Raw genomic sequence first — 1,153,433 nt, 5'->3', positions numbered from 1 at the left:
TTGGCGAAATAGCAAATAGACTACTATTGAACGGGATATATTGACCTATCTCATGTGGTCTACTACGATATTAGTATTGCTTGATTTGCGGACCGTCGACTTGGAAAGTTATGCAACTCACTAAACAAACTACTAAAAAGGTTCGCCTAGGACTGGAAGGCAGCAGTCCGCAGCACGCAAAGTGACAGACAAACTCCATCGTGATTGCAGATCAGCGACAACACTAAAAAGTTTCCTACTATATTAACCAGTCATTAAAATACTCAAACTATCAATCCACCACCACTATTTCTTCTTATTGCCAGGTGTACAAAGGAAGGACTGGGCTGGAGTCTGTAGGGGCAGATTTACAAGCCCCTTGCGGCTCTTTTGCTCCATTGTTGCGTGACTTTTGTGACGCAGAGGCATAACAAAAGAGGCGCCATGGTGCGGTGTATATTAACAACGTGACGCATACGGGAGATGCATCACGTTGTAAAGCCCTGCGTCATCAGGGGGCGTTCTGGCGCAAGGGAGGGCGTTCCTGCGCAGGAACGCATCCTAAAAGTGGCTGAGGGAAATCTACAGGATGTCAATCAGTCACTTTTAGGACAATGATGCGTGACTCAAACCCGGTGCCTGCTTGAAGCAGACGTATAGCTTGACACAGCATTGGGGAGATAGGGCACCGCAGAGCATTGCTGGAGCTGTGCCATCGTTGTCACGCAACCCCAGCAATGCGCCGCCTTTACGGCATAGATGCGTAAGGCTTCTGTGACGTTTTGGGCCCATGGTGCGCCGCATTGTAAATACGGCGCACCATGGGTGGTGGTGGCGTGGCGCACAATTACTGGCGCATCCCTGCTACTTGCAGGGATGCGCCGGTAATTGAAAATCTGACCCTTAGTGTCTAGCATTACGCAGTTCTTTACACTACACTCATACATAATTTCTCAGGCCAATGAAATGAACACAAAATAGAAAACAAATAAGCATAGTAGCAAGGCTACTGAGAAGGAGAGCAGTGCACCTGAAATGCACAGAAGATTTTGAAATATAATTACCTACAATGTAATCGGCAGCATTATTGCTCTTGGTAAAAAACAAAAATTTGCAATATAACAACACACAGAGCGGGAGAAAACAGAGTAGTGATGAAATAGCTAGAAATAGCTACTACTACTCACCAAGCCCGGGGATCTCGACGCCGAGCACGTCCAGCAAGTCGCGTTCCCGGTCCATGAGATCCGTCCAGCGGTGGGTGGCCTGGTTGTAGGTGCGCCGAACCCCAGAGTGTTCAAACATGGCCCGGCACACCTTCTCCCACCGCTTCCGGCGCTCCCGGATCCCGTAGCCGGTAGCGATCTTGCCGCCTCCCATGATGGTCTTGGGGAGGCGGCGCTGGACATGAAAGACTAGTGCGGAACTCCTCCGCACTAAAAATCTCCCGAGCTATAACTTGCTCCCCCCTCAAACGCCCGCACGGGAGCCGGGCACGGGGTGCGGGACCCTTCCCCTTCGCGGGCTGCTTCCCGGCTCCCTTTACCATGGTCTGGGCAGAAAGGAAGGTAAATAATAAAGAAGAAATAGAATAGGGAAGAAGAAAAGTAAAGAGTCAAAAAAAGTAGTTTAAAATCAACCCAAAGTAGCAGAAAACACAAAAATATAGAGCTAGAAAAATAGTGGGATAGATATTAAGTAAAATAGAACAAAAAAAACTTCAAACAAGCAAAGGATGGCAGAGATTGACAGAGGATACAGAAAGCATGCCCAGAACCATAGCAATGAATGAAAAACAAGATGGCCGCGCCCATTGACGACCGCGTGGGTAAGTTCGCGCGAGATTTTCCCCGCGATCACACGCGAACATGTACTAGCGAGCCGCACACTTTGCGAGATTACACATAGCGCCCAGAAACGGAATTACGTCACGCAAACAAGATGGCCGCGCCCATGTACGACCACTAGGGTAACTTCGCAAACGTTGAGCTACAAGCTGCTTGCGAACACGCAAAAAATCACGCGTAGAAACACGCCGCAAAAAAAACTAATCGTGTATTCGCGGCTTCCGAAAATCGATCCCGCACGAATTCACGCCCCGCGAATCGCGCAAAATAGCAGAAAAACGATTTTTGCAAAACTGAAAGCACTCAGCAGGTGCAAAAGTTCAATCTTAACATTAGTAACCATTCCCTCTAGTGCTTCCTGAGGGGCCCCTCCAGAGTTCAGTTGCCTACTTGCAACTATTCTATGACCCTGCTCTAACCCTCACAGCAGGCTCAGAGAATAGCTACAAGTATGCCAAAAGTCCATGCTTAAAAAAATTAGACTGCAACAGAAAGCAATTACAGATAAGGAAGCAGGTGCCAGACTGGAAGTTCAAATTCAGTGACACATTAATCAATCAGCCCCTAATTGATTCATGTCAGTTGAGGCAGGGCAGGTGTGCTTTTCCCCCCATAATCTACAGTGATGAAACATAGGGTGGCATGGGTGAGCCAGAGGGTGGCAGTGGTGAAACAGAGGGTGGCAGTGGTGAAAAAGAGGGTGCTGTGATAAACCAGACGTAGAAACAACATGGTCGCGACCGTTGCTACCCGACAAGTAAGTTTGCGTTTGCGAACTGGTAAAAAACCCTCGCGAAATGGCTGAAACACTTGCGAAACCAAGAGTTCGCGGATTTTGCGGATTGCGAATCCGTAAATACGTAAGTTCGCAAATTGCCAATTCGCAAAATCCGCCCATGCTTAAAGGCCAGTCCTTTGTTTCTTGAGCTCTCCTTGTTGCTCCAAATGTGCTCTCACTCCTCTCCAAAGGAGGAGTCCCCCAGACTTTGCTTGTCTGCACCAAAGCCAATCTCGACATCTTGCGTGGGTTGCTGTTGCCAAGGCTTGTTGGATCCAATCCTGATTCTGCTGCTGCAGCACTCGACATCCTTTGTGGGACAGCTCGAATCCGGCTCCTGGTCATCGTCAACGCCTTCTGGTCCTCGTGGCTGAGTCAAGCTTCACTTCTTTCACCTGAAAACATCTGAAAACACATGAAGGGCACTTCAGGATGGATGGAGTGGCCCTTACCCTATCCCAGAGAAAAAGAGTGAGGCCACCTACTTAGTTGACGTGGGCACAAGCAGGATACCCAAAAGGGTTATCCATGTGAAATGCCTCAAGCTCTACAATGACACTGCTGACATCACCATGCTGATGGTGACTGATGAGGAACAGAAAGCAGAGAAGGAACTTCTCCCTGACCTCTCCTACAGCCCAAAAAGATGGGTCAGTGAATAGAGTTGTCTTTTCAGACACCCTCTCTGCCCAACAGCAGACTGACTGCAAGCAAGTCTTGCAACAGTATGCTAAGCTCTTTTCACTGACCCCTGGTCTGACAAACTGGTATACCCATGATGTGAACATTGGTGACAGTGCATCTGTCAAAAACAAGATCTAGCGACAGTCAGACCAAGTCAAGGAAAGCATCCAAGCTGAAATCAGCAAGATGCTGGAGTTAGGGGTTATTGAACCCTCTCAGAGCCCCTGGGCCGGTGCACAGACATAATATCGACTCCAAAATATCGTTTGGACAGAATATCGAGTTTTAAATATCGTTTGGACAAAATATCGACAGGACAGAATATCGACAGCCAAAATATTGTTTTTAAGGTAAGTGAAGTAATATCGACTGTAAATAATATAGAAAGTGAAAATATCCAAGTATATAATCTAGATAGTAAAAAATATCGTTTTTTAAATAATATTTAAATATTTATAGTGTTTTTATGTTATAATATGTGTGAAAAGTGTCATTTTATGTTATAATTATTTTTAATTAATGATTTTTTTTAAATTATTGTGTAATTTTATTCTGTAGCGGGTTGTGGGTTTATAGGGGAATAGGGTGGGAAGTAATTTAATTATAATTAATTAAATATGTAAATGTATTAATTGGTAGTAATAATTAATTAATTGGTAATTAAATAATATTTGTTAATTATTTAAAATGTAATTGGTAATTAATTTAATTTAATTGATTAATTGCTAATTATGTAAATTAAAATAATTTATTTCCTGTAGCGGGTTGTGGGTTTATAGGGGAATAGGGTGGGAAGTAATTTAATTATAATTAATTAAATATGTAAATGTATTAATTGGTAGTAATATTTAATTAATTGGTAATTAAATAATATTTGTTAATTATTTAAAATTTAATTGGGAATTAATTTAATTTAATTGATCAATTGCTAATTGTGTAAATTTAAATAATGTATTTCCTGTAGCGGGTTGTGGGTTTATAGGGGAATAGGGTGGGAAGTAATTTAATTATAATTAATTAAATATGTAAATTTAATAATTGGTAGTAATATTTAATTAATTGTTAATTAAAAAATATTTGTTAATTAATTAAAATGTAATTGGTAATTAATTTAATTTAATTGATTAATTGCTAATTATGTTAAATTAAAGGGGTATTTTTAGGGTTCAGGGTCAGTTTTTGGTTTTTGGGTAAAGGGGTATTTTTAGCGTTCAGGGTCAGTTTTTAGTTTTTGGGTAAAGGGGTATTTTTTGGGTTCAGGGTCAGTTTTTAGTTTTTGGGTAAAGGGGTATTTTTAGGGTTCAGGGTCAGTTTTTAGTTTTTGGGTAAAGGGGTATTTTTAGGGTTCAGGGTCAGTTTTTAGTTTTTGGGTAAAGGGGTATTTTTAGGGTTCAGGGTCAGTTTTTAGTTTTTGGGTAAAGGGGTATTTTTAGGGTTCAGGGTCAGATTTGGGTTTTTGGGTAAAGGGGTATTTTTAGGGTTCAGGGTCAGTTTTTAGTTTTTGGGTAAAGGGGTATTTTTAGGGTTCAGGGTCAGTTTTGGGTTTTTGGGTAAAGGGTTTTTTTTAGGGTTCAGGGTCAGTTTTGGGTTTTTGGGGTACAGGGGTACAGTGTAAAAATAAAGTAAAATTAAATTTACATTAATTTAATTTAATGAAATTAAATTAAATTAAATTATATTAAATTAATTTTAAATAATTTAAATTATAAAAATTATTACATACTTACCAATACTTACGTTGTAATGGTAGTGCGTTGTAAAAGTTGCGTTGTAACGTCATATATCCACTGTTGCACTCTTTGGAGTGGGAATAGTAATTTTAACCCCTACGCTATCCAACGCTTTCCCTACTGTTGCACCCACTGGAGTGGGAATAGTAATTTTTACTGTTTTGTATTTGTACGTTAATAATATTGGCTATTATTTAATTAAATTTTGTTACTATATATATATATGTTTTAAGAAATATGATTAAAAAAAGATTATTTTTTTACTTTCATTAATTATTTAATTATTAAAAGTTATTTTAAGTATTGTTAAGTATATTTTAGTAATTAATTTTTTATATTAATGTAATTAAACATTGTTTTTATTGAAGTCGATATTTTTTACAACTATATTTTTGTAAACAATATTTTTTACTCAATATTTTTGTACTTACCTGTTTGTAGATAGAAACTCGATATTTTGTCTCTCGATATTTTGTCAACGATATTTTTGTTGGTCGATATTCTGTCCCTCGATATTATTTCAGTGATCCCCCTGGGCCAGCCCAGTGGTTCTGGTCCCCAAACACCATCCACAGGGTGGAAAGAGAGAAATAAGGTTTTGTGTGGACTACAGAAGGCTCATCTCTGTCACCAAGACAGATGCTCACCAAATACCAAGAGTAGATGAGTTGATAGACAAATTGGGAGCAGCCAAATTTCTAAGTACCTTTGACTTAACTGCAGGGTACTGGCAGATTGGCATGGCCCCAGGAGCAAAAGAGACAACAACATTCTCCACACCTGATGGGAACTATCAGTTAACTGTGATGCTCTTTGGTTTAAAGATTGCCCCTGCCACTTTTCAGAGGTTGGTGAATCAAATCATTGCCGGGTTGCAGTCCTTTAGTAAAGCTTATCTTGATAATATTGCTGTCTTTAGTTCCTCCTGGCAGGATCATCTAATCCAACTTGGGAAGGTTTTAAAAGCCCTGTAAACTGCAGGCCTAACTATCAAGGCATCCAAATGCCAGATAGGGTAGGGCACTGTGGTGTACTTGGGCCACCTTATTGGTGGAGACCGGGTACAGCCCTTACAGGCCAAGATCCAGGCCACACTGGACTGGGCAGCTCCAACAACCCAGACCCAAGTCAGGGCATTCATTGGCTTGACTGGGGACTACAGGAGGTTTGTGAAGGGATATGAGTCCCTTATTACTCCCCTCATAGAACTCACCTCAAAGAAAATGCCCAAAAAGGTTAACTGGACAATTAGTTGGTAAAAGGGTTTAGACACCCTGAAAGAAGCAATGTGCTCAGCACCAATTCTGAAGGCTCCATCTTATACCAAGCAGTTCATAGTGCAGACTGATGCCTCTGAGCTAGGGATAGGAGTAGTCCTATCCCAGAACAATGATGAAGGCCAAGACCAACCTGTTGATTTTATAAGCAGAAGGCTTCTCTCCAAGGAACAGTGTTGGACTGCTATTGAGAGGGAGGCCTTTGCTGTGATTGGTCCCTGAATAACCTGAGACCATACTTGTTTGGTACTCACTTCCTAGTACAAACTGATCAAAGTCCTCTCAGATGGCTAATGCAAATGAAAGGAGAAAATCCTAAACTGTTGAGGTGGTCCAACTCCCTACAGCGAATGGACTTTGAAGTGGAACACAGACCCGGGACTGCCCATGCCAATGCAGATGGACTTTCCACTTAGACAATGAAGACTCTCCAGGGCAAGGTTAGTCTTATTATCTTTTATTTGGGGGGGTTGTGTGAGAAAGTGCCCTCCTTCTTGTATGGTATGCCCCCACTTTTTGCTGAATTGCTGATGTTCTTTGACTGAGGGTGCCCTGGGCTCCTGCTAATATGGTACCCAGGGCCTATGTTCCACCCCTTAAATTGCAGTAAAGCCTAAATCCAATTGGCATCTCTGGCCACATGCCAGCCCCTGGTAAATGGTACCATAGGTTCCCAGGGCACAGTGACCAGAGAAGACCTCTAAGGGCTGCAGCACTTATTGTGCCTCCCTTAGAGGCCCTGTACCCTGACACTCACCCACTGCCTTTGCAGGCTGTGTGTCTTGGTGCAGAACCAAGTGAAGAGTCGTCATGGCACACATTCCTGTGAGCCATACCCACCAACCACTGCCCTGGCATACATCAGTCACCCCTCTAGCTGGGTGCCCTATAGAAGTGGTGAAGGTACAGGTACATGAGCCCTGTACCCCTACAGTACCCAGGTCCATTCCTGGGCACTGTATGTGCAGTGCTGCCATTAAGAGTATATGGTGCTGGGAGTTTGTCATTACAAACTCCACAGCACCATAATGGCTACACTAAAGTCTGGTAAGTTTGGTATCAAACTGCTCAGCACATTAAACCCACACCGATGCCTGTGTGGGATTTAATGTAAAATGCACCACAGAGGGCATCATCCTAGAGATGCCCCCTGAAACTCGACCACCCTCCAGTGACCTGACTGAATGGCTGCCTAGGACGAGGGCTTGATGCTCTCAGGGGCCTGAAACAATGCATACCCTGGGACGAGGTGCCAAGCCTTCTCCCTAGGATGTGCACGGTTCACAAAGGAGAAGCTTCAGAGGCATGCTGCCTTTGGGAGCCTTTCCCACCATTTGCTGCTTTCAGCAACTGGTCCCCACTGGTTCTACCCACCATTTTGGGCGGGAGACCCAGCGGGAAAAACTAGTAAGGACGAGAGGTGTGCCCACCTCTGCCAACTCCACCCCTAAGGTGGGGGAGGCGAGGTAAAGCACAACCTTGAGTCCCCGCCATCTTGAGGATGGGGGGACCCAGCCAACCAGGGACAGGCTTGTACCCCCCCTCCCACTGGAAAGTGTCAGAATAGGGGGTGTACCCACCCAAGGGAAGGGACCCATTGGTCCCTGCCCATTACCTACCTTTAACACCCCCAAATTGAGTATTGATGGGGCCCCTGAACCTTCCTTCCTCAGATCCAGCAACCACAAGAGAAGAAGAAGGACAAGAAGCCATGCAGAGCTCACAAGAGGACGATGCCCACTGACTTGGCCCCAGCCCTACAGGCCTGTCTCTCCTCGAACCTACTGCTGCAAAACCACAGCGTGTCCAGCGGCCAGTAGCCTCAAAAACCTTGTTGGACATGCCTGCCTTCTCTTTACGGACTGTTTCTCCCATGAACACTGGACGAGTTTAAACTGCGGCTTCTGGTGCCAGTCAGAAACTACGAATCCAGCCCACTCTGCACCCTCCAAACCCGGCCCGTGCTTGAGTGTTAAAATACCTCGAGGACATTCCCCCGGCAATCCTGACCAGATATCCGGCGATCCCTGACCTGCCTCAAGCCTCCTGACGACGCCTGCAGCATCAATTAAGAGGACCCCCGCCCGCGACCAGAGCGGGTAAGAAACTCCAACATCCAAAGGCACCATGCACACGACGCCCCATGGCCCTGTGTGCCCAAACTAGCAGTGCCTAACCATCCCTCAACATCCCAGCTTACCCCTCAAAGTGGTGGTTGCTCCCGGAAGATCCTCGTCCCTGAGCCTGTAGGGTTTCCTAGTCATGTATAATCTCCTTTGAAATCTGTGGAAAAGTAAATTTTGCCATGTTCTGTGTCCCTACGTGTTCCCCATCTTATGTTGTATGTGCATGATTAATATGCATATGTATTCCCCATGATCGATTAAAGACGCAATTACAGTTGTGTCCATCACTAGTATGCCAGTTTCCAGTTCTCGTGAAAGCTACGAGTATTAGGCCTATGTAAAGCTACGTTGCCACCTTTCTCAGTATGCACGTTATTTCATTTTAAAGTCCCCGTTTCTAGGCCTCAAAAGGGCCCGGACTCAGATTCAGCTCCTGTCTCCTGAACCCTCGCTGAGGAGCGATACAGCCCCCACCTGTATCCCTGACCCTTCACTTACTTCCTGCCTCACAGTGCCCGGCTCGGCCTGGCTCTGCCTCCAGTCTGCCAAGAGTATGTTATGATTCTAGTTATCAGTCCAGCTCTCCTTCTCTGCATTCCTAAGCTACTGAATCGCATCAATAGTTTCAGTCATTGTCTAGCCTTTACGTCTCCATGTAAGAGAAATACTGTATTTATGGTCATTTAATATTCCTCAACACACACTACATGTAGAATAATGCATGCACCAGTCTTAGTGTCTGTTAGCCTTTACCCTGATAACTTTTGGATTCTATCAACATGTTCTCTAAACATCAGATACTAGATAGTGTTTAGGTACATGTCGCTCTGACTCTCCAGACTTCAGTCTCTCCTTCTAGCTCAGAAGTCATAGCCCCCAGCTTCTCCCTGGTAACACGTCATTGCCAGTTTGCGCGCACCACTAGGTTAGAGGTCCCGGCTCCTTAGGTAGCCCCCTCCATGTTTCCGCCCCATTTATGACATATTCCGTTACGTTTACATCACATGTCTATGTATACGCCCTGTTCACGCCTCTTGTTACACCTCCTTTCTGCCTTATCTTTCGCGACTGTTACAGGCCCCACCCACTGTCACACCTACTGTATGTACTGTAATGCAATTGTTTTAGTATATATACTTGTGTATTGTTATTAAAAGCCAGCGCGCTCATTCCAGCTCCTGCCCGACAGCTGTCGGGGCCCCCCTGCTAGCTAGCTGCCATCCTATTCCTGTGCAGGTTGTCCTGTTCCTGTCCTTTATGCTGTATTAAACCTGCAAAACTCCTACTACCTCGAATCTTGACTCTTATTTTATTGAGCTATCTGTTATTGTTATCAAAAATAGAGGTATTATTTATTTATTTACCACATAATGGCGCCCGAATAGGGACTTGCCCTTTCCCCACGCGCCGGTGAAGCCACGCAAGCCCCCTGATCCTCGGCAGCCGTGACGGAACCATACCGTGCACGTGCAGATATTTCTGCTTCAAGTATCCCTCAGGCCCACGGAGGAGACGGAGGTTGCGGTCCAGCATCCAGACGAGGCGGTGGAGGAACGCGGCGAGTCCCGACCAGAGCCCAAGCCGAGAGTCCAAGGTCCGAGGTATCCGGAGGCCCACCCGTAACAGAAGTCCGAAGTTCGTCCGTCCGGCGTCGTAGCAGTCCAGTCCAGTCCGAGGCCTTCCGTTCTTGCTGCCCGGTGAGTACCGTTGCTGGGGTAGTATCTAGACAGGGTCAATTGTATTGTCTCTGGTCCGTGGGTTTGGGTACGCAGATCCAACACGAAGTGTCCACTTAGGTGGATGCGGGTCCTGACGTGTCTCTTTATGAGACCGGTAAGTTTCGTACTGTTTTAGCAGTGCATCTAGTTTCTGTTCTAGTCCGTTCTGTTCTCGAGAAATTCATGTATTCTGTTTTCAGTATTCCAGGTAGTATTCTGTCCGAACTGTTATTTTAAATGTCATTCATGTATTTCAATGTCGTGGTATGAAAGTGGTGTAATTATCGTGTTCATTGTGTATTGTATTGTGTCTAGACTACAGTTCAGTCATGCCGCTGCTCTCAAAGTTACGTCAGTTAAAAACTAGAAAAGGTCTGTTAGAAGAAGCAGTTCCTGTCCCGCCTAGGGACAGTCCAGGTCATTTTATGTATCAAAAGCATGGCATAAGTGCCATATTGTATCTAGATTTGTGGGTGGAGTACACCAAACAGTTAGAAGAAAAGTATAGATGGCCCGTATCGGGTACATGGGATGCCGAGTGCATCATGCGAGTAGAAGAAGTATTATGGAAAAAAAAAGCCAGACAGTCACAGAAAGATGCCATCGAGTTATGGCGCAAAGAATCTCATAAAAGAACCGAAAAAGAAATCAGAAAGTCAGAATTAAGTAGAGAATCCTTAGAAAGAGCCCAAGAAAGGGAACTAATCGAAATTAGTGAACGAGTTAAAACCGAACAGTCAGACAGACAGAGGAATGCCCTCATTAAGGGTATGTATCCTCTTCTTGCCGAGGGCTTGCCAAAAGCAACCCCGGAGGCATCCAGTAATTTTCCGCCACCCTTAGTTCCGACCAAGCTACGTCACAAACCGACCGCAGCTGATATTTTTCTCTCGTCCTATTTGGACGACACAGTCCCAGAATATGCAAATCCTGTTCTGCCAGCTCCTGTAAATAATGTAATTCATGATCCTCCAGCCACCGGGGCACCTGTTGCAGTACCTGTTACGGTACCCCCGGTCCAGCCCGTAGTACAAATTCCCGCTACTTCAGTCACTCTGCCAGCTCGAAGAGTATCAGTCGACGATTCCAGTATAGGGGCCGCGGGAGGAGGTCCTCCTGGTACCCCGCCGCCAAGTAGACGTTTAGGAGCAGTCGAGTTACATGAACGTGCGTTACAGCGTACGCCTAAATATAAGTCCATTGCAGAAATCAGGCGACTTCTTACTGAATGCTGTTATGATCCAGTCCCAGGCGAGGATAGTATGGTTATATATTCCGTACGTATAAGACAGGTGTCTGAGTATTTGGTCACCCTACCGAATATGAAAGAAGATCTAGACAGAATGTATCGTTTCATTCGTACAGGACAAGATCCAGAAAGTATTGCTGAAGTCATGTCTCTCAGAAAATCTGAGATCCAGTTCATGCTGTTAAAGTTTCTGATCAATTGTTTAATACGGGAACAAGATTCCCCGACTAAAGATCCGACCGAAATGAAAATTCTGACAAAGTGGAGTGATAATATAGCCGAGGGTAAGCACAAGACACTCAATAGTATAGAGAGTATGTACAAGAAAATACGTAAAGAAATAATAAGGTTACACGAACAACGCAAAGAAGCACAAGTAAGCGAGAAAGAAAATGACTCTTCTACTGAAGAGGTAGACGACGAGAATCCCGCCAGAATAGCGTATGTGGGTAATTCTAGAATTCCAGACCGACATTTACGCCTAGAACACAAGAAAGTCTTTCATCTTCCAGCACCGGAACAAGGTTCTCTAGAACAAGTATTTCAAGCTACCGATCAAATTCTGAAATCACGAATCGGTTATAGTGAATTAAGTACTATGCATGAACAAGAACTAGCCCGATCAGCAGTCCGATGGATTACTGATTCTACCACTTTTCCAGACGAAATAGTGGCACAAATGTTTCTGAAACTGCCCCCAGCCGAGCAGCGACTGGTGGGTATGTATATGATCCAACACCTCATTACACTGTATGAGGGTCAACATTCTGATCCAGGTCCGTTACATGATGTCCTGAACGAGTTACTCCAGTATAGATGGAAAGGTTTAGGTACCGATTTAATTAGTGTCATTCTAGAACAGCGCCACAAATATAGTATGTTTTTGAACCCGCATTTTGTTCATGTCTCACCTCCAGAAAGTAAACCGTTTTACATAGACAGACAGCATCCGCTACGAGAAGTACACCCAGTTAGGACAGCAGATGGTGAAATGCAACGAGTATTTGTTTACACCCCAGTTACCAAGATGGAACTCTTAGAGATGAAGAAATTAATTCCCTGTCACGACAAAGATCCAGCAGGGTTCCACCGAGAATTAAAAGACATGCTCCGTATGGGAGAATACACGTATCCAGATATTATTAAAATGCTAAAAGTCCTGTTGCCCGCAGGGATATACGAAAAACTCAAGGAAAAGGATTGGGAGAGAAAAAGATCGATTGGACAGCTCTAGAAGCTGAAGATAAGATACGAGTACCAGGTACCGGTCTTGGAGATAAATGTAAAGAATTACCAGAATTATTAATACAAGTTTTGCCTAGATTATTAGCCACTAGAAAGGAAGACTGGGATGCAATCTCAGCCTGTAAACAGAAACAAGACGAAGACACTAGTGATTTTTATTCTAGATTTGAGAAATGTTTCATAATAAACAGTGGTTTGAAGACGAGTAGTGAGTCATACCCTCATCTTTTTGTTACTAAATTAGTCGAGAATTCAAGTCCACAAGTTAAGAATCGAGTTTTGAAAGTCGAAAGTACATGGCAAGCTAGTACCCCGTCCCAAATGCTCCAGATGCTCCAGTACCACCAGAATAGAATCAGAGAAGAGCAAGAACACGAGAGAAGACGTATGAAAGACACGAAAATGAAAGTACTAGTTGCACAATCTGTTCCACAGGACAGTCAGAAGAGGGGTCCGAATCAAGCCAGACATCCTGCAGCTCCCGTTAAAGGGACATGCAATTATTGTAAACAGCCAGGTCATTTTATAAACGAGTGTGCAGTTCTGAAACACAACATAGCCACTGGTAAAACTAAAGAAAGACCCCGTCCGCCTAGACAAGAACAAGTTTCACAGACTTCTCAGCCACAGAATGCACAACAGACAGTTCCAGCACCGCAGCCTATAGCTGCAGCACAGCATGTTACACAGCAGATGTACCAGTATGCACAGACAGAGTATCCAGAGTATCAAGCGTATTCATGAAACAGCCTATAGAGGGAGGTAGGTTTGCCTCTCATCGAGATTCCTGTAGATCAAGAAGGTCCCTATGTACATAGTCAAGTATTGGGGAAAGACAGAAAGTTTTTGATTGATACAGGGGCAAGTAGGACTACCATTAGTCACGACGAGGTTCCAGGGGCTCCGCTCTCAGGCTCTAGAAATGTTTCCCTTGGATTTTCAGGAAAGCCTATTGTAAACGAGATATCAAAGCCAGTTACTCTGGAAGTAGGTCCATTGTCCCGAACTACTGATCTATTGCTTACGAAGTCATGTCCAGAAAATTTGTTAGGCATTAAGACACTGAAAGAATTAGGTGCAGTTATTTGCTGTTCCCCAGAGGGGATACGTTTGTTTTTACGTGACTTCAAGGGTCACTATGTATTACGAGATTTTGATCCGAGATTGTCTAATGTTCCGCAGCATCTATGGGCACAAGGTCCAACTGATGTTGGCTTCATGCAAATCACACCCCATCGTGTGACTCTCAAGCAAGGTATAGTCTTGCCACGAATCAGACAGTACAGATTGCCACCTGAGGCTGTAGCAGCCTTATCCAAAATTATTGACGAGCTCATTGCTCAAGGAGTAGTTGTAGAAACTGACTCCAATGTATGTAATTCTCCTATCATTCCAGTCATGAAACGTACTGATCCAAATGCACCCCCAGTATATCGATTAGTGATCGATCTTCGAGAACTCAATAAATGTATCATTCCCCAGTACCCAGTTGTTCCAGATATCTCATCTCTATTGACAGCCATTGATTCTGAGGCTACATTTTTCACAGTCATAGACCTCAAAAACGCATTTTTCAGTGTCCCCATTCATCCAGACAGCCAGTACCTTTTCGGTTTTTGTTTAAATGGAAGGAGCTATAAATTCACACGAGCTCCTCAAGGTTTCACAGAAAGTCCTAGTATCTACAGTCAAGCACTTAAGAGACAACTAGACAACATTCACATGCCAACTGACACTGCCCTGCTCCAGTATGTCGATGATCTACTGATCACAGCCCGTTCTGAACGTGCTTGCGAGCGAGCATCACTTACAGTTTTGTACTTCCTAGCCGAGATGGGGCACAAGGTGTCCCCTTCGAAGCTTCAATTCTGTGTCCAGCAAGTGATCTACTTAGGCCACTTGCTGTCCAAGTGGGGTAGGCAGTTGACACCCGATCGCATCCAGTTAATAGCGAGTCTTCCTCAGCCCAAGACACAGAAGGAGGTACGTGCTTTTATCGGCCTTACTTCCTATTGCAGACAATGGATCCCTCAGTATGCCTTTCTAGCTAAACCACTGATACAGTTAACGACACAGGAGGCAGCCGTATCGACTGTCCTCCCTTGGACATCTGAACATACACTTAGTTTCAATGAGTTAAAGAAAGCTTTATGCCAAGCTCCCGTTCTAGCTACACCGAACTACAGTAAGCCTTTCACACTTTTTGTCACAGAACGTGATAGTACTGCATTATCTGTTCTCACACAAGATCAAGCAGGACAATACAAGCCCTGTGCTTATTTTTCGAGCACACTAGATCCAGTAGCCCAGGCTCTGCCTGCGTGCCTCAAGTCAGTTGCAGCCACAGCACTAGCTATCAGACAAAGTGATTCCATAGTATTAGGACATTCCCTGACAGTACAAGTTCCACACTCCGTGGAAGTTCTTTTAAACCGAACACAGACTCAGCACTTGACAATTGCACGTTTGACAGGTTATGAATTGACACTGTTCCAGCCACACATAGAAATCAGACGCTGCAACGTTCTAAATCCTGCTACACTGTTACCGTCAGTTACTTCAAATCCTGCCACACATGACTGTGTGGAAGTAGTTAACACTATGACTAAGCCAAGACAAGATCTGACAGATATTCCATTACCAGATCCTGACCTGACACTTTATGTGGATGGTTCATGTATGAGAACGAGTACAGGAGAACTAGTAGCCGCGTATGCAGTGACTACTGACACTGAAGTTATTGAAACACACCGTATTGACACCCTGTCTGCTCAAGCAGCAGAGCTAGTTGCTCTGACACAAGCCTGCATACGTGCCAAGAACCTGAAAGTTAATATTTACACAGATTCACGCTACGCATTCGGAGTTGTACACGACTTCGGAGTGCTCTGGCAGGAGAGAGGTTTCATGACTTCTCATGGAACCAAGATTCAGCATGGTCTCCTTATTCAAGCTCTGTTAGATGCAATACATTTACCAACAGCTATCGCTATCATAAAATGCAAAGCACATACGAAAGTTACTGACATTATTTCCCAAGGTAATGATCTAGCAGATCGAACAGCCAAGCTTACAGCACAGACACCAGACATACCAGTTAACAAGACACCGACATCCACTCTAGAACAGACTACTTGTATGACAGTTAAGGACCCTACTCAAGATGTCATAGATATCCAGTTACATGCTACTCCCGAAGAAATCAAGAAATGGTCCGAACAAGGAGGGGTCCAGACAGATCAGGGATGGGTGACGAAGGGAAAAGCCACTTGGTTTCTCCCCGACTCTATGGTTCAAGTCATTATTAATACCACACATAGTCCTGCACATTTAGGAGAAAAAGCCATGTTAGACAGTATCCAGAACATTTGGTTTAACAAGCATTTACGAGCTGCAGCCAAGCAGAAAGTCCGTACTTGTATGATATGTTGTCAATTCAATCCAGGTAAAAGTGTCCCGGTGGAACAAGGTGGGTTCCAACCCCCTGACCACCCTTTTGAAGTCCTCCAGATGGATTATATTCAGATGGAGCGATGTCGAGGTTTCAAGTATGTCCTTGTAGTTGTATGCGCTTTGTCCAGGTGGACAGAAGCATATCCAGTCCCAGATTACACAGCCGCGACCACTGCCAAGCAGTTGGTTCGTGAATATTTCCCCCGCTATGGACTCCCTAGGGTCGTGTATTCTGATAACGGCCAGCCATTCTCATCTGAATTAATGAAGCACGTTTCCCTTTTACTAGGGTACCAGTGGAAGTTCCATTGTGTACGCCATCCAGAAGCAGCCGGTCTCGTAGAGAGACATAATCAAACCTTGAAAATTCGTATTGCCAAAGTCTGTAAAGAGAAAGGTGTAGACTGGTTAGTTGCTCTGCCAGTTGCCCTGTTCTATATGCGCATGGTCGCACATTCCAGATCAGGTCTGTCCCCTTATGAGGTCGTATTCGGCCGCCCCCGAATGTGTGGGGTACACCCAGACCCCGAAGTATTACAGATGTTTCCAGTAATATGCTGACAGATTACCTAGCTTCCTTGATGTCTGCCCTACACTCTTGTCGTTCACAGGTTGCCGCCGCATTTCCAGACAATACCGAGGTGAAACCGCATGAAATTGTTCCAGGAAGCTTGGTTCTCGTCCGGAATTTTGATCGTTCAAGTCCGCTGGAGCCTCGCTGGAAGGAGCCGAAGTTGGTCCTTTTGACCACCCGTACTGCCGTCAAGTTGGAAGGCAGGATGGGGTGGGTCCATCTGTCTCACGTCAAGAAATTTCACGGACTAAAAACTGTTTCCAAGAACTTTTCCAAGGATTGTCAAGATTTTAAAGACTGCCAAGATACTATTCTTAAGGACTGTCCCGCAAATGACATTGATACCAAACCTCCCCTGTTAGAGAAAACTCCACAGCAGGAGTATAAAAGTAAGCTCCGGTCTAGTAAAATAAGTCAGCCAGTTTAATTGTCTAAGTCCTCCCCTAGGTGAAACGGTTAGACGGGTATCTGACATGTATGAAATAGACCCCCATAGTGAGAGAGTTAGTCAAAACTCAATCCGATGTATCGTTTTTCTAAGTTTTATATTGTTTCTCAGCCTGATGGTTACCTGCACGAGTTATGCATTTCATTTATGTTTTCCAATTTCTCATGTAAATAAGTCTTCTAATGCTACAGTAGAGCACACGTTTAGTGATCTACCTCCTCACGAACTATCCTATCGTCTTGCTATGCGCAACAATTCATTCATCCGTATGTTACATTATTCACACCAGACCAGCAATGCCACTAATTGTTGGGTGTGTGGTCGACTCCCCCCTTTCCAGACACCGAAGGGAGTTCTGCCACTGTTTCCTTATCCGTTTTCACATAATGGTTCATGTGGAGCCTGGTCCATGTTAACGTCATCTTCAAATGATATGTCCCTTCTGAACAGTACATGTTTTCCAGAGAAGCAAGGTCTTCCCCACAGAACAGGGTTAGATCTAGAAAATGAAGTTTATAATTTAGGTAATTATTCTTCGAAATTCATGGTCCTGAATGTTCAGTCTGATCCTACTCCAGACTTACCTGCTATTTCAGTATTACCAGTCAAAGGCGAATTATGTGTCAGAAATAATGGTTCCGTACATGTAGGACATAGTGATTGTACTACTATTGTCAAGTATAGTGACAGTGGGAAATCTATTTTTAAAGCTTCACGTCATTCTTATTTTGTTTGTGGTCAGACCGCATATGTTCGTCTGCCCCTCAATTGGGAGGGAACCTGTTACATTGCCTTCCTACTGCCACCAGTTTTCCTAGCCCCGTCTGATTATCATAGAAACACACATCTAGTACACCTTAGACATAGAAGGGAGATTGAGTCCCCGATTGTCGATCAAACTGAAACTGCTCTAGAACAGTATACAGATTTCAATAAAGGATTCTTTTTTTTTATAGGACCTATCCAGAATAGTAAGTTAATACGTAGATTGACCAGAACCCTTGAAGCAGTAGTGAATGAGACTGCCTCTGCTCTAGGTAACTTACCCGAAGAGCAATCTGCTATGAGATTTGTCGTGCTCCAAAATCGTCTCGTTCTTGACGTCATACTGGCCGATAGAGGAGGAGCATGTAGAGTCATCGGATCTAGTTGCTGCATTTTCATTCCTAATAACGCGCCGTCTGTTTATTCAGCTATAACCAGACTTCATAAAATTGCCCATCAGTTACACCAGAATCCAGGCACCTGGACATGGTCCGGTTGGTTTTGGAGTATAATTTCTGCCTGGGGATGGAAAGTATTGTCATTTCTAGGTATTGCAGTAGCGATCATATTCAGTTGCTGCCTCTGTATACAATGTGGCCCTGCGATTTGCGGCATTTGTGCTACCTCTTGTATTCCTAGTCCCAAGTCCCGTCCTAGATCCCGTTCCAAGAAAATTCGAGACGAGCAAATGATACTGTATGAAATGATAGATGGTATCATGAATATTGATGTTTCCTGATGGAAACGTAGTGACAAGGAGGGAATGTGGAAAAGTAAATTTTGCCATGTTCTGTGTCCCTACGTGTTCCCCATCTTATGTTGTATGTGCATGATTAATATGCATATGTATTCCCCATGATCGATTAAAGACGCAATTACAGTTGTGTCCATCACTAGTATGCCAGTTTCCAGTTCTCGTGAAAGCTACGAGTATTAGGCCTATGTAAAGCTACGTTGCCACGTTTCTCAGTATGCACGTTATTTCATTTTAAAGTCCCCGTTTCTAGGCCTCAAAAGGGCCCGGACTCAGATTCAGCTCCTGTCTCCTGAACCCTCGCTGAGGAGCGATACAGCCCCCACCTGTATCCCTGACCCTTCACTTACTTCCTGCCTCACAGTGCCCGGCTCGGCCTGGCTCTGCCTCCAGTCTGCCAAGAGTATGTTATGATTCTAGTTATCAGTCCAGCTCTCCTTCTCTGCATTCCTAAGCTACTGAATCGCATCAATAGTTTCAGTCATTGTCTAGCCTTTACGTCTCCATGTAAGAGAAATACTGTATTTATGGTCATTTAATATTCCTCAACACACACTACATGTAGAATAATGCATGCACCAGTCTTAGTGTCTGTTAGCCTTTACCCTGATAACTTTTGGATTCTATCAACATGTTCTCTAAACATCAGATACTAGATAGTGTTTAGGTACATGTCGCTCTGACTCTCCAGACTTCAGTCTCTCCTTCTAGCTCAGAAGTCATAGCCCCCAGCTTCTCCCTGGTAACACGTCATTGCCAGTTTGCGCGCACCACTAGGTTAGAGGTCCCGGCTCCTTAGGTAGCCCCCTCCATGTTTCCGCCCCATTTATGACATATTCCGTTACGTTTACATCACATGTCTATGTATACGCCCTGTTCACGCCTCTTGTTACACCTCCTTTCTGCCTTATCTTTCGCGACTGTTACAGGCCCCACCCACTGTCACACCTACTGTATGTACTGTAATGCAATTGTTTTAGTATATATACTTGTGTATTGTTATTAAAAGCCAGCGCGCTCATTCCAGCTCCTGCCCGACAGCTGTCGGGGCCCCCCTGCTAGCTAGCTGCCATCCTATTCCTGTGCAGGTTGTCCTGTTCCTGTCCTTTATGCTGTATTAAACCTGCAAAACTCCTACTACCTCGAATCTTGACTCTTATTTTATTGAGCTATCTGTTATTGTTATCAAAAATAGAGGTATTATTTATTTATTTACCACAAATCGACAGGGCACCCGACCTCAAAACAGCACCCTGCACCCGGCCGCATTAGTGTCGCGGAGGTTGTCCCTTTTGTGCTAACTTGGTCCCCAACTTGCCCTGAGCTAAACCCTAGGAGCTTTGCTCCCACAACCCTGTGGCCTGCTTGCCAGCAGCCACCAACCGGAGCACCCCTATCCTCCTTACGATAACATTGGGCCTCAACACTCTGTACCCAGCCGCCCCAGTGCCACTAAGGGTGCAACAACAGTGACCCTGGGAGACCCCAGAGTCTAACCCCAGAACCCCACCTCCAAAGACAGAGTACTTACCTCGAAACAGATAACCTTTTTTTCCTCATAGGATAACTTTGACACTTTTTCTCCCAAAAAGTGTCTGTGTCGACTTTTGAAAACTAAGAATATTCCTTAAAAATCGCACAAATAACCTAAACAAATGTTCTCATCTGTTTGCAGGAAAGGTCCCAGTGCTGAATCTAGGTGTTCGTTTATGAAATAGAAAGTACCTAGTTTATATATTTAACCGCTTTTTTTATTTTATGCGGAAATCGAAACAATGACCGAAAGGTTCATATGTTCAATGTCAACCATTTAAATTTTTTTGAAAACATATAAAGAATACATTTGCCCTTTTTATCTGAGAATCAATACTTCTTGCATTCACCAAAAACAATTTTTGTAAAACATACATAAATGAAGCAATGTGTCATTAATTATACAGTGGAAGAAATGATAATGATACAAAAACAACAATAACATGCAGAATTCATCCAATTAATTCTGAAGGAATACACCATCCAATAATTTCAAAAACACAAGTACTCCATTCGCCCAACAATAGGTGATTGTCACGGAGTAACTTAAAGCTACATGGGCAATTCTGTTTAACCCCTAACGGGTGCTTGAATCATTATACACCCTAATTTTGGAGCATAGAGTTAATTACACGCCCTACGTAGCAAATATATTGGAAAGGCCGACGCGTTTCTAATCCCAGCAGTTTCTTGCGGGATTATCATCAGGGCACTGGGACACGGTGTAACCTGAAACATGAAATTAAGAGGACTAATTAAAATCTTGTCCCTACTCCTCTTCTTCTTTTCTGTTACTTTTATAACCAAATACTAAGTTACCTGAAGTTCATGAGATCGCCTCACATTGGTGAATAAGGGGAAGACTACTACTCTCAAGTAGAGGCATGAAGGGCGTTAAACCAATACCAAGGTCGCTCACGAAACAAGTTTTTGACCTTTTCTGAAACATCATCCTCTGATTCATCAGGGGAATTGGACCCACGAGAGGGACCGTCCAAAAGACAATGTCCTTTTTAGAGAAGGACGTGCCCAGAAATCGAGTGAGATTCAAGCCCACACAACCATTGGAGATGAGAACGAGGAAGAACTTCTACAAAACTTAAAGAATTCTTCAATGGTAAATTTATCCTCATAGCAGTTGACTAAATATGAACAATCTGCTTTAAATATGGGTGTTAAATTTGTGTATAGTGCCAAAACGGATTTTATCAACTTAAAGATTGAAGTGTCGTGTATTTCTATAGGTTCTGATTCGATCCCCCTATTCCTGACCCTATTCTGGTTAAACTTACTAGCTAGTTAACTAACAGTCAGCCCATGAGGCAAGAAATCCCCCATGATGCAGATACCGTTATCTGACGCAGTCACACTACGGCACAGGAACGTGTTATCTGATTAGGTCATAACGCTTGAGATCTAATTAGACAAGCAATATTCCTCCAGCCCCTGATAAGGCATATGACGTTCTCATAACAAATCAAACCTATGACAACCTGGATAATCCGTGCGGCCATTGTTTTGATTTCACAGAGAACTTTAGTAAAGAATGTGCTAACGAGCAAGTCGTATGACATCTTTATTGACGTACCTATGTCCATCCTTACGTCAATCTCGGCACCTTTAAGGTATAAATATTGCCGACCTTGCCCTATGCAAACACACGCGTGGTGACAAGACGGAGCAGCCATACTTGCCGAAGCCGAGAGCAGAAGCAGACCCCGCAGGCAGCAGCCCCGCCTTCCTGACGCGCTGAGAGACGCGCTGCTATCTCAAGCCGAGAGACCCAGCACCGGCGCTTCTGGGCAGCCCTCGCAGGCAGCCTGGAATATCGAGAGCAGAGAAAGAGATACCATTCCTCATTCATCCTAAATTCCAGGTACAGAACTGAATAACCCCTCCTAGAGAATTCTTTAGTTATTCACTTGGCAAAAACAAACTTAAACTAAACTGTAACTTTCTATTCCCGCCCACGCATTAGACTTAGGTCAGGTACACGGGGTAGGCGTATTTAGAAACACCAGTTGAGTACGTTTAGTCAAATGTATATGTGTATGTAAATATATTTTAATCATTTTAAACATCATATGGCTCAGAAACCATATCAATGTTTTTACAGTATTATTTTATACTATTGCTTCTAATGTATGCACTTTACTTAACTATAAGTATTGCAATAATATCGATCCATTTCTCTTGTACGAGAAAAGAGACTGATCAATAAATAACATCTTTTATTGAACACGCCCGTCTCTTCCTTTTCTCTACATTCTGATGAGACTAAGAATGCACGTACTGACTGAGTAAAATAATTGCCTTGTGCTCACACGACTCTTGAGATTGACTCTTGATTAGGGGAGAGCAAAGTTGTCATGTTCTATGGTTGTCAGAAACTAAATCCCTTCTTGTCTAATCAGGGGAGTTCATCCTTCCTTGAACATTCGAGAAAGTTTCTAGCGAACTCTGAGCTTAGCTGGCAAACCCAAAAATTAAGTCTAGTTTCGACAGTAGTAGACCTAGTTAACGTCTGGCCTAGGTCTTTACTGCTGTAGGTACTATTCCAATGCGCAGAGCCTATTGGGAAAATAGGAGCTACACTACATGGCGCCCAACGCGTTTGGAAAGGGCGATAAAACTAACGTAAGACATTTAGAGTAACTCAGTCGTGCTTTCTCACTCAGACCCCTTTTCCCAAATACTCCAAAGACGACTGGAGTGGGTGAAAGGTTATTATATCCTCCAAAACCTCGCAGGAGGGAACTCCTATGTACGGTTCTTGGTCTAGTCAACGTTGAAGGATAAAACAGTTCCAAAATATTGTGCACCTAATCTCTGTTTCCATAAAGAAACCTGATCTGCAAATAAAAATAATACCATCCTGTCAGTAAAATGGGAGACAGTGATGGAGAAAGAGAGGCAATTAGATTAGCTACTGAAATAGCAGATGCTGATGCTACCATGCAAACAGCAGACCCGGATATAATACTCATCCAGGTCACCAAAAGGAGATCTATAACCTTAAAACTTATAGAAAATGGACTGACACCTAGAGGTGGCACAGTCATATTCGTAATTGAGGCACACGAATATCGGCAGACAGAGGTATACTATACATGGATACATTTTCCAGCAGCAAATGCTGTAACAAAGTACTTCCACTATTACAAAGTAGAGGAACCTCCTGAAACGTACACTCCTTTCGAGGAGGTGGAAGTACCACTCAAATTCCAAGAGCATTTGCTCTTATTTGATGGCGCCCTAAAACATAATAATCACATTACAAGGCTCGGTCCTTTAGGAAGACCAGGAGCAACGTGGCCGGTCTTAGCCGGATACACACCACATCCAGACATCGACGAGATGACTGCACCAGAGCTATTAATACAGCTAAAACAACTACTAAAAATTCACAGACAATTAGTTCAGTATGTAATGCGGACTTCAACAATTCAGCCAGCGATTAAAATTCCACAGCTGACCCCTCACCAGGGGAACACAAATAAAATCACACCACAGAACATCCAATCCTGCCTAGGTAAAGTTCCAGCTAAACGGGAACAGATACCATTCTGGTTGGCACAGAAAATCACCCAAATAGAGGCGGTGTTTCCTGACACCACCCCATTAGAAAAGCACAGGATTCTGACTATATGTCTCCCAATGGGAATCGCACCACACATTGAGGACTGTGACACTTGGGGTACGGTCTTTGCTTCAATCTACACAAAAACGCACGGTGTTCCATCCATTTCGGTAATACCAGATGTGCTAAAACAAATTCAAGATGAATACGGTCCAGAACCTGCTTTAACTCTTGGTATGAAATTACTGAAAGACTTCAAGCAGGTCTCGGCTATATTACTAGCCAACATAAAGGGTGAAGCAGCAAACGTGGCGATCCGCCAGAGGTTAAAAGAGACAGATATAGCAGACCAACCAGCTGAAATTGCCAGAATCATAGAAAAATCCTATGAAGAACTAGGCAGAGATAGTCTAGGTGGAATACCAGTAAAACCGCAACTGACTACAAGTCCAGAAAAAATATTTTTTAATAATAATTCACCAAAAAAGAACTGGGATGGAAATAAACAATCCAATCCTAAAGAAAAGAAATTCCAGTCCAGAGGAAGGTCTCCTAGGCGAAGAGAGAAATCTCCAAACCCGAGACAAAGGTCACCTCAGAGTGAACCCTCTGGGAATAGATATAACCTTAGAAATAGGGATAATATTAAAAAACCTGATAGATATCAAGACATTGATACACGTCCGTCTCAATCTTTTCAGAATTCCTCGCAGAAATCGGAAAGAAGAGGACGATCAGAAGAGCACGCCAAGTCCAAAGACAAGGAACCTGCTCAACTGAAAAAGAAATCACAATTTCCAAAAAAGAAGGTAGCCAGTATCAAGGTAGTTAACAATGCCGAGAATACTGAGGACACAACTGAAAAACGGAGAATGGGCTCAGACAATGCTAGACAGCGCAGCAGAGGTGAGCATAGCTCGCAAAGTCCTTATGAATCATCTGGAGACAGTGGACACGAATGAATACCTTCAAGTGGAAACTGCAGATACCAGAGTTAGCAAGCCCCACAAAATATACGAGATAACATTACGTATAGAGGGAGATAAGACTAGGAAAATAAGGGGACTATTTTGGGATAACCTATCCAAGGGCTATGACATCCTTCTAGCTGAAAAAGACTGGCCACCGGAGTTTGTCAGGGAGTGCCCTCATGGCGAAGAAGTAATTATGCCTGCCTTCTCGAATCAAATACCGATTCATAAAAAATATACACTTGCTAGAAAGTGGGCAGTGGCCTTAGCACCTGCTTTATATAAAAATCACGTAGGATGGGATGAGGATTCTCCTCCTCACAAAGTCCAGTTAAAATCACAACCAACTGCACAAAGGCAGTACCCAATTAAGCAAGAAGCTAAAAAACAAGTAAATGAAATACTAGATCAGCTAGAATACCAAGGGGTGATTGAAACTTGCACCTCACAAATGAACAATCCTTTGTTTCCGGTCTCCAAACCAGACAATTCATATCGTCTAGTTTTGGATTACCGACACCTTAACACATGTTGCAAAACTTTTGCAGTGCAAAACTCACACAGTGCTGCACTAATGAATAACATAGTGCGCAAAAAATACAAAACAACCTTGGACATCTCCAATGGATTCTTTTGTCAAAACATAGCACCAGAGAGCAGATATTTAACTGCATTTTCAGTAAATGGCACTCAAAAACAATTCTGTCGGTTAGCCCAGGGGTACAAGAACAGCCCGGGGGTATTCTCAGCGAGAGTAACAGAATTACTACAACTATATGATGATGAAGCATTATCTTATGTCGATGACATTTACTTAACAGATGATGACTTGGAGACTCACTTGAAAAGAGTGAACACCATAATACTTGGTTTCGCTGCAGAGGGTTACAAATTCAACTTCAAAAAGTCCAGAATTGCCCATCTGACGGTCCTATTCTTAGGATATGAGTTATCAAGTGAAGGCAAAAGCCTGGCAGACAATTTCCTAGAGAAATGTGCCGTAATCCAAGCTCCTAAAACACTAAAAAACCTACAGTCAATTCTAGGCTTCCTAAATTTCGGAAGAACATATATTGCAAATTACGCAGAAAGGGTCAAACCCCTTTACGATCTAATTAAACCAGACTTTAAAAGATCCAGTTGGACTCAAGCACACACAGAAATTTTGAGATCCTTACAAACAGACATGCTAATTAAAACAAAATTAGAAACCCGTGATAATACACGCAACCTTGTGATCCGAGTCATCCCAGGGAGATGCGGATTCACATACCTAACCTCTAATGAGGGAGATAAGGTACCAATTGCATTTAAATCGCACTTGTACACTAAGGCTGAAATGAAATTTAGCCCAACGGAAAAAATTCTTACAGCAACACAGACAGCTATAGCAAAAGAACGAGCCCTGGCACAAGGTAAACGAATAATAATCGTGACACCAATACCAGCCTTAGAGGCGGTAACAAAGGCAAGCATTCCTAATGCGAAAGCACTCCATCCGAGATGGATACAATGGGCTAACTCTCTTGCTGCAACAGACGTGGTGTACGAATTTGATCCTTACTTAAAAACACAAGAATTTCTACAATATTAATTTGAATGTCCTCTGCCAACCGAAATTCTGCCTCTAGACCAATACGGCTGTATAATATATACAGACGGATCAGCACAACCCGCAGTAGGGGGTAAACAAGCTTACAGTGCTGCGTGCGCGATTGTTAAAGGTCGTTGGCACGAAGGGAAATTTAAACCAACCCTAACTAAGACCCAATCTCTAGGAGATTGCACAGCTCAGCGAGCTGAATTACTAGCATTCAAGATGGCGCTTGAAAATACCGATCGAGAATTCCCCACACTCATAGTGTGCGATTCGTATTATTGCGTTCAATCTTATAATGAATACTTGCAGATCTGGCTTCAAAATGGTTTCAAGGATGCGAAAGGAGGCACAATCAAGCATAAAATGCTATGGGAACAAGTAGCTCTTTTACAAAAAGAACTACCAAAGACTCACGTGATACATACACTGAGTCATCAACGTGATGGCGTTCACGTTGCAGGGAATTCATTGGCTGATGAGGCCGCGAAGGCAGCTGTGCAAACGGCTTCCGTAGCTGCCATCACCCGGTCAAAAACGAAAATAGACAGCGAAATATTACAAGCTGTCAGCGCTTCTGAAAAGGATTCGATAGAACCACTCCCTAAAGGCTTTCCATTAAAGTACTCATACATAACAGATGAAAACAATGTTCCTTTTGCTCAAATCCCTGGAGTGGGGGATAGGGCAATTCCAAACATGGAACACAGATTAGGACTAATAATAGCGGCACACGAAGGGCTTGCTTCTACCCATGCTGGCGTCTCAGCCACAGTATCATTATTAAAACAGAGATACTGGTGGCCGCAAATGAGAAGACAAACAAGGAACTATGTTCTAGCATGTGAAATATGTCAAAAAATGAAAGTATCAACTGTGAGACGTCCAGCGCAGACGCCCCTTCTAATCTCGGATAAACCATTAGCCTGTGTTTATCTAGACCACTGTGGTCCCTTACAAAGGGACGGTAACTATAAATATATCTTGGTCGCAGTGGACTCATGCACGAGATTCATATGGATGTGGCCCCAGCGAACGGCTGACGCCAGAACTGTTATAAAAGATTTGCGGGTCTTTATCGGCACATACGCAATTGGCATTCTGCATTCGGACAATGGTCCTGCTTTTAGCTCTCGGGCTTATAAGGAGGCCATGGTCAGCATGGGCGTGCAATTGCGGTACTCTTGTCCATTTCACCCTGAGGGGAACGGAATTGTTGAAAGAAAAAACCGTGACATAAAGCAATCTATAACGGCAAAGGTATTAGGTTCGGGAGCTGGGTGGGTCAAACATCTAATAAGTGTCCAACGTAGTCTAAATAACTTGCCAAGAAATTCTCTGAAGGGATTCAGTCCGTACGAATTATTATTCGGAACTAGGATGTTGATCTCTGACCTTGATAGTCAGACTTCAGTGGTAACAGAAAAAAGCTTTGATGTCAAAGACCGTTTGGCTATTTTGCAGGACTTAAACAAAACAAGAAAAGACCTGAGCAACATACAGTTGAAAGAACAGCCAACGACCACTGAAGAATCACCACCTGTCCCAGCAAGACCTGTCTGGATTCCAAAAGTCGGGGATCTAGTCAGGGAGAAGATCGCGGTAAAGAAGGAATTTGGGCCTTCTTACAGAAAAGCAGTTCCTGTATTGTCTGTCAACGGGACAAGATCAGTTGTACTACCGCCACTTGCTGGAAAAAAGGAGAACCGAGTTGTATCCATCGACCTGGTAAAACCACAACATGTGGCCGATAACCAACAGTAGGCCAAGTGGACTCCCAATAAGTAGCAGAACACCAAGGTTTGCTACCAGTACAGAGGTCCTATCAAAGAGGCTCATCACATTCGAAACGCCTACAGAAGAACAACAAGGACTATGCAACAATGCAATAGAACTTAGACCTCTGAAAACCCAAATAAAGACATTTAGCAGAGACACACCAATCTATACAGAAGTACCAAGTGAAAATGCAAGAAACAAAAATCCTGAACCAATTGGAACAATTGACAGAACTGCATCCGGTTACTTCATCAACTTCGATGATTCGTCTGAAGGCTTCAGCGAACAAAAGACACAGCCATCATCAAAATCCTTTAAAGACAAAGCGAAGGAACTTTTGAAACAACTGAAAGAAACATATCTAGTTTCTCCATGGATTGAATTTTGGGTGGGTTTTGGTGCATTTATCCTCATACTTTGGCTCATCATGGTATTTACCTTGGGACGCTTCATTGAGGGAAAATATGCTAAAATGGACACAGCAAGTCAGAACATCAACTTGGTCCTCAAACCACACACATCTTCACACGTCGAGAAAAGAGAACTTTCTTCAGAACTTTCTTCAGCCAACTTCACAGCAATTCCAATATCTGGTGGGGTAGCCTGGGACAACACTGACTATGAAATTTATGGTCCGGTCGAGATCCTGAAATATCCACACCAAATCAAGATCTCCTTGAGTGACTTTGCAAAACCAAACTCATTTGCTGATGATTGGGACTTTGAAAGTATAAACAATATGATGTCTGACTTAGTAATGTCTGCTAAATTTACAAAACATGATTATTTGCAGGGTTCTACAAATTATGACAGCATGTACTGCTATAACCATTATGGTAACCATTTCTTGCATAAATCTGCACAACCTAGAAATGTTTTAAATTTTAATCAATGGGAACATTGTGCTACACCTCCAAAAGGGAGCTCTAGAACCGTGTATGGCAAATATTCATATTTTTCAGGTTTTAACATAACTAATGCTGAAACATTTTATTACAAATTGTCAAACAAGACAGGGATGAAAACCATGATAACCAACACAAAATTGATATATTCAGATTCTTTCTTTGAAAAAATGAATACTTTTGGATTTGATTATTGGGACAAACATGTTGATTTGAAAAGTGTTTGGGGTACAAAAGAATGGCAAGTACAGGGTATAGAAGCTTTGTTTAGAGCCTGCATGATCCCAGAACAAATGATATTTTTAAATGACACCGTTCAACAAACCACCTGTCTTGGCTTAGCCAAAATCAAAGATTTAAATAACCTGTCTATTCCAAAGCCAACAATGTTTAGCAATAACTCTGAAACAGATGAAGAAATAGACATAAACCATATACTTAACCAAAACAGAACACATCCTGATTGGAAACAATGGTTGATCTGGCCCACAGATACAAATAACTGTCAAGATAGATTCCTGAATAAAACACAGGGTTTCAAAATGAACAGGCCAGACCCTAGATATCCCCAAAGACATCACCCAGGGATAATAACAACCTACAGTGTGGGCAAATTATGCCTTCAATGGCTACAAACTTCCACACTGCCTGAAATTAAGCAACACCTAACTTTACTTACTGATGGTGCTGACTTGCGTGATTTCATAATGGGACCACGCAAACAGCGTCAAAAGCGTTTCATAGCAGCCTCTGTATATGCAGCATACAATGAGGCCTGGAAGGTTACTCAAATTGAGACAGCAGAAAGAATACGGGAAATTGACCGTATTAATTTGGAAAAATCACTTTCTGTAGTGGACAATGGGTTAATGACTCTGTCCTCCAGAATTTTTTCATTGGACAGCATTGTGTCTTCAGCAATCGATATATTATCGCAAGACTTACTGTTATTACAACATGGTCAGTCACAATTGCGTTCTATTGTACAGCTTGGCTGGGCGTTACAAAATCTGCGTTCAGGCTATGTGCCTTGGCGTTTAATCAACACAACGTCACTATTTCAAATCTTTAACCTTACTGATAGACAAATCGGTATGGCGCAGAAGGGTGCTGATTATACAATCTTGAGCATTGAAAAACTAGAAAGATTACCGTTGACAATGTCAGAACGACCTGTCAGTGAATGGATAATCCACGGAATCATAAATATTCCAATCTCAACCTTCAGGTTTCAATACTGCCAAAAATATATACAGGCTGGCATGTACGAGAAATTGGGAAAGGGGTACCTTAAAACAACATGGAACCTGCCCTATTCACATGCATGTGTCAGTAACAAAGGACAGAAAGTGTTTCTTAGTGGCATCAATTGTGCTATGTCACTAAGCGGCACGCTTCTGTGTAACGGTATTAGTTTGCACGGAGCCTGTGAAGGGAATTCATACAACCTTTCATGTCACCAGCAAGGCGCACCTGCAACTGAAATAGAACCATTCTTTCAAAGACTCTATAATGGGAGTTACATTCTTATTGTAGACCGCAGATGCTGTAGTCTTATGCCCGGGACTCCTTATCTCGTCACTACGACGGCGAAGGTCAAGTGCTGTGGACGTTCTTTGTTCCCCAGCTCCTTTCCAGACAGGGAGGCGAGGGCATGGCCCAGTTTGAAAATTACTTCTATTCGAATAGACACTTTAAGCAGAATGAAAACAGTGCTTCTTCAGACGCCTACAAGGCTCACGTCATCTAAAGAAACGTATGATCTACAAGTCGCAAGGACGACTGCAGAGATACATACATTATTATCAACTAATTCCCCCGTACATTTCGCGGAAATGCTGAGCGAAATCTTAAATATTTCTGATACCACAGGGGTCTCAAAGGTATTTAAGACAGTATTTTCGATGGCATTAACACCATTCAAAGCCATACTGGGTATTTTTCCAGACTTCGTCCATTCGATTTTTGGCGGACTTCCCCTGATCCTAGGACTAATTGCAGGAATCCTATTCCTAGTCCTTATTTTTCGTTATGGCAACCCATGTCACAGATCAAACTCTCGCGACAATGGAAGATACGATCCTAGCCATTGGATACCGGGACCGGATATCAAAAATCCTGGGACTATCCCGGCTTAGAGACCTAAACATGACTTGGTTTCTATCATTTCGACCAATGTGGCAAAGGTGTGTTTTACCTGTACTAAGGTGTCTGCTATGCGGAGAAGAATGCGTGTTAGACACCTGTCTGACGCTACAATCGGATGCGCCGGTGGATGCAGATACACTGTTGGTTCCTACCAAGGTTCACGCACTGTGCTGCCCTCAAAGGCTGCCAATTCTGATGACGGCATTCCTGGAATCTTCACCACTGCGATTGAAGAGTAGTGAAGTTCAAGATGAAAGCAGCATCGAACAGGTACGACCTTCTGTCAGCAATGCAAATCAGAATGTCAATGGAGACAATCATGCGCATGAATGCATGGTTACCCCTATTTCCGACTTAGAGGAACTTTCCCATGAAGCTGTTGACAGTTTTTTCGAAAGCCTGAATGATATGATGTTCTCTCCGGAACAGAAATAGAGACTTTTGAGTAAACTCGCACACGGCGTTCCCTGAATTCGGCCTTCAACTTTAAAAATAAAGTCACATGAACAATTACAATCCAGTTCACGGACAGCAACTTTTTTCAGCAAGCCCCTAAAATATTTTTCTATATATTTTTTCCCGGGACACTGATTTTCTGCTTAAAGTAAGAGACTATTCCTAGAGAACTAAGATTTCTATTTTAGATACTTTATAGACTTTATAGACTTTAGCTGCCCGCTGGTATGTTCGCAATAGATTTTATGTGATGAAATGGTTTCGACTTTTTTTCTGTATAGCCATATTAAGAGCCATTTCATGTGTATTTCTCATATACCAACAATCAATAATGCATAACAATGCGTGTTCACTTTTGCATCTAATTCATAGCTTAAGTGCATACAATATATATGACTGCAATTTTTCAGTATATTTGAAAATTTCGAAATGCATTTATGTATTTTGGGGTGGTAAGGTATACACTATACTCTATAGTATGTTGTACTATGTTATACTATGCATAGATTAGTAGATATGACCATAGTTAGCGTGGAGTGGGTGTCGTGTATTTCTATAGGTTCTGATTCGATCCCCCTATTCCTGACCCTATTCTGGTTAAACTTACTAGCTAGTTAACTAACAGTCAGCCCATGAGGCAAGAAATCCCCCATGATGCAGATACCGTTATCTGACGCAGTCACACTACGGCACAGGAACGTGTTATCTGATTAGGTCATAACGCTTGAGATCTAATTAGACAAGCAATATTCCTCCAGCCCCTGATAAGGCATACGACGTTCTCATAACAAATCAAACCTATGACAACCTGGATAATCCGTGCGGCCATTGTTTTGATTTCACAGAGAACTTTAGTAAAGAATGTGCTAACGAGCAAGTCGTATGACATCTTTATTGACGTACCTATGTCCATCCTTACGTCAATCTCGGCACCTTTAAGGTATAAATATTGCCGACCTTGCCCTATGCAAACACACGCGTGGTGACAAGACGGAGCAGCCATACTTGCCGAAGCCGAGAGCAGAAGCAGACCCCGCAGGCAGCAGCCCCGCCTTCCTGACGCGCTGAGAGACGCGCTGCTATCTCAAGCCGAGAGACCCAGCACCGGCGCTTCTGGGCAGCCCTCGCAGGCAGCCTGGAATATCGAGAGCAGAGAAAGAGATACTATTCCTCATTCATCCTAAATTCCAGGTACAGAACTGAATAACCCCTCCTAGAGAATTCTTTAGTTATTCACTTGGCAAAAACAAACTTAAACTAAACTGTAACTTTCTATTCCCGCCCACGCATTAGACTTAGGTCAGGTACACGGGGTAGGCGTATTTAGAAACACCAGTTGAGTACGTTTAGTCAAATGTATATGTGTATGTAAATATATTTTAATCATTTTAAACATCATATGGCTCAGAAACCATATCAATGTTTTTACAGTATTATTTTATACTATTGCTTCTAATGTATGCACTTTACTTAACTATAAGTATTGCAATAATATCGATCCATTTCTCTTGTACGAGAAAAGAGACTGATCAATAAATAACATCTTTTATTGAACACGCCCGTCTCTTCCTTTTCTCTACATTCTGATGAGACTAAGAATGCACGTACTGACTGAGTAAAATAATTGCCTTGTGCTCACACGACTCTTGAGATTGACTCTTGATTAGGGGAGAGCAAAGTTGTCATGTTCTATGGTTGTCAGAAACTAAATCCCTTCTTGTCTAATCAGGGGAGTTCATCCTTCCTTGAACATTCGAGAAAGTTTCTAGCGAACTCTGAGCTTAGCTGGCAAACCCAAAAATTAAGTCTAGTTTCGACAGTAGTAGACCTAGTTAACGTCTGGCCTAGGTCTTTACTGCTGTAGGTACTATTCCAATGCGCAGAGCCTATTGGGAAAATAGGAGCTACACTACAGAAGCTCTCGAATTCTGTCGCAAGATTAAAATCAATGCGTTTTTTCATGACAAAGAAGACAACTCTAATGTCGAACCATCTGGATTGAGGAACAAGTCGACCTTTATTCCACAAGCACATAGTGTACCTAAAGAGATAATGACATTTGAGCAGACAGTCTTATCTTCCATCACCCAATTGTCCAAACACACGACGTTCCTAAAAAAGAACATCACCACCAGCAAAAGTTGGCTTTAAAGAATCTACAGAATAACGACTCAGTGATAGTCAAACCCGCTGATAAAGGGGGAGCCTTAGTCTTATGGGCTAAAGACAAATATAAAGAAGAAGCTCATAACCACATATTCAATCAAGCATGGTATAGACAACTTAAAGGTTTTCCCACTAAAGAAATGAACATGAGACCGAGGATTCCGGTGATATATTTTCTCCTGAAGCTCCACAAAGATCCACTCGAACCACCAGGGAGACCGATCGTATCGGGTGTGATTCGATACTTGAATCGTTGGCCAAATATGTTGACATATTCCTCAAACCATTCCTTGGCAATGTCACCTCATACCTAAGAGACACCACTGAATTTATCAACAAAATTGAGGGTCAGCCATTCTGCCATCAACAACAATGGATGGTATTCTTTGATATGAACTCCCTTTATACTCAGATCCCCCAGGATGAAGGCCTGAAATCAATGGAATATTTCCTGGAGACAAGACCTAGAACACAAAGAGTCCTGACTGATTTCATTCTTGATCTGGCAAAGATTGCCCTCAAACTTTTTATGGCACTGTTGGAGGAACGATTTATTTACAGAAATAATCCATATAGCGGTTACCTTGTTTCATGGTACCGCTATATTGATGATGTGTGGTGCCAATGGGAAGGCACTGAAGAACAACTGGAAGCATTTCATGAATGGTTAAACAACCAACATGCTGATATAACATTCAGCATGACTAAAGACAGTATGCGGTTGACCTTCTTGGAAGTAGAAATGCTGTTACAAGACAACAAATTAATTACTACCTTACTTCGTAAGGCAACAGACAAAAATTCCATCTTACACTATACAAGCTACCACCCTCAGAGTCTAAAAGACAACTTACCATACAGTCAATTGCTGAGAGTCCGACGCAATTGTGCACGGAAAGAAGACTTTGTTATTCAAGCCGATATACTGTGTGAACAACTCCAGAAGAGAGGTTATCCAAAGAAGATGCTGAAACACTCCACAAAGAGATCCTGGTATACACCTAGAGAAGAATTGTTGACCAAAAAGATCAAGACGACCTCTGAACAACTGGTGTGTGTGTCAACGTTTGGTCCACACACCAACAAATTCAAAAAGATTATTTTGCTCAACGGGCACCTATTATCAAATCTATCTTCCCCTTTTGAAAAACCTCTTTTCGCATTAAAACAGAATAAGAGCCAAAAAATCATAAGTGCCGACTTGCGGAAAACGAGGGTCCAGCCAGATCTACGAGTCCTGTGGAATTTAACACCTGTAGTGGGCCACCATAAGTGTGGCTCTTGTTCCTCTTGCAGTAACACCAGGGAGGGTGCATTGTTTGTGTTCAACAATGAAAAATGGAAACATACAGAGTTCACAAACTGCAAAACCCGCAACGTGGTGTATGCAATCACATGCCCGTGCCCGAAAGTATATATTGGCAAAACCACACAGGAAGTCCACCTGAGAATGACACAGCCCAACTCACGAATAAAACAAAGAATTCTGACAGCACCGATGGTTCCTCACTTATTTGAAAATGGTCATTCTGAAAAAGACTTTGTATGGACAGTGTTATCCGTCAAAAAACCACCAGCGAGGGGTGGAGACATCGAGGCTTTGCTGAATAATAAAGAAGCATATCTGATTATGAAATTCAACTGCGTATCAGATGGTCTGAATGAGTTGCCATAGGCCCTTTAATTGGAAGCTCTGGGTCCCCTGTTTAAAAATCACAGAAGTCATAAATTATTCAGACTAAAGACAATTATAGAGTATCTTATGGTATCCAAGAGACCACACGAAGGAGCAACGAGAAGGGGGAGACGGCCTTACTTAGGACGTATTAGAAATCTTCGGGGTCCAGTCTGAGGGTAATGCAGGTATACTGAGGGTGCCGAGCGTCGAGGGCGGTGTGCCAAATACGCTACCACCTCTCTCCTGTGACCCATGGTGTACCCCTGTTACACCACAAAAGTGCAGAAACCCTAATGCAGGAAGGAAGCCTCCTAAACCAGGAGTTATTAGGAAGACAGTTTTCCTTCCTAATTCTTTTGCACTTTTTTTCACCTCTCCCTTTTCACTTTCACGTCCCTAGGTAAGGGTGGGCCTTAGTGTGCCCATACCGCCAGGGTTTAGTACACTTATAGAGTCCTGATGAATGCCTGGTAACTTTACACCTTTTCAGAGGCAGAAACATGTTGACTGACAATTAAGGAAATAACCACACAATTAACTGTGGACTGCTTTCCTACACACTATTTTAATAATATGTCCTAAGTGATCACATAATAAATCATTTTTTGATACACTAGACATTTTTAATCCCTTAGAGAAAATTATATTCATTGCATTGTGAAACTTCATATTACAGGAGGTCGTCACTAGCATCATCACTACAATGGATGCTCACTTTATTTTCATGCAAATTTCCGCAATTATAATATAGCCGTTTTTCAAACAATGGGTACTGCCAAAATAAAACGCGGCCCATAGTCTCACTAAGGAAAGTGAGCATTATAAGTGGGAAATTTGCCTCCTTCTGCCGGTAACAGAGACTGCACCTGACCTGTGGCCAGGCGCGCAACACCCATTGGGCTCACCGGGCTTCAGCCCCCCCCCGTCGCCTCCTCTGCCCGGGCTAAGATGACACGCACTGAAATCATTAACTAACGCTGCGCATTGGAGCCGAGAATTTGATTTTTATTATGCATTCTGAGAGGCCCAGCAGCCTGAGCAGACAGCCAACCTCTGAACAGTTTCCTAGAGGGAACCCCCCTGCCCTGACCTCTTGTTTTCCTTTAGAGTGGCGCAGAGGTGAAATCCTTGCCTGAAGGCAGGGATTCACCTAAGCACTTGATGGGTTATAAGCATGGGGTGTGAAGTGCACAGCAGGGAGGAAGGCATGGCCAGTGAGGGTGACGCTTTTCTTTTGTATGGGAATTTCTGCTGGCGTCATAGCCCAGGGTGTGCTGTCTGTGCACTTGTAAGGATGTGTATTCCATACAAGTGCGTGCACAGACAGCAAACCCTGGGCTAAGACACCAGCAGAAATTAATTTTCAAAGGAAAAGCATCACCTGCACTGCCATCCCTTTCACCCTGCTGTCTGTGCACTTGGATGGAATTCACATCCACCGCACTGCTCACCAGATAAATGGTGAACAGGGCCATGGATCTTTCTATTTTCGCATCCAAGGGCAGCAGCGAAGAAGCAGAGGGGACCCAGGCAAGGAGAATCCAGGAGACCTATCTACTCTGAGACCTTCGAGGGGCTGGATGCCAGGACACAGTGCTGCTGATCAGCCCGACTCCACAGTATAGTATAAGAGGAGCAGTCAGAAGTTTTTTATGTAAGTTCCAGTAACTTTAATGCATTTTTCAGCACATCATTACCTTTTGGGGGTGCTAGTGGGTAACTTTAGAGTTCAGAGTGGGTGTGGGTTTTAGGGAGCCAGTGAGTAATTTTATGGTTCATGGTGGGTTACAAATTGGGGTGCCAGGGTTTAATTTTAGGGTTCTGAGCGGGTATGGGTTTTGGGGTTCCAGGGGGCAATTTTAGGGTTTAGGGTGGGTATGGGTTTTGGGGTGCCAGGGGTCATTTTAGGGTTCAGCGTGGGTATGTGTTTTGGTGTGCCAGGGGTAATTTTAGGGTTTAGGGAAGGTGTGGGTTTTGGGGTGTCAGCGGGCAATTTTAGGGTTCAGGGTGGGTATGGGTTATGGGGTGCCGGGGGAATTTATGGTTCAGCATGGGTATGAGTTTTTGGGTGCCAGAGGGTAATTTTAGGGTGTGGGGTGGGTATGGGTTTTGGGGTGCCAGGGGTGGGGGGGATACTTTTAGGGTTCAGGGTGGGTGTGGGTTTTGGGGTGCCATGGGATTAATTTTAGGGTTCAGCGTGGGTATGTGTTTTATAGTGCCAGGGGTAATTTTAGGGTTTAGGGCAGGTGTGGGTTTTGGGATGTTAGGGGGCTATTTTAGGGTTCAGGGTGGTTATGGGGTGCCAGAGGGGAATTTATGGTTCTGCATGGGTATGGGTTTTGGGGTGCCTGGGGTAATTTTAAGGTTCAGGGAGGGTATGGGTTTTGGAGGGCAATGAGGGAATTTATGGTTCAGCATGGGTATGGTTTCTGGGGTGCCAGGGGTAATTTAAGGTTCAGGGTGGTAATGGGTTTTGGGGTGACAGGGGGTAATTTTAGGGTGTAGGGTGGGTATGGGTTTTGGGGTGCCGGATAATTTTAGGGATCAGGATGGGTATGGGTTTTGGGGTGCCAGGGGGGTGATTTTAGGGTTCAGGATGGTAATGGGTTTTGGGGTGCCAGGGGGTAATTTTAGGGTGTGGGGTGGGTATGGGTCTTGGGGTGCCGGGTGGATAATTTTAGGGATCGGTATGGGTTTTGGGGTGCCAGGGGTAATTTTAGGGTTCAGGGCGGGTATGGGTTTTAGGGTGTGAGGGGGTTAATGTTAGGGTTCAGCGTGGGTATGTGTTTTGGTGTGTCAGGGGTAATTTTAAGATTCAGGGTGAGTATGGGTTTTGGGGGGCAAGGGTGTAATTTTAGGGATCACTGCGGGTATGGGTTTTGGGGTGCCAGGGGTCATTTTAGGGTTCAGGGTGGGTATGGGTTTTGGGGTGCCAGGGGTAATTTAAGGGTTCAGGGCGGGTATGGGCTTTGGGGCTCCAGGGGGGTTATTTTAGGGTTCAGGGTGGTAATGGGTTTTGGAGTGCCAGGGGGTAATTTTAGGGTGTGGGGTGAGTATGGGTTTTGGGGTGCCAGGGGGGGATAATTTTAGGGATCGGTATGGGTTTTGGGGTGCCGGGGGTAATTTTAGAGTTCAGGGCGGGTATGGGTTTTAAGGTGTGAGGGGGCATTAACCGATCCTGATTATCTGCCATTTTAGCTCCGCCCCATTGATTAACATTAGCCACGCCCCTTCTTTTGCCATGTTACCCCCCCCCCCCCGAAATGAAGACCTAGTTGCGCCCCTGCCTGTGGCTAACTAGTACCATATGTCACACTGGTGCACTTTAATAAATATATGCCTTACGATATAACTTACACACAAAATAAACTCTATATCTTCATTTCCAACTCGTCCTCACATTCAGCAGGTTTGAGGATAATGAATCATGGCCCGGTATCATTACCTTTAGAAACGGCAGCGTTTGGAGAACTCCGGTCAGAATTACGAACAAGACTACAAGCCCCTCAATTTATCAGTTTAGAAGATTAAGGTGGATTTCCGGCCGTAGCTTGCACATTAGTAGCCCACAGTGCGACGGCTGACTGCTATGCAGTGATGATGGATTGCTCATGAAAGCCGATACCGTATGAACGAAGTAAGTCTGCTTTTGCTAATTAAGGCACAACATTAGCGAGCATAAGCGCGGTACGCGGCAAGCATCGGAGTATATACGAGGACTTTGTTTTCCCTTCTTTCCTGGTCCTTCTCCCTCTGCCCAGCAAAATTCTAGATGAACGCATAAATTGAGCACTTGAATCTGCGTGCCTTCGCACACGAGTAAGTTTTATTCCGAACTGTGTGAAACCTTGGGGTAATTTAAACCGTAAAACATTAAAAACAGTTGTTATTAGGGGTGCATTGTTTGTTATTGGCAGATTGGAATATAAGTGAATGAAGCAGCTAAATGCCACGCTGGCGATATAAGTGAAAGTGAGCCCCAGGCGACCTCCAAACCATCAATCACAAAGTAAGTGCTTCATATTAAAACCCAAAGCAGCTTACATGAAATTTCATTAGAAATAGTGTCCTGTAAACTAACAGGAGTTGTCCTTGACAGTTTTTAGATCCTACTTGGAAGAGGGACCCCCATATTCACCAATGTGAGGCGATTTCATGAACTTCAGATAACTTAATATTTGGTTATAAAAGTAACAGAAAAGAAAAAGAGGAGTAGAGTCAAGATTTTAATTAGTCCGCTTAATTTCATGTTTCAGGTTACACCGTGTCCCAGTGCCCTGATGATAATCCCGCAAGAAACTGCTGGGATTAGAAATGCGTCGGCCTTTCCAATATATTTGCTAAATAGGGCGTGTAATTAACTCTATGCTTCAAAATTATGCACCCGTAAGTTACTCCGTGACAATTACCTATTGTTCGGCGAATGGAGTTCTTGTGTTTTTGAAATTATTGGCTGGTGTATTCCTTCAGAATTAATTGGATGAATTCTGCATGTTATTGTTGTTTTTGTATCATTATCATTTCTTCCACTGTATAATTAATGACACATTGCCTCATTTATGTATGTTTTACAAAAATTGTTTTTGGTGAATGCAAGAAGTATTGATTCTCAGATAAAAAGTGCAAATGCATTCTGTATATGTTTTCAAAAACATTTAAATGGTTGACATTGAACATATGAACCTTTCGGTCATTGTTTCGATTTCCGCATAAAATAAAAAAAGCGGTAAATATATAAACCAGGTACTTTCTATTTCATAAACTATTATTGTTGTCGTCCATACCTTCTTTGTTAAGGACAACCCCCCCCCCAGTGTGATGACTCTAGGTATCCAGGACTGAGAAGGAAAAGTAACTTAAAAATAACTTACCTGGGAATTGAATTTCCTTCCATAGTATGACATTGGTGGTCTATGTGAAAAAGTTTCTAAGTGTCAACTTTTGAAATACAGAATATTCTATAAAAATCGTACAACTAACTAAATCACATTTTACCCAACTGTTTTCAGGGAATGTCCCAGTGCTGAAACCAGGATCCAGCATTGTGTTAGAAAAAGTAATCTGAAAAGTAACTTCTATGCTTACCTGTTACAGGCTTGCTTGGTTCCAGAAATAAAACATCAGTATATTTTCATACAACAACAATTGGCCTAGAGTTCAGTTCTTGAGGGTGTGAATTAATTTGCTGACTGAGTGTGTACATCAAATGCTTAACACGGTCCCCTGATACTGCCTTACTGCTCGACCAAGCTACCACTTTAGAGAGTAAGGTTCTATCTAACTTTAACCTCTGCCAAACTTCAGGAGACCCTTGGACTCTAGACACACTGTACCTCACTTTGTTGCAGTATATATAGAGCCAGTTTCTTACCCTCCTCACATGGAGAGATGGCAATTCCATGGAGGCTTGAATCAAATGGGTTCTGTGGTCTATTTTTTTTTTTTTTCAGTTTGAAAGCTTTATTAGAATAAAATCAGATATTACAGTAAGGTGATATCAGCAAAATATAAGAGAAAGGCTAAAGGTTGGGATAAACTAAGCATAAGTAGCTAATATCACATTGAAAAGCTAAGCATTTTGAATTATTTTACGGGGAGGAGGGGGGGGAGGGGAAGGAGGGAAATAAAAGCATGTTAATATCATAAAGAATGAGTAACAATAGAAAAACACAATGAATGTCAGTCAGAAAGTACAGTAAAAATACACAATGTTTCAGCAATTACTTGAAATAAGAACTTTTAGCAAAAAGGAAACATGAATAAAGCTAAAAAATCACATTAGTGAAATAGAAAACTATCATAAACTACAGGCAAGAGTACATGTGTTCAAGGGGGTTTGAAATTATCCGAGGAGAATGGAGAGTATGTCCTTTTGGCTGATTGATCTAAATATAAAGTGAGAGGTAACCAGTAGAGTTCAACATTTCGGGAGGGTTTGCAGGAGGAGGCAAAAGCAACATCCAGTCTATGTGAGTGACATACTAGATTCCACCAACAATTGAGAGACAAAGTGTTCAAGGATTTCCAGTTAGAAACAATGTGCTGCAGTGCAAGGGCCAGCATAAGATCAAAGAGACCGTGAGAATGTGGAGGGAGTGCCAGATTGTCTGAAAGGCTACCTAGAAAAACCAAAGAGGTGGAAAAATGAATAGAAAGGTTGAAAATACGGGAGAGACGAGAGCATATCTGAGTCCAAAAAATGCGAACTGAGGGACAGAGGAAGAAAAGGTGTAGGAGATCTGCATTAGGAGCATTACAGGTCCAACAATTAGGTACAGAATTGGATTGAAAGCGAGAAATAGAAAGGGGAGAAAGGTAGAGTCTGTGATAAAAGAAAAATAGGGACTGAGTAAGAGAGGCAGTGCGGGAAATCTTCAAAGATCTGGCCCATATTTTGTTCCAAAGAGAAGTTGACCATGAGGAACCTAAGTCCTTCTCCCAAGATAATTCCAATTTCGATTTGAGACGATCCGGATCGGGGGCTGAGAAATATCGATAAATAAGGGAAGCCTTAGGAACAGTAGAGAGGACGGTAAGTAGAGAGGGAGACGAGGCTGGTAAACCTTCAGAAGGAAGAGAATAATAACAATCTAGAATGGTTTCCATAAGAATAAAGAATTTCTTTGCAAAAGATGGAGGACAATGGAATAGAGATTGGAATTTAGGAAACGAGCAGGGGGATGAACCATCAAAAAGATGACGTACCCAGATGATACCTTTCGCTCTCCATGAGGGCCATGCAATAGGTCTGTTATGTATTAATATAAGTGAATTGTACCAGATAGGTAATAATAAGAAGGATTCCTGAGAAACCGAGGTGGAGGAAACTAAAGGCCGCAAAAGAGAAGAAGTATGTTTGAATAAAAGAGGGTTAAGACACGAGGCTTTAGAAGTGAAACGGATTACCTCTTGTAAAGAGTAAGGAAGCAATAATTGCTGTTCAACAGAAAGCCAGAGGGGAGAGAAAGGGGAGATTTCCTGTGATAACCAGCGGGAAGCCTGTCGGAGGGAGAAGGACTTGTGGTAGAGGCGAAAGTCTGGAAAGTTGGTTCCACCATTAAGTTTAGATTTACGAAGGTGTGAGAGAGATATACGAGCCTTTTTCTGTTTCCAAAGAAATTTGGACAAAACAGAGTCAATGCGGCGGAAATAGAAAGTTGGGATACGGAGGGGAATCATGGATAATAAGTAGATCAAAATCGGGGCAATCATCATCCTGATGGAATCAAGACGACCCCACCAAGAAAGAAATAGAGGGTTCCAAGAAGAGAGTAGTGAGTCTATTCTAGAGATGACCGAGTTCATGTTAAGTTGAATAGAAGAGGAAATAGAATTAGAGAAAAGAACACCAAGATATTTAATTTTCTTAGAGTTCCAAGCAAAGCCGGTGGATGTGAAGAAATGGGGAATGCAAAATTTGGTTAAAGGAAGAATTTCTGTTTTATCAGAATTTATTTTATAGCCCGAAACCAAAGAGAATTTTTCAAATTCACTTAATAAAGAGGGAACGGAGGTGACCGGGTCTGAAATAAATAAAAGGATATCGTCAGCATATGCAGATAACTTAAGATGTTGGTCACCATATGGGAATCCAGAAATGGAGGGATTGTTACGTATGGAGGTGAGGAAGGGCTCAAGCGCCAAAATAAATAAAAGAGGTGACAAAGGACAGCCCTGACGAACTCCACGTTGAAGCGTGAATGGGGAAGTGAGGTGACCATTGACGAGAACGGAGGCCTTGGGCATAGAATATATCAAAGAAATATAAGAGATAAATTTAGGACTGAAGCCATGCCATTTTAAGGAAGCTATGAGAAAGGACCAGTCAACCCGATCAGAGGCTTTCTCAGCGTCGACTGAAATGGCTGCAAGGGGAATTGATAGTGAGGGGGCTTTACTTAAAACATTAAGGAAGAGTCTGGAGTTATCCGAAGTAAGGCGGCCTTTAACAAAACCACATTGCTCTTTCCCGATGAGATGTGGTAGGAGCGGGTCGAGGCGAAGAGCTAATAATTTTGCAAAAATCTTATAGTCCACATTAACTAAAGATATAGGTCGATAATTTTTACAAAACTTAGGGTCTCTACCTTCTTTAGGGATAAGGCATATGGTAGCGTCCTGAAATGAGCCTTGGGCCAGTCCAGTAGAACAAAAAGACTGAAAAAGATATAGAAGTTTAGGTAAGAGGAGATCTGAAAAATGTAAGTAAAATTCAACTGGAAAGCCGTCAGGTCCTGGAGTCTTGCCTTTAGTGAGGGAGGATAAAGCAGTGGACAACTCAGAAATAGTAAGATCAGTATCAACGGCTGAAAAATTAAGGTGGGAGGTATCTGGTTTAGGTAGGTTATCAAAATAAGATTGAATAAGCTCTGGGGTGGGGGGGTTCTCAGGAGTATATAAAGATTCATAAAAAGAGTGAAATTGTTCTAAAATGTCTGCATCTGTATGAAGAAGAGTATTAGAGGGGGAATAAATAGAGTCAATATTAGTTCGTTCTTTACGCGATTTTAGATAGTTAGCCAATAATTTACCTGACTTATTGCGACCTCCATAGTATCGTGCACTGCTCCGGAGGAGAAAAGAGGAGGCTGAGTCCGTAGTAAGTTTGTTAAAAGCAATCTTAGCCTTAAGAAGTTCAGGAGACATATGCTTAGGAGAGGAAGTATAGAATTGATGCTCCAGCGATTTAATGTGTGCAAGGGTAAGTTTACGCTTTTGAAGGAACTTTTTCTTCTTTTTAGAGACAAAATCAATAATAAAACCCCGGGCCGTGGCTTTGAAGGAATCCCAAAGAATATGAGGAGGGGTATCAGGTGTAGAGTTAAGTTGGAAAAATTCAGAAGCGAAAGAGCGAAAAGAGGAGGAAAAAAGAGGATCAGTAAGAAGAGAAGGGTTAAAGCGCCAACGAGAAGATTTAGGAGTAGGAGGAAGAAGGTCAAATACAGTAATAATAGGAGCATGGTCAGAGATAACAATAGGCTCAATAGAAGAGGATAGAAGGTGTTGAGATAGAGATGAAGATAGAAAAATGTAGTCCAAACGAGAGAAAGAAGCATGAGGAGGAGAGAAGAAGGAAAAGTCCAAAACATCCGGATGAGTGAGTCTCCATGAGTCCACAAGATGCATCTGAGTGATGGTGTCAAGGAATTGCTTATGTGGTTTGTGAGGAGAAAAACAAACAGAAGATCTACGATCTAAAAAGGGGTCAATGATCTGATTGCAGTCTCCACCTAACAGGAAAGAGTCATCCTTATATTGAATACATTTTGCTGTAATGGAGGGCCAGAAAGAGGAGTCAAAGCATGTAGGACCATAAACATTGAACACAGTAATTGGGATAGCATTAATGAGTAGTTTAGCCAAAATCCAACATCCCTCCTCATCTTTTTCTTCTAGTAATACTTTACACTGAAGGCGTTTATGAATCAAAATAGCAACCCCGTTCTTTTTTTGAGAAGCAGGAGAGAATAAAACAGTTCCAACCCACAATCGCTTTAGTTTTAAGGATTCAATATCTGAGAGGTGAGTTTCTTGAATAAAAACAATATCTGGATTGTAAGAGAATAGGTGTGAGAGTACTCTTTGCCGTTTGATAGGGTGATTAAATCCTTTCACATTCCATGAAACAACTTTGAAGGTGAAAGAGTAGTAAACTGATCAAAATTGAAAAATATAAAAACATACTGTACATTTAATAATTCAAAGCTCAAAAAGGTAATAACCATAAAGATCATCCAAGAGATAGAAGGAAGGATAGGTAAAGGATGAAAAAGAAAAGGGGAAAAAGGAGAGGGGTAGGGAAAGGGAAAGAAGATCAGCAAAAGAAGGAGAAGGAAGAAAAGAGAAGAGGCATAGGAGACAGTACAAATCCAAAGGGATGACTGTAATGAACATACCTGGAAGGGGAAGTACACACAGGGGGGAGGTGGGGAAATGGTGATGCGTAACAAGACGGACGCAGCAGGAGCAGGAGCAGAACCACATCGAGACCCCACAAAAGGAAACAAAGGATGAAACAAGATGGTGAAGGGAACGTCCGATACACATATCCGTCTGGGGAAAAGAAAAGGAGAAATTGTTAACACATGGAACATGCTACATAAAATATAGATCCAGAGATTTAGAAAGAGAAAGTAAGTATATATAAGATACGCAAAAAAGAAGGGATATGAAAAAAGAAGACAAGCAAGATGAGAAAATTAAGATGAAGATAAAGAGTATAAAGAAGTACATGAAATTAGAGAGACGCTACTAGAAATAACAGGACATGGAGACAACAAAAGCCAGATTTCAGCCACTGTTCGGAGTAGAAGAGGATGCGGTGTCCATCCCCTCTTCATTCTGCAGTAAAAGAAAGTTTCGTAGTTCACCAGGATCTTGAAATGACCAAGTCTTGTTCCGGTAAGTGACTCTGAGAGTACAAGGGTGAAACAGGCCATATCTTGCTCCTAGAGATCGTAGAGAGGGACGCAGAGCTAGAAATTCTTTACGTCTGGAGGCAGTAACATTAGAGACATCTTGAGATAAATAAACTCGTTGACCTTGCCAAGTCACTTGTTTTTTGTTCCTCGCTGCTGAAAGAATCAAAAGGAGGTCTGTGTACTTCAAAAATAGGATGATGACTCCACGAGGCTTAGAAGAAGAATCCGTTCTTGCGCCTAATCTATGAGCCCTCTGTATACTAATGGATGTAGAGGGGGGCAAGTCCAAAAGTTTCGGCAGAAAAGTGGTAAAGAAAGACACTGGATTGTCACCCTCAAGATTTTCCGGCAAATTGTAAATACGGAGGTTGTTTCTCCTATTGCGATTTTCCAAATCTTCTGTATGCTTTTGTAGAGAGAGGACAGTCTTTTCTAATGCAAGGCGTGTTGGATTGAAACTCAGGGATGTGTTGTTCAACAGTAGAAAGCCGGGCATCCATGGTCTCCCACTTGTCCTTCAAAAGCTGCATATCCGTACTTGTTTTTTCAATAAAGGGACGCAGTGATCGCAGTTCCTCCAAAATTAGATCAGTAGGAGAAGTTGAAGGGTTATCTTCTGGTGTAGGAGAGTTTTGTTTAACGCGTTTGCCCGGTGTAGCAGGTGAAGAGGGCTTATTAGCAGATGTATGAACCAAAGATGTTTTTTGAGAAGACATTTTTGTAGAGCAATTCGATTTATGTGTACCAGATGAAGAGCCCACCGGAGTATTCACCGAGGGTGTAAAGAGAAATTGAGGCTTACGCAGTCTCAGCATAGAAATGTCTTCTTGTGCTAATAATTAACCACAATTCCCTGAGAGGTATATAAAGGTGCGTTTAAAATGTTCAGAAAGTCATTGGAATGTAAGGTAAGTGAAGCACCATAAAGTACAAGACGTTCAGAAGCAGAAGAAAAAATGAAGCTAGCTCCTGAAGAAACGCTTGTAATTTGTAGAAGAGAGCGTCAGGAAATTAGAGTAAGAATATACTGGCGACTGAAAAAGAGAGGGTGGCTAAAATGGGAGCAAATAGAAGTGCGTCATGAAGTAGCTGAGGCGTAGGGGAGATGTCCTGAAAAGTCCCAAAAAATTAGCAAAACGCCATGAGGAGGAGCGTTAGGAGAGGCGCAGAGACTTAGAGCTGTTCAGAAATAAAAAGCAGGTCTCAGAGGTGAAGCGCTATGTAAATGCATTTGCGCAATTCCTCCTCAATGCAGAAAAAAGAAGAGAAACGTGGCAGGGAATCTCCACATAATAAATTTGCTCACCACCAAAGTCAGTGCTGCCAGGGTCGTTGGTGTCCAGTGACACGGTGTGTGGTGGCGAAGTGCGACGGTAGAAGGTCCGGGAGTTGAAGGAGCCTCAAAATGGCGGGTCCGTGAGGGGCTGTAGAAGCATCGCGGAGACGGGCGAGAAACGGCGCTCCAAGAGCCGCAAAGCCGCTCCGCTCACTCCACTGAAGTTCCGCCAGCCAAATTCAGCAGCGGGGCTTAAGGACGGTCCCGTTCACATCGGGAGATACGCTGCAAGGTCTGTCGATGCGGCGGAGCTCCGTACCTAGCCGGCCATCTTGCGCGGCACCGAAGCCACGCCCCCTCTGTGGTCTATTTTTAACCACTGTGATGCATGTGGTCTTACAGCGAGAAGTGCGTCACACAGAGAAAGCCACCCACCCACCTTTGGCGCATGCTTGAAAGTGGCACCTAATCTTCGAAGAATAAAGCACAAATGAATCTGTTAACTCCAGGAGTGCTGGGCATGTACACCATGCAACTGGTTTCTAAAGTGCCCGATACTGTCGCATAACCTGTTTGTGAGCATATATATTAATAGATAGGCTGCTAAACACAGAAATATCCCTTGGGTCACACAATTTGTGTACGTGTTGAACTCATATTTAGCCTCCAGGTCTTCTGTAAAAACACCTTTTTTTACTCTGCTCCACATTTACTCAATTCACAAAAATGTGTGGTACTGGAGAGATCTCTACATTTCCTTGAGCCTTGTGTCCACTACCTGTGAAAAATAGATGGGGTTGGAAGCACTCTTACGCCACTGTTAAGCACCATATAAATAGACTGTTGGAAAGGACTTGTTTATTTGTTTCTTTTTATAGTTTAAAAGTTACATGGGAAATACTTTACCTAATAAGCGCTCCATGTTTAAAAAGTACTCACCAAAGATTGAAGTATGGGTAGAGGGTATTTATTTGGCACATGGGTTTGTTTTTTCTGCTCTGGTTTGTGTCTTTGTTTAGCAGAGTTGTGTGTACAGCGTTGCCAAGCTCAGTGGTAGGTTACATGAAAAGCGCATTATTCTGCAGAGCAGCCAGTGTTTTGGCCCAGGTGTTCATTCCAGTGGTGGTCTCAACTTGGAAACTGTGACCAGTTAATAATATATGACAGGGTGGCTTAAATAACATAGTGTTTCATCACCTAACCGAACGTGAGTCTATAGCATGAAATAAATAACCAACATCATACCACTACACGTAAGATCATTCAACTGCACATAATTGCACTCTACTCAATACCAAATAAATACACCCCACATAAAACCACTGTCACATAGCGACAATCTACATAGATACTCCAGACCAGATAATTCCAATCAGCATAATTCCACTCAACGCCACACAGTTTCACGCCACATAATCCAACTCAACACATTTACATTTCTTACCACATAACTGGACTCCAAACCAAATCATTCAACTCAACACAGTTACACACCACACCACATATATCCAAACCATACCACAGAATTCCACATCATGCCACAAAATTCAACACACCACGTAATCAAACTCCACTACATACCTCTCCACAATGCAAAGTACCATTCCACATAATTCCACTTCATGACGCACAATCCCACTCCATATAATTCCAGTACGCTCAATGCCACATAATTACTATCCACATAATTCCACTGCACACCATGCCACATAATTCCAATATTCAAATCCCCACCACACCATTCCACAACTAGCAATACCAATTCAACCCACATAATGCCACTCCACACCGCATGCATCTATCCACTCCAAACAAAAACATATGGGTAAAAGACATTGCCATTTACAAGGCTAATAGGTCTAACTTTCACAAATGCGAGACCTATTGCACTGCAAATGCTTGCTTCTGTCACTGCCACCACCACCACCAGTTCACCCTTATTGAGGAAGGACTCTACCCTTTCGCCATGTGTGCTCTTGGTATCGGACCTGCCGCCTGTCCAGCAGTCAGCTGTATGTCGCCGGCCAAGCACTTTTCCATTCGACAACATCCGTTTGTCTCTAGCTCTCGAGTGACTAAAGTTGCACCACTGCAGCCTGTTGAAGACTATTTCAAGGACTTCTATAGTCATTGAATTGTCTTGCATTTTCGAGAACTAGCACAGCTAGAGACCAAATAAAAAGAATACCTTGTCATTATTTGCCGCTTGTCTTCGCACACGTTCTGCTATACCTAGGTGTGTTAAAGCAACACCAGGAAAGGGTGATCTTTTACTTCCAACTGTAAGGAGTGAGTGACTGTCAGTCAGATCACTTTATTCGATACTTAAAATTATTTACGATCATAAAAGTACAGAAATGCACAATACATAATTAAAAAGAATACAGCTTTCATAATAGAAATAGTAACCGTAATTTGATGACAGACATTGAATTTAAAAATAAGATTAAAATATATATTTCATAATTCATGAAACAGACTAGTCCAGCCGCCTAGTCTTCCGTGAAAGAAGTAGATATAAAGCCACCTTATAACATAGTCATTCATTGGGTAGTGATTGTTAAAAACTACAAAGCTGGACGACATTGGGTAAAATATATTTACGCATTAGTGGCCAGATAATTCGTTTGTGATGCGCTTTATAAAATTTACAAAAGAATATAATATGTAAATTTGATTGAGGGGAAGAGCCAACACATGGATAAAGAAAACATAGAAGGAATACGGTTAAGGCAAAATTGTACTAAAATGAATCGATGGTGCAAGTTAGTTACAAGAGATAGATATCCCGGGGCGCCATCTTGTTCAATAGGGCACTCTAGATATAATTTTACAGATGCCTTCAAAGAACTTAGTTTAGAATGCTCCAAAGGACTTTGGTTGTAAAATCATGTTTTTATTTCTTTTTTTGATATTGTAGTACAGTTTAAAGGAGATGTAAATAATCGACCTAAACCAAGAGAGGTAAGACTGTTTTTAATGTATTATAGGCATGGGTTTCTTAGGGCATGTTCCAGCATGAGTGACTGACTAATCCATGGTTAGAACACAGGCACTTAAAACCGGGGGTCGCCCACTCGCTAATATATGCCACTCTAGCTCTTCGCTGTAGGACCTCAAACTCTGAGACAGCCCGTGGCACATGCAGTGGGCCCACTCAAGAGGGCAAGCACACTAGTGCCACATAAAGTACATCAACAAGTTGTGAGAAGTTGGCCTGATGTATGATGTCTCCAATTCTGGGGGCACCTTATATCAGTCCAAACAATCCCTTATGGTGGAGGTTGTAAGTCAACCTTAAAGACAAGCTATCCTAGAGGTAGCATGGACTAAGCAGCCTAAAGGCTTAACTCGAGAGGACATGTGAAGCCAGCTGTTTTACCATATGCAATCCTGTAATATCAAATGAAAGGACACCACACAAGTTATATATTATAAAAATATATGTATTTATTCTCAGAATAATCCCCACTACTCTTTATGAGCAATGAAGCACAAGCGTTTAAACAAAAGCACAGTATAACATATACAAGTTGCACAGTTATGGATGAGGCTGGTGGCCACTTAAACCATATATCAAAAAAGTGGTATAACAATCACTAATCGATCAGGGGTAAGGCCTAGGGCCTTGGGAATCGCTGGGACTACACTGGACTAACAGCTGTTAGGACGTGAGTAGCCCGCGGGATTCGGGTACAGTGCAGAAAGCACACGCATGCACCAATGCAAAGTCAATGGTGCGTAAAAGTTATCGAGTTACAGTTTTAAGAGTCTTCCGACTGGACTAGAAGGACAAAACTTTAGACTTAGACACTAGAGGTGTAAGCCACTACAGGAGCACTGGCGTTCAAGAGTTACCTCACCCACAGGAAGCGGGTGCACAGGTGCAAAGATGTGTCGGGTTTCGTCACAAAGTTCTATGGTGCCTGGAGATGAAGATGCTGCAGGGGTCCAGAAGAGAAGTGTCCGGTGTGATCCAAGGGTGGATCGAAGATGTAGAGTACCTGAAAGCAGAGGGGACAGAGTCTGGGTCACTAGCCAGTGATCAGGAAGGAACCAGGAAGGAACCAGGACATTTCGGACGCAATCAGGTGCTTGTTGTGAAGCTTGTCTCCTCTACCACGTGGTCTCTGGGCACCGAGGATGTCCTGGAGTGAATCACGAGCTGTCCCACAAAGGCTCTCGCTGTTGGCGGTGTCAGCATCTAGATCTGAGTCAACAGGCCTTGGCAAATGCAACCCACACAGGATTCAAAGATGGCTTCTCATTCGGACCAGCAAGGTCTGAGCGGGTGCTCCTTTTCAGGGGAGCGAGGGCCAGTCCGGGGCAACCAGACTAGCAGAGCAAATTCAAAGGTTCGTTGGTACTGGGGCCACTAGCCAACGGGCAAGCGACCGGACCAATGCGTCAAGCAGGAAAATGCAAAAGGGCCCCATGCAGCACTCGAGGAGTGTGGAGGGGTGAGCTTCGGTGCAAAAGCTGCTCGGGGCTGGAGCTTCTCAAACTCTAAAGCACAACTTCGAGGGAGCCTTGGATGCTGCACGGTCAGCACTTCGTAGTTTTTCCAAGATGGCCGGCCCCACACTTCAGGTCGCCTCCATGGGTCTCAGCTCTGCAGAGACTCTGGATCAGGCTGTTAGAAGGCAGGCACGCTGGGTCTTGTTGATCTCTGTTGCTCGAGTTCCGGCGGGAACTGCAACAAAGCAAACGTTGAAGTGCTGGATGGTACCTGTTTGCACAGGGTGGTCACTCCTTGACCACAAGGGAGATTCTTCAGTCTTCCATGTCGAGTAGGATGTCGAAGGGTCCAGAGTTTCGTTTCATAAGTTTCAGTCAGGATAATCTGATGTGCATCTGCACAGCTCCTACCTTTATTCTAAATCAAGGGGCTGGATTACCTGCTAGGTCCCACCTATGGGTGGGACCCAGGAAGGGGGTGGTTACACCCCTTTCCCTTTGTCCAGATTCGCACCAGGACTGGGGCTGGATGGCCCCAGAACCGGTTTGACTGGAATCTGCCCAGGGACACCTTGTGCGCTCCAGGCAGTGTCTAGTTTCTTTCAACCCTCCCTGCTACAATCCACTATCTCCTGTCTGGGGTGGTGTGACACCTCCCTGTGACAGGAAACCCTTTGTCCAGTCGTCCTCTGCCAAGTTTCGGTCAGCAGCAGGAGGTCAGACATGTGTCTGTGGCAGCAGCGTCCATTTTGTGATGCTGGGGCTCTGGTTAGGATTAACCGCGTTTTCAGTAAAGTAACAAGTCTTCTCCCTCTAGAAGGGTGGGATGCTATCCCCATCACCAGGACTGGCGAGGGGGTAGTATTCCAAAGTGTATGACACCAAACACAACATGTTTTGATAAAGCCAAACCAAAGTTAGCATTAACCGCAAGGATTATAATGCACTTAAGAGTATATGGTATGGCAGTATCACTGGAACAGCATTAAGGAAATGGTTCCAACACTGCAGACAGGCTCAGCTCATGCTAGAGCACCATCTCACATAAAACCAAGCACTCTGCCTCCAGGATTGTAAAGGCCTGCCATAGGAGTGACTTATAGGTGTCTATGTGTCCAGATATAGGTTTAGACATAGGTATACTATATCTAAGCAAGGGGTGAGTACACCACCTTGCACCAGCTGTGTGAACAGCCAGTTGTGTCGATTTAAGTACCAGCTAAGCATGGGTGAATTTTGCGAATTAGTGATTCGCAAATTTGCGGATTTGCGTATTCGCGGATCCGCAAAATTCACGAATTTGCGGATTCGCAAATTTTTTAAACGGGGGGGTCTTCTGTGCGAGTTCAAGTGCCTCTTGTGTGTATAAATGGTCAGAGACCGATCAGAGCAGCAGATGAAGAGAAAGAAGCTCCTGGTCACAGGAACAGCACGAGGATAGCGCTCGTGAAAGTCAAGGATACAAAGGCCTCTATCCAGCATCACAGCTGATTTTTGACGGTAGATTTGGGAAGAAAGCACACCTGCCCAGCCTCGACAACGCTCACTATTGTTTTTAGGCTGATAAATGCGTCACTGAATTTGAGCTTCAACTGTCCATCATATGGGGTAAATGGCGGGAAGACGGTGCACACCGCGAGTGTGTGGGCGGAGCCAAACGGGCGGGGCTTCCATGCGAGTTGACATGCCTCTAGTGTGTATAAAAGGTCAGAGACCGATCAGAGCAGCAAATAAGGAGAAGGAAGCTCCTGGTCACAGGAACAGCACGGCGATTGCGCTCGTATAAGTCAAGGATGCAAAGGCCTCTATCCAGCATCACAGCTGATTTTCGACGGTTGATTTGGGAAGAAAGCACACCTGCCCAGCCTCGACAACGCTCACGATTGTTTTTGGGCTGATGAATGCGTCACTGAATTTGAGCTTCAACTGTCCATCATAGTGGGTAAATGGCGGGAACACTGTGCATACCGCGAGTGTGTGGGCGGGGCCAAACGGGCGGGGCTTCCATGCGAGTTCACATGCCTCTAGTGTGTATAAAAGGTCAGAGACCGATCAGAGCAGCAGATAAGGAGAAGGAAGCTCCTGGTCACAGGAACAGCACGGCGATTGCGCTCGTAAAAGTCAAGGATGCAAAGGCCTCTATCCAGCATCACAGCTGATTTTCGACGGTAGATTTGGGAAGAAAGCACACCTGCCCAGCCTCGACAACGCTCACGATTGTTTTTGGGCTGATGAATGCATCACTGAATTTGAGCTTCAACTAGGGCACATGCTTTATTGATATCTGTAAGTGCTTCCTGTTGAGGTTTAATTTTTGTGACAGGACCATCGTGCCAGAATGAACCCTGCCCTTCATATCACCGATGTGCGCAGGGGTCCCTTGAGTGAGCTGTCCATCATCCTGTAACTATTTTAGGATGGCGCCGGCAAGCTGCCAGCGCCATCCTAAAATAGTTACTAAGTTAGCTTCAACAGGAAGCACTAATAGATAAAATAAAGCAGGTGCTCGAGCACCAGCTTTATTTTATCTATTAGTGCTTCCTGTTGAAGCTAACTTAGTCACTATTTTAGGATGGCGCTGGCAGCTTGCCGGCGCCATCCTAAAATAGTTACAACAACTTCAAGCTTGAAGGCTTGAACTTTTTCTCCCAGGATCCGCCGCTCGCGGATTTAGGGATTTTTGGTAAATTCGCGGGAGTTCGCGGATCGCGAATTTACCGAAAATCCGCAAAATCTGCGAGCGGAACGGATTTTGTGCTCATGCTTAGTACCAGCCAGGGGTGGCAAAAGATATGCTGCAGCCCCTGGTAGGCCTTGGATGCATCTATGCCCTGGGCACCTATAGTGCACTGTACAGGGGCTGACAAGGTGTCTAGTACCAAATTGGTTATGTACCTATAGTATATGTCTGTGAATTTGGAGAGAGAACAGCAGGCTGTGGGTCTGATTAGCAGGCCCACAGCCACATTAAGTCGAAAACCAGTGAAGCAAAAAGCAAAAATTGGGGTGACCATAGGATAGCAGACCCTACTCTCCTACACAGGTCTAGGTGTGGGGACCCCTTAGAAGTCCGCAAGTCTGGCTCTGGCTACACGTCACTTCCGGCACAGCAAAGGGTGGGGGCAAGGTACTTATACCTGCCCTCGCCCATTGGTCTGTCCTTTTTAGGTTTCGCTGAGCCAGCGCATGCCCTACTCTGAGACATTTAGTATTGGGGTTTTCAAAGTGCTGCCATAGCAGGCTTTTAGTGGCCTATCGCTTGCGTTCACAAGAGCGTGCACGCGCGCAGCCGTCATCTGCCTCCCTTCCAGCACGTCCCGACTGACCGAGCTTAGCCGTGGATGATTCCCAATGAAGCTCCCGCAGGTGCACATCACCGTCCTTTCTCCTCAATTATAATACACGTTTTTCTGTTGTGATGTCATGAATTGATGGGTCTTTCATAGTTTATGATGTCACTTAGTACGCATTACCGAAAAACATACAATCTTTAACTATTTATGCAACTTCAGAGATTGTTTTTGAGTGATTATTTGGTGGTTTTTGCTAATTGAGTTCTCAATAACAATCTTGAGCGCTACCTGCTTTTGGGCATTGTCATATTGCACTCAGGCTTTCCATCTATGACTGTTAATTACATCCTGACCCTACTCGCCACTAAAGAGCCCCTCAATCTCACAGACTCTCACAGACACTCTCTCACAGACTCACTTTCCCAGACACTCTCACAGACTGTCTCACAGACTCACTCTCACAGACAATCTCTCACAGACTCTCTCACAGACACTCTCACAGACACTCTCTCACATACTCTCACAGACTCTCTCACAGACTCACTCTCACAGACACTCTCTCACAGACTCTCTCACAGATACTCTCTCACAGACTCACTCTCACAGATACTCTCTCACAGAAACTCTCTCACAGACTCTCTCACAGACTCTCACAGACACTCTCTCACAGACTCACTTTCCCACACACTCTCACAGACTCTCTCTCACAGACACTCTTTCAGACACTCTCTCACAGATACTCTCTCACAGACACTTTCACAAACTCTTTCAAAGACACTCTCTCACATACTCTCACAGACACTCTCACAGACTCTCACAGAGACTCTCTCACAGACACTCTCACAGACTCTCACAGACACTCTCTCACAGCCTCTCACAGACACTCTCTCACAGACACACTCTCACAGACTCTCACAGACACTCTCTCACAGACTCTCTCACAGACACTCTCTCACAGACAGTCTTTCACAGACTCTCACAGACACTCTTTCACAGACTCTCAATGACACTCTTTCACATACGCTCACAGACACTCACTCACAGACACTCTCTCAAATACTCTCACAGACTCTCTCTCACAGACTATCACAGACTCTCACAGACACTCTCTAACAGACTCATTCTCACAGACACTCTCTCACAGACTCTCACACTCTCACAGACACTCTCTCACAGACACTCTCTCAAATACTCCCACAGACTCACACTCTCTCATAGACTATCACAGACTCTCACATACACTCCCTCACAGACACTCTCACAGACACTCTCACAAACACACAGACACTCTCACAGATTCTCTTTTACAAACTCTCTCACAGACTCTCTCACAGACACACTCTCAAAAACTCTCTCACTTACACTCTCACAGACACTCTCTCACAGACACTCTCTCATACTCTCACAGGCACTCTCTCATACTCTCACAGACACTCTCTCAGAGGCACTCCCTCAGCCACTCTCTCGGACACTTTCTCACAGACACACTCTCACAGACACTCTCACAGACATTCAAAGACAGTCTCTCACAGACTCACTCTCTCTCACAGACACTCTCTCACAGACTCTCTCACACAGACACTCTTTCATAGACTCTCACAGACACTCTCTCACAGACAATCTCACACAGATACTCTCTCACAAGCATTCATTGACACTCTCACAGACACTCTCTCACTCTCTCTCAGACTCTCTCACAGACACTCTCTCACATACTCTCACAGACACTCTCTCACAGACACTCAGACACGCTCATAGACACTCTCACAGACACTCTCACAGACACTCTCTCACAGACACTCTCCCACATACTCTATCACAGACACTCTCTCATACTCTCACAGACACTCTCTCACATACTCTCACAGACACTCTCTCACAGGCACTCTCTCAGACACTCTCGCATAGACACTCTCTCACAGACACTCTCAAACACACTCTTGCATACACTCTCTCACATACTCTCACAGACTCTCAAACAGACTCTCACAGACACTCTGTCACAGACACCCTGTCACAGACACTGTCTCACAGACACTGTCTCACACACTCTCACAGACACTCTCTCACAGACTCTCACACAGACACTCTTTCATAGACTCTCAAAGGCACTCTCTCACAGACAATCTAACACAGATACTCTCTCACAAGCATTCATTGACACTCTCACAGACACTCTCTCACTCTCTCTCAGACTCTCTCACAGACACTCTCTCACATACTCTCAAAGACACTCTCTCACAGACACTCAGACACGCTCATTGACACTCTCATAGACACTCTCACAGACACTCTCACACACACTCTCTCACAGACTCTAACAGACACTCTCTCACATACTCTATCACAGACACAATCTCATACTCTCACAGACACTCTCTCACATACTCTCACAGACACTGCCTCACAGACACTCTCACAGACTCTTTCACAGACACTCTTGCAGACACTCTCTCACATACTCCCACAGACTCTCACACAGACTCTCACAGACACTCTGTCACAGACACCCTGTCACAGACACTGTCTCACAGACACTGTCTCAGACACTCTCACAGACAATCTCTCACAGTCACTCTCATACTCTCACAGACACTCTCTCACATACTCTCACAGCCACTCTCTCACAGACACTCTTTCACAGACGCTCTCACAGATGTTCTTAAAAACTCTCACAGACACTCTCATAGGCTCTCTCACAGAGTCTCTCTCACAGACACTCTCTCATACTCTCACAGACACTCTCTCATACTCTCACAGGCACTCTCTCATACTCTCACAGACACTCTCTCATAGGCACTCCCTCAGCCACTCTCTCAGACACTTTTGCACAGGCACTCCCTCCGCCACTCTCTCAGACACTTTCTCACAGACACACTCTCACAGACACAGACACTCTCACAGACACACTCACAGACACTCAAAGACAGTCTCTCACAGACTCACTCTCTCTCACAGACACTCTCTCACAGACTCTCTCACACAGAAACTCTTTCATAGATTCTCACAGACACTCTCTCACAGTCAATCTTACACAGATACTCTCTCACAAGCATTCATTGACACTCTCACAGACACTCTCTCACTCTCTCCCAGACTTTCTATCCCAGACACTCTCTCACATACTCTCACAGACACTCTCTCACAGACACTCAGGCACGGTCATAGAGACTCTCATAGACACTCTCACAGACACTCTCTCACAGACTCTCACAGACACTCTCTCACAGACACTCTCTCACATACACTCTCTCATACTCTCACAGACACTCTCTCACATACTCTCACAGATACTCTCTCACATGCACTCTCTCAGACACTCTCTCATAGACACTCTCTCACAGACACTCTCACAGACTCTTTCACAGACACTCTTGCAGACACTCTCTCACATACTCTCACAGACTCTCACACAGACTCTCAAAGATACTCTGTCACAGACACTGTCTCACAGACACTGTCTCAGACACCCTCACAGACACTCACTCACAGTCACTCTCATACTCTCACAGCCACTCTCTCACAGACACTTTCACAGACACTCTCACAAACGTTCTCAAAAACTCTCACAGACACTCTCATAGACTCTCTCACAGTCTCTCTCACAGACACTCTCTCATACTCTCACAGACACTCTCTCACAGACTCTCACAGACACTCACATACGCTCACAGACACTCGCTCACAGACACTCTCTCAAATACTCTCACAGACTCTCTCTCACAGACTATCACAGACTCTCACAGACACTCTCTAACAGACTCACTCTCACGGACACTCTCTCACAGACTCTCACACTCTCACAGACACTCTCTCGAATACTCCCACAGACTCACACTCTCTCATAGACTATCACAGACTCTCACATACACTCCCTCACAGACACTCTCACAGACACTCTCACAAACACACAGACACTCTCACAGATTCTCTCTCAAAAACTCTCCCACAGACTCTCTCACAGGCACACTCTCAAAAACTCTCTCACTTACACTCTCACAGACACTCTCTCACAGACACTCTCTCATACTCTCACAGGCACTCCCTCATACTCTCACAGGCACTCCCTCATACTCTCACAGACACTCTCTCAGAGGCACTCCCTCAGCCACTCTCTCGGACACTTTCTCACAGACACACTCTCACAGACACTCTCACAGACATTCAAAGACAGTCTCTCACAGACTCACTCTCTCTCACAGACACTCTCTCACAGACTCTCTCACACAGACACTCTTTCATAGACTCTCACAGACACTCTCTCACAGACAATCTCACACAGATACTCTCTCACAATCATTCACTGACACTCTCACAGACACTCTCTCAGACAATTTCTCACAGACACACTCTCACTGACACTCTCACAGACATTCAAAGACAGTCTCTCACAGACTCACTCTCTCTCACAGACACTCTCTCACAGACTCTCTCACACAGACACTCTTTCATAGACTCTCACAGACACTCTCTCGAATACTCCCACAGACTCACACTCTCTCATAGACTATCACAGACTCTCACATACACTCCCTCACAGACACTCTCACAGACACTCTCACAAACACACAGACACTCTCACAGATTCTCTCTCAAAAACTCTCTCACAGACTCTCTCACAGGCACACTCTCAAAAACTCTCTCACTTACACTCTCACAGACACTCTCTCACAGACACTCTCTCATACTCTCACAGGCACTCCCTCATACTCTCACAGGCACTCTCTCATACTCTCACAGACACTCTCTCAGAGGCACTCCCTCAGCCACTCTCTCGGACACTTTCTCACAGACACACTCTCACAGACACTCTCACAGACATTCAAAGACAGTCTCTCACAGACTCACTCTCTCTCACAGACACTCTCTCACAGACTCTCTCACACAGACACTCTTTCATAGACTCTCACAGACACTCTCTCACAGACAATCTCACACAGATACTCTCTCACAAGCATTCACTGACACTCTCACAGACACTCTCACAGACAATTTCTCACAGACACACTCTCACAGACACTCTCACAGACATTCAAAGACAGTCTCTCACAGACTCACTCTCTCTCACAGACACTCTCTCACAGACTCTCTCACACAGACACTCTTTCATAGACTCTCACAGACACTCTCTCACAGACAATCTCACACAGATACTCTCTCACAAGCATTCATTGACACTCTCACAGACACTCTCTCACTCTCTCTCAGACTCTCTCACAGACACTCTCTCAAATACTCTCACAGACACTCTCTCACAGACACTCAGACACGCTCATAGACACTCTCATAGACACTCTCACAGACACTCTCACAGACACTCTCTCACAGACTCTCACAGACACTCTCTCACATACTCTATCACAGACACTCTCTCATACTCTCACAGACACTCTCTCACATACTCTCACAGACACTCTCTCACAGGCACTCTCTCAGACACTCTCGCATAGACACTCTCTCACAGACACTCTCAAACACACTCTTGCATACACTCTCTCACATACTCTCACAGACTCTCAAACAGACTCTCACAGACACTCTGTCACAGACACCCTGTCACAAACACTGTCTCACAGACACTGTCTCACACACTCTCACAGACACTCTCTCACAGACTCTCACACAGACACTCTTTCATAGACTCTCAAAGACACTCTCTCACAGACAATCTAACACAGATACTCTCTCACAAGCATTCATTGACACTCTCACAGACACTCTCTCACTCTCTCTCTCAGACTCTCTCACAGACACTCTCTCACATACTCTCAAAGACACTCTCTCACAGACACTCAGACACGCTCATAGACACTCTCATAGACACTCTCACAGACACTTTCACACACACTCTCTCACAGACTCTAACAGACACTCTCTCACATACTCTATCACAGACACTCTCTCGCAGACACTCTCTCATACTCTCACAGACACTCTCTCACATACTCTCACAGACACTGTCTCACAGACACTCTCACAGACTCTTTCACAGACACTCTTGCAGACACTCTCTCACATACTCCCACAGACTCTCACACAGACTCTCACAGACACTCTGTCACAGACACCCTGGCACAGACACTGTCTCACAGACACTGTCTCAGACACTCTCACAGACAATCTCACACAGTCACTCTCATGCTCTCACAGACACTCTCTCACATACTCTCACAGCCACTCTCTCACAGACACTCTTTCACAGACGCTCTCACATATGTTCTCAAAAACTCTCACAGACACTCTCATAGCCTCTCTCACAGAGTCTCTCTCACAGACACTCTCTCATACTCTCACAGACACTCTCTCATACTCTCACAGGCACTCTCTCATACTCTCACAGACACTCTCTCATAGGCACTCCCTCAGCCACTCTCTCAGACACTCTCGCACAGGCACTCCCTCCGCCACTCTCTCAGACACTTTCTCACAGACACACTCTCACAGACACAGACACTCTCACAGACACTCTCACAGACACTCTCACAGACACTCAAAGACAGTCTCTCACAGACTTACTCTCTCTCACAGACACTCTCTCACAGACTCTCTCACACAGACACTCTTTCATAGACTCTCACAGACACTCTCTCACAGTCAATCTTACACAGATACTCTCTCACAAGCATTCATTGACACTCTCACAGACACCCTCTCACTCTCTCCCAGACTTTCTATCCCAGACACTCTCTCACATACTCTCACAGACACTCTCTCACAGACACTCAGACACGGTCATAGAGACTCTCATAGACACTCTTACAGACACTCTCTCACAGACTCTCACAGACACTCTCTCACATACTCTCTCACAGACACTCTCTCACATACACTCTCTCATACTCTCACAGACACTCTCTCACATACTCTCACAGATACTCTCTCACATGCACTCTCTCAGACACTCTCTCATAGACACTCTCTCACAGACACTCTCACAGACTCTTTCACAGACACTCTTGCAGACACTCTCTCACATACTCTCACAGACTCTCACACAGACTCTCACAGATACTCTGTCACAGACACTGTCTCACAGACACTGTCTAAGACACTCTCACAGACACTCACTCACAGTCACTCTCATACTCTCACAGCCACTCTCTCACAGACACTTTCACAGACGCTCTCACAAACGTTCTCCAAAACTCTCACAGACACTCTCATAGACTCTCTCACAGTCTCTCTCACAGGCACTCTCTCATACTCTCACAGACACTCTCTCACAGACTCTCACAGACACTCACATACGCTCACAGACACTCATTCACAGACACTCTCTCAAATACTCTCACAGACTCTCTCTCACAGACTATCACAGACTCTCACAGCCACTCTCTAACAGACTTACTCTCACAGACACTCTCTCACAGACTCTCACACTCTCACAGACACTCTCTCACAGACACTCTCTCAAATACTCCCACAGACTCACACTCTCTCATAGACTATCACAGACTCTCACATACAGTCCCTCACAGACACTCTCACAAACACACAGACACTCTCACAGATTCTCTCTCAAAAACTCTCTCACAGACTCTCTCACTGACACACTCTCAAAAACTCTCTAACTTACACTCTCACAGACACTCTCTCACAGACACTCTCTCATAATCTCACAGGCACTCCCTCATACTCTCACAGGCACTATCTCATACTCTCACAGACACTCTCTCAGAGGCCCTCCCTCAGCCACTCTCTCGGACACTTTCTCACAGACACATTCTCACAGACACTCTCACAGACATTCAAAGACAGTCTCCAACAGACTCACTCTCTCTCACAGACACTCTCTCACAGACTCTCTCACACAGACACTCTTTCATAGACTCTCACAGACACTCTCTCACAGACACAGATACTCTCTCACAAGCTTTCATTGACACTCTCACAGACACTCTCTCACTCTCTCTCAGACTCTCTCACAGACACTCTCTCACATACTCTCACAGACACTCTCTCACAGACACTCAGACATGCTCATAGACACTCTCATAGACTCTCTCACAGACACTCTCACAGACACTCTCTCGCAGACTCTCACAGACACTCTCCCACATACTCTATCACAGACACTCTCTCATACTCTCACAGACACTCTCTTACATACTCTCACAGACACTCTCTCACAGGCACTCTCTCAGACACTCTCGCATAGACACTCTCTCACAGACACTCTCAAACACACTCTTGCAGACACTCTCTCACATACTCTCACAGACTCTCAAACAGACTCTCACAGACACTCTGTCACAGACACCCTGTCACAGACACTGTCTCACAGACACTGTCTCACACACTCTCACAGACACTCTCTCACAGACTCTCACACAGACACTCTTTCATAGACTCTCAAAGACACTCTCTCACAGACAATCTAACACAGATACTCTCTCACAAGCATTCATTGACACTCTCACAGACACTCTCTCACTCTCTCTCAGACTCTCTCACAGACACTCTCTCACATACTCTCAAAGACACTCTCTCACAGACACTCAGACACGCTCATAGACACTCTCATAGACACTCTCACAGACACTCTCACACACACTCTCTCACAGGCTCTAACAGACACTCTCTCACATACTCTATCACAGACACTCTCTCGCAGACACTCTCTCATACTCTCACAGACACTCTCTCACATACTCTCACAGACACTGTCTCACAGACACTCTCACAGACTCTTTCACAGATACTCTTGCAGACACTCTCTCACATACTCTCACAGACTCTCACACAGACTCTCACAGACACTCTGTCACAGACACCCTGTCACAGACACTGTCTCACAGACACTGTCTCAGACACTCTCACAGACAATCTCTCACAGTCACTCTCATACTCTCACAGACACTCTCTCACAGACATTTTCACAGACGCTCTCACAGATGTTCTCAAAAACTCTCACAGACACTCTCATAGGCTCTCTCACAGAGTCTCTCTCACAGACACTCTCTCATACTCTCACAGGCACTCTCTCATACTCTCACAGACACTCTCTCATAGGCACTCCCTCAGCCACTCTCTCAGACACTCTCTCAGAGGCACTCCCTCCACCACTCTCTCAGACACTTTCTCACAGACACACTCTCACAGACACAGACACTCTTACAGACACTCTCACAGACACTCAAAGACAGTCTCTGACAGACTCACTCTCTCTCACAGACACTCTCTCACAGACTCTCTCACACAGACACTCTTTCATAGAATCTCACAGACACTCTCTCACAGTCAATCTTACACAGATACTCTCTCACAAGCATTCATTGACACTCTCACAGACACTCTCTCACTCTCTCCCAGACTTTCTATCCCAGACACTCTCTCACATACTCTCACAGACACTCTCTCACAGACACTCAGACACGGTCATAGAGACTCTCATAGACACTCTCACAGACACTCTCTCACAGACTCTCACACACACTCTCTCACATACTCTCTCACAGACACTCTCTCACATACACTCTCTCATACTCTCACAGACACTCTCTCACATACTCTCACAGATACTCTCTCACATGCACTCTCTCAGACACTCTCTCATAGACACTCTCTCACAGACACTCTCACAGACTCTTTCACAGACACTCTTGCAGACACTCTCTCACATACTCTCACACAGACTCTTGCAGATACTCTGTCACAAACACTGTCTCACAGACACTGTCTCAGACACTCTCACAGACACTCACTCACAGTCACTCTCATACTCTCACAGCCACTCTCTCACAGACACTTTCACAGACGCTCTCACAAATGTTCTCAAAAACTCTCACAGACACTCTCATAGACTCTCTCACAGTCTCTCTCACAGACACTCTCTCATACTCTCACAGACACTCTCTCACAGACTCTCACAGACACTCTCACATACGCTCACAGACACTCGCTCACAGACAATCTCTCAAATACTCTCACAGACTCTCTCTCACAGACTATCACAGACTCTCACAGACACTCTCTAACAGACTTACTCTCACAGACACTCTCTCACAGACTCTCACACTCTCACAGACACTCTCTCAAATACTCCCACAGACTCACACTCTCTCATAGACTATCACAGACTCTCACATAGACTTGCTCACAGACACTCTCACAAACACACAGACACTCTCACATATTCTCTCTCAAAAACTCTCTCACAGACTCTCTCACAGACGCACTCTCAAAAACTCTCTCACTTACCCTCTCACAGACACTCTCTCACAGAAACTCTCTCATACTCTCACAGGCACTCTCTCATACTCTCACAGGCACTCTCTCATACTCTCACAGACACTCTCTCAGAGGCACTCCCTCAGCCACTTTCTCAGACACTCTCTCAGACACTTTCTCACAGACACACTCTCACAGACACTCTCACAGACATTCAAAGACAGTCTCTCACAGACTCACTCTCTTTCACAGACACTCTCTCACAGACTCTCTCACACAGACACTCTTTCATAGACCCTCACAGACACTCTCTCACAGACAATCTCACACATATACTCTCTCACAAGCATTCATTGACACTCTCACAGACACTCTCTCGCTCTCTCTCAGACTCTCTCACAGACACTCTCTCACATACTCTCACAGACACTCTCTCACAGACACTCAGACACGCTCATAGACACTCTCATAGACACTCTCACAGACACTCTCACAGACACTCTCTCACAGATTCTCACAGACACTCTCTCACATACTCTATCACAGACACTCTCTCACAGACACTCGCTCATACTCTCACATACACTCTCTCACATACTCTCGCAGACACTCTCTCACAGGCACTCTCTCAGACACTCCCGCATAGACACTCTCTCACAGACACTCTCAAGCACACTCTCTCACATACTCTCACAGACTCTCACAGACACTCTGTCACAGACACCCTGTCACAGACACTGTCTCACAGACACTCTCACAGACACTCTCTCACAGACTCTCACACAGACACTCTTTCATAGACTCTCACAGACACTCTCTCACAGACAATCTAACACAGATACTCTCTCACAAGCATTCATTGACACTCTCACAGACACTCTCTCACTCTCTCTCAGACTCTCTCACAGACACTCTCTCACATACTCTCACAGACACTCAGACATGCTCATAGACACTCTCATAGACACTCTCACAGACACTCTCACACACACTCTCTCACAGACTCTCACAGACTCTCTCTCACATACTCTATCACAGACACTCTCTCACAGACACTCTCTCATACTCTCACAGGCACTCTCGCACATACTCTCACAGACACTGTCTCACAGGCACTCTCTCAGACACTCTCTCATAGACACTCTCTCACAGACACTCTCACAGACTCTTTCACAGACACTCTTGCAGACACTCTCTCACATACTCTCACAGACTCTCACACACACTCTCACAGACACTCTGTCACAGACACCCTGCCACAGACACTGACTCAGACACTCTCACAGACAATCTCTCACAGTCACTCTCATACTCTCACAGACACTCTCTCACATACTCTCACAGCCACTCTCTCACAGACACTCTTTCACAGATGCTCTCACAGACGTTCTCAAAAACTCTCACAGACACTCTCATAGACTCTCTCACAGACACTCTCTCATACTCTCACAGACACTCTCACAAACACACAGACACTCTCACAGATTCTCTCTCAAACACTCTCTCACAGACTCTCTCACAGACGCACTCTCAACAACTCTCTCACTTACCCTCTCACAGACATACTCTCACAGAAACTCTCTCATACTCTCACAGGCACTCTCTCATACTCTCACAGGCACTCTCTCATACTCTCACAGACACTCTCTCAGAGGCACTCCCTCAGCCACTTTCTCAGACACTCTCTCAGACACTTTCTCACAGACACACTCTCACAGACACTCTCACAGGCATTCAAAGACAGTCACTCACAGACTCACTCTCTCTCACAGACACGCTCTCACAGACTCTCTCACACAGACACTCTTTCATAGACCCTCACAGACACTCTCTCACGTACAATCTCACACATATACTCTCTCACAAGCATTCATTGACACTCTCACAGACACTCTCTCACTCTCTCTCAGACTCTCTCACAGACACTCTCTCACATACTCTCACAGACACTCTCTCACAGACACTCAGACACGCTCATAGACACTCTCATAAACACTCTCACAGACACTCTCACAGACACTCTCTCACAGATTCTCACAGACACTCTCTCACATACTCTATCACAGACACTCTCTCACAGACACTCTCTCATACTCTCACAGACACTCTCTCATACTCTCACAGGCACTCTCTCATACTCTCACAGACACTCTCTCATAGGCACTCCCTCAGCCACTCTCTCAGACACTCTCTCACAGGCACTCCCTCCGCCACTCTCTCAGACACTTTATCACAGACACACTCTCACAGACACAGACACTCTCACTGACACTCAAAGACAGTCTCTCACAGACTAGAGTGTCCGGTTGAACCGCTCCACAAGTCCATTCCCTTGGGGATGATACGGGGTGGTGAACTTGTATGTGACCCCGCACTGTTGCCACAGGGACCGCATATACTTAGATATAAAGTTCGTGCCCCGATCGCTCACGACCTCCCGGGGGAATCCTACTCGGGAGAAGATCCCCATCAAGGCTCGCCCCACCACGGGAGCGGTTATGGTTCTGAGGGGGATGGCCTCAGGATAGCGGGTGGCGTGGTCCACCAGGACAAGTATGAAGCGATGCCCTTGCGAGGTTTGAGGGTCCAGGGGCCCCACAATGTCTATTCCCACTCGCTCGAAGGGGGTGGTCACTACTGGAAAAGGTTGGAGCGGGGCCTTCACCTTTCCCCCGCTCTTTCCGCTGGCTTGGCAGGTCGGGCAGGTGCGGCAGTGGTTATGTACATCAGTGCGCATTTTGGGCCAGTAGAAGTGGGTCACCAGGCGGCTGTAAGTTTTGTCCTGCCCCAGGTGCCCTGCGAGGGGCACATCGTGAGCCAGGTTCAAAAGGAAGTCTCTGAATCGCAGGGGAACCACTAACACTCGGCTGGCCCCCAGCTCGGCAATTTTCTGTTCACTATATAGGAGGTCGTGGTCCCAGTAGACCCAGTGGGACCCGGAGGTGTCCCCGGTAGCTTGGGCAGCGGCTTGTTGGCGGGTCCCCTCGAGGGAAGGGCAGGTCTTCTGTTCCTGCCGAAACTGTTCTCGGGTGGGACCACCCTCTTGGCGCCATTGGGCGAGTTCGGAGATGTCGCTGAGCTCGTGGTGGTTTCCGGGCTCTGAGGGCCTGGTCTCGGAGTCGCATTCTTCATGGCTGGCAGAGGGTGGTGGCTCGGGCCACTCCGGCTCATCGGTCTAGGCGGCCTCGATCGCTGCCGTGGCTAGGGCCGCCATAGATCGGGTCGTCGCACAGACCCACTCTGGTAATCCCATCATTCCCAGGTGCTCTCTCCGCTCGACTTGGGCCCAGGGAGAGCTCTCGAGGTCGTTTCCAAGGAGGCAGTCCACGGGGGCGTCGTCCCGGACGGTTACCTTGAGGGTGCCCGACACTCCCCCCCCATTCGAAGGGAATTCGGGCCATCTGGCATAGAGTTTCGGAGTTGTCGGCGGCCCTCACGGGGCAGCGTATGTTCAGGATGATCTGTTCGGGGGTCACCAAGTGGCAGCGGACGGCCGTCACACTGGCTCCCGTGTCTCGGAGGGCTTCGGTCCGTCGTCCATTGATGTGGACCCACTGACGGTATTTACGAGTGTTGCTCGGTAGCGGGGCCTGGGGGACCAGGTCTCTACTGCCCAGGCAGGCTAGGGCCATGGCGGCCGGTTCATACTCGGTCTGATCTTCTTCGTAGATCTCTACGTCTTCTTCTCCCTCTTCTCCCAGGGCTGCAGCAGCGAACTGGCGGGTCGGAGGCCCAGTGGTGCCGGGACGCTGGTTCATGGGGCAGAGGGGGTCACTGGCATAGTGACCGGTCCGCTGGCACCTGTGGCAAGTAATGTTCGGGTGGGGCCCCGGCCGTGCCGGGGGGTCCCTCTTCAGGGACGGCAAAGGGTTACTCGGGGGGAACCCTGGAGGGGGGCCCCGGCCCGAGGCCGGCAGGAAGCTTCGGCTCTGGTTCTGTCCTCCTCCGCCCCCCCGCTGGCGGGGGTGCCCCCGGCCGCCCGGACCGGTTTCTCCTATCGGTGTTCGGGGGACCCGGGTGTTCACCCATCGATCCGCCTCGACGGCGAGTTTCCGGGGCTCGGTTAGCTTGCTGTCGAGTAGATGCTGTCTGAGCTCGACAAAGCAGTTGTTGGAGAGGTGTTCCCACACGATGAGGTCGAACAGCTGCTCGTAGGTGGACACTTTGCTGCCCTTTATCCATCCTTCCAGGGCCCTGCTATAAAAGTTCACGTACTCGACCCACGTGGTACCGGGGATTTTCTTGCAATCTCTGAATCTCTGCCGGTACATCTCGGGGGTGAGGCCATACCGGACAAGCAGGGCGTCCTTCATGTGGTCATAGGAGGACATTACGTCGTCGGCCAGCTCCAGCAGGGTGTCTCTTCCTTCGCTGACGAACCTCCCACATAAGCCGGCACCCCAGTCCTTTCGCGGAATGCGGTGCGCGGTCATGGCAACTTCGTACGCCTTGAACCATTGCTGGATATCGTCATTCTTGTAGTCCTCCTTGACGATATCTTTCGGGATGTGGACCTTTGGGTCGGCAGGAGGTGGGGGGTTCCGGGCTACTGTGGCGCCAGCCTCTTCGAGTTTGGCTTTGACTTCGAGTTCTTTGAGGCCACGCTCGTGTTCGTATGCGAGTTTTTTCTTCTTCCAATTCTCTTTGCCGCCGCCTCTCTTCCAGATCTCCCTCCAATCGCAGTTGTTCAAGGGCCATTTTCTTTTCTGCTAATTGGAGTTCTCCGTCCAGCCGGAGTCGGGCGAGCTCTAGTTCATGGAGCCGACTCCTTTCCCGCTCCCCGGCGTCCTCGTGGGAGAGGCCCGGGTCCCTGTTGGCGGTTCTTTCCTCTATGGGGGCTATGACGGTACTCACGGGTACTTCTCGGACAATGTCATCGTCCGTTTGGGGTGGGGTCTCTCTGGTCTCCACCCAGGTTTGCAGCGCTTCTTTGAAATCGTCCTTTGTGCTTAGTCCGGTGGTAGCGATACCCAAGTCTTTGCAAAATTGTTTAAGTTCTTTATGGGTATACTCCTCTAACAGGTCTTTCTGGAATTCTGCAGTCGTTCCGGCTTCCTTAGTAGTCATCGTGGCTGTGGGTCTCTGTCAGTAGTGACGTGTTACTCGCTGTACGATTCGCGTGGGCTCGGATCCCGTCGCTTGCCACCAATGTTGGAAAGGGGACCCCAGGGGAGACAGAAGGTGTCTGACTGTCCGCCCCGAGACCCACCTCTCTGTAGGGAGTAGGCCGAGCGCCGTAGGGAGGCCTCCTTGGTGAGGCTCCGCTCCTACAATCGTACCAGCAGAGTAAACACACTACTTACAGATAGACACCACACAGGAAGGATATTCACACGAATCTTTATATACGTAATCGAAGCAAGTTCTTGGCAGGGTAGCGGCACGGATCGAGGGATCCGTAATGTCGTGGTCTCGGGGAAAAGGGGGTAGCGGGACAGTCTTGGCACCCACTGGTGCGTGGATAGTTCAAGGGTTCAGGCCGCGACAGCGTCCGCAGGGCCTTGGAGATAGTGCAGCTAGGACAGGCCGCGACAGCGTCAGCAGGGCCTCGAAGGTGGTTCAGCTTGGTCAGGCCGCGACAGCGTCAGCAGGGCCTCGAAGGTGGTTCAGCGTGGTCAGGCCGCGACAGCGTCAGCAGGGCCTCGAAGGTAGTTCAGCTTGGTCAGGCCGCGACAGCGTCAGCAGGGCCTCGAAGGTGGTTCAGCGTGGTCAGGCCGCGACAGCGTCAGCAGGGCCTCAAAGGTAGTTCAGCTTGGTCAGGCCGGGACAGCGTCAGCAGGGCCTCGAAGGTAGTTCAGCTTGGTCAGGCCGCGACAGCGTCAGCAGGGCCTCGAAGGTGGTTCAGCTTGGTCAGGCCGCGACAGCGTCAGCAGGGCCTCGAAGGTAGTTCCAGGTGCAAGAGTTCGGATCAGGATCAGCCGCGACGAGGTCAGCAGGGCTTCGACTCCCAGATACAACTGCCGCCCTAATCCAGGGCTGGCCCAGATATAGGACTGGAGGGCTTTGATGTCCGGACCCTCGCGCCTGGGGGTCCGAGGGGCCGGGATGAAGGGGTCCAGACACCCAGCAGGGGGGCGGAGCCAGTGCCCAGGGAGCCGGGAGAGCGATTGATACCAGGCGCCCGGGGGCGGTGGAAGGCCCATCGAGACTCTCCTCCTCCGGGATCTGGTCGAGTGGCCACTTTACCACCTAGGAGGATCCTGGTGCCTCAATGTCTGGGCTTTGCTGGGGCCGGGCCCGGGATGGCGGTGGCCACGTGTTCGGGGCGTGAGGATCCCAAGATGGAGTCGGGCCGGGAAGGGTGGCCTGGTCAGGGTGCCAGGCTGGCGGCGTTGGCGAACATGTTCTGTCGGGGTACCAGGGATGGGGAGAGCTGTAGGTGGCCGGGGAGGCTGCTCGCGCCGATGGTTCATGAATGTGCGTGTCAGGGGGGTCGCTAGTAGGTAGATGGAGGGCCGATGTCGTCCGGGGCCCTTCATGCGGACGGGGTCGGACCACGCCACAAGGCCGTGTCCAACACATACTCTCACAGAAACTATCTCACAGGCACTCTCTCAGACACTCTCTCACAAACACTCTCTCAAAAATTCTATCACAGACTCTCACAGATGCTCTCTCAAAAACTCTCTCACAGACTCTCACAGACACTCTCTCACAGACACTCTCTTACAGACACTCTCTCATACTCTCACAGACACACTCTAAAAAACTCTCTCACAGACACTCTCTCATACTCTCACAGACACTCTCCCACATACTCTCACAGACACTCTTTCACGGACGCTCTCACAGACGCTCTCAAAAACTCTCAGGCATTCTCTCAGACACTCTATCAGACACTCTCTCGCAGACACTCTCTCATAGACATCTCTCAAAAACTCTCTCACAGACACTCTCACAGACGCTCTCTCAAAAACTCTCTCACAGGCACTCTCACAGACTCTCTCTCAGGAACTCTCACAGACACTCTCACAGACACTCTCATAGACTCTCTCACAAACACTCTCTCACAGACACTCTCTCATACTCTCACAGACACTCTCTCATAGACTCTCTCTCAGACACTCTCTCACAGACACTCTTTCATACTCTCACAGACACTCTCTCACATACTCTCACAGACACTCTATCACAGAGGCTCTCAAAAACTTTCACAGACACTCTCATAGACTCTCTCACAGAGTTTCTCCCACAGACACTCTCTCATACTCTCACACATACTCTCTCATACTCTCACAGACACTCTCTCACATACTCTGACAGATACTATCTCACAGGCACTCTCTCAGACACTCTCTCAGAGACACTCTCTCATAGACGTCTCTCAAAAATTCTCTCACAGACGCTCTGTCAAAAACTCTCTCACAGGCATTCTCACAGACTCTCTCTCAAAAACTCTCACAGACACTCTAACAGACTCTCACAAACACTCTCGCATAGACGTCTCTCAAAAATTCTCTTACAGACACTCTCACAGATGCTCTCTCAAAAACTCTCTCACAGTCACTCTCACAGACTCTCTCTCAAAAATTTAACAGACACTCTCTCACAGACACTCTCTCATACTTTCACAGACAGTCTCTCATAGACTCTCCCTCACAGACAGTCTCTCACAGACACTCTTTCATACTCTCTGTTGGACCCGGCCTCATGGCGTGGTCCTACCCCTCCCGCATGGCGGGCCCAGGACGACATCGGCCCTCCACCCAGCATCGGGCAGCCCTTTTGCCCGACACTGCACGCCCCAACATTGCTGGTCCGGCCACCATCCCGGACCCCCACTACCGACCTGGCTCCATCGTGGGCCCCTCACGACCTAAGCACGAGGCCGCGCCCGACTCCATCTTGGGCCCACCACATCACGACCACGTGGCCTCGGCCCCGGCCCAGGCCCCAGCGAAGCCCAGACATCGAGGCACCAAGATCCACCCAGGTGGTCGAGTGGCCACTCGACAGATCTCGGAGAAAAGGGAGTTTCGATGGCCCTCCAGCCGTCCCCGGACGCCTAGTATTGATCGCCCTCCGGCCTCCCTGGGTGCTGGCTCCACTCCCCTGCTGGGTGTCTGGACACCATCATCCCGGCCCCTCTGACCCCCAGGCGAGAGGGTCCAGACATCAAAGGACTCCAGTCCTATATCTGGGCCAGCCCCGGAGTAGGACATCAGTTGTATCCTGGACTGGAAGCCCTGCTGACGCTGTCACGGCCAACACCAGAAGAACTCATTGCCTGTAACCTGAAGAGACCCTGAGAGACTGCTGGCTCTGCCGCGGCCTACCTTTGCTGAACCATCTTTCGAGCCTGCTGGCGCTGCCGCGGCTGAACCATCTTGAGAGCCTGCTGGCGCTGCCGCGGCTGAACCATCTTGAGAGCCTGCTGGCGCTGCCGCGGCTGAACCATCTTGAGAGCCTGCTGGCGCTGCCGCGGCTGAACCATCTTGAGAGCCTGCTGGCGCTGCCGCGGCTGAACTAGCCTGAGAGCCTGCTGGCGCTGCCGCATCTGAACCATCTTGAGAGCCTGCTGGTGCTGCCGCGGCCTCCTCGCCGTTAAGACCACCTGTCGAGTCCTGCTGGCGCTGCCGCGGCTCGACCTCTCGGAACCCCCGGCTCGAGGATTGAGAGCTGTGCGCAGGGTATCCCTTCCTGTATCCATACCGAGACTGTCCCGCTACCCTGTCCCTTTTACGAGACTCTATAGATCCCTCGATCTGCCTGTATATACCGCTGGGACCCAGCAACCTCTATTCTTGATAAAGCCTAAGAACTTAACCTCTTGTGTGGTGTCCGTTTGTAGTGTGGTGGTTACCCTGCTGTACGATCCTAGGAGAGGACCCTCACCCAGGAGGCCTCTCGATAACGCTCGGCTACTTCTCGACGGAGGGGTGGACCTAGGGGTGGTCAGTCAGACATCTTCTGCCTCCCCCGGGATCGCCTTTCTAACACTCTCACAGACACTCTTTCATACTCTCACAGACACTCTCTCACATACTCTCACAGACACTCTCTCACAGACACTCTTTCACAGACACTCTTTCACAGACGCTCTCAAAAACTCTCACAGACTCTCTCACAGAGTCTCTCTCACAGACACTCTCTCATACTCTCACAGACACTCTCTCACATACTCTCACAGACACTCTCTCATAGACACTCTTTCACAGACGCTCTCAAAAACTCTCACAGACACTCTCATAGACTCTCTCACAGAGTCTCCCTCACAGACACTCTCTCATACTCTCACACATACTCTCTCAGACACTCTCTCACATACTCTCACAGAAACTATCTCACAGGCACTCTCTCAGACACTCTCTCAGAAAACACTCTCTCATAAATTCTCTCACAGACGCTCTCTCACAGACTCTCACAGACACTCTCTCATACTCTCACAGACACACTCTAAAAAACTCTCTCACAGACACTCTCTCATACTCTCACAGACACTCTCTCACATACTCTCACAGACACTCTTTCACAGACGCTCTCACAGACGCTCTCAAAAACACTCAGGCATTCTCTCAGACACTCTATCAGACACTCTCTCGCAAACACTCTCTCATAGACATCTCTCAAAAACTCTCTCACAGACACTCTCACAGACGCTCTCTCAAAAACTCCCTCACAGGCACTCTCACAGACTCTCTCAGGAACTCTCACAGACACTCTCACAGACACTCTCACAGACACTCTCTCACAGACACTCTCTCATACTCTCACAGACACTCTCTCATAGACTCTCTCTCAGTCACTCTCTCACAGACACTCTCTCATACTCTCACAGACACTCTCTCACATACTTTCACAGACACTCTATTACAGACGCTCTCAAAAACTTTCACAGACAATCTCATAGACTCTCTCACAGAGTCTATCTCACAGACACTCTCTCATACTCTCACACATACTCTCTCATACTCTTACAGACACTCTCTCACATACTCCGACAGATACTATCTCACAGGCACTCTCTCAGACACTCTCTCACAGACACTCTCTCATAGACGTCTCTCAAAAATTCTCTCACAGACGCTCTCTCAAAAACTCTCTCACAGGCACTCTCACAGACTCTCTCTCAAAAACTCTCACAGACACTCTAACAGACTCTCCTCTCACAGACACTCTCTCACAGACACTCTCTCATAATCTCACAGACACACTCTCAAAAACTCTCTCACAGACTCTCTCTCACAAACCCTCTCACAGACACTCTCACTGACACTCAAGGACCGTCTCTCACAGACTCACACTCTCTCACAGACTCTCTCACACAAACACTCTCTCATAGACTCTCACAGACACTCTCTCACAGACACTCTCACACATATACTCTCTCACACACATTCATAGACACTCTCACAGACACTTTATCACAGATACTCTCTCATACTCTCACATACTCTCACAGACACTCTCTCTCAGGCACTCTCTCAGACACTCTCCCATAGACACTCTCTCACAGACACTCTCACAGACTCTTTCACAGACACTCATGTAGACACTCTCTCACATACTCTCACAGACTCTCACAGACGCTCTGTCACAGACACTCTGTCACAGACACTGTCTCACAGACACTGTCTCAGACACTCTCACAGACACTTTCTCACAGTCACTCTCATACTCTCACAGACACTCTCTCACATACTCTCAAAACCACTCTCTCACAGACACTCTTTCACAGATGCTCTCACAGACGTTCTCAAAAACTCTCACAGACACTCTCATAGACTCTCTCACAGAGTCTCTCTCACCGACACTCTCCCATACTCTCACAGATACTCTCTCATACTCTCACAGACACTCTCTCACATACTCTCACAGACACTCGCTTATACTCTCACAGACACTCTTTCACATACTCTCACAGATACTATCTCACAGGCACTCTCTCAGACACTCTATCAGACACTCTCTCGCCGACACTCTCTCATAGACGTCTCTTAAAAACTCTCTTACAGACACTCTCACAGATGCTCTCTCAAAAACTCTCTCACAGGCACTCTCACAGACTCTCTCTCAAAAAATTTAACAGACACTCTCTCACAGACACTCTCTCATACTTTCACAGACACTCTCTCATAGACTCTCCCTCACAGACAGTCTCTCACAGACACTCTTTCATACTCTCACAGACACTCTCTCACATACTCTCACAGACACTCTCTCACAGACACTCTTTCACAGACACTCTTTCACAGACGCTCTCAAAAACTCTCACAGACTCTCTCATAGACTCTCTCACAGAGTCTCTCTCACAGACACTCTCTCATACTCTCACAGACACTCTCTCACATACTCTCACAGACACTCTCTCATACTCTCACACATACTCTCTCAGACACTCTCTCACATACTGTTGGAAAGGGGACCCCAGGGGAGACAGAAGGTGTCTGACTGTCCGCCCCGAGACCCACCTCTCTGTAGGGAGTAGGCCGAGCGCCGTAGGGAGGCCTCCTTGGTGAGGCTCCGCTCCTACAATCGTACCAGCAGAGTAAACACACTACTTACAGATAGACACCACACAGGAAGGATATTCACACGAATCTTTATATACGTAATCGAAGCAAGTTCTTGGCAGGGTAGCGGCACGGATCGAGGGATCCGTAATGTCGTGGTCTCGGGGAAAAAGGGGGTAGCGGGACAGTCTTGGCACCCACTGGTGCGTGGATAGTTCAAGGGTTCAGATTTTGGAAAAGGGGGGTGGTGATGGACAGAGTTTCTGAATGATGCAGAATACTCTTACCAAGTCAAGAGATCATGGTTTTAATCCATCACCGTTTTTTAGCTCACTGCACCATCCCAGCTCAGAACTTGGCTATATGCAAATTAGTCTGTTCCTGTCCCAGTGCATGATGGGAACAGGGCAAACCAAACTACCAAGCCAATTCTTATACTGGGAAGGAAACAAGCTTCCGGGGACCGGTTTCTGGCATCACAGCCTTCTTCGGCCCGGCTTGCTTGAATCCTGATGGTGCAATGAGCAAGGGACTCACGTCTGAGTATACCCTCCCACACATAGTGTGGATAAAACCGATTTTGGAAAAGGGGGGTGGTGATGGACAGAGTTTCTGAATGATGCAGAATACTCTTACCAAGTCAAGAGATCATGGTTTTAATCCATCACCGTTTTTTAGCTCACTGCACCATCCCAGCTCAGAACTTGGCTATATGCAAATTAGTCTGTTCCTGTCCCAGTGCATGATGGGAACAGGGCAAACCAAACTACCAAGCCAATTCTTATACTGGGAAGGAAACAAGCTTCCGGGGACCGGTTTCTGGCATCACAGCCTTCTTCGGCCCGGCTTGCTTGAATCCTGATGGTGCAATGAGCAAGGGACTCACGTCTGAGTATACCCTCCCACACATAGTGTGGATAAAACCGATTTTGGAAAAGGGGGGTGGTGATGGACAGAGTTTCTGAATGATGCAGAATACTCTTACCAAGTCAAGAGATCATGGTTTTAATCCATCACCGTTTTTTAGCTCACTGCACCATCCCAGCTCAGAACTTGGCTATATGCAAATTAGTCTGTTCCTGTCCCAGTGCATGATGGGAACAGGGCAAACCAAACTACCAAGCCAATTCTTATACTGGGAAGGAAACAAGCTTCCGGGGACCGGTTTCTGGCATCACAGCCTTCTTCGGCCCGGCTTGCTTGAATCCTGATGGTGCAATGAGCAAGGGACTCACGTCTGAGTATACCCTCCCACACATAGTGTGGATAAAACCGATTTTGGAAAAGGGGGGTGGTGATGGACAGAGTTTCTGAATGATGCAGAATACTCTTACCAAGTCAAGAGATCATGGTTTTAATCCATCACCGTTTTTTAGCTCACTGCACCATCCCAGCTCAGAACTTGGCTATATGCAAATTAGTCTGTTCCTGTCCCAGTGCATGATGGGAACAGGGCAAACCAAACTACCAAGCCAATTCTTATACTGGGAAGGAAACAAGCTTCCGGGGACCGGTTTCTGGCATCACAGCCTTCTTCGGCCCGGCTTGCTTGAATCCTGATGGTGCAATGAGCAAGGGACTCACGTCTGAGTATACCCTCCCACACATAGTGTGGATAAAACCGATTTTGGAAAAGGGGGGTGGTGATGGACAGAGTTTCTGAATGATGCAGAATACTCTTACCAAGTCAAGAGATCATGGTTTTAATCCATCACCGTTTTTTAGCTCACTGCACCATCCCAGCTCAGAACTTGGCTATATGCAAATTAGTCTGTTCCTGTCCCAGTGCATGATGGGAACAGGGCAAACCAAACTACCAAGCCAATTCTTATACTGGGAAGGAAACAAGCTTCCGGGGACCGGTTTCTGGCATCACAGCCTTCTTCGGCCCGGCTTGCTTGAATCCTGATGGTGCAATGAGCAAGGGACTCACGTCTGAGTATACCCTCCCACACATAGTGTGGATAAAACCGATTTTGGAAAAAGGGGGTGGTGATGGACAGAGTTTCTGAATGATGCAGAATACTCTTACCAAGTCAAGAGATCATGGTTTTAATCCATCACCGTTTTTTAGCTCACTGCACCATCCCAGCTCAGAACTTGGCTATATGCAAATTTGTCTGTTCCTGTCCCAGTGCATGATGGGAACAGGGCAAACCAAACTACCAAGCCAATTCTTATACTGGGAAGGAAACAAGCTTCAGGGGACCGGTTTCTGGCATCACAGCCTTCTTCGGCCCGGCTTGCTTGAATCCTGATGGTGCAATGAGCAAGGGACTCACGTCTGAGTATACCCTCCCACACATAGTGTGGATAAAACCGATTTTGGAAAAGGGGGGTGGTGATGGACAGAGTTTCTGAATGATGCAGAATACTCTTACCAAGTCAAGAGATCATGGTTTTAATCCATCACCGTTTTTTAGCTCACTGCACCATCCCAGCTCAGAACTTGGCTATATGCAAATTAGTCTGTTCCTGTCCCAGTGCATGATGGGAACAGGGCAAACCAAACTACCAAGCCAATTCTTATACTGGGAAGGAAACAAGCTTCCGGGGACCGGTTTCTGGCATCACAGCCTTCTTCGGCCCGGCTTGCTTGAATCCTGATGGTGCAATGAGCAAGGGACTCACGTCTGAGTATACCCTCCCACACATAGTGTGGATAAAACCGATTTTGGAAAAGGGGGGTGGTGATGGACAGAGTTTCTGAATGATGCAGAATACTCTTACCAAGTCAAGAGATCATGGTTTTAATCCATCACCGTTTTTTAGCTCACTGCACCATCCCAGCTCAGAACTTGGCTATATGCAAATTAGTCTGTTCCTGTCCCAGTGCATGATGGGAACAGGGCAAACCAAACTACCAAGCCAATTCTTATACTGGGAAGGAAACAAGCTTCCGGGGACCGGTTTCTGGCATCACAGCCTTCTTCGGCCCGGCTTGCTTGAATCCTGATGGTGCAATGAGCAAGGGACTCACGTCTGAGTATACCCTCCCACACATAGTGTGGATAAAACCGATTTTGGAAAAGGGGGGTGGTGATGGACAGAGTTTCTGAATGATGCAGAATACTCTTACCAAGTCAAGAGATCATGGTTTTAATCCATCACCGTTTTTTAGCTCACTGCACCATCCCAGCTCAGAACTTGGCTATATGCAAATTAGTCTGTTCCTGTCCCAGTGCATGATGGGAACAGGGCAAACCAAACTACCAAGCCAATTCTTATACTGGGAAGGAAAGAAGCTTCCGGGGACCGGTTTCTGGCATCACAGCCTTCTTCGGCCCGGCTTGCTTGAATCCTGATGGTGCAATGAGCAAGGGACTCACGTCTGAGTATACCCTCCCACACATAGTGTGGATAAAACCGATTTTGGAAAAGGGGGGTGGTGATGGACAGAGTTTCTGAATGATGCAGAATACTCTTACCAAGTCAAGAGATCATGGTTTTGATCCATCACCGTTTTTTAGCTCACTGCACCATCCCAGCTCAGAACTTGGCTATATGCAAATTAGTCTGTTCCTGTCCCAGTGCATGATGGGAACAGGGCAAACCAAACTACCAAGCCAATTCTTATACTGGGAAGGAAACAAGCTTCCGGGGACCGGTTTCTGGCATCACAGCCTTCTTCGGCCCGGCTTGCTTGAATCCTGATGGTGCAATGAGCAAGGGACTCACGTCTGAGTATACCCTCCCACACATAGTGTGGATAAAACCGATTTTGGAAAAGGGGGGTGGTGATGGACAGCGACAGCGTCCGCAGGGCCTTGGAGATAGTGCAGCTAGGACAGGCCGCGACAGCGTCAGCAGGGCCTCGAAGGTGGTTCTGCTTGGTCAGGCCGCGACAGCGTCAGCAGGGCCTCGAAGGTGGTTCAGCATGGTCAGGCCGCGACAGCGTCAGCAGGGCCTCGAAGGTAGTTCAGCTTGGTCAGGCCGCGACAGCGTCAGCAGGACCTCGAAGGTGGTTCAGCGTGGTCAGGCCGCGACAGCGTCAGCAGGGCCTCGAAGGTAGTTCAGCTTGGTCAGGCCGCGACAGCGTCAGCAGGGCCTCGAAGGTAGTTCAGCTTGGTCAGGCCGCGACAGCGTCAGCAGGGCCTCGAAGGTGGTTCAGCTTGGTCAGGCCGCGACAGCGTCAGCAGGGCCTCGAAGGTAGTTCCAGGTGCAAGAGTTCGGATCAGGATCAGCCGCGACGAGGTCAGCAGGGCTTCGACTCCCAGATACAACTGCCGCCCTAATCCAGGGCTGGCCCAGATATAGGACTGGAGGGCTTTGATGTCCGGACCCTCGCGCCTGGGGGTCCGAGGGGCCGGGATGAAGGGGTCCAGACACCCAGCAGGGGGGCGGAGCCAGCACCCAGGGAGCCGGGAGAGCGATTGATACCAGGCGCCCGGGGGCGGTGGAAGGCCCATCGAGACTCTCCTCCTCCGGGATCTGGTCGAGTGGCCACTTTACCACCTAGGAGGATCCTGGTGCCTCAATGTCTGGGCTTTGCTGGGGCCGGGCCCGGGATGGCGGTGGCCACGTGTTCGGGGCGTGAGGATCCCAAGATGGAGTCGGGCCGGGAAGGGTGGCCTGGTCAGGGTGCCAGGCTGGCGGCGTTGGCGAACATGTTCTGTCGGGGTACCAGGGATGGGGAGAGCTGTAGGTGGCCGGGGAGGCTGCTCGCGCCGATGGTTCGTGAATGTGCGTGTCAGGGGGGTCGCTAGTAGGTAGATGGAGGGCCGATGTCGTCCGGGGCCCTCCATGCGGACGGGGTCGGACTACGCCACAAGGCCGTGTCCAACACATACTCTCACAGAAACTATCTCACAGGCACTCTCTCAGACACTCTCTCACAAACACTCTCTCAAAAATTCTCTCACAGACTCTCACAGATGCTCTCTCAAAAACTCTCTCACAGACTCTCACAGACACTCTCTCACAGACACACTCTCACAGACACTCTCTCATACTCTCACAGACACACTCTAAAAAACTCTCTCACAGACACTCTCTCATACTCTCACAGACACTCTCCCACATACTCTCACAGACACTCTTTCACGGACGCTCTCACAGACGCTCTCAAAAACTCTCAGGCATTCTCTCAGACACTCTATCAGACACTCTCTCGCAGACACTCTCTCATAGACATCTCTCAAAAACTCTCTCACAGACACTCTCACAGACGCTCTCTCAAAAACTCTCTCACAGGCACTCTCACAGACTCTCTCTCAGGAACTCTCACAGACACTCTCACAGACACTCTCATAGACTCTCTCACAAACACTCTCTCACAGACACTCTCTCATACTCTCACAGACACTCTCTCATAGACTCTCTCTCAGACACTCTCTCACAGACACTCTTTCATACTCTCACAGACACTCTCTCACATACTCTCACAGACACTCTATCACAGAGGTTCTCAAAAACTTTCACAGACACTCTCATAGACTCTCTCACAGAGTTTCCCCCACAGACACTCTCTCATACTCTCACACATACTCTCTCATACTCTCACAGACACTCTCTCACATACTCTGACAGATACTATCTCACAGGCACTCTCTCAGACACTCTCTCACAGACACTCTCTCATAGACGTCTCTCAAAAATTCTCTCACAGACGCTCTGTCAAAAACTCTCTCACAGGCATTCTCACAGACTCTCTCTCAAAAACTCTCACAGACACTCTAACAGACTCTCACAGACACTCTCGCATAGACGTCTCTCAAAAATTCTCTTACAGACACTCTCACAGATGCTCTCTCAAAAACTCTCTCACAGTCACTCTCACAGACTCTCTCTCAAAAATTTAACAGACACTCTCTCACAGACACTCTCTCATACTTTCACAGACAGTCTCTCATAGACTCTCCCTCACAGACAGTCTCTCACAGACACTCTTTCATACTCTCTGTTGGACCCGGCCTCATGGCGTGGTCCTACCCCTCCCGCATGGCGGGCCCAGGACGACATCGGCCCTCCACCCAGCATCGGGCAGCCCTTTTGCCCGACACTGCACGCCCCAACATTGCTGGTCCGGCCACCATCCCGGACCCCCACTACCGACCTGGCTCCATCGTGGGCCCCTCACGACCTAAGCACGAGGCCGCGCCCGACTCCATCTTGGGCCCACCACATCACGACCACGTGGCCTCGGCCCCGGCCCAGGCCCCAGCGAAGCCCAGACATCGAGGCACCAAGATCCACCCAGGTGGTCGAGTGGCCACTCGACAGATCTCGGAGAAAAGGGAGTTTCGATGGCCCTCCAGCCGTCCCCGGACGCCTAGTATTGATCGCCCTCCGGCCTCCCTGGGTGCTGGCTCCACTCCCCTGCTGGGTGTCTGGACACCATCATCCCGGCCCCTCTGACCCCCAGGCGAGAGGGTCCAGACATCAAAGGACTCCAGTCCTATATCTGGGCCAGCCCCGGAGTAGGACATCAGTTGTATCCTGGACTGGAAGCCCTGCTGACGCTGTCACGGCCAACACCAGAAGAACTCATTGCCTGTAACCTGAAGAGACCCTGAGAGACTGCTGGCGCTGCCGCGGCCTACCTTTGCTGAACCATCTTTCGAGCCTGCTGGCGCTGCCGCGGCTGAACCATCTTGAGAGCCTGCTGGCGCTGCCGCGGCTGAACCATCTTGAGAGCCTGCTGGCGCTGCCGCGGCTGAACCATCTTGAGAGCCTGCTGGCGCTGCCGCGGCTGAACCATCTTGAGAGCCTGCTGGCGCTGCCGCGGCTGAACTAGCCTGAGAGCCTGCTGGCGCTGCCGCAGCTGAACCATCTTGAGAGCCTGCTGGCACTGCCGCGGCCTCCTCGCCGTTAAGACCACCTGTCGAGTCCTGCTGGCGCTGCCGCGGCTCGACCTCTCGGAACCCCCGGCTCGAGGATTGAGAGCTGTGCGCAGGGTATCCCTTCCTGTATCCATACCGAGACTGTCCCGCTACCCTGTCCCTTTTACGAGACTCTATAGATCCCTCGATCTGCCTGTATATACCGCTGGGACCCAGCAACCTCTATTCTTGATAAAGCCTAAGAACTTAACCTCTTGTGTGGTGTCCGTTTGTAGTGTGGTGGTTACCCTGCTGTACGATCCTAGGAGAGGACCCTCACCCAGGAGGCCTCTTGATAACGCTCGGCTACTTCTCGACGGAGGGGTGGACCTAGGGGTGGTCAGTCAGACATCTTCTGCCTCCCCCGGGATCGCCTTTCTAACATTGGTGGCAAGCGACGGGATCCGAGCCGACGCAGATCGTACAGAGGGTGATTCACTCACTACCGAGAAAAACACACTACGACCATGACTACGCAAGAGACAAGACCGACTACGGAATTCCAGAAAGAAAAAATGGAAGATTACAGTCACAAAGAATTAAAACAATTCTGCAAAGACCTGGGCATCGCTACCACTGGGCTAAGCACCAAGGAAGACTTTAAATCAGCCCTACAAGCATGGGTGGACACCGATGATACACCACCCCGGAATGAAGACAACCCGGGCCCGAGCGGACGCCCGGAGACCGACACGACCCCAGCGGGGGAGAGACCCGCCAATCCAGGCACGAACCCCCACGAAGATGCCCGAGAGCGGGAGAGGAACCGGCTCCACGAGTTGGAGCTCACCCGACTCTGATTAGATGGAGAACTACAGCTGGCGGAAAGGAAAATCGCACTCGAGCAACTACGGCTAGAAGGAGACCTGGAGGAGAAGCGAAGACAAAGAGACCTCAAAGAAAAGAGACTCATGCTCGAGCATGAGCGCGGCCTCAAAAAACTAGAACTCAAGGCCAAAACGACTGATGCCAACGCCTCCGGGGGCAAGACCTTGCCCCCGCCCTTGGACACAAAGGTGCACATACCCAAGGATGTCGTCAAGGAATACTACAAGAACGACGACATCCAACAGTGGTTCAAAGCCTACGAGGTCGCCATGACCGCACATCGAGTACCCCTCAAGGACTGGGGCGCCGGCCTGTGGGGGAAGTTCGTCAATGAGGGGAGAGACGCCCTGCTAGAGCTCCCCGACGCCGAGATGACCTCGTACGAGCACATGAAAACCGCTCTCCTCACTCGCTATGGACTCACCCCCGAGATGTACCGGCAGCGATTCCGAGACTGTAAAACAATCCCCGGTACCACTTGGGTGGAATACGTGAACTTTTACAGCAGAGCCTTCGAGGGGTGGATCAAAGGCAGCAAGGTCACCACCTACCAGCAGTTGGTCGACCTCATTATATGGGAAGATCTGTCCAACAACTGCTTCATCGAACTCCGGCAGCACCTCCTCGACAGCAAACTGACTGAGCCCCGAAAACTCGCTGTCGAGGCGGATAGATGGGTGAGCACCCGAGTCCCCCGGAGTCCGATGGGAGACTATGGCCGGGGATCCCCGGGGAACCACCGTCCACGAGGCGGTGGAGGAGGCCAGAGCAGGGGACGAGACACCCCCACGGGGTCCTCCCCTACCTCCACTTCACCAGCCCTGGGCCGAAGGGGGGTTCCCCTAGCCCGACCCAAGCCCCGCCCGAATGTGACGTGCCACAGATGCCAGCTACAGGGCCACTACGCGAATGACCCCCTCTGCCCAATGAACCAGCGACCCGGCACCACCGGACCTCCCAACCGCCAAATCGCGGCCACCGCCCTGGGGGAAGAAAGAGGCGAGGAAGACGACAACGACCCCGAACAGGCCGAGTGGGAGCCCGCCGCCATGATCTTGGCATGCCTGGGTGATCGAGACATGGTCCCCCGAGACCCGATCCCAGGCAACACCCAGAAATATCACCAATGGGTCACCATCAACGGCCGCCGGGCCGAAGCCCTCCGAGACACTGGAGCCAGCGTAACAGCAGTCCGACGCCACTTGGTGACCCCAGAGCAAATTATCCCCAATATCATGTGCCCGGTGCGGACGGCGGACAACTCCGAGAGTTTGTGCCAGATGGCCCGCATCCCCTTCGAGTGGGGAGGGGTGTCGGGTATGCTGAAGGTGACCGTCCGGGACGATGACCCCGTGGACTGCCTCCTCGGGAACAACCTGAAAAGTTCCCCCTGGGCCAGCGTCGAGCGGAGAGAGCATCTGGGGATGCTAGGCCTTCCAGAGTGGGTCTGTGCGACCACCCGCTCCATGTCCGCCCGAGCCTTCGCCCCGCCGGAGGATGCTCCGACCGAGGAACCAGAGTGGCCCGCACCACCACCGCCCGCCGTCCCCGAGGACGCCGACCCTGAACCTGGGCCCCAAAGGCCCAACCATGAAGACCTCACCGAGCTCGACCACCTTCCCGAACTAGCTCAATGGCGCCAAGAAGGTGGCCCCACCCGCGAACAATTCCGTCAGGAACAGAAAACCTGTCCCTCCCTCGAGGGAATCCGACAACAAGCCACCACACTCAAGCCGCTGGAGGCCCCTCGGGGTCCCACTGGGTCTATTGGGACCACGACCTTCTCTACAGCGAGCAGAAAGTTGCCGAACTAGAGGCCAGCCGAGTACTGGTCGTTCCCCTCCGTTTCAGAGACTTCCTCTTGAACTTGGCACACGACGTGCCCCTTGCCGGGCACCTGGGGCAGGATAAAACTTACAGCCGCCTGGTGACCCATTTCTACTGACCGAAGATGCGCAACGATGTGCACAACCACTGCCGATCCTGTCCGACGTGTCAAGCCAGCGGGAAGAGCGGGGGAAAAGTCAAGGCCCCACTCCAACCCTTTCCTGTGGTCACCACCCCCTTAGAGAGAGTGGGGATCGACATTGTGGGACCTTTGGACCCCCGCACCTCTCAGGGGCACTGCTTCATCCTCGTTCTGGTGGACCATGCCACCCGCTATCCTGAGGCCATCCCGCTCCGAACCATCACGGCCCCAGTAGTAGGCCGAGCCCTGATGGGGATCTTCTCCAGAGTCGGCTTCCCCCGAGAAGTCGTGAGTGATCGGGGTGCAAACTTTATCTCAAAGCATATGCGATCCCTGTGGCAACAGTGCGGGGTCACATATAAGTTCACCACCCCGTATCACCCCCAAGGAAATGGACTTGTAGAACGGTTTAACCGAACACTGAAGGGGATGATCAAGGGCTTAGACGAGCCACTACGACGCAGATGGGATGTCCTGCTGCCCTGCCTCCTGTTTGCTTATCGAGAGGTACCCCAGAAGTCCCTGGGGTTCAGCCCCTTTGAACTATTGTATGGGCACCCGGTCCGAGGCCCCCTCAGCCTGGTCAAAAAAGGCTGGGAGACGGCTGTCCGAGGTGCCCCACCAGATGTCTACCAGTACCTCCTGACACTCCGCAACCAGACTCGGAAGTTCCGGGAACTTGCCGAGGCCAACCTCGAGGCCAGTCAGGAGGAGATGAAACGCTGGTATGACCAGAAGGCCTCATCCATCGAATTCGAGCCGGGCCAGCAAGTCTGGGTCATGTCCCCGGTTGAACCTTGCGCCCTCCAGGACAAATGGACGGGGCCCTTCAAAGTGGTGGAGCGCAAGAGCCCCGTCACTTACCTGGTGGACATGGAACCCCCCGGATCCCCTTCCGAGTTCTGCACGCTAACCGGCTCAAGCCGCACTTCGCCCGCACTGAAATAAATCTGCTGCTAGCGACCGATGACGGAGCTGAAGACGACTCCGAACCCGTGCCAGATCTCATGAGCATCACCGAGAAAGACGGCTCCGTCGAAGGGGACACGCTCTCCTCTACCCTGACCCCAGAACAGCACCAAGACTGCCGGAAGCTGCTGGGGAAATTTGCAGACCTATTTTCCCTCACCCCTGGAGTCACCCGGTGGTGTGACACCGGAGACAACCCGCCTGTAAGACACCGAGATTTCCGAGTGCCCGACCACGTTCGGGCCTGCATTCAATCTGAAGTGGCCAAGATGCTATCTCTGGGGGTAGTCGAACCCTCCGACAGTCCCTGGGCCAGTCCTGTTGTCCTGGTCCCTAAAGCCACCGTCCCTGGCACACCCCCGGAGCTCCGGTTCTGTGTTGACTACCGGGGGCTGAATGCAGTCACCCGGACCGACGCCCATCCCATTCCCCGGGCGGATGAACTGATCGATCGCCTGAGGGCCGCCAAACATCTCAGCATCTTCGACCTCACGGCTGGGTATTGGCAGATCGGCCTCATCCCTGGAGCACAAGAGCGATCGGCCTTCTCGACCCCTGATGGCCGCTACCACTTCAAAGTGATGCCCTTCGGCATGAAAAATGCCCCAGCCACCTTCCAGAGACTCGTGAACCGGGTACTGGCCGGACTAGAAGAATTCAGTGCCGCCTATCTAGACGACATTGCGGTGTACAGCCGCCACTGGGGTGAGCACCTGACCCACCTCCGGGAGGTCCTGTCGGCCCTCCGACGGGCCGGACTAACAATAAAGGCCAGCAAGTGCCAGATCGGCCAAGGGTCCGTGACGTATCTGGGACACCAAGTGGGGAGCGGCCTGGTGGCTCCCCTCCAGCCAAAGATTGACGCCATCCGGGCCTGGGAGCCCCCGATCACCCAAACAGCCGTCCGAGCCTTCCTGGGGCTCACAGGATACTATCGGCACTTCATAAAAGACTATGGAAGCATTGTGGGGCCCCTCACAGAACTGACCTCCAAGAGGCTACCCCAGAAGGTGCGCTGGACCCCAGAGAGCCAAGCAGCCTTCGAGGCTCTAAAGACTGCCATGTGCACCGCCCCTGTGCTCCAAGCCCCCGACTACAGCCGAGAGTTTGTGGTCCAAACCGACGCCTCGGAGCATGGCATTGGGGCGGTCCTCTCACAAGTGAACCCTGAGGGAATCGACCTTCCCGGTGCCTTCATCAGCCGGCGGCTGCTGGCCAGAGAACAGCGCTGGAGCACCATCGAGAGGGAAGCCTTTGCCCTCGTGTGGGCACTAAAGAAGCTCCGGCCCTACCTGTTTGGCAACCACTTCCGGGTCCAGACCGACCACCGACCCCTGCGGTGGTTGATGCAGATGCTGGGGGAAAACCCGAAACTGTTGCGATGGTCCATCTCCCTGCAAGGGATGGACTTCACTGTGGAGCATCGCCCCGGCAACGACCACGCCAATGCTGACGGCCTGTCCCGATTCTTCCGCCTCGGCGAGGAGAATCCCCAAGAAGATGGGTGACTCTCCTCTGCCTTCAGCTGGGGGGGACATGTGTTGGACCTGGCCTCATGGCGTGGGCCTACCCTTCCCACATGGCGGGCCCAGGACGACATCGGCCCTCCACCCAGCATCGGGCAGCCCCAACCTTGCTGGTCCGGCCACCATCCCGGACCCCCACTACTGACCTGGCTCCATCGTGGGCCTCTCACGACCTAAGCACGAGGCCGCGCCCGACTCCATCTTGGGCCCACCACGTCACGACCACGTGGCCTCGGCCCCGGCCCAGGCCCCAGCGAAGCCCAGACATCGAGGCACCAAGATCCACCCAGGTGGTCGAGATGGCCCTTCAGCCGTCCCCGGACGCCTAGTATCGATCGCCCTCTGGCCTCCCTGGGCGCTGGCTCCACCCCCCTGCTGGGTGTCTCGACACCATCATCCCGGCCCCTCTGACCCCCAGGCGAGAGGGTCCAGACATCAAAGGACTCCAGTACTATATCTGGGCCAGCCCCGGAGTAGGACGTCAGTTGTATCCTGGACTGGAAGCCCTGCTGACGCTGTCACGGCCAACACCAGAAGAACTCATTGCCTGTAACCTGAAGAGACCCTGAGAGCCTGCTGGCGCTGCGCGGCCTACCTTTGCTGAACCATCTTGAGAGCCTGCTGGCGCTGCCGCGGCTGAACCATCTTGAGAGACTGCTGCCGCTGCCGCGGCTGAACCATCTTGAGAGCCTGCTATGAATGTGTGTGAGAGAGTATCTGTGTGAGAGTGTCTGTGTGAGAGTGTCTGTGAGAGAGTATCTGTGAGAGTCTATGAGAGAGTGTCTGTGTGAGAGAGTCTGTGAGAGAGTGTGAGTCTATGAGAGACCGTCCTTGAGTGTCTGTGAGAGTGTCTGTGAGAGAGTTTTTGAGAGTGTGTCTGTGAGAGTATGAGAGAGTGTCTGTGAGAGAGTGTCTGTGAGAGAGTTTTTGAGAGAGCGTCTGTGAGAGTCTGTGAGAGAATTTTTGAGAGACATCTATGAGAGAGTGTTTGTGAGAGAGTGTCTGAGAGAGTGCCTTTGAGAGTGTCTGTGAGAGTGTCTATCAGAGTGTCTATGAGTGTCTGTGAGAGAGTGTCTGTGAGAGTATGTGAGAGAGTGTCTGTGAGAGAGAGTCTGGGAGAGAGTGAGAGAGTGTCTGTAATAGAGTGTCTGTGAGAGTGTCTATGAATGTGTGTGAGAGAGTTTCTGTGTGAGAGTGTCTGTGTGAGAGAGTCTGTGAGAGAGTGTGAGTCTATGAGAGACTGTCCTTGAGTGTCTGTGAGAGTGTCTACGAGAGAGTTTTTTAGAGTGTGTCTGTGAGAGTATGAGAGAGTGTCTGTGAGAGAGTGTCTGTGAGAGTCTGTGAGAGAGTTTTTGAGAGAGCATCTGTGAGAGAATTTTTGAGAGAGTGTTTTCTGAGAGAGTGTCTGAGAGAGTGCCTGTGAGATAGTTTCTGTGAGAGTATGTGAGAGAGTGTCTGAGAGAGTATGTGTGAGAGTATGAGAGAGTGTCTGTGAGGGAGACTCTGTGAGAGAGTCTATGAGAGTGTCTGTGAGAGTTTTTGAGAGCGTCTGTGAAAGAGTGTCTATGAGAGAGTGTCTGTGAGAGTATGTGAGAGAGTGTCTGTGAGAATATGAGAGAGTGTCTGTGAGAGAGACTCTGTGAGAGAGTCTGTGAGAGTTTTTGAGAGCGTCTGTGAAAGAGTGTCTGTGAAAGAGTGTCTGTGAGAGAGTGTCTGTGAGAGTATGTGAGAGAGTGTCTGTGAGAGTATGAAAGAGTGTCTGTGAGAGTGTTAGAAAGGCGATCCCGGGGGAGGCAGAAGATGTCTGACTGACCACCCCTAGGTCCACCCCTCCGTCGAGAAGTAGCTGAGCGTTATCGAGAGGCCTCCTGGGTGAGGGTCCTCTCCTAGGATCGTACAGCAGGGTAACCACCACGCTACAAACGGACACCACACAAGAGGTTAAGTTCTTAGGCTTTATCAAGAATAAAGGTTGCTGGGTCTCAGCGGTATATACAGGCAGATCGAGGGATCTATAGAGTCTCGTAAAAGGGACAGGGTAGCGGGACAGTCTCGGTATGGATACTGGAAGGGATACCATGCGCACAGCTCTCAATCCTCGAGCCGGGGGTTCCGAGAGGTCGGGCCGCGGCAGCGCCAGCAGGACTCGACAGGTGGTCTTAACGGCGAGGAGGCCGCGGCAGCGCCAGCAGGCTCTCAAGATGGTTCAGCCGCGGCAGCGCCAGCAGGCTCTCAGGCTAGTTCAGCCGCGGCAGCGCCAGCAGGCTCTCAAGATGGTTCAGCCGCGGCAGCGCCAGCAGGCTCTCAAGATGGTTCAGCCGCGGCAGCGCCAGCAGGCTCACAAGATGGTTCAGCCGCGGCAGCGCCAGCAGGCTCTCAGGATGGTACAGCAAAGGTGGGCCGCAGCAGCGCCAGCAGGCTCTCAGGGTCTCTTCAGGTTACAGGCAATGAGTTCTTCTGGTGTCGGCCGTGACAGCGTCAGCAGGGCTTCCAGTCCAGGATACAACTGACGTCCTACTCCGGGGCTGGCCCAGATATAGGACTGGAGTCCTTTGATGTCCGGACCCTCGCGCCTGGGGGTCAGAGGGGCCGGGATGATGGTGTCCAGACACCCATCAGGGGGGTGGAGCCAGCGCCCAGGGAGGCAGGAGGGCGATCGAAACTAGGCGTCCGGGGACGGCTGGAGGGCCATCGAAACTCCCTTTTCTCCGGGATCTGTCGAGTGGCTACTCGACCACCTGGGTGGATCTTGGTGCCTCGATGTCTGGGCTTCGCTGGGGCCTGGGCCGGGGCCGAGGCCACGTGGTCGTGACGTGGTGGGCCCAAGATGGAGTCGGGCGCGGCCTCGTGCTTAGGTCGTGAGGGGCCCATGATGGAGCCAGGTCGGTAGTGGGGGTCCTGGATGGTGACCGGACCAACAATGTTGGGGCGTGCAGTGTCGGGCAAAAGGGCTGCCCGATGCTGGGTGGAGGGCCGATGTCGTCCTGGGCCCGCCATGCGGGAGGGGTAGGACCACGCCATGAGGCCGGGCCCAACATGCGTCCCCCCAGCTGAAGGCAGGGGAGAGTCACCCATCTTCTTGGGGATTCTCCTCGCTGAGGCGGAAGAATCGGGACAGGCCGTCAGCATTGGCGAGGTCGTTGCCGGGGCGTTGCTCCACAGTGAAATCCATCCCTTGCAGGGAGATGGACCATCGCAACAGTTTCGGGTTTTCTCCCTGCATCTGCATCAACCACCGCAGGGGCCGGTGGTCAGTCTGGACCCAGAAGTGGGTGCCGAAGAGGTAGGGCCGGAGCTTCTTTAGTGCCCACACGACGGCGAAGGCTTCCCTCTCGATGGTGCTCCAGCGCTGTTCTCTGCCCAGCAGCCGCCGGCAGATTAAGGCAACGGGAAGGTCGATTCCCTCAGGGTTCACTTGTGAGAGGACCGCCCCAATGCCGTGCTCCGAGGCATCGGTTTGGACCACAAACTCTCGGCTGTAGTCGGGGGCCTGGAGCACAGGGGCGGTGCACATGGCAGTCTTTAGAGCCTCGAAGGCGGCTTGGCACTCTGGGGTCCAGCGCACCTTCTGGGGTAGCTTCTTGGAGGTCAGTTCTGTGAGGGGCCCCACAATGCTTCCATAGTCTTTTATGAAGCGCCAATAGTATCCTGTGAGCCCCAGTAAGGCTCGGACGGCTGTTTGGGTGATCGGGGGCTCCCAGGCCCGGATGGCGTCAATTTTCGGCTGGAGGGGAGCCACCTGGCCGCTCCCCACTTGGTGTCCCAGATACGTCACGGACCCTTGGCTGATCTGGCACTTGCTGGCCTTTATTGTTAGTCTGGCCCGTCGGAGGGCCGACAGGACCTCCCGGAGGTGGGTCAGGTGCTCACCCCAGTGGCGGCTGTACACCGCAATGCCGTCTAGATAGGCGGCACTGAATTCTTCTAGTCCGGCCAGTACCCGGTTCACGAGTCTCTGGAAGGTGGCCGGGGCGTTTTTCATGCCGAAGGGCATCACTTTGAAGTGGTAGTGGCCATCAGGGGTCGAGAAGGCCGACCGCTCTTGTGCTCCAGGGGTGAGGCCGATCTGCCAATACCCCGCCGTGAGGTCGAAGATGCTGAGATATTTGACGGCCCCCAGGCGATCGATCAGTTCATCCGCCCCGGGGATGGGATGGGCGTCGGGCCGGGTGACTGCATTCAGCCCCCGGTAGTCAACACAGAACCGGAGCTCCGAGGGTGTGCCAGGGACGGTGGCTTTAGGGACCAGGACAACAGGACTGGCCCAGGGACTGTCGGAGGGTTCGACTACCCCCAGAGCTAGCATCTTGGCCACTTCGGATTGAATGCAGGCCCGAACACGGTCGGGCACTCGGAAAGCTGGTGTCTTACAGGCGGGTTGTCTCCGGTGTCCACATCGTGGACACACCACCGGGTGACTCCAGGGGTGAGGGAAGATAGGTCTGCAAATTGCCCCAGCAGCTCCCGGCAGTCTTGGTGCTGTTCTGGGGTCAGGGTAGAGGAGAGTGTGACCCCTTCGATGGAGCCGTCTCTCTCGGTGATGCTCATGAGATCTGGTACGGGTTCGGATTCGTCTTCAGCTCCGTCATCGGTCGCTAGCAGCAGACTTAGTTCAGTGCGGGCGAAGTGTGGCTTGAGCCGGTTAGCGTGCAGAACCCGGAGGGGGTTCCGGGGGGATTCCAGGTCCACCAGGTAAGTGACGGGGCTCTTGCGCTCCACCACTTTGAAGGGCCCCGTCCATTTGTCCTGGAGGGCGCAAGGTTCAACCGGTGACATTACCCAGACTTGCTGGCCCGGCTCGAATTCGATGGATGAGGCGTTCTGGTCATACCAGCGTTTCATCTCCTCCTGACTGGCCTCGAGGTTGGCCTCGGCAAGTTCCCGGAACTTCCGTGTCTGGTTGCGGAGTGTCAGGAGGTACTGGTAGACATCTGGTGGGGCACCTCGGACAGCCGTCTCCCAGCCTTCTTTGACCAGGCTGAGGGGGCCTCGGACCGGGTGCCCATACAATAGTTCGAAGGGGCTGAACCCCAGGGACTTCTGGGGTACCTCTCGATACGCAAACAGGAGGCAGGGCAGCAGGACGTCCCATCTGCGTCGTAGTGGCTCGTCTAAGCCTTTGATCATCCCCTTCAGTGTTTGGTTAAACCGTTCTACAAGTCCATTTCCTTGGGGGTGATACGGGGTGGTGAACTTATATGTGACCCCGCACTGTTGCCACAGGGATCGCATGTGCTTGGAGATAAAGTTTGTACCCCCAACACTCACGACTTCTCGGGGGAAGCCGACTCAGGAGAAGATCCCCATCAGGGCTCGGCCTACTACTGGGGCCGTGATGGTTCGGAGGGGGATGGCCTCAGGATAGCGGGTGGCATGGTCCACCAGAACGAGGATGAAGCGGTGCCCCTGAGAGGTGCGGGGGTCCAAGGGTCCCACAATGTCGATCCCCACTCTCTCGAAGGGGGTGGTGAAAACAGGAAAGGGCTGGAGTGGGGCCTTGACTTTTCCCCCGCTCTTCCCGCTGGCTTGACACGTCGGACAGGATCGGCAGTGGTTGTGCACATCGTTGCGCATCTTCGGCCAGTAGAAATGGGTCACCAGGCGGCTGTAAGTTTTATCCTGCCCCAGGTGCCCGGCGAGGGGCACGTCGTGTGCCAAGTTCAAGAGGAAGTCTCTGAAACGGAGGGGAACGAACAGTACTCGGCTGGCCCCTAGTTCGGCAACTTTCTGCTCGCTGTAGAGAAGGTCATGGTCCCAATAGACCCAGTGGGACCCCGAGGGGCCTCCAGCGGCTTGAGTGGCGGCTTGTTGTCGGATTCCCTCGAGGGAGGGACAGGTTTTCTGTTCCTGCCGGAATTGCACGCAGGTGGGGCCACCTTCTTGGCACCATTGAGCTAGTTCTGGAAGGTGGCCGAGCTCGGTGAGGTCTTCATGGTTGGGCCCCTGGGGGCCAGGTTCAGGTTCGGCGTCCTCGGGGACGGCGGGCAGTGGCGGTGCGGGCCACTCTGGTTCCCCGGTCGGAGCATCCTCCGGTGGGGCGAAGGCTCGGGCGGACATGGAGCGGGTGGTCGCACAGACCCACTCTAGAAGGCCTAGCATCCCCAGATGCTCTCTCCGCTCGACGCTGGCCCAGGGGGAACTTTCCAGGTCGTTCCCGAGGAGGCAGTCCACGGGGGCATCGTCCCGGACGGTCACCTTCAGCATACCCGACACCCCTCCCCATTCGAAGGGGATGCGGGCCATCTGGCACAAACTCTCGGAGTTGTCCGCCGTCCGCACCGGGCACATGATATTGGGGAGAATTTGCTCTGGGGTCACCAAGTGGCGTCGGACCGCTGTTACGCTGGCTCCAGTGTCTCGGAGGGCTTCGGCCCGGGGGCCGTTGATGGTGACCCAGAGGAGAGCGGTTTTCATGTGCTCGTACGAGGTCATCTCGGCGTCGGGGAGCTCTAGTAGGGCGTCTCTCCCATCATTGATGAACTTCCCCCACAGGCCGGCGCCCCAGTCCTTGAGGGGTACTCGATGTGCGGTCATGGTGACCTCGTAGGCTTTGAACCACTGTTGGATGTCGTCGTTCTTGTAATATTCCTTGACGACATCCTTGGGTATGTGCACCTTTGTGTCCAAGGGCGGGGGCGAGGTCTTGCCCCCGGATGTATTGGCATCATTCGGTTTGGCCTTGAGTTCTAGTTCTTTGAGGCCGCGCTCATGCTCGAGCATGAGTCTCTTTTCTTCGAGGTCTCTTTGTCTTCGCTTCTCTTCCAGGTCTCCTTCTAGCCGTAGTTGCTCGAGTGCGATTTTCCTTTCCGCCAGCTGTAGTTCTCCAACCAACCGGAGTCGGGCGAGCTCCAACTCGTGGAGCCGGTTCCTGTCGCGCTCTCGGGCGTCTTCGTGGGGGCTCGTGCCTGAATTGGCAGGTCTCTCCCCCGCTGGGGTCGTGTCGGTCTCCGGGCGTCCGCTCGGGCCCGGGTTGTCTTCATTCCGGGGTGGTGTATCATCGGTGTCCATCCATGATTGTAGGGCTGATTTAAAGTCTTCCTTGGTGCTTAGCCCAGTGGTAGCGATGCCCAGATCTTTGCAGAATTGTTTTAATTCTTTGTGACTGTAATCTTCCATTTTTTCTTTCTGGAATTCCGTATTCGGTCTTTCCTCTTGCGTAGTCATGGTCGTAGTGTGTTTTTCTCGGTAGTGAGTGAATCACCCTCTGTACGATCTGCGTCGGCTCGGATCCCGTCGCTTGCCACCAATGTTAGAAAGGCGATCCCGGGGGAGGCAGAAGATGTCTGACTGACCACCCCTAGGTCCACCCCTCCGTCGAGAAGTAGCCGAGCGTTATCGAGAGGCCTCCTGGGTGAGGGACCTCTCCTAGAATCGTACAGCAGGGTAACTACCACACTACAAACGGACACCACACAAGTGGTTAAGTTCTTAGGCTTTATCAAGAATAAAGGTTGCTGGGTCTCAGCGGTATATACAGGCAGATCGAGGGATCTGTAGAGTCTCGTAAAAGGGACAGGGTAGCGGGACAGTCTCGGTATGGGTGCAGGAAGGGATACCCTGCGCACAGCTCTCAATCCTCGAGCCGGGGGTTCCGAGAGGTCGAGCCGCGGCAGCGCCAGCAGGACTCGACAGGTGGTCTTAACGGCGAGGAGGCCGCGGCAGCACCAGCAGGCTCTCAAGATGGTTCAGCCGCGGCAGCACCAGCAGGCTCTCAAGATGGTTCAGCCGCGGCAGCGCCAGCAGGCTCTCAAGATGGTTCAGCCGCGGCAGCGCCAGCAGGCTCTCAGGATGGTACAGCAAAGGTGGGCCGCAGCAGCGCCAGCAGGCTTACAGGGTCTCTTCAGGTTACAGGCAATGAGTTCTTCTGGTGTCGGCCGTGACAGCGTCAGCAGGGCTTCCAGGCCAGGATACAACTGACGTCCTACTCCGGGGCTGGCCCAGATATAGGACTGGAGTCCTTTGATGTCTGGACCCTTGCGCCTGGGGGTCAGAGGGGCCGGGATGATGGTGTCCAGACACCCAGCAGGGGGGTGGAGCCAGCACCCAGGGAGGCCTGAGTTTGATCGAAACCAGGCGTCCGGGGACGGCTGGAGGGCCATCGAAACTCCCTTTTCTCCGGGATCTGTCGAGTGGCTACTCGACCACCTGGGTGGATCTTGGTGCCTAGATGTCTGGGCTTCGCTGGGGCCTGGGCCGGGGCCGAGGCCACGTGGTCGTGACCTGGTGGGCCCAAGATGGAGTCAGGCACGGCCTCGTGCTTAGGTCGTGAGGGGCCCACGATGGAGCCAGGCCGGTAGTGGGGGTCCGGGATGGTGACCGGACCAACAATGTTGGGGCGTGCAGTGTCGGGCAAAGGGGCTGCCCGATGCTGGGTGGAGGGCCGATGTCGTCCTGGGCCCGCCATGCGGGAGGGGTAGGACCACGCCATGAGGCCGGGTCCAACAAAAACACTCGCTCATACTCTCACAGACACTCTCTCCTACTCTCACAGACACTCTTTCACATACTCTCACAGATTCTATCTCACAGGCACTCTCATAGACACTCTCACAGACTCTCTGACAGACACAGTCTCACAGACACTCTCTCATACTCTCACAGACACTCTCTCATAGACTCTCTCTCACAGACACTCTCTCACAGACACTTTCTCACAGACTCTCACAGACACTATCACATACTCTCACAGACACTCTCTCACAGACTCTCACAGACTTTCTCTCACAGACTATCACAGACTCTCACAGACACTCTCTCACAGACGCTCACACTCTCGCAGTCACTCTCTCACAGACAGTCTTTCACAGTATCTCAGAGACATTCTTTCACAACACTCTTTCACAGACTCTCACAGACACTCTCTCACATACTGTCACAGACACAGTCTCACAAACACTCTCTCAAATACTCTCAGAGACTCTCTCACACAGACTTTCACAGACTCTCACAGACACTCGCTCACAGACTCTCACAGACACTCTCTCAAATACTCTCACAGACTCACACTCTTATAGACTCTCACAGACTCTCACAGACAATCGCTCATAGACACTCTCGCAGATGCTCTTTCAAAAACTCTCTCACAGTCGCTCCCTCAAAAACTCTCTCACAGACACTCTCACAGACACTCTCTCACAGATACTCTCTCATACTCTCACAGGCTCTCTCTCATACTCTCACAGGCACTCTCATACTCTCACAGACACTCTCTCACATACTCTCACAGACCCTCTCTCAAGGGCACTCCCTCAGCCACTCTCACAGACACTCTCTCACAGGCACTCTCTCAGACTCTCTCTCACAGACACTCCCACAGACTCTTTCACAGACACTCTCTCACAAACTCACAGACTCTCACACAGACTTTCACAGACACTGTCTCACAGACACTATCTTAGGCACTCTCACAGACACTCTTTCGCAGACACTCTAACAGACGCTCTCAAAAACTCTCACAGACACTCTCATAGAGTCTCACAGAGTCTCTCTCAAACACTCGCTCATACTCTCACAGACACTCCCTCATACTCTCACAGACACTCTTTCACATACTCTCACAGATACTATCTCACAGGCACTCTCATAGACACTCTCACAGACTCTCTGACAGACACACTCTCACAGACACTCTCTCATACTCTCACAGACACTCTCTCATAGACTCTCTCTCACAGACACTCTCTCACAGACACTTTCTCATACTCTCACAGACACTCTCTCATACTCTCACAGACACTCTCTCAAATACTCTCACAGACACTCTCTCAGACACTCTCTCATAGACGTCTCTCAAGAACTCTCTCACAGACACTCTCACAGATGCTCTCTCAAAACCTCTCACAGACAATCTCCCAGACTCTCTCACAGACACACTCTCAAAAACTCTCTCACAGACTCTCTCTCACAGACACTCTCTCATAGACACTCATAGACTCTCTCACATGCACCCCCTCACAGACACTCTCTCATACTCTTACAGACACTCTCTCACATACTCTCACAGACACTCTCACAGGCACTCTCTCAAACACTCTCTCACAGAAACACTCTCACAGACACTCCCACAGACTTTTTCACAGACACTCTCACAGACACTCTCTCACATACTCTCACAGACACTCTCTCACAGACTCTCTCAAATACTCAACTACTCTCACAGACACTCTCTCACAGACTCTCTCTCACAGACTATCACAGACTCTCACAGACACTCTCTCACAGACACTCACAGACTCACTCTTACAGACTCTCACACTCTCTCAGACACTCTCTCACAGATACTCTCACAGACACTCTCTCCCAGGCACTCCCTCAGCCACTCTCTCAGACACTCTTTCACAGGTACACAGACTCACTCTCACAGACTCTCACACTCTCTCAGACACTCTCTCACAGACTCTCACAGACACTTTTTCACAGACACTCTCTCACATACTCTCACAGACACTCTCTCACAGACACTCTCTCAAATACTCTCACAGACACTCTCTCAAAGACTCTCTCTCACAGACTATAACAGACTCTCACAGACTCACTCTCACAGACACTCTCTCACAGACTCTCACAGACACTCTCTCACAGACTCTCACACTCTCACAGACACTCTCTCAAAGACTCTCACAGACATAAATTCACAGACTCTCACAGACACTCTTACACATACTCTCACAGACACACTCTCACATACTCTCACAGACACTCTCTCACAGACTCTCTCCCACAGACACTCTCTCAGACACTCTCACACAGACACTCTCTCAAAGACACTTTCTCAAAGACTCTCACAGACACTATCACATACTCTCACAGACACTTTCTCACAGACTCTCACAGACTTTCTCTCACAGACTATCACAGTCTCTCACAGACACTCTGTCACAGACTCTCACATTCTCAATTCGCCCCACCACAGCCCACTCCAATGCCTTCTCCTGTACCACCCTCCAGGCAACGCTATTGAATTTGGCGAACAGCTTTCAGACCTGATCACTCAAACCGTTCTCAACAGTGACTTCTGAATAATTCTGGGTGACCTTAACCTAAGATGGAATGAAACCAATAACCCGCTTATCCAATCTCTCACCTCCCTTCTACAAGACCACGATATGACCCAACACTGCTCAGAAGAAACCCACCATAGGGGAGCGATCTTGGATGCAATCATTGCGGACAAAAAGACAATTTCAATTGACAACATCATCCCAGTGGACTGGTCTGATCACCACGCCATCCTCTTTCATATCAACCATTCGGCTCTTTCCCTCACACCCACCCAAACCTCCCCCAAGTGGGTCAGAAACATATCGAAAGTCCCACCTGACAAGCTACAAGATGCTCTTAGCTCACTCCTCCAGAGCTCGACGGAGCTCCTCTCAACCACGGAACTCACCTCGCTCTATCATTCCCACCTGGAGCACGTCCTGGATCAGCTGGCACCTAGAAAACTAAAAAAAAACAGAAACATTCCCTCCAGGTCTTGGTTCTCCACTGATATCAATGATGAGCGCAGACTCCTAAGAGCCATGGAAAGATCCTGGGGGTACAACCCTACTGCCCTCACCCGGGACCAACTCAAAGCAGCTCGCAAAACCTACCTTAATCATATCAAGAACAAAAAGTCATCCTTCTTCTGCTCTGCTGTAGACGAGGCTAAAAACCACCCCAAAGAACTCTTCAATATCATCAGGAACCAAACCTCCATGCCTATGACAGACAGCTTAACAGCGTCCAAATCCCAATGTGATGACTTTGCTAACTTCTTCAACAAAAAAATTGCCTCAATTGACCGATCTTGCAGCGATCTTTCCGCCCTCACAGAGTTGCTCCCCACTGCTTCTACCCACTTAAGATCAACAACCGCAGCCACTCGCTGTTCTTCCTTCCAACCCATCCAAACTGAAATGATAAGCGATCTCATTGCCATCGCTAATCCCTCGTCACACTCCCTTGATCAGCTACCCTCGAGTCTGACCAAAGACCTGAAACTTACTCTAGCCCCTATCTGGGCCAAGATCATCAACAGCTCTTTGAGCGATGGCTCCATTCCTGACTGCCTTAAACTAGGTCAAGTCACGCCACTCCTAAAAAAAAACGGTCTCGACCGTATGGTCTTGAACAACTTCAGACCAGTGTCGAACCTTCCGCTCTTATCGAAAATTTTGGAAAAATGTGTGCTGTCTCAGCTAACCCATCACCTAGAAATCTTGAATCTTCTTGACCCACACCAATCTGGGTTCAGAAAGGGCTGCAGCACAGAAACCGCAATCCTCAATGTGATGGATGACCTACACGTCTCTTGACTCCAACCAATGTAGGCTCCTCATCCTCTTAGACCTCTCGGCAGTGTTCGACACAGTGGATCACAACCTACTACTCAATGTCCTCCAAAAGAGAGCGGGTTTGGAAAAAACAGTTCTCAAATGGTTCGTCTCCTTTCTCAACAACCGAGCACAAATTATAAAAATTAAAAGCTTCAAATCGGACCCCCTCCCCATTACTAGAGGAGTCCCACAGGGGTCAGTACTCTCTCCACAACTTTTCAACATCTACATGGAACCCCTCACTACAATTCTAAGGAACTCCAACATCCCCTTTCACCTCTATGCGGACGACACACAACTCTACCTGGAAACCACTTCGATCGCAGAGATACACAGACTAAATGGCACACTCACAGAGGTCCAACACTGACTCTCATCCAACCACCTCAAACTTAATGAAGAAAAGACAGAAGTGCTCCTCATCTCAAACAAAAGTGAAAATCCCCAAATACTTGAATGGCTCAAAGCCTTAAACGCCCTCAATGTTCCTTGTGTTCCTACAACCTTCGTCAAATCACTGGGGATCACTCTGGACCCAAAACTGGACATGAAAGAACACATCTCTAAAACTGCCAAAAGTGATTTCCTTAACTTGAAACTTCTCTACAAACTAAAACCCTTCTTCCCCTTGAAAGATCTGAAACAGGCCACTCAGGCACTGGTACTCTCCAGGATTGACTATGGCATTGCTACTCTGACTGGAACAGCCAAATCTCATCTAGGTCCTTTGACTGCTATCCTTAATGCAGCAGCTAGAATGGTCACGGGAACTAAGAAATACGATCACATCACCCTGGCTCTCAAGGATCTGAAATGGCTTCCTATTAACCTACGAGCCAACTTCCGCACAGCTTGCCTCACACACAAAGCCCTGCATACAGGAAAACCGGAATATCTGGCCAATAAACTCAATAGAGCCAGTCAGTCTAGGAACCTCAGAAGCTCCAACACGCTACTACTCATACCTCTGAAATCACAGAAACCTAAAAGATCTAACAGGTCCTTTGCGGGTAATGCTCCAAAGATATGGAACTCCATCCCCCCCAGATCAGGATGACCGCCTCCTTCCTGAAATTCAAGATACTGCTCAAAGCCTTCTTTCTTGAGCGGGCTGGATCGTAATGAGAATCCCTCGTCTGACTTTGATAGTTCACTATCTCTATGGTCCTAGAGAGAACCAGATGACTCTCCCTTGATCTCCGCCATGTTGCCCTCATGCTGATATTGTATAAACTTTTACTTGCTACCATGTTTACCCATGCTCTCCCTACCTTGCTTCGACCTACTTGTCTTGTTGATGCTTATTTGTATTCGATGTGAAGCGCACTGATACCTTCGGGTCTAGCTAGCGCTATACAAAACTTAAATAAATACTCTCACAGTCACTCTCTCATAGACTCTCTCACAGACAGTCTTTCACAGACTCTCACAGACATTCTTTCACAGACTCTCACAGACACTCTTTCACAGACTCTCACAGACACTCTCTCACATACTCTCACAGACACAGTCTCACAAACACTCTCAAATACTCTCACAGACTCTCTCTCACAGACTCTCACAGACACTCAAATACTCTCACAGACTCACACTCTCTCATAGACTCTCACAGACTCTCACAGACAATCGATCACAGACACTCTCGCAAATGCTCTCTCAAAAACTCTCTCACAGACTCTCTCACAGACGCTCCCTTAAAAACTCTCTCACAGACACTATCTCACAGACACTCTCTCATACTCTCACAGGCACTCTCTCATACTCTCACAGGCACTCTCATACTCTCACAGACACTCTCTCACATAATCTCACAGACACTCTCTCACAGGCACTCCCTCAGCCATTCTCTCAGATACTCTTTCACAGGTACTCCCTCAGCCACTCTCTCAGACACTCACTCACAGACACACTCTCACAGACACTCACACAGACACTCACAGACACTCTCTCTCAGACTCTCTCACACAGACACTCTCTCATAGACTCTCACAGACACTCTCACACAAATACTATCTCTCAAACATTCATAGACACTCTCACAGACACTATCACAGGCACTCTATCACTCTCTCTCAGACACTCTCTCACATACTCTCACAGACACTCTCTCACAGACACTCATAGACACGCTCATAGACACTCTCATAGACACTCTCACATACACTCTCTCAGACTCACTCTCACAGACACTCTCTCACAGACTCTCACATACACTCTCTCACAGACTCTCACAGACTCTCTCACAGACACTCTCTCATAGAAACTCTCTCACAGGCACTCTCTCAGACACTCTCTCATAGACACTCTCTCACAGACACTCTCACAGACTCTTTCACAGACACTCTCGTAGACATACTCTCACAGAATCTCAAACAGACTCTCACAGACACTCTCACAGACAGTCTCTCACATACTCTCACAAACACTCTTTCACAGACGCTCTCACATACGCTCTCAAAAACTCTCACAGACACTCTCATAGACTCTCTCACAGAGTCTCTCTCAGACAATCTCTCATACTCCCACAGACACTCTCTCACAAACTCTCACAGATACTATCTCACAGGCACTCTCTCAGACACTCTCTCACAGACACTCTCTCATAGACTTCTCTCAAATCTCTCTCACAGACACTCTCCCAAAAACTCTCTCACAGACACACTCACAGACTCTCTCTCAAAAACTCTCAGACACTCTCACAGACTCTCTCATAGACACTCTCTCACAGACACTCTCTCATACTCTCACAGACACTCTCACAGACACTCTCTCACAGACTCTCACAGACACTCACAGACTTTCTCACAGACACTCTCACAGGCACTCTCTCAGACACTCTCTCACAGAAACTCTCTCACAGACATTCTCACAGACACTCTCTCACACACACACTCTGTCTCACACAGACACTGTCTCAGACACTCTCACAGACACTCTCTCACAAAAACACTCTCATAGACACACTCTCACAGACAGACTCTCACAGATGTCTCTCAAAAACTCTCTCACAGATGCTCTTTCAAAAAATCTCTCACAGACTCTCTCACAGACACTCTCTCAAAAACTCTCTCACAGACTCTCTCTCAGATACTCTCTGAAAGACACTCTCTCACAGACACTCTCTCATAGGCACTCCCTCAGCCACTCTCTCAGATACTCTCTCACAGACACACTCTCACATACACTCTCACAGACTCTCTCTCACAGACTCTCTCTCAAAGACTCTCTCTCACAAACTTTCTCTCACAGACACTCTCTCACAGACACTCTCACAGACTCACTCTCACAGACTGACTCACTCTCACTGACTGACTCACTCTGACTGACTCTCTGACTGACTCACTGACTCTCTCTCTCTCTCACTGACTGACTGACTCTCTCTCTCTCTCTGACTTACTCCCTCTCTCTCACACTGACTGACTGAATCACTCCCTCTCTCTCTCTCTCTCTCTGACTCTCTCTCTCTCTCTCTCTCTCTCTCACTGACTCTCTCTCTCTCTCTCACTGACTCTCTCTCTCTCTTTCACTGACTCTCTCGCTCACTGACTCTCTCTCTCACTGACTCTCTCTCTCACTCTGACTGACTCTCTCTCACTGACTCATGTACTCTCATTGATGTACTCTCTCTCACTGACCAACTCTCCCTCACTGACTGACTCTCTTTCACTGACTGACTCACTCTCATTAATTGACTCTCGCTAAAAGACTGACTCTCGCTAAAAGACTGACTCTCTCTAAAAGACTGACTCTCGCTTTAAGACTGGCTCACTCTTACTGGCTGACTATCTCACTGACTCGCTCTCATTCACTTTCACTAGCTGACTCTCATGGACTGACTCTCTCACTCTCTCACTGACTAACTCTCAATGACTGACTGACTGACTCTCTCACTGACTGACTGACTCTCTCACTCACTTTCACTGACTGACTGACCTTCACCCTCCTGTTATTTATGCCCCCATAACAAAATAAAACACAAGCAACCATTGGGACAGGCAGATAAAAGTTTGCAGCATTGAAAGGACAAAAAAAACTCAAGACATTATTTGTAATACTTTTTTAATATGGTCATTTAGTTGCTTTTTTGGTCATATCTAAGGTCAAGGACCCTTGACCCTCCATGCAGGTCAGGCTGCTCCCCATGCCGCACAGCACCCCCTGCATGTCTGTGCCTTCCCCCGCTGCTGCCGTAAGTTCACCGCTCCTCCAGTGCTTTTGTGCCCACTGTCACTGTATTCTAGTATTGTAGCCCACTTTTTCTTTTCTGTGCCCCTTGTTGTATTTAATTTTGGTATTGTTGCCCACTTTTATTTCAGTGCCCCCTGTTGTATTTTAATTACTGCTGCTCCGTGTTGTTGCCATTCTGTGTTGTTACTGACCCCTTCTCCAGTTTCCCGGCTTTGCCCCGCTCCTGCCACTGCTTCCCTGTGACCCCGCCCGTTCCGCCTCCCAGCTGCTCCTCCCTCCCACCTCCCCTTATATGAAGGCCGCTGTGCGGCCACACCGCTAGCGTGCCTAAGGCAAGCCTAACTGCACCTGGACCGCGCCCAGCACCAGAAACCCTGGACCCCGTGAACACCACTACGCCAGACCCCGCTACGATGCCAGCACCCTCCACGCACTCAACTCTGGTTGAATCCACAAATGCTTCCAGGCCGCCCCGAAATGCACCAATGGACCCTTTTCCTGCCCCAGCTGCAGCTTCACCTGCACCAGAGCGTTTTGTGGTGACAGCAGCGAGACTGTGGAATGAGCTGCCATTGCAGATCTGTTCATGCCAATCACTGTTGCACTTTCGCAAGCTGATAAAAACATGGTTGTTTAACCAATAAGCTAGCCTATGACTCTGCTCAATCCACAGCGCCGAGACACCCAAGGGCATTTGTTTGCGCTTTATAAGTTTAAAAAATAAGTAACTAAATAAATTGACTCTCACAGACACTCTCTCACAGACACTCTCACAGAAACTCACAAACACTCTCACAGACACTCTCACACAGACACTCTCTCACAGACACTCTCTCACGGACACTCTCTCACGGACACTCTAAGACACTCTCTCACAGACACTCTCTCACAGACACACTCTCATAGACTCTCTCACAGATCCTCTCACAGGTGCTCTCTCACAGACGCTCTCACAGATGCACTCTCACAGACACACTCTCACAGACACTCTCTCACAGACTCTCACAGACACTCTTTCACAGATTCTCACAGACACTCTTTCACAGACACTATCTCACATACTCTCACAGACACTCTCTCAAATTCTCTCACAGACACTCTCTCAAATACTCTCACAGACAATTTCTCACAGACACTCTCACAGACACTCTCACAGATGCTCTCACACAGACACTCTCACACAGACACTCTCACACACTCTCACACAGACACTCTCACACAGACACTCTCACACACTCTCTCACACACTCTCTCACAGACACTCTCATAAACTCTCACAGACACTATCTCACAGACTCTCACAGACACTCTTTCACAGACGCTCTCCCACAGATGCTCTCACACAGACGCTCTCACACAGACACTCTCAAACAGCACACTCTCAAAGACACACTCCCACAGACACACTCTCACACAGACTCTCACAGATGCTCTCTCACAGACACTCTTACACAGACGCTCTTACACAGACACTCTCATACAGACACTCTCACACACTCTCTCACAGACACTCTCTCACAGACTCTCTTTCGCAGAAACTATCTCATATACTCTCACAGACTCTCTTTCACAGACACTATCTCACATACTCTCACAGACACTCTCACAGAATCTCTTTCACAGACACTCTTTCACAGACTCTCGCAGACACCCTCACAGACTCTCACAGACACTCTCTCACAGACACTCACAAACACTCTCTCACAGACTCTCTCTCACAGACACTCACAGACTCACTCTCACAGACACTCTCTCACTGACACTCTCTCACAGACACTCACAGACTCACTCTCACAGACATTCTCTCACAGACACTCATAGACTCACTATCACAGACACTCTCTCACAGACACTCTCTCACAGACACACTCTCACAGACACACGCTCTCACAGATGCTCTCACAGACACTCTCTCACACAGACGCTCTCTCACACAGGGACACTCTCACACATAGACACTCACACAGACACTCACACAGACACTCACACAGACACTCACACATATATTCTCACACAGACATTCTCACACAGACACTCACACAGACACTCACACAGACACTCTCACAGATGCTCTCTCACATACGCTCTCTCACAGATGCTCTTTCACAGAGGCACTCTCACAAAGGCACTCTCACAGACACACTCTCACCGACACACTCCCACAGACACACTACCACAGACACACTCTCAAAGACACTCTCTCACAGACACTCTCTCAAAGAAACTCTTTCAGACTCTCACAGACACTCTTTCACATACACTATCTCACATACTCTCATAGACACTCTCTCACAGACACTCCCTCAAATTCTCTCACAGATACTCTCTCAAATACTCTCACAGACACTATCTCACAGACACTCTCACAGACACTCTCTCACAGACGCTCTCACACAGACACTCTCACACAGACACACTCTCACACAGACACTCTCACAAAGACACTCTCACACAGACACTCTCACACAGACACTCTCATACAGACACTCTCACACACTCTCTCACAGACACTCTGTCACAGACTGTCACAGACACTCTTTCACAGACACTATCTCACATACTCTCACAGATACTCTTTCACAGACACCATCTCACATACTCTCACAGACTCTCACAGACACTCTCTCACAGACTCTCTCACAGCTACTCTCTCACAGGCACACTCTCACAGACACTCACAGACACTCTCACACAGACTCTCACAGACACTCTCTCACATTCTCTCACACTCTCTCATAGACACTCAGACTCTCTCATCGATGCTCTCATAGACGCTCTCTCACAGATGCTCTCTAACAGACAATCTCTCACTCACACTCTCTCACTCACACTCTCACACAGACACTCACACAGACACTCTCACAGACACTCTCACAGACTCTCTCTCACAGATTCTCTCATAGACTATCACAGACTCTCACAGACTCACTCTCACAGACTCTCTCTCACAGACAGACTCTCTCTCACAGACACACTCTCTCAGACACTCTCTCACAGACACTCTCTCACAGACACTTTCTCACAGGCACTCTCACAGGCACACTCTCACAGGCACACTCTCATAGACACTCTCACACAGACTCTCACAGACACTCTCTCACATTTTCTCATAGACACTCACAGACTATCTCACAGATGCTCTCACAGACGCTCTCACACTCACACTCTCTCACTCACACTCTCTCACTCACACTCTCTCACTCGCACTCTCTCACAGGCACTCTCTCACAGGCTCTCTCTCACAGGCACACTCTCACTCACACACTCTCACAGACACACTCTCACAGACACATTCTCACACAGACACTCTCACACAGACACTCTCACACGGACACTCGCACACAGACACACTCTCACAGATACTCTGGCAAACATTCTCTCACATACTCTCACATACTCTCTCACATGCACTCACAGGCACTCTCTCACATTCTCTCACAGACACTCTCATAGACTCTCACAGACACTCTCTCACAGATGCTCTATCACAGACACTCTCTCACAGACACTCTCTCACAGACTCACTCTCACAGACTCACTCTCACAGTCTCACTCTCACAGTCTCACTCTCACAGTGTCACTCTCACAGACTCACTCTCACAGACTGACACTCTCTATCTCACTGACTCACTCTCTATCTCACTGACTCACTCACACTCTCTCACTGACTCACTCACACTCTCTCACTGACTCACTCACACACTCACTGACTCGCACTCTATCTCACTGACTCACTCACACTCTCTCACTGACTCACTCTCACTGACTGCTTCACTCTCACTCTCTCTCTCACTGACTCACTCTCACTGACTGACACTCTCTATCTCACTGACTCACTCTCTATCTCACTGACTCACTCACACTCTCTCACTGACTCACTCACACCCTCTCACTGACTCACTCACACTCTCTCACTGACTCACACTCACTGACTCACACTCTCTCACTCACTGACTGACTGACTGACCCTCTCTCTTCCTCTCTCTCTCACTGACTGACTCTCTCTCACTGACTCTCTCTCACTGACTGACTCTCTCGCACTGACTGATGGACTCGTACTGACTGATGGACTCGCACTGACTGATGGAATCGCACTGAGTGACTCTCTCACAATGACTGATGGACTCGCACTGACTGACTCTCTGACTGATGGATTCGCACTGACTGACTCTCTCTCTCACTGACTGACTGACTGACTGACTGACTCTCTCTCACTGACCAACTGACTGACTCTCTCTCACTGACCGACTGACTGACTCTCGCTAAAAGACAGACTCTCGCTTAAAGACTGAATCACGCTTAAAGACTGACTCACGCTTAAAGACTGACTCACGCTTAAAGAGTGACTCTCGCTTAAAGAGTGACTCTCGCTTAAAGAGTGACTCTCGCTTAAAGAGTGATTCACTCTCACTGACTGACTATATCACTGACTCACTCTCTTTCACTCACTGACTCACTCACTCACTCACTCTCATTCACTCTCACTAGCTGACTCTCACTCTCACTGACTCTCACTCTCTTACTGACTAACTCTCTCACTCTCTTACTGACTAACTCTCTCACTCTCTTACGGACTAACTCTCACACTCTCACTGACTGACTCTCTCACTGACTGACTGACTCTCTCACTCACTCTCACTGACTGACTGACCTTCACCATCCTGTTATTTATGCTCCCATAACAAAATAAAGCACAGCAAGCAACCATTGGGACAGGCAGATACAAGTTTCCAGCATTGAAAGGACAAAAAAACCTCAAGATATTTGTAATACTTTTTTGATATGGATGTTTAGTTGTACATAATGCTTTTTTGATCATATCTAATGTCAAGGACCCTTGACCCTGCATGCAGGTCAGGCCGATCCCCATGTCGCACCGCACCGCACCCCCTGCGTGTCTGTGCCTTCCCTCGCTGCTGCTGTAAGTTCACTGCTCCTCCAGTGCTTCTGTGCCCACTGTCACTGTATTCTAGTATTGTTGCCCACTTTGTCTTTTCTGTGCCCCTTGTTGTATTTAATTTTAGTATTGTTGCACACTTTTATTTCTGTGACCCCTGTTGCATTTTAATTACTGCCGCTCCGTGTTGTTGCCGTTCTGTGTTGTTGCTGGCCCCTTCTCCAGTTTCCCGGCATTGCCCCGCTCCTGCTCCTGCTTCTCTGTGGCACCGCCCCGCTCCCGACTCCCAGCTGCTCCTTCCTCCCACCTCCCCTTATATGGAGGCCGCTGTGCGGCCGCACCGCTGGCTCGCCGAAGGCGTGCCTAAGGCAAGCCCGTCTGCGCCTGGACAGCACCAGAACCCCGCAAACGCCACAACGCCAAACCCCGCTAAGATGCCAGCATGCTACACATACTCAACTCCGGTCGAGTCCACAACTGCTTCCAGGCCGCCCCAAAATGCACCCATGGACCCCTTTCCTGCCGCAGCTGCAGCTTCACCTGTACCAAAGCCGCCAAATCGCCAACCAGGCCAGGACACAACTACCTCAGCTGCATACTCCTGAACACCCCCTCCACAGGCAAACACTCCGTCGAACTATGGGACCTGCTTGACACGTTCGCCCCAGACGTGGCCTTCCTGACAGAGACCTGGTGGAACGACTCCTCGGCACCCAACATCGCCATAGCCATCCCAGATGGCTGTAAGATCTGCTGCAGAAACTGCGCCAATGCAGTTGGAGGAGGAATGGCCATCATCCACAAGTCCACCATCAAGGTCACAACCAACTCTGATGACACCTTTTAACACCGCTGATCACCTGCACATCCAGATTCACACTGATCCCAACACTACCCTCAGTGGGACCCTGATCTACAGACCCCCCCGGACCCCGACCGCAGTTCAGCGACTCCATCGCCGACCTCATCAGCACGCACGCTCGCCCTCGCCTCCACAGACTACATCCTCCTCGGGGTCCTGAACTTCCACCTCGAGAACATCAACAACACTAATTCCACCACCCTGATCGACAACCTCAGACTCAGACAACTCATCACAATGCCCACCTACCCGCAGGCCACACGCTCGACCCCATCTTCTCCGCAAGCACCCACGTCTCCTTCAACCACGACAGCAACACCACCACCCTTCTGGACAATCTAGCCAACCTCGGACTCAAACAACTAGTAAACGCCCCCACCCACTACGCAGGACACACACTCGACCCTATCTTCACCTCCAGCAAGCACATCTCCTTCAATCACACCACAGCCCTCCACTGGACGGACCACAGCTGCGTTCACTTTAACTACAAAAAGACCACAATCCACATCCACCCTCAACCTACTCTGCGAAGAAATTGGAACAAAATCTCCATCGACCAGATCTCCACATCGCTTCTCCAAAACACCCCTGCCTATTCGTCGAACCCTAACCAAGCAGCCAGTAACCTCACTCAATGGCTAACCCACAGTGCCGACAACCTAGCTCCCCTGAAAAAACGTAAAATCAAGATAGGCAGTAAAAACGCCCCCTGGTTCAACGATGACCTCAAGAGCTCCAAGAAACTCTGTCGCTCCTTGGAAAAAGCCTGGAAAAAAGACTCTAACTCCATCACCAGAGACGCCTTCAAAAAAGCCACCCGCAGACACCACCAATTGATCCGGACAGCCAAGAAATCCGCACTCAAAGACTGACTAGACAACAACGCCCACAACAGCAAGGAACTATTCAACATCGTCAAAGAGTTTACCAACCCCACCGCCAACTCCAACGACATCACTCCCTCTCAAATCCTCTGCGACTCCCTAGCTTCATTCTTCCACGACAAAATCGCCGACATCCATAACAGCTTCAACAACCATCCCGAAGACCAACCCTCCCAACCTATCCCCAAAGGCAAACCCCCCTCGAACACCCTTTCTGACTGGAACCCAATCTCCACTGAGGACACCATTCGCCTGATGAACTCCATCCACTCAGGATCCCCCACAGATCCATGTCCCCACCACATCTTCAACAAAGCAGACTCCATCATCGCACCTCACCTCCGAGACGTCATCAACTGCTCCCTCAACTCCGCCACCTTCCCGGAAAGCTGGAAACACGCCGAACTCAGCGCACTTCTGAAAAAACCCACAGCCGACCCCACCGAACTCAAAAACTACCGCCCCATCTCGCTCCTACCATTCCCGGCCAAAGTCATCGAGAAAGCCGTCAACAACCAGCTTGCCGCCTTCCTCGAAACAAACAAATCCCTCGACTCCTCACAGTCCGGCTTCCGAGCCAAACACAGCACCGAAACCGCTCTCATCGCAGCAACAGATGACATTCGAACACTACTGGACAACGGAGACACAGTCGCCCTCATCCTCCTTGACCTCTCTGCAGCCTTCGACACAGTCTGTCACAGCACCCTTATACAACGCCTCAACAACGTTGGAATACAAGGAAAAGCACTGGACTGGATCACCTCGTTCCTTGCCGGAAGAACTCAGAGAGTCCGCCTCCCACCGTTTAAGTCAAAAGCCACCAAAGTCATCTGCGGCGTACCACAAGGATCTTCACTCAGCCCCACCCTCTTCAACGTATACATGAGTCCCCTCGCGAGCATCGCACGCCAACACAACCTCAACATCATCTCCTACGCTGATGACACTCAACTAATCCTCTCACTCACCAAAGACCCGAACACCGCCAAAACCAACCTACACGAAGGAATGAAAGAAGTAGCCGAGTGGATGAAGCACAACCGTCTTAAACTGAACTCAGACAAAACAGAAGTCCTCATCTTAGGTACTTCCCCTTCCGCATGGGACGACTCCTGGTGTCCAACGGCCCTAGGAAAAGCACCCATCCCAACAGACCACGCACGGAACCTGGGCGTCATCCTGGACTCCTCACTCTCGATGACCAGACAAGTCAACGCCGTTTCATCTTCTTGCTTCAACATTCTCCGCATGCTCAAAAAAACATTTCGCTGGATCCCCTCCGAAACCAGAAAAACGGTCACCCACGCACTGGTCACCAGCCGCCTGGACTACGGAAACACCCTTTACGCCGGTACCACCGCAAAACTTCAGAAAAAACTCCAACGCATCCAAAACGCCTCAGCCAGACTCATACTAGACATCCCGCGTAGAGACCACATTTCCGGTCACCTGAAAGACCTCCACTGGCTCCCCGTCAATCAGAGGATAACGTTCCGCCTCCTCACCCACGCACACAAAGCACTCTACGAACTTGGACCCGAGTGCCTCAACACGCGACTATCCTTCTACACCCCCTCCCGCCAATTACGCTCTTCCAACCAGGCACTCGCTGCTGTTCCACGCATCAACAAAACCACCATGGGAGGAAGATCCTTCTCCTATTTAGCGGCTAAAACCTGGAACTCCCTTCCCATTCACCTCCGCCTTACTCAAAACCACCTAGCCTTCAGAAAGCAACTTAAAACCTGGTTATTCGACAAGTAATTCCCCACCCTTCCTCAAGCGCCTTGAGACCCTCTGGGTATGTAGTGCGCTATATAAATTTATTGACTTGACTTGACTTGAACCACACCACCGAACTTCACTGGACTGACCACCGCTGCATCCACTTCACCTTCAGGAAGCCCACCACGCACCACCACACCCACCAGATGCCTTGCTGCTGCTAGAGTAAAGTCACCGAAAAACAGCTAACCACCACCCTCGCCTGGAACCCACCCACCAACCCCGCCGACCCCAACATCGCTGCATGCAACTTCAGACAGTAGATTGATGACTGCGCTAACACCCTCGCCCCACTCAAGAAAAACCTCCAACAGCCACACAACCAAGAAAGCCAGCTGGTTCACCGAAGAACTCCAGGCCTCCAAACGAACATGCTGGAAACTGGAGAAGAACTGGCTCCGCAAACGAACACAGGACAGCTACACAGCCCACAAGAACTCCACCCGCAGACACCATCACCTCATCAGATTCGCCAAAAGATCCTCATTCAAAAACCGCCTAGACAACAATACACATAACAGCAAAGAGCTCTTTAACATCGTTAAGGAACTCTTTAACCATAGGTTCAATACCAATGACATCCCACCCTTGCAAGACCTATGCGACTCGCTGGCCACCTTCTTCCACCGCAAGATCGCTGACATCCACAACAGCTTCTATGCCATGACTGCCCAGATAATCACTGAGTCTTCCCCCCGTGACCACCACCCGCTCCAACCGCCTGCTCTCCTGGACCAACAAGATCATGAACACCATCCACTCCGGATCTCCGTAAGACCCATGCAGACACCATATCTTCAACAAAGCCAACACAGCCATCGCACCCCATCTCCGGAAAGTCATCAACATCTCCTTTGAGACAGCAACCTTCCCGGACAGCTGGACCACGTCGAGATTAATACCTTGCTCCAGAAGCCCAAGGCGGACCCCACGGATCTCAAAAACTTCCAACCCATTTCCCTGTTCCCGTCGAAGGTTATCGAGAAAATAGTCAACAAACAACTGACCCCCTACCTCGAGGAGAACAACATCCTGGACCCATCTCATTCCGGGTTCTGCAGCAACCACAGCATCGATACTGCCCTCATCGCCGCCACCAATGACATTAGAACCCTGCTAGACAATGGAGAATCAGCAGCCCTCATCCTCCTGGACCTGTCAGCAGCCTTCAACACGGTCTGCCACCACACATTGCAAACACGCCTCCACGATGCCGGTATTCAAGAGAAGGCCCTGGACTGGACCACATCCTTCCTCTTCGGCAGAACACAGAAAGTCCGCCTTCCCCCCCTTCTGCTCCAAAGCCACCAAGATCATCTGCGGCGTACCCCAGGGCTCATGCCTCAGCCCAAAGCTGTTCAACCTCTACATTGCTCCTCTCGCCCATGCCGCCCAACCGCACAACCTCAACATCATCTCCTACGCCGACGACACCCAGCTGATCGTCTCCCTCACCAAAGACCCCCAGACCGCCAAAACCAACCTCCACGAAGGAATGAAGGCAGTCGCCGAATAGATGAGCAACAGCTGACTGAAGTTGAACTCGGACAAGACGGAGGTTCTCATCCTCGGATCTACCCCCTCAGCCCGGGACGACACCTGGTGGCCGACCACACTGGGAACAGCACCAACACCCACCAACCACGCACGCAATCTAGGATTCATCCTCAACTCCACCCTTGCCATGACTAAGCAGGTCAACACCGTATCCTCTTCCTGCTTCAACACCGTCCGCTTGCTCCGCAGTGTAGGAGAGTAGGGTCTGCTTCCTATGGTCACCCCCACTTTTTGCTGTGATTTTCTGGTTTTTCGACATTAGAGTGGCTATGGGCCTGCTAATCAGACCCACAGCCCAGCTGCTCTCTCTCTAAATTGATACCATGTACTTTAGGTACATACCTGATTGGGTATTGGGTCACCTTTGTGAGCCCCTGTATAGGTACCCAGGGCATAGGTGCATCCAAGGCCTACCAGGGGCTGCAGCATGTACTATGCCACATCTGGCTGGCCATCCAAACTGACATCACAGGGTGATCACTCAGCTTGGGTAGGGTGGTATAATCACCCCTTACTTAGATATAGTATACCTATATCTGCCCATATATATATATATATATAGACACATATACACCTATAAGTCACTCCTATGATAGGCCTCGACAATCCTGGAGGCAGAGTGCTTGTTTTTTGTGAGAGGGTGCCCTAGCATGAGCTGAGCCCATCTTCAGCTTTCAGAACCATCTCCTTATAGCTGTTCTATGATATTGCCATACCATATACTCTTAAATGCATTATAATCCTCGCGGTTAATGTTAACTTTGGTTTGGCTTTATCAAAACATGTCGTGTAAGGTGTCAAACACTTTGGAATACTACCCCCCCCCCCGCCAATTCTGGCGGCAGGGGTAGCATTCTACCCTTCTAGAGGGAAAAGACATGTAGGTTACTGCTTTACCCGGTTAAAGTTAAACAGAGCCTCAGCATCATAAAATGGATGCTTCCACAGACATGAGTCTGACCTCCTGCTGCTGGATGAAACTCCGGCAGGGGAGGCCTGGACAATAGGTTTTCTGCCTTGGGAGGTGCTAGCACCTCTCCAGACAGGCTTTTAGTGTATTGGGGCAAGGAGGGCTGCAAAAAAAGACACTGCCTGGGGCACACAAGGTGCTCCATGCATAGCCCGGTTCAAACCAGTTGCTGGGGCACTCCAGCCCCAGATCTGGCACGAAACTGGACAAAGGGAAAGGGGTGTAACCATTCCCTTATCAGGTCCACCCATTGGAGGGACCTAGCAGGTAATCCAGCCCCTTAGATTAGTATAAAGATAGGAGCTGTGTCTAGAGACATTAGATTATCCTGGAATGAAACTCTGAAAATATCGACTAGAAGAGAGAAGACATCTCCCTTGTGGTCAAGGAGTGACCACCCTGTTCAAACAGGCACCACCAGTAACTTGTCAGTTTGCTATGTCGACGCTCCCGATGGAACCCTAAGACTCAGCTACTAAGGACTGGACTTCCAGACGTTTTGGACTCCAAACCACATCCACAGCAAAGCTGAGACCCGTGGCAGACACGAGAGACGTGGGACCAGACTCCCTGATCATCCTGCAAATTGCTAACTGCATTGACTCCTGAGGTAACTCGCAGTTGTCCATTGGGGTACGAGAAGCCCCAGACCCGAGCACCATTTGCACAGAAGCTCAGCCCCCCTGACTCCATGAGTGCCGCGTGGGGCCTGCTCCTGCATTTCAGCTCGACACGTCTTTCCGGTTGCTAGCCCGTTAGCCCGATACCACAGTCAACTAGATCCTTCGTGGGACAGCTCGAATCCAGCTCCTGGTCATCGTCAACCCCTCCTGGTCCTCGTGGCTGCAGAGACAAGCTTCACCTCTTCACCTGTTTGCATCACAACATCACCTGGTTCCATCCTGGTTCCTAACTGGTCACTGGCTAGTGACCCAGACTCTGTCCCCTCTGCTTTCAGGTTCTTCAGTTACTCGATCCACCCTTGGATCCACCCGGACACTCTTCCTTCGGCTGCCTGCAGCACTTCTATTGCTGGTCTCCATTGAAAGCATCGACGAAACCTGACACGAAAAGACACCTATGCACCCGTCTTCCCTGGCTGAGGTACCTCCAGTACTCCGGTGCTCCCGTGGTTAGTGACTCTTCAAGTGTCCTAGTTAAAAGGAGTTTCACCGTAGTCCACCCGGAAGTGTCCTTAATCAGTAACTTTGTGACTTCTTCGTTCCCAATTGTAAGTCAATGGTAACTTGCGACTGTGGGTCTCCTACTTCCTAACCTTTGGTTCTGTGGTGTAGCCCCATAAAGAGTGTAGAGGGGTTGTGTTAGTAATAAATACATGTATATTTGATATATACCTTGTGTGATGTCCTTTCATTTGGTATTCAAGTGATTATATATGGTAAAACAGCTGGCTTCACATGCTCTGTGAAGTTTTAACCTAAGACTGCTGGTCCATGCTACCACTAGGATAGCTTGTCTATAAGGTTGACTTTACAACCACCATCAATAAGGGTCGTTTAGACTGGTGCAAGGTGCACATTAGAATAGTGGACATCTTATGCCATGCTAACTTCTCACACGCAGGATCTACAAGAACGGTCACCCAGGCCCTCGTCAGCAGCAGGTTGGACTACGGAAATGCACTCAACGCAGGCGTTCTGGCCAAACTCCTGAGACAGCTGCAACGCATCCATAACGCCTTGCCATGACTCATTCTCAACATCGCCTGCTGTGGCCACATCACTCCCCTCCTGAGAGACTTACACTGGCTACCCGTCAACAAGAGGATAACCTTTAAGCTCCTCACCCATGCACACAAAGCCCTCCACAACGCCTGACCAGTGTACCTCAACAGACGTCTCAGCCACCCGCCAGCTCCACTAAGCCGGCCTCGCCCTCGCATTGAACGAGCAACCTCTGGCGGCAGATCTTTCTCCTTCCTCGCCGCCAGGACCTGGAAGACCCTCCCATCCACCTACGGCGGACCCAAGACCTGCTCACCTTCAGAAGACTCCTCAAGACCTGGCTCTTCAAGCAGTAGCAGCACCCCCATCCCTCAGCGCCTTGAGACCCTCATGGGTGAGTAGCGCTCTTTACAAATACACTGATTGATTGATTGGTAACAAAAATGCTTCTGACACTTCTTTATTATAACTATTCAGCATGCTGCAAACTTCTGTACAGCACAGTTTAAAGACATAGGTAAAGTCTATATCCCTGGCTAAACACTTATAAGTTCCCAAAGGCGAGACCTATTGGCTGTGCCAATGCTTGTTGTCCTTCTGGTCACGCCGTCTAGACATGTCCGTCCTTTTGGGTCCGGAGCCGCTTCAAAGAGTTGGCAGTGAGTTTGGACCCATGACCGGTTGTCCCTGTTTGGGACAGCCTGACATCCCCCTGTAACCCCCCCCCCCCCACCCACCACCGGCCGTAACTCGTCAGATGCCCTGTCTAGGGACAGGGAGCTAGCACAACCTGAGTGGCATCCCTTTGGAGGGGTGGTCTTCTCCATCCCAGTTTAAACCTGCCTTTGTCCTAACTCCATGGTGTACACCAGGCTGCCACAGTGTGGAAGTAGGGTGGGGACCTGCCTGATGGCATAGGTGGCCGTGGGTTTACCTCGGTGGCATGGCACAACAGCTCCCTGCACTCATTGCCCAGCAGTGTTTGGGGCATACTGGGCGACCGTCTGTCCTGTGACCACCTGTATGCCTGTAAGGGCTTGGCTCTTGCAGCGTGGCACATAGGGTCGAGGGCCAATCGGGTGCTTGGGAAGGCACCTGACTGCACGGTAGACATTGGGGAGGGCCGCAAGATAGTCCAGACCCTCCCGTTTGGCCAAGTAATGTGGCGATGCACTGCCCCAGCAAATCAGCAATGCTACGGTAGCATACTAGGTTAGACGGGTGTTCAAAAGGTACCCGACCTCCCGGCCAACACAAGGGCGCCGCAAGACAGAGCAGGCGCTCCCATCTGGCACAGAGTTTTAGGCCATTCACCAAAGCAACTCATCAATGCTGGGGGTGGTATACTAAGGTGTCCTTGTACTTGTGCTTGGAAAGACACCCAACTGCACGGATGACACACAGGGGCTCCAAGACGGACCGGGCCCTCCCGTCTGGCACCAGGTTGTTGATTGCGTACTCCCCCAGCAACATGGCAATGCTGGGGATGCACACAGGCCCCAAGTTAATTTGTTTCTCTGCCCCCAAGTGGGAGGTGAATGAAGCACGCATGTCGCTAAGGGATGGAAGTGCATTGGACACAGCATGTGTGATAAGTCTGGCAAGAGAAAAATTTGATGTTAATGAATTTCAAGGCAATTGAAGCCAGGGGAATTTTATTGTCAGATTGTGCGCCCAGCTGTGGTCACCATCACCGGGTGCTGGGCACAACCTGAGCAGGAAAGTAAGGCAATAAAGTTCTGCAGGGGGGGGATGTTGATTAATTTTCCTGTTATGTCTGCAGCTGAGACGTCATTGCCACAGGAAGAAAAACATGAGTAGGTAACAGTGGGAGCTTTCCACTGCACAGGAGCAGGCCTATAGGTAGGTATGAGGTGACACACCTAGGGCAGCCACCAGTTGGCACGGGTGAGAGCATAACAATGTTGAGCTCCTCATTGTGGTGAAATGAGGGCCAGCGAGAGGGCACAAAAATAACTGGTTTCATTTAATCCTAGACAACAACTCGAACGCATGTGGAACAAAGTACCAGGTACAATAAAGTTGTGAATCGGACAAGAGGCAATATGGATTGCTGAACCCTTCCTAGGCATAGTGATTTCTCCTGAGGCGGAAGCCGGGAGTAGGCCTGTTTGTTCATTCTTTTAACAAAATTTGAGTGTTTATTGACTTGTGCTTTTACCTGCTCACTCCTTCTCTGTTCAGGGCGCTTCCAGCCTCCTAAAATCCTCGCGCAGCGGAGCCTAACGCTGACGCGCTGATCTCGCCATTGCCGCCATTTCCCGACGCCCACGCAGGCCACGCCCCTTTTTCAAGAGGCCACGCCCCCTACTACATTTAAGGCGCTGAATACAAGCCCCTTTCACCATAGTGATTTCTCCGGAGGCGGAAGCCGGGAGTAGGCCTGTTTGTTCATTCTTTTAACAAAATTTGAGTGTTTATTGACTTGTGCTTTTACCTGCTCACTCCTTCTCTGTTCAGGGCGCTTCCAGCCTCCTAAAATCCTCGCGCAGCGGAGCCTAACACTGACGCGCTGATCTCGCCATTGCCGCCATTTCCCGACGCCCACGCAGGCCACGCCCCTTTTTCAAGAGGCCACGCCCCCCATTGCCAACCTCCTCCCTCTATAAATCATGTGTACATTCCGGTCACGCAGCGGACGAGCGCAGCGGGCGCGACGATTGCGCGCCGAAGGCACGCCTAAGGCAAGCCCATCTGCGCCCGTCTGCGCCAGACCGGGCCACGGGACACAACACTCTGGGCAAACCCTTACGTATACTGCTGGCCAGCTGCGTTCTTTAAATGCAAACTGGCAATTGAATCAAGCTACTATGTCCTATGCCCATAAACTTGGCATTGCTGCACCTTTGTCCATCACACAAACTCACCCTCCCCCTATTACCACCACTACCGCCCTACTCCTTAATACGAGATCGGCCGTTAAACACCAAACTGAAATTTATGACCTTCTGGATTCGAAAACCCCAGATCTCCTGTTCCTAACAGAAACTTGGTACAGGCCTGACTCCCTGCCCAGCGTCCTTGCCTCCCTTCCACCTGAATATTCCATGCTCCGTGCCGATCGACCCGGAAGCAAAGCAGGAGGCGGCCTAGCTTTGATTGCCCGCAAGGAGTTCCATTTTCAGATTCTGGCCTCGCCCACAATACCAGCTGCTGACTGCCTCGTAGCGCGCTCCACCTTCCTTAAAACTCCTGTCACATGCATACTAACGTATCGACCTCCCCAGTCGTCCCCTGACTTCCTCCTCACCTTTCAGAACCTACTGGCCACCTTGGTGATTAATAACGCCTCGGTCATAGCTTTGGGCGATTTTAATTACTGGCCCAATGATCCCGCCGAGGACTCCACTTCCAAAGATTTTACTCAATCACTCCTTAGTTTTAATTTTATCCAACATGTTCAAAGCCCTACTCATATCCGCGGCCTTATCTTAGACCAGATTTGGACGCTAAATATTCCAACTTCCTCCCCCATTATTTCGCTTTGTCCCTGGTCGGATCATTCCCTACTTGCTTTTTCCATGGATCTGAACCAAAAAACACCCCTTCCTGTCCCTAAAAACATCTGGGTTAGGAATTGGAACAAAGTGGATATTCCCTCCCTCTGCAATTCGCTAGTTGCCACCTGCCCGATATTATGGGCTTAGACCCTCATTTCCAGACTGCCACACTCGATCGATGGCTCACTACCACCTGCGATCCTATGGCCCCTTTGAAGCGAACGGCTATCAACCGCTCCCATAAGGCCAACAAATGGTTTAGCCCTGACCTCAAAAGCAAGAAACTAGAGGTAAGACAGGCTGAACGAGCCTGGAGACGAGCTTACTCCCCCATTTGCCGGCAACACTTTGTCATTGTACTCAACCAATACAAAACCTCCATACTGACGGCCAAGACCGAGTATTTCTCTGGACACATTTTAGCGGCAGAATGCCAGTCCCGAGAGATATTTTCCACTGTACACGAGTTGGCATCGTCGGATAGAGCCTCACCCAAAATCCCCCCCTCCCAGGCCTTATGTGATTCGCTCAATGATTTTTTCATTGACAAGATAATTCTCATTAAAGCCAACATTCCTCCCCCTCCTCCTACTTTTACTCCCCCTCAACCACCCAAAAATCACTGCTCCCTTACTACTATTCCTCCACTTTCCAGAGAATCGTTGCCCCCTCTACTTAGCCGAGTCAAGTCGGGCTCCCCAGCCGACATTGCCCCGGCACGTATTTATTTATTTATTTTATTTTTGACATTTCTAAAGCGCAACAAATACCCGTGGGCGTCTCGGCGCTAAACTGCACTTACTTTAAAGAGGAGAGCTTAAACCATTGATGAGGAGTCATTGGTCAAACAGCCAAGTTTTTAGAAGTTTACGGAAATGAAAGAGGGAAGGACTTTGCCGGATATTTTGGGGAAGAGTATTCCACAGTTTCGGGGCAGCTACCAAGAAGGGGCGATCGCCCCAGGACACTGTTTTGGCACGTGGAACGATTAGCTGATTGAGGGTGGCTGATCGTAACAGTCTACTTGGTTTGTAGCGTTGGAGTTGCTCTTTCAAGAAATGTGGACCTTGATTATTCAGTGCCTTATAAACTATACATAAGGATTTAAAATGTATTCTGTTCCGTATTGTGAGCCAATGATATTCCTTTATGATTTTTGATATGGGCTCATATTTTGTTTTTCCAGAGAGCAGGCGGGCTGCCGCATTCTGAATAGATTGTAATTTCCTTATGACTCTGGATTGTGCGTTAAGGAATAAACCGTTGCAGTAGTCCAGAGTAGACAAAACTAAGGAGCTGACCAAGGTTTTGATGGCTGTTTCCGGGAGAAAAGGGCGAATCTTCCTAATCATCTTCAGTTTGTGATGAGCTGTAGATGCTGTCTTTTTTGCATGGTCCATAAAATTTAGTCCATCGTCGAAGATGATACCCAAATTCCTGACCTTGGCTGTTGGGCTCGGGGGAGTGCCAAAAGTTTCTGGCCACCAGCATGATGGCCAGATAGGGAGAAGAGGTCCAAAAATGACCACCTCAGTTTTATCTGAGTTCAACCTCAAACAGTTGGTGGCCATCCATTCTCCTATGTCTAGCAGTCCCTTATTAAATTTCTTTGCCACTTGAGCTCCATTGCCTTTAATGGCTAACACCAACTGCGTATCATCAGCATAGGAGGTTAGGCTCATCCCATGTGCTTTGATGACATTAGCAAGGTCCGACACATAGATGTTAAAGTGTCGGACTAAGGGATGAGCCTTGAGGAACTCCACATGGTGATGATTGTGGCGCCGATTGAAAAGGTCCTAAAGTGACCGCTTGCGTTCTATTAGCTAAGAACGAAGCAAGCAGGTCTTTGGCAGAGTGACAGTATTCTTAGCCAGTTCTTCCTGGCATGCCCATTTCCTGCCCTGGCCCTTTTGAATAATTGTTTCACGTCGGGCCTCGTTCCGGCCCCCTTGAAGACCGCTATAATTTTTCCAGTATTAAAAAAACCTGGCGTCGATCCTTCTTGCCCCGCAAATTACCGCCCCATATCCCTCCTCCCTTATTTGGGAAAAATAGCAGAGTCCCATGTCACCCAGGTGCTCAGCTCCTTCATTGAGAGCAGCAGCTATCTTGCACCTTGCCAGGCGGGCTTCTGCCCCCGGCACTCCACAGAGAAGGTGGTCATTTCTGTTATGGACCAACTCAGGGAAGGTCTTGATACCAACATCCCCCTAGCCTTGGTCCTTTTGGACCTATCCGCCGCTTTTGACACGGTGGACCACTCCATTCTTTTGTCCCGTGTCAAGGCGGCGGGCATAGGGGGACAGGCTCTAGCCTGGATAGGTTATTTTCTGGAGGGGCGCACACAGGCGGTCCACTTGACGGAATTTTCAGCCTTACCTAGCAGAGTGAAGTGCGGGGTTCCCCAGGGCTCTTCCCTTTCACCTCTTCTATTTAACCTTTATATTTTTCCCCTTATTTTTGCACTCCAACAAATGGAGGTCACAGTCTACAATTATGCTGATGACCTTCAGCTTAATTTTAATTTTTCCTCTTCCTCACCAGATGCCTCTAGCTTCCAGTCGGTCCTCCTGTTTATCCGAGGTTGGATGAACGCAAACCATCTCAAACTCAACCCGGATAAGACGGAGTTGATCTTGACTGGGGGCAGTGGCAATCCCTGGTCACCATCTTTCTGGCCTATTTCTTTTGCCCCCCCTCTCCCTCTCACTCTGTTAAAACCCTTGGGATCATGCTTAATCACCACTTGACACTTCACACCCACATAAGTTCCGTTGTTTCCTCCTCTTTTTTTACTTTACGCATCATTAGGAAAGTATCTCGGTTCTTTTCTCCCTCCGCACTTAAACTGATCGTCATGGCCATGATCCTGTCAAAAATTGATTATGGCAATATCATTTACAACGGCGCCCCGGCCTATGCACTTCAACGTCTCCAGCTGTTGCAGAACCAGGCAGCTCGCCTGGTATATGGCCTACCAAAATTTCACCACTCCTCCCCTCTTCTTATGGCCCTTCATTGGCTCCCAATAAAGCAAAGAGCCCTCTTTAAACTTGGCTGCCTTACCTTCCAAGCTCGGGCTGGCAGTGCCCCCGCTTTCATTAACTCGGCCATAACCAACTATAATCCCACCAGAGACTTGTGCTCTTCCTCCAAATCCCTGCTAGTCATTCCCCGGTTCAAGAAGAGTCGTTCCGGTGGCCAAAAATTCTCGGTGCTGGCTCCCATTTTCTGGAACTCTCCCCCCCCTTCCTTAGATCTTCGCCCTCTTATACAGACTTCCGCAAAGATCTCAAGACCTTTCTGTTTCAGCAAGCATTTAGCCCATAATTCCCTCTCCCCCACAGTTTGAAATCCTATAGCGCCAAGAAACTGCCAAGTGTACGCGCGCTTTACAAATAACTCAAAATTCAAATTCAAATTCATGCAAATCACATGTGCTCATGAGGTCTCAAGATTAGTGGTGGGGGAACGTTCCCGAACTTCTCTTTGGGATGAAAGAGAAGGGCATCAGCATGGTCAAGCTGACAGTGATGCGGGCCCCTTCCGGGTATAGCAGTTAGTATCTGTCCAGTGTGTTTGCAGCACATGTTAGAAGTTAGTTTGTGATGTTTTATCTTTCACTCCCCTCCCCCTAGATTTACGCTTGTTGAAGTAACCATTGACTGTCCATTAGGGCAGAACGACAGTACACCAGGATCTCAGCACTGCCACCTCACATCGGGAAAGTAAACATCACAGGGATGGGGGCACTATGGGATGGGGGCACTATGAGCAAGGGGACAAGCCCATAGCAAAAGCCAAGGAAGGTGTGGGGTCATTCTCATACACATTTCTCTATCGCTGCAGGATCAGCCAAGTCACTGGATAGTACTCGAAGGCAAGGGCATGATAGCCAGGGCTCACCCTTCTTATTTTCTCAGATGACAACAGTCTGGGGCTCTCAGCCCAGCACTTCTCAAGATGCAGACTGGGCAGCATTCAGGCGGATTGGGCAAGGGGTATAATGCGCGAGAACCCACAGACTCAGAAGTCAAAGTTTACAGATCTGGCGCTGAATAGTCAGACAATGCGGACCCACTGCCGTCGAGTAAAAAATTCCCCGCCATGTCCCCGCACTGAGAGCAAGAACGCTGGCGATTTGCGGCCAACACAAGGGCGCCGCAAGACAGAGCAGGCGCTCCCATCTGGCACAGAGTTTTAGGCCATTCACCAAAGCAACTCAGCAATGCTGGGGGTGGTATACTAAGGTGTCCTTGTACTTGTGCTTGGAAAGACACCCAACTGCACGGATGACACCTAGGCGCTCCAAGATGGACCAGGCCCTCCCGTCTGGCACCAGGTTGTTGATTGCGTACTCCCCCAGCAACACGGCAATGCTGGGGATGCATACAGGCCCCAAATTAATTTGTTTCTCTGCCCCCAAGTGGGAGGTGAATGAAGCACGCATGTCGCTAAGGGATGGAAGTGCATTGGACACAGCATGTGTGATAAGTCTGGCAGGAGAACAATTTGATGTTAATAAATTTCAAGGCAATTGAAGCCAGGGGAATTTTATTGTCAGATTGTGCGCCCAGCTGTGGTCACCATCACCGGGTGCTGGGCACAACCTGAGCAGGAAAGTAAGGCAATAAAGTTCTGCAGGGGGGGGATGTTGATTAATTTTCCTGTTATGTCTGTAGCTGAGACGTCATTGCCACAGGAAGAAAAACATGAGTAGGTAACAGTGGGAGCTTTCCACTGCACAGGAGCAGGCCTATAGGTAGGTATGAGGTGACACACCTAGGGCAGCCACCAGTTGGCACGGGTGAGAGCATAACAATGTTGGGCTCCTCATTGTGGTGAAATGAGGGCTAGGGAGAGGGCACAAACATAACTGGTTTCATTTAATCCTAGACAACAACTCGAACGCATGTGGAACAAAGTACCAGGTACAATAAAGTTGTGAATCGGACAAGAGGCAATATGGATTGCTGATCCCTTACTAGGCATGCAAATCACATGTGCTCATGAGGTCTCAAGATTAGTGGTGGGGGAACGTTCTCGAACTTCTCTTTGGGATGAAAGAGCAGGGCATCAGCATGGTCAAGTTGACAGGGATGCGGGCCCCTTCAGAGTATAGCAGTTGGTGTATGTCCAGTGTCTTTGCGGCACATGTTAGAAGTTAGTTTGTGATGTTTTATCTTTCACTCCCCTCCCCCTAGATTTACGCTTGTTGAAGTAACCATTGACTGTCCATTAGGGCAGAACGACAGTACACCAGGATCTCAGCACTGCCACCTCACATCGGGAAAGTAAACATCACAGGGATGGGGGCACTATGGGATGGGGGCACTATGAGCAAGGGGACAAGCCCATAGCAAAAGCCAAGGAAGGTGTGGGGTCATTCTCATACACATTTCTCTATCGCTGCAGGATCAGCCAAGTCGCTGGATAGCACTCGAAGGCAAGGGCATGATAGCCAGGGCTCGACTTCTTATTTTCTCAGATGACAACAGTCTGGGGCTCTCAGCCCAGGACTTCTCAAGATACAGACTGGGCAGCATTCAGGCGGATTGGGCAAGGGGTATAATGCGCGAGAACCCACAGACTCAGAAGTCAAAGTTGACAGATCCGGCGCTGAATAGTCAGACAATGCGGACCCACTGCCGTCGAGAAAAAATTCCGTGCCATGTCCCCGCACTGAGAGCAAGAACGCTGGTGATTCAGCACTATGCAGAGACCGTGGCAACACCAACCATTAGCACATCACCAGCAAACTCAGAGTCAATGGACAAAATGAGTAAGCTGATGGACATCATTGTGATTTTCATGGCAGACTTCCAAACTCCGTCTCGCCAGCTCGGTACCCTGACTTCACACAATTACTCAACCATCAGGGATGGGGTCCAGACGATTGTGAATGTGAGGGGGAATCAAACCAGTTAAAAGCAGACTCAGGGCGCAGCTTCAATCACAAGGGTGTCAATATCTATCAAACAGGTGGAGAGGTAGTTTAATCCCATATAGGTCACTGGCACTTCCACAGCAAGCGGCAGCACACTAGCACCTACCAGCCCACCTCCCAGTCCCCCCTGTCCAAACAGTGGTTGCGTTGGGTAACTGAATCACAGTTCAGGTAGGCAGGTCACCTGGTAGATACACAAGGTACAGTCCGTCCTCTAGACCGACAGAGCCACCAAGGTTAACACCCATAGCAACTGACAGGTTGCCGCTGATAATATTTGCCCCCCTACAATGTGGTAGCTGTATACTGATGTGGCAGGTCCCATTGGCAGTGAAAGAGGGGTTTGGCAACCGGAATTTGTTGATATATTCACTTTATCGATGCGCAGTTTGGATGGGTTGGACATAAGAAAGATGGGCGGGAAGGATGAGGACAAGAAGGTAAATTATGAAGCATGGCCAGAAAAACTATAGAAAACTGGTCAGAGGCATTTTCCATCCTATAAGCTGTAGTGATTAAAAAGCATCCCGAACAGGGCCCAGGGCTATTCCAATATTCTAGTGCAATTCATACTGAGGCCCTAAAGTGGGGGGGAATGGGGTGGTACAATTATGATTGGGAGTTCAGAAAGAAGATGGCCATGTGCCTTCGAACAGGGCTGGGATAAAAAAGAAGTCCAGCTGTGGTTGGAGCACATGGGCATATTCATCCCGCAGCAGAAGGAATCTTTAAACAAAAATCTGAATGGCAATCATTTAAAGGTCAGTATCAACTTGGGAGAGGCCACTTCAAGCAGCCCTTTTGAGGCATGCACGCAAGTGATGGCCAGAAGGGGTTTTCAAACGGCCCCACACAGGCACTTGCAGGCTGTTCAATGCTGGGTCTTGCTCCTGGGTAAAGTCTGCAAATTTGCTCACAGCAGCAACAAATGTGGGCCCCCTCACCAGCAGTGACCTGCACCAGCAAGTGGGAAACCCTCATGCCAAACAACAATAGGTAGGACAGTTGAGCTGCGTCAGGCGAACATTGACCCTCCCCCTTAGCCACCCCTCACAGCACAATTGGAAATCAGCGGCCACCAGCTCAGGCATTGGACTCTCACATTGCAGACAGCTCCCTAGCCACTGCCAGCGCAGACAAGTGTCCCTCACCAATACTCTTGCGCAACCTCCTCCCTTTACTCGGACAATACCCCAATGCAAAACTGCTGGCAAATGGTTTTATAGAAGGCTTCAGGATCCTTTATGTAGATCCACTGGGAAGCAGGGATTCGGACAATCTCAGGTCGGCAAATGACCTCCCAGCAGAAGTACAGGACAAGGTCATGAAAGAACTGACATTAGGGAGGGTGGTAGGGCCATTCCCTCACCCCATCCCCCCTGCTCGAAAACTTTTTTGTTTCCCCTTGGGTTTGGTTCCTAAGAAAGAGCCAGGAGTGGAACCTGCTTGGTGTCTTATTGTTCGTTTGACGTGGCAGTGGACATGGCCAGAAGGATGGGCAAAGGGGCTTGGTTAGCAAAGACAGACATTGAATTGGCTTTCCACTTACTACCTTTCCACTTGGGCTGCTACCACTTGCTGATTTTCAAGCTAGATGGACAGTTCTACTACGATAGGTGCATGCCCAGGGGTTGCACAGTGTCATGTGCTTACCTCAAGGCATTCATCTGTTTCTTACAATGGGCACTTAAATGGACCTACAGTGTAAAAGGGGTGACACTATCTTGACAATTTTTTGTTTATTGGGGAGGAGTGGATTCAAGATTGCAGGGTAGCACTGCAAAATTTCCAAGGTTTAACTGACCACTCAGGGGTCCCTCTGACACCAGGGAATACTGAAAGCCCAATGCAGGTCCTGACATTACTGTGCATTGAGCCAGATACAGTGGAGGGTGTGTCCAGACTACCCATGGTCAAAGTGCAGGTTTTGATTCAGGATATCCAGGCAACATTGGTAAAGGATAGAGCAACCTTGGGCACCATTCCGAGCCTCCTGGGTAGATTACATTTTGCAAACACAAATTTTGCAGCTAGGTTGATCTCAGCGGGGAGGGTTTTTGCCAGAAAGTTGGCAAGTGTCATGTCCAACGTCAGAATGAAACATCACCTGGTTAGACTGAGCCAGGGACTGAAACAGGACCTCACAATGAGGGCCGAATTCTTGGTCGACTTCAATTCCACTCTTATCTGGAGACACCCTGGGCAGGAAGCCCTGAACTGTGCCTGCTCACAGATGCATCAGGCAGGGAAAGCTTCAGCACAATCATGAGAAGCGAATCATGTGCAGGGAAATGGCTTAACGCTTGGCGCAAAAGAAGATCACAGCCAACATTACAGTCCTGGAACTGTTCCCCATATTGTCAGCTCTCCATCTATGGCCAGAGACTCTGGCGTCTAGAAGGGTTCTGTTTTGGTCTGACAAAATGGCAATGGTACAGGCCATAAACGCACAATTAGCAAAGTGTCCAATGTTGCTCTGCTTACTGAGGGAACTGGTGCAGGCTTGCCTGCATAACAATGTGGAGTTTAGGGCTATGCACATTTGAGGGGTCAAGACAGTGGCAGCTGATGCTCTCTTTCATTTTCGGTGACTCCATTTGTGGGAGGCGGGGCTGCGAGCGAGAGCGGCGATGACCCCCTTCCCATCCCACCTTTGGTGCCTTTTACAGTGGGACAGCGGTTAATGGAGCTGGGCGAACTATCTCTAGCACCGGGAAAAAGGAGGCAGTACAAGGGCAGTACAAGACCTGTCTCACCACTTTCTATAAGTTGGTCATGTTCTTGGGTGGGATACAACAACACTGGAGCATAAGCTGCAACTATTTGTCTTGTGGGCCAAGGCCCAGGGTAAGAGCCACTCCTGGAGCACGGGCCACCTAGCTGCTGTGAGCCACCATGACAAACTCAGGGTGCAACAGGATCCTTCTAAGACATTTCCCATTAAGGAAGTGCTTAATGGATGGGCTAGAGGGGAGAAAGAGTAGCAGATTCTAGGTCACCCATTAAATCCTTACTCTACAGGGTATGATAGAGGAAGTGCAGATGGCCACATATTCACCTTTTGAAGCCAGCCTTTTCACCGCAGCATTCAGCTTTGCATTCTTTGGGGCCTTTAGAATAAGCATGTTGGTGGCCAGATCAAAGAAGGATGGGTCTGGGATGCTATAGGCATGATGGACTTTCAGCTTGTAGGCGGCTACCTAAGAACAGATGTGAGAAGATCCAAAATGGGCCAAGCAGGGCTGGGGAAAGTAACTTTGCTACAACCTCCCAGTGACAAGAGGTACTGCCCTGTGGGGCTGATCACTGACTACTTAGCCCTCTGCCCCAACACGGTAGGCTACCTACTAATATATGCTGATCTCACGCCTCTCACCAGTGCCCGAGCAGCGCTGGAGAGCTACAGAACTGTGCTGTACAATTTGATGTGATTTATTACCATCAAGGACCTCACTACAGTCCTTCCTTTTAATCCAACCTACGGTGCAGCATTTCCTGAAGACGTCTTTCTTTCTTTTGTTGATCAATCGTGCTGTCCCTTGGTTTGCTTCGTCCTGAGGAAGACCCGCTGTGCTTCTAGTAAATCAATCAATCAAACATTTGTAGAGCACACTACTAACCCGTGAGGGTTACAAGGTGCTGGAGGGGAGGGTGCTACTGCTCGAACAGCCAGGTCTTGAGAAGTCTCCTGAAGGTCAGCAGGTCCTGGGTCTGACGCAGGTGGATGAGGAGGATGTTCCATGTCTTGGCAGCGAGGTGGGAAAAAGGTCTGGCGCCGGTGGTCATTTGGTGGATGCGTGGAACAGCAGCAAGGGCGAAGTCCGCGGACCGAATCTGGCGGTTCAGGGTGTAGAAGGGGAGTCGTTTGTTGAGGTATGTTGGTCCAGCGTTGTGGAGAGCTTTGTGAGCATGGTTGAGGAGCTTGAAGGTGATCCTCTTGTTGATGGGTAGCCAGGGCAGGTCTCTCAGGCGGGCAGTGATGTAGCTGTAGCGGGGGATTAGAGGATGAGGCGTGCAGAGGTGTTCTATATACGTAGTTTGGCCGTGGTTCCTGCATAGAGGGCGTTGACTTAGTCACACCTGCTGCTGACGAGGGCCTGGGTGACCTTCCTTTCGGTTCCGGTGGGGATCCATCTATATATCTTGCGAAGCATGCGGAGGGTGTTGAAGCAGGAGAAGGAGACGGCATTGACTTGCTGGTTTATTGAAAGCGATGAGTCCAGGATGAACCTCAGGTTGCGTGCATGGTCGGTTGGAGTCGGTGCAGCTCCTAGCATGGCCGGCCACCAGGAGTCGTCCCAGGCGGAGGGTGTGGAGCCAAGGATGAGGACCTCCATCTTGTCCGAGTTCAGTTTCAGGTGACTGTTTTTCATACATTCGGCGAAGGCCTTCATTCCTTTGTGGAGGTTGCTTTTGGCGGTCGCGGGGTCGTTGGTGAGGGAGAGGATCAGCTGGGTGTTGTTGGTGTATGAGACGATGTTGAGGTCGTGTGATCTGACAATGTTGGTGAAAGGTGTCATGTAGATGTTGAAAAGGGTCGGACTGAGGGGTGATCCTTGGGGTACACTTTAGGTGATCTTGGTGGCTTCGGATCAGAATGAAGGGAGGCGGACTCTGCATTTTGCCAGTGAAAAAGGAGGTGATTCAGTCCAGGGCTCCGTCGCGGAGCCCTGCGTCATGGAGGTCTGTGCGTAGGGTGTCGGAGCATACGGTGTCGAAAGCTGTCGAGAGGGCAAGGAGGATGAGGGCCGCGGTTTCGCTGTTGTCCAGCATGGACCTGATGTCATCAGTGGCGGCGATGAAGGCGGTTTCGGCGCTGTGGTTTCTGCGGAATCTGCACTTTTCTGGGTCAAAACGTCGACGTGGTTGGCATAATCCGACCCTACTCTCTCCGCCCCACATGAAATGGAAATTTAAACCCCAAGGGGCCTGGAGATTTATGTACCTAGGGATGGATCTTCTTTGAATGACCAGTTTTTTATCCATCCATACAGCACTGTATATTCTGTTCACACTTTGCACGTTTTTTACCATATCACTTGTACTGTTTGAACAACTCAAATGTTCATGAACTGTGACAGATTTCTAATGTTATCTCAATGCCATAAAATTTTAAAGAATATATTGAATTATCCCTCAATACAATTTTAGATTTTTGGTGTGTTGTTTGCCCTTCCTACTCTTACATTTTCAATGATTATTACTGAAAAGTTTGAGTACTGTTTTCGCATTGTTATTATTCAGTAAACCTAGAATCAATTCTGTACCGACAGAATCAAAATTTTCCACATTCAAGTTCCAAGTCGAGCAGGTTATGAGGTCTTGCCTGGAGATGTCAGGATACTCTGGACTGGTAAAACATTTTTCCAGCCATTCCTATAGGATAGAAGTGGCCACCTCAGCATATAAGGTTGGCCTGCATCCAGACCACATGAAAGTGGGGCCGTGGAAGTCACAGTGCTAGAAGTGCTACATTCGTCCATAAAGGTTGAAAAGGGAAAAAAGTGGTGTGCAATGCATATCAGTGTAGCTATAGATGTGTATCATTAGCATGCAGTGTTAGTTTTATCGCACAGAGTTTGTCAGCTATTTTGTGTACTGAGATATCACAAGAGTGCAATGTGTATGTAAATTAAATTGTGTTGGCAACATCTCATTTATTTATTTTGCCAGGATCCAAGGTGGGGGCGATCAGCCATTCAGCCATCACGAGGGTGGCACAATGGACAGAAAGCAGATGTTCGAGGCATGGGTTCTCCCACACACAGATAACCTGGTTGGGGTTCCCGGGCATACAATGGTACTATTTGCTCAATAAGCTGCAGCCGTCTAGCGGGGGGGGGGGGGCCCTCTCCTCCCCCAACATTTTGGCCATTCACCTTGGGAGCAATATCCTTCCACTTATGGTTAGAAGGGCATTTTTGCAGGCTATGAAGGCCACAATGCGAGAGATTAGTAATTACTTGGGTAAATGTGAGTTATTGTAGTCTGAAATCACCCGGCAGAGGGTCAGGCACAGGCCAGGTCAGGGGAGGCCATTGAACATTCTAGTAGAAGGGTAAACAGCGTCAGGTACATGTTCACGGAGCAGTGGGGTTTTGGCTTCTTTAGACATGGACTTTTACATGCCAACGCAATAGACGTAGGTGGTGGTAGCTCCTACGGACTCGCTTGAGCGCTGGGGGCAGACTGTGAGTTATTGTTGTGTGCTGACTCTTCTGCTTTTTTCTTTCACATTGCCACTCGTTTTTTAAAACTTTTTAATTATCGCCTGCATATTTTTTAAATATTGGTGGTGTGACATAGCCTGTGTGTTATTCTAACTCACCTGTGCTGGGGTGTGCTACCCCAGGCCCCGGTCCACCGCGGCTGCTGTGCCGTTTGAGTGGAGGGCAGGGCGCCATCTTTGGTGAGTCCCCGATCCAGGTCGTACCCTTTGACCCGGTCTAGCTGGGGCGCGGCTATTTACTGGCAGGAAGTACGAGGCGCCTTGCGATAGACGTAGGTGGTGGCAGCTCCTATGGGACTCGCGTGAACGCTGGGGGCAGACTGCGAGTTATTGCTGTGTGCTGACTATTCTACTTTTTATCTTCCACATTGCCACTCGTTTTTTAAAACTTTTTAATTATCGCCTGCATATTTCTAAAATATTGGTGGTGTGACATAGCCTGTGTGTTATTCTGACACACCTGTGCTGGGGTGTGCTACCCCTGCCCCGGTCCACCGCGGCTGCTGTGCCATTTGAGTGGAGTCAGGGCGGCATCTTTGGTGAGTCCCCCGATCCAGGTCGGACCCTTTGATGCGGTCTAGGTGGGGGTGCGGCGTGGCTTTTTAATGCACATGACTGCACGTACGCACAGAGGATGCGCGCAGCGGGCGTGCCGCTGGCGTGCCAAAGGTAAGCCCGTCTGCGCCCGTCCGCGCCCCGGCAGCGCCCAGTTCCAGCCATGCTGGTCAAATTGGGCCTGGCCTATTGGCTAGGAAGCTTATCTACTCTCGTGAAGTCCTACTTGAAATAAGTGGCTCCAGGTGCACCTCGGGTAGGTGGGGGGCTGTTCGACAACCTCTCTACGAAATGCCCGGACTGTAACTTCTGTTTGTTGAACCAGACATTTTATTCCCTTCCACTGGTTCCGGGCAAACCCAGATTCCAAGCGGCACTAATCAATGCCCGCTCCATGGTTAAGCATGCGCCGGACATTTTTTAGTTGCTTTCGGAGGGCTTGTTGGATTACCTTTTCATTACGGAGACGTGGCTCAATGAGTCTTGTGCTCCTGTGGTGGAGCTCTCCATTCCTAGAGGTTATAAAATCACCAGGGCGGATTGAGAGGGTGGGAGAGGCGGAGGGCTAGCAATAGTGTTTAGGGATGTGTGGTCCTTTACTAGTCAGGCCATTAGGGATTGGTCGGAGGTGGAAGCTCTTGATTTTGCACTTACCATCTCCCCTCATTTTACTCTAGGCGGGGCGCTGATTTATCGTCCGCCTGGGGCCTCAGGAGCTTTCCTTAGGGCTTTGGATGATATTATCATCCCGCGTGCCCTACGGTGTCCTAAATTTCTCCTGTTAGGTGATTTTAATGTCTATCTTGATACCCCTTGTGCTCTTGAGTCAAGGGCTCTTTTGGATTCGCTAGCCCTCGTCCAGATGACGCAATATGTGACGCTACCAACTCATGAGGGTGGCCACCTTATTGACTTGGTGTGCTCCTACTTCCCTATCCTAGTCACCGATCTGGAGCCTGTAACATGGTCCGATCACTTCCTGATTAGATTTTCTTGGGCAGACGAGAGATCTGGCAAATCTCCTGTCCCTTCCTCCATGACTCAACCTGAGAAGATAAATCTCTCAGCCCTCACTATATTTCTACGCCAGTCCAACCCGGCTACCACCATTGACTTAGAGGAGGCAGTGGCCAATTTTGACCACTGGATTTGTCAGGGGGTTAGGGCTAGCTCAAAAATAAATAAGGGCTGCTCACGGCGTTCTGTCCCCTCTCAGCCTTGGTACTCCCCCAAGCTCAGAGACCTGAAACAAGGGTGCAAAAGGTTGGAGCTTGGCTAGCGCAGGAACTACTGCCTGACAGCTAAGGCAGTCCTGCTATTAGCTCAGAGGGAGTACTATATGGCCATTAAAACAGCTAAGAGCGAGTATTTTGCTGGGAGGATTGTGTTGGCCCGGAACAACAGCAAGGAAATCTTTGCTATTGTCCATAGCTTTCTTTCCCCTTATGCTGAACAAAGTGCGCTACCTATATCGTCTGATTGGTGTGAGGAGCTATCGGCCTTTTTTGCCGATAAGGTTTTGAAGATCCAGGAGAATATTGGCACTCCATCCGGACAGGGGGAAAGCCCTCCCCCAGGGTGGTTCCCGATCCTGCCGGCAATTTCCGTCCCACCTCTGAGACAGATATCTTAGCCATTCTGGGATCTCTTAAGTCGGGCTCTCTGGCAGATCCCTGTCCGGCGCGAGTCCTAGCAGGTATAGCTGAGGCAGTTTGCCCAGCAGTTGTAGCCTTTGTCAATTCTTCCCTTGCGACCGCCCTTGTACCCGCCCAATGGAAGCGGGCCAAACTACTACCCCTTCTGAAAAAACCCTCACTGGACCCCCTGCTGCTGGCCAATTATCGGCCGATCTCACCTTTGCCAGCATTGGCCAAAGTTTGTGAGAAGGTGGCCTTTAGGCAACTGGAGACATTTGTTGAAACATCTGGGGCACTTCACCCAGCTCAGTCAGGCTTCAGAGCTACCTACAGCACTGAGACTGCGCTGGTGGAGGTATCGGAGGTGATCAGGGAGTGTCTCCATGGGGGCGGCAGGGTGGCCCTGGTGCTACTTGACATCTCTACCACTTTTGATACGGTACCCCCCCTGCGGCTCTTGGCTAGGCTCTCTGCAATTGGGATCTCGGGCTCGGTCTGGGACTGGGTTAAATCCTTTTTGGACTTCCGTATGCAGCAGGTCTGCATGGGCTCCTGTGTCTCATCGGTTCGAAGCCTGGCCACGGGGGTTCCGCAAGGTTCAACGCTGAGTCCCCTGCTGTTTAATGTTTATTTAACACCCTTGATCTATCTAGCTGAGGGACTCGGCGCAAAAGTAATGGCATATGCTGATGACACACAGCGGCTTTTTACCTGGGGGAACACGGATTTGAACACACTCGGGGTACAGATGTGCCTCACCGCTGTTTTTCATTGGATGGCTCAAGCCTCCCTCAAATGTAATGAGGATAAGTCGGAGGTCCTCCTATTCGGCCAGTTCCCTGTAGATTTCAGACACCGCCTGTGGCCGCCTTACCACCCCAGGCCGCAGTCGGAGGGTGGCTCTGCTAAAAATCTGGGGGTATGGTTTAGTGAGGACTTGCGCTTCAGTGATCATGTTAAGAAACTGTGGGGAGCTTGTTTTGGTACTTTAAAAACGCTTAGCAAAATGTTCCCCTTTCTCCCGCAAGTAGCTAAAGAGACTATTGCCCGTGCCCTGATCATGTCCAGGCTGGACTACGCTAATGCTTTGTATACTGGTCTGCCTGGATATCTATTGCATAGGCTCCAGAATATTCGAACGCGGCAGCCAGGCTTCTGTTCAATTCCTCTAGCAGATCTAGCGCGCAACAATTCCTACGGAAACTGCACTGGCTGCTGGTGGCTCAGCGGGTGCAATTCAAAGCTATCACCCTGGCTCACCACGCCCTTTATGGACTGGGTCCCTCATATATGAGGAAACGTTTCTCTTTTTATGTGCCAAACCGCCTTTGCGCTCGGCTTCCCATTGCGGGATGATTATTCCTCGCTTTCGCAGAGTGAGCTTGAGGGGCCAGTCTTTGGCTGTCAAAGCTGTGCAAGCTTGGAATTCACTCCCCTGTGCCCTTCAATTCACTCAGGAGTTCCAACTCTTTCAAAAGCACCTAAACACACTTGTTCAGCAAACTAAACTAATAAAACTTTCACCGTACCCCAGCTCTCGATCGCGCCAGGACACTCCAGAGTAACAGTGCGTGTTACAAATTCATTATAACATAACATAACACCACTGGGTATTTGGAGGATGATGGTGTTCTCCTGTCTAAGGTAGGCATAGACATGTTCTTGTTGGATCTTGGTGAATGGTACATTGGGGTACCCTCTTCCGGAGCACAATAGCGGTGCCTATGCCAAACCCCAGGAGTCTTTATGGCAGGACCCTGGAGGAAAACGACGGCTTCCCACTAGTGCTTTGGGTGGTTGTAAGCCTAAGCAACTAGGGGCTATGCCTTGACATGCTACGCCCCTAATGAGGCATGAGTAAAGTGATGGACAGGTGGTCCACTGTATTGAAGGAAGATAATCCCCACAAAACGGTAGCAGCGATTGGGTTGGCCACTGCGCAGTTGGCTCATCAGGCAGGCAGGGCAGCTTAGGTGAATCACAGCTGCCTGCCCTTGGATTGCCGGTAAGGTTGTCCACATTGGTATATTTCTTATATGAAAGAAACCTGCAGCAAAATGTTTTCCAACAAACATGTCCAGTGTGTTTACTTTATTGCTGTGCATGCTATGTTCTTCATAGGGGGTGGGGGTGAGGTTGGCGATATTGGCACTGTGTTATTCAGAAGTGATAAACAGTCAGAACGAAAGGGTGGGGATATTAGGGTTTCTAAAATGCAGTGTGCATTTCATCGCCCAAGTTGATCTTGCTGATCAAAGTCTTCAATCCGTGGTGGGTCACTGATCCCATGAGTCTTTCACGCAGTTCTGTGCCACAGCTGCGCCAAGGATAGCTGTCTTATGTTTTCCTATTAGGACAGAGCAATCTTTAATAGCTAGAAGAAAATGTAAGCGGAAACGCTTTGTGATTTGATTTGGTTCTTCATTTCAACCCCAGCTCCACTCCTTAAATCGTTTGTCTCCAACTTGGCTCCAACTCCTTTGGAAAGAGACGCAGTCATCGCATTCGCAAAACAGAAGGTAAAGCAACACTACATAAGCTTTCCCTTTTGCTCTGTTCTTTGGAAGTCCAGTCCACGTTTTGCAGTGACCCGAGACTGCTGCTGCTGCGGCTGTTGGAGTGACGCGGAGCTGCAGACTTACGGCAGCTGGTGGCTTGTAGTTTCCCAGTTCCCGGTTCATGGCTCTAATTCCTGGAACTCGGTCGTTCTGCTACTGCCATCACCGCCGTCACTGGTGCCCTAGTGGGAGAGGCGTCTTCCCCCCTCCCGGCGTGCGGTGCGGTGTTCGGCGAGCAAGCGGTGTGCCTCGACGAGATTGAGGCAGGAGAAAGGCTGAGATCTGAAGAGAAGCGACGGCCGAGTTGAGCCGCGTGGAGCCACCGAGGGGCTGAGGGTGCCTCTGGGGGAAATCTGCCGCAAATTAACTTGGTGTGGCCCGCTTAACATATCGTCTCTTCCCAGCATGTTGGCTGTCCAAGGTGGGTTTGGGAGGGCTGTTAGGAGGGTCAGTCGCTGGAGTAACTGCGTGAGCTGCCTGGGTTGCCTGCCTGGTTGGATTGGAGTGGGAGCCCACAAGTGGTGGCTCTGAGCTGCGAAAGGAGAATGTTGCAGCCTGAACCGAGCCCCCGAATAGTGGGAATAAGGAGCAGCAGGGAAAGAGAAAGAGGTGCGACTCCTTATATCCTGCAGGTCACTTGTGAGTTGTGACCTGCACTGACTTGACTTGCTTTGGTGACATTGGGTGAATATGAGAAGGAATCATAATAAACATCAGTAATTAGAAGCGAAAATAAAAACAAAAATTAACAAGGAGGAGGAAGAGGGGGCACAGCCTGAGATCTGATTGGACTAGACACCTCTCTGTGGTCTACTTATTTTTAACAGTTGGATTGCTCCACTTCCCTTTGTTAAGGGGTTTGGGGAGTGGCTGCTATAGGGGAAGCCTGGAATTACTGTTAAAGGGCACGGTACGAGAACAGGATAAGCGATCAGCAGACTCTAAAATCACGGTATAAAGGGGGAATTATGTGCTCAGGCAAAGAGAGGGTGATGGGTCCATCTACAAGACGTACAAAGAAAATAAAAATACCAAAAGCAATAAAAAAGGTAAAAGCCAACTGCATAGGACTAAACCAGTCACTTATATCACCGATAGCAAGGATGTTCGAAAAATCTATAAAAATTCCAGATAAATTTGATTTTATGAAGGATCCATCAGGCGCCTTAATGACAATGCAGATAGACGCAGAATCAATTAAATTACAATCAAACCTACCAGTAATGAAAGAGCAGATATACAAGGCATACAAATTACTCAGCAGGAGGATGAATGCCGGTCACAAAATAAAACGGATCAAGTGGTTGACAATGAATTCCAACTGACTGACCATGAGATACTAAGCATAACATCACCTTCCAATGAAAACCAAAAAGAATCTCAAAAGGAAGTGGACGTGTCAGGTACACGTTACGAGGATATGTATCAGAGAAGAATAAATGAAAGAAAACTGTCTCCAAGGCCCATGTTACCTATAGAAGTAAAGGTAGAAATTCAGAAAAGAACACAGACAACTACTGGGAACACAATGCCTAACCAACTAGTTTACCAAAATTGTGGCTCGGGGATCACTACTCAAGAAAAAGAGGGTCTTGAAGGTGCAAAGCAGGACATACTAAATCAGGACATACTAAACTTGGAGGAAGTTTTAAGTATCAAACTAAATGGAGGGACCAATCCGAAAATACACAATGAGCACACAAAGGAATATCCAACTCAATTGCTCATTGAAGAACAAAGGAAAGAATCAACACAAGATATTAGAACAGAAACAAATGAGCAGGATATCCGGAAACTTATGGCGAGTGAAAAACTCAAAGCACTGATGGTAGAAATTGAGAAGAAGCTGCCCAAAGATATCATATATTCAAAGATATTACATAAAGAAAATACACATAGTGGTGATGACCAGTTAACTGAACAAAAGATACAAACAACAGGAGAACAAGACAAAGGGACGACCTGGGAAATTTTCTACCAAACCTCATCTTTAACGTTAGAAGCCCTAACGTATCAATCAACAAAATGGATATACAAATAGATCTTCTGAAAGTCATGGCAAATGCAGTTGCGGGGATCAAAAACTTGCACAGGTGAATGGCTTGATAGATATAGCTTAAAGCGATAGTGCTAAAAAAAATAAGCACAGATTGCACTTGTGCACCTATCATAGACAAATTATTAACAATACCAGAAGTTTTGTATACCATAATTGAAGATACTAAAAAGAATCTACAAAAACAAAGACAAAAGGAAACAAAAAGACAAAGGAAAAGCCCTATTTGGATATGAATTCTGATAAGGAACATGTCAGCTGCCCTGAAAATTTTGACGGTCTGGAACAAATAACCCCCCAAAAAATTACAGAAATGCAAGAAATAGAAGAAGAAAGAATAACATTGGTAAACCAGCAAATATGGGAACAAGATGATGAGAGGACAGGTATAGAAACATGGACTGCTCCAATGGAAAACCTAATGGTGGATCGAGAAGCTAAAGATCGAGATACCCGCCCATTTACCATGTCAAAATGTCATAGTAAAAAATTACGTAAAGCAAACAAAAAAGGTGAAACAACTAAATTCTGTAGTAAAACAACCAGTCAAAGAATTGTCAACATCCATGGACACTCATGGAATCAAACTATGGAATGAACAACCTAGGGAAGAAGAAAAGGACTCAAAAGAAAAGAGTTCACCCATTATAAAGAATAGTAACAACAAATACTATGCCATATTTGAAAAAGTTCTAACGACTGAACAATCAACCTCACAAACAAATACAGCTATTACGGCAGCAAAGTCAAAACATACTGGGAATAAACTTAAAGTGTTAGAGGAAGGGAAGAATCCAATTAAGCCAACAGAAACCGGGTCAAACGCAGACCATGTGCCATTATAAAAAAAGAGTGAGCAATCAGAAGAGTCAGCAAAATCAATGATTATACCTATCCCACTTGAACTTAAAAATAAGATTCCGGAAAATGAGGAGGAAAAAATTGATAACTACCCGACTGTATATAGACCACAGGTATGGGACGATGACATACCTTTTAGGGCAAATATAAAAACAACTCATCAAGAAATCCAACAAATTGTCATAAAAGCAGAAAATCAACGGAGATTATCTCCAATTTCTGAGGGTAGAAGAAGCATATTGGAACAAGCAGAAATGAGAAAACAATTCTAAGTCTGGGATCAACTGCTCATTGAAAAAAGTGAGGGGTAAAGCAAGTTACATATAAGCCTATACAAAAAAAGGAAACAGATAGGTATGAAGAACACCAAGTGAATGAACAGGTGCCGCTCATAGCAGTCTGCTTCTACCTGGACTCTGGTGGTGTTGCTGAACGTCGGGACTGCGAGGACCAGCAGCCCATTCCAGCCTCAGCTGTGTCCTCTTCCCGCCCATTACCTGCCACTCAAATACTGTTCGCGGCCCCCGCTCCGCGGGAGCCGCTCGTAGCAGTCTGCTTCTCCCTGGACTCTGGTGGTGTTGCTGGATGCCGGGACTGCGAGGACCAGCAGCCAATTCCAGCCTCAGCTGTGTCCTCTTCCCATCCATTACCTGCCACTCAAATACTGCTCGCGGCCCCTGCTCCGCGGGAGCCGCTCGTAGCAGTCTGCTTCTCCCTGGACTTTGGTGGTGTTGCTGAACGTCGGGACTGCGAGGACCAACAGCCCATTCCAGCCTCAGCTGTGTCCTCTTCCCGCCCATTAACTGCCGATACTTATTTGACCATACCTCCCGCATCGCGGGACGCGCGCGGGCGTGTGCCGGGTGAAGCCCGGGCCAAGGGCGGGCCCGTTTAAGCCCGTTGTAGCCCGAAAGAGACCGGACCGGGCCATCCCTCTTTCATCTCGCTTGGCCCACCACGAGGTGGAGCGGGCTTTTCGTAAGTCCCCACCCTTTATTATATCTGTAGTTGGGGAAATGCCTGGGTGGGAGTGTAGGAGCAAGACATTGACCTCGAGTGGCTCTGTAGCAGGTACATTGGATAACTTCATCATCAGAGCCAACTCACTGTTATCACATAAAAGAACCCTGATGGAGCGGAGGCTCTCCCAAGAAATTGTTACAACAAAGAGATCCTCGCTGAGTCACATAGCGGATTCAAGCACATCGGAGCGAAGATTGAACTCGTTGCCAAATGAATCCCCCGAGTCCTGTGAAAGTTCATTGACTATTGAGACTTCACGGTTCCTGGGCACCGTAGCACTATCTGGTGAATCTTCGCTACCGCCTATACCCGAGATAAATTCAGTATCCAATCTAGCCGATATTCCGGCAGTTGATAGCCCAGCAAGGCCTAATACCCGGCAGTTACGGGGGAATCGCGAGGGGGCAGTACCAAAGAGGAAACGAGGTGCTCAGACATTTGGTGGGAGGAAGTCAAAGCATGCTAAACATTCTAACAACTCTGACCCCGCGGCCCCGGGCAAGGCTAAGGAGGTTTCTGTAGTTACTGTTGAACCAGCTACCTCCCCTATGCCAACTCTATGCGAGAAGAACACTTGTACTACAACACCCACAAGGGAGGACCTAACCACTCTGAACATGGTTGCCCTCCTAAGGTCTTTACTTAATCCTTTGGAAGCTAGACTCACCCAGATAGAGTTAACGTTAACAAAAATTGAAAAAGTAACAACAGCTACTGCAGACTTCCTGAAAACCGATAAGACCATGATGGTGGGTGGGCAGACTAATACTAATACTACTCAGGGGGGAGCACCGATACAAAATCCTATCCCTTTACCGACTCCGGGCCACATAGTGGAGTGTACTTCAAATAGGAACCCCGCATCTACTCTTCCTGTTAGTGCCCCAAAATTGGCCAAAAAGCTTAATTTAAATGAAATGCACGAGATGCAACTGGGGAGTGTTTTAGCCAAGAAACCTATAATTGATTTACCCCCAGACTCAAGTCCCTATGTAGTGGTGCTAACGGGGGTCCCGTGTTAAATGATTCGTCTAGGGAATCCTTCATGTCACTGAAAAATAAAGTTGCTGACTGGCTGAATAAAAACCGACCGCTACCAGCCCACACTTGCAGGGAGATTCTGATGGTTCGCAGGGTGTCCTGGGTAGGCCACAGGCCAAAAAATATTAATGACGACTGTATTTTGATTAACTTCAGGGACCCAAGGACTGTAGCTCATATATGCATCTGGGACAGCTATACAGTCACTCCCACTATCCTACTTTTATCCACCTGCTTCCTTGCGTTATAATCCAGGGACGGAGGTGGATTGGGTGAGAGTGGAAACGAGAGGGGCGTGTAGGACGAAGAGGGACAGGCCTGATCAGCCCCACTTGTCTACCCACTTTTCAAATTATAATCGGTACAGCTGTCTGGATATGGTCGATTGACTGCAGTACAAGCAAGGGGACTCTCCGGGATCTTGACAAGCAGATGAACTCAGCAATTTAGTGATTGTGTCCAGCGGGAGTCCCACAAGCAGTCAAGGAGATAGGACTGAAGGTAGTAGCCCGGAAATCACTAATTTCTTAGTGCCACAGGTCTGCCCACTTTCCCCTACTACAGACTAGTTCAACCCGGCTCTAGGCCCAAATATCCTATTTAATTCACTAGGTTCTCCTATAGATTAAATGAAACAGGTCTTAGGGCCGTGGAAGGGTGCTCTTCTAGTAGTGGTAATCAAGGTCCAATAACGATACTGTCTTGGAATGTAGCAGGCTTGCCCAACAAATTGGCTTGCCCTGAGTGGGGATCGCCTATAGATAAAAATTATGTATGTCTCTTTCAGGAGACTTGGGCCATAGAGGACCAAATACGTAGTGGTTTCGCCTCATTTAATGTACTGGCACGCTTGTGGGGAAGGGACGTCCGTCAGGGGGTCTTACCATCTAGGTGGGTTCCCACCTGGGATGTAAGGCTAAATCATTGAACACTCACTCTGACGATGTCCAATGTGTAGTTCTAGAATGGCCTAATGCCCTTAAGCTTGCTCTGGTCAACGTATATTCTCGACCAGTTAGTATAACTAGTGAGTCAAGAACTATTGAGGAGCTGTCCATTTTCCTAAATACCATCAGTAGTGACCCTTACCTTTTGGTAGGGGGCGATCTGAATTGCCACTTCGAGCCTCTAACGGGCATGAGGGATGGCGCATCCTTGGAAGAGGATGACTACTGGTCAATTCCAGCTACCCAGGCGCCCTCGCCCAGGTCATGGTCTCCCATAGCCATCCAGATCACGGCATTAACTCTCAACCATTCAATTAGGGCTTGTAATGGTCGTGTGCAATCTGACATCCCACCCAAGTGTACATTTAATAAGCCTGGTCAGGAGTCACGGCTGGATTATATACTAGTTGAAACAAGACTATGGCCCAGGGTTATCAACTTTAGGGTTACCCCAAGAGTCGAGAGCGATCACAATGCGCTAACCCTGGAATTGACCCTGCCTAGAATTGGCAAAGATACCTCTAACGGCTCGGATGACCCTGATATTAGGATGATATTATCCAATGATAGACGTAGAGTCAGGTGGGACAAACTAGCAGCACACCCGAAGATGTTTGTAAATTATATTCACGGATAGTGCCCGCATTTGAAGAGGTTTGCACTTTAATTACACAACCTCATCTTCCAGACTTTCATATTAAGCTTCATGTGCTTTATGTGGATTTAACAAGCACCTTAGCAGAGGTATTTAATCTCCGTGTGACCAAACGGAACATGAGGGCTCACACAAGTTCATGGTATAACGCCGCCAGTAGAAAGGCCAAAGCACAGTTAGTAATGGCTTTGAAGCAAAACAATAATAAACCACAAATTCAAGCCAGGAGAACAGAATATAAACGTCTGATTAACTGTGCTAAGGCCGAATGGGGCCATGATAAGTGGACCAATTTAACTGTTGCCCTCTCTACCAGAGACTCTCGTAAATTTTGGTCTATTGTGAACACAGGGTCCGGTGAGCCAGTATCGGCCATTGAACCAAACATAACAGCCGAAGTGTGGGAGGACCATTTCCATGCCTTGTATTCAGTGGACGATGGTGAGAGAGTCGGGGACCCAGAACTGACGTTGGTTCCATCCACCCCGCAGCTTGAGGTGGTTGATTTTACTACGGAGGAGGTCTGCGATGCGATAGCCAAACTTACGGTTGGAAAAGCCCTGGGTTTGGATAAACTCCCGGGCGACCTCTTCAAACATGAACCTAAGATATGGGGCCCATACTTACAGACCATCTTTAATGCAGTCCTGAGAGGAATGGCGGTACCCTGTACTTGCCTGGGCGCAGAGATAGTCCCTATATTCAAGAAGGGCTCTCCTCTGCTCCCAGCCAACTACAGGCCTATCAGCCTTATTGATGTGCAGCAGAAGATCTTTTGCGAGGCTAATTTTAGATCCCTACAGGAATGGATAGGGGACCATTCTATTCTTAGTCCTTACCAGGCAGAGTTCAGAAAAAATACATCTACCATGGATCAAATTTTTCGCCTGAACTTATTGTTTTGGAAAACTGTCAGGATAGAGGGTGGCTGCCTTTGACTTGGTCCCACGGGGGAAACTATGGTCTGTGCTCCTTGATCTGGGTATCCCACCCCAACTTCTGAATATGCTAATGAGGCTCCACAAGGCGAACTTCGCACGGGTTAGGTGCGGGAAGAATGGAATGTTGTCATCTAGATTCCCCGTTGACAGGGGGGTAAGGCAGAGGTGTGTCTTGGGACATACCCTGTTTTGCCTCTATGTCAACAGGGTAATCGCCCATCTGAATGGCGTACTGAACACCGATGCACAAAAGCTTGCAGGCAGCAGAGTGCCTGCGATTATGTTCGCAGATGACACCCTATTACTGTCTAAATCTCCAATGGGGATACAACTCGTGTTGGACGGATTTGAGGCATTTTGTGGGGGACGGGGTTTGGAGATAAATGCTCTCAAAACCAAATTTATGACCTTTAACCCCCCCGCCACCACTCGCCCCCCTTTTTGTAATTATTTTGGCCACCATGAGTGTGGAAGGGTATGCTCAGACATGAGTCCCTTGCTCATTGCACCATCAGGATTCAAGCAAGCCGGGCCGAAGACGGCTGTAATGCCAGAAACCGGTCCCCGGAAGCTTGTTTCCTTTCCAGTGAAGAATTGGCTTGGTAGTTTGGTCTGCCCTGTTCCCATGATGCACTGGGCCAGGGACAGACTAATTTGCATATAGCCAGGTTCTGAACTGGGATGGTGCAGTGAGCTAAAAAACGGTGATGGATCAAGCCCTGATCTGTTGACTGGGTAGCAGTGTTCTGATTAACTCAGATACTCTGTCCATCACCACCCCCTTTTTGTAATTATTTTGGCCACCATGAGTGTGGAAGGGTATGCTCAGACATGAGTCCCTTGCTCATTGCACCATCAGGATTCAAGCAAGCCGGGCCGAAGACGGCTGTGATGCCAGAAACCGGTCCCCGGAAGCTTGTTTCCTTTCCAGTGAAGAATTGGCTTGGTAGTTTGGTCTGCCCTGTTCCCATGATGCACTGGGCCAGGGACAGACTAATTTGCACATAGCCAGGTTCTGAACTGGGATGGTGCAGTGAGCTAAAAAACGGTGATGGATCAAGCCCTGATCTGTTGACTGGGTAGCAGTGTTCTGATTAACTCAGATACTCTGTCCATCACCACCCCCTTTTTGTAATTATTTTGGCCACCATGAGTGTGGAAGGGTATGCTCAGACATGAGTCCCTTGCTCATTGCACCATCAGGATTCAAGCAAGCCGGGCCGAAGACGGCTGTGATGCCAGAAACCGGTCCCCGGAAGCTTGTTTCCTTTCCAGTGAAGAATTGGCTTGGTAGTTTGGTCTGCCCTGTTCCCATGATGCACTGGGCCAGGGACAGACTAATTTGCACATAGCCAGGTTCTGAACTGGGATGGTGCAGTGAGCTAAAAAACGGTGATGGATCAAGCCCTGATCTGTTGACTGGGTAGCAGTGTTCTGATTAACTCAGATACTCTGTCCATCACCACCCCTTTTTTGTAATTATTTTGGCCACCATGAGTGTGGAAGGGTATGCTCAGACATGAGTCCCTTGCTCATTGCACCATCAGGATTCAAGCAAGCCGGGCCGAAGACGGCTGTAATGCCAGAAACCGGTCCCCGGAAGCTTGTTTCCTTTCCAGTGAAGAATTGGCTTGGTAGTTTGGTCTGCCCTGTTCCCATGATGCACTGGGCCAGGGACAGACTAATTTGCATATAGCCAGGTTCTGAACTGGGATGGTGCAGTGAGCTAAAAAACGGTGATGGATCAAGCCCTGATCTGTTGACTGGGTAGCAGTGTTCTGATTAACTCAGATACTCTGTCCATCACCACCCCCTTTTTGTAATTATTTTGGCCACCATGAGTGTGGAAGGGTATGCTCAGACATGAGTCCCTTGCTCATTGCACCATCAGGATTCAAGCAAGCCGGGCCGAAGACGGCTGTGATGCCAGAAACTGGTCCCCGGAAGCTTGTTTCCTTTCCAGTGAAGAATTGGCTTGGTAGTTTGGTCTGCCCTGTTCCCATGATGCACTGGGCCAGGGACAGACTAATTTGCATATAGCCAGGTTCTGAACTGGGATGGTGCAGTGAGCTAAAAAACGGTGATGGATCAAGCCCTGATCTGTTGACTGGGTAGCAGTGTTCTGATTAACTCAGATACTCTGTCCATCACCACCCCCTTTTTGTAATTATTTTGGCCACCATGAGTGTGGAAGGGTATGCTCAGACATGAGTCCCTTGCTCATTGCACCATCAGGATTCAAGCAAGCCGGGCCGAAACCGGCTGTAATGCCAGAAACCGGTCCCCGGAAGCTTGTTTCCTTTCCAGTGAAGAATTGGCTTGGTAGTTTGGTCTGCCCTGTTCCCATGATGCACTGGGCCAGGGACAGACTAATTTGCATATAGCCAGGTTCTGAACTGGGATGGTGCAGTGAGCTAAAAAACGGTGATGGATCAAGCCCTGATCTGTTGACTGGGTAGCAGTGTTCTGATTAACTCAGATACTCTGTCCATCACCACCCCCTTTTTGTAATTATTTTGGCCACCATGAGTGTGGAAGGGTATGCTCAGACATGAGTCCCTTGCTCATTGCACCATCAGGATTCAAGCAAGCCGGGCCAAAGACGGCTGTAATGCCAGAAACCGGTCCCCGGAAGCTTGTTTCCTTTCCAGTGAAGAATTGGCTTGGTAGTTTGGTCTGCCCTGTTCCCATGATGCACTGGGCCAGGGACAGACTCATTTGCATATAGCCAGGTTCTGAACTGGGATGGTGCAGTGAGCTAAAAAACGGTGATGGATCAAGCCCTGATCTGTTGACTGGGTAGCAGTGTTCTGATTAACTCAGATACTCTGTCCATCACCACCCCCTTTTTGTAATTATTTTGGCCACCATGAGTGTGGAAGGGTATGCTTAGACATGAGTCCCTTGCTCATTGCACCATCAGGATTCAAGCAAGCCGGGCCGAAGACGGCTGTAATGCCAGAAACCGGTCCCCGGAAGCTTGTTTCCTTTCCAGTGAAGAATTGGCTTGGTAGTTTGGTCTGCCCTGTTCCCATGATGCACTGGGCCAGGGACAGACTAATTTGCATATAGCAAGGTTCTGAACTGGGATGGTGCAGTGAGCTAAAAAAACGGTGATGGATCAAGCCCTGATCTGTTGACTGGGTAGCAGTGTTCTGATTAACTCAGATACTCTGTCCATCACCACCCCCTTTTTGTAATTATTTTGGCCACCATGAGTGAGGAAGGGTATGCTCAGACATGAGTCCCTTGCTCATTGCACCATCAGGATTCAAGCAAGCCGGGCCGAAGACGGCTGTAATGCCAGAAACCGGTCCCCGGACGCTTGTTTCCTTTCCATTGAAGAATTGGCTTGGTAGTTTGGTCTGCCCTGTTCCCATGATGCACTGGGCCAGGGACAGACTAATTTGCATATAGCAAGGTTCTGAACTGGGATGGTGCAGTGAGCTAAAAAACGGTGATGGATCAAGCCCTGATCTGTTGACTGGGTAGCAGTGTTCTGATTAACTCAGATACTCTGTCCATCACCACCCCCTTTTTGTAATTATTTTGGCCACCATGAGTGAGGAAGGGTATGCTCAGACATGAGTCCCTTGCTCATTGCACCATCAGGATTCAAGCAAGCCGGGCCGAAGACGGCTGTAATGCCAGAAACCGGTCCCCGGACGCTTGTTTCCTTTCCATTGAAGAATTGGCTTGGTAGTTTGGTCTGCCCTGTTCCCATGATGCACTGGGCCAGGGACAGACTAATTTGCATATAGCCAGGTTCTGAACTGGAATGGTGCAGTGAGCTAAAAAACGGTGATGGATCAAGCCCTAATCTGTTGACTGGGTAGCAGTGTTCTGATTAACTCAGATACTCTGTCCATCACCACCCCCTTTTTGTAATTATTTTGGCCACCATGAGTGTGGAAGGGTATGCTCAGACATGAGTCCCTTGCTCATTGCACCATCAGGATTCAAGCAAGCCGGGCCGAAGATGGCTGTAATGCCAGAAACCGGTCCCCGGAAGCTTGTTTCCTTTCCAGTGAAGAATTGGCTTGGTAGTTTGGTCTGCCCTGTTCCCATGATGCACTGGGCCAGGGACAGACTAATTTGCATATAGCCAGGTTCTGAACTGGGATGGTGCAGTGAGCTAAAAAACGGTGATGGATCAAGCCCTGATCTGTTGACTGGGTAGCAGTGTTCTGATTAACTCAGATACTCTGTCCATCACCACCCCCTTTTTGTAATTATTTTGGCCACCATGAGTGTGGAAGGGTATGCTCAGACATGAGTCCCTTGCTCATTGCACCATCAGGATTCAAGCAAGCCGGGCCGAAGACGGCTGTAATGCCAGAAACCGGTCCCCGGAAGCTTGTTTCCTTTCCAGTGAAGAATTGGCTTGGTAGTTTGGTCTGCCCTGTTCCCATGATGCACTGGGCCAGGGACAGACTAATTTGCATATAGCCAGGTTCTGAACTGGGATGGTGCAGTGAGCTAAAAAACGGTGATGGATCAAGCCCTGATCTGTTGACTGGGTAGCAGTGTTCTGATTAACTCAGATACTCTGTCCATCACCACCCCCTTTTTGTAATTATTTTGGCCACCATGAGTGTGGAAGGGTATGCTCAGACATGAGTCCCTTGCTCATTGCACCATCAGGATTCAAGCAAGCCGGGCCGAAGACGGCTGTAATGCCCGAAACTGGTCCCCGGAAGCTTGTTTCCTTTCCAGTGAAGAATTGGCTTGGTAGTTTGCTCTGCCCTGTTCCCATGATGCACTGGGCCAGGGACAGACTAATTTGCATATAGCCAGGTTCTGAACTGGGATGGTGCAGTGAGCTAAAAAACGGTGATGGATCAAGCCCTGATCTGTTGACTGGGTAGCAGTGTTCTGATTAACTCAGATACTCTGTCCATCACCACCCCCTTTTTGTAATTATTTTGGCCACCATGAGTGTGGAAGGGTATGCTCAGACATGAGTCCCTTGCTCATTGCACCATCAGGATTCAAGCAAGCCGGGCCGAAGACGGCTGTAATGCCAGAAACCGGTCCCCGGAAGCTTGTTTCCTTTCCAGTGAAGAATTGGCTTGGTAGTTTGGTCTGCCCTGTTCCCATGATGCACTGGGCCAGGGACAGACTCATTTGCATATAGCCAGGTTCTGAACTGGGATGGTGCAGTGAGCTAAAAAACGGTGATGGATCAAGCCCTGATCTGTTGACTAGGTAGCAGTGTTCTGATTAAATCAGATACTCTGTCCATCACCACCCCCTTTTTGTAATTATTTTGGCCACCATGAGTGTGGAAGGGTATGCTCAGACATGAGTCCCTTGCTCATTGCACCATCAGGATTCAAGCAAGCCGGGCCGAAGACGGCTGTAATGCCAGAAACCGGTCTCCGGAAGCTTGTTTCCTTTCCAGTGAAGAATTGGCTTGGTAGTTTGGTCTGCCCTGTTCCCATGATGCACTGGGCCAGGGACAGACTAATTTGCATATAGCCAGGTTCTGAACTGGGATGGTGCAGTGAGCTAAATAACGGTGATGGATCAAGCCTTGATCTGTTGACTGGGTAGCAGTGTTCTGATTAACTCAGATACTCTGTCCATCACCACCCCCTTTTTGTAATCAAATCCTAGCATAGGCACCACCAGACTGGAAAGGGTCCAGATCTACGAATATCCGGGGGTAACCATAAATGAAAGCTTGACGTGGGCCCCCTAGCAAATTAAATCCCAACTGAAACTGGTCCAACTTGCAGGGGGTATCCTCAAGCTCTCCAACACGTTGACCATTAAACCTATTGGGCCACCATTGGAGATTTATAAAACGCAAGCAAGGGGGGCGGTCATGTATGGCGGCGAACTTTGGGGCCACTTATGTAGGTCTGAGATCATTAATACTGAAAACAAATTCTTAAGACAACTGCTGGCCCTACCACCTAGCACTCCTTTGCTACACCTGAGGTTGGACTTGGGCCTCAGACCGATAGATGAGGAATTAGGTGTCAAACCGTTAAGATTCTGGCATAGGCTCTGGACAACACCTGAGCTTCTAAACTATAGGCTGGAACTCCAAGAAATTCAAAGTCTACCTAATGCAGGGTAAATCCCGTGGCTTATGTATATTAAGAATGAATGTGGGAGGTTGGGAGTACCAGCATTGTGTTTTTTTTTTTGTTTTTTTTTTAACCAGTCGCTCCGATTCCCGCGCGGATCCTACGTGGGGGTAGGTTTACCGGCAGTGACCGCACGCCGTTTGGGTCCCTGACTCTACTGTACAGGTCCCACAGGAGCAGACTGCGGGGCACCTTAGGGATACACTTAGGGTAGCACCAATTGAGGCAGGACCATTTGGCCTGCTCAACACAGACCTACAAAATTAAGGTTGTATATAAATCTTTATTCACTGTGTAGTACGTTAACACCAAGGTCCTGAGGAATTGCTAGATTAGCATGAAACATGTCGACCTAAACAGAGGGTTGCAGATACTTATGCCACCAACCTTCTTAGCGTCTATCTCCCCTCCCACTGTTTTAACCAAGGAAGTCAGCCACGTTAATAAAAATCCTTGTGGACTAACTTACCTTTTTTAAATCACCACCACTCATCCACGACTACACTTATTTTCTGCCCTCTCACACGCATGCACCATATGGCTGGAACAAAAGATCTCCGCTAAAGAGCCCCTTCGCGGGTGCCCGTCAGACATTGCAGCGCCAGTCTGACGAGGAGCAAGACCCATATGATGAAGCATGACACCTAGCTTGCTGGGTGTGTGAGGGTTCTAGTTCCCAAGAGGGAATTTTCCCTCTTCCTCTTTTCTTTCTTTCCTTTCCCTATACTCACACACTTCTCTTTTCTATTCCTACTGGGGAACTTTGTGCTATATTTTGCTACTAGTACCAGCATTGTGGTCTGACCCTGAGTCTGGTTGTAACGCTGTCTCACGTAAGCATCTAGCTAGATTGTTCCACGACAGTAAACTAACTACTGTCCTTCATAATCCTCAAATCGGCACTTTAACTGACTCTTTTTGAAGGGTCAAAGATTTTTATCACTTTGAGTGTGCCATGGATGACATTTACCCTATTTAAAGTAGGAAACTGTACTTACTTTTTTTTTTTTTTTTTTAAAGTTTTATTGTTTTATTGCAAGGAAATACAGCAAAGCATAATAAGCGAAATAACACAATATATTCAAAAGTCAAAATATGTAACAGTTTTTAACAGAATACATAATGGGAGAAGAATAGAGCAGAAAACAAAGGAAATTAAATCCACTCGCCAATTGGTGCCCAGATTTTTTCCCCCATAATTCTTTTTTTAACCCCCTTCAACTTATATATAGCAGATTCCATGTTGTACATGAATAATAATTTTTCCCGCCACATGAAAAATGTGGGGGGATCCTGGCTAATCCATTCTTTGGTAATACAGGATCTGACTGCAGCCATGCAAAGAAAAAGAAAGTAAGAGATTGATCTGGGCCTAGTAACAGTGTGGTCTATACCAAGTAATACTAATTCGGAAGTTATCTTAATGTCACATTTCAAAATAATAGATATGAAAGTTTCGATTTGTTGGTACAACAATGATAATTTAGAGCAAGAAAAAAAACATGTGTAATTCATCGGCTGCGTATACTCCACACCGACTGCAAGTCGTGCCTGCCGTCGTACTCCATTTAACAACTTTACTTGGAGTGTAATACAGATTATGGATGCACATGAAATGTTGGGATTTCATCATCCCGGTAATAAGACACTCTGCAGCCATTTTAATCGACAATAAAATATCAACATCCGGTATGCCTAGACTGTTAGCCCATTTCAGCTGACATTGACCCAAATCATCCCCATATTCCTGCATTAAACTTAAATAAATAGCTCCTATACGGGGTTTTTTTTTTAGAAGCTCTAGCAATGGAGTTTTAACTGGAGGAATTAAAGGATGATTCTGTAGAAAGCTGCGAAGTTGTAAATATTTGAAGAAATAATTTCTTCCCACCGAAAAATTAGTCGTTAGATCCTGAAATGAAACCATTTGACCATTATAAAATATATCACCCAGATACCTTATTCCTTTCTGCTGCCATCTATACATGGTTAAATCATGAACATTTTCTGGAAATAAATCCTTTGATGTAAGGGGAGTATAGAAGTTTAGTTTCATTCATTTTATATGTTTTCGAATTTTTTGCCAGACTCCAAAAGCTGATTTCAGGGTTTTACATTTAGTTTTTTTGTGATAGCTAGGTTCTACCATTCTCAAAAAGCTACCCTTAATTTTCTCACCCAAGATCATTTGATAAATTGATGGGGTCTGACAATCTAGAATTTCGACTCTATCTCCCATAATTAGGTGGCTAATGTATTGTAAAACGGCAGAGAAATAATAAAAAAGAAAGTAAGGGACATTCCATCCGCCACATTCGTTGCTAAGAATCATTTTCTTAGCAGCTTTCCTATGGCGTTTATAGCCCCAAAGAAATCGAAGTATAGTTCTCTCTAAATTTCTAAAAGAAAGCAATTGAAAATCCAAAGGTATTGTGCGAAATAAATATAGAACCTTTGGTAGAACCAACATTTTTAAAATGTTAAGTCTACCAAAGAGAGATAGGCGTAGATGATCAAGGCGCTGTAATGAGGTATTGATTTGGGTTACTATAGGGTTTAGGTTGCGTTCTGGTATCTTTTCTATAGGTAAAGAAATTTTAATTCCTAAATATATGACTTCTGAGGTGACAGAGATGTTTGCAGGTGGGTTTTCTCCTGAGCAGAGGATTTGAGTCTTTTCCAAATTAAGTTTATAACCCGAAAAAAACCCGAACTGTTTAGCAATCTCATCAATAATAGGTAGGGCTGTTTGAACGTCCGTAGTAGTGATCACAATATCATCGGCGTAGGCAAGAACTCGGTAATTAATATTAGCTAAATGTATGGGTTTAATATTAGCTTCTGAAAAAAAACGGTTAATTAAAGGGTCAATGTAAAAAGCAAAAAGTAGGGGAGAACAGGGGCATCCCTGACGGGTACCCCTAGTAATTCATAAAGGTGACGATAATTGCCCATTGATGCGAATGTACGCTCTAGGGGAAATATACAACGTTTTTAAGGCTTTTATGATACCCTGTCCTAGTCCCTTCCTAAGCAATATTTCCCAAAGGTAGCCCCAAGCAACCCGGTCGAAAGCTTTCTCAACGTCTAAAAATACAAGTCCAATATTAGACCGGGTTGCTTGGGACCAATCCAAGAAAGAAATCACACGTTGAATGTGATCGGCAGTGTCTCTAGCTGGGATAAAACCATGTTGGTACTTAGAAACTAAAGGGGAGATAATGTTGGATAGTCTTACCGCTAAAATTATGGAAAAGATTTTACTGTCAGAATTTATAAGTGAAATAGGGCGAAAGGATGAGGGTAATAACGGAGGCTTGCCTTTTTTAAGAAACACAGTAATAATAGAGTCATGCCATGATTGAGGGGCGTTACCTTGCTGTGCCTTCAGACATAGATCCAGTAGTTCTACTTTTAAAGCATTCCTAAAGAATTTATAAAATTCTAAAGGAATAGCATCGGGTCCTGCAGCTTTTCCTGAAGCTAGCGACATTAGGGAGAGTTCAATCTCCTCCCAGGTAAATGGTAAGTCTAGTTTCTCCTTCTCTTCATTAGCTAGGGTAGGATTCAGAACTGAGTCAACAAAGTGATTAATCTGATCTGAGCAATCAGGGCGATCATCATCAGCATATAGCTTAGAATAAAAATCACTAAATACTCTAAGAATATCATCCATTTTACTAACAGTCGTCCCTATGTGATTTTTTATATTATTAATACTAGCAAAGGCTGCTTTTTGTCTCGCCTTCTTTGCCAATAATTTACCAGAGTTTTCTCCAACTTCATATAGCTCTGTCCTGAAGGCAGAGACTTGTTGCGCAAACTTTGTAGCAAATCGTTTATAAATCTTGACTTTCAAAGTTGTTAATTTCTTTATAACAGTTTCATTAGGTAATCCTTGATTGCATGCTTGCATAAGTTGGACCTCTAGAGATCTAAGATTTTTAATTTCAGAGTTTTCTTGGAGCCTAGCTTCCTTTTGTTTGCTTATTGAGTAACTCAGTGTTTCACCCCGAACCCCACATTTGAAGGCATCCCAGACTATTTCAGGAGATGCAGTACCTTTATTATTAGAAAAAAATTCCGGGATCCAAGTATTCATGTGGTCAATATAAGATGGGTCATACAGTAATTTGCGGTCAAAAGACCATGAACGAATGGAGTTAGAAGTATTCAGTTCAAATTTAAGCATTAAAGGGTTATGATCTGAGATAATTTTCGGAAGAACCTCATATTCCACTTGCACTAGGTCATTGTATAGTCCCTTAAATACAAAAAAATAATCTAATCTAAAGAATCTTTGGTGCGGTGCCGAAAAAAACATATACCCAGACATCCCTGCTCTTTTCTCATGCCCTACATCGGTTAATCTATACTCTTGGATAATCCCTTTAAGTGCTCCAAATACCTTCTTCTTCCTACCCTTATATGGAGTACTACTATGAATATCAAATGTTTCTTCCAAATGTAGATTAAAGTCTCCACAGAATATAATATTGGAGGGCCATTGTGCCAGTTCTACACTTAGAAGGTCAAGTGCAGCGGAGTCATCCAGTATAGATGCATACATTGAACATATAGTAATAATCAGCCCTCCATATTTAAGTTCAGCAATCACCCATCGTCCAGATAAATCTTCTTTAACTCTTTTTACTTCCCCCATTCCATGTCTCTTAAGAATTGCGACCCCTCTTGTTATAGAATTCTGGCGAGAGCACCCTACCACTTCCAAGCCAAGATCTCTTAAGTTCCCTCTGCTAGACCAGGCAATATGAGTCTCCTGGATGCATACTACATCCACCCGCATAGTTTTTAACATCTGAGCCATTATACCCCTTTTTCTTTTATCATTCAAACCACATACATTGATAGAGTATATCGACAATTTAACCATTGTAAAGTATTTTTAAGTAAACTTTCCTAGACAAAAATACATGAGCAACAATTGCCAAAATTCGGTATCTGCCGTAAGTGGATCTTAAACAGAAAACACATCCATCTTCCAGCTGTATGACCTTGCACCCCCCAAAAAAAAAGCTTCTTCCCACCCACAACCCCCACTCTTCCCTCCCACCCCTCCCTTCCCCCAACACCCCCCCACCAGAAGCGTAAGGGCTATTGCCCTCATTGATGGTATGTGAGTATACACTGTGAGTTCTGCCCGGGTCTGACCAGCCTGACAAATAAAGAATAGAGTGCATCTAGAGGTATAAAGGCAAAAGAAAAATAGCATAAGACACTGCTAGGGGGTCAGCCCATTCAAACTAAATACAGTATTACCCATAACCTCCATCCTATAAGGATCATTGCATAATTTCTAGGTATTGTTGTGCTTTTATCTCTGAAACAAAAAATAAGGTTCTTCCCTTATGCACAACTTTAAGCTTAGCTGGATTCAATAAGAAGGTTTGACCCCCCTTGGCTTGCATAGGTGCCATAAGCTGTTTGAGTCTCCAGCGTTGTTGAACCGTTGCGGCACAAAAATCTGGTCTAACGAAGAATTCATGCCCCAAGCCTTTTCTAGGTTTAGATGGCCTTGCCAAATCATATAAGATCTCTCGGAGAAGATAGTTCTGCACACAGATGAGAATAGCTCTTGGATGTTTCTTCCTCCCCTCCTGATCCGGTTTTCGGTTAAATGGGAACCGATGGGCTCTTATAATTTCTTTATCCCAGTCCCATCCAGTAAGTTCCTGAAAGGCATCTGAAAGCATCTCTACTACAAACCGGCGAACATCCTTCCCTTCTGATTTTTCCCCAACTCCCAAAATACGTAAATTGTTACGCCGTGCACGATTCTCTAAATCAGTTAATTTCCAGTCCACATCTTGCCTAGTACTATCCAAGTCCTTAATTGAATTCTTTTGTAGCGTTAACTCATCCTCTACCGCAGATATACGTGTTTCAGTCTCTTGCACTCTCAAATTAGTGTCCGTGCTGGACTTGGCCAATCGTCGAACGACATTCTGGAGTTTACGTACAGCTCCCTGAGTCCGAAGACCCTCAGCCTTGGTTTACTCTCTGTGAGTCATAATCATACGATACATTGAAGCCTGTAGCTTATATATGGATTTTAGTGTAACCTCCTCAGTTTCCTCTAGTAACTCTGGAGTTTCAAGATCAGTTTCATTATTTGCACCGGCCCCATCCCATTGAGGTTGGTTCATGGCACTTATATTCTCATTAGATTTCTCCTCTATGACCTTGCGGACAGTATTTGATACTCCTTCCTTTATTAAGAAATCAGAGCCGAGCATATCATCCTCTGAGATTTGTTTACAATCATCCGCCCAGTCTTTTTCATGAGAATGCCCCTCATTTAACAGCTCCTCTTCAAGATCTCCTTCCGATGCAACTGATAAATCAGACATTGAGAAAAATTGACCCCCTGATTCTATAGATTCTGCATCTTGTTGTTCTTGTTGCTCAATCAGCCTAGGTAAGACTCTAACTCCCTCTACAGCGAGGCAAAGTTGAGATAATACGTCGTCATCATTCACTCCCCCTCTCGCTCCGACTCCTTCGTCATCTGGGGCTAAAGCAGCAGAGGGTTTAGCTGGTTGGCTTATGTCATTTTTTTGGGAGTTAGAGTGTGCCAGAGCCTTAGAGGGGGTTGGTTCATTTGTAATACTTTTGTTGGGATTAGTTATAGCCTTTTTTTTTTAATAAATCAGGTATAATGGGCTCTTTAGTAACACCATTATTTTGTAAATTGCGGAAAGGGTCCAGATCTACGAATATCCGGGGGTAACCATAAATGAAAGCTTGACGTGGGCCCCCTAGCAAATTAAATCCCAACTGAAACTGGTCCAACTTGCAGGGGGTATCCTCAAGCTCTCCAACACGTCGACCATTAAACCTATTGGGCCACCATTGGAGATTTATAAAACGCAAACAAGGGGGGCGGTCATGTATGGCGGCGAACTTTGGGGCCACTTATGTAGGTCTGAGATCATTAATACTGAAAACAAATTCTTAAGACAACTGCTGGCCCTACCACCTAGCACTCCTTTGCTACACCTGAGGTTGGACTTGGGCCTCAGACCGATAGATGAGGAATTAGGTGTCAAACCGTTAAGATTCTGGCGTAGGCTCTGGACAACACCTGAGCTTCTAAACTATAGGCTGGAACTCCAAGAAATTCAAAGTCTACCTAATGCAGGGAAAATCCCGTGGCTTATGTATATTAAGAATGAATGTGGGAGGTTGGGAGTACCAGCATTGTGGTCTGACCCTGAGTCTGGTTGTAACGCGGTCTCACGTAAGCATCTAGCTAGATTGTTCCATGACAGTAAACTAACTACTGTCCTTCATAATCCTCAAATCGGCACTTTAACTGACTCTTTTTTAAGGGTCAAAGATATTTATCACTTTGAGTGTGCCATGGATGACATTTACCCTATTTAAACTAGGAAACTGTACTTACAATGGAGATATGGCACTCTACCGATAAGAGCCTACACTAGCAGATGGTCTCCATCCTCCTCCAAAAATTGCCCTGGTTGTAACTGTGAATTAGAAAATGATCTACGTGTTCTTTTCTTTTGCCCAGTGTACCGTAAGTCTAGGAGGTACTGGCTCATACCTTTGTGCAAGAACTTGGGCTTTACTCACTGTATGCAAGCCTATAGAATATTTAAAACAGAGTTAACCAGACCCATTGTATTTGCTGTATCACACTTTTTGTCAGCTATGTGGCACAAGCGTAGGTTTTTAATTACTACTGCATAAAACTGTTTACAAGAGCACATTGTAATTAACAGCCGCAAATGATTCAAGGGACATATTGTTGACTTTAAGTTTTTATGCTATAACATTTACGGTCTATTTTAGATATATATTTGTTCCAGCACTGCTATTAACTTATTTTGTATGTTAATGGAATTTATGTGTCATCCATGTACATTGTATTTTAATCATGTTGCGAATGTCTTTTATGGCGAAATTTGCCGTAATAAAGATTTATGTAATGAAATGAAATGATTTTTAAACCTGAATTTGACTCAAGAGGCAACTCAGACATACTAAATAGAGGGAACATTCTTCGCCTGTTTAAAGCAATCCCATCTTTAGCTAAAGTGTTGAGTAAAGACATCGACTCTATAGGATTTATAACTAATAATAATGGTTCTCGGGCATCAACATTTATTACTTTAAATTCAGTGTTAATAGCAGATCAAGTTATAAACGAAAGGGAAATATTTAACAGCTGGGGTATAGTGATTGGTAAGCTAGCACCAAAGGTGTATTCAACACCACTTGCACGGTACTAAAAAATGCCCTTGGTGGATCTGCCCATCAGGTAGAGGTAACATCAGTACAAAGAAAAATAGAAAAACCAACTGGAATAAATGAAAAATTGATTGCTCTGGCATTACATGGCAATAAGTACACATGACGGAATACAGTTACTGTTCTGATAAAGGACAAAAAAGATTCAGAAAAACTTACGATGTGTTCATGGAATATAAATGAAGTAGGGAGCAAGATTAACAATGCACACATAAACTCTATCCGTGACACATGCCAAATCATTCTACTACAAGAAACATGGGAAACCAACCCAATTATATTATGGGGTACAAAGGTTACTTCAAACCTGCGAATAAATACATAAATATGTCCGTCTGAGTGCGGGGCTAGCAACATTTCTTTCTATTTACCAATTAGTTGATCATGAGCAATTGGTCACAAATAGCCCTAACATCCTAATAGTCAAGTTGGAATATAAAACAAATAATCATAAAAAAGTAAAGACCTTAATTTTGATTAATGTATATATACATCCTACACAAAGTAGCAGAGAAACAATATGTGCCACCCTTAATAGTTTGGTGTTGGAGCAAATATTGATTGACCCATTAGTAGACTTCATTTTGACTGGGGATTTTAATTGAAACGTATTAGTACCTATTACTAGAGACGACATGACGCAGTCTCAAGATCACCAATGTGCTATCCCTCATCAGGACCTAGGAAAGGAGACAAATTACCCACGAGACAAATTACCCACGAAACAAAATCGGAATACAATTCGTAAAAGATATAGAAGCGATGGGCTTACGAATACTAAATTGGAGATTTATGTCAGACGCACCACCAGCATTCACATTCCATTCTCATAATGCGGAGACAAGGATTGACTATACGATTGCCTCACTTAACATTTTTAGTAAATTCCTCTCATATCAACGGAGGAAGGTCTCAGGCAGCGACCATATTCAGCAGATAATTAATACAAACTTCATGAGTAATAAACATCCAACATATCTGTCAACACAAGGGCGTACAGGACCGATCAATTACAAGAAACTAATTTGGACTGTACATAACAAAGATGACATGAATGAACAGGTGCAGAAACTCATAGAATTTTGCTTAAACGATACAAGTGTGGTGTCACCAATTGAACAATGGGTAAACTTTACACGCAAGTTAGTTAAACCCTAAGTCCCTTTGCCGGTAATGAAGAAGCAAGGAGAGGACATTAAGCCATACATAAATCTTCCATGCACAATAACAAAACTGAAAAGATTACGTAATAAATTAAGAAGACAAGCTACAAACTTTTCGGATAATGAGGAAATAATAGGTAAATTAATTTTTTTTAAATCAAAACACACTAAAATTGATAGGGAATGAAAGAAACCAAGCTAAACAAGTTTTTTGGTCTAAACCATTCTTTGCCAGCAACCAAATAAACTCAAGAGAATTTTGGAAAATCATTAATGGCTTAGTGTGATCAAACAAATTGGTAGTGTCATCAACATTATCGGAACAAGAATGGGCTATATTCCTCAAAAAACATCTAACTTTGGATTTAAAAGAGAAAATTAATATAAAGGAGGACACAGAGCCTATAAGAAATAAACCAGAGTATGACAATAATGGTCAAATTGATATATCAAAAATTCAACTAATGAAACTAATCAAGAAACAAAAAGATGGGGCCCCAGGACCAAATGGAATTCCGTTTGCCCTCTACAAAGAAAACCCGGAATTATCCTCACAATACCTTGTAAAAGTCTTTAAAGTCATAGGGGCAGATTTACAAGCCCCTTGCACCACTTTTGCGTCATTTTTCCTATGTTAAAAATGATGCAAAAGTGGCGCAAGGGGCTTGTAAATCTGCCCATAGTACGGACAGATGCAATTCCTGAATCATGGAGAGGGTCTTTAATTTCGCCCATCTATAAAAAAGGAAACTGGGCACTCCCTGAAAATTATAGGCTCTTCACCTTACAAGATACAGAGGCTAAACTGTTTGCAGGGATCTTGCTTACCCACCTTACAGAATGGGCATTGGAAAATAAGATATTGCCTCCGAATCAGACCGGCTTTATTAAAGGACTCGGAACAACAAAAAACATCTTAGTACTATCACTATTAATCGATAAATCAATTAAAGTTAAACAGTCGCTGTATTTATGTTTTGTAGATTTTAGATCTGCTTTTGATTGTGTCCAAAAAAATCTCCTATGGAGGAAGCTGCAGCAAAAAAATATTCCTCTTCAATTGCTAAAAATTATCCAACATCTGTACAGCAAAACATGGGTCAGAGTGATGATGGGGGGTGGCCATACACTAACAAAAGAAATATCATCAACAGTAGGCCTCAAGCAGGGATGTGTTTTGGCCCCCCAACTGTTTAATTTATTTCTAGCAGATTTAACAGTATGCCTAGACGAAACAAATGCACACCCGCCGAAAACTAGCTTCCAAACACATTTCTAATCTGCTATATGCAGACCACGCCATCCTTTTAAGCCAAAGTAAAGTGGGATTACAACGTCTAATAAACCGAATAGCCATATACTCAAAAGAAGATGGAATGGCGATAAATGAGACAAAGACTAAAATCATGGTTGTCACTAAAAATGTAAGCTTAAAACATAAATATAAGTGGTATATGGAGAACACCCAACTCGAGCAAGTGGAAGTATATAGGTACTTGGATGTCATATTCGATGTAAAGGGAAACTAGAGCCCACAAAAATTAGACATACAAAGGAAGGCAAACGCATTGACGGCAGCATTTAGGATTCTGCAGAAATCACTTGGAAATCTCACTTTTCGTCCCCTTTTAAAGGTTATAGCGGCAAAATTACTTCCCACTCTTACATACGGTAGTGAGGCATTAATTGGGAAAGATTCTGCAATAATAAATAATGCACTTTCAAAAACTTACAAATCCCTTTTTTATCTTACCAATAACGCATCACCTGCACAAATTAGACTGGAGTTCGGTCTCAATAATCAGCACTATGCAAGAAAGGGCCAATGTATTAAAACATGGAATAGAATTAAAAATGACCATGATAACCAGCTGTCTCAATTATTATGGCAAGAAATAAACAACAACGCAAAGTCACTAGCCTGGAACTACCTAATAGGGCACTAGAAGAGTTTGCTGTCAAGCCAATTTGGAACAACACAATAAAAACGGCATCTTTCAAAAAGGTAATTAATCGAACAACAAATCAACTGTCGATTGTACAAGATAAAGATAGATTAGTAAAAAGAAAACATGCATGGCCAATAATAAATGGGTTCATAAAAAGCAGGTACAAGTGTATTTGGAAATACCTTGGTCAGAAAAAAATAAGCAAATATTCATTAAAGCAAGATTTGGTGTACACCCGGGACTTAGTCATCTCCCCTCTTGGATGAAAATGGAGGGGTCTACAGCATGCAGACTGTGTAAGACCAGTGAGGAGAATATCATCCATTTGCTATGTATCTGTCCTGGACTTCAGAGCGAAAGAAAAAGTATAGTCAAATCTTCTTTTAATATGCGAGGAATAAGGACATGTAGGCAAGCTCTGATAAGGTGTCTGCATTCTAATGACATAAGTATGAATTCTGCTTTCGTAAAGTTTTTATTGAGAGTTAAAGCAAAACTGGGAGATTAAGATGGTGAAAATATTATGAAATTATTTTAAAATCCTGTAAAACTGATTATAACTGGTGTAATAGTGACGTGTTTTATAATAACTTGTTTTGGTGGTATTTTAAATTATAATGTATTTACATGTATTTGTTATATTGTAAGATTTTAAGTCATCAAACAATAAAGAATTATTAGACGGGTAATATATGGTAAACTACATCAAAATGTTAATCTTAGAAATAGGTATTGGTTATACAAAAACTTGTCATTACCAGTATAAATAATACATTTAAAGAAATATCACCTTCCTTCATTGTGTCACTAAGAACAAAACAAAGCCAATTCGTTATAAAGGTGAGACTTGAACCAAGATTGTAAACCATTGTTTGAAAAAATGCCAGTCGCTGATCCTAAATTGTGTACCAAAAAGTTGCAATAATGCTGAGAACTTCATGCACACACACCTTTGTGTTAACTTGTTGACTTTTTTTACCCTCTCTCTCAGCACTCAAGGCTTTTGTAATTTGTGCACATTCTGAAATGTTTTTTACAGGTGCACAGAACACCATTATGACGTCTCACGAATCATACCGCATAGAAGCATTCTCCGATTATTATACCATCTTTTCGGACTACAGACGTTAAGCGTGTAAAGTTGAAAATGAGCTTTAAAACAATGTTCGATGTACCTACTGCTCATGTAAGTTTCTCCAGTACCTTCGGGTCTAGTTGTCACTATATATATGAAACCAAACCCAGTTAAACAAGCCTTCCTGGCGGGATGCCTGTTTGCCTTAAAGATATAGAAATGTGTGCAACGAGTCACCCTGCAACTATAAAGAGAATTCTGCAAATGTAAAGCATGCTTGGGAGCCAGTTATGGCTTTAATTGACCAAATCACTCTAAGCTTCGTGAAGACAGATTTAAGACTGGTAGTGCAGAGAGCTGGCTGTGAAGTCGGTGTTTATAACTGTATTTATAGAGCACTTACTATCCCTGACAAGGTGCTGAAGGGACAGTTCCACAGAAAATGGCATTACATACGATCTGAGTTTTATTAATTCAATTTTTTCTTAAACCTTTTTGCGCATTTTGTAGCCCTCTATTGTAAGCTGCAATTCAAGATTAAAATAATGACGTATATTCACAGTACATTCAGTCAGAGGTAGTGACCGCTTAGCACTAAAAATACCCAAGTCACTATTCTCCACTGCACCAATCATGATATATTTATGTGGCTCTCTGGTTACACATCGCACTCTGCAGGGCATTAACTCCTAGAGGTTTCATAATGTAGTATGGCGCATTTGTCACTGAGTAGAAGATTTATTTATTTTTCATTTAAGCTGTGCAATATTAGATATGTAGCTACCTGATGATGAAGAACCAAAAAACGTGCAGAATATTTTGGTTTTTTAGGCAAACCTTTAACCTCGCCCCCACGCTTACTTACCCCATCCTATTGCATACAGCATCATAGTTCCCATAACTTTTTTTATGCACTTGGACCATTGCCTGTAAACCTGGATATCTTGCCAGCTATCTTAGAATCAGAAGCGTTTGCACGGGGGTGAATTGCTGTCGTTCCCGCTTTCCTTTGCTACCTGGCCAGTATTTTGGAGCCTATCTTAGCTTTGTTATTGCATCCAGATATTGGACGCCGCCACCGCTGAGAGCCATTGGGAGCCAAAACGAGAGGGCAGAACCCACGCCGCCACCAGCCGAGAGTCAGCTGTACCATCCTTCGCGCTGCCGCTCCGGGACCACAACTCCCGGCAGGCTTTGCGGCAGCGCGCACCGCTGATGACGCGCCCGCACCAGGAGGTGCACAAAAGCGGCGCAGAGGCTGGCGGAGAGGGTGACACCTACACTTGCCTTACCTGAGGGCAGCACTGGGACGCCGCCACCGCTGAGAGCCATTGGGAGCCAAAACGAGAGGGCAGAACCCACGCCGCCACCAGCCGAGAGTCAGCTGTACCATCCTTCGCGCCGCCGCTCTGGGACCACAACTCCCGGCAGGCTTTGCGGCGGCACGCACCGCTGATGACGCGCCCGCACCAGGAGGTGCACAAAAGCGGCGCAGAGGCTGGCGGAGAGGGTGACACCTACACTTACCTTACCTGAGGGCAGCACTGGGACGCCGCCACCGCTGAGAGCCATTGGGAGCCAAAACGAGAGGGCAGAACCCACGCCGCCACCAGCCGAGAGTCAGCTGTACCATCCTTCGCGCCGCCGCTCCGGGCCCACAACTCCCGGCAGGCTTTGCGGCGGCGCGCACCGCTGACGACGCGCCCGCACCAGGAGGTGCACAAAAGCGGTGCAGAGGCTGGCGGAGAGGGTGACACCTACACTTACCTTACCTGAGGGCAGCACTGGGACGCCGCCACCGCTGAGAGCCATTGGGAGCCAAAACGAGAGGGCAGAACCCACGCCGCCACCAGCCGAGAGTCAGCTGTACCATCCTTCGCGCCGCCGCTCCGGGACCACAACTCCCGGCAGGCTTTGCGGCGGCGCGCACCGCTGATGACGCGCCCGCACCAGGAGGTGCACAAAAGTGGCGCAGAGGCTGGCGGAGGGGGTGACACCTACACTTACCTTACCTGAGGGCAGCACTGGGACGCCGCCACCGCTGAGAGCCATTGGGAGCCAAAACGAGAGGGCAGAACCCACGCCGCCACCAGCCGAGAGTCAGCTGTACCATCCTTCGCGCCGCCGCTCCGGGACCACAACTCCCGGCAGGCTTTGCGGCGGCGCGCACCGCTGACGACGCGCCCGCACCAGGAGGTGCACAAAAGCGGCGCAGAGGCCCGCTTCGCGGGACGCCGGGCGAAGCCCGGGCAAAGGGCGGGCCCGTTTAAGCCCGTTCAAGACCGGGTAAGACTGGACTGGCCCACCCTACTGACATTTGCTTATTCGTATCATATAATTGCTATATTATCATTGCTTTTTGTTGTTATTGAGTAATCCCCTCATCTGGGTCCTACTACTTTGAGCATGTCACCTAGAGGGACCAGGAGTAACAAGACACTCCGTGTGGCTCAAACAACTGGCCCAATTGATCAGTTTATTGCTAGAGCAAATGACGCCATTAACCAAGGCGTACTTTTGTTGGAACGGAGGGTTTCACAGGATTTGACTGCGGCTAAACGCTCCTCGTTGGGCTTATTGGTGGCTACCAAAACTCCCCTGCGCCCCCCAGAACCTGGTACATTACTGGACGATCACGTTGACCCCCACACAGTCCCAGGTACTGTGGACTTGTCAGTTTCTTTAGAGCTATCAGCCCTACAGACATCACAGCTATCTTTGTCTCTGGAGAGAACTCAAGCTCTCTTCACTAGCCCGAGTAGGGACGACTCCACTACAACCACAATTCGGGGCATAAGGGAGGGAGCAATACCTAAGAATAAAAAGAACCCTCAGCAAAAAAAAAAGAAAATCCCGCAAACAGACCCAAAAAACGACGCAACTCAATCACCAACCCCTACCTATTATCCAGTCCCCCAGCCAAGTTGCACCTTCCCGGCAAGAGCTAAATCCAATACCCCCAGATACAATTAACCTTCTCACTACCTCAGCTAACTTCAGTGTTAATAGTAATGTAGGTAGAGACAGTCAAACCTGCGGTTTAAACAACCAACTATTAGATAGTTTAGGGGCATTAATTAAATCTTACATTCAACCCATTGAATTCACCCTTTTAAAAATCGAAAAGCAGTTAGAAGAGCTGACCTCAGCCCTAAAAACTAACAAGGGTTCTGCCCCCGGCCACACCACGGCCCAAAAACCAAACCCCAAAAATACCAACGATGGGGTGCTAGTAACAAAACCATCCACTACAGCAGTGGCCGCACAACATAAACCCACACCCATACGGGTGACAAATGGCCCTACCTTAACCAAAGCTCCTGCCCCCCTATCTACTCAGCCTCCTATTCAAACAAAGACACCAGGGATCCAAAACACCACCTATAAGACCAGGAGGAATGGTGGTCATTCTATTCACCTACCCCCAGAAGCTGCTCCTTATGTTGTCATTATGACCGGGGTCCCCGAGTTGAATACAAATTCGGAGGAACCGGGCTGGTCCCTTAGAAATAAGGTACTCCATTGGCTATCTGCCAATAGGCCCCTTCCCCCCTATTCTGACAACAGAGTTACAATGGTCCGCAGAGTCCCCTGGATAGGGAAAGAGTCAAAATCTATCCAGGGAGACTGTGTCATCGTCAATTTTGAGGATCCCCACACTGTGGAGCATATTTGCTCCTGGGGTTCACAAATTACATCTGACGGGATCGGCACTAAAAGACTCTCCTTCTTCTATCCCCCAGTCCATCACTACAATACTGGTCCAGAATGGAACTGGACTCAAGTTGGAAACTGGAATAGAAGACGTGATTGGGCTGATTGGCCGAGCCATGGGGGCAGAGACGCAGCTCCAACCTTCGGATGGAGAGGCGTGCCACTGACAAACAGATATGACTGCCTGGAAATGGTGGATTGACCATTATCCGACAGTAAACAGGAATGTATTGATCCCCCTTCCCCAAGGTCTAACCCGCCGGAACAACTCTACTGCTCTCTGACCTCACCCCCCACTGCTGGTACCCTACTTATACCAGAAGTACCAACCTTAATACCTCTATTAACACAACTCCCTGTTTCAAAGAAAGACGATCATATCGCAACTCATTTCGCTGCTATATTAATACATACCTCTCCCCGCCCAGGAATTTCGTCTGACGACGTCTTGTCGAACAGCAGAAAGTCTATCCCTTCCATCCAGCAGCTTTCCGTACTATTTTGGAATGTAGCGGGTCTTCGCTCAAAGTTAAACCTTAAACCATGGTTGGACATAGTAAATACTCATCAAATAGTCTGTTTACAGGAAACTTGGGCTATTGATCCCTTACACATTCAGGGCTATAAAACGTTCCACTCCCCAGCCGCCTTTACCACTCATGGCAGATCTAAGGGAGGTTTAGTGGTGTATATTTCAAATAACTTACCTTCGAAGAAAACAACTGTTTTATATACCACTACGAACTTTCAAATTATCATGGTTGTATTTAGTAATTGTATGCTACATCTCTTTATCAACTTCTATAACAACCTTTGCCCCGCTGATTGTGTTAAGGCCGTAAATGTAATCTCCACAGTTATAATTGAACAATGTAATAAGCACCCATCATATGTATGTTATGTGATTTGGGGGGGGGGGATTTCAATGTTCCTCTGTGTACCAACCACAAGAAAGGTATCTGGGGTCTCCTAGACAAAAATGACTGCCCACTGACTCATTTCACGCACACGCTTTTAGGCAATGCCTTGGATGACAGTCTTTTCTTATTGGAAATAGAATATGCAAATGACCTAGTGGACCCTTCAGTTGAATTTAAACCCACATTCCACGGTAGGGGCTTGTTTAGCACTATTGATTACATTTTATGCTCACAAGCGCTAAAGGGCAAACTCCAACAGTTTAATACAGGTACTGATGCTTCAAGTGACCATTTCCATAATAGCATTACTTTGTCAACTGATATAGATGTTTTTCACCCTACTAGGATTAGCCAATTAACTGACCAATCATTGGCCATGGATAAAGTCAACGGCTTTTCTGTGAAATGGTCTAAAATAGACCCTGTAGTTATCAGCGGCAACGTTATATCCAAAGCCCTTCTTTGGATAAACAATTGCCTGGCAGAGGACTCCCCACCTCAGTTGATCCTATCCAGTTTCTTGGAGATTTTAAAAGTTATGCGGTCTGAATTATTGCGCAACCATAAACCCGGTACTCAGGAATCCCTAAGGTGGTTTAATTCAGCATGTTGAAAAGCGCTATCCGCCCTAAAAAAGGCATTACATAATCCAAACAGAAATAAAATTGAGATAGCCAAACTCAGAAAGGACTACAAAATGGCACAACAAAATTGTAAAAAGGAACTAAAGAAAAACTTATGGGCCCAACTGCATGAGAGCTGCCTAAGTAAAGACAGCTCCCAGTTTTGGCGCGTAGTCAAATCACCTTTTCTAGTTGATGCCAAAACTCCCCAGCACCTAGATGTGGCCGTGACCGCTGATGAGTGGGTGACCCATTTCTCAAAAATGTTTGGGGGCTTCCTAGTTGATACCACAAAAACGGTCAAGCCAGTAAATGATCCTACTAAGGCACAAGTTTATCCTATCGAACTTTTTTTTAGCCTAAGTGAGGTCATTTGCGCATTAACGTCCTCCAAAACCGGTAAGGCGTCCGGCCCCGATGGAGTCCCACTAGATATTTTTGTATATAATATAGAGCTATGGTCCCCCATCATCACCCAGGTGATGGCGGCAGTCTCCAAAATTGGCCTAATAGATTCTTGGTCCTCTTCCATCTTGCTCCCTATCTTTTTTCGATAATGTTCAGTGTATTTGATTGTGACGAAAATCCAAGAACAGAAGTAAAATATTAACATCTTTTTGTGACATTTGTAATAAAGCTTGAAACATTGAGAGGACATATTTGAACCAGTTGTTGAATGGTTGCACAGATTGGCGCTGAGTGATGTTGTGGTGGTGACGAGTGATGCTGTGGCGTTCAGTGATGCTGTGGTAGCGCAAAGTGATGTTGTGGTGCCCCTGAGTGGTGATGCTGTGGTGGGGCTGAGTGATGTTGTGGTGGTGCGATAGATAGATAGAGTGAGGGCGATAGATAGATAGAGTGAGGGCGATAGATAGAGTGAGGGCGAAAGATAGATAGTGAGGGCGAAAGATAGATAGTGAGGGCGATAGGGAGAGTGAGGGCGATAGATAGAGAGAGTGAGGGCGATAGATAGAGTGAGGGCGATAGATAGATAGTGAGGGCGATAGATAGATAGGGAGGGCGATAGATAAATAGTGAGGGCGATAGATAGAGGGAGGGTGATAGATAGAGGGAGGGCGATAGATAGAGGGAGGTCGATAGATAGATAGACAGATAGAGTGAGGGCGATAGATAGAGTGAGGGCGATAGAGTGAGGGCGATAGATAGATAGTGAGGGCGATAGATAGATAGTGAGGGCGATAGATAGTGAGGGCGATAGATAGATAGATAGATAGATAGATAGATAGATAGATAGATAGATAGATAGATAGATAGATAGATAGATAGATAGATAGATAGATAGATAGATAGATAGATAGATAGATAGATAGATAGATAGATAGATAGATAGATAGATAGATAGATAGATAGAGTGAGTGAGGGCGATAGATAGGTCGATAGACAGATAGAGGGCGACAGTAAACATTCCGTATTCGAGGAATTTACTGTGTGCAATTTTAATTTTGATTCAACGTTTCAATGCGTCCCCTCGAGCACCTGTGTTATGCTACTAATATAAATGAATTTGCAGATGTTAATCACTGTAACCAAACAAAAGGAGGCGGACATGTGGCCTCTGGCTTCAAAGGCACAAAACCTGAGTTCAGATCTTAGTTCCTGCACATAGGCAAAGCGTCTTTTCTGACAGTTTTGTGCTTTCTGAGCGGTCGGGCATAGTGAGTGCTGAGAAGCCGGACTACCAGTGTGCTCATTGTTTTGACTGCCTCCTTACAGTTTTTTTTCTATCCAGCCATGAAGTGAAGGCAACTCAGCAAGTTAACTACACCACATATTTCTGCGTGCAACAAGAAGTATCTGGTGTCTGATTCCAGTCGGGGCGAGTCAGACGTTTATCCTTTTTTGACCAACAAAGTCAGTTTGAAATGGACAGTAAAATAAATAAAACACACTGCACGCCTTATGCTGTGGGCTCAGAGACGAGAATAGACAGGGAAGGAAGGCCCGGCAGAATAGCTGTTATGTCTGATGCTTGTGCATGTCTGATGCTTGTGGATGTCTGATGCTTGTGGATGTCTGATGCTTGTGGATGTGTGATGCTTGTGGATGTGTGATGCTTGTGGATGTGTGATGCTTGTGGATGCCTGTTGCTTGTGGATGCCTGATGATTGTGGATGCCTGATGCTTGTGGATGTCTGATGCTTGTGGATGCCTGATGCTTGTGGATGCCTGATGCTTGTGGATGCCTGATACTGGTAGATGCCTAATGCTGGTGGATGTCTGACGCTTGTGGATGTCTGATGCTTGTGGATGTCTGATGCCTGACGCTTGTGGATGTCTGATGCTTGTAGATGTCTGACACTTGTGGATGCCTGACGCTTGTGGATGCCTGACACTTGTGGATGCCTGATGCTTGTGGATGCCTGATGCTCCTGGTTGTCTGATGCTCCTGGTTGTCTGATGCTCCTGGTTGTCTGATGCTCCTGGTTGTCTGATGTCTGATGCTTGTGGATGCCTGATGCTGGTGGATGCCTAATGCTTGTGGATGTCTGTTGCTTGTGGATGTCTGTTGCTTGTGGATGCTTGTGGATGTGTGACACTTGTGGATGTCTGACGCTTGTGGATGTCTGATGTTTGTGAATGCTTGAAGCTTGTGCATGCCTGACGCTTGTGCATACCTGACACTTATGGATGTCTGATTCTTGTGAAGGTCTGATGCTTGTGGACGTCTGATGCTTGTGGACATCTGATGCTTGTGGACGTCTGATGCTTGTGGACGTCTGATGCTTGTGGACGTCTGATGCTTGTGGGCGTCTGATGCTTGTGGATGTCTGATGCTTGTGGATGTCTGATGCTTGTGGATGTCTGATGCCTGACGCTTGTGGATGTCTGTTGCTTGTGGATGTCTGTTGCTTGTGGATGTCTGATGCTTGTGGATGTCTGATGCTTGTGGATGCTTGTGGATGTCTGTTGCATGTGGATGTCTGTTGCTTGTGTATGTCTGATGCATGTGGATGTCGGATGCTTGTGGATGTGTGACACTTGTGGATGTCTGATGCTTGTGGATGTCTGATGCCTGACGCTTGTGGATGTCTGACGCTTCTGGATGTCTGATGCCTGATGCTTGTGGATGTTTGATGCTTGTGGATGTCTGATGCTTGTGGGTGTCTGATGCTTGTGGATGTCTGATGCTTGTGGATGTCTGATGCTTGTGGATGTTTGTTGCTTGTGGGTGTCTGATGCTTGTGGATTTCTGTTGCGTGTGGATTTCTGTTGCTTGTGGATGTCTGTTGCTGTGTATGTCTGATGCTTGTGGATGTCTGTTGCTTGTGTATGCTGTCATATAGCTACTGTTTATCTTTATAATATGTTAAGTTAGCACAGGCTTATTAAATGTTTAAACGCCATTTTTTCCTTTTGCTGCTTCTGCACACGACACTTAGTTGTTGATTTAGCTTTCAACCTAGTAGCCTGTTGCGGTTTACATGAGAATAATATGTTATTGCTCTGATATCAGCTTTGCTTAATAAACTATGTCTGTACACAGAGTGCTGAAGCTTCAGGAATAACACGATACAGAATTGTTATGAGGTCTGATCTCCGCACCTTTATAGACATAACATAAGTGCAGCTTCTGCCAACTTTAGGCTTTAGGCGGGTTTTATATTGCTTTGCTTGGAGCACAGATACACACTTGATGCTGTTCGCATGCAGAGAGAGCTGGTGTATGCTGATGTGATCTCTTCATTCTAGGATCCTGAGGTATGGGCCCGCCCTGTTAAAACCCAAAGAGACCTTCTTAGCTATTAATATAATATGTGAGTTAGGGAGGGTGAGAAATAAGTGTTGTTAACTCTTATTCATTACAGCATGTTAACATGCTGTCACCGTTTGCTTTCTATGGACTAGTAACTATGCTGATAACTTTGCTTCTGATAATATGTTTCCTTGTATTATCTAAGATACTGCGTCTGAGAAAACGGCATTAGTAAATAAATATTTCAAAAGTGCACGTGTCCTCATTTACTCCATGTTCTGGTTTGAAATGATTGTATAACGAAAGAGTGCTCATGTGTTCCACGTAACCTGAGGCATTGTAAGTTCATGTTCTGGTTTGTCTAAACATTGGGAGTTTGTTATGACCAATGAGACACTGTAGCTAGCTCGGTAAGGGGTTTGTTGGGTACTGAGGTGAGTTTTGGGTCACCCTAATTCGCCGAGGTTCCAATCCTCTGTGCACAGTTCTGTGGGAGAACAGAAACCCTGCTACATGGCGCCCATACGTTGGTGGTCTTATATCATGACACTCGAGTAGTGTATCATTCAAACCTTAACCACTTCACTATCGTTTCCGGAAAACGGTGGTGTCGGAAAAACCTACCTATTTTTGAAATAGGTCTTTTCAAGCTTGAATCTATCTAAAACGGTTTCTTTGAATTACTACCCAGTTGTGCTACAAAGTTTCCTTTGTTTTTCAGTAGTTCCGGTGTGATCATGGCGCAGGCTGTGAACATCCCGCAGCATAGTCGCATTGCGGTGCGCAACCATTTACAGACCGACCAGGTACCTGTGGATGGCTTAGCTGTGATCTTAGTGGTGTGTGCAGATCCGGTGTACCTTTTCGAACTATTTTATTCGTGGGTAACGTTTCCGGCGATAGACGCAAATTCTGGTGTGTTCCACACCTACACACCCTCACCTGTACCGGCTGAATATACACCGTACAGGGCACTGGAAATACCTATTGATCATTGGCAGCATCGCGTTTGGTTTGATGGCGCCCTACCCCACTCTTTGTCCGCTGCGATGTTGGGTCCTTTGTCCATTCCAGGCACAAATTGGCCTGCATTGGGTGGATTCACCCCGCACCCGAATCACGGCGCTTGTCCCCTAGCGGATATTCGCAGACTACATGTTGTTTCGATTGCCGTGATTCGTGCATTAGTGCAATACATAGGTCGACACCTCCCGGGTGGTCCCCCGGGGGGTCCGGCTGTTCAAACGGAACATGGCGGTTTAAAGCTCAATCCGGTTATGGTCAATTCGGTTTTTGGTAAGCGCCCCGAGGATAAAGATGAATTCCCTTTCTGTCTTGCCGAGAAATTTGACCAACTGGAGGCTGTGTTTCCGAATTCTACTCCTGCTGATAAACATAGAATGTTGACGATTACTTTACCTAAGGATTTAACTCCTGAACTTGTTGACTGTGAAAGCTGGGGGAAAACTTTTGCGGCTGTTTATGCGAGGTGTTTCGGCACCCCATCTATGTCCGTACTGCCTACGATCGTTAAACGTGTTCAGGATGATCACGGACCGGAAGCAGCGGTTGAATTGGGTATGCGCCTGTGTGGTTCTTTTGAGATTGTTAGCGATCTCATCCTCTCCAATATAAAGGGAGATGCGGTGAACTTTCAGGTGTCGAATGCTTTGGCTGCTCTACCCGATGCCGAAAAACCCCGACAGTTGGCGAAGATAGTTGTGGCCGCATATAAAACTATAGGTCGCACGAGTAAAGGTCTGAAATATTTTGCTATCAAGGAGAAAAAACAACCACAAGGGCAGTCTGCTGAGGCAGATGTCCAGCCCAAGTCTAAAAAACAAAATTGGCCTAAGAAACAGGGGAAGCAACAACAGCAGACTCAGGATTCTTATCCTGCGCCACAAGTTTCTGCGCCGACAGAGAGAGTTTATGACTTGCGCGATCGCGCGATGATTAAATCACCTGATCGATTTCAGGTTTCTGATCAACGCTCTCCTCGTTCCTTTCAGGACTCATCGGCCCCGAAAACCGGTGGAGGAGGAGGCGGGAGGGTTCGAGGTGGCCAACAAGGACGTGGCCAGCCCCGCCAGACAGACGGCGCAGCGAAGCAGGAGGATTCTACTCCAAAAAGACCGCAGTTTGCGAAAAAGAAAGTCGCAGCCTTAACAGTGCATCGATATGCCACAGATAGTGAGAACACGGCTTTGGAATCTGACGTGGGCTCTGACCTTGCTGGACAGCGCGGCGGAGATTACCATAGTGAGAGAGGCGCTGCGTCCACTACTGAGAGTGACAGCGACTGATGTCTAGAAACAGCCGATACAAGACTTGCTCCCCCTGAGAGACTTTATGAAATTGTCCTGTTAATTGAAGGTGACATACAACGTACCATCAAAGGGGTATTTTGGGAAAATATTTCTTCTACGTATGATATTTTGCTTTCAGAGGCTGACTGGCCCCCACCTTTTGTGCTCGCGGCGCCGCGAGGGGAGGAGGTGATCCTTCCCAGTTTTGCGAACACTGTCTCGAAGGAGCATGCACAGCATTTTGCAGAAGAGTGGGCTTGGGCTCTCGCACCGGCTCTGTACCGTAACCAATGTGGTTGGGATAAATTGTCCCCGTGCCACGAGATTCCTTTGCGGTCTCAGCCGCAACCTCAATATCCCATACGACGTGAAGCCAAAGCTTCCGTCGCGGAAATCCTTGAACAATTGGAATATCAGGGAGTTATTGAAACGTGTGTGTCACCGATGAATAATCCTCTTTTTACTGTGACCAAGCCTGACGGATCATATCGTTTGGTATTGGATTACCGGCATTTGAACTCGCATTGCCGTAACTGTGCAGTACAGAATACTCACGGCTCTGCCCTGGTGGATAGTCTAGTGCGTAAGCGTTTTAAAACAACGCTTGACATATCCAACGGTTTCTATGCCCACAGATTGGACAGCTTTAGCTCCCAATGGACCAGTTTTACAAGCGCTGGGGTCCAAAAACAATTCCGGCGTCTCCCAATGGGCTATAAGAATTGTCCTGGTATATTTACCGCACGCATAGTCTCTCTTTTGGAGCAAATCAACCCAGATGCTTGTTCGTATGAGGATGACATATATCTCACGGACGACGAAATTTGGGAGCATCTGTGTCGTGTAAATTCAATTATTTGTAACTTTGCAGACATGGGTTTCAAATTTAACTTTGCAAAATCGCACATTGCTGAGTACACAGTGTTGTTCCTGGGCTATGAGCTCAACAATGAAGGTAGAGGTTTGGCACCTCACTTCTTGGAGAAATGCGCACAGTTGCGCGCTCCTACAACACTGAAAAAATTACAGTCTTTACTGGGCTTTTTAAATTTCGGGAGGACATACATTCCGGAATATGCCCAGCGTATCAAGCCTTTGTATGCTTTGATACAACCTACTTTTTCAAAATCATGCTGGCTGCCTGAGCACTCAGCCATCTTGCAGTTGTTGCAGGCTGATCTGCTCGCTTCTAAGTTCTTGCTGACTCATGATAACCACACCAGCCTGGTGATAAGAATAATTCCGGGGACAGTGGGTTTCACGTACCTCACTTTTAATGAAGGAGACACAGTACCTATTGCTTACAAGTCACACTTGTACACTTCGGCTGAGATGCGTTTTCCCACTGTGGAAAAGGTTTTAACAGCTGTGCAGATGGCGATTCTTAAGGAACGAGCTCTGTCCCAGGGGAAATGCATGTTGGTTGTTACACCCTGTCCTCATTTGGAGGCAGTTACGAAAGCCAGTGTACCAAATTCAAAAGCTTTGCACCCTCGGTGGATTCAATGGGCTGCGTCCTTGACGTCCGCGGATGTCACGTTTATTTTTGACGCCTCATTACGGTCGCAAGAGTACTTGCAATATGAATTCGTTCATCCTGCTCCTCTAGCTATGCGACCTTTGGAGGACTTCCATTGCATCATTTACACTGATGGTTCGGCGCAGGTTGCGCATGACTCAAAACATGCCTACGTTTCCGCTTGCGCCATTGTGGTCGGTGCCATGGTGAACGATGAGTTCATATCCAGGGAGGTGCACACGCTGCCTCTGGGGGATTGCACCGCACAATTGGCAGAGCTTCGTGCTCTCTTACTAGCATTGGAGTACGCTGATCCTAGTGTTACTACTCTTATTGTGAGTGATTCTTACTACTGTGTCCAGTCTTACAATGAAAACTTGTTCTTTTGGATTCAGAATGATTTTCGTGATTCCAAGGGTAGCACAATAAAACACAAGATGATCTGGGTTCGAGTGGCGGAGCTTAAGGCTACGTTGCCGCTCGTTTTTGTAATTCATACTCTCGGCCATCAGCGTGTTGGAGTCCACGCTGTCGGTAACTTGCTTGCTGATGAAGCGGCGAAATCAGCGGTGTCTACATACTTAGTTGCAGCAGTTACACGGTCCAAAAGTAAGATTGATCGTGACATCTTGGCGGCTGTTGCTGCCACTGAGAAGGGAGGTACACATCCTACGGGGTTCCCTTCGAAGTACACATACCACTTAAGTCCCGAAAAGGTTCCTTTTATGAAAATTCCTGATGTTGGAGAACGTTTGATTCCCAACTCGGATCGCAGGGCTGACTTGATTACAGCGGCACATGAAGGTGTGGCGTCTGCGCATGCGGGCGTCTCGGCCACTGTGACTCTATTACAACAACGTTTCTGGTGGCGGGGACTGTACAAACAGACACGTGATTATGTCCTTCTTTGTGACGTTTGCCAGCAGATTAAGCCTTCGACTGCAGCGCGTCCGCCACAGACACAGTTGTACATTTCTAATAAACCACTAGCTTGTGTTTATTTAGATCACTGCGGTCCTTTTTCCTCTGATACTGTGTATAAGTACATCTTAGTAGCAGTTGATTCATGCACACGCTTTGTGTGGGTCTGGCCCCATCGCAGCGCTGATTCACGGACTGTCATTAGAGATTTGCGTATCTTTGTAGGGATTTTTGCCTGTGGTACCTTCCATTCGGATCAGGGTCCGGCTTTCGCCTCTAAGGCGTATAAGGATGCCATGAATTCGATGGGGGTCCAAGTCAAGTTTTCGTCTCCCTACAGACCTGAGGGTAATAGTGTAGTGGAGCGAATGAACCGTGATTTAAAGCAATCTTTGACAGCTCGAGTTATAGGCACTGGCAGAAACTGGCTAGCCCACCTCTATGGCGTGCAGCGTGCTCTTAATAATCTCCCTAGAAGGTCTCTGGGTGGGCGGACCCCATACGAAATGCTCTTTGGCATCACGATGTACGTCCCTGACCTTGACGGTCTAGACTGCGTGGCTCGCGCCACACCCTTTGACGTAGATGAACATTGCAATGTTTTACAGGATCTACAAAAGACCAGAGACAGTTGCGATTCTCCTATTAACATGACCAGAGAATCTGGATTTCATTAAAGACACGGAGGCTAACATTATGCATTAATCCTTTTAATGCAGCTCACACAGCCGCCTACATCACAAAGGTTTAGAATAATAACAAGGTGACATCACAGTATCTATAAAAGGCGTGTGCCAGGAGAGATCAGCCTCTTTTAAATGCCTTGAACGACAGAAGGAACGAAGAATGCATCTCGGAACTTGAAGGAGGTAATGAAGAAACTTGGAAGATCCTTGGAGAGACCTGGAGAATCCTTGGAGATTCATCAATTAGAATTGTCTGAAAGAAAATAGAGGGAGTCAAAAAGGACACAAGGTAACCTTCAGAAGCAGTAACAAGGAAAGCATGAGGTTAGAAGGCATGAATCAATAAAGACAAAATAAAACAAGTCAATTCTCCATATCCCTCAAGGGAGGGACGGGAGGGATAATGTTAGCCTCCGTGTCTTTAATGAAATCCAGATTCTCTGGTCATGTTAATAGGAGAATCGCAATTTCATTACAAGACAGGAGGCTACATTATGCATGTTGGTAGCCCTGAAGAACAGCATCTGAGACGTGTTCTATGGGTTTGCAGTAATGGTGTGCAAAGGTAGAAGCATTAGACCAGTCAGCACAGTTTAGAATTACATTCAACTTACCACCAGACCAAAAGGACTTGCTGGACATAGCGCTCCTTAGGGAGTGAGCTTGGAATTTAGAAAGGTCAATACCAGCAAGGCTCATGGCCAACTTAACCCATCTAGCAATGGAGCAAGATGAAATGGGTTTAAAAGGTTTGACGTAAGAGATAAGAAGCTGATTCGCATCAGGTGGACGAAGGTCCTTCATTCTAGAATCATATTCTTTCATGCAATTAACAACACAAAGTTTTTTGCAGAAATCAAAGCGAGGGTAGGAAATGAAATCAGACATAGTCTTGGTTCTCCTATGAATCTCGAATTTAACACCAAACATGTCATAGCATCTATAAGAAATATCCAAGGCTTTGACATCGGAAACCCTGCGACAAGAAATCAGGCACAAGAGAGTGGCAAGTTTAATAGAAAGACATTTCCTATTAAGAAAAGAGTTATCAGGCCAGGAGGAAAAAAGGTCAAGCAAAAGTTTGACATCCCAAACAGATTGATATTTAGGTCTAGGAGGTCTCTTAAGTCTGATACTTTTAAGAACTCTACAAATAATAACATTTTTACCTACCGTCTTATGATTGACAAGAGAGTGTCCAGCTGAAATTGCAGATCTAAAACAGTTAATAGATCTATAGGAGAGACCACTGTCGAAGAGTTCCACCAGAAAATTGGCTATACTGGGGATAGGAGCTTCCACGGGATCCAAGTCCCTTTCCAAGCACCAACTAGACCATTTCTTCCAGATGTTATTATATCTGTAGTGTGTTCCAGGTGCCCAAGATTCTCCAAGGAGGGTGAGAGCCGAAGACGAAAGTCCAGACAATTGGTTAGATTGCCTGACACTTTCCAGGCAAGAAGGTTCAGGTTCCCTGAGAGAACCCGGTGGTGATCTTCTCCGCTTGCGTTTAGGAGGAGTCCCTGAGTAGCCGGAATCAGGAAGGGAACGTCGCAAGAAAGTTCCAGAGCAGTGGGGAACCATGCTTGAGACGGCCAGAAGGGGGTTATCAGGACCAAGGAGCATTGTTCCTGTCTCACCTTCTGCAGAACCCTTTGGATCATCGCAAAGGGGGGAAAGGCGTAAGGGCAGAGGGGAGCCCAGGGCTGGAGGAAAGCGTTCACAGCCAGAGCACCCGGGTCTGGCATCCAGCTGAAGTATTGGGGGAGTTGAAAGGTCAACCGGCTTGCGAAGAGGTCCACGTCGAAGGGACCCCAGAAGTGGAAAAGGGAGTTGAAAACAGAGGTATCGAGTTTCCAATCGCTGAAGTCTAGAAGGAATCTCGAGTTCCAGTCTGCTGAAATATTGGATTTCCCTGGGAGATATTCTGCCCTCAGGGAGATTTTGTGTTCTAGGCAGAACATCCAAAGTTTCTTGGCCAGGTCTGATAGGTCGGCAGACCTCGTGCCACCGAGACGATTGATATAAGAGACTGCAGAGATGTTGTCCATTTTCAGGAGAACGGATCTGCCCTGGAGAGAGTGTCTGAAACTCATCAGAGCGTAGAGTCCAGCTGTCAGCTCTAAGAAATGTATATGGTGAGAAGATTCTGAGGGGGTCCAGACACCACCGGTGTCCTGGTCGAGGAGGCGTGCTCCCCAGCCGTGAAGGCTGGCGTCTGACTCTAGAACGAAATCCGGAGTTGAACCGAAGATAGCTCTTCCGTTCCACGCATCCAAATTGTCCAGCCACCAAGAAAGTTCTAGTCTGGCTTGTTCGTCCAGGGAGACATGGTCTCCATACCAGAGGCCGGATCTGAGAGCATTGGCTTTCACTCTCTGAAGGGCACGGTAGTTCAGCGGGCCTGGGAAGATAGCTTGGATCGAGGAAGAGAGGAGACCAAGAAGTCTGGCCAGTTCTCGGAGGGAGAGAGATTGTTGTCTCAGGACGAATCTGATTTCCTTGCGGATTTTGGCAATCTTCTTTTTTGGGAGTAGGAGGAGACAGCTGGAGGTGTCCACAGTGAAGCCTAGGAACTCCAGAGAAGTGGAGGGTGAAAGAATGGACTTTTCCCTGTTTATAATGAATCCGAGGTCCTCTATGAGATTCATGGAGGTCTGGAGATCTTTTAGTAACTGCGAATGGGATTGGGACATGATGAGGATGTCGTCTAAGTAAATAATGAGACGGATACCTCTGGTTCTTAGGGTGGAGACGATCGTTCTCATGACCTTGGTGAAACACCAAGGTGCGGATGAAAGGCCGAAAGGAAGGGCCTGAAACTGAAAAAGGCGATTGTCCCAGATGAATTGGAGAAAGGGTTGATGTTCTGGAGCCATGGGTATGGTGAAATAGGCATCCTTTAAGTCCAATTTGACTAACCAGTCTCCCTGAAGGAGGAGATCCCTGAGAAGATGGATGCCCTCCATCTTGAAGTGTCGATAGACGAGGTATTTGTTTACCTCCCGAAGGTTTATTACTGGGCGCCAACCCGTGTCCTTCTTCTCGACAAGGAAGAGGGTGCTTACGAAGTTTTTCTGAGACCAAGGTACCTCTATTATGGCACCCTTCTTTAACATAGAAGAGACCTCTTCTTTGACGATTTCCAGGTGTTCTGGAGGAAGAACCAGGGGGTTCGGAGTGACGTATTGATATGGGATCTCTAGGAATTCTATTTTGAACCCTTGAACTGTTTCTAGAACCCAGGGGTCTTGCGTTAGGGATTTCCAAACGTGAAGGAAATGTTTGAGCCTGCCCCCGACCTTGGGAGGGGAAGAAGGAAGAGGAGCACTTACCTTGAGTAGCGTTGTTGGAGGCACCACGGGGGGGGAAGCCTCTTCCTCGGGAACCTCTTCCTCTAGGCGGGTAGTATTGCCTATTGTTGGAGGGGTAGAAGCCTCTGCCGCTCGAACCCCTTCCTCTTCCAGATGAGAAGGGCCGAAAATTTCCACGGCCGGAAGAGCGGCCCCTTCTTCCGGCCCGACCAAAAAGGTTTGTAGGGAAAACCCTTTTCATATTAGATTGTGCTCTGTCCAGAGCGGTAAAGGTCGCAACATATTTACCCAGCGTTTTAATCATATCCTCTCCAAAGAGGAGGCCATTAGGCTTAGAGGAAGGCTCCTTCTCTGCGAGATCGCCGAGTTTGGGGTTTATTCTATTGAGGACGGTCCTCCTTCTTTCGATGTTAAGTGAGGAATTTGCGTTACCAAGAAGTACAATTGCCCTTTGGCTCCATCCCCTGATTAGGCTAGTATCCAGGGGAGTGTTGGAGATGTGGGATTCTTCAGCTAGGTCGAGAATTTTAGTAAGGGGGCCTAGAAGGTCGAGGAGGCGATCCTGGCAGGCTTTAAGAGCTCTTTCAAGGCCCCTCCTGGGGTCCTTCCCTAATTTGAATAGGAACTTTATAAGGTCAGGGTCTAGGTTGGGGGTTTGGCATACCTTGTCCTCAATGTAAGGCCTGGGGCATTCAGACCTCATAGTGTTGCGAGAGTGTAGCTCGAGAGAGTTTCTGAGCCATTTAGTTACGAACTTTGCGACATGGTCATGTGGATACCATCTAGAGCTGTTGGGGTGAGATATGTTGGTTGGGGAGAACATTTCTCCACCTAGGGGGTCAAGGACCGCGTCCTTTGAAGAGGGTGAGGAATCTGCCTCTGAAAATGTGTTGAGATCCAAGTCGCCCAAGTCTCCCTCATCGAGGTCGAGCACGAACTCATCGTCTGGTTCGTTGAAGAACTCGTCTTCATCAGAACTAGGATCCACACGAGCACTGTCAGTATATGTGCCGCTTAGGACACCTGTCAAAGTTGTGCCGCTAGGGACACCCAACCCAAGTGTGCCGCGAGGGGCAACCTTGCCTTTTGAGGCGCTAGGGCCTCCCAAACCTTGTGAGGTGCTTGGACCTCCCATGATGTGTGAGGTGTCACGACCTCCATCAGTGCTAGGGCAGTGTCTGGATTTCTTTTGGGGCTTAGAGTAATTAGAATCACATGGAGGGTCAAGCAAAAGTGATCTTTTATTGGATATGACCTCCCTGAATGTATCCAGCATACAGGTCCTCATCTCCCTCTGTAGGAAGGTTTTAAAGGCGTCGCTATTGTGGTTAGGGGAGCTAGCCACTGCATCGTCTGATTCTAGGTCAGACATAGTAGGTAAGTAAGTTAAATTAGTATTAAACCTATAGGCAGATATGTTTTAAATATATTTGTATGAGGCTTAGTTAGGCTAGAGGGAGTGTTTACATATGAGCTATAGGCAGGTTGAAGTAGGGTAGGTACACAATGCCTTCAAAATACTTATTCCTTCCCTTTTTTTTTATTTTTTTTACTTAGAACCTTATAATCTGAAAGCCAGTGTGGGATTAAGCCTATTTATCGTCTTTTCGAAACGGAGGGGCTCAAGGACTCTCAGCTAAATATCCCAGGGAGATCGTAGCGCAACCGGCAAGGTAACTGACGCGCTCGAGCAGCTGATGGGAGAGGGAGAGGAAAGCACCCTAGGAGGCATACCGCGTTGCGTCGCCGTTGCCAGGGTGCATTCCTCTGCACCGCGTCGGAGGATCGGAGCGGCTCCGGAGCGGCTCGCGCTGGGAAGGGGGGTCTATAACAGAGAAGGGGAATCCTTCAAATCAATACATATTGCGGGCAGAGTCGTGACGGGGTAAAGGAGTAGAGAACGGAGAGGCGCTGAGGCCGTCGAGAACGAGGCGCTAAGGCCGAGGTCGCGATTGAATAACATCCCACGCACTCGCCGTGGAGTCAGAGGGTGAGGAGAGGGGAGGGGGGAAGAAAGCGACAACCATACATTGGAAGTCAGGGAACGAGAAGGGGTGAAAGGACAGGATGAGAGCTGTCTTAAAGGTAGTACATGGGGAAAACTTTAGTCATGAAAAGTCATAAGGCAGGTAGTATCAGATAACAGTGAACGAATTCAATAATTCAATAGAACATACAATATATGAACAAATTCGATAATTCAATAATCATACAAAATAAAGGAGAGAGTAGAGAGGCTACTTATCTGTTGTGAGCCGCATTTAAAAGAGGCTGATCTCTCCTGGCACACGCCTTTTATAGATACTGTGATGTCACCTTGTTATTATTCTAAACCTTTGTGATGTAGGCGGCTGTGTGAGCTGCATTAAAAGGATTAATGCATAATGTAGCCTCCTGTCTTGTAATGAAATCTTGCAAAGGAACATTTGCCCTCCACATCGGATGTTGCGTTGCAGATCCCGGTAGTCGGCTGGCTACCCCAAGTTGGAGAACTGGTTCGTGAGAAGATCGATAACAAGAAAGAGTTTGGTCCATCCTATCGAGCTCCAGTTCCAGTGCTTGGTGTGAAGGGCACAAGAACAGTCATTTTACCACCACTTCCTGGTCGTAAGGAAAACAGGTTTATCTCAATTGACAATGTCAAGATACACAGAGTGGCCGATTCTTCTTTAGCATGACACCGGCTGTTTCCTGTCCTTCCATTGTGAGAAATTCAGTTTTGCCCACTGCTTCTAATCATGAAACTGAAGTGGCCATCGAATTACCTACAATTTCCAGTCCTTTATTAAGTACTTTGCCCGGTACAGACCATGATGAAATAGACTATACATATCCCACTGACTTGTCCATACCTGACCTGCAAGCACGTTTGGCCACAGAATCCAGATTTTCTTTTGACACTGTTTCCAATGCTTCGAAAAGACCCTCACGTTTTGCAGTTTATGCCAGCTTATTTAAAAAACATTTTTTGATTTCCCCATTGGACATATATTTGGCTGGTGCTTTTTTCAATTTACCTTTTTATGTCAATTGGGTTTGTGTTTTATTTTTTCGGAATTATGAATGGACACTATGTCGAAGAAAGAACATGCATTCGACATCTAAATGGAACGTTGGCCCCCCTTTCCTCATCGCATTCTGCACACAGATTGAAACGAGGCTTGACATTTGTTAATATCACTGCTTGGCCTGTCCTTGATGGGATAGTGTGGGATGCCGTTAGGTTTCAAATTCATGGCCCTACCGAGGTTGTTAATGTCCCCAATGTACTTAGAGTTAACATGGGGGATGTAGTGAAACAAAACATACGTTCTGATGATTGGGATGTTCAGGCCGTAGAGTCTTTGTTTTCTGATTTGAAATACTATGCTGCCTTTGATGCGGAAGATTTGTACTTAGAATCTGCTAATTATGGTGATTTGTTTTGCTTTCAACATTTTGGCAATCACTTCTTACATAAAACAGCATCCAGAAGGAATACTGTAAATTATACACAATGGGAGCATTGCCCAGCTCCTAAACAAGGCAGTTCAAGTACTTTTTTGAAAAAGTACACTTATTTTACTGACTTCAATCAGTCTAATCCCGAGTCCTTTTATTTCAAAATGACACAGAAGCCTATGTCCAAGGTTAGACTTACCAATACCAAATTATTGTACTTGAAGTCCTTTCTTGATCAGCTGGCTGTTGGCGGCTATGAATTATGGAAGGAAACTATTGACTTGAAATCTGTTTGGGGTTCTAAAAGCTGGCAGGTACAAGGCACTGAGGCTTTGCACCATGCTTGTCTCATCCCGAATCAAATGTTGTTTTTGAATTCTTCTATTTCACAGTCGACATGCTTTGGATTGGCTACTTCTAAAAAATTGAATACTCCAACCATCCCTGAGTTAGACAAATATTCTGGCTGGAGTAATTATACTCAGTTTTCGATTAGGGACTTACAGACCCTATTGCTGAATTCATCCTTTAATATATCCAGTATGGATCCAAAAGGTTGGCTGATGTGGCACAGAAGTGCTGATTCATGCCAGCACCGTTTTCTGGGTTTATCTGATGGCTTTACACAGGTCAGACCTGATCCACGTTTTGAAACCGAACATTCTGTTACAACTTACTCTGTGGGCAAATTATGTCAAAATTGGCTGAAACATTCTAAATTGTCTGCAGTTAAATTACATCTTGCAAAGTTAAATGATGATGTAGATTTGAATGATTTCATCAAAGGCCCGGCTAGTGGTAGATCAAAAAGTTGGATATATGCTGTTTACAATGAAATCTGGAAGACATCACAGATTGAGGCGGCGACACGCCTTAGAGCTATAGATCAAGCCAATCTAGAAAAAGTGCTTGCTGTGGTAGATAATAGTATTAACATGCTTTCTTCCCACATTTACACTTTAGATAATATTGTGTCTTCTGTCGTGGGTATTGTGCATGATGAAGTGTCTGTGTTGTACCATGGTCAGAATCAATTACGTTCTATCATGCAATTTGCATGGACCCTTCAAACGCTTAAATCTGGCAAGGTGCCATGGACCTACATGAATGTTTCTTCTCTCTTTGCCCCCTTTATTTTGACTGACAAGCAGCGCTTGCTTTCCATGCGAGATGCTTCATTTTCTATGTTACATATTGAGAGATTGGAGTCCTTGCCTTTTTCTGTGGCAGAGGCCAACGCTGCAACGTGGCTTATCCACGGTTTGATAACATTACCTTTTGCTTTATATAAATTTACAAATTGTATGAGATATGTTGCCATAGGTCGCTATGAGCCCTTAGGTAGTGCTTTTCTACATGAAGTCTGGTCCCTTCCTTTCCCTTATCGATGTTTGAAAGACGGACAGGAGGTTTATCTGAATGGGGAGGAGTGTACAGAAACACCAGAACACTCGCTAATGTGTAGGCATATACAATTGCACGGTTCTTGTAACCAAGACCGGCCAAACTTAGCCTGTGTTTTAAAAGGGACTCCAGTTCCTGCAATCACCCCGACTTTTACCTTGCTGGGAAACGGAAGTTATTTACTTTTAAATAATGAAGATTGTTGCGGGTTAATTAGAGGTGTTGCTTATGTGGTAACCGTAACTGAGCGTGTAGTTTGCTGCAGAAATGTTCTGTACCCACCCACACATGAAAATAGGGATGTTTCCATCTGGCCACGCATCCCAACCTTGACAGCAGAGTTCAACGGCATGAGCAGAATAAGGGCTCTATTGTCCCAGAAAGAAGTGGCCTTGAGTTGGGCTAGGGAGACTTTCGTTCTTCGCATAGCTAATACACGGACTGAGGTTCAGGCCCTTTTAAATACTGATTTACCGTTGCATTTCAGCGAGATGGTACATTCTATCTTTACCGCCTCCTCCACAACTGGGCTGGCGCATTTTTTAAAAACTGTTAGCAGTGGTCTTGTAACTTCATTTGAAAAAATCTTTGGAGTCATCCCTGCTTTCTTCCATTCCATTTTTTCGAGTTTGTTTGGTGGATTCCCGGTTTTACTTGCACTAGCGGCAGCCGTTCTAGTGGTTGTTTGCTTCCTTAAATATGGATGCCCCACATGTGGAAGGAGTCGCCCAGCCCCTCCTAGCGCTGTTTCGCAACCGGATGCTTGAATATTATGGCACGCTGCCGCTTGCGATTTTAAGCACGGCATATGGATTATCGTTTCGATTTTCCTACTTCACCTGTGCCCAGCCTGTGTTTCATTGCCTAAGCTGTGATTTTGATTGGGCCATTGATTTGTGTCTCTGCGGACCGGTTTCTCCTGAAGTCGACCTTAATCAGCTGATGAGTCCCATCGTTACTCACGAGTTGGTTTGTACTGGCGACAGGATTATGGCCTTAGCAGCGATGCATGGACTAATGGGTCCTTGGAACATTCTTACAGCAGCGCAAGATTTCTTGGCACTGAGCTTTCTTGAAAACCCACCGAGTTGTCCTCTGATGGTAATATGGGCTCCGGTACTGGGAGAACACGTTTGTTCTTTTTTTCTTTTGAATTGGATGGCTGAACTGTTTTCGGATGAAGACGGTGATTTCCTGTTGGAGGCTGTTGCTGCATATTTTGCATATTCGGTCTTGCCTTGATGACCCTTATTGGTTTATGATGATACCCAAAAATTTTTTGCATTTTTTCACCTCCCAGTCCTATTGACTTGAGTGCTGTTGAATCTTTTGAATTTTGATTTGGTTCATGTAGTTTTTTATGATTATAAGATTGTTCATAGTTCTTGAACTCTGCTCTCATGAAGTTGCCCTTATCTTATCTTATCTTATCCGTGCTCGGATCATGGGGGGGTGTCATATAGCTACTGTTTATCTTTATAATATGTTAAGTTAGCATAGGCTTATTAAATGTTTAAACGCCATTTTTTTCTTTTGCTGCTTCTGCACACGACACTTAGTTGTTGATTTAGCTTTCAACCTAGTAGCCTGTTGCGGTTTACATGAGAATAATATGTTATTGCTCTGATATCAGCTTTGCTTAATAAACTATATCTGTACACAGAGTGCTGAAGCTTCAGGAATAACACGATACAGAATTGTTATGAGGTCTGATCTCCGCACCTTTATAGACATAACATAAGTGCAGCTTCTGCCAACTTTAGGCTTTAGGCGGGTTTTATATTGCTTTGCTTGGAGCACAGATACACACTTGATGCTGTTCGCATGCAGAGAGAGCTGGTGTATGCTGATGTGATCTCTTCATTCTAGGATCCTGAGGTATGGGCCCGCCCTGTTAAAACCTAAAGAGACCTTCTTAGCTATTAATATTATATGTGAGTTAGGGAGGGTGAGAAATAAGTGTTGTTAACTCTTATTCATTACAGCATGTTGACATGCTATCACCGTTTGCTTTCTATGGACTAGTAACTATGCTGATAACTTTGCTTCTGATAATATGTTTCCTTGTATTATCTAAGATACTGCGTCTGAGAAAACGGCATTAGTAAATAAATATTTCAAAAGTGCACTTGTCCTCATTTACTCCATGTTCTGGTTTGAAATGATTGTATAACGAAAGAGTGCTCATGTGTTCCACGTAACCTGAGGTATTGTAAGTTCATGTTCTGGTTTGTCTAAACATTGGGAGTTTGTTATGACCAATGAGACACTGTAGCTAGCTCGGTAAGGGGTTTGTTGGGTACTGAGGTGAGTTTTGGGTCACCCTAATTCGCCGAGGTTCCAATCCTCTGTGCACAGTTCTGTGGGAGAACAGAAACCCTGCTACAATGCTTGTGGATGTGTGACACTTGTGGATGTCTGACGCTTGTGGATGTCTGATGTTTGTGAATGCTTGAAGCTTGTGCATGCCTGACGCTTGTGCATACCTGACACTTATGGATGCCTGACGCTTGTGGATGCCTGACGCTTGTGGATGCCTGACGCCTTTGGATGTCTGATGCTTGTGGATGGCTGGCGCTTGTGGATGTCTGATGCCTGAAGCTTGTGGATGCCTAACGCTTGTGGATGTGTGATGCTTGTGGATGTGTGACGCTTGTGGATGTCTGATGCTTGTGGATGTCTGATGCTTGTGGATGCCTGACGCCTGTGGATGCCTGACGCCTGTGGATGCCTGATGCTTGTGGATGCCTGATGCCTTTGGATGTCTGATGCTTGTGGATGCCTGATGCTTGTGGATGCCTGACGCTTGTGGATGTCTGATGCTTGTGGATGTCTGATGCTTGTGGATGTCTGATGCTTGTGGATGCCTGACGCCTGTGGATGCCTGACGCTTGTGGATGGCTGATGCTTGTGGACGCCTGACGCTTGTGGATGCCTGAAGCTTGTGAATGCCTGATGCTTGTGCATGCCAGACTCTTTTTGGATGCCAGACGCTTGTGGATGTCTGAAGCTTGTGGATATCTAATGGGTGATGCTTGTGGATGTCTGATGAAAGTGTGCACTAACAACTGGTGATGTGTGCGTGCCTGGTGAAAGCGTGGATGGCATTAATTTGGCTAGCAAAATAAAAAAAGCTGTGAGAGCATTTTTAATCTCCATTAAAGATACATAATGGAAAGTTGTATACGTTTTGTGTAAATGTGACAGAAAAAAAAAGATAATCATCTAGTGTACTGTGTAAACTTTAAATGTAGTACAAATATCGTGTAAGCAAAACAATACATAAACTCCTTTACGTTGTATATGACTAACAAATAAAGTATTTTTGAAATGAAAAAACCTTACATTGGCTAAAATCCCTAACATATTGCTAACAGGGGGGAAATACTTAGATGAGCCCAACATAGTGCCGTTCCAATTTTACCACAAACACATTACTGTTTAAGATACTATATATTTCTAAATAAAATTACAACCTTTGTATGTCAGGAGTTAAGCGTAAAATAACTCCTCACAGAGGAAATAATGACGATGTCTGGATGTCTCCGTGTGGCTTGGCCTCTGCTGGCGCCTCGGGTATGTTTACTGCTTTCACGTGCAAATGCAAATCCATTAATCAAGCAGGATGGCAGGATGGCTCTGTCTGGCTTCAGGCCCATTGGCGACTCTTGTCTGTTTGAAGGGCTAGTTAAAACAAGAGCCTGGTGGGGGGGGGATGCGAGGTAAAATTCCAGTGAATTCCTGGTGTGGCACGGATTTAAGGGATAGAATGAGGAGTGTCACCTGTTTTGCACAAATCTCGAACAGCAGTGGCTGATGCTCATAACACTCGAGTGAGTACCCGTCGGCAGAATACAAGCCATTGTGAGGGGTCTGTATCACTCATACTTTTATGAACAGACAGATTCCTCTTTTTTAAAGCACTTTACGCACAGTAAAACACATTCGCAAGCCATTCTGGTATGTGTGCATGCATCGGCATGTGTGTATGTAACGAGTATCTCGGGCGCAAGTAGTCGCGACATTTAACACACCCGTTTTTTTCAATGTAGTATAGTATATCACGCACCATGGGTCCCCAGGGGGGCGGAATGACACTGTATTCTTATTTATGTTCGAGAGCACACTGCACATGCGTTGTCGTGCGGTGTAGTCTGTCCGTGTTGCGGTGGAGTGGCACAGGCGCGAATGACACTGTATTCTTATTTATATTCGAGAGCACACTGCACATGCGTTGTCGTGCGGTGTAGTCTGTCCGTGTTGCGGTGGAGTGGCACCGACGCGATAGTGGTGTATTGATTTAAACAACCTTCAAAGCAGGAAAAACTGAGCCAGCACACTGGAAGTGAAAGCTGTGACTTTCAGGCAGCACAGAATATTGTAGCAGGCATGTTAACCCACAGAGCTACACCGTGCGCTTCTTGGTGCCAGGTGGACCCTGCTGAGATGGAAGTCAGTTATGATTTGTAAATACAGAACAGACAGACATGGTGCAGCGCTCTTCACACCTGCAAGAGCGTTCCTCACACACTGATAACTAGAAACAAACAAGACAGTTCCACAGAATTGCAGCAAACAACATAGACAAACAAGTACGTATTTTGTGAGTAAGTTAAACAAGGGAAAGGAGCAATGGAAATGTGAGGAGATTCGAGGCTAAGGAAGTCCTAGACATAGGAGGGACTGTTAGGCTGCAAGTGAGGAAATGGGGGAAAACAAAAACAGATAAAGAAGGCACGGAAAACAATGTAACGAAGCTGAGCTAGGAAAAATGTGGAATGGGAATATCGAAGAGTGAGGAAGAGAGACAGAGCAACAGAGTAAGAAATAAATATATGAAAATAAAACAAGAGGGCAAAGAAGAAAGAATAAAACAAGCAATGTCTTGAGCAAATGGTGGGGGCCTGAAGCAGTGGAGTGGGAGAGGTGAGGGGGGAGTCACGGGGAGATTAAGGGAAGTGCAGGCGGGGGGGACATGAGAGGTTTTAAAAGGCGCACATGAGAAGTGTTTCAAGAGGACAAGTGGAGGTAGCGGGAAATCAATGAGGGATTTACTGAATGGCTGCAAAAGAAGCAACAATGAGCGAGGCGAGGGGAGGACACTCAGGGAGAGAGAGGGGTGGCAGGGATGGGGACAGAGTGTGGGAGGAAACAGAGAGACAGGCAGAGATAGAAAATGGGAGGGATTGAGAGATGGATAGAAAAGGAGAGCACAGGCAGAGAGAGACAGAGGAGGTAGGCCAAGGGAGTCTGCGAAAGAGAGAGGCAAAACGAAAAGGAATTAACAAGGGGGAGCGGCATGCATAATCCTGATCTAGGAAGAAGCCCAGGGGAGCTTTGAAGCTCTCAGAGAATGAAGTGTGAAGCAGTGGGCGGGGAAGCACAGGAGCAAATGGTAAGGGGAGGAGAAATGCTGCTGGTAGAAGGAAGGCTCGGGCAAGCTTGTGCACAAGAGCACATGCACTCGTGGAAATCCTCTTTGAGAGCCAATCAGCTGCCTGAAGAGAGCCTTTGGAGAAAGAACTGGATCAGCGACATAAGGACTCACCCCTGTTTTCTATTTCTGCGAAATAGAAAAGGGGCGAGCCCTAAAAAGGGGGACCGCAACAACCCAGCCTGCTATAGGCCCATTTCTCTCCTGGACTCCCTGGGGAAAGTTGCGGGGCGTTTGATCCTGGAACGTCTCCAGGACTGGGCGTCGGGGAACAACATCTTGACCGACCTCCAGTACGGTCATGTAGTCTGTCCGTGTTGGCTGCAAAAGAAGCAACAATGAGCGAGGCGAGGGGAGGACACTCAGGGAGAGAGAGGGGTGGCAGGGATGGGGACAGAGTGTGGGAGGAAACAGAGAGACAGGCAGAGATAGAAAATGGGAGGGATTGAGAGATGGATAGAAAAGGAGAGCACAGGCAGAGAGAGACAGAGGAGGTAGGCCAAGGGAGTCTGCGAAAGAGAGAGGCAAAACGAAAAGGAATTAACAAGGGGGAGCGGCATGCATAATCCTGATCTAGGAAGAAGCCCAGGGGAGCTTTGAAGCTCTCGGAGAATGAAGTGTGAAGCAGTGGGCGGGGAAGCACAGGAGCAAATGGTAAGGGGAGGAGAAATGCTGCTGGCAGAAGGAAGGCTCGGGCAAGCTCGTGCACAAGAGCACATGCACTCGTGGAAATCCTCTTTGAGAGCCAGGAGGGACTTGGCACAGTTGAACAGGCACTAAATTTAACTCTTTTAATAGGCAAATATGCCGGGGCTAAAGGTGGCAATCTATACTTAGTGTATGTCGACCTCAGCGCAGCGTTCGACTGTGTGATACACTCTGGGTTGTGGTCCATTCTTAGTGAACTGGGGGTAGATCCCCCCTCATAAAATTCCTTTGTGAGCTCTACTCTGATGCTACTGCATGCGTGAGATACGGGATCGGCGGTGAACTAACACCCTCATTCACAATAAAGAAGGGAGTTAGACAAGGGTGTGTCCTGGCCCCTTTCCTGTTTAACCTCTACACTAACGGGCTAGAAATGGCCATGCTGGAAGGGAGCCAGGACCTCCCATCCATCAATCATCGCCCTATTCCCGCTTTATTATACGCGGATGATTCCGTCATTTTAGCAAGGACATTAATCAAGTTACAAAAACAATTAGATAAATACTGCCAGTTCATGCTCTCTCTGGGGTTAAAAGTTAACAAAAGTAAGACCTATGTCATGCACACCGGTCCTAAGGCAAAGAACCCTAAGTCCGTTTTTATAGAACAAGTTAGATTGGAGCGTGCCAGAGAATATCCCTATTTAGGCATTTTAATGGATGACCAGCTATCTTGGAAGCAAGCAGTGGCAAGTAAAAAAATGCTCTTTCAGAGAGCCACTTCGGCTCTTGTTTCCTTCTCAAGAAAACTGGGTAATCCAGCCCCAAATGAGTTGCTTAAAATCTACCACGCAAAATGCCACAGCGTAGCAACCTATGGTGCTGGCGTCTGGGGCTATGCTCCCGTAGACGACTTCCAAACGGGTTTTTAAAATACATCCTGGCACTTCCCCAAAGTGCTCCAATATACGGTTCCCACATCGAGCTTGGTATTGACTACATAATTGACAACATCAGATGTCAGCCGATTCTCTTATGGCACCATATATGGAACAAACCCCAATGCCACCTAACTCGTTCCCTAATACAAGATTGCCTATCCTTGGTAAGTTGGAAAGAAATACCTTGGTTACTGTACGTTTCCAACTTCCTAAAGGATTTGAATTGCACATCTTACTTCATTGAACCATCTTCAATATCTGACATCAGTAGAAAGGCGTTGAAAAACCTCTGTCTAAACCATCTGAGAGATCTACGCCTTACCCATGAAGTATCAAAGCCAACAAATGTGCAAATTCTCATGGTTCAAACCTCCCCTGGTATCCAGCCTTATTTAACATTCTTTTTATCTAACCACGAAAAATTTGTTCTGACTAGGTTTCGTTTTAATTCCTTTTTCCGCCTTGTTACCTTCCCCAAAGAGTTAAACTGGTCACATGACCTGGCAAAATGCCCGTGTGATGGTGTATCATCTCAATCGACCATCCACCTTACTTTGTTCTGTTGCTATTATGAGCAATCTCGCAAGCGCTGGATCATCCCACCACTTTGATCAATGGGGTTGAGAACCTGTCGGCCAGTTTATCTGGCACTTCAGCTGTCAGACTCACAATATGTAGCCAAATGTGTAGCTCTTTTTCTAAAATCATGTCTGAGAACACGCTGTAAAATCAGGTTACCGTCTCCTTGATTTGATGTGAATTGATGTTTTATAGATCAACTTGTAAATCAGGTTTTTACTAATTGTTTTAAACACTACCCCGTTTTTATCTGTATTATAATTCTGTGTTTTAAATAATCCACTGGATTTTTTATGATGTACTTTTTATGATTCAACTGAATGTTAATCGAATAAAAGTTTTTGAATCGAATCGACTGGGGAACCATTTCAGCGTGAAACTATTTATTTTTTGTTAAATATGCAGATTAAGCCACAGATGTGTTATGTGGCAAATCTAGAATTCATAGAACATCACCACCAGCACACAATCACAATCCCAGTGGTCCTGTCTATGACCAAGTATTTACTAAGGCAAAAGAAGATGGATGTATGTTGAAGGTTGACCTCTTTTATTGAATCTCAGAACTTTCTTCATACTTTGCAATCAGGGTTAAGAGCTGGTTTCGCCACTGAATCCACTCTCCTAGGCATCACTGAAATGTCAAAGCACCAGTTAGATGAGGGTGAAATGGCGGCACTTATCTTGCTAGAGCTCCGCCCCGCTTTTGACACGGGGTCTCATTCTGTTTTGTTGAGAGCCTTGCAGTCTCCGGGCTTGGCACGTACAGCCTTGGAGTGACTCGCTTCTTTCTTAACAAACCGAGCTTTCTAATTCCTTTCTGCGTCGGCTAAGCTTCCAACTCCTATCCGTCCCCATATGGAGTTCCACAGGGTTCTGTATTGAGCCCACTACTATTTGATGTGTATGTCTGTCCTTCAGCGAAGGTTGTTGAAGAGACTGGTCTTACCCTTTTTTCCTGTGCTGATGATACCCAGATCATCTTTTCCCTTTTGTCTTCTAAGGGGTCGGAATTCTCTGTCCTTCAGTTAGGACTGAGTAAAGTTGCAAAAACAACTTTCTCAAATTAAACGGGGACAAGACTGAAGTCATGATCCTGAGGGAAAAAACATGACCTTTGGGGACCTCAACATAGGCCCTCTGAAAAAGGAGTTTTACCTTTGCGGGTTTGCAATTTGAGCTTCATCATAGACGAACATCTACCAGTAAAACAACAAGTCACCAAGGTGTCCTCTGCCCGTTTTACTGTTCTAAAATGGTTAAAGAAGATTTTATGGATGATTCTCCTCTCAGCACAATGAACAGTTGTCCATGCCGTTGTTACCTCTAGACTTGACCACGGCAATGTTCTTTATCCAGGCTCCAATATAGCAACGATCCAGAGACTTCAACTGGTGAAAAATGCAGCTGCTGGACTGCTTTGTCGTGTGCCTCAGTTTTCCTCCATCTCGGTCTTTCTTCGTGACCTACACTGGTTGATGGTGGAGAATCGGGTCAAATTTAAAGCCTTGTGCTGTATGTTTAAAATTAAAACAGGAGGGGCACCGAAATATTTGCAAGATCTAGTTCAGCGCTATCATCCCTCGCGCCCTCTGCCCAGCAGGCTAGGTTTATTGTTCCAAAAGTCAAACGTTCTTGTATGCGTTGTTGGTCCTTTTCTTATTTAGGACTGACCATGTGAAATTCGCAACCTGCTTCCCTGCGAGAGGAAACCGTGTAGGGTGCCTTCCATTAAGGATTAAAGACTTGGTTTTTCAACCTTCTATTTCCTTTTCTTTTCATTCACTACATTTCCCTTCCTTCCTGGATGGCACCGGGAAACCCTTTGTGGTAGCTGCTCACCCTAAAAATTCAATTCAATAATAATATTAAACAAGCATTTGCAATGCAATCGGTCTCGCCTTTGGGAACTTATTTGTGTTTAGCGATGAAGCACATTATCGCACACTACTGTAACGTAGCCTCGGACACATACTTCCAGCACATTGACATTCCTATATGACATTAATCACCAAAACACATGGAAGACCTAACGATTTCCGATGATTATCATACATATATATTTTTGGATTATAGAAGCACGAGTAAAAGCAGTAAAGTAAATAATAATGGCATCAGCCACTAAACTGGAATGCAAATTGATTAAATACTTGGGATAATGACAGGCCTGCCATATGGGAGGTGGGAAAAGATTACTGGGTAAAATGCCTCAGCAAGGTAAACAAATACAGAAGTAGTCAATACGCTTTTAATTAGCGCTGCACCTGATACATTCAATAGCTTTTGCTGCTTAAACTTATAAGGATGAGAGTCCCAGCCAACAATGCTAATAAGAAAGGTTTAAGAAATAACAGAGGTATGACATAAGTGCCCACTGCCTCTACTTGGCATCTCTTCCCAGGCGCTTTTGAACTGTTTGAGCTCAGCTAGCAAAGAAGACACCACAGAGATTTCTTAGTTGTATAGCATCTCTAATAAGCTGGTAGGGCTGGGGCAGGCAGTTGCTATTGTTTCTGATAGTAGCACTCTGAATATTTCCTGGAATCTACTATATCATACAAAGGAAAGAGAACACAAGTCATCTGGCAACATTTTTATTTGTTTTCGATTCAGCTTATTCACGCTTCCATTTTTCAGTGATTTTTTTTTTCATCTAGGGGCTCCCACATTAGACTGAATGAATGCATTTGTCCATCACACCTAGGCTACTGAGTTCCTCTCTTTTGGCAGGGTTGGTCTTGAGGCTGCCTGGCGATGCCGGTCGTCTGGCTCATATTCCTTCTAAGCCACATTTCAGACATCCTATTCTGTTTCTCGGTAATACCTGAATAAAAATGTTTGCAATCTTGTGGTATATAAATAAATAATACCGGATCTAGGTTTTACTGGACATAGCAATAACAGATAGCTCAATAAATAAGAGTCAAGATTCGAGGTAGTAGGAGTTTGCAGGTTTAATACATCATAAAGGACGGGAACAGGACAACCTGCACGGGAACAGGATGGCAGCGCTGCCGGGGGCAGGATCAGGATCGGCGTAACATTTAATAACAGTACACAAGTATATATATTAAAACAGTTGCATTATAATGAATACAGTAGGCGGGGCAGTGGGTGTGGTCAATAGCAGTCGCGAAAGATAAGGGTGAAAGTATGTGTAACAAGAGGCGTGTACATAGACATGTGATGTAAACGTAACAGAATATGTCATAAATGGGGCGGAAACATGGAGGGGGCTACCTAAGGAGCCGGGACCTCTGACCTAATGGTGCGCGCAAACTGACAATGACGTGTTACTAGGAGAAGCTGGGGGCTATGAACTCTGTGCTAGGAGCAGAGACTGAAGTCTGGAGAGTCAGGGCGACATGTACCTAAACCCTATCTAGTATCTGATGTTTAGAGGACATGTTGATATAAACTAAGAGTCAGGAGGGGAGAGGCTAACAGACTCTAAGACTGGAGCATGCATTATTCTACATGTAGTGCGTGATGAAGAATATGAAATGACCATTAATACAGTATTTCTCTTACATGGAGACGTAAAGGCTAGACAATGACGGAAACTATTGATGCGATTCAGTAGTTTAGGAATGCAGAGAAGGAGGGCTGGACTGATAACTAGAATCATAACATACTCTTGGCAGACTCAGAGGCAGAGCCAGGCCGAGCCGGGCACTGTGAGGCAGGAAGTAAGTGAAGGGTCGAGGATACAGGTGGGGGCTGTATTGCTCCTCAGCGAGGATTCAGGAGACAGGAGCTGAATCTGGTGTCCAGGCCCTTTTGAGGCCTAGAAACGGGGACTTTTCAATGAAATAACGTGCACACTGAGAAACGTGGCAACGTAACTTTACATAGGCCTAATACTCGTAGCTTTCACGAGAACTGGAAACTGGCATACTAGAGATGGACACAACTGTAATTGCGTCTTTAATCGAACATGGGGAATACATATGCATATTAATCATGCACACATAACATAAGATGGAGGACACGTAGGGACACAGAACATGGCAAAATTTACTTTTCCACATTCCCTCCTTGTCACTACGTTTCCATCAGGAAACATCAATATTCATGATACCATCTATCATTTCATACAGTATCATTTGCTCGTCTCGAATTTTCTTGGAACGGGATTTAGAACGGGACTTGGGACTAGGAATACAAGAGGTAGCACAAATGCCGCAAATCGCAGGGCCACATTGTATACAGAGGCAGCAACTGAATATGATCGCTACTGCAATACCCAGAAATGACAATACTTTCCATCCCCAGGCGGAAATTATATTCCAGAACCAACCGGACCATGTCCAGGTGCCTGGATCTTGGTGTAACATATGGGCAATTTTATGGAGTCTGGTTATAGCTGAATAAACAGACGGCGCGTTATTAGGAATGAAAATGCAGCAACTAGATCCGATGACTCTACAGGCCCCGCCCCTATCGGCCAGTATGACGTCAAGGACGAGACGATTCTGGAGCACGACAATTCTCATAAAGGATTGCTCCTCGGTTAAGTTACCTAGAGCAGAAGTAGTCTCAATCACTACTGCTTCAAGGGTTCTGGTTAATCTACGTATCAGTTTACTATTCACAACAGTGCCTAAGTAAGGGAAGACACCTTTATTGATATCTATGTATTGTTCTAGAGCAGTTTCAGTATAATCGACAATCGGGAGATTTCTCTTGTGTCTAGTATGTACTAGGTGGGAATTCCTATGGTAGTCAGGTGGGGCTAGAAAAACTGGTGGCAGTAGGAAGGCAATGTAACAGGTTCCCTCCCAATCGAGGGGCAGACGAACATATACGGTCTGACCACAAACAAAATAAGAATGACGTGAAGCTTTGAAAATAGATTTCCCACTGTCACTATACTTGACGATAGTAGTACAATCACTATGGCCTACATGTACGGAACCATTCTTTCGGACACATAATTCGCCTTTAACTGGTAGTACTGACATAGCAGGTAAGTCTGGAGTAGTATCAGACTGAACATTCAGGACCATGAAATTCGAAGAATAATTACCTAAATTATAAACTTCATTTTCTAGATCTAACCCTGTTCTGTGGGGAAGACCTTGCTTGTCTGGAAAACATGTACTGTTAAGAAAGGACATATCTGTTGAGGATGACGTTAACGTGGACCATGCTCCACACGAACCATTATGTGAAAATGGATAAGGAAAGAGTGGCAGAACTCCCTTCGGTGTCTGGAAAGGGGGGAGTCGACCACACACCCAACAATTAGTGGCATTGCTGGTCTGGTGTGAATAATGTAACATGCGGATAAAAGAATTATTACGCATAGCAAGACGATAAGAGAGTTCATGAGGAGGCAGATCACTAAACGTGTGCTCTACTGTAGCATTAGCAGACTTATTTACATGAGAAACTGGAAAATACAAATAAAAAGCATAACCTGTGCAGGTAGTCATAAGGCTGAAAAACAATATGAAACTTAGAAAAACGATACATCGGATTGAGTTTTGACTAACTCTCTCACTATGGGGGTCTATTATATACATGTCAGAAACCGGTCTAACCGTTTCACCTAGGGGAGGACTTAGACAATCAAACTGGCTGACTTATTTTACTAGACCTTAGTTTAAGCTTATACTCCTGCTGCGGAGTTTTCTCTAACAGGGAAGGGTTCGTAGCAATGTCTTTTGCGGGACAGTCCTTAAGAATAGTACTTTGGCAGTCTTTAAGATCCTCGGAAATGTTATTTGAAACAGGCTTCAATCCAAAAAATCTTTTCACATGTGACAGGTGGACCCAGCCCTTCCTGCCTTCCAGCTTGACGGCAGTACGGGTGGCCAGGAGGACCTGTCGGGGTTCCTTCCAGCGGGGCTCCAGCGGACTTGAACGATCAAAATTCCGGACAAGAACCATGGATCCGGGAACGATTTCATGCGGTGCCACCTCGGTATTGTCTGGAAATGCGGCAGCAACCTGTGAACGACAAGAGTTGAGGGCAGACATCAAGGAAGCTAGGTAATCTGTCAGCATATTACTTGAAACATCGGTAATACTTCGAGGTCTAGGTGTACCCCACATGTTAGGGGGGCGGCCGAATACGACTTCATACGGGGACAGACCTGATCTGGAATGTGCGACCATGCGCATATAAAATAAAGCGACTGGCAGAGCTACTAGCCAGTCCACACCTTTCTCTTTACAAATCTTGGCAATACGGATTTTCAAGGTTTGATTATGTCTCTCTACTAGACCAGCTGCTTCAGGGTGGCGTACACAATGGAACTTCCACTGGTACCCTAACAAAAGGGAAACATGTTTCATCAACTCGGATGAGAATGGCTGGCCGTTATCAGAATATACGACTCTAGGGAGTCCATAACGGGGGAAGAATTCACGAACCAACTGCTTGGCAGTGGTCGTGGCTGTGTAATCTGGGACTGGATATGCTTCTGTCCACCTGGACAAAGCGCATACAACTACAAGGACATACTTGAAACCTCGACATCGCTCCATCTGAATATAATCCATCTGGAGGACTTCAAAAGGGTGGTCAGGGGGCTGGAATCCACCTTGGTCCACCGGGACACTTTTACCTGGATTAAACTGGCAACATATCATACAGGTACGGACTTTCTGTTTGGCTGCAGCTCGTAAATGCTTGTTGAACCAAATGTTCTGGATACTGTCTAACATAGCTTTTTCTCCTAAATGGGCTGGACTATGTGCGGTATTGATAATGACTTGAACCATAGAGTCGGGGAGAAACCATGTGGCTTTACCCTCCGTTACCCATCCCTGATCTGTCTGGACCCCTCCTTGTTCGGACCATTTCTTGAATTCATCGGGAGTAGCATGTAACTGAATATCTATGACATCTTGAGTGGGGTCCTTAACTGTCATGCATGTAGTCGGATCTGGAGTATGTGTCTGTGTCGGATTAACTGGAATGTCTGGAGTCTGTGCTGTAAGCTTGGCTGTGCGATCTGCTAGATCATTACCTTGAGAAATAATGTCAGTAACTTTCATATGTGCTTTGCATTTCATGATAGCAATAGATGTCGGTAAGTGTATGGCATCTAACAGAGCCTGAATAAGGAGACCATGCTGAATCTTGGTTCCATGAGAAGTCATGAAACCTCTCTCCTGCCAGAGCACTCCGAAGTCGTGTACAACTCCAAATGCGTAGCGTGAATCTGTGTAAACATTAACTTTCAGGTTCTTAGCGTGTATGCAGGCTTGTGTCAGAGCAACTAGCTCTGCTGCTTGAGCAGACAGGGTGTCAATACGGTGTGTTTCTATAACTTCAGTGTCAGTAGTCACTGCATACGCGGCTACTAGTTCTCCTGTACTTGTTCTCATACATGAACCATCCACATAAAGTGTCAGGTCTGGATCTGGTAATGGAATATCTGTCAGGTCTTGTCTTGGCTTTGTCATAATGTTAACTACTTCCACACAGTCGTGTGTGGCAGGATTCGAATTAACTGATGGTAACAGTGTAGCAGGATTTAGAACGTTGCAGCGTCTGATTTCTATGTGTGGCTGGAACAGTGTCAATTCATAACCTGTTAAACGTGCAATTGTCAAGTGCTGAGTCTGGGTTCGGTTTAAAAGAACTTCCACGGAGTGTGGAACTTGTACTGTCAAGGAATGTCCTAATACTATGGAATCACTTTGTCTGATAGCTAGTGCGGTGGCTGCAACTGACTTGAGGCACGCAGGCAGAGCCTGGGCTACAGGATCTAATGTGCTCGAAAAATAAGCACAGGGCTTGTATTGTCCTGCTTGATCTTGTGTGAGAACAGATAATGCTGTACCTTCGCGTTCTGTGACGAAAAGTGTAAAAGGCTTACTGTAGTTCGGTGTTGCTAGAACAGGAGCTTGGCATAAAGCTTTCTTTAACTCATTGAAACTAAGTGTATGTACAGATGTCCAAGGGAGGACAGTCGATACGGCTGCCTCCTGTGTCGTTAACTGTATTAGTGGCTTAGCTAGAAATGCATACTGAGGAATCCATTGTCTACAATAAGAAGTGAGGCCGATAAAAGCACGTACCTCCTTCTGTGTCTTGGGCTGAGGAAGACTCGCTATTAACTGGATACGGTCTGGTGTCAACTGCCTACCCCACTTGGACAGCAAGTGGCCTAAATAGATCACTTGCTGGACACAGAATTGAAGCTTCGAAGGGGACACCTTGTGCCCCATCTCGGCGAGAAAATACAAGACTGTAAGTGATGCTCGCTCGCAAGCACGTTCAGAACGGGCTGTGATCAGTAGATCATCGACATACTGGAGCAGGGCAGTGTCAGTTGGCATGTGAATGTTGTCTAGTTGTCTCTTAAGTGCTTGACTGTAAATGCTAGGACTTTCTGTGAAACCTTGAGGAGCTCGTGTGAACATATAGCTCCTTCCATTTAAACAAAATCCGAAAAGAAACTGGCTGTCTGGATGAATGGGGACACTGAAAAACGCGTTCTTGAGGTCTATGACTGTGAAAAATGAGGCTTCGGAATCAATGGCTGTCAATAGGGAAGAGATATCTGGGACAACTGGATACTGGGGAATAATACATTTATTGAGTTCTCGTAGGTCAATCACTAATCGATATACTGGGGGTGCATTTGGATCAGTACGTTTCATGACTGGAATGATCGGAGAATTACATACATTGGAGTCAGTTTCTACAACTACTCCTTGAGCGATGAGCTCGTCAATAATTTTGGATAAGGCTGCTACAGCCTCAGGTGGCAATCTGTACTGTCTGATTCGTGGTAACACTACACCTGGTTTGAGAGTCACACGATGGGGTGTGATTTGCATATAACCTACATCAGTTGGACCTTGCGCCCATAGATGCTGCGGAACATTAGACAATCTTGGATCAAAATCTCGTAATACATAGTGACCCTTGAAGTCACGTAAAAACAGTCGTATTCCTTCTGGGGAGCAGCAAATAACTGCACCTAATTCTTTCAGTGTTTTAATGCCTAACAGATTTTCTGGACACGACTTAGTAAGTAACAGATCAGTAGTGCGGGACAATGGACCTACTTCTAGAGTAACTGGCTTAGATATCTCGTTTACAATAGGCTTTCCTGAAAATCCAAGGGAAATATTTCTAGAGCCTGAGAGCGGAGCCCCTGGAACTTCGGCGTGACTAATGGTGGTCCTACTTGCCCCTGTATCAATCAGAAACTTTCTGTCTTTCCCTAGTACTTGACTATGAACATAGGGACCTTCTTGATCTACAGGTATCTCGATGAGAGGCAAGCCTACCTCCCTCTCTAGGCTGTTTCATGAATATGGCTGATACTCTGGATACTCGGATTGTGCATACTGGTACATCTGCTGTGTAACATGTTGTGTTGCAGCAATAGGCTGCGGTGCTGGAACTGTCTGTTGTGCATTCTGTGGCTGAGAAGTCTGTGAAACTTGTTCTTGTCTAGGCGGACGTGGTCTTTCTTTAGTCTTACCAGTAGCTATATTGTGTTTTAGAACTGCACACTCGTTTATAAAATGACCTGGCTGTTTACAATAATTGCATGTCCCTTTAACGGGAGCTGTAGGATGACTGGCTTGATTCGTACCCCTCTTCTGACTGTCTTGAGGAACAGATTGTGCAACTAGTACTTTCATTTTCGTGTCTTTCATACGTTTTCTTTCATGATCTTGCTCTTCTCTGATTCTATTCTGGTGGTACTGAAGCATCTGTAACATCTGGAACGGGGTATTAGCTTGCCATGTACTTTCGACTTTCAAAACTCGATTCTTAACTTGTGGACTTGAATTCTCGACTAATTTAGTAACAAAAAGATGAGGGTATGACTCGCTACTTGTCTTGAGGCCACTGTTGATACTAAAGCATTTCTCGAATCTAGAATAAAAATCACTAGTGTCTTCATCTTGTTTCTGTTTACAGGCTGAGATTGCATCCCAGTCTTCCTTTTTAGTGGCTAATAATCTGGGCAAAACTTGTATTAACAATTCTGGTAATTCTTTACATTTTTCTCCTAGACCGGTACCTGGTACTCGTATCTTATCTTCAGCTTCTAGGACTGCCCAATCGATCTTTTTCTCTCCCACCTCCCAATCTTTTTCCTTGAGTTTTTCATATACCCCTGCGGGCAACAGGACCTTTAACATTTTAATAATATCTGGATACGTGTATTCTCCCATACGGAGCATGTCCTTTAATTCTCGGTGGAACCCTGCTGGATCTTTGTCATGACAGGGAATTAATTTCTTCATCTCTAAGAGTTCCATCTTTGTAATCGGAGTGTAAACAAACACTCGTTGCATTTCACCATCTGTTGTCCTAACTGGGTGTACTTCTCGTAACGGATTCTGTCTATCTATGTAAAAGGGTTTACTTTCTGGGGGTGAGACATGAACAAAATGCGGGTTCAAAAACGTTCTATATTTGTGGCGCTGTTCTAGGATGACACTAATTAAATCGGTACCTAAACCTTTCCATCTATATTGGAGTAACTCGTTCAGGACATCGTGTAATGGACCTGGATCAGAATGTTGACCCTCATACAGAGTAATGAGGTGCTGGATCATATACATACCCACCAGTCGTTGCTCGGCTGGAGGCAGTTTCAGAAACATTTGTGCCACTATTTCGTCTGGAAAAGTGGTAGAATCAGTAATCCATCGGACTGCTGATCGGACTAGTTCTTGTTCATGCATAGTACTTAACTCACTATAACCGATTCGTGATTTCAGAATGTGATCGGTAGCTTGAAATACTTGTTCTAGAGAACCTTGTTCTGGTGCTGGATGAGGAACAGTTTTCTTGTAGTCTAGACGTGACTGTCGGTCTGGAAATCTAGATTTTCCTACATACGCTATTCTAGTGGGATTCTCGTCGTCTACCTCTTCGGTAGAGTCATTTTCTTTCTCGCTTACTTGTGCTGCTTTACGTTGTTCGTGTAACTTTAGTATTTCCTTACGAATTTTCTTGTACATACTCTCTATACTACTGATAGTCTTGTGCTTACCCTCGGCTATATTATCACTCCACCTTGTCAGGATTCTCATTTCGGCCGGATCTTTAGTTGGGTAATCTTGTTCTCTTATTAGACAATTAATCAGAAACTTTAATAACATGAGCTGGATCTCAGCTTTCCTTTGAGACATGGCTTCGCCAATACTTTCTGGATCATCCCCTGTACGGATGAAACGATATATTCTGTCTAGATCTCCTTTCATATCTGGTAGGGTGTCCAAATACCCGGTCACCCGTCTTACACGGATGGAATATATTACTGTACTATCATCACCTGCAACTGGATCATAGCGGCATTCAGTGAGAGCTCGTCGGATGTCTGCAACGGACTTATATTTGGGCGTACGCTGTAACGCACATTCATGTAACTCGTCCAACGTTCTACGTTGGTGTGGCGGCGGGGTACCAGGAGGACCTCCTCCTGCGGCCCCTAAACGGGAATCATCGACTGATACTCTTCGTGCTGGCAGAGTGGGAAATTGTAATGTTGACTGGACCGGGGGTACCGTAGCGGGTACTCCGGTGACTGGAGGAGCAGGATTTACATTATTTACAGGAGCTGGCGGAACAGGATTTGCATATTCTGGGACTGTGTCGTCCAAATAGGACGAAATAAAAATATCAGCTGCGGTCGGTTTGTGACGTAGCTTGGTCGGAACTAATGGTGGCGGGAAATTACTGGATGCCTCCGGGGTCGCTTTTGGCAAGCCCTCGGCAAGAAGAGGATACATACCCTTAATGAGGGCATGCCTCTGTCTATCTGACTGTTCAGTTTTGACTCGTTCACCTATCTCGATTAGTTCCCTTTCTTGGGCTCGTTCTAAGGATTCTCTACTTAATTCTGACCTTCTGATTTCTTTTTCGGTTCTTTTATGAGATTCTTTGCGCCATAACTCGATGGCATCTTTCTGTGACTGTCTGGCTTTCTTCTTCCATAATGCTTCTTCTACTCTCATGATGCACTCGGCATCCCATGTGCCTGATACAGGCCATCTATACTTTTCTTCTAACTGTTTGGTATACTCTACCCATAAATCTAGATATAATATGGCACTTATGCCATGCTTCTGATACATAAAATGACCTGGACTGTCCCTAGGCGGGACAGGAACTGCTTCTTCTAACAGACCTTTTCTAGTTCTTAACTGACGTAGTCTGGAAAATAACGGCATGACTGAACTGTTAATCTAGACACAATACAATACACAATGAACACGATAATTACTCCACATTCATACCACGACATTAAAATACATGAAGAACATTTAAAATATCAGTTCGAACAGAATACTACCTGGAATGCTGAAAACAGAATACATGAATTTCTCGAGAACAGAACTGACTAGAACAGAAACTAGATGCACTGCTGAAACAGTACAAAACTTACCGGTCTCATAAAGAGACACGTCAGGACCCGCATCCACCAAAGTGGACACTTCGTTTTGGGTCTGTGTACCACCAACCCACGGACCAGAGTCAATTAGACTGACCCTGTCTAGATACTACCCCAGCAATGGTACTCACCGGGCAGCAAGAATGGAAGGCCTCGGACTGGACTGGACTGCTTTGACGCCGGACGGACGAACTTCGGACTTCTGTTACGGGTGGGCCTCCGGATACCTCGGACCTTGGACTCTCGGCTTGGGCTCTGGTCGGGACTCGCCGCGTTCCTCCACCGCCTCGTCTGGATGCTGGACCGCCACCTCCGTCTCCTCCGTGGGCCTGAGGGATACTTGAAGCAGAAATATCTGCACGTGCACGGTATGGTTCCGTCACGGCTGCAGAGGGTCAGGGGGCCGGCGTGGCTTCACCGGCGCGTGGGGAAAGGGCAAGTCCCTGTTCGGGCGCCATTATGTGGTATATAAATAAATAATACCGGATCTAGGTTTTACTGGACATAGCAATAACAGATAGCTCAATAAATAAGAGTCAAGATTCGAGGTAGTAGGAGTTTGCAAGTTTAATACATCATAAAGGACGGGAACAGGACAACCTGCACGGGAACAGGATGGCAGCGCTGCCGGGGGCAGGATCAGGATCGGCGTAACATTTAATAACAGTACACAAGTATATATATTAAAACAGTTGCATTATAATGAATACAGTAGGCGGGGCAGTGGGTGTGGTCAATAGCAGTCGCGAAAGATAAGGGTGAAAGTAGGTGTAACAAGAGGCGTGTACATAGACATGTGATGTAAACGTAACAGAATATGTCATAAATGGGGCGGAAACATGGAGGGGGCTACCTAAGGAGCCGGGACCTCTGACCTAATGGTGCGCGCAAACTGACAATGACGTGTTACTAGGAGAAGCTGGGGGCTATGAACTCTGTGCTAGGAGCAGAGACTGAAGTCTGGAGAGTCAGGGCGACATGTACCTAAACCCTATCTAGTATCTGATGTTTAGAGGACATGTTGATATAAACTAAGAGTCAGGAGGGGAGAGGCTAACAGACTCTAAGACTGGAGCATGCATTATTCTACATGTAGTGCGTGATGAAGAATATGAAATGACCATTAATACAGTATTTCTCTTACATGGAGACGTAAAGGCTAGACAATGACGGAAACTATTGATGCGATTCAGTAGTTTAGGAATGCAGAGAAGGAGGGCTGGACTGATAACTAGAATCATAACATACTCTTGGCAGACTCAGAGGCAGAGCCAGGCCGAGCCGGGCACTGTGAGGCAGGAAGTAAGTGAAGGGTCGAGGATACAGGTGGGGGCTGTATCGCTCCTCAGCGAGGATTCAGGAGACAGGAGCTGAATCTGGTGTCCAGGCCCTTTTGAGGCCTAGAAACGGGGACTTTTCAATGAAATAACGTGCACACTGAGAAACGTGGCAACGTAACTTTACATAGGCCTAATACTCGTAGCTTTCACGAGAACTGGAAACTGGCATACTAGAGATGGACACAACTGTAATTGCGTCTTTAATCGAACATGGGGAATACATATGCATATTAATCATGCACACATAACATAAGATGGAGGACACGTAGGGACTCAGAACAGGGCAAAATTTACTTTTCCACAATCTGACCGTTTCGTCATCTGTCTGTAAACTGCAAGGTTCCATTATAAGAAATTAACCGTTGAACGTTTGCTTCCATAAGGCACACCAAATTCTAACCTTAGTTTCTACTGAGTTATTTTGATTAAACGTGTGTCGTTCGTAATAATGGGAGTGACATTTCATCTATTTTTATTTGGCAGAAAAGGGAAATGCGTTACAGGAATAAACAGAAAACATTTTTCCTAGGACCATGGTTCATTTACAAAATCGACATTAAAAACTCTACAGCACTTGGCCTTAAGAGTATGCACTGTACTCACGCGAGTTCTAATCAGTGATTTTGATTAGGATGACCACACTTTAATATTTGGAATTCGTGTTGTGATATTGAAAGCATTGATGAAGTTTTAAGGTTTTCTCTCAAGGAAGCATACTAAGAAGCAGTGTCTGCACATATAAAAAGCTGATGCGGATCTCCACATTCTAGCACGCCAGCCCCTCAGTCACATCTGGAACCCGCTGTTACCTACTAGCACCTGCATTCCTTTAGCAGTGGACCCTGGCACACCTTCTGGCAAATCAACACCCATGTGCTTGTGATCTTGTTTAAAAGACTACTTTCAGACTGACCGATGAGCCAAGCAGGCAGCATTATCAGATGAACAAAAGAAGTTAGACAGGATACCTTTCCTCATCAAACTAAAAGTGACAGGTCGTGTCCTTAAAACTGCACAGGAAATAATATGGACATGATGTATGTGTGACAGCCCTACCCGGAACTGGACTGGGACAGGGGTGTGGCACAGGGGTTGTGAAAGAGTGTGAGCACGTGTTGAAGTCTGTGTTAGGTTAGCAGGGTATTTAGGGTTATGTAAAAAATTTGCACCTGTATGTGTGCGCAAAGAGTGCCTTCATGTAAAAGGGAAATGTCTGGGTATGTTTAAAACTGGGAACTCTGTCAGTACCTGACTGCTGCCGTTTTTTCGAGCAAAAGACCGGACATTGCTAGGGGTTCTGTCCGCCCGCCTCCCGCCGCTTGACTCCTCTTGACATCTCGGGGTCTGGCCGCCGAGTGGAGCGTGGGTGGCATAAGGACCACAAGCCCCAGAAACCATAGCGGCAAATACCGCGAGAATAGCGCGACAGGAGGTGCTTAAATCAAGCATCACCCCGGTCGAGGGGGGGGAACTCTGTCACCAATTGAGCCTTGCTGTACCTGACTGCTGCCGTTTTTTCGAGCAAAAGACCGGACATTGCTAGGGGTTCTGTCTGCCCGCCTCCCGCCGCCTGACTCCTCTTGACATCTCGGGGTCTGGCCGCCGAGTGGAGCGTGGGTGGCATAAGGACCACAAGCCCCAGAAACCATAGCGGCAAATACCGCGAGAATAGCGCGACAGGAGGCGCTTAAATCAAGCATCACCCCGGTCGAGGGGGGGAACTCTGTCACCAATTGTGCCTTGCTGTACCTGACTGCTGCCGTTTTTTCGAGCAAAAGACCGGACATTGCTAGGGGTTCTGTCCGCCCGCCTCCCGCCGCCTGACTCCTCTTGACATCTCGGGGTCTGGCCGCCGAGTGGAGCGTGGGTGGCATAAGGACCACAAGCCCCAGAAACCATAGCGGCAAATACAGCGAGAATAGCGCGACAGGAGGCGCTTAAATCAAACATCACCCCGGTCGAGGGGGGGAACTCTGTCACCAATTGTGCCTTGCTGTACCTGACTGCTGCCGTTTTTTCGAGCAAAAGAACGGACATTGCTAGGGGTTCTGTCCGCCCGCCTCTCGCCGCCTGACTCCTCTTGACATCTCGGGGTCTGGCCGCCGAGTGGAGCGTGGGTGGCATAAGGACCACAAGCCCCAGAAACCATAGCGGCAAATACCGCGAGAATAGCGTGACAGGAGCCGCTTAAATCAAGCATCACCCCGGTCGAGGGGGGGAACTCTGTCACCAATTGTGCCTTGCTGTACCTGACTGCTGCCGTTTTTTCGAGCAAAAGACCGGACATTGCTAGGGGTTCTGTCCGCCCGCCTCCCGCCGCCTGACTGCTCTTGACATCTCGGGGTCTGGCCGCCGAGTGGAGCGTGGGTGGCATAAGGACCACAAGCCCCAGAAACCATAGCGGCAAATACCGCGAGAATAGCGCGACAGGAGGCGTAAAAATCAAGCATCAGCCCGGTCGAGGGGGGGAACTCTGTCACCAATTGTGCCTTGCTGTACTTGACTGCTGCCGTTTTTTCGTGCAAAAGACCGGACATTGCTAGGGGTTCTGTCCGCCCGCCTCCCGCCGCCTGACTCCTCTTGACATCTCGGGGTCTGGCCGCCGAGTGGAGCGTGGGTGGCATAAGGACCACAAGCCCCAGAAACCATAGCGGCAAATACCGCGAGAATAGCGCGACAGGAGGCGCTTAAATCAAGCATCACCCCGGTCGAGGGGGGGAACTCTGTCACCAATTGTGCCTTGCTGTACCTGACTGCTGCCGTTTTTTCGAGCAAAAGACCGGACATTGCTAGGGGTTCTGTCCGCCCGCCTCCCGCCGCCTGACTCCTCTTGACATCTCGGGGTCTGGCCGCCGAGTGGAGCGTGGGTGGCATAAGGACCACAAGCCCCAGAAACCATAGCGGCAAATACAGCGAGAATAGCGCGACAGGAGGCGCTTAAATCAAACATCACCCCGGTCGAGGGGGGGAACTCTGTCACCAATTGTGCCTTGCTGTACCTGACTGCTGCCGTTTTTTCGAGCAAAAGAACGGACATTGCTAGGGGTTCTGTCCGCCCGCCTCTCGCCGCCTGACTCCTCTTGACATCTCGGGGTCTGGCCGCCGAGTGGAGCGTGGGTGGCATAAGGACCACAAGCCCCAGAAACCATAGCGGCAAATACCGCGAGAATAGCGTGACAGGAGCCGCTTAAATCAAGCATCACCCCGGTCGAGGGGGGGAACTCTGTCACCAATTGTGCCTTGCTGTACCTGACTGCTGCCGTTTTTTCGAGCAAAAGACCGGACATTGCTAGGGGTTCTGTCCGCCCGCCTCCCGCCGCCTGACTGCTCTTGACATCTCGGGGTCTGGCCGCCGAGTGGAGCGTGGGTGGCATAAGGACCACAAGCCCCAGAAACCATAGCGGCAAATACCGCGAGAATAGCGCGACAGGAGGCGTAAAAATCAAGCATCAGCCCGGTCGAGGGGGGGAACTCTGTCACCAATTGTGCCTTGCTGTACTTGACTGCTGCCGTTTTTTCGTGCAAAAGACCGGACATTGCTAGGGGTTCTGTCCGCCCGCCTCCCGCCGCCTGACTCCTCTTGACATCTCGGGGTCTGGCCGCCGAGTGGAGCGTGGGTGGCATAAGGACCACAAGCCCCAGAAACCATAGCGGCAAAAACCGCGAGAATAGCGCGACAGGAGGCGCTTAAATCAAGCATCACCCCGGTCGAGGGGGGGAACTCTGTCACCAATTGTGCCTTCCTGTACCTGACTGCTGCCGTTTTTTCGAGCAAAAGACCGGACATTGCTAGGGGTTCTGTCCGCCCGCCTCCCGCCGCCTGACTCCTCTTGACATCTCGGGGTCTGGCCACCGAGTGGAGCGTGGGTGGCATAAGGACCACAAGCCCCAGAAACCATAGCGGCAAATACCGCGAGAATAGCGCGACAGGAGGCGCTTAAATCAAGCATTACCCCCGTCTCGCGGGACGCGAGCGGGACGCCCGTACGAAGCCCGGACAAAGGGCGGACAGTCTAAGACAGTCCAAGACTGGCCACGACTGACCTGGACCAGGACCCTTGATATTGTCTATTACGAGGTACTTGTAATTTGCTGAACCCTCACAGTCTTTGCCTTTGTTTGTTTAGTGTGAAAGTATATTTATACTGTGATCAGAAGTGGCCAACTTGCTCAGGACATTTCTCCATAGCGTGTAGCTTCTGGTGATGTCTAAACAAAAATCGCTGAGCACTCCCTCAAACACTATGGACAATTATCTAGTCCAAGTGGTGGCCAAAATTAACAATGAGCGAAGGTCTTCTCTGGGACTTGGTCCTTTACCCACAGCTACCCAAAAGGAGACGTCCCCTGTGAATGTATTGCATCTGGACCCAATGAATGAAGCTGTAGTTCTCTCTCAAAGCGATATTGATAGGCCTCTTCTAAACGTCTCTAATACTTCTAATTTGGACATAATAGTAGAGGATAATCTAGATGAGTTGCATGAAGACTTAGACCTAGTTGAGGAAGTTTTTCCCCTTTAGCACCTGTCCCAGCGCCGAGGAAAGCTAGAGGGACTACCAAGGCCCAACCAAAAAGAGGAGGACTGCGCTCTAGTAGAAAAAGAATAGCATCCCCTCCGTCCAAAAGTGCCACAGAAAACCCAGGGAGAGAAGACAAGAGTAACATGGGGTGGGATGATGCCAACATGGAAAAAATTGTGGGAATGTTGGACTCAAAATTATGTCGGATTATTAAACCCCTGTTATCCAAGATTGACCATTTTACCGACAAAGTTAATAAACTTGAAAGCCTGTTGAAAAGCACTAGTGGTAATGTGGAAGATATACCAGACTTGGTAGTAAGCAAGATCGAGCAAAAGTAAACCAGGGTAAATCCATCAGGGGAGGGAGCAGAGTCAATAGCCCCATTAGTTGCGATCCACCATTCCATACCAAAAACAGGCCTATGCACAAACATCCCTCTAGTTGATGGCCCCATAGCGAGTCCATTGAGGATTGAAGAAGATGGCTTAGGATTGAACTCAGGTCCGGTTGAACTAATTGTAGAAGCCTCCCCACTGATCCTTGTTCTCGCGAATGTTCCACCTCTGAAAACAGACCAGACCGAATCTCCCCAATCTTTACTAAACAAAGCGCTGCTCTGGTTAAGCAACAACATGCATATTTCTCCAAGGGGTAAGCATAAATTAGCAGAGGATTTGACATCAGCAAGAAGAATAAAGTGGATAGGGAGCGGTCCTAAGAAATTTATGGGCGACTGTGTGGTACTGAATCTTAAAGATCCCGAAGTACTGCCTGAAATTCTAGCTAATGTATTCCCTCCCCAACGTAGAACAGCTGAACTAATCCCACTTACACTGGACTTCTTCTATAGTAGAAAAGGTCTTATAGCAAAACCAAGTGTATTAAGGACAAAATGGTCAGTTGTGGGCAATAGAAGGGTGAGGGGTGGCCCAATTTGTGATTGGGGGTTGAGCTTGGAAAATAGATACTTTGCCTTGTCCAACCTAAATGAATGCGATTGACTCAAACGGTCAAAAAATGTCCTAGATAAGACACAGGGGATGACATTAAACACACTCATTGAAAACAAAGCGGGCATACAAAGTAATACTCAGGCAGGAAGGCGTAGGGAATCCCAAGATTCTACTGCAAGGTGGGAAGAAAATATTTTATATGACAGACATAAAAATCTTCAACACGTAAAGAGTCTTGGTTGGTTAACTGATCAGGAATTATTTGACCCAATAGATACCTCCAAAGCAACTCGGAAAGATGGATTGATCCCAATAGCCAAGCCTGTAGAAAGTGATGCAGGTCTGGGCCAGGCAGGGTTAAACATGGGTAAACCCAACCTGTCCTTTATGTCTTGGAATATTGCGGGCATAGCTAACAAAATCAAAACACCAGAATGGTGCGATTTTATTGACCAGTATGATATCATTCTCTTACAAGAAACTTGGTCTATAAGTCCAGTTTTTCGACAGGGTTATATAAACTTCTATATTCCAGCAATAAAAAATCGAACAGGGCGCCCTTCAGGAGGCCTGTTGATCTGGGTACGTCAGTCGTTGAACTGTACAATACGTCAAAGATCATTACCATCCAATGATATCTTAGCACTCAATATTAAATGGGAAAATGGCCATGAAACTGCTCTTTTCAATATATATGCTAGGGGGGTCGGGGTTGGTAAAACTTCAGAAGTAGTATGGACCCTAGAACAAGAGTTAGAGCTGCTACCCCTGGAATCACATATCATTGTAGGGGGGGACATTAATTCAACCTTCGAACCCTTGGGAGAGGAGGATAGGACATTGTCAGAGGAGGAGGATAGTAAGTGGGGAATACCCCAGCTTGAGGTGCCCGCCATTAAAAAATGGAGTGCTGTGGCCATCCAAGTTAAGAGCCTCTGCCTGGCAAAAGGTTTAAGAGCGGCCAACGGGCGTACGCCCTCTGACCACAATGGAAAGAGTACTTTTGACAACAGTCGAGCGTCCAGTAGAATAGATTATTTCCTAGTTGATGTGAGGGATTGGAGTAAATTGATAGACATGGTGGTGGAAACAAGAATGGAAAGTGACCACAACCCCTTGTGTATGATTTTCCACCCATATCTGGGGGTAGCGGGGCATAGCACTAACGTTGAACGAGTGACCCAGGATGTAGTTTGTTCAAACAACCAGCGCCACCTGAAATGGAGAAGGCTGATAGAAGATCTAGGGAAGCTAGATGTCCTCAGGAAAACAGTGGTGGAGGAAATAAACATTATTAAACAATATATTGGGAAGCCAAATTTCCAAGACTATATGATAAAGGCTCACACAAAATTCTACCGCAGACTGCAAGGGTTCTTCCTAAAAACGGTAGACCTAAGTAAGGGCAAAAAATACCCACCAATCCAGGGATGGTATGATAAAAGCTGCAGATTGGCACGACAAAATTTGAGCAGCGAACTAAGAAGGGGAAATCCGGATACAGTCAGGAAGGCGAGGGATATATACAGACTAACCCAAAAACAAGCCAAGAGAAAGTGGGACGAGGAATGCTGGTGCGAGTTGAAACATGCTTGCGCAGCCAAAGATTACAAGCTATTCTGGTCCACGGTAAAATGGGACAGGGGAGGAACAGCCGCCAATCCACAAAACCATGTTGCCAAACACAAATGGGTTGAGTTTTTCAAACCACAGTCTGCCCGCAGCAAAACACAAGATATTGTTATTCCCCCACCAACCGTTTATTTTAACTACAAAATATTTAACATAAAAGATGTAAATAGTGCCCTGGACTGTGTAACGGGGGGAGGGCTCCAGGTATGGATGGCATTCCGGCAGACCTGTTCTTAAGCGACCGGAATTCATGGTGTATGTATTTCTCATGGCTGGCTAACGCAGTGGCCATGGGAGGGGAAGTGCCACCCTCCTGGAAGGGTGCAGAAATCATTCCTATATTTTAAAAAGGTGATAAATCCCTTCCCAACAACTATAGACCCATCAGTCTCATAGATACAGCACAGAAACTGATGGGCCGATTAGTACAGAATAAGCTGCAAACATGGATAGAGGACAACAACATCTTGTCGCCTTACCAAGCGGGGTTTCGCCCCTGACTAGTTCCATAGATCAGGTTTTCTATTTCATTGCCATCTACTGGAGAAATGTAATATTGAAAAAGGGCACTTTATATGCCGTGTTTGTGGACCTAAAAGCAGCCTTCGACCTAGTGCCTAGAGAAAAGCTGTGGAGGACTTTGGCTGAAGCAGGTATTAGTCCAGATCTACTGACTCTTCTTGTGCGCCTACATGAAAACAATTTTGCTAAAATTAGGTGCGGGGCACAGGGAGAAGTGACTGATCCATTTCCAGTGGAGTGGGGGGTGCGGCAAGGGTGTGTCCTGGCCCCAACACTATTTTCCATCTATATTAATGGCATTGTGGACTATTTGAAACAAAAACCAAGTGATGCCCCAATCATAGCAGGCTCACATGTTCCAGTCCTTATGTTTGCGGATGATACGCTTATACTTTCACGCACACCGAGCGGTCTCCAAAAGGCTGTCAATGCATTTGGTGAATTTTGTGATCTTAGGGGCCTTGAATTGAACACAACGAAAACAAAATGTATGTGTTTAAACCAGCAATCCATATTTAAAGGTGTAATTACGTATAAGGGCACTCCCCTTGAGAAAGTAGAGACTTTCTCATATTTAGGAATAATTTTACAGGGCAATATGAAATGGAAAGCACACATCAACACGGCAGTATTAAAGTTTAACCAGCTTGCAGGCGCAGTTGCACTCAAACATAGAGCCTTGCTGACAAAACCAATAAACTGCGCCCTCGAAATTTACAAAATGAAAGTATTGAGTGCCTGCTTGTACGGTTCAGAAATGTGGGGTTTGTCAAATTTAGCAGATCTTGGTCGTGCGGAAAATAGATTCCTACGAGGGCTGGCAATGGTTCCACAAAGTACACCCATAATTCCATTGAAACTAGACCTTGGGAGGAAAAATATCGAGGACATAACTAGACTCAGACCATTATTGTATTGGAGGCGATTGATGGTGACCCCTGAGCTAGCCCACTACGCTGCAGCATTGTTAGATGTTGTTAAGTATGATCGCTTCCACTGTATTGTATGGCTGAAAGATCTGAGGGGTCTATTGGTAAAGTTAAAATTGGATTATCTTTGGGGCAATAGGGATGTGTCTTGCTTTCCGACGAAAATGAAATTGAAAGAAATATACTGGGAGATGGTGTATTCCACAACTTATTGTTCTGGACAAATGGCAAACTTGTCAGCCCACTTTCTGAACATCAAAATGGTTCCATTTTGGGAAGCCTATTGGGACATAATTGAAAGCCCGCGTGACAGGAAGTTATATTTCCAATTTCGAGTTGGAACACTTCCAGTAAACGCTTTCAAGAGACATTGGTCCCCATCGCGAGACAAGCACTGCTATCACTGCAAAGAACAAACGGAGCATATTTCACACCTATTGTTTTGTTGCCCCTTATATGCTAGCCCCCGGCGGAAATGGCTTCGACCAGTCTGTCTAAACATTGGCACCCGTAGTCAATCAACGGCTCTTAGAATATTGGAATCAGATTGTTCCCCACTTTTTGCGATTGCTGTTGCTAAATTCCTTGGTTGGGCATGGGTGATCCGCACTCGCACTTTATTGGGTTGTCCAACGTAAGGAAAATTGGTTACCTTGGGTATATTGTGTCTTTTATCAACAAAAAAATTAATTATGCACCTTTATCTTTGTAGTGTATTCGACTGTCAAATTGTTTAATATGTATTTTAACATGATTATTTTAGTTGTAGTATTTATTTGTATAGTGTTAGGGAGTAAAATGCTTTTATGACAAATGTCGAATAAAGCTTTGAAATTTGAAATTTTAACTGGTGACTGCAGAGCTGTGATAGATAGTGTCTGAGCAACCTCAGCTGTGAATAAGCGGCAGCCCCAAGTTCCCCAACCCCCATGTCATCCAGGGTTTCTAACACCGGTGCTTGCCGTGCAGAGGTGTTTTTTAAAAGTGTCTTTCTTTAGAAGTGGCTGGGGCAATTTGAAATGCGGCCCATCCAAAGCTGGTGGCAGAAAACTATTTGCTACAGGTCACAAAAGGGGGCTGCAGCTGTAAAATGTTAGATGGGGAAGCCCTTGTAAGGACCACAAGCAGCGACGTAAAAGTACAAGGACAAAAGGACAGTTTCCCTGGCAGGGATCTGGCATGTAGTTGTCAAATTGATGAAGTGACAACAATCATGAGCAGAGCAAGGCTGAGGAGAGGAAAAAATTAACATGAAGTCAGTTACAAGCTTCCCTGGGCAAGTCCAAATAAATAGGATGACACAAGGCCTCTTCTAAAATAACAAACCACATCCAAAGCTTCCCATGAGAACCTGAAACAGGATAACACCTGTCCGGTTATAAATCAGACATCCTTTTACACATAGGCCGATGCTGGGAAGGAAAAAAACTCAAAACCTAGAAACTGCTTCACGGGTTCCCACGCAGAACAAGTCTGACAAGAGGAAAAAAACTAAACATCAGCCAGTCCCAAACTACCCATGAGACTCAACTGTTATAGCACATTGCATGTTATAAAAGGGTCACCCTTGGCATGCAGGGGATTGGTGATCCATCATGTCCCAAAACATCAGCCGGAGCCAGCCTTCCCAGGAGAAGGGTTCAAGCAGCTTTAACACCTTCCCCCATTATAAAGTGACAAGACGCGGGAGAGGCCCTGTGTTAGGAATGATCCCCAGGCACAGGTGATTACACAGTTCTTCCCAAAACAGGGCTCAGGCCAGATGTCAAAAGTTAAGGGTGCATCTAACAAACAAGGCAACAGTCAGAAAATGTTCCCACTATTGACCCCAAACTACCTGGATCTAAACCCTCCCCTCCATAAAGTGGGGGGGTTTCTAATTAGCATGCTAGGACAAATATATAAAAAGAATACTTTGGGGCTCCAGCAACCATTTGGAACAACGTGTTTGGATTGATAGCTGCACTGGCCTACCGCAGGAACTTAAAGGGAAGAATGGAGCGGAGCAACTTGTCACAGATTGATGCTGCACGCTGGGCTTTAATGGAAGTAAAAACATAGGGGACGGCACAGTGTTGCAGTCTTAAGGCTTTAAGGGCGTATTTAAAGTATTGGGGGAAGGCATTTAAGGTGAACACAAATGTAGTTTTAAAAGGTACCTGGAGGTAAGTCGGATTGTATCCTTTATGTTTTAATTAATGTTGAATGCGTTGTGGTCTGCTGCTTAGTGTGAATATTTTAGAGGCATTGGGTTGGAATAATGTTGTAGTTTTAAATGTTACTAAATACAAGGGGGTTTGTATTTAATGTGAACAAAGAGGTTGCTTTAAATATATGCTGCATTGACATTTTAAATAATGTTTAAAGCATTAGGGGTTGTTGCTTAAGTTGAATGTTGTTAGAGGCCTTGAGGTGAAATGTGGGTGTAATTTTAAGTTTTTTACACAGCGCCTGTATTTAACGTGAATAAAGGCTGATTTTGAGAATACACTGGGCTGCAACATTAATAATTTAAAGAGTCTGGAAACATTTTTCACATGAACCTCTGTGGTTTTAAGGGTTTCAAAGCATGCAAAATACACTAAAAATAGCAATAACAACAATGCTTTAAGTACTCACCACACTGAGGTCCTGTGTATGTCTGGGGTCTCAAGGCTGTGTGGGTTGAGTGTTGCAGGGGGGTTCTGGATGCCAAGGTATGGATATAATGATGCTGGGAACTGTCTCTGGTGCAGTTCCTGCCTCAAGGCTCGCTGTCCAGGGTGGGTGGTGTTCGAGCCCCAGAGCCCCAACACGATCATGATGGGTGCTGTGGCCTGTTGCAGGACTCTGTGGCCTGGTGCTGGTGCTATGGGCGTGACCCTGAATATTGAATGGGCCGCAGTGGGCCCCGAGGTCCAAAGCTTCTGTTAGAGCCCCAGAGACATTGGAGGTCCGGTAGGGGCTCTGGGGGCTGGAGAAGTGCATGACGGTGTGGGGAGCGGTGCCCCCAGGGATTTTAAAATAAGGCCCCCAGACCAAGCTGTGAGCAAGTCAGTGCTTTGGGGCCGTATACCACATGAGCCGATTTGGTGCGTAATGGCCCTTGTATTAAAAATAATGGCAGCCGAGGGCCGGGTATTCTGTGGGGTACGTGGGCAGCATGGGCAGGGTCCGGTGGGGCCAGAGGTCCAAAGCTGTTGAGGCCTGCCCCAGAGTCCATGGAGTTCTGTGCTGGGCTCTGGATGATAGTGAGGGCGGTTCCTGTATGAGGCTTGAGGCCGTGGTCTTATAAAATACAGACCTCAGATTCCGCTTCCCAAGTGCGGGACTCTAGGTGCTCGTGAAACAGTGTTGTGGTTTGGGACTTGAGGACCCTGTATTTATAAAATAAAAGCCCCCAGAGCCTGCCTTGTCCCATGCGGAGCATTGGGGCTAGTGCGGGCCACATCGTTTTTAAAACAGACGCCCGCTGTGGTCCAAGCGCTGCTCTGGTGTGTGTGGTAGTGGCAGAGATGATGGGGCAGCCCCTATAGCCCTCTGAGATCTGCGAGGGCTTGGGGCAAAGCGAGGCATGGGGATCGAGGCCCCTTATATAATAACCCCCGCACATGGCCCACTCCGGAAACAGCAATGTTACCAAATTACAGCCAACACGAGTTGTAGTTTGTTGTGGTCGTTGTTGGCCGCAGTTTTATTACCATTATATACAACACATTTTTGTCCCCTGGGCATCACTTTACGGCCAGGGTCATACATCGTTATCATGGCATATCATAAATCATGCATCCTACATCCTCTGCATGTCATAAATCATTTAGCGTTATGATAAATTGGATGTCATACATGATTAGAATTGCCTGTCATAAATCATTTGTCATAAATCATACTGTTGGTCATAAATCATTCTGTCGGTCATAAATCATTTTTCTGTCATCACTTATTTGCATATCACAGGGTCATACATCATGTGTCATAAATCATTTGTGTACCATAAATCATTTGTGTGATGGACCGCCATAATTTGGATGTCATATATCATTTGCGCTACATTGTCATAACTCCATTATCACCCATCATTCTTGGTCATAAATCATTTGCTTGTCATGCCTCCTCTGCATATCCTATTATCATGAATCACCATGACAGTTCGTTATTCTTCTCTCTTATAGGCGTATCTCCTTTCTTGGCACTTTTGTGGTCCAACTTGTTCTGTTGGTTTCCATGCTCCTTTGCGTGTGGGGGGTAGCCTTTCCCCAGAGTTAGGCCCCAACTCGCTACCTTGCTAGTCTATTTTTTGTGCCCTGCCGTCCGTCTGGGTCTGGGCTGCGAGCGCCGTCTCTGTCTGCTACCCCCTTTTGTCAGGCCTACTCACCCTGCCGTTCGGCATCCCAGTGTGAGTGGCCCTCCTTCTACACACTGCCCTGTCGGTGTGCCTCCATAACCATCCGCTGTACCTCTCTTATCCGCCACGCCGCCAGGGAGGCTTTACGTCTTCCTGCGGCTCCCCCCTTCTTGTGACGCTCTTATTTCCGCTTCTGTTGCTCTTTTTATGCAGCCTGCTGTCAATGGCGTGCTGAGCTCCATCCTTGCCGTTATGTCTTTGTACACTGGTTCACCGTTCGGCTTCATCAGCCTCGTCTCAGCTCGCCATGGGCCATACATGAAAATGAAATTGGGAGACAGTCAGCTGCAGCATATGGTGACCTGATACCGCACCCCAACGCCGAAATAGTCTTGCTTATCACATTTGCACCTTTGAGATACACATTCATGATGTGAGGTACGGTGAATAAATGGGTTCACCACTATCTGGGAAGTTAATGCTACCTTCCCGGGTAACTCTGAAAAAAAGCTGTAGGAAAACCTTCGAAAGGTTCATGCCAAGAGAAGCGCCTACATTGACCCATTTATTTATTTTTTTTTTTTTTACATGCCCTCGAAAGAAACAAATGTCAGGTTTTCCTTCCGTTTAAGAGCCTGATTACGAATTGGACAGACTGTATAAATTACCTGAGTCAGAGAGTTAATGAACCTCTCGCTACCTGTATATGCTAAGTGGGTAAGCTATCTCATTTCTGACGGTAAAACAATCTTGTGTTTTGACAGCAGAGGTGATAACGTCCTCGTTATGAAAGTAGTGGGCCATTGCTAAAGGTGTTTTTTTTATGTAGGATATTTCTGAGTAAGTTTAAAACTTAAATCTTATTCTCCAAATTGCACTCTCCGTGAAAGTGCTCCAAAAATATGCCAAGAAGGAAAGGTTATTGATAACCGTGCTCATGTTTCTTTTGCATATTTATAACTGTCTCACTGCTACTGGTTCTTACTTATCATATGCAGATCCTCACAATTAAGAACCTGTGTACAATGTGTCTTACTCATGCCAAAATAGATGACACGGACTGGTTGTCATACAACAGACATTTCTGAGTAAGTTTAATACTTAAATCTTACTCTCCAAAAATTAAGAGCCCGAGTACAATGTGTCTTACTCATGCCAAAATAGATGACAGGGGCTGGTTGTCATAAAACAGATATTTCTGAGTACGTTTAAAACTTAAATCTTAAATTAAGAGCCCGTGTACAATGTGTCTTACTCATGCCAAAATAGATGACACGGACTGGTTGTCACAAAAACATGATTTCAAACACCCTTGGGCACAGGCATTTGTTCCGTATGTGTTCTCACTTATAAAGCACTGGGCGTATACTAAAATTGGCGGGAATTGAACACTGGTTCCCCGCTCCCAGTAGGAAACTCTAACTGCTGAAGTTCATCCCATCCCTCCCTGCTAATTGAAATCAATCCATTATACCAACCTTATAGCCTGTATCAGTAGGGTGGAGATATTGATATTCAGGGTGCCCCTCAATTTAGTCCTTCGCCTGTTTTCAGACCATTCCGTCCTTCCGGCTCCTAAAGTTCTCTTGATAATAGTTTGCGCCCCCAAGTATGGCCAAGCCAGGGTGTGCGCGTGTGTCGATACCTTTGGATGCACTAGCGAATCTTTACATAATTACGGAAGTCTTTTTCAAACAACACGGCCCATAGTGCAGTCATACCCACTTTAATACAGCGCCCCTGCCTTCATACATTTAGGGGAAGGTTTTGTACAACCCGGGCAATGCTATACCTTTTCCAGGGATCCTGCCTACCGCTATGGGCAGTAGGTTTTGTCTGAACAGGTCGTTTATACAGTGGCAAGACTGTTCTACAGTGAAAATGGCTTACGCTGCAGCGGGGGCCTTACACATTCATGGGAACTTTTATGTAGTTATGCAGAATTTAACAATCTCCGCGCCCCTTATGCAGCACAGACATTTCGCAGTTAGCAATGGCATTATTTTGGTTTACTAGAAAATTCATCTACCTGCTAAACATAAAAAAGTGCTTTGGCCCTTTCCTCGGGACTATAAATACATGTTTTTTAACATCTTTGGGGACATGGCAGTGCAGCAGTTCAAGGAGTGTAACTCAGCTAACAATGAAATGGCAGGTACATGAAATAGCAGCCAGGTTGATTTTCTGGCGACTCATTTGGCAATCAGGTTAGCTTTTGAATTTAATTACCGCTCCAGTCATTTTTATCTGCTCACTGAGATCATAGAAGTTTCCAGAGGCAGCCTGCAGATTAGGTACAGAGGGTCACACTGTACAATAGTGAGAGCATAAAACTAGATCTCAAGGTGGGGTTTAGAAGCCCTTCCCTGCGCAGTTAACACCATTTTAACCTGGTGACTACATCCCACACAAATTCCAAGCAATAAGAATAGTTCAAAAACAGCAATTCAAATGCTTATTCTCATTTATTCTGTAGCACAATAAATCACTTCTCTAGCTTTGATAATTCCACAGTAAAGCATTCAAATGACCCAACTATACAGGTTTGATAACTCTTTGCTCCACCTTGAACCTACAATGCCGTGACTAAGCCTATTAGTGTGGCCTTTGAACGTGATCCTCTATGCCGGGACTTTAATTTAAGATAATTCCTGACCTTTCATCAAACTATGACCGAAGCACATTTTCGAACTCAATATTATTGTTTTAGAGCACCATTGCTAATAAGGCCACCAGAGGGCAGCATTGTCTATCTGCTCACTTTTGAAAGACTCTTAAACATACATTTTTGTACTCTCTCCGGACCTTGGTCCGTACGATTGTTTTATGCCCCTTCCAGAGGATGTGTTGGGCTGGGTTTTCTACAAACACCGGTATCTGCCTGTGCTCACTCTATCCCGAATTGTGCTTACAGAGGTCCATTTCACAATATATACCACTACCCTGCTAACTCGTCCTTATTTGTATCTAACAGGGTTTAGACCGCGCTCTAAGTATAGAATGCTCTCGACCTTCAGGTTCCGGCTGAGTGGAAAGCATATCAGCTCACGAAGGTGTTCCTTTATTAAACCGGGGCTGTTCGACGCCGCGCTGGCCTTTGCACCCATCGCGCACTTTCCTATCACAGTCACATATATATTTCTTTCCTTACACACCTCGTATGCAGCCTTATTTCTTTCCGCAGCCTGGCTCCGGCTCCGCACGAGATTGCAGGCTCCCTGGGTCGCGGCGGTGCATTGAGCAGCAAGCAGGCATAACCCCACCGGGCAGCAGCGTCTTGTATTTACTGCTGTCTCCTGCACGCTGTCCTGCGCCCTTCTGCCCTTCTTTCAGTCGTCTGCTCCCATCTGTCTATGCCAGCTGCACTCAGGCCCAGGGGCGTAACGAAACTTGAGGGCCCCCCCCTGCAAAGCACATGGAGGGGCCTCCCCGTCCCCCCGCCCCCCGCGGCGTGGCTCACCATGCCTCCCCGGCGGCACGGCCCACCATGTACCACTTTGCCCTACCACCCAGAAATCTAGTATATTTTGCTTTGAAACCTCCAACATTTAAATGAAATGCCTCTATATTGTCTTTCTGTAAGTTCTAGTGAGAAAGTGGGAAACATCACCGTTCTTTAGCCCAGTCTGCCACCCCAGTTCAGACATGGCCATATGCAAATCAGTCTGACCCTGTGCCTCATGGGAACATGGGAACAGTCCAGCCCGAACTGCCAAGCCATGTCATAACATCTAACATTTGGGCCTAATTGCGACAGAGCAACCTGTCCGACAACCGACAAGCTCTAAATCAGGCCCTAAGCTTTCATAAGACCTGGAAGCCGCACAAAATGCAGGTGTGTACCTTGTTTATTCTGGCAATAAGTCATAGTGGTCATTTTGTGGTAGAGTGTCTGGCATAGCAATGCCTTCCTGGCCTAGGCTCTCTACCATCTCATTCTCTACAATCTGCCTGCAGACAGACTTTGGCTTACGTGTGAAACAATTTGTATGGCACTAAAGGGTTGTTGACATCGATATTACATGCTGAATATCTATGCAGACCCAGGATTGTAAGATCACAGTCCGTTACCCTTGTTTGTGTAATAGCAAAATGCCAGGACAACAGTACTCTCATGAGGACTCCAAAGGCTACTGTGGGGAATCCTACTTCCAGACAAACAATTAGGAACGAGATAGAATACAATTTTAGGAAAATGATGAGTTGACCTGTGAGGTGCTATGGACAAGTCACTGAATCAAAGTCAAAGTCAAAAAGCTTTATTTCGATAAAAATTCGTTATCATAAAAGCGAGACAATAATAATAATTTTTACAATTTGCATTATTACATTTTCATAAAAGAAGAAGAATTCTATATTCCTGGCCCGATTAAGAGAAAAGGGTTTGCTCAGTAACACATAGCCAGTTAATAACAAGAATTTAAGACATTAGTAGAATAAATATTCTTTAAAAAGAATTAAACAGAGTGTTTTAGCTTTCTGGCTCGAATAGCCCAAGCCCAGAATAAAAATTTGGCTAGGGCACACACATAGGGTACATAGCTATCCGAAACAAGTATCCTAATTGCCACAACATGACTCCTGGTTCCCAGCTGACGGCATAGGTTCTTCAACCACACCCTTCTTGGATTAGCGTATTCCTTACAGACAAATAAGAAATGGGCTAATGTCTCTGGATGAGCTAGGCATGATGGACATAAATCAGTTTTGCCTATACAAGATTTCCATGTTTTGGTAAAGGTATTCAGTGGCAAAGTACCCGTTCTAAATCTAAAATACAGAGACCGGGCAAAAGGTTTCCCGATTATGTCCAAGTAGGGTTCTCGCCTGGGACAATCTTTAAACATCAAAAAATCCTCTGTAAGCCTACCAAGGGACGTGCTGGAGTGTCTTTGGGAGCAAATCCAATCCCAATAGAGCTTTTTGAGTGTTTGTTTTGGGGGTGAGCTTCTGCTTAGCCAAGAATCAAGTAGGCCCAAGTTGGACAATAGAATTTTCATATCTTTTAACCATTTGATTCTGGCCCAGTTTGGTGATGCCATTATTTCTTCAAGACCTCTGGCGTAGCCACTAAGTTCTTCTACCCGCCAAATACGGGCCCACAACAGAAGAGGGCGGAATTTCGCAATTTCGCCGATCTGGGTGCAGCCAAGGTCCATAAATAAAGGTAAAAGTGGGGTACTTTGGGGGAGGGACATTATTTGTCTACAGAAATTATTCTCAGATCTTTGCAGAGCTTCAGTAGATGCAGAGCCCCAGAGTTCAGCTCCATAAAGGGCAGAGCTGACACCTTTGGCAGCGTAGATCTCGAGGACTGTTCCTATTGGTTTGAATGAACTGGAACGTTGCTCCCTCAAGAGGGCACCTGTGATCCTTTTATGGCTCAGCAACATCTTGTCTAGATGGGGCGTCCAATCCATTTTGTCTGAAAGGCGTATCCCTAGGTAATCAAATACCTTTACCCTTTCCAAGGGCTCAGTATTTAGGATAGGGGGACGCACCTGTTGTTTAGGGGGATTGAGGACCAGGTACTTTGTTTTATTGGTATTAATTACCAGGCCCCGATCAGTACAAAAGGATTGGAAATTGTCCAGGAGTTTCTGTAGTCCCATAGGAGTTTTGGAGATTAAGAGCGTATCATCCGCGAAGAGGAGGGTCGGTATGCGTTCACCAGCCAGGGATGGTTCGTCAGATGGAAATTTAAGTAGATGCTCAACCACTCCATTGATATACAAAGAAAAAAGGGTGGGAGCCAGAACACATCCCTGGCGGACCCCTCTCTCGACCGGAATACAGCCCGTTTTCTCCCCTCCAGAACCCCACCTAATTTGGGCAAAGCTGTCCTGATGGAGCCTGACCAGTAAGGATAATAAATACTGTGGCAGCCCCATGTTAGCCAGAACCTTCCATAATGAGTCCCTAGGGACAAGGTCAAAGGCAGTCTTTAAATCGATAAATGCGAGATAAAGACTGCCCTTGCCTATCACTACCACCTTCCAATATATCATCATAAGCCTAAATGCTTGCTCTATCGTTCCAGTACCTACTCTAAAACCGGCCTGGAAGTCAGTAAGAATTTTGTTTTCTTCTACCCAGTTGAGTATCCTGAGTAAAAGAACTTTACCGACAACTTTTTGGCTGACATCTAGCAAGCTAATCGGCCTATAGTTGGATGGATCATCCCTTGGGCCTTTCTTGTGAATGGGGACCACCTCCGCCCCCTTCCATGATGAAGGAATGGGGGCGCCCCTACAAATAGCAACAAGGAGGGAATGGATAAGTTTGCCCCATTTAACACTATCAGATTTTAGCAGGTCCCCGGGAATACCATCTGGTCCAGCAGCTTTTTGTGGAATGATAGAGTTTATAGCATATTCCACTTCCTTTAACGTAAAGTCAAGGTCGCTAGAGAGAGGCATATAGTTAATATGAGGAGAGGATTGAACAAACCCTCTCTCATTGGGACCATTGTGACAGGAATAAAGTTTGGAGAAATGGGCCTCCCATACCTGTCCCGAAATGTTGTCACTGAATCATACATTAATCAAACATGCTGCTACCCAAGTTTATGAATATCGAAAGCTAGTGCGCCAGTCCGTCATGATTTATGAAGTCAAAGCGCTGTTATTTACAATTCAACGCTGTTTTGCCATCACTTTTAAACAAAAGGGATTTTTTTTTTATGCGTCTTATCCATTCTCATCAAAGTTGCCGTTTTAACACAAGGACATTTCTCTATTTTAAACATTTTTCCAGCTTAGCGTGTACCATAAACTTTTAGCAAAACTTTCAAAGCATCATTCCCAAGATTTCCCCAGTTCATTATTGCTGCTTCAGTTGCATGCATGTGTTGGTGCCCCTCCTCGCGCGCAGCAGCGCACCTGTAAGGACCTTGACATTCTTATGAAGAGGTTCTGCGCTGGTAAAGGTTTTAACAAGCTTCACTGGCCTACAGCAGGGTTACAGCATGGGCGGCAACAGCTTAAGCTTCCCTAACACGAGGAGCAAGAGCAAGCTAGCAGACAAATTTATAAAATATGAAGTCCAGGTGCTCAAATGTTTGTCGGAGGCCACACCCACTTCGCCCAGCTCCACCCACTTCCTATATTTGCTCCACTCACATCCTCGTCTGGCACTGCTAAAAGCCAGATGTAATACCACCATGCAATTCTTTGGGATGTCAAGGCTGGAGTGTGAAACAATATCTTTAATGCTCCCACCCTGCTCACTGCCCAATTTGTGTATTATGTGTGTAATCCCTGGTTCTCGCGGGTGTGCAAACAAAACTCTTTTGAGTTTGCACTGGTGACCCTAGAACCAGCAGCACATTGACTCAGCAGCTCAGCCTTCAAGGCACCTACACTGAGTCAGAACTTTGTTCGAACAGAGCTTCAAATGCACCTACACCTGGGTTTCATGCAGAAAAAGGGTCACCACATTACAACATTGGAGAAGATTGTACCTCAACAATCCAGATTCTAACATACCATAAAATGTGCATTTGTAGCACACACGCTCGCCCTAGAGAAAGCCTCTTGGCGCTACTGGCAGGCATTGGATGTTTATTGATACCCAACTCAATGATACTGATTTATTTTGATCTTTTTTTCAGTTGTCATAGGGAGAAGTGAACTTGTTCAGGGGCATTAGAGCGATTTACGCAAGTACCAGATTACATTCCACAAGGTCTGTTTTTTTTAGGCAGTGAAGATTAAGTGATTTGTCCAGAATCACAAAAGGAGCCAACGCCGGACTCAAACCTGGTTCCCCAGTTCCAATCTAGGCAGCTCAGGCCCTTTGGCCCCCATCTCCTCGGAAAGATGAAAGTCTGAGAGGACACAGAGAGAACATGAGTTTCAACACAGGCCCCTGCAATGGATGTGCAAGTCCAGGGGAGGGACTAAGTCCAGCTATAACTCAACTGACTTTGAGAGAGCCTCCTTTATCTTCAAGATTCTTAGAGCCCTGAACTCTGTTCAGCTGCTGATCGCAGTGGTCCAGGCCCCCTTACAGCACGAATTACCTTTGACTTGAGATAACCCAGTTTAACCAGCTGTGCTTCTTCCCCAAACAACCATTTCCGCAGCAACTTCCAGCTGGGCCATTATAGGGCTGGTGGGCTCTTATCCCGAAACACATTTAGCCCATATTTTTAAGGATGTTTTAAACATTTTGGCATCTTGTTTTTCCTCTGTAATTACTTTCCCCTTCTATCAGTTTGCTGCTGGACAAGCCCACCTCAGTGCCGAAAAGCCCTGACTGGACTTGCTGCTCCAGGTACAGGGAGAGCTTCTGGCCCAGCACCTGCAATGCAGGTTCATTACGCCTAACAAAATCACAAAAAACATAAATGATTAAACATAATATTGCAAGGCATGATCTGACATGAGGATGACGCACCTCAGAGATTGTCAGTAGGTTTACAAATCAAGATAACTTGTGCCGATTTCGCTTGACTCAGGACTGGTTCCAACAATATAATTAAAAAAAATAACAAGGCATGGTTTATATTTTCAGATGACAGCATAATTGTGTTCAAACTATTACTTGAAAGTAGAAGCAGAAGACATTTGAAGCCACCGAGTAGCAACCAGCAAATGACATCCTCCAATAAAGTGAGGTAAAACCACAGTTCCAGTAATGCTATGTAGGCACCGTGGCATGCACCCATTTCATGCCACTGCCAGTTGTGGTCAGTCTGATTCCTTGAAGTGCTCAGGGTGTCACATCTGAGCGCTTTGGCCATCAGCTTTGCTTACAAGTCTTGAGCTGCCACGTTTCTTGGGCCTTCGAGATGGAGGGTCAAAGGCCGGTCTCCTCTCCTAAGGATGTCTCGCTCTGGCTGGCAGCAGGATTTAGCTAAATTAAAAAACTTCCTGCCTGGTATCAGTCACGCAAGCTAAAGTGCACAGGCAATGAGGCGCAGCGTGGACCACAGGAAGCCGGCCCCACACAACTCTCTCTGCCTGCGGTGGGCCGGACACCCACCGCACCAAGAAAAATAAAGTTTAATGTGATTTCACAATATTCCAACTCAATTTAGCCAGCCAGTAGGCCCATCACCATCATCCTGCACCTCGGAGTCGAATTCGGAGTCGTCACATAACATTCATACCAACTTTACATTGCAACCATGCTGAAGAAAATGCAGAGTGGATTACTTACTGGGTGACGGTTACAGTCTGTTGATTAAAGTCCTGCTGCATGACACGCTACTTCAAGACAAGTACTGGTGCCGTCGCAGACCCCCCCCCCAGCTTTGGAGGGCGCCAGAGAGCAGAACCAGAGAGACGGACCGCTGACCAGAGTGGAGCAGAGCGGAGCAAAGCAGGAGTAGAAGCGGAGAGGGAGGCTTGCCTCAACATCACGACCGAAAGAACCCCCGCCTGCCAGCCGACCAGTAGGCAGTCCAAGTAGCGGTGCCTACCCGCTCCTGCAGCGATCACCAAAACTGAGACCAAGTAGTAGGGTCTCAAGCGCAGAGAGGAGCAGAGCAGGAGGCTCGTAGGCAACTCCGCGTCCGAAAGTGGCCCCGCCTGTCCGCTGGCCCGCTGGGTGCCCGCAGCGCGATTTGAAGCAATTTGAGGCGCGGCCGGCAGCCCGGGCGAAGGTGGCAACCCGCGGTCAGCCGACGGCACCTAAGGCGAGGCCGAGCACCCAGGTCTCTACGGTGTGAAACGCAGGGCGGCGGCGGCGGCCCTGGTGGAGAACGCGACCTGTGCAGTTGAGGGCCCACCGTCGACCTGCGGAGCGGAGGAGATCGGGGCACGGACTTAGGTGGACCGGAGTGGGAGGAGCGGACCAGTGACGGCGCTCCGAAGTGCCAGCGGCGCGCCAGCACTGAAGTGGCTCGAGGTGTTGGTGAGGAGCCCCGGGATCTGGTGGACCCTGAGGAAGGAGACGGCCAGCTTGAATGGTGGCCTCCGACAGCTGGACGGTGAGAGGGGCGCCTGGGTTTGGGGAAGGAGGTGGTGGTGATTTGAGCGGTCAACGCTGCCATTCCCCGCCCGAGTGACCCCCCCCAAAGCGCCCTGCGCCCTCGAAGAGTGCCCACTCAGCCATTTGTCTTGCGCCTAGAGGGATTTTGGCACCTCTTCACAGCCCACAAACTCGCCAGATAACACGTGGGGCAGCCCAAAATAAATACCCCCCCGGGAAGGCGGAACAACTGCCGCCACAAGATAAGGAAATGGCTTTTAAGAAACTGAGGTCGCGAACCATTTTTATGAAATGAATGGGAACTGAAGAGGCAATTAGGAAGTCCTACAATAAAGCGGTGAAAAGTGGACGGATAATAAGGACCCCTGCAATAACTAATTATTTCTCCACACTTACCACCAATGACCAAACAGAAAGTCTACCGCAAAACGAAGGAATAAAACCTGAGTTGAAGGAGGGTGGAGAAAACATATCGGGAGTTTCACAGGACCAATCAGGTGATCAAAATCTAACAAACCCTGAATTTGATCCTGAACAAAAAACCAGTCCATCAATTATAGAGGAATCCCCCTTGGAATCTGACTTATCTGGCCTAATTACCTCCAGTCCATTAAACATCCAACGCAGTACTGACTGTAACAACTCACGTCCAGAAACAATTGTCAAGGAGGACGATAAGAAGCTCGAATCGCAAATAAGGCCAGAGGAGATATTTACCAGTACACTACAAAAATCCCCGGTTGATCTCGATTATTCACCAGACCTTCACTTGTTTAAATCTTCCAGCTTAACTAATCACAACACTCCTGTGTCTAAGTCACTTCTCATCCTGCAAGAAATTTTAGAGTCTGTTCTTTCATTCTTAGGCCATATTCTGGAGAATTCAGACCAAACCCTTGATGTCCAAATAGGAATTCTAAAATTCCTAGTAGAAGAAAAAAGAAAAAAAGACCACACCGAGTCTACAAAAATACAAGAAACCCCAGTAACCATTCTAAAGGCAACAAGTAATAACAATATCAACAACACGCTACAAGATCAGGGAAAAAGCGACATCGGTACTCAAACGAAAGGAATATCAAACAAGGGATATCAGAATAACAATCAGGAGCCAATTATATATTCCCTAAAGAAACTCTTCAGCGAAGATACAACTAACGTCCACAACCAATATCCTATTTTCACAAATACCAAAAACAAACCAACAACGTCCAATTCGGTGACTGATCAAGAAAAGAAGGCTAACATCATTCTCGACGGCGAACAAGCGAGGGATACACAAAAATTCAAGAAGAACCAAGAAGGAGCTGGGAAAAAAAGAGGAAAACCGCAACGAAGAATCAAAAAGAAGAAAGCGAGTAGGCTCAAATTCCAGAAAGCAATAATCCCCCCTGCATCCAAGCACGAGCACGAAGAAAGCACGAAAACACTGACTCCCACAAAGGGAACAAATCGAAACGCGGCAGCAAACGCAGACATTAAAACTCCTCAACAAAATACCACTTTAAATCCAAGAGCCGAAAAATTTCACTTCAATCGAACAACCTCAGGGTCAAGGGAGCCCTTCAAAGGGCCAGAAGACTACGACAAAAAAGTCCCACCCGGGGAAGAAACATCGTCAAAATATTTACAAATAACAGAGCTCTTTCCCACAGATAGTGTCCCACTAAATCGTGGCAGAATAGTCAATCTTTTCCAACGTATTACTCCGTTACAAACCTTAACAAGAAAGGAGATTGACTTAGTAATATTCCCAGATAAAGAAAATACCAAAACAGCGGTGGTAGTATTTTGGTCACCTGTGTTACCAGGGATCATCCTAAGAGAACAGGAGACCTTACATAAATATGGCTACGATTTGATCCCAAAAACAATGGAGGAGTATCCACTCAGAACAGAGAGAACAGAAAAAGGTTTCTCTGGATATGGGCTTATGTGCTCAATTCAGCACCATGTGCCTCAACCTGTTTTAGGATAATGCATATCCTTATAGAAGACCCCTCACTCACCAACCTAGTTGGTGACATGCTTCATCATCGGGGTCCCACCCCATAGGCCGAGTGCCTATAGGGTGTGCTGCGACACCTGATTACAGTGGAGCTGGTTCGTTTTTCTTTTATGTGTTCAGGGCGATCAAACAAGTGATTTTAAAAGGGGCCAACACTACTCACTACAAGTATTTATTCTTGAGTGCTTGAACCCTAATTAAAAAAGTGTTACACCTATGCCTAATTAGGTAGACTTCGGTGGTATGATTAGTGTTTGATAAAAATAGCTAAGTGTGCTATGTGAGGTGTGATACATGTTATAGGTTAAAAAAGTCTACATGTTTCAACCATTGTATTATTCATTGGTTTTCGTCAGGACCATGATATTGAACTGGGTGGTCCACACACGCTAAGGTGCGTCCTGCCCTAGTCCAAATTAGAGTGCACAAATTGTGGACTCATGTAAAATTAGTGCGTTTCTTTTGTTCAAAGAAAAAACCTGTAAAAACAGGGAAACAAAAACAAAAAACAGGAAGGGGTCACATACAGGGGTTGACAATACATATGTGCCACATTTAACATATATAGCCATACTGAGTCAATGGACGATGTTAAACCTAAGTTGTGAAACCGAGGGATCCATCTAGTTGTGCTACAGTGCTACAGTGCTTTAAATGGACTGTGGCTGATAGCTACTCGAATGATGCCAAAGAAGTGGACTGTGGCTGATAGCTACTCGAATGATGCCAAAGAAGTGGTGTCGACCTAGTTTTGGCATTTCTGAATAGCTGGTGAAAAATAATGGCGGCGTATTATGAGTGAGTGATCTTTATTTGGTGTTCACGAGGTGAACGGCTGCTGAGATTTGTGAGCAGTCGTGACGTCGCTGTTTGTGAGTTGCGACTGATATAATGTTTTTGCTTACGCTTCCTTGCGGTGTTGCCGCTTCATGGGCACCAGCGCTTCCAAGACGGCAAGAGTCCGTCTCCTTAAAATCGATACGTAGCAAAAGGAAAAAGAGAGAAAAAAGAGATTGCCCGGTTTTAGTTTCCTGGCTGTATTTTGCATATAGCATCGCCAGCGGGCTTTTTTTCTGGGAGGAAAAGCTTGTTCCCTTCTTTTAAACGATCACGCATTACTTACTTGCAGCTTCTGATCATCAGGCGGTAAACCTACTTGGTTCCGGCTGGCGGTGCCCCGAGGAGTAACCGGTGATGTCTGCGGCTACCGGTAAAGTAAAGTTTAGAGCGCTTCCTGGTTAGGCGTGGCCCCGTCACGTGGTGTGATCACGTGGGTCGCCATTAGCCAATCAGAGTATCTCAGGGGGAGGCGCTCCCGAGTGATGTCAGCGGTCTCAGCAAAAAAACGACGGGGACAACACTTTTGTGTACGTTTCTATGGAGACCAATCACGTGCATATTGGGATCGATTCTTAAGCATTACGAAGGGGATTTGCATTTTCAAAACAAGTTAGGGATTTATTTACAACGGATCAGCGGGCAGATCAGAATTCTTAAATCAACCATGTTGAATGTATAGTTTTATAGTCTTTGTTTTTGCTGGGTGTTACAGAATTCATGAACACATCATGAAATTACTTGTATTAGGACAGGTATTCATGTTATTACACTGTTCCATGGAATATTATCGTTCAAGCCTGACTTGTGGGAAGACAATCTGTAGACCCATCTTTGCTCTTTTTCAAAAAGTCGTTGGGTCAGGTTCGCTCCTGGCTTGACTTGCTCGATAATGGTCCATTCTAGATCATCAGGTGTATGGCCTTTCGAGAGAAAATGTTCAGTGAGTCTTGTGTTGGTCTTTTTGCACCTAATAGTGCTTCTATGCTCGCCTATTCGTAGTTTTATCTTCCGGCTTGTCATGCCCACGTATCTTAGGTCACACGGGCATGTGAGCATGTAGACAACATTCTCACTGTTGCAGTTAGTCTGACTTCTGATAGTCCAGGTTTTGTTAGGTTCCAACTGCAATGTTTTGGTGTTCTTTGTGTAAGGGCAGACGCTGCAAGTTCCACATTTATAGTGGCCTGTCACTCTTGGTAAATCCCATAGAGTTGTTTGTGTTTCTCTTTCTGGGGTTTTCTTTTTTGGTCTTGTATTGACCACTCTGTCCTTTATGCTCTGTGCTCTTTTAAAAGAGAACAAGGGTTTTTCCCACCTCAAATTGCCAGTATTCAGAATACTCCAGTGTTTTCTTATTATTCGGGAGACGTCATTGGAAATAGTGTTATAAGTAGTAACACATGTCAGGGGTATTTCTCCTGTTGTTTTATTCGTCTGTTCCAATAGACATGAACGCGGTTGATTCCGCGCACGTTTTTGGCTTTTTTGGAGAATCTTAGTCGGATATCCCCGCTTTTGCAGTTTTTTGGTGAGGTCCTGTGCTTGATTCTTGTAATCTGCAAGTTCACTGCAGTTCCTACGGATCCTCAGATATTGGCCATATGGTAGGTTCTCACGTAAAGGTCTTGGGTGGAAGCTTTCGAATCGTAGCAGATTATTTTTGGCAGTTGGCTTGTGGTGAGTGACGGTTGTTAGTTTCCCTTCTTTTTTCGTGATTGTTACATCAAGGAACACAAGTGTCTCTGGACTTTTTTCATAGGTGAAGCGTAGATGTTCATCACAGGTGTTGATCCAGTTAAAGAAAGAGTTTAAAGATTCCTCAGTACCTTTCCATATGGTCAGCACATCATCGATGTATCTGCGCCATATTAGAATGTTTGAGCTATAGGGGTTTGTTTGACCGAGGATGTATTTCTCTTCGAAATCATATACATATAATCCCGCTATGCTCGGAGCAAAAGAACTGCCCATAGATGTCCCACCGGTCTGTAGGAAGATCTGATCTTCAAACTCAAAATAATTTCTTTTGAGAGCCAATCTGGCACATTCCAAGACGAACTCTCTGGGGGTTCTGGACGTCCACTCTTCCTTTTCAAGGGCTCGACTTAGTACATCCAGTGTTGCATCCTGAGGGATACTGGTGTACAAGCTCTCAATGTCGAAGCTCACCAGTATGGTGTCATTCTCAACAGTGAGTTGGTCCAGGATCTGTAGTAGACTTTTTGTGTCTTGAAGGTATGTGCTTGTCTTTTGTACCATTTTTTGGAAAAATACATCGCAAAATTGCGAGAGGGGTTCCAACACCGACCCTATGCCAGACACAATGGGTCTGCCAGGTGGTGGTGTCTTGTTCTTATGTATCTTGGGTAGGGTATAGAAGTAGGGAATTTTCCGTTCACTCCCACATAAGAAATCTGCCTCCTGTTTGGATATGAAATCTTCTGATTCACCGTGTTCCACGAGCGATTTTATTTCACTTTCCAGGTCTTCTGTTGGATCCACTGGTAGTCTGCGGTAACTGGGTTGGTCTGCTAAGAGTCGGAGACATTCTTTTTGATAGGCTGTGCGATCTTGTACAACAATGCCTCCGCCCTTGTCTGCAGGTTTTATAACAATAGTGTCGCAATCTCGCAAAATATCAAGGGCACTTCTTTCTTCTCTGGTTAGATTCATGAAGGTTTTTTTAGGGTTGGTAGTCTCAATCTCGTTGAAGACGGCCTGCTCAAATGTGGAGATCTCCACTGGAATCAGGTGTGGTGGTGGTAAGAATGTGGACTTATTCCTAAGTCCTGTTTCGTTACTGTCCAGGTTTTCTTCAGTGCTAGTTCTTTTTTCAAAGAAAGCTTTCAATCGTAGTTTGCGAAAGAAAGATGACAGTTCGCAGTGCAGCCTGAACGTATCAAGGTTAGCAGTGGGTACATACCCTAAGCCTTTGTTCAACACTGAATCCTCAGCCACGCTCAAGGGTCTGCTTGATAGGTTTGTTACTAGGTTTTCCGATTGCTCGGGCCTGCTTGTTGGGGATTGTTCCTGTTCTTGTTCGCATTCGGATCTTCCGGTGCCCAATGCACTTGGCCCCCTTGGTTTTGGGTTTTTCTCCTTCCCCGTCCTCTTCCGCCCCGGTGTAAAAAAGGCGGTCTGTAGGTATTTGGCTGGAAAAAAGGTTGCTGGAACGGTGGTTGCCAGCCGTACATTCCCATATTCTGTGGGTTGTAGTAAGGATCAATAAACCCTTGCATTGGTATTGGGTTAAAGGGTGGCCAGTTGCCCTGTCCTCTACCCCGTCCTCGCCCTCTTTGCTGTTTTGTGCTTCCTCCACTAGAGTTAACACTGGTGTTAGAGGTATTGCTGGATGCGTTGCTGGAGGCGTCTGAATTGTCCTCTCCTTTCGATGGTGGCACATACTCTGGATCGGAGTATGGGTATACCTTTGTCATGGAGAATCGTTTTAGGTCTTTCTGAAATTTCTGCACTTTCTGTTGTGACAGATTGTCTTTATAATCCGTCATCTCCTTATTTAATTCGTCCAGCTTCTTCTTAAAGCCTGTAATGGTAGCTTTCATAGTCCCTTCTGCTAGCTGAATTTCTACCTGAATTTTTTCGATTTGATCCCAACACAGGAAACCACAGTCAACAATCCAAAAAAATGGTTCAAAGGACCCTTATGGGAAACCCCCATACTCACAACAAAATTACCTATAGCACAGATGACTCAGTAACAAATTCAAATCAAAATCAAAATCTAAGGATTTTAGTAAAGAACGGAGAAAGAGAAGTTTGGAGCCAAGACGCGGAAGCAAAGGAAGTAGCAAAAATGCTCCAGTCATGGTCATGGATCTCTGAATCACTGAAGGGTGGGAAAAATGCGAAGTATACGACCCAATCCGTTTAGCAACGGCCTTTCGATAACATCTTGGAACATGGCAGGGAAAACTACAGATAAAATGACGGAAGCCACAAAAAATCGACCGGACATATTGGTATTACAGGAAACCTGGTCAATAAAAACTTTTAACCAGGACGGTTACTTTGTTTATGACACCCCTGCGCAGGAAGCCAAACGGGGACACGCTAAGGGAGGGATAGCTATCCTATTAAGGGATGAGTATCTCTGGGCCCAAGAGATTCTTGACACCAATTCTAAGCAATTCCAGTGTATAAAGATCAGGATGGAGACTCATTCCTTAGACCCCCAAAAAGATCTATTACTTTTCAATGTATACGTCCCCCCCCGGATCAAAGAACGATGTCCAATTTGAGGAAACCCTTGACGCCATTCAGCAAATAATCGAAGCTCAGTCTTATCTGCCATACCTGATCATGGGTGATTTCAACGGCAAAATATCAAACACCGAAATCTCCAACTGGGCGAACTGGTATAAAGATGAAGCTTTAGAAATACCGGTGCCGACATTCCCGACCAGAAGCAGGGCTGATAAAAGGGGGAAAATGCTATTAGTGTCACTTCCAATATTAAATGGAATTATATTGAACGGGAACGTGGAAGGAGACATCCCTGCATCCCACACAAGACGGGGAAATGGCACTCTTTCAATCCTAGATTATATGATCTGCAGCATGGAGTTGTTTGAGTCCGCTTCACATCTTTGCACCTCCTTCACTGAAGAGAGTGACCACGCAATCCTACTATTACACACGCAATGGAAAATAAGCACCTGCTCACCTAGTCAAATCATGTATAAACACAGTACAGTAGAGACAAAAATAAACTAAAGGCGGATCTACTGGAACTCAACTATGTTAGACAAAATAACTACCTTAATTGACACAAACCATCTTTTATCCATAGAATACTCCGCTGACCTAATAACAAACTTTGAATCCATTATCGAGAATCTAAAGCAAGTCTTTCAAAACAAATTGCAACAAGCTGTATCAGTAAAGAATAAAAACATAAATTCACCCTTGAATTCTGCACTTGCAAAAAGACTAAACAAACTTATTAGAGCTCAATATGTGGATCGCTCAATCTCAAGGCAGGTAGAAATTAACAAACTGAAAAATCAACTCAAGCGAGAAAAGCGTCGTTTAAAAAGAATAACGCAGGACAAAAACTGGGTCGACTTACAAATTGCGGCAAAAAAGCGCAACCAACGATCATACTGGTCATTAATTGCAAAGGAAACCGGAACAAAAAAGGCCCTGCACTCCATCCCAGTTCCACCTCAAGAATGGGAAACCTACCTGACAGCTTTGTACAGAGTAAACACGAGTAATGAAGCAGCCGAAAACACAGAGAATAATAGCGAAGGAAACAACGCTCCGAACGGATACGCCTCTCCGTTCTCAATAGAAATGCATATCCGAAAGGCGAGATCCACAGGCGCCACCGGCCCAGACCAAATACCAATCAAGGTCCTACAGGCTGACCCTAAGGGCTGGAGTAAGATGCTCTCTCCCCTTTTTAACTTCATCTTCAAAACAGGAACAGTGCCAAAATCCTGGAAGGGGAGTATCATAATACCGATTTTTAAAAAAGGATCAAGACATCAGGCTGGTAACTATCACCAAATAGCATTACTAGATGCCACGGGGAAAATCTTCGCCGCTGAAGTCTTGGACCAACTCAAAAACTGGGCATTTTCTCAGGATTTAATTCCCTTATATCAGGCCGGTTTCAGGCCAAAGCACTCGGTTATTGATAACATCGCGATATTACAAACAATCCTCGACAAATACGTTGTAGGAAAATCCCAAACGGTATACGCAGCTTTCATCGATTTTTCTACCGCATTTGATCGAGTAGACAGACCATCTCTCTGGAAAAAACTGAGGAAGCTAAGAATTCCTGAACAATTATTACAAATCATAATTACACTACATTCGCACACGTGGTGCCAAGTGCAAATGGGGTGTGAAAAGGGCCTGACCAACATTATTCCAACAGCAAATGGACTCAAGCAAGGGTGTCTCCTCGCCCCCTTGTTATTCTCACTATACCTTAGTGATTTGCCTCAGCACCTGCAACAAGTGCCAAGTCTGCCTCCAAAGATCGCTGCCCAAAACGTTCACGCTCTCTTATAAGCAGACGATATTGTAATGTTAGATCTTACGCCCTTTGGTCTGCAAAGACTTTTAGACACCCTGAACAAATACACTCAGGAAAACTTCTTAATTCCAAATCTCACAAAGACAAACATAGTTTCCTTCTCAGGAAGAAAAAGAAGTACCAAATTCCGTTGGAGACTCGGTGCTGGAACAATAGAAGAGACTGACGAATGCACTTATTTGGGCAGGATTTTTACTAAGACATTAAAAAACAATTCACAGATTAATAACCTGACTAGGAAATCTGAGGTGCATGCTAGAGCCCTTCAAAGACTATACACGGCTTCAGGTAACAGACATTTTTCAGCCCTTCTCAAAGTATATAGTACAAAGATACCTCCAGTTTTATCATTTGCTTTGGAATACATTCCAAAAAAACAGTGGTCATTCCTGGACCAAAAAGAAGGGAAGATACTGAGGAAAATGCTGAAGGTATCACAATCTATTCTGGTGCAAGCCCTTCGTCTCGAATTCTCAATCACGAGTTCCTATTCAAGAGCCATTGCAAACGTCATCAGGTGGGCATATAACCTGCTGTACACAAAGGATGGAACTCTCCGTTCACTACTTAAAGCCGAGACTTTCGACTGTGATGCTTCGAAACAAATATTCTTCAGCAACATGTCCACTGCATTTAAACTAGCTGAGATCAATGTTAACCTGCTGCTTACGTGGACTCCATCACAACTGAAACTTTTTAAAAAATGTTTTACCCCCAGACTCAGTTACGATCTTGACTTTTCACATTGTGCCAAATTGACTCTGTATAAAAGCTTTGCGGAAACAATTGCACCTAAGCAAGTGCAACAATACATAGACTTTAATCTTTTGCACGGCGCTAGGAGAACAATCATCCTGTTACGGCTTGGCATTCTACCAGTGCTAGCCATAACATCAAGATGGCACCTAAATGGATCTTCATTATGTAACCTCTGCTACGGAGGGGAGCAGGATGTAGAACATCTTTTATTCACATGCCCTAATCCAAAAGTAGTGGCAGCTAGGACAAAACATCTGAATCCTATATACATTAACTGCCGTATTACTACTGTAAAGGACTTGATCACAGTATGTAAATTTCCCCCCAATGAATTAGTTTGTTATAACTTTTATACATTTTTAAAACCTTTTTTAGCTTTGTATTAATATGAAATTCTAAAAGCATTTGTAACTGAATTTTACCGTACAAAATGTGTGGTCCTCAGCAGAGTACCAAAACAAATAAAATAAACTTGAAACTTGAAACCCCCCCCCCCCCCCTCCCCACACACACCAGGTACAACGCAGATGGGGCAGTCAATCAAAATAGCTAGTAGTAATGGATTATGGTACATGCCCAGTCCTGGTACATGCCGCCCTGAGGCCTCAGTGGCGCCCGGTGACAAATGTAATGTCGGATGTCGCAGCGGCGATGCAAGCTTCTCAGACTCTCACTCTCCCCCCCCTCCCCCGCCCCCCCAGAACTGTTATGAATAGCCTTCTGGCTTCCTCACGACACACGTGCAGCAGAGCAGCAGGTCATGTCTCCCAAAATTGCCCTTCCCACTACCTGTATGTTTGTTGACTGTGGGCCAAGGGCAAAATACTTTGTTATATATGTTCGAAAGTTGAAGAAGAGTGGACTTGGACCCCTGGAGTGGAGGCAGGCCCCGCCGGTGACGGACTTACTTCGGAGTTCGGGCGACAGTCACAGTCCTGAGCGTGGGCGGGCCTGGCTTTGTCGAAGTTCATTCCTTGTTCTCTACTGTACTCTGTCTTCTTGACTATGGGATGCGGGCGGGGATTGCGCGCCCCTGATGCCACACGCACGTCGCACACGCCAGACGCCACACCTTACTGCTTATTGGGCCGTCGGCGATTGCGCATGTGTTGGCTGCCTGGCATTGGTCACCACTCACCAGCAGCCAGCCCTGCCCCATACGCGGCGTGGAACGGAAAGTGAAAGTCTCTCTCTCGACTCGGGACCTTCAGTGAAAGTGAACAAGTGTGTGCGCGCTGCTGAGTGTCCGCCATTTAATAGATTTGAGTGGCTCAGCTCAGCCTCAGTGTAATAACTGCTCAGTGCTCACACCAGTAAAGTGCCTCACTCACTCAGACACTCACACGGGGGTGACGTGATGGGCCCCAGCCGGGGCCCCCCCCCATCATTTTGGACTTGCTCTCGGGGCCCCGGCCGGGGGCCCCTGCTGCTGCACGGCCATTTTGTAGACTCCCAGGGGCCCCAGCCGGGGCCCCCGCACCATTTTCAAAGACTCCCAGGGCCCCGGCCGGGGCCCAACACCATTTCAAATACTCGCAGGGGCCCCTGCCTGGGCCCGCGCTGCGCACCATTTTAGAGCCTACTTAGATGTATTTTATTACATGAGGAGGGGCCCGGCCGGGGCCCCCGGAGCTCGGGGCCCCGCGGGGCCCCCCTGCAATGCGGGGGCTGCGGGGGCTTGTGTTACGCCCCTGCTCAGGCCGTGAGCCCGCCTGCTCTGCTGGCTTCGCCCCGACGGATGCCCTTCGGCAATTCCGCCGTCTTAGGCGAGTGTCCTCGACGCTATCGCGCTCGAGAGGGGGTAGCCGGGTATCGAGTGGCCTGCCTGCAGCGCCGCCCAACCTTGTGTCCGTACCTTGCCTCTGTGGTCGGCGCCATGCCGAGGGTCTCTTTCTTCCTAACCACTGCTTGGGGAGCTGGGGGTCATGCTTGCATCTCTTGACCTCGGGCCTCCGTCCTTTCTGCCCCGCCTTCGATGCCGGGAGGTGGACGGGGGATAGCGTGAAGCGTTAAATGCCTTCCTCCTTGTTTGGCACGGTAACACGGGTAATCATCAACTATGAGTCCACCCATTCTTCGATATAACTTATCTACTGGCATTTGCCCTTCACCCAGTGCCTGCGAACTGCCCGGAGTCTCCCGACCTCGCGGTGACTACAAACTACCAAGCCGAATGCCTTGGGCTAGGCTCGGGAATTACTTACGGGAATGGCACAGCTATTACCGACTAGTGGGCCCTTTGGTGCCAGCACTGGATCACTAGGATCCAGTGTTATGCTTCGCGAACTATTCCCCATGTGGACAAATGCTCATTATGGAGCGGCATAGCACTAGCACCCTACGCTCCCCCATTACCTTCTGCGCGTGGACTCCAGACTAGTGCTTACTTCAACCTCGCCTCGTTTTCGCCGCTCGCCTTTTCATGGGACCTCTCCGTGGTAAGCTGGGCACTGCCTCCTTTCCGGCTTGCGGGAGTTCGGCGACGCCATCTTCACTGGCTCCTCGTGGTAAGCCATGCTGAGTTCCTCCACTGCCATCGCCGCTGCCCTCGACCACTCTGATTCCCTCTGCCCCTGGGTGGCGAGGTGGGGGGCATGCCCTTTGCCTCAGGCTGTACACCAACGTCGCTCAGCTGCCCTAGCCGTTCCACGGGCCTGGGGGAGTGCTCCTTCCTTGATCGGGCACCGTCCGTCTCTGCATGCTGCCCCGCTCCGCCCCCGGCTGGGCCTCGCTGCGGCACTCTTCTCCTGCCGCTCCGATCCCCTCGTGGAGCTTGGGGAGAGGTCTTATCCCCTCCCATACGGCGCTGCAGGTCTTCTGGCTGGAATAAAATATAGCCCGACGAGCTGCTCCATATGTTCCTCAAAATTCTTCTGCGCCGCTCCCCAGCTCCACGATGGAGTGACGAGCTGCAGTTATGGGGAGCAGCGTCTTATACCCCCTCCACGCACGGGCGGGTCCGCCATCTGGGGGAGGGTCAAACCTCACCTGCCCCCCCCATTGGCCGGGTGCCTAGGCGCCATCCTAGCGCAAGTTGTTGCCGCGACGAGAGTGCCCCTTCTAGTTTAGGGCCCTTCCCGGCGGCTAGAACCGGATCCTTCCTGGGGGCTGGCGTCCGTTATGGCGCCGGCCCTCGAGGCCCCCTTCAGGGGCCGGCCTCTGCAATAATCAGAGCCCGCTCACCAAAGGTGCTGCTTCAAGACTAAGGGATTCTCTGCCGCAGTGTAGGTCCTGATGGCGGCTGTATGGCTAGGGGAACTTCCACTTCATGTTTGTGCTGGCATGGCAAGCCCCTTCTGTGATTTTATCACTGTGGATACCCGTGACATCACGGAGGGGCGTGCCCTACCGTTGCAAACTCGGAGGGAAGTTCACAGCAGGGATTCCTCCACAATGGCTGTGCGGCGGGGTTTACAACCCAAGGGCCACCAGTAAAAATAATACAAATTTTATTTACAGCTATTGGGATCATTTAGCAGCATCCCCAGCTGATTTTATTTCTATTTATTTTTTATTATGGTGTGAATATTTATATAGCGTAAACTCTACCTGAAGGGCTTGCAGCGCTTTTACCGGAGCAACGGTTACGTTACAAAAGCACACATTCATTTTAGGTTGGCACAGGGCTGTTAAGTGTTTTGCCTAGAATCACAGGATGTTGAGCAAGCGTAGAGGTTTGACCATTGTTCCCTAGCTCAGAGGTCAGCAGTTCTAGCCCTGAGACCAAGGGGTTTTTGTATAGAGATTACTAGCATGAAGCAGTGGTATTTTCTTTTACAGTCATGGGTCTTGTTAACAGAGCCCTAGGCTGCAAAATTATAATAGGGGTCCAAAGTTTAGACCATAGGGGTTGTTGGCTTGTTTCTAGAATTTTAGAGTGTCTCTTCCTAACACTGATAAGCAGGATGCTGTCTTCCAGGGGATTTGTCTATGTATGCTTAGTTTTCTTTTCTGAAAGCACATGGTGCAGCGCCCCTTTCCACCATCAATTATACCTATATGCCCGATGCATAGATTGTATACCATGCAGCCTTGAGTGTGTATATAATGTAATTTCTGTGTGGCTCATAGTGTTTCAACTGTATATCCTTTTGTTACTTGTAGTTTATAAGTTAAACCCCCAAAATATAAAGCACTGAATTATAAAGGGGGTCTGAGAGCAGCATGACCAAGGCCTAGTTTAGGTTAGAGCCTAGTTTAATGCTGTACATACAGTAGAGCTTGTGGGTAGGACTCAGGGATTCTTATTAAAAAGTAAACGTCATTTCACATGGATGGTGTACAGTCTTAATATCGAGTCATTTATTTCGACTGGACATAATATCGACTAGAGAATATCGAGATGGCATTAATATCGAGGTAAGTAATATCGATTTTTTTTTATCGATTGTTATGTATGTAAAAAATATCGACATAAAAAATATCGAGTAAGTAATATCGTCAGTAAAAAATATCGATATGTGTATTAGTTTAAAAATATCGAAAGTTGTGTTATCGACTGTCACAATATCGACTCTCATGATATCGAATTTTAATATGTATATATATAATATGTAATAGTTCAATGTACATTGTTTTAATGTTTTATAATAGCATTTTGTGTTAAAATGTATTAATTTTATTTATTTATTTATATAGAATTAATGTTAAAAATAATTAATAAATACAAAAAAAATTATATTACTATAATAATTTCTAGGAGCGGGTAGTGGGTTTTTAGGGGAATAGGGTGGGAAGTATTTTAAATATAATTAATTAATTATGTAAATATATTAATTGGTATTAATTAATTAATTATGTAAATATATTAATTGGTATTAATTAATTAAATATGTAAATATATTAATTGGTATTAATTAATTAAATATGTAAATATAATAATTGGTATTAATTAATTAAATATGTAAATATAATTATTAGTATTAATATGTAATTAATTGTTAAATTACTATTTAATTAAATATATAATATGTAATTGGTAAATATGTTATTTTAATAGCTTATTTGAGAATTATGCTTATTTAAATAATTTTTTTCATGTAGTCGGTTGTGGGATTATAGGGGATTAGGGTGGGAAGTAATTTAATAGTAAGTAATTAAATCTGTTAATTAATTAATTGGTAAGAATAAGTAAATACTTGTTATTTATCTAAAATATGTTAATTATATATAATTTAATTGTTAATTTATTTAAATAAATGGAATTATTGTTGAATATGTAAAATCAAACTTTTTTAGGATATGTAGTGGGTTGTGGGATTATAGGGGAATAGGGTGGGAAGTAATTTAATTGTAAGTAATTAATTATGTTAATTAGTTAATTGTTATGAATAATTAAATATTTGTAAAATAAATTAAATATGTAAATTATATTTTATGTAATTGTAAATTTATTAACATTAATGCTATTATAGTAAATTATGTTACATATCACATTTTTATGTTATGTAGTGGGTTGTGTGTTAATAGGGGTATAGGGTGGGAAGTTAATTAATTATAAGTAATGACATATGTTAATTAATTAATTGGTATTCATAATGAAATAATTGTTAAAGACTTAAAATATGTTAATTATATAGATATAAATAGATATAACTAATATTATAATAATTAAATATAAAATATATATATATGAATTATAATTGTCTAATTACATTTAATTACATATATATAATATATTTATAATTAGATATATAAAGATATATATAACATATATATATATAATTATAGATATTCTCATATATATATTATTTTGTATTTGGGGAAAGAGGTTGGTTTAGTCTTCTGGGTTACTTTTCTGTTTGGTTATTAAGGGGTATATGTTGTGTGCAGAGTCAGTTGTAAAGGGGTATTTTTAGGGGTCAGGGTCAGTTTTCAGTTAGTGGGTAAAGGGGTATTTGTAGGGTTCAGGGTCAGTTTTCAGTATTTGGGTAAAGGGTAATTTTTTTCTTTCAGAGTCAGTTTTCAGTTTGTGGATAAAGGTGTTTTTAGGGGTCAGGGTCAGTTTTCAGTTTTTGGGTAAAGGGGTATTTGTAGGGGTGAGGGTCAGTTTTCAGTTAGTGGGTAAAGGGGTATTTGTAGGGGTCAGGGTCAGTTTTCAGTTAGTGGGTAAAGGGGTATTTTTAGGGGTCAGGGTCAGTTTTCAGTTAGTGGGTAAAGGGGTATTTTTAGGGTTAAGGGTCAGTTTTCAGTATTTGGGTAAAGGGTATTTTTTTGGTTGCAGGGTCAGTTTTCAGTTAGTGGGTAAAGGGGTATTTTTAGAGGTCAGGGTCAGTTTTCAGTTTTTGGGTAAAGGGGTATTTTTAGGGGTTAGGGTCAGTTTTCAGTTAGTGGGTAAAGGGGTATTAGTAGGGGTCAGTGTCAGTTTTCAGTTAGTGGGTAAAGGGGTATTTTTAGGGGTTAGGGTCAGTTTTCAGTTAGTGGGTAAAGGGTTATTTTTAGGGTTAAGGGTCAGTTTTCAGTATTTGGGTAAAGGGTCTTTCTTTGGTTGCAGGGTTAGTTTTCAGTTTGTGGGTAAAGGGGTATTTTTAGAGGTCAGGGTCAGTTTTTAGTTAGTGGGTAAGGGGTATTTGTAGGGGTCAGGGTCAGTTTTCAGTTAGTGGGTAAAGGGGTATTTTTAGGGGTCAGGGTCAGTTTTCAGTTAGTGGGTAAAGGGCTGTTTTTAGGGTTAAGGGTCAGTTTTCAGTATTTGGGTAAAGGGTATTTTTTTGGTTGCAGGGTTAGTTTTCAGTTTGTGGGAAAAGGGGTATTTTTAGAGGTCAGGGTCAGTTTTCAGTTTTTGGGTAAAGGGGTATTTTTAGGGGTCAGTGTCAGTTTTCAGTTAGTGGGTAAAGGGGTATTTTTAGGGGTCAGGGTCAGTTTTCAGTTAGTGGGTAAAGGGTTATTGTTAGGGGTCAGGGTCAGTTTTCAGTTAGTGGGTAAAGGGGTATTTTGTGGGTTCTGGGTCAGTTTTTAGTTTGTGGGTAAAGGGGTGTTTTTAGGGCTTTGGGTCAGTTTAGGGTTTTAGGTTAGAGGGATACAGGGTAAAAATATGGTCAATTTAAATGTCTATTAAATTAGTTACTTTTTCATATATTTTATATAAAATATTTGAATTAATATACATTAAAACAATTATTGGTATTGTAGGACTTTAAATATTAATAAATTTTTAAACATATTTAAATGTATAAGGTATTTTTTAATAGATTATTTAATATGCAAATAATATTTATATACAATAATAAAGAAGGAAACATAGACAGGGTTAAATGCCATAAATGAAAAATTGTTTATTCACATATACAAATTTATTTGTAAGTAGAGAATCATTTTTTATTTATAATCAAAAAATTTCATTCAATGTTTTTATTAACATAACAAAAATATGAAGTACATGTATATGTTTTTAACACATAAATTATATTAACATAATTTTTTTATCTTTTTATATTAACATTTAAATAGTTTCTGAAACAAATTGGTAATATGTACTTTTTATTTAATAACAAAATATTTATTCAGATACACATTGAATTTATTGTGATTGCAAATTATGTACATTTTTTTGTAATTGTAACATTTTTGTTTATTACCAAGTCATGTTATATTTTTGGAAATAATTATTATGAATATTGAACATATTTATAATATTCATTTTTAAATACATAAACACCAAAAACATTTATTATATACATACATAATGTTTTACATAATATTTGCAAATTTAAAAAAAACATTTCTTGTAACAAACTTATATATGCAATTTATTTTTACATTAACATTATTTACTAAATGTATTTATAAATCAAAAATTAATTTTTTAACTATAACATAACAGTTGAATAATTATTTCAAACTTATGAATATTTATGAAATAATTTTATACACTTTAAAAAAATATTTACACTTAATATAATACTCTGTGTATTTTTTAAAGTGTTGGAATATAGAAATTAAATAGCATTTAGCTGTATACAGGGACTACTTTTTAACCGCGTAATGTTACTTAGGCGTATTTGGTGCTTCAACAGATCGCGGTTGGGTGCTGCTTCGCGTTAGAGAGGGTAAGTTTGTTTTAATTGTGTTTTATAAGTTTCTGAACTTATTGCTAGTGTATGTGTGCTGTGTTTATGTTTATGTAGGTAGAGTTAATTAGAGAAGATTGTGTGTTCGGTATTAGGTAGAGTGTACGATATTGGATTTTTACCGCGTTTTTGTTGTAGGTGTGTGAGGTGAGGTAATATGTTTAAATGTTACTAAGATAATATGTTTGATGTATAAATATGTGTTTTTATATATGTATGGGTGTTTTTATGTGGGTGGGTATGTTATTTATTTTTTCTAGGTTATCGTCGCGTTTCGCTGTTTTGGAGGACTCCCTTCTTTTTTGATCACAGCTGTGTAACGAGTATTATATACTCTTATTTTTGCACACTATTTTTTGGGTTTTTACATTTTCTTGGAGCGTTTATTTTTCGCCATTACGGATTTTTGGGTTTTCTATGGTATCTGGTGTCTACTGAAGTGGAAAGGAGTCGCTATGCATTTGCTTGTATTTTTGCATTTTTTTTGGGCTTTCATGGATTGTATGGGTTTTTGGAATGGTGTCCTATGGATTGCTTGGAATTGGATTACGTTTGAAGCTGCATCAGAAATATAAGTATTTTCTGGATTTTTAATGGGTGGGAAAACTGTTTTTAATTTTGCTTTACTTACGTTGTATGTAACATTTTGTAAATACATTATCTAAATACATTTTATATATGTTAATATTATGTATTTGATAATTTAATTGCAATTTGTTACATATTATAATGAAGAATTTTAGGAAAAATATGTTTAGTTTTACGTGTATAGTTATGTAATGTTTTAAAGAATAGTTTTGGCAATCATTGATAGATATTCTAGTCCTTTGCTAGTTGGATAGAGGGTAACTTGACTTTGGAGTGTGTTATACATTTTTTTAGTTTCTTTGGTGAGTTTAGGTCCAATCAAAGTTACTGATTGCTCCATTCGGAGCTCCTGGTAACTTTGTTCTTTTTGTAAGGATTGTATTAATTTGTGAAGGGTAGGCGTTCCTCGGCCTGTAGTTGCTTGGAAGGCATTGTGCCATCCTTCAACTGCATTGTTTGTTTTTGCTTCCTTATTTAGTGTGCTATGGTAGACATTCCACCAAGCTATTTGGTATTTGGGTTGTCTTCTGTGGCCTGATCTGTGTAGCCTTCCTACCCATGTGTCTTCGAAGTAGTCAAGCATAGGGCTTAGTTTATCTTCGTTTCTTTTATAGTAGGGGCTGTCTATTAATAAGTTATAGTGCTCAGTTACATCTGTTAGTGGAACATAGGCTAGGGCGATGAGTTTTTTGATTTGATAAGCAAATGTGCTATCAGTGGCGTATTGGATACTCAAGGTTGATTTTTGTAGATGTCGCCAGATACATTGATTAAAGTGGTAATAGCAACCTTGTATTGCTGTGTGTGGGTATGTTTTAAGGATGCTGTTTATCATAGCTTTTTCAAAGTCAATGATAATTTTTTGTGGAAAATAGTTGATAGTATGTTGCTTGACTTCAGTTAGTATTTCTTGATAGGTAGTTTGCTGTTTGTTTGGTAGAAGGGCATAAAGGAATGGAATATTTGCATTTTGGAAATGACCATGGATGGTGTATAATTGATAAAAAGGTTTGGGGCATACAGAAAAAGTACCGTCCATCATCCAAGTTTGGCATTGGGTAAGTTTTGTCATGTTGTTTGCTGTGGCAAACAGTATAATTCTTTTATCTTTAGATTTGTTGTCATAGAGTATAAAATTTTCTTTATTGTGAGTTACAGAGAGTTCAGGTGGAATTTGGACTTCTTCTAAAGTTTTTGGTGTGGGAGGAGTAGTGCATGTTGCTCTTTTTTGTCTAGCTACTGTTCTTTTAAGGGATTCTATAGATGGTAATTGGCTAGAAGCATGTTGGGGAAGTACACTTAAATGGTGTTTCAGAATAGCAGTTGTTGGTTGATCAGTGCTAGTACTAGCTTCTTTAAGGGAATCTAGCATTTGTCTAATTTCTATTTCTGTTACATTGGGTGGGTGATTATGTTCTTTAGTATAAGTAACAGTAGTTTCCTGAGTTATAGCTCTACCATAACATTTGTTGGCATAATATTTCGTACACTTCCAAAACACTTTCAAATCTTTTTGTTTCTCTTGAGTGTAGACATATCCCATGTAACAAAGAAGCATTTTCCCTTTTTGTGAATAAATGAATTTAGCTCCTTCAGTCATGATAGTATTGTAGTGCTAGGAGGTAATTAAAAGAGAATGTAAATATTTTTTAAGGAAAAAAAATGTTCTAATCACATTATACAGTTTCACACATTTGTATTTTACCTGTAAATGTTTTGATGCTTTCAAGTCGTTATTTTCAGCTGTTGATGTTCTTCAAACTGTTATTTTCTGTGTATATCTTTTTGTACCTGTGGAAGTTGAGAAAATGTGTAGATATATTTTATTACTATTTATGATAATTTGTTCGACGTTTTTTGCTAGTTTAGATTTAGTTACCTATCTATTAATTCTCGATTTTACATTTCTAATATATACTTACTTTTTTATATGTAACTTTTGATGTCCAGGTGTTGTGTAGGTCTTCTGTTTTTTTTTTTCATCTGTAGGATGAGTGCTAAAAAAAAAAGATATATTTGATGTATTTTGCTTTAAAATATAGGTGTGAGCTTTGAGATTTACATTTTCGCTGACTAATAATGTAGTAGTACTTACTTTAGATATGTGTAGGTCTCTTTCTGTTGAAGTCCATCAGTTTTCTTCCAGAAATCCAGCAGAGTTTCGTCTTCCTTTACTTAGGAGATGTATACTGCGTTTTTAGTTACTTATTATTTCATTTATATAGTATTAGGTTAATTGTTTCAGAAATAGGATTGGTTGTTTAAATGGATAGTCTGTTTTTATTTGTTGATTTGAATCTTTTTTTTCTGTTATGCTAATTGTTTTCCTTATATGGGTGACGCCAATTAACGTTTATTGAATGTGTAAGGATTTATTTTGTATAGGTAATGTTCTAGGTAATGTTATTTTGATATTTGTAAAGTGGAGGAATATATATAATTAGTTGTAAAAAATGTGTAGAAGGTTGAAACATTGTTTATGTATTATAAAATGTATGTTAGTATTTATTGTGTATTGTAAATGTTATGAAAATAAATAATATATGTCATCTATTTATATTAACTAAATCTGGTTTTTTATGATCAGTATGACTTAATTATAAAATAATAAAGTCATTTATTTTAGGATCTATTAATGTCGATTTTTTTACAATCGATAAATTTGCTATCTATGTTTGTGTAATCGATATTTTGACTGTTGTTATATAAATATTTAATAATCGGTGTTTTAGAAATCGATAATGTTGTGAGTCGATATTGTTGTAGTCGTTGTTTTTAGTAGTCGATATTGTGTAGTCGATATTTTTGATGTTTGTTGTGTAAGTATAGTAAATCGATAATTTTGTTGTCGATAATTAGTCATCGATATTTTGTCCAGTCGATATTCGGTCTGTCGAGGTTATGTCAGTGATCCCACATGGATAATTTCAGTTTTGAATTTATGCTTTCCCAAAAGTTGACTAGGGTATTTAGCAGTAGGTCTGACCGGTTGTTCCTACAGCTTGCCGGTCTGTGGCCTATGTAACATTTTCCAAGACGATGTTTTAAGTATGTCCTATGTAAGGATGATTGTCTATGTATTTGCTTTTTGTAAGGTGAATGTATAAAACTGCAATGCCGTGTTTATGAGCGCTAGTTTTAAATCAGACATGTTTGATCTAGCCACAGGCCCTCCAGGAAATAGTTATCACAGATGAAGAAATGCGTGCCGTGCAGCCAGGTTTATGTATTTAGAGTTGTATAGTTCTGAGTAGTGTTTGTACAACAGTGACTCAGAAGCTGTGCTTTTCTAATGGTATTCTGATGCATGTATGATTTTATAGATTATGATCCCGAACTACAACTAGATCTTCATGGTCTAGAACTGTACCTGGAGACTCAATGTGCATCATTGAGTGTGCAGGATAACAAAGTTCTTACAGGAAAATAAATAATGCCCGTGTTCTTTACACTGTCCAAGACTTACGCGGTGTTAGTACAAAAACTACAGTGGTGAACTGTAGGAGAGTTCCTTAGAAGGGACTGCCTAGTTTTTACTGCAAAGTTGATTATTCTTTATAGGGCCCGCGGAGTCATGCACGGATGGCGGGTATGTGCAAGAGTCTGTAGAGCCACGAACAAAAGAAAGGCTTCTAAAAAGGAAAGCTTCAGCATCTAGAGAGGGATCAGTGACAAAGAAAAGAGCTGGGAAAAAACCTCTAACAGGTGTGGTTTTTTACAAAAATGTGTGAAAAAAACTCTCAGGGGTTCATTCTCTCAATCAGAAGGGGCCACCGCCATGTAGTACTGGCTGTATAAAGGAGACATGCAGAAATTATTGTGGTGGTAGGGCGTCTGTGGTTAGTGTAAACAGCCTATACAGGTTCTTTTTTCTAATATATGTATTTGATATGTAACATTCTAGGAGCTGCTCAAAAGTCCACTGGAGAAGATACGTGTAAGGCGAAGAGGTCTGCGATACCATTAAATGACATCACAAAGACAGTCCAGAACACCGTGCCTGCAGTAAAATGTGTGAGTATGTGTGTATGCCAGGACAAACTATGCTCATACTATACCCCCTTTCAACAGAGAACCGGCCCAGCCATGAACTGTCAAATCAAATCCCCCTCCACCATGATGAACACTCCTACAGGAATGTCTATTCTACACAAGGAGGGGGGGGGGGAACAACAACAGAGGCGTATTTACAACCACAGACACCGTAATACCTGTTATGTATAAAAGCTATGGTGCATATCTGAACCCTCATCAGGCCTCAAAAGGGAATCTCATCTTTAAAAAACCCACCCTTAAGAAAAAGCAGATGGACCCTGAGCCCCAACCTAGTCCTTTAAACCCTAAGAAGAATCGGGCAGTCCCTGTCATAAGCAGCTCCTTTAAACCTCAAGAAGACAAATCAGAATCCCTAACAATGCCTTTAAACCTCAAGAAGAAACCTGTGGTCCCTGAGCCCCAAACTACTCCTTTAGATCTCTCTAAAAAGGATGTTACACCACTGAATGATCCCTCTACCCCCCTCATCTCTAGGAGGCCAGTGATTGACGTTAGTTGCAGAAGATCTGTTGCAGCACCAAACCCCTAAAGTGAATCGCCTCTCAAGAAAATATCTTAAGAAAAAGCAAGTGGTCCCGGCGTTACAAGTAGATACAGTAGAAGTGACCTTAATCAAACACATTACACGGCAAGACCCTTCTCATACCCTGCAGGCCTCTATAGTTTCAAATAAACTAGTGGCACAGGTAGAGGAGTTCCCCCTAGACCAACCCCCAAAACAGTCTATATTCATTCCTGACAGGCTTAGAAACTCAACGCCTGAAAATGCTGAACCCTTAGGAGAACCTTATACCAACAGCAGCGGGTGTCTCAGGCACGGACAGGATTAGTAGACAGTATTGAAAGACCCACAGAAGCAGTGCATGAGGGGCCTTCTAACACGTATAATGGAGATATGCATACGCTGGTTAGATATTCACCTGACCACAACCCCGACAGTTCCTTTACCGCTAGGACACTCAAATATTTCGACCACTATCTAGACTCCCCATTCCTTATGTCCCCAATCACCCCTCCAGGAGAGTACAACCCAACCAGCCCAGCATCCATTGTAATCCCCACCTCACCCGCATCATTATATGCTGATAACAGTACGGGCTGGGTCGACAGTCCAAATCAGAGTTTGGAGGTCGTATTTAGTGAGGACACTTCCATTGCCGCCCCAGGGTGTTCGCACTGGGACCCTGTTTCTATGATCCCACCGGGCCCTCCGTTACAGAATGGTGTTGTTGCAGACAGTGTGAGAGAGGTCCCTGGGGTGTTACAGGGCATTATACAAACCAGCAGGGTGTTCATCTAATCCGCAGCAATATGATTCTGTAAACCCAAAAGAGGTACTAGGGGCTCCATGGGCGGTCAGAAAGCTAAAACACCAAGCGAACGCAGCAACCTTAAAATTCGGGAAGGAGGGTAGCAGTGATAGGGTCAATATGAAGACACAGCAGAAGATACTGCAAATGGTTGACCGGTGCAAAAGGGTGATCCTCCAAATGTGTCAAGCAACTGTGTCACACATATGGGGTATACCGGCATGACTAGGCCTACGCCACCACGTAAAGACCACCCCATGCCCCAGGTATTATTAAAAGTACACACAAATCAAAATATACCAGTAAGGTCCACATTGTACTGACAAAGTCCCTGCACTTATGTCTGCTCAGGCGTAAAAAGTACATAGAGTTCCGAAAACAAAGTCATACAGTTTCCCGATCAGCACCTGAAGCACATACATCAGTCCCATGCACCGGCCAGTACATCAGTTCAGTAGAGAACAAACCCCGTGGGTTGGGAATTTGAAGGGCTCGAGGGGTAGAGAGGCAATACTCTAGCATCTGGAACACACAGAAGGTCCGCAGGGTGGGTCTGTAGCAGAGGTCTTTATTAGTACCTTGAACACAGGTACAAACCATACTGTTCAGATAGGAGGGGAAAGGCTACCTAGAAAAGCATGGTCCAGTAAAAAGCAAAAGTTGGCTAATAGCACTAAACAGCGCAGGCTTTTAATAAGTAAACAAAAGAAAGCCAGAATATGCGTGACACAGAAGCTTAAAAGACCCACAGATCCCGTGCTAAGCCAGAATCCCCAAAATTATATAACAGAAAACTCCACAAGTCAAATTCCCAAGATGAGGATTCAGAGACCGTCTTTTTAGATAGTGTAAGAAGCTACTGTCGCACTGTAGAAAGATTTACCACTACAGAACACTACGAGGAGTTTAGGTTTGTTAACCTTCACCAGATAAGGTCCTCCATTCATGGGGATTTAGCCATACATCAGGCTGTGCAAACACTGATAGAAAGGTTGTTACACAATGTGGGTCCTAATGATTTTTTTTCAACTACGCTTCCAGGGGCAGGGTTTTGACAGTCCAAACGTCCAACAAACGAAGGTCCCGCAATGTGTTTGACGCCGTGGTATTTTTAGAAAACCTCTCGAGCCTTTTACTGAGTAAGGCTGTAGTAGTCGCCTATAACACTTCAGAGTCATACCCCTCATTGTACGGGGTTATGACGGGGGTGTTTCCAGACCTTTAAAGAGACATATGTCTGGCAGCCAGCATTGTGGGGTTGCTGATGTGGCACAATACCACCAACGCTGTCATCATGTCTAGAGGGGCTGAAGCCCATGAGGTTCGTGAAATGCCTCCAGATCGCATGATGGGCTTTGGGGACATAGGTATTTTTGAGAACTAGTTCACCGTTACGGTGAAAGTTCTTTATCGCAACAGTTCATGGAAGTACTTTACAACCAGCGAACATGTGAAAAACAAGACTGTATATGTCCTTCAATACAAAAATCACTTTTACGGTATCTTGAACCTTAAAAGTTTTCTGGGAGTCTAGAATGTGTGCATACATTGCGACCACATAAACAACACTAAGGCATATCATCAGTGTGAAATACACTGTAAGATGTGTCAGAGGGACAGTTGCATAGTAGAGCCGCCCTGAAGGTGAGCTGTCACAGCTGTAATATGTTTTGTCATTCACGAGACTGCTTGAGCATACACAACAAAGCTTTAAATGTGGCACTTACCCTATCCTATAGATAAAGAGTGAAGTCATCTACTTAGTTGACCTGGGCACAAGCAGGACACCCAAAAGGGATATTCATGTGAACCACCTAAAGCTCTACAATGGCAGGGCTGACATCACCATGCTGATGGTGACTGATGAGGAACAGGAAGCAGAGAGTGAACATCTCCCTGACCTCCTCTCCTACAGCCCAAAAGATGGGTCAGTGGATGAAGTTGCCTTTTCAGACACCCTCTCTGCCCAACAGCAGACTGACTGCATGCAAGTTTTGCAACAGTATGCTAAGCTCTTTCCTTGCCCCCCTGGTCTGACCAACTGGTGTACCCATGATGTGGACACTGGTGACAGTGCACCTGTCAAAAACTACATCTATCGACAGTTAGACTAAGTCAAAGGAAGCATCAAAGCTGAAGTCCGCAAGATGCTGGAGTTAGGGTTTATTGAACCCTCTGCGAGCTCCAGGGCTAGCCCAGTGGTTCTGGTCCTCAAACCTCACCCACAGGGTGGAAAGAGAGAAATTCGGTTTTGTGTGGATTATAGAGGGCTCAACTCTGTCACCAAGACAGATGTTCACTCTATCCCAAGAGAAGATGAGTTGATAGACAAATTTAGGGCAGCCAAATTTCTCAGTACCTTTGACTTAACTGCAGGGGACCAGCAGATTGGCATGGTCCCAGGAGAAAAAGAGAAAATGCATTCTCCACACCTGATGGGCACTATCAGTCCACTGTTATATAAATACGTTAGCCCAGCACACTCAATACACAGAAATCAAAAGGTGTACAGTCAATAATGTAGAAATTTTTCGAAGGCGAGTTGATGTTGTGTTTCAATTCTTTCTTTATTTTTCATTCTTTAAAACACTTTTGAAACCGCCAACGCGTTTCGTCCCTTCCAGGGACTTCTTCAGGGCTACAAAAGTACATATAAAAAACACTATTTACAATTTGTATATTATCACTCATCACAAAAATCATCGACTTAAAAATATCACAATTTATTCCTCAAAGAATTTTTTATCACCTATTCTATCATCAAATTGTTTGTCCAAGACTTTTTTATTATACTGTCACATGAGTGTAACAAGCAAACCTCATATCAAGTGAAAAGACCAACAACTATGAAGTGGAGAAGGGAGGAACAACTCCAACTGTCATAACCGGGTAAGCATAGTAAAACATTTAAAACAATAACATACCTTGAAATGTAAAGTGAGCGTATTTCAATAATTAATTTCTCATAGAGTCAGGACAGAAGATTCTGTAAAGTGATTTGAAAAAAGGTGTATTCAATTACTTTTATGGAATCACTATGTATGGTACAAAACCAGTGATGTCTGATTGAATTATAAAACTACTTACTGTCAGATTTAATACACTTCCTTAACTATCATATTCCATGTGGTTTTGGGCAGGAAGTTTTTTTTCTCTTTTTTTATCAGCACAATAACCTGAAAAAAAATATATATACGAATAAATAAAAAGATGTATGTATATATCATTTAGTCCCGCTCTTTTATATCTTATTATAATTCAATCAGTTCTTCACTCCTAAATTAAATACTATCCTTTATATTCACACCTCTACACAAGATTTTTCAACAAATTCCTCATTTATTCTCTATTTACAAGACCATTTGATTATTTATCCGGATTGCATCAATGACAATTGATAATTATATCACACATCAATGCCCCATTGAATGTGGATCATTTCGAACATATTAGACCCATAGCGCATGCGAGTCTATGTGGTCACATTACACTAAATGATTAAAACTGAAGTTGAAGTAAAGCTTTCCTTAATTCAATCATGGATCTACATATTCAATGAAGGCACAACAAACGCCTCTCATTTATTACTCGTGCAGTCATATTTATAGCTGCGGAGGAGGAGGGATTATGTATTAACAAACACTTGCCTCTTATAGTATTCTTAGCAAGCATGGTTAAATAAGGTGCCAAATATTGTACATTCAAAACAGTCGGGATTCGTTGAGTTGCCTATTTTATACTTTAAAACCGGTAACTGTGGCGGCCATATTTAAACATCGATTTAAACTAATGCAATTCCCAAAATAGGCTATTTTCTGCCCAATACGTGGCAAAGTGACTGACACAATTCCCGAAAAGGGCTATTTGCTACCCACTACGTGGCAGAAGTGACCACAAATTCGCAAGGATACAAGGGGTTCGCATTCTGGGCTTACCCGGGCAATGTAGTCCCAGTCCCGCACACGTCCTCGAAAACGTCCGTCCTATCGCAAATCCGGAAGAGAAGATGAGTTGATAGACAAATTGAGGGCAGCCAAATTTCTCAGTACCTTTGACTTAACTGCAGGGGACCAGCAGATTGGCATGGTCCCAGGAGAAAAAGAGAAAATGCATTCTCCACACCTGATGGGCACTATCAGTTCACTGTTATGCCTTTTGGTTTAAAGAATGCCCCAGCCACCTTCCAGAGGTCGGTGAATCAAGTCCTTGCTGGGTTGGAGTCCTTTAGTGCAGCTTATCTTGATGATATTGCTGTCTTTAGTTCCATCTGGCAGGATCACATGATCCACCTTGGGAAGATTTTAAAAGCCCTGCAAACTGCAGGCCTAACAGTGAAGGCATCCAAATGCCATATAGGGCAGGGCACATTGGTGTACTTGGGCCACCTTGTTGGTGACGGCCAGGTACAGCCCAAGATCCAGGCCATCCTGGACTGGGCAGCTCCAACAACCCAGACCCAAGTCAGGGCATTCCTTGGCTTGACTTGGTACTACAGAAGGTTTGTGAAGGGACATAGGTCCATTGTGACAACCCTCACAGAACTCACCTCCAAGAAAATGCTGAAAAAGGTTAACTGGACAGTTAGTTGGCAAAAGGCTTGTGTGTCCCTGAAAGAAGCAATATGCTCCACACCAATTCTGAAGGCTCCAGATTATGCCAAGCAGTTCATACTGCAGACTGACGCCTCTGAGTTAGGGATAGGAGCGGTCCTATCCCAGACCAATTATGAAGGCCAGGACCAACTTGCTTTTATAAGCAGAAGGCTTCTCCCCAGGGAGCAGCGTTGGAGTGCCATTGAGAGGGAGGCCTTTGCTGTGGTTTGGTCCCTGAAGAAGTTGAGGCCATACTTGTTTGATACTCACTTCCTGGTTCAAACTGACCACAGACCTCTCAGATGGCTCATGCAAATGAAAGGAGAGAATCCAAAACTATTGCGGTGGTCCATCTCCCTACAGGGAATGGACTTTGAAGTGGAACACATACCTGGGACTGCCCATGCCAGTACAGATGGACTTTCCAGGTTCTACCACTGGGACAAATGAATACTCCATAGGGAAAGGTTAGTCTCATTAGCATTCGTTTGGGGGGGGGGGGTTGTGCGAAAAAGTGCCCTCTTTCTTTCATGGTAGGCTCCTACGTTTTGCTGAATTGATAATGTGCTTTGACTGAGTGTGCCCTGGGCTCCTGCCAATCAGGTACCCAGGGCCTTTGTTCCTTCCCTAAAACTGCATTGAAGCCTAAACCCAATTGGCTTCTCTGGCCACAGGTCAGCCCCTGGTAAATAGTACCACAGGTACCCAGGACATTGTGACCAGGGAAGGCCTTTAAGGGGTGCAACACTTATTGTGCGTACCTCAGAGGTCCGTGCCCTGACACTCACACACTGCCTTTGCAGGCTGCATGTCTTGGTGCAGAACAAAACAAAGAGTCAACATGGCACACATCCCTGTGTGCCATGCCCACATACCACTGCCCTGGCATACATCTGTCACCCCCATACCTGGGTGCCCTATTCCAGTGGTGAGGCTGCGGGTGCATGAACCCTGTACTCATAAAGTGCCCAAGTCCACTCCTTGGCCCTGTAAGTCCAGTGTTGCCATTAAGAGTATATGGTGCTGGAAGCTTGTGATTACGAATGCCATAGCACCATGATGGCTGCACTGAAGACTGAGAAGTTTGGTATCAAACTTCTCAGCATAATAAACCCACACTCATGCCATTGGGATTTAATGTAAAATAATCAGAGGGCATCTTAGAGATGCCCCCTGAAAGTTGACCAACTACCAGTGACCTGACTGAGTGGCTATACAGGCTGCCACCACCAGACATGTTTCTTGACCCCTGGGTCACCAGCCTGCTGCTCTCCGGGCCCTGAAAAAATGCACATCCTGGGACGAGATGTTAAGCATCCTCCCCCAGGGAGGGCAGGGTTCACGAATGAGAAGCTTCAAAGGCATGCCACCTTTGTGAGCCTCTCCAGACCATTTGCTGCTTTCAGTAACGGGTCCTCACCGGTTCAACCTCCCACTTTGGGCAGGAGAACTGGCGGGAAAAACAAGTGAGGAAGAGAGGTGTGCCCACCTCTGCCAACTCTACCCCTAAGGTGGCGGAGGTGAGGTTTAAGCAAAACCTCGAGTCCCTGCCATCTTAAATGATGGGGGGACCCAGCCAACCAGGGAGAGGCTCCTGCTCCCCTCCCACTGGAGAGTGGCACAATAGGGGTGTACTCACCCTAGGGAAGTGACCCATTGGTCCCTGTCCTTTACCTACCTGTAATGCCCCTAAATTTAGTATTTAGGGGCACCCTGAACCTTCCTTCCTCAGATCCAGCAACCACAAGAAAAGAAGAGAAGAAGGATGAGAAACAGTGCAGAGCTAACACGAGGACGACTGTCTCCCCTTGAACCTGCTCCTGCAAAACCCCAGAGTGTCCAGTGGCCAGCAACCTCAAAAACCCCGGAGGACCTGCCTGCCTTCACTTTAAGGACTGTTTCTCCCGTGAACACCGGACGTGTTTGAACTGCAGCTTCTGGTGCCAGCCAGAAACAGCTAACCCAGCCCACTCTGCACCCGCCGAACCCGACCTGAGCTTGAGTGAAAAAAATACCACGAGGCTGTCCCCCGGTGATTCTGACCTGAGATCCAGTGACCCCTGACCTGCCTGAAGCCTCCAGACGATGCCTGCAGCCTCAATCCAGAGGACCACCCTATCTCGATCAGAGCGGGTAAGAAAATCCGATATCCCAAGGCACCCCTGCACCCGACGCCCCACGGCCTTGTGTGCCCAACACAGCGGTGTCTAACCAACCCTAAACATCCCAACCTACCCCTCAAAGTGGTGGTGGCTCCAGGAAGATCCTCAACCGAGCCTCCAGTGTTTCTTTGTCCCAGAGAATATCCATTGGAATCAACAGGGAACCCAACCTCAAAACAGCACCCTGCACCTGGCCGCCCTAGTGCTCCTGAGGGTGCCCCTTTTGTGCTAACTTGGTCCCCAACTTGCCCTGAGCTAAACCCTAGGAGTTTTGCTCCCACAACCCCGTGGCCCGCTTGCCAGCAGCCACCAACCGGAGCCCCCTATCCTCCATAGGATAACATTGGGTCTCAACACTCTGCACCCGGCCGCCCGAGTGTTGCTGAGGGTGCAAGAATAGTGCATCACTGACCCTGGGGGACCCCTGAGTCTAACCCCAGAACCTTAACTCCAAACACCGATTACTTACCTCGATACAGATAACCTGTTTACCCTCATAGGATAACATCGACACTTTTTCTCCCAAAAAGTTTCCGTGTCAACTTTTGAAATACAAGAATATTCTTTAAAAATCGTACATAAAGCTAAAACGCATTTTCTCAACTTATTTTCATGAAATTTCCCGCTGCTGAATCTAGGACCCAGTACTGTGTTAGTAAAAGTAATCTGAAAAGTAATTAACGGAATTTTACTTAAAAAGTCCATTCATTTGAATGTACTATACCTGCTAAGTGTTGCAAACTGGTTACTTAAGCTGTCACCAAAATCAGTACAAGTTATACTGCAATTGTGAACTATGTTCACACAAGTAATTTACTACTGGAAAGTATTTCTATGCTTACATGTACCAGGCTTGCTTGGTTCTATAAATAAAACAGTATATTTTTTATACAACAACAATTGGCCTAGAGTTCAGTTCTTGAGTGTGTGAATTCATTTGCTGACAGAGTACATACATGAAATGCTTAACACTGTCCTCTGATACTGCCTTATTGCACGACCAAGCTACCACTTTAGAGAGTAGGTTCTATCTAACTTTAACCTCAGCCAAACCTTTGGAGACCCTTGGACTCAATACACACTGTACCTCACTTTGGTGCAGTATATATAGAGCCAGTTTCTTACAGCAGTGCTGACGTTTGCCCTCACTAACCTTTGAACAAGTAACTTGCAGAGCCTCATCAGTGATATACAGCATATACACACTGCAGCAATTTTGGGAGCACCTACTTAAAGCCAGGATAAGCTGGAATTTTTTTTTATCCACGTATCATAAAATTATTCTTTTATCCAAATTCATTTTATTTAAAACTTTAAAAGATTTTTTATAAAGATGTTTTTTAAACTACACAGTTAAAAACCTGCTGTACATCATACAACTGTTAACTTGCAGCCATATACTATTTATTTGTTTATTTAGTGTATTTTGTTATAGCGCACAGATAGCCCAACGGGGTGTCCCGGCGCTCCTGTGCGATTTTAAGCTGAGTTCGATATTTATATAGAGAAAGGGATATTCAACAGAACAAGTACGTTTTTAAGGCTTTCCGGAATGGGAGTTCTTCCTGGATCATCCGGATAGAGTCTGGTAACTTGTTCCAAAGGGTAGAGGTGCATACTTGAAAGGTTTTTCCGCCTGAGCGGGTTTTTTTGAACCTGGGAATAGAGAGGACATTTTTTGAAGTAGAACGAAGGGGCCTGGTATTGCTGTAAGGGGTGAGGCAGGAGGAGAGGTGAGCATAGCCCTTGCCCCTCGGTGCACGGTGGGCCAGTACCAGTGCTTTGAATTCTGCCCTTTTTTGTATGGGCAGCCAATGAAGTCTACGGCGGTGGGGCGAGATATGCTCCCGTAGGGGAATGCCACCAACCAGTCGTACTGCAGCATTCTGGACTGTCTGGAGTCGATGGCATAGACCAACAGACAGTCCGGTATACAGGCCATTGGCATAGTCCAGATGCGAGGTGATCAATGCTTGGACTATGATCTTCCTGGTGTTGTTAGGTAAAATATTTATGAATTTTTTCACCATCCTAATTTTGGCAAAGCATGCTGCGGAGACTGTGTGTACTTGTTGTTGAAATGAGAGGTTAGAATCCCATCTAACCCCCAAGTTTTTAACCAAATCTTTCGGTTTAGGTGGTACACTCAGATCAAGAGGCCACCAGATGTTAGGATCCAATGGGGACGGCTGGTGGAAAAATAAAACCTCCGTTTTTCCTGCATTTAGCCTGAGGAAGTTATTGTCCATCCATTGGGCAATAGTGCGTAGGCAGTTTTTTAGTGGGTCAAAAGTTGTGTGGGTAATACTATTAAATGAGAATAGGAGTTGAGCATCATCAGCATAGGAAGCGGCCTTTATTCCAGTTTGAGCGATGATATCAGCAAGAGGTGAAAAATAAACATTAAATAGGAGGGGGCTTAGTGAGGTGCCCTGAGGGACTCCCCACCGGAGTGGACGACTGTCCGAGGTGTAAGGAGGGGTAAACACTGCCTGCATCCGGTTGGACAAGAAGGATGCAATCCAATTTTAGGGCCGTGCCCTGAATGCCTTTTGATTGTAGGCGGTCCAGGAGTAGGGAATGGGAGACGGTGTCGAATGCTGCTGACAAGTCAAGCAGCACCAACACCGCTCTTGATCCCTCGTCCATCCTCCAGCGTACGGCATCTGCCATCTCAATTAGCGCCGACTCAGTGCTATATCCTGGTCTAAAACCATGCTGAGAGTCGTGATAAGCACCAGATGTTTCTAAAAAACCTGCTAGTTGTTGTTGAGCAAGTTTTTCGAGCACTTTGGCGGGGGCTGGTAGGAGAGAGATTGGCCTGTAGTTGGAGGGTTCACTGGGGTCTGCATTAGCCTTCTTCATTATGGGGACTAACCAAGCGTGCTTCCATGAGTCTGGGAAGACTCCCGTGTGCAGCGAGTCATTCCATATCCCATTCAGAATGGGGTTAAGAATGGGTGCCAATGATTTATGTTGCTTGGAAACCAAAGAATCAAGGGGAGATCCGGATTTGCATTTAGTAGTTCTTTAAGGGATTGATCTAAAGTAATCTCTTGAAAGTTGGAAAACGTACAATCAAGTCCAGTGATGGCTGTATTGGTTGTACGTTTGTCTAGGTCAGTCTTACTAGGGAAGGAGTCGTATATGGTGGCAATTTTGTTTTTGAAAAAATCAGAAAGACTGTTTGAGAGCCAGGGGGTCGGTGAAGGTTCTGACTGTGTCAAAAATTTCCATGGATGATCCCTGTGAGCGGTTGATTTTTTCCTCCAGGAAAGTCCTTTTATGTTCAATTATTTTTTTTCTATAATCTTTTAGAGCAGATTTATAGAGGGATTTACGATCGGGAGAGTAAGTTATTCTCCAACATCTCTCAAGGCGCTTACATGCGGATTTGCATTTTCGAAGATCATCGGAATTAACATGCAGCTTTAAATTTTGTATCTTAGGTTAAGCAAACATGTGACAAGGATGGTTTCCTGCTGCCAAAAGATGGTAGTGTGTTCAAGTGAAAGGTTGAAACAGAAACAGATGGAGAGAGAAAATCTGCAAAAACAAGGAAATATGATTCCTCCAGAGGTTATACTATCTCCTGAGGCATAGCCGGGAGAACGCTATTACTTGCTTTTAAACTTTTTGTGTTGAAAATTGTCCTTTTACTTACTGGTTTTCCCCATTCTGGGCATTTGGTTCTCTTGACTCCCATGCTCTGGGCACTCCCGCGCAGCTGAATCGAGCGCTGCTGCAGGCCACTACCCTCTCGCCGCCATTCCCCAGAGGCCACAGGCCATGCCCACCACCTACAGGCCACGCCCCTTCCGTTTTTCCCCCTGCGCCCATCCGCGACCGACAGGGACAAGGGGCCATGGACCCTGCCCATTTCCTATCCTATACCCCAGCCCAACTTCTCTCATTCAATACAGGTCAGCATCTTGACCCTTTTCTGCTTCAGCGCATTATCACATTGGACATTTCTTCTCCATTGGCCTCACGTCCCGAACATACGCCATCGTCCCCCCGGTCTCAGACTCTTCCCATCCCGGCCCCTTCTTCCCTCCCCCCTTCTAGCTCGGCCACTGCCTACCTGCTTAATACCAGATCTGCAGGTAGACATCAGCTGGAGATCTTTAATTTACTGGACACTGACACCCCTGATTTTCTTTTTCTCACGGAGACCTGGTTCTCTGCTGATTCCCTTCCTGATCTTCTCTCCGCCCTCCCCGACTCTTACTATGCTCTTCAGGTGGATCGTCCCGCTGGTAAACTCGGGGGGGGGGGTGGCGATGATCATTCGCTCTAGCCTTCAGTTTCAGTTTCTTCCCTACCCTCCCATACTTGGAGTAGATTTCATAGTTGCCCGTTCAGTCAATCTTCGGGCGCCCCTTACTATAGCCCTTTTCTATCGCCCTCCGCAGTACATGACTTCCTTTGTTCCTGCTTTGCAAGAACTACTGGCTACGCTCGTCGTCAATAATTCCTCTGTGCTTCTTTTGGGGGACTTTAATTATTGGCCGGGTGACCCCAGGGAAGACCTGTCTTCCGAGGATTTTTCTGCTACCCTCCAGTCCCTTAATTTTCTCCCACATATTCACTCCCCCACTCATACTCATGGTCATGTTTTGGACCAAATTTGGTCAGCCAACTGTCCCATCCTTCCCCCTATCATCCTTCCATGCACTTGGTCTGATCATTCATTGATCTCCTTCTCCATAGAGCTTGGAAAGCAAGAGATGCCCCCCTACCTAAAAACGTCATGGCTCGCAATTGGAACCGGGTAGACCTTGATTCTCTTTGTGTCTCCCTCGCCTCCTCCGGCCCTGACCTATGCAACCTCCCTATTGACCATCAAATAGACGCCATGAATCACTGGCTGTCCTCCTCCTGTGATCTAGTTGCCCCCCTTAGGAAAGTTAAGACCTGCCGCCCCCACGACGCCCAAAAATGGTTTTCAGACGAGCTAAAAATCCTCAAACTGGACCTTAGACGTTTTGAACGTCATTGGAGGCCTAAAGACTGTCCTGTCCTGCGAGCTAAATATAAAATGCTCTTGGCGAGCTACAAAAAAGCTATTCTGCGAGCCAAAACTATCTATTTTTTGGAGAGAATATCTCTGTCAGTTAATAAGCCTAAGGAGATTTTCTCTATAGTTCGCAACCTCTGACAGAGCCAATCCGAATCTTATTCCTTCCAAAGACCTTTGCCTTTCTCTCAACGACTTCTTCCTGGAGAAGATCGCCAAGATTAAATCTAATATTCCCTTAGTTCCTCCCTCCCCCCCTACCCCTGCCCCCTCTCTGTCCTCCTCTCCTCTTAATCAGTTTCCCCCTATCTCCCTGGACGCTTTCTTGGCTCTTCTTCAGAAAGTGAAGTCCGGCTCCCCAGCCGACTGTGCGCCAGCTCGTATCTTGAAAGTGCTCTTCACTCATTGTCCTGACCCTCCTCTTTCCCTTCTCAATACCTCTATCTCGTCTGGCTCAGTTCCTAAATATTTCAAATCCGCTATAGTTCGTCCCATTTTAAAAAAAACTGGTTTAGACCCTTCCCTTCCCTCTAATTTTAGACCCATTTCCCCTCTTCCCTACCTTGGAAAGATCCTGGAGAGCCATATCACCTCTTGTCTCTCTTCCTATATCGAGGACAACCACCTCCTGGCCTCCCACCAAGCGGGTTTCCGACCGGCTCACTCCACCGAGTCAGTTGTTTTGTCCGTCTTGGACGAGCTAAAGAGTAAAGCAGATTCTAACTTGCCCCAAGCCTTGGTGCTCCTTGACCTGTCCGCTGCGTTTGACACGGTCGACCATTCCATCCTTCTCTGCCGTGTCTACGCAGCGGGCGTTCGGGACACTGCCCTCTCTTGGCTCGCCTCCTTTCTCAAAGACCGGACTCAGGCGGTGCATCTTTCTTGCCACTCCGCCCCCACCCGCTTGGTCCCCTGTGGAGTCCCCCAAGGTTCTTCCCTGTCTCCTCTCCTTTTCAACCTTTATATCCGTCCCCTTATTCTTTCCCTCCTCGATATGGGGGTCTCTGTGTATAACGCGGATGACCTCCAGCTTGTTTTTGATCTTTCTTCTACCTTGCACTCCTTTCCCAAATTCCACTCCACCTTAGTTTTTATTTCAGACTGGATGAATCGGAATCAACTGAAGCTTAATCTGGACAAGACGGAGCTGGTCCTGACTGGCCCTTCCTCCTCCCCTTGGTCGGCCGCTTTCTGGCCTTCCACCTTTGGCTCTCCTCCTTTACCAGCGGCCTCGGCAAAGACCTTGGGTATTAAAGTCAGCCGGGACCTCTCTATGCATGCCCAGATCAGCGCGGTTGTCTCCTCTTGTTTTCTTTCCCTCCGAATCATCCGAAAGGTGTCCCGTTTCTTTTCTCCTGATGCCCTTAAGCTCATTATCCTGGCAATGATTCTCTCCCGTCTCGATTACGGGAACAGCCTGTATGTGGGCATTCAAGCTTACGAACTTCGCTGCCTTCAGGCTGTTCAGAATCAGGCCGCCCGCCTCATCCTCCACCTCCCCAAGTCCTCCCACATTACCCCCGTTCTGAAAGCCCTTCACTGGCTCCCTATCTCTCATAGATCTCTCTTTAAGATGGGCTGCCTGGCCTTCATGGCTCGGGCCCGCATAGGCCCAGCCTTCATTAACTCTCTCATCACTCCCTACATTACCAACCGTTCCCTCCGCTCCTCTAATCAGTTCCTTTCCAATGTACCTCGGTTTCGCAGATCCAAAATTGGAGGCACCAGATTCTCTGTTTTGGGTCCTTCTTTCTGGAACAGTCTCCCTCTGTCGATCAGATTAATCACTGTCTACTCCCAATTCCACAAGGCCCTAAAAACTCATTTGTTTTCTATTGCGTACTCTTGCTAAACAGTATTGGCTTCTCCCACCTCCCTCTGCCCTTACTTCTAGCGCCAGGAAGCCGTTTGGTCACAGTGCGCTCTATTAAGAATCTTTTTCATTTCATTTGGACATTGGTTTCACCTGCATTGTTAGTCGAGAAAGCAGACCAAGTTGTGTGGTTTGTGGTGTGATCTTAGCTAACGGCAGCTTGAAGCCAATCAAACTAAGGCATCGCTGAAACAAAACATGGGTCTCTAGCAGGAAAAAGCAGGGATTTTTTTGCCAGGAAGTTGCAAGAGATTACTCAGCAGAATGAAGCGGTGAAACTGTAGTGATCCAAGGAAACAGGATTAATTGTAAGTCTTGAAGTTTATTTGATAAGTTCTACACAGCTCATCATCTGCAGGTCACGTCTGTCCACAATCAGTTGACTCCCAGCATTGAATCATAACATTCTACAATGTACTAGAAGCAATGACATCATAAGCACAGTGACATCTGTGTGACAGCCATAACCAGCATTTGATTAAAGTTAGAATATAACATATCTCCCTTTCTTCAAAGAACACTAACTTAACTAAATAAAAATTTAACAAGAACAAACTATGCATGAAATGAGAAATGCAAATATACTTTTCTTAACTAATATCACGAATAACATTTTCTCAAAAACACTCCTTTGAGGAAGAATTGGAATTGAAGTATTTATATTCAGACTCTGACCACACATGCTCTGATCACACAAAGCAGAACATTGTTTTGCTTTAACAATTTTAGAAAGATTCCACTAGCAACCACCCTCTACCTGTACAGCATTGTTTCCAATTCTAGTGACCTTGATGGGTTCACTAAATTTACATTTTTCTTTCTTTGTATGTGTTGAATTCCTTACTCTTACAAAATCACCAACAGATAAGGAAACCATTTTAAAACCTTTTTTCTTATCAACCCACTTTTTCTCTTTCTCTTGTGTGGCTTCTGAATTCACTTTAACAGTCTCTAACATAGACTCAACGTCAACCAAAGGTTCTAACCACTTGCACATCCATCCAGGTCAAAAACTAGTATTCGCTTTCCTTGCTCTAAGAACTTCGAAAGTGTGACTTTGGTGGTAGATTGTGGTGTAGTTCTGTAGAACCACAACATACTCTCAAGAGAAGAAAGAACATTATGTCTCCCCTTAATTGCCAACTTCAATCACCTATGACCCTGTTCATCCTTTCCACTAAACCATTAGTCTGTGGATAATAAAGCGAACTCTTAAGATGTTTCACACCACTAGATTTCAGAAATAATTGAAATTAGTTACTCAAAAACTGAGTTCCATTGTCTGAAATACGAAACTGCGGAAATCCTTCCCTCAAAAACACCTCTTTAAGAAATTTGATAACATTTGAGGAACTGGCCTCCTTGACAACCTTAACTTCCGGCCACTTGGACGTATAATCCATCAAAACCAACACAAACTTCATACCAAAAGGTAAAATTTCATAAGGACCCATAATATCCACACCTACCTTGACCCATGTGCATACAAATTCTAGACCTGAGCAGAAACTACTGAGTAATAGATGTACAAATCAATAAAGTTCATTAAAAAATTATGGATTCCATATCTTCTTTTGTTTTCCAATCCTTCTTTTTATTTTTTCAATCCAAATTCATATTCCAATCAATCCAATCCATGGGTACAGATCATAGGGGTTTCCATGAACTTTACAAATAACCAATGGACGTTTGCCAACATGTATTTCGTCTGGCTTCTCAGCCAATGACTTCGTCAGGGCTAAAAGTAAACAGAATAGATCCTTAAGTTACATAAAAACATATAATATTGTAGTACTAATCTTAACAGAAAAGGAACCTACAGACTGAGCTTATAAGTGCCACAAAAGGAAAGCCATGAAAGAGTGAAAAATATGAGATATAATTCCAAGTACTGCACCAATTGTGTGAAGTAGGATGAATTTCTCGGAAAATGATTAAAATTCCTATCCAGGTGATGAGAGAAAGAAAGGATTAATGTCATGCATATGAAAGATGATCAAAAAAGTGAAAAGAATTTTGATTATTGAACCGTGGAAAGAGAATATATCCCCTGGTGATTAGCACTCTATTATAAGTATATATTAGATTCCGCTTACCAAATTGACAATTTATCAGAAATGTTGTCAAAGCAATTTCATTTGTCAATCAAAAGGATGATATGTCAAAATAGTCGGCTTCCTATAAAGAATATATTGAAATTAGATTAGCCCAATATTCAATTGAGGCATAGCATTAATCGTATATTCATCCTAATCTAGTGAAATAATTTTTAGATCTCAAGACAACACCTGGATTTATATTACTAGTATAAGGCTTATTTGGAGATACTAGCTCTGATTTCTGAGATTAAGATCAAGGTTTAAATTATTTAACGTAGAGGTATGATGAGTATCCTTAATCTAAAGGGACTATATATGTCACCTATAGAGAAACATTTACAAAACTGGCAAATGAATGTTGACCTATTATAATAATAAAGCAGCCTGTTGTTAATGAACTCTTACATATTCATCACTACATTAATCCACGAATAGTCTCATAACCCGTTTATTCTGCTATACTTGTAGTTAGAGAAAAGCTGAATACCTGAAGAAAAAGTATTTTCCTTGGTATCTTGCTAGATGTGAATATTTAATGTTCAATATAAGTTTATCGTATTCTGAAAGACAGGTAAGTAATATCAAAAAGGTTAAAATGAGTCCTCCTCAATTACGATAAAATTTCTAGGTATTATCAAAGGTATATATAATTGATTATAAAACATATCTCATAAATAATGATAGGAGAAGGAACCATTTTCGACTCCTATAAATTCCTAAGTACGACTTTAAAATTTGTCAAAATTGATAGTTATATCCCGATTTGAGTATACTTAGAAACTAGTATATCATACACTCAAAATGTATACTCGATAGTCCCCATAGCATTTCTTGTCAATATACTAAACTAATTTTATGAGTTAGACTAAAACTTTACTTGGTTATCCATATTTATTCTGTTCTACACTTACCGGTAATATGGTTTGGAGTACACCCATCTAGCACATGATTGAAGTGGCGTCTAGCATCGGCGCCATTTTAGGTTGGGACTTAACCACTTGGCTGCTAATGACAAGGGTAACTCGTCATCGAGTTCCCATTCTAAATACCACGTTTAGATAGAAAATAGATGATGGACTAAATCAACCAGGATCTAAAAATATCTTTTGTAATCGCTAAGTTTATGAAAACACAACATATCTCGTTTACAATATAAGGAGAGTAATTCTAAATATATCGGTATTATTATCCACGTTAATAAAATATTATATACATATTAATTTTATATCGATCAGTACGCTATATATTATCGATTTCCTTAGGTTATGAGTACTAGCGCTCAGCATATTTAAGTTAAGCAAAATTAGATATAACTTAATGCCGCATACATCTTGTTATATTCAAGGAAAAGAAAACCATGTAAAAGAGGACTACCATATAGCCGGTAGCACCATCTTGGTAGTTTTTAGTTTAGATTCTAATCACAGAGGAAGAAAAACTACTAATCGCGTTTTCCTGGTAATTTAGAATTATGGAAGGAAATTAACTATTCACCATTTTCAATTTTATAGTTATACCATATTGCTAAATATCGATATTAAGTTCAATTGTATAGTTCTAAAAGGCAAAGGATGCGAAATGTGATATAGTTATAGAAAGATAGGAAAGTCAATTGTTCTGATAGCAACCCATCACCATTTGGCACTCTAATTCTACCTGATCTTTTAACCAGTTGATATTACTAACAGTAACAACAACAAGAATGATATCTTACAATTTATATACATTAACATTTTCAAGTAAACAGATTCAATAAATGACAATTCTATTGTTCATACCATGTATTAATTATTACAAGCGGATGTATAACTGAAGTTGGAAACAAATTACATCCCTTATAAATTATAGTGGTGTCAAGGTAACCTATAGGTCCACCATATTTATTGACCCAAAAAATATTGCATTTCATTATCAATATTTATGCCCATTTCTATCGCATGAAGTCTAATTATCCAGCCTACCTCAGCTTGTCTGAGCATAAGTTCTCTATTGCCTCCTCTAGCATTAATGGGGATACTTTCTAACCCATGAAATGAAAAACTCAGATTTTTCGTTTTCTGAGAGCAGACAGTAGCATGAACACCAATTGGATATCTGGGGTCCATGTTTTTAAAAGCTCTAAAATGTTCAGAGATGCGATCCTTCATGCTTCTGATGGTGCTACCAACATAGATTTTAGAACAGTAACATACAATAATATAGACTACATATTTGGTAGTACAGTCTATATGTTGGTTGATTCTATATAGTTTAGAGCCATTATATCTGAAATCCTTCTTTACTTTAAGTGCGAATCTGCACATACTACAGTTTGTACATTTGAAGGATCCCAGATTGTGTCTGTGTAACCATGTTGGATTAGGTCCATCATTTTTAGGGTAGCTTGGACTGATAAGACTTCCTATAATTTGTCCTTTACGATATGTCACACTTGGATATTTTAATACATGTTTTTCTAGTTTTACATCGGCTGTAAATAGATGCCAGTGGCATTTGAGAATTCCAAATACTTTATGGGACCATAGATGGAAATTAGTCACTAGCCTTACTGGTCCTTTCACTGCATCTTTGGGTTTATACATCTTCAGAGTGTCAGTTCTTACCAGTTTATCTGCACGTTTTTTGTTTTTGCTACCACTTTTCTGTCATATCCTCTCAGTAGAAATCTTTTTTCTATATCTTTAGTGACAATTTTAAAATCCTTGTCTTCAGAGCAATTCCTACGAGCCCTATAGAGTTCTCCATATGGAATAGAGTTGATCTGAGTTCTAGGATGGGCGCACTCTGCGTGAAGTGGTGAGTTGCAAGATGTCTCTTTCCTATGCATTCTACTTCAGATTTTTCCTCCTTCCACAAACAGTTCACCATCTAAAAAGATAATGGATTCAGCACTGTAATCCATGGTGAACCTCATGTTGAAGTGATTGTCATTAAGGAATTCAAAGAATAACAATAAATCTGGTATCCCTCCTGTCCATATTAGTAGACAGTCGTCTATGTATCTCCCAAAATACATTATGTAGTCATGCCAGGGTGCACCAGATGGACCCCAGATATGCAACGCCTCAAACCATCCCATAAAGAGACAGGCCAGAGACGGTGCAAATCTGGAGCCCATCGTGATTCCATATTTTTGTTGGTACCAATCAGTTTTGAACATGAATATATTGTGTTCCAAGATCATTTGAGCCATATCAATCAGCATATTTGAATGGTCAAGTAGTTCGACAGGTCTTTTATACAAAAAATGTCGCAATGATTCAAGACCATGCTCATGCGTTATATTTGTGTATAACGCAACTACATCTAAAGTCACCAAAATCATAGATTCATCCCATGGGATATCCATAATGATATTCAGAATATGTTTAGTGTCACGTATGGTAGATGGAAGATTTACCACATACGGCTGCAAAAATGTGTCCACAAACTCTGAGATTTTTTCAATAGGTCCACCTATACCCGACACTATTGGTCTCCCTGGTGGTCTAGTGACGTTTTTATGAATCTTAGGTAGACAGTATAGACATGGATAGCATGGTCTATCTACTGTTAGGTATTTGAATTCATCTTCACTAATTAGCCCAGATGAGAACCATAGTTTGAGTTGATCATTGATTAGTTTTGTGACTTTGAAGATAGGGTTGTTAGGTAGTTTTTTGTAAAAGTTGTCCTTGTTCAATTGCCACAAAATTTCACTCTCATAATATTCTTTATCTAGGATGACTATATTCCCACCCTTATCAGCTCGCTTTACAATGATATCTTTATTTGATGTTAATTGTTTAAGTGCTAATCATTCATTTATTGTCAAGTTGTCTAAATGTACCCTAGATCTTTGATCATTTATGCGATTTTCATATTTTGCCAAATCATTTTGTACTAATTTATAAAAACATATCAATGTTGTTACCACTTAGAAGTTGGGGTGTCCACTTTGATTTGGGTTTTAAACCACTATCCATTCTTTGCTCAGAACTAAATTCTAAATCATGGAGTACTTTATGCATTGTAACAGGATCTTCCTCACATTCCGTGATTGATAGCAACAAAGCTGTATCTCTAATTTCTTGACTAGAGACATCACCAACAACTATATCTGGTTCAACATTTTTATTCACAGAATTGTCAGGTCCAAAAAAATATCTCAACTTCAAGTTTCTAATAAATCTGTAAAGATCAATTTTGACAGAGGTTAAATCACATGAAGCTGTTGGACAGAAACTCATTCCTTTACAGAGTACATTGATCATATCTTTGGTTAAGGCAAACCCAGACAAATTGACGACTTTTATATCATTATCAGAGGCATCTATTTGTTGTTCTTGCTCCAAGAGCGAGTGTTCACCCTGTCCCTGGCTATGGGATTTACCATTTCCCCTCCATCCTCTCATTGTCTTCCTCTCTGATCTTCTCTTAGATTGCTTTCCTTGTTTCCAATACGGATTCTCTGTACCTCGCGTAAAAAATTATTCGCTAAAGAGGTGTTAGCTGTTGAATCTGCATTAGAATCTTCAGCAACCACCGAAACATTGCTGGATGAGGCACTACTGATGCTAATTAAAGAGGTTTTACTACCACTACGTTGTAAGTCTTGTCTGACTAAACTGTCAAATTTTTTAGCAAACGTAAACACTCTACCATTACGGTAGTCATTCTCATCTCGTTTCAATTTGCGAGCTTTCTTGTCCTTAATTTCATCCTCATATTTTGTTAGTATTCCCTCTAAGATTGCATAATTTTTCTTGGTTGGTTCTGGTAGTTTTAAATCCTCTATTTCCTTTTCAACTATATCTGCCTGTTCAGCAGCCTGTGTAACTTTTCTATCGGAATTTTCTATAAGTATGTTCATTAATCTCATAGAATTTCCTGTAAGTTCTTTCTCCCAAATAAGAAGTAAATCTACCTTGACCCATGGTCTGGATGGAAACTCAATAGGAGATAGAGGCGGAACTGAAACCTTAAGCGTCTTCTCTGAAGATCTACACACAGGGCAATTCTCTACCATAATCTTAATCTCACTCTCCATACTGGGCCACCAAAAATCTTGACGTACATGTCGTGTGGTAAGAAAAATGCCTAGGTGTCCGTCATGAGCCTCTTTGACAATAGTCGGTCTAAGAGCAATGCAGCTGCCCATAATTGTTACACCCGCAGCTGAACATGCTGCCAGCACGCCTCCTCCTTTCATAAATGCCCCTCTTTTGTCAGTACGCTGCTCCCTATCTTGGGAGGTGCCAAAGGCAGTCAAATAAGTAGTCTGGAGGCGCAAATTAATAGACATTTTTCCCTGCTTATGCTAGGCCAGGAAGGCCTGGACGCCAGAAGGGTTGGGGGAAAAGATGACGACAAGGTCAAGTATCATACATGGCCCGAAAAGACCATCAATAACTGGCTCATGGCTCTCTCTCTTGTCCTCTGTAATTATGGAAAAGTTCCCAGAGTTAGGTCAAGGCTTGGTGCAATACTCCAGGCTGATCCACAACCAAGCCCAGAAGTGGGGGGGTGGGGAGGAGGGTGGGGGAGTGGGTTGGTTGCACTACGACTGGGACTACCGGAAGAAAATGTCCAGGTGCCCTGAGATGGGGTGGAACCAGAAAGAGGTTCAGTTATGGATGGACCATATGGGATCCCGCACACTGCAGAGCGTAGTTCCACAGATCAAAGCGCAGGTGGGACCCTACACAGGCAAGTGTTCCTTTCAGTCAGGCACACGTGGCTTCAAACCACCTTTTTGGGGAATGCGCAGGTGGGGCCAGAGGAAGGGCTTCAGGAGGTCGCCCCCGGGGACTTGTCTCCTTTTCAACACCGGTTTATGTACCAGGGGAAAAACGTGCAAGTTCTTGCACGCCTGCAGCAAATAAGGTGAGCCACACCCTGCGGCGTCTTGCACACTCAAAGCAGGAGCGTCAGCAACAGCAGGCAAGACATCTGAGGTGTCCATGGATGCAGCAAAAACTCAAGCCTCCCCCTCCCTGACCACCATACACAACGCCTCCCCTTGCTTTGTGACCACACCAGTCAGGGTCTGCAGTCCCCCTAATTCTCAGTGTCTTTGCTTCCATGCGCGCAGTCAAGGACCCATCTCCAGTGATCCTTACCAACATCATGCCCCTCCTCAGGCGGTACCCCAACAAACACGACAGTTTGTTGCTGCTGGTTTGTTTTAGTGAAGGTTTTAAGAACCCTGTTGTGGGCCCCCTGGTAAGCAGGGAGGCCGACAACCACAAATTTGCAAGGGAACAACGGGCAGTGGTTCAAGCCAAGGTAGAGAACGAGATGGCACTAGGGAGAGAGGCGGGCCCCTTTTTGAAACCCCCTCTGGACAATTTCATAGTGTGTCCATTTGGGGTGGTGCCCAGGAAGGAACCAGGGGCTTTTAGGCTGATTCACCACCTCTTACCCAGAGGGTAAATCGGTTAACCATGGGTTGGAGGAGGGCTCATGCTCAGTGACGAATTGTACCATGGACATGGTGTTGGACTTAGTCAGGAGGGCAGGGGGGCCTGGTTAGCGAAAGCAGACATCGAATCCACTTTCCGCTTGCTACCGGTCCACCTGAGCAGCCAACACCTGCTAGGTTTCAGGCTGGAGGGCAGGTACTTCTACGACAGATGCATGCCCATGGGATGCACGTTCTCCTGTGCTTATTTTGAGGCTTTCAGTTGCTTTCTGCAGTGGGCCATCCAGGGAACCCGTGGGGTGGAAAGGGTGACCCAATACCTAGACGACTTCCTTTTCATCAGGCAGGCGGGCACGCAGGATTGCAAGAAGGCGCTCACAGACTTTGAGGAGCTAGCCAGTCAACTGGGGGTCCTACTTACACCTGGGAAGACAAAGGAACCGGCACAAGTCTTAACTTTCCAGGGTATTGAGCAGGACACCAGTGCCGGAGAGTCCAGGCTGCCACAGGATAAGGTACGGGACTTGACACTGCAGATCCATTTAGCATTAGGTCAGGACAAGGCCCCACTTGGATTCATCCAGAGCCTTCTGGGTAAGCAAGCCATTGGAAAACAAACACGAAGAATCGTAAGCAGCCTCCCGCTGCTCACTGGAAAGTACGCTGTCTCGAAAACAAGCAGAATTACGCACATGCGTCATAACGCAGCGCGTCTTCTTGTAGACGCGCTCATGTCACCCCAAGGCCATCTGGGGGTTGTAGTCTTATTCGCTAGGTAGGCGCTGTCGTCCATGATTCCTGACACCAGCACAGACCATTTCTCAAAGTCACACTTCATCTGGGTGAACAGTGGGTTCAGAATATCAAGAACTATCCCCACCATGCTTCTGTTGACCAGAAAACCTAGGTACTTAAGCTGTGAGAGTTGCCAGCGGAAAGGGTACTCATGTATAGCTGCCTTTGTGGTGATGGCCGAAATGGGGAGTGCTTCGTTCTTATCCCTGTTTATGTTATAACCAGAAAATGATGAGAAGTCATTAATGATTTTAAGCAGAGACGGCAAGGAGCGATGCAGGTCTGTGAGAGCGAGCAGGATGTCATTGGTGTAGAGATAGAGTTTGGAATCACCGGTCGGTAGGCGTATGCCTATGATGTTGGCCGAGTTACGTATGGTAGATGCCAGGGGTTCCATGGCCAGAAGGTAGAGGAGCAGGGAGGGGGGGAGCCCTGGGGTGTCCTTCTACGGATCAGGAAAGGGTCCGATGAGCATCCCCCACAGGTGACCCGTGCCGTAGGATTGTCGTGTAGCAGTCACACCTTAACAATGAATTTATTGCCAAAGGACTCCAGCACCTTAAAGAGGTAGTTGCATTTAATGTGATCAAACTCCTTTTCTGCGTTGAGTGGGAACACTAACACATCAGTACGGAGATCTTTGGCTGACAGGAGTGTGTGAGCTAAGGTGCGTAGGTGATTTCTGGAGGAACGGCCGGGTACAAAGCCTACCTGCGTATGATGTACCAGGGATGGGAGCACTTTACGTAAGACAGGAGGCCAGAACACTGGCCATGATTTTAATATCGCAGTTCAGTAGGGCGATAGGTTGGTAGCTACCACACAAAAGGGGATCCTTCCCAGGTTTGTGCAAAATGGCGAATACTGCCCTATTAGAGAAGGGACCAGAGAGAACGTTTGTTCCGCCTCTTGGAATGCAGTCTGTAGCTATCTCCTCTCCTGCCCATCGATAGAACTCTGCTGGGAAACTGTCTTGTCCAGGGGCTTTATGTAGGGTAATTTAGCTACTGCTAGTGCAATCTCTTCTCTCCTGAATTTGCCATCCAGGAGCTCCCTACCCTTGTCTGAGAGATGAGGAAGGTCTGTGTCCCTGAAGAAGGTGGTCAGTTGTTCCTCCTCGTCTGGTTCCCCCAGGTGTAGAGAGATGTATAGAACGAAGCAAATTCGTTCATGATATCTTGAGGGTGGGTAAGGGTACCTCCTGTTGATTGTATGGCAGGGATGGCCATGGTTGCCTCTGTTTTGGCGTAGTTGCGCCACCAGTAATCTTCCTGCTTTTTCACCCAGCTCATAGTGCCTCCCTTTCATCCGCTGTAGGGCGTATCCTGCTTTGGAGGTGTAGAAACTATTTAGGGCCATTCAGGCCTGTTCCTAGGACCTATGGTGCTGTAGGGTAGGGTGGGCAGAGTATAGGTGTGCATTGGGCATCTTGTCCTTTTCCAGTTCCTTCTGTCGGCGGCTGCTTGTTTGTTGGCCTTGCTGCATCCTTCATCAGTTGACCTCGGATGGTGGCCTTTGTTGCAGTCAGAGTGTCCTAAGAGAGTCCACAGACCCCCGGTTATCAGAAAGGTATACCTTGAGGTGTGCCTTCAGTTGGGATTTACCATTAGGAGTCCGATGGTGCTGGATATTCATGCACCAAGGCTTACGGTCCAGTTGGGCCAGCCCTACCTCCAGTGACACGAGGACCGGGGAATGGTCGGAAAGCTCCCCCTCTAGTATTTGCGAGTCTCCAATTATAAGTAACGCTCTTTGGGAGACAAGGAAGTAGTACAGCCAGGAAAGCGTGCTGTGGGCCGCGGTGGTAAAAGTGAATTCTGTGTCTGTCATGTGACTGAGGCCCCAGTGGCCCACTACACCATTGTCCACCAGCATGTCCTCCATCAGAGCCCTATCTGCAATGCTGCCCCTATCAACAGGTCCAGTTCTATCCAAAATGGGATCCCTCATGAGATTCCAGTCACCACGATAAGGTATTGCAAGGCATCTATCTCCATTAGGAGGCAATTCAGCTGAAGTAGTAATGACTTTGTAGTTCCAGTCAGGTGTAAACCAATCCTACGCAGATATTGTTTTCCCCTAGACACAGTTTGGCGAAGGCATACCATCCACCAGGGTCTTACCACGTCTTTATCACTGTAACGGGAAGGGATTTGCAGTGCCTCTCGTCGATGAGGGGTCGCCTTATGCTCCCGGGAGCCTACCCAGCTTGTTCCTTTGGCAGGGGCCGTGCTAGGCCCCATAGGCAGTCTGTACAGCATCACAGGTTGACTCTGCGACTGCCGTCCAAGGCGTTATACATGCAGCAGTGTGGGGCACCGCTGGAAATTGTAACCAGTGGGAAGAGGCGGGGTCGGCCTGTCCTTGAAGGGCAGGGTGTCCCTTGCTGCTGTGCCTCGGGGCTCCGCCGGAGTCCGCGGGGAACTGTCCGGCTTAGGCATATATGGCTGATGTGAGAGGCCAATCCCTTGGCCGCACTACATGGTGAGTGTGAATCTGGAGGAATTCTCGACAGTCCCTCGTAGTAGGCAGGAGGGGATGCCATCACTGGCTGAGTCTGCAGACCACGGGCCTTGGGTGCACACCTATCGCGGTCTGACAGTCAGGTATCAGGTAACCAAGTTCGTGAGAAGGAGGCGGGCCGGTCCCCTGCTCGAGGACGGAGGCTCCTTCCACAACCCTAGGCCTAACATTCACTCCTACCCATACCCAGAGATACGTCATATTTACAACAATATGACACATCCCTGTGCTTTCCGCTGCGCTAGTGCACAATCGGCTGCAGTGTGCCACGCAGGTACCCTTGTGCCATGGTGCAAGGATGCCTGCATTGTGGGGAGATTGTTTTTGCTCAGGAAGGGGCACCTTCCTGCACATAAACAATCTAAAATGCTTTTGAACTTCTATGTGTGCTGCTTCATGCAGCAAACACAGAAGCTGAAATACGTCAATTCTTCCAATGATTGTTTATGTGCAGGAAAGGACACAAGAGGTGATTTTCACTTTCTATATGTGCTGCAGAATGCAGCACGCATATAAAGAGGAATAAACTAGGAGAAATGTAAAAATGTCTCCTCTTTGCACCTCACTACACCTCCCCTGAGGTGGCGTAGCATTCTGACGTATTTCCAGGTTTACAAATTCTTGCAGAATACATGGGTATTGCATGGGAACACCCACAGCAACACCAATGTCACGCCCTATTCACACCTAGGGGCACATTAGGATGGCGGGCTGACTTTTTCCGCCCGCCATCCTATCGCGAAATTTGATCGCCCGCGATAAGGGCGGTGGTCCCGTGGGGGCCATTAGGATGCACCCACCACAGTGGCGGGCGCATCCTGCATTCCTGACATTGTGGCGGGCGGTGCACTCAGCACCCCCCGCCACAATGCTAGGAAGGCATGTAGTGCACTTCCATGCACGACATGACATGCCCCGCTCGGTGCCTGCCATGTTGTACATGGAAATGAAGTGCACTCCCCAACCCCCCAAAATCCCTGGGGGCCCGCTACGGGCCCCCAATGTCATTGTCCCCGCCTGCATACAAATATGGATGGTGGTGTCTACCAGACACCGCCACCATATAAACTGCTTTTCCGCCCGGCAGGCAATGGGGCGGATCACCTACTGGCGGAAAACCGGCAGACGGTCTTCCCGTCCGCCGGGGTCCCCCCCTGTCATGCTAATGTGGCAGGGGGAAATTAGAAGCGGGCGGAGATTTTTGGCGGGCAGATCGCCACTGCCATACGGGCGGTGGCGATCCGCCCGTTATCATAATGGGCCCCAAAGTGTTGCATGAGAATGGGCCATATTTACAGGGACAAGAAAAGCCACGCCGGGTGGCAATACGTGTCCTTGTAAATATGAGTTAGCAGGTTGCGCCGCTGGTACGTCACACCGGTGGCGCAAGGGCTTATAAATAAGCCCTCTATTTTGTTGCTTTTTAGCTAGATTTCAGTTTTTTTGTGCTCTTGGTGGATTTACTTAATAACATTTCAACCAATTCATGCTCATATGTTTGTAATTAGGTTTACAAAAAGTCACTCACAATTATATAATATGTAATAATAATATTTTTCTTTTTTTATATTTTACACAAATCCTTTTCCGTTTGCAATTTGCAGGTGATTAGAATTAGTTTAACATTCCCGAACCCATTGCAGATAAGTAGCAATACAATGTTTTATTATTTCCTATCGTTATATTGAAACTGATATTATGGGGTACATAAGAGGTTGTGTTGTCTTTAACTTACAATCACAAATTATGTTGTACTTTTGTGAGAACAGATTTAATTTAGCTAGTTCATAAAAACTAAAGCACAAAATTCACAAAACCCAAAAAGCTGGATTCAATATGACCTTCGTATGTTAAAGTTAAGTCTATTATACTTTTTTAATTTATCATTCATTCAAAAATGCACAAACATTGTAAAGCATTTCATGACTACCAAATTAAAAAGCAATTCAAATTTCTAATCTCGTATGTCGACTCCATCCACAAATATGTTTTTTTTTAACTTAAGTGTTTAAGGATATTGTGTCATCCTGCACGGTCTTCAGTATGCGAGCTTCCTTCTTAGAAGGTGGAAAGCAGGCAAGGTGCTATTGCAGCAGTTGCATTTTGTGCCATGTTCCTCATCCCATGTAGAGCAATAGTAATTATTGTCTTATTGTCTACATTAAGGTTCTCAGCTAGCAGCCAACATGCTGTTTTCCAAATACCGGTGTCACCACTTTTTACATCAAAAGGGCCAATTGCTGGATCAGCTCAACGTGAATCTTAAAGAGATGAGAGCCCTAAACACAGTTGTTAGATCTGGGGGTCTCTAGTTGGCAGAGGTAGGTACCCCTGTCCAAATAGGGACCCTTGCGTCTAGTCAGGGTAAGGAGGAAACACTCTTTAGATAACCCCTGCTCACCCCCTTGGCAGCTTGGCACGAGCAGTCAGGCTCATCGAAGGCAATGTGCAAAGTTAGCATATTAGAACCTAACATGCATGTTAATGAAACAAAGAGCAAAGCTGATACAGCACACCCTAAATATTTACCAATCATCCAAATACAATATTGGAAAAGCTTTACACAAATGTATATTTCACTACACATGTCAACACCAGATCCTACAGGCTATCTGGTCCGATGTCCGGCATACAACGAGTGATCCGGAACGGTCATCTGATGATTTATCAAACTCTCTTAATTATTTCTCTTAAACATTTTAAACTGAAATATAGATTTGTGTAAATCTTTTCCAATATTGTATTTGGATGATTTGTAATTATTTAGGGCGTGCTGTTTCAGCTTTGCTCTATGTTTCATATCCCCCTCTGTAGTGAGTTTGGCATCAGGGCATGAAGGCAGGACTCTGTGCACTTCAAAGCCCTTCTTTGAAGTCTCCCCCGCTTGAAAGGCACTACTGGGTATAAGAAGTGGACTTCTGACACTACCACTTCAGTAAACTTCTGGAGCTGTGAAGACTGCCAGGAATCAGGACTGCTGTGCTTCTGAATGACTGCCACTGTGCTGGACTGCTACACTAAAGAACTGCTCTTTTGCTGTGCTGACCTGCTGCCTGCAGCTACTTTGGCCTGACTGAGAAGGGCTGGACCTATATCAAATGATCCCATATTGTCTCCAAGGGCTTGCTGGCTTGCCTCCTGGTTGAAGTCTCAGGCACATAAAAGACTTCAGCAGAATCCACACATCCCCATTGGCACAAGGCCCTGAACTGGCATGTCTCGTGTACTGTAGACCCATTGCCGCTTTTACAAGGTTCAGCACCGACGCATTGCATCCATTGTGAGGTTGGACACTGACGCATCTCCGCTGTTTGGCACATAATCACCACTGTAGATGCATCATTACCTTTGTGAGGCTTGGAACTGGTGCATCACCTTTCCTGTGTCAAACGTCATTGACCCAAATCTTCACCTGCACTTGGCATCTCGTCTTGTACGATGACACAACCAAGGTAATTTTCAGCGAGCCACGCCTGATCCCTGTATCCAATATGTGCTCCATTGACATCAGCCTGTTACATTGGATTTAACCCAGTCTAGAACAAACAGATAGTCCTGGTCGGCTCTTTATGCTTTTAAGCACTACATTTTAGTTTATTCTTTAAGAGTTTATAACTCCAGTTCTACTTATTTGTAGCCCCGGGCGGAGACCTCCACTCCACCTGCGGAGTGTGCGGAGATTTGCCTTCTCCGTGTTCCGCAGAGTACACTGAGTAGGCAAATCTCTGCACACTCTGCAGCGTAGCGGAGTTGGCCATTAACAATGCATTCTAGTACTTAAAGTAAATTAAAACCCACATACCTGTACTATGGCATCCCCGGGCTGCCCTCCTCCTCTTTGTTGCAGTTTCTTCTAATCCTTGCGAAAACTGTGCATGCACACGCATCCACGCATGTGCATTTCTCACAAAAAATTTCATGTGAGAAAGGCGCGCTACAGATGGATTCCTGCTTGCTGATGGGTCCATAACTTCATAAATGCTACTGCTGGTCTTTGTAGTAAAATGTTGATTTTAATTCTGCTTTTAGTACACAAGAACTACATTCCTAATAAAACAGTGCACTTTCCTGTCTTCAGAAATTGCAGCCACATTATATTTCTCAATGATTTTCACGAGATTTTCATCGTGTAACCACCACTGCGTGTCATCTGCTGGATGGTGTTGTTTGGGAATGAGTTCTTTTTCAGAATATGGGTCCTATAGAAATGATTCAAATTCCTTTGTTTTAAAAATATCGCTGGATAACATGTTAATTTCTGGCCATTTGTTGAAAATTCATCTGACATAAATGCTGTTAAACAGCTGGTGATCAATTTAAGTTCCTATTGCTCATGAGACAGTAAAGAGCCTTCTTGAAATGCAGAAAATCAGCAGCAGCTGGTTTGTTTTCATCATATTGGAAACTATTACATTCATCAATGAAACAGACCTAGAGAAATATGTAATTGCGTTCAGTGGGTGTATTGGCCACACAAAAACAACAGTACATTGACTAACCGCCATCTAATTTCTACAAATGTTATCTGCAATTATATATTCGCCCTGGACATCTCCTCATTAATGCCCCACAGAGCCACAGTTCCGTCTGAAATGTCGTCCAGGCTGCCTTTGCATATTTCATCCTCTGATTTTCTCGTGGTCTTACCTGTAGGTCAGAGGGACAGAGCAGGTACTTGAACCAAAGGCTAATAGTGGATATAACGTTGTACAAATCCTTCTCAAGATGTTTCTTCCACCCCTGGCCATTTTAGCGCTGAATCACCTAAGTCTATGAATGCTGAAAGGGATCAGCTGCATCTGAGGCATGCTCAGGGGTTGTATGACATAATATCGACAGACAGAATATCTACATACAAAAATATCGACACAAAAATATCGAAATCAAAAATATCGGAGTCATATCTTCATAAAGGTAAGTACAAAAATATCGAAAAATTAATATCGTAGTACAAAAATATCGAAATTAAAAATATTGTTTTTTAAATGTATTAATAATAATCTAAAAATAATGTTAAAATACATATAATTTAACAAATATTAAATAAAAACATTAAAACATAATTAAAAAATTAAAAGTAATACATATACATTACAAAATAAATTAAAAACTTAATAATTTAATGTAATTTTATTTTTTTTAATTTCATTTAATTGATTTAAATTAAATTTAAATTTATTTTATTTTCACCCTGTACGCCTGTACCCCAAAAACCCAAAACTGACCCTGAACCCTAAAAATACCCCTGTACCCCAAAAACCCAAAACTGACCCTGAACCCTAAAAATACCCCTTTACCCAAAAACTGAAAACTGACCCTGAACCCTAAAAATACCCCTTTACCCAAAAACTGAAAACTGACCCTGAACCCTAAAAATACCCCTTTACCCAAAAACTGAAAACTGAAGCTGAACCCTAAAAATACCCCTTTACCCAAAAACTGAAAACCGACCCTGAACCCTAAAAATACCCCTTTACCCAAAAACTGAAAACCGACCCTGAACCCTAAAAATACCCCTTTACCCAAAAACTGAAAACTGACCCTGAACCCTAAAAATACCCCTTTACCCAAAAACTGAAAACTGACCCTAAACCCTAAAAATACCCCTTTACCCAAAAACTGAAAACTGACCCTGAACCCCAAAAATACCCCTTTACCCAAGAACTGAAAACTGACCCTGAACCCTAAAAATACTCCTTTACCCAAAATTAATTAACATTATTTAATTACCAATTAATTATTAATTAAAAATATGTACAAAATTATATTAATTAATTAAGTAATTAATTACCAATTAATTAGTAATTAAAAATATGTACAAAATTATATTAATTAATTAACTAATTAATATTAATTAATTACCAATTAATTAGTAATTAAAAATATTTACAAACATATATTAATTAATTAACTAATTAATATTAATTAATTACCAATTAATTATTAATTAAAAATATGTAAAAAAATATATTAATTAATTAACTAATTAATATTAATTAATTACCAATTAATTATTAATTAAAAATATTTACAAACATATATTAATTAATTAATTATTATTAAATTACTTCCCACCCTATTCCCCTATAAACCCACAACCCGCTCTAATACTAAAACGCAAAATGTTCCCAAAATTACTAATTTTCAAACATACATTTCTAAACATATTTAGCAAACATATAAACAACAAAATAAAATACATAACACTAAACAACAAAATTTCGATATTACTAACATACATACCTTAATCTCGATATTCTGTCTGTCGATATTATGGCACATCGATATACTATACCATCGATATTAAAACATCGATATTATTGTATATCGATATTTTAATTTCGATATTTTGTCTGACTACCATGCTCAGGATCAACACAGAGCTGATATACTGGAAACATTGTCCCTGTCCCACGGTTACACCGGGACCTTCTCCCTCTACTGTTACAGTTTAGAGGCATATGCTATTTTGCAGAACCATATCAATTTGTTTCAGTATTCACAGTGCATTACCGTAGCTAAAGAATAAAGCTGCAAGGAAAAGTAACACGTTCAGGTCAGTGACTCTGTAGAAAGCAGACTGACACACACAGTCATCTGGGCGCTTATGCATAGTTAGTGTGCAACTCTAACTCTTGAAGTGGCCTGTCCACGTGTGACCAAACCATAAAGTGCCAATACGGCTGCATTGATCCTGAAGTATTTCGTGAAATTAGTACACTGTTCAAAGAAAACAGCAGCTGTAACAAAGTATACAGTAGGAATGCGCTATAACAAAGCATTCGGTATGGATTCACTGTACAGGCATGTATTTTAATGAAGGGTTTGTGTTTGGAATCCTGACACCAATCTGACGCCTTTCCTGATCTTGCACCGATACACATCTCTCTCTAGATATAAGGCTACTGTGTTTGGTTCAGGTCATAGCAGGAGCCACTCACAGAATGTAGTGAAGTGATACCAGGCCAGCTCGAGAACAAGGTCACAAACAACTGTTCACAGCACCATATGCGCAGAGCGCCACCATGTCACAGAACTCTTCCTAATGAATAGGCAAATGAGGCATCTTCTTTCATCTGCTCCATCAGATGAAAGAAGATGTCGGGGGCGTGGCTTGCGCGCCGCGTTGATATGGCGGTCTGCGCTTGAGCTCCGTGACGATCAGTGGCCGTCGGAGCTTTTTCAGCTGATTGCAGGAGCCCCATCTCTCGGGAGAGACGTCTTTGCCTGCATGAACACGCTGGGTGTATTTTACGATCTTTCTCCGTTTGTGTCAGCTGGTGAAAGGATGTTTTTTTCCGGCTGGGTGCAATGCTCGGTATTTCCTGAGAGTGGCAGCCATCTTGCATTCCTGTGACGGAGATTGGAATTTCTCCTCAGCTGACAGCGCGCTTGTCATACACTTGACAGGAATACGTCGGAACAGACTCTGGTTGGGTATTTATGACTCTTTTCGTGCTTTTTACGATGATTTTTCATCTGGTTCATGACTTTTTACCTTTTCAATATTAAAGTGTGACAGCGCTTTATTTCACTGCGCAGTGGCTTATTTTGGAGGAGTTCTGCTATATTTTATTTTTTCCTCACATATGTTTGGCAATATTTTTTGCTTGGCCCTTTTGGTTGTGAAGGCGTTTTATTATTGTTTTTGACTGTCAATTTACTAGCGTGTTGTGGGCTTCCTCCCATTCTCCTCATTCTCTGCTGTTCTTGAACACCTGCAGTGTGTGTGGCTTTGTCGCTTTTTGGGACGTTACCTTTATGGCTGAGAGTATGGGTTTGCCCTCAAATGCCAAGGATACTAAAGCCTCCTTAAAGAGATTGAAACAACCGTCTCCCACGCCTGAGTCTTCTCAGAAGGACACTGCGTCCACGCTAGAGACTATTCTGACGCGCTTGAATGATGTCCATGACATTGCTCAGTCAGCCAAAACAAACACGGATATGCTGCAAGTTGAGGTGTCTGCCATAAGGAATGAATTTAAGGCTCTTTCCCTGCGTGTCTCCGCCACAGAGACACGTATTAGCGGTGCTGAAGATGTTGTGCAGAAACAATCTAAATCTATGGGCCAACTAGAACGTTCCATGGCAGCATTGAGGAGAGACCTCACTGAGCAAGAGGATCGCAATCGTAGATCCAACCTACGCATTTTTGGCCTTCCTGAGGAAGTTGAGAAAGAGGCTCTCTCTATGATTGATTTTATATCCAATTGGCTTCCTGCTACGTTGCAAATTTCTTTCCAAAGAGACTTTGAGATAGAGCGGGCACATCGTGTCCCCACCTTCCGCTCCAAATCGGCCTCACAACCAAGGGCTATAATTTTTAAGCCACTACGTCATCAGCATACGGAGCAAATTTTGGCGCACATGAGGAAGGTTAAGAATGTTTCCTGGAATGGCAATCGTATTTCCATTTCTCAAGACTTTGCCAGAGATACCGTGATAAGAAGGAAGGGCTTTCTAAACCTACGGAAGCGTCTATCTGAGATGAATATCCCTTTTTCCTTCTCTGGTCCCTCGAAGTTTCGAATTACCTTCAAAGGCCGTTCTAGAGTTTTCGATGAGCCTGCGGACCTGGCATCCTTTTTGGATAATCAGATGGAGCTTCAGATGGAGCTTCAAATGGACGCTTCGCGTACTTCTAGTACTTCCGGCACTTGAGATGGCTGTCCAGGCCTGTCATGTGTTTGTTCTTCCTCAGATCTCTTAAGTGTGTCTTTTTAGATCTGGGTGGTGGCATGATGGTCCACCGTTATTACTGCCTCTCTGTGTTCTGATGTTTTCTGTTTGATGTTGCCAATTATATGTGTGAGATGTTCTCTTTCTTCATTCTCACTACTCTTACTCCCTTTCTGCGGTTTCATTCGATACCACGTTTGAGCTATTCTCTCATTATTCTCTCTACTCTTCTGTGGGTTGCTTGTTTTCTATAGTGACTCTATTGTGTTGGTTAGTCCCGTACCTCTTTTTTCTCTTGTTGCAGACGATTCTGTAATTAGAGGTGTCGTTTACATCTGTTGCCTCTGTGCCTGCGATAATATATGTCCGAGTAATGTGTTTGGCCTTTCTATGAGCTGTTAGGTTTGTCTCTTTCATTGGTGTAATGGTGTCTGTGTACACGAATATTGCTCTTTTTTTCGTCACTTAGCTTATATGCGATGTTTTAATTTACTACGATGATGTGGTTCTTCTTCTTTTTCTTCGTTCTTTTCTTTTTTGTTACCAGTGTTTTCTTTCAGTTTTCTTTTTCTTTCTTATCTTCATTCATGTTTCGGTTCTTTCCTTCTCTACAGTTTCCGTGATATTTCTTTGTCTTCCTGTTTATAATTGGCCTTTCTTTCTCTTGGTTCCATCCAATGTGAGTTTGATTGATATATTTTTGTGTGCCTTTTGCTGTTATGTATTTTGACTCTTCCATCACTTATTTCTTTCCGGTACTGTCTTATGGATTGTTACAGGTATTGCTACAATGCTCCCTATTCTTTCCAGTTATGTATCTAGTGCTTTGCTTCCTATACCTGTCTAATTCGCTTATTTATTTTTTGTTTGTTCATTTACTAAATACTTATTTCTTTCCTTAATGTATAATTTTACTAGATTTAAGGTTTCTAACACTAGTGCAGTTTACAGTTCTCTAGTATTTTAATGACTCTTCAGTTACATTTGCCATATTCTCACATGAATTCCTACATCACTCATAACTGCTCTACGAATTTTACGTCCATTGATTGATTTATTGTTTTTTATCGCTTTTTCCATAGTGCATATATGATTTAACTCCTTGTATGTATTGTTCCCCGATAGATATGTTGCTTCTTCTAGATGTACTTTATTTACTCTTCACATGTCTATATACCTATCCATTATATTGTTACATGCATATTATACACAGGTTGTTCTCATGGAATTTCATATTGATATAGCTTATAATCCTCTACTTTATCGTTATTCCATAGTCATGTTTTCTCTCTTCCCTATTAAGTATACTTCGTCCTGCTATACAGTGGGCTGTAGATTGCTGATTTCTATTATATTTGCTCCTTATGACGGCTCCCCTGGTTGTCGGTCCACGTTTCCCCCTAGTATGACTTTGGTCTTTTTCAGACCCTCTCTGCTGGCTCTTCTCTTTCTTCTTTCTTCTTCTTCCTTTTCTCTTTTCTCTTTTCGGATTTCCCCAATGGTTTCTCCTTTTTGCACATTGTTGTTGAATGCTTGGATGTTTGTCTTCATTTGGGTTGCTTTCTATCTATTATTTTTAACCTATGTTATTGTTTTCTATGCTAGTCGATGCCTGGCTTGAATGTGTTATCCCTTAATGTTAAGGGCTTAAATCACCCTGTGAAACGATCCAAGATCTTGGATTATTGCAAATCTCTCTCTTCAGATTTAGTCCTATTTCAAGAAACAAAAATATCTGCCAAAGAAGCATTATTCTTGAAGAAGGATTGGGTTTCAGATGTTGTTTGTTCTGATGCGTGTGGCAAAAGAAATGGGGTTGTCACTTTGGTTTCCAGGAACTCAGGATTGTCCATTGTTTCTTCTGACCATGATTCTGAAGGTCGTTGGTTATTAACTAGATTGTCTGATGGTTCTTCTGATCTTTATGTTATGAACATCTACGCCCCTAATAAGGATGATCCGGCCTTTTGGAAATCAGTTGCCAAAAAATTAAATGATACGCCTCACTCTGGTAACCTTGTTGTTGGGGGAGATTTTAATTTGGCAATGGATCCTATTCTTGATAGGAATTCAGCTTTTCAATTTCGTCCTCCAAAATCCCATAAGCAAATGCTTAATATGTGCTCCCTTTCTCATCTGCAAGACATATGGCGCCTCCATAATCCTACGGGTAGCGATTTCTCTTTCTTTTCTTCGCCTCATTCTACCTTTTCTCGTATTGATTACTTATTAGTTCATTCTTCTCTTGTTCCTGCTTCCTCCTCTCCGATTATTCATCCTATTTTGATTTCTGATCATGCCGCGGTTACTTTTAATCTCTTGTCCTTTGCTCCCAAATCGAAAGCTAGGTCTTGGAGGTTAAACACAGAACTTTTATATGACACTACCCAGGTTGCTGAATTTTCTAGCGCGATTGACACTTTTTTTCTGGAAAATGAAGGTTCAGTTTCCTCCCCGATTGTTCTCTGGGACTCGTTCAAATGCACTTTCCGAGGCCAGGCTATTAAGTGTATGTCTAAAAGGAATGCTGATATTAAAAAAGAACTTGCAGATCTCGCTACCGGCATTAAAACTCTGGAATCTTCCTTTCGTCACTCTAAAGATACATCTTGCCTGCAGTCAATTAAGCTCCTAAAATACAAATACAACACCATAGTTACCAAGAGAGCCTACATTGGGGTTCAAGCTCAGAAATCCAAGAGATTATTGTTAAAAAATAGAGCTGGAAAGATGCTCGCAGCTACGTTAAAATTCCAAGATTCTTCCTTTAAGTCTTCCCAAATCTCTTCTATTACTGATCATCTAGATGCTAAAAAATTTCAGACCGGGGAAATTCTTGAGGTTTTTCGTGATTTTTACAATAACCTGTACTCACCTTCTGATCAGGCCTCATTTGAACAATGTCAAGAATTTTTAAAATCTGTTCCTATGAAATCGGTTTCTCTGGAAGATACTACTCTTTTGGGTGGCCCTATTACTACTGATGAAATTACCTCCGCAATTAAGGCTACTCGTTCGGGAAAAGCTCCAGGGCCTGATGGTTACCCTATTCTTTTTTATAAAACCTTTCTTCCTGTGATTGTTCCCAAGCTTCAGTCTGTGTTTGATGCTTTTATTCAGAATGGATCTGTCTCTGGTACTGCGGCGGATGCTACGATCGTGGTCATCCCTAAAGAGGGAAAAGACCATTCAGATCCCAAAGATTTTCGCCCCATTTCCCTTTTGAATATGGAAGCTAAGATCTTTGCTAAGATTTTGGCCAAGAGATTAGAATCCCTCATTCCTACATTGGTACATTCCTCTCAAACTGGTTTTGTGAAAGGCCATCTTGCACGTGACAATATTCGCTCATTCTGTCACATTCTTGGAGCTGCCAAACGTTCTACTCTCCCAGCTGCGGCCTTGGCGCTTGATGCTGAAAAGGCCTTTGATAAGGTTTCCTGGCCATTTCTGCGGGCTGTCTTATATGCACATAATCTTGGTGACTCCTTTATTAACATGGTCATGTCCTTATACGCCCAGCCTAGAGCTAATATACGAGTTAATGGTGCTACGTCTTCTTTTTTTAATCTTCGCCAGGGTACCAGACAGGGATGTCCCTTATCCCCTCTTTTATTTTTATTATCCATTGACCCTCTCCTTAAATTGATTGAGCTGAATCCGGATATTAAAGGTTTTTCGTTTGGTCCTCACTGCATTAAAACTGCTGCATATGCAGATGACGTCCTTATTTTTTCAGACGATATTGCCGTGGCTATACCTGCTATCTCAGATACGATTGCACTTTTCTCAAAGGTTTCTGGCTACACCTTAAATAAAGAGAAAACAGAGTTGTTTCCCTTGAATGCCTATTGCTTCCCCACACATATGGGTTCTGCTGGCTTCAAATGGCAGTCTAAACACTTAAAATATTTGGGTATTTATTTCTGTTCTACTTTATATGACACAATTGCCTATAATGAAAACCAGACTATTCTTAAAGTTCGCCGTCTTTTAGATACCTGGTCACCGAAACACATTTCTTGGTGGGGTCGTCTTCAGACTCTTAAAATGATGATTACACCCATTGTTAACTTTGTATCCTCCATGCTTCCGGTGAAACTTTCAGATTCCTTTTTTCATGAAGTTGACGTTTTGACGTCAAAATTTTTATGGAATGATAAACGAGCGAGAATGGCTTATAAATTCTTACGGAAGCCCTATGATATGGGAGGGGTTAATCTGCCTGACTGGGATAAATACCAAACTGCCTTTTTGGCTTCCCAAGGTGCTCTTTGGTTTTCTTGTCCCTTTAATCATGTGCCTTCCTGGCTGTTCATAGAGCAGGAATTGGCTTCTCCATTACCGACTGCATCTTTTGGCACTGCGTCTACCTTATCTATCCCTTTTTCCCGCTCTATCATTTTAGACACTCTGTCTGCGGTTCGAAAGGTGGACAAGCTGGTAGCGTTTCCACTTCATAAATCTAGATGGTCGTCTATCTGGCGGAAATCTAAAATTAAAATTAATATTGATCCTTCCTTGATTTCCTACTGGGCGACTAAAGGGATATCGTTGGTTAAACATCTTTATGGTCCTAACGATGAGCCTCTACCCTTTTCCTCTTTAGCTCAACAATTCTCCTTAACTAATTTAGATTTTTATACTTTTCTTAAAATAAAGGTGGCACTTGCTAAGGTACGTCTTCATCCCACTTCTTCTACGGTTACTCTTTTTCATATCTGGTTAAAATCTGGTCATGTAGCCTCAAAGATTTATAAATTTTTATCTACGTCTTCTTCTTCCTCTCATACGGTTGCTCAACATAAATGGCTACATCATTTTGACCATAGCGTCATTGAACATATTTCTTCGGATACATGGCAGATGATTGGTAAACTTTCTCTTCGCAACAAAATCGCCCCATCGTTAATGCAATCTAAATTTTTCTCTATCAATCTTCTTCACTGGACACCTGTGCGCCTACATTCGCTCAATCTCAAAGATGATAATCTATGCTGGAGTTGTGGCTTATCGCCAGGAGATTTTTCACATATGTTTTTTAACTGCTCTTTACTCCAACCCTTTTGGGACCTCATTCATAAGCATATTATGCTCATCTTTGATATTAAATTTCAACTTTCTCTCCCATTAATTTTATTGGGCCCTCTTGCGGCTTCATCTCCTCTCCCCTTGGAGCACATGGAGCTACAATTATTGGATCTTCTATTGTCCATTGCTGTGAAAGTAATTCTAATGGACTGGAAATCCTTCTCCTCTGTTTCGTATCATACTTGGTGGGCTTGGGTTTCCTTCCTACGCAGTGCTCATACTTCGGTTGACCAAGCTCATCTCTCCCCGTCGATTGCTAATGGGGTTTGGACTGCTCTAGACAATTACATGGATTTGTCATCACAAGGGTTGGTTGACCAATATCCCTTTCGTATGTCTGGTTGACTGGCGTCTTGGTTGTTCAGATTTACTTCCTATTTTTAAGGGTTATTCATTGGGAAATCCTTCTTTCCTTTTTTCCCCTCTTTCTTCTCTGTCTCCTCTTTTTTCCATCTGCTTCCTCTTAATCTCGCTTTTCTTCCTTCTTTTTCTGCTTTCTTCTTCTTCTGATTCGATCAACTGATAGTGATACATTTGTGAATGGTTTCCATATATGCTAAACTGCTTGGTCTTCATGCATGCCTATTTTTATTTCTGGCAGATTACTTTTATTTACTATATATGGATGCTTTTCATATGTTTTATTATTGGATTTCATCTTCTGATGGTCTGTTTTATTGCTCTCAAATGTATCATTTTTTTAATATTCTGTATCTTCATTTGTTTATTTATAACAATAAACGCGTTTGAAATCAAAAAAGATGAAAGAAGATGTCTGCTTTGGCACTGATATCAAATGGTACCTACAGTCAGCGCTGCTTTCTTTCAGATGGGTAAGATGCTCTGCTTTAAATTTTTATATATATTTTCATTGGAAGCATTCTGTCAGCAGCACAGTGGATATGAGGTGAAATGTGGCTCGCCGTTGTGCCATAACGTGAACATCTCTATAATTGATTAAGTGTTGTTTTAACTTACAATGGTCTTTTGCTCTCGCTGTGTAATATTGTAGGTCTTTGTTGGTTCAAGTACGAAGTGGTCTTTTTGACATGGTTGAAAGATTGAGGAAGAAGTTCAGTAAAGAGATTGTTTGGTTACAGTGAAAATCCAAATTAACCTTTGGAAGGAATGTGTGATGAATCGATAAAGGTTGGTACGGTAAACTCGGCCACAAGGCAGATGGCAGACTTTTTGCTGAAGTCCGTGCTCCTAGCTGAGCACTGAGTGGCAAAACTCTGCACACTCCGCCGGCGGACCAGAGTTACCGTCCACCCTTAGTAATGATAGGTCCTATCACTTTGCCCCTTATTATGCTCAAAAGCCAGAGAAACTGTAAAAGATCATGATCACTAATCATAGTTTTATTTATTCCAGACAGTTCATTACATCTTTTGCAGAGTAGGGTTATGTATATTGGAAAGAAGATAGACATAAAAAAGAATGTGTTGGAACTCATTTTTGGCAAGTAAAGGCCACTGATATCATGTTTAGGGTACGACATTTCTAACCAAAACAATACAACAGACAGCATTCATGAGTGTTACATCTTTAAATACCTAAATATTGTCATTAATTACAAGGCTTAAGCTGACACACTTTCCAGGCTGAAAACGGAGGGAAAACATCACTTACATTAAGTTGAATGAGTTGATACAAAAAAGAACATAAAATGTACCTATGTTCAGCTCACATGAAATAGCAGTAAGGTCAATCGATACTGACATGTTTATGAACCAAATTCCCTCTAAAGCTGCTGGTCCATTAGCAAACAGACCAGATCCTCAATATAACATATTCTCCCAAGGCTGTAACTATGCACAGTATTGCCAAAGATAGTTGTCTCAATCTAGTTTAATTACCGTGAAGGTCCCCTGTCAAAGCTTAGTGAAGACATGGATTTAAGCAATTTCCTCCTAGGGCCACATCTCATAAAAAATAAACAATGAATAAATGTACCCTAGGTTTTGCTGTTTTAAAAAAAGAGCAAGCATATTCTGAAAAACATCCTCGTTGAATTTCTCTGTTAGACGTGGCATCTTTGGCATGGTTTCCCCTGTCTTTTTGCCTCTGCCTCCAGTATTTTTGACGCTGTGCTGGATTTCGTTTTTGATGGTTTAGATGCTTTGGGCACTTTGCCACTGTTGATCAGTGTCAAAGTGCAAGTGCTCCCTTTGTAAATTGTCATTGTAATTGGTATATTTGTATCACCAAGAAGTCCCTAGAAAATTGCACTGAGTGTGCCAGGGCTGGTGATACAAATGCTACTTGTGGGCCTGCAGCACTGATTGTGCCACCCACATGAGTAGCCCTAAAATAGTGTCTCAGGCCTGCCAACACAGTGCCTGTGTGCAGTCTGCGAACTGCCATGTCCTCCTGGTCAGTGTCCCCACTGACCAGGCCTAACCCTTCCCTTTCTGTACACATTGGTCACCCCTATGGAAGACCCAAGGTACCCCCCTGGGCAGGGTGCAGTGTATGTGAAAGGTAGAGCATGTACTAGTGCAGGTGGCATGCTCTGGTAGTGAATTACAGCCATTTTCGGTTTTCACTATTGTAAGGCTATCTTGCCCATAGGCTATCATGGGGAATGCTGGCTACAGTGGCTACCTGCATATCTTCCCATAGTAGCAAGAACAGGACATAAAAGTCTAGTATCCCTGAACTCAGAATTTAATAACACATCTTTTAGGAAAGGTGTTTTTTAAATCCTGTGTTTAAGAACAGAACTTTTAGAAAGTTGCTGTTCTCTTGTCTGACCTTTCTGTGTGCCTTGGCTTGTTTGTGAATTGACTGTCTCGTTTGTGAGTGGCAGGGGCTGGGTGGCTCCCAGAAAAGTGGGCCATCCCTGGTCTGAATAGCTCCATCTGCATCTAGAGTGGTGGGAGGGGGTAACACCTTGGCCTGAATAGGGCTGTGCCTGCCTTCCACAATGCTGGCTCCACCTCCTGCTGGGCGGCTGACGACCCAGCCCCTCTCTCTGAAAGGAAAGAGAGGCCAGGAAACACCCAGAACTGGTTCAGACCGGGCTCAGAGCCCTCCTGCACAAAGGGAACAAATGCTTTTAGGGGTGTAAGACTACAGAAAATTAGATCATCCTGGAATCAAGAAGGAACCTCTGTCAAGGAGAAAGCTGGAGACTGAAGAAGGACAAGGAAGACTGTCCTGCTGTTGCTTTGCTGGACTGACCTGCAGTTGCTTTGCTGCCCTGACCTGCAGTTGCTTTGCTGCCAAGGAGAGGGGAAGGACTTTGCTTTGTCCTTGCTTGAAGGAATCTCCAAGGGCCTGAAGAAGAGCTGGCTCCCTGTTAAGAAGTCCCAGGAACAAAAGGACTTCACCCCCAGCTTCCCTGAACTCCGCTGAGAGAGGTATGTCCTTCCTAGAGTGCTTGGGCCAGTTGTGGTGCCTCTGGAAGTTGTACCTGTGTTGGGAAGCTGGAAACCAAGATGTTAAAGACTTTCTGCAAGTTTTAACGCATTGCTCACTTGCGGAGCGCATCCCCGTAAGTGCGAGGAAATTCCCGCCGCTACGAAGGCTGAGATCATCGCAGCGCCTGTTTCCGCTGCCAGAGTCATTGCATCCTTTGCTTGCGGGACGTACCAGATCGGTGCGAGAAGATTACCATCGCTGTGAGTATCGTCGCAAAGCCTGTCATCACTGGGTGAGATTGTCGCACCGCTTGCTTGCGGACCGCATCACGTTGCTGCGAGAGTCGTCGCAGAGCCATCGCATCGAGGGGCCGCGAGAGGAGAAGATCGCCGCTGACCCGCGCATCATCACCGCACCAGAGATTGTCGCCGCCCCGAAGATCGTTGCATCGTACCTTTTACGAGCCGCTTCCACCGAAATATGTGCACCGGAATCCACGCAAGGTATTGCATCCCTCCCCATACAGACCGGAATCACCGCAACACACCCGCTGCGTCCAGCTGGGTTGTCGCATAGCCTCCCCAGGGTCTAAGGAGTGACGCATCGCTTGCTTATTAACGCTACAGCTTTCACTTGAAACTTTTGTCACATCTAAAGGTACTGTTGGCTAAAACGTGACGCAACTGTGCATTATTTTAACGCAACCTTAAGAACTCATTTGAAACCATATTCTTAAACTGTGTATGTTGGATTTTTGTCGTTTTGGTCTTGTGTAGTTTAGATTAAATACCTTTATTTTTCTAAACTGTTGTGGAGTCAGTTTGTGGTGTTTTCCCTGTTTTACTGTGAGTGTTGGTACAAATACTTTGCACATTGCCTTCAATAAGCCTAACTGCTCGTGCCAAGCTACCAAGGGGGTGAGCAGGGGTTATCTGAAGAGTGTTTCCTCCTTACCCTGATCAGAAGCAAGGGTCGATATTTGGACAGTGGTACCTACCTCTGCCAGCTAGAGACCCCTAGTTCTAACATTCTCCAAGAGTGTTACCACTATTGCAGTCACAGCTGAGATGGCAATGTGTGTAGGCGCATGGACCCTCAACCCCACACTCACTCCCAAACAGAGATAATGGGATTGAGACCCACTGGCTGGGAGCAGTGGTAACCCCCACTGCTCTAAAATCTGACGCTGTACAATAAACATCTGTTATTCGGGGCCAAGATATCCTGGGGCGAACCTGCACTACACAAATATACGGTATGTTATGGTATTTTATGTTACCTGCAATGTGCAATAGCCACAATACCCGGGCACTATAATTAGTGCCTTGAAGCGTCACTTCTCATGGTGCACTGAGGATGAAAACATACTTGTATCACTGCTACGCTTGCTTTTCTCATGAGTGTCCAATTTGTGTCCACGAGGGCTGGACTGATGCCAGATTTTGAAGCACAGCATTTTCTTTGCAATGACCACACAGGCAGTCCCCTCCGGGGGTAAGTCCGTCCCGGAACCCATTGAAAGAAGTTAAAGCTAACATGGGTGCCACAAAAGGGGTAGGTACAATTGATACACTTCACCAAGCCTAGATAACTTGAGACTTCCTTATTTCCAGGCTAATCACTTACAATTCAAAGTATTCCTGTTTAAATGGAATACTCAGAAATGTTTTTTAATGTGTATATATACTTTGAAAATCTGGCAAAGCCCTCCCCACCCCCAGCATGGATCCTTGTTTGGTATGCATGTCCTATGCTGTCTTGCATACTTTGCGATGCACCATTTGATCGGAGGGACATCCCACTTTCAGCCTGTGGCCTTACACTCACTGCGCCCAGGCACCCTTTGCTGTCACAACTTCTCTCTGCTTTTAGAGTGCCAGCAAATAACCCTTACGAGAGCACACGAAAAAAGTCATGGGTCTGTGGGGGTGATATCCCACTTAATGGTAGAGTAATGGCACCCAGAGAAAATGGAAGATTTACCGACAGGTTGTGCATCTGGAAAGGCCATGCCAGATGCTGTGTTCCCCTTGTGAATGACATCCCAGCACTACAGCCATTTCAAACACTCCAGACTGTCAGGAAATGCCACACTTTCACATGGGACAGGCAGATAGACTGTTGAGAAGCCTAAAAAACAAGGCGACCAGAAGTAACAGAAGATGCCTGTTAAGCACACAAACCGGCTAACAACCGATTTCCTGATCCCCCTTAGCGATTTTCAAGTAAGGAATATCCTGCCAATGGCGACCTCAGCTGCCTGGGCACCTGGACTCAGTCACCGGGAGTGCTGCATGGCCTGCCTTTGGAACCTGACCCATGCCTCCCCTGGCAGCAGGCACCCGACTCCCATCTGTCTTTATACAAATACACACACATTCCATTGAAGACATGGAGGTTGAAAATTATGCCATGTGAGACAACTTTTCAAACTTGAGAATGTGTAGGAGACAGACTGACTCATCTGAGGCCTGGCCTGCAGCTTCAGTGGCAGGCGTGAGCGGACGGCAGATGACCGGGCAAGGTTAGCATTGGCAATAATTAAATTAAGGCTATACCACGCCCCCCTCAACCGCCTCACCTCACACGCACTTTAAATTTCGCAAAGTGGCATTAGAATGACCAGACAAACCATAGTATGCTCCACCCTAAAGGTGAAGACCGTGCAGATGCGGCCACGCAAACGCACCATTTAATTTATGATGAGGCAGCTGCACTTGCAACTACGGCGAGTGTAACATAAGTTACGTAACTCCCAGCATCCGAGAAGGATCGGATGTGTGGAGTGCTAAGTGGTTGCTGGTAGCGCGGCCGCTGTGGAGGCTCCTTGAGCTAGGGGCCCCCCTTGCACCGCAGGGGCTGCGGGGGGCCTGAGTTTTGCCCCTGGGAGAGGGACCTTTCCAGAGAGAGGAGCGAGACAGCACCTATGATATAGATCTACAACCTATAGGCTAAAGTATCTGCAGACAAAGCCCAGACATTGTCTATTATATAATAATACTTCTTCTTAGCAAAGGGAGGGAGGTTAGGCACTTTAGTCCTTTTTCCATTTCTTTCTCCTTTTTATGGTGACATCTCCTTTTGTTATGTATTTGTACTATGCAGTTTCCTGCTTGTTGCCGTACGTACACTGCATGTTAGGGCACGTTAGTTAAACTAAATATTTTTTATTGTTTCGTGTCTCTGTGAGATCTTATTGTGGACAAACACAATAGTGCGAACAAAAGGGTATGTCTTGTTACTGTGATTTCTGAGAGATCTGGGAGGGTTGTGTTCTGAGGTGTCTAATCCTGTGTTTCTCTGTGAGGGAGTAGGAGCCAAGTGAGACACTATAGCTAGTCGGTCCTGGGTTCGTGTTTACTAAGGTGGCCGGAAGACCCAAATACACCAATGTCCCATAATCCTGTCCCTAGTTCTGTATTTGTGCAGAATCCCTGCAACAATATATCACAACTAAACACATGCATGGAAAGCGCTTCATCATTGCATCATTCTAAAGCAGGGAAATGGTAGCTTTAATTAAAAAAATGATTGGGAGACTGTATTTTTCCTATTGATTTATACAGAAGCAGAGCTGTCTGAATCGGGTCTATAGGCACTGTGACAGAAAATCAGCATCTCATTTTTGGCAGTTTAATAACATAGCTCAAAGAAAAGAGTTCTGAACTCTGTTTTTGTATGGGCTATGTAAACTGCCAAAAATAAAATGTCAGGTCTGTCACACCCTCTAATCTCCCCCAACAAGAATTTAGGACAAAGCATTAATCTTGGATCTCAGAGGTAATTCTTAGAGGGGGTGATGGGAGGGTCAACGACAGAATTGATATTCCACTTTTGTCTTATTTCCAGGAGATCCTGATTGGGCAATCTAAATCGGATTTCTGCGTGACTAGACTTGAAATCGGTAGTCTCCCGCCAGAATCGAGAGTGTTGGCGTGCATGTTAATGATTATTAAAGTCACGCTCTCTGGCTAACGTCAGAAAGATAACAAATACACTCAACCTTCAATCTAAAGATGGTTTCCAAAGTCCACGCGTTTTTTGTTAATGTAAATAAACCATTTCCCTTTAACAAGACGTGGCTGGTACAGCACACGAATAACACAACGGGAGGAGGAGTGAAAGCGGGAGGTGGCGTAACACGCGGTGAAGAATAAAACGTGCCAAAGCATTCTTTTCCGTAGTGCCCCGCGATTCCCTTGCCGCTGCTGGTGTTGCTGGGCTACCTGTGACGATGTATTTTCCTGATCCCGTTGTCGCACTTCTGCTGTGTGTTTTAACTCTCGTTTTTCTAATACACCTTATAAACGGACGGAAGAGCGACAAATACAGCAACTTTCCTCCCGGACCGAGGCCGCTGCCGGTCATCGGTAACCTGCACATCTTCAACCTGAGAAGACCTTACCTGACCTTACTCGAGGTGAGCGCAGCGCGCTTTTTAACGCCACAGCAAATGGATGTTCTGCTTTGTTGATAGTGCGTGTTTTTCCCCTCATAGAATCGGCGCGTGCTTGTGTTGAAATAATTAATTCCCTTGGGTGAATTAAGTACCCAGGGAAACCAGCGTTCAAAATGAGAATTCATCGACTTCCCCCACCTCCCACAGAAAAGAATATAAAACGAAAACAATATATGTTTAGCTTTTCCCTACGGGTGCAGATAGCATTCTAGTTCTAAAACAAGCGTTGGCAAGGCCAATAGTTTTCGCCCAGGTAACATCTATTGGCTTTGTCAACTTGTTTTCTACATGTTGCACCGCAGAAGTAGCAGAAGCATGAAGTGAAGACCCTGCAAGATTCCGCTCTTTGAAGCAACTTGTAGGGTTGTGTGGGCAAACACCACCTTTAAGATGTTGTACAATACATAACTAGTAAAAGTTTTAGATTCTTTAAAATAGTACATATATTAAGCTGTGAACTATGGAAAGTTCTTGCTTGTACTGCACGCTGTGTAAATCCGTCCAACTGGTGTGTAGCCAAGTCAAAGAATGCTTTGCATTATATTGTATTTACTCTCAGCACATAGAGTATGTGTAGACACTAAACAAAGAGGAGCTCCCGAGTGAGATAAGCAAACAATGATCACGTTTCAGATTCAGATAAATAGCAATCTTAAACTCCCTAATGAAAGCCGCACTACACCACTTTCTCCGATCACTCAATAACACTGGCAGGAACTTTGCTTTTTTGTGGGCAGGTTTATATAGTGCCAACTCGACCCAGAGGTATTGGCGCTTTATTCAGGAGCACAGTTACATTGCACATTCAATATTGGTAGGCAGGGGAGATTGAGTGTTTTGCCCAGAAGAATCAAAGGATGTTAAGCTGATGCCAAGACATGAACCAAGTTGGCAGCTCTGGCTGTTACGCCACAACCTCTGCACTGGGTAAAAATATATATTATTCACCTGCTGAATGCGAAAATGAAGCTATAGTGTAGTTGATCATGTTTCAAGCATTCATATAACACAAGCATTTGCAATGCAATAGGTCTCGCAATTGCGAGATTTTGAGCTATTGGCATTGTAAATGACAATGCCTTTTATTTATGTGTTTAAAAAACAACACATAAATAAAAGGCATCGTCATTTACAATACCAATCAGTCAAAGTTTCTAAAATGTGAGACCTAGTACATTGCAAATGCTTGTTGTTTTAAAGCGCCCCATGTTGCGCTCTCACTTTAATAGAGGCCACGCCCCTTTCTTTAGACGGGCCTTGTCCAAAGAAAGGTCCGCAGACGTTATTAACCCCTTGAGCACTGGTCACGGAACCACTCCGTCACCAGCCACGGACGCGCTTTGCTGGTGACGGAGTGGTTCCGCCACGGCCCGGCCGCCGCGGCTGCACGGCGTCAATTCCGCGCCTGCGCTGAGTGTTCTATTGAGCGGGCGGGCCGTGACGGAACCACTCTGTCACAAGCACAGCGCGCCCGTGGCTCATGATGGAGTAGTTCCGTCACGAACATGGCGGCGCTGCATGGCCCCCCTGCCCCCCCAGCGTCGAGGCGGAATTACTGCCGCGGCCAAGGGGTTAAAGTAAAAGTAAAAAGCATTTGTTTGTCAAGTTGACAAACGCATACTTTTTTTTGTAAAAAGCGCCTAGTGAAAGTGCGCATGGTGCACTGAATGTGGCGAATGTTGCAGGAAAGCATGTAGTGCCTGCAGTAGAAGAAACACATTAACAAAAATAGTGCTTACTAAATAAGACGTACAGTTTAACAACTGAAGTAAAATGGCCAGCACTTTTTAAAATACCTTTTAAAAAAGTTAAATTTTAAACAAGTACGCCCCGCTCTTTATTACTTACAAATGTTAAAACCAGAATGTATCCCATTTGTGGTTGAATTTCTGAAATGCTCGCTAAGGTACAGAAAATGTATGGATACTTAAAAGAACCGGTTGATGTATCTATTTTTAAACAATTGCTCTTATTCTCTTTATTGTAATGTACTCCTTACGGTCTAACTATTGAATGCAAAATGGATTTATTGTACTGTATGTTTTGGACTGTATATTTCTTGTAATATATCATATGCAATTTTAAAGTGAGTCACAATGTATTTGTAACTTGTAACTTTTATGGTTTCCTATCGCGTGAACCGAATAAAGTTTAAAGTTTAAAATTCAACTGAAGTAAAAGGGCAAGTCATCATGGGAGGTTACAAATAAAGACAAAACGGTATTAAGGAGAAACTAACAAGCATATTAACGAATCAGAAGCCAGCATTTACGAGGGCAATGACATAAACCAATGACAAATATGGGCAAAGAGTGGACGGGGCTTCAATTCCATACTCCAATGCAGCATACCTCGTAGACCAGCGCATGCGCTGCCCAGGCTCGACCAAAAAATCAAGGACATGGAACAGGGTAGGCCATACCCAGATGCTGAAAAAAGCCTTGAAATACGTAAAAGTCATAGCTGTAAAGTGGCGTGGCCCTGGGTTTGCAGCCAAATAAGTGGTGCACGCAGGGAATTTTAAGTTTAAGTCCACATTTACAATGAAAAAGCAGTGGCTGCTCCTTTGCTAAGGCAGTGGAGCGTTGCCGCACTGCTTTTAGGCAGTGCCAAGAAGGAAAAACAAATGATTACAACTCAATGTTATCATTTTAATTTTCCACACTGATGCAGGTTTTGGGGCGGGGCTTAGCTGTCATCGCAGCTAGCTGGTTACGAGAAAATATGTGCACTTAAGTGCGCATGATTGTTTGGACGGCCCTCTTGGGCTGGCCAAAGAGGGCCGGCCAAACAGTCATGTGCACTTAGCATGTTTCCCTCCAGGCTGTAATTTACAGCCTGGTGGGGAACATGCACAGGCTCCCACTGCCTGTCTAACAGTAGCGTTGTGATTGGCTTAGGGCCGGGGTTCCCAAAGTGTGCGCCGCGGCACCCCGGTGCGCCGTGATGAGAAGTCAGGATGTGGCTCCTTTGTGCTGAACGTGATCCCAGCCCTCGACCTCTGCATTTAAATGGCTCAATTAAGAGCTTGGTGAGGTTACGGAGAGTGCTGTGGACATCTTGACAGTGCACCCAAGTAATAAAGCAAGCTTTACATGAAAGGGTTTAGAAGCCTAAAAGAAGGCAAACTAGTTGAATTTACCTTCAAGAAATCTTCCAAAGGCCTTGAATCAATACGGGTAACGGGCCCCGGTGGCAACCCTTGCTCAGGAAACGAAAGCCAAAGGGAGACAGGTAAAGCTTTCTCTTTTCCATTTACACAGTGATTTAATTAGATATTGGGTGCACGTTGCCGAGTATATTTCTTTTGTTAGGAGAGCATAAATGTTAATCTTTACCTATCCCGTGTTGCAAGTGGTTGTAATCCTTTTTTTTAACAGTTCCGTAATAACTGTATTTAGCGTTTTGATAATGTAACTTTGCTTACATTTTGTAAAATTTCTGACAGAATACGGTCTAACAGCAGTTTGTATTGAAAACAGTTGTGGCGCATTGTGCTCGTGCTCTTAAACATGCATGCCTATTTAAAATAATCAGTGTTTACCACAAAACGCTGTCACCTATGTTTGAGACTTCTTCTGTACCAAAAATGGTTTTGGATATCGCATTGCCTGGGATCACTGAGGCAGCAAAACTACACTTCTCTGTGTGCGTTAATATTGTAGTTTTGCAGGAATTAGGAGTCATTTAATATCTTTCTTATTTCTGTCCTAGGAACGATTTTTATTCTTAACTTGAAAAACCAATGCATGTGAGAAAGCACCAGACATTGTCCCTGTCACCCCTTGTTGGTATTTGGAGGTGGAATAACATTTAACACATGTAACTTCCCTCCCCTAACTCATGTAACTTGTAACTATGCTCTGAAACAATGTTCGTCCTCATGTAAAGCGCTCTGATACCTCCGGGTCTAGCCAGCGCTATATAAAACTTTTCAAATAAATAAAATAAAATAAAAAAAACTGTAGCAGTGGGCGAAATGGCTAAAACTGCAGCTGCCTAAAGGAAGAGATAGATAAAATGCTGTATCCCATAAAATGTGCAGACTTTGTCTCCTCGACTTCCGAAGCACGATTAATTGAACGCGTGCGTTCCCAAGATTGCACATCTGACTCGGCGCGAACAGATAGGTTTTCCTTGGGAACACGTGTTTGTCTCTGAAATGAAAAGTTACATGAATTCGTAAGACATGACCACTGTGTTTTTGTGTGTGCAATTTTACAAAACGGGACAAGACGCAAATGAGTATCGCTTTGCATATATCACATGGTTCCTAGGGTTTAAGTGTGCTTCATGAGACAATGAAAAGTAATTGCATAAAACCAAGCAGAAAAATCACTACATTAAGATACATATCAGAACGTACACCCTTTGGTTTTATTTTTTATTTAATGCGATTTTATGTAGCGCAAACATTACCGGAGGGTGTCAGAGCGCTTTACCTAAGAGCCAGTTGTGATACATAAGGACTTAGGATTACATGCGTTACATAAAAGATACAAGCAGAAAAAAATTGCAAATGTACAAGTTATAAAGTCACACAGGGAAGAGATATAAACAGAAATAAATTGCAAATGTGCAAGTAGTAAAGTCGCACAGGGAAGAGACAAATATAAAAAATTGCAAATGTACAGGTTGTAAAGTCACTCAAGGAAGAGATACAAATGGATAAGCTCTAAGAGTCACATAGGAATGGTAGAGAGTACAAAGGTCTACTGCGGTGGTTCCCAAAGTGTGCGCCGCGGCACCCCGGTGCGCCGGTAAAAAAATGGTGGGGAGCCACGGCCAACTCCCAATTAGGTCAAGGGAGCCATGGGTCAAAAAAGTTTGGGAACCACTGGCTTAGGGGAACCTCTGTGCTTCCTATTCTGGCCAGACTGAACAGAATGGGGGACAACGATAGAGGAGAGTCGGCAGCCTACAAGGTAAATGATACTTATTTTTTTACTGCCCCTGCCCCGCCACCCTTGTTCAGTACCAGGCACGACTGGCTATATAGATTGCTCTGTTAGTTCACTCGATGACGATAACATTTGACAGCTTTGAGGTAACATCAAATTTCAAATCCTATTTTACAAAAACTTTTTAAACAAATACATTCTCTGGTCTTCATTGAAAGAAAACACACCAACAACAAAATCATGTTTTAAGGTTGTGATCTGGCTATATCCCTCAACCCACACAAAGCTGGGTGAGTATCACTGAGAGGAAATGCCTCTGTGTGATCAAGTTATTATGCTAGTTGTATTATGCGGAATGTAAATTATTCACGCAGGCGTGTTTAAATGTATGGTGACTATGTATTTATTCAGTTGTGTGTGAGCAATCTTGTATTGCTAAGTTATTAGTATATAATTTTTTGTGTTTCATGACAGGAACAAGTTACGTCTTTGCATCCAGTGAACATTGGAGCATCAAGTTCCTGGTAGATATATACCTGTTATGTTATTTGTGAGTCCACAAATCATGGTTAGTTGCAGTAGCGATTTTACAATATAGGTCCTGAAGAAAGCCGGGGCAGATTCCCCCATCGGCTGAAACATGTCGACCACCTGCACAGCGCCTATGAGTAGCTTTAATTTTTAACTACTCGGCGTGCTTTTAATCTTTGACACTTAGACTTCAGTACGAACATTCTCTGAGTCCTAGTAGTTAATTTTATTAATCACTATTATCCCAGCACTGCACTCTTTTTTCACCTCTCACTATTTGAGAAGTATCATGGCTAGAATTTTGGCTTTGATCCCCGACACTATATGGTTGGGTGAGGTCTAAAGTGACCACCACCTCCCACATGATGAATAACCACCACGAGGGTGGTCTGATGGGACTTGTTCGAGCTACTGACTGAGCTCTAGTTATGCAATGACATTTGCTGATACACACACACCTGACTATTGCACGGTTTCCATAATGGTTACACGCCATTCCCTGACCTGATCTGCTCCTGTTGTGTTTTATAAGCTCTAAGAGTCACATAGGAATGGTAGAGAGTACAAAGGTCTACTGCGGTGGTTCCCAAAGTGTGCGCCGCGGCACCCCGGTGCGCCGGTAAAAAAATGGTGGGGAGCCACGGCCAACTCCCAATTAGGTCAAGGGAGCCACGGGTCAAAAAAGTTTGGGAACCACTGGCTTAGGGGAACCTCTGTGCTTCCTATTCTGGCCAGACTGAACAGAATGGGGGACAACGATAGAGGAGAGTCGGCAGCCTACAAGGTAAATGATACTTATTTTTTTACTGCCCCTGCCCCGCCACCCTTGTTCAGTGCCAGGCACGACTGGCTATATAGATTGCTCTGTTAGTTCACTCGATGACGATAACATTTGACAGCTTTGAGGTAACATCAAATTTCAAATCCTATTTTACAAAAACTTTTTAAACAAATACATTCTCTGGTCTTCATTGAAAGAAAACACACCAACAACAAAATCATGTTTTAAGGTTGTGATCTGGCTATATCCCTCAACTTACATCATCATATCAGTGGAATGATGGGCCAAACTCCTCGTCATTTAGGTTTCACTAGAAGAAATCTGGATGCATCAACTTGGAAAGTTTGAAAAAATTGCAGGGTGTTCAGGGTAGTTTAAACATCTACTTTTTATACTTTATTTTCAATCAAGCAGTATTTTGCCTTACAATTAAACACCAATATGTTCATAAGCACCTTATCTCTCAGTGTTAGAGTGCAGCCGGGTTGTATCTCATCCCCGTATCCCAGATAACCCTCACCTCGCTCCGTAATGCTATATCACCTCATGCAGGGCAGTGTCAGCTACCAAGAAGCCACAGAACTAGAAACAACAAGCATTGGCAAAGCCAATACGTTTCGCCTATGCAATTCCTATTGGTGTTGTCAATGTTTTTTCAATATTTTACTAATAAGAGCAATTAGCACATTTAGTGGAATATTGAGAGTGGGGGCATCAAGTAATATTGCTCAGACTGCCAGTCAAGAGTTTAGTCCCCATCAATCAGATTAGACTAATGAATTTTCAGAACGTATGAGCGAAGGAGGCAATAAATATTTTGACAACATAATCGTAAGTATTCCCTGTACCTCATTAAGAGCCCTTTGAAGAGGTGTGCATCCATTAGCCAGTTGAGGGCCAATATCTAGCATATGTGAAAAACATTGTGTTAAGGAATTTTAAATTGCCTCTTTTGTCAAACTTCTAAATCTGAGGTCAGACAAACCACATTACAGACTTATTTTCAGTAATATTTTCTCACCTCCTCTTACTGATTTTCCTTGTTCTGGATTCCTCTAGAATACCCCCCAATCGAATGAAAGGTAGTGCCATGGAAAACGAAGCCCCGTTAGTTTCATAAAAAATCGAGGATTAAATTAAAATAACTGCAGTTTTATTAGTGTAAACACAAACCAAAGGCATTGGGATTCTTTTCATGAGCACAAACATTTAATTACATAAGGATACATTTGTATTTTTGTTTATAGGCCTGGAGAAATTAAGTGATTTGCTGAGAATCACACGATGATGAGATAACGCTGAGACTCGAACCTGGTCCCCCCAGTTCTCACAAAAAAAAATTGGTTATTCTCATCTCCAGCCACATCTGTGTCTCGGTGAAGGCCAGCTCGCAGTTTTCCATGGGATCTATGTAGGTGCAGGCCCGAAGGGGAGGAGTGTTTGCTAACAGATAGGCCTCAGTGAAGTGTGTGTTGGCTGCAGGCAGTCTGTGCTTCTTTGCGCGGTCAGTGAGGACCTTAGGCACAGGCTGTTCTCCATACGAAAACAGAGCAGGGGTTGGGGGGCTCAAGTAACTGGAGGAAAAAGAGCAGGAGAGGGTTTGGGTGAAACCACAGGGATTGATAAAACACAACTGCAAAAAACACTGACTACAAGGATAAAAGTACCTCCAGCAAAATAAAAAGGCGGCTGGAAACTTTTGAAGGAAGGGGTACCTGGTCTAAGCTCCAAAGAAAAGACAAACACAGGAAAGCAGAGGAAGAGAAACCAGAAACAAACAGGAAATGGCAACCAAAAAAACTATAAAAAGCAAGGAAATCAGAGTGGCAAGCAGGCTGGCAAATGGTAAGTAATGGGCGGGCTGTAATTTTTATTTAGTTCTAAGAGATATTGCTAGCACCGCGCAAGCACTGTGAAGGAAAATCCTAAAAAAGGAATGGGAAGGGGCTAACCAAGTTAGACAGTATTAAAGTGACATCATGGCACGTGACATCAGAGAGCATCACAGCATACATGGCAGGTGATATTATAGGAAGGGGCATCACAATCCATGACCTTGTAGGAAGCGACATCAGATCTCAAGACCGGTTTATCCTATGTACAATTAGGTGCATTACAGTACTTAACAAATGAGATTTTGCTTAAGGTTCACACAACCCTTCAGCAAAATATAGGCCTCCACGTATACATGTATTTTTTTTAAAACTGTGCTGCAAAGAAATTGGCAATAAGGAGAAACGTGCCACTAAATCTGTTCTGCTCAATTGGTTACAAAGTCTACATTTTAAAATACCTTGTGGGGGAAGGCACCTGCTGAAGAGATCTTTGTGTGCCCAGTACATTTCAGGGAATAATAATAATGCTAAAATAATGCTGGAGGGTGACACATTTGCTGGAGAGATCTGTGTTAGACGGGACATCTTTTGGCGTGTTTCCCCTGAGTTTTTGCTTTCTGACCTCCCTGTTTTGACTCTGTTTTTGCTGGCTTAGTGTTTCTGCGCACTTTTCTCACTGCTGATCAGTGGTAACGTGCAAGTGCCCCTGTTGTAAACTGTGTTATGATTTGGTGTTTTCATGATTGGCATATTTGATTTACCTGTCAGTCCCTAGTAAAGTGCACTGAGCCTGCCAGGGCGTGTTAGTGGGCTGCAGCACTTGATTGTGCCACCCACGCAAACGGCCTGTAAATGTAACTCTGGCCTGCCACTGCAGAGCCTGTGTGCAGTCTGGGACTGCCATGTCGACTTGTCAATTGTACCCACTTGCCAGGACCTAACCTTCTCTTTTCTTTCATGTCAGTCACCCTTAAGGTAGGCCCAAGGTACCCCTGTGGGCAGGGTACAGCGTATGTGAAAGGTAGGACATGCCCTGGTGTGTGTGGCATGTCCTGATAGTGAATCACTGCCAATTTAGTTTTTCACTATTGTAAGGCCACCTGTTCCCATAGGACAGAATCAGGAGTTTGTTTATAACATCTTATAAACATAACTTGCCCTTAAATCTAAGTAGAAAAATAAAGTTTAGTATGCCTAAACTCAGAAACTAAAGATGCATCTTTTAGTGAGGGTGATTTTTACATTCTGTGATTGAAAATACCACTTTTGAAAGTAGGTATTTTCTTGCTCAGCCATCCAGCAGGCCTCTGCTGGGGTTGTGGATGGACTGTCTGGGTTTTGGATGACATGGGCTGGGGGGGAGCCATGGCTCCAGATAGTCTAGGTGGGTCAGGAAAGGGCTGAATAGACCTGGGCTGCATTTAGAGTAGGGTGATGAGATTTCCTTTCACCTGAATTTGCCTAGTCTGCCTCTGACAATGCCATCCCTACCTCCTGCCAGGAAGCCACACCAGAGAGAGCAGATCTGGTTTTGGCTGGGCAGAGACACTCTCTGCCAGAGAGGACAAAGGAGTTTGGGTTATAAAATGTGGGGCCAAATCCCTGAAATGTAGCACTCTTTTGGACCAAGAAGACCGCCAAGAAGAAGAGCTGGAGAAGCTGTGAGGAGGAACTACCACTTTGCTGAGTGCTTTGCTGTGTTAGCCTGCAGTCGCTGCTTATGTCTTCGGCAGTGAAAGGACTGAACTGAACTTTCTACAACTTCTTTCTTTGATTATCTCCTAGGGCTTGAGTTAGAGCATGCCCCTTGTTCAAGAAGTCTCAGGAACAGCAAAGACTTCAAGTTCCTCTGCCCTCAGCACTGGGAACTGTGTGTTTTGTGCTGCAACAGAAGAAAAAGCAACCCGACGCCGTCTATGACGCCACTGCCGACTCCGTGTCCTGAAGGCACTGCAGAGCGCACCGCCACAATGCCGCACTGTGACCCTGGTCTCACCAATCACGCCATCTGATGCTGCCACTGAGCCGCTGCTCACACCGTGACCTGTGGGCACCACACTCTGCACCGCATTGCTTCACGAAGCTGCCCTGGTATCCCGACGACGACGCTTCACGCCGGCATCGATGCTGCTGCTTGCACCGTGGTTCGAGGGCTCCGCTCTTAAAGTTACACGATGCACCGCCCTCTTCCCGCACCGCACACTTGGCCAATCATCGCCATCAACTCCAGTTCTCCAGCCGATGCAAGTGCTTCAGCAATGACAATGCTGCTGCTTGCACTGTGATCTCCCAGCACGGCAACAAGCACTGCATCACTTTGCACCACAACCCTGGTCTCACTGACGACACCATCTGACGCCGTCACTGAGCTGCTGTTCACACTGCGACCTTAGCTGAGGGCACTGCACGCCGCACCGCTGAACTTTGCACTGCAGACCCCGACGCCTGCAATGCCAGCGCTCCTGACTTCAACCGCGAGGAGTTCGATCTGCGATTCGTGTGACTTCAAGGACCCGACGACTCCTGCACCGACTTCCGGAACTGACGCCTGTGGAAGCTGTGCTTTCGGAAGCTCAACTGGAGGTCGCCAATGCCCTGTATTTCTAAAGGTACTGTTTTGCGGGTCTTCCAACAGTGTAACTTGCCCGTGACGCCGAGGTCAGCCAGAACTGGTTATTTTGACAACTGAAGATTTCTAAGTACTGTATTGTGGATTTTTATCAGTATATAAAAATATTGGATATTTTTCTAAACTGGTGTGGTGTCCTTTTGTAGTGCTTACACTGTATTACTGTTGGTTACGTGCAAATGCTTTACACACTGCCTCAAAGATAAGCCTGACTGCTCCTGCCAAGCTACCAAGGGGGTGAACGGGTTATTTTAGGACTGTAACTCCCTTATGCTGACTAGGAAGAAGGGTCCTTACTTGGACAAAGGTGCACGCTCTTGCCAACTAGAGACCCCCATTTCTAACAATCTGCTTTTTGTCTGGTTCCAGTTTTGAATCAAAGGACCATAGAGGGTTAATATGTCTTCTGCAACGCACTTCATTTAACACGCAGATTACAGATTTGTATTTTATGTAGATAGGTAAGTGGGTTATTGCTTTTAACACAGAGATTCTTCCATTGCTTGCAATTCATCAATTGTAATCCTTCTAATAAAGCACAGTGACCTGCGAAGGACATGTGGCTTCTACACCTTGTAACCCTCACTTTCTTATGTACCACATCCTGTACATTAGTGTACACACTTATATGATTTATTGTTTTATAATGTGCATGTATAAAGTACAAAGCGCTCTGACACCCTGCATTTAGATGAGTAGCTCTACAGAAATGTAAATAGTGGTATTTAAATTGTTTTTTGTGTAAATACTCGAACAGCTTAACACATCTCACATTCTTACACATACTTATAGCTTATATACAGGGACTCCTCAAAGTAATGCCTTTCTTAAGTACTTGTGAAGTGGCAATCTGTGCGCCTTTGTTTCCCCTCCATTGCTTTTGCATCTAGGTGTAAGACTTCATGTAGCTCACAGCCAGTATAATCGAAAAAAAGGAGGCCACAAAACCCTTTACTTGGGCCTTTGTTTTAGGTCCCACTGGAATTTAAAATAACAAAGCCCTCCGCTGTCTGCATGTTGCTGTTCGGAGCAAAGATCGATGGCATTCAGGCGCTGCTGAAAATGTCCTGGTGTCTGAAAATTACACCAGGACAAGTTCAACATATCTCCACTGGGCCCAATTCGTGGCAGGGTGCATGGCATCCATCCTGTGAAAATAAGGGTTGTACGTCATCTACCCACATGTACTCCTGACTTGTGCCCTGGATGCAAAGACACTGAACTGTGATTACACAGAATTTATTTGTGGTGCCACACACTGATGCCAAGTGGCTTGATTTCCGCAAAGCTTGGTCGGTGCAAAAGTAATTGGTGCACTAGTTAGTCGATGCAAAGACATTTGCAACATTACACTGAAAAACTTCCTGGCACCACTGAGAAATCAACTGCCAGCTTGGACCATATTAGATACATATGTTTTCCACTGCAAATTCAGAGCTATGTGTTTTATTTCACAGTTCCTCCTGCTTATGTAACAGGAAATTGAAGCAAATAGATATCCTCCGTACATGTTCCATACAAATTTTACTCAGGGACAAACATATGGAATAAAAATAATTTGCTCCTTATGTTTGTGTTTACGGCATAAACAATACATTTTCTTCAGCAACAATACATTTTCTTCAGCAACAATACATTTTCTTCAGCAACAATAGGTCACGGATGAAACCTAATCTGTGATCAAGTCAGTTTGTCCAGTTCCCTATTAAAAGGAAAAAGCATAAATGGTGGCAAATCTGTAAAAAAAAAATTCTGACATACAAGATATGTATGCATCAGAATTGTTCTTTACAAAAAACTATTACACACTTGAGTCGTTTTATAAATAGCTTTGTCATATATTTATTAGGCTGCGTTGGAAATGGCCCTTTTCGCATGGTTATATCAAAATCTTTGCTTTCCTCTTTCTATTTTTTCTGAGCTCGTTTTAGTTAGCTTTAGGACTCTAGGATCTTTATCACTGCTAACCAGTGGTAAAATGCATGTGCTCTCACCCTAAAACATTGTAACATACCTCATACCCAGTTGGCATATTTAATTTACTTATAGTTCCCTAGCAAAGTTCACTACATGTGCCCAGGGTCTGTAAATAAATGCTACTAGTTGCCCTAAAGCACTACTTGTGCCACCTACCCAAGTATCTACCTAACCATGTCCCAGGCCTGGTGCTGTAGGTTTATGTGTGGAGTTTACTTCTACTTCAGCTTTGGCATTTGAAACTACGTGCAAAGCCTAACACCCCCATTTTATTGCAAAAATGTCCTCCCTAAGGCAGGCCCTACGGGCAGGATGCTGTGTAAGTAAAATGAGGGATATATAACTTTATGTTTCACATGTTCTGGTAGTGAAGAACTGCCTATTTTGGTTTTCATTACTGCGAGGCCTAATCCTCTCATTGGTTAGCATTGGAAATTCCCTTCTATGCTTTTAAATGGTAATTCATAATCAGAAAGCAGTAGTTTTGTCTGGTATACTTAAAATAGTAATGATAAATTAAGTTTGATTTCACATCAGTATTTTAGAAATACCACTTCTAGAAAGGGGACATTTCTCTGTGCATATAACTATTTGTGCCTGATATCCTCTCTCCAATACACTTTTGGGCTGGGTGACAGCTACAGTTTGTGCATTCCCTCTAGATAGCCACAAACACAAGAAGAGGGGAGCATGATTGAGCACTCTTCTGCCTTCATGTGCATTCGAATGCGTTATCCTGAGCAGACGGAAGGAAAAGGCTTACACTTTGTTGGGTTAGCATGTGGTTCTCCTGGTTCCCTGCGTGGTACCTGGAATGTGGGGGTGCGGGGGATTCGCGGCTCAGCAGTTATGCCGTGGGACGGAAAGAAGAATAAAGGACTTTACCTGATTGTTAATGCTGGTCCACGCAAAATGTTTGATATTAATGATGCATGTGTTATAACCACGGACGCTAGCAATGTGGGTCTGGGTGCGGTACTTATGCAGGTGAGAGCTGATGGAAAGGAAGAGACAATTGATTTTGCTTCGAGGACGTTACGAGGTGCAGAATCGTCCTACTTCACAATAGAGAATGAATCACTGGCCATTTGGTGGGGCGTCCAATACTTAAAAATGTTTGTGTGGGGAAAAAAATTTACCTTGAGAACAGACCACACACCCTTGTTGAATCTGTTTACCAACAAAGGCTGGGGAAGAGCAACCCCGCGAATCGCCAAATGGCAGTATAGACTCCAGGGATATCAATACAAATTGGAATATGTGCCTGAGGTAAAAACTATGTTGCACATGGCCTCTCGAGCTTGTCCTTGGATGACAATGATGTAGATCTGGACGATGCTGAGGAGCTAGAAATTGTATGTGCAGTGTGCTCTATCAGCGACTCTATGAATGGCGCATTGTCTGAGCAAGAATGGTTGGATGCTGTATCTTATGTTGAAACTCTTCAGGAAGTGATGAAGTGTATGTCGAACGACTGACCTCCAGTTAGGAATATTCCTGAAGCGTTAGTTCCTTTCAGCAGAGTTGAAACAGAGTTGTCTATCGTAGGGTGCACCCCCTGCGCGTCCCAAATCTCGGCTCTCTTCCACGATGCCCACAATCCACAGGCCCTCCAACACCTGTAGCCGCACCAAGACACTCACCCTGCACGTCAGAGTCTTGATTTGCTCCGTGTGCCCACGATCACCTTAAGCACCTCTTTGGAGGTCTCAGACTGCTACGACACTGTCCCCCCACCACATTATTGATTTTATGTCAAAATGGCCAGAAGTAAGATTTGTAGACAGTGTAAACTCAGATGCCATCAAAGAGACCTTTTCCAGGGAAGGTTTTCCTGAGGAGCTGATAACCAACAATGGAGCCCAATTAACATCCATGGAAATGCTGAATTTCCTTGTCAATTCTGACATTAAGCACATTTTAACTTCTCTTTACCACCTTTGTAGCAACTGTCTTGTTGAAAGGTTAAACCGTTGCATTAAAGACCAGTTCCAACTCACACTAATTAATGGCATACATTGAAAAGAAGCAATAGATGATATGTTGGGGCCATGAGAACTACGCTCCATATAAGTACTGGAATATTCCCGTTTACCCTGTTAAGGGGAAGGATTGCTGGTTCCAAACTTAATAAGGAATGGATGGAAAGGAAAAGTGTTGATGCTGCAAGGTTGGCTAAAGTAGCGGATGTGAGAGCTGCAGTGCAGGAGGAGTATGACTCCACGGATGATTGTCACAGTGCTTTGACGGTTCAAGTGGGTGATTGGGTGAGAGTTAAAAGACCAAGTTTTGTTCGCAAGAGTTGGTCACATTTTTCTGCACCCATTGGATCAAGACGGTGGGCAAGCATGCTGTGCTACTTGAGAATGGGAAGACTTGGAACAAGTGTTTCATTTCTGTTGTACCCAAATCCAAGATGGAATATGTTGAGAGGAGGATGGGTGTGCATGTTGACCCACCTCAGGCTAATGGTGTGCAGGTTGATTCACACACACACCCTTCACATTCTTCAAGACCTAGTCTTTCCAGGGGAAGCTCAATTTTGGTTACCCCTGTTAGAGCGTCCATCGGAACCAGGTAATGGCCAGCAAAGTTTAGCGGTTACAAAATGTTTGATCCCATGTCCTCACCTCATTCATTTGATATGTAATTTTTGTGTTTATTTTTCTGTATGCATTTTGTCTGTAGGAAGGGGGATGTGTTGGGTTAGCATGTAGTTCTCGTGGTTCCCTGCGTGGAACCTGGAACGTGTGGGGGCAGGGATTCACGGTTCAGCAGTTTTGCCGTGGGGCAGAAAGAAGAAAAAAGGACTTTACCTGTAGCCCCGACTCCACCGCATTTACTTACTTTCACACTTACACTTCAAAGGGTAGTAGTCTGACCACGCCCAATGGAATGATACCCCCAATGATAGCCTGGCAGACAGAACTGGGTTGAAAGGATTATTGTGCACTTCAGAAAGATCCTTTGAAGATACCCGATACATCAAAGGAACATTAAGTACTGGGTCTCTGACAGACCAAATCAGACACTTCTGCATCTGGAAATGGACCTCTGTCAGAAAGACAGTTGGGCTGCTCAAATGACTCAGCTGGACTGATTTTCTGCTTGTTTCCCTGCTGTCTGCAGTCTGCTGCTCCCAGACCCTGCTGAAGGAGTATGGACTCTGCCTTCTCTTCAAGTAATCTTCAAGGTCTTGCTAGCTTGCCTCATGTTTTCTGACGTCTCAGGGACACAAAAGACTTTTTGCAATTCTACTGGACTCTGCCACCTGCGAGTCCTATTCTTGCATGAGGTGCCTCTCCATTCCTGGACCTCAGAAGTGAGAGATGCAGCTGTGTTGCTACAAAATCTGCGCATCTCCTGCCTGTGTGTAGCAAAACCAGAGCATCAACCTGGTTGCTGGAGTAAAGTCGTCACATCACATCAGAACCAGCTCTTTTCATTCAAAGATTACCACACCGTACAGCGTGTCGCCACCGCTCCAGCTTGGTGAGATTGACACATCCCCTCAACTGAGTGGCATAATCCTGCGCCTTCGCTCAAAGCCTCTTGACTCTGGCACTGGTTTTCGGAACTGACACATTGTCTTCACTACACGGAGAAGATCAATGCATCATGCAACTGCAAGACTTAACATTGATGCTTCTCCTTGATTGTGAACAGGAATGGTACTTAGTTTACCGGGCACTGTGCGAGTCCTGTAGGTTGTTCACGCTCCATAGCAGGCTGCTTAAATTGTGACTTTACCCCAGTACAGCATGACCTAAAGTAACCTTTTTAGCGATACTTGCTTCTACGCGCTTTACTGCATTTATTCCTTTAAAATTCAATATTATTACCTCTACTTATTGGATTTTTCTTGTTTTGGTTTTGTTTTGTTTATAGTTGTTAAAAGCCGGAGTTCCCGCACGCACCGTTGTTGTCAAGTGCGTGACCGGGACCCCCCGCTCCCACATTTGGCCAAGAAAGGACACCATCCGAGACAGCCCTGCTCACCCCCTTAGTAGCTTGACACGAGCAGCCAGGCTTATCTCCAAAGCACGAGTGTTCAGTATGTGCAACCACGGCCACAGCAAGCCCAATGATATCACCACAACTGGACTCCACACGATTTTGTATAAAGCGAGTATACTTTATATAAAAAGATATGCGAAATGAACACACGATACAACTCCCACATACATACATTGAGTAATATTGTCTCCGGTGGGTTGGGCGGTTCTAATCCCCAACCACCATTTTGAACTAACAGTTACGCTGACTTTTAACCGTTCTCAACAGGTTAGGTACGTTGTATCACCAGATTCACACATGTTGCAAAATACAAGGGGGCAGATTTATGAAGGCCTTGCGCCGCCGGAGCGTCATTTTTAACATAGGAAAAAGTGACGCACCGGCGGCGCAAGGCCTTCATAAATCTGCCCCAAGGAATACTGAACTACTTAACGAGGGGTTCCTGTACAGTGGCACAGTGAAACAATGCAATGCGTAGCGTCAAGATCATGTACTGAGTCAACACGAGATAATGCAACTTGGCTCGCTACCAGCTTGCCCTGTGCAAGGATAGAATAAAGTAATGCGTCACAGTGCAATTCAGTACAGTGCAGTAAACAACCAATGCAGTGCGTGATGCTATAATCCTGTTTCCTGCAAGAGAAACATAACATAGTGCGAGGCGTACTAACCCCTGAGTCCGTTAAACACCTGTAGTGTCAGACGTTGTTTAATAATTCGATAGTTTGTTAGCAGCAAATATGCAAAGTGTTATGTGACTGTTTTTAGAAGTTGTGCAACCGGTTGCCCCCAACATGGATCAACAATGACACCCAAGTTCCACTCCGGGCCCTGGCCCCTGTACTGCCCTGTCCGGGACCAGCACGGACCGAGATCTGGGCTGAAGCAACAGGTGCACACAGCTGCCAGCAGCGAGAGGCCGAGAAAGTGTCCCTCCGGGCCCGCACCCGCCCCAGGTGATGATCCACTTTACCTGGGGGTGCGCGACCCCACTCTCCTCCCCTGTCCCAGGGGCTTGGCCTATCTCCAGAACCTTGTCACCATGGCATGGCGCTCTTGGGCCGGTAGTTCAGCTCCTGCAGGGCTGCCGGTCCGGGCGGCCAACGTTCAGCACAAACTCCTTCCAAAAAGCCTTCCACATGACACTGGTGCTACCTCACATTGCCTTCAAGGGCCTGATCACTTGGCCCTCCTCTCCAGCGGTGTTAGGACTTCTTCGCTCCCTGGTGCTCACCGCTCTCCGGTACTCCTCACCAGCACCTCCAGAGGCACCTTCGACATGCAAACCCTGACATGCCCGAGACTCACTCCGTCTCTTGGTGCACACGGTCTTCAGGCGCTCTCCACTGACGCCCGGGTCACACCACGACATGCACACTGCGCGTCTGAGTCTCACCTCTTCTCATGGTGCACAAGAGGTACCAGGCGCTCTCCACTAACGCCCTGGCTGAAGCACCACACGCCTATTCAGCAACTGTTCCTGAGGCAGAGGTTTTCTTCCTGATTGCGGACAGGTCAAAGCCGCCCGAGACTCGACCAGTCCACAGCATCTTCAAAGCCCTCCCAACACTTCACTGAACGATACCGAGATCGTTCTCAAGACATCATCAACATAACCCAAATCTTGGCGTTACAGTTCTTCCAGTTATACCCCTCATTGTCTTTAACATTTCCTTGTGCTCAGGGGTCCCTGACCCCTCCTTAAATCAGTCTTGAGTATCTCCCCCCACTGTCACCGTCCTCTCTTTGATACTGGGGGCTTAGATCATGAATCTCTCAGAGGGAGATGGGTCTATTGTTTTATGGCTCTGAACCATGCCTCTTCAACTCGCAAATCCTCTCCTTCTACCCGCTCCTGGGCGCCATCTCCACCCCTTCCCTGGGGCACGACCTCCTTCAGCCTTTCTCACCTCTCCCAGATCCAGGCAGGCAGTTCACATTCTCCCGAGACACACAAAAAGGTCTAAAGCACAAACTCAGCAATTTTCTCAAACAGCGGTTTCTGGACACAAAGCGACAAAACCATCTATCCAAAAAGATGCGTTATTACGCTGTGAGTTCAGACATAACAAACTTCACTGTTCCATATCCAATTCTTGGGAAACTAGGCTAACAAAACTACACCCAGCCTCCCCATTCTGTCCTATGGGCAGCATGGTCTTTCACCAGGGAAAATGAAATGGAGAATTTTCCACTGTCTGGGCCTAGCAGCGACACTGGCACAGGTCCTGCCTTTTACCTACACTGCACCCTGCCTAGGGGTTACCCAGGGCATCCTACAGGGGTGCCCCATGTGTATGCAAAATAGAAAGTAAGGCCTGATAAGTGGTAGCAGTTGTCAGGACAGCATGCTAATGTAGCATAATGCGCGCAGGCCCTACACTGAAGACCTGTGTTCCCTCTCTGCGCATTTCTTTAGTACTAGCTCTGGCACACACAGTGCACATCACTTAGGGATCTTGCTAGTAAGGCAAACATACCAATCAGAGACAACCAAACACCTCTACAGTTTATACAGGGAACATGTGTACTTTCCCACTGATTAGCAGTGGCAAGTACCTACAGCATCTAACTTCACAGCTCTCTGTCAGGAAAATGGTCTAGGGGAAAAACAAAAAGTTTAAGTGAAATTTAGCCAACAAGGCCAAGTCCAACAATAGTATACTAATCTATTTTTACAAGCCTGTGTGGAGTATTTTTGTGGTGTATTCATCATGTTACTCTGTGTGTGTTCCACAAATACTTTACACATTGCCTCTTTAGATAAGCCTGACTGCTCTGTACCAAGCTACCAGAGGGTCGGCACAGGTTATCTTTTAGTGTGTATCTAGCTTACCGTGATTAGAGTGGGGTTCCCTGCCGGGCCTGGGTGCATACGTCAGCTAACCTGGAATCCCATTTCTAACATTGGTGATCAGCTGTGATATTAGGACTTGTACTTATGAAATACCATGGTAACTCATTGCTCACTCCAGCTCTATGCATAAGACCATTACATCTTTTCTCCTGTTCTCTCAATTTGTCATTTTTCTAAATTTACTACTGCTTTATCTTCATCGACTTGGGGCTGTTTTTGTTGTTGCACTAGTGACACCTTGACAGAATGGAAATTGATCTGAGCTGCCTGTCATTGTGTAGTAAGAGGGAGATGAGGGGGTTCTGCAAGGAGAGGGAGCTCCGGTGCTGAAAGGTTCTGACAGTCTGGTCCTCAAGCTGGCCCCACATGCATTTGAGTTCAAACAAAGGGAGCAATCTAGAACACGAAACTCTAGGGGAGAACCCCCTTGGAATTTATAGATAATGAGTCCATCAGAGGTCCATAAGGGCAGTGACCCTGAGAAGGAAAAGAAGAGAAATGACAAGACAAATGCTTCAGAAGAGAAAGGGGAGTCAATTCAATCATTCAATCAACCAATCAGGGGTTTATACAGCTTTCTATTCACCTGTGAGGGTCTCAAGGCATTGGGGAGGGGCGGCTCCAAATCAGTCGAAGAGCCATGTCTTGAGGTCCTTCCTAAACATGTGCAGGGCCGGGGTGCGTCTGATGTTCACAGGGAGCTTGTTCCAGGTTTTGGCTGCAATGTAGGAGAATGCTCTCCCACCGGATTTGTTTCTGCGGTTTGGGAGACCTCTGCCAGGGCGAGGTCGGCGGAGCTGAGGGTCCTCTTGGGTACGTGAAAGGATACTCTCTTGTTGAGGTATTTGGGTCCGATGTTGTGGAGGGATTTGTAGGCGTGGGTGAGGAGTTTGAAGGTGACCCTCTTCTTGACGGGGAGCCAGTGGAGTCCACAGAGAGGGAGTCCCATACTGGATCCTATGATAGGAGTAGCGTCTCCTTTCAAAGCTTGTCCCTTGAGGAGCTCAAGGACAGACAAGCTGAGAGGGTCCTGAGGCTTCAGTTGGCCCAACTGCCTGCAGAAGAGAGTAGAGTTGCGGCTAACAAACCCTGGCTGAGGAGAGGATTTTTGAGTCAGAAAGGTCCTTAACCAGAGAAAAGCTTGCTCTACAAGAAAATAAATTGGCCCATGAACTAGGTTTGAAGGAGCTGGAGTTATGAGCAAAGTAAGTAGAGTCCAATGGTGTCAGAAAAACTACTGTGTCCAGTGCTAAATAGACAGTCCACATACCCAATGACGTGTTGCCTGGCTCCATGGAGGGGGACAACATACACCAGTGGTTGCAGGCATATGAGGTAGCTCTAGAGGTGCACGGGAACCCTGAGGAGGATTGGCAAGCTGGCATATGGAGCCATATTCCTGGTGGTGGGAGGGATGCCCTTCTGGCCCTAGAAGAGGAGGACATTTTAAGGTATACCTCCATGAAGGAGACCCTGGTTAAGAAGGATGGATTCACCGCAGAAGAGTGTAGGGAGGATTTTATGGAGTACTTTTGCAGGGCACTAGATGGTTGGGTGAAGGGTAGTATGGTAAACACTTTTGAAGGGCTGTACAATTTGATTGCCAGAGAGCACATGTTCAGTTATTGTTTTCCAAGACTACGCCAACACCTGTTTGAGCATAATTTCTCTGATCTCAGGGAACTTGCAAAGGAGGAAGGTGAGTACCAGAGTGTCTGAAAAGGCATGTGGGGGGTGATCCTTAAGGGAGTGGCTCAGGTTCTCCCTAGCTGAAGGTGGGGGCGTTCACTGTAGCCCAGACAGGTCCTATTATAGTCAGGGTGGGGGGGGGGGTGTTAAGGGTCCTATGTCCCTTCTCAGAGTAGAAGGAGATGTGGGGTGGGAAGAGTCCCAGGTTGCCCTATTTCCTGCCCAGGGGAGTGCAAAGTTCCAGGAGGGAGCACCAGCCAGGGAGTCTAGTCTGTACTGGGAAACCTTCCACCGAGGGGGGGCACTACTCTCTAAAAGATGGTAAAATTGGCTTGCACCTGATTGCCATATTCAGTTTACCTATGAGACACGAGTAAAGAGGTATACCATATACCCAGGGCTGGACAATTACACACTACTGTTGGGCTTGCAGCACTTATTGTGCAACAAACCTTTTTAGTCTCTTAAAACAGGTCTCCCTCCTGCCATTGCACTCTGTTGGCAAATTTCAAATGCCAATTCAACTTCACAAAAAAAAACATTCCCAAGCATAAAACCCCCTTTTATTACATATAAGTCACCCGTAGCCAAGGCCCTCAGCAGAAAATGAGGCAAGGTGTATTATATTTAAAAGTTGGAAATGTACTTTTAAGTTTTACATTTCCTGGTAGTGAAAAACAAACAAATTCGTTTTTCACTTCTGTTAGAACTGTCTCTTCCATAGGATAACACTGTGTTCCCTTGTTAAATTTAATACTAGCTATCTTTTATTTGTGAACAGGTTGAAATATCATGTTTTGTGACTAAAATCCTTTTTAATGGTAAATTCGGGTTTTGAGTCACAATTTTGAAGTTGCCATTTTCTTGTCCTAGCCATTTGGTTCCAGCAGCTTGAATCCTTTGTCACATGAATATGTCTGACTGGCAGTGAGCCTTTGTGTATTTCTCCTAAACAGTCACACAAAGAGGGACTAGATGGCAAGATGGTTAAATGTCAAAATGGGGTAAACCCAGTATCCCTATGAACCTGGGCAGTTGATCAATATTATTAACAATTGGTTCATTCGGGTGCACAATATTTCTTATACTTTCTCATAGATTATGTAGAATTTTAGAGTAAACATCAGAATCCAAGACCATCTGTGTATTTATGTACTGTTTTATAAATTGTAGTCATTCATAAATACCTATATCATGTATGAGTTTCAAGATAGTCTGTACAAAAATTAGACTGTACAAAAAGTGAACAATCAGTGCAAATGGTGACTTGTAGTGCTCAGTGCTTACGGCGCAAAAGTGACCAACAAAACTGTACAATTATTATATACAAGGGGGAATGCAAACAATGATTTGACATGGTCTATGCTTATTTCAATAATACAACTGTACACTGCATTTGTCGGTACTTAATACAGGATATTAACACAGCCGATCCACTTACTAGTTGACGTTTCGACCCTGGACGAGCGCACATGGGGCGTCACACACGGGTCTTCATCAGGACTGTAGGGGGCAGCAAACAGCCCACGTGATTTAAAGGAGATGTGTTTTGAGATTGGATTCTGGAAATAACTAAGGACCTCACATGCCTATACTAATAATAGCACTCACCTTCATGCAAACCCAGCCGGGTTTAAGGTGGAGTTCAAACTGTATTCATCTGTTCTGGTACAAAAGAAGCCCTAATTAGTGCTTTCATTCAATTGGACAAATTCTAGTGTTAATCAAAGCACAGTTCCCTTATTTCTTACCTGTCGGCGTAGCGATTAAATGCGCACCCGACGGTTGTTGTAATTATCGGCTCACCAAAGTATAAAAGCCAAACTGAAAAGAATTGGGCATATATTTAGAGGAGCTTCCGATATTAAGACTCTCCATACAGTGTTAACGAAAAACACCTTTTTTATGGCTCACCTGGGTATGGTAGCTGTTATTCTACCCAGTTGGTACTCAGTGGTGGTTCGGGACAGGGATTACCAAACACCGAATGGAATCAATATATTTTCCACTGTGATGGAAGAAAATACAGGGTCGTGAGTTGACCGATAACAAGTGAGTCTGGAAACCCAACAAATTCCAGCCCCCAGGCGGATTACTATCAACGCTTTGCGAACTGGTGATGTAATTCCAGCGATAGATGGCGAGAAACAGAAACATCGCTGCTTCATTTTCCAGGATTGGTTTTCCAAGAGGATCTTGAGTACATGGACGACTACTTTGACTATCTTCAGAACTTTCATGAGCTATTTCAGCTTTAATAGTCTTTTCCTGTTCAACTTCATCATTCAACATTTTAAAATTGGACATCCAATGCTATCTTTACAAGCATTAAAAGAATCTTCGTAGCAGTCAAACTCTCCAAGTAATTCACTTTCACTACGCCATGGTTTAAACAGTTGCAGAAGTGCTAAATAGTAAAATTCTCTCTTATCTGGAGTTTCACAACTAAATTTATTTCTTGTGGTTTAAAAGATTACCCTTTGCATGTTTTACTAAACAACGATGACATCCAACTACTGCAAACTTTCTTTCTTTTAAATTCTGTTTAACATTTCTTTTGAAGCTGTAATGTTGAAGTACTTTATACAGACATAGCTGTTCCAGATGTTGACTCCTTTTCGGATAGTATGTGTCCAATATATTAGTTTTAAGAATGTCTGTACTGTCTGGCTCATTTGCTGCTAATTGTTCAATTTCTTCCAATGATTTTGACACTCTATTTCAATTACATGCAAGACATAAACTTACCCAAAAGATTCCTCGTGACTTTAAATATAAACTTGAAGAGCAAAAACGGTCTGAACATGGCTAAAGTCATCGAGAAGACCGTCAACAAGCAACTGGCCGCCTTCCTCGAGACGAACGGTTCCCTCGACCTCTCGCAGTCTGGCTTCCGGGCCAACCACAGCACCGAGACCGCCCTGATCGCAGCTACCGATGACATCCGAGCCCTGCTCGACAACGGAGAAACGGCGGCCCTCATCCTCCTGGACCTCTCCGCGGCCTTCGACACCGTCTGCCACCGTACCCTAGTACAGCGCCTCAGCAACGTCGGAATCCAGGAGAAGGCACTGGAGTGGATCATCTCCTTCCTCGCCGGAAGGACACAGAGAGTCCGCCTCCCCCCGTTCAGATCGGAGGCCACCGAAGTCATCTGCGGCGTTCCTCAAGGCTCCTCGCTCAGCCCAACACTCTTCAATGTCTACATGAGCCTCCTCGCAGCCATCGCACGCCAGCACAACCTCAACATCATCTCCTACGCCGACGACACCCAGCTGATCCTTTCCCTCACCAACGACCCCACCACCGCCAGAGCCAACCTGCACGAAGGGATGACAGACGTGGCCAAATGGATGTCAAACAGCCGCCTGAAACTGAACTCGGACAAGACGGAAGTCCTCATCCTAGGATCCTCACCCTCCGCCTGGGATGACTCCTGGTGGCCCCCCGCCCTGGGCAGCGCACCCAAACCAACAGACCACGCACGCAACCTGGGCTTCATCCTGGACTCCTCCCACTCCATGACCAGACAAGTCAACGCCGTCTCCTCGTCGTGCTTCAACATCCTGCGCATGCTACGCAAGATCTTCCGATGGATCCCCTCCGAGACCAGGAAGACGGTCACCCAGGCCCTCGTCACCAGCCATCTGGACTACGGCAACTCCCTCTACGCCGGAACCACCGTCAAACTCCAGAAGAGACTCCAGCGGATCCAGAACACCTCAGCACGACTCATCCTGGACATCCCCCACCGCAGCCACATCTCCGGACACCTGAGAGACCTGCACTGGCTCCCGGTCAACAAGAGAATCACCTTCCGGCTCCTCACCCACGCACACAAAGCCCTACACAACCAAGGCCCAGGATACCTCAACAGCCGCCTCAACTTCTACGCTCCCAAACGCCAGCTTCGATCAACCAGCCACGCCCTCGCCGCCGTCCCCCGCATCCGAAGAGCCACCACAGGAGGAAGGTCCTTCTCCTACCTGGCCGCCAAGACTTGGAACTCCCTTCCGACCCTCCTCCGCCTGACCCAAGACCACCGCGCCTTCAGGAAGCAGCTCAAGACCTGGCTGTTCGAGCAGTAGCGGACCCCCCCCGCCTAACCCCCAGCGCCTTGAGACCCTCCGGGTGAGTAGCGCGCTATATAAATGCTCTGATTGATTGATACGATCCAATTTCTCAGTGGGAAAGCATTTTTAAACTAAGGCTATTCTCTTGTGAAATTTCTTCCCACATTTGTTTCATCTCTGTTTTTTCTGATTTTGTTATGTACGATGTAACATAACGTGCAACAGCAATTGAGTTATCTGCAACATACTGGATGTCCATGCTCGCATTCCATTTTTAAAAAGACTGGATTGTAGTCATTGATATATTTTGACACTTCTGTTCTTTTTAAGTTGTAGGTATTCTTTGGAGATTTCTGAGTTATTGTGTGCCTTACAGAAGAAAAAAAAGAATTTACTCTTCCTTTAGAAATGCCTGGACGGGGAAAAGCAAACCGACATTTGGTGTAAAATTTTCCTTTATACTTGTATTTTCTTCTGCAATATTTTCCACAACAATGTCTTTGGAAATGTAAAACTTGCTGTCTCAAGCTTCTATCTCCTCCTTGTCTTGGAATCTCACATGTCACATACTGTTCGATGAATGACAATATAGTTTCATCTGAATCATTTCCAAATGTAGGTGTATCCTTGATCCATAGTAGCATATGTATATGAGGTGCACCTCTTGCTTGATACTACTTTCTCCAAAAGAAATTGGTAACTTCTCCAAGAGGGGAATTCTTTTTATTACAGATAAAAGACATCATAGCTTGAAACTTATGATTAAAATATCTGCACACATTTACAGGATCCAATGAACACAGTTCACAAGGAGTCTTTATTTCAACATGTTTTATATTGGAATTCGCTTCACTTAGAAACTCAAGCAAATCTTCCCATGCATACTCTGCACAGCTAAGTGTGACAAACCATTTTGGTGTACCTAAGTTCCGTAACATACTCTTGAGTTCTCCATGACGACAATACCAATACTCATTTGCTCCATGTTGAAATGCCATCAAATTGATTAACTGTGCTTCTAAATTTTCATCTGTTTCTTGAACTTTCCCCACAAATTCTTTCGCAGAAAGAAGTGACTGATGAACTCCAGTTTTAAGTATATGATTCACTGCATACGAGAGAGAAGACAGATCACTTTCAAACAAAAGGTGAAATATGTATGGAATGCAGAATATAATCTTGTTGACCAATATTCTGAAGCTGGAATCCGTACAGGTCGGCCATCATATCGTCCACCTTCTCCAGTAGAAAACAACTGTGGAAAACAACGAGCTTCCAAACTTTTCCCCCATACACTCATTGGAGTTTCCTGTGCTTTTTTAATTTGAAATAACTAAATGCTACTTCCTATCACTTCTTTTGAATGCAAAGGACATATTGCGTAATGTTCATAAATCTCTTCAGCCATTGACTTATCCACTTTCTCAATTTGACCACTTGAAATTTCAGATTCATCTTCCAAACGTATTACCAGTTTATCCGCATTTACATTTTTGTAATAAATATTGTTCTCTATAAAATATAAGGGAGCCTTTTCAACTTTTTTAACATCCACAAATTCTGGCCATATTTTCAGACTCTTTGTTGGTACACCATTTACTAAAACAACTAATGCCTGATCTTCCTCTTTCTCTCCAGCAATAGTTTCAATGTTTTTCTTAAAATCCAAAGTTAAGTACACCACTCTTCCTTTCAGCCCTCTTTGCAAGTCTGTTGGTATCAGTTTACCTTTTTTAGGCTCCATCCGAATTATAGTTTGAAAAGGATGAAAAGATTGAATTAGAACCGACTCATATGTATTCAATTTGGCCAGCTCCTCCGGAATAGCTACTAATTCCAAGTTAATATGCACTGCTCTAGCAGGCATTTTATTCTCTTCTAATTTGTAGTAACAATATTTACATATACGTTGATCACTACCTAACTCAAAGTGACCTTTAACAAGCAAGTAAGATTTCAAATTCTTCCCACTTACCATTGTTTTCCTTTTCACTTTTCAAATACAATTCAACATTCCTACTTTGACTTTTATATTGATTACGTCGACAACAAACACAAACACAGTTTGGTATTTAAGAGCACACTACATTAAATTTTCCAATTTCTTCTGCAAACTCATCAGTGCTAATTAATTTCTCATCGCTTCCAACATTTGTAATGGTCAAACTTTCACTTTCTATGAAATGCTCTTCGGAACCAAAATATCGCTTTTCAATATCATCACACTTTTTTTGAACATCTGATAAAGAACCCTATAAAAGACTTGTATTCAGTTCACTTAAACTTAATGCAGGACTTTTTACATAGTAGAGTTTCTTTACACACTTCGGCATTTCTGAATGGTGTACTGCTAACATCCTCAAATGATGAAAAACACATTTACAAACTTTTCTTGAAAGACAAGCCAGAGAATGCCCATACTTCTCAGTATATTTTCTTACATTACATGGATCTAGTCCTTGTAACAGCCTAATCTTCTGTTTTATACTTTTCTAAGTATATTCTCGTTGCAAATCTCACATTATATCAATGGATTCCTGTTGAATACTACAAATACTACTACAACTCCACTTATACACAGGAGCTTGTGGACATTTCCCTTGCACTTCTTCAGCTATTAACTCATCTGCACTTTTACTAACCATTTCCTCCTTTGGAAGAGGACAACCATCCTGAACTTCTTAGCAACGACCTCCAGTATCAACTGCAAATGATAAACTATTTTCCTGGAAGTAACTTTTCTCATTACAAAAAAGCTCAGTAGTTGAAGTATGTCTCCAATGTCCACTAAAGATTTTACAAAAGTTGGTTCTGTTCACAAGTCTCTTTTTTCTACTTTTGTCTTTCAATATTTTGACTATTTTATCCAATAGTTTAATTCTCTTTAAAATCAAAATGAATAACTTCTGTTTTAAATTGTAAGCAGTACCCACTATACTTTCAATACGCTGCTTCTCTTTGAATTGCAACATTTTTCTTTTATATTTGCAGCATGTTTTCATTAAATTCTGAATCATTCTAGATCGAAAAAGTCTCTGATGAATTTCTTGAAATTGCTTTTGTCTCCGAGTAGCAGATGCTATTTCTTTATCATGTTTCCTTTTCCTTGTATTTAAAATTGAACTCTGCTTCACCTTACTTGAAAAAATCTTCTTTTTGCTTTGTGTGATTTTTTTCTCATTAAATGTTCGTAATATATTTTTCAAAAATTGTCTTTTACTTTTAATCGAACAAGTAATTTCTGTACTGCTCACATTTTTTTCTACCTCAAGATCTTTCCTTTTCGTCAAATATATATTTTTCTTTTTTTCACTTCTTCTAGGCATTTCCAAATTTGAATCCAAACGAAATAATTTTCTGAAAAACAAAAAATAGATCAAATAGATTCAATTATTTTTCACATTTGTTCACTATGTTAAAATAATACCATACAATTACAAAACTTCCACTAACAACTTCCAGACCTAGTGCTGCAACGTGATGGAGCACGACAGACGAGCACTAGGATGACAAGTAGTGCCATGGAACATACACCAATTATTTATTTAATTATTTACATACTCCTTTACAATTTACATATAACTGCACTACCTCATACTTTTCACCTCTCCGCCACACCCCAACACCCACAGCACTTTCTCTGCAACCCACCGCAAACAACTTTATAAATGGTGTTTTTAAACATTTTAATCTATGTACATGGGATGATATTATCAACCAAACAGCACACACAAAAATTCCCATTATTAACCTAACAATTTTATCAACAACTTTGCAAACATAACACTGCACCCAGGGCTTTAAGTGGAGGGTGTGTCTGTGGGGATCTGACCACCAGCACTTTTTTGGGGGGGCCTCGAAATGGGTCTTTATAGGGCTCTATTTTCGAGCCTCACAAACATAATCCGTTTTTTTTCTTTATTGCACTGCAGTGACACTGTGAGAGCATGCACTTTGCTCACTACTTAGAAGTGCAGACATCATGCCAAGTGACTCGCATTGTAGGAGAAGGGAAATCCTTTAAAGAGAGCCATTTTATCTCAGGATTTCCCTTCTCTTTTTGCAACGCAGGAGCAACATCATCGTGGGGTGATTAGCACCACCAGACGGGCAACGCCCATTGCCCCAGACTCTCTGACACTGCTTCCCGGGCGCACAAACAGAGCCGCATCCGAGTACTTCACTAGTCTTCAAAACATAATTTTTTCGTAAAGGAGACTCTGTGCTTTTTCACACCTTTTTACAGCCCCTACATCCCCACTCTACCTATTGCCGAAAGAAATAGGCTCCCCCGAAATTTTGCTCTGGTTGTGCCTCTGCAAACGACCACAAGTAGGCAACTCAAGCACAAACCTGCTCTCACCTTGCACACAGTCTTGTTTTAGTGCTACGAAAACACACACTTTGCCTGCCTCACTTAGGGGTATATTATCAAGGGGTTTTATCTCCGCTTTTTTGGCTTTAAAAGCCAAGAAAGCGGAGATAAAATTATCTCCCTATTACCAAGCTGTCGCTAACACCAGTTAGCGACAGCTAATAGGAGATAGCGACCATCATGGGCCCCACTTTGCATGTCAGTGATATTTATCACTAATGACATGCAAAGTGGGCGTGCCAAGATGTTAGCGACTGGAAACAGTCGCTAACATCGCTATCTCCTATTACCAACTTTTGGAGATATTCGCGCTAAGCGCGAATATCTCCAAAAGCTAACACCTGCCCTGAGCAGTTCTTAGCCATGTTATCCAATGGGAGGTGGATAACATGGCTAAGAGCATTTGCTCGATAATGCATGAATATCGCTGACTTTTCAGCGATATTCATGCATTGCGGCCGTTTTTTATCGCATTTGCGATAAACCTTGCTAATAGCAAGGTTTATCTGCGATAAAAATCGCCGGTTTGCGGCGATAATTTTTGTCTCTAAACAAGTTAGAGACAAAAACTATCGCTAGTTGTTGGTAATATACCCCCTAGTTCTCAAACCCACTCTTTAATATGAACATTAATGCTTTCCAATTACTTTTATATTCCTATACTGTACTTCACGTGGAAATATAGAACTCAAGGTTCTCACCAAACCAAATTAGCTCTCTGGTGAACTTTCTCAAATATAAGAAGTACAGGTATTCAGTATCTGTCAGTAGCGGCCACTTTAAAACAGTGTACCTATAAACAACTCGACAAAACGTTATGTTTCTAAATTAACATCTTACACTTAAAAGCTCCTTTACATTTCTTTTGCTAGATGTACCTTTGTTTAAAACACCACCAGAGAAGGGTGGTGAAGTATGCTCCACAAAGAGTAACCCAAAGCTTTGTTATTCGTTATAAAAAAATCTGCCTGTCAATGCTTTTCGCAAGCCTTTGCTACGCCTTAAGAGGGTGGGTGGATGAGTATAATACGTAGTATTTAGAATCGGGGGCGGGCGATGCACGGAAATAAGAATATATAGTTGAATAAAGGCAATGTAAACAACAAGGACCCCCTGTTTTAGAATAGATAGTTCTTAGGACAGGGACATAAACTGTGTGAATATCGAAACACAATCTTGGCAAAATACAAGGGAAGGTAAATTCATAAAAGAACAACAAAATTAAAAGAACTCTAATTCATTTAATAAGGATTCATGTTAAAAACAGCCATTATACATACTATTAAAACATAAGTTTAAATAATCAATAAAAAACAAATTAAGCAATTTCAATACAATACATTCACATAAAATGAAAAAGCTAAATTTGGTGGTAATGAATATATTCCGACGCGCGTTTCGGCGTTACAAGAAACGCCTTCTTCAGGAGCCACAATTTCCGTCTAAAACAAATGGTAAAAATATAAACAAAATCAACAATACATATACAAAAAATAATTTTTTCACTAACAATATCACATTAATAACAAACCAAGATAAAAACGATTTATTCATAACACAAGTTCCTAAATGAAAATTCCTTCCCTACTCACTAAGTCAATCTAATAATTGCCAAACACGGTACAAACCTAGTACTTATATATTTGAGCAGTTGTGGAGCGATTGCACTAAGCCCATCAATTCAATAGGTTAGAAGGGCCAAGACCAATCGATCACTTTCTATACATTACCAGTGATATACTAGTCAATATTTTTTTGCGACCATGTATTACAGAGCGGTATATCTACTTAGAGATACCTCTATTCAGTGTCTATTAAGAACAACTTTCCCCTTAACCACTTCACTGCGGCGGCTATTCCGCCGCAGTGCTAATGAATTTTCGCGGCCGCACGGCGGCCGCATGCTCGTAACGGAGCCGCTCCGTCACGAGCCTCGGTTGAGCTGTGCTCGTGACAGAGCGGTTCCGTCACGGCCCGCCCCGCTCAATAGAACGCTCAGCGCAGGCGCGGAATTCGTGCCGCGCATGAGCGTTCTATCGAGCTGGGCGGGCCATGACGGAACCGCTCCGTCACCAGCACAGCTCAACCGACGCTGGTGACGGAGCGGTTCCGTCACCAGCACCGAAGGGGTTAAAGGACATGATTTATCCAGATCATCAAACTTCTCAAAAATCTATCCAAAAAGATCGTTATTATATGCAGGACCGGATTTACACTAGAGACAATAGTGAGTATTTTTTGTATTTTATATACGTTTTCATCTTAAACCTATTTACTATAAATAAAGAAGTTTCCATTGGTCGGTATGCAGGTAGAACTTACATGCTAATTGTAGTTGTTATAGTCTTATCTGATGACCAGGTTTACTTTTCTACTTTAAAATGTTCTTGATAGGTTTCTGAATTAAAAGACACAAATTACGATATTTTTAGGAGGGGGAAAACCCCACTTCATGTTACGCATTTGAAATATCAAAGCTATAACACATAAAAGAGTTTATAGGGTCATCCTTACCCGAAAAATTCTTGAAGGCTGCCTATAGCAACGTAACGGCGTTTCAATGGCCAATTACTGTACCCTCTTCGTAGTTTACAATTCAATCGATAAGATTCTAGTTATAGGGCAAGAGATACATGAAATGTCTATTTAGTTTAAGAAATACGAAGATTCCAAATTAATCTAAACGATTATCGAGAAACACCACGTTATTCTTACCGATAATGCACACCAGGAACTACGTCTGTAATCACCCGGGCGCTGCAGAAGATAGCTGCTGGCGTCCCGCGGCCGTTGAGACTAATATCACCTGCTCCTATTACGGGCTTGTTTTTATATGCAGGACCGGAACATTACCTGTCAGGAGCACGGAGAATGTTTATTTAATATCTTAAAAATAACCACTCCGGAATTTTAAATAGTTCATTAAATCGGGTAACTTTCACTCGTATGTGTTCCAATTAATTACGTCACTTTACTGCCCTAAAAAACACTCGAACGATTTCAGAGTGAAAAAAGCACAATTCACTTTAATTAGGTGCGGGGAAACCCCTTGTCATATATCCCAAGTGGGCCTCAAAGTTATGACGAATAATAAAGATTATGGGGTTGTCCTTACCCGTTAAAATCTTAAGAGCTGCCTGCTGCAATGTTGTAACGTTTCAATGACTGATAACTTTGTTTCCTTCGTAGTTAAAAGATCCACTCAATAGGACTCTATATGTGGGACAACAGATACAAAGATCACCCATATAGTTTCAAGTTTAGAAAGGTTTCTAAAACAGTTCAAATGGTTAGTTAAAGTATTGAGGTTCTTATTAACGATAGATCAAGCCAGGTGCTGCTGGCGACCCGCCGACGGTGGAAATAATATCACTTGCTCTAGTTACGGATACGCCTTTATACGTAAGGCTAGGACGTTGCCTCTCCAACTCACGTGTTACGTTCATTTGAATTCTTAAAGGGAACCAATTCAAAGATCTAAACGCGGTAACCTAAACCCGATCATTTCATTTGAAACAGTGTTTTAAAGATCAACAAATTTATAGTGGCAATAATGTGCCATAACGCAATGCCCTTCATATAAGAGAATCAGGTAGCCATTGACATTTAGAATTTTGATGTGGGGAAATAGCAACAAATTAGCAATTTTGGGAGGCGCCATGACCTAGTGTAAGGTACTTATAACCATATTATTATGAATACAAGCTCCAAGCATTTAAAGAGGAATCAGAATCTCTTATAGAAATGTTCTATTAGAAAGTTTCTTGCTTTGAAAAGTCAGATTATTAAACAAGAATAGATCCAAAATTCGTGAAAACTCCAGGGAATGAAATTCATGAGATGGCGTTCTCCCACGGGATTTCGTTGTTTAGGCCTTTTTCGAAAGTGTTAAGAACAAACATCCAATACACTTCCCTCTTCTTTCTAATGGCACACCCACCTTTGCTGTCTGGTGTCCTTATTTTCTCCAAGATGCGCCAACTAAAGTCATCTGGTTTGTGGTTTTGTTCTAGAAAGTGCTTCACTAAGGGCGCTGTCAATTTGCTCGTTCTCACAGCGGATCTATGTTCGGTCAATCGCACTTGAATTGACCTGCAGGTTTCGCCGACATAGCCTAAGCCACAAGGGCACTGAATAAAGTAAACCACATTTGTGGTTTTACAATTCCACAAGTCATTTCCCTTTGCCACAAAACCATTATGGGACAGTTCTTCACCGCCAAGAATATTTTTGCACGATTTACTTGAGGAGCATGGAACTGTTCTATATATTGGACAATTACCTACTAAAGATCTCTGTTTATAACCTGTGTCAGACTGTTTGGGACCAAATCTCGAATGCACAATCTTGTCTTTTAAATTTCTATTTCTCTTGTGTGCAAAGAGTGGTTTCACCAATGCCATATTGGAAGTCGGATTACAATTGAGGATATGCCAATTGGCATTAATGATCTGTCTTACACATTCATTCATTGTAGAATGCGTGGTTACACACACGAGTTGATCTTTCACTGGTTGTTCTTTCGGTGCTAGTAAAGCGTCGCGATCAAAAAAGCGCGCTCTTTTGTAGGAATTTCTTATCAGCCTATGTGGATATCCACGATCTTGAAACTTTTTCCGCATTATGGAAGCCTGTCTGTCAAAGTCCACCAAATTGGTGCAATTTCTGCGGACCCTTAGAAATTGAGAAAAAGGTATGCTCTCTCGCTGACTTTTGGGATGGAAACTGCTAAAGTGTAGTAGTGTATTCCGTGCCGTGGGTTTCACGAACAAATCCACTTCTAATATGTTGTTGTTTTCTCGTATCAACAAGTCCAAGAATTCAACCTGATCTATACTATACTGAGCGGTGAACTTAAGATTGTCGTCAGTCAAATTGATCCATTCAAGGAATTCCAGAAGGGAATCCTTCCCATTGGTCCAGATAAAAAAGATGTCATCTAAATATATGGACCAATGGGAAATGGATTCAAAGAAGGAAGCCACATCGTTGTCAATGAATTTCTCCTTAAAGGAGGACATATAAATATTCACTACAGAGGGGGCAACAGAGGCCCCCATACTTACTCCCTTAAGTTGGCGGTATAACAAATCACCAAACTCAAAGATGTTCTCAGTTAAAACAATGAACAAACAATCAATCAGAAATTTCTTTGGGCAGGCTATCCTATGTTTGTCAATAAACCAGTCCGTGGCCCTAATGGCGTCATCAAGTGGAATATTACTATATAGGGACTCAATGTCCATTGTGACCATTATGTCTCTTTCAGGTACAAATTCCAGATTTTCCACTATATTAATCATATGGCTTGTATCTTTTACATATGACTTAATCATTGGTATACAAGGTCTTAAATAATGGTCTACAAATTTGGACAAAGGTTCTGTTGGTGTGCCGATAGTAGACACAATAGGTCTGTATGGGGGGTTACTAGTACTTTTATGTATTTTTGGAAGACCATAAATACACGCAGTCTTGTTCTTATGGCTATTCAAAAATTCAAATTCTTTGATGTTAATGTCACCATTCAATAATGCCTCATTGGTTAAAAGATGAATCTTCTTTATAACACTGTTAACAGGATTGGAATTAATTCTGAGGTAAGTGGAGTTATCATTTAACATGGTAATCATATTTTGTTCATAGTCATTAGAATTGAGGACGACAATACCTCCTCCTTTATCACATCCCTTTATAGTTAATTTTTTGTTTTCTGAAAGTCCCTTCAGGGCTAGCGACTCTTCCTTATTCAGGTTGTACAAGGGTTTGGGAATGAATCGTAAAGTTCTTTCTAATTTCTGAAGGACCACTAACTCGAAAGCAGCCACCTCAGGGCCTAGCTGATCCAAACCTGGACTAAAGGTAGATGGTAGCATTATTTCTCTTTGTCTCAGTGGATCATGGTCCATATTTTCTTTATCCTGAAAGAACCTTTTAAGCCTGATCTTTCTAAAGAATGATATAATATCTTTATACAGATCAAAAATATTAACAGTTGCATGTGGTACGAATGAAAGACCTTTTGACAACAGGGCTTCACTATAGTTGTCGAGTTCAAAAGATGACAAATTGAAAATGGGAATTACATTCCTTGACCCCAGTACTGTCTGTTCCGGGTCTCCCGTATAAATTTGGGTTCTTGCTGTTGATGTTGTTGCGGATGTTGTTGGTGTTGTACCTGATGTTGATGCTGGTTCATAAGGAAGTTTCCCCTGGTCTGCCCTTGGCCCTGGAACCTTACTCTGGGGCGACCTCGTTGGGGCCCCCTGTTGGATAAAAAAGGCCGCCATTGGTCCAGATATATAGATGACATCTTTTTTATCTGGACCAATGGGATGGATTCCCTTCTGGAATTCCTTGAAGGAATCAATTTGACTGACGACAATCTTAAGTTCACCGCTCAGTATAGTGTAGATCAGGTTGAATTCTTGGACTTGTTGATACGAGAAAACAACAACAGATTAGAAGTGGATTTGTTCGTGAAACCCACGGCACGCAATACACTACTACACTTTAGCAGTTTCCATCCCAAAAGTCAGCGAGAGAGCATACCTTTTCCTCAATTTCTAAGGGTCCGCAGAAATTGCACCAATTTGGTGGACTTTGACAGACAGGCTTCCATAATGCGGAAAAAGTTTCAAGATCGTGGATATCCACATAGGCTGATAAGAAATTCCTACAAAAGAGCGCGCAATTTTGATCGTGACGCTTTACTAGCACCGAAAGAACAACCAGTGAAAGATCAACTCGTGTGTGTAACCACGCATTCTACAATGAATGAACGTGTAAGACAGAGCATTAATGCCAATTGGCATATCCTCAATTGTAATCCGACTTCCAATATGGCATTGGTGAAACCACTCTTTGCACACAAGAGAAATAGAAATTTAAAAGACAAGATTGTGCATTCGAGATTTGGTCCCAAACAGTCTGACACAGGTTATAAACAGAGATCTTTAGTAGGTAATTGTCCAATATATGGAACAGTTCCATGCTCCTCATGTAAATCGTGCAAAAATATTCTTGGCGGTGAAGAACTTTCCCATAATGGTTTTGTGGCAAAGGCAAATGACTTGTGGAATTGTAAAACCACAAATGTGGTTTACTTTAATCAGTGCCCTTGTGGCTTAGTTATGTCGGCGAAACCTGCAGGTCAATTCAAGTGCGATTGACCGAACATAGATCCGCTGTGAGAACAAGCAAATTGACAGCAAAGGTGGGTGTGCCATTAGAAAGAAGAGGGACGTGTATTGGATGTTTGTTCTTAACACTTTCAAAAAAGGCCTAAACAACGAAATCCCGTGGGAGAACGCCATCCAATGAATTTAATTCCCTGGAGTTTTCACGAATTTTGGATCTATTCTTGTTTAATAATCTGACTTTTCAAAACAAGAAACTTTCTAATAGAAAATTTCTATAAGAGATTCTGATTCCTCTTTAAATGCTTGGAGCTTGTATTCATAATAATATGGTTATAAGTACCTTACACTAGGTTATGGGCGCCTCCCAAAATTGCTAATTTGTTGCTATTGCCCCACATCAAAATTCTAAATGTCAATGGTTACCTGATTCTCTTATATGAAGGGCATTGCGTTATGGCACATTATTGCCACTATAAATTTGTTGATCTTTAAAACACTGTTTCAAATGAAACGATCATGTTTTAGGTTACCGCGTTTAGATCTTTGAATCGGTTCCCTTTAAGAATTCAAATGAACGTAACACGTGAGTTTGAGAGGCAACGTCTTAGCCTTACGTATAAAGGCGTATCCGTAACTAGAGCAAGTGATATTATTTCCACCGTCGGCGGGTCGCCAGCAGTTATCCTTTGCAGCGCCCAGACATACACGTATGCAGCACCCGGCTTGATCTATCGGTAATAAAAACCTCAATACTTTAACTAACCATTTGAACTGTTTTAGAAACCTTTCTAAACTTGAAACTATATGAGTGATCTTTGTATCTGTTGTCCCACATATAGAGTCCTATTGAGTGGATCTTTTAACTACGAAGGAAACAAAGTTATCAGTCATTGAAACGTTACAACATTGCAGCAGGCAGCTCTTCAGATTTTAACGGGTAAGGACGACCCCATAATCTTTATTATTCGTCATAACTTTAAGGCCCACTTGTGATATATGACGAGGGGTTTCCCCGCACTTAATTAAAGTGAATTGTGCTTTTTTTACTCTGAAATCGTTCGAGTGTTTTTTAGGGCAGTAAAGTGACGTAATTAATTGGAACACATACAAGTGATAGTTACCCGATTTAATGAACTATTTAAAATTCCGGAGTGGTTATTTTTAAGAAATTAAATAAACATTCTCCGTGCTCCTGACAGGTAACGTTCCGGTCCTGCATATAAAAACAAGCCCGTAATAGGAGCAGGTGATATTAGTATCAACGGCCGCGGGACGCCAGCAGCTATCTTCTACAGCGCCCGGGTGATTACAGACGTAGTTCCTGGTGTGCATTATCGGTAAGAATAACGTGGTGTTTCTCGATAATCGTTTAGATTAATTTGGAATCTTCGTATTTCTTAAACTAAATAGACATTTCATGTATCTCTTGCCCTATAACTAGAATCTTATCGATTTAATTGTAAACTACGAAGAGGGTACAGTAATTGCCATTAAAACGCCGTTACGTTGCTATAGGCAGCCTTCAAGAATTTTTTGGGTAAGGATGACCCTATAAACTCTTTAATGTGTTATAGCTTTGATATTTCAAATGCGTAACATGAAGTGGGGTTTTCCCCCTTCTAAAAATATCGTAATTTGTGTCTTTTCATTCAGAAACCTATCAAGAACATTTGAAAGTAGAAAAGTAAACCTGGTCATCAGATAAGACTATAACAACTACAATTAGCATGTAAGTTCTACCTGCATACCGACCAATGGAAACTTCTTTATTTATAGTAAATAGGCTCAAGATGAAAACGTATATAAAATAAAAAAAATACTCACTATTGTCTCTAGTGTAAATCCGGTCCTGCATATAATAACGATCTTTTTGGATAGATTTTTGAGAAGTTTGATGATCTGGATAAATCATGTCCTTTAAGGGGGAAGTTGTTCTTAATAGACACTGAATAGAGGTATCTCTAAGTAGATATACCGCTCTGTAATACATGGTCGCAAAAAAATATTGACTAGTATATCACTGGTAATGTATAGAAAGTGATCGATTGGTCTTGGCCCTTCTAACCTATTGAATTGATGGGCTTAGTGCAATCGCACCACAACTGCTCAAATATATAAGTACTAGGTTTGTACCGTGTTTGGCAATTATTAGATTGACTTAGTGAGTAGGGAAGGAATTTTCATTTAGGAACTTGTGTTATGAATACATCGTTTTTATATTGGTTTGTTATTAATGTGATATTGTTAGTGAAAAAATTCTTTTTTGTATATGTATTGTTGATTTTGTCTATATTTTTACCATTTGTTTTAGACGGAAATTGTGGCTCCTAAAGAAGGCGTTTCTTGTAACGCCGAAACGCGCGACGGAATATATTCATTGCCACCAAATTTAGCTTTTTAATTTTATGGGAATGTATTGTATTGAAATTGCCTAATTTGTTTTTTATTGATTATTTAAATTTATGTTTTAGTAGTATGCATAATGGCTGTTTTTAACATGAATCCTTATTAAATGAATTAGAGTTCTTTTAATTTTGTTGTTCTTTTATGAATTTACCTTCCCTTGTATTTTGCCAAGATTGTGTTTCGATATTCACACAGTTTATGTCCATGTCCTAAGAACTATCTATTCTAAAACACTGGGTCCTTGTTGTTTACATTGCCTTTATTCAACTATATATTCTTATTTCCGTGCATCGCCCGCCCCCGATTCTAAATACTACGTATTATACTCATCCACCCACCCTCTTAAGGCGTAGCAAAGGCTTGCGAAAAGCATTGACAGGCAGATTTTTTTATAACGAATAACAAAGCTTTGGGTTGCTCTTTGTGGAGCATACTTCACCACCCTTCTCTGGTGGTGTTTTAAACAAAGGTACATCTAGCAAAAGAAATGTAAAGGAGCTTTTAAGTGTAAGATGTTAATTTAGAAACATAACGTTTTGACGAGTTGTTTATAGGTACACTGTTTTAAAGTGGCCGCTACTGACAGATACTGAATACCTGTACTTCTTATATTTGAGAAAGTTCACCAGAGAGCTAATTTGGTTTGGTGAGAACCTTGAGTTCTATATTTCCACGTGAAGTACAGTATAGGAATATAAAAGTAATTGGAAAGCATTAATGTTCATATTAAAGAGTGGGTTTGAGAACTAAGTGAGGCAGGCAAAGTGTGTGTTTTCGTATGTATTGTATTGAAATTGCTTAATTTGTTTTTTATTGATTATTTAAACTTATGTTTTAATAGTATGTATAATGGCTGTTTTTAACATGAATCCTTATTAAATGAATTAGAGTTCTTTTAATTTTGTTGTTCTTTTATGAATTTACCTTCCCTTGTATTTTGCCAAGATTGTGTTTCGATATTCACACAGTAGTTGAATAAAGGGCCAGTGAATGCATGGCCAGATGCATCAATGCATAGATACATAGATGGATTTATCAATGTATGGATGGATGGATGAATGAATGCAGGGACCAGTACTTACAATAGACGGGTGGCCTGATAGATGCTTAGGATGCTTAGGATTGATGCTGGGACAGATGTATCTATGCATACATAAGCATATGGCTGCATGAATGGCACAGTGCTCACTATAGTCGAGTGCGCTCATAGATGCTTAAGATAAGCGGACAAACAGATGTATGTACGTATATAAGTAGGAATATATGCATCAATTAAAAGATGGTTGAATGGCGCAGTGCTTCGGATGGATTGATACTGTGCTTTAATTGGGCCGTGTCTGAGGACCGGCACTTATTTTCAGGGAGCCTCCAAACGGCTCTCGATAAGGCTCTGTTTTTGGCCCTCTCAAAGACAGTCAATTTTTTTTATTTATTACACTGCAGTGATAGCATGCACATTGGTGTACGAATGCTTATTTTGCTCACTACTGAGAACTAGAAACATCACACTAGGTTACCCACGTTGTAGAAGAAAGGGAAATCCTTTAAATAATGTTTTTTTCCGAATGTAGGATAATTGGAGAAGATTTTCTAAAGCACACAATGATACTTATCTTGATTTAGACCACGGCCAACCTTGCATTGCCCACACCCCTTTAAGAGCTTTGCCTCCCCCTTTTACAGCACCCCCACTTTTTTTCTCCCACTTAGAACCCTAACTACACCATAGTAACAAACAAACAGTGTAAGCCTCCACTGAAATCTACAATGGCACCAAGTTTCATAATTTTCCATCAACACTGTCAGCCTTCTCCCACAGTACAAGAGTGTCTATCAGCACGAAGATTTCTTATCCAAAGAAATGTTGTGTAATTTGTGTACCTGTCTGCTGGAACACTCATCACCAAAAGGTATTAAAACATGGGAATTTGCCAGAAAACATATACCATACCATAAAGCGATTCATAAATGGGCACACTGCCACTGCACCACCCTCTTTCCCATCCTTCCTTAACTTTACAAAATTAAAGAAAGAGCCACACCAAACCTAGTAAACACACTATAGCAATACAGGAACTTAATTTCAACAACTGAAAGCATGAGCAAAGCATATTAAAACATACACATTTGAGGGTAAGACATATACCATGCCATAGGGCACTTTATAAGTGCTCCCAGTGGTACTACCTCACCTGCAGTAGCTCGACATCTGCACATTACTAAATTCTGTGTTTCAATCAGCAACATAACCACCGCCCCCACACCCACCACTGCCCTTCCGTAACCGTACGAAATCAAACAGAAACCCCCACCATTCCTACTAGCGCCACTATACCCATACACAGCTTAATTGTAACAGGTGTGTGCCGGAACACTCATCAACAAAAAGTATTCAAACATGCAAATTGGAGGGAAAAACATAAACCATCCCATAGCACGGTTAATAAATGGGCCCAGTGAAACTTCATTACTTTTACTACCTACACATGCCCACGTTACAAATGTCCATCTTATAATCAGCAACATAGACACCGCCCCCATCCCCACCCATACCCATGCTTAACCTTACGAAATTAAACAACGAGCCCCAGCACTCCCATTACAGCCACTACAGCCATACATAGACTTAATGTCAACAGGTGTCTGCCGGAACACTCATCAGCAAAAGCTATTAAAACCTGCAATTTTGCAACTCAAACATACACCATACCATAAGACGGTTTATAAAAAGTCACAGTACCACTACACCACCTCAACACCCACCCTTGCTTAACCTTACGCAATAAAAGAAAGAGCCCAAGCAAACGTAGAAGAGCCACTATAGCCATGCAGAGGCTTAATTTCAATAGATGTCTCCCAAAAAGCTCATCAGCTAAACGTATTAAAACATGCAAATTTGTGGGTAAAACATATACCATGCCATACGGCGGTTTATACGTGCTCCCAGTGGTACTATATCACCGTCAGTAGCTCGACATCTGCACGTTACTATATTCTGTGTTTCAATTAGCAACATACCCACCACCCCCACACACCCCCGCCCTTGGTTAACCATACAAAATCAAACAGAAATCCCCACCATTCTTAGTAGAGCCACTATACCCATACACAGGGTTAATTTTAACAGGTGTCTGCCGGAACACTTATTAGCAAAAACTATTCAAACATGCACATTGGCAGGTAAACCATAAACCATCCCATAGCACGGTTTATAAATAGGCCCAGTGCAACCACATTACCTTTACTAACTACACATGCCCACGTTACAAATATCCGTCTTATAATCAGCAACATACGCACCTCGCCCACCCCACCCATGCCCTTGCTTAACCTTACAAAATCAAACAACAAGCCCCAGCACTCCCGTTACCGCCTCTATAGCCATACATAGACTTAATATCAACAGGTGTCTGCCAGAACGCTAATCAGCAAAGCTATTAAAACCTACAATTTTGCAACTCAAACATACACCATAACATAAGGCGGTTTATAAATAGTCACAGCACCACTACACCACCTCCACACCCGCCCTTGCTTAACTTTACACAATAAAAGAAAGAGCCCCAGCAAACGTAGAAGCACCACTATAGCCATACAGAGGCTTAATTTCAACAGATGTCTAACGAAATGCTCATCAGCAAAACGTATTAAAACAAGCAAATTGGTGACTAAAACATATCCCATACCATACAGCGCTTTATAAGTGCTCCCAGTGGTACTATAAAACCTTTAGTAGCTCGATATCTGCATATTACTATATTCAGTGTTTCAATCAGCAACATAACCACCTTTCCCACTCCCACCCCGCCCTTGGTTAACCGTACGAAATCAAACAGAAAACCCCACCATTCCCAGTAGCGCCACTATACCCATACACAGGCTTAATTGTAACAGGTGTGTGCCGGAACACTCATCAACAAAAAGTATTCAAACATGCAAATTGGAAGGAAAAACATAAACCATCCCATAGCACGGTTAATAAATGGGCCCAGTGAAACTTCATTACTTTTATTAACTACACATGCCCACGTTACAAATGTCCATCTTATAATCAGCAACATACGCACCGCCCCCACCCCCACCGATACCAATGCTTAACCGTACGAAATTAAACAACGAGCCCCAGCACTCCCATAACAGCCACTACAGCCATATATAGACTTAATGTCAACAGGTGTCTACCGGAACACTCATCAACAAAAGCTATTAAAACCTGCAATTTTGCAACTCAAACATACACCATACCATAAGACGATTTATAAAAAGTCACAGTACCACTACACCACCTCAACGCCCACTCTTGCTTAACCTTACACAATAAAAGAAAGAGCCGAAGCAAACGTAGAAGAGCCACTATAGCCATGCAGAGGCTTAATTTCAATAGATGTCTCCCAAAAAGCTCATCAGCTAAACGTATTAAAACATGCAAATTTGTGGGTAAAACATATACCATGCCATACGGCGCTTTATACGGGCTCCCAGTGGTACTATATCACCTTCAGTAGCGCGACATCTGCACGTTCCTATATTCTGTGTTTCAATTAGCAACATACCCACCACCCCCACACATACCCCTGCCCTTGGTTAACCATACAAAATCAAACAGAAATCCCCACCATTCTTAGTAGCGCCACTATACCCATACACAGGGTTAATTTTAACAGGTGTCTGCCGGAACACTTATTAGCAAAAACTATTCAACCATGCACATTGGCAGGTAAACCATAAACCATCCCATAGCACAGTTTATAAATAGGCCCAGTGTAACCATATTACCTTTACTAACTACACATGCCCACGTTACAAATATCCGTCTTATAATCAGTAACATACGCACCACCCCCACCCCCAGCCATGCCCTTGCTTAACCTTACGAAATCAAACAACAAGCCCCAGCACTCCCGTTACCGCCTCTATAGCCATACATAGACTTAATATCAACAGGTGTCTGCCAGAACGCTAATCAGCAAAGGCTATTAAAACCTACAATTTTGCAACTCAAACATACACCATAACATAAGGCGGTTTATAAATAGTCACAGCACCACTACACCACCTCCACACCCGCCCTTGCTTAACTTTACACAATAAAAGAAAGAGCCCCAGCAAACGTAGAAGCACCACTATAGCCATACAGAGGCTTAATTTCAACAGATGTCTAACGAAACGCTCATCAGCAAAACGTATTAAAACATGCAAATTGGCGACTAAAACATATCCCATACCATACGGCGCTTTATAAGTGCTCCCAGTGGTACTATATAACCTTTAGTAGCTCGACATCTGCATATTACTATATTCAGTGTTTCAATCAGCAACATAACCACCTCCCCACTCCCACCCCACCCTTGGTTAACCGTACGAAATCAAACAGAAACCCCTACCATTCCCAGTAGCGCCACTATACCCATATACAAACGTTAATTTTACAAGTGTCTGCCGGAACACTTATCAGCAAAAAGTATTCAAACATCCAAATTGGAGGGTAACACATAACCATCCCATAACACGGTTTATAAATAGGCCCAGTCGAACTACACCACCTTTACTTGCTAGACATCTATATGTTACGAAAGTCATGTAAACACTCTGTAGAGTGTATAGCAGGGCGTGGGGAGAGTAAACAATGTTCTAATTCCCAAACTTTTGATATACATCCCTTTACTGTATCTATATTAAAGATATTAAATGAAATGAATACATTGATGAGTGTCTCAAAAGGGATAGTGAAGCGCAGCATCAGTAAAACACGGACCACTTCAACACCTACATATATCCACCGCAGCGGCACAGCCTAACAAACAGTATCACTTAAAATAACATGTGGTTCTCTAATGTCAACAAAGTCATACAGAAAATTTACCGCATATTTTCATTTTTTTTATCTTTCACACATTTATTAAACATCTCTTATAAAGAAGCACTTCCCAACCACTGCTATTCCATAAGAACAGACAATAATTAATACTTTTACTACCATATATTTTAGTAGATCTACCTTTTCATTAATCACTAGTAAGAAACTACAAAAACTGTTAACTATACCCAAAAGCAAACCAGAAACCATGTTCATATTATATCTCAACCTAGGATCACATGATTTAAACTATGCATACATATAAAAGGAACATATCACTTTTCCTATCTCAATCTTCTCTCCATGTAATCTCCAAACACTGTAGATGGCCCCACTGTACAACAATCTACCTTGACTTACATTTAAATCTACCTCTCAGTGTCAAAAATGAGACCACAACCGGCCCACATAACATTTCTGGATTTCGTTTTATCGTTTTTAACTTAACACATACATCGCTTACCACCACCTCTAACCCCACTATTTCCACAAAAAGTATAATTTGCAAACGTGCAACATTTTGTTTATCTCCCCGAATACATTAAAAACCCAAATTAACGCTGTACCTCATTTTCAAAACCATACAGTCCTATAAAGATGGCAAACTCTTCTTCGTCTCTGTGAAAAATTCCTAAACATATATACAGTACTTATTTAACAACCGCTCAAATGTTATGCATATTTTTTAACCAATGTCAAACACCTCACTTTACTAACCCTATATTACTTTGAAATAAAAAATACTTTCAAAATTAAACACATCACCTCAAATACTTAATCACTACCATAGAACACATAACACACCTTGTTCATTTTTAACTCACCGTTGTAGTTAGTATGCAGATTGCAAATATCACACACGCATGGAATTCTTTCTTTGGCACACACTACATGAAAAGCACCGATTTCATCAAGAATGAAACCATGAATGGCACAATTTCTCTGTCACTCCATATGTAAACACATGTAAAGAACAAATCAGAATACTTCATTCCTTCTACGACATTCCAAAACTTTCCTCCATTGGTTAATTTTGAATTTCCCATACAAAAAGCTGCTTAATATTCAGCGCCACATACAGGTCACAAGTTCAACCTATTTTATCACCACACTTTCTGGAACATTCTACGACACATGTAGGTTAAAAGTTCATCAATTTTTTTTGTAACCTAACAATACACTTTTGGAAAATGTTATCAAACATTTAACGGCACGTGCAGGTTAAAAGTTCTCAATAGGGGTCAGTAGTTCATCAGCTTTATCCCCAACTCCAGCAGCACCTCACCTTATGCCCCCAGCTCCATCAGACCCATAGGAGTCAGTGCTTTCTACTTTCCAAATACCAAATTAATTTCATGCACACAAAAGTACCTTCGCAATCCCTATATAACACCCCCTAAGCACCATACACAAGTTACAATGTTCGAAATAAAAGTTCCTCCGAGTAGCTATAACTACATCCTGACATTACTTTGACAGATGTGGCACAGCAGCCAGAGCACATGACTTCAAAGCATATGACACACAGTTTGGCCTCATGCATTCATCCCCGAGTTCTGCAGAAGCTCAGCTTAGCAGCATGAGACTCTACACACTACCTCACATACTTTCCGTACCCCAGGACTTTCAGACCAGTATGGGTCAGTAGTTATTCCTAGTAGTTATAAACACATGTTGACACTACTTCCACAGCTGTAGTGCAGTGGCAACGTCACATGACTTCACAGCATAAGACACACAACTTGGGTTCACCCTTTAATCCCCGAGTCTCACACCAGCTCACCTTGGCAGCATCACACTCAAGGCAATACCTCATTTAATTTTCATAGCCTAGCACTTTCAGACCAGTAGGTATGAGTAGTTCACTTCACACCCCTTGTATAGCACACCCTAAACACCCCACAGAGGTTACAGTGCTCCTACCCTCCTATTTCCCACTTTTTCCCCTTTTTTCCCCCTTACTCACTTCAACTGACTCACAAAATGGCGGCCAACACTTCCTCCTTTCATGAGACTCTAAACAATATCTCACATATTTTCCGTAACCAGGACTTTCACACCAGTACGGGTCAGTAGTTTCTCCTAGTAGGTATAAACACATGCAGACACTACTTCCACAAGTATAGCGCAGCGGCCACGGCACATGGCTTCACACCATAAGACACGTAGTTTGTGTTCCCGCTTTAATCCCCGAATCCCGCACCACCTCACCTTACCAGCAACAGACTCTAGGCAATACCTCACTTAATTTCCGTAACCCACTACTTTCACACCGGTAGGGGTAAATACTTCGCTTCGCACTCCCTCTATAGCACACCCTAAACACCCCACAGAGCTTACAGTGCTCCTACCCTCCTATTTCCCACTTTTATCACCCTTTTTTCCCCTTGCTCGCTTCAACTGAATCACAAAATGACGGCCAACACTTCCTAGTTGCAATCGCTTGCACCGCTTGCAGCCAATAACCTGCAAGTTCGTGCTCGTAACGCCTCAGCGAATCAGATGGCAGAATTCCCAAATGTTGATATCTGTAAATTTCGATATTTCTCAAAACCTACTGAACAGATTTACACCAAATAAACAAATGCGACCCTTCTCCATGACGAATGTGGGGTAATTCTGTTAACTCGTTCGATCTGTAGCCTTGTCTAAAGTTTCCTACAGAAATTAACATTGAAAAAACAAATTTTGGGACCCCCTTTTTTCTATGCCTCCCCCTTGACGAACCACCCCAAATTTGCAACATAGGAGCTGATCTCAACAAAGACTTAGTTTTGAAAATTTTGTGAAGATTTGTCAACCGGCGCCAAAGTTATTGGGAATAGAATGTTGCCATTTTCCTATGGTAACTAGGTCCTTACTATAACTACCTACTGGCGACCGCCAGTAGGTAATATGTATATATATATATATATATATATATATATATATATATATATATATATATTCACTGAAAAAACCATAGGTTTCACACGTTATAGTTAGGAATTAGCATTTAAAAAACCTTGCAAATTTACAGAAAAAAACAGGTGTCACATATGTGATGTGATGTTTCATCACTGATGTCATTTGAGATGTCATCAGTGATGTCATGAGTGATGTCACTGACCATGTCATGAGTGATGTAATATGTGACGTCATCAGCAGTGCATTGCGGGCGCACGAGATAAAGTTAGCTGAACTAACTATAACGGGGGAATTTCAATGGTTTTGTATGAGTGAATGTCTAGTTAACTATAACATATGTGAAACCTCTGGTATTTTCAGTGAATTTCTAAGGTTTTTTAAATGCTAATTCCTAACTATAACGTGTGTGAAACTTATGGTTTTTTCAGTGAATTTCTAAGGTTTTTTAAATGTTAATTCCTAACTATAACGTATGTGAAACCTATGTTTTTTTCAGTCTATATATAAATATATATATATTACCCACTGGCGGTCGCCAGTAGGTAGTTATGTTAAGATTGGGTACCATAGGAAATCCGCAACATTCTATTGGGAATAACTTTGGCGCCGATTGAGGGATCTGCCTGTAATTTTCCTTAAAATGGTCTCGCTGCGCTCCGCTCCTTCCCTGAAAGTTTCGGGGCGATTCGTGAAGTGAGGGCTGAGAAAAAAGGGGGGTCCCAAAACGTGTTTTCCCCATGTTAATTTCCATAGGACGGTCTGACAAGTCTGCAGCCCGAACCGCTGAACGGAATTACGCTAAACTTGGCAAAATTGTAGGGACTGGTATGCAGATGTGCCTTTTCTATATTTGCTGAAAATTGCTCCAGTGGTTTTTTGGAAAATTAACTTCAAAAACACATATATATCTATAGGCACGCTCCGAGCGCTCACTGGTGGGTGTACTGGGGAGCGCACCCGGCGCGCTACGGGTGTGCGCGAGCGGAAAGCTGATTGGCTGTCGGGTGTCTGTCAACATTCTAAACAGTCCGGAGAGTCCGCCATCTTGTGTCTCGGTAGAATCGACACAAGAGGTGAAAAAAGAAAGGGGGATATAATTAAAAGTGGGCAGAGTAGACACCCCTTGACCCCCTAGGTTTTCTGAGGGGGGCCTAGAAGGACTCTGAAGTGCAAAAAATGTTTTAGTTTTTTAAAAGAAAATTTGCGGGGTAAGCGCTGGGTGCGTTCCCGGGTACGCTCTCCGGTACGCACACCCAGAGCGCACCACGGGGAAAAACAGTGTAAAAAAATTGAGTAAAATAATAATGTAGAGTGTTTAGTGGTAAGTTAGCTCTGAAAAGAGCTGTTGTGTTCATTGGGTGGTTTTTGTACCTACAAGTAGGTACCAATGCAGAGTCTTATATTCAAGAGGAAAACTCTGTTCCCCTCATCTGTAAAATACACACCATCTCTCCTATAGATGTCTTGCATGTTGTAACGCAAGTTGTTGTGGTAAATGGAACCCATAGCATAGTCTCTGAGGTAAGCAGAAACAGATTTATTTACATGTTTCCTTGCTTTCTCAATCTGTGGACAAAATTGGTTGGACCAGTTCCATTTTTGCCTTTGGCATATATTAGAAAATACTAAGGCAGTTTTTGGAAAAAGTGACATCAATTGGCCAAAGATGTCCTTTAAAATCATTTCCAGACCTACCCCAGTCAAAGTGCCTAAGTCATTTCCACCACAGTGCACAATTATAAGGTCAGGGTGTGGTAAATGCATAACGGATTTTATCAATGATATCAATTGGTGACTTCTCAATCCTCTTTGTCCAATCCATACAATGTTCACATTTGGTAAATCAAGATTGTAAATACCTCTGTTAGTTGCGTATGTTTGAGCCCAGTGGGCATAGCTATGACCCACAAACCAGATTCTTGTCATTTTGAAGGTAGGTGTGTGAAGGTAGGTGTGCTTCTAGTCAGATGAGTTGTGGAAATGAAATGGCAGTTTGATTATAATAAAAAAAATGTTTGAGAATCAGTGCAGATGAATAAGTAGAAATGATTGGAGCTTTGTTAAAAATATCCACTGAAAATTAGGGTGAATGCTTTTTTTTTATAAAGAAGTCATTTCAATGGTTGAGAAAAAGTCATTTAAAGAAACATTGCTTTTTATTAGCTAGTAGATTGAGAGGTCAAGCAGGCTTGATGGGTTCTTTTGCAACATAGTAAAATGAACTTTTGAACTCTGTGCTGGTTTTAGAGGGAGTTACAATGGTTACGTGGTGAATGAGCACTGGGGGGATGGGTGAATGTTATGTGAGTTTCAAAGTCTTGAAATCTTCAACCAATTAAAATGTGCAGTTTGGTTTTGAATTTGTGGGGGAACAATTTTTATTGGTTATGTGCAAGAATATGGCTCTGAAATCAGAAAGAATCTGTGCCATTATTGAAAGGCTATGTATCAAGAGAGAGAGAGAGGACCAGAAAGCTAGTCCTAATCCCCGGGGTTTATATAATGTTAATCAAAAAGAGACTAGCTTATGCATTATGAGTAGAGCAATGGTTTAATGACTCAGGTATGTTTTGTCATGGGAGCATCTGGTTGGTATGCTCATGAAGCCCTCACCCACCAACCTAGTTGGTGGCATGCTTCATCATCGGGCCCACCCAGTGACACCTAGCGTGTCCCGGGTGTGCTTCGACGCCTGATTACAGCAGAGCAGGTATGTCGCTGAGTGTGCGGTGAAGAATGTTGTGAGTGTGACGTTAAAACGGCTTGGCGATGGTCCCAGTACCCGAAGGTGAATTAGACTTTAATACCTGGGCCACTGTCAGCGGTTAAAAAAGGCTGTGGGATGTTGGAGGCAAGTTACAACCTCCTACATCCATGGTTAGTCAACATGTTTCAGCCAGTGCCTTATGAATATGCTGGCTTTCTTCAGGACTAATTAAAAGTAAGTGTATGTGATTTAGACAAGTGGGTGTGTAATTCAGACTATGTGTATACACGCCCTAAAGTGTTTGTCTATGTGTGAGAGGGGGGATTCCCTTCTCCAAACACCTGTACATGTAACAAGATAGACAGAGACAAAACATACAGGGGGAAAAAAGAGAGTCATTTCGATGTACTGCATTGTATACATCTGATTGCGGGCCTCGTAGCGGAAGGGTGCAGGCTATAGGCGGCTGTTAGTGTAATGGTATTGGTGGTACCATTAGGGTGAGGTTCGCACTTATAGTTCGTGGGTGGAGTGGCTAAAACACAGTAAAGCAAACATTGTGCATATCTGTGAAGAAAGGACGCAAGGTTGTTGCTTACGCTAGTTTGAGCAGTATTATGCTTCAAGGTAGTGAAGAGGCAGGGGATTGACCCTGTAGGGAAGAAAGGTTTTGGCCAATGTGATTAGGAGACCGGTAAGGAGAGAAGGTAGCGCTTACCCGTGGTCGTGGTGGTTGTTCAGTCATACTCATAGCTTTTCTGGTTAGGATCGGCTCTGAACCTGTGTGCCTCCTTCGCATACCGGTGCCGAATGACCGGTATCGCCAAGCCTTTGATACCAAAGTTAATTGGTTAATTGCTAGCATCTGTGTGGTAGAGGACAGGGTAGAGAGACTCAAACTGTTGAGTCATGGTGCTGGCGCGGGCGCTCGGCTGTTCTCTGCTGTACGCGAGTCACGTTCACGCATGCGTGTTGTTAGTGGTGACAGAGCGCGTGTGCAGGCATTGGTCTTATCTCCGCGCATGCGCGTTTGAGAGGCGCGCGTGAGCGTGCCATTGCGCTTGCGCGAAAGCGGGGCACTAGATGTGTGACCCGGGTTTTACTATTGGTTAGCGGCGCTTGCAGGCGGCATGTCGCTGGAGCGTGGAATAATTAAATTATAGATAGATGCGCCTTGCTAATGTGCTGAACAGTTGGCCAGGGGTGATACACTGATACTATAGTCACAGGAGTGGGAAGTGTATAGTCAGTGTGCTTAATGTTAACCATATGTTCATGGGTGCACCATTACACCAGTAATAAGAACTGTGGGGCTCTATCTCAGGGGGATAAGTTACAAGGGGTTTCTTTTGTGATCCGTGGTAGGAATGTCAACCCTGGTGTGTCCACAGGGTGATCCTATTGATGTACTCCTTAGAGTCATGGGCATGTCAAGGAATTCCAAGGAATGGCGTCATTGAGGCCCTGGGTAGCCGTGGATCATTTCTTGTATATGTAATACCGACCTTAGGGCCAAAAGCCAGCGTATCTGGCCCTGAGCCCGTCTGGGCCCGGACGGGCACAGACGGGCTGAACTCTGGCGTAACTCCGGCGGACTGACGGCGGACCCGCTGCGCGCACCCGCTGCGCGTGAGCATGGCCGCTTTTTATAAGAGGTCTAGCGTCCTTATGATGACTAGACCGTGTGAGGAGAGGCGTCCCACTCACCCCCAAGATGGCTGCCAAAGTCGAAGTCAGGAAGGCAAAGGAAAAGGGCAAGGACCCGCAAAGAGCGGTGGGTTTTCCAATTTAAAGGGCAAGTCGTTGGATATTAAAAGCAGGGGATAAGGAGAACTCAGGTAAAATAATATAGACAAAAACGGGCGCTTTAAAAGTTACTCGGGAAAATTGCTAGTAATTTGCACAAACGCGCAGGGCGCTTAATACACAGCAGCGCGTCCTCCCTGCAACCACTGCCCCTTCGAAATGAACAAGGCAGAGCACCTAGTTTGCCCGCCTTTTGTAAGAGGTCTAGCGTCCTTATGATGACTAGACCGTGTGAGGAGAGGCGTCCCACTCACCCCCAAGATGGCCGCCAAAGTCGAAGTCAGGAAGGCAAAGGAAAAGGGCAAGGACCCGCAAAGAGCGGTGGGTTTTCCAATTTAAAGTGCAAGTCGTTGGATATTAAAAGCAGGGGATAAGGAGAACTCAGGTAAAATAATATAGACAAAAACGGGCGCTTTAAAAGTTACTCGTGAAAATTGCTAGTAAGTTACACAAACGCGCAGGGCGCTTAATCCACAGCAGCGCGTCCTCCCTGCAACCACTGCCCCTTCGAAATGAACAAAAAGTTGTTGTTGTTGTTATAGTTGTGTGTTTCTAAGGTAGACTTCTTTATAAATAGTTTTTTATGCTTGGATTCAATGCTGGTTTAGAAATTGTGTAATGGTTTCATTGGAGTTGTAAATTTGCTCATTTTTTTGAAGCACATTGTGCAACCTGTAGCATGGGTAGAAGGAGTGAATGTCTGGAGAGGGATAGGAATAGTAGATGGAAAACCATATGAAATGGTGGGGAGATGCATAAACATACAGCTATGTCAAAGATTGTGCACACAGCTTGTAAATATGCAGGCAGACAAAGCAATCTTTGACATATAAGATCTCCTCACAAATGTACCTCAAAGAGTACTATCACAAAATGGCTGTGTTTCCCTCTCATTAGAGAACCATTTCATTAGTAGAAAACCAATGAAACTTCATCACACACAAATTCAAAACCAAAGAAACATTTTAATTGGTTGTAAATTTCAAAAGCTAATTGGCTCTTGAGTGTTTGTAAACATTCTAAATGGTCTGCATAGTCCGCCATCTTGTGATTCTGAAGAACAGAGACACAAGAGGTGAAAAATAAATGGGGAAATAATTAAAAAGTGACCCCCTAGGTTTTCTGAGGGGGGCCTAGAAGGACGCTGACAGGCAAAAAACTTTATTTTTTTTTTATTTGCGCGGTAAGCGCTGGGTGGGCTTCCGGGTGCGCTCTCCGGTACACGCACCGTGAGCGCACCGGGAAAAAAATGTTAAAAAAAATATATCCATTTAACAAATGTTTTCTTTAAAAAATATATATATAATTAATTGTTGTAAAAAACAGCTAACAAAAAAAAATAATCATAGGTTAAAAAGTCTATATACAAATGAATTAGCTTTTAAAAAAATATGAAATTCACTGAAAAAACCATAGGTTTCACAAACGTTATAGTTAGGAATTAGCTTTTAAAAAACCTTTCAAATTCACTAAAAAAACATAGGTTTCACAATCGTTATAGTTAGGAATTAGCTTTTAAAAAACCTTTGAAATTCACTGAAAAAACCATAGGTTTCACACTCGTTATAGCTAGGAATTAGTATTTGAAAAACCTTTGAAATTCACTGAAAAAACCATAGGTTTCACACCAGTTATAGTTAGCTGAACAGTTTACTCATACAAAACCATTGAAATTCCCACGTTATAGTTAGTTTGACTCACTATAACTCGCGTGCCCGCAATCCACTGCTGATGATGTCACATATTACATCATTCATGACATGGTCAGTGACATCACTAATGACATCACTGATGACATCTCAAATGACATCACTGATGACATCATTCATGTGATAATACGATACATCTCCTCACACTCTAATCAAACCATTGATACACCCAGTGTTAAATACAAACTATTATTCCTGAAATTAATGACACACCAATAGCAGTAACTACATACGCACTCACTGATTCCTAGGTCTACACACACATCCACTCATTCACCCATACAACCATTCATACATACAGTCACTCATCAATACAACACTATCATATGCACTCATACACCTATACTGAGACTCACACACTGCCACTCATCCATGGAGTTACTCACACACTTAGTCAGTCATGCAAAGAATCAATCACACTCCCATTTTCTCATCTATACAGTTATACAAACAACACCTTACTTATTCAAACATATACTAACACATACTCTCTTATACGATCACTGATACAAGTACACATTGATCCATACAGCCACTCACACAGTCACTGGCTCTTATGTATAGTAATTTATATATGCCAACTCTCACATGCACTGTATTTTACATATGTACTTACTTGGACATGTAGCACTGAGATATTCATTCACCCACCAACACACCCATGCACACAGTCAACTGCCCATACAGCTGTTTCCACATGCACTCTTAAACCCATACACCTAGTGAATCAACTGCTCACACATCTATGCACAGAGTCACACACCTCCCAGCCACCCACACATACACTCAGTCTCCCATACAAATACTTGGTCAACCAATAAATAACCTATTTAGCCACTTATATAGCTACTGATCAACACATGGAGCAGCTTACACAACAACAGACATACTTATGCACACATTCAGACAGTTTAGTCACTAACCCATGCATTCAGTACGACACATTTAATCACTCACTCATACAATCAGTCACGTACCTACTAAATCCTTCATCCAGACACTTATACATCCACTCATTCTTCAATATGTAAAACAAATTTAAACTTTACAGAAACACACAGTCACTGGATGATGTCATCAGTGATAAGATCAGTGATGTCAGTTGAGAAGTCATCAGTGATGTCATTTGAGATGTCATCAGTGATGTCGTCAGTGATGTCACTGACCATGTCATGAATGATGTAATATGTGACATCATCAGCAGTGGATTGCGGGTGCGCAAGTTATAGTGAGTCAAACTAACTATAACGTGGGAATTTCAGTGGTTTTGTATGAGTAAACTGTTCAGCTAACTATAACTGGTGTGAAACCTATGTTTTTTTAGTGAATTTCAAAGGTTTTTTAAATGCTAATTCTTAGCTATAACGAGTGTGAAACCTATAGTTTTTTCAGTGAATATATATATATATATATGCACAGGAAAACTAAACAGGCACTTCCCTTACAAAGAATTACAAAGTTTGCATGTCTGCAGACTTCCTTATTTTTCACCTTCTTCATCTTCTGCTCAATCACCAATCATCCACACATACACACACCTACTTGCTCCCTTTCTTGGCTGGGGTTATAAATCATTCTTCTTTAATTAAAATTCAAAGTACAGGCCCTTTATCAACGCTTTTTATTACTACCCCGGCCGAAGCACAATGAAATTTGCACACTTGCTCCCTTTCTTGGCTGCACTTATCAATTATTCATCAATTTCATATTTTGATTCAAACTCAAGGCCCTTTATCGAGCCTTTTTGTTGTAACTACTGTTGCAGTGATTCTGCTCCTACACACAACTGTGCATAAAGACTTACGACCTCAGTGAATTATGGTGTTCCGAACCCCACCTTAGTACCCAAACCCCTAACAGACTAGCAATCAGTGACTCATTGGTTCTTCCTCATATAGCAAAAACACCTATTATTAGTCAACCCACAACATGCGACTTAGGTTACCTCAGGTAAGGTAGATAACAATAGCACTCTTTCGTTACATTCTTACACAAGTCCAAAACATGCACTTAATAAACTCACCTGCAACTTTGAAATGTTTATTTCTAACACCGTAATCTCATGCCCAGTACCTTACATATACAAGCAAACATATTATCAGAAACAAAGGTGTCAGCATTGTTACTATTCCATAAAATACAAAGGGAGAAAGAATCCTATAATGCAAAAGGGAAACAGATTTAAAATATACCTACATTTCACCCTCCCTACTTAGCAAGTTACTTTATAACTACAGAAGATCTCATACGACTACATAGGCAGACCCATACCTCTGTTACACAGCAGTAGTGGATCACATTGAGTTCTACACAAACTGTCAAGATACGAATGATCTCAAACTGTGTGTAATCATGCCTGCACACTTCATTACTAAACGCACAAGTATAAGAGATGCCACAGCTGCATATCTCTTATGTCTGGAACGTGCGAACATCATTCCAAATAACACACCCAGTATCCAACATAACCTTGATGTTTCATGCTCTCACTATGCACACTAAAGTAGCAAGACTGTCTACAAATGTAGTATATCAAATTATTCTCATATGAAGCAAAATACTCAGCCTTCTCTAAATAATATTGCAAGTGTGTGTTGTGTACAAACCAGAGCAGGAAAACAAAAATGGTGTTTAAGCTTCTAATAAACCCATGCTAACTTAACAAGGTGTGAGTGCAAGGCTCAGCCCATGACACATTTCCTTGACCAAAGCACATAATATAAACGTGGGCAAATTACGAACGCAGACTCCAAGCTTAAAAAGCAGAGTCAAGTTCAATTTATCTTTGATAAAAAGCAGTAACTAAATAATAAACAATAGGTAGAAAAATCAAACAGTCTTATTCCACCAGTGTATAAGCACAGTATGTAGCAACAGCCTCCAACAGGAAGTCATTGTTCTCATCTGATAACATTTCAGCCATCCAATTCAATAGTGGGAATGAACATGCATGTTCCTCAACGACCGAAGCCTCTATCACCATCGGAGGAAACTCAGGTCATCTTCAATGTAACTGCGTGCCAAGAAGTCATGCGCTGCTGCAAAAACATTCCAACATCCCATTATTCCATGTGTCACTGCTAAGGCCATAATCCCGGCGCCAGAAAAGTAGCAATTCATGAGCAATTAAGGGGCTCATCAGCTGGTCATAATCCGCGTTGGGAGACACCGTACTGCAGAGACACAAATCCAGGGCCCAGTCAAAATCACAGCTCAGGCAATGGAACACAGGTTGAACGCATGTGAAAAAGGAGAATCGAAACGATAATCCATAAACTGCACTCAACGTTGCAAAAGGCAGCGCTCCATAGTAACTAAGCATTCGGTTGCGGACCAGCAACAACCGAGAAATATTGTCGTCTGCTGCAAGATGTGCATCCATATTTAAGTAAACAAATTAATACAAGCACACCGGCAACTAATGTAAAACACCGACAAGACACCAAATATAGTTTCTACAGAAGTCCCAAGGCCAATGCTTATAACTTTAAAAAAGTAAGCTAACCCCCTACTCGAGGACGCATTAAAGATAGTCTAAATTAACTCCCTAAAATTCCAGGGAACGTCTGTATTTAATAAAGCATACACTTCTGTGTGGGTGTTTGCAACATGAAGGACAAATGTTTCTCTAGCAGATGTAAGAGCAACCTCTTTTTGAGACAATAGTGCTCTTATACGGCTCATTTGGTTGACTCTTCTTTCAAGATCCGAATCAACGGCCAGATGGAAATATCCACCTTACCATACAGAGGAGTAAACACAACTTTTTTATAGCAAACCACACGCTCAGTTACCGTAATCATGTAAGCGATGCCTGCTAACATCGCACAATAAGCCACACAGCTGAAGCGGATCTCCAATAAGTGACCACTTCTAACAATTCTCATAGCGCTCTCTGTGCTCTAATTTGACAGTGAGAGAGTGATCTCACCATAGTTTCTACTGCTAATCATTTTCAGCATACGCTACGAATACGATAAAACGGCGATAATTTTAACACCAGTCCTTGATAATATGCCCCGAATTTCGTAGCGCGCCCTGCATCGCAAAATGCGATGCAGGGCATGGAACGAAGGGGCATATTATCAACAACATAAGGCAATACATTATCAGTGCTTTTATCGGCAGGAAACTGCAGATAAAGCGGCGATAATGGGCTTGATAATAGGCCCTTGTAAATTCCCATAGCAGCCCAGGTTCTGGTGTTAACCTGGGCTGCTATGGGAATTCACAAGGGCATATTATCAAGGCAATTATCGCCGCTAAACCGGCGATAATGTACCGCCCTATGTTGTTGATAATATGGCCCGAAATTCGTTTTATTAATTTAATTGTTTACTTACCTACAATCATCCAGATTCCGTTGTTTATCATCCCCCACCCCTCCTGTCCCACCGCAACTCCTTCCACGGGCCGAGTCTGGGCTTGATAATACGCCCTTGTTAATTCCCATAGAAGCACATGTTAACACCAGAACATGGGCTTCTATGGGAATTAACAAGGGCGTAGTACCAAGACCATTTTCGCCGTTTTATCGGCAGTTTCCTACCCATAAAACGTCGATAATTTTAACACCGGTCCTTGATAATATGCCCGTCAGTGCCATATTATCAGTAAAGTGTGGTATATAAATAAATAATACCGGATCTATTTTTGAATGAATGAATGAATAACAGATAGCTCAATAAAATAAGAGTCAAGATTCGAGGTAGTAGGAGTTTCTGCAGGTTTATTACAGCATAAGGACAGGATCAGGACAACCTGCATAGGAACAGAGGTGACAGGGCCCAGCAGGACAACTGGGGCCCAGCAGCTGCCGGGGCTTGATCTGGGATGAGCGCGCTAACTTTTAATAACAATACATCAACTTATATACATAGCGCAAACACATAGCATTACATTGCAGTAGGCGTAGCAGTGGGTGGAGCAGAAGGCGTGACGCGTAGCAGTCGCGAAAGATAACAGTGAAAAGAGGTGTAACTGGGCGTATACATAGACATGTGGTGTAAACGTAACAGAATATGTCATGAATGGGCGGAAACTTTGGAGGGGGCTACCTAAGGAGCCGGGACCTCTAACCTAATGGTGCGCGAAAACTGGCAATGACGTGTTACTAGGAGAAACTGGGGGCTACGAACTCTGTGCTAGGAGCAGAGACTAGAGTCTGGAGGGTCGGAGCGACATGTACCTAAACCCTATCTGGTATCTGATGTTTAGGGAACATGTTGATATAAACTAGGAGTCATGAGGGGAAAAGCTAACTTGATTCTAAGACAGGACCATGCATTATTCTACATGAAATGCGTGATGAAGAATACTAAATGACCATTAAATACAGTATCTCTCTAACATGGAGACGAGAAGGCTAGACAATGACGGAAACTATTGATGCAGTTCAGTAGCTTAGGAATGCAGAAGAGGAGGACTGAACTGATAGCTGGAATCATAACATACTCTTGGCAGACTCAGAGGCAGAGCCAAGCTGCACCGGGCACTGCGAGGCAGGAAATAAGTGAAGGGTCGAGGATACAGGTGGGGGCTGTATCGCTCCTCAGCGAGGCTTTCAGGAGACAGGAGCTGAATCTGATGTCCGGGCCCTTTTGAGGCCTAGAAACGGGGACTTTATAAGGGAATAACGTGCACACTGGGAAACGTGGCAACATAACTTTACATAGGCCTGATATTCATAGTATTCACGAGGACTGGAAAATGACATACCAGAGGTGGACACAACTGGAATTGCGTCATTAATCGGACATGGGGAATAACATATGCATATTGGTCATGCACACATAACATATGATGGATGAGGCGTAGGGACACAGAACATGGCAAAATTTACTTTTCCACATTCCCTCCTTGTCACTACGTTTCCATCAGGAAACATCAATTTTCATGATACCGTCTATCATTTCATACAGTACCATTTGCTCGTCTCGAATTGTCTTGGAACGGGATTTAGAACGGGGCTTGGGACTAGGAATACAAGAGGTAGCACACATGCTGCAAATCGCAGGGCCACATTGTATACAGAGGCAGCAGCTAAATATGATCGCTACTGCAATACCTAGAAAGGACAGGACTTTCCATCCCCATGCGGAAATTATATTCCAGAACCAACCTGACCATGTCCAGATGCCTGGGTCTTGGTGTAACAGATGTGCAATTTTATGGAGTCTGGTTATAGCTGAATAAACAGACGGCGCGTTATTTGGAATGAAAATGCAGCAACTAGATCCGATGAGTCTACAGGCCCCGCCCCTATCGGCCAGTATGACGTCAAGGACGAGACGATTTTGCAAAACGACAAATCTCATAGCAGATTGTTCTTCGGTTAGGTTACCTAGAGCAGAGGCAGTCTCATTTACTACAGCTTCAAGGGTTCTTGTTAACCTACGGATTAGCTTACTATTTACAACTGTGCCTAAATAAGGGAAGACACCTTTATCTATATCAATGAATTGTTCTGCGGCAGTTTCAGTATAATCGACAATCGGGAGGTTTCTCTTGTGTCTAGTGTGTACTAGGAAGGAATTCCTATGATAGTCAGGTGGGGCTAGAAAAACAGGTGGCAGTAGGAAGGCAATGTAACAGGTTCCCTCCCAATCGAGGGGCAGACGGACATATGCAGTTTGACCACAAACAAAATATGAATGACGTGAAGCTTTGAAAACAGATTTCCCACTGTCACTATACTTGACAATAGTAGTACATTCACTATGACCTACATGTATGGAACCATAACTACGGACACATAATTCGCCTTTGACTGGTAGTACTGAAATAGCAGATAAGTCTGGAGTAGTATCAGACTGAACATTCAGAACCATGAAATTTGACGAATAATTTCCTAAATTGTATACCTCATTTTCTAGATCTAAACCTGTTCTGTGGGGAAAACCTTGCTTGTCTGGAAAACATGTACTGTTAAGAAAAGACATATCTGTTGAGGATGACGTTAACGTGGACCATGCTCCACACGAACCATTATGTGAGAATGGATAAGGAAAGAGTGGCAGAACTCCCTTCGAGGTCTGGAAAGGGGGGAGTCGACCACACACCCAACAATTAGTGGCATTGCTGGTCTGGTGTGAATAATGTAACATACGGATAAATGTGTTGTTGCGCATAGCGAGGCGGTAAGAGAGTTCATGAGGAGGCAGATCACTAAACGTGTGCTCTACTGTAGCATTAGCAGACATATTTACATGAGGAACTGGACAATACAGATAGAACGCATAGCTGGTGCAGGAAATCATTATGCTGATGAATAATACGAAACTCAGAAAAACGATACATCTGATTGAACTTTGACTGACTCTCTCACTATGGGGGTCTATTTTATACATGTCAGAAACAGTCTAACCGTTTCACCTAGGGGAGGACTTATACAATCAAACTGACTGACTTATTTTACTAGACCTGAGCTTTAACTTATACTCCTGTTGCGGAGTTTTCTCTAACAAGGGAGGGGTTGTAATAATGTCTTGTGCGGGACAGTCCTTAAGAGCAATATTCTGGCAGTCCTTCAAATCCTGGGAAATGTTTTTAGAAACGGATTTCAGTCCTTTGAAAAGTTTAACATGAGACAGATGGACCCATCCTTTTCTGCCTTCCAACTTGACGGCAGTACGGGTGGTCAAGAGGACCTGACGTGGCTCCTTCCAACGTGGTTCCAGCGGACTTGATCTGTCAAAATTTCTGATCATCACCAAGGAGCCTGGAACGATTTCATGCGGTGCCACCTCGGTATTGTCTGGAAAGGCGGCAGCAACCTGTGAACGACATGAGTTGAGGGCAGACATCAAGGAAGCTAGGTAATCTGTCAGCATATTACATGAAACATCGGTAATACTTCGGGGTCTAGGAGTACCCCACATGTTAGGGGGGCGGCCGAATACGACCTCATACGGGGACAGACCTGATCTGGAATGTGCGACCATGCGCATATAAAACAAAGCGACTGGCAGAGCTACTAGCCAGTCCACACCTTTTTCTTTACAGACTTTTGCAATACGGATTTTCAGGGTCTGATTATGTCTCTCTACGAGACCGGCTGCTTCAGGATGGCGTACACAATGAAACTTCCACTGGTACCCTAACAACAGGGAAACGTGCTTCATGAGTTCAGATGAGAATGGCTGACCGTTATCAGAATATACGACTCTAGGGAGTCCATACCTAGGGAAAAATTCACGAACCAACTGCTTGGCAGTGGTCGCGGCTGTGTAATCTGGGACTGGATATGCTTCTGTCCACCTGGACAAAGCGCATACAACTACAAGGACATACTTGAAACCTCGACATCGCTCCATCTGAATATAATCCATCTGGAGGACCTCAAAAGGGTGGTCAGGGGGCTGGAAACCACCTTGTTCCACCGGGACACTTTTACCTGGATTAAACTGACAACATATCATACAGGTACGGACTTTCTGCTTGGCTGCAGCTCGTAAACGCTTGTTGAACCAAATGTTCTGGATACTGTCTAACATAGCTTTTTCTCCTAAATGTGCTGGACTATGTGCGGTATTGATAATGACTTGAACCATAGAATCGGGGAGAAACCATGTGGCTCTACCCTTCGTTAACCATCCTTGATCTGTCTGGACCCCTCCTTGTTCATACCATTTCTTGATTTCTTCAGGAGTAGCATGTAACTGTATATCTATGACGTCTTGAGTAGGGTCCTTAACTGTCATGCATGTAATCGGATCTGGAGTATGTGTCTGATTAACTGGAATGTCTGGAGTCTGTGCTGTAAGCTTGGCTGTGCGGTCTGCTAGATCATTACCTTGGGAAATAATGTCAGTAACTTTCGTATGTGCTTTGCACTTCATGATAGCAATGGATGTCGGTAAATGTATGGCATCTAACAGGGCTTGAATAAGGAGACCATGCTGAATCTTGGTTCCATGAGAAGTCATGAAACCTCTCTCCTGCCAGAGCACTCCGAAGTCGTGTACAACTCCGAATGCGTAACGTGAATCTGTGTAAACATTAACTTTCAGGTTCTTGGTATGTATACAGGCTTGTGTCAGAGCGACTAACTCTGCTGCTTGAGCGGACAGGGTGTCAATACGATGTGTCTCAATGACTTCGGTGGCAGTAGTCACTGCATACGCGGCGACTAGTTCTCCTGTACTAGTTCTCATACATGAACCATCCACATAAAGTGTCAGGTCAGGATCTGGTAACGGAATGTCTGTCAGGTCTTGTCTTGGCTTTGTCGTAATGTTAACTACTTCCACACAGTCATGTGGGTCTGGATTTGAATTAACTGATGGTAACAGTGTAGCAGGATTCAGGACGTTGCAGCGTCTAATTTCTATGTGTGGCTGGAACAGTGTCAATTCATAACCTGTTAAACGTGCAATTGTCAAGTGCTGTGTTTGTGTTCGGTTTAAAAGAACTTCTACTGAATGTGGGACTTGTACGGTCAGGGAATGTCCTAAAACTATGGAATCACTTTGTCTGATAGCTAGTGCTGTGGCTGCAACTGACTTGAGGCACACAGGCAACGCCTGGGCGACTGGATCTAATGTGCTCGAAAAATAAGCACAGGGCTTGTATTGTCCTGCTTGATCTTGTGTGAGAACAGATAATGCTGTACCTTCGCGTTCAGTAACGAAAAGTGTAAAAGGCTTACTGTAGTTCGGTGTAGCTAGAACTGGAGCTTGACATAGGGCTTTCTTTAACTCATTGAAACTAAGTGTATGGTCAGATGTCCAAGGGAGGACAGTCGATACGGCTGCCTCCTGTGTCGTTAACTGTATCAGTGGCTTGGCTAGAAATGCATACTGGGGAATCCATTGTCTACAATAAGAAGTAAGGCCGATAAAGGCACGTACCTCCTTCTGGGTTCTGGGCTGGGGAAGACTCGCTATTAACTGGATACGGTCTGGTGTCAACTGCCTACCCCTCTTGGACAGCAAGTGTCCTAAGTATACCACTTGCTGGACACAGAATTGAAGCTTCGAAGGTGACACCTTGTGCCCCATCTCGGCTAGAAAATACAGGACTGTAAGGGATGCTCGCTCGCAGGCACGTTCAGAACGGGCTGTGATCAGTAGATCATCGACATACTGGAGCAGGGCAGTGTCAGTTGGCATGTGAATGTTGTCTAGTTGTCTCTTGAGTGCTTGACTGTAAATACTAGGACTTTCCGTGAAACCTTGAGGAGCGCGTGTAAACATATAGCTCCTTCCATTTAAACAAAATCCGAAAAGAAACTGGCTGTCTGGATGAATAGGAACACTAAAAAATGCATTCTTAAGGTCTATGACAGTGAAAAACATGGCTTCGGAATCAATGGCTGTTAACAGGGAAGAGATGTCTGGAACAACTGGGTACTGAGGAATAATACATTTATTAAGCTCTCGTAAATCAATCACTAATCGATATACTGGAGGTGCATTTGGATCAGTACGTTTCATGACTGGAATGATCGGAGAATTACATACATTGGAGTCAGTTTCTACAACTACTCCTTGAGCCATGAGCTCGTCAATAATTTTGGATAAGGCTGCTACAGCCTCAGGTGGCAATCTGTACTGTCTGATTCGGGGTAACACTACACCTGGTTTGAGAGTCACACGATGGGGTGTGATTTGCATGTAACCTACATCAGTTGGACCTTGCGCCCATAAGTGCTGTGGAACATTAGACAATCTTGAATCAAAATCTCGTAATACATAGTGACCCTTGAAGTCACGTAGGAACAATCGTATTCCCTCTGGGGAACAGCAAATAACTGCACCTAACTCTTTCAGTGTCTTAATGCCTAACAGATTTTCTGGACATGACTTAGTGAGTAACAGATCAGTAGTACGGGACAATGGACCTACTTCTAGAGTGACTGGCTTTGAAATCTCATTAACTATTGGCTTTCCTGAAAATCCAAGGGAAACATTTCTTGAGCCTGAGAGCGGAGCCCCTGGAACTTCGGCATGACTAATTGTGGTCCTACTTGCCCCTGTATCGATCAAAAACTTTCTGTCTTTCCCTAATACTTGACTGTGAACATAGGGACCTTCTTGGTCTACAGGTATCTCGATGAGAGGCAAGCCTACCTCCCTCTCTAGGCTGTTTCATGAATACTGTTGGTACTCTGGATACTCGGACTGTGCATACTGGTACATCTGTGATGTAACGTGCTGTGTTGCAGCAATAGGCTGCGGTGCGGGAACTGTCTGTGGTGCATTCTGTGGCTGAGGAGTCTGTGAAACTTGTTCTTGTCTAGGCGGACGTGGTCTTTCTTTAGTCTTACCGGTAGCTATATTGTGTTTCAGAACTGCACACTCGTTTATATAATGACCTGGCTGTTTACAATAATTGCAAGTCCCTTTAACGGGAGCTGCAGGATGACTGGCTTGATTCGGACCCCTCTTCTGACTGTCTTGAGGAACAGATTGTGCAACTAGCACTTTCATTTTCGTGTCTTTCATACGTTTTCTCTCGTGTTCTTGCTCTTCTCTGATTCTATTCTGGTGATACTGGAGCATCTGGAGCATCTGGGACGGAGTATTTGCTTGCCAGGTGCTTTCGACTTTCAAAACTCGATTTTTAATTTGTGGGCTTGAATTCTCGACTAATTTAGTAACAAAAAGATGAGGGTATGACTCACTACTTGTCTTGAGACCACTGTTGATACTGAAACATTTTTCAAATCTAGAATAAAAATCACTAATATCTTCATCTTGTTTCTGTTTACAGGCTGAGATTGCATCCCAGTCTTCTTTTCTCGTTGTCAATAATCTGGGTAAAACTTGAATCAGTAATTCTGGTAATTCTTTACATTTATCTCCAAGACCGGTACCTGGTACTCGTGCCTTGTCTTCAGCTTCTAGAGCTGTCCAATCGATCTTTTTCTCTCCCACCTCCCATTCTTTTTCCTTTAGCTTTTCATACACCCCTGCGGGTAACAGGACCTTTAACATTTTAATGATATCTGGGTAAGTGTATTCTCCCATACGGAGCATGTCTTTTAATTCTCTATGGAACCCTGCTGGATCTTTGTCATGACAGGGAATTAATTTCTTCATTTCAAGAAGTTCCATCTTTGAAATCGGAGTGTATACAAACACTCGTTGCATTTCGCCACCCGCCCCTTGGACTGGGTGGACCTCTCGTAACGGATTCTGTCTGTCTATGTAAAACGGTTTACTTTCTGGGGGTGAGACATGAACAAAATGCGGGTTCAGGAACGTTCTATATTTGTGACGCTGTTCTAGAATGACACTAATTAAATCGGGACCTAGACCTCTCCATCTATACTGGAGTAACTCGTTCAGGATATCATGCAACGGACCTGGGTCAGAATGTTGACCCTCATACAGAGTAATGAGGTGCTGGACCATATACATACCCACCAGTCGTTGCTCGGCTGGGGGCAGTTTCAGAAACATTTGTGCCACTATTTCGTCTGGAAAAGTGGTAGAATCAGTAATCCATCGGACTGCTGATCGGGCTAGTTCTTGTTCATGCATAGTACTTAACTCACTATAACCGATTCGTGATTTCAGAATGTGATCGGTAGCTTGAAATACTTGTTCTAGAGAACCTTGTTCTGGTGCTGGATGATGAAAAATAGACTTGTGTTCTAGACGTAAATGGCGATCTGGAAATCTAGATTTTCCTACATACGCTATTCTGACGGGATTCTCGTCTTCCTCTTCAGGATCAGAGATACTTTCTTTCTCGCTTACTTGTGCTGCTTTACGCTGGTCGTGTAACCTTATTATTTCTTTACGAATTTTCTTGTACATACTCTCCATAGCACTAATGGTCTTGTGCTTACCCTCGGCTATATTATTACTCCACCTTGTCAGGATTCTCATTTCGGCGGAATCTTTAGACGGGTAATCTTGTTCTCTTATTAGACAATTGATCAGGAACTTTAATATCATGAGCTGAATCTCGGCTTTCCTTTGAGACATAATCTCGCCAATACTTTCTGGATCATCCCCTGTACGGATGAAACGATATATTCTGTCTAAATCTTCTTTCATATTCGGTAAGGTGACTAGATACTCGGTCACTCTCCTTACACGTAAGGAATATAAAACCATATTATATTCGCCTGGGACTGGATCATAGACACATTCGTTAAGGGCTTGCCTGATTTCTGTAACCGACTTATTACTTTTAGGAGTACGCTGTGATGCTTGAGCATGTAATTCGAGTGCTGATAAGCGCTTGTGTGGCGGCGGGGTTTGAGGAGGACCTCCTCCCGCGGCCCCTAAACTAGAATCGTCGACTGACATTCTTCGTCCTGGCAAGGTCGGTAATTGTAACGTGGGCTGGACTTGTATGGCGGGCTGGACCGGGGGTACCGTAACAGGTACTCCGGTGTCTGGAAGAGCAGGAAGTGCCTGATTTACAGGGACTGGCGGAGCGCGAACAGGATTTGCATATTCTGGGACTGTGTCGTCCAAATAGGACGAAATAAAAATATCAGCTGCGGTCGGTTTGTGACGTAGCTTAGTCGGAATTAATGGTGGCGGGAAATTACTAGATGCCTCTGGGGTCGCTTTCGGCACACCTTCGGCAAGAAGAGGATACATACCCTTAATGAGGGCATGCCTCTGTCTGTCTGACTGTTTGGCTTTGACTTGTTCACCTATCTCGATTAATTCTCTTTCTTGGGCTCGTTCTTGGGATTCTCTACTTAACTCTGATTTTCTGACCTCTTTCTCGGTTCTTCTATGAGCTTCCTTACGCCATAACTCGATGGCATCTTTCTGTGACTGTCTGGCTTTCTTTTTCCATAATGCTTCTTCTACTCTCATGATACATTCGGCATCCCATGTACCCGATACGGGCCATCTATACTTTTCTTCTAACTGTTTGGTATACTCTACCCATAAATCTAGATACAATATGGCGCTTATGCCATGTTTCTGATACATAAAGTGACCTGGACTGTCCCTGGGTGGGACAGGAACCGCTTCTTCTAACAGACCCTTTCTAGTTTTTAACTGACTTAACTTGGAAAAGAGCGGCATTCTAAACTTGAATCGGAACACAATACAATACACGAAAAACAATAACAATTGGGAAAACAATTCAGGCATACCACGACATTGGAAATACATTAAACAATATCATAACATAACAGTTCGAACAGAATACTACCTGAAAATACTGAAAACAGAAACAGAACAGAATTCTCGAGAACGGAACAGACTAGAGTTACTGGATGCACTGCTGTAACAGTACGGAACATACCGGTCCCATAAAGGAACGCATCAAGACCCGTATCCACCTAGGTGAACACTTCGTTTGTGAGTCTGGGCACCACCAACCCACGGACCAGGAGTCAATTTAGACTGACCCTGTCTAGATACTACCCCAGCAATGGTACTCACCGGGCAGCACGGAACGGAAGGCCTCGGACTGGACTGGACGACGGACGACGAACTTCGGACTTCAGTTACAGGTGGGCCTCCGGATACCTCGGACCTTGGACTCTCGGCTTGGGCTCTGGTCGGGACTCGCCGCGTTCCTCCACCGTCTCGTTCGGATGCTGGACCGCCTCCTCCGTCTCCTCCGTGGGCCTGAGGGATACTTGGAGCAGAAATATCTGCCAGTGCACGGTATGGTTCCGTCACGACTGCAGAGGGTCAGGGGGTCGGCGTGGCTTCACCGACGCGTGGGGAAAGGGCAAGTCCCTATTCGGGCGCCATTATGTGGTATATAAATAAATAATACCGGATCTATTTTTGAATGAATGAATGAATAACAGATAGCTCAATAAAATAAGAGTCAAGATTCGAGGTAGTAGGAGTTTCTGCAGGTTTATTACAGCATAAGGACAGGATCAGGACAACCTGCATAGGAACAGAGGTGACAGGGCCCAGCAGGACAACTGGGGCCCAGCAGCTGCCGGGGCTTGATCTTGGATGAGCGCGCTAACTTTTAATAACAATACATCAACTTATATACATAGCGCAAACACATAGCATTACATTGCAGTAGGCGTAGCAGTGGGTGGAGCAGAAGGCGTGACGCGTAGCAGTCGCGAAAGATAACAGTGAAAAGAGGTGTAACTGGGCGTATACATAGACATGTGGTGTAAACGTAACAGAATATGTCATGAATGGGCGGAAACTTTGGAGGGGGCTACCTAAGGAGCCGGGACCTCTAACCTAATGGTGCGCGAAAACTGGCAATGACGTGTTACTAGGAGAAACTGGGGGCTACGAACTCTGTGCTAGGAGCAGAGACTAGAGTCTGGAGGGTCGGAGCGACATGTACCTAAACCCTATCTGGTATCTGATGTTTAGGGAACATGTTGATATAAACTAGGAGTCATGAGGGGAAAAGCTAACTTGATTCTAAGACAGGACCATGCATTATTCTACATGAAATGCGTGATGAAGAATACTAAATGACCATTAAATACAGTATCTCTCTAACATGGAGACGAGAAGGCTAGACAATGACGGAAACTATTGATGCAGTTCAGTAGCTTAGGAATGCAGAAGAGGAGGACTGAACTGATAGCTGGAATCATAACATACTCTTGGCAGACTCAGAGGCAGAGCCAAGCTGCACCGGGCACTGCGAGGCAGGAAATAAGTGAAGGGTCGAGGATACAGGTGGGGGCTGTATCGCTCCTCAGCGAGGCTTTCAGGAGACAGGAGCTGAATCTGATGTCCGGGCCCTTTTGAGGCCTAGAAACGGGGACTTTATAAGGGAATAACGTGCACACTGGGAAACGTGGCAACATAACTTTACATAGGCCTGATATTCGTAGTATTCACGAGGACTGGAAAATGACATACCAGAGGTGGACACAACTGGAATTGCGTCATTAATCGGACATGGGGAATAACATATGCATATTGGTCATGCACACATAACATATGATGGATGAGGCGTAGGGACACAGAACATGGCAAAATTTACTTTTCCACAAAAGGGCAATTCATTATCGCCGCTTTTATCGGCAGGAAACTGCAGCTAAAGAGGCGATAATGGCCTTGATAATAGGCCCTTGTAAATTCCCATAGCAGCCCAGGTTCTAGTGTGTGCCATCAAAGATTTTGAACTTGGACATCATTGTAAATCCCCCTAAGCAGTCCTATGGGATCAGGAAGTCCGATAGCAAATAGCAAACTTTTCCGATCAAACTACACACTCAATCTACACACATATACAAATAAATTAAAAAATCACATTTATTCCCACATTAATTTCAAAACGAAACACATTTATATTGCTTGAACTTTTGCACCCTTTCCAACTGACAAAACTTTCAACCCTTCCTCCATTCCACAATCTGCCAGTTACCATAGAAACACTTCAGGGAACACCTAACTCAGCACACAGGTGAAAAGTTCATCATACATTGTTGGAAATTAAAAGAGCAAGTATGCTTCACTTGAGAATATACCACCTTATTTTATGTAACGTTCTTTGCTAACACTTATTCTTAACCAATAAAAATCAGCCGTTTAAAACACAGAAACATTCATCGTAGCTTAGTGCAGAATGTTCTCGAACAACTAATCAATCCTTTTCTTTTTTCAAAACTGCATGCTGTACACCATTTAAGAAAAAATCTCACTTTTCAAACTGCCACTTCATTTACAGAGACCTTCATAGTACATCCAGACCTCTCTTCAAGATGCTTACACTGTGGATTCCTGAGGACCCCTTCCCCCGGGGCTCAAATCAAACGTTGCGGACTGTGGGAACAGCCGCAAGGCCTCTACGATCCCAGCCGACTCCCCACTTCCTGCGGGAGCCGGCATTGCTATTCCTCACAGAGAGCACCTTACATGCTACCATTCTAATTTCAAACATGATTTCAACAGTTTGTTATACATTTTATAAAATAATATAGTACTGCACGCTAAAGCAGAAAAGTCAGCACAATTATGATAGAATACAAAATAGAAAAATATATATATACTTCTACACTCAACAAACTCATAACCAGAGTACACAGTTTAATTAAAAAAACACCCTACCAAAACTAGTTGTTCAAATTGTACAATAAAATGCGTCACAAAATAGGTCACATACATGGCGACTCTATAACATCACATAGAAAAAATAAGGCCACTCTTACGCTACCAGGAAAACACAACAAAAGTACAAGGCCCAAACTTCCATTGTAGTGATTTCTTAGTTGCAGGTCTAGTTGTCAGATCGACACACACACTCCCTCATGGCTGGTATACACCCACACCACACCCATTCAGCGCATCACTCTCTACACATGTGACCCTATCTATAAAAAAGACGGAGCGCACGTGTTGTACGCCATTTTAGAGTTGTTCCCAAAGCACCGAACAAGGGGCCCACTACTACATGCGTGGCCTCTTTCGTCACTGAGTTAGTAGTGCCCGAAGCACTGAGCAGGTGAAGAACCTGCGATGATGATGATGATGATGGGAGCACGAGTATATTGTGAGCCATAGAGGTATCAAGACTCGGCAACACGTATGAGACTTCTTTGTTGGAGATCGTGACTACATCATGAAGAAACTCGTTTCCACAAAATGTGAGCAGTGGCACTTGAGTACGCATCAGAAGGAGTCAAAGGGTTGTAGCTGACTACATACAAAAATGCCACTTAATATTTTAGACGAACGCACTCCTATATAATGTAATTAATTTACATATTTAATTTTTTTTCTCAATAGCAGTAATGTTTTTATAATCGCTGAAATGTCCGGAATATATTCACGCAAATCAGTTTACGATGACTAATCAAAATGTCCTTTTGTTTCCTTCAGCAAACATCCTTCAAAAGCAACCACGGCCTATCGAGCAACAGCAATGGAATTGTCTGCAACGTATTGAATATACTTTGACGTATAGAAGCAGAGTTCAAGTCGAGTGGTGAACTCCAGTGGCCGCACTGTTTATACAAGGTAAGCACAGCAGCCTACATATACAATGCCATCAAGCAATGCATTAGAAATAAATCGGCATATTTACAATGCCGTTATGCCACTTTTGCGTCAGTAACGCAGTAGGCACTTCCATATAGACACCACTTGAACGCGGCACTATAACAAGTAAAATGTTACAGGTACACTGCACTCGTAAAACTATAGTGTTACCTTTATTTGTCAAAGGAGAGAGGGCCATATTATGAATCCTTGGCGACAAAATTATCACCACATTATCGGCAGAATAGTACCGCTAAAGTGGCGAGAAATGGTTTGATAATATGCTCTATGGAATTCCAATCGAAGCTCATGTTAGCTGTGAAGGACATCTAACATGAGCTTCAATTGGAATTCCATAGAGCATATTATCAAACCCATTATCGCCACTTTAGCGTCACTTTCCTGCCAATAAAGTGGCGATAATTATGTCGCCCAGGCTTGATATTATGGCCCAGAGTGCGTAGTGTACAGCAGCTTCTCTGTAAAATCTATAATTACCTCAGAGCGATGACAACAGATAGGTTACAACAGTCTGACAAACAGATTCACAACCTTATTACGCCACTTTTGGGTCACTTTTAACATGGGTAAAGTGACGCAAGGAGCTGGTAAATCTACGTCTGACTTTTCAAGAAAAAATCTCAACTCCAGACTCTGTGACACAGTTTTAATGTTGTTTTCTCTCTCTTTCTCTCTCTCACTCTCTGTGACATCATTTCTCTTTCTCTCTTAAACTTATAGACACGCTGTCTGCTTGGGCGTGTAGAAGAATTGTTCAAAACAAGTTGTGAAATCTAGTGCCTGAAATGTTTGACCGCAAGGTTTATACAACGGTAAGCACAGAGGCCTACATCTACAAAGCAATCATAGCAATGCATTAGAAATAAGTCGGCATAACGGGCGTCAGTATCGCAGTAGCCACTTCCATATAGACACCACTTGAACGCGGCAGTATAACAGAACTGAAATGTACGAGGCACACTGCACACGTAAAACTGTAGTTACCAAAACTTGTAATGCTTCAGCTCATTTACTGACATCTACATAATTCTAAACTCTAATTTTCTTTTTTGTTTTGCAGATTACCAATCGGACATCTTTTGGAGTCCATTTAACAATTTGTTTATAATATTGTTTGTTGTTAAAGTTATTTTTCAAGTTGCTTCTAATATAGTTATAATTCAGTTTCGTTTACATTTATTGATTTAATAAAAGTTAATTTAAAAAACTACATACTTCTTTTATTTTGTGGGAGAGGGGTATGACGATCCACAATAAAAATAATGTTGAAATACTATAGTAAGATATTCAAGACTAGGATGGAAAACTACTGAGTTCTAAGTAACAGATATAATAAAAAATAAGGACAATCTCAATCCGATGTCCCACCTAGAACTCGCTCCCCGACTGAACGATCAGTGCAACGACCCGTGTCACCCTTGGTTTGGCGCCAGGAACGAGAGAAGGTGCTGCTGGCGGTGGTGGCCATCAGTCATGGAGAACTTAGTCCGGTCAGCAATATATCGGAGCGTATGAAAAACGGAGAGGGGAGCCCCAGTTCTAGCAGTGCCTAAGATCTTTCGGAAACCGACCTTCCGGACGTGACCCGACAGACGGCGGATGGGGTTTTTGTCTGAAGGCGCAACGCGGACACTGTACCTGACTATCAGGGGTAACTTTACTGCCTAGTGGGTCTTGAGTCTTACTCTGGATTGGGGAGATGGGATATTGAAGAGCGGAATGAGCACCTAGAGGGGGGCCTGCACTGGGAGTCGATAGTCTGGGAGGGGAGGGGAGAGTTGGATGGAGGACTGGGATTATTGAACTTGACGTCCTAAGCATCCTAACCTGAATAGATTGTCTTAGTTTAGTTTTAGTTTGGATGGGGATGCCATGTTGGATGCCTGTCCTGGGGAAAGGGAGTCGGGGTTGTGTTCTGTTGGGGGATTGGGTGGGGGGACCCGGGTGTGTCATGGGGGAGAGTGGAACGGACCTTTGCCTACAACATACACAGCAATGGGACCCGCATTAGGTTACACTTGTCTCACATGGAATGTGCGGGTATGCATACTATGAATAGGCGCCACAAGATACACTCTTTTCTACTACCTAGGGGTATATATATCGCCTTCCTTCAGGAAACCCACCTCATCGCTAAAGAAGGGAAAGCTCTGCAGCGCCGTTGGAGAGGTCAAGTCTTTTACACTACATTCTCCGCATACGCAAGGGGGGTCTCAATCTGGGTAAGAGCAGGGGTTCCCTTCCAGTGCACCTCTCAACTGATAGATCCTGAGGGCCGGTATATGGTGGTAGAGGGCAAATTAGACTGTAAAGACTTAACACTGGGATGTGTCTATGCACCTAATGTGGAACAGCCCGCCTTTTTCTCTCTCCTATCCCACACACTGGCGTCGGTATTGGTAGGGCCACTATTACTTGGAGGGGATTTTAATTGTGTAACGGATATTGACCTAGATCGGTCTCACTCCCCCATAGAAGCCTATGTTCTGGTGTTAACAGGGCTTCTATGGGAAATAACAAGGTCATATTATGAAGCTCATTAACGCCGTTTTATCGGCAGTTTCCTGCCAATAAAACGGCGATAATTTTAACACCGGTCCTTGATAATATGCACCTAAGTTTACTGGTCAAAAAAAGAGCAATGAGCCATATTATTAACAAAAGGGGATACATTATCGTCGCTTTTATCGGCAGGAAACTGCGGATAAAGCGGCAATAATGGGCTTGATAATATGCCCTTGTGAATAACCATAGCAGCCCAGGTTAACATCAGAACGTGGGCTGCTATGGGAATTTACAAGGGCCTATGGTTTTTTATTAATGTTGGGAGGGTGGGCTTGATAATACGTCCTTGTTAATTGCCATAGAAGCCAATGTTCTGGTGTTAACATGGGCTTCTATGAGAAATAACAAGGCCGCATGATCATGGTCATTATCGCCGTTTTTCACCAGTTTCTTGCCAATAAAACAGCGATAATTGTAATACCGGTCCTTGATAATATGCACCTAAGTTTACTGGTCAAAAAAAGAGCAATGAGCCATGTTATCAACAAAAGGCGATACATTATTGTCGCTTTTATCGGCAGGAAACTGCCGATAAAGCGACGATAATGGGCTTGATAATACGCCCTTGTGAATAACCATAGGAGCCCAGGTTAACACCAGAACCTGGACTGCTATGGGGAGTTACAAGGGCCTATTATCAAGCACATTATCGCCACTTTATCTGCAATTACCTGTCGATAAAAGCGGCGATAATATATCGCCTTTTGTTGATAATATGCTCCTTCATTTCTATGATAGTATGTAAAGCTTTCCTTTTTTTTGGTGTAGCAGTTGTACTCTCTTCGCATGCTCAGTGTCGTTTCAAAGCCCACGTTTTCTTTTTCTTCAAGGTCAGCAAGCAAGCCTTTCTTTATATCAGTTAGTAAATCTGACGCTTTCTTTTCCCGGTTCGTGTCTCATTCGCTGCTGTACTTTTGTACAGTATTAATAGTCATATTTTTTATATATTTATTTTAAAGGTAGTGCCGAGGAGCCAAACGTTGATTACGTACTCCGTTCACCACCATTTTAGTAGTTTCTCACCGTTGTTTTCATTATATCTGTGAGTTAGAACTCAGTAGTTTTCAATCCTAGTCTTGACTATCTTACTATAGCATTTCAACATTATTTTTATTGTGGGCCGTCATACCCCTAACCCACAAAATAAAAGTATGTAGTTTTTTTAATTAACTTTTATTAAACAATAAATATAAACACAACTCAATTATAACTATATTAGAACTGGAAAAATAACTTAAACAATGTTATAAACAAATTGTGAAATGGAGTCCAAAAGGTGTTCGATTGGTAATCTGCAAAAGAAAAAAGAAAATTAGAGTTTAGAATTATGTAGATGTGAGTAAATGAGCTGAAGCATTACGGGGCATATTATCAAGAACGGCGATAAAATTATTGCCGTTTCAGCGGCAGGAAACTGCAGCTAAAGCGGCGATAATGGGCTTGATAATATGCTGTTGTGAATTCCCATAGCAGTACAGGTTCTGGTGTTAACCTGGGCTCCTATGGTTATTCACAAGGGCATATTATCAATCGCCGTTCTTGATACTATGCCCCTACAAGTTTTGATAACCCTACGGTTTTACGTGTGCAGTGTGACTTGTACATTCCAGTTCTGTTATAGTGCCGCGTTCAAGTGGTGTCTATATGGAAGTGCCTACTGCGTTACTGACACCCGTTATGGCGACTTATTTCTTATGCATTCCTATGAAGGCTTTGTAGATCTAGGCCTCTGTGCTTACCGTTGTATAAATCTTGCGGCCAAACACATTAGAAAGTAGACTTCACAACTTAAGTTCAACAATTCTTCTACACGTCCAAGCAGACAGCAGTGTCTAAGTTTAAGAGAGAAAGAGAAATGATGTCACAGAGAGTGAGAGAGAGAGAAAACATTAAAACTCTGGGCCATAATATCAAGCCTGAGCGACAAAATTATCACCACTTTATCGGCAGGAAAGTGTCACTAAAGTGGCGATAATGGGTTTTATAATATGCTCTATGGAATTTCAATCGAAGCTCATGTCTGATGTCCTTCACATCTAACATAAGCTTCGATTGGAATTCCATAGAGCATATTATCAAAAGTGAAAGTGACTGATAGGTTTGTTCACAGATCTATTTCTAATTTCATCGAGGAAAATGGTCTGTTGCACAGTACTCAATCCGGTTTCCGTGCGAATTTCAGCACGGAGACTGCACTCCTTGAAGTAACAGACGCCATCAGGGAGGAGTTGGATGTTGGAAGAAAAGCTGTATTGGTTATGCTTGACTTGTCGGCGGCATTCGACACCGTTCCCCACGCGCTTCTCCTTTCTAGACTCTGGGACTTTGGTATGCGGGGAACGGTGTGGAGCTGGCTCAAATCCTTCTTAGCCGACCGCCGACAGACAATCTGGGTGCCTCCCTACTCCGCCGAGATGTCACCGCTAGAAGTGGGGGTTCCCCAAGGTTCCATCTTGAGCCCCCTCCTTTTTAACATCTTCATGGCTCCTCTGGCGGTGGTGGCGGAGTCTTTTGGCGCCCGGATTGTCACCTACGCTGACGACACCCAGCTCCTGTTTGTAAGCAACAGGGATGGTCTGTTTGATGATGCTCAGGTTAGGGGTTGTTTGAGCGCGGTTTTTGAGTGGTTTGGACGTCATGGACTGAAGTGCAACTCCGACAAGTCGGAGTTGCTCTTCTTTGGTTGCACTTCCGAGCCTGATTGGAAACTCTGGTGGCCGCAGGATATGTTCCCTCCTGCCAGTTCATCCTTGAAGGCCAAAAATTTGGGAGTTATCATCGACAGTGACTTATCCTTCGGACCACATATTTCCTCTCTTACTGGGAAATGTTTTGGCATCCTTCGGATGCTTCGTAAATTTCTCCCTCTAGTGTCCATCCAGCATAGGAAAATCATTGTCCAGGCACTGGTCGGCTCTAGGCTGGACTACGCGAACGTTCTATTTCTGGGACTTCCCAAATATCTGGTTAGGCGTTTACAAATCGCCCAGAATTCTGCGGCCCGAGCTATTTTTGGCCTTCCAAGAAGAGCCAGAGCCACTGATCTTCTTTCAACTTTACATTGGCTACCCATTGCCAAAAGGATTCTTTTTAAAACTTTGACCACGACTTTCAAGGCCTTACATGGTATAGGCCCTAAATATATTTCAAAACGATTGTCCTGGTATCATCCCTCCAGATCCCTTAGATCCTCGTCCCTATCTAAAATGACTGTTCCCGTTATCAAGCGCGCCAGAGCAGGAGGACGGTCTTTTCGCTATTTAGCTCCTCATGCTTGGAATGACCTCCCAATTTCTCTAAGACAGGCCCCTAGCCTTCTGTCTTTCCGAAAGGCCCTTAAAACATGGCTTTTCCCTTAATTCTGGTACTGCGTTCCTGTTCTTGCGTGTCCCCTCAGTGTTATGTTTCTCCCTTTTCTGGTGGGTACCTTCGATATAGCGCCGGGATACTCTGTGGAGTGGCCGTGCGCTATAGAAGCATAAAAATAACATAACATAACATAACATAACATAACATCAAACCTATTATGGCCACTTTAGCGGCAGTTTGCTGCAGAAAAAGTGGCGATAATTTTGTTGCCAAGGTTTGATAATATGGCCCTCTCTGCTTTCATAAATAAAAGTTACACTACAGTTTTACGAGTGCAGTGTATTTGGTACATTTTACTTGTTATAGTGCCGCATTCAAGTGGTGTCTCTACGGGAGTGCCTACTGCGTTACTAACGCCCGTTATGCCGAATTTTTCTAATGCATTCCTATGAAGGATTTGTAGATCTAGGCCTCTGTGCTTACCGTTGTATAAACCTTGCAGCCATACACTTCAGGCAGTTGGATTGACAACTTGATTTCAAGTTTAAGAGAGAAAGAGAAATGATGTCACAGAGAGTGAGAGAGAGAGAAAACATTATAACTCTGGGCCATAATATCAAGCCTGGGCGACAAAATTATCGCCACTTTATCGTCAGGAAAGTGCCGCTAAAGTGGCGATAATGGGTTTGATAATATGCTCTATGGAATTCCAATCGAAGCTCATGTCTGATGTCCTTCACATCTAACATGAGCTTCAATTGGAATTCCATAGAGCATATTATCAAACCCATTATCGCCACTTTCCTGCCGGTAAAGTGGCGATAATTTTGTCTCCAAGGCTTGATAATATGGCCCTCTCTCGTTTCACAAATAAAGCTAACCCCTCAGTTTTACAAGTGCAGTGTACCTGGTATATTTCAGTTGTTATAGTGCCGCGTTCAAGTGGTGTCTATATGGAAGTGCCTGCTGTGTTACTGACGCCCGTTATGGCGACTTATTTCTAATGCATTGCTATGAAGGCTTTGTAAATCTAGGCTGCTGTGCTTACCTTCTATAAAGAGTGCGGCCACCGGAGTTCACCACTCGACTGCTATTGCTCGATAGGCCGTGGTTGCATCTGAACGATGCTTGGTGAAGGAAACAAAAGGACATTTTGATTAGTCATTGAATCTGAGTTGCGTAACTACTATCTAAAGTGAATTTTAATGTGGGTTCTTAATATTCCGTAGTTAGGACTGTTGCTGCTCCAGCAAACAAAGGAAGATCATTAAGTTAATAGAGGCCTGGGACGGCCTTGTGACGCAGAAAAAAAAATACTATCATGGACGCACAATTAATAATAATAGAGGCCTAAGCATGTGGCGTAGTACAGAAATACAACATAGAAATGTATGCACGCACAATTTTTAAGATTAGAGGTGTATAGGACCTCGTGACTTATAAAGAAATATTTCAATTATGTAAGTACAATTTAAAACCATTGAGGGGTAGGAAAGCAATATGAAGGATAAAAAAATAGTATTATGCACATACAATTTACAGTGGAGGCTGATGTTGTGACGTCTTCTCTTACCTTTGTTTCTGTCGTCTTTTGTCGTGTCTTGAAAGGCTGTAGTTTCGCTGAGTCTGGGGTGTTTTCGACAGTCTGTCTGTCATCGCAGCAGAGGCAGGCAAAAGAAATCGTGCTCACGTCAGTGCCCGCATTATATGGGAACGGTGGGGGCTGACCAAACCAAGCTCAGGGCCGTCATTGGTAGCGTTTTCATGGTCTGCAAGAATGATGGCCCTGGGGGACATGCCACTGGCTAATGTATTGGTTTCCAGGCTAAATGATAGCAAGCATGCTTGGTGGTGGCATGTGGGTAGTGTGGGCGGGCTTGCACCACGCATGTGCAAGTATGAGTGTGTGCACTAACAATTAAAAACACAGAGAGATGGGGGCGGTGTTATAATGTGCGCAGAGGCAGGCCCAGAATCGGATCTGTAATGAGTCAGCACTTCTAATATTCTGAGCTCTGATTTGTCACTGAAAGGTGATCGCACCATGGATTGTACTGCTTATCATACTCAGCGTGTACCCGTGCATACAGTACGAATATGCTTTGACGTTACGCGTCGCATTAAAGCTTCAGTGTGACGTCATGTACGGCGTTCTGTACGCGAAAGGGGGCAATGTTTCTACTTGGTTTAAAACATGTATGTATTTAATGTACTTACTAAGGGCAGACATTTGGGATAACTATGAATTTTTTTAATACTTGTAATAATCATATATTACTTTTAAAAAGAATTACACAAATCGTGGTAGAACATCATGCGTACTCGTATTGAAAGAGCTGCGCAAGCGCATCAAAAACGTACGCAAAGCCATGTGACTTAAAAAGTAGATGTTTGATTGGTTCATAACTTTTCCTATTGCGACTGTTGAAAGTTCCGTCCCATTATCATTATTCGACTTCGACTTTCTAAGAAGAAGCATTTGTTCTGAGAATCTTCTAAAATAGAAGGAAGATCACAATAATAGGAGCAATGGAGTCATCTTCCAGCAGTTCTTCAGAGGGAGATTTCATTCCTGAAGAACGTCCAAAGAAGAGGAAAGAAGCTCTAATTTGGAGGTTTTTCACTTTTCCAGAAGGTAAAAAAAAAGGTTAATGCTCCAAAAGTAACCTGTAAAATTTGCGAAACAACTCTTTCAAGGGGTGATCCATGTATAAAATACTCCATTGGCACAGCAAATATGGTGCGGTACGTGAAGAATTTGCACCCCAAGAACTTTGCTTGAGCTGCAAGACGAAGGTCGCAGGAGAACCCACCTGCTGCTACACCAAGCACATCAACTGCGGCAGCAGGATTTTCAGGAAGCAGTCCACACCCACATATTGATTCTGACTTTGCTAAAGTTAAAATTCTATGCATTTATTGCGATAAACTTTTGTGATATGGGGAACAGTCTATAGACTTGATGAAACGCAGGATGCAGGTTCATTGCAGTCCTCAACATTAGATGTTCTTTTTTCATTCTTTTGTTCCTCTTGGAATTTGTTGAGAAAAAAAAATACAAAACAAAAACAACAGTTCTTTTTAGAACTACTTTCACTGGTCAAAGAAAGAACTATATTTCTAAGTTAGTGTGTAAAAGTTTGTCAGAATGAATGTGTAGTTCATAAATTAATGAATGAATATGTTACTAGTGTATGGAGAATGTGAAAGTGCAGAACTATAAGGAACTGCTACAGCATAAATCTATAAGGCGTTTATCTATAGTATACTGTAGTATGTCCGAAGCACTTGAATGTATCATATGTACATAATAAAATAAATAAATAAATATGTTAAGTCTATGTTTCAATTTGCGCTGCTAATGAAAGTGCCTGGGTGATTTTGTATGATTTAGGGGTGGATTTACAATCCCCTTGTGCCTTTTTTACACAGCTGTTGTGTCACTTTTGTGACACAGCGGTGGTGCAAAAGATGTGCCATGGTGTGTGGTATTAACAATGTGATGCATCTGGAGGGTGTATTGCATTGTAAAGCGCTGTGCCAGAAGAGGGTTTCTTGTGCAGAAGGGGGTGCAGCAAGGCCTCCTAAAAGTGACTGAGTGAAATGTATAACATTTCATTCAGTGACTTTTGAGCTTATGCTGCGTCAAAACCTTGCATATGCTTGAAGCAGGTGTAAGAATTGATACAGCATTGTGAGCATAGGGCGCCAAGAGAATTGCTGGAGCTGTGTTATACTTGCAACCGACGTCAAGCAATAATTCATCCAAAAATTACTTTGCAATTTAGTTTTGTTATTATTTTATAATAAGAATATGAAATATAATCTAAAAAATAAAATAAATATAAATATTTATATTAAAAATATAATAAATTAGTATACAAATAAAGACATAATAATTAATACATTTATAAATTATCATTTACAAAACCTTTGAAATTCACTGAAAAAACCATAGGTTTCACACACATTAAAGTTAGGAATTAGCATTTAAAAACCATGCAAATTCATTGAAAAAACCATAGGTTTCACATGTTAGTTAGCTGAACATTTCTCTCATACAAAACCTTTGAAATTCCTCCGTTATAGTTAGCTCAGCTAACTATAACTTGCTCGCCCGCAATGCACTGCTGATGGCGTCACATATTACAACCGAACGCACTAACTATCTGGATCTCCAATCCAGCCTTTTGAAATTCTTCAGGAGAATAAGACTGAAGCACTTCTTCGCGGACAAACCGGATACCACATCTCTGTCACTATCCCCTTTTCGTCCACCCTCCACCTTTAACCCACCGTCACAAGCCATGTCACCAGAAATCCTTGCATTTGAACGTTTAGTGATGCAAGATGTTATAAATCTCAAATTCCAACCGCAGTTCATCCCCTACAATCTTCCCATGGCTAAAAAACAGGCTCTGCTTTCATTGAAAACGAACGCTGAAATCATTATCAAGCCTGCGGACAAAGGGGGTGGGATTGTGGTCATTACAGTAACGAAATATGACCAAGAAATACAACGACAGCTTGCCAATCGAGCACACTACCGTCCGCTTACCAAAGACCCCATTGATGACATAAGATGCATTTGATTGCGAGTGTGAGTGGATGGCGTTTTTGAGCGCGTGAAGGCGTTCATGGTATTTCCAAATTGTTGTTAAACTCTGTCATTGCACTGACTTCCAGGGTACTTTTTAAAAACTGTTCGTTTTTTTAAATTCTCACTGTCCTGAGGCAGAAAGCCGGGACCTGCCCTCAATTCCTGAAGAATATCTGAAAAACCGATATTAAGGTTTGGAAGGCATAGGCATTTGGTCACTCACCCGTCTGTAGCCGAGTAAGGGCTACTCGGGGCCGCCATCTTGGATGAGGAGAAGGTTGGTGGGCTAGCATTCGAGCGCTCAGCCCCGCCCGCCCTCCCGCCCTCGAGTGAATAAAAACAATCCATTTCCATTCCCCACTGATTGCGAGTGTGAGTGGATGGCGTTTTTAAACGCGTGAAGGTGTTCATGGTATTTCCAAATTGTTTTTAAACTCTGTCATTGCACTGCCTAAAATTGTTATTTGCACAGACTTCCAGGGTACTTTTTAAAAACTGTTTTTTTTTTTAATTCTCACTGTCCTGAGGCGGAAAGCCGGGACCTGCCCTCAATTCCTGAAGATTATCTGAAAAACCGATATTAAGGTTTGGAAGGCATAGGCATTTGGTCACTCACCCGTCTGTAGCCGAGTAAGGGCTACTCTGGGCCGCCATCTTGGATGAGGAGAAGGTTGGTGGGCTAGCATTCGAGCGCTCAGCCCCGCCCGCCCTCCCGCCCTCAAGTGAATAAAATGGCACCCTTATACAGGAAGCGCAGCAGACGGGCACAGCGGGGGCGCCGGCGGGGCGCCAAAGGCGCGCCAAAGGCAAGCCCGTCTGAGCCCGTCCGCGAACGTCCGGGGACAGGGGCCAGGACCCCTGGACTAAACGAGTCCAGAATATGCTGGAATTCACAACAACTGCGGGACCTGTGCCCCGACCTTGCTAAAGACTGTTTTCACAGTCTCAATGCAGAGGATACAAATAGCTGCAAAGTCTGTCAATATACGTGGCTGACCAGACCCCCTCCCAGGGTGGAGCACACCAGGCTTACGTGGGGGTTACTTAACACCAGATCCATGAGGAAACATAGCCTCGATATTTATGATCTACTATTAGACATGAAACTCGATCTACTGTTTCTCACAGAAACCTGGCTGGACTCCAACTCTGGGCCAGACATAGTTGCTTCTCATCCTGCGGAATATACTATGGTCCATTTGGATAGGGTTGGAGGCAGAGGTGGGGGGATAGCAATTATTTTCAAACAGCCATTGACTTGCCAACTTGAACCATTTCCCATCGCCGAAGGCGAGATAGGAGCCTTCTCCATCAAGGCTAACATGGGGAATATGGTGAATGGCCTATTGAGCTATCACCCTCCGGGCCCCTCTACCCAGTTCATCACTTGTTTAACTGATGGCATCACGGAAACTGCCCTACGAAGGGATAAGTTTCTGCTTCTAGGTGATATTAAAATCCACCTAGATAATCTAGCAGATAAAGCAGTTACTGACTTCCACCAGCAACTTCTATCCCTTCAACTATCCACTGAATCTAAAGCCCCCACCCACCTAAAAGGCCATCTGTTGGATCCTATATTTGCCAACTGAGATGGTGTAAAAATCCAGTCTCCTATCCCTGTCCCATGGTCCGACCACTTTGTAGTTCCTTTTACAATAACTGTCCCTGTAACTAATGCCCAAAAACCCTATAACGCCAAATACCTGAGTCGGAAATGGACTACATTCTCTAAAGCTAAATTTGATTCGGCCCTCACCAAAGGTGGCGGACCAGGTGGGGAAGATGCCGTCATAGCTTCTGACAGACTTGATGAGCGCATTATCACGGCCCTGGATGCTACAGCTCCCCTCTGCCAAAAAAAACCCTATAGCAGACCCCATAAATCGGCCCCTTGGTTTAGCGATGAACTCCGCCTAGTCAAAGCGGAATGTAAGAAACTAGAAAGACAATGGAGGGTGGTGTACCTAGATCAAGCTAAACTGAAATATATAGGCAGACGCAGGTAATATCACAATCTAATTAGACGCGCTAAAACCAATTACTTTTCAGGCAGGATTGGTGAAGCCCATAACTCCACCAAGGAGCTATTTAAAATCTATAAGGAAATCTCCTTGTGCAGCTCCTCTGTCAATCCTCCCTCAAGCTCAATTGAGTCCTGTAATCGCATCGCCACTTACTTTTCTGATAAAGTGGCTAACATCTACTCTGCTTTTACAGGGGGCAAGGAAAAGGCAATAGAGTTCAGGGAGCACCTTAAAGGCACAAATAGGTTAGGTAATTTTGTTACTCCATCCTCAAATGAGTTGCAGAGGATCTGCCGCTCTATCAAATCTGGGTCCCCCTGTGACCCAGCATCGCCCAAACTCCTCAGAGGAAGTATCGAAACCCTAGAACCGTACATCAGAGATGTTCTTGACATCTCTTTTAAGACCTGTATTGTACCTAAAAAGTGGAAGCAAGCAATTGTACTTCCGCTCCCAAAAAAATCGAACCTTAGCTGGGACAGGATGGACAACTTGAGACCTATTTCCCTTCTCCCTTATATGGCCAAGGTGGCAGAAAAGGTGGTCAATCTTCAATTTATGACCTTTGTGGATCAATCCAATCTTCTTCATCCCACGCAGTTTGGATTTCTCCCGCGCCACTCCACGGAGTCTGCACTGCTCCTGGCCACTGAAACCATCAGGCAAGGAGTTGATGAGGGGCAAACTATGGCACTCATCTTGCTTGACCTAAGTGCCGCCTTTGACACTGTAGCACATTCCATCTGGCTACAGTGTCTTAACAAGGGTGGAATCAATGGGAAGGCACTTAGGTGGATACAATCCTTTCTGACGGAGACAGGGTGAACACTACTCCAGGCTGTTCAATCTTGATCAGGGGGTTCCCCTGGGCTCTGCCCTAAGCTCCACCCTGTTCAACCTGTATGCCTCTCCTGTGGCCACTATTGTGGAAAGATATGATATCCAACTTGTATCCTATGCGGACGACACGCAGTTGGCCATCTCCCTATCACGAGCGCCCGGAACTGCGGCCGCCAACTTCAGTGCTTGTATGCAGGAGCTAGCCTCCTGGATGTCTAACAACTGCCTGAAGTTGAATGGCTCCAAGACTGAGGTGCTCGTGGTGGGGGGGGTCCATCTGTGTGGTCCTCAGCATGGTGGCCGGACTGTCTGGGCCCCACTCCTGCGCAATGTCAACAGGCCAAAAACCTAGGGGTACTATTCGACTCCGATCTGTCGTTTGCGCCCCAGATTAATCGGGTAGTGGGAATGTGTTTTGGGATACTTAAGACCTTACGCAAGGTCCTTGACATGCTCCCTGTTGGAGACAGACAGACCCTCGTGCATGCCCTGGTAACATCAAGACTCGATTATGCCAATCTCCTTTACCTGGGCAGTACGGCCAGCAGTCTTAACCGTCTCCAAGTATTGCAGAATGCGACAGCCCGGCTGGTGCTGAGGCTCCCTAGGCGAACGTCCTCTAAAGCTGCTCTAAAGTCCCTTCACTGGCTGCCAATCCGTGAAAGGATTAAATTCAAAGCCCTCTGCATATGCCATCGCATTTTGGGAGGTAGAGCACCCGCCCCCCTAAACTGTCTTATCACCCCCTACAGGCCTGAGCGGATGCTTAGATCTTCTGGCACTGGTCTGGTCGCAGTCCCCAAAATCCGTAGAGCCCGCATGGGGGGCAGATCGTTCCGACTTCTCCCAGCCAAGAATTGGAACTTATTACCAACTGAATTACGCCTTGAACACTCTGAGGCCAAATTCCGTAGAGCCCTCAAAACACACCTGTTTCGCCTAGCACTGCCTTAATTTTCCACCCTCTCACCTACTCAATCTCAGCGCAGGGACACGCCGGAGAGCGTAACTAAGCGCTTTATAAAACTCCAACATAAATAAATAAATAAATAAATAAATAAATAAATACAGGACATTACCAGTCAAGCTAAAGACCTCAATATCATCACCAAAAAAGAATTTGATTTTCTGAACAACCCAAGCCCTTGCACTCCGGTATTGTATATTCTACCCAAAGTTCACAAGGATAAAATCAACCCCCCTGGGCGACCGATTGTCTCTGGATGCAGTTCCATTTTGGAACCCCTCGGCAAATACATTGATGCCATCATTAAACAATTCGTCCCAGAAACGGATACCTATATCCGTGACACAATGGACTTAATCAACACAATTGAAGACCAGCCTTTTGACACAAGCACACAAGTCATGGTGGGCATGGATATTGAATCCCTCTACACCAATATCCCCCATGACGAAGGATTACAAGTCATCAAGACATTACTTCCGTCCAGACCTCAACCTACATGAATATCTACAGAGTTCATCATGAACCTTTTGCACATAGCCCTCCAGAAAAATGACTTTTTATACCGTGATACCTACTATCTACAAGTAAAAGGTGTATCAATGGGCGCATGCTTCGCTCCAAATTTTGCCATCCTGTTTGTCCATATCCTGGAGAAAACTCTCATCCTGACACTCCTCAATCCCTTCTTCTCCAACCTCCACCTTTCGCGTCGCTACATCGACAATGTCCTGCTGATTTGGAATGGCACACCGATAACTCTGGATAACTTCATTAACTGGCTGAACCATTCACAGGAACATTTGAAATTCACCAGTGACTGTAAAAACAGTGACCTCCCATTCCTTGATGTAACCATCCACGCAGAAGACAGCAAGCTAGGTACCTCACTCTCCCGTAAGCCCACCGAGAAAAACACCCTACTATTATACTCCAGCCATCACCCAAGGGGACTACGTGATGGACTACCATATGGTCAATTCCTGCGAATCCGCCAGAACTGCAAATGGCGCAAAGACTATTTCCGAGAAGCAGATGTACTGACGAAGAAATTGCTCCACAGAGGCTAACCACGACGTTTGGTTAACCAGGCGAAAAAAAGAGCATGGTACTGCCATCGCGAACATCTCCTCAGCCCACAACCAAAGAAACCCATGACCAGGATCCCCTTTGTCTCCAAATTTAATCCCAACAGCAACAAAATCAGCAAAATCATCAAGAAGACCTGGCCACTTCTACGCTCCCACAAACAATTCCAAGAAGAACCATTTTTTCCTATCAACGCGCGATAACCTCGCCAAACATCTGGTGCATGCAATAACCTGGCCACAAACATCAACAGATAAGCACACCTTAACCGCTGCTTGGGGACTAGATCCCATCATTGGACACTACAGATGCCAGAACAGCAGCGTATGTCCACTAAATACCAATACAAAGGACTTCACATTCAATGGGCAAATTCACAAACTGAAAAGTCACACTAACTGCAGATCACAGAACGTCACCTATGCGATTAAATGCCCCTGCAATCTGATATACATCGGTCAAACCACACAGATGGTAAAACAAAGAATCCTTCAGCACAAAAGCAGGATCAATTGAAAAACTCTGACAGCACCATTGGTCACATACCTCATTGAACTCAACCATGTTGATACAGACCTGAAGTGGCAAATCATCGAAAAACCCACCCTCCCTATCTGTGGTTGTAACATCAAAATCCTCCTGAACAAAGCCTAGTGCAAATGGATGACCCTATGTTACTCTATAAACCACGGTCTAAACACCACTGACGAATAGAACAGTACCGTCATGACATAGACCTCCACACCTTGGCTCTACACTGACCCTTCTCTATGAACCTGTTACGGCTGTAACTAACCCTTCCTACATCTGATTTGGTTAACTACTTCACAAGTACTACTGTCTCTTATCAATGTGCTCTCTTCACCTTCAATTCTGTGCCAATTGTATTTCCCTACATGCACACTGAATATGCTGCCTCTATATATGTACATGTTAATGCACCCGTTTGACGTAGGTACTATGCCCTCAATACATGCCTGTTAGCATATGTTTAGATGTAAATATGTTCTGAGCACCGTTCTTGTCCTTATTCAATTAATTACCACCACGCTAGCCGAGAATATTGTGACATTATCAGCTATATGTTTTCGTTTGTCCACGACGGTCATTGTAATGTATTCATACGTTGGTAACCTCCCTGCAGTACTCCTCCCTGTCTCCCCAGCTCCACCCCCTCCCGCGCGTGCCACTGGACACGCCCCCCGGCTCTCTTCAACCAATCACATCACCCCTCGCATCTGCACATACACGGAAGCGAGGGTTTCTGCCTGCCTCGCCGAAACACCCGAACACAGAGATTGACTCGAGAGCGGGCTCCACGATTGATACAGGTATGTCCTGCAGGCCCACCCCCGTGGTCCGTTTCACCTCCGTTATTTCGCTTAACCGGATACTTAACCACCGCCCTGTTTTGTTTCAGGACCTGTTCCCCTTCAAAAGACTCAGACGAGCCGTGATTCTCTGACTCGTTTTTCCCGTTAAGTAATTTCTGACTTATAATTTTCACTATCGCCACCCACACTGGTCTGTGACCTAATTGCCCCTTTACAATTCTCTCATCCTCAGGAGCCACGAGACACAGATCGCCTCCCACCTCGAGCCATTTTACAATTAATTAATTCTGGAGACAATCCTCCCTTTCAGGTATGCCGCTTCCACAATTGACCCCGGTGCGATCACCACACGACTCCTTTCATCACCTCCTTATTTATCACTGTTAAGCCATGTACACCCCAGCCAGCCTCAATCCCTTCACTCCCTATTACCACTGATAGCACACAACTGCCCTACGGCAATCTGTGCACTCCCATCACCGTTTTCAACCATAAGCGCTCCGATTGCTTCGTGTTTTTTAATCCTTTCATCCTCACGTTAGTCACCCAATTTTCGTAGTTCTGGACATCGGTGCTTTGCCCTGTGACTTCTCATCCACCCCTTTCACTCATCTATGCTCCCCTTTTTAAACTTTCCTGGTTTCACCCCTACCACGCCGCCCACGCTGATCGAGACTCTGCGTGCTCTAACGTCCATTGCCCCCACCTGCCCCTGAACTGTTCCTTCCTTTCTCGTAGCACTGTTACAAACAAGACAACCAGTCCTGATGATGATCCCAAATGAAGTGGATCGAAACGCCGTCGACTCTGCAGCGCAATACTAGGCGCATTTACTACTGTGGCTCTTAAAAATATGCTTAAAAATTGACAAATTCCTTGTTACAGTGTTTTCCCTTCACTGTACTCGAGCCACTCACTGTATGTTATCAGCACCATTGTCACTGTGCGCCGTTTACGCTGTCACTCTTATCCCTTGCGCCGTCACGTCCTTTCACTGGCACGTTCTTCGGCACTAAGGGCCAGATGTAGGTAATTTTAATTTACCACCTCTGAAATACCGATTCATACCGAATCGGTATTTAAGAAGTGGTAAAATAGAGGGGGGAGATGTAGGTATTTCTGATTCGGTAAATACCGAATCGTTAAGATTCGGTATTTACCGATTCGGTAAATACCGATTCGGTAATGCCCATTGATTCCTATGGGCATTGAAGCCCATAGGAATCAATGGGCATTACCGAATCGGTATGTACAGATTCGGTAAATACCGATTTCAGCAAGGGTGCAGGGGGTGTCACTTTGACACCCTCTAGCACCCCAAATACAGGCATGTGTGCCATGTGGCACACAGACATGCCCTAAGGGCATGTCTGTGTGCCACATGGCACAGGTGTGCATGCACAGATGTGCATGCACACCTGTATTCGGTATTTTACCACCCAATTGGTTTGGGTGGTAAAATACCGAATTCTGAAGACCTGTAGCACTGTCAATAGTGCTACCTACATCTGGGTTTTACAGAATCGGTAAATTACCGATTCGGTATTTTACAGATTCGGTAAACTTACCGTTTCGGTAAATTTACAGATTCTGTAAAATATTTGCCCCTACATCTCGTTACCGACCGGTAATTGGCGACCTACATCTGGCCCCAAGTGTTTTAAGGTTGTCACTCGAATCACTTGATACAGTGCTGCTTCAACTGTATTTATCTGACCATAAGAAACCTTCAAATATAAGATGATTTACAATCTTTAAACAAATGAATTTTGGTCTCCTTATCTTCCTTGCTTTGTAATGCTTTGTGCATGCATACTTAATTGCCTTAGATGATTACCTGTTGGGACATTGTTTATTTCTCTACCTTCCTAACCCAGTCCCGACGAGGTCTATGGGTCACACTCCTGTATCCTTTTTCTGGGATGGGTAGGTGCACACACTTTTGAGGACTCTTCACCTCCACTGTTAAACCACTGCACAATGTCGGAGACTTTGAAAATACAATGGAACCACAGAAAAGAAAAGGTGATGGACCCACAGTGTTGATATTCTTGTGTCTGGAGTAGGGACTTATCATAGACTTGTATCCTTGAACTCTAATGTACTTTGAATCCAGCACATGTGGCACTGCTTAAGCAGTACCTTTAGACAGGCAGTAAAGGATTGACTTTCTAGGTACTCAAAAAGAAGGAAAGTCTTCTGTTGACTGGCTGTAATGCACTATCCATTGTCATCTGATTCAACAGGAGCGATCATAGCCCACCTTGCCCACCAAAGAGCACAACAGGGCTCAGATCATACTGAGTCTTAAAAAGCACTTCACAGGAAACAGAAAGTGAGAAGACAAGATTGGTCTGGTGTCTCTACCTCTCAATCTTTACACAGTCTCTACTGTCTTACATTACTGTAATGCTAACACCTAGAATGCAGAGGTACAATTAGCAGTTCAGTTCACAAGTATTTGCTAGTAATTACACTCTATTCTCAGTATCATTGCATTAATCATACCTAACATTTCCGGGGTGGAATTTCTGGTTTCAACTTTAGGCATTCTTAGCCATTTTATTAGGAACACACTTTCTGAAATGACACAGACGTGTTAGTTATTGTAGCTTTACATATAATTATATTGCTAGCGCGGTAAGAGTGCTGTCCTGAGGCGGAAAGCCGGGACTGTTTTTAAGCTCCTAAAATTGCTGCTACTCTTTTAACTTGCTGCCATTGGTTTTTATACAGATTGCATGTATGAAACTTGTTCCATTGTGTTTTTAAAAAATTAAACTGTAGAGAGCAGGGCGCGAACCCCCGATCCCACCTCACCGGTCCCACCATCTTGAGTGAGGGGGACGAGCTGGGCGAGCACTCTAGTGCTCCGCCCTGCCCGCCCCTGACTCCACAAAAGCTCCAAGCACCCTTGCCCTCGCTGATTGCTAGCGCGGTAAGAGTGCTGTCCTGAGGCGGAAAGCCGGGACTGTTTTTAAGCTCCTAAAATTGCTGCTACTCTTTTAACTTGATGCCATTGGTTTTTATACAGATTGCATGTATGAAACTTGTTCCATTGTGTTTTTAAAAAATTAAACTGTAGTGAGCAGGGCGCGAACCCCCGATCCCACCTCACCGGTCCCGCCATCTTGAGTGAGGGGGACGAGCTGGGCGAGCACTCTAGTGTTCCGCCCCGCCCGCCCCTGACTCCACAAAATGACACCCTGGCCTAGGAAGCGCAGCGGACGAGCGCAGCGGGCACGCCGGGCGCGCGCCGAAGCCGCGCCTAAGCCAAGCCCGTCTGCGCCCGTCCGCGACCGGACACGGCCCAGGGCCAAAACCCCTGGTCCTGTTAACCAGATTCATTGGAGTAGGGACGAGCTGGTAAATCTGTCCACCGCCACATGTATGCCCGGCCTTCACACCATGCATACAGGGGTGGACGCTGGCTGCAGATACTGTCAATTTCGGTTCGGTACTGCGATAGCAGATATCCGGGGTAGTCCCACCCTGTCGTGCGGCTTGCTTAACGTGAGGTCGCTGCGCTGCCATAAGCTTGACATCCACGACTTACTCGTGGATAGACAACTGGACCTGCTATTCCTCACAGAAACCTGGCTGGATGCACACTCTGACCCTGACATAATTCAGGCACTGCCGGATGATTATCTAATGGTAAGACTGGATAGACCCGAGGGCAGAGGAGGAGGCATAGCGATTGTATTTAAACATCAACTTGCCTGTCAACTGGAACCAGTCCACCTGGCGGCAAGTGAGGTGGGGGTGTTTACCTTAAAAATTAATGGGGGCACCACTGTGAAGGGTTATTTAGTTTATCGCCCGCCTGGTCCCCTGGCAAGGTTCAAGGGTACTCTTATAGAGTGTGTCACGGAGATAGCGCTGCGGAGAGACAAGTTTTTGCTACTCGGAGATCTTAACATGCATCTCGAAGATTTGTCGGACAAAGGAGCGATGGAGTTCCGGCAGGAACTTCAAGCATTACAACTAGAGCTAAAAGGCCAACTTCCAACACACCAACATGGTCACCTGCTTGATCCAGTATTTGCGAACTGGGAGGAAGTAAGTGCGGCTCCTCCATTGCCTCTCCCTTGGACCGACCATTTCTTGGTACCTTTTGAAATCTCTCTCCCCAAGTATAAGGCGACCGATCCCACTCCCCTTAATTATCCCAGGCGCAAATGGGCTAGGTTCTCCCTGCCCAACTTCAACGAGGCTCTCACAGCCGATGGCCCCCTGGAGGCGATGACGCGGATTCGGCAAATAAATTGCTCAACGACCGCATTGCGGCGGCCCTGGACCGCACGGCCTCTTTAGGTCGTCCAAAGGAGGGCGGTCGTAAACAGAGAACGGCACCCTGGTTCAACGAGGAGCTGCGCTGTGCCAAGAGGGAATGTAAGCGAGCTGAAAGGCAGTGGAGGGAAGCCTATGATAGTCAGGCGAGAGAGAGATATCTCGTCAATAGACGAGTTTATCATAATCTTATCAGGAGAACAAAAACCGCCCACTATGCCGAAAGAATCATGGGTGCAGAGAACTCAGCGAAAGAACTGTTCTGTGTATATAAATCTCTGGCTGTCCCCAAATCCTCAGCGGGATCTGAGGACTGTTCTGCGGCTGCCTGCAATCGCATTGCCGAGTATTTCGGCGACAAAGTGTCCAAAATTTATTCAGCCTTTCCCGCCCAACCAGTGATAGGAGGAGAGTTTGAAGTATCAGTCAGAGAGGTGGATGGTCATAATCTGCTGCTTAACTTCTCCACCCGTCAGCAGAAGACCTGATCAAAATATGTAGATCAGTGAAATCAGGCTCCCCACGGGACCCAGAATCTCCTAAACGGCTGGGGGACAGCTTGACGACACTAGAACCATATATCAGGCATCTGTTGGATATTTCCTTCAGGTCCAGTACCCTGCCTATGGAATGGAAACAAGCAGTTGTTCTCCCCCTCCGCAAGAAGCCTAATATCAGCTTCGAAAAGCTGGAGAATCTGTGTCCCATCTCTCTCCTACCCTACTTCTCTAAAGTGGCGGAGAAGGTGGCGAATCTGCAGCTAATGCAGTTTGTGGAAGAGACCAATCTTCTTCACCCCACCCAGTTTGGATTCAGACCTCGACACTCGACTGAGTCGGCGCTCCTCATGGCATCCGAATCCATCAGACAGGGGGCCGACGAGGGCCATACTATGGCCCTGATCCTGCTGGATCTCAGCGCTGCGTTCGACACTGTAGCACACTCCATCTTGCTACAGTGTCTGAACAAAGCAGGGGTGGGTGATGCAGCGCTAAAATGGATCCAGTCGTTTCTATCTGGCCGAGGTTTCCAAGTCAGGCAGGGCGACTGCTACTCCAAGCGAGTGGCCTTGGACCAGGGGGTACCACAGGGCTCGTCTCTAAGCCCAACGCTTTTCAACCTATATGTTGCCCCGGTTGCCTCCATAGTGGAGAGTCACGGTCTGCGCATGGTGTCATACGCCGACGACACGCAGCTAGTCATCTCCCTATCGCGTGCACCCGGTCTTGCGGCAGACATCTTCAGAGCATGCATGCAAGATCTTGCTGCCTGGATGTCTGCCATCTGCCTTAAACTCAACGGCGACAAGACTGAGGTGCTGGTGGTAGGGGGAGACCGGGCGGCGTGGACGTCGGCGTGGTGGCCACCTTGCCTGGGACCAGCACCTACTCCCTGCCAGGAGGCGAGGAATTTAGGTGTCTGGTTCGATTCCGATCTGACTTTCGGCCCCCAGGTCAACCGGGTGGTCGGTACCTGCTTCGGGATCCTCAAGACCCTCAGGAAGGTTCTGGAGCTCCTTCCCACCAAAGCCCGCCAAACACTAGTGCACGCTTTAGTCACGTCTAAGATGGACTATGGCAACCTGCTCTATCTGGGGACCCTTGAGAAGAATCTGAGCCGCCTACAGGTTTTGCAAAACGCCGCTGCCCGGCTGGTCCTCAGACTGCCTAGAAGATCAGCCTCCAAAGCCGCGCTCCAGGCCTTGCACTGGCTCCCGGTGAGAAGCAGGGTAGAATTCAAGGCACTCTACACCTGTCATCGGATCATTAACGGCAGGGCACCCCTCCCACTTCAGGGTCTCCTGACACAATACGAGCCTTCCCGTGCGCTTAGATCCTCTGGCTCAGGGCGCCTGACCATTCCTAAGGTGACCAGAGCAAGGATGGGCGGCAGATCCTTCAGGTACCTGGCCGCATCCAGCTGGAACAAACTTCCGGTGGCGCTGCGTTTGGAACCTGCAGAGCCTATCTTTAGAGCCAAGCTAAAAACATTTCTTTATGCTAGATAGTGGGCCTTCCCCTCAGCACACTCTCTAGCTACGCTCGCACTTCAGCGCGGGGACACGCCGTTGTGCGTCACCATGCGCTTTTCAAGACCCCCTATTATTAATATTATTATTATTATTTTACATTTCCACTCAGTAGATTCTAGTTTGTACCTGTTAGCTAATATCCTTGAACTTTGACCATTATTTATTCAGCTTGTTCCTTTGTCAGCAGTTTTCTTCACCACCGGCTCACTGATACAGATAAATACTATGTCTAATGGTTGACTGTTTCATATGTCTGTTTAACGTTGTCCTCACAATTTAAACTCTCTACCCTAAGTTCAAACTTTATGGTGCTTATCTCCTTTTCCTCCCTTCTTGCAATCTTATCTTACTGTTATGTAACAACGAGTGTTCTTTCTAGTCAGATGTTTGTTAAACATTCACTTTTTCACTATGAAGTCATGTGTTCCCTTTCAAATTTTACTCTAACCCCTCTTAAAAGTAGTATTTGCAGACCTGTTTGCAGAATCACTCACACAAATCTGTTTTTTCTGTGATTGCTATGGAAGATATCGATGAATGCTGCTGATCACATTATAAGCATCACATTTATCAATTCTCACAGTCATAGAAAAGTAACAAATTGCCAAGGTACAAAATGAATAAAATGCATGAGGTTGGCAGCCAATCAAAGCCGTGGTGTATCATATGTCCAGTCTATAAGGATATTCGGGCCAAACATGTATAGAGTCCACTGTCTGTGGCAGACAGGATTAATAAACAAATGTTCACCCCACTATAGTAGGCACTACCCCACTGATCAGCTGCATTGGCAGGTCTTTTTGCTGGGAGGCAAGATAAGTTTTCAGTGGGCCCCAAACATCCTTAGGTAGGATGGGATGGTTGTGGCTTACATTTTGCTGTGTGTATTGCAAGTGACCATGCTTCGCAGCCAGCTCTGCATTGTGGGGACTGATTTACTACCCCAGTAGAGTGTTATTTATTTTATTTTGAAATTTTTATAAAGCGCGAACAAGATCCTAGCGGATATCAGAGCGCTATACAAACATTAAATGTTACATATACAAGCAGTAATAGTAGATCCACATAGAAGTACAAAGAATATAATAAAGAAGGACAATATTGTTATATTTAGCATTAATGAATGCCTTGTGGTTAAGAGCTTAGCTGCCTTTCACCACCTTGATTCAAAAGACCATACTCATCTGTATTTAGCCATGAGGATGGATTTAACTTCATTTTTAAAAGTAGTAATGGAAGGGTTAAGTCTGATTTCTGGGGGTAAAGCATTCCAAATTCTGGGTGCCATCCCAGAGAAGGATCTGTTACAGGTTTTTTCGGATGTATGACGGTACGACGCGGGCTATTACCAAGCGTACCGTTACAACGCGTGTTTTACAACGCAAGTCGTTACCACGACTTGCGCTGTAGGGTGCGGACTTAGGAATAGTTTAATTTACTATTCCAACACCAGTCCCCGTGGATAGTAGGGAAGGTGTTGGAATAGTAAATTAACTATTCCTTGTCCTTGAGCGCCCTCCAGTGCAAGTCGTGGTTACGACTTGCGTTGTAAGAGACGCGTCGTAATGGTAGCGCGGAGTAACATCCGCGTCGTAAAGGATGTTCCCCGTTTTTTTCTTATGGAATTTTTGTGTTTTCAGTAGTAATTTTTCAGCATTTCTTGAGGATCTGGTCCCACCAGAAATTGTCAGTTTCTCCGCCAGGAGCTGGGGGTCTTTTGATGTAAGGCTCTGTGGGTCATGCACACAATTTTCAGCTGAATTCTCGCATCTAGGGGTAGCCAGTTCAGGGATTGAAGATCGGGGGGAATGTGGGAGCTACGTTTAGATCCAGTTATGAGTCTTGCTGCCACGTTGATTGACGCTATAAGGGGTGCAGTTGATGCTTTGGGCAGTCCACAAAGGGTAACACAACCATGTTCCACTCTGGGTATAACCAAAGCTTGTACTGCCTGCTTAAAGTCATTGTGTGGTAGGAAGGGTTTTAGTTTCCTCAATGTGTTTATCTGAAGGTTGGCTCCCTTTGTAGTATTGCTAATATGTTTTTGCATGTTGAGGTTACTGTCTAAGGTTATTCAAAGTGACTTCGCTGAGTCCACAATGGTCGGTTGTACGTTGAACACCGTGATATGTTTGATCCAATCTTGCATTTTCGGGATTTGAGCCGGCGGGGCTATTAGGAGAAATTCAGTCTTTAGGGCATTCAGTTTAAGATGATTTTCTGCCAGCCAAGTTTGGGTGTTCCTAAGAGCTGTGTTAAGTAGTTTGATGTCCTCTAGGGAATGTATCTTGAGGTATAGCTGTGTATCGTCTGCATACATGTGGTATTGCACGTTAGAGGTTTGTAGAATTTCAGGTAGAGGTTCCAAGAAGAGATTGAACAGTGTTGGAGATAGTGCTGATCCTTGCGGTACCCCCAGGGTCACTGGGACGGGTTTGGACAGGGTGTTCTTAATTTTGAATTGTTGCGTCCGATTTTGGAGAAATGAAGTGAACCAGCTTAACACTGCCCATATAGGCCCATTCTGTGTTTCAGGAGATCTAAGAGGTTCTCGTGTTTAACCGTATCAAAGGCTGAAGATAGGTCAAGTAGGATGAGCAAACAGGATCCATTTTGGTCAAGTATTTGCAGCGCATCGTCAATGATGTGTGTCATGGCTGATTCTGTGCTGTGACCAGCCTGGAACCCTGATTGGTGTTTGTTGAGTTGGTCAAAATGATCAATATGTTTCCTTAGCTGTAGATGAACACATTTTTCCAGCAGCTTGGCTTGGGTAGGGATATTGGAGATTGGGCGATAGTTGTTTAAGTCCGAGGGGTCAGCTGTGGGCTTTTTTAGAATAGGTGAGACCTGGCCTACTTTGAGGATGTCTGGGATGCATCCTTGTTGGAGGGAACTATTTATGATCTTAGACCAGAGAGGTAGAAGCAGAGGAGTAAGGTCTTTGACTGCGTTTGCCGGAAGCGGGTCAGTGGAGTGGTTGGATGGGTTCAATGTGCTAAGAATTTTGTCTAGGGCAACTTCGGAGTAGGAGGAAAATGATGACCAGCTTGCGTTATTTTTAGGAATAGGCTTTGATGGGGGTTGGCCTGGCGTGGTACTGGGAGCAGGAGAGGTAAGTGTATCCGGTCTCGCGTATAGAGTTAGGTCCTTTAGGAGGTCTTTCTTGATGGTGTCGGTCTTCAGGGAGAAGAAGGTGGAGCAGTTTGGCTGCGAGCCTTCAACATCTTGTGGTCGATGCGGAGCTTCCTTAGATTGGGTTTTGATCAACTCAAAGAGTTTTTTGGGACGGTTTCTTGCCTGGTCAAGTTGGAGGCAGAAATAATCGGCTTTGGTGCGCTTGATCTTGTGGAAGTATGCGTTTCTCTTTGACCTGAGAATCAGAAGGTGGTTGGTAGATGGTGTTGACCTCCAGGCCCTTTCTGCAGTTCTGAGAGAGCGCCTATCCTCGTTGAGTATACCGTTATACCAAGGTTTAGAGTCTTTCAAAGAGACTCTTTTTAGTTGCAGAGGTGCTACCTCGTCTATTATTGATGTCATGGTCGAGAGGTAGTGGTTGGTGAGCTCGTGAACTGTGGAGGATCCTACGGGAGGGAGCAATAGGTTGACACAGGAGGACGGTAGGGTATTGGGCTTAAGTTTTTTTAGGTCTCTTTACCACACTTTTGGTCTTGTGGGTTGGGTAGAGCTAATTTTCACCTTTTCCTTAATGGTGAAAGTGATGATGTGATGGTCTGACCAATCGCAGGGTAGGATCGACTCTAGCTGAATGGAGCCTGTTTTAGAGATTAATAAGTCCAGGATCGATCCTTTGTCGTGTGTTGGGATGTTGCAGAATTGCGTTAGGTCTAGATCCGCCAGGAAATTCTTAAGACTGTTAACTGTTGTATCATTAGGATCATTCCAATGGAGGTTGAAGTCGCCGAGGAATATTTGGGTATTTTGTCGACCCATGTATGATGACACCATGTCCATGAAGTGTTCGGTGAAGGTGAGGTTCTCACCTGGTGGGTGATAAATGATATGAAGAGAGCCGACCGGTGTACCCTTACTGGTGATGTTAAGGCACATGTATTCACATGAATGGAATAAAGGGGAGATGGTTCTGCTTACCGAGATGTTGCTGCAGTGTATGCAGGCTATGCCGCCCCCGTACTTGTCGGTTCTAGCTCTGTCTAGTCTGATGATGTTGTAGTGGGGAGGAACTAGAATGTCAATGATTGGTGTGGAGGATTCTTTTAACCAAGTTTCAGTAAGCACTATCAAGTCTGGCTCATGTGTGAGGATGAGATCAGCTATGTCCGCTGCGTGTCGAATGGCCGATCTGCAATTTAGGAGAATACATTTGAGTGTGGCCGTGCTGGTGGTAGAAGAGGGTTCCTGCGTGATAAGGATTCTTCTAAGGTTGTTGTTTGTGATGCCCCTGGTATTTGGTTTAGTGGTCCTATGGGGATTTAGGGGAATAGTAGGAATTAATGATGCAGCGGGTGTATTAGGTTTCACTGGGGCGGGAGTTGGTGATGCTAGAGGTGTGTTGGGCTTCATGGGAGCGGGATCGTATGAACTCACCAGGGAGAGTAAGTCACTTTCTGAGAGCAGGTTGGTGCTTCTGATTGGTCGAGATGAGTTGTTGGAGGAGGGGACTGAGGACCAACTGGGACAGTAGGAATTCGTGTCAGTGGTAATTTGGCTTCTGGGTTGGCAGATTTTGGGATGTCTAGTTGTTCTGTCATCCCACGGTTGTTTCGCTAAACGATTATTGAGAGCTTGAAGTTCATCTTTGATTTGGTTCAGTGAAAAAATTATCTCATTGAGTCTGGAGTTATGTGCATGTGGGCAAATGGTGTGAGGATGTGTTATGGGTGTGGGTTTGTAAACGGGTTTGGGTGCCTGCCGTGGGGACTGGCCTGGTGTAGAGATTGTGGAAGTTGTAAGGGTGGCTGTATTGGTGGCAACAGATGGGGTCTGGTCTGGTATGTGAATAGTTGTGTGTGAGTGTGGGTGGGAGGGATGCTGCTGGTAAGAGTGTGTGTGATGGATGGGCGGTGGGTGAGGCTATGAGTGGTGTGTGCGTCTGTGTTGAGGATATTGATGCAGGCGCTGGGGACTGGCTTGATGTGTTGTAAGGGGCTAAAGTATGCGGGGAAGGTAAGGGTGTTTGCGGGTAAGGTGGAGGTGTTGTAGGTGTAAGTGCGTGTGTTGGGTAGTCTGTGTGTGTGAGAGTGTGGATGGTAGGGATGCTGCTAAAAAGAGTGTGTGTGATGGGTGGGCTGTGGGGGTGGCTATGGGTGGTGAGTGCATCTGTGTTGAGGAAGTAGGCGTTGGGGACTGGCTTGGTGTATGGTGTGGGGCTAAAGTGTGCGGGGAAGGTGAGGTTGTTTGCGGGTAAGGTAGAGGTCTTGCAGGTGTGTGTGTGTGTGAGGTGGTATGTAGGGGAGGATGATTGGTCTGAAGGTATGGGTAGAGTTATTGGGTGACGGTGGGTGAACGGTACGTAGGTAGCTTCCGCTATGTTGAATGTCGATGTGGTGGCTTGACATGTATTGGCAGGTAGCGGACGTGAAGCAATGGCACTGTTGTCAGTGAGGATAGGTCGTGAGGTATGTTGAACATTAACAGAAGGGGTGGCTTGAGTAGCCTTATGGGGTTTAGACACTTGCTCCTTGATAATTGGGAATATGTTATCTAGTAGGCTTAGATTGCGATCTGTAGATTGCATGAGTATGGTTCCATTTTTGTAAATGGTGATGGTTGCTGTCGCTTGGAAAAGTTGAGAGGGGGCGATATAGATAACTAGACCATGTGGAATGTTCCTGTTGGTGGAGAGTGTAAATAGGGTGAGAAAGGCATTTCTCCATTGCGCTCCGCGCTTCGTGTGGAAGATGATATCATTAGTTGTGGTCCTTTGTGTAATGAGAAATAGGGATCCGCGTATGGGTGTTTCAGGATGTTGTTTTTATAAGATTGTGTTTGAAGCATTTGGCTGCGCTTTTAGAGAGGTTGGGGGGGTAGATGATGGTATAAGTGTGTGTGCCTGTGAACTCCATCATAGGTGTTTAGTAAGGTGCTGCGTGGGTGAGTTTCTGTAAGCAGTCCGTGTTATATTGTGTGGGCAACGAGAAATAGGAGACCGACGACTATTGCGATGTATCTATTATGTATCTATTGCAGTTACTATTGAGATGCATTAATAGGTGGTAAGGTCTATTGTTGAGAAGTAAGCAGATGAACGACTATTGTGATGTGCCTATTGTGTATTTATTGCGATGAGTATTAGGATACAATAATAGCTGAAATGGGCTATTGGAATGAGGTTAGTGGCGTAGCATGAGGATTCTGACCTGTTTTCACTGGATATTGTGATCGGCTGGCGTAGGGAGTAGAAGATATACTTGTGTTGATGATTCTCCAATATGGCCGCCTTATTTGCTCCAAGCCTCCTATTCACCAGTGTGGTCCTGTTTCTATTTCCATTGATCAAAGACTGCAAGTTGAAGTCTTCTTTTTAGCTCTTTGTACAAGTCCTCTTTTAGTTTCAATGGTTGGTGTATGGCCATGGAGGGATATGGTCTATGTTTATCCCAAGAGGGGGGATGCGCCTCTCACCCTTGTTGTTTCATCTCCCATACCATTGCTGCCATTTTGATGGATGATGATGGTGAGGCAGTTTCAGTTTTTCTGGACCGGAAAAAGGCTGCACTGTAATCCAATGCTAGCGCTCTCGGCGCTGATCCGCGGACGGGGGGGGGGGGGGCTAGATGGTCGCCTTCTCCACATTTGCCCGCTCCTGTTACAAATGCTACTTTGCTTCACGCTGCCTCTGTGTTCGCGGTCCTACGCTGTGCCTCGGTGCCGTTCAACATACATCGGCACCTGCGAGGGCTGGCGAGAGAGGGGGCAGACGCGAGCAATGCGGTCTCCTCAAGCGCCGGCAGCTTCTAGGTTCTTCACCACTGCCGGTCTCATGTGGTTTTCAGCGTACGGCTGCAATCAGTCGTGCGGCTGCCAGGGCAAAACGGGTCGACGGGATCTGCAATACTCGCTCCCTCCAAGGACCACCCGATGGGGGCGAGCTCGCAGCCTTCACCGATCCACGCTCCCTCTTGAGTTTGGTATCGGATGCCGCGCTCCCAACATCAGGTGATTGTGCGTATGTCCCCAGGAGATCACCCACCTTCACTGTCGCACCTCGACTGCCGGGCGTGGAGGTCAGCTCTGTCCGAGGGGATTTGCACTACCCTGGCGATCACGGTGAGTTTTGTTTTCCGCTATCAGAACTTCATATTCTTTTGATAATAATCCTGTTACGCTTCCTTTGGTAATAATCCTGTCAAGCCAGGTTGTAGTTCAGTTCCACATCGTTCGTGGCTCGCACTAAATGTGATTTGCTTCTTTTATATGCAAAAAACGAGGAGAAATAAAAGTATTTCTCCCCGTTTTGGCACTCTAATTTTTGATTTTCAATGGTGTTTGTTTTTGGTGCTACCTCAGATGTACAGATCCTTGTAAATTTGGGGCAGCGTCAAAATACTAAGGGTGTTGTGCTGGAATCTCCACATCAACACCCATTGCACTCCCCTTTCATGCAGAAAACTGCGTGAAAGGGTACAATATTTAAAATATGGCGTTAAGTAATGCCAGTGGCCCAGTGCCATATTGTAAATATGGAGCAGGGCACTACGCCACCGGAGCGTCTTAAAAAGTGACGCTTTGGTGGCTCAATGCCCTTGTAAATATGCCCTTGGGTGAAAAAGTTATTTACAAAAACCAAGGTCACCTTGCAAATTTAAGGTTGTTTGGAATAGAGGAAACCAGAGAAAAAATCTCTCTTCTATCTCCTGCAGCAGAGGAAACATCCCAAGATGTATTTAAAACTATATAAATGTATGGGGAAAAGTGTGGGGCAAATTTACGATGAAGTGGCGGAGCATGGTGTTAACTTAACGCACGTGCAAGGGTGCCTTCATTGCAGGGGAAGATTGTTTACGTGCAGGTAGGAGTCCCTTCCTGCACATAAAAAATCAAAAAAGAGTTTTGTAACTTCTATGTGTGCTGTTTAATGCAGCACAGATAAAAGTTGCAAATCGTCATTTTTTTTCTTATGATTGTTTATGTGCAGTAAGGGACACATCCCCGTTGGAAGGGAGACAGTTTTCATGCTAGCTCAGTATGCCACTGTTGCTATAAATGCTGGTTCCCTTCACCTGCATGGACAATGAAGCAGACAATGGTTTAACATCTGAGATTTCAGTTAACAATCACTTGGCACCAAAATCTACTTGCAGATCTATGTATTGAGTTACTTTAAACAGGATAGACAAGAAAAGCCACCATTCATAGAAGCTTGTATTTTTTTCTAAAAAATCTGCAGCAGTACATTAAATGTTGTCAGTGAACACAACAGGGCTGTGGCCTCTGCACAGAAAAGCAAAAGGGTTTAAGTACACGTTCGGCAACAATGTCCATCCCCGCGGGAAGTGAAGGTTGCAGGGCCAATAGGAGAGGGTGGGGAAATAGGCCAAGTTAAGGAGGGGGGGCGGGTCTTAGAAAGGGTATGAAGGTGTCAGGAGACGAGTATCCAGTCAGTTCCTGACACCTAAACTCCACTGGGCGGGGATACAAATATTTTTTGTCCTATTACTTATCCTACATGTTGTAGGCGAAAGAATGCTAAATGCTTTGTTGTGGGTTGTCATTTTAGGGCAGGTTTCCGGTGGTAGGTGGTATTTTGGGGGGTAATGAGTTACATGCGGGAATATTCACCCCTCGGGGGAGAAAGTGCACAGGGAACTGATGGTGGTGCGTTGGATGTGACGAGCAAGGGAAGGATCTACAAGAGAGGATGGGCCCGATTCACAGAATGAACTTAAGACTAAATCCTAAACTTACTACTATTTGGTATTCACAGAATGCACTTACAACTTTCGGGATTCACAGAGTGAACTTACTACTTTCGGTATTTAAGACTACTAACTTTACGTCCGCACTCGGGCTGGAAATTCCGGCCCGGAGGCGGAGTTTCCGACCCGGAGGCGGAACTTCCGGCTTGGGGCGGAGCTTACGGCCCAGAGGCGGAGCTTCTGACTTGGGGCGGAGCTTATAGCCCGGAGGCGGAGCTTGCGGCTGGGAGGCAGAGCTTCCGGCTCGGATGTGGGGATATAGCCATGGCTGAAATCTCCACTCTGGGCCGGAAGCTCCGCCTCTGTGCTGCAAGCTCCGCCCCCAAGCCAGAAGCTTTGCCTCCGGGCCATAAGCTCCGCCCCCAAGCAAGAAGCTCCGCCTCCGCCACATGTACACAGCCATTTTGCGATTGCAGCGCCTGTGATATGCAAAATCACAGGGTGTGCAAAAGATAGTGGCAGTGCAAGCAATGAGGAAATCCAGCCGGATCCTCATCTCGGCAGCTATTCCTGCACCAGATCTGGAATCCATCTGATCGGTGAAACATGCTGAATTTGCCCTGGTGACATTTTTCCACACTGTATCCAGGGACCGACTGGAAATCCAATGCAGCCCTGGCAATTTTATCAGATCAGCCCCCTCCATCCCCGCAAGGGGGGCAGGGGTTCTCAGGTGGGAAGCACTGCTGTTTTCAATAGGGGGCTAGCCCCCACCGCTACAAAACCGTCTCACGCGCTTCCAGTCCCCCGGGGAAATGCCCGATGCCCGCAATGCCAAGTCCGGCCCTGACTGCAACATATAAGTGCCCACAGGTTATTGCTTTCTGTTCAGAACAGCAAGGTGCAGGCAGCCAAAAGGCTTTCCTATTTTCTCTTCCTGTTCAGCCTAAAACAGAAGCCTGATTTAAAGGGTAGCAAGGCGGTGGGCGAGCAGGTTATTCAGGGATATCCACCGTTTGGTGATCCCCAACACGGAGCTCACTAGAGGAGCTCCTGCCCAGCAGCCATTTTCCCTAACAGTTTAAATGGCATTCTTTAAAAAAAAATCTTTTAGGAACTATTCTACTCAGTGCAGGGTGTCCGAGCACTTTACATCAGACGCAGAGAGACACTAAATCATACAGGTGTTCACCTCAATGTACAGAAAATGTTGCATAAGACAATGAGGGATATAAGTTATATGAGTCACATATCTTAAATACTTGGAGACATTATATGTTGAGGTGCATAATTGGGGAAAAATAAAATTCAAGATTTAAAATGCAATGGATGGGGTTGTCTGTACTAACAATACTTTACTGCTACCCAAAGGAACCTTTGCTTGCAAACTTAGAATACTAACAAATTGAGAAAAAAAACAAGGCTCTAAACCCATGACTTTCAGTTACTAATTAAGAGCAGACTGTGTGGTATTAAAAAGACTGCAGCTTATAAACTGTAACTAACAAAAAGGATCTCTGTGTCAAAAGCAGTAACCCACTTACCTAACTACATAACATGCAAATCTGTGATCTTTGTGTACAATGTCCTTTGTAACAGGCGCACTAACCATACATGCTAGTTTATGAGTCAAAACTGTGACTAGACAAAACAGAGATCTCTCCAGCAAATACATTAACCTCCAGAGTTATCTTACAATTTCTAATATATCTAGAAATGTGTTGGGCACATAAGGATCCCTGTAGCAGATCCCTTAACCCATAAGATATTTTAAAAAGCAACCTAAATGTGGCCAATTAATTAAGTAGAACAGATTTACTGTCACATTCGTCCTTCTGCCAGAAATAAATGTATAACTTGACTGTGAGACTTTGCTTTTCATGACCATGCCCCAGGTGACATCGCCCCCTTTCCTCTGCTACACCATGCCGCCTAATGTTTTGTTTCCCAGCGAAATTGTTTCCCAATTGCAACACTAGGCAGTGTTCCAGGAGACCAAAGCCATTAAACATTTAACAAAATTAGTTTTTTTGTTAAATACAGCCATGTGTCCCTTGAGGAAAATGGACTACATTTAAAGAAATACTTTATTTAAAAGAAATCACAGGCCATCCTTTGTCGTGATGGCAATCATAGTCAGTTGGGAGTTTTTGACCTACCTCATAAATAGTAATGAGGTAAGTTGAATTGCGACCCAGTGTGAATGTTGATTTTGTGGATTGACTTAATAGTACATAGGTAAGTTTGCAATCACTTTTCCCCAGTCATTTTTTGTACTTCTGGTGCGTAGTGCATTGTTTCAAAGCAGAGGATTTTTATTTTTGTAGCTACTCCCGACTATGCTGTTCATATGTCAATGACTGAAAGTGAATTATTCTGGAGTTTTGCATGGTGCCTTGGCTGAATTCAATCTGGCACAACACTGGTATCACAGTTGGTAGAAAGCCAGGAGTCTTCACCCACGTAAGTTTGAACAGAAGAGCATATTCTATCAGAATATTGCTTGTAAACTCCTGTGGCTTCAATGAGATATGGCACATTTCCCAAACTACTGTGTGCATTTGTTTGTGTCATTCCTACCGTGTGGGTGTCAGTTTGGATTTGGGCAGGTTAAATGGCAAAGCATTTGCCAAATAGTTATGCAAACAAGGGACGTTTCCATTGCAAATAAACATGTTTGTAGTTGTTGCAAGCAAATTCAGTCAGCCGCAAAACTTCACTCCAGTCATCCTCCTGATGTAACACAAAGGACTGATTATAAGTTCAGCAGATTCTTGGCTGCTACCCCGGTGGTGGCAGTCCAATGGCGGTGATCCATCCAGCGTAATACGAGTTGGGCGCAGTGGCTTTGTGGAGACCGCCATCAAACCACTGGCACTGCCATCACACGGCCGACTGGCTGGGTCAACGTTGGGGGATGGTAGCCTCCATAGGGCAGTATAGAGGTGCAACATTGCTGTCTGTATTAAAAGTTGGCTATCCCTTAAGCCGACTGCAGCAGGCAAGACTGCTGCCTTAAGGTCATCAGAGACAAAGGATTTGGGGTGCATACTCACCCCTTTCCAGTTCTTTGCAGCAGATTTAGAGGTAGATCCCTTTCTCCAGGTCCCCCCTGCACTGCAGCATCTTCCCCCTGAGGAACACGACCCATTCTGCAGAAAAATCCATGTAAGTGCTTTGGTACTATGTACCCATTACTGGGACTGTCGACATATGGCTCTGACTCTGGCAATGGGTATGTGGTATTTTCCTAGAGATATCATGCATATGTGTGCTTTTGACACATATGCAGTCGGACTGTACACACAGCCATCAATATAGAAATACATTGCACACCACCGCAAGGCTGCCACAACGCCGGCCCCTCAGCAAACTCGTAATTCAGCTGTATGAATGCCAGAGTCGCAGCAGTCTCCTAGCGGTCACTGACGCGGTCCTTTGGCTGTTGAATGACTGAACTCGCAATAAGGCCAAAACTATCATAAAAGCTGTTCTATGTCCTCATTTTGTCATGGCTTTTAGCCACCTCTTTGTGGATGTTTAATTATGGAGAACCTCACATTGATATCTAAGATTTTGCAAAAAGTGGATCAGAAGCTTGATGCAAATTGTGGCCCTCTATGACAAGGGCTTTGAAATTCCGCCTAGTCGCACCCCTTCCTCTCTTATGAGGCTGCCTAAGTCTCATACTGAAGTAAATACAGGAAAAGCAATTAAATGGTGCCTCTAAGAGAGCTGGCCTAGCTCTACCAGGAATATAATCCCGTCCTTATATTTGGACAACTCAGATACAAAATCCATGGATAATGTTTGCCAATGCATGAGTGGATTGGGTTCTGGCTGTAACAGAGCCGCTCGAAGTTGGGAGCAAGCTGTTCTGACCCCTACTGACCAGGACTACACCCACTGAGGAGGCTGCGGGGCTTTGGCAGGCGGAATCTCACCACCGGCGCACCAGCGGGACTGCGAGTCCCAGGAATCCAAGCGGCTCCTAACACGCCGCACCTGGTGGCTCTTCCCGGCTGGCCGCGCCTCCTGCCTGGGAGGCTAAAACCGCGACTCGCGGCCCCCGCTCCGCGGGAGCCGCTCGAAGTTGGGAGCAAGCTGTTCTGACCCCTACTGACCAGGACTACACCCACTGAGGAGGCTGCGGGGCTTTGGCAGGCGGAATCTCACCACCGGCGCACCAGCGGGACTGCGAGTCCCAGGAATCCAAGCGGCTCCTAACACGCCGCACCTGGTGGCTCTTCCCGGCTGGCCACGCCTCCATAGACCTTTGGCTATAGAACCACGCCCTTAGATGCGCAACGCGGGACGCGCGCGGGCGGGCGCCGGGCTAAGCCCGGGCAAAGGGCGGGCCGTTCTAGGCCGTTAGAGGCCGGAAGAGACCGGACCGGGCCATCCCTCTGACTCCTGGCCTCTTCCGATACCTGCCCTTGCTTTGCTAAGTTTGCCCTTCCTGCTTGAATCCCCTCCATGGCTTTCAGAGGATCCCGGAGTAAGTCTGCCCAACAGCATGCTAACACTCTTGAAAATTTCTTCCCCAAGGCTAGCGCTGCGGCCAAGAAAAGTTCCACAGTGCCAGATACACTGCTTGAGGCGAATACCGAAAATCTGTCTCAGGAAATCCTGGTTTCTCCGTCAAATGATGCCAGTACTCCAATAATCCTCCATAACACCCATCTATCACTCCTGGATAGCATTGATGAGACAATTGAGTCAGTGCTCCAACAACTTAGGACCCCGACAACTCAACCAAGGGACAGTCAGCCCTTGTGTCCTTCCGGGGTAGTGGAAACCACTCCGTATGTGAACTGTGTGGAATCAATTGAGTCAATGGAGGAGGGCCAGGCCTTACTGGCAGCAGACTCTGTAGGTCGTGGAAGGTCTCACCCACCGAAAAGGAAAAGGTCAAGAGAGATAACAGGGTCAAAAAGGGCTAAAGTGGATACGATTACTCCAATACTGGATGCCAGCACGGACATGTCGGCATCTTCTGATAGTATTGGTTTGGGCTTTGAGTCTGACCAACCAGATTCACCTCATGTCACAGCTGAACCAGGGTGCTTGGGGCCATTCATATTTGGAGGGCCACCACCCAACCCTTCAGATGCTCTAATTAGTTCACTTACGGTCATTTTTAAGAACTTGTTGGAACCGTTATCTATAAAATTAGACTCTATAGACGCGAGACTCACAGCTATAGAAAATGCGCATATGCGAAACACTTCTGGTGGGGGGTTGGGTGCAAGCGTACAGCTGGCTCCTCGAGAACCTGGGGGGAATGGTCCTCTTACTGTTGAAACACGCACACAGGCCCAGACTGGGGTACTACATAGCACTACAGTCAACCATGCCCCCCCACTTCCTCCTTCACAAACCCGTAGGCCCCCTATCCCCGCACCAAGAAGATCTAAGCCACCAGTAGCACCTGAACCAAGGAGTGTGGGGCGCGACACTAATGTACCTTCTGGTCACACTACCAGTCCTAATACCAGGCGTAGGGTGGTTAATCTGCCCCCGGAGGCAGTGCCCTATACGGCAATAATGGTGGGAGTTCCTGAGCTCACTGGTGGCACCAGAGAGCCACAGGACTCACTTCGTAATAAGGTAATTAGTTGGCTCAATATTAACAGACCCCTCCCCCCCAATATCAAAGGAGATGTTCTAATGGTTAGAAGGATTCCATGGATTGGAGTCACTCCCAAGAATAGGGCTGGGGACTGTGTTATAATTAGCTTTAAAAGCCCACTAGTTGCTCCCTACATCTGCAACTGGCTGGCAAGGCCGGATAAGTCCAATATAGATCTAGTGCCCCTCTCAGATTTCTATCCACATGTGACCAACTTACCCATGGGGAGGGAGCAGAGCTGGACTAGAGTGGGCTTCGCAATTGACGGCTCACGGTACAGACCCAAGCATAACTCAATCCCCGCTCTTGGTAACTTTGTTCACCAGAACAGATTTTCTTGCCTGGACCATGTAGATTGACCACAATGGGGAGCTATACCAAAACACTCTGTAAAATCTCCCCATGCGGTCTCAGTTAGAGGGGCGGACTTTCCCCACCCTGCAGCTGAGGTAAAGACCCAGGCTCTTCCCAATGAGGGGGGGATCTCTGAGGGATGTACCCAAGTGCAAGTACAGGAACCATTCTACTCAAGCTCTGTCCCCATATCGCAACAGGAGGAGCGTGCTGTACTATCCATCTTGCAGCCCACCACACCCGGGTTGGGTGTTTTGGCAATGCACATATGCGATACTGTGCCCGCACTAAGCGAAGTTTCCCTCCAACCCCAAGGCTTAGCACTAAGTGAAGTCTCCCCGCAACCCCGAGGCTCAGGGCTGGTTATTCTGTCATGGAACGTGGCGGGCATTATGAATAAGGTGGGTACTCCGGAGTGGGAGACCCTGGTCGATGGGAGTGACATTCTTCTCCTACAGGAGACGTGGGCAAGGGAACCGCATGTTATGAGGGGGTACGATATTTATGAAATCCCGGCAAAGTGGAATGGCAGGGGGAGACCTTCGGGCGGTTTGGCAATCTGGGTGGCGAGCCACATTGGGTGTCAGGTGGAAAGTATGGATACTCTCTCCCAGGACATCCAGTGTGTTCTCCTCAACTGGCCTGGTAAAGGGTCCTGGGCAATTGTAAATGTCTACTCTCGACCAGTTGCTGTGGGCAATGAATCTTCCACCTTAGTCGAACTCTCATCCTTTCTAGGTCAACTACCAGCTGACCTGAAATTAGTGATGGGAGGGGACTTCAATTGCCACTTTGAACCACTCGAGGGTCTAATGGAGGGACCATTCACAGCTGAGGATGATTATTGGGGAGTTCCCCCCTCCTCCTCACCTCACCCCAAAGCATGGTCCCCGTTGGCAATACAACTCACCTCCCTCACTTTGAACTTTGCACTGAGGGCGTGTAATGGGCGCACTCCCTCCGATACTCCATCGGTGTGCACATTTAATAGAAAGGGGCACGAGTCCAGGCTGGATTATATTTTTATTGATATATCCTTATGGCCTAAAGTGCAAGACTTCAAAGTGGTATCAAGAACAGATAGCGATCATAATTCTCTTTTCTTGGAAATTCAGCACCCAACCTCCGTTGTAGGGCTGGCAACCATTGATGCCGGAGGTGACCAGGGGGACATACTGCTCACTACAAGTAGGCGACGGGTGAAATGGGGGAAGTTGGTCAATAATGAAAATGCCATGAATAAGTTATATGGTATAGCACTCCCCATGCTTCAGGAGGTGGATGCTCTCATTAGTCAACCCAGACTCTCTGACTACAATGAGAGACTTTCCGGCATCCATCAGACTTTGGTCAGGGACCTTGCAGATGTTTTCAACCCGGTGGTGCCCTTAAGAAGGAAAGTTACCCGTATTGCGACTTGGTACACTCCTACCTGTAGGAAAATCAAATCCGATCTACTTTCAGCCATCAAAGAAGGTAGTGATAGGGAGAGGGTTGCAACCCTGAGGAGGGAGTACAAGTCAGCAGTGGCCAGCGCTAGGGCTGAGTGGGATTGGAACCACTGGCAGGAACTGTTTGAAGCCCTGAAGTGCAGAGACTCTAGGAAGTTCTGGGCTCTGGTTAATAACGGTACAGGGGTGCTCACGTCTGCTGTAGAGCCTAATATTGCCCCCTCTGTTTGGGAGGCCCACTTCGGAGCATTATACCATGCAACCACACTATGGCCCGATGGGTTGGCGGCGGAGTTTCCCTGTCCCTCAGATTCGACCCTGGAGTTTTCTCTAGGTGAGGTGAAGACAGCACTGGAGTGTTTGGCCTTGGGGAAGGAACCGGGGTTGGACAAGCTACCCGGTGATCTGTTTAGGCACCATCCCGATATCTGGGCCCCGTACCTTCTCATTTTATTTAACGCTATACTAGGAGGTATGGTGGTTCCTCCCTCTTGGTTAGGGGCCGAAATTGTGCCAATCCACAAGAAAGGCTCCCCTCTGAACCCAATAAATTATAGGCCAATCAGCCTTATAGACGTCCCCCAAAAGCTCTTTGCGCGTCTTATTTTGAACCATTTATTAGACTGGGTAGAGGACAATGACATCCTGAGTCCTCTGCAGGCTGGCTTCAGGAAGAACACGTCGACCATGGACCAGATCTTCCGCCTCGTCCTCCTCTACTGGAAGACCGTGATCATCGAGGGGGGAAGACTGTACATGGTCTTCGTGGACCTGAGGTCAGCCTTTGACCTAGTCCCGCGCAGAAAGCTGTGGGAGGTGCTGGAAAAGCTAGGAGTTCCCCCCCAGCTACTTAACATTTTAGTCAGGCTGCATGAGAACAACTATGCGCAGGTCAGGTGTGGGAAAGATGGCAAATTGTCATCTAGGTTCCCCGTTTCTCGAGGGGTGAGGCAGGGTTGTGTCTTGGCACCAACCCTGTTTTGTTTGTACATCAACCATGTCATCTCCCACCTGGAAATTGTCAATAACAACGACGCCCCTTGCCTGGCAGGAAGGAGGGTACCGGCAATTATGTTTGCCGACGATACCCTCCTTCTTTCCAAATCCCCCATGGGGATTCAGAGGATCCGGGATGGATTTGGACTTTTCTGTGCTCAGCACGGGTTGGAGATAAACACAGAGAAGACAAAGTACATGATTTTTAATCCACCCACTAAAACAAGGCCTAATCCTACCCTGGGGACGGTCAGCCTCGAGAGGGTGTCCACCTTCATATATCTGGGGGTAACATTACAGGAACACTTATCTTGGGACCACCAGATAGCACGCTCAAGGGTAAAACTGTCTCAACTGACCGGTGCAATTCTGAAGGTGGCCAATTCTTCGTCCTTTAAGCCTTAGAGCCCGGCCCTCGAAACCTACAGGTCCCAGGCCAAGGCAGCGGCCGTTTATGGCAGTGAACTTTGGGGGCATAAAGCGGCGAAGGACTTGTCTACAGTTGAAAACAGTTTTTTAAGGCGCTTATTAGCTCTTCCACGTGCAACGCCACTTTTGCCCTTGAGAATGGACCTGGGGCTCCCCCCCATTGCAGAGGAGCTTGTGTCCAAACCAGTGAAGTTCTGGCACAGGCTCTGGTCTACGAATGAACTGCACCATTATAGGGAGGACCTTACCCACGTCATGAGCCTTAATTGTGGTGGAAAAATTCCTTGGCTTGTCTCTGTGAAAAACGAACTGATTGCAATGAATCTCCGTGACCTTTGGGAGGACCCAGCGCGAGGCTGCCAAGCAATCTCGCGCAAAGCCCTGTCAAAAATTTTTAAGGACAGGTCTCTTGCACTTTTGGTAAACGCTCAACACAGTGGCACTCTTACTTTGCGATTTTTAGAATCCAAAAATTCATACACTTTTGAACCTTTTATGGATCTTATTTTTCCCATCCTGGCGAGAAAACTCTTTGTCCAATGGAGGCTTGGCACACTGCCTACTAAAACTTTCACATCCAAGTGGTCTAACACGGCTGATAAATCTTGTCCCTGCTGTAAAACCCACTTGGAAGACGACCTTCACATCTTGTTTGTGTGCCTCGCCTACCAAAGGCCCAGGAAACGCTGGATAGCACCACTTTGTAAAAACCTAGGGTTAGGAGAGTATGCACAGGCATACAGGATTCTGAAAACCAGTACCTTGGGTCACATTGTGTTTGCCGTCTCGAAATTTCTTATGGCTATATGGTTGATCAGGAAAAAAATATCTGCTGAACCCTCTTGAACTTTTAGTGTCTTAATTATTCCCACGCCGGGATGGAGTATTTTATAATATGTATTCCTCTTAAATATAATGTGTATTTTATTGTATGTGTTGTTTTTTACTGTCTCTTTTATGGTCTATATGACCGAAATAAAGAATTTTTGGATTGGATTGGTATTTTCAGACAAAAAGGGTGTAAAGTGGAAATGCACCTACAGGCAACTGAAAGCACTCTGGGCCACCAAAAATACCTTTGGAATCTAGCTGCAATTTGAAATATACCCAGATGGCTTGTCATCTGGGGCCAGATGTACAAAGCATTTGCAAACGTCCAAATTCTCAGAATCGGACATGTTTGCAACAGGAAAAATGCCTTTTTCAATGCACAAAATGCCATTCGATAACTAGTTACCAAATCCTACTTAGCATTTGTGATTCAATATTTGGAAGGGGCATGTTTAGGGCTTTCCTTTCAAATACCAAATTGGCACTGTGTGTATTACTGTTTTGTGACTAAATTCCAAAGACAAAACAGGAATACTTTACCACAGTGGTGGCTCCTTCACTAAGGCAGAGGAGCATCTCCCCACTGCTTTGCAGCAGTGAAATGAACAAAATAAAATGACAATAACTCGAGGTTATTATCATTTTAGTTCTTCCCTGATGATGTAGCTTTGCGGGTAGGGTGGGGCTGCTCTGCTGACAGAGCAGGAGAGAAGTAGTTTTCACAGCCAAACATTCATGCGCACTTTGCATGTTCTCCACCCAGGCTGCATTACAGCCTGGGTGGAGAACATGCCCAGGCTCTAATTCCCTGACTGAGCGCCAAACCACGGAGCTCAGATCAATGACAGTGCTGCATTGCAGCATTGTAATTGGCTCAGGGGTGCCTCAGCTTGGGTGCTCCCTGTTCTTGTAACACTGGCCAGGAGATACGTCGGCGCGATGATGGAGGGCAGGCGCTGTGAGGGAGTATGTTTTTTTTCTTTTTTAAAACCCCTTTTACAACCACCATATGTGCACCTCCTCTTTTTGCTGATTCTTTTTCTTAGCCCTAGGACTCTGAGCACTTTACCACTGCTGACCAGTGCTTAAGTGCATATGCTTCTTTGGTTTTGAAAAGGAGCATACAATTGAACATAATACTTTCATTTATTTTTTTCTCAAATTATACACAATGGTATGGGATCCACAAAATACATGCAAAAATGGAGTGCAAGGAGTCTTGAGATTTCTTATTTTCAATCATTCTTTATTTGTAGTCAACTGCATCAGCCCAGCCAACACGTTTCGTCCAACATGGACCTCATCAGGGCTGAAAAAACAATAATAAAACATAGTCACTTAAAATATCTTATATACACCAAAAGGTTAGTAAAACCTAGGTACAAAGACTAGATAGACATGAAATACAAAAACAGTCATAACAAATCAACCTTTGAATGAGCAAACATCAATAAACCAAGAGAATTGCCACCTCTCATCAAAGACTCCCTGCCTATATACAATCTCAATATATTATTACAAATAACAATTGATTGGTTAATGAAACACAGCAGCATTATAACTTCAAAAAGTGACTCCCATTCCTAAAAGTCAGACATGGATAATACAACACAGATTACATTTTTAGTCTCAAAGTTTTCAAATTGCACAAGTTTAATCAGCCATTATTGAGACAATACATATGTTTATCAAAAGCTAAAAATAAAGGAGAAATTCTCCTATGAAGATCTAAGGGTCCTCTTCAGTATAGCCAGAAATTACTTCTGGTTCAATGTCTCGACCAATAACAGTCTGTTGAAAAAGGCAGCACCAAAATCAAATTCTCAAGACAGACTCACTTGGAATTGTGATTTTGAAGATCACAAAGATGTTTCTCCATTATACCTACTGTGGCGTCTGTTAGATAAAGACTTTGAAGGAATTAATGCCTTCGATTCAAACTAGAAAGGAACAGGAAATTGTTTGCTATTAAAGTTCAGTAATCACTCTTTCAACGGTTAGATTAAGAATATTATAGCAAGGTATGCCCACAAATTTGTTATCAATTTGAGATCTATAAGTCCTGATAAAACAATTTTAATTTCTGGTTAAATATATAGACCACTAACCATAGGACTAACATCGCAGCACCCAGATTTAAGGGTTCTCTTCATTGTGACCAGAAATAGTTTAAATTATGGTTAAGTATAAAGACCATTGACCATATGACTAAAAATATCAATACCCAAATACATTTTTCAAAAAAAGAATCACTTGAGATTATCGTATTAATGATCACCCAGAAGCTTAATTTATTGCCAGATGTAGGTTCAATGCGCTGGGGATCACCATTGCATCTGTTCAACAAAATCTTAAAAGGATAATTGCCTTAGATCATTGCTAAAAAACAAGAGAAATGTATTTTCTATTTTGGATCAAATATCAACCTTCCAGAAGTGGAGTTAAATAAGGCATTCACAAATGTAATCCCAATTTTAGGTCAGTCCCTCGAGGTGCCACCCTCCATGGATCACATGTGTCTACTTCACTTGGGTGAGTATACCTTCCTAAAAGTCCAATTAAGATTATGCAAGATGGGAATAGTAACTAATTAAAACTAGTTCCATGGCCAAGAATGGTTTCCCCTTAATAACAATCTTTCTGGACAAATATAAGGGTCTAAGAACCAGCAAGGTTACTTGTCCACACATCTAAAATACTGGCAAGTGATCACAAAATGTGAGGGTTAACAATAGAAATTCCTCAATAAACTTTTAAGCTGTAAGTCCTAATAAGGAAGGAGTAGCTGATCAAGTTTTATATCTTTGAATTGGTGATGATAATTATTCTTTACTAGTAAATCTGGATCTAACATTACTGTTTTAGAAATGCCACTTTAAGAAAGTGGACACTTCTCTGCTCCCCTATTGCTCTGTGCGTCTGCAGCCTTTCCCCAATACACGTCTGCGGTGCGTGCCATCTATACTTTGTGCGTTCCCTCAGGAGACAGCCACAAACACAGGAAGGTTAGGTGTGACAGAGAACTCATCTGCATTCCGATAGCTCTTCAAGGGCAGGGCGTGCCCCCATCTTGAAGTCTCAGGGACATCAAAGACTTCTTACAACCCTACACCAACACCTGGACTCTGCCACCTGATGTCCTGTCCAGTGCCAATCCAGTGCTGGGCCCTTGAAAGTGAGCTTTTGCTGTGCTGGTCCAATAAAATTGACACGTCAATTACTTTCGCACCGGTCGGAACCGAGGCACCTCCTTTGACCCTGATGCAGTTGCTGTTTGAGGACATCCCTTTGACGTTCTGCACAGCTCAACAATGACGGGCTGCGCGGCTCAATGACGACACATCACCTGCATCAAAAAGGAGTTCATCGACGAAGCCTCCATTAACTGCATGGATCGGCACCGACGTATCGCCTCTTTCCATAGGATGGACGATGATTCATCACCTCCTCTGCTGCTTGCATTGAGCCTTTGACATCTCCATCAATGCACTTTTTCAGCAGGACCTGTGTAAGTGCTGCAGCTGGCCTTCCCTCCATCGCAGCTGGCCTGAACTTCAGATTTACCCCGGTCTAGCCCATCCAGATATCTCAGGTTGATGCTTTAATACTCTAAGCACTATATTTTGAAATTCATAACTCCGGTTCTACTAATTGGATTTTTGTCATTTTTGGTCTTTATTTATTTATAAAATTATCTGCTTTCCAAACCCTGTGTGGAGTATTTTTTGTGGCATTTTCATGACATTACTGTCTGTGTGTGTTGTACAAACACTTTACACATTGCCTCATTAGATAAGCCTGACTGCACTGTGCCAAGCTCCCAGAGGGTGCGCACATGTTATCTTTTAATGTGTATCTAGCTCACCCTGGCAAGGTTTGGAATTCCTGCTTAGTCAGGGTGCATACTCCGCCAACCAGAAACCTCAATTTCAAAGAATGAGTGAGAAAAACACTGGTCCCGACATGGTAGGCTGATACAGTGCAATCTATCAATCTCCGCTGGAGCCTTCTATCTGTTTGTCTAGTGCAGAATGCACCTAGTACAGCAATTATGGTACAGATATATTATGAGGCAACTGTTGAAACAGCAAAATGTAAAAAGTCTAGAATTTCTGCTTCTTTTTGTCATCCTGTTTGTACATGACCTCATAGGTTTGCTCCCTCTTTTGTTATGTTGATAAGCAATAAAATGCATAACCATCTGGTCATGAGGGGCATGGTACATACCGTTTCTTCTTACTTTCCATTTTGTTACTGTTGCTTAACTGCTCCCACAGAGAATTTACCAGGTTAGTTGGTATTAGTTTTTAGTAACTTGCATGTTGGCAGTCACATTATAAAAGACACAAAAGGTGATGGGAGGAATGCTTGCAATTTGTCTAACCATTGGGAATTACTTGCAGTAGCACCACAACCCATTGCATCAACTTTTGTATGTTACATGTACCACCCTAAGTGGCATGGGTATGTCTAGTGTGGGTCCTATGCTCACTGTCTCACTGGAACTAACCTGTACCTGACTGATGAGCCCATAAATGAGGCGCAACCCGTCCTGGATTGCTTGTGTTCTGGTTCAGGGAGGACCTGACCTGGCAGTTGAGTCTGGACTGTTCCCATGAGGAGCATAGTCAGGACTAATATGGCTGGGTCCAAACTGAGGTGGCATAGTAAGCAAAAGAACAGTGGTTTAGGATCAGTGCTTAGTTTGTAAAATAAATAAGTGCAAGGGCTCCTGTCAAGAGGCCACTGCAGCCAGCGTCAAGCCATTCCCCATTATTTTGCCGCCAATATCTACATCACAACAGCTACTGACAGCTACTAACCATCTCACTGCTGCACACTCCCGCAAGTGTGACCATTCAGACTATTCCACGCCACTACACCTATAAGAATGACCCAGGTAGCAGGTATTGGTAACTTTTACAGATTACTGAATTAATAGATAACTGTTGTTGTGCTTATCTCTAAATTAGGCAGACAGTGCCAGACTGTCAGAAGCACCAGTGTTGACTATTAAGTGCCGGTGCCAAGTACCGTGAATCACTGGCTCAAATTAAGCGCTGGTTGGGATGCTAACCGAGCAATTGCCAGTTGCAAGCATTCTTCCCATCCCCCTTTGTGTGTTTCATGTACCGCCCTAAGTAGCATGATTATGCCCAGACGTGGGTCCCAGGCTCACTGTGTCACTGGAACCAAGTTGTAGCCAACTTATGAGCCTATAAGTATTGTGAAACCGGTCCTGGGTTGCTTGTGTTATTGTTTAGGGAGGGCATAGCCCGGAGGTTCAAGCTGGACTGTTCCCATGAAGAACAGGGCCAGGACTGATTTCCATATGGCTGGGTCCAAACTGAGGTGGCATTGTGAGCACAAGACCAATGGGTTGGGATGCTTCCCAGAGTGATCACAAGTGGGTAGACAAATTGCAAGCATTCCTCTCATCACATTTTGTGTGTTTCATACAGTCATGATTAGTCAGGGTTATGAACCTCTTAATCCTTGTTATTGCATATGTGACCGGTTAGTTCAGGGTTACCCCTCTCTTGTTGTATCAGTCTTTAGCAATGTGAACTCAGTCAATAATGTACTCGTAGGTACTGGAGGAAGCACTAATCACTCATATATTAGAGCTGCAATGCTTTATATTTGGTAAATATATCATGAAGAGGTACTCCCAAGATCATCAATCGAATCTTTACTCTATTGAGGAAATAGAACTTTTGTTTCTTCAATCATCCATAATTTAGCCTGTTTTCACATAGTGAGTTATTCAATGCTGTACATTGGACTGTATCACGCCAATTATGTTAATCAAAAATACTTCTTGGGAAATGAACAAGGAGTCCTCTTTCTTAGTTCATTCTTTTTTTGAAAGGACAATTGTAAACACATACACACATTATAGTGGAGATGTTTTACATTCATTTGACAGGAATTATTTTCAAGATTACACTGTTTTAACAAAAAACATGTATGAACAAATAAACATTCATTGACATAGTTTGCTGTATATTCAAGAAGGAATTAAACAAAGAACATAAGGGAAAGAAAAAGGGATACACAATTGAGTATCGAGTGTCCTACGTTGTCAAATTTAAGGGGCATTTATCACTATGACCCTTGTGAATGTAGTCTTCAACAGTACTACTTGGCCCTATTATAGTAGTGGCCAGAGCTTAAACTTATGTGGCGATGAGATTTTTGGATTTCGTCATTGTGATCCACAGTTTTATGCGAGAGTGTTACACTCAATGGATGCTCCTGGCCCCAATTGTGTGTGCACTGACGCGTTTCAACCTGCAGGGTGAGCCTACGGTGTATTTAAACGAAGATCTTCTTCAGGGCTGAGAAAGTTGTGGACATGTTAAGGCAGTTGATTCCTGTCTGGTTTTCTCCCAGGGAGTTTCAGATTCCTTGGAGGGCAACTCCTATTTCATCGTATTGCCCTTCAAGTTTGTTTGACGGTGGAAACCTTCTTAGTCCTTGTGAGGGTCCTGTTTTGGGTCTCACAGGCACGTTGGTGTCTAGCATGTGTGGTGGCTTTAAGCTTAAATGGCATCCATCTTGTGGATTCAATCAGGGTCCTTATTCGGTAGAGTCGAGCTCCTCAATCTGGGTTCTTGTTCTCTGCATGATCTTGTGTCACTCCATCAGCAGTCAAAACCGCTAATTCGGTAAGTCACCAATGCTCATTGTGTCTTCCTTGAGTACGTGCTGGTGAGGCAGCAGTAGATGATGGTCCAAGCTGGCAACATTCATGATGATCAGATCCTTGGAGAAGTGTTGCCGGGAGGGAGCACCCTGAGCACAGGGCCCTGTTTCTCCAGTTTTTGGTTGCCTTATCACAGAAATTAGGGTACCAGTTGTGCTATTTATTTATTTCAAACAACATTCAAGATGACCAGTGAAATTTGGCAAACTTAGTGGACTTCTTCACAAACACCTGAGCCAACGTGCACTTCTCCTCAATAGCTGGCTTCCACACAACTGGCTCTCTTGACTACCTTTGCTCATGTTTTTTTTTTGTACTGTGATCTTTTTGTCACTGACCTTTAATTTTTGTAACATGTATCTATCTATTTAACTAACTAAGTTTACTTCATTCTTTATTTTCTATATTGCTATTTTGATCAGTTGTCACGCACACACATTACACGTATATTCTTTGGAAGAAGCTTTGGTGCTGGAGCTAGCTACCAGTGCCCAGCCAAGCCAAGGTTCAAGAAGTTAGGAGAAAAGGGTTGAATTTGGATGTACAAAAGATCCGGTGTATTTATTGTTGAAACATCCTAATGATAGGTAAGGTGGAATGTGTAAAAAAAGAGCCAGATGAGCCTTTCTTGCTAGACAAAAGTTGATGCAGTAGATGTTTGAGTATGAAGAGGGCAAGGTCAGAAATGATGAATCATGTTTTGGTTCTCAGAATTGAGAAAGAGAAGTTTAGTAAGAAACTAGAGCAACATGGAAAGAATTTCTAAGGGTAGATGTTCTGGAGTTCAGAATGTCTGGCGGCGTGACCAGAGGCTTTGGTTTAAGATACAGTGACAGAAAAACGAAAACTTTGACGAAGAGGAACTCAGCATCAATAATGCAAGAATTAAAGGGGGAATATATTTGAGACAATTTTAAAGATAATAGCTGCAATTCTTCAACTAGTGTGGTTTGTAGAGAAGTGAGGGAGAATTATATGAAACAATATTGTTCTACTTGGGATAAACATGTTTTTCACAACCAACAAAATGAGCATTCAGAGGAGATGATGCAAAGGGGCAAAAAGGACTGCTGAGCTACCATTAGGAAACTAACTTTAGAGATGGGCAGGTGAATGCTAGTACATAAAGAAGTATCTACTGGTGTCTTCGGTATTTAGAAGGAAGATAGTAGGCAGGGGATCTGTGGTCAGAGGTAGGAGATGCAGCACTAAGTTTATGGTAATGGTTCCATTTAATCAATGGGAGGGAGCATGGCCCTTGCTCACATTTAACAGAAGAATGAGATTTCTAGGCTAGAAAAGGAGCTGAGATAGATCGTTTCATGTTTTCCGTTTTGTAGAGACAATACATCACTAAGTTTGATAGGCCTTTTCATGCCATATGCTTTGTTTTCTACAATCCTCAGAGGACTTCAGAACATCAGGAACATAGTGACCTGGTAGCAGAAATTTTGCCTTGTTTGTTAAAGATGTTTTGGCTTCTGTTTTCCTGCTTGCCCATGATGGCTTGTGCCACAATCATCGTTTCTATTTACTTGTATAGTTGTTGAGAGAACTGGAGCGCACAGTGTACGAAGCAACATGAAGCCACATGATTACCACTGGGTGTGAAGGCCCATATTGCATACTACATGGACAATTGAGTCTTTACAAATCCCTGATTACCTACAACAATTTAAACAGGACTGGTAGACATTACCTTGAGAGTTCAATCATCATGGGGACATGGGCACTGCCATATAAAAATAGAACTGTTGGAGAGTTGAGATCTCACATGTTTTTTCCTGGGATTCGACGTTGGTTGTGAGTATCCTCGGCCCTTTGTTTATCTTTGACGTGACAGACGCCATGACCTTGTTTGGAGCCCGGAACTTTGATCGTTTTCGACCAGCATTCTTTGGAGGATTTCCTACAGTCTACCCTGGGGACCCGTGGACTCTCCGTGCCCTCTTCGCCCCGCCAGGCGCTACCATAGGAACGTGATGCTTATTTTATGAGATTCTACCAACCTACATGTTTTCAATTTGAAAACTTTCGCTTGATTCGGAACTGGGGCCTCTCATCCTGAGCCAAACAAGAAGCTGCTGTGCTCACTTCTACCTTGGTCTGTGATTTCTTCATCTTGCAGTCGTTTGAACCAGTACTTTCTGTGTTTGCACCTGGATGAAGCCTTTCTTTTTATTTTTACTTGAGCCACCGGCCCCTGTTTCTTGTCTGGATAGTTTTATTAGCTATATGCGCATCTTGCTCTATCCGGAGCTCGTCTTAGGCATCTGCTTTTCTTGATCTGCATCTGGATGGAACGGCCATACACAAAATGCATCTGATTTGGGATCTGTGCCACCAACTGAATATATGTGTATAAGCTGCCTTGCCTTGTTTCTCCCCACTTGTGTAGTTTAGCAACAGAGATTTGTATTTTTAGTGCCCTGAGGAAGGTGATGGCTACTAGGTAGCCCGAGCACCGAAACGCGCGTCGGCACCGTGTAAGACAGAGACCTTTGGGCTAAGATTCCCAGCGAATATTTATGCACTATTGCCCATTTCAATATTTAACTTTCGGTCTCTGCCCCCCCCTTTCTACTTTGCCTTTGTTTGTATATATTTACTAGCAGCCGTCCCGACGTTGTCTGGGTATGAAATAGAATGTGTGTAATGTGTGTATTTGGCAAGGGCAATTTATTTTAAAATCTCGCGGTAGACAACATTTTTCGTTTCATTAGAATAGGGACGGAGAAGGCCCAGCTGCAGCCCTGGTTGATGTTAGCAGGCGCGTGTAATTGGTGTAGTGATCTGCCGCCTGAGCCCGGCCACAGCCCTGGTTGATGTTAGCAGGCGGGTGTAATGTCGTTGATTGAAAGAGTTATCAGCCGCGGGTAAATCCGTATAATGAGAGAGTTGAGTGACAGCGAGTAGGATAGGCTGCAGTAATTGTCCCCGCAGACACGCTCATTTGCGTGTTCCCCTAGCTTGAGGCCCAGATGCAAGCCTGTTTGATGTTATCAGGCGCGTGTTCCCCCGCTTGACGCCCAGCTGCAGTCCTGGTTGATGTTATCAGGTGCGTGCAATTAGTGTACTGATCCGCCGCCTGAGCCCGGCTGGAGCCCTGGTTGATGGTAGCAGACGCGTGTAATTTCGTTGAATGAGAGAGTTCAGTAACAGTGCGCAGGAGAGGCTGCAGTAACGTTACTTACCAGGCCTCCAGGCGAACGCGTTTGTCATGCCCCCAGCACACTGCCACAGTAGACGATCTTCTGATTAATGTACGACCCACATGGCATGAAGGGCGGAACGTAGCACACGCCCCCAGCGTTTCTCACGCCCCCAGTGTGCCCCTTGATGCGGCGCAATTGCGTTCACATGGCATGAAGGCCGGACACACGCCCCTAGCGTTTCTCACGCCCCCAGCATGTCACGCCCCCAGAGTGCCCCTTGATGCTGCGCAGCAACGTAATTAGCGCTTGTATGTACGACTCACATGGCATGAAGGGCGGACACACGACCCCAACGTTTGTCACGCATCCAGTGTTTGTCACGCCCCCAGCCCACGATGTGATGGCCGTACCACACGCCCCCAGCGTTAGTCATGCCCCCAGTCCACGCCCACAGCACAACGCAGACACGCCCACAAGGGACTACTTTGCTGGGGCGGTTCTTTTACCTTTTAAATGTATAGAGGAGTTGGTCTAACGGCTAAGGCACTTGACCTCAGACCTGGGTATCTGGGTTCGAGTCTTGGTAACGACGCCAAACATCCTGTGATTCTGGGCAAATCACTTAATCTCCCTGTGCCTAAGAAAAATGAACGTGTGTCCTCATGTAACGTAACTGGTGCTATGTAAAGTGCTCTGATACCTGATTCAGTTCGGGTCAAGTTCGCACTATATAAAACTCTGCAAAAAAAAGATATATATGGTGGCCGCCTGCATAGCCTATGTCCTTCTGCTGCAACTGCCCTTTCCAACACTGTATTGGGTGTTGTGATTGGTGCTGTGGTTCCTGAGATTACCCGCCTCAAAGGTTTGGGCTCTCTCTTTATAATATTAGTATGGATTGTGTCAATGCCGTATATGAGTTGGTTTGAATGTTTGTGTAGCTAGACGGATGTGAGCATTTGTGGATGTGTTTGGGGTCCGTTTTTTATTGCTGATACCTCTGTTTGTGGGGATTTAGGCCCCGATGTAGGTAAAATAGATTTACCGATTTTTAATTACCGAATTTTACCGATTCGGTAATTAAAAATCGGTAAATCTAAGGGGTGGATATGTAGGAACATCCAGATGTTCCTTTTACCGAATCGGCAAATATCTGTATTTACCGATTCGGTAAATACCGACCGGTAATGCCCCATTCATGAATGGTTTTTCAAAAAGGGGGTGGTGATGGACAGAGTATCTGAGTTAATCAGAACACTCCTACCCAGTCAACAGATCAGGGCTTGATCCATCACCGTTTTTTAGCTCACTGCACCATCCCAGTTCAGAACCTGGCTATATGCAAATTAGTCTGTCCCTGGCCCAGTGCATCATGGGAACAGGGCAGACCAAACTACCAAGCCAATTCTTCACTGGAAAGGAAACAAGCTTCCGGGGACCGGTTTCTGGCATTACAGCCGTCTTCGGCCCGGCTTGCTTGAATCCTGATGGTGCAGTGAGCAAGGGACTCATGTCTGAGCATACCCTTCCACACTTGTGGTGGCCAAAATAGTTCAAAAAGGGGGTGGTGAATGGGGCATTACCGGTCGGTATTTACCGAATCGGTAAATACAGATTTTGACAAGGGTGCAGGGGGTGTCACTTTGACACCCTCTAGCACCCCCAAAAAAGGTTCGGGGTGCCATGTGGCAGGCATACCTGCCCTAAGGGCAGGTCTGCCTGTCATATGACATAGGTGTGCATGCACACATGTGCATGCACACCGGAATCGGTGGTAAAATACAGATACGGTAAGGGTTGTGGGACTCAGAAGAGTCCCACCTACATATCAAAATTACCGAATTGGTATAAATACTGATTCGGTATTTACAGAATCAGTAAATTTACCGATCGGTAAATTTACAGATTCTGTAAAATATGTGGCCCTACATACCATTTACTAAATACCGGTGGGTAACGGCCGAAAATACCGATTTTCGGCCGTTACCGACCGACCTACATTGGGCCCAATATATCTTCAGTTGTTTACTGGCTTGAAAATAGCCTAAAAGAATCAGAAAATTAATTTGTTCTTCTGAATGTCTTTGCAGCACATTATATATTTGTTCTTTGTATGTCCATTTTGTTTTTTGATGTACTTCTTGACAAATTAAATTGACTGTATTTATTGCATTTCCAATAAATTTTGCTTATTTGTATTACAATGTTTGTATCCACTGTGTGTTGCATTCTCCCTGAGGTTGTATCTAACTTTGTTTTTTGTTATCATTTTTGGGACGTGGTTACGTTCCAGTATTATCTTTTGGCAGGTAACACCCTTCTCCCTCGTCTGCGAGGGTGGTCTCTTTTTGGTTGTGAATATCCTCCCTGTATTTAATGCTTGAGAAAACTGTCTGTGGAGTCTGTATTTCCTAAAGGCCTCCATACTGTGTCGTTACATTTTTAAGGCATAATCAGCATTGTCTGAGTGTACACTCAGACAGCCTGAAATCATAGCACCAGCCACCATGAATTGGTAAAGAGTTCTTCAGAATGTTCCACAGGAAAACCTTCTACTTTCTCCTACCCAGATCATATTCTGAGAAAGGGCTCTGGCACTGCTTAGTTATCCTAGCGGCGTTCATCTCGCCAAAAGAGTTGTCAATCACCGCTCATGCTCTCTTTGGGAATTTAGATCATGTTGAGAGGGATTTGAAAGCTTCTTTCCAAACCCATGATAGATGGTGCAGTTGGCAATATTAGAGCATTAGTCACATTTTATGTTGAATCTCTGTGTTGTAATGAAGGGAATGACTCCAGAGGGAACAGCAGCTTCAGGGGCTACAGGTAGAAGGGTGTGTGGGTAACATTTCTAAAGCTGTACAAAGATTATCCCTTTCATCAAACGGGATGTATCTAGCAAAGCTATGGTAGACAATGGTGTTGGTGGAGCTCAGATCCTAATAGCTCTGCCTGCACCACTGCACATCAACTATCCCATACTGTATCCCAGGGGGCAGATTTATGAAGACCTTGCGCCGCCGGTGCGTCATTTTTAACATGGGAAAAAGTGATGCACCGGAGGCGCAAGGCCTTCATAAATCTGCCCCCAGGTTTGCTGAATGTGGCGTCATTGACATAGCACTTCATTTGCGCATTGCAGAAACCAAACAGTTAGCCTTAGTATTTATACTTGCAAGTCAAGACCAATGACCTGTGGTATTCCTGTTTATGGTCTGGCTTAACAGCACAGCTGTTATCAGAAAATTAAGTGAGCATTACTAGAGAGGGCCTTTGGCTCCACCCATATGTTGGGAACCAGGAGCACATGTTTTGATTGGGTAGAAGTTATGTGCTTCCTCAAAAATGTGCTTGCCCTCCAGACAGCAGGAAGTTACCTTAGGCAGGAGGAAGCAACCTAAGTGTGAACTTTGATAGGCACACGCATGAGGTAATCCTAAGAAATTGTCTCATATAACTAGATAATTAATGTTGTTTTTCTATAGCAGCAACACAAATGGGAGGACAGTCATTAACCTACATGTCTTGCTTGACAGTGCAACTGACACCAAACCTTTTGAACTACACCAATAGTATTTTACAGTTATTTGATTCTACACAAATACATATCTATTTTCATAATATTGGCATGCAATACTTCACATTACCATACAAAATTCATTTAAAGCCAGACCTATTGGCTTTGCTGATGCCTGTTAATGTCTGCATGCACCGTTTGATGCCACTGCTTCAGTTGTGGAATTTCATGTATTATAACTATGCTAATGACGCTTGATTCATTGTTAGTTTAACTACTTCTATCGAAAAAGAAGGAACAGCATTTGAGCACGATGTCCTTGAAATCTATAAATGTATGTCCATCAACCACTTTCATTTCATCGTAATGAAAAATAGATAATTTGGTTGACCATGTTGCAAGCAGTTGATAACCGTGTGTGTTAAAGTCTTTCCCTCCTAATGTCACAAGTCTCAACCTACTATGGGTCGTGAGCAACTGGATCAAGTACTACCCTGTCCAGCACTTACTTCTTAATGGTAGTGTGAGTCAAGAAGACCAAAGCTCTTAAGTGAGAGTTAGATGCAGCACATAGCCTGGGCTACAACCCAAAGTACAAACAATGACAACAAAAATGTGATTGTCCACTCAGAAATGTAATGTAACAAACAAAACAAAGCATCAGCACACAAACAAAATCTCCACTGCCTCTTAAGTTCATCACTTTAGTATTGTCTTGGGTGGAGTCACTGAGTTCCTCTGTTGCTTTTAGTTTAGTCTGTTATTCTGCATTCAATACTGCAGGCGACTCCTAGATGCGTCCCACAATAGCCCCATGCAAATAACGTCAATGTTTGTCCTTAAGAGGGAGGTCGGCAGCACTCTGTTGCTAACTTTATAGAGGTCTCCTTCAGACCTAATGGTCTTCAATAGTCTAACCTGATCCAAGGGCAACTGGCAACTCCAGAGGTCCTCTTGTGGTCCTTTCCCAATGTCATGTACGTTTCCTCAGTCTCCAGACGACTGTGTTAATGTGGGATTTGCCTGCCCCGTTCCTCCAATGATCATTAGTGTTCCAGTCATCACCTTGGTATGAGTCAGGGTGACGGCCCTGTCGCCACTGTGGACCCCTTTTGGTCACACATGAGTCACCCACTTCAGCCCACCTGCAGGCAGTGGCCCTGTCATCACAGTAGCTCCCCCTTCCTGGCACTTGTGGGTCAACACAGCTGACAGCCTGATTTTCACAGCAACCTGCACCCTCTCCACCTCACTCCCATACCCCAGCACATGGAAGAATCTCTCACAACAACCACAACCTACCAAGGGCGACTATCCAAGAGACATATTATTGGTATGCATGCCATACCCAATAGTTCATTGGTCCGAATTCATAGCAAACTCTCATGGATGGTCATGGATCCAAACCTCAAATAAGCAATGCAATTAAAATAATTAAATGCCATATGTACAAAACAATGTCCAATTTGCATTTTGTACTGTTAAAATGCCTTTTCCAGGATTCTGAATGGATAACGATTTGTTATCTGAAAGGGGCTTACTATACCGAATGGGTATCTTAAGTATCAATGTTTTTGACTGAAATCTGGTTGCAAAATATTGATATTTCACCAACACCTCCAATGAGATGGTAATATATTGGAATGAGGGCAGGGTCCCCCGGGACATTCCATTTTGCAATTCTCAAATAGCGATTCCTTAAAAATCCCTATTTGAGAATAACAAAATGTGAATTACCTACATATGCCCCCAAATGCTCTCCACAGAAATTAACAATAAAAGGGTAATGGAAAAAGGGGTTTACCTATTCAAGGTTATGTGAGTTGAAATAACCATCATCATAGCATTCATCGGGACTGGATGTAAATGTTTTGTAAAAAAAATTCAAAAACTGTCTAGAGGACTGATTTAGAGGAGGGCCATACCAGAGGACATGCCAGCAACACAATTAGTTCTGTGATACATGTCCTGTCAGCAGGTAATCCAAACACAGGTGTGTAAAACCAAACACTAACTGAGGCCTTAGATGTCTCGATGTGGCTGTTCAGCAGAACAGTGGCTAACATTTATCCTACTTGTGATAGGGATAGTGGGTTATGTCCCACCAGAATTTACATTGAATCCTTTAAAAGATGTGTTAAATTATGAATAACTAAATGTTAATTGTATTAGAGCTCGCAGAATAAAAGCTATCTTTATAATCTTGTAAAATATGACATAGAAACAAACACCTGCAGGTTTTATTAATGCAATTCAAATTAGCATTTGGTTCCTTGTGTTTAAAAAGAGACCTGGGGAGATATGAGATTAGGAGCACACATGCCAGTTACACAAGAGAACAGTTCACGTTTAATGACAATGTAATGCTATTATACAGACCACGAAGCTCAACAGGTGCCTGGCCCCAGGCATTTTGTCAGTTATTGAAAGGCAGTTTAGAAGTGCACAAGACGACTCAGCTAGATCAAAAGACCCAGGCCTGGTGGGATCCAATTACATGGAACAGAAAAAGCTAAACATTCAGCCATTTTTTAAAGTGTAGAGACAAATTCCTTTCAGTAAGATTAAATAGCAACAGGTGACAGAATAACCATGGTGTATTGTGAATCTATTGTTACAGCACCCACTTGAGATGGTGCCTCTGGCAATGTCCTTGTTTAGCAGGGAATGGTACATACAATTAGAATAAGGAGGTTATTTCCTGATTACTTTTCAGTAACTCTATTACTCCTTCCCCTTCTTCCTCAAACCATGGCAGATGTCTTTCTCACCCTACACCCTGGTACTTCTACTCCTCCACACGTCCCTTCTTCTCTCTCAATAAGTCTAGATCTTCAATAGTGTGGCTGGTGGCATGGAGGCTGTATATAAATATCAATTACAGAAATATTGTGTGACATTAACATTATGTCCTAAATATTGTTTACAAAATTAATTTGGCTATTCTTGTACAATACCAGGTTTAATAGGTGGACAATGTTCCTCAATTCGTTAAAGCAAGGCGCCCTGGTAACTGGCTTGAGAGTTTTTGTCTTCTCATTTAATAAATAATTTTATGACTGTAAGCAATGGAGAAGAGAATACTGGTAAGTATCCATGGTCTTATTTCTATGATATTTGTTATGTGCGGCAAGTTTTCAAATACATTAAATAAAACTTGTGACAACTTTTGCAAAATTGGAAATTGTTTGTTTCTTTTGCATTGTAGTTATACAAGGAATATGGACCAATATACAGCGTTCAGATGGGAAGGAAGAAGTATGTTGTATTGGCGGGTTACAAGACAGTGAAGGATGCCCTCGTAAATAACGCAGAAGAATTTGGGGAAAGAGAGAGAATCCCTATATTTCAAAAATCAGATAAAGGCCATGGTAAGGGTACACTACTACCACAGTACTAGACTGAGATTAATGTGGCACAAAAAGAATCACCCCTCACATTTTAGCATCAAAGAAGATCGATTTGCCTATATCTAATGAAGTACACGAGAATCAAATATGTACACCTAATTTTGCATGGGCGGATACGGAAATTTCTAAATAATATCAGATCGAATTTCCAAATATGTATGCATTTACGGATAATTAACGATTTGTGTAAGGAAAGAAATGATAACTAACGAATAAACAGGGAGCACAAGAGCATTTTGAATTCGATGTACATATATGCACACATTTACGTTTAAATATATTTACACACCCACACACATCCAGAAAGTTTTTACATAGCACAATAACACGCTATATATTTATCTACTCATATAAATAATTACCCTTACTAGTTTTCTATGATAGTGAATGATATACCACAGTTAATTGCTTTCCTCTGCAACACCCCAAAGCAAAAACACAATTAGTCTTTGTAACTAGAAGCTGTTGTTCTTCAACAGACCTTGTACTGTAACGTATCAGTATATGAACACACAGCCATTTTTTACTTGAACAATTGCAAATTAATATTTTAATTATTTACATTGTCCTTCCTTGTCATTGTAACATCTATTCTTTTGTAACTAGTCCAAGGCAAACGTTTGGGAAAAATTAAACCCCACCCATATTCGTGGAAGTTTTTCTATAATTTGGCAACTCCTGACATTTGGTTGAGGTGAAAAAACTTTTCCTAAAAAGCTCTTGAATATAGATAGACAGATTTTATATTAGGGTTTTCACATGTATGAGTATTTAGTTATAAAGAGTTTCTCTGAATGGATAAATACATCACGGTATCCACATCATATTGTTTAATTTACCTGGGCTTACAATAAAGTGCTATGCCTGTTAACAGCATTAATAACACGCATTTTCATAGCCAATAGGTCTTGCCTTTGGGACTGTGTAAGTGTTTAGCTAATGCAGCACACAAGCTGCTAGTTTACAAACAAAAGAAAGTAGAGAGAGCAACCGGTCACGTTTTGTGTAACATCAGTAATTGTGCTGAACAATTTTTTAAGTGTTTTTGCTTGAAGCTTTGTGCTTATAAATTGATTTAAAAAATAATTATAAAATATTCAGCCTGTTCTAAGGCTTAGGTCATTTGTCTCCATGAATACATTTGTAGCATCCAAAGATGAGACATGTAAAAGTCAGTGGTGCACTATATTTCTGTCCTTGATGCAATAGTATATCTCTTAGAAGTGGGTTGCCCCCTTAATTCTTCTGTAAACATGTGAAGTAGAACAGCCAAATATTTAATACCAGGCCATCTAAGTTCCTGCTTAGCCCCACATATGCCTTGCTTTGAAAGGACTGAGAGCTCCACTAGACCATAGAGTTTTGACATGAATCAGTGGCCTGCAGCGTAAACACAGGTTTTAGCAGCAGGTATTATTCATGTATATTACGTCTCCTTGTGTGGGTTTGAAAAGACAAATACAAGATCAAAATAGTGAAACCTGTAACTTTTAAATTCAGGCTGATAAGTATGCTGATGCAGAGTTGTGTCCATGCCGTAGATAGTGCAACACTTGTGACGTACTAGGGGAGGAGCCCCAGTAGTCCGTTATGTTTTAAGTTGATAGGAAAGAAAAGAATATTCAGTTATTATGTCAGGTCAGGTCTGCTCCTGCATCTTCGAGGGCAGTATACTACTACAGGATACTCAAGTGGTGCCCAGCTTCCGTGGCACATGCCTGTGGGCAAGGAATCCTGCAGTCTCCAGGCAGTGTAAGTCCTGGTCAGAATATGAGGGAGGAGATGCGCTGCCCACACTGTCCTGTGATCTCAAAGGCTGTGGCGTAGCTAGGGCGGGGGGGGGGCGTCCGCCCCAGGCAGCACCATTTCTGAGGCGGTTGCGCGGCACTGGAGTCCCGTTGCGGCGGCCTTTATAATTTATTTATTTAGTATTCTTGGGAACGACAAGGCACAGTGTCCCAAATAAAATAAAATATTAAGGCGGCCACAGCCGCAACGGGCCTCCAGTGCCGCGGCCCCCGCCCGCGTTTGCATTGTGCCTGCCTGCCTGCCTGCCTGCCTGCTGCAGTTAAAACTTAAAAGCAGGTCAGGAGTGTGTGCACTGTGCAGGCTGCAGCGCCGCCGCGTTAGTGACGTGACGTCCTCGTCCGTCCTCCGGCTCCGACCGTTGTGGTTGTTGCCCTGGCCCAGCTTCACTCAGAGTCCTCCAGGGCCGTCAATCAATAGTAGCGTGCGCGGCACGCGCCAGTGCTACCAATGACGGCCCTGTATGGACATTTTTGGCCAGCCCTCACCTTCCGAGTCCCGATCACGTAGCAGTGGCGCGTTATTCGCTCACCACTAGGCTCTCGTCCTGTGACTTGTGTGGAGGAGTCAATTCTGGACTGGTGGCACTGGCGGGCAGTGCTTTACACTTGCAGGCACAACAGTCACTGCAGGTGCAGGCAGCTAAGCTTTCAGACTCAGCCTGGACTAAATAATTGAAGCGGTGAGAGAGTCGGAGAATCATGAATCAGTAATTAATTTTCGTTCATCGGCAAGGCAAGCTCATTCCCAGTCCATTTCCCATGAAATCATTGCCCTTCCGGCCGAGGCTGCCATGCCATGCCATGCGCACCAGACACCAGTGGTTATTTTTTTTAAATATAAGTGCCGTGGCTCTCGTCAGGAGGAAGCTTCCTCTAGCCCATTTCTCATGTTAGTGCCCCCTAAAATAGAATAATACAATGAAAGTGAGGAGAGGATTTGAAATAATGGTCAGAGCTCAGCTGCCGACTTCGCAGTGGAGGTTCAAGTCTCAGTGTCGGCTCAACAGGGCCCTCTCTTTCTAATGCATTTGACAGCACATGTTTGTATTTGGTCAAGTTTTCTTTTCCTGAATAAATATATCCCCTTGTATGCCATCAGGCCCCGGGACTTTGACGCATACTATGGCATCTTTGGATGTGCTAATGCCTTTTAGATCAAACACATCCGTCTGCCCTAAAGGTGAAAATAGAATAGGGGGGTTCCTGTGTGGTGGTCTGGGTTTTGTAATTATTCAGGTATTTGAAGTGATTAGTTCAGGCAGGCGGTGTTATATGATTGGTTAGTTGACATCTAATAGGTTTGCACCCCCAAGTAACCAATGCCCCAAACGTACTCTATTCCTTGCTTGACCAAGTTTCTACGAGGTCCAGCCAACTCTCCTAATCCTAGTCTCTTTTTGCTTTATGCTGTGCTTTCCTGTAAACCTTTCTCACAGCAATTATTAGGCCCTGGTCTTTAGATCTTATTGCTATGGTCAGCTGTTTTCAGTGCATCCTACACTCCTTATTGAGCTATAAGTTAAGGTTTTGTGCTTTCTTTTATGTAGATGTAGCGAGCACTTAGCACTAGAAAGTATGAAGCAAAGTGTGTATGGATGCTTGTTACTTTTTCCCAGCGCCAAAGCTACCTTGTGGGGGTCGTAGCAGCGTCCACCAGCGGACCCACCTGCCAGCAGTCTACCGCTTCTTGCCTGCCTCTCGCCGCCTCGCTCCCCTGCGACTTCGGGGGACGGCAGCTGAGCGGAGAGCGGGCTAGGGGACTCCAACCCCCAGAAGCCCCAGCGCAACCCACGCATGACCGGAAAAGGACGGCGCCAGGAGGCGCATAAGTGCAGCGTGAGACCGGCAGAGCGGGGGACCCAGCGCCAAAGCTACCTTGTGGGGGTCGTAGCAGCGTCCACCAGCGGACCCACCTGCCAGCAGTCTACCGCTTCTTGCCTGCCTCTCGCTGCCTCGCTCCCCTGCAGCTTCGGAGCACGGCAGCTGAGCGGAGAGCGGGCTAGGGGACTCCAACCCCCAGAAGCCCCAGCGCCACGCACGCACGACCGGAAAAGGACGGCGCCAGGAGGCGCATAAGTGCAGCGTGAGACCGGCAGAGCGGGGGACCCAGCGCCAAAGCTACCTTGTGGGGGTCGTAGCAGCGTCCACCAGCGGACCCACCTGCCAGCAGTCTACCGCTTCTTGCCTGCCTCTCGCCGCCTCGCTCCCCTGCGACTTCGGAGCACGGCAGCTGAGCGGAGAGCGGGCTAGGGGACTCCAACCCCCAGAAGCCCCAGCGCCACGCACGCACGACCGGAAAAGGACGGCACCAGGAGGCGCATAAGTGCAGCGTGAGACCGGCAGAGCGGGGGACCCAGCGCCAAAGCTACCTTGTGGGGGTCGTAGCAGCGTCCACCAGCGGACCCACCTGCCAGCAGTCTACCGCTTCTTGCCTGCCTCTCGCCGCCTCGCTCCCCTGCGACTTCGGAGCATGGCAGCTGAGCGGAGAGCGGGCTAGGGGACTCCAACCCCCAGAAGCCCCAGCGCCACGCACGCACGACCGGAAAAGGACGGCGCCAGGAGGCGCATAAGTGCAGCGTGAGACCCGCCTCGCGGGACGCGGGCGGGACGCCGAGCGAAGCCCGGGCAAAGGGCGGGCAGTCTGTGGCAGTCAGGGGCTGTCAAAGGCTGGGCTGGACCACCCCCCTGCGATCTGCTACCCGGATAGCACTGGTGAATTCACTACCTTTAGCGTGAGTATATGCCCTTCCCCTGATTCCTGGACTAATGACAACCCGCTCAGGGAAGAATTTAAGGGGAGGAAGTGGAGGGTGCTCAATCGGTGCAATAGGCACTATGGACAAATTTATAACCCGGGTTGCTGCCGTCATTGAGAAGGAGATAGTCATGACGGAGCGGCGGCTTTCGATGGATTTAAACCCGTCGAAGAGATCATCCCTGGGCTCCATAGCTCGAGCTGAATCCCCCATGAGCTCCTCTGCCCAACTGCTAACCCCTCCTCACATACATGAGGAACCTCGACTTGTTTCATTAAGGGCTAGCATAGATTGGAAAATTTGGCTGCATTGTCTACTCCCTACCCCGAGGTTGCTGGTTCCGAGGCACCGCTCCCAACAAAAACAAGCGCTGTTGCTCCTCCAGTTTCAGCAAGAGACCCTGGGTCCTCGGACAAACCAATGCCGGACCCTAAGATTCTGACCACAGGGAAAACAAAAAGGAAAAGGACTGTCAGCCCGTTTAAAAAGAGCTCCATGAAATGGTACAGGAATCTGCGGAAAAGGGGTCTGAAGGGCTCATTCTCCAAGCATCAAACTAATGCCCCTTTTGTATTTAAGGGGGCAGACTCCATTGCTGTTAATGCCAGTGCCATTCCCTCCACAGCCCCTCAGTCTTTGTCTCTCTGTGCCCCGGTTACTTTTGTCCAGATGGAGGGGCTGCTGAAATCTCTTTTGGTCCCGATTGTTGATAAAGTGGCAGGGATGGGAGAAAGGCTAGACAGGCTCGAACAATCGACCCTGGACAGCTTTTTCTCGCTGAAAGCACTGATTAAACTACACTTTAAGACAGGGGAGGAGGGGCAGGGAGGGAGCTCCCTCAATAGTTCCACCCAGGTGTCCCAGCTCGCCCCTCCTGACATAACACCCACGACCAATGTAATAACATCGCAGCCGGTCGACATTGTACTTGCAGAGCCACGGAGGTCTTCTTCTCCTGTGGGTAGCACTGGCCAAGCAGCGCGAGCTGCTCCAAGTACCCTGAAGCACCTAAAAGCATCGGGCGGGGCAGAGCTGCCGGGGAGGAATAATCAAGTATCAACTAAGGGAACTCCTACAGGGATGGGCAAAAGCAAAAATATCCTGAATGCTCATACTGTTACTACCTCACACACTAGCAATGCTCCAATGCGATCGCAAATTCCAACTTCCAAGGTTCCTCATAAAGCTGTTCGATCTAAAACTGTCCCGAAACCTCCTCCAGTCAATTTGCCACCAGATTGCCACCCATATGTTGCCGTCCTGATTAACGTACCCACACTAAAGGCTGGCACCAACGAATCCCCCCAGGCACTAACCAACAAAACTATGCACTGGCTCGAATCCAACAAACCCCTAGCTAGGGGCCTTGATGGCCATATCATAGGAGCAAGAAGGGTGAACTGGGTGGGTTATGGGCACAAGAAAGTGGAAGGTGAATGTGTGGTGGTTAACTTCAGAGACAGTAGAGTAGCACAATCCACCTGCGACTCAAATCCTAATCTTGGTGGGCAGGGAATCAGCATAGTGGATCTAACATTCTTCTACCCAAGAATAACCCCACTCAAGACTGGTCGAGATTTTGGCTCGGGGCAGAACAACAACACTAACTACTTCGATTTCCCTATCAAACCACTGTTCTATCCTCAGGCAGCCTGGCAATCAGCTGGGCGGAGCCCTTTGGGATATTGAACCGAACCAAATCCTGAGAAGTTGGTGGGAGATGACATTGCTGCGGGAGACCTCGATCTGAGCAGTCTGCTTGCTGCCCCTGTCACCCCCTTTCTGTGCAGCAAAATCCCCACACCCACGCATGAGAGAAGCCAGGCTCGAGCCGAGCAAGAAGGGGTTAGTACCCTAGTGATACAGGAACCTGTGGCGGGCGAGAACGAACCAACTCCCGGCGCTGCTCCAGCTGTGACGGATCCAGTTCTTAGGATTTTCAGCTGGAACATCGCGGGTATTGATAGGAAGTTGGAGTTGCCAGAATGGAGTGCTCTCGTGGAGGGTTACTCCATCTGCATATTCCAAGAGACATGGGCCTTGGAGCCCCGTCACAAGGTGGGCTATTCATCACATTTTATTCCCGCGGTCAAGCCCCTGGCAGGGAGGGGGCGCCCTTCAGGGGGTCTCCTCATCTGGGTTGCAGTCTCTTTGGACTGTAGGGTGGAGGAGCACTTTACAAACTCCCCGGACATACTCAACATCATGCTGAAGGATTCCCGGGGTCGCATCCAGCTAGACATTTACAACGTCTATGCCAGAGGCACAAGGGGGGGAGTGCAATCGGCCACCATAGCACTCCTGGAAGACCTGTTAAGAAAACGGCCATGGAACTCGAGCACCATGGTGACGGGTGACTTTAATTGCACGTTCGAGCCCCTTGGTCTTGACGATGTGCTGGGCGTGGAGGAGGAGGACGCGAAAAGGGGGATCCCGGCCCTGGCCCTGCCCCCCATTAAGAAATGGACGCAAGCGGCTTTACAGATGAACGCACTAAATTTGGAATTTGACCTAAGGGCGGTAAACGGGAGGTCCAAATCGGATGTGCAGGGCGCACACACATACAATAGGCCCAATCATACATCGAGAATAGATTATATTCTTCTCGATGTATGTCTATGGAGTACCCTGCGCGACATGAGGATTACTGAAAGTATTGATAGTGACCATAATCTCCTGTCACTCGATCTGACCCCAGGGTGGCTTAGGGATATGGATAGGTCCAAACGATCATTGCCTGCACCTAATACCCCGAGATTTACGGTATCTAACTGTGAGAGACAGTTAAAATGACCCAAGATTGCCCTGTCCAACGAGAAACTTTCTACTATAGGGGTCCTGCTGGTCGAGGCTCAGAGCAAACTGAGCCTATTGCCTAGTGCACCAAAGGAGGCCACGCAGGTCTTTTGTGCCCTAATTGGTGCACTGGGCAAACTCTTTGTTTTACCCAGTGGTGCCCGGAGCATGTCCAACAGGAAAGACCCCTGGACAAAACAGGGCTGGTATACAACAAAATGCAGGCACAAGCAAACTGCCCTGATAGAGGCAGTTAAATCTAAGTCCCCAACTGCTGTTAGATCAGCCAGGAAAGAATATTCTCTGACCATAAAGGCGGCTAAAAACGAATGGGAGGTAAAGTTTTGGGAAGATCTTTTGATCGCAAGTAAGGGAAAGGACGCAAGGAGCTTCTGGAGTCTGATTAAGAACAAGAATAGGCCAGATGGGTTGCTTTTAACTTGCAACATCCCCGCCCAGCTCTGGTATACTCATTTTGAGGCTCTCTACTCTCACCCTGTAGGGGCTCTTAGCGATTCCTTTTCCCAGGTGAACGATCTAATGGTTAGTGATACGGATGACTTCACCGAGAGGGAGGTAGAAGCAGTAATCAAGTCCATGGTCCCACTAAAAGCTGCAGGGCCTGATGGGATACCCGGTGATTTGCTCCGTGCCAATCCCAAGGTATGGGGCAAACTGGTTGCCACTTTACTAAACGCAATTATGAGGGGTGCATCAGTACCTGATTCCTGGAAGGGGGCGGAGGTTGTCCCGATTTACAAAAAGGGATGTCGGGACAGCCCCGCCAACTACAGGCCAATCCGCCTGATCGACTCTTCCCAAAAGGTGGCAGGGAAGGCAATCCTGGGGAGGATCCTCTAATGGGCTGAGGAACACAAGATATTGTCAGACTTCCAGGCAGGCTTTCGCACAGGTACGGGCACGATAGCACAAGCCTTTAGGCTGACCCTCCTGTACTGGAAGGTGGTGGTGCTGGGCAAGGGCAGTCTTTATTTGGCCTTTATTGACCTGAAGACTGCCTTTGACCTGGTACCAAGGGAGGAGCTTTGGAGGATCCTGCAGGGGCTGGGACTACCCGCCTACATCCTGTCGCTTCTTGTCAAACTCCATTCAGATAACTATGCACAGGTGCGGTGGGGCAAGGACGGGGAGAAAACCAACAGAATCCCATTGCAAAGGGGTGTCGGCCAGAGCTGTGTGCTGGCCCCCACACTATTCTCATTAAATGTGAATGGTGTGGTTGAATATCTGCTCAAGGAACCCGCAGACGCCCCGTCCCTGGCGGGCACCCGGATACCAACCTTGCTCTTTGCCGACGACACCTTGCTCATCGCCAAAACACCCCAGGGTCTCCAAAAGCTCCTCACTCGTTTCCAGGAGTTCTGCTCCCTCAGGGGCCTCATAATTAATGTGGACAAGACTAAATTTCTATCCATGAACCCCCCAAAAAACCCTGGTCCACCCCCGGTTCTAAATTCTGTCGCACTCGAAAGGGTCCTCGAGTTTGATTACTTGGGAATTCGCCTTAGTAACTCTATGAGTTGGACCCCACACATTAATAAGATGTTACTTAACCATAAAAGGGTGGCGGGTGCCATACTCAGGGAACACCGTTCTTTCTCTAAACATTGCATCTCCCCAGCAATAGACATTTACAAAGCCAGAGGGGTTCCAGCGGCTTTGTATGGGGCGGAGTTGTGGGGCTCCACAAACTTAGAAGCACTGGGGAAAGCAGAAAACAAATTTTTGAAAGATCTTTTGCTACTTCCAACAAGCACACCTACTGTCCCAGTGCTTCTCGACACGGGCTGCAAATCGATCACGGACCAGGCACGATTGCGGCCTCTGCTCCTGTGGGCCCGTTTATGGAGGGTACCGGAGCTAGCCTCCTATGCAGCTGGCCTGTCTGAAGTAATTGCAATGGAAGGATGGCATCGCATAAAATGGTTAAGAGACATCAAGAGCCTCCTGGTGGAGTTGGGTTTGGAAGACTGTTGGGTTACCCGCTCTGCCCCTCCAAAAGCCACCCTGAAAAAGATATATTGGGACTGGGTAACCAACAAACTCATTTGCTATCCCCGCCACTGCAATTCAACCGCTGCATTTCTATGAATTAAAGACGTTGTAGCATTTGAGCCCTACCTGGACTTAATCTCCATTCCCCTGGATAGGGCCCTCTATTTTAAATTCAGAGTGGGCACTTTACCTCTGGCTGACTTGGTGTCTAGGTGGAGATCCCCAATGGTTCAGCCCTCAGCTTTCTGTTCGGTGTGTCCTACAAGGGTTGAGACAGTGGCACACTTCCTTTTTGAATGTCCCGACTACGGTGCCCCAAGGAAGCGATGGCTGGTACCTCTATGCAGGCTCCTTGGCACTAGACATCATTTGGTGGCCCTCCGCATTTTATTAACTGATACTTCCCCTTTTATAGTTTGTGCTGTCTCCAAATTCCTAAAATGGGCTTGGATGATTCGAACAAAAAGGCTTTCCATCTCAATTTAATACTATTTTAATTATTTATTGCATTTTTATCTGACTGTTTTATGAAATTATAACTGTAAGACTTTTTCTTAATTCTTGAAATTGCATTTTGTAATGTATTGCTTTTAAGATATTTACGTATCGAAATAAAGCCTTTTTCACTCACTCTGTTACTTTTTCTATATCACCCCCCCTCACCGCTAGAATACCATCTAAATTATCTAAGGTTGCTTGTAAATCGTGGTGGATGTGAGATAAAGTGTCATTTGTAGCGCAAGGTGGCACAACTTTAGGCTTTGCATGTTGTTGGATAATACAATGTCCTTTGTAATGCGAGATGGGTAAGAGTCAGGTGGCTGCTTTCCAAATAATTCAAACATAATAAGACATAAGAGATTGTGGTCACTCTCGTCTTTCCCTGATTACCATATCATTGACATTTTGCCGCAGTGTCAGGTCAACCAGAACATAGGTGTGATTTTTTCATAATTTTATTGTAATCATGAGTCCGCCACCGCAGACATTTGCACCAGTTTTAGTCCTTTTAGAGTGTCTCATTGCTCATATGGGTGTAATTACACACACATTGTTTTTATTAGGTATATCATGAGTGCATTTAAGCCCATTATGAGATTAAACAAACTGGATTTTGCTTTGGGGTTGTGCTAAAAAAGTGGCGCACCCCCCCCCCCCCAGGGGAGGCAATCTGAGGGGTAGCCTCGGGCGCCACAAGCTCTAGCTACGCCCTGCTCAAAGGGGTGCGAGCTCTGTGCTGTCACAGTGTTGGGAGCCCTAGTACATAGTATGTAGTCTGAAGAGGAGAGTCCCATGGTAGTATGGGCTTTTCTGGAGTCTCAAAGGGGTGGGAGCCCTGGACATGTCGCAGGTCCTCTTGTAGGGGGGGAGTGACTTGACACAGGGCTTCAAAGTGGTGCAAAAACCATTACTCTTCTCTCAAGCACTCCCATCCTGGGCTGAAAGGCACAACTCATGGCTGGGTGCCCATTTTTCAGTGGCCTCACAGCTGAGTTAGTGTAGTTTCCTGTGGCCTTGGTTTTATGCTATGAGCACAGGAATCCCAAAGGGAAGTTTGCCAAGTAGACAAATGCTGCTAACAGGGCTGCAGTCTGGTGTGTACTAGCAGCTGTGCAGGGGTCGGCAGTGTGTACTGACGCATCAAGAGCTTTCACTGTTCCCTGTGTCGCTCTGAGATCTCCGCACTGACAGGGCCGCTTGAGAAAGAAAGAGGAGCTGAGATGAGCGGAGCAGAGCAGAGAATGGTCAATAGGGGAGCACAGGGCATCATTCGAGAGTGACATCCGCCACTTCATGTCCTTGTGGCGCTAATGTCTACCTTAGCACCTAGAATCCTGCGGTGTCCAAGAGGAGTGAAACCATCGCATCCCCCTACAGAACGGGGCTCTCTTTTACTGCAGGGGTGTGACGACAACTTTAGCTGTGTAAAAGAGGTGCCCCAGCATTGTAGACAAATTATGAGAGTATAAGCGACGTGTACACTCCAGAGGCCTTTGTGAAACCAAAGATCACCTTGAAGACCCCTCCACTCCAAAATAAGCATTTGCAATGCTATAGGAATCTCATTTATGCAAACCCTTTTGCTTTGGAAACGGGTTAGAGAAGGCACGAACGGGAGTGCGGGAGGGTTAGGGGGCGAGAAGTCACCGACTGCGGGAGGGGGGCATGAGAAGAAAATAGTGTTTGAAGTAAAAGGGCCAGTAACCATGGACGGATGCAAATGACGACATGGCCGTCATGAGGAGGGACTAACAAGCCTAAAACCAATCAGAAAGCAGCATTTAGGACCTAAGCTAATGAAAAAGATGGGCGGAGAGTGGGTGGAGCTTCCATGAAGGTTCCATGCTATACTGAATACTGCATACCTTGCAAAGCGATCAGCACATGCGCTGCAACTCTAGGCTCGACCTTAAAATGGGACTATTCTGCTAAGGACTCTTTCAAAGGCTAAACAAAACCATCTTCATCCTGCTGCCTTTAAAATACATTTTAAATTAAACCAATCAGCTATCTCCATATTCTGTCTTTTTTTTTACCCTAATCGTGTTGCATAAAGCTGATCTTTATTGTAAACATATTCTAATATATTCTGAAAACTTTAAATTTAGTCTCTTGGTGAGATCTCCAAAGCTTTGTTAACAGGGCTCTTCCTCTTAGCATTGATATAATTATTGATTTTTGGATGCCAAGATTGTAATGATCCAATGCTGATGAATAACCAAGTAAAGCTGTTGTTGCTCCTCTTGGAACTGTGATTTCCATTTTATACTCCATAGATAAAAGACTACTTTTGGCCAGAGCCACATGATATGTATCCAGCTCCCAATATCCATTTGAGAGCACCTGAAACAGTCCGGTATAATACTGGCATTTATTTTATTGGGAAACATTGGGGTGCTATGTGGCATTTGTTAGACCTGTCAGCTTTAGGGTGATCTTCCCTCTAACTTTTTGCCTTTTCCCCTCCTGTTTTGCTGAATGTATGTATGTCGGCTTTAAGACTCAGTGCTATTTACCACTGCTAACCAGTGCTAAAGAGCTTATGCTCACTCCCTAAATCATGGTAAAATTGGCTTACAACTGATTGACATTTTTAATTCACTTATAAGTCCATAGTAAAGTGGTATTCCATACACCTAAAGTTGGTGAATTAAATGTTACTAGTGAGTCTTCAACATGCATTGTGGCACTCACTTAAGTAGTTCTTTAAAACAGGTCCCAGGCTTCCACTACCGCCTGTATGCATTCTAAACCCTAACTGCTAATTCAACCTGACAATATAAACCCCTTTCTAGGCTTAAAACTTCCTATTACCCCCTAAGGTAGGCCCTATACAGCCCACAGGCCAGGGTTCTATGGATACAAAAAGTTGGATATGTACTTTTAAGCTTTATATGTCCTGGTAGTGAAAACTCACCAATTCGTTCTTCACTGCTGGGGGACCTACCTCTCCCATCGGATAACAGTGCATTCCCATATTACATTTAATAAGTAGTAGTATTTGTCTGGAAAAGGCATGTGTGGTGACTGAGGTGTGTGTAACTTAAAATCTTCTTTAATGGTGAAGTCGGGTCTTAAGTTAGAACTTCTGAAACTGTCACTTTTAGAAAGTTTACATTTTCTTGTCCTGACCATTTGGTGCCTGCAGCCTGTTTCCTGGGTCACATGACTAGGTGTACTTGGCAGTTGGCATTCCTCCCAAACAGCCACACAATAGAGGAATTAGGCATTGGAAGGAGGGGCCTTCCAAAGCAGGATGGGTATGGAGCTGTGCAGCGCTCCACTTGCACTTCAAAGACCCTGCCTCAGCTCACCCACAAAGAACTTCGCACTAGCCTATTGTGACTGTAAATAGACTGGGACCAGAGTAGGGATGCAGGAAATTCTGAACATGTCAGTGGTGGGAAATACTCCAGAAATGTCTTTACTTCATACCCAACATCTGGTATAATAACAGAACCCTCAGACGCACTCTGCAGTTTACTTATGGTCAGTGATGTTTATTTTTTACTGTCATATCCTTTCGGTTTCACAGAGGTACCGTTTTGAAACAATTGCACCAATGATTTCTGGTAATTGTGCTAAGCAAAGTCTATGTATCTATCGATCCATCTATGAAACTGCCACCAAAGAATTTGGATGTTAACTGCTATATTTAAAAATATTTCAGTCCACATTTGCTGAATAAATAGCCAAACACTCTTTCTCAATAAAGGAGAAATTGTGCGCTAAACCAGAGGTTGTCAATCTTTGGGGCATGACCCCCAGGGGGGGCGTAGAGTCCTGGGAAGGGGCAGCCAATTCCCCAGCCTAACTTGTGTCTCGAATCCAAAACGTTTGCTTTCGTTTTGGTGTAATCTGTCAAGAAGCAAACTGAGAGATCGGAATGCTAACCAGTTTAATTTCGATAGTTAAAATGCTACAGCTGAAGTTTCATTAATTGAGCCTCCTGTGCTGTGAACAACTTTTGTGCCAGGGTGCCTGTTTGCCTGAATGAAATGCAAATGTGCGCTATTAGTTTATCTGCAAGTGCAAAGGGTGCTTGGGAGCTGGTTTTGGCTAATATTGATGGAATCACTCGAAACTTTGTGATGACAAAGATTTGTTTTTGGAGTGGTAGTTCAAAGAGTTAACAACTGAGCTGTGAAGCGTGTGCTTTCAATCATAACTGCATTTACACAGCACTCTGCGCCCCTAGGGATTGCATTACATACGCTCTGGTATGACTAAAATCTACATTTTGGAAGCACCATTTTATCTTATACTCCGTGTAATGCAAGTATAAAATAATTAATTACATAGTCACAGTGCATTCAGTGACAGGCTGTGACCTCGTAGCACTAAAAGTACACAAGTCACTATTCTCCACTGCACCAACCAAGATTACATTCTCTGTCTCTCTGGTTACACACAGACCTCTGCAGTGCATTAACTAACAGAGGTTTTATAATATACTACAGTGCATTTCCCCCTGAGTAACAACATGATTTTTGATTTATTATTGACTTATGCTGCCCAATATACAGAATATTTAGGGGCTTTTTTATGAGAGTCTTGCACCGGCAGAGCATCACTTTTTTTGATGCTCAGGTAGCACAAGCATCTCCGCCATACCTATGAGGTGGCGCAAATCACCATGTATGGCTTTGCATGGCATCATGGATATGTAGTAAGAAGAAGCAGTGCAAGTCACTGCATCGCCTTACTCTGCCTCAAGGAAGTGTTCCACTGGACACCCATGGATTTTGATACAGCCCATATTTACAAAATCTCGTAAACCTGGGGCAGAGCCAAAAACGTACGCCTCCCCAGTGGAGGTGTAAGGAGGATAAATGTTTTCCATTCTCCTCTTTTTTTCCTCCTTCCATGTGTGCTGCATTTTGCAGCTCACCTAGAGGGAGGAAAATGCCTCTCAGGATTGTTTTTGTGAAAGAAGGTGCCACTTCCTGCACTAAAATAATCCTATGAGGCCCTTTGTTTTCAGCTTCACCTTTGACCATGCCCCCACTCTCACTGACCTTTGGTTTGCTAAACACCCTTTAATATTATTTCCCTTCCAAAACAATGATTTGCTGTGGGAATTGGGGGTGTTTATGGTTGTTGATAGTTATAAATGATGAGGAGTACCAGGTTCTAGAAAGTTTTGTCAGGAGGGGAATCTTCTGCCTGCAAATTTTTGCAAGGGCGTCTCTGCATCATTTTTTTATTTAAGATCTACGCTCTAAGACACACAAACAACATGATGCACATATCAATAACTATATTCTACACCATTTCTCTTTTTAACCTACACTTTTCAAACTGTCATCTGTGTGAATAATGACCCTGACCAAACATTTGCAATCACTGTGCCATTATTAGTTCCTGTTTTATAAACTTAAAATCTTCACTGCACACAGTAGTCCATTTGAATTTTACAGTGAATTGTGTCATGTTTGCTTTTTTATCTGCACATATGTGAACAAATTTTCCACAATAGTCTACATCACCTCAAAAATATGCAATTTCTTCTTTGTTAACAGGTTTACTTAAACTAGGGTTTAAGCACGGGACCTCCAGTCCCTAGTCCTGGATAATATTTACCAAATCTGATTTGGGACAGATCCCCTTCTTTGAAATGTTATATTCCAAATAGTTCACCTCACTCACCCCAAACCTGCACTCTTCCAATTTGAAAGGCAAATCAGAAAACAAAGTATTGACACCATTCTCACTGAATGATCATGTTGACATTTGGCATTACCGAAAATTAAAAGTCATCCTGATAGTACCTAACACCTCTGATACCTTTTAACATCAACAACATAGACCTGTGAAATATCAAGGTGGTTGAAATTAACCCAAATGACAGAGGTTTTATTTGATATGAATCCAAAAGAGTGGCAAAACAAAGCAACTCTTGAGACTCTTCTGCTAACATGATCTAATGATATGCCGCAGCAAGATCAAACGTCCGACTGTGATGCAGGGTCTAAAGGAGATATGGATTAAACTTTGAGTATTAGGCTGCACATGTCAGTCTCTGACATAGGTTTCAGAATAGAACCTTACCCGGGCCATCTGTTAGCGTACAGGTAGAAAATTACATTTTGAAGGAAGTATAGATGTTATTGACTTTGTCCAGAAAGGGACATGAGGTGAAACATTCAGATTCAAGGTAATCCCTAGCATTTTTTGATGTGGTCATCCAAAAATGTCATCACTTTTATGTGAAACTTACTTCTTGCCAGGGTAAATCTACAGCACAAATCAACAAATACGATGAAGTATCACAGCATTTTAATAGGTTGGCCACTTACCATCCTGGTGTTATGTTCATTTTCTGCAATCTATGCCTAGATCAAAACTTTTCCTCAAATGTTCATTTTGAATAGGCCTGGGCAGAATTTCAATTATGCTGGAATAATTGCAGTAATATTGGTAATTCCATGTTACTCTTTGATGTGGAATTACAGATAAAAACGTCACTACGTCCGCTTGCTTAATAAAGAGTAATCTGGGGGGAAAAATCCCGCTTTTGTTTACTATTAGTTCTCTGTAACATTTAGTGCTATTTTTTTTAAAATAAGAAGATGGTGCTAAATGCCAGGAGTAAGCTAGGGGGAATCCTATTCCAAGTGCGTACTTAGCAATCGTGAGTGGCTTCTTGCTCTCCCTACTTTGTTGCATTTAGCTCTATTTTGTAGTGCAAAATTCATTCTGGCATCCATTTTGGATGGTAGGGAGTATTTTCCAAAAAAGAAAATAGCGCTAAATGTATAATTACTCTTCTTGTGTACTGTTGCATAATAATGTGGAATTTTTGAATGATTCTGCATGATTATGTAACACGGAATTCCACCCCTTTTGCCCACACCTAAATTTGAAATGATCGTAAGGTGAGAACTGAAGTTAAGCTTTATATTAATTTTCTCTCTATCAATTATTTCCACTTCTCAGGGATATCTATAGCTCATTGTTTCTCTTAGCAACCCTATTTCTTTATTAACTCTTTTAACATTTTTCTTTCCTTCCTCCTTATTCCTCAAGCTACAGCACTGATAAAAGTGTACTCTTTTCCAGAGCTATTGTATGTCAGAGTCAAGGCTCATCGATCTTACTCATTTGCCTTATACGCTAATTCACAACAACACTAACATGAACCATCGATATTCGTTATCTCATCCTGTAACTCTTTGTTTCTTTTATTACACAAGCGGAATCGTTAATAAAATCTAAGCCCACATTCTTTAAACACCAAGAATTACTTAATTAATTTACACACTTCAACATAAATTCTACTCTTTCTGCTACACCAACTACTTCCTCAAGAGGCAGCTAATGTGTTTACTACATTTTGTCTCATATTTTGTCACTATTACACTTTAATATAAATTGGTGTCTTCTTATTTTTTCTGTTGTTACTCTTAATTTGAACGTTGAGGTGAGTTTGCTCAAACACTCATCTTTATCTGATTTGTTAATCCAAAATGATGGCGCTCAAGGATTATGTTTACACTTGGCACCTAGTGGAGTTCTAATTTCATAAGATAAATCTTGTATTCATTCAATGTTCTGTCTTTTTCAGCACTTGGATAAGGTAGGCTTTCCCAAACCTTCTGTTCTTCAGCCCCTAAACAATGCAGGAATAATGAGTATTTTTCTTTTGGATATAAATTTGTAATGCATACTGCTGTATAGTTTGTGAAATTCTTTTTCCATGTGGCCCAGTGAATAATAGCTTTACCTGGACTTGGAAGAAAGTAAATCAGGTGGAGTAACATTTTGCATGGTGTCTGTTAATTAGTACTTATCATTTCCATAGGTGCTTTTTTGAATCTTATGCCTTGTGGTTGCAATTCTGTTTCCAATGTCTAACTCCAAATCACTAAGAGCCAGATTTACTAAATGTTTCTGCGGCTCAATGCAGCAAGTTAGGTTGCTATGCTGCATTGCATAAACAGGAGAGAACAGACTTGCTCCATATTTTTAATGATATGACACAATTCTGCTCTCCCCTAGTGCTAGAGCACTTGTGGATGCTTAGTGCCAATGCAGGCACCCTTGTGTCATAATACAAGGGTGCCTGCGTTAAGATTAGGACAGTTTTTGTGCAGTGATGGATACCTCTCATGTAAAGCGTCATCCATGTAACACCTACCTGACACAAGGTAATGCAAGGCAGCTCTATGCACTGCATTGCGTTTATTTTTTATACTATGGCACAATCAGGCTTTTCATGGCTTCGGAAGTACCAAAATAGACTTTTCATCGGTGCTGCATCAAATATGTGACACAACCCGATGCGCTCCCTGTTGTTCCTTGCCGCTATGTCTATGAAAGTTCCAGCCATGAATGCTTTAAGTGCATCCCAGAACGTGCAGATTGGTGTGTTTATGGTGTATCGTTGATGGCTCGGTAGTCTTGGATCACCCCGTTTGTCTCATTAATTTTTGATACGTATGAAAGTAGTTTAGGATTGGGGCACCACGTCATGGCGTCCTGTCTGATATGGAGCAGATGCAGCACCAAGGATATGGGGAAGTGATCTGAGAGTGAGGCGACTTCTATGTCAGGTTTTGTCTCCGACCCCAACAAAAAGGTGGAGACTAGAAAGAAATTGATTCTGGAGTATGACTGGTATACAGCAAAGAAATTTGTCAAGGATTTTGTAGAGGGGTGTTGGGCCCTCATACATCTACCAGTCCTTCATCTGCAAGCCATTGCCGGCTCTGTGGAGTGAGTGCTCCTGCTGTACTTACTGTCTGAGTAGTTTGAGAAAACAAGGGTACGCCAATAGTTAAACCTGGGGTTGAAGTCGTTTTTGAGGGAGAACAATGGTTTTCGGTGGCCTAAAAAGGTCCTTATATATGTGAGAATTATTAGATGTTATTTGAATTAATCAAAAGATGGGAGAGGGCGTTCTTTTGTAGGATAGTGTATAAAAAACAACTTTATTCTATTTATAAACATATATTTTTAAACATATATTTCAGGTGCTCACATTGGTGACAAGGTGCATAAAGTGACTAAGTGAAAATTTACAAAAACTATATACAAATGTCACACAAACAAGGATATATTCCACATAAATATATACAGTGGGGCAAGGAATTTACTTGATGGGGCCGACGGCGTTTCGATCTATATCCATTTAGATCATCATGAGGACATGGTAAGCTTTCCTGAAACAGTATTTAGAAATTTGAATAATTTTAGTATTAGATCCTACATGAATAGATTCTAAACAAAGTGACTTTGTGCTCCCAGTGGCATATCAACACATGTAATAGGGACATGCACATTTTTTTTTAAAGTAATTAGAAATTAGAAAGATTAATTAACCAACCCTGGTGTCTCACGCTTGCGTGCCTATTTACTAAGGAGTATGCGTGGACGCGCGTTTATTCTCCGAGGGAAGTTTTTGAGACTTACTTAGGTTGGTGGAAAAATCTTCCATCCAATTTAGGCAAAGGAATAATTAATTTGATTGCCAACTATAAAATTCTGTAATATCAAAACAAGAGACAAAACTAATGAGTGACATTGTACTACTTATAGGATTTAAATTGCTCAGTACCACGGCAGGAAGGCACTTACTGGTATCTAGTGTCTTCCAACAGTGGTGTTAGTTAAATTTCCATAGGTTTTCATGGTGGCCACAATCTATGCGTGGAGAGCAAAAGAAGGGGCAATGAGATATTTATCTTAGGGAACAGTCAAGATAAATAATTAAATGAATGAAATAGTGTAATCGGATTACCCAGATTCAAATGGTTAGATTTAATAGATTAAGCGAGCCAGGTGTTGACGATCTTGTTTCTTTTATTCTAAAACTTAAGTTAGGGCAAAAGTTAGGGCAAAGATTAGTGGCTAAAGATTAGTGGCTAAACTAATGTGCTAAATCGACACTCTGTGAATCACACGAATATTTACCGGTTAATTTGGCCTCGTCCCGGCAGGAGCTGGGGACAAAGAGTTTTAGAGGATTAAAATCTAATAGGATGATCTCAGTAACTGTTATTAGTTATCTGTGTTGAGATCAATCGCAAGTGGGCAGAGGGGAGAGAGAGACTTACTTAATCACCGCGTCCACGGGTACGATCGCTCTGCCTCGCTGATCCGGTGTCTTGTGCAAGCTTGGAAGTGCGCCGGTCATATTTTACTTCCAGTTTTTAGGCGGCGCATGCGCTTGGAGTGATAGAATACGCGCATGCTTGCAGAGGGCACACTAATTAAGAGAGATTGCGCATATGGGACCGCACGAAGTAGGATATATTGCAGTTCTTTTTGATAATAAAGAGCTAAGTCGGGCGCAATTAAATATAACGCATGGGTTTAGTAACGAGATCCGAAGGGTGTTCGTTATTTAAGCCTTGCGCTTGCACATGTAAGGAGTTCTTTAAAGAGGACAACGTGAATGATGCTACAAAATTATGTTAAACAATTATATTCAAAAATGCATTAAACCACATTTAACATAGTGTAATTACAGTTACAGTAGCAACCTATGCATAATTTCCATAATGTCCATAAGCGTACGTATATGGATTTGAATAAGAGTCTTTAAAAGTCAAGAATTATATTGTACATAGTCTAGATTTCAGAGTCTTTGGCATATGTTTAGCCCCAATTGTTCCATTCATCGAGGGTGTTCAACCCTCTTTCAATGCTTTTGCAAATAAAAATCCATTTACATTCAAGACGGTTTAAGATGGTTTGTTGGTTACCGCCTCTTGCATTGGGGCGCAGGTGGTCTATGACTTGCCATTTTATATCGTTTTCAGAATGTCCATGTTCCAAATAGTGTTCCACCATAGGCGCAGTTGTGATCTTGCAGCAAATTCTGCTTCGATGCTGGGAAATTCTGGTCTTTATTTGTTGAGTTGTCTGCCCAATATACAGCTTTTTGCAAGGAAATTCTATGCAATACATCACATTTTTTGTATTGCAGTTGGTAAATGATTTGAGCAAATGTTTACAGTTGTCGTATTCAAACGTTTTTGTATTCACCGTGAATTCGCATGCAGTGCAATGATTACATTTGTAATGCCCTACAATCGGTGGTAAGTTTAGACATGTGTCAATGGTTGTCTTTTTGGTGGTCGTGGTAGCAGCCCTAACCAAATGGTCTCTCAGGTTACGTCCCCTTTTAAAGGAGAACAGGGGGATTCCTGTATCCAGCTCTAGGGGGTCAAGTACCGCCCAATGTTTTTTAATTATTTTACATAATTTATTGCTGATTGGACTGAACGTGGTGACACATGTAATTCTTTTAGTCGATTTTTTCTTTTGGGGTTGCAGTAAGTATTCTCTATGGGCATACCACGCTCTTTTCATTGCTCGTCTGAGGTTTCTCTTTTGTCCCAGTAGAGAAACCTAATTGGTTCAACACACAATCTGAAATTCTACTTTTCTTTAGAAAAGTAAGACTACAAGCCTTCTTTAAAGACAGGGAAGCTAATTTGAAATTTGATACCACAGGATTACGGCCCGCCTCTACATTTAATCCAGCAAGTGGCACTATGCCTCCAGAAGTGATCACTTTTGAACATCTGGTCCTTCGGGAACTGGAGAAATTAAAAACTAGCTACAAGTTTACACCCTACAATATCAGTATAGAGGAAAGGAAAAGTCTAACAGAACTAAAGCAGAATAACAACATAGTGATAAAACCTTGTGATAAAGGTGAAGGTATTTCTATTCAGGACCGTAACTCCTATGAGGCAGAGATCCAGCGTCAAATCAGTAACATTACCCATTATGAAAAATTGAGACATAATTCGGTGAAAAATATTAGTGAAACCATCCAAGAGATTACTCAGGAAGCCCTAGAAAGTGGGTTCATTAGCAAGAATGAGTTTCTGTTTTTGAATAATAAGGAACCCCGCACCCCAGTGCTCTATACTCTTACCAAATTACACAAAAATTTGGAGGAACCCCCTGGCAGACCAATCCTTTCTGGGTGTGGATCTATTATAGAACCCCTAGGAAAATATATTGATTTCTTCATAAAAGACTTGGTCAAGGAAACCACTACTTATATTAAAGACACAACACATCTAATCAATCTGATTGAATCGCACCCATACCATCCTGACTCTGAACTCTTAGTCACCCTTGACATAGAGTCTTTATATACAAACATTCCGCAACAGAAGGGCATGGAGGTAATCCAAAAACATTTAAAAAACCAACCAGCCCCACATCAAGTCCCCACAGACTTTATAATCAAAGTTCTTGAAATTGCCCTCACAAAAAACGACTTTATGTTCAATGAAACCTATTACAGACAATGCAAAGGTACATCTATGGGGGCTATTTTTGCCCCCAACTTTGCCATACTCTTTGTGGATGACCTTGAATCTAACATCATCCTCAACTCCACAAACCCCTACCGCAAAATTATACTTATGTGGCGCAGGTACATCGATGATGTCCTTATGATCTGGGAGGGAGACGAAGACACATTAAAGAACTATTGTGAATGGCTAAATAACAGCCAACCTGATCTCAGGTTTACATTTAATTATGACAGACACCAAATTGACTATCTGGATGTCACAATTAAATGTCATGATGAGTTGCTGTATACTACCCTCTACAGAAAGCCCACCGAGCGCAACACGCTACTTGAATATCACAGTGCTCACCCAAGGGCCCTTAGGGATGGCCTCCCTTATGGCCAGTTCCTTAGAATCAGGGGAAATTGTAAATTCAAGCTAGATTTCTTTGCTGAAGCAGAAATACTATGTACAAAACTGATGAGCAGAGGGTACCCTAGAAAGTTGGTCAGACGAGCAATGAAAAGAGCGTGGTATGCCCATAGAGAATACTTACTGCAACCCCAAAAGAAAAAATCGACTAAAAGAATTACATGTGTCACCACGTTCAGTCCAATCAGCAATAAATTATGTAAAATAATTAAAAAACATTGGGCGGTACTTGACCCCCTAGAGCTGGATACAGGAAGCCCCCTGTTCTCCTTCAAAAGGGGACGTAACCTGAGAGGCCATTTGGTTAGGGCTGCTACCACGACCACCAAAAAGACAACCATTGACACATGTCTAAACTTACCACCGATTGTAGGGCATTACAAATGTAATCATTGCACTGCATGCGAATTCACGGTGAATACAAAAGCGTTTGAATACGACAACTGTAAACATTTGCTCAAATCATTTACTAACTGCAATACAAAAAATGTGATATATTGCATAGAATGTCCTTGCAAAAAGCTGTATATTGGGCAGACAACTCAACAAATAAAGACCAGAATTTCCCAGCATCGAAGCAGAATTCGCTGCAAGATCACAACTGCGCCTATGGTGGAACACTATTTGGAACATGGACATTCTGAAAACGATATAAAATGGCAAGTCATAGACCACCTGCGCCCCAATGCAAGAGGCGGTAACCAACAAACCATCTTAAACCGTCTTGAATGTAAATGGATTTTCATTTGCAAAAGCATTGAAAGAGGTTTGAACACCCTTGATGAATGGAACAATTGGGGCTAAACATATGCCAAAGACTCTGAAATCTAGACTATGTACAATATAATTCTTTACTTTTAAAGACTCCTATTCAAATCCATAGACGTACGCTTATGGACATTATGGAAATTATGCATAGGTTGCTACTGTAACTGTAATTACACTATGTTAAATGTGGTTTAATGCATTTTTGAATATAATTGTTTAACATAATTTTGTAGCATCATTCACGTTGTCCTCTTTAAAGAACTCCTTATATGTGCAAGCGCAAGGCTTAAACAACGAATACCCTTCGGACCTCGTTACTAAACCCATGCGTTATATTTAATTGCGCCCGACTTAGCTCTTTATTATCAAAAAGAACCGCAATATTTCCTACTTCGTGCGGTCCCATATGCGCAATCTCTCTTAATTAGTGTGCCCTCTGCAAGCATGCGCGTAATCTATCACTCCAAGCGCATGCGCCGCCTAAAACCAGGAAGTAAAATATGACCGGCGCACTTCCAAGCTTGCACAAGACGCCGGATCAGCGAGGCAGAGCGATCGTACCCGCGGACGCGGTGATTAAGTAAGTCTCTCTCTCCCCTCTGCCCACTTGCAATTGATCTCAACACAGATAACTAATAACAGTTACTGAGATCATCCTATTAGATTTTAATCCTCTAAAACTCTTTGTCCCCGGCTCCTGCCGGGACGAGGCCAAATTAACCGGTAAATATTCGTGTGATTCACAGAGTGTCGATTTAGCACATTAGTTTAGCCACTAATCTTTAGCCACTAATCTTTGCCCTAACTTAAGTTTTAGAATAAAAAAAACAAGATCGTCAACACCTGGCTCGCTTAATCTGTGAAATCTAACCATTTGAATCTGGGTAATCCGAATACACTATTTCATTCATTTAATTATTTATCTTGACTGTTCCCTAAGATAAATATCTCATTGCCCCTTCTTTTGCTCTCCACGCATAGATTGTGGCCGCCATGAAAACCTATGGAAATTTCACTAACACCACTGTTGGAAGACACTAGATACCAGTAAGTGCCTTCCTGCCGTGGTACTGAGCAATTTAAATCCTATAAGTAGTACAATGTCACTCATTAGTTTTGTCTCTTGTTTTGATATTACAGAATTTTATAGTTGGCAATCAAATTAATTATTCCTTTGCCTAAATTGGATGGAAGATTTTTCCACCAACCTAAGTAAGTCTCAAAAACTTCCCTCGGAGAATAAACGTGCGTCCACGCATACTCCTTAGTAAATAGGCACGTAAGCGCGAGACACCAGGGTTGGTTAATTAATCTTTCTAATTTCTAATTACTTTTTTAAAAAATGTTCATGTCCCTATTACATGTGTTGATATGCCACTGGGAGCACAAAGTCACTTTGTTTAGAATCTATTCATGTAGGATCTAATACTAAAATTATTCAAATTTCTAAATACTGTTTCAGGAAAGCTCACCATGTCCTGATGATGATCTAAATTGATATAGATCGAAACGCCGTCGACCCCATCAAGGAAATTCCTTGCCCCACTGTATATATTTATGTGGAATATATCCTTGTTTGTGTGACATTTGTATATAGTTTTTCTAAATTTTCACTTAGTCACCTTATGCACCTTGTCACCAATGTGAGCACCTGAAATATATGTTTAAAAATATATGTTTATAAATAAAATAAAGTTGTTTTTTATACGCTATCCTACTAAAGAACGCCCTCTCCCATCTTTTGATTAATTCAAATAACATCTATTAGTACTTACTGTCTGAGGCGCCCTGTCTAATGCAGTGTCTCACACTATGTTAAAGTCTCCCCCAACTAGAACATTGGCGCCTGGTGTAGTGAGGTCTGACCCAATTGCCTGTGGATGAAGTGTCCCTGGTGGTCATTTGGAGTATAAAGGCTTGCAATTGTGATGGTGCATTGGGGTATAGCAATCGGCAGGGCTATCATGCCGCCCGTTATCTCCTAGTGCATTTGAATAACCCGACCTTGGAAGCTTGTGGCAAGTAATATAGCTACCCCTGCCTTCTTGCTCCGTCTGGCCGACCAGAATTGCTGTTCGAGCCATTTCGTTTGCATACCAATCCAATCCTTTTTGAACAGGTGAGTCTCCTGCAGGAGGCATATATCACACTGCGTTGCCTTCAGTTGTGACAAGAGTGCTATTCTCTTAGTCGGAGTGTTTAGGCCCCTCACATTAAGGCTAACCACATGCACCATAACAAGATTTCAATGTGAGGCGGAGCAATAGCCCCAGTCTGTGACACTGTACCTCCATAATGTGGTGGATTGGAACATGTATGAATAGAGGTGGTGCACAGATGTATATTAAAGAAAACATACATAAAAAAATCACTAAGTGGTGAAAAACTGGTAAATATGTAGAAGGGTCCATGTTGTCGGCTGGCCTCGCTAGCTGTCTAGGATGTTGACAGGTAATGGAGTTACCCGCAGACGCTCGCTTGTGTTAAGGCTCAAACCTGAGGTTGATCCCGGTGTCCGGCTTACTTCGTCCATAGTTTATGCCCAGCTGAGGCACTCTGCCGTCCCGCCAAGGTCGACCTATTCAATGGTGTCGGAGTTCATTACTTGGTTCCCGCCTTGAAGGCAGTTATTTGTCTTCTTGCTCTGGTGCAGGATCCTGTTTGGTGAGGTGCAGGAGCAAAACCGAATGCTCCCTAATGCTTTTAGTTGTGGTCGGCTTGGTCACAATTTATGGGAGTCCGTTTTTGGAGCGCTTTAGCCTGCTAGGTTTTAGTGAAGGTGAAGGGGGCCACCAGTGCCTGCTCATTCACTCTGCTGTAGTTCTAGCCCCGGAATTGCCGCTGCTTCCAGGGGAGTGGGGGTATGGGTGGAGCGCCTCTCTCCATTCTATATAAATACCTGGCAGAACGGGTGACAACCAACTGTAGCACTCTCTCTTATCCCTCAGGAAATCTGTAACCAGTTTTATACTGCGGTGATGTTGCAAGGTGATGGGGAAAGGTCTTGGAATAGGCGGAATAGGCATACCTTGAACCCTTCAAATAGGATGTGGGTTTGGTCACATACCGCTGTCATTATATATTCCTTCTGGCGGTAGTTGTGTAAGCAGGCGAGATTGTCCTGAGGTGTTGCCGGGGATTGAGATGAACGACCCGCTCTATGTGAAATGCAATAATGAAATGAAATAGGGGTTTTTTAAAGCACATGTACACGAGGCATCTTAGTGCTGAAGCTGTCATACCCTGAAACGGAGGGGGCAGATTGAAAATTCAGAGTTGGGCACGAACAACCAAGTTTTCAGCGCCTTTCTAAGCAGTTGTCTGTTTGTTTGAAAGATTGAAAGGCAGAGTATTCCAAAGTTTAGGGGCCAAGTGGAAGACATTTCTTCCACCCCACTTCACGGTCTTCACCCTTGGGATGACCAACAACGAGGCAGTCAATGATCTGAGACTGCGTTCAGGCGTATACCATCTAACTCGATTGTTGAAGTGCACATATCTTATCCCGTAGAGGTTCTTGTGGACAATGCACAAGGACGTAAACTGTATCCTTGCTTGGACGGGCAGCAAGTGTAGCTCTCGGATTTTTGGGGACACTGAGCTCAATTTAGGTAGTTCAAGTAACAGTTGTGCAGCCACATTTTGAAGTTATTGAAGTTTAGTTGCACCTAAATAAAGGGCATTACAGTAGTCAATCCTTGATTGCACCACGGTCACGATCACTGTTTTCCTTGGATCCATCTGAATAAATGGAAGGATTTTTCGTGTAATCTTCAGGGTGTAATTAGCAGGAAGATGTAATAGAATTGGCCTGGTTTGACAGGGATAATTGATCATCAAGAAGGATGCCTAGACTTTTTTTCTTCTTTGCAGGGGACGGACAGGATCCTGCCCCTTCAGGACACCAAGCTGTATTCCAGAGGGCGGTGTTTTTCCCAAAAAGTAGTACCTCAGTTTTATCGGTGTTTAATTTCACACAGTTGTTGAATTTTTTTTTTAGGGTTTGATGAAAGAGACACAACAATTTGTGTGTTGTCCGCATAACAGATAGTGGTAAAGCCACGGGAACGGATGAGTTTAGCAAGAGGGGTCACATAGGCATTGGACAGGTTTGGGGACAACAAAGACCCTGGGGCACTCCACATGGCAGGGCATACGGATGTGATTTGTGCCTACCCATCGTGACTGTTCTCTGTTCCCTCTGCTGTCCAACATTTTCCTTAATGTTGCACTCACTGGAGTAGCAATAGTAATTTTTACCCCACCGCTGTCCCACCCTTTCCTTACTGTTACACTCACTGGAGTGGGAATAGTCATTTTTACCCCTCTGCTATCAAGCACTTTCATTACTATTGCACTCACTGGAGTGGGAATACTAATTGTTACCCCTCCTCTATGTAACACTTACCCTACTGTTGCACTCACTGGAGTTGAAATAGTCATTTTTACCTCTCTGCTCTCCAATACTTTCCTTACTGTTGCACTCAATGGAGTGATAATAGTAATCTTTACCCCTCCGCTGTCCAACACTTTCCCTACTGTTGCACTCACTGGAGTTGGAATAGTAATGTTTACCCCTCTGCTATCCAACCCTATCCTTACTGTTGCATGCACTGGAGGGGGAATAGTAATTGTTACCCCTCCGCTGTCCCACGCTTTCCTTACTGTTGCACTCACTGGAGTGGGAATAGTAATTTTTACCCCTCCTCTATCTTACACTTACCCTACTGTTGCACTCACTGGAGTTGGAATAGTAATTTGTACCCCTCCGCTGTTCAACACTTTCCTTACTGTTGCACTCACTGTAGTTGGAATAGTAATTTTTACCCCTCCGCTGTCCCCCACTTTCCCTACTGTTACACTCACTGGAGTGGGAATAGTAATGTTTACCCCTCGTGTATCTAACCCTTACCCTACTGTTACACTCAGTGGAGTTGGAATAGTCATTTGTACCCCTCCACTGTCCAACACTTTCCTTACTATTGCACTCACTGGAATGATTATAGTAATTTTTACCCCTCCACTGTCCAACACGAATCCTATTGTTGCACTCACTGGAGTGAGAATAGTAATTTTTACTCCTCCTCTATCTAACACTCACCCCACTTTTGCACTCACTGGAGTTGGAATTCAAATTGTTACCCCTTCGCTGTCCAACACTTTCCCTACTGTTGCACTCACTGGAGTGGGAATAGTCATTTTTACCCCTCCGCTATCAAACACTTTCCTTACTGTTGCACTCACTGGAGTGATAATAGTAATTTTTACCCCTCCGCTGTCCAACACTTTCCCTACTGTTGCATTCACTGGAGTGGAAATAGTAATGTTTACCCCTCCGCTCTCAAACACTTTCCTCACCGTTGCATTCATTGGAGTGTGAATAGCAATTTTTACCCCTCCGCTATATAACACTTACCCTACTGTTGCACTCACTGGAGTGGGAATAGTCATTTTCACCCCTCCGCTGCCCAACACTTTCCCTAATGTTTGGAATAGTCATTTTTAGCCATCCGCTATCTAACACTTACCCTACTGTTGCACTCACTGGAGTTGGAATAGTAATTTTTACCCCGCCGCTGTTCAATACCTTCCTTACTGTTGCACTCACTGGAGTGGGAATAGCAATGTTTACCCCTCTGCTGTCCAACACTTTTCCTACTGTTGCCCTGACTGGTGTGGGAATAGTAATGTTTACCCCTCCACTATCTAACACTTATTATTATTATTATTATTATATAAAATTTGTAATGCGCTCAGTTACCCAGGGGCATCCCGGCGCAGAAAAGCAGGGCAGCAGGAGAGGCTCAGTTCAATCACTACAGTGGAAACAAATGAGTCTTCAGGAGTTTCCGAAAGAGTAAGATCTTAGGCTCTGAACGGATCTTGAGGGGCAGGGAGTTCCATAAAATCGCCACTTGCACTGAGAAACGCCTGCCCCCCGAGCGAACTCTCCTTACTCTAGCTGACTGCAGTAGATGTTTTTGATCTGAGCGCAAAGAACGTGAGGGCTTATAAGGGCATGCCATAGTAGAAAGAATCGGGGGGCCCTTACCATGCAGGATGTTATGGGCCGTGCATAGCGCTTTGAATTTTACCCGCTCCTTCACGGGGAGCCAATGAAGCGTTTTCAGGGCCGGGGCAGCAGACTGTCTTCTGGGAACATCCATTAACATTCTAGCGGCTGCATTCTGTACCTGTTGGAGGATTTTAAAAGTTGCTACGGGAGCACCGAGGAACAACGCGTTCCCGTAGTCGAGCCTCGACAGGATTAAACCCCGCAGCAGAAGCTTCCTTGCTGAGTCGGGGAGCAATGGTAGCACCTTGCGGGCTGACCGCAGCAGGCCAAAGCAGACCCCCGCGGTCTTGCTGGCGTGGGTCCTAAAGGACAGATCTTCCTCCAACCAAACTCCCAAAGGTCTTGATCTCCTTCTTGGGAGCTGGTGGGTCGCCCAGAGACCGGGGCCAACAGCTAGAGATAATGGAGGGGCTGGATTTACCCAGGAGCATAAGCTCCGTTTTTTCTCCATTAAGTTTTAAGGCAGAGTGAGACATCCAGCGATGGACGTTAGCAAGGCAGTCGTGCAAAACTTCAGGTTGTTCCGCCAGCTGGGGGAGGCCGACCACCAGCTGAGTGTCATCAGCATAGCTGATAATCTTCACTCCTGAGGGGGCAACCACTCTTTCAAGCGGAGTCATGTAAATATTAAATAAAGTAGGGCTCAACAATGAGCCCTGCGGGACCCCACATTGAAGAGGGAACAGGGTCGATTGTTCTGCCCCTTCCCAGACTTGGTAAAAGCGGTTGGAGAGGAAGGATTCCAGCCATTTCCAGGCCGTCCCTGACACACCCACCTCTGACAGGCGTTGGAGGAGCACTTGATGACTTACGGTGTCGAAGGCAGCACTCAAGTCCAGGAGGATCACTGCCACTGACCCTCCTGTATCAAGAGTGCTCCTTGCTTCCTCCACTACCGCCAGTAGGGCTGTGTCCGTTCCCTGGCCAGGGCGGAAACCAGTCTGGGAATCTCCCAACAGGTGATTGGACTCAAGGTAATATGAGAGCTTACGGTTAACCAACTTCTCTGCAACCTTGGAAAAACCGGGCAGAAGTGAAATAGGCCTAAAATTGGCCAAATTAGCAGAATCTAATCCTGGTTTTTTCAATAAGGCTTTTACCACTGCCTTTTTCCATCTCTGGGGCACTGTCCCATACGTGATTGAGAGATTAATAAGGTCGGTCAATGGAGTAGCCAGAGTGTTCGCCACTAGTTTAAGATATTTCATGGACACTGGGTCACTAGGGGATCCACTCTTCATCTCCTTCAGTACTTTTACAACCTCCTCCTCCGAGAAAGGACCGAAGGAGGAGAGCTCAGCAGGACATATTGCTGGGCTAACGACCGCCTCCGGAATCTGAGGGGACACAGGCAGTGAAGACAAGATGTTCTCTATTTTTTCATGGAAGAAGTAAGCCAGTTCTTCGCATTTTTCTTTGGGGTTATCATGCACAACTGGCGGGGTTGGAGCCTTCAAAAGTTCCTTAAAAACTTTAAATGATTCCCCTGGTGAGTTACTTGCCCTCTCAATCCTATCACTGAAGAAGTGTCTTTTCGCAACCTTCAGCTCGTTTTTGTACTTCCTCATCTCTCTCTTATAAGTTTCCCGACTTTCTTCTGTCCGCTCTCTCCTCCATGCACGTTCTAACCTTTTACATGAAGTTCTAATACCCCTAAGTGCGGGGGTATACCAGGGGGCGGAACCAATTCTTCTTTCCCTAACAGGCCTCCTTTTCTTTGGAATCAACGAGTCCAAAGCATTAGTTAGCCATATCCCCATTTGCTGATCAGCAATAGTGGGGTCATCCACCGGGGGAGGACAGGTTCTTAATAACTCTGTCGCCCAGCTGTCCACCGGTAGCTTCGACCAAAGTCGTTCTACTGTGTACTGTCTGGGTACAGGGTTTCTCCCAATCCCCAGCTGCCATCTAAAAGGGACTAAGTAGTGGTCCGTCCAAGGGAGAGCCAACGTCTGGAGAGCTTGCAAGTTCTCTGAATTAGCAAAAACAACATCCAGCTGGTGACCCCTGTTGTGGGTAGCTCCGACATTGACGAGATTTTAATCCAATGCGCCAAGCATACCTTGTAAGTCTCTGGCCACTGCATCATCAGGGTCCTCAAAATGTAAATTGAGGTCCCCGAGGATCACAAAGTTGGAAGAGGCGGCAGCCAATGGAATCACTGCCTCAATGAAGGAATCGACAAAATTTCCCAACGTTGCAGGAGGCCGATACACGAGAAGGCCAGAGATAGAGGCAGTAGGAGATATGCGAAGGGAGAATTGACAGCCTTCAGAATTGGTGATGCCGCAGTCTACCACCTTGCATACAAATTTGTCCCTATACACAATAGCCACTCCTCCCCCCCTCCCCTCCGGCCTATCAAGATGGAATATGAGGTAGCCCGGAGGGAGAGTTTTTACAATATCAGGACCAGAATACATGGTCAGCCAAGTTTCCGTGAGGAACAAGGCGTCCAAGCAGTGGTCTAAAAGGAGAGAGTTAATTTCTGTGGCATGGCAAGGCAACGACCTACAGTTAAGCAGAGCCATTGATAGCGAGGTCTGATTCAAGCAGGTATTACCCGAACAGCACACATGACAATGTGCAAACGGAGTGCCTTCAGCCCACAAGTAGCAGCAGCTGGGATGTTTTGACGCACGTAAAGATAGCAGAGACTCCCTAGAGTACCTAAGAGTGGAGACCACAGGCATAGCAGAGTTGAGCAGAGTGTCAAGCCCTGAGCCCGTCTGGGCCCGGACGGGCACAGACGGGCTTAACTCTGGCAAAACTCCGGCGGCAATCCGGCTTCTCCGCTGCGCGTCCCCGCTGCGCGTTAGCATGGCTGATTTTATACACTAATCACCTCCTAGAGAGAGGACTAGCGCGTGCAGCCTATCCCCAACCCGAAATGGCAGCCATACGAGACGTGGGTGCAGGACCCGCCAAGAGCGGTGCTGTTACCAATTAGAGTGCGGGAGAGGTTACAGAGATGCAGGTATGCGTGGCCGGCGTCAATTAAAATCAGGGGAAAAGTTAAAATAAATTTTTTACATAAAGACCAAAAACGGGAGTTTTAAAACTCAGATAACTACTGGCAAGTCGCGCTGCGAGTAAAGCGCTGCAGGTAATGCGCTAGCTGTTAGGAGCGAACTGACCTGGTTTGCCTGATTTTATACACTAATCACCTCCTAGAGAGAGGACTAGCGCGTGCAGCCTATCCCCAACCCGAAATGGCCGCCAAACGAGACGTGGGCGCAGGACCCGCCAAGAGCGGTGCTGTTACCAATTAGAGTGCGGGAGAGGTTACAGAGATGCAGGTATGCGAGGCCAGCGTCAATTAAAATCAGGGGAAAAGTTAAAATAAATTTTTTACATAAAGACCAAAAACGGGAGTTTTAAAACTCAGATAACTACTGGCAAGTCGCGCTGCGAGTAAAGCGCTGCAGGTAATGCGCTAGCTGTTAGGAGCGAACTGACCTGGTTTGCCTGATTTTATACACTAATCACCTCCTAGAGAGAGGACTAGCGCGTGCAGCCTATTCCCAACCCGAAATGGCCGCCAAACGAGACGTGGGCGCAGGACCCGCCAAGAGCGGTGCTGTTACCAATTAGAGTGCGGGAGAGGTTACAGAGATGCAGGTATGCGTGGCCGGCGTCAATTAAAATCAGGGGAAAAGTTAAAATAAATTTTTTACATAAAGACCAAAAACGGGAGTTTTAAAACTCAGATAACTACTGGCAAGTCGCGCTGCGAGTAAAGCGCTGCAGGTAATGCGCTAGCTGTTAGGAGCGAACTGACCTGGTTTGCCTGATTTTATACACTAATCACCTCCTAGAGAGAGGACTAGCGCGTGCAGCCTATCCCCAACCCGAAATGGCCGCCAAACGAGACGTGGGCGCAGGACCCGCCAAGAGCGGTGCTGTTACCAATTAGAGTGCGGGAGAGGTTACAGAGATGCAGGTATGCGTGGCCGGCGTCAATTAAAATCAGGGGAAAAGTTAAAATAAATTTTTTACATAAAGACCAAAAACGGGAGTTTTAAAACTCAGATAACTTCTGGCAAGTCGCGCTGCGAGTGAAGCGCTGCAGGTAATGCGCCAGCTGTTAGGAGCGAACTGACCTGGTTTGCCTGATTTTATACACTAATCACCTCCGAGAGAGAGGACTAGCGCGTGCAGCCTATCCCCAACCCGAAATGGCCGCCAAACGAGACGTGGGCGCAGGACCCGCCAAGAGCGGTGCTGTTACCAATTAGAGTGCGGGAGAGGTTACAGAGATGCAGGTATGCGTGGCCGGCGTCAATTAAAATCAGGGGAAAAGTTAAAATAATTTTTTTACATAAAGACCAAAAACGGGAGTTTTAAAACTCAGATAACTACTGGCAAGTCGCGCTGCGAGTAAAGCGCTGCAGGTAATGCGCTAGCTGTTACCCTACTGTTGCGCTCACTGGCGTTGGAATAGTAATTTATACCCCTCCGCTGTCCCACCCTTTCCCTACTGTTGTACTCACTGGAGTGGGAATAGTAATTTTTACCCCTATGCTATCCAACACTTTCCTTACTGTTGCACTCACTGGAGTGATAATAGTAATTTGTACCCCTCCGCTGTCCAACACTTTCCCTACTGTTGCACTCACCGGAGTGGAAATAGTAATGTTTACCCCTCCGCTCTCAAACACTTTCCTCACTGTTGCATTCATTTGAGTGTGAATAGTAATTTTTACCCCTCCGCTATCTAACACTTACCCTACTGTTGCACTCACTGGAGTTGGAATAGTAATTTGTACCCCTCCGCTCTCAAACACTTTCCTCACTGTTGCATTAATTGGAGTGGGAATAGTAATTTTCACCCCTCCGCTGTCCAACACTTTCCCTAATGTTGGGAATAGTCATTGTTAGCCCTCCGCTATCTAACACTTACCCTACTGTTGCACTCACTGGAGTTGGAATAGTAAATTTTACCCATCTGCTTTCCAACACTTTTCCTACTGTTACACTGACTGGTGTGGGAATAGTAATGTTTACCCCTCCTCTATCTAACACTTACTGTACTGTTGCGCTCACTGGAGTTGGATTAGTAATTTATACCCCTCCGCTGTCCCACCCTTTCCCTACTGTTACACTCACTGGAGTGGGAACAGTGATTTTTACTACACCGATATCCAACACTTACCTACTGTTGGAAATAGTAATTTTAGCCCTCCACTATCCAACACTTTTCCTACTGTTGCACTCACTAGAGTTGGAATAGCAATTTCTAGCCCTCTGCTGTCCACACTTTAATTACTGTTGCACTCACTGGAGTGGGAATAGTAATTTTTACCCCTCCGCTGTCCAACACTTTCCCTACTGTTACACTCACTGGTGTGGGAATAGTAAATTTTACCCCTGCGATATCCAACACTTTCCTTACTGCTACACTCACTGGAGTGATAATAGTGATTTTTACCCCTCCACTGTCTAACATTTTCCCTACTGTTGCACTCACTGGAGGGGGAATAGTAATTTTTACCCCTCCGATGTCCAACAATTACCCTACTGTTGGGAATAGTAATTTTAGTCCTCCACTATCCAACACGTTTCCTACTGTTGCACTCACTAGAGTTGGAATAGCAATTTCTAGCCCTCTGCTGTCCAACACTTTCCTTACTGTTGCACTCAGTGGAGTGATAATAGTAATTTGTACCCCTCCGCTGTCCAACACTTTCCCTGCTGTTGCACTCACTGGAGTGGAAATAGTAATGTTTACTCCTCCGCTCTCAAACACTTTCCTCACTGTTGCATTTATTGGAGTGTGAATAGTAATTTGTATCCCTCCACTATCTAACACTTACCCTACTGTTGCACTCACTGGAGTCGGAATAGTAATTTGTACCCCTCCGCTGTCCCACCCTTTCCCTACTGTTACACTCACTGGAGTGGGAACAGTGATTTTTAATACTCCGATGTCCAACACTTTTCCTACTGTTGGGAATAGTAATTTTAGCCCTCCACTATCCAACACTTTTCCTACTGTTGCACTCACTAGAGTTGGAATAGCAATTTCTAGCCCTCTGCTGTCCACACTTTCCTTACTGTTGCAGTCACTGGAGTGGGAATAGTAATGTTTACCCCTCCCCTGTCCAACACTTTCCCTACTGTTACACTCACTGGAGTGGAAATAGTAAATTTTACCCCTCCGCTATCCAACACTTTCCTTACTGTTGCACTCGCTGGATTGGGAATAGTATTTTTTATCCCTCCACTTTCTAAGACTTTCCCTACTGTTGCACTCACTGGAATTGGAATAGTCATGTTGTACCCCTCCCCTATCAAACACTTTCCTTACTGTTGAACTCACTAGAGTGGGAATAGTAATTTTTACCCCTCCTCTATCTAACACTTACCCTACTGTTGCACTCACTAGAGTTGGAATTCAAATTTTTACCCCTCCACTGTCCACCACTCCCTACTGGTGTACTCACTGGAGTTGGAATAGTAATGTTTACCCCTCCACTATTCAACACTTTCCTTACTGTTGCACTCACTGGAATTGGAATAGTCATCTTGCACCCCTCCGCTATCCAACACTTTCTTTACTGTTGCAATCACTGGAGTGATAATAGTAATTTTTACCCCTCCGCTGTCCAACACTTTCCCTACTGTTGCATTCACTGGAGTGGAAATAGTAATTTTACCCCTCCGCTCTCAAACACTTTCCTCACTGTTGCTCTCACTCGAGTTTAAATACAAATTTTTACCCCTCCGCTATCTAACACTTACCCTACTGTTGCACTCACTGAAGTTGGAATAGTAATTTGTACCCCTACGCTGTTTAACACTTTCCTTACTGTTGCACTCACTGGAGTAGGAATAGTAATTTTTACCCCTCTGCTGTCCCACACTTTCCCTACTGTTACACTCACTGGAGTGGGAATAGTAATTTTCCCCCATCCGCTGTCCAACACTTTCCCTAATGTTGGGAATAGTCATTTTTAGCCCTCCACTATACAATACCTTTCCTACTGTTGCACTCACTGGAGTGGGAATAGTAATTTGTACCCCTCCGCTGTCCCACCCTTTCCCTACTGTTACACTCACTGCAGTGGGAATAGTAATTTTTACCCCTCCTCTATCTAACACTTACCCTACTATTACACTCATGGAGTTGGAATAGTAATTTCTACCCCTGCGCTGTCCAACACTTTCCTTACTGATGCACTCACTGGAGTGATAATAGTAATTTTTAGCCCTCCGCTGTCCAACACTTATCCTATTGTTGCACTCACCTGAGTGGGAATAGCATTTTTACCCCTCCCCTATAAAACACTTTTCTTATTGTTGCACTCACTAGAGTGGGAATAGTCATTTTTACCCCTCCTCTATCTAAGACTTACCCTAATGTTGCATTTGCTGGAGTTGGATTTCTAATTTTGACCCCTCCACTGGCCAACACTTTCCATACTGGTGCTCTCACTGGAGTGGGAATAGTAATGTTTACCCCTCCACTATTCTACACTGTCCTTACTGTTGCACTTACTGGAATTGGGATAGTCATTTTGTACCCCTCCGCTATTCAACACTTTCTTTACAGTTGCAATCACTGGAGTGATAATAGTAATTTTTACCCCTCCCATGTCCAACAATTTCCCTACTGTTGGGAATAGTAATTTTAGCCCTCCACTATCCAACACGTTTCCTACTGTTGCACTCACTAGAGTTGGAATAGCAATTTCTAGCCCTCTGCTGTCCAACACTTTCCTTACTGTTGCATTCACTGGCGTGGGAATAGTAATTTGTACCCCTCCGCTGTCCAACACTTTCCCTACTGTTACACTCACTGGAGTGGGAATAGTACATTTTACCCCTCCGCTATCCAACACTTTCCTTACTGTCGCACTCACTAAAGTGAGAATAGTATTTTTTATCCCTCCGCCATCTAAGACTTTCCCTACTATTGCACACTCTGGAATTGGAATAGTAAATTTTACCCCTCCGCTATCCAACACTTTCCTTACTGTTGCACTCACTGGGGTGATAATTATGATTTTTACCCTTCCACTGTCTAACACTTTCCCTACTGTTTCACTCACTGGAGTGGGAATAGTAATGTTTACCCCTCCGCTGTCCCACACTTTTCCTACTGTTACACTCACTGGAGTGGGAATAGTAATTTTTACCCCTCCTCTATCTAACACTTACCCTACTGTTACACTCACGGAGTTGGAATAGTAATTTTGACCGCTTCACTGTCCAACACTTTCCCAACTGTTGCAATCACTGGAGTGGGAATAGTATGTTTTATCCCTCCGCTATTCAACCCTATCCCTTACTGTTGCATTCACTGGAGGGGAAATAGTAATTTTTAAATGTCCAACAATTTCTTTACTGTTGCATTCACTGGAGTGGGAATAGTAATTTTTACCCGTCCGCTGTCCCACACTTTCCCTACTATTGCACTCACTGGAGTGGGAATAGTCATTTTTAGACGTCTGCTATTCAATACTTTACCTACTGTTGCACTGAGTGGAGTGGGGAATGTAAGTTTGAAGATTTTTAAATAGTTACATGTTTTAATTTATGATAGCATGTTTTTTAAATTAGATTTCATGTGGTATTTTTAATGTCCTAAGGTTCTGGGGGGCGGTGGGCAGCTCTGGATCTGTCGAAGAGCTAGGTCTTGAGGTCCTTTCTGAACGTGTGCAGGGTGGGCGAGTGTCTTATGTTCACGGGGAGCGCATTCCTGGTTTTGGCTGCAATGCAGGAGAAGGCTCTCCTGCCTGTTCTGTTTCTGTGTATGCGGTGGACCTCTGACAGGGTGAGGTCGGTGAAGCCGAGGTGTCTTCTGGGTACTTGGAAGGATATTCTCTCATTGAGGTATTTGGGCCTGATGTTGTTGAGGGATTTGTAGGCATGGATGAGGAGTTTGAAGGTGACCCTCTTCTCGATGGGGAGCCAGTGGAGGTCTTGTAGGTGTTGAGTCATGTGTTTGTGACAAGGCGTTCCAAGGACGAGTCTGGCAGCGGCGTTCTGGTTGGTCTGGAGTCTGTGTAGTAGGGCTTTGTTGATTCCGGCGTAAAGGGCATTGCCGTAGTCGAGTCTGCTGGTGATGAGCGCATGGGTGACTGTCTTTCTGCGGTCGGGGGGTCCATTTGAAGGTCTTGTGGAGGATTCACATGCAGTTGAAGCTGGTGTAGGTGACAGCGTCGATCTGGCTGTTCATGGAGAGGGAGGAGTCTAGGATGATGCTGAGGTTTCATGCGTGGTCCGTAGGAGTGGGTGGATTCCGAGGGCGAAGGGCCACCAGGTGTTGTCCCAGGCATAGGTGCTGGGTCCGAGGATGAGGACCTTGGTCTTCTCCGAGTTGAGCTTCTAGCAGCTGTCTTTCATCTATGCTACCACATTCTTCATTCCTTCCTGGAAGCAGAGTCTGGTGTCTTCGAGGTTCTTTGTGAGTGGGAGGATGAGCTGGGTGTCGTTGGCGTTGGATAGAATGCTGAGCCCCTGCTGTCTCACGATGGTGGTGAGGGGGGCCATGTAAATGTTGAAGAGCGTGTGGCTGAGCGATGATCCCTTGGGTACTCCGCAGTTGATGTCTATGGGTTTCAGAGAGGAAGGGGGGGCAGTCTGATCCTCTGGGTTCTGCCGGAGAGAAAGGAATGGATCCAGTCGAGGGCTGTTCCCTGTATCCCTGCATTGTGAAGTCTGGCTGCGAGAGTGTGATGAGAGACGGTGTCAAAGGCTGTGGAGAGGTCTAGAAGGATGAGGGCCGTGGTGTGTCCCTGGTCGAGTAGCATGCAGATGTTGTGGCGGCAAGGAGGGCTGTCTCGGTGCTGTGGTTGCTGTGGAATCCATACTGGGAGGAGTCTAGGATGGAGTCCTCTTCGATGAAGGTGGTCAGCTGGGCGTTCACAAGTCTCTCTGTGACTTTGGCCATGAAGGAGAGGAGAGAGATGGGCCGGTTTAGGTCGGTTGGTTCGGTTGTGCGTTTCTTGAGGAGGGGTTTAACCTCCGCCCATTTTGAGTCATCAGGGAAGATGCCGGACCTGAAGGAGGAGTTGATGGTCAGTCTGAGTTCGAGTGCGATGGCAGTGGCGGCCCTGTGGAATATGTGCGGTTGGTAGGGGTATGTGGGGGCTCCTGAGTGGGTTTCTTCATGGTGGCGGTGATGTGTTCGATGGTGGCGGATCCCAGGTCATGATGGTTGGTTTGTCGGCGGCATTGGGGGGGGGGGTGGTGTCCGGTGTCTGATTGCTGAAATTGTCGTAGAGGGTCTTGATTCTCAGATGGAAGTATGAGCTGAGTTTGTCGCAGAGTTCCTGGGAGGGTGTGACGTCTGTGGCTTCGCTGGGGGGTTACTGAACTGCTGTATGACGCTGAACAGTTCCTTGGCTTTGGTCGCATTGTTCTGTACTTTGTCCATTATGAAGGTCCGCTTAGTGTCTCTAATTCGCTGATGGTATTCCTTTAGGGTGCGCCTGTGGTTGTTTCATGCTTCTGTAGTTTTCTGGTTTCGCCAGGTTTTCTCTAGGCGTCTGCAAGCGCGTCTGGCTTCATGCAGTTCATGGTGAACCAGGCGGCCTTCAGAGGGCGTTGTTTGGTGGAGTGGCGGAGGGGTGCGAGCTTGTCCGCACCACAGGAGATCCAGCGGTGGAGTTCTGTGACTGCAGAGTTGGTATCGGTTTTGGTGCCAACGGGGTCTTGGAGGAGGGTGGGGGTGAGGAGTTCCTCTAAGACTTTGCTCCAGTTCCTTTGTGGTGGTAGTGGGGTGGGCTTGGTTGTAGTGGTGGTGGTGAAATTGAAGTGGATGCAGTGGTTGTCTGTGCAGGAGGGCTGGGTGGTGTGGCTGAAACAAATGTTTGTTCCTCCCGCGAAGATAGGGTTGAGCGTGTGTCTGGCTCTGTGTGTGGGCGTGTTGACCAGTTGCTTCAGTCCGAGGTTGTCGAGGTTAACGAGGAGAGTGATGGAGTCGGGGTCGTTGTGGTTGTCGAGGTGGAAGTTCAGGTCTCCAAGTATAACGTAGTCTGTGGAGGTGATTGCGTGGGGTGCAATGAGCTCACTCATGGTGGATGCGTACTGGGTGCGTGGTCCCGGTGGTCTGTAGATGAGGGTGCCATGTAGCGGGCTCTGGGGCTGGTCTGGATCTGGAAGTTGAGGTGTTCTGTGTTTGAGTGGGGGTCACTCGTGCTGGAAGTGGATAGTCAGAGGGGGGTCTTGTGTGTGATGCCGAGTCCTCCTCCTGGGCGCTGAGGGCGGTCCTATCTCTGGATCTTGTAGCTGTCGGGTATGGCTGTGGCGATGTCGGGGTCGGAAATATTGTTGGTCCAGGTTTCCGTGAAGAATGTGACGTCTGGCGAGATGGTGTCGATCAGGTTCCAGATCTCTATGGCATGTCAATGCAGGGAGCACATGTTGAGGAGGATGCATGTCAGGGTGTTGGTGGTGCGTGAGGCAGGCAGGCCTTCGGTGGTAGTGAGGGTGTTGTCGGTGGTGAAGGATCTGTAATGTAATGTAATAGGGCATTTATAGAGCGTGAACTGTCGCTCCGAAAGGAGCCACCTGGCGCTAAGGGGGTAGCTAAGAGAGTGGAAGAAAGGTGCTAGATGGCAGCAAGCACATATGTGTCTGTCAAGTTGTATAACCAGGTTTTGAGTTTCTTTCTGACGGCTACTTCCGTAAGTTGCATTCTGGGGTCATTTGGCATGGCATTCCAGCCTTTGGGGGCTAGGACGCCAAATGATTTGCCTCCTTTCGTTTTAAGGTGAAATTTAGGGACGTTGGCAAGATTGAGCCCCGCTGATCTCAAAACTCTGGTTGGATTATACCGACAAAATCTTTTCGACAGATGCCTTGGGCCAACTTCATTTAAGGCTCTAAAGGTAGTTAGAAGGATCTTGAAGAGAATTCTTTTATGCATCAGGAGCCAATGTAGAGTTCTAAGGGCTGCCGATGCTGAGGATTTTCTAGGAAGTTTTAGGACCAGCCGTGCTGCCGCATGTTGAACTCTTTGCAGCTTCTTTAATGTTAGTTTCTTAATTCCGGCCATCAGCCCGTTACAGTAATCTAGGCGGGAAAGTATAAGTGAGACTGCAACAGACTTTCTAGCTTCGATGGGCAGAAAATCAAAGAACTTCTTCAGAGATTTTATTATATTGAAACAACTGCCTGCTATGTTTCTCACATGTTGGTCAAAGGAAAGCGAGGAATCGAAAAGGATTCCAAGGTTTCTTGCTGACTCAGCCGCGGCCGGAGGTGGGGTCATGTCTTCAGGCCACCATTTGGCAGGGCAAAAGTTATTATTTTTTCCCTATAGGCAGGATTTTCGTTTTATTTGAGTTGCATTTCAGGTGGTTGTTTTTCATCCACTGAAAGATTTCCGTTAAGCAATTTTGGAAGTTTTGTTCGGCTCTAGTGGCATTTTTGTCCAAGGATAAGATAAGTTGTGTATCGTCGGCATATGAAGTGACACATATGCCGTACGATTCGATGAGAGTGATAAGGGGTACCATGTAAATATTAAAAAGTAGGGGACTCAAAATCGAGCCCTGGGGAACTCCTGCATTTATTTGTTTTTCCTTTGAGGAGAAAGGTCCCAAAGATAGGGTCTGAGTTCTATCTGCGAGGAAAGAAACAATCCAGTCGAGGGCTTTGTCCGTAACACCATTCCATCTCAATCTATTGATGAGGATGTCGTGAGAGATGGTGTCGAACTCCGACGATAAATCAAGCAGTATCAAGACGGCATTTTTTCCCTCATCTTGAATGGATTTTATGGTATCAGTTACTTCCATGAGAACTGTTTCAGTAGAGTGCTTACTACGGAAGCATGATTGTTGTTGGTGCAGAAGGTTGTGTATTTCAACAAAGTTCGAAAGTTCTTTGTGGAACATAGATTCCGTTATTTTCCCAAGTATTGGCAATAGGGATATAGGACGCAGATTGGATAGCTCAGCGGGATCTTTATTTTGTTTTTTCATCAGAGGTTTCACTATAGCTTTTTTCCAGTCTCTAGGTACGAATCCTTTACTAAGTGAGTTATTCACTACTCTGTTAATGATAGGATTCACTATATCCACTATTTGATGGAGAATAAACGGGGGACATGAATCCGAGGGTGACCCTGATTTGCAGGACATTATAGCATCCCTTGATTGAGCTAAAGTGATAGATTTAAATGCGCTAAGGACACTAAGTACCTCAGCCGGGGGGCTTTTTATTTCCTTAGCAATTGGCAACGCTGCTTGAGAGAAATCTTCCTGAATCAGTTTTATTTTATCTTCAAAGTAGTCTGCGATCTGGTTGCAGAGATCTTGGGAAGGAGGAATTTCTTTTTTTTTTTTTTTTTGATTTCAAAAGATTTTATTGTTATAAATAAACAAATGAAGATACAGAATATAAAGAAAGTGATACATTTGAGAGCAATATAACAGACCATCAGAAGATGAAATCCAATAATAAAACATACGAAATGCATCCATATATAATAAATAAAAGTAGTCTGCTAGAAATAAAAATAGGCATTCATGAAGACCAAGCAGCTTAGCATATATGTAAACCATTCACAAATGTATCACTATCAGTTGATATAATCAGAAGAAGAAAAAAGCAGAAACAGAAGGAAGAAAAGCGAGAATAAGAGGGAGCAGATGGAAAAAAGAGGATACAGAGAAGAAAGAGGGGAAAAAGGAAAGAAGGATTTCCCAATGAATAAACCTTAAAAATAAGGAATAAATCCGAACAAACAAGACGCCATTCAACCAGACATACGAAAGGGATATTGGTCAACCAACCCTTGTGAGGACAAATCCATGTATTTGTCTAGAGCGGTCCAAACCCCACTAGCAATCGACGGAGAGAGATGAGCTTGATCAACCGAAGTATGAGCACTGCGTAAGAAGGAAACCCAAGCCCACCAAGTATGATACGAAACAGAGGAGAAGGATTTCCATTCCATAAGAATTACTTTCACAGTGACGGTCAAGAGAAGATCTAATAATTGTAGCTCCATGGGCTCTAAGGGGAGAGGAGATGAAGCCGCCAGAGGGCCCAATAAAATTAATGGGAGAGAAAGTTGGAATTTAATATCAAAGATGAGCATAATATGCTTATGAATGAGGTCCCAAAAAGGTTGGAGTAGAGAGCAGTTAAAAAACATATGTGAAAAATCTCCTGGCGATAAGCCACAACTCCAGCATAGATTATCTTCTTTGAGATTGAGCTAATGTAGGCGCACAGGTGTCCAATGAAGAAGATTGATAGAGAAAAATTTAGATTGCATTAACGATGGGGCGATTTTATTGCGAAGAGAAAGTTTACCAATCATCTGCCATGTATCTGAAGAAATATGTTCAATGATACTATGTTCAAAATGACATAACCATTTATGTTGAGCAACCGTATGAGGGGAAGATGAAGGCGTAGATAAAAATTTATAAATTTTTGAGGCTACATGACCAGATTTTAGCCAAATTTGAAAAAGAGTAACCGTAGAAGAAGTAGGATGAAGACGTACTTTAGCAAGTGCCACCTTTATTTTAAGAAAAGTATAAAAATCTAAATTAGTTAAGGAGAATTGTTGAGCTAAAGAGGAAAAGGGTAGAGGCTCATCGTTAGGACCATAAAGATGTTTAACCAACGATATCCCTTTAGTCGCCCAGTAGGAAATCAAGGAAGGATCAATATTAATTTTAATTGTAGAATTCCGCCAAATAGACGACCATCTAGATCTATGAAGTGGAAACGCTACCAACTTGTCCACCTTTCGAACCGCAGACAAAGTGTCTAAAATGATAGAGCGGGAAAAAGGGATAGATAAGGTAGACGCAGTGCCAAAAGATGCAGTCGGTAATGGAGAAGCCAATTCCTGTTCTATGATCAGCCAGGAAGGCACGTGACTAACGGGACAAGAAAACCAAAGAGCGCCTTGGGACGCCAAAAAGGCAGTTTGGTATTTATCCCAGTCAGGCAGATTAACCCCTCCCATATCATAGGGCTTCCGTAAGAATTTATAAGCCATTCTCGCTCGTTTATCATTCCATAAAAATGTAGACGTCAAAACGTCAACTTCATGAAAAAAGGAATCTGAAAGTTTCACCGGAAGCATAGAGGATACAAAGTTAACAATAGGTGTAATCATCATTTTAAGAGTCTGAAGGCGACCCCACCAAGAAATGTGTTTTGGTGACCAGGTATCTAAAAGACGGCGCACTTTAAGAATAGTCTAGTTTTCATTATAGGCAATTGTGTCATATAAAGTAGAACAGAAATAAATACCCAAGTATTTTAAGTGTTTAGACTGCCATTTGAAGCCAGCAGAACCCATATGTGTGGGGAAGCAAGAGGCATTCAAGGGAAACACCTCTGTTTTCTCTTTATTTAAGGTGTATCCAGAAACCTTTGAGAAAAGGGCAATCGTATCTGAGATAGCAGGTATAGCCACGGCAATATCGTCTGAAAAAATAAGGACGTCATCTGCGTATGAAGCAGTTTTAATGCAGTGAGGACCAAACGAAAAACCTTTAATATCCGGATTCAGCTCAATCAATCTAAGGAGAGGGTCAATGGATAACAAAAATAAAAGAGGGGATAAGGGACAACCCTGTCTGGTGCCCTGGCGAAGATTAAAAAAAAGAAGACGTAGCACCATTAACACGTATATTAGCTCTGGGCTGGGCGTATAAGGACATGACCATGTTAATAAAGGAGTCACCAAGATTATGTGCATATAAGACGGCCCGCAGAAATGGCCAAGAAACCTTATCAAAGGCCTTTTCAGCATCAAGCGCCAAGGCCGCAGCTGGGAGAGTAGAACGTTTGGCAGCTCCAAGAATGTGACAGAATGTGCGAATATTGTCACGTGCAAGACGGCCTTTCACAAAACCAGTTTGAGAGGAATGTACCAATGTAGGAATGAAGGATTCTAATCTCTTGGCCAAAATCTTAGCAAAGATCTTAGCTTCCATATTCAAAAGGGAAATGGGGCGAAAATTTTTGGGATCTGAGTGGTCTTTTCCCTCTTTAGGGATCACCACAATCGTAGCATCCGCCGCAGTACTAGAGACAGATCCATTCTGAATAAAAGCATCAAACACAGACTGAAGCTTGGGAACAATTACAGGAAGAAAGGTTTTATAAAAAAGAAAAGGGTAACCGTCAGGCCCTGGAGCCTTCCCCGAACGAGTAGCCTTAATTGCGGAAGTAATTTCATCAGGAGTAATAGGGCCACCCAAAAGAGTAGTATCTTCCAGAGAAACCGATTTCATAGGAACAGATTTTAAGAATTCTTGACATTGTTCAAATGAGGCCTGATCAGAAGGTGAGTACAAGGTATTGTAAAAATCACGAAAAACCTCAAGAATTTCCCCGGTCTGAAATTTTTTAACACCTAGATGATCAGTAATAGAAGAGATTTGGGAAGACTTAAAGGAAGAATCTTGGAATTTCAACGTAGCTGCGAGCATCTTTCCCGCTCTATTTTTTAACAATAACCTTTTGGATTTCTGAGCTTGAACCCCAATATAGGCTCTCTTGGTAACTATGGTGTTGTATTTGTATTTTAGGAGCTTAATTGACTGTAGGCAAGATGTATCTTTAGAGTGACGAAAGGAAGATTCCAGAGTTTTAATGTCGGTAGCGAGATCTGCAAGTTCTTTTTTAATATCAGCATTCCTTTTAGCCATACATTTAATAGCCTGGCCTCGGAAAGTGCATTTGAACGAGTCCCAGAGAACAATCGGGGAGGAAACTGATCCTTCATTCTCCAGAAAAAAAGTGTCATTCGGCTAGAAAATTCATCAACCTGGGTAGTGTCATATAAAAGTTCTGTGTTTAACCTCCAAGACCTAGCTTTCGATTTGGGAGCAAAGGACAAGAGATTAAAAGTAACCGCGGCATGATCACGAATCAGAATAGGATTAATAATCGGAGAGGAGGAAGCAGGAACAAGGGAAGAATGAACTAGTAAGTAATCAATACGAGAAAAGGTAGAATGAGGTGAAGAGAAGAAGGAGAAATCACTACCAGTAGGATTATGAAGGCGCCATATGTCTTGCAGATGAGAAAGGGAGCACATATTAAGCATTTGTTTATGGGATTTTGGAGGACGAAATTGAAAAGCTGAATTCCTATCAAGAATGGGATCCATTACCAAATTAAAATCACCCCCAACAACAAGGTTACCAGAGTGAGGCGTCTCATTCAATTTTTTGGCAACTGATTTCCAAAAGGCCGGATCATCCTTATTAGGGGCGTAGATGTTCATAACATAAAGATCAGAAGAACCATCAGACAATCTAGTTAATAACGAACGACCTTCAGAATCGTGATCAGAAGAAACTATGGACAAACCTGAGTTCCTGGAAACCAAAGTGACAACCCCATTTCTTTTGCCACACGCATCAGAACAAACAACATCTGAAACCCAATCCTTCTTCAAGAATAATGCTTCTTTGGTAGATATTTTTGTTTCCTGAAATAGGACTAAATCTGAAGAGAGAGATTTGCAATAATCCAAGATCTTGGATCGTTTCACAGGATGATTTAAGCCCTTAACATTAAGGGATAACACATTCAAGCCAGGCATCGACTAGTATAGAAAACAATAACATAGGTTAAAAATAATAGACAGAAAGCAACCCACATGAAGACAACCGTCCAAGCATTCAACAACAATGTCCAAAAAGGAAAAACCATTGGGGAAATCCGAAAAGAGAAAAGAGAAAAGAAAGAAGAAGAAAGAAGAAAGAGAAGAGCCAGCAGAGAGGGTCTGAAAAAGACCAAATTCATACTAGGGGGGAACGTGGGACGACAACCAGGGGAGCCGTCATAAGGAGCAAATATAATAGAAATCAGCAATCTACAGCCCCACTGTATAGCAGGACGAAGTATAATTAATAGGGTAGAGAGAAAACATGACTATGGAATAAAGTTAAATTAGAGGATTATAAGATATATCAACATGAAATTCTATGAGAACAACCTGCGTATAACATGCATGTAACAATATAATGGATAGGTATAAAGACATGTTTAAGAGTAAATAAAGCACATCCAGAAGAAGCAATATGTCTATCGGGGAACAATACATAGAAGGAGTTATATCATATACGCACTATGCAAAAAGCGAGAGAAAACAATTAATCAATCAATGGACGTAAAATACGTAAAGCTGGTTATGAGAGATGTAGGAATTCATGTGAGAATATGGCAAATGTAACTGAATATTCATTAAAATATTAGAGAACTGTAAACTGCACTATTGACATAATCCTTAAATCTAGTAAAATTATACACTAAGGAAAGAAATAAACATTCATTGAGTGAACAAGCAGAGAATAAATAAGTGAATTAGACAAGTATAAGAAGCATAGCACTAAATACATAACTGGAAAAAATAGGGATCATTGTAGCAATACTAGTAACAATCCATAAGACAGTACCGGAAAGAAATAAATGATGGAAGAGTCAAAATACATAACAGCAAAAGGCACACAAGAATATATCAATCCAACTCATATTAGATGGAGCAAAGGGAAAGAAAGGCCAATTGTAAACAGGAAGACAAAGAAATATCATGGAAACTGCAGAGAAGGAATGAACCAAAACATAAATGAAGATAAGAAAGAAAAAGAAAACTGAAATAAACCACTGGTAACCAAAAAAGACAAGAAAAACATAGAAACATTAACAGGACAGTCAAATTAAAAGGTAACCTAGAAAGTTAAGCAGTACCACAAAAAGAATCGAAAAAGGCACAAAGAGAGTACACCGAGACATTGACAACCTATAACATAAAGGGAGAGGGGGACAGGTATGAAAAGAACAAAGAAAAAGAAGAAGAACCACATCATCGTAGTAAATTAAAACATCGTATACAATCTAAGTGACTAAAAAAAAGAACAATATTTGTGTACCCAGACACCACTACACCAAGGAAAGAGACAAACCTAACAGCTCTTAAAAAGGACAAACACATTACTCGGACATATACTGTCGCAGGCACAGAGGCGTCAGGTGTAAACGACATCACTAGTTGCAGAACCGTCTGCAACAAGAGAAAAGAGAGGTACAGGACTAACCAACACAATAGAGGCAATATAGAAAAGAAGCAACCCACAGAAGAGTATAGAGAGTAATGAGAGAATATCTCCAACGTGGTAACGAATGAAACAGCAGAAAGGGAGGAAGAGGAGTGAGAGTGAAGAAAGAGAACATATCGCACATATAATTGACAACATCAAACAGAAAACATCAGAACACAGAGAAGCAGTAAGAACGGTGGACCATCATGCCACCACCCAGATCTAAAAAGACAAACTTAAGAGATCTGAGAAAGAACAAACACATGACAGGCCTGGACATCTATCTCAAGTGCCGGAAGTACTAGAAGTACGCGAAGCGTCCATTTGAAGCTCCATCTGAAGCTCCATCTGATTGTCCAAAAAGGATGCCAGGTCAGCAGGCTCATCGAAAACTCTAGAACGGCCTTTGAAGGTAATTCGAAACTTTGAGGGACCAGAGAAGGAAAAGGGGATATTCATCTCAGATAGTCGCTTCCGTAGGTTTAGAAAGCCCTTCCTTCTTATCACTGTATCTCTGGCAAAGTCTTGAGAAATGGAAATACGATGGCCATTCCAGGAAACATTCTTAACCTTCCTCATGTGCGCCAAAATTTGCTCCGTATGCTGATGACGCAGTGGCTTAAAAATTATAGCCCTTGGTTGTGAGGCCGATTTGGAGCGGAAGGTGGGGACACGATGTGCCCGCTCTATCGCAAAGTCTCTTTGGAAAGAAATTTGCAATGTAGCAGGAAGCCAAGTGGATATAAAATCAATCATAGAGAGAGCCTCTTTCTCAACTTCCTCAGGAAGGCCAAAAATGCGTAGATTGGATCTACGATTGCGATCCTCTTGCTCAGTGAGGTCTCTCCTCAATGCCGCCATTGAACGCTCTAGTTGGCCCATAGATCTAGATTGTTTCTGCACAACATCTTCTGCACCGCTAATACGTGTCTCTGTGGCGGAGACACGCAGGGAAAGAGCCTTAAATTCATTCCTGATGGCAGACACCTCAACTTGCAGCATATCCGTGTTTGTTTTGGTTTTGTCCTTCTGAGAAGACTCAGGCGTGGGAGATGGTTGTTTCAATCTCTTTAAAGAGGCCTTAGTATCCTTGGCATTTGAGGGCAAACCCATACTCTCAGCCATAAAGGTAACGTCCCAAAAAGCGACAAAGCAACACACACTGCAGGTGTTCAAGAACAGCAAGAGAATGAGGAGAATGGGAGGAAGCCCACAACACGCAAATAAATTGTCAGTCAAAAACAATAGTAAAACGCCTCCACAACCAACAGGGCCGAGCAAAAAATATTGCCAAACATATGCGAGGAAAAAATAAGATATAGCAGAACTCCTCCAAAAGAAGCCACTGCGTAGTAAAATAAAGCGCTGTCACACTTTAATATTGAAAAGGTAAAAAGTCATTGCCAGATGAAAAAACATCGTAAAAAGAACGAAAAGAGTCATAAATAACCAACCAGAATCTGTTCCGACGTATTCCTGTCAATTGTATGACAAGCGCGCTGTCAGCTGAGGAGAAATTCTGATCTCCGTCACAGGAATGCAAGATGGCTGCCACTCTTAGGAAATACCGAGCATTGCAACAGCCGGAAAAAAAAACATCCTTCCACCAGCTGTCAGGGACGGAGAAAGACCGTAAAATACACCCAGCGTGTTTATGCAGGCAGAGACGTCTCTCCCGGAAGATGGGGCTCCTGGAATCAGCTGAAAAAGCTCCAACGGACCCTGTTCGTCGCGGAGCTCAAGCGCAGACCGCCATGTCAACCTGGGAAGGTGGAATTTCTAAATGCAGGGTATTTGGATGGGTAAAAGATTTCACTATAGCAAAGACAGTCTTTTGTCTTTGTTGGGCTTCGGAAATCATTTTGGTGTAGTAATTTCTCTTAGCTGTTTTTATTAGTGCAAAATAGTTATACCTATTTTTTATATAGAGGACTTTTGCTAGGGGATCATAGTCCCTCCTCCATTTGCGTTCACATTTTTTACACTGGAGGTGAACTTCTGCCAGAGCCTGTGTATACCATGGGGCACTTTTCTTCCTAAGTTTGTCATTCTTCTTATGGAGAAGCTTCAGAGGGGCAAGTTCCCGCGTAGCAGTCTGTATCCAGGTGTGAAATTTTTTTAGAGTCTTGCTCGACCTCTCCAGACAGAGTGGGAACCTGTGACTGAACTGATTGCCTAAGACTGATATTCTTAGCTTTCCCTGTCCAATTTAAGGAGCGGTGGGAGGTAGACTGGCTTTTATCTCCTTTTTCTAAGGATGATATAGCTTGAAAGGAATAAAGCAATGGTCCGTCCAGAATTGGGGTATTGGGGTGTAAGTAGTTAATGCTGGAAAGTTGGAACAGATCCCATCCAGTGTATGTCCTGCTAGGTGCATTGCATCTCCTATTTTTTGGGGGAGTCCGAAGATCTCGAGGGTGTGATGAAAACTGTTTACCTGTGGTTCAGTTTTTGATTTCAAGTGTAAATTGAAGTCACCTAGGAGTGTGAAATGAGGGTAGCGAAGTGTCAAATGGCTTAAAGATTCGCTCAAGGACTCCACAAACCCACCGGGGCTGCCCGGGGGACGATGTATTAAACCTCCAGTGAAAGAGGATGAGGCATGGATGGCAATGGAGAAACCTATACTTTCGGCGCCTCTAATGAAATCGAGGTTGAACGTGCGGCAATTCAAAGAATTTCTCACAATTATGGCCACCCCTCCTCCCCTGTCATTCACCCTGTCTGCTCTGCAGCACGGTCTGCACGAGAATTGTTTATGGGTGGTGCTCAGCTAAGATCTGACACAGCCGCTGTGTCTTCCGGAATTGAGTGCGTGGAGAGTGGTAGCGGTGAGGCCTGGGAGAGCCAGGGTTCCTGGGGCTGGTCGCGGTCGGTTCGTGGACGGGTGCAGACGAGCTTGCCTCTGGCGTGACCCCGCAGAGGTCGCCATTAAGTAGGAGAGGGGGTGGGAGCGGAGGTAGGAGTCAGGAGCGGGACTGAATAGGGGGGGCCGCAAGGGCAGAGCAGCGGGAAGTGAAACTGACCAGAAATAACTGAAAACAGTAACAGCGAGTAAAAGAAGAATCACACTACAGCGGGAGGAAAATACTGTACAAATAGACAGAAATTATGAAAAAAGGAGCACAGTAAGTAGCTGAAGCGACAGGCAGAATGTAAAAACCTGAGGCGCAGGGGTGGGCTGCCGGCTCGAACTCTGCTGGAGAGGACTCTGGAGCGGAGCGACTGTGAGGCGGAGCTGCTGGGGAGAGTGCTGGCCTGGACCAGAGGTTGAAATATATTCAAATTAATAGTATATTAATTGTTTTAAAGCAAATATATCTATTAATTGTTATGTATGTCTGTTTAACTTTTTTAAATTAAGGTTATTTGTTAAAATGTATTTTAAATCCACTTTATTTTTTATATTAATTTATTTAACTTATTTAAATGTTGTATTTAATATATATATGCATATATATTACCTACTGGCGGTCGCCAGTAGGTATATATAGTTAGGATTTTTTCTCTATGGGTTTTTTGAAAATTCTATGTCTAATAACTTTGGCGTTTGTGGACGGAATTGGCTGAAATTTTCAGGAAAATGGCACATTTTGTTTCTGAGCAGCCCTTGAAAATTTGGGGGGGGTTCGTCCGGTGGGGGCCGAGAAAAAAGGGGGGTCCCAAAACGTGTTTTTAACATTGAGTTTTCCATAGGGCGGTTGGCCTCACTTTTAGCCCGAACGGCTGAATGGATTTGCACGAAACTTGGCAAAATTGTAGGGACTGGTAGCCCGATGTGCCTTTTGTAGGTCTCAATATATGTGCTCCAGTGGATTTTGAGAAATTAACGTTTAAAAAAAGATATATATCTGTAACAGCGGACCAGTTAGCGCACTGGTTCGCGGACTTTTCGCGCAACGGAGCTTTGTGAAGCGAAGCTGATTGGTTCTCTGGCGTCTGTCAACATTCCAAAAAGTCCGTAGCGGCCGCCATCTTGTCTCTCGGTAGGATCGAGAGACAAGAGGAGGCCAAAGCGAAGGGGCAAATGACCATAAGGGGGAATAGTAGATCCTCGCTGACCCCCTAGGTTTGATGTGGAGGTTTTAAAAGGGCCCCGCGGGGCAAAAAAAAAAAATTATAATAATAATCTTACGGCTGAATGGATTTGCACGAAACTTGGCAAAATTGTAGGGACTGGTAGCCCGATGTGCCTTTGCTAGGTCTCAATATATGTGCTTCAGTGGATTTTGAGAAATTAACGTTCAAAAAAAGATATATATCTGTAACAGCGGACCGCTTCGCGTACTTTTCGCGTTACGGAGCTTTGCGAAGCGAAGCTGATTGGCTCTCCGGTGTCTGTAAACATTCCAAACAGTCCGTAGCGGCCGCCATCTTGTCTCTCGGTAGGATCGAGAGACAAGAGGAGGCCAAAGCGAAGGGGCAAATGACCATAAGGGGGCATAGTAGATCCTCGCTGATCCCCTAGGTTTGATGTGGAGGTTTTAAAAGGGCCCCGCGGGGCAAAAAAAATAAATAATAATAATAATCGAACGGCTGAATGGATTTGCACGAAACTTGGTAAAATATTAGGGACTGGTAGCCCGATGTGCCTTTGCTAGGTCTCAATATATGTGCTTCAGTGCATTTTGAGAAATTAACGTTCAAAAACAAGATATATATCTGTAACAGCGCTCCGCTTCGCGGAGATAAAATTATATCTGTATTACCTAGCTGTTGCTAACACCAGTTAGCGACGGCTAGTAGGAGATAGCGACCATCTTGGGCCCCACTTTGCATGTGAGTGATATTTATCACTAATGACATGCAAAGTGGGCATGCCAAGATGTTAGCGACTGGAAACAGTCGCTAACATCGCTATCTCCTATTATCAACTTTTGGAAATATTCGAGATAAGCGCGAATATCTCCAAAAAGTAACAGCTGCCCTGAGCAGTTCTTAGCCATGTTATCCTATGGGAGGTGGATAACATGGCTAAGAGGATTAGCTCGGTAATGCATGAATATCGCTGAGTTTTCAGCGATATTAATGCATTGCGGTCGGTTTTTATCGTATTTGCGATAAACTTTGATAATAGCAACGTTTATCTGCGATAATTTCTGACGGTAAAAAAATCTTTGCAATGCATCGTTAGGGATAAATATCGCTTAACTTTGGTAATATGCCCCAACGTCTGTTAACGTTCGATTCGAAGGAAATCAGGAAGTGTTGAAAAACATTGTCTGCGCCATCTTGTCTTTTTTCAAATGCCACACTTTTGTCGTGCACGGCAGCCATTTTAGATGCCTTGACCAGACCCACTCTGTGCACGCTGTCGATCCTTAGCATGGCTCCCCACCCTCGCAAGCATCTCCCCCAGGCAGTGGTCACCCCCGCTCTCTGTCTTATGCATGGGTAATAAACCTCCCCCCATCTGCGCTGCTCTTTCCTGAGAATCACACCCTGTGCCCGCCCGACACCTCCCTTTCGCCCTATTCACTACTGCACCCTCTGACACTCCTTTTCCTCTGTGTCCGATTGTCCAGGCTGGTCCTAGGGTATCAGCTAGCCCTGCAGATGTAGTTTATGGCCACAGCTGTAAAGATTCACCCCTCTTCAAAGGAGTTATAGTAGATCAAGGCCCACACTCGATGAGATCCGTCACAGCAGAAGCGTTGCTATTATCTGAAAACCATCCTGTATTGTGATTGGGGAGGGGACCGAGCGTGAAGCGGAAGATTCCAGGGATGACTCTTTGTACATCAAAGTTTTTACAATTATGTGTCACATTAAAAATATATAGCACTCCGACAAAGTAGTAAGATTATAAAACTTTAATAATTTATAAATATATACAAGAAAACAAAAATAGTAATAACATATAAACATTTTTAGGGAAAAACAACGAAGTAGCGGTCGGCTGTGCGAATAGTCCCAACGCAGCACAACGTCCAGATTTCCGGCGTGGGGCGGGTCATCAGTAGCAAACTGTTGTGCGAATAGTTCCAAGGCAGCAGAACGCGCTGAAATCTACATGACACGAAAGTGATGTCTAGTAAGTTGCCACCCAGCAAATAACGGCGTGGGGCGTCGCGGGGGGTGGGTCTTCAGTAGCAAACTGTTGTGCGAATAGTTCCAAGGCAGCAGAACGATGGCACCAAGGTGATGTCCAGTAAGTTGCCGCACTGGTTTTGGTATCCTACAATGCTGCTCCGAATAACGGCGTGGAGCGCCCCGGGGGAGGCGGCGTGAACGGGCCTCTCCAGGTGGAGTGTCATCTGTTGTAGTGGGGCGCCCCTTTACCGTTTCAGTTGCCATTCCATCCGTTTTTGGTCCACTGTGTCAAAAGCCGCAATTCAGCTGAGTTGCGCCCACTCTTGCGGTGCAGCGATAGTCGGCTGCCACAGGACTCTCAAAATGGCGGCAGGCTCTTTCCTTTTTGGGCCTGGTCCACTGAAATGGCCCTGGGACACCTTGGAAATCGGACGCTTGTCTGCTAGGTCTTGGACCCCATTCTCGAAAGCGTCCCCTCCGCTTTGAGAATTCATCAAAAGTTTTGGGGGCCCCGACTCCTGCAGGCTTCTGGTGGGGAGCGGCTGCCATGATTGCTCGCGGAATGACCACGACTGAGCTACGAGATGGTGGTGCTTTCATGCTGACGCCAGCTTCAGTCTGAAACATCCAGAAACAAGGTGGGGCTTTCATCGTTTGGAAAAAAAAAAAAGTTTTCATCCAATGAAAAGTGTTGTTTTTAGGTCATATGATCAAGCCTTCCATCATTAGGAAACCAAAAGTAAAATGAACCAATGAAAAGTTTTATAAACAAGTCACATGACCTGTTATGCGGCATAGGGTATAAAATGCGGAGAAAATACGTTGGCACGTGAGGCGGCGTCAGTAGCGGACCGATGTGCGAATAGGCCGAAGGCAACACAGCGCGCCAAGATCCGGATGGCACCGAGGTGGTGTCCAGCAAGTTGCAGCACTGGTGTGGCCATCCTACAATGTTGAAAGTCGGCGTGGGGCGCCCCGTTGGCCTGTGAGTTTGCGTCAGTAGCGGACCGATGTGCGAATAGGCCGAAGGCAGCACAACGCGCCAAGATCCGGATGGCACCGAGGTGGTGTCTAGTAAGTTGCCGCACTGGTGTGGCCATCCTACAATGCTGAAAGTCGGCGTGGGGCGCCCTGTTGGCCTGTGAGATGGTGTCAGTAGCGGACTGATGTGCGAATGGGGCCAAAGGCAGCGCAACAATATTTTCTGACGAGAAGACACCACAAGGCGCTGAGATGCCAAGATCCGGATGGCACCGAGGTGATGTCTAAGTTGCGGACTGATGTGCGAATGGGGCCAAAGGTAGCGTAACAATATTTTCTGTATGGAAGATACCACTAGGCGTTGAGATGCCAAGATTCGGATGGCACCGAGGTGATGTCTAGCAAGTTGCTGCACTGGTGTGGTCATCCTACAATGCTGAAACTCGGCGTGGGTCGCCCCATTAGCCTGTGAGATGGCGTCAGTAGCGGACCGATGTGCGAATAGGCCGAAGGCAGCACAACGCGCCAAGATCCGGATGTCACAGTGGTGGTTTCATAGTTGAGAGGCACTTCATCTGCAGTGGGGCGCCGAGATCCGGATGGCACCGAGGTGATGTCTAGCAAGTTGCTGTACTGGTGTGGTCATCCTACAATGCTGAAACTCGGCGTGGGTCGCCCCATTAGCCTGTGAGATGGCGTCAGTAGCGGACCGATGTGCGAATAGGCCGAAGGCAGCACAACGCGCCAAGATCCGGATGTCACCGTGGTGGTTTCATAGTTGAGAGGCACTTCATCTGCAGTGGGGCGCCGAGATCCGGATGGCACCGAGGTGATGTCTAGCAAGTTGCTGTACTGGTGTGGTCATCCTACAATGCTGAAACTCGGCGTGGGTCGCCCCATTAGCCTGTGAGATGGCGTCAGTAGCGGACCGATGTGCGAATAGGCCGAAGGCAGCACAACGCGCCAAGATCCGGATGGCACCGAGGTGGTGTCCAGCAACTTGCCGCACTGGTGTGGCCATCCTACAATGCTGCGCCGAAAGTCGGCGTGGGGCGCCCCGTTGGCCTGTGAGTTCGCGTCAGTCAGTGGGGGCTGTTTGAGGATCTGACTGCATTGGAAAGCAATGTGATGCTGTGCGTCGCCCCCAAGATGGAGGTTCCTCGGCTGCAGTGGGGCGCCCCTTGGTGTTTCACTCGCTATGCAGCTGAGTTGCGTGCGCACTTGTGGCGAATAGGCCGAAGGCAGCACAACGCGCCGAGATCTGGATGGCACCGAGGTGGTGTCCAGCAATTTGCCGCACTGGTGTGGCCATCCTACAATGCTGCGCCGAAAGTCGGCGTGGGGTGCCCCGTTGGCCTGTGAGGTGGCGTCAGTAGCGGACCGATGTGTGAATAGGCCGGAACCAGCACAAGGCGCCAAGATCCGGATGGCACCGAGGTGGTGTCATAGTTGAGAGTTCTGAGCAGCGCTTGTAACACTGTCTGAAGCTTATTTGCACCTGCTGCAGCTTCACTATTGCCCTGGTGTGGCCTAAGATCGCCCATGACATAGGCGGCCACCTCCCGGGGTCCGGCGGAACTTTTTTCCTTTTCCTTTCTGCATCTTGTCCCAAATTCGTTTGACCTGAAGACACGACCAGGTCCCTGAATGTGTGCAGGGGGACGCTATTGATTGAATCAAAATGGCGGCTTCACACAAAGCTGACTCAAGCGTTTTCTGGTGGTTTCATAGTTGAGAGGCACTTCATCTGCAGTGGGGCGCCGAGATCCGGATGGCACCGAGGTGATGTCTAGCAAGTTGCTGTACTTGTGTGGTCATCCTACAATGCTGAAACTCGGCGTGGGTCGCCCCATTAGCCTGTGAGATAGCTGTTCTTTGGATTTGGGCCTGGTCCACTAAAATGGCCCTGGGACACCTAAGAACTCGAACGCTCGATTTTTTTTTCCTTTCCTGTACATGCAAAAAAAGGTAAATGCCCGGTATGTTACACGCTTCATCTGCCACGATGAACTCTCCAGAGGAACCGAAAAAATATATAGTTGTGGTAACTATACCATGCATCGTCATATGGAGAGGTGGTACCAATTAATTATAGTGCTGCATAAAAGAGAGATTTGGAGGAGAACCCCTGACCTGCTAGTACATTCATCAAAGAAGTGGCACTGAGAGCTTCAGAGGCAAGGGAAACGGTCCCAAATATTTAGAAGAACTTTGGAAAGATTAAAATGACATGTTTAGATTGTGGTAAATTAATTTCATGTGGGCAGATGAGTGTTACTCTAATAAATACAGCATATGAACATCATCATAGTCGATGGTTGGTAGAGACATTTTGACTATATCCTGGACCTGCCCGTCCTCGCCCAAAATGGCGCCGGAATAAATGGGACTCGTAACTCCTTGTTGTGTACTGGTTGCAGAACCTTGAAATCACGAGATACGTATGCAGTTTTGAAGCACATGGCGGGCGGGGACGAGAATTGATTGAATATTTCGACATCCCTATTGATATTAAGTTCTGATGTGTTATTGATTACTGTACTGTTGAAAGTTCGAATTAACGTCACCCATGGTACTTGCCCGCAAATGTATATCTAGATAATTTTATTGTAACTGGCCCTGTCGTATTTTAATTATAAAATGTACGTCCACCGATTCCGTAACTGTTAGACACCTTAGTTCTTGCAACCTAATGGCCCGCCCGTTACGTTCCTCTACAGTGTAAATGTCTACTCATCACATACGATTACAGTTTGCTCCGTGGCCGGCCCACGTGGTTATAGGCTCGTATTTGTATAATGAAATTTTCACAATAAAGGTTTTTAAAAGAAAACATGGTAGTAGTATATACATTGGTAAAGTTTGTAATAATAGTCACTGTTTTAGAATCATTAAAAGGCAAGTGAAATAAAGCAGACCAATTACATGAAGGGTAAAAGGTATAATACGAAGGAACGCAGTAAAGATAAATGGTCAAGGGCTGTTGTGTTTTCTATTCCTGCAACATAAAGTGATCGATAAGAATCTCATATTCAGGCGTATCGGCGACTAAGACAGCAGGTCGACCCTCTTTTGCTCAACGGCTCCATCATGGGACGAAGAAACGCTCTTTTTCTCGAAAAAAGAATATATTTTACTTGCAGGACAGTTGTAAAATTTCCGGGAAAGTACATTAGCCTGGAACATTATAACATATATTTAAGAAAAAATAATGTTCGGAAGTAATGAAAAGCGTAATTTTTAGGTCATATGAGCAAGCCTTTCATCATTACAATAAGAAAAGTAAAATGAAGCAATGAAAAGTTTTATTAACAAGTCACATGACTTGTTATGCTTACGTTACGCGCTGCGCGCCCCGGATGCGCTAACGCGGCGCGTCATATGACGCATTACGCGACAACGCAGGTCCAGAATATAGTCAAAATGTCTCCACCAATCAGCGGTCGGAACACAACCCCTTTCAGCAGGCTAAATAGTTCTGTTAAATGAGAACAGAAGGGACAGGCAACAAGAACCATCAGTGAAAGAGGGGAGGGCTAGTTCTTCTCTACCGGGTTACATTGGGGCGCTACCGGAACTGATCGAATTGGTAGTCTACAGTGTTTCTGGATGTTTCAGACTGAAGCTGGGGTTAGCATGAGAGCAGCATCATTTCGTAGCTCCGTCGTGGCTATTCCGCAACCAATCATGGCAGCCGCTCTTTATCGTTATTTTGGGCGGGGTGGGTGGCGGAGCCGAGCTGTTTTGCAGCCATCATTGTGTGGAGTTCAGTTCATCTCACTAGTTTTGTATTTGTCATGAGGGGTTGTTCCTAATGTTTCTATTTTAGCGAGGTCAAAAAGAGATCCCATTAGTGGCCTACTGATTTTGCTCGATTCCTTTTCTTTTTTTTTACACGATTTTTCGTTATCTGCAAAGACTAAACAGAGTATTGCGACTCTGTGTTTGTTTGTAAATAGAGAATGAACCAAAGAGAACTAATTCTAAAACAGTAAATACTTGGATAACAATCAATCAAATGGAGAGAGAAGCAGGCACGACGGATTACAACGGGGGCAAAGGCCTGCGTTAACTACCTTTCACTATCTGCAAAGAGAGAGTACTCCTAATAGAAATGAGGGGGGGGGCACCATTCAAAGCAGATCAGTGTGCATAAACACGAAAATGTTTTCACTTACCACGTACTTGACATTCGACAGCTTATGATATTTGCTATTAAAAAACCATTGAAATTCACTGAAAAAACCATAGGTTATAGACCATATATAGTTAGGAATTAGCATTTACAAAACCTTGAAAATTCACTGAAAAAACCATAGGTTATAGACCATATATAGTTAGGAATTAGCATTTAAAAAACCTTATTTTACTCACACAAAACCATTGAAATTCCATATATAGTTAGTTGCACTAACTATATATCGCGCACCTGCAATCCACTGCTGATCATGTCACATATTACATCATTCATGACATGGTCAGTGACATCACTGATGACATCACTGATGACATCTCAAATGACATCACTGATGACATCACTGATGACAACATCCAGTGACTGTATGTTTCTGTAAAGTTAAAATATATCTTACATATTGAAGAATGAGTGGATGTATAAGTGTCTGGATGAAGGATTTAGTAGGTGCGTGACTGACTGTATGAGTGAGTGATTAAATGTGTCTCACTGAATGCATGGGTTAGTGACTAAACTGTCTTAATTTGTGCATCATTATGTCTGTTGTTCTGTAAACTGCTGCATGTGTTGATCATTAGCTATACGAGAGGCTATATGTGTTATTAATTGCTTGCCCAAGTATTTCTATGGGAGATTGAGTTTGTGTGGGGGTGGCTGGAAGGTGTGTGACTCTATGCATAGATGTGTGAACAGTTTATTCACTAGGTGTATGAGTTCAAGAGTGCATGTGGAAACAGCTACATGGGCAGTTGACTGTGTGCATGAGTGTATTGATGAGTGAATGGATATCTCAATGCTACATGTCATAGTAAGTACATATGTAAAACACAGTACATGTGAGAGTTGGCATATATAAATAACTGTGCATGAGAGCCACCGAATGAGTGAGTGGTTGTATCGATCATTGTGAACTTGTATCAGGGATTGTATAAGAGAGTAAATATGTGTTAGTATATGTTTCAATAAGTAAGGTGTGTTTAACTGTATAGTTGAAGAAATGGAGATGAGATTGTTTCTTTGCATGACTGACTGGGTGTGTGAGTAACTCCATGGATGAGTGGAAGTGTGTGTGTCTGTATACACTGAGTGTATCTAAGGTTATATTAGAGTCTGAAGAGGTTTATCGTATTAGCACAAGAATGATGTCAAATGAGATGTCATCAGTGATGTCATCAGTGATGTCATTTGAGATGTCATCAGTGATGTCATCAGTGATGTCACTGACCATGTCATGAATGATGTAATATGTGACATGATCAGCAGTGGATTGCAGGTGCGCGATATATAGTTAGTGCAACTAACTATATATGGAATTTCAATGGTTTTGTGTGAGTAAAATAAGGTTTTTTAAATGCTAATTCCTAACTATATATGGTCTATAACCTATGGTTTTTTCAGTGAATATATAGATATATAGATATATATTTAAATACAAACTTTTAAATATGTTAATTAAATTAAATATAAAAAATAAAGTAGATTTAAAATAAATTTTAACAAATATATATATATATATATATTCCCTCGCACTATGCCTCGTCGCAGGGGGAGCTCGTTTGCGCTGGTGCCATCAACGGGATCGAGGCAGTCTCCCGTTTATATCCAACACGACAGTTTGAACGCGTTTCGAACTTAAGCGTTCTTGATCACGGCATAATTTTAGACAGTCAGTCCTTCTTTTCTTTCACATTTTATACACATGTAGAAAGCTGTACATTTTGGGACTTGTAGTGCAGTTTTTTCATGTGTGCGTTTGAACAATTCTGAGTGCTACTCCCTGTACCTGTGTGGTCTTGCGGTGAAATGCTTCCTGCGCGCTGATATCATTCCCTCGCGCTGAACTATGTGTTGTGCCTTTATATATTTATTTTGAGTTTGAGTTGGCTCTGAGCAGTTAGATATATATGCACATACAGATGTTACAGGGAGTAGCACTCAGAATTGTTTGTAAAGATACACTTGTAAACTGAAAAGCATATAAAGGGCACTTAGCCCAAGAATCCATTTCTCTAAGACACAAGTGTATAATAATTAAACAACTGATAGAGCGCGAATTGACCAATGAATAAAATTGTTCAAACGCACACATGAAAAAACTGCACTACAAGTCCCAAAATGCACAGCTTTCTACATGTGTATAAAATGTGAAAGAAAAGAAGGACTGACTGTCTAAAATTATGCCGTGATCAAGAACGCTGAAGTTCGAAACGCGTAGGCGATCTCAATTGTTACCATTAAACAACTTGAAAAACTATCTCTGAGTGGAGTGCCATCAATACTTGAAACTGTCGTGTTGGATATATATATATATATATTCACAGAAAAAACCATAGGTTATAGACCATATATAGTTAGGAATTAGCATTTACAAAACCTTGAAAATTCACTGAAAAAACCATAGGTTATAGACCATATATAGTTAGGAATTAGCATTTAGAAAACCTTATTTTACTCACACAAAACCATTGAAATTCCATATATAGTTAGTTGCACTAACTATATATCGCGCACCCGCAATCCACTGCTGATGATGTCACATATTACATCATTCATGACATGGTCAGTGACATCACTGATGACATCACTGATGACAACATCCAGTGATTATGTGTTTCTGTAAAGTTTAAATATGTTTTACATATTGAAGAATGAGTGGATGTATAAGTGTCTGAATGAAGGTTTTAGTAGGTGCGTGATTGACTGTATGAGTGAGTGATTAAATGCGTCTTACTGAATGCACGGGTTAGTGACTAAACTGTCTTAATTTGTGCATCATTATGTCTGTTGTGATGTAAACTGCTGCATGTGTTGATCATTAGCTATACGAGAGGCTATATGTGTTATTAATTGGTTGCCCAAGTATTTCTATGGGAGATTGAGTTTGTGTGGGGGTGGCTGGAAGGTGTGTGACTCTGTGCATAGATGTGTGAGCAGTTTATTCACTAGGTGTATGAGTTCAAGAGTGCATGTGGAAACAGCTACATGGGCAGTTGACTGTGTGCATGAGTGTATTGATGAGTGAATGGATATCTCAATGCTACATGTCATAGTAAGTACATATGTAAAACACAGTACATGTGAGAGTTGGCATATATAAATAACTGTGCATGAGAGCCACTGAGTGAGTGGTTGTATCGATCATTGTGAACTTGTATCAGGGATTGTATAAGAGAATAAATATGTGTTAGTATATGTTTCAATAAGTAAGGTGTGTATAACTGTATAGTTGAAGAAATGGAGGTGAGATTGTTTCTTTGCATGACTGACTGGGTGTGTGAGTAACTCCATGGATGAGTGGCAGTGTGTGAGTGTCTGTATACACTGAGTGTATCTAAGGTTATATTAGAGTCTGAAGAAGTTTATCGTATTAGCACAAGAATGATGCCAAATGAGACGTCATCAGTGATGTCATCAGTGATGTCATTTGAGATGTCATCAGTGATGTCATCAGTGATGTCACTGACCATGTCATGAATGATGTAATATGTGACATCATCAGCAGTGGATTGCGGGTGCGCGATATATAGTTAGTGCAACTAACTATATATGGAATTTCAATGGTTTTGTGTGAGTAAAATAAGGTTTTCTAAATGCTAATTCCTAACTATATATGGTCTATAACCTATGGTTTTTTCAGTGAATTTTCAAGGTTTTGTAAATGCTAATTCCTAACTATATATGGTCTATAACCTATGGTTTTTTCTGTGAATTTCATTGGTTTTTTAACAGCTAATATCTGTAGCTGTAAAATGTATTCTTCTTTAAATCCAAAAATATATTTTATATGTTTATGAATAATTTTTTTTTTAAATATTTTTTTTTCTTCGTTCCCGCTTCGCGAATCGGGAAGCTTCCCGTTAGCTGACCTTGATGCCGCGAAATAGACCGCGAGCCGGTAAACGTTTCTTTACCGCAAGTGCCGCGTTAGAAAACAACATCGTGACGCCTCCCGTCCGCATGACGTTTCACGTTGTCGCGTGATACGTCATATGACGTGCTACGTTAGCGAACTGGTACGCGAAGCGAGTCGCAAAGCGCAGGTTTCTGGAAGCAAACCGGGAGGCCCTGCAAAGCGCTTAACGTAAACACAGCAAGTCATGTGACTTGGTAATAACACTTTTCATTGGTTCATTTCACTTTTGGTTTCCTAATGATGTAAGACTAGGTCATATAATCTAAAATGAACACTTTTGATTGGTTGAGAACTCTTGTTTTTCCCAAATGATGAAAATCCCTCCTTCTTTCCTCACTCTGACTTTCATCATTGTGAGAGAAAGACCCTTTGTGATCACTGAGCAATGGCTTCTTTAGTAGCTTCAGCTGGTGCTTCCCCACCACCTCCACCACATCCAAGGAAGAGTGGACCACCTGCTCAAGTTGTAATTCAACAAGAAGAAGAAGAAGAGGAACAGGAGGACGAGCACGAAGAGAGGCAGTTTTTGCCTGAGCAGCCCAGGACGTCTCACCGGAAAGAAAACTTCATTTGGCAATTTTTTTAAATTCCCAAAGGTCAGAAAAAAGTAAATGCAAGATACGTAACTTGCCTTATATGTCAAGATAGACTGTCCAGAGGGACCGACAAAAAATACAGTTTCGGAAACTACACAATGCATCGCCATATGACTAGGTGGCATCCTAACAACTACAGTGCTGCACAGTTTCGGAACGACCTAGATAATCTCCCTATTATGGCCAGAAGATCTGTTGTACCGGAAGTAACGGGACCAGAGGGCAGGGAGATGGTGCCAAATATACAAATGAGATTTGGTGATGTAAAACACACCTGCGCATTTTGCGATGGATTCATTTCCTACGGAGAAAAAAGCATCACTCTGATCAACAGAGCTATTGACTATCATATGCAAGTTTGTCCGAAACGCCCAAAATAATAAATACTTCTTTTTTTTGTTTTGTTGCTCCTGTTGAGCCCTTTACAATGAATCGTTTTCATTGCCCCCTCCAAGAAAAACCCCAAAAAATATAAAACTGTTCCGAAAAATTCAAAAACAGTAAAAAAATGTTCAGAAAAATAAAAAAAAAAGTTCTTTTCAGAACTACCTCCCCGTTATTAAAAAATTGGTACAATATTTGGAACTGTGCAAACCTCTATTTCTCTTAGTTCGCTTCCTAGTTCGCTCGCTGGTACGCGAACTGGAAGCGAACCAAAAACAGTAAGTATAAGGGAAGGAAACACACACTTATGTTAAAAGAAAGACAGCTATAGGGGAGTAAACTAGAGATACCATTACCCGTAATCCACTGCTGATGATGTCACATATTACATCATTCATGACATGCTCAGTGACATCATCAGCAGAGGATTGCGGGTTTTTTGGCAACATGCCTTATCCACGGTTTAATAACGCTGCCTTTTGCTTTATATAAGTTTTCAAATTGTATGAAATATATACCAATAGGTCGTTATGAACCTTTAGGTAGTGCTTTTCTTCATGAGGTCTGGTCGCTTCCATACACATACAGATGTTTCAAAGATGATCAAGAAGTTTATCTGAATGGAGAGGAATGCACTGAGACGCCAGATCATTCACTAATGTGTAGGCACATACAGTTACACGATTCATGCAACAAACACCGACCAAATATGGCTTGCGTGTTGCAAGGCACGCCAGTTCCTGCTATCATCCCCACGTTCAAGTTGTTGGAAAATGGTAGTTATTTGATGCTCAATAATGAAGATTGTTCTGAGTTAATTAAAAGTATTCCTTTTATCGTAACAGTAAGTGAACGGGTTATTTGCTGCAGAAATGTTCTATTTCCTCCCACACATGAACATAGGGAGTTTTCAATCTGGCCACAAATACCAACCTTGGGACACGTTTCAACGGCATGGCAAGAATAAGAGCTCTTTTGTCTCAGAGAGAGGTGGCCTTGAGTTCGGCCCGTGAAACTTTCGTACTTCACATAGCGAACACCCGTACACAGGTTTGCCTTTCAATTTCAGCAACATGTTTCCGACTATCTTTAACGCATCCTCCACAAAATCCCTGGCACACTTTTTTAAAGTTGTTACCAGTGGTCTCGTGACTTCATTTGAGAAAATCTTTGGAGTCATCCCTGCTTCCTTTTATTGTATTTTCTGCACTCTGGTTCGTGGATTGGCATTTTTACTTGCATTACCAGCGGACGCTCTTGTGCTTTTTTACATTTTTAAATATGGATGTCCCTCCTATGCAACCTCCGACCCTGCAGCTGCTGACACTGTTCCGCAATCGCATGCTAGAATATTATGGCACAATGCCGTTGGCGATATTAAGCACGGCATATGGATTATCTTTTCGGTTCTCCTACTTCACCTGTGTCCAGCCTGTATTTCACTGCCTGACCTGTGATTTCGATTGGGCCATTGATTTGTGTCTCTGCGGACCGGTTTCTCCTGACGTCGACTTTAATCAGCTGATGACTCCTATCATTACTCACGAGTTGGTTTGTCCTGGCGAAAGGATTATGGCTGTGGCATTGATGCATGGACTACTTGGTCCCTGGAATTTACTGGCGGCAGCACAGTCTTTCTTGGAACAGAGCTTTCTTGAAAACCCACCGAGCTGTCCTCTGATGGTGATAGAGGATCCGGTGCTGGGAGAGCACGTATGTTCTTTTCCGCTTTTAAATTGGATGGCTGAACTGTTTTCGGATGAAGACGGTGACTTCCTATTGGAGGCTGTTGCAGCTTATTTTGCATACACAGTTATGTCATAGACCTTTTTCATGTTTGATATGCTGAGTACTAGCATTTCATTGACAATTCATTGACTTATTTGTCAAGTTTTTATTATTTACCTTGCCTATTGGCTTAAGACTCGATAAAGTACTTGGCTGTTTTATTTTTCTTTAGCATTAAATTTTCCTAGTTTTTAATGCTTTACCTTGCGGACCGTCCACATATAAACTTGCAATCTGCTCTCATGAGATGGCACTTCTATTATCTTATTCAGTTCGTTTCCGGATCATGAGGAGGTGTCATCTAGGTCCTGGATATCTTTACACCGTGTTAAGTTAGCATGGGCTCATTACCGGTTTAAACGCCATTTTTCCTTTTTTGCAACTTCTGCACACGACACTTAGTTGTTGCTTTAGCTTTCCACCTAGTAGTTCATCGTGGTTTACATGAGAATAATATGTTATTGGTCTACTATCTGCTTTACTTGTTAAACTATATCTGTACAGCGAGTGCTAAAGTTTCAAGAACAACACGATACAGAATTGTAATGAGGTCTGATCTCCACGACTTCATACTCATAACATAAGTGCAACTTCTGCCAATTCTGGGCATGAGGCGGGTTTTATATTGCTTTGCCGAACACACATACACAACAGTTGATGCGGTTCACATGAAGAGAGAGCTGGTGTATGCTGATGTGATTCCTTCAAATCTAAGACACTAAAGTATGGGCACGCCCTAAACCAACACAAAGAGACCTTCTTAGCAAATAATATAATATGTGTATTAGGGAGGGTGAGATATAAGCAGCCGCGGGCCGTGGAGGGAGTTACGATGGGGCAGGGAGGCGGGGAGGGGGAGAAGCAGGGTGGAGCCCTCTCTACCTTGCCCCTCCCCCTCCCCGCCTCCCTGCCCCACCGTAACTCCCTCCACGGCCCGCGGCTGCTTATAAGTGTTGCTAACTCTTATTCATTTACAGCATGTTAACATACTGTCACCATTCGCTTTTTATGTACTAGTAACTATGCTGGTAATTTTGCTACTGATAATATGTGTACTTGTATTCTCCACCCTGCTTCTCCCCCTCCCCGCCTCCCTGCCTCACCGTAACTCCCTCCACGGCCCGCGGCTGCTTATAAGTGTTGCTAACTCTTATTCATTTACAGCATGTTAACATACTATCACCATTCACTTTTTATGTACTAGTAACTATGCTGGTAATTTTGCTACTGATAATATGTGTACTTTTATTATCTAAGGTACTACGCCTGAGAAGACGGCATTAGTAAATAAACATTTCAAATACACATCTGTTCTTCTTAACTCCATGTTCTGGTTTCTAAGAAATCTATAACGACCGACTGTTCATGAGTTCCACGTATCCTGAGGTACTATAAGTTCATATTCTGGATTGTCTAAACATTGAGAGTTTGTTATATCCAATGTGACACTGTACCTAGCTTGCTAAATAGTTTTTGATTACTAACGTGAGTTTTGGGACACCCTAATTCGCCGAGGTTCCAATCCTCTGTCCACAGTTCTGTGTGAGAACAGAAACCCTGCGACAGGGGCACCCCCGACCCTTGCTGGAGCTTCATCACACTTGCGATACAACTCCAGCAATGCGCCACCTTTACGGCACAGATACATCACGCATCTGTGCTGTTTTTGCCCCATGATGCGCCGCATTGTAAATGCAGCACACCATAGGTGACGGAACAGCGGCACAGAATGACTAACACATCCCTGGTGATGCGCCAGTCATCATAAATGTATCCCTATGCTTCTTATCTTGTTAGAGATGAACCGCCATATGTATCATCAAAGTTATTTGCATTTCCTAAATAGCGAACTTTAAGGAATAAATAGCGATTCTTTACCATTCCTAGTTTGCGATGAGCTATTTGCTAATTAGCCGAATGTAGCCCAATGAAGCCCAATGTAGCCCAATGTAGCCCAAAGATGGCCGCCAGACACACAAAAAAACAAATGTAGCCCAAATATCAGCCAGATGTAGCCCAACTATAGCCCAGTGACAGAATGACCAATCAGCTTCGCAAACCTCCGTTACGCGAAGCGGAGCGCTGTTACAGATATATATCTTTTTTTGAACGTTAATTTCTCAAAATCCACTGGAGCACATATATTGAGACCTAGCAAAGGCACATCGGGCTACCAGTCCCTAATATTTTGCCAAGTTTCGTGCAAATCCATTCAGCCGTTCAATTATTATTATTATTATTTTTTTTTGCCCCGCGGGGCCCTTTTAAAACCTCCACATCAAACCTAGGGGGTCAGCGAGGATCTACTATGCCCCCTTATAGTTATTTCCCCCTTTGTTTTGACCTCCTCTTGTCTCTCGATCCTACCGAGAGACAAGATGGCGGCCGCTACGGACTGTTTGGAATGTTGACAGACGCCGGAGAACCAATCAGCTTCGCTTCACAAAGCTCCGTTGCGCGAAAAGTCCGCGAACCAGTGCGCTGCCCGGTCCGCTGTTACAGATATATATCTTTTTTTAAACGTTAATTTCTCAAAATCCACTGGAGCACATATATTGAGACCTACAAAAGGCACATCGGGCTACCAGTCCCTACAATTTTGCCAAGTTTCGTGCAAATCCATTCAGCCGTTCGGGCTAAAAGTGAGGCCAACCGCCCTATGGAAAACTCAATGTTAAAAACACGTTTTGGGACCCCCCTTTTTTCTCGGCCCCCACTGGACGAACCCCCCCCCAAATTTTCAAGGGCTGCTCAGAAACAAAATGTGCCATTTTCCTGAAAATTTCAGCCAATTCCGTCCACAAACGCCAAAGTTATTAGACATAGAATTTTCAAAAAACCCATAGAGAAAAAATCCTAACTATATATACCTACTGGCGACCGCCAGTAGGTAATATATATATATATTGATATGTTGTACAACCTTTTTTTACATCTATAATATCTTCAATATTTCTGTACTTACCTGTTTAAGTATAGGGATTCGATATTTTTGTATTCTATATTTTTTCTTCTATATTTTTTACTTTTACATTTTTAAATCGATATTCTGTCAAGTATACAAATCAAAATTTCTTGTATGACCCATAAATCCCTACGCTTCAACACACTGAAGTACCTAGCTGATAAACTGGAATTGGCTGGAGGTGTCAGATTGTCTAAAGCACCAACATCCTACTGTTGAAACCTCAAAAGGAAAATTTTGAAAAAGGAAACCTACAACCAAGCATTCTTTGGATTCACCTTAAGGAAGACCCTCAAGACCTGGCACTTCGGCTAAGCAGGTCTGCAGACCCCACCACCTCAGCGCCTTGAGACACTCACAGGATTGATGATTGACCTCTAGAATCTGGAACTCACTGCCTCCTGAAGTCTGACTGAACCTTTCAATCACAATATTCAAAATAGAAGTCAAACTCCTTTTCATGAACAAAACTCTACCCTAAGCCCACTGACTCATTTCTTGGATACTGATTTGACACAGTTCTCCAACCAGGGTTTGCACTCGCTGTCTACGTCCTGGTTTTTAATTTTTTCTTCTACTCTCGATTTGGAATTGATAGTGTCAGCCTTTATGTTTCTTAGTTGTCTGTTTTCTACTTATTGAACCACATATAAAGCGCTCAGAGTCAGGTTCCTGCTATATAAAACTTTAAAATACATAAAATAAATAAACACCAATAACCCATCGTCTAATGGACAGAGAGTATCTGGTCCTGATCCCTGAAACTACTGCAGGTCGCTGTTAGACCTTCTGACCTACTGAATGATTTTAAGCATTGAAGTAAAAAAAAAGCATTGTCCCTTATTTTCAGAGTCATCTTACTTAATTTGCTTATATATTGTCCAGTCTGGTTGGTTGCACCCTGAAGAGGCATGAAGAGGCAGAAAAGAAATACTTTCCTTTCATTGCGATTGGCAAATGTTTACAGTCTTTTTCACTGCTTTCTTGCTTGCTTCTCTCTGTTTCATTGCTTAATTAAATCTGCATTGAAATTGGGGTACCCCCATTTGAATCTCTCATGCGAGAGATAGGCCTAGTATTTAACTCACTTCCGATAGGACAACTGAGGACAGAGTTGCTGATAGTGATCAGGAGGCCCTCGGCCCAGCTGTTTCAACTCATGTTTACCTCCAGGTGTGTCTTGGGAAGGTCCCTCACTTTGGATTTGCAAAGGCTTCAAAAGCAATATCTAATTGTTAATGTTTTATCAGCGATTTGCAGATGCGATAGTGAGAGTAGTATAACTTGGATAGTATAAACTCATAGGGCCCTATGAAGGTAATTATTGTTTTACTATTCTCAAATTGCGATTTTTGGGGAATAGCAATTAGATAATCGCAAAATGAAATGTAGGTAGGATTAGCATTTTTTTGGCGAATCCCAATAATTCCTTATTTGCAAATCGCAAATTGAGATTCGCAAATAAGGAATACCTTCTCATTCATTCCTATGGGCTAGCAGGCCCATAGGAATGAATTGGAAGACATTCTCAATTTGCGATTCTCAATTAGAGAATCGCTAATTTAGAATGCAATTTCAGGGTTGCAAAGGTGTCAATAGGACACCCCTTTTCACCCCTGAAATTAACATGTGTGCACATGTGGCCCTAAGGGCATGTATGTGACCCACTTGGCACTTTAAAAAAATTTCAAAAAGTGAATTTTTGATAGAAATCGCAAATTACCACCAACCTGAAGGTGGTGGTATTTTGCGATTCCTTAAGCCAAAATTCGCACAACTTGGGTGCTTCCTACATTGCATTTAAGGAATCGCAATTTGCGATTCCTTAAATGCAATTGCAAAATAAGGAATCACAAATTTTGAGATTCCTTATTTTGCATGTGGGTTTGTGTGTGCTACATAGCACACTGCCCTAATTGCGATCGCAAATGTTGAAATTTTGCGAATTTCAGCATTTGCGAGCGCAATTAGACTTCCTACATATGGCCCTTATTGATTCTAACAATAAATTCTTAGATATTTGTCCCCACTGCTTTTTCTTTTCTTCCTTTTCCCTCTGCTTGTTGTACTTCCTTGACCTTTCATCATTTGCTTACTTACATGTCTAGTTATTTCTTCAGGTGTTAGAAGATGAATGAATTGTTTTCAAAACGACCATGTCTTCCATAGCACAAGCACCCTGTGCCTCCCATTTCTTAATCACAGTCTTTTCCACTGATGTGCATGTTCTTCGGCGAGTGTGGAAACCACCATACAAACGTTTCCTGCTTCCCTCTAGTCAATCTAGTGGCCTTCAAGTGCCGATGATGCTCAAGAAAATCTTTTCCACATATTCATGATTAGCACAGGTCAAAGTTTATTTTAATATTATTCTTAAAATGTCATTGCAAATTTCAAAAATCAGAAATTTGATTAACAGTTAATTAACAACCATTCTCTGCCGACAACAGCGTCTCAAATCTAATACAGTTCTTATTCAGACTCTCATGGAAATGCGTAAAAGAGCAAACATGATGTAACATTTCAAACCGTTAAAACACCTATCCTCGGTGACTTTTCTATCTTAATTTTATGTAATGGATAACTCATTCTGACTAGTAAAAGAGCAGGGGGAAGCACAACTTATTACCTCAATTAAAAGTACATGGTGTACACAATGAAATGTTGACAGTTTTTGTCAACCAAATCGAGCAGTAACATTAACTAATAAACACTGATCCCTTTGCTATTGCCCTGATGAGGACATGTAATTAAATGAATAGCATCAACACAATTGGAGGAAACAAACAAATGAATGAAATTGCTAGATTAAATATCTGGATTGAATGGGTGGGGCTACTCTTAACATTTAGAAAAGATTCTTCTATTGATGCATTATGGTTTTAAATACTGTAAAGGTAATTTGGTGAGATACAAGTAGAACAAGCATTTGCAATGCAATAGTTCTCGCATTTACGAGAGTTTGAGCTATTTGAACTGTAAATGACAATGCTTTTTATTTATGTGTTGTTTTTAAACAGATAAATAAAAGACATTGCCATTTACAATGCCAATAGCTTAAACTCTCGCAATGCGAGACCTATAGCACCGCAAACGCGTTTGACGCCCATGCTATAAAGATTTGTTATTTAAAGCATTAGGAGAGAGAGTTTCCTGCCTGGAATAGCCGGCAGGACAAAGCCATATGAGAAAATAATGCTCGCAAGCTGTAATTCAAGCCTACTGAGTAGCAACAAAACAGGGTGTGTCCTCATGGGAGGTTACAAAATGAGACACAGGGGTGCTAAGGAGAGACTACCAAGGCTATTGACTAATGAAAAGCCACAGTTGAGAGAGGACAATGACACAAGCCAATGAAAAATATGAGCGTAAAGGGGGCGGATAGTCAATACCGGAATACAGCATGACTCGGAGAGCAGATCATGCGCTACCCAGGCTCGACCTAAACAGCCAAACAAAAATAAGACAGTTTTGGTGGGCACACAGCACTTAGCTTCATTCTGTGCCTTTTGAGGGTTTGAAGCTTTTGTTCGGCCATTTGATATATTGGTTAAAATGTCAGTGTTCTGATTGTTTCTGGCATGGATAAACCTTTAAAATATCCACATTGTCATTGACGCACTAGCCTTTTGTCCGCTCTAGTCACCACAAGCCAACACTTGAACTAGAGGTGGCGTGCAACACTCACCTACACTATGCTGACAGCTACACCATCCTGCACTTTTCTCTCTTACCTGGCCTGCCCAGTTTTCATCAATTTGGAGTTACTAGAGATTTTCCATCATTCCTATAATATTCCTCCAGCACAAGGCTCTGCTTACTTGGACGTGCACTTAAATGTAACCCAACCCATAACATAAAAGGGGTACTGGCTGTCCCAGCCCCATCATCAAACTGGGAGAGACTGAGGTTAGGTGCAACAGGAGTGAGGAGCCAATGCATTTTTTGCTTGAACCCCGTGACTGGTTTGAATTACCGGTGGTTCACATAAAAAGTTCTAAAAAGAATAATTAATAAGAGACACTATGAGAAATGGACATGTGTGTGAAAAACTAGGGAGACAGGACAGTATCTAAATGAGAAGCACATAAAAAAACAAAAAGTGAGTGTAGAGCGACTGGAGGGAATCACTATCAGAAGAGAAAAGAAGGAAAATAGGAATGCGGAAATGGATGACAAACTAAAAGGAGAATTCGGGGTGAAAGAAAGGGTGTGACATGTATTCCCTTTTCTTATTGAAAGTAGATTTCAAGCAAATTATTCAAACCAATGTCCATTTCAATGCAAATGCACATTTTCAAAGCATTAGTATTTGAACAATTGGGTTCGAGGTAGGTGTAATTAAGACTTAATAATTTGAACCAATTTTATAAAATCCTTTTTTCTCCAGACCCCATGAGAAATTGCTCTCATTATAATCCCTGCAGGTCTGTGAAGACCATAGATTTGGGCATGTGGCTTCTAGTAGTGTATTTTATGTTTGTGTGTGGTGTCCTCTGCGGGGCCAGGTATGCTTACCCCAGGATGGGGATCTGTTTTATTTTGTTCCTGTAGTGTTACCAGCTTGTCTGGAAGGGTCTGGGAGAATTGACATTCAAATGGAGCCAGTTCTGGTTCCTGATGGAGGACAGAGGTCCAAACCTCTTTTACTGATGTTGGCACTTCTGCCTGCAGTCCTGCTAAGCAATGGGATTACCCTTCTTATATTGTGTCACTCCTCAGATACACATTCTCTGGGAACCTGTCACTGGTCCGTTTGTCTTGCTTTGGGCCTTGTCTGGATATATTGCAGAGACCCCTCGCTGGAAGTCTGTATCATCTTACCTGGTGTATATTTTCCAGTGACTAGTAGGTGACATCTCCCTTCTTCTGTGGAGAAAGTCGCAGAAGAAATGCTTCTCTTTGATTTTTCCAAATTCAGGCAACATCGATATGGCAAGCTCTTTGACTGGAATCTGATCAGAACTGGCCCCTCAAGACCAGTTCCTTGTATTTGCCTGGATCTCTGGAGAGGTCCTGCTGAATCTGCTGAGAGCAGAGGCCTACAAGTTGACCTTAGGAAGCTGCTGTATCTAACACTAATTGTCAATGCCAAGGTGGCTTGCCTTATTAACCTTCTAGCTTTGCCAATGTTTTTGGCCGATGCTGTGTAGCACAGGCTAAAAGCAAAATGCATCAGCAAAAAGGAAACTAATTTAAGACATGCTGATGCTGCTGGGCAATTTATTGGCACAGGCCTATGTGATGATACGTGTCTATTGAATGACACGGTTACCATTCTATCTTATTTTTTTATTTACAAATGGTGTTTGCCACTTTAATCAGAAATTAAACAAATAAATGTTCTGTTGAACAAAATAAATAAAATTATTTGAAGGACCACAACTCTGGGAGAGGTGAGGGGATACAAAGCAATGGGTAGGAGAGGTAACAGGGAGTGGTTAAGTTAACAAACAAAGCAGCAGAGGCAGGAGTGAGCAAAACAGAGTGCGGGAGAAGAAGCATGCAAGCAAGACAGAGAGCAGCATAGGAGGAAGAGAGAAAACATTGGTGGTTATTTGGGAAGGGGAGTAGCACACTCATACTTTCTCAGTAGTTCCATAAAAGTGAGCAGGGGAAGGATGCAAGTGAGCCAATCAAAATCATAGTAAATAGGCTAAGCTCCAGGGGTGGGACAAACACAAGAAGAGGAAGGCAGTCCATCAATTAAGAAGCAAGAACATGAGTGAGAAAGCCAACTAGTGGTAAGCAATGGGTGGGTTGTAAGCCTACAGTAAGTTTTTGGTAAGCCCCAAAAAAGTAATTTTGCAACCAGATAGTTTACGTTGCCTGTTAGGCAAAACCTAAAAATGCTGGGGAAAAGCATTGGAATCTAGATGCAGGTCCCTTGAGGTAAGTATGACAATATTGCAGTCATTGTCCAGTCTTTATTTTGGTGTAGAGGAGGGGGTTCTCAGTGGATGGTGGTGACTGCAGTGAAAAATTGTGAACACCAACAAAATCATAACTGTGATTATTCAATAATGTATCCAGCGGATTCTTGCACTTGTGAAAGCTGTAAACAACCCCTCATTGTCCATGTGGTGAAACAACTTCAGAATTTTCATGGGGAGAATAAAAAATACGTCAATGCACATTTCTGCAGTACTCTTTTCCATGGACTGTTGTTACTTCTGATGACCTGCAGTTTTCACTAGTGGAGAGTAGGCGCCTTGTTGGGTATACGGCTAGTGAAGATTTATGAGATCTGCGCCTTGGCATTCAGTAAATTCCAAAAAGAGGAGACAATCTACAAAGATATCTGAAAAGTACCAATTCCATTGTGTCAGTGAAACGGTTGCTGAGTTTTTTTTAGCTTTTTAGAGCCTCGTAATTATACTTAGGGTACCTCAGAGTAACCAGTGAAGTGAGAATGTTTGCATACTTGCTTTTTTTTCCTCTTATGATAACAAAAAGTCATAAAAATATAAATCCCTGCCCTCAGGTTGGAAATCTTCAGGACCAGGTCCAGATTTCAGGAAGGAAGGTATGTCCCCTCTCCTCCCCGAAAGGGGGGAGCACTGGAGCTGCCATTAGTCAGTTATGCGGACAGGAGGGGCAGGGAATGCTCAGATAGAAGCGCTCGGTTGCTGATATAAACCAAATGTCATTCTTGATATTTCAGCAACGCTCCCTCAACCCGGATGCTGGGCCAGAGCAATGTTTCGTCTCCCAGCCCCACTAAAATCTAGCTGAACCCATTTCTTCTCATTACCAGGTCATTAGGCACCTTGCCAGCAGCCTTCCGTCTGACATCCATAAAATCGAAAGTCATAGCATGGAGAAACATGCGGGCGTGTACATACAAAATAAAATATAAATGTTAAAAGAGAACAAGGGGTAGCAATGAGCAGGGGCACAGAAGACGTGAGCTGGAATCGACTGCAGGCAAGGTCAGCAGAAGAAAATAAGAATATAAAGGCACGCACTCAGTGTGGGCATCCCTGTTTGCTCCTGCGGCAATACGCCATGGGAGTGAACTTGCCACAAAAGGTGGGACATACACCCACCAGTAGCCATTTGCAAGCTACGATTTTTAAAGGACACAAACGAAAGCCAATACAAAGTGTGGGAGTAGTCAGACCCCACAAAGTACAGACAACAGATCGCTTACAGCGCAAGCACTGTTTAGGCTTGACCTAAAAATTGTGCAATACACTACATGTATCAGTTCTATAAGGTGTTTGATTGAATGAATGTGTATATTAGGATTTAGTGACAAAGCACAAGGAACATATTGACATACATAACGTAACATAACATAACGATACAGATGTAGCTGATCGCCAGAGGGAGCTCGTGAGTTGTTTGAGGACGCCAGAACGCCCTCTTCACAGTTGCAAGGAGGCTGCGGCCCGCTCCGTAATCACACCCGCAGGCCCGTGAAAGGACCTAATAATCACGCAGCTTCGATCGGACCGAGCCGTACTGAATACAGGCACGAGTGTGAGTTCGCGGACGAGGAGCTCAAAAACAGCCGCCACCTCCGCCACGTCCGCCCGCTCTCCCGCTGCTCTCCCGTTGCTGACCCGAACTGCGGCCGGTCTTGCAGCCTGGCCTGGCCTTGACCTCTCATCGACACGGCTGCTATGAGACAGTTACACGGTGAGCATGGGGGAGCAGGAGGGGCTAGAGGGAGAGTAGGGGAGCAGCTGTCTGTGGGCAAGTGGGCAAGTGGAAGGTGAGAGCTCTGGGAGGTGTATCTGCGTGTTTTAGGCACGGAGCCAGGACTAGCGGCCATCTGGGCATACAAATTACTCCGAGACTCCCTGCAAACCCTGTAAAAATCCTCCTTGAAAACAAAACAAAAGAAAGAAGAAAAGGCACAGGGACATGTCCAAGGATTAAGGTGTGATGACAGGTGTGAGCGCTGCACCAAGCGCTGTGACACCAACGCCTGCTAGCAGGGGAGGGCTCCTTTGGTGTTCGGCCCTTCACGAAATCATCCTTGCCATTAACCGTTAGAGCTAAAGTACGGTTGGCAGGCGTGAGCGCTGTGTTGAGCTTCGAGCGCTGTGATAACAACGCCGCCACTGACACTGCTCAGTTTGTCCACCCGGGCCTCACACTTATTGAGAACAGCCTTGAACTATAGGGGAATTAGAGCGTGTGAGGACCACAATCTGAGGGAAAGCAGAGAGCTGGCCCACCTTTGGGATCTCTCTTAGAGGAGCGCGGGATCGTTGCCCACTTCCTTACCGCCCTACTATCCCAAAAGTATCCAACGCAAACGCAGCAGGACAAAAAAAAAAACAGCAAGAAATTTCAGGAGATATATTGAGGACCAGAAACTCTTCCTTATTACAGGCCCAGATACAGGCAAAGCCTCGCCCTCATAGATCTGCTCGAAGACGGAAGGCAAAACTCTTCTACCCCCCGGGAGTGGGGGATCTCCACCCCGGGTCAGTGCTTTTGGAGGGGGCCCCCGCGGACTCTTCTGGAGCCACCGGAGCCACACCAACACTCCCAGGCTTATTTGTGATCCCCCCAGCACTGTCAGTGTCATTGAATACTGTATTATCGCAAATAGGGGAAATAGGGAAGTGTTACACCACAGCCACTTTGAACCCCCGCCCCGGTGCTACCACAGCCGCCACTGGGCTCTCAGGGAACAGAGACATAAGATCTTTCTTGCTACCTTTGGTTACATGTACGGCAGCACCTTTCAGGCCTCTGAGCTGCTCATCATCCACCAAATCTCCTGTACAGGGCCCGAGATCCACCGCGGGGCAGGCACCAGGGCCTCCCTTATCACCAACAATAATCACTCTCCGGGGGGCAGATTTGCTCAAGCTAGCGTCAGCTGATAGGGCAGCATTGAGGCCCGAGCATGACAGATCAACAACCCTGTCCCCACAAGCATTAAAAAACCCTCAACTAAATACGTCATCAAATGAGGCCCTGACGGCTGGCGTTGGCAACGGTCCCCGCTGCAGTATATCAGCAAATAGAGAGTACAAACTTGACGTGTCTGGGAGCTGCAAAGCCCACGAGGAAGGAGGAGTAATCACTGAACTACCGGTCGGGCAGTCCCAGTCCCCGATCTTGTTGAGCTGGAGCCCGCCGAATCAAGACAAAACGTCTCAGCTTCCACCTTCGACACGCAGAAGGGAGGACAGCCCCCCCAGTGTTTGTAGACCATCTAACACTGATCAATGATACTCTTATTGCTATGACTGGAGCAGCAATCATGCACGCCGATAAGCTTGATGCCCAGATAAACATTTTACAAACAGTGGCAAATTTAATTTCAGGGGTTGATGCCAAACTGGATCACTTGAACTCCCTGATTCGTAGAGCTCAGGAGAGCCTTGTAATTGCAGTCCAATTTAAAAAAAATTAGAAAAACTCCCGCATATCATGACTACTCTAATCGAGGATCTTAAAATAGAAGCTGGCAAGAACAAGGATTCAAACACAAAGGCATCAGCGTCTGATCCTGCCATAAAAGAATGCTTAAAAATCTCTTTACTAGACGGCACAGTAACACATAATGAAAATCAATCTGCTAGGGTTGGGCCCACACCAACGAACAACGCAAATACCAGCGATGCCGCACCAACTACAAACCAAAACTTTGAACGGCAGCAGACTCCCATATCGTCCAGTTCAGACCTCCAAAAGAATTTATCGAGGAAAAATAAGAAAAAATAAAAAAAACTGAACAAGGCAATTAAAAATAAATCCATACGGGAATGGCTGCAGCCTGGTCACCAGACGCAAGGCCACACAGAGTTACCGGAAACAACTGATCCAGAAGCTTTCCCCTCAATAACAGAAAGCTCGGTCCCAAAGCATGAAGTTCTCCATTTGTTTAATCCAATAATAAACCAAGGGTTGGCTGCCTCTCTGGTGGCGCTCCGGCCAGTCCCACCAGTATCAACTACAAACCCTGTAAATGACCCACAAAATCAAAACGCCGTGGATGCGACTCAACTTCGCATTATTGAATATGATGCTCGATCAAATCATCCTTTGGCCGCTGTTTCATCTACGTCGCGACGCACGGTGCGCCTCAAGGGTCACGGGCTGTTTTAGACACAAAGGGCATTGAAAACACTTGGTTTAATAATGGGTTTCCCAGCTTCCCACTTACGGCAGACCCTCATCGAGCTACGGGGGCAACAAGGCAGGCAGATGCCCTCTTATCTGGCCTTTCACAGCCAATACAAACAGGCGCTCAGGCTGCGGTCTCCGTTGGTGATTTAAATTACTCCCAATCTCAGGATCGGGAAATAAGGCTATATCCAGAATATGTCTCGCAGGGGAGGTGGGACATTCTCAATCGTAGCAATCTTCTGATACTCTGTGCAAACAACCCAGGGCTGGAGGGAATAAAAACCACAGACATTGAAACCATCTCTTTCCTTCCGCCAGATGGGGAAGAGAAAAACGAAACCACGGAGTTAACCTTCATGAGCTCGGCCATGGCAGAGGCTTTAAAAAGCCAGCACAAACTACTGGAAAGCTGGGGCATAAAGATAAAACCCAAGTGTCCACAAAAATATCCTTTGATATTAAAAAAACACTCTGCGCACCCTCTGATGGGAAACATGGCACAACCAGCTGGAACACTTCCATGTCCGCATGCGCTTTACAACGATGCACCAGAATTAGTGCCCACACTTCAGGGGCACAAAGGTGGCATGAATTCCGGTCACCCCATCAGAACCCCAATTAAGATCACCATGGATTCAATCCAGGGGACACGCACATGCGCAACACTGGGACCCGTGAATAAAGACTGGTCCTGGCTCTCGCTTGCTTTAAACTCCAAGACCTAATGGATCTCGCCTTAACGCCTGGGGCCACTTTCCACGACGCATGAAAAACACAGACCTAAATCCCACAGAGAAGGAATGGGCTGCCGTGAGTCTGAAAGTTATGTCTTTGAACGTTGCTGGCCTTAGGCGGCTGCTTCTTAAACAAAACGCGCTGTCATTTATGGAGGAAGCAGACATCATTTTTACACAAGAGACTTGGCAAATCCACCCTCTCTCCCCGAGAGGATACGCTGAGTATGGAAAACCAGCAAAAAAGCTTAACATCTTTGGTAGACCTTTGGGAGGGATATGTGTCTACATTAAACACGGACTAAATTTGGAATTTGCAGAAATCTCCAACCTACCGGACTTCCTCCAGGCAGGCATCCTAAAAGGCTGTCGCCTGGTAAATAGTAATTTCTCAATACTGTTAATTAATCTTTACCATACCCCCCATGGGCCTTCATCTAACCCGGCCATGTTGACACATCACATCGAGTGGTTACTGCTTCAATTCGCGGGTCTTGAATGCATTATTCTTGGCGATTTTAACACTCATAACATAGGGGTTCCAGCCACACGCAGCCACCAGTCAGGGGCCACTGACGCATTAAACAATCTACTAAAATCCTATAACCTGGCGACGGCCCACTCAGTCCTCTTAAAGAACAGTCCGGGGCAGATGGTTGGCCCCACATTCAATAACCAAACCACGGTCGATTACATAATATTAAGCGGCAAACTCCAACTTTTAATGTCAAACTTTTCAGTCCATCCGTGCAGTGACAGCGATCACGCTGCCTTAACTGTCACTTTGAACCTCATAGTGGACCAATGCCACAAGCTTGAATACATCGGAGCGGCCGATGGAGAAGAACTAATAAAGCTGCTCAGGAGGATCAAATGGGAACAAATCGCAATAACCAGATTTAATAGCTGGGTAAATCAGTGGACAGGTTGGCCATTGAGTGAACAGAAAAAGGGCGCAATAGAAAGCTGGAATGCCACATCAGAGACCCTGGCGGCGATTCTTCGCGGGAATCAGAATAGTGTGTCGCACAGGCGTCCCCCCTAAATATGGTTACAATATAAAAATCAAAATAAGCGCCAAAATACTAAACAAGAAACGTAAACTGTTCCACAAAAGCGGGACTAAACAAAACAAGAACCAACTACAAGAAGCTAAAAAAAGTCATGCAAAAAAGGTATGGGCTGCAAAACGTGCCCATTGTGAAGCACAATGGTTAATTATTTTTGACTTGCTGAGCCCAGGAAAATCACAGGAGTTTTGGAATTATATATGCAATATGGGACGAGGCCCAAATCACAGAGAAAATGCCCTTGAAGCCTCTACCTGGGTCGCCCATGTAAAAGCACTATATACTAATGATGGTTCCGCAAATATGCAATATGTAACAACTAATGCTGGAGACTACCCTGATCCTTCCATCGAGATGACGGCCCCACTGGGAAAATTGTTGGTCTCCAAAATCTTAAAAAACGCCACACCGGACCCCAACGGGCTTCCCGGGCACCTATTCAAGGCAAACATTGACTTTTGGACCAAAAACCTGACCTACCTGTACTCCGAATGTTGGCTCCAGGGGGATGTTCCAGACTCGTGGAGAGGTTCGCTTTTACAGCCCATTCATAAAAAAGGCCCAAAATCTGAACCCGCCAATTACCGCATGATTGCCTTGTTGGATATTGACGGAAAAGCTTACGCTAGCGCCATCTTGAGGGACCTTGCAGACTGGTCAAGCGCAGCAGGCATCCTTCCATTCTGCCAAACCGGATTCAGACCTGGGTCAGCCACAGTCGATAACATCATCGCTCTTTCTTTCCTGGCGCACCGCGCACGGACAGGCAAAAGTCTTCCCCTCTTCGCCTGCTTTATTGACTACTCGGCGGCGTTTGATGGGGTCAACCGCGCAATTCTGTGGCACAAGCTGGTCCAATGGAACATCAATCCGGGGCTGCTAAGAGCGATACAGTCCCTGTATCAAAAAACTTGGGTGCGCATCAAACTCTCAAGGGACCATGCTTCTGCTAAGATCAACACAGATAGAGGCCTAAAACAAGGGTGTGTGCTAGCCCCATTATTATTCAACTTATACACAGCGGACATGAAGAGGGCCTTGACTGGGGCTGCCCTGGCCACTCCAAAGATTGGCGGGCGCAAAATACATTTCATGCAATAGGCTGACGACTTGGTCCTTTTGGACCACACGATAATGGGGCTGCAAAAGGTGTTGACGGCACTTGCCGTATACAACGACAAAAACAGGCTTTAGCTAATCGAACTAAATCAAAGGTAATTATATTTGGGCATTACCCAAGGAAAAAATCTTTGAAATGGAAGCTAGGCAATCTTTTGCTGGAAAGTACACAGCGGTACATCTACTTGGGCATCTGTTTTCAGGAATCGGGGCTCTCTAGTGCCCATCTTAAGTCAATCCAGGCCAAAGGTAAATCCATCACCTATGCCATTTGCAAGCTGCAACCCTCCTTATGCAGCCCGTCTACCACGGCCATCAACAGAGTACTTAAAGCCAAGCTCATGCCGGCACTCAACTATGCCCTCCAGGCATTCCCGGGCAAACTGAGCAATGAATTACAAAAAGTTCATTGCAGGGCATACAAGAGACTTTTCCATCTCCCAAGCTGCACCAGAAACACCCTCGTTCGCCTGGAGTTCTCACTCAACCAGCAAAACCTGGAAGAGCTGGCCGCCTTAAGGAAATATTATTTTTTAACAACGGCGGCACAAGAGAACACACTGAAGGCAGTTCTGAAATGCATCTTCAGAGAGCCAGGGAACCCCTGGTCGGCCACCCTCGAAGCGGCTAAGGTCCTTCTCAACCTTGCCATGGACTCCTGGAATCCTGAATATGTTACATACTCTGCCATCAAAAACGTGATTAAAAAACAAGTGCGTGCGCGGTCACGGGAACTGGATCTGGAGTCCCTGAGGAGAAGAAAAGACTTGCATGAGACCCTGTGTTTCCCGCACACCCTGCACACTCCTAAACAGCATCTCACGTAGGCAGTGGGCAGTGCAGCCCTTCATAAGATCTTGGCTTACAGATTACACCCATTGCCCCTCAAAGAATTATACCTGTGCGGCAAGGCCAGCCCAGGAGCACAGGAATGCAGGCTCTGCAGCTATAAACGGGAGTCATTGGCCCATCTTCTCTTCTGCTGCCCGGCCCTGCGTTTTCCCCGCAGTCTTTACCTTAGGCCACTACTAAGAGATTCAGGGTTACGCTCTGCAAAGGATGGGATCTTTCATCTTTACACCCTGTCCACGGTAAAGCACATGGCCGCCTTTGGGAAGTTTATCTTCTAAGCACGGTCAATGCTGATGACTTCTACTGGTCGGATCATAGAGTCTTTTGCTGGCCCATGAACCTTTTCCTTGGCATCTCTGTACTCTCGGAGCAACTAGATAACTTGATCTGTTTGAAATTCTCTTGATTTTTATTTTATTTCTATTTTTTTTAATCTTTATTTCGGTCATGAAAGACCATAAAAGATATACAAATAATTTTTATCATTTAAGAACAGTTGTGCATATGCTATAAAAAAGTCATAGTTAAAATCTGATTACTAAAAAAAAAAAAAAAACATCATAATTCGAAGAAGGGAGGAAATGGATTTGTTTCATATGACTTTAGTGTCTCTAATAATTAAAGCACGTGTTCGCCACATTGCTGTCAGGAATTTTGCCATTGCAAACACAGTTGGAGCCGCTAAATCTGTCTTGAGGACTCTATAAGCCGGAGCAAAAGTTCTGAAACCCAAGTTCCTTAAGTGAGGGACCAACCAGTAACTCCTAATTCTGCTGTAGGCTCTGCAGAACAGGACCACATGAAGATCGCTTTCCAGTTTGTAGTTACATGCGGGGCATGCCCCTGAGTCCAGATTGCCTTCCCACGATTTAGTAAGGGACCTCAGGGGAAGAGAGCCATACCTCCATTGCATGTAGATCTTCCGCACAGACACAGGTGTCATGGTGTCCAGTACATATTCAGGGCTGTAGGAGTCTTTTATCTTGATAAATGAGTCAGTTAGAGATCCTTCACGGAAAGAGGACATAGCTTTCTGATGCATAGCTCTGTAGAATAAATTTGAAAGTTCTTTTCTAGAGAGCCTTACGGACGCTACTTCCGGGTTGGACCATAGTTCTGGGACTCCAAGGTAAATACACATATCCCTGATGTACTTTATCCATGGGATTTTAGTGGCGTAGGTTGATCTCAGAAGCTCCTGCAGTTCATTTCTATAATGTACCAGGTCCTCACTGCTCCACAGACGCCTCCAATAGGTCAGAGGTTTTAGGCCCAATACCTCCGTGATTGGTCGTAGCGCCAAGTCCATTCTTAGGGGGAGAAGTGGGGTGCTCGGGGGGAGAGCTGCCAGTTGTCTTATAAAGTTATTTTCAGCGACCTGTACCGTGTGTACAGGTATATGTCCCCATATCTCACCCCCGTAAATAACACCCCCCCTAGCTTGGGTTTAATAAATGTGGATGGCGGGTGTCAGTGGATGCAAAGGTGATTTTTTGGCAATTCTTGTAATGGCACCTGCCCTCTGAACCAGCTTTGTTGTTGCTTTTGTTTTATGTGGAAGCCAAGTCAGATTCTGATTGAGGGTTATACCGAGGTATTCTATTACTTGGACTCTCTCTAGGGTTGTAGGTCCCAGGCGAGGGTTTGGGCAGCTTTTGGGTTTGGGGCTTAGAATCATAAATTTGGTCTTGGTTGGATTTATTTTTAGACCTCTTTCATTACAAAACCCCAAAAACCCGTTCAGAACCCTTTGAAGCCCCATTGGAGTTTTGGACAGCAGCAGGGTGTCATCTGCAAACATGATTGCTGGCACCCTGCTGCCATTCAATTGTGGTGCATCGGTATTAATGATCCTGTTTAAGTACTCTATCACCCCGTTCACGAATAAGCAACACAGGGTCGGGGCCAGTACACAGCCCTGCCTCACCCCTCTAAGGACTGGGAATCTATCCGTTAACCTACCGCCCTTTCCATATCTGACTCGGGCATAGTTGTTTGAATGCAGCCTAATTAAGATATGGAGAATATCTCTCGGGACACCCAGATCAGCCAGCACCGCCCACAATCTAGCCCGAGGAACTAAATCAAAGGCAGCGCGGAGGTCCACAAATACCGCATACAGTGTCCCACCTTCTACGAGCACTGTCTTCCAATATAAAACACTCAGTCTGAGTATTTGATCGACTGTTGAAACTCCTTTTCTAAATCCCGCCTGAAGAGGGCTTAAAATGTCAGTCTCCTCCATCCAGCTCAACAACCTATCAAGAAGTAGTCTGCCAAACAACTTTTGGGACACATCAATGAGGCTGATTGGGCGGTAGTTGGCTGGGAGCAGGGGCGGCCCCTTTTTATATATCGGGACCACCTCCGCTCCCAACCAAGTATCAGGTATTTTCATTCCCCCCAGCACTGCATTGAACAGAATCATCAGGTAAGGTGCCCAAATTCCTGGTTCATGCTTGAAGAGGTCGCCCGGCAACCCATCCAAGCCCGGTGCCTTCCCGGAGGACAGCCCGGCTATCGCCATCCTAATGTCTTTTATAGTGAAGGGTTCGGCAGTCTGTCCCTCAAGGGTAATAGGCGGAGCTAATTCTATCCCCTCATTCTCTAGGGAATATAGCTGCTCAAAGTGTCTTTGCCAGACACTTGCAGCAATATTGGGTTCAATAACCGTGGGAAGATCCCCGCTTCCATTGTTTATTATTCTCCAGAATCTACGCAAGTCCCTTGTTGCTAGGGACTCCGATAGATTCTCCCAGTGCTGTATGTCCCATTCTATCTTAGCATTTGCTAAAAGTGTTTTATAGGCCCTCCTCCTAGAGGAGATCTCTTCCCTCGTACCACCTGCTTTTATGATAGATAGGAGGTCATGTTTTGCAGCTCGGCAAGCACTGTTGAACCAAGTAACGTTTTTCTGTGTCTGGGTTCTGGGTGGTCTGGTGCTGAAAAGGTGTACTTCAAGCTTCCTAATTAGATGTTCATGTACCTGCGCAAGGTCCTTACTAATTTCCCTAGTGGGGTCTAAGTTCAATAGATGGAAGGCCTCTTCTAGGATTGAAATGATTCCACCGTATAGGGAGGCTAACTTATCTTCGCTGGATACAAGATTTTCCCATTTTATCCTCCTTTTGTTATTTTCCAAAAGATGTCCCGATCTTGGGTCCTGCCCGCATGACACACTTTCCTCCAAACAGGGAATGGCGAAGTCTAATATTAATGCATTATGATCACTGTCCTGTCTTGGCATTACTCTGAAATCCATCACCCTTTTCCAGGTATGCAACTGTACCAGGAAGTAATCTAATCTAGATTCCCTCCCGGCTTTGTTAAACGTGCATTTACTCGGGATATCAGACCTAGTGCGGCCGCTACAAGCTCTCAAGCCATAGGTGAGATTTAATGTGTTTATTTGAACAGCCAGCGGTGTCCATGCTCTCGGAGGTGGAGCCTCAGTGGAGGGAACCTGCCAACTTGAATCCTCCTCTAGGGAGGGTCCATCAAGTAGTCCAGGTAACGGTTCGAAATGTGAGTTATAATCTCCTCCTATTAGGTATGGTATATCCTCTGGGATGGTTTCTAGAAGACAGGACAATGCCTCAATGGTTTTGGAGGAGGCAGCTATTGGGACTGGCCTGGAGTAAATGTTTATTACAAGTAATTTGTAAAGTCCTGGCCATTCGAGTAGAACGGCCAGTATGTCCTCCGATTGCACAGTATATCGTGAAGCTGTGCAACCTAGGTCAGAAGTTACCCAGGTTGCTAGCCCTCCTGACGGTCGACCTCTTCCTCCCCAACTAGCTTGTATTGAAAATGTTTGGAAGCCCCTGTGCGTAATCTCCTCCCTGGCCCAGGTCTCTTGGAAGAGACAGATGCTTTGTGAGTTTATTAATTCGACCCATGAATCTGAGTCTATTTTGTTGGCCAAGCCTGCCAGGTTCCATGAAAGTATTTTAATTGTTTGAGGGGCGTGATGCCCAGTCAACATCGTAGTTTGATTGAGCAATTCCCTGTCACTAGCTGCATATGCGGTTGGTGTGGGTAATTTCCCCCTTTCGTCAATAACACTTACTTCTCCACACCCTTCCTCCACGTTCACAGTGCCCTCGCCAATGATCATGTCATCTAACCTTGTCTCAGCATTTGGATCAGGTTCATTGCAATCCCCGTGATAGTTCATGCTGTTTCCTCCCCCACCAGTATTCATGTAAACAAGGGTTTGTCAACATCCCCAACCTGGGTCTTGCCATCCAACCGTAGGATTATAAATCGGGCCAGTAAGATGGTTTTGGCACTGTGACGGTGGAGCAGGTGGAGAAATCCTTGACCATGGTGGGTTGGGGGGACAGTTTTGCTTATTGAGTAGCCCCGTCATAATGCTAATGGGACGTGGATAAAAGAAGGTAAGATCAACGATGTTGATCCCTCCATTATTTGTGTCCCAACCCAGTCTTGTTATCCATCCTGCCACCCTTGAGTCTTGAAAGTTGACCACAATACAGTCCCCCCTCAGGGTTTTAGGAGTGCAACCTATCCATTCTATTCTCCTTACCCCCAATATTAGTCCATCCACTTCCCCTGGCAGAGGCCGGTTCACCCTTAACCAGTGCATAACCTTATTTTTGAGCATCTGGAAGGTTTCTCTCTGTCCCGTTGAGAGTGGTGGGACATTTGTAAAGACGGCTACATAAGGAAAGGAGTCAGGGGTAAGGTTCATTGGGGGTTTCTTTTGAGATGGCTTTATCAATGATTGTAAGGACGGTTTAGAAGCTATAGGAACGGGGCGGGGTGCAGGTTTATTTACCGTGGGCTGGTTACTCGTTGGGGGAACGGTGGGTGTGATAGTGCCTGTACCAGAAGACGCATTACCGCCTGGTCCCTCGACAAGCGGGGGATTAAGACTAAGCGGCATCGCTTGCGCCTCAATCTGAGATGTTATTACAATATTAGGACAGTTGTTGGCAGCCCCAGATGTAACTAAATCAAGAGGCTTGGATGATCTCTTCCCAACCGCACTGCCCGACTTAGGTAACACTGGGGAGTTAAATTGTGCCCTTCGTCCCTTCTCCTGCATTATGCATTGGATGTTGTTCTGGGGCTTATTATTTTCCACTGGCCTCGCTTGGGTTTTTATAAGTGCCTTCGTTGAAAAAAAGTTATCTAGTGTTACCTGCTCAAAACGGTCTAGGCGGTCAGACAGTTTACTGATTCGTTCCTCTATTGGGAGCAAAATTGACCGTAAGAGCTTTTCTAGATCAGGAAGCAGGTTGCTAGAAAGTGGCGGTATAGCAGCCAGTGGCAGGTCTGTTTCCGAGGAATTAATAATAATGGTATCTGAACTATCAAGTAAGACAACATCTCCCTCTTGTGTTCTTTTCCCACTGCTGCTAGCTTCAGTCTCGGCCTTGCTAGGGCACGTGCTCCTGCCTACTTTCCTAAGTTTGTGTGGGGGTTTTGCTAAATAACATTTTTTTCGTGCAGTACCCCTTTTTCTTTTTGAGCCTGGTTTGTGTTGGGACAGAGCAACTGGGGCACTTGTTTGTGATGTACATATAGTAAGATCAGTATGACTCACACTGAGAGATGTCGATTCTGCCGCAGTCCCCTGATTCTCTTCGTTAGTAGAGACATTAGAATGTATTTCGGCAATGTTAGGTAGATTTAAAGATGATAAGGGCGTTACCAGAGCAGGGTAGGTTTGTACTGAGCGCTTGTCTACAGGATGTTTCAAAAGTTCAATAGACAATCTATGCTCAGCACGCCTCTCTGCAAGCGTTATCTCTTTGTCAATTTCTACGATGGGCCGGTTAAAGTATTTGTCTAAAGGTCCAATGACTGCAGGCCCGGGCTCAACCAGTAGGGTCATCGGAATAGAACTAGTGGGAGATACAGACATCCTTGTGGGCTCCAGTCCTTTTAAAAGCTTGTAGTTTAGCACTTATCTGTCGCAGCCCTTTCCTTTGTACAGTATTTTCCTTCAGGGTCGATGACAGAGGGCTGGCCCAGCCCGGCCTCCCTCGGCCCCTGACGGCCACAGACGGTCCCGCCCTTTTCCCGGGCTTCTCCCGGCGCGCTCCCGCGAAGCGGTAGCACTGGTCACCCTTACACAAGAATACAGCAAGCTCATAGGCTGATAGGCGGGTGGGCGTGGCCAGCGGGGAGAGCAGCCCAGGTGTCTTGAATCGGGCGCGCAGGGGCTCCTGGACACTGGAGTCCCTGCCTGTATGCTCGCAGCCCCGCTGACGCTGTCACCTGCCCCGCGCTCCTCTCTGAAAGGTTCCCAGACAGCCAGCAGCTTCAGCAAACAAAGGCGCTGCGGGACCCGCGAAGCGGGTCCGGCGCGGCGCTGTGGTGATCCCTAAATGCAGGGACTCGCTGGGTCGCAGAAAAAGAATCAAGGACCAGGTAGGGGCTTGCACGCAACTCCAAAAGGGTCCCGGTGGGCCGGAGGCAAGGTCTGCTTTTCACTCCGTTGGCGGGGGGGGTGGCCAGCGGGGAGAGCAGCCCAGGTGTCTTGAATCGGGCGCGCAGGGGCTTCTGGACACTGGAGTCCCTGCCTGAATGCTCGCAGACCCACTGACGCTGTCACCTGCCCCGCGCTCCTCTCTGAAAGGTTCCCAGACAGCCAGCAGCTTCAGCAAACAAAGGCGCTGCGGTGATCCTTAAATGCAGGGACTCGCTGGGTCGCAGAAAAAGAATCAAGGACCAGGTAGGGGCTTGCACACAACTCCAAAAGGGTCCCGGTGGGCCGGAGGCAAGGTCTGCTTTTCACTCCGTTAGCGGGGGGCGTGGCCAGCGGGGAGAGCAGCTCAGGTGTCTTGAATCGGGCGTGCAGGGGCTCCTGGACACTGGAGTCCCTGCCTGTATGCTCGCAGCCCCGCTGACGCTGTCACCTGCCCCGCGCTCCTCTCTGAAAGGTTCCCAGACAGCCAGCAGCTTCAGCAAACAAAGGCGCTGCGGGACCCGCGAGGCGGGTCCGGCGAGGCGCTGTGGTGATCCTTAAATGCAGGGACTCGCTGGGTCGCAGAAAAAGAATCAAGGACCAGGTAGGGGCTTGCACACAACTCCAAAAGGGTCCCGGTGGGCCGGAGGCAAGGTCTGCTTTTCACTCCGTTGGCGGGGGGCGTGGCCAGCGGGGAGAGCAGCCCAGGTGTCTTGAATCGGGCGCGCAGGGGCTCCTGGACACTGGAGTCCCTGCCTGTATTCTCGCAGCCCCGCTGACGCTGTCACCTGCCCCGCGCTCCTCTCTGAAAGGTTCCCAGACAGCCAGCAGCTTCAGCAAACAAAGGCGCTGCGGGACCCGCGAAGCGGGTCCGTCGAGGCGCTGTGGTGATCCTTAAATGCAGGGACTCGCTGGGTCGCAGAAAAAGAATCAAGGGCCAGGTAGGGGCTTGCACACAACTCCAAAAGGGTCCCGGTGGGCCGGAGGCAAGGTCTGCTTTTCACTCCGTTGGCGGGGGGCGTGGCCAGCGGGGAGAGCAGCCCAGGTGTCTTGAATCGGGCGCGCAGGGGCTCCTGGACACTGGAGTCCCTGCCTGAATGCTCGCAGCCCCGCTGACGCTGTCACCTGCCCCGCGCTCCTCTCTGAAAGGTTCCCAGACAGCCAGCAGCTTCAGCAAACAAAGGTGTGGCGGGACCCGCGAAGCGGGTCCGGCGAGGCGCTGTGGTGATCCTTAAATGCAGGGGCTCGCTGGGTCGCAGAAAAAGAATCAAGGACCAGGTAGGGGCTTGCACACAACTCCAAAAGGGTCCCCTTTTGTAATGTTGTGACTTTTGTATCTTTGGTTTTATGTAATGGTTTTCAGTAACCAACAATAAAATATCATTCATTCATTCATTCATTCATTCATACATAACGTCTTTAGAGAGTTTTCATCTAAGGGCCTGACAAATGTGACAGATATCCCTTCCTCCTAATTACTACTGCAATATATCCTATTGCAATTGTAATTAGGTAGACATGATATCCAACACATTTGTGACTGTGTAACTCATCCACCAAACACTAAATCAGGCCCTAATCTGTAATCAGTCTAAATTATAGATAGATTTCCCTGTAAAAGTAAGTAATTATGCCTAGATTAGATCATCTCATTCAAAGCACTTTAGCACTTTCCCATGATCTTTCTTTATGATCCCAACATTTCCTATATATTGCTTGCTTAGTTATTTAATGTTCAGCCTATGCCCATTCACTGTGTAGAGGAAATTGTTCCTTCAATTGCATTTGTTTCAGATGCACCTTGGGTTACCTTCATTTTATTTATGTATTTATTCATATTAAAAGTTTAATAAAGTGCAAACATGACCCTTGCATGTATCAAGGCACTTTACAACTGTTTAGAGAGCAGAGGCAAATAACATCAGTGATATCAAAGTTGATAAAACTACAGGATAAAGCAGCATCCAGATAAGGGAGTGTACGACACAATGTTTGGACCGCAATGACAGCAGTAGTCAAGGGGATAAGTGACGTGTCAGGAAAGGTACGAATTGAGAAGATCCATGAATCTAGCGCAGAAATGTGTTCAGAAGTAGTACTTTAACTTCTTTCTTGAAAGATGCAGTTGAGGGATTTAGTCTGATTCCAGAGGGCAAGGCATTCTAAATTCTTTGGCAAATACGAGAGAAAGCTCGGTTGTAAGTTTTCTTTTTGAAGAAGTAAGTTGTTAGAGCTTCTGGAGGATCTGCCACAGCCAGAAAGTTTGGGATTCCGAGAAAGGTATCTCAGGGTATCGAAGCGAAGGGCTTTATGGGTCCTTCAGGCAATGTTTAGCAAAATTTTTGCTTCATAAGGTAGCCAGTTCAGGGACTTCAAATCAGGGGTGATGTGGTTGTTCTGTGATGAGCCTTTCAGCAGATTTGAGAGAGGCCCTTAGAGGTGCTGTCTTGATCTGGGCAAGTCTCAAAATGTTGCATTTCCATAGTCCAACCTGGGAATCACAAGGGCTTGCTCTACAGACGTGAAGTCATTGGGAGGGAGAAAGTGTTTTAATTTCCTTACAATGTTGGAGGTTCGCTCCTTTGGTGGCAGCACTGATGTGGTTCTGCATGTTAAAGTTCTTGTTGAGAGTTGCTCCCAGTGATCTCGCTGAATCTTCAATTTGTGGCAGGCAGTTGAGGGCTTTTAGTTGTTTCAACCAATCTTCAATGACAGGAGACAAGCTTGGTGGGACAATAAAGAGGAATTCATTTTTTTTAGTATTAAGTTTGAAGTGGTTGCATGCCAGCCAATTTTATGTTTTCTGCCGAGTTAAGTTGAAGGCACTGAAGTCTTCAGGGGAGGAGACTTTCAGGTGAAGTTGGTTGTTGTCGGTTTACATGTGGTAATGGATGTTGGATGAACTCAGAATTTCCATTAGAGGCTCCATGAACATGTTAAAGAGAGTGCGCGAGAGGGAGGAACCCTGTGACACCCTAGTGTGACCGGAGTGATCTGAGATAGGGAATGATTAACCTTATATCTTTGAGTCCTTTTTTGAGAAATATGGGGAACTAGTTTAAGACTGATCATGTTAGCTCCATTCTATGTTCCAAAAGGTCTAGTAGGTTGTTGTGCTTAACCGTGTGAATGCCGACGATAAGTCAAGGAAGATTAGAAGGCATGATTTGTCCTGATCCAACATTGAAAGCGAATCATCCATGATGTGAGTAATAACAGATTCAGTGCTATGTCCTGGATGGAAGCCGGATTGCAACTGGTCTAAAAGGCCGAATATTTCTATATGGTTACAGAGTTGAATTTGAACTAATTTTTTGAGGAGCTTCACCAGAGTAGGGATGTTGGAGATAGGTCGGAAGTTGTTTAACTCAGTGAGAACTGCTATTGGTTTTTTTTTAGATGTAGGAAACCTAACTGGATTTAAGGCAGTCGGGGATAGTACCTTTAAGTAGGGAGGCATTACCAATCTTGGTCTGAAGAGGGAGCATCGCTGGTTTGATCTCATTGCCGAAATCAGGAGGTAGAGTGTCATTGAAGTGGTTTGCAGGTTTTAGTACTGCTTTAATTTTGAAAATGACACCTTCGTCAAAGGGGATGGGCCCAGGTGAACATGAGGGGGAGCCATCTGCAAATCAATTCTCATGTTTTCTGTCTCCTTAAGAAAGAAGGAAACAAATTCATTGCAGTTTAGTGGTGGGCTGGAAGGCCATTTGATTGTAGACCATTTGATTGTAGTTTAATGAGTTCAAATAGTTCCTTAGAATAGTTTCTGGCTTGATCCAGTTGGTTTCTGAAGAAATTTGCTTTTGAACTTCTAATGCTTTTGTAGTATCTGTTCTATAGTGATCTCAAATGTTTGAGGCGTTCAGGGTACAGGGATTATCTCCACCGACGTTCGGTAAGTTTCAGGTTACGTATTTCTGTATTGAGGCTACCATAATGCCATTGCTTGAAGTCTCTGGTGGACACTATATTTCGCTGTAATGTTGCAATTGAGTCTAAAAAAGTCTCCATGAAGAAATTGTAGTGATTTGTAAGATCATGAATATCTGCCATGCCTCCAGTAGGAGGCAAGATGTTATTATGTAATATGTTATAATATTTATGTTAAGACAGAAAAAAACACTATGGGTGTGATTATGATGGCGGGCGGATTGCCACCGCCGGGCCGTTGGTATCTATCCGCCCGCCATCTCAGCCTGATTTACCCCCGCCATATAATGATGGCGGGGGTATCGCGGCGGACGCAAAGTGCGTCTACCAGTTTTCTGCCCGTCGGCAATCGTTCCGATTGCCAGCCGGGTGGACTAGGGCCTTAATATAGTGGCGGTGCTTAGCAGGCACAGCCATCCATAGTAAGATATGTGTTTTCAAAGGCCTGTCCATTGCGGCGATGCCGCGATGGAAAGACTGGCAGGGAATAGCTAAGTGGGCCCTTTGTGAGCCCCTGGGGTGGTTGGGGGTTGGTGGGCTGCACTTGGGGGGTACCTATGGTACCCCCCTACCTTGCCATGCATGAGGTGGCAGGCACCACGTGGTGCCTGCCACATTGTGCATGGCAATGCACAACATGCGATTTTGGCATAGCAGCGGGTGCTGCTTACAGCAATATCAAGATTGCGGAATGCGACCGCCAGGGTGGCGGTCGCATCCTAATCAGTGGTGTGGGACGTCCGCACGTCTGGCGGCCGGTCCCAGCACTGCTAGGGTTTCGTCCGCCCACCATCCTAATAATCACCTATATTTGTTTGGTCAATATTTCAAGTAGTGCCCAGCCACTATATTACTTTTGCTCCTTTTTTCTAAGGCCCTGATTACAAGTTTAGGTATTATTTCTCACACATGATAAATAATGACACAACAGGATACTTTTTTATTGTGTGTGATAAATAACATCTATCACAAGTTTGTGGGGATTAACATGCAGTTTTTGGAGTATAAACCACTAAAATTCAGCGCCAGGATACCTGTAAGGTGATAGCTGCGCTATATAAATGTTTTAAATAATAAATAAATAATAAAATCCCCATGAAACGATAAATACCGTACAATTTCCCCTGTTATTTTTTGGCAGCTTTAACTTGCCAAAATGTAATGACAGCTGAGGTGTTGGACCATGTTGTAATTATCAGATGCTTTGAATACAGCCTAACTCGTAATTTACCTTCCCACTCATAATCAGGACCTTAATGTTTGTCCCTTCTAATGTAAGGTGGTATCCCATCCGTCCCATAAAATAGCAGCTTTTCTGTTTTGTGTTCATGTTTTTTTTTTTAAAGTGTAGGGATCGTCCATATCTAATGCCATATTTTAATAGTATACAAATGTTTTCCGATCTGCAGAATTACAAGCGTCTTTTCAAAAGCTGTTTGCCGCAATTCAGACGGCAAACAGACATAATATCGACTCGCAAATATCGACTAATAATAATATTCAGTCTAAAATATCGACACACAAAAATATCTACAGTCAGAATATCGTTGTCAAGAATATTGAGTTGAAGGTAAGGAATATCGGTTTCCCAAATATCAAAGTAATTAATATCATTTGCAAAAATATTGTCATTAAAAATATTGTTGTTTTATTTAGTGTTATGTATTTTAGTGTGTATTTTTAATGTATGTATATGTTAATTGTTTCATTTTTTTAGGAGCAGGTTGTAGGTTTATAGAGGAGTAGGGTGGGAAGAATTTTAATAATAGTTAATTAATTTATATTTTTAATAGTTAATATTTATGTATTTAATATTTTATATTGTTAATTGGGGTAAATAATGTATTCTTCTTTATTTATTAATTGGTTATTAATCATTAACAATTAATTATTAATTATGTTATTTGTGTTATTTCTTTAAGAGTGGGTTGGGGGTTGATAGGGGGTAGACAGGGAACTAAATTAATTTTAATATATAGTTTTTTACTGTTAATTGTATGAATTAATTTATTATTGATTGCTTTTAAATTGTTTGTTTATTATTATTAATGAATTATGTTAATTGTGTTATATTTTACAATATTGGTGGTGTTATACATAGGGGAATATGGTGACAGGTAAATTATTCAGAATTAACTATATGTTTTTTAATTAATGTTAATAACTTTTCTGGAGTGGTAATAGTAAATTATTCGCCTCCACTATCCAACACTTTCCCTACTGTTGCACTCGTTCAAGTGGGAATAGTACATTTTACTCCTATGCTATCCAACACTTTCCCTTATGTTGTACTTGTTGGAGTGGGTATAGTAATTTTATCCCCACCACTATCCAACACTTTCCCTATTGTTGCACTTTCTGGAGTGGGAATAGTAATTGCAACGCCTCCGCTATCCAACACTTTCCCTACTATTGTAATCCCTGAAGTGGGAATAGTGAAATAGTCCCCTCCGCTATCCAACACTTTCCCTACTGTTTTACCTGCTGGAGTGGGACTAGTAAATTATTCCTCTCTGCTACACAACACTTTCCCTACGTTTGCACTCCCTGGAGTGGGATGGTAATTTTTACCACTACACTATCCAACACTTTCCCTACTGTTGTCCCTGGAGTGGGAATAGTAAACATTTTCCCTCCGCTATCCAACACTTTCCCTACTTTACACTCTCTGGATCGGAAATAGTAAGTTTTACCCTTACGCTATCCAACACTTTCCCTACTGTTGAACTTCCTGGAGTGTGAATAGTAATTTTATCCGCTCCGCTATCCAACATTTTCACTACTGTTTGAGTTAATGAAGTGTCAAATGAAATTGTAAAAACATATATATATTTCAATATTTCAATTTATTATGTATATATTTACTTGTATTTTTAGTTTACCGTTGTATATACATATATATATATTTATATTTTTTAATATGTTTTAATACAGAGTTCTTCAAACTGTGGGGCGCGCCCCCGTGGGGGGGCGCAACACCATCCCAGGGGGGGCGCCACTCCTCTCTAATCCCTTTATTCCCTGCGTCCATCGCAACTCTTCGTAGAAAACTCCGGTATGGTTGGAGGGAGGAGGGAGTGGAAATCGATGGGGCACTACGTGCCCGTTCTTTTGTCTGGGTAATTCTCCCAGGAGGGGGTTAATTCACGGAGTTGACAACTTCAGCTGGAGTGGGAGGCAAGGAGTCTCCTCTGCTAAAACCGAAAGCAAACAAACAGACACACTTTCGGTTTTAGCAGAGGAGACCCCTCGCCTCCCACTGCACCTGAAGCATTTCAGCTCTAAATTAACCCCCTCTTGGGAGAGTTAGATAACAGAGGCACAGCAAGTGCTCCATGGACCCAATTGCAAGCACTGTGATATTAGCTGGGTAGCTAACAAAAGGTAGAATTGAGGTGCAGTAACCAGCAGATTTAACACGGGTTCAGAGACCAATGCTACCAATGCAGCTGCTACACCACTGGGAGCTACGCTCATGTAAGATAAATTTAAAAAAGCCGTACATATCCCCAAAAGTCAAGATGTACATTCGAAAAGGAATGTGAACACCTGTATTGGATGGAAGAGAACGTCAAATATTTGCAAATTGGTAGTTTCGGTTAAAAGTGCATTCCTGGATATCAAAATCCCAAAATAACTGCCAGAACTAGGAAATAAGAGGCAGAGCAATCATTTCTTAAATTGTGACAACAAATAAATAAATACATCCATCCATGCTGTTTCCCACATTTGTTTAGGTGGCTACTGCTGTATGTTGTAAATACCGTGTTTCTATCATTCACTTTTAATGTGCAAGAGTCTATTACAGACATTTTACAGACAAAATGTTTATGCATCATGCAACATCCATGTAAAAAGTTTATTTTAGATCAATACATGACCTCACATATGAGAAATGGAAGGGTGTGACAGATTATTTGCAGTAATATTATTGAACTGCTGTTGTGTTACATACTGAAAACACACATCACTATCCCTGAATATCCAATGTACACACATTTAGTATTTGACCAAAGAAGGCATGAAAGAGATGAGACTGGATCATAAAATCAAAGCGGGTCCGTACAGGGACCCCGAAAATACATTTGGCCCACACGCCCCAAAATCCTTAAAACGTCCCTGAAAGTTTCTTTTAAAATTGCACAGGCAGGCACGCAAAATGCAAGCCAGCCATGTGTTGTTTAAAAAGCCTGCAAATTGCTAAATATGGTTATGAATAACAAGTATGTATTCATTTGTAATGTGACTTTTCTGTCGTTGTTCCCTTTTATTATCAGTCATGGATCATTCATGCAGCTCTAGAAGACAATTAAAAGTTATTTCTATGTATATTTGCTGTTCAAAGTCTGCACAGACAAGTGCTGAAAATACAGCTTTAGGTGACTGCTTATTTTTCTACCATCTGTGATAACAAAATAATGAGCTGGCAACCCTAATCATAAGACTGGAAGTTTGTTGAGGGATCAGCACATTATTTATTTCCTCCACCCTGATCCCTGGTTACTGCCATATTAGCAATGGTTTAACACATTTGAAACCCTATGCTGCCGTCAATAACATGCTGGGTTACTTCAAGTGTCTGGGAATGCACCCTGCATTCAGACCACTCACTCCTCATTCTCGCTCTTCACTTTCACCCTCACCCAGCACTCACACTGATCCCGATGCACTCACACCATTCACCCACTTACCCTCCACTCACAGTGATCACTCTGCACTCACAGCGATCACAGTGCGCTCACACTGATCACCATGCACTCACACCATTCACCCGCTCACCCCACCCTCACACTGATCACCATGCGCTCACATCATTCACCCACTTACCCTCCACTCACAGTGATCACTCTGCACTCACAATGCACTTTCGCTGTTCACCCGGTACCTCACCCCGCAGTCGCAAGAGCACACTACTCAACCTGCACTCGTGACACTTCACTCACCTGTCCCCCTCACTGCTCCATCTGCAATCTCACTCCAATAAGCCCACCACTAAACATACATTCATTCGTCCCACTCTGCACTATAATGCATACCCAAATAAATTCATATGGTCACCTCACTCACCCCTGTACGGAATGTGCGCGTGGCGGTCAATTCCAGAAATTTCTGTCAGGTGGTGGGGGGCCCAACATCTAAAAAAATTCAGCTGGGGGGGCTCAACCTACTAAAGTTTGAAGACCTCTGTTTTAATATGTTAGAATTCATTAAAATCATTATTTATTAGTTATATTAAGTTCATATATATAATATATTTGATGTATATGTAGGTTTAATGTATTTTTACATTATATTAATTACTTATCATTTAAAAAAAATCTAATAATTCTAACTATCTTTATTTTAAACAACAATTTTTTTAACAGCGATAGTGTTTTATCGATATTTTTGTACTTTCCAGTATGAAGATAGGACTTCGATATTTTGCACACCAATATTTGTGTCCCAATATTTTTGTAGCTCAACATTTTTGCTGTTGAGATTTTGTCAGTAATCCATTTCAGACCATGAAAGATCTTTAATAAATCATACCAGACACGTACATGTTGTACTCAATATGTTTCCAAGCACTTTTTGTACTCCAACCATCCCATCATTAATTTTAACTGGGATAGTTTAGTCCAACAGCCCATGGCTATTCAAAGCATCTGGAAGTTTTGAGAAAATTGTTATGCGTAAGAACATGTAAAATCAGGATTAGCAACATTTTAGATTATTTCAAATAAATCACTATTTATTGGTATTTTATTTTTTTCACACTTAGGTCATAACTGGTCGAATGCTAACAAAAATAAATCCTAAAAATTTGAGGAGGCCAATTCAAATTGAGAGGATGGGACATTTGTTTTTGAGATTAGTGCCCTAAAAAGAGCAGGCCTTAAAACCTTACTTTTTCTTCTTCTTCTTCTCTCTGGGACCTACAGTTTCACTAAGGCAGTCCTGTTGGCAACATCTCTCAACCCAGACTGTAGATTTTTATTTTTCTAGAGGCAAATAGACATCTAAGAAAGGGGGGCAGGGTGGGAGAGTCACGTGTGAGTGTGTGTTTGTGTGTGTGTTCACATGTGTGTGTCTGCCTTTCTGTCATGAGCAAGCACTATGGAGTGTTGCATGAGTTTTGTGGTCCAGGTTACAAAGGGTGCACTGGTGCACCTTTTCACTAATATTTGCACTGCCTAACAAGTACACAAACATTTTCTCTGATTAGTCAGTTCAAAATTGCATTTTGTAACAGTAGATTGAAACAAATTCCGGTCAAATGTTGGGGTACTATTGGAGGTATAGGTGAATCTTATCTAATCACGCCAACTACTTTCCACTGAAATGCCAAGGCACATTTGAAAGAAGACATCCCACTTTGTGTCAAGAAGACAATGGTGCATGTAGAAGAAGGTGTAAATGTTCAAAAGGCTCAATTTTAGTTTTCAGAGTTTTATGGTGATATATGCAGATTGGGTAATTACGTCTAGTGTGTCCTATGACACATATGATTATTTATAATTCAGTATTTCTATAAATAGGAAAGCTGAGATGCAGCATCAAGGAGATGCAGCATCAAGGAATGCATATATTTTTTAAGGTACTGTAATGATATACATTTTTAAAGTATGATCACTTTGTGCCACTCACATTCTTGTATTTGCATGAATTAATCATATTGAATGAAAACTAAGCTTTAAGAGGTTGTTATCATTTCAATTCTATATAGGAATAATTCTATCACACGGGGAGAACTGGAAGGTGATGAGAAGATTTACAATAGCAACTTTACGCGACTTAGGCATGGGCAAATCGACAGTAGAAGACAAAATTATTGAAGAATGTGGCTATTTGATCCAACATTTTGAATCATACAAAGGTAAATATCTTTATTGGATGGCAACCAAACAAATAACTGCTAACCTGCACAAATTACTTCTGTCCACGTAAATGTTTCAGTCATATTCTGAGTTTGTAAACTTTCCCAAATTTCTTGTTAATGACTTTATAGAATTTTTTGAGCACTGCAGCCAGCAGAGGACTCAAAAAACATTGGGCCCCATTAGGGTGGCGGGTGGATCGCTTGCGCCGGGCCGGCGGTAGCTGCCGCTGGCCCGGCGGGGGGGATCCGTCCGCCATCCTTCCAGAAAAGACCCCCGCCATATTACTATGGCTGGGGGGTCTGTGGCGGACGGAAAGACCGTCCTTTGCTTTTCCACCCGGTTGACTTGGGTTCAATATGGTGGCGGTGTCTGTTAGACACACCCAGCCATATTTGGATGTGGGCTTGAACATGCTTTTCCTTGGCGGCGATGCCTCCACAGGAAGGCATGCGGAGTGTGCTTGTGGGGGCCCGTTGTGGGCCCCCATGGACTCCAGTGGTGGTGGGGGGTGCAGGGGGGTACCTATGGTACCCCCCTGCAGTTTCATGCACAACATGACAGGCACAGCGCGGTGCCTTGAAGGGCCTGTGTTCTACAGAGATATATCATATTAAGCGTGGCTTTATAACCAATGACCGGTCCCCTAATAGCAGCTTTGCATGTTTCCCAAACCATAAAATTGAATGTGGTGTTGCAATTTATTTGAAAAAAATTCCTTTATGAAGACCATCATGTCCTCCAACCTGATCTGATCTAATTTATTAAAATGCCAACTTGGTGTAGTTTTTGACAGCAGATCCAGTACCACTTGGAGAGAAACTATTGTATGATCATAGAATAAGTTTGCCACAATCTCCACAGAGGCCCATTTCATTGTACTAGTCATAAGTAAAAAAATCTAAATAAGAGGCTGATCTAAATCTATGCAAATGGCATGTATATTGTGAGTATTAAGGGTGATCCAACCACCGGGCCGACTTACATAAAATCCAGTTATAATATTTTTATCAACTTGGTAACTTTTTTGCTTCAGCTGTGTGTGGCCTTGCTTGAGGTGTCCTTTCTTAAAACTTGTATACAATTAAAGTCCCCTCTACCTTCATAGCCAAATTATAGATTATTTACAATAACTGTGGCTCACCTGACATGGGCCCATATTAATTCAAAAAGTTGACCACCCTATCCTTAACTTGAGTCTTCACCCAAATCCACCTATCATTGGTGTCCCTCACTATTTCCTTCATATGCCACTCCGCTGATTTAGGAAAAAAAATTGCAACACCCCTCATTGCCACCCCTCATGAGGAAAAATATGGTACCAAAAACCTTCCTGGTAGCCGTAACTTTGGAGCATTATTACTCTTAAAATGCATTTTATGTAGATACATTACATCGGGGCTAAATGAAGAGAGCGATTTCAGCAATGCACCATGTTTAAGTCTATTCCCAAACCTGTTCACATTCATATGATAACATTAAAATATTGCAACTTTCAAGTTTTTAACCATCACATCTCCTAATATCTAAATCTAAAACATTTATGTTTCACCAGCTGCTTTCTATTCGTGGTCACATTTAAACTATTCATCCTCTCTTTTATCTTGCTACTTTCAACTGGTCGCACACCCCCACTTTCACACCCACTATAGTAACTTCCTCAGAAGAATGGTTCACTAAATCTTCTTTATTGAATTCAAGTTAAGCATGTACAGATTAAGGGTGCTGCTTCCCTGAGATGCAACTCAGAAGTGAAACAGCATTCTACAACTTGTACTCACTACATTCCAACAATGTCATACATTCTAAATTCTATAATCTACAATCTACATGACTAATAAGTTACCACACATCTCCTTTCTTAATAAAAAAAATAAAAGATGAAAATAAATATCAGTGAAATAACTAATACTGTAGTATAGGTTTTAACTACAAACATAATCTTGTAAAAATGTTGGTGTGACTACTTTCCTTCCACTTTTGGTGTAAACTTGTTGATCAACTCTAGAGTCCTTTGCAGAGCACATGGGAACAGATTCTTGTAGACCTGGGTCTGTATTAGCTTCAAGACCCAACTCCATATTACCTGCTTCCTCTGGACCATAATCCTCAACAACAACATTTTCATGAACAGGAACAGCATCTGGTTGAACAGAAATTGAATCGGATGACACAATGGGGCTCAACCACCAGTAATCACCCCCATCTCCCTCCTTGAAGCTGTTTCCTGACTCCTAGCTAATGCAATTTTGCTCATGTGATGAATGGTACCATCATCTAACATGACCGTATTTTGCATTACTTTGGTGATTGTTCTAGGATCTGAGAAACGTGGTTGAAGTTTCCCAACTTTCTTTGTGGTTTTGACTCGGACTTATTGACTAACCTCAACATATGTCTCCTTGGTTCCATGTTTCTTATCATAGTACACTTTGCTGTTGTCTTGAGATTTGCAAATGTTTTCTCTGACTTTCTTAGAATCCCACTTCCTAGTTCTGCCCATCCAAAAAGGATTCATTTTGCAATAAGGAAACCTGCCTCTCATTAAACCAAAAGGACTTTCACCGCAAGTATCGTGCACAGTTATTCTATACGACTGTAACAGCTTATCTACCTCAGTACTCCAATCCTTTCTTTCTTTATTGGCCAACTGTAATGTTCCCTTTATCACCCTGGTAACTCTCTCCACCACAGAGTTCCCTTGAGGATGATATAAAGCAGAAAAACTCTGCTTAACGCCCATAGACTCCATGAACACTTTCATAGCATCCGATTTGAACTGCACCCCGTTGTCAGTTAAGATAGAAGTGGGCAGTCCTTCTCTAATGAAACATTCATCCAGAAATGTGATTACTATGTCAGTGTTAACATTCTCCACAACCTTCAGTTCTATCCATAGCGAAAACAGATCGACTAAAACCAATATATGCTTACAAGAATCATCCTGCCATATAATGGGTCCCATTATATCCAACGCCACTTCTTCCCACGGTAATTTGGGACATCCCAAAGAAGACATTGGAGGATTGAGTGTTTTTTTACTTTTATCTGAACACCCACAACTGATGCACTCTCACACAGACCTTCCAATTTCTAAATCAAATTCAGGCCACCAGTACAAAGCTTTAACATTTTTCCTAGTCCTGGAAACCCCCGGATGCCCTTCATGTCCCAATGTTATGATTTTGGAGCGGACACCTTTGGGTGGTACTAGCTTATCACCAGGGCACAAAGATGTCATCTAAGCTTAGTTAATCTCTTACTTCCCAGAATGGTTTAAACTGAGAATCCGATTTTGAATGTGTGTGCCAACCATTAGTGATTCTTTCTTTAACACCGTCAAGAACTTCATCTTTCGTACATTCACTTTCCCATTCATCCTTTGATAAGCCTTGAGAGTCAGAAAACACTCCTGCCACACAACAATCATTCCAAGAGTTATGATCAACCTCTCTCATGGGCAAAGAAAGTCTGCTTAGGAAATCTGCAATAACATTCCTGACTCCTGGAACCTACTCAATACTATACACAAAATCCTGAAGTCTCATGGATAATCTCACAATCCTGGCTGATGCTCTACATAAACCCTCAGTGGTCAACAACTTGGTTAAAGTTTATGATCAGAGCGGAGTATGAACTGTTTGCCCCAAATGAACTTGCGAAAATGTTCCATTGCCCACATGCAGGCCAAAGTTTCCCGCTCGATGAAGGAATACTTCTCCTCACATGGTGACAAGGAACGTGACGCAAACGCTATGACTACCTCAACACCTTGCTCAGACATTTGCGAGAGGACACTGCCTAAACCAGTCCCACTGGCATCAGTAGTGAGAAAAGTTTGAGCTGTAGGATAGGGGCATTGGCTATTGCTAACTTTAATTCATGTCCTTTGATTTCAGTTCAGGGGAGTTGATAATAGCCTCAACTAATTTTGCTTTGGGTTTAATACCTCTTTCACAAATTTCGTATCCCAGGTATGTGACTGATTTTTCTGCAAATTTGCAATTGCATAATTCAGCAACCAAACCATCATCAGAAAGAATTTTGAGTACCTCTCTGAGTATAGAGTTATGATGAGAAATCCAGACGTCGCCAAAATCTGTAGTAACTTCCTCAGAGTAATGGTTCACTTGTAAATCTTCTTTATTGAATTCAAGTTAAGCATGTACAGATTAAGGGTGCTGCTTCCCTGAGATGCAACTCAGAAGTGGAACAGCATTCTACAACTTGTACTCACTACATTCCAACTATGTCATACATTCTAAATTCTATAATCTACAATCTACATGACTAATAAGTTACCACACCCACCTTCCTCTCCAACCAACCCGAGACCCCCTAAGTTGCCCACTCTCTCTGGCAATGGCAGACCCATGTGCACCATTGATAGCCTCACTCCAGGGACCTGGCTACTTTTCATGGTTGGCTTCCAGGTCAGAGATGAGCCACCACGAGGATGGGAGCACTTTAAAATTGCATCTCTCTGTATCTGCTCTCTATCATGACCGTGCAAGGGGGCTTGTGGCCTGAGGTGGTGCATTCAGCCCCTTTGCCTTCTAACGGTGTTCAGACAATCAAGCAGAAATGTCCCACTAGGTTGAAACGCCAAGAGAAAGACACGGCATGTGGAATCATTGGCAGGAGTTAGCATGGAGATAGCGACCATGTTTCTCACAGTGGGTCATTGAGGCGTATGTTGCACAGGCTGTGTAGCATGCTTGACACCACCCACGTAGGGGTCGCTGGGCAGGCTCTCTTCTACTGCATCTTTTTATGTGACTCATGTGCTTTGGATTGCGCTTTCTCTGGCTGGGAACTAGAAACCTGCTGGGCGAATATGCAGCAGCTAAATGGAAGAGGGACAAATAATCCAATTACTAGTTTGCCACCTCAGCTACAAAAAGTCAAAAGATGGTTAGCACGCTCCACTGTATCCGAAAGGGATAAAACGGTTAGTAACCTTCAAAGCGCGTGAATGGTGAGGCCTACACCAAATACTGATCCTCTAGCCCAGTTGCAGGAGACCGGAGAAGCATCATTAGGAGCCTCCCTAAACACTAATTTGTGCCAATCCATAGATGTTGTATACCTTCAGCTAGAGGTAGTTCTTCCTCCCCTTCCGTTGACACAGCTATAGATGCAGTTGGGCTAGCCCAAAGGTGGGGACGAGAGTCAAAAGATGGGCATACCCCAGTGGCACAGGATGGTTTCAGTTTGGAGAGTGCAATAAAAGCAGCAAAGAGGGAGTATGCACTCTACGCAAGGTATTCAAAGGGTGGGCCTGATTCTGCACCTTCAGAGGTATCAAATAGTAGCAAGGGTACAAGAGACACTCGATATTGCTCGCCAATCTGTTCTGGGGCAGATGAACTATTAAATGGTCTAAACCCGATGTCAGGAGGGCAGTTTTTGAATCTGCAAACAGAAGAACTGCTTATAGAAGAAGTATGTAAGCAACCTCCTTTGATCAGCAGAGGCGCTGAAGCAGAGTATGAGGGTCCAGGGGTAAGCTGTCCAGCCACCCTTGCAGCTCCTTTTAGAGACGAGTTTGCTTTAAATTTGTGAGCTGAAAAATACATAATCGAAGGAAATCTCTGCACTCCATCAAGTATTGAGTAACATAGAGGAGGTAGTATGCCAAATCTCAGCACTTCTGCACGAGTTGAAACAAAGGGTATCAGGTCTTGAGGATTGTTCTCTTATGCAAGACAATGAGAGGAGCAAATACAAATAAAAGCTGTGAGATTCGAAAAGTAATGAGATGGAAAACTATGTGAATAGATCAGTGGGGGGACCAAGCCTCGATTGTCAAACGATCTAAACGAAAAGTGCTGTTCATTGCTAGAGGAGGTCCGGAGCCTTTTGAAAAATGTCCAGAGCTGAAGGGTGGTATTAACGTGTTTGTAATTCTTCTTTTTTTTTCTCTCTGTTTCTTGGTTTCTTCAGTTCAGTTTGGTTTTTCGTTTGCTTCAATATGAGAAATGATTCAAGTAGTGGGAGGGAGGGAAACTGCTTCTCCTTTATGGAGCATGGAAAGGTGCAGCGACAGGGCACCCATTTACTGGAGGACAGTAGGGGATATGGTGGACAATTCAATGCTGTTTAGTGAATCTTCAGGGAGACGAGATGAAAAATGTAGCACAATATTTGCATCATTTTTATTAACTGAGTTTTTGTTTTACTTTCCAGGCCAGCCTTTTGACAACATGACGATCATGAATGTATCCATTGCCAATATCATAGTGGCTATTGTGCTTGGCCACCGATTCGAGCACGACGACCCAACATTCTTACGGCTCCTGAGCTTGATCAATGAAGGTTTGAGACTTCTAGCAAAACCTATTGTTTTGGTAGGTCTTCTTTGGCTTGTTGATTGTTACATTTGTTTAGATCAATTCCTCTCCACAAAGAAAGAACTGCATTTGTTGGTTTGCACCAGTCTTTTTTTTGTCAGTAATAATGTTTACATGGTGTAACACCACTTAACTCCTTAAAGACCATTAAAGGGAAAAATAGAGCCACAATACTTTCTCAGGCTCTGATAGAAGAGCATCAAATGCTTTCTGAAAATGTGTTAGATTTTTTTCTGAAAAACAGGAGGAACTTAACATCACCTCCCAGGCCTCTTCCTATGAGAGAAAAATTCCTAGAGAGAAAAATACAGCATTATTTATGTGTGTTTGTGTATGTGTGTGTGTATGTGTGTGTGTATGTGTGTATATATATATATATTCACTGAAAAAACCATAGGTTATAGACCATATATAGTTAGGAATTAGCATTTAAAAAACCTTATTTTACTCACACAAAACCATTGAAATTCCATATATAGTTAGTTGCACTAACTATATATTGCGCACCCGCAATCCACTGCTGATGATGTCACATATTACATCATTCATGACATGGTCAGTGACATCACTGATGACATCACTGATGACATCTCAAATGACATCACTGATGACATCTCACTTGACATCAATGATCACATCACTGATGATATCATTCATGTGACAATACAATGCATCTCCTCACATTTTAATATAACCTCTGTTTCACCCAGTGTTAAAAACAGAGTATAATTTTTGAAACCATTGACACACCAATACTAGTTACTACATACGTACTCACTGATTCCTACGTCTACACACACATTCACTCATTCACCCATACAATCATTCATACATACAATCACTCATGTTTACAACACAATCATATGCACTCATACACCTATACAGACACTCACACTCTGCCACTCATCCATGGAGTTACTCACACACCTAGTCAGTCCTGTAAAGAATCAATCACACTTCCATTTTCTACTCTATACAGTTAAACATAGAGCACCTTACGTTTTCAACCATATACTAACACATACTTACTCTCTTATACAATCATTGATACAAGTACACATTGATCTGTACAGAGTCACACACCTCCCATCCAGCCACACACACACTCAGTCTCCCATGCAAATACTTGGGCAATCAATCAATAACCCATATAGTTACTCATATAGCTACTGATCAACACATGCAGCAGTTTACAGAACAACAGACATAATGATGCACAAATTAAGACAGTTTAGTCACTAACCCATGCACTCAGTGAGACACATTTAATCACTCACTCATACATTCAGTCATGCACCTACTAAATCCTTCGTCCAGACACTTATACATCCACTCATTCTTCAATATGTAAGACATATTTTAACTTTACAGAAACATAGTCACTGGATGTTGTCATCAGTGATGTCATCAGTGATGTCATTTGAGATGTCATCAGTGATGTCATCAGTGATGTCACTGACCATGTCATGAATGATGTAATATGTGACATCATCAGCAGTGGATTGCGGGTGCGCAATATATAGTTAGTGCAACTAACTATATATGGAATTTCAATGGTTTTGTGTGAGTAAAATAAGGTTTTTTAAATGCTAATTCCTAACTATATATGGTCTATAACCTATGGTTTTTTCAGTGAATTTTCAAGGTTTTGTAAATGCTAATTCCTAACTATATATGGTCTATAACCTATGGTTTTTTCAGTGAATTTCAATGGTTTTTTAATAGCAAATATCATAAGCTGTCGAATGTCAAGTACGTGGTAAGAATTTTTTTTTTCGTGTTTATGCACACTGATCTGCTTTGATTGCTGCCCCCCACCCCTCATTTCTATTAGGAGTACTCTCTCTTTGCAGATAGTGAAGGGTAGTTAACGCAGCCCTTTCCCCCTTTGTAATCCGTCGTGCCTGCTTCTCTCTCCATTTGATTGATTGTTCTCTTTGGTTCATTCTCTATTTACAAACAAGCACAGAGTCGCAATACTCTGTTTAGTCTTTGCAGATAGCGAAAAATCGTGTAAAAAAACAAAAGGAATCGAGCAAAATCAGTAGGCCACTAATGGGATCTCTTTTGACCTCGCTAAAATAGAAACATTAGGAACAACCTGTTGAAAATAGCAATGCGTATGTATATAAGCGGCGTTCATTTGTGTTCACAGTACCCCTTGTTGATTGTTTCAATCGAGCATTGAATTGTTCGAAGTTAATTCTCTTAACGATCTTCTCTACCTGCAAACGAGGAAGAATAGGAATATTCTATCTCCCTTTGCAGATAGTGAAGGGTAGGTAACGCAAGCCTTTAACACGTCGTACCTATTTCATTCCTCATTGATTGATTGATTGTCCGAACATTGACTGTTTGGGAATTAGTTCTTTTTGGAGGTATTCCCTGTTTGCAAATAAACGTAGGAAAATCTTTGCAAGTAGTGAAAGGGTACGTAATGCGGACCGTTCTCCCCCGTTGTAATCTGTCATGCCTATCTACTCCCCACTGATTGATGCACCTTTTTCACCCGGACCATTTACTAGAGATACGTCATCTGGCCCGACCAGAGAGCACCCCTAGTGAAAAGGACATATGCAATAATAACGAAGTGATCACTGTATCCTGTTAACAGAAACTTTACCATGAAACAACCTGGAAAGAAAAAAATAGGAAAACGAAAATCAGTAGGCCACTGATGAACATGAACTTTTATTAAACAACGAACAAAGAAACGATAACATAACGTAATGATAAAACCTATTAATGTCCTAGAAACAAGAAAACGTTAAAATATGCCAGTGGTGAGAGACCAGAAAAACAGTAAGAGAAACCAAATCACCCCTCGCTGTCCCACCGCCTGCCACGCCAAAAAAATCGATAGACTAGGGAAAATGCAAGTCAGTAGAACATCCACCCCCACTCTGGAAACTTCCAAGGTGGGGCAGGGTTCCGGCTACGCCCAGCCGGGAGCAGCCCATATAAGGCAGGTCCTGCTGCCACGCCTCGGCCAGGAGATCCTAACGTAGGGTGTAGCCGGAGGAGAGGCCGAGACCAGCGGGACCCGGCCAGGGGATTGCCTTTACAACGCTGAACAGTTGCAGGGGGGGGGAATGTCTCCTCGACCCTCCCCTCTCTCTCCCAGTCCGGCCGCGGTGGCCCTTGAGAGTTGCAGGTAGTCCCGCCACATGCTCTTCCGGTCCGACCACCAACGGTCGGGGGGCCGAGGCCGACGGGATCCGGCTGCAGCCGATAAACCAAGAAACCCGTTCATGGGGCCAGAGCCAGGGGCGTCCGGCCGACATCCACCGGAAGCCCGGCCCGAAGACGGACGGGACACTTCTTTCTTTTATAATGGCTGCGACAACACTGGAGGGGGATGTCTTGCACATGCCTCCGACCCCCCCCTCGTCCTCATCGCCTGGTCCGGCCATAACAAATCTCAAGCGAGACGCCGTGGGGTGCACTGGGAGGGAGAGACGGTGCGAACAGGCCTCTCCCGCCTCCCCAGGTGGAGGCTTCCCAGCTGCACCCTCAGCGCTCCAGGCGGTGGCATCCTAACAACTACAGTGCTGCACAGTTTCGGAACGACCTAGATAACGGTTCTTCCACTGTGGCCATGCTGCAACGTCTCGCCCGGCAGGGTGGAGCCCGTCCGCTCATGTGACCCCGCGATCGCCGGTAGCTGCCGAACTCTCAAAATGGCGGTCGACCTGGCAAGAGCGGGCCCAACATAAAGAAATGGCCCGGTCACTGGTTGACTCCACCACCGTAGTCCTCCACGACCTTGAAGATTCTAGAGGAGCCGCGGGAGTCTCCGACCCCCGATGGGGAATGACTGCCATGATCGCCCGTGGAGTGACGAAACTGTATCCGCGGGACGTCGGCGCTCCCATGCTGGCGCCAGCCTCACTTTGAATTACTACAATCCTGCAGACCTTACTTCCGGTGAAAGCACAGTGTGACCCGGTAGGAAAAATTATTGCACCCCCTCCCCTTTTTGACTGATAGTTCAAACCACCGATCCTTTCCTTTGCCCTTTTAACGGAACTTTGGACTGCCTCCCCCTCTTTTACATTTTCTAGAGAAAACAAAACATTAACCACTACATTAGCATAGCAGTTGACACCAGAACTGTTTTCAAATTGAAAACCAACAACATCTTCAACAGAATCCTTTTTGTTTCTGCTGTGACCCTGCTACAGCACAGGCATTGTCCCCAGCAGTAATTCTGCAATGCCGGTAAGAATAGCTGTGGTGCCTACTGGACTCACTCACCCCCGCGGCGCCCCACGCCGTTTTTTGCTGGGCGGCAACTTACTAGACATCCCTTTCGTGCCATCTAGATTTCAGCGCGTTCTGCTGCCTTGGAACTATTCGCACAACAGACCGCTACTGACAAGAATATTTCATTATTGGTGCTGTCAATTTCAATAAATCTATTGGATAATTAAAAAGAAATTGCCACGGTCTCTTCGTTGTTTAAATGTTTTTACTGTTTTTGTTTTGTTGTATATATTTATATGTTATTAAAGTTTTATATTCCTACTACTTTGTTGGAGTGCTATATATTTTTAATGTGACACATAATTGTAAAAACTTTGATGTACAAAGAGTCATTCCTGGAATCTTCCGCTTCAGGCTCGGTCCCCTCCCCAATCACAATACAGGATGGTTTTCAGATAGTAGGAACGCGTGTGCTGTGACGGATCACATCGGGTGTGGGCCTTGATCTACTATAACTCCTTTGAAGAGGGGTGATTCTTTACAGCTGGGGCCATAAACTACATCTGCAGGGCTAGCTGATAGCCTAGGACCGGCCTGGACATTCGGACACAGAGGAAGAGGAGTGTCAGAGGGTGCGGTAGTGAATAGGGCGAAAGGGAGGTGTCGGGCGGGCACAGAGTGTGATTCTCAGGGAAGAGCAGCGCAAATTATTGCACCCCCTCCCCTTTTTGACTGATAGTTCAAACCACCGATCCTTTCCTTTGCCCTTTTAACGGAACTTTGGACTGCCTCCCCCTCCATGCTACGAATCGACAGCGTGCAGAGAGTGGGTCTGGTCAAGACACCTAAAATGGCTGCCGTGCACGACAAAAGTGTGGCATTTCAAAAAAGGCAAGATGGCGCAGACAATGTTTTTCAACACTTCCTCATTTCCTTCGAATCGAACGTTAACAGACGTTGGGGCATATTACCAAAGTTAAGCGATATTTATCGCTAACGATGCTTACCAACCAATTTTTTACCACTAAGCATCGTCAGAAATTATCGAAGATAAACCTTACTATTATCAAGGTTTATCGCAAATGCGATAATAAACGGCCGCAATGCATGAATATCGCTAAAAACTCAGCGATATTCATGCATTACCGAGCTAATGCTCTTAGCCATGTTATCCACCTCCCATTGGATAACATGGCTAAGAACTGCTCAGGGCAGGTGTTACTTTTTGGAGATATTCGCGCTTAGCGCGAATATCTCCAAAAGTTGGTAATAGGAGATAGATATCTTGCATGTTGTAATGCAAGTTATTGTGGTATATGGAACTCATACCATAATCTCTCAGGAAAGCAGAAACTGATCCTTTTGGGACCGCCTAAAAAGGCCTAGGGGGTGAGGAGTACTCTACTTTGCCCCCTTTTCACGTTCCGAACTATTTTATTTTACTCTCTTCTGTAATTACACAAAATACCAGCGATAAGATGCATCGGAGACACACAGTGAGAGAAAGGAGGCCGGAGATGAAGAAGACATGTCAAATACACATTGGAGATAATATAGTGGCAGAAGGGAAGTAAATATGAGTAAACTTACCATGTAACATAAAAATGTTGCACTCTATACTATAAGTCTCATTTTATACTACAATCACTTCGCTACAACCTCATAAATTAAAAATAAAAATGAATAATGTCTCAAACAATTTTTGATTTCTAAATATAAATTTATTCTTCAGAATTTTCTAAATTTGAAACAACTAGTAACATGTCCTCATCAGTAATTTCCTCTTCAATCATCTCATCTGGAATCTCCTCATTAAAAGTCTGCAATGATGATTCTTGTAACTCTATGGTCTCCAAACACTCGATAAATTCGCCATCAAGAGATTGATCAAAAAAATCATTCAAGTCATCTCCTCCTTCTGACAATATTTCATTATTGGTGCTGTCCATTTCAATCAATGTAGTGGAATCATTCAAGTCATCTCCTCGTGACAATATTTCATTATTGGTGCTCTCAATTTCAATCAATGTAGTGGAATCATTCAAGTCATCTCCTCCTTGTGACAATATTTCATTATTGGTGCTGTCCATTTCAATCAATCTAATGGAATCATACAAGCCATCTCCTCCTTGTGACAATATTTCATTATTGGTGCTCTCAATTTCAATCAATGTAGTGGAATCATTCAAGTCATCTCCTTGTGACAATATTTCATTCTTGGTGCTGTCCATTTCAATCAATCTAATGGAATCATACAAGTCATGTCCTCCTTGTGACAATATTTCATTATTGGTGCTCTCAATTTCAATCAATGTAGTGGACAATTCAAAAGAAATTGCCACGGTCTCTTCATTGTGAGCCATTTTATTTTGAAATTGCTTGCTGTAAATTGCAGAAAAAAATAATCACTTTCATTTATCGTTTTTAGTAATACATAATATAAAACTAACTTCATCAAGTATTTAGTATAACAGAAGGACTGCAAATAAATAACAGAAAACATTTTTCAAATTATCTTCAAGTGTACAACATAGTTCCCCTTACAAATTAACAACTCACCTTTTTAAAAGTAGCAGAAGTGTTAGTACTGTGTAAATCAAACACCAGAAATTCACCACCAAAAATTCCTCACAAATGTACCTCAGACAGTAGTATCACAAAATGGCTGTGGTTTCCTCTCATTTGACATATATACATAACCAATTAACTTTCATCACACACAAATACAAAACCAAAGTAACATTTTAATTGGTTCTAAATTTCAACACTTTCAAATGTGTTTTCCCCATGCAATTTTCCATAGGACATTTACATACGTCTACAGCCTGAATGGCTGAACGGAATTACACCAAACTTGGCAAAATGGTACATCAAACCTAAGAGGTCAGGAATGATCTACTATGCCCCCTTATGGTCATTTCCCCCTTCGCTTTGGCCTCCTCTTGTCTCTCAATCCTACCGAGGGACAAGATGGCGGCCGCTACGGACTGTTTGGAATGTTGACAGACGCCGGAGAACCAATCAGCTTCGCAAAGCTCCGTAACGCGAAAAGTACGCGAAGCGGAGCGCTGTTACAGATATATATCTTTTTTTCAACGTTAATTTCTCAAAATCCACTGGAGCACATATATTGAGACCTAGCAAAGGCACATCGGGCTACCAGTCCCTAATATTTTGCCAAGTTTCGTGCAAATCCATTCAGCCGTTCGATTATTATTATTTTGTTTTTTTTTTGCCCCGCGGGGCCCTTTTAAAACCTCCACATCAAACCTAGGGGGTCAGAGAGGATCTACTATGCCCCCTTATAGTTATTTCCCCCTTTGTTTTGACCTCCTCTTGTCTCTCGATCCTACCGAGAGACAAGATGGCGGCCGCTACGGACTGTTTGGAATGTTGACAGACGCCGGAGAACCAATCAGCTTCGCTTCACAAAGCTCCGTTGCGCGAAAAGTCCGCGAACCAGAGCGCTAACCGGTCCGCTGTTACAGATATATATCTTTTTTTAAACGTTAATTTCTCAAAATCCACTGGAGCACATATATTGAGACCTACAAAAGGCACATCGGGCTACCAGTCCCTACAATTTTGCCAAGTTTCGTGCAAATCCATTCAGCCGTTCGGGCTAAAAGTGAGGCCAACCGCCCTATAGAAAACTCAATGTTAAAAACACGTTTTGGGACCCCCCTTTTTTCTCGGCCCCCACTGGACGAACCCCCCCCAAATTTTCAAGGGCTGCTCAGAAACAAAATGTGCCATTTTCCTGAAAATTTCAGCCGATTCCGTCCACAAACGCCAAAGTTATTAGACATAGAATTTTCAAAAAACCCATAGAGAAAAAATCCTAACTATATATTACCTACTGGCGGTCGCCATAGAGAAAAAATCCTAACTATATATTACCTACTGGCGGTCGCCAGTAGGTATATATAGTTAGGATTTTTTCTCTATGGGTTTTTTGAAAATTCTATGTCTAATAACTTTGGCGTTTGTGGACGGAATCGGCTGAAATTTTCAGGAAAATGGCACATTTTGTTTCTGAGCAGCCCTTGAAAATTTGGGGGGGGTTCGTCCAGTGGGGGCCGAGAAAAAAGGGGGGTCCCAAAACGTGTTTTTAACATTGAGTTTTCCATAGGGCGGTTGGCCTCACTTTTAGCCCGAACGGCTGAATGGATTTGCACGAAACTTGGCAAAATTGTAGGGACTGGTAGCCCGATGTGCCTTTTGTAGGTCTCAATATATGTGCTCCAGTGGATTTTGAGAAATTAACGTTTAAAAAAAGATATATATCTGTAACAGCGGACCGGTTAGCGCTCTGGTTCGCGGACTTTTCGCGCAACGGAGCTTTGTGAAGCGAAGCTGATTGGTTCTCCGGCGTCTGTCAACATTCCAAACAGTCCGTAGCGGCCGCCATCTTGTCTCTCGGTAGGATCGAGAGACAAGAGGAGGTCAAAACAAAGGGGGAAATAACTATAAGGGGGCATAGTAGATCCTCGCTGACCCCCTAGGTTTGATGTGGAGGTTTTAAAAGGGCCCCGCGGGGCAAAAAAAAAACAAAATAATAATAATCGAACGGCTGAATGGATTTGCACGAAACTTGGCAAAATATTAGGGACTGGTAGCCCGATGTGCCTTTGCTAGGTCTCAATATATGTGCTCCAGTGGATTTTGAGAAATTAACGTTGGAAAAAAGATATATATCTGTAACAGCGCTCCGCTTCGCGTACTTTTCGCGTTACGGAGCTTTGCGAAGCTGATTGGTTCTCCGGCGTCTGTCAACATTCCAAACAGTCCGTAGCGGCCGCCATCTTGTCCCTCGGTAGGATTGAGAGACAAGAGGAGGCCAAAGCGAAGGGGGAAATGACCATAAGGGGGCATAGTAGATCATTCCTGACCTCTTAGGTTTGATGTACCATTTTGCCAAGTTTGGTGTAATTCCGTTCAGCCATTCAGGCTGTAGACGTATGTAAATGTCCTATGGAAAATTGCATGGGGAAAACACATTTGAAAGTGTTGAAATTTAGAACCAATTAAAATGTTACTTTGGTTTTGTATTTGTGTGTGATGAAAGTTAATTGGTTATGTATATATGTCAAATGAGAGGAAACCACAGCCATTTTGTGATACTACTGTCTGAGGTACATTTGTGAGGAATTTTTGGTGGTGAATTTCTGGTGTTTGATTTACACAGTACTAACACTTCTGCTACTTTTAAAAAGGTGAGTTGTTAATTTGTAAGGGGAACTATGTTGTACACTTGAAGATAATTTGAAAAATGTTTTCTGTTATTTATTTGCAGTCCTTCTGTTATACTAAATACTTGATGAAGTTAGTTTTATATTATGTATTACTAAAAACGATAAATGAAAGTGATTATTTTTTTCTGCAATTTACAGCAAGCAATTTCAAAATAAAATGGCTCACAATGAAGAGACCGTGGCAATTTCTTTTGAATTGTCCACTACATTGATTGAAATTGAGAGCACCAATAATGAAATATTGTCACAAGGAGGACATGACTTGTATGATTCCATTAGATTGATTGAAATGGACAGCACCAAGAATGAAATATTGTCACAAGGAGATGACTTGAATGATTCCACTACATTGATTGAAATTGAGAGCACCAATAATGAAATATTGTCACAAGGAGGAGATGGCTTGTATGATTCCATTAGATTGATTGAAATGGACAGCACCAATAATGAAATATTGTCACAAGGAGGAGATGACTTGAATGATTCCACTACATTGATTGAAATTGAGAGCACCAATAATGAAATATTGTCACGAGGAGATGACTTGAATGATTCCACTACATTGATTGAAATGGACAGCACCAATAATGAAATATTGTCAGAAGGAGGAGATGACTTGAATGATTTTTTTGATCAATCTCTTGATGGCGAATTTATCGAGTGTTTGGAGACCATAGAGTTACAAGAATCATCATTGCAGACTTTTAATGAGGAGATTCCAGATGAGATGATTGAAGAGGAAATTACTGATGAGGACATGTTACTAGTTGTTTCAAATTTAGAAAATTCTGAAGAATAAATTTATATTTAGAAATCAAAAATTGTTTGAGACATTATTCATTTTTATTTTTAATTTATGAGGTTGTAGCGAAGTGATTGTAGTATAAAATGAGACTTATAGTATAGAGTGCAACATTTTTATGTTACATGGTAAGTTTACTCATATTTACTTCCCTTCTGCCACTATATTATCTCCAATGTGTATTTGACATGTCTTCTTCATCTCCGGCCTCCTTTCTCTCACTGTGTGTCTCCGATGCATCTTATCGCTGGTATTTTGTGTAATTACAGAAGAGAGTAAAATAAAATAGTTCGGAACGTGAAAAGGGGGCAAAGTAGAGTACTCCTCACCCCCTAGGCCTTTTTAGGCGGTCCCAAAAGGATCAGTTTCTGCTTTCCTGAGAGATTATGGTATGAGTTCCATATACCACAATAACTTGCATTACAACATGCAAGATATCTATCTCCTATTACCAACTTTTGGAGATATTCGCGCTAAGCGCGAATATCTCCAAAAAGTAACACCTGCCCTGAGCAGTTCTTAGCCATGTTATCCAATGGGAGGTGGATAACATGGCTAAGAGCATTAGCTCGGTAATGCATGAATATCGCTGAGTTTTTAGCGATATTCATGCATTGCGGCCGTTTATTATCGCATTTGCGATAAACCTTGATAATAGTAAGGTTTATCTTCGATAATTTCTGACGATGCTTAGTGGTAAAAAATTGGTTGGTAAGCATCGTTAGCGATAAATATCGCTTAACTTTGGTAATATGCCCCAACGTCTGTTAACGTTCGATTCGAAGGAAATGAGGAAGTGTTGAAAAACATTGTCTGCGCCATCTTGCCTTTTTTGAAATGCCACACTTTTGTCGTGCACGGCAGCCATTTTAGGTGTCTTGACCAGACCCACTCTCTGCACGCTGTCGATTCGTAGCATGGCTCCTCACCCACGCAAGCATCTTCCCTAGGCACTGGTCACCACCGCTCTCTGTCTTATGCATGGGCAATAAACCTCCCCCCATCTGCGCTGCTCTTCCCTGAGAATCACACTCTGTGCCCGCCCGACACCTCCCTTTCGCCCTATTCACTACCGCACCCTCTGACACTCCTCTTCCTCTGTGTCCGAATGTCCAGGCTATCAGCTAGCCCTGCAGATGTAGTTTATGGCCACAGCTGTAAAGAATCACCCCTCTTCAAAGGAGTTATAGTAGATCAAGGCCCACACTCGATGAGATCCGTCACAGCACACGCGTTCCTACTATCTGAAAACCATCCTGTATTGTGATTGGGGAGGGGACCGAGCCTGAAGCGGAAGATTCCAGGAATGACTCTTTGTACATCAAAGTTTTTACAATTATGTGTCACATTAAAAATATATAGCACTCCAACAAAGTAGTAGGAATATAAAACTTTAATAACATATAAATATATACAACAAAACAAAAACAGTAAAAACATTTAAACAACGAAGAGACCGTGGCAATTTCTTTTTAATTATCCAATAGATTTATTGAAATTGACAGCACCAATAATGAAATATTCTTGTCAGTAGCGGTCTGTTGTGCGAATAGTTCCAAGGCAGCAGAACGCGCTGAAATCTAGATGGCACGAAAGTGATGTCTAGTAAGTTGCCGCCCAGCAAAAAACGGCGTGGGGCGCCGCGGGGGTGAGTGAGTCCAGTAGGCACCACAGCTATTCTTACCGGCATTGCAGAATTACTGCTGGGGACAATGCCTGTGCTGTAGCAGGGTCACAGCAGAAACAAAAAGGATTCTGTTGAAGATGTTGTTGGTTTCAATTTGAAAACAGTTCTGGTGTCAACTGCTATGCTAATGTAGTGGTTAATGTTTTGTTTTCTCTACAAAATGTAAAAGAGGGGGAGGCAGTCCAAAGTTCCGTTAAAAGGGCAAAGGAAAGGATCGGTGGTTTGAACTATCAGTCAAAAAGGGGAGGGGGTGCAATAATTTTTCCTACCGGGTCACACTGTGCTTTCACCGGAAGTGAGGTCTGCAGGATTGTAGTAATTCAAAGTGAGGCTGGCGCCAGCATGGGAGCGCCGACGTCCCGCGGATACAGTTTCGTCACTCCACGGGCGATCATGGCAGTCATTCCCCATCGGGGGTCGGAGACTCCCGCGGCTCCTCTAGAATCTTCAAGGTCGTGGAGGACTACGGTGGTGGAGTCAACCAGTGACCGGGCCATTTCTTTATGTTGGGCCCGCTCTTGCCAGGTCGACAGCCATTTTGAGAGTTCGGCAGCTACCGGCGATCGCGGGGTCACATGAGCGGACGGGCTCCACCCTGCCGGGCGAGACGTTGCAGCATGGCCACAGTGGAAGAACCGTTATCTAGGTCGTTCCGAAACTGTGCAGCACTGTAGTTGTTAGGATGCCACCGCCTGGAGCGCTGAGGGTGCAGCTGGGAAGCCTCCACCTGGGGAGGCGGGAGAGGCCTGTTCGCACCGTCTCTCCCTCCCAGTGCACCCCACGGCGTCTCGCTTGAGATTTGTTATGGCCGGACCAGGCGATGAGGACGAGGGGGGGGTCGGAGGCATGTGCAAGACATCCCCCTCCAGTGTTGTCGCAGCCATTATAAAAGAAAGAAGTGTCCCGTCCGTCTTCGGGCCGGGCTTCCGGTGGATGTCGGCCGGACGCCCCTGGCTCTGGCCCCATGAACGGGTTTCTTGGTTTATCGGCTGCAGCCGGATCCCGTCGGCCTCGGCCCCCCGACCGTTGGTGGTCGGACCGGAAGAGCATGTGGCGGGACTACCTGCAACTCTCAAGGGCCACCGCGGCCGGACTGGGAGAGAGAGGGGAGGGTCGAGGAGACATTCCCCCCCCCTGCAACTGTTCAGCGTTGTAAAGGCAATCCCCTGGCCGGGTCCCGCTGGTCTCGGCCTCTCCTCCGGCTACACCCTACGTTAGGATCTCCTGGCCGAGGCGTGGCAGCAGGACCTGCCTTATATGGGCTGCTCCCGGCTGGGTGTAGCCGGAACCCTGCCCCACCTTGGAAGTTTCCAGAGTGGGGGTGGATGTTCTACTGACTTGCATTTTCCCTAGTCTATCGATTTTTTTGGCGTGGCAGGCGGTGGGACAGCGAGGGGTGATTTGGTTTCTCTTACTGTTTTTCTGGTCTCTCACCACTGGCATATTTTAACGTTTTCTTGTTTCTAGGACATTAATAGGTTTTATCATTACGTTATGTTATCGTTTCTTTGTTCGTTGTTTAATAAAAGTTCATGTTCATCAGTGGCCTACTGATTTTCGTTTTCCTATTTTTTTCTTTCCAGGTTGTTTCATGGTAAAGTTTCTGTTAACAGGATACAGTGATCACTTCGTTATTATTGCATATGTCCTTTTCACTAGGGGTGCTCTCTGGTCGGGCCAGATGACGTATCTCTAGTAAATGGTCCGGGTGAAAAAGGTGCATCAATCAGTGGGGAGTAGATAGGCATGACAGATTACAACGGGGGAGAACGGTCCGCATTACGTACCCTTTCACTACTTGCAAAGATTTTCCTACGTTTATTTGCAAACAGGGAATACCTCCAAAAAGAACTAATTCCCAAACAGTCAATGTTCGGACAATCAATCAATCAATGAGGAATGAAATAGGTACGACGTGTTAAAGGCTTGCGTTACCTACCCTTCACTATCTGCAAAGGGAGATAGAATATTCCTATTCTTCCTCGTTTGCAGGTAGAGAAGATCGTTAAGAGAATTAACTTCGAACAATTCAATGCTCGATTGAAACAATCAACAAGGGGTACTGTGAACACAAATGAACGCCGCTTATATACATACGCATTGCTATTTTCAACAGGTTGTTCCTAATGTTTCTATTTTAGCGAGGTCAAAAGAGATCCCATTAGTGGCCTACTGATTTTGCTCGATTCCTTTTGTTTTTTTACACGATTTTTCGCTATCTGCAAAGACTAAACAGAGTATTGCGACTCTGTGCTTGTTTGTAAATAGAGAATGAACCAAAGAGAACAATCAATCAAATGGAGAGAGAAGCAGGCACGACGGATTACAAAGGGGGAAAGGGCTGCGTTAACTACCCTTCACTATCTGCAAAGAGAGAGTACTCCTAATAGAAATGAGGGGTGGGGGGCAGCAATCAAAGCAGATCAGTGTGCATAAACACGAAAAAAAAAATTCTTACCACGTACTTGACATTCGACAGCTTATGATATTTGCTATTAAAAAACCATTGAAATTCACTGAAAAAACCATAGGTTATAGACCATATATAGTTAGGAATTAGCATTTACAAAACCTTGAAAATTCACTGAAAAAACCATAGGTTATAGACCATATATAGTTAGGAATTAGCATTTAAAAAACCTTATTTTACTCACACAAAACCATTGAAATTCCATATATAGTTAGTTGCACTAACTATATATTGCGCACCCGCAATCCACTGCTGATGATGTCACATATTACATCATTCATGACATGGTCAGTGACATCACTGATGACAACATCCAGTGACTATGTTTCTGTAAAGTTAAAATATGTCTTACATATTGAAGAATGAGTGGATGTATAAGTGTCTGGACGAAGGATTTAGTAGGTGCATGACTGAATGTATGAGTGAGTGATTAAATGTGTCTCACTGAGTGCATGGGTTAGTGACTAAACTGTCTTAATTTGTGCATCATTATGTCTGTTGTTCTGTAAACTGCTGCATGTGTTGATCAGTAGCTATATGAGTAACTATATGGGTTATTGATTGATTGCCCAAGTATTTGCATGGGAGACTGAGTGTGTGTGTGGCTGGATGGGAGGTGTGTGACTCTGTACAGATCAATGTGTACTTGTATCAATGATTGTATAAGAGAGTAAGTATGTGTTAGTATATGGTTGAAAACGTAAGGTGCTCTATGTTTAACTGTATAGAGTAGAAAATGGAAGTGTGATTGATTCTTTACAGGACTGACTAGGTGTGTGAGTAACTCCATGGATGAGTGGCAGAGTGTGAGTGTCTGTATAGGTGTATGAGTGCATATGATTGTGTTGTAAACATGAGTGATTGTATGTATGAATGATTGTATGGGTGAATGAGTGAATGTGTGTGTAGACGTAGGAATCAGTGAGTACGTATGTAGTAACTAGTATTGGTGTGTCAATGGTTTCAAAAATTATACTCTGTTTTTAACACTGGGTGAAACAGAGGTTATATTAAAATGTGAGGAGATGCATTGTATTGTCACATGAATGATATCATCAGTGATGTGGTCATTGATGTCAAATGAGATGTCATCAGTGATGTCATTTGAGATGTCATCAGTGATGTCATCAGTGATGTCACTGACCATGTCATGAATGATGTAATATGTGACATCATCAGCAGTGGATTGCGGGTGCGCAATATATAGTTAGTGCAACTAACTATATATGGAATTTCAATGGTTTTGTGTGAGTAAAATAAGGTTTTTTAAATGCTAATTCCTAACTATATATGGTCTATAACCTATGGTTTTTTCAGTGAATATATATATATATATATATATATATATATATATATATATATATATATATATATATATTTACATGTATGTACAAATATATATATGTATATATATATATATATATATATATATGAGGTACGTGACGCTCCTGAAGTTTAGCCAGCAAAACACTGACAGCCAGTCAGCAAAACAGGAACAGCGAGACCCAAGGATGGTGCAAATGTTCTTTATTTAAATTTCAGCCCAGCACCAGTCCGCCATGACGCGTTTCGGCTAGAGATAGCCTTGATCACATGACAAACGTCACGAGGGCAGATCACCCAATTTAAAGTGCAAAGTGCCAACACATGCAATGGAAACAGAAAAAATACTATCAATGTCTCCATGATGTTACAATTGTTACATTGCGGCATAAATGCCCATATTGCACATTATTTCAACGAAATGATCATAAATTATGAATCGTAAAAACAGATGTCGTTGACCGGAAAGTACCATTTACAGGAATCAACATGTATTTACAAGAGAAAACATGGCAACGGCAATAAGCAAACTTTTAAAATGATATAAAAGTTAAAAGCCGAATAAATAGTTATATACATGTAAAATATAACCATTAAAATTCCAAAACTCTGTACAAAATATACTCTGATTGAAAAGTTCCGTTGTCATGAACTCCTTAATATTGTACATATATATAATTATACCAAGAAGGTCGTGGATTATTCAAATTCCCGGTTGCCCAGCCATTTGAAGGACACCTGCGGTAGGCTGTGTATCACAACCGGTGGCAGGCGAAGGACGTTTCTGGCACTTTGAAGGCAGCTTGAATATCGAGTTGTGGCAGGACTGGTTACATTTATGTTGATTTATTAACTGCATTTATTTGGCATCAAAGCAGAGTATTTGGTAAATCGTTGGCTCTCCGATGACAGTCCTGGAAAGAATGCTGCCCTCCCATTGGACATGAATGCACCAATTAAAATCATTGGATTATTTAAACTGTGCCTGAGTGTCAAAACTTTTTACCGAACTGAGGAAAGCATAACGCTGAAACGCGTCTGAAAAGAATTTTAACATGTCCTGTGAGTGCACCTATTGAGCTGGAGTTGCTGTGTAACAAATGGGTTCCATCCCCGTTTTCTGGTGCACCCCCCGCGAGTTCAGAATACAGGCATTTGGTGGCAACTTGGAGCGGATATATATATCCACGAGGAATCCCCACCGCGCATAGAGCGGGTCCACAGCGTCGGAGATCAAGAGACGCTGCAGGAGGGATAAATCCGTTCAAGAGATTGCCTCAGTTGTCGGCCAGTTTGCTCCTGACATACCCACTAGGACTGTGTATTTTGCAGGTATGGTGGGACCCACAGTGGTCTGGATGTCAGGTGGACTACAGAGACCAACATGCAATCGTGCTCATGCCCACTGGGGCGGGACATTTAAATGAGCGCAGCTTGTTCACTTGCTGCTTTTTCTGTTGCCAGTGATCAAGGGCGTTGGTTACGCCCGAAACGCGTTTGGCTACATTTTGTTGGGAGTGCCTGGCAGACTGAATCCTTGAATAAATGGTTCCAATTCATCCAGTGTAGCAACCTCTTTGTGGGCAACCCTTTTATATATATATATATATATATATATATATATATATATATATTACCTACTGGCGGTTGCCAGTAGGTATATATAGTTAGGATTTTTTCCCTATGGGATTTTTGAAATTTCTATGTCTAATAACTTTGGCGTTTGTGGACGGAATTGGCTGAAATGTTCAGGAAAATTGAACATTTTGTTTCTGAGCAGCCCCTGAAAATTTGGGGGGGGTTCGTCAAGGGGGGGCCGAGAAAAAAGGGGGGTCCCAAAACGTGTTTTTCCAATGTTAATTTCCATAGGGCGGTTGGCCTCACTTTTAGCCCAAACGGCTGAATGGATTTGCACGAAACTTGGCAAAATTGTAGGGACTGTTAGCCCGATGTGCCTTTGCTAGGTCTCAATATATGTGCTCCAGTGGATTTTGAGAAATTAACGTTCAAAAAAAGATATATATCTGTAAGCGCGCTCTGGGCAGCGCTCCGGTTCGCGTACTTTACGCGTAACGGAACTTCGCGAAGCGAAGCTGATTGGCTCTCCGGTGTCTGTCAACATTCTAAACAGTCCGGAGCGGCCGCCATCTTGTCTCTCGGTAGGATCGAGAGACAAGAGGAGGCCAAAACAAAGGGGGAAATGACCATAAGGGGGCATAGTAGATCCTCCCTGACCCCCTAGGTTTGATGTGGAGGCTTTAAAAGGGCCCAGCAGGGCAAAAAAAAAAAAAAAAAAATTTTTATGGGTGGGGAGCGCCCGGTTCGCGAACCGGGAAGCGTTCTGGGGAGCGTACTATAAGGAAAAAAGAATGATAGACTTTTCAAATACTGTATGTTAATTGATTGTTGGTTTTGTTGATTATTTTTTAATTTCTTTATTTTTTAAGCAATTATTTATTATTGTGATTGTGTTATAAAATGTAATAACATTTCTAACATTTCACTGTCTGAAATGTCGTCATTTTCATTGAACATAGTTTGTAATCTCTGAGGGTGTAAAATGTCCTCATTTTGAAGGAGGTTATCTACTGCTTGCACACATTGCAGTAGTTCTTGGTCCCAAGTTTCATCCATAAATTCTATATAATTTGGATCAATTAATTCTTGGCTGCTCTCTTGCAGGACAATTTGAAATGAAACTTTCTGTTCGCCTTCCATGTTGCCTGAAATTTGGATAAAAAAAATATATATTAGTAGAGATAGGGCAGTGTTGGGATTAATTTTAGATAGGCAGTTTTTATCAGTGAATTTATCTTTGGGCAGTGTATAGTATCAGAGTGGAAGTAGGAATATAAAAAAGTGTATGTGATTTAACGTAAGTAATTTCATAATTATACAAGAGAAACCTAACTCCATCCATAACTATAACAGAGAAGTCTATCTAAATCTATAACTACTACAGAGGGATAGTATATAACTATCAGAAAAAGTTTACCATATTAACTTTTGGTGCACAATATACTTCAGTTTTAAAAATAACAACTTACCTTTACAAAGAAGTTGAAGTGATTAGTGAAAATCCAATTGAAATGTACACCAGGAAGTAGTAGTCAAAATGGCTGTGTTTCCTTCTCTTCCTTTATATATATTCAGATATATAACCAATCAAATGTCAGGTAATAAAAGTAGAAAATGAAAGTAACATTTTCATTGGTTGTCAATTCCAACACTTCAGATGTGTTTTGAGAAGTAATTTACCTCACGGTATTTAGAGAGGTCTACAGGCTAAATGGCTAAATGGAATTTCAATCAAATTTGTGAAAATGATAGGGATTGGTATGTAGTATGAGCTAATCTATATTTGGTGAGAGTGTCTCCAGTCGTTTTTCTGTAAATTACTTTCCCACCTTTTTTGATGGTGCGCTTCCCGGGGAGCTCCCCGGTACGCGAACTGGCGAGCGCCCCGGTACGCGAACCTGAAGCGTTACGGGAGTCCACCATTTTGTGTTTTGGTCGACTTAAGATACAAGATGGAGGGCAAATAATGTTCAGAATGGGTAGAAGGGGGCACGGTAGACTTATCTTGACCCCCTAGGTTTTCTGAGGGTGGCTGAGGAGGCTTATATGTGCGAAAAAAAAAAAATTATAAAAAAATTTCGCGAGGTTAGCTTCCGGTTCGCGTACCGGGTAGCGCCCCGGGGAGCGTACTTTGTTGAAAATTAGTGAAAAAAGTTAGAGAAAAATAATAATTGTGAGTGATCAGATGTAGGGTAGCTCTGAGAAGAGCTTTTGGGTTTATGGTACATTTAGGTACTTATAAGTAGGTACCAATGCACAGTCTTAAATTCAGAATGAAAACTCTGTTGCCCTCATCTGAGAAGTGAACTCCATCTCCTCTGTAGATATCTTGCATGTAGTAACGCAAGTTATTGTTGTACATGGAGCCCATTCCATGGTCTCTCATGTAAGCTGAAACAGATTTGTTTACATGCTTCCTCGACTTCTCAATTTGTGGACAAAATTGGTTTGACCACCTCCATTTCTGTCTTTGGCATATATTTGAATATACCAAGGCAGTTTGAGGAAAAAGTGCCATCAATTGCTCAAAGGTGTCCTTTAAAAGCATTTCCAGACCTACCCCAGTCAAAGTGCCCAAATCATTACCTCCACAGTGCACAATTAACAGGTCAGGTTTTGGCAAATGCATAAAGGTTTTCACCAATGGTATCAATTGGTGACATTTTAATCCTCTGTGGCCAAACCACTTAATTTCCACATCTTGTAAATTGAGGTTAGGTAAATTTCTGTTCTCAGCATACCTCTGAGCCCAATAGATGTAACTATGTCCAACAATCCAGACAGAAAACATGGTGAGAGGAGGTTCTGCTGCAGTCAGATGAAGTGTGGCAATGAAATGGCACTTGAAAAAATAAGAGTTTAAAATGAAAAAAACTGTGGAGTTTCTGTGTTAATGAAGCAGTAACAGTGATTGGTGGATTTTGATTGCTGAAAACAGAAAGTTAGGGTGCATGGATGAGTTCTTTGAAAGATGTATTTTGAGTGGTCAAGAAAAAATCATTAAATGAAAGAATGCACTGGATATGCAGGTGCACTGAGAGTTCAGAGTTCAATTGAAACATTGTTGTGTGAACTTGCAAACACCAGAAGTCTTCCAAGAGGTGGTTGCTATGCAAAAAAGGCAGAGAGGGCAGAGGGGGGAAGGGTTTTGATTTGAAAAAAGTGAGGGAAGAGTTTTGATTGGGTGACATGAGAGATATGTGTGAAGAATTACAGCATTTCTGTGCTTTTGATAGCTGCAGACTCTGGAGTGCATACCTTTTGCTCTGCTGAAGACAAATTGGTGTGTTTCTGAGACTGTTTTGAAACTCATAAAGTATTTGCTAAGGTGAGAAAAGATTTCTTTAATTTAGATAGAGAATAGTGTGCTTTAAGGAGAAAATTATGAAGAAAGTTGTGTTTTTCAAATGTTGCTTTGTCTCAAGTGTTTTACAAATAGATTTTGTTTCTTTGAGAAATTGTAATTGGAGAAAATGTGAAGTATTAGTACTGACAGGGTTTTTTTGTGCATAGGAGCTGTGGAGTGTTTTCAATTTATGACTTGAAAATCGTTTTTGAGCAAAAGGAATGGTTTTAAAATTTATGACAAGGACATAATGGTGTATGCTTCTTTATAAGGCAATTGAGTGTCTCTGATGTTATTTTTCCCATTTTAATGTAAGACCTTTCCCCGTGGAGCAAATTCCTTGTAAATATGCTCCCACCAGTGCATGGTAAATTTAGATTTTGACTGTTTGAGTTACATAGCCATGTTAAAAGTGACCCAAAAAAGTTGCAAAGGCTTTAAAAAAACACTTTCATGTGTCTTAAGGACATTTTAAGTCATTTCCCCGTGGGCAGTGTTTTCAAATTATGACTTGAAAATCGTTTTTGAGGTAAAGGAATGTTTTTAAAATGTATGTGCGCCATATGCCCCAAATTTCTTTTTCAGGGGTGCAGCAGGGTGTTCTTGAGACACCCCTGCACCCTTGGAAAAATTCCTAATTTGCGATGAGCTAATTGCTAATCGCAAATTGCACCTTCATTCCTATGGACCTCCTGGCCCATGGAAATGAATGGGTAATTTGCAATTAGCAATTTGCTCATCGCAAATTAGGAATGGTAAAGAATCGCTATTTATTCCTTAAAATTCGCTATTTAGGAAATGCAAAATAGTTTGATGATACATATGGCGGTTCATCTCTAACAAGATAAGAAGCTTAGGGATAGATTTATGATGACTGGCGCAATGAAGTGGACATCACTTACTTCATTGGTAGGCCTTTACATGTATTATCTCCTCTGTATTCTTCATCAAGCGTAACTTTGATCTGCAATCCTGAGTAGGCCTCACCTTAAACAAACCTCTGGATAGGCCACACCTTATCGTCATCCTGAATTAATCATTTAAAATGCTAGGGACAGATTTATGATAGGTGTATGCCTCTTTTGCGCCACTGTGCGTCACTTTTGTGATGCAGCGGCGGTGCAAAAGATTTGCTATGAGGCGACAAAATTACAAATTGATGCATTTAGGCAGATGTGTCATGCTGTAAAAAAACCGTGCCACATGAAACCAATGCAGCAGTGATGCAAAAGATGCACCATGTTGCAAGACAGGCCTCACTTGGGGCCATATGTATCAAGCTAATTAGCATTCGCAAAGGCCGAAATTCTGCGAATTTCGGCCTTTGCGAATGCTAATTAGACAAATGGTATGTATCAAACAAGTTTGATGCAAAATAAGGAATAGCAAAATTTGCTATTCCTTATTTTGCGATTGCACTTAAGGATTTGCAAATTTTGCGATTCCTTAAATGCAATGTATCAAACAAAAAATATGCAAAAAATGCCATTAAGGATTTGCAAATTACCACCAACTTCTAGTTGGTGGTAATTTGCGAATTCTTTTCAAAAAGCTTTTTTTCCAAAAAACAAAAGGTGCCATATGACGCCCATACATGCCCTTAGGGCATGTATGTGCGCCATATGCCCCCAAATTTCTTTTTCAGGGGTGCAGCAGGGTGTTCTTGAGACACCCCTGCACCCGTGGAAAAATTCCTAATTTGCGATGAGCTAATTGCTAATCGCAAATTGCACCTTCATTCCTATGGGCCTCCTGGCCCATGGAAATGAACGGGTAATTTGCAATTAGCAATTTGCTCATCGCAAATTAGGAATGGTAAAGAATCGCTATTTATTCCTTAAAATTCGCTATTTAGGAAATGCAAAATCGTTTGAGGATACATATGGCGGTTCATCTCTAACAAGATAAGAAGCTTAGGGATAGATTTATGATGACTGGCGCAATGAAGTGGACATCACTTACTTCATTGGTAGGCCTTTACATGTATTATCTCCTCTGTATTCTTCATCAAGCGTAACTTTGATCTGCAATCCTGAGTAGGCCTCACCTTAAACAAACCTCTGGATAGGCCACACCTTATCGTCATCCTGAATTAATCATTTAAAATGCTAGGGACAGATTTATGATAGGTGTATGCCTCTTTTGCGCCACTGTGCGTCACTTTTGTGATGCAGCGGCGGTGCAAAAGATTTGCTATGAGGCGACAAAATTACAAATTGATGCATTTAGGCAGATGTGTCATGCTGTAAAAAAAACGTGCCACATGAAACCGATGCAGCAGTGATGCAAAAGATGCACCATGTTGCAAGACAGGCCTCACTTGGGGCCATATGTATCAAGCTAATTAGCATTCGCAAAGGCCGAAATTCTGCGAATTTCGGCCTTTGCGAATGCTAATTAGACAAATGGTATGTATCAAACAAGTTTGATGCAAAATAAGGAATAGCAAAATTTGCTATTCCTTATTTTGCGATTGCACTTAAGGATTTGCAAATTTTGCGATTCCTTAAATGCAATGTATCAAACAAAAAATATGCAAAAAATGCCATTAAGGATTTGCAAATTACCACCAACTTCTAGTTGGTGGTAATTTGCGAATTCTTTTCAAAAAGCTTTTTTTCCAAAAAACAAAAGGTGCCATATGACGCCCATACATGCCCTTAGGGCATGTATGTGCGCCATATGCCCCCAAATTTCTTTTTCAGGGGTGCAGCAGGGTGTTCCTGAGACACCCCTGCACCCCTTGGAAAAATTCCTAATTTGCGATGAGCTAATTGCTAATCGCAAATTGCACCTTAATTCCTATGGGCCTACTGGCTTAGAAATTAGAAATCACCGGTCGTGGAAAGCCGAAACGACATTTTAGAACTTGTCCTTGTTTCGGAATTTACGATGACAGTACTTTCCACATCGATGGCTTTGGAAACGTAGAACTTTTTCTCTTAGGCTTTTCTTCTCCTTTGCGTTTGGAACAGCACACGTAGAATACTGTTGTATGAAACTCATCACTGAGTCTTCTGGATCCGTTCCAAATTTAGGTGCATCCTTGATCCACAGCAGCATATGTATATGAGGAGCACCTCTTGCTTGGTACTCCTTTCTCCAGAAGAAATCCAACACCTCTCCAAGAGGTGGATTCTTCTTATTCATGATGAAAGACATCATAGCTTCAAATCTATGATTGAAGTACCGGCATACATTGACTGGATCCAAAGAGCACAGTTCTCCGGGTGTCTTGAATTCGATGTTTTCGATGTTTCCATTTGCCTCTCGTAGAAATTCAAGTAAGTCTTCCCATACTCGGCAGAGCTCAGAGTGAGGAACCATGTGATGTCCACTTCATTGCGCCAGTCATCATAAATCTATCCCTAAGCTTACGTTTAATTTCAAATGCCTGATCAATAACTTTCTCAACTATTTTTTTTCTCTTATAAAAAACCACTTTCTGTTGACCTTTCTTAATAAAAACAAAAGTTTGAAGCAGAAAATGAAGTTGTTGCAAGAATTAGATCCTTGCAGAGTGAGAGAAGTGACAGGTTTGCATGGTCATTCACTGGCTTGTCTTTCCAGGAGAGTATGCCAGAGTGTTTTTCATCATTTCAGGATGCTAGCAGTGCATCATAATAAAGTGAGGAAATTAGTTAGAATGTTGTATAATGCTAAGAGTCCAGCAGTTATGCTTAAACAATTATGCGCTGCTCTTTTGCATGGTTCTGAAATAGATGTGAAGAATATGTGTGAAGAAATTGAGTTTTGTTACTTTGGAAGTAAAAAGGAGAATGTTGAAATTGACCAAGAAGAAGCAGGTAATGTGGAAGATAGTGTACAGGTTTCCAGTACAGATAATTTCCAGAGGGAAATTGCGACGTTTGAGGTGAAATCAAGTGAGAGGCCAAATTTCACTTGTGTGTGTTGTCGACGCACTTATTATAAGAATCAGACTAAGTTAGTGGATTTATATGCAAAAAGTGAAAGGGAAAATAATAGTGAATGGAAGGATTTCACAACATACTTGATGGTAGAAAATTGTTTTGATTTGGGATTGGATCAACGTGTGTGTACTTATTGTTGTAACAAATTAAATCAAAACCAGATGCCTGCTAGAGCAGTTCATAATAATCTGGAATTGGTTGAGATTCCTTCTGAATTGAAGGATTTAAATACTTATGAATCTATTTTGATTCAAAGTATCCATCCCTTTCAGGCTATTGTAAGAATGGAGCCAAAGACAGGGAAATTGCCTCCATCAGATTTACAGAGAGGATTAAAGGGAAGAGTTGTTTATTTGCCTCTAGATTTGAAGAAAAACATTAACACAATTGGAGTAGAAAAAGTGGAAGAGGAACCTCTGGTTATCTTAGTTAATGGGGTTCCGACAAAGAATAAGAAAATATGGCAAGATTTAGTGGATGTTAGGAAAGTTAAAAAGGCAACATTGTATTTGAAAAAAAATAATAAATACTATAAGAATGTATATGTTGCAGAAGAGGAAGTAAGTGAGGAAGAGGATAGCGATTTGTGTGTTGGTCAAATTGAGAAAGTAGAACCCTGTACTAGTGAAGAAATATATGAACATTATAGTGTTCATCCTTTGCATTCCAAGGAAGTCATGGGGAATGCTATTGAGTTGTTTCAAATGAAACAAGCCAAAGGGAGTCCCATTAGTGTTTGGGAGGAAAGTTTGGAAGCTCGGTGTTTCCCACAGCTTTTTCCAACAGGTCAGGGAGGAAGATATGATGAGCGACCTCATCAAATTCCTGCTTCTGAATACCGGACTTTGCGATTGTATGCAGGAGATGCTAGGTTTCGACAATGCATTCCCTATTTGTTTCATCTCCTGTTTGAAAGCGATCTGTCTGGACTGACATATGCAGTGAACCACATCTTGAAAAGTGGTATACACATGCAAAACATCTCGGCAAGTGACTTTATGGATAAAGTCAATGTCCAAGACAGTATTTTGGATTCTCACCTGATTAATCTCATGGCGTGTCAGCGTGGTACTAATGAGTACTGGTACCGTCGTCATGGTGATTTAAAATGTATGCTGAGGAACTTAGGAACTCCCACATGGTTCCTCACTCTGAGCTGTGCCGAGTATGGCTGGGAAGACTTACTTGAATTTCTACGAGAGGCAAATGGAAACATCAAAAACATCGAATTCAAGACACCCGGAGAACTGTGCTCTTTGGATCCAGTCAATGTATGCCGGTACTTCAATCATAGATTTGAAGCTATGATGTCTTTCATCATGAATAAGAAGAATCCACCTCTTGGAGAGGTGTTGGATTTCTTCTGGAGAAAGGAGTACCAAGCAAGAGGTACTCCTCATATACATATGCTGCTGTGGATCAAGGATGCACCTAAATTTGGAACGGATCCAGAAGACTCAGTGATGAGTTTCATACAACAGTATTCTACGTGTGCTGTTCCAAACGCAAAGGAGAAGAAAAGCCTAAGAGAAAAAGTTCTACGTTTCCAAAGCCATCGATGTGGAAAGCACTGTCGTCGTAAATTCCGAAACAAGGACAAGTTCTACACCAAATGTCGTTTCGGCTTTCCACGACCGGTGATTTCTAAAGGAAGAGTAAACAGTTTGATGTCTTCGCTGCGACATAATGTGATGAAGAAATCACCTAAAAACACATACAATTTGAAGAGGAACGAAGAGTCCAAGTACATCAACGACTACAACCCGGTGATTTTGTCCATGTGGAATGCTAACATGGATATACAGTTTGTGGCTGATAACTGTATGGCTGTGGCTCGGTATGTGACATCTTACATCACCAAAAAAGAGAAGACAGAATTGAAGGATATGTGGGAGGACATTTCCCATGAAAAGAGCCTCAGTAAGAAGTTGTACAGTTTCAGTCTGAAGATGTTGTCGCATCGAGAAATCGGAGCTTACGAATGTTCTGACTGGTTGTCTTCAGCAAGTCTCTATGCCAAGTCCAGCAGTATCGTTTGGGCGAGTCTTGGTCTTGCTGCAACGCGTAATCGAGTTCTGAAACCTGTGCGGGAAATTGAGTATTTGGCGAAAAAGGAGCCAAACAGTACAGATATTTTGAAGACCAACATGTTGGATACATATTATCCAAATAGAAGAGGACATTTTACACCCTCAGAGATTACAAACTATGTTCAATGAAAATGACGACATTTCAGACAGTGAAATGTTAGAAATGTTATTAAATTTTGAAACACAATCACAATAATAAATAATTGCTTAAAAAATAAAGAAATTAAAAAATAACCACAAAACCAACAATCAATTAACATACAGTATTTGAAAAGTCTATCATTCTTTTTTCCTTATAGTACGCTCCCCAGAACGCTTCCCGGTTCATCACTGCTGCATCGGTTTCATGTGGCACGGTTTTTTTACAGCATGACACATCTGCCTAAATGCATCAATTTGTAATTTTGTCGCCTCATAGCAAATCTTTTGCACCGCCGCTGCATCACAAAAGTGACGCACAGTGGCGCAAAAGAGGCATACACCTATCATAAATCTGTCCCTAGCATTTTAAATGATTAATTCAGGATGACGATAAGGTGTGGCCTATCCAGAGGTTTGTTTAAGGTGAGGCCTACTCAGGATTGCAGATCAAAGTTACGCTTGATGAAGAATACAGAGGAGATAATACATGTAAAGGCCTACCAATGAAGTAAGTGATGTCCACTTCATTGCGCCAGTCATCATAAATCTATCCCTAAGCTTCTTATCTTGTTAGAGATGAACCGCCATATGTATCATCAAACTATTTTGCATTTTCTAAATAGCGAATTTTAAGGAATAAATAGCGATTCTTTACCATTCCTAATTTGCGATGAGCAAATTGCTAATTGCAAATTACCCATTCATTTCCATGGGCTAGGAGGCTCATAGGAATGAAGGTGCAATTTGCGATTAGCAATTAGCTCATCGCAAATTAGGAATTTTTCCAAGGGTGCAGGGGTGTCTCAAGAACACCCTGCTGCACCCCTGAAAAAGAAATTTGGGGGCATATGGCGCACATACATTTTAAAAACATTCCTTTACCTCAAAAACGATTTTCAAGTCATAATTTGAAAACACTGCCCACGGGGAAATGACTTAAAATGTCCTTAAGACACATGAAAGTGTTTTTTTAAAGCCTTTGCAACTTTTTTGGGTCACTTTTAACATGGCTATGTAACTCAAACAGTCAAAATCTAAATTTACCATGCACAGGTGGGAGCATATTTACAAGGAATTTGCTCCACGGGGAAAGGTCTTTTAATTTAATATGAGAAAAATAACATCAGAGACACTGAAATGCCTTATAAAGAAGCATACACCATTATGTCCTTGTCATAAATTTTAAAACCATTCCTTTTCCCCAAAAACGATTTTCAAGTCATAATTTGAAAACACTCCACATGGGGAAATGACTTAAAATGTCCTTAAGACACATGAAAGCGTTTTTTGATTGCCTTTGCAGCATGTTTGGGTCACTTTTAACATGGCTATGTAACGCAAACATTCAAAATCTAAATTTGTCATGCACAGGTGGGAGCATATTTACAAGAAATTTGCTCCACAGGGAAAGGTCTTACATTAAAATGGGAAAAATAACATCAGAGACACTCAATTGCCTTATAAAGAAGCATACACCATTATGTCCTTGTCATAAATTTTAAAACCATTCCTTTTCCTCAAAAACGATTTTCAAGTCATAAATTGAAAACACTCCACAGCTCCTATGCACAAAAAAACCCTGTCAGTACTAATACTTCACATTTTCTCCAATTACAATTTCTCAAAGAAACAAAATCTATTTGTAAAACACTTGAGACAAAGCAACATTTGAAAAACACAACTTTCTTCATAATTTTCTCCTTAAAGCACACTATTCTCTATCTAAATTAAAGAAATCTTTTCTCACCTTAGCAAATACTTTATGAGTTTCAAAACAGTCTCAGAAACACACCAATTTGTCTTCAGCAGAGCAAAAGGTATGCACTCCAGAGTCTGCAGCTATCAAAAGCACAGAAATGCTGTAATTCTTCACACATATCTCTCATGTCACCCAATCAAAACTCTTCCCTCACTTTTTTCAAATCAAAACCCTTCCCCCCTCTGCCCTCTCTGCCTTTTTTGCATAGCAACCACCTCTTGGAAGACCTCTGGTGTTAGCAAGTTCACACAGCAATGTTTCAATTGAACTCTGAACTCTCAGTGCACCTGCATATCCAGTGCATTCTTTCATTTAATGATTTTTTCTTGACCACTCAAAATACATCTTTCAAAGAACTCATCCATGCACCCTAACTTTCTGTTTTCAGCAATCAAAATCCACCAATCACTGTTACTGCTTCATTAACACAGAAACTCCACAGTTTTTTTCATTTTAAACTCTTATTTTTTCAAGTGCCATTTCATTGCCACACTTCATCTGACTGCAGCAGAACCTCCTCTCACCATGTTTTCTGTCTGGATTGTTGGACATAGTTACATCTATTGGGCTCAGAGGTATGCTGAGAACAGAAATTTACCTAACCTCAATTTACAAGATGTGGAAATTAAGTGGTTTGGCCACAGAGGATTAAAATGTCACCAATTGATACCATTGGTGAAAACCTTTATGCATTTGCCAAAACCTGACCTGTTAATTGTGCACTGTGGAGGTAATGATTTGGGCACTTTGACTGGGGTAGGTCTGGAAATGCTTTTAAAGGACACCTTTGAGCAATTGATGGCACTTTTTCCTCAAACTGCCTTGGTATATTCAAATATATGCCAAAGACAGAAATGGAGGTGTTCAAACCAATTTTGTCCACAAATTGAGAAGTCGAGGAAGCATGTAAACAAATCTGTTTCAGCTTACATGAGAGACCATGGAATGGGCTCCATGTACAACAATAACTTGCGTTACTACATGCAAGATATCTACAGAGGAGATGGAGTTCACTTCTCAGATGAGGGCAACAGAGTTTTCATTCTGAATTTAAGACTGTGCATTGGTACCTACTTATAAGTACCTAAATGTACCATAAACCCAAAAGCTCTTCTCAGAGCTACCCTACATCTGATCACTCACAATTATTATTTTTCTCTAACTTTTTTCACTAATTTTCAACAAAGTACGCTCCCCGGGGCGCTACCCGGTACGCGAACCGGAAGCTAACCTCGCGAAATGTTTTTTATAAAAAAAATTTTTTCGCACATATAAGCCTCCTCAACCACCCTCAGAAAACCTAGGGGGTCAAGATAAGTCTACCGTGCCCCCTTCTACCCATTCTGAACATTATTTGCCCTCCATCTTGTATCTTAAGTCGATCGAAACACAAAATGGTGGACTCCCGTAACGCTTCAGGTTCGCGTACCGGGGCGCTCGCCAGTTCGCGTACCGGGGCGCTCCCCGGGAAGCGCACCATCAAAAAAGGTGGGAAAGTAATTTACAGAAAAACGACTGGAGACACTCTCACCAAATATAGATTAGCTCATACTACATACCAATCCCTATCATTTTCACAAATTTGATTGAAATTCCATTTAGCCATTTAGCCTGTAGACCTCTCTAAATACCGTGAGGTAAATTACTTCTCAAAACACATCTGAAGTGTTGGAATTGACAACCAATGAAAATGTTACTTTCATTTTCTACTTTTATTACCTGACATTTGATTGGTTATATACCTGAATATATATAAAGGAAGAGAAGGAAACACAGCCATTTTGACTACTACTTCCTGGTGTACATTTCAATTGGATTTTCACTAATCACTTCAACTTCTTTGTAAAGGTAAGTTGTTATTTTTAAAACTGAAGTATATTGTGCACCAAAAGTTAATATGGTAAACTTTTTCTGATAGTTATATACTAAATGTAAATGTAAATGTAAATGTAGTTGAGCTTATATAGCGCACAGCTACCCGCAGTGGGTTTCCCGGCGCTTGCTTAGGGAACCCTTCCTGGTATTCCCCTGTGAGATAGCAGGGTATCCACAAGGTGAAAGTCAGGCATCCCGCCGCGAGGGGCCGTTGTGGAGATTAAGCAAGCTATTGCCCAGAGTCGCAGAGTGTGAACCCGTGAGTTGAGGAGGCACCGGGGCGAGAATTATCGAGTCCGTGGAATTTTTAGCCCAAGACCCGCCGAGGCGGGGAATTGAACCCTGGTCCAGGACCGATCTCAGCTTCCGGGTCTGCTGCCTCTAACCCCTGAGCCACACTTCTACACACTATCCCTCTGTAGTAGTTATAGATTTAGATAGACTTCTCTGTTATAGTTATGGATGGAGTTAGGTTTCTCTTGTATAATTATGAAATTACTTACGTTAAATCACATACACTTTTTTATATTCCTACTTCCACTCTGATACTATACACTGCCCAAAGATAAATTCACTGATAAAAACTGCCTATCTAAAATTAATCCCAACACTGCCCTATCTCTACTAATATATATTTTTTCTATCCAAATTTCAGGCAACATGGAAGGCGAACAGAAAGTTTCATTTCAAATTGTCCTGCAAGAGAGCAGCCAAGAATTAATTGATCCAAATTATATAGAATTTATGGATGAAACTTGGGACCAAGAACTACTGCAATGTGTGCAAGCAGTAGATAACCTCCTTCAAAATGAGGACATTTTACACCCTCAGAGATTACAAACTATGTTCAATGAAAATGACGACATTTCAGACAGTGAAATGTTAGAAATGTTATTAAATTTTGAAACACAATAATAAATAATTGCTTAAAAAATAAAGAAATTAAAAAATAATCAACAAAACCAACAATCAGTTAACATACAGTATTTGAAAAGTCTATCATTCTTTTTTCCTTATAGTACGCTCCCCAGAACGCTTCCCGGTTCGCGAACCGGGCGCTCCCCACGCAAAAAAAAAGATTTTTTTCTTTCTTTTTTTTTGCCCTGCGGGGCCCTTTTAAAGCCTCCACATCAAACCTAGGGGGTCAGGGAGGATCTACTATGCCCCCTTATGGTCATTTCCCCCTTTGTTTTGGCCTCCTCTTGTCTCTCGATCCTACCGAGAGACAAGATGGCGGCCGCTCCGGACTGTTTAGAATGTTGACAGACACCGGAGAGCAAATCAGCTTCGCTTCGTGAAGTTCCGTTACGCGTAAAGTACGCGAACCGGAGCGCTGCCCAGAGAGCGCTTACAGATATATATCTTTTTTTGAATGCTAATTTCTCAAAATCCACTGGAGCACATATATTGAGACCTAGCAAAGGCACATCGGGCTAACAGTCCCTACAATTTTGCCAAGTTTCGTGCAAATCCATTCAGCCGTTTGGGCTAAAAGTGAGGCCAACCGCCCTATGGAAAATAACATTGGAAAAACACGTTTTGGGACCCCCCTTTTTTCTCGGCCCCCCCTTGACGAACCCCCCCCCAAATTTTCAGGGGCTGCTCAGAAACAAAATGTTCCATTTTCCTGAAAATTTCAGCCAATTCCGTCCACAAACGCCAAAGTTATTAGACATAGAATTTTCAAAAATCCCATAGGGAAAAAATCCTAACTATATATACCTACTGGCGACCGCCAGTAGGTAATATATATATAAATATATATATATATATATATATATTTTACTGGAACTTCGTTTTCTTAGCTTTTTCCGATGTTTTGGCGCAGAAAAACGAAAACGGACCCAAAGAGGTAGAGTTGCTGTATTTATTAAATCGTGTGCACCACTCCGTCCGCCATGACGCGTTTCGGGCCCTGAAGCCCTTGATCACATATCTATATCAATTCACCTCGCCGCACCACCCTTCTCTTTCGGGTTAGAACGAGTGCAGACCAACAATATCGTGCAGCAATTTCTTCTTTATTTAGCCTCTGCCATAACGCGTTTCAGCCGTACAAGCGGCCTTGATCACATGACAGCGCTCAGACCCTTTTTCCCACTTTTTAAAGTGCTAGTGCATATTACAATTCATCAACATAGAAGACAAGCTCCCGTTTTTTTCTCCAATTTTTGCAGAAAAAATACCATCTTAAATGCATGGGTTCAAGTGTTAATACAATTCTCATATTGCCCCACTGTTTAATATGTATATACACTGTGAAAGAATGTTGGCCTAAAATGCCATTGCTGGTAAAACCCGACTTCCTGTTAATGAAATTTGCATAATGTAAAAATGTCTTTGGTGCTCCCTAACCGTGGAAATGAAAAAAACATGAAACAAAAATTGCATTTTGTCAATGGGTGCTGTAGCTTAATACAAAACATCACATCTGGGTGTCCAAATTGCGCCATATCAATGTTTACCACCATGTAATGATGAGCATATAGCATATTATGATGACATAATGTCTATAATCGGCACACTATACCCACAGCAGCAATTCCCTAGCAGTGGTTTATCATACAACTCTAAAGTGACTATGTGCTACAGTACCATTGCTGGATAACAAAATGCATCAATGCATTAAAGTGCAAAAGCCAATGAGGGGGTAATTACAATTGAGGACGTACAAATGGGCAAAATCGATGATTAGAAACTTCCTAGATCTTATTGTTAAAAGAAGAGATAATAATAAATATTCATAAGATATTACATATAAACACATTATAAAAACCCTGTAAAAAAATAATTGGAGTTAGAACCAAGCCTAAGACCAATCATTAAAACCAGGATCCATATCAAACTATCTGCATTCTATTAAATAAATCTCTCTTTTAAGAACAGCACATTTGAATTCATATATTGTAAAAAATTCTCCACTAAGCCTTTGGACTAATCACAGTTCATAAAATTCTAATCAAAATATACTAATGACCTTGTTTGAGACTATGCTGCAGATATGAGAGCTAGGTACTTGAGGTCTATAAAATGTGTGTAGATCCTCCGTTGTATTGTGTCCACCCGGAAACTTACAGTCAAATTCCAAAATGTAAGTAGTTTCCAAGCGTCTTAGCCTAGCTTCTCTGTCCCCCCCCCCTCTTTTTGTAATGGGTATAGCTTCTATAGCATAGTATTTCAGATGCTTGGGATTGTTGTCATTAACAGCCTGGAAGTGGCGAGCCACCAGATAGTTTTGATCCTTGTTATTAATTGCTCTGATGTGTTGTAAGACCCGTTTGTGAACGGCCAGTTTGGTACTTCCTATATATTTGATTTTAGAACTGCACTCTAAAACATAAACACAGTATTCAGTTTTGCAGGTTAAGTGCTGTTTGATCTCCTTAACCTTTGTTGAAAAAGCAGTGGTATAGGTTTTGATATTAATACCAAACTGGCAAGCCTTACAGGAAAGACATTTGAAAAAGCCATTTCTTGTGGTTAACCACATGTCTTTCCGACATCCCTCTTGGCTATTACTGGCTAACATATTGCTGATTCTCATCATCCTCCTGAATGTAATGGAGGGGTTAGAGGGCATCTGGTCACCTATAAATGGATCTTCCTAAATAAAGTGCCAGTTGTGTCTTATTATATTCATCAGTTGCTTCTCCTGTCGTGAGTATGTCAAAATGAGTCTAACAGGCTGTGTGTTCTTATTTGATGCTTGCTGGAGCATGTTCGATTTGTAGGTGAGGATATCCTCCCTAGCCCTAGCTTGAGATCTTTTAATAGCAGCATCAATGTTTTCTGTCCCATAGCCTCTGGCTAGAAACAACAGTCAGCTTGCTTTCTTTCCGCATCTTCTGAGTTGCTACAAATACGCCGGATGCGGAGCAACTTCCCATAAGGAATACTTTTTATTAAATGGGGAGGAGGGGCGCTAGACGCACGCAAGACTGTATTTCCTGCCGTTGGTTTTCTGTACAGAGTAGTGGTTAAAATGTCATTCTCCACTAAAACTTGGACATCTAAAAAGGTCACTGTGCGTTTATTGACAGTTGATGTAAAATTCAGATTAAAATCATTGTGATTGATCTCATCAATGAATTTCAGTGCACTTTCCTCACTGCCTTTCCATAGAATAAATAGATCATCTATTAAACGTAACCAGGACACTACATTGGTGGCATATGTTGCTTCATATTTGCGCATGAGGACCAGTTCCTCCCACCAGCCCATAAATAAACAGGCATAACTGGGGGAGAAACTGGCCCCCATTGCAACTCCCTGGATCTGTTAGAACATTTGGTCATTAAAAAGGAATACATTATTCTCTAAACAAAAGAGTATCATGTCAAGTAACATTCTTGTGTGTTGTGCAAACATCATTGGTCTTGAACACAAAAAGTACTCCACCGCCCCTAGACCATCCTTATTTCTTATACAGGTATATAGTGTGCATACATCCAATGTTATAAGGAGCATATCAGACTCCCATATCAAATCCTTAATCTTATTCAAAAAGTCTGCTGTATCTTGTACATAGGATTTGAATTGCTTCATGTGTATTTGCAAGAAATAATCTATATACCTGAATAGATTTTCTAGGGGCCCATCACAAGCAGCAATGATGGGCCTGCCTGGAGGCTTTTCAAGATTTTTGTGGACTTTCGGTATAAAATATATAGTTGGGACCAAAGGATGTTCATTTTTGATAAATTTGTACTCGTCCCAACTAAGAAGCCCCATACTCTTCCAGGTTAAAAGATGTTTAAAAGATGTTTAAACAATGAGTCCTGAATATTCTTGTATTTTACTGGAGTACTCTTTCTATAACACTGAATGTCATTTAGTTGACTGTATGCTTCTTTCGTGTAGTCTTCATTGGGCCAAAGAACAATGTTACCTCCTTTGTCCAAGGTTCTTATTACCACGTTTTCTTTTTGCAATTTAACAATCAATTGGTTATATTTCCTTTCCTGGTTAGTGTAAGATTTTTGTGATCTATTTATGGCAAAATTCAGTTTTTTGATTTGGCTCACCACATGTTCACTGAACGTATCCAGGCAATCCCTGCCCATTAGGGGGACAAATTTGGATTTTGGCTTGAACGGTGTCTCTGGTATTGCATGCATTCCTATTAAGGGTGGTTCCTGACTACTGGCTTGTTCGTCACTTTGCAACATACATAGATCCTGGTATAGACCTACATCCGATACCGTTAGCCCTGGAGAATCCATGTCAGGAATGCTGGATACTGTATTGACCATAGGGTCAGCTGAAGACCTTTGTTGATGGATTTTTTCAATTTCAGTTTTCCAGTAAACTGATAGACATCCGCTCGAGTTCTGGTGTATTGAAAGTTAGATTCAGGGCAGTAGGACAATTTTCTAAAGATAGCAGTTTTGTTTCTGCTACTGAAAGATCTACATTGGCTAAATTGACTATGGTGTTGTCGTCAACTTTGTTTGTTCCTTCGCCAGTAGATGACAGTCCTTTATTGGGGGTATACACTAACGGCGGGGCCGCCCGCGCCCCCTCTTTTTGGGCTCTCCATTTCCTATGGGCCTGGCGTCTCCCCCTTCTCCTCTGGCATTTTGTTTTGCCATAAAACACTGATTTTGTGGCCTCAAGGTGTCCAGTCTGCCCTGTTTTAAAATGTCCACTTCTTCCCCCAAGGACAGTTTAATGCCTCCATGCTCCATAATTCTCCTAGCATTTTCACTGTCCGATTCACTCTCTGGGATTGGACACATATCCGAGAGAGAAGAGGCTTCAATCCGCTGGTTCTGTGATTAATTGCCTTCTTGGGTGCGTCTACTTGCGGTGGCCGCCCTCACCGAGTCATAGCACCTGGCGAACGTGAATGTTTGGCCATTGGCATAGTCTTCCCAATCTCTTTTAAATTTATATGTCTTCCGCACTTTTATTTTTTCCTCTTCTTTTGCGAATCTGATGGTCATATCCTCTTGCATCTTGTGTCCCAGCTAGGAATCACCGTCCTGCTCTTTTATTTCCTCTTCAAGGCCATCAATCCTGGTTTGCAGTTCACCCCTATCTATCTCTGCATACTTGACAAGTATCTGCACAAGCCTGCAGGAGGAATTGAGATTACACTCACCCCATTCTGCCATCATTAACGAGTTTGGCGCCTCGTAACTCGGGGCTATCATTATGCGAAGGCCCCTGGGGATTCTATTCACGTCCAGGTATCTTTTCAATGAACGCGCTTCCCACCATTTTGCTTGTTCTTGGTGCTTTAATTTTTCTAACAGCTTAAAGTTTTCTTTTAGACCATTCGTATTAGCATTAGTGTCCTCAGTACCCCCACTGCTGGCATTAGGTTGATTCGATATAGAATCAGAAAACATTTCCTCAGCGGCAAGCTCACGGTCCCTGAGTGTGTCGGCAGACAAACTGGCTATTCGTTTGAATTAAATACTCCTCCGTCTAATCCCACTGACAACACAATCACTAGTCCTGGGATGCGGGGAGAAAAAGCACACCTCTCAACCCGTGCGGTGTATAAATGTTATTGCGTACCTCTGAAGTTTTTTGCTTGCTGGCTTAGCGGTGGGCGACAGGCAACAGCTTCCGCCGAATTTCTTCACAGCCGGTCAAAGTTCTGATCACTGCCTTGCTTTTCGCTGCCAAACACTTCCTTCCGATACCAAAACAACTATACCGCCGGGGGGGGCTCCGTCCGTTTCATTTCAAACTCTGATAAGTGCCCCAAGGGGCCCTACCAAAGAAGCACCACGAGCCCGTGGTGCTGGAAGCATGAAAACCACACCGGGACAGGAAGACTGCCAGCCACAGAGCCAACTTGCTAAGAGGGGGTCTGCAAAACCGGTGACAGTCCAAGACCGGTACAATATCAATTCCCCTCGCCACACCACCCTTCTCCTTCGGGTAAGAACGAGTGCAGACCAACAATATCGTGCAGCAATTTCTTCTTTATTTAGCCTCTGCCATAACGTGTTTCAGCCGTACAAGCGGCCTTGATCACATGACAGCGCTCAGACCTTTTTATCCCACTTTTTAAAGTGCTTGTGCATATTACAATTCATGAACATAGAAGACAGGCTCCCGTTTTTTTCTCCATTTTATGCAGAAAAAATACCAGCTTAAAAGCATGGGTTCAAGTATATACAAATATATTCTTTTCTTTTTTCACCAATTGGACCCTTTGCTACAGCGCCCGACAGCGGCTGGAAATGTGAGGCAGAATCCGTCGCCTTAGTCAATTTTGAAAACACAGATAAACTGTACTCAGGGTTCACAGGTCATCAGTTATTTATTCATTAACCAAGAGGACCCCGTCTGTAAATCTGTGTGACTTACAGACTGGGTGGGGTCCTCTTGGTTAATATATATATATATATATATATATATATATATATATATATATATATATATATATATATATATATATATATATATATATATATATTACCTACTGGCGGTCGCCAGTAGGTATATATAGTTAGGATTTTTTCTCTATGGGATTTTTGAAAATTCTATGTCAAATAACTTTGGCGTTTGTGGACGGAATTGGCTGAAATTTTCAGGAAAATTGCACATTTTGTTTCTGAGCAGCTCCTGAAAATTGGGGGGGGGTTCGTCCAGGGGGGGTCGAGAAAAAAGGGGGGTCCCAAAACGTGTTTTTAACATTGAGTTTTCCATAGGGCGGTTGGCCTCACTTTTAGCCCGAACGGCTGAATGGATTTGCACGAAACTTGGCAAAATTGTAGGGACTGGTAGCCCGATGAGCCTTTTGTAGGTCTCAATATATGTGCTACAGTGGATTTTGAGAAATTAACGTTTAAAAAAAGATATATATCTGTAACAGCGGACCGGGCAGCGCTCCAGTACGCGTACTTTTCGCGCAACGGAGCTTTGTGAAGCGAAGCTGATTGGTTCTCCGGCGTCTGTAAACATTCCAAACAGTCCGTAGCGGCCGCCATCTTGTCTCTCGGTAGGATCGAGAGACAAGAGGAGGCCAAAGCGAAGGGGCAAATGACCATAAGGGGGCATAGTAGATCCTCGCTGACCCCCTAGGTTTGATGTGGAGGTTTTAAAAGGGCCCCGCGGGGCAAAAAAAAAAAATAATAATAATAATCGAACGGCTGAATGGATTTGCACGAAACTTGGTAAAATATTAGGGACTGGTAGCCCGATGTGCCTTTGCTAGGTCTCAATATATGTGCTCCAGTGGATTTTGAGAAATTAACGTTCAAAAAAAGATATATATCTGTAACAGCGCTCCGCTTCGCGTAACGGAGGTTTGCGAAGCTGATTGGTCATTCTGTCACTGGGCTATAGTTGGGCTACATCTGGCTGATATTTGGGCTACATTTGTTTTTTTTGTCTCTGGCGGCCATCTTTGGGCTACATTGGGCTACATTGGGCTTCATTGGGCTTCATTGGGCTACATTGGGCTACATTTGGGCTCCAACATATATATAGGCCAATGTAGCCCAATATATATTTTTCAAAGTTAATTTTCGTAAAAACCACTGGAGCATATATCTTGAGACATAGCAAAGGCACATCGGGCTACCAGTCCCTACAATTTTGCCAAGTTTCGTGGAAATCCATTCAGCCGTTCGAGCTAAAAGTGAGTCCAACCGCCCTATGGAAATGAAGGAAATGAATGGGTAATTTGTAATTAGCAAATAGCTCATCGCAAACTAGGAATGGTAAAGAATCGCTATTTATTCCTTAAAGTTCGCTATTTAGGAAATGCAAAAAACTTTGATGATACATATGGCGGTTCATCTCTAACAAGATAAGAAGCATAGGGATAAATTTATGATGACTGGCGCATCACCAGGGATGTGTTAGTCATTCTGTGCCGCTGTTCCGTCACCTATGGTGTGCTGCATTTACAATGCGGCGCATCATGGGGCAAAAACAGCACAGATGCGTGATGTATCTGTGCCGTAAAGGTGGCGCATTGCTGGAGTTGTATCGCAAGTGTGATGAAGCTCCAGCAAGGGTCGGGGGTGCCCCTGTCGCAGGGTTTCTGTTCTCACACAGAACTGTGGACAGAGGATTGGAACCTCGGCGAATTAGGGTGCCCCAAAACTCACCTTAGTAATCAAAAACCCCTTAGCAAGCTAGGTACAGTGTCACATTGGATATAACAAACTCTCAATGTTTAGACAATCCAGAATATGAACATATAGTACCTCAGGATACGTGGAACTCATCAACAGTCGGTCGTTATATATTTCTTAGAAACCAGAACATGGAGTTAAGAAGAACACATGTGTATTTGAAATGTTTATTTACTAATGCCGTCTTCTCAGGCATAGTATCTTAGATAATACAAGTACACATATTATCAGTAGCAAAATTACCAGCATAGTTACTAGTACATAAAAAGCGAATGGTGACAGTATGTTAACATGCTGTAAATGAATAAGAGTTAGCAACACTTATAAGCAGCCACGGGCCGTGGAGGGAGTTACGGTGGGGCAGGGAGGCGGGGAGGGGGAGGGGCAGGGTGGAGAGGGCTCCACCCTGCCCCTCCCCCTCCCCGCCTCCCTGCCCCACCGTAACTCCCTCCACGGCCCGCGGCTGCTTATATCTCACCCTCCCTAATACACATATTATATTATTTGCTAAGAAGGTCTGTTTGTGTTGGTTTAGGGCGTGCCCATACTTTAGTGTCTTAGATTTGAAGGAATCACATCAGCATACACCAGCTCTCTCTTCATGTGAACCGCATCAACTGTTGTGTATGTGTGTTCGGCAGAGCAATATAAAACCCGCCTCATGCCCAGAATTGGCAGAAGCTGCACTTATGTTATGAGTATGAGTCGTGGAGATCAGACCTCATAACAATTCTGTATCGTGTTGTTCTTGAAACTTCAGCACTCGCTGTACAGATATAGTTTAACAAGCAAAGCAGATAGTAGAGCAATAACATATTATTCTCATGTAAACCACGATGAACTACTAGGTTGAAAGCTAAAGCAACAACTAAGTGTCGTGTGCAGAAGTTGCAAAAAAGGAAAAATGGCGTTTAAACCGGTAATGAGCCCATGCTAACTTAACACGGTGTAAAGATATCCAGGACCTAGATGACACCTCCCCATGATCCGGAAACGAACTGAATAAGATAATAGAAGTGCCATCTCATGAGAGCAGATTGCAACTTTATATGTGGACGGTCCGCAAGGTAAAACATTAAAAACTAGGAAAATTTAATGCTAAAGAAAAATAAAACAGCCAAGTACTTTATCGAGTCTTAAGCCAATAGGCAAGCTAAATAATAAAAACTTGACAAATAAGTCAATGAATTGTCAATGAAATGCTAGTACTCAGCATATCAAACATGAAAAAGGTCTATGACATAACTGTGTATGCAAAATAAGCTGCAACAGCCTCCAATAGGAAGTCACCGTCTTCATCCGAAAAGAGTTCAGCCATCCAATTTAAAAGCGGAAAAGAACATACGTGCTCTCCCAGCACCGGATCCTCTATCACCATCAGAGGCCAGCTCGGTGGGTTTTCAAGAAAGCTCTGTTCCAAGAAAGACTGTGTTGCCGCCAGTAAATTCCAGGGACCAATTAGTCCATGCATCAATGCCACAGCCATAATCCTTTCGCCAGGACAAACCAACTCGTGAGTAATGATAGGAGTCATCAGCTGATTAAAGTCGACGTCAGGAGAAACCGGTCCGCAGAGACACAAATCAATGGCCCAATCGAAATCACAGGTCAGGCAGTGAAATACAGGCTGGACACAGGTGAAGTAGGAGAATCGAAAAGATAATCCATATGCCGTGCTTAATATCGCCAACGGCATTGTGCCATAATATTCTAGCATGCGATTGCGGAACAGTGTCAGCAGCTGCAGGGCGGGAGCTTGCACAGGAGGGACATCCATATTTAAAAATGTAAAAAAGCACAAGAGCGTCCGCTGGTAATGCAAGTAAAAATGGGAATCCACGAAGCAGAGTGGAAAAAATAGAATGAAAGAAAGCAGGGATGACTCCAAAGATTTTCTCAAATGAAGTCACGAGACCACTGGTAACAACTTTAAAAAAGTGCGCCAGGGCCTTTGTGGAGGACGCGTTAAAGATAGTCCGAACCATGTCGCTGAAATGCAAAGGCGAATCAGTATTTAAAAGGGTCTGCACCTCTGTACGGGTGTTCGCTATGTGAAGCACGAAAGTTTCACGGGCCGAACTCAAGGCCACCTCTCTCTGAGACAAAAGAGCTCTTATTCTTGCCATGCCGTTGAAATGTGCTCCCAAGGTTGGTATTTGTGGCCAGATTGAAAACTCCCTATGTTCATGTGTGGGAGGAAATAGAACATTTCTGCAGCAAATAACCCGTTCACTTACTGTTACGATAAAAGGAATACTTTTAATTAACCCAGAACAATCTTCATTATTGAGCATCAAATAACTACCATTTTCCAACAACTTGAACGTGGGGATGATAGCAGGAACTGGCGTGCCTTGCAACACGCAAGCCATATTTGGTCGGTGTTTGTTGCATGAACCGTGTAACTGTATGTGCCTACACATTAGTGAATGATCTGGCGTCTCAGTGCATTCCTCTCCATTCAGATAAACTTCTTGATCATCTTTGAAACATCTGTATGTGTATGGAAGCGACCAGACCTCATGAAGAAAAGCACTACCTAAAGGTTCATAACGACCTATTGGTATATATTTCATACAATTTAAAAACTTATATAAAGCAAAAGGCAGCGTTATTAAACCGTGGATAAGGCACGTTGCCAAAAAACCCGCAATCCTCTGCTGATGATGTCACTGAGCATGTCATGAATGATGTAATATGTGACATCATCAGCAGTGAATTACGGGTAATAGTATCTCTAGTTTACTCCCCTATAGCTGTCTTTCTTTTAACATAAGTGTCTGTTTCCTTCCCTTATACTTACTGTTCTTTTTTTTAAAAAAATTTTTGGGTTCACTTCCGGTTCGCGTACCGGCGAGCGAACTGGGAAGCGAACTACGAGAAATAGAGGTTGGCACAGTTCCAAATATTGTACCAATTTTTTAATAACGGGGAGGTAGTTCTGAAAATAACTTTTTTTTTTATTGTTTTTGTTGTTTTATATTTTTTTAATTATTTTTCTGAACATTTTTTTACTTTTTTTGAATTTTTCTGAACAGTTTTATATTTTTTTGGGTTTTTCTTGCAGGGGGCAATGAAAACGATTCATTGTAAAGGGCTCAACAGGAGCAACAAAACAAAAAAAAAGTATTTATTATTTGGGGCGTTTCGTACAAACTTGCATATGATAGTCAATAGCTCTGTTGATCAGAGTGATGCTTCTTTCTCCGTAGCAAATGAATCCATTGCAATGTACGCAGGCGTGTTTTACTTCATGAAATCTCGTTTGAATATTTGGCACCATCTCCCTGCCCTCTGGTCCCGTTACTTCCGGTACAACAGATCTTCTGGCCATAATAGGGAGATTATCTAGGTCGTTACGAAACTGTGCAGCACTGTAGTTGTTAGGATGCCACCTAGTCATATGGCGATGCATTGTGTAGTTTCCGAAACTGTATTTTTTGTCGGTCCCTCTGGACAGTCTATCTTGACATATAAGGCAAGTTACGTATCTTGCATTTACTTTTTTCTGACCTTTGGGAATTTTAAAAAATTGCCAAATGAAGTTTTCTTTCCGGTGAGACGTCCTGGGCTCCTCAGGCAAAAAGTGCCTCTCTTCGTGCTCGTCGTCCTGTTCCTCTTCTTCCTCTTCTTGCTGAATTATAACTTGAGCAGGTGGTCCACTCTTCCTTGGATGTGGTGGAGGTGGTGGGGAAGCACCAGCTGAAGCTACTAAAGAAGCCATTGCTCACTGGTAACAAAGGGTCTTTCTCTCACAATGATGAAAGTCAGAGTGAGGAAAGAAGGAGGGATTTTCATCATTTGGGAAAAACAATAGTTCTCAACCAATGAAAAGTGTTCATTTTAGATTATATGACCTAGTCTTACATCATTAGGAAACCAAAAGTGAAATGAACCAATGAAAAGTGTTATTACCAAGTCACATGACCTGCTGTGTTTACGTTAAGCGCTTTGCAGGGCCTCCCGGTTTGCTTCCAGAAACCTGTGCTTTGCGACTCGGTAAGCGTACCAGTTCGCTAACGTAGCACGTCATATGACGTATCACGCGACAACGCGAAACGTCATGCGGACGGGAGGCGTCACGATGTTGTTTTCTAACGCGGCAGTTGCGGTAAAGAAACGTTTACCGGCTCGCGGTCTATTTCGCGGCATCAAGGTCAGCTAACGGGAAGCTTCCCGATTCGCGAAGCGGGAACGAAGAAAAAAAAATATTTAAAAAAAAAATTATTAATAAACATATAAAATATATTTTTGGATTTAAAGAAGAATACATTTTACAGCTACAGATATTAGCTGTTAAAAAACCAATGAAATTCACTGAAAAAACCATAGGTTATAGACCATATATAGTTAGGAATTAGCATTTACAAAACCTTGAAAATTCACTGAAAAAACCATAGGTTATAGACCATCAGTGATGTCATTTGAGATGTCATCAGTGATGTCATCAGTGATGTCACTGACCATGTCATGAATGATGTAATATGTGACATCATCAGCAGTGGATTGCGGGTGCGCGATATATAGTTAGTGCAACTAACTATATATGGAATTTCAATGGTTTTGTGTGAGTAAAATAAGGTTTTCTAAATGCTAATTCCTAACTATATATGGTCTATAACCTATGGTTTTTTTCAGTGAATTTTCAAGGTTTTGTAAATGCTAATTCCTAACTATATATGGTCTATAACCTATGTTTTTTTCAGTGAATATATATATATATATATATATATTACCTACTAGCGGTCGCCAGTAGGTAGTTATAGTTAGGACCTACTTTCCATAGGAAATCCGCAACATTCTATTTCCAATAACTTTGGCGCCGGTTGACAAATTTTCGCGAAATTTTCAAAACTCATGAGGTGCTCCGGTCCGCTCCTATCCTGAAAGTTTCACAGTGATTTGTCAAGTGAGGGGCAAGAAAAAAGGGGGTCCCAAAACATATTTTCCCCATGAAATTTCCATTGGAAGCTTGATCGCAGCTACAGCCCGAACTGCTGAACGGAATTACACCACATTTGGCAAAAAGGTAGCCCTTGATTCAGAGTCGTACCTTTTTGTTAAATGGTGTAAATCTGTTCAGTAGTTGCTGAGAAAATCAAAAGTAAAATCACATGTATATCTATGGCCGCGTAGGATCTGCGCACCCTCCCGATGACAAGCTGTATGCTAATTGGCTGTAGGCAGCCATCTTGTGCCTCGGTAGAACCGAGGCACAAGAAAGCAGAGAAAAAAACTTGAAAAACACGAAAAGGGTGCAGGGTAGAAACACCCTGACCCCCTAGGCCTGCTTGGGGTGACCCACAAAGACCCCTAGGGCCCAAAAAATATATATATTTAAAAATTGGCAAAATCCGCGCAGGGAGTGTGGATCCTGCCGATAAAAAAAAAACAAAGCGCGGACTCCCGTGCTTCCTTGCTATTTAGCCCTTGGGGGGCCAAATCTCGGGGGCAATATTGTTTATGTAAAGGGGGTCCAGAGGGGCATCCCCAGCCCTGGGAACTGCCACCCCCTGTGGCTTTTTTCAATCTCCGCAGACGGGCGAGCCCCAGGCTGGGCTACTGCTGGGTCGCCGTCCCAGCCGGGGTCAGAGGTGTTGGTGACCGCGCGGCAGGCAGGTGTGCGCTGGCAGCAGCTGACAGGCATTAATTAGTGTCACCGGCGCTCAGCAGGCAGTGCTGCTTCGCCACACAGAATCTCCCTCCCGCTAGCATATATCCACACACCCCTCGCACAGGGAACAAAGCTTTGTCTGCACTTACCTGCTACTGGTTGGAGCTTCCAGGTGCCATTCACGCACCCGCGCAGGTTAGTCTTCTCCCAAAGCAGCAAGAAGTCATCATGGCCGGACTGGGAATGAAAATCAGTCCTGGTGAGAATGTTCAAAGTAATCCCACTCAGCAGGTCCTGCAGCCAACACTCCTCACTTCCTTGTCTGTATCCACACCCCAGGAGAGTTGTGGCAGCCCAGGTGTCTATGCAAATGAGTCACCTGCATCAACCTGCTCAGACTCTCCCTGCCACCACAGGTCCACACAAGGCAGCCCTGTCCAAGTTCTGCACCACCCGAGCTCTGCGCCGGCAGCTCCAGTCCATTTATTGGCAGCGGGTTAACGACATCCCATCCCATCCCATCTGATGCTCCATCTCGCAGTACCAGCCTAGCCCCTGCTCCTCGCCCATATTGCAGCAGCCTTTTCCTTGCCCCTGCAGTACTGACCCTTCCCCTCCTCAGTAGCCTTTCGCCTGCTACTAGCCCTGCTGCCTCTGTCTGCTCCTCCGCCGGTGTACACTCTCTTCCCTTCTGGAACCTGCCAACCGCTACCTACTGGCCCGATGCCTGCCTGCTGCACGGACCGGCGCACCAGCCCAGCACCACACACAGAGCCGGGCTCTGCACCCAGGGGAGGACTCAAGGTACAGGGGACCGGGGGAGGACTTCAGCTACAGCACCACACACAGAGCCGGGCTCTGCACCCAGGGGAGGACTCCAGGTACAGGGGACCGGGGGAGGACTTCAGCTATGGGCCTGCGTAGGGGGTCCCACAAGGACCCCCAGGGCCCCAAAATATTATTAATATTTTTTTTTAAATCTGCAAAATCCGCGCAGGGTGCGCAGATCCTGCTGATAAAAAAAAACGAAGTGCAGACTCCGGTGCTTCCTTGCTATTTAGCCCCGGGGGGGTCATATCCCTGGGGCAATATTGTTTACGTAAAGGGGATCCCAGAGGGGCCCGCCAGCCCTTGTGACCACCACCCGAGGCTTTTTTCAATAATGTGCGGGGACTCTCAGGCCCCCCCAGCCCCGGGGACCCACCCCCGGGGCTTCAAAAAGTAATGGGTGGGGGGGCTCAAACCCCCCCCAAGTCCCAGGGACTGCCACCCCACGGGCTTCGTAAAAATATGCGGGGGGATCATAGCCCCCCAGCCCTGGGGACCGCCACAGACCGCCACCCCTGGGGGTTTAAGAAAAGATTGGCACGGGGCTCATGGCCCCCTGCTGCCCAGGGGACCGCCACCCCCGGGGATTGTGTTTTTTTTATAATAAAAAACAAAACCTTGTGGGGGGACACGCCCCGGGGACCTCCACCTCCCTGGGGCTCTAAGTATTATAATTGGGGGTCCGTGACGGTATATGTTGGGAGAGGGGCCACGCAGCCCCCCTCCTGGAGCCCTCAATGGCCCTGTGAACCGCCACCACCCAGGGCAGGCTCCTGCCCTGGGGGGTGGCGGGACACGGGACACTGTAGTTTGCTATGTAGTTTGCTACTGTAGTTTGCTACTGTAGTGTGCTATGTTTGCTATGTAGTTTTCAATGGCAGGGCGGGAGCCGCAAACTTGGTTTGAATTTTGGAAGAATTCTCTTCCAAACCAAATTGCTGGAAAAGCAATGCCGGCTCCCGAGAGACCCCCCCCCCCCATGGTCCCCAACGGAGAGGGCTCTGTGGCGCTTGGTGGAGGTAGCTTGTGGGCTAGTTGCACCCCAGGAACCCTCAGGATTAATGGGGAGTTAATCCTCCAACTTAAAACACACCACGGGCGCGTTTGCACACTGGCATAGGGAGGGGGCGGGGCCTGAGTTGATATGTGTGCAAACACGCCCTGTGGCGCGGTTTAAGTTGGGTAATTAATTCCTCTTCAATCATAAGGGTCGCTGGGGGCCAACTAGCCCACCAGGTACCTCCAGTAAGCGCCACGGAGCTGCTTTGCAGAGTATTGTAAAAAGGAGTGTGGCCTCTGAACACCTCTCTGCAACCCAGCTCTCTGGCACATAGTGAGGGACTTGGTGAGCTAGTTTGCCCCGAGGAACTCTCAGGATTGAGGAGGAATCCATTCTCCAACTTAAAATGCACCGCAGGGAGTGTTTGCAGACATGCCACCTCAGGACATGCCCCCTTCCTTCACCATTGTGCAAACGCGCCCCGTGACGAGTTGTACATTGGGTAATTTATTCTCTTTCAATAATAAGGGTCCCTGGGGGCCAACTAGCTCAACAGGTATCTCCAGTATGCTCCAGGGAGCTGTGTTGCAGTCAGGTGTTCAGAGGCCACACCCCTTTTTACACCTCTCTGCAACACAGTTCTGTGGCGCTTACTGGAGGTACCGTGGCTATTTTCTTGACATCCCTGTTACGGTTTACTAGCGCACCAGTTAGTTTGTAGGTCCTTTTTCAGTTACATCATGATTTATTAGTACAGTTTTCAAAGGGTCATCAGCTTTTTGCATTAAGTAAATTAGCGGGCTTTTATCGCCTCGATTTTTAGTCCCTCACGCTTGGAACTACTCAGCGTCCTTCTTCCATTTTTACGATCATAATATGACCTCGATACTTCCGGGCGTCACGACGACTTAAACTCTATGGCGCCAGTTTGGCGTTTACGGCGTATTCCTTTGAATGGTGTTGTTCATCGGTGAAAACTAGACGAACTTGTCTGAATCAAAGCGGTAAGCCATCAGGACCTGGCTGGACTATTTTGTTTAACCACACGGCTGCATCAGTTTTATTTACACCAATTAACCTTGGTTTGCGCGTCTTGCTCCTGATTGTATTTTTGTGCGCAGTCCCAGTTATATTAGTATCTTGTTACCTCACCGAGGCATTTTTACACACGCATTCCTGCCTGTAACCTTTTATCTTTAACCAGTGTTCTCGCGGCTGACACTGATGACTCGTTTATTTATTCTTTACAGACGTACCAGAATTATTAACTGCAGAACGGTTGACTTACATTACCGTAATCTATTTACAGCTCAGAGGGTAAACACTTTATTTTTAGTTATTGTGTCCATCAAGATAACTAGTGTTATTTGACATTCGAGAGGCATTGTTATGGGAATATTGAACCTGGCTCTCCATTGTTCTAATGGGTTGCTCATATTTATTCACAGATCACTGTTTACCTTTATCAAAATTCTCTTTATGTTCCTATACATCTTTGCTGTCTTAGAGGTAAGCCACAGTTCACGTCTGTTCATATTTTTCATCATGGTCTTTTAGCATATTTCTTGGATCCCAATATTATATAGTTGAATTTCATGATATTTTTACAGCTCTGTTCCTGCAGTATCTTAGCAAGAATAGAATGATTTTTTCCTCCATGATGAGAACATCAGTTTCTTTATATATATCTACACACAAACAACAGGGTTTTTTTTTAATCAGTTTCTTATCCTGATCTGTTATATTGGGTGCAAGAAGGTGGTACCTTGAATAACTCTTGGTTTTTTGAGACTCTAATCACCCACAACTTTATTGCTGGCTTTTGAGCACGAACAAATACACAACATTGGTGTACCTATCATCTTTTTTACAGGTGTGATTTTCTATATTCTCCTTTACAAACAACTGCTAACATATATCTGTTGAGTGTATATATTCCACCACTAAATCCTATGCATTGAGTGTAATCATAAATATCTGTTGTAGGTTTTGCCCCTGAAGAAGGGACCCCATTGTCCCGAAATACATCGGGCATCATACTAAACATTTCTCCATAACATTGTATTTGAATTGTGTTAGGCTCATCATTAAGAATGATTTTTGTTTAGTTCTACAAAGCAAGTGTGATGTATGTTTAAATTTCATAAGTTTGTACTATGTTTTTGTGCATCTACAATAGAACATATAAAAGTTACAGATCACACAAATTAAGATTTTTGATTGCTTTTGTATAGCAAAGGGGTTCTGGATCATAAAACCCATTGAACAGTGCTTGGTACTGGCAGGTCTCCCTGCTGCTCAATCAGTTTATCATATTAGGCATCCGTCTTGACAGCGGAAGCAGTACCATAGCACCTTACATTAAGGTTAGAAGATACACATCACTAAGTCACTAGCAATTGGTGTGCACCTTTAATCCATTTACAAATCTATATATCTTAGTCACTTCAATATTCAATGCCCACTTTTCTGTCTGTTCATTGCAGAGCACTTGCTTCTCCCACCAGCCTACCATGAAGTTGGTGTAGCTGGGGGCGAAGCAAGTGCCCATGGAAGTGCCCTGAAGTTGTTTAAAATGTGCATTTTCAAACACAAATAAATTTTCTTTGAGACACATTGATATCATTTCAAGAAGCATATTGGTATGTTGCAGGTATTCCACTTTGCTATTTCTTAAAAAGAACCAACAGACTTTCAAACCATCTGCATGTCGTATGCTCGTGTAGAGCGCCTCTACATCTAGACATACCAGCAAATCCCTGACTCCCATTCTGATGTCTTTGGTTTTATGCAAGAAATCGGTAGTGTCACCTATGTATGTTTTCAATTCTTTAACATAGGGGAACTGAACGTGGTCTACCAAAGTGCTGGTGTTTTCCATTAAGCTGTTTTGGAGGATACTATGGGTTGCCCAGGTGGATTTGTGTCACTCTTATGAACGTTCGGTAGAAGGTATAGAGTAGGTGTGGTGGGGGTCGTATTGGTGAGGAATTGTTTCTCTTCCCAACTGACGAGACCCTGTTCATGCCAGTTTGCTAGTTTCTCATGGTTTGTATTTTTGAGGGTGACCAGGTATTTTCTGTCTACTTTGCCATAGCATGTCTTGTCATTAAGTTGGCGGTTTGCCTCCTTAAGGTACATTTCTCGTGTCAGCAACACAATATTACGCCTTTTATCTGATGGTTTGATAAACTATGTTGCGATCTTTCTGGAGATTGTTAACCGCTTCCCACTGTCCCTTTGATAAATTGCTTTTGGTGTTGTGTTTCCCTATGAGAGAAAGAAGATCATGTGCAACAAGTTCGCTGAATACATCTAGGTTGTCCCTGGGTAATACGGGTACGTACTTGGATTTACCTGTGAAGTCAGTAAGTGGAGTTTGGCCAGTCTCTACTCCTAAGAGGTCTGAGATGTTATTGGAGCTTGTGGGATCAAAGGGATCAAGGGTGACATCAGGGATTGTGAGAGGTGTCAGGTGTCTGTTGGGCTAGGTTAGTCATGGCTTGTAGTGCTGGGACGTCTCTAATTGTAATGCAATATTCTCATCATTTGGGCGATTCGCGTGCGCCCCCGCCTTTCTTAGACGCATGCAATTTACTCAGTTTAAGTTTGCATTCAAACTTATAGAGGTCAACTCTCACTTGTGCATAGTCTAGGCCTTTATCAGGACAGAAGACAAACCCAATTCAAGTACACTTTTTCCACATCAGACAAAACTCTATTACTAAGGTTCATAACCGTAAATATTTGTGTGTTGTTCTCCATTATTGCCTTTTCGCTGTCTGGTCTCTGGTTCCCATTCCAGTTGATCTTGTGTTGGTGGCGCCTTGTGTTCCTTCTCCGGTTCTGTCTGCGCTTCCTGGCCCTTTTCCTGCTGCCGCCCCTGGTTAAGTGTTCTTTCTCTTTCTGAATCAAGAGATGTTCCTGGGAAAAAGACTGTTGTTCCAGAGTGCCCGAAGTTGTGCTGTCTACTGAGTCTTGATCAGAGCTTATATCTGTGATGGACCCATCTTTGCTAAGCTCCAACGTTTCCAGGGCTTTGTCCTTCCTTAAGTCTGTTCTCACTTTGTCATACTTTTTGGCAAAGGTTAATATGCGGCCAGCTGCATAGTCTTGTTCGTCACAAAGAAATTTTCTCTGCTTCCTGGCCACCACGTCTTTTTCAAAAGCTTGCATTTTGTCTTCCATTTTCTTGATAATTTTGCCAACTTCTTGTTGATCTTTCTCCTGTTTGAGATTGTCCAGGACCTCCTGTATCTATGATATCAGCAACTTCTGCTCCTCCCATCAGTATCTCCAACATGCTCTTTGAACATGCCGTGGCTTGTCTAACCAGTCCTGCAGCACTTTGGGTTTAGGCTTTGCAAGCGTAGTGTTAATGAAGATACGGAGCCCTCTTGGGATGCGGTTAACTTCGAGGCAGCTCTGTAGGGAGGTAGCCTCCCACCACCTACTGATTTCTCTGCGTCGCAGACATTCAAGGTTGTTCCCCTTCTGGCGTAAACTCGATGCGGACATTGTGACTTCTGTGCTCCCCGATGGTTGGGGTCTCGTTGTGCCCTCGTGAAAATTGCTTTCCCTGATGCCTCACGTCCTCTAAGTTATTCCTCTGCCATGTTTTTCTTAAGATTTGTTGTCTTTAACAGTGCTTGTTGTGCACTGCGCACTGTCTGATTCAACCTTGCATTTAGAGCCAGCTGGCTCATGCGTACTCTGGATGGCTACACAGTTTGATCGGCGTGTTGGAAATGGGACAGGTCAGGTGGAAGTGCGGCTACACACCCCTTCTGCGTTCCCGATTGTTCCTGACAGTTTCTCTGACTCCGTACGCCTGGCAGGAGCAAGACAGCTGCCGCTGAAGAGACATGCCGCGCTCGCAGCATTTCCCACTTGAGGATCAGTACGTTCTTTTTGAGAACCGGCGTCTCTGGTTCAACTAAGTCGGACCTTCTTTGTATAGGCTATCCGGCGGGTACTCCTGACGACAGGGAAACCAGATGCACGGTGAAAGGAAACGGAGTAATACTACCCTTCCACACGAGTCGGGGCTTCGCCGGCGGACCCCTCTGCCAATATATTGCAATAGCAGGAATCCAGGGAGAAAGGAAATCAGGCGAGCCCACAAAGTTGATGCAGCAGGTGAAATTTATTCCTGGCAGAAAGACGACGCGTTTCGACCACGTCCGTGGTCTTGGTCACATGACCCATGTCTCCACAGTGCAACTATTTAAAGGTACAGTTGGATTGTCTGACCTAGACATAGAAGAAATTAAGTTACACAAGGTTTAAACGTCACATTTTTAAAGAAAAAAGTGTGTGTAAAAATAATAATTGTACATAGATAAAATACATCACTGCAGTCAATTTTTTAGATGAAAATAGTGGTATAAGATGTCCAGAGTTCATTTGTAATCAATACCAACGTGACTACACGGGTGACATGACTTATAATTATATAAGTATCAAAAGTATACACAATATACATAGAATGCACTGTGTGGGTTCCCTGGGTAACCTGGAAAAGTGTGGTTGATCCTATAATACCGGTCTAGTACCTAAGTGTGCTTAATAACACAAAGTGGCTGGGAGTTTGGGCAGCCGCCATGGAATGCAGTGCTCATATCTCTATCGTGGGCGTGATTCACGGGATACATTGCACAATACACTCATGTTATATATATATAATGGCGGTCGCCAGTAGGTAGTTATAGTTACAACCTAGTTTCCATAGGAAAAGCATTTTTATATTTGTTAATAACTTTGCCGTCGTTTGATGAATCTTTGCAAAATTCTCCCCAGAAAAAGTCTATCCTGGTCAGCTCCTATCCTGAAAGTTTTTGGGGTGATTCGTCAAGCGGGGGCTGAGAGAAAAGGGGGGTCCCAAAATGCGATTTCCCCATGTTAATTTCCCTAGGAGCTACAGCCCGAACTGCTGAATGGAATTACCCGATATTTGGCTGAAAGGTAGTACTTGGTTCAGAAATTGACCTTTTTTTTAAATGGTGTAAATCAGTTCAGTAGTTTTTGAAAAATTCAAAAACTAAGCGTCAAAAAATCAATTTCCCATAGGAAAATTTGTGCAAGGCTACAGCCGAAACTAATGAACGGATTGACCCCAAATTTGGCACAAAGGTAGTGCTTGGGTCATAAAGCGATTTTTATTTAAATGGTGTAAATCCGTTCAGTAGTTGCTGAGGAAATAGAAAAATAAAAGTTTCGATATCTGGGCAGAGCCTAAGTCCCGTGCATGAGCTTCACTGTTATTGGCTGGCAACACTCCAAACCAGGAAGCGTTGGCAGCTATCTTGTGACTCGGTAGAAGCGATTCACCAGAAAACAGAGAAACAAAGGTATAAAACAAGAGAAGGTGGTAGGGTAGAAACACCCTGACCCCATAGACATGCTTAGGGGGTCTCAGAAGGACCCCCAAGGCCAAAGAAAGCATTTTGATAAAAAAAAAAAAAATTGGCGCAATTCGCGCTGGGGCCGCAGGTTTCTGCGTTTTATTTTAATGAAACCCCGGGGTGGGCTAGGTCTCGGGGTAATTAAAAAAAAAAATAGTGGAGGCTCACTGGGGCTGTGAAGGCCTGCTGGGGTCCCTGCAGTCCCTGGACTTTACTCATGTTTGGAGGGGTGTTGTGCGGCCCCTCTCCTGGTGCCCTACATGTGCTTATAACTTTGGCGTTGCTTGACGAATGTTTATGAAATTTTCAAAAAAAATCACTTTTTTGATGAGCTCTTATCTTGGAAGTTTAGGGGTGATTGGTCAAGGGGGGCTGAGAAAAAAGGGGGGCCCCAAAACGTGTTTTCACAATGCATTTTCCATAGGAAACTTTAGACAAGGCTACAGGTCAAACTGCTGAGCGGAATTACGCCAAATTTGGCAGAAAGAAAGGTCTTAGTCCAGAATGCACGCTTTTGTAGAAATGGTGTAAATCCGTTCAGTAGGTTTTGAGGTATTAAAGGAAAAAAATATATATCTGGTCGGTGCCTAACTCCCGAGACCGAGCTTGCCTCTGATTGGCTGCTAACACTTCAAACCAGGAAGGGTTAGCAGCCATCCTGTGCCTCGCATCGAATGAAAATATCAAAGAAAGATCCCAGGGGCAATTTAATAAAGCGGAGCTCTGTGTAATGATGAAATGGATGCAGTGAAGGTTTAAGATGTATTAACAATAAAGGAGAAACAGGTGAGCGCCAGGCAGCACGACTTCCACTCCAAGACACCAGTACGAAGATAATCCTTTCATGCTCCCTTTGCCCAACATCACCACTTCGCAGCTATGCCTTTAGAAGCTAGTCCGTCGGTACGCAGCTTTCTACCTTTACGAGCTAGTATGCTGATGTGCTTCTACGTCGGCGAGCTACTATGCTCCTGTTCCTTTGGGAGCAGACAGCCCGTAGTTCTGCCTCTGTGAGTTTAGCGCATGGGCCGTAGTTGTCCCTCTGCATGCCTGGGTGCAAACTGTTCATAAGTCACACTATATGAGCATTAAAAAGCCATTTTGTGATTCAGTCCGTCAGCTGGCATCTGTCTAAGGCACTTCTGAAAACAAACCAAAGCTCTTTCTGTGAGAGATACCCCTTTCATGCGACGTCTCCCCACATTTGCAGGTACCGCACCCTCTTCCCACATCACCAGCATACCCCCATCAACTTCTTGGGCCTGGAAGTGTCCCTCTGCGAACCATTAATACGAAAATGCTTGTGAGGTTGGACAAATAAGAATCTTAGTCATGTATAGAATTACAAATAAAACATTTTATTAAAACAAAATGACAACAAATAAAATGAAACATGTTATTAAAACAAAACAACAACAAATAAAACTATGTACAGCCGTGGCGTGTCATCGCTGGACCATTTGTGAATCACAGCCTGCAAGACAAGAAGAAAGATAAGATGGTGCGTCATGCGTCCATCAAAAGAGATCGAGAAAGAGTGAGAGAGAGAAAGAAAGAGTGAGAGAGAGAGAAAGGAAGACAGATAATGAGAGAACGAGTGAGAGAGAGAAACAATGACCACAGGTATCAACTGCATGCTGTAATTTATTTTGTTGAAAATAGCAAAATATTGTCTCATAAAGCGTCCATGAGGTGTGCTGCACTGAGTTAGTGGTCCTGAAGTGTGTGTGCACCCTGCAATGATGCTATAATTGATATTACAAACGTTCTTGAAGCAAGGATACTAAAAGGATATTATATGGGTTTTAGGGACATTGTAGTTAGTTGCCTACTCCACTCTGTAATTACTGACTGAAAATTCAATTTTAATTTTGAGCCCTGGTGACTGCAGTGTAGACAGGAGGCAGCGGTGAGCAAGGGCATATAGCCACGTGGCGTTGAGAAGAGCTGCACAGTATTGGCAATTCAGCGTGTGTGCAACCAGCGATGATAAGTGGTGCACAGAGTTAGTGGCACCTGAAGCAACCAGAGTATGGGCACCCTGCGATGATGGGTGGTCTAGACGGGCCGCACTGGGAGCAATGTCTTGTGTCTATTGAATTCTGCCTTAATAAGGCCATGTGGCGATGACTTATGGTGCACTAAGCTAGTAGTACCTTTGGCGCTCAGTGTGTACATACCCTGCGATGATGCGTGGTCCGGGGGGCCGCACTAGGAGCAATGTCTTTTGTCTATTGAATTCTGCCTCAATAAGGCCACGTGGCGATTACTTATGGTGCACTGAGTTAGTAGTACCTTTGGCGCTCAGTGCGTACATACCCTGCGATGATGCATGGTCCGGGGTGGCCACACTCGGAGCAATGTCTTTTGTCTATTGAATTCTGCCTCAATAAGGCCACATGGGTATGACTTATGGTGCACCGAGTTAGTAGTACCTTTGGCGCTCAGCGTGTATGTACTCTGCGATGATGCGTGGTTCGGGGGGGTGCCCTCGGAGCAATGTCTTTTGTCTATTGAATTCTGCCTCAATAAGGCGGCGTGGCGATGACTTATGGTGCAGTGAGTTAGTGGCACCTGAAGCACTCAGCGTGTGTGCACCCTGCGATGATGCATGGTCCAAGAGGGCCACACTGGGAGCAATGTGTCTTACGTACTGGATTGCACCTTAGCAAACCTCTGGCATACATTTTCAGTCATGTTTTGAAAATGAGGGTTATACCTTATACCATTCTATCGACATGATTTGACCCATGCATGTGTCTCACTATGGCAGGCAACATAAAATCAGTTGGACTAGTTTATCATCACTTGATACCCATCCTTTATGCCTCCCGCCTTTAGCCACTTTTCTTTCTCTATTGCAGGAGCCTCATGATGCAATTCCTTCAACTCATTGAAAGTATGTACAGTATTTATTAGCATATTTGAAACAGTTGCTCTCTTATTGCAAGATTTGTCAAAGTGAAATGTGCTAGTCTCAATTGCACAATAACATGCCATCTCATCTGTGTATCTGTTGCCTTTAGTGACATAGTCACACTGCCTGTCAGTTTAAATGGTGACTCCCAATCAGTTAACTGCACAACATACTCTGATAGGGGAAATCAATTCAGTTACTTGGGCTGAGGTTATTTGGCACAAGTGGGCTGCTTTCCCAACCCCACTGAATGTGCAGACGGAATAAGCTGCTCTTAAGATAACAGACCTGTCTCTTAAGCATGAGTCATCAACGAACAAGGTTGTATGTCAGACCTTGGTTTTGTGCATAGCTTGATAACATCCGCACAATTTTGTCCATACTTGCATTCATCGTCTTCATCAGGGGTTGGCAACCGGGTGGCAAGACTGAGAACATTGCAACATCATAAGGCTACATTTTCGGCAGCTAAGATCATTCTCTCATAGCTGGTTAGGCAGCTATTTGTTAGATACTTCATATGTGTACGAGTCAGGAGAATTTAAATGATGTGGGGTACCATGACAGTTAACAGGTGACCCATCACAGTGCCCTCAATTTGCTTGATACTAAGACTGTCCGCTGCAACTACTTTGAGACAAGTAGGAAAAGGTGTAGCTATGGGATGAAGAGTTGTTGACAGGTAGGCAACAGGTCTTTTTAAATCTCCATGGGTCTGTGCCAGCACAGACAATGCACACCCATCACGTTCATTACAGATCAGCATAAAATCTTTGGTGTAGTCTTGTATTCCTAGTGCAGGTGCACTGCAAACTAAACTTTAAGCTCTTGGAAGGCTTCCATGCTTTCATCATCCTTTGGTATTGGGTCATTACCATCAGTGTGTGTCAGCCACTGTAAGAGCTCCGCCACAAGAGAAAAGTTGAGAATCCATTGCTGTTAGTAAAACCATAACCAAAAATATGTGCACCTCTCTTTGTGTGGTCAGGAATTTTATTTTGAGCACTACTTTAATGCCCTCATGAGGCACTGTCCTTGCTCCTTTCTCAATTTAGTGTTTCAAACATGTAACTTCTCATTTGGCAGTACTGTAATTTCTTGGGGACACCTTGTAGCATTCTCAGCAAGATGGCTGAGTAGGGCAATCTTGTCTTGCCTGCAAGCTTCCTTTGCCATTGATGCCCCAAGCAGATCATCAATGTTTTGACTAAGGTGGAACTGCACAGTAGGCGCAGTGTCTCTAGATTCTTCTTCAGGACCTGATTAAAATACCAAGGGCTCCCAGTATTCCCTTGAGTAGTGCGACACCACACAAACGTTTTCTCTTTGAATCTAAATATGAAGCGATATTGACTCTCTTCATGCACGGGGAATGGACAAGAAAGCTTGACATAAGTCAATAACCATGAAGTACTCAGCTTCTTTGGGAATTTGGAACAGGATTACAGCTGAGTTTGGTACTACGCGATTCAATGAAATGGCTATTTGGTACATTTTCCTAAGGCCTTGGACAATCCTCTACTTTGTGTTAGCTTTTTCCAAGGCAGTAATCGAAGATTAACATCGACTCCTAACCACATCCTTCAAAACTCACTGTTCGATCATATCCTCAGTGACTGCTGTTATTCCAGCTGGCACTTCCGGTGACAGTTTGTAAGGGCAAGCCTGGAGAAAACGGTGTTGGACCTAAATGTGATCTTTAATGGGTCAGCATCCTTAATCAGGACAATCTCTCGTCCTTTGAAATCCTATTCTTCTCTTTAACTGTTAGTTAGACCTGACAACCATAGTGTCGTCTTCGCCCAAATTCTTGCCTCACCTCTTCCATTTTGGCTGACCTTAATTTTGTTGGCCTTATGACTTTGCACACTTTACCACTGCTAACAAGTGCTAAAGTGCTTTTACGGACACCCCTAAAATGTGGTTGAATTGGCCTATACCTATTTGGCATATTTCATGTAGTTATGCATTCCTTGTAAAGTGGTGCTACATGTATCCAGGGCCTGTAAATTGAATTCTACTAGTAGGCCTGCAGCACTGATTATGCCATACACTTAAGTAGCCCCTTAAAACATGTCCCAGGCCAACCATTGCAGCCTGAATGCTGTTTTAAACTGCCATGTCGACATGGCATTAAAACCCTCTTGCCAAGCCTTAAACTTCCCTTTTCTTGCATATACATCATATCTAAGGTAGGCGTATGGTAGCCCATATGGAAATGCGCTGTGTAATTAAAGGTTGGACATGTACTCTTAGGTTTTACATGTTCTGGTAGTGAAAAACTTCAAAATTAATTTTCACTATTGTGATGCCTACCCCTCCCATAGGCTAACATAGGTGGATTTCTTATAACATTTAATAAGCTGTTATTTTCAATTGGGAGCTGGTGGCTATATCATGTTTGGTGTCCCTGAGATTGTAGTGAAGAGCCCTATTTAATAGTGAAGCCATATTTGTAATCAGAGTAAAAAAAATGGCACTTTTAAAAAGTTGCAGAATGAGTTCCCATGGTAGAGAGTAACGTCTCCTTCGCACACTCTCTTAATAGTTAATCTTAGTTCGTCTTGGTAACACAAATATTCAAATGTTAATCGGTGTAGAATCAAAGGTTTCTCAAAGGTTCAGCATTGAGGTTATTTTGTATTCATCCATGAATGTCATTTTCTACAGAAACATATTGTGTTGTATAAACACATCGATTCATTCAAAAATTGTGACTCAGTCCTGATCCCAATGCATTTGGGCATGGCAATTCTTCAGGGAAATTGTATTCCTACAGGATAGGGAAACAAAGAATAACAAAAGAATTTTGAAAGGGAACCTGCAACAAAAAAATGTTGCATATAACACAAGATACCAACAGTGACTTCATGGATAAACTAGAAGGTGAGAAGATTTTAGACCGCAAGCAGTGTACCACGAATGGTAGACGCAAATGTGTGCAAGTGTCCTGGTTTACTAGAATCAAGTGCTCCATTATTCCAACAAGAAAGCAACCAGTGAGGGTGTGTAAATGCCACGAGAAGCGGGCCATAAAAAATGGTGAAGCCGAAGTATGCCAATCCTAATAAAAAAATTGTGAGGACAGTGTTGATATAATAAACGTGTCACAAAAATGGAATGGATGATGTGCTGCAATCATTTTAGAATTGTAAGTGGTAAGGATAATATGAGTGCAACAGACATTAACCAAACGAATCGTGCTCAATGTGCACTACCTTAAAGCTTCATGCAGAGGTAAATTAAATCCTTGAGTGGGGTAAAAACTTACCAAAATTATTTATGTCGTCAGTATGTATCAGTGCATTGCTTAGTGCAGGATCTTGTCTTAGGGTTTTCACTGCCAACATAGCCCACTCTGAATAAGCTAAGAACTGATTACTGGTAATAGCCTGTCTACAAAGGCTGCAATAAACACTCCCAAACTCCATTCAAGGGATCATTCATCCCACTATGTTCGCCATACAACTGCATCAGCTCTTGCAATAGGCATGGACTGATTCATTGAGGTCCTTTTGAGTCCTAAACATCTTAGGCCAGTTTTTCTCTTTCTGGGGGACCTTTGTGCTTAGGTGGTTTATGACTGCCTCATACTTTGTTTTTACTATTGGAGTTAGGGAGTTTGTGTGTTCTATCCTCTGGAGCTCTTGCAGCAGACCGTATACAGCACTTTTGCATTCTGCCCATAGATATTTCGGGGTTGCCACTTCAAATAATACATCAAGATCTCCCTGCAATACCATGGAGTTTGTCACAATCATGTCTATCTGAGTATACCTACCATCTGGGTGGTTTTATTGGGGAACGTTTAGCTCGAGAACAAGGAACATGCACAAAACCTCCTCTCTGTACTTCCCTTTTAAGAGTACTCCTTTATGGCTCCCTCGGCGTCTTCTGCCTTTTCCTCACCTACAGTTACTCAGTCCATTCCCTGATGCATTTGACCAGTTCTTTCACATGAGTCATCTAGCCTCTAGTCTTCAGCACTCATTATTCCATGTCGCTAGTGTTCATCCTTGTACTTAACTTCTTCATCTGCATCAAACCCTAACCAACTTCATCCACCAATGATTCCATTGTGGCATACGTCCCTTGTGTCACCCTTCTAACTTCCTTGCTCTAGTAAATCATTTCACTCTCAAAGTAGAGCCCGCGGAAGTCTAACCCCACACTTCCATTAATGATCTCTTCGATCTCTGTTTTCAGCTGGACAGAGATGATTCTCTGAGCAGCAGTGTCACTAGGGGCTGGGCTCCAGGGGTTTAGCTGATATGGGGGACTCTTGGACACCTCCTGCTTGGTCCTCTAAACCTTTGACATTGCTGGATTCTACAACTACCTGATTGCTTGGGGTGGGCTGAAACTTTAAAGTACTTTGTGCTATGAGGCTGGAAGGGGACATGTGGGGGTTAAGACTTTAGGGGCACTGGAAAGAAGTGTTGGGTTGGTGAAGACTGAATGCTTCCTGCTGCTGCATAACTCGGGGGCACACTTACTTCCAGAGGATTCGAGGCAGTAGTCTCATTCTCAGAGGAATGTTGGGGTCCTGCTGCTAAATGCTGCATTATATGGGGGTATTCTTGACCTCAAGAACATCTTTGAAAGTGTCTTTTCTGAATTTGATTCTTGCTTGGGGTTCTTTGAAGGAGAAGGATTCTTTTTTCCCAGGGTTTCACAATCTATCACAGGGTACATGACTAGTCTCAATCACTTCTTCTCCCCACGTCCTATGCCTCTCATCATCCTAAATATTCATCTAAGAACAAAACGTCCTTCAGGTCCTGTGGTCTAACTTCTTTCTGTGTGTTTCGCTCACCATCGGTTCCCAAAGATTCAGTGATTCAAACTGGGCGGGTCTAAGCTGTGGTTTTAGTTCAGTCAGTCTCCTCCGTAAATTCTCAAGCTTAGGTCGGTTAAAGGGACTGCATAATTGAAACAAACTCGTTATGTTTCTCATTATACTGATGCCTATGTATCATAATTTTCGCCTTTCTCTCATTCCTTATCTTAGTCACAGACCTCACAGTTTGATTATCTATTGCAGAGCAACCAAGTCAAAGGTCAAACAATCACTGTGCCGCTCTCGGCATCTGCCAGCTTATCCATGCATTGCACCTTATGATGTAACAGCTCGTGTAGAGTTGGACTCTGCTGAACTCGTTCGCTCTCACTCTTCAACTTTAAGGCCGTCTGATCCTTCTCAGAAAAGTATCTTCTAGGGCAAAGTGCAATTTCACCATACAACAATCGCACAAAGTAGACTGTCAACCCACCGCAGTTTGCCTTGATCAAATATATCCTTACTTCCATGCACTAAGGAATGAACGATAATCTGCCTTAATTAGTACAACTGTTCAACAGGAGAGTTATGTCCCTATCTTCGTGTAGCTGATAGCCCTTGAGAGTGCACCTTACTTCAACAGACAACATGAAAACCTTTATATCATTAGGTCATAACCAAAGGTCCCTGTACTTTTTTTCCACAGTCTCTGGCAATGTAAGGTCTCTGTGCACTGCAGCCAACGGTGCGCGTGCCAAGAAACTAAGCATTCATGCGAGTGCAGTGAGTAACTATCTAGATCATCGGCATTTGCCTCTCCATGCGTTTGTTTTAAGACTAAAGCAAAAAAAGAAAAAGTTTCAAACATTGCGCTAAGTAATATACTATTTACAATTTGATGCATGTACTGCTGATAAATGCCATGATGGCACTGTCAAGGGGCAGGGTGAGAATTGTTCATACCCAAGCCACACATGGACTGTAGGAGGAACCGCAGCAGAGTTTAGAAAAGCTAGGTGTCAAGACTAGATGTGTAATATGTTTGCTTCTCTTGCCAGTCGTTGCCACCCTTCCAGTGCTGCTAAACTCATTCTAAGTCAACCTTCCCATTTCAGAAGTAGAAATGTGTCCCCACCATCATATCTAGGTGACTCTCCTCTAGTCTGTTTTTTAATTTGGACTTGATTGGGTTCATGAAACTGAGTCCTCATTCGCAATCTGCACTTTGAACCTGAGATGTTGCACAGACATCAGCAAGCTGATATACAAATGTATACTGTCCAGCATACAACAGAGTGAAATTCACTATGTCTTGAAAGGCCCTAAATAATCCACCTTTTACATGTTCTGCCACCACATATTTATAATCTTTGTATTGCTGAACGACATTATCAGTTGTGTCACATTCACCCAGAACCAAGACCTTCTTATACTTTTCACCGAGTTGTTGTACATAGTCCCAAAACAAGCTGTGATTGTGGTGCTACTGCATGAAAATCAAAGCTTGGCCATTATTTAATTCACCTTCAGGGAACATTCTTTCCATGTTCTCACAAAGAAGTTTAACAAAAGATAAAATTTGCTCACTGTCATATTCTTGCTCTCCTTGGTACAAAGCCATTGTACCTCGTACTGTTCCTTGAGTTGGCCAATTTTAGCTCTTGCTTCAACAGTGCACATAAATGCAAGTTCACCCACAATATCATTCAATAGCGCAATGGAAATATGGTAGTTTGAGACAGTGCAGCAGATAATTATGTTGTCGAGTGCAGTGGTGTACAATAGATTGAAGTCAAATGCATTGGCGTGGAGTGCAGTGACATACGGTAGAGTGGTACAAAGTATTGTGGGGCTGAGTAGAGTGGCATAGAAAGCAGTGGCATAAAGTACAGTAGTACAGAGTAGAACAGAGCGGAGTAGAGTGCAGTGATGAAGAGAAGAATAGAGTGGGAAAGAGTGCAGTGGTGTAGTGAATAGTGGTGTAGAGTGATTTGGTAAAGAGTAAATTGGTATTAAGTTCATTGGTTTTGACTAAAGTGGTGTAGAGTGCATTGGCATAGAGTGCAAAGTTGCAGAGTAGGGTGACATAGAGTGGAGTGCCTTTGAGTGGTGTAAAGTGGAGTGGCAAAGAGTGCACTGATGCATAGTCGAGCAGTGTGGGGTAAGGTGCATTGGAATAGGGGAGAGCAGAGTGATGTAGAGTAGAGAGGCGTAAACTGGAGAGGTGCAGAGAAGAGTGCAGTGGTGCGGAGTGAGCAGAGCAGAGTAGAGTACGGTCACGTGAAGTATATATGGTGTGGCAGTGTACTTCCATTGTGAGTAACACATCTTCAATTGAAATGACCATTACGTTTGTACTCACCTACAGATTTACTGATACATGTATACAATGCACAAGTGGTAGTGTGTGGAAATGTCATCACCCAATGTATTGATTTGATTGACAGCACATTTAATTTAGGTCCATTTAAATGTTGATATGTGCTAGAAAAAAGAAATAACATCTGTGCAGCCCTCCTCAAGCAGAACCCCACTAGCCATCATGATTGTCACATAAAGCTTCTCACTTTGAAGTCAGAGAAAGAAAACTGAACCCCATGATGCCTGTAAGACACAGCGTAACATGTGATCTCTGCCTTTGAAAGCACAGCAAATGTGACAAAAGAAGAAAAAGATTGAAAGGCCTGTTTGCAGAAAGCGAGTTTGTGAAAGAATACAGTAAGCAAGGTTTGGGCAACAGGAGGGACGGACTCAAACAGGGCAGCTTAAAGCAAATAAAGTTAGCAAAATTAAAGCCAGAAAATGTATGTTACAACCCACAAAGACATAGGTAAGCAACAGAGGAATGCATTCCTAGGTCAGCTTTCTGAATGTCTCCAAGATGTCTTTAGCAAACCAGAAAGCTGCGCAGTCTGGTAGACCAGTAGCGGTCGGTGGTGGGAGTAGCTGCCGGGAAGTGATGTGGGGCGGGGGATGGGTAGGGTGGGGGGTAGTAATCTATGGATTATGGAGGATTACAGGTAAGTAAACATATAAATAAATAAAACTAATTTTGTTGCGCGCACTGCATCCACAAATGTGATGCAGTGCACGCACGAAATTCGTACCTGGATGGTATGCAACCCCACTCCTACACCGCCAAAGTCATAATCAGCCCCTTAGTAACATAAAATATAATACAGTTAACCACAGAAATGGAACTGGGTGCACAAATATATGTGCACTTAGCTAAATAAATGTAAGGTTTAAGCCAGAAGAACAGAGTCCATTCTTAAGTCCAGCTGCTTCACAGAGCTAGCTGCCTCACAGAGCTCATGCAATCTATACAGAAATGGTCTTTGAGCTCAACCTCCCAACCATTATTTGTTGTGCTGTTCATTTTATTCCTCAGCCATTAATTGATTATAATCTGTAGAGTCCCGCTCGTGCACTTAGGCATTCGGCCATTTCACTAGTGCAGTTGTTCACTGAAATCTTGCCGGTGTCAGGATATATGGTCAGCATTGTAAGGAATGGTCCATGCTTAATATATTTCTTTTGGCACCGGATTCAGAGTTGAATCCAGGTCGGGTGGGCGGTGCTGTGGCGGTCTCATGGCGAAGGTCTGTTAGGCTCAAAGAAGAGTCTAACATGTAGACCGCCGCTGTAACAGCACCATGTCGTTCATGCATGCCACTGCGTGCAGGACAGGGGGCGCAATTCCAGGGGTCCACATCATGTACCCCCCTCAAGTACCTCTAGCCCAGAGATGGCAGGGGGCCAACAGGGTCCCCTTAGTTTCCTCTCTGCATCCCTTTTCATGGCAGGCTCACCACCATGAAAAGGGCAGTGAAAAGGTAACTCTGAATATGCATGGTGGTGCTGCTGCGACTCGCCAGCATATTCCTGCCTCTGACCACTGCACGACCGCCTTGGGATGCTGGATCCCCGGCGAACACAGCGGTCTTGTGGCAGTCCAACCACTACACTCCTAATACCACAGACTGACCTGCAGTGTGGCGGTGGTCGGACTACCACCACGAGTATGATGTTCTTATGGACCCCCGTACTTGTAATAAGGCCCTAAGTGTGTCTGAATGTAATTTAGAAACACATTTTCACAGGGTCTCACTTATCACGTGTCCCATTTGTCATGCATTTTTATAACTGCTTATTTTAAAATGACCAGGAAGGTAGAATCTACCTTGACTAGTTTCACTTGCGTGTAAAGGCCATGTCAACTCCCTGCCAATAGAATAGTGTAATTCACTCAGACCCAAAAGTTTGATTCTGTGATTAAGTAAATGGGATTCGTGGGTCCTGCAGGCTCAAGGGAGTTTAAAATATCTGTTTTTCTATAACTGTTATTTCATGCAGAATAAAACTGCTTACAAAGTAAATCTCACTACCGCAACAACTACTTTGGTGCAAAGTAATGTGGCATTGGTGCACTGTACACAAGATTAGTTAGTATTACCCAATTTAGGGAGGGTGGGGATTATTTCATCCTGATGGGGTTCAGACGTGTGATGTGCAAGCCACAAATATACTTTCTTAGCAACTGGATTAAACCATTAGAATAGTTTTCACCTTAGGAAGGGAAAAGTCCATTGGCAACTAAAATCAGGAGAGAAATTGCATGCTATTTAAATTGTGGTGAAGTAGATACTCTGAACAAATTTGAGGAATGTGTTTTCCCCACATGCTGTTGATTTTTTTTTTGATTTTTAGAAAAGTTGGCCTTAGTGGAAACCTTTTTATCATTCAGCTGTGTCTGCGTTGCAAATGTGAGGGATACATTCTCACCTACTGTTTACTTTAACCACAAAATAAATGGGCATTCGGTAAGGTTGACTGTGCGTGCGTGTATTGCTGTCTGCCTCAACCTTCCTGACTGTTTCCTGTGAGTGCGTTTCTGTGCCTTTAAGGGAGGCACAGAGCTTGTGAGATACATGTGACCGGAGGGTTGCCTGTCTTTGAGTGCCCGATATCAGACAAGAGTTATTGGCTTTATCAAAGCCTGTTGGTTTTAGCGTTACTCGCCATATTTGCTCAGTGCATCTGACTCTTGTGTTTCCCACAGCTGTATAATGCCTTTCCTTTCATCGGATTCCTACCCGGAGCACACAGGAAGGTCCTCAGGAACACAGAGGAAATCGACGCATTTGTAACCGGCACTTTTGTCAAATATCTTCAGCAATTAGATGCCAATGACCAGCGAAGTTTGATTGATGCATTTTTTGTCAAGCAGAAAGAGGTAAAGCATGCACACTTTTTCAGACTTTCAGTAGATTTATCTTTGTAACGTTTCCGATTACTAGTTGTAGGTGATAAACGGTGTATAGAGAGTGGCCTTCTTTGATAGAGGTGGTAAAAAGCGGGATGTTTGTTTAGACACACCAGTGAAGCACAGTATGTTCTGCAAGAGTCAGACAGTTTGAAGAAGTTGATCTCACAGGAAATCACTGAAGGAAATGTGAATTTAGTATGACATGCATATTTCAAAGCTATTGGAGTCTATAAACACAAACTGTGCTGGACAATAAACGTTGCACAATACCTGGATGTCTGCCACGCGCAGTGGAGAACATTATCCTAACATCCCACAAGCCATTGGACTGCGCCACCCTGCATTACTTTGAAAGCAAAGAGATGCATCATATTTACAACAATATGATGCATCCCTGAGCTCTCCCCTGTGATGGCGCAGAATTGGCTGCCATGCGCCAACACAGGCACCCATGTACCATGGTGCAAGGGTGTCTGCGCTGTGGGGATGATTATTTGTGTGCCAGAAGGGACACCTTCCTGCACAAAAACAATTACAAGGGGTGTTTTCCTCTGTTTGAACATGCTGCATTCTGGGTCTGCTATGTCTGTCGGTCTTTCTTGTCATCCTAATTTCACTCCGAGATTTTAACTTGTTCATGTTTTGGATCAGGGGGTTAAATATATTTAGGCCTGTATTTACAAAGGTTTTTCATCAGGTTTGTATCACTTTTTTGATGCAGACCAAACACAAAATAATTTTTAGTGCATTTACAAAGGCAAGGAAATATCATACTGAGCTGCCATGCATTACTTTGCTCCACGTAGGCATTCTATGGGTGGTGCATGGGCATTACCGTGTGTCCACCCATAGATTTTGATGCAAACTAATGTTCACAAAATGGTATTAACATTGGTTTGCGCTGAATGATGCACCTGTCTGAGGCTGTCGCTATGAGAAATATCTATGCTTCTTGCTTTTTAGGTCTCGCCTACGCAGCACGGATGCGTTGCATAGGAAAGAGACCTTTAGATATCAAGTCGGTTTTGAGGCAAAAAAATGTGCACTTGTTGCATTGCCTTCAATGGCAACACATGCACGTTTGGAGATTCCCTTGCAGGAGCAAGCAGCTGGCACCATATGTTATCAATTATCGCGTCTTGCTGCTCGCTCCCGCAAGCAAATCGCGCAGGCCTCCTTCCTCCCCTTCCTCTGCTGCCACGCGAGGCACGCCTGCTCGTTCGTCTAGTCCTCTGCCTGTTAACCCATTTTGTTTGATTTTCTTTGCGCATTTATTTCATTTAGATTGTGGTATTTTATTCATTTCGCATTTATTTTGAGACTTTGTATGATGTCACTGTTGGGAATTCCCGTGAAATCGTCATTGTCCAAGCTTGTGTGAGATAACTTCGTGTAATAACAATGTATTATTCGGTTCACGCTTCTCATACTTTAAAAAAAAAAAACTTGTGAGTTCTATTAAAAGTTCCCAGAAAACGATGTGACTGGAAACCAGACTTCTCTGCCGGAAAGCAGCTTTGCATCTAGAAGGCAGGTCCCCCCACCCCGGGGTGTTTGAGAGGGAGAGGCGGGGGGTCAAGCTGGGGCAGGACTGAGAGGGGGCGGGGGTTGTGGACATGGCAGAGATGTGAGCAGACTTGTGCTGCACTTGCAGCTGGAGGTGGGAGCTCCTGCTTTCATCCCCGTTGCGCATACGCCTTTCATCGTGCCGTTGTGAACTCTAATGTGCACCCGTCGTTGGCGTTCAGGTAGATGCTCTTGACACACATGCCCTGTTTCCTCAGCTAGGACTTGAGTGAAGAATGAATAAGTATGTTACCACACTCACTACAGACCCACTGGGATTGGGGAATTTAAGGGTGTGGTTCGGTGCTTGTGAAAGAGAAAGTGATGTGTGTTGAAAAATGGCATTTTGACAAGAGGGTTGACTGACGGCTCATGTAGGAACACAACACCAATGGAGTGCGAAAACCCTGCTACTTTCTTCTCAAGTAGCTGGTTTTCGTAATCGAGTAAACTCACTGGTGCGCCTTTTATCAACTTTGAAAGGACAAAAGGCAGAGTCAGTGTTGGAGTTGGAGACCGTAAACAGGTTGTGCTTTCTTGCCGTGCGTGAACTATACTGCCCGGGTCCGAGGTAGAATAGGAAGTAGTGAAATACGCTGGAGGACGGTAGGGCTGGGGTCAATTCTGTCATGCGACAGGCAAACTACTGCCCCTCGCTTGCAGACGTGTCTGAGCTATCCGCCTATCTGGAAATCCCCAGATGCTTCCTATAGGACAGTTCAAATGTGTGCCTGGCGGAGGCGCCACGAGGCCTCGGAATTGGCATTCGCTGCACTATAGGATTATATAGGAATAGACAGTAATGAGAGAATTGGCACACTGTTCGCCCTTGGCCTGCAGGCACCTTGCCCTGGCATGGGTGCAGAGGACGGAAGTCGAGCAGTCCCTCTGCCATGTTCGTCCGGCTGCCTCACGGCTTGGCGCTCACTGGAGATGCCGCAACCGGCCCGGGAGGAATAACTGGACATGCTACCGCAGCGTGCTCTGCTTTGGCCTGCTTGTGTAGGAATGTGGAATCTCGCCTCACCCCTACCGCGCAGTCTCACACCCCTTTACCCCACAGCCTCACCCTACCCCACCAGAGACGCACATGTTTACGCGCATGCCCTTATTCTGCCCCACGGGCACTTTCAGGTCCAGCCCAGGAACCTTAACATCAATTAGTAGCCACCCCTTCAATGTTTTCGTTCCTGGCAGAGTTGGGCAGACCTACAAAAGTTTAGGGTGGGCAGAGTCTGATCCTGGCCTGGCACTAGTAGGAAAAGCATGAGCCGAGCCATTTTAAGGTTTAAGATGTAAATCACAGAAAAAACATCATGTAAAAATCTCCTATACATTTGTTATATTAGAAATGTGTTTTCTATTGCATGTTTTGTTTTCCTTTATACATTACGTCACTGCATTGGCATTTCCTAACATTAATAGTTATTAAAATGACTCCTTTCTATGTCCTAACCTGACTCCCATGACTGAACCAACAAATGTCAGTTTCTCGCACTATACATATGGGGAATATTGTTATTAAACCAATGCAAAGTGAGGTTTTGATATATCGTATATCCAGAACTGAATTACTTCAAAGTGCTTTCATGTCTGGAGGTCAAACTGAGGCACAGAGAAGTAAAGTGGTTTACCTATAATGACACAGTTTGCTTAAGTGGAGAATCTGGGATTTGAGCCCAGGCCTCCTGGATAAACATTGCCAAATGCTGCGAATGGATGAATGTCTCAGACTCTCTCACTTTTACATCCAAAGGACAAAGCTTCTGCTTTATTTCATGACCTAAATTACATTCAGTAAACGCTTGGCAGCACTCCATTTTGGCTCTGCTCTGCTCTTCTTTTTTTTTTTTGGGCTCACCGGTCCCCTTGGGACAAGGGCCTAGCCAGAGCCAGGCAGATGGTTCGAACCAGGCTTGAGCCTTGCTTTTTTGCCTACCTCTAAATACTGCTAATCAAGAATTTGTTACATTTAAGGCTCCTTCACTTGTGAGTTTTGCAGTGGCAATTAATTTCCGGGCCCACCGAGAGGAAATTGTGTTGTAAAACAGTGCAGTAATGTAGTACCAAGCACAACAAGCATTGACATAGCCAATAGGCCTCGCCTTTGGGACCTTATAAGTGTTTAGCCATGCAACACTTGATGTTGTTGCACCAAGGATATTGTGCTGGATAACTAAACACTTATAAGGTCCCATAGGGTAGACCTATTGGCTATGCCAATGCTTGCTCTTCTTTGCATTTGTGCTGCATTCTGCAACACACATACAAAGAGGAAAAAGAAGCCTCCAATGTGTTTTTTGTGCCGAAACCCATGCACAATGGCTTTAGGCAAGAGTCTGCTTTAGGGCAGTGCGACTGGTGCCAATGTTATGTTATGTAATGTAAAAAAGACTTCTATAGCGCACAGCTGCCCCAGCAAAGGGACGTCCCGGCGCTTAGGATAGGCAGAAGAAACACAACACTACAGAAAACAAAAAAAAAAACAGAAAGGACAGAATACTAAGGTGCGGGAGGGAACAAAAAAGTTTTAATAGCCCTCCTGAACTCAAGCAAGTCATCGAGAGCACAAATATAAAATGGAAGTGAATTCCAAAGTTTAGCAGCTAAAACACGAAAGGATCGCCCACCTACTCTGCAGAGCTCAAACCGTGGGACAACAACCAGATTTTGGCCAAGAGACCTCAAAGATCGAGAAGGGACATAGGGGGTAAGAAGATTCTCAAGAATCCGAGGGGAGGACAATTTGAGAATCTTAAAGGAGAGTCCTTTGCGCCACCGGTAGCCAATGGAGTGCACAAATAGTTCCTTTTACAGAGCAGAACCTCGGTAAACCTACCAAGGCCCTAGCCGCAGCATTCTGTGCACGCTGTAACCGGGCAATTTCCACTTGATTTGCCCCTAACAGGAGTGAGCTGGCGTAGTCAAGTCGGGATAAGATGGTTGCCTGAATAATCAACTGCCTAGTAGGGGCATCAACATGTTTTAATACGGGCCTCAAACCACGTAAAATCCCAAAGCAGGTCGCTGACACTTTTTTTGTGTGGCCACAGAAAGTAAGGGCAGGGTCTAGCCAGACACCTAGGTTTTTAACCTCCAAGACCGGGATAGGAGTGACACCTAACTCTGGGGGCCACCAATTATTGCCCCAGAGGTTGCTCTGCTTGCCCACGATCAAGACCTCCGTTTTCTTGGCATTGAGCTGAAGACAGTTAGCTGTCATCCAGCCGGCTACTGCCAGGAGACCATTTCGAAACCTAGGGGCATCGATGTCGGAGTTCCTACTAAGAGCAACCGCCAGCTGCGTGTCGTCAGCGTAGGAGACAACAGTCATACCCCAAAGCTTGGCGACCACAGCCAGCGGCTGCACATAGAGATTAAATAATGTGGGACTCAATGCCGATCCCTGAGGCACTCCCAATTCTAGAGGGTAAGGTTTAGACTCAAAGGGCAAGGTGGCAACCCTGAATGAGCGATCTGCCAGAAAAGACCGGTACCATTCGAGTGCTATGCCAGAGACACCTGCATCTTCCAACCGTTGCAACAGTATGGTGTGGGAGACTGTGTCAAACGTGGCACTGAGGTCAAGTAACACCAGTGCCGCAGTTTGACCAGAATCCACCACAGTCCGCAGATATTCCGTCATCGAGAGTAGAGCTGTCTCGGTGCTGTGGCCAGCACGAAAACCATTCTGGGAAGAATCCAAAATATTGACCCTCTGCAGATGTTCAGATAGGATGTTGTTTACATGGGCCTCAGCGACCTTCGCGGCCCATGGAAGAAGAGAAATAGGTCGATAATTCTCTAATTTGAGGGGATCCAATGTGGGTTTCTTCAGATGGGAGTGACATAGGCCTGTTTCCATTTAGATGGGACTATGCCTGATGAAAAAGATAGGTTTATAAGGTGGCGCACATGGGGCAGACATCGGGTAGAAGATTCTCTCAACTGTGCCGGTCTACGTGGGTCGGCAGGGGACCCAGATTTTACCTTAGTTGCCAAGCTGTCAAATACTTCCCCCGACATGTCAGGGAGGATCGAAAGGACCACATCGGTGGTACAGCTAGGCCTCAAGGCCTCGCTCAGTGAGGTGGAGCTAGGGAAAGAGCGGTAGATGGTCTGTATCTTTTCAAGAAAGAAGGCCGCTAAGTCTTCACAATGAGCCACCGAGCAGATTTCAGCTGCTGGGGCTCTCTTGGAAGTCAGGTCTTTAAGAACTTTAAAAACCAGCTTCGAAGGATTGGAGCAGTTTTTGAACTCATGAGCGTAGTAGGCCGCACGGGCTCTGCAAATGGCTCTATGATAGATTTTAACTTTAGTAAGGTAGAATACTTTCTTCTCAGCCTCGTAGGTTTTATGCCAGCACCTTTCCGCTTGTTTGCAAGCTTTTTTCAGAGGCAGTAAGGTAGTATCGTACCATGGACTGGGCTCTTGGGAGCGACATTTACTCCAAGTGGCAGGGATCAAAAGATCAAGAGCCCGAGTAATCCAATCGCAAAATAGATCATAGCCAAGTTCCACATCAGTAAGAGGACCAAGCGGATTTTCATCAAGTAATCGATGAAAATCTACAAGCTTTAATTTTTTCCAGGGGCGTTTCAAAGCAACTTTCTCTAAGGGTTTAAAGAGGGGGTCCTTGATCATGAGATGTAGTTTCACAAGAAAGTGGTCGGACCAGGCTACTGGGCTAGGCCGCGACACCTTAGCTCCTGTTAGATTTGTCAATATGGGGTCCAGAATATGTCCACCCTCATGTGTAGGGTGGATCACCAGCTGGCTTAGCTGTAGTGCCTCCAGGTCTGCAAGAATGCTGCTAATAGCTTGAGTATGGCAAAGGTCGAAATGGAGATTAAGATCTCCAAGGACACTAAAATTAGCAGAGCTTATAGCGAGAGAACTCACCAATTCTGGGAGAGCCTTCCTGAAAGCAGTATCATTTCCGGGAGGTCGATAGATCAAAAGTCCCGAAAAAGAAAAGTGGTGGTTAACCGTTATGCTAAAATGTGTACACTCACAGCCATCCACCTTCAAAACCTTCCAGGTACAGGGAAAGCATGACTTAACAATCACGTCAATACCCCCACCCCTACAATTGCGATTATGGGTGTAAATGGAGTATTCCGGAGGAAAAGCAAGATTCACTATAGCCGTAGATTCATCCTGTAACCATGTTTCAGTCATGAAGAAAATATCCGGGGCCTCCTCGGTAATAAGATCATAAATACCGGAATGATGTTTAGCCAAAGATCTGACATTAAGACTCCAGATTATGAGATCACAAGGGGCCTTCGACTCTGCATGCAAAGATACATCCGAGGAAAGTCCAGCTAAGGCTGAAATAGGGGCTGATGCCTTAAGAGAGAGATTACCACATGCACATTGGAAGGGGCCACACAACGGGTCAACCAATCCAGAAGTACAATGTGGGGACCAATGCCAAATGCTCAGGAGCTCATCCCTCGAGTACCTACATCCGTTAATCTGAGACGGTGCAGAATTCCTGGCGCTAGGCGCTTCCTTAGCGCTGACGGGCGCAGACGGGCAGGACTCTGGCACGACTCCGGCGCAAATACGGCGCTCCCGCTGCTCGTCACCGCTGCGCGTCTCCATGACAGGTTTAAGTAGGGGACTCGCCTGCACGCCTGAGCACTGGAGCGCTCATGAAAATGGCGCCACAACATGTCCCTACCTACCCCCAAGATGGCTGCGAAGCGTGTATACCTGCCGAAGACCCGCTAAAGCAGCGGTGGATGTGACGATTATAGTGCAGGTATGCGCTATGATTCCGATTAAAAACAGGGTATAATAAAGGAATTTAAATAAAGATTTGGCAAAACAGGGAGTTTAAAAAACGCGCTCGCTTTCGCAAATTAAATTGCCCAAAGCGTGGTGTCTAAATGTGCAGCGTTACGCACACATACCTTATCCAAGACCGAACTGCCAGAAAAGTTTGTTTTAAGTACGGGACTCGCCTGCACGCCTGAGCACTGGAGCGCTCACCAAAATGGCGCCACAACACGTCCCTACCTACCCCCAAGATGGCCGCGAAGCGTGTATACCTGTCAAAGACCCGCTAAAGCAGCGGTGGATGTGACGATTATAGTGCAGGTGTGCGCTATGATTCCGATTAAAAACAGGGTATAATAAAGGAATTTAAATAAAGATTTTTCAAAAACAGTGAGTTTAAAAAACGCGCTCGCTTTCGCAAATTAAATCGCCCAAAGCGTGGTGTCTAAATGTGCAGCGTTACACACACATACCTTATCCAATAGGGAGCTGTGTTTTTAAATATCTTATTGGTTTAAAAGAACCTGCCGCAAAGTTTCTTGTATGTCAAGCAATTTTCAAGTAACAATAAAAATGTCAAGATAACTAGTGCCTAACCGGGCAGCTGAAGAGACTGGAGTTTTGTATAGGGGCAGTTTTCACTTCTAATACAGTAGTGCAGACGGTTGATATGCCTGCTGCAAAGTTTGTGTACCATGAAGATCACAGAGTTTCAGTTTATGGAGATAGTCATAGAGATTCTTTTGTTACTTGTAGTTCATAAGGTACAATTCTGATACAGCACAGTGAGCTATGAGCTGAAATCAAAGAACTGCATGCATGCAAATGGCAAGGTATGGATTAAAACGTTTTGTTTTTCCCCCAGTTTTTTTAGTATCCTAATGTTGCTGAAACCCATTTTATTGGGTCAAAATAATTTCCTATTAGTGAAGCCAACCACAGGCACCTTTCTACCTGTTAAATCCTGACTTTGTGCGATTATATGACATTATACCTCATGCAATTACAATGCATGCTTTTACAACACTGTCATTACATCGCAAATACCATTACAATGCATTCCATTACAACGCATACCATTACATCGCATACCAATACAATGTATAATTCTTTTAGGGCAACAGCAAGGTAAGTGTTATATAGTGTAGGAGTAAAATTACTATTCCCACTCCAGTAAGTGCAGCTGTAGGATAAGTGTTGGATAGTATAGGGGTAAAAATTACTACGTGTTGGATAGTTTGGGGGTAAAAACTACTATACAGACTTCAGTGAGTACAACAGTAGGGAAAGTGTTGGATAGTGTAGGTGTAAAAATTACTATTCCCATGAACCCTAAAACCCATACCCACCCTAATTCTAAAAGTATCTCCAATACTTACCTAATAATGCGTTGTAATGGCATGCATTGTAATGGTATGCGTTGTAATGCCATGCATTGTATTGACATGTATTGCAATGGCATGCATGGTAAAGGCATTCAATGTAAAGGCAGTTGCGTTGTAACAGTCGCGTTGTAAAGGTAGGTCATTGTGATGACTGCGTTGTAATGGATGTTTCCCCTTTGTGCTTCTCCAGACCAGGGACTCTTAAAATATACTTCTTACCAGTATGGATGTCATGTGACTCCTACACCTTGTAGACCTCCTTGTCTTATGGTACATTTCCTATACAATGATTTACACACTTGAATGATTGATTGTTTTTGTATAATGAGTGTGTATTGTGAAGAACTCTGATACCCAACACTCGTATGAGTATCTATAAAATGAAAAAAAATGCATGTGAAAGAGGGGCTATGGAGAGGTGAGGAGCACTGTTGGAGGGTGGTAGTGCTCTGTGGAGAAGGAGGCCATCGGAGGGAGCCAACAACAATTGTCTTACTGGGTGCCATCAGTGCTAAAGCTGTCCTGCACAAAAGTGCCTACATTGGCGCTAAGCAGTCCAGAGTGTGCTAGCTATGGAGAGCGCGGAACTGCACCATTTCTTTGAAGATAAGGCACATTTCTGCTCTCCTCAGGTGAGGCAGTGCAGCATTTTGCTTGTTGTACTGCGTTGCACGACTTCTTAGTAAAAATGTCCCTTAGTGTTTGGATTACCAGAAAAGTAGCAATTCTGCACCGTACAAAAATACACCTTGAATGGATACAAATGTGCTACTTTTTAGAATTCACATATGTAGTCGTAGACTTGGAAAGCTACGCTAGTCTTGGGTTTCCAATCATGCTACTTATGGGCAAACACCTAAAAGTTGACAGGATGAATGCTTGTCAGACCCCTGGCAATCCCTCGGGCAGCATTCTAAACCACTCTTTTTCATCCACTGTGTCACTCTAGATAAAGGGTCTGATTTAGGATTTGGCAAGCGGAATAAAGGTAGGCAAGGTGGTGGAGGACTTTCTGCCTTTACTTCGCCTGCCAAAATTTGAGGTCGTCTTAAAGCACGGCAGACATCTGTATATTTAGGCAGGTACTGCCGTAACAGCTATTCCTATCAATATACGAAAAGTATAATGGATATCTCCGTCAAACATGATGGCTGGCTGTCAAACCTTTCCACAGCTTTTATTTTTCAAAAACAAAGTCCCAAAGTGGGAAAAAAATTGTGATCCTCAAAATGGTGGCCAGAAAAAAAAAGAGCCATCAGACCCGTTACTCTAAATCGGGCGGATGGTCGGATGACTTACTTCTGATTACACCTACTCCTTCGGGTCATTGAAGGAAGTTTTTTACTTACTGACAAAGTAAACTTTCTCCTTCTGCTCAAAATTTGCAGTCCGATCTACTCAAAATTGGCTGGTGAACCTTGAGTTTGAAGGACAAAATACTGTGCCACTTTTGCAATGAAGTACTTTTCCTCCAAATTCTCAATCAGCTACAGAGGCCCACCTAATGCAAATCAGAGCTGACCATTTTCCTCATGGGAACACTCCCAGGAATGTCAATGACTAAGTTACGCCCCTATCAAGCCACCTGACGCTCCCATAATGTCCAAAACCACAAACTATTGCAAGCTGATACTTTTACAAAGGTTTATGGATGGATGTAGAATTATAACCTATAGTTCACCTTTTTGTGGCATGTGTTTGGTGGATGCAGATCCGGTGAAATCTGCAGATTCGTCTTGTCAGTATAAACCGTGCAAACTTTGTTTTGATACTGTAGGAAAGTGCCCCTTTTGCATGGTTACCCACCAGTTTTTGCTTGTTGTTGATGCTCTTTGACTGAGTGTGCCCTGGGTTCCTGCCAACCAGGTACCCAAGGCCTATGTTCTTTCCCTAAAACTGTACTGTTGCACACCACATTGGCAACTCTTTGGCCACATGTAAGTCCCTTGTAAAAGGTACCATAGGTAACAAGAGCACTGTGACCAGGGAAGGCCTTTAAGGTCTGCAGCACATATTGTGCCACCTTTTGAGGCTCTGTACCTTTAACACGTACACGGCCATTGCAGGCTCTGTGTTTGGTGCAAAGCAAAGTGAAGAGTGGACATTGCACACATCCATGTGTGCCATGCCTACAAGCCACTGTCTATGGTATAGCTAAGCCACCTCAAAGCCATAAAAAGTATATGGTCTGGGCGTTTGTCATTTAGAACTCCACAGCTTCATAATGGCTTTGCTGAAACCTGAGAAGTTTGGTATCAAATCTCTTAGCACATTGAACCAACACTGATGCCGGATGCACTCAGAGGGCATCTTAGAGATGCCCCCTGAAAAACGACCTAACTCTGGTGTCCTGGCTGAGTGGCTGCTCACCAGCTGCCCCCACCACACATGTTTCTGGATCCCTGGGTTGAAAGCCTACCGCCCTCGGGGTCCTGAAATGAAGCACATTTTTTGTTATGGTGCCAAGACTCCTCCCCCAGGATGGTCCCTACCTTTGGAGGGTGGCATAATAGGGGGTGTACCCACCTGAAGGAAGAGACACATTGGTCCCAATCTGTACCTACTTGATACTCCCCTAAATATGGTATCTAGGGGGAAACCCGAACCTTGCCTCCTCAGACTAGTAAGAAAAAGAAGAAGAAGGACCAAAGAGCTGTGCTGAAGTAAGAAGAGGAGGACACCAACTGACTTTGCCCCAGCCCTACTAGCCTGTTCAGACCTCAACCTGATCCAGCAAAATCCCAGTGTGTCCTGCAGTCAGCAGTTCCCCAGGACCCGGAGGACCTACCCTACCTTACCTAAAAAGACTTTGTCTCCGTGAGCACCCGACTTGCTCATGAACCAGACTCTGTCTCCGCCCAAATCCATGAGTCTGCACCCAACGCCCACGGCGTGAGTTCGAGATGCCCAACACCATGAGGAGGTCTCCCCAGTGATACTGACCTGGGATCCAGTGTTCCCTCAAGCCTCTCGATGGTGCCTACAGCCCCTACATGGAGGATCCCCCTGGCCATGCCCCGATCTGGTACGGAAACCCCGACATCTTAAGACACCCCTGCACCCAATGCCCCACAGCCTTGGGTGACCAAATGACAGTGTCCAAGCAACCCCCAGCTTCCCAAGTTACCTTTCCAACCAGTGTTCTCCTCCAGAAGATCTTTGTGCCTAAGTCTGCAGTGTTTGTACTGACTAGAGCTTTCCTATTGAAACCAAGAGGGCTCCCAATGTCTATCCAGTATTCTGCACCGCAACCACCTCAGTGCCCCTGTGGGTGCACCTTGTGTGCCAACTGGGATACCACTTTGCCCTGAGGTTACTTCTAGGAGCTCGGCGTCCTCTGCCTTGTGTCCTGCTTGTAAGCAGCCACCAACCAACAGTCCCCTAGTTACATAGGCTAAAATTGGGCCTCTGCACTCTGCACCTGGCCACACTAGTGCCGGTGAGGGTGCTTTTTGAGTGCATCCTTGGCATTGGGGGAACCCTTATTCTAACCCCAGAAACTCAACCCTCAAGATCATTCCCTTACATACAAAACGATAACCCTATTTTTCTCCAAAGGATTGCATTGACTGTTTTCCTCTGAAACACAAAAGGAACTAGATTAAATGAGATTGCATGAGGGCCTCTGAAATTTTGCAATTACCATAGATAGCCCTGCCCTCAATCATTGGTTGGGCTATGACCTGTCTGAGTGCATATTGCATTAAAAAACAAGAGAGATTAAATACAGATTACCAAATCGAATCAGAAAAATACTGTCAATACATAAATGTGGTCTCAAGTCAACACCAAATGAGGTGAGCCATTCTTAACTTCACCTCTTGAACTCTTGAACTGTAGCTTGGGTCCTATGTTTGCTATCCTCTAACCTTGCTTTCCATTTAAGGCAAACATGTTTTAAAAAATTTAGTAATCTTATCTGCAAGTGTTTACACTTAAAAATACAAAACTTGGTGAGATTGAACAACCACGGTTTGACCCTTGAATCCAAAGTTAGAGAAACATTAACAGGTGAGTGAGCTTTTCTTCTTTGCTCCATATTTTTAGAAATATCCTTGCACTTTGACATGTTCTTATTTGTCCTCCGTTGTTGCTAGTTTTGTCAGCATCAATCATGAAGCGTGATCACATCAGTGTGGACGGTCATTGGGCCCGATTCATTAAGGTAAACTGAGATGAAAGTCTAACTTTATGACTTTTGGTATTTACAAAGGGCATTTGTGAGTAGTGAAGTTAGAATTTTGTCTTGGTTAAACTAAAGTTTTGGTCTTAAGTTTAACTGAGATCAAAACTGAGACAAAAGTCCAACTTTACTACTTGTAAATGCCGTCTTGAACAATAAAGTCATAAAGTTCGACGTTCATCGCAGTTTACCTTTGTGAATCGGGTCCATAGTTTCCAGTGCATTGCTTTTTGTTTAGTATTCTTTATCGAAAGGATTCACCTTTCTCCTTTTTGCCAAATTATCATTGCCTGTAAGCATAACTTTCTTAAGTATCTTGTACCCATATGTGATGACATCATATTTCTTCTCCATTCCCATTATCCATGTAAGTGCTATGCATAAAGCTTAGCATCTACGTTAAGCAAAGATAAAGGCCTATATGAAGAGCAACTGGTGGGTGACTTTCCCGGTTTCAATAGGGTAACGATTACAGCTTCGCGCAAGGAAGGCGGCATTATGCCTGCTTCCGCCATCTCCTCATAAATTGTTTTGAGGTGTGGAATAAGTAGGTCTTGAAATTCTTCATAAAAGGTTACAGTGAGCCCATCTACTCCTGGAGCATTTCCAGCTGCCATCCCCCTAAAGGCTTCTTGTATCTCATCAGTCGTTAGGGGTGCCATCAGTTGTTCCCTATGCTCAGTCACAAGCCATGGCATTTTAATATAGGAGAGATATTCCTCTAGCGCCTCACTATCGGAAGCGATTTGAGAGGTATACAGTGTCTCATAATAAGTGCGAAAATGGGCAGCTATTTCTTACAGTGATTGTAATGCAATGCCTTTGTCATCCTTCATGCCCACCATAATGTCTAGTTCCCTCTTAGGCCTCAGTATTCCTCCTAGAGTAGCGCCTGGTCTCTCCCTCTCCCCGTAGCATCGAGCCGATACATATTTACCCATGTGTTTGATTTCATCATTGGCTGTCTCTAGGTGCTCTGCCAATTTCTTTTGGCAGTCTGCAGCTGTCTGGGCAGATCTCCTCTCACTCAAGTCTCACTCCAGATGCCCTATTTCTCGTTCTAGTGTCCCTAATCTACCTCAGATGGAACGTAACACTCCTGATTGAGTAGAAATGCTTCCCACACCACGGTTAATGAGGTCACTGACCCTATATTGTCAGAGAAGAAGTTATCTATGGCTGTAGCAACTCATCTTTAAATACGGTGTCTAATAGTGAATATGGTGGAAAATCCCATGTGAATGCAGGAATATGCGGCGCTCTTTACCTCAAGGCCAGTCGGACAAGAGAATGCTTGGAGTATGTCCATTGTAAATATGCACATGGACATCTCTGGAACTCAGTTCCCCAGACAATAGCCCAAAGTCAATTTGAGTATGAGTGTCGTGCATGGAGGAATAATGACTGTAGCCTCTCATATCTGGGGATCTATGTCTCCAAATATCTATAAGGCCATCTGAACGCATTATTTCTTGGATGGCTACAGCAGCATCCGATGGATGCCTTGGTAGGCCCTGAGATCTGTTGATACCTGGATCCAATATACAATTAAAATCACCCCCTACCCCCCCCCCCATTCCTGGGAGATCCCTTTCCACTGCATCAATTTGGTCGCCAAGGAAGCGTACAAGTGTGGATTGTCATAATTCGGGCCGTATATACCCACCAATAAAAATTTCCAATATCCCCGTTTGTATAGGGATACCACATATCTGCCCTGTGGATCCTTTAACAAGCCTGTCAATTCTACCCTGCCTTCTTATCTACCCAAATCAGGACTCCTCTAGCATGTGAAGTATAGTCTGCAGAGTAGCATGTCCCTTGTAGTTTGTGAGGCACTGCCTTGCTACTCTCCGAAGCTAGATGTGTCTCTTGCAAAATATTGATTGCCACAGAATTGTCTTTTTAAATAGACTACCAACCTTCTAATTTTTCTGCTATCATTTAAAACATGAACATTCCAGGTCATGAGATGCAGGACCTGTGTGCTTTCACCTGTCATAGCCAATTGGTGTTGTTAACCCCTGTCTTTGATCGTATCCCTTACCAGTGATATGTGCTGATTGTGACCTCAGTTGCATAGTTAGTACAATACATACACCCGTCCTAATGAAACAACCATTTTCTCCCATGCCTTGATAATCCGCAACTGTCGTGGCTATCTGATCTCCCTCCCCCTCCCACATTTTCAAAGTCAACCCCCAACTTCAAAACAAACAATGCTGAAGGTGTGATACACTTGGGGGCAGATACCATCTTGCCATACTCCCGACACCACTCTGGTGGCACTTATAACAGTATGAGTTTTATAGATGACTATCTCTACAAGGTATAACAAGTTGAAATTAATGCACTCTACAATCCTGCATGTGCCTGAGTCATGACACCCTTAAGTCCCAATGAGTTTCCTTTGGACAAGTCCAATTCTCGGTCTGGGATCTCAGTGGGCCAGCTAGTAACTAATAATCATATGTAGCAATGTGCACAGTACCCTCCCATGATTCCTCGATTTTACCGTACATCGTCCAGTCTTGAGTCTCAGCAATCAATCACTCTTCTGTGTCTCGGTCTTCATGGACATTCGGAGAGGCGTCTGACCGTGCTGAAGATGAGTTCGGCGAACTCTGACGTCTAAGACACTGTTCTTTCTCTTTAATAAATCACAGAACCACCCTCAGATCAGTAAAAAAGTGCACTTTGCCATCAATTTGTTTTTTAAAAATTCTTTTTATTAACATTGCTCATATCATCATACATTACAGGACAATATTTATAAAGCATGTGGTAGAATTGCAGTTTAAAAACAAGTGTAAGACATTCGAAGGCACAAGCGGGGCATATAACTGTTAAGATCACAACCCTGACACTCCCCCTATCACCCTGTATTTCCACCAAGGCCCCCAAATTTTCTTCCATTTCTTAGTGCAACATCTGCTCTGATAGATAGTTTCCTCGGCACTTTGGCACCAATCCAGGTCGTGCATCCATTGGTCCCACTGTGGAGGTATCTGCAACTTCCAGCCACTTGCTATGTTCCTTTTTACCACCCCGGCTGTCAATGCCAGCCAGATCTCATTATATCTAGACCAGTCCGAGTCATACTTGATCATTAGCAGTAACCACCTGGGCTCTAGCAGGACCGGTGAACCCACTACCGTTGACATTGTGTCCGCAACCTTTGTCCAAAAGGGCACTATGCACAATCTCTGGTCTTTCCCACAATATGGTAGAAGGTGCCCTCCTCCCGACATCCCCTTGCACGGAGGGCTGACTGACTTCTTCCCCAGGTGTATAGGTGAGTACGGGGGTAGTATACGCAAGGTACGGTTTTAAGCTGCACTAACAAGAACCGGCAGTGAATTGCTACCTCACATGGGCTTTGTAGGGTGTCCTGCCATTCGTCATCTTCCAAGTCATCTATGTCACCAACCCACCTTGTCCGCAGTGACGTCAGTGAGTCAGGCATATTGTTTATGAGTTTGCAGGATATTGTTGAAGTGGATTTCTCTAGTATTGGGTCAAGGAGCAGCCTATCCTCCATGGGAAATACTCTGGGATTGACATGTCACTCCTTATGTGAGCGTGCAGGGCATGGGAGAGGCGTATTTAGTGGTAATGTTGTGAATCATGGAGTTCGTACTCTTTTTTAAGGTAGGCAAAGGATCGTGGAGCATCCCCCCTCCAGACATCTCCCAAATATTCAATGCCTATGAGTTTCCATCCCCTGAACCCAGTCAAACAATTACTCCTATTAGCTGGTCTCCATGCCATAGAGAGGTTCTACCCGTCAGGGAGCCCGACCACCCCAGGAACTTATTTGCCTCCCTCCAGCACTGAACAACCACCCCTGTGTGGGACAGCCAATCTCTTCTTGGCTTCCGAGCATAGAGCAGTGGCTTGCAACTTCCACCAGGCATGACCATCCGGTCAACTCTGTAGGCCAGTTCCGACCGATCCGCGTATACCCAATCGTTGACCACCTGTAGCTGTGAAGCCCAATAATACAACTAGACTTCTGGAAGGGCCAGCTCCCCCATCGTATACACCTCTTGTCAGCTGATGCAATGCTATCCTTGGGTTGCCACATCCCAGAGCAATGTCCGTAGTGCTTGTGTTATTCAAGTGAATACCCCATGTGGAACTGGATATGGTGTGTTTTGCAGAATATAGACAAGTCGCAGTCAATCAATCAATCATAGCAGTAATGCTTGCATCTTAAACATTGCAGCTCGGCCCATGACGGAGAGAGGCAGCGACGTCCAGTGGCTCATATCAATCCCCAGGCACATCGATTGGAGTTCCAGGTTCCTTGTGAGGAACTCTGACCTATCTCTAGTGATGTATACCCCAAGTATTTAAATCTGTTTATTGAGATTGAAGCGGGACACCTAGTTGGAATCTGCGGGGGGGACCTGAGAGTGGATAAATCAATGACTTTGCCCAATTAATGTTATAGCCCGAGTAGCTACCAAATAATTCAAAGAGGTGTAATGCCTGCTCTATCGAGTGGTACGGTCTGGCCATATATAGCACAATATCATCCGCGTACAGGGAGATACGCACTTCCAACTCGTCAGTCAACGCCAAGCCCCAGAACAACCTGTCCCTCCTAAACCAATGAGCCGATGGCTCTAACGCTAAGGCAAATAGGAGGAAGGACAGGGGGCACCCCTGTCTGGTACTCCTCCGTAGAGGGAAGGCCCTGGACACTACACCGTTAACTCTCACCCTTGCTACCGGCTGCTCATACAAGAGTCGCACCCAACTGCAGAATGTTGGGCTGAACGCCAGTCGCTGGAGCACCATGAACAGGTAGGGCCATTCAATACTATTGAATGCCATTGAGGCTTCTAGCGCCATCAATGCTGTCTGGGCTTTCCCCACATTCTCTGTCATATATAGTACTCCATAAAGGTAATAGATTTCGGTGGGTGCTTCTGCGCAGCATAAACCCTGATTGATCGACATGCACAAGATCCAGCAGCACCGATAGCAGCTTGTCTGCTATGGCCTTGGCCAAGACCTTGGCTTCAACATTAATAAGCAAAATTGGGCGGTAGGAAGAGCATTGATCAGCCGGTTTTCCTGTTTTGTGAATTACGACAATCGTGGCCTCTAGTTGATCAGGCAGGAACCTTCCCACCTCTCACACTTCTAAGTAAATCTGGAGGAGGGGGTCAATGATGACATTTGCCTGCTGCTTGTATATTTCCACTGGGAACCCATTCAGTCCCTGCGCCTTCCTGGATTGGAGGGAGTTGAGGGCCCCCCTATTTCCTCCCTGGTAAAATCTGCCTCCAGGCGGTCTCTTTGCTCCTGGGACAATGTGGGCAATGCAAAGTCTTGTAGGAACAGCGCGCAGTCCTGTTCAGTCCTGGTGCAGAACGGGGTGTATACCCCTTCAAAATAGGACGTGAAGGCTTACGCTATATCCGTACTATTAGAGGCTAATGAGCCTGTCTGTTCGCGCACTTCGGCTACCCATAAGTGCTCCCTGTCCCTCTGCTCGAGCCATGCCAGTAGTTTCAGGGCCTTATCTCCCACATCATAGATCCGATGTTGCGTGGCAAGGGAGTAAGCGCGCGCCTCGCTCTCAGCCAGAGCCCTGAGCTCCTTTTGTTTAAGAGCCAAGGTGCGACGGAGATCCTCTGACGGCGCAGTGCCAGCATCCCGTTCGAGCCTCTCTATCTCTCTTTCCAGCTGGCTGACCCACAATGAGGGCCTGGGCCTGTCCTCTAAGACAGTCTTAAAGGCTTCCCATAACGTGATATGGGACTCAACCAAACCCCGATTTTCTTCAAAATATAGCTGGGAACCCTCCTGGAGTTTATCACCTACGGTTTCATCCCGGAGGTGCCACGGATCAATCCTCGGGAAAGACGTCCGGTTGATCACCGGACCCTTAAGCATGATGCTAACCAGGGAGTGGTCAGAAATTCCCGAGGCCAGGATGTGAGGCTCCACAAATTTGCCCAGTTGATCAGTGTGCGTGAAGAAGTGATCCAGCCGGGAAAAGGACCCGTGTCTAGCCGAACAGAATGTGTAGTGCTGGTGTGAGGGCTGGTGTGTGCGCCCAATGTCTCTAAGCCCCAGAGCGGTAATGAAGCCTTGTAGCCCACATTCTCCCCTGGTTCCCCGCCCTTCGCCCGATCGGTCCAAGCCAGCATCCATTATGGCATTTGCGTCACCACCTAACAGGAGGTCACCCCATGGAAGGTCCGCCAGGAAGGATCCCAGTCGTGTTAATGTCGAAGAGTGTAGACCAGGTGGGAAGTAACAGGAGCCCATAACTAAGGTTTTGCCATACATTTTGAGCCTTAGTTTAGCAGGATAGAACATGCTGTACTCTAGGTGGAGGTCCCAAAGTTTCTTTTTCACCGGGATGAAAAGACGCCCTGCCTCTTGAACTGCATTGTGAACTCAGGGAACAAAGTTATTTCTGCACCTTCATGGCAAAGTGTTCCCAGTTCCCGGGCCTTGTGCTGGGCCACGTCGCGATCCCTATAATTCAGGAGTCTTGCTGTAATAGCTCGGGGGCTGCACCTGGTATTGGTCTGAGTGCCACGGACCGATGTGCCCGTTTTACCCCCAGTATCTCAGAGAAGGTATTTCGATACAAAAGGCTGACAAGAAGTTTCTCTGCGTATTGCTCCGTGTTGCCTACATTGGACGATTCTGCTACACCCAAAATGCGAATGTTGTTCCGCTGGCATCTCACTTCAAGATCTTCAGCCTTAGCTTGCAGGGTACGTAGGATCTTGTCTCTCTCCTTGTTGGTTTCTGCATCTGCTCTGATGACATACTCCACATCTGATATACGCTGCACCGTTACGACTAATTTACCCCCATGTTTGTCCAGTCTTTCAGACATCCTGTCCATTCAGAATGACAGCGCATCGATTTTGCTGTCAATCTTGGATTGGCTCTGCTGGATGGTGCGGAACGCTTGTTTCATGTCCACTTCGGACCCAGAGTCAGGGTCGTCTGAGGTGGAGTCGTGCTCAGTGGGCACAGATCCTTTTGATCTGGGGGTTTTGCGTAGATCAAATTGTCATTTAGGTTGTAGCTTGTCTGCCTTGTCCATGTTGTCAGAATTTGTAAAGTGTGGATGCACAGTCAGTATGCGCTAATGCTGCAGGTTAATATGTCCCAACAGGGCCTATTGCCACCTATGGAACAGGGACCTATTAGTCCCAAGGCTCCTTTCTCTGCGCACTGCGACTGACACTTGCACGCTCTTAGTGAGGGATGATTATAATCCCAAAGTCTCTCTGAACAAAGCGTTCAGTAGTTAACTCCCTCACCCGGTGTGTGTGTCACAGGCCTGTTGGCTGACCAATCTCTGTGGAAGAGTGTTGGACTTGGGCCTTTTTGGCAGGTTCACCCCTAAACTTTTTGCCTTAAGCTCTGACATGGTGGATGTGATTTTAGGCCTCTGCACACTTTTGCACTGTGGCCCATTGTAAATTGCATGCGCTCTCTGAGTGCGTGTGGTGAGAGTAGCCTACCCTCCCATAGGAATGCATGGGGGATATGTGTGTCCATGGTAATTCCTGATATGAGGGGAGTGCAGGGTCAAGTTTAGTATGTGCAGACATGTGAGAATAAATGCTACGCAATAGTGTGTGCAGATTTCTTGTGGTTATTTTGGAAATGCCACTTTTAGAAGTTGGCATTTCTCTGTGCTGTGTCTGCCTACATGATGTGAATTACATGTGTGGCTTGTGAGTGACAGGTGCTGGATGGTGTAGTTGGCTCCAGGAGCCAGTATAAGTCTGCCCAGTGGTGAATAGGCAGATCTGCATGTAGGACCTGAATAGGGCTGTGCCTTCCCTAAAAAATGCTGGCTCCATTTCCTGTGGTGCATCTGATGTCCCTGGCCTGTCCTGTGAAAGGAAGAGAGGAGCTGAGCAAAACAAAGTGCTCCAAAGCTCCCCTGAACCAGTTGTACCTGGTTCTCCCATGCCCTACACCTTTAAAACAAAGGAAATCCATACTGATATTATAAAGAGAGAGCCCAAACCTTTGAGGCGGGTAATCTCAGTAACCACAGCACCAATCACAACACCCAATACAGCGTTGGAAAGGGCAGTTGCAGCAGAAGGACATAGGCTATGCAGATGGCCACCATATATATATATTTTTTTTTGTTGCAGTTTTATATAGCATAAACTTGACCCGAACTGAATCAGGTATCAGAGCGCTTTACATAGCACCAGTTACGTTACATGAGGACACACATTCATTTTTGTTAGGCACGGGGAGATGAAGTGATTTGCCCAGAATCACAGGATGTTTGGCGTCGTTACCAAGACTCGAACCCAGATCCCCAGGTCCGAGGCCGTTAGGCCAACTCCTCTATACATTTAAAAGGTAAAAGAACTGTGTCAGCAAAGTAGTCCCTTGTAGTCGTGTCTGCGTTGTGCTGTGGGCGTGGGCTGGGGGCGTGACTAACGATGGGGGCGTGTGGTACAGCCATCACATCGTGGGCTGTGGGCGTGACAAATGCTGGGGGAGTTGCAAACGCTGGGGGCGTGTGTCCGCCCTTCATGCCATGTGAGTCGTACATACAAGCGCCAATTACATTGCTGCGCAGCATCAAGGGGCACGCTGGGGCGTGACACACTGGGGGCGTGAGAAATGCTGGGGGCGTGTGTCTGGCCTTCATGCCATGTGAACGCAATTGCGCCGCATCGAGGGGCACGCTGGGGGGCGTGAGACACGCTGGGGGCGTGTGCTACGTTCCGCCCTTCATGCCATGTGGGTTGTACATTAATCAGAAGATCGTCTGCTGTGGCCGTGTGCTGGGGGCGTGACAAACGCGTTCACCTGGAGGCCTGGTAAGTAACGTCACTGCAGCTTCTCCTGTGCGCTGTTACTGAACTCTCTCATTCAACGAAATTACACGCGCCTGCTACCATCAACCAGGGCTCTAGCTAGGCTCAGGCGGCGGATCAGTATACTAATTACACGTGCCTGATAACATCAACCAGGGCTGCAGCTGGGCCTCAAGCCGGGGAACACGCGCCTGCTAACATCAAACCAGCCTGCATCTGGGCCTCAAGCGGGGGAACACGCAAATGAGCGTGTCTGCGGGGACAATTACTGCAGCCTCTCCTACTCGCTGTCACTCAACTCTCTCATTAAACGGATTTACCCGCGGCTGATAACTCTCTTACTCAACGACATTACACGCACCTACTAACATCAACTAGGGCTGTAGCCGGGCTCAGGCGGCGGATCACTACACCAATTACACGCGCCTTTTAACATCAACCAGGGCTGCAGCTGGGCCTTCTCCGTCCCTATTCTAATGAAACAAAAAATGTTGTCTACCGCGAGATTTTAAAATAAATTGCCCTTGCCAAATGCACATATTACACACATTCTATTTCATACCCGGACAACGTCGGGACGGGCTGCTAGTGTGTGTATAAAAGAAGGAGCTGTGACCCCATGAGGTTGCTCTGCTTTGGATCCTGATTCCTAAGGGGCGTGCTGCTGCTGGGGCCCAGGAGAACTTGCCAGGAGGGCTGCCTCCCTGGGCCCAGCTATGCCCTGGAACCTTTTTTTTCTTCATCTTTCAGCCCTATGGACTTTGGGCTGCCCTTGCTCCCTGTGGGTGATTGCTTTGTTTTTAAGAGCACCTGGCCCTTTAAGCGCACTGGGCGCGCTTTGATTTACTGCCCCCAGAAAAGCGTGTGGCTGCGCAGCGCTGTTGCTGGAGCCCCTTTTGGAGGGAATCCCCAGCGTAGGGATTCCCCCCTCCTTATGAGCTCTGCGGGTGCCCACCCCGGGGTATTTACCTTGATGCGGGTGCCCACCCTGCTTATTTTTATATTTAACTGCTGGTGCCAACCCCGCGTTATTGCAGCTTATTTGTATTTAATTGCACGGGAGCCCACCCCGTGACTTTGGCCTTATCGATTGAGCGGGTGCCCACCGCGCTTTCTATATTTAATTCCGAGGGAGCCTACCCCTCATTGTTCCCTGAGTGATCTAATCTCTGCCGCGGCCCCGATCAGCCGAAGCGGAAGTCAGGCAACGATATGCCTGGCGGCGGGCGGGACTTCTGGTTTCACGGAGGAAGTCCCGTGCATGCCCCGGCAGCCTGGGTAAGTCGGATGGAGCCTTGCGGACTCCCCTGCCATAGTCCTGTGTCGCTGAAGAGGGACCAGGTGAAGGAGCAAGCAGGGGGAGCCTAGTGGACTCTTCGGGGCAGTGCGCTCCATGAAGAGGAGACCAGAGAAGCCCTGGAAATGTCGCATCCACAGGAAGAAGCCCCCGCATAGCCGGTGAGTGAGAATGGCGGGAGAGTGTGGTGCAAGATCCTTAGCGGCCTTGTTTTGGCAGTGGGCCACTCCAAAATGGCCAGTATCCTTTCTGTTTGCATGAGCGTACCCGCTGTTGCGGGCCGCCCCACCGATGGGCTATTTGTTTAAAGGGCCCCAGTGGGGGTTCCGAGGGCCAGTGATGCCCATACTTCCCCGTGTGGGCCCGTGCTTCCACATTGTGAGCTATTGTTACCACTGCCCTCCCCCTGCTAGGGGGCAGCTGCGATGATGGTGGCAAGTTCTTAAGGGGGTATGTTTTACTTTGCAGAGCCTATGTGACTCCAACGTTTGGCTTCAGTATTTCAGAGCCTTCGAGGCTCCAACAAAGGGGGCATTGTTGTTTACAGAGCCACATGAGGCTACAACACTTTGTATTTGTTTCAGAGCCACATGTGGCTCCAACGAAGGGGGTACATTTGTTTCAAGGGCCATTGGGAGCCCATGCCGCATTTTAACTTTCCCAGCTGCCCAGCAACTAGTGGGCAGCTGCATCATTCAGGTCTTTCTTTTAGGGGACATGTTTGAATTCAGAGTGAGATGCACTCCTTCGCCGCCTGACCTTCACAGCTGCACACATTTAGTGCAAGCTGCAATGTTCAGGCTTGCGCAATTGCGCACCCCTGACTCCTGCTGCACAGGCAGCAGGCCATGACTCTTTGGACCTGGGGCATTTGAGCACCTTAGAGCTGGCCAGTTGACCCGGGGGACTATTAGGTTTGTAGGGCGCCAGGCCCTAGTGTGATTTATATAGGTGCTAGGAAATGTAATTTATATGGTATGTTTTATGCACCCTGCTTTTATGCTCTAGATGTGATTTTATGATTATGCGGTTTTACCCACTGTGTTAAGTAGGTTTGATTTATTCCCTACTGTGGTTTATGTTAGTGAGTTTTTTTCTAATGCGAGTTATGTTTAGGAGATTATGGTCTACTATATTTAGGCTTATGAGGTTGGCGCAGAATATATTTCTCACCTTATGTGATACTGTACATGATGATTTGTGTTACAGATTGATGCTAAGTATTGTGTTTTCCAGTAACTACTTGTTGTGGTCTACATTTATGATATGATTCTGACTTTTATTATTTTTACCAAGTGGCCCTGTCATGGTTAAATAATCTCCTGTAAATATTGCCCAGTGACAGTTGGCACAGTGTATATTGTGTAATTACCATCTAATGTGTACAAAGGCTATTTTAATATATAACGTGTGGAGTTTTTTTGTGGTGTTCCTAGTATGTTGTTGCTGTGTGTGTTGCGCAAATGCTTTACACATCACCACTAGGATAAGCCTAACTGCTCGTGCCAAGCTACCAAGGGGGTGAGCAGGGGCTAGCTTTGGCGTGTAACCCCCTTTCCCTGACTAGAGTGGTGGTCTCTGCCTGGCTTTGGCGCAAGTCTTAGCCAACCAGAGATTCCCATTTCTAACAAAGAATCACATCAATGTATGGCCTCCAGGCTCCACAATATGCAAACTATGATCAGCGACAGCCCATTTCCATTCATAGGTGCCATAAAACAGTTCTGGCCTTCAATCTTCCAGGCCACATTAATCTCCACCCCCCCCCCTAAGTTTTTACCTGGTAGGAAATACTCGGGTGCCGTCAACTGTCCGTCCCGGCCTTGCTAGTGCCTGCAGTGGTTCCATGTATAAAAGAAACATACAAAGAGAAGTATACCTGTTTCTTAGAAGTCTACCCTCTTCATGGGCATAACCCATGTCAGAATACAAGTGGTAGTACAAGTATACCTCAGCCACTATACCATTATGCACTTTCTATTATGCGGCTTACTACATCTGCCCCTTTCCACATTTTCATAAAAACTACTATAATCACTAATCCATCTGCCAATGTACACATGTTACTACAATAGACATCTGTACATTTAATAACATATTTCAAACATTACACTACAAAGAGAAAAACACTGCCTCATAATACAGGACACACCTTATACATTTCTTACTACCCTTTGAAATAGTTTTTCAGAATAACAAATATCAGAAACTCATTAAAGATTTTCTTTTGCACACAACAAATCTCATGCAGCACTCTCAGCAAGGTGAAACCAGTAATGGCAGACTTTCCCTCTCTTTCTGCACACGAATAAATGTAAGTAACCAATCATACATTATTTCAAATTGTGAAACATATTTCTATCGGTTACGCATATTAACCCTTTCTAACTGTCTTCAAATAGTGCTCAAACTGGTTCTATAATTTTGTGGAGTCGCCACTTCACCGCAGTACAGAAGTTTAGCATTGTGATGGAGCGGCAAACCCTTACGAGAGTTCAAAAACCTATTCCTAATAATACTAGTATACTTTTTTAACAACAAACTAGTTCTACACATACAAATGACTTAGAAAACCTTAATTTAGTAACATATCACTTATATTTAAAGTTTCTATTTCGCATTTTAAATCCACTGTATTGTTTTAATCCTTCTCCCATTCTGCTGAATTCCAGTTTCCATAGTAACACTTTCTACAACATTCAACTGTAGTGGCAGGTCACAAGTTCATCATATTTTCAAGTTCAGCGCGCAAGCTTACACATGCAAACAGCAGGTGTGGTAGGCGTTTGCAAAATATTACCTTATCCAATTACTATAACTTTCAAACATTTTTCAATAACCAATCAGAAAGATGATTAGTCAGCAAAGTAACATGCATCCTAGTTTTGAGTGCACAATGTTGATGAACAGCCAATAACTTATTGGCTCTTTAAAAAAACATCTTTTCCACCATTTTTGATACCTCTTATCCTACCAGCTGACTATCTCAGTTACAGACATTTTTTCATTCCTTCTAAACATCCCTTCAAGATGCTGACATTGTGAATTGTAGGGCACAGCTATTTCTTCTGGTTCAATAGATATGATGAACACAGATGTATTGACAAAAAGACCTAGGTTTGCAAAATGTGGATATTAAATGGATTGCACAGAGAAGTGGCATCAATTGATGCCGTTGGTTAATTCCATTTTGTATCTCCAACTCTCTGACCTCATAATTGTGCACTGCGGTAGCAATGGCCTCTGCACATTGACTGGGATTAGGCTGAAAATACTAATGAAGGATACCTTTGCACAATTGATGTTGCTTTTGCCTCAAACTGTCTTTGTATATTCTATTATGCCAAAGACAAAAATGGAAGTGGTCGAATCAATTATGTACACAGTTTGAGAAAGCTAGGAAAAATGTTAATAAGGCTGTTACTGCTTACCTCAGAGGCCATAGGATGGGCTCTATCTATAACAACAATTTACGTTTCGATATGGATGACATCTACAGAAGTGATGGAGTGCACTTCACAGATAAAGGAAACAAAGTGTTTCTCAACAACCTGTAGCTTCAACAAAGTCGGAACGAAAACAAGGGCTCTTTGGGACCACCTGAGCAGGCCTAGGGAGTCAGAGTGTTTCTACCCTGCTCCCTAATCTTTATTTGTGACCTTTTTTCTTGTGACTCGGTTCAACTGATTCACAAGATGGCTGCCAACACTTTTTGGTTAGGAGTGTTGGCAGCCAATCAGAATCAAGCTTGTGCTGGTGTAAATCGGTTCAGTAGTTCCTGAAAAATTCAAAAATAAAAAAAATTATATATCTGTTGACCAAGGTGGATCTGCGAACCCTCCAGATCACAAGCTTGTCTCTAATTGGCTGCCAATACTCCAAACGAAATCGTGTTGGCAACCATTTTGTGACTCGGTTGAACTGAGTCACAAGAAAAAAGGTTACAAATTAAGAAAAGGGGCAGGATTCGCATATGGTGCACTAATCCCGCCCCCACGCTTCATTTTAATGAGTCCCCGGGTGGGCCAAGTCTGGGGGGGGGAAATATGGCTGTAAATAGATGTAGACTAAATTCAGGATTCTGCAAAGATTTTTTCTTTACAGTGTGTTTTGCCCTCATGTACATTTGTATGCATTGATTTTAAACGGATATTAAATTATTTTAAATACTCCGATTCTGCATATGGTGAAAAGCAGACCTGTGTGCACCTGCTAGCATCGGAGTTCCACATGCCGGCAAGGTGTTCACGAACAAGTAGACCCGGCTTCTTGTTTGATCAAAAGTGTGGTCCTGGGGACACCCTTTCATATTCTCAGTACTTCTGTTCCTTCATCCGGCAAACTGTTGAGCTCTTAAAATACTACTCACATGCAATACCCTACACCAACTGTCATCTAAAAATGGTATTTTACAAGAAATGGAACATTAACTTCTTTATGGTAGTCTGGTGTGTTACAGAGAGCGGATGCAGTAAAATCGCAGCTGCCGAGAAGGAGACTCAGATTTCTGATCCCGGATCCTCATTTAGCTAAACTTGTGACACCCTGAGCAAATAACATAATTGCATACTGCTGGATTTCCCTAATTTATCAAAAAATCTGAACTTAGAAAATGACTATTCTTTTCCAACTGTATTTGTCATTAAAAAACGGGAAATTTTCTGTGTGATAAGTTAAACAGTAATGTTTTAAATCCTGATGAATCCTTTTAAAATTATTTAAACAATTCAATACACATTCCTCTTTTCTAAATATCCAAGATCAGCCTAAACAGTGCTTTGCACAGTTTATGTGAAATATCTGCATGACCCCCTACTTTTGTGTTTAATATCCATTATTCTCCGAAGCCCCCTCCAGTCGCATCAGGCGCCTCTGTTTTTTAGATACATGTCATTTTGTTCACCCCCTAGAAACACGACTAGCATTTTGAGATCAAGACCCGTGTTAAAAGTGCGGTATCTCCTATCATGGACACCTTATTGGTAATACGACCCGTGCTCAGTTGACAGTCACTCTGTAGTACTACATTAACACAGTGGATACATCGCCGGATGAGGCAGCAACGAATCATATAAGTGAACTGTAAATGCACGTTTTAGATCCTGAAAAGGCTATTTTTTCCTCATGGCTCACAATGTCAACTTTTTCATATATATCACTCGGGAGATTATTCAGAATAGAGGCGGTGGTGGGGGGGATTAATGCCTAGCATTGAAACACGTGGGTGATATTTCAAGAGGGAAAATGTTGTAGATACAAAATTGGCACGGGATACAACAAAAAACAACATAATCCCTTTTACATATGCAGAGCTGGGATATATGCTGTTTACATCATTGTCGATGTTTGGCACCGTTACCTGTTAAGTATGATTTGCACAATGTCGCTTGCATGGGTACTTCTCCGTGGACTGCATATACTGACTGCCTCCCTAACGAACTTGGCACCTACAGGATACACAGGATGCCCCACCAGCCCAGCCTGGCCACCTCCAGCGCAGAGCCCCCTGCAGCCCCTGCTTGCTGGTGCTGCAGAGAGAAGCCCTTTCGCTGGCGGGCAGGATAATAAAGGTTTAAATTTGCTTCCTGAAGGGCTGGATTCATATCTTGATATGTGAAAATAGCTTGTGTTTTCCAGTGCGGGTTTTGGGGTTAACCAATCAAATACAGTCTGGGCTGGACCACACGTACAACATCTGAGGTAGCAGAGGCAAGTTGAATGTATCTGGGGTCTGTGGGAACCTCGGCCTGTAACATACACAGAGGCCCCTTCCTCTCACTTACCTCCAGTAAGCCCCAAACAGTGAGATTGCTGAGAAGTGGTTCGAGGCCACGCCCCTTTTAACACCACTCTACAAACGCACCTCTTGGTGCACTGCTGGTTGCGCGATGAGGTCCTCTTGTGTCCTGAGGACCTGAGAACTAAAGTGGACTTCATCCCCCGAGCAGCAGTGGGCCAGGAGGCGCTTTTGTAGAGTGGTATAAAAAGGGGGCGTGGCCTCTGGTCACTCTCAGCAATGCAGCTGTGTGGGGCTTCCTAGAGAAAACAGGAGGGCTAGTTGCCCTCCAGGGACCCTCAGGAGGCAAGGGGACTTCGCCCCCAACCAAGAGCGTGCCAGGAAGCGCATTTGCAGAGTGGTGCAGAAAGGGGGCGTGGCCTGTGTCTACCTCACAGGAATTACACTTACTGGAGGTGTCAGGTAGGCTAGTCAGCCCGAACGGCCCCCAGCAGCAAAGGGGACTTTAATCCCCATCCAAGAGCGCACAAGGGAGTGCATTTGCAAACTGGTGGGCAAAGGGGGTGTGGCCTGCTTTGAGAACTTACCAATGATGCTGTGTGGGTCTTACTGGAGGTAATAGGAGGGTTAGTTGGGCCCCAAGGCTGTCCTTATGAGCCAACAATACCTCCTGTTTCCTCGAGTAATTCCTACATAGTGGTATTGCTAAAAGGTCTTCGGAGGCCACGCCCCCCTTCCTCCATCAATCTGCTAATGCGCCTCCTGGCACACTACAGGTTGGGAGATGAAGTCCACTTTATTCTTGAGGGTCTTTGGGGGCCAAGAAGCCCTTCTGGTATCTGCTGTAAGCGGAATTACTGAGCTCTAGTCGGAGGCCCAGCCTCCTTTATGCACCACTATGCCAACACGACTACTACATTATAGTTATAAATTAGTATTTAAAAAACCTTAGAAATTATTTGGAAAAACCATAGGTTTCAAGGACATTGTAGTTAGTAATTAGCATTTAAAAAACCTTTGAAATTTACTGAACAGACCACAGGTTTCAGGGCTGTCATAGTTAGAAATGTGCATTTAAAAAACTTTAGAAATTTAATGAAAAAAACACAGGTGTCTGGGACATTATAGTTAGGCTGACATTTCACTCATACAAAAGCAGATACATTTGGCTGTTATAATTAGTTGAGCTAACAATAACTCACGCCCCCGCAATGCACTGCTGATGACGTCACATATTATATCACTCATGACAAGGTCAGTGACATCACTGATGACATCTCAAATGACCTCACTGATGACATCACTGATGACATCATCCACTTAATATCTGATGCACCTCCTCACATCCTAATATAACCATTCATACTTCCTGTCTTAAATACAGACTACCATTCTCAAAAATTATAGACACACCAATACCTGTTACTACATACTCACTCAGCTGGGTCTGGTGGTTTAGTGGACTAATGCACCCACTTCAGGTGCCTGTGTTTGACCTCATGGTCACAGGTTCAAATCCCGGTGGTTCCACTCAGCCTTTCATCCATCTGAGGTCGATAAATTGTAGTTTTTGAGAAATGTCGAAATTGACAGATATCGATATTTGGGAATTCTGCCATCTGATTGGCTGAGGAATTACGAACACGAGCTTGCTGCTGATTGGCTGCGAGCGGTTGCAACTAGGAAGTGATGGCTGCCATTTTGTGATTCGGTTGAAGCAAGTAAGGGGAAAAAGGGCAGAAAAAAGTGGGAAAGAAGAGGGTAGAGCACTGTGAGGTCTGTAGGGGGGTTAGAGTGTGAAAGTGCTGTTTTGCCCACTGTGAGATGGTGCTGAGGTGAGGTGCCGGTATACTCCGGTATGAAAGCTTGCGTGTAGACCATGATCTGACTGCTGTAAACTGATGTGCTGTGGGCACTGTAGCATACTGGCCGAAGCGAAGTATTTACCCCTACAGGTCCGAAAGTGATGTTTTGCCCACTGTAAGATGGTGCGGAGGTGAGGGGCCGGTGAACTCGGCGATGAAACCGTGTGCCTAAACTGTGACCTGAGTGCTCTGTAGCATCCTGTAAGAAGCAAAGTATTTACTCTTACCGGTATGAAAGTGCTGTTTTGCCTAAAGTGAGATGGTGTTGAGGTGAGGTATCTGTAAAGTCGGGGCTGAAAGCGTGTGCTTAAACTGTGAGCTGAGCGGTAGTGAAGTATTTACTCCTACTGCTGTGAAAGTGCTGTTTTGAATACTGTGAGATGGTGGTGAGGTGAGGTGCCTGTACACCTGTGGATCAAAGTGTATGCCTAAACTGTGAGCTGAGTGGGCTGTAGCATAATGGCAGAACCAAAGCATTTACCGTTACCGGTGTGAAAGTGCTATTTTGTCTTGAGTGAGATGGTGCAGAGGTGAGGTACTGTTAAACTCGGGGATGAAACTGTGCGCCTAAACTGTGAGCTGAGTGCTGTAAACTGATGTGCTCTGGGCGGTGTAGCATACTGACTGTTGTACCTTATGTGTGCAGGTGGTGTTAGTATGCGTTTAGAGTATAGCGGGAGTGGGAAGCAAAGTACTCACTGGTACCGGTCTGAAGAGTTGGGGATGAAACTGTGAGTGTAAGTCATGAGTTTATTGTTGTAAATTGATGTGCTGTGGGTGCTGTAGGATACTGGACGCTCTAGCATACCTGTGTAAGTAGTGTTAGTGTGCGTTTATACTATACAGGGAGTGGGAAGCAAACTAGTCACCCCTACTGGTCTGTTGACTCTAATGCAGTGTTTTAGGAAGCAGGAATAAAGAAATAATTGTGAAGAATATAATGTAGAATGTTGCAATGCCACAGAAGAAAAATGGTGAAATGAGATGTGTCTAAGAAAGTGGGTGTGTGTAATAAAGGCATATAGTTTGAAAATTATATAGAAAGTGTCTTTATTTAAGTGCCATAATTGGACCCACTGGTGGAAGAGCGAGGGCATCCAGCTGATGCAAAGTTGAAGCACTTCTGTTGTATTCAAACGTAAGCTCCTGCATCAGTGAATTGTATATTGCATGTTACAGTTACATGTGACATAAACAATAGCTAATACACTTGAATGGCTCTACATTCTATTAGGGAAATGAAGGTAGGATACAATTACCACATGTATCCTTTAAGAACAAAAGGAATAAAAAAGAAATTGCAAAATGTAATCAACAAACTTTTTAGGTACCTTGGCAGTGCTTTATTGTAACACAAAATTATAAACAGTAGAATAGTCAGCAATCTGTTGTACAGTAGATTCAATGCGGTGTGTGTCAGAATTGGTACTAGTTCTACCCACATTGGAACTTTGTGGATGAATACAAACATTGCGCTTCTGAGAATCACATTTGGTACCTTTGTAGTCAAACTATACATTAATGTCTTCAGCTGTTTCACAAAAACAATCTTGTGTAGAGAGCTAAGGCATCGAGCTAAGACAAACTCCAACCGTTTCTGCTGTAGTCAAATAGAAGCTCCTGCATCAGGGAATTGCACATTATATGTTAGAGTTCTGTGTGATCTACACAATAGCTATTAGACATGGATGAATAAATTGTGTAATGAAAATAAAGGCAGTTTACGATTACTACACTGTGCCAACCAGTTCCTAAACAAAGTCGCCTTTTTTCATTTTTATTGTGAGGTTCTGAGCAGAAGTTGACTTTCTTTGAGTAAATTTGTGTGAAAGGGCTTTGTGAATAACAGGGAGGCAGAGAGGCGTGTGCACAAAGAATAGACTTGGTTTCAAAATGGGTGTCGGGTTTAGGCTAATTTAGGAAGTAAATAGCGTATTTGCATAGGCCATACATCACCGATCCCTGGGTAATATGGAGACGTAAGGGGCAATAATGAAGATAGAGTTCAAATGTCTGAGTATATTTAGAAAGTTGTTGTATGAAAGTAGTAGGATAGAAGTGTATTATAAAAAATGTAAAGGAAAAAGTAAAAAAAGATGGAAAAAAATCCATTCAAGTATAACGTGAGTTTCTTACAAGTCTTGGAGATTCCAGTCCAGAAGTTCTTCAGCGGCTTGAGATGCATAATGTTCCAAGAGGCTATCGTTGCCATCGTCTGAGAAAAGCGAAGCGATCCAATTCATATCTTCGAAGGGATAGTAATATTCCTCGAATGTTGTAAAAGGTCGCATGTTGCAGGAGATCTTTTGCGGCTGCGCAGAAATCCCATTCTGCTGCGATTCCTTTGTTATATTGCGTTTGACATTGCTCCACTGCCAGAACCATCCCGTTCATGGTTTTCAAGATAATGCATTACTTGCTGGATATCACAAGCAATTGTTGGGATGTTGACAAGGCATACATCCATTTGCCAGTCAAATGGGCAAGTTTTGCAATTAAACGATGGTTGTACGCATATTGCATAAGTGTCGTTAAATGTTATGTTGTAGCTAGCTGTAATAATAGATAGAGGCAGGTAGGCAAAAAGTTTTTCAATTTTTTTACAGTATTGATGTAGCTTGGCGTAGAGGCGTATTCTGTCGGACATAGTTGTTACCACAGAGAGCGTATCCATTTCTAAAAGTAGAATTAGTAGTAGGATGGCCGCAAAGAGAGGGAGTATTGTGGGCACTGTTCCTGTTATTCCAGAGATTATCGAATGTATGTAGTCTGCTATTAAAAGAAGAACTGTTGAAAAGCGTGTTAGAAGGCTGTAGAAGAGCGTGTTTAAAAAAGTGTGCCAGACCTTGAGTGTGACATGTGTTGTAAATTGTGTAATAATTCACAAAGTGTAATGGGTGGTTCTTATTTAAAAGGGAGTGTATTTTACTTGAAGTTTGTGGTATCTGCAGTCGATAAATTTCTTTTGTAGAAGTGAAGAAGACTACTGTTCTGAACAAAATCTCTTTTAGTTTGGTTTGTTTCTTGAAATCTGTTTACAAACTAAGAATTGAAGGCCAAGTTGAAGTTTGGGAGTTAGTTTGTGTGGGTGGGAATAGACATTCAAAACACAAAAAGAGCAGAACAAGTCTGAAAAAGAGTGTGTGCCTACAACAGTAACCGTGTGGTACTGGTGATGCATGCGTGAAACAAGGCTTGCCAGAACCATTGGTTGGAAGTCGAGGGAGGCTGACACAATTCCCATCAGACCACCCATGTGGTGGAGTTTGCGTCATGTGGGAAAAGTTTTGTCATGCCGTCCCACAACCGACCATATAGTGCCGGTGCAGGGATGGATGTAAAAGATATCATCACGGGCATGCATCCTAAAGTGATGGAAGAAAAAGAAGAGTGCAGTGCTCAAATAATAATGAAGATAAAATTCAACAGTCCGGACTCCTGGAGACATTGCAACAGAAGTGCGGGTGTCAAAGATTAAAAAATTCGCTGGGTAATATTGTTACCCTCTAGCGCAGTGTGATGTGGTCGACATGTTTCTGCTTACGGGCATCTTGCCCAGCTTTCCTCAGGACCGATAACAAGAAATCAGCTACTGCAACTATATACATAGTGTATAGATGATAAATAATAAACCTGTACTAACAAAGTTACTTTTATATCAAATGTAAGAATACTTAAGTGTCCACTGTAGGGAGAGAAATGAATCTTCTTCCTGTTAACAGACAAAAGACACTGTATCAGACAATACCAAGTTAGATACACACAACACGGAGCGTACACATGGAAACCGTGCAGGCACACATACATGAAAAATATATGATTTTTACATGGAACTAAAGCATAAATGCTTGATCACACCAAGGCATTTCCTCAGCGTGATACTCACCCAGCTTTGTGTGGGTGACGACCTCACCTCACCCGGCAACCGCTCGGGAGGAAGAGGCCCCGCTCTGTAGTGTAAAAATAAAAGACTCAGTAAGCACTGAACTTTACCGTGTCTTAGCCAAATAGCTTTACACTGAAACCCAACAAACGTGTGATAGCGACCCTCCTGCCACAAAACACCACTGACAATACCCAGGGCACGTACATCTCGCATATTTTAATGACCCTCAAGGAATACTAGTAGTATAACACCTAATATTGAGGAGTTAAACATGTTTTTTGAACATGGCCTATTGGAAAACAAAGCGCTAAAGTGCTAGAAAAATATCTCAGTCTGGCTGCATGGAAAGAGTTCCCATGTATGCAGTATTAGATTATAAGGGAAACAAAAAGATCGCCTCCCTATCCCAGCAAAGAGTCTGTAACACGTGTAGGACTCTCTCTGAGCCCACAAATCACAATGCACCTAACAGAAGACTGAATCCTGGTTAGGTAAAGGAGCAAGGTTCAGGGCAGCCAGGCGTCTCACCTCTCCGTCGGTACCTCGGTACTGTCAGTGAGCGGAAGTGGAGGCGAGTTCAGGACCACGCCCTCCCTCCTAAAATAGCCTCGTTGTATGGCGCGCCGACCCTCCGTTCTCCGGAGGCCACGCAGGATTGCGCGATGATCCCGAAAACTTCCTCTAATCGGGAGCGCATGCGCAGAGGGATGCCAAGCATTACTCTCTCGCGCATGCGTATTCGTTCGCATTCTCGCGCATGCGCATTCGTCTACCCTTGTCAAATCTCGTTATCGATCACCTGTCGGAAGACATGGATCCATAGTAATGGTTCTACTTCCGTCTGGGTTAAACTCACAAACCAGAGATTTGTTTTATTAGGCAAGAGTCAAACTGGGGGACACAGTCATGTGTCCATGAAGGAGACACTGCTCCTTGAACAAAACGGTAACTACACCACTGAGGGTTCGACAAGTATATCAGATATCTTGTTTGTTAGGGATGTGAGATGTGAGCATACATTATACTGCTGTAAAAATAATTTACAGTCGGTCAGATTTAAACAAGGTGAACTTCCATTCGCATGCAATCATGTGATGGATATATGTAGAGTGACTTATAGAAGAGAATTTCACTTCAAATACCTTGAGAAAAGGACAATAGTGTCTGGAAAAAGTTCTAACGCCGGTGATCAAGAGACCACTGTCTCATAAATATTCAGTGTATAATGAGTCAAATGACTAACTACACGAAGGGTTGCTTTGTGTTAAAACATCGATGGATGGGATGTGGTAGTCCTAGGGTGTGTAGTGGAGGCAGGCAGGCAGTAGGTCACGCACTCAATTAAGTTGGGTGAGCTAGAAGGAGTAAACTAAACTGCGTTTACATCCTGATGAGATAGACCCGCAACTGAAAAGTTGCACTTAATACTATAAACAAGAAAGGTGTGTGGGGGTCAAGGGGAAAGTTTTATGACCTGACTGCTCACTCCCCAATTACAAGATACAAAACACAAAAAGAGCAGAACAAGTCTGAAAAAGAGTGTGTGCCTACAACAGTAACCGTGTGGTACTGGTGATGCATGCGTGAAACAAGGCTTGCCAGAACCATTGGTTGGAAGTCGAGGGAGGCTGACACAATTCCCATCAGACCACCCATGTGGTGGAGTTTGCGTCATGTGGGAAAAGTTTTGTCATGCCGTCCCACAACCGACCATATAGTGCCGGTGCAGGGATGGATGTAAAAGATATCATCACGGGCATGCATCCTAAAGTGATGGAAGAAAAAGAAGAGTGCAGTGCTCAAATAATAATGAAGATAAAATTCAACAGTCCGGACTCCTGGAGACATTGCAACAGAAGTGCGGGTGTCAAAGATTAAAAAATTCGCTGGGTAATATTGTTACCCTCTAGCGCAGTGTGATGTGGTCGACATGTTTCTGCTTACGGGCATCTTGCCCAGCTTTCCTCAGGACCGATAACAAGAAATCAGCTACTGCAACTACATACATAGTGTATAGATGATAAATAATAAACCTGTACTGACAAAGTTACTTTTATATCAAATGTAAGAATACTTAAGTGTCCACTGTAGGGAGAGAAATGAATCTTCTTCCTGTTAACAGACAAAAGACACTGTATCAGACAATACCAAGTTAGATACACACAACACGGAGCGTACACATGGAAACCGTGCAGGCACACATACATGAAAAATATATGATTTTTACATGGAACTAAAGCATAAATGCTTGATCACACCAAGGCATTTCCTCAGCGTGATACTCACCCAGCTTTGTGTGGGTGACGACCTCACCTCACCCGGCAACCGCTCGGGAGGAAGAGGCCCCGCTCTGTAGTGTAAAAATAAAAGACTCAGTAAGCACTGAACTTTACCGTGTCTTAGCCAAATAGCTTTACACTGAAACCCAACAAACGTGTGATAGCGACCCTCCTGCCACAAAACACCACTGACAATACCCAGGGCACGTACATCTCGCATATTTTAATGACCCTCAAGGAATACTAGTAGTATAACACCTAATATTGAGGAGTTAAACCTGTTTTTTGAACATGGCCTATTGGAAAACAAAGCGCTAAAGTGCTAGAAAAATATCTCAGTCTGGCTGCATGGAAAGAGTTCCCATGTATGCAGTATTAGATTATAAGGGAAACAAAAAGATCGCCTCCCTATCCCAGCAAAGAGTCTGTAACACGTGTAGGACTCTCTCTGAGCCCACAAATCACAATGCACCTAACAGAAGACTGAATCCTCGTTAGGTAAAGGAGCAAGGTTCAGGGCAGCCAGGCGTCTCACCTCTCCGTCGGTACCTCGGTACTGTCAGCGAGCGGAAGTGGAGGCGAGTTCAGGACCACGCCCTCCCTCCTAAAATAGCCTCGTTGTATGGCGCGCCGACCCTCCGTTCTCCGGAGGCCACGCAGGATTGCGCGATGATCCCGAAAACTTCCTCTAATCGGGAGCGCATGCGCAGAGGGATGCCAAGCATTACTCTCTCGCGCATGCGTATTCGTTCGCATTCTCGCGCATGCGCATTCGTCTACCCTTGTCAAATCTCGTTATCGATCACCTGTCGGAAGACATGGATCCATAGTAATGGTTCTACTTCCGTCTGGGTTAAACTCACAAACCAGAGATTTGTTTTATTAGGCAAGAGTCAAACTGGGGGACACAGTCATGTGTCCATGAAGGAGACACTGCTCCTTGAACAAAACGGTAACTACACCACTGAGGGTTCGACAAGTATATCAGATATCTTGTTTGTTAGGGATGTGAGATGTGAGCATACATTATACCGCTGTAAAAATAATTTACAGTCGGTCAGATTTAAACAAGGTGAACTTCCATTCGCATGCAATCATGTGATGGATATATGTAGAGTGACTTATAGAAGAGAATTTCACTTCAAATACCTTGAGAAAAGGACAATAGTGTCTGGAAAAAGTTCTAACGCCGGTGATCAAGAGACCACTGTCTCATAAATATTCAGTGTATAATGAGTCAAATGACTAACTACACGAAGGGTTGCTTTGTGTTAAAACATCGATGGATGGGATGTGGTAGTCCTAGGGTGTGTAGTGGAGGCAGGCAGGCAGTAGGTCACGCACTCAATTAAGTTGGGTGAGCTAGAAGGAGTAAACTAAACTGCGTTTACATCCTGATGAGATAGACCAGCAACTGAAAAGTTGCACTTAATACTATAAACAAGAAAGGTGTGTGGGGGTCAAGGGGAAAGTTTTATGACCTGACTGCTCACTCCCCAATTACAAGATACAAAACACAAAAAGAGCAGAACAAGTCTGAAAAAGAGTGTGTGCCTACAACAGTAACCGTGTGGTACTGGTGATGCATGCGTGAAACAAGGCTTGCCAGAACCATTGGTTGGAAGTCGAGGGAGGCTGACACAATTCCCATCAGACCACCCATGTGGTGGAGTTTGCGTCATGTGGGAAAAGTTTTGTCATGCCGTCCCACAACCGACCATATAGTGCCGGTGCAGGGATGGATGTAAAAGATATCATCACGGGCATGCATCCTAAAGTGATGGAAGAAAAAGAAGAGTGCAGTGCTCAAATAATAATGAAGATAAAATTCAACAGTCCGGACTCCTGGAGACATTGCAACAGAAGTGCGGGTGTCAAAGATTAAAAAATTCGCTGGGTAATATTGTTACCCTCTAGCGCAGTGTGATGTGGTCGACATGTTTCTGCTTACGGGCATCTTGCCCAGCTTTCCTCAGGACCGATAACAAGAAATCAGCTACTGCAACTACATACATAGTGTATAGATGATAAATAATAAACCTGTACTGACAAAGTTACTTTTATATCAAATGTAAGAATACTTAAGTGTCCACTGTAGGGAGAGAAATGAATCTTCTTCCTGTTAACAGACAAAAGACACTGTATCAGACAATACCAAGTTAGATACACACAACACGGAGCGTACACATGGAAACCGTGCAGGCACACATACATGAAAAATATATGATTTTTACATGGAACTAAAGCATAAATGCTTGATCACACCAAGGCATTTCCTCAGCGTGATACTCACCCAGCTTTGTGTGGGTGACGACCTCACCTCACCCGGCAACCGCTCGGGAGGAAGAGGCCCCGCTCTGTAGTGTAAAAATAAAAGACTCAGTAAGCACTGAACTTTACCGTGTCTTAGCCAAATAGCTTTACACTGAAACCCAACAAACGTGTGATAGCGACCCTCCTGCCACAAAACACCACTGACAATACCCAGGGCACGTACATCTCGCATATTTTAATGACCCTCAAGGAATACTAGTAGTATAACACCTAATATTGAGGAGTTAAACCTGTTTTTTGAACATGGCCTATTGGAAAACAAAGCGCTAAAGTGCTAGAAAAATATCTCAGTCTGGCTGCATGGAAAGAGTTCCCATGTATGCAGTATTAGATTATAAGGGAAACAAAAAGATCGCCTCCCTATCCCAGCAAAGAGTCTGTAACACGTGTAGGACTCTCTCTGAGCCCACAAATCACAATGCACCTAACAGAAGACTGAATCCTCGTTAGGTAAAGGAGCAAGGTTCAGGGCAGCCAGGCGTCTCACCTCTCCGTCGGTACCTCGGTACTGTCAGCGAGCGGAAGTGGAGGCGAGTTCAGGACCACGCCCTCCCTCCTAAAATAGCCTCGTTGTATGGCGCGCCGACCCTCCGTTCTCCGGAGGCCACGCAGGATTGCGCGATGATCCCGAAAACTTCCTCTAATCGGGAGCGCATGCGCAGAGGGATGCCAAGCATTACTCTCTCGCGCATGCGTATTCGTTCGCATTCTCGCGCATGCGCATTCGTCTACCCTTGTCAAATCTCGTTATCGATCACCTGTCGGAAGACATGGATCCATAGTAATGGTTCTACTTCCGTCTGGGTTAAACTCACAAACCAGAGATTTGTTTTATTAGGCAAGAGTCAAACTGGGGGACACAGTCATGTGTCCATGAAGGAGACACTGCTCCTTGAACAAAACGGTAACTACACCACTGAGGGTTCGACAAGTATATCAGATATCTTGTTTGTTAGGGATGTGAGATGTGAGCATACATTATACCGCTGTAAAAATAATTTACAGTCGGTCAGATTTAAACAAGGTGAACTTCCATTCGCATGCAATCATGTGATGGATATATGTAGAGTGACTTATAGAAGAGAATTTCACTTCAAATACCTTGAGAAAAGGACAATAGTGTCTGGAAAAAGTTCTAACGCCGGTGATCAAGAGACCACTGTCTCATAAATATTCAGTGTATAATGAGTCAAATGACTAACTACACGAAGGGTTGCTTTGTGTTAAAACATCGATGGATGGGATGTGGTAGTCCTAGGGTGTGTAGTGGAGGCAGGCAGGCAGTAGGTCACGCACTCAATTAAGTTGGGTGAGCTAGAAGGAGTAAACTAAACTGCGTTTACATCCTGATGAGATAGACCCGCAACTGAAAAGTTGCACTTAATACTATAAACAAGAAAGGTGTGTGGGGGTCAAGGGGAAAGTTTTATGACCTGACTGCTCACTCCCCAATTACAAGATACAAAACACAAAAAGAGCAGAACAAGTCTGAAAAAGAGTGTGTGCCTACAACAGTAACCGTGTGGTACTGGTGATGCATGCGTGAAACAAGGCTTGCCAGAACCATTGGTTGGAAGTCGAGGGAGGCTGACACAATTCCCATCAGACCACCCATGTGGTGGAGTTTGCGTCATGTGGGAAAAGTTTTGTCATGCCGTCCCACAACCGACCATATAGTGCCGGTGCAGGGATGGATGTAAAAGATATCATCACGGGCATGCATCCTAAAGTGATGGAAGAAAAAGAAGAGTGCAGTGCTCAAATAATAATGAAGATAAAATTCAACAGTCCGGACTCCTGGAGACATTGCAACAGAAGTGCGGGTGTCAAAGATTAAAAAATTCGCTGGGTAATATTGTTACCCTCTAGCGCAGTGTGATGTGGTCGACATGTTTCTGCTTACGGGCATCTTGCCCAGCTTTCCTCAGGACCGATAACAAGAAATCAGCTACTGCAACTACATACATAGTGTATAGATGATAAATAATAAACCTGTACTGACAAAGTTACTTTTATATCAAATGTAAGAATACTTAAGTGTCCACTGTAGGGAGAGAAATGAATCTTCTTCCTGTTAACAGACAAAAGACACTGTATCAGACAATACCAAGTTAGATACACACAACACGGAGCGTACACATGGAAACCGTGCAGGCACACATACATGAAAAATATATGATTTTTACATGGAACTAAAGCATAAATGCTTGATCACACCAAGGCATTTCCTCAGCGTGATACTCACCCAGCTTTGTGTGGGTGACGACCTCACCTCACCCGGCAACCGCTCGGGAGGAAGAGGCCCCGCTCTGTAGTGTAAAAATAAAAGACTCAGTAAGCACTGAACTTTACCGTGTCTTAGCCAAATAGCTTTACACTGAAACCCAACAAACGTGTGATAGCGACCCTCCTGCCACAAAACACCACTGACAATACCCAGGGCACGTACATCTCGCATATTTTAATGACCCTCAAGGAATACTAGTAGTATAACACCTAATATTGAGGAGTTAAACCTGTTTTTTGAACATGGCCTATTGGAAAACAAAGCGCTAAAGTGCTAGAAAAATATCTCAGTCTGGCTGCATGGAAAGAGTTCCCATGTATGCAGTATTAGATTATAAGGGAAACAAAAAGATCGCCTCCCTATCCCAGCAAAGAGTCTGTAACACGTGTAGGACTCTCTCTGAGCCCACAAATCACAATGCACCTAACAGAAGACTGAATCCTCGTTAGGTAAAGGAGCAAGGTTCAGGGCAGCCAGGCGTCTCACCTCTCCGTCGGTACCTCGGTACTGTCAGCGAGCGGAAGTGGAGGCGAGTTCAGGACCACGCCCTCCCTCCTAAAATAGCCTCGTTGTATGGCGCGCCGACCCTCCGTTCTCCGGAGGCCACGCAGGATTGCGCGATGATCCCGAAAACTTCCTCTAATCGGGAGCGCATGCGCAGAGGGATGCCAAGCATTACTCTCTCGCGCATGCGTATTCGTTCGCATTCTCGCGCATGCGCATTCGTCTACCCTTGTCAAATCTCGTTATCGATCACCTGTCGGAAGACATGGATCCATAGTAATGGTTCTACTTCCGTCTGGGTTAAACTCACAAACCAGAGATTTGTTTTATTAGGCAAGAGTCAAACTGGGGGACACAGTCATGTGTCCATGAAGGAGACACTGCTCCTTGAACAAAACGGTAACTACACCACTGAGGGTTCGACAAGTATATCAGATATCTTGTTTGTTAGGGATGTGAGATGTGAGCATACATTATACCGCTGTAAAAATAATTTACAGTCGGTCAGATTTAAACAAGGTGAACTTCCATTCGCATGCAATCATGTGATGGATATATGTAGAGTGACTTATAGAAGAGAATTTCACTTCAAATACCTTGAGAAAAGGACAATAGTGTCTGGAAAAAGTTCTAACGCCGGTGATCAAGAGACCACTGTCTCATAAATATTCAGTGTATAATGAGTCAAATGACTAACTACACGAAGGGTTGCTTTGTGTTAAAACATCGATGGATGGGATGTGGTAGTCCTAGGGTGTGTAGTGGAGGCAGGCAGGCAGTAGGTCACGCACTCAATTAAGTTGGGTGAGCTAGAAGGAGTAAACTAAACTGCGTTTACATCCTGATGAGATAGACCCGCAACTGAAAAGTTGCACTTAATACTATAAACAAGAAAGGTGTGTGGGGGTCAAGGGGAAAGTTTTATGACCTGACTGCTCACTCCCCAATTACAAGATACAAAACACAAAAAGAGCAGAACAAGTCTGAAAAAGAGTGTGTGCCTACAACAGTAACCGTGTGGTACTGGTGATGCATGCGTGAAACAAGGCTTGCCAGAACCATTGGTTGGAAGTCGAGGGAGGCTGACACAATTCCCATCAGACCACCCATGTGGTGGAGTTTGCGTCATGTGGGAAAAGTTTTGTCATGCCGTCCCACAACCGACCATATAGTGCCGGTGCAGGGATGGATGTAAAAGATATCATCACGGGCATGCATCCTAAAGTGATGGAAGAAAAAGAAGAGTGCAGTGCTCAAATAATAATGAAGATAAAATTCAACAGTCCGGACTCCTGGAGACATTGCAACAGAAGTGCGGGTGTCAAAGATTAAAAAATTCGCTGGGTAATATTGTTACCCTCTAGCGCAGTGTGATGTGGTCGACATGTTTCTGCTTACGGGCATCTTGCCCAGCTTTCCTCAGGACCGATAACAAGAAATCAGCTACTGCAACTACATACATAGTGTATAGATGATAAATAATAAACCTGTACTGACAAAGTTACTTTTATATCAAATGTAAGAATACTTAAGTGTCCACTGTAGGGAGAGAAATGAATCTTCTTCCTGTTAACAGACAAAAGACACTGTATCAGACAATACCAAGTTAGATACACACAACACGGAGCGTACACATGGAAACCGTGCAGGCACACATACATGAAAAATATATGATTTTTACATGGAACTAAAGCATAAATGCTTGATCACACCAAGGCATTTCCTCAGCGTGATACTCACCCAGCTTTGTGTGGGTGACGACCTCACCTCACCCGGCAACCGCTCGGGAGGAAGAGGCCCCGCTCTGTAGTGTAAAAATAAAAGACTCAGTAAGCACTGAACTTTACCGTGTCTTAGCCAAATAGCTTTACACTGAAACCCAACAAACGTGTGATAGCGACCCTCCTGCCACAAAACACCACTGACAATACCCAGGGCACGTACATCTCGCATATTTTAATGACCCTCAAGGAATACTACTAGTATAACACCTAATATTGAGGAGTTAAACCTGTTTTTTGAACATGGCCTATTGGAAAACAAAGCGCTAAAGTGCTAGAAAAATATCTCAGTCTGGCTGCATGGAAAGAGTTCCCATGTATGCAGTATTAGATTATAAGGGAAACAAAAAGATCGCCTCCCTATCCCAGCAAAGAGTCTGTAACACGTGTAGGACTCTCTCTGAGCCCACAAATCACAATGCACCTAACAGAAGACTGAATCCTCGTTAGGTAAAGGAGCAAATAGACATTGCCACAGGAAGTTACTCTGTTTAAAACAGTAAGGACATATGGTGTGCTAGCTCACATTCCGTAGGAGTGCATGTTATTGAGAAGCAGATAACTGCCATTAGAAAGCTGTGTGAATGTTAGCCGGATTGTGGGAGTTGGTGTTCTTTAAGAAAGGTCGCCAGGTTGGGGGCTGTAAGCTTAGAAGAGCGGTGTAGTTGGACATTCTTGGATAGTAATGAATGACTGTCATTGTGGTCGTACTTTTCACCTGTGAGAAAAACCTCTGTATGCTCTTTAAGACAGCGATATGTAAATAGGTGAAATCACGGCTCGTGAATAAACGCACTACCTTATATAATCACATAGCAGACACAACAACACTACATACTGTGGGAAATCTGGCTAGCCATGTACCCAAACTAAACATGGCATGGCACCTCTGTTTCACGATGCAGAATGCGGGGAGAGATGGAAGCAAAGTATGTGCAAAGGTGGTAAGTAACTATCAATTATAAAAGTATATAATGAAAAGTCTTGAGGGGATGTGCTGGACACAGTTGAGTAAAACAAAACCAAAGGGGATGATGGACGGAGTGTTGAACAATGCAAACATTCACCCCTAGTCAACTGATCTGGGTTTAATCCATCATCATTCTTTAGCTCACTCCGCCACCCCAGTTCAGACATGGCCATATGCAAATCAGTCTGACCCTGTGCTTCATGGGAATAGTCCAGCCCGAACTGCCAAACCATGCCTTCCCTGGACCAGAAACAAGCATCCTGGGACCGGTTTCTGGCAAATCAGCCGTCATCAGCCAGGCTAGATTGAATCCAGTGGCAGAGTGAGCAAGGGACCCACGTCTGGGCATACCCTGCCAACTTAGGACGAAAAAAGCAAAACCAGAGGGGATGATGGAAGGAGTCTTGAACAATGCAAACACTCACCCCCAGTCAACTGATCTGAGTTTAATCCATCATCATTCTTTAGCTCACTCCGCAACCACAGTTCAGACATGACCATATACAAATCAGTCTGACCCTGTGCCTCATGGGAACAGTCCAGTCCGAACTGGCAAATCATGTCTTCCCTGGTCCGGAAACAAGCATCCTGGGACCGGTATGACATTGTTCTGCATTCTGTCCATCAACTGTTGTTTTTCCATTTGTCACCCAGAGTGGGACGGGTATGCTCAGACGGGAGTCCCGTGCTCTCCATGCCACTGGAATCAAGTTATTCTGGCTGATGAGGGCTGAAAGCCTGAAACCGGTCCTAGGATACTTGTTTCCAGTCCAGGGAGGACCTGGCTTGGCAGTTCGGACTGGACTGTTCCCATGGGGCACAGGGTCAAGACTCATTTGCATATGGCTGGGTTCACACTGGAAAGGCATGGTGAGCGAAAAAACAATGGATTTAGGCCCAGATCTCTGCCCTGGGGTGAATGTATGACATTGTTCTGCATTCTGTCCATCAACTGTTGTTTTTGCATTTGTCAACCCAAGTGGGACGGGTATGCCCACAACGTGAGTACCGTGCTCTCCACGCCACTGGAATCAAGCTATCCTGGCTGATGAGGGCTGAAAGCCGAAACCGGTCCTAGGATGCTTGTTTCCAGTCCAGGAAGGACCTGGCTTGGCAGTTCGGGCTGGACTGTTCCCATGGTGCACAGGGTCAAGACTGATTTGCATATGGCTGGGTTTAAACTGGAATGGCATGGTGAGCAAAACATCGATGTATTTAAGCTCAGATCTCTGTACTGGGGTGAATGTATGACATTATTCTGCATTCTGTCCATCAACTGTTGTTTTTGCATTGGACACAGTTGAGTATTCAGAGCACAGACATGTACATGTCAACATACACTGATGGTCTATTGAGTGAAGTGGATAGTGGACGCAACCATGATAGTACAGTCAGTAGGGAAGATTACGGAATGTTAGCGCGTACGTGCCTCCCTTCCCCCCTAAATGTTTAGGGTAGTGGGCTGGCTCGGTGTACGCAAGGCTAGCATAGGGGTTTGAAGAAGAGGCACGCTTCATTGGATGTGATTCTCTTCCCGATTAGCGAACATGTCGTCCAGGTTTGCGCAGCTTACACCGCCACGAGGCTGACGCCGTGAGAAAAGGTGGCTGCGTGAATGATGCTTTCAGCGTGCTGGTATCTAGAAAGCGTAATGGCCGCAGCGCGCATATATGCTCCACTGTTCACCTTTGACACCGCCGTATGTGAAAGAAGGCCCACTACATGCCCACAATGGACGATGTTCGATATTACCTGGTGCTTGCTTTTCACAGAGCTCCCTCCGTTGTGGTGCATCAGTCTCTGTGGTTCCGTAGTTAACTGTTGCATATGATTATTGGGCTTGGTTGACTTCAGTCGCTGGACTACTCCATAGTACAACAGGTCCGAACAGTGAAACCGGGTCTTAATTATATGAATGAGGATGTCAGAAGTTAAAGTTTCTGATGATTTCTGAGTACCCTGTCCGATGAGGTGCAAGCAACTGTAGGTCCCAACAGTGGAACGGTGTCTTCATCCCAAAATGGACAATGTTAGAACTGTATCTGAGATTGGAGATGGAGGTACTCTCTTCGATCAGCTGCAACCAACTCTAGGTCCCAACAGTGGAACAGTGTCTTGATCCCATATTGGACAATGTTAGAAGTGTATCTGAGAGTGGAGATGGAGGTAGTCACTTCGACCAGGAGCAACCAACTCTACGTCCCAACAGTGGAACAGTGTCTTGATCCCACAATTGGCGATGCTAGAACTGTATCTGAGAGTGGATATGGAGGTACTCCCTTCGACCAGCTGCAACCAACTCTAGGTCCCAACAGTGGAACGGTGTCTTGATCCCATATTGGACAATGTTAGAACTGTATCTGAGAGTGTAGATGGAGGTACTCCCTTCGACCAGGTGCAACCAGCTGTAGGTCCCAACAGTAGAACGGTGTCTTGATCCCACAATGGATGATGTTAGAACTGTATCTGAGAGTGGAGATGAAGGTAGTCTGTTCGACCAGCTGCAACCAACTCTAGTTCCCAACAGTGGAACAGTGTCTTGATCCGACAATGGACAGTGTCCAATATTATCTGCTGCTTGCTTTTCTCAGAAGTTCGTGCGTTGAGGTGCATCACACTCTGTGCTTCCATAGCTAACTGCTGCACATGATTATTGGGCTTGGTTGACAGTAGTCGGTGGAGTATACTGTGGTACAGCAGATGCGAACAGTGCAATGGGGTCTTGATTGTATGATTGAGGATGTCATAAGTTAAAGTTTGTGATGATTTCTGTGTAACCTCTGTGATCAGGTGCAACCAACTCCATGCTTTTAAATCGAACGGTATGTGGCTGTGAGGTGTTAATGACAACTGCATCTGTTCTAGACTGTGGTTCGCAGGATTCAAAATTTAGATTGAGTGGTGATTGTTTAATTACAGAACCCAGTAGTTAAGTAATTAGAACATCTATTGAAACATACACAATATTGTTTTACTAGAACATTGGAATGTTGGTAGCTCCATTGATAACAATGGAGTAGTTCCGTTCTTATAATGTCTTGTAAAGCCTGGAGCTGCAACATTCCAAAGCTTTTTTGTTCACAACTCTTGCTGTGAACAAATGCTTCAGGGAGCCTGAAGGGATTCCAATCCCCTTGCGCTCTCTTAAGGCTTTGCTTTATTTGTTAGAACATTCTATCCTCTAGTGGCAGAATGTTCAAATAGCCTTATAGCCCTTTGTAGCTGGGCTATAGTGGCTATTAAAGTCCCTCGCCTTCATCTTGGGCCTTTAATGCTGAAGAGCTCCTTTAATAGCCAGTATAGCCTGCTACGGAGGGCTATAAGGAGTGTACTTGGTTGAAGAGGTATTTTAGATGAGTTATAGGTTTAGTACAATGACCAAATTCAGCTTGCAAGTGGAAAGGAACAGTGAATAGAGTAGACTGTGGACAGATGGAATCTCAATGCGATTTGTTTTGATTTATTTATTGTAGAGTTTTATGTAATTTATGTTGTTGTATTTCATAAAGAGGGGTGAGAAAAAGTATTGATGGTTGTGTGTGAGTACTGCCTTCAATTAACAATGCAGACAGTAGTATTCACAATTCAGATTGAGTCGCTATTATAGATGATGCAGTCCTGTAAGAGAAGAGATTGCTGTAGTTTGCTCTGTCTGCACCACTTACACGCATCATTGCAGGCTCCGCGCACGTTTTGTTTGCTTCGTGTATTGCAAACTGTAGAGCTCAAGTAAATGCCACGTGGCTCTGGTCCCTTGCTGAGCTCTCTCTCGAGCCTGTACTGCAGAATTCAGTATTCACATTTGCAATTGAGTAGGCATTGTAGATGATGCAGTCCTGTAGGAAAAAACATTGCTCCAGTGTTCTCTGTCAGCACCAGTCATACGCATCATTGCAGGCTTTGCACATGTTTTTTTTGCTTTGCGTATTGTAAACTGTAGAGCTCAAGTCAATGCCATGTGGCTGTGCTCCCTTGCTGACTGCTCTCTGTGGCCTACACTGCAGACAACAGTGAAAATATTTACAAACGGTAGTGGTGTAATGATTGGTAGCACATCTATTCTCCTAGTGCATTCAATGTCAGCATACATGTATTGGTGCCCCTCAAGGTTACAAAGACTGCACCCCACTGCCTAAGGTGCTAAAACATAGAAGCCCAATTGGACCCATTTGAGAGCATAAAACAGAAATAAACCTCAGCACTCCTATTAAATTTTGTATCAATTCATAAAGTTATTTGAACAAATCAATTCAAAGCACCAGCAGGACATCAATATCATTCTTCCCATATCAGTTTAATATGAATATATGCCAGAATCTTGGATTACAAAGTCAAAAGCCATAACATTATAATCAGGATGATCAGCTTGATGTGGCAATCCTCCTTTCAAGCGTTGAACCGGCAACCGACACATGTTTCATTTCATAGAAACTTTTTCAAGGCTGCAAATGATGCCATGAGAAAAAGAATGTACATTGATTACATCAAAAAATATATATCAAGCTAACAGAGGAAACAGGAAGAGAGCAGTTGAATTAAAAAAGAAGACATGGAGATTAAGAGATCCACTGTGTTAATGTATCTTGTGAGTGTATCTAAAACCAAAGAGAAAGTGCAGATAGACCAAAAGTAACCCGTCGTGAGAGATATATAAAGTTATAACACGTGCAGTGCTCATAGCCCAAGATGAAGCTGTTTTGCGGAAAGTTGTGTAAAATAACTCAAACAAGCTTCTGTGGGTTTTGTTAGAATAAGTACCTTCAATCATTGTTTAGCACAAATGACCAAACAGTAGTATATATCCGTCCTTGTAGTGGGGATTTGTTTGTCCATATTGATTTTGTCAAGGGAAAGGGAAGAAAAAAGAAAAGAAAAAAGAAAATCTAAGATCACTCTAGCTGAGGGTCAAGTACAGGTAAACTTTATATCTATTGGTAAGTAAAGCAATAATAACAAATAGTAAACATACCTAGGTATGTTTTATCTCTCTGTTACGCAATAGACCACATCACGTATTCAATGGTGTCAATCCATTTGTTATTTATTCTCTAAGAATAGAGCAGAGATGGTGTCACATTATTAGTAAAGTTTTAGTAGCCCTATTTCCAACTTACGCAAGGGCTATTCCAAGTTAGTATACTCATTTTATTACTGTATTAATGTTCTGACCAGTTGTTCTAGGTCAGTTTTTATCCTAGACACCTATATGTCAAGAGGAAAAACATAGGAACACTCCTAATTCGAGCTATACATTAATCACCAAGAGCTCAGTGCCATCTTGGTTGCATAGTTTTTTAATTAAAAACCTTGCTTGTTTTATCTAGAAACAAGCTAAGAACAGTATATTTAAAAGGACTCTTACGTAAAGGGAAAACAATTGTAGATCATAAATAGTGAAAATAAAGGCAAGAGAAACGTACAGTTTGTGTAGTCACAAAGTCTTGGGCTATGATATGCCCTTAGAAAAAGTGAAGGGAAAAGAACGAAAAAGTGTTATTAAACACTTGCACCCACCAATGGTCTGACATCCTATTTCCTTATTAAGTATAATTTCACCTATTCTGCTCCAAATATTTCTTTTGTAGTAGTCTTAGAAAGGAGGGAAGGGTTCTATCTATGTGAGATGCCTAATCTTCCAAGGCTCATATGGCAATAGCGAACAACCGGGATCCACTTTTCATTAAATAATATGTAACACTTGTAATAGTTAGAATAACAGGGATTATAAAGACCCCAAACTACGGTGCGGTGTATTCAATGTTGGTGGAGCAAAGATCATAAAGCCCTCAAACTACGATGTGGCATTTAGATGTCGGTATCTTGTTGTTTACCACCAACATTGAATACACGGCACCGTAGTTTGGGGTCTTTATAATCCCTGTGATTCCATTTGAGATGTCCTCAGTGATGTCACTGACCATGTCATGAGTGATGTAATATGTGAAGTCATCAGCAGTGCATTGCGGGCGTGTGAGTTATAGTTAGCTCAACTAACTATAACTGGCGAATTTCTCTGGTTTTATATGAGTCAAATGTCCAACTAGCTATAACATCCATGAAACCTATGTTTTTTTCAGTGAATTTCTAAGGTTTTTAAATGCTAATTCCTAACTATAACGTCTGTAAAACCTATGTTTTTTCAGTATATATATATATATATCGTGAACAAGGTATTTGTAATACCGAAACGCGTAGGTCTTAACATCTGCCTGAGTTTGTGGAATATGAAAAAATAAAAATTGCAAAATTGGCCCGTGGAGTGCGACCCATTTTGTCCCTTTGAGAGGGAACAGTGGCAAATATATATATATATATATATATATATATATATATATATAAAAATATATATATAATCAATCAATCAGTGGCACTTATAGAGCGCGCTACATACCCGTAGGGTCTCAAGGCGCTGGGGGGGGGGGGGGGGGGTGCCGCTACTGCTCGAACAGCCAGGTCTTCAGCTTCTTCCTGAAGGAGAGGTGGTCTTGGGTCAGGCGCAGGTCGGGAGGGAGGGAGTTCCAGGTCTTGGCGGCCAGGTAGGAGAAGGACCTTCCTCCTGTCGTCGCTCTTCGGATGCGGGGGACGGCGGCGAGGGCGTGGTTGGCTGATCGGAGGTGGCGTTTCGGAGCGTAGAAGTTGACTCGACTGTTGAGGTAGCTCGGGCCTTGGTCGTGTAGGGCTTTGTGTGCGTGGGTGAGGAGGCGGAAGGTGATTCTTTTGTTGACGGGGAGCCAGTGGAGGTCTCTCAGATGTCCGGAGATGTGGCTGGTTCGTGGGATGTCGAGGATGAGTCTGGCTGAGGCGTTCTGGATCCGCTGGAGTCTCTTCTGGAGCTTGGCGGTGGTACCGGCGTAGAGGGCGTTGCCGTAGTCCAGTCGGCTGGTGACGAGGGCCTGGGTGACGGTCTTCCTGGTCTCGGTGGGGATCCACCAGAAAATCTTCCGTAGCATGCGTAGGATGTTGAAGCACGCCGAGGAGACGTTGTTGACTTGCCTGGTCATGGAGAGGGAGGAGTCCAGGATGAAGCCCAGGTTTCGTGCATGGTCTGTCGGTTTGGGTGCGGTGCCCAGGGCGGGAGGCCACCAGGAGTCGTCCCAGGCGGAGGGTGAGGAGCCCAGGATGAGGACCTCCGTCTTGTCCGAGTTCAGCTTCAGGCGGCTGGTCGTCATCCACTCGGCTACCTCTTTCATCCCTTCGTGCAGGTTGGCTCTGGCGGCGGCGGGGTCGTGGGTCAGGGAGAGGATCAGCTGGGTGTCGTCGGCGTAGGAGATTATGCTGAGGTTGTGTTTGCGTACGATGGCCGCGAGGGGGCTCATGTAGACGTTGAAGAGGGTGGGGCTCAGAGATGATCCTTGGGGGACGCCGCAGATGACGTCGGAGGCCTCTGACTTGTACGGTGGTAGGCGGACTCTCTGTGTTCTTCCGTCGAGGAAGGAGATGATCCATTCCAGCGCCTTGTCCTGGATTCCGATGTTGCTGAGGCGCCGTACTAGGGTGCGGTGGCAGACCGTGTCGAATGCCGCGGAGAGGTCTAGGAGGATGAGGGCCGCTGTTTCTCCATTGTCCATCAGGGCTCGGATGTCATCGGTGGCGGCGATGAGGGCGGTCTCGGTGCTGTGGTTGGCTCGGAAGCCGGACTGTGAGGGGTCGAGGGATCCGTTCGTCTCGAGGAAGGCGGCCATCTGTTTGTTGACGGTCTTCTCGATGACTTTGGCTGGAAACGGGAGGAGCGAGATGGGGCGGTAATTCTTGAGGTCGGTGGGGTCCGCTGTTGGTTTCTTGAGTAGAGCGCTGAGTTCGGCGTGTTTCCAGCTCTCCGGGAAGATGGTGGTGTCGAAGGATGTGTTGATGATGTCTCGCAGGTGGGGTGCGATGACGGCGTCGGCCTTGTTGAAGACGTGGTGAGGGCAGGGGTCGGTCGGTGAACCGGAGTGGATGGAGTTCATCGTGCGGATGGTGTCTTCGGTGCTGATCGGGGTCCAGGCGTGGAGGGTGGTGGTGGGGGGTGGTTGATCGGTCATGGTGTGCGTTGGTTGGTTGTTGAAGCTGTTGTGTATGTCCGTGATCTTGTTGTGGAAGTATGAAGCGAGGGAGTTGCAGAGGTCTTGCGATGGGGTGATGTCGTTGTTTCCTGCGCTGGGGTTGGAAAGCTCTTTCACGATGTTGAAGAGTTCCTTGCAGTTGTGTGCGTGGTTGTCCAACCGGTCCTTGAATGCTGTTTTCTTGGCGGCGCGGATCAGCTGGTGGTGTTTCCGGGTGGCAATTTTGAAGGAGGTCCTGTTGTCCGGTGTCGGTTCCCTTCTCCAGACTTTCTCGAGGGCTCGGCAGTTCTTCTTGGAGCTCTTGAGTTCATCGGTGAACCATGGGGCCTTCTTGCTGCCGGGTCTGCTAGGCGGGGTCCTCAGTGGGGCGAGTTCGTCCGCGCAGTTGCTGATCCACGTCGTGAGGTTGTCGGCGGCCTGGCTGGGGTTCGCTGAGCTGGCAGGAGGGTGCTGGCCCAGGGAGGTGGCGAGCTGGTGTGCTGTGATCTTGTTCCAGCTTCTGCGGGCCGCCTGTTGCTGGTGGTGGTGAGTCGTCGTTCTCTTGAAGGTGAAGTGGACGCAGCTGTGGTCCGTCCATTGAAGCTCAGTGGCGTGGCTGAAGTCGATATATATATATATATATGTATATATATTCACTGAAAAAACCATAGGTTATAGACCATATATAGTTAGGAATTAGCATTTACAAAACCTTGAAAATTCACTGAAAAAACCATAGGTTATAGACCATATATAGTTAGGAATTAGCATTTACAAAACCTTATTTTACTCACACAAAACCATTGAAATTCCATATATAGTTAGTTGCACTAACTATATATCGCGCACCCGCAATCCACTGCTGATGATGTCACATATTACATCATTCATGACATGGTCAGTGACATCACTGATGACATCTCAAATGACATCTCAAATGACATCACTGATGACAACATCCAGTGACTGTATGTTTCTGTAAAGTTAAAATATGTCTTACATATTGAAGAATGAGTGGAAGTATAAGTGTCTGGACGAAGGATTTAGTAGGTGCATGACTGAATGTATGAGTGAGTGATTAAATGTGTCTCACTGAGTGCATGGGTTAGTGACTAAACTGTCTTAATTTGTGCATCATTATGTCTGTTGTTCTGTAAACTGCTGCATGTGTTGATCAGTAGCTATATGAGTAACTATATGGGTTATTGATTGATTGTCCAAGTATTTGTATGGGAGACTGAGTGTGTGTGTGGCTGGCTGGGAGGTGTGTGACTCTGTGCAGATCAATGTGTACTTGTATCAATGATTGTATAAGAGAGTAAGTATGTGTTAGTATATGTTTGAAAATGTAAGGTGCTCTATGTTTAACTGTATAGATTAGAAAATGGAAGTGTGATTGATTCTTTACAGGACTGACTAGGTGTGTGAGTAACTCCATGGATGAGTGGCAGAGTGTGAGTGTCTGTATAGGTGTATGAGTGCATATGATAGTGTTGTAAAGATGAGTGATTGTATGTATGAATGATTGTATGGGTGAATGAGTGAATGTGTGTGTAGACATAGGAATCAGTGAGTGTGTATGTAGTAACTAGTATTGGTGTGTCAATGGTTTCAAAAATTATACTCTGTATTTAACACTGGGTGTAACAGAGGTTATATTAAAATGTGAGGAGATGCATTGTATTGTCACATGAATGATATCATCAGTGATGTGGTCATTGATGTCAAATGAGATGTCATCAGTATTGTCATCAGTGATGTCATTTGAGATGTCATCAGTGATGTCACTGACCATGTCATGAATGATGTAATATGTGACATCATCAGCAGTGGATTGCGGGTGCGCGATATATAGTTAGTGCAACTAACTATATATGGAATTTCAATGGTTTTGTGTGAGTAAAATAAGGTTTTGTAAATGCTAATTCCTAACTATATATGGTCTATAACCTATGGTTTTTTCAGTGAATTTTCAAGGTTTTGTAAATGCTAATTCCTAACTATATATGGTCTATAACCTATGGTTTTTTCAGTGAATTTCATTGGTTTTTTAAAAGCTAATATCTATACCTGTAAAATGTATTCTTCTTTAAATCCAAAAATATATTTTATATGTTTATTAATAACTTTTTTTTTTAATATTTTTTTTTTCTTCGTTCCCGCTTCGCGAATCGGGAAGCTTCCCGTTAGCTGACCTTGATGCCGCGAAATAGACCGCGAGCATATAAACGTTTCTTTACCGCAACTGCCGCGTTAGAAAACAACATCATCACGCCTCCCGTCCGCATGACGTTTCGCGTTGTCGTGTGATACGTCATATGACGTGCTACGTTAGCGAACTGGTACGCTTACCGAGTCGCAAAGCACAGGTTTCTGGAAGCAAACCGGGAGGCCCTGCAAAGCGCGTAACGTAAACACAGCAGGTCATGTGACTTGGTAATAACACTTTTCATTGGTTCATTTCACTTTTGGTTTCCTAATGATGTAAGAAGCTTCCCGTTAGCTCAATTTGATGCCGCGACCCGGTCCGCGAACCGGTAAACGTTCCGTTAGCGCAACTGCCACGTTAGAAATCATTATCGTGACGCGTCGCGGAAGCGTGACGTATCACGTTGTCGTGTAATGCGTCTTATGACGCGCCGCGTTAGCGCACCCGGAAGTGCTCCTGGGCGCGGACCGATGCGCGAAACGCAGCTCCCCGGAAGCGATCCACGGCGCGTCGCGTAAGCGCGACGTATCGCGTTACCGCGTAATGCGTCTTATGACGTACCGCGTTAGCGCACCCGGAAGTGCTCCGGGGCGCGGACCAAGGCGCGAAGCGCAGCGACCCGGAAGCTATCCGGGGCGTGTTCCGCAGCGCGTAACATAAGCGTGAGAGGTCATGTGACTTGTTAATAACACTTTTCATTGGTTCATTTCACTTTTGGTTTCATAATGTTGTTAGGCTTGGTCATGTGACCTAAAAATAACACTTTTCATTGGTTTAGAACTATTTTTTTTTCTCAAATGATGAAAACCCCTCCTTCTTTTTACCTCATTCTTACTTTCTATTTCCAGAGAGCAAGACCTATTTTTCACAATGGCTTCTGTAATAGCTGCAGCTGGTGCTTCTCAGCAACCACCACCACCACCACCACCAAAAGGACCACCACCAACACTGGACTTTGGTAGAGAGGAAGATAATGAGGACGAAGAGGAGGAGGAGGAGGAAGAGCAAGTAAGGCAGTTCCTGCCAGAAACACCAAGGCAGAGCCATATTAAAGACCACTACATATGGCAATTCTTTAAAATTCCACCTGGACAAAAGAAGGTCAATGCACCCCAGGTGTCTTGTTTGATTTGCAAAAATATACTTTCTCGTGGCAACCCCAACAAGAAATACAGCTTTGGCAATCATACAATGATTCGCCACATGGAGCGATGGCATCCCAATAATCTTTCCCAAGCACAAGTAAGGGATCTTGCTGCCAACCCCCCAGATGTCATCCCCAGCACCAACAGGGGTCAAAGCTCATTCGCCGGACCAGAAGGCCGAGAAATAATCCCCAATATTCAAGCTCCTTTTGCACACTACAAAATAGTTTGTATATATTGTGGAGGAACTATTGCTTATGGAGAGAAGAGTATTACTTTGATTAACCGAGCTGGAGAAAATCATAAATGCTACAAGATGAGAAAACAATGAATCCTTTTTATTTTTTTTTGCTCCTGTTGAGACATGTTCTAACCCTGCTTTTTTGTTATTTCCCCCTTACAAAACACAAAAAAAACACAAAATAGTTTTCAAAAATCCAAAAAAAAATCAAAAAATTGTTCAGAAAATTCATAAAAAAAATAAAAAAAAAGAAAAAGAATAAAAAAACAGTTCTTTTCAGAACTACCTTCCATTTATAACAAAATTGCCAAAATGTTTATACCCTGTCTTTCTTTTCTCCTCATAGTACGCTCCTCCGACCGCTTCCCAATACGCGTACCGGGCGCTACCCACGCAAAAAAAACAAAAAATATTTTTGTTTTTTTGCCCCGCGGGGCCCTTTTAAAGCCTCCACATTGACGCCGCCTCACGTACCAACGTATTTTCTCCGCATTTTACACCCTATGCCGCATAACAGGTCATGTGACTTGTTTATAAAACTTTTCATTGGTTCATTTTACTTTTGGTTTCCTAATGATGGAAGGCATGATCATGTGACCTAAAAACAACACTTTTCATAGGATGAAAACTTTTTTTTTTCCCCAAACGATGAAAGCCCCACCTTGTTTCTGGATGTTTCAGACTGAAGCTGGCGTCAGCATGAAAGCACCACCATCTCGTAGCTCAGTCGTGGTCATTCCGCGAGCAATCATGGCAGCCGCTCCCCACCAGAAGCCTGCAAGAGTCGGAGCCCCCAAAACTTTTGATGAATTCTCAAGGCGGAGGGGACGCTTTCGAGAATGGGGTCCAAGACCTAGCAGACAAGCGTCCGATTTCCAAGGTCTCCCAGGGCCATTTCAGTGGACCAGGCCCAAAAAGGAAACAGCCTGCCGCCATTTTGAGAGTCCTGTGACAGCCGCCTATCGCTGCACCGCAAGAGTGGGCGCAACTCAGCTGAATTGCGGCTTTTGACACAGTGGACCAAAAACGGACGGAATGGCAACTGAAACGGTAAAGGGGCGCCCCACTACAACAGATGACACTCCACCTGGACAGGCCCGTTCACCGCCTCCCCCGGGGCGCCCCGCGCCGTTATTCGGAGCAGCATTGTAGGATACCAAAACCAGTGCGGCAACTTACTGGACATCACCTTGGTGCCATCGTTCTGCTGCCTTGGAACTATTCGCGCAACAGTTTGCTACTGATGACCCACCCCCCGCGACGCCCCATGCCGTTATTTGCTGGGTGGCAACTTACTAGACATCACTTTAGTGTCATCTAGATTTCAGCGCGTTCTGCTGCCTTGGAACTATTCGCACAACAGTTTGCTACTGATGACCCACCCCCCGCGACGCCCCACGCCGGAAATCTGGACGTTGTGCTGCGTTGGGACTATTCGCACAGCCGACCGCTACTTCGTTGTTTTTCCCTAAAAATGTTTATATGTTATTACTATTTTTGTTTTCTTGTATATATTTATAAATTATTAAAGTTTTATAATCTTACTACTTTGTCGGAGTGCTATATATTTTTAATGTGACACATAATTGTAAAAACTTTGATGTACAAAGAGTCATCCCTGGAATCTTCCGCTTCACGCTCGGTCCCCTCCCCAATCACAATACAGGATGGTTTTCAGATAATAGCAACGCTTCTGCTGTGACGGATCTCATCGAGTGTGGGCCTTGATCTACTATAACTCCTTTGAAGAGGGGTGATTCTTTACAGCTGTGGCCATAAACTACATCTGCAGGGCTAGCTGATACCCTAGGACCAGCCTGGACAATCGGACACAGAGGAAAAGGAGTATCAGAGGGTGCGGTAGTGAATAGGGCGAAAGGGAGGTGTCGGGCGGGCACAGGGTGTGATTCTCAGGGAAGAGCAGCGCAGATGGGGGAGGTTTATTACCCATGCATAAGACAGAGAGCGGGGGTGACCACTGCCTGGGGGAGATGCTTGCGAGGGTGGGGAGCCATGCTAAGGATCGACAGCGTGCACAGAGTGGGTCTGGTCAAGGCATCTAAAATGGCTGCCGTGCACGACAAAAGTGTGGCATTTGAAAAAAGACAAGATGGCGCAGACAATGTTTTTCAACACTTCCTGATTTCCTTCGAATCGAACGTTAACAGACGTTGGGGCATATTACCAAAGTTAAGCGATATTTATCCCTAACGATGCTTAGCAACGATTTTTTTACCGTCAGAAATTATCGCAGATAAACCTTGCTATTATCAAGGTTTATCGGAAATACGATAAAAAACGACCGCAATGCATTAATATCGCTGAAAACTCAGCGATATTCATGCATTACCGAGCTAATGCTCTTAGCCATGTTATCCACCTCCCATTGGATAACATGGCTAAGAACTGCTCAGGGCAGGTGGTAGCTTTTGGAGATATTCGCGCTTATCTCGAATATTTCCAAAAGTTGATAATAGGAGATAGCGATGTTAGCGACTGTTTCCAGTCGCTAACATCTTGGCATGCCCACTTTGCATGTCATTAGTGATAAATATCACTCACATGCAAAGTGGGGCCCAAGATGGTCGCTATCTTCTACTAGCCGTCGCTAACTGGTGTTAGCAACAGCTAGGTAATACACATATAATTTTATCTTGTTTCTGAACGTTAATTTCTCAAAATGCACTGAAGCACATATATTGAGACCTAGCAAAGGCACATCGGGCTACCAGTCCCTACAATTTTGCCAAGTTTCGTGCAAATCCATTCAGCTGTTCGATCCTACCGAGAGACAAGATGGCGGCCGCTACTGACTGTTTGGAATGTTTACAGACACCGGAGAGCCAATCAGCTTCGCTTCGCAAAGCTCCGTAACGCGAAAAGTACGCGGTGCGCTGTTACAGATATATATCTTTTTTTGAACGTTAATTTCTCAAAATCCACTGGAGCACATATATTGAGATCTAGCAAAGGCACATCGGGCTACCAGTCCCTACAATTTTGCCAAGTTTCGTGCAAATCCATTCAGCTGTTCGATTATTATTATTTTTATTTTTTTTTGCCCCGCGGGGCCCTTTTAAAACCTCCACATCAAACCTAGGGGGTGAGCGACAATGTACTATGCCCCCTTATGGTCATTTGCCCCTTCGCTTTGGCCTCCTCTTGTCTCTCGATCCTACCGAGAGACAAGATGGCGGCCGCTACGGACTGTTTGGAATGTTGACAGACGCCGGAGAACCAATCAGCTTCGCTTCACAAAGCTCCGTTGCGCGAAAAGTACGCGTACTGGAGCGCTGCCCGGTCCGCTGTTACAGATATATATCTTTTTTTAAACGTTAATTTCTCAAAATCCACTGCAGCACATATATTGAGACCTACAAAAGGCACATCGGGCTACCAGTCCCTACAATTTTGCCAAGTTTCGTGCAAATCCATTCAGCCGTTCGGGCTAAAAGTGAGGCCAACCGCCCTATGGAAAACTCAATGTTAAAAACACGTTTTGGGACCCCCCTTTTTTCTCGGCCCCCCCTTGACGACCCCCCCCCAAATTTTCAAGGGATGCCCAGAAACAAAATGTGCCATTTTCCTGAAAATTTCAGCCAATTCCGTCCACAAACGCCAAAGTTATTAGACATAGAATTTTCAAAAAACCCATAGAGAAAAAATCCTAACTATATATACCTACTGGCGACCGCCAGTAGGTAATATATTACCTACTGGCGGTCGCCAGTAGGTATATATAGTTAGGATTTTTTCTCTATGGGATTTTTGAAAATTCTATGTCTAATAACTTTGGGGTTTGTGGACGGAATTGGCTGAAATTTTCAGGAAAATGGAACATTTTGTTTCTGAGTAGCCCCTGAAAATTTGGGGGGGTTTCGTCAAGGGGGGGCCGAGAAAAAAGGGGGGTCCCAAAACGTGTTTTTAACATTGAGTTTTCCATAGGGCGGTTGGCCTCACTTTTAGCCCGAACGGCTGAATGGATTTGCACGAAACTTGGCAAAATTGTAGGGACTGGTAGCCCGATGTGCCTTTGCTAGGTCTCAATATATGTGCTCCAGTGGATTTTGAGAAATGAACGTTCAAAAAAAGATATATATCTGTAACAGCGGAACGGGCAGCGCTCCAGTTCGCGTACTTTTCGCGTTACGGAGCTTTGTGAAGCGAAGCTGATTGGTTCTCCGGCGTCTGTAAACATTCCAAACAGTCCGTAGCGGCCGCCATCTTGTCTCTCGGTAGGATCGAGAGACAAGAGGAGGCCAAAGCGAAGGGGCAAATGACCATAAGGGGGCATAGTAGATCCTCGTTTTTTTGGTGGGGTGCGCCCGGTTAGCGTAACGGGAAGCGGACTGGGGAGCGTACTACAAGGAATGAAGAATGATTGACTTTTAACTTATTGTATGTTTATAGACTTTTTTTAAACTTTTTTTCTGCTGAGTGACGTCTCGGCCTATCTTCACGGGATGCAGTCCCTACCGTCTCGGCGTTTAAGCCCAGGGGGACCGGTAGTGTGGGAGAGATAACGGGGCATATTATCAAGGGGGTTTATCTCCACTTTTTTTGCTTTAAAAGCCAAGAAAGCGGAGATAAAATTATCTCCGTATTACCTAGCTGTCGCTAACACCAGTTAGCGACCGCTAGTAGGAGATAGCGACCATCTTGGGCCCCACTTTGCATGTCAGTGATATTTATCACTAATGACATGCAAAGTGGGCATGCCAAGATGTTAGCGACTGGAAACAGTCGCTAACATCGCTATCTCCTATTACCAACTTTTGGAGATATTCGCGCTAAGCGCGAATATCTCCAAAAAGTAACACCTGCCCTGAGCAGTTCTTAGCCATGTTATCCAATGGGAGGTGGATAACATGGCTAAGAGCATTAGCTCGGTAATGCATGAATATCGCTGACTTTTCAGCGATATTAATGAATTGCGGCCGTTTTTTATCGCATTTGCGATAAACCTTGATAATAGCAAGGTTTATCTGCGATAATTTCTGACGATGCTTAGCGGTAAAAAATTTGTTGCTAAGCATCGTTAGGGATAAATATCGCTTAACTTTGGTAATATGCCCCAACGTCTGTTAACGTTCGATTCGAAGGAAATCAGGAAGTGTTGAAAAACATTGTCTGCGCCATCTTGCCTTTTTTCAAATGCCACACTTTTGTCGTGCACGGCAGCCATTTTAGATGACTTGACCAGACCCACTCTCTGCACGCTGTCGATCCTTATCATGGCTCCCCACCCTCGCAAGCATCTCCCCCAGGCACTGGTCACCCCCGCTCTCTGTCTTATGCATGGGCAATAAACCTCCCCCCATCTGCGCTGCTCTTCCCTGAGAATCACACCCTGTGCCCGCCCGACACCTCCCTTTAGCCCTATTCACTACCGCACCCTCTGACACTCCTCTTCCTCTGTGTCCGATTGTCCAGGCCGGTCCCAGGCTATCAGCTAGCCCTGCAGATGTAGTTTATGGCCCCAGCTGTAAAGAATTACCCCTCTTCAAAGGAGTTATAGTAGATCAAGGCCCACACCCGATGAGATCCGTCACACCACACGCGTTCCTACTATCTGAAAACCATCCTGTATTGTGATTGGGGAGGGGACCAAGCCTGAAGCGGAAGATTCCAGGGATGACTCTTTGTACATCAAAGTTTTTACAATTATGTGTCACATTAAAAATATATAGCACTCCAACAAAGTAGTAGGATTATAAAACTTTAATAACTTATAAATATATACAACAAAACAAAAACAGTAAAAACATTTAAACATTTTTAGGGAAAAAGAAGGAAGTAGCGGTCGGTTGTGCGAATAGTCCCAAGGCAGCACAACGTCCAGATTTCTGGACGGCACCCAGGTGATGTTGCCTGGGTGCCGCACTGATTTCGGTATCCGGCGTGGGGCGTCGCGGGGGGTGGGTCATTAGTAGCGGTCTGTTGTGCAAATAGTTCCAAGGCAGCAGAACGATGGCACCAAGGTGATGTCCAGTAAGTTGCCGCCCTCCGAATAACGGCGTGGGGCGCCCCGGGGGGGGGGGGCGGCGGCGTGAACGGGCCTCCCCAGGTGGAGCCTCGTCTGCTGTAGTGGGGCGCCCCTTTACCGTTTCAGTTGCCATTCCATCTGCTTTTGGTCCACTGTGTCAAAATCCGCAATTCAGCTGAGTTGCCGCCCTCCGAATAACGGCGTGGGGCGCCCCGGGGGCCCCGGGGGGGAGGCGGCGTGAACGGGCCTCCCCAGGTGGAGCCTCATCTGCTGTAGTGGGGCGCCCCTTTACCGTTTCAGTTGCCATTCCGTCCGCTTTTGGTCCACTGTGTCAAAATCCGCAATTCAGCTGAGTTGCGCCCACTCTTGCGGTGCAGCGATAGGCGGCTGTCACAGGACTCTCAAAATGGCGGCAGGCTCTGTCCTTTTTGGGCCTGGTCCACTGAAATGGCCCTGGGACACCTTGGAAATCGGACGCTTGTCTGCTAGGTCTTGGACCCCATTCTCGAAAGCGTCCCCTCCGCCTTGAGGATTCTACAAAAGTCTTGGGGGCCCCCGACTCCTGTAGGCTTCCGGTGGGGAGCGGCTGCCATGATTGCTCGCGGAATGACCACGACGGAGCCACGAGATGGTGGTGCTTTCATGCTGACGCCAGCTTCAGTCTGAAACATCCAGAAACAAGGTGGGGCTTTCATCGTTTGGAAAAAAAAAATAGTTTTCATCCAATGAAAAGTGTTATTTTTAGGTCATATGATCAAGCCTTCCATCATTAGGAAACCAAAAGTAAAATGAACCAATGAAAAGTTTTATAAACAAGTCACATGACCTGTTATGCGGCATAGGGTATAAAAAGCGTAGAAAATCCGTTGGCACGTGAGGCGGCGTCAGTAGCGGACCGATGTGCGAATAGGCCGAAGGCAGCACAACGCGCCAAGATCCGGATGGCACCGAGGTGGTGTCCAGCAAGTTGTCGCACTGGTGTGGCCATCCTACAATGCTGAAAGTCGGCGTGGGGCGCCCCGTTGGCCTGTGAGATGGCGGCAGTAGCGGACCGATGTGCGAATGGGGCCAAAGGCAGCGCAACAATATTTTCTGAATAGAAGACACCACAAGGCGCTGAGATGCCAAGATCCGGATGGCACCGAGGTGGTGTCCAGCAAGTTGTCGCACTGGTGTGGCCATCCTACAATGCTGAAAGTCGGCGTGGGGCGCCCCGTTGGCCTGTGAGATGGCGGCAGTAGCAGACCGATGTGCGAATGGGGCCAAAGGCAGCGCAACAATATTTTCTGAATAGAAGACACCACAAGGCGCTGAGATGCCAAGATCCGGATGGCACCGAGGTGGTGTCTAGTAAGTTGCCGCACTGGTGTGGCCATCCTACAATGCTGAAAGTCGGCGTGGGCGCCCCGTTGGCCTGTGAGATGGCGTCAGTAGCGGACCGATGTGCGAATGGGGCCAAAGGCAGCGCAACAATATTTTCGGAATAGAAGACACCACAAGGCGCTGAGATTCGGTTAGCACCGAGGTGGTGTCTAGCAAGCTATGCAGCTGAGTTGCGTGCGCACTTGCGGCGAATAGGTCGAAGGCAGCACAACAATGTTTTCTGAATAGAAGACACCACAAGGCGCTGAGATTCGGTAGGCACCGAGGTGGTGTCTAGCAAGTTGCCGTACTGGTGTGGCCATCCTACAATCCTGCTCCGAATAACGGCGTGGGGTGCCCGAAGGGGGGGGGAGGAGGCGGCGTGAACGGGCCTTCCTAGGTGGAGGCTCGTCTGCTGTAGTGGGGCGCCCCTTTACCGTTTCAGTTGCCATTCAGCTGAGTTTCGGCCGCTCTTGATGCTACAGCGACAGGCGGCTGCAAGAGGACTCTCAAAATGGCGGCCTGTTCTTTGGATTTGGGCCTGGTCCACTAAAATGGCCCTGGGACACCTTAGAACTCGGACGCTCGAATTTTTTTTCCTTTCCTCTACATGCAAAAAAAGGTAAATGCCCGGTACGTTACACGCTTCATCTGCCACGATGTACTCTCCAGAGGAACCGAAAAAAAATATAGTTATGGTAACTATACCATGCATCGTCATATGGAGAGGTGGCACCGATTAATTATAGTGCTGCATAAAAGAGAGATTTGGAGGAGAACCCCCGACCTGCCAGTACATTCATCAAAGAAGTGGCACTGACAGCATCAGAGGCAAGGGAAACTGTCCCAAATATTTAGAAGAACTTTGGAAAGATTAAAATGACATGTTTAGATTGTGGCAAATTAATTTCATGTGGACAGATGAGTGTTACTCTAATAAATACAGCATATGAACATCATCATAGTCGATGGTTGGTAGAGACATTTTGACTATATCCTGGACCTGCCCGTCCTCGCCCAAAATGGCTCCGGAATAAATGGGAATCGTAACTCCTTGTTGTGTACTGGTTGCACAACCTTGATATCACGAGATACGTATGCAGTTTTGAAGCACATGGCGGGCGGGGACGAGAATAGATTGAATATTTCGATATCCCTATTGATATTAAGTTCTGATGTGTTATTGATTACTGTACTATTGAAAGTTCGAATTAACGTCACCCATGGTACTTGCCCGCAAATGTATATCTAGATAATTTTATTGTAAGCGGCCCTGTCGTATTTTAATTATAAAATGTACGTCCACCGATTCCGCAACTGTTAGACACTGTAGTTCTTGCAACCTAATGGCCCGCCCGTTACGTTCCTCTACAGTGTAAATGTCTACTCATCATATACGATTACAGTTTGCTCCGTGGCCGGCCCACGTGGTTATAGGCCCGTATTTGTATAATGACATTTTCACAATAAAGGTTTTTAAAAGAAAACATGGTAGTAGTATATACATTGGTAAAGTTTTTAATAATAGTCACTGTTTTAGAATCAGTAAAAGGCAAGTGAAATAAAGCAGACCAATTACATGAAGGGTAAAAGGTATAATACGCAGGAACGCAGTAAAGATAAATGGTCAAGGGCTGTTGTGTTTTCTACTCCTGCAACATAAAGTGATCGATAAGAATCTCATATTCAGGCGTATCGGCGACTAAGACAGCAGGCCGACCCTCTTTTGCTCAACGGCTCATGGGACGAAGAAACGCCCTTTTTCTCGAAAAAGGAATATATTTTACTTGCAGGACAGTTGTAAATTTTCCGGGAAAGTACATTAGCCTGGAACAATATAACATATATTTAAGAAAAAATAATGTTCGAAAGCATCATTAGAATAAGAAAAGTAAAATGAACCAATGAAAAGTTTTATTAACAAGTCACATGACCTGTTATGCTTACGTTACGCGCTGCGCGTCGCGCCCCGGATCACTTCCGGATGCGCTAACGCGGCGCGTCATATGACGCATTACGCGACAACGCAGGTCTAGAAGGTCTAGAATATAGTCAAAATGTCTCCACCAACCAGCGGTCGGAACACAACCCCTTTCAGCAGGCTAAATAGTTCTGTTAAATGACAACAGAAGGGACAGGCAACAAGAACCATTAGTGAAAGAGGGGAGGGCTAGTTCTTCTCTACCGGGTCACGTTGGGGCGCTACCGGAACTGATCGAATTGGTAGTCTACAGTGTTTCTGGATGTTTCAGACTGAAGCTGGCGTTAGCATGAGAGCACCACCATTTCGTAGCTCCGTCGTGGCCATTCGACGAGCAATAATGCTAGCCGCTCTCCACCAGAAGCCTGCGGGAGTCGGGGGGCCCCAAGACTTTTGTAGAATCTTCAAGGCTGAGGGGACGCTTTCGAGAATGGAGCCCAATCTCTAGCAGACAAGCGTCCGAGTTCCAAGGTGTCGCAGGGCAATTTTAGTGGACCACGCCCAAATCTGAAGAGCCGGCCGCCATTTTGAGAGTACTGTGGCAGCCGGCTATCGCTGCACCGCAAGAGCGGGAGCAACTCAACTACATGGTGAGCGAGACGCTGTAGTCGAAAGAGCGGGCGGTAAACAGCTGAATAGCGGAAGAGGCACAGTGTAGCAAAAGCGGGCGGAATGGCAACTGAAATGGTAAAGGGGCGCCCCACTACAGCGTGTCTTTAGGTGAAACGGATTGTGGGACAAGGTCAAGAATGGAAGAGTTACCAAAAGGCAAAAAGTTCCGCTTGATCCCGGGAGCCGGCCACCTATGTCGGGGGCGATCTCAGGCTACACCAGGAGAACACGACTTGGGGAGGGAGCCGGAGCCAAGCGCCCCCTCCGAGTCCGCGCCATCACACCGTCCCTCGGGGGCCTCCGTCAAGCGGTTCAGGGTGGCACCGCATTACATTGTTCACAAATGCAGTCACGTCCTCAAACAGTCCCCACTTTACTTTGACAATAGTGAAGCTGAAGCAAGTGCAAATAGGCTTCAGACAGTGTTACAAGCACTCCTCAAAACTTTGAACCATCAGAGTGCATGAGTTTCATGCTCGATCGATTGAGCTAGACGGATCGGGCAACAAAAAGTATAAAATAGTTATATAAATAGTTGTTTAATAAAATGTTTTACCCTGTTACTTTGCTGGTGTGTTGTATATATTTGTAATATTTGCATAGAGTTTATCGTTATTTTGGGCGGGGTGGGTGGCGGAGCCGAGCTATATTGCAGCCATCATGGTGTGGAGTTCAGTTCATCTCAATAGTTTCGTGTTTGTCATGAGGGGTTGTTCCTAATGTTTCTATTTTAGCGAGGTCAAAAAGAGATCCCATTAGTGGCCTACTGATTTTGCTCGATTCCTTTTGTTTTTTTACACGATTTTTCGCTATCTGCAAAGACTAAACAGAGTATTGCGACTCTGTGCTTGTTTGTAAATAGAGAATGAACCAAAGAGAACCAATTCTAAAACAGTAAATGCTTGGATAACAATCAATCAAATGGAGAGAGAAGCAGGCACGACGGATTACAACGGGGGCAAAGGCCTGCGTTAACTACCCTTCACTATCTGCAAAGAGAGGGTACTCCTAATAGAAATGAGGGGGAGGGGGCGGGCAGCATTCAAAGCAGATCAGTGTGCATAAACACGAAAATGTTTTTACTTACCACGTACTTGACATTCGACAGCTTATGATATTTGCTATTAAAAAACCATTGAAATTCACTGAAAAAACCATAGGTTAGAGACCATATATAGTTAGGAATTAGCATTTAAAAAACCTTGAAAATTCACTGAAAAAACCATAGGTTATAGACCATATATAGTTAGGGCTTAGCATTTAAAAAACCTTATTTACTCACACAAAACCATTGAAATTCCATATATAGTTAGTTGCACTAACTATATATCGCGCACCCGCAATCCACTGCTGATGATGTCACATATTACATCATTCATGACATGGTCAGTGACATCACTGATGACATCACTGATGACATCTCAAATGACATCACTGATGACATCACTGATGACATCTCAAATGACATCACTGATGACATCATCTAGTGTCTGTGTGTTTTTGTAAAGTTTAAATATGTTTTACATATTGAAGAATGAGTGGATGTATGGAAGACTGAGTGTGTGTGTGGCTGGCTGGGAGGTGTGTGACTCTGTGCATATCAATGTGTACTTGTATCAGTGATTGTATAAGAGAGTAAGTATGTGTTAGTATATGTGTGAAAAGTATGGTGTTCTGTGTTTAACTGTATAGATGAGGAAATCGAAGTGTGATTGATTCTTCACAGGACTGACTAGGTGTATGAGTGCATATGATAGTGTTGTAATAATGAGTGACTGTATGTATGAGTGATTGTATGGGTGAATGAGTGAATGTGTGTGTAGACGTAGGAATCAGTGAGTGCGTATGTAGTAACTGGTATTGGTGTGTCATGATGTCATCAGTGATGTCATTTGAGATGTCATCAGTGATGTCATTTGAGATGTCATCAGTGATGTCATCAGTGATGTCACTGAAGTATGGTGTTCTGTGTTTAACTGTATAGATGAGGAAATGGAAGTGTGATTGATTCTTTACAGGACTGACTAGGTGTGTGAGTAACTCCATGGATGAGTGGCAGTGTGTGAGTGTCTGCATAGGTGTATGAGTGCATATGATAGTGTTGTAATAATGAGTGACTGTATGTATGAGTGATTGTATGGGTGAATGAGTGAATGTGTGTGTAGACGTAGGAATCAGTGAGTGCGTATGTAGTAACTGGTATTGGTGTGTCATGATGTCATCAGTGATGTCATTTGAGATGTCATCAGTGATGTCATCAGTGATGTCATCAGTGATGTCACTGACCATGTCATGAATGATGTAATATGTGACATCATCAGCAGTGGATTGCAGGTGCGCGATATATAGTTAGTGCAACTAACTATATATGGAATTTCAATGGTTTTGTGTGAGTAAAATAAGGTTTTTTAAATGCTAAGCCCTAACTATATATGGTCTATAACCTATGGTTTTTTCAGTGAATATATATATATATATATATATATATGTTCGCTCCAAGATTGCACCGAGTCCTTGCACTCACGGGCGGGTGCTTTCCAGCGGATGGTGCCCTCCGCAAATATACCCGCTCCAAACTTCCGCGGTATGCCACCGCAAAAAAGACAAGCACTCAGGGTGGCGAGCTCTAAAGTTTTATTTGTGAGCTCAAGGTGTCCAGACGCGTTTCGGCATTCGCCTTCGTCGATGGTAAAATGGCGGTGCCGAAACGGCCGTTTTTTATGTTTACAATTCATTTACACTGTTAACGGACCACATAACCCAATTCATGGTCGCCATCTTTGAACATGCAATCAATCATTTACATAATGCATGGTGACGTTGCAGATCGACATACTACATAACCATTATGACATGCTGATTAATCGTGGGGTTATTATTTATAATCGGGACACATTTCATTATTATGTGCACAGTTTGCCAAACTCACGCAAATATATTGCCCGCACATAGTGCCCACAGATGGGCTGTCGGAAGTATTTAACGCTCTTTGGCTGTCATTACTTGCTTCCAACGTCCCTATCATCATCTAGCCCCTGGATGGGCCTATACCATGTTGAATTCACTCGCCATGCACTTCTGCTCCTGAATGCGCAAATAATGTCCATATATTCAGTGTCCTACATATCCATCAACTACTATTTCTCCATTAAAATCTCTTCATTACAATCAGTCAAGTTTCTTATAAGTTTCAGAAATCCTTCCTCACAGCTACCTAGTCACCCAAATGTACAGCCAACTCCTCATGTGCGTTCAGACCCCCTAGTGTCTTCGTCTGCAGGTCAATTATGTACCTTGATTCCAACCTTCTAAGGGTCATCAATCTGTCTCCCCCCTAGGGTTCAGTGGTACATGATCCAAGCAAAAATATGTCAACAGGTCCCTGTTTCCATTATGCAAAGCCTTAAAATGCCGTGCCACCGGATATGTTACATCGCCATTAGTTATGGCCCTGGCATGCTCTAATACTCTAATCTTGGCCTGGTGTATGGTGCTCCCGACATACTTCAACCCACACAGGCACTGTAAACAGTACACCGTGTAGGGGTAGTACAAGTTAGGAATTTATTTATCACCTTAGGTTTCTCTATTCCTGGTACTTTGTAGGTTGCCACTTTCCTACTTCCCATACAGGCTTTACATTTTTTGCAGGGATGAGAACCCCTAACATCTTTGGCAAATCCTTCCGGCTCCTTTCTCTTGAAGCTGCACGTGAGGCTATCTCTAAGTGACCTGGCTTTACGGAATGTTAATAGGGGTCTTCTTGGAATATCCATTCCAATGATAGGGTCCATCTGTAGCAGGCCCCAATGCTTCCTAAATATCTGCCTGAGTCTCGTGGCATCTTTCGAGAAGGTAGTAATCATTCGAAAACCTGCCTTCCCATCTTTCTTTCCACTCTCTCCAGTGCGGATTTCTAGTAGTTTCTCCCTTTTCAGATGATCCACTCTAGTCTTAGCCCCCTCCAAAGTCTGTATACTGTACCCCCGTTTACCGAATCTACTCACACATTCTCCCGCATACTTCTCAAAGTCTGCATCACGTGTGTTGTTCCTCTTTATACGGAGTAATTCTCCATATGGGATGCTATTTATCAGTCTGGGAGGATGCCCACTGCGGGCGTGTAAGATTGAATTACCTGCAGTGGGTTTGTGATACAACTTAGTACATATTTTGTTTCCAACAACTGTCACCTCCAAATCTAAGAAATTCACAGACCGAGCACTCATCTCAAACGTGAATTCCAGATTGTATGTGTTGTTATTAAGTTCTTTTACATACTCCTCAGCACTAGCCCTCGGACCTCTCCAAATAATGAAGAGGTCATCTATATATCTATGCCAGGTGACTATCTTCTCGGTCCAATGCCCCTTGTCAGCTGCCCAGGCCACCTGCTCCTCCCACCAGCCCTCGAATAAATTTGCGTAGCTGGGAGAGAAGCAGGTTCCCATTACAGTCCCTGACATCTGCTGAAAGTGCTGGTCCTCAAAAATAAAGAGGTTGTTGTGTAGACAAAATCTCAAGAATTCCAACAGCATGTTGTTATGTTCTGTGGACTTGGCTTCCCTGTTACTCAAATAGTGTTGTGTCGCCTCCAACCCTTGAGAATGTGCTATACTGGTGTACAGGCTTGTGATATCCATGGCTATCATCAAGTCCCCTTCTCTCCAGGTTACCTTCTCGAGTTTCCCCAAAAAGTCCTTTGTGTCTTTAGTATACGATCTTAGTTTGATCACAAATTCAGATAGGAAGTGGTCAATGTAAATTGAAATATGTTCTACCAGGGTCCCTATAGATGAAACAATTGGTCTGCCTGGTGGGCTGAGGGCATCTTTATGTACCTTGGGTAGGTGATAAAAACAAGGGGTGATCGGATTCAATTTTCCTAAGAATAAATATTCTTCCGTCTCTAACATCCCTTTCCCATGCCATTTCTTTAGCATTTCGTGGCATTCCCCAATACTTTTAACATATACTTCTCTCTTCACTTTAGCATAGGACTCGCTGTTATTCAATTGTTTCAATGCTTCTTTATTGTATGCCTCCACCGTCTGCAATACAATATTTCCCCCTTCATCCGAGGGTTTCAAAATTAATGAAGGATCGTTCATCAAATCTTCAATTGCCTTATACTGTTCTTTTGTAAAGTTGCAATCATTCTTTCCTCTAACATCACATTCACGTATTTGCATCAGGTCCTTGGTGACCCTTTCCACAAAAGTATCAACAATGTCATTTGGCATCTGAGGAACAAAAGTGGATACTGGGCACTCCTTTGTTCTATTCCTGCAAATCCGGACGGAATTGCCTCTGCCACCGATTCCCCATGCAATTCCTCAAGTACCTGTATCGCTGAAATGTCCCGTTCCGTTAAGATGTCTGTGTCATGTGGGGTCTTTCTCCTGTCCCGCCCTTCCATTTTCTTCGGGCGTAACTTGAAGAATTTATGCAACTTTAATTTCCTGGCAAATCGAGTTTTTTCTTGGGGCAAAAGGTCAATCCCAGCTGTAGTACATGCTCCTCAGTTTTAGTAAGCACACGTGGGGTCAAATTGATGATTGCCAGGTTATCGGAGGCATCTCCGCTCACCGTCGCCTGTTGAACTTCTTCTTGCTTCTGGTCAACATAGGGGAACCTGCTCCTTCTTTTCCCGTACCCCCCTCTCCTGGTTTTCCTGCGTTTCTTTGTTCCGGGGGTTTCCCCCTTGCATTGTGTTGCCATGATTGTTGGATTATTTGAAACCCGTCCTGAAAAATCCCTCGTTTCTTCCCTCCACTGCTCCCTGTTTGGTTCTCCTTATCAGATTGCTCGGATATATTTGCATCCGACTCACTTGTTGCCGGTTCTTCAGCTGCTTGTGGTGTTACTTTATTGCGCAATGATTTTCTTGGTGCGTCATACTTTTTAGCGAATGTCAGTACCCTCCCTGATGCGTAATCACGCTCGTCCCGCGCAAACCTCTCTTGTTTGCGGGTACGGATTTTTCATTCATAGATCTTAAGGCGTTTCCTCATCCCTTCTCTTAGAGTGTCTTGCCTTGTTTGGAACATAAATTACGGCTGCTCCAGGCCGTAGAGGGATCGCACCATCCAGAGGACAGCGAAATGGATGCAGGCAGAGGGAAACTTCCCTCTGCAAATGGCACAGCAAAATTCATTTTAAGCAGGCATAGTCTGATTCTTGGGCTCAATGAAGGGCTATAAACATTATCCTGAAAAAAATCACGGCATTCGAACCCACTGGAGGGCACAATTATGCAGGAAAGGACTACAAGGACCAGCGTTCATTGCAAAAGAAAAAAATTAAAGGCACACCTGGGGCCAATAAAAAAAGTTAAAAACACGCTGGGTTGTTGCAGTCAGATGCACGCATTTTATCGGATGTCCGTGAGGCCTCTGAGGAAGGAGGGAAAATGCACTCTGAAACGCGTAAGGCCAAAGGATTTCACAAAGGAATTGGAAGCTGCCTGTTTCTGGTAAAATAAAGGATGTTTCCTTTCTTGCTGTGGTGTGCGGCCTCAATTGCTAGGCAATGTTTGGAACATAAATTACGGCTGCTCCAGGTCATAGAGGGATCGCACCATCCAGAGGACAGCAAAATGGATGCAGGCAGAGGGAAACTTCCCTCTGCAAATGGCACAGCAAAATTCATTTTAAGCAGAATTGGAAGCTGCCTGTTTCTCGTAAAATAAAGGATGTTTCCTTTCTTGCTGTGGTGTGCGGCCTCAATTATCCAGTATTATGGGTGTCTTTCATAGATTCCCATGCCTGAATCATTCCCCGTCGTCGAGATGGGAGTCGCCGGTACATAAATAAGCAATGTCCTTTAGACATATATAGAGAATAGTAGGCCAAAAGGCATCACATTCATATCATAACATATCTAGGTCCTTTTGTAAAAAAGGACCAAAGTCCAGAGAAGAGCCAATCAGCTGTCACCTCCCTCTAGAACCTTCCTGTCAGGAGCCTCAGTCCCTCAGATTTTCTACTGCACGTTGTGCTAAGGGAGTCTCCCCCTGAGTTCTGCTCAGGTTTGTTTCTTCAAGCTTTTCTCTTCAAACTTTTGGTTTTTTCTCTCAAGTGAAAGCTGTACACTATGGCTGACACTCCTAAGAAAGGTCTCTTCAGAGTTTGTAGCTCCTGTGGGAAGAAAAGGCTCCACATAGATGACCAACACAAGGACTGCCTATACTGCCTGTACCCTGATCATTCAGCTAAGGACTGCAAGGTATGTTGAACATTTTCTACAAAAACCCTCAAAGACCGGGAGGGACGCCTTTTGATTTGGCTCCAAAGACTCAAGGACAGAGATAATTTGAATTCTTCTGAGGGAAGTGAGGGCTCTTCAGTCTCCTCAAAAATGTCTCCTAAAAGGCCAAGGGTAGCTTCCCCTAGCCCTCTGGACGCTCCTCAAAAAAAGACACCAAGAAAGTCTTTCTCTGTTTTTTAATCTTTACGCACTGGCCTCTATTTGTTCATTTGCATCATGATCTTTTGAGCAATTCCTTTTAATTCGCAAGAATTCCCCATACAGGATACTGTTCAATAGTGCTTGTGGGTGAAAGCTAGTTGCATGTAGTATACTGTTTGTTGCTGTCTTCTTACGATAGAGCGTCGTTTGTATTGTTCCCCGATCTATGTAGACTGGGGTGTCCAAAAAATGTATCCTGGTTTTGCTTGTTGTGCTGGTAAATGATAGCCCTATATTGTTATTATTCAGACTTTCAAAGTATCTCATGAACTCTTCCTTTTTGCCGTCCCAGAAAATGAATAAGTCGTCAATATATCGCACCCATAGCATGATTTTTTCGAAGGCTGACTGATTTTCTGGGCCCCAGGCTATCTCCTTCTCTTACCAACCCATTGTTAGATTAGCAAAATTTGGGGAGAAGGAGATGCCCATGGCAGTACCACACAGCTGATGGTATAGCTGGTGGTCGAAGAGGAACACATTGTTGCTTAGACAGATCTTTATCATTGACAGCAACATGGCTGAATGTTCTTTGCCTCAAAAAGTATGCACATGCTTCTAACCCCATGTTGTGTTCTATTGAGGTATACACGGACACCACATAAAAAAAAATATATATATTGCACTTGCGTATTTGCACTTGTCAATTTGCACTCCACCGGAATACTAAGAGTTAAACAAAAACAAAAAAGTATAGGAGTGAGATCATTTGACTCCTCCTGTTCCGCCAGTTGAAAATGTTTAAATATCCTGCTTTTCTTCCGCGACGCTATCATGTGACCAAGCCTCGTGTAAGAGGCGAAACGCGTCATGCGGACTTGCTGGGTTAACTTTATGAAATAAAACCACTGAATTCAACCAAGAAGGGTTTGTTCTTTTTCGTCCTCGACGAGGAGCTGCTACGAAATTGGTAGTGGTGGAGCGGCGGCTTCACCAGACGGAGGTTGTGACAATTTTAACACCGTGGAGGCTTCAATGGTGTAGAACAGACCCCTCCCCGAAGGATTGGCTCGGCGGCGGAAGCAGTTTGGTGCTGTAACCCGGAAACAAACACAACGGAGCTTCGGCGAGAAGCACACCGCGAAGAGCCCCTGGGCGCTGGAGGTATTGCCTGCCTGGAGTACGGGAGTCGAAGGCATCGTGTAAGGAGTAATCCGACGTTTGCCGGAGGCAGCCCATCGAAGGTAGGACTTTTGCCAGGGAGCCCAGTGGGGAGTATTTGAAGTCGGCTGCAAGCGAACGGACTTAAATCCGGTCACCCGATATCAGCAGTTTGAGCCGACACAGTGGTGTAATATAAAAAGAAATACCCCGATAGAGGAAGCATCTTTTGCTTTATCAGGAATGTCCGCTGATAAGTTGCGGAGCAGGGAGGAAGCGGCAGAATGCATGTTCGACAAAGCCCCGGCTGGGGCATCGAATGTGGGAGACCGCCTTCCTGTGGACACTAATGTGAGCACCAGCCCCACACTGAAAGACCTATTTCGGCAATTAGAAAGACTCACCAAAAAAGAACAAGGGAAATGGTGGGAACATAAGTCCTTATCCAGATATTTAACTGTTGGGCGGGTCCCTAGGGGGCTCCGCATAGGTCTTGCACCGAGCTATGAGACTCCAGATCCCGTGATGTTGACAAGATGGGCGGAAATAAATCTTGATTGTTCTGCGAAGTTAATGGGAGTATTAATTGAATTCGCTGAATGCGACCGCCTGAAAATACAAGCAGAAATTGACAAGATAGAAACAGAGATAGCGGGGTTTGGAGCCAGTGAACAAGCTGATAAACTGAGAAAGGACATGGACATAAGGGTTAAAAAAGATGAAGTGATAAAAAAACGAAAAGCCTTCAAGTTTGAACGGGACCACCTTGATTACCTGAACGGTCAAATTTTCACTTATGCAAAAAAATATGAAAAGGGGAAAGCACGAGCAAGGAAGACCAGACAGGTTACAGGGGAAGATGGAAATGAAATGGTTTCATCTACAGACGCCAGTCTCACCTCTGGAAGTGAGACGGAAAACGAGATCGCAGGGCCCTCCACGGTGGGGCTTGTCAAGCTGTCATTAGCTCAAGAGGTGAGCTGCCTATGTCAAGACCGGCGCGATACCCTAAGACCAAGGGTGAAAGGCCCAACTCAGGCAAGCAAAACCGGATCAACCAGAAGCGTGGCGCAAGGAGAAAGTGCCGCAAGTACATCGCAAACCAAACCAAATCAAACGGGAAGGAATCGTTGGAACAAGACCAAAAAGAAGGCAAACTAACTTCTGAAAAAGGAGAAAATAATTCTATCATCAATTTAACAAATGTCAAGTTAACTCCCCAAGAAGAGAGCATCCTTGGTTTGGGATTAACTTATTGTCCACCAATGAATATTAACTATGCTGAGGCAAGAATGGACTCGTATCGCTTTATAAGGAAGCTAAAACTTAAAAAATTCTTTTTGCAACAACCAAAACGTAAAAAAACAACTGGGCCAATGTGTAGTCCGTCATTATTGGTTGCAGGGGAACGAGAAAGCTTTGAAGAGATATGGGACTTACAACAGGAAAATTTAAATATGATGAACGTTCCTTTGGTTATTTCCTCTGAAGACCGCGCCATAAGTCAAACACCTTTCAAACCTAAATCAACTTTTTTACCTGTCATGGTGCACGACAACTTGGAGGTTTATCATGAACTTGTGACAAAGGATCTTAAGCAACTCTACATTGCCACAAATAAAAGAAATAGAATCATCGAAAAGAAAAATCAATGCTACCAAAGTCTAATCACCAAACTTGGCAGCAGGCATGACGTAATTGTGCGCCAGGCCGATAAAGGCGGGAACATCGTTTTATGGCCTAGGGAGCTGTATGTGGCGGAAGCGGAAAAACGGCTGCTTGACACTACGTGCTATAGAAAGAGTAACATTACTATAGTCAAGGCTGCATGGGAGCACCTCAATTCAAAATTGATGGCATGGAGAAGTGCTAAATTGATATCCATAGATGAGCACAAGTTCATGAAAAATGACTATCCTGTAATCCCGGCATTTTATCTTATACCGAAAGTGCACAAGGACATCAATTCTCCACCGGGTCGGCCGATCATATCGGCAATCAATAGCGCCACTGAGAACATTTCGCGCTATATCGACTTTTTCCTTCAGGACTGGGTAAAAGGTTTAAATTCATATGTCCAAGATACGTCTGACTTTATCAGGAAGTTGAATCAGGTGGTATGGCAGGAAATTTGCTTGTTGATGACGTTAGATGTTTCGTCATTATATACATCAATCAAGCATGCAGATGGTTTAAGAGCGGTGGGATTCTTTCTAAATCAGAGACCTATGAACTTTTCAGTGCATAACAAAATGTTGTTGGCTATGATTGAACTGTGTTTGGAACAAAACTTTTTCCTATTTGACAACCAGTTGTATCAACAGATCAGAGGCGTAGCAATGGGGGCCTGCTTCTCTCCGAGTCTAGCGTGCTTGCACATGGGGCTTTGGGAGGAGCAGGTCCTCTGGGGCACGCTCAATGAGATAATGAAGAAGCATGTGGTACTGTACTTACGGTACATAGATGATCTTTTCTTTGTATGGCGTGGTACGGAGCGGGAGGCGGCAGATTTTGTGGAAACCTTAAATAATAATGGTGTCAATTTAATGTTTACCTCCAATATTGATACTAAATCTGTCGTTTTCCTCGATACAGAAGTGTTTGTCACAGGGTCAGGTATAGCCACCAAAATGCACAGAAAGCCTACGGCGGGCAACACTGTTTTACACGCGTCAAGTCATCACCCTCAGCACTTAATCAGCAGCATCCCCTTTGGGGAGATGCTGCGGATTAGGCGAATTTGTAGTCTGGAAGCGGACTGCATAAAAGCACAAGAGGGAAGTAGAGATCGCTTCTTGTTACGTGGATACTCGGCAAAAACCATCTTAAGAGCCACAAACCGAGCAAATGCGATTCCCCGACAAGAAGCACTCGCAGTAAGGGCCAAGAAAGGTCCCTCTACTGAAGTGACTGACAGTCCAGTGATTGAACCCAGGGTGATTGTAAAATACTGTAGGCAACACAAGGAGATTCGCAAGATATTCTATAAGAACTGGAATTTAATAACAGGGGATCCTGTTATTGGCAAATATATACATGGCAAACCACAAATAACTTTCAGAAGGTCAGGGTCCATGGCTGACAAGCTGGTCCATAATTTCCTCGAAAAACAAGTCTCCGACACATGGGGGGCTTTGGGAGGAGGTTTTAAAAAATGTGCTGTATGCAAGGCCTGTAAGCATGGCTGCAGTAAAACGCAGTACAATGTACCTTTCAGGCAAGAGCCTGTAAAAATTAAGAAAAGGATGTCTTGCAAAACAGACTTTGCGGTATATGTGCTGCAATGCCCATGTGCCCTCTGCTATGTAGGGAGTACTCGGTTGCCCGTGCATAAACGTGTTCTTCAGCATATCAGGGCAATAGTGGGAAAAGATCAGAGCTATCCAGTGGCTCGCCACTTTGAAGCTAAACATAACAGTGATGCAGCCTTGTTACAATACTATGCTATTGACTGTGTCCCTCCGCTGAAGCGAGGGGGAGATAGAAATGCCAAGTTGAGAGTTCTGGAGACGAGATACATACTGGAATTAGACAGTAAGACTCCGAATGGCATGAACGCGAGTGAAGATTTATACACTTGCCTATAGTGCCTTCGGACCTGTTCTAATTTTAGCTGTTGCTATCTACATTTCGGTGTCTTAGGTTTATCATGCAAAACGAATCTTTGAAATTCTCTGATAAAAGCTTAATGATATTTTTGGAAATAGGTCCAGTAAGAGGTGGGAAAATGGTGCCATGTGGGCCCACAGGCGTGGTGGTAGGAGTTTTTTAGAACAGGTCCTTCCCCCTAATGACTCAATCAAACTGAATAGATTTTAAAAGAAATAGTGTTTTTTCTTTTTGGAGATTTTTTGATTTTTTACAGATTATGTTGGTAGTCACTGTAAGGTGTGGGTCATATACAGGATATACAACTGAGTGGGAATTTCTCCTGTGGAGATAGGATTATGGCAAACGACTATGAGAACAAGTAAGAATAATAAGAATGGGTAGAATACTTGGTTGACCAGCCAAAGTGTATTATGGTTGCTGGTCGATATAATATGTTAACAGGGTTCTGATCAACAATTAGATAAACATACATATACAGGTACAAACAGAATGAGAGTATATATTTTTAATGTTTTCCATTGGATATTTGGGAAATGTATATATTATGAAATTATTTGAAAATGTAAATATTTATCATAGATGCATATTTTTGTAGTTTTATATTATAGAGTATATATTTTTGATAGCAACTAGTCTTATGTGTATATATAATCAGATAGGAGTGTATATATATTAAGTTGTTTAATGTACAGAACTGTGAGTTTCAATAACTTTGTATGAACTATGGTTTGATCGGAGCACTGAATTTGAATTGTGTTTACCCAAGCATGCTGGGCACTATGCCCTTTATTTTTTGCACTTGCGTATTTGCACTTGTCAATTTGCACTCCACCGGAATACTAAGAGTTAAACAAAAACAAAAAAGTATAGGAGTGAGATCATTTGACTCCTCCTGTTCCGCCAGTTGAAAATGTTTAAATATCCTGCTTTTCTTCCGCGACGCTATCATGTGACCAAGCCTCGTGTAAGAGGCGAAACGCGTCATGCGGACTTGCTGGGTTAACTTTATGAAATAAAACCACTGAATTCAACCAAGAAGGGTTTCTTCTTTTTTGTCCTCGACGAGGAGCTGCTATGAAATTGGTAGTGGTGGAGCGGCGGCTTCACCAGACGGAGGTTGTGACAATATATATATATATATATATATATATATATATATATATATATATATATATATATATATATATATATATATATATATATATCTATATTACCTACTGGCGGTCGCCAGTAGGTATATATAGTTAGGATTTTTTCTCTATGGGATTTTTGAAAATTCTATGTCTAATAACTTTGGCGTTTGTGGACGGAATTGGCTGAAATTTTTAGGAAAATGGCACATTTTGTTTCTGAGTAGCCCTTGAAAATTTGGGGGGGGTTCGTCAAGGGGTGGCCGAGAAAAAAGGGGCGTCCCAAAACGTGTTTTTAACATTGAGTTTTCCATAGGGCGGTTGGCCTCACTTTTAGCCCGAACGGCTGAATGGATTTGCACGAAACTTGGCAAAATTGTAGGGACTGGTAGCCCGATGTGCCTTTTGTAGGTCTCAATATATGTGCTACAGTGGATTTTGAGAAATTAACGTTTAAAAAAAGATATATATCTGTAACAGCGGACCGGGCAGCGCTCCAGGACGCGTACTTTTCGCGCAACGGAGCTTTGTGAAGCGAAGCTGATTGGTTCTCCGGCGTCTGTAAACATTCCAAACAGTCCGTAGCGGCCGCCATCTTGTCTCTCGGTAGGATCGAGAGACAAGCGGAGGCCAAACCGAAGGGGCAAATGACCATAAGGGGGCATAGTAGATCCTCCCTGACCGTTTAGGTTTGATGTGGAGGTTTTAAAAGGGCCCCGCGGGGCAAAAAAAAAAAACAATAATAATAATCGAACAGCTGAATGGATTTGCACGAAACTTGGCAAAATTGTAGGGACTGGTAGCCCGATGTGCCTTTGCTAGATCTCAATATATGTGCTCCAGTGGATTTTGAGAAATTAACGTTCAAAAAAAGATATATATCTGTAACAGCGCACCGCTTCGCGTACTTTTCGCGTTACGGAGCTTTGCGAAGCGAAGCTGATTGGCTCTCCGGTGTCTGTAAACATTCCAAACAGTCCGTAGCGGCCGCCATCTTGTCTCTCGGTAGGATCGAACAGCTGAATGGATTTGCACGAAACTTGGCAAAATTGTAGGGACTGGTAGCCCGATGTGCCTTTGCTAGGTCTCAATATATGTGCTTCAGTGCATTTTGAGAAATTAACGTTCAAAAACAAGATATATATCTGTAACAGCGCTCCGCTTCGCGGAGATAAAATTATGTGTGTATTACCTAGCTGTTGCTAACACCAGTTAGCGACGGCTAGTAGAAGATAGCGACCATCTTGGGCCCCACTTTGCATGTGAGTGATATTTATCACTAATGACATGCAAAGTGGGCATGCCAAGATGTTAGCGACTGGAAACAGTCGCTAACATCGCTATCTCCTATTATCAACTTTTGGAAATATTCGAGATAAGCGCGAATATCTCCAAAAGCTACCACCTGCCCTGAGCAGTTCTTAGCCATGTTATCCAATGGGAGGTGGATAACATGGCTAAGAGCATTAGCTCGGTAATGCATGAATATCGCTGAGTTTTCAGCGATATTAATGCATTGCGGTCGTTTTTTATCGTATTTGCGATAAACCTTGATAATAGCAAGGTTTATCTGCGATAATTTCTGACGGTAAAAAAATCGTTGCTAAGCATCGTTAGGCATAAATATCGCTTAACTTTGGTAATATGCCCCAACGTCTGTTAACGTTCGATTCGAAGGAAATCAGGAAGTGTTGAAAAACATTGTCTGCGCCATCTTGTCTTTTTTCAAATGCCACACTTTTGTCGTGCACGGCAGCCATTTTAGATGCCTTGACCAGACCCACTCTGTGCACGCTGTCGATCCTTAGCATGGCTCCCCACCCTCGCAAGCATCTCCCCCAGGCAGTGGTCACCCCCGCTCTCTGTCTTATGCATGGGTAATAAACCTCCCCCCATCTGCGCTGCTCTTCCCTGAGAATCACACCCTGTGCCCGCCCGACACCTCCCTTTCGCCCTATTCACTACCGCACCCTCTGACACTCCTTTTCCTCTGTGTCCGATTGTCCAGGCTGGTCCTAGGGTATCAGCTAGCCCTGCAGATGTAGTTTATGGCCACAGCTGTAAAGGATCACCCCTCTTCAAAGGAGTTATAGTAGATCAAGGCCCACACTCGATGAGATCCGTCACAGCAGAAGCGTTGCTATTATCTGAAAACCATCCTGTATTGTGATTGGGGAGGGGACCGAGCCTGAAGCGGAAGATTCCAGGGATGACTCTTTGTACATCAAAGTTTTTACAATTATGTGTCACATTAAAAATATATAGCACTCCGACAAAGTAGTAAGATTATAAAACTTTAATAATTTATAAATATATACAAGAAAACAAAAATAGTAATAACATATAAACATTTTTAGGGAAAAACAACGAAGTAGCGGTCGGCTGTGCGAATAGTCCCAACGCAGCACAACGTCCAGATTTCCGGCGTGGGGCGTCGCGGGGGGTGGGTCATCAGTAGCAAACTGTTGTGCGAATAGTTCCAAGGCAGCAGAACGCGCTGAAATCTAGATGACACGAAAGTGATGTCTAGTAAGTTGCCACCCAGCAAATAACGGCGTGGGGCGTTGCGGGGGGTGGGTCATCAGTAGCAAACTGTTGTGCGAATAGTTCCAAGGCAGCAGAACGATGGCACCAAGGTGATGTCCAGTAAGTTGCCGCACTGGTTTTGGTATCCTACAATGCTGCTCCGAATAACGGCGTGGGGCGCCCCGGGGGAGGCGGCGTGAACGGGCCTCTCCAGGTGGAGTGTCATCTGTTGTAGTGGGGCGCCCCTTTACCGTTTCAGTTGCCATTCCGTCCGTTTTTGGTCCACTGTGTCAAAAGCCGCAATTCAGCTGAGTTGCGCCCACTCTTGCGGTGCAGCGATAGGCGGCTGTCACAGGACTCTCAAAATGGCGGCAGGCTGTTTCCTTTTTGGGCCTGGTCCACTGAAATGGCCCTGGGACACCTTGGAAATCGGACGCTTGTCTGCTAGGTCTTGGACCCCATTCTCGAAAGCGTCCCCTCCGCCTTGAGAATTCATCAAAAGTTTTGGGGGCCCGACTCCTGCAGGCTTCTGGTGGGGAGCGGCTGCCATGATTGCTCGCGGAACGACCACGACTGAGCTACGAGATGGTGGTGCTCTCATGCTGACGCCAGCTTCAGTCTGAAACATCCAGAAACAAGGTGGGGCTTTCATCGTTTGGGAAAAAAAAAAGTTTTCATCCAATGAAAAGTGTTGTTTTTAGGTCATATGATCAAGCCTTCCATCATTAGGAAACCAAAAGTAAAATGAACCAATGAAAAGTTTTATAAACAAGTCACATGACCTGTTATGCGGCATAGGGTATAAAATGCGGAGAAAATACGTTGGCACGTGAGGCGGCGTCAGTAGCGGACCGATGTGCGAATAGGCCGAAGGCAATACAACGCGCCAAGATCCGGATGGCACCGAAGTGGTGTCATAGTTGAGAGTTCTGAGCAGCGGTTGTAACACTGTCTGAAGCTTATTTGCAGCTGCTGCAGCTTCACTACGCGCCAAGATCCGGATGGCACCGAGGTGGTGTCTAGAAAGGTGCACTGGTGTGGCCATCCTACAATGCTGAAAGTCGGCGTGGGGCGCCCCGTTGGCCTGTGAGTTTGCGTCAGTAGCGGACCGATGTGCGAATAGGCCGAAGGCAGCACAACGCGCCAAGATCCCGGATGGCACCGAGGTGGTGTCTAGTAAGTTGCCGCACTGGTGTGGCCATCCAACAATGCTGAAAGTCGGCGTGGGGCGCCCCGTTGGCCTGTGAGTTTGCGTCAGTAGCGGACCGATGTGCGAATAGGCCAAAGGCAGCACAACGCGCCAAGATCCGGATGGCACCGAGGTGGTGTCTAGTAAGTTGCCGCACTGGTGTGGCCATCCTACAATGCTGAAAGTCGGCGTGGGGCGCCCCGTTGGCCTGTGAGATGGCGTCAGTAGCGGACCGATGTGTGAATGGGGCCGAAGGCAGCGCAACAATATTTTCGGAATAGAAGACACCACTAGGCGCTGAGATGCCAAGATCCGGATGGCACCGAGGTGGTGTGTAGCAAGTTGCCGCACTGGTGTGGCCATCCTACAATGCCGAAAGTTGGCGTGGGGCGCCCCGTTGGCCTGTGAGTTTGCGTCAGTAGCGGACCGATGTGCGAATAGGCCGAAGGCAGCACAACGCGCCAAGATCCGGATGGCACCGAGGTGGTGTCTAGTAAGTTGTCGCACTTCTGTGGCCATCCTACAATGTTGAAAGTCGGCGTGGGGCGCCCCGTTGGCCTGTGAGATGGCGTCAGTAGCGGACCGATGTGCGAATGGGGCCAAAGGCAGCGCAACAATATTTTCTGATTTGAAGACACCACAAGGCGCTGAGATGCCAAGATCCGGATGGCACCGAGGTGGTATCTAGCAAGTTGTGGCACTGGTGTGGCCATCCTACAATGGTAAAAGTCGGCGTGGGGCACCCTGTTGGCCTGTGAGATGGTGTCAGTAGCGGACTGATGTGCGAATGGGGCCAAAGGCAGCGCAACAATATTTTCTACAATATTTTCGGAGTAGAAGACACCACAAGGCGCTGAGATGCCAAGATCCGGATGGCACCGAGGTGATGTCTAAGTTGCGGACCGATGTGCGAATGGGGCCAAAGGCAGCGCAACAATATTTTCTGAAGAGAATACACCACAAGGCGCTGAGATGCCAAGATCCGGATGGCACCGAGGTGATGTCTAAGTTGCGGACCGATGTGCGAATGGGGCCAAAGGCAGCGTAACAATATTTTCTGTATGGAAGATACCAGTAGGCGTTGAGATGCCAAGATTCGGATGGCACCGAGGTGATGTCTAGCAAGTTGCTGTACTGGTGTGGTCATCCTACAATGCTGAAACTCGGCGTGGGTCGCCCCATTAGCCTGTGAGATGGCGTCAGTAGCGGACCGATGTGCGAATAGGCCGAAGGCAGCACAACGCGCCAAGATCCGGATGTCACCGTGGTGGTTTCATAGTTGAGAGGCACTTCATCTGCAGTGGGGCGCCGAGATCCGGATGGCACCGAGGTGATGTCTAGCAAGTTGCTGTACTGGTGTGGCTATCCTACAATGCTGATAGTCGGCGTGGGGCGCCCCGTTGGCCTGTGAGATGGCGTCAGTAGCGGACCGATGTGCGAATGGGGCCAAAGGCAGCGCAACAATATATTCTGAATTGAAGACACCACAAGGCGCTGAGATGCCAAGTTCCAGATGGCACCGAGGTGGTGTCTAGCAAGTTGTGGCACTGGTGTGGCCATCCTACAATGGTAAAAGTCGGCGTGGGGCACCCTGTTGGCCTGTGAGATGGTGTCAGTAGCGGACTGATGTGCGAATGGGGCCAAAGGCAGCGCAACAATATTTTCTGACTGACACCACAAGGCGCTGAGATGCCAAGATCCGGATGGCACCGAGGTGATGTCTAAGTTGCGGACCGATGTGCGAATGGGGCCAAAGGCAGCGCAACAATATTTTCTGAAGAGAAGACACCAAAAGGCGCTGACATTCCAAGATCTGGATGGCACCGAGGTGGTGTCTAGCAAGCTATGCAGTTGAGTTGTGTGCGCACTTGCGGCGAATAGGTCGAAGGCAGCATAACAATGTTTTCTGAATAGAAGACACCACAAGGCGTTGAGATTCGGTTACCACCGGGGTGATGTCTAGCAAGTTGCCGCACTGGTGTGGCCATCCTACAATACTGCTCCGAATAACGGCGTGGGGTGCCCGAAGGGGGGGGGGGAGGAGCCGGCGTGAATGGGCCTTCCTAGGTGGAGGCTCGTCTGCTGTAGTGGGGCGCCCCTTTACCGTTTCAGTTGCCATTCAGCTGAGTTTCGGCTGCTGTTGATGCTACAGCGACAGGCGGCTGCAAGAGGACTCTCAAAATGGCGGCCTGTTCTTTGGATTTGGGCCTGGTCCACTAAAATGGCCCTGGGACACCTTAGAACTCGGACGCTCGATTTTTTTTTTCCTTTCCTGTACATGCAAAAAAAGGTAAATGCCCGGTACGTTACACGCTTCATCTGCCACGATGAACTCTCCAGAGGAACCGAAAAAATATATAGTTGTGGTAACTATACCATGCATCGTCATATGGAGAGGTGGCACCAATTAATTATAGTGCTGCATAAAAGAGAGATTTGGAGGAGAACCCCTGACCTGCTAGTACATTCATCAAAGAAGTGGCACTGAGAGCTTCAGAGGCAAGGGAAACGGTCCCAAATATTTAGAAGAACTTTGGAAAGATTAAAATGACATGTTTAGATTGTGGTAAATTAATTTCATGTGGACAGATGAGTGTTACTCTAATAAATACAGCATATGAACATCATCATAGTCGATGGTTGGTAGAGACATTTTGACTATATCCTGGACCTGCCCGTCCTCGCCCAAAATGGCGCCGGAATAAATGGGACTCGTAACTCCTTGTTGTGTACTGGTTGCAGAACCTTGAAATCACGAGATACGTATGCAGTTTTGAAGCACATGGCGGGCGGGGACGAGAATTGATTGAATATTTCGACATCCCTATTGATATTAAGTTCTGATGTGTTATTGATTACTGTACTGTTGAAAGTTCGAATTAACGTCACCCATGGTACTTGCCCGCAAATGTATATCTAGATAATTTTATTGTAACTGGCCCTGTCGTATTTTAATTATAATATGTACGTCCACCGATTCCGTAACTGTTAGACACCTTAGTTCTTGCAACCTAATGGCCCGCCCGTTACGTTCCTCTACAGTGTAAATGTCTATTCATCATATACGATTACAGTTTGCTCCGTGGCAGGCCCACGTGGTTATAGGCTCGTATTTGTATAATGAAATTTTCACAATAAAGGTTTTTAAAAGAAAACATGGTAGTAGTATATACATAGGTAAAGTTTTTAATAATAGTCACTGTTTTAGAATCATTAAAAGGCAAGTGAAATAAAGCAGACCAATTACATGAAGGGTAAAAGGTATAATACGAAGGAATGCAGTAAAGATAAATGGTCAAGGGCTGTTGTGTTTTCTATTCCTGCAACATAAAGTGATCGATAAGAATCTCATATTCAGGCGTATCGGCGACTAAGACAGCAGGTCGACCCTCTTTTGCTCAACGGCTCCGTCATGGGACGAAGAAACGCTCTTTTTCTCGAAAAAAGAATATATTTTACTTGCAGGACAGTTGTAAAATTTCCGGGAAAGTACATTAGCCTGGAACATTATAACATATATTTAAGAAAAAATAATGTTCGGAAGTAATGAAAAGCGTAATTTTTCGGTGATATGACCAAGCCTTTCATCATTACAATAAGAAAAGTAAAATGAACCAATGAAAAGTTTTATTGACAAGTCACATGACTTGTTATGCTTACGTTACGCGCTGCGCGCCCCGGATGACTTCCGGATGCGCTAACGCGGCGCGTTATATGACGCATTACGCGACAACGCAGGTCCAGAATATAGTCAAAATGTCTCCACCAACCAGCGGTCGGAACACAACCCCTTTCAGCAGGCTAAATAGTTCTGTTAAATGACAACAGAAGGGACAGGCAACAAGAACCATCAGTCAAAGAGGGGAGGGCTAGTTCTTCTCTACCGGGTTACATTGGGGCGCTACCGGAACTGATCGAATTGGTAGGCTACAGTGTTTCTGGATGTTTCAGACTGAAGCTGGGGTTAGCATGAGAGCAGCACCATTTCGTAGCTCCGTTGTGGCCATTCCGCAACCAATCATGGCAGCCGCTCTTTATCGTTATTTTGGGCGGGGTGGGTGGCGGAGCCGAGCTGTTTTGCAGCCATCATTGTGTGGAGTTCAGTTCATCTCACTAGTTTTGTATTTGTCATGAGGGGTTGTTCCTAATGTTTCTATTTTAGCGAGGTCAAAAAGAGATCCCATTAGTGGCCTACTGATTTTACTCGATTCCTTTTCTTTTTTTTTACACGATTTTTCGTTATCTGCAAAGACTAAACAGAGTATTGCGACTCTGTGTTTGTTTGTAAATAGAGAATGAACCAAAGAGAACTAATTCTAAAACAGTAAATACTTGGATAACAATCAATCAAATGGAGAGAGAAGCAGGCACGACGGATTACAACGGGGGCAAAGGCCTGCGTTAACTACCTTTCACTATCTGCAAAGAGAGAGTGCTCCTAATAGAAATGAGGGGGGGGGGCACCATTCAAAGCAGATCAGTGTGCATAAACACGAAAATGTTTTCACTTACCACGTACTTGACATTCGACAGCTTATGATATTTGCTATTAAAAAACCATTGAAATTCACTGAAAAAACCATAGGTTATAGACCATATATAGTTAGGAATTAGCATTTACAAAACCTTGAAAATTCACTGAAAAAACCATAGGTTATAGACCATATATAGTTAGGAATTAGCATTTAAAAAACCTTATTTTACTCACACAAAACCATTGAAATTCCATATATAGTTAGTTGCACTAACTATATATCGCGCACCCGCAATCCACTGCTGATCATGTCACATATTACATCATTCATGACATGGTCAGTGACATCACTGATGACATCACTGATGACATCTCAAATGACATCACTGATGACATCACTGATGACATCTCAAATGACATCACTGATGACATCACTGATGACATCTCATTTGACATTACTGATCACATCACTGATGACATCATTCATGTGATAATACGATGAACCTCTTCAGACTCTAATATAACCTTAGATACACTCAGTGTAAACAGACACTCACAGACTGTCACTCATCCATGGAGTTACTCACACACCTAGTCAGTCATGCAAAGAATCAATCACACCTCCATTTCCTCAACTATACAGTTATACACACCTTACTTATTCAAACATATACTAACACATATTTACTCTATTATACAATCCCTGATACAAGTTCACAGTGATCCATACAGCCACTCACACATTCACTGGCTCTTATGCACAGTTATTTATATATGTCAACTCTCACATGTACTGTGTTTTACATATGTACTTACTTTGACATGCAGCACTGAGATATCCATTCACTCACCAATACACTCATGCACACAGTCAACCGCCCATACAGCTGTTTCCACATGCACTTTTGAACCCATACATCTAGTGAATCAACTGCTCACACATCTATGCACAGAGTCATACACCTCCCAGCCACCCACACACACACTCAGTCTCCCATACAAATACTTGGGCAACCAATCAATAACCCATATAGTTACTCATATAGCTACTGATCAACACATGCAGCAGTTTACAGAACAACAGACATAATGATGCACAAATTAAGACAGTTTAGTCACTAACCCATGCACTCAGTGAGACACATTTAATCACTCACTCATACATTCAGTCATGCACCTACTAAATCCTTTGTCCAGACACTTATACTTCCACTCATTCTTCAATATGTAAGACACATTTTAACTTTACAGAAACATACAGTCACTGGATGTTGTCATCAGTGATGTCATCAGTGATGTCATTTGAGATGTCATCAGTGATGTCATCAGTGATGTCACTGACCATGTCATGAATGATGTAATATGTGACATGATCAGCAGTGGATTGCGGGTGCGCGATATATAGTTAGTGCAACTAACTATATATGGAATTTCAATGGTTTTGTGTGAGTAAAATAAGGTTTTTTAAATGCTAATTCCTAACTATATATGGTCTATAACCTATGTTTTTTTCAGTGAATATGATATATATATACACACACACAAATACATATATAGACATACAAATACCCGTATATGCACGTGCACATATTTAGTATTTTTAACAATGCGTATATATACCTACATATACTTACAATGTTTTAACATAACAAAAACGCATACATTGTTTTGATGGTATATGTATACATTTGCATAGGGGATTGCCCGTTAGTAAGTACTCAATGAGAGGACCAGGGGTTCACTGTGAGGTATGACAAGGGTATGATTGGGTGACACAGTGCTTGTGGGAGTGGGGGTTTTCCCTTAGATATTGGAGCTGAGACTGGCCTTGAATTTGTGTATGAGAGCACGGGTGAGTCAGAGCTGTAGGAGGGCATGTTCAAAAACTTGCTGAGAAGAAGGAGTTTCAGTGTCGCCTTGAAGTTGCGGAAGGAGTAATTGTCGAGTAGATCTTGAGGTTGTGTGTTTCAAATTCTTGGGTCATTTTCTGAGAAGGAGGAGGCGCACAATTTCTTGAATTTGGGCAGAATCAGAATGAGGCTGTTAGAGGTTCCTAAAGATCTATTTTGTCCAGCTTTTGAAAGCTTGTTAGTGAGTTAGGTTGGATTATTTGTGTGATGACCTTTGTGAGTTATGCATGCAGGTTTTAATATATATCTTGCCTCTATTGGGAGCCAGTTTAGCCGCCTTAGTGTGGGGGTTATGTGATCATGTCACCTCTCCCCCCAATATTAGCCTGGCTGAGGCATGGAGCATTGCTTTCAAAGGAGCTAAGTATGATTTTGGGGCGCCCGTGAGCATTGCATTTCCATAATCCAACTCGGGTAGGAGGTGGGCTTGCACCACAGCCTTTAGGTCATCACTGGGTATAAAGGGTTTGAATTTCTTTAGGAGTTTCAGCGAGTAGCTGCCACTTTTAGCCTAGGGGTTGATATGTTCCTTTATGATTGAGTGACTGTCGAGTGTGATGCCCAGGGATTTGACAGAGTTAGAGATGGACAGTTTGGAGTGAGCAAAGTGTTTGCCCCAGAATACAAGTGATCTAAGTGATAGTTACATAACTTCATAATTCTTGGTACCTAGACACCAAATTCTTCAGATTTCAAAAAATTAATTGATGCTTTACAATCTTACCTTGAAACCATTGGAATTACATCCTTCATCAGCTCTTGAAAAGAGAAAGGACCGCTGGGAACAGGACCTGTGCATATAGCATGACATTCCAGATCTACTGCATATACCAACCTTTAATAGTCTGGGAAATAGGTGGGCTAGGACCAAACTTCCTCACCGCAGGCGGCTGCACTACATTTACATATCAATTAGAAAATTGGATACAATTGACTTGAAATGATCGTATTAGTAACAATAAAACAACAGCCATCACGCACGTATATTGCTGTGACTAGAAATTGTTTACACATTAAGAGAACTAGTTTCATCTGTTGTAGGAAGATGTCACCACCAGGAATTGCTTGTGTCTAATAAATATATAACAACTTAACAAGTACTCTTCCCTTCCTAGGAAAAGTCTAACCCGAACACATACTTCCATGACAAGAACCTAAGATGCGTTGTGAGAAATCTGTTTGTAGCTGGAATGGAGACCACTTCCACATCTCTTCGTTGGGGGATGTTACTCATGATGAAATACCCTGATATTCAAAGTAAGGAATTTAAAATGTAATACTGACTTTGTCCTCACCTTTTTTGAACTAGTGTGTACACAAAAATTGGCTAATTGCTTCTGTTTTTCAGGTTTCGCCTGCACAGCGCTTGCGTTGTGCTTGTCAGATCTATTGCATTTATTATATCTTGAAAGGGGCTTACATCCCGGCCTAACCTTTCATTGGTTTATGTGCTGACCACTTAGAGTCCCTATGTTTCTATTGCCTGTAGCATTTTATTTCCTGGTGTTCCTCGGTGTGTTTTTCTTATTAATGTCCCATGCCACATGTACCGTATTTCTTCGTGTTTGTGGATTTTTTTTATGTTTGGCTCTGTGCTTCTTTACATAATCTCCCCAGGCACACATTTTAATTGTGGTTGTTTAGTTTCCCATGCACAGCGTTGTTTGTTAGAGCAAATTGACATAGCGCGATTCACAAGCACCAATTCTATCTCCTATGGAAACATTCCAGGCACAAGACATTAAGTGAAAGTGATTTTCCCAGAATCTCAAGATGTTGAGCATCCTGCCAAGACTGTAAACCTGTTCCTCAGTTTCAGGGGTGGCCGCTCTGTCCCTTACACTACATTCCCGGCTATCAGCATACAAGATGGCTGGCACTCCTTTGGAATGTACAATTAAATTGCATTCTCATTATGCGTTCCAAAGCTGCACTCGCCAGCTTGTTTTTATGCAATTACCTCATATGGAGTGAAGCTAGCTGTGCTGTACTTCACCCCTACCAACGTCGCACAGTTTGCAGAAGCTGTTCTACCTTGCACTGCCTTGCCACAGCAGTGATGCTTTTACTCTCTCTTCAGCAGTCAGCTGTAAGCAATGCTGTGTCTTGGTCACCAGTCACTTTTGTAATGGGAAGCTAAACGGAAGCTGAACTGTGTTCTGTCGACACCTTCCATATTGGTGACGCAGGCATAGAAAGCTGACAATTAGGTGCACATCCCAACCACCTTCATACAAACTACCCCAACATCGCGGGGCTTTGTTCATAAACATGTATCCCAATCCAACCTCATTATGCTCAATGTGTAGGCGTCAGAAACACTAAACACGCGGCTGGCCCGTTTCCACCCATGCCAAAAACATATAATTTAAGACTGACCGAAATGCCATACCTCCCACCTCTGCCCAGTGCTGCCATCAAGACTGGCTGGTGTCTGCTACGAGTGGCCAGGTCGGCAGGGAGGTGGGGGTGCATAGGGGTCTTGAAGAGGGAGACAAAACTAAAAATAAATATAATTTTTTGTATTAAACTCATCTTCAATTGGTCGCTTCCAGCTTCGTACTTCTCTGCTCCTCTAATTCAGGCACAAGCTCCCAGCCTGCCCTGAGGTCAATCCTGCAGTTGCTCTTGCATGAGAGCAGCTGCAGGATTGGCCTGAGACCGCTTGATTAGCGCTCCATAACAGACTGGGAGTCTATGTCTGCTTTCTCCAACCCCAGCAACGCAGTTGGGGTTGGAGAGAGCTTCACTGAGCATGAGGGTTTGGCCGGCATGAGACGGGAGCCAAACTGGCATGCACAGTGAAGGAAGTGCACTACCACTCCCCTATGTTCAGTCACCCCTCCAGGCCCCGCCCCTAAGACTCAGCAGGAAAGCTCCTCATCGTGCTTCAACATCCTGCGCATGCTACGTAAGATCTTCCAGTGGATCCCCACCGAAACCAGGAAGACGGTCACCCAGGCCCTCGTCACCAGCCGACTGGACTACGGCAACTCCCTCTACGCCGGAACCACTGCCAGACTCCAGAAGAGACTCCAGCGAATCCAGAACGCCTCAGCAAGACTCGTCCTGGACATCCCCCGACACAGCCACATCTCCGTAACACCTGAGAGACCTGCACTGGCTCCCGGTCAACAAGAGAATCACGTTCCGACTCCTCACCCACGCACACAAAGCCCTACACAACAAAGGCCCAGGATACCTCAACAGCCGCCTCAACTTCTACACTCCCACGCGCCAGCTTCGATCAACGAACCACGCCCTCGCCGCCGTCCCCCGAATCCGAAGAGCCACCACAGGAGGAAGATCCTTCTCCTACCTCGCCGCCAAGACGTGGAACTCCCTCCCGACCCACCTCCGCCTGACCCAAGACCACCTCGCCTTCAGGAAGCAGCTCAAGACCTGGCTGTTCGAGCAGTAGCGGACCCCCCCCCCTCCCCAAGCGCCTTGAGACCCTCCGGGTGAGTAGCACGCTATATAAATGCTGTGATTGATTGATTGAGAAATGAAATGAGTGTCATTTTATATTTTCTTTCCTGACGTTTTTGGGAGATCAACGCAATTCCGCCATTGTGGAGGAGCCGCCGCTAGCTGCCATCCGACCCCTATCAAGACACCAGCCACCACAAACACAGAAATGAGCTTATCTCATGCCCAGTCACACTTGCGCCTGAACCTAATCTCAAGCACTGACCAGAGAGCAAACAGGGCTCTCCAACCGGCAGAGTGTAAGCACTACTTTCATGCATATGCATCCAGCATAAGTTGGCAGATTTGCAAATCAAATTGCTACCTAATGACACCTGGCAAAGCAAACACTTTAAATAGATCACAGGGTGGGATCCTAGAAGTACTATAAACGTTTTGGGAAAATATAGCGCACAAATGGGATCAATTATTGTGAGTTCTATTATGCATCTTATTCTGGAAAATTCATTCACCAAAATTAGCTCTACGTTTCTTTGCACACTACAAAAAGTTGATGATCACAATACATGTCGTAGTCATTCAGAGCAATAACAACTCAAATACAAAAGTGCCATAATTTAAGTATGTGGCTATAATTAAGACACTTAAGTCCCTCAGCGGCGATCAGTGAGGCAGCGGCAGCTGCAGGAGCGGAAGCTATTCTCTCTAGGATCCTTTGGGCTCAGCTGCGGTGGTTTGCCTTCCCTGCGGCTCCCAGTGGCGGCGGCTCCCTGTTTGTGTCGGCCAGCCAGTGATTCTTGGCGTTCTGGGACGCCTGCATCCTTTCTGGGCTGGGTCTCGATCCTGTGCTCGCGGCGGCGGTGGCAGGTGAGCTTCAGAATATTTTGGAGAAAGAAAGGAGATACCAAGGAGCGGCTGTTAGTCTTGCGGTGTCTGGGAAAGAAAAATACATAGGAGGGAAAGAAACTCCTTTTCCTCTGTACTGTTCTAAACTGCTAGACACTGCTAAACACTGAAAAAGACACTGCAACAACTATAACGCAGAAAAGGGAGCAATTGTTATATTGCTTAAAAACATCATTGAGCTGGTTTTTTGCTCTTTGTGCTAAGGACTTCAATAGCCATAATCCCCGGCTTTTCAGTGGAAAGTGACTACTAGTGCCGCTCGTAGGCTAAGTCTTTGTTTGAGCTGTTGTCTCTGCACCGGGGGGGCTCTGTGACAGTACCAACAGGAGGAGGAGAACAGGGACTCGGGACTGCGAGGTCCAGCGGGCCTTGCAACAACATCATTGGCCGCAGCTGGGGCCTCTTCCCGAGCCCGCCCACTGACCCTACATCACGTTACATCACGCCTCGCGGCCCCCGCTTTGCGGGCGCCGCTCGTAGGCTAAGTCTTTGTTTGAACTGTTGTCTCTGCACCGGAGGGCTCTGTGACAATACCGGAATCGCTGCTAATCGGGGGAGCTTGAACCGCGATCAACAGGAGGAGGAGAACAGGGACTCGGGACTACGAGGTCCAGCGGGCCTTGCAACAACATCATTGGCCGCAGCTGGGGCCTCTTCCCGAGCCCGCCCATTATCTATTTAAGACTCGGCCACTTACGCGCACGCGGGACGCGTGCAGGCGGCGCCGGGCGTGACCGGTCTTGACCAGACCGGGCCCCCCCTCTTGCATTTGGCCTATTTTAAACCCATGTCTGCTAAACCGGTACCTCATGGCTGGACGCAAAACTAGGAGTAAGACCGCGCTAGCTGGAGGTTCTACAGTTGGAGGTATGGAAAAATTTCTCATTAGAGTCAACTCTATCACCGACACTGAAATCACTGCCCTTAAAAAACGCATGTCTCAAGAACTATCGGCTATTAGGAGATCCTCCCTGGGAACAATCGCTAATGCTAAAATGCCAGAAAGGCCCATTTTTATTGATACCTCTGATGTGGCTGCCCAAGCTACTATTCCGGAAGTTGATGAACACGCTGCACAGGACTCGGACGCTTTGGTACATGAAATTCTCCCCGACATTGAGTTAGTCCTTGATAATCATATATCCAACATATCTGATCATGATGACACTGTCATTAGTATTATGTCACAGGGGGTTAAAGAAGGAGCGACCTCAAAACGTAGGAGGGCTTACAATAAGAAAGCCGGAAATAAGTCAAAATCAGCGAGGTTACAACATAATATCACCTCCCCAAAATCCCCAATCAATTTAACTCAATCCATGCTTAGCAATGATGTATTAATTAAAAGTTTGGGTGCCTTATTTAAATCGATCTTATTCCCTCTAGAAGCAAAAATGGAACGAATAGAACTCAGACTGTCAAATATAGAGAAAGTCACAGCGGCTATATTAGCCAACTCCAACCCGCCCCGTAACCTGAGTATGACGCCCAATTCAATTCCTATCCCTGGACCCCCAATGGTGGGGGCTACTGCCCAACTAGATAATGATGCCCAAAAACTAACCTGCCCTCCCATAGGCCGTCAGGACGCTAACCCGGTAAATAATGTACCCCTTCAGCAATTACTAGGGCCTCAATCGAGTCAATCAAGTAACATTGAAGCTAATGGGTTAGCTGATGATGGTCAAACAGGCCCCTCAGTTAAAGAGCTTAGAGTCCCTAGACCTCGTTTGCCAGATCTCCCACCGGAAGCAAACCGCTTTATGGTAGTTTTAGCGGGAGCCCCTACCTTAGAAGCCGGGGAAGTTGAAACCTTTCATGCCCTAAAAAGCAAGGTTGTTAGATGGCTCAATTGGAATAGACCGTTGCCGGCCCACCTTCACAATGAAATTATAATGGTAAGAAGGGTGCCTTGGCTGGGCAAAACTATTAAGACCATAAATGGGGATTGCATAACGGTTAATTTTAGAGACCCTAGAACGGTTTTGCATATTTGTGCGGGTTTTAATAGATCTTTTGATTCCACCATCCAGACCCTCCCGGTGTCCTTCTTTTTTCCACCAGATTATCAGAACCATGGTAGAGGCAGAGATGAGTGGATTGAGCGGAGGGGTAGACAAAGAAGATTCGAAGTAAGACCGACTATCCCGTCCAGGAATGCTCCCTTTTGTGATTTTAATCGGTTTAGTTTAGTTGACTGACTATCTCCAGCCCACGAGTCATCGCCAATGCCACGATCCCCCATCCCCGACCCCTGTAACGGTTTAATGGTTAGAGAGGTTGAGCTAAACGAAAACCCCCTTGCAGAGTGTTTGTTAGCCCCGACGAACCTACTTTCCCCTATTATTACTAATTCCATAGAGCAGCCCCAGGACGAAGTTGAAGTGGTCCCCCCCCCACCCATTAGCCCCTTTGGTTACCCAAGAGGAGTCGTTATCAATCTCAGCACCCCCTAGTGTTTTTGGGTTTACAGAGACAGTCCCTTTCGCCCCCGGCTCCAGAATTATGAGTTGGAATATTGCCGGATGGCGACAGAAGGTGTCGTCTCTCGGCTGGAGGGAATCCATCTCCAAGTTTGACATCCTCTGCCTACAAGAGACCTGGTCTACGACAGATATTTACTTCGATGGCTTTGTGTCCTATAACAGTCCAGCGCAAGAGTCTATTATGGGTAGGGCAAAAGGTGGGCTCGTAACTCTACTGTCTGTCAACTTCCCAGTACGTGTGAAATCCCATTCTATTGTGGGATTCCATTCACAAATACTATGGCTGGAACAAAGAGGGGGCCGTGACACCTTGTTAATTAATCACTACAATAATATGTTTGACACCACTAGTACCCGTGTTGTAAATGAACTTGAGTCAGCTGTCAGGAAAATTTGTAGGGCTATTCATAATCCTTATGATATTGTCTGGGGAGGGGACTTCAATATTCGAATCTGTCCCTACTCACTCACAAATGTATGTGGGTTTGATGGGGTTAATGGAGAGGATCGGGCCCATTTTATTCATACACCCTATGGCGACTCCCTTAATACCCTTTTGTTAAATTTTGATTTGTTAATCATTCAACCTGCTGTGGATAAAGAGGGTAATATTGTGCCGACTTTCGTAGGGAGGAACACCGCCACCGTTATAGATCATCTGTTGATCTCGGTGCATATCGCTCCACTCTGTGCCGTTCCTACCATTGTTGATTTTGGTCTTAGTGATCACAATGCCATTACTATGTCCACTTCTATCTGGGGGACTATGCCCACACTTAAGCGTAGGATTATTTATGAAATTACCCCTTGCAGGCAAAATGGTATTAGGATCAAATGGTGTGGGGATAACTCTGATAAATTGTTGCGGAAAATAGTGGGAGCAGGTTCTGAAGAGTTATTCCGCTGCCTTGATGATGGTGCTGCCCCTTGGTGTATTATCGCCGATTTCGAAAAACTCGGCGAAATAATTAAAAGGTTCCTCGCCATCACTAAGGGTATATCAAAGAGGGCATCGGTAGGTTGGTTTGACAGAGCCTGTACGAATTCATTACAAGAACTAAAGAGGGCACTGTCAAGCCACCCTAGAAACAGGGAAGCCGTTATACACCTCAGGGCAAGCTACAAAAACCAGCTAACCCGTAGAAAACAGGAGCTTAGAGAGGAAGCTTGGGACAACCTGACTAAAGCGGCAGAGCTGCGTGACAGTAAGTTATTCTGGAGTACTGTTAACAGCCCATTCCTCCAAAAGGAGGAATTTCCAGTTTTAACAGCCCAGGTTAGTGAGGACTACTGGGTCCAATATTTTACAGGAATCTTCGATCCTGCTAGAGAGGATCATGATAGTTCAAGTGCTGTTATCTTAGGATCTATACAACCTTTGGGGATTACACTTTCTGATTCATAAAGAGGTGGGGCTGAAATATCTGACTGACCTAACAGGATTGAGACCACTTATGGTTTGGTCTGGGCCAAGGATGAAACAGTATTTACCAGGCGAATAATACAAGACTGTTTTCGCTTGGACAACCAGATCCCCTGGTTGAAATATGTCTTAACATCTTATAAGGAAATGTTTGATTTGGATGTTTTTAGTGACACCGCATGTGCTATCAATATACCTAAACAGGAGGTCAAAAGTGTTTTTCTGGGGAACAAATCTAAGATGCGCCAAGATAAATGTAGTCATTTAACAACTCATGTATTTTATCAATCCAATAATGAGGAAGGCTATGGCATGCCTAAGTATTTAAAAGTAATTACCAAACAGTCACATCAGTATGTTCTTACAAGGCTGAGATTAGGCATAGTCCATAACCTGGTGGCATTCCCTCGGATGAAATACTATACGTCATCCCCATGCCCGTGCGATGGAACCTCCAAACAGAGCACGATGCATTTTATGCTAATCTGCCCCCTGTATTTGCACCTCCATATTTGTTATCTCAAACCTCTTTTTAAGAAACATTCTGTGTTTACAGTTGCAAACGCCCTGAGATTTTTATTTGCACTTGATACCTTGGATATCTGTTTTTTTACTGCAACTTTTATTTTAAAATCAGTGTCCATTAGAAAAAGCCTGGAATTCTAATTTTGCCTTTTATATAATCAACTGCTGCTATGTCTATGGTATTCCTCTCAACTGAACTGTTCAATATCTTGTAGTATATTGTAACTCTCTCTTAACAATTTTAATTTGATTGTCTTTTTATATTCTGTGTGCTTTTATGATTGTTTATTGAATAATCGAATAAAGCTTATGAATTGAATTGACACTTAAGTCCATGGTGTATAAAATAAAACAGAGCAGGAAAAGGCTTTTAATAACTAGCACTGGAAACTAAATGACAGAATTAGCATTTTCCTTTTAATTATTCATCTCTTTATTTTCCAATGCAGTCCAATCATTTAACTACAAATTCCCATGGTACTCTTATACACTTCAATTGTTGTCTTAAACTGTTGTCGTCCTTTTTTAAAGCCAAAACAAAGCCAACATATTTATATTATTTACTGCGCTGTGACCTCATCACCTTGCTCTTCTTACACATTTCTTCACTTGACTGCAGTGAAATGAATGCAACCCACCAGCGACTCCCACAAGATTTTGCTTTAATCTGCTGCAGACACTGTGCAGTCCTGGACACATTTCTGTGTTTCTTTTTGTGTTTTGTACAAGTAGCTGTGAATAAGTTACAGGTGTTTTTCTTTTTCACAGCACAACAGCAGCAGTGTTATATACCGTGAACTTGCATGCTTTAGAAGAGGCCAAATTATATTGCATTTATGGGCTTTTTTGATATTTAGCTTCGGAGCCATTACATGAGAGACCCAATGGATATTTGTTGCCGCCTCCTGGCTGCTTGCTGCTCCCCCACCAATGTTTAAGAAATGCTCTGCAGACATTGTGTGGTCGTGGCACATATTTACATTTCGGAGCGGGTTGTTATCAGTTGTGCACTTTTCAGGTCCAGTCTTGCCCGTGTGCATGCCCTGTATGCAAGCCATGCTGGAATCAATAAACCAACATATTCCCACAGGCTGCTCATCACTGGCTTACTCATGTGTCACTCTTCTTTGCTGCTTCCTATGTCATACAGGCAGCTGATACCTCACTTCTGTGAGAAACTCAGGAGCCCCGGCCAAGTACAGTCTAATTATGCTTGCATTCTTCATCTGTAGTTCTGGTGCTGCTTGTGTCTTTAGGCTGCTTGTGTCTTCAGTGCTAAGCCCGGTATTTTTCCTTCGCCTACTTAACACGGTGCTAGGGTCTCTCTTTTTTTGTTTTAAACATAGTTTGCCCTCGTATAATAAACAGTCCATGCTGATGGTTAAGCGTAAAAGGCCATTTATTAGGACCTAGCTGCACAACATATCAATAAACAATAACATCAAATAACCAATAACAAACCCCCCAACATCAACCTCTTCATCCATTCACTCCCTTCACCCACTCCAAATTCACCTCTCATTCCACTCCATGCTCGTTCAGTTCTTCATCCATTTCATCACCTCTCTTCTAGTATCTTCCCCTTTATCACCAGGCATTACACTCATGCCTCCATCCCCCATCATTCACTCTCCCCCCGACCCCGAGGGATGGGTGCGCCCGCGAGAGACTCCCCCACCCCTCCCAAGTACCGCCAACCAGGGAACCCCCTTTAGGGCGGTTACCTGCCCCCGGGACATACTGTGCATCTTTTGCCTTCCTACTCAAGCAACCCTCTTACACCAAATAGCCTCATTCCACAACTTGCTGACCACATCCCTCATCTCCATCATATAATACGCGTTTCCCATTCTCGAAAGATGCACACCGTTATCCCTGAACAGTAGTGGTTCCTCCAGTTGCAGTCCTATATGAGCGATCACTTTAATGTCCTTCTCCGCACAGAAAATCCTCATCACTCTGTTTAGATTTCTTCGTGCTTTCTCAACAGACCCAGGTTTAAGCACCCCTCTCTATACTGTCAGGGGAACAAATTCTGTCCACACAATACAGGTCCCTGCCATTCTTTGTTTCATGATCTCCAAGTCTCTTTGCATCAGCTGTAAGAATGCCAAACCCGACAGCCGAATCAGATCATTCTCACCCAAGTGCAGTATTAACAAGTCCAGGCGTCCTTTCTGGGAGACGATATTCGCGAGCCAGGGCAATAGTGCTCCCCATCGCATCCCCCCTTTTCCCCACCAGTGCACCTCATAATGGCTTCCTCTGAGTCCCAGGTTATGGCTGTACACCTGTTGCTCCACATACTTGGAGGCCCAATGCACAAACGAGTGACCGTCTTGGCCCCCCCGGGCCACCCACGCAACCTACGGTAAGAAAAAGCATTAGAATCACACTTCCGAAACCCTCATCTTCCCCCATCAGGTACCGCCCAGACCCAGTCCCCTCATTTACGCACATAGCGCTCACGGCACCTAGATTTCCATCTTCCAATCTGCCAATCCTATCCCAGGACCAACCCAATCGCAAGGCCGCCGTCGCCTCCCCAATACGGAAGGAGTGAGTCCCAAATCCGCCGGATTCAGACCTAACTGTCTCAATGCCATGCGCAACACAGCCAACAGTTGTGCCGCTGTCACGCTCGCCCCAGACGCATGACAGAAAATGCCCCCTTTTGGATCCCGTAGCGCCTGTAGAAACCTCCACCATTCAGCCACCAGACACGCTCCCCGCAACCACTCTCACTCAGCACACACCCATTTACCTCGCCCCAACTGATCAGTCTTGGACTGCCCCAACCGAATCCCCAGGGGACCCTCATCCAACCGAACCTCCTCATCTCTCCTACTACCCACTCCCTTTGTCCTCAACAACTCAGACACCCTGAAAGTCCCAAAAAACATCCATACCACACAGAATCGAAAAACCGCAACCTCCATAGTTGAGCGGTCTCCCTTCGACGTCCCCCCCACACCAGCCCATAAAGGATCCAAATTCCGCCCAGGCCAATCTATATGTTTGTCTCGTAGTATCAGCTATATATTGCTCTGCCAGGCCTATCACTTCACTCCACCCAGGCCCAGATGCTGTTCGGCAGCTCGGTCTTGTACTGATCTGCCTCAGGTGCCAATTGCCGGAACCGTCGCCACTGCGAACGAGACAAAGCATCCGTAATGTCATTATTCGCCCTAGGGATATGCTTCGCTCGAAACACCACATTCAATCTCTGACATTTCAGCGTAAAGCTCCTCAACAATCTCAGCACTCTCAAATCCCTTGCTCGCTGCCGGGTGACGAACTTAACCACTGTTATGTAATCAACATGAAACAGTACCGACCGATTCTGAAATTCAGAGCCCCACACCTCCAGCGTGTCCAGCAGGGGAAAAATTTCAAGAAACGCAATGCCTCTCCCTTGTTTCACCCAATGACCGGCCAGTCCTCTCCGCACCACCTGCCATCCCAGAAGATCCAAAAAACCCGCTGTCCCAGCCGCATCGCAGTAAATTTGTACTTGCCAAACCATTTTTTCTTCCACAAAGTCCAGTGACACCCCATGAAATCAGTCAAGAAAATCAGCCACGTTCTCAAGTCCGCCTGGCCCCTCATGCAGATCCAAACCCTGTGGTGTGGTAAGACTGCACCTCACATGACCAAGGCGAGCCATCTGCAGAACATCCATCCTGCCCTCACCACCCTGCATGCGAAGTTCAGGAAACCCAACAGTTGTTGCACTGCCCTCAACGCAATCCTCTTCTCCCCAATCGCCCATGAAGGGCACACCTGTATTTCTGTGACCTTCGCGTCAGGGAGTCGAGCTATCCATTGAATGGAGTCCAGTTCAATTCACTGGAAAGTCAGTCTACAGCTAGGCCCAGCCATTTTTTCAGGTGCCAAAAGAACTCTGAAACGCTGTGACATCTCCTGAAACTGCGACAGTGCCCTGCCACAATCCCCTGAATGCGCCTTTCCCAAAAAGAGAAAGTCATCCAGGTAGTGAGAGACTTCCCGATGCCCGCTGATCTGTGTAAAAGCCCATTGCAAGAATGTGCTGAACATCTCGAAAAGCGCACACTAAATCGAACACTCCATAGGCAGTACCTTGTCCACGTAGATGACCCCTGTGAATTGCATTCCCAGTAGAGAGAAGTCAGCAGGGTGTATAGGCAGCAGGTGGAAGGCCGATTTCACATCATACTTTGCCATTTCCGCACCCAGCCCACACACGTGCAGTAGGCGGATCGCATCATCCACTGAGGCATAGAGCACCCTCGAGTCGGCTTCAGTGACGAAATCATTCACAGACTGCCCTTCTGGCCACGAGAGGTGATGAATCATTCAAAAATCACCCTGCCCCTTCTTAGGTACCACTCCCAGTGGAGCGATGATCAAGTCGTCTACCAGCCAGTCAGCAAACGGGCCCGCTATCCTGCCTTCATCCAGCTCCTTCTTCAGTTTGGCCGCTACCACCTCCGGCAACTCATTGAGTGATTTCAGGTTGTCTACCCACCTCCTCTCTCTAGGGCCCTGATACCCCACCGAAAACCCTCTGAGAAACCCCACTGACTCTTCAATGCCGCCTCCCTGTCGGGGTTAACGCAAGAGTCACGGGCCCATCGCCTCCACCTTAACTGGTGCGTTTGCCTTTCTGCCTAGCCTGTCCCCTCCCTTTCGTGGCCCTCCAGTGTTCTGAAGGCGTGGCCAAGGTAAAGCATTGGGTAAGTGCATGTCAGTCGTCCTCCGCACTTGGAGCACTCAAGTTTGAACTTGCAGGGATAGTGGAAACAATATCCCTTGTTGTAACTCCAACACGCTCCCGTAGTGCTGCTACCTGGTTTGGAAGGTGGCTCTGCACTCCCTGAACTAGCAGTAGTTCCCCCCACCCAACCGTGGGCGGGACAGAGCAGAAAGGACTGATAAGAGACTGGCAAACCGCTGGCAGTGTGAGTAGCGGCCGACCACTGTGTGGATGACATCCATTGCATCCACAGCTCATCCATGGCTTATCAGGGTTCACACTGATCCTGGCCCAAAATTCCTCATCATAAGTCAGCCAGGCAAAGCCCCCAAAATGCATCTGGGCATTTCTAATGATATCCACGTACTTGAGAAGTGCTATGGCCTTATTTAGCTGTTTCTCGCAATATATACTCGCGTAAATGGGAAAAGACGATGTACTGTTCTCCATGTTCATTGGGACCCTGGTCCGTCTCCCATGCCTTCTCCTTAGAGCCCTCCTTGTATCTCCTTGTGTAATAACTTAAACACGTCCACATATTAGTGTTTCCTATTCCTAGTTTTCTCCGACAAATGCGACCCCAGTGGCATTGCTAACCCCATATACAGCAGTTTTTGGGGATGTTTGTCCTTGCCCTTAACCCCTTTGTTATCTGATCCTTACGTCTTGTCTGTCTGTACTTCCGCCACTGCGACCTTCTTGCCCTCCCCAGTCTCCTTGGCCCCACCCTGTGGTGACACTACAGGATCCCTCAAAGACCCTTCCCCCACACCCACCAACCGGCAGGCTTTCTTCCGCCCCCTTTAGGACCCCCTTCCCAAGTCGCCCACCATGCCCTCTCACCGTGCAAGGTCATCTGCGTCTCTCCCGCCTTTCCTCTGGCACTGCCCACTTTGGTGGTCTCCGCCTTCGCCTTGTTCTTTGTGGGTTTCGCTACCTGCAAAACACAAATCCTGCTATTGCTCTTCGCCCCTACCGTCCTGTCTTCTTCATCCCTCGCCTCCCCATCTTTCAGCTCATCACTCTCTGAGTCATAATCAGTTCCACCTCAGGCTCCACATCAACAGGCACCCACAACACCTCTCTCACATCTCTTTTCACTCCTTTACTCACTTTCATGCCACTGCCACCTGCCACACATGATGCCGTTGCCCGCTCCCGTGCCGGAGGGAATGCCACCGTGGACCCCCCTTCTGCTTCAGGCCGGCGTCCAGACACCATCTTGTGCCCTGTCGTGCAACCCCACACTCTCTTGACCTACGCCGGCTTGGATCCCCCCTACCCCCAGGTCGCGCCAACCTGGTCGGGCCCCGGCACCATCTGGCCTCAAAGACATCCTGGCTGTCCCTATCCTGGACTGTGACCCCCCAACATCCCTTGGCCAGTCCCACTGGCTCCTGTCTTCCCTGTCTTCCCTGTCCCTCTCCTCTTGCTCTGCCTAACTCTCTTCTTCAGAGGTTGTCGTGGGGAGCCCCATTGCCACCTCGCCCCAGACCGCCCACCCTTGGCCGCACTCATCTCTTCCCAAAGCGCTTCCGTCTCCTGGACCAGGAGGTGCTGCTCCCTGATTCTCTCCACCACTGACATGGCCACCGACCATGGGAGGAGGGGAGGGCAATACCCCCGGGTCCCTCCACCCTTCACATGACCCCAGAGCCCCACCCCTCTCACAGACTGGCTGGGGGGCCCCTTGCCCCCACCCGCAAAGGTTCCCCCTGGGCTGGAGCAGCACCCCCCTTTGGAGCAGGGGTGTTCCCTCGTGAGCCCCAGGAGAGGTCAATTGGAGCATCCTCCCATTGCCCTTCTACTCCTACCAACTCAGCAGGACCAACTGCCAGAACATGCTTCAGCTCCACTCCCCCTGCAGACCCAGCCCCCACCCCGGGGCCTCCCCCCAGCCTCTCCCCCTTCAACCGGCACCGGTAGGGGCCCATGCCCCCCTCCTCCTCCCAACAGACTCTGGACTGCCACGCGGCCCCAGCAAGCCCCCAGCTGTCCCTTCAGCCCCTGCGGGCCTTCCACCACTTCTGCAACAGGTCCCAAGAACGGAGGCAGGCTCTTGCACAGCCCCCCGGGTGCCGCAGGCTCTTTTTTCACCCCGCCCCACCCCCTCCCCGGCACCCACTTCCCGGTCGGTGGTGGCTCATCCAGGCAGGCCACCACCTCTGCGGTCACCCCTGCAGAGCCCTTGCGTGGGGCCCAAGTCAGCCCCACCCATGCCTCCTCTAATACGACAGGCTACAGGAGATCCTCCCAGCTGGCGCAGCCCAATAACCGCGGGGCTTCCCTCACTTGTTTCGCTGAAAGCGCCGCCATCTCACAGCGCACCGCACGCCCGCTCATCGACTGAAAGCCACCGACCAGCGACTCCACAAACCGGAGGACTCCTGAACACTAACCCCACTAGGCCCTAAGTCCCCCCTAACCTTTCTTAACTAGATCCTCCGGTTAGTGCCAGAATGAATGCCTTCCTCCCCTACCTTCTTATACCCACCCACCAATCCCCACCCCCTGACCCCCAGCCTGGCCTTCCTACGCAAAAGACCCCATGGGAAGACTAGTCTGCTACTCTGCTTCCCACGGGGCCCAACATTCTCACAAGCGCTACTGTTTTAAGGCAGAATTCCACCGATCATTGTTTGAATGTGAAATCAATAAACCACAGTAGACATGTTTCTAAACTCTCCCTCTGCCCATTCATCATGTTATCTCTGCTCTGGCTCCCCCTCTCTTCCAATCAGCCAGTGGGCTCCAGCCTGTGTCGACTTTACAGCAGAACGGTAGAGAATGGTGGAGTCAGGCGGACAAAGAAGGAGGGCTGTGCTAGAGTCAAAACACAACAAAACCTTAGGGGGCTAATCACTACCTACCATTCGCCTGCTGGCTTACTGCTCTGCAGTCTCCAGCTTCAGACGACATGGGCTGCAACCAGAAAAAGCATGCTAAAGGCTGCCTAATTCAAAATTCACACCTACACATACAGCGCCAGGCACAGGCATGGAGAAGAAGGGATTCACATATTAATTGGACAATTCTGTGCTTGCCCACACCAATAACAAGCAAATCCCTTGGATGCCTTGCATAATAACATTGGATATGAGTGCTTAGTTGCTTGTTTAATTACTGTGCATGGGCGCCACACTTTGTTTTAGCACGGCGCCCGCTTTTTAGGTCTCGCCTACGCTGCTTGGAAAAATACTTTTTTCAATCGCTTCACTTTGCGCCCTAAAAGCGTGCACGCGTTGCATTGCTTCCATTGGCAACGCGTGCACGTTTGGCGATTCCCTTGCGGGAGCTAACTTCAGCTCCATGTGTTAGCAATTATCGCTCCTGGTGCTGCTCGCTCACCGCAAGGGAGACGCTTTCACTTTTGCCGACAGTCCACTTCTGTACTCGCCCTTCTTCCCTCTCTCTGTCTTCTCTCTCCTTTTGTCTCTACACCTTCCTCATTCCACCCCTTTCCTTTGCTCCCTTCTTCTTCCCTCTATGTTTACGGTTCTCCCTGCTATTTTCTTCTCCATCTCCCGGAAGAAAATGCTACCATTCGATACAATATTGCTGTGTTGTCTTGACGAGCTGTCCAGGCCCTGCTAAAGGGAGGTTGCTTGGGGGACATGTTTTCAGATGCTCTGCCCTCCCCCCGTCCGTTTCTCAGACTGTGGCTCGGTTTCTGCTCTGACTCACGCCTCTGTCACGCACCCCTCTCCCCAGCAGCCCCACTCTACTGAGGCAGCTGAGACTGCACCCTGAGCTGGAGAGCACAGAGGACCACGGGAGATGGGAGAGAGCCTCGGAGGGATGGAGAGAGGTCCTGAGCGAGTGACAGGGGGTCGCTTCACGTCCAGCGAGTCAGAATTGCGCGCATCAATCGTCCTCTTTTCAGAACTCACCACTCTGTGCCCGCTTCTTAATGTCACGCAGAAGGCTGAGTTCTAGGCTAACATAGAGCTGTCCTGAGCTCCCTTCCTCCCACGGGTGCCCGTGGTAAGGTTGTGTATTATGGCTTAACACCTCGAGTACATCCATGTGGGCTGCACATATTTCCGACATGTCTTCGGCATGTCTTCAGGATATTTTTGGGATGCTCGTGTCGAGAGTATGCCTTCAGGATGCATGTTCCAGGATATGTCTTCAGGATACAAATGTCCGGGGTATGCCTTAAGGGTATTTGTTCCAAGGTATGTCTTTAGGTTCTGAGTCTCCGAGGCATGTCTTCCTGGTGCATGTTCCAAAACATTTCTTTGGGATGCTTGTGTCCTGGGACTGTCTTCAGGAAGCATGTTCCAAGAAATAACTTTGGGATACGGGTGTCAGTGGCATGTGTCCTGAGTGCATGTTCCAAGACATGTTTCCAGGAACTGGGTGTCCGGGGTATGTTTTTAGGGAACATGTTCCAAGACATTGTCTTTGGTGCGTAAATGTATGGGGCATGTCTTCAGGGTGCATGCTGTAAGAAAAGTCTTTGGAGTGCACATATATGGGGCATGTTTTCACAGTGCATGTCCTAAGACATACTTATTTGGTCTGTAAGTTCGGGGCATGTCAACAGCAGGAGCTCCTCTGTATGTCATTTGAGCAGAAGGCCAGCGGAAGTGACATCATGTACCCTTTTACTGCCTTCATGACATCACCTTATTGATTCCTTGTGCCACCATTTCTCGCTTCCTATATGCTGCTGTTGGGCAAAGAAACAGCAACAAGCATTGGCATACCCAATAGGTCTCGCCTTTGGAACCTTATAAGTGTTTAACCATGCAACAGTTAATGTTGGTGCACCAAGGATATTGTGCTGCATAACTAAATACTAATAAGGTCCCAAAAGCGAGACCTATGCCAGTGCTCGTTTTATTTACAACACTGACACTGTGCGTTATGTTTGAGCATGCAGCCCACTTTTATGTTTGAAAAAAGCAATATCTTTAAGTCTCATTTTGGATTTGGTTATTTTATTCTTTGCAACTTAAATGCCCTTATCTGGTGTCATCTTTGCGTAAGAAACACACACAGTGTGTTTCTTCCGTTTCCTTAACCAGATTTGGTAATTTGTTTCCGTTATATTTGTTTGTTTGACTCTGGTCGTTTTTAAAAAAATTGTTATGTTGGGCTTTCCACCTAAAACTCGCTTATCGGTGCCATTTATACTTTATAAACACACAGTATGTTTGTTTTGTTTCTGTTCCTTGGCTCTTGTATTAAGACTGTATTTATTTTACAACGCACTTATCTGGTGGCATCTTTACGTTAAAAACACAGACGCTATGTTTCCTTTGTTTTCGTAAACCAACATGGCATGTTTTTTAAGCACATATTGTATTTTTCTTTCGTTTTCATTCCTTGTCTTGTGTTTTAGGACTGTTTTTATTTTGGGCTTTCCGAGAACAATCTGAGTAGAAACGGAAGCTTGTATTTTTCTCTTCTTTACTTGGCAGCAATGCGTGTGTCTGCCCAAGGACAGTAACTTCACTAAACAGTGGTGTTCTCCGGGCTGACAGGCCTTACCCTGCTGTTTTTAGGTCTCGGCCTATGCAGCGCACATGCGCACTGAGGAGGAGACCTAATGCCATTGGTTCCCTTTTTAAGCCACAACAGTGCACGAGTTCCATTGCCTTCAATGGCAACGCGTGCACGTGTGGCTATTCCCTTGCGGGCTCGAGCGCTGACACCATATGTTTGTAATTAAATTGTAAACATATGGTGTCAACGCTCGTTCCCGTAAGGGAAGCAGGCACCGGCCCCCTCCTTTCTTCCTCCCCCCTGCTACCAACGCGCGGCGGTTACCTAGCGGGAGCAGCAGCTCTACGGATGCTTCTGCTCGCGCTCCCCACCCCTGCACCCGCCCTCTCCCGGGCTCCCAGTCCATCCGGCATGCGCCGCCGGCTGCTGGTGCGCCTCTGAAGGACAGATGAAATATTTAACCAAGCCACAGAATGGGTTTATTTTCGCATCGCCATTTGGTGTTCAATGGGGGGGGGGACATGCTGTTTTAACAACTTCGAATTACTTGTATTTTGGGGTGTACTGGTCTAGCCAAGAATGCCTGGAGCAATATTGAGCAGTCACGTGACGGTGTGGTGCGTAGCTAGCATACGTTCCATGCCCAGGCACAGCTGCGGTACCGTATGGCACAATGGAGGTGGTCTTTTCGTCCAATGAAACTTCATAAAAAGGATTCCATCAATGGGCTGGTCCTGGTTTCTGCATCCCTGATTGTGGAGTCAAAGAATCAATTTCACGTTCCTGTTTACAAGACAAAGTTGCAAACTCATCTGAGGGCAATGGCTTGCATGTTATTGCTTCCTTGCAGTTGTGTCCCGCGACATTTTATGAGCCTGCTCGTCCTCGATGCTACATGCAATGGAAAGAGAAGTAATATTTCAAGGAGCTAAACATGTGTTACATATTTTTTTTTATACAATGTGCAGCCTCCGCTCCCCCTCGGATCTTTGCTGCGCACGTGACTGGTAACCTCGCGAAGCAGTTTTACTCTCTGTTATCTATTGAACACCGAGTGTGGGGCGGGGCTCGGAGGCGCCTGCCGAGAGCACCCCAGTCCCACAACTCCTGGCGGTCAAGGCTGCTTTTCTTGTGGTCTAGCAGGATTAATAGCCATTAGTCTCCTCGGTTGCTTGTCGAGTGGGAATAAGTCACCGGGGACAAGTAAAGCTAGTCCTTGAGCTGCAACCTCTGCTTAATGAATCCTGGGACTTGTAGTCTGCCCGAAATTAAAGAATATAGAACACAGTGTGCATTATGTATGACGCTGTGTGTCCTTGCAGCACAAGATGTATGTATCAGCCCCGCCTAGTGCCTGGCCAGGCAGTAAATACAGATGACAGTGTAGGAGGCACCCGGCTGTGCTGTGTAATTCAACCTATACTGCAGTCTGCTGCTGCCAATTACGTTCACATAAAGTGAAGTAGGTGGGGGGGGCGAAGTGATGTCCGAGGATGTTGTTGAGCACTTCATTCAGTTAATGAATCCTACATTATAGGGCGAACTATTCAGCCGCGCTGGAGGGGGCCACAAAACACTGCATAATAAAAGAAATGCAGACATGAAAGGCATCACTTTGTAGAAACAGGGCACTGTGGTCAGTGGGGGATGGAGAGGCCCGGCTGATGGTTCGAGAAATATGGCTGCTCATTTTAGAGGATTTTCCTGGGCTCAGCGTGTGTTTGGTCCATGCTTTGATGAATTACAAAGCATTTAATTCGAGATGATAATGCCGTGTTTTAATATCCCTTTTGCAGGTTAGGACTTCGGTTTGGTCATTTTAAAACGTAAAAAAACAGGCAGTTTTATATATTCGTACAGAAGTTGCCATGGGCACCAGATTTAGTACACATTCCCTTCACGTTCTTGCTCATCAGTTCGGTTTTATTCTTGCCCTGTAGGCAGGGCTTTGAGTGGGATGAAACAACTGTGTATGTGTGTGTGGGGGTGGGGGGGGGAGGGGTGGAGGGGGTAGTATCTAAATGGGCGTGGCAAACCTGATAAAGGTGTGCGGCCAATATAATTAGCAGCGTAGCCTAAATCATGATAACTTGAATCGTGTGCTTAAGAAATTCATAAAGTCGCATTCAGCAATGGGTAAGACATTACCAACAAGCAGTGGTCGAAGTGGGGAAAAAATAGTATGGGAACTGCATGTAAAGGGGCGGGGCAAGGGGTGGGGTGTGTGGGCATGGCTAAAATAAACCGAAATATTCTCCACGTTTTTTCAGTCTTTCACCTTCTGGTAACTACATATAAAATAACACACAGCTTACATGATCATTAATATGTTAATCAGTGGGAAATACACTATCTTACAATATGAAACCTCTATTAGTTAATTCACTGCACCAAATCCTGGTTGATGCAATGGAGAATAGCGACTTGTGTATGTTTAGTGCTACAGGGTCCCAATCTGTGACAGAAAACACTGCGAACATGCAAGACATTATTTAAAACTTGCTTTACACACAGTATAAGATTGGCTGCTACAGACTGCGCAAAAAGGTTTAAAATAAAAAGTGTTTCCAAAATATAGATTTTTTGCAGGGTGTACATAGTGCATTTTTGTTATTTTTTATAACTGTCTATTAAAAGCACATAATTCACAGCTTAGAATGCAACTCCCTTACCATACCCCTGAAAAAGAATGAATGTGTGTCATCAGGAAGCAATTTTCTATGGTTACTGTCTTTTAAGAAAACACACTTCACATCTTAGCAGGGAGCTCCCTTACAGTACCGCTCAAAATGAATAAATGTGTATCACCAGGAAGTTTCAAGGGAGTCCGTCAGTTAAAGGCAATACCAGCTTCCAGGTGCCCTTTTTTACATTTGCACATTCAGCATTTGGCACATTTACACTTCTTTCAGGTAATCAAGCACCCTGCCAAGAAGACTTTGTTTTTCTGTCTTCCCCTCCCTCGTTTTCACAGCTCTCGAGGCTACCTGAAATTAACCATCCCAGGACAGCTGACTTTTGACAAGAAGTAGGCAGGCGCGGTGCGTCCATTGGGGCGTAGGGGCGTAGCCCCACTAAGCCCCATGGACCCACCGCGTCGTCACGAAAATACAAATACAACAAATACTGAAATAATCTTGCTCGCTACCTGCCGCCCGGGAATCCGGGAGACACCCGACTTTTCCGTGCGGGGGGGGGCGGATGGGCCTGCTGCATCTGCGCAAGTTGATTTATGGGCAGAATCATGTTCGCGCATGCGCAGATTGATTCCCTGTGCCTTTCCCCTTAGAGAGAGGACCTGGGGGCAGGCCGCAGCCCCCGGGGTTACACAGGGGGACTGGGCGAGGAGTCATGGTGCCCCCCCAGCCAATCCTGACGGTTAGCGCGGCCGACTTTGGTGCTGGGAAACCAGGTTCGAGCCTCTTATTGTAAATAATCGTGAAATGGGAGGAGAATGTATAGATTTGTGTCAGAAGAATTGGCACATATTTAAACTCGAAGTCTTATTGTTTCATCGTGAAAAGTAGCATTCAATGGGATTAAAAATGTGGTCGGCAGTGAACTGCTTCAGAGAGCAAAGCAAGAAAAGAAGTTCAGGTGGAAATCAGACGTATGAATTGAGGCCGGTTATCACTGTCACGCTGTAGTCGGAAGGATGTTCACACTCTTGTCAAAGCCATTTTATTCATTCACCTTGTTAATCTTATTGGACTTTATAAGCAGGAGTCTGCCTGATTTACCAAGACAAATAGGGCTCAGTTTGAGCAAAGATTTACGCTTCAATAAATCACGGAACTTAAAATAAAACAGAAAAAGAATGTGGGTTTCTGAGGAAATAGTAGCATTTACGTCACCCATCTGTATGCGTGTAACTACACGCATACAGATGGGTGGATGCATGAATGAATGATGGATGCAGGATGGATGGATGGATGAATGGATGCAGGAAAGGATGCAGGATGGATGGGTGGATGGATGGATGATGGATGCAGGATGGGTGGATGGGTGGATGCATGAATGAATGGTGGATGATGGATGGATGGATGGGTGGATGCATGAATGAATGATGGATGCAGGATGGATGGATGAATGGATGGGTGAATGGATGCAGGAAAGGATGCAGGATGGATGGGTGGATGGATGGATGATGGATGCAGGATGGGTGGATGGGTGGATGCATGAATGAATGGTGGATGATGGATGGGTGGATGGATGGGTGGATGCATGAATGAATGATGGATGCAGGATGGATGTGTGGATGGATGCATGAATGATGGATGCAGGATGGATGGATGAATGGATGGGTGAATGGATGCAGGATGGATGGTGGATGGGTGGATGCATGAATGAATGATGGATGCAGGATGGATGCATGAATGAATGATGGATGCAGGATGGATGGATGAATGGATGGGTGAATGGATGAATGGATGCAGGAATGAATGCAGGATGGATGGGTGGATGCATGAATGAATGATGGATGCAGGATGGATGGATGGGTGGATGCATGAATGAATGATGGATGCAGAATTGATGGATGGATGGGTGGATGAATGAATGAATGAATGATGTATGGATGCAGGGTGGATGGATGGATGGGTGGATGCATGAATGATGTATGGATGGATGCAAGGTGGTTCGGGCTCGCTCGCTGCGGTGCAATATGCAAATTAGTTTACGCCTCACCACTTTCAAATGTCACCAGCCGCCCCTGGAAGTAGGAGAACTGTTCTCCTAAAATTAAAAAAGTACCCCCCACTTCGACCACTGCCAACAAGGTATGCTTATTTACCATAGACAATAAAAACAACAAAGCATATACAAATCTAGGGATATAAATGACACATTTGCTGGCACATGCATCAATATTGCATTTTGCGATTCCTTAATTGCGAAAAATAAGGAATCGCAATTAAGGAATTGCAAACTGCAATGCATCAAGAAATGTCTAAAAAAATAGCGATTTCTTAAAATTCCTTAATTGCGATTCTCTAATTGAAAATTGCAATTAAGGAATACCTCCCCATCCATTCCTATGGGCCTAGGAGCCCATAGGAATGAATGGAAAGACATTCTTAATTTGCAATTCACCATTAGAAATTCGCAAATTAAGAATGCAATTTCAAGGGTGCAGGGGTGTCCAAAGGACACCCTGTTGCACCCCTGAAATCTGCTGAGAAGTACATTTTGCACACTCACATGCCCCAATGGCATGTGTGTGTGTGAAATGGAACTTTGAAAAATGCACTTTAGTGCATTTTTCAAAGTTTTCGCAAATTACCGTGAAGGTCAACTTCATGGTAATTTGCTCTCCTTGTTTGCGAATTCGCAAATTTTTAGAGCTTGATGCATTGCAATTAAGGAATCTCAATTTGAGATTCCTTAAATGCAATCACAATTTAAGAAATCGCAATTTTGCGATTTCTTAAATTGCGAAAAATGCAAAAATGTTAATGCATCCCAAAAATGGAAATTGCATTTGCAAACGGCCGAATTTTGCGATTCGCATCATTTGCGAATGCAATTTCCTTTTATAAGGAGATCTCCAATCTTTTTGTCTGAATGATCTGCCTTTTTTTCCCCTTTAAGTGGGCAGATTCTTTAAACTGCAGCAGCATTTTCCCTAAAGGCAATGAAAGTCATATTAAAATGCACAGGGCTCTCCAAAAAAAGGCTTGCAGATTGAAGGCAGAATCTAATCCTGTCCCTGCTGAGTGCCGCTCGTGGCTCAAATTCTTCCATGCGGTGTCTGCCCAGGAATGATTCTAGTTCAGTTGTAAACACCACCGCATCCAGCGGGAAAGGTGAGATGCACAGCATATCACACGGGGCAGCTGTAGGGGGAGCCAAAGTTACCCTAGCTCTGTTGCTGAAATCAAGCAGAGACCTATGAAATACCAGCATTTGTAAACCGCACAGTTACCTCCGGAGAGGTGTCCCGGTGCTGGGGGCCGTCAGGAAGATTAAGCGAGCTATTGCCCAGAGTCACATGGTGCTGGACTAACCTGCCACCGGGGATCGAATCGTGTGTAGTGTCCTGCGAGACATGTTCTAGTGTCTCGCCAGGCACTGGTAAACACCACTCCCCCGATGGGAGTGGGCACACACACCCCACACCCATCCACCACCGGCGTCATGAGTGACGTGACCCGGCTAATAAAAGGGCCCGAGTACAAGTGCTCGTGGCCAGTGACTGTACCCAATCTCCTGGTGTCCGTCTCAGTGATTCACGCCATGTGGGCCTGAGGCCCGACATCACACTGGCGACGAGGCAGGTAGCTGACCCCAACGTGCCTGCTAGTCCACGCATCGTTGTTCCTCGTGGAAGAGGAAAGGAGCCCATTAGGCGGTACCCCCATCCACCCAGGGAGATCGCTACAGCCTGCCTGGATGCCCACCAGTGCCCATTGCCGCACAACGGGCGCGCTGCAGGAGAAGTAGGTCACCCAGCGTTGGCACCAGTGTCATGTGAAAAGTCTAGGCAGGCGCCCACTCACAGCCGTCGCTGCAAGGCTGGTGCCGACCAGCCCGCCTACGGAAGGTCAGTGGGGTAGAAGCGAGCAGCCAAGTAACAGAGTGCTGCCATCGGCGCTGCGCAAGAAACGCCCATGCCTATGACCCCCGACCGTGTCCCAAGCAGTCCACAGGCTGCCCTGCACGCCGGTTCTACATGGGAGGTAGGAGAGAGGGGAAAAATGCTGGACCTGTGCCCGCAGCTGCATCTAGGGTGCTAATCAGCCCTGTGACCCACAACGCAGCACACAGTCTCACTGCCAACCAGCGTTAATGAGAAAGCTGCAGCAAGTTCCACATACCCAGCTATGCCCCTACCTGCAATTGAATGAGCTTTCCGCCAATGCTTCCGGCGGCCACCAGCTCCAAAAAAGGTCCTGAGCCCCTCACCGGCAATCGCAAGGGAAGCCCCTGCCTGCATCGTCAGCCCCGTGTGGCCTGCTTTCGTGAGGGAAGCTGCTGCACTAAGCCGTAGCAAGCACCAGCAGCGCCATCTAGTGCCAGACGGCCGCACCGCAACCAGACTCCACACAGGCCCGTATACGTGTCACAAACCTCGGAGAAACCACACTGGAATCCTCAACCCGTGGCACTGGTCGTCCCTTTGAAGCCCTAGTGCCGCCCAGCCGCCAAGAGCAGCTGCGCGTCTGCTTCAAGAAGAGGTGAAGAGCATCAGCAAGTTGCTCTCCATGCGCCCACATCCCTGGATGCCTGCCACGTTGGTGATGCTACCACAGCATCTAGCATCGCAGAAAGCGCCACCTAGTGACCAGCGGTGCAAACCGCATCCGCCAACACAGCAAAGAGCCCTGCACCAACACCCTCATCACTCTGAAGCCTGCAGCAAACTGGCTAAGCGACCGCAACACTCTAGAGGCTGCCGTGGCAGCTGGTCACCTACCTGCGCCACATCTCACAGCCCAGTACAGGCTCAGTCCAGGCAAAAGAGGCCCACGGTTTCCGAAGAGTAGACTGCCGGGACCCAGCACCTTAGACGTGGCACTTCCACCTGGAGGGTGTGAGAAGCAACACACTCCTACAGCTACGCTGATCATGCCCAGACAGGAGCTCCCAACCTAGGTCTCCATACAAAAGGAAGCAGCAACACGCAGCAGAGCATCAGATTCTTGCACTGCCACAGACATCCTGTGGCTGCCAGCTGAGAGCATCATCCCTACACCTACCTGCACTGCACTCCACTGCCAGGAACCCGGAGAGGCCCTGAGGAGTATCAAGGAAGGGAAATCTCAAGCTGAGACAGACCAGTGTGGGGGACAGTGAACCACAACAACGTGCCAGCAAGAAACAGACAACAACGCCCACCGAGATAGCAAGCTACAAGAGTCGCCCCTGCACCCGGCAAGGGAGAGCATCAAGGTTACCTTCACAGACAACAAAGTCTCCAAATAGCTGCCACACCTTGAGCTGCAAGGGCAACTGAAGCCAAGTGCGCACCACTGGTGGATGCCTGACTCCACCTCCAGCAAAGACACTGCGACACAATTCCTCACTGGCAAGAGTAGACGTCCAGCCACAACAGCGCCATCTGAAGGGGGTTATCCCCCACCGACAGTGCAAGCAAAGACTGCTGCAGAGCACGCACCACCTGTGGCTGCCCAACGCCACCGCAGGAGGAGAGGCCGCATCACTTGCTCATCCCGACACACAGAAATAATCGCAAGCTAAACAACAGGCAATCCACTCGCCCAAAAGAAGCGCCCAAGGAGAAGACGGAGCACGCTAAGTCAGATGCACGAAGAAGGCAGCGCCAGTGAACCTGACGAACGGGCGAGCGCCAAGGAGACATGAAGCCAGAAGGGCGCAGGACGACGCCCCAGCGAAGGTAACAGCACAGGCAGGAGCTCAGAGATAGAGACATCTTCATAGGGAAACACCACTTAAAGAAGGAAGAACAGGCACACAAGGTGCCAGAAGAGGGAACCCAAGAAAAAGTCCGAGGTGCGCACCACAAGCACTAAGAAACGTGTCAGTACGGGTAAAGGCCCAGGAGAGAAGGATACATCTACAAAGAAGAGAAGCACTGCTAGAAACAGCAGGTAGATCTCATACATCTCCACAGCAACAACGGAGCCCGGAAGGGGTACAATGCAGAATAGTGTCCTACCTCACACCGCCTCACGCAGAAGTCATCCGTGATCTAAGGCTTACAAGAGGAGAGTCATACACCACAAGTGGCCAGCTGCCACCACAGCTCACCACTGCCCGTGGAAGCTACTCCCTGAAGAAGGAGCACCCAAGTCGAGTGGCTGCTTGCCATGCAGCCGAGAAGAGCGACTGAAGGTTCGTCTGAATGGTCTCGAGACCATTGAAGTTAATAGGCCCATTGGCCTTGTTGGAACATGTGGCATGTCACTGCCCCAGAAGAAGAAAAGTGGAAATCGTGTTACCCAGAAGAGCTGGACACCCGCAGGTGCGTCAAAGACAACAAGAGGAGAAGCCCAAGGACTCGTAACAACACAACCCAAGAACACCTCCAAAGACACTAGACAGACACCAAGGCGGACCTACGACCCTAGCGACAGCACCAAGGGAGAACCACACGTTAGCCGCAGCAAGCGTAAACCGAGTCTCATCCCAACCCCTCCCCAGGTGAGCGTCAATCGGCGTCCCTGGATACAGCATTGTGGACTAGGGGTAGGTGCGGACCGGAATAACAGGCATGGAGGCCGTATGTATTTCGCTATTGTAGCTGTTTTATTTATTGTTCGGTATCAGGGTAGTGAAGAGGGGGTGAGCCTGGATGCTGTAAAGTCCTTCCTGAGCGTCGGCTGGACAAAGTTTCTCATGACTGGGAGGGCCTTCCGAGGGAAGAGGTCTTCAGGGTGTCTTCTGGTCATCAGGCGGGATCCGGTTTCTCCTCGGAGGGAAATGGAGAGAGACAGGGCGGTTAGTCCTTCTTGGGTTGGACCATCGGAGTACTATCGCCAACACCCGGGTTGTGAGTGGACCAAAGAGAACGTGAGGACGGGGACGGTAATGGAGGACTCAGAGAAGGGGGGGGAAAGAAAAGGGGGAATGGGGAGAGCGTGCCGAGGTGAGGTAGGAGTGCAAGGACTATGGTACAAGGTGTTAGGGGAAGTGACACAACTAACTATTATATACAGTGCTTTGGTGAGCTATCAGTGGTATATACGTATGTACAGCTATATTTACATCTATCTACAGAGAGGCATGGAGAATAGGTAACAGTGTACTCACGTGCCCCGCCGCAACTCTCCAGCGAGTCGCAGCCACTCTCCCGCAACCTCCTGAGGACTCCACCAGCCTTCGGTCCAGACATCCTCCTCTTCCTCATCTTCGCTCCTCACACTCCGTCTGCTCTCCTTCTCCGGTTCTCTGCACGCTGTCTCCTGCCACGAGTCCGCCGCCTGGAACGCTCTCCTCTCTTCACCGCCAGCTTTTCTGTGTATCGGGCTGATGATGGGGGCCTCCGGGGTCACAGGAGTTCGCTTCCGGTTCGGTGCGCGACCCCGCTGGTTGTTCCGTTTCCTGCAGGGAAAGAGAGAGAGGAGGAGTCCTGGTCGTCAGGGACCCGGAGGGTCAGCGGTCATGGAATACCTGCTCGGGTGCCGCCCTGTCGAGGTGAGAGGCGCTCCTCTTCCACAAGCATCAAGGGAGAGCCAAGAGTAAGAAGCAACAAGTGCAAACTGAGCCTCATCCCAATGCGTCCCCAGGTGAGCGTCCATCGGCGTCCCTGTATACAGCCTCAAGGGAGAACCAAGAGTAAGCCGCAGCAAGCGCAGACCGAGTATCACCCCAACGCTTCCCCCAGGTGAGCGTCAACCGGTGTCTCTGGATACAGTCTCAAGGGAGAGCCATATATAAGCCACAGCAAATGCAAACTGTGTATTATCCCAACGCGCCCCCAGACGACCGTCCACCCCAGAGTGTCAGCAGTCGAAGTCAAACGGCATCCCTGCTCCTGACTGCAGATGCCATGGGTGAAGATCGGTATCAAGTGTCTTTCCTCACACCGCCTCAAGACAGAGTCGGCAGTGGCCCCAAGCCAGGCAAGAGAGGATCCACACACTACTTGTCACACCGTCACTGAAACTCAACCTCAGCAAGGCGGAGGCACAGGGCTATGAAGTCCCTCCTGACATCCAACTCTCCCAGTACGTCACCACCACCTGTCATCCTGAGTCACCACATGGCTGGCACCCGCCATCACCACATGCGTCAAACACCACTCCCAGAGTATCGATGGACTGGAGTCACACGCTGTTGCCACACCAGCTGAGAGAAGAGACCAGAGGCTACTTGTGAGCCGGGCACACCCCTGAACCGCGGTAGCGAGAGCAAGCATCGGCCAAGACACCTCCACCCTAAAGGGTTGTGCGTCTGACCAAGCACCGGCTCCTAGGTGGTCCTGCAGCCGCCCCAGTCGGCACACAAGTGGCCTCAGAGTAGCCTTCCTGCTGTCCCGGCGCAACCCCGGCAACGGGCCTCTCCAGGCGGTAGAGTGAAAAGAGACTTTGCCCCACCGACGGGTCATCGGTTGCAGCCAAAAGGGTCCACAGAGACAAGTGATCAGGCAACACCTCCACGAACCGTCACCATGAACTCCATCCATGCTCATGACGCATTCCATTGAAAAACTGTTTGAATTCACCACAGACCATCACCAACGTCAACAAAAGGGAAGTCATGCAAGACATGTCATCACAAGTGAACTGTCACTATGCAGCGGACATTTCCAAGCCAGCAGTCGTGTCCTGAACCCTTCAGGTTAAACTACGAGTGCCAACTGAGAAGGTCCTGCTGCAGGCAGAGTCATCATCCCACGTCTGGCGTCTTTCCGCCACCTGTCACAGAGGACTGATGGACCGTGTGGTGTTTTAGTTAACTGTTTTGTCCCCACAGGTTGGACTAACATTTTGGTTGTTCTTTAATAAAGTTGGAAAGGAATGTAGTGTCCTGCGAGACACGTTCTAGTGTCTCGCCAGGCACTGGTTTAAACACCACTCCCCTGATGGGAGTGGGCACACACACACCACACCCATCCACCACCGGCGTCACGAGTGACGTGACCTGGCTAATAAAAGGGCCTGAGCGCACGTGCTCGTGGCCAGTGACTGTACCCAATCTCCTGGTGGTCCAGAGTCAGGCACCCTGGCCGCAGCGCCACACCTCTTTCAAGGTGGAATGGCTGACCAAATACTGCCCTGGGCAAGAAGAAATGTGCCGCCCTCACTACTGTTGGTGAAATAAACAAGCATTGGCATAGCCAATAGGTCTCACCTTTGGGACCTTATAAGTGTTTAGCCATGCAACAGTTGATGTTGTTGCACCAAGGATATTGTGCTGGATAAATAAACACTTATAAGGTCCCAAAGCCGAGACCTATTTGGCTGTGCCAATGCTTGTTTTGACCGTCATCTCCTCTGTGTTGTTAGAACTTACTCCGACATGCAGAGGATCAGAAGTACAGCTGACAGAGCTGGTTGAGCCAATAAATAAATTTCCACTCATTAAGTATTGAAAGCATGCAACAAATGTTAGTGGGTCTTCCGATACAATCATATGAATGCGGGTGGCCCTCCACAAAGGCTTACGGGAATATATGATTGTTCTTCCGCAGCATAACTTCTAGCTTCGGGGACCTCCTTTAAGGGGGTTATTTTCTAATACAAGGTAATCTGGATCTTTGCATGCCACACCTTGCCTATAGATTACTAAAGGGGTAGCCCTTGGGAGAAGTGAGCATCGGATGCTGGTAGTGTATATGGTCTTTGTTGGACCCGGCCTCGTGGCGTGGTCCTACCCCTCCCGCATGGCGGGCCCCGGACGACATCGGCTCTCCATCCAGCCCAGGTCGGCCTCGGGCACACCTCTGCACGCCCTCCAAACCACCAGATCCACCACCCGGCGGCCCACAACCACTGACACGGCACACTCGGGCCGCCCCAGCATTATCGGTCCGGTGCTCACCCCGGACCCTCATTCCAGGCCCGACGCCATCTTGGGCCCATCACGTCACAGACACGTGGTCCCGGCCCAGCCGCGGCCACGGCCCCAGCGAGCCCGCCATCGAGGCACCAAGAGTCTCCGGGTGGTAGAGTGGCCACTCAACCAGAAACAAGGAGAGGGGAGTTTCGATGGCTCTCCAACCGTCCCCGGATGCCTGGTTTCGATCGGCCTCCGGCCTCCCTGAGCGCTGGCCCCACTCCCCTGCTGGGTGTCTGGACACCATCACCCCGGCCCCTCTGACCCCCAGGCGAGAGGGTCCGGACATCAAAGGACTCCAGACCTATATCTGGGTCAGCCCCGGAGTAGGACGGCAGTTGTATCCCGGAGTCGAGGAGCCCTGCTGACGCTGACGCGGCTGACCCTGAGACGAACTCCCCTTGCTGTTCTACCTGGAACCTGCTGGCGCTGCTGCGGTCCATCTTTGCTGTAACCACCTTGGAGCCTGCTGGCGCTGCCGCGGTCCATCTTTGCTGTAACCACCTTGGAGCCTGCTGGCGCTGCCGCGGTCCATCTTTGCTGTAACCACCTTGGAGCCTGCTGGCGCTGCCGCGGTCCATCTTTGCTGTAACCACCTTGGAGCCTGCTGGCGCTGCCGCGGTCCATCTTTGCTGTAACCACCTTGGAGCCTGCTCGCGCTGCCGCGGTCCATCTTTGCTGTAACCACCTTGGAGCCTGCTGGTGCTGCCGCGGTCCACACTCACTGAACCATCTTGGAACCTGCTGGCGCTGCCGCGGTCCACGCTCGCTGAACCATCTTGGAGCCTGCTGGCGCTGCCGCGGCCCACGCTCGCTGAACCATCTTGGAGCCTGCTGGCGCTGCCGCGGCCCAACCTTCCGGAACCCCCAGCTCGAGGATTGAGAGCTGTGCGTAGGGTCCCATTGCAACCGACCATCTATAAGACTGTCCCGCTACCTTGCCCCTTGCCACGAGACTTTCCAGATCTCTGGATCTGCTGTATATATTGAAACGATACTTATTGCCCGATAAAGATTGAAAACTCTATCTACGTGTGGTGTATATTTGTAGCGGTGTGGTTACTCTGCTGTACGATTCTAGGAGAGGGCCCTCCTGTCGGAGGTCTCTCGACATCGCTCGGTCCCTTCTCTGAAGGAGGGGTAGACCTAGGGGTGGTCAGTCAGACACCTTCTGCCTCCCCCGGGTTCGCCTTTCTAACGCCATTGTGCCTTTGCTGCATTAAAGATTCTCCGTTGTTTTCCCCCCAAGCGGCCTCAGACTCTTCTTTCTGGAAGATAATTGGAGATATATAGATATATATATATATATATATATATATCTCAGTAGATTGTAGTTGTTTGGAATTTTCAACTATAACGCGGTTATCTGGTGGCAGTTTCACTTTACAAACACGCATAACCTATGTTAAAAAAAAAAAAAAAAAAAAAAAAAAAAAACCTGGGAAAAGAAACTGAAAAGCTTTGCGGCCTCACGCTATTTCCTATTTTATTGCACTGTTCTATGCAAGCGTATCTCTATTGCGTGACTCCCCTCATTTCTCTAGAGACTTTTTGTTTAACTGCAGTCGTAAATGGGCAAACAAACCAATGTTCGTGCTAAGACGAGAGCCCGACGGTTAAAAGCTTTAGAGGAGGCTGCATCTGATAAAGCAACTGATAAAATAACTGACCAAATGGAAAGTAGAGCGGAGATTTCTTTGGTAAGCTCTGAGGGGGAGACTGAGGTAATTACAGAACCTCCGGATATTTCTGATATTCCCGATACATTGGGGAACGCTCACTCACTTGAGACTTTCCAAACTGAATCGATTTCACAAGATTCCGAGCCTATAGAGGATGCTAATGCGAATGCACAGTCTCCATTGCCTAATAACTCGCACATATCAAGTAGTTTTGTTACCACCCAGCCTAACCCTAACTCTGGTTCAGCTTGTGCTCAAGATCTAAGTACAGGTTCTGCTGCTGCAATAGTAGTCACTAATTTGAATGACGGAGCGGATGGTCAGGTGGTTCAAGACACAAGTTGTGGGATACAAGTCGGGAAGGAACAAGCGGGTATGACGAGCCCCATTCTGTCTTTGAATACTGAGACTAACCAGACAACAGGTTTAAAAACAATGCAATTGTCAGTCAAGGACATGCTAAATTTAATTTTGGATGAGATTCGTGTAGTGAAGCAGTCTCAACAGTCTCAAAAAGCAGAATTCGCCGGGATTCAAAATCGTTTGGAAAAAATTGAGGTTATTGTCACTTCTTTCCCACCTCGTCTTCAGGAGGCTGAAGCCAGAATTTCAAGCTTAGAGGATGAAATCCCCAAACTTGAAAAGGACGTCAAGGACGTTTATAAATCATCGAAGACCTTGGAATCTAAGCTTGATGAGTTGGAGAATTATAATCGCAGATCAAATCTGCGAATAGTAGGGGTTCCAGAGAAGATTGAGGGCTCAGATATGGTTCAATGGGTCACTTCTTTTATATCGCACGAAGTAATTCCGGAATTTAAAGGTGATTTGACAATCACCCGAGCTCATCGTGTGCCCGCTCAGCCATTTCCAAACTCTCCTTTTCCTCGTACTATTTTGGTTAATTTCGCTGACTATCGGGTTAAGGAGACAATTCTGACAAGAGCCATTAAACAGAGTCAGTTTGCAGCAAATGCTACTTCCAAATGCCGGATTTTTACCGATATGTCAGCCGTTGCTGCGAAGCGTAGAAGAGAGTTCGTTAAACTTTTGCACCTGTTTAAAGCTAAAGGGGCACAAGCATCTATAGCACAACAGTCAAAGTTGAAGGTGCTGATTAAGGGCAAATTTCATTTGCTCACAGATATTGATGAAGCCAATGTTTTACTTAGCCAAATGTCACCCGGATAGAGGTTGAAGGCAAAATTCATGATTTCTTAGCACACTCTCTTCTTTTCTTGTATTTTTCTCAGGTTTTTTCTTTTGTTAAATGATGTTAAATGATGGCTATACCATGGTTAGAGATATGGTGGATCTGGTGGAGGGGTGAGGGGTGAGGGAGCGGGAGGGGGAGGGCAGGGAGCGGGGTGTTATTCCAAGACACCTCTATGGTTGGGGGGGAGACCCGGTGGCGAGCGTGGGGGAGAGCAGTAGGAGGAGGGCCATGGGTGAAAGGGGGGAGAGGAAAAAATTGAAAAATTGAGGTTGTTTTCAGTGGATTTGAATGTGGCAAGATCCTGCATTTTTGGTACTCTTGTATGCTTTTTTGCATATATATATGTAATTTAAGTATTTTTGAGTTTAAAACTTTTGTATTTCTTTGTGCAATTAATGATGGCCCATGTCGTCTAGGATGGAGCTGAAATTGATATCCTTCAATGTGAATGGTCTGAATAATGCCAGAAAATTGCGTGCAATAGAGTCTTGGATTAGAACTGAAAATCCTACAGTGATCATGTTACAGGAGACTCATATAGCGGCTGCTAAGAAAGAGGATTTTAAGATGTTTAAAACGTGGGCTTCTTTTCGGGGGTTTTCGTGCGCCATGGGTTCACAACGAGGCGTCGCTCTATTCATAAATAAAAATTTTGAGATTGAGATAGTCCAGACGGAAAATGATTCTTCAGGTCGTTGGTGTTGGGTTTCATGTAAAGTCAAAAATCATCACTCCTTGATTACTTTTGTTTGTTTTTATGCACCTATAGAGGATGACCCCCAGATTTATGACGCTCTGTTTCAATCTCTTCTATTGGTAGGTGGAGATATCATTATAGGTGGCGATTTTAATATACTTATGAACCCTAGTTTAGATTCTACATCAACTCTTAAGAGGCAGTCTAAGCCTAGATCTCTTAAGACTATCCTAAATTATATATCTTTATTTGGTTTATGTGACCCGTGGCGTGTGAGAAACCCTCTGAAAATGGAGTACACCTGCTGGTCCGGAAGGTTTAAATCCTCATCTCGTATAGATTTTTTTCTAACTTCTAGACAGCTTAAATTTAGTTCACAGAGATTCTACCACAATGGCTTTTCAGACCATGCTATGATAGTGATTAATTTCGACTATGTAGAGACTATAAAGGTTTCGAAAAGATGGATGTTTAATAAAATGTATTTACAGAATTTGAATTGGATATCAGCATTAAAGGTGGAGATAGCAGAGTACATTAACCGAAATATAGGCACGGCCCCTCCTCATGTTATCTGGGACTCGTTAAAGGCTTTTTTACGGGGGGTACTTATTAGTAAGGATGCGGCTGAGTGGAGCGCTGTGAAAAGTAAAAGGAACTCCTTGCTTCAAAAAATTCAGGATATAACATTTAGCTATCAATGTCAACCAAATTATGAAGTTGCAATCCAACTGAGGGAAGCTAAGCAAGCGCTCAGCGCTTATTATTATGAGCAAAGTGAATTGGTGTTCCAGAAACAATCACAAAAAGTGTACGAAGAGAGTAATTTTTCAGGGAAATTCCTAGCCTGGCAAGTAAGAGAACAAGCGGCTTCAAACTTGATTCATTCCTTAAAAGACCCCTTACTCATTTCGAAACATCTGATCAGGTTGAAATAAATAATATTATGCTTAAACATTATGAGCGTATTTACTCAGTAAAACATAATTTTAATCATCAAAAACTATCAGAGTTTTTGGATCGATATGAGATTCCGAATCTACCCCTCGAAGATCAGAGGCATATGCAGAGACCTTTTTCTAAAGCAGAATTGGAAGAAGTTGTTAAAAATCTACCATTAGGCAAGGCTTGTGGTCCTGACGGCTTCCCTTCTGAATTCTTTAAAGTTTTTTTTAGCTCCTTTAGTGACTTATTTCTGCTTTTGTTGAATTCAATGCTGGAAGGAGGACAAGTCCCGGAGTCCTTCCATGAAGGTACAGTCATTAGCTTTTTAAAAAAAGGGAAAGAATCCAAAGATCCGAATTCATATAGGCCAATTACCTTATTAAACTCCGATTATAAAATAACTACTAAGATGTTATCATTACGTCTTAATGATCAGGCGGTGGATTTGATCTATCCAGATCAAAATGGCTTTATAAGAGGCAGACAATTATTTACTAACACACATTTTTTAGTTGAAGCATTAGATTATTTTGAAGCACGTGGGATACAGGCCTTGGTCTTACTTTTAGATGCAGAAAAAGCTTTTGATTTGGTGGTATGGGACACCCTTTTCATTATTTTATCTAAGTTTGCCATTTCCCAATGCATCATTAATTTGATAAAGAATTTGTATGTAGGCGCTAGAGCAAACATAATTGTTAACAAGTCATTAGCAGGCTCAATTTTAGTTCAACGCGGCACTAGGCAAGGCTGCCCTTTATCACCTATTCTTTTTGCCTTTTTTATCGAACCATTAACCATTGCTATCAGGAATTGTTTCCAGATCAAACCTCCAGTTACCTCAATGGCCAAAATTAAACTTTACGCAGATGACATTATGCTACTTATTAAACCTGATTTGGAATCACAGACCTATATTTTTCAAATTTTTGAAGAGTTTGAATCTCTAGGAGGTTATCGGATTAACAAAAAAAAGACAGAAATATTGGTTTGTGGGGGTGGGAACCCAGTTTTACACAAAGATTTACAAGGCTGCATTAATTTAAAACCTAAAAGATATCTAGGAATTTTGTTCTCTTCAAATATTTTGGATTTATATACACTTAATTTTGTTCCATTAATTAAAAAAGTCCAATCAATGTTCACTCGCTGGGATCCTCTGCCCTTAACTATTCTCGGACGCATCAATTTAATTAAAATGTCAATCCTCCCTCTTTTCAATTTTTTGTTTGCATCAATTCCAGTCTATTTGTCGGGTACTTTTTTTTCCAAAATAGAATCTATGTTCTCTAAATTTATTTGGGCAAAAAAAACACCTAGATTAGATATACGGACATTAACTGCAGAAACTAACTATGGCGGTCTTTCTTTACCAAATTTGAAAGATTATTATTTTGCTTACTTTGCACAGTACTTAGAAAGATTTAAGAACAGGAATGCAGTAACTAGTTGTTTTATAAAAAATTTTTTTGATTTGATATGCTCAGAAATACAAATACCATCCCCGTTGTTTGTATTGAAATCCCCCAAATTTGTGCGGTATAAAATCCTAAATTGGTTTTTTAAACGACGTAATGCAATGCTTAAGAGATTTTCACTTCAACATTTTCATTTACTAACTCCCTTAATCGGAGTGTTTTCTTTTTTAAAGATTAAAATCAATCCCATTGTAATAAAAAATTGGGGTAGGTCTGGGTTTAAAACATTATCTGACTTTTTGGTAAGCGGGACTTGGCTCTCAGTTACTGAGATGTCAGCTCGAATTGGTGGCAATTTTTTGCTAATTGGCTCCTACTCTAATTTAATTTATCCTATGTTGGCGCAATTAGATCCCGGTACCATTGCGAATTATACTTCTACTCTTGTTTTAGATCTTTTTATTAATAATTTGGAGAAGAAACCAGGAGTATGGAAACAGTGTCTGACACAAAGTCGGGAGGTAGAGTTGACTGCTAAAGTTGTTCGTAAATGGTACACTCAAGAAAATTTTATATTGTCGCCGGAAATCTGGAAAACCATTAATCAATTTAATTTCTGCGTATTGCGTGGTGCCAACTGGCTCCGCATGTTGTATTTTAGCAAGTGGCTATTATATCGTACACCAGTAATAATTGCTAAAATGTATAACAATGCGTCTGCTTTTTGTTTCAGACATTGCAATTGTGAACAAGCCAATTGGTCTCACATTATTATGTCTTGTCCTAAAATTAAGCATTTCTGGGAAGAAATTATTAGTTTTTTAAAGACTTATTGTTTGTTATCTGTCCCATGCAATGCAACAATGTTATTATTTGGATATGACCCTGATTGTATATTCTCCAGTCACCTGGCAAAATTGATTTATATTATAATGGCTGTGGCTAGATCTTTATTACTGCAGAATTGGCTTTCATCTTATATCCCGACGCTGCAGGAATGGTTGGAAAAAATGAAAAGGGTCAGGAAAAGCGAACTTTTATATGCTCAAAGAGTTGGGGGTATTAGAAAATTTGATCAAATTTGGGGATGTTATTTTGAGTAAATTGGTTTAACATTATGTTAAGTCGAAACTAAATGTAATTGTTATTTTTCTGTGTTTTCTTATTTATTTTTTATGTATGCTGTATATAATCTGAATACAACTTCAATAAAAAAAAAAAAAAACCTATGTTTTTACTATTTACATTTAGTGTGTTGGTTTTGTAAAGCACGTCATACCATGCTAGTGCTTCCGCCATAATGCAACAGCAGGGGAACTGGAATTACGCACAAATGTAAAGGGCATAACTGGCTGCTGTGTATAACCAAAGCATAGTAGGTAGTTTAGTGAGTTGAGCTCCTGCTGCGCAAAGTGTGTGTAACCTGCAGGAGCAAGGGTTCGTGTTGAGATGGTGCTCACACCCATGCAGCCTTTCACCCTCCAAGAAGAGTGCCCCATAGTTGTGTAATGTCTGTGATTTAGATGCCAGTGTTCCATCCTGTTGCAGCGTGGTGAGCGTCCTACTTACTCGGTTAACACTGCAAAAATACATGATATGTCCCTGGCCTAGCTAAACCTTGCACTGTACAGTCAGTCTGTGTCTTCCTGGTTTAGGCTTAGCAAATTTGTTTCTCAGGCTGCCCTCCCACTACCGCCCTATCCACATTTCCTAAACTGGCTACAGGTGAAGGGGAGGGTGCTTTTTAAAGTGCTTGGCATCATAAGGGCCCTGTATTTTTAGACTAATATTCTTTTGCTACTGTCCTATACTCCATTTAGGTTAACATCAGAGTTGCGTATCATACATAAAAATACTAATGCATAAAGTACTGGTGTGGTACTCGGCAGCCGCCCACAGCAATGTGTACTTGGGCTTGATTTAAAAGCACACAAACGAATACAAATGTTTTACATCTCAAACACGTGTTGTTTACTGAAGTGATGCGTATTGTACTTGCTAGCAACTTTCACAACTAAACATTGGATACAAGCCAAATTACTGGTTTGGAGACAAAGCAGCATGCAAACCAGACACAGCTTTTAAATCCTCGGGCTATGCACAGCAAACCTGTCTCCTTCTTGGGGCAGCTCCATATATATAACAAAGAGTTGTGAACACTTAACACTTGCTGTTTGTAACACACATTTTTGCTCATGTTTTAACACTTCGTTCCCATCAGAATTAAATGTAGTTTGTATTTATTTTGCCTGCAGCTCCTTTTTTAAAACAAGCATTTTCAATGCAATTGGTCTTGCATTACTAAAAGTATGAGCTATTGTCGTAGCAAATAATAACGCAAATGCTTGTTTTTTGTTTTGTTTTGTATCGCCCTTTTCCTTTGGTTTCCATTCAGCACTGCTCTGGTGGAGTAGAGAGACCCTGCACTTCATGGTGCCTCTTGCTTCCATCACTAGACTGCTCATCTGGGCACTCCTTTGCAGCTTTGCCAATATTCTTAGGTTAATGTGTGGGAGCTCAACCGGTTCAGGTTTAGGATTGCAAGGACTGCAGGTCCCACAATGCAAAGTAAAGAAGCCTTGACTTGTGACAACTCACACATAAAAATTGTAAAGTCCAAATTGTGTCCTGTTCAAAACATATTTTTGCATAAGACCCGATCAGACTTTTTCAATAATTTAGTCACAGGTTTGTTTGTTCTGTTTTCTTCTGTGCAGGGTCGTGGACAGAGCATGCAACAAGTGCCTTTAACTTTTGACCGAGCATTTCTTTGTGTACCATACTTCTAATGCACCCAGTGTCACTCTCTCACTTACGAACACACAGACAAAGCGTGGGGTCACTCATTTACCCTCCACCGCACCCTTTTATTGCATAGCAATATATTTAATATTCTTAACGTGCCGAAGGTCATTCATATATTATGTTTTTAGGTCAATCATACTCTGTCTGCAAGAACTGCTGTATTCAAGTATCCTACTTTTTCCCCGCCTGCTACTTATAATTGGTTCACGCTACTGGTACTCTTGGCTGCTGCGTTACTCGTTTGGTTTGACTATACGTCATTTCCCTTCAAGGCTAAGATCAGGGCTCGAGTCGGGGTACCACGCGGGTGGACGGCGTCCCCCCACTTATTTTAAGGGGTCTTACCGGGTGGACGCCGTCCCCCCTGTGCAAAAGCTGTGCTGAGCTGGCGCTAGCGCTGTCTACGGCTCCGGGTCATGTGCTGAGCCGACAGTTCCCAAAGACAGTATAATTAAGGCCCCAGGCAGGGCGCCTCCACTCCAGCAAGTGAGCCATTACCGACACAGGCACCCCCCGGCAAGCCCATTCAGTGATACGCCATGGCTGGAGTCAGGTTACAAAAGCACAAACAGCCCCTCCAAAAGCTCCTCGAGTGCGATTCCGAGCCTCGCCCCGCCTCTCTCGCGCTCCTCCTCTTCGGGGTAAACTGTCTGGTTAGCTAGCTCAGTGGGTAAAAGCAACTGCATTAGACATCAGTGTATGCCTTGCAAGGCTCATGTTTTTTTTCTCACTTTTCCACCATCTAGTTTTACCCGAGTGCACTGGGCAAAAGTTGGGCTGTTGCAAACTTTGTCTACTAAGTAAGACTATTCTTGATTACGGACATTCTTAGTAGGTCATTGCGTCACTTTCAGATGAGCTCTGTAGAATGATATATGAAAGGTTTCTGCAATATTAGGTACTCGTTGCCGTTTTGTAAATTATTATTATTTATTTTTTAACTGAATTTTGAACTGGTTGGGGTTTGCACAGGCGGAATGCGACACGCCAGCGAGGCCGCAAGCCCCCTTCACACAAAAGATAGCCCCCTCCAAGCATGAGCATCCCCCCACTTCTAGTTTTTGTTTACCTTTAGTGACGTCACTTCCGGTCGTGCCGTCACTTCACGCGCTGAGTTTTTTTTTTAGCTCATGCTTCAGTCCCAGACAACTTGAAATACTAGTGCCATGGGCGTCCACAGGAGGGGGCAAGGAGGGGCGCTTGCCCCCCCCCCGAGCGACTCTCCTTGCCCCCTCCGCCCCCCCCTGCGCACGCCCATGTGCACAAATGCATCCCGGAGGGAGGCCTGACGCCGGGGCTCACCCTCAGGCAGGAAATCATCCAACCGACACCTTAATTTTAGGCCTTGCAGGGAACAACACTGTTCCCTGCAAAAGGCCTCAGCTCCCTGATGGAGAGCCTCGCACTCCTCTGAGCACAAGAGCATCCCTACCCCGACCATTATCATTCTGTGTGGGGCTGATTGCCAAATACAGAATGACAATGGGTCAGTCTGGGCTGGCGCGGCATGTGGTGGCCTCCTCCAGCCTCAGTCCAGGGTAGGGCATTCTGTCACACGGACGTGCAAACACGCCCATGCTGCTGCTAGGTGAGAATTCAGTTAATCAATGGAAGGCAGTGAATGAAGTTTAAAGGAAAGGATTATTGTTATAGTATAGCAACCATGGTTGCTGCTTTTTTATTTTACGCAACTAACAACCATAGACAAAGCCAATAGTTCTGGCTTGTAGGTGTAACGTTACTTGTTCCAAGTGTAACTTTACTTGTTGTATTATATATCTGGATGCAGTGACAGAAGCAACAGAAATACCAGTCGGGCGGCACACTATATTAGGCACAGATTTTTAGCTTATGTGTTTTAAGCCATGTATTTTATTACATCAAACACCCTTTTGGAGAGACCCCCTAGTTTTTTCATCCCACTTAACGCTCTGGATACAACACCATGTCCGTCGCCCCACGTCCAGGCACCGTGCATCATGCATGACTCATGCCTTCCACTTTTTCAGATTGCCTATGTGCAGAGGCATAGTGAACCCTGCTCCACCCCACCCCTTGCTTTAGGAACTACAGCAAGGGTGGAGTTCTTGATAGATCTCATAATTAATGTGAAAAGGTGAGTGAGTAAGTAAGTGAAGTGATGGCTGGATGGATGGCTGGATAGATGAGTGAAATGCTGGATGGATAGATGAGTGAAAGGGTGGATGACGGGTGAGTGAATGGGTGGATGGATAAGTGAAATGATTGATGGATTGAAGAATTGATAAGTGAAAGGGTGGATTGATGAATTGATAAGTGAAAGGGTGACTGGATGGACGGATGAGTGAAAGGGTGGAGTGAAAGGGTGGATGTAAGGCTGGATGAGTTACTGAAAGGGTGGGTAGATGGACAAAAGGATGGATCAATGAGTGAAGGAGTGAAAGGGTGAATCATACGTTCAATGGATGGATTCATGAGTGGATGAGTAGATGGATGGGTGGGCGGATGGAAGGATAGATGGCTAAGTGAAAGGGGAATTGAAAGAGGAAGGGGGATGGGTAAATGGATGACTTAACGGGTGAATGGCTGGATGGATGAGTTAATGGGTGGAAGAGTGGATGGATGAGTGTATGGATGGATAGAGTGAAAGGGTAGATGGATGGATGATGGATGAGTAAAAGGGTGGATTGAGGGATAGATAAGTGAAATGATGGATGGAAGGAAACGTGATGGATAGGTTTGTAAATGGATGAATATGGACATTGTTGGGCACACAGATGGAAGGACAGAATGAATGGTGAAATACTGAATAATGAATGAACGTATGATTACACATCGTAAGCCCCATTATCTTAAGCAACATTTCCTATACATTGACTTTCCCGTTTATATGAGTGATTGTCTATTTATAATATGTGTGTGTTGTAACACACTCCAAAACTCTGCCCCACACACTTGGGATGAGTAGCACTATAGAAGAAATTAAATACACATGAGAGAGGGTCTATATGAAGATGAGGGGCACCATTGGAGGGTGCTATGAAGGCCAGACTGGCCGGACCGGGCATCAGGTGTTTTCTCTGGGAGCTGGAAAGGTGGGGGCAGTTTTGTTACCACAAAAAGACCTGCACATTTGCTTAGAGCTGCGCGTACACTGACAAACCATGAAGTGCACAATTGTCTCAACCTAATATAAACTTATTTTCACTTGTACTTTAGTGGTTGTCTATTTACTTACTTACATCAGAGAAGGTTGCGCAATAGTATATGTCTGTAAACCTTACCTTTTGTCCTGAATTTTGACCCTCTGTCCGGAATTTTTGTCCGGAATTTTGACCCCTTGTCCTGAATTTTTACACTCACTGTCCTGAATTTGCACCCATGCCAGTTGGCTTGTACATCTGCCCCATAGCGTTCAGCTTTTGGGATGCTAGTGGGGTAATTTTAGGGTTCAGGGTGGGTATGGGTTTTGGGGTGGCAGTGATAATTTTAGGGTTTAAGTTGGGTAAGAGTTTTGGGGTGCCAGGGGTAATTTTAGGGTTCAGGGTGGGTATGGGTTTTGGGGTGCCAGGGGAAATGTTAGGGTTCAGGGTGGATATGGGTTTTGGGGTGCCAGGAGTAATTTTAGGGTTCAGGGTGGGTATGGGTTTTGGGTTGCAAGGGGGGACATTTTAGGGTTCAGGGCGGGTATGGGTTTTGGGGTCCCAGGGGGCAAGTGTAGGGGTCAGGGCGGATATGGCTTATGGGTTTTGGGGTGCCAGGGGCTAATTTTAGAAATCAGGGAATGTATGAGTTTTAAGGGGCCAGGGGGGTAATATTAGGGTTCATAAGTGTGCTCTAGTTGTTGTCCAGTTTCAAATGCAGAATTCACCACTTTTTTTCCTCAGCTTGGCCTGATCATTACCAGATCCTGATTGTCTGCCATTTTGGCCACGCCCCCATTGATTAACATTAGCCACGCCCCTTCGCTTGACAGGTTAGCCCCCCCCCTGGAAAAATTTCTGCAGATGCCCATGACTAGCGCGTTAACATTGTCATATTCAGCAAGTAACATGCATGTGCCACTGATCAGCAGCCACCTTACAATAATGCGCTAAGACGGGCACATTATAGGAGTGAGTGATTGCCATACACTCTGGAAATTCAAAGTACCAGCCTCACGAGCGCACCATTTGCTTCCTTATGTTAAAGAGGGGAACATTTAGGCCCTTTTTTACAGGCATACGATTTTCTTTATGGTTATACATAGTGTAAAAAAACATTGTGCCTTTGTGTTTTTTGTTTTTAATGAAAGACCACATAGTGTTGTCATGCATCACCTTCCCATTTAGTTGGTCAGCTGTCCTGATGCCATCTTCGTAGTGAAACAATTTCACTGGGCATCATTGTTGTCCTATGATCTCACATGATACGCAGGCTCTTCCAGCTCGTCAAATGATCCGGGACGTCCAGTAACTAGTCTGCAGCTGTCTTGGTATGTATCTCTAGCATGCTCCAGCCAAAAGGATGATGAGCACGGGGAAGGGTTACCTGTCAACGTGGCATCTTTATGGCTGGGTTTACAACCTGTACTAGTTTTATTTAATCATCCCACAGCTTCTTTGAAGCTGCTATGTTGCGCTGCGTTCCCACAATGTGTTAATAATTGTATGAGTGCAGTAAGCACCATCACCAAGTAAAATAATACAAATTAGAGACCATGGAGCTCTTATGTTCATGACACACTTTTGTTCCACCAGCTAATATGCTTTTTTATGTACCGCCCTAGTTGTATCTACTGTGAAAAAGTTCCCCTTTTGGAGACATATTTAAAAAAATCTCATGGCGTATTACCGATAGCAAAAACAATTTAAAAATCCACGGGTCTAGTGAGTCAAACAAGACTCTTAAAGCAACAGAAGACCTAAATGCCTGCGATTCTTTTATCAGAGGAACAACCTTTAAACAAGAAAGTCCTTAAAAAATAAAATCCTTAGAAAAGAAAATCCTTAAAAAAGGTCGGATTCCCATCACTCACCGAAGTGACATGCATCATCATCTGGGATCTGCTCCTAGTTACGCAATCGGGTGCCAAGGTTAGGGGGGCGCCGGGCGCTACCATACCTGCGTCTCTTAAATCGGCAGACTGCAATCAATACAAAAGCCTGCACTGTTAAACGGTTGTCCCTCTTTCTTGTCTACGATGTTAATTTCCATAGAAAAGGAAGAGAGGAAACCCGTGTTAACAAATTAGGAGGAGACACGCACGGTTTTCCTCTCTTCCTTTTCTACGGAAATTAACATTGTAGAAAAGAAAGAGGGACAACCGTTTAACAGTGCAGGCTTTTGTATTGACTGCAGTCTGCAGGCCTGGCTCACCTTGATGTCCAAGACTGGCATTTTAGCTAATCATGTTTGCAGACATGTTAATTTAACTATTGGAGGCTTTTGGGGACAGGGCTGTGCTCAGTCTGTGAGTGGTGCTGTGATAGTGCTGGTTCTCCAAGTAATTATTTTCAAGGATATTCAGGATGTCGTCAGACTTACATCCAGAGACATTTTCTCTCAGGGCACCAAAGGTGAAGGCCAGTGACACCATTTGACATTTCCTGCATTTTGAGTTGAGTTTTGAGATCTTACTTTGAAAGAAAGCACAGACCTGGTCAACCTGGAGCCCCTAGACCCGCAAGATGGTATAATAAGGAATGCAGGCAGGCAAGGATAGCTCTAGGGAAAGCTATAAAGGAAGGCAAAGTGGACGCTGTGCGTTCTAATAGAAGTATTTATAAAAGTTGCATCCTTAGGGCCAAACGGTCATGGGATGAGCGTAAATGGCAGGACCTGCAAGAAGCTAGTGTGCAGAGCAACTGTTCTGGAGTATTATCAAATGGAGGTCAGGTGGCCAGACTGAGCAGCCACAAAACAACGTTTCACAGGAAGAATGGGTTGAGTATTTTAGGCCTCAGTATGCCTCTAACCCCGGGGATAAGAATAGGGAAGTTCTGAGTCTGTCTTACTACCAGGAAAACGCTTTTAATAGAATAGATGTGGAGCAGGCACTTGGTACAGTGGCAGCTGGAAAAGCATCGGGTCCTGATGGGGTCCCAGCCGATGTGTATTTGTATGAGAAGACCAAATGGGGGAGTTATATTCTGGTGATTGCTAATGCCATGGCCCAGGGAGCACCGATACCAAGCTCCTGGAAAGGGGCGGAAATAATTCCGGTATATAAAAAGGGTGAAAGGTCCCTCCCTGGAAATTGTAGACCGAATAGCCTGATTGACGCTATCTAAAAAATTGTAGGCAGGATTATTTTAAATAAGGTCTTACTATGGATAGCAGATAATAGTATATTGTCCCCCTTTCAGGCGGGGTTTAGGGAGTCTACGTGCACCACTGACCAAGTATTTCGCTTCACACTCCTCTACTGGAAAACGGTGACCCTAGGCAAAGGAAGCTTATATGTTGCCTTTGTCGATTTAAGGGCAGCCTTTGACCTAGTCCCTCGACCTAACCTCTGGGTAACGTTAAAAGACCTTGGTCTTCCTAATGAGTTAGTAACTTTAATCCAGAGGCTCCATGAGGATAATCATGCTAGGATTAGGGGGGGCAGGCAGGGTATGACAACCGGTGACTTCCCAGTCGAAAGAGGGGTGCGACAAGGGTGTGCTATGGTGCCTACGCTATTCTTTTTATACATAAACGGAATAGTTGATCGGCTACTGTTGGTGAACACAGATGCTCCCACTTTAGCGGGGGTAAAAGTCCCGATTTTATTGTTCGCCGACAATACGATTTTAATTGCAAAGACTTCCAGCGGACTCCAGCGGGCACTATTAATTTTTGAAGAATTCTGTTCGGAGCAAGGCCTAGAAGTTAATGTGAACAAGACCAAATTCATGGCCTTTAATCCGCACAGAACTTTTAAAAATAATGTTTTATTGACGAAGCAATCATTGGAGCAAGTAAGGTCTTTCACATACCTAGGGGTGAATATTCAGAATGATTTAAAGTGGAGCCAACAAAGGGATGTGGCCGCCATAAAGCATAGACAACTTTCGGGGGTGCTGGTTGCTGAATTTAAAAAATCTATGACCAAGCCCATTAGACCTGTACTTTTAGTCTATGGGGCGAAAGCTGTCAGTTCTGCCCTGTATGGTACGGAATTATGGGGGTTTGGGAATTTTGACTGATTTAACTATTTCTGAAAACAGGTTTTTGCGTGCCATTACTTCCCTTCCCCAGAGTACACCACTAGTGCCCCTAAGGTATGATCTGGGCAGGAACCCTATAGCAGAAATAGCCAAACTGCGGCCTATTCTTTATTGGCACAGATTGTGGACAACCCCTGAATTGTTATTGTACGCCGAGGGTTTCCATGATGTAATAAAATCAGACGGTTTCCATAAAATAGGGTGGTTCAAAGAAGTAAGAAAGATCCTAGTGGATTTGGGAATGTATGAACTCTGGGAGAATCCTGTAGGTGCTTCTTTCCGTCGAAAAAGTTTTTGAAGTACTGATTCTCTTTCTTTGTAAGGTATTTTTTTGAATATGAAACTTATTCCCAGTTTTGAACCCTTTTGGGATAGCATTACAAAGGTACAAGACAGAAAGTTGTATTTCCAGCTGAGGGCAGGATCGTTGCCCCTAAGATCTTTTACCACCTGGTGGGCCCGACAGGGTGATACCACATGCCCCGTTTGTAAGATCCACATCGAAACAATTGCCCATGTGTTTTGTGCCTGCCCGGCTTATGCTGTCCCAAGACGGGTTTGGCTGAGCCCAGTATGCAAACTATTTGGCACAAGGAGGAGTACTGAAGCTCAAAGGATTTTGTGTACTAGCACTATTCCTACCATCGAAGTGGGAGTTGCAAAGTTTTTAGGATGGATATGGATCATAAGACTGAACTGTGTAACAGGGTAATTTTCCCCCTCTGCCTCTTATATGTTGGCTTAGAGATACAGTCTTGGCTTTCTTAATGTGTATAGGTCGGTGGGAATTTCGCACTTGTGTCCAATGTTTTAAAATCGCCAGTTTTACAATAATTTTTGTATGTAATCATTTTTAGTATCCTAACTTGGACCCTATGATAACATATTTTTCAACCGTCAAGCTGTTTTAATGTATTTATCTGTGATGTTTTCGTCTTTTTGTAATGCTTTTATTACTTTTTGTTGAATAAAGCTTGTTTGGATTGGATTGGATTGGATTTGTGGTATCATTTTGGAAAAGAGTCATCTGAACCAGTGTCCGTAACTATACACAATACCATTTTGAATACTTGTCTTCAGAAACATTTTTTTTTCCTGCATGCTTGTTATCTTCATGGGTAGCTCTCTGTACTCAATATTCTCGCACCTCACTTACAACATTGTTAGGGGGTGACCTCCCAGCAAACATTATTTATGAGCTAAATAAGGGCCAGACCTATCAGCGTTGCTATTGCTTGCCATTTAAAGGAACAACAGTGGCTTTGTGTGCAGCTTGTTTGACGTTTCAATGTCATCCTGCTTCAGGCTGAAAAGAAGTGTTAGGAAATGTAACTTCTGATTTATGTTTATTTTATAAATAACTGGAGGATATCCCTTTCAGTTTCAAGGTTGTGCACAAATAAACCAGAGTTCAACACCTCATCCAACTGAAGTAAAACTATCTGTTTACCAAGTTAATGACAGAAAAGCAATATATAATCAGGTTACTACACTTTTCCCCTTCTAGCATACATTTAGAGATGTGGTGCGTTTTCAGACTGCTTTTGTAAAAGTACATGAAGTATTTATGATTCAGCTCCAAATTAACTGCACTTCGCAAGATAATCACTTGGGGATGAAGCAGTTTTGCAAGGTAATCCTTCTGGTAGTATCCCGATTAATGTGACCATTAATATGCACGTGGTGAGCCACATGTCTCTTTGGTAGTAGGTTTATCTCTGCTCCACACATCTCCACACATCTCGCACCAGACGCCAGCCATTTGTAATGATGTCATTATTGTTTATTTATTTATTTTAGAACAGCAAAAGAATAACAACAATGCTTTCAGGATTAAGCAGAGCTGAAAAACTAATCCCATACCTTTTGGCTTTGCCAATAGTTGTTCATTTGGAGACCTGGCACATTCAGGAATGAATGGATGGCATCACTAAACTTGAATTATTTACTTCTCCTAAATACACTGCACTCTCCACTTCTACCATGTCCTTCCGACCTTTTCAAAGGTCTTGTTCATCAAACCAACCTCAACAGAAGGACTGCTTTGTTATATTTCCTTAGTATTTTCCCCTCAATTTCTCCATATTTGTGTTCTTTTTTGAGGTCGGCTTGGCTATTAAAGTGTAGGTATTGAGGCAAATAATCTGACACAGTTTTTTCCACTACTATTTGTGTTTGGTGTATTGCAACTAACCCCTTTTTCAGTTCACCCATGACTTCTGCATAACATATGAGGGAGGATTAAATCTCTACAGCAGGCCTATTTTTGCAGCTAATGGCACGAGTAAATCATATGTTAATTGACTTCAGTCAAATAGAAAACCAGCTTGTTCAAGTAAGGGATCAAAAGTTCAAATTCCATAATGATTTAAGTAAGTGCTTTCAGGTGATTTCCTGGTTGTTGAAGTTCTCCAGCATCGTTTCATTGTTTTCACATTCATGTAGCGCTTCTCAACTATTGCCTTGTCTGTGTTACTTTTGCAATGTTGACCCAGGTTTACAAGCATTAGTGACGTCATACATAACGATACTCCATAATACTTGGGAAGGGACCTCTGTGATTCTTTCGACCTGTTGTCCAGGTACCCCCACAGCCTTATATCAAACACTATTTGCTAATATAATTCTTTTTCGGTTTCAACCTTTTGGGTCTTCTTAGTGCATTACATACGTACCAATTTTAGTAGTAAAAGGAGCCATCAAAGACAGTGGGGACCTCATTAACTATGTCGTTCCTGCTTGCATTTCACATGCTTCACTAAATCTTCCATTCCCTATGAATGTTTGCTTTTTTTCCAGGATGTTGTTACTCTTTTTTTCAGCCAGCATATTGGTCTCGTCTCCCATTTTCTGGTTTTCCAGCTGCGCAAGGTCATACGAATAGCAATAGAATATGCAAACATCATCACTCTATTGATGACAAAAAAATAAAAGGTATCAATCCTTGCAATTTTCAACACCAAGAACTCTTACTCATGCAAATCAATCAATTAATCAATCAATCAATTAATCAATCAGGGGAATTAAAGTGCACTATTCACCCTTGAGGGTATCAATGCATTGGGGGGGGTGGGAGGGGTTGCAGCTTCTGTTCAGCCAAAGAGCCAAGTCTTGAGGCTCCTGGGGGAGCATCTGTTGTTGACTGGGAGCTCGTTCCAGGCTTGTGCTGCGATGTAGGAGAAGCCTCTTCCATCCGATCTGGTTCTGTGGATGTGTTGGGCTTTTGCTAGGGCGAGGTCAGTGGAGCGGAGGTCCTTTTGGGTATGACGAAAGAGACTCTTCCATTGAGGTATTTGGATCCGCTGTTGTGGAGGGATTGGTAGGCGTCAGTGAGTAGCTTGAAGGTCACTCTCTTCTCGAAGGGAAGCCAGTGAAGGGGTCATAGGTGTTGGGTGATGTGCTCAAGCTGTGTGATGCGCCAAGGATGAGTCTAGCCACAGTGTTCTGGATGGTTTGAAGTTAGCGTAGCAGGGATTTGTTGATTTCAGCATAGACATTGTTTCCATAGTCCAGTTTGCTTGTTATGAGTGCATGGGTGACGGTCTTTTTGGCCTGTTGGGGATCCACTTGAAGGTCTTGCAGAGGATGTGTAGGATGTAGAAGCAGGTGGAGGCGATGGCGTTGATCTGTCTGGTCATGGTGAGGGAGGAGTCGAGCATGATGCTGAGGTTTGGGGTGTGGTCCGTGAGGGTGGGGGGTGATGAGGGCGGAAGGCCACCAGGAGTTGTCCCAAACAGAGGGGGAGGGCCTGAGGACTTGGATATCTGTCTTTGCTGAGTTGAGTTTCAGACAGCTGCTGCTCATCTAACCTTCAACGCCTTTCATTGCTTCATGGAAGCTGAGTCTGTTGGTTTTGTGGTCCTTCGTGAGGGAGAGGATGAGCTGGGTGTCCTTGGCATAGGATACAATGCTGAGTCCATGCTGTTGGACGATGGCGGTGAGGGGGGCCATGAAGGTGTTGAAGAGCGCGGGACTGGGAGAAGCTCAATGTGGTACTCCCCAGTTGATCTCTGTGGGTTTGGAGAGAAAAGGCAGGAGTTTGATCCTTTGGGTTCCTTTGGTGAGGAAGGAGCGGAGCCAGTTGAGGGCGGTCCCTTGTATTCCGGTGTCGTGTAGTCTGGAAGCGAGGGTGCAGTGGGAGACGGCGTCAAAGGCTGCGGATGGGTCGAGTAGGATTAGAGCTGCGGTGTGGCCTTGGTCGAGGAGTTTGCGATGTCGGTGGCAGCAAGAAGGGCGGTCTCGGTGCTGTGGTTATTGCAGAATCTGGATTGGGAGGGGTCGAGGACAGAGTTCTCTTCAATAAAATTCGTCAGCTGGGCATTGACGATCTTCTCGGTGACCTTGGCTACAAAGGGAAGGAGAGAGATGGGTTGGTAGTTCTTCAGGTGTGGTGGATCTGGCAGGGTTTCCTGAGGAGGGGCTTGACTTCTGTGCTTTTCCAGTCATCTGGGAAAGTCCCGGATTCAAGAGTGGTGTTGATGGTGCGCTGTAGCTGGGGTGCGATGCGAAGGCGGCTCTGTGGAAGATGTGCAGGAGGCAGGGGTCTGTGGGGGCTCCTGAGTGGGTGCTCTTCATGGTAGTGGTGGTATTCGGTGGTGACCGGGGTCCAGGCTGTGATGGTGGGCCGGCTGTCATTGCTGGAGGGAAGGGTGGATTCTGGAGTCTGTTCGCTGAAGTTGTCATAGATGGCTTTGTTTTTCGGATGGAAGTAGGAGCCCAGGTTGTTGCAGAGATCTTGGGGACGTTTCTGGCTTCACTGTGGGTCTAGGGGAATTGCTGGATGATATTGAAGAGTTCCTTTGAGTTGCTGGAGTTGGTAAGGATTTTGTTCTGAATGAAGGTCTTCTTTGTGGATCTTATGCGTTGGTGGTAGTCTGTCATGGCTTTCTTGTAGGTGGTCAGGTCTTCTGTGGTGTTGCTGTTTCTCCACTGTTTTTTGAGATGCAGGGGTGTCTGGCTTCTTGGAGGCCAGTGTTGAACCAGGTGGCCTTCAGGGGGCGTTGTATGTCGGTGGTGCGGAGGGGTGCGAGCTTGCCTGCACAGTTGGTGATCCAGCCAGGGGTATAGTTCCTTGGTTGAAGAGAAGGCATCAGTCGAGGCGGGGGCCTTGGCTGAGGGTACTGTTGAGGTGCTTCTCGGTGACCTTGCTCCAGTTCCTTCATGGTGGGCTAGGAGTGGGTTCGAGAGCAGTGGTGGTGTTGAAAGAGAAGTGTACGCAGTGGTGGTCTGTCTAGAGGGGGTCTGTGGTGTAGGGATGTTGTTCCCAGCTGCGAAGATAGGGTCGAGGGTGTGTCCTGCCTTGTGGGTAGGTGTGGTGATGAGCTGTTTCAGTGCGATGTTGGCAAGGTTGTACAGAGGGGCAGTGGAGTTGGGGTCACGGAGGTTTTCGAGGTGAAAGTTCAGGTCTCTGATGACTGTGAAGTCAGTGGAGGCAATGGCGTGGGGTACGATGAGGTCGGCAATACTACTGGCGAACGAAGTGCAGGGTATGGGGAATCTGTAGGCGAGGGTGCTGCAATAAGTGGTTCTAGCATTTGTCTGGATCTGAAAGTGAAGGTGTTCAGTGGTGGCAGAGGGGTTGCTCGGGGTGGAGGTGGAGAGTCTGAGGGAGCTCTTGTGGGTGATGGCAAGTCCTCCTCCTGGCCAGTTGGAGTGGACCTTCTTCTGAATCTTGTAGCCATTTGTAATGGGGTGGCAAAGTCGGGGGCAGAGGAAGCGTTAGTCCAGGTTTCTATGAAGAGGGCAATGTCTGGTGAGAGAGTAATGAGGAGGTCCCATATCTTTACGGCATGCCTGTGCAGGGAGTGCACATTGAGGAGGATGCACTTCAGGGCTTCGGCGGTGTTAGCTTCCAGCCGGAGGGCGGCGGCCATGATGGTGCAGAGGGTGGTGAAGGTTCAGCAGCAGAAGAACTGGCCGTGGGTGGTGTTCGGTGTGGACAGCCGGCAGTTGTTCCCTCCGGGGTTGAGTGCGAGGAGGGTGTCATAGTCGTAACAGTGGGTGGCCAGAGAAGCAGGGTCCTTGACACTGGTCATTGTCAGGTCGCCGACGGGTGCCTATGGGCTTGCCTTTGGCACACCAGCAGTACGCCAGAAGCAAATGCACGCAGCCGCCACCATTAAATAGGGAAGGAGATGGGGGAGTGGGAAGCAGCAGGGGGGAGGAGCCGTGGGGGCAGCAGCGGCAAGAAAGGGAAAATGGGCAGAAAATAGAAAGACAAGCAGAGAGAGACAAGGCAACATAAAATGCAGAGGAAATAAGACAGGAAAACAGGCACAATATTCAAGACAGAAAAAGAAAGCAAAAGATAGAAAAATGGGCACAGTACAACACAGACAGTAGCGGAACCAGCAAAAGAGCAAGGATCTCCCACAGGACCACCAGGTATGAGGTGCAGGCAGGGGCCTGAGGGTGGAGGAGGGCCTCGGACTTCTACCTGAACAAAGCAGTGCACAGGATAGCAGCACTTAAGAGCGGAGCTGCAGGGGGAGAGAGCAGCAATGCAAATGAGAGACCTATTGCATTGCAAATGCTTATTCTGTATTTTTGTGCTCCCAAACAAAGCTGTGCACTATTAAATTCACATTTGACTACAGGTACAAAATATTACAGCTGAAACAGAGTTCCCAGCTGACATCTGTTCACAATTTCGACAGAATGCATGATAATCACTTTTGTGTTGAAATATTTTGTCTCCATATTATATCTAGATGCTGGTAACATCTGTCTACATATATGTCTGTACTAACATGATTACATATCCCCCCTCAACACCCAGCATTGCCAAAGCCTGTTTTTTTTGCCTATGCAACATCTATTACCTTTGTCAACATATCATCAAACATTAATGCTAGATTCTTAACCTTTATGAAGGGGAATTGAAGAATTCCTAAAACCTGAGGCCACCAACTGGGTGACCCTACGGATGTGTGATATTGAACAACAGAACCTCAGTTTCGCCAGAATTAAGTTTGGGAAAGTTATTTTTCATCCATCTGCCAACGTCCAGCATGCAATCATAGAACCTACTTGCAACCTCGGAGAGATCACTTGAAATGGAAACCACAATCTGAGTTTTGTCTGCATACAATACCAAGGAAAGGCTAAAGGAACAAATCAATCTAGCCAAAAGTGTGACATAAATATTAAAACTTGTAGGGCTTAATGATGAACCCTGAGGAATTACGCAGGGAAGAAAGAAGGACTTAGAACTATAGCCCCCATGAGTAACAGACTGTTCCCTATCAGAGAGAAAGGAACTGAATAAAGCCAAGGCAGAGTCATTCATGCCTATACTCTCAATACAGGTTAAAAGTTCTGAGTGATTGACCATGTCGAAACTAGCCTACAGATCTTACAGGATGAGTGCTGCCTTGCCCCTACTATCCGTAATGGCTCTGAATTTTTCCATTGCTGCAATCGAGGCAACCTCCATGTTGTGACTACTTCTGAAGCTGAATTGATTGCAGACAATTAATTTCTTGGGGTTTATAAATTAGAAGAGCTCCATATTTATGGCCGTCTCTACTATTTTGGCTGGAATTGACAGTCTGGAAATGGGACAGTAGCTGCTAACCTCAAGCGGATTAAGCACATGTTTCTTTATTAGTGGTAACAAGCAGCCCGCCCCGGGGTTGCCCGGGGCAGAAGGGGGCTGGGGGCAGCATCGCAGCAGGAGAGGCACAGCAGAGCAGCCGGGAGCAGCAGAGCGTACTTACAGTGTTTCCTTGCTCCCGTTTTGTTGGTCCTGGCCGCTTCTGCCCACGCTCATGTTCGCTGTTTCTAGCAATCAGGCTTCCCCGACCCCCGCCTGCCCCGACTTTGTCCATCATTTTGGGCCCCCGCCCGCCCTGTCCCCCGCCTGGCCCGACCCCCGCCTGCCCTTACATTGTCCCCCGGAGCCTTACCTCGTGAAATGCTGAAAAGTACACAATTATGGCAGTATAACGAAAATATCACAAAGGCCCAGTGTTGAGGCGCTCTGCATAAATGTCCATGCCAGATCTAAAATCGACCCTTCTGTTTTGCTGTCCCCGTCCCCCGCCTGTCCCGACCCCCGCCTGCCCCGACATTGTCCGTGTTGAGGCGCTCTGAGTCCCCCGCCTGCCCCGACATTGTCCCCCGGAGCCTTACCTCAGCCGCCGCTCCTCAGTTCACCGCTCCGCCGCTCACCTCTCTTCTCGCCGGTCTGCTGTTCCTCACCAGCCGCTCGTCACCGCTCCTCCCCCGCACCATGTCCACCCGGTCCGCTGCTCCTCACCGGCCGCTCATCACCGCTCCTCCCCCGCCGCTCGTCACCGCTCCTCCCCCGCGCCATGTCCGCCACTCCTCCTCGCGCTCCTGACGTGAGCACACAGGTCGCGGCTGGCGCTACTTCTCAGGGACTACTTTTTTTTTTTATGTAATTTTTTTTTAATATAACGTCTTTTTTTACTTTATATACCCTATGTCCATCTGCACACCCTAAAGATTACAAATATGTATCGGGTGTGTGGATTGGCACTGTGGTTCCCGAGTTTACCCACCTCAAAGCCTCAGAGTTCTTCCTTTATAAAAGTAGTATAGATATAAAAGCCTTTCTCCAGCGTCTGGGAAAATATCCAGATTTAAACAATGCTTTTTGAAAGCTTGGTGAGATGTAACGCTACTATCCTGGATACAAAGTGAATTGCTCTAGAAGGACACAAATCTCAAGGAGCACCAGATTTAACTGAGTAAATGCGCCTTGTCACCTGCTCAGTTGTTAAATGAGTAAATTCAATGATGGGCATAGTTTCGAAAGAATTACTTTAATAGTTTCCATCAGAGAAATTGGTTTGTGTGTTGGCGGAAAACTTATTGTAAACCTCATTCACTTTTGATTGAAAATGGTAGGCAAGTTTCCCAGAAAAGAATGAGTTCAGGCCAGATGTAACATTATTATTAACATTAGCCAGTGTTTTGACAGTTTGAAAAAGTTCTCACACAGAATTGTTATCAGATTACATTTTTCTCGTGCAATAAATTGATTTTTCAGTTAAAATCATATCTTTATAATCCCTAATGCATTGCTTGTATCTATCCCTGTTGCAAGGATCATAGTTTTTTTTCCCACTTTTGTTCCTGTCTGTGACAAAGGTGCTTCCGGGATGTTTAATTTAACAGGGTACCATGGGGCATAGGGTTTGCTTCCATACCACTTTCAAATTTTTATAGGGGCCATTTTATTTACTGCTGTGCCAATCCATTCAGTGTAATTTAAGGATGTCAGATCTATGTCATTAGCTAGGACTAGTTCGTTTTCTAATGACGTCACTTTAAACTTATCTGCATCAATTTTACGTCAGTCTTGCGATTTAACAGTTTTGCTATGGTTATTTTTTGTTGTTACTCTAATGGGAAGTGTCAACATAAAAAATAGCATTGGTGTCTGACCAAGTAAGCGCTGTTGTGGATACCTCAGTAAGTAAGTAACAAGAGTTAATAAAAAAAACAGCCGTTTAAAATATGGCCAACCGTATGGGTGATAGAGTGAACCAGTTGGGAGAGACTGAAACCTAAGCATGTTATCAACTGGGAGTTGCATATCTTTCTCTCCAAATGTGTGAAAATTATAATTAAAATCTCCATGTACACTGAAATGACAAAGTTGTAAGGATGATTCCATATGTACACTGATTGTTTGCACAAAGTTAGCTCTCACATCCGGAGATCTATAAATTGGCATACCACTGAATAAATAATTCTTAGATAACTCAAATCTAAATGTAAGGGCTTCACAGTCAGTGGAGGTCATAGTCTGAAATATAGCCTACAGATAACTATATTAGGTCATTACTAAGCCCACACCCTCCTAAATATACAGTCAACGCTGTGGATAGAATATTCAGCAGGAATGGCAGACACTAGATCAGGGCCAAAGATACCATCAGCCAAGGTTGCAGTAACAAATTGATTTTTAAACATGTTATAATACCTCCCATTTCTTTCTCTCTAGTCTTAGAACTGCGCCAAAATTGAATACCCATGAAATCTCCTATTTCTTTTTCTCTAGTGCTAACAAAATTGTCCATTATGATATCTATGGTGGGATTTCCCTCATCCCTGTTATTAGTCACTGAGAAATCACAAATCATTACAGGTTCAAGCTGGCAAAGTTACTGCAATGCGAATAATCTAACATAACACATGTCATTTTCTTACCTTTTTTGTTGAGGGACAAAAGCTCTTTTATTGTATAAATAATAATTGGGCGGTGTTGCAGGGTCAACCGGGCAGGGGTTCCGGCACTAGGTGCTATCCAGTTGTGGATGGGAGCCAATGGGCTTGCCTTAGCAACATGCTAGCAGTGTGCTGACTGCACTCATTCACACCATAGGCTGCATTAAATAATGAACAAAACAAGAAGAAAGTAGGAGGGGTACTGGTTATGACAGCTGCTAGAGTGCTATTTCAACAAAATGAGATATCTGTGGTGGTACCAAACATGAATGAAAAATGCTGCTTCACTCACTGAGACCTGATGAATTTGGTCCCTCCAGAGCTAAGTGAAAACATTTTTGTCTAAAAATGCCTAACATTCTTAAAAATGAGAGCAGAGATGTAATTTTAATTTCCCTATTGAAACTTAAAAATCACTTAAATCTCAGATATTTCCCCATTTTAAAATACCTCACATAGTAAAAACCATGTGATACTGGAAGAAGCAAAATTAGCCCCCAAACAGCAGGAATTGATTACACCATATTAGTTGCAGTCTTTGTTGCATGTCCGCCACAAAGGCTGCATTAAATAATGACCATAATGACCAAAATAAAAACAAGCATTGGCATAGCCAATAGATCTAGCTTTTGGGACCTTCTAAGTATTTAGTTATGGAACACAATATCCTTGGTGCAACAACATCAACTGTTGCATGGCTAAACACTTATAAGGTCCCAAAGGCGAAACCTATTGACTATGCCAATGTTTGTTATTTTTTGTTCTTGAGGGAAACCGGGCTTGTGCCAGGAGGGTCAAGGGTGAGTGGCAGAGAGGTGAGGAGTGAATGCCAAGAGGGACAAGGGTGACTGTCAGGCCATGGGGGTGAAGGGGGAGTGCCAGAGAGGTGAGGAGTGAGTGCCAGGGAGGTGAGACGTAAGAGTCAGAAGGGTCAAGGGTGAGTGCCAAGGAGGGGAAGGGTGAGTGCAGAGAAGGGGGAAGTATGAGTGCCAGGGGTGAAGGGTAGCTGCCTGGCCAGGGGGTGAAGGGCTAGTGCCACAGAGGTGAAGGTTGAGTGCCAGGTCAGGGGGTTGAAGGGTGAGTGCCAGGGAGATGAAGGTTGAGTGCCATGGAGGTGAGACGTAAATGTCAGGAGGGTCAAGGGTGAGTGCCAGAGAGGAGAAGGGTGAGTGCAAGGGGTGATGGGTAGCTGCCAGGCCAGGGGGATGAAGGGCTCGTGCCATGGAGGTGATGGGTGAGTGCCAAGGGGGCGAGTAGTAAATGCCAGGAGGGACATGGGTGAGTGTCAGGGAGGTGACAGTTGAGTGTCACGCAGAATCAATGCTGAGTGCCAGAGAGGGAGAAGAGTGAGTGTCAGGTGCGAGGAGTGACTGCCAGGCCTTAGGGGTGCAGAGTGAGTGCCAGGGAGGGGAGGGGTGAGTGACAGACTGCAAACAGTAGTGAGCTGGGTTTTAGAAGGAGGTGTGAAGATCATCACCCTGTGTGTGCCAGGCTGGGACGCACCAGTGCCAGGCCAGACTTGGATGGATGCAAGAACCTCTGAAAGGTGAGTGCCAGGTCACTCATAACCTTAGTACATGAGTAGGGTGCGAAGGAGAGAGTAACATCTTAAAACAAGAAACTATTCAAAATCCTGAATACTCCACTTTATGGTCTTGCAACCTTATGTGGAAAAAAATTAGCAAATGAATGGGCTTCCGTAGTGGACTTGCAGCTTGTTACAGCAACTTATAGAGATTAAGTTTGCATTGCAAATAAGCCAAAGCTAACACAATTTGAATTAGTAACGGTAAGATTCGCAATGAACTAGAGATAAGTTAAGAAAGCACCCCAGAATTGAACCGCGGATACAGAATAATAAAAATGGGGGCAATATTGGTCTCCTTTTACCAGCTGCCAGCCAAAAAAACAGGGCGTTGTGGAGGACTCGGATTCTGGTGGAATCAGAATTTTTAAAAGAGTAAATTTTTCATAAAAACTTTTTGTTGCGGTTGTGTGTGTGGTTGTGTGTGTGTTTCTGGTTGGGTGTGTTTGTGGGTGGTTGTGGTTGTGTGTGCATGTGGTTGCGTGTGTGTGGTTGTGTGTATGTGGTTGTGGGTGTGTGTGTGGTTGTGTGTGTGGTTGTGGGTGTGGTTGCAGTTGTGGGTGTGGTTGAAGGTGTGGGTGTGTGTGGTTGTCTGTGTGGTTGTGGGTGTGGGTGGTTGTGTGTGTGTGAGTGTGGTTTTGTGTGTGGTTGTGTGTTTGGTTGTGTGTGTGGTTGTGTGTGTTGTGGGTGTGGTTGTGTGTGTTTGGTTGTGGGTGTTTGTGTGTGTGGTTGTGGTTGTGTGTGGTTGTGTTAGGTTGTGTGTGTGGTTGTGTGTGTGTGGTTGTGTGTGTGTGTGGCTGTGGTTGTGTGGGTTTGTGGGTTTGGGTGTGGTTGTGTGTGGATGTGGTTGTGGTTGTAGGTATGGTTGTGTGTGGTTGTGTGTGTGGTTGTGTGTGTGTGGTGGTGTGTTTATTGTTGTATGGTTATGTGTATGTGGTTGTGTGTTTGTTTGGTTGTGTGCGTGTGGTTGTTTGTGGTTGTATGTGTGGTTGTGTGTGTGTGGTTGTGTGTGTGGTTGTGAGTGGTTGTGTGTGTGTGGTTGTGAGTGGTATGTATGGTGTGTGTGTGGTGTGTGTGGGGTTGTGTCGTACTGTGTGGTTGTAAGTGTGGTTGTGTGTGTGGTTGTGTCATTATGGTTGTGTGTGGTTGTGTGTGTGGTTGTGTGTTTGGTTGTGTGTGGGTGTGTGTTTGTAGTGGTGTGTATGGTTGTGTGTGTGGTTGTGTGTGTGGTTGTGTGTGTGTGGTTGTGTGTGTGGGTGCAGTTGTGTGTGTGGGTGTAGTTGTGTGGGTGTGGTAGTGTGGTTGTTTTTGTGTATGTGGTTGTGTGGATGTGTGTGGTTGTCTGTGGGCATTGTGTGTGTGTGGTTGTGGTTGTTTGTTTTGTGGTTGTGAGTGGTTGTGGTTGTATGTGTGGTTGTGTGTGTGGTTGTGTGTGTGTGTGGTTGTGTGGCTGTGTGTGGATGTGTGTGGTTGTGGTTGTGTGTGTGGATGTGTGTGTGTGGTTGTGTGTGTGGTTGTGTGTGTGTGGTTGTGTGTGTGGTTGTGTGTGTGTGGTTGTGTGTGGTTGGGCGTGTGGTTGTGTGTGTGTGTGTTTGTGTTTACATATTTGGTTGTGTGTGGTTGTGTGTGGTTGTGTGAGGTTGTGTGTGGTTGTGGTTGTGTGTGGTTAAGGTTGTGTGTGTGTTTTTGTGTGTGTGTGGTTGTGGTTGTGTGTGTGGTTGGGTGTGGTTGTGATTGTGTGTGTGGTTGTGTGTGTGGTTAAGTGTGGTTGTGTGTGTAGTTGTGTGTGGTTGTGTGTAGTTATGTGTCTGTGTGGTTGTGTGTGTGTGGTTGTGTGTTTGTGTGTGGTTGTGTGTATGGTTGTGTGTGTGGTTGTGTGTGTGTGTGGTTTGTGTTTGGTTGTGTGTGTTGTTATGTGTGTGGTTGTGTGTGGTGTGTGTATGTGTGTGTGTTTGTGTGGTGTGTGGTGTGTGTGTGTGTTTGTGGTTGTGTGTATTGTTGTGTGTGTGATTGTGGGAGTGGTTGTGTGTGGTTGTGTGTATGGTTGTTTGTGTGGTTGTGTTTCTGTGTGTGGTTGTGGTTGTGTGTGTGGTTGTGCGTGTGTGGTTGTCTGTGTGTGGTTGTGTGTTTGCGTGTGGTGTCGTGTGTGGTTGTTGGTGTGGTTGTTTGTGGTTGTGTGTGGTTGTGGTTGTGTGTGTGGTTGTGGGTGTGCGTGGGTGTGGTTGCGTGTATGTGTGGTTATGTGTTGTGGTTGTGTGTGTGGTTGTGTGTGTGGTTGTGGGTGTGGTTGTGTGTGTGGTAGTGTGTGTGTGGTTGTGTGTTTGTGGTTGTGATTGTGCGTGTGGTTTTGTGTGTGGTTGTGTGTGTGTGGAGTGTGTGTGTGTGTGGTTGTGTGTGTGGTTGTGTGTGTGGTTGTGTGTTTGGTTGTGTGTGTGTGTGGCTATGTGTGGTTGTGTGGTGTGTGGTGTGTGTGTGTTGTGTGTGGTTGTGTGTGTGTTTGTGTATGTGGTTGTGGATGTGGTTGTGTGTGTGGTTGTTGTGTGGTTTTGTGTGTTTTAGTCTGTGTGTGTGCTTTGTGTGTGTGCTTGTGATTGTGTGTGTTAATTGTGTGTGGTGTGTGTGTGTGTGGTTGTACATGGTTGTGTGTGTGGGTGTTTTTGTGTGTGGTTCTGTGTGTGTGGTTGCATGTTTGGTTGTGTGTGGTTGTGGTTGTGTATGTGGTTGTGTGTGTGGTAGTGTGTGTGTGGTTGTGTGTATGGTTGTGTGTTTGTGGTTGTGATTGTGTGTGTGGTTGTGTTTGTGGTTGTGCGTGTGTGGGGTGTGTGTGTGTGGTTGTGTGTGTGGTTGTGTGTTTGGTTGTGTGTGTGTGTCTGTGTGTGGTTGTGTCGTGTGTGGTGTGTGTGTGTTGTGTGTGGTTGTGTGTGTGTTTGTGTATGTGGTTGTGGGTGTGGTTGTGTGTGTGGTTGTTGTGTGGTTGTGTGTGTTTTAGTGTGTGTGTGTGTGTGCTTTGTGTGTGTGGTTGTGATTGTGTGTGTTAGATTGGGTGTGGAGTGTGTGTGGTGTGTGTGTGTGGTTGTGTGTGTGGGTGTGTTTGTGTGTGTGTGGTTGTATGTGTGGATGTGTGTGGTTGTGGTTGTGTGTGTGTGTGTGTTTGTGTTTGAATTTTTGGTTGTGTGTGGTTGTGTGTGGTTGTGTTTGTGTGTGGTTAATGTTGTGTGTGTGTGGTTGTGTGTGTGTGTGGCTGTGTGTGTGGTTGTGTGTTTTTGTGTGTGTGTGGTTGTGTGTGTGGTTGGGCGTGGTTGGGCGTGGTTGTGATTGTGTGTGTGGTTGTGTGTGTTGTTGTGTGTGTGTGTGTAGTTGTGTGTGGTTGTGTGTAGTTATGTGTGTGTGTGGTTGTGTATGTGGTTGTGTGTGTGTGGATTTGTGTTTGGTTGTGTGTTTTGTTATGTGTGTGGTTGTGTGTGGTGTGTGTATGTGTGTGTGGTTGTGTGGTGTGTGTGTGGTGTGTGTGTGTGTGTTTGTGGTTGTGTGTGTGGTTGTGGAAGTGGTTGTGGAAGTGGTTGTGTCTGTGTGATGTTGTGTGTGTGGCTGTGTTTGTGTTTGTGTGTGGTTGTGTGTGTGGTTGTGCGTGTGTGTGTGTGTGGTTGTCTGTGTGTGGTTGTGTGTTTGGGTGTGTTTGCATGTGTGGTTGTTTGTGTGGTTGTGTGTGGTTGTATATGGTTGTGTGTGTGGTTGTGTGTGTGTGGTTGTGGGTGTGCGTGGGTGTGGTTGTGTGTGTATGTGTGGTTGTGTGTTGTGTTTGTGGTTGTGTGTGTGGTTGTGGGTGTGGTTGTGGGTGTGGTTGTGTGTGTGGTAGTGTGTGTGTGGTTGTGTGTGTGGTTGTGTGGTTGTGATTGTGTGTGTGGTTGTGTGTGTGGTTGTGTGTGTGTGGGGTGTGTGTGTGTGTGTGGTTGTGTGTGTGGTTGTGTGGTTGGTTGTGTGTGTGTGGCTGTGTGTGGTTGTGTGGTGTGTTTGTGGGGTGTTTGGTTGTGTGTGTGTTTGTGTATGTGGTTGTGGGTGTGGTTGTGTGTGTGGTTGTTGTGTGGTTTTGTGTGTTTTAGTGTGTGTGTGTGCTTTGTTTGTGTGGTTGTGAGTGTGTGTGTTAGATTGTGTGTGGTGTGTGTGGTTGTGCGTGGTTGTGTGTGTAGGTGTTTTTGTGTGTGGTTGCGTGTGTGGTTGTGGTTGTGTGTGTGGTTGTGGATGTGGTTGTGGGTGTGGTTGTGTGTGTGGTAGTGTGTGTGTGGTTGTGTGTGTGGTTGTGTGTTTGTGGTTGTGATTGTGTGTGTGGTTGTGTTTGTGGTTGTGTGTGTGTTGGTGTGTGTGTGTGGTTGTGTGTTTTGTTGTGTGTGTGATTGTGTGGTGTGTGGTGTGTGTGTGTTTTGTGTGGTTGTGTGTGTGTTTGTGTATGTGGTTGTGGGTGTGGTTGTGTATGTGGTTGTTGTGTGGTTGTGTGTGTTTTAGTATGTGTGTGTGCGTTGTGTGTGTGGTTGTGATTGTGTGTGTTAGATTGTGTGTGGTGTGTGTGTGGTTGTGTATGTGGGTGGGTTTGTGTGTGTGTGGTTGCATGTGTGGTTGTGTGTGGTTGTGGTTGTGTGTGTGGTTGTCTGTGTGTGGCTGTGTGTTTGTGTGGTTGTGTGTGTGGCTGAGTGTGTGGTTGTGTGGATGTGTGTGTGGTTGTGTGGATGTGTGTGTCGTTTGTGTGTGGTTGTGTGTGTTGTTGTGTGTGGTTGTGTGTGTGTGGTTGTGGTGATGTGTGGTTTTGTGTATGGTTTTGTGTGGTTGTGGTTGTGTGTGTGCTTGTAGGTTGGGTTGTGTGTGTGGTTTTGTGTGGTTGTGTGTGTGGTTGTGTGTGTGGTGTGTGTGTGTGGTTGTGTGTGTGGTTTTGTGTGGTTGTGTGTGTGGTTGTGTGTGTGGGTGTGGTTGTTTGTATGGTTTTGTGTGGTTGTGGTTGTGTGTGTGTGTGTGTGTGTGTACTGTAATCCATGCAAGTTGCGTGTTGGGAGCAATTCAATTAGGCCCAATACCAATTTGTATGGTTGTGTGTGTTGTGGTCGTGTGTGTGGTTGTGTGTGGTTGGGCGTGTGGTTGTGTGTGTGTGTGTGTTTGTGGTTGCATTTTTGGTTGTGTGTGGTTGTGTGTGTGGTTGTGGTTGTGTGTGTCTTTGGTGTTGTGTGTGGCTGTGTGTGTGTGTGTGGTTATTTCCACAACCACATGATAAAAATAAATAAAGCAAAAAGATTATTTCAGACTGAACTATGAGTCTTGGGCCCATGTTGTGTTGAATTTCAAGATGGTGGTTTGAATATAGATGAATCTGAGGTAACAGTATTGGCAGTTGTTCAGTTTAATATTCTCCAGTACTCAGCACGCTGCCCAAGGGTATTCGCCGGCATGTCCATCCGAGATCCCTTCTGGAGTGCTGACTAGGAAGCACCTCTCAGAGGGCAGATTGGCTACTCCTCAGTCACCCAAGTCCATGCCGCCTCCAGAGTATCAAAGAAGTATGACTTAGTTTGTAAGATGACTTTGAGACGGGCCGGGAAGAGGAGTCTGTATTGCAGGTTAAAGGTTCGCAGTTTCAGTTTCACATGCGTGTATGATCTTTGGGCTTGCACTTCCGTTGTGTAATCGGGGATGATCATAATTGTGGCATCCTTGTGGAATAACTCTGACCGGGAGCGGGCATTCTGGAGGATGGCATTGTGGTCTCTGAAATGTAATATTCTTGCGATTATTTGCTGATTCAGAGCACCCGGAGGTGGCCTGAGAGCAAGGACCTAATGGGCTTTCGGGGGCATCCAGGACTTAATTCAATCCTCGATGAAATTGTTCATTTGTAAGGGTTCTGTTCCCCACCAGGCGAAGATTGTTCCAACATGATCGGTTTTCAGCATCCTCAGATCGTCTATGCAGACCGGCCATGTGCAATATGAGCTGCTCCACTTGGGCCTTTAGGGTGGGCAAGTCGTCCACAACTGACGAGATGCGGGATTCTGTTTCTGCGATGCGAACAGTAGCATTGCGGAAGTTCTGCCAAATAAGGGCCTTGTCCACTCGCACCACCCTGAATTTGGTCCCCATTGACTCTTGACAGGACTTGAAGGCCTGCAGGATAGTGGCAAGGTCTCCCTCCAGGTGGCTGGTCGCCAGAGGTGCAGTCTCACCATGTCTAGAAACTCTAATTGCATATTGCTACATTTGAGTGCGGGTCGAAGGTTGCTTAGCCCCTCTATCTTTCCCCATGGTTGCTCGTTCTCATTGGGGAGGCAGCCCAATCTCTTTGTACACCTTGTTGCTTTAGATTCTGGGGATGCTGCTTGACCGAGCCAGGAGGGGGGTCGCATGGACTTGCGGAGCCTATTGAGACCAAAGCACTATAGTGGCCACGTCCAGTTATGCAATCCTTTGCAGTATGTGGCCTCATCCCAGAGCCATAGGAGCAGGAGATTCCGGAGGAGGCTTGTCGGGTCATGGTAGAGATGCTGACTTCCTGCTCCTGGTGGTCTGCCAGGAGCTGCTCTACAGGGTTCTTCAGACTTGCCCCGGGCTTCAGTGCCCCCGCCACTGCTACCATGGCTGGTGCCTCCTATCAATCGCTGCTCAGACGGTGTTGCCTACATTCACAGACCGAGCCAGGTGTTCTGTCTCATGGCAGCATCAGGGCACCATCCTGTCAGCCCCCCGGGGTGTCCCAGCGGCTATGGATCGAAGCTGCATGGAACACCCCCGGGACTGCCATCACTCTAGCGCCCCCTGGCTACCGGGCACCATCCTCTTGCATGGCTTTCAGGCCCAGACTCAGTATGTTGGGAGAGAGGGGCCTCTCTTGTGTGAGTCGAGATGTCCCACTGATCGCGAGTCGATTCGGACCTGCCCCTAACCACTGGCTCAAAATAGTCAGGGTCCACTGGTTGTAGGTCCAGCACCAGCCTACAGCTGCCCTTGGCTACCCTTCACCCGGGGTCAGTCAGGCACCCCGACAGCAGGTGCCCCATCAGCAGGCCACTACGCCGCATGCAGCTCAATGTGACTGTCTGGCAGTTGCAGTGCAAATGGCCCCCTTGCTAGTGTTGGGGCAGAAAAGGCAGAAATCGCCACCTGGAGAGCCCACCACAGTCCTGCGGGTCTTTGGGGTGATCATCCGCAACAGGTCCTGCACCCTAGCACCGACTGTAGGCCCTCTAGAGGTGCCTGCTGCCTGCAGGTTGACCGTCTCCCACAAGGCACAGTACAAACAGGATTTGGGCCATCAAGGGTCGCTGTCATCTTTGGGGCAATACAGGAGCCCCCTCACTAGTCAAAGAGGCCCCCTTCTCACCCCGGCTTCCACGCAGGCAGCGGCATCACCATTCAGCATCAAGCCACCCTCTCCGGCGCTTTGGCACCCGCAGGTCCTCAGAGCTGCGACTGGCGTGGAGGAGGCATCAAACATCAGGAACCCATCAATCAGCAGGGTCTCCCGCACATCCCACCGTAGCTAGACGTCACCAGCAGGGTGCACAGAGCTAGCTTCTGAATGGTATGCCACCGCCTCCATTTTGGCTCAGCTTGGGCTGCTCCTCAAGATCTCAGCGGCAGCCGTTGCAGGGGAGGGCACCGTAAGGCTGGAGGTGCCCCAGCTGTCTCAATTGCACTGGAGGAAAGTCTGGAGCACCTCTAGAGTGTGACCTCCATCTTGGCATGCCAAGCCACGCACGAGATATCTGTGTATTTAATATCTTTGTCAATAATGTAGTTATTAAAAATAAAGTGTTTTAATTACCTTCATATGTTTCAGAGGATGTAATCAATTTATATGTTAAACATTGTTTGTATAATTGTTGACAATATTTTATAGTTAGAAATTAGCATTTATGGGCGGAGCTAACCAGCAAGCGCAATGGACGCCTAGAGCCGGAGCTCCGCCGAGTGCAGGCGACTAATTCGCAATTATCCTGTGAGGAGCGACTAACTGGACTCCCCATCAACCCCCCCCACTTACCTGAAAGAGTGGCCGACTGGCGTTCTTGAAAAAACGGGCGGAGGTGGATCCTGTGCGTCACCGCGGCCTGGCGAGGTTGCGGTCCTGGTGGGCCGTGAGGCAGCGTCCTTGCGTGAGCTCAGGGACTGGGCGACGTAACACGATGTGCGGCCGCCGAGGGAATTGCGACCCGGTGCTCCAACACTCGGGAGGCCTGGAAGCTGAGGACGAGGCGAAGAGGCAGGATAGGCTGCTGGGGCACTGAGGGATACGTGCCCTCGCTACCGGTGCTGCGTGGTGAGCTCCTCTGCTGGCTGGGGCGCCTGTGATCCCTCAGCGGGGCGCTCCGGTGGCAGGGGGCCGGTGAACTGCATGCAGGTGATTTTGGCTGCTTGGGGACCGTCCATGTGGAGATCGGTTGGCTGGCCCGACGCGGATAAGGAGAGCTGGCAGTTCATGGTGAGCAGCGCTAGCAGGGGTCCCGCGGGCGTGTGCGAGGCCCACAAGCCCATAGCCTACGCACTAGCACATTGAGCTGACCACGCCAGACTTTGGGACCTGACTAACCCGGTGGAAACTAACGGCGCAATTAATTGCTGAGCTGCCCAGTGCTTGAGCGTCTCCCTTCATTGGCTGCCCCGGGCGGAGCCTGGTCATTGATAACCCTGTGCGGGGGGTACATCTGGAAACTGTGCCGCAGCATTGCACACTCGTAGCACTGTTTGGTTTTGGCTGCGCCTCCCTCCTGCGCCACGTGGGACATTCCTCCGAGGCCACGAGTGGCACTGATCCGTGGGGGGTTGCGGCGACATACTTGGCGACCCTTGGGCTGCGAACGGACTTTGTGCTTCCCCTACTGGAGGGTGGTCTCCCGGCCACGAGATGGGCAAAGGCGACAAAACACAAAGCAAACTCCCCTTCTCGCAAAGGCGACTGACGCAGCACAGCCCGTCGCCGGAGGCTGTGCTGGTCACCCGAGCGGAGGAAGAACCGGGGGCGAACTTGGACATTAAAGCAATGCTCGTATCCATAGAGCAGAGCCTCCAATCGAGTATATCTGCGCTGGGCATAAAAATGGACGCAATGTCGTACCGCATGGATCGTATGGCCGAGCTGTTAGATAAGCACGCGGAAAGGCACGATATGGCTGAGAGGAGGATGACAGAGGTCGAGGAGGCGCAGACGGACCTGGACACTACGCAAAAGAGGATGGAGAGGATGATGCAAGCCTTACAGGACAAGACAGAGGATTTGGAGGCCCGCTCGCGGCGCTGTAACCTCCGCATCATGGGCCTTCCGGAGAGCACCCACACAGGCCCCATGGAGCTCTTTGTGGAAAAGCTCCTTACGACAGTCCTGGGAGAGGGAGTGTTCTCGAGCCTGTTTACAATGGAGCGGGCGCACAGGTCCTTGGCCCCGGTCCCCAAGCCGGGCGCGCCACCACGTCCTATAATAGCGAAGCTACTTAACTACCGGGACAGGGACACGGCTTTTAGACTGGCGAGATCCAAACAACAACTGCAATACGAAGGGTCAGCTATATCTTTGTACCCGGACTTTACGGCAAAAGTCCAAGAAGAGCGCAAACAATTCATACCACACAAGAAAGAGAGATGGGATTGGACTATGCACTGTTGTACCCGGCTAAGTTACGTGTTAACCGACGTGGTCATTCGCACATATTTACTGATCCCAGGGAATTGCAGAAAGCCATGAAGCGTTGGTCTAAGGAACAGCCTGCAGACAATACTGGCCACCAGGAGGAGGGCGAGACCGGAAGCCGCTTGGATGATCAAGACTGAGACTCTTTTGTGCACGTGCGCCCCCTACTCATCAGCTCGTCGAGTGGGGACTGTGTTTCTATCAGGCGCACCAGGCTGGATGCGGAATGAGCCGGCAAATGCAACGAGGTCGAATGACACTTGCGGATAAGTGATTCTAGCTCGGTCTTCAATGGGATGCCGAACACTACGTGAATGACGCTAATGGTGCAGGTATCGTTGTGGGGGGGGGGAACGACTGGGATATACGTCTTAAGGAATAGTATACAGGGATAGGTTGCTCTGTTAATACAACTGTGCAAGGTGGGGGCCGGCGGGCGGCCACCGAGAGTTCTGAGGCTTAGGAGGAGACTGTGACTCTGGGCTACCCTGGTCCCTGCGCGTTTAGCATGGATCCTTCCTCGAGATGAACAGATCCCTCGACATCTCGCAGTCTGGCTTCCGGGCCAACCACAGCACCGAGACCACCCTGATCGCAGCCACCGATGACATCCGAGCACTGCTTGACAACGGAGAAACAGCAGCCCTCATCCTCCTAGACCTCTCCGCGGCCTTCGACACTGTCTGCCACCGAACACTAGTGCAGCGACTCAGCAAAGTCGGAATTCAGGAGAAGGCACTGGAGTGGATCATCTCCTTCCTCGCCGGAAGGACACAGAGAGTCCGCCTCCCCCCGTTCAGATCTGAAGCCACCGAAGTCATCTGCGGCGTCCCTCAAGGCTCCTCGCTCAGTCCAACCCTCTTCAATGTCTACATGAGCCCCCTCGCAGACATCGCACGCCAGCACAACCTCAACATCATCTCCTACGCCGACGACACCCAGCTGATTCTCTCCCTCACCAACGACCCCGCCCCCGCCAGAGCCAACCTTCACGAAGGGATGAAAGAGGTAGCCGAATGGATGAAGAACAGCCGCCTGAAGCTGAACTCGGACAAGATGGAAGTCCTCATCCTGGGATCCTCACCCTCCGCCTGGGACGACTCCTGGTGGCCCCCCGCCCTAGGCAGCGCACCCAAACCAACAGACCACGCACGCAACCTAGGCTTCATCCTGGACTCCTCCCTCTCCATGACCAGACAAGTCAACGCCGTCTCCTCGTCATGCTTCAACATCCTACGCAAGATCTTCCGGTGGATCCCCACCGAGACCAGGAAGACGGTCACCCAGGCCCTCGTCACCAGCCGTCTGGACTACGGCAACTCCCTCTACGCCGGAACCACCGCCAAACTCCAGAAGAGACTCCAGCGGATCCAGAACGCCTCAGCACGACTCATCCTGGACACCTGAGAGACCTGCACTGGCTCCCGGTCAACAAGAGAATCACCTTCCGACTCCTCACCCACGCACACAAAGCCCTACACAACCAGGGCCCAGGATACCTCAACAGCCGCCTCAACTTCTACGCTCCCAAACGCCAGCTTCGATCGACCAGCCACGCCCTCGCCGCCGTCCCCCGCATCCGAAGAGCCACCACAGGGGGACGGTCCTTCTCCTACCTCGCCGCCAAGACATGAAACTCCCTCCCGAACCACCTCCGCCTGACCCACGACCACCTCGCCTTCAGGAAGCAACTCAAGACCTGGCTGTTCGAGCAGTAGCGGACCCCCCCCCTAGCGCCTTGAGACCCTCTGGGTGAGTAGTGCGCTATATAAATGCATTGATTGATTGATTGATTGATGCTCTGTTAGCATTTAGAGTTGGGGAGTGGACATGTGGGTGGAGGGTGGCGGATAGTCTTCTGTCGGACCAGGTTGGGGAGGGTCTGCTTTGGGCGGGATGGGAGGCTGCGGGGTGGGGTGTGGGAAAGTTCAAAGTATTGTTTTTGGTTCCACATGCTAGTATGGTGAAGCTTTGTCGCATTTTGAAGACTCGCTGTTGCTGCCCGTTCGAATGGCACAAGTGACTGGTGGACCGGCAATGCCTGATAGTGTTGCTTCGGAAACCCTTAGAGCTTTAACCTGGAATGTCAGAGGGTTGAACGATTACCGTAAACTACGAAAGGTGTTGAATTATTTGCAGAGACATCACATAGATCTAGCGCTCCTGCAGGAAACTGACAAGTAGGATGCTACAATGCAGGGGATTGTTAGGGAACACCACAGCAGCGGGGTTTACTACACATTCCAGGGGCGTTCTCACGTGGATTAACCCTAGAGCTAAGTTAGATCTAAGATTAGTATTAGCTGACCCGGAGGGTAGATATTTAATATCGAGATGTACGGGGAAAGGCCACGATTTAGTAGTGGTCAACGTGCATGGCCCAAACTATGATTCTCCAGACTTCTACGAGAAGTTGGCGAGGATCTGCCGCGAATACTCCACAGCGCGCATGCTCTGGGGGCGGGACTTCAACCTGGTAATGGACCCGGACTTGGACAGATCTGCAGGCCCCCAGCGTAGACCCTCAGCAGCTGCGATCTCGCTTCAGGATGAGTTACTGACGTTGGATCTGGTTGATGTCTGGAGAGGAAGGAACAATGATAGGGGGGTTATACGCATTACTCAGTGTACCACGATATCCACACAAGGATTGACTACTGGCTTGCTTCCATATCAGTTGCTAGGCACATATTGTCATGTATAGTTCTTTCACGCACACTTTCAGATCACTCGCCTATCCTCCTAGTGTTGGAGACGCCGATAGCCCGTGTTCCACCATTCACGTGGCGCTTCCCCCCGTATTCGTTGCTATATGACGTTTTTCGAGGGGAACTGGCAGAGGAGATTGACAGCTTTTTCGACAAGAACTTAGGCTCGTTCGAGAGCTTCCAAACGGTTTGGGAGGCCTTTAAGGTCTTTATACGGGGTGTGGCAATGGCAAAGCATTCAAGTGTTTTGAAGGCTATACGGCAGCGTCTGACCTACTTAGAGTCTCAGCTGTTAGATCTAGAGAAACACCAAGTGACTGACCCTGATCTCGATATATCGGACAGAATCAAAGCCCTCATAGCGGAATTTAACGAAGAGGCAGACAGGGAAGTGCGGCACATGGGAAAATATGCGACTGCCAGGACATATGGTGAGAGTGAGCGCCCAAGCTCTATATTGGCAAAACTTCTGCGGAATAGCAGGAGGGCCCCAATGTTGACTGCACTAACGACTGCGTCGGGGGCGACGGTCACTTCGGAGGAGGAGATTCTGAATGAATTCAGGGACTACTACTCTGATTTATACACGGCTAAAACTGCCAATCTGGAATCGGACATAGATGATTATTTAGAGTACATACTGCCATTCTTGTCACAGGTTCATCGTGAATTTCTAATGTCTCCTATACAGAAAGACGAGATCTCAGACGCATTGGCTAGCATGAGAGTGGGCAGCGCTCCTGGGGTGGATGGCTTAACAGTGGGATTCTATAAGGCGTTCAAAGACAAACTCATCCCCCACCTGGCTGCTTTATTCGATGACATCTGTATGGAAGGCTGTATGCCGCAGTCTATGAGGGAGGCACTAATAGTCACCATCCCGAAGCCAGGCAGACCCCCCAGCGAGTGCAGCTCATATAGACCGCTATCGCTATTGAATGTAGACGCGAAATTGTATGCTAAGGTGCTTGCCACGCGTCTGGCCTTGATAGCCCCGGACTTGGTGGCCCATGAGCAGGCTGGTTTTGTTCCGGGTAGGAACCTAACCTATAATATATGCACGGTGCTTGGTACTATACAGCATGTCCGACAGGACACGAAAGCGGTTGCCATCTTCCTGGACATGGAGAAGGCCTTTAACTCCGTGGAGTGGCCGTTTATGCTGCGGGTCTTGCGGAGATTAGGGCTGGGGGAACCCTTCTTGCAAATGATTGGCACCTTGTACTGGAGACCAACGGCCAGACTGCGTATTGGCGATCGTGTATCAGACCCCTTTGAAATCAGCAGGGGCACTAGGCAGGGCTGCCCACTTTCACCGTTGCTATACGCACTGGTGGCTGAGCCGTTGGCCAGCGCACTGCGGGAATACCACTGGCACCGGGGAGTTAGCTTCCCGACTTACAAAATTATTATCTCTACCTATGCAGATGACACGTTGCTTTATGTGCGTAACCCTGAGGTGAATCTGGCCCCGGTGCTAAGAGAAGTGGTCCGATTTGGAGCGCTCTCCGGACTCCAGATCAATTGGAACAAATCAGTGGCGTTCCCACTGACCCCGGTCACGAGCCGATTTGAAATGGAATACCCTCTACGTTGGTCGACGGAACCGGTGCGCTATCTCGGCATCATGATCCACACAGAACCTGAGGTGTTGTTTCGGGAGAACTATGGGGTGGCGTTTAACAAATGCGAAGAGGATGTAGAGAGGTGGTGTAAACTTCCGCTATCACTGATGGGCCGCATAGCCATCATGAAGATGGTGGTACTGCCTCGGTTTTTGTTTTTATTCAACAATTTGCCCATTGTTCTGTCAAGGAACTTCTTCAAGAATCTAACGTCTCTCATGGTCCGCTTGGCCTGGGGAGGTAAGCAACCTAGGGTGCAATGGTCTACACTCACGCTTCCATACGAGCTGGGAGGTCTTGGAGCCCCGGATATGGAGCGGTATTATCACGTGGCACAAGCGATCCACTTACATACGTGGATACATGGAGCTGGAAACATTCCGCATGTGCGTATGGAGCGGTTATTCGCAGACCCAGTCCCACTACCGGCTACGATATGTTCCCCTATGGACCGCAGGACCGGAGTATTGGACTCGATCACGTCTACGAATCATGCATGGAACGCGTTGCTAAAGGCCAGTGAAGAAACGTTGGTATACTCCCCCCTAATGGCGGTGGAATGGGCCCTTTGGCTGACTCCTATCGCGGAAAGGGGCGTTGTGCAAGCCCTGCACGCGCTGGGAATTGAGAAGGCTGGAGAGCTTTTTGTAGATGGCAAGGTGAGAACCTGGGACAGTGTCAGTCAGGCGGCAGAGGGTTCAACGCTACTACAGCGTTTTCAATTTCACAGGGTCCGCTGTGCATTGAAAGATGCTCTGGGGTCAGAGTTGGAGGAGCCCTTGGAGCTTCCGGAACTATCCCATGTCATTAAAACGGCACAATCGCGGAAAATGATATCACATCTGTACAGAGCCAATGCAACACATAGAGCGCAGGAACCCTCGAAGGCCAAACTCGCTTGGCAGAAGGACTTGCAGATCACCATAGATGATCAAATGTGGAGGTACTGCTGCTCCAGCACCAAGAGGCTGTCCTTGAATGGGCGACACCGGTTGATTCACTTTAAGTTTTTACAGAGAGTGTATTACACTCCTGAACGCCTACACCGCTACGGGCTCCGGCAGTCCCCCGAGTGTGAGAGATGCCATGCACCAAATGCTGATTTTCTACACTTGGCATGGAGCTGCCGCAGAATACGCCCATACTGGAATGCGGTAATTGCGGAACTGGGAGAGATACTGGGTGTTGAACTCCCTTCGGACCCAGCACTAGCGCTGCTGGGTCACTCCAGGGGTTTGCCTGTGGCGGTTCGGCGTTTCGCGGACATGGAGATGCTAATGGCGCGGCGTGTAGTGGCGCAATGCTGGATGAGAGGCCCACTCCCTACAACGAGGAGATGGGCTTGGGACATGGTATATTGCTGCACGCAGTCGGAACATTACAGTGAGCTACTCCCTCCCACTGGCTGCCCGAAAGACTTCTGGAGTCCATATCGCGCCTTTAGAGATACACAGGAGGATACGGCTGACACACAGGCAGATACAACACATAGGGACATGAGTGGTGTACCGATTGGTAGCCCTCTACCGCACCACTCTCCAGGAAGCAGCCAGGACGAGCTGGGATACAGGCTGGCCAGTGATCACGTGGACGCGGCAGGCGAGTGAGTGTTTTGAGTGTGCCCCACTGGGGGATTTGATGCGTGTCCAGATCAGGCGAACTGGGTCCGGGTACCACATTCTTTACTTCTGCAGAGAGGCACATGCTCAGCGAGCTGACACAAGTACAGGAGCTACATGCAGTAAGATACAGGGCTGCCGTACGAACTAGGGAACCAGTTATCTAGTTGGGGGAGGGGAGTTTTAGGGCTGTCTGTCACGGGGGGCAGTTTACAGGAAGGTGCACATTAGAAGGGGGACTTATATAAAAAGTTGAACACACCTCTGACAACTACATATTCTGTGAGAACTATCACTGTACTGTCTCTCATGTCAACGAGATGCCTGGCGGCTGCCATTATATACACCCACTGTCAAGTGAATTATGATCTTGCCTCGGTGATAGGTACGCCGCCGGACCCCAGGGTTGTCGGCAGTTTGGCTGTGTATTGCTATTTCATCATCCGCAAGTTCATTTGGATAGTACGCTGCCAGCCCTGGAGGTTGTAGGCTGCAAGCTGTGTATAACCTCAGTACATGAATAAAGGTGTTTAAAAAAAAAAAAGAAAGAAATTAGCATTTAAAAAACCTTTGAAAATCACTGAAAAAAAACAAAGGTTTGAGGGGCGTTATAGTTAGTTCGACATTTCATTCGTACAAAACCATAGAAATTCCCCCGTTATAGTTAGTTCAGCTAACTATAACGCCAGCTCCTGCAATGCACTGCTGATGACGTCACATATAACATCACTCATGGTCAGTGGCATCACTCATGACATCACTGGCCAAAAAAAGCATTACAAAAATAAATAAAGAAGCCACAATTGGCATAGGGGTCGCGAGTTCCCACGTTTTATTTTAATGAGGCCCCTGGGTGGTCTAGGTTTCGGGGGTATTTGTTGAAAAAATTATAGCGGGGGCTTGCTGGGGCCCCTGCAGTCCCAGGGCTTAAGTTTTGTTAAAAAAATGATAGCGAGGGTCGCTGGGGCCCCCGCAGTCCTGGGGCTTCAGTTATGTTGGGAGGGGGTTCAGTAGTCGGTGGAAATAGGTCCCGGGGATATTTGTTAAAAAAATAATTGCGGGGGCTAGCTGGGGCCCCCACAGTCTTGGGGCATCACTCATATTGTGAGGGGGGTGCAGAAGGCTGTGGAAAATATATCGGGAAAACAACATTGCGGCATATTGCGGCATTTCTTTAATATAATGTGGAAAAATGTTTATTAATTATGCAGTGTTCACTTTTGTTACGGATGGAGTCACTTTATTACAGGAAATGTAATAATATGTGGAAGGGCGTGTTCTGTATGTGTGCGCCAAAAAAAATGAACGTTTAATTGGCTGAGGTGTTCCAACAACAAGCTTAATGTACATTGGGTGCGAACCATCTAAACTAGAAGTGTTTTCTGCCATTCAATTCTCCTCCGCAGAGTAGCAAGGACATCTAATTGGCTCACATGTTGTAAGGAGGTCCTTCCTGAGCGTAATGTTGATTGGTTGCGAACTATTGAATGTAGAAGTGTTGCCAGCCATTCACTTCCTCTCCGCGGAGTAGGAGGGACATCTGATTGGCTGACGTGCTCTAAGGAGGAGCTTCCACCGCTCAATGTTTATTGACTGTAAACCATTGAAAGTAGAAGTGTTGTCAGCGATTTCTTCCCTGTATGCGCAGTATTAGGGACATTTCATTGAGTAACGTGTTCCAAGTGGGACCTTCCGAAGCTTAATGTTCATTGGCTGTGAAGCATTAAAAGTATTGGCAGCCATTTCCTCCTCTTCTGCGGAGCAGCATGGACATTTTATTGGCTAAAGTGTTCCGAGCACAAGTTTGCTCCTTATTGGAAACGGTTTACTGTTGCCATTCATTTTGTGATGCACTTCCAAAGGAGTACGGTAAAACAAAGTAGTAGAGGGGAGGGTAGGAACACTATTAACTCTGAACAGTGGTCACAAGGTGGTGGACAGAGATTGTGAAGGTAAAAATTGTTTTTTTAATATATTTTAAGGACCATTTATATTCCTGCCGACGGGTGTACAAATCACGGCGGTGTTTTATTTCTTCAAGTTTGCGGGTGGGATACTTCCGAGGAGCACTATTTACTTATAATGTGGTGTTTACTTTTCTGACGGGGAGGTGTAGTTGCCCAGCAAAAATTTCAGTCTAGGTTTGAAACAGTTTTTATTTAGCAATTACAAATAAACTTTCTTCGGAAACTGATGCTGTATATATCAAAGTGGTGACAAATAAAAATGGAATTTCATAAAATATCAGTTAAGCGTGGTGACACCCTCCTTTTTTCTGTTATAGTTTGTAAAAGTGTTGCCTCATAATCTTGATAAAATAAGAGGGCATACGTTACTTTTAGATAAAGTAGAATAGAAGTGCTACGGCAAACATTCCCACACTACATTATCTGAGGTCAGGAGCACAACTAAAAAACAGTTAAACACAAATGACTTCATATTAGATAGAAATGTATGCATTATCATTTTTCAAATTTGTATTTTGCAGAATTCGGGAATGTTCTGTTGTAGTGCTTAGAGGTCGCACACTGTTCCGCTAACAAATCACATACTCATTTAAGAATAAATAGTATAGTACTATTATAATATACAGTACTGGTCCTATATATTCTATATGGAGAACGTGAACAGGAACCACAAATGAGAAGAATATACATTTGAAAATAACATTCAGAAATGTAGGGTTTCTCAAATGTTTAAAGTAACAAAGTATGTATGAAAGATATATTTTTTTATACTGCAATTTCGTAAAATATGCTCACTGAAATAATATCTGATCAAGTACGTTCTAATGTTTCATAAGCTGTATTACAGATGGTGCCGACAAATCTCCAATTGCTCTTCTGTAACAATAGGACAGTCTATTACAATATAACGAATGACACCATTGTTCCAGAAAAAAGAAAATGAAAATAAAGTTATCTATAGAACAGAAAATCCACAACGAAATACTTTCAAGCGGTAATTATTTTCTGAGCTTCAATTCCCTGGGACGTCGAAAAGTTTGATCTTCGTTGCGACAGGTCATAAACTCCTCTGAGATCATTATACTGTGGAAATTATAATATACATATTCACAGTATATGATCAAAAAGGGGGAACAGACTAAAAGCCGGAAGCTGGTGTTGTTGCTTATATATCTTTACTCTTTGCCAAGTCAAGTCAAAGATCTTTATTCGGATTTAGGTAACATCCATAAAAGTACATAAAATCACAACATCATCCACAACACATGATATCACAATCAAAAGTCACATAATAAAATCACATAATTCATCATAATATATGTTAAAAAAGTGCGAATAACTGCGTAGATGAATACATCAATAATTGCAAGGCACACAATGATATATACAAAAATTAAAAACACTGCGAAAATGTCAGAATATGTGCTAAAAGCAGCTGCTTGTGCAAAATAAGCAATGTGCAAACTGGCAAATGGTAGTGCAAAACTTTTCACGCCATGTTCAATGACACTCTTGAGCGAACAGCAGCTTTGAGAAAGAAACTGACTCTGAAAATCACTTCGTCAGTGCCCAACCTCAGTAGATCACCAAGGGCTAAGTTAAAGTACAACTGGGCCGTCTTGCGTAAATATGGCATTAAAAAATGTTTAGTATATTTTACATAAAAGCCACAAAAAAGCATAAAGTGTAAAAGGCTTTGTTTCCTGCCACGGTTACAGGGACATTTTAAGTTTTCTAAATTTCTGTTAAAGCCCATTGGGAAGCATAATAGATTTTTGTTGCTCCCATCCCTGAACCGAAACAACAAACTCCTGTTCCATTTACTCATCTTTCTACACAGATAGCCTTGGGGTAGGTCATAAGGCCTGTCACTAGATACCAAGATGGTTATGTACCTTATAGTGGCAGGTCTTACAAGCTCTTTCTTTTCCCTCTCGTTGTTATAGAGATTATACAGAGCATTTTTTACTAAATTCTTGTGTGTACGATCTATTGTGTGGGGAGATGTAAATATGTGACCCTACTCCACACTCGCTAGACTTTTTTCCACCGCCCGAGCCATGGTATATGACTGGCCCGCTCACATTTTAGACAATCCATGATGATCTCACGGGTCAATAACGCAGCTGGATTCATCCATATTTTTAACCAAAACAGGGCGGGTCTAAATTTTATAAAATCCTCTGTATACTTAAGGCTCAGTTCTCGGTGGCACACAAAAGTTGGCGCAGAAATAACCCCCCCAGGATCTTTCTACAGAACCTATTCTCCATCGTCTGTATGTTGGTGCAGTTCGTGTAGCCCCACACCTCGGCGCCATAGGTTCCTGTAGGTAGGCACTGAGTCTTATAAATTTGCAACAGTGATATAATGGCCTCAGCGTGTAAAGGTTGGCGAAGTGAGGTTACAGAGTTTATGGCTTTGCCCAGTTTATTTCTCCCCAGAGCAACATGGGGTTGCCATGAGCCAGAGTCAGCAAACAGCAGGCCTAGGTATGGAAAAGTGCTTGTGCATTTTAAAACATTATGCCCTATAAAAATTTGATTAATCTTGTGTTTTTTGGGCCACAGCACATTATAAATGATTTGTTAAAATTTGTGCAGAGACCAAGGGCTGCCATGTACGAAACAAAGCCGGAAATTTAAATTCGCAGGGCATTCGGTGTGCGGGCCATAAGGACCGCGTCATCCACGTAGAGGAGGGTGGGAAATGGTTTACCATTAATTAGCGGGATATCAGTTGTTAGTTTACACACAGAACTGCTTAGTTCATTTATATACAAAATAAAAAGCAGGGGAGCCAGAACACAACCCTGTCTGACCCCCCTACCAATAGAAATGTGATTAGAGACTTCACCAAGGGTATTCAAACGAACGCAGGCCCTCAAATCACTATGCAGATGAGCCAAAAAATAAACCAAACATTCATCCAAACCATAAATCAACAAAACTGACCATAGACGAGAACGATTAACAAAATCAAAAGCAGAACTTAAATCCATAAAGCCTAAATAAAGTTTTTTTTATTTTTGCAATAGTATACTTTGTCATTAATAGATTTAAGCTTAGGCATTGCTCCACAGTGCCCACGTGGCTTCAAAAGCCTAGTTGGCATGGGTGTAGGATAGAATTATCTTCTGCCCAAACTCTAATCCTGTTAAAAAGGACCCTGCCTAAAATCTTCAAGGTGTTGTCTATTAAAGATATTGGACTATAACAGGCAGGGTCCGATCTGTTGCCTTTTTTAAAAATAGGCACGATAGTGCTGTTTGACCAAGTTACTGGAGGTGCAGTATGGGATAAGTTGTTAAAAATATTACACAATAATGGCGCCCAAAAGTCAGGTTCCGATTTAATTTGGTCAATGGATAGTCCATCGGGCCCGGGGGCTTTATTCCCAGCGCTTTCTGAAATGGCATCTTCCACCTCCATTAGAGTAATATTCAATGTAGTTAACGGAGGGGTGGTGTCCATGGGGTCAGGTGGGGCCTCATAGATTTTCGAAAAATGGTCTACCCACACATCCCCTGGAATATTGCAATTTATGGGGGTGATATTTGTTCCTAGTGATCTTAGACTCTTAACTTCGCACCAGAACCCAGTAACATCCCTCAGAGACGCAAAGCGCACGAGAGAGTCCCAATGATCTCTTACTAACTCCTCTGATCTTATTTTAAGAGTATGCTTATAACTGGCCCTCAATCTCCTCAGAGCAGACTGATCTCGTGGGACCGCTGTGAGGGCAGCCCTTAGTTCCCGGTTGTCTTTAGAACATAAGGAATCAAACCACCTCGGCTGTGTATGGTTAGTTGCTCGGGCTGGTTTAGAGATCTCCATTTTTATAGCCTTGCAGAGGCCCGTAAAGGCCTCGATGATGACATGTTCGGGACTGTCGGTGGATAGACAAACTGACACTAATTGGGAGTGCTTTTGAATGGTGCGAGTTAAGATTCCCTTGTTATCCACCCCCCGCCAGACCACCCTAAGTTTATCTGTGGATGCCACTAAATTTCAGGCCCCAAATTCCCTCTTATTCCCCTGCCTCTTAATGGATTTAAGACTAATTAAAATTGGATAGTGATCACTATAGGGGACGTTGACAACCTTAGCCTTTAATAAAAGTTCTTCTAAGGAGGAGAATATGAATACATAGTCAATTGTTGTTGAACATCCTCGTCCTACATAAGTTGCCACAGGTTCATCAGCCCCAGTGAGATTTACCATCTCCATGGCATTAACTAAATCACATAAAGCTAAGTGGTCAAGCAGTTCTGCTCCTCTTTTGCAGCTAGGGGTTCTTGGGTAAATATGGGCATTAAAATCCCCCCCTATACAAATGCCATCAAAATTACCATATTTGTGACCATCAGCAATTTCGTCAATAAAATCAAACAGTCTTATAAAATTGGCGTTGGGATGAGTTGTGAAATCATTGTTATAAAAGTTGCTTAGACATAGCTTTATCCTACTAATGTATATCAATGCCTGAAAATTCTTATCATTAACAGGTAATATTTCAATTCTGACTCCTGTCGTAATCTTAGTCCAAATAGATAGTCCACCACTTGGGCGACCCATGGTCGGGGTGGGTACAATCTGATTATAACAGCTGTACCCTTCCTGAAGTAGTGGACTAATACACCAGGTCTCCTGGAACATCAGGACATCGAAATTGATAACCCACTCTGTCCACTCCTTAATTTGTGTTTTAGCTTTGAGACCAGCAATATTATTCCAGCTCAGGATGGTCAGGTCATCAATGGATGTAAAAATATTGATGCCCTGGGGAGATGTTAGACTTGTAGTTGGTAATGTGAATACTCCTGAATCATTAGGCACCATTGCATGCGGCAAATTGGCGGTTCAACTATGGAATCTACTATATGTGGCTGGTCATTAAATGCTATATCAAGGAGGGTAGATGTTAGTGGTCAATCAAAACTATTCAACTCAGATAAGACACTAAATCTATTAAATAAGGGAAAAAGTGGTGGGGCTTGGTTAAATGATCTCTGAGGGGGTCTATAAAAGTAGGCTAATGGAAGTGAGGTTATGACAGTTGATGGTCCAGGGTGGTTACTATTTTTTAGAATGTGTTTGGCTGTGCCAGGGTGCCGGAAATTAATCACAATGCAGTCGCCGTTAATGTTCTTGAATAAGGGACCGACCCAGCTTACTCGGCGTGCTGACAGAATTTCATTAGAGATGTCATGGCCTACCCCTTTGTGTTTGCATAGCCAATCTATACATTTGTTATTTAACTGGACCCACGACTCGCCTTGGCCTTCTTTAAGTGATGGGACGCCTGCTAGGACTAAGACGTATGGGCAAGCATCCGGTGGTAGATGCAGGGCAGGTCCCTGAGATTTTGTGGGCCTTATTGTCACAGTGGGCCCCTTGTCGGGGCAGTGGCAGTGGTGGTTAGTGCCCCTGATTTGGGGATAGCTGGAATTGGGACACCCTTTCGCTTGCCACTAACCATACTGGGGGTGCTGGAGGACTCAGCTGCCACGGCCGGGGTATAATATGGTTTCTTGGCAGTTGGGGTTTTCATAGCAGTATTACTCCCAGGTGCAGCAATGGGTGTAAATATACTACAACTGGGAGTCTTCGGCCCTTCACCCACGTTGGCCTTACAGGCAGACTCTATTTCTTTAAGTAAACAATCTCCCCTCAATGAGTCTAGACTAATCAACCCCTTCCTTTTTACGTCTTCCTTTTTTACAAGATTTTCCAACCTGTTCAGTCTTTTAAAAATAATATTAAATTGCTTGATCATTTGACTTTCCATCTGTTTAAAAATGGTATCTACAATAGTTTCGATAAGATTCCTATTAGTCTTTGGTTGACTGACTCAGTCTGAATGCAAGCAGAGGTGTGGCCATTATTTGCGGGGCTTGTTGGGGGTGCAGCAAGAACCACTTCGTCGTGTAATGTGGGCTCAGTCGTGGCGGCGCCACCCCCGTTAAATCTGTATTCCCTTTGGTCCACATACTCTGTGGGGTTGGCTGGCTCTTGTTACGAGGAGGTTGCTTCCTCTTGTTGACTGTTAGTTTGGAGGCGGCTCTTTTCCTTTTCTCACCTCCGGGCTTATTACTTGGGTTCAGGGGGACAATTACAGTATGCATAGCTGGGTCTGATAAAGAGTCAATAGTAATATTGGCAAAAGTTCCAAAGATTGGCAGGTAAGGATGGTTTTGCAACTATAACCACAGGTGAGAGCGGGGGGGCAATATTGGAATTTGCAAAGGTGACTCAGGGAGTGTACCAGCGAGGCCCATGACATTCTCCTCTCGGTATACGCAATTTCGTTAGATACCATATTGAAAGCGTTTTCCAACATGCTTTCCAAAGAAGGTTGGAGAACTGAGGGTCTATCAGGAACTTGTTTCACGTTGTTGATATTACGTTTCACCATTGTTAATAGTGATAGGTCAGCCTCACCTGGTATGATAACTCAGGGGGGTGGCCCAGCCCAGCCTCTTCTGGCCTCTGAGGGCCTAAGAGGGCCCGCCCTTTGCCCGGGCTTCGCCCGGCGTCCCGCGAGACGGAGGTCGCGCTGATTAAATGCGCCTCCCGGACGCTCTGCTTGCGTCGGTGGTGGAGCGCGCCGCCACTTGGCCTGCCGGGCGATGTAGGCCCCGGTGCGGCGACATGCTAATACTGCACCCGATGACTCTTGGCGGTGGCGGCTATTAGCAGCTTTCCCCCTGACTGCCAGTCGTCCCAGGCAGGGTCCGGCATCAGCAAAGACAGTGTCCGCAGCCTCAAACTCGCAGGTAAGAGTCCCCGCTCATACAGGAGGTCGCGCTGATTAAATGCGCCTCCCGGACGCTCTGCTTGCGTCGGTGGTGGAGCACGCCGCCGCTTGGCCTGCCGGGCGATGTAGTCCCCAGTACGGCGACGTGCTAATACTGCACCCGATGACTCCTGGCGGTGGCGGCTATTAGCAGCTTTCCCCCTGACTGCCTGTCCTTCCAGGCAGGGTCCGGCGTCAGCAAAGACAGTGTCCGCAGCCTCAAACTCGCAGGTAAGAGTCCCCACTCATACAGGAGGTCGCGCTGATTAAATGCGCCTCCCGGACGCTCTGCTTGCGTCGGTGGTGGAGCGCGCCGCCACTTGGCCTGCCGGGCGATGTAGGCCCCGGTGCGGCGACATGCTAATACTGCACCCGATGACTCTTGGCGGTGGCGGCTATTAGCAGCTTTCCCCCTGACTGCCAGTCGTCCCAGGCAGGGTCCGGCATCAGCAAAGACAGTGTCCGCAGCCTCAAACTCGCAGGTAAGAGTATTGTCACTGACCATGTGATGAGTGATGTAATATGTGACGTCATCAGCAGTGCATTGCGGGCGCGTGAGTTATAGTTAGCTGAACTAACTATAACGGGCGAATTTCAATGGTTTTGTATGAGAGAAATGTCCAGCTAACTATAACATGGGTGAAACCTATGGTTTTTCAGTGAATTTCTAAGGTTTTTTAAATGCTAATTCCTAACTATAACGTGGCTGAAACCTATGGTTTTTTCAGTGAATTTCTAATGTTTTTTTAAATGCTAATTCCTAACTATAACGTGCCTGAAACCTATGTTTTTTTCAGTGAATATATATATGCACTGGAAAACTAAACACCCACTTCCTTTACAAAGAAATGGAAAGTTTGCCTCTCTGCAACCTCTCAAATTTTTCACCTTAGTCATCTTCCACTCAATCAACACAACAACCACAAACACACACACCTACTTGCTACCATTCTTGCCTAAGCTTATCAATTATTCTTCTTTAATTCAAATTCAAAGTGCAGGCCCTTTATTCAGCCTTCTTGGTAACTACCACCCGTGAATAGCAGTGGGTAATTTGCACACTTTCGTTCTTTCTTGCATCTTTTCTACCACACACTGCGGCAGGTTTACAAGCCCCTTGCGCCACTTTTGCATCATTTTTCCCACGACCTTGTAAATCTGCCCAACTGTGTGTACTTTATGCACTAGCTTTCTTCCTTGGTTGTTGTACTAGTTTCTCTTGCTCCCACTGCGGAATCCAACACCCTATCTGTGTAATGACCTGGAAATCCAAAGATCCACTTCACTGACTATGCGGTGGGTAGTTTGCATCTCTCCAACCTTTCTTATTTTTCACGTTTTTCATCTTCCACTCAATCTACACATCATCCACACATACACACATCTAATTGCTGCATTCCTTAGCTGTGATTATCAACTATTCTTCTATTTTGTATTCATATTCAAAGTGCAAGCCCTTTATCGAGCCTTTTTGTTGTAACTACTGTTCCAGGAATTCTGCTCATACACAGAACTGTGCATAAAGACTTAGGACCTCAGTGAATTACGGTGTACCAAAACCCACCTTAATACACAAACCCCCACCACACTAGCAATCAGTGACTCATTGGTTCTTCACCCTATAGCAAAAACACCAATGACTAGTCAACCCAGAACATGCGACTTAGATTACATGAAGTAAAGTGGATAACAAAAACACTCTTTCAATATAGTCTTACACCAGTCCAAAACAAGATGTAAATAAAAGCACGTGCAACTTTGAAATGTTTATTTCTAACGCCATAATCTCATGCACAGTACCTTAGAAAATACAACCAAACATATTATCAGAAACAATGTTGTCAGCATTGTTACTATTCAATAAAATACAAAAGGAAAAAGCATCCTATAATGCTAATGGTAACCAAATTTAAAATATACCTACATTTCACCCTCCTTACCTAGCAGATTAGTTTATAACTACAGAAAGTCTCATAGGATTACATGGGCAGACCCATACCTCTGGTACTCAGCAGTAGTGGATCACATTCAGTGCTCCACAAACTGTCAAGATACCAATGTTCTCCAACTGTGTGTAACTTTGCCTCCACAATGGATTATGAAGCGCGCAAGTATCAGAGGTGGCCACAGCTCTATATGTATTATGGCTCGAACGTGCGAGGATCATTCTGAATAACAGACACAGTATTCAAGATAACCTTGATGTTCCATAGTCTCACTATACACACAAAACTAGCGAGGCAGTTTACAAATCTAGCATACCAAATTATTCTCATAGAAAGCAAAATACTCAGCCTTCTCTAAACAATATCACAAGTACGTGTTGTGTGCAAAGCAGAGCAGGAAAGCAAAAATAGCGTGTAAGCTTCTAATAAACCCATGCTAACTTAACAGGGTGTGAGTGCAACGCTCAGCCCACGACACCCTTTCTTGATCAAAGCACATGATATAAACGTGGGCGAATTAAGAACGCAGAGTCCAAGCCTAAAAAGCAGAGTCAAGCTCACATTTAAAAAAAAAAGTTATTTGGTCTTTGATAGAAAGCAGTAACTAAATAATAAATAATACGTAGAAAAATCAAAGAGTCTTAATCCAACAGGGTGTAAGCACAGTATGTAGCAACAGCCTCCAATAGGAAGTCATTGTTTTCATCTGAAAACATTTCAGCCATCCAATTCAATAGTGGGAATGAACATACATGTTCCTCAACGACCGGAGACTCTATCACCATCGGAGGAAAACTCGGGTCATCTTCAATGTAACTGCGTGCCAAGAACTCAAGCTCCACTGCAAAAATATTCCAACGTCCCATTATTCCATGTGTCGCTGCTAAGGCCATAATCCCGCCGCCAGAACAGAGCACGTCAAGAACCAGTAAGGGGCTCATCAGCTGGTCATAATCCGCGTTGGGAGACACCGTACTGCAGAGACACAAATCCAGGGCCCAGTCGAAATCACAGCTCAGGCAATGGAACACAGGTTGAACGCATGTGAAAAAGGAAAATCAAAATGATAATCCATAAGCTGCACTCAATGTAGCCAAAGGCAGCGCTCCGTAATAACTAATCATTCGGTTGCGAAGCAGCAACAGCCGGGACATATTATCGTCTGCTGCAGGATGTGCATCCATATTTATGTAAACAAAGTAATAAAAGCAGACCAGTAACTAATGCGAGTATTAAGCGCAATCCACCAAAGATGCTGGAAAAAATAGAATGAAATAATCCCAAAAAGACACCAAATATACTTTCTACAGAAGTCACAAGGCCACTGCTTCTAAATTTAAGAAAGTAAGGTAACCGCGTAGCCAAGGACACATTAAAGATACTCATACTCTAAATTAACTCCCCAAAATTCAAGAGCACTTCTGTATTTAATAAATCATGCACTTCTGTGTGGCAGTTTGCTACATAAAGGACAAATGTTTCTGTACCAGATATAAGAGCGACCTCTTTTTGAGACAATAGCGCTCTTATATGACTCATTTGGTTGACTCTGCTTTCAAGGTCGAAATCGACAGTCAGATGGAAGCATTCAGCTTCCAATGCAGAGGAGTTAACACAACTTTTTTTAATCAAACCCTCACGCTCAGTTGCCGTAATCATGTAAGCGATGCCTGCTAACATTGCACAGCAATCTCCATTATTTCAAAGTAAATAACTCCCGTTTCCAGTAAACTGAATGTTGTTATGATAGCAGGTGTCGAACTACCTTTCCAAACTCAGTCCAAATTAGGCGCATCTTTTATACAAGAGCCATGCAATTGTATGTGTCTACAAATTAAAGAGTGATCTGGTACTATTGTGCAATCCTCGCCATTCACATAGACTTCTTTTCCCTCCCTCAGACATCTATATGTAAATGGTAATAACCAAGCTTCATGCAGATAAGCGCTCCCTAAACATCCATATCTGCCTATAGCATAGTATTTCATGCAAACCTCAAACTTAACCAGGTTTAAAAATAACGTTATGATACTGTGGATAAGCCACACACCTGAATTGGATCTCCAATGAGTAACCACTTCTAACCATTCTCATATTGCGCCCTGTGCTCTGATTTGACAGTGAGGGAGTGATCCCATATAGTTTGTACTGCTAATCTATCTCAGCATACGCTACAAATACCCTTTGACATTACACGTCGCGTCAAAGCTTCCGTGTGACGTCATGTACGGCGCCCCGTACAAAAAAGACGCAAATGTTTTTAATTGTTCAAAAACATATATTCATGTATTTAATGAACATACTAACAGGAGACTTAATCTAGGATAATTAGGCAATATTTTTTTTCTAAGTTTTAAAAATCCTATATTACTTCTATATTGTATGAGTGCAGCTGCGTGCCCCTCCGCCTGGTACCCTAGACTCCACCACGCCCAGACCCTGTTCATGAGCAAGTGTGATCGTCACCACAAAACCATTAGCATTCATATCGCTTTTCCACACATGCTTTTACAACTAGTATGCATTTACCACACATGATAAATGCATAATCTTCATGTTTTTTTGTTGACCAACACGTGTTATAATGCCTGTGCCTTACATCCTTCAAATTAGTTTCTAGGTATACGTGTGACCAAGTCTGATAAGATCGGAGGCCAAGGACAAACACCGTGGTATCTGTGGCACGAAATCTCATCGATCACAGAGAAAATATGCGCAGGGTAAAATGAAAGTAACAGGTATAATTAAAATAATGGAGGAAAACTACTAAAATGGCGGTTGGACGGAGTATGTAATCAACGTTTGGCGCCTCGACACTACATTTCAAATAAATATACATACAATATGTTTATTAATATATTACAAAAGTATAGCACCGGATGACACACATGACCCGGAAAAGAAAGCGGCAAATGTAATACCTAAAATCAGGAGAGGTTTGCTTGGCGAACTTGAAAAAATAAGAAAAAAAAGTGCGGAGTGGTGTGGCTCACTGGTTAGAGGTGGCAGACCCGGAAGCAGAGAACGGCCCGGGACCAGGGTTCAATTTACAATGCGGCAGGGTCATGGACCAAGGTCAGCGGACTCGATAATTCTCGCCTCGGTGCCTACTCTAACCAGGGATCACACGCGGCAACTCTGGGCATTAGCTTGCCTCATCTCTACAACGGCCCCCCACATTCGCCGGGGATGCCTGGTTTCACCTTGGAGGTACCCAGTAGGGACCATCTCACAGGGATAGCCAGAAAGGGTTCCCCAGCGGTCTTCAGCGCCACGACGCCTCAGGGCAGCAGTGCGCTTTACAAGACACATACATTTACATTTACTTGCAAACAAGGCTGCGCATACGTAGAGAGTACAACTGATGCAGGAAAGAAAAACGGAAAGTTTTACATACTGTCATAGATATATAGCTCTGAAAATTGCCCCCCTAATTTGTCCCCCCAGGCCCTAATAAACAAAAAAATAAACAAAACGGACTTCTAGTTTTTTTTCACCTTTTCCACCGCATACAAGTACTGCACGAGTACCCCGCCATCTCAAGATTGTTTTACTGTTTTCTTGTGACTCGGCTGTCGCGACAAACAAGATGGCTGCCAACATTTCCTGTTTTGGAGTATTGACAACCAATCAACATGCAGCTCTTGCTCGTAATTGTACGTATTTCCATATGCGTACGCCGCGATTTTTCTTTAAAAAAATAAAAATTAAAAATAGAGCCTAAACATCCATGTACGACCCCCTGAGCAAGCCTAGAGGGTCAGAATAATTCTAGCCTACCCCCTTCCCTTATTTCTCAACTTTGTTTTACTGTTTTCTTGTGACTCGGTTCTAGCGAGGAACAAGATGGCCGCCAACACTTCCTGGTTTCGAGTGTTGACAGACAGTTCACAGCCAATCAGCATGCAGCTCGCGCTCGTAATTGAACAGATTTCCGTACGTGTGCTGAACTCCGTCTCTAGATATCGCTATGATTTTACTTGCATTTTTTTTTCAGAAACTACTGAATGGATTTACACCATTTAACATAAAGCACAATCTGGGAACAGAACTCTACCTCTCTGCCAAATTTTGTGTAATTCCGTTAAGCCGTTTGGGCTGTAGCCATGGCTAAAGGTCCCTATGGAAAATTGCATGGGGAAAACACGTTTGGGACCACCCTTTTTCTCGGCCCCCACTTGACGAATCACCCCCAAACTTTCAGGGATCGAGCAGAACCGAGCAGGCCATTTCTTGGAGAAATTCACAAAGATTCGTCCACCGACGCCAAAGTCATTCCAAATAGAATGTTGTGGATTTCCTATGGAAACTAGGTCCTAACTATAACTACCTACTGGCGATATAATCAATAACCATATAGTTACTCATATAGCTACTGATCAACACATGCAGCAGTTTACAGAACAACAGACATAATGATGCACAAATTAAGACAGTTTAGTCACTAACCCATGCACTCAGTGAGACACATTTAATCACTCACTCATACAGTCAGTCACGCACCTACTAAATCCTTCATCCAGACACTTCTACATCTACTCATTCTTCAATATGTAAAACATATTTAAACTTTACAGAAACACACAGTCACTGGATGATGTCATCAGTGATGTCATTTGAGATGTCATCAGTGATGTCATCAGTGATGTCACTGACCATGTCATGAATGATGTAATATGTGACATCATCAGCAGTGGATTGCGGGTGCGCGATATATAGTTAGTGCAACTAACTATATATGGAATTTCAATGGTTTTGTGTGAGTAAAATAAGGTTTTTTAAATGCTAATCCCTAACTATATATGGTCTATAACCTATGGTTTTTTCAGTGAATTTTCAAGGTTTTTTAAATGCTAATTCCTAACTATATATGGTCTCTAACCTATGGTTTTTTCAGTGAATTTCAATGGTTTTTTAATAGCAAATATCATAAGCTGTCGAATGTCAAGTACGTGGTAAGTAAAAACATTTTCGTGTTTATGCACACTGATCTGCTTTGAATGCTGCCCCCCCTCCCCCTCATTTCTATTAGGAGTACTCTCTCTTTGCAGATAGTGAAGGGTAGTTAACGCAGGCCTTTGCCCCCGTTGTAATCCGTCGTGCCTGCTTCTCTCTCCATTTGATTGATTGTTATCCAAGCATTTACTGTTTTAGAATTGGTTCTCTTTGGTTCATTCTCTATTTACAAACAAGAACAGAGTCGCAATACTCTGTTTAGTCTTTGCAGATAGTGAAAAATCGTGTAAAAAAACAAAAGGAATCGAGCAAAATCAGTAGGCCACTAATGGGATCTCTTTTTGACCTCGCTAAAATAGAAACATTAGGAACAACCCCTCATGAGAAATACGAAACTAGTGAGATGAACTGAGCTCCACACCATGATGGCTGCAAGACAGCTCGGCTCCGCCACCCACCCCGCCCAAAATAACGATAAACTCTATGCAAATATTACAAATATATACAACACACCAGCAAAGTAACAGGGTAAAACATTTTATTAAATAACTATTTACATAACTATTTTATACTTTTTGTTGCCCGATCCGGCTAGCTCAATCGATCGAGCATGAAACTCATGCACTCTGATAATTCAAAGTTTTGAGGAGTGCTTGTAACACTGTCTGAAGCCTATTTGCACTTGCTACAGCTTCACTATTCTCAATGTAAGTGGGGGCTGTTTGAGGACGTGACTGCATTTGAAAATAATGTGATGCGGTGCCACCCTGAACCGTTTGACGGAGGCCCCCGAGGGACGGTGTCATGGCGTGGACTCGGAGGGGGCGCTTGGCTCCGGCCCCCTCCGCAAGTCGTGTTGCCCTGGTGTGGCCTGAGATCGCCCCCGACATAGGTGGCCGGCTCCCGGGGTCAAGCGGAACTTTTTGTCTTTTGGTGACTCTTCCATTCTTGACCTTGTCCCACAATCCGTTTCACCTAAAGACACGCTGTAGTGGGGCGCCCCTTTACTGTTTTAGTTGCCATTCCGCCCGCTTTTGCTACACTGTGCCTCTTCCGCTATTCAGCTGTTTACCGCCTGCTCTTTCGACTACAGCGTCTCGCTCACCATGTACTTGAGTTGCTCCCGCTCTTGCGGTGCAGCGATAGGCGGCTGCCACAGGACTCTCAAAATGGCGGCCGGCTCTTCAGATTTGGGCGTGGTCCACTAAAATGGGCCTGCAACACCTTGGAACTCGGACGCTTGTCTGCTAGAGCTTGGGCTCCATTCTCGAAAGCGTCCCCTCAGCCTTGAAGATTCTACAAAAGTCTTGGGGGCCTCCGACTCCCGCAGGCTTCTGGTGGGGAGCGGCTAGCATGATTGCTCGTGGAATGGCCACGACGGAGCTACGAAATGGTGGTGCTCTCATGCTAACGCCAGCTTCAGTCTGAAACATCCAGAAACACTGTAGACTACCAATTCGATCAGTTCCGGTAGCGCCCCAACGTGACCCGGTAGAGAAGAACTTGCCCTCCCCTCTTTGACTGATGGTTCTTGTTGCCCGTCCCTTCTGTTGTCATTTAACAGAACTATTTAGCCTGCTGAAAGGGGTTGTGTTCCGACCGCTGGTTGGTGGCGACATTTTGACTATATTCTGGACCTGCGTTGTCGCGTAATGCGTCATATGACGCGCCGCGTTAGAGCATCCGGAAGTGCTCCGGTGCGCGAAGCGCAGCTTCCCGGAAGCGATCTGGGGCGCGGCGCGCAGCGCGTAACGTAAGCATAACAGGTCATGTGACTTGTTAATAAAACTTTTCATTGGTTCATTTTACTTTTCTTATTCTAATGATGAAAGGCTTGGTCATATGACCTAAAAATTACGCTTTTTATTACTTTCGAACATTATTTTTTCTTAAACATATGTTATAATGTTCCAGGCTAATGTACTTTCCCGGAAAATTTACAACTGTCCTGCAAGTAAAATATATTCCTTTTTCGAGAAAAAGGGCGTTTCTTCGTCCCATGACGGAGCCGTTGAGCAAAAGAGGCTCGGCCTGCTGTCTTAGTCGCCGATACGCCTGAATATCAGATTCTTATCGATCACTTTATGTTGCAGAAGTAGAAACACAACAGCCCTTGACCATTTATCTTTACTGCGTTCCTGCGTATTATACCTTTTACCCTTCATGTAATTGGACTGCTTTATTTCACTTGCCTTTTACTGATTCTAAAACAGTGACTATTATTAAAAACTTTACCAATGTAAATACTACTACCATGTTTTCTTTTAAAAACCTTTATTGTGAAAATGTCAGTATACAAATACGGGCCTATAACCACGTGGGCCGGCCACGGAGCAAACTGTAATCATATATGATGAGTAGACATTTACACTGTAGAGGAACGTAACGGGCGGGCCATTAGGTTGCAAGAACTAAGGTGTCTAACAGTTGCGGAATCGGTGGACGTACATTTTATAATTAAAATACGACAGAGCCAGTTACAATAAAATTATCTAGATATACATTTGCGGGCAAGTACCATGGGTGACGTTAATTCGAACTTTCAATAGTACAGTAATCAATAACACATCAGAACTTAATATCAATAGGGATGTCGAAATATTCAATCAATTCTCGTCCCCGCCCGCCATGTGCTTCAAAACTGCATACGTATCTCGTGATTTCAAGGTTCAGCAACCAGTACACAACAAGGAGTTACGAGTCCCATTTATTCCGGCGCCATTTTGGGCGAGGACGGGCAGGTCCAGGATATAGTCAAAATGTCTCTACCAACCATCGACTATGATGATGTTCATATGCTGTATTTATTAGAGTAACACTCATCTGTCCACATGAAATTAATTTCCCACAATCTAAACATGTCATTTTAATCTTTCCAAAGTTCTTCTAAATATTTGGGACCGTTTCCCTTGCCTCTGATGCTGTCAGTGCCACTTCTTTGGTGAATGTACTGGCAGGTCGGGGGTTCTCCTCCAAATCTCTCTTTTTGCAGCACTATAATTAATCGGTGCCACCTCTCCATATGACGATGCATGGTATAGTTACCATAACTATATTTTTTTTTGGTTCCTCTGGAGAGTACATCGTGGCAGATGAGGCAGGTAACGTACCGGGCATTTACCTTTTTTGCATGTAGAGGAAAGGAAAAAAAAATAGAGCGTCCGAGTTCTAAGGTGTCCCAGGGCCATTTTAGTGGACCAGGCCCAAATCCAAAGAACAGGCCGCCATTTTGAGCGTCCTGTTGCAGCCGCCTGTCGCTGTAGCATCAAGAGCGGCCGAAACTCAGCTGAATGGCAACTGAAACGGTAAAGGGGCGCCCCACTACAGCAGACGAGCCTCCACCTGGGAAGGCCCGTTCACGCCGCCTCCCCCCCCCCTTCGGGCACCCCACGCCGTTATTCGGAGCAGGATTGTAGGATGGCCACACCAGTGCGGCAACTTGCTAGACACCACCTCGGTGCCAACCGAATCTCAGCGTCTTGTGGTGTCTTCTATTCAGAAAATATTGTTGTGCTGCCTTCGGCCTATTCGCCGCAAGTGCGCACGCAACTCAGCTGCATAGCGAGTGAAACACCAAGGGGCGCCCCACTGCAGCCGAGGAACCTTCATCTTGGGGGCGACGCACAGCATCACATTGCTTTCCAATGCAGTCAGATCCTCAAACAACCCCCACTGACTGACCCGAACTCACAGGCCAACGGAGCGCCCCACGCCGACTTTCGGCGCAGCATTGTAGGATGGCCACACCAGTGCGGCAACTTGCTAGACACCACCTCGTTGCCATCCGGATCTTGGCGCGTTGCGCTGCCTTTGGCCCTATTCGCACATCGGTCCGCTACTGACGCCATCTCACAGGCCAACGGGGCGCCCCACGCCGACTTTCAGCATTGTAGGATGGCCACACCAGTGCGGCAACTTGCTAGACACCACCTCGGTGCCATCCGGATCTTGGCGCGTTGTGCTGCCTTCGGCCTATTCGCACATCGGTCCGCTACTGACGCGAACTCACAGGCCAACGGGGCGCCCCACGCCGACTTTCAGCATTGTAGGATGGCCACACCAGTGCGGCAACTTGCTAGACACCACCTCGGTGCCATCCGGATCTTGGCGCGTTGTGCTGCCTTCGGCCTATTCGCACATCGGTCCGCTACTGACGCAAACTCACAGGCCAACGGGGCACCCCACGCCGACTTTCAGCATTGTAGGATGGCCACACCAGTGCGGCAACTTGCTAGACACCACCTTGGTGCCATCCGGATCTTGGCGCGTTGTGCTGCCTTCGGCCTATTCGCACATCGGTCCGCTACTGACGCGAACTCACAGGCCAACGGGGCGCCCCACGCCGACTTTCAGCATTGTAGGATGGCCACACCAGTGCGGCAACTTGCTAGACACCACCTCGGTGCCATCCGGATCTTGGCGCGTTGTGCTGCCTTCGGCCTATTCGCACATCGGTCCGCTACTGACGCCGCCTCACGTGCCAACGGATTTTCTACGCTTTTTATACCCTATGCTGCATAACAGGTCATGTGACTTGTTTATAAAACTTTTCATTGGTTCATTTTACTTTTGGTTTCCTAATGATGGAAGGCTTGATCATATGACCTAAAAATAACACTTTTCATTGGATGAAAACTTTTTTTTTTCCCAAACGATGAAAGCCCCACCTTGTTTCTGGATGTTTCAGACTGAAGCTGGCGTCAGCGTGAGAGCACCACCATCTCGTGGCTCCGTCATGGTCATTCCGCGAGCAATCATGGCAGCCGCTCCCCACCGGAAGACTGCAGGAGTCGGGGGCCCCCAAGACTTTTGTAGAATCCTCAAGGCTGAGGGGACGCTTTCGAGAATGGGGTCCAAGACCTAGCAGACAAGCGTCCGATTTCCAAGGTGTCCCAGGGCCATTTCAGTGTACCAGGCCCAAAAAGGAAAGAGCCTGCCGCCATTTTGAGAGTCCTGTGGCAGCCGCCTATCGCTGCACCGCAAGAGTGGGCGCAACTCAGCTGAATGGCGGATTTTGACACATTGTACCAAAAGCGGGCGGAATGGCAACTGAAACGGTAAAGGGGCGCCCCACTACAGCAGACGAGCCTCCACCTGGGGAGGCCCGTTCACGCCGCCTCACCCTCCCCCCCCCCCGGGCGCCCCACGCCGTTATTCGGAGCAGCATTGTGGGATACCAAAACCAGTGCGGCAACTTACTTGACATCACCTGGGTGCCATCCACATCTCAGCGCGTTCTGCTGCCTTGGGACTATTCGCACAACAGACCGCTACTGACGAGCCACCCCCCGGGACGCCCCACGCCGTTATTCGGAGCAGCATTGTAGGATACCCAAAACCAGTGCGGCACCCAGGCAACATCACCTGGGTGCCGTCCAGAACTCAGGACGTTGTGCTGCCTTGGGACTATTCGCACAACCGACCGCTACTGACCATTGTTCCTTCTTTTTTCCTAAAAATGTTTAAATGTTTTTACTGTTTTTGTTGCGTTGTTTATATTTATAAGTTATTAAAGTTTTATAATCCTACTACTTTGTTGGAGTGCTATATATTTTTAATGTGACACATAATTGTAAAAACTTTGATGTACAAAGAGGCATCCCTGGAATCTTCCGCTTCAGGCTCGGTCCCCTCCCCAATCACAATACAGGATGGTTTTCAGATAGTAGGAACGCGTGTGGTGTGACGGATCTCATCGGGTGGGGGCCTTGATCTACTGTAACTCCTTTGAAGAGGGGTGATTCTTTACAGCTGGGGCCATAAAGTACATCTGCAGGGCTACCTGATAGCCTGGGACCGGCCTGGACAATCGGACACAGAGGAAGAGGAGTGTCAGAGGGTGCGGTAGTGAATAGGGCGAAAGGGAGGTGTCGGGCGGGCACAGAGTGTGATTCTCAGGGAAGAGCAGCGCAGATGGGGGGAGGTTTATTGCCCATGCATAAGACAGAGAGCGGGGGTGACCAGTGCCTGGGGGAGATGCTTGCGAGGGTGGGGAGCCATGCTAAGGATCGACAGCGTGCAGAGAGTGGGTCTGGTCAAGGCATCTAAAATGGCTGCCGTGCACGACAAAAGTGTGGCATTTGAAAAAAGGCAAGATGGCGCAGACAATGTTTTTCAACACTTCCTGATTTCCTTCGAATCGAACGTTAACAGACGTTATCTCTCCCACACTACCGGTCCCCCTGGGCTTAAACGCCGAGATGGTAGGGACTGCATCCCGTGGAGATAGGCCGAGACGTCACTCAGCAGAAAAAAAAGTAAAAAAAAGTCTATAAACATACAATAAGTTACAAGTCAATCATTCTTGTTTCCTTGTAGTACGCTCCCCAGTCCGCTTCCCGTTACGCTAACCGGGCGCACCCCACCAAAAAAAACGTTTTTTGTTGTTGTTTTTTTTTGCCCCGTGGAGCCCTTTTAAAGCCTCCACATCAAACCTATGGGGTCAGGGAGGATCTACTATGCCCCCTTATGGTCATTTGCCCCTTCGCTTTGGCCTACTCTTGTCTCTCGATCCTACTGAGAGACAAGATGGCGGCCGCTCCGTACTGTTTGGAATGTTTACAGACACCGGAGAGCCAATCAGCTTCGCTTCGCAAAGCTCCATAACGCGAAAAGTACGCGAAACGGAGCGCTACCCGGGACGCTGTCACAGATATATATCTTTTTTTGAACGTTAATTTCTCAAAATCCACTGCAGCACATATATTGAGACCCAGCAAAGGCACATCGGGCTACCGGTCCCTACAATTTTGCCAAGTTTCATGCAAATCCATTCACCCGTTCGATTTTTTATTTTTTTTGCCCCGCGGGGCCCTTTTAAAACCTCCACATCAAACCTAGGGGGTCAGGGAGGATCTACTATGCCCCCTTATGGTCATTTGCCCCTTCGCTTTGGCCTCCTCTTGTCTCTCGATCCTACCGAGAGACAAGATGGCGGCCGCTACGGACTGTTTGGAATGTTTACAGACGCCGGAGAACCAATCAGCTTCGCTTCGCAAAGCTCCGTAACGTGAAAAGTACGCGAAGCGGAGCGCTGCCCGGAGCGCTGTCACAGATATATATCTTTTTTTGAACGTTAATTTCTCAAAATCCACTGGAGCACATATATTGAGACCTAGCAAAGGCACATCGGGCTACCAGTCCCTACAATTTTGCCAAGTTTCGTGCAAATCCATTCAGCCGTTCGAGCTAAAAGTGAGTCCAACCGCCCTATGGAAATTAACATGGGAAAAACGCGTTTTGGGACCCCCCTTTTTTCTCGGCCCCCCCTTGACGAACCCCCCCCAAATTTTCAGGGGCTGCTCAAAAACAAAATGTTCCATTTTCCTGAAAATTTCAGCCAATTCCGTCCACAAACGCCAAAGTTATTAGACATAGAATTTTCAAAAATCCCATAGAGAAAAAATCCTTCGCTTTGGCCTACTCTTGTCTCTCGATCCTACCGAGAGACAAGATGGCGGCCGCTCCGTACTGTTTGGAATGTTTACAGACACCGGAGAGCCAATCAGCTTCGCTTCGCAAAGCTCCGTAACGCGAAAAGTACGCGAAACGGAGCGCTGCCCGGAGCGCTGTCACAGATATATATCTTTTTTTGAACGTTAATTTCTCAAAATCCACTGGAGCACATATATTGAGACCTAGCAAAGGCACATCGGGCTACCAGTCCCTAGAATTTTGCCAAGTTTCATGCAAATCCATTCACCCGTTCGATTTTTTTTTTTTTTTGCCCCGCGGGGCCCTTTTAAAACCTCCACATCAAACCTAGGGGGTCAGGGAGGATCTACTATGCCCCCTTATGGTCATTTGCCCCTTCGCTTTGGCCTCCTCTTGTCTCTCGATCCTACAGAGAGACAAGATGGCGGCCGCTACGGACTGTTTGGAATGTTTACAGACGCCGGAGAACCAATCAGCTTCGCTTCGCAAAGCTCCGTAACGTGAAAAGTACGCGAAGCGGAGCGCTGCCCGGAGCGCTGTCACAGATATATATCTTTTTTTTAACGTTAATTTCTCAAAATCCACTGGAGCACATATATTGAGACCTAGCAAAGGCACATCGGGCTACCAGTCCCTACAATTTTGCCAAGTTTCGTGCAAATCCATTCAGCCGTTCGAGCTAAAAGTGAGTCCAACCGCCCTATGGAAATTAACATGGGAAAAACGCGTTTTGGGACCCCCCTTTTTTCTCGGCCCCCCCTTGACGAACCCCCCCCCAAATTTTCAGGGGCTGCTCAAAAATAAAATGTTCAATTTTCCTGAAAATTTCAGCCAATTCCGTCCACAAACGCCAAAGTTATTAGACATAGAATTTTCAAAAATCCCATAGAGAAAAAATCCTAACTATATATACCTACTGGCGACCGCCAGTAGGTAATATATATATAAAAGAAAACACCTTCTCCGTGAAGAAATGTAGAGAGGCCACTAGGGGGAAGAAACATGGAAACCCTTTATTTGACACAGCACAGGCATGATGCATTTCGGTATAAAACCTTCCTCTGATGCTGCTGCTGTTACCAGGTGTATGACCCCTCCCTCGTTTTTAAAGTGTCCTGCATAACCCCCATGGGAGGGAGTATTCCGACCCCAGGTCCCATGGATGCTCTCTCACTGCAGTCCAACATAGACTACAGTACCCAGAAAGCACTGTTGCTGACTGAGTGCTGCATGAGGAAGGGAAACATAAACAGGGAAAAAACGAGGTTGTAAAATGTAAAGTCCCGGGTAAAATGATATTGTCAGGCTTCCTGGAGTCCCCCAGACGCTCCCAGCCCCTGGTGAAGATTGTAGTCGGGCTGTGAGTCACAAATACAGTGATTTGCATATAAGCCTTTATCCTGCAGAAAAAGAGTTAAAGTACCTGGAACAAGAGATTGAAAAAAGTAAGCAGTAAGCCATACTGTCCCAAATTCAGGACACCCAGAAGGAGTCATGGGATGTAGCACAACAAGAAGTATGACATTTGGGGCAGAATGCATTAGCTGGGGTGTTTGGAGAGGGAAACTGGGTGGGAGATAAAACTGGCTTGGGTGCTGAGATCCAGTGAGTAATGTGAGCAGATAGCAGTCATACGGAGAGGATGCAGCAGTGACTACTGGATGTCTCTCAATGATATTATGAACAGTTACATGCATCCCGCCCGGGCATTGCAGTTGATTATACTGTAAGCTATTTTAAGAACCCTGGCTTGGGTTGAATGAGAAATGCAAAAGATTCTTAACTTTCCTATAATGGCTGTGGGTGTAAAACTTGTAATCACTGCTTTATCCAGTGGGAAAGCCCGAGAAAGTATGGCCTTCTAGTTGAGCTTTACAAGGAATTTGATGATATACTCGAACGCAGAATGTTGCCATACAAAGTCTAGATGATTTTGCGATTTGCCTCAAGACATTTGATTCCCATTATTTGCAGTGTGTTCCTCCAATAATGGAAAGATGTGTCTATTTTTATTTTGGCTTCAGAGTACAACTAGTAGTAGAGTTTATAGAAGATTCTATGAAAGCTTTAAGGAAATTGACCTATTGTTGCAGATTTGGTGGGTCAACAGATAACAAATTAGAGACCAATTTTATCTATACCGCAAATGTGAAAGGTTCTGTGGATAAAAGATGAGCCATTTTAAAGTGTGCTTCTAGCAGTGGCTAAAAGAATTGAACTCATGAAAAATGTGTCTAAGAGAACAAAGTTGGGAATGAGACACCAGATGTGATTACACGGGAGAAAGACAACTAGGTTACTGGTAAAATTAATGGTTAATGTTTTAGGTGAGGAGTTACAGGACATCAGAGCAGCAGGATGGTTGCCCACCTTTTAAAGCCATTTGTTTTTAGTATGGAAAAGGGGTGAACTTCAAGAAATACTATTGTAGCTTACAAAGGAGGTTGTAGAAGAAATTGCTTTGCAAGTTGGCTCATATAATGAGGGAAGTCTGACTGATATTGTCTGTGTTGCTGGTGAGCGCATGTCAATGATGTTTGACTCATGTTGGCAATTATTTGGAAAACTTTTTTGAGACTAATTTAGGAAGAATCATTTGCTAAATAAGATGGATGTGGTGGCAGGAGGTTATGGTGGTCGAAGAGTTAGAATGAAAGGTTATTTCCTTAGCACAATTCAATATAATGGGAAATCCAATAGAAAAAACAAAATTCTATGAAAGGTGATAAGATTGTAAGCTGTCATCATCAAAAAGAGCTAGGAATGTTTTTAGATCCCAATGTCATCCCTCAAGGGTGTAGTGTTTGTGCAAGGAGTAGTAGAGAAGTATGAATAGTCTACTGAGTCAGGGAGGTTTTGTAATAACGTATAGCAGCTCTCTTGACCTAAGAGCTATGCTGACTCAGAGCAGTGTTGATTGAGATTAAACCATTGCTTTTGCATTGAGAGCACTCAGGGGAGCAGAACTTAGGCAGTTTGTTTGGCAATGAACAAATGTCAAGCCTTTCTCTGGGGGACTTGTTTCACTTTATGTACAGACCATAAGCCTATGTGTGACATTTTGAGGGAAATGGATTGGAATCCATCTCAAGCAGGATCAGAAGAAGGGTTATAATCCTTCAAGAACACACAGTTATAGGTAACTCTATACCCGAGCTGTTAAACTAAATGGTTGACTGTATGTCAAGATTGGTCCTCACTGAGAAACGGCCTGCTGGAGATGAGATGGGATAGGAGGAAATATTAGTGGAGGTCTTTGTAAAAAATAATAGTTGTATTACCAAAGGTGAATGGAAAACAAATTGAGAAAGGAATCTGTGTTGAAAGATGTTATCAACAGCTTTCTGACAGGTTGGGAACAGGCAAACAGTAACAGGTCGGAGCCTTTATGAGCCGCATCATAATAGGCCCCTTTTTTGTCAGCAGAGAACAGACCACTCCACTAACAATGATGCTACCTAATTTACTGTCTTAGGGCATCTCTCCCCCCAGACCATATCATTTGTGTTGAACATGTGCATTTATATACCAAACTTTATATATTTCATTTAGTTACACTTGAATCCCCATCTCATTCAAATGCTTCAGAACTGTAAAAGATGACATACCTGTTTAATATTCTTGATATGGTTTCAGGAAAAGTCCAAGAAGAGATTGAACGGGTGTTGGGATCTGCCCAGGTGAGATATGAGCACCGAATGAATATGCCTTACACCAATGCAGTTATCCATGAAATACAGAGGTTTGCCAATATCCTGCCCATGAACTTACCTCATGAGACCGCAACAGATGTCACCTTTAAAGGATACTTTATTCCAAAGGTATGTGTAATTCTGCAGTGTGCTTCCTATTGATATGTTAAGGCACAATTTGGCATCTCTTACTACACAGTTGTGGTATTCTCATAATCTATTCGCTGTATGAACTTCTTTAGTGTGCCGCTATCAATGTTACTTTCATCTTAGTAAGTGGGATTTGGGGGAGGGGGTGGATCTAGAATTTCAGAACTAATAATTAGTAGGTAGTAGGGCAGGAGAGTGAGATAAGCCAAGGAGACTGCATCCATGAGAGACCAGAAGCATGTGGGTGCAGCTTTCAGGCATGTTGTTTAATTGGCCACATGGCTTGATATCCAATTAATGTGTTTGGAGATTGTGCTGTCAAACCCTTGTTAAGCCCCAGATTTGTCTCAGACTGTGTTGTTGGAACCATAAACTTCCAGGAGAAGGTTGTACTGTATTAGTGTACTCACTGAGTGCAATCACTGACTGGGATTTAAATGATTTCCAGGCCTGCTTTTTCCTCACAATATTAACTCTCTGTAGTATGAAGTATAACACTGCCATCAGGGTTGTTGTAGTCTTTTGTCCTGCTATCCCATATGACACTCAACCATCCCAAAGGAACCAAAACACAGAAAAGAAGACTGCTGATTTTTACATTGCTGTCCTTCATCCCATAATAGATTGACATTTTAGTCCCAATTTAGCAATCAAACTTTACGATCGAAAATGTGTACCTCTCACGTATCCACCGAAGGATATCTTGCATTTACTACTGCATAATTGCATGCAACAACTTCATACAATAATGAAGTACAGAATCCTGTGCAAGGTAGATTAACCATGATTTACCTTGATAGTGTGTGAATGCCCATCAAATTGTGAGTTACTGAGTTAGTGGACATTCACAGACTCATCCCTGAGTCTACCCAACGTGTAAATTGTTACAGATTAGCTCCAGCAAAGCACCAGAGTAGATCCCCTACAATGGTGGGAAAAGGAACAGAACATCCCAAACTTTTGTGATGGTGATATGATTTCTCTACAGATAAAACATGTTTTCCCCGGAGAAGAAAAAGACAAACTGCAAAGCAACCTTTCCTATTGAGGAAATGTAATGTGTATACAATCTGCATTCTGGATATTATGGTTATGGTACGCCCAGAAATGTAACATGATCAGAATTTCTTATGACATTGCCAGTAGTGTGCTTGGAACCCTCAGACTTGTGCTGCCTTCCATGCCTACTACTGACAGTGTTTGTGACTTCCATAACATAATCAATCTGCAATATGCTGTGCTTCTAGAGGTGCAGATTTACTATTTCCATTGTAAACCAATCACTATATGTTCAAGTTTCTGATCCAGAAAAAGTAACAGGCTAAAAGACACATTATGAAAAGCCTGTGCATCAGATTAGGAGAAAATACAACACAGACATTGCAGACTAGACTGAGGTCCCCCAGGCCCAAATACCAATCCAAAAATGCATTCCTGTCATGGGGTAAAGGAGGGTCACACTCCATACAGCCACCCCACAACCCCAAAGCTATGCCCTTTGCCTCCTGGTGAATGCTTTCTAAAGAACAAAAGAATAACACACTCTGACATTAAAAACGTTTTGGCAGATCAAATCAGAAACACTAGCCAGCCAATAGCTTTGGATGATTGCTAATTCTATAATCGTTAATTAGCTTCCAATTATGTCATCTAGGTATAATAGTTCTGTATGTTCCCAGTGGATCATTCTTATTAGTGGTAAGTGACAACCTATTCAAAGCCAAATCCATAAAAGCGGATCAGGGAAGAATGTACCATGGCCCATCAGTTGGGTTACAAGTAATGTCTCCATCAAAAATCAGAACCAATATCGATCAAAGAGACCCCTGTGTTAAAATACTCTGTAGGCTAAGGGCCTGATTATGAGTCTGGTGGTTCACAGACCACCAGGCTTATTGTGGCCTGTTGGTGGCAGTCCAGCCACTGCCCATCCGACAGCCCTATTACAACTAGGGTGGTAAGACCGCCATTGCAATGCTGCAACCACCAGGGATGAGATATCCCTGGTGGTGGCCTGGTGGTCTTAAGGCCGCGATGTGCTTGGTGCTGCCCTGAGGTACCACCAAGCATATTACGACTTTCCTCAATACCAGCAGTCTCTTGGAGTTTGTTCTTCCATGTAACTGCTGACCACGAGGAAATGCCCTTGTGCATGGAGGAGCAAGGCCTGTAGTTTAGCACCCTCAGTTCTGCACTGGAAAGAATGCACAGCATGATGCTTTCCTTTCCATGCAGAAATGTACATTGGTGGTCCCGCTGTGCTGCAGTTTAAGGCTCACCATGAACCTTTAAACTGCACAGCTGCGGGACCACCAGTCAGTCCGCCCACCAGTCAGACTACAAAAATACTTGTAATCTAATCTAGTGGGCGGGTGGTTGGCGACGAGTTTTGGCGGTGCAGGAGCGTGGGGGTACAGTGACACCCGCTCCTGCACCACCAGGCACTGAGACTCATAGTTTACTAAAGGACACAATCCAGGAAAACAGCCTAATGGGTAAGCAGTTGGAGAGCGATTTTCATAATTCATGAACGCCATAGGAAAGATCACATCCACATGATAATCAAATACAGTGGGAAACATGGATTATTGGGGTTGTATGCAGCTAAAGCATAATAACATGCATAACAAAATATACTATATGGATGTCAAATAGAATCTTCATAATGATCAAATACTATGGTGCAAAGCTAAAATGAAGGTATAGAATTGGTGATTACCACAAGTGACTGAGGACCCATGCAACATTAGCGGTAAAGCACTGTTCATGGCAAAAACGCAGCCAAGAATCCAGGTGGATCTCACAAAATTAAAGGCAACCCAAAATGTTTCAAACTGTACTTGAATGCCAGCTTATCTCTAGAGATGCTCTAATCCATGCATATAATGCTTATGTAATAACCCATGTGTGTAAAGCACGTGCTCAAGGGCATCTTGAACAGATCCTAAATGACTTTAGAAGTCTGAGTTCATGAGCTCCAAAGTCTGGACCATGGAATTACAGACCTTCCAACTCACATGGTTGCCACTGTGTGACACACAAAATTGGCTTCCTTCACATGGTCATCCAGTGGGGAGCCAAATCACATGGCAAAAGGGAAAACAAGCTGAAAACCACAGCAAACAATAGATTTCTAACTCACCATTAAGGGGTGCGAAAGCACCCCAGGACATTTGATTGGGAGAGGGGTCCGCCCCTCCTCACACAGTGAAATGTTTGTGTTAGTTAGCAGGTATGGAATTGACAAGAAGATATTTCTAATGAGGGAGCGGGTACCATTTTTTAAATCAGCTATTGACGTTTGCAACTACTACAATAAACTAAGGGGTGTAACTAAAATGACGAATATACAGACAGACAGACAGGAAGACAGATAGATATTCAGGCTTAACCATCAAGGGGGTCAAACAACATCCATTTTACCTATTCATTTTTCCATAGGAACTTTGGACACAGATACAACTCAAACCATTGAACAGATTTACACCAAAATTGGCAGAGAAAGGAAGATAATGGTCCAAAAAGCACGCTTATTGTGATTTTCTGTAAATCCATTCAATAGTTTTTGAACAATTAATTCTCAAAAACTTTGTATATTTCAAGCTTTGGAGAATACAGAGAGCCAACAGATCTCCTGCTAAGATCTGATTAGCTGCCACTGCATCAACCAGGAAGTGGTCCCAGCCATCTTAGGACTTGACATTCAGTTCTGAGTTGCAAAAAAAAAGACATAGGGGGCAAGGTAGGTATACCCTCACCCCCTAGACCTGGTGAGAGTTCCCGCCTGTGGCCAAAAGCATTTTTATAATTTTTCTGCAAATTATCATGGGGGTGGCGATGACTGTTTTTATTTTAGGGAGGGGGTGTATGCCTCTTCTCCTTGAGCCTCTTAGAGATCTTGGAACCCCTTCTTCCTGGGCTGATGTAAAAAAAAGGTAAGGGTTCTCACAGCCCCCATCTCAAAGCCTAGGTCTGAAATTTTATAAAAGGGCGGCTCCCCCGCCATAAGCATTAAAAAGCCCCAGTGAACTGGCCCCAGGGCCAAGTAACTAATGAAGTAGAGGGCCTGGGGACACCCTTCCCGAGCCCTAAAAAGTCCCGAGAGCCCCATCGCTCAGGCCTGGCTCAGTGACTGTGTCCTGAGCCGGGCCCTGGGACACAGTAGTTTCTCTGCCCGCACTAGCGCAGACAGGGAAACATATGTTTTCTCCCTTATGGTGGGAGCAGTTTTAAATCTCCCACTTAGAGAGAGCAAACATGAAAGTATGTTTGCATCTGACTGGAGATTTTAAAAAGCTCCCACCGGCTGGTGGCAGACTTATGTTCTGTTTCTCTGCCAGCACTCCTGTGGGATGGGAAACAGAACACATAATGCTCCTGCCTGGATGGAGCATGCTATCCCTGCAGTGACCCAACATGTTGTTTGTGTGTGCTCTGGTTGGGCATCGGGGTACTCACCTATTATAAAGAGAAGCCTAGGTGGGCGGGAAGGTTCATAGAGGGGGAAATACATGGCTCCATCCCGTTGTTAAATAAGGTACAGCCCCAGGGAATGATGTCTCTGGGGCCTATGGAAGCGCGGGAGGAGGTGGCATAGCATCCTCCCCTTTTTTGATAAAATATAGCCACAGGAGATGGCGTTACCAGTGTCCTAGAATGCTTAGGAAGGGGAGGCTACATGGCTCCCCCCTGCTTTTAGTATGGTATGGTCCTGGGGGATGGTGTCCCAAGGGCCTATGAAGGCTTGGGGAGGGTGGAGCCCCATGGCCTTTTTAGAAATGGTGGTCTCTAGTTGGCAGAGGTAGGTCTAAATAAGGACCCTTGCTTCTACTCAGGGTAAGGGGGATACACTCCTAAAATAACCCCTGCTCACCCCCTTGGTAGCTTGGCACAAGCAAAAATGCTTATCTCAGAAGCAGTGTGTAAAGCATGTGTGAACACACAGAGAAGTACAGTGAAAACACTACAAATGGACACCACATTATTTTAGAAAAATAGGTAATCTTTATTTAAACCAAAACAAGACCAAACGACAAAAATCCACAATATAGTATTAAAAATAAGGCTTTAATATGGTAGAAATAGTTCAGTCCAATGCAAGTTGTAAATGCAACACTTTTCTCACAAAGTACCTTGGATGCATCATGCAAAACAAACAAATTGGCCGCAGAGAAGGGGGAAACATCCTTTACCGCGCAACTTTTACCACGCAGTGCCTTTACAACACAGGTTTTACAACGAAAACCATTACAACGCATTGCACTGGGGGGCGCTCTAGGATAGGGAATAGTTTTAATTTACTATCCAACACCTTCCCTACTATCCACGGGGACTGGAGTTGGAATAGTAAATTAAACTATTCACTATCCAGCACCCCCCAAAGCAATGCGTTGTAAAGGCTTACGTTGTAAAACTTGCGTTGTAACAGCATGCGTGGTAAAAGCATGCGTTGTAACAATGTACATCCCAGAGAAGGTGATGCGTCGGTTCCTTACATGCAGAGAAGGTGATGCTTCGGGCCTTTGCCTCGGGAGAGGTGATGCGTCGGTTCCTTACTCGGGGTCTGTGAGGTGATCTCCGACTTCGGAGATAGGTGCATCCAATGTGTAGTGCAGCGACTTCTCGAGCTGCGGCAGGCACTGCAATGGTTTCTTTGGCGATGTGTCAGAAACAGGTGCGGATGACTCACGCTTCTTAAATGATGAGCTGATTTTCCAGCTCTCAGCAATAAACAGTCTCTAGAAGTCCTAAACAGTAGAAGGCAACACTTTGCATGTTCAAATTCCCAGCAAGGGAATACAGGGGAGCTGGTGGTGTAGTATTTGTGTCCCTCAGGCTTCAGAACAGGAGGCACACTCATTTTCAAGCCTTTGGAGATCTGTTCTTCAAGCAGGTGACAAAACAAACAGCAAAGTCCTTTTTCTTCTTTCCTTGGCAGCAAGCAGCCACTGCAGGCCAACCCCAGACAGCAAACAGCACAGGGGCAGTATTATTCCTCAGCGTAACCGTCTCTTCTCCTTGGCAAAGGTTCCTCTTGATATTCCAGAAGTAAATTTCACATAGAAGGGGAGGATGCCATATAGCCGCCTCCTCAAGCAATTATAGGTCCCGGGAAACCCACCCCATGCCAGAAATTCACTTAAAAGGGGAGGGGCCTGCATGGCCTCCCTCTGGTCCTCCCCTCAAGCTTTGAAAAGCCAATGGGCACCTCATCCACTAAGACCACTATCTTTACAATATGGGAGGGGACAGCCTTCTATGTCCCTGGGTACCCCATCCTCCCCGGCCTTCTCACTTACTGTGTCCCGGGGGAGCTCACTTCTGGGACACAGCAGTTTTCCTGCCTGCACCAAACTTGTGTTTGCTCTCAACTGGCAGGAGCGCTCTCAAACTTCCCACCAAAGGGTAGTAAACACTGAGTCTGCTCCCAGCGGGCGGGAGCTTTGAAAATTCTCCTGCCAGCTGGGATCAAACTTTTGATCTGTTTCCATGCCCACACTAAATCGGGCAGAGAAACAGATCAAGAGATTGCTCTTACATAGAGGGAACAGCATAAATAGCTGCTCCTTCCAGGCCGGAACAATGCTTCCTAACAATGGGTGGGAAAGGGTGGGGAGGAGCAAGCAGATCTCTACCAGATGGAACGATAATACAATCTGTAATTGACTGTTAACCAGGGCAGGGCTCTGACCCAATGTTGTGATAACTGAATGGAAGCACTGAATTGCAATGTATGGTGTGTATAACTATTAAGCCTGTTAATGTGACACTCTTTTCTGCAATTGAAGACTTATATAAAACATGCTGCCTACCAATGCATGTGGGGATGTGGCTGGGGCCACAGGGGTACACCAATGAGTGTATGTTGGGAACCCTGGTTAGGGACCAGAGCCCCCACCAATATTAAAGGCAGTCCTCAGGGGATGGTTTCCCTGAAGCCAAAAAGGTTTCAGAGAGGGGTGCTATGTGCTCACTCCCCTCTAAAAAAATAAATACACAGCCCTGGGGGATTAAGTCCCACAGGCCTACTTAGGGCTTGGGAAGGGAGGCCTTGCGGCTGCCCTCCCCCTTTTGTAAGTTTCCACCCCAGATTGTGCTCTGCTGGGCCTGTAATGACTTGGGTTGGGGGCCCACAGACCCCCTCCCTTTTGAAAAAAAGAGTGCCTGGGGATGGGGTCCCCAGGGTGTAAAGAGACTTGGGGAGGGAAACCATGCATCCCCATCACCTTTAAAAAAATAAGACCCTGGGGATTGGGCTTCACAGGGCCTAATGAGGGTAGGGAGGGGGTATGTGGCTCCACTCCCCTTTAAAATATGTTGTCACAACCAGTAATTCCCCAAAAAGCCACACAAATAGCCACACACTCACCCATACAGCTATTCACACACCGACCTATGTACCTTCAGTCACTCACCCATTCAGCCTTTCAACACAGCCACTCACTCACCCATACAAGCAAAACTGCAAAAAGAGAACCGGTAGTGGTGTATCCAAATTGGAAAAGACCGCACATACACAATTTGAAGTTAAATAGTTAACAGTACTGGATTAGTCATAAATCTTTAGTTTTGAAGACGGAGTGCTACATAGACCACTGTCCCCCACTACCAAGAGAGACTAATGACAATCATAGATTGGCAATAATATAACTGCAAAGAAGGGGTCAAAGAGAGCACATTCCTAAAGCACATGTGTACAAAAAAAGACTAATGTGTCTCCTTGTAGTTCCGCAACATTTGAAAATTATCCTATCATATCAACATTTGGGCATAACAAACAAGCATGAAAGTTCAAATTATCATTTTCTTTATTAGAAGATCCATAGAAGTAGATTTGACAAGAAACAGCCGACACGTGTTTCGTCAGTACTGCAGATCAGTACTATGACTTTTTCAAGGCTGTGAGACAAAACAAAAAATATATAATATGTGTGTAACATACATACATACATAACAATAAAAAACAAGAAAAACAACAATTTTCCACGCACGCAACTACGAGGAACAAAAGTCCATATGATCCAATCAGATCACTTGAGGTAATGGCTGTCGAGTAAATGCACCAAAAGGCGTTCTAATTAAATAAAGAGAAACAATAGACAAACTGTACACATGCCAAATGATGAAACCTGTATTAACAGTCATTAGGTTATAATATCCCTCCCTCATTAATGTGGAGGCTCAACATAGCAGGTGGAAATGTGTCTGGGTTGGCCCAAACAAAGTGCGAGAAGAACATGGAGCGGAAATCCGGAATATAAATGGAAGCCTCCTAAAATATTAAAAATAGGTGTAACGGTGATATTAGTACACAATGTAACAGTGGAGAGAAGGGCCTGAATGTTGAAAATAAAAAATAATAATAACTTGGTCCATTCTCAACAAAGGGCTCCATGCTGGTTATGTTGGAAATAATACCATTCAAATGGGGAAAGGAACCAGTGTAACATGAAACAAAGACACAAACAGTCAACAGAAATGAAGTACAAAAGTCAAGTACTGTTATCTGAACATATTGCATATTGTTGCTCCTTTTCTCTTCTTTCCCTTATTTTATGGACCTTTTAATTTGGTTTCCTTAACTAATTATCTTCACTAACAACTTTGTGCACGTTGTGTTCTATACACAATTAGTTTAGTGATTGCCCGATACTGATCCGGCATTGTTGCACCTACAACATACCTCCCTTCTTAGTAGCTTGTACAGGAATGACTACCTCTTTGCATTTTTTTGTTATCGAACGCTACACTTTTTGAGATTCCGCTCTTGTCCATGTTCATTTATATAATCGAACGCTAAACTTTTTGAGATTCCGCTCTTGTCCATGTTCATTTATATAATTTTTATTTTATTCTCTGTTGTCACTTTCACTGTTCACTTCATTTTCGTCTACTATTACTTTTCTGTTATTATTATTTTTATCGTCTTGTTACAGTTTTATTCCGTTTCTTATTGATTATGCTGCGTCTTTTGCACACCTCTCTTTGATACGGTATTGCATGTGTGCTCTTTCCAGCATGGCACACATTATTTTGAATGTCTATTACTTTATACACCTACTTGGATCAGTCCTCTTTCTATCGTTATGACTGATGCATGGTGGGAGATGTTTGGCGTTCTGACATTAGACTTCCGCATATAACACGTTTTTTTTTAAGTGTGACTTTGTTTCTCTGATTCCGTTACTACGTGGAGTCAATCCTCACGCCACTGGTAAGCGTAGACCTTTTAATTAATTTGTGTTTGTGTTGGTCTGGTCACTCACTGGTTCACGGAACATTCACGATGTTAATCCGGGTCCTTTATACTCTTCTTTTCAGCTCCTAGATTGTTGTGGGGCTGGGCCGAAGGTAAGCTGTTAGCACTATGGATTTATAGTCTTTAATGTCGCCCAATATTTGAAACCTAATATGCAATTTAATTCTCTTTCTGGTAGTTCGCTGCAACTTACTATGAGGGGTTTCGTTTGTTCGAGTTTCCATATTTAAAGATTTCTCTAAAAGACTGACTGTGACATATCACCGATTATCATCGTATTTGGTACGAATTTAGCAGCATGTTTCCCTTTTCCTATATTTTTTTGATGTTCATTACAGTTAGGCTTTTTTCTGAACATTTGTCATGCTCTTCCTATTTTTAGGGTTTTTACATTGATATTCTTTACGATTCACCTCTTATATATAGAGGTCAGTTGCCCTCGTGATTTCAGTGGGTGAGTTTCATTTCTGTCGACTGTTTGTGTCTTTGTTTCGTGTTACACTGGTTCCTTTCCCCATTTGAATGGTATTATTTCCGACATAACCAGCATGGAGCCCTTTGTTGAGAATGGACCAAGTTATTATTATTTTTTATTTTCAACATTCAGGGCCTTCTCTCCACTGTTACATCGTGTACTAATATCACCGTTACACCTATTTATAATATTTTATGAGGCTTCCATTTATATTCCGGATTTCCCCTAACAGCCATTTCCGCTCCATGTTCTTCTCGCACTTTGTTTGGGCCAACCCAGACACATTTCCATCTGCTATGTTGAGCCTCCACATTAATGAGTGAGGGATATTATAACCTAATAACTGTTAATACAGGTTTCATCATTTGGCATGTGTACAGTTTGTCTATTGTTTCTCTTTATTTATTTAGAACGCCTTTTGGTGCATTTACTCGACAGCCATTACCTCAAGTGATCTGATTGGATCATAGGGACTTTTGTTCCTCGTAGTTGCGTGCTCCTCTTGAATTCAAACTGCTATGGTGAGCGCAGTTTGTTTCTCGTTGTTTCCCTTGCTACCCACATTCTTCAAATACTGTACATATGGTAAGGGTTTTTTTGACGTCCTATCAAGTAGGCTCTTGTGCAGTGCTCAATATCATTTTTATGGTTTATTATCAACCGCCATGCAATATATTGAGCCTGTATTTTTAATGCATTTTGTGATATTTCATGTTTTTAAAATTATTCTATTTTCTCACTACCAGGTTTCTGATTTTTATATTTCCTGACACGGACATGCTCTGATCTGGGATGTGCCGTGCCAGTCCTATTTGCATAGGTTAGCTATCATTTCTATATTTCGTATATTAATTAGTTATTTGGTGTAGGTGATTTTTATCACTATTGTTTATATTCTGCATCACATTCGGGTTTTATGTTTGCCACTTTATTGGTGTTGGCATTTTTTTTTGCTTCCTCTTATCACACTCTCCGCTTTTCTTTTTCTGATCACCATCTATACTCAGTCTTCTGACTTTTAACAAAGTAATAACTTGTCTACGGATAATCTATTCGTTATTTCTTGCTTTAGGCCTGGAAAATTGTTGTTTTTCTTGTTTTTTATTGTTATGTCTGTATGTATGTTACACACATATTATATATTTTTTGTTTTGTCTCATAGCCTTGAAAAAGTCATAGTACTGATCTGCAGTACTGACGAAACACGTGTCGGCTGTTTCTTGTCAAATCTACTTCTAAGGATCTTCTAATAAAGAAAATGATAATTTGAACTTTCCTGCTTGTTTGTTATGTCCAAATGTTGATATGATAGGATAACTTTCAAATGTTGCGGAACTACAAGGAGACACATTAGTCTTTTTCTGTACACATGTGCTTTAGGAATGCGCTCTCTTGCACCCATACAAGCACTCTCACCCACACAACTACTTACATACCCATTTACACAACCAAACAAGCACTCACACAACCGGCCACTCACCCATACAGCCATTCACAGACACTTACTCTCCAATACAGCCACTCACACACCAACTCACTTAAGCAAACACCCACTCAGACAGCCACTCACTCACCAATACAGTCACTTACACACCGAGTAAGTGACTGTATACTTATATACCACTTATATACCCATACAGCTACTCATATACCCATACACACAAGGAGACATACAGTCACACAGCCACTCACATAATTAGGCTTTCCTGTTTTCAGTTTCTATTTTTGGTAAATTCCTGGTGGAGTTTTTTCAATACCTTAAAAAACAGTGCTTAACAGTATACACATTTTTGCGCCATTAAAAACAACAGAAACAGTGTTCTTCCTGTCTTTATGGAATGTTTTGTTTTTTATTATATCTTGCTTTCTGCACCGATAGGGCATGTGTATAGACAGTTTGCGTACAGGGTATATGAGGTCCAAATACATTTTTACAAATCAAACTTATTGTAGTGCACGCTTGCTTTTTCCTTCCCATCTGAATGTTTACCTGTGGAAAGGCCCTCTCAACATTGGCACTTGAGATATGCTATGCCAAAACAGCCAGTACACAATTTACTAACTCTTGCCACTGACATAGTTTCCATGCCAATACTGGTGCACCTGAAGATTGCGATTCTCTGGGGCAGGTTCTGCAACTTATGCGTTGAACTTGGCACATGTGTCCTAAGTGATTGAAGCGATCAAAAATGAAGCAGTATTTTTCAAAGTCTGGAGAAAATGACCCTTTATGGAAGGGATCTAGAGCTTGTGCAGAGTATCTCAGTGAGGCTTCATTGACTTCAAAGGCCATAGATGATGAAGAGACATTTCAATGCATCATTGCAAGCCATTTCTCATGCATTGTACAATAGAATTTCCTGAATTGATCCTCAGCATTCATTTGCTTACCAAGTGGCAAGAATTCTAACATGGAACATGTTGCAGTGCCAAAGTCACTAAAAGTGTTTCCCAACCTACTCTCAAGGATATGTTTCACAAATACACCATACATCATATTTTTCTAATGAACACTTGGGGGCCGATTACAATGTCGTCCAGAAAGCAGTCCAACCGAATCGGCTTTGGAATGCTTTCTGAACGACTTGGGTTTGGGGAGTCCTACCAACCGATTACGGTGTGTCCAAACACTGTTCAGTAGGACTCCAATTGACTTCAATGGGAGACTGTGTTCCGAACAAGAATACAGGCTCCTATTGTAAAAAGGGGTGGTTGGGGAAAACCTTGCACCCTGTAGCAGGCACCCCAGGGTGTCTGCCACACCGTGTATGCATGGAAAGGGGGGAGCCATGGGTACCCCCACCGGACAAATTAGGAGGGCCCCGGTGAAAGGGGATACTCCTATGGGCCCCCAAAGACAGATTACAGCAGCCATTTTGTGTCAGGCAAACTGAATCGGAACGGCTGTCCAAATCGGTCATCATACTGGCTCGTTCGGAAACCGTGTCCATAGAGAAGTACTATTCGGCTCCGAAAAGATCGGGCTGTCTGAATGTCTTTCAGAACCGATTCGGACTGCCCAAATGGTTTCCAGACATCATAATTGGTCGTCTGGAAATGTGTCCGAGTAGGTCAGAAACAAGGCTTCCAAATCAGATGCTCTTCGGAGCCCCTCTAAACAATATCGTAATCGACCCCTTGGTGGACAAGGGTGTTTTCAGACTCTAGTTTTTTTTATTATGTCCACTATAGCAGTCATCTTTTCCTGTAAAATTATAAACATGCAGTAGTGTTTACCTTTTTTCACATCACTATCAATATACGACCAAAGATCCTTACATTTCTTGCATTTGGCATCATCATTAAGCAAAAGATCTGTAAACTGTTGCCATACAGCCTCTAGGACTGAGAACCACCAGCTAAATGACACAGTTGGGATGACTCTTTCTTTGATGCCACACAAAGCACAAAATCAAAAATATTTGCATTTTAATTCCTCAGCATAATGAAACAGTGGACCAGAATAGAAAGTCAATGGCATTCTTCATTAGCTCTGAAGATTTTAGAGATGCTTTCAGCATACCATCTACCAAGTGGCAAAGATCTCTTACAGGGAAGCACCTCAGCTCAGGTATCGATTTTGACAGGTCATCTCTGAGAAGTTGGCCTGGTATATGATGTTCACTAATTAAAGTGGGGATCTTGCACCAGTCCAAACACCCTTATGATGATTTAAGAGGTCAAAGATAACCTTAGAAAGCTATCCAAGTGGTAGCTGTGGAGAGCAGCCTTCAGGCTTAGTCTTGAAGGAATGTTAAGAAGCTTGTTTCACCAGAATGCCACCTTCTAGTATTTGTTAAATGAAAGAAGAACCACATAGTAGTTATACAAATATGTATTTATTATTATAACACACCTTAAATACCTCACTGTATCTGCTACATGCAGATAAACACAAAACACACAATACTGTAGCACAGAAACCAGGGAGACCAAACCATATACTAAAATAGTGGGAAAAGAACCACAACTTGAGTCAAGACAGTGTCTAGAGGTTGTAGAATCGCTGGGACCCCAAGGAACCACCTGAGGTGAGTAAAGAGGGACCCTACGGAGGATGGGTGCAGTATGAGAACCTGACCATGTGCTACGTATAATTCAGTGGGAGAGTTGGGTCCAGTTTTACAGTTTAAGGACCCTTCCCAGTGGATTATGAAGTGGCATCGGAAACTGCTGCTGTTCTCAATGAGAGCCTTCAAAGAAATGCCATTGTTGGAAAGAAGAAAAGTGTCCAGTGGAACCCACATGTGGATTCTAGCTGGCAGGAACCTGAAAGCAGAGGGGACAGAGTCTGGGTCACTCAGGAGTGACCAGGGTCTCAGTAGACGAATGCCCACCGATTCCCGGTACTTCAGGTGTGAAGATGGAGACCTTGACTCTACAGCTGCAGGGACCAGGAGACATCGAGGAGGACCGGGAGCTGGATATGAGCTGTCCCACAAAGGAAGTCGACTGCTGATGGGTCGGTGTCTGGTGGGAGCACCAACAAGTCTTGGTAGGGGCAGTCCACGAAGAAGGTCAAAAAAGGTTATGGTCTCACCACAGCAAGGGGAGACAGGGCAGGCCTGGAGCAAGCATGGGAGCCCAAGAAAAGCAGTGTTGTCCCTCAAATGGACTCACAGGCACAGTAGTCGCGAAGGAACCTCTAGCAGTTTCACAAAGCAACAGCTTGCAGGTCACAGCGTGCAAGGAGGCTGAAGTCCTTTGTACGAAATGTACCCACTTAGTTGGGGAACGCCAACAAGCATATGCACTTTCAAAAGTACACAGTGCACAGGGGTTCAGGTTATGCAGTCCCCACAAGGGGTACTGCCTCAGACATGGTGAGAGGGCTGCTCGACCTCAAGGAATGTAGGAACCCACCTCCTGTGTTGCTGGAGCCTATAGAGTCTGCAGGAGCTCAGGATCAGCAGACCGGTCAGTGGCATTATGGTGCCTGTGAATTCAGGGGAATGACTCCTTCACCCCAAGGGAGATAACTTCAGTTGTCCTTGATGCTCCACAGGTCCTGCATGGAGCTTGTATGGTGCACAGGCACAGACAATGCTTTGGACAGAGAGGGAAACAAAGTTGAGCTCAGTCAAATTCCAGCAAAGTCCAGGGTGTCCAGACGGTCGAAGTTCAGTGGTTTCATGTTCAGAATCTTGTCCATGTCGAAGCTAGTGTCCTATAGCTGGGTAAGCCCCTAAGTACCTACGGGAGAGGGTTGGACAGATTAAGGGGACCCTCCCTGGGGAAGGTCAGGACAGTGTGGAAGATACTCCCATGTCTTTTGTCCAGTTTTGCGCCAGAGCATGAGCCAACGGCTCCCAGGACTGCTTTAAACTGGACTCTGCACAAATGTGCCCCTTGTGCAGACTTTCAGGCACTTTGGAAGGGCACCCACCCAGCCCCAATACACTAAATCCTATCCGGAAGTTGGTCACACATCCCTGTAACAAGATGTCTGTTGTGTTGCCTTCCTCTGCTCGAGCTTGGCTCAGCAGCGGGTGGTCAGAAATATCTCTCTGGTCAGCAGCAACCATTTTTTCCTGTCCAGGTCTAGAATGCTGTTACCGGGAAGACCAGGGACCCCCCGAAGCTTGCTTCTGAAGGATGGAATCATACCTCCCACACCCAGTCTTTGTTGAACTTTATACGAACGTTGGGCTGCAGCATTCCAAGTGACCATGGGCCATATGTAGGTAGCCCAATACCGGTCGGTAACGGCCGAAATGACCGAATTTTGGGCGCTACCGAACGGTATTTAGGGTTTGAGATGTAGGAGGCAGGTTTAAGGATTCGGTAATTGCCAGAATACCGATTCCTTATTTTAAGGAATCGGTAATTACCGAATCCAAAAAGCTATGTAGGAGGCACTCAAGTTAGTGCCTTCTTGCATTCAGGATTCGTTATTTACCACCAACTACAAGTTGGTGGTAAATAACGAAAACCTTTAAAAAAACAATTTTGTGCTTTTTTAAAAGTGCCATGTGGCAGACATACATGCCCTTATGGCATGTATGTGTGCCACATGTGCACACATGCACGATTTAGGGGTGCAACAGGGTGTCAATGTGATACCATGCCACCCTTGAATATGTGCCCCCTATTGCCGATTCGGTATTTACCCAATCAGGGTGGTCTCATGGAACATCGCAGGACTGCGGGGACGCCTGGAAAACGATGATTGGGGCGATTTTATTGACTCCTTTGATATCATTGTTTTTCAGGAAACATGGTCAACAGTCCCCCTATTTAGATTGGGCTACCTGAATTTTACCAAACCTGCCACACAGGGTCCCAGGGGTAGTGCCTCCGGTGGCCTTACTGTGTGGATTAGAAATAACTTGGGTTTTTGTGTTAAGGAAATTTTGGTGGGAAATGATGACATCCTATGTATCACTCTGAGCAAAGTTAACACCAATGATTTCCTTTTAATTGATGTCTACGCCCGAGGCTGTCAGGGTGGGAGGAAGCAAACTGTCATGAATGACCTTGAAAATCTCCTAAAGAAATCTAAAGGAGATCAGTTTGTTATAATAGCGGGCGATCTGAATACCTCTTTTGAGCCCATTCTCTCCTTGGCAGAGGACGTGGGATCTGAAGAGGATACCGCCTGGAATATTCCCCCGCTAACTATTAGTAAGGGGGTGAGGGGTACTGAGGCAGCGCTACACTGGCTGGGTTTCTGTCTGGAGTGGGGTCTTCGGGCAGTAAATGGGCGCATCCCATCTGATAGATCAGGGGCCCAAACCTTTGATAATGGTCTGAGTGCTAGTCGTATAGACTATATACTGGTTAGCATTGAATTCTGGTCACACGTGAGAGATATGGTAGTGGAGACCAGACCAGAGAGCGATCATAATCCCCTTTCCTTGGGTATCAGGGTTCCCGGTTTGGGTGTTCGCCCAATGGAAACAAGTTACCAAACGTCTGATGTAGTCTTGTGCGATAACAGACGGCGAGTCAAATGGTCCAGGATCTTAGATGACCCGGTGGTTATCTGTAAAATAGAGGAGCTGGTTCTTAATGTGTGGGGCAGGATGTCTTCATTATCCTCCCCCGGTGGGGCCGATTCTACAATCACTACTCTTCACGAGAAGTGTTTTATGGAACTTAAAAGTTTTCTTACCAAGCCTTCAAACACTAAGAATGTCCAAATGCACAAAAAATGGTACAACAAGACCTGTAGGGATGCTCACAGTAAACTAATAGTTGCTGTCAAAGCCCGGATTACTGATGACATTAGGAAAGCTAGGCAGCACTATAAGCATACACTTTGGGCAGCCAAGCGGGATTGGGATGATTCTTATTGGCTTGACCTCCTCAGGGCCTGTGAGTCATCCAACCAAACGAAATTTTGGTCAATTGTTAGACGGGGCAGGGGCTCTGATCCCCTAATACCGGTCAACTATGTCTCAGCTCAGGCCTGGGTGGAATTTTTCGCAGCTCAATTTAAAGACACAAGTGTCGTGCAAGAACCAACTACTGCACCTATGTCACAGGCTATCCCTCCACTATTGGGGGATAGTCTTACTTTTTCGACATCAGATACTGTGTACGCTCTGGAATCCGTTCAGTCTGGTAAAGCGCCAGGGTTAGATGCCATACCTGCTGACCTTTTTAAATTAAACCTTGATCTTTGGGTCCCTTATATCACACTACTGGCTAATAACATTGCAGCCGGGGCAGAGATCCCGCAATCTTGGAAAGGGGCTGAGTTACTGCCTGTATATAAAAAAGGTGACCGTTCTATGCCAAATAACTATCGGCCTATAAGCCTGATAGACTCGATCCAGAAAATAATATCAAGGATGGTCCTAGTAAGAATACAGGAGTGGATCGAACTGAATAATATACTTTCCCCTATGCAGGCAGGATTTAGATCTGGTACCAGCACCATTGATCAGGTGTTTCGTTTCACCATGCTTTTTTGGAAGGTGGTTTCTCTGGGTGGCGGAGTCATTTACGCCGCATTTGTCGACCTTAAGTCGGCTTTTGACTTAGTCCCAAGGGGGAAACTATGGGAGGCCCTTAGATTAATGGGCCTTCCATCGGAACTCTTGAGCCTAGTCCGGCGATTACATGAGGATAATTTCGCTCAGGTAAGGTGGGGGAGCCAGGGACAGGTGACCAACAGTTTCCCAGTCCAACGTGGGGTGCACCAAGGCTGTGTCTTGGCTCCTACCTTGTTTCTGTTGTTCATTAACCAGGTGGTCCAATTCTTTAATAACATACAGTCAGACGCACCCACCCTGGGTAGACTTAAATACCCCATGTTAATTTTCGCCGATGATACCCTGCTCCTTTCAAAAACTAGGAGCGGGTTACAGGTAGCCCTGAATAGATTTTCAGAGTTCTGTAACAAGAACGACTTACAGATTAACGTTGACAAAACCAAATTTATGGTTTTTTGCAAAAAAAACCTCCAAATTGTTTGGTTACTCTGAACGGTGTTCCCATCGAGCAGGTCAAGGTTATGACATACCTGGGTGTGACCTTAGATCACCAACTTAACTGGAACCCCCAACTGGAGACAACTAAACTCAAATTTACTCACCTTGCTGGTTGTTTAGTGCAAGAACAAAAGAAATCCCTTACCAAACGTATCACTCCTGTATTAAAAATCTATGAGGCCAAGGTTATTGCAGCTACCTTATATGGAGCAGACGTTTGGGGATACAAGGACCTGTCAGGTCTGGCCATCGCACAGAACAGGTTCTTACGGAACCTGGTAGGACTACCGCAGTCCTCTCCTATTAAACCTCTCCTTTTAGATCTTGGTTGTAGACCTATAGACGAGATGGCCCAGTACCGCCTAGTGGCATTATGGCGTCGGCTCTGGACCACCCCAGAGCTTAGCCTTTTCTCTCGTGAGCTAGATGAGGTAAAATCACTGTGGGGGCACAAAAAATACCCTGGCTCAGGGAAGTCAAACACATTTTGTACATGATGGGCATGCCTGAGCTTTGGTCAAACCCGGGGGGGTCCGCCTTTCCATCAAAGTCCGAGTTTAAGGCCCTTTTCTGGGCCTGGAAAAAATCCATATTAGTAACCCAATCTTCGGTTGAAAATCTAACCGGTCTATTTTTGACACATAAGGTCAATTCGTTCCTTGAGCCTTATTGGGACTTGATCTGCAATGTGCTTGACCGTAAGCTGTACCATCAGTTTCGTACTGGTACATTGCCTATCAATTCCTTTACTGCAAAGTGGGTGTCGAAAACAGGCAACAAATGTCCTTGGTGTCTTGACCAGGTCGAAAGTATTGGTCATCTATTTTTTGGTTGTCCTGTTTACCATGCCCCTCGAATCAAATGGTTGAAACCCTTGTGTGTAAACTTGGACTGTGATGGACATCGAGACGCACTGATAAAACTACGCGATATTAGATCTGAAAAGTTTGTGGTTTGTGTAGCTAAATTTTTGGGTTCCGCATGGTTGATTCGTACGAAGAAATTGAATTCACTTTTAAATTGATTGTTATAACCACATGTATTTCCTGTATTATGTTTTGATGACAAATTGTGGATTGCAGTGGGTTTTTTAATTATGTATTTCTTGTACTAGGTTTTTTTAGTATTTTGTGATTGTTAGTGATATTTTTAACCAGTAATGGTTTGTATGTTGTCTTTTATGAATATTCTATTCGAAATAAAGACTAAATGATGATGATGACATGTGCACACATGCACGATTTAGGGGTGCAACTGGGTGTCAATGTGACACCATGCCACCCTTGAATATGTGCCCCCTATTGCCGATTCGGTATTTACCGAATCGGTAATAGTGAATGCCTTCCCATTCATTCCTATGGGCCTCCAGGCCCATAGGAATGAATGGGAATTACCGAATCGGTAAATACCGATTCTTAAATACCGAATCGCAACGATTTGGTACTATTTACCAAATTGTTTCCTACATACCATTTACCGATTATGAAATACCGAATCGGTAAAATTTGGTATTTTAGAATCGGTAAATGTAGATTACCTACATATGGCCCAAATGTTCCATGTTTTTCAAACGTTTGGTGTTGTGTTTTCACCATTGTCCCTCATGCTTGGTGACAGCACACTTTTCACATATACATGTCACTGCACCTTTCTTTGAATGTTTAAAGCCTGGGGTGTTCGGAAATTCACCGATTATCAATACTGACTCGCTAGAACAGGGGGGCTGATGTATAAAAGTGTTTCACCCATTCTCTGTTTGTGGGTAAATATGATGGTACATATTCGGAAAGATTCTCATGAAACCAGCCATTTTACCTATCGTGAAAGAAACAAATGTAGCCAAAATATCAGATATGATTTTGATATTTCCTGATGCTCTACAGTTGATAAAATAATTAACCTAAAACATGCTTCTTAACCCTGCCTCTTTAGACCAAAGGCCACAAAATTGAAAAAGAGTAAGAAAGAAGAAACAATATTTTAGCGACATCCATAAACAACAAAACCCAAGCAGAATAATCTTAGCCCAGTCTTTGTTGCTGCTGCCTTGTATAACAAAGTTACATTGTATTGGCCCCTTAAGGAAGAAATAAAAATGACTCTTTCACGCACCTTTTCTTTTCTTTGAATGGCATTTAGTTTGTGGTTGCAAAGGTGTTTTTTCAGTGTTATATGTTTACACTGGTGAGGGCTATTTTCCTTCCAGTGAGGTTTTACCAGTTATTATAGGTTTAAACCTAAAACAGGAATGCCTACACATAATATGTGTTGGAAGCAGTATCACTCAGTAGTAGTGCACCTAGTATAGTAACAACTTTGGTAGTAGGTTAGAAAATATGTTTAACAATAGTAAACTCTTAGAAAGTACTTACACTCACTGGATGATGTCATCAGTGATATAATTTGAGATGAAATTAGTGATTCCTCAGTGATGTCCCTGACCATGTCATGAGTGATGTAATATGTGAGGTCATAATCAGTGCATTGTGGAGGCATACTCTATAGTTAGCTCAGGTTACTAAAACTGCTACATTTCACTGTTTTTTTACAAGGAAAATCTGATCCTAACTATAACATTCCTGTAACCTTTGTTTAATTTCAGCGACTAAATATATATAAGGTTAAAGCATTTTATTGTATCAATGTCCATTGATAGTTGCCCCCTGTGAAAAGAATACTTAAAAGTTAGAGAGCAACAATATTTATTCATCCTTGATTTTAACATAATTAAAATTATTATGAAGTATTTCATGAAATGTATTGAAGTTGATGTGTAAACTATTACAGCAGTAGATTATATTAACTGCAATATGAAATGAGGTGTATCATTTTTTGTAATGTTTTCTGCAATGCAAAGGGTCTTAGCATTGGAAGTTAGGCACTTGCCTAGTATGCAATGAAGAATTATGTGAGGTTGAATACATTTTGAACGAACACTTTATGATGAATAATGAAATTGTAACAATGAGGATATCATTTTTAGGTTTCGACCTGGTGAGGGCACGAAGTGCCCCTCCCAGATCGAAAACTTTTGTCTACAGTATGGATGTCGGCACCGCCTCTGTCTTTCATTGGCTAGCTCCATAAATGGAGGCTAGCCATTGGGAGACAGAGGCTGTCAATCGCGCTTTCTCGGGGAAAACGCGATTCGGGGGCGTTTCTCGGGCTTTTTTTAAGCCCCGCCCCTTTGTCCCGGGCCGCGCTGCGATTAGCTGCCGGCCCGGGACACCCCAGTGACGTCATTTCCCGGGCCGCGCTGTGATTGGCTGCCGGCCCGGGACACCCCCATGACGTGACCTGACTTGTTATTGGTGTGCTACGTATTATCCCTTGTGATTTTCGGTAGCCTTCAATAAAATCACGCACTAAGAAATATCTGCTTTTTTTACGGAACAGCTTCTCTTTTTTTTTTTTAAAGCACGATGGCTGTGTTTGCACTTTTTAAAAAAAAAAATAGGCGGACACGTGCACAGAGACCACGACTGATAGAACTTCCGGCAGCAATAGGACCGAGAGTTTATGTTTCGTGATTTCGAAAATACCAAGTTTTGCCAAAGGGCAATAACTTTGCGTCAAAATAAACTATTGAATTTTAAGCACATCGCGTTACAGTTTTCAACCCGATAACTAAACAGTTGATAGGCTTATCTACTGCCGCTTATCGCGGCTTAAAATCATGCCCCAGGGCAGAAAGAAAGCAATATCCTGCGGAATACTGGGGGAGGAGGCAGGGCTGACCCTGCTCCCCGAGGGCACAGTCCACAATGCCGCAGATCACAGGCAGTTATGGGGGAGGGACAAATGGGTGTAAGAAAGCAGAGAGCCAATTTGGCACGAAAAATGGTTGAGTCCCTACCCATGCCAGACAACCAACCCTCCCTCCCTCCCCAAAGTGCCGCGGTACTCACAGGGATCTCTGCCATGGCCAGCAGCATCTCTTCCATCAACTCGTCTTCTTCCTCCATAGCCGCTCCCACGGGTGCAGGCGCTCACACACCCAGGCAGCAGGGATTCCGTGGGCGGGGCTTGAGGCGGGGAGGAGCAGCCACGCGCCGGGACTCACGCGATTCTTGTGATGTGGCGGTTGGGGTCCGAGCGGCTGGCACGGTAGAATCCGCCACTTGATGGGATGGGGGCGGAACCGCCGTATACTCACCCCCGGCCCGAGCGGTTGAAATCCCTGCCCTCAGTGTCGGATCCGCGAGAAGGCAGAGGGGGGGGTCTACTGCGTCACAGCCAAACCAACTGCACAATGTGCTGACACAGGGAGGGGTAGCCCAACTAATGCCCGCGTATAGCACCAGCATCGACGGGCTGGTAGACGGTTGGTGACCGGGGCTGGCTTATTGGAGGCGCCAAGCTTCTAACGGCGGAAGATCGTCTGCTACAGGTGCCCAACCATAGACGCTTCACTTATCCAGGCTCCAGAGGACGCTTGCAGGTGTGGTTCTTCGCTTGCTAGCTCTTACGTTGCTCTGCGACCACCCCTCCCCCGGGGGTGCTAACTAACCTTCGATTAATGAGGAGATATGTGACTGTATTTTGGGGATATTAGATACTTTGAGTACTGGGAAGAGAAATAATATGTATTTGGGTTTTCTATTTGAAGAGGACGTTAGCACGTTTCACCGGGCGTATCTGGACTTATTATATTTATACAGTTCAAGCAAGGAAAATAAGTAGATGCATATGACTTGACTGTGTGCTGTCGATGCTTTAGACACGTCTTTCTGTTATGTAGACTGCTTTGATACAGATTTAGTGCTTCTACTGTGGTTTTTCAATCGTAAACTCTATTGATGAACCGGGAGAGGTGTTAATCCAAGTAGTTTGTTGCTCCACAACTGGACTTGGTCAATATGGAAATTTAATATCAAATAACACCTCAGAATTAGACGTAAAGCACATTAGGCTTCGCAATTAAGACTGAAAAGAATTTAAATGGAAACTATGAAGGTTTATTAAAAGTGTAAAGGCATTGCAGAAAGAACAAGCATTTACAATGCAACGGTTTCGCCTTTGGAAATGTTAGAGCTATTGGCAATGTAAAGAACAATGCCATTTATTTATCTGTTTTCAAAACCAACACATAAATACAAATGTTGTCATTTACAATGCCAATAGCTCAAACTTTTCCAAAGGCGAAACCGTTGCATTGTAAATGCTTGTTACTTTTCTTACGAAGAAGCAAGGAAAATTTAGAAATGAATTATAGTAATTATAACAGTTTGTTTTAAGATATGTTACATAATGCGAGTCTGTAACTGCCGACAATTTGTCCATGTGTAGTCTCTCTTTGCTGCCTATCCAAAACAACAGGTCAGGTGACCTTGTTACTCAGTTTTTTTAATTGTGCTGATGGAATAGCGATCGCTGTGTGATCAAGGCAGGAAGAGCTGAAAAGTGTTACACCGTATTGTGAATTAAAGGACAGTATTGCTAAAATGCTACCCCTGAGACGCTATCCTTTTCAATATTGAAGATTCGGATGTGGTGGCCATATATATATACATATATATATATGACCTACTGGCGGTCGCCAGTAGGTAGTTATAGTTAGGACCTATTTTCCATAGGAAATCCGCAACATTCTATTTGGAATAACTTTGGCGCTGTTTAATGAATCTTTGCAAAATTTTCAAAACTAATAAGCTAGCTCCATACCAATCCTTTCCTGAAAGTTTGGGGGTGATTCATCAAGCGGGCCCGAGAAAAAAGAGGGGTCCCAAAACGTGTTTTCCCCATGCAATTTCCCATAGGACCTTTAGCCACAGCTACAGCCCGAACTGCTGAACGGAATTAAGCCAAATTTGGCAGAGATGTAGTCCTCAGTTGAGACTCGTGCCTTTTTCCTAAATGGTGTCAATCTGTTCAGTTGTTCCCGAGAAAATTACAGTTAAAAGGATACATATATATACCTATGGACACGTTGGATCTGTGTACTCTGAGCGCACCGTGGGCGCACCATAAGCGCACCCTTCTGATCACGCGCTGAATGCTAATTGGTTGTTAAGTGGTTGTCGACATTCAAAACCAGGAACTGTTGGCATCCATTTTGTTTGCTCCGGAAGCAGCCGCAACAGGCTCTTCCAATGATGATTGGACAACACTCATGATCCTGAAAAAGGAATGGCTCAGAATAACCATACACGGAGTTTGCATGACCGAGTACCTGAGAGCTAACATCGCCCCTCAGGGACTCATAGTTAACATCTTCCCTAGACTCTTCCTTGAAGACGCCCAGTTCAAGGGAGACTGGTGCCAGGTTTCCTGGAAATGCACGAAAGACCTTCTATTCTTAATTGTTAAGACAGCTAAAAGACTGGCAGATGCCTTGCTGGATAAAATCACAGCAATAGAGACGGCAATGAGGGCAGCTGTCAATAAGAACTCTAAAACAGCCTTCACATCTAAACTTGCAGAAATCAACCAGGAGATCTCTGAAAATCAAGAATATCTCCTTAAACAAAAACTGGCTAAACTCCAAAAAGACGTGGCAAGGTTTGAAAAAGAAAAAGTGTATCCCTACCTCAAGGAAGGATATACTAACAAGAAAACCGGTTACTCTTCGGACGAGAACTCTGGCATTGCCGGCAGTCGGAGAGGGTCGTCAAGCAGTGACTCGAGTGGGAGCACTACACCCAATAACAACCGCCAGCAAGGTCGCTCAAACTGGAACCGAGGTTACCATCAAGGACCAATGTTTCAAGGACCACCCCAGAGGCTGCCCCCTTGGCAGTACCCCTTCTACCCGCAGGGACCCACACAATTCTACCCACTGAACCCCCCTTTTCACGACAGAGGCTGGGGCAGAGGAAAAGGGCGCAAGCGGGGAGGTGTAAGAGGGGTACAGTGGCAAGACCAGCCATCAACATCTGCCCCGATGGAAACCAGGAGTGTAACCAGGGGAAGGAGAGCCTAATAGTCAACCTTTCCAGGAGAGTACTCAACTCCATCGAAATAGGTATCCTGGAGAAGGGTCTGGGCTTTGTTCCCACCCCTACCCCGGATAACTTTACGGAAATGTGTGAGATCAAACAGCTTTTCCGCAAAGTACGCCTCAGGGCTTTCTTCCAAGATCAACCAGCAACTGAAAAGACGGATACAGGGCTACGTAATCCCTCCACCTTCACCCCAACAGATGGGATGGTCCCACCCGAGGTGTTGACATTCGAGAGGGCCGTACTTAGGTCCCTGGAGAATAAACCACAGACCAGTGGCTTCAACAACCTGAGTAGAGCTGAAAGACAGGCAGTCTTATCGTGGGGCAGTGACACCTCCATTGTCATCAAACAAGCCGACAAAGGGGGAGCAACAGTTATACAAGATGCCATTGACTATGACACAGAGTGCAAGCGCCAACTAGCCAACACCACCCACTACAGACCCCTGCCGGCAGATCCGACAAGCAGGTTGACCACAGACATCTCTAGCCTGATTATTGAGGGCGAGACCAATGGTTGGATCTCGAAACACGAAGCAGAGTTCCTACTGACTACGGACCCAGTGGTCCCTTACTTTTATACCTTGCCTAAGATTCACAAGGGCACTAGTCCAGTCCCAGGGAGACCTATCGTCTCCGGAATCGGCTCATTACTGGAGCCGCTGTCTAAGTTTTGTGACGTGTTCCTCCAGCCTATTGTGAGGAAAATACCCTCCTTCCTGCAGGACACAAGGGATGTCCTACGCCTCATTGACTCCATCGAAGGTAGAGAGGAAGTGGACCTCCTCCTCACGCTTGATGTGGAAGCCTTATATACGAATATTCCCCAAGCAGCCACACTAGAAGCTGTGGAAACTGCCTTAATGCAGGAGGAATGGTCCTCACCTACACCTATACCTTTCATCATGGCCTGCGCTAGCATTGCCCTAACAGAAAACTTTTTCCAATACGGATCACAGATGTACCATCAAATCAGGGGTACGTCAATGGGTTCGACTTTTGCTCCTAGCATTGCCTGTATCTACATGGCAGCCTTAGAAAACCAATTCATCTACCCCGAATCCAACCCCTTCAGGCAACATCTTACACTGTGGCGTCGCTACATAGACGATATTCTGATACTATGGAAAGGTGACCGCGACAGCTGCACTCAATTCTGCACATGGATTAACCAACAGAATCCATACCTGAAATTTACAGGCTCCATGTCTGAGACAGCCCTCCCCTTCCTTGACCTCACGATACGGCTGGGCCCAGCCGGTCTGAGCACTACCCTCTTCCGCAAGGATACTGACAGAAACAGTCTCCTCTTGTTCAACAGCCATCACCCTAGAGCACTACGCGAGAATCTACCCTTCGGCCAATTCCTGAGGGTGCGCAGAAACTGCTCTTCCAAGGATGATTATAGACAAGAAGCCAATATCCTCCAACATAAACTGCAGGATAGAGGATACCCCACCAAACTGATTTGTGACTCCACCAAGAGAGCACTAAACAACCATAGGGAGTCCCTCCTTGAGGTACACCAAAAAGAGCGTGATGACCTGATCACTTGTGTCACCAGTTTTACCAGAAATTCCAACTTTATTAAAAAAACTGTGAACAAACATTGGGGCATCCTAAACACAGGGGGCGTTGAGTTACCCAAGCCGAGGTTTGCCTTTAAACGGACGGCTAACCTTAAAGACTCCCTGATACACACGCGCCCCAAGAAACAACACAGCAGTGGGCAGCAGACATTGTGGCACCTCCCCCCGTTGTTGGTCACTACCCTTGCGGTGGCTGTGCGGTGTGCCCCCAGTCTAGACAATGTAAAGAAATCAGGCTTACCGATTCCTTTACGTGGCAACTTAACAGACACACGAATTGTCTCAGTACTAAATGCATCTACCTCCTGATCTGTCCCTGCGATAAATTTTATGTAGGTATGACTATGAGACAGGTTAAGCTCAGAATAACGGAGCACAAAAGCAACATACGGTGCTCCAGAACCCACACGAGACTGTATGAACACTATCAACAAAACAACCATCCTGCTGACAGCATCCAGTGGTTAGTGCTCGAGTCCCAACCAGCCATGACCAGGCAGGCACTGTTCAGGCTTGAACAGAGATGGGTGCACCGCCTCCAGCTTGATACAGTTGGGCTCAACGATTCAGTCCCCTGGGTACCGTTTCTAGATGACACGCCAAAGCTGGCACCTGTACCGACTCATTAGCTCAGAGTCCGCATGGCCTTATCCATACCTGTGTTTCGCAAGGAGATTTGACACCCTACAATTCACAGAGCCCCTTCCGTGAACTCAATAGTTTTCTGTTCTCCTCGCCCACTATTGATAGGGTGGGACCAGCCACTCGCACAGGGAGACCCACAGACCCTCTTACATCTCCTCTACCCTCTCAATGCAGCCTATACCTGTAATGGGACACGTGCCTACATCACCTACACCTCCCGACACACTAGGATAGGCACCTCTTCTACACATAGCTGACACCTCAGCTCGGAACAAGCCATCCCCTTACAAAGGCGATCCTCACCATCAGAGGGTTTCTGACCTACCCTCGATGTCCCACACACGAGGCATCCAAAAACTAAGGCTACCCAAGTGCCTGACTGACCCTTGTTGCCTCACACACAAGCCTCGCAACCCATTTAACATCAGTGAGCCTACCTTATTCCCTGTGTTGCCGGCTGGTAGCAGTTCATATCCACCGGAATACGTTCAGTTTAATTAAAATACCTGAATGATATAAATCATATAGCAGCAACCCTGTGTAGCACTAACCCCTAGCAGAGTATGCATCCACTTTCCGACCGCGATAGCGAGCTTTCCAACATGGCCGCCAACTGTGCTACTATCGCCCGGAAGCCGCTCTAGCTTACTTGCTGCCTGGGCGCATGCGCATGACGCACGGGAGGCGCCACCAAGCCCGGGGCGCACCGTCGAGGGAGCGGGCAGCCTATATGAAGATGGACCCAGTAGGGACACACCACCAGCTGCTCCGCACCCTGACCAGGTGCCGCGAGCGTGAGGGGTAGGTGTCGCCGCCGTCCCAGCGTCTACGCTCAGGTAAGCCTTGTCCCCAACCCCGCCGACCGGAGGCTCCGACCATTTCTCGCAGTCCCACAGCACCAGGCGGTGACAGGGGTAGCTCGCAGCTCCGACCGGGCCCCCACCTTTCCCCACAATACATTTAGCGGAATGGGAGGGAGCGAGCGCCCGCCTCTCCCCTGCCTCGCCTACATCCTTTAGGCTTAGCTTTAAGGTCACTTACTTGCGCGGTGCTCCGCCGCATTCTGGCACTGTCCTTGCTCATGCTCGCGTCATGCGAGCATGTAATGAGGAATTGATGCCGGCTTTGTGAGTTGGGCTCCGCACCGGGAGCTCCTTCGGGTTCCTGAGCCTGACACGGGCAGAGCGGCCGGCTCCCAACCCAACGGGTGACTGTATGTGTGGGTTTGGCAAAATTAGCCCTGGAAGACAGCTGGGAACCTGCTTCTGCATCCCCAGCGTGGCTGTGCTAAGGCACGAGCCCGGTCCTATCCAATCCACCATAAGAACTAGCCTGCTCCATCAGGAACTAGTCTCCTACCCTGCGATATGCAACTTATAAATCATACCTTCCCTTCCATACCCTGCAGGTACTCTTACCAGACAGCGCTGGCCTCACGGGAGCATGCTGCGAGGCCTGTGTTACTCTCCCTTAGGGTAAGAACCTTCCCCTTTTTCTCCCAGGAATGGGTGTGGATTTGACAGATTCGGCTTTACACTTAAGACTAGTGGTTTACTTGTACTTTGGTTTCTCCAATGAGAGATAGTAGTCGCGCCATATTCAGACCGATTATGAAGGGAAATTCTCTTCCACCCTGTGTCCGGTATGAATGTTTTCCCTACACGCCCCCCCTCACAGTGTGGAGAGTGTTTATCAACAGTCACTCCATATCATCTAATGTATGACTACAATATTGAGATATGATTTGACCCACTTTCTGTTATTTTCTATTGTTACCTCCTACCCTGAGGTCGCCTAATTAGAGCAGGACCCCTGGCCCGCTTTGTACCCGACCCAGTGAGGTTGTATTTGCATTTGCTTTTTACTTTTTGAATGAGCAGTGTATCACCGTTTTCCTGTGTAGTACCTTGTTAAGGTCCTGACGAATCGCCGGTTGGTGAGAAACATGTTGACCACAATAGGGGGTTGAGTTAGTCTTCTGCATACCCTACAGTCTCTAGCTCCCCTCTCACCCCTTTTAATCAGGGAATCAGCCACGCCAATAAAATACATTGTGGATTGCTTACCCTTTTTAACATTCACTCACTTTTCACCGACTACACTTCTTGTTCTCACTCACACACACCATCGGCAAGGAACAAAAGAACTCCGCCAAAAGAGTGCCTCCTGGCATTCCGTCAGATATTGCAGCGTCGGTCTGACGAGGAGCAGTGAGCCGATGATGAAGCTGGACATCCTACAGTCAGGGTGTTTTACACCTAGCGCTCTGGGTGTGTGAGGCTCTCTAGTTCCGATAAGGGAACCTCTCTAGTTCCCTGACTCTGCACTTCTTCTCCTTCTCCACACTGTTGTACTCTCCCCGGGGAACTTTGTATCCTTCTGTGGGCATCCATTTTGTGCCTCGGTAGAAGCTAGGCAGAAGAAGTTAGTGGAACATGTGTGCAAAACATAGAAAGGGGGTAGGGTAGAAATATCCTGATCGTCTAGACCTGTTTAGAGGGACCCCCAGGGCTCAATCTTATTTTTCTTTTAAAACCCGGCAGGTGTTTCCCTATGGGGCTTATTTTATATTTAGCCCCCGGGGGGCCAAATCCCGAGGGAAAATTTTAAAAATGTATGGGGGGCCTAGAGGAGCCCCCTAGCCCCGGGGACCGCCACTGCCCCTGCTATCTCTTTTAAAATCCAAACAAAGTTTGCTATGGGACAGCGGGAGCCGCGAGACTCCCGCCCTCTCATAGCAAACAGCAGTGTCCCGGGGGTGGGCACTTAGGGACACTGCAGGAGCCGGACCTTGGGGGGTTGCGGTCCCCAGGGCCCTTGAGTGCTCCAGACGGGGACCATGCTGCCTCTTTTCCTCAATACAGAAAGCCCCGGGGGATGGTGATCCCGGGGCTTGGGGGGGGTCATTAAGCCCTCCCCAACTCTATTTTTGAAGGGGGGGGCTTGGAGCCCCACCACAACCATTTATTGTATAGCCCCGGGGGGGTGGCTCTCACTCTTGCATAGCAAACAGCAATGTTGAAAAAATCTTCTGGTAAGATAACAAAGGATTTTGAAGTCCATTTTCACCGTTTTTGTTGTAGTTTGCTGCCGTTATAGCGGCGACAATTTTAACGCCGTCTTTGTATATATGCCACCAATTTTTCTAATGTTGACAATCCTGCCTCCTATTTAAATAGGCACAAAATATTTATTGAAGTGCATTGTGAATCGTGAAGCAACACTGTATAATTGTGATCGATAAAGAATTGAAAGGATTGTTTACTTCTTTTGCTCGTAATGTGCATAGGGGCAGATTTACAAGTTAATTGCGTTACTATTGCATCACTTTTAAGATGGGAAAAGTGGTGCAAGGGGCTTGTAAATCTACTACACAGTCTTACTTTGCTCTCCTTTCTGTCATGTAGAGGATTCTGGGTAAATATAATGGTTTCTGTACTGACAGTAACTTTCAACCCTACCCCCAAACTGCTTACTGCCTGTTACCATAGTAACAGTTCATGGAACACTTACGTGAGCACAGAGGTTAGAAGTTCACCACCAAATGTTGCTAATCGAAACAGTTACTGTGCTGGAGTTGTAAAAGTTTTCCATAGGAGCTGTTAGTCATAGCTATAGACTCTGGTAAAGAGCTGGTAAAGAGTTAGCCTCAGTATTATACTTCTAGTTATAAATATCATTTCTATTTTTAATTGTATTCTAATTATATGATTATCACACTAAATAATAGTGAAAAGTTGTCAGAAAAAGAAGACGTATATACTTTTTTTAATTAACTTTTTTTAAAACAATAGCTAGAAATGTAACTTTAAGATAATATAATAAATAACAAGAAACATAGCTTTAACATAACAATATAATAAACAATATAATAAACAAAATGTGATATGGACTCCAATAGAAGTAGGGTAGGTAATCTGCAAAACAAAAATCAAAATAAGTGTTTACAATTAGAGCAATGTAACTGAAGGAGGTCAAAGATTGCAAGGTAATACTTGGCAATATTTCTTAATTTGCAGGTCTGCAGTGTGCCTGATGCATTTCACGTCTCTTATAGGCCCGCATTCAAGAGGTGTCTGTACAGAAGTGCTTCTGCGTCAGATTTACAGTATGGATGAACAGGTCTTTAAAATGATTCAGAGAAGAGATAGAATTAGGTGAGAGATGAAGTCATTATGCAGGACAATGTTCTTTGGGGCTTATTTACAAGCCCCATGCACCACTTTTGCGTTCCTTTTCCGATGTTAAAAGTGACGTAAAAGTGGCGCAAGCTTCTTTGCTCACCTTGTGCAATTGGCGTGATTCAAAGAGGGTGCACCACGTGTCAAAGCAGCCTTCTCAGACGTTGTTACGATGGCCACGCATCATTGCAGAATGCACTAACATTGAGCTTTGGAGGTGTTTGAGGGGGGACGCCAATTTGTGAAACACAACCTGTGAGATAAAAAGGAAGTTAACATTGTGTGTTGTTTCTTTATCAAAGGAGAGAGGAAGTGAGAGAGTGACTGAAAAGAATATTTGCAGCTCACCTTTCTATCACCGGTGTGTCTTTCACCACGTGCCCGGACATAATGCACCCTTAAGTTCTACATCTAAAAGATAGTCAAAGAAAGATGTTATGATTGGTAATTGTTAATGTGGAGTAGAAATACATCACTCTTTCACACACCTTCCTTCCCGCATTTAAACACAACTATTTGTACAGTTTCAACTTGTTAAAAAGGCTTAGATTTTTCAAAAACTTCTACAGTAGTAATCTTTTTATTCGTTGTGAAAGCAAGTGGTGCGAAGTGATACACGTGGTTTCGATCATCACGAGCGTCGGACATTTGTCCGATTATAAAAATGTTTCTGCTATTGGAAAAAAATATATAAATGCAATAAGATATGGTATATAGGACTGTGTACGTCTAAATCGCTGTGTCGCCTTTTTGTATCCAGTCTGCTGCACCCCATCGACTCTCTCCGATGCGCACCCAGGCCTCATTGCTCACCTTTTAGTGGACAGGACATCTTCTACATCATGCAGTCCCGTTCTGCCACCAAGAAGTCTGACATATGGTGCCGAGTCTTGATATCGTTATGGGAAAGGACATGCTTGTGCACCTATCTTCATCGCAGGTTCCTCACCCGCTCAGTCCTTGCGGTACCACTAACTCAGTGACCTAAGTGGCCACACATAGTGGTGGACCGTTGAACTCAGTGGTTCGGGCCTACATGAGGCGTCCAAACCACTTGGATGATCCATCAAAGTGCTTGTGATGGGAGAAACTCTAAAATGGCATAGAGCACGTGCGCCTCGTCTTTTTTATTGGTAGGGTCACATGTGTAGTGTTGCATGTGCTGGATGGGTGTGGTGTGGGTGTATACCAGCCATGAGGGAATGTGTGTGTGCCTTTCTGACAACTAGACCTGGAACTAAGAAATCAGTACAATGGAAATCTGGGCAATGTTGCGTTTTTGTTTTTTCCTGGAAGCGTAAGCAGAAGGGCTAGCCTGACGTATGCCAGTGCTGCGCGAGGCTCTGAACCATGATTCCGGAGCTATGGACGTGCTTCCGTCATAGGCTATATGAGAAATCAAGTGATTTGGGTGTCCGTCTGGTAGTGCTGATGTCACCCGGGTATTAAAAGCTTTGTACCCGACCCAGTGAGGTTGTATTTGCATTTGCTTTTTACTTTTTGAATGAGCAGTGTATCACCGTTTTCCTGTGTAGTACCTTGTTAAGGTCCTGACGAATCGCCGGTTGGTGAGAAACATGTTGACCACAATAGGGGGTTGAGTTAGTCTTCTGCATACCCTACAGTCTCTAGCTCCCCTCTCACCCCTTTTAATCAGGGAATCAGCCACGCCAATAAAATACATTGTGGATTGCTTACCCTTTTTAACATTCACTCACTTTTCACCGACTACACTTCTTGTTCTCACTCACACACACCATCGGCAAGGAACAAAAGAACTCCGCCAAAAGAGTGCCTCCTGGCATTCCGTCAGATATTGCAGCGTCGGTCTGACGAGGAGCAGTGAGCCGATGATGAAGCTGGACATCCTACAGTCAGGGTGTTTTACACCTAGCGCTCTGGGTGTGTGAGGCTCTCTAGTTCCGATAAGGGAACCTCTCTAGTTCCCTGACTCTGCACTTCTTCTCCTTCTCCACACTGTTGTACTCTCCCCGGGGAACTTTGTATCCTTCTGTGGGCATCCATTTTGTGCCTCGGTAGAAGCTAGGCAGAAGAAGTTAGTGGAACATGTGTGCAAAACATAGAAAGGGGGTAGGGTAGAAATATCCTGATCGTCTAGACCTGTTTAGAGGGACCCCCAGGGCTCAATCTTATTTTTCTTTTAAAACCCGGCAGGTGTTTCCCTATGGGGCTTATTTTATAATTAGCCCCCGGGGGGCCAAATCCCGAGGGAAAATTTTAAAAATGTATGGGGGGCCTAGAGGAGCCCCCTAGCCCCGGGGACCGCCACTGCCCCTGCTATCTCTTTTAAAATCCAAACAAAGTTTGCTATGGGACAGCGGGAGCCGCGAGACTCCCGCCCTCTCATAGCAAACAGCAGTGTCCCGGGGGTGGGCACTTAGGGACACTGCAGGAGCCGGACCTTGGGGGGTTGCGGTCCCCAGGGCCCTTGAGTGCTCCAGACGGGGACCATGCTGCCTCTTTTCCTCAATACAGAAAGCCCCGGGGGATGGTGATCCCGGGGCTTGGGGGGGGTCATTAAGCCCTCCCCAACTCTATTTTTGAAGGGGGGGGCTTGGAGCCCCACCACAACCATTTATTGTATAGCCCCGGGGGGGTGGCTCTCACTCTTGCATAGCAAACAGCAATGTTGAAAAAATCTTCTGGTAAGATAACAAAGGATTTTGAAGTCCATTTTCACCGTTTTTGTTGTAGTTTGCTGCCGTTATAGCGGCGACAATTTTAACGCCGTCTTTGTATATATGCCACCAATTTTTCTAATGTTGACAATCCTGCCTCCTATTTAAATAGGCACAAAATATTTATTGAAGTGCATTGTGAATCGTGAAGCAACACTGTATAATTGTGATCGATAAAGAATTGAAAGGATTGTTTACTTCTTTTGCTCGTAATGTGCATAGGGGCAGATTTACAAGTTAATTGCGTTACTATTGCATCACTTTTAAGATGGGAAAAGTGGTGCAAGGGGCTTGTAAATCTACTACACAGTCTTACTTTGCTCTCCTTTCTGTCATGTAGAGGATTCTGGGTAAATATAATGGTTTCTGTACTGACAGTAACTTTCAACCCTACCCCCAAACTGCTTACTGCCTGTTACCATAGTAACAGTTCATGGAACACTTACGTGAGCACAGAGGTTAGAAGTTCACCACCAAATGTTGCTAATCGAAACAGTTACTGTGCTGGAGTTGTAAAAGTTTTCCATAGGAGCTGTTAGTCATAGCTATAGACTCTGGTAAAGAGCTGGTAAAGAGTTAGCCTCAGTATTATACTTCTAGTTATAAATATCATTTCTATTTTTAATTGTATTCTAATTATATGATTATCACACTAAATAATAGTGAAAAGTTGTCAGAAAAAGAAGACGTATATACTTTTTTTAATTAACTTTTTTTAAAACAATAGCTAGAAATGTAACTTTAAGATAATATAATAAATAACAAGAAACATAGCTTTAACATAACAATATAATAAACAATATAATAAACAAAATGTGATATGGACTCCAATAGAAGTAGGGTAGGTAATCTGCAAAACAAAAATCAAAATAAGTGTTTACAATTAGAGCAATGTAACTGAAGGAGGTCAAAGATTGCAAGGTAATACTTGGCAATATTTCTTAATTTGCAGGTCTGCAGTGTGCCTGATGCATTTCACGTCTCTTATAGGCCCGCATTCAAGAGGTGTCTGTACAGAAGTGCTTCTGCGTCAGATTTACAGTATGGATGAACAGGTCTTTAAAATGATTCAGAGAAGAGATAGAATTAGGTGAGAGATGAAGTCATTATGCAGGACAATGTTCTTTGGGGCTTATTTACAAGCCCCATGCACCACTTTTGCGTTCCTTTTCCGATGTTAAAAGTGACGTAAAAGTGGCGCAAGCTTCTTTGCTCACCTTGTGCAATTGGCGTGATTCAAAGAGGGTGCACCACGTGTCAAAGCAGCCTTCTCAGACGTTGTTACGATGGCCACGCATCATTGCAGAATGCACTAACATTGAGCTTTGGAGGTGTTTGAGGGGGGACGCCAATTTGTGAAACACAACCTGTGAGATAAAAAGGAAGTTAACATTGTGTGTTGTTTCTTTATCAAAGGAGAGAGGAAGTGAGAGAGTGACTGAAAAGAATATTTGCAGCTCACCTTTCTATCACCGGTGTGTCTTTCACCACGTGCCCGGACATAATGCACCCTTAAGTTCTACATCTAAAAGATAGTCAAAGAAAGATGTTATGATTGGTAATTGTTAATGTGGAGTAGAAATACATCACTCTTTCACACACCTTCCTTCCCGCATTTAAACACAACTATTTGTACAGTTTCAACTTGTTAAAAAGGCTTAGATTTTTCAAAAACTTCTACAGTAGTAATCTTTTTATTCGTTGTGAAAGCAAGTGGTGCGAAGTGATACACGTGGTTTCGATCATCACGAGCGTCGGACATTTGTCCGATTATAAAAATGTTTCTGCTATTGGAAAAAAATATATAAATGCAATAAGATATGGTATATAGGACTGTGTACGTCTAAATCGCTGTGTCGCCTTTTTGTATCCAGTCTGCTGCACCCCATCGACTCTCTCCGATGCGCACCCAGGCCTCATTGCTCACCTTTTAGTGGACAGGACATCTTCTACATCATGCAGTCCCGTTCTGCCACCAAGAAGTCTGACATATGGTGCCGAGTCTTGATATCGTTATGGGAAAGGACATGCTTGTGCACCTATCTTCATCGCAGGTTCCTCACCCGCTCAGTCCTTGCGGTACCACTAACTCAGTGACCTAAGTGGCCACACATAGTGGTGGACCGTTGAACTCAGTGGTTCGGGCCTACATGAGGCGTCCAAACCACTTGGATGATCCATCAAAGTGCTTGTGATGGGAGAAACTCTAAAATGGCATAGAGCACGTGCGCCTCGTCTTTTTTATTGGTAGGGTCACATGTGTAGTGTTGCATGTGCTGGATGGGTGTGGTGTGGGTGTATACCAGCCATGAGGGAATGTGTGTGTGCCTTTCTGACAACTAGACCTGGAACTAAGAAATCAGTACAATGGAAATCTGGGCAATGTTGCGTTTTTGTTTTTTCCTGGAAGCGTAAGCAGAAGGGCTAGCCTGACGTATGCCAGTGCTGCGCGAGGCTCTGAACCATGATTCCGGAGCTATGGACGTGCTTCCGTCATAGGCTATATGAGAAATCAAGTGATTTGGGTGTCCGTCTGGTAGTGCTGATGTCACCCGGGTATTAAAAGCAAATGTGTCATTATACTTGTAAAGTATCCACAACATGGCCAACATGGAAGGTACGGGGTATCACTGACTCTATATTTATTCATAGTTGCATACATAAAAGATGGTGGACATAACGCATTTCTGCAATTATGAATGTTTGTTGTACATTCAGTGGAGTGTTGTAGCTGTGAAAGGTTTAGGTTGCAGTTTTTGCACATGAAGGACAGATAATATATACACGTATGTGGTCATTCAGGTATACCGTTGAACTTGGTGCTGGAAATCATTGTTTGAGGCTCGGACTCACGTCCACATCCTGTTATTGTAGTGTAATGACGTAATCTACGTGTGCCTGAAAATGTACTGTAAATATGGTGGTCGTGTAAATTGCTGATATAGTTTTGAGATGATTTTACGCGATATGAATATGCCAAAAAAGGTTTTAAAAAGGAAGAATAGCCCACACTTACTGTCAGAGGTTAGATGGTTGCATACGCTTTTTATAGCACAATATAATATGGTAGGGCGCAGGAGCAACATTTTACAAACATAATAAATACACAAACACAGATAGATAGTTGAAGTGGGTACGGGCACGTGTGCTCGACTCCATTTAATTACGTTGCTGTTGGTAACAAGTAGAATAGTAATCATGATATCATACACAGATATTCAATCATAAACGGTTTACGACTTCTGCTACAGGTAGGAGCCTACAAGGTAGGAGCAATATGTGTGAAATAATACACAGAAGATTCTATAATAAAGGGTTCATGAGTTGTGGTGCACTGAGGTAGGGGCGGTTTGTGTAGAGCCTGCGATGATGCGTGGTCCAGGCAGACCGCACAGGTAAGAATGTCTTTTGGCAACTGAATTTTGCCTTTATAAGGCCACGTGGCGATTATTTATGGTGCCCTGAGTAAGTGGTACGTGTGGTGCTCAGCGTGTGCTCACCCTGCAATGATGCGTGATTCAAATCGCCTGTACTCAAAATATTGGGTGTTGCATACTGCTCTGCATGAATTTTGAGGTAAAAAAAAAACTACCATCAATGGTTATCAATTGCTCTGCAAACTAGGTCTATTGATTGCTCTCCATAACAAATTAAACGATTGCATTTCATGAAGTGCATTCTAACTTTCTCAAAATAGGGACCTATTTCTGGTGGCGATGTTGAAGGTGATACCACAGAGGTACTTGGTATTGCCTGTGGTGGAGGTACATTCTGGCGCTGTGTTCTACTTTCTTTGTAAGCATAGTTCACAGGATGTAGGGATTAAATGTGTTTGCACATACTAGCAGTGCCACAGAAGTATTTTTTTTGTCTGTGACTTAAATAACTCAAGGCTAAATTCCCTACTGTCTGTAACAAGTTGTGAATCCTACTGTCCGCAGTGTACATCGAAGCCACTATGCAGCACAGTTATAGAAGAATGCTTTTTTTCACTTATTTTAACAAAATCTAGATACATACAGTATAATTATCTCTGCATTAAGTAAATCAAGGCTGAATTCCCTACTGTCTATAGTGTAGATACAAAACTGAATTGAAGTTGTAAACCCTGCTGTCTGTGGTGTAGATCGTAGGGTGGACTGCATCAATCATGATTGAAGTGAAAGATAGAACATGTATGCAGCGTAAATTTTGTAATTCAACTAAATCTATAAGTGATATTAAAGAAGTTTTTGAAGGAAGCATACTAAAGGGATATTGTGTAGGGTTTTACAGGTGTTATACTTAGTTTGGTTTGCACTGATTTAGTGGTATCTGTAACAACAGGGTCTGTGGAGCCTGCGAAGAAACGCAGTCTGGTCAGGCCGTACTGATAGTAATGTTTTTTGTCTTGTGAATTCTGCCTTAGTAAGGGCATGTGATAATGATTTTTGGTGAATTGAGTTACTAGTACCTTTGGCGCTTAGCGTGTACGTACCCTGCAATGATGCGTGTTCGTGGGGAGGAGGGGTACAGTAATTGGACTAATGGGTTTTGACAATTGAATTTTGTATGAATTCCATTTAAAAGGGACAATATTTCTCACCGTGACATAAAACTGTTCAGTCTTCTTTGCGATGGTTTATGGTGCACTGAGTTAGTAGTATCTTTGTCTGTATCACCTGTGAGCCTTCCCTGTAACACCTCAAGGCAAGGATTCTTTCCTATCACAGCTCAAAAGAGAGGCAGTCTAGAGGGAGGGCGAGGAACATGGCGGCCGCCAGCTGAACGGCCGCTGCTCAGCTCCCCCCATGAGATTTTTGTAAGTATGGGCGAAATTTGCAAATTTGCACGAAAGTGAATTCGCGGTCCGCAAAATCCGCGAATTTGTGCGAATCTGCGGATTTTTTTTTGCGTGTTCGCGGGGCGCTTTGCGGGTTCGCGGGGATTTTTCAGCGCTGCGACCGCGAAGTTAGCCATGCGGTCGTACATGTGCACGGCCATCTTATTTTCAGTGTTCGTGTTGCATATTTCCGTTTACGGGTGCCTGTTGCATGCTCGCGTTGTGCATTTCTATGTGCGGGACGCAATTGCATGTTCACGTCCATTTTTGCGTGCTCGCGGGGGAAATATCGCGCGAACTTACCCACACGGCCGCAATGGGCACAGCCATCTTGTTTTTCAGTCAGTGCTATTGTTCTGAGCATTCATTTTCAATCCTCCCTTAATCTTTGCAATCCTTTGTTTCTTTGAACTTTTTTTAACTTTTTTTTACTCCTTACCTATCTCTTTATTTTTGTACATCTATATTTTGTGTTTTTTTCTACTTTTGGTTACTTTAAAACTACTTTTTTTAACTCTCTTTTCTTTTCATTACTTTTTCCCTATTCTTTCCTAATTTTTTTTTCTTCAGCTGTCCAGGACCATGGCAAAGGGAGCCGGGAAGAACCTTAAGGGGAAGGCCTTGCGGGCGCTTAAGGGGGGAGGCAGTAACTGCCCGGGAGGTCTTCAGCGCGGTGGAGGTGGGCGCACTGGTTTTCTTTGTACAGCGCCACCTCCCCAAGACCGCCGCGGCAGGCCCGGTACCAGGTACGGGCTCCGGGAGCGTCGCCAGCTATGGGGGAAGGTTTGCTGGGCCATGTATCGGGAGTCTGGGGTCCGGCGCACCTACAACCAGGCGACGCACCGGTGGTCCGACATCCTGGACCGGGAGCAAGACCTGTTTGACCTGCTTGGAGTCGGGATCCCGGGCCTTGATGAGTAGTAGTAGCTAGTATTTAATCACTACTTTGTTTTCTCCTGCGCAGTGTTATGATATTGCAAATATTTGTTTTTTCCGAAGAGCAAGAATGCTGCCGATTACATTGGAGGTAAATTATGTTTCAAAAGCTTTTGTGATTGCAGGTGCTCACCTGCTCACTGGCGGTGCTACTATGCTTACTTGTTTTCAATTTTGTGCTCATTTGGCCTGGGTGATTATGTATGAGTGTACTATACAGAAGTGCGTAATGCTAGATACTAAAGATTACATTGCAGGTAAATTATGTTTCAAAAGCTTCTGTGATTGCAGGTGCGCGCCTGCTCACTGGCGGTGCTATTATGCTTACTTGTTTTCAATTTTGTGTTCATTTGGCCTGAGTGATTATGTATGAGTGTACTTTACAGAACTGCGTAATGCTAGACACTGGAGACTCAAGTCCAGTCCTTCCTTTGTACTCCTGCCACTAAGAAGAGATAGTGGTGGTGGATTGATAGGTTGAGTATATTATGACTGGTTATTTACTATTTAGTAGGAAACTTTTTAGTTGTCCGCAATCATGACTGACTGTGTCTGTCACTTCGTGTGCTGTGGAGTGCTCCCTGCCAGTCCTAGTAGAACCTTTTTGTAGTTGGTTTAGTGAGTTACTAACTTTCCAAGTAGACGGTCCGCGAATCCAGCAATATTAATATCCTAGTAGACCACATCAGATAGGTCAATAAATTTAGTGCAATTGTTGTTTATTTCCCCGAAATAATTTGTTATTGTTTTTTTGAAATGTTTGATTTGGCTGACAACAATCATCCATGTTTGTGTCTTTCTTTCATGTTGTACATCAGCTCCCCCCAGGGGCAAGAGGACAGAGGAGGAGGTAGCCGCGCCGGCGGAGCAGGAATAGCAAGGCCAGGGTAGGTCCGCCGAGGGTTTCTTTGCTAGTCCCAGTATGTTTTCCTGTTAATATTATGAATTATACTCCCCTTTCTTTTACAGCACCTATTTATTCCAAACGTTCCTCATAATTCTATTTTTTCCTAAATTGTCTTTGATCTTCTTGTAGACTGTTTCTAAATTCTTATCATGACTCTCTGTGCTACTACTAGATTATTATTATTAGTCTGTCTGTGTAGCTAGCTAAGCTTGCACAGTTGGCAAAAGGTGTTAAACAAAACTCCTATTCAGCAATAGATCTAGGCACTGAGTGCAGTCCTCTGGGTTGTCCATAATGTCTATTGAAGTCTTCTTAATGTTTATGCTTTGACAATTCCCAACAATAAAATGTCAGTGGCCACCAAGAATAAGATACTAGTTTACATTTTGATTTCATATGGGGACATACTACTACTGTTGCAGGGACTATTCTGCACATACAGAACTATGGACAGGAAATAGGGCATTGATGATAATAGGCGCAGTCAGACTTTCCAGTTTCCACATACCTCAGTCATTACAGAAGTTAAACTCCCAATCTCCTTATACTGAGACTAGCTAGTGTGTCAGAGTCTTTATTTAGCTCCCGAATGCAGCGATGATCCCCAATGATTATACAACCCAGACAATAAGACTACGGAGTCAGAGTCCACTCCCGACCTCTCAGAGTCACGGAATCATGCTTTCAAATTGCAAACCCTTTCGCTTACTCACTCATGACCAAAAAACCACAGAGTTTATGTAAGTTTTAAAGCTTTATTAATTGTAAACCAACTAGCTCTGTGTGTACTCAGTAGTCAGTACATTACATTTCAATTGTGCATTATATAAAAACATGTATTACAATCAAATTCATTCATATAAGTTAAACGGTGAAGTCTTTGAAACTCAACAGTGGCTGATTTATTTTACACATTAATTGTGGGAGACCCCTCACCTGGTTGGAACTTAAAGTCTTGGTGGTGATGATGACGAGGCGACTTCGAGTAACATCTTGCTTTTGTTGGTACTCGTAAAAGGGAAGCTTCTGTCTGTTATGAGAAAAATGGTGCGTGTTAAAAAGCAAGCATTCATCAGTTGTGCCAAAAAGCGTAGCTTCTTATCATGGCTAAGCATAAAAAAAAATACTCTACCCTTCCGAAAGGGGAATTTATAGTTTAGACTAGAGAGTCACAAATAAAATAAAATTGTTTAGTAACATATTTTTTAATTCCTGGACAAAATAGGGAGTGGTGTATGGCATCTAAAAATGTCACATGTATTTTCTAGGCGTAACACCATCGGCACAGCCAACCACCAGTGCCGTGGCCAGCGCGGAGGCGGTCACTCCAGGGGCGGATGCGGTACCAGCAGGAACTGCTGTGGGGGATGCCACGGTGGTGGCAGGCAGTGGTAAGCTTAAGTTATTATATTCCTTCCTTATTGAGATTGCAGAGTAGGCTCACTGCAGGGGTGTATATATTGTACAGTACAAGTAAGTACACTTTACTGTTAAGAAGACTTACAAATTTAGAAGTAAGTTTTTGTCAACCAGGTAGAACTTAGAACTGAAGACAGTCACCCTTGACTTTAGCATTAGAGGCAGGAGTTGACGAGAAACCAATGGCCTACTCTAAATTTGACTTCAACTCAGCTGTGAAAGTTTTATCGAGAAGCCAAGTCAGATCAGAGATGAACTTGATGGATGGGATGAACGAAAAGGAAAAGAAGGGTGTAAGGAAGGATGAGCGAGTTAAATTAATGACTGGCAAAGAATGATACGTGTTTTTGAATGCAGACACAGTTGGTTGTGAATCTGATGCATGGCGGGTTGAAGGCTGAAGCAAGGATGGGTGGAAGGAGGAATAAAAGATGACTGCCTGGGTGGGCGAAACAGAAAATGTATGTGTGCGCAATATATCCTTTGTTGCAGATTCAAATGCAAGTCAAGCACGGATGCATGGCTGGCGGCTTTCAAAAAACAAATAAAAAGGGTGTTTTTTGGTGAAAAAAGTAATGGCTGTGCATTAAGAAGAATGATTGACATTTACTTTGAATGGATGGATGCCTGGATGGTATCTTCCTCATAGATAGCATAGGTGTATATAGAGTAGACAGAGTAGACGGTCACTGGATGAAGACCAAGAGTGTTACTTTGAAGAGCATGTAACACCGCACGTCCGTGCCAGAGTAGCAAAGCCAAAGGAAAGTAGAAGTTGTAATTTTTCAGAATACTCCCTTGACTAACAGTAGTTTGCAAGCACAGCATATATTGTGTATCCATATTGTATAGTTCGCATTATCAAGTCAAGTCACAAGTGCTTTCCTCCGGCGATTACGGGGACCACTCACTACCTCTGTTAATAATTTTTTTTCAACTCTGTCATTCATGTGTGGCCTATCGGTGTTCACTCAATCAATACAAACAAAGCACGTAAAGTCACCCTTTATATAAGCAAATATCCTGTGAAGGTATTGATCATCATATTATCTTCTTCATTTTCCATTAGTAGTAGTCAGGGGCAGGGCAGGGTGAAAGTTAAATTAATTGAGCAGTAGCCTTTGTAACTGAGTATGGCCAGTGCCACCGGTAATAGAAAAGTAAGAGCTTCCCCACCTGCATGTACTGGACTGGTAACAGTAACGCAAGTCTGTGTCATCATGGCTTGCGTCTGTTTTTTTCGGGTGCAAGTTGACTGCGCTGGCATTATGCCGGCTTCCACAAGTTTACGTACCAATTTCGCTAAACAAGAGAGAAGAAGACTGGTGTACTGTCTGAGTCTAATGTAGTGAGTCCATATAGTGCTAGTAGAATTCCTGAAACTCCCACTAATTTTAGAGCAGAGGCCGACGAAGTTGGAGGTTCAATAGATACATGCCACACAAATGTTATGTACTGTGCTTGCAAGTTGCTAGTGCTACTGTGACACAACTTTCTGTTGAATTATTTTGTGTTAATCTTAAAGAGTATTGGACTTGGTTGCAGTATTTTTCTTTTTCTTCATCTAGATACTCCTTCTTCTAAACTATCTCGGAAGGAGTTGGCTATCCGGCCAGGCGCCGGAAGCTGGAGGCAATTGTCGCTGAATATCGGCGGCTGGTGGCCCAGGAGGAGGAGGAATCGCCGTCGACATCGACAACAGCTGCATCCTCCGCCACTCCCCCTGGGTCACCCGGTCAGTGCAATCCTCCTGCGGTACGGCGCCGTGGTCTGGCAGCCACCTGCCGCCGCTGAGCAGTGACAACAAAAGCTGCCCCCCACAGTGCCTGCAAGGCAAGGATGCACCGTTTGTCCTTGAGAGTGGCCTACCTTCAGCAGCAGGTGGCCCAACTGTCGAGGCAAAAAGCCCAGCTCAAGGCCCTCCGTCAGGAGCTCCGCGACCACCTGGCCACAGGACACTGCCGGCGGAAGTAGATGGAGAGAGACTGTCCCTTGCCCCTTTTTTAAAGACTTTTGGGGGGTGGGAATTGGGTGTTGGGGTTTTTGGACTTTTGGGACATTTGATTTCATGGACATTGGTTGGGGTTAGGGAGGGGGTGGGTTGGGTCTTGCGGGATAGTTTATTTTTGTTAGGGACAAAATAATTATTTATTTTCTACTGAAACATAGCATACGCGTTTTATGTTTTGTGGGGAGGAAGGGTGGGGTTAACTCAACTGTACAGTCATTTTCCTGAAACTTAATTGGCTGCTTGATTCTAATTGTCTAAGTAATCGCCCAAATTTCTACAAAATTGCCACTGACAAAGTTAGTGAATTCAATTGTCCACTACTTTACTAGTACTACCGTCAGTCTCTCCTCTCCTCCTACTCCATTATTCTTCCTCCCACAAAATGCTTATCTTACCTGTCATTAATGTTTGAAAATAGGGCTAGGCACAGGGCTGGCTGCATGGCAAATGGTGATTAAGGTTGGCAATGGAATCCTGAATGGATGAAATGGCATCATTGTGGTGGAAGTAGTAGTGGTACACACTGGCAGTAGCTGTCATGACGCAACCTCCTCGGGATCAGGGTGATGCTCAAAGGGGTCCACCTCCTGATTCCCCGAAACTCTGAACTATAGTAATACACAGAGCCTCTAGGTAATCAAGCGAGGGAAAGGTAAGGGAAGGGACTGGAACGGAAGGGACCACTGAAACGAGAAAAGAATATTGTTATAACAAACATCTCTAACTACTCTCATTCAGTTCTCGCTAGTAGAACACCTACCCCAGATATCTCTCTGGATTGAACCCTTCTCTATGTTGTAAGTTGTAGATACTTCTCTACTCATCCAACGTTGAAATCTGGAATGGATAGACACCGTTATACTCCTAGCATTTAGCCTCTGATGGGCATATATCAAACCTATAAAGTATCATACATACCAGTCCTACTTCCCAGTGACACCAAATAAAAAAAACCCTCTCCAGAAACCAGAACGTGTAGAAAATAAGGATCAATCCAAAACCCAATAAATCAAAGTCTCGAACAAAGCAAGAAATCAAGGTGACCCAATAGATTCCAAATAGTTCCAGTAGAATGTTTATAAAAAAAAAGGAAATCCACGAAGCAAGTTCAGCCAGACTAATAATACATAATATTTCCACGTCTCCGTAGACTTGCCAGCTGAGAAGGAAATTAAACAGAAGGACAACTTAACTTGCCAGCAGCAGCAGTTCCAGCGTCTCAGCCGAGAACGCCCAAAGGTCAGTTGCTGAAGAACCTGCAACTCTTTACCGTTCTTCCTTGTACTCGGAGAGAGGCAGCCGCCCTCTCCGCATTCAGGATAGCGTTACTGTCAAAAACGCCAAAAAAAGGACGAATTCCGCCGCAGCCACGGATGGAATTGCAGGCAAGTCTTTTCAGCCTCGGAGAAAGGCAGCCGCCCTCTCCGTGAATGTCAAACCACGTCTCAGCCGAGACCGTGCAAGGACTGCACCGCAGCAGCCGCCGACGATGCAGAATCAGTACTTCTTCAGACTTGAAGCAAGCAGCCGCTCACTCCGTGATTAATCAGGACAAACACAGCGTCTCTGCCGAGACTAAGGAAACCAACACACACCAGTACTATGGTCCAATTCCAGTGTGGAAATCACGTACGACGTGCGGCAGGAATGCAAGAGCCTATATGTCTTAGGCCCCTCCTTTCTGCAGAGCCTTCTCGGAGCTGTAGTTTGCAGGCGCATCCTTGCAAACCGTGACAGTATGTCCTCCCCCCAAGCGCCTCCTAGCTCCAGGCTTATCCGGATAGCGATCATGAAAGCAACGCACTGCACGGGGTGCATGAACCCCTGCGCACGGCTCCCAAGAATCATCCTCCGCCGTGTAGCCCTTCCACGACACCAGGTACCAAAGCTTACCCCGCCGATAGCGGGAATCAAGAATCCTGCTCACTTCATACTCCAGCTGGCCGTCCCTCATCACCGGAGGGACACCCCTGCGACGTGCAGATTTCGCAGGCTTCAAAAGACTACAATGGAACACCGGATGTATTCGCAAAGAGGCAGGAAGTTTCAGTTTATAAGCCACAGGATTGATCTGGCGCACCACCACATAGGGTCCAATAAACCGAGGATGAAAGACACTATGAAAACGAAAACGAATGTTCCTAGTGGAAAGCCAGACCTTATCGCCCACCTGATACACAGGGCCCTCCTGCCGGTGTTTATCCTCCCACTTCTTGTAGGACGATTTGGCCTTTTCCAGATGAGCATGCACCCTGCGGTGAATCTTCAGAAGAGCCTTCATCTGGCCAGACACTGACGGATGGTTCGTCACCTCACTAGGAATTGACACCGGCAAGGTGTCAGCATGATATCCAGTGTTGGCCTTGAACGGCGATTCCCCCGTCGAACTGTGCCAAGCATTGTTATGCGACAGTTCCGCCAACCATAACAAAGACACCCACGAATCCGCCGCCTCTTCCGCATAACATCGGAGATATTTTTTAAGGGTCTGATTAAGTCTCTCCGTTTGTCCATCAGACTGTGGATGAAAACTGGTGGACAAAGCATCCTTAATGTGTAAAGCCTTACACCACATGCGCCAGAATCTAGCAACAAACTGGGGCCCTCTATCTGACACAATGACTTTCGGAGTGCCATGTAGACGTACCACATGAGTCAATAACAGTTGCGCCATTTGCGCCGCTGTAGGCAGATTCCTGCATGGTATAAAGTGGCCCATCTTGGTGAAGCCATCTACCACTACCAGGATAGCGTCACTACCTTTATCCAAAGGCAACCCCAAAACAAACTCCACACTAATCACCTGGCATGGTCTTGAAGGAGTAGGAAGAGGCATCAACATCCCCTTGCTCTTGGCTTGTTCGCTCTTTGCCCTGGCACAAGTTTCACATTGATCGATCCAATATTTCACATCCTTAGCCATCCCTTCCCACCAAAACTGTCTTTGCATAGCATGAATTGTTTTTTGATGTCCCGGATGACCTGCCACCATAGCGTTATGACACCAATTGAATGCCAACAACCTCAGTGCAAGAGTTGGAAGATACAGCCTATTCTTATACAGAGGGATTCCATGTTGTAAGGACCGATGCGTATCTGTCTTGGCCCACTCCTTCCATCGTATGAGCGAACGGTTATTAGAAACCTCCTCCAGAAACCTATCTGCTGTGATTGCACAGACAACACTGTCAGGGGTCAAGATGGGCCTTGGTTCTTCCGCCAAATGGATAGCTGAGTCTGCTTGTCTAGAAAGGGAATCTGCTTTCCGATTCTCTGTTCCGGGACGAAAGGTAATTATGAACTCATACTCCGCAAAGAAGAGCATCCAACGCATTTGCCTTTGGGACAAATGCTGAGCCGTTTTCATAAACTGCAAGTTTCGGTGATCTGAGTACACTGTTACAGGATGTTTTCCTCCCCACAAATAATGCCTCTACTCCTGAAAGGCCTTTTTCACAGCCAAAAGTTATTTTTCTGCCACAGTATAATTCACCTCGGCTGCGTTGAGTTTTTTTGACAGAAAGGCCACTGGATGGAGCTGTCCCGTTTGTTTGTCCCTTTGAGACAGCACTGCCCCAATGGCTATATCCGAAGCGTCAGCTTCTACTATAAAAGGCACATCCATCTGAGGATGTCTCAGAATGGGTGCAGTGCAAAACGCCTCCTTCAACTGAGTGAACGCCTCCATGGCTTCAGAAGTCCAACAAAAGGGAGCCCCCTTCCTCAACAACCTGGTTACTGGAGCGATCAACTGAGAGAAATGAGCGATGAATCTCCTATAGTAATTTGAAAATCCAAGAAAACACTGAACATCTCTCACATTCTTTGGAATGGGCCACTCTCGCACCGCCAACACCTTTCGCTCTGCCATGCTAAACCCGTTTGGTGTTAGGATTACACCCAAAAATTCCACTTCCGTGACATTAAACTCACACTTACTGAGCTTACAGTATAAGCTGTTTTCCTGTAGCCTTTTGAGAATCAACAGAACCTGGCTAATATGCTGAGCAGGAGACGAGGAGTATATAAGGATGTCATCGATGTATATAACAACGAATCGATCAATATATTCCTTCATGATGTCGTTTAGGAAATACTGGAATGCCGCCGGGGCGTTGCACAACCCGAACGGCATTACCAAGTACTCATATAATCCAAAAACGGGTTTTAAAAGCCGTTTTCCACTCATCACCCGCCCTTATACGGACCAAATGGTAGGCCCCACGAAGATCCAAACGAGTGTAGATGGTCGCCTCTCTCACCTGGTCCAACAGGACGGGGATGAGTGGAAGCGGGTATCTGTTTCTCACACTCACCTTGTTCAATTGTCTAAAGTCAATACACGTGCGCAGCTCCCCATTGGCCTTCGATATAAAGAAAAGAGGAGAAGCTGCCGGTGAACGTGAAGGGCGTATAAATCCAATGGAACAGAAATGATCTAAATAGGTCTTCAAATGTGTGGTTTCTGACTCTGATAAAGCATAAACTCTACACGAAGGCACCACTGCCCCCTCCACCAGGTCCATCCGACAATCATAGTCTCGGTGAGGCGGAAGGATCTCCGCTTTCACCTCACTAAACACATCTCTGTACTCCGCATATTCCCCCGGCAAGACCACCTCTTTTTCAGCTGCGGTAGCTATGCAATAAGCATGAGTCAAGGACAACACGTGTGAGTCCCGTGCTTTCAAACAGTCTTTTATGCATGCATCGGAAGTGAACTGTAAGGTTTTCTTCTTCCAATCCATACAAGGATTGTGTTGCCACAACCACGGCATCCCCAGGATAACCTCATATTGAGGAGCCTCAATAATGTTTAGCACGATGTCTTCCACGTCGTTCATTGATTCCCCAAGCACTGACAGTTCCAACGCCTCAGTATGCTCAACTACAGGCCCAGATTTAAGCGGGGTCCCATCCACAGCCAATACAGTTTCAGGCTGAAGGGTTGGTACCTTTCTCAAACCCAACCGTGTCTCCAACCCGAGATCTATGAAATTACCCGTTGCCCCCGAGTCAATCATGGAACACACCGGACTTTTGTGTGTTCCTTTACCTAGAAACATGGATAGCACTACGTGAGATTCCGCATTGTTACATGAGGCAACCTCCAATGATGGAATCTTCCACTCCTGTCTAGGAATGCATGCCACCTCACTACTTTTACTGTTGCCCTGTTCTTCATGATGCAACTCCGCTGTCATAGCCGCCACCTGTTTACCAGAATAAAAGGGATTTCTCTTTTTTGGTTTAAGCGTGCAGTCCTTAACGTAGTGTCCCTTTTTACCACAGTACATACAGAGACCCTGTGCACGCCTAGTCTCTCTTTCCGTTTTGGACAAAGGAGGGCGTATAGCCCCGATATCCATGGGTTCAGAACCACTGTCTTTGGTACCGTCTTGACTGACCTGAGCCATTCCACCCCCCATTCTATCACCTCTCCGACATTGCCCTCCACGTTCGGACATACGATGGTCTAATCTCAAAGTGAGATTAATAAGGTCGGTACAGGTCTTAGGCTGAGGGTCTATTTGTGCCAATACATCTTTGATATCCTCATTCAAACCCTGATAATATAGAGCCATCCTTTTTTCTTCTGGCCATGCCGTTTCGACTACAAGCCTATTAAAGGTGGTCATATAAGACACCAAATCCTTTCTTCCCTGTCGTAACCCCAAGAGTTCACGATCGGCACTAAGAGTAGTTGCACGCCGATCGAAGACTCGCTCGAATTCTCTCCTAAAATCATCCCAATCCGCCAATAAAGGATCATCATTCCGTACCAAAGGAACGGCCCAATTGGCAGCGTCCCCAGTAAGATAAGAGATGGCAAATGCTACTCTCGACAAATTGGTAGGGAAAGAGGCTGGCCTACAGGAAAAGTGCAGGGTGATTTGCGTCAGAAAGGTCTGAATCTTTAGAGGATCACCCGAATATCTCTCTGGGCTTGCCAAGGGAATAGGCGGAGGCACAGTCACCTGTATCTGGGGAGCACCAGCTGAGGCATCGAAAGGGTTTCTTGCTTGCCTATCCAACCTTTCCTTTAGTGCGGTGGTTTCAGCCTTCGACGTAGCCAGTTCTTGTTGGACCAATACCAATGCCTGCAACACATCATCTAAGGAGGCCATCTTTAAGCAACCCCTGATCAGGTGGAGTAAATAACTTAGGTACGTGATTCTGTCACGACGCAACCTCCTCGGGATCAGGGTGATGCTCAAAGGGGTCCACCTCCTGATTCCCCGAAACTCTGAACTATAGTAATACACAGAGCCTCTAGGTAATCAAGCGAGGGAAAGGTAAGGGAAGGGACTGGAACGGAAGGGACCACTGAAACGAGAAAAGAATAATGTTATAACAAACATCTCTAACTACTCTCATTCAATTCTCGCTAGTAGAACACCTACCCCAGATATCTCTCTGGATTGAACCCTTCTCTATGTTGTAAGTTGTAGATACTTCTCTACTCATCCAACGTTGAAATCTGGAATGGATAGACACCGTTATACTCCTAGCATTTAGCCTCTGATGGGCATATATCAAACCTATAAAGTATCATACATACCAGTCCTACTTCCCAGTGACACCAAATAAAAAAAACCCTCTCCAGTAACCAGAACGTGTAGAAAATAAGGATCAATCCAAAACCCAATAAATCAAAGTCTCGAACAAAGCAAGAAATCAAGGTGACCCAATAGGTTCCAAATAGTTCCAGTAGAATGTTTATTAAAAAAAAAGGAAATCCACGAAGCAAGTTCAGCCAGACTAATAATACATAATATTTCCACGTCTCCGTAGACTTGCCAGCTGAGAAGGAAATTAAACAGAAGGACAACTTAACTTGCCAGCAGCAGCAGTTCCAGCGTCTCAGCCGAGAACGCCCAAAGGTCAGTTGCTGAAGAACCTGCAACTCTTTACCGTTCTTCCTTGTACTCAGAGAGAGGCAGCCGCCCTCTCCGCATTCAGGATAGCGTTACTGTCAAAAACGCCAAAAAAAGGACGAATTCCGCCGCAGCCGCGGACGGAATTGCAGGCAAGTCTTTTCAGCCTCGGAGAAAGGCAGCCGCCCTCTCCGTGAATGTCAAACCACGTCTCAGCCGAGACCGTGCAAGGACTGCACCGCAGCAGCCGCCGACGATGCAGAATCAGTACTTCTTCAGACTTGAAGCAAGCAGCCGCTCACTCCGTGATTAATCAGGACAAACACAGCGTCTCTGCCGAGACTAAGGAAACCAACACACACCAGTACTATGGTCCAATTCCAGTGTGGAAATCACGTACGACGTGCGGCAGGAATGCAAGAGCCTATATGTCTTAGGCCCCTCCTTTCTGCAGAGCCTTCTCGGAGCTGTAGTTTGCAGGCGCATCCTTGCAAACCGTGACAGTATGTCCTCCCCCCAAGCGCCTCCTAGCTCCAGGCTTATCCGGATAGCGATCATGAAAGCAACGCACTGCACGGGGTGCATGAACCCCTGCGCACGGCTCCCAAGAATCATCCTCCGCCGTGTAGCCCTTCCACGACACCAGGTACCAAAGCTTACCCCGCCGATAGCGGGAATCAAGAATCCTGCTCACTTCATACTCCAGCTGGCCGTCCCTCATCACCGGAGGGACACCCCTGCGACGTGCAGATTTCGCAGGCTTCAAAAGACTACAATGGAATTCGCAAAGAGGCAGGAAGTTTCAGTTTATAAGCCACAGGATTGATCTGGCGCACCACCACATAGGGTCCAATAAACCGAGGATGAAAGACACTATGAAAACGAAAACGAATGTTCCTAGTGGAAAGCCAGACCTTATCGCCCACCTGATACACAGGGCCCTCCTGCCGGTGTTTATCCTCCCACTTCTTGTAGGACGATTTGGCCTTTTCCAGATGAGCATGCACCCTGCGGTGAATCTTCAGAAGAGCCTTCATCTGGCCAGACACTGACGGATGGTTCGTCACCTCACTAGGAATTGACACCGGCAAGGTGTCAGCATGATATCCAGTGTTGGCCTTGAACGGCGATTCCCCCGTCGAACTGTGCCAAGCATTGTTATGCGACAGTTCCGCCAACCATAACAAAGACACCCACGAATCCGCCGCCTCTTCCGCATAACATCGGAGATATTTTTTAAGGGTCTGATTAAGTCTCTCCGTTTGTCCATCAGACTGTGGATGAAAACTGGTGGACAAAGCATCCTTAATGTGTAAAGCCTTACACCACATGCGCCAGAATCTAGCAACAAACTGGGGCCCTCTATCTGACACAATGACTTTCGGAGTGCCATGTAGACGTACCACATGAGTCAATAACAGTTGCGCCATTTGCGCCGCTGTAGGCAGATTCCTGCATGGTATAAAGTGGCCCATCTTGGTGAAGCCATCTACCACTACCAGGATAGCGTCACTACCTTTATCCAAAGGCAACCCCAAAACAAACTCCACACTAATCACCTGGCATGGTCTTGAAGGAGTAGGAAGAGGCATCAACATCCCCTTGCTCTTGGCTTGTTCGCTCTTTGCCCTGGCACAAGTTTCACATTGATCGATCCAATATTTCACATCCTTAGCCATCCCTTCCCACCAAAACTGTCTTTGCATAGCATGAATTGTTTTTTGATGTCCCGGATGACCTGCCACCATAGCGTTATGACACCAATTGAATGCCAACAACCTCAGTGCAAGAGTTGGAAGATACAGCCTATTCTTATACAGAGGGATTCCATGTTGTAAGGACCGATGCGTATCTGTCTTGGCCCACTCCTTCCATCGTATGAGCGAACGGTTATTAGAAACCTCCTCCAGAAACCTATCTGCTGTGATTGCACAGACAACACTGTCAGGGGTCAAGATGGGCCTTGGTTCTTCCGCCAAATGGATAGCTGAGTCTGCTTGTCTAGAAAGGGAATCTGCTTTCCGATTCTCTGTTCCGGGACGAAAGGTAATTATGAACTCATACTCCGCAAAGAAGAGCATCCAACGCATTTGCCTTTGGGACAAATGCTGAGCCGTTTTCATAAACTGCAAGTTTCGGTGATCTGAGTACACTGTTACAGGATGTTTTCCTCCCCACAAATAATGCCTCCACTCCTGAAAGGCCTTTTTCACAGCCAAAAGTTATTTTTCTGCCACAGTATAATTCACCTCGGCTGCGTTGAGTTTTTTTGACAGAAAGGCCACTGGATGGAGCTGTCCCGTTTGTTTGTCCCTTTGAGACAGCACTGCCCCAATGGCTATATCCGAAGCGTCAGCTTCTACTATAAAAGGCACATCCATCTGAGGATGTCTCAGAATGGGTGCAGTGCAAAACGCCTCCTTCAACTGAGTGAACGCCTCCATGGCTTCAGAAGTCCAACAAAAGGGAGCCCCCTTCCTCAACAACCTGGTTACTGGAGCGATCAACTGAGAGAAATGAGCGATGAATCTCCTATAGTAATTTGAAAATCCAAGAAAACACTGAACATCTCTCACATTCTTTGGAATGGGCCACTCTCGCACCGCCAACACCTTTCGCTCTGCCATGCTAAACCCGTTTGGTGTTAGGATTACACCCAAAAATTCCACTTCCGTGACATTAAACTCACACTTACTGAGCTTACAGTATAAGCTGTTTTCCTGTAGCCTTTTGAGAATCAACAGAACCTGGCTAATATGCTGAGCAGGAGACGAGGAGTATATAAGGATGTCATCGATGTATATAACAACGAATCGATCAATATATTCCTTCATGATGTCGTTTAGGAAATACTGGAATGCCGCCGGGGCGTTGCACAACCCGAACGGCATTACCAAGTACTCATATAATCCAAAAACGGGTTTTAAAAGCCGTTTTCCACTCATCACCCGCCCTTATACGGACCAAATGGTAGGCCCCACGAAGATCCAAACGAGTGTAGATGGTCGCCTCTCTCACCTGGTCCAACAGGACAGGGATGAGTGGAAGCGGGTATCTGTTTCTCACACTCACCTTGTTCAATTGTCTAAAGTCAATACACGTGCGCAGCTCCCCATTGGCCTTCGATATAAAGAAAAGAGGAGAAGCTGCCGGTGAACGTGAAGGGCGTATAAATCCAATGGAACAGAAATGATCTAAATAGGTCTTCAAATGTGTGGTTTCTGACTCGGATAAAGCATAAACTCTACACGAAGGCACCACTGCCCCCTCCACCAGGTCCATCCGACAATCATAGTCTCGGTGAGGCGGAAGGATCTCCGCTTTCACCTCACTAAACACATCTCTGTACTCCGCATATTCCCCCGGCAAGACCACCTCTTTTTCAGCTGCGGTAGCTATGCAATAAGCATGAGTCAAGGACAACACGTGTGAGTCCCGTGCTTTCAAACAGTCTTTTATGCATGCATCGGAAGTGAACTGTAAGGTTTTCTTCTTCCAATCCATACAAGGATTGTGTTGCCACAACCACGGCATCCCCAGGATAACCTCATATTGAGGAGCCTCAATAATGTTTAGCACGATGTCTTCCACGTCGTTCATTGATTCCCCAAGCACTGACAGTTCCAACGCCTCAGTATGCTCAACTACAGGCCCAGATTTAAGCGGGGTCCCATCCACAGCCAATACAGTTTCAGGCTGAAGGGTTGGTACCTTTCTCAAACCCAACCGTGTCTCCAACCCGAGATCTATGAAATTACCCGTTGCCCCCGAGTCAATCATGGAACACACCGGACTTTTGTGTGTTCCTTTACCTAGAAACATGGATAGCACTACGTGAGATTCCGCATTGTTACATGAGGCAACCTCCAATGATGGAATCTTCCACTCCTGTCTAGGAATGCATGCCACCTCACTACTTTTACTGTTGCCCTGTTCTTCATGATGCAACTCCGCTGTCATAGCCGCCACCTGTTTACCAGAATAACAGGGATTTCTCTTTTTTGGTTTAAGCGTGCAGTCCTTAACGTAGTGTCCCTTTTTACCACAGTACATACAGAGACCCTGTGCACGCCTAGTCTCTCTTTCCGTTTTGGACAAAGGAGGGCGTATAGCCCCGATATCCATGGGTTCAGAACCACTGTCTTTGGTACCGTCTTGACTGACCTGAGCCATTCCACCCCCCATTCTATCACCTCTCCGACATTCCCCTCCACGTTCGGACATACGATGGTCTAATCTCAAAGTGAGATTAATAAGGTCGGTACAGGTCTTAGGCTGAGGGTCTATTTGTGCCAATACATCTTTGATATCCTCATTCAAACCCTGATAATATAGAGCCATCCTTTTTTCTTCTGGCCATGCCGTTTCGACTACAAGCCTATTAAAGGTAGTCATATAAGACACCAAATCCTTTCTTCCCTGTCGTAACCCCAAGAGTTCACGATCGGCACTAAGAGTAGTTGCACGCCGATCGAAGACTCGCTCGAATTCTCTCCTAAAATCATCCCAATCCGCCAATAAAGGATCATCATTCCGTACCAAAGGAACGGCCCAATTGGCAGCGTCCCCAGTAAGATAAGAGATGGCAAATGCTACTCTCGACAAATTGGTAGGGAAAGAGGCTGGCCTACAGGAAAAGTGCAGGGTGATTTGCGTCAGAAAGGTCTGAATCTTTAGAGGATCACCCGAATATCTCTCTGGGCTTGCCAAGGGAATAGGCGGAGGCACAGTCACCTGTATCTGGGGAGCACCAGCTGAGGCATCGAAAGGGTTTCTTGCTTGCCTATCCAACCTTTCCTTTAGTGCGGTGGTTTCAGCCTTCGACGTAGCCAGTTCTTGTTGGACCAATACCAATGCCTGCAACACATCATCTAAGGAGGCCATCTTTAAGCAACCCCTGATCAGGTGGAGTAAATAACTTAGGTACGTGATTCTGTCACGACGCAACCTCCTCGGGATCAGGGTGATGCTCAAAGGGGTCCACCTCCTGATTCCCCGAAACTCTGAACTATAGTAATACACAGAGCCTCTAGGTAATCAAGCGAGGGAAAGGTAAGGGAAGGGACTGGAACGGAAGGGACCACTGAAACGAGAAAAGAATAATGTTATAACAAACATCTCTAACTACTCTCATTCAATTCTCGCTAGTAGAACACCTACCCCAGATATCTCTCTGGATTGAACCCTTCTCTATGTTGTAAGTTGTAGATACTTCTCTACTCATCCAACGTTGAAATCTGGAATGGATAGACACCGTTATACTCCTAGCATTTAGCCTCTGATGGGCATATATCAAACCTATAAAGTATCATACATACCAGTCCTACTTCCCAGTGACACCAAATAAAAAAAACCCTCTCCAGTAACCAGAACGTGTAGAAAATAAGGATCAATCCAAAACCCAATAAATCAAAGTCTCGAACAAAGCAAGAAATCAAGGTGACCCAATAGGTTCCAAATAGTTCCAGTAGAATGTTTATTAAAAAAAAAGGAAATCCACGAAGCAAGTTCAGCCAGACTAATAATACATAATATTTCCACGTCTCCGTAGACTTGCCAGCTGAGAAGGAAATTAAACAGAAGGACAACTTAACTTGCCAGCAGCAGCAGTTCCAGCGTCTCAGCCGAGAACGCCCAAAGGTCAGTTGCTGAAGAACCTGCAACTCTTTACCGTTCTTCCTTGTACTCAGAGAGAGGCAGCCGCCCTCTCCGCATTCAGGATAGCGTTACTGTCAAAAACGCCAAAAAAAGGACGAATTCCGCCGCAGCCGCGGACGGAATTGCAGGCAAGTCTTTTCAGCCTCGGAGAAAGGCAGCCGCCCTCTCCGTGAATGTCAAACCACGTCTCAGCCGAGACCGTGCAAGGACTGCACCGCAGCAGCCGCCGACGATGCAGAATCAGTACTTCTTCAGACTTGAAGCAAGCAGCCGCTCACTCCGTGATTAATCAGGACAAACACAGCGTCTCTGCCGAGACTAAGGAAACCAACACACACCAGTACTATGGTCCAATTCCAGTGTGGAAATCACGTACGACGTGCGGCAGGAATGCAAGAGCCTATATGTCTTAGGCCCCTCCTTTCTGCAGAGCCTTCTGGGAGCTGTAGTTTGCAGGCGCATCCTTGCAAACCGTGACAGTAGCAGCATATGAAAAAAAGGAAATGAAACATTGAGTGGCCTGAGCGTAGCATTAGAACAGTACGATAGATAGTACAGTACACAAGAACAGTGCCATTGTAGCCTAAGCAATGCTAAAGTATTCAAAATATAAGTACTAGTTGTGTGGAGTATGGCTACTACAAGAAATAGTACTGAAAGTGAAGGACACAGCAGCGTAGCATTCGATTCGTTACCTGTAGGAGGAGAATGTTGTTGATGATCAATCCACTTGATGGCGCACATTAAATTCTAATTTGATTTGCAAATAGTTACTCATGGGTGTGTGTTAAGCAGAATAATAATATATCCTCAGATTCCTTCACCAGCCTTGAAATTGATTTTCTGTTGCTTTGACCTTATCCTCCCCAGCAAGTGTGTGGAATTATTGTTGTAATTTATTCACACCTCAATGAAAACCGCACAGCCCGGGGGAAGAGGGGTAGTGTTTGAAAATTGGATGGGAATGGGGGGTTTTGGGAAAGTTTTGTGGAGAGAGGAAAAAAACACAGCATGGACAAACAACAAATGAAGAAAAACAAATGTTTGGATACGAAGATATCCATAAATCTTTTAAGGGACATAAAGGAAGTGTATTACTGCATGCATGAAGTTGTTTGCTAAATGGATGGTTAGGTTAGTGAAAAGTCGTACTTACTACAACTTACTAACTATGAAGAAACAATTTGTCAGTGCAGGGCTGCAGTAATTACTCAATTTCACTTGCCTATCTGCCCTCAGAGAGAATAAACACTTATTAGTACATTAAATTAGTTTTAAAAATAGCAAAGAAACTTATCAAATAGCTGGAGGGATGAATTTGAAGCTGAAAGCAAACAAACGCACAGAGTCACACTCATAGAAGTTCACAACAATAACATTATTTAAAAGATAAGGAGAAATAAAGAGGATACTGTAACTGTATGTTGTAGTTGTCCTGTTCAATTTGGGAAGTTGCATGCATCCAGCCATTCCTCTTATTCGCGGTACTCCTCGATTCCATCTGACGCTCCTTCGATCAATCTTGGTGAACAGACAAACACACTGTCCACTGCCTGCCTGGCGGATGCGGAATTGCGGATCGCTAATGGTAAGCCTGAGTTAATCGTTTTTCCCATCATACAGGGTAAAAGCCAGCCTGTAATTGTTGATGGAAAAACAGGAAGTGATATTAAAACACCACGGAGAAAAAAATATAAGGTACGTGTGTAGTGCAAAAATAACACTTTCAGTTTCAGAGGCGACAGTATTACATACCAGCATCATTTCTAAAGTGCGTACTCTGAGTCTCCTTTTCAAGGATAGTAATTAGCACACAGCAGGCCAGGGCCATGCAGACGGTCAAGGCAGGCACCACTGAGTGAAGCAAACTGATGTAGCATACCTCTTTGACACAGACAGACAAAGCATATCTAATTGTATGCAGCAAGCCAGCAAGCCACATAGCCGCAATTTTACATGAACTGCTGTCTGGACTCTGGAATAACAACACTACACTGGCTCGACCACTCCATACCACGACTAGACAGAAATGTAGTTCTGCTGTAGTTGTTGTTGACTGGTTTACCTGTTTGCCACAGACGAAATGGCCATAGATCTTCCGTAAACCAACGATGATGATCCATCCATCCCAGTGAGTGACTGTAAAGAAAAAAGATATTATGTAAGTTTGATCATCAAGACTCATCATCATCATGGTATATTGGCAAACTCAATGTTGTTCATGCAGTCGCAGTCTAGTAGTCTACACACACAGTGAGTCCAAGGAAATTTTCCATATTAAAAAATGCAACGTAGTGGCCCCTGCAGTAGAAGTACAATTTGAATTAAACAAGGTAAAAAAAACAGAGTAGACTTGAGTTACATTTAGTGTGTAAAAGATTAAATAATAACAGAAGACATATGATTCATTTCATACACAACAAACAAACAGCAATTGCTTTTAGCAGAGCCAGACAGCCAGTGCTGTCCACTGCATGCCATCTCATTATTCATTACCTGTACCACTTTTTGTCCGCATCCTGTTCTTAAAGTGAAGGACCACAGGGAAGCCTCTCGTGTCAATTTCAGAAGTAACTGTCAGCAATCAGCATGTAGTCAGTAATTCCAGTCCCACTTCCTTTGGGGGGACTCTTCTATGAAGCGACAGTTTCTTCATTCTGCGTAATCCAGCCATCTGCCTTGAGGGAAATGGATAGGGGGAGTCCGGAGGAGGAAGATAGAGGAGCATGACTGAGTTGTGAACTTGTGAACTTCAGGATTGCAGACAGCGGCACCTTCAATAAGGAAATAAGACGAAGACAGTGCTGCTGATGGATTTGTTGTGATTAGAGTTTTGTTGTGGTAAAAGTTGCAAAACAAAGAAAGACACACAAGAGTAAAAGTAAATAAGGAGTCAAGACGAAAAAAAAAGCAAGTCAGTTTCAGGCCTAGGTGTCGGGGAAGTAGAGCTCGTCCTCAAACTCTGTGAATTGAGACGGGAGTAGGTCAGCTAACAGAGAAGAACGTGGATTCATGTATTTTGTAATCTGGTGGTATGAAGTGCTGATTCATCTTGATCATTGTTAACTTCACATTTTTGGGCGAGAGGCGGGTCCTTTTTGAATTTACAATGGCACCAGCAGCACTGAAAACACGTTCAGAAGACACACTTGCGAGTGGGCAAGACAAATAATTTAGAGCCAGCTTGGTGATCAGTGGCCATTGACCCCTTTTCCCATACCAATACAGCAATGGATTGTGATCAATGAAGACCTCTGTTAGGTCATCCAGATAGGCCTGCACCATCCAATCATGGTCATCCAAGGGTGATGAACTTTGTGTACCATCTGAATCCTTTGCATCAACACTGGAATGAGCAAACCCTTGATGAGTTATCCAAACTGCTTCCGATAATATTATGGCTGGGCCTGGTGCATGTGAGGATGATGATACGGTTGCTGGTGTCGGTAACGGCTGTGAGGGAAGGTGACTGCCTTCGGCCACAGAAGTGGACCTTGACGCCAGATGGCCTGCTGATTCAGTAGTACTTCTGCCTGTTCCTTCAATTTCCTGCCGCTCTTTTTCAAACCGAGTGGCTGACAGAGCTAGCCAATGTTTGTACTTTTAAACATCTGCTTCATTAAAAGGAATGAATGCTTTGCTGGCCAGTGCCTTTTTGTACCGTTGATCCAGAATAGTGGCACGAATGTAATGTTGTTCTGTATATATTTTTTTAAGCCTTTCATTGACAACTAGGCAGGTTAATAAGCTCTCCGCCAACTGATATGCTTGCCAGTATCACCTTTGAACGTTGAAGACATCGCCTTCAGTTGGTGCTCTAGCATGCGCAACAATGGGATAGCTTTGCCCAAAGTACAGTCCTCCCTGCTGACTTCACGCGTGAAGACCTCAAAAAGGACAAAGCGTGTCTGTCAGGCATTTAACTAGGTCCCATTCCTCCAACTCTAGCCTCATGTCTTTCATAGTAGAACCCAGTGCAAAGACTTACTCATTGATTACCAAGCACTGCTCAGACAGACGCTCAAGCATGTATAAGGTTGAGTTCCAACATGTTACCACCTCCTTGATGAGTCCTCTGACTGGCACTCTACGGTCACGTTGCATGTTCCTCAGCTGCTTCCGGGCCTTAAAAGAATGGCTGAAATGTGTGCAGATTCTTCGGCAGGTGGTCAGTAACTTGTTGAATTTGTTTTCTTTTTTCAAGAAATTTTGAACAACAATGTTAATACTGTGCGCCAAACACGGCACTCTGAAATAGCCACTATCATTCATGGCCCTAACTATATTACTCCCATTATCCGTGGAAACATAACCAATCATGTGCTTTCTTGGATGCAGCCATTCAAAGAACTTACCGTTAAACTCCTCCAAAATGTTTACTGCAGTATGAGATTTCTCCATGGCAAACATGGCTACTGTTGCATGTTTCCGACTAGCTTGAAAAACTGTGTCACTGTCAACACCTGCATATAACTTGTCTCTAACCCCTGCAAAAGAGACCCAGTGTGCAGTGATGCACATGTAATCAAGGGCTTGGCAACTGGCCCACATGTCTGTTGTCAGGTGGATAGTGTGAACAGCACTCTTCTGCAAAGCTGCCCCAATCACCTCCAGCACATCTTGATGTAGTGCTGGAACCGCAACTCTGGCAAAATAGGACCGGCTAGGAACCTTCCATTCAGGGCAGACTGTTGCCACAAATTCTAGAAAATCCACCCCTTCCACGAAAGAAAAAGGGAGAAGGTCCCCCGCTAACATTTTAGCCAACATTGCATTATAAAGACGTGCCGTTGGGTGGTTGCGTTCAAATGGCGCCTCCGACCAAAACATGCTTTTAATGGTGGTCTGGACCGTTTTACGTGATGATGATGATCCAGACTTCTTCAACCCAGTTAGGCTCATTGATGTACTTTTTTGAATTGGTGTCTCTCCCAGACTCTTAGTGTGCCTCATAGATGTTGCCGGGGTAAAGGGTGTGGGCTCTACCACTGCAGTGCTGCTTCCAGGGGTACTGGGTGTACCAGAAAAAATGCCTGTCGCTTCTTCACCTCCCCCTGCACGATCAACCCCTCGTCACCATCAGATGCAATATCAATGGATACATTTGGATTTGTTGTACTTTTGGCTTCCCGGATCTTACTTAGGTGCGCCTCCCACTGGATAGTGTGGTGTTTTTGGAGATGACCTCTCTGGCCTCCGGTACCATAGTTGGTACCAAGCTTACCCCGACTAACTACAGCTTTACAAATCAAACAAATAACTAGGTTTATCTGCCTTTTTGCTAATACTAAAGAAGTCCCAAACTGGGGAGTTGAGATTTCTGGTGGTGGTGGTGGAGGTGCTACTTTCAATGCCAGATGAAGTGGAGGATGGGCGTGGCCGAATTTGACTCTGTTGTGCACTTACAGTTACAGCACCACTACTTGAGGTAACGGAGGTCGAGCTTGATGGAGGTCCCTGCTGGTCCTTCTGAAGAGAAAATATGTCAGCTGTAGGTCGTGTTGGTGTAGTAGTTACCTGTGTTGGTGGTGGTACCAGTGCCATGCTCACATCCCGCACAGCAGCAATTCGGGATAGGGTAAAAATGTCTGTCTGCTGCATGCCCGCTGGGGCTCACGTGAAAACTGTGATGACGGGGTTGTCATCGTCAGACTGTTCATCAGCAGCAAAATACACCACTTCTACTTCTTGTTCGTCGTCATCACCCATAAGTGAAAGCCTTGCGGGAACCTTCCTTTTAGGCTTAGCTACCTTTGTCGGCTCATGGCATGCCTCCCTCTCAGACTGCATTGGTGGGTTCAAAACAAGATATAGATCGTCAGAAGGAAGGGGGCTTGAAGAATAACTTGTACTAGCCCTCCTTGACCTTTTTCTTGCTGGGGGTCTGGAACACAATGGATCATCAGGAGGAGTGGCTTGCTCAGATGATACCTCGGCTTGAATCTCGATTTCCTGATGTGCCCCTACTTCTCGAGGAACAAGCAGTGTGGGCAGTTGTGCCTCTTCATGCGCTACTCCATGCGCCTCTACTTGCACCTCTCCATGGGCCTCTACTTGCGGCTCGACTTGCGCCACTCCTTGCGCCTCTACTTGAGCCCCACCTTGCACCACTCCTTGCGCCTCTCCTTGCGCCTCTCCTTGCGCTTCTACTTGCGCCTCTCCTTGTTGCACCTGTGGTTGTCGTTGCAGCTGTGGTTGAACACTCGTCAGATGAGTTACACCCTGCGTTGATTGGGTGCTACTTTCTTGCGATGAGTCAACGCCAACATCACTGGTCGATGGTGATTGAGCAATTAAAGTGGCTGCCTCTGCGGCACTCATGGCCTTGGGCCTAACTTGGTGTGGTGGCACTGAGACCAATGAAGCTGAGGTGCTGCTCCCAGCTTGGTCCCCAGCGGACACCGCTGCTGCAGGCATAGGTTTTTTTCCCCCCAAAAAGTGTCTGTGGGCACACCAGTTTCCTTGGTAAGTGGCGCCACTTGCTTCTTCTGCTCCCTCTTACTGGCAGTGGCACTGGCAACTTTCTTGGTAGAGGAGCTACAGCCACGTTTCTTTGGGCCCATCTTCTTCAGATGTCAGAACAGCAGGCCGCAGTTGCACGAGTTGCAGAGTTGTCAGTGGCCACACGTGATGTCACGTGACGTTGTGCTGCACACACCGCAGCAGGACTTCTACCTGGCACTGATGGTGAACAATGAGGATGATTCTTGGTTCTCTTTGTGCACCTAAAAGCAAAGGAAGCCAGAGGAACATCAGTTAAATAAATGTTGCATATGTGGTGCTTCAATTAATATTTGCAACTAGGCATTTATTATTATTACACCACACCCAAAAACGGAAAGACCCAAAATAAAATATGCAATTCTAATCCAAAATTAAATTAATAGAAGAGAGACCACACAGAGAGAGTTGTTTCATGCACCACTGAGTACCCCTGGGCTTAATGGATAAAAGCAGGGCAGACTGGGTGTAGGCCTATGGCACAAAGAACACTGCCTGGCTTCAAAATGGCCCCTTGACCCCCACCCAGATGGCCAGGCCCCGCCTGGACCAGGCCTCAAAACGGCCCCCACCCACATGGCCAGGCCCCAACACCACCCCAAAAAATTGAAAAACACAAAGAAATCACCACAATCCAATGCCATCCATGCCCTAAATGATGTTTATATTCAAGAGACCCCACAGAAAGCCTTGGTCCATTCACCACTGAGTACCCCTGGGCATAATGGATGAAAGCAGGGCAGACTGGGTGCAGGCCTATGGCACAAAGCACACTGCCTGACTTCAAAATGGCCCCTTGACCCCCACCCACATGGCCAGGCGCTGCCTGAACCAGGCCACAAAATGGCCCCCACCCACATGGCCAGGCCCCAACACCACCCCAAAAAATCAAAAAACACACTAAAATCACCACAATCCAATGCCAGCCATGCCCTAAATGATGTTTAAATTCAGGAGACCCCACAGAAAGCCTTGGTCCATGCACCACTGAGTACCACTGGGCATAATGGATGAAAGCAGGGCAGACTGGGTGCAGGCCTATGGCACAAAGCACACTGCCTGACTTCAAAATGGCCCCTTGACCCCCACCCACATGGCCAGGCCCTGCCTGGACCAGTCCTCAAAATGGCCCCCACCCACATGGCCAGGCCCCAACACCACCCCAAAAAAATTCGAAAAACACACAAAAATCACCACAATCCAATGCCAGCCATGCCCTAAATGATGTTTAGATTCAGAGGACCCACAGAAAGCCTTGGTCCATGCACCACTGAGTACCCCTGGGCATAATGGATGAAAGCAGGGCAGACTGGGTGCAGGCCTATGGCACAAAGCACACTGCCTTGTAGTGTAGTTTCTATATTCCCAATAGGCTCTGCGCATTGGAATAACATAAATGAAAGTTTAGACGTAGGACTTAGGTCGACTAGGTCTCTATTGAATATGTTAGACTTATTTGTGAATGCCAGCTAGCTCAGAGGCCACTAGAAACTTTCTTGAGTACACAAGAAGGGATTAGTTTCTGACAACCGCATAAACATGACAACTTTGCTCCCCTAGAACAAGGAGTATATCTCCAGAGTTGCGGAAATAATAGGTAACCATTTTACTTAATCAATCGTGCATGCTTAGTTTCACCAGAAGCGCAGAGAAATAGAGAGACGGGCGATTTCAATAAAAGAGGTTATTTATTGGACAGTCTTCTTTCTCATGCAAGAGAAGTGAGTTGCTACAATTGCAATACTTGTCATAAAGTAAAGTGCGTACAGTAAAAGGAGTATTATGAAATAATACTGTAAAAGCATGGTATGGTTTCTAAGGCATACGGTGTTTAAAATAGATAAAATATATACATTGATAAAATCATGACCAACGTACTCAACTGGTGCTTCTAAGATACGCCTACCCCGGTGTACCTACCCTAAGCCTAGTACGTGGGAAGGAGTAAGTGAGCTGCAGTTTGAGTTAAGATAGTTTCTGACAAGAATCTGAATCAAGAATTCTCTAAGGGTCTAATCAGCTCCGTACCTTGGTTATAGAATGAAGGAGGTCTTGTATCTCTCTCTCAGGACTCGATCTCCCAGCAACCCGCAAGGGTGACAGGGAAACACTGGAGCTGGATTTCTAGGCAGAAGAAAATACTCTCTCAGTGCGTCAATGGGAGGGTCGGCTTCCTTCGGCACTCGCTACAGCAGGGCGTCGGGCAAGTAGATAGCCGATCTGCTCCAAACCACTGTGTGTTTTGCTAGGGCAGATGCTGGTATATTTATACCTGGAAGGTGCCGAGTTTGACGTAAGGTTGGACATAAGACGTCACTAAGAACTCGCAGTTCTTTCAGGAATCCAGGAGTTCTAGGACAAATCAATACAGAAGCAGGGGGAATCCCCTGGCTGCTGGAGGCTTGGCTTGTTTGAGAATGCGTTGTGCTTTCTAGGAGCCTATGGGAGTAGCCTTGCCGTATTTGGACTGCATTGGTTATGACTTAATATGAGTATGATTCTTATGCCTTTATAACGATATGATTTGATATAACCACATAAGGGCATAAATCGGGAATATTTAAATAGGGTCCTCGATACGTTTACAACAGCCTGACTTCAAAATGGCCCCTTGACCCCCACAGAGCATCGCCAGGCCCTGCCTGGACCAGGCCTCAAAAGGGACCCCACCCACATGGCCAGGCCCCAACACCACCCCTAAAATCGAAAAACACACAAAAATCACCACAATCCAATGCCATCCATGCCCTAAATGATGTTTAAATTCAAGGGACCCCACAGAAAGACTTGGTCCATGCACCACTGACTACCCCTGGGCATAATGGATGAAAGCAGGGCAGACTGGGTGCAGGCCTATGGCACAGAGCACACTGCCTGGCTTCAAAATGTCCCCTTGACCCCCACCCACATGGCCAGGCTCTGCCTGGACCAGGCCTCAAAATGGCCCCACCCACATGGCCAGGCCCCAACACCACCCCAAAAAATCGAAAAACACACACAAATCACCCCAATCCAATGGCTTCCATGCCCTAAATGATGTTTAAATTCAAGAGACCCCACAGAAAGACTTGGTCCATGCACCACTGACTACCCCTGGGCATACTGGATGCAAGCAGGGCAGACTGAGTGCAGGCCTATGGCACAAACCACACTACCTGTCTTCAAAATGGCCCCTTGACCCCCACCCACATGGCCAGGCCCCGCCTGGACCAGGCCTCAAACCGGCCCCCACCCACATGGCCAGGCCCCAACACCACCCCAAAAAATCGAAAAACACACAAAAATCACCACAACCCAATGCCATCCATGCCCTAAATGATGTTTATATTCAAGAGACCCCACAGAAAGCCTTGGTTCATGCACCACTGACTACCCCTGGGCATAATGGATGAAAGCAGGGCAGACGGGGTGCAGGCCTATGGCACAAAGCACACTGCCTGGCTTCAAAATGGCCCCTTGACCCCCACCCACATGGCCAGGCCCCAACACCACCCCAAAAAATTGAAAAACACACAGAAATCACCACATACCAATGCCATCCATGCCCTAAACGATGTTTAAATTCAAGAGACCCCACAGAAAGCCTTTGTCCATGCACCACTGACTATCCCTGGGCATAATAGATGAAAGCAGGGCAGACTGGGTGCAGGTCTATGGCACAAAGCACACTGCCTGGCTTCAAAATGGCCCCCTGACCCCCACCCACATGGCCAGGCCCTGCCTGGACCAGGCCTAAAAATGGCCCTCACCCACATGGCCAGGCCCCAACACCACCCCAAAAAAATCGAAAAACACACACAAATCACCACAATCCATTGCCATCCATGCCCTAAATGATGTTTAAATTCAAGAGACCCCACATAAAGCCTTGGTCCATGCACCACTGACTACTCCTGAATATAATGGATGAAATCAGGGCAGACAGGGTGCAGGCCTATGGCACAAAGCACACTGCCTGACTTCAAAATGGCCCCTTGACCACCACCCACATGGCCAGGCCCTGCCTGGACCAGGCCTCAAAATGGCCCCCATCCACATGGCCAGGCCCCAACACCACCCCAAAAAAATCAAAAAACACACAAAAATCACCACAATCCAATTCCATCCATGCCCTAAATGTTGTTTAAATTCAAGAGACCCCACAGAAAGCCTTGGTCCATGCACCACTGAGTACCCCTGGGCATAATGGATGAAAGCAGGGCAGACTGGGTGCAGGCCTATGGCACAAAGCACACTGCCTGACTTCAAAATGGCCCCTTGACCCCCACCCACATGGCCAGGCGCTGCCTGGACCAGGCCTCAAAATGGCCCCCACCCACATGGCCAGATCCCAACACCACCCCAAAAAATCGAAAAACACACTAAAATCACCACAATCCAATGCCAGCCATGCCCTAAATGATGTTTAAATTCAGGAGACCCCACAGAAAGCCTTGGTCCATGCACCACTGAGTACCCCTGGGCATACTGGATGAAAGCAGGGCAGACTGGGTGCAGGCCTATGGCACAAAGCACACTGCCTGACTTCAAAATGGCCCCTTGACCCCCACCCACATGGCCAGGCCCTGCCTGGACCAGGCCTCAAAATGGCCCCCACCCACATGGCCAGGCCCCAACACCACCCCAAAAAGTCGAAAAACACACAACAATCCCCACAATCCAATGCCAGCCATGCCCTAAATGATGTTTAAATTCAGGAGACCCCACAGAATGCCTTGGTCCATGCACCACTGAGTACCCCTGGGCATAATGGATGAAAGCAGGGCAGACTGGGTGCAGGCCTATGGCACAAAGCACACTGCCTTGTAGTGTAGTTTCTATATTCCCAATAGGCTCTGCGCATTGGAATAACATAAATGAAAGTTTAGACGTAGGACTTAGGTCGACTAGGTCTCTATTGAATATGTTAGACTTATTTGTGAATGCCAGCTAAGTCAGAGGTCACTAGAAACTTTCTTGAGTACACAAGAAGGGATTAGTTTCTGACAACCGCATAAACATGACAACTTTGCTCCCCTAGAACAAGGAGTATATCTCCAGAGTTGCGGAAATAATAGGTAACCATTTTACTTAGTCAATCGTGCATGCTTAGTTTCACCAAAAGCGCAGAGAAATAGAGAGACGGGCGATTTCAATAAAATAGGTCATTTATTGAACAGTCTTCTTTCTCATGCAAGAGAAGTGAGTTGCTACAATTGCAATAATTGTCATAAAGTAAAGTGCGTACAGTAAAAGGAGTATTATGAAATAATACTGTAAAAGCATGGTATGGTTTCTAAGCCATACGGTGTTTAAAATAGATAAAATATATACATTGATAAAATCATGACCAACGTACTCAACTGGTGCTTCTAAGATACGCCTACCCCGGTGTACCTACCCTAAGCCTAGTACGTGGGAAGGAGTAAGTGAGCTGCAGTTTGAGTTAAGATAGTTTCTGCCAAGAATCTGAATCAAGAATTCTCTAAGGGTCTAATCAGCTCCGTACCTTGGTTATAGAATGAAGGAGGTCTTGTATCTCTCTCTCAGGACTCGATCTCCCAGCAACCCGCAAGGGTGACAGGGAAACACTGGAGCCGGATTTCTCGGCAGAAGAAAATACAGCGTCTCTCTCAGTGCGTCAATGGGAGGGTCGGCTTCCTTCGGCACTGGCTACAGCAGGGCGTCGGGCAAGTAGATAGCCGATCTGCTCCAAACCACTGTGTGTTTTGCTAGGGCAGATGCTGGTATATTTATACCTGGAAGGTGCTGAGTTTGACGTAAGGTTGGACATAAGACGTCACTAAGAACTCGCAGTTCTTTCAGGACTCCAGGAGTTCTAGGACAAATCAATACAGAAGCAGGGGGAATTCCCTGGCTGCTGGAGGCTTGGTTTGATATGATTTGATATAACCACATAAGGGCATAAATCGGGAATATTTAAATAGGGTCCTCGATACGTTTACAACAGCCTGACTTCAAAATGGCCCCTTGACCCCCACAGAGCATAGCCAGGCCCTGCCTGGACCAGGCCTCAAAAGGGACCCCACCCACATGGCCAGGCACCAACACCACCCCAAAAATAAAAAAACACACAAAAATCACCACAATCCAATGCCATCCATGCCCTAAATGATGTTTAAATTCAAGGGACCCCACAGAAAGCCTTGGTCCATGCACCACTGACTACCCCTGGGCATAATGGATGAAAGCAGGGCAGACTGGGTGCAGGCCTATGGCACAAAGCACACTGCCTGGCTTCAAAATGGCCCCTTGACCCCCACCCACATGGTCAGGCCCTGCCTGGACCAGGCCTCAAAATGGCCCCCACCCACATGGCCAGGCCCAAACACCACACCGAAAAATAAAAAAACACACAAAAATCACCACAATCCAGGGGCATCCATGCCCTAAATGATGTTTAAATTCAAGAGACCCCACAGAAAGACTTGGTCCATGCACCACTGACTACCCCTGGGCATAATGGATGAAAGCAGGGCAGACTGGGTGCAGGCCTATGGCACAAAGCACACTGCCTGGCTTCAAAATGTCCCCTTGACCCCCACCCACATGGCCAGGTTCTGCCTGGACCAGGCCTCAAAATGGCCCCCACCCACATGGCCAGGCCCCAACACCACCCCAAAAAATCGAAAAACACACGAAAATCACCCCAATCCAATGGCTTCCATGCCCTAAATGATGTTTAAATTCAAGAGACCCCACAGAAAGACTTGGTCCATGCACCACTGACTACCCCTGGGCATACTGGATGAAAGCAGGGCACACTGAGTGCAGGCCTATGGCACAAACCACACTACCTGGCTTCAAAATGGCCCCTTGACCCCCACTCACATGGCCAGGCCCCGCCTGGACCAGGCCTCAAAATGGCCCCCACCCACATGGCCAGGCCCCAACACCACCCCAAAAAATCGAAAAACACACAAAAATCACCACAGCCCAATGCCATCCATGCCCTAAATGATGTTTATATTCAAGAGAGCCCACAGAAAGCCTTGGTCCATGCACCACTGACTACCCCTGGGCATAATGGATGAAAGCAGGGCAGACTGGGTGCAGGCCTATGGCACAAAGCACACTGCCTGGCTTCAAAATGGCCCCTTGACCCACACCCACATGGCCAGGCCCCAACACCACCCCAAAAAATTGAAAAACACACAGAAATCACCACAATCCAATGCCATCCATGCCCTAAACGATGTTTAAATTCAAGAGACCCCACAGAAAGCCTTGGTCCATGCACCACTGAGTACCCCTGGGCATAATGGATGAAAGCAGGGCAGACTGGGTGCAGGCCTATGGCACAAAGCACACTGCCTGACTTCAAAATGGCCCCTTGACCCCACCCACATGGCCAGGCGCTGCCTGGACCAGGCCTCAAAATGGCCCCCACCCACATGGCCAGATCCCAACACCACCCCAAAAAATCGAAAAACACACTAAAATCACCACAATCCAATGCCAGCCATGCCCTAAATGATGTTTAAATTCAGGAGACCCCACAGAAAGCATTGGTCCATGCACCACTGAGTACCCCTGGGCATAATGGATGAAAGCAGGGCAGACTGGGTGCAGGCCTATGGCACAAAGCACACTGCCTGACTTCAAAATGGCCCCTTGACCCCCACCCACATGGCCAGGCCCTGCCTGGACCAGGCCTCAAAATGGCCCCCACCCACATGGCCAGGCCCCAACACCACCCCAAAAAGTCGAAAAACACACAACAATCACCACAGTCCAATGCCAGCCATGCCCTAAATGATGTTTAAATTCAGGAGACCCCACAGAAAGCCTTGGTCCATGCACCACTGAGTACCCCTGGGCATAATGGATGAAAGCAGGGCAGACTGGGTGCAGGCCTATGGCACAAAGCACACTGCCTTGTAGTGTAGTTTCTATATTCCCAATAGGCTCTGCGCATTGGAATAACATAAATGAAAGTTTAGACGTAGGACTTAGGTCGACTAGGTCTCTATTGAATATGTTAGACTTATTTGTGAATGCCAGCTAGCTCAGAGGTCACTAGAAACTTTCTTGAGTACACAAGAAGGGATTAGTTTCTGACAACCGCATAAACATGACAACTTTGCTCCCCTAGAACAAGGAGTATATCTCCAGAGTTGCGGAAATAATAGGTAACCATTTTACTTAGTCAATCGTGCATGATTAGTTTCACCAAAAGCGCAGAGAAATAGAGAGACGGGCGATTTCAATAAAAGAGGTTATTTATTGAACAGTCTTCTTTCTCATGCAAGAGAAGTGAGTTGCTACAATTGCAATAATTGTCATAAAGTAAAGTGCGTACAGTAAAAGGAGTATTATGAAATAATACTGTAAAAGCATGGTATGGTTTCTAAGCCATACGGTGTTTAAAATAGATAAAATATATACATTGATAAAATCATGACCAACGTACTCAACTGGTGCTTCTAAGATACGCCTACCCCGGTGTACCTACCCTAAGCCTAGTACGTGGGAAGGAGTAAGTGAGCTGCAGTTTGAGTTAAGATAGTTTCTGCCAAGAATCTGAATCAAGAATTCTCTAAGGGTCTAATCAGCTCCGTACCTTGGTTATAGAATGAAGGAGGTCTTGTATCTCTCTCTCAGGACTCGATCTCCCAGCAACCCGCAAGGGTGACAGGGAAACACTGGAGCTGGATTTCTCGGCAGAAGAAAATACAGCGTCTCTCTCAGTGCGTCAATGGGAGGGTCGGCTTCCTTCGGCACTCGCTACAGCAGGGCGTCGGGCAAGTAGATAGCCGATCTGCTCCAAACCACTGTGTGTTTTGCTAGGGCAGATGCTGGTATATTTATACCTGGAAGGTGCTGAGTTTGACGTAAGGTTGGACATAAGACGTCACTAAGAACTCGCAGTTCTTTCAGGACTCCAGGAGTTCTAGGACAAATCAATACAGAAGCAGGGGGAATTCCCTGGCTGCTGGAGGCTTGGTTTGTTTCAGAATGCGTTGTGCTTTCTAGGAGCCTATGGGAGTAGCCTTGCCGTATTTGGACTGCATTGGTTATGACTTAATATGAGTATGATTCTTATGCTTTTATAACGATATGATTTGATATAACCACATAAGGGCATAAATCGGGAATATTTAAATAGGGTCCTCGATACGTTTACAACAGCCTGACTTCAAAATGGCCCCTTGACCCCCACAGAGCATGGCCAGGCCCTGCCTGGACCAGGCCTCAAAAGGGACCCCACCCACATGGCCAGGCCCCAACACCACCCCAAAAATCAAAAAACACACAAAAATCACCACAATCCAATGCCATCCATGCCCTAAATGATGTTTAAATTCAAGGGACCCCACAGAAAGCCATGGTCCATGCACCACTGACTACCCCTGGGCATAATGGATGAAAGCAGGGCAGACTGGGTGCAGGCCTATGGCACAAAGCACACTGCCTGGCTTCAAAATGGCCCCTTGACCCCCACCCACATGGTCAGGCCCTGCCTGGACCAGGCCTCAAAATGGCCCCTACCCACATGGCCAGGCCCAAACACCACCCCGAAAAATAAAAAAACACACAAAAATCACCACAATCCAAGGGCATCCATGCCCTAAATGATGTTTAAATTCAAGAGACCCCACAGAAAGACTTGGTCCATGCACCACTGACTACCCCTGGGCATAATGGATGAAAGCAGGGCAGACTGGGTGCAGGCCTATGGCACAAAGCACACTGCCTGGCTTCAAAATGTCCCCTTGACCCCCACCCACATGGCCAGGTTCTGCCTGGACCAGGCCTCAAAATGGCCCCCACCCACATGGCCAGGCCCCAACACCACCCCAAAAAATCGAAAAACACACGAAAATCACCCCAATCCAATGGCTTCCATGCCCTAAATGATGTTTAAATTCAAGAGACCCCACAGAAAGACTTGGTCCATGCACCACTGACTACCCCTGGGCATACTGGATGAAAGCAGGGCACACTGAGTGCAGGCCTATGGCACAAACCACACTACCTGGCTTCAAAATGGCCCCTTGACCCCCACCCACATGGCCAGGCCCCGCCTGGACCAGGCCTCAAAATGGCCCCCACCCACATGGCCAGGCCCCAACACCACCCCAAAAAATCGAAAAACACACAAAAATCACCACAACCCAATGCCATCCATGCCCTAAATGATGTTTATATTCAAGAGACCCCACAGAAAGCCTTGGTCCATGCACCACTGACTACCCCTGGGCATAATGGATGAAAGCAGGGCAGACTGGGTGCAGGCCTATGGCACAAAGCACACTGCCTGGCTTCAAAATGGCCCCTTGACCCACACCCACATGGCCAGGCCCCAACACCACCCCAAAAAATTGAAAAACACACAGAAATCACCACAATCCAATGCCATCCATGCCCTAAACGATGTTTAAATTCAAGAGACCCCACAGAAAGCCTTTGTCCATGCACCACTGACTATCCCTGGGCATAATAGATGAAAGCAGGGCAGACTGGGTGCAGGTCTGTGGCACAAAGCACACTGCCTGGCTTCAAAATGGCCCCTTGACCCCCACCCACATGCCCAGGCACTGCCTGGACCAGGCCTAAAAATGGCCCTCACCCACATGGCCAGGCCCCAACACCACCCCAAAAAAAATCGAAAAACACACACAAATCACCACAATCCATTGCCATCCATGCCCTAAATGATGTTTAAATTCAAGAGACCCCACATAAAGCCTTGGTCCATGCACCACTGACTACTCCTGAATATAATGGATGAAATCAGGGCAGACAGGGTGCAGGCCTATGGCACAAAACACACTGCCTGACTTCAAAATGGCCCCTTGACCACCACCCACATGGCCAGGCCCTGCCTGGACCAGGCCTCAAAATGGCCCCCACCCACATGGCCAGGCCCCACCACCACCCCAAAAAATCGAAAAACACACAAAAATCATCCCAATCCAATGGCTTCCATGCCCTAAATGATGTTTAAATTCAAGAGACCCCACAGAAAGACTTGGTCCATGCCCCATGACTACCCCTGGGCATACTGGATGAAAGCAGGGCACACTGAGTGCAGGCCTATGGCACAAACCACACTACCTGGCTTCAAAATGGCCCCTTGACCCGCACCCACATGGCCAGGCCCCGCCTGGACCAGGCCTCAAAATGGCCCCCACCCACATGGCCAGGCCCCAACACCACCCCAAAAAATCGAAAAACACACAAAAATCACCACAACCCAATGCCATCCATGCCCTAAATGATGTTTATATTCAAGAGACCCCACAGAAAGCCTTGGTCCATGCACCACTGACTACCCCTGGGCATAATGGATGAAAGCAGGGCAGACTGGGTGCAGGCCCATGGCACAAAGCACACTGCCTGGCTTCAAAATGGCCCCTTGACCCCCACCCACATGGCCAGGCCCCAACACCACCCCAAAAAATTGAAAAACACACAGAAATCACCACAATCCAATGCCATCCATGCCCTAAACGATGTTTAAATTCAAGAGACCCCACAGAAAGCCTTTGTCCATGCACCACTGACTATCCCTGGGCATAATAGATTAAAGCAGGGCAGACTGGGTGCAGGTCTATGGCACAAAGCACACTGCCTGGCTTCAAAATGGCCCCTTGACCCCCACCCACATGCCCAGGCCCTGCCTGGACCAGGCCTAAAAATGGCCCTCACCCACATGGCCAGGCCCCAACACCACCCCAAAAAAAATCGAAAAACACACACAAATCACCACAATCCATTGCCATCCATGCCCTAAATGATGTTTAAATTCAAGAGACCCCACATAAAGCCTTTGTCCATGCACCACTGACTATCCCTGGGCATAATAGATTAAAGCAGGGCAGACTGGGTGCAGGCCTATGGCACAAAACACACTGCCTGACTTCAAAATGGCCCCTTGACCACCACCCACATGGCCAGGCCCTGCCTGGACCAGGCCTCAAAATGGCCCCCACCCACATGGCCAGGCCCCAACACCACCCCAAAAAAATCGAAAAACACACAAAAATCACCACAATCCAATTCCATCCATGCCCTAAATGATGTTTAAATTCAAGAGACCCCACAGAAAGCCTTGGTCCATGCACCACTGAGTACCCCTGGGCATAATGGATGAAAGCAGGGCAGACTGGGTGCAGGCCTATGGCACAAAGCACACTGCCTGACTTCAAAATGGCCCCTTGACCCCCACCCACATGGCCAGGCCCTGCCTGGACCAGGCCTCAAAATGGCCCCCACCCACATGGCCAGGCCCCAACACCACCCCAAAAAAATAAAAAAACACACAAAAATCACCACAATCCAATGCCAGCCATGCCCTAAATGATGTTTAAATTCAGAGGACCCCACAGAAAGCCTTGGTCCATGCACCACTGAGTACCCCTGGGCATAATGGATGAAAGCAGGGCAGACTGGGTGCAGGCCTATGGCAGAAAGCACACTGCCTGGCTTCAAAATGTCCCCTTGACCCCCACCCACATGGCCAGGCCCTGCCTGGACCAGGCATCAAAATGGCCCCCACCCACATGGCCAGGTCCCAACATCACCCCAAAAAGTCGAAAAACACACAAACATCACCCCAATCCAATGGCATTCATGCCCTAAATGATGTTTAAATTCAGGAGACCCCACAGAAAGCCTTGGTCCATGCACCACTGAGTACCCCTGGGCATAATGGATGAAAGCAGGGCAGACTGGGTGCAGGCCTATGGCACAAAGCACACTGCCTTGTAGTGTAGTTTCTATATTCCCAATAGGCTCTGCGCATTGGAATAACATAAATGAAAGTTTAGACGTAGGACTTAGGTCGACTAGGTCTCTATTGAATATGTTAGACTTATTTGTGAATGCCAGCTAGCTCAGAGGTCACTAGAAACTTTCTTGAGTACACAAGAAGGGATTAGTTTCTGACAACCGCATAAACATGACAACTTTGCTCCCCTAGAACAAGGAGTATATCTCCAGAGTTGCGGAAATAATAGGTAACCATTTTACTTAGTCAATCGTGCATGCTTAGTTTCACCAGAAGCGCAGAGAAATAGAGAGACGGGCGATTTCAATAAAAGAGGTTATTTATTGAACAGTCTTCTTTCTCATGCAAGAGAAGTGAGTTGCTACAATTGCAATACTTGTCATAAAGTAAAGTGTGTACAGTAAAAGGAGTATTATGAAATAATAATGTAAAAGCATGGTATGGTTTCTAAGCCATACGGTGTTTAAAATAGATAAAATATATACATTGATAAAATCATGACCAACATACTCAACTGGTGCTTCTAAGATATGCCTACCCCGGTGTACCTACCCTAAGCCTAGTACGTGGGAAGGAGTAATTGAGCTGCAGTTTGAGTTAAGATAGTTTCTGCCAAGAATCTGAATCAAGAATTCTCTAAGGGTCTAATCAGCTCCGTACCTTGGTTATAGAATGAAGGAGGTCTTGTATCTCTCTCTCAGGACTCGATCTCCCAGCAACCCGCAAGGGTGACAGGGAAACACTGGAGCTGGATTTCTCGGCAGAAGAAAATACAGCGTCTCTCTCAGTGCGTCAATGGGAGGGTCGGCTTCCTTCGGCACTCGCTACAGCAGGGCGTCGGGCAAGTAGATAGCCGATCTGCTCCAAACCACTGTGTGTTTTGCTAGGGCAGATGCTGGTATATTTATACCTGGAAGGTGCCGAGTTTGACGTAAGGTTGGACATAAGACGTCACTAAGAACTCGCAGTTCTTTCAGGACTCCAGGAGTTCTAGGACAAATCAATACAGAAGCAGGGGGAATTCCCTGGCTGCTGGAGGCTTGGTTTGTTTGAGAATGCGTTGTGCTTTCTAGGAGCCTATGGGAGTAGCCTTGCCGTATTTGGACTGCATTGGTTATGACTTAATATGAGTATGATTCTTATGCCTTTATAACGATATGATTTGATATAACCACATAAGGGCATAAATCGGGAATATTTAAATAGGGTCCTCGATACGTTTACAACAGCCTGACTTCAAAATGGCCCCTTGACCCCCACAGAGCATGGCAAGGCCCTGCCTGGACCAGGCCTCAAAAGGGACCCCACCCACATAGCCAGGCCCCAACACCACCCCAAAAATCGAAAAACACACAAAAATCACCACAATCCAATGCCATCCATGCCCTAAATGATGTTTAAATTCAAGGGACCCCACAGAAAGCCTTGGTCCATGCACCACTGACTACCCCTGGGCATAATGAATGAAAGCAGGGCAGACTGGGTGCAGGCCTATGGCACAAAGCACACTGCCTACCTTCAAAATGTCCCCTTGACCCCCACCCACATGGTCAGGCCCTGCCTGGACCAGGCCTCAAAATGGCCCCCACCCACATAGCAAGGCCCAAACACCACCCCGAAAAATAAAAAAACACACAAAAATCACCACAATCCAAGGGCATCCATGCCCTAAATGATGTTTAAATTCATGAGACCCCACAGAAAGACTTGGTCCATGCACCACTGACTACCCCTGGGCATACTGGATGAAAGCAGGGCAGACTGAGTGCAGGTCTATGGCACAAACCACACTACCTGGCTTCAAAATGGCCCCTTGACCCCCACCCACATGGCCAGGCCCCGCCTGGACCAGGCCTCAAAACGGCCCCCACCCACATGGCCAGGCCCCAACACCACCCCAAAAAATCCAAAAACACACAAAAATCACCACAACCCAATGCCATCCGTGCCCTAAATGATGTTTATATTCAAGAGACCCCACAGAAAGCCTTGGTCCATGCACCACTGACTACCCCTGGGCATAATGGATGAAAGCAGGGCAGACTGGGTGCAGGCCTATGGCACAAAGCACACTGCCTGGCTTCAAAATGGCCCCTTGACCCCCACCCACATGGCCAGGCCCCAACACCACCCCAAAAAATTGAAAAACACACAGAAATCACTACAATCCAATGCCATCCATGCCCTAAACGATGTTTAAATTCAAGAGACCCCACAGAAAGCCTTTGTCCATGCACCACTGACTATCCCTGGGCATAATAGATGAAAGCAGGACAGACTGGGTGCAGGCCTATGGCACAAAGCACACTGCCTGGCTTCAAAATGGCCGCTTGACCCCCACCCACATGGTCAGGCCCTGCCTGGACCAGGCCTCAAAATGGCCCCCACCCAAATGGCCAGGCCCCAACACCACCCCAAAAAATCGAAAAACACACAACAATCACCCCAATCCAATGGCTTCCATGCCCTAAATGATGTTTAAATTCAAGAGACCCCACAGAAAGACTTGGTCCATGCACCACTGACTACCCCTGGGCATACTGGATGAAAGCAGGGCAGACTGAGTGCAGGCCTATGGCACAAACCACACTACCTAGCTTCAAAATGGCCCCTTGACCCCCACCCACATGGCCAGGCACTGCCTCAACCAGGCCTCAAAATGGCCCCCATCCACATGGCCTGGCCCCAGCACCACCCCAAAAAATCAAAAAACACAAAAATCACCACAACCCAATGCCACCCATGTCCTAAATGATGTTTAAATTCAAGAGACCCCACAGAAAGCCTTGGTCCATGTACCACTGACTTCCCCTGGGCATAATGGATGAAAGCAGGGCAGACTGGGTGCAGGCCTATGGCACAAAGCACACTGCCTGCCTTCAAAATGTCCCCTTGACCCCCACCCACATGGCCAGGCCCTGCCTGGACCAGGCCTCAAAAAGGCCCCCACCCACATGGCCAGGCCCCAAAACCCCCCCAGAAAATCAAAAAACACACAAAAATCACCACAACCCAATGCCATCCATGCCCTAAATGATGTTTAAATTCAAGAGACCCCACAGACAGACTTGGTCCATGCACCACTGACTAAGCCTGGGCATAATGGATGAAAGCAGGGCAGACTGAGTGCAGGCCTATGGCACAAAGCACACTGCCTGGCTTCAAAATGGCCCCTTGACCCCCATCCACATGGCCAGGCCCTGCCTCAACCAGGCCTCAAAATGGCCCCCACCCACATGGCCAGGCCCCAGCACCACCCCAAAAAATCGAAAAACACAAAAAAATCACCACAATCCAATGCCATCCATGCCCTAAATGATGTTTAAATTCAGGAGACCCCACAGAAAGCCTTGGCCCATGCACCGCTGAGTACCCCGGGCATAATGGATGAAAGCATGGCAGACTGGGTGCAGACCTATGGCACAAAGCACACTGCCTGACTTCAAAATGGCCCCTCGACCCCCACCAACATGGCCAGGCCCTGCCTGCTCCAGGCCTCAAAATGGCCCCCACTCACATGGCCAGACCCCAACAGCACCCCGACAAATCGAAAAACACACAAAAATCACCACAATCCAATGCCAACCATGCCCTAAATGATGTTTAAATTCAAGAGACCCCACAGAAAGCCTTGGTCCATGCACCACTGCCTACCCCTGTGCATAATGGATGAAAGCAGGGCAGACTGGGTGCAGTCCTATGGCACAAAGCACACTGCCTGGCTTCAAAATGTCCCCTTGACCCCCACCCACATGGCCAGGCCCCAACACCAACCCAAAAAATCAAAAAACACACACAAATCACTCCAATCCAATGGCATCCGTGCCCTAAATGATGTTGTAATTCAAGAGACCCCACAGAAAGACTTTGTCCGTGCACCACTGACTACCCCTGGGCATAATGGATTAAAGCAGGGCAGACTGGGTACAGGCCTATGGCACAAAGCACACTGCCTGACTTCAAAATGGCCCCTTGACCCCCACCCACATGGCCAGGCCCTGCCTGGACCAGGCCTCAAAATGGCCCCCACCCACATGGCCAGGCCCCAACACCACCCCAAAAAATCGAAAAACACACAATAATCACCACAATCCAATGCCATCCATGCCCTAAATGATGTTTAAATTCAAGACGCCTCACAGAAAGGCTTGGTCCATGCACCACTGACTACCCCTAGGCCTACTGGCTAGTGTGGCTTTACACGCACCCCAAAATTAAAAAAAAAATCCAAATATAACATTGAGCTATTCAATTCCATGACATAAATGATATTTAAGTTCAACAAAACTCACAGAAACAGTTGTATCATGCACCCATGACTAACCCTGGGCCTACTGGATACTGTGCCTACCCACAATATATTTGTTTTTAAAGTTGTGAAAAAGTTTAAAAATTGTAGTTGCAGCAACTGCAATGCCACAAACAAACAACACCAACTTACTTGTAAAATCTCAAATCCAAAAGTAATCCAAAAGTGATCCAAACAAAAAGTCCTCAAATACAAATATCCAGCAGCAGGCACAAAAAGTAAATCCTTCCACCTCCAGACCCAAATGAAAAGTGACCAGGACATGGACAAAGCACTGGGAGGAGCCTGCTGGACAGGAACAGGAAGTTGGAGACTCTGGGGCACTTCCTTCCTCCCACCACCCCAAAAATGGACTCCTTGCACAAAAAAGTGCAGCCAAATGTCATTCTGAGGAGTTATTCTGATCCAAATCATCATTTTCAGAAGGTTTATGCTGCCTGCGGTAGATTTCTTGTGCAGAATTGCAATTTTTGCAAGTTCAGGAAAGCGAGCTGTTCAAATCTCCCGGCAGAAGTCAGCTGCGCGTCGCATCTACGTGTTCGCAATTGCTTATTCCCGCGATGCGTGATCGCGGGCACTTATCACGTAGTCGCATTCTCAAACTCTCGCAGTGCAAGATGGCGGGCTGCTATGACGTACTCGCGGTCAAAAAGTCTTGCACGATCAAGCAGCCAGATCAAAAATGGTGCAGCGCACGCAAACCGGGAGGAAAAACAACTCGGCAAACTCAGAATCACAGTAAGTCAACGCCACGCGCGCGAGATTGTATTTTTGAAGGGCGACCAAGCAAAAAAATCCGCCAGCCTGCGAATTGCGAATTTTTGGAACATTTTGCACGATTCGCGGAACGCAAATTTGTCAAAACATCGCAAATTCCACGAGCGGAATCGATTTTCAGCCTACACTTAGATTTTTGTTTAGTTAGTATTTGTTGTTCCTGCTAGGTTATACACCAATAAGGTATCGATCGAAATTTTGGTAAACCCCCCCCCATTACCTGTTATGCTGCTGGAGCATTTTCTTCGTGACCCTGGAGCCCCAAGCAGCGAGGAAAAAGGTCCGGGCGGAGTCAGGGACTGGAGTTGCGGCTGGTGCTGGCGGTGGGAGGAGGCGGCTCCAGCGCGAAGGAGACGCGACTCTGTTCCTGTTCCAGGCCGCTGGAGGCAGAGACGGAAGCAGCGCTGGCTTGTCTGCTAGCGCGGCGGAGACAGCAGGGAAGAGAGTGAGTTTTTGCTCGGCCCTCGCAGCGGACGCCAGCACCAAGGTAGGGAGTCAACATGCTTTTTTCTCCCTTGAAGGCTACATTACTGGAAAGTCTTGCAGGAGAGTGCAACCCCAGGAAAAATTTGCCGTGCCTAAAGATTGGGGGGAGAGAGTCTCTGAGGCTTCAGGCAAATGGATGGATACAGAAGGAGGGCTTAGTATTGGTAGTTCTGCTAGGCTGGATAGCCCGAGAAGCAAGGCACTGCTAAAGGAGGTCCAGGCCCCTAAAGTCAATAGGTACGCCCTCCGTGCTAGGTCAGTTTTTGATCCTTAAACAAAAAACCGGTCTACCTTCCACGTATTTCCCCTCCATCAAATCATACAGGTGAACCTGTAGAAAATATAAGCCTGGGGGGTCCCAACACTGCCAATATCATAAGTCCAGTAAATAAAGGGGCGAGGAATCAGCAAGTAGATCTAGCCCCGATAATGATGCACCCAGCAGTAAGCCTATCAAATAAATACTAAGTCTTGGCAAGCAACGACCCAGTTAGTTCCTCTATGAAGTTATTTGGTGCTTGTAACTTAGAACAATCAGGAGCTATAGAGGGCAATGGTACTACCAACAATGGTGTAGCAAATATAACAAGAAAACCCGATGCAACATCATCCACTTTGGCGGATATCCTCTTGGCAATGAAGGATGAAATTGCCTGTAGATTCACTGTCTCTGAAAATGATCAAGCAAAGATGACTAGTAGATTTCTAACCTCAGAGGCCAACCAGGCAGCAATTCAAGCCTTCTGTGAAATATTAACAAAAAGATTGGACGAGGTTACATTAAGAACTGAGGCCATGGAGAAAGAAATCCCGAAGATGGAGGACTCTATGCTATCTACCGGAGCGGAGGTAGATAAATTGTCCGCTCAGAATAGAGAACTAAAAGAGGACTTTGAACGCCTAGAAATTCATTCTCGGCAGAACAACTTAAGGCTTTTAAATGTTCCTGAAGCCTTGGAGGGGTCTGATATTAAGGGTTTTGTAATTTCTTTGTTAAAAGGAACAGTTTTGAAAGGAGCGCAAGAAGTAGATCTAGTGCATTAAATCCAAAGGGTGCATCATGATCCCTTTAGGAGGAACCCGGCCAAGCAAAAACCAAGGAAGATTTTGGTCAATTTTCTAACATATTCAGTTAAAGAGCAGATGCTGTCCTCCGCCCTAAAAGAAGGCTCTATCTCTTTCAACAGCTCTAATCCCTTCTCTTTTCAAATTAGATCAGATATTTCTCATGTAACCGCTACTACACAGTGGGAGTTCGAGAAAAGGCTGGAAGAGCTGAATAGTATGGGGGCTAAGGCACAGCTGAAGTTCCCAGCACTACTTTGTGTGATGAGGAACAATCACATGTACCAGATAAAATCAGGTGGGGAAGCCAACGCCCTCATTGTAAAGATTAAGGAGGAGCAGGGGGGTAAAAAGTAAGGGGGGGTAAATGATAGGTAAAAAGTTCTTGATGTCACTGGAACTAGCAGGAACTCAGTCAATGTAGGATTTTTCATCTCAGGGTGGAGTAGGAGCTGAATAGGCATCGCCTATTAGAAGGGAGGGATCCTCATGGGAAGAGGGGGCACATGCACAGGGGGTTTGGGGAGGGGGTGATGGGAAGCACATGGATGGGAAGCATTGGGTAAAAAATGAAAAACAATTTCATCTCACCTTAGCTAGTAATGAATCATGCCGAGTAAAGGGGATAGCCATACAGGTTATACAGGTAAATTGGGAAAATGGTGGGAAACCAAGGCCTGAGGGATAGAAGGACCATCTTTATCTCTTGGAACGTGAATGGGTTGAGGTGTCCCCGGAGGCAAAGGCTAATCCTTAAATATCTGGAATTGTCTACTTCCCATGTTTGTTTATTGCAAGAGACACATTTGAGTTTTACAGAAAGTTGTTTAATTTTTTTCCAAAGTCCCTTGGATAAAATGTTTCAGCGTGTCGTAACAGGCGTCTCATAGCAGGAGCGTGCAATTCTGGTAAAACATGGCGCCATATGCTCCATAAAAAAATCACAATCAGACCGCTCTGGGAGATGGTTAGTGGCCCAAATTACATTAAATAACACAGACGTAGTGTGTGCCTCGTTCTATGGCCCCAATGTTGACGACCCAACCTATATACTTAAGCAGCAATCAATATTGACACTGGAATCACCTCCTTATATATAAGGTGGGGATTTTAATGTCCTGTTGGATCCATCATAAGACAGGTCTAATTTGAGTTATTATAAAGGCGCTCCAAAGATACGTCGTGCATTATCAAATCTGATTCAAGATTTGGACCTGATCGATGCATGGAGATCTCTGAAGGGTGAACAACATGGCTTTACGTTCTATAGTAAGAAATACGGTCACTCCTCTAGGATTGATTATGTTTTTACAGATAGACAGATCTTGAATGATATAGAGGGGATCTCCGTTATGCCAAGGCACCTTACAGACCATGCACCATTGCAGTTTATATTTCAGAATAAAGAGTCGCAGTTACAGTCAAGATTGACGCTAAATAGGGCTATACTTTTCGACCAAGACGTTATTGAGACTATGAAGTCTTTCTCTTTAGAATTTTTTCCCTTAAATATGGGATCCTCAACTATGGATTTTATTTGGGATCCATATAAGTCAAGCTTAAGGTGGAGGCTATGGCATCATATGCTCGAAGAATAGGGCAGCGGCTGGGGTACTAAAAAATATTAAGGAAAGAATAAGCCAGATGTAGAGGGAAAGAAATGGTTTAACTAATGGGGACTCAGAGCATCTTTTGCAAGTCCTGCAGAACCTGGACGAGGCAAGACAGGAGTATAGAGGAAAATTGGATGCAAGGTGTAGAGCGCAACGGAATGCTAGAAATATGCAAAATTTTGAGGATGGGAGAAAGCAGGAGCTTTACTGGCATGGAAAGCCAGAGTTGACCGTACCAGGAAGAACATTAAAGAACTGATCGTAAATGGTAACGTAGAGACATCAAGTAGAAATGAGGATATGCAAACCTGTCTTCTTTCGCTTTTTTCAGACCTCTATAAAGAGGATTTGGTTCCATCCCGAGTTCCATTCGCTCATGGCTGAGTAATAAATTGCTGCCCTCCTTGTCAGAGGAGAGTAGGAACAGTCTATATGCCCCTTTTACCTTGGAGGAAATCACAGAGCAGATTACAAAATCTAAGAAAAATAAAGCTGCCGGCTCGGATTCACTCCCAAGTGAAGTATGTAAGCATCTTGCAGAAGAGCTGTCTCCCGTACTGGGTATTATTTTTAATTCAGTTTATTGTCTTGCTGGCCCCTACTCACATGTCCAGGCCCCAACACCACCCCAAAAATCGAGAAACACACAAATATCACCCCAATCCAATGGCATCCATGCCCTAAATGATGTTTAAATTCAAGAGACCCCACAGACAGACTTGGTCCATGCACCACTGACTACCCCTATGCATAATGGATGAAAGCAGGGCAGACTGAGTGCTGGCTTATGGCACAAAGCACACTGCCTGGCTTCAAAATGGCCCCTTGACCCCCACCAAGATGGCCAGGCCCTGCCTCAACCACGCCTCAAAATGGCCACCACCCACATGGCCAGGCCCCAGCACCACCCCATAAAATCGAAAAACACACAAAAATCACCACAATCCAATGCCATCCATGCCCTAAATGATGTTTAAATTCATGAGACCCCACAGAAAGCCTTGGTCCATGCACCACTGAGTACCCCGGGCATAATGGATGATAGCATGGCAGACTGGGTGCAGGCCTATGGCACAAAGCACACTGCCTGACTTCAAAATGGCCCCTTCACCCCCCAACCACATGGCCAGGCCCTGCCTGGACCAGGCCTCAAAATGGCCCCCACCCACATGGCCAGGCCCCAACACCACCCCCAAAAATAAAAAAACACACAAAAATCACCCCAATCCAATGGCATCCATGCCCTAAATGATGTTGAAGTTCAAGAGACCCCACAGAAAGACTTGGTCCGTGCACCACTGACTACCCCTGGGCATAATGGATTAAAGCAGGGCAGACTGGGTGCAGGCCTATGGCACAAAGCACACTGCCTGACTTCAAAATGGCCCCTTGACCACCACCCACATGGCCAGGCCCTGCCTGGACCAGGCTTCAAAATGGCCCCCACCCACATGGCCAGGCCCCAACACCACCCCAAACAATCGAAAAACACACAAAAATCACCACAATCCAATGCCATCCATGCCCTAAATGATGTTTAAATTCAGGAGACCCTACAGAAAGCCTTGGTCCATGCACCTCTGAGTACCCTGGGCATAATGGATGAAAGCATGGCAGACTGGGTGCAGGCCTATGGCACAAAGCACACTGCCTGACTTCAACATGGCCCCTCGACCCCCCCCCACATGGCCAGGCCCTGCCTGGACCAGGCCTCAAAATGGCCCCCACCCACATGGCCAGACCCCAACAGCACCCCGAAAAATCGAAAAACACACAAAAATCACCACAATCCAATGCCAACCATGCCCTAAATGATGTTTAAATTCAAGAGACCCCACAGAAAGCCTTGGTCCATGCACCACTGCCTACCCCTGTGCATAATGGATGAAAGCAGGGCAGACTGGGTGCAGGCCTATCGCACAAAGCATACTGCCTGGCTTCAAAATGTCCCCTTGACCCCCACCCACATCGCCAGACCCCAACAGCACCCCGAAAAATCAAAAAACACACAAAAATCACCACAATCCAATGCCAACCATGCCCTAAATGATGTTTAAATTCAAGAGACCCTACAGAAAGCCTTGGTCCATGCACCACTGCCAAACCCTGTGCATAATGGATGAAAGCAGGGCAGACTGGGTGCAGGCCTATGGCACAAAGCATACTGCCTGGCTTCAAAATGTCCCCTTGACCCCCACCCACATGGCCAGGCCCCAGCACCACCCCAAAAATCGAGAAACACACAAAAATCACCCCAATCCAATGGCATCCATGCCCTAAATGATGTTGAAATTCAAGAGACCCCACAGAAAGACTTTGTCCGTGCACCACTGACTACCCCTGGGCATAATGGATTAAAGCAGGGCAGACTGGGTGCAGGCCTATAGCACAAAGCACACTGCCTGACTTCAAAATGGCCACTTGACTCCCACCCACATCGCCAGACCCCAACAGCACCCCGAAAAATCAAAAAACACACAAAAATCACCCCAATCCAATGGCATCCATGCCCTAAATGATGTTGAAGTTCAAGAGACCCCACAGAAAGACTTGGTCCGTGCACCACTGACTACCCCTGGGCATAATGGATTAAAGCAGGGCAGACTGGGTGCAGGCCTATGGCACAAAGCACACTGCCTGACTTCAAAATGGCCCCTTGACCACCACCCACATGGCCAGGCCCTGCCTGGACCAGGCTTCAAAATGGCCCCCACCCACATGGCCAGGCCCCAACACCACCCCAAACAATCGAAAAACACACAAAAATCACCACAATCCAATGCCATCCATGCCCTAAATGATGTTTAAATTCAGGAGACCCTACAGAAAGCCTTGGTCCATGCACCTCTGAGTACCCTGGGCATAATGGATGAAAGCATGGCAGACTGGGTGCAGGCCTATGGCACAAAGCACACTGCCTGACTTCAACATGGCCCCTCGACCCCCCCCCACATGGCCAGGCCCTGCCTGGACCAGGCCTCAAAATGGCCCCCACCCACATGGCCAGACCCCAACAGCACCCCGAAAAATCGAAAAACACACAAAAATCACCACAATCCAATGCCAACCATGCCCTAAATGATGTTTAAATTCAAGAGACCCCACAGAAAGCCTTGGTCCATGCACCACTGCCTACCCCTGTGCATAATGGATGAAAGCAGGGCAGACTGGGTGCAGGCCTATCGCACAAAGCATACTGCCTGGCTTCAAAATGTCCCCTTGACCCCCACCCACATCGCCAGACCCCAACAGCACCCCGAAAAATCAAAAAACACACAAAAATCACCACAATCCAATGCCAACCATGCCCTAAATGATGTTTAAATTCAAGAGACCCTACAGAAAGCCTTGGTCCACGCACCACTGCCAAACCCTGTGCATAATGGATGAAAGCAGGGCAGACTGGGTGCAGGCCTATGGCACAAAGCATACTGCCTGGCTTCAAAATGTCCCCTTGACCCCCACCCACATGGCCAGGCCCCAGCACCACCCCAAAAATCGAGAAACACACAAAAATCACCCCAATCCAATGGCATCCATGCCCTAAATGATGTTGAAATTCAAGAGACCCCACAGAAAGACTTTGTCCGTGCACCACTGACTACCCCTGGGCATAATGGATTAAAGCAGGGCAGACTGGGTGCAGGCCTATAGCACAAAGCACACTGCCTGACTTCAAAATGGCCACTTGACTCCCACCCACATGGCCAGGCCCTGCCTGGACCAGGCCTCAAAATGGCCCCCACCCACATGGCCAGGCCCCAACACCACCCCAAAAAATCGAAAAACACACAAAAATCACCACAATCCAATACCATCCATGCCCTACATGATGTTTAAATTCAAGACACCTCACAGAAAGGCTTGGTCCATGCACCACTGTCTACCCCTAGGCCTACTGGCTAGTGTGGCTTTACACGCACCCCAAAATTAAAAAAAATCCAAATATAACAATGAGATATTCAATTCCATGACATAAATGATATTTAAGTTCAACAAAACTCACAGAAACAGTTGTATCATGCACCCATGACTAACCCCGGGCCTACTGGATACTGTGCCTACCCACAATATGTTTTTTTTAAAGTTGTGAAAATGTTTAAAAATTGTAGTTGCAGCAACTGCAATTCCCCAAACAAACAACACCAACTTACTTGTAAAATCTCAAATCCAAAAGTAATCCAAAAGTGATCCAAACAAAAAGTCCCCAAATACAAATATCCAGCAGCAGCCACAAAAAGTAAATCCTTCCACCTCCAGACCCAAATGAAAAGTGACCAGGATATGGACAAAGCACTGGGAGGAGCCTGCTGGACAGGAACAGGAAGTTGGAGACTCTGGGGCACTTCCTTCCTCCCACCACCCTAAAAATGGACTCCTTGCACAAAAAAGTGCAGCCAAATGTCATTCTGAGGAGTTATTCTGATCCAAATCATCATTTTCAGAAGGTTTATGCTGCCTGCGGTAGATTTCTTGTGCAGAATTGCAATTTTTGCAAGTTCAGAAAAGCGAGCTGTTCAAATCTCCCGGCAGAAGTCAGCTGCGCGTCGCATCTACATGTTCGCATTTGTTTACTCACGCGATGCGTGATCGCGGGCACTTATCACGTAGTCGCGTTCTCAAACTCTCGCAGTGCAAGATGGCGGGCTGCTATGACGTACTCGCGGTTGAAAAGTCTCGCACGATCAAGCAGCCAGATAAAAAATGGTGCAGCGCACGCAAACCGGGAGGAAAAACAACTCGGCAAACTCAGAATCACAGTAAGTCAACGCCACATGCGCGAGATTGTATTTTTGAAGGGTGACCAAGCAAAAAAATCCGCCGGCTTGCGAATTGCGAATTTTGGGAAAATTTTGCACTATTCGCGGAAGGCAAATTTGTCAAAAAATCGCAAATTCTGCAAGCGGAATGGATTTTCTGCCCACACTTAGATTTTTGTTTAGTTAGTATTTGTTGTTCCTGCTCGGTTATATACCAATAAGGTATCGATCGAAATTTTGGTAAACCCCCCCATCACCTGTTATGCTGCTGGAGCATTTTCTTCATGACCCTGGAGCCCCAAGCAGCGAGGAAAGTGGTCCGGGTGGAGTCAGGGACTGGAGTTGCAGCTGGCGCTGGCGGTGGGAGGAGGCGGCTCCAGCGCGAAGGAGACGCGACTCGGCCCTGTTCCTGTTCCAGGTCGCTGGAGGCAGAGACGGAAGCAGCGCTGGCTTGTCTGCGAGTGCGGCGGAGACAGCAGGGAAGAGAGTGAGTTTTTGTTCGGCCCTCGCAGCGGATGCCAGCACCAAGGTAGGGAGTCAACATGCTTTTTTCTCCCTGGAAGGCTACATTACTGGAAAGTCTTGCAGGAGAGTGCAACCCCAGGAAAAATTTGCTGTGCCTAAAGATTGGGGGGGAGAGAGTCTCTGAGGCTTCAGGCAAATGGATGGATACAGAAGGAGGGCTTAGTATTGGTAGTTCTGCTAGGCTGGATAGCCCGAGAAGCAAGGCACTGCCAAAGGAGGTCCAGGCCCCTAAAGTCAATAGGTCCGTGCTAGGTCAGTTTTTGATCCTTAAACGAAAAACCGGTCTACCTTTCACGTATTTCCCCTCCATCAAATCATACAGGTGAACCTGTAGAAAATATAAGCCTGGGGGGTCCCAACACTGCCAATATCATAAGTCCAGTAAATAAAGGGGCGAGGGATCAGCAAGTAGATCTAGCCCCGATAATAATGCACCCAGCAGTAAGCCTATCAAATAAATACTCAGTCTTGGCAAGCAACGACCCAGTTAGTTCCCCTATGAAGTTATTTGGTGCTTGTAACTTAGAACAACCAGGAGCTGTAGAGGGCAATGGTACTACCAACAATGGTGTAGCAAATATAACAAGAAAACCCGATGCAACATCATCCAGTTTGGCAGATATCCTCTTGGCAATGAAGGATGAAATTGCCTATAGATTCACGGTCTCTGAAAATAATCAAGCAAAGATGACTAGTAGACTTCTAACTTCAGAGGCCAACCATGCAGCAATTCAAGCCTACTGTGAAATATTAACAAAAAGATTGGACGAGGTTACATTAAGAACTGAGGCCATGGAGAAAGAAATCCCGAAGATGAAGGACTCTATGCTATCTACCGAAGCGGAGGTAGCTAAATTGTCCTCTCAGAATAGAGAACTAAAAGAGGACTTTGAACGCCTAGAAAATCATTCTCGGCAGAACAACTTAAGGCTTTCAAATGTTCCTGAAGCCTTGGAGGGGTCTGATATTAAGCGTTTCATAATTTCTTTGTTAAAAGGAACAGTTTTGAAAGGAGCGCAAGAAGTAGATGTAGTGCATGAAATCCAAAGGGTGCATCGTGATTCCTTTAGGAGGAACCCGGCCAAGCAAAAACCAAAGAAGATTTTGGTCAATTTTCTAACATATATTTAGTTAAAGAGCAGATGCTGTCCTCCACCCTAAAAGAAGGCTCCATCTCTTTCAACAGCTCTAATCCCTTCTCCTTTCAAATTAGATCAGATATTTCTCATGTAACCGCTACTAGACAGTGGGAGTTGGGGAAAAGGCTGGAAGAGCTGAATAGTATGGGGGCTAAGGCACAGCTGAAGTTCCCAGCACTACTTTGTGTGATGTGGAACAATCACATGTACCAGCTAAAATCAGGTGGGGAAGCATTGTAAAGATTAAGGAGGAGCAGGGGGGGTAAAAAGTAGGGGGGTAAATGATAGGTAAAAAGTTCTTGATATCACTGGAACTAGCAGGAACTCAGTCAATGTAGGATTTTGCATCTCAGGGGGGAGGAGGAGCTGAATAGGCATTGCCTATTAGAAGGGAGGGATCCTCATGGGAAGAGGGGGCACAGGCACAGGGGGTTTGTGGGGGGGGGGTGATGGGAGGCACATGTATGGGAACTGAAGCATTGGGTAAAAAATGAAAAACAATTTCATCTCACCTTAGCTAGTAATGCATCATGCCTAGTAAAGGGGATAGCCATACAGGTTATACAGGTAAATTGGGAAAATGGCGGGAAACCAAGACCTGAGGGATAGAAGGACCATCTTTATCTCTTGGAATGTGAATGGGCTGAGGTGTCCCCGGAGGCAAAGGCTAATCCTTAATTATCTGGAATTGTCTACTGCCCATGTTTGTTTATTGCAAGAGACACATTTGAGTTTTACAGAAAGTTGTTTCATTTTTTCCAAAGTCCCTGGGATAAAATGTTTCAGCGTGTCGCAACAGGCGTCTCATAGCAGGGGCGTGGCAATTCTGGTAAAACATGGCGCCATATGCTCCATTAAAAAATCACAATCAGACCCCTCTGGGAGGTGGTTAGTGGCCCAAATTACATTAAATAACACGGACGTAGTGTGTGCCTCCTTCTATGGCCCCAATGTTGACGACCCAACCTATATACTTAAGCCGCAATCAATATTGACACTGGAGTCACCTCCTTATATATTAGGTGGGGATTTTAATGTCCTGTTGGATCCCTCAAAAGACAGTTCTAATTTGAGTTATTATAAAGGCGCTCCAAAGATACGTCGTGCATTATTAAATCTGATTCAAGATTTGGACCTGATCGATGCATGGAGATCTCTGAAGGGTGAACAACATGGCTTTACGTTCTATAGTAAGAAATACGGTCACTCCTCTAGGATTGATTATGTTTTTACAGATAGACAGATCTTGAATGATATAGAGGGGATTTCCGTTATGCCAAGGCACCGTACAGACAATGGACCATTGCAGTTTATATTTCAGAATAAAGGGTCGCAGTTACAGTCAAGATGGACAGTAAATAGGGCTATACTTTTTGACCAAGAAGTTATTGAGACTATGAAGTCTTTCTCTTTAGAATTTTTTCCCTTAAGTATGGGATCCTCAACTATGGATTTTATTTGGGATCCATATAAGGCAAACTTAAGGTGGAGGCCACATGGCATAATTTGCTCGAAGAATAGGGCAGAGACTGGGGTACTAAAAAATATTGAGGAAAGAATAAGCCAGATGGAGAGGGAAAGAAATGGTTTAACTAATTGTGACTCAGAGCATCTTTAGCAAGTCCTGCAGAACCTGGACGAGGCAAGACAGGAGTATAGAGGAAAATTGGATGCGAGGTGTAGAGCGCAACGGAATGCTAGAAATATGCAACATTTTGAGTATGGGGAGAAAGCAGGAGCTTTACTGGCATGAAAAGCCAGAGTTAACCGTACCAGGAACGACATTAAAGAACTGATCGTAAATGGTAACGGAGAGACATCAAGTAGAAATGAGGATATGCAAACCTGCCTTCTTTCGCTTTTTTTGGACCTCTATAAAGAGGATTTGGTTCCATCCCCGAGTTCCATTCGCTCATGGCTGAGTAATAAATTGCTGCCCTCCTTGTCAGAGGACAGTAGGAACAGTCTAGTTGCCCCTTTTACCTTGGAGGAAATCACAGAGCAGATTACAAAATCTAAGAAAAAAAAGCTGCCGGCTCGGATTCACTTCCAAGTGAAGTATATAAGCATCTTGCAGGAGAGCTGTCTCCCGTACTGGGTACTATTTTTAATTCAGTTTATTGTCTTGCTTGTAGAGTACCCAACTCGTGGAGGGAGGCAACAATCGTTCTGATTTTAAATCCAGGCAAGGATCCTTTAAGGGCAGACTCATATCGTCCAATCTCCCTGCTAAATGCCGATTATAAGATCTTTATGGGCATATTGGCGGGGAGATTGGCAAAACTGGTTCCCAAGCTGATACATACAGATCAGAAGGGTTTCGTGGCTGGAAGATACATCGAGGAGCAGACACATCTGTTAATAGGCAATATAGATCTAGCCATTCAGAAATCTGATCCCTTGGCCGTAGTTGCTTTAGACGTGGCCAAGGCATTCGACAGACTCTGCTGGGTGTACATTTGGGAGGTTTTTGAGGAAATGGGATTTGGTCCCATTTTCATCCAAACTTTACGAAATTGCTACCAAGGAGCTTCTGCGCGGATTCTTTTAAATGGTTTATTGACATCGAGTATTAACATCCAGCGAGGAACCAGGCAGGGGTGTCTGATCCCCCTCTTTTATTCAATATTTATATAGAACCCTTGGCACAGGCTATAAGGTTAAATGAATCAATCTGCCCCTATAGGTCTGAACATTATAGCTCTAAATTAGCTCTCTATGCAGATGACCTGATATTATATACGAGCGACCCGGAGGTGGCGATTCCTCGGGTTGAGGAGTTATTGGTCGAATTTGGGTCTATGTCAGGTTATGCAGTCAATAGATCAAAAACAGAGGTAATGTGTTGGAACTTGGAGCAGTGGATGGGAACAGTTAGCACAGAGTTTAGATATCTGGGGATTTATATTGTGAAAGACCTGGAAACAATCCCCCAGATTAATCTAAACAGAATGACCAAAGAAATAGATCGTCTTTTTAGTAGATGGAGCAATCTCCCCTTAACCATTTACGGGAAAATCAATCTGGTAAAGATGGTCATTCTTCCTAAGCTTTCCTATCTATTTACCACTATACCTCTAACCTTCTCGGAAAAGAGCATCAGTAAGGTACAGAGTAAAATTGGGAGCTTTGTGTGGGGGGACAAGGGGGTCCGACTGGCTTGGAAAAAACTTAGACATAGACTCATTAACGGTGGGGTGGCCCTTCCAGACATCGGCCTATATGCAGTCGCATTTCAGTTTAAAAGCATCCGGATGTTACTTGTGAAACCCGATGAGTCAGCTTGGGGTAGGTTGCTGGGACAGATGGTGAGAGCAGAAGGAGAAGGAGGAGGAGGAGGCAAGGCTTTTCTGTACATGTTTGGGTCCCTAAGATTCTTTAACCGGGTACGCCTGAAGGTTCTGAGGGCGGCTCTGGAGTTGTGGCACAGGGCGAGACTCAGTTGGGGGATAAGCTATTACTCGGACCTCGCCCCCGTCTGGGAAATGCCCGGAACGCCAGAGTGCCTGAGAGACAGTCTGGCGTTGCCTATAAAGAGGGCAGGTATCAACACCTGGATTGAGTTGGCGGATTCCGAGGGAGTGCACCCCTGGGAATATTTGAGAGCAAAGATAGGCACAGGACTATCTAGATTTAAATATTTACAGTTAGTGTCCTAGTATGATGCAAAAAAGGAGGAAGTAAGAGGAAATGGGGTGATGGAGAGGCTGTGTCAATCTGCTCTCCCAATAAAGAAGGAAATCTCGATATGGTATCACCACCTACTAGAAGCTGAAGACCTAAAGATTCCTCCTTTGGAGGTGGTGTGGAATCGAACCCCCTTAGAATTCTCAGTAGAGTCCCTTTTTGAGCCATCATTAAAGACACTATATAAGTATATAAAACCTGCTTGCCTGAAAAAGAATAATTTCTTTGTCATTAACAGACTCTATTATACTCCTGCAAGGATAGCAAACTTCACCCCAGCACCCCCTGCTAAATGTCCAAGATGCCACACTATTCTAATGACCTTCATGTCATTTTTGAATGTTCAGAATTGGAATCCTTCTGGGAAGAGGTGAGCGACTCACTTTGGGACATTTTTAAAACCAGGATTGAAGTTAATCTTCCCTTAGTCTTATTCGGAGATGATGGTCTCTTTTGTCAGATAGCTTCACAGTTGCATAGAGGTCTTTTATTATACATGATTTTGTTGGCGCGGAGAGAGATTTGTAAGAAATGGAAAGATCCTCTCCCACCAAAAAGAGAGGACTGGCTTAAAGCCTTGTTTACTGTGGCCCTGCTAGAATATGAAGGCATAGAGGATAAGTCATCAAACATCTGGCATCCTGTTATGAGCTGGGGGCGCAACTTACGATTAATCTAGCTGGTCCTATGATTACACCAAGTCCCGTACAAAAAGGATGGGTCTGGCGACCCAAGCAAACGTGGTAAGCAGAGAGGCCCTCAGTTCGTGAAAACGGCTTCATAAGACCCGCAGAAGCTTAAAGGGTGAGATGAGGACCCAAAAAAAAAGTAGTATCTTTGGCGCTGAGCTTGTAAGTATCCTGCGATAATGCGTAATGCAGGGGGGGGGCACACTGGGAGCAATGCTTTTTGCCTAGTGAATTCTGCTTTAATAAGGCTACAGGGAGATAACTTGTGGTGCAGTGAGTTAGTGGTACCGAAAGAACTCAGCGTGTTTGCGTACCCTGCGATGATTCGTGGTACTTGGGGGGTCGCATTGGTATAATATCTTGTCTACTGGAATGCGTCATGTACAATCGTCATTCTACCTGAATGGTGAGCCCTCACAATGTAGATCAAAGGCAGTAGTCATCACTGACATCAATAAATTATTTTTGTCATATCTTTTAACAAAATCTGAGGACATACAGTACAATTAACTCTACCTTAAAAAATCAAGGCTAAATTTCATGCTGGTGGTAGTATAGATTCAAAGCTGAATTCAAGATGTGAACCCTGCTGTCCGCACTGTAGATCGAAGGCAGTAGTCAGCAGAGATATCGACGAATGCTTTTTGTCACTTATTTTAAGAAAAATCAGAACACATACAGTACAACTGTCTCTGCATTAAATAAATCAAGGTCGAATTCCCTATTGTCCGTAGTGTAGATGCAAAGTTCAATTCAAGTTGCGAACCCTGCTGTCCGCAGTGTACATCGAAGGCAGTAGTCGACTCAAACATCGATGAATGTTTTTTTGTCACAGTTAACAAAATCTGAAGATGCAGTACAATTGTCCCTCCCTTAAATAAATGTAAAACTGAATTAAAAGTTGTCTGTAGTGCTGATGTGCTTCTGGTATCAAGTGGTGAACTCTGTCAATGTACATTTGAAGGCAGTACTCAGTACAGACATTGAGGAATGTTTTTTGTCACATCATTTAACAAAAGTGTCTCTTCCTTACATAAATGAAGGTTAACTTGAATGCTGTCCGTTGTGTGGATGGAAAGGTGAATACAAGTTGTGAACCCTGCTGTCCGCAGTGTAGATCGAAGGCTGTAGTTTACACAGACATGGAGGAAGGCTTTTTGCCACTTATTAAAACAAATCTGAAGACATATAGCAGAATTGTCTCTGCATTAAAAAAATGAAGGCTGAATTTCCTACTGTTCATACTTTAACAGAATCTGAGGATATAGTACAATTGTCTCTGCTTTAAAGAAATCAAGACTGAATTCTATGTTCTCTGTAGTGCTGATGCGCCACTGGTACCAAGTTGTAAACTCTACTGACCGCACTGTAGATCGAAGGCAGTAGTCAGCACAGATACCGTCGAAGAATTTTTATCACTTATTTTAACAAAGTCTGAGGACATAGAGTAGAATTGTCTCTGCCTTACATAAAAGAAGGATAACTTCAATGCTGTGCGTAGTGTAGATCCAAATCTGGATTCAAGTTGTGAACCCTGCTGTCCACAGTGTAGATCAAAGGCAGTAGTTAACACAGACATGGAGGAATGCTTTTTGTCACTTATTTAAACACAATCTGATGACATATAGTAGAATTGTCTCTGCATTAAATAAATGAAGGCTGAATTTCCTACTGTTCATACTTTAAGAAAATTGTCTCTGCCTTACATAAATGAAGGATAACTTCAATGCTGTGCGTAGTGTAATCGAAAGCTGAATTCAAGTTGTGAACCCTGCTGTCCGCAGTGTAGATCGAAGGCAGTAGTCGATACAGATATAAGTCTGCACTGCTGTGGCACTGAGTTCGCAATCGGCCTGTATCGAGGAGGCACGTGGTCATGGCGGCAGCCACATGGCAGGGTGAGGACCTTCACTGTGGCAGAGTCTTTTCTCTTTGCAGAAGTGAACCACGCCCAAGGCGTAGGCTAATTATTTATACCCTTACGCTGACGTTGGATCAGCCCACTTCAGTTCTGCTTCAAGGGAGGGGAGACCACACAGCAACATGACCCAGATATTCTGCAGAGTCTGAGATAATATGGTTGTGTCCACTGTGCAGTACACACGTATCAATGGTATATCTACACACAGAAAAGTTTTTGGTTTCTATAGTGAGATGTGTATAGCATTTTACCGGTAGTCTTGCCAATGTGTAAATTATTGTTGATGTGTGAGTTCCTTCCCTTATACATAGTTGGTTGCAACATCTCTGAATATTGAGCTAGTGTGCTGTTGAGGGGATACATTATTTGGGAAGGTCCGTTGTCCTGTTTTGCGCTGCCTCTGAGGTAGTAGAGGGGGGAGGGGTCAGGAGGGATTGTTGTAGTGGTAGTGATGCTGGGTATTGTGATTTTGTTGGGTGTCAGAAGTGTAAAATTAGTACGTCTATCACACATTGCTCTTTAAATATGGGTGTGAGTTGGATGTAATTCATGCAGCACGTAGTTGACGTCCTTACACTAGTTAAATGTTGATGTTATTTTGTTAGTGGTAAGTGGAACTATTGCCTGTTTTTTTAGGTAGGATTACAGATTTGGTTTCTTGTTGAAGATATGGGGAAGTGGTCAACATTATAATTAGGAATTGTCATTTAAAAAACCTTTGAAATTCACTGAAAAAACCATAGGTTTCAGGCAGGTTATAGTTAGGAATTATCATTTAAAAAAAACTTTGAAATTCCCTGAAAAAAACATAGGTTTCAAGCAGGTTATAGTTAGGAATTATTATTTATAAAACCTTAGAAATTCACTGAAAAAAACAGGTTTCAGGGGTGTTATAGTTAGCTGGACATTTCACTCATACAAAACCATTGAAATTCCTCAGTTATAGTTACTTGTACTAACTGTAACTCTCACGCCCGCAATCCACTGGTGATGATGTCACATATTACATCATTCATGACATGGTCAGTGACATCACTGATGACATCACTGATGACATCTCAAATTCGCGAACATTTGTCAAATTGCGCCAAACATATTGGCAAATCAACAAACACTTTTACTATGGATAATTGGTCCTAACTATCACTACCTACTGGCAACATACTGACTGTGTGGTGAGTCAAATCCAATCTAAACAAATCCTATCCCATTCAAATGGTACAACTATGCTGCTTCTTAGTCTTGGAAATATTGCATTAGCCCTATTAAAACTACCATTCCCATGTTTATAGTATGAGCTATGCCCAACACCCAATACTGTTCTAAGTTAGCGCTATCTGCCCATACATATATTAATTCCATTAGCGTGCAAATACTGTTCTTGGTAAAAACTCACACTCATGGCTTGGCAGCTTGCCACGCTTCTCACAAAAATCATCCTGTAGATGTTCAGCAAATGTCACCAGGATTCATATTTGAATATTATATATCGTTGCCCTCTGCACTGTAATTTCAGGAAATATTTGCAGCAGTTTGAATACTTGAAACGTGTGGCAAGAAGCAACTGTTGAACCACTTTCCAACATGAAGTTTTCCCTAAAGTGTAGTTTAATTACTCAACTGTCTGAATGGGCTGCTAAGTTCTCTACAAAAGTGAACGGAAACAGGAGCAAACCCGTTAACCCAGCTGAGACCGGGTAAGTATTATAGCAATAAGACAGCGTCTCAACTGGTATATCATGCAAGGGACTGTTCAAAACATGTATCAATCACAAAGCACAGGAAAGGGAAGAGGGAGACCAAGTAAGGGTTGTTATTTGCATATAGAAGCGCAAAACACAACTAAGTTGCAGTAACCATAAAAACCAAATGTGCACTGGGAGTGTTGCAGTGAGTAAACGGCGCAGTGACACATGTGATTAAGAAACAACGTGAGTCGGCAAAAAAACAATAATCGGTGTGGGGCAAACAAAAGTATTTACAATCACAAACATAATTTCATTGTTTGTAAATGACCCTTTGGTTGCCGCGAATAGCGTTGTAGAGTCGACGGCATTTCGACCACTCTAACTCGAGGTCATCATCAGGACGATGGTTACACGATTCAAAAGGTGCTCTATAGAATCAGGAGGGAAGGGAGGGATAATCAGTTGGAATGAAGCCCAGAAAAAGAGAATCAAACAAGGAAGAGGAGAGTGCTGGACGGGTGGTAAGAAAAAATACTTGGAGGCACTTAGAGGGGAGAGAGAATTGAGAATCCAGAGGGTAAATTCCGCTTGTCTGGAACCGCAGTAAAGCGTCACTTGATGGGAGGCAGCGGTGAATTGCTTGGATGAGGTCTATGGAGTAGAAGGAAGGGGACAATTGTGGGAGTAACTAACAGGGAACCAAGGCCTTGTAATGAGAAGACCAGTGTTTGAGGGCGCTGTGGTCTTACCGTGTGAAGAAGGTCCATTGTCAAGGGATGGAGTGTGGGGATATATGGGCTGCGTTCTAAAAGGAAGGGGAATGAAACAGGCAGGTTCAGAACCCGGGGATAGACAGGTAGTCTATCGCAAATGTGTAGTGTCTGAGATGCGCCATGATCTTGCCTGAGAGGTGAATTCTACTGCCTGCAAGGGAACAGAGTGTTGAATCTGGGGGTGAATCGTGACCAGCCGAGTCATGGTCCAGAGAGCCGGGATTAGTCCGGGGGGGGGCGAGTGAAACGTCTCAAGCATGCTGCTCGGAATATCCCGGATATGTAGAAGCCGGCAGAGTCATGTGAGAGTGCTTTGGATTGGGTCATGCGGGAGCGCTGGTGATTAGAATTAGAGAATAAGGGCAAGTTTCTGGTGCACCGGGGGGAGAGAGAATAGGAACGGCAGAAGAAAGATGGCCGTCAGTGAATAAACACCGAGATATGGTGAAATATGGAACATATTCGGACATAAATCTTGAGTATTAATTCACAGTTGTAAGGATACGAATTGCAGGACAATACATACAGGTGGTGATACATATAGGCTAACAAGTCTGTTTGGATAATTCGGCAAGGGGAACAATGGTTAACTTTGGACTCATGGATATTGAGGCCAGTACAGGAGAATATAGTGCCTGGCCGGTGTGGTTAGTAACGTACACCAGAGCAATCAATATAGGGAATCAATTATAAAATTTGATATTTCTGGCGGAAGGTGGAGAAACAGGGTAATAGGTGGTATACAATCCACTTAACAAGTTGCATATAACAGGGCATGGGGTACAATTAGTGGTGTATCGTATGAACTATGGACTCTTACTTGGTCTCCCTCACCCCTTTCCATTGCTTTCGCGTTTTGACCAGCCCCCTTGCATGATATACCAGTTGAGATGCTGTCTTATTGCTATAAGTTCTCTACAAAGGCACAGCATGGAATGCTCCGTAATTTCTCGTTCAGCATGTGAAGTAGCTACTCGCAACCTTTAAAAGTCTACTGTAGCAGAAGAAATGCCTCAAATGAAGACCCACAAAAGGCAGGCGGCTCCATAAAAGAGTGAGGATGCTGTCCATAAAAGGAGTTGAGGGGTTAATCTAGGACAGCCTTTCCTCTACAATACCCTTTCAAATGTGTTTGCACTGCCAAATATAGTCTGACCGGTTTAAACAAAGCAGGTTGGTTTTTACACACCTCCAGTGCCAGATCTCAGATGTATTATATGCGTGTCCTCTGGAAAAAGAATGCAGCCAGGGTGGTTTGCTTCAGAGTGAGGTTTATTGAAGTTTGACACCAGGCAAACTACTTAACAGGGAAGATATTCTTGTTTGCCTAGTGGGTGGTTCTTGCTGAAATCCTTTTCACATTTGGCTGGGACTGGGCTGTTGTTGTTAAGCAGACATCTCAGGTGGCTGAGAGTTGTACAGAACTACTGCCATCATTTCCAGTCAAACCGACAGCTGCTTGAGGGAGGGGGGGGCTTACAATGTTGATTTGGTTTGACAAACACACACAGACGTTTCAAGGCATGGCACGGGCAAAGGGGAGAGCCACGTTCAAGGGATCCTGCTAGGAAGTTGAACTTTCTCTCTATTGACCTCTGTCTATTCAATGTGTCTATCTAAACTTCTCTCCTTACATTTACCTCTGACTATCCCTACTCAGTGCTTTCTTAAGGTTTTCAGGTTCCCTGGCAGACGTACTTCAACCTTTTTGGGTGACCCTGTTAAAATCCAACATATAATTTAATTTTGTTTGGCATCCTGCGGGCTTCAATTTGTTGGAAATGGGTATTACAAACTCAAATTTGTTTTTAAATATTTCTTGCCTGGTGCCCCCAAAATCCGTTAGCTAGCAATACTCAAAGCGCGGTGACGGCACTGATTTCTTTCTTTTCCTTCAAGAGTACATATAACCTGCTATCACTTCCTTTCAGTGATAGGTGCATCGGAGCCCAAAGGAATTGGGGAGCCGACGTACCTTTGGGGTCAGAAGGAAGGGGGTGAGGGGGACTATGACTGTACCTGGGAGAGATTCATATCCTCTAGGTTTTCTTCAAAGAAGGAAAGAGGGATGCTTAGAGATTCTGAAGAACAGTAAAAGCCGTGTTTCACACTTTCTAGCAAATTTCATGTTACTGAAATATAAGGTCCAAGATGGGCTTCCTTGCTCACAATTCATAATATTTTCAAAAACCTTGGAACTTCACTGTTGCATATAGGTTCTGCCCATTTAGTTATCCCGGATTTTTCACTTTTAAGTACCTGGTTGTCAGTTCTCTACTTTGGGTGAGTCTCTCTGCCTGAGTCACTCACAGTAATTGAACTGAGCGTGTTTACAGCCAGTGTATGCCTTTTAAAATAATGTCTTTGCAGCACAGCTAGGGTTAGGGGCAAGATGGGCTGGACTGCCACCCCAACCAATTGCAGTGGTCTTTTGCAGGCATTCTTCCATCACCTTTGTGTGTTTGATATAAAATAATCATTGCTCTACGTAGCATTGCCCCATAATGCCCTGCAAGGGCTCTCCTACCTTTTTCCTGTCCTCTGTGGTGCCACAAGGCAGGACAGGGACACCACCAATGATGGTGGATAACTGTTTTGGTACTGCAGGGATGTGAGCAGCCCCAAAGATGTATTTAAAGAAAATTGCCCTAGGTTTCCGCATCTATGATCCTCAGCCCATAGTGCTCAGTTATTAAAGCACTGCATGAGCTGGAGCTTTAGCTCATGAGTGCAGTGACTACTTGAGATTGGTTCTATTGATAGATGTTGTGGCCTAAACATTTCAAATGATAGATTAAGACACATTTTTATGTTGTGTTAATCACAAATGTTTTGTTCAAAGATTTATTGACGAACAGTGCAATGCTAATTTAATAAAGAATGCCTTTAAATATGGTTTCTAATGGTGATTTCTAACATGGTGGTTATTGTTCTTATAAATAAGGTGACCTCTTTGACAAAGCCAGTAAGCCTGCCTTTTTTAAAATTACATCCCCTTATATTGTGATGTTGCATCTGATATGTGAGGGGGGCATTGTTATTATGGGGTTCTTAACTCACTAAAGGTGAAATGTGAAGTAGGGGTGTCATCTAGGCCTGGGAGTAGGACTACGCTACGCTTGCGTAGTTTGTATAGTTTGCGCAACTACGCACTACTCAAATTGCACATAGCACAGTGTAAAAATGCGTAGCGTAGTGGGCATTTTTTGCTTGCTTGCGGTCCTCAACGTCACGTTGGTGACCGAGAGTGAGCAAAATAACATCCCGGCGAGACTTTTTCCTCGTTCGCGTTCGGCATCATCAAGTTGCTGATCGCGAGTGTAGAAAATAAACCTCCCGGCAAGATACTCAACGCGGGGAGGTCAGGTTTCTCACTGCGAGTGGTCGCGTATGCTCGCGACCACTCGCGATGAGAAACTACCAGTCCGCGTTGAGAAACCTGCCGCTCAAGTACAAATCTACTCGAGCGCCAGAAAACGACCGCTTGCACTGTGCTAGATGGGGTTTGCACTGATTGCACAGTGCGGATAAGCATCTGGCACTGCAATCAGAGTAAACAGCATTTTGTACAGTGCACCACTCAGTTTGCGTAGCTTGCGTAGGGCTAACTGCACTTCACGTAGCCACGCGTGGCGCTACCACGCGAACTACGCCCAGGGTTAGTGTCATCACCATCTACCTGATGTACATATTTGTAATTTAATCCTTAATAGTTAATAGTGTGTGCAATAAATGTACTTTTCCTTTTTCAATGCAAAAAGCACTGACTAGACACTAATTTATTGAACATTTATGCAGCGTGCCAGTAACTGGAAATTGCTAGCCCATACCACTAATCCCTTATTAGGCCTTGGTCTGCTCTGCTTTACAACTCTGAGAGTCAAGTGCTACAAAAGGGTGCCTTTAATTTAGGTTGCATTAACACAGGTAACAAAATGGCAAAATTAAAGATTTCCAGTGGGAGGATGTATTCAGTTGCCAGGAGAGTGTTACTGTAACTTAAATGACAAAGGGAGCTATGTAGAGAAAAAGCAATGAACATTTTATTACCTGTATGGGGTTCTTGACTCACTAAAGGTGAAATATGAAGTACGGGTGGCATCACCATCTACCTGATGTACATATTTGTACATATGTGTAATTTAATGCTGAATAGTTAATAGTGTGTGCAATAAAGGTACTTTTCCTTTTTCAATGCAAAAAGCACTGACTAGACAATAATTTATTGAACATTTATACAGTGTGCCAGTGACTGGAAACTGCTAACCCACAGCAACAATTCCTTATTAGGCCTTGGTCTGCTCTGCTTTACTACTCTGAGAGTAAAGTGCTACAAAGGGTGCCTTTAATTTAGGTTGCATTAACACAGGTAACAAAATGTGCACAGTTAATGATTTCCAGGGGGGTAATGTATGCATTTGCCAGGAGAGTGTTACTGTAACTTAAATGGCAAAGGGGAGCTATGTAGAGAAAAAGCAATGAACATTTTTGTACCTGTCTGGCTGCTCTAAGGGTACCATACCGATCGAACAGGAACAGGATGTCACCAACTGCCTCTGCCGTTCTAGGGAACACAGGGTTGAAAGGGAACAATGTGTGAAATACAAATTAGATGAAATTGGAAAATGTGAAAGGACCTCCTACAATAGATCTTGGAATTCGATGTAAGAATACCAAAGAGATGTCTGAGAGCTGACGAGTTATCAACACCATCTTTGAACATGGAAGAGATCTGAAATTGATATTTGACAGTCTGCCTAGAAGAAAGTGAGTACAAAGAGAAAGACACACATCATTTTGCCCAGGCTTTAGCACTAAGATAATAAACAGAAACACTTAAACAAGCTTATATGTTTTTTTTGGGTCCAGGATCAAGTATAAGGTTATTAGCATTGTTTGTAATATTAAATCTGTAACTTAAGCAAGGGTTTAGGAATCTCACCCATTGATTATTGGCGAATTCTAGGTTATGTCACCGCACTCTAGAGTTGAGCAATTACAGGATAAGAACATTGATGAAAAGTTGGGTTTTATGTTCTTTTTTACCTTTAAACCCAAAGGTCCCGTTTATCTCTTGATGAATCTACTACATACTGGCACGATGGCAGGGTATATGTTGCTGCACCAACTACCAATGTTTTTTCAATGTAAACCGCAAAGAGTTCAATAATACTCCGAACACTTGCTAACAAACAATGCCCACCTCTCGAAACCAGCCACCCACTATGGTTTCAAAAACAACACAAGAACACAAGAAATGAGAGAGGCAATATTGTAAAAGCAAACATTCATAGGTTTCTAATCCCACAGCGGATAAAGGACATCGATGACAGTAATAATCATTCTTTCACTAGGTGATGTTGTAGGTCCTTCTTATTCAATACAAGCAGCCCGTCCCGACGTTGTCCTGGTATGAAACAGAATGTGTGCAATGTGTTTAATAGACAAGGGAAATGTATTTTAAAATCTCGCGGCAGAAAACATTTTTAGTATGAAGTGGCAGTTAGGCATGTGTGTGCAGATACTGTGTGTACCTCGGAGTAAGAAGTATTAGCAGATGTCTCTAGTGTGTATGTACTCCACTTCCATAGGTAAGCGTGTGTGAAAGTGCATTCAGTTGTACATTTTGTGTCCCCGCAGGCACGCTGAATCGCGTCATCCCCCGCTTGAGGCCCGGCTCCAGTTTTGTTTGATGTTGAGCTTGTGGTGTAAAGTCGTTGATGCAGAGAGTTGAGAGGGTGACAGCGGGTGCTGGAGACGCTGCCCGTGTGGGAAAGTTTTTTATTTTACTGAAAGGAGGCTAGAGGTGGTGATGGCCACTGCCCTCACCGGCTTTCCTTTCTCTCCTTGAAATCTGGACTATTCTGGTACACCAATGTGTAGTCTGATCGCCCTACATGGGACTCTTTTCTTTTCCTTATCAAAAGTATTTCCTGTGTATGTATTTACTTGTTTGTTAGTAGATTTAGTTTAAGGAGTTTAGTCATGACAGTAGCTCTGTATGGGTTATGGTGAGGTATATATATGGCATGGGTGTTCTGGTCAAAGGTGTAGCATTGTGCTATGTGTGGTTGGTTTGGTGTGTAGCCATGTGCTGGAGTTGCAAAGCACAATGAAACCTATAAAAAGTGATGCGTGTAAGCCTGATTTAATCTCAGCCACTAGTAATTACTTCTGAGCCACATCCCAGTCCATTTTTTTGCTCACCATTCCACCATAAATTAGACCTAGCCATGTACAGTCATCAGCCTTGGTCTCACTTCAATAGGAACAGCCCAGCCCCAAAAGCTAGCAAAGGTATGCTTTGAAACGGCATGAGCAACCTAAGACCAGTTTCGGCCTATTTTGGCCTCATCAGCTGAGTGCTGCTTGGTTCCATTGGCACAGTGAGCATGAGATCCACGTCTGGGCATACTGATTGAAGTAATTAAAAAGGTGATGGATAGAATGCTTGAATTAATCTCAACCACTGGAAATTGCTTGGGCCGCATCCAAGTACATTGTTATTTTGCCCACTATGCCACCTCAGGTTAGACCAGTCATAAACAAAGTAGCTGTGGTACTGGTGTAATAGAAACTTTCCAGCCGGAACTGATAAGCCATACCCCAAGCAACTCAATAATGGTTCCAGACTATTTGGGCCTCTTCAGTTAGGAGCAACTTGACTCAGTGACCCAGTGAATGCAGGACCCATATGTGGACCTACCCTCCACAATTAGGCTGTCAAATTAAACAATACAAAAAAGTAATGGATGTAATGCTTGAACCAATCACGGCCACTGGTAATCACTTGGGCGGCATCCCAGTCCATCATTGTTTCGCTCACCAGTCCCAGCCATAAGCAAATCAGCCTTCATCCTGGTGTAATAGAAACAGTCCAGCCCATACTGTCAGATTCTCTCTAAACCGGAACTCAAGCAACACAAAACCGGTTTTGGCCCATTTGGGACTCTCCAGTTTTAGTTTCAGTGAACATGGGACCCTTGTCTCGATATTCACATCACACTTGGGACATCACAATAAAGAATAAATAAAAGTGATTGGTGGAATGCGTGAATAAATCTCAGCCACTGGTTGTTACTTGGGCTTTATCCCAGTCCACCGATGGACTGAGATGCATATTGTTATTTTAGATCTCACCTGAGCCAGTTCGCATGCGTTGCTCTGCGAGCCTTCTAGTAAGGGCTCTTAACTCGGAGCACACGCTCGTGCATGTGCTTTTTTTATGCGCACACGCTATTGGCCATTGCATGTGTCTTTCTAAGAAAGACAGCATGCAATTGGCCAAAGGCGGGTGCATGTCCCGCCTTCTCTCTCCACTGGCCTAGGGAGCTTAGGAGCGAGCAGCAGCAGCGCCATATGTTTCCAATTATCGTTCCCGTGTCTCGCGGATGCGTTAATTTGAAACGTATGGTGGTCGCGCTGGCCCTGGTGCACTTTTGCTCCAAACGCGGCGCTTTCACTTTCGCCGGCAACCTGGCACGCGCGGCCGCGCCTGTTTCCTTAAAGGTGCCTTTTACAAATGTAAAGGAAGGGAGAGCGTGTGTGCTCAGCATTAATGTCTTTCTTGGGTTTTTGACACCCTCTTGTTATTTTAATGTGAGTTCTAACTAAGATGAGGGAGACCCCGGCACATCTGGGGCATGTGTTTCCTGCTTTTGTTTATTCCACTAGGCTGAGGCAAATCAGGATATGTTTTTATTTTTCATATATTTATGAGGATTTGTGCGAACTGCACAAAGATTCCAAAGGCTGGCAGGCGATAAACATTCTGCTGCTTCGTTCTAAAATCTGTCCATTTTTTGCCGATAGGAGGAGGGCAGGGCACATCCTGCATTCGGAAGGTAGAGATGAAAGCAGCCTCCTCTGAGAGGATTGATGACATTGGCAGAGGTCTTGCAGAGTGAGATGGACCCTAAGGGACAGTGTAGTGCACTCAGGGGATTAATTATCTTTGTGCGTCATTGGATGCGCCTGGGCTTTGCTTTTTGAAACCAATGTGAACCAACACCGAACCATGGAAGATTTACAACCCCAAATACAAAACTCGCGGCGCGTGCTTTTTTCCGAAGCCAAAGCGCGTTTAATTTGGAAATAAATTCCCTTTATTAAAAGAGAAAGCACGTGGAAATTGAACCCTTACAAAACACGCTTATGGAGAGTTTAATTTGTTTCCCATGCAAACAAAACAATGTATACAGCAAAACTCACCAAACAACAGGATGCTAGAGGGCCCTGCATGTATGTTATTAGGGAGTTGTGTGGCTCATGCCCATGCATGTTTCTAGACATGTCTTGTACAGTAGAAGTTTCCCATCTGATCAGTTGTCTCCAAGAAATCGCTCGCTATGCATCCTCGAATGGTTGTATTACTTTGGTGATCTACGGCCCGCTTTATTTTGATGGCCTAACCACCGACCCTCCGGTGTGGCAGAGGCCCTTCTGCCATGGAAAATGTATTACTGACAGATACTGCGGTTGGCATTTATCTCCCCCCTCCCCCACCCCCCCAAGACAGCACCTGCCTGAATAGTACAGGATGTACCTCCGGGGAAACAGCATTGGCATAGCCAATAGGTCTCGTCTTTGGGACCTTACAAGTGCTTAGCCATGCAACATTTGATGTTGTTGCACCAAGGATATTGTACTGGATAACTAAATACTTATAAGGGGCCAAAGACGAGACCTATTGGCTATGCGAATGCTTGTTAACCTTAGTGTTTTCACACATAGCAGGTCAGGACTATTTCTGGATAACGATTTGTGCTGAGAATTGCCAGTATTGAGTTGAGTGCTTGATTTAGTAAAAAGCTGTAGTCTGTAAAGAACAGTTGGTTGCTCTCATAGCAGTAGCGTCCAGAGCTCTTTTTGTACATCATGCTTCCTGGAACAGGATGTTGTTCACAACAATTCCTCTAATCCTGCACTTGCCCCTACTAAGTTCAGTGAGGATCCTCTTTAGCACTCCTGATGCTAGCATTTTATCAGTCCGCTTCTGTTTTGCAAAGGGAATCCCTTCAGAAAAGATTGTTACTACTTCATTGCAGTGACCCATTGATAACAACGTTTCTATAATCAGTTTGAAGGGTCTTGCTCAAAATCTCCTCATGGCCCTTTCAGATGAAGATTCAGATGGAAAGAGGAAAAAGTAAGCCATTCATGACAGCTGACACTCAAATCACCAAAAGGATGTGCCACTGGCTGACCAAAAAGTTAATGATGCTCCCAACAGAGCAATAACTGAAGGAAGCCAACACATTTCCACACACTATGTATGCTGTTCTGTGAGTTGATCCAATATATGAATGACATTTCAATAAAGTTTCGGTGGGTGCAGGCTTACCATTACACCGTTCCTATATAGTAACTTCTACTTGGACTGTAGTAAACACCTAAAACTGTCTTGCCAGCTGTAAACACATACTTTGTGATCTGGATGGGTTAAAGTGATTGTTAAGACTTAAAAAAGTACTTCTGCTTCAGCCTCGATTGTAAATATTCCATTGGGAGGATCACAAAGACCTTAAAGAAGCTTCATCTGAGACTATGGTGCAGCTATGACTTGAGATGTTTGGGTTCATGAGAAGATCCAGGGCAGGAATTGGTATTTCACATGTGTAATATCCGGTGACTGATTCCAGAGTCTCATGCCAGGGGCTCCTAAATGTGTAAAATGTAAATGTAGTAGTACTTGTATAGCGCACAAATCGACCCATGAGGGTATCTCGGCGCTTGTACGCATACCGCTGTGGAACCCTTCCTGGCTTTTCCCTGTGAGGTGCCCACTCCTGGGCACCCCCAAGGTGAAGCCAGCCATCCCAACGCTGTTGGGGCCGTTGTGGAGATTAAGCAAGCTATTGCCCAGAGTTGCAGAGTGGGACCCATGATTAGAATAGGCACCGAGGCGAGAATTATCAGGTCCACGGAAATTGAGCCCAAGACCCGCAGAGGCGGGAATTGAACCCTGGTCCCGGGCTAGACCTCTGCATCAGGGTCTGCCGCTCTAACCATTGAGCAAGTGGTGCCAGTCTTTACTCTGCACAAATGGCTGCTTCAAGCAGAGACAAAATATGTTGGGTGCCCACAGGACCTGTTCTTCCCACCAGTCTTGGCATACAAGCCCCCTCTAAATAAATAGATAGTTGTTCAGGTGTTATGCTGTACCTCTAGCTTCAGCTCTACCCTTCTTGCACCCGGTCACAGTGCATGCCTGTACACATGAAAAAGTAATTTGCTTTTACATGTAGTTTGTTTTTCCAAACTGCGAAAATGGCCTATTTTATGCAGTGGGTTGCTGTTTAGGCTAGCTTGATGGAATTCGGACCTCAGGCAGCTTAATTGGCATGATCCAAAGTAGAGCTGGCAATTTTCCTTCTAGGTTGCCTGTTATCAAAATAGTACAGCCTTGTAGGTAGTTTCAGTCACAAACCACTAGAGATCTGCTGCTGGCTGCTCAATTAAGTTTCCTTGACTGGCAAAAGTGCATTATCATGCATGTGGAAAGCGACAGAGACTGATAATGTGGGAGGTAGAGTACAGTCAATGCAATGGGGACATTGTTTTTTTACCTTTTGTGACAAATTGTGCTCTATCATGGAAAGAGACAAAGAGGATTTTGTTATCTCTTGAAGGATGATCCATTCAGAGCAGTGTAGGACTTTTATGACGCAGTTGTCAATGCTTTGCAGGACCAAGCTTCCAAGATGGCCTGACACACTAACAAAAAGGGCCTGTTGGGAAGTCCATAGCTCTGAGCTTTTCTCTCTTACTTAACATCATGAGCACGTAGCTTGCAACCTTGCAGGATAAAAATACAAGAATATCGTCATGACAGGATCTGCGGGCTAAACATTAACCAGACTTCCAGAAATGTTAACATTTCTTGGGGCTGATTTCTAGTTTGGCAGGCAGAGGTATGTTGGAGTACTTTACTCCCACGAGACTGAGGGTCCCCGTCCCACCACATTTATTGAGTTGCCCACCAGCCATGCATCATGGCGGTTCCTGTCAATATGTTAACATTTTCACAAACTATATAATCAAAATGATGAAACTATCCATCAAACCTTCAACATGATTCTAGTTTTTCAATAACAAAATCCCAAAGCGTCTTTTCTTGTTTTTAATAAAAAACGAATTTCCGCCACACTATGGGAGCTTCCTCCCACAGTGAGGGGGGTGGGGGGTCATTTAAATGTTTCACTGTTCCTTACCAACACGTTTTTCATTACACTATGGGAGTGTAAAACTGGCCTTTCGCCAGCTCACTCAAATGTGGGCATGTGGTCAAATGGCCAAACCCCGATGGCCCTTATACTGTCAGCTAGTCGGAGAAGTATGTCAATGTCGGCGATGAAGTAGTCTACATCACTGACATACTGAAGCGCTCTTGTCTCAAAATTGGGCTGGCAAACCTTCAGTTTGGCAGAGAGGGTACTCTGTTACTATTGTGATGAGCACCCTCATCAAATGGTATACATTGTCATTCTTATTGCAGTTCCCACATACAAGATGCTCAGTTGAAGGAGATCTAGAACAGTTCATTTTTCAGACACTTCATGAATTTCATGACTTCAGCTCTGCTCTGAGACTTGAGTTCAGAGTATTTCACAGTTTAGAGCCATGAACTCCGAGGGTTATGCCATCATGTTCGATCTGAGTGAATGCGCTTCGGGTAATGAGATGTGCAGATGTTGAGCATAGAATCCTTTTAGAATGTAATGAAGTGTTATTCTTTGTAGGTATCTCTGGCATTAGTCTTATTAGTCCTTTAGGACCATATACCGTATTTAATCTTGATCCTGGCATTTACTGGGAGCAGTTGGAAAGCTTTCAGGACCTGCTTGTTGTGGTTACTCCTCTTAGGGTTCAGACAGAATGTGGATGCCTCGTTTTAAAATGTGCATTCTGACAAATATATTTTTGGAAGGTCAGTATTCTACACTTGTCATCACTCATCACCATGGCTTTTGTCAACTGTACTAGTGATATGGTTAAAGTAAAAGGATGCTGTGTAGAAGGGAGAGTTCAAGGTTGATTCCCTTGACCAGTGCATTTATTTTCTTAGGACTCAAAGGGAAGCTCTACATCAAAATGAGTCACTAATTCCTGGAATTCAAATCAGGGAGGGGTTGGACAATCAAAGGAACACAGTTACTTTCTGTTCCAGAGAACACCAATAGCTTAGTCTTGCTTCTATTCAGACAAGTGGTTTCACTCCTACAGATGAGTATGTGATTCAGCTACAATGAGATGTCTGCAGAAATGTTTTCAGCTGGAGATAGAGTTGAGTATTTATCAGTGTACATGTGTAGTTTCACTTTATGTTGACCTAGGAGTTGAACCATTAGGCTTGCATAAAGAACATGCTGGATAATGAACCTTGCGGTACACCTCAGCATACTAATTGAGAAGATGATTCAACTGACTGTATTTAAACATGCTGACTGAGGATGTAGAGGAAAGATCTATCCAGTCTAGAATATGTTCAGGAATTCTAGTATGTTCCTCAAGCTCCTCAAACATTATGTAGCAATGGCTTACTGCAGATGTGTTACTGCAATCCCTATACACCCAGCACCTTAGAGAAGAAGTTCAATCCATATTTAATTTACTGCATTCATCTTTCATTCAATCTAATTAAAAGTTGTTCTTCTTTCATAGGGAACTGCCGTCACTGTTCTCTTGGCATCCGTCTTACAAGACGAGGCTCATTTTGAAAAGCCAAAGGAGTTTTATCCACAACATTTCCTTGACTCAGAAGGAAAGTTTGTGAAGAACGAAGCGTTCATACCTTTCTCAGCAGGTAAGATACATTAAGTACATTTATCTTCCTGTACACCAGAGCTGTAAGTTCTAATGCGTGGTGTTGTATGAAATACAATTAGTGTTCTTTCTTTGTCATTTAGAACTGTCAAAAGCAGAATTGTATGTGTAGTAAATATTTAGGTTTACAAAAGCCACCAGATAATGAAGAAAAGTCTGTACATTACCTTATACATCGAGACAACACGTTCCATTCAGAAATAATTGTGTTTACAACATTATGCATCCAGTCTCAGATTGGATGTCAACCACCCGCCATCAATATTCTCTATACCAACATGGTTCAACTCAAAATCATGTAAATAAATAATTAATCACACACGAACCCACAAAAGTATATAGCTGGGATAATACTAGTAATTTTTTCATTGTATCGGTACTACTCTCTGTTTAGCATAACAAGCATGCAAATCCTCACCCAAATGAGATGACTTCCCACATCTAAGTGGTGCTCCTAATCCTGCTCACACAAGTCCAGGATAGGCCTCGGTGAGGCTTTTTTATTCCCTGCTTGTGAGAAACTAACTCTTTCTGATTAGTTAAACCCATTTTTATGTGGAGTGATGCTGCTGGTTTTTAGCAATCCTAGAAGGCTATAGCATATGGTGTCCAAAATGCACCAATGGTAAGGAAAGTCTAATACCACCCACGGACTAAAGCACTATTGCAACATTCACAAGTGTGACCAGGCAAACATGACTCCAGGCTTACGACTGCAGCCTGGCTGCTGCATTTCAAAACCTGCAACGGACCTGCCAAAATAACCATTTTACTCAGGAGAAAGCCTTGCATGAATATTAATAATTCATCTCTATGTGGGCCTTGTAGCCCAGAAGTCAGGGCACCTGGAATTTAAAAGTAGGACAGGACATGTGGAAATGTAAAGTTAGCAGGTCAGTACGCTGACTAGCATCCAAAAGCTATTTGAACCGTAGCAAGGCTGACTAGCCAATAGAAGAACACTGGGAAGCAATATTAATTAGTTCTGCTATCTCCGGTTATGAGTCAGATTGAAAAATTATTATACACCTGCTTCTAATATTTATTAAAATCCCAACCTAATGGAGAAGTCAGATTTCTAACAAATATTAATAATGTAACTTTTAGAAAGCGACAGATTTCCTGTCTAAAGATCCTGGGGGTTACTTTGCATTAGCCCTTCAACTGTAGCCCATCCAGTGAATAGTACCTTTGGAACAGAGTACATTGCTTCCAGAGCATGAGGCAAAGGCCTGGGTGTGGGAAGGTGTTGTTGCTGCCCTTTTTGGAAGAAGAGTTGGGGTCAGCCAAGGAGCGTACTATACTTCAAAGGGGCCTTTCCATTTCATCACAAGCAAATGTTAGGTGACACCTGGAAAGGTTCTAGTTTCTAGCTTTTATACTCTCAGTTGTCAGGCACCAGCCCCATTGGGGAGGATCTGCCCCCAGAACTACTTTGAAGTAACCAAGGAGGACGGGACTGCTCATGACACTGACCACATATCTGTGTGTACACACAGACTCTGCACAAGAAGAGAAGGGTTTCTCCATCTTGGATTTTGAGAGTGAGGGGCTCTTTAGGAGAGACTGTTTTCAGTGGGGCAAATGGGAACTGTTGCAAAACTGGGTAAAGTGACCTCTTGGAACTTTTACCCCATTGGTTATGGAGGGGCTATAAGTCAACCCATCCTCTAGCGAGTGTCAGGCATATATGTGGCATCCTCAGGAACACTCTTCAGAACATTGTGGACCTGTGGAAGAATACAGGAAGGAGTGCACCTTTTGTTTGTGACCTATGATGAGTAATAAAGAACTAGATCTAGTCCCACTTGTACCGAGGACAAAGAAGTGGATTCCCAACATCAGTTGTGTGACCTCCTGTGTGGCTACATTGACATAAGAAGCTGCAAGAGGCTCAGCTGGCCAGTACTAACTGAACCTGTCTTGCCTCATTTTGGTAGACTGTGGTGCAGTGAATTTTGACATCTGAGTGCTGCCCCCTGTGATGGTTCAAACTGGACTTCTATCTCCTCTAAAAACCTGGTACGTAGACACTTTTTGGAATCAAAGCCTTCTGGAGTACTGGGACAAATCACCCCATTCCCTCCACCAAAGGTGAGACCCGACAGAGCTAGGAGATTGTTTACAGCAGCAAATCAGGTTCAGCAGGCCCTTGAAGAGAAGGTGTTTCGCCTTGGGGTACACAACATCAGGTACAGCTGCAGCCTTGTCCTGCTAAGCTCTAGAAAAAGAGTAAGTCAAAAGTATCCAACTAGCAAGAGAACGTCCCTGGGAACAAAATTTGAATTTCTCCTACGATGCTCCCATGAAAACCAACAGCTTCAGCTGAACACCATCCAACTCTTATCTGACTTTGTGTGGACTTCCTCAGATACAGCATGCTGCCTTACCTTGCTGAAGGATTTTGACTTCCTGAAAAAGACAAAGTTCCAAGTAAAAACTTCTGACTAGGTCAAACTTGTTTGGTGTATCTGACCCGCGCTTTATTACACTTGACCTGAAATCGCACCTAGGTGCTCGTCTACCGTGACCACTGGCTAATATTGGCACTTTCAATTTTAGGGGGCTATTGTTCCCTAAATCCTTAAAAAGCTATATCTCATGTACCACTTATTGGATTTTTCCATTTGTGGTGTCATTTTGTCCATTAAATCATACTTTCTAAATTAGAGAAAGATTTTTTTTGTGATTTCGACTTCTCAACAATTCTTGTATTTGTAAATGCTTTACATATTGTCTTTAAGTTAAGTCTGTCTGCTGTGTGCCATAGCCACCAGTGGTTAAGCTCATGTTTAAATTACTGAAGCCCTTAACTGGAACTAACAGCATAGTGACTTTATTACCCTTATCCCTACAAATATTAAACCACTTTCTGACACTGCCTATAAGAGCCATTTTAATTGTGGTACTGTATTTACCAGTGTTATATATATACTGCCACAAAACGAACCCTTAACCACAGTGGTAAGCGGTTCATGCCTCCATGAAGGGCTGTAAAAGGCAGTGCGTGCTCTACTGCTGTCTGGTAGCCATCCCATGTCAGAGCTCTCATCCTCACATGTGCAATTCCTTACACTATTGCTGGTAAAATGAGCCTTTTTTCTCCAAGAAAGGTCCCAGCGGGTGATCCCTACCCCATTCACTGTTTCCAAGCATCCTGCCCAGCCTCAAACCTTGTCCCCTTCCTTGGCGAGCAGCACTCCATGCATATTTTCTGGAGGACCTTCCCTTCAATGGCGAAGCATTCTTCAGCTAGAAAACAGCCTAATTAAGTAGGCTGTGGGTGTAGAGGCCTTGCCCTGCAAAACCAGCAAGGCAAAATCTGAAAACTTCATTTGTCTTAATTGACGTTTTAGATTGCACCTAATACCCTACTAAAATCACGTTAGGGTTTGGGCATGCCAGGCCTTTTTACCCGTGGGTTTGGGGTCAGCAGGACAACTATTTTGGCTCAACCAGAATCCTATATTGGATGATCTGCCAGACTGGAGAGGGACATTTTGTGATCCTCTTGGGCACAGATGAGACAGAAAATGTAGCCAAGAGAGTTGATGGGGATTTACTGAGTTACAAGGGTACAATATAGTTCCTTGTGATCATCAGAACTTAGCGAATATACTCAGCTCTAACAAACATTATTTAGTAGAGTGCTGTGCTAAGGGTCTGACCATGAAGACGCAGGCCAGCAGAATTGTGTGGCAAAGTCATTGCCCAATCATACCTGTAAGGCTTGGAAATTAGAATTTTACTCTGCCCAGCGTGGCTCCAAATATGGATCTTCCAATAGTCTACCCTTTACAGGGTGCAGTGTTATTTTGGTCATTGACCTCAGGCCATGCTATTTACAGAAGACGAGATTCTAGTCTACAAGAAAGGAACATCAGCTTCTGCAATTCCTCTGGTCTTTCCAGAAATGATGTGCAGAGAATCATATTCTTATATTAGAGTCCTCCTTTCTGTGTTGAGGTTCTTGAGTACTCATGAAAATACAATCCAGTTTTATGTACATGCATACAGGATATGTAATTTGTGTCCCACAATATTTCCTCAGTGGAAAGAGGAGTACATTACCAATGTACAACTAGAGTGATTATACGTGGAGAGGTGTGGCTCACTGGTTAGAGGCGGCAGACCTGTAAGCAGAGAACGGCCCGGGACCAGGGTTCAATTCCCGACGTGGCAGGGTCTTGGACCAGGGTCAACGGACTCGATAATTCTCGCCTCAGTGCCTACTCTAACCAGGGAACACATTCGGTAACTCTGGGCATTAAGCTTGCCTCATCTCTACAACGGCCCCCCACAGACGCCGGGGATGCCTGGTTTCCCCCTGGAGATACCCAGAAAGGGACCATCTCACAGGGAAAACCAGGACGGGTTCCCCAGCGGTCTACAGCGCCAGGACACTCGGGTAGAGTAACAGTGCGCTTTACAAGTATCCCACATTATACTAGAGAGGACATTTACAAAAAAATACTCCAGGGAACACATTTAAAAAAACATGTGATTCCAACTCTATAATCCTCTATCGCCAATCACCAGTTTCTTATAACTTTCCAAGCATGGGGCACTGTGCTCTTATAAGTGTTTGCATACATTTTGGTTTTGTGGAGTTAATTAGCTATCCAGAAACATGAAGTCAGCCCTTCATTGAGCACAGGACCATTGTCTTTTACAAGGGACTCAAGATTTTAACTTGCCACAGCAAATGAATGATGATTTCAATAGTCAAATTCCTGCTTTTCTGCGTCTGCCTAATATACCTTCCTCGATTTCTTACCCTCCTCTTCATTGAAAAATGCACCTCCAGCCCTAAGGTAACGTAGATGTGAAATAGAGAACCTCATTTGTCTACTCCTTGCATGTCCACCTTCACCTGGCCTGTGGTGCTGTCTTTTTGCATATCATATTCTTTAGTGAAAAATGCATCCTAAATCCTATTTATAATACAATATGGTTTTGAGGTACTGACATTTTTATTGTCACTGTTGTGTTTCTAAATAAAATATGCATCTTGCTTTTGCAGACTCAATGTGCCACTATACCCTACTTATGGTTTTCTTCTTAGTTTGATAGCCCTGGTCAGATCACAGAGCAATTACTTTTCCTTCAGTAGTTTTATCTGCACATATTTTGGCTATCTGGAAGACACATAAGGCTCTGGTTGGAGTCTACCATGCTGCCATACACATAGAGTTGATCTCCTTCCTGCCTAATGCTTCGGCAGTACCAACACAATTTCTAAAAGAAAACATGCTGCTTTTTCCTACAACTCTTTCCTGAAACAAATCCGCAAGTGTATGAATCATTTGACCAAGTCACACATTCTCTGATTCTCACTGTCGTACTCACACCTTTTCCTAGTTTGCCTCATTCCCACAACTATTGATCGCATCTAACATGTGCTTTTTGATAACCATAATGCATGTGTTCCTTTTGCAAGTGGTGTAATGATAAAACTATCACCATATTTAAATGACTGGCAAGCACATCTTATAACTTACTACCTCCACCACAAGCTTCTCAAAAATCTCTACTGACAAAGAAATCTTCCAACTCTACCCTCCAACACTTCTGATACCTGTGATCTCACTTGTATTTTACCATACCAGCTACAGAGCTCAACCACATACTCGAAACTCTTGATTCATGTATCACAAGATCTTTGTGATTCTAAGAGCCCAAAGACTTCCAAGGCTCTACTCTGCTGATCCTATTTATTCAATCACTTCTTCAAATTCTGTAACTCCCTCTTACGTCCAGATCTGCTGTGGTCTTGACTCTTGTGAAGATAGCATAATACACACCTCTCCTTCCTGTCAAATATGTGGGTTGGGAAGGTCTGTTAAGTATTCTTCTTGATTGCTAAGAAAGGGAGACTCTTCCAGACTCCTCCAGGAATCCACATTTCTGTCCAGAAACAGGTAGTATACTTGAAAGGTTTCAAGTGTCTCCATAAAAGGATTCCTTTTTATGAGGAAAAAGCAAAAAATCCCCCTAGCAATCTGGCTATGCTTTAATAAGGACAGTGTTCAATTCAGATGTAGATAAGCTAAGCATCAAGCTCTACCTGATGTCAGAGAAGAAGAAGAAGAAGGAGGACATCCAGTAAATGAAAGAGAATATCAGGAGTAAATGTCAGAAGCAAATGTAGTAGTGAGTGGGAGATGGGCAGGATGAAAAGGGAATGTGCTCACTGTGAAAACATCCAGCACTCAATCAATCAAACCACTTTATTTGGCTAACCAAAGTCATAAAAGTACACCACGGTTAACAATTTACATAAAAAAGCTGAATAAAAACATATTAATACATTTTAAAGTCATTGAAATATACCACATATCATTATTGCCTCACAAGCACGGTCTGACATCACCGGAAAAGACTCAGCTTTATCTAAGATTTGGGAAGCTGAGCCAGAAATATCTGGAAGCACAACCGTTTTGGAAAGCTTGTTGTTTCCCTTTCCTCTAACTCGCCCCCTATCTCGCCCAAAGCTTCTCATCATTTCTGAAATGCCCTCCAGGTGACCGCAACATTGGGAATGCCAGTGCAGTCTGGGACTAGCAGAGCATCCTACAACATACTGCCTGACTGTGAGTTAGGGCACTGTCTTCCTCTGTGCACTTGACGTCAGTGGTAAGCTTTCGGGTTGAATTTATTGCTCCCCTTCTACTGCTCAGTATCCCAACTCCATTTTGTCACCAAAATTGTAGAACAAATAGTTTGTAATCACCTCACAATTTAACTGTCCCCTAACAATCTGTTCAATATTTTGCAATTTGAAACCATTCTCTCAACTCCACAGAAACTGCACTCTCACACTTAGAACATTTTACCACCTTGGCACACCATAGACAACTCTAACCACGCCTATGCTCCACATTGTCACTGCTATTTTTGATACTGTGATTGCTCCAATTTAAACCCTTCCTAAATACCCTTTTAATCACAGTCTATGCCTCAATTAATGTGCATTTTACCTCTCTGACCTTTCCTTTTCTGTTGCTTGAAATTTCAAACTGCCTTCATCCAACTCATCTATACATTGATGACCCACACACATTGTGTTCTCATTTACAACTATCTCATTCTTCCACAAGGAACAAATATATTATTGTCTTTCTACACTTCGTTCCTGGTTTGCTCCTGGTGTCATAATAATAAACGCATCCTTGATGGAGATTTAAACCCACCTCCACAACTAACTTAATCAACATCCCTTCCATTGCCCTGGCTTTCACCTCCTCTGCTGGAAACTTGATGTTCTATTGATTCTCTCTAAGAATTGAAACCTTATATCGTGGGGACTGCCACTTCAGTTATTTATCAAGAACTAAATACACACACAATTCACCAATGCATCCCTTTCCACACAACCAAAGCAAGGAATGCAATCTCCCTTATCAAATTACATTATTACAATAGACTTCCTTTCCCACTGCTCTCTAGTGAACACCTTAAACGTTACAACTGGACCATCATACAAAGTCGCAAAACACAGCGCTACCTCAACATATTTATTTATTTATTTACTTGAGTTTTATATAGCGCTTGGTAGACCCGGAGGTATCAGAGCGCTTTACATGAGGCGAGTTACATAGGTTACAAGTTACACATTGTTACAGAAGATCCATCAATTTCAAGTTACATCTGTTGGTTCATGGCATGTAGAAGGGTAAGGGGGTCATGTAAAAGGGCGACGGGGAGGATGATTAAGCGGAGAATAGGCACAAAAAACAAAGCAGGCAGGGGGAAAGAGATTCAGGGGAGAGAGGAAAGTAATAGGGGAGGCAAGCAAAGAATGAAGGAGGGAAGAGGAGGGGATAGGAGACACAGCGGGGAGACGAGGAAGTAACTGTGTCTAATGTTCGGCTGGGTGGGAGACTGCTCCCCGTGTTAATGGGATCATTCCCAGTCTTCCCTTTTGTGTGATTCCCTTGTCCCGGTGGACTCTCTCAGCGGGGTTGCTGAGACTCCAGAGCATAGATGTTGGATCTCTTCCCAACAAGGGGAGAGTAGTGCATTGGTCATGGGCACAGTTAGAAGAATGAAGGAGGGAGGAGGAGGAGGAGGGGGGAGAATATCCAGCATGGACCGTGTCCTACTTCCGGTAGGTTAGGAGACAGTTATCAGTGGTAAGGGGATCAATCCCTGTCCTCCACTATGTGAGACTCCCTTGTCACTGTGAACTCTCTTAGAAGGGTTTCTGAGACTCCAGGGCAAAAATGCTGGATCCATCCCCAACAAGGGGAGTAGGAGTACTTTGGACAAGAGCATACTTGAGGGGGCTATTTTAGGGAGTCAGGCTAGTAGGGTTACATAGGTTACAAGTAACACCTTGTTACAGTAGGTATGCCAATTACGAGTTACATCTTTTGGTTCATGGCGTGTAGAAGGGTAGAGGGATAATGTAAAAGGGCGATGGGGAGGGAGATTGAGCGAGCATATGCACAAGGATAAACAAAGCAGGCACCTCTAATTTGGCTGGTGATCAACCAAAACCAGTGCCTTTTCAGCTTCTGATGCTAATATTGAAAGCCATCCAAGGCACCTCTGTTGGCTCTCTAATGCTTTTCACCTAATATATGCTAACCAGAACCTCCTAGTCTCACCAAAAATACCCTTTGCTGCAACTAGATTCTGTTCTTTCTGCTGTATATGACCCCTTCCTAGCCACTCAAGGATCCTAAAACAGCCCTAAAGAACCACCTGGTAGTATTGGAAGACACCGATTTATTTCTCACTTGGCTCTCAAACTTTGTAAATATGTATATTGTTCCATGGTTAGCTTTGGTATTAGAAATGTAATTAGATCAATATCAAATCCAACGTATAATTTCCATACATCTGGTACATATAAACACTCCTTTTAGTTCATGATCTAATTACTATGGATGTATGACATCACAACGCATGCTTTTACATCGCATGCTTTTACAACGCGGTTTTTACAACGCATACCATTACAACGCATAGTGCTTTTAGGCGCTGGATAGTGAATTGTTTAATTTACTATTCCAACTCCAGTCCCCGTGGATAGTAGGGAAGGTGTTGGATAGTACATTAAACACATTCCCTATCCTAGAGCGCCCACCAGCGCAATGCGTTGTAATGGTTTGCGTTGTAAAAGCTGCGTCCTAAAGGCACTGCGTGGTAAAAGTTGCGTTGTAAAGGTTGTTTACCAATTACTATTGCCCTTTGTGTACTGTATCTGTTCTGGAAATGCTGCGCTCTCTAAATAAAATAATAAATAAGTTCATCATTTATACTGCACTTGCTACCCCTGATGAGGTGTTGCATGCTACTTCAGAACCCATACAGGATCAGTGGTGAATTAATATACTGAAATATGAAAATAATTTGAGTGGTGAATATGTTAGTCTGTTATTTGGATTGAGGGAAAAAGGTTTGCATTTATATAGCGCTTGCTACCCCTTATGGGGTGTTGAAGGGATTTTTCGGCGAGTAGCACGCTACTCTGGATATGTAGTGCCCAAAGATACAGTTTGTTGCTGTGTAGTTAAATTGTTGTTTTTTGTGCTCTTGATGGATTTACTTAATGTGCTTGTTTCAGGTCGGCGGATCTGTGCCGGTGAGAATCTTGCTAGGATGGAGCTCTTTATCTTCTTCACAAGCCTGCTGCAGAAGTTCACCTTCCGCCTTCCTCCTGGGGTAACGGATGTGGATGTTACTCCAGCAGAAGGCTTCACTCTAATGCCGATGCCTCACCAGATCTGCGCTGTGGCACGCTCATGAGCATCACTGACCTCTCAGCAGAGAGGACATTAGTTTGTAGGCTAGAACGTAATTGGTTTGCAGGAGCACGATTTCAAACAATTCATGCTTATTTATGTAACTAAGTACACAACAAAAATCTCTTTTAGCTAGCCAATAATATATTATAATAATGTCTTTCAGTTTTGTATGTTTCACACAAATCTGTTTTTGTGTACAATGTGCATATCATAAGAATTCTAGAAGCATTTTGAAGACAGCAGATAAATTGTAGAACAACTTTTATACCTAGACTGCACTTTTTAATGTAAAATTTGTATTCTTATATTGAAACTATGTCTAGGTGGTACATAAGAGTCTGCAGTGTCTTTGACACACAAATTACTTTGTACGTTTGTGAGATACAAATATCCCCTGGCCGGATCATGAAAAATATTGTACGAAGGTTTACAAAACTCAAACAGCTCCATAGACTAACTTCATGTGTTAAAGTTGAGTATGATATTTCATATTTTTGTAATTTATCTTTCATTAAAAAAATACACCAACTTTTTGAAAGATTTCAATAAAACAAACCTAGGAAGCAATGCTAATGTATATTCTAGCATGTGGACTTGACCAAAAATATGTTGTCTGTTCTTCACTGCTAGTGTTGTGTGCGCGAGATACCAAGGTAGAAGGTTGAATGCGTTCAAGTGCAAAAACAGCATGGTGTCAGTTGTAGTTTTTCTTGTAGTGGCTTGCTGCTTCTTTTTATGTACTCCTATAAATTTAACTCACGAGTGATTCGCACAGCCGAGAAATAATTGTCTACAATGGCAACAATGACAGTGAATGGATCCTGGACCTCTATTTAATTTTGAAGAGAGGAGGCTCGATTGAATGAATGAATCAGGGGGTATTTATAAAGCGCACAGTTACTCAGAAAGTGTGTCCCCGTGCTAGAGAACCTCAGAACTAGTCTGCACCTAACCCTAGAGGGAGGGAGAGACTTAAGGTAAGTGATGGAAAAGCCAAGTTTTAAGCAGCTTCCTAAAGGTAAGTAGGTTCGTCAGTTATCTCAGTGCCACCGGCAGGAGGTTCCAGTTTTGTGCAGCCTGCACTTGGAAAGAGCGACCTCCTATACTGGTGCATAAAATCTTGGGGACCGCTACCAAATGCAGTGAGGATGACCTCAAGGATCTGCAGGGGGCCTAGTGTGTGACTCTCCTTCTGCGATAATGTGCGCCCATACCCTGTACAGCCTTAAAAGCCAAGACCAATGCTTTAAAGCAGATTCTTTTTCTCAAAGGAAGCCAGTGCAAAGCTTTCAGGTGAGGAGAGATCTGGGTTCTAGGTTTGAGTAAGAGGACCGCCCTGGTGGCAGTATTCTAGACAACCTGTAATCTATCCATAGTTTCTCCGGGAGGCCTAGGTATAGGACATTACCATACTTCAGTCTCGAGACAATAAGAGCTGGGACAACAGTCTTCCTGTGGGCAACAGGCAGGAGGGAAAGAAATTTGCTGAGCCTCCGCAGGAGGCCAAAACAAGTTCCTGCAACTGACTGGATTTGGGCTTTCATAGACACAGTATAATCCAGCTTGACACCCAGGTTCTTAACCGTGCTAACCGAGGAGAGGGGAGACGACGTGTCTTATGGCCACCATTGTTTCCACTCATCCAAAGCCAAAAAATATTTACCTAAGATTTCTCTGGGTTGCATTTGAGCTGGTTCTCCCTCAGCCAGGCAAAAACCTCAATAAGACATTGGTTGATCTTCTCCCCAGCAAAGTCCTCACCCTTGTCACTGGTAAACAGAAGCTGAGTGTCATCAGCAATGGAGATTATTGTAGCACCTCAAGCTTCTGCCAAGGGAGCAAGGGGAGACATATAAAGGTTGAAAAGTGTGGGGCTCAGAATTGAGCCCTGAGGGACACCCAGGTTCATAGAAGGGATGGAAGCAGCATAATGGGGAGACCAGACCCCTTGGAATCTAGTCTCCAAAAGGAGGAGAACCACTTTAGAACCATGCCTCCTAGGACGCATTCCTGCAATCTATGTAGGAGTGCGGATTTAAGCCCAAGTGAGCGGCTTATCTATAAATACATCTAGAGAATACTTGATGTGCCTCATCACTGGGCACACACATGTGCACGTCACAGAGTTTGTGTTTGTTCCACGGTAATAGCAATGTTGTGGTGTGATTCACTGTATGTTCTAATTGTGTTTCAGGGACACCGGCACGTATGCCATTACAAAAGTATTCACATACAAATGATTACAGAGCAGAGCGCTACGTTAAAGGGGTTAAAGATTCCTTCGTCTTCACCCATCTGCATTTTGCTGTGGGGATTGCTTGGTCATGGCTCGTGTATCAGAGACGTATTGCATCATCGTTTCTAATTTTGTTGAGAAACTTGGGGCTCATTCATGAGCCCTTGTGTCACTTTTGCACCACTGGTGCGTCACTTTTTCAGACGCACCAGAAGAGTAAAAAATGCGCCTTGCTGCGCCATATTTACAAAGTGACGCATCTAGGTAGATGCGACACTTTGTAAACCCCTGCGCTACATTATACCTGCGCAGGTATAATGTATGCAGGGGGGCTGTTCCCACGCAAGAAAGGGTCGTAGAAGTGACGCAGAGAAATCTATCAGATTTCACTGCGCCAGTTCTAGGACGCAAATGCGTCAAAATCTTACGCCTGCCTCACAGCAGGCATAAGACTGACACAAGCTCTTTCACATGGGGCTTGCCCCATGTGAAAGGACACATTGCAGGAGTTGCATCACTTTTGTGACACACTCCAGCAATGCCTCACTTTTGCGCCATACAGATACGTCAGAAATACTGACGTATCTGTAACTCCTTGCGCCATGATGCGTCATACAGTAAATATGACGCATCAATCATATCGCGAGGAGGGCGCACTGAGAAGTGACGCATCACTGCTTTCACGCAGCGATGCGTCACTTCTCATAAATGAGGCCCCTTATTCGTTAGGACGATAGGTTGAATCCCTATGGTTTTATATGAAGATACTGTGTGCATGAATTGATGTGATGTGCCTCGGTTCAAGTTTTCATGAAATGCACACTCTTCAAATAACTTTTGTTTTTCAGAAGAAATATAAGCTTACCTAATATTTTCTCATCAAAATGCTGTTGAAATTAAAAACAGATATTTAGCATTCGTATGATGACGGTGACTACTTTTCTTTTGTTGTTTTAGTGGTGTGAATATAGCATACATGCTGTTACTGTCAATATGTTAAGCAAAATAATCCCTTGATTCATTTTACAAGTGCAAGGGGAGCAATCAATAGAGTATATGGTTTGAGATGTTACTGCATACACTGAAGTTCCTGAGGGTAAGGAGTGCTCTTATCGCTTGAAATTATCCATTTAGGTGGTGAAAGCCTTTGTATTTGAACTCTTTTGAACATGTTTTTAGACAGTTAGAGATCAGATACAGTCACAAAATAAATACAGAGATGGAAGATTTCCAATTTTATTCAAGAAAGCAATTCAGTGGATGGTTTAACGAGGATTATGTTGCTATTCTTAGGTTACTCGCTCCATATGTGAGTTTAAATCTATAAAGTAGATAAGGTTCTCAGCAATCAAATGCTCATGAGAACTAAGAGCGAGAACATTCAAGAGGGGCTTATTTATGAGCACTTTGCGAGACTTTTGTGCCACTGTTATATCTTTTTCTTCACACAGCAGAGGCGTAAATCATGTAGCACATTGCAGCATATTTGCAAAGTGACATATCTAGGCAAATGCATCACTGTCTAATCCCCTGTGCCACATTATACCTGTGTCAAAAAAAATGTATGCAGGGTGTGCGTTCCCCCACAAGAAAGCCTTGTAGAAGTGACACAGTGAAATCTATAAGATTTCACTGTACCACTTCTAGGACGCCACTGCATCAAAACATTACGCTTGCCTCATAGCAGGAGTTAGGGTGATGCCGTGCAATAGGTATAGGCCTCCCCATGCTTTGCTGGAGTTGTGTCATGCTTACAACACATCTCCAGCAATGCATGAGCTTTGCGCCGACAGATACGTCAGCATTCCTGATGCATCTGTCAATCCTTGTGACAGGGAGGGCCATACAGTAAATTCGGAACATCCATGGTGTTACATGGAGGGCGCAGTTGAAAGTGCTGCATTGCTGTTTTACCGCAGCGATGCAATACGTTTCGTAAATAAGGCCCAAGAATGTTTATGGGCTACTTCAAAATCAATATTTTCTGATGCAAGTGAGCTAGCCAAAACTAATGACAATTTGGAGAAATGTTTTGAAGAAATTCAAGACTAATGGGGTCATTAGTATGGCAGGTGGATCGCCACCGCCATACGGGCGGTGGCGATTCACCCGCCATACTAATGACCCCCTTAGTCTGCCTACCATAAACCACCGCCCACTCTCCATTTACCCCTGCCACATTACCATGGCGGACGGGACCTTGGCGGACGGAACGACCGTCCGCCGGTTTTCCCCGGTCCCAGAGTCGACCGGGCGGAAAATGTGCTAACATGGTGGCGGTGTCTGGGAGACACCGCCATCCATATTAGCATGTCTGCTGGGTTGTCACCATTGGGGGCTCGTAGAGGGCCCCCTGGGTTTCAGGGGGGTGGTGGGTGCACATGGAGGGTACCTATGGTACTCCCCAGCAGTTCCATGCACAACATGGCAGGCACCATGTGGTAGAATAAATGGACCGTGATAGCGATCCTTTACGGGCGCACAGAATTTACTTTCCATTAATGCGTCTTTTCAGATTTTGAACATTAATCAAAATCCTCCTTGAAGTTTTGTCACATATTCCTTTATTTCCAAAGTTCAATCACACGTGAGACAGTATTTGTTGAATTGCTTCTAATGCCTCAGATATGCTCATCCAAGCCTTTTTCTGGGCACATCACAACAAAAAACATCCTCAGAAGTGAATCAGATGTTACCCAATGCATTTCTGAACTATTTTGTCTGATTCCCGATGGAGCTACATGGCTTAGCTATAGGGGAGATGGACCGTGGATTCCCTCCTTGGTCGTCACCTACCCAGTCGGTCTTTAGAAAGACTTCCTCTTGTCTCTCCTTGTTGTCTTTTCTCTCTTTCCTCCCTTTGTCACCTTCCCCGCCCCCTCCAATGCTTTTCTCTCTCCTTTCTCTCCTCTCCTAATGTATTGCCTATTATTTTTGATGTATTGTGTAATTGTTGATCTTGTCTGATACATTGTTGATCCTCATGTATAGTGCTCTGATACCTTTGGGTCTAGCCAACCTCACTTTCCCTCCTCCCCTCCCCCCACTACTTTCTCGCTCCTCTCTCTCCTCCCCTAATGTATTGCTGACTGTTTGATATAATGTTCTCTTGTTTGAACTTTTCCTTTATATTGTTGAACCACATTGTTGCACTTCCTTTCATCTCTCCTGCAGTCTCCTACCGCATCCGCCCTCTATTTATGTCTCTCCTTCTCTCCTCTCTTAATGTATTGAGACTGAACTATTTTGTCTGACGCCCGATGGAGCTACTTAGTTTAGCTATAGGGGAGATGGGCCGTGGATTCCCTCCTTGGTTGTCACCTACCCAATTGGTCTTTAGACAGACTTCTTTTCGTCTCTCCTCATTGTCTCGTCCCTAGCTCCTATCCCCTCTCCCCCGAATTCTCTCCCCTTGCCTGCTACTCTGCCTACCCCCTGTCCTTTGTGCCCTTTGGGTCTTGAGCCCAAAATGTCCACGGACTTGATAATTCTCGCTTCTGTGCCTACTCGAATCACGGGTTCACACTCTGCAACTCTGGGCAATAGCTTGCTTAATCTCCACTACGGCCCCCCTGCGGCGGGATGCCTGGCTTTCACCTTGGGGATGCCCAGTACGGGTTATCTCACAGGGAAAAAGCCAGGACGGGTTCCCAAAGCAAGCGCCTTGAGACCTTGCGGTGATAAGGCGCTATATAAGAACCTTTGACATTTACATTTGACTAAGCACTCCTTCTCCCCTTGTTGGGGAAAGATCCAATATTTACACTCTGGAGTCTCAGCGAACCCGCTGAGTGAGTCCACTGCGCCAAGGGAGCCACTCACACTTGAGGTATGGTATGGCACCCCTTGCCAAAGCACTCCCTCTCCCCTTTCTGGGGAAGGATCCAGTATGTAGGCCTTGGAGTCTGAGAGACCTCTGCGTATGTCCACTGCGCAAAGGGAGCCTCTCGCAACAGAGATAGGGAAGTGATACCACTTCCCCTGGGATCACAGCTTACTTGACTTTAGATGTTTGCCCTGACTCGTCTACCGGTTTGTGTACCCGTCACCCTTCCCCTCCTCTTCCCATGCTGTGTCTCTCACCCTACCCTCCTCTTTCCCGCCTTCATTATCTGTCTACTTCCCCTGCTCCAACCCCCCCTCCCCTGAATCTCTCACCTTGCCTGCTTCTCCCCTTACGTATTTGTGCTTATTGTTTATCTCGACCTTACCAGTAACTATGTGGCCATGTTCTAAGAACTATGTAACCTTTGTTATGATGTAACCTGTAACTATGATCTGATGCACATGTAAAGCGCTCTGATACCTCCGGGTCTAGCCAGCGCTATATAAAACTCTTGAAAATAAAATAAAAAAAATAAATGAAAATAAATTTCAAGCCCTAAACTGCTCTTCTTCAGGGGTTTCACCATATGGTGCCTGCCATGTTGTGCATGGAAGTGCACTACTTGCCTTCCTGGCGTTGTGGTGGGCGGTGCTTACTGCACTGCACTGGCCGCCACAATGACAGGAATGCTGGAGGCGCATCCGCCACTGTGGCGGGCGCATCCTAATGTCCCCCACAGGACCCCGCCCTTATGGCGGGCGGTCCCTTTTTGCGATGGTATGGCGGGCTTCATCCTAATGACCCCCTAAATGTTCTTAACAGAAATGAAAGGGCCCTGTAATTCCTATATGGAAGTAAATGTTATTAACAGAAGAGACAACAAAAAACATTTATGAAGAACAAAGAACATTTTGAGTAACAAAATAACAGCATAGCATGTTATAGATGTGGTAGTGTTGCTCATGTTGGAAAGCTTAATTGGCCAGCCTTTGGAAAACCCTCTAGTAGATGTAGAAAAATTAGCATTTTGGGTATGTGTGGAGGGAAGTAAAGTAAGTTCAGTATCTAATGGGAGGGATGAAGATGGCAATTTAGACCCAAATGTTGTACTGAGTGTGGAAATAGAAAATATGTGTAAAGTTCTATCAGATTCTTTGATTTCACTTGACACTATACAGGTGAAAACAATGGTAGACTTTTGTGAGTAGTACACCATTCTTGGTTGGGAGTTAGTGCAAGAATTGTGGACGGGAGGAAGCATTTACCCTCAGATGTACTACCTGCAGATTACCTAGGACATCACATAAATACTTCAGAAACTTTTATGTTGGTGAGAGGGGAGATGCCGTTCTTGGCTAACCAAACCAAGAAGAGGTGGTTATTAAACTAGATCCTGGAGCCAATCCCTCTTTCTATGTTATCGATACAGAGCCTAAAGATCAGTCTGTCATGCATCCCATACGTGATTCCTATATGTTTTAATTGTAGAGATATCTTTTTTTTAAAACATTTGGGGAAATAGAAAGGGTCGGAACTCAATAACAAAATCATGGATGTAATTTTGCCCATTAGGCACACAATGTGTAATATTCCATTGTCTTATAGGGGAAAGATAAAGGGCATCTTAACAGATCTGTATGTGAAGGGTGTCATAAAATCTATGTAACTCTGCACCCTGGGTATCTTCTGTTGTACTTTAATGTAAGAATCCAAGTAAATCACATGTGTGTGTGGACACACACTGTCGTAATGTGTCAGTACAGATTGCTATGCATCCTTTACCTAACATGCATGAAATGATTGCAACAATTGGTGGTGTAGCTGTGTTTACCACTTTAGATCTGGCTAGTACCTACCAACAGTGGTATTGCATGAGAATTCGAAACATCTTATAGCATTTGTGATGCAGAAAGTACGTATCAGATTAGATTAATGCCTTTTGGTCTTGCAAGTGTGCCCTCTCTGTTCCAGCTTAATATGAAGGAGCTTTCTAGGATGATATTCTTATGTTTGGGAACGATCGTCAGTAGCATGAATAAAGATGGTTCTTCAAGTGTTGTCTACAAAGGGGCTAACTTTGAAGCAAAAAAATGTTGATACAGAGCATTTGCAGTGGAGAAATTAAATCATACAATTACCAGTAAATTTGCTAAAGCAAAGGATGGTCATAAAAGCCATTGCTAAAGCACCTATATTAAGAAATAAGGAACAGTAGAGGTAATTTCTAGGCTTTACTGCATTTTAGTCCAAATGTGTTGAAGATTATGCCACTAAAGTAGAACCACTTAGATTGTTTTACATAAAATGCCAAATTTGATTGGGGAAAAAGAGCAAGATAAAACGTTAGAGGAGCTGTAAAAGGTGTTGTGACTACACCATGTTTAAAACCATTAGTCATAGGGAACAAAATATTTTATCTGTTGAGCGCAAGTGGTTCTGGATTGGGAGATGTTATGCAAAAAACTGATTAAAATATGGGTTGTGGCTTATGGGTCTAGAGCTCTATGGAGTTCTGAAAGAAATTATTCTGTAAAAGAAAGGGAATTTTTGGCATGTATATTGGCAGCAGAGCATTTCCGTATGTTTTCATGGGGAACCAAGTTCATGTTGAGAACTGATAATTCATCGTTAACTAACATATTGCCTGTGGAAAGAGGATGGATGATAACTCCTAGATTGACCCAGTTATCAGCGAGAATGCCGACTTTTCAACTCAATGTGGAGCATGTACAAGGATAAAGCAACAAGCATGCAGTTTGCATGACCTATTTGCCTTCCTGCAAAACAGCATGAATTAGCAGTGTATGTTATATGATGTCAGCAACGAATGGTGTATGCTTAGAGGAAGACTAGCTATGGCGGTCGACCTCGAATCTGGGGAACTGGGTTTGAGTCTCTGCAATGATGCTGAACATCTTGTGATTCTCGGCAAATCACTTGATCTCCCCCTGCCTAACAAAAATGAATGTGTCTTAATGTAACGTAACTGTTGCTATGTAAAGCGCTCTGATACCCGATTCGGGTCAAGTTCATGCTACATAAAACCCTATACAAATTTCTTTTTTAAAGAAGGCAAGAAATGATCAATTCATGAGTGAAATTCTAAAGAATTAATAGTAAGGATGGCCAGAACAAAGGAAGTTGACTGGCAAAGCAGGCTCATTTTCCAAAGTTCAAGGCAAACAACCTGTTTAGAAGGTATACCAATGAGAGGAGACAAATGTATACTGCCTTATGCACTTAGAAATATCATTATGCAGCAGGGAGATGATGGACATGTTGGAATGCCTGCTACTTGACAGTGTGTTTGTGAATATTTTGGCGGCATCCTTTAATCTGAATGTCTGACAAAATGTCGAACAACACAAAATCGAGGTACAAAAATATCAGAGCAATAATATCGATGTCAACAATATCGACATCCTATCTACAACAAGGTAAGGAGAAAAATATATAGAAAAAAATATTGCTGTCAAAAATATTGTTTTTCAAAAATATCGTGTTTTTATTAAAAGAAATATGTAAAATAGATTAAATAATACTTTAAAATATAATAAACAAAGTAAGAAATGTGTTTTAGTTTTTAACATATAAATATAATATATAATATAATTCTCCGACTTGCCTCTAATAGTGCTTCTTTGCACTGACAGGTTTGCAGACTACGTATAACGCCAAGCCAGTCTTCAGTTTTTCAAAAACAGTTTATTTCGTTGTGGTGCAAGCCATCAGACGCGTTTCGGACTTAACGTCCTTGCTCACTGATGGGGAATGTATGAGCGGCCGTCATTATATACAAGTTACACATTCAAAAAATGCGCGCCAATTGTTAGAGCCTTGCAACAACACAAACATAGGACTGTGCTACCACACAAGGCCCCTTATATGATACTCATCTATGCGCCATCTTGAAACATGTTAATATACTGGATCACATAGTGTCAAGTTTCAGCTCTTAATTTTAACACATAGTTAGTTTGTAATACATGTTCTTTTTTTACAAGAACCAAACAAATGTGTCATTCATGTTAACAAATTCGTTCCAAATGCCTTATGCGTTGCTCAAATGCAAAAGTGAACTACGAATTCCCAACATGTCTAAACTTGCACATTGCTCTCAACACAAAGTATTTATGTGAGACAATCTGTTCCAAATAAACAAACATAACCTAAAAGTTAATAACCTAAACAATGTGGTTTAAATCGGTATGGTGCATTGGGGTATATTCCATTAACTGTACAAATATCTTAATTTGATTTTCAAAAATATGAATGAAAAAAACCCTCAATGCTACATTACAACCATGTCCACCTTTTCGTATCAATTACCTAGGCTAATATTTGATTCTGTAATCTTTAATTGTCCGAATCTTCATTATTTTGTGTTTAAAAAAAAACTAACAAGAAAATATCACTATGAGATATCCACATATGAATCATCATTAATAACAAAATTGGCCAAAGTAATGCGTTATCATATTGTTGTAATGGCGGTGCTCACAAGTGAATAGGTGCAATGTCACGGTCTCGTCAACATTATCGAGACCCTGAAAAAAGAGGTGCATAGTGCTTATAATGGGCATATAAATACTGTGCTGATTATAAAATGTTTTTTATATATATTCTCAAATTTGAACTGCCTCCAAAAAGTATCAGTTTTATTTTAATAAGTTATAAATAATTAAAAATATTATAAATTACAAATTCATCTATACACATAAAATATTAACATACATACAAATTAAATAATTATGCAAAATAAACTAAAAAAATTAAATGTACTTTTAATATTTTAATTATATACTACATTAGCTAAAACAATACAAAAAATATTAAATAGCAAAGAAAATAAAATACTATTACAACTCCAAAAAAAACAACAGTAAGTAAAATGTTGGATATTGTAGGGGAACAAATTACTATTCCCTCTTCAAAGAGCGCAACAGTAGGGAAAGTGTTGGATAGCTTAAGGGTAAAAAGTACTATTCCAACTCCTGAGAGTGCAACAGTAGGGAAAGTGTTGGTTTGCGTAGGGGTAAAAATGACTATTCCCATTCCAAAGAGTGCAACAATAGGGAAAGTGTTGGATAGCATAGGGGTAAAAATTACTATTCCAACTCCAGAGAGTGCAACAGTAGGGAAAGAGTTGGATAGCGTAGGGGTAAAAATGACTATTCTAACTCCAAAGAGTGCAACAGTAGGGAAAGTGTTGGATAGCGTAGGGGTAAAAATTACTATTTCAACTCCAGAGAGTGCAACAGTAGGGAAAGTGTTGGATAGCGTAGGGGTAAAAATTACTATTCCCACTCCAAAGAGTGCAACAGTAGGGAAAGAGTTGGATAGCGTAGGGGTAAAAATGACTATTCCAACTCCAAAGAGTGCAACAGTAGGGAAAGTGTTGGATAGCGTAGGGGTAAAAATTACTATTCCCACTCCAGAGAGTGGATAGCGTAGAAGTTAAAAATAACATACTTATAAATAAATTAATATTGTAAAATATTAAAAAAAATAATTATTAAGTAAATCTAAACTATTTACAAATACCAATAAATAATTATTAAAAACATAATTACCAATGAATAATTAAGTAACAATAAATTAATAATAAATACCAATTATTAATAATTCATAAATATTAATTTCCAATTAATAAACATTGAACACTAACATATTTCTTATAACAAAAGCATTTTAATTATTAAAAAGTAATTACCAATGAACTAATATCGGACGATTAAATCATGTGTTAAACCAACATATTAATTATCAAACATTAATTTCCAATTTCCAATTATTTATTAATATATGAATTAAAAATATCAATACATATTATTTAGTAATATTTAATGACCAATTAATGATTTAACAACAATAAATTAATTTTCATAACCAAACAAATATATTTTTAAATAATTACCAATTAATAATTATTAACCAATAAATTAATTAGCAATACCCAACTATAAATTTAATAACTACTTAATTAAATATCAATTACTTTACACGCTATACCCCTATGAACGCACCGCAAACTCCAATTATAAAATAATACACTTAATATAATTATCAATTAATCAAATAATTAAAATCAATTACCAATTAATAAAAAATAATTACCAATTATTAATTAATTAACAATAATATAATTATCAAAAACAATTAATGAAAACACATTATTACTTAATTACATTTAAATTACTTCCCGAACTATTCCCCTATAAACCCGTAACCACCTACAGAACATTATTATCAATTAATCAATTATTAAACTTAATTACCAATTAATTAAAATGAATTACCAATTCAATAAAAATAATTTATAATCCTTAAAAAATAATAATTAATTTAGTATAATTAAATTACTTCCCACCCTATTCCCCTATAAACCCACAACCCACTACAGTACTAAAATACAAAATTTACTTAAATGACATTAAAAAAAATAATTAAATACATTATAATATACTTAAAAATCATATATAAATCGATATTAGTAACATCGATATTACTTACATCGATATTAACAAAATCGATATTACTGACCTTGGAAATTCTGTCCTTTCGATATTACTTACCTTCTATATTCTGTCCCTTTGATATTAAAACATCGATATTATTGTAGGTCAATATTAAAATATCGATATTTTGTCTGCCTTCCCTTTAATCAATTGGCACTGCAGAAAAGGCCTTGGCCATAAAAATGATTACATTCTGGGTTCATTTCCGGAGCCACCTAAATGAGAAGATGACCCATTGACATGAGCTGCTTACCAACAGTCTTCAAAGGTGGCTATAGGGGTCCTTTGATGTAGCAGCCACAAAAAAAGAGTAATAAAAAACTTTAGAATTCTGAAAGTGTAACTAAGGGCATCTGTAAATGTTTTACATATTTTGTCAATGCATGTATAGCTTTCCCCTCTCCTAGAATTACACATTTTGTTTACTTAGGTATAGGTTTAAATACCATATATTATATATATTCATGTCTTATATATGAATTGAATTATCTTTTCCAGTGATTGCTTTTAAATGATTGTTAGAATTGGGGTCTCTAATTCGCAGAGGTATGCACCATGTCCAAGTAAGGATCACCACTCTAGTCAGGATAAGTGTAGTGAAAACTAAAGGTTTACTTGTGCTCTCCCTCTAGTAGTTTGGCACAGAGCAGTCAGGCTAAACTAAACCCAAACAATCAATCAGGATTCTTGTAGAGCACTGCAAATCACCCATAAGGGTCTCAAGGCACTTGGGGAGGTGGGGTTTTGCAGTTCAGTCGAAGAGCCAGGTTTTGAGGTCCTTTCCAAAATGAGGCAGTGATGGTGATTGCCTGAGATGCAGGGGCAGGGACTTCTAAGTCTTCACAGTGAGATAAGAGAAGGTTCTTTCTCCAGCCAAGGTCTTGATGATCCATGGGATAGCGGCCAGGGCCAGTTGGGAGAGGCGAGATGTCTTTTGGATGTATAAAAGGAGAGAAAGTGGTTGAGGTATTCGTGTCCGGTGTTGTGGAGGGCTTTGTATGGTTGCATGAGGAGCTTGAAGGTGAATCTTTTGTTGATCTGGAGCCAGTGGATGTCTCTCAGGTGACTATTGGAAGGAATGCTTTTAAACCGGCAGAACAAACTAATACACACCCTCTTGGCAATTTAAGGCAATTTAAGGCTGTTCAATAGGTTTGAGGCCTTGTCGGGGTTGGGTGAGTGTGATTGACGCTATGTCCCCCAAAATATTGCATTAAGTGTTGTCTCTCCAGATATAGGGGTGGATGGGTGTGAAAAGTGGGTAGCTGATGCGACTGTCAATGTTTGCAGATGCATAGAGAAAGGTGCCAGCAGTCCAGTTACGACAGGTACCGGAAACACAGTTGAGATTCTAGGAGTGGGAGGACTTTCTAGGTGGAATGAGGAATTTCAGGCACCCGTGAGTTCTCCAGTATTAGGAAGTTCAGTTTCTGACCATGCTGGGGTGGTATGTCAGACATCGTTCATTTCATGGAATGTGGCGGGTTTGGGGACCAAACTAAACTCACCCGCATGGATGGAATTTATCGATAAATTTGACATTTGTCTGCTACAGGAGACTTGGGCGATTGATCCTGTGTTTAAAGAGGGGTATCTACATTTTTATGTCCCCGCAGTTAAAAACCACCCAGGTCGCCCTATGGGGGGTCTAGTTATTTGGGTTAGGCAAAGTCTTAACTGCTATAGCCACCTACTCCCTGGGTCAAATTGCGATATTCTTACTGTAAGGCTTTCCTTCCCTTCGAATCTGAAAATTGACATTTTTAATGTCTATACTAGGGGTCTCCCAGGAGGCAAAAAATCCGAGGTGGTAGTTGCCTTGGATATAATGCTTCAGGCAACCCCTGGAAATGTACTACAAATAATAGCAGGTGATTTTAATACCACTTTCGAGCCATTGGGCCCCGATGATATGCACCTGACGGATGATGAGGATAGCAGATGGGGAGTTCCCCAGCTAGACATTAACCCTATAAGTAAGTGGACCGAGGCTGCAATCCAACTGAAAGGCCTATGTATGGGACACCAGTTGAGGGCAGCTAATGGCCGCACACCTGCGGATAGAATGGGCAAAGCAACGTTTGATAATGGTATTAGAGCAAGCCACATAGATTATTTACTTGTTCCGCTCAAGCTGTGGCACACCCTTCTTGATATGGAGGTAATGGACCGCATCGAGAGTGACCATTACCCTATCTCCGCGGTGTTTAATTTGGGGCTAAAGATGGTGGATGAATTATCCAGGGGTTCCATCAAGTTGAACCTAGTTTTAGCTAATGATGAGCGACGCTTAAAGTGGTCCCAGGTGGCAGAACATCAGGATATCATTGCAGAAATTGAGGAGGGTTTGGAAGGTGTCCTGGCGACGATGGAAGTTGAACCTAACGATGGGCCCCCGTATAGAGCTTTTATGGAGGCGCATGACATTTATTTTAATAGTCTGAAAAGCTACTTCTGTAAGACCCGGAAAGGAAAAAGTGTCCAAATTCGAAGACTAGAGAGCTGGTATGATGGCTCCTGTCGTAAAGCTAGGGGGGAGCTATCTTTAGCACTAAAATCAAAGGACCCAAGTGAAGTTAAGGTGGCCAGATCCAACTATAGGCACAAACAGTTTCTTGCCAAAAAAGCATGGGATGAGGCTAGCTGGCAGGACCTTAAAGAAGCTTGTAAATCTAAAAACCCCAAAGCCTTTTGGGACTTTTTAAATGGGGTAGGGATGGACACCATGAGTCACCCCAAAATAATGTAGCCCAAAGTGCATGGGTCGAGTACTTTAAACCACAATACGCCGCTAATGAAGTAGGAGGCATAGAAGAAACACGGGTCCACATTTTCTACAATGAAGTAGTATTCACAGTAGGAGATGTGGACAGAGCATTAGATCTGGTGACTACGGGCCGCGCACCTGGAATGGATTGTGTCCCCGCTGATTTGTTTTTATACAATAAGGGAAGATGGCGATTGTATATTATGCATTTGACAAATGCCATTGCCCAGGGAATGGAAGTCTCACTTTCATGGAAATGCGCGGAAATAGTTCCGGTGTTTAAAAAAGGGGACAAGTCGTTAGCAGGTAATTACAGGCCCATTAGCCTGATCGACTCTGTCCAAAAAATCATGGGACGGCTGTTTTTTGGAAAAATACAGACGTGGATGGATGACAATAAAATCTTGAGTCACCTCCAGGCTGGGTTTAGACCCAAGACCAGCACTATAGACCAGGTATTCCGATTTATCATCCTATTCTGGCGCACTGTGATTTTGGAAAAAGGTACCCTATATGCCGTCTTCGTAGACTTAAGGGCGGCTTTTGACTTGGTGCCCCGCAAAAAATTGTGGCAAGTGTTGGAGGAATTAGGGATGCCCCCTGAGCTTTTGTGTTTGGTCGTCCGGTTACATGAGGACGACTCTGCTCGGGTACGGCGGGGGGGGCCAGGGAGATGTCACGGAACCCTTCCCCGTTGGGTGAGGGGTGAGGCAGGGTTGCGTCTTGGCGCCTACCCTGTTCTCTCTCTTTGTGAACGGGGTAGCGAGTTTTCTCTCCCTGGTCCCGACGGATGCCCCTGTGATGTGCGGTGAGCGAGTCCCGATCCTCATGTTCGTGGACGATACATTATTAATTTAAAAAACTCCCAGTGGTTTACAGCGTGCTCTTAAACGCTTCGAGGACTTTTGCCTGGAACGGGGTTTGGAAATAAATATTGCCAAAACCAAGTATATGGTCCTTACTGACCGTAAACCTACTTGGTGCTCCAAACCCTATAGAGGGAGGATATACATGAATAATTCCCCGCTTGATCAGGTCGAAGCTTTTACCTACCTGGGGGTTACCCTTCAGAAAGATCTGGGTTGGACTAGCCAATTAGAACTAGCAGTCCTTAAGCATCGCCAGCAGGCAGGTATCCTTCTCAAAAGGTTTAAATCTTCTGAAACAAAACCCATTAGTCCACTGCTAGAAATATATGGGATGAAGGTACTTAGTTCGGCTCTTTATGGGGCTGAACTATGGGGTTTCGAAAAACTGGGGAGCCTGACACAAGCAGAAAATGAATTCTTAATAAAAGTAACCAGCGTCCCGATAAGTACCCCGCTGCTACCTCTGATGTGGGACCTAGGGAAAAAATTGGTTCAAGATCTTGCCTTCCTGCGCCCGCTTTTGTATTGGATAATAGATAAAGATTCCTCCCAAAACATCTGATGGCTAAAGGCCATAAAGTCTTTGCTAATTAGCCTGGGGATGAGGGAACTTTGGGATGACCCGTCTAATGCAATTTTTCCCTCTAAAAAAGATTTAAAGGAAAAATATTGGGAGATGGTCACATCAAATGCAAGAGCGAAGGGTCTCTCCCTGCACCTTACAGGTCGCTTCCTTGATATCAAGGGATACCCTAAGCTGGAATTGTATTGGGATGCCATCGAAAAGCAGTTGGACCGTAAACTATATTTTCAAGCTAGAGTAGGCTCCCTTCCAACAAGGTCATTCACAGCTAATTGGGTAGGCGAAAGTCATTTTGATAAATGCCCGAGGTGTAGAGAAGAACAAGAGACGATAAGTCATCTTCTTTTCTTTCCTCTTTATGTAGCCCCCAGAAAGATGTGGATCAAACCAATATGTAAACTAATGGGTATCCGCAGACATGAGGAGGCGCTACGAATCTTGTGTACAGACCCCAATCCCCCAATTGCCATAGCAGTGGCAACATTTTTAAAATGGGCATGGATAATCCGGGTAAGAGCTCTATCAAATGAGATTGAGAATTCCATTTAAACTGTTTGTCTATATTGTAAACGCTGGGATGTAACTGGGCCATGAGCTGTTATATACCATCTGACCCACATTTGATGAGTTTTATAAATTTTAAGGATGTGTTTTTAGCTATGTGACATTCGGCAATTGTCCTTTGGTGTTTAATTCTCTTTTAAACATATTTATTGTATAATCTTTTTAATGACTTTTTTAATTAGTAGAAAATGTGATTTTATGTCTCACTTTTATGACTTAATTGTCGAATAAAGTTTATTTGAATTGAATTGACTAGAGATGTCGCTTTGGTAGGGGATGTCCATTATAAGTATGGCATTCTGAATGTGCTGCAATTTCTTTTGGAGTTTCAGATGGTGCAGGCATACAGTGAGTTGCCATAGTCAAGCTTGCCGCAGATGAGCACCTGGGTGACCATTCTCCTGGGCTCACTTGAAGATGTTCCGAAGCAGGTAGAATCGGTGGAAACAGGAGAATGATACAGCGTTGATTTAGCAGTTTATTGAGAGCGAGGAGTCAAGGATGATGCTGAGGTTGCTGTGCGGTCGGTGGGTGTGAAAGGGAGTTTCTAGCGCTGCTAGCCATGAGGTTGTTCTTAGCACCTATAGGTTAGTTTGTGAGGGTGAGAATCAGGTGGGTGTCGTCAGCGTAGGAGACGTTGTTTAGTCTATGGTTTCTGACAATGGCTGCAAGCAGGGCCATGTAGATGTCTTAGAGGGTGGGGCTCAGGAAGCATCCCTGGGTGACTCTGCAGCTGACCTTTGTCATTTCTATGGAGAATAGTGGGAGCCTGACTCTCTGGGTTTGGCAGGATATAGTTGTAATGGATGTCGGTGTCATGAAATCTTAGTAGAGAGGTACACGAGGATAAGGGCTACAGTTTTGCCTCAGTCTAGGAGAGCGCGGATGTCGTCAGTTGGGGCAAGGTGTGTCGTGGTTGCAGCTTGAGCCTGATTGCTAGTGTTCCAGGGTGTGGTTAAATCTGGTGAATTCGTGAGTTGGGCCTTGATGGTCTACTCAATGACTTTGGCTGGGAAGAGGAGCAGAAAGATGGGTCTGCCAGCTTGGTACAGGGTTTCTTCAGTAGGGGGTTGATCTCTGAGTGTTTCCAGTCTACAGGGAAGGTGGCGGATTGGATAGAGTAGTTGATGGAGCTGCAGAGTTCTGGGGCAATTATTTCTGTTGAAAATGTTGCTGAGGCAGGGGTCTGAGGGAGCTCCAGATTGGATGATTTTCTGGATCCTTAGGGCGCCATCAGCGCAAGGGTGATCCAGTTGAGCAGATTCAGCTGTGATCTGGAGCATTAGGATGCGGTGGTTGCAGCTGGAGTGGGTTGATCCTAGATTGCAAAGATGTCATAGAAATCTATGATCTAGCGGTGGAAGAAGGTGGTGAGGTTGTCGCACAGGTCTTGGTAGATGGGATGTCTCAGGTATTTGTGCACGGTTTGGCAAATTCTTTGATCACAGTAAAGAGTGCTTTTGTGTGAATTGGAGTTTATATGTTCCTGTGTGGCAGTTTTCTTGGTGGTTCTGATGAGGTGAAGGTGGTTTTAAAGGCTGCGTAGTCTGCAGAGGTCTTGCTGCTCCTCCATCTTCTCTCACGCCATCTACAGGTGTGACTTGACTTCTGGAGGAAGGGGGAGAACCAGCTGGCTTTCCTGGAGAGCTGCTTTACAGAGGGCTTCCTAAGTGGGGGGCAGTGTGTTGGCGCAGTCAGAGATCCATCGGTGGAAGTTGCGTGCTGAGGCATTGGCGTTCCTGAAGATCAGCAGTGGGGTTTTGTGGAGGGAGGTGGTGGGTTGGTCTCGGGAGACCTTGTTCCAGCTACTACATGGATCACAGTGGGTGCAGTGGTGTTCGGTGGGTTTGGTGAAGGAGAAGTAGACGCAGTGGTGGTTTAGTCAATGTTGTTCGGAGGTGTGGCTTATAGAGATTTTGTTGCTTGCAGAGAAGATGGCGTCAAGCTTGTGTCCCGCTCAGTGGGTTGGGTAGAAGACTAGTTCTTTCAGTCTGATGGTGGCGAGGATCTCCAATAGGGATGAGGTGTTGCGGTCATCAAAGTTGTCCAGGTGGAAATTTAGGTCCCCTAGGAGGATATAGTCCATTGAGGGGAGAGCGTGGTGTACAATGAAGTTGCCTATGGATTCACTGAAGGGGTCATGGGGTCTGGTAGGTCTGTATATGAGGGTGCCTGCAGAGGGTGGCATTCATGTTGGTCTGGGTCTGGATGTGGAGGTACTCCATGTCTGGTGAGTGGTCATTGGAGCTAGTTGTGAGGCAAAGGGTGTTGTCATGTACAATGGTGATGCCTCATCCTGGTTGGTTGGTGCGGTCCTTTTTGATGATTTTGTTGCCATTGTGGATGGCGGCTGAGATGTCCCGGGCTGAGGTGGGGGTACATCTAGGTTTCCCAGAATAAGGCATCATCGGCGGAGATTGAATTGAGCGGGTCCTAGATCTCTGAGGCGTGTTTGTTGTGGGAGCATGTGTTGAGTAGAATGCAGCTAAGGTGGTCGGGTCCAGATCTTGCGGGCAGTATGGTAGGTGTATCTGGTGTGCGGAGGCAGGAGAAGGTACAGTTGTGGCAGGTGAACAGACCTTGGGTGTCATTTGTGGATGTGAAGTGGCAGGCGGTGGGGCATTCGGAGTTGAGGGCATGGAGGATGCTGGTGTCATAGCGGTGAAGGCTGCGGGGATCAGGGTCCTTGGCTCTGGGTGCTCTCTAGATACGGACAGACGCAGACGGGCTTGCCAATGGTGTGCCAGTGGTGAGAACTCATAGCGGCCACCATTAAGTAGTGTTGGGGAGGAGGAAGGGCTGGTCATCCGGGAGGCGGGAAACAGCATTAGAAAGGGGCGGGCCACAGGAAATGAGCAGCAGCAAGGATGGGAAGAAAGAAGCAGAGAATAAGACAGAGGATGAGGGGGGAAAACAAAATACAGAAGAAAAGTAGAAAAAACAAAAAGGCTAGAAAAACAGAACAAGAGATAGGAGGCAACATGAAAGCAGAGGCAGACTCACCTCTGGGCCTCTATGTAGGAGGCACATGCAGGCCTCGAACACGAGACCTAGAGTGCAGAGTGGCAGCAGCTACCAGGTGGAGCTGTGCGGTGGGTGAGCAACGCATGCTGGCAAGGTCAGTGAGTTCACTCCTTCACTGTGCAGCAGCAGCGGCCATTAAATAGTGTTCGGGAGGGTGGAAGGTTGGTCAGCTGGGACGCAGGGAGCAGCGCTAGAAGGGGGCAGGCCACATGGAATAGGCAGAGGCAAAGGCAGGAAGAAAGAGGCTCAGAATAAGGCAGAGAATGAGGGGAAAGAGCAAAATACAGAAGAAAAGTAGAAAAAGACAAAAAGGCTAGAAAAACAGAACAAGAAAAAGGAGGAAATAGGAAAGCAGAGACAGACTCACCACTGGGCTGCCAGGGATGAGGCAAAGGCGGGGAGCCTGTGGGTGAAGAAGGGCCTCGAACACGAGATCTGGAGCGCAGTGTCACAAGCTACTAGGTGGAGCTGTGCGGTGGGGGAGCAACGCACGCTTACAAGGTCTAAAGTTCACACACACACACACATTGACAAAGTGAAAACACTACAATGGTACACCACACTAGTTTAGTAAAATAGCCAATATTTATCTGAGTAAAACAAGGCCAAACAACAAAAATTCAACATGCACACGCAACATACACACGTAAAGTTATGAATTTTGCAAGATTAAATCGAACAGCAGTGCTTAGAATTCAATCGCTCCAAATGTGGCTATCTGGTTCCGCTTGACCAGGGCAAATCCAAAAGTTCAGTCTAACCACGATGGAGCGCTGGCCGGATATAGGAGTCATGCAGACACGAAGACAGTACCTTGGATGCAACTGAAACCGTAGATGAAGCCTCATGGATGCAGGTGATCAGTTGGTTCATGAAGGTGGTGCAAAGTCATTGAGGCATTGGTGTTCAGGGATAATGTGGTGCGCAACGGAGGTAATGCATCAATTGCTGGTGCGAGGCCTTGGTTACTGAAGACCAATGAAAAACCATGCAGGGCTGGGAGTGAATCGAATTGGTGATGGGGCACCATGGAAATCGGTGCTGCAGTGACAGAGACTCACCTAGCAGCGGTTCTTTGGCAGCAATGCAGCACAGTTGAGGCTGCATTGTAAGCTGAGTTGTTGCATCACATACTCTGCGAGCAGAGGCCATGGCTTCAAAGCAGGTAGTGCTGATGCTTCGATTTCACATGGATGCACTGGTTCTAAAGTTTGTCTTGGAGGACAATGCATCGATTTATTGTGTTGTAGCACAAAATCTCACTTCCAAGCATCCAAGATAGGATTAGGCGCCACTTGACAGAGCACGATTCACAGCAGAGGAGCCCAGGAAAACATGGTTTGGCGGTTTGTGCTGGACTGTTCCCATGAGGCACAGTGTCGAAAATGATTTGCATATAGCTGTGTGAACTGGGGTGGCGAAGTGAGCTTACAAATGATGATGGATTCAACCCAGATCTGTGACTGCGGGTGTGTTTCTGAAAAGTTTCAGCGCTCCGTCCATCATCTCCCTGTTTTTGCAAGAAAGCAAAGCAAGCTGCAAAGTGGCAGTCACTCCAGACAACACAACAGGTCCAGGGAAGACATGGCTTTGCAGTTCGGGCTGGACTGTTCCCATGAGGCACAGGATCAGACTGATTTGCATATAGCCATGTCTGAACTGGGGTGGCAGAGTGGGCTAAAGAACGGTGATGGATTAAACCCAGATCTTTTGACTGGGTGTGAGTGTTTGATTGATTCAGATGCTCCATCCATCACCACCCCCTTTTGTACCGCTTTTGGCCGCCATAAGTGTGGCAGGGTATGCTCAGACGTGAGTCCCTTGCTCACTTTGCCACTGGATTCAAGCAAGCCGGGCTGAAGACGGCTGGAATGCCAGAAACCGGTCCTCGGAAGCTTGTTTCCGGTCCAGGGAAGACATGGCTTGGCAGTTCGGGCTGGACTGTTCCCATGAGGCACAGGGTCAGACTGATTTGCATATAGCCATGTCTGAACTGGGGTGGCAGAGTGGGCTAAAGAACGGTGATCGATTAAACCCAGATCTTTTGACTGGGTGTGAGTGTTTGATTGATTCAGATGCTCCGTCCATCACCACCCCCTTTTGTACCGGACTGTTCCCATGAGGCACAGTGTCAAAAATGATTTGCATATAGCTGTGTGTGAACTGGGGTGGCGAAGTGAGCTTACAAATGATGATGGATTCAACCCAGATGTGTGACTGCGGGTGTGTTTCTGAAAAGTTTCAGCGCTCCGTCTATCATCTCCCTGTTTTTGCAAGAAAGCAAAGCAAGCTGCAAAGTGGCAGTCACTCCAGACAACACAACAGCTCTTTTTCCTGGCAGAATGTCCTCAGCCCAGAAGTGTTCTGAGTATTGGGGCCACAGGTACGACCGCCAGATTTTTGTAATTTGCAAATTGCAATTTTCAGCAACTTGAAATTTCACATTCGCAAAACCTCATGTACAACAGTGTCTCAGACACTGTTTTCAATTCATAAATGGGTTTCAAGGGACCTGCCTAATTAATTTTCATAAGGCAGGTCACAATTTACAACCCATTGACGGTGGCTTGCTATGATCAGCAGACTACCATGTCTGTGAATGCTTTTTAAATAAAGCAGTTTTTTAATGCAGCCCTTTTTCCTGAAAGGAAAAGAGGATGCATTTAAAAAAAGAAAAATGAAAAGTTTTCTTTTAATTTTTTAAGAGTAAGCAGTACTCTGTGGGGCCACTGCCTGGTCTTAAAAATGTTTTTGCTACCATTCGCAAAGGTGAAGGAGTCCCCTGTGGGTCCCTTCCTGTTTGCAACTGGCTTACTACCTACACCTGCATATCCAGAAGAAACATCTTCATGCGCAGCCATCACTAAAACTAATGCGTGGTCTCTGTTGGGAATAAAAGGATTATCAACCACTGGAATTGTTACAAAAGCAATGCTTTGTTCACTTAAGTTGTATGTATATTTAGATGGAAAGGCTTTAAGTAAAGGGGTGCCGTCTCTGTTAGCATTAACGGTGGCCAAAATTTCATTATCTATCCTCATTATAAAATGAGTAATCGCAGCAACAGTAGCAATCACAACTGCAGGTTCGGCTACTTCATCAGCCAGAGTATTCCCTACATTGTGTGTTCCCACACACTGATAACCCATGGAATGAATAAAGTGAGTCAGCAGCAACCTATCTTTGAGGTCTGCCGCTTTCACCCAAGGCATTTTATGCTTAATTGTGTTGCCTTAAGAATCTTTGAATCCATTTTGGTACAATGAATGTAGATTATCAATAAAGAATTAGACACAGTAATATGAATCACACACTGTGGTCCCGATTCACAAAGAGACAAAAATCACAATTTACTACTTTTGGTATTCACAGAGGTCATTTTTGAGTTGTATCTTTACGTCCGCAGTCGTGCCGCACTCTCTGCACCCAGCCGTACTCGCCACACCTGGGCCGTACTCTCCAGCTCAATTCGTAGTCTCTGGCTCGGGCCGAATAATGTTTAATCAATGGGCTGGAGTACAATTTTTACAAAAAGGAACATTAGGAATGTGATAAATGGTAGAGGAGGTTATGAAAATCAGACTGGGCAGGAAAATGGTGTAGTCGGACACTACATCAGATCCCAGGAAAAATTTGCTCCTTTGCATCATGGGACATGTAGTACACAATGTGCACTTCCCTCAGTGTAGTCAATGTTCTGTGCTTGTCTTGGGGTCCCATAACTGGAAACACAGCTTCAATTTGATCATTTTTTTGGGTGATCCAAAATGGAAATTCCTCACTGTTGGTTGTAATTTTGTCCTTATCTGAGTGAACAATTACAGAACTTATTAAAGGCAGTGCTGGCAACTGGGATTGCCCTGGCAGGCCAACCCTTGCTGGGGCCATTAACAAAATGCATGAAACATACTGAGTTAATGGTCCATATGTCACTTGGGCAGAGGAGTGTCACCCCACTTGATTTCTCTCAGTGTGAGAAGCAGTAACCTAAAATGGTATATCATTTTATGTTACTGCTTGTCACAGTGCGAAAAAGCAGAAGAAGGGTTTGGTTGGGAGCAGGCCAGTGGGCGGGTAGGGGAGGAGTGGCTAGCCCAATGTTGTGCGCGCTGACTGTTTGGTCGGCCCCAAGGCGGACCAAACCAGTCATGCACCCTTTCCCATTTTCTCCAAGTAGGCTGCATGCAGCCTGCATGTAGAAAACTGCCTCCCCATGGGCGCCTGTGTGGTCGGCATCCGAGCCAATCACAGCGCTGCAATTGCAGCGTTGTGAATGGCTTAGTGGAGGGGAGGGAGGCTGCCTGCCTGCTTCCTGTGGCTGCAAGAAGACAGCGCGGGACTGGAGCGGCAGCTAAGGTAAGTTTTTTTTATTTTTAAATATAATTATAATTAACGCCCACGCGATCCCCAACACCCCACATGACCCCCGGCACCCCCCCCTTTCCCCCCCCCCCCCATGACGCCCACAGCATAATTAGCACTCAATAACCTGGGAAGCGGAATATTTAACACACAGGAGCTCCAAGCATTTGTGTGTGGCAATAAAAGCATTTATTGCTTGCCTTTCGTGCCTGTGTTTCACAGAAATTTCCTTTGGAGAAGTTTTGTGATTGTGCAATTTCGCCCTAACTAGCAATCATTGAGGAATCCTTGCCACACCATTATCTCGATTACAACCTTTTTTGCTCACTGATCGTATGGACATATGACGTCTACTGTACCATATAGCTGTAGGATAAGAACTCATGCAGGAACCCCCATCCTTAAGTAAAGCAAGGGTGTGATAGGCCTAGCAGGGGAATGAAATAAAGCGGGAGGTTGAACAAAGTTGAACAAATTAAATTCAAACAGGGTCCACATTTCTTTGGCAACGCTCCGCTGCGCAAATAAAGCAAGAAATATTAGCACATACATGACACTAATGCGCTGTAGGGAAGGCGTCGGTCGTACACTGGGGTATTTCTACCCAAATTATTGCTTCATTACTTTCACCGAGGCCGGTGCAGGAACGATTTGTGCAATATTATATACCAAGTTAGAGCAAAGCGGATTCTCGGATGCCCCCGCCGTCAATATGTCAGACCAGGTGCTCTGGAAATGGGCTCAGTCGTAGATTTATCAAGCACTAGGGTTGGGATGTGGATTTGGGGAACAGTTAACAGAGGCTGAATGGAAATGTAAGGGCAGATTTACAAGCCCCTTGCGTGACTTTTGCACCGCCGTTGCGTCACTTCTGTGATACAGCGGCAGCGTAAAACATGCACCACATTGCGCACTATTTACAACGGGACGCCTCTAAGGAGAAGCGTCACATTGTAAAGCCATGCGCTACATTATACCTGCGCCAGGTATAATGTATGAAGGGGGGGTGTTCCCACGCAAGAAAGGGTCGTAGAAGTGATGCAGGGAAATCTATCAGATTTCACTGCGCCAGTTCTAGGACGCAAATGCGTCAAAATCTTACGGCGTAAGACTGACGGAAGCCCTTTCACATGGGTCTTGCCCCATGTGAAAGGACACATTGCTGGATTTGCATCACTTTTGTGATACACTCCAGCAATGCGTCACTTTTGCGCCACTATTTACATCTAAGGAGATGCGTCACGTTGTAAAGCCCTGCGCCACATGAAACCTGCGTCAGGTTTCATGTCGGCGTTCCGGCGCAAGGGGGGCGTTCCGGCGCAGTAAAGCCTCGGTAAAGTGCCTGAGTGAAATCTACCAGATTCCACTTAGTCACTTTTCCGACGCCACTGCCTCAAAACCTTGCGCCTGCTTGAAGCAGGCGTAAGGCGTGATGCACCACGTTATGTATGGGCAGGCGACGAGCATTGCTGGAGTTGCGTGGCGTTTGCTACATGACTCCAGCAATGTGCCACCCTTTGGACGCCAGATGCGTCACACATCTGTTTATCCTTGTGCCATGATGGGCCACATAATAAATGCGGCGCATCTGTGGTGGCGCAAGGGTAAACTTGCGTGACGCATCTTACCTGGTGCATCCCTGCTGATTTGCAGGGATGCGCTAGTCGGTATAAATCTGCCCCCGTATACTTTAAGTATTGTTCCTGCTCAACCGATAATTCAAGTATTCGGGAAAAATAGCAGGAATTGAAGATTTTTTGGGGGGGGGCTGTTTAATAATTGTAGATGACGTTGTTTGTGGATAAAGGTATGAGGGCAGATGTACAAGCCCCTTGCGCCACTTTTGCGTCACTTTTCCCATTTAAAAAATGACGCAAAGGTGGCGCAAGGGCCTTGTAAATAATCCCCATGGTGCGCATGAAGGATAAAAGTAAATCGACAGGTTGTGAACGGGCCGCCTCAGTCAGAGCGTTCCCTGGGTTTGCTTTGGTGTTGGCAATAAAGTTTATTCCGCCTTGCTACACTAGGAGCACAAGGTGTACGTTTTTTGATACTCTATTCAACTTTTTTACGAGCCTCTTTTGTACTGCAAGTGATGCTGGTAACCTGCACTGTGAGATTAAGAATATTCTGCGCATCACAGCACAGACATAAGTATTTCATGATTATAGTCCAAGAAATGAATCGCCAGTTACTAACGAAGAACCGCTTGAAACGCTGTAAAGCTAATTGAAAGCAGTGAAATGTGGCAAGAAAGTCTGTTGAGATAATAACAGCTGCAGTGTGTTAGAATAACGGTTTAAGTAAATGCTTATGACATGAATTAGGCAGCGATTTTTAGATATTTAGGGGCAGATTTATGAGCCCCTTACGACACTTTTATGCCGCCGTTGCATCACTTTTGTGACGCAGCGGCGGCGTAAACAATGCGCCATGTTGCTACCTATTTACAACGTGACGCATCTAGGCAGATGCGTCACGTTGTAAAGTCCTGCGCCACATGAAACCTGCGTCAGGTTTCATGTGGGCGTTCTGTCGCAGGGTGGGCGTTCCCTCGTAGGAAAGCCCCGTAAAACTGACGCAGTGAAATCTACAAGATTTCACTGAGTCAGTTTTATGGCGCTGCTGCGTCAAATCCTTACGCCTGCTTGAAGCAGGCGTAAGGAGTGACGCACCACGTTATGTATGGGTGGCCCCTGTGCATTGCAGGAGTTGCGTCGCGCTTGCGACGCGACTCCAGCAATGCGCCGCCCATACACCACAAGATGCGTCACCACAAGATGCGTCACGCATCTTCCCTTCCTTGCACCAATCCGGCGCATCTGTGGTGGCGCAAGGAGGGGATTGCATGAGGCATCTGTTCTGGCGCATCCCTGCTGATTTGCAGAGATGCGCCAGAACATGTAAATATGCCCCACAATCTTCTAATAAATATATCTTTGTTTCTCGTTGCTCGTGTTTGCTTGCTAACATGTAGTGGTGTGTGTTACACTGCTAGGTAAACAGGTAAACAATGGCATTTCTATTGTAAATTCAAAAATAATAAAGTCTAAGTGACATATTTTTGTATTGCAGAATACATTGCATAATGCCATGGGTTGGGGGTTCGACTACCTTGTTAGCAACGAGAACTTAAACTAGCACTCTGTAATTCTTATTCTCCAGTCCACTAGAGGGAGTAATGTAAACCTTTCTTTCCTTTGGTTTTACTAAGGCAGGCTTTTCTTAAGGTTGCATTTCAAGGTGATGTAGGAGAATAGCTTGTTTATTGGCATTTGGCACGGACAGCGTGTTTCTCAAAAACAAGAAAATGTCTGCGTCACATTTTAAAAGTAGAAGAATGATATGGAGGGCATTGAAAAAAGACAGGACTTCTGCAATTATGCAAATTTGCCACACTGTGAAATCAAGTGTAGAATGTGATATCATAGACAGCTTTCTTTCCGTTTTCCACGTGTGAACCCTCCCCCTTTTGACAGCAAGGCTCGCTCGCTGCACTTGCCGCGGTGCACTCACCCTAAACATTTACGCCCCTCACCACTTTCAAATGTCACCAGCCGCCACTGCTCTATAATCTAATAATTAAGACTATTTTCTAGTGGTAGCTCGTGAGCAGTGAGATTTGCTAACGCTGGCCAGGAGCCCCATCATTACTAACTGGACCTGTGCGTATTAGTACATGTGGAAGGGCACCTCAAATCCAAGGGACATATTTACAAGAAACTGGCAGAGCGCAGAGTCTTGCCAAAGTTGGTAATGCTGCGCTTCGACAGTTTCAAAACGCAGGGATGCGCCATATTTACAAGAATGCTGCCCACCCCTGCGTTACCCCTATTGCTGGTGCTAAAAGCTCCCTAGCGCCAGCACAGCCACCCTAGCACCATTTTGCTAGGATGCTTGTACTGTGGTGGCAATTGTTTATGTGCAGTAAGGGACCCCTTCCTGCACATAAACAATATTTACAGGCAATTGCCTCTATCTACGTGTGCTAGAGAATGCAGCACACGTAGAAAGAGCAAAACGCGAGGAGAAATAAAACATTTCTCCTCGTATCACCTGCTTCGAACCAGGAATTCTCTAGCTGTATTTTTGGCACTGCCTTGTAAATATGGGCAGCGTCAAAAAGCAATGGGTGTTGCAGTGGAACGCCCACTGCAACACCCATTGCACACTCATTTCAATCTAAGTGCTGCAGGATTAGGGGCATTATTTACAAGGCGTCATTAGGCCACAGTAAGTGGCTTATCGCTACCCTGTAAATAAGGTGAAGGAGTTAACACCACTGCAACATCAGAAAAAGTGACGTTCTGGTGGTGATAACTTCTTGTAAATATGGCCCCAAATTTGATGTTCCCAATGTGAAAGTGTTATTTCTAAGAGCACATACACTCTGATTGTTGTGGTGGTACAACAACTGGGGATTCATGAAATATATTGCTTTGAGTATCTAAAACCAAAAGGTGACCAAAGAATAAAAGACTTCAAAGCGATAGCCATTGTGGCCTTCAACCACTAAAATAATATCACCGTCTACATTAGTAAGACCATAAACAGTTACATGCGCATGGACAGCAGCTCTGCAATTGACTGCAATGGGATGTGAGGCAGCCATATTCAGAACAGCAATGGAAACAACATGCAAACATAAAAATGGGTTATCCTTTTAGGATTCAAGCTTGAAACAAACAGATTTAGGTGCTTCCTAAAATTCTGTGGAGGATTAATCCCCAACACCATGAATGTCTCCGATTGTAGGTATATGGGTCTTTATAAACACGCACAAGTGCTACTCAGGAGTCCCATGAATAAGTACCAGACCATCATTGGTAACACCATGTTGCAGGAATTCTCTTTGGAAACAGAACTATGCCTGGGATCACAGGATGTCAATATGTAGGAGCTGAGGGGCATATTAGCAAGAACCTCCCTAAAATTATCGCACTTTTAGCGGCAGGAAACTGCCACTAAAACGGCGATAATGGGCTTGCTAATATGCGTTATAGAATTCCAATAGAAGCCCAGGTTAGATGTCCTGCACATCTAACCGCTAAAATGGCGATAATTTTAACGAGGTTCTTGTTAATATGTCCCCATGTTACCATAAATGTTTTAGGGTTGTGTTTGGTGGGAAGTATTCTATTTGATTTGAGACGCTTACCTGATTTTCATAGTTCCCTTCGGTTCCCCACAGCTGTAGCTGTTTGTGTGGAAAGGGCAGTTAGGCAGATGAAATGTTATTGGTTGCTGTCCACTTCCTGGTTGGTTAGCAGTTTATCACTTATATCAGCTGCACCTATTTGAGCAAGAGGACAGCACGGATGCGCCGCCTCACACAGGTTCTCCGCATCTGATTCTTTTAGACACCACATTTTAAAACTTTTTTGAGTTGTGGTGAGATGGATTCTGTTTGATTTGCGACACTTACCTGATTTTTATACTGGGCTTCTGTCCGCTGCAGCACTATCTGCTTGTGGGGAAACGGGTGTTAGGCAGATTGAATTCTATTGGTTGCAATCATCACGGCTACACCTATTTCAGTCGTATGACAGTGGGCGGTCACCTGTGCACCAACGGCAAGCCCGCCTGCGACCTTCAGCCAGGACTCCTTCATCTCAGGTAACAACTATATTATCAAAGGACAGGAGAAATTGGCAACAATCTTTTAGGTCTCGATTGACCAAAGTGAACTTGTGGCTTCTTTTCCTCCCGGGATTTAGAAAACCCAGTTACCTGCTGGACGTTCAGAATTTCTAACCTGACTTCAACAAACAAGATCTCTGTGAGTTCTACCTCTTTTTTTCATTACCAAGTTGGCTGATTTTTAGTTCCCCAACCAGCTTCTCGTCTGCCTTCCCCTCAGTGTCGCTGGCCCATGGTAACTGCGACCCAGCACCTTCTTTGCGGTATCTATGGTTATATTAAGTCTCTACCAAAGCATGCAACTAAAGTCTGTCTGGGAGCTTTTAACAACTCTTTCCCAGACTTCTGTTTTCCAACAGAAACCTGGTTAAATGCTGATTCTCTTCCCTGCAGTCCTCTTGCCCTGCCTAAAAATACCAACTGGCCAGATTAGACAGAGAATTCAGACCTCTCAATGGAGTTGCGATCATATTTTGCAACTCTGTTCAGGTTCAAATTATTTAATCCTTGATTAAGGAGTGCGTGAAATTTGTATATTTAAACTTGAGCTGGCAATAGGTCTTCATTGTAAGGGTTTCAGCAAACAAATGATGGGCAGAATGCTGCCAATGCAAACATTCTCCCCCAGTCAAAAGATCTGGGTTAAATCCATCGTTATTTTGCTCACTACACCACCCCAGTTTGGACCAAGCCATATGCAAATCAGTCTTGACCCTGTGCCCAATGGGAACAGTCCAGCCCGAACAGCCAGGTCAGGTCCTCCCTGGACCAGATACAAGCATCCTGGGACCGGTTTCAGGGTATGTCACCCTTGTTCAGCCAGGCTAGCTTGAATCCAGTGGCACAGTGAGCAAGGAACCCACATCTGGGCATACCTATCCCACTTAGGGCGAAAAGTGTTACAGAAAACAAATGATGGATGGAATGCTGACAATGCAAACATTCTCCCCCAGTCAAAGGATCTGGGTTAAATCCATCGTTCCTTTGCTCACTACACCACCCCAGTTTGGACACAGCCATATGCAAATCATTCTTGACCCTATGCCCCATGGGAACAGCCCAGCCTGAACCGCCACGCCAGGTCCTCCCTGGACCGGAAACAATCATTCTGGGATCGGTTTCAGGGTATGTCACCCTTCTTCAGGCAGGTTAGCTTGAATTCAGTGGCACAGCGAGCAAGGGACCCACGTCTGGGCATACCCATCCCACTTAGGGCGAAAAGTGTTACAGAAAACAATTGATGGATGGAATGCTGACAATGCAAACATTCTCCCCCAGTCAAAAGATCTGGGTTAAGTCCATCGTTCTTTTGCTCAATACGCCACCCCAGTTTGGACCCAGACATTTGTGAATCAGTGTTGACCGTGAGCCCCATGGGAACAGTCCAGCCCGAACTGCCAGGCCAGGTCCTCCCAGCACTAGAAACAGGCATCCTGAACTGATTTCAGGGGATGTCACCCTTCTTCAGCCAGGCTAGCTTTAATCCATTGCTACAGTGAGCAAGGGATCCACGTCTGGGCATACCCATCCCACTTAGGGCAAAAAGTGTTACAGCAAACAAATGATGGACGGAATGCTGACAATGCAAACATTCTCCCCCAGTCCAAAGATCTGGGTTAAATCCATCGTTCTTTTGCTCACTACGCCACCCCAGTGTTCCGGTCCAGGGAGGACCTGGCCAGGCAGTTCGGGCTGGTCTGTTCCTATTGGGCGCAGGGTCAAGAATGATTTGCATATGGCTGGGTCCAAACTGGAATGGCATGCTGAGCAAAAAACGATGGCTTTAGGCCAGATCTCTGTATTGAGGTGAATGTCTGACATTGTTCTGCATTCTGCCCATCAATTGTGTCTTTTGCATTTGTCACCCCGAGTGGGTCGGGTATGCCCAGACGTGGGTCCTGTGCGCTCCATGCCACTGGAGTCAAGCTATCCTGGCTGATGAGGGCTCAAAGCCCAAAACTGGTCCTAGTATGCTTGTTTTCAGTCCAGGGAGGACCTGGCCTGGCAGTTTGGGCTGGACTGTTCCCATTGGCCGCAGGGTCAAGACTGAGTTGCATATGGCTGGGTCCAAACTGGAATGGCATGGTAATACGGTGGATTTAGGCCCAGATATCTGTACTGGGGTGAACGTATGACATTGTTCTGCATTCTGTCCAACAATTGTTCCTTTTGCATTTGTCACCTCGAGTGGGATGGGTATGCCCAGACGTGGTTCCTGTGCTCTCCATGCCACTGGAGTCAAGCTATCCTGGCTGATGAGGGCTGAAACCCAAAACCGGTCATAGGATGCTTGCTTCCAGTCCAGGGAGGACCTGGCCTGGCAGTTCGGGCTATACTGTTCCCATTGGGTGCAGGGTCAAGACTGATTTGCATATGGCTGGGTCCAAACTGGAATGGCATGGTGAGCAAAAAACAATGGATTTAGGCCCAGATCTCTATACTGGGGTGAATGTATGACATTATTCTGCATTCTGTCCATCAACTGTTATTTTTGCATTTGTCACCCCGAGTGGGACGGAATGCCCAGACGTGGGTCCTGTGCTCTCCATGCCACTGGAGTCAAGCTATCCTGGCTAATGAGGGCTGAAAGCCCGAAACCGGTTCTAGGATGCTTGTTTCCAGTCCAGGGAGGACCTGGATTGGCACTTCAGGCTGGACTGTTCCCATTGGCAGGGTCAAGACTGATTTGCATATGGCTCGGTCCAAACTGGAACGGCATGGTGAGCAAAAAACGATGGATTTAGGCCCAGATCTCTGTACTGGGATGAATGTATGACATTGTTCTACATTCTGTCCAACAATTGTTCTTTTTGCATTTGTCACCCTGAGTGGAACGGGTATGCAACATGAAATGACAGTTATAAAATGGCTCTAAATTTACAGAAGAAAAAAGGTCGAGACCATTCCATAGCATAATATATAAACTGTTATCGTTTTGTGGAAAAGTAAATTTTGCCATGTTCTGTGTCCCTACGTGTCATCCATCATATGTTATGTGTGCATGATTAAATATGCATATGCATTCCCCATGTTCGATTAATGACGCAATTACAGTTGTGTCCACCTCTAGTATGCCAGTTTCCAGTCCTCGTGAATACTACGAATATCAGGCCTATGTAAAGCTACGTTGCCACGTTTCTCAGTGTGCACGTTATTCTATTATAAAGTCCCCGTTTCTAGGCCTCAAAAGGGCCTGGACACCAGATTCAGCTCCTGTCTCCTGAAGCCTCGCTGAGGAGCGATACAGCCCCCACCTGTATCCTCGACCCTTCACTTACTTCCTGCCTCGCAGTGCCCGGCCCAGCCTGGCTCAGTCTCTGAGTCTGCCAAAAGTATGTTATAGTTCCAGTTATCAGTTCAGTCCTCCTTCTCTGCATTCCTAAGCTACTGAACTGCATCAATAGTTTCCGTCATTGTCTAGCCTTCACGTCTCCACGTTAGAGAAATACTGCATTTAATGGTCATTTAATATTCTTCATCACGCACTACATGTAGAATAATGCATGGTCCAGTCTTAAGAATCAAGTCAGCCTTTCCCCTCCTAACTTCTAGTTTATATCAACATGTTCTCTAAACATCAGATACTAGATACTGTTTAGGTACATGTCGCCCTGACTCTCCAGACTTCAGTCTCTGCTCCTAGCACAGAGTTCATAGCCCCCAGCTTCTCCTAGTGATACGTCATTGCTAGTTTGCGCGCACCATCAGGTTAGAGGTCCCGGCTCCTTAGGTAGCCCCCTCCATGGTTTCCGCCCCATTCATGACATATTCTGTTACGTTTGCGTCACATGTCCATGTATACGCCCAGTTACACCTACTTTCGCCCTTATCTTTCGCGACTGCTACGCGTCACGCCTTCTGCTCCACCCACTGCTACGCCTACTGCAATGTAATGCTATGTGTTTGCGTTATGTATATATGCTCATGTATTGTTATTAAAAGTCAGCGCGCTCATCCCAGATCCAGCCCCAGCAGCTGCTGGGCCCTGCCATCCTATTCCTATGCAGGTTGTCCTGTTCCTGTCCTTATGCTGTATTAAACCTGCAAAACTCCTACTACCTCGAATCTTGACTCTTATTTATTGAGCTATCTGTTATGATATATGTCTAGTCAAAAAGAGAGGTATTATTTATTTATTTACCACATAATGGCGCCCGAATAGGGACTTGCCCTTTCCCCACGCGTCGGTGAAGCCACGCCGACCCCCTGACCCTCTGCAGTCGTGACGGAACTCTTCTGTGCACCGGCAGATATTTCTGCTTCAAGTATCCCTCAGGCCCACGGAGGAGACGGAGGAGGCGGTCCAGCATCCAAACGAGACGGTGGAGGAACGCGGCGAGTCCCGACCAGAGCCCAAGCCGAGAGTTCAAGGTCCGAGGTATCCGGAGGCCCACCCGTAACTGAAGTCCGAAGTTCGTCGTCCGTCGTCGTAGCAGTCCAGTCCAGTCCGAGGCCTTCCGTTCTTGCTGCCCGGTGAGTACCATTACTGGGGTAGTATCTAGACAGGGTCAATCTAAATTGACTCTGGTCCGTGGGTTGGTGGTACACAGACTCACAAACGAAGTGTTCACCTAGGTGGATACGGGTCTTGATGCGTCCCTTTATGGGTCCGGTATGTTCCGTACTGTTTCAGCAGTGCATCCAGAAACTCTAGTCTGTTCCGTTCTCGAGAAATTCTTGTGTTTCTGTTCTCAGTATTCCAGGTAATATTCTGTACGAACTGTTATGTTATGATGTTGTTCAATGTATTTCCAATGTCGTGGTATGCCTGAATTGTTCTCCAAATTGTTATTGTTTCTCGTGTATTGTATTGTGTTGTGTTCCGATTCAAGTTTACAATGTCTCTCTTTTCGAGATTACGTCAGCTAAAAACTAGAAAGGGTTTGTTAGAAGAAGCAGTTCCTGTTCTGCCGAGGGACAGTCCAGGTCATTTTATGTATCAGAAGCATGGCATAAGCGCCATATTGTATCTAGATTTATGGGTAGAGTATACCAAACAGTTAGAAGAAAAGTATAGATGGCCCGTATCGGGTACATGGGATGCCGAGTGCATCATGCGAGTAGAAGAGGCATTATGGAAAAAGAAAGCCAGACAGTCACAGAAAGATGCCATCGAGTTATGGCGTAAAGAAGCTCATAAAAGAACTGAAAAGGAAATCAGAAAGTCAGAATTAAGTAGAGAATCCTTAGAACGAGCACAAGAAAAAGAACTAATCGAGATAGGTGAACAAGTCAAAGCCGAACAGTCAGACAGACAGAGGCATGCCCTTACTAGGGGTATGTATCCTCTCCTTGCCGAGGGCTTGCCAAAAGCGACCCCAGAGGCATCCAGTAATTTCCCGCCACCATTAGTTCCGACCAAGCTACGTCACAAACAGACCGCAGCTGATATTTTTATTTCGTCCTATTTGGACGACACAGTCCCAGAATATGCAAATCCTGTTCGCGCTCCACCAGTCCCTGTAAATCAGGCACTTCCCGCTCCTCCAGACACCGGAGTACCTGTTACGGTACCCCCGGTCCAGTCCGTCATACAAGTCCAGCCTACATTTCCATTTCCCACTCTGCCAGGACGAAGAGCCTCAGTAGACCTAGACTCCAGTTTAGGGGCCGCAGGGGGAGGTACTCCTCAAACCCCGCCGCCACACAAGCGTTTAACGTTAGCCGAATTACATGCACAAGCGTCACAGCGTACGCCCAGACATCAGACTGTAGCAGAAATAAGAAAATCCCTTGCCGAATGCGGCTATGATCCAGTCCCAGGCGAGGATAATATGGTTTTATATTCATTCCGCGTAAGAAAGGTGGCCGAGTATCTAGTCACCTTACCGAATATGAAAGAAGATCTAGACAGAATATATCGTTTCATCCGTACAGGAGATGATCCAGAAAGTATTAGCGAGGCCATGTCTCAAAGGAAAGCCGAGATCCAGCTCATGATATTAAAGTTTCTGATCAATTGTCTAACAAGAGAACAAGATTACCCGTCTAAAGATCCGGCCGAAATGAAAATCCTGACAAGGTGGAGTGATAATATAGCCGAGGGTAAACACAAGACCGTCGGTGCTATGGAGAGTATGTACAAGAAAATCCGTAGAGAAATAATAAAGATACACGAACAACGTAAAGCAGCACAAGTAAGCGAGAAAGAAAGTAACTCTGATACTGAAGAGGTAGAGGACGAGAATCCCGCCAGAATAGCGTATGTAGGAAAATCTAGATTTCCAGATCGCCATTTACGCCTAGAACACAAGTCTACTTTCCATCATCCAGCACCAGAACAAGGTTCTCTAGAACAAGTGTTTCAAGCTACCGATCACATTCTGAAATCACGAATCGGTTACAGTGAGTTAAGTACCATGCATGAACAAGAACTAGCCCGATCAGCAGTCCGATGGATTACTGATTCTACCACTTTTCCAGACGAAATAGTGGCACAAATGTTTCTGAAAATGCCCCCAGCCGAACAACGACTGGCGGGTATGTATATGATTCAGCACCTCATTACTTTGTATGAGGGTCAACACTCTGATCCAGGTCCGTTACATGATGTCCTGAACGAGTTACTCCAGTATAGATGGAAAGGTCTAGGTACCGATTTAATTAGTGTCATTCTAGAACAGCGCCACAAATATAGGACGTTTTTGAACCCGCATTTTGTTCATGCCTCACCTCCAGAAGGTAAACCATTTTACATGGAGAGACAGAATCCGTTACGAGAAGTCCACCCAGTTAAAGGAACGGGTGGCGAAATGCAGCGAGTGTTTGTATACACTCCGATTACAAAGATGGAACTCCTCGAAATGAAGAAATTAATTCCCTGTCATGACAAAGATCCAGCAGGGTTCCATAGAGAATTAAAAGACATGCTCTGTATGGGAGAATACACATACCCAGATATAATTAAAATGTTAAAGGTTCTGCTGCCCGCAGGGGTGTATGAAAAGCTCAAGGAAAAAGAATGGGAGGTGGGAGAGAAAAAGATCGATTGGGCAGTTCTAGAAGCCGAAGACAAGGCACGAGTACCAGGTACCGGCCTTGGAGATAAATGTAAAGAATTACCAGAATTATTGATACAAGTTTTACCCAGATTATTGACAACTAGAAAAAAAGACTGGGATGCAATCTCAGCCTGTAAACAGAAGCAAGATGAGGATATTAGTGATTTTTATTCTAGATTTGAAAAATGTTTCAGCATCAACAGTGGCCTCAAGACAAGTAGTGAGTCATACCCTCACCTTTTTGTTACCAAATTAGTCGAGAATTCAAGTCCACAAATTAAAAATCGAGTTTTGAAAGTCGAAAGTACCTGGCAAGCTAATACCCCGTCCCAGATGTTGCAGATGCTTCAATACCACCAGAATAGAATCAGAGAAGAACAAGAACACGAGAGAAAACGTATGAAAGATACGAAAATGAAAGTACTAGTTGCACAATCTGTTCCTCAAGACAGTCAGAAGAGGGGTCCGAATCAAGCCAGTCATCCTGCAGCTCCCGTTAAAGGGAACTGCAATTATTGTAAACAGCCAGGTCATTTCATAAATGAGTGTGCAGTTCTGAAACACAACATAGCTACTGGTAAGACTAAAGAAAGACCACGTCCGCCTAGACAAGGACAAGTTTCACAGATTCCTCAGCCACAGAATGCACCACAGACAGTTACCGCACCGCAGCCTATTGCTGCAACACAGCATGTTACATCGCAGATGTACCAGTATGCACAGTCTGAGTATCCAGAGTACCAGCAGTATTCATGAAACAGCCTAGAGAGGGAGGTAGGCTTGCCTCTCATCGAGATACCTGTAGATCAAGAAGGTCCCTATGTTCATAGTCAAGTATTAGGGAAAGACAGAAAGTTTTTGATTGATACAGGGGCAAGTAGGACCACAATTAGTCACGCCGAAGTTCCAGGGGCTCCGCTCTCAGGCTCAAGAAATGTTTCCCTTGGATTTTCAGGAAAACCTATCGTAAATGAGATTTCAAAGCCAGTTACTCTAGAAGTAGGTCCATTGTCCCGCACTACTGATCTGTTACTTACTAAGTCATGTCCAGAAAACCTATTAGGCATTAAGACACTGAAAGAGTTGGGTGCAGTTATATGCTGTTCCCCAGAGGGAATACGATTGTTCCTACGTGACTTCAAGGGTCACTATGTATTACGAGATTTTGATTCAAGACTGTCTAATGTTCCGCAGCACTTATGGGCGCAAGGTCCAACTGATGTAGGTTACATGCAAATCACACCCTATCGTGTGACTCTCAAGCCAGGTGTAGTGTTACCACGAATCAGACAGTACAGATTGCCACCAGAGGCTGTAGCAGCCTTATCCAAAATTATTGACGAGCTTATTGCTCAAGGAGTGGTTGTAGAAACTGACTCCAATGTATGTAATTCTCCGATCATTCCAGTCATGAAACGTACTGATCCAAATGCACCCCCAGTATATCGATTAGTGATTGACCTACGAGAGCTTAATAAATGTATTATTCCGCAGTACCCAGTTGTCCCAGACATCTCTTCCCTATTGACAGCCATTGATTCCGAAGCCACGTTCTTCACTGTCATAGACCTCAAGAACGCATTTTTCAGTGTTCCTATTCATCCAGACAGCCAGTTCCTTTTCGGATTTTGTTTAAATGGAAGGAGCTATATGTTCACACGAGCTCCTCAAGGTTTCACAGAAAGTCCTAGTATTTACAGTCAAGCACTCAAGAGACAACTAGACAACATTCACATGCCAACTGACACTGCCCTGCTCCAGTATGTCGATGATCTACTGATCACAGCCCGTTCTGAACGTGCTTGCGAGCGAGCATCCCTTACAGTTTTGTATTTCCTAGCCGAGATGGGGCACAAGGTGTCCCCTTCTAAGCTTCAATTCTGTGTCCAGCAAGTGGTCTACTTAGGACACTTACTGTCCAAGAGGGGTAGGCAGTTGACACCAGACCGTATCCAGTTAATAGCGAGTCTTCCTCAGCCCAAGACCCAGAAGGAGGTACGTGCTTTTATCGGCCTTACTTCTTACTGCAGACAATGGATTCCTCAGTATGCATTTCTAGCCAAACCACTGATACGGTTAACGACACAGGAGGCAGCCGTATCGACTGTCCTCCCTTGGACATCTGAACATACACTTAGTTTCAATGAGTTAAAGAAAGCCCTATGCCAAGCTCCAGTTCTAGCTACACCGAACTACAGTAAGTCTTTTACACTTTTCGTTACTGAACGTGAAGGTACAGCATTATCTGTTCTCACACAAGATCAAGCAGGACAATACAAGCCTTGTGCTTATTTTTCGAGCACATTAGATCCTGTAGCCCAGGCTCTGCCTGCGTGCCTCAAGTCAGTTGCAGCCACAGCACTAGCTATCAGACAAAGTGATTCCATAGTTTTAGGACACTCCCTGACAGTACAGGTTCCACACTCCGTAGAAGTTCTTCTAAATCGAACACAAACTCAGCACTTGACAATTGCACGTTTAACAGGTTATGAATTGACACTGTTCCAGCCACACATAGAAATCAGACGCTGCAACATTTTAAATCCTGCTACACTGTTACCATCAGTTAATTCAAATCCAGCCACACATGATTGCGTGGAAGTAGTTAACATTACGACAAAGCCAAGACAAGATCTGACAGATACTCCGTTACCAGACCCCGACCTGACACTTTATGTGGATGGTTCATGTATGAGAACTAGTACAGGAGAACTAGTCGCCGCGTATGCAGTGACTACTGACACTGAAGTTATAGAAACACACCGTATTGATACCCTGTCCGCTCAAGCAGCAGAGCTAGTTGCTCTGACACAAGCCTGTATATACGCCAAGAACTTGAAAGTTAATGTTTACACAGATTCACGCTACGCATTCGGAGTTGTACACGACTTCGGAGTGCTCTGGCAGGAGAGAGGTTTCATGACTTCTCATGGAACCAAGATTCAGCATGGTCTCCTTATTCAAGCTCTGTTAGATGCCATACACTTGCCGACATCTATTGCTATCATGAAGTGCAAAGCACATACGAAAGTTACTGACATTATTTCCCAAGGTAATGATCTAGCAGATCGCACAGCCAAGCTTACAGCACAGACTCCAGACATTCAAGTTAATCCGACACAGACACATGCTCCAGATCCGACTACATGTATGACAGTTAAGGACCCTACACAAGATGTCATAGATATCCAGTTACATGCTACTCCTGAAGAAATCAAGAAATGGTCCGAACAAGGAGGGGTCCAGACAGATCAAGGATGGTTAACAAAGGGTAGAGCCACATGGTTTCTCCCCGACTCTATGGTTCAAGTCATTATTAATACCGCACATAGTCCAGCACATTTAGGAGAAAAAGCTATGTTAGACAGTATCCAGAACATTTGGTTCAACAAGCATTTACGAGCTGCAGCCAAACAGAAAGTCCGTACCTGTATGATATGTTGTCAGTTTAATCCAGGTAAAAGTGTCCCGGTGGAACAAGGTGGATTCCAGCCCCCTGACCACCCTTTTGAAGTCCTCCAGATGGATTATATTCAGATGGAGCGATGTCGAGGTTTCAAGTATGTCCTTGTAGTTGTATGCGCTTTGTCCAGGTGGACAGAAGCATATCCAGTCCCAGATTACACAGCCGCGACCACTGCCAAGCAGTTGGTTCGTGAGTTCTTCCCCCGTTATGGACTCCCTAGAGTCGTATATTCTGATAACGGCCAGCCATTCTCATCTGAACTCATGAAGCATGTTTCCCTTTTGCTAGGGTACCAGTGGAAGTTCCATTGTGTACGCCATCCTGAAGCAGCCGGTCTCGTAGAGAGACATAACCAGACCCTGAAAATCCGTATTGCAAAAGTGTGTAAAGAAAAAGGTGTGGACTGGCTAGTAGCTCTACCAGTCGCTTTATTTTATATGCGCATGGTCGCACATTCCAGATCAGGTCTGTCCCCGTATGAGGTCGTTTTCGGCCGCCCCCCTAATATGTGGGGTACTCCTAGACCCCGAAGTATTACCGATGTTTCAAGTAATATGCTGACAGATTACCTAGCTTCCTTGATGTCTGCCCTCAACTCATGTCGTTCACAGGTTGCTGCCGCATTTCCAGACAATACCGAGGTGGCACCGCATGAAATCGTTCCAGGATCCATGGTGATGGTCCGCAACTTTGACAGATCAAGTCCGCTGGAGCCTCGTTGGAAAGAGCCCCGACAGGTCCTCCTCACCACCCGTACAGCCGTGAAGTTGGAAGGACGCAAAGGCTGGGTACACCTTTCTCATGTCAAACTTTTTAATGGACTGAAACCCGTCTTAAAGAACATTTCCCAGGATTTGAAGGATTGCCAAAATATTGTTCTCAAGGACTGTCCCGCAAAAGACATTGCTACAACCCCTCCCCTGTTAGAGAAAACTCCACAACAGGAGTACAAGCTAAAACTCCGGTCTAGTAAAATAAGTCAGTCAGTTTGATTGTCTAAGTCCTCCCCTAGGTGAAACGGTTAGACTGTTTCTGACATGTATAAAATAGACCCCCATAGTGAGAGAGTTAGTCAAAACTCAATCCGATGTATCGTTTTTCTATGTTTCATATTGTTTTCCAGCCTTATGATTTCCTGCACCAGTTATGCATTTTACCTATGTTTCCCAGTTTCACATGTAAATAAGTCTGCTAATGCTACAGTAGAGCACACGTTTAGTGACCTGCCCCCTCATGAACTCTCTTACCGCCTCGCCATGCGAAATAACTCATTTATCCGCATGTTACATTACTCACACCAGACCAGCAATGCCACTAATTGTTGGGTGTGTGGTCGACTCCCCCCTTTCCAGACACCGAAGGGAGTTCTGCCTCTTTTTCCTTATCCATTTTCACATAATGGTTCGTGTGGAGCATGGTCCACGTTAACGTCATCCTCAACAGATATGTCTTTTCTTAACAGTACATGTTTTCCAGACAAGCAAGGTCTTCCCCACAGAACAGGTTTAGATCTAGAAAATGAAGTATATAATCTAGGAAACTATTCTTCGAATTTCATGGTCCTGAATGTTCAGTCTGATACTACTCCAGACTTACCTGCTATTTCAGTACTACCAGTCAAAGGCGAATTATGTGTCCGAAATAATGGTTCCGTACATGTAGGACATAGTGATTGTACTACTATTGTCAAGTATAGTGACAGTGGGAAATCTATTTTCAAAGCTTCACGTCATTCTTATTTTATTTGTGGTCAAACCGCATATGTTCGTTTGCCCCTCGATTGGGAGGGAACCTGTTACATTGCCTTCCTACTGCCACCAGTTTTTCTAGCCCCACCTGATTATCATAGAAATACACATCTAGTACACATTAGACATAGAAGGGAGTCCCCAATTGTCGATTATACTGAAACTGCTCTAGAACAGTATACAGATTTCAACAGAGGTTTCTTTTTCTTTATAGGACCTATCCAGAATAGTAAACTAATCCGTAGGTTAACCAGAACCCTCGAAGCTGTAATAAATGAGACTGCCTCTGCTCTAGGTAATTTAACTGAAGAGCAATCTGCTATGAGATTTGTCGTTTTACAGAATCGTCTCGTCCTTGACGTCATACTGGCCGATAGGGGCGGGGCCTGTAGAGTCATCGGATCTAGTTGCTGCATTTTCATTCCAAATAACGCGCCGTCTGTTTATTCAGCTATAACCAGACTCCATAAAATTGCCCATCTGATACACCAAGATCCAGGCACCTGGACATGGTCCGGTTGGTTCTGGAATATAATTTCCGCATGGGGATGGAAAGTCTTGTCCTTTCTAGGTATTGCAGTAGCGATCATATTCAGCTGCTGCCTCTGTATACAATGTGGCCCTGCGATTTGCGGCATTTGTGCTACCTCTTGTATTCCTAGTCCCAAGCCCCGTTCTAAATCCCGTTCCAGGATAATTCGAGACGAGCAAATGATACTGTATGAAATGATAGATGGTATCATGAATATTGATGTTTCCTGATGGAAACGTAGTGACAAGGAGGGAATGTGGAAAAGTAAATTTTGCCATGTTCTGTGTCCCTACGTGTCATCCATCATATGTTATGTGTGCATGATTAAATATGCATATGCATTCCCCATGTTCGATTAATGACGCAATTACAGTTGTGTCCACCTCTAGTATGCCAGTTTCCAGTCCTCGTGAATACTACGAATATCAGGCCTATGTAAAGCTACGTTGCCACGTTTCTCAGTGTGCACGTTATTCTATTATAAAGTCCCCGTTTCTAGGCCTCAAAAGGGCCTGGACACCAGATTCAGCTCCTGTCTCCTGAAGCCTCGCTGAGGAGCGATACAGCCCCCACCTGTATCCTCGACCCTTCACTTACTTCCTGCCTCGCAGTGCCCGGCCCAGCCTGGCTCAGTCTCTGAGTCTGCCAAAAGTATGTTATAGTTCCAGTTATCAGTTCAGTCCTCCTTCTCTGCATTCCTAAGCTACTGAACTGCATCAATAGTTTCCGTCATTGTCTAGCCTTCACGTCTCCACGTTAGAGAAATACTGCATTTAATGGTCATTTAATATTCTTCATCACGCACTACATGTAGAATAATGCATGGTCCAGTCTTAAGAATCAAGTCAGCCTTTCCCCTCCTAACTTCTAGTTTATATCAACATGTTCTCTAAACATCAGATACTAGATACTGTTTAGGTACATGTCGCCCTGACTCTCCAGACTTCAGTCTCTGCTCCTAGCACAGAGTTCATAGCCCCCAGCTTCTCCTAGTGATACGTCATTGCTAGTTTGCGCGCACCATCAGGTTAGAGGTCCCGGCTCCTTAGGTAGCCCCCTCCATGGTTTCCGCCCCATTCATGACATATTCTGTTACGTTTGCGTCACATGTCCATGTATACGCCCAGTTACACCTACTTTCGCCCTTATCTTTCGCGACTGCTACGCGTCACGCCTTCTGCTCCACCCACTGCTACGCCTACTGCAATGTAATGCTATGTGTTTGCGTTATGTATATATGCTCATGTATTGTTATTAAAAGTCAGCGCGCTCATCCCAGATCCAGCCCCAGCAGCTGCTGGGCCCTGCCATCCTATTCCTATGCAGGTTGTCCTGTTCCTGTCCTTATGCTGTATTAAACCTGCAAAACTCCTACTACCTCGAATCTTGACTCTTATTTATTGAGCTATCTGTTATGATATATGTCTAGTCAAAAAGAGAGGTATTATTTATTTATTTACCACAGTTTTCATGAGATAATGCCAAATATTTGTCTATAGGAAGTATCAAATGAATTTCTTGTTCTCTAAGAATAGTTCTACTTTAAGCAGATTACTTTGTGCCAAGGGAAAAGTTCTATTCTGAAAAGGGAAAAAAAATTCAAATGTAGGTTGCCGAAACATACAGTTCCCAAGTTAGCGGGTTTGTTTTGAAAAACCGAAGGCCGAATTACAGAGTTCATGGAACGCTGTGTGCACTTTCAAAAATTATTCTCGGTGTCGGGAGAAAATATCAAATCATCTAAGCTGGCAAAGAAACCGTCTACCACAGTTGGTGAAAGTGGAACTACTTCATCAAGTAGATCAAATGTGCATAGATGTGAAGCATCGCCGTCAGCGTCATTCACATTAGCAATGTTCGATGTAGATGGTACCTGTGTGCCTGTTGTTTCACGTACCTCACCGATGGCTGGATTTGCTAGTGAGATCTCAATGAATGCCGTCATCAGGATCGGCAGCCGCTGGGGGCAACACGATGTATGAGTCGTTACAGGACCCAGCAAAGGGTCAACATCCATTTGCATGGAAGTGTAAGACAGATGTCTAACATGCATTTTTCTCCCCAAATCAGGCATCGTAGAACAGGTAAGATGCAATCTTGCCAGATTGGTCTGAATGAAAGTAACCAAGTGGTATTCAGATCTCTTAAACGAGCCAAGCCAAGAATCTGTGTAATTCTGTCACGATACCGTATGGCCAGGAGAGCCCGTTCCATTGTAGTCTGGGTATCGTTGGTGACTGAACTTGCCATATCGGAGCAGGAGGAATAAAAATAGAATTCCTGCTACGAGTCCCAAAATTAGAGGCAGACGGCCGAACACAGAGTGCACGAAATTTGGAAAAATGCCGAGGACTGCTTCGAATGGTGTTAACAGTCCTGAAAAGATCGTCTTAAATACATGTGCGATGCCACTGTAATCAGACATGTTTAAGATTTGACCTAACATTTCTGTGAAATGTACTGGGCAGTTTGTTGATAATAATGAATGTATCTCTGCAGAAGTCCTTGCAACTTGCAGATCATACGTTTCTCTAGACAAGGTCAGTGGCACAGTTTGTAGTAAAAGAATGGCTTTCATTCTGCTTAAAGTATCAATTCGTATAGAAGAGATATTCAGTGAAGGCCATAACGCCGTCTCCCTTTCTGTATTACTCTTTGGATACAATACTTGCATACAGCAAGTGACCCTGGCCGACACACTAACCAGATAGGCCTTTCCTGGCAACATGCCACAACAGCTGTGATCGTTGAGCATAACGTAGCTCCCATTGGAAAGCTGCCTGAAAAGCGTGTCTATCACGGCCGCTGAAGTACCGTGCATGTGGCAAGAAAGGTTATTTAAAGAACCTTCGCAGGCTCCATGTAAATTAATACCTTTACTTAAAAGTGTACCGCTTAGTGAGTTTTTACAATGTTTTGTTTTTAGAAATACCTCCTTCCCCCACTCCAACATTTGTGTGTGTATGGTAAATTCCAGGTTGACTAAATGTATCCTTTACCCAACCTTTCATACAGGCCTGCTGGTATATGCTGTAGACAGTACTGAAATTGGAAAATCGTCACTGATATCATGATGGTACCTTGTATTATCCATTCAACAACAGGTTTCTCAGAAACTGTTAATGGTAATCTTTCCAGTTTTTCAATGCTCAGCACTGTATAGTCTGCTCCTCTTTGTGCCAGAGAGGTTTGTTTATCTGTAAGGTTAAAGACAGTAAACTTCTGCAGTTTCCATTTGCGTTATTTTCCAAGCTTCATTGTAAGCAGAGTATATACCGGCGTATATGAAACATTTTTGACGTTGTTTACGAGGCCCAAGTAAGAAGTCTCGTAAGTCAACGCCTTCTTTAAGTAAAGTCAAGTGTTGTTTAATTTCTGGAAGTGTGGATTTCTGTAGCCAATCAAGGCATAGTTTTCCTACACTGTATGTGGTGACTATCCCTGGATGTTGTCTCTGGGAGTATCTTGGATCTGTCCTATTGATTTTGAACCCTTCTGTTTTGTTCATGAATCTATCTTGACAGATATTTGTGTCTATGGGCCAGATCAACCATTTTTTCCAAACAGGATTAGTTCTGTTCTGTTGTAAAATCTGTTTTACGTCTACCTCCTCATCTGCAATGCCATTACTGGTAGGTGTGGGTTTAGGTATGGATGGTTTGTTCAAATCTTTTATCTTAGCTAAGCCAAGACATGATGTTTGTTGAACAGTGTCATTTAAAATATAATTTGTTCTGGTATAATGCAGGCTCTGGACAAGGCTTCTAAACCCTGCACCTGCCATTCTTTTGTGCCCCAGACAGTTTTTGTCTCAATATTGTCTTTCCAAAAGTTGTACCCTAATGTAGACAGTTGAGCATAAAAGTTTGCAGAGTAAATTTGTTTAGTATTGGTCAACATGTTTTTCATTCCTGTCTTATTTATATTTTTAAAATAAAACGTTTCTGGATTTGTCATATTAAAACCTGAGAAGTATGGACATTTTTCATAAAATGTTTTAGAGCTGCCTTTTGGTGGCGTAGGACAATGTTCCCATTGATTATAAGAAAAAACATTCCTAGGGTTTGCAGATTTGTGCAAATAATGGTGACCATAATGATTATAACAATATAGTTCTTCATAAATAGTTGAACCTTCTAGGTGTTCATGTTTTTGAAATTTTGCTGACATTTCTAAATCTGACATCATATTATTAACAGTTTCAAAGTCCCAATCATCAGAAAATGTACTTGATGAAACAAAATCACTTAAAGAAACCTTAAACTGGTGTGGAATCTTCAACAGTTCCACCGGGCCATAAATGTCATAATCAGTTGTGTCCCATGCTATACCACCAGGTATAGGAACGGCTGTGATGTTCACTGATGACAGGTCTCTTCGCTCACGATGAGATGACTTGTAAGGTTGCAGGAGCAAGTTGATCTTCTTACTTGCTGTGTCGTTTGTACTGTATTTTCCATCTATCATCTGTCCCAAACTTAAAACAAAAATGAGCCATAGCAGCAGAAAAATAACACCTAATCCTATACAAAATTCAACACATGGCGAAACCAGATATGTTTTCTCAAGTTGATGAAGGCGTTCTGTTATTTTTTCTTTAAAAAGTTTTTTTGCTGGCGTTATTTCTGGTTCACTGGGATCCTCAGAAAAGTTATCGAAGTTGATAAAATAGCCAGAGGCAGTTCTGTCAATAGTTGGTATTGCATCCGGATTCTTTGAGATCACTGGAGTTGCTTCCTCCTTTGACATGTTTGTATAGTCAGATGCTACATCAATGTAGACAGGAGCTTCTTGACGAACTGATATTTGGGTATCAAGAGGGACGAGTTCCATGGCTTTGTTGCAAAGTCCTTCTTTTCTCACTGGAGGTTTATTAAAGGTGATAAGTCTCTCAGTTTGAACCTCTTGGATAGTAGCTAGATTTGGTTGTCTGCTACTTCTTGGGAGTCCACTGGGCCTACTACTTATTATCGGCCACATGATGTGGTTTTACCAGGTCAATTGATACTGTTCTGTTCTCCCTTTTTCCAGCAAGCGGCGGTAGTAACACTGATCTTGTTCCAAAAATTGCTAAGACAGGTACTGCTTTTCTATAAGCAGGCCCAAATTCCTTCATTACCGCAATCTTTTCCCTGACTAGATCCCCAATCTTTGGAATCCAGACAGGTCTTGCTGGGACAGGTGGTTTTTCTTCAGTGGTCGTTGGGCTTTGTGTTGTGTTACTCAGACTTCTTGTTTCATTTAAGTCCTGTAAAACAGCCAAACGTTCTTTGATATCAAAGGGTTTCTGTTCCACCACGGAAGTTTGACAATCAAGATCCTGCATTCTAGTACCAAATAATAATTCATATAGAGTAATTCCCCCACGAGAATTTTTTGGCAGATTGTTAAGAGTACGTTGGACACTATTTAGATGTTTGACCCACCCGTCACCCAAACCTAATACCCTAGCTGTTACAGATTGCTTTATGTCACGGTTTTTTCTTTCCACTACCGCGTTTCCCTCAGGATGGAATGGACTCGAAAACCGCAATGCAACGCCCAAGGTGGCCATGTCCTCCTTGTAAGCTCGAGAGCTAAACGCAGGACCCTGGTCAGAATGTAGCGCCCCGATTGCGTATGTGCCGATAAACACTCGCAAATCTTTTATAACAGTTCTGGCGTCAGCTGAGCGCTGGGGCCACATCCAAATGAATCATGTGCAGGAATCCACTGCAACCATGATATATTTATAGTTACCATCCCTCTGTAAGGGACCACAGTGGTCCAGGTAAACACACGCTAATGGTTTATCTGAAATTAGAAGGGGCGTCTGCGCAGGTCATTTCACTGTAGACACTTGTATTTTTTGGCAGATCTCACATTCTAGAACATAGTTTCTAGTTTGTTTCCTCATGCGTGGCCACCAGTATCTCTGTTTTAACAATGATACTGTTGCGGAAACTCCTGCGTGTGCAGAGGCGAGTCCTTCGTGTGCTGCTAAGATTAGTCCTAACCTATGTTCATGTTTGGGATTGCCCTATCCCCCACTCCAGGGATTCGAGCAAAAGGAACAGAGTTTGCATCAATTATGTATGTATTACCAAGTGGATAGTTTAGTGGTAATGCTGCATAGTTGCCTTTCATTGAGGCATTCACTGCTAGCATTGATTCACCGTCTATTTTCGTTTTTGAACGAGTGATTGCAGCTACAGAAGCCGTTTGCACAGATGCCTTTGCGGCCTCATCAGCCAATGAATTCCCTGGAACGTGAACGCCATCACGCTGATGACTCAGTGTATGAATCATGTGAGTCTTTTGTAGTTCTTTTTGCAAAAGAACTACTTGCTCCCAAAGCAATTTATGCTTAATTGTGCCACCTTTAGCATCTTTGAAGCCGTTCTGAACCCAGTTCTGCAAATATTCATTGTAAGATTTGACGCAGTAATATGAATCGCACACTATGAGTGTGGGGAATTCATGATTGGTATTTTCAAGCGCCGTCTTGAAAGCCTGTAGTTTAGCTCGCTGAGCTGTACAGTCTCCGAGAGATTGAGTTTTTGTGACCATAGGTCTAAATTTACCTTTGCGCCAGCGACCGTAAACAATCGCGCACGCAGCACTGTAAGCTTGTTTACCCCCAATTGCGGGTTGTGCTGATCCGTCTGTATATATTATACAGCCGTAATATTCAAGTGGCAGAATTTCAGTCGGCAGAGGACATTCTAATTCGTATTGTAGGAATTCTTGTGTTTTTAAATACGGGTCAAAAAACGTATTCAACGTCTGTTGCAGCAAGAGAATTAACCCATTGTATCCATCTCGGATGTAAAGCTTTAGCATTTGGAAGGCTTGCTTTTGTCACTGCTTCTAAGGCAGGTACAGGTGTAACGATTTTAATGTGTTTACCCTGTGCCAGGGCTCTTTCTTTTGCTACAGCAGTCTGAACGGCTGTCAGTACCTTTTTGTTGAAGTGAATTTCATCTCAGCTCGTGTGTACACGTGTGACTTGTATGCTATTGGTACCGTCTCACCTTTGTTAAAGGTTAGGTATGTGAATCCGCATCTCCCTGGGATGATTCAGATTACAATGTTGCGTACATTGTCGCGTGTTTGTAACTGTGTTTTTGCTAACATGTCTGTTTGTACTGAACGCATTATTTCTGTGTGTTTTTGTGTCCTATTATTAGGTTTATAATCATGTTTGATTAGTTCGTAGAGAGGTTTAACACTTTCTGCGTAATTTAGAACATAAGTTCTTCCAAAATTCAGGAAACCTAGAATTGACTGTAAGTTTTTCTGCGTTTTTGGAGGTTGGAGCAGTGCACATTTCTCTAAAAAGTTTGCTGCCAGGCTTTTGCCTTCACTTGATAACTCATATCCCAAAAATAGGACGTTGAGGTGGGCAATTCGTGATTTCTTAAAATTGAATTTATACCCTTCAGAAGTGAACCCCAGTATGATGGTGTTCACTCTTTTCAAGTGTACGTCCAAATCATCGTCTGTAAGATAGATGTTATCAACATATGATAATGCCTCATCATCGTAAGTTTGTAGTAACTCTGTTACTCTGGCTGAAAATAACCCTGGACTATTCTTGAATCCCTGGGGGAGACGGCACAATTGTCTCTGTGTCCCCATTATTGAGAAAGCGGTCAAATACCTGCTTTCAGGTGCAATGTTTTGACAAAAGAAACCATTTGAGATATCTAATGTAGTTTTATATTTTTTGTGCACAATGTTTTTCATCAGTGCTGCACTATGTGCATTTTGTACTGCAAATGTTTTGCAACAAGAGTTTAGATGTCTGTAATCCAAAACTAGACGATATGAATTGTCTGGTTTGGAGACAGGAAACAAAGGATTGTTCATTGATGAGGTGCATGTTTCAATCACCCCTTGGTATTCAAGTTGATTTAAAATCTCCCTGACCTGTTCTTTAGCTTCCTGTTTTACAGGATATTGCCTTTGCATTGTTGGTTGTGTTTTTATCTGGATTTTATGGTGGGGGGAATCCTCATCATATCCTACATTTTTTTTATAATGCTGGGGCCTGGGCTACAGCCCATTTCCTGGCATATGTGTATTTTTTAGGAATTGGAATGTTATTTGAGAAGGCTGGCATAATTATATCTTCGCCATGTGGGCACTCCCTGACAAATTCAGGTGGCCAGTCTTGTTCAGCTAGTAGGATGTCATAACCCTTAGAGAGCTTCTCCCAAAAGAGTGCTCAAATTTTTTTGGGTTTGTCCCCCTCTATCCGGAGTGTTACTTCATATAACTTATGTGGTACACTAACCCTGGTGTCTGCAGTTTTGGATGCTTTCATTCAAGTCCACTTTCTCCAGATGATCCTTCAGGATCTTGCGAGCTATGGTTACCTCTGCTGCGCTGTCTAGCATTCTTTGGGCCCACTCCCCGTTCTTGAGTTGTGTCCTCAAGATCCTCGGCATGTCTGATCTTTAGACTTGCTACCTTCTTTTTGGTGAATTGAGTTTTCTTATTTTTTGGAACGTGTTTGGACTGCACTCGTTCTTCTTTTTGTTCTGATCGTCCTCTTCTTTCGGATTTCTGTGAGGAAGTCTGAAAGGTACGAGAGGAACGTTTATCATTATCTTGATATCTATCAGGTTTTCTCAAATTATCCCTATTTCTGAGGTTGTACCTCTTTTCAGAGGGCTCCTGTAGAGGAGACCTTCCTCTGGACTGGGAACGCTTCTTTCTAGGAAGTGTCTGTTTGCTGTTTTCCCACTTCTTTTTAGTAGTGGTGAGATTATTTTTAATAAAAACTTTTCAGGATTTTCAGTTAGTTGGGGCTTTACCGGTTTCCCACCCAAACTATCTCTACCTAGTTCATCATATTATTTTTCAATAATTCTGGCAAGTTCAAATGGTTGCTCTGTTATATCTGTTTCTTTTAGTTTTTGGCGGATTGCCACTGATGCTGCTTCACCTGTGATGTTGGCTAATAGTATAGCCGAGACCTGTTTGAAATCTTTCAGTAATTTCATATCCAGATTTAAGGCCGGTTCTGGACCATATTCAATTTGAATCTGTCTTAGAACATCTGGTATTACCGCCATGGACGGAACACCATGTGTTTTAGTGTAGATTGAAGCAAAGACTGTACCCCACGTGTCGCAGTCCTCTACGTGTGGTGCAATCCCCATTGGTAAACAGATTGTTAGAATCCTGGGTTTCTCATGAGGTGTACTATGAGGGAATACTGCCTCTATTTGAGTAAATTTTTTAGCTAACCAGAATGGAATTTGTTCCTGTTTTGCATGTAATTTACCAATGACTGACTGTATAGTCTGTGGTATAATTTTGTTTGTGTTCCCCTGAAGAGGGATGTGCTGTGGAATTCTTACAGCTAGTTAGACTGTTAAAGTCCTCATGACATATTAAACCAACTGCCTGTGTATTTTAATCAGCTGTTTTAGCTGAGCTAAGAGTTCAGGAGATGTCATTCTTTCAATGTCAGGATGTGGTGTATAGCTGGCTAGTACCGGCCATGTGGCTCCTGGTCTACCTAGTAGACCGAGCCCGGTAATGTGATTTTGATGTTGTAGGGCGCCATTAAACCAGAGCTGATGCTCTTGGTAAGTTAGTGGAATTTCAACGTCCTTGAAAGGAACTTAATCCGCTGGTGGTTCCTCTAATTTATAGAAGAGGAACTTGTGTGTTGCTGCATTTGCTGCAGGAAACAGAATCCATGAATAGAATACCTCTGTCTGACGATATTCATGTGCCTCTATAACAAATATTACTTTACCACCTCTTGGTGATATTCCATTTTCTATAAGTTTTATAGTAATTATTTTCCTTATATTTGCCGGAATCAGTATTGCATCCCGGTCATTTTGTTGGAGATTTGTGTCATCCAAAACTGCCTGAGCTGCCAATGCAACTCTCTCTCTTTCTTCATCACTTTCTGTCATTTTGTTGACCGAAAGTTTGCAGAGCAAGTTTCAAGGAGACAAAGATTAGGTGCACAATATTTTGGAACACTGTATCCTTCAACGTTGAACAAACTAAAAACTAATACATAGGATTTTTTCATCCTACTCAGTTTAAAGCGGATATTTTATCCTTTAACCCACTCCAGACGTCTATTGGAGTATTTTACGAGAAAAAGGGGGTCTGTGTGAAAAGCACGACTGAGTTACTCTAGTATCTAGTGTTAAATTATCGCCTTACCAAATGTTGGGCGCCATGTAGTGTAGTTCCTATATTCCCAATAGGCTCTGCACATTGGAATAGTGTATCCTGTAGTTTAGACGTAGGACTGCAGTCGACTAGGTTCTACCGAATATACTAGACTTAATTGTGTATGTGCCAGCTAGCTCAGAGGTCACTAGAAACGTTCTCGAATTCACAAGAAGGGATTAGTTTCTGACAACCGCTTAAAACATGACAACTTTGTTTCCCAAGAATAAGAAATATATCTCTAGAGTCGCGGAATCAATAGATAGTTATTTCACTCAGTCAATCGTGCATGCTTCGTTTCACCAGAGGTGCCGAGAAATAGAGAGACGGACATTTTCAATAAAATATATTTATTGAACAGTCTTCTTTCTCAAGGATAAGAAATTAACTGCTGCAATCATAATACTTGTTGTAAAGTACAAATCGTACAGTACGAAGAGTATTATAAAATAATATTGTAAAAGCATGATATGGTTTCTAAGCCATAAAATACCTAAAATGCATAAAATACATACAGTGATAAATAATGACTAAAAGTACTCAACTGGTGCTTCTAAAATACGCCTACCCCGGTGTACCTAACCTAGGTCTAGTACAAGGGAAGAAGTAAGTAAGCTGTAGCCTAGTTTCAGTATTCTTTGCCAAGAATCTAATCCAAGAATTATCTTAGGATCTAATCAGCTACGTACCTTAGTTTTTAGAATGTAGGAGGTCTGGTATCTCTCTCTCAGGACTCAATTTCCCAGCAACCCGCAAGGGTAGCCTGGAAACACTGGAGCTGGATTTCTCGGCAAGAGAAAAGACAGTGTCTCTCTCAGTGCGTCTGCTGGAGGGTCGGCTTCCTTCGGCACTTGCTTCGGCGAGCTGTGTCGTGTAGGTAGATAGTCGAACTGCTCCAAACCACTGTGTGTTTGTTTGGACAAGTGTGGGCATATTTATACCTTGAAGGTGCCGAGTTTGCATAAGATTGGATATAATAACGTCATTAGAGACTTAATTCTCTGAAAACTTAATGAGTTCTTGGATAAATTAATATTCATGCGGGGGGAAGTCCCTGACTGCTGAAGGCGGGTTTTTCCAAGAAATCGTTGTAGATTTTCGGAACTAGTGGAAGTAGCCAAGCCGTATTAGGACTACTTGAGCTGTGTCTTAATATGGTTATGATTTCTATGCCTATATAAGGATACAATATTTTATGCCTATATAAGGGCATGAATTGGGAAAATTACACTAGGGTCCTAAAACGCTATACAAAAAATCAATAAACTCATCTCCCCCTATGATACTGATTTTACCTCATTAGAAGCGAACATCACTCTATCTGAGATTAACCATGCTGTTTACGTATTGAAAAGAGGTAAGGCACCTGGTCCTGATGGATTTACTATTGAATTTTACGCTCACTTCGCGTCCTTATTACTCCTTCATCTTTTATTACTTTATAAGTCTTTTGCTAGAGATGGTTCCTCTTCAGGCTCTTTTCAAGAAGCCATGATTTGTCTAATTCCCAAAGAAAACAAAGACCCCTCTTTTTGTAAAAATTATCACCCAATCTCCCTAGTTAATTTAGATTATAAGATTTTCGCTAAGATTCTAGCTCTCCGTATTGATCCCATCTTGCCTAATCTTATTGACCCAGAACAATCAGGTTTTATCAAAGGTCGTTTATCTTCAGAAAACTCTAGAGTTTTCTTTAATATTCTAAGTAAGGCATCTTCACTCGACTATCCCATTGCTGCGATAGCACTGGATGCTAAAAAAGCATTTGATAGAATAGGTTGGGATTTTATGTTCCATGCTCTTAAATGGATGGGGTTTCCTACTAAACTGATTTCTCTTATTTCTTTACTACATTCTGGTCCTAAAGCCTCTATTTTTATTAATGGGAAAACCTCTGACTATTTTTCTCTTTTCGGAGGTGTTCGTCAAGGATGTCCTTTATCTCCTCTTTTATTTATAATTGCATTAGAACCTTTCTTGACAAAAATTAGGTTAGATGATAGAATCAATGGTTTTAAACTTGACAATACTCAGATTAAAATGTCTGTTTATGCTGATGACATCCTTCTATACTGCTCCAATCCCTCTTCTCTTCCAGCTTTTCTTTCTAAAGTTGACACTTTTTCTCATTTATCCGAATATCTCCTTAACTCAGATAAATGTGAGGTTCTCCCATTAAATGTTCTATGCATAAAACAGGATTTTATTTCCACTGGCTTCTCCTGGAAAACGTCTAAAATAAAATATTTTGTTTTATGATTCTCTCCTACTATCCCAGAAACCTTAAAGAAAACGTTGATATACTTACTAAGAATTTATCTGCGTCTATTGATAGATGGCATCCACTTTTTCTTTCCTGGTGGGGTCGCATGGATTCTATGGAGATGATGCTTTCTCCGTTAATTCTCTACCTTTTGTCTATGATCCCAGTACCTATCCCGGGTTTTTACTTTAAAAAAACTTGATTCTTTGTTAAATAAATTTCTTTGGAAAAATTAAACTCCTAGAATAGCTCTTAACGCTCTTAAGGCTGATAACAATTTTGGTGGTCTCAAATTCCCTGATTTTAAATATTATCATTATGCCTTCTCTCTCAGACAATCCTCTTGTTGGCTTTCTGCTGACCAATGTGTTCATCCTCCTATTTGGTTAAATATTGAAAAATTCTTTATATCTCCTTTTCATTTTAATGAATCTCTTACTTTTACTAACACTATTTCTCCTTTTCACTCTCAAGTTATCTCCCATACACGCAAAATATTAATGCCATTTCTTCCGTCCTCATATCCTTCATCTTCCTCGTTAGATCAGCAACCTATTTGGCATAATCACTTATTACATATCAAGGGTCGTTCTATTCATAGGAAATCTTGGAGACTCAAAGATTTACTTTGGATTTCACAATTAGTATTCAATAATATTCCGCTATCCTTTACAGATCTTCAACTCAAATACTCTTTACCCTCTTCATGTAAATTTCAATATGACTCTATCCTTCCACCTCTTTTACAGTATCTTCTTTCCTTACCGCCTACTCCTAATATTCCGGCAAGATGTTCTAAACTTTTTCCTTTACTATCTACTAACCCCTCAGCCTCCTCTTTATATAGTAATTTGTTTCTCTCTTCTGATAGGACTAAAGGGAAGGCTGAATTGGCTTGGGAGAAGGATCTTGCAGAATGTTGGTCTATCGCATTTTGGGATAAATTATGGTTAAAAATTCATAAAACCTCGAGAGCAGCGAACACTTCTCAGACTCTTTACTTTCTTTACAAACGCCTTTTTCTAACCCCTTTGAAGTTAGCCAATTTTTCAGCAGATTATTCTTCATCCTGTTGGCCATGCAAAGCCACTCCAGCTGATATAAAACATATGCTTTTTGAATGCCCTTCCCTCTCCCGTTTTTGCTTTCAAGTTTGGGCCCAAATTAATAACATTTTCAATACGCAAATCTCTTTTTCATTATCTGCCATCTTTCTGGGCTCCCTATCACCCTCCTGGCCACACCCAATTCCTAATCCTTCATTAATTGACTTGTTATTAGCCATAGCCTTTCATTTAATAATTTCCAATTGGAAACAAGCCGTCAAAGTTACCTTTAGAGCTTGGTGGAACGCTGTTTGTTTCACCATAGACTGGACACAAGCAATGTCTCTCCTATATCCTTATCGGTGTACAGTCTTAATATCGAGTCATTTATTTCGACTGGACATAATATCGACTAGAGAATATCGAGATGGCATTAATATCGAGGTAAGTAATATCGATTTTTTTTTTATCGATTGTTATGTATGTAAAAAATATCGACATAAAAAATATCGAGTAAGTAATATCGTCAGTAAAAAATATCGATATGTTTATTAGTTTAACAATATCGAAAGTTGTGTTATCGACTGTCACAATATCGACTCTCATGATATCGAATTTTAATATGTATATATATAATATGTAATAGTTCAATGTACATTGTTTTAATGTTTTATAATAGCATTTTGTGTTAAAATGTATTAATTTTATTTATTTATTTATATAGAATTAATGTTAAAAATAATTAATAAATTAAAAAAAAATTATATTACTATAATAATTTCTAGGAGCGGGTAGTGGGTTTTTAGGGGAATAGGGTGGGAAGTATTTTAAATATAATTAATTAATTATGTAAATATATTAATTGGTATTAATTAATTAATTATGTAAATATATTAATTGGTATTAATTAATTAAATATGTAAATATATTAATTGGTATTAATTAATTAAATATGTAAATATAATTATTGGTATTAATATGTAATTAATTGTTAAATTACTATTTAATTAAATATATAATATGTAATTGGTAAATATGTTATTTTAATAGCTTATTTGAGAATTATGCTTATTTAAATCATTTTTTTCATGTAGCCGGTTGTGGGATTATAGGGGATTAGGGTGGGAAGTAATTTAATAGTAAGTAATTAAATCTGTTAATTAATTAATTGGTAAGAATAAGTAAATACTTGTTATTTATCTAAAATATGTTAATTATATATAATTTAATTGTTAATTTATTTAAATAAATGGAATTATTGTTGAATATGTAAAATCAAACTTTTTTAGGATATGTAGTGGGTTGTGGGATTATAGGGGAATAGGGTGGGAAGTAATTTAATTGTAAGTAATTAATTATGTTAATTAGTTAATTGTTATGAATAATTAAATATTTGTAAAATAAATTAAATATGTTAATTATATTTTATGTAATTGTAAATTTATTAACATTAATGCTATTATAGTAAATTATGTTACATCTCACATTTTTATGTTATGTAGTGGGTTGTGTGTTAATAGGCGTATAGGGTGGGAAGTTAATTAATTATAAGTAATGACATATGTTAATTAATTAATTGGTATTCATAATGAAATAATTGTTAAAGACTTAAAATATGTTAATTATATAGATATAAATAGATATAACAAATATATATATATGAAATATAATTGTATAATTACATTTAATTACATATATATAATATATTTATAATTAGATATATAAAGATATATATAACATATATATATATAATTATAGATATTCTCATATATATATTATTTTGTATTTGGGGAAAGAGGTTGGTTTAGTCTTCTGGGTTACTTTTCTGTTTGGTTATTAAGGGGTATATGTTGTGTGCAGAGTCAGTTGTCAGTTTTTTGGTAAAGGTGTATTTGTAGGGGTCAGGGTCAGTTTTCATTTAGTGGGTAAAGGGGTATTTTTAGGGGTCAGGGTCAGTTTTCAGTTAGTGGGTAAAGGGGTATTTGTAGGATTCAGGGTCAGTTTTCAGTATTTGGGTGAAGGGTAATTTTTTTCTTTCAGAGTTAGTTTTCAGTTTGTGGATAAAGGTGTTTTTAGGGGTCAGGGTCAGTTTTCAGTTAGTGGGTAAAGGGGTATTTGTAGGGGTGAGGGTCAGTTTTCAGTTAGTGGGTAAAGGGGTATTTGTAGGGGTCAGGGTCAGTTTTCAGTTAGTGGGTAAAGGGGTATTTTTAGGGGTCAGGGTCAGTTTTCAGTTAGTGGGTAAAGGGGTATTTTTAGGGTTAAGGGTCAGTTTTCAGTATTTGGGTAAAGGGTATTTTTTTGGTTGCAGGGTCAGTTTTCAGTTTATGGGTAAAGGGGTATTTTTAGAGGTCAGGGTCAGTTTTCAGTTTTTGGGTAAAGGGGTATTTTTAGGGGTTAGGGTCAGTTTTCAGTTAGTGGGTAAAGGGGTATTAGTAGGGGTCAGTGTCAGTTTTCAGTTAGTGGGTAAAGGGGTATTTTTAGGGGTTAGGGTCAGTTTTCAGTTAGTGGGTAAAGGGTTATTTTTAGGGTTAAGGGTCAGTTTTCAGTATTTGGGTAAAGGGTCTTTCTTTGGTTGCAGGGTTAGTTTTCAGTTTGTGGGTAAAGGGGTATTTTTAGAGGTCAGGGTCAGTTTTCAGTTTTTGGGTAAAGGGGTATTTTTAGGGGTCAGGGTCAGTTTTTAGTTAGTGGGTAAAGGGGTATTTGTAGGGGTCAGGGTCAGTTTTCAGTTAGTGGGTAAAGGGGTATTTTTAGGGGTCAGGGTCAGTTTTCAGTTAGTGGGTAAAGGGCTATTTTTAGAGTTAAGGGTCAGTTTTCAGTATTTGGGTAAAGGGTATTTTTTTGGTTGCAGGGTTAGTTTTCAGTTTGTGGGAAAAGGGGTATTTTTAGAGGTCAGGGTCAGTTTTCAGTTTTTGGGTAAAGGGGTATTTTTAGGGGTCAGGGTCAGTTTTCAGTTAGTGGGTAAAGGGGTATTTTTAGGGGTCAGGGTCAGTTTTCAGTTAGTGGGTAAAGGGTTATTGTTAGGGGTCAGGGTCAGTTTTCAGTTAGTGGGTAAAGGGGTATTTTGTGGGTTCTGGGTCAGTTTTTAGTTTGTGGGTAAAGGGGTGTTTTTAGGGCTTTGGGTCAGTTTAGGGTTTTAGGTTAGAGGGATACAGGGTAAAAATATGGTCAATTTAAATGTCTATTAAATTAGTTACTTTTTCATATATTTTATATAAAATATTTCAATTAATATACATTAAAACAATTATTGGTATTGTAGGACTTTAAATATTAATACAATTTTTAAATATATTTAAATGTATAAGGTATTTTTAAATAGATTATTTAATATGCAAATAATATTTATATACAATAATAAAGAAGGAAACATAGACAGGGTTAAATGCCATAAATGAAAAATTGTTTATTCACATATAAAAATTTATTTGTAAATAGAGAATCATTTTTTATTTATAATCAAAAATTTTCATTCAATGTTTTTATTAACATAACAAAAATATGAAGTACATGTATATGTTTTTAACACATAAATTATATTAACATAATTTTTTTATCTTTTACATATATTAACATTTAAATAGTTTCTGAAACAAATTGGTAATATGTACTTTTTATTTAATAACAAAATATTTATTCAGATACACATTGAATTTATTGTCATTGCAAATTATGTACATTTTTTTGTAATTGTAACATTTTTGTTTATTACCAAGTCATGTTATATTTTTGGAAATAATTATTATGAATATTGAACATATTTATAATATTCATTTTTAAATACATAAACACCAAAAACATTTATTATATACATACATAATGTTTTACATAATATTTGCAAATTTAAAAAAAACATTTCTTGTAACAAACTTATATATGCAATTTATTTTTACATTAACATTATTTACTAAATGTATTTATAAATCAAAAATTAATTTTTTAACTATAACATAACAGTTGAATAATTATTTCAAACGTATGAATATTTATGAAATAATTTTATACACTTTAAATAAATATTTACACTTAATATAATACTCTGTGTATTTTTTAAAGTGTTGGAATATAGAAATTAAATAGCATTTAGCTGTATACAGGGACTACTTTTTAACCGCGTAATGTTACTTAGGCGTATTTGGTGCTTCAACAGATCGCGGTTGGGTGCTGCTTCGCGTTAGAGAGGGTAAGTTTGTTTTAATTGTGTTTTATACGTTTCTGAACTTATTGCTAGTGTATGTGTGCTGTGTTTATGTTTATGTAGGTAGAGTTAATTAGAGAAGATTGTGTGTTCGGTGTTAGGTAGAGTGTACGATATTGGATTTTTACCGCGTTTTTGTTGTAGGTGTGTGAGGTGAGGTAATATGTTTAAATGTTACTAAGATAATATGTTTGATGTATAAATATGTGTTTTTATATATGTATGGGTGTTTTTATGTGGGTGGGTATGTTATTTAATTTTTTCTAGGTTATCGTCGCGTTTCGCTGTTTTGGAGGACTCCCTTCTTTTTTGATCACAGCTGTGTAACGAGTATTATATACTCTTATTTTTGCACACTATTTTTTGGGTTTTTACATTTTCTTGGAGCGTTTATTTTTCGCCATTACGGATTTTTGGGTTTTCTATGGTATCTGGTGTCTACTGAAGTGGAAAGGAGTCGCTATGCATTTGCTTGTATTTTTGCTTTTTTTTTGGGCTTTCATGGATTGTATGGATTTTTGGAATGGTGTCCTATGGATTGCTTGGAATTGGATTACGTTTGAAGCTGTATCAGAAATATAAGTATTTTCAGGATTTTTAATGGGTGGGAAAACTGTTTTTAATTTTGCTTTACTTACGTTGTATGTAACATTTTGTAAATACATTATCTAAATACATTTTATATATGTTAATATTATGTATTTGATAATTTAATTGCAATTTGTTACATATTATAATGAAGAATTTTAGGAAAAATATGTTTAGTTTTACGTGTATAGTTATGTAATGTTTTAAAGAATAGTTTTGGCAATCATTGATAGATATTCTAGTCCTTTGCTAGTTGGATAGAGGGTAACTTGACTTTGGAGTGTGTTATACATTTTTTTAGTTTCTTTGGTGAGTTTAGGTCCAATCAAAGTTACTGATTGCTCCATTCGGAGCTCCTGGTAACTTTGTTCTTTTTGTAAGGATTGTATTAATTTGTGAAGGGTAGGCGTTCCTCGGCCTGTAGTTGCTTGGAAGGCATTGTGCCATCCTTCAACTGCATTGTTTGTTTTTGCTTCCTTATTTAGTGTGCTAAGGTAGACATTCCACCAAGCTATTTGGTATTTGGGTTGTCTTCTATGGCCTGATCTGTGTAGCCTTCCTACCCATGTGTCTTCGAAGTAGTCAAGCATAGGGCTTAGTTTATCTTCGTTTCTTTTATAGTAGGGGCTGTCTATTAATAAGTTATAGTGCTCAGTTACATCTGTTAGTGGAACATAGGCTAGGGCGATGAGTTTTTTGATTTGATAAGCAAATGTGCTATCAGTGGCGTATTGGATACTCAAGGTTGATTTTTGTAGATGTCGCCAGATACATTGATTAAAGTGGTAATAGCAACCTTGTATTGCTGTGTGTGGGTATGTTTTAAGGATGCTGTTTATCATAGCTTTTTCAAAGTCAATGATAATTTTTTGTGGAAAATAGTTGTTAGTATGTTGCTTGACTTCAGTTAGTATTTCTTGATAGGTAGTTTGCTGTTTGTTTGGTAGAAGGGAATAAAGGAATGGAATATTTGCATTTTGGATATGACCATGGATGGTGTATAATTGATAAAAAGGTTTGGGGCATACAGAAAAAGTACCGTCCATCATCCAAGTTTGGCATTGGGTAAGTTTTGTCATGTTGTTTGCTGTGGCAAACAGTATAATTCTTTTATCTTTAGATTTGTTGTCATAGAGTATAAAATTTTCTTTATTGTGAGTTACAGAGAGTTCAGGTGGAATTTGGACTTCTTCTAAAGTTTTTGGTGTGGGAGGAGTAGTGCATGTTGCTCTTTTTTGTCTAGCTACTGTTCTTTTAAGGGATTCTATAGATGGTAATTGGCTAGAAGCATGTTGGGGAAGTACACTTAAATGGTGTTTCAGAATAGCAGTTGTTGGTTGATCAGTGCTAGTACTAGCTTCTTTAAGGGAATCTAGCATTTGTCTAATCTCTATTTCTGTTACATTGGGTGGGTGATTATGTTCTTTAGTATAAGTAACAGTAGTTTCCTGAGTTATAGCTCTACCATAACATTTGTTGGCATAATATTTCGTACACTTCCAAAACACTTTCAAATCTTTTTGTTTCTCTTGAGTGTAGACATATCCCATGTAACAAAGAAGCATTTTCCCTTTTTGTGAATAAATGAATTTAGCTCCTTCAGTCATGATAGTATTGTAGTGCTAGGAGGTAATTAAAAGAGAATGTAAATATTTTTTAAGGAAAAAAAATGTTCTAATCACATTATACAGTTTCACACATTTGTATTTTACCTGCAAATGTTTTGATGCTTTCAAGTCGTTATTTTCAGCTGTTGATGTTCTTCAAACTGTTATTTTCTGTGTATATCTTTTTGTACCTGTGGAAGTTGAGAAAATGTGTAGAAATATTTTATTACTATTTATGATAATTTGTTCGACGTTTTTTGCTAGTTTAGATTTAGTTACCTATCTATTAATTCTCGATTTTACATTTCTAATATATACTTACTTTTTTATATGTAACTTTTGATGTCCAGGTGTTGTGTAGGTCTTCTGTTTTTTTTTTTCATCTGTAGGATGAGTGCTAAAAAAAAAGATATATTTGATGTATTTTGCTTTAAAATATAGGTGTGAGCTTTGAGAGTTACATTTTCGCTGACTAATAATGTAGTAGTACTTACTTTAGATATGTGTAGGTCTCTTTCTGTTGAAGTCCATCAGTTTTCTTCCAGAAATCCAGCAGAGTTTCGTCTTCCTTTACTTAGGAGATGTATACTGCGTTTTTAGTTACTTATTATTTCATTTATATAGTATTAGGTTAATTGTTTCAGAAATAGGATTGGTTGTTTAAATGGATAGTCTGTTTTTATTTGTTGATTTGAATTTTTTTTTCTGTTATGCTAATTGCTTTCCTTATATGGGTGACGCAAATTAACGTTTATTGAATGTGTAAGGATTTATTTTGTATAGGTAATGTTCTAGGTAATGTTATTTTGATATTTGTAAAGTGGAGGAATATATGTAATTAGTTGTAAAAAATGTGTAGAAGGTCGAAACATTGTTTATGTATTATAAAATGTATGTTAGTATTTATTGTGTGTTGTAAATGTTATGAAAATAAATAATATATGTCATCTATTTATATTAACTAAATCTGGATTTTTATGATCAGTATGACTTATTTATTAAATAATAAAGTCATTTATTTTAGGATCTATTAATGGCGATTTTTTTACAATCGATAAATTTGCTATCTATGTTTGTGTAATCGATATTTTGACTGTTGTTATATAAATATTTAATAATCGGTGTTTTAGAAATCGATAATGTTGTGAGTCGATATTGTTGTAGTCGTTGTTTTTAGTAGTCGATATTGTGTAGTCGATATTTTTGATGTTTGTTGTGTAAGTATAGTAAATCGATAATTTTGTTGTCGATAATTAGTCATCGATATTTTGTCCAGTCGATATTCGGTCTGTCGAGGTTATGTCAGTGATCCATCCTTATCCATTAAAAGAGATCTTTTATGGCTTCCTTTATCCACCTACCTAACTGATATAGCTACGTCCGCCACTATAGTTAATACTCCAGATGAAGTCAGAAAACCTCCATAAATCTTTTGTTTGTCTTTTGTAACTTTGTTCTAGATGTATATTTTGATATTGCTCCTTTTTTCCTTTCAGTGTTGGATTTTATATATTTATGATTGCGGCATATTTACTAGCGTTCTTATTTCATGAATTAGAGATTCAGGTTCTCCTAAATACTTTTACTCTTACTGTTGTTTCAAAATAATACTGTAATGAATTTCTTGGTTTTCCTCCCCCCCCTCTCCCCTCCTCCCCTTTCTTTCCCCTTCATTTTATCTCTGAGTAGGGTTTTGTTTGTTTTAACTTTGCATTTCTAGTATTCTTATATTGTGATTTCTCCTTTATAATGTTATTTCCTCTGTATGCACCCATATTTTCCTTCAATACATTTTAAACTTTAAAAAAAAGCAGCAGAAATGCCAAAAGAAGATACAAATCAGAAGGAGTTGGGGACAGTGCCCTCATGCCTCAGCAGAGTCATTAGCAAAGCCAATTCCGAATTAGGATGTGCTAGGAAACTAGAAGTCATTACCATTCTTTACAAAGATACCTAGGCAAAGTAAACCATTCGGAGAAGGGAACATAAGGGGAGATAACATGTTTTAACAAGCCATTACGATAGGGCCTGGGTTATCCTTACATCAAAACAGCCCTCAACCTGAACAGGAAGATGGACAAAGAGAGGAACATCACAGCAATCATGAAGAGTCCTCTAAGGCAAGATTACAAACACTAACAGAAACCCAAATGAAAAGTTCTCCTCTTGACCCACTTAAAGAGAAATCTCACAAAAAAAATCACATACTCGCAGGCCCACTGACGTAACGCACAGAAGATCATATTTCAGCCTTTGCATAAATCAAAGGGTAGGCAGGATATACTCAGTCGGGCAAACCTAATGAGGCTCTTCTAACATATACCTTCATTAACAGGGATAACAAGTAAAAATATGGTCATTATGCAATTTGTGCCTAAAGAGAAAAATATTAGCCACAATGACACCATAGTAACATGGAAAACTCCTTCCTTTTCAGAAACGTTCTTCCGAGGAAAAAAATCGTTGAAAACAGGGGCAAAGAAATAGACGAGGTAAAGCAAGATAAATATTCTCTTATACTAACCCAACTAACAAATCCTCAAAAAAGTTCAGAGAAGGGCAGATACACTTTGCAAAGTGTATTGAGAGGAACAACAAAGATTCAATTGTTTCAGAATTACAACAACTTGAGCATCTTGTTAAGACCCAGGGAAGGAGTGATCAAAATAAGAACAGTAGCACACCAAACAGTTAAAAGGGGGAAGCAACATGACCAGATGGGCAGTGAGGCAGTGAATGCCACCTATCATTCCTAACACCATGGAGGCCCCCCAAGAACTGTGTAATACTAAACAAGCAATGTGCATAGAGACTGGAATCCAGAGAACTAATAAAGTTAACTAATCGGGCATTAAAATTATATCCTGGAATTTTGTCAATATTCAGAGAGCACTCAGCATAATTCAGTCAGGAACATACTGCAAGAGGGGGATATCGTATCTCTGCAGAAAACTTGGGCAACCAAGCCCACGCATTTGGAGGATATTACAGGTTTTCACAAACCAGCGACCAGAAATCAACGGTACGGCAGACCATCTGGTGAAATCTCTACTTATATAAAACATGCAAAAGATCTCACAACAAAACAAAAACAGATTTGGGAATGTTGCAGGTGCGCATAGTGGGAGAAAAATCGACAAGGAAGTAAGATCTTCACCCCAAATAATAAATGTGTACCTCAATGCTCAGGGTCAGGAAAAACTAGAACCAACAAGATCCACCACAATAGAGAAAATTCTATGCACATATCCATCTACTGGTAAGGTAATCATGGGTGATTTAAATCTTTATCATCTAGGAACGGACACATGCGGATCAATGAGCCCAACATGTTCAGAAACAAATTTCAACGATTTTTTAAATAAAACTCACCAGAAATGTTTACATATATTAACTGCAGAACAATTTACTACATTTTCCTGTGTAACCATCTTAGTCAAAACGTAGCGTATTTTGCAATAGCGTTGCATGAAATAAGTGAATACGCAATCCTTTAAGTGGATCTAAGCATCAATAGCAAACAACCCAAACAAGCTATCACCCTCGCCCACACTAGAGGCATTGAGGAGCACTCATTAATCAGGAGGATTAGATGGAATGAGCAAAAGGCGGCCACAATAACAGCATGGAAGCAAGAACAGGAATGCATAAATAATTGTTTCAGCCCCAAATATACCAGTGAAACTTGGGGAGCATGAATTTTTGTCCTGAAAACACCTCTTTTGTGAGGAGCATGGAACAGCTGCATAGCAAATAACATACCTACTATGCAAACCTTGAAAGATAATTAATCTCTTGAACACTGCACACAAGTCACCGAGCACAAGTGTAGAGAACTCGATGTGGAACATAAACATCTGATATGAAATTGAAAACAGATGCACCTTGAGGAAGAATGGATTAAGATCCACAAACTGTCCAAGAATCATAAACACAGGCAGTTCTGGCAAACTATAGCCCGTTTGGAAAATGATAATGTGCATCAACGCAACTCTGTCTCAACTGAAGTACCGCTAATCACATGGCCACAGTCTACGTGGAAAATAAAGGGTGGGCTCAGCAGGCAAATACGGAGGACCGCCCGGTCGATGGAACAGATTGCAACGGTGTGCGTAGGACAGCGGCCAGAGGCATAAATCAAGATGTTCCTGCTGTCCAGGAGATAATAAAAAAGATAAAAATAGATGGGGCCCCTGGCCATAGCAGGCTTCCGGGGAAACGTTTAAGGATGATCCGGCATATTGCTGAGAAGTTCCATCTATCTAATTCACAGAATGCCAACTGCAAGCTAATGATGCGGAGTCATGGCACAGATCATTGCTACAGTTTGTTTTTAAGAAAGAAAACAACACAGAACCCAAAAACTACAGATTGTTTGCACTTCTGGAAATTGAAGGGAATGCCTACGCTAGCACTCGATTAGCTGAGCTGACCTGATGGATCAAAGGTAAAGAAGTCCTCCCCCCAAATCAAACTGGGTTTCATAAAGGGGGATCGACAATTCTATAACATAGTGGCACTATTTTATTTGTGCCAACAATCAAAAACAAAAAAACAGTCTTTGCTTGCTATATTGACTACTTGGCAGCACCTGATGGGGTCTCTCGACATAAGCTTTCTAACAAGCTAAGGAACTGGGAAATCCCAGTAGGCCTTTTGAATGCTGTCATCTCCCTAAACAATAAAACCTGGGAAAGAGTCAAACTAACGGACAATACAATCTCAAAAAAATCCTACACTGATCGTGGCCTAAAACAGGGCTGTGTTCTTGCCTGAACTCTTTTCAATTTATATACAGCAGATTTGTGGAGGACGCCCTAAAATAGGCTCTAATAGATTCAAAGTATTGGAATATTCAGATGACCTGGAAGTGATGGACCATACTAAAATTGGCCTACAAAGGGGACTAACCCCCAGATTCATCATGATCCTCTTTTGCGAGTCCTTAATAGCGATTATTAAGGAATCACTATTAAAGACTCGCAAAACGGGATGCATGTAGAAATCGCAAAATTTATAGCGATTTCTACTGCTTCCTTATTTTATAAGGAATGACTCCCCATTCATTCCTATGGGCCAAAGTTGCGATTAGCAATTAGCGAATCGCAAATAAGGAAGCAAATTCAAGGGTGCCAGGGTGTCCAAAGGCACCCTGTAGCACCCCTGAAATGGTGATTTACACTGGTGTTGCGCACACACATGTCCAAAGTGCATTTTTCTAAGTTTTCGCTATTTACCACGAAGTCAGACTTCGCGGTAAATAGCGGCCAAAAATTGCGAATTCCCAAATCTAAAATTGTTCATGAATTGCATTTAAGGAATCTCAAATAGAGATTCCTTAAATGCAATTCCTCGCAATTTAGGGATTTCAAATTTTGCGATTTTTGCATTTGGGATGATGAATCCCAAATGCAAAAAAAGCGCTCGCAAAGGGCCAGATTCGCAGAATCTGGCCCTCTGCGAGCCGATTTTCCGTTGATGAATCTGGCTGTAAATGCTCTTAGTACTTACAATGACTAATTGGCCATAAATCCACACAAGGCTAAAGTGATGATCTTTGGGCGCTGTGTGAAAAAAGCATTATTCAAATGGAAAGTGGGCACCAAGTCAATTTCCACCACAAGAATACATAATTACCTTACAGCATGGCTCAGTGACTCTTGGAAAGCGACCTCACATCTACAGAAAATGAACTTAAAAACTCAGTCAACAACTTATGCTCAATGCAAAGTCCATTGACGGTACCAAAAAGAAGAGTCATGCAATGTAAGATAAGGTCAATAGCGGGCTACGCACAACAGGCATTCCCACACAAAATGGATAGCCTGCTTAAGAAATCACAATGTCCGGTGTATAAACGCATATTCAAGTTACCAAAGCATACCTGTAATAGCCTGGTTCACCTGGAGTTTGGGCTGGTGCCGCAAACTATGAATGCCTGGGAATGCAGTTAAAATACTATTACCAAGTTCTGAAAGCACCCTTTGGAAGCATACGTTTTTAGAATGTAGGAGGTCTGGTATCTCTCTCTCAGGACTCAATTTCCCAGCAACCCGCAAGGGTAGCCTGGAAACACTGGAGCTGGATTTCTTGGCGAGAGAAAAGACAATGTCTCTCTCAGTGCGTCTGCTGGAGGGTCGGCTTCCTTCAGCACTTGCTTCAGCGAGCTGTGTCGTGTAGGTAGATAGTCGAACTGCTCCAAACCACCGTGTGTTTGTTTGGACAAGTGTGGGCATATTTATACCTTGAAGTTGCCGAGTTTGACGTAAGATTGGACATAATAACGTCATTAGATACTTAATTCTCTGAAAACTTAATGAGTTCTTGGATAAATTATTATTCATGCGGGGGGCAGTCCCTGACTGCTGAAGGCGAGTTTTTCCAAGAAATCGTTGTAGATTTTCGGAACTAGAAACATTTTGTTCACCCTCCAAGTGGTGAACAAGGTGCTGATGAAGCAACAGACAGACTTCAGAGCCACATAGCCTCAGCTTTGGAGCATTGCTCAAAGCTCAGGTGCAATGTCAATCCTAGGCGTACCATGTCTGAAAACTGGTACGGGCCAGATCTGAAGGCACAAAAAGGAAATGCACTTTGCTCGAACGCAAGTGGAGACTAACAAAAACTCAAGAGACGAGGGCTACTTACAAAAATGAACTGTCTCAATACACCAAAGCTATTAGAAAGGCAAAAAAAGACTACTTTTCAAGTAGGATCTTGGATAACAAGGACTCCTCGAAAGAGCTTTTTAAAATCGTAAAAGAACTCTGCAGTCCTGCCAACCTCTCGGCCAACCTGACTCCCTCTCAAACAGGCTGCGACAAAATGAACACCTTCTTTTGCGAAAAAATAGACAAGATCTATTCATCCTTCCCTAAAATCAACTCCGACCGCCTGCTGGACTACGAGCCCTCCTCCTCCCAAAACGACTGCGCTAGCTTTGGCCCTTACTCCGAAGAGGAAGTAGGCAAAGCCATGCTCGAAATCAAATCCGGCTCCCCCCTTGACCCCTGCCCTCATCATATCTTCCGGCAGCTCACTCCCCTGATCTGTCCCGCTGTTACTCAGTTATTAAATCACTCACTAGAAACTGCAGAGTTCCCATCGTGCTGGAAGATCGCCACAGTCACCCCCCTGATAAAAAAAGCTGGACTAGATATCAACAACCCAGCCAATTATAGGCCTATATCCAAACTTCCCTATCTATCGAAAGTCCTAGAGAAACCGGTCAACAGACAACTGGCCAGTTTTCTCGAAGCCAACAATCTGCTGGATATCACACAGACGGGCTTCAGGGCTAATAACAGCACAGAAACTACTCTTCTAGCAGTGCTGGATAACATCAGGATGCATGTCGATCAGGGAAAGACAGTGGCCCTGATACTGTTGGACCTCTCGGCGGCGTTCGACACCATCCCCCACCACCTACTTCTGGAAACCTTAGCATCCAAAGGTATACGGGACAAAGCATTGGGTTGGCTGCGGGCTTTCCTGTCGGACAGATCACAGTCGGTGCACATGGGTAACTTCTCATCCCCATGCCGGAACATCAAATACGGGGTCCCACAGGGGGCCTCTCTAAGCCCAACTTTGTTCAATATCTTTGTTTCATCCCTGGCAGGAATAGGCAGAAAGTGGGGCGTGGAAATCTGTTCCTATGCCGACGACACTCAACTTATGGTCATCCTTGATGAAAAAAACAACCCCAAAGAAAGGCTCCTTAACTGTCTTACCGAGCTGGCCGAGTGGATGAATCAACATTGCTTAAAACTCAATGCTGACAAATCAGAGATCCTCCTGATCGGCAGCCACACCGAGCTGTGGAACGACAGCTGGTGGCCTAAAGCGCTGGGCACTCCACCTATACCGGCGCAAACTGCGAAAAACCTCGGAATAACCATGGATACTGCACTATCCATGAAGACTCATGTAGCTGCCATCTGTGGCAAAGGCTTTGGAATCCTAAAAATGCTCAAAAGAGTCTTCCCCTGGATTCCACTGGAGTGCAGAAAGATCCTGGTCCAGTCACTCTTGATGAGTAGGCTGGACTACGGCGACTCTTTGTTCGTAGGCATGGCCGAGTACCTTTTTACCAAGCTCCAAATGGTGCAGAACGCAGCAGCCAAAGCCATATGTATGAAAAGGAAATAGGACTCGGCCAAGAGCTGTCTGCGCCACCTCCACTGGCTGCCTATGAGGCAAAGAGCATCCTTTAAAATGATGTGCATCACTCATAGAGCACTTCACAAAACTGGCCCCCTCATCCTCAGAAATAGGATTCAGCTCTATGCGCCCACTCGGAACCTCCGCTCTCAATCTCTGGCTCGCGCAAAAACCTGCAGGGTAAAGAGAGCCAGGATGGGCGAACACGCTTTCTCTCATATTGCAGCCGCCAAATAGAACGAACTACCTACAGCCCTCCGACTCACAGAAGACCAACTGGCATTTAGGAAGCAGCTAAAATCTTTCCTCTTTCCCCTTCCCGAATAAATCTCCTCTAGACTGTCATCCACGCCACTTTCACATTAGCAAATACAGCGCCGTGATATCCTATCTAGGATGATTGTTAGCGCTTTATAAGAACCTAAAATAAAATAAATAAATAAATAGTGGAAGTAGCGAAGCCTTATTTAGGACTACTTGAGCTATTTCTTAATATGGTTATGATTTCTATGCCTATATAAGGATACAATATTTTATACCTATATAAGGGCATGAATTGGGAAAATTGCACTAGGGTCCTAAAACGCTATACAAAAAATCAATAAACTCATCTCCCCCCTATGATACTGATTTTACCTCATTAGAAGCGAACATCACTCTATCTGAGATTAACCATGCTGTTTCCGTATTGAAAAGAGGTAAGGCACCTGGTCCTGATGGATTTACTATTGAATTTTACGCTCACTTCGCGTCCTTATTACTCCCTCATCTTTTATTACTTTATATGTCTTTTGCTAGAGATGGTTCCTCTTCAGGCTCTTTTCAAGAAGCCATGATTTGTCTAATTCCCAAAGAAAACAAAGACCCCTCTTTTTGTAAAAATTATCACCCAATGTCCCTAGTTAATTTAGATTATAAGATTTTTGCTAAGATTCTAGCTCTCCGTAAAGATCCCATCTTGCCTAATCTTAATGGCCCAGAACAATCAGGTTTTATCAAAGGTCGTTTATCTTCAGATAACTCTAGAGTTTTCTTTAATATTATAAGTAAGGCATCTTCACTCGACTATCCCATTGCTGCGATAGCACTGGATGCTGAAAAAGCATTTGATAGAATAGGTTGGGATTTTATGTTCCATGCTCTTAAATGGATGGGGTTTCCTACTAAACTGATTTCTCTTATTTCTTTACTACATTCTGGTCCTAAAGCCTCTATTTTTATTAATGAGAAAACCTCTGACTATTTTTCTCTTTTCTGAGGTGTTCATCAAGGATGTCCTTTATCTCCTCTTTTATTTATAATTGCATTAGAACCTTTTTAACAAAAATTAGGTTAGATGATAGAATCAATGGTTTTAAACTTGACAATACTCAGATTAAAATGTCTGTTTATGCTGATGACATCCTTCTATACTGCTCCAATCCCTCTTCTCTTCCAGCTTTTCTTTCTCAAGTTGACACTTTTTCTCATTTATCCGAATATCGCCTTAACTCAGATAAATGTGAGGTTCTCCCATTAAATGTTCTATGCATAAAACAGGATTTTATTTCCACTGGCTTCTCCTGTAAAACGTCTAAAATAAAATATTTTGTTTTATGATTTTCTCCTACTATTCCAGAAACCTTAAAAGAAAACGTTGATATACTTACTAAGAATTTATCTGCGTCTATTGATAGATGGCATCCACTTTTTCTTTCCTGGTGGGGTCGCATGGATTCTATTAAGATGATGTTTTCTCCGTTAATTCTCTACCTTTTGTCTATGATCCCAGTACCTATCCTGGGTTTTTACTTTAAAAAAATTGATTCTTTGTTAAATAAATTTCTTTGGAAAAATAAAACTCCTAGAATAGCTCTTAACGCTCTTAAGGCTGATAAAAATTCTGGTGGTCTCAAATTCCCTGATTTTAAATCTTATCATTATGCCTTCTCTCTCAGACAATCCACTTGTTGGCTTTCTGCTGACCAATGTGTTAATCCTCCTATTTGGTTAAATATTGAAAAATTCTTTATAGCTCCTTTTCATTTCAATGAATCTCTTACTTTTACTAACACTATTTCTCCTTTTTACTCTCAAGTTATCTCCCATACACGAAAAATATTAATACCATTTCTTCCATCCTCATATCTTTCATCTTCCTCGTTAGATCAGCAACCTATTTGGCATACTCACCTATTACGTATCAAGGGTCGTACTATTTATTAGAAATCTTGGAGACTCAAAGGTTTACTTTGGATTTCACAATTAGTATTCAATAATACTCTGCTATCCTTTACAGATCTTCAACTCAAATACTCTTTACCCTCTTCATGTAAATCTCAATATGACTCTATCCTTCCACCTCTTTTACAGTATCTTCTTTCCTTACCGCCTACTCCTAATATTCTTGCAAGATGTTCTAAACTTTTTCCTTTACTATCTACTAACCCCTCAGCCTCCTCTTTATATAGTAATTTGTTTCTCTCTTCTGATAGGACTAAAGGGAAGGCTGAATTGGCTTGGGAGAAGGATCTTGCAGAATGTTGGTCTATCGCATTTTGGGATAAATTATGGTTAAAAATTCATAAAACCTCGAGAGCAGCGAACACTTCTCAGACTCTTTACTTTCTTTACAAACGCCTTTTTCTAACCCCTTTGAAGTTAGCCAATTTTTCAGCAGATTATTCTTCATCCTGTTGGCCATGCAAAGCCACTCCAGCTGATGTAAAACATATGCTTTTTGAATGCCCTTCCCTCTCCCGTTTTTGCTTTCAAGTTTGGGCCCAAATTAATAACATTTTCAATACTCAAATCTCTTTTTCATTATCTGCCATCTTTCTGGGCTCCCTATCACCCTCCTGGCCACACCAAATTCCTAATCCTTCATTAATTGACTTGTTATTAGCCATAGCCTTTCATTTAATAATTTCCAATTGGAAACAAGCCGACAAAGTTACCTTTAGAGCTTGGTGGAACGCTGTTTGTTTCACCATAGACTGGACACAAGCAATGTCTCTCCTATATCCTTATCCATTAAAAGAGATCTTTTATGGCTTCCTTTATCCACCTACCTAACTGATATAGCTACGTCCGCCACTATAGTTAATACTCCAGATGAAGTCAGAAAACCTCCATAAATCTTTTGTTTGTCTTTTTTAACTTTGTTCTAGATGTATATTTTGATATTGCTCCTTTTTTCCTTTCAGTGTTGGATTTTATATATTTATGATTACGGCATATTTACTAGCGTTCTTATTTCATGAATTAGAGATTCAGGTTCACCTAAATACTTTTACTCTTACTGTTGTTTCAAAATAATACTGTAATGAATTTCTTGATTTTCCTCCCCCCCTCTCCCCTCCGCCCCTGTTCTTTCTCCTTCTTTTTATCTCTAAGTAGGGTTTTGTTTGTTTTAACTTTGCATTTATAGTATTCTTATATTGTGACTTCTCCTATATAATGTTATTTCCTCTGTATGCACCCATATTTTCTTTCAATAAATTTTAAACTTAAAAAAAAGCAGCAGAAATGCCAAAAGAAGATACAAATCAGAAGGAGTTGGGGACAGTGCCCTCATGCCTCAGCAGAGTCATTAGCAAAGCCAAATACCGAATTAGGATGTGCTAGGAAACAAGAAGTCATATCAATTCTTTACAAAGATACCTAGGCAAAGTAAACCATTCGGAGAAGGGAACATAAGGGGAGATAACATGTTTTTACAAGCCATTACGATAGGGCCTGGGTTATCCTTACATCAAAACAGCCCTCAACCTGAACAGGAAGATGGACAAAGAGAGGAACATCACAGCAATCATGAAGAGCCCTCTAAGGCAAGATTACAAACACTAACGGAAACCCAAATGAAAAGTTCTCCTCTTGACCCACTTAAAGAGAAATCCCACGAAAAAAAACATATTCTTGCAGGCCACAAAGAAAATAAACCAAATTCGGCCCACAGAAGTAACGCACAGAAGATCATATTTCAGCCTCTGTATAAATCAAAGGGTAGGCAGGATATACTCAGTCGGGCAAACCTAATGAGGCTCTTCCAACATATACCTTCATTAACAGGGATAACAAGTAAAAATATGGTCATTATACAATTTGTGCCTAAAGAGAAAAATAACAGCCACAATGACACCATAGTAACATGGAAAACTCCTTCCTTTTCAGAAACGTTCCTCCGGGGAAAAAAATCGTTGAAAACCGGTAAACAGGTAAAGCAAGAAAAATATTCTCTTATACTAAACCAACTAATAAATCCTCAAAAAAGTTCAGAGAAGGGCAGATACATTTTGCAAAGTGTATTGAGAGGAACAACAAAGATTCAATTGTTTCAGAATTACAACAACTTGAGCATCTTGTTAAGGCCCAGGGAAGGAGTGATCAAAACAAGAACAGTAGCACACCAAACAGTTAAAAGGGGGAAGCAACATGACCAGATGGGCAGTGAGGCAGTGAATCCCACCTATCATTCCTAACACCTTGGAGGATCCCCAAGAACTGTGTAATACTACACCCACAACAGCAAGGAACTCTTCAGCATCGTCAAAGAGCTCTCAAATCCCAGCGCCTGCAACACCGACATCACTCCCTCGCAAGACCTCTGCGACTCTCTCGCCTCGTTCTTCCACCGCAAGATCGCCGACATCCACAACAGCTTCCGCGCACAAACCATGCACCCAACCGCCGAACCAGCGCCCCCAACCACCACCCTCTGCAACTGGACCCCGGTCAGCACCGAAGACACCACCCGCACGATGAACACCATCCACTCCGGCTCCCCTACCGACCCATGCCCACACCACATCTTCAACAAAGCCGACTCCATCATCGCACCCCAACTCCGGAACATCATCAACAGCTCCTTCGCATCCGCCACCTTCCCGGAGAGCTGGAAACACGCCGAGCTGAGCGCCCTCCTCAAGAAACCCACCGCAGACCCCACGGACCTGAAGAACTTCCGCCCCATCTTGCTCCTCCCCTTTCCAGCAAAAGTCATCGAGAAGACCGTCAACAGACAACTCTCTGCCTTCCTCGAAACCAACGGATTCCTCGACCCATCACAGTCCGGTTTCCAAGCAAACCACAGCACCGAGACCGCCCTCATCGCAGCCACCGATGACATCAGGTCCCTGCTCGACAACGGGGAAAGGGTTGCCCTCATCCTCCTGGACCTCTCAGCAGCCTTCGACACCTTCTGTCACCGCACCCTGATACAGCGCCTCAGCAACACCGGAATCCAAGGAGCGGCCCTGGAGTGGATCATCTCATTCCTCGCCGGAAGAACCCAGAGAGTCCGCCTCCCCCCGTTCCAATCCGCGGCCACCGAAGTCATCTGCGGCATCCCGCAAGGATCCTCACTCAGCCCAACCCTCTTCAACGTCTACATGAGCCCTCTCGCAGCCATCACCCGCCGACACAACCTCAACACCCAGCTGATCCTCTCCCTCACCAACGACCCCACCACCGCCAAAGCCAACCTCCAGGAAGGAATGAGATACGTCGCAGAATGGATGAAGATCAGCCGCCTGAAACTGAACTCAGACAAGATGGAAGTCCTCATCCTCGGACCATCTCCCTCCGCGTGGGACGACTCCTGGTGGCCCCCTGCCCTGGGCAGCACACCTAAACCTATGGACCATGCACGCAACCTTGGCTTCATCCTGGACTCCTCCCTCACGATGACCAAGCAAGTGAACGCAGTCTCATCATCCTGCTTCAACACCCTGCGCATGCTCCGAAAGATCTTCCGATGGATCCCCACAGAAACCAGGAAGACGGTCACCCAGGCCCTCGTCACCAGCCATCTGGACTACGGGAACACCCTCTATGCTTGAACCACAGCCAAACTCCAGAAAAGACTCCAGCGCATTTAGAACGCCTCAGCACGACTCATCCTGGACATCCCTCGCCACAGCCACATCTCTACCCACCTGAGAGACCTGCACTGGCTCCCCGTCAACAAGAGGATAACGTTCAGACTCCGCACCCAAGCACACAAGGCTCTCCACGACATGGGCCCGAACTACCTCAACAGCCGCCTCACTTTCTACACACCCACCCGCCAGCTCCGATCCGCCAGCCTCGCCCTCGCCTCCGTCCCACGAATTAGGAAATCCACCGTCGGAGGAAGATCCTTCTCCTACCCGGCAGCCAAGACATGGAACTACCTCCCCACTCACCTACGGCTGACCCTGGATCACCTCTCCTTTAGGAAACAACTCAAGACCTGGCTGTTCGAGCAATAGCGACTCCCCCCCACCCTCAGCTAAGACACCCAGCTGATCCTCTCCCTCACCAACGACCCCACCACCGCCAACCTCCAGGAAGGAATGAGAGACGTCGCAGAATGGATGAAGATCAGCCGCCTGAAACTGAACTCAGACAAGACGGAAGTCCTCATCCTCGGACCATCTCCCTCCGCGTGGGATGACTCCTGGTGGCCCCCTGCCCTGGGCAGTGCACCCAAACCTACGGACCACGCACGCAACCTGGGCTTCATCGTGGACTCCTCCCTCACGATGACCAAGCAAGTGAACGCAGTCTCATCATCTTGCTTCAACACCCTGTGCATGCTCCGAAAGATCTTCCGATGGATCCCCACAGAAACCACAAAGACGGTCACCCAGGCCCTCTTCACCAGCCGTCTGGACTACGGGAACACCCTCTATGCCGGAACCACAGCCAAACTCCAGAAAAGACTCCAGCGCATTCAGAACGCCTCAGCACGACTCATCCTGGACATCCCTCGCCACAGCCACATCTCTACGCACCTGAGAGACCTGCACTGGCTCCCCGTCAACAAGAGGATCACGTTCAGACTCCTCACCCACGCACACAAGGCTCTCCACGACATGGGCCCGAAGTACCTCAACAGCCGCCTCACTTTCTACACACCCACCCGCCAGCTCCGATCGCCAGCCTTGCCCTCGCCTCCGTCCCACGAATTCGGAAATCCACCGTCGGAGGAAGATCCTTCTGCGACCTGGCAGCCAGGACATGGAACTCCCTCCCCACTCACCTACGGCTGACCCTGGATCACCTCTCCTTCAGGAAACAACTCAAGACCTGGCTGTTCGAGCAATAGCGACTCCCCCCCCCCCCCCCCCAGTGCCTTGAGACCCTTACGGGTGAGTAGCGCGCTATACAAATTCTTGTGATTGATTGATTGATTGATTAAACAAGCAATGTGCATAGAGACTGGAATCGAGAGAACTAATAAAGTTAACTAATCGGGCAGTAAAATTATATCCTGGAATTTTGCCAATATTCAGAGAGCACTCAGCATAATTCAGTCAGGAACATACTGCAAGAGGGGGATATCGTATCTCTGCAGGAAACTTGGGCAACCAAGCCCACGCATTTTGAGGATATTACAGGCTTTCACAAACCAGCGACCAGAAATCAACGGTACGGCAGACCATCTGGTGGAATCTCTACTTAAATAAAACCTGCAAAAGATCTCACAACAAAACAAAAACAGATTTGGGAATGTTGCAGGTGCGCATAGTGGGAGAAAAAGTTGACAAGGAAGTAAGATCTTAACCCCAAATAATAAATGTGTACCTCAATGCTCAGGGTCAGGCAAAACTAGAACCAACAAGATCCACCACAATAGAGAAAATTCTATGCACATATCCATCTACTTGTAAGGTAATCAGGGGTGATTTCAATCTTTATCATCTAGGAACGGACACATGTGGATCAATGCGCCTAACATGTTCAGAAACAAATTTCAACGATTTTTTTAATAAAACTCACCAGAAATGTTTACATATAATAACTGCAGAACAATTTACTACATTTTCCTGTGTAACCATCTTAGTCAAAACATAGCGTATTTTGCAATAGCGTTGCATGAAATAAGTGAATACGCAATCCTTTAAGTGGATCTAAGCATCAATAGCAAACAACCCAAACAAGCTATCACCCTCGCCCACACTAGAGGCATTGAGGAGCACTCATTAATCAGGAGGATTAGATGGAATGAGCAAAAGGCGGCCACACTAACAGCATGGAAGCAAGAACAGGAATGCATAAATAATTGTTTCAGCCCCGAATATACCAGTGAAACTTGGGGAGCATGAATTTTTGTCCTGAAAACACCTCTTTTGTGAGGAGCACGGAACAGCTTCATAGCAAATAACATACCTACTATGCAAACCTTGCAAGATAATAAATCCTTAGGTAAATTACGCCAGAACTTAAAATGGGCAAAAAGGAATCACTTGAACACTGCACACAAGTCACCGAGCACAAGTGTAGAGAACTCGATGTGGAACGTAAACATCTGATATGAAATTGAAAACAGATGCACCTTGAGGAAGAATGGATTAAGATCCACAAGCTGTCCAAGAATCATAAACACAGGCAGTTCTGGCAATCTGTAGCCCGTTTGGAAAATGATAATGTGCATCAACGCAATTCTGTCTCAACTGAAGTACGGCTAATCACATGGCCACATGGCCACAGTCTACGTGGAAAATAAAGGGTGGGCTCAGCAGGCAAATACGGAGGACCGCCCGGTCGATGGAACAGATTGCAACGGTGTGCGTAGGACAGAAGCCAGAGGCATAAATCAAGATGTTCCTGCTGTCCAGGAGATAATAAAAAAGATAAAAATAGATGGGGCCCCTGGCCATAGCAGGCTTCCGGGTAAACGTTTAAGGATGATCCGGCATATTGCTGAGAAGTTCCATCTATCTAATTCACAGAATGCCAACTGCAAGCTAATGATGCGGAGTCATGGCACAGATCATTGCTACAGTCTGTTTTTAAGAAAGAAAACAACACAGAACCCAAAAACTACAGATTGTTTGCACTTCTGGAAATTGAAGGGAATGCCTACGCTAGCACTCTATTAGCTGAGCTGACCTGATGGATCAAAGATAAAGAAGTCCTCCCCCAAATCAAACTGGGTTTCATAAAGGAGGATCGACAATTCTATAACATAGTGGCACTATTTTATTTGAGCCAACAATCAAAAACAAAAAAACAGTCTTTGTTGCTATGTTGACTACTTGGCAGCACCTGATGGGGTCTCTCGACATAAGCTTTCTAACAAGCTAAGGAACTGGGAAATCCCAGTAGGCCTTTTGAATGCTGTCATCTCCCTAAACAATAAAACCTGGGTAAGGGTCAAACTAACGGACAATACAATCTCAAAAAAATCCTACACTGATCGTGGCCTAAAACAGGGCTGTGTTCTTGCCTGAACTCTTTCCAATTTATATACAGCAGATTTGTGGAGGACGCCCTAAAATAGGCTCTTGTAGATTCCAAGTATTGGAATATTCAGATGACCTGGAAGTGATGGACCATACTAAAATTGGCCTACAAAGGGGACTAACCCCCAGATTCATCATGCTCCGCTTTTGCGAGTCCTTAATAGCGATTATTAAGGAATCGCTATTAAAGACTCGCAAAACGGGATGCATGTAGAAATCGCAAAATTTATAGCGATTTCTACTGCTTCCTTATTTGAGATTCGCTAATTGCTAATCGCAAATAAGGAATGACTCCCCATTCATGAATGAATGGGGAGTCAATCCTTATTTGCGAATAGCAATTAGCGAATCGCAAATAAGGAAGCAAATTCAAGGGTGCCAGGGTGTCCAAAGGCACCCTGTAGCACCCCTGAAAAGGTGATTTACACTGGTGTTGCGCTTCTGTGTGTAACATCCAACTTAGAATAATGCACTAAAGTGCATTTTTTCAAGTTTTCGCTATTTACCACGAAGTCAGACTTCGCGGTAAATAGCGGCCAAAAATTGCGAATTCGCAAATCTAAAATGGTTCATGAATTGCATTTAAGGAATCTCAAATAGAGATTCCTTAAATGCAATTCCTCACAATTTAGGTATTTCAAATTTTGCGATTTTTGCATTTGGGATGATGAATCCCAAATGCAAAAAAAGCGCTCGCAAAGGGCCAGATTCGCAGAATCTGCCCTTTGCGAGCCGATTTTCCGTTAATGAATCTGGCTGTAAATGCTCTTAGTACTTACAACGACTAATTGGCCATCAATCCGCACAAGGCTAAAGTGATGATATTTGGGCGCTGTCTGAAAAAAGCATTATTCAAATGGAAAGTGGGAACCAAGTCAATTTCCACCACAAGAATATATAATTACCTTACAGCATGGCTCAGTGACTCTTGGAAAGCGACCTCACATCTACAGAAAATGAACTTAAAAGCTCAGTCGACAACTTATGCTCAATGCAAAGTCCATTGACGGTACCAAAAAGAAGAGTCATGCAATGTAAGATAAGGTCAATAGCGTGCTACGCACAACAGGCATTCCCACACAAAATGGATAGCCTGCTTGAGAAATCACAATGTCCCGCGTATAAACGCATATTCAAGTTACCAAAGCATACCTGACCCAAAGGTCTTCTTCACTGCTACAAATAAGTGTACAATATATCAATTACAACTTAGACAGATACACAAAATATATACAGTTAACCCAAAAGGAAATCTATATAATTTTATTGTGTGATTCAGGTAAAAGTTTAGTTATGTTTTATCGATGTAAGAAATATTGCAAATGATTTCAAGTAATTGTGCAATAAAACTTTCATTCATGACCCTTCCTGCACACAAACAATCAATAATGTCGATGTGCTCTTTCTCAACACAAATGGAAAGAACAAAGCAGAGAAAAAATTAATGATCTCTCCTCTTGTCGCCATTCTAACACCTGGTATTCCATGGGATTTGTTTTTGGCACTGCCTCAGCCTTGTAAATCCTCAAAAAGCAATAGGTATTGCGTTGGAACGCCCACAGCAGCACCCATTTCATTCCCCTTTGCCACAGAGGACTGCTGCGGAAGGAGCATATTTACAAGGTTGCATTAAGCCACGCAAAGTGGCCTAGCGCCACCTTGTAAATTTGAGAAATTGCACAACGACAACGAAGATTTGAAGAAAGTGACACTCAGGTGGTGATAGGGGCTTGTAAATATGCCCCTACATATGGAGTTTTATGACTTTGCACTCCCTATACTTATGTGTGCAAAGTTCTCTGCACCTGGAGACTCCGAAGTTGGAACTCCACACACATTAGTATAGGGAGTGCAGAGTCGTCAAACTCCTCCCGCATGTAGTTTGCCAACTGTTTTTCGTAGTACTTTTTGTAGCACTACAAACCTTACTACAGGCTGCAGTTTGTGAATCATGTCCTCAGAATCCTTGTGTTAGCAATTACATGCTGTAAGGAAGCTTACTAGATTTCACATTGTTGTGCACTGCATCGTAAGAGAAAAACTACTTGCATGAATTAGCTGGAGCCAAGACATATACGTCCTTTTACTAAAAGATTCTTTGCATTGCCCCTGGCATGGCAAAGGTTCATAAAATATGTAACTGTAGCTGTCAGTGAAAGGAGAATCGATGGCCATGTTGGTGAAGGAGCAGAAGGCATCTAAAAATATACATGTGTGTCTATTGAGTTAGGCATTCCTCTAGGGCAGTGATACGCAAACTACTTCCCTGGGGCAGCTTGCGGCCCTCTTGACCTTTATATGCGGCTCCCCTGGTGAACATTAGCATGGGCTGCTGTTTATTTGCTGAGCACTAATACTCAGATTAATTTTTTTAATAAAGGGGCATTTACTTGCAGGATAAATGAAGTTATGAAGTAACTACAGTGGTGTCCTGCACCACTTAACTTTAGTTAACCTGCAAATAAATGCATGACTATTTATTTAACATTTTTTAAACCTCCTTACACAATCATTGATCCACCCAGACCCCTCGGTCACACCTCAGACCATACTTTGTGGCCCCTGGGCAAATGTTTACGATGACCCATGCTCTAGGGTTTGATTGAGGCAAATATGGATATCCAGAGGGAGGCTCAAGTGCAGGAGGCAGGCATATACATGGAAGACATTGAACCTGCCCATAAATCTTCTTGCTGGACCCGTTGAATAGACATTGGGTGCTCTCTTGCACAGAGATGTAAGCAAACATTGACAACCTGTTTTAGTGGCATCTACGGTGAGAGCAATATTCAAAATATTGAGTAATATTATTTAACCGAAGCACTGCAGACAATCCCTCTGTATGTGTTTCTGATTTTCGGCTTACCTCATAGCAGTATGTAGCAACCCCCCCATCTAATCAATTTTATTTTTGCCTACTTCAAGCCTGTAGTAGGGGGTGAATAACAGCTGGAACAGCAGAAGAATACTTGTGAGTGACAGGCAAAGACAGTAGCAGGACTGTTAGAAGTAACATGAAGTTACAGCAGAACTGCAGAGTGGCAGCAGACTGGCAAAACGTAATGAATAGGGAGGATCTAGGAGCTACAAGCATTAACATCAGGACTTTGAGCTTTACTTAGAGTTAGGTAGATGGGGGCCGTGGTTTTGGCGCCATTTCATGATTGCGGAGGCGTGCCGAGCTCCGACAGACCAGGTAGCTTAATCGGTTTCGGATACCACACTGGTACTTGCTGAGGAATGAGAATGCAAGGCTTCAGCCCTTATGTAGTTTTTCTGGCCAAATCGGTCTCGGGAGATTTCTTCTCAGCGAGAAGCTTGTGTCCGCCATTTTGAATGGCGGGCTGGCTTTATTCTTTTTTATCGCTCAAACATACTAATTGCATGGCGCTTGTGCTGTTACAAACTTTTTCACTATTAACTACCACAACATGATGTACCAACTATTTTTCTCTTCATTTTTTCTTTTTAAAAAGAAAGTTTCTACAGTGACCATGTGTAACAAGCTTTATTCCTTCATTTACTGAGGGATGTTTTACTTATTACTGCTTTAATGGTTCTTTTTGTTCGATATCTTGACTTTAAGTTTACGAATACTGGAAACAGTTGTTGATACCACTATATATACTTGAATGAGTGTCACCTTTCATCCTTTTCTGACTGTCCCGGACTCAGAGAACTGCAGTTTGAATTCTCTTCATCATTAGATTGAGTGTGTCCTGTCATACTACAGACTCAACATATACAGTATTCCATATAAGTTCCTCCTCCCTCCTATGGGGAGATTAAGGAATCTTAAGCTCTACATTTCTTCTAAGCGTGTTACTTATTCACACTCTGACCCCAATCACAATGACATGGAGGACAACACTTCTCACAAACCTGAATCTTTCTCAGGTGCTATTTAAAAACTTCACCCGTCAACAGAATCACTCGTGAGCTTCACTAAATGAACAGAACAAAAAAGGACCCTCCATCCCCAGTGCATGCTACTTCTGTATCTATGGATCTGATTCTTGAGGAAATTTGTGCACTAAACCTTTCATGGAAGGAACTACTAAGACTCTGCAACTTCTGGACAGAAAATGGTCTTCACGGAGTCCACAAAGACCCAGCTACAAAGGAAAACACTGGTAAGTGTCATAATACAGTGGGGGTACAGAACAGAGGTTTCCATTCCGCAGCCTGGTACAAGTTATCTACTATTCATGTTTGTCTGGCCTATTCTCCCCGCTAAAACAACAATTGATGGACGGAATGTTGCACAATGGCAAAACATTCACCCCCAGTCACAGATCTGGGTTTGATCCATCGTTATTTTGCTCACCACACCACCTCAGTTCAGACATGGCCATATGCAAATCAGTCTTGACCCCGTGCCTCATGGGAACAGTCCAGCCCGAACTTCTAAGCCATGTCTTTCCTGGACCGGAATCAAGCATCCTAGGACCAGTTTTTGGCTATCAGTCTTCATCAGCCAGGATAGCTTGAATCAGTGGCATGGGGAGCACTAAGTTTATGGTCTCTTTTTATCACTGCCAACATCAATGTGGTTTTCTACAACTGCTTCCAGGTGGTGCTGGCTCTATACAGACTGGAAAAGACTCTGAAGCCGGTAAACAATGAGGTCAATGCACCTTGCGGGCCTATGACAAAATGCAACAAACGCTGGGCAGTAGGTAAAATCTTCCCAAAACTCCTTGCAGATGCTCCTCCCTTCCGGCTCCCACAAAACCACATGAGCACATGAGAACAAGGATGCTGCTTGCACCCAGGACGGCAATCTTAAAGACGGTGAGCAGTCCTACTGGTGTTTACCCGTAATTTGGGTTTTTGAGCACCAAATTCTCCTCTTTGTGCTGTTTGCAAGGCAAGTTAACAGTAGTGAATTTTCATGCTGAGTGTGGACCGATCATGACCGCAACAGTTTGTAGCCGCTTATGTGACAAATTATCATGCTCAGTGCACAACCCCAGCAACATCCTCAAAAGTACTAACTGTGTTAGAATACCCTTCAGTTCCTGTGATTGTACACACTCCGTCTTCCTGCTGTATTGAGTGCGTGTTGAGGTGCCCCAGGACATATTCTATCCTTGTCACCAGTATTCAATGCAAGATAAAAGGATTACGCAATAGCCAGACCAGAGAGCAAAGGGAAGCATCAGGTTTATTCCATATACCTCAGCCACAGCATGCCAACTGCCAGTTCAGGACCGGGCAGGCTCCTTACTCTACATTCTAGAACTTTGTGAACACAATGTTCCACTGTTTTCAATGTTCTGGTATCTTCTACAGTGCAATTGACATAGGTGATTGACAGACAGCACACACTTGCAATATGGCGGACAGACATTCATCACATTTTGACGGAGTATCCCTTCTGACAAAAGCAATACTGGAAGATAGGACAACTGAAGGAGTTACAGTTGTGGCAGCAGTACTCAGCTTATCTACCTTCTGGATATCACTGACATATGTCTATCACTATCACCAGTGAAAGCAGTAATGACAGAAAGTGAACTTGAGTGGATGTGGCAGTACTACTCACACATGACTGACTGACTGACTGACTGACTGTTCTTATAAAGCGCACTAATGCCGAGGCGTCTTGGCGCTGTGTTAGAGTTAAGCACTATTCTTAAGGCATCTTACTATTGCTTGAGAAAGAGCCATGTTTTAATTTCCTTCTTGAACGCCAGTCTGTTTGATAGACCTCTGAGATGTAATGGAAGTGTATTCCAGAGTCTTGATGCCAGGAATGAAAAGCGTTTCCACATTCACTAATTCTCCTACTTACATACTCATCTCACTGGGATAAGTACCTGCTGCAGACATCTGTACTTAAATTAGCCTGCATGCACCCGGTGCCTCATCTGTACAGTCTATGATCAGTGGAAGCTTTTTCAGCTGCTGGTCTGCAGTGTAGGTAACTTTGCACTGCAAGAGCCTTCAGTATTAGGAGGCTTGTTTTGCTGCCTTTCATGCTGTATGATATACCCGGAGGGAGGCAGGTTTATGATGCTGATGCCTGATTTGAGGCTCTTCTATGACAAACATTGGATACAGGCAAATACCGTATTTTCCGGCGTATAAGACGACTTTTTAACCCCTTAAAATGTTCTGGAAAGTCGGGGGTCGTCTTATACGCCGGGTACAAAATTTAAAGGTATGTTTTCAGGCGTTTTTTACATAGCGCGGACTTTACCCGAAGGTGTCAGAGCGCTTTACAGTAGGAACAGTATTGATACAAGAGGAACAATTACAAATGAACAAATTACAAAAGCAAACGTTAAGTTACATGGATCAAAAGTGACAATAGTAAGCAACCAAAATACATGAGGTAGCAATCGGTACATTCCTGTTGAAAAAAGTGATAAGTGTGCAGGTTACAAAAGCGTACAAAGTACGAGCCAACTATGCAGGACTGCGTTGGACTGCGCTGGAAGTGGGGGTAGTCTTATACGGCGAGTATAGCACGAAACCTACATTTTATCAAGCAAAGTAGGGGGTCGTCTTATACGCCGGGTCGTCTTATACGCCGGAAAATACGGTAAGTGTCCTGCTTCTGCTGAGCTGTAATGCAGTAAAAGTATATTTGCACTACTACTGTGATGTGTACATGTTCTATGAGAGAGATAAACTTGAACTGCTGTTGCTCTTCTGTAGCTTTTCTAGATCAGAGGGAGGTTTATACTTCTGCTCACCCTTGTGCACTTGTTCTGTGAGGCAGGAATGTTACACTGATGATCCACAAGGTGTACCTGTTCCAGAGAAGGAAAGCTCAGTGCTTATTTTGAGCTGGTGATTGAAGGTGGGGCCTACAGGCATTCTTTTTTAGGGCAGGGGCATATTTTTCCATATCAGATTTTTACCTAGAGCCAGAGAGAAAAATACAAATGGAAAAAAGAAGGAGGAAGAGAAAAATGTGAAAAAGGGAGACAGCAGGAATATAAAAGAACCTGCAAGAGTTAGATAAAGGAGCAGAGGATATCCAGTGGTGAATTAAAGAAGCGAGATCTGGAATCAAGATTACGCAGCCTTGGCATTCGCCATCCTGACCAGTGATAGCGCCAGACACAGATATCTGAGCAAAACCTTGGGCCCCTACGCTTATTCTTTTCTAAATTAAGCCCTGGTGAAGCTTACTGTGATGTTCTCACATATACATTTCTGTTCCAGTTGGTTATGCTGTGTCTTTGTGCTTGTTATGTACCTTACACCAAGAATGTGCTGTGAAGTCATGAAGTGGGCAGTTAGAGCGGGGAGGCAGATGAAGCAGTATTAAACACTGTGCTTATCTCCAGCCTCGTATTGGTGTAATTATTATGACTTAAGCCTTAAATAAATCAAAAATGTTACTAGACCCGCAAATAATCGATTCAACCTAATTATAATGCTTTTGACCCATAAAGTGGTTTTAAAATTTGTGATTCTGGGTAAGTATTTTAATTCACTGAGATGCTATTTTCTTCTTTATCACATATGAGAGCACCTTTAAATATGGGAGATCAGTATGTCTGCTGTACAGAGAACTCTTGTTTAGTTTATTAGACTAAACTTGTAATAAATACATAACTGAAGCACAAAGTAGAAGCACACTGTCATTTGCAATCAGCAGATTTGTACATTAAAATGTCCTAAGAATTTCCCACTGACATGTGGTTTTGAAACTACATTGTGTACAATGTCTGGAAATCGAGTTCCTGCAAATATTGGTAATTTGCACATCACCAAGTCTTGTGATTTGTTTTGCAGCCATCACACTTCTGAATTTCTAAAAAAAGTTTTTTTCATAATTCCTGATATATTTTGAAATAACTGTACCATTCATTTCCAAGCTGTTTATATATATTGGGGTTAGAAAAAACCTGTTATTTTACAGCATTTCTTTTGACAATTATTGTCAAGATAATTCACTTGACAAAAAGCACTAACTATAATAAGAGAAAGAAAAGTAAAAAACATTTCCCAGGAAAAGATAAGCAACAGTTAGTAAAAAGACAAACTGACATTTGATGTCTGTACTTGAAAAGACAGCAAATGTATCAAGACAAGAACAAGATTTAAAGGCCTCTTTATTGCTCATTCACTTTCTGAATGAACACCTGTTCCTTACAGTTTAAATTAACTCACCAGCGAGGTCGAGTAAATAGTAAAAATTGCGTGACCTGATAAAACCCTACTCGAAATTGCGAGTGGGCGAGTGGATTTTTCGAGGCCTGCAACTTCACACTTACAATACTGCTATCTGAGTTGTTCCTGTTCTGTGTGTGTCAGAACCTTACCATGCTCTTGCCACTTGATCTGTCCCCATTCTTTTATTTGGGAAGCTCGCACTGCTGCAGCTTCATCTACATCTCATATTCAAGAGGCTTCATATTAACCGTTTTCAATTTACAAAAGTTGAATTAGTTGGAAAAGACTCAGGGCCTTATTCACAAAGACAATCTAAGACAATAATCTAACTTTACGACTTTTGGTATTCACAGAGGTCATTTACGAGTCATATCTTTACGTTTGCAGTTGGGTTGGGATCTCCACACCCGGACCCTACTCTCTGCACCTGGGCCATACTCTCTGGCCATACTCTCCTTCGGGAGCACCTTGTGGACTGCATATACCATGATGCAAAGGAACTAATTTTTCTGGGATATGATGTAGTGTCCAACCACACCCTTTTCCCTGCCCAAACTGATTTTCATGACATTCTCTACCATTTATCACACGTTCCTAATGTTCCTTTTGTAAAAATTGCATCAGGTACAGAGAGTACGGCCCGGGTGTGGAGATTCCGGTGCAACTGAAGATGTAAAGATACGATTCTTAAATTTTCTCTGTGATTATCGAAAGTAGTAAAGTTAGACTTTTGTCTCAGGTTGCGTTTGTGAATCAGGCCCAATGGGTGTTGTAAAGCATTATGCACATGTAAGATTGACCACTAAAGATGTGAGTAGTTGGCTCTGTCATATAAAATATGGAGCTATGGTTTCAAAATGGACCTATGCATTGTGTAAAACTTCAAATTATAGTTGTCAATCGGCTCTATGTAACGTGTGATACATTCAGCCAATCCCGGATTTAGAGCCATAGACCTTTGCATGTTGAAATATGTTGAGTCCATAATAACCATAATTTTATAACGGTACAAAGAACACTACAGGCCTGGAGTGCAGTACAATGTTTTGACAAAAAGGCAGGACTGACTTACTGTATCACAATTGATATGGAACCATTTGGTAGTGGTATAAAAAGCAAAGGCAAAATGTAGTTTGTTAAGCCATGCTTTTTTCTCCTACCACCATGTAAGTCACACATTTTATTTAGATAAAATCATGTATTTTTTCCCATGTTTTTTTGAAAATGAAAATTGTTTATAGTTTAGCCCACACTGACCAACTCAACAACTGGTCCTTTGCTTCACCTCTACTAGCACTAATAAAGCATAACAGCCCAGAATGTTACTTTAATATTTAGGAACCAAGAGGCGGGACAAAGGTCAAATGGTCCACTGAGGAATAGCACAGAGATGGCCGTTGAAATGGTGAAGATAGTAAACCACGGCGAATTGACAAACATTAACACTCCTGGGAACAAAGGAGGTTCTATTATATGAAAACACTGCTTATCACATGGAACAATGACTGCCAACATGGAGTTGGTCCCAGCAGCATCAACCAAGTGTCTTATGTAACACCAGAGAAGAAGATGAGCAAGCTGATACCTGTGATCTGTCAGTTTGCTCTTTAGATTATGTCCCAGCCTCCCCGTGCCTAGGGCAGTGGTTCCCAAACTGTGCGCCATGGTTTCCTGGGGAGCGGTCAAAACTAGCCAGGGGAGCCACACACCAAGCATTTTAATGCATTTAATGTTGAAGGGTTTGTTGGCTTCAGTTAAACTATGTAGACTTAAACGGGATGATGTCCATGATTTGCAAGTGACATGCCTAAAGCTGTACGTAGTGCTCAATTGATGCATGTTGAGAGAGATGACCTCTATATTTCACTGGATCCTCATGTTTCAACGCTCCCAAGTAAGCGGAAGACGCCTGAATAATTTGGTTAGACTTGTTGATAGTTTGATTTTTTTCCAAATGCAATTTACACCAATGCAAGTTATCGGGAAAAGAACAGTTGTCCTGTCTCTCAAACCACTAAGTGATATTAAGTATTGCCATGTATACTAGAACCATAGGTACTTTCAGTACATAGTTCGTTCAGTCCACACACATTTCCAGACACACCAGCTCTCTCTATGAGCACAGAGAAGTCAAACACTATATAGGGCTTAATGCCAACATTTGAAAGCAAGAAAGAGGGAGGTTTAAAAAAATAAAAATCTGGGAAATTTATTTGGCTTGAATTGAATTTTAGACCATTTTAGAGAGGAGACAGATAAAATAAAGCTGTTTGTGACTTTAAAAATCGTGAGTCGCCCTGCTGAGACAAGTGTGTTGGCACTTATGCCATGGGAAGATATGGAACTGCATGCAAATATTCTTCAAGCGCAGAAACACTTTGGCAATGGGGCCTACATGCATAAGGGTGCTATCTAGTACTGTAAGTGGGATAAAAAAGTTTGAGAGGGTTCTCTAAAAAAGGCATGGCCAAAGCAGTCTAACTAGGACTATTTCATTGCGACACCTTAGTAATACAAAACAACATGCGTATAAGATTATAATACCTTCATCTGCTCCATCCCAATTATTTTCAGGGAAAAAAATGCAAGAACGCTTACATCTCCCTCCCCACCCTCCCAAAAAAACTAACAGTAGTGAGCCGTGGCCAATGGCCAATGGGTCAAGTGAACCACGAGTCGAACATGTTTGGAAATCACTGGACTAGGGCGAAGAAAGATGGCATTTCTTTAAAATTGGTGGTGTGGCACCGTTCACCTGTTTTAAAACTTGCTCCCTATTGATAATGGTCATCCATGTTGCTTGTGCTGCTTGACCTGTCAGCGGTCTTTGATCCCGCCAAACACAAAGTCCTACTTGAATGCTCCAATAATGCATCTGCATCACAGAAGCTGTTTTGAAATTATTCACCTGATATAGCTTTGGCAGTAAACAGTTTGTAGGGAGGAAGTCCTCCAGATCTCCACCAATTCATATCTGATGTGGAGGTCCGCAGGGTTCGATACTTGCTCTGATTATGTTCAACTGTTGAATGGCAAATATTAGTTAAGAGGGTTATTCCTAATCAAAAAGTACATTAATTAAATGTTAAAATATAAATATTTTCCTGTAGGAAATCTCGTTTTATAAAAATACAATAAAGGAATTGGTTTTTCTAAACCCTAAAATACATTTCATTATATTAAAATATGCATTTTTACCTTGTGTAAAAATGCACTTTCTAAAATTACAATAAATTATAACTATTAATTAAGATTGATAAGTACCAATCTATTTCCTAGGTTATGTCCTGCATTTTGTGCAGTGATTGTGTAGTGTGTAATGAAACATTCGGTTCTGTATTTTTCCTGAGCTGTCCTGTCCTTGAACAAAAGTTACTTATGTAGATCCGCTTTTCAGAGCAGTGCATTTATCAGTGAAAAGAATGTTACTACTCAACATGCCAGTAGGATGGAGGCACCTCGCAGCCAGCTGATACCACCTTGCCTATATGTAGGAATATTTAATTTCCAGAAGATTAATTTAAGAAATGTCTTCCTTTGGTTCATATCTTTTGGGCATGTGCACAAGGTGACGTTTTGTAGTTGCAGAAACGGCTGTTTGTGTCCTGCTTCCTGCCCTCCTATGTTGGAAGCAGATCTTTTAAATTGAAATAATCCAGGGTGGTATAGCATAAAACTCAGTTTTATGGCTGGATGAAAGTGGGCTGAGACATATGCTTGCGACCTCAAGCTGTTGTAAGAGTTTATCATGGTCCAAGCATGTCGCCACTTAGCCAGGATGGTTGTATCTTCCAAAATCGACAACTTCTTTACTGTGATATTGCTTAAATGAGTGAATGCTGCTTGGTCCATTTTGCTGTCCAATGCTTCTTGTATTCCCAAATCAACTAGTACTTTCCCTATTAGTGGGCGCTCATGAGTTGACTTTCTATTTCTCCTTCTGTGCCCGTCAAAGATTATTCAGTGATCCACTCTCAGAGGCGCGAAATTTCCAGCAGAGTTTTACAAAGGTGTTATTTCTTTGGAATTTCTGGATTTGGAGACCAAATCCCAGACGCACCTGGGCTGGGGAATAATAAATATGCTTTGGGTAGACTGAACACTGTTTTGTGCACCTTAGTTTGTAGCTCATTTAAGACGGTTATTTCATCGCCGTGCCATATTTCCCGTCCATATGCCAGAGAGTGTAAGAGTTGAGCTGCCATCACTTTCAAAAGATGGCTCCATGAAGGGCAATTCAATTTCTTTTTTAAGAGTTTGAAAGCAAATATTAATGACTGAGCATTTGCTTGGACTGACGTAATATGTTTGGTTATTGACATATCGCTCCCCAAGTTTATACTAAGATACTTGTATGAGCAGGCCAACATGACCTGCTCACCTTTGATGAACCACTTATACATCTTGAACTTGGAGTCCAATTAAAGTGCCACTTAAGTTTTCCACAGCTACAGCTCCAATCCTTGCAACTCAATGTAGCTTGCCAAGGCGCTGATCACTCTTTGCAGCCTGACTGGGCTCTGGCTTAGGACAACGATATAATTTGCATATTGCAAACAGTTCATGGACTCGGTGTCCAATTTAGGTGGATAGCTCTCTGTGTTTATCAAATAGCTGTTCATGTCAGGCAAGTACAAATCAAATAAAGTTGGTGGCAAAACGCAACCTTGCTTCCGGCTGTTTAATATGTTAATTTTTGAAGTCACTCTGCTGCTGTTTCTGAGTTTCATCTGTGCCCACGTATCACTATATTATGCTATTATTGCATTAAACATTTTTTGTGGCTTACCCCATGCTTTCAATTTTATCCTGAGGCGATCTCATGGCACTCAATTGAATGCTGACTTTAGATCTGTGAAGCAGGCGAACAACTGGAATGTCCTCCTTATTGCTTGTTCTGTTACAATTGTAGAATGAAGCATTTCTCCTCCACCTAAGCTTGAAGATCTGATCAGATGCAAGAAGCTTACAGTTTTGCTTCCATGTCTCTCAGGGCTATCAGCTTACAATGTCCTATGATCTATCACTTCCATTTGTATATATTGGGTGAAGATGTTTCTTTTTCAGGAGCTTAGTATGATGTTCTGGTGATAGATATAACTAAACTGTGGTGTTAGATGCCTAGCCCAGAAACCCTCATCTTGCAGAAATAGTGCATTGGAGAGACCGTTTGGGCCGGCTTCCCATCTGTCTTCAGCTTTTTTATGATCCCTGCTACTTGCTTTATGTACGTTAAGGGCTGTGGTACTGTTGGTTCATACATATTTGAGTTGGAAATCTCCATTGATGCTTTATCACCGTCCTGGGTTTGAATGCTTAGACTACCGACCCGGTTCTTTCCTTCAGACGTTTCGTCAGTTGGCCCTTCATTGACCTGGCTTTGAATTTGTTCGGTCTTTAGATTTTCAGGGAGTTAGTTCTTTGACCACTTCATCTCCGGGATTATCCTACTGTTTTGAGAAGTGGTATGCATTTTGCGCCTGTATGCTTTCCAGGGGCCTCATTTATGAGGCTTTGCGTGAGTTTTGCGCTTCCGATGCGTCACTTTTTGTGACGCATTGGCGGCGTAAAACTTGCCTCCTGATGCGCACTATTTACAAAGTGACGCATCTAAGCAGTTGTGTCACTTTGTAAACCCCTGCCCTACATTATACCTGCGTCAGGTATAATGTATGCAAAGGGGGCGTTCACACGCAAAAAGCCTCGTAATAGTGACGCAGTGAAATCTATGAGATTTCACTGCGTCACTTTTAGGACGCTGTTGCGTCAAAATCTTGCGCCTGCCTCACAGCAGGCGTAAGACTGACGCAAGCCCTTTCACATGGGGCTTTCCCCATGTAAAAGGACGCATTGCTGGAGTTGCGTCACTTTTGTGACACACCCCAGCAATGCGTGACTTTTGCGCTTACAGATACGTCAGAAATACTGGCGTATCTGTAACTCCTTGCGACATGATGCGTCATATTATAATTATGACGCATCAATCATGTCGCAGGGCGAGCGCAGTGAAAAGTGACGCATCGCTGTTTTCTCGCAGCGATGCCTCACTTTTCATAAATAGGGCCCCAGGTTTCCTCTCTTATACCTGCGTTTTGGTATGAGCCTGGCCTTTAGTTAAGCTGTTATTTGTGCCCCAAATCTCTTTACCATTTGACAGTTTACTGGACCAGAGTAATTTTAACATGCTTCTTTTTTTCTCCCTGCTGTCTTATATTTTTTCTTCATGGCAATCAATTTGGTTTTATCTATTTTGTTGCCCTTTCTTGCTGTTGCAAGCCAGTCTTCTCACCTTGCTAGCTGTTTTCCTTTCCTCTTCACACAATTCTCTGTTGTACCAAGATTTGCGATCATTACAAACGGGGCTTTTTGACTGTTGGTTTTCCTATATGTTACCAGTTCTACTGGAAATCTTATTAATAAGGCCTTTTTAAGAACTGAACACAGAAAATCCGGATTACCGGAATAGGAACCTAGCTGTTGGTGACGAGAGACCTCTACTCAAGTCGAGTTAGACACTCTGCTTAAGCGAGAAAGAAAAATTACTTTCTTGAGTCCCCTTACTCACCAGGGTTTCCCCTTGGTGACATACTTCATCATAGGGGTCCTCTCAATCAGCTGCGGATTGAGGCGTGCTGCGACTTGCGGAATTACGAAGGAGCACTTATGTGAGAAAATGAGGCGTGCAGTGGTGTGGAGTGGAAGAAAACAGATGTTAAAAATACCTATTATGAAGCATGTCACCAAGGGGAAACCCTGGTGGGTGAGGGGACTCAAGAAAGTAATTTTTATTTCTTGCTGAAGCAGACTGTCTAACTCGACTTGAGTAGAGGTCTCTCGTCACCCATTGCTAGGTACCTATTCGGGTAATCCGGATTTTCTGTGTTCATTACTGAAAGCAGGGTGAACCTAGCTTTATACCCTCTACCTCTGCCCTTTTTTGAGTGTCTTTTTAAGAACTGACCATGCATGCACTGTTTGCTCCCTTGGAATTTCCTCGACTTGATTGCCTGCTGATAGACGAGGTCCATTGTTTGATCTGCATTGACTTATGCACCATTTTAGGTATTTTAAGTTGTAACTCTTTGGTCCCCCTGCTATGTCATTTTTTATACTTGTTTGTTGCAACTTGAGATGAATTCTGAGAAATTGTGGGAGGTGGTCGCTTTCGGTGTGGGGGTAGATTTCGAAGGAGTTCACCATGGAGAGTATCTCTTCACTAGCGAAGGTGAAATCTATAATTTATTGACACTTCCTGCTTAAGAACATGATTGCTGCTGGACTGTCCTCCTTTTATTTTCCGTTCAGGATTGATAACCTGTGTGCTTCCAGCTATTTTTGTAGGTTAACTGCTTCTAATGCTCCTTGGTTCTTCCTAGTGTTTAAACTTCTCCAGACCAAGTTGATAATAGAATCCCCTGATATGAGCATTTGCCCATGCTGATACACGATTTGCAGCAATTTTATCAAGGTCACAAGATTTGCCATATTTTCTTTCTTTTTTTGTCCGGATGTATATAAACGTTTATGATGATTAGCTGCTCGAGCCTTGTTGAGGTGCTTCTTTTACTTTCACATTTTAGGACTCGCAACCAGTTCTATCAGGAGACAATTTCTTTAGAAGACCAAATATACATGGACATACCCCGCCCCCTCAGATGACCAAAGTTTGAGTTATTTGCTGCGTATATGGTGCTCCTGGAAGCCTACTATTGGTGTTGGTGTTAAGCTCCAAGTTTCTTGTAGTTGTTCTTAAGTCAAACTTTTGAAAAAAGGTCATGGTCTTGTTGTCTTGTGACATTGCTTCAAATCCGTGGACATTCCATGAGCAAGTATTAATGAGCTCATTGCTTGTTAGTATTGGAGGGGCCCCACATGAGATGCTTTCCTTTTGCTGCTGAGCAGCATCAGGACCGACAAAAATCTAAAACTTGTGGGATGCAGGTCGAGTCCTGCTTGTCTTCTATCATAGGCTTTGACGGGGCCTGACTAGGCATGTCTTTAGCTGAACTTTGTGCTGTACTTGCCCATGAGTCAGGAGAGGAACTTCTTGCTCCCAAAAATATTGATTTGGGACCTTTTTCTGTAACAGGTGAGAATTTAGGCAACATAGGGGCATATTCACAAGGAGCTAATGCCAAATTAACAGCACTTATCGCAGCCAAAGTTGTGATAAATGTTCCCTACCATTCACAAGCTGGTGCTAACAGTCCACAGCACAAGTTTTCCGCAATTGCAGCCGTAAAAAACATCGCCACAGAGGACCCCACAAATATCGCTACTGAGATGCAGAGTAGGCGTTCCCGTGCACAAAGCAGCAACAACACCACACCTCAACATTCACGACCAGACAAATCGGCGATAAGAACACAAAACACGTGATAAGGCGCGTTGGCAGCACGAAATTTACACCTGCTCTGACCTGGTGTAAAGTCGGACGGCAGCCTGCACCACAAAAGGGAGCCCAGCCCAGGGCGTCATCAGAAGGGCAACAGATGCCATGGAGCAACTGAACATGCAGTCTGAACACCCAAGAGGGCCACAACACCCACCCGGCACCCCCCCCCAACCACCACAGAGGCAGCGCAGACAAAGACAGTGGCACCCCATGAAATGCACCTGCCTCACAGGCACAACATCTGACAATGTCACTGTCCACCACAGGCTGAAAGGGACAACCTTCCTACGCATCCTGGCCATCATCGCCCATCAGGACACCGGCACCAAGACAGCGGACAACCAACATCCCACCCCACACCAAGCTGATGGCTGTGCTGCACCTGTTGGCCCCTGGAACACCCTAACCAACACCCTCCAAAGTTGGCGGAGTCCCACAGCCAGCAACATCCAAGTCCCCCACACCTGTCCTGAACATCACCATCACCCTGGCCCCCCAGGCCTAGTTTGGCCAACTTAATGCTCAGGAACTGCTGGAGACCAAGCAAGGACCATAAGCCATAGCCGGATGCACGCACGTGTTGGGGGCAATCCACTGCCCACATGTCCCACCTGTGCCCCCTGGTGACACAGCACACAATCAGCGCAACAGGAAGCACAAGTCACACATCAATCTGCAGGCAACATCCAAACACCGTGGGACCTTCACCAATTTCGCCTCCAAATACACAGCCAGTGTGCATGATACCTACATCCTCTGACAGTCCATCAGCAACCAGCACTCCACAAGCATGCAATCCACAACTCTGGCTATGCACACATACAAAATTCACAACCAACATGCACAACATGCCCACCCACCAGATATGATAGAACAACTTGCAATGGTAACCTGGGCAAGCCGTGAACATGACCAATCGACGGCATGGCACCTCAGCCACACAATATCCAAATGTGGGGAGAGGTGGCAAACAGGCATGTGTGAAGGATGCAGTAGACCCATGATTGGGAAAGTACACAATGCCAAGAGCGGCGATGTGCTGGACAGACCGCAGTATGCAGAACACAACCAAATCCACGGCAACATACACCTCTGGTGTATGGAGTGTAGTGGACAGTGGACGCAACCATGTCACCCCAGCCAGTGGGGGTCCTTGCAGAAATGTTGCCTGTTACGCCCCCTGAAAGCGTGAGCAGTGTGGGATGGCCTGGCGTTTGCCAGGCCAGCGTAGGGGTGTGAATAAGAAGCACGTAGCCCTGGGCATGGTCCTCTCCTGGACAGCCCAATGTCTGTTCCAGGGTGGCGCCTCCCACCTCGCCACGAGGCTCACACCGTCCTCTAGGGGTGCCCTTTTGAGGGGTGCCAGAGTGTCAGAGCAGTTGGAGATCCATCGGTGGAGGTTGTGTGCTAAGGTATTAGCGTCAGCAGGTGTTGGCGGTGTGGTAGTGCTGAGGAAGGCAGTGAGATGTTTTTCTATAACCTTGTTCCAGCTATGATGGGGGGCGGTGAGGACAGTGGTATGCAGTGGATTTGGTGAAGACATAGTGCACACAGTGGTGGTCGATCCAGAGGAGTTTGTTATGTGGCTGTAGGGGATGTTTTTGCTGGTGGAGAAGACAAGGTCGAGCGTGTGTCCTGCTGCATGGGTTGGAGAGGTGACTAGTTGCTTCAGTTCTATGTTGGTGAGGTTCTCCAGAAGGGATGTGGTGTTCTGATCATCATTATGGTTGTCCAGGTGAAAGTGGAGGTCGCCGAGTAGGATATCATCAATGGATGTGTGATGAAGTCGATGATGGCATTGGAGAAAGTTGAGCAGGGTCCAGGAGGTCTGTAGACCAGAGTGCCGCATAGGGTGGTGTTGAGGTTGGCCTGGTCACTCATTAAACGCATTATCCTCTTTTACGGTGTGCTGCAGAATGAATGGAAAGAAGAAAAATTAGGAGAAATAAAAGTATTACTCCTCCTTGCCCCTCCTTATGCCTCCCCTGAAGAGGCATAGGATTCTGACGCATTCCCTGGTTTTGAATGTTGTAAATCTGGGAATGCGTCAAGTTCCATGGAAGTTTTGTGGGAATACCCACGGCAACACCCATGGAGCGCCCCTTTCACACAGATTTATGGATGAAAGGGACACATATTTACAAGGTCATGAAAAGTCATGCATGGTGACTTTACATGGCCTTGTAATTATAGAAAAGCCCATTGCGCTGCTGGTGCATCAATAAAAGTGACACACCGGCAGTGCAACAGGCTTGTAAATAAGCCCCTGAGTTTGTTCTCATAAATAGCGGAAACACCTCACCTGCCATCCAGACATAGCTCAACCATAAAAACTGGTGTGGCATTTCCCCCATCTTTCATCTTCTACTAAATCTCTTTCTCATTAGCAACATCTATTTCATCTCACACTACTACAAGAAGCCTGTGCGTGAAAAGACTGGCAGCTTCAGTCCTGGAATCATGGGACACTGTTAATTACAGTGGAATGTTTACTCTAAATTTCCAGGATGATGAAACCTCAATACTTTCTTGAATCTTAGACTGATTACTATGTGGACATACTTCAATCTTTGAGGTACAAACAATTTTAATTACAAGAGGAGAATCATTAACTCATACCGTGTATTCAGAATGGAATAATTACATTGAAAGCCCTGAAGAAGTCTGAGAGGATAAAACGCCTTGGCTACGTGTTTTTACTGACTATGAAGATGAAGAATAAAGGACAATGAAATAATTAAATCCAATTGATGTTTTATAAAACAGAAAACAGAGAATTTGTGTTACACCATTTAAAGTGTTTTTTGCTGAACTCTACGGAAAAGAAAAAACACTTGTATGTTACATTTATGGGTGCTGACCCAATATAGTTGATCAATAGTTAAGGTTTGTTTAAGTGCAGGGGGGTTGAACTTCCAGTTCCGGGCACCAAAAACTAATCCTAACTGTCCCCACAAATAGATAAATGCAATACCGGTTGCCTCAATCCCACTAGAAATAAAAATTGCTTTCTTATAACTAGAGGAACCACCCCGCCTTTCAATCAATCAATCAGAGTACTTGTAATGCGCGCTACTTACCCGTGAGGCTCTCAAAGCGCTGAGGGGAGGGGGTGCCGCTACTGCTCGAAGAGCCAGGTCTTGAGGAGTCTTATGAAGGCGAGTTGGTCTTGGGTCTGCCGCAGGTGGGTAGGGAGGGAGTTCCAGGTCTTGGCGGCAAGGTAGGAGAAGGATCTGCTTCCGGAGGTTGTTCGTTGGATGCGGGGGACAGAGGCGAGGGCGAGGCTGGCGGAGCCGAGTCTGCTGTTCAGGTAGGCTGGTCCGGTGTTGTGGAGTGCTTTGTGTGCATGGGTGAGGAGCTTGAAGGTGATCCTCTTGTCGACGGGTAGCCAGTGTAGGTCTCTCAGGTGGGGGATGATGTGGCTGCGGTGGGGGACGTTGACGATCAGTCGGGTGGAGGCGTTTTTGATGAGCTGTAGTCGTCGTAGGTGTTTGGCTGGGATTCATACAGACAAAGCTCAACCATATAAACTGGTATGGCTTTTCCTCCATCTTCCATCCTCTACTAAATCTCTTTCTCATTAGCCACATTATATTACAACATGAAATCAAGCCCTTTCTCTCTTCCTCAAACTTCCATTCCACAGTCAAGGTCATTCATTGTCTTGTCACACATAACATGAGAAAATGGTCTACTCAGAGTCTCCAAGAGTCCTTAAGCCACCAACAAATGTTGTATTGCATTTAAATTAAATGTTTTTTCTTTAGGTGAAAATGAGGATTTTGAATAATGTAAAATAAAATGAATTTATTTTAATATAATAATAGTTAAAGATTTATTCAATAACTAAGCATTTTGTATTGTACTCCGCATTTAAAATAAACATATCAAATTCATTTACATTACTATTTAACATATACATATTTTTCTTTAGGTAAATACACATTTCCATTATTCCCTGTTTTACCATGCAGAGTTCTCAGAGTTGCCCTATTGTAAAGTATAGGGAAAATGTAAAACATTTATTTTTGACTCGCAAGTAAATATAAAAAATAGTTTTATATTAAATAATAATGTAAATTACTTGTACATATTTATTTTGAATCCAGAACAAAATACCTTTAACTTAATTAATATGGATATATTCAAATTACATTATGTTTGGAAGTTTAAAGGAAATAATAGATTCCTCCCCCAAAAATATTTTTTACTATGCAATAGTAAATAATAAAATTGATTAATAGAATTAATTACAATTAGTTTTGTTATATTCCTATATAAATATTGTTATGTTAAATGTTAAGGTCAAATTTGTGCATTACAAAGTTTAATATTAATAGTAAACATTGTATGGGTACAATTTGATAATTTTCTTAACAATAAATTAGACTTATTTATATTTGTAACCATGTAAAGTAATTTAATGTAGCATTATTTTCTATGGTGTTTAGTTTAATTCCCTACCACAATTATATTGCAGTGTTGTGTGGTGTTGGACATATTACTGTTTTTTTAAGTAGAATTTACACTCGACATATGTGGATAAACAAAAGGTAGTACAATTATTCAAAAGTTTAAATTATTCAAAAGTCTAGGTTACCTTTGTGAATCAGGCCCTTATTGTGGGCTTTGGGTTAGCCCCTTGATCATAGATTGCTTTGTTATCTATCTTTTTTGTCTGATTTTCATTTAATGGCTTTCCCCCTATTCCTAGGATTCTGTCTGACTATAAATTCTCTATTCTTCTGCTGCTAGATGATGGGATTTGTTTTTGCATTTAACACTCCATGGGAGAGCATGTGTTTCCTAGCGACTCCGAGAAACTGCCAACCTATATTGACGCTCCCTTTCCTGGCATAGATCATGGAAAGAGAGGTAGCCAACCATTTCTAGGACTGTATAGAATCCAGCAATTTGCTTCTAGACACACAATCTGAAGTCCAACCACTAAAAGGTACTGAAATCACACTGATGGACATTAGACTAAAAGTGCTAGATAGCGTAGTAGGTAGCATTATTAGGGGCTAAAGACGTGCAAGAAGAGCTCTTAGGTACATTAAATTACTGTATAAACAAGGGGCGTTTAATCTTCCAGATTTAAAACTATATTTTTGGGCATTTGCCGTCCGAATTCGAAGTTTACTTGATGAGCCTGATACTAACTTCGTTTGGTTTTCATAACAATTGGCTTGTGGACCTAATACTGGATTCCTTCTTTATAAAACTGCAGACCCGAACTACTACAAATGGGTCAGGTTTAAGATAATAAGTTCCATCACTAGGAACTGGCAGGATATCCAAAAGGAATACTCTGTTCCAATGCTGCATTCATATATGAAATTATGGGGCAATCCCACTTTTCCCAACATATTTCATGACTCTATTGGTAAAAGCTAGCAGTGCAAGGGTGTCTTGGAATGGGTCAACTTTTTGATGGACTGGGGTTTCGATCTTTTGAAAGCCTTGAAAGAGGAGATTGGATTACAATAGAATACATTCTTTAAGTATTTGCAAGTAAGGAACTATTTTGTATGGGGTCAGAGGCTTTTGGAGCTGACAAACACCCCAGAAGTATTATCAACACTATTAACAACTGTTGGCTGAGGAGCATGTTGCTCCTCAGCCCATGTTGGAAGCAAATCTGTTAAAGTAAAACAATCCAGGGTGATATAGCATAAAACCCTGTATTCGGGCTGGATGAAAGAGGCTGAGACATATGATTGCGGCCTCAAGTTGTTGTAAGAGATTATCATGACCAAGCATGTTGCTGCTTCACCAGGATGATTTTATCTTTCAAAAGCGACAATTTCTTTGCTGTGTCATTGCTTAACCGAGTGAATGCGGCTTGATCCATTTTGCTTTGTTCCTAAACACACTAGTGCTTTCCCCAATAGTGTGCACCCCATGAGTTGACTTTCTTTTTCTCCATCTGTGCCCAAAATAGGTTATTTACTGATCCCCACTTTGAGGCGCAAAATTTCTAACATGGTTTTACAAAGGTGTTAATACTTTGGAATTTCTGGTTTTGGAGACTGAATTCCAGACACACCAGGGCTGGGGTAGCTGCTTTGGGTAGACAGAACACTGTGTTGTACCTTAGTTTGTAGCTCATTTAAGATGGTTATTTCATTGCCGTGCCATTTCCTAGTCGATATGTCAGGGAGGGTAAGAGTTGTGCTACCATCACCATTTAGGATGGCTATAAGAAGGACAGCTCAATTGCTTTTTTAAGAATTTGAAAGGAAATATTAATGATTGAGCATTAGCTTGGACTGAAGTAATATGGCTGATAATCGACATATAGCTCCCCAAGTTTATACTGAGATACTTGTATGAGCCAACATGACCTGCTCACCTTTGATGAACCACTTATACATCTTGAACTTGGTAGTACCACTTTAGTTTTCCAAAGGTTCAGCTCCAATTCTTGCAAATCGATGTAGCTTGCCAAGGCATTGTTCACTCTTTGCAGCCCGACTGGGCTCTGGCTGAGGATAACTATGTCATTTGCATATTGCAAACAGTTGATGGATTCGATTGCCAATTAAGGTTGATGGCTCTCTGCGTTTATCAAATAGTTGTTCATGTCGGCCACATACAAATCAAATGCCAACACGCAACCTTGCTTCCGGCTGTTTATTATGTTAATTTTTACGTCTCTGTGCTGCTATCTCTGAGTTTAATCTGTGCCCACATATCAATATATTATGCTATTAATGCTTTCAATTTCATCCACAGGCATGGATGTATGACGTTACAATCCATGCTTTTACAACGCATGCCTTTACGACGCAAGTATTACAACGCAAACTTTTACAACGCATAGCGCTTTGGGGTGCTGGATAGTGAATAGTTTAATTTACTATTCCAACTCCAGTCCCCGTGGGCACTAGGGAAGGTGTTGGATAGTAAATTAAATCTATTCCCTATCCTAGAGCGCCCCCCAGCGCAATGCGTTGTAATGGTTTTTGTTGTAAAACCTGCGTTGTAAAAGCACTGTGTTGTAAAAGTTTCGTTGTAAAGGATGTTTCCCATAGGCGTGCTCGATCGAATGCTGATTTTGGATCTATGAAGCAGGCGAACAACTGGGATTTCCTCCTTATTGCTTTTTCCCTTAAAATTGTGGAATCAAGCATTTCTCCTCCACCCAAGCTTAAAGATCCGATAAGATGCAAGAAGCCTACAGTTTTGCTTACATGTCTATCAAAACTCTCAGCCTAAAATGTTACTGTGCTCTATTGCTTCCATTTTTATATATTGGGTGAAAATGTTCCCTTTCCAGGAGCCTACTAAGATGTAATGATGATAAATATAATTAAAGAGTGGTGTTAGATACCCTGCCCAGAAAACCAAATCTTGCTTGAATAGTGCATTGGGGAGACCGCTTGGGCCGGCTGCTCACTCTGTCTTCAGCTTTTTTATGATCCCTTCTAATTGTTTTATGTCTGTTATGGGCTGTTGTACTGTTGATTCATACGTATTTGAGTAGGAAATTTCCATTGATGCTTAATCATCGTCCTGGGTTTGGATGCTTAATCTAGCGACCAGGTTCTTTACCCCGTTTCCTCAGTTGGCCCTACATTGTACTGGCCCTACATTGTACTGGCTTTGAATTTGTTCTTCAGATTTCCTGGGAGTAAGTCCTTTGACCACTTAATATCCTGGAGCATCTTCCTGTTTTGAGCAGTGTTATACATTTCCGTATGCTTTCCAGGTTTCCTCTTTCATACCTGCGTTTTGGTGCGGGCCTGGCCTTTTAGTTAGGCCATTAATTGCGCCCCAAAACTCTTTACTGTTTACTGGAGCAGAGTAATTTTCACACAGTTCTTTTTTTTCTCCCTGCTGTCTTTCTTATATTTTTTCCTAATGACAATCAATTTGACTTAATCTATTTTTTTGCCTTTTCTCGCTGTTGCAAGGCAGTCTTCTCAACTCGCTAGCTCTTTTCCTCTCTTCTTCACGCAATTCTCTGTTGTACCAAGATTTGTGCCCATTACCACCGGGGCTATATGACTGTCAGTTTTCCTATATGTTACCGGTTTTACTGGAAATCTTACAAATAAGGCCTTTTTTACAGCTGACCATGCATGCAATGTTTGCTCCCTTTGCATTATCTTGATTTGATTGGCTGCTGATAGTTTTTTTAAAGTTGTAACTTTTTGGTCTTTCCGCTAAGTCATTTGTTATGATGTTTGTTGCAGCTCAAGATCAATTCTGAGAACTTGTGGGAGGTGGTCGCTTTTAGTGTGGGGGTAGGTTTCAAAGGAGTTCACCATGGGGAGTATCTCTTCACTGAAGAAGGTGAAATCTATAATTGATTGGCTCTTCCTGCTTAAGAACGTAATTGCAGATGAACTGCCCTCCTATGATTTTCCATTCAGATCGCCAACCCGTATGCTTCCAGCTATTTTTGTAGGCTAACTGCTTCTAATGCTCCTTGATTCTTCCTAGTGTTTGAATTTCTCCTCACCAAGTTGATATTAAAATCCTCTGATATGAGCATTTGCCCATGCTTATTTGCAGCAATTTTATGAGGTTCTCTAGAATTGCCGTCTTTTCTTTCTTTCTTTTTTTATCCTGATGTAAAAATATGTGCATATATGTCAGTTCTCTCCGGAAACAATTTCTTCAAGAGGCCAAATATACTTTGAGGAGATATATATCGACATACCCCACCCCCTTGGATGACCAAAGTTTGAGATATTTTCCGACGGTAAATGGTGCTCCTAGAAGTGGTGTTAAGCTCCAAGTTTCTTGGAGTAAAATTAGGTCAATCTTTTGAAAAAAGGAGATGGTCTTGTTGTCTTGTGGCATGCCTCCAAATCCGTAGACATGCCATGAGCAAATATTAATTAGCTTATTGTTTGTTAGTATTGGAAGGGCCCTAGGTGAGATGCTTTCCTTTTGCTGCAGAGCAGCATCAGGACCAACGAAAATCTAAAACTTTTGGGATCCAGGTCCAATCCTGCTTGTCGTCTATCATAGGCTTAGACAGGGTTTTACTATATATGTCTTTAGCCGAACTTTGTGCTGTACTTGCCCATGAGTCAGGAGATGAACTTCTTGCTCCCCACAAGATTGATTTGAATCTTTCTATGTAACCTGTGAGGATTTAGGCGATGTAATTTGTTGTAGCAGGGGGTGAGGGTATTTTAAGGGGCTGCAGGTTTAGTAAAGTTATTCCCCAGTGTTAGACCTGTCTGGATTTTTTTGCGCAGTCCCTCCTCATTATTATTTATTTTGTCCCCTTTTTGCCCCTCATACCCTTAATATTTTTCTGTCTACTATTTTTTTAGGTGTTGGTCAAGGGGATAGGTGTTCTTTCTCCCCCCCATAATCTTTTACCTCAGGCCCAGAGGCCTGTTCTGACAGGAAAGTTGGCACCACCTAAAATGGTGGCCACCAACTGCCCCAACTGTCGCACCTAGAACTTGGCCATAGCTTAACATAGGGCATTCCAGAACCTTCTGGTCCATGCTGGACCATTGAAGGGCAGCCTATAAAAGGCGGAATGCGGGGCAGCCATTTTGTCTACCTGTGGAAGTCAGCTGGAGGACAGGTGGTAGCTGAGGGTGGGAAGAGGTTGGACTCAGGGTTGACCTCCTGAACTGGGAGGCTGCTTTGCTGGTTTAACCCACTATTCCCCTGTTGGTTACTTGTCTTGGCCCCGCTGTGAGAAGTTGCTGGAGACCCTGGGCGCCTAGCTTGCCCCCTTTCTAACTAATAGTGGGGAAGCCCATAGGAGAAGGAGACTGCAGTGCTGCGGAGCGCAGTCCTCTGCCCAGAGACTGGTAATTGAGTTGGACTGTCCCCTGGTCCCTGATTCCCTGGAGCGTCACCTCTCACCTGCTGTGGTGGAGCGCCACTGAGGAGAGCAGAAGCCAGGAGAAAACGGGCTGTTCCGCCCTTCTAAACCCCCAAGTTGGTACTGGGCGAGCGGCGCCGTTGTGGAGCCGAATTTGTGTGCCCTGTGGTGAGAAGCGGACCGGGGAAAGCCCTTGTCAAGTGCCCAGTGGAAGAGCAGCGTCAGACGATCAGCGCGGTCTCAGGAGGTGAGACACTTCTCTTTTGCGCATGCCCAGTGGCGCTGTCAGGCTCCGTGAGGCGGAGCTGGATTAGTGCAGGCGGGAGCGAGGGAAGCGTCGCGCATGTCTGGAGGATCAGCGCGACCCCTTCCAGAGCGAGGAGAGCGTCGCGCATGACTGGAGGATCAGCGCGACCCCTTCCAGTGTGAGGAGAGACGCTGAGAGTCCCTCGGCGGTCGCTACACAGAGGAGCTTCTCTCCCCCCGGCTCGAGCGCCCTGCGGTGAAATGAGCGCGAGCGGGTAGGGAGATCTCTGAAACCCCCATCGGCCCCCTTTCTGAAATCAGCCTGAAACCCCCAGCGGCCCCCTTCCTTCTGAAGAGTATTAGCGGGAGCGGAGCAGCGCGACCCCTTCCCAGCGCCTGTGTAACCCTGTGTGGCCGGGCTGGTGAGGAGGCGGCGCTGAAAAAGAGACCATCAGCGGTGAGCTCCAGCTTCCAACGCTGCATCACAAGTAAGGTGGGGTATCTGGGTTAGTAGAGACTGGACCACAAGAAAGGAAGGTCCTACAACTAAAATACTGTGAACAAGTCCCTAGTGTGAGTTCAGGGACAGGTTTAACGATACTGTGGTCTTGAGACTGGGGGGAAATCTCCCAAAGTACTTAACCTTTACAAGAAAGCCTCCCTGGTTACTGAGGCAAGATAAAATTGCCAGATTGATGAACTAAGTAATATTGCTGGTTATGATGTTTGCTTTCATTACAGAGGGGGACAAGTGAAGAAACTAGATAACTGTAGTTATAGAAACCGAAGTTAATTAAGGTTGGTGTCTGATGCCATGTTCTTTTGACAATAGCTCTTGAAGCAGGTTCACATTCCTGGAGGTGGCACTACTGACGTACATGATATCTAAATGTAATGAAAGTTACTGCTGATTAGTTTACTATTAATTCAATAATATCTTCTTGTGCTTATATTGTATGATAGTTTTCTCTCCCAAAACTCTAGTGGATTGCTCTTCACTTGATTTATTGTAAAGTACTGAACTGTAAATGCTAAACGTATAAGAGAACAGAGTATATTATTTTTATAAAACAGTACTTATTTTTCCACATTTTTGGTGTAGCGTTTTCTTTTATGTGATATTGCGTGGTTTTACTTTTGGGTGGTCTGCAACCTTAACACTGTGCCTCTGAAGTTTATGTCTTGCCCTAGGCCAGGCTACCCCAGTTCCAACATTTGGTGCCTAGCGGTGGGATTACTGACTTGGTTGCAGCTACTCACTAGTAATTCAACGCAATACACTAACCTACACCAGGAGTTTTCTCCTTGCGGCCCTCCTAATTTAAATTTTGTTTTTTCTAAATTTATTTCTGGTGGTGGGTGGAGGTTGACCCCAGGACACTTTTGGTTACTTCCTGTGTGAAAAGTTTATACTCTAGTAAAAATGGAGATAAATGTGGAAGAGCTGGATAACTATACTGTGACCCAACTAAAGGACTGGTGTCAGCAGCAAAATGTGTTTTTTAAAAAGGGTGCCAGGAAAGGCGAGCTGCTGACAAGCATACGGGCATGGGTGGAGGCTCATTCCGGGGAGGTACCAGAATCAGAAGGGAGTGACAGGAACACTGTCGTTGAGACTGCAATGCTGTACCAAGCGGAGGGGGGAAATCTACTGACAGGTTCCAAGACACCTCCCAGGGTGGGCAGCAGCGTCTCGGAGAAGGGTTTAACTGAAGCCAAGCTAGAAGATAGGAGGGAGGAGAGGAGAATGAAGCTAGAATTAGCTAGGATGGATATGGAAAGGGAGGAAAGGAGGTTAGCTCATGAGCGAACCATCAAGGAGATGGACTTACAAGCTCTCATCCGTAGGTCTCCCAATCCAGACAATGGTGGCAGCGAAAAGAAAGTAGACACCAGGGAATCCAGACCCTATTTACCCAAAGATGTCATCGCTAGTTACACGCCAGGTGATGACATTGCCAAATGGTTGGCCGCTTACGAGGTTTCTTTAAGGGCTCACGGGATCCTAGAAACTCACTGGGGAGGTGGGCTGTATAAATACATGCCACCTGCTGGCAGAGACACCTTGTTGGCTCTGGAGCAGGATGAGCAAACCCACTACCCTGCCATGAAGGTGGCACTGGTGAAAAAGTTTGGACTTACCCCTGAAAGGTACAGACAAAAATTCAGGGGAAGTCACAAAATGAGTAACCAGAATTGGGTAGACTTTTTAGACTACGCCAAGAAAGCTTTGGAGGGTTGGGTCAAGGGCAGCGAGGTAAAAGACTATGAGGGGCTGTACAATCTATTTTTGAAAGAACACCTCCTCGAGAAATGTTTTCCCGAGTTGCGCCAACACCTGGTGGACAGCAAGCTGACCGATCCCCGGAAGCTTGCAGAGGAGGCGGACACTTGGGCAAGTACCCGGGTGTCCTCCAAGGGGACTGGAGGGGATTCTCAAAAAGCCGGACAGGGCGCCCCCCAGAAGAAAGAGGGAGGAGATAAAAAGAAGGAGTTCTCCAAAGGTCCCCAAAATAATTTCCAAGGTAAGGGAGCAGGTTTCACCCCTAGGGCAAACCCGCCCAGAAACCCTAATCCTGGCCAAAGCCAGCAGCCAAGGGTTCTCCACTGTTTTGAGTGCGGTGGTGTTGGACATTATAAGGGAGATGTCAAATGCCCAAAGAGACCACCCCCTCCCACCGGAGGAAAGTCACCGGGAGTAGCTAGTGTAGCGCTCGGGGAGGAGTTGCCCTTAGATAAGGGGGGTGAGTGGGCGGGTGTCACCTTAGTGTCCCTGGGAGAGCGGGAGATGGTGCCAAAGATCCAGGTGCCCCCAAATACTATCAAGTATGGGCAATGGGTTACCATCAATGGCCAAAGAGGGGAGGCTCTGAGAGATACAGGAGCCAGTATGACTATGGTGAGAAGTCAACTGGTGTCTCCAGAGCAGGTTGTTCCTAATGTACTCCACCCCGCCGCGATGGCTGACGGCAGAATGGGCCACTATCCAGTGGCTGAGGTTCCCTTTGAGTGGGAAGGGGTTGCAGGTTCACTTCGAGTTGCCGTAAGCCCTGCCGTGCCAGTTGATTGTCTGTTGGGGAATGACATGGAGCACAACACTTGGAGAGAGGTGGAATACCGGACGCATTCTGCGATGCTGGGTACACCTGACTGGGCCTGTGTAAGCACACGGTCTGCGACTGCCCGGAGAGGGAGTTCGCCTGGGTTGGAGCCTGGAACAATGGCCCAACCCGCTGCCAAAAAGGGTCAGAAACGGAGACAGGGACAGCCTGCTCCGGCTTCCACGCCCCATGTGACAGATCGGCCACCTGCGGTGGTAGGCCAGGAGTCCGTGGAGGGGGGAGTAGACTCTCTGGAGGACTTACCCATCCCTGCTGAATGGCACGTGGAGGGAGGTCCTACCAGAGAAGAATTCTGTAAGGGGCAGAGGGAGTGCCCTACCCTTGAGGGACTGAGGCGTCAGGCTGAAGCCCAGGCAGCAGGTGATGCTACGGGACACCACCATATTTACTGGGAGGGTGGCCTCCTCTACAGTGAACCCAAGGTACCTCTACCTGGCTCATCAAGGGCCTTGGTGGTCCCGCAGCAATACCGAGCCTTTCTGCTGGAATTGGCTCATGCGATACCACTGGCAGGACACTTAGGCCAGGACAAGACCTTTGCACGGCTTGTCCTCCACTTTTACTGGCCTCAGATGAAAGTGGCGTCCAACACATACTGTAGGACATGTGTAACCTGCCAGGCCAGTGGGAAAACAGGGGTGAAGCTAAAGGCTCCTCTGGAACCACTTCCTGTCGTTAGCACCCCCTTTGAAAGGGTGGGCATCGACATTGTAGGGCCATTGGATCCACCAACAACAGCTGGTCACAGGTTCATCCTGGTTCTGGTGGATCATGCCACACGGTACCCAGAGGCCATCCCTCTGAGGACTGTTACTGCACCTGTGGTAGCTAGGGCCCTGATGGGAATCTTTACTAGGGTAGGATTCCCGAAGGAGGTTGTGTCTGACAGGGGGACTAACTTCCTGTCCGCTTACATGCGGACCATGTGGAAGGAGTGTGGGGTGACCTACCGGTTCACCACTCCTTATCACCCCCAGTCCAATGGACTGGTTGAGAGATTTAATAAGACCCTGAAGGGCATGATAAGAAGTCTGCCAGAGAGCTTACGGAGGAAGTGGGACGTCCTCCTACCTTGCTTGCTGTTCTCCTACAGAGAGGTGCCACAGAAAGGAGTGGGCTTCAGCCCATTCGAATTGTTGTATGGGCACCCGGTGCGTGGGCCTCTCAGCCTGGTGAAGGAAGGATGGGAGAAGTCTCCCAGAAAGCCTCCCCAGGATGTGGTGAGCTACATGTTGGCCTTCAGAAGCCAGATGGCCAAGTTGTGGAAGCAGGCTGCTGACAACTTAGAGGCCAGTCAGGCAGTCATGAAGGAATGGTATGACCAAAATGCTCACCCGGTGGAGTTGGAGCCTGGCCAGAAAGTTTGGGTGATGGAACCTGGAGAGCTAAGTGCCCTTCAGGATCGTTGGACAGGCCCATTTGAGGTGTTGGAGAAAAAGGGTAAGGCCACTTACTTGGTGGATCTTAAGACCCCACGGCAGCCCCTACGGGTGCTGCATGCCAATCGCCTCAAACCCCACCATGAGAGGCCAGAGGTCATCCTGATGTTGGTGACTGATGGTGCTGAGGAAGCAGAAAGCGAGCCTCTCCCAGACCTCTTTTCATGTCAAGAGAAGGATGGGTCGGTGGAGGGAGTGATTCTCTCCCCGTCTCTCACTCCTGAGCAACGAGAGGATTGCCGACGGGTATTGGGGCAGTACTCTTCACTGTTTTCCCTTGTCCCGGGAAGAACCCACCTGTGTACCCATGATGTGGACACAGGAGACAGCCCTCCAGTGAAATCTAAGACCTATAGGCTGTCGGACAAGGTGAAGGCTAGCATCCATGGCGAAGTTGCCAAGATGTTAGAGCTAGGAGTGATAGAACCGTCCAGCAGCCCTTGGTCCAGTCCGGTGGTGTTAGTCCCAAAAGCCGCCCCACCGGGCACCACACCAGAACTGAGGTTCTGTTTGGATTACCGAGGACTGAACTCAGTTACCAAAACTGATGCTCATCCCATCCCCAGGGCGGATGAGTTAATTGACCGGCTAGGAGCTGCCCAATACCTCAGTACCTTTGACCTCACTTCAGGGTACTGGCAGATCTCCTTGACAGATGGAGCAAGGGAAAGGTCAGCCTTCTCCACGCCCGAGGGACACTTCCAGTTCTGTGTGATGCCCTTTGGTCTCAAGAACGCTCCTGCCACATTTCAGCGACTGGTGAACCAGGTCCTCTCTGGAATGGAGGGTTTCTCGGCTGGTTACCTGGATGACATTGCTGTCTTCAGTAGCAGTTGGGAGGACCACTTGCAACATTTGCAAGCAGTTCTCCAGGCGCTGAAACAAGCTGGATTGACCATCAAAGCCAGCAAATGCCAGATTGGGCAGGGGTCGGTTGTGTACCTTGGACACTTGGTGGGTAGGGGGTCAGTGCAGCCCCTGCAGGCGAAGATTGAGGCAATCATGGCCTGGGAACCCCCCAAGACACAGACTGAGGTCCGAGCTTTCCTGGGCCTCACAGGTTACTACCGTCGCTTTGTGAAGGGGTATGGCACTATTGTAGCGCCCCTCACAGAGCTCACCTCTAGGAAACAACCTCGACGGGTAGTTTGGACAAAGGCTTGTCAGCAAGCCTTTGAAAAGTTGAAGCAGGCAATGTGTGAAGCACCGGTCCTGAAGGCTCCCGATTTCTCCAAGGAGTTCATTGTTCAAACAGATGCATCCGAACATGGCATTGGGGCAGTGTTATCGCAACTAAATGAAGAGGGCCTGGATCAGCCTGTAGTCTTCCTATCCAGGAGACTGCTTCCCCGGGAACAGAAGTGGAGTGCAATTGAGAGGGAAGCTTTTGCGGTGGTGTGGGCTCTGAAGAAGCTGCGGCCATACCTCTTTGGCTCGCACTTCCTGGTTCAGACTGACCACCGCCCCCTTCGTTGGCTGATGCAAATGAAGGGGGAAAATCCCAAGCTGTTGAGGTGGTCCATCTCCCTACAGGGAATGGACTTCCGGGTGGAACATCGGCCTGGAGTGGACCACGCCAATGCAGACGGTCTCTCCAGGTATTTCCGCCTTAGTGAAGAGGACTCCCAAGGGGTTGGGTAGTTCTCCCCACTTTCAGCTGGGGGGGACGCGTGTTAGACCTGTCTGGATTTTTTTGCGCAGTCCCTCCTCATTATTATTTATTTTGTCCCCTTTTTGCCCCTCATACCCTTAATATTTTTCTGTCTACTATTTTTTTAGGTGTTGGTCAAGGGGATGGGTGTTCTTTCTCCCCCCCATAATCTTTTACCTCAGGCCCAGAGGCCTGTTCCGACAGGAAAGTTGGCACCACCTAAAATGGTGGCCACCAACTGCCCCAACTGTCGCACCTAGAACTTGGCCATAGCTTAACATAGGGCATTCCAGAACCTTCTGGTCCATGCTGGACCATTGAAGGGCAGCCTATAAAAGGCGGAATGCGGGGCAGCCATTTTGTCTACCTGTGGAAGTCAGCTGGAGGACAGGTGGTAGCTGAGGGTGGGAAGAGGTTGGACTCAGGGTTGACCTCCTGAACTGGGAGGCTGCTTTGCTGGTTTAACCCACTATTCCCCTGTTGGTTACTTGTCTTGGCCCCGCTGTGAGAAGTTGCTGGAGACCCTGGGCGCCTAGCTTGCCCCCTTTCTAACTAATAGTGGGGAAGCCCATAGGAGAAGGAGACTGCAGCGCTGCGGAGCGCAGTCCTCTGCCCAGAGACTGGTAATTGAGTTGGACTGTCCCCTGGTCCCTGATTCCCTGGAGCGTCACCTCTCACCTGCTGTGGTGGAGCGCCACTGAGGAGAGCAGAAGCCAGGAGAAAACGGGCTGTTCCGCCCTTCTAAACCCCCAAGTTGGTACTGGGCGAGCGGCGCCGTTGTGGAGCCGAATTTGTGTGCCCTGTGGTGAGAAGCGGACCGGGGAAAGCCCTTGTCAAGTGCCCAGTGGAAGAGCAGCGTCAGACGATCAGCGCGGTCTCAGGAGGTGAGACACTTCTCTTTCGCGCATGCCCAGTGGCGCTGTCAGGCTCCGTGAGGCGGAGCTGGATTAGTGCAGGCGGGAGCGAGGGAAGCGTCGCGCATGTCTGGAGGATCAGCGCGACCCCTTCCAGAGCGAGGAGAGCGTCGCGCATGACTGGAGGATCAGCGCGACCCCTTCCAGTGTGAGGAGAGACACTGAGAGTCCCTCGGCGGTCGCTACACAGAGGAGCTTCTCTCCCCCCGGCTCGAGCGCCCTGCGGTGAAGTGAGCGCGAGCGGGTAGGGAGATCTCTGAAACCCCCATCGGACCCCTTTCTGAAATCAGCCTGAAACCCCCAGCGGCCCCCTTCCTTCTGAAGAGTATTAGCGGGAGCGGAGCAGCGCGACCCCTTCCCAGCGCCTGTGTAACCCTGTGTGGCCGGGCTGGTGAGGAGGCGGCGCTGAAAAAGAGACCATCAGCGGTGAGCTCCAGCTTCCAACGCTGCATCACAAGTAAGGTGGGGGATCTGGGTTAGTAGAGACTGGACCACAAGAAAGGAAGGTCCTACAACTAAAATACTGTGAACAAGTCCCTATTGTGAGTTCAGGGACAGGTTTAACGATACTGTGGTCTTGACACTGGGGGGAAATCTCCCAAAGTACTTAACCTTTACAAGAAAGCCTCCCTGGTTACTGAGGCAAGATAAAATTGCCAGATTGATGAACTAAGTAATATTGCTGGTTATGATGTTTGCTTTCATTACAGAGGGGGACAAGTGAAGAAACTAGATAACTGTAGTTATAGAAACCGAAGTTAATTAAGGTTGGTGTCTGATGCCATGTTCTTTTGACAATAGCTCTTGAAGCAGGTTCACATTCCTGGAGGTGGCACTACTGACGTACATAATATCTAAATGTAATGAAAGTTACTGCTGATTAGTTTACTATTAATTCAATAATATCTTCTTGTGCTTATATTGTATGATAGTTTTCTCTCCCAAAACTCTAGTGGATTGCTCTTCACTTGATTTATTGTAAAGTACTGAACTGTAAATGCTAAACGTATAAGAGAACAGAGTATATTATTTTTATAAAACAGTACTTATTTTTCCACATTTTTGGTGTAGCGTTTTCTTTTATGTGATATTGCGTGGTTTTACTTTTGGGTGGTCTGCAACCTTAACACTGTGCCTCTGAAGTTTATGTCTTGCCCTAGGCCAGGCTACCCCAGTTCCAACACCCAGGAAATAAAAATTACAGATGTCCTGATAAGCAATCACTATGAGCATGATTATCAAAGATATATTTACAACCTATGTGCAGAGTTTTGCAGCTTTGCACTACCTATAATTATGTGTGCAGAGTTCTCCGCACTCAGAGACTCAGCACTCTGCTCATGTAGCTTATGGATTGCATTTTGAGGTATTTTTTTGTTACAAAGTGCAGTTTGAGAATCAGGCCTTCAGGGACCAATTCACAAAGGCAATCTTACACTTTTGTATAACTATACTCTTTTTCAGTATTCACAATGGATCAATAGTCAGAGTGGAGAACTCGCCACCGAAAATCATAGGACAGACCTATCTTTTTATGGGTGGGGTTCTCAGCCCCTACTGCAGTCGTAAAGTTACTATTAAATCATTTGTTTGTGAATATGGAAAAAGACGAAACTTACACAAAAGTGTTAGTTTACCTTTTTGAACAGGTGCATATGTGCGTAATCTAATGTTATAATCAATTAGAGGCTAGGGACATTAATTAGACTGTGGTAGGCAGTGGGCCATGTGTCAGAGTGGTGAAGGTAACTACCTTTTAATCAATCAATCAATTAGGGGTTTGAATAGCAGGGCTACTCACCCATGAGGGTCTAAAGGTGCAGGATTTAGAGCTACTGATCCGTATGGGCGCTGGGGTCACTCAAGGAGCCAGGTCTTGAGATATTTCTTGAACTCGGTCAGAGACGGGAATTGCCTGAGGTGGAGAGGCAAGGTGTTCCAATTCTTTGCGGCGAGGTAGGAGAAGGATCTTCCTCCGGTTCTAGTCTTACAGATCCGTTGGACAGGGGCCAGGGCCAGTTGGGCAGAGCAGAAGTGTCTGGTGGGTACGTTGAATGAGAGGCGATGGTTCAGATGTGCTGGTCCTGCATCATGGAGGGCTTTGTAGGCATGTTTGAGGACCTTGCAAGTGGTACTTTTGTTGCCTTGGAAACAGTAGAGTTCTCGAAGGTGTTCGGTGATGTGGCTGTGGTGGGGGATGTTGAGGCCCAATCTGGCTGCAGCGTTTTGAACATTCTGTAATTTTAGTAGAGGGGTCTCTTAATCTTTATACAAGTTTCCTGTGGAGTTTTCTTGGTGATTTTGAGGTACAGTGCATTGCCGTAGTCGAGTCTGCTGCTGATTAGTGTACGGGTGACCATTTTTTAAATGTGTTGTGAAGCTGGCAAAGCATGTGGAAGCATGATGAGAATACAGCATTGATCTGGTAGTTCATTGTGTGGAGGAGTTCAGTATGATGCCAACGCTTTGTGCGTGGTCCATGGAGGGGTTTCAATGCAGCCGGCCACTAGGAGTCATCCCAAGCTGTGAGGGTGGGTCTAAGGATGAGGACTTTAGTCTTGTCCGAGTTTGAGGCAACTGTCTTTCATCCAGGTGAAAGTTGTTCCTGGCGGCTGTGGTTACATTGGTGAGGAAGAGGATCAGCTGGGTGTCATCAGTGTAAGAGACGATGTTGAGTCTGTGATTCCTGACAATGACTTCAAGTGGGGCCATATAGAGAAAAGAGTGGGTCCCAGGGAGGAGCACTGGTCCACTCTGCAGCTAATCTGTGTGGATTCTGAGAGAAACAGAGGTAGTCTGCGATTGACCACTGAGGAAGGAGTGGATCCAGTCCAGGGCCTTGTTGCAGATGCCGGCATTCGGAAGTCTCATGATTAGGGTGGAATGGGAGACGTTATTAAAGACAGCCGAGAGGTCCATAAGGATGTGGGCTGCGGTTTGGCCCCAGTTGAGGAAGGAGCGGATGTCATCGGTGGTGGCGAGGAGTGCGGTATTGGTACTGTGGTTGCTTTGGAAGCCTGATTGGAAGATATCCAGGACATGGTTTGCTTCAATGAACTCGGAAAGTTGGGTGTTGAGTGCCTTCCCAATGACCTTGGCTGGGAAAGGGGGCAGGCAAATAGGTTGAAAGTTCTTGAGGTCTATCGGGTTAGCAGATTGCTTCTTCCGCAGGGAGTTGATCTCAACGTGTTTTCAGTCATCGAGGAAGTCGCGATGGAGCAGTTGATGGTGCCACAAAGCTCGGAGCACTGGAGGTGGCAGCTCTATGGAATTTGTGGTGCGGTCCTGGGTCTGAAGGGGTGGTGTTCATGGTCTTGGGTGTGTCCTTGGTGGTAAGTGGGGTTCAGTTGAGCGGGATCTGTTGGGGTGCGGCATGGTTGGGTGGGATGCTGTTGGGCATGGTGGGAGGGTCTTGGATGTCAGAGCCTGTGTATATCTGCCTGATCATGTGGTAGAAGAAGGTGTTGAGTTTGTTGCAGAGGTCTTGGTAGAGTGGGGTGTCTGTGATCTCACTGTTGGGCCTAGCGAACTCCTTGACAATGGTGAAGAGTTCTTTGATGTTGTGTGGGTTGGTGTTGATTCCGTCTTGTAAGGCCATTTTCTTTGTGGTTGTGAAGAGGAGCTCAAAATCGGAGAAGTTAAAGAAATGAGTATATGGATGCAGGTGATAGAAGATCTGAAACACGCTCGTTTGGAGGTGTTTTCAGCGGTGACACCAGGACCGATTAAGAGCCGCCAATTTTGCAGGCGTATCAAGGCTTGCTTCTACTCTTAACCACTGTAGCGGGTGCAATGACGAATAGACTCGATATTTCAAGTCTTTTATCACCTGCTTCCATTAACTCATTTCTTAAAATTCTCTGATTTGGAGCTAAGATTTGGCATAGACAGAAGAGAAAGAACATTTTAATTGCTAGCCCTGAGAAAGTCCCTTCGGGCGAAATACGTGTCAGCTGCCTGTTGCTTATGATTAGATTGTGGCAAGAGAATAAAGGATACATATAAAGATACAAAGAACATCTTTTGGACTTCTTCTCTTTCATGATGATGGTCACTGTCTAACATACAGACTGGGCCTGATTTAGGAAGTGCCTCAGCATATGCGTAGTATACATATTACAAATTATTTCAAAATAGGGTATTACAATGTTCCATATTAATATTAAATATTGAATGTGTATTCTTTTTTTTTCTTTTTTTTTTTCTTTTCTTATTTTTTGTTATTCCTCATATACCAATAGTGGGTATTCTAGATAGGGAACCTCCTCCTCTCCTTTAGACTCAACATCACGATGTTCCAACATCAAGAATTTAGTCCCAAATGAGAGAGGAGAAGGGAACCCCTCTAGGCTTAGCTGTTTGCTTTATCCACACCAAACCTTTTTAAACTGGGAAGCCATTGGTTAGGTTGGAGACCAAGCGCCAACAGTACCCAGGTGAAATCATCGGAATATTCTCATCTGTTCCGCCAAGCCACGAGGGCCGCCCAGATCTTATCTTGGCTAGAGTTATCACACGCTATATCGGACTCACTAGTGTATATAATATATTTCAGGCAATCAGAAAAAGTAGGAGCATTCTCTGACTTCCAGGCCTTGCATATTTCCCGTCTAGCTAAAATCATTACGTAAAAAATGAACTTGGTCCTCATATCATTAAGATGATACTCTACGTCCAGACCAAAAACAATCATCCTCGGTGTAATCACTAGATGTATACCTAGAACTTCTCCTATAAATTCTACAATTTTAGACCAAAAGGGTATCAATCTTGGGCACTCTACAAACATGTGCAAATCATCGGCTGCGGGAGTCTTGCAACGTGGACAGCAATATTCAAGACTCGTGATCTTTACTAATTTCTTTGGAGATATATACACTCTATACAGAGTGAACAAATGGTTCCGTTTTAGGGGAGCCGAATTCACTACTGCATTTAGCATATTAAAGGAATCTCCCCATAGAACCGATAGGTTATCACATTGCAGACCTTCAGCTCCTCCCCACAGCTTATTGAGTTCTAGTTCTGTAACTTCATCTTTCTCATTTAAGGCCTCATACCAAAAGGATATTTCTTTTTTCCAGCTCCCCTTTCTCTTTAACAATTCAAACTTAGGGTTAGCTGTTAAGTCCCAAGATATGGTAGACCACCAGCCAGATAGCTGGTAATATTTGAACCTGGTGAGCGTTCCATCTGTCAGCCTGAAAAGGGAATCCCACCCCAATAGCTGTGAGGTATCGAGTAAGTCCTGCCACTGCATAATACCAGCTGCTTTGAGGGGAAGCGATAATTGGTCCTTGAGGCATTCTGGTGTCCCCGGTGAATCCCATATAGGGGCCTGAGGTGTGTAATACGGGATTCCTAACTTTTTTCTTCCAAATACCCAATTTCTCAGAGCCGCACCTAACACCTTTAATCTAACCTTCTTATAAAATCTCGGGTCCCCGAATTTAAATAGGAAGAATTCATGTCCTTGGGGAATACCATGTAATAATGCCTGAAATAGATGGCCCAAACAAGATGTATTAGCTTTATCAGCCATTTGTCTGAAGTTTTTAAAATGAAATGAATGGCAATAGTGAAGTATGTCTGGCATAGCAAGTCCACCTGTTTCAATTTTCTCCTCAATTTTCTCAAGGAGATTCTGGGCGATTTTGAATTCCAGATGAAAGATCCAATTTTCCCCTGTAATCTGGCTATATCTTTTGGACTAATTGTCAGGGGTATTGAATTAAACAAGATAGTGACCTACGGCAAAATAACCATCTTTACCAGGTTCACTCTCCCGAAGATGTTTAGTGACAGTCCGGACCAACCATGCAAGAGCCCACAGATGTCCATGTGGACTCTATCCAGATTTACTTTAGATGTCTCTGAGATGTTCTGAACCAGATGTATTCCGAGGTAACTCATCCGGGGCTTCGTTTCGGGGAATAAAACCTCCTGATTCCACTGCAAGGATTTTTCTTAATAATTTATTTGTATTTATATTTGTAACCATGTAAAGTAATTTAATGTAACATTATTTCCTATGGGGTATAGTTTAATTCCCTACCACTATTATATTCTATGGGAGGGTGTTGGAGTACCAGTGTTGTGTGGTGTGGTGTTGGACATACTACTGTTTTTTAAGTAGTAATTTACACATGAAATATTTGAATAAATAAAAAGTAGTAAAATAATTCAAAAGTTTAAATCATTCAAAAGTCCAAATTACCTTTGTGAATCAGGCCCTTAGTGTGGGCTTTGGGTCATCCCATTTCTCATTGATTGCTTTGTTATGTATCTCAGTTGTCTGATATTCATTTCATGGCTTTTCCCCAATTCCTATTTTTGCCTCACCCAGGAGCATTTTGCTGTCACGTTATTCTGTCTGATGTTTTTGTTTTGCATTTAACACTCCATGGGAGAGCATGTGTTTCCAAGCTATTCAAAGCAACTACCAACCCATATCGATGCTCCCTTTCCTGGCATACATCACTGAAAGAGAGGTAGCCAACCAATTCTAGAACAATATAGAATCCGGCAATTTGCTGCCAGACACACAATCCATAGTGTAACCACTAAAAGGTGCTGAAATCACAGTGATGAACATCAGACTAAAAGTGCTAACCTCAAGAGACCAAAATTATATGGTGCATCCATCTGCATTCAACACTGCAGATGATGAAGCACTCCTAATCTGCCAACATTTCTGGTTTGGCATTACCAGAAAAAGAATGGGAATGCTTTACATTTTTTCTACCAGAGCTAAAAGAGCAATTAAAACGTGGTAATCATTTCTCAGACTAAACCTCCACAGTATGTGGTGTTCTCTGAGGATCAACAATCTCCCAGCTCTATTTTTAACATGTTTTTATGCCCTCTATGTGCTTGAGCAATATTAAAGGCCTTACATTCCAGTTATACGCAGATGATAGACAATTTTCAGTAGACATAAGCAACAAATCTTATACTTAAGAACTCGCCAAGTACCTTCTCTTATTGAAACATGCTAGAACCTCAATTACCTTTTCCTAAACAGTGATAAGACACATGTTTAAACAAATCACTTCTTCCAAATCTCTCTTGGCCTCCTTCACTTGACCAACCTCCTCCCCCAGTATATGTGGTGCTCAACCTCTGAGTTCTATTCAATGAATAACTATCTCAACGCTCAAATTCAAGTGACCATTGAATCAACAAACTACCACTTATATGCTTTACAAAAAATCAGCCTGCTTCTGTCCATCCAACGCAGCCAACTCTTCATCCAAATAGTCATCCCATCAAGACATAAGGATCATTTTTGGACAGAAGAAAAATGACCATGTTTCCTCCTTCATGGGTAGCTCGGTTAACCATTGAACACCAACTCCAATATACAATGTGGTGTGCTGTGTAACTGTGTTATTGAGTTGAGTTATGTGGTTTGTTGTTGAATTATGTTGTGTGGAATGGACATGTGTAAAGTTGAATTATGTGGCTTGGAAGTGTGTCGAGTTGAGTTAAAATTATGTGGAGTGGTAATATGTGGCAAGGTGTAGAGTGTATTTATGTAGAGTGTTGCTACATGGCATAGACTGGATTTATGTGGAGTGTATTTATGTGGTATGGAATAGAGTGTGATTACATGGATTTGAACTATGTGGTGTTGAGTGGTATTTTGTGGAGTGGAGTTATGCTGAGGGGTGTATTGTGTGGGGCTGAATTGTGGCATGTGGAATTGTGTGGCATTGTTTGGAATCATGTGGCATAGAGTGGTGTATAATTATGCAGAATGCTGGCAGGGTGGGCAAGGGTTAAATAGTTTGTAGGGTACCTAAAAAGAGACTTTATTTAAAAGAAAATGTCTCAACACTATTTAACACACCATATGAACCATGTCATTTTGTAAGGTTTTAATAAAAAATGTATTTGTAGCACTCCTCATATACGTAAAAGGTACTGGATGGTTGCCATTTGGGTGAATATATTTTTTTTTACCAAAAGAACACCATTCTGTGACATAATATTTATATTTTTTGTCTTTCTTTTACATTTTATTTGTCTTTTTGGGTGCACAGCATTTGCTCCTGTTCACGAAACCTGTAGTGTGCAAACGTGTTCACATCGCCGATACAACAGTGCCCTTTTTTCTGAAACAGCTTAATTGGTATAAAGCGATGAGGCATGTACTGAATAGAAGCTGACTCAGTATTTGACCTGCATACATCTGAATGTGATGTCACATTGGAACTGATAGTGGCCGCATTCAGATCAGAACATACAGAAGAGAAAGCTTTGAAAGAGTCAAAGACATTGCTGACATGAATTGCGGCGATAATAGAAAAGTAAATACAAGCATTTCTTTAAAAACGTAGCTCAAATTTAAAAGCCAAAATGCTTTAAACCCACAAAGGAAGAAAGTAAATAAATGTGTTGCATCATTAAAATACATGTACAGTGGGATTGAGGCAAGCATTGTACATACTGCCACCTAGTGGTTTACAAAAACAAAGTATTTCTAGTAATAGCAAAGTCCCCCTAAAATATGTTTGAGATGAACAAAATGTGTACTAAAACCAGATGAAGCACCACAATAGTGAAACTTCCACCACATTAAGAATGAAAACAAAACACGACCACTGATGGAAAGTGCTTGTCCCAATGTAAAACAAGCTGGTGCATGAAGTAAACAGTTATGCTTCTCACTAAATGAGTAGAGGCAGGCCAACGATTAGTTCCCCTGAAATTATTTTTATTCAATAGCATGAATCAAACATGACCTCATCCTTGAGGTCTTTAACCCTTACACATCTTTGAGGTTGCTAGACCCTCCGTCAGTCATCTGCAGTACAAATTCCTTACACAACTCAGACACACCTTGTTTCTCAGGTTTCTTGCTGTCAGAGCTACTTCGATAGCTCAGCATCAAATGCAATTTCCTCCCTACCGTATTACATACAGCTTTCACTGCTGGGTGTTGTGCTTTATATAACCTCCTTGCTTCCTGCTCAGCCAGTATGTATGTGATGTCAGTATGGAATGTTGAATGATAGATGACAGAGTGAATAGAATGTTAGTGTGCCTGATGTGGATGTGGAATGACAGTTGATGAGAGAGGGCTGAGCAGTGACCATCCTGTTCCTGGTGGGGTTTTCCTCATGTACATCTTACTTGAAATAAAGAGTTTCAAGAATCTACCTGACCATTTATCATTCATTCACTACATTTTGGCGACGATTGAAGAACTCACAACGTGCTACATCCTATTTACAAGGTACCTTCAAGCAATACTACCCTAAAGAGAAGAATTCAATTAAGGTAAAAGACTTTTACACTTCTAAAATTTTGTTACGCTACCTGGCACTTCGAAACCCCACCAGTGACCCCACAATCGCTCGCCCTAAACTTTATTACAAGTGCCAGATCTAGCTCTAAGTCAAAAAACCAATTGTTTAACCTTTCAATTCAAATACCGTTAAGAAGAATGCCTAACAAGTAAATTTCACAAGGCTAAATTAAAGTCAAGTACTGTTAAGACACTCAGAGACTCACTTCCTGCCAAGAAGAAAGGAAAAATGAGTAACTTTCTTTTAAAATTCAGATGTGAAGAAGTCTGAGAGGAAGAAATTGTGTCTACAAATATGTTGCTATTCATTAGTAAAAGTGTTATTTCCAGCAGATAGCACTTTCAGGATTCACTTTTCTTGTGTTACACGTACCAACTGTCATCCCTGTTGAGCAGTAATCAAGAATATGTAACTTTCTATTTTGGAAGGCACACAGGTCGGAAAAATCCACTCATTGATCTACAAAAGAATTAACAAAAAAAAAAAAAAAAAACAACAATTTGAATTAAAAACGCTCCTTCACCCAACCTGGCTCGTCGGAGTGTGTTTCTGCATGCTGTAACGGTATGGAAGTTATCTCCAAGATTTAACTGCGTTGTTTTCTTTCAACTGATCCTTATCAATCCTTGGGAAACGTTCGTTACTCTGGAGCTCTTTACCGTGCAGACTCAAACTGATTATGATGACGCTGTGGAACTTTCTTGGGGAGTTAGCGATTGTGCTCCATGCGTCATCAAGGATACGAGCCGATGATTCTTCTTCGACATGTCAGCTCGTCATCTCAACGTGCGTGAGGGAAACGTAAAGTTCAGAGGTCAAGGGTCCTCTGTTTGTCTCTCGTGAGCACTACCTGTCTGGAGCTGACTGGGAATCTACGCAGTTTCGGGTGAAGTGAGTGTTTACTGTTTTCACGTCTAACGCAGTTTTAAGCCAGGTTTCTGTCGATGAGACTGCTTCTCGAGGCGTCACTTCACACAAAGCTTTTAATAAATCGGACTCATCAAGACATTTCACCCTTCTTGGAACATTCACGGAACACTTCTATTACATTTCTTTCTGGTTCCTTGTAAAGCATTTTAGGAACGTTTACGGAACAATCTCAACGAGTTCAGATTTGGTTTATCCTGCATTATGAAATATTACTATGCTGTGCAAGACTGCCATCTAGTGGTCTTTTTCACATTTCACTTTTCACTTTCCAGTGTCTCAGTTGAAGGATTTATTTTTATTATTCAAAAACGTTTTTTTTTTAGTTTATCAGTGTACAGTTTTCAGCTTTATTATTATTACAAGTACAATTTTACCTTGCATGAGGGTGGGCCTTATGCTGGGTAAGTGTTGTTTCTAATGTTACGTAGTTGTTGTTTCCTTACATAGGGAGATAGATTCACGTTTATAGTAATTTACAAGGAGAGGATGGATTATTATAGTGTGTGTAGTTGAAGGAATGTGATATTTCCTGGAATTTATTTTCCCCTGCAAATGTGTGCAAGAGTGGGCATTCCTTGTCCCTGGTAGGTGAACGGAATGTTACAGTGTAGGCAGTAGAGAGGATGTGATATTCTCTGGTCCTGCAATTTATTTTCCTACAAATGTGTGCAAAAGAAGGCATTCCTTGTCCCTGGTAGGTGAACGGAATGCTACAGTGTAGGCAGTAGAGCGGATGTGACATTCCCTGGTCCTGCGATTAATTTTTTCCTGCAAATGTGTGCAAGAGAGAGCATTCCTTGTACAATTTTACAGTATTGTTCATTCCCCTGAGATAGGAATATGTTTTATTTACAAGGGTTTATTTTACTTTACAAGGCCTCTACGCAAGGATGAGCGTATCACATTACTTGAATGTTTGAGTGAGTTTATCTCATTACTAGAATAATATTATTTACGAGTTAGTACTTATATATACAGGTCCTGGTAATTTACTTTTATATGACAAGGTTAACATTACAGTTTGATAAGTGTATCTCATCACTTGTATGTTTCGGTGAGTGTATCTCATTACTAATATATTTCGGTGAGTAGATCCCATTGCTTGATATCTCATTTCTTGATGCTTTAATTTTACGGGTGAGTGTATCCCGGTAATTGTTATTTATGTGAAGTGTCTTCTTTGTTGAGAACTTGTTGTCACGCATACATTTTTACATTCTAGTTATGGTCGAGTCAAATCTCAGCGCCGATTCGCTGTTCACTTAAAGAGCTCTTGTTTATCCATCCTTCTTTTGATGCCAATGATTAAATCTCTTACACATAGGCGAACCTGAGACGTCAGATGCACTTATGTTGTACATGTGTTTCTTATCTTCTTTCCTTTTGTTTGTGATTTCTGTCTCTTTCTTTGTAGACATTTTCTTGACACAGGTCTGGTTTTACCTTCCTTTGAGAGTAATAGGAATGGTGTACGTGCCATTAAGTTACTTATAATTCGTAGTACTCTTATGCAGTTGAAAATCAATAACACATACTCAGAAATTTCGAATGAAATAAATGAGAGGTAAAATGCAATGGGAACTGTCATTGAAGTTCAAATAGCTCTCGAGCTAGCATGCGTAAAAGGAATAGCTTAGAGGAAAGGATATTGACAGCGCACGCATCTCTCTACATATAAAAATAAACTATTCTCGTTTTGCAAGTTGCGCACAGATCTCTCTGTATTTGAAAATATAAACTAAACCCCGTGCTAGTCACGTACTGTCTCTGACACCTGTTAAGCCTTCGGAAAAGTCAGTTACTCTAGGAGCTCCTTACCTTACTGTCTTCAGAAGGTTGTGATGACGCAGTGGAACACTCTGAGGGAGTTGGCGATTGTGCTGCGTGCATCATAGGGAGACAGTTAGTGATTCTTTCTAGTCATGTCAGCACGTCATCTTTATGCGTGTGGATAACGTCTAGATCAGAGGTCAGAATTTAACTCTTTGTAAAACATGGACATTACCTGTCTGGAGCTATGAAAAAGAGAATTTCTACAATTTTGGGACCTTCATGAGCAGTTTTCACGTAACAGTGTTTAGAAAAAGAATAGTTTATCTCTTCCACAGAAAAACGAATCAGTTGAAAAGTGAACAGTATTGATTCACCAAACAAGGTTAAGCTACCATCTAATGATTTATTTTGATATTTAAATTTTATTTCTTCATTGACTATCACAAGGTTCCTGGAACTTCTACTGTTTTAAACACTGCACTTATTTAAAAACTGTACTGCTTATGATAATTTTTACAATATTGTACTGCTTATATTAATTATCCATGCAGAAATTTGTGTAAGTGAGACTACAGTCATGTTTACATATTTATACAGTAATACATTTATAATGTTCTACATTTATACAGATATTTAAGTTAAGCAGTAGTATTTGAATAATTTATACAGCAATTCAAATAAGCCTATATTACGTTTTATACTTTATACAGCGATTCAAGTCTGTATTACTTTCAATGCTTGGTACAGCAATTCCACTAAGTCTGTATTACTTTTAATGCTTTATACAGTAATGAGTCTGTATTGCCTTTATAATTTAATTAATTGTTGTTATTTACATAGTACGAATTTAGTGATGCAAATTTAGTTTCATATTGGCGTTTCTTGTGATTACTGGTACTTTAAAATTAAGAATATTCTTCGTAAGGTTGTTCAAAGCTAGTATCCATACTTATTCAGTATGGAGTATGCGCGCGCCCTTCCTACTATTTTTACCCTACCTAATCTTTTCACTTAACTTCAACTGTACCTTCTTTACAGTTAATCTATACATACATTAGTAATATTGCAGTTAACAATTTCAATGTTCCCAAGGGAAAGGGATGCGTTAAGCTATATTTGTTTAGGTTGCGTTTAGCTATATTTACTTAGGTTGTGTTTACCTATATTTACTTAGTCTATATCATTCTGGTCTTAATTTAAATATGCATATATATTGCTTAGGTTGCGTTTAGCTATATTTACTTAGGTTGTGTTTACCTATATTTACTTAGTCTAAATCATTCTGGTCTTAATTTAAATATGCATATATATTGCAAATTTTAACTTTCGCTATGTTTATATTATTGTGTTTATTTTTCGTTGAAGAAAAGGAGATATGTTGTGCTTTATATAACCTCCTTGCTTCCTGCTCAGCCAGTATGTATGTGATGTCAGTATGGAATGTTGAATGATAGATGACAGAGTGAATAGAATGTTAGTGTGCCTGATGTGGATGTGGAATGACAGTTGATGAGAGAGGGCTGAGCAGTGACCATCCTGTTCCTGGTGGGGTTTTCCTCATGTACATCTTACTTGAAATAAAGAGTTTCAAGAATCTACCTGACCATTTATCATTCATTCACTACACTGGGCATTCCTTCCTGCTCGCCATGTAGCCAACCTTCCCATATCTGTAGCAATGCCCCTTGAAGGTGTCAACACTCCTCCTTTGAAATATTGTCATATTTCCCTTGTCAATATATTACCATGAACTATGTCCCTTATATTTCTCCTCTCCAACTATTTGTACATTTTCCTTACTATTGGTATCTTGCTTTATTTCTTTTACACATCTCATCATGTGCTCTACTGGTTCAACACATCACCCAAGGGAGTATCATTTTTTAGCCAAAGTTCCTCTAGTATCTTTTCAATTTTACAATTCAACAAAAATTGGTTCATGTTAGGTTTATCATCTGTTGCTTCAAACCTACACAAGGCTGCCACTTTACGGAACTCAGACACAAATTCCTCTACTGTTTCCCCTTTATCTTGTGAGCACTTCCCAAACTGATAACGCTCCATGATTGTACTGATCCTAGGAAAGAAATAATTTTCTATTTTCTTCATGGTTGTTTCATTTTCATTTAACCCCCTGGATTCATCAACACACAGATGGGATGTATGACATTACAACGCATGCTTTTACATCGCATGCTTTTACAATGGCGGTTTTTACAACGCATACCATTACAACGCATAGTGCTTTGGGGCGCTGGATAGTGAATAGTTTAATTTACTATTCCAACTCCAGTCCCCGTGGATAGTAGGGAAGGTGTTGGACAGTAAATTAAACCTATTCCCTATCCTAGAGCGCCCCCCAGCGCAATGCGTTGTAATGGTTTGCGTTGTAAAAGTTGCGTCGTAAAGACACTGCGTGGTAAAAGTTGCGTTGTAAAGGATGTTTCCCCACAGATGAGGTAGATGCTGTACGATTTCTTGTCCCACAACTCCTAAACAATTTTTAAGTAGTGCTATATTCCTCTCTAGACCCAAATCGAACCCACAAACTATGGAATAATTTTGAAATACTTTGTTCCTTTTGTTACACTTCAATGGTTATGTAATGTTATGTTAATAAATATTTCTAGAGCGCGCGTACACCCGTAGGTTTCATGGCGCTATTTGTAAGAGACACAAGGCACAATTTCTAAGCGTAGGCCTGCTTGAATAGCCACATTTTCAGAGGCTTTCTAAATGCCAGAAGATCATTGCTTTGTCTAATGGGTGGCGGAAGGGAGTTCCAGAAAGTGGCCGCCTGATAGTAAAAGCAGCTACCACCTTGACGTTTCTTCTTAAATAGGAGAACGGTTGCTAGGCCAAGGTGAGGGGAGCGTAGGTTGCGCGATGGTTTATAGTTGGTGACCAGATTCCTGATGAATTTGGGGCCATTGTCATGCAGTGCCTTGAAAGTAATGCATCCCGCTTTAAAGGCGATCCTTTGGGCCACTGGCAGCCAGTGGAGTTTTTCCAACCCAGCCCTAGCCGATTGCCACTTGGGTTGTTTCCAGATAAGTCTGTCCGCCTGGTTCTGGACAATCTGGAGACGTTTTAACAGACCTACTGGAAGGCCCAGATAGAGGCCATTTGAAAAGTCCAGGCGGGAGAGTACAAGGGCTATAACTACTTGGATGAGTGCTGAGTGTGTTAAAAGGTGAGCTATTTTTCTGATTTTTCTGAGTTGGAAGAAGCTGGAAGATACGGCAGCTCCTACCTGTCCTTTAAGTGATAGGTCTGCACTAAGTGTAATCCCTAAACTTTTAACCGAGTAGATCTTAGTGGGAGGAGATCCCATATCAAGTGGCCAAAATGCAGACCCCAGCTCAGTTCACTTTTCCCGGGCAAGATCAGTTCTGTCTTGCCTGGGTTAAGTTTGAGATGGTTAAGGGTCATCCATCTCTGTATATGTGACATGGTAGCCAGACATTCGGCGACCGAGTCCGTAGTGTTTAGGGAAATGATTAGCTGGAGGTCATCAGCATAGTTGAAAATAGTGATTTTGTGGTTTTTTAAGGAATGTAGCAGCGGACGAAGATATAGATTAAATAATAAAGGTGAGAGTGATGAACCTTAAGGCACCCCAAAGGTAGATGGAGTCCTGGGGGCTGTAAAAGTCCCTAATCTCACTGACTGTGTGCGATTCATAATAAAGGAGGCTATCCAATTCAGGGCGGGGTCCCTGAGGCCGGCCTGCTCGACACGGTTCATCAGTATATTATAATCAACCGTGTCGAACGCGGCCGACAAGTCAAGAAGCACCAGGGCCTGGTGGATGCCCTTGTCTGCGTTAGATCTTAAAGTATCCTGAACTGCCAGAATTACGATTTCTGTTGAGTGGAATGGCCGAAAGCCTGCCTGATTCGGCTCTAAGTATTCAGAACTTTCAATGAAGTTGGACAAACATCTAGATACATGAGCCTCAAGAAGTTTGGACTGGAAAGGGAGAAGGGAGATGGGCCTATAATTGGCCGGGTCCAGGGGGTGTGCTCCAGGTTATTTCACTAGTGGGATCACCGTGGCATTCTTAAAGTTGCCGGGGACCTTGCCTTGTGAGAGTGATTCATTTTAAAATGGAAGGATGCCTAGTGGGATGGCTGAGCACACCTCCCTCAGAATGTGAGGTGGGCAATTGTCGTTGGGTGAACCAGATTTGACACGGGAAAGAAGTTCTGAGAAAGTTTTTGCATCAATAGGCGGAAGCGCATCTACTGTAAGTGGATTATGATAGATAACTTCTATGGGATCCCAACAAAGCGGGTTTTGGATAGTAACAATTTTGTCTCTGAAAAAGTTATTTAATGAGTTGCAGAGCTCCTACGTGGGGGCCACGAGAGGGGCTGTTCTTTCACTATTACATAAATCATTTACTATATTAAAAATGTGCTTGGATTTGTTTTGGGAATTTAAATTTTTGCTGAAAAATAATCTGTTTTACTTTTTAAAATAATCTTTTGATAATTTCTGCGAGCAGAAATACATTCCTCCTTGTCTTGTAGCTTATATTTTGCTCTCCACTTTCTTTCTTTCTGGCGCACCTCAAGTTTTAGGTTCTTGAGATCTGAGGTGAACCACTTATGGGCGTCCATATTATGTGTGCAAGAGAATTTCACTAAGGGCACGTGTGTATCAGTGGCCTTTAAAAGCCATTGTGAGATCCTCTCCTCCATAAGATCTACATCCTTGCAGGTTGCCGGCAAAGTAGATGCCAATGTATCTAGGAAGGCTGGTGTGTTAATAGCTTTCCATTTTCTAGTTTCTCCACCTGCCTGGGGTGGTGGCTTGGTGTGCCCACTAATAGTAATTGTGAACTGTATTAGAAAATGGTTGGACCAAATGCAGGGCATAATGGAGGGGGGGTGAAAGTGAGAGGTTATGAGACCATATTTGGTCCAAACTATGACCTTTTGCATGAGTGGGGGAGTGTATGTGCTGGGTCAGATTGATGTTTAAGAGCAGTTCTACGAGTTCCGTTGCCTGGGCGTCGCCTGTTGTGTTGTCAAACCAGTAATTTAAGTCACCGACCAGGAGTATTTTCGGAAAGTTCGTCACAAGAGAGGCTATCTGTTCTGCCAGGGATATCGGGAAAGTAGTAATAGTTTGAGGGGGACGGTAGAGCAGGGCAAGTACTAGAGCGCCACTAACTGTGTCGGTTTTAATGACTATATTCCCAGTGTCAGTTAGGGTCAATGAGGGAAGCATCACAAATTTATGATCTTTATGAATGATGGCTGCTACCCCCCGCCCATTTTGCCAGTGGGACGCTTTGCTACTATGATATAGTACTCAGATGGAAGTGCTGCTAGAATATCCGGTAGTGAGTCTTGGGTAAGCCAAGTTTCTGTAACCAAGAGGATGTCAGGTTTTTCGGTAGTAAGCAGTAAAAATATGTCAATTTGGTGCATAACCATGGATCTAGTGTTGAGGTATATACACCTGAATTTTAATTGGGGGTTGGTCGGGGGCGGGGTATTACTATGTTCGGTAGTTGGATGGGGTAATGTAACCTGAGAGATACCATAGGTTGCGGTACGTCTCGGGACAGTGGAGGGCAAAGGTGGGTGGGGGTCTTAGAGAGATTAGCTTGCTAGCCGAGTATATCTGTTTTTAGCCCCATAGTCCGTGGCCCCTGGTCGGGCGCGTAGGTGTCATAGTGTCTTTGTAAGTATATGGCTGGTCAACCACTAGAGCGCCACCCTGCCACAATGGCCGCTCTGCGCGGCTCAACCAGGAAGTGAGTGCCTCCCTCCACACAATCAGCATGAGGTTGCTGCGGTGGACCGGGAAGAACAGTCAGATAAGCGCAAGCCAGGTAATCACAGAGGGGTTTAAAAATAAACATTTAGCAGTTTTAAAAATAACACGTTGGCAATTTCAAATTCATGGAGCTAGCGCGAGGAGTTGTGGTGGGTCCTCGAGCGCATCAGCCCGGCTGAATCTTAAGTACCCTGTGGCTGGTCAACCACTAGAGCGCCACCCTGCCACAATGGCCGCTCTGTGCGGCTCAACCAGGATTGAGTGCCTCCCGCCACACAATCAGCACGAGATTGCTGCGGTGGAGCGGGGAGAACAGTCAGATAAGCGCAAGCCAGGTAATCACAGAGGGGTTTAAAAATTAAACATTTAGCAGTTTTAAAAATAACACGTAGGCAATTTCAAATTCATGGAGCTAGCGCGAGGAGTTGTGGTGGGTCCCCAAGGGACTTTAAAAATAATGGGGGGGGATAACACAGCATTCTCAGTTCTTCTTTCCAGTCTCACCTAAAATATCCCTCTACCTATTTTCTCTAACTTCTCTACCCTCAACCCCAAATTGGGGCTTAGGTCTCACAGTATATGGCAAAGCAAAATGTCTTCTCAGACTGAGGGGCAAATTTACAAGCACCTTGCGCCACTTTTGCGTCACTTTTAACATGGGAAAAGTGAGGCAAAAGCAGTGCAAGGGGCTTGTAAATCTGCCCCTGAGTTTCTGGTCTCTTTTTTATCACTGCAAACATCAGTGTGGTTTTTTTCAACTGCCTCCAGGTGGCGCTGGCTCTGTTCAGACAGAAAAAGACTCTGAAAACCGTAAACAATGAGGTAAATACACCTTGTGGGACTATGTCAAAATGCAGCAAAGGCCGGGCAGTAGGTGGCCTACCACAGAAAGTCTTCCCAAAGCTCCTTGCAGATGCTCCTCCTTCCAGGCTCCCGCAGAACCCCATGTGAACAAGGATGCTACTTGCACCCGGAAAGGCAGACTTAAAGAAGGTGATGGGTCCTACTGGAGTGTAACACTAATTTGGGACTTTGAGCACCAAATTTGCCTCATTGTGCTGTTAGCAAGGTGAGCTAACAGTCGGGAATTCTCATGCTGAGTGTGCACTTCTCATGACAGCAACAGTTTGCAGACGCCTATGTGACAAATTCTCATGCTCAGTGCGCAACCCAAGAAAGTATCCATAAAAGTGTTATAGAGTTAGTTTGACACAATGATTCTAGGCTCTTCCTGCTGTATTGAGTGCATGTTGAGGTGCCCCTGAACATATCCCATCCTCGTTGCCAGTGTTCAATGCAAGATAAAAGGATTACTCAATAGGCAAACTTGAGAGCGAAGTGAATCATCAGGTTTATTCCATACACCTCAACCACAGCATACCAACTGCCAGTTCAGGAGCGGGCAGACTCCTTTCTCTAAATTCTGGAACTTTGTGAAAGCAGGGTTGCCCAGTTTTAGTCTCTTTTACAATGTTCTTGTATGTTCTACATTTCAAGTGAAATAGGTGACGGACAGGTACCAGACATTTGCAATATGGAGGAAAGAAATCTGTCACGTATTGACGGTATATCCCTTCTGACAATAGCAATACTGGAAGATAGGACAACTGAAGGAGTTACAGTACTGGCAGCAGTACTCAGCTTAGAGTGACCTTTACCTACCTTCTGGATATCACTGACGCATCTCTACCACTATCACCAGTGAAAGCAGTAATGACCGTAAACAAACTTGAGTGGATGTGGCTGTACTACTCACACATTCACTAATTCTTCTGCCTACATACTCATCTCACTGGGATAAGTACCTGCTGCAGACATCTGTAGTTAAATTAACCTACATGCACCTGATGCTTCATCTGTATGGGCTATAATCAGGGGTAGTTTTTTTTTGCTGCTGGTCTGTGGTGTAGGTAACTTTGTACTGAAGGAGCCTTCAATGAGTGGAGGCTTGTATTGCTGCCTTTCATATTGTATGCTATACCCCGAGGAAGGTAAGCCTATGCTGCTGGTGCTTGATTTGAGGGTCTTCTATGACAAACATAGGATACAGCCAAATAAGTGTCTTGTTCTGCTGAGCTGTAATGCTGTAAAAGTATATTTGCAGCACTACTGTTATCAGTACGTGTTCTATGAGGGAGATAAACTTGAACTGTTGTTACTCTTCTGTAGCTTTTCGCGATCAAAGGGAGGTTCATACTTCTGCTAACCCCTGTGCACTTGTTCTGTGAGGCAGAGATTCTGCGCTGCTGATCCACAAGGAATACCTGTTCCAAGGAAGGAAAGTTCAGTGCTTATTTTCAGCTAATGATTGAAGGTGGATCATACAGGCATTCTTTTGTGGGGACTGAGCCTTATTTTTCCATATCAGATTTTGACTTAGAGCAAGAGAGAAAAAAATACAAATGAAAGAAAGAATGAGGAAGAGAAAATTGTAAATGTGACAAAGGGAGGCAGCAAGAAAAACCTGCAAGAGTGAGATAAAGGGGCAGTGGATGTCCAGTGGTGGATTAAAGTAGCAAGACCTATAATCAAGACTACGCAGCCATGGCATTCCGCATACTGACAATTGATAGCTCCAGACACAGACATCTGAGCAAAACCTTGGGCCCCTGCACTTATTCTTTTCCAAATTAAGCCCTGGTAAAGCTTACTGTGATGTTATCACATATACATTTCTGTTCCAGTTCCTTATGCTGTGTCTTTGTGATTGTTATCTAAATTTCACCAAGAGGTTCTAGGGATAGAAAGTGCGGTGAAGTCATGAAGTGGGAAGTTGGATTAAGGAGGCAGCTGAGGCATTAATAAAAACTGTACTTACCTCCCTCCTCGTGTTGGTGTCATTATTACGACTTCACACTTACACTACTGCTACCTGAGCTGTTCCTTTTCCATGCCTGTGACAGAAACTTACCATGCTGTTGCCACTTGAGCTGTCCCCATTCTTTTGTTTAGGGGGTAGCATGCACTGCTGCAGCTTCATCTACATCGCATATTCGAAAGGCTTCATTTTAATTGTTTTCATATTACAAAAGTTAAATTGGTTGGAAAAGACTCAAGGCATGATTCACCAAGGCTATCTGAGACAAAAGTCTAACTTTACTCCTTTTGGTATTCACAGAGGTCATTTAAGAGTCGTATCTTTACGTCTGCAGTTGGGCCAGTATCTACGCACCTGGGCTGTACTCCACACCCGGGCCATACCCTTTTGCTGGATGAAGTGTAATCAATGGGCCGGTATGCAATTTTTAAAAAAAAGGAACATTAGGAATGGGTGCTAAATGGCAGAGGAGGTCATTAAAATCTATTTGGGCAGGTAAAAGGGTGTGGCGGCTGCACACTACATCATACCCCAGAAATGTACATGCAGTCCATAATGTACTCCATAAGGAGAGTATGGCCTGAGCCCGAGAGTAGGGCCCGGGTGCAGGGAGTACAGCCAGGGTGCAAAGATGCCAGCCCAACTGCGGACGTAAAGATAAAACTCTTAAATGACCTCTGTGAATCCCAAAAGTAGTAAAGTTAGACTTTTGTCTCAGATTGCCTTTGTGAATCATGCCTTGAGTCTTTTCCAACCAATGTAACTTTTGTAAAGTGCTCCCACTAACGGAGATTCCTCGTTTTGGACATCTATTTCCCAACAAATCTCATCGTGTATTGATTACAATCTCATCCTTGCTGGAGATTACAACCAAGTAATAGATCTATTTATAGACCGAAACTTGTCAGTTTCTTTTAAATCTATACTCAGCAATATAAACTCATGGATGCTTGGAGAATTTGCAATCCTACCACAACGGAATATACATTTTATTCCCCGGTTCACCAAACTCAATCTCGGATTGATCACTTTTTTTCACACATTATTTCCTAATCATTATGAAATGCTGACATTGGATCCATTCTACTATCTGATCATGACCCCGTTTCCATTCAGTTGGATATAGTTCCAAAACCCAATGTACCTAGGAGATGGCTTTTTACCAACTCACTCCTTTTAGACCTAAAATGTAACTCTTCTTTTAATTCTTTCTTTAATTAATATTTCTGCTTAAACCAAACTGATACTCTATCCTTCTCCATACTTTAGGATGCATTTAATGCAGCCTCTAGTGATTTTACTATTGGTTTTGTTTCCAGAAAATGCTAACTTTTATACAAAGCAACTAAAGATCTTTTGGCCGAGATAAAGAAATTGAAACACTCCTATTATTCCTCAGAACACAAAAAATGTTTGTCTCAACTTGTTAAGGCAAAGTTCCAATTCAATAAGGAATCTATTGAGAAAGTGCTAAGTTTTATGGAGGCCAGAATAAGGCCGGCAAGCTCATAGCGATTACTTAATAATTAAGCATAATAGGTTTGCTATTGATTGTATCATGAATGAGCAAAATACACTGCGGTTTAAGTATTCAGAGTATTATTAAATGAATTTCTTCTTTTCTATTAATCACTATACACACCTTAACTCACACCCTCGGAAGCTATTATCTCACAGTTCCTTTCAGACCCTCACTGATCCTCTGACACTCAATAAGATTTTACTCCTTTAGAATCTCATTTCTCACAACAGGAACTTCTCACCGCTCCACAATCACTCAAAAAAGACAAAGCCCCAGCACCTGATGGTTTCAGAGTGGAATTCTTCACACACTTCGCTCCACTACTCTTACCCAAATTACTTACTCTTTTAAATTTATTTTCACATCCGGGTGAATCTTCTAGGTCCTTTTTGGAAGCTCTAATCCCTCAAATTCCTAAGGATGGGAAAGATTTTAAATATTATAAAAAATATAGGCCTATCTCACTTGTCAATATTGATTACAAAATCTTTTCTAAGGCTTTGGCCCTACGTTGGGAAACTTTTTTTCCTCAATTATTAGGTGCAGAACGATCTGGATTTGTTAATGGCTGTCTTATTTTGGATAACAATTGTTTATTTTTTTTATCCTCTCCAAATCTTCCCATTTATCTCATTCATTAGCAGCTGTGGCCTTGGACGTGGAGAAAGCGTTTGATCGAGTCAACTGGTCTTATCTCTTTCAAATGCTTAAATGATTCGGTTTTGACCCAGAAATCATCTCTATGATTTTGATTCTATATTCTAATCCACGAGCAGCAGATTTTTAAAACGGTAATACATCCCCCTTCTTTGATTTGAAAAGAGGTGTTCGCCAAGGATGCCCTTTATATCAGTTACTTTTTAACTTAGCCTTGGAACCTTTTTTGTCCAGAATTCGTCAAAACAAAAACATACGGGGTTTCAAACCTAATAATAAACAAATTAAGTTGGCAGCTTATGCCGATGATATATTATTATTTATCTCAAATCCACAATCCTCCATCCCTGCTTTTTTTTACAGACAGTGGAGCTATTTGCTTCCGTCTCCGGCTCCAAGTTAAACAGAGATAAGTGTGAAATATTACCTTTAACTAAATATACTTTCAAGGACAATTTTAGTGAATCAGATTTCACTTGGAATGCTCATCATATTAAATATTTGGGATTCTATTTTACCCCCTTAATTTCAATAACAATCTCTTTGTGTTTGGAGAAGTGCATACAAAAAATCTCCACTTTAACAACTGAATTGCACCCCCTATATATTTCATGGTTGGGCCGTTAGACACCATTAAAATGATGCTCAACCCTATAATTTTGGGAGGAGCTTCGCGCGCAACCAAGATGGCTCGTGAGCAAATAGCTCCCGAGACCCTCGTTACCTCCCGAATAAATCCTGTCATCTATCCTGTTCGCAGTTGACATCTTCGTGCGGATGAACCACCGGTGATCCTGAAACCGTTTCCGCCGTCCTGATCAGACCCCGGGGGCCGGAGTTGCAGCTCCGAGAAATTTGCGGCCTTCGTCTCCCAGATGCCCGGCGCCCGAGTTGACATGGTGCCCAGGGCATAATTGAACAACAACGGCTAGGGGCAGAGAAGAGTCCCGGACCAGTTCAGTTTCACTTTTGTTTTTGGTTATTGCTGGGGACTCGGGCTTGTGATGCCCCATTTACTTTCACCCTCTCGATCCCCCTCCGCTCTCACGCCCCGGTTGGCGGGCCCTCTGGGTGGAGTTGGTTCTTTCCTCCCTGTTCGGCCTGCTGTGTCTCCCCTTCTTTCGCTTTGGCCTTGGACATTTTTTATACTGTCGCGACATGGCAGGCAAACCTGAGGGAGACAAGCAGAGGGTGAAGACTACCAGAAGAGGCACCTATACCCAAACCAACGTCATGGATCGATATGCTCAGGTTCGGGGGTCGCCCGGTGGGACCGGTGGGTCGCAGGAGGGGGGCGAAGATTTCGTCGACCCCGACGGTGGAGCCGACGTTGCAAGATGTAATGGCCGCCATTGATGGTATCCAGTCTTCCCTCGGGAAACAAATGGAGACTCTTGCTCACAAGTTGGATACGGTGGCTATTGATGTGAACTTGATCCGGACGGACCTCACAAAAACCAATGAAAGGGTCAAGTCGCTGGATACTAAAACTTCGAGCCTTACGGACGACGTCGTTGGGTTACAAACCAAAGTCCGTACTCTTGGGGTCTCTAATGACATGGTTGTTCGTCGCCTGGAGGATTTTGAAGGACGGGCCCGGCGGAACAACATCCGTATTATTGGCGTCCCGGAGAAGGCGGAGGAGCAGGTTACTGATCTTTTTGTTGAGGACCTTATCATTAAACATTTAGCACCTAAAGGACTGAGCAAGTTTTTCATGGTGGAATGGGCCCATAGGATCCCGGGTGGAAAACCTAAAGTGGGAGCCCCACCGCGGCCTCTGATAGCACGGATTTTTAATTATCGGGACAGAGACGCTATCCTTCAGGCCTCTCGTGCGGGTGGTCCCCTCATGTTTGAAAACTCCTCCATCAGTTTTTACCCGGACTTCACACAGGCGGTCCAGAAACAGCGGCTCAGTTTCATGGGCGTGAAAAGAAGACTTCGCGATATGGACCTAAAGTATGCCATGCTCTTTCCTGCTAAATTGAGGATTGAATATAACGATAGGGCTTACTTTTTTGATAAGCCTGAAGTGGTGGCCGACTGGTTGGACTCTCTGCCGGCCTGACAGGATCCTGAGAGCCGGCCTGGTGGAGCGGAGGGACTTGAGGAGCTGGAGTGAGCGCCGTCTCCCGGATCTCCGGGGTCTATGGAAAGGACTTTTCATGCGGTGGTTCCGGATCTGATTTATTACTGTCAGTTTCTTTCGCAAGGGGGGTTGCGGGGATATCGTTGGGGTTTATTCCTCCTCAGCCTTACTTTTCGTAGCTTAGTTGGGTGTGAGGGCGACAGGTACACTGCAAGTTGGGGTGGCTTTTTAGTCGTACGCAGGGGCGCAGGGTGGGGGGTGTTGTAATGGGTTGTTTGGGGGTGGGTGATTGTGGAGTGTGGGTGTTTTGTTCGTTGTGTTTGCAAGGTGCTATCCTGCAAGACATTTTCATTGAATCATTGGACCTGGCTCGTGGATGGATCTTCTTTTTCTTTTATGATGGGGGGTAGGGGATTGAGGTTGATGAGCTGGAATGTCAATGGGTTGGGGGACAAGATTAAGCGTGGGGTGGTTTTGCAGTTCCTGAAACGCCATTCCCCCGATATTGTTCTCCTTCAGGAGACTCATTTGGTGGGGCATGCGTGTCACGCCATGAACAGGAGGGGGTATCGTCTGGTAGCCCATGCTGGGTTCTCCACTGGATCTCGTGGAGTTGGGATCCTTGTTAAAATTGCTCTCCCGCTAGAGGTTGAATCCACTGTCGTTGATGATAGGGGACGCTACGTGGCGATTTCGGGGCGGTGGGAGGGTCACACTCTCACCGTGGTTTCTATTTATGTTCCTCCAGGCTTACAGTCGATTACTTTTTCTGATCTGGGGCGGGTATTGCTAGATCTCCCGGCTGGGACCTTGATCTTGGGAGGGGACTTTAACGCAGTGATCTCCGGTAGACTTGATAGACATCCACCCAGTGACATCAAGGGGAAGTACGGTTGGCTGCCTGATTTTATTGATGCACTGGGTCTGGTGGATTGTTGGCGATTGCTTAATTCTACTCAGCGGCAATACACTTTTCACTCTGGAGCCCATGGTAGCCTCTACAGGATAGATTATGTGTTAGTACCGGCTGCACAGGCATTTGGTGTTACAGAAGTTCGCCATATAGCTCGGGGAATTTCCGATCACTCCCCACTATGGCTCCGATTAGACTTAGTCCCGGGTGCCAAGGGTCGGGTCGCCCCGATCAACCCTTGGTATCTCCGCAGCCCCAAAATGCGTAGTGCGCTTGTGAAGGCCCTGGATCATTATTTCCGAGAGAATGAGGGCTCGGTTTCTTCAGCGGTCTCTTTATGGGAAGCCTTTAAGACCGTTCTGAGGGGTCAGGCTCTGTCATTGATCGCTGGAGTTAAAAAGCAGAAAGAGGAGGAAGTGGTAAAGATAGAGACGGAAATAACGGATTTGGAAGTGGCCTTGGAACACGAGGTGACCCACTCGAAACTGCATGTTTTGCAATTGAAACAGCTTAAATATAAGTCATTGGTATCGGATGCGGCAAAGGCTCTTAGCCGGGAGGAACAGGGGCATATTTATAATGTTGGAGATAAGGCTGGCAAATTGATAGCTTGGTTGGATAGGAAAGATAGTGCAAGTCGTGTGGTGCCAGAGATTGAGATGGAGGATGGGGCCCTGGTCTCCGACCCGCAGGAAATAGTGGCATGTTTCACCAATTGTTTTCACACTGTATATTCCTCTGTGTCCAATAGACCGGAGGAAGATTCTCATTTATTGCTTCGAGATATAACCCTTCCATGTCTCTCTGAGGAGGATAGGGATCTAATGGACTCTGAGATCACGGCGGATGAAATAGCGTTAGCTATGCGCTCCTTGCATTCGGGTAAAGCAATGGGCCCCAATGGTCTGCCGATTGAGTTATACAAGCTTCGGCCCAACAGGATTGCCCCGTATTTAAGAGACATGTTCATGGAGTCCCGCGATAGTGGGTTTCTCCCCCGGGATCAGCGCTTGGCTACCATAGTTGTTATACATAAAGAGGGGAAGCCACGTAATAAATGTGCTTCGTACCGGCCGATTCATTGTTAAATGCTGAGCCCAAGATTCTTGCTAAGTTGTTAGCTAATAGACTAATCAAGGTAATCGGCAATCTAGTTAATCTGGACCAATCCGGTTTTATCGCGCACCGGAATACGGCATTAAATCTTCGGCGGCTGCATGGTGGCATCGCTAGGGCGGCGACGCTGCGTGAGCCGGCCATTTTGGCGTCTCTAGACGCCACCATGGCGTTTGATACTGTGGAATGGCCGTATTTATGGGTGGTGATAACTAAATTTGGTTTCGGCTTGGAGTTTATTGGTTGGGTGCGGCTTCTTTATGCGGATCCCCTTGCTCAGATAGTAGTTAACGGCCGTGTTTCTGCAACGTTTAGTCTTGGGCGAGGTACCCGTCAGGGTTGCCCGCTATCTCCCCTCTTGTTTGCGCTGGCGCTAGAGCCCCTAGCTGCGTGGATTCGTAGGGAACCTTCCATGAAAGGTATTTATTGGTCCCCGGAACATGAAGATCGTATTTCCTTATATGCGTATGACATCCTGTTGTACCTGACCTCCCCCAGAAAGTCCTTGATAGTATTATGTGACGTTTTTATTTCCTTTGGTAAAAATTCTGGTCTGATTATCAACTGGGCGAAATTCTCTCTTTTCGTACTAAGTGGTGATGCTCCGGCTTTGCCGCGTGGTTGTCCTATCCAGATAGCACAGCAAGGGTTTAAATATCTCGGTATATTTATTTCTATGGACCCCTTGATCCGGTATGAGCAAAATCTCTTCCCCCCTTTGGCGCGGCTGAGGCGAGACGTGGCGAATTGGCGGAAGCTTCCACTTTCGTTACTCGGACGTGCGGCCCTTTTTAAGATGATGTCCCTTCCTCGTTTTTTGTACGCCCTGCAAAATACTCTTGATTTGGTTCCTGGTAGCTTCTTCCATGTAGTCGAGGGTCTACAGAGGAAATTACTGTGGGATGGTAGGCCCCGGATTGCGCTTGCCAAACTGACACTCCCCTGGTACGATGGGGGTATCGCTCTTCCCGATATCAAACGGTACTATTGGGCGTCGCAGTTGGGGGCCATCAACCATGGTACGTATTGCCCCGGGCCGAACCCAGGTTTTGCTATGGATAAATGGTTGCTCCCTGGAGGTAATTATTATAGGGCGTTATACTCCAAATCGGTGGTGAGATCTCTAACGGGGCCGACGCGTACAGCTGTGCGTGTTTGGCAGGATTCCACCAGTGCGTTAGGATGGAAAGATTGTTTGACCTTAGCTACCCCGCTTCTTGGATCAGATCGGCTTAGCAAACTGTGGAATACGAAGGGATTTGACAGGTGGGACCTCATTGGTATCTCCAGGGTGGGGGATCTTTGGGTCAAGGGGCAGGTGAAGTCCTTTGCGACCTTGCAGGCCGAGTTCAGCTTGGGAGGTACAGAGTTCTTCCGCTATGCTCAGATCCGTCATGCGCTCGATTCGGTCTTCCCTGGGGGGACGGAGATACCTGAGTCGGCCCCGCTGGAGGACCGTGTTCTGGACGGCTATATACCGGATAGTACCATCTCCCTGGTGTATAAAAAATTGATTAACCATAGAGCAGACCTTCTTTTACAACTGCGAGATCAGTGGACCCGTGACGGCCTTGAACTCGATGACGAAGATTGGCAATCTGCGATCTCTTCCCCAAAGGAGGTTGCGATTCCAGATCGCCTTCGATTGGTCCAACTCAAAATTCTACATAGAGTGTATGTCACGGGTCCTCGATTGGTTCAGATGGGTTTTTCGGAGGAGGGTCTGTGTAGGCGGGGTTGTGGCCAGTTGGCCACGTTTCTGCACATAATCTGGGAGTGTGGGAAAGTCGCTGACTATTGGAGCAGGATCCACAAGGTACTTCAGGAGGTCACGGGTGTTGCACTTTTGCCTGAAGCCAGGCGTTGCCTGTTAAATGTTTGGGAGCCCACAGATCATAATGTAGCCCAAACTCAGTGGGTGACCTTGGGAACAATGATTGCTAAACGCAATATTGCACAATTGTGGGGATCCCAGCGGCCTCCTACTATTGAGTGTTGGATGGATGATATGGACTGGTGTATGTTCAGGGAAAAGACTGTTTATGTGGCTCGAGGTCGTCCCCGAAAGTGGCATAAAATCTGGGCCCCCTGGAATCGCTATAGAGGAGATATATGTGTGCCACCTGAAACAATTGTACTTGATCTTCCGCTTTCCCCCTAGTCTTGACTGAATATTGTATTTGATGACTCCTTTTTCTTCTTCCTCCCCCCTGCCCCCCACCCCAAACATATCCTTTTTATATTGTTGCTTATGTACTGATGGTGCGCCCTTGCACAGTCTATTTGCTTTGTGTATTACACTGATACCTTGCTGTTCTCTTTGTTTACCTTTAATAAAAAGAAATATAGGGGACACCTTCGAATGGACTTTTGTGTAGCGTGGAACCCTTGCATTTGAACCTGCACGCTGAGCTTTCCCTGTACATTGGAACCTTGCCGCACCCGCTTCGCGGGTGCCGCCGCGTCGATTGGAATAGCGGGAGCAGCTTTCTGCCGTGGCTGGAGGTGCTGGGACTTGTGAGGCTTTGTGGACACTGCTTCAGGGCTGCGAGCGTTGCCGCAGGGACTCCATCTCCCAGGAGTCCCTACCTGACCAATAGCTGACACCTGGTCCGCTCTCCCTGCTTTCTCCGCCCATAGGACACCTGGAGGTGTAAAAGCAATCGACTCTTGCACCCGTGTGGGACACCTTCGAATGGACTTTTGTGTAGCGTGGAACCCTTGCATTTGAACCTGCACGCTGAGCTTTCCCTGTGCATTGGAACCTTGCCCGCCGCGTCGATTGGAATAGCGGGAGTAGCTTTCTGCCGTGGCTGGAGGTGCTGGGACTTGTGAGGCTTTGTGGACACTGCTTCAGGGCTGCGAGCGTTGCCGCAGGGACACCATCTCCCAGGAGTCCCTGTCTTACCAATAGCTAACACCTGGTCTGCTCTCCCTGCTTGCTCTGCCCACAGGACACCTGGCGGTGTAAAAGCAATCGACTCTTGCACTCGTGTGGGACACCTTCGAATGGACTTTTGTGTAGCGTGGAACCCTTGCATTTGAACCTGTACGCTGAGCTTTCCCTGTACATTGGAACCTTGCCGCACCCGCTTCGCGGGTGCCGCCGCGTCAATTGGAATAGAGCGGGAGTAGCTTTCTGCCGTGGCTGGAGGTGCTGGGACTTGTGAGGCTTTGTGGACACTGCTTCAGGGCTGCGAGCGTTGCCGCAGGGACTCCATCTCCCAGGAGTCCCTGCCTGACCAATAGCTAACACCTGTTCCGCTCTGCCTGCTTGCTCCGCCCACAGGACGTAATCAGCCCTATTTAGTGGGTCAAGATAGCCGCCGCGCGGGAGCGTCCCATAAGAAGGGCGGGGCCGTCTGCGGCCGTCCGAGGCCAGGTGAGGCAGGGCAGGGCCACCCCTCTGACAAGAGTGACTTGGTTAGTGCTTTGCTGTGTTATTGACATCATACATGTACTGTTTCATGGCTGCTAACCGAAAAAATGTGCATACTGTGGGGGAGGGAGTCATGGGAACAATGGACGCCTTCCTGATTAGGGCGGAATCCGTGCTACAACGTGAGATAAGCTTAGCGGAAAAACGGTTATCCCAAGATTTAGCTGAGGCACAGAAAAGGTCCTCTCTGGGTGCAATTAGTAATGCTAGGTCACCCGCAGTGAATCTCCACCCTGTACCTCTCATCAGTGGGACGGGCAAGGAACAAGGGCCAGGTAGCACACATGACACCATAAACATATCCGTTGATGACACAAGCGAAGCTGAGCACAGTGGGCTTCCCCTTGCTCCACTAACTCCCTCTCTGGATATGGCTTGTCTATCCCCTCCCGGCACATTACCGGAGTCACTTAATACTTCGCGTGTGTCCAAAACCCCAAGCACTTCCGCGATTACTTCGCCTGAGGAAGACACTCCCAAGTCTACCCCAACTCTGGCAGCAAGACTTCGCTCTTATAGAGCAGCTGCAGAACACAACCGGTCTGGGAAAGACATGGCTTGGTAGTTCGGACTGGACTGTTCCCATGAGGCACAGGGTCAGAGCTGATTTGCATATAGCCAGTGTCTAACCCAGGGTGGTGTGGAGTGCAAAAAAACGATGGATTAAGGCCCAGATCCTTGTACTGGGGTAAATGTATGACATTGTTCTACATTCTGTCCATCAACTGTGTTTTTTGCAATTTTCACCCCGAGTGGGCTGGGTATGCTCAGACGTGAGTCCCAGGCTCTCCACACCACTGGAATCAAGCTATCATGGCTGATGAAGGCTGATAGCCAGAAACCGGTCCTTGGATGCTTGATTCCGGTCTGGGAAAGACATGGCTTGGTAGTTCCGACTGGACTGTTCCCATGAGGCACAGGGTCAGAGCTGATTTGCATATAGCCAGTGTCTAACCCAGGGTGGTGTGGAGTGCAAAAAAACGATGGATTTAGGCCCAGATCCTTGTACTGGGGTGAATGTATGACATTGTTCTACATTCTGTCCATCAACTGTGTTTTTTGCAATTTTCACCCCGAGTGGGCTGGGTATGCTCAGACGTGAGTCCCAGGCTCTCCACACCACTGGAATCAAGCTATCATGGCTGATGAAGGCTGATAGCCAGAAACCGGTCCTTGGATGCTTGATTCCGGTCTGGGAACGACATGGCTTGGTAGTTCGGACTGGACTGTTCCCATGAGGCACAGGGTCAGAGCTGATTTGCATATAGCCAGTGTCTAACCCAGGGTGGTGTGGAGTGCAAAAAAATGATGGATTTAGGCCCAGATCCTTGTACTGGGGTGAATGTATGACATTGTTCTACATTCTGTCCATCAACTGTGTTTTTTGCAATTTTCACCCCGAGTGAGCTGGATATGCTCAGACGTGAGTCCCAGGCTCTCCACACCACTGGAGTCAAGCTATCCAGGCTGATGAAGGCTGATAGCCAGAACCCGGTCCTTGGATGCTTGATTCCGGTCTGGGAAAGACATGGCTTGGTAGTTCGGACTGGACTGTTCTCATGAGGCACAGGGTCAGAGCTGATTTGCATATAGCCAGTGTCTAACCCAGGGTGGTGTGGAGTGCAAAAAAATGATGGATTTAGGCCCAGATCCTTGTACTGGGGTGAATGTATGACATTGTTCTACATTCTGTCCATCAACTGTGTTTTTTGCAGAACACAAGGCACAAGGACATGGTATAAAGAAACACCTACCAAACCCCACTACTAGGAACAAATCCAATAGCAGGGAAGTAGGGGGTGCGAGACCAAAGTCTACTTATGCCAACATTAGGGTCAAGCAAGGGACTCCAACAAGTACCATAGGTACCCAAACAGAAAGTGTTATTTCGTCACTTGACGCAGGGCTGGAGAGAAGGCTTGTTACCCTAGAAGCATCACTGAAGGACTCCCTAGAATTACTGTTTAGGGGGACAATGGCTGAAATAGAAAAGGATTTGGTAGCAAGCTTGTCACAGTTTACTGCGAGAATAGAACACATGTGCAAAAACTTGAGGAATGCGGGAAGAAACCTTTCACCCCAAGAGAGCAACCCCCATTACTACATATATTAGCAGACAAGGAAGCAGCGAGTTTGCTGTTACCTACAAACCCTTTAGGTAGGGCTGCTAAATCAACTGGGGGGGACAAGGGTACAAGCAAGGTGGGACATAACATTGGAAGTACAGCTAGTTTGCCAGCCCAGGGAAGCCCAAGCAAGGCATTAGGCAAGACTAAAGTTTACAGCCCGAAAGGTACTGACTTGATGCCAAGCTCTGATGTTCTGCAACTACCACTGCCATCTTTCCCTTATGTAATTATCTTAACTGGGGTACCTTCATTGAAAAGAAGTCAAATTGAATCCTGGCAAAACCTACGAAATAAGGCTGTAGATTGGCTCGTTAAATTTAAGAGGTTTCACCCGGAAAATAGCCATGATATTCTGAGGGTTCGCAGAGTGGGGTGGTTGGGTCACTCTCCAAAGAACATCAGTGGAGATTGTGTGGTTATCAATTTTAGGCGCCCCCAGCCGGTTAGGAGGATTCTGGAATCAATGGAAGAACCCCAAGGTGAAAAAACGCTCATTAGCGTACTTCCCTTGGGTTACTTCTATAAATCAATGCACGTAGGGGCACCAAGACACCAACTTTCCTTCACCCCCTTAGAGAATAGATTTGAGGGCCTCAACACTCTAGAGGAAGTAGATTGACTAACTACATTAAACATCTTTACACCTTCCCCCACTAGCCCTATTATGGAGTTTGCTTTGGGTGGAGTGTCACAACCACCGTCTCCTCTGCAAGTGTTAAAAGACCAGTGCAGGACCGTCAAAGTCCGTGGGGATGGCACACCAAGATCTAGTAATAGCTATGCTGACGTATCACCAACTAGTGATAGCAAACATACAAAAATGGGGGTAGGCTTAATATCAACCAGAACAGGGTCTTCTACCACCCAAGTTGGCCAAGCTGATTTGATTTCACCAAAACCAAGTGGGAACCTTGAAGCTAAACTGATGTCCTGGAATATTGCAGGTTTATCCAGGAATCTTCGGGACAATATCTGCTGTAATTACCTTGACGAACATGATATAATACTCCCACAGGAGACCTGGTCCCTGGATATTCCACATAGGTTTGGATACAAAACCTTCTGTTGTGAAGCCATCCCTTCTGTAAGAGGAAGGGCCTCTGGGGGCCTGTTGATCTGGTTAAAAACTACTTTGGAAATCGAAGTTACTCCGCTTTCCATCTTATCCCAAGATCTGTTAGGTGTAAAAATAACGACCAGAGAGAAAGAGATAGTCTACTTAATAAATGTATACAATAGGCCCAGCCCACTACACAAAGGTGTCGATTCCGATCCGGTAAAATAATCCGGCGTACGAATCGTATTCGTAGCCGAATCCGTACGAATGGGAAACTACCGTCCGACCAGCGAATTCCGATCCGTTACCGTTGATTTCCGTACGATTTGCTACGATCCATACGAATGACATTCGTTTACCCGTACGAATAAGCCTCGGGCAGACCACCGTACGATTCGTAATCAGTCCGTACAAACTCACTATTCCGATTCGGAACGAAATGCCTGAGCGAGATACGTACGGGCCAAAGTATTCACGCTTCAACAGTGATTCGTACGGGACATTCGCCTCACTGCAAGCTCCACCAATATATACTACACGCACACCCCCCCAACAAGCCTACGCGAACACCCCCACCCGCCAACGGCCCATACCGCTCACTCGCACGCACAAGTACGACACGCACACCCCTCGGCCAAGCCTACGCGAACACCCCCACCCGCCAACGGCCCGTACTACTCACTCGCACGCACAAGTACGACACGCACACCCCCCCAACAAGCCTACGCGAACACCCCCACCCGCCAACGGCCCGTACTACTCACTCGCACGCACAAGTACGACACGCACACCCCCCCAACAAGCCTACGCGAACACCCCCACCCGCCAACGGTCCGTACTACTCACTCGCACGCACAAGTACGACACGCACACCCCCCCAACAAGCCTACGCGAACACCCCCACCCGCCAACGGCCCGTACCGCTCACTCGCACGCACAAGTACGCCACGCACACCCCCCCAACAAGCCTACGCGAACACCCCCACCCGCCAACGGCCCGTACCGCTCACTCGCACGCACAAGTACGACACGCACACCCCTCGGCCAAGCCTACGCGAACACCCCCACCCGCCAACGGTCCGTACTACTCAAACGCATGCACAAGTACCGCAAGCACACATAACGCCAACACCAAAACGACCACAAGGACCTTGCTAACGAGTCGCACTACCACACTGAACATGTCTCCTGTGTACACACCTTTGACAATCAATGTCCTGGTCACAGCCAAGCAGCCAAACAGAGGACAACACCAACACCCACCCCATATAACACCCACACCAACAATTCAAATGAAGCCACACCCACCATTTGACCAATAAAAGGGACCACACATACAACCCATCATCCTTTGCAACATACCCATTCTTGCGAGGAAACAGAGAGCACACCAACAATTGCAGCCACATACCTACACACATACACCCTATCACATCTACACCAACACCACCTCCTTCACAATCACAAACACACACCCTCATCCATACACACCATCACACCCTCAATCACATACACCTCACACCATGACCACACCCAAGAATCCAAAATTCACTAACCCGGAGATGGAGATACTTACTGATGAAGTCATCAGAGTCGAGCCGCACCTGTTTGGCGCATTAGTCAGACAGACCAGCCTGGCAGAAAGAACACGCCTGTGGGAGAGGATTGTAGACCGGGTCAATGCTGTTGCACCCATCAGACGTTCCAGGGATGATTGCCAGTCCAGGTGGTACGATCTGCGGAGAATGGTGAAGAAAAAGATGGCACAGGATTACGCCAATGCACACCACACTGGAGGCGGTGGTCCCCGCAGACCTCCTGTATACCAGCCCTGGGAGGAGAAGGTCATGGTCCTACTGCCAGCGGTGGGAGTACATGGAATAGAAGGAGCCATTGAATCTGGTGAGTGTACAAAAAACACAAGTTACATGGGTAGACTAACAACAGTGCCCAGCAGCATGGGGTGGGTGGCCATGACTCCAAGCAGTACACAACCAAATGGTGGTAGTTGCAAGGGGGAGGCACATAGGGTGCAATGTGTAGGGTAAGAGGCTGCTCTCATGCCATATGTCCCAGGGACACACACAAGCATAATGACCAATGCACAGGGATAGGTAAAGATCACACAAGATAGTAGACCACAGCTTCTAAATATTTACTAATTGCTGACACACCCTACAGAGATGCATCATTTTGTGACAAAGTAAGGCAGTGTAGCAAGAGAGCAAGCACAATCTACCTGTCTCCATCCCTGTCTCGCCCTCTGTCTCTGTCTCCCTCTGTCGCCCTCTCCCTCTGTCTCCCTCTCCCTCTGTCGCCCTCTCCCTCTGTCTCCCTCTCCCTCTGTCTCCCTCTGTGTCTGTCGCCCTCTCCCTCTGTCGCCCTCTCCCTCTGTCGCCCTCTCCCTCTGTCGCCCTCTCCCTCTGTCTCCCTCTGTCTCCCTCTCCCTCTGTCTCCCTCTGTGTCTGTCTCCCTCTCCCTCTGTCGCCCTCTCCCTCTGTCGCCCTCTCCCTCTGTCTCCCTCTCCCTCTGTCGCCCTCTCCCTCTGTCTCCCTCTCCCTCTGTCTCCCTCTGTGTCTGTCTCCCTCTCCCTCTGTCGCCCTCTCCCTCTGTCGCCCTCTCCCTCTGTCTCCCTCTCCCTCTGTCGCCCTCTCCCTCTGTCTCCCTCTCCCTCTGTCTCCCTCTGTGTCTGTCTCCCTCTCCCTCTGTCGCCCTCTCCCTCTGTCTCCCTCTCCCTCTGTCTCCCTCTGTGTCTGTCGCCCTCTCCCTCTGTCGCCCTCTCCCTCTGTCGCCCTCTCCCTCTGTCGCCCTCTCCCTCTGTCTCCCTCTGTCTCCCTCTCCCTCTGTCTCCCTCTGTGTCTGTCTCCCTCTCCCTCTGTCGCCCTCTCCCTCTGTCGCCCTCTCCCTCTGTCTCCCTCTCCCTCTGTCGCCCTCTCCCTCTGTCTCCCTCTCCCTCTGTCTCCCTCTGTGTCTGTCTCCCTCTCCCTCTGTCGCCCTCTCCCTCTGTCGCCCTCTCCCTCTGTCTCCCTCTCCCTCTGTCGCCCTCTCCCTCTGACTCCCTCTCCCTCTGTCTCCCTCTGTGTCTGTCTCCCTCTCCCTCTGTCGCCCTCTCCCTCTGTCTCCCTCTCCCTCTGTCTCCCTCTGTCTCCCTCTCCCTCTGTCGCCCTCTCCCTCTGTCGCCCTCTCCCTCTGTCTCCCTCTCCCTCTGTCTCCCTCTGTCTCCCTCTCCCTCTGTCTCCATCAGTCAGTGTTTGTCCCTCGGTCACCTCAACGCACATCCCTGGGGCACACACACAGTTGCACACAAGCACTGCACAGGCCTCACAAACTCCATAGAGCTGAATGTTAAGGGATGTCTCACAAGTACCAGCAAACATCTGCTATGTGCCTGTAAGACACCCACCATTTGCTGTCAACACTGTACTGTGTCAGGACACACATCTCAGAAAGCTCTATAGTGCACAATGGGCACAGGTGTAGGCAGCACAAGTCCCTCCTGTGCTCATTGCTAACACAAACATCAGGACAAGGTCACACATCCTGTGCACCAACACAAATCCAACATAATGGCAGCATGCCACATGAGGGGACAGCCAAATCATGAACAATGGACGCTTGCAATTCTCAAACAAAGTAATAGCATGGCCTGTTGTACACACCCCTTACAGAAACTCATCCCCGGGGGACAGGCGTTGTATTGCAACACTGTCCCAATTGCCATGTACCACAACAAAACACGTACTCATATGAATATGCATACAACTCTTACATGCACATAACAGAAGCTCCAGTCCATTGTGCCCCTCTAAAAAAGCTTGTGCCCCATCTCATTACCTTTGTGGATGTACATAAGTACCAACATGGACATGGGTATTGACAAGGTGATGCGTCTCAGAGAAGTGCCAAGTTCTAAAGCCATGATCTACAAGTGGGTGTACAGGTCCAGCGGTGTTGGCATTGTTTGGCCAGCATGGAACAGCAAAAGACATCCAAAGTAGTAGCTGACATGCTAAATAATGATGCTCTGTCTCTTACATCAACATGCTGCATCTAAACTCTGTGCATGCTTGACGCACACATAAGAATTTTCACCGTATCCAGGATGTTGCGTGAAACTTACAAATGCTTTACACGTGTGGTGCCGGCAACACAAGACACAGCAATGGCTGTGTCAGTCATTGTCAAGAGATTGGAAGAATGTATATACCCCATCGTACTATTGTTTTTTCTACCACAAAATACACAACTGTACAATGTCAACAATGTATAGCTTGTGGAACAGTGATGCTGATAATGGATAACCAAACCACATGTCACTTGATATTGCCTTAACAGTGTCTCTCTCTCCCACACACAGGGCAACGTGCGGATCTCCCCCCCAGCCAGGGGGGCCAAGGATCCCAGTCCCAGGCTCAGCAGGACCCAGACCCCACCGCCAGCGCCGTCCCTCAACGCACTGTGGATGACCCCAACCAACCTGGCTCCTCTGGATCCCAAACCCCTGCAGCAACTGTACCAGCTACATCTCTGCCAACCACCGGACCTATTCCCACCACATCCCAGCAGACAGGTCAGAGCCCTGCCCATGATTCACAAGAGAGCCAGTCTGAAAATGAGGGACACCCTTTGTCGGGCGCCCCTGAGGTTGGTGACAACCTCCACCCTCCCAGCACTCGGGGGGCCCGTCGATCGGATGTGCCCACAAGCGCAGGCCGTGCTCATGTGGGTCAGGGTGGTGGGAGTGGCGCAAGGCGGAGGCGAGAATCTGGGCAGTCAGCTGCAGGGACCGGTATGGCTCAACTCGGTAACATCCTTGAGGCATACCGGCGGGACACCAGTGAGGTAAGCCAGCTTGCGGAGACCCTCAACCAGCTCAAAGAACAGCAGGCAGAGCAAATAGCCAGGCAAGACCTGCATTATGGACGGGTGGAGGCACACCAGGCTCAGCTCTTGATGGTGCATAGGGACATTGTCCATGTGCTACGTTAGATGGCTGCCAACATGCAGCCCCCTCCCTGTGTCACAAGGCCAGCAACATCACGGCAAAGTGCAACACCAGCCACAGGGAGGGAGGAGAGGGAGGAGGAGGAACCCTCTGACGTAGCGTCCCATGCACCGTCCATGCCTGCACATGAGGGTCCCCCAAGGAAGGCGGGTCGTCCACGCCGAAGACGTTGAGGGCCTGTGGCCCATGGACTTCTCCCAGGACACTGGACCTGGCATATAGCCCCTGGGTGCAACAGCATCCCCTATGAGACTCTCCCACATGGACTTGCTGGTCCCAGTCTGCCCAATGATGTCAGGCACTGTGGGCTGGACTCTGTTGACTGAAACAGTAAGGCATCTCATCTCCAGCAGTGAATTTTGGATTCCCCCCCTTTCTGTACAGCACCTATTCACGTTTCATGCACTAGAGCACCCAATAAATAATGTAAACATCATACGCATTTGGTGAGTAATCTTTGAAACAGCATACATGTATATGTGTCAGCAAATGTCATAAATGCAAGGTATACAACAAACAGCAGTCATCCACACACTTGGATCAGAATCTGAGTGAGGACACATATTGCTCAGAAATTTCCACAAACTACATACATGGATGCTAAGACACACCTGTGTGGGACAGTCAATGCTGGAGGGGGGATTGAATCCCAATACTGCTAGCACAGGCAGGCCCAGGAGAGTCACTTTGAGGAGTACATGTCAGAGTCACAAAAGTAGTAGTCCATGTAGGGAGTACCTACAACTGTGTCCTCAGGTATGTGAGCTACCATCAGCATGATGCATTACTGTGTATGTGATTAATGCCGCACAGGATTACGGTGGCAGGACAGACTGTGGGCAATGGGCTGGAGCACTCTAGACAAGCACACCTGATTAGGTGACCTACCCCTATGGAGCTACAAGTACTATACTACTGTAATGGGAGCAACGCATACAGAAAAACGACACACATCAGACAAATACCAACGCCGGAACGGCCAAATCACACCACACCCAAGAGACAGGGTCATGGTGTGTGTCCCATGTGCCAACTTGACTGACTGTGACAGCAATGTTGAAGTGGTGTGAGCATGTTGTGTTCTGGCACGTGACTGTAAGCTAACAGTTTTCTGATCTAGTGGTGTTGACAAGCTAATACTGTACAATATTGTGCCTATGTAAGGTGTGTGTGCGTTGGACACGCCACATGACCTGGTGGTACGTAGACCCAATGTCATGTGAATCTGCATAGTCGTGCCAGTATGTGTTGCACACACACGCATAGCAGCAGCTATGGCTGAGTACAAAGCATTTTTATAGCACGAGGGTGAATGTCTGGTGTTGTCTGTGTGTAGGGTGGCCGGAGCATGCTCTATGAATGGATGGAAGGAGGGTCATCCTGTAGGTGTCTGTGTTCCTGGATAGTGTGCGCTGCATGTTGGCTGTGTATGCAGCTGCAGCAATGAGTGAATACATGACGGCAGGAGGGGTGTGACTAATTTCTAAACAAACACATAACACAAGGGCACCCGCAATGCACAAAGTCACATGTGGATGTGAAGGCAGGAGTGTCTGCCTCACTCAGGATCACTGACAACAAAATGGCACAGTAATCACCACACATCACAGTCAGTGGATCAGGGCCCTTACGGTCAAGTGGGGCACAAGACACACAGCGTCTGCAGGTGTATACAAGAGCTAGTATGTTCAAAGGAAAACTGCACCAACAAAGACATGTACCTCACACACAACATAGTATTCTAGCCTTCACCCACCCCATGCGTGTGGTCAATATACAGTTACACACCTAACAAGCATGAGGTAACTACGTTCAAAATAGTATATGTGCACATTAGACGGACATGTGTGTAGAGCCACAAGCAGGCACTATATTCTGTAGGAGTCAGACGTCATGCACAACATGATAATCTACATTGTGAGCCCATGGAGCTTTCACAATCATACATGTGCATTGTCAATAAGTCCAATTTACACTAATCATGATGTCACCTGTAATGCCGCTTTACGAATACCTACAAGGCTGTCAACGACTGGCCGTACCTTTCTTCATCAGACTGGTGTGATGCTCTAAGGGTTCCACCTCCAAATAGCCCATTGGTCTGAGTACAAACAACAGACACAAAAGGGTGATCAGGCGAGGGAAGGAGAGGATGGGAACTGCTGGGAGGGAGACCTGAAACAGAGGCAATTAAGCATTAGGACAACATTCTCATGTCACAGACACTTCAAAAACCTCATTAGCTACACTGTACCAGTCACACCTGTGAAGTGTACTGTCTGGTGACAAATAATGATGATTAATCATGCCATCACATCAGATACGATGCTGTGACACAGACACATAAAAACTGGGACAGTCTGTCATCCATTAGAGTCATGTGTAACGCTCACAAGTGAGCACCCATGCAAAAAGATCTATGTAGTATAAACACATTCCCAGGCACAGATGAGGTGGACCTCAGTAACAAATGGAAACATATGGAAATCCAACTACCGCTAACTCTAAAGTCTGTATGTGATATTGGTTAGCCATAAGGGCCCTGTAGGCTAACTTGAGCAAATCCACTACAGCTGTTAGTATCACATATGATGAGGAAGCTAATGATCGACATGCAATGAAGGCACTCTGTAGCCAGTCTTTTGGCGTGTCAAGTATGCATCACAATGCTAAACATGATATGCATGTACAATAAATATTAAGTGCAAGTGATGTCCATCCAATCTACATAATCAGACCCTACCATAGCACAGTAATGGTGCCGGCGACCAGAGATTCATGTGAATGACCGCACTCCACTGGTGCTACACAGAAATTCACATATGCATCTTTCACACTTTTTACTTTGTCATGCTAAACATACATGGCATCATGTGCATCTAAACATCACGGCTACTCACTGTGAAGGCTGGCGTAGCAGTATTCTCAACCTGCACTGAGGTAACGACATGACAGTGACATGATATACTGCTGCAAGGGGCAATGCATCCATGTTAACTGATTCACAGGACAGTTGTCTTAAGATGTGGAACATACACTGGGCAACACCAACACCACATGGTTTCATGGTAATCACACTGGACTGGCCCACAAGCTGGAGGTGAGGATCCAGTCACATTCTAATGCACACAGTGAGGCTGCAATCCCCCACAGAGTCTGTGGGTGTGACCTTGTGGAATTTTAGTTCGTGTACTAAACATTATCTACGCCATCTTGCAGACTCACGTATGAATATACACGACAGCCATTTTAGGTACCATGGTCTCCCTGTTCACGATCGCCCGTCAGCACACTTCCCTGAACCTTGCATGCCTTCCCCGCGCACCCTGGCTGCCCCCGCGCTCACATGCACAAGCCATGAAACCCCCCCATGACTCCGTCCCAGGGAATCACACCCCGCGCCTGACCAACACCTCCTTTCCGTCCATGAATACCCCTCCTTTGATGACCCCTTCCTCTGAGCCCGACTGCCTGTACGAACCGTTGGTCATCCTTTAGCCCGAGGATACAGTTTATTGCCCATTACTGTATTCACTCGCCTTCCCTGAAAGGAGCCACTATTGATCACGACCTCCCCATCCCCTGAGATTCGATCAGGCGCACACATTCCAAAGGAATCGGCAGAACACTCAGCTGCGTGATAGCCCCTTCCAATCATATGAGGGGAGAGGGCCTCTACTGTTGTCATGTGTTGGAATGGGCCGGAACTGGGGGGGTGCCGGTGATGTCGTTCTCATACTTCACAATGTCCCTGTTGTAATAAAGGACGTTCACATGTCTTAAACCAGTGTATAAAAGACCAGGTCTCAGAGAGGTTAGGAGAGCACCTCGAGACGATACCTTGTTGTCTGATCTGATGTGTTCCACTCCGACGGAATAAACTTGTTTCCTGTCTTCCTGTCTCCAGCGCCTGCCTCTTTATTGAATAACTTCGTATGGTATTAGAGGCGTTTTACGCCGGGCAAATTTAACTTAGGAAACATCTACTGAAATCGCCTGACCATTTTGAATTGATCTTTAACAATTGGCGTCCCTAACGCGGGGCCCATCAGTGACACGTGGATCCAGTGGGAGAGGTCCCGACGACAGAGTGAACAACTGCAACGATCGGAAGAGCTCCTGTCCGATAGACCCTTGTCTGACAGCCGATCATCTGAACTTCACTGATTCCGAGCAGACCTCTCCCGAGTGATCTACGGTCCTGACTGGGAACCACCAGGAGTGCCGCGATAACAAGAGAATAGAGGACGATCGGGCGCTGGAAGCGGAAGACGAGAAACTGTCCATGCGGTCCGGGTAAGGTCGTGACACACGACAAATTGCGAAATTGATTGATTTATTGTTTGAAAATACTAGTATTACTTATTGACTGTTTCTGAGAAATTCTCTATTTGCAAACAAGCACAGAATCGCCATACTCTGTTTAATCTTTGCAGATAGTGAAGGGTAGGCAACGCAAGCCTTTAACACGTCGTGCCTACTTTTCTCCTCATTGATTGATTGATTGAATCGAGCATTGAATTGTTCGAAGTTGGTTCTCTTAAGGATCTTCTCTGTCCGCAAACGGGGAAGAATAGGAATATTCTCTCTCCCTTTGCCGATAGTGAAGGGTAGGTAACGCAAACCTTTAACACGTCGTACCTATGTCGTTCCTCATTGATTGATTGTTTGCCCGAACATTGACTGTTTTGGGAATTGGTTCTTTTCGGAGGTATTGTCTATTTGCAAATAGCGTAGAATAGAATATTCTGTCCAGTCTTTGCAAGTAGTGAAAGATAGGTAGTGCAGGCTTTTGCCCCCCATTGTAATCCGTCATGCCTATCTTCTCCCCATTGGTTCATAGTTGGGTCAACCCGGACCGCTTATTAGAGATGAACCATCCAGCTCCACTGGAAGGCACCCCTAATAAGGACATCTTTACTAAGCAAGGACTGGTCGCTATAGCTTATAGTAAGTTATGGCATAAATATACAAAAAAGGATCCTAAAAATCAATGGCCACTGATAGGTTCATTTGATAAAAATAAAATAAAAACACTAGAAGCAGCTGTAAAAATAAACAAGGTAACGCCCACTATGCTTGATAGTATTGGCATGTGGCGCAAAGAAGCAGAACATCGCAGGAAAAGAGAGGAAGCGAAAATAGTGAAAGAGTTACGAAAAAACGCCCATCTGGCCGGAAAGGAACTAGATGAAGAAATAAGAAGGAGAGAGGAAGTTAGATAAACGCAAGAATCAGGACTGGCAGGCCAATGCCCTGTCAGGACCACCTCTGCGCTCTACCCGGAGATACCCTCCAAACAACGGGCGAATGACGAGTTACTGCTCGGACCTCCAATTATCCACATGCCTCCTCCTTATGCTCCCAGCCAGCCTCTAGCACAACACTCACCAGCTCAAAGTGCAGGTATGGGTGACCCTAGCGCTAGTGCCCCGGCTCTTACGGCCTTCGCACCAGCCGCATTAGTAACAACAGCAGATGAACATGAGACTAGCAGGCACCTAACAGCCAGACCAAATAGGTTGAGCAAAGATGAGCGGGATGGAATCGACAAGATAGCAAAAACATTGGTAGAACGGAAGGAGAGCGAAGAATATACGATGAATATGCACAATTCGCATGCCGGTAGTCATAGACGGCATTTCATTTTACGGTTCAGCTATCACACCCTGAACGCATATGAGGATAGGTACCAGAATAAGGGTCCAACTAAATTGACGGCTCTATATAGAAGGGTCGATGTTGGAGATGGAACTGAGAGCGATGTGACGGACCTCTTCATGCAAACGCTTGAGGTCTTCCGCCACCTCGCGGAACAGAAGCCAGAGGTCAAGATCACAGTCCCTGAGACGATTGAGCCCTCATTAGAAGCAGCCAACACGATGATGCCTATCAGAGAAGCCGCCCCCTATTGGGTTCCCCCAAGAGGTCAGGGAACAAACGATGATATCAACCACGCAGATGCAAAAGGGAGGGTTGTGTACAACTGGGTTTACCAACCATGGGATCGGCAAGATATTTTAACTTTTAGGCAAACCCTGCCCGATTTACGAAAAAACCCTACAGCATTTTATACAGAACTAGGCACAGCCTTGGGCTCAACCATAATGACTCTAGCGGACATGGATTTGTTTTTCGGGTTGTGTCTGCCGGCTGATGTGTGGAAGCAAATCCGGAAAGCCGACCACACGGACCTGTTCGGACACACCTGGAAACAACTCGATGACCTAGATAGGCAGCGAGAGCCCGGAAAGAAACCTGTAAAAGACATACTGGAACTCCCCGACAAAATAGTGCAGAAGCTAAAGACGTTGATCCCAGAAAAGAAGGTAGACTGGTCGATAGTCACGGCTTGTTGCCAGAAACCTCAGGAAGATGTATCAGAATACTTCTCACGATTCGAAACAGTGTTCTCCGACTACAGTGGCCAAGATATGACCACCGCAACCGGACAACACCTATTCGTGCAAAACTACGTAAAGGGGCTAACGCAAGAGGTCTCCCAAAAGTTACAGACTAGCGAGAGTAGTTGGGGAGCCTCTAAACCTGCAGCTATCCTTCAGATGGCTCAGTATTACGAGCACCAAAAGAACGAGAACGAAAGGGCAACTGAGAAAAAGAAAAAGGACTTAAAGGAACGAGTAATGATTGCTCAATTGCAGGGAGTGACTACAGGAAGGGAACGGTATAGGGGGAACTACCAGTCAAATGCCCCTAGGAATTCGGCCCCTAGGGACCGCAACCCCACACCTGGCGCTCCACGAACCGACCTCGATGAGAACCAGTGTGCATTTTGCAAAGAATTTGGGCATTGGAAATCTCAATGCCTGGCCCTTCGGGAAATGATTAAAAATAAAGAAACAAGGGACATGACCAACGGCTCCAAAACTGGAGGGCAGGGACGAGGGCAGACCCGCGACACCACCAATGACCGATCTGACAGACCAAACACATTTGACCGCCCCCGACAGAATCAGTGCCAACAGTCCGACTGCAACAATGCTCACGACTCTGCATAGGACGGCCAGGGGCAAGGGAGGGATCCAGTCGAGCTCTGTGTTGACCAGCAAGGTCCTTACGTCACTGCTAAGGTCCTGGGTACAAAGTCTCCATTTTTGGTAGACACTGGAGCGACACGTAGTGTATTATCAAAGCGACTGATTCCAAGGGCACCCTTGTCTGGCTCACACATTACCTCGATAGGTTTCGATGGAACACCCTCCACTAATCCCCTGTCTGTACCTATCTCCTTTGACCTAGGAAACAATCCCACTGACACAACATTTCTGCTCTCCTCCAACTCCCCTGACGCCATTATGGGTATTGATTTACTGAAACATTTCCGAGCTACTATTAGGTGTTCCCCGGATGGAGTCCGAGTCATCCTGTACGACAACCCGAGCATGTCCAGATCCTACCCCGCACGACATATGTACGCCATAACAGATGCTGACCTATCCTTGCTCGATACCCTACCCTTGTACCTATGGGCCAGAAACGACTCGGATGCAGGACGAATGATGATCGATCCTGTACACATAACTGTTCGACCAGATGCAATACTCCCGAAACTCCCACAGTACCGGATATCGCCCGAAGGCGAGAAGGCATTGGTAGCAATTATTCAGTCCTTGGTAGACGCAGGAGTGGTAGAGGAAGTGGTTAGTAATGTCTGCAACAGCCCTATCCTACCCATTGTCAAGAAACAAGGTGAGGGAGATGAGAAAGCGTACCGCTTCATCATCGACCTGCGAGAAGTCAACAAAGTGGTGGTGCCACAGTACCCCGTAGTCTCAGACATAGCCACCATCCTGACTCTCATCCCGTCCACTGCCACCACCTTCACCGTTATTGATCTTAAAAATGCATTTTTCTCTATCCCCATCCATCCAGACAGCCGTTATCTCTTCGGCTTCACTTTAAAAACCGTTCGTACTGATTTTGTAGAGCTCCCCAGGGCTACACTGAAAGTCCCAGCATTTACAGCCAGGCCCTCAAAAGACAGCTGGACGCTGTCCAGCTACCAGATGGAGTGGTGTTAATCCAATATGTTGACGATATCCTTTTGGCGGCCGACACCACTCCACTTGCAATCACAGCCACTATCCAACTCTTGCACTTTCTTGCGGAGAATGGCCACAAAGTCTCCAAAAAGAAACTGCAGTTCTGTCAGCCCCAAGTAACATACCTAGGCCACCTCCTGTCCAAAGAAGGGAGAAAACTTACGCCCGACCGAATCCAAACCATTCTAGACACCCCCATTCCAAAAACGCAGAAGCAAGTCCGGTCATTAGTGGGCCTTACTTCTTTCTGCCGACAATGGTTACCAAATTTCAGCCTCATTATAAAACCCCTACTTTCCCTGTTGGCCAAAGATGTTCCGTCCCCACTCCCTTGGACTCCCGAATGCCAAGCATCCTTTAAGGAGTTGCGGGATGCCCTTTGCTCGGCACCCGTTCTAGGAACACCAGATTACTCCAAGCCCTTCTCCCTCTTCACTCACGAAAGGGAGGGATGCGCATTGTCTGTTCTAACTCAGCCCATCGGCACCAAACAACGCCCTTGTGCCTACTTTTCTGCCACTCTTGATCCAGTCGCCAGAGCTCTACCTACCTGCCTTCGAGCAGTAGCCGCTGCTGCTGTCTCTATCCGCCAGAGTGAGGGAATTGTGCTTTCAAACTCCCTCACGGTATTAGTGCCCCATGCAGTTGACACCCTTTTGAACCAGACTAAGACTCAACATCTGACTAGCGCACGACTAACAGGGTACGAATTGACTCTACTTGCACCCCACATCACCCTGAAGAGATGCACGACATTGAACCCTGCTACACTGTTACCCTTGCCCGAAAATGACCCCGATGTGCCCCCTATACACGACTGTGTGACCCTCACGAACGAACAGACCAGGAGTAGAGTTGACCTCCGAGACATTGCTTTTACAGATCCTGATGGAGAACTATGGGTAGATGGCTCTTGTATCAAACTCCCAGACGGCACCACTTCTGCTGCCTATGCGGTGACGACAGCTCGAACAGTAGTTGAAACCGCTCGCATCACACAACGATCCGCACAGGCAGCAGAACTAATTGCCCTCACACGAGCATGTATCATAGCAGCAGGAACCACGGCAAACATTTACACGGACAGCCAGTACGCCTTCGGGGTGGTTCATCATTTTGGGCTCCTGTGGAGGGAAAGGGGATTCCTGACGTCCCACGGTACGCCCATCCTCCACGGAGATTTAGTCTCCACCCTGATTGAAGCAGTTCTTCTCCCCAAACGATTAGCAGTAATCAAATGCCAGGCACACAAGAAGGTAACAGATTTAGTTGGACAGGGAAACGCACTAGCCGACATCACTGCTCGAACCACAGCTGAGAATAGGACAGCAACACGCATGTATGTGACCAGGTCACAAGCAGAAAAATGGACTGACGCTAGGGAAACGATCAGGGACATCCAATCGGCCAGCACACCACACGAATTGACTGAGTGGGCACGGGTGGGTCTAAGGGACGATGAAGGCTGCTGGCGAACAAAAGACACGAACAAATGGTTGCTGCCTGATGCATATTTGATCCCCATACTGACAATGGCACATTCCCCTGCACACATAGGCTCTGCCCCCATGATTGAGCTCATTTCCAAAGTTTGGCACAACAACAAGATCCCCGACTCGGCCAAACGCCTAGTCCAGCAGTGCCTTATCTGCTTACAACACAACCCCGGGAAAGGAACTGTGGTACCCCGGGGAGGGTTTGGGATCCCCGACCACCCCTTTGAGGTCCTCCAGATGGATTACATCCAGCTGGAGAGATGCCAAGGCTTGAAGTACGTTTTAGTCATTGTATGTGCCTTCAGCAAATGGGTGGAAGCCTATCCGACCCGTGATAACACTGCCATGACTACTGCCAAAGTACTACTGAAAGAGTTTTTCCCTCGCTACGGCCTTTGTCGAATTTTATGGAGCGACAATGGCCCCCACTTCATAGCTGAAGTTATCCAGCTAATCCTGAAGGGGTTGGGGGTAAAACAAAGGTTCCATGCGGTCTTCCACCCCCAATCCGCTGGCCTGGTTGAACGACACAACGCTACACTGAAACTGAAACTGTCAAAAATAGTGGCCACCACAGGACTTAAGTGGCCAGATGCCCTTCCACTGGCCTTACTATCGATGCGCTCCACTCCCACTAAGCACCACTTGACCCCCTACGAAGTTGTGTTTGGGCGGCCTATGAACCTCTGGACTGCCCCCAAACCGACCTCCATTCACGACGTCCCCGACGTCCTGCTGTCAGATTATTTATGCAAATTAACTAAAACGTTGTCTGTCATTCATCAACAGGTGCAGCAGGCCATCCCCGATGCTTCCAGGGGTCCCGGTCACGATATCCAACCGGGGGACTACATCCTAATCCGGAACTTCCAACGAGCGAAGAGTCTGGAACCCCGGTGGACGGGCCCCTGGCAAGTACTGATCACCACTCGGACGGCTCTTCGAGTGGAGGGGAAAAAGAACTGGCTACATGCGCACCACTGCAAGAAGGTTTCCTCGACCCTGGCCACGACAGACAACGTCAGCACCCAAGAAGAGCTCCTGAACAAAGACCGACCATCACTGAACTGCTATCCTGATACTGAGGCACTTGAACTTGCAAAACACTCTGATCCCACTGTGCCATCTCGAGAAGGGTATTTCCTGCGTCGAAAGGAGGGAGCTTCAGCTAAGTAGGTCACTGACTAAGTTAAAAATCTCAGAAAGGTAACCCAAAGCAACCAAGGGTTACCCGGAGAGAAGTTAAACAAAGTCTGTGGTTCTGCCCACTACCGAGCACCTTGAAGATGAAGATGATGGAAGCGCCAGATAAGAAGATGATGGAAGCGCCAGATAAGAAGACGTCGGAAGCAACAGGAAATACCCACTACAGGAACCCAAAGACTGACAATTTGCACAAATCAAAGACAATCGCTTTCTTCATTGTCTTCCTCTTTTGCCTCCTCCTCATGACTTCCTTCTGGATCTTGGAGGAAAGCACACCCGCTCACCAGATGTTGCCAACCACTGTCCAGCCAACCACAAAAGAACCCCACCTGATCACCCTTTCACCTCAGCTCCGAGAAAGGCGTAGGGAGTTCTGGAACAATTCCTTCGTACAACTGTTGCACCAGCACAACCTTGCTGCGAATGCCACGAACTGCTGGATCTGTGGGTTGCTCCCACATGCTACCGGACACTCCATCCCCTTCATCCCTTCTCCTTTCTCAGTTCACGGCTCCTGCCTCGCCTGGTTGATCCTCATGCAGGAAAGCCACAAGGACAACGCCACTTCTGGTCAGACCGTGTCACACTTCTACTATGGGTTCTGGCTGAACAAGACAGGAAAGCCCTTTTGTCCAGCAATTTCGGGTTCAACCTTCCTTACGAACATCCCTGCCAAAGAAAGGGTCGAAATGCAAGTGCTCCACAATCCAGCCAGACCCACCTTCTCCCACCTGCGGAAACAAACGGCTGCTACCCTGACCGTGGCCCTGTCTGTCATCAATGTCACAGGACTCATATGCCTCGAAGGACAAGGAACTCAGCTGGTGGGTCACAGCTCTTGTCGCATCACCAAAACATTGGTCTCAGCTGACCCCCCCTCCTTTGTTGCTTCCCCGAATATGTACTTTGTTTGTGGCACCAAAGCTTACACTTGGCTCCCAAGAGGCTGGAGGGGTACGTGCTACATCGCCTTCATTCTTCCTCCCACGTATGTGGCTCCAGCCAACCACCACCGGCAAAAGCGCGCCGGAGATGTTGAACAAGCCGACTCCACCGGAGCACAGTTCCTGGATGCAGCAAAGGGACTTGTGCCTCTGTGGGGACCAATGGCAAATAGCCGCGCTATCCGACACCTGACTCAAGCATTAGAAACAACCATTAACATCACCGCTGGCATCCTTGCTAACAACACGGCTGAGCTTCAGGCCGTCCGCCTGGTGGCTCTCCAAAACCGTCTTGTTCTAGATGTGGTTCTGGCCGACCGCGGAGGTGCATGCCGCATCATCGGCTCCAGCTGTTGGACCTACGTGCCAGATAACTCACCTTCAGTCTACAAAGCAATCGAACACCTCCACAGACTGTCCTCGGAGGTTCACCAGGAGCAGGAAGGATGGTCGCTTGGAGGCTGGTTCTGGGACACTTTGAAGAGCTGGGGGTGGAGATTGTTCACGTTTTTATTGATACCAATCATGATACTGTGTGGGTGTTGCTTAGGTATTCAATGTTTACCATCTTTATGTGCACTCATTTCCAACTGTATGTGCCCAAAGACTTTGAACTTTAAACCTGAGCACATGAGTCCCCTATATGAGATAGAGGTGCGTGGTCTCATGGGGATCGATCCGAACTGACAAGCTGGCGAGACATGTTAAAGGGAGGACTGTGGAATTTTAGTTCGTGTACTAAACATTATCTACGCCATCTTGCAGACTCACGTATGAATATACACAACAGCCATTTTAGGTACCATGGTCTCCCTGTTCACGATCGCCCGTCAGCACACTTCCCTGAACCTTGCATGCCTTCCCCGCGCACCCTGGCTGCCCCCGCGCTCACATGCACAAGCCATGAAACCCCCCCCATGACTCCGTCCCAGGGAATCACACCCCGCGCCTGACCAACACCTCCTTTCCGTCCATGAATACCCCTCCTTTGATGACCCCTTCCTCTGAGCCCGACTGCCTGCACGAACCGCTGGTCATCCTTTAGCCCGAGGATACAGTTTATTGCCCATTACTGTATTCACTCGCCTTCCCTGAAAGGAGCCACTTTTGATCACGACCTCCCCATCCCCTGAGATTCGATCAGGCGCACACATTCCAAAGGAATCGGCAGAACACTCAGCTGCGTGATAGCCCCTTCCAATCATATGAGGGGAGAGGGCCTCTACTGTTGTCATGTGTTGGAATGGGCCGGAACTGGGGGGGTGCCAGTGATGTCGTTCTCATACTTCACAATGTCCCTGTTGTAATAAAGGACGTTCACATGTCTTAAACCAGTGTATAAAAGACCAGGTCTCAGAGAGGTTAGGAGAGCACCTCGAGACGATACCTTGTTGTCTGATCTGATGTGTTCCACTCCGACGGAATAAACTTGTTTCCTGTCTTCCTGTCTCCAGCGCCTGCCTCTTTATTGAATAACTTCGTATGGTATTAGAGGCGTTTTACGCCGGGCAAATTTAACTTAGGAAACATCTACTGAAATCGCCTGACCATTTTGAATTGATCTTTAACAACCTCTGACACAATGTCATGCCATGGTATGTGCAATGTTGCTGTGGCAATGTCTACACACATTGATGCATTCACCAGAGTATCAAAGTACAACAGATGACAGAAGGGGTGACTATCCTGTCATGGGAGTGGCCATACATGTCATGAGGTACATAATGGAGTAGCATGTATGCAAGATGACACCACATGCACATGAACATGTACCACACATTTCTACACATACCAACACTAAACAGCCTCATATGAGTCCTTACCCAAATTGACTTCTCCACATGTTCAAGCATGCTCCGTTGATGTGGCTGACGTTGCAATCATAATGAGCAGTAGCAGGATGACCACGATGTACCCCAACGGACAACAGGCAGGGCGAGCTGTAGATGAGAGCGGCACACAAGGGGTCAAGTTCGGTATAATGTCATTTTGTCAATGTCTGTTGAATAGCCAGATGTAGTATGACACCTGTACATTCCAAGTGCACACATAGCACGTATGTGTGTAGCATTACAACTGAACATGTGACACAGCACAACACACATCCAAGTGATCTTGCTTACAGTCTGTTGCATACACAGCATGCTACCCATGCTACTCTATAGTCCATCTTTAACTTAAAAGATGAAAGGACTCCCCATCATGAAAAGAAGTTGCGGATGAGGTGACCGCGGATATCATCTTCACCCTCCTCGTCACTGGCATCCTGGCCAAGGCCTTCATCCTCAACGGGCGGATGTTCCAGCTCATCAGGATCCAGGTAGAGTGGCACAGCCTTCTCCACTGCCATGTTGTGTAGCATGCAGCACACGGTGAAGATGTCACACACCTTGCGTGGGCTGTATTCGAGGGCTCCGCCTGTCTTGTCCAGGCACCTGAAGCGGCTCTTCAGGGGTCCAAAGGTCCGTTCGATCACCTGCCTGGTCTTCACATGAGCATTGTTGTAACGCTGGTCTGCAGCTGTCCTGGGGTTGCGTAGCGGAGTCATTAGCCACGGCATGTTTGGATATCCTGCATCTCCTGCAATTTGACATCATGTACAAGAGTGAATCATATGATGCAGATCAGGAAGTTGTGACATACTGACATACAGAGCTCACAGTGTATACTCACCAACTAGACATGCCCGGTGGTTGTGCAGCTGCAGCATCATCTGTGGTACCCTGCTACGCCTCATGATGAAAGCATCGTGGCACGACCCTGGATAACGTGCCCAAACATGTGAGATAATCATGTTGGCAAGACACACCACCAGGGCATTTATCGAGTGGTAGTGTTTCCTGTTGCGATACGCTTGCTCCTGAGCCTGTGGTGGGACAAGAGTAACATGTGTACCATCAATTGCACCAATTACATGTGGCATACGGCCCAGGCCATAGAATTGCCCCTTGACATCTGTCAACTCTTCTGGAGTAGGGAATGTAATGAATTCATCAAGGTGGAGCAACATTGCTCCCAAAACATCACCCAATACCCGGCTAAACATGGTCTGAGACATCCCTCCCACATCAGCTATGGTAAATTGGAAGGTACCTGTGGCAAAGAAATGGAGGGCTGCCATCACCTTTACCTTGGGTGTCAGTGCACTTGGATACCTGTGGCGTGGTTGTAGGTGAGCCTCAAGCCTGCCCGTCAGGTCCTTGATCAACTGTCGGCCGAAGCGATATCGACGGATGCAGTTGCGCTCCCTCATGGCTTCCAAGTCAGGCAACGGCCTTTCCAGAGGGGGTGCCCTGCAAGACACAATTTTAAGGAAATGTCTACAACTGTCTGACTAAGACTATAACAATGTACATGGCACAAGCAACACTTCTTCAAATAATGTAGACAATTTGGAGTGTGGCGTGGGATACACACAGATGCCAGCTCCCACACACTCCTCCGTGGCGAAGGAAAATACCTGTAGTGTGTGGAATGGATGTGACATGCATACAAACCATCAGATGTAAAGGTCTTAGTGACCATGACAATGTATCATGTCAGTGAGACACGTCATGTCAATGTCAGTAGGAGGTTGTCTGCACACCCAGAGGGCAGACTGCAATACACACACACACCACATGTGCAATCATTTGCACTGTTCAGCCTTAGTCATGTCGCGGTGTGTACTTTCAGTGACAATGACATGACCATCATCATACAGCATGATAATTACATTTGTCACTGATGGTCTGTGATGCCATCACACATGTGAACGGGTCATTAACACACGTGGCATGGTGTGTGTACATTAGTCACCCTGCCATCACAGCAAGGACACAACATAGATGCTCCTACAGCAGATGCACAGTACTTTCAAGGACTAGTTACTTACCTTTTGTAAACCAATATCTGTAAGGAACAGTAGGCAGTAGCAAAGTGTCACATTTCAATACATACATAGCTTAGGACTAATTAGCCTCCCTGGGTGGCATCCATCTGACCAGTGAGTGGTGGCTATCCAGGCCACACCGGAACAAAACCAGTGTTGTAGATTGGCATCCGACAAGGGCGTGGCCACGTTTTGGCCGTACCTACAACGCATACACTGGCAGCTGTTACACAAACATATCCCACAGAGAGTGTGGGTAGCAGGCAAAGATGCATGTCAAGTAGCTAAACATCACTCCCAGAGTCAGGGAGGATGATGACATCTTTGCGTAGTGCCTGTACCTCTTGGATACCCTCTACAGCGTAGGTAACGGGAATGTGTTCTGTGGTTTTGAGGGCTGCATGCAGATGCTTCCTGTGATGGGGTGGTAGGACAGGGAACATGGTCAGTCCGGGTAGGGCAGTGGGGGTCTGACAACGTGCCTATGTACAGACAAACATGCTGCGTGGCTGTACATGCTTGCCAATATACATACAGTACTCTCATCAAGATAGGCCTGCAGAGGCTCAGCGTAGCGTTAGTGTAGTTGAAGGACCTGAGTGACAAGTTGGTCCTCACCGCAGCAACAGGGAGATGAAGGGCCATGGTTCCAACCGCCCACATAAACACTACACTGAACGTTGCCCAATCATCCAAATACATCTTTTGAGTTGAGACATCACCTGTGTCTGGCTAGGTGTCCACAACACTCGCATCCCCCAGTCCACCTGTCCTGTGGTCTTGGGACTGACACTCACGTGCCAGTGGGTCTTCTTGACCCTCCCAATACTCATTAGCGCCAATTGTAATGAGGTGTGGCGAGCTCTTTGATGTTTACATTCCCATGCAGCATTAAGAGCGGTGTTCTGCCACACAGTTACCACGGCGGAGCCGTACAGTGTGTGGTATCGGGGCCAGCACCACCCCAGAATGGCGCCACGGCTGACACCTGGGGGAGATCTGGCAGTGAGGTTGTGAGTTGAACCAGCGGGGACCAGGATGAACATTCCGATCATGTCTGTCACAGCGGTTCTGGGACGTATGCACCGCCTGCGTCCGTCACTCAGCGAGTGATGGCGTCAGGGGCATATCAACAGAGGCGCAACTGCCCCCTGACGGGTACGGTGGGCCAGAAGCTGATGCGGAGTCAGTGGGCGGGGTGAGGGACATCATGGACATGAGGAAGTGCACTTACTCCTCCTGTGTCACATGCAGGGCTGGGACCGTAGGTCGTGGTGCTGGCTACGATGGCTGCTATTCTGATAGAGCCGTGTGGTCGCCGTCACCCTAATCCCATGCAGCATTGCACTTGCATCGTGGTTATTTGTTAATGCAATTACACATCTCAGACTTTTTTTGTTTACCTGACGAGTTTGCCCTGGGGAATGATGTACTAATAAGGGGCTCACATGTCTCCACACCCACACACATGCACTGGTCCTACATCCCAACCATGAGCTATTGTGGTGCTGTGCCAACTGCTGGAGTCTGAGTGGCTTGTGGGACATATCACACCTGGATTCATATGTCAGGTCCCCGCAATTGGAGCCGCTCTTGTTGTTGTGCCTGACGTGAAAACCGTGGAGACACAGACGGTGAGGGTCACTCACCAACATGAGGCGTTTTCATTCCTCACAGGCTTTGTAAGTGACATCCCTATTGGCACGGTCTTGAGTATGACAATAAAAGGTAAATGTTCTGAAGTGTTAGTACAATGATTTAGGGTACAAAATGTGTAAGCTTTAACTTAGACCGGACCTGCGTTGGTGTTGAGAAACAAACAGAGGACCTGACGTGTGGACGCAGAGGTGACATATGACTACTCAGATAACGTCATCAGGGCACACACAACGCCAAGGATACTTGCAGAGCCAGAGGATTTACACACCAACACACAAGTGTACGGTATTACGGAAATTGCCATGTCCAGGATGACATGTGGGGATATTCTGAGGTGAGTAATACTTTACTGACCTGTTCATGGCATATGCTAACAGCATGCACAATGTAGCACATGGCACACACATGACGTGGTCACACAGGGTCATGCTGTGCGGCTATGACACCTCTGTGACAGTGGGCATGTTCCTGTCATCATGTGCCAGTCCCCTGTACTGAATTGTGGCCCATTCGAGTGTTCATGTGCCTCGCTACATGTTGCAGACGTTAATCGTGTTGAAATTGTTGAATGCATGTGATGCACATGTGCATCATGAATGATGACATGTTGTGCAAGCTATTCACACATCAACTGAGGCACAGGGTCACAATCCCTGTGCTTCTTCAATGTCTGCCAAACCTGGCACATACTGATGTATCCATCCACATGGTTGACATGAGTGTAGACTACATCCCTGCTGTGTGATTTCCTGGTGTGACTCTCCCAATGGTGACATGAAGGTGGACAGGGACGCAGCCTACACAATCGTTCACTTGACCATGTCTGACACAATGTACCCCAATGGGACGTGCGTGTGTATGCATCGATTCCCTATTGCCTTTGGGCTGTACGCGAGCTAAGCGTACCCCAATGGTACGTGCGTGTGTATGCATCGATTCCCTATCGCCTTTAGGCTCTACGCGAGCTAAGCGTACCCCCATGGTACGTGCATGTGTATGCATCGATTCCCTATCGCCTTTGGGCTGTACGCGAGCTAAGCGTACCCCAATGGTACGTGCGTGTGTATGCATCGATTCCCTATCGCCTTTGGGCTGTACGCGAGCTAAGCATACCCCAATGGTACGTGCGTGTGTATGCATCGATTCCCTATCGCCTTTGGGCTGTACGCGAGCTAAGCGTACCCCAATGGTACGTGCGTGTGTATGCATCGATTCCCTATCGCCTTTAGGCTCTACGCGAGCTAAGCGTACCCCCATGGTACGTGCGTGTGTATGCATCGATTCCCTATCGCCTTTGGGCTGTACGCGAGCTAAGCGTACCCCAATGGTATGTGCGTGTGTATGCATCAATTCCCTATCGCCTTTGGGCTGTACGCGAGCTAAGCGTACCCCAATGGTACGTGCGTGTGTATGCATTGATTCCCTATCGCCTTTAGGCTCTACGCGAGCTAAGCATACCCCCATGGTACGTGCGTGTGTATGCATCGATTCTCTATCGCCTTTGGGCTGTACGCGAGCTAAGCGTACCCCAATGGTACGTGCGTGTGTATGCATCGATTCCCTATCGCCTTTGGGCTGCACGCGAGCTAAGCGTACCCCAATGGTACGTGCGTGTGTATGCATCGATTCCCTATCGCCTTTGGGCTGTACGCGAGCTAAGCGTACCCCAATGGTACGTGCGTGTGTATGCATCGATTCCCTATCGCCTTTGGGCTGTACGCGAGCTAAGCATACCCCAATGGTACGTGCGTGTGTATGCATCGATTCCCTATCGCCTTTGGGCTGTACGCGAGCTAAGCGTACCCCAATGGTACGTGCGTGTGTATGCATCGATTCCCTATCGCCTTTGGGCTGTACGCGAGCTAAGCGTACCCCAATGGTACGTGCGTGTGTACGCATCGTTACACCATTCAATGTGTAGCATTGGCAATGGCAATGTCACCGTACTTGTGTGTGGATTTTAAAATATGCATAGGGAACAACTAGGGGAACAGTGTACTGTTCAAAATGCAACCAGGTTGTCATGGATACGGAGTTTTTTTACACTCCTACAGGTGTCCTGGAAGAATCAGTTAGGAAAAAGTATACAATGTTGCGAAAGTTGTTGTTCAGCTCTGGCTCTATTTTCAAACCATGCATATGTGTGTCATGGGCTTAGGTGTGATGTGATTGGATGGAACATAGGATGCAAATTATGGTGGCCTATCACACACTACTCCTTGGATTCACAGACCCTCTGCAGCACAGATATAAGGCAGCATGTGGCTGTGGGAGGGCACTTGCCTGCACAACATTGGTGTGCTAACCACAGCTGCTGTCTCTGAATCCTCTGGACCCTGATTAGCTGAACATGGAGAGGGCACCTGCATTCACTGATGGTGAGAACAAGGCCCTTCTGGATGCCCTCCTGCCAAACTTCAGCAAGCTGTATGGGAGACCAGAGGATCAGGTGAGTGATGTGTGCAATACCTTGGAGTGTGCACCTGTTGTGTGTGTGACATCATAGCCACTGTGTATTAATAGTGGATAGATGCAATGTTGTTGTGAGTGAGTGCCAGGGTGCACAGTGTTGTTAGAAGAGAGTTATTTGTTGTAGTGTGGTGTGTGATAGCATGTCACGTGCTGCATTGCACCCAGATATAGCATATCTTGTTCAGTGAGTGTCATGCTCAAAGAGTGTTTTACAGCCCTCATGTAATCTGTAGATTTTCTATGTCATGCAAAGCAGTTGTGTTAGCACACAGGCCACATACTCCTGGACAATGATGCTAATGTGTGTGCCATACGTTGCCCTGTTGTCCTCATGTATTTTGTGCACATATGGGTGTCTTGGGAACATGCACCAGGTATACTGATGTTCTGTAACTTTACATTTGGGACAGGTATCTGCCTATGAGAAGGGTGAAATCTGGGTGGACATCGCCAGGGCTGTCCGGAGAGAGGGGGGGCCTCGCAGGAGGCTTCGAAACATAAAGAAGAGGTGGCAGGACATCCGGTGCTGGAGCCGCCGCATCGCCCGAGTCCAGCTGAAGCTGGAAGCTCCACGCCGGCATGGCGGCAGCCGCCAACTCACCCCCAACATGCTCCGGGTCCTGGAAGTGGTGTTCCAAGACCTCCAGAGGCAGTTGCAGGAGGGACAGCAGCACGAAGGGGGTAGGTACATGTCTGTTTGTAGTCATGTGTGTGAGAAATGGTACCTGAAGAGCTCTAAGGCATGGTCACACTCCCATAGTTTGAGTGGTGTGGTCAGACAGGCAGTTCATGCATTGGAATTCGATTGTCCCTCTGTCAGCAGCTGCTTCTTTACAGGCCTTGACCTACTCCACAGTAGAGGTTTGCTTTGGCTAATGCTTGTTTTTGACATGTACTCCTATGGTGCAGTGTCTCAGATTGCATCTTCCTTTGCACATCATCATGTTGTAGGGGGGTATGTGACACCTGTTCGTACCTTAAATGTAGCACCACATGTGCACTATGTCTGCCCTTCTTCATATTGTGGCACTGTTCTTGAGTCTCAACAAGTGTTTTGTGCACAAGTCAGCCTCAGTGGCCTTTGTCCATGGTACACTTTCTATTTATCTTGTGTTAGCTACAGGTGCACAATGTACATGTGCTATATTTTGGGCTTCTGCATACTCACACTGGGCAGTGCGTGTGTGCATATTCTCAACATCTGTGGCATGTTCTTTGTACATAGTATTGATGGTTTGCCACACAATGTGACTTTGGATGTACAAAGCGGTGATGGCAGTGTGAGGTGATGGAAGACTTGTTTCAGGTCCCAGGATGGCATCACATGGCAGTTCGCCCAGGACTTTTCTAATGTGGCACAGAGTCAAAGCGAATCAAACATGACCAGGTCTTGATTTGGGTGGCAGGGTTGGCTAATGAACTGTTATGCATCATCAGCTATCCTGTTGTCAGGCAGTGGATCATGATTGTGTCTCTCATACAAGTATTTTCCTTGCCTATACCTTGTCTCCTACCTTACATTGAGCTTTGTGTCGCTGACATTTCTCCACAAGTAGAATTGTCATTATGAAGAGTTATTTGTCATGTGACTCATGATGCATGCCATGTTGAGGAATGAGGCCAAATGATTTGCAGCTGATATGTCTGATGTGTACAGGTGACTGATATGTTTTCATTCTTCTCCTTGCTCACAGCATCATCATCTGAATCTGGAGGAGACAGAGGCGCGGACCAGGCGGAGGGACACACCGACAGTGCCACCTGCTTTGAGGTGTCAGAGGGAGGCAGTGGCACAGAGTGGGAGGAGAGTCTGCAGGCCGGACGACATGTGACTGACACATCGTACCATGCCGACGAATCCGAGACAGACTCTCAGGAGGGGGGGGGAATATGCAGCAATGGTCACTCATACATCTTTGGCTGCCCTCCCCTCCTCCAGTCCCATCTCCAACCTCCCTCTCCTTGGTGTGCCTAGGGTCCGTGCTAGCCCCCGTGTCTCCTTTGTTCCCGGCACCGCAGCCCCTGCCCCTGTGTCCCCTGCTGCCCTCAGTGCTGAGACAGTGGACCTACTCCGGCAGATTGCAGTAGGTCAGGCATCCATGCTGTCTGTCCTCCATGGACATACACAACTGATGACACAGGTGGTGTCGTTCATGGAGGGCATGTCATCAGCCATGTCTGATCTGCGTCGGAGTGTGGCTGCCATTGAATCAACACTGACGGCACCTCTCTACACCCAGCAGCATCTGTCCCCCCCCCCCTCCTTCAGAGCCATCCACCTCTGCCTCTCACATACCTACACAGCATACACGCACACGCCACAGGTCAGACACACCCAGCGCACACACACAGCATAAGAAGCTCAGAACTCCACGCACACAGTCTCAAGGGCAAGTAGGCACACCCACAGGGAGAGGGGAGACACCTCACACACGCATCCACACACCCAGTAGGACTGACTCACAGCCCTGTACCTCCACCCCCAATGTGTCCCCGGGTTCAGGTGGTAGTTTTTCCGCCCTGGCTGAGGTGTGCAGCCAGGTTTTTGAATCTACTTTCGGCGATGCCCCAACCAGTGTGGATGAATCCACTACACCTGCACCCACTCCACCTGTCCTTCCCTCTCCTGTCCATGCGGTGCCGGAGGATTCCACAGATGGTGCCCCCGTAGTCAGCACAGCTGATTAAACGCCATGTGCAGGCAGGTTTGGGTGAGATGACACCCATGGAGGCAAAAACTATTGCAGAGACTCTATTGGACTGGCCATTGGCCTTTAATGAGCGAGGACTCTCATTTGCTTTTCTTTTGTGATTCCGCTGAATAAAGCTAATTTTTGCTTTTCAGATTTGTAGTTTGTGTGATGATGTCTGTGACTGCTGGGTGCCTGGGAGCTGGTGTGATGTTCACATTTAGGTCTACTAAAATGTGTCTATCTCCTGAGGGTAATGAGGTTGACAATGGTATGTTTATGATGTACGAGCTGGGCAGTGGTGGGCACTCTGATGCTGGCCAGTGGTGGGCACTCTGATGCTGGGCACTCTGATGCTGGGCACTCTGATGCTGGGCAGTGGTGAGCACTCTGATGCTGGCCAGTGGTGGGCACTCTGATGCTGGGCACTCTGATGCTGGGCAGTGGTGGGCACTCTGATGCTGGGCAGTGGTGGGCACTCTGATGCTGGGCACTCTGATGCTGGGCAGTGGTGGGCACTCTGATGCTGGGCAGTGGTGGGCACTCTGATGCTGGGCACTCTGATGCTGGGCAGTGGTGGGAAGTGGTGGGCACTCTGATGCTGGGCAGTGGTGGGCACTCTGATGCTGGGCACTCTGATGCTGGGCAGTGGTGGGAAGTGGTGGGCACTCTGATGCTGGGCAGTGGTGGGCACTCTGATGCTGGCCAGTGGTGGGCACTCTGATGCTGGGCACTCTGATGCTGGGCAGTGGTGGGCACTCTGATGCTGGGCAGTGGTGGGCACTCTGATGCTGGGCAGCGGTGGGCACTCTGATGCTGGGCACTCTGATGCTGGGCAGTGGTGGGCACTCTGATGCTGGGCAGTGGTGGGCACTCTGATGCTGGGCACTCTGATGCTGGGCAGTGGTGGGCACTCTGATGCTGGGCAGTGGTGGGCACTCTGATGCTGGGCACTCTGATGCTGGGCAGTGGTGGGCACTCTGATGCTGGGCACTCTGATGCTGGGCAGTGGTGGGCACTCTGATGCTGGGCAGTGGTGGGCACTCTGATGCTGGGCACTCTGATGCTGGGCAGTGGTGGGAAGTGGTGGGCACTCTGATGCTGGGCAGTGGTGGGCACTCTGATGCTGGGCACTCTGATGCTGGGCAGTGGTGGGCACTCTGATGCTGGGCACTCTGATGCTGGGCAGTGGTGGGCACTCTGATGCTGGGCAGTGGTGGGCACTCTGATGCTGGGCAGTGGTGGGCACTCTGATGCTGGGCACTCTGATGCTGGGCAGTGGTGGGTACTCTGATGCTGGGCAGTGGTGGGCAGTGGGGGGGGGGGGGTTTAGCCATACACACACTCTGATGCTGGGCACAGGTGGGCAGGGGGGGGGGTCTCAGACACACACTCTGATACTTACACATACAATTACTTAGCAGATGTATGTCCCACACGTCTATTGCACTGGTGTTGTGCGGTGAGCTGGATGACGTACATCGAGCTGGATGACGTACATGCGGCACGTATAACACTGGTGGAGTGCGGTGACGTACCGTATCCCGAAGTCGATGACGTAGGTGCGGTACGTCTCCGTATTACACTAGTGATGTGCGGTGACGTTCCGTACCCCGTGGTCGATGACGTAGGTGCGTGACGTCTCCGTATTACACTGGTGTTGTGCGGTGACGTACCGTACCCCGAGCTGGATGACGTACATGCGGCACGTATAACACTGGTGGAGTGCGGTGACGTACCGTACCCCGAAGTCGATGACGTAGGTGCGGTACGTCTCCGTATTACACTAGTGATGTGCGGTGACGTTCCGTACCCCGTGGTCGATGACGTAGGTGCGGGACGTCTCCGTATTACACTGGTGTTGTGCGGTGACATACCGTACCCCGAGCTGGATGACGTACATGCGGCACGTATAACACTGGTGGAGTGCGGTGACGTACCGTACCCCGAAGTCGATGACGTAGGTGCGGTACGTCTCCGTATTACACTAGTGATGTGCGGTGACGTTCCGTACCCCGTGGTCGATGACGTAGGTGCGGGACGTCTCCGTATTACACTGGTGTTGTGCGGTGACGTACCGTACCCCGAGCTGGATGACGTACATGCGGCACGTATAACACTGGTGGAGTGCGGTGACGTACCGTACCCCGAAGTCGATGATGTAGGTGCGGTACGTCTCCGTATTACACTAGTGATGTGCGGTGACGTTCCGTACCCCGTGGTCGATGACGTAGGTGCGGGACGTCTCCGTATTACACTAGTGATGTCCGGTGACGTTCCGTACCACGTGGTCGATGACGTAGGTGGGCCCGTCCCCGTATTACAATGGTGTTGTGCGGTGACGTAACGTACCCCGTGGTCAATGACGTTGGTGCGGCCTCTATCCGTATTACACTAGTGATGTGCGGGAGTGTGTGGTGCAACGTACCCAGACATGACAGTCGTGCAATGGAGATGTGCCCGTGTGGCAACACGTACAGGTATGTTGGAGTTCGTTGTACTCACCTTCTGCGCCGTCGTCGGTTTCTAAATACGAGGTGGTGGGCGTACAGGATAGGGATGACACGGACGATGGTGTTCATGTCTTGCTTGTCGTGTACCGGGTGCCGGGTTTGCCGGAGTGTGGGTTTACGGTAGTTTAGAGCTCACGTAGCAAAAGAGCCGTACGGTGTGTGTTCGACACGGATCGTACTTCCTGGGTCGGAAGGCGCGGTCTATTTATGTACGGACGCTGCGTGGTGCGTCAGCCGACTGCAATTCGTATGGATTTTCGATTTGTACGGTGTTTTTTACGAGTCGTACGGAGTGACGCATTACTTTGTGATCGTACTTGCTGAATCGTACGGGGACGCCTACGGGTGCGATTCGTACGGGGAAAAACGCTCCGAACTGCAATTCGGAGCGCTTTTTACCGGATCGGAATCGACCCCAAAGAGTCCAGGGTGATTGACCAACTTGACTCCTTTCTTAACGCACTAGGTCCTAATTCACAAATTATCATAGGTGGGGACTTTAATTGCAAATATGAGCCACTATTAGGCCTAGATGCTTTATTCGATGAGCAAGATAAGGCAAACAATATCCCCGCCCTAGACAGCATTGGGGAGGTAAAATGTACGGTTGCGGCAACTCAAATTTTACAATTAACTGTAGGCCACGATTTAAGGGCTTGCAATGGTCGCTTCCAGTCAGATAGACCAACGGCCCCTACATTCTGTAGAGGAAATGCCAAATCTCACATAGACTTTATACTGGTCTCTATGGGTTTGTGGCACCTAATTGTTGACTTTAAGGTTATGTTCAGGACTGAGAGTGATCACTTACCGTTACAACTAACGTTGGATTCTCAGCCCTTTAAAACCAATACAGTTAAAGAAGCAGTGCCCAAGAGGAATGATGGCAAACCCCAGATAAGTAATAATAGGCGTGCATTAAAATGGCTGTATATCTTAGCCAAGGAAGCAACTATGACATGTATTTATAACACCTTTGCTGACATAGTTGCAATTTACCAGGATCTTCCCTTAGGTGATCATGGAGTATTAGACATGCACCACCAATTGGCTGATGCTCTAACTCCCCTCTTGAGTAAAATCTATGAGAAGGAGGACAGATCCCATAGCACCAACCTAGAACATGGTAACCCATGGTACAATAAAGAGTGCCGTGTAGCTAAGTCTCTTCTGATCCAGGCAGTAAAAACAAAGAACCCAAAGGGAATCAGAGATGCCAGACAAGCCTACAAAAAATTCCTTTTTTACTCAAAAAAAGTTTGGGATGAGGAAATCTGGGCTGATCTACTCACGGCAGCCGAAATGAGGGATCAAGTCACCTTTTGGAGCCTAATATCCAAAGGGAATAAGTCGGGTAGATCTTGCAAGGACACCTTCCTAAATGAAAAAACATGGAGAGATCACTTTTCTAAGTTGTACTCCTTAAGCAAGGAGGGGTTCGTCATAGCAGAACAGGAGGTTGCAATAGCATCAAGGACAGCTAACCTATATTTTAGCTTAGAGGAGACTGTTCAGGCGATACAGGCCACCAAAGCAGGGAAAGCCCCAGGACCTGACAAGATCCCTGGTGATTTATTTAAGCACGATATAGAAGTTTGGGGACCGTATATTAATTTTTTATGCAGCTCCATGGTAGCAGGTACTCCAATCCCGGAGTCCTGGAAGGGGGCAGAAATCATAACAATTTTTTAAAAAGGGGACCGTTATGACCCAGCAAATTATCGCCCAATCAGTTTAATTGATCTTATCCAAAAAGTGTACGCCAGACACATTTTAAATAGGCTCTTAGAGTGGATGGAAGATTCCCAGGTACTATCCAAATACCAGGCAGGGTTCCGAGTAAAAGTCAGTACAATAGACCAGGTCTTTAGATTTACGTGTATTGTTTGGAAATATATCAATATAAGGAAGGGCAGTCTGTATGTTGCTTTTATGGACCTAAGGGCTGCGTTCGACCTTGTCCCTCGCACACTTTTATGGGAAACACTAGCAAATATAGGGGTCCCTGGTGAATTACTTACAGAAATAATCAGACTCCACACAGGAAATTACGCCAAAGTAAGATGGGAGAAGGGAGGGGAGGTAACACAGGCCATACCGGTGAGACGGGGTGTACGCCAAGGCTGTGTGTTGGCACCCACCCTCTTCTCACTCTATGTTAATGATATTCACACGTACTTGGGGAACTGTGTACCCGACTCACCAAAACTTGGGGGTGAATCGATTCCAGCACTACTGTGACACCATCCTCATTTCACAGACCCCAAAGGGCCTTCCAAACTTGGTGAATTCCTTCTATAGTTACTGTGTGAATAAAGGATTGGAAATTAATTCATCGAAAACGAAGTACATGTCCATAAACCCTCAAAAAACCTTTAGGAAAAATCTGGCCCTAAACAACCAAAAACTAGAACTTGTGGGGAGCTTTAATTACTTGGGAATCATGCTGGATAGTAAACTATCCTGGAAGGGGCAGCTTGAAAAGAGCAGGATAGCCTTTCTTCATAACTCAATGCCTGTTCTAAAAGTACACGGTGGCAGCCAATCCAAGACCATTACTCCAGCACTGGAAGTATCTAAAGCAAAGGCCCAATCAGCCGGACTTTATGGGGCTGAGATCTGGGGGCCATCCTGTAAAAAGAACTTTGAACGGGATGAAAACATCTTTATACGGAGGCTGTTAAAAATTCCGTCTAGAACCCCCCTAGTTCCTGTGTTTTTGGATGTTGCTATTAAACGTACAGACCATCAAGCTATTCTAAGGCCCCTACTGTACTGGATTAAGATATGGACCACCCCTGAGTTGGATAACTATAGATGTGGCCTGACAGAAATCATGCAGTTTGATGGGCATAAAAACATTGCCTGGCTAAATCATATTTCCCTCTGGTCAAACAGACTAGGGCTATCCCATTATTGGGATGAGCCCTTGAGCCTGACACCCTCTTGTAAAAAGTTTTTAAAGTCTGCATTTTGGTCTTACATCAGCAACTCATTACTACATAGCTCATATACTGGTTCATTAACCCTGACGTGTTTAACCCTTAAAGATACCGTTGCCTTTGAACCCTTTATGGATGAGATTGGACCACCGATAGCAAAAACTTTATTCTTGCAGTTCAGATACGGGATCCTACAGATAAACGCAAACACATCCAGGTGGGGGGGAAACACGGGCACTGACCTATGTATTTCTTGTACGCAGAAGGTGAAGGAGGATGACGTCCATCTACTCTTCCTTTGCCCGTTATACAAGTTGCCTAGGGTTCGCTGGACTAGACCTCTATGCAGGAACATGGGTGTTAGGTCATGCAAAGAAGCTGAACGTATATTGAGGACAAATACCACACAGGTGGTGGTGTTCTGTATATTCAGGTTCCTATATAACGTTGTTTTGATCAGAAAGAAGGCTGGGCTAAAACTATAGGGCAATTGAACAGTATTTATCAACACTTGCTCTGTATATATTAATTGTTGTCTAACATGTTTTAATTACTGGCTTTTAGAATTTTTTTTATTATATTAGCTTGTATGTTTTAGGGCATAATTTACAAAGCTGATAAAATTGTATATTGCTTCTGCCCCAAATTTTTGTAATCGGCCTAAGGAGATAACAATATGTAATGTTTTACTTTGTGCTTTTATGGCTAAAGATAGCCGAAATAAAGTTGAAACAAACAAACAAACAAATATTAAAAAAACTATAATTTTGTATACTCTTTCCAATATTCCAGTTCTCATTCATTTAAAAAAATATTTTTTTAAAAATTCTATATTGTCATCCTTCTTGTGGAATAATAAAAAATCTTGCATGTCATGACTGAAATTATTAAAGCCAAAATCAGAAGGTGGAGTGAATTTTCCTGACTTCCTTAGTTATCATAAATCTTTCTTACTTCGCAAAGCTTCGAGATGGCTTTCTGATTCTCCATTAGTTTGTCCTCTCTGGGTGGATCTCAAACGTTCATTCCTTTCTCTTTTTTCTTTTAAGGAATATATTTCTTTCACCCGCAAACTACAATCTATATCTACCTCTATTCTCAAACACACTTGTAGACTTCTAGTTTCTAATCCAATGATATCCCCTACTGATGCAAACTCCTTTCTTAATTCCACTTTATAGCATAATACATCAATACTAATCCGTGGAAAACCTTTCTATTGGAAATCCTGGAGAAAAAAAGGTTTAATTTGGACGCATCAACTTTTTTTTCAAAATGATTTTCTTTCTTTCTCAAGGGCCAGTCAGCTTTTCGACCTACCCCCTTCTTTTCACTGTAAATATATCCTTAATAAACATGCTCTCTCTAATGCACGTGCTCAAGTGTTATTGCATTCCCACCCTAACCCTCTCGCTATTAACAGTATGCACACTCTCCTATATTCCTGCCCTAAAGCTTCCACTATTTATGCTCATCTATATTCTTTACATTCTGATAGGGAGAAGACTAAAGTTGAACTTTCCTGGAAGGAGGATCTTGAAATAATTGGTCAATTGTTTTTGGAATAAAGTATGGATCAAGATCAAACTTCTAGGCCAGCAAACACTACACAAACCTTATTTGTTATTTATAATAGACTTTTACTTCATCTGGTCTTGTGACATAAAAGTCATAATAACGTGCTTGACACATGTTGATCTTACTCTTCCACATATGCTGATTTGAAACACCTACTATTTACATGTTCACATGTGTACACACTCTGGATATATGTTTGGACCCAAATTAATGTAATCTTGGCTTCTATTTTCATTTCTCTATTGTTCATTTATTTCTAGAACGGCTATCAGCTATTTGGGATGATCACGTTCATAACATAAAGATTGTTGATTTGTTGTTAGCAGTTGCATTTCAGCAGATCACAAAGAAATTGGAAAGATTTAAGGAAATTATCTTTCCAGGTATGCTGTTTGCTATAATCATAGACTGGATATAGCATTTGTTCATCCTATCCAATTAGCTATAAAGCGTGGAAGAGGTGTGGCGCCGCGGCCAGGGCGACTGACGCTGGAATCTGGGGACCACGGTTCGATCCCCGGCTCCGGCGGCAGGTCAGCCCAGCACCATGTGACTCTGGGCAATAGCTCGCTTAATCTTCCCGACGGCCCCCCAGCGCCTAGAGACCCTTACGGGTGATTGTGCGCTTTACAAATGTGGACTTTACTTTACTTTACAACATACATTGATGCTAGCACTAAGCACTCTTTCTCCCTTACTCCTATGCACTGAGAAGCTGGCCGATCTCCGTGACATTCCTCGTCTTAATAATCTTTTGTTATATCTCTGATAACTTCCTTTTTTTTAAGCATTGTAAGAAATGCATTATCTTGTTGATTATATTATTATCTTGTTGTTTTGCCATTCCATACAGCCATGTTTTCATGATTTTTTATTTACTTCATTCTCTGATTCATATTTTTGCGTATACATAGTGTTCATCATATTTTGTATTCTTATTTTGTATTCTTATTCTTTGTTTCTTCAATAAAATCCCTTTTGAACTAAAAGAAATATTAAAATATGCATTCTTACCTTGTGTAAAAACTCACTTTCTAAAATTACAATAAATTATAACTATTAATTAAGATTGATAAGAACCTAAGTATTTTCTAGGTTAAGTCGTGCATTTTGTGCAGTGATTGCGTAGTCTGTAATGAAACATTCAGTTCTGTATTTTTCCTGAGCTTGCCTGTCCTTGAGCAAAACTTGTAGATCTGCTTTTCGGAGCAGTTGATTTACTAGTGAAAAGAATGTTACTCCTCGACATGCCAGTAGGATGGAGGCACCTCGCATCCAGCTGATGAACACCTTGCCTAGGCGTAGGAATATTTTATTCTCGGAAAATTTATTTAAGAAATGTCTTCCTTTTGTCCATAACTGTTGGGCACATGCACAAGGTGACATACTGATCCAGTTTTGTAGCTGAATAAGTAGCAGTTTCTCTACTGCTTCCTGTCCTTCCATGTTGGAAGCAAATCTGTTAAAGTAAAACAATCCAGGGTGATATAGCATAAAACCCTGTTTTCTGGCTGGATGAAAGTGGCTGAGACATATGATTGCGGCCTCAAGTTGTTGTAAGAGATTATAATGGTCCAAGCATGTTGCTGCTTCACCAGGATGAATTTATCTTCCAAAAGCAACAATTTCTTTGCTGTGTCATTGCTTAACCGAGTGAATGCGGCTTGATCAATTTAGCTTTGTTCCTAAAAACACTAGTGCTTTCCCCAATAGTGTGCACCCCATGAGTAGACTTTCTTTTTCTCCATCTGTACCCAAAATAGGTTATTTACTGATCCCCACTTCGAGGCGCAAAATTTCTAACATGGTTTTACAAAGGTGTTAATACTTTGGAATTTCTGGTTTTGGAGACGGAATTCCAGACACACCAGGGCTGGGGTAGCTGCTTTGGGTAGACAGAACACTGTGTTGTACCTTAGTTTGTAGCTCATTTAAGATGGCTATTTCATTGCCGTACCATTTCCTAGTCAATATGTCAGGAAGGGAATGAGTTGTGCTGCCATCACCATTTAAGATGGCTATAAGAAGGACAGCTCAGTTTCTTTGTTAAGAATTTGAAAGAAAATATTAATGATTGAGCGTTTGCTTGGACTGGCGTAATATGGCTGATAATCGACATATAGCGCCCCAAGTTTTTACTGAGATACTTGTATGAGCAGGCCAACATGACTTGCTCACCTTTGATGAACCACTTATACATCTTGAACTTGGAAGTACCACTTTAGTTTTCCACAGGTTCAGCTCCAATTCTTGCAACTCGATGTAGCTTGCCAAGGCATTGTTCACTCTTTGCAGCCCGACTGGGCTCTGGCTGAGGATAACTATGTCATTTGCATACTGCAGACAGTTGATGGACTTGTTTGCCAATTAGGTGGATGGCTCTCTGCATTTATCAAATAGTTGTTCATGTCGGCCAAATACAAATCAAATAAACTCAGTGCCAACACGCAACCTTGCTTCCGGCTGTTTATTATGTTAAGTTTTTACGTCACTGTGCTGCTGTCTCTGAGTTTCATCTGTACCCACATATCACTATATTATGCTATTATTGCATTAGGCATTTTTTGTAGCATACCCCATGCTTTCAATTTCATCCATAGGCGTGCTCATGGCACTCGATCGAATGGTGATTTTAGATCTATGAAGCAGGCGAACAACTGGGATTTCCTCCTTATTGCTTTTTCCCTTAAAATTGTGGAATCAAGCATTTCTCCTCCACCCAAGCTTAAAGATCTGATAAGATGCAAGAAGCCTACAGTTTTGCTTACATGTCTATCAAAGCTATCAGCCTAAAATTTTACTGTGCTCTATTGCTTCCATTTTTATATATTGGGTGAAAATGTTCCCTTTCCAGGAGCCTAATAAGATGTTCTCACGATAAATATAATTAAAGTGTGGTGTTAGATACCCAGCCCAGAAAACCAAATCTTGCTTGAATATTGCATTGGGGAGACCGCTTGGGCCGGCTGCTCACTCTGTCTTCAGCTTTTTTATGATCCCTTCTAAATGTTTTATGTCTGTTAAGGGCTGTTGTACAGTTGATTCATACGTATTTGAGTTGGAAATTTCCATTGATGCTTAATCATCGTCCTGGGCTTGGATGCTTAGTCTAGCGACCAGGTTCTTTCCCCCGTTTCCTCAGTTGGCCCTACATTGTGCTGGCTTTGAATTTGTTCCGTCTTCAGATTTCCTGGGAGTAAGTCCTTTGACCACTTAATATCCTGGAGCATCTTCCTGTTTTGAGGAGTGGTAAACATTTCCGTATGCTTTCCAGGTTTCCTCTTTCATACCTGCATTTTGGTGCGGGCCTGGCCTTTTAGATAGGCCATTAATTGTGCCCCAAAACTCTTTACTGTTTGGCAGTTTACTGGAGCAGAGTAATTTTCACACGGTTCTTTTTTTTCTCCCTGCTGTCTTTCTTATATTTTTTCCTATTGACAATCAATTTGGCTTTATCTTTTTTTTTGCCTTTTCTTGCTGTTGCAAGGCAGTCTTCTCAACTCGCTAGCTCTTTTCCTCTCTTCTTCACGCAATTCTCTGTTGTACCAAGATTTGCGCCCATTACCACCGGGGCTATATGACTGTCAGTTTTCCTATATGTTACCGGTTTTACTGGAAATCTTACAAACAAGTCGTTTCTTACAGCTGACCATGCATGCAATGAGTGCTCCCTTTGCATTATCTTGATTTGATTGGCTGCTGATAGACCACATCCATTATTTGATCTGCATTGCCTCCAAGCTATTTTAGGTTTTTTTAAGTTGTAACTTTTTGGTCTTTCCGCTAAGTCATCTGTTATGATGTTTGTTGCAGCTCAAGATCAATTCTGAGAACTTGTGGGAGGTGGTCCCTTTTGGTGTGGGGGTAGGTTTCAAAGGAGTTCACCATGGGGAGTATCTCTTCACTGAAGAAGGTGAAATCTATAATTGATTGGCTCTTCCTGCTTAAGAACGTAATTGCAGATGAACTGCCCTCCTATGATTTTCCATTCAGATCACCAACCTGTATGCTTCTAGCTATTTTTGTAGGCTACCTGCTTCTAATGCTCCTTGATTCTTCCTAGTGTTTGAATTTCTCCTCACCAAGTTGATATTAAAATCCTCTGATATGAGCATTTGCCCATGCTGATTTGCAGCAATTTTATCAGGTTCTCTAGAATTGCCGTCTTTTCTTTCTTTCTTTTTTTATCCTGATGTAAAAATATGTGCATATATATCAGTTATCTCCGGAGACAATTTCTTCAAGAGACCAAATATACTTTGAGGAGATATATATCAATATACTCCACCCCCTTCGATGACCAAAGTTTGAGATGTTTTCCGATGGTATATGGTGCTCCTAGAAGTGGTGTTAAGCTCCAAGTTTCTTGGAGTAAAATTAGGTCAATCTTTTGAAAAAAGGAGATGTATTGGAAGGGTCCTAGGTGAGACGCTTTCCTTTTGCTGCCGAGCAGCATCAGGACCAACAAAAATCTAAACCTTTTGGGCATGACTATATATGTCTTTAGCCGATTTTTGTACTGTACTTGCCCATGAGTCAGGAGTAGAACTTCTTGCTCTCCACAAGATTGATTTGAATCTTTCTATGTAACCGGTGAGGATTTAGGCGATGTAATTTGTTGTAGCTGGGGGTGAGGGTATTTTAAGAGACTGCAGGTTTAGTAAAGTTATTCTCCAGGAAATAAAAATTACAGATGTCCTGATAAGCAATCAATATGACCATGATTATCAAAGATATATTTACAACCTATGTGCAGAGTTTTGCAGCTTTGCACTACCTATACTTATGTGTGCAGAGTTCTCCGCACCCAGAGACTCAGCACTCTGCCCATGTAGCTTATGGATTGCATTTTGAGGTATTTTTTTGCTACAAAGTGCAGTTTGAGAATCAGGCATTCAGGGCCCAATTCACAAAGGCAAGCTTACACTTTTGTGTAACTATACTCTTTTTCAGTATTCACAATGGAGTCATAGTCGGAGTGGAGAACTCCGTACGGAAAATCATAGGACAGACCTATCTTTTTATGGGTGGAGTTCTCAGCCCCTACTGCAGTCGTAAAGTTACTATTAAATCATGTGTTTGTGAATATCGAAAAAAATGAAACTTACACAAAAGTGTTAGTTTACCTTTTTGAATAGGTGCATATGTGCGTAATCTAATGTTATAATCAATTAGAGGCTAGGGTCATTAATTAGACTGTGGTGGGCAGTGGGCCATGTGTCAGGGTGGTGAAGGTAACTACCTTTCAATCAATCAATCAATTAGGGGTTTGAATAGCGTGGCTGCTCACCCATGAGGGTCTAAAGGTGCAGGGTGGAGAGCTGCTGAGCCGTATGGGTGCTGGGGTTACTCAACGAGCCAGGTCTTGAGATATTTCTTGAACTCGGTCAGAGACGGGAATTGCCTGAGGTGGAGAGGCAAGGTGTTCCAAGTCTTTGCGGCGAGGTAGGAGAAGGATGTTCCTCCGGTTCTAGTTATACAGATCCGTTGGACAGGGGCCAGGGCCAGTTGGGCATAGCAAAAGTGTCTGGTGGGTACGTTGAATGAGAGGCGATGGTTCAGATGTGCTGGTCCTGCATCATGGAAGGCTTTGTAGGCATGTTTGAGGAGCTTGCAAGTGGTACTTTTGTTGACTGGGAGACAGTGGAGTTCTCGAAGGTGTTCGGTGATGTGGCTGTGCTGGGGGATGTTGAGGCCCCTTCTGGCTGCAGCGTTTTGAACATTCTGTAATTTCTTTAGAGGGGGTCCCTTAATCTTTATACATGTTTCCTGTGGAGTTTTCTTGGTGATTTTGAGGTAGAGTGCATTGCCGTAGTCGAGTCAGCTGCTGATTAGTGTGCGGGTGACCATTTTTTAAATGTGTTGTGAAGCAGGCAAAGCATGTGGAAGCATGATGAGAATACAGCATTGATCTGGTAGTTCATTGTGTGGAGGAGTCCAGTATGATGCCAAGGCTTTGTGCGTGGTCCATGGAGGGGTTTCAATGCAGCGGGCCACTAGGAGTCATCCCAAGGTGTGGGGGTGGGTCTAAGGATGAGGACTTTACTCTTGTCCGAGTTTGAGGCAACTGTCTTTCATCCAGGTGAAAGTTGTTCCTGGCGGCTGTGATTTCATTGGTGAGGAAGAGGATCAGCTGGGTGTCATCAGTGTAAGAGACGATGTTGAGTCTGTGATTCCTGACAATGACTGCAAGTGGGGCCATATAGAGAAGAGAGTGGGTCCCAGGGAGGAGCCCTGGGCCACTCCACAGCTAATCTGTGTGGATTCTGAGAGAAACAGAGGTAGTCTGCGATTGACCACTGAGGAAGGAGTGGGTCCAGTCCAGGGCCTTGTTGCAGATGCCGCCATTCGGAAGTCTCATGATTAGGGTGCAATGGGAGACGGTGTTAAAGACAGCTGAGAGGTCCATAAGGATGAGGGCTGCGGTTTGGCCCCAGTTGAGGAGGGAGCGGATTTCATCGGTGGTGGCGAGGAGTGCGGTATTGGTACTGTGGTTGCTTTGGAAGCTGGATTGGAAGATGGTCATGGTTTGCTTCAATGAACTCGGAAAGCTGGGTGTTGATGGCCTTCTTAATGACCTTGGCTGGGAAAGGGGGCAGGCAAATAGGTTGAAAGTTCTTGAGGTCTATCGGGTCAGCAGATTGCTTCTTCAGCAGGGAGTTGATCTCAACGTGTTTTCAGTCATCGAGGAAGTCGCGATGGAGCAGTTGATGGTGCCGCAAAGCTCGGAGCGCTGGAGGTGGAAGCTCTATGGAATTTGTGGTGCGGACCTGGGTCCGAGGGGGTGGTGTTCATGGTCTTGGGTGTGTCCTCAGTGGTAAGTGGGGTTCAGTTGAGCGGGATCTGTTGGGGCGCGGCATGGTTGGGTGGGATGCTGTTGGGCATGGTGGGAGGGTCTTGGATGTCAGAGCCGGTGTAGATCTGCCTGATCATGTGGTAGTAGAAGGTTTTGAGTTTGTTGCAGAGGTCTTGGGAGAGTGGGATGTCTGTGATCTCGCTGTTGGGCCTATTGGACTCCTTGGCAATGGGGAAGAATTCTTTGATGTTGTGTGGGTTGGTGTTGATTCCGTCTTGTAAGGCCATTTTCTTTGTGGTTGTGAAGAGGAGCTCCAAATCGGAGAATTTAAAGAAATTAGTATATGGATGCAAGTGATTGAAGACCTGAAACACGCTTGTGTGGAGGTGTTTTCAGCGTTGACACCAGGGCCGATTTAGCGCCGCCAATTTTGCAGGCATATCAAGGCTTGCTTCTACTCTTAACAACTGTAGCGGGTGCAATGACGAATAGACTTGATATTTCAAGTCTTTTATCACCTGCATCCATTAACTCATTTCTCAAAATTCCCTGATTTGGAGCTAGGATTTGGCATAGACAGAAGAGAAAGAAAATTTTAATTGCTAGCCCTGAGAAAGTCCTTCCGGACGAAACACGTGTCCGCTGCCTGTTGCTTATGATTGGATTGTAGCAAGAGAATAAAGGATACATATAAAGAAACAAAGAACATCTTTTGGACTTCTTCTCTTTCATGATGATGGTCACTGCCTAACATACAGACTGGGACTGATTTGGGAAGTGCCTCAGCATATGCGTAGTATCCATATTACAAATTATTTCATATTAAATAATAATGTAAATTAAATAATGTAAAATAAATTCCTCCTCCCAAAGTTTTTTTGTTTGCAATAATAATTATAAAAAAACGATTAATAGAAATCATTGAAATTAGTTTTGTTATATTCTTTAAAAAAATAGTATGTTCAATTTTAAGTTCAAAATAGGATATTACAATATTTCATATTAATATTAAATATTGAATGTGTATTTTTTTTCTTCTTAATAATTAATATGTATTCATATTTGTAACCATGTAAAGTAATTTAATGTAACATTATTTCCTACGGGGTATAGTTAAATCCCTACCACTATTATATTCTATGGGAGGGTGTTGGAATACCAGTGTTGTGTGGTGTGGTGTTGGACATACTACTGTTTTTTAAGTAGTAATTTACACTTGAAATATGTGAATAAACAAAAAGTAGTAAAATAATTCAAAAGTTAAAATTATTCAAAAGTCCAAATTACCTTTGTGAATCAGGCCCTTAGTGTGGGCTTTGGGTCATCCCATTTCTCATTGATTGCTTTGTTATGTATCTCAGTTGTCTGATATTCATTTCATGGCTTTTCCCCAATTCCTATTTTTGCCTCACCCAGGAGCATTTTGCTGTCACGTTATTCTGTCTGATGTTTTTGTTTTGCATTTAACACTCCATGGGAGAGCATGTGTTTCCAAGCTATTCAAAGCAACTACCAACCCATATCGATGCTGCCTTTCCTGGCATACATCACTGAAAGAGAGGTAGCCAACCAATTCTAGGACAATATAGAATCCAGCAATTTGCTGCCAGACACACAATCCATAGTGTAACCACTAAAAGGTGCTGAAATCACAGTGATGAACATCAGACTAAAATGCTAACCTCAAGAAACCAAAATTATATGGTGGCTCTCATCCTACTGGACTTCTCATCTGCATTCAACACTGCAGATGATGAAGCACTCCTAATCTGCCAACATTTCCGGTTTGGCATTACCAGAAAAAGAATGGGAATGCTTTACATTTTTTCTACCAGAGCAAAAAGAGCAATTAAAACTTGGTCATCATTTCTCAGACTAAACCACCACAGTATGTGGTGTTCTCTGAGGATCAACAATCTCCCAGCTCTTTTTTTTAACATGTTTACATGCCCTCTATGCGCTTGAGCAATATTAAAGGCCTTACATTCCAGTTATACGCTGATGATAGACAATTTTCAGTAGATATAAGCAACAAATCTTATACTTAAGAACTCACCAAGTACCTTCTCTCATTCAAACATGCTAGAACCTCAATGACCTTTTCCTAAACAGTGATAAGACACATGTTAAAACAAATCACTTCTTCCAAATCTCTCTTGGCCTCCTTCACTTGACCAACCTCCTCCCCCAGTATATGTGGTGCTCAACCTCTGAGTTCTATTCAATGAATAACTATCTCAACGCTCAAATTCAAGTGACCATTGAATCAACAAACTACCACTTATATGCTTTACAAAAAATCAGCCTGCTTCTATCCATCCAACGCAGCCAACTCTTCATCCAAATAGTCATCCCATCAAGACATAAGGATCATTTTTGGACTGAAGAAAAATTAACATGTTTCCTCCTTCATGGGTAGCTCGGTTAACCATTGAACACCAACTCCAATATACAATGTGGTGTGTTGTGTAACTGTGTTATTGAGTTGAGTTATATGGTTGATTGTTGAATTATGTTGTGTGGAATGGAAATGTGTAAAGTTGAATTATGTGGCTTGGAAGTGTGTCGTGTTGAGTTAAAATGATGTGGAGTGGTAATATGTGGCAAGGTGTAGAGTGTATTTATGTGTGGTGTTGCTACATGGCATACACTGGATTTATGTGGAGTGTATTTATGTGGTATGGAATAGAGTGTGATTACATGGATTTGACTTATGTGGTGTTGAGTGGTATTTTGTGGAGTGGAGTTATGCTGAGTGGTGGATTGTGTGGGGCTGAATTGTGGCATGTGGAATTGTGTGGCGTTGTGTGGAATCATGTGGCATAGAGTGGTGTATAATTATGCAGAATGCTGGCAGGGTGGGCAAGGGTTAAATAGTTTGTAGGGTATCTAAAAAGAGAATGTATTTAAAAGAAAAGGTCTCAAGACTATTTAACACACCATAAGAACCATGTCATTTTGTAACCTTTTAATACAAAATGTATTTGTAGCACTCCTCATATACGTAATAGGTACTGTATGGTTGCCATTTGGGTGAATATATTATTTTTTTACCAAAAGAACAGCATTCTGTGACATAATATTTATATTTTTTGTCTTTCTTTTACATTTTATTTGTCTTTTTGGGTGCACAGCATTTGCTCCTCTTCACGAAACCTGTAGTGTGCAAACGTGTTCACATCGCCGATACAACAGTGCCCTTTTTCTGAAACAGCTTAATTGGTATAAAGCGATGAGGCATGTACTGAATAGAAGCTGACTCAGTATTTGACCTGCATACATCTGAATGTGATGTCACATTGGAACTGATAGTGGCCGCACTCAGATCAGAACATACAGAAGAGAAAGCTTTGAAAAAGTCAAAGAAATTGCTGGCATGAATTGCGGCTTTAATAGAAAAGTAAATACAAGCATTTCTTTAAAAACGTAGCTCAAATTTAAAAGCCAAAATGCTTTAAACCCACAAAGGAAGAAAGTAAATAAATGTGTTGCGTCAAAAAAATACATGTACAGTGGGATTGAGGCAATAATTGTACATACTGACACCTAGTGGTTTACAAAAACAAAGTATTTCTAGTAATACCTAAGTCCCCCTAAAATATGTTTGAGATGAACAAAATGTGTACTAAAACCAGATGAAGCAACACAATAGTGAAGCGTCCACCACATTAAGAATGAAAACAAAATACGACCACTGATGGAAAGTGCTTGTCCCAATGTAAAACAAGCTGGTGCATGAAGTAAACAGGAATGCTTCTCACTTAGGTGCAGATGTATCAACCGTTTTGCTACTCGCTAAGGCCGAAATTCTTTGAATTTCGGCCTTAGCGACTCGCAAATGGTCATTTTGCATGATTTAGAATGTATCAAAAATTCGCAAATTAAGAAATCGCAAAGATTTGCGATTCTTTAATTTGCCATAGCATTTAAGGAATCGCAAGATTTGAGATTCCTTAAATGCTATGTATGAAGCATTTTTCTGTTGCGGATTTTGGTTAAGGAATCGCAAATTACCACCAACTTGTAGTTGATGGTAATTTGCGAAGTCCTCAACAAATTCACAATTTAAAATTTTTTAAGGTGGCATGTGACGCGCAAACATGCCCATGGGGCATGTATGTGCGCCATATGCACACATATGTACATTTCAGGGGTGCAGCAGGGTGTCTTTCAGACACCCCTGCACCCTTGAAATAATTCTCAAATTACGATTAGCAAATTGCGAATTCGCAATTTGAGAATTAGTTCAAAAGTGCGAATTCGCAAATAAGGAAGTGTAAGGAATCGCAAACAAATAGCGGTTTTTTCATACATTCCATTTTGCGATTTCTAAATAGCGATTCCTTACAAATCGCTATTTAGGAATCGCAAAATAGGATCTTGATACATCTGCCCCTTAATGAGTAGAGGCAGGCCAACGATTAGTTCCCCTGAAATTATTTGTATTCAATAGCATGAATCAAACATGACCTCATCCTTGAGGTCTTTAACCCTTACACAACTTTGAGGTTGCTAGACCCTCCATCAGTCATCTGCAGTACAATTTTCCTTGCACAACTCAGACACACCTTGTTTCTCAGGTTTCTTGCTATCAGAGCTACTTTGATAGCTCAGCTTCAAATGCAATTTCCTCCCAAACGTATTACATACAGCTTTCACTGCTGGGCATTCCTTCCTGTTCTCCATGTAGCCAACCTTCCCATATCTGTAGCAATGCCCCTTGAAGGTGTCAACACTCCTCCTTTGAAATATTGTCATATTTCCTTTGTCAATATATTACCGTGAAATATGTACCTCATATTTCTCCTCCCCAATTATTTGTACATTTTCCTTACTATTGGTATCTTGCTTTATTTCTTTTACACATCTCATCATGTGCTCTACTAGTTCAACACATCACCCAAGGGAGTATCATTTTTTAGCCAAAGTTCCTCCAGTATCTTTTCAATTCTACAACTCAACAAAAATTGGTTCATGGTACGTTCATCATCTGTTGCTTCAAACTTACATGATATAGAATAATGCTTACATGGGAATTTCTTTCAAAGATTGAATCGCAGGTAATTGATCACATAACCTCTTAAGCTTCTGATCAACTGAATTGAATTGCTACCTGTTATTGTTATAATTTGTCTCATAGATTTGGACACAGTAATTAAAATACTCCAAAAGAGAAAAAGCTACACGGGTATAGAGTTTGATTCAAAATATCTCTTTATATTTGATTTTACTTTCTAAAAGGGTACTGTTACAATAAATATGAAAAACATCAAAAACAAATGGACAATAAATAAATAAATTGTTCTATACATCCACTTGTGCTGTAGTCCACTCTTAATTGATTAATAACAATGAATCTTGCACAGCCTTTAACAATGATTCAGTTGTACAAATTATTCAAACTTAAAAGATGTGGACAGAAGAGTCGACGTTTCGGCCTTGTGGTTGTTATATCCTTAAGGCCATCTTCAGGACAATTCAATCTTTAGAGAGTAGAGACCCCCTGTGAAAGATACAATAATCATTTTGTTACCTTTCTTGTATGACAAATAAAAAGATTTGTTCTCTTTTCCCGTGTGCGAGTAGAGCTGTAAGCTCTGCCTCAGTACATTCTGGGCCACAACTGACCATGCATATAAATTGATATAGGAATTGGTTTACTGCAGTGTTACTCAAAAATAACTCCTAGTTATTTTCAACTTTATACATTTATGACTAAAAAATAACATACATTGTTGGCCCTCCATATCTTCATCTATGTCTAATTTTGACACACTTTAAGTCTAGGTGAACCTGGCCATGGATCACCTTATAAATGATTTTATCTTGTTGCTAGTATCTATAATTGGCACTTTTATTTTTAAACCATTCAATCCTGATGTTGGTATCACTAGCTTGTGCTTCTCTTGGTGTCTGCGTTCTTGTTAATAATTTATTGTTAATGGTAGCATGGAAAAGTCTGTGCTTTTTGCCACCCACAGACTAACACTTTTGAAGGAATAGACAGAACACCACCTCACATTAATCAATCCTCCCCATGTATTTATATCACTGATACCTGCGTATTGTCTAGATCCACACAGTTCTGGGAGAATGTGTTGACTTGGGGTTTCAGACGACCTGCCAGAAAAAAATGTATACTAATAGTTCATAAAAGTCTAATCGCAGGGTCTTTTAGATTTTGCTTGCTAATCATTTATAAGGTGATCCATGGCCAGGTTCACCTAGACTTAAAGTGTGTCAAAATTAGACATAGATGAAGATATGGAGGGCCAACAATGTATGTTATTTTTTAGTCATAAATGTATAAAGTTGAAAATAACTAGGAGTTATTTTTGAGTAACACTGCAGTAAACCAATTCCTATATCAATTTATATGCATGATCAGTTGTGGCCCAGAATGTACTGAGGCAGAGCTTACAGCTCTACTCGCACACGGGAAAAGAGAACAAATCTTTTTATTTGTCATACAAGAAAGGTAACAAAATGATTATTGTATATTTCACAGGGGGTCTCTACTCTCTAAAGATTGAATTGTCCTGAAGATGGCCTTAAGGATATAACAACCACAAGGCCGAAACGTCGACTCTTCTGTCCACATCTTTTAAGTTTGAATATTTTGTACAACTGAATCATTGTTAAAGGCTGTGCAAGATTCATTGTTATTTATCAATTAAGAGTGGACTACAGCACAAGTGGATGTATAGAACAATTTATTTATTTCTTGTCTATTTGTTTTTGATGTTTTTCATATTTATTGTAACAGTACCCTTTTAGAAAGTAAAATCAAATATAAAGAGATATTTTGAATCAAACTCTATACCCGTGTAGCTTTTTCTCTTTTGGAGTATTTTAATTACTGTGTCCAAATCTATGAGACAAATTATAACAATAACAGGTAGCAATTCAATTCAGTTGATCAGAAGCTTAAGAGTTTATGTGATCAATTACCTGTGATTCAATCTTTGAAAAAAATTCCCTTGTAAGCATTATTCTATATCAAATTTTAGCCCAAGCTCGCACGGGTTTATTGGGTCACCCACCCCTTCTATAACTCAAACCTACATGAGGCTGCCACTTTACGGAACTCAGACTCAAATTCCTCTACTGTTTCCCCTTCCTCTTGTGAGCGCTTCCCAAACTGATAACGCTCCACGATTGTACTGATCTTAGGAAAGAAATAATTATCAATTTTCCTTATGGTTGTTTCATATTAATTTAGCCCTTGCATTTATCAGTACACAGCTCAGGCAGATGCTGTAGAAGTTCTTGTCCTTCAGCTCCTAAACAATGTAGTAGTGCTATCTTCCTCTCTAGACCCAAATTGGACCCACAATCATGGAATAATTGTGACATACTTTTTTTCCTTTTGTTTCACTTCAATGGTGGTTCCCCATGGGACTTTCAAAAGAATGAGCGAGGAGTAACACTGCATTCTCATTTCTTCTTTCCAGTGTCACCTGGAATATCCCTATACCCACTTTCTCTAACCTCTCTACCCTCACACCCAAATTGGGGCTTTTGGATGCGCAGTATATGGTAAAGCAAAATGTCTTCACACACTGAGTTTCTGGTCTCTTTTTATCACTGCCAACATCAGTGCGGTTTTCTTCAACTGCCTCCAGGTGTTGCTGGCTCTGTTCAGACAGGAAAAGACTCTGAAGCCCATAATCAATGAGGTAAATACACCTTATGCGCCTATGACAAAATGCAGCAAAGGCCGCGTAGTAGGTGGCGTACGACAGAAAGTCTTCCCAAAACTCCTTGCAGATGCTTCTCCCTCCGGGCTCCTGCAGAACCCCATGAGAACAAGGATGCTGCTTGCATCCAGTAATGCAGACTTAAAGAATGTGAGCAGTCCTACTGGAGTGTAACAGTAATTTGCATTTTTGAGCACCAAATTCTCCTCATTGTGCTGTGAGCAAGACGAGTTAACAGTAGTGAATTCTCACGCTGAGTGCGCACCTCTCATGACCGCAAAAGTTTGGAGCCGCTTATGTGACAAATTCTCATGCTCAGTGAGCAACCCTAGAGATCATCCACAAAAGTACCAACTTTGTACCGGAGTCAGTTTGACACAATGATTCTGGACTCTTCCTGCTGTATTGAGTGCTCATTGAGGTACCCCTGGACATATCCCATCCTTGTTGCCAGTGTTCAATACAAGCCTGAAGTGCAGTACAATGTTTTGTCAAAAAGTCAGGACACACTTAATATGTAGCCATTTGGTAGTAGTAGTGGTATAAAAAGCAAAGTCAAAAAATTGTTTATGAAGCTCTGCTTTTTTCTCCCACCACTCATATATTAAGTCATATATTTTGTTTAGATTAAAACATGCATTTTTTCAATTTTTTCCATTTTATTATGAAAGTGAAAATTGTTCACAGTTTAACCCCCACTGACCACCTCCAACAACTGGTCCTTTGCTTCACCTCTACTAGCACTAACAAAGCATACCAGCCCTGAATGTTACTTTAAAGTTTACAACCGGGGGGGGGTCAGCGGTCAAATGGTCCACTGAGCAATAGGACAGGATGGCGTTTGAAATGCAGAAGATAGCAATCCACGGTGAATAGACAAACATTAACACTCCTGTAAACAAAGGAGGTTCTATTATATGAAAAAGGAGGTTCTAATATATGAAATAAGAAGACGGGCAGGCTAATACCTGAGAGCTGCCAGTGTGGTCTTTAGGTTATGTTCAAACCTCCATTGGCCAAGGGCAAAGAAAGGCGGCGTACCCCCTTTTAAAATTAGTGGGGTGGCTCCGTTCACCTGTTTTCCAACTTGCGCCCTGCTGATAATGGTCATCCATGTTGCTTGTGCTCCTTGACCTGACAGCGGTCTTTGATCCCGCCAAACTTCATGCATGGGAATCACAGACAGTTTTTTGAAAAGTATTCGCCTGAAACAGCTTTGGCAGGAACCAGTTTGTACGGAGGAAGTCCTCCTGATCTCTACCAATTCAACTCACATGTGGAGGTCCACAGGGTTTGATTCTTGCTCCCATTATGTTCAACTTTTATATGTCAAATAACTTAATTGGGTTATTCCTATGCAAAAATTAGATTTCTAAAATGTTAAAATATAAATATATTCCTGTAGAAAATCTTGGTTTATAAAAAAACAAAGAAATGATTTGTTTTTTCCGAACCCTAAAATAGATTTCATTATATTAGAATGGGGGCATGGCTTGAAAAAAAAGGGGGGCCGCGGAGAGTGGCGGCGCCCGTGTAAGGCTCCTTGGAACAACGTGGACCGGCCACATTTGAGAGCCAAATGCTTATATCTGTTGGGTGCTCTGAACAACTGATGATGTGCTGACTTCCTGGGCTCATTTCCAGAGCATTTTATGAAACGTGCGACTGGGATTCTTTCATGTCCCTTCTTCCATTAACTCCACGCTGGACCGTGACCGCCATCTTAGTTTCAGCTCCTCCTTGTCAACTTGAAACCTGGTGAGAGACATTGCAAATCTTCTCTCTTAATGGAATTCTTTCTTTATATACTTGACTATTTAACAAGTGGTGGTCTCTGAAGGTTATAGGGGCCACCTAATAATCTAATAGTCAATTTAAAGCAAATTCTGCTTATTCCACCATTTTGTCTCCCTGTATTGTTCCTGTCAGGAATTTACCTAAATAGCTGTGTGCGCTGTTTTCGCGAGGATTCATTTCACTTCTTCCTGCTGAATTTATTGTGTGATATCCGCATATCACATTTCTTCAGTGACAATTTGAACGGCTTTCTTCCTTTTTTCACGGAATGGAGTCATCACTTTTCTTTTTTTTTTTTTTCTTTGTTTTGTCATCCTGCTGGTAACATTTTCATTGTGGTTTTATATTTTGGGAGAGCATGTATATTTCTATTCATAACTGAGTCCAAATATTCCTCAACCTACAACTTCTCATGGGAAGGTTGGGAAAATTGGGACCCCTGCATCACATTCTACACAATCTTTTATAGAAATTCTAGAATCTTCACTGAATTTTCCAAAATGGAGGATTCGTTGGCATCTATTTCTAAAACCTCCTCTCCTTCAAGTACTGGCGCTCCTACTTCATGGATGGTGACTACAAAACAACTGAAAAAGGATCCACCTTCCCCACCTAAGCCTTCTTCTCCTGTCTATTTACAATTGTTTTTGGAGGGGATACGTGCTCTTTGTTATCTTCATGGAGGAAACAACCACCAAATTACAGTTTCTAACAGAGAATTGGCCTCAGATGAACGAGTATCTCACTTCAGTGGAGCAGACTGTCTCCTCCTATGCTCACACAAATGAGAGGGTTAACAATCTTCAATCTCAAATTTCTTTTCTGCAGTAGCATGTCTAAGATCTTTAACACAGGAATAGAATAAATAATCCCTGCTTTTATGGCCTGCCAGAAGGCATAGAGGGCCCAGATCCTCTTTCTTTCTTCAAGTCTTTTCATCCTAAATTGCTGCATTTACCAGAAAGAACATCGCTTAACTTTCAACACGCTCACAGACATGGTCATCATCGTGCTGATATATCCACCTCTCGGAGACCTAGAGGTATCAGCATGTACTTTCTGAAATATACAGACCTCCTTAATGTACTTTCAGCAGTTAAATCAATTCAACGTGTTTTACGGTCAGACTCCATTTTATTTTTCACTAAAGAATATGCCAAAACCACAGTAATAAGCTCCAATTTCTTAACATGAAACCTGATTTGCGTGCGTTTGGGGCCCGTTATGGAATTTTTCATCCTTGCCTCTTAACGGTTACGTATAAAAATAAAACTACAACATATGAGGACCTTATCAAATTGCAAAACTGCATTAATTCCTGCAAAGCAGAATCAATGGACTTTTCTGGTGCTTCGTCATCGCAGAATAATTGATTTGATGTTTTTCCTCTGTTGGAGTATTTTCTCTTTTTGACTCTATTGTTCCAAAGTCCTAGCATACTGCTTATTTGTTATATGATATTTGATATTTTTGCTATTTTGTCTTTTACTGGTTCAATTTGTTACGTCATTGCTTTTTACATTGTGTGTTTATTTGTTATGATAACTGTTTTCTCTCCTTCTCCCCAGGTCTGTTGATGTCTGTTCCTGCCTTGCATACATACCCTTTGTGTAGTGATGTGGCCCTTCCTCATTCCTCGTTCTATGTTCTGTTGAGCTTGAGTGTGCCATTTGTTGCATGTGGTCTCACCACCCCTTCTTCTTAAGATGTCCTTAGGCTTAGATATGTTGTGTCTTTTTGTTGTTGTTCCTTTCTCTTCCTCCCCACTTTTCTTTCTTTGCTTCACTTCTTCTTTTTTCCTCTATCTTTCTCTTCCTTTTCTGGTTCACTGTTTCACACTCATATCAGTATTTAATTTTCATAAATACTTTTTATTGTCTTAATTCATGTTCTCATGGTTGGGTTGATATATATTTCGTCCTCTGCTCATTGATGGTCTGTTTAGACCTGCATATTTGTGTTATCTATTTATTGTGTTTATGTCTTTTGAAAATTGTAGCGTGGAATGTCAGAGGTCTAAATTCCCCCATTAAACGACAATGGGACATATTCTCAAGGATTATTATCACTGAGTTAACGGCACATTATCGCAACCAAAGTGGCGATAAATTTATCGCCCCATTCATTCATTTCACCAGTTTACCTGCGATGGCAGCAGTAAAAAACATCGCCACAGATGAACCGGGCAACTATCGCTAATGAGATGCACGGTAGGTGTTCCCGTGCAAACATGGCAACATTCTCAACGACCAGCCAGATCAGCGATAAGAACCCAAAACAGGCGATAAGGGGCATTAGCAGCAGGAAATTAACACCTCCTCTGACCTGGTGTAAAGTCGGACGGCAGCCTGTTGCAAAATATAAGGGAGCCCAGCCCAGAGCCACACCTGAAGACAAAGAGAAGCCATGGTACTACTGATCATGCAGCTCGGAGCCCCAACAGCTGGTACCTTCAACCAACAACTGCCAGAGTCGGAAAAATATCACAGCCAGCACTATCAAAGTTCCTCAAACCTTTCCTGGATGCCATCATCAGCTTGGTACCCCAGTGCCTATACTTCCCCCCACACTGCGCAGGAACAGCTGGAGACCAAGCAAGGCTTCTACGCCACAGCTGGCATCCCACACGTGTTGGGGGCAATTGACCTCACACATGTCCTACTTGTGCCCCCTCTCAACACTGCACACAATTACCCCAACAGAAAACACACACATTCCATCAATGTGCAGGCAATAGTGGACCACCGGGGACTCTTCACCAATGTCGTCGCCAACTACCCAGGCATAGTGCATGATGCATACATCTTCTGACAGTCCGTCATCAACCAGCGCTTCCAGGCTGGCACCTTCGGAAATGCTCTGCTTGTTGGTAATTACCAAATGAACACACCACACACCTCAAATCCACTATCATGCAATTCACAACTCTGGGAATGCACATGTCACAAAGTCACATACATCATGCCAAACAACATGCCCACCCACCAGACACGACGGCTCAACTTACTGTGGGAACCTGGGCCAGCCATCTACACAAGCCATCAACGGCATGGCACCTCAGCCACACAATAGTAGAATGTGGGGAGAGGTGGGACCCAGGCATCTGGGAAGGAGGCAAGTGACTGATGAATGAGAATGTACACATTGCCAAGAGTGGCAAGCATGTGCTGGACAGACTGCAGTATACAGACCACACACATATCCATGTCCACATACATCGCTGGTGTATGGAGTGTAGTGGACAGTGGACGCAACTATGTCACCGCAGGCAGTGGGGTAGACCTGGGACATGTAGCCGTGTTGTACCTCCATGTGAGAGTAAGTGGAGTGGACAGGCGTACGACAGTACAGCGTAGGGGTGTGGCTCCTCCACTCGTGGATCTGGGTGTGGTTAAGTTCAGGCTTTGCCAAGGAAGTTACTCATGCGTGTGTCTCTGTTGTAGTGTCTGCGCCCCCTGTCCCGCAATGGACGATGTTGCTATGTGGCAAGCCCCCCCGAATTCGGGCTCGGCCAAAGTGGTACATAAGGGAGGGCATGCCCACTCGGGGTCAGGGATCACACATGACAACTGTTGTATGTGATGCTATTAGCACAGCTATCTCCAAATGTCTTCCCTCAACCGCATCGCGAGATCAGCCTGCCATGAACTCCACATCTGTGTCATCCCTGTCCTTACAATGGGCCTACACATACGTGGCCGGCCACCTTCAGCGCACATCATCACTGTGTCGTAGTCAGGCTTGTGGACATGAACAGACAGGCATGACAATGGTGTGCCATATGGGTGCAAGAGATGAATCCACGATGCGCACACCAGTGACTATGCTCGGGGAGGGAGGTGCAGCAGTGAGTCTACGTAAAACACATTGATGCAGCTCATTTGCAACAAGCAATTCATGTCATACAGGAATCACTAAGTCACACATATCATACACCAATGAACCAGTGTGCCTGCCAACACATCATGTAGTACGTACCCCTCAGAGCACCGAACACACAGGCCCAGAGGCAGAACAATTGGCCCACAAATGCACCAGGGCATAGTGGAGTGCACTTTTGGCATGTTGAAGTCATGTTTCAGGTGCCTGGACGTCAGGCTCCTGTTAAGCCCAGACATCAAGTGCGCAGCAATGCCCAATAGATACGAGCGCCAGATGCACCGGACGATGATTATGAATATGAGGCAGGTGGACCACACCCCACTGCAGCCGCAGCAGGAATAGCCCGTAGGAACACCGTCATTGACAATTTCTTCTCATGTTGACGTCACATTGTCACGGTACTTAGCAATCATGGGACAGTACGATGAATGTCCACAGGCACAGCATGTGCAAATAAATGCATTCCAAGACACATTCCCAGCATGCATGTCCCTCATCTGTACAGGCACTTCACTCATACAAGTGTGGGTGCAACATGCAGTGCTGGCAATTTTGGAATGTGTTCATGGATGGTGGGTATGTCACCTCTGTGCAGTGAGGCTGTTTAGGAAGTCACATATTCGAACTGCCAGCTCTGTGTGTCACAGTTGGTATGGTATCCCACTCTTCGGCATTTCACATGTGTCCCAATTCATTCCATTTTAGCTGTCATTTGTGGCCTACAAGTGACAAGAGGACTTCTTTTGGGATCAGATATGTGCCGCTATGATGCAGGGATGCACCCTGTGACTCAAGTCCTACGACATGGGTAAAATATACGTAAGGGGGAGTCACTGCCCCTACATTATTCCCTGCTTTCATTATCATTTGGACATGACATGGCACGTCTGTGTGCAGGGGGTGTTGATTGTCCCTCTGAAATGTGAAGAGGAGATGCAGTTTCACAGTGTGTTCCATGTATGTTTCCGCATTGGCGCAGGTCACATACAGAATGCATGTCAATGTACATTGTGGCTGTTTATGGGGAGATGCCTATCTGATGCGGCACAATGGTCATTTGTTCTATGTCACGGCAGTGGGGTTGTGCTCATACGTTGTCGTCTCAGTGTTTTTTACTCTGCTTTTATGGAGCATTTTCTCACATGATGCGCGGTAATAGCAGGCCTGTCGCTGGTTATCGCTGATGTTTGTATCGTGATTGGCCTCATCGCTACTATTTCCACGTTGGTGTTTCGCATTTTTCAGCATTGCGCCGGTTATAACGTGGATATTTGATGCATTTTCGTTGGCCTATCGCATGGCACCGCCGTGTTGGGAATACGCCGTTAACACAGCGTCATTTTCCAGCGATAGACTGCGATATGCAATGTTGCGTTAAGCTCAATTTGCGGTTATCGCATGTTTTTGAGAATATCCCCCAATGTGTTTTAACACATCTATCTAAATCGGGGGCTGATATTGCCCTTTTACAGGAATTCCATATAATGGCAACCAAATCACTGAAATTGAAAAAAGGTTGGGTTGGGGCAGTTTTTTTTTCGTCATGTGATGGTAAACGCAATGATGTAATAACTTGTTGTCATAAATCGATTGCTGTTGAGTTGCTTTCTCGACTAGCTTATAATGAGGGAAGATGGCTATATACTAAATTGCAAAGTGGGGATGCTCCACTTTCTTTATTTAATATCTATGCTCCCACTAACGACATCTCTTTCCAACAAATCTCATCTTGTATTGATGACAATTTCATCCTTGCTGGAGAATGCAGCCAAGTAGATCCATTTACAGACCGTAACTAGTTGGTTTCTTTTGAACCGCACAAAACACAAAAATTATTCACTCAGACTACTCAGCAATATAAACTCATTGCTGCTTGGAGAATTTGTAATCCTACCACAACGGAATATACATTTTATTCCCCGGTTAACCAAACCCAATCTCGGATTGATTACTTTTTTGTTTCACATATTATTTCCCAATCATTAAGAAATGCTGACACTGGGTCAATTCTAATATCTGATCATGCCCTCATTCCCATTCAGTTGGATATAGTTCCCAAATCCAATGTACCTAGGAGATTGCCTTTTAGCGAATCACTCCTTTTAGACCAAAAATGTAATTCCCCTTTTAATTCTTTCTTTAATGAACATTTCTCCATAAACCAAACTGTTACTCTATCCATCTCCATAATTTGGGATGCATTTAAGGCCGCCGCTAGAAATTTTATTATTGGTTTTATTTCCAGAAAATGCAAAATTTCATGCAAAGCAACAAATGATCTTTTGGCTGAGATAAAGAGATTGGAGCATTCCTATTATTCCTCAAAATCCCCAAATTGTTTGTCTCAACTTGTTACAGCAAAGTTCCAATTCAATAAGGAATCTATTGAAAATTCTTATTTTATTTGTTAAAATCCAGTGCAAAGATTTATGGTGGCCAGAATAAGGCCGGCTAGCTCTTAGCGAATTACTTAAAAACTAAGCACAATAAGTTTGATATTGATTGTAATATGGATGAGCAAAATACACTGTGGTTCAGGGATTTAGAAATATTAAATAAATTTCTTCATTCCTATAAATCACTATACACACCTGAACACACACCCTCGGAATCTATTATCTCACAGTTCCTTTCAGACACTAATGGATCCTCTGACACTCAATTAGACTTTGCTCCAATAGAATCTGATATCTCACAACAGGAACTTCTCACTACTCTACAATCACTCAAGAAAGACAAAGCCCCAGGACCTGATGGTTTCACAGTGGAATTCTTCACACACTTCGCTCCACTACTCTTACCTAAATGACTTACTCTTTTAAATTTATTTTCACATTCGGGTGAATCTTCTGGGTCCATTTTGGAAGCTCTAATTTGTCTAATTCCTAAGGAAGGGAAAGATCTAAAATATTGTAAAAATTATAGGTCTATCTCAATTGTCCATATTGATTAAAAATGTTTTCTAAGGCTTTGGCCCTACGTTTGGAAACTTTCCTTGCTCAATTATTAGGTGCGGAACAATCTGGAATTGTTAAAGACTGTCTTAGTTCGGATAACTCTCATTTATTTTTTGATATCCTCTACAAATCTTCCTATGTATCTCGTTCATTAGCAGCTGTGGCCTTGGACCTGGATTAAGGGTGTAATCGAGTCAACTGCCCTTATCTCTTTCAAACGCTTAAATGGTTTTGGTCTAAAAATCATCTCTATGATTTTGATTCTGTATTTTAATCTACGAGAAGCCATTTTTGTAAACTATAATACATCCCCCTAGTTTGATCTGATAAGGAGGGTTCGCCATGGATGCCCTTTATCTCCGTTCCTTTTTATCTAAGCTTTGGAAACTTTTTTGTACAGAATTTATCATAACAAAGACATACCGGGTTTCAAAGCTAATATTAGACAAATTAAATTGGCAGCTTCTGCCGATTATATATTATTATTTATTGCAAATCCACAATCCTCGGTTCCTGCTTTTTTACAGGAAGTGGATCTCTGCTTCTATCTCTGGCTACAAGCTAAACAGAGGTAAATGTGAAATATTACGTTTAACTAAATATACTTTCAAGGATGATTTTAGTGTATCAGATTTCACTTGGAATTCTCATCTTATTAAATATTTGGGACTCTAATATACCCCCTTAATTTCAAAAACAACATCTTTGCGTTTGGAGAAGTGCATACAAAAAATCTCCACTTTAACAACTAATTGGCACCCCCTATATCTTTCATGTTGGGGGCATTCAGACACCATTAAAATGATGCTCAACCCTATAGTTTTATATACCCTTTCCAATATTCCAGTTCCCATTCCTTTGAAAAAAAATAATAATACATTCTATATGATCATCTATATGATCATAATTCTTGTGGAATAATAAAAATCTCACATGTCAATACTGAGATTAATAAAGGCAAAATCAGAAGGTGGAGTAAATTTCCTTACTTATAAATCTTTCTTTCTTCGTCAAACTCAAGCTGGCTTTCTGATTCTCTGTTTGTTCGTCCTCTCTGGGTGGATCTCGAACGTTCATTCCTTTCTCCTTTTACTTTTAAGGAATATCCTTCTTTCGCCCACAAACCACACTCTATATCTACCTCTGTTCTCAAACACACTTGTAAACTACTAGATTACAATCGAATGATATCCCCACTTTTACAAACTGCTTTCTTAATTCCCCTTCATAGCATATACATCAATACTAATCAGTGGAAAAGCTTTCTATTGGAAATCCTGGAGAGAAAAAGGTTTAAATTGGACGCATCAACTTTTTTTTTCAAAATGATGTTTTATCTTTCTCAAATGCCAGTCAGCTTTTCGACCTACCCCCTTCTACTCCAAATATCACCTTATTAATATATATAATATATGCTCTCTCTAATGCACATGCTCAAGTTTTATCTCATTACCACCCTAACCCTCTCCTATTAACGGTTTGCACACTCTCCTATATTCTTGCCCTAAAGCTTCTACTATTTACGCTCATCTACGTTCTTTACATTCTGATAGGGAAAAGAATAAAATTGAACTTTCTTGGGAGGAGGATCTTGAAGTAGATTGGTCAATTCTTTTTGGGAATAAAATATGGACCAAGATCAGGAAAAGTTGTAGGGCAGCAAACACTACACAAACATTATTTTTTTATTTATAATAGACTTTTACTTCATCCGGTCTTGTTACAGAAAAGGCATATTGACGTGCCTGATACTTGTTGGTCTTGCTCTTCCACATATGCTGATTTGAAACACTTACTCTGTACATGTCCACATGTGCACACTTTCTGGATAAATGTTTGGACTTAAATTAATTTAATTATCGGCTCCAATTTCCCTTTCTCTATTATTCATTTATTTTTAGGAACTCTATCACCTATGTGGGATGATCACATTCCTAACAGGAAGGTTGTTGATTTGTTGTTAGCAGTTGCATTTCAGCAGATCACAAAAAAGTGGAAAGATATAACCAAATTATCTTTCCAGGCATGGTGGTATGCTGTTTGCTATAATCATAGACTGGATACAGCATTTGTTCATCCTATCCATTTAGCTATAAAGCGTTTGAATTTATGTTCACCAGTTACAATGTACATTGATTCTAGCGCTAAGCGCTCTTTCTCCCTTACTCCTATTCAGCAAGACATTCCTCATTTTAATAAACAATTGTTATATCTCTGTTACCTTAATTTTTTAAAGCATTGTAAGAAATGCATTATCTTGTTGATTATAATGTTATTGCCATTCCATTACAGCCATGTTTTCATGATATTTTCTCTCAATTGTATGTACTTCATCCTTTGATTCATGTTTGTGTATACATATTGTTCATCATATTTTGTATTCCTATTCTTTGCTTCTTCAATAAAATTACTTTTGAACTAAAAAAAATATTACAATATGCATTCTTACCTTGCGTAAAAACTCACTTTCTAAAATTAAAATAAATTATAACTATTAATTAAGAGTCATAAGAACCAATCTATTTCTTACGTTAAGTCCTGCATTTTGTGCATCGATTTGGTAGGGTGTAATGAAACATTTGGTTCAATATTTAAACTGAGCTGGCCAGTCCTTGGGCAAAAGTTACTTAAGTAGATCTGCTTTTCGGAGCAGTTCATTTGCCAGTGAAAAAAGTGTTGCTCCTCGACATACCAGTAGGATGGAGGCACCTCGCAGCCAGCCGTTAACACCTTGCCTATACGTAGGAATATTTTATTCTCGTAAGATTAATTTAAGAAATGTCTTCCTTTTGTCCATAACTTTTGGGCATGTGCACGATGTGACTTACTGATCCCATTTTGTAGCCGAATAAACAGCAGTTTGTATCATGCTTCCTGTCCTTCTATGTTAGAAGCAGATATTTTAGTTAAAAAAAAACAGGGTGATATAGCATAAAACTCAGTCTTATGGCTGGATGAACTTGCTTGCAGCCTCAAGCTGTTGTACCAGTTCATCATGGTCCAAGCATGTCGCTGCTTAGCCAGGATGGTTTTATCTTCCAAAAGTGACAATTTCTTTGCTGTGGCAGTGCTTAACTGAGCGAATGCTGCTTGGTTGATTTTGCTGTCCCATGCTTCTTGTATTCCCAGATACAATAGTGCTTCCCCCAATAGTGTTCGGCCCATGAGTTCTCCATCGTTTCCCAATATAGGTTATTCACAGATCCGCTCTCTGAGACACAAAATTTCCAACAAGGTTTTACAAAGGTGTTAGTTCTTTGGAAATTCTGGTTTTGGAGACGAAATCCCAGACGCACCTAGGTTGGGGAAGCTGCTTTGGGTAGACAGAACACTATTTTGTACACCTTAGTTTGTAGCTCGTTTAACCTCTTTGATGCTAATGACAAGGTCAGCTCGTCATGCAGTACACTGAACGTGTGCTTATGACGAGCTGACCTTGTCATGAATAATGGGAAATTAGCATCTTCAGCGTAGGAGAAAAATCTCCATAGCATTGAAGGTGTTAAGATGGTTATTTCATTGCAGTGCCATATTTCTACTCCATATGTAAGGGAGGGTAAGAGTTGCGCTGCCATCACCATTAAAAATAGCTATATGAAGGACAGCTCAATTTCTTTTTGAAGAGTTTGAAAGCAAATAATAATGATTGAGCATTTGCTTGGATTGACATAATATGGCTAGTAATCGACATATGGCTCCTCAAGTTTATACTGAGATACTTGTCTGAGCAGACCAATATGACCTGCTCACCTTTGATGAACCATTTCTACATCTTGAACTTAGAAGTACCAATTTAGTTTTCCACAGGTTCAGCTCCAATCCTTGCAACTCGATGTAGCTTGCCAAGGCTTTGATCACTCTTTGCAGCCCGACTGGGCTCTGGCTGAGGACAACTATATAATTTGCATATTGCAAACAGTTGATGGACTTGTTTGCCAGTTTAGGTGGATGGCTCTCTGCGTTTATCAAAGTTTTGCTTCCACATCTATCAAAGATATCAGCTTATAATTTCCTTGCAAACTATCTCTTCCATTTTTATATATTGGGTGAAAATGTTCCCTTTCAAGGAGCTTAGTGTGATGTTCTGGCAATAGATATAATTAAAGTGTGTTGTTAGATACCCAGCTTAGAAACCCGAATCTTGCTTGAATAGTGCATTGGGGAGGCCGCTTGGGCTGGCTGCTCCCTCTGTCTTCAGCTTTTTTATGATCCCTTCTAATTGTTTAATATCTGTTAAGGGCTGTGGTACTGTTGGTCCATACGTATTTAAGTCGGACATTTCCATAGATGCTTAATCACCGTCCTGGGTTTGGATGCTTAGACTAGCGACCCGGTTCTTTCTCTCAGATGTTTCCTCAGTTGGCCCTTCATTTTGCTGCCTTTGAATTTGTCCCATCTTCAGTTTTTCCAAGAGTATGGGCCAGATGTAGGTAAAATCAAATTTGCGAATCCTTAATAGCAAATTTTACCGATTCGCTATTAAGGACTCGCTAGGAGGCCCATAGGAATAAATGGGAAGATATTCACTACTTGCAATTCGCTATTGAAGAATCGAAAATAGCTGGCACTATTTCAAGGGTGCCAGGGTGTCAAAAGGACACCCTGTTGCACCCCTGAAATGTGCATGTGTGCACATGTAGCGCACATACATGCCCCAAGGGCATGAATGTGTGCTACATGGCACTTTAAAAAAAGCAAAAAAGTGCTTTTTTAAAGGAAATCGTTAATTACCACCAACTTGAAGTTGGTGGTAATCAGCGATTTCTTAAGGCTAAAGTGCACTTTCTTTTGTGCTACTTACATTGCATTTAAGGAATCACAATTTGCGATTCCTTGAATGCAAGAGCAAAATAAGGAATCGCAATTTATTCCTTATTTTGGTAGAAGGTTTAAACTCACCTACATTGAGAATTTCAGCATTAGTGCTCGCTATTTGGCCACCTACATCTGGACCAAGGTTCTTTGACCACTTCATCTCCTAGATTATCTTCCTGTTTTGAGGAGTGTTATACATTTTGCACCTCTATGCTTTCCAGGTTTCCTCACTTATGCCTGCGTTTTGGTGTGGGCCTGGCCTTTTAGTTAGGCCATTAATTGTGCCCCAAAACTCTTTACTATTTGGCCGTTTAATGGACCAGAGTCATTTTCTCATGGTTCTTTTTTTTCTCCCTGCTGTCTTTCTTATATTTTTTCCTCATGACAATCAATTAGGTTTGATCTATTATTTTCCCTTTCTTGCTGTTGCAAGCCAGTCTTCTCACTTAGCTAGCTCTTTTCCTTCCTCTTCACGCAATTCTCTGTTGTACCAAGATTTACGCCCATTCCCACGGGGGCTTTCTGACTGTCAGTTTTCCTATATGTTACCAGCTTTACTGAAAATCTTATTATTAAGGCCTTTCTTAGAGCTGGCCATGCATACAGTGTTTGCTCCCTTTGCATTTCCTCGATGTTATTGCCTGCTGATATACCACGTCCATTATTTGATCTGCATTGGCTCCACACCATTTTAGTTTTTTTTTAAGTTGTAACTTTTTGGTCTTTTCACTAAGTCATTTGTTATGTTCGGTGGTTGCAGCTTGAGATCAATTCTGAGAACTTGTGGGAGGTGGTTGCTTTCAGTGCGGGGTAGATTTCAAAGGAGTTCACTATGGGGAGTATCTCTTCACTGACAAAGGTGAAATCTATATTTGATTGGCTCTTCCTGCTGGAGGACGCAACTGCTGTTGAGTTGCCCTCCTTTGATTTTCCGTTCAGGATCGATAACCTGTGTGCTTCCAGCTATTTTTGTAGGTTAACTGCTTCTAATATTCCTTGGTTCTTGCTAATGTTTGAATTTCTCCTGACCAAGTTGATATTAAAATCTCATGGTATGAGCATTTGCCCATGCTACACAAGTTTTGCAGCAATGTTATCAAGTTCACTAGAATTGCAGTCTTTTCTTTCTTACTTTTTTTTGGCCAGATGTAAATATACATGTATATATACCGGGTTCTCTCCAGAGACAATTTCTTCAGAAGACCAAATATATTATGAGGAGATATATATGGACATACCCCACCCCCTAGGATGACCAATATTTGAGATGTTTTCCGCCGCTATATGCTGCTCCTGGAAGCCTACTATGGGTGTTGGTGTTAAGCTCCAAGTTTCTTGTAGTAAAATGAAGTCAACCTTTTGAAAAAAAAAGAACATGGTCTTGTTGTCTTGTGGCATTGATTCAGATCTATAGACATTCCATGAGCAAAAATTAATGAGCTCATTGTTTGTTAGTATTGGAAGAGAATCGTCGAAAATCTAAAACGTTTGGAATCCAGATCCAGTCCTGCTTGTCTTCTATCATAGGCTTATGCCGGGCCTGACTATGTATGCCTTTAGCCAAACTTTGTGCTGTACTTGCCCATGAGTCAGGAGATGAACTTTTTGCTTCCCACAAGATTGATTTGGGACCCTTTTCTGTAACAGGTGAGTATTTATGCAATGTAATTTCTTATAGCTGTGGATAAGGGTAAATTAAGAGGCTGGAGGTTTAGTAAAGTTATTCACCATTATTACAAATTACAGATGTCCTAAGTAAACAATCACTATGAGCATGATTATCAAAGATATATTTACACTTTGTAGAAAGTTTACTAATTTTCAGTGTTTACAACCAACCTGCAAATTTTTACAACTTTGCACTTCCTATACTTATGTGTGCAGAGTTCTCCGTACCCGAAGACTCAGCACTCTGCCTATGTAGCTTATGAATTGCATTTTGCGTTATGCTTTTACTACAAAGTGCAGTTTGAGAATCAGGCCTTCAGGACCCAATTCACAAAGGTAAGCTTATACTTTTGTGTAACTAGACTATTTTTCAGTATTCACAATTAATTCATAGTTGGGGTGGAGAACTCAGCACAGAAAAAAAATAGAACAGACCTATCTTTTTATGGGTGGAGTTCTGAAATAGACTAAACTTACACGAAGTGTTAGTTTACCTTTTTGAATAGCTGCACATGTGTGTAATCTAATGTTATATTAATTTAGAGGCTAGGGGCATCAATTAGACTATGGTGGGCAGTGGGCCATGTGTCAGAGTGGTAAAGGTAACCTATCAATCAATCAGGGGTTTGTACAGCGCGGTTCCTCAAGGGTCTCAAGGTGCGGGATAGGGGGGAGGAGCTGATCCGTATGGGCGTTGGGGTTCAGTCAAAGAGCCAGATCTTGAGATCCTTCTTGGAATTGGTCAGAGTCGGGGATATACTGAGGTGGGAAGGCACAGTGTTCACAGTCTTTGCGGTGAGAAAGGAACGGGATCTTCCTCCGGTTCTAATCTTACAGAGAATTGAGCTTTATGACTGTAGGTGGTGCTGTGAGCAAGGAATCCAGAACCCAGAACCAGGAACCAGGCAGTGAGGCAGTGAGCCCCTGTGCAGGGCATTCTGCTCCCCTCAGTCCCCACTCACTGCCACTCAATCAACCATCGGGCGCGGACTTGGCACCATCACCAGTACTGGCAGTAGTACTGGTGTACAGAGCAGCGCAGCACTGAGTTCTTTATGTAGCGGTAAGGAAGGTCTCTGCAAGTGCAGCTGCCATTAGCGGGTGGCCGGTAAGTAAGAGCACTCTGTCGGAACCGCGGAGGCGGCTCGACCAGGTTGAGTGCAGCCTGCAGTCCCGTTCTGTGTGCCCGCTTGTCTCCTTAACCGCGTTTCATCTGCTCACTGTCTCCGTGCAGTCACAGTCCCATTTTGCCAGTCCTGCTTAGAGTTTTCTCACTCCAGTACAGCTTCACAGCAGCAGCAGCAGAAAAAGTGATGGCCTCTTTGGCCCGCAGGTGGGTTTTGTGCCGCGAGAGGAGTGTTTTCAGAGGCTTATACAGGCAGTAAACCTGCGCAGTGAAGAGACATATCGCAAGGGAGCAAGTAGAACTCCCCAGGTCTTGGGTGTGTCATCTGTGGTGAATGGGGTTCTGTTGAGCAGGATCTGTTGGGGTGCGGCGTGGTTGGGTGCGATGGTGTCGGGCATGGTGGGAGGGTCCTGGGTGTTGAAGCTGCTGTAGAGCTACCTGATCATGTGGTAGAAGGTGCTGAGTTTGTTGCAGAGGTCTTGGGAGGGTGGGATATCTGTGGTCTCGCTGTTGGGCCTAGCAAACTCCTTGATAATGGTGGAGAGTTCTTTACTGTTGTGTGGGCTGGTGTTGATTCTGTCTTGGAAGGCCATTTTCTTTGTGGTTAAGAGTAGAAGGTGGTGTGCAGTGATGGTGGTTTTGAAGGTTGTGTGGGTTTCTGGGGTTTTGTTTCTTCCACCATCTCTTCTCGAGTTGTCTACAGGTGCGTCTGGACTCGTGGAGGGCGGGAGTGAACCAGTTGGCCTTCTTGGGGTGTTGCTTGCTGGGTGCCCTTTTGTAGGGTGCCAGAGTTTTGGAACAGTTGGAGATTCATTAGTGGAGGTTGTGTGCTGAGGTATTAGCGTTGGCAGGTGTCGGTGGCGTGGTAGTGCTGAGAGAGGCAGTGAGATGTTCTTCGATGGCCTTGTTCCAGCTATGAAAGGGGGGCGGTGAGGGCAGTGGTGTACAGTGGGTTTGGTGAAGGCGAAGTGCTCACAGTGGTGGTTGGTACAGAGGAGTTTGTGGTGTGGCTGTAAGGGATGTTATTGCTGGTGGAGAAGACAAGTTCGGGCGTCTGTCTGGCTGCTTGGGTTGGAGAGTTGACTAGCTGCTTCAGCCCTATGTTGGTGAGGTTCTCCAGAAGGGATGCGGTGTTCTGGTCATTGAGGTTGTCCAGGTGAAAGTAGAGGTTGCCGAAAAGCATGTAATCTGTGGATCCGAGAGCCTGGAGTGTGAATAAATGGATGATGACATCGGTGAAGGGCAAACGGGAGCCAGGAGGTCCATAAACGAGGGTGCCGCTGAGGGTGGCGTTGGGGTTGGCCTGGTCAATCATTAAACGCATACTCCTCCTTCAAGGCGGGCTGCAGAATGAATAGAAAGAAGAAAAAATATGGAGAAATAAAAGTTTTACTCCTCGTTGCGCCTCCTTATGCCTCACCTGAAGAGGCATAGGATTCTGAAACATTCCTAGGTTCCATGGATGTTTTGTGGGAACATCCACTGCAACACCCATGAAACGCTCCTTTTACGCAGAGTTATGGGTGAAAGGAAAACATATTTCCAAGGTCATGAAAAGTCATGCATGTTGTCTTTACATGGCCTTGTTAAAATGGAATAGCCCATTGCGCTGAGTCAATAAAAGTGACGCACCTGAGATGCAATCGACTTGTAAATAAGCCCCTGAGTTTGTTCTTATAAATAGAGGAACCACCTCGCCTGTCATCCAGCCATAGCTCATCCAAATAAACTGGTATGGCATTTCCCCCATCTTTCATCCTCTACTAAATCTCTTTTTCATTAGGCACATCACATTACGATATGAAATCAAGCCCTTCCTCCCTTCCCCAAACTTCCAGTCCACAGTCAGGGTCATTGTCTTGTCACATATAAAATGAGAAAATGTTATACTGGGAGTCTCCCAGAGTCCTTACTGCCATCAACAAATGATATATTGCATTTAAATTAAATGTTTTTTCTTTAGGTGAAAATGTATATTTTGATGAATTTAAAATAACATGTATTTATTTTAATATAATAATATTTATTTAAAAACGAAGTTCATTGTGCTGTAGCATTTTTGTATTGTATTCTACATTTATAATAAACATATCAAATTAATTTACATTACTATTAAATAGATATATATATATATTTTAGAGGTAATTAAACATTTGTATTATTCCTGTACTTTCTTTACCATGCAGAGTTCTCTGAGTTGCCCTATATTAAGTATAGGGTAAATTCAAAAAATTTATGTTTGACTCCTGAGCAAATATAAAAAAAATGTATATAAATAATGATGTAAATTAATTGTATTTATTTATTTTGAATGTGTAACAAAATACTTTTGATGTAATTAATAGAAATATATTAAAATTAAATTATATTTGAAAATGTTAATAAAAAAAATAATGCCTCCCCCCAATTTTTTTTTACTATGCCATAATAATTATTAAAATCGATTAGTAGAATGAATACAAAAAATTAGTTATATTCTTATTAAAAAATTATGATGTTCAATTTTAAGTTCAAAATAGTGTATTACAATGTTTATCCTCTGCTGTATCCCACAATGTGTAATGATGTTATACAGTCATGTTTTCAAATGTGCCATCTGTATTGTCTTTATTGTATTGTCATTTTCTTTTACACTGCAATAAAATTGTGAAAAAAAAGAAAAAAATATTGAATGTGCACTATTTTTTAATCTTCTTAATAATTTATATTTATTTATATTTGTCACCATGTAAATTAATTTAATGCAACATTATTTTCTATGAGGTTTAGTTTAATTCCCTATCACCATTATGATATACGGGAGGGTGTTGCAGTACCAGTGCTGTGTGGTGTTGGACATACTACTGTTTTTAAGTAGTAATTTTTCACTCGAAATATGTGAATAAACAAAAAGTAGTAAAATTATTCGAAAGTTTAAATTATTCAAAAGTTCAAGTTACCTTTGTGAATCAGGCCCTTAGTGTGGGCTTTGGGTCATCCCATTTCTCATAGATTGCTTTGTTATCTATCTCAGTTGTCTGATTTTCATTTCATGGCTTTTCCCCAATTCCTATTTTTGCCTCACCCAGAAGCATTTTGCTGTCACGGTATTCTGACTGATTAGATCATTTGTATACTTCCACTGCTAGATGATGTTTTTTGTTGTTGGGTTTAACACTCCATTGGAGCGCGTGTCTTTCCAAGCTACTTAAAGCAACTACCAACCCATATCGACGCTCCCTTTCCTGGCATATATCACTGAAAGAGAGGTAGCCAACCAATTCTAGGACTATATAGAATCCAACAATTTGCTTCTAGACAGACAATCTGAATTCCAATCACTAAAAGGTACTGAAATCACAGTGATGGACATCAGACTAAAAGTGCTAACCTTAAGAGACCAAAATCATATGGTGGCTCTCATCCTACTGGACTTCTCCACACCAACTCCAATATAGAATCCTCTGTCTTATGTGAAAGGAATTCAACACAAAAACTCCCAGGTAGATATCAGATCTTTCCAACTTCAATCAAACATCACTGGAGCTACATGTATTTATTTATTTATTTATTTATAAACAGTTTTCTTTAGCGCGAACTAGACCCTTGGGTATCAGAGCACTTAACATCACATGGCATAGGATAAAAACAGCAATGTAGGTAGTTAATAAAAGAAACAATAAAAGACTGCTACAAAATTACAAGACATGAATAATACTGTTCTGAGGTAGTAGTTGATTGTATTCTCTCCTCTGCTGGATTGTCTCTTGCCTTCCGCCAGTGTCCTCTTACCGTGTGTCATTTTCTATAAATTTCCCGTTTGTTATCTAATAGACCCCGACTGTATAGTCACAGATGGCGACTTGCCTACCTATGGGAGGAATTTGCTCATGAGAAAGATCTTAGTTTCTTTCTTAAATGATGCACTGTTCGAAATGTTTCTGATGTTTGCAGGGAGAGAGTTCCAGATTCTAGGGGCTGCACCAGAGAATGCTCTCTCATAGGTTTTTTCTTCCTGAAAATAGGTGGTCTCAGCAGCAAAAAAACTGGCCTGTTTCCTCCTGATATTTCTATTTTCTGGGCAAGATATCTGGGTGTTTTGTGATGAATCGCTTTATGGGTGATACATGCCATTTTTAGCTGTATTCTAGCTTCGTAGGGTAGGAGGTTTAGAGCTTTCAAGTGAGGGGATATGTGGTCAAATTTCCTCGATCCTGTGATAAGTCTAGCCACTGCATTGAGGAATGCTTTTAGAGGAGCTATGGACATTTTTGGAAGACCTGCTAGTGTTGTGTACCCATATTCAATTGTTGAGATAACCAGTGATTGCACAGCTAGTTTTAGGTCATTCTCCGATAAAAATGAGTTCATTTTTCTTAAGTAGTTCAGATGGAAGCGTGCGCTTTTTGTCATTACTTTAATGTGGCTTTTCCTATCAAGGTGTTCATCCAGTGTATTCCGAGAGACTTCGCTGAATCAACTAGAGTCGGGGTGCAGTTTAATGCTGTGATCATTTTGGACCATTCCTTCACTTCTGCTTGATTCTTTTGTGGTGCGATGAGTAGGAATTCAGTTTTATTTGCGTTTAGCTTGAGATGATTGCTAGTTAGCCATTTTAGCGTCCTTTTGAGGGCCTCATTCATAATGATTGTGCCTTCCAGTGATGTAATCTTGATGTAAAGTTGCGTGCCGTCCGCGTACATATGGTAAGATATTTTAGAATTTCGCAAGATTTCTGTAAGGGGTTCGATGTATAAGTTAAACAGTGAAGGAGATAGAGTCGATCCTTGGGGTACTCCAATTGTGTTTGGGCAAGAAGGAGAAAGAGATTGGTTAACTAGGAATCTCTGAGTTCTATTCCGTAAGAATGATTCGAACCAATCCAATACAGTGCCGGAAATTCCCATCCTGTCGTGAAGTCTGTTTAGAAGTTATTCGTGGTTTACTGTATCAAACACTGAAGACAAGTCTAGGAGGATGAGTAGCCAAGATTGGTTGTGATCTAATGCTTGAAGTGCATCATCGACTATGTGGAGGATTGCTGTTTCCGTGCTGTGGCCAGTTCTGAATCCCGATTGGCAGTCATCCAATAGAGAGAAGTTGTCAATGTGTCGGCTTAACTGATTTTGTACACATCTCTCTATTAGTTTGGCAAGAAGAGGGATGTTGGTCACTGGGCGATAGTTATTTGGATCTGCCGGGTCTGCTGTGGGTTTTTTGATGATCAGGACTACTTGTCCTGTCTTGAGGCATTCTGGGAGGACCCCCTGGGAAAGTGAGGCGTTTATTATTTCAGTCCATATTGGAATCATAATATGGCTGATTTCTTTCAGGCATTTTGATGGTAGAGGATCGTTAAAGTGATTGTTTGGTTTAGTGGCAGCAAGCGTTTTAGTAATCTCATTCTGGTCTAATAGTTTGAAAGTGTCCCAGTGTGCCTTATTTTTTGTCGCATTATTCGCATAGTTCAGTGCAGATTGTGATGATGATGTATTGTAGTTGGGGTTATCTGCAGCGATCCTGAGTTCTTTTTCCAGATCTTTGGCTTTGTTATTGAAAAAGGTTGAGAATTCTTCGCAACTTGGTTCTGTTTTAGTTCCACATCTGTGCACAAACTGATCATCCCATAAGGGAGACTAAAACATTTCAGAAGCAAAACCATAATGGTGGCTGGCGGAAACTCTGGAACAATCCTCCGATAGAAATCAGATTATTGAATGACTACACATTCCTCAAAAACTACCTAAAATACCTGCTACACTCAAGACAGTAATAATTTATCAATGCACCTTCTGAAATCAAACTTTCTAAAAACAGAATAACATTCATCTGCTGATCAACAATTTTTAGCAAACACCTTTACACTTTCAGTATGTCCTGACAACCCTCTCACTCTACATCTATGCCCTCAGTTTATCTCCTCTCTGTCCTTGTTCGCTACTCCTTTACACAGATCGCCACAATGATACTTGTATTGTTACTATTGTAACGGTTTATCGTAAACTGCTAATATTCTCTACATCAATGCTCTTCCCACTGTCTACATTCTCTGCATCCATGCTCTTCTCTCCATTAAACAGACTGCTGTGAGGATGCATTTAGTGTTTACTGTTGACATCTTTCACATAAGAAACTGATTTTTTTGTATATAAGCATTGCCCAGAAGCTGAACTTCTCACCATTGCTGAGTTATAAAAATATTAATATATATTACCACGTGACCACTGGGTAGTTTCCATAAGAAATAGTTTGTTTGGTTTGCTTATTACTTTGGTGCCATTTGACAAATCTTTACAAAACGTTCCCCAAAAAGTGAATCCATCGCAAACTCTTCCTGGAAAGATTTGGGGTGATCCATCAAGCAGGGGCTACAATAAAAGGGGGAGAGGCTGTCCCAATACAAGTTTTTCCCCGTGCAAGGTTCCATAGGAATATTAGACGCAGATACAGCCAAAACTGCTGCACGGACTTACAAAACATTTGACAGAAAGCCAGATCTTGGTTCATAGAGCATGCTTTTTGTGATTTGGTGTAGATCCGTTGAGTTGTTTTTGAGGAATTACATTTAAAAAATGAATGTATATATCATGCTGCAGAGGATCAGTGGATCTGACAGATCTAAATATAACATCTGATTAGCTGTCACATCAATAAAAATGTGGCAGAAGATATTTTAGGACTCTGATACTCAGTCCCCTGTCTTTTGAAAATTATGGAAAAAATACAAAGTAGTGAAGGGTAGGAATATCCTGCCACTTTGGCCTGGTGGGTGAATCCCAGTGGGAATTCTCAGGGGGTGAACAGCTGTATTTTTTTATAACAGGACTGTGGGTTTGTGGTGGATCTGTATGCCCATTAAAACAAATAAAAGGCAGGATCTTTGTAGTCTTACTTCTGCCTGTGTGTTTCAGGAGCAGGTGGATTATTTATAATGTTATTTGGGGGAGGGAGCGTGGCCCCCCTCCCTGAGCCATTACCAGACTCTGGGGACCCCATTCTTCATTCCCCTTGGGCAGCATTCACATTAAATGGGAGGGGGCATAAGGCCTCCCTCCCTGTGCTATTTTGAAGCCATGGAATCCCATCCCCTGGGGTGAATTTGTTTATGGTTCAGGGCGGGCATAATAACAATGCCCTGGGAACCTCATCCCCCTGGACCGCAACAAACTGAGCAAGCATTCGCAATGCAATAGGGCTTGCTTTTGTGAGAGCAAGAGCTATTGACGTTGTAAATGACAGTATCTTTTACCTATGCATTTTTTAATGTTTTGAGTGGAGTTTATCTATCTGGTATCGAGTGGAATTATATGGATTGTATTGGAATTGTTGTGGAACTGTGTGGAGTGGATTTGTGTAAAGGAATAATGTGGCAGGGTGTGCAGTGGAATTATGTGGATAGTAATTATGTGCTATTGAGTGTACTAGAATTATGTGGAGTGGGATTGTGTCATGGAGTATAATTATGTAGAATGGAATTTTGTGTTGTAGGGTGGTATGTAGTGCTGTGTTGAATTTTGTGGCATGAAGTGGAATAGTGTGCTGTGGATTGGATGTATGTGGTGTGTTGTGTAACTGTGTTGTTGAGTCGAATTATGTGGTTTGTTGTTGAATTATGTTGTGTGGATTGGAAATGTGTAGAGTTGAATTGTGTGGTGTGGTGTATGTGGTGTTGAGTGGAAATCATGATGAGTGGTATTATGTAGCAACATGTAGAGTGCATTTATGTGGATTGTTGCTACGTGGCATAGACTGGATTTATGTAGAGTGCATTTATGTGGTATGGAGTAGAGTGTTATTATTTGGATTTGAACTATGTGGTGTTGAGTGGTATTTTGTGGAGTGGAGTTATCTTGTGTGGTGAATTGTATTGGGCTGAATTGTGGCATGTGGAATTGTGTGGCGTTGTGTGGAATCATGTAGCATGGTGTGGTGTGTAATTATGCGGAGTGCTGGCAGGGTGGGAAAGGGTTCAGATTCAGATTCAGATTAGCTTTATTCGATTTTTGCAATATAAAAAATCATAAAAGCAACAATACATATATATACACCATTACATTTCATTCACAATAAATAACATTACATTAAAATGGAATTAAATCAATGGAACAAATCAGCTATGAATCTAGACCATAAAATAAGTCAAAACGGTTGGAGGTGGGAATATTGTAGCCACTCAATGCATGGCCTCTACTGCCCCTCAAATACTTACTCTCTGCGTTTGATCTTAATAGTGGGTAGTATGATGTACTGGGGTAAAAGTCACGCAGTTCCCAGGTTACAATAGGGCCGTCTTCTAGTTGTGGCTGCCAGGCTTGAAGATATGGAATGACATGCTTATCCCTGAAATTTACTAGTACCAAGTCTCCGGCTATATCCTTTGGGAGGGGTCCTAGCCAACTCACCCTTCTAACATTTAATATTCTTCCATAAATGTTTGGTGGCAGGGGTCTATTTTTTGTTAACCAGAACATTACCTTGTTTTTTAGGTCCTGTTGCCTTTCGGATTTTCCATTTGTCAATACAGGCACTCCCGAGAGGATGCACACAAATGGGGCGGCCTCCGGTGGTAAGTGTATATGGTTGGATTTTCTTGATATATTGACTTGGCTATCAACTGACCCCTCGTGGAGTGTGGGTTTTTTGTTCAGCCCTTCTCTGGGAGCAGAACTCAATACTATTACCGGTTTTAGGGTTGCCTTCTGGGTGTTTGAAGGTGACTTGTGTAGGACTAGTGGTTGATTGTGTACAGTAACACTATGTGCAGTAGCTTTAGGCGCTGCGGTGGCAGCTCGCGACTGTAATTGCTTTGATCCTAGCATGCTTTGTATTAGTAGTGAGTTTGCCTTAGTCGTTTCCTCTATGCCCGTGAGCCTTTCCCCTAAGCTGTTCATTCTTTCTATCAGCGGCGATATTATAGATTTAACCAGGTGTTCAATCTGGACCAACAGAGTTGCCTGTGGAGAAAGTGGGGGAGATTCCGAGGTTGAATGTGCCTTAGATGGTTTAATGGTGGTACTAATAGCCAGGGGGGAGTTTGAGTTCAATTTTTGGTGTTTTGCTGAACTCTCCGTATGTTTAGTCCCATTTCGCTTTCTTTTAACAGAAGGGACCTGAGGCAGCACTATCGGTTGCCTGTTATCTTTAGCTGATGGTAAGAGGGGAGTACCCAGGGGACTATCGTTTGTTTGGGAAGATATACTACACTGGGGAATTGTATTTTCTATAGGGCAGGTAGGGACTCTGATTTGACCACTTCCCAGTCCCAAAGAAGCGTATGTGGTGTTACACATCTTGTTTAATTCCTCCAGGAGAGAAGAGTTTTGTGCTGTTTCAGCTGATAATAAAGGAGATAGCTTGGTAGATGTAATGTCTGTAGAGAGACATCGTTCTGTTCTCTCTATTTCTTGATCAGTAGTCGATTTAGCTCTGTTTAAGTAATGGTCCAGTGTCCCCTTTAGCGAGTCCCTCTTGGTGATGGTATTTTTGGGAACCCCCTTACAAGTCAAGGTGTATCTGGCTTTTATATATTTAGTAGGAAGGCAACAAAAAGACACCAGAAGTGTTCTTGCTACGCAATATTAAATCCCTCAAAGAAGGCCCAGACGAAAATATAGATGCTCTCTGGTGGTTGCTTAAGTCACTTTACCTCCTTTTGTGGCAAAAGCCAAGAGGGGTGGCCCTGCCCGGCCTCCCCTGGCCAGGAGGGCCACAGAGGGCCCGCCCTTTGCCCAGGCTTAGCCCCGGACACTCTCCCGCGCGCTCCCGCGACGCGGGGGCTGCTGTTGATTTTGAAGGCTCCTCTGGGCGCTGACAAGCCAATTGCGGTGCTAGGGCACCTGGGAAATGAAGTCTCCCTCCGCTCGGCAGCCGCGATGGTACACTGCGGCGGCGGGAGGGAGACAAGGCAAGCAACACAGACCCCCAGCAATGAGGCAGTCCAAGTAGGAGGAAGTATCACACAGGGTCCCCTCACAATGGCAAGCAGGCAGCACCCGCTCCACCGGGGCTGCTGTTGATTTTAAAGGCACCTCCGGGCGCTGACACGCCACTTGCGGTGCTAGGGCACCTGGGAAATTAAGTCTCCCTCCGCTCGGCAGCCGCGATGGTACACTGCGGCGGCGGGAGGGAGACAAGGCAAGCAACACAGACCCCCAGCAATGAGGCAGTCCAAGTAGGAGGAAGTATCACACACGGTCCCCTCACAATGGCAAGCAGGCAGCACCCGAAAGGGTTAAATAGTTTGTAGGGTACCTAAATGAGAATGTATTTAAAAGTAAAGGTATCAACACTATTTAACACACCATACGAACCTTGTCATTTTGTGAAGTTTAAATAAAAAATGTATTTGTAGCACTCCTCATATTCGTAAAAGGTACTGTATGGTTACCATTTGAGTGAATATATATATTTTTCCTAAAAAGAATACCATTTTGTCACATAATATTAATATTTTTTGTATTTCTTTACATTTTCTCTGCCTTTTTGGGTCACAGTATAACTCCTTTTCATGAATTTATGTTGTGTACACAATTGTTCTCTTCGCCAATACAACGTTGCCCTTTATTTGAAACAGCTTAATTGGTATGCAGAAATGAGACACGTACTAACTGGAAACTGTCTCAGAGTTTGACCTGCATACATCTGAATGTGATGTCACTTTGGAGCTGGTAGTGGCCGCACTCAGATCAGAACATTCAGAAGAGAAAGCTTTGAAAGAGTCAAAGAAATTTCTGAGAAGAATTTGAGGCTATAATACAAGCATTTCTTTATAAATGTAACTCAAATTTAAAAGCCAAAAGGCACAAAACCTCCCAAAGAAGAAAGTAAATTAATGTATCAATAAAATACATGTAGATGGGGATTGAGGAAAGCATTGTACATACTGCCACATAGTGGTTTACAAAAGTTTTTCTAGTAATAGCAAAGCCATCCTAAAATATGTTTGAGATTAACAAAATAAGTAAAAAAAAACAGATGAAACACGACGATAGTGAAGCGTCTGCAAAAACAAGCTGGCGCATGAAGTAAACAGGACTACTTCTAACTATATGAGTAGAGGCAGGCCAGCAAAAGAAGACTAACGTAGGAAAAAAGCCCCAAAAAAATGCAGATCCTCTTGGAGACAGGATGTGGCAGCTGACTTTGGAAGTGAGAAACATCGTTTGAGCCATCGGCATCCTCGTGCTGTCAAAGACAAAAAGACAAGCTAGCTGTGAGGAGAGGGCGGAAAGAAAAAATAGTGCACTGAAAAAAAACATATAGTGAAAAGATCCATGTAGCAAGGGTAGTCGCCAGGTTGGTAACAAAACATCCACAAGGCAGGACAAATGTACACTATTCACCAATGAAACACAATGGAATTTGTAAAGGCAGACCAAGCAACCAATTAAAAAGCGGTAGGCATGTTTGTGTGTATTCAAATCTAACAGAGGAATTACAGCATGCCTCTCAGAGCAGCGCATGGGCGCTGAATCTTGGCTGGACCTAAAAACGGGGTTGGCGCCCTGGACCTACCCGGAAGGACGCAAAGAGAAATAGCAGGTGTGGAGATCCTCAGGGCACTCGCAGTCCCTGTTGGCTTGCCTGCATACAGGCATCCTCGGAGATGTGGCCAGCGGCTACATTTGTCTGCTCCCACGTAGCAAGATCAGCTTTTCTCTGTCTCAACCTAGAGAGGAGCAAACCAGTGAGCAAGAATGCAGGCATGGAGTTGAAGTTCTCCCTCCCTGCGCTCATGCAAGTGGGTAACTGCAGTATCCTGGGGATGGGGTCCCACTGCTGCCATCTGGCCCTGGGGAATGAGGTCCCCAGTGTCACTGGATTGCTGTTGGAGGAGGCCCCATCCACCAATCACCACAAAACCTAATTTGGCCCTCCAGATAAGGGGTCCCTCGAGCCTTTTCAAGGCTTAGTGAGGGGGTCCCCACTCCCCCAGCCCAAAAAATGTCTTTGGAGATGGGGTCACAGGGACCCTTTAGAATCTTGGGTGGGTGGCCCTATGCCCCATTCACCTGTATACAAAGTAACCAGCCCCACTGGATCAATTCCCTGGTGCCTTTAGAAGTACCAGGGAAGGGTGCTGCATGATGCCCCCTCCCAATTAGAAAAAAGTAAATAAGCCCAGGGGATGAGGACACTGTGGGTTTAAAGGGCAAAGGAGGGGGGCGCACACTCACCTCCCCATTAAAACAAAAATCTGCCCCATTGAACAATGGTCCCTGGGGCCTTCGAGTGAGTGTACATGACCCTTCCGTTTACAAAAGAGAATGGCCCAGACAATAGGGTCCCTGCACCCTGTAGCTCAGGGAGGATGGCTGCACACTACAAATATTTTTTTCTAAAGCAGTATATGTGAAATGAGCAGAATAGCCGTTCATTTTACAATCACATTTCCAGCTGGGAAGCGTCCATATGACCCTGCAAGGGCCTTTTTGAATATTATTTGATACTGGTGGTGTCCATAGAAGGTGCAGGGGAACCATCAAGGTTTTTTAAATGTTGTGTGGGGCTGTAGGGAGCACAGAGGCCCCCCAATTTTTTTTTTTCGAGTACTAAGTCTCCTGGTTCAGTAAATCCATGACTCCAGGAGCGCCTATTATTTTTTTCAAAGCACTCTGATGTGAAGCTTTGTGTTTTTGAGTTGGTGTGCTGGGAACCCTTGTGGTTGGTTCTATGGCTGCACTTCGTGGCCTGAAAAATGTTAATAAAAGTCTCAAAGATGTTAATGTTTTAGAGAAAAAAAAATTGAAAAGAATCTGTGAAAATAAAAATTGAAATGTGCGAATTTATAAAATGTACATTTGATTGTAGTTATTGGTGACATATTAACAAAGCCTATTGTTCTGCTTAATATAGGTTCATGTGCTGACCCCTTGATCTACTTTTAATATTTTGGTGCTGACCCTTTGATAAAAGCCAGTAGTTATGCTTACTTAAAATCACTCCCTTCATATTGTTATATGAGTTTTTCAGCTGTGTGCGACAACAAAGAGTGCAAGCCCTGCTCGCTGCAGGCCAGCCCCTACACCCAACCCCGTGCTGAAGATCGTGTGTGGCAGTGGTTTCGGCACGGGAGGAGGGGGTGGCGGGCGGGGGCGGGGGGGGTAGTAGGTGCAGGGTCAAATGCCGAACGCCAGGACATGCACAGTGATATACATCTATCTTTGCTTTTAAAATGACATCGAAATTCACTAAAAAATAACAAAGGTTAAAGTAATGTTAGGTGTGGTGGAGCCAGGGGAATGGAGCCAAGTCCTGGACAAGTCAAATCTGCTATTCCTGACATGTAGGCAATTATTCCCGGTATACCCACTGGCTTACATAGAGTCATCCTTATGTACCTGTCTTTGAGAGCATCCAGCCCTCTCCCACTGCCTGATAACACAACGTGTGGACACAAGTAATAGCCTGGAGAGGGGAGTCACGGTTCCACCCCTTGTGCCTTCTCATCAGCTCTTGAGGGCATATTGCATCGGTGCTGCAGATACTTTCTGTTTTCTGGTAAGTTGCCTTGCTGTCATCCTCCACTCCTGTCTTCAGAGATGCGTCACCTCACCAATGCCATCGGTGCCATCACAAGGGACCTAGGGCAACACCCACCATCAGATACCATTTAATTTTCTTCTGTGGGTCCTGAAGGCAGCTCCCACTTCCAATGGCCATCTTGGATTGGGTTATTGTGGATTAAGAGCCAAGGACACTCTGGTTTCTTTCACGCACTAGTCTATGCCAGCAAGACATGCCTAATAAGTAATCTACAGTACTGTGACAACTCCTATTCTCAAAGCTGTAGCTGGCAAACAAATACAAAGCCCGTGTTAACACAACGCAACCATGGATGTGTCTGCCGCTGCCTTGGATGCAATATTGACGGAGATAAGGATGGATGCTCTATTGAGAGGTTGGCAACTCATTCTCTTAACTGTTGGTGCTACTTTGTATATTTTATACTTGTACTGAGGTTTTTCTTTGTTTGTAGTGTGAAAGAGGGCTGGCAATTTTCAGGAGCCCTATATTTTAGAGGGAAACAAACTGATGAATATAATTTCAGAATGGATTTTCGTTTTTTCTAGAGAAGTGATGTATATCATCTTTGGGATACACTGGTTAATATGCTTTTCCTGAGCTTTTGACAGCTCTCCCGTCTGCCCTGGCGGGAACCTTTTGGCGGACAGTGCCTTACTCCTAGCAGCTATTTCTCCTTCCTTTGGCAATTTGCCACCTCCATTTTGAGAGTGGTTGATGCTCTAGTGCTCTGATGAATATGAGGCAATACTTAAAAGGAAGCCAGTACCACGGACGTGCTATAGGCGCACCAAAGGCCCCCTAAAGGCAAGGCCATCTGCTTCCGCCCATGCCTGACCGTGGCCAGACTCAAGAATACCTGCCTAAATCCCCTCAGGAACTTAATATGAGGATTGATATATTCCAGTGAGGCACTGCATCCTTTAAAAGAGGACGGGAGTACCTGATATAATGAGGAGCTTAAAATGGGAAGGCGCAAATGCAAAAAATTGGAGAGCATGGCAACGGTCAAATTCTGTTCTGGAGAGAGACACATACAAATCAGGTCTGAATACTTAACATAAACAGCTACGGGAGCTTGCAGAAAGTTTTTTTTTTATAAAGATTTTTTTTTATTGAATTGACAAAATAAAAGAAATACACCAGCCATACAGTTCGACACCATAAAATTCCAGAACTAGGAAAAGAAGTTAGCATCACAAGATTTAAAGACAATAATAAAAACATGAATATAAAGTTGGACATTCCCTTTATGACTAAGCCGCATCCCCCAGCCATTTCCCCCAAACCCTACGACACTTCTTGAGACATCAACGAGCCTCATACATAACCTTCTCATGCGTGGCACTCCAATCCACCCGAGTCTTCCCTTGTCCAATGCTCGGATGTTAGAAGAGCTTCCAGGAGGCTGCAATGTCTCTTTTTACAACCACCATTACCGTAGTGTAAAAAACGTTTCATTCCGAGACCCATCCAGCCCATCAGAGATACCCAGGATTGTGTGCCTTGGGTCATGGGGGACCTCCCACCCCAAAACCTCGGTGAGTTCCTCCTCAATCTCCCCCCAGAACCTCTTTAAGCGGGACATACCCTTACCATATGTAAAAAGTCTGCGGGGTCGTGACCTCACCTGGCCCAAGCAGAAATTGGGCTGAGTCCAGCCCAGTGACGGCGCATCGGGAGAAATATGCAGCATGTAAATAATATAGTTGCACCAAGCGCAATCTAGCAGAGGCAGTGACCGTCCTGGGAGCCATAAGGGCGTCACACCAATACTCTTCATCCAAGGTACCCACCCAACCCTCCCATTGAGCCTGCAGTTGGCCCAATAAAGTGGGGGCATTGTTGATCAATGTGCGATAAATGCGGGAGATGATACCCCTCCCCAGGTCACCAAACATTATCTGAGCCTCAGGCGGGCTGTGGTCGGGAAAACGTGTGCCAATCGCAAGGTGGGTGTGAAGGGCGTGACGTAACTGCAAATACCTATAGAATTGTGACTGGTGCAAGGAATACCTGTTTTGAAGGTCACCGAAGGTCCGCATGTGTTCTCCCACTCACACATTGCCTAACTGCGAAATGCCTATAAGATCCCAGGCTCTGAAACCCTGCAGTGCATTAACTTCTTTGAGCCAGGTCCCCTGCCACAAAGTTATACGTTGGGTCAGTGAGTGAGTCCATTTGGTATGCTGCAATGCAGCCCGCCAGGCCAGCAACGCAGAGCACGTTACCTCTGGTAAGCGGGAGGGAATAGGGGCCCCATACAGCATAGCCAAGCCCAATTCCCCAACCTCGAGCCTGTAAGCCTGGTCCGACCAACCCCAGTTGAACTAATCATGTATGGAGAGAAGCAGCGGGGTCACTGTAATACAAATAGAGATGGGTCATACCCAAGCCCCCTTCGAATGAGGGGATCCTACAGACGTTGAGTGCCAATCGGGCCCTACCTTTCCCCCATAAAAACTTGCTGGCTATGCTATCGAGTTGACGGAGCCAGGCTCTGGGAAAGCTGACGGGGGTATTTTGTAATACATAGAGGAAGCAGGGGAGCACCATCATTTTAAATAGAGCGACCCTCCCCATGGGATTCAGCGGCAATGGCTGCCACTTCTGGAGGTCCGCCTTCACCCGTTTCACCAGTGGGGCAATGTTGAGAGCCCAGCTGAGCTCAGGGAGAAGGGTCATCCATATCCCCAAGGATTTGAAGGATTGACAGCGAAGAGGAATGTTGGATTGCCAGTCAAAACATTCGAGGGACAGGTGAAGGGGGACCAGGGCTGACTTATCCGGATGAAGCCTGAGGCCCGAGACCCGTTCAAAGGGGTGCAGAATGCAGAGGCTATGGGGGCCTGATCTGTTGGGATCTGACAAATAGATGAAGACGCCATCCGCATAGAGTGCAATTTTATCTGGGTTGGTGTTGGGCCACTCCCATCCCTGCATACATTCGCACAACTGTATCATGGATGCCAAAGGTTCCATCACCAAGGCAAAGAGCAGGGAGGATAGGGGACAACCCTGTCTTGTTCCTCTACGAACCGAGAAGGGCTCTGACAGAACCCCGTTCACCAAGACACGGGCACGGGGGAGGCGTAAAGAATATTAACCATGGCACGAAAACAGGGACGAGTCCCATCATATCAAGGACGTCTTCTAAAAAAACCCAATCCACTGTGCAGAAAGTTTTTAGTGGTTAAAATTATGGGTGGGCGAAGCTTGCGGAATCGCACCATGGAGAATTCCGCAGAGTTGCATAAAAACTCAGTGGAATTCCGCAGAGTTCTGCACTCACTCACCACTACTGATTGTGCAGTGTCTGCAAATTGAGCCATACCTCCTGTGAAGTAAACCAGGCCTATGAACATGATTTCACCCCAGTTGCGGAGTCCAGTCCACACCCAACAGTACAAAAGACATCAGCTGCGGAGGGGGGTACCAGAGGAACCAACCAGATCCACTCCATGGTGCACAGTCAGTAACAGTTGTGTCATGCGTAGTGGTTTTGTTCTGCAATCCTTTCCAGAGCAGTGCCCCAAGAAGTATTTTCACTTCTGGGGATGGGAACCCACTCAGCACAGCCAGGACCCATCTGTGGACTCCCTCCCTCTGCACCCCTCCCCCCGCATTTTCAATTCACTATTAGGCAGTCAGTAGGTCAATAGATCACACCACTTCCCACCTTCAGTGTCCCAAGAGAGGTTTTTCAAAGATGCCCTGTAATGCCCCCACCTACCTGTATCCAGAGCGTGCAACACTAACACAGACGACTAGCGGTGTAGCAGCTTCTAGGCTCTTCCCTTACCTGCAAGCCTGGGTACGGTGGTCCTGATATTCTCAGCTACTGCTTGCAAGGGATGAGGTATGAGAGAACGGGAGACACGCTCGCATCCGAGGGAGAGTCAGGCCTGCAGTGTGTGAGTGGACCCCTCCATATGAAAACCTGTGCTGGTTACGAAAGAAACCCTTGCGGCACTTCACAGTTGCTATGGGCAAGCTATGTCTATGCCTTGGAGACAACCAGGATCAGAAGAGGGGCTTCGTGAATTTCTGCTTCCTGCCAGCATCTTTGGAATGAGCAGGCCCACGCAAAGCACTAGCAGGGAGCACACCAGCAGCTGCTGCAAGAAGGAAATAGAAACGGCTTATCTTGCGCAGGATCGGGTTTTAGTCTAGAAATAGGCACACTAATACAGGAATGACTGGTGTGTTTTTGTAGGTGGAACAACAGCCATTTTGGGTGTTGGAAAACCTAAAGCGTCTTTTTCCTTAAACCATCCCCTCTTGTTCTGGAACTGCCTAAATCTGACACGAAATCTAATCACAATCGGTAAGCGTTCCACTGTTTTTAATGAGTTTGAGCAAAGGCGGTTTGCTTGAAAGAGTTGAGATCAGGGAGGGAGGGACATCTAGGGGAGCGTTGGTGTTTACTTATTTGTAATATGGTGCAGGGCCGGCGCTAGGCATGGGCAGTATGGGCAGCGGCCCAGGGCCTCGCGCTCAGGTCAAAAACATAGGGCCACCACATAGGGCCTCCATTCTACACGAAACACTTCATTAAAATCAGGCCATCTGCTCCTGCGGGGCCCCCTCCCCTCCGATCACCGCAATTTTACATTTTGCTAATGAGGTGCTAAACCTCAGCAGTTGTAAAGGCGTGGTGTCAGTCCTGGGATTACGGGCATGGGGGGGCGGTGTGGAAAGAATGGCCAGGGGGCCACAGCAGGGAAGACTATTGTGTGTGAGCAGGTCAAGGGTGGGGCTGTGTCTGTTGAAAAGGTGCCATTTGCGTTTCCACGCAACAAATGGCCCTTTTGTTTTCAGGATCGGCTGAACAGTAAGTAATAGGTGGGGAGCGGCGGCTCAGTAGAGGAGGGAGAAGCCGGGGCTGGGCAATGTTTATAGGCACCACTCGCTTCTAAGTCAGGGGAGGTGTCTCGGCCCCTTTCCCTGGGCTTCGATGCGCTGGATCAGGGCCCAAGTGTGGGGCCCCCTTCTCTTGGCCTCACATCCCTTATCCAGCGCTGTGAGCCACAGGGTGGCAGAGGCCCCTCTCTTGTGCCGTGCAGCAATGGATCATACCTCAAGGCCCAAGTGTGGGGGCCCCTGCCCTGGGGCATGCAGTCATTATTCAGAACTGTGAGGCCCAGGGTAGGGCCCCCCACCCCATCTCCTGAACTTCGTAGCACTGAAGTATGGCTCTGAAGCCCATGGGATGAAACACTTTCTCCTGGGCTTTGTGATAAATCGAGCAGCTTAATAGAACTTAGAACTGAGTAACTAGGTTAGATTCCCAGCGTCTGCTGAACATCCTGTGATTGTGGCCATATCACTATTTCCACATGCCCCTAAAAAATGAAAATATCATTTTGTAATGTAACTGGTGATCATGTACAGCTCTCTACTGCCTTAGAGCTGGGATCACATTATATAAAACTGCAAATCCCCTCACGTTATGGACTGTGAGTCATGCCTGACTTTACTGCCACATTCCATGTAACACAGCAGAGTTTTACACTTGCGGGTGCATTTGCTGTGTTGGCAGTCCAGAGAATTTTCACATGCTCTGGAAATAGGGGTGAATGGGGTGCTCCAGCACCCCCTAAATAACCCTGCTGTTGTTCCAAAAGTAAAGGAGCAATGAAGATGCTTTTGAATTATTGCTTTTATGTTGTCACATTTGTGTGTGTGTTGACATCTGGGTCTGTGGTGTACCCTGCCTTAAGGAGATAAGTGGATGGGAGCGTGTGAAGTGAAAGTGTGAAGATAAAATATATCAATAGAGGAGAAATGGGAAGACTTCTAACGTGGGACAGTATGTGATCTAGAGACAAGATGTTGGAGGGAGGCTAAGAGAGGAAATCAAAGGGGATAATTGAGAGAAGTGAATAACAGCAACACACTGACTATGGGGAAACAGTGTGCCTAGACCAGGAGGAGGCAAGGAAAAGTGTAAAGAAATAAGGTACATGCCGTATAGAAGGTAAAGAAGGATATAGGTGATGGAAGTAGGAGTGCGGCGGGGGGTGGGGGGTCAGCTGCAGAACCCCCATCTTTAAAATGCTGGAGTTTGGAAGGTGAATGAGCAATAAAGATGCCTGTAAATTTAAAGACAGACATCAAATGTCAGGGGATGTGTTCTGACAAATTGCTGCCTATTCTTTTAACATATAGATTGTTTTCTTTTCTTTGAGTGCAAAGTGAGAGGACTTTACAAATTGATCTATGTGACAATCTTGCTGATGTAAAAGGAAAGGCTATAGGATGTCATTTTTTTCTAACACACAATAGCATTTTAATATATAATGGTGTCGGGCAAGAACAGGCTGGCTTGGATGTTGGTTGTATGTCACCAAGGGGCCACCTGCCAAATTTCCCTGGTCCATGCAAGATGTGCTACTACAGCCCACGTTTTTATTTTGATTTTTGGTACTTGTAGTTTTGTTTGTCATTTTAAAGCAAGACAACAAGCCCCAGAAATCAAAGAAAAAACCTGGACTGGAACACCACATCATGCATGGACCTGGGAAAAATGGCAGCTATGAGGGTAGGGAAAAGGTTCATGGGTGTTAGGAGAAAGCATCTTAAGAGCTTTGAGGGTTGTACAAAATAATTCACGATCGACTACCAGGGAGTCCTCTGGGCCCATAGCCACATGAAGTTTAACCATTAACTCAGTCTGGGAAATGCTGGTTTGCTTCACTATATTTTTGTGGGGCAGGTCTCGCGTTGATCTAGGACAGCTTCTTTGCAGGGGTTTTTATAATATGTACATATTTGCATTAGAGCTTTGACCTGTAAAGGACATCAATACAGAGCAATAGGCCCTTCTTTCAAAGTCAGATTTTAATTATTATGTGGCATGAAATCCAGAGGGACCTGAAAGCCCTGACCCTGTGTTTATGCTGTTTACTTTGGTTTTGTACAGCCCTTCGTGTTACTGAATACCTGGGCTCATAAAATTGAACTCACACTTACCAATTGTAGATCCCTGTACCATCATAAGTTTCAGCTACTAACACTAATGGATGATGAACAACTGGATGTCTTGTTCCTAACAGAAATGTGGCTACATGATATCTCTAGACTAGACATCCCTAGGGATATTATGTATGTATTGTATTGTATTGTATTGTAAGGGGTGCTTATAGAGCGCACTGACACCATGGGTTTCCTGGCGCTGGATAGACCTAGAGGGTGCAGAGGGACTAACCAGATTGAGGAAAGAGCCAGGTTTTTAGGGACTTACGGAAAAGAGTAAGAGAGTTAGAGGCTTTAAGAGAAGAGGGAAAAGAGTTCCAAAGCTTGGGGGCCAGGTGTGCAAATCTCCGGCCTCCGGATCTACAAAGCTTGTAAGAAGGGACGGTCAGAAGGTGAAGATGGGAGGATCTCAAATTCCGGGACGGGCAGTAGGGTCTAATCAAAGATTTCACAAAGGCGGGGCAAGGCCCAGTTAGTGATTTGAAAATAAGGCAGCCGATCTTGAAAGCCGACCTTGCGGTAACGGGGAGCCAATGGAGTTTGGCCAGGAGGGGCCTGGCGGACTGCCACTTCGGGATCCCTAGGCCAATCTCGCCGCTTGATTTTGCACCACTTGCAGTCTAGATACCGATGTCTTAGGCAGACCGTGGTAGATTGCATTAGAAAAATCTAAGCGGGAGAGGACGAGAGCCATGATGACCTGCAGGAGGGCATCGGGTGTGAAGAGGGATGCCACTTTCCTGATCCTGCGCAGCTGGTAGATACAGGACGAGACCACCGTCCCCACCTGTGGCCCCAGGGATAAACCGGAGTCGATTGTGACCCCTAGGCTCTTCACCGAGGCCACGGGGGTGGGAGAGGGACCCAATTCTGCCGGCCAGAATTGTGGCCCCCAGGAGGTGGCGCTCCTACCGGGAAGGAGGAGCTCCGTCTTCCCGGGGTTCAATTTTAGCTGGTTATAGCCCATCCACTGGAGGATGTGGGACATGACTGCCTGAAAATTGGGAATAGCAGAAGGGGAGTTAAGAGAAAAGATGAGTTGCAGGTCGTCCGCGTAATTAAACACGCGAACGTCCCACTGCCTCAAAGAAAAAAGAAGGGGACGAAGATAAAGATTGAAAAGAAGAGGGGATAGAGAAGAGCCCTGGGGGACCCCGCA

The 1,153,433-nt window shown here is 44.9% G+C and overlaps 1 protein-coding gene across 1 annotated transcript; it reads left to right on the top strand.

Annotated features, from left to right (window-relative positions):
* The first annotated feature begins 301,264 nt into the window (after positions 1 to 301,264).
* LOC144762428 (cytochrome P450 2K1-like) lies at positions 301,265 to 919,562 on the top strand. The gene is made up of 9 exons (XM_078647610.1): positions 301,265 to 301,767; positions 432,114 to 432,276; positions 532,581 to 532,730; positions 538,921 to 539,081; positions 605,258 to 605,431; positions 696,247 to 696,388; positions 796,643 to 796,827; positions 909,041 to 909,182; positions 918,777 to 919,562. Exons 1-9 carry the CDS (start codon positions 301,582 to 301,584, stop codon positions 918,956 to 918,958), a joined length of 1,485 nt encoding a protein of 494 aa, XP_078503736.1. The 5' UTR covers positions 301,265 to 301,581; the 3' UTR covers positions 918,959 to 919,562.
* The last annotated feature ends 233,871 nt before the right edge of the window (positions 919,563 to 1,153,433 follow it).

Source organism: Lissotriton helveticus, chromosome 6 (genome assembly GCF_964261635.1).
Source record: "Lissotriton helveticus chromosome 6, aLisHel1.1, whole genome shotgun sequence".
NCBI classification, from domain to species: domain Eukaryota; kingdom Metazoa; phylum Chordata; class Amphibia; order Caudata; family Salamandridae; genus Lissotriton; species Lissotriton helveticus.
The sequence above is the reverse complement of the archived record's forward strand: the minus strand, read 5'-3'. Positions and strand labels throughout refer to the sequence as shown.

Bases quoted from the DNA above. Each gene is read 5' to 3' on its own strand.
- LOC144762428 (XM_078647610.1), top strand. From the start codon at position 301,582: ATGTATTTTCCTGATCCCGTTGTCGCACTTCTGCTGTGTGTTTTAACT. The intron at 696,389-796,642 runs GTAAGGAATTTA...ATATGGTTTCAG, and splicing joins GAAATACCCTGATATTCAAA to GAAAAGTCCAAGAAGAGATT. The intron at 796,828-909,040 runs GTATGTGTAATT...CTTCTTTCATAG, and splicing joins AAGGATACTTTATTCCAAAG to GGAACTGCCGTCACTGTTCT.